General features: G+C 46.6%; 2 protein-coding genes and 1 long non-coding RNA gene across 7 annotated transcripts; 1 reads left to right on the top strand and 2 right to left on the bottom strand.

The window, feature by feature from the left end:
- Positions 1-127,924: 127,924 nt before the first annotated feature.
- LOC144827899 (breast cancer anti-estrogen resistance protein 3 homolog) lies at positions 127,925-295,485 on the bottom strand. 5 transcript variants are annotated; one of them, XM_078686064.1, is made up of 10 exons: positions 295,375-295,485; positions 265,957-266,070; positions 188,024-188,457; positions 179,488-179,582; positions 150,091-150,704; positions 143,232-143,347; positions 139,665-139,836; positions 131,712-131,823; positions 131,188-131,379; positions 127,925-130,090 (listed from the first exon to the last, which is right to left on the bottom strand). In XM_078686064.1, the coding sequence occupies exons 2-10, from the start codon at positions 266,062-266,064 to the stop codon at positions 129,918-129,920; spliced, it is 2,016 nt and encodes a 671-aa protein (XP_078542190.1). In that variant the 5' UTR covers positions 266,065-266,070; positions 295,375-295,485; the 3' UTR covers positions 127,925-129,917. The 5 variants fall into 5 exon arrangements, with proteins under 5 accessions (XP_078542190.1, XP_078542204.1, XP_078542197.1 ...); XM_078686078.1 differs by lacking the exon at positions 295,375-295,485 and adding an exon at positions 267,561-267,618; XM_078686071.1 differs by lacking the exon at positions 295,375-295,485 and adding an exon at positions 267,510-267,585.
- A 138,264-nt stretch (positions 295,486-433,749) lies between these two features.
- Positions 433,750-1,083,910, top strand: VAV1 (vav guanine nucleotide exchange factor 1). The gene is made up of 27 exons (XM_078686053.1): positions 433,750-434,906; positions 646,639-646,755; positions 774,629-774,687; positions 804,747-804,812; positions 806,137-806,245; positions 806,638-806,730; positions 809,613-809,681; positions 837,173-837,276; positions 838,316-838,415; positions 841,112-841,207; positions 851,794-851,862; positions 891,630-891,716; positions 892,031-892,116; positions 893,161-893,293; positions 921,011-921,120; positions 924,447-924,548; positions 926,759-926,850; positions 956,539-956,564; positions 957,060-957,102; positions 963,348-963,484; positions 964,440-964,505; positions 973,715-973,746; positions 997,553-997,669; positions 1,014,135-1,014,222; positions 1,015,389-1,015,503; positions 1,047,616-1,047,767; positions 1,082,340-1,083,910. The coding sequence occupies exons 1-27, from the start codon at positions 434,703-434,705 to the stop codon at positions 1,082,391-1,082,393; spliced, it is 2,526 nt and encodes an 841-aa protein (XP_078542179.1). The 5' UTR covers positions 433,750-434,702; the 3' UTR covers positions 1,082,394-1,083,910.
- LOC144773344 (uncharacterized) lies at positions 574,040-579,459 on the bottom strand. Its single transcript, XR_013599959.1, has 3 exons — positions 579,254-579,459; positions 574,859-574,950; positions 574,040-574,425 (listed from the first exon to the last, which is right to left on the bottom strand). It is a non-coding gene; the product is annotated as an uncharacterized LOC144773344 (long non-coding RNA).
- Positions 1,083,911-1,142,941: the final 59,031 nt, after the last annotated feature.

Below are 1,142,941 nucleotides of genomic sequence, written 5' to 3'. Positions count from 1 at the left end.
CTTCCTCCATCACGATACACCCCCACCTATTGATCCTATAGGGCTAAGGGAGGTAGAGTCTGCAATTAGCAAAATTGTCCAAGGCAAGGCACCGGGCCAGGACGGCATTCCTGCCGATCTGTTCTGTGCCAGTCCCAAGCAATGGGCTAAATTCTTCTCCTTTCTGACCAATGCTCTTCTCCTTGGGTCTCCAGTGCCAAACTCATGGAAGGGAGCAGAAGTGATCCCTATATACAAGAAGGGGTCAAGGGGTGACCCTGCCAACTATCGTCCGATCAGCTTGATCGATGCTGGCCAGAAGGTGGTTGGCAGAGTCCTCCTTGAAAGGATCCTCTCTTGGGCAGAGGAGAATAATATCATCTCCCCCTTCCAGGCGGGTTTCAGGGCCTGTACAAGCACTATAGACCAGGCTTTCAGGTTGTTACTACTTCATTGGAAGACAGTCTCGATTAGCAAGGGTGGCCTGTACTTGGCCTTCATCGATCTTAAGACCGCGTTCGATCTTGTTCCCCGAGGGCGACTTTGGGCGGTCCTTCAGGAGATGGGGTTCCCTCTGCCCATCCTACACCTACTGGCCCGTATGCATGATGGTACCTACGCACGCATCCGGTGGGGCACGAAGGAGCAGACAACAGAAAAAATTCCAGTGAACAGAGGTGTTCGCCAAGGATGTGTCCTGGCGCCGACCCTCTTTTCTTTATTTGTTAACGGGGTGGTCTCTTTTCTATCTGATATTGACGCTGATGCCCCTAGCCTGGCTGGTGTGAAGGTCCCTGCCATGCTCTTTGCCGATGATACCTTGTTAGTTTCCAAAACGCCCATGGGGCTCCAAAAACTGCTTGATCGGTTTTGTGTTTTCTGCAACTTAAGGGGCTTGGTAATTAACACTTGTAAAACAAAGCTCCTCTACTTTAACCCCAGTAGAAAATCCAAATGTTCACGCACTCTTAATGAAGAGCCACTAGAGCGGGTCAAAATATTTGATTATCTTGGGATCAGGATATCCGACCAACTCAAGTGGAAACCCCACATTGAAAAAATGGCTTTAAACCATAAACGGGTTGTGGGCACCATTTGTAGGGAGCACAGATCCTCCGTATCAAGACCCATAGCCCCTGCTTTAGAGATCTATTCTGCAAAAGCAATAGGCAGTGCACTGTATGGGGCGGAGCTCTGGGGCTTTAATAACGTAGACCCCCTTGTAATGTCTGAAAATAAATTCTATAAGGAACTATTGTCCATCCCCAGGAGCTCCCCTAGCAAGCCTGTCCAATACGATCTGGGATGCAGATCTATTAAAGATCTCATAATTCTGCGTCCGCTTCTTTACTGGGCTCGCCTGTGGCGTACACCAGAGCTTGAGAGTTACGCCAACGGTCTTAAAGAGGTCATGAGCTTGCAGGGGTCGCATAAAATAGCCTGGCTTTCCAAAATGAAGGAACTCCTGATGGCCATTGGTCTTTGGGTGGCGTGGGAGTCCGGTGTTCCATTGTCTAAACTGGAAGTCAAGCGGGCTTATTGGCGGTGGGTCGACGCCCAGGAATCTAGAGCGGATAACTTGGGCAGACTCACCGATGAGTTTCGCTTGCACAAAACCGTACCCCTGCTCGAACCCTACATGGACTTCATTAGAAAACCCAAAGATAGGGCCCTATATATACAGTTCAGAATGGGAACCCTACCTGTCCGTGAGTGTACCTCCAAATGGAAACCCCCCCTATCAGACGATTGCCACCTGTACGCACTGCAGTACTGAACTGGAAACTATCCCACATGTTTTTTTTGTATGCAGTGCCTATAAGAAGCCTCGATCCAGATGGCTAAAACCGGTCTGTCGCCTACTTGAGACTAGAGGCCATGTCCCAGCACTAAGAATTCTACAATCTAACCCTAATACAGTACTGGCGTGTGGGGTAGCCAAATTTCTGAGCTGGGCTTGGGTGATCAGATTCAAAGCCATGAGATGAACTTTCTTTTAGGCAACCCCTTGTTTATTTTTCAAATCAAAGCTGTAAATGATTTAATACTGTTTTAACTTGTCTTTTTAAGTATTTATTAAGTGTATTTTAATAACATGAATTGTATTTTTATTGTTATGTGCTTTTAAGATATTGTTATATCGGAATAAAGCTTTGTACTACTACTATTCTGAGCCACATAATGGCAGCCTATGGGGCTTGTCTGTCCAGGTTCTCCTCTCTATCATTCCAGAGGGTGTTTGCTGTTAAAGCAAGGGAAATCTGTACAGGCTTTGCTGTTTTGTGGATTTTGTGGTGGAATTTCTAGTTGAAGTACTGGACAGTGTAGCTTTTATAGGCTGCATTATCTGTCTTTAAATTCTCTCTTAAGTGTCTGTGCAGTTCTGCATTTTTCGACACTGTAAGAGATTATTTTTGATTGCTCCAGGGTCCACGCACATGGGCGGGACTATTCACTAGATTATGACTATACACAGAGATCCCCTACTACAGAACCAAACATTCACTGAAACAGCCACTCACCCACACAGACATTTACACACCCAGTGATTCATTCAAACACCCACTGACTCACCCATACAGTCAGTCACACAGCCACGCACTCACCCACACAGCCATTTACACACCCACTCGCCCACACTGCTACTCACCTACCTACTTCTACACCTACATAGCCAATCGCACACCCATATAAACGCTTGCACATCCACAAAACCACTCACACATTCACTCATACACCCAGACAACCACTCAGATACGCACTCAAACACCCATACAACCACTGACACAACGACTCGCCTACAGGCGTAGTCCAAAATCCACTCGCCCATAGTCATGCAGGCATGCACTTATACAGCCCCTCACACACAGATAGTCTCACACCCACTCAGATCACACGTTAGAGATAGTATCACTCAGTAGTACAACTAGTATAGTAATCTAACTTTTGTAGGAGGTTTGTATATATGTTTAGCGCCCATAAACTGTTAAAAACACACTCACTTGATGATGTAATCAGTGATCCCGCAGTCGGGCATTAGTATGGCATCACAGCACTTCTAATAAATGAAGTAATTTATAGTGAATACTTCCAAGTAGAAGTATGGAGAGGAACTCTAGGATCATAAAACACGAAATAGCAGTCCCCGTTGCAGGGTTTTCGGATTTGGGGGACGAGAGGGCTGCTACAGAAAAGTAAGGTAGTTAACCAGCGATCTAATAATAGCTTACAGGGAACGCAATGGAGACTCGTTAGAAAAAAATAACAACCAAAAGACCTAGTCATTAACATATCCTTGTTACTGAAGAGATGGCATTATTTAATCCCACAAGTGTGCAGTGTGTCTGATTTTGAAGTAAAAAAAACAACCAGAGCAGCAGGTACGGGAACAGATTGACAAAGAAACACTGCCACCGTGTGTTCTTCACGAGAAACGACTAGCAGCGCAGGATATATTAAAATATCCCACTCAAATCACATTCGAATTGATCCTTCGCCGTGTGAAAGAACCGGTTAGTTTATGTGCCAAGTTCAGTCGTGCTTTGGCACAAGGGCGTGGAGCAGCTTTTTAGGCCCTGAGAGCGCCACATTCTCGATAAGACTGCTCGATTGACAGAGTGAATAAGGAGACTGCACTTTAAGGAGACTGCTGTGACTGAAAAAAAATTTCCGAGCGCGCTTTAAGCACCGCTTTCAAGGTTCTGCCACAATACAATAAAATGCACATTTTATGGAACGTGTCTGTAAAACGAATTATACTTCCAGTGCTCTTAGCGCCCAGCATTTAAGTTGGATTTCGAAACTAGAATCTGCAAGTAATGTTTGAACACGTTAAGTGCTCCAACTACTAATGATAATCATGTTGGAGGTATTTTCGCCATGTCATACACAGGCTACTGGTTCACTAAGCCTTAGTGAGGTGCTTGGAAGCCTCAAGAGGCCCCTCGAAGCTCCCAGCCTCACTCTCTGGAGACCTGCCTTCTGTTCCTTCCTCTGCAGTTTTTAGACCAGGGCTTCTCCAAGCCTTCAGGACAAATGAGAGCTGCCTGTATCCTGGCGGCATCTGAATGCTACCTGGCCTCGTCTCATGAGGCACAGGGTCAAGACTGATTTGCATATGGCTGGGTCTGACCTGAGGTGGCGAAGTGAGCTAAAGAAGGATGACGGATTCAACCCAGATCTGTGACTGGGGGTGAGTGTCTGAAAAGTTTCAGCACTCCGTCCATCATCTCCTTGTGTTTGCTTTCTCCATTCATAGCCATTCTCCTGGTGAACGGTATTCCCCTCTGGACCTGGGCATGAGAGATACCTGCTCCAGGGTGGCAGCAGATGATCCACGCACACAGCTGCATGCTACTTGAGTGGCCGCGGTTGTGCCAGCTCCAGAGCTGTTTAAGGCTGCGCAGATCGCTTCCCCCCCTAGCAGCTGATTCAGTCTCTCCACCAGTGCGGAGTGTCCGCTGGGGGTCCTCGCAGCGCCCACTGCTGTCCCTTTTTCCTCGCCTCTGCCTTCGGTGATACTGTGTAAGCAAGTGCCACGCTTCCCAGTATGGCCTCCTGTGCTACTGAACGGCGGCTTCCTTTGTGTAACCAGATACCCCTCTGCCAGTGTTTTAAATAAGAGAACGCGCAATGTCATCAGTTCTGCGTGTTGAAATTGCCAAGGCGGCACTTGCTCAGCGATGCTTTCCGTCACGAGTGGAGTTGTGGTCTGTTGTACGCCTTTCCGCCTATACCACTTCTGCCCAGAGTGCTGAAGAAGATCAGGCGTGACCGGGCCCAAGTTATTCTTGTGGCTCCGGACTGGGCTCGAAGAGTATGGTATCCCAAGCTACTCAGTATGAGCATCGGTCCCCCGATCCGTCTGCCTCTTCGGGAGGATCTTCTGTCGCAGCAGCAGGGGTCAGTCCTCGACCCGAACCTGTCCAGCCTCCACCTCCATGCGTGGAGATTGAGCGGCGACAGTTGACTGCTTTGGACCTTCCTCCTGAAGTCTGTAATGTCATTCTGGCAGCCAGGCGTCTCTCCACTAAAAACGTAATACGCCTGCAGATGGAACAAGTTTGTGGCATGGTGCACAGCAAAGGCTGTGGATCCCCTTTCGGCCCCTTTTTTTCTGAGGTTCTTCTTTTTCTTTTGTCTTTGGCACAGCAGGGCTCTGCTCTGGGCACTATCAAAGGTTATCTTTCTGCCATTTCCGCCTTCCTGATCAGCCTGATCTTATTAAGTCCCCGGTTGTTAACCGTTTCCTCAAAGGCATTACACACACGTTCCCTCCCGTGCCTTTCATAATGCCTCAATGGGACTTAAATCTTGTCCTGACTTTTCTGATGTGTGCTTCCTTTGAGCCTCTTCATAACTGTCCTTTACGTCTTCTTACTCTAAAGACGGCTTTCCTGGTAGCTATCACCTCTGCCAGAAGAGTGAGTGAGTTCCAGGCTCTTTCTTCTAAACCTCCTTTCCTTTCTGTTCATCCGGACAAGGTGGTTTTAAGGACCCATCCTTCTTTCTTGCCAAAGGTTGTCACGCCCTTCCACATCAGGCAGACCATCACTTTGACCACCTTCTTTCCGCCTCCGCATCCTTCCAGGGAAGAGGAGAGGCTCCACCGTCTGGACCCAAAAGGTGCGCTTGCTTTCTATTTGCAGCGTACACAACAGTTCTAGGTGGATGATCAGCTCTTTTTTGGTTACATGGCTGCCAAAAAAGGTTGGACTGTGCACAAAATGACCTTTTCCCAGTGGGTCATTCTGTGCATCAAAGCTTATTACTCCTTGGCCAAGAAGGAGCCTCCTGTGGGGCTGTGTGTCCATTCGACCAGGGCAACTGCAGCCACTACTGCCGTGGGACGCGGGGTTCCCTTGCAGGACAATTGTCAGGCAGCTACGTGGGCCTCGCTGCACACGTTTACAAAGCACTACTGCCTTGACAGTCAAGTCCGGAGAGACGGTTTCTTTGTCCGTTCTGTTCTGCATGACTCCCTGGTGTAATTTTGTTTGCAGACCCACTACCGGGGTTGGTATTGCTCGGGTATTTATTCTAAGGTAAGGAATCTATCACTAACGTGTCTCTTTCAGATGCACAAGTTACTACGTGTGTAACAATATATCTGTAAGACACCTGGGCTGAGACGCCCTAAGCCTCGGCCTTTTATAGCCTTAGTAATCAGGTGACCCATTCAGCCAATGGGAGCCCTAACCCTATCCAATCACAACACTAGCCCTAAAATCTAGAACCAATAGGGGATGAGGACCTTCCAGCCAATCTTGGCCCTAGTCCAAGCACCCAATACCTTTCAAAACCCCTGATCTCTACTTCCAATAGAGGCCTTCGCCCTACCAGTAGATCCAACCCAAGTCCAAGAAACCAATGGCAGAGGAAGCCCTAGTCCCTACTTCTAATAGAAAGCCTAACCCTACTCTTATTCCCACACCTAGTCCAGCGACCAATCACACCAGAAGCCCAAATCGCTACTTCCAATTAAAGGCCTAGCCCTAGTCCCACCCTAGTCCCAACAATCAATAACACAGGAAGCCCTAGTCCCTACTTCTAATAGAAATCCTAACCCTAGCTTCAGTCCCAACCATACATTGATTAAATCACAGACCCAGAAACCAATCAGAACACTCAAATACCCAACCAATGAGGACACTAACCATAATCCAATAGAAACATCAGATACAACCACCAATCAGTGTATACATGTACCAACCACTAGCAGACTATATAAGGCCCCAGCGACCTCAGACAAGGTTTGCTGGCCAGGGAGTTGGGAGCTGCTTCTCTTGTTCAGAATCTCCTAGGAGACAGATAGGCTCAATCCACACATTGGACTTTTGCAGGTAAGGGCCTAACTTGTCCTCGGACAATAGTGTTTGTATAAAAACTTTACTCTCTCTCCAGGCCAAAAAACGAAGTGCACAGTCCCTATTAAACGCAGTTTAAACCGCACACAGAAGATCACTGCTGCCTCCAAGCACCCTCTGATGTAGAATATCCCTGTTGCTGGGGGGGGGGCACGGAGGGGGAAGGAGGGACTGGATTCACTGACTTGTTAACACAAAATGGTTGCTGGGGTGCACTGCTTAACATACAAGTCTTGGAAAGGGGAACAAGGAGACCCTACTCACTGGGAGCCTGGTTATGAAGACTAATAAAGAAAACAAAGGCTCCGGTGGGATAATACGTGAAAGCTTATGGTACATTTATGCTCAATGGCAATACAAAGGGTTGCAAGGATGTCAGAAAGAAAGCTGCCTACACAGAAATCAGGTGTGGTATATTATTGCTTTGTTTATATAGAAATAAGAAATGCTTCACGCAGTATATGTTCAAATAAACAGTTGTGACTGTACAAAAGTTAAACATTTAGAAAAAAGTGCTTGGTGTCCCAGTGAAAGTACCATTGAACCTACGCTAATCTAGTGACATTACAGTGGCATATAAAGAAGGTTTCAATTTCTGTAAAAAAACAACTAAGGCGACCATGTAGTTTATATTCAATTAATCCCCAACAATTTAGACAATTGGATACTGTTGCTGTTTTTGTCCTCCTCTTTGAACTGTCGACAGCGTTTCAACCCTTTACATATATAGGGTCTCTTCAGGACTGAGCAGTGTAGGGACACCTAAGGGAAATGATAGTGGGGTTTCGTTAACTTGCGACCCATCTAAACGCAAAGCTTTTCTTGAAGCAGAGAAACTATGCTATCAAATTGCCATGTGTATATAAATACCTGAAGGGGGCCTGTGCTGCTCTGTAAAATGCAGTGGCACCGTGAACAAAAAGTGTAACTAAAGAAACTCACAGGGATCCCAGCCAGGAGCTGTGGAATAATGAAAAAAATCAGCTGGTTGCACTGACTAAATGGGAGAAGGCAATGGTATATAGTCTAAGGAGCACAACTGTTCGAATATGATCACTTACCCAATTTGAGGGTGGTAATGGCAGACTTGTGTTGTGATGGAGCTGGCCCAGGAGCTCTATGTTGTGAAATCCTAATGACGGTCAAGAGTTGTGGGGGACTAAATGGAAGAAAGACTGTATAGGGTTGTCGGTGCAGTCTGGGATCAACGGGATATGCTGGAGTACAAAGAAAAGAAAGCAGTGTGCTCCTTACCAGCAAGCGCGCAATGGGGCTGTAAGTACGGGAGAGCGGGGATTCGTGAAGCGATGTGTGAGGATTTCCACTTTGCCTTCTGAGATGAAACTTTGGAAGATGCGGCATACACTATTGTTGGAAGGATACAAAGCGTGTTTAGAATATTAACGGGAGGAGATTGGGGTCTGTAGCGATATAGTGCCTGGAGGCATTTGTGCTTCTACCTGTAATAGGTGTAGTAGCGGCGGCGGGCTCCCTGTGTACTCTATCTGTGTAACGTCCTCTCCTGACTGTACGATGACAGCTTGTCAAGTATCGCGCTGCATATATAACCGTAATCGCGCTAAAAGCATGGCCGCTCAGACTTTAGTGTGGAAGCAAGAGCTGAGATGAGATAAATGAGTCTGTGGTCTTTGTCGTCAATATAAACAACAGACTACCAATGTGCCTAGTGTCGGGCAATGTGGGCAGTTTAATTAGCATGGTGTAATTGGTACAGATGCCAGGAAAGAGTATTGTATCAGGCTTCTTCTGGTAGAAGAGCGTTTGGATAATGCGGGAATGACAACAATAGCCACCCACAAAAAAACTACCTGTACTCGATTTGGTCACCCTTCGTGGGAAACAATAGTGCCGTACGTGAGGTACAATGTCTTACATTTAAAAATAGTGACTTACAGACAACCAGACAATTGTAGATTACATATTTAACAGTATAGCACAATATATTTTACACCCTGCAAAAATACATACGCGGATATAAAAACTAAGTTTTTAGAATGTGTGCCTCAACAGACCTGGTATTACATACTTAACACTCAAGCACAATATTTCATTTCACACCATGCAGTAACACACATGCGGACATGCAAACATAGTTTCTAGAATCTATGCCTCAACAGACCTTGTATCTTCTGAGGTGTATGCAGTGTATGCATCTGCTGATGTGTTCGATGCAGACTCGCGTGAAGTAGGTGTATTGTGTAGGTTGTACATTAAAGGCATCTATTGTACAGTGAAGACTGTTCCCTTGTCTATGTTTTAGAATTTGTCCTGGGTAGAGGGCTTAGGCATCTGGCACTACCTGTATCACCAAGTGTGATGGGTAATGTGACCGGTGTGTGTTAACTAAGGACATGCATTGGTGTAGGAGCGGTAATGGGTCTGGTGTTTAAATACTTAGTGCAGTGACAAAGCCACGCCACTCTTCTGCGGAATTTAACCCCTGCGTGATTGAGTTAGTACGCTCAATCCAGCGACATTCCAGTTGTTGCAATATTTGGGAAAGGTCGCCTCCTCTAGGTGGAACCAGTACTTTGTCTATCACCTGCCATCTGATGTCGTCTGCAGTGTGATGTTTTTCTGAGTAGTGGTTGACTAGCGGGGCATTGGGAACAGAGTTTCTGATTCTACTGCGGTGCTGTCCAATTCTTGCCTTTATCGATTGTTGGGTTTGGCCTAAGTACGGCAGTCCACAGGGGCAGGTGATGCAGTACACCACATTTTTGGTGTTACAGTTGGCGAAGAATTCCAAGTTCTGTTTGACATTACCATGCTCAAATGTCTTGGTGTTGGAAGTGAATGCACATGCTACGCAGTTGCCACATTTGTAATGGCCCTTTACGTCTGGGAGTCCCCAAGCGGCCTGCAGTGATCTAGTACTTTGTATTGGGCTTTCTAACGATGATCTGATGAGATGATCCTTCCCATTCCTGCCCCTTTTAAAAGCGAACATGGGGACCTCAATGCTCGGGTCCATGTTCTTGATAATGTGCCAGTTTTTGGTGATCAATTTGCGTAATTTGATGGTGCTTATGCCAAACGTGGTGACACAGATCAATCTGTTTATTTTTGGACTTTTTTTGGGCATAAGTAGTGTTTCCCTGGGGCAAAACCATTCTCTTTTGAGGGAATTTTTAACTAGCCTGTTAGGATAGCCCCTGGATAGTAGTTTCCCCCTCAGTATGTTAGCCTCTCATGTAATCTTCTTTCTTGGTGCAATTGCGCTGCAGCCTTAAAAACTGCCCATAGGCTAATCCATCTTTTAATGCTCTAGGATGGTGGCTGTTGTCAGTTAGCAGTGTGTTGCTTTTAGTAGGTTTTCTATGCAGGGATGTGTATATAGTCCCTCTTCCTCATATTAAATGTTTAAATCAAGGAAGGACACACTGGATTTGTGAATAGTGGAGGTAAAGGTGAGATGTAACTGTACTGAGTTCAAGTGTGTGACGAAATTACTGAATACAGAATCACTACCAGACCAGATAAGGAAGATGTCGTCTTTGTACCGCTTCCAGCATGAGATCCTGGGGCAGTACATATTGATGATGTTCAGGACATATTTATGTTCTACATAGTCCATGCATATGTTAGCCAGATTGAGAGCAAAAATTGCTCCCATACTAGTACCAGAGCACTGCTGGTAGTACCTCCCTTCTGTCACAAAGTAGTTGTGTGTGAGAGCAATGTGCAAGAGTGCGAAAATAAATGAGGTGGGTACTTGTATGGGTCGTGGTCTGGTGTCTAAGAGGTCTTTAATAACTTGTATACATTCCCATTGCGGTATGTTAGTGTACAAAGAGGTGATGTTGAGGGTGGCTAGCCATTCCTCCTTGATGTTCTAGGGTCTTCCTTCCAGCAGGTTTAACATGTGCATTGAGTCTCGGACATACGATTCTTGTAATGGAAAAAAGTCCTTGATAAAGAAGTCTATGTACTTTCCGATGGGTTCAAGAACTGAACCACATCCAGAGAGAATTGGACGGCCCACAGAATTGGTGGTACTCTTGTGTATCTTTGGGATGGTGTATAAGACAGGAGTTCTGGGAAGATCTGCGTTAAGGTACTCAAATTCTTACTGACAAAGCCTAAGTTGACCCCTTCAGTGGTGAGACTGAGGATTTCTTCTCTTATTTTGGCTAGAGGGTTTATGTCAGATTTTTTATAGTGTTTTTCTTCTCCTATCTGCTTCCTGATCTCAATGTCATAGTCTTCTCTACTTTGTATAACGATCCCGCCCCCTTTGTTTGCAGGTTTAAGAATTATTGACTGGTCATTTTTCAAATTACCCAATGCTTTACGTTCTTCTAGGCTGATGTTGTATAGAATAAACTGATGTTCATTTTTCATAATGTCTATACCTGTTAGAACTAATTTTCCAAATGTCAGTAGTTCTGATGGCATCATGCCATTGGTAGGATATGTCGAGGGGGGGGGGGACTAAGACCAGTGACAGAGTCCTGTGTATAGTCTTCCTTGCCCATAAAAAAATAGTTTGAGTCGTATTTTGCGAAAGAATTGGTACATCTCTGTCTTGAGATTGAAGAATTTGTTGGTTCTGTGATGACAAATGATAAGCCCTTTCTCAGAAGTGATATCTCGGATGAGGATAACACATGTTGTGACAGGTTAAACATAGGGATACTCCCTGTTCTGCTATTTCCCGGGCTCAATATGGCTGTGGGACCCATTGGTTGAGTTTCTTTTGTTACACTTTTTGTTCACGGTGCCACTGCATTTTACAGAGCAGCACAGGCCCCCTTCAGGTGTTTATATACACATGGCAATTTGACAGTATGGCTTCTCTGCTTCAAGAGAAGCTTTGCATTTAGATGGTTCCCAAATTAACGATACCCCACTATCATTTCCCTTGGGGGCCCCTACACTGCTCAGTCCTGAAGAGACCCTATATCCTTAAAGGGTCGAAACGCCGTTGGCAGTTCAAAGAGGCGGACTAAAACAGCAACAGTTTCCAATTGTCTAGATTATTGTGGGTTAATTGAATATAAACTACATGGTTGCCCTAGTTGTTTTTTTACAAAAATTGAAACCTTCTGTATATGCCACTGTAATGTCACTAGATTAGCGTAGGTTCAATGGTACTTTCACTGGGATATACATTCAAAAAGGAGCTTTAGAGGGAAGAAAAACTCAGGTCGCCCTCCACTCAATAGTCAATCAAAAACAACAAGACCTGGTTTTTAAGGCACCTATTGTCAGGCTACACAATTTCAAAAACTGAGGCAAGAGTTTACAAACTGTAAATTCAATATAGTCCTCTCTTTCCATTTATGAGGTAATTGCCAAACGTTTTCTGTCTTTATTTAAAACAGTTTTTGCAATTGACAGTCACCACTTTTTGTAATATTTCCATCAATTTATCACAATGTTAAAAGAACCCTAAGGTTTCAAAAAGGAAGAAGAAAGGAAAAAGTGTTAAAAGACAAAATGACCCCTCACTGGCGCACCACCAACTGGTTCACTGGTTGGTACTCACCAGTTGTGTCCACTTTTCTCATCATTGGTGGTCATTTTGTCTGAAAAAAAGAAAATTGGTGTCCAAAAGAAAATAACCTTGGTGTAGTGAAGTGAACCGGTCACATCTCACGATGTAACCATGTGCGATTAAAATTGAAAAAAAACACACTATCTTAGTAACCACTTTATTATTCAAAAAGTGTATTTTTTCAAATTAAAACCGGTTGCTTATCATGTATACCGTTTCCAGTGCCAACATGTTTCTTTGCCACTTCAATTTTAGGCCTATTCTTCAGGGCAAGCCACTTCGTCAAGGCACCAGTATAGGACACACCATACACCATTATTGGAGACTGCCAAATGTAAAAACAGGACAAAGACACACTCCATCACTCTCACAACTCCCATTTTGTCAGAAGACCTTCTTATGGATCAAACGTGTAGTATGTATTTATTTATACATATTTACCCTCAAGAAGCCACTGTTCCACGTACCAGCTTGTTCTATTGAGGTCACATAAAGAACTCCATATGTGAGTCCTCAAAGTGGATTGATCATTCAGCTATAATGTCAATCTGTAAAGTAATGCATTTGAAGTACTGATCAACATAATAATAATTTTTAGGGCAAATTCTGTACCATTTCAAAGTCTCTTTTTACTTAGGGACATTTCGTTACACACAATATAAACGCGTGGACCTCATTGATAAACAATGTGCTCTTCGTCTGTGTTTTAAAAAAAATCTTTTAAGAGTCTCTCCATTATGTCAAACCTTTATATGTAACTGCCCTCATCACTTTCCAATTCACGCACCATTCAACAGTGAGCGGCATGCACCGGCATCTAGCCGGTCGTTTCATATCGTCGCTCTCATGCTTTTAAAGATGTGCGGTTTCAACAATCAAAGGGCCTTTTTACCTCAATCTTTCTACAAACACCCGATTATCTACTGAATACAGCGTCGTGTTGCCTCCCCCAGTTCTCCTTACCAACCAGGGCCTCCCGAAGCGCATTTCATCCTACGGTCGTCTCCCATGACTCGCACGCCGCCTAAATCCACTTCCGTGTGTCAGATCACGTGGAGGGGCCGGGCGGTTACGTCGGGAGGCGACCCGGCGGTAGCGCCATCTTAGAACAAGGTTATTTTCTAACCACAACAGTGATTAAACTTGGTAAAAACCTCTAAGAAACGGGAGATTTTTCTGTAAAAGCCTTTAACGTATGTTTCACATCATAAAAATTAATTTAACAAAAAAACAGCAGACCCATTTTAATCAAACCACCAAAAAGGATGAAGATGAAATCGTGTGCATTATAGACTCTTATACTTGCCTAGGAGATTTTTATATGAACGCTGATTGCATATGTATACACATAAAAAAAAACATCGGCACCACCAATGAAGAATGCAATATTGTACATTATAGAGTCTTATATCAGCACACAGACTCAAAACGCTTTTTGGAGAACCACTCCCTGAGATGTACTCTTCTCAAGGATACCTTCGACCAGGACTTGTATACATCTATACACATGTATACAGATGAAATGATCTTTGTCTCAGAACTTCTTTGGAGAAAGTGGGGCAACATACACTTTCAATGTTCTAAGTTTTATATCACATACCATTGTTTACATAATTACAATAATGGCATGGTCCAGGATGTTGTCAGTTCCGGATTCGTGTTGCCATACCATAAACTCTGATCAATTGCTGTAGTGAACTCATCTTGACGACACCCAGGACAAGGATCAGTGCAAAAAGAGTTATCTGACATTATTCCATTCAATGAATTCGTTCAGCCCAAGCTGGTCACATTTCTCTTGGAAAATCCAGCTGGCTTCGTTTGAAGCCAAAATTCCATCCATGTTCTGTTGGTTTCCCACTACCTTCTCTAATACTACCCAGGTGAGAGTGTGTTTTTGCTCATGACAATGTTGCACCAATTTGGTAGTAAGTTTTCCTGTCTTTATCGTGCTTAGATATTCCTGCATTCTGATTTTATTTTTTCTGGTGGTGAGCCCTATGTATTGAAGACCGCATTGACACGTCAGTCTATACACCACATTTGCGGTATTACAGTTACTAAAACATGACAAGAACCATTCTTTACCAGGATTCAGTGTCACACTCAAAGTTTTTTTGGTCAGACCACAGACTGAACATTATCCACAAGGATAATGACCACGTGGAATCGTGGTCTCATTCGACTTGTGTGTGGGAGCTGTCCGAGTATGGACTAGTTTATCCTTCAGGTTGCTCGACCTTTTGAAAGCAAATCTTGACAGTGGCATCTTAAAATCTTTGTTAGATAGAAGTGACCAATGCTTTCGTATTGATTGCCTGATCGGAGTTGCTAAGGGATTGTTGGACAGGCCGCGGGGTCGGGCTGTCCCCCCTCCCCACAACGGGGCCCGGACCCTGGCTCTCCCGGAATCCCCAGCCAGAGCCCCCGGCGACCCTCAAAGTAATCCGCAATCCATCCACAACAAGACTCCAGCTCCGGAACCGGCTGGCCCTGGTCACCATCCACACCATGACCCCGGCCCAGCCGCCATCTTTGGGTACTACAGCACGAGGCCGTGTGGCCTCAACTCGACCCTAACCCTGGGCCGGCCCCGACATCGAGGCACCAACCTCCCCCCAGGAGGTAGAACAACCACTTGGCGGGTCAATGGGAGAAGGAATCGTCAACGGCTCTCCTCCGCCAGGTGTCGATCACCCCCGGCCGCCCTGGGCGCTGGCTCCACCCCCCTGCTGGGTGTCTGGACTCCCTCATCCCGGACCTCCCGGCCCCCAGGCGCGAGGGTCCGGACATCAAAGGGGACCAGACCTATAACTGGGGCAGTGCCAGACCAGGAAGGCAGTTGTATCCTGGAGTCGAGAGGCCCCGAGAGAACTCATCCTTGACAGACTGCTGGCGCTGCCGTAGCTCTGCCTCGTGAAACCATCGTCTTGGCCTGCTGGCGCTGCCGCGGCCCTCTGCCTCGTGAAACCATCGTCTTGGCCTGCTGGCGCTGCCGCGGCCCTCTGCCTCGTGAAACCATCGTCTTGGCCTGCTGGCGCTGCCGCGGCCCTCTGCCTCGTGAAACCGTCGTCTTGGCCTGCTGGCGCTGCCGTGGCCCTCTGCCTCGTGAAACCATCGTCTTGGCCTGCTGGCGCTGCCGCGGCACTCTGCCTCGTGAAACCCTCGTCGTGGCCTGCTGGCGCTGCCGCGGCCCCACCTTGCCGACCCCTCAGCTCGAGGATTGTGAGCTCCCCTCCTACCACCTCCTGTGTCGACCCGGCACCAAGACTGTCCCGCTACCCCCTTGCCCTACAGAGACTAAAACTGAGAGGACCCTCGAGTCCGATATCTCCTGTATCATTGATAACCTTGCCGCACGAACCCTATATAAAGTGTTGAACTCATCCTTGTGTGGTGTCTATCTGTGGGGAGGGAAGTGCCCTGTCTGTACGATCGCCGGAGACGGTCCTCATCGGAGACCTCTCCCTCAGTATTCGGCCGACCCTCTGGGTCCCCGTCTAACATTGGTGGCCAGCGGCGCGATCCGAACCGACGCATAATCGTACAGAGGGTCACTCGCCCCACAACACACGACCACCATGACAACAGAGAGCGGAACAACGGAAAAATTCCAGATGGAAAAATTGGAAGACTACAACCACAGGGAACTGAAGCAATATTGCATAGAACTTGGCCTTCCAACCACAGGTCTGAGCACGAAAGAGGACTTTAAACGAGCCCTAGAGTCTTGGGCAGAGACGGGTACAGCCGTACCCCGAACACGAAACACCGAAACGAGCCCCGCGCCAATAGAAGAAAGAAGAGCGGGTCTCTCCCCAGTAGAGATCCAAGAACGAGAAAAAATCAGACTCCATGAATTGGAACTGGCACGACTTCGCTTGGATGGAGAACTCAAATTGGCGGAACAAAAAATAACGCTAGAACACTTACGGCTCCGAGAGGAGCGAGAAGAGGAGCAAAAACAGAGAGAGCTGGAGGAAAAGAAGCTAGCCTACGAACATGAGCGCAACCTCAAGGAACTGGAAATTCAGAAACAGAATAAAGAGCTCGGGGTCCCCGAACGCCCGACCCTGCCTGCCTCTACCGAGCCCAAGGTTCACATCCCCAAAGATATCATCAGGGAGTACTACAAGAACGATGATATTCAGCAGTGGTTTAAAGCCTATGAGGTAGCCATGACCCCCCACCGGATTCCCCGGAGCGACTGGGGAGCCGGGTTATGGGGGAGGTTTGTCAACGAAGGGCGAGACGCCCTGCTGCAACTCCCGGACCATCTGATGACATCCTACGACCACATGAAGGCCGCCCTCCTCACTCGATACGGACTCACACCCGAGATGTACCGCCAGCGGTTCCGCGACTGCAAACGGATCCCGGGTACGACTTGGGTGGAGTACGTGAACTTCTTTAGCCGAGCCTTCGAGGGGTGGATCAAGGGCAGCAAAGTGACCACCTACGAACAACTTTTCGACCTCATCGTATGGGAACACCTTTCTAACAACTGCTTCGTTGAACTCCGGCAACACCTCTTGGACAGTAAACTAACGGAACCTCGACAACTCGCCGCCGAAGCCGACCGATGGGAAAGCACACGAGTTGGCCGGAACGGGCCCAGCAAATCGCACAGACCTTACCAAGGGCCCCATCGCCCCCGGGGAGGAGGAGGAGGCCAGGGTCGGGGGAGAGACCCCGGCCCCATGACTCCCGCAAGCAACCCCTCAGCCCCGGCCGGCAGGGGGAGCCCGCCCATCCGGCCCGGCTTCCGGGCCAACATTATGTGCCACCGATGCCAACGATCCGGCCACTACGCCAATGATCCCAACTGCCCAAAGAACCAGAACGCTACCCCCCGCCAGGTCGCAGCGGCCGCCCTAGGGGAAGAACCAAGCCCGGAAGACCAAGAAGAGTACGAGACCGACCAGCCTGAGTGGGCACCGGCCGCCATGTCCCTGGTCTGCTTGGGGGAGAGAGATATGATTCCGCGGGCCCCCCTTCCCGCCAACACGCAGAAGTACAGCCAGTGGGTCAACATTAATGGCCGCCGGGCAGAAGCCCTCCGCGACACCGGGGCCAGTGTAACCGCGGTCCGATGCCACCTGGTTACTCCAGACCAAATCTTACGGAACATTCTTTGCCCTGTCCGATCAGCAGACAACTCAGAAAGTCTGTGTCGCATGGCCTGTGTCCCCTTCGAATGGGGAGGAGTATCCGGGATGCTAAAAGTGACTGTCCGCGATGATGCCCCCGTGGATTGCCTCCTAGGAAACGACCTCGAAAGTTCTCCCTGGGCAGCCGTCGAACGGAGAGAACACCTGGGGATGCTGGGCCTTCCCGAATGGGTCTGCGTCACGACCCGGTCCATGACCGCCCGCGCGGTCCCCAGTCCAGAAGAGCCCGAGTGGCCGGAACCTCCTCCCGCGCTCACCCAAGAGGAGGCCGCCCCAGAAGCCAGTCCCTCGACCCAAACAGAAGAAGGATCCAACCAGCTTCAGGACGTCCCTGACCTGGCACAGTGGCGTCAGGAGGGGGGTCCCACCCAGGAACAATTCCGGGATGAGCAGAGAACATGTCCGTCCCTCGAGGGACTCCGGCAGCAAGCCCTTGCCCAGAGCACAGGGGATACCTCGGGGGCCCACTGGGTTTACTGGGACCAGGACCTGCTCTACAGCGAGCAGAGAATTGCAGAACTAGGAGCCAGTCGGGTGCTGGTGGTGCCCCTTCGCTTCAGAGAGTTTCTCCTGAACTTAGCCCACGATGTCCCCCTTGCCGGACACCTGGGGCAAGACAAAACCTACGACCGCCTGGTGACCCACTTTTACTGGCCCCAAATGCGAAAGGACGTCAACAACCACTGCAGGGCCTGCCCCACCTGCCAGGCCAGCGGAAAAAGTGGCCGAAAGATCAAAGCACCCCTACAACCCTTTCCTGTCGTCACCACCCCGTTCGAACGAGTGGGAATAGACATTGTGGGGCCCCTGGACCCCCGAACCGCCCAAGGACACCGGTTCATCCTGGTCCTAGTGGACCACGCCACCCGCTATCCCGAGGCCATCCCTCTTCGAACTGTGACGGCCCCCGTGGTAGGCCGAGCCCTGATGGGGATCTTCTCCCGGGTGGGGTTTCCCCGAGAGGTCGTCAGCGACAGGGGCACGAACTTTATCTCCAAATATATGAAGTCTCTCTGGCAACAATGCGGGGTCACCTACAAATTCACGACCCCCTATCACCCGCAAGGAAATGGACTGGTCGAGAGGTTCAACCGCACCCTCAAAGGGATGATCATGGGCCTAGAAGAACCTCTCCGTCGCCAGTGGGACGTGCTACTCCCGTGCCTTCTGTTTGCCTATCGGGAAGTCCCTCAGAAATCCCTCGGTTTCAGCCCATTTGAACTCCTGTACGGACACCCCGTCCGGGGCCCCCTCAGCCTAGTCAAGGAAGGTTGGGAGCAGCCCCCCCAGAAAACTCCCCCGGACGTCTACAAGTACCTCCTGGCCCTTCGCAACCAGACCCGGCGATTCCGAGAGACCGCAAAAGCCAACCTAGAAGCCAGTCAGGAGGACATGAAGAGATGGTACGATCAGCACACTTCCTCCATTGAGTTCGAGCCGGGACAACAGGTCTGGGTGATGTCCCCGGTTGAACCCTGTGCGCTACAAGACAAATGGTCCGGGCCCTTCAAGGTGATCGAACGCAAGGGGCCCGTCACCTATTCAATCGACATGGAAACCGCCCGGAACCCTCTACGGGTCCTCCACGCCAACAGACTCAAACCCCATTTTGTGCGATCGGAACTCAGCCTCCTGATGGCTACAGATAATGGGACGGAAGAAGACTCCGAGCCCCTTCCGGACCTACTGAGGACCCTCGAGCGAGATGGCTCAGTGGAAGGGGTCCAACTCTCCGAGGCCTTGTCCCCGGAGCAACGCCAAGACTGTCAAGCCCTCCTGAGGCGGTTCGCCTCCCTATTCTCCCTCACACCCGGGGTCACCCCCTGGTGCCTTCACGATGTGGACACCGGGGGCAGCCCTCCTATTCGACACCGGGCGTACCGCGTACCAGACCGGGTGCGCGCCTGCATCCAGACCGAGGTATCCAAGATGCTGGCCCTAGGAGTGATCGAACCTTCTGACAGCCCCTGGGCCAGCCCCGTCGTCCTGGTCCCCAAGGCGGCCGCCCCGGGCGTTGCCCCTGAGCTCCGGTTTTGCGTGGACTATCGGGGGCTGAATGCAGTTACCAGGACCGACGCTCACCCCATCCCCCGGGCAGATGAGCTAATTGACCGGATGGGGGCCGCCCGCTACCTGAGCATCTTCGACCTAACAGCGGGCTACTGGCAGATCGGCCTCACCCCTAGGGCCCAAGAACGATCCGCCTTCTCTACCCCGGACGGTCACTACCACTTTAAAGTGATGCCCTTCGGCATGAAAAACGCTCCGGCAACGTTTCAACGGCTTGTGAACCAGGTGCTGGCGGGCCTCGAAGAATTCAGCGCCGCCTACCTGGACGACATTGCTGTGTACAGCCACCATTGGACCGACCACCTCCGTCACCTGCGGGAAGTTCTACACGCCCTCCAGCAGGCCGGGCTCACCATCAAAGCCAGCAAATGCCAGGTTGGCCAAGGTTCCGTGACATACCTGGGACACCAAGTGGGAAGCGGGCTGGTGGCCCCCCTCCAGCTCAAGATTGCTGCCATCCAGGCCTGGCAACCCCCTACGACCCAAACGGAGGTCCGGGCCTTCCTGGGGCTCACCGGATACTATCGGCGGTTCGTGAAGGACTATGGTAGCATCGTGGGGCCCCTCACAGAGCTCACCTCCAAGAAGAGCCCCAAAACAGTCAACTGGACCCCGGACTGCCAATCAGCCTTCGAGAGATTGAAGACCGCCATGTGCACGGCCCCCGTGCTCCAGGCTCCCGACTACAGCCGGGAATTCATTGTACAGACGGACGCCTCCGATCATGGCGTGGGGGCCGTCCTCTCCCAACTCAACACTGAGGGGGTCGATCAACCAGTGGCCTTCATCAGCCGGCGGCTACTGGCCAGAGAACAGCGATGGAGCACCATCGAGAGGGAGGCCTTCGCCGTAGTCTGGGCCCTCAAAAAGCTCCGACCCTACCTCTTCGGCACCCACTTCCGGGTGCAAACAGACCACCGACCCCTGCAATGGCTGATGCAAATGCGGGGGGAGAACCCGAAGCTGTTGCGCTGGTCCATCTCCCTGCAGGGGATGGACTTCACGGTGGAACATCGTCCAGGCCAGGACCACGCCAACGCAGACGGCCTGTCACGCTTTTTCCGCCTCAGCGAGGAGAGTCCCCAGGAGGATGGCTGACTCTCCCCGCCTTCAGCTGGGGGGGACGCATGTTGGACAGGCCGCGGGGTCGGGCTGTCCCCCCTCCCCACAACGGGGCCCGGACCCTGGCTCTCCCGGAATCCCCAGCCAGAGCCCCCGGCGACCCTCGAAGTAATCCGCAATCCATCCACAACAAGACTCCAGCTCCGGAACCAGCTGGCCCTGGTCACCATCCACACCATGACCCCGGCCCAGCCGCCATCTTTGGGTACTACAGCACGAGGCCGCGTGGCCTCAACTCGACCCTAACCCTGGGCCTGGGCCGGCCCCGACATCGAGGCACCAACCTCCCCCCAGGAGGTAGAACAACCACTTGGCGGGTCAATGGGAGAAGGAATCGTCAACGGCTCTCCTCCGCCAGGTGTCGATCACCCCCGGCCGCCCTGGGCGCTGGCTCCACCCCCCTGCTGGGTGTCTGGACTCCCTCATCCCGGACCTCCCGGCCCCCAGGCGCGAGGGTCCGGACATCAAAGGGGACCAGACCTATAACTGGGGCAGTGCCAGACCAGGAAGGCAGTTGTATCCTGGAGTCGAGAGGCCCCGAGAGAACTCATCCTTGACAGACTGCTGGCGCTGCCGTAGCTCTGCCTCGTGAAACCATCGTCTTGGCCTGCTGGCGCTGCCGCGGCCCTCTGCCTCGTGAAACCATCGTCTTGGCCTGCTGGCGCTGCCGCGGCCCTCTGCCTCGTGAAACCGTCGTCTTGGCCTGCTGGCGCTGCCGCGGCCCTCTGCCTCGTGAAACCATCGTCTTGGCCTGCTGGCGCTGCCGCAGCCCTCTGCCTCGTGAAACCCTCGTCGTGGCCTGCTGGCGCTGCCGCGGCCCCACCTTGCCGACCCCTCAGCTCGAGGATTGTGTGCTCCCCTCCTACCACCTCCTGTGTCGACCCGGCACCAAGACTGTCCCGCTACCCCCTTGCCCTACAGAGACTAAAACTGAGAGGACCCTCGAGTCCGATATCTCCTGTATCATTGATAACCTTGCCGCACGAACCCTATATAAAGTGTTGAACTCATCCTTGTGTGGTGTCTATCTGTGGGGAGGGAAGTGCCCTGTCTGTACGATCGCCGGAGACGGTCCTCATCGGAGACCTCTCCCTCAGTATTCGGCCAACCCTCTGGGTCCCCGTCTAACAGGGATCAAAAGTCATCACCACCGGAACACACTCATCTTTTTTTTCTTCATTTATCTCCAACAATTTACTACGGAGAGTTTTTAAAGCCGTTTTCTTTGCTTGTCTCACTATTCTTTGGAGGTAATTTCTCTGCCTAAGTTTCTCACTCAACTCCTCAGATTGTTCTAGGTACGTGGCAGTGGTGGAGCAATTCCTGCGGTACCGCAGGAACTGTCCCACAAGCAGGTTATCCCTCAATGCTCTCGGATGGTACTATTCATATAACAAAAGCTAATTTCTATCCTGTGGCTTTTTGATGGACACAGGTCACCAATGACTCCTCATTTTCCTCAATGTCCAAATCCAAGTATAGAGCTGTTCGGTTGCTGTATGTCCATGTGAACCGTAAACTGGGATCTTGAGGGTTTAACCAGTTAAGGAACTCCAACAAGGTATCTTCTCCACCAGACCAAATACAGAGCACATCGTCTATATATCACTTCCAGAGGCGTAAATTCCTCTGGAAGGGGTTGGATGGATGATAGACGATGTGCTCTTCAAACTGGCCAACATATATGCATGCCAGGCTGGGCGCCATAGTTGCGCCCATTGATGTACCTGTGGTCTTTAAGTATAACTTCTCTTTGTAGCTGAAATAATTATGAGTCGGAGCCAGCTCAATACATTGCAGTACAAAGGACTGTAGTGCATCATAGAACCACTCTTGCTCCCCCAGGGCACGCGCTGCTGCCACCAGCGTGGCATCCTGGGGTATACAAGTGTAGAGTGATTCTATGTTGATAGTAACCAACAGTTCCTGACTAGAATCAAATTGTATGCCTTCCAAAATGTTCAGAACCTCTGTGGTGTCTTTAATAAAAGACCGCTGTTATAACCGATTCACGGAGGAAAAAGTCAGCAAATTGTGACAGGGGTTCCAAAATTGATTGGATCCCCGACACAATCGGATGACCCGGTGGCGGGCTTTGGGGCTTATGAATCTTAGGAAGAATGTAAAAGGCGGGGGTCCTGGGTTTCTCATTTATCAGGAACTCCGCTTCACTCACTGTGATCCATTCGTTTTCTTTAGCTTTGCCCACCATCTCTTGAATGATCTTTTGTAATTCATTGACTGGATCACGACTGAGGGGCTGATAGTTGTTACGCACCTCCAACAGTCTGGTCACTTCAATGTCATAATCTTTAAAATTCATCACAACCACCGCCTCACCTTTATTGGTGGACTTTATTGTAAGGGAGTGGTTGTTCTGTAAACTTTTGACTGCCTTCCAGTCCTCCCTAGTCATATTACTGAATTTTCACCCGTTGTTGTTACACTCAAATGTGGCAATGTGTTGTAACACTTTGTTTTCAAAGACTACAACACCTGGTCCTAGAGAGGTGGAGGGGGGCAGAACTGCGATGGCTTCTTTAAATTGGTATTGAACACTGCAGGGGAATCTTGAGGTTTATTCGCCAACAACTTCTTCAACTTTATCCTTCGCATTGTTTCATGGAACTCCACTCTACATTTAAAAGAGTTGTGTGCTGGTGTGGGGACAAATCCCAGTCCCTTATTCAAAACCCTCTCCACTCTTGCCGTGAGGATGTAATCTGACAATTATACCACAATATTATTCAAGTTTGATCCCACCTGCGACTGCGGGTTACCCTGGGGGAGAAGGATTGCCATTGTTGGACCTGATTGCCCCTCGCACGGCCTCTGCCCGTTTGTCCACCCCCTCTGTTGTTCCTCTTTCCTTGTCCTAAAAAAGACCGGAGTAATGCACTCAAATCTTCGTTGCTCTTGTCTTGTTGAATAAACATTTCTCTATTCAAATTGGATTGTGGACCCCCTTCCTCCTCTTCACTTGAGGTATTGTCAAAGGTCCAGTTGTTAGGTGTGCGTCTGATTTGTTGTCTCCCACCTCTTTCCCTTGAGCGCCCTCCCACAGTTTGTTGTTCCGGGCCTACTTGGTAATGTGTATCCTCTACATAAGGATTTGTGGGTGTATCTTTCAAGGTTTTGCTTTAATCCTTTGATTTTTTTCACTGGGACACCAAGCACTTTTTTCTAAATGTTTAACTTTTGTACAGTCACAACTGTTTATTTGAACATATACTGTGTGAAGCATTTCTTATTTCTATATAAACAATGCAATAATATACCAAACCTGATTTGTGTGTGGGCAGCTTTCTTTCTGACATCCTTGCAACCCTTTGTATTGCCATTGTGCGTAATTTTACCATAAGCTTTCACGTATTATCCCACAGGAGCCTTTGTTTTCTATATTAACATACAGGTCTTAGCACAGAGACAAGGGGACATTTGGAGGGAAAACTGATAGTCACTGGGAATGAGAGGGAAAAACTACAGCGATTTAGGACTGCAAATCCCACAATTCAACACGTTAAATGGAAGCAATCATGGGTAGGAAAAACCACAAGTTTTAACACAAAACAGGTGATTAAATATGCAATCACAAGCAGGTTAAAACTACAATTTTAAACTGTAACAACCACAGGCAAAGACAGTAATCACAGATAGGGAAAATCGTTTTTTAACTTTCTTAGGAAAGCGACAGCACTAGTCTGCCTCCTTACCACTTCCTGGTAGAAGGGGACTTGAAGCCCCAACCATCATTTTCATTGGGTCGCGTCAGCGTTAATACTAAATGCTGGCTTCCCATTGAAAAGGATGCTTCTTGGTTACCACCCTGTCTCCGTTTTAGACCGCCCATCCGGACTGGGTCATTAGCTTCACGGCTGTCTTGAAGGAATTTCTTATCTCAAGAGGGAGTGTAAGTGTGAACACATATGTTTCACTCAACCGTGTGTTTATTTTTGCATCATGCTTGACTGGGTCGTTAGCTTCAGGGCTGTTGTGAAGGAATTTCTTAACTCAAGGGGGAGTGTAAGTGTGAACACATTTGTTTCACTCAGCCGCATGTTTATTTTTGCATTGTGCTTTCACTTAAAGTGAAAGCGCAATGCAAATATAAACAACCCCAATACCCCCAATAAGATTTGAGCACCTCTCCCTGACTCGCATGTCTCCTCCTTCCTGCTCCTTCAGCTGTAACCCCTTTTACCCCCCTATTTCACCTTCTCCAAGTTTCCTTAACGTGGTGACCCTACCCCGTTAACTTCACACTGTTGTTCTTTGATTCATTTAGTTACCAGCCTCACCTTTGGGCACCCGTTCGACACCTTTCCTCTTACCACAAGTCCCAACCACTTCACGTCGGCGTCTGACCCTCGTCAGCCCTGCTCTTCGTACTCACTGTTGTTTCACTCGGACTGCTCACTCACTGTAAATAAATGTGACCGAGTCAAGCCCACACTTTGCAGCCCTTTACGCTGTGCCTCTGGCCTCACCCCCAAGTCCCCTTGTCACTCTCTCTCTCTCTGCCTCATTCCGCAGTTTACTCATGCTCCCTCCTCACTCCCTCCTATTCTCTGCCTCCACGTTCTATCCCCTCCGACCTCCTTGCTGAGCCTCTGCGCTCACTCTGCAGCCTCTGCTGATGCCCAGCCCACGCTGTCTCTCTCCCTCCTTCCCCCTCGCTCACTCCCTGGTCATGTGCTGTCTTTTTGTTTGCAGTGGAAACAATTTCTCTCGTCCTGTAGCCCAGGCTGAAGGGAAGGAAGCCCTGCATGCTGGCTCTGCAGAGCAGGGCGGCGAGCCCGGGAGGGGAGGACCGAGGTGTCGCCCCCACCTCGAGGAGCACACCTCTGCCCGCTCCACCCCTGGGGCTCTGGGAGCATGCAGGGCAGGAAACTTTTCGCAATCCTGGGGGGGCAGCCAGATCCTCTGACCCTTCCCCCCCCCTTCTTTCACTGCCAGGTAAGTTTCTGTTGTGCTTGCTGCAAGGAGCGGTATTTTACCAACCCTGACCTGCACTCGTGGCACGTGCATGCATTGTGGGTCGTTCTGGGCACCATCCATGGTGGGTGCACCTGGCCATGCATCGTTGTACAGTCCTGCTGGCTACGACTTTCTGATTTTTTTTTTTGAGTGGCGAGGGCGGACTGTTTTACATTATACACTTTGTCAGGGTGCTGTGTGTATGACATTCTGCTCTGGGGCCTGGCTGTGCACGCTCTTGACTGCAACAGACTGTTCTGGTTACTCTCTGTAGCACAGATTCGCTGACCGTCTTAGCTCACGGAGGGTGTCTCGTTTTCAACATGTTGGCGTCTATGATCACACCGTGCAGGTTGTCTGTCTCATATAGTTTTATCATACGGTGCAGAGTGTAAATGTGCAGGTTGCTGTGTGCACACGGCGTGCGGCGTGTCTCGCATGCTGTTGGTACTGGCTGCCTCGCTGACATTGTGCTGGCTGCGTACAGAGCCCGGCGCAGATTGTGTGGATGCAGGCTGTGCACAGTTAATGAAGGGTGTGACTGTGTCTGAATGTGTACCTGCACGAGTTGCACAATGTACTGTCACTAGTGCAAAAAATGCTCAGGAGAAGTGCCTCACACCGGAGAAATGTATGTGATCAAGAGACCACTTTGAGGTGCCCTACTACCTCTGACAGCAACTGAAACGCTAATGCACTGCAACCCTCTCATCTTCGTATGATCTTGGTGTCCATGTTAGAAGCAACAATTGATACCCAGAGTGTATCTTGTTTTTAAGTTTTATCTGCAGTGATAGTGAGATCACACCTATATCTGCAGTGATGGTGATCTCACACCTGTTGGTGATCTCACACCTACCTGAAGTAATGGTGATCTCACACCTATATCTGCAGTAACAGTGATCTCGCACCTATATGTGCAGTAATAGTGATCTCATACCTATATCTGCAGTAACAGTGATCTCGCACCTATATGTGCAGTAATAGTGATCTCATACCTATATCTGCAGTGATAGTGATCTCACAATATCTACAGTAACAGGAATCTAATATCCAGAGTCCTTGTTACAGAATGGGTGAGTATATGTAATATCCACTCAAAGTAGTTATTGCACAATGCTTGGGTATATGTAATGTCCTTACTCCAAAATGGGTGGATATTAACATTTTAAAGCTAATATATTTATGTAGTAAAAAAAAATCACATTAATAAAAGCCAGTACCATGTACAATACCGATCGATAACTCACACTAGTACAAATGCAATGCAATAGATTTCACAGTTACAAAAGAGTTAGCTTTTGTCATTTTGCATTAAAGCATTTGCTTAATGTTTCAAGAAGGGAAAAAAAACCAATGTCATTTACAATGTCAATAGCTCAAAATAATGTCATTGCGAGACCTATTGCATTGTAATTGCTTGTTACTTTGTTGTATATGAGTGCATGCACTGTAAGAATGTCAGAAGGCCTTGTCTGCCCTAGTATTTACATAAATAACAATTTAAATAGCACTGTTTTTTTTTATAGTGCTACTCATCCCAATGCAGTGTTAGAGCGCTTTACATAACTTCTGTAGTAGGGGATCTCTGTGTATAGTCATAATCTTGTGAATAGTCCCGCCCATGTGCGTGGACTCTAGAGCAATCCAAATAGTCTCTTAAGTTGTCTTCTTCTGCAGTCCTGCATAGACACTTAAGAGAAAATCAAAGACAAATAATGCAGCCTAAAATTACAAGGCTACATTGGCCAGCACTTCATCTTGAAGTGAAAAGGATAGCCAAATAATGTTAAATTTAACACACTTTGCAAAGTTTCACACTCGGAGAAACTCCCCTTCACAAAAATCCTTTGTAATGATAGAGGTTGGACAGACAAGCCCCATAGGCTGCCATTATGTGTCTGGAAAAGGGATATGGTGCCTTTAAGGAACTCTCCAGAGACCCTCGGTATCCCAGGATGCACAGCCAAAGGCCTTTTACTTTCAGTTCTGTTTTCCGGCTCCTGCTAGCAGGACCCTGGAGCATTGAGCTCTACCTTTTTGGGTATTACTTACATTTTTGGCACTTTTCCAGTGTTTTGAGTGTTTAACTCGACGTCTGGGGTCTTCCTCTTCCAGTTGCTGTTCTTTTTAGCCAGTTTTGCCACCTCTTTTTGTCGAAAATGCCAGGTTTATTCAACAAGTGCCCTGAGTTTGGTAGGAAGAAGGCAAAATCTGACCCCACAGAGTATGTATACTCTGCCTCCCCTCCACCCATGTCCCTGACTCCTGTGAAATCTGCCACTCTTTCTCCAGGAGGACCCTGCGTGACAGGGAGAAGATTCGTCTCCAAGGCCTGGAGCAGAGGAAACACCAAGAGCCAGGTGGGACTTCTGGACATGAAGGGACTGGGTCATCGTCCTCTGCCCGTGCATTGGCCTCTGGGGGGCTCCCCAGTCAAGAAAAGGCCAGAAAAGGCACCGGACCCGGTCAGAGTCAATGGCTTCGACGTCGGCGTCGAGAGGTATGACCACCATATGCTCCCCGTCGACACAGCGCTCTGGGATGAAGCGGCGTCGCCGTTCGACGTCGAGGGGTAGGACGTTTAGACCTCGAACAAGGTCGAGGACTTCACAGGCGTCACCACACCATCGATGTCGTGATGTGTCCCTAAGGCGAAGGCGCTCGCCATCGAGGTGACAACGCCGTTCACCTTCAACATTGACGCGAAGGTCGACGTCAAGGAGAGACAAGTTGACGTCTAGGAGAAGACATTCGACGTCGAGGAGTTCGTTGACGTCTGGAAGGTCGACATCGAGAAAAGGGAGGTCGAAGAGGTCCACGTCGAGGAGACAGTCAAGGCCCAGGACGGTGTCCAGTGCCTCGGTGGTTAGTCTATCATCTTCATCGGCGACTTCCCGGTCACGGCAGCACCGGCGCTCGTCCACAAAGAGGTCTGCCTCCAGAGCATCCTCCTCGAGGCCTGCTCTTAAGAAGAGGAGAGTACTTATGTCACCCGGAATCTGATTATTCAAGGACCTATTCGCCCTCTAGGCCCAGGACTCCTACGCCTCCTACTCTTCCGTCACTGCCTCCTAGGAAGCCTTCTCCCTCTCCTCCTCCTCCGCCTCTGCCTCCACCACCTCCACCTCCTCCTCCACTGCCTCCCCGGCCTCCACAACCACAACCTGGGGTTCCGGCTCCGACTCCTCCGCTTCCGCCTCCTCCAAGGCCAGCTGTTCCTGCGAGACTCAGGAGGTCTAGGTCAAGGTCCAGAGGGAAGCATCGCTCTCGCAGTGAGTGTCGCTCCTCGACAAGGTCCCGTCATCTCCATCGGAGGGAAAGGTCACGGTCCCGTCACACGGACTCTTACAGTGACCGGAGGTATTTCCCCCACGTTATCGGACTCTCCTCCTATGAGAGTGTCACCTGTGGACGACATTGTGACATTCCAGGATGTGCTGCTGAGGGGGGCAGCAAAGTTAGGGATCACATTAACGGTACCCACTCCTTCTACCTCTGTGATCTTTGAGACTTTGCACAAAAGACATCTCTCTCGCCCTTTGATGCCAGGACAGGAGGAACCGGCCATGGAGCTGTTTCTGACGCCGGCATCGGTGAAGTCGGCGCCATCTCGGCTTCAAAAGAAGTACAGGCCCCCGGATTCTGATTCGGCGTTCTTGAGGTCAGATCCCGTCCCGGATTCTGTAATCGTGACAGCGGCCAACAAGCAGCATTCGACTGCCCCTTTGTCTACGGTCCCTCCGGACAAGAAGAGCCGTCAGATGGACTCTGCTGGACGGAAAGTCTTCGGTACGGCTGCCACCTCGATGAAAGCGGAGAGTGCCTCGGCGCTCTTGGGTCGCTATGACCGCTCCTTGTGGGAGTTCCTGCAACAGTTTATTGAGCTCCTCCCGAGGGATAGGCGAGAAGACTTCCAGGAGATATTGAACGAGGGCATGATGGTCTCAAATCAAGTCATCAGCTTGGCGGCAGACGCCTCTCTCCTGGCTGCTCATGGGTACTGCCATGGCATTAACTTGAGACGTCATTCCTGGTTGCGCCTTACCTCTCTTAAGCCAGAGGTGCAACAGAGGGTCGCAAATTTGCCATTCTCGGGATCGACCCTCTTCGGGACGCATGCGGATGAGGAGATGGCCAGCATGAAGGCGGAAGTAGAGACGCTGAAGGCTGTTTGTTTGGAGAAACTAAAAGAACAACGGAAGTCCTTCCGTCCTTTCCAGAGGCGGTACGATTTCCAGAGGTGAGGGCAAGGTCGTCAAGCTGGCCAGCAACAACAACAACAGCAGCAGCAATACCAGCGGCAGCCCTTCCAGAAGTGTCAGAGGGGCAGAGGCGGCCAGCAGTCCTCCGCGGCGAACAAGGGCCCGGCCGGGTCTAAGCCCTGAGGAGTTACTTCCCCCTCGTCCGTTACCCGCTCCGGTGGGGGGAAGCACACAAAATTACTTGGCAGAGTGGAGAAAAAATACTCAGGTCAAGTGGGTGCTGAATATTGTTTGCAATGGATACAGTCTATGTTTTGTCAGCCCTCCTCCAGCAATTCCACCGGTTCGCTCGCAGTACCAGCTGCGCGAGCTTCAACCGGAGGCAGATATCCTGTTAAAAGGAGGATAAAAGAAGTCCCTCTGTCTCAAAGGGGAAAGGGACTCTACTCAAGGTTCTTTCTGGAACGCAAGAAGGACAAAAACGAGTTCAGGCCCATTCTGGATTTGCGACAAGGAAACAAATTGCTTTGCAGGGAGAAGTTTCCCATGCTGTCTTTGCACAAGATTTATCCTCAGAGGAGACTGGCTTTGCGCAATAGATCTGCAGGATGCGTACTTCCATGTGCCCATTGCACGGAAACAGCGGAAGTTCCTGCGCTTTCTAGTCTGCACCAATCACTATTAGTACACCGTACTACCGTTTGGACTGAAGTCTGAACCCAGGACTTTTTCAAAATGCATGGCAGTGGTGGCAGCGCACCTGGGAAAGAACAAGGTGTTTGTCTACCCGTACATGGACGATTGGTTGATCAAAGATTCCACATTCAAGGAAGCACAATTGCACTTCAACAGGACGGCCGTTCTGTTGAACCAGCTGGGGTTGCACATAAACATGTCCAAGTCTGTTCTGACTCCTGTTCAATGCCTACAGTACTTGGGAGCCTCCATCGATACTCTCTCAGCAAGCGTCTCTCCTTCGGAGGAGCGACGCTTATCGATCCTTCGGAAGGCTCAGGCTCTCATGTCCGTTCCATCTACGACCGTGAGGATGGTGTCATCTCTCCTGGGGTCGATGGCCTCTTGCATCTTCCTCACTCCACATGCATGCCTCCACATGAGGCCGCTTCAGGAATGTCTGGACGATCAGTGGGACCAGAAACGAGGGAGCTGAGACGACAGGATGCGACTGTCTCTACACACTCAACAGTCCCTGAGATGTTGGTGCTCAGCAGAGAATCTCCTCAAGGAGGTTCCATTCCACAAGGACATTCCCATTCAGACTATCATGACAGATGCTTCTCTCCACGGCTGGGGAATGCATTCGGGCCATTTACAGATCCAAGGAACGTGGTCCCCATCGGAATCCACATATCACATCAATTTTCTGGAACTCAGAGCTGTTCACTTAGCAGTGAAGGCCTTTCATCCGTCATTCCAGACCAACTCCTTGCACGTACAGACGGACAATATGACCACAATGTATTACCTCAACAAGCAGGGGGGCTCCAGATCGTGCACACTGTCACAAGAAGCGTAGGCGATCTGGCACTGGCTGCTAGCCAGAGGACTGACGATAACGGTTACCCATCTGCCAGGTGTGCAGAATGCTCAGGCGGAAGCACTCAGCAGGCTGGTCCAGGAAAATCACGAGTGGGTCCTAAACGACGAGGTGCTAGGACAAGTCTTCGACAGATGGGGCACTCCAGAAATAGATCTGTTCGCCACCACCGAAAACAGAAAATGCTGTGACTTCGCCTTCAGGTTCTACCAACCAGGGACTTTGGGGAAAGCGGTATGGATCAGCTGGTCGAACAGCTTTCTGTACGCTTTTCCACCCATTCTCCTAATTCCGTCAGTACTCATCAAGCTGTCTCAGTACAGAGCACGAATGATCCTCATTGCTCCGGAGTGGCCTCGGCAGTGGTGGTTCACGGACCTGCTTCACCGGTCTCTCCAACCCCACCAGCGGCTGCCGTGTTGGCCGGACCTTTCACGAAGTTCGGGGGGCAGATGGTGCACCCCAACCTATCATCGTTGAGTTTGGCGGCATGGCTCCTGAGATAGTGCAATATGGACACCTGAATTTGCCTGACATTTGCATGGAAATGCTCAAGGAGGCTAAGAGGCCTTCCACAAGGACTTAATATGCCTACAAGTGGAAGAGGTTCTGCATCTGGTGCACGTCCAAGAACTATGATCCTACCAACTGCAAGGAAGATGTCATCCTTCCATACCTCTTACATTTGGCTCAATCTGGCCTTAATTTCCATTCTATTATGGTTCACCTCGCAGCATTGACTGCGTATAGGAAATGCCCTTCACAAACCTCCTTCTTCCAGATTCCTGTAATTAAAGATTTTTTGGAGGGAATGAAGAAAGTATTTCCCCGTGTTAGGCGTCCTTCGCCTTCCTGGGAGTTGAATGTGGTGCTGTCTCGCTTGATGAAGGAACCTTTAGAACCTATTCATAGGGCTTCTCTACAGCATCTGTCCTGGAAGGCGGCCTTCCTTGTGGCTATTATATCGGCCCGCAGGGTGAGTGAAATCCAGGCCTTGTGTTGCCAAGAACCTTACACTGTATTTCATGCTTCTAAGGTAGTGATGCGAACTCACCCTAAGTTCCTCCCTAAAGTGATTTCTGATTTTCATGTTAATCAGACGATAACTTTGCCTATGTTTTTTCAACATCCTTCTACTCCAGCGGAGAGGTCTCTTCATTCCCTGGATGTCAGAAGGGTGTTGAAATTCTACTTGGATAAGACTAAAGACATACATAGTTCAGACCAATTGTTTGTCAACTATGGATCGGTCAGGACTGGTCTTGCCACCTCAAAACAGTCCATCTCTAGGTGGATTGTGTCCTGTATCCAGTTATGTTACCAAAAGGCTAACAAGACTTTAGGGGGCAAGCCTAAGGCTCATTCCACCAGGGGCAAAGCGGCTACAACGGCTTTGCTGCGTAATGTTCCCATTGCAGATATCTGTAGGGCTGCCACTTGGAAGTCGGTCCATACCTTTACTAAGCACTCCTGTCTGGACTCTGATGCCAGAGCAGACGCTCAGGTTGGGCAGGCTTTGTTGAGAAATCTGTTTGCACAGTAGTGATGTTCTCTGTTTTCCTCCACCGCTGGTTTAATTTGTTGGGATGGGCTTGCCATTCTATTCACAAGATTATGACTATACACAGAGATCCCCTACTACAAAAGGAGTAGTTTCTTACCTGTAACTCCAGTTCTGTAGTAGAGGTATCTCTGTTATAGTCATAAGCGCCGTCCCTCCTCCCCGGTGGATGAAGAGATAATGTACTGTATGCTACAGGCCTGGCTTTATACACCTTCAAAAAGAACTGAAAGTAAAAGGCCTTTGGCTGTTCATCCTGGGATACCGAGGGTCTCTGGAGAGTTCCTTAAAGGCACGGTATCCCTTTTCCAGACACATAATGGCAGCCTATGGTCTATCCAACCCTTCCTCTCTATCATTACAAAGGATTTTTGTGAAGGGGAGTTTCTCTGAGTGTGAAACTTTACAAAGTGTGTTAAATTTAATATTATTTGGCTATCCTTGTCACTTCAAGATGAAGTGCTGGCCAATGTAGCTTTGTAATTTTAGGCTGCATTATTTGTCTTTGATTTTCTCTTAAGTGTCTATGCAGGACTGCAGAAGAAGACAACTTAAGAGACTATTTGGATTGCTCCGGGGTCCACGCACATGGGCGGGACTATTCACAAGATTATGACTATAACAGAGATACCCCTACTACAGAACTGGAGTTACAGGTAAGAAACTTCTCCATACATATTATTCATTCCAAATAAATCATGTAAGTGTGTAAATCACAGCGCCATGAAACCGCTCGGTGTACGCGCGCTTAAGAAATATTTTAAACTCAAACTCAATCAATGTAAAAAAATGTAAATTGATACTTGTATAGCGCACTACTCACCCGCAAGGGTCTCAAGGCGCTTGTACGAATACAGCGGTGGAACCCATCCTGGCTTTCCCTGTGAGATGTCCACTCCTGGGCACCCCCAAGGTGGAGGCCAGGCATCCTTAGCGTTGTGGAGATTAAGCAAGCTATTGCCCAGAGTTGCAGAGTGGGACTCCATGATTGGAATAGGCACCGAGGCGAGAATTATCAGGTCCGGGGAATTTTTGAGCCCAAGACCCGCCGAGGCAGGGAATTGAACCCTGGTCCCGGGCTAGACCTCTGCATCAGGGTCTGCCGCTCTAACCATTGAGCCACACTTCTCCATGTACAAGATGTGTTACATGAGTCAGGAGTGAATTATCCTTCATAGCTCACTGTGGTCTACTAGAAGGGTTACAATGTATTAACTGCAAGTAACAAAAGGATCTCTGTGTTCAAAGCAGTAATCCACTTGTCTATCTACATAAAATACAAATCTGTGTTCTGCATGTTACATGATCTGTTTTGCTTGAGACAGCATTTTTTTCCAAACATATTTTATTGTATTTTCAGTTGGCAAATGTTATAACATACACATATTAGAGCACCATTGCATAATTAAGTGGTATATTTATGCTCACAAAATTGTATAAGATGCGCAATATCATGAATAATAAACCCAAAAAAGGTAGGAACAAAATAGAGGTACAACAATCCCTAACCCCCCCCCACCTCCACTCCACCCCCAAAGAACAGTGGGTGATTATGTTTTGCGGGAGACAACTTAATCTTCTATAATACTTTGATTCAAATTTGGGACTACACAAAACACAGGACTCTCAAACAAGTTCATTGAACTCCAGATATATCTCACCATTATTATTATTCTCTGAGATTTACTGGACACCTCTGCAGAAGATGCCTTAATGCCATAAAATATTTTAAAATGCAGACTTTGCAACCAATTAAGTAAAACTTCTACTACAAGGCTTTTCCTTGTTGCCAATTTCTTTATGGCAGGGTTTTAAAAAAAAAATGTATTCGTTGTGGCGCAGATTGTGCGTCTGGATTGCGCCACTTTTTGGCACTACCTCGACTCCAAATCTCATTTGTAAATGTAGTCATGATGCAAACTGATAAACATATGTGTAAGATCTTAGTATCTGATGTCACTTGTTGTGATGTCACTTCCAGTGAAGCCACATGGAATGTCACGTGTCCTGACGTCATGTGCTTTGATGGCACATGTCATGAAGTCACTACTGCCTAACTTGGTCAGTCCCCCGCTTCTGTTTTTTAGGACTTGTGCCCTGGTTAGAGGTCTAGTTGTGTAAATGTGTCTTGCCTTGATCTTCCTTGGGTCAGCTATCCCCCTGGGGCTGCACTGCCCCCCCCCCCCCAGTTCGGCATCAGTTTCAATCTCCTCATCTTTGCTTGTACCCTTTCTTTCCATCGCAGCCGAGTGTGCCCACCTGCGATCATGAAGCTGACCTATGGTCTTTCACACGTAAACTCCGAACAGGTGGAACTGTCTCGAGGAGGGCACAAATTAAAGACCTGCAGCTCTGACTGTGTCAGCTTCAGGTGGGGTTTGAGCAGAACTGAGAAGGCATGCTTTCCACCCCCACTTCGAGTCCCTCTCTCACACAGCCTGATGTCCCAGTCAGCAGACCTCCGGCAGGGCATCGAAAGGTGTTGTGATATTCAGGGTCCAAGAACTAGCTCCCAAGTGCTCTTGGCGTTCAACAGCTGCTCGAATTCTCTTCCTCGGCCCTCCAAAAGCGTTCACACCGAGCCCTAGATTTCGGCTCTGAAACCAAAGGCAAAAAAACATAATTTGGGATGTCGTCTTTGCTCTCCTGTTGGTTAATTCTAGCATCTATAATGACTTCCTGTCCCCAGTGCAGCCATGGACTGCTCCTCTGTCGGTGGATTTCTTAGAGACGAGCTCAGTCTGCTGTACCAATAAGTTAATGTAAAGTGGATGCATTTTACATCTCACTCCCGCTCGTTTCATTTCATGCTAAGGTGCAACGACCCAGGACAGTAAAAGAGATCTATTGTGGTCACTTGCTCCAGACACCAAAATGCTTCCTACTACACAGGCCGAGCGCTCAAGTCCCAAAACGGATAAGCTGCCATATTCTGATGCCAACACTAGAGGGCAGCATGTGATCTGCAACAGCCCGTGCTGGAAACAATCTTTTCATCAGGCTGTGTGTAAATGAGACATCGAAACAAACGCACACAACTGTTTCTTCGGCTAGTTAGGTCTCGCCTACGCAGGGTGCATGTGCTGAATAGGAGGGCCTTTAGCCGTCGCTCTGCTCATTTTCAAACAAACACTCATGCTTGTGGCGGCATCGACCTTGCGGGAGCGAGCAGCGGCGCGCATGCTAATTGGCTGTTGCTGGCTCTCGAAGGCCGATAGTGCCGCAAGCCCAAGTGTGCTTGACAAAAGCTGCATTAGTCATTCCCTCCTGCACGGCTCTCTCTCCTGAAACCAGCTGCTGTTACACTTTTAGCATTAGTCATTCCCTCGTGCACTCTCTCGCTTTCTCTCTTTATTTTTTTGTTTTCCCCCTCTCATTCACTGTCTTTTGCTTGCTCTCTCTCTTGATATTTCTTATTTTTTAAATTCCCCCTCATTCACTCTGTCTTTTACTCGCACTCTCTCTCCCTATGTCTCTTTTTTTTTTACCCCCCCTCATTCTCTTTGTCTTTTGCTCGCACTCTGTCTCTCGCTTTCTCTCTCTCTTGTTTTTAATTCCCCCACAGGACAAGGCAACATCGACATAATTTACTAACAATGCTTAAATGTACTTTTGTACATAGCTTACTTTTAGTTTCAGGCACCAGAGTCACAGTGTTAAAAAGTATTCTCCGTTACCTTTCTGTGTGAAGCCCTCGACCACCATGGTCTTGCTCACCCCTCCCCCACTTGCAGGTCACGTAGTGTAGAGGCACTGTCCCAGTCTTCCACCTACACAGTTCAAGCCCCAGTCCCACTGCTAAGTATCGTTACATTTTTCTTTTCAACTGTATCGCTGTATTATTGAAAACTCATTTTTAACAATAGCTCAACTACCTAAAATTGTGTGTGACTCTCATGCCTAGCCGTTAATTGTGTATTGCATGTTCTCTTCTACTGCTCCTGCAAACTTTTATGTGCTGTAACAGGCTGTGATTGTACTTTCTATTTCTACCCTATTGTTATTGCCTTTTTTTTTTTTTGCCTTTACCCTCTTCACTCCAGTTCTCACTCCTCTGCGCTGTATTTTCCCCCTGGCCTCCCGATTAGGACTTTCCATCTACCAGGTCAACTTAAGGGAGGCTGCAGTGCGGCTCAGTTGAGAAGCCCTATACCACCTTCGTCTTCCTCACCACTTTCCCACTTGCAGGTCTCATAGTGTAAAGACGCTGTCCCAGTCCTACAGCTACTCTCTGCCCAGTTTGAGCCGAGGTCCCCCTGCTAAGTATCGTTACATTTTTCTTCTAAACTATTTTAATGAAAAATCATTTTTATCAGTAGCACAACTGCCTGAAATTGCGTGACTGTTGCCTGACCCTTAATTGTGCACTGTATGTTCTCTCCTAGTGCTCCTGTAATTGTAAACGTTTATGTGCTGTAAAAGGCTGTTATTGTACTTTGTTTTTCTCCTCTATTGTTTTTTCCCTCTTTTGTATTTACCTGCTTCACTCCAGTTTTCGCCCCCTGTGCTCCATATTCCCCCCATTCACTCTGTCTTTTGCTCGCACTCTGTCTCTCGCTTTCTCTTTTAATTTTTTTGTATTCCCCCCCTCATTCACTCTGTCTTTTGCTCGCATTCTCTCTCGCTATTTCTCTTTTTTGTATTCCCCCTCATTCACTCTGTCTTTTGCTCGCACTCTCTCTCGCTTTCTCTCTTCTGTTTTTATTCCCTCACAGGAAAAGGCAACATTGACATAATTTACTAACAATGCTTAAATGTACTTTTGCTACTTAGCATAAAATGCATGCGCATGCATTTTGTTAGTTTTAAGCGCTTTTGAAAAATGAATGGAAATTTGAAACAATGCCAAAGCTGTGGTTTAAATAAATCTTCAACTGCAAGACAGCAGTTAAACAACCCTTTAACAAACAAGCATTGGCATAGCCAATAGGTCTCGCTTTTGGGACTTTATAAGCTTTTGGGACTTTAAAACAATGCCACATGGTCATCCTTTGTCACCTACTCTGAAGAAGAAATAGGGAAACTGCTCAGCACCATTAAACCATCCAATCACCTCACGGACCCCCTCCCTGCTAACGCTGTAAAAGACTTTATCCCTCTGCTCCTCCGACTCTGGACTAAAATTATCAACAGCTCACTTCAACAAGGAACCATCCCTGACTCCCTCAAAGTAGGACAAGTCACGCCTTTACTAAAGAAACCAACAGCCGACCCCTCTGACTTAAACAACTACCGTCCCATTACCAATATCCCCACTCTCGCCAAACTGTTGGAAAAATGCGCACAACTCCAACTGACTAAACACATTGACCAGTTTGGCCTCCTCAATCCTCATCAATCAGGCTTCCGAGCGGGGCACAGCACTGAAACGGCTATCACACACATAATTGACGACGCCCTTCAAATGCTAGATCAAAATGATACCTGTCTCCTCATCCTTCTTGATCTCTCTTCAGCTTTTGACACCGTTAAGCATGAGAAATTACTCGAACTACTAAACACAAGAATGGGTCTATCTGGGACAGTCCTCAAATGGTTCACTTCCTTTCTACACAACAGGTCGCAGAAATTCAAGAGTAACAACCTGATGTCCTCGCCTATACCTGTTTCGTTAGGCGCCCCACAAGGTTCCTCCCTATCCCCAACTTTGTTCAACCTAGTCATGGAACCCCTCACCACCTTGTTACAAGAGACCAATATACACTTTCACAGGTACGCTGATGATACCCAACTATATCTCAAATTACAATCCCCCAAAGACATTTTGCTCCTGAACTCAACGATCAGAAGCACCCAATCCTGGCTTGCCGATAATCATCTCAAACTCAATGGTCTGAAAACAGAGTTCCTTCTTATCTCACCTCCCGCCAAGATCTCTACCACACAACTCTGGCTTAAAGACCTAACTGCACTCAATTTCCAACCCACCATCGTAGACTCAGCAAAATCCTTAGGCATTACACTTGACACCAATCTCAACATGCAGCAACATATCAGCAAGGCAACTAAGGGAGCGAACTACCAAATCAATACCCTGAGGAAACTTAAACCCTTCCTCCCTGCCAATGACTTCCGAACTGCAGTACAAGCACTAGTCATCCCTCAAATAGAATATGGCAGCATCGCCCCCTAACTACTACTGCTCCACTAAGAGCTTCTCTAAACGCTGCAGCGAGACTTATCACTGGTTCAAAAAAACACTCACATATCTCTCCTGACTTTAAAAACCTGAACTGGCTGCCTTTCGAAGCCAGAATACATCTGAAAATCGCCTGCATGACGCACACAGCTGTCCACATGAGCTCACCAAGCTATCTCACTCAGAAGCTGACAATCTCTGGAGGCTCTACCAGAGGCACAAACAATCTTCTGCTGAAGCCTCGAAGATTCCGGAAGGAAAAAACTTATAAACGCTCCTTTTCAGGAATGGCACCCAGGATCTGGAACTCACTCCCCCCTGAAACAAGGCTTATCTCCTCCACTACACTGTTTAAGAAAGAAGTATAAGCTATCCTAATGGCTAAATACACCTGAAGTGCTATTCTGAACTTTGTTAAGACTCCGCACTGTTCTGTACTCCTTGTTCGACCCCGTGGTTTATTTGTTTTATATGTATTAATGATATATGTGATCTATGTGATTTATGTGATTTTCTTGGCTGCCACATGCTTGTACTACTAGCATTTTTACTTACCTGTTTGACTATGTTCCCTCATGCTCCCCCTTTTCTATGTGAAGCGCTCTGATATCTGTAAAGATCTTGTTCGCGCTATACAAAACTTTCAAAATAAAAATAAATAAATAAGTATTTAGTTATGCAGCACAATATCCTTGGTGCAACAACATCAACTGTTGCATGGCTAAACACTTATAAGGTCTCAAAGGCGAGTCCTATCAGCTATGCCAATACTTGTTTTTTAGGTCTCGCCTAGGGAGCGCGCATGCGTTTCCCTAAGAGGGCCTTTAGCCATCGGTCTGCTCCTTTTCAGGCACACTCATGCTGGCATCCACCTTGTGGGAGCGAGCAGCGGCGCGCGTTCTAATTGAAAACATATGGCTTTGGTGCCGCCACTGCCCGCTCCCGCAAGGCGGAGGCCAGCACAAGCAAGAGTGTGCTTTAAAACAGCTCCTGCTTTTTGCGTTTCAAACACAGCAAGGTGCTCCGGGTATCAAGTTCTTCCAAGCCATCTTAATAGGGTTTCATTTGAAGTTAAACTGAGGGGGTGTTCGAGTTCTCGGCACGTTCTTTAACTTTTGCAATCTCGCAGTTTGAGCGCAAGACACGGTTGTATATAGGTGCGCTTGGAGCAGATTTAGATGCCAGCAGATGCGTTCTCTACAATTGGGCCTTTTACTCTGACAGCAGTGGCCGCCCTGTGGTCCCAATGTTCTTACTAGCCAGAAAACCACAAGCACTTTAAACCTGAATCTCCCTGTGCCTAACAAAAACAAGAAACACGCTTGGAATGTATTAGGAATTGTTATTATTGGCAGGCAAGCGGCCCCTATTCGCTAGATGAAGCCATCGCTAACTAGGCCGCACTTCCTTTGTTTTCAGAGTGGACGTCCTCTTCCTGTAATTCAGATTCAATGTTATCAGAAGATAAGTATTAAGAAAACGCTGCACAGCTTTTGACATCTGACAATTGGAATCGCACAAGAACAGAGCAAACAGGAAATGGCCAGTGTTGTTTGGAGACTGGGAGGAAATGGTTGGCGGGAGAGATGTGTTGAGGAGGAAAGAGTTAGCGGAGATAGGTAGGAGAGGTGAATTAGGTGCTATAATACTGGATGTGTGCTTAGATGCCTCGGCGGGCACCCCAGTTCTTGGCTGGTTGCTGTTGCCTTACAATGTTTTGTACTGATGCACACAAGCGCAGTAAAAATAATTAAAATAACTTATGTCGAGTTAGGGTTCTCCTTTCATGCCAGAATGTATTTGTTATCCAATGGATAACAGTGCCAATTGCTTCTGGGGAAGGAGGCGCGTCAAAACAAACAAGCATGCGCGCCTCATGCTGATAGTTTAAAAAAAAAAAAAAAAAGCTGTAGCCCGGTAACTGACGAGGTGGGAGGAGGAGAAGGGAGGGGGTACTGAGAGCAGAGAGCAGGGGGTGGAGGAGCATAGAAATAAAAGTGATTTGCTTAGTGAGCCATGACAGAAAGCCAGATGGCGGCTCTGCTCGTGCTCGCGTGCGTAACCGCAAGCTTGAGGCCAGCAAAAGCATGTAGTCTGACTTTTAAAAGCCCACTTACTAAATGTCTCACCAGTGCAGCGCATGTGCTGGCTCAGGCGAGACCTGAAAAACATGAATGTGTCCGTCTGTAACACATCTGATGCTCATGTAAAGCGCTCTGATACCTGCGATTCTAGTTAGCGCTATATAACCCCCACCAAAAAAAACCTGCAAAAAAACAATGCATTGTTTCTACTCTAACATTGCATGGAATGTTTGTTTCATTACACGTTAAGGTTGGTGAATTTGACTGGGAAGAAATACATTTTAATTGCTTTTCAGAACACGCGTTTACATTTTTTTCCCACCTTTGATACCCGTCGTAGAAGCTATAAATATGCCTTTCTTCGCAGGGCCGGCGCTAGGCATGGGCAGTGTGGTCAGCTGCCCAGGGCCTCGCGCTCAAGGGGCCTCGCGCCCCTGTGAAAGGTCACACTTCCACAGCCCACCACAGGGCCCCCTGCCTCACCTGATTACCTTACGAGTGGGGGAAGGTACAACCAGAATGGGGGACGGCACAACAGCTGGGCCAGCAATTATGTTGGCTCAAAATGTCAGGGGCAGGGCAGCGCCTCGGTTAAGTACCGGCCATTATCGGCGCTGTTTGTGCATTTTGTATCTAGGCAACAGAAGGCCCCTTTGGTTCCAGCACAAGCCGGACACAGGTAAAAGGAGGTGGGTGAGGGGAGGAGGGAGCAGCCAGATCAACTGGCTTTTATTAACCTTCTAATCTTGATAGGGCAGTGTCTCTCATCTTCATTGAATACAGCTAAAGTTTGGTAATAACAATGCTTGTGACATACAGTGATCGATGCATTCTTCCTAGCTCGATAAATTAAAAGCAATCATTTAATTTATGCAGAAACACTATCTGACTCATACTGATCTGATACAGGGGGGCAGTATTACATACAAAACATAAAAATATTTACCGTTCTCGTTGCCATCTAAGCTAGGTACAGCTACCACTTTATTTTCTGCCCACTATTGAAGAACACCCCTTCAACTGAGGTTTTTTTTGTTGGTGTGTTTTTGTGTACTCTGATGAGCTCTCAACAGTGTCTTGGGAAGTGCCTTGGGAAGTGCCTTGTTACTGTTTGAAGGCCCATGGGAGGGGGCCCCCCTCCCAAGGCCTTCAAGCACTGGATCTAGCTGCAAGGTCATAGTGTGGGGGCCCCCTTCTCTGGGCCTTGTAGCCTTCGGTGTCTGTTTCAGAAAGCGCAGCAGGAGTGTAAGTTTTAAGCTGGACTCATTCATATATTGGTGATACATTCAGCAAGTCAGTGAAGGTGGCAATGTATGCCTCTATTGAGCCTGTCCTGGACTACAATATGGTTATCATCTTTGTCATGGCAATGGGCACCGTAGCCATTGGTGGCTATTGGGCAGGACGCAGAGACGTGAAAAAGAAAGTGAAGCAAAATCAGTTGCCGTGGAAACAACGTTCATAAGTTACTAGTAGAACGTAACAGCACCTTGCCGTTTAAGTATAGTGGACCTTTTAAAACAGTGCTCTACACTTTAAATTTTGAACTGGGGCTTGCTTTAACATCCTTGGCTACCATGCTCATTCTCCGCCCACAACAGTTTTCAGCTGTGCCAGAGGTTAATGCCTAACTTTTCAGCATTATTATATGTATCTTTTGGTGACAAACATCCCCGTGATTCAAATACGTGTTCAGTAATATCCAAATTGATCTTTAGTGCTTCAACATCAACCATATAGTTTTAGAATGTAAATATTTTATTTTTTACTAGATAGTTCGAACACCTTACGTCCCAGGTCTGATGCCTTGGAGATAAGTATGCATCTGGATGCTCTCCCATGATTGTGTTGTTTTAGAGCTGGAATTTCGTTGACACAGGCCAAATATACAATGAAGTGTCTCAGTTAAATTTAATGATCTTTGAATCCCTGGAACTGACCAGGGTAGTACTGTCTTCTTGACTCCACATGTTTTCATGTAAAAACACACCACTGTGACTGGGTTTGCGTATTATGGGTTATAAAAACAAGCATTGGCATAGCCAATAGGTCTTGCTTTTGGGACCTTCTAAGTATTTAGTTATGCAGCACAATATCTTTGGTGCAACCACATCAAATGTTGCATGGCTAAACACTTATAAGGTCCCAAAGGCGAGACCTATTGGCTATGCCAATGCTTGGTGTGGTTGTGTGTTTGTGTGGTTGTGTGTGTGTGGTTGTTTGTGTGGTTGTGTGTGTGGTTGTGGTTGTTTGTGTGTTTGTGTGGTTGTGTGTGTGGTTGTGCCTGTGGTTGTGTGTGGTTGTATGGTTGTGTGTGTGTGTGGTTGTGTGTGTGTGTGGTTGTGTGTGTGGCTGTGTGTGTGTGTGGTTGTGTGTGTGTGTGGTTGTGTGTGGGTGTGGTTGTGTGTGTGTGGTTGTGTGTGTGTGTGTGGTTGTGTGTGTGTGTGGGTGTGTGTGTGGTGTGTGTGGGTGTGTGTGGTTGTGTGTGTGTGTGTGTGGTTGTGTGTGTGTGGTTGTGTGTGTGTGGTTGTGTGTGTGGTTGTGTGTGTGTGGTTGTGTGTGTGTGTGTGGTTGTGTGTGTGGTTGTGTGTGGTTGTGTGGTTGTGGGTGTGTGTGGTTGTGGGTGTGTGTGGTTGTGGGTGTGTGGGGTGTGTGTGTGATTGTGTGGGGTTGTGTGTGTGGTTGTGTGGGGTTGTGTGTGTGGTTGTGTGGGGTTGTGTGTGTGGCTGTGTGTGTGTGTGGTTGTGTGTGTGGTTGTGTGTGTGGTTGTGTGTGTGTGGTTGTGTGTGTGTGTGTGGTTGTGTGTGTGGTTTTGTGTGTGTGGTTGTGTGTGTGTGTGGTTGTGTGTGTGGTTGTGTGTGTGTGGTTGTGTGTGTGTGGTTGTGTGTGGTTTTGTGTGTAGTTGTGTGTGTGGTTGTGTGTGGTTGTGTGTGTGGTTGTGTGTGTGTGGTTGTGTGTGTGGTTGTGTGTGTGGTTGTGTGTGTGTGTGGTTGTGTGTGGTTGTGTGTGGTTGTGTGGTTGTGTGTGGCTGTGTGGTTGTGTGTGGTTGTGTGTGGTTGTGTGTGTGGTTGTGTGTGGGTGTGTGGTTGTGTGTGTGTGGTTGTGTGTGTGGTTGTGTGTGTGTGGTTGTGTGTGTGTGGTTGTGTGTGTGGTTGTGTGTGTGGTTGTGTGTGTGGTTGTGTGTGTGGTTGTGTGTGTGGTTGTGTGTGGTTGTGTGTGGTTGTGTGTGTGGTTGTGTGTGTGGTTGTGTGTGTGTGTGTGTGGGTGTGTGTGGTTGTGCGTTTATGTGGTTGTGCGTTTATGTGGTTGGGTGTGTGTGGTTGTTTGATTGCAATATTTCCTTTTAGCTGGATATTTGCTCACCTGTTTTCCATCCCCTCTACTTTTTGTCCATGTTACTGATATCCACATTAGTTAGCTTCAGTGATGCCAAATAAGATCAATAGTACTGTGATGTTACTTTCTGTGATGTCACTTCTTGTGATGCAATATTTAATTAGGGGGGCCTCACATCTTCCCTTTCGCCCGGGGCCTCAGAACGCCTAGGACCGGCCCTGTTTCTTCGGCAGGTAGAGGCAGCTCCTGGCAGCTCACTAGCATGGGCAACGACCTCAAGCTCAGAGTGGCCTGTGGCGGCGCTGTTGCGCATTATTGATAGTCGCAGGGATATTGACAGTCTGTGCTCTGGAGGAAAATAGAAGTTTGATATGACATATTGTGTGTCTCAGCAAGACTCATAAATACGTTTGACAAGTTTTTGTATGCATGGGGAAAGTCCTTTATTGAGCCTTCCATAAAGATAAACTTCTATTATGGAATGTATTCGTCAAGTAGCTGCGTGATGGATGGAGCTGCGTTTACCCTGTGGCAGTTCGATGAGTTTTAGATGCACAGCTTACCAGAGAGGATTTGCAGGCAGTAGAGAAATTATTATTCTGTAGTAGGGGATCTCTGTGTATAGTCATAATCTAGTGAATAGTCCCGCCCATGTGCGTGGACCCCGGAGCAATCAAAAATAATCTCTTAAAGTGTCGAAAAATGCAGAACTGCACAGACACTTAAGAGAGAATTTAAAGACAGATAATGCAGCCTAAAAAGGCTACACTGTCCAGTACTTCAACTAGAAATTCCACCACAAAAATCCACAAATCAGCAAAGCCTGTACAGATTTCCCTTGCTTTAACAGCAAAATCCCTCAGGAATGATAGAGAGAAGAACCTCGACAGACAAGCCCCATAGGCTGCCATTATGTGGCTCAGAACAGGATACTGTGCCTTTAAGAGAACTTTCCAGAACTTCACAGTATCCCAGAATGCCCTGCAGGTCCCAGTTACTTTCAGTTCTTTTTTCCGGCTCCTGCTAGCAGGAACCTGGAGCATTGAGCTCTCCCTTTTCAAGGGTTTATTGGTGTTTTTTCACTGTAAAATCGATTTGAGTACTTTCTAAGTACTTTTAGGCTTTTCTTCTTGGTGTTTTGCACTCTTTTGATGTCAAATATGCCTCCTCCGTTGCCAGGAGGTCTACCTCCGAGGGCTCCAACCCCTCCTCCGTTGCCTCCTCTGCCTCCACTTCCAACAGGACCTATGCATTATTTGACAAATGCCCGGAGTGCTCCAGGAAGAAGGCAAAGTCAGACCCTCATGAGGTGTGTATCCTCTGCCTGCCCTCTTCCCATATTCCAGAGGAGTGTGAGATCTGTCAAGGCTTCTCTGGCAGGACCCTGAAGGACAGAATGAAGATCAGACTTCAGGGCCTCGAGGAAAGGAGGCTGAAGGCGCAAGGTGGGTCTGGCGAGGCTTCATCTGCCCGTGCTGTGGCCTCTGGGGGGCTCCCCAGGGGCAGGAAGTCCAGCAAACGTCCACATTCTCCGTCTGGGTCGGTAGCACTGACCACGACGTTGAGAGGGAGGTCCACGGCCAGCTCCCAGTCTCCCCAGGGCTCTGGGTCGAGAAAACGTCGCCCGTCGACGTCGAGGGACTTACACAGGCCGCCGGCGAACCCAGTGACGATTTCTTTGTCGGCGTCTCGACGGGCCCGGCGTCGGCGCTCGCCTTCGAGGCGACACCGCCGATCGCCGTCGACGGACAGGACATTGTCGTCGTCGAGGGGATCCTCGTCATCGAGGCCGCCGTCGAAACGGAAGAGGTCGCCGTCGAGGCAGAAGAGATCTCCGGCGAGGAAGAAGTCGCCATCGAGGTCGCCGTCGAGGCGGACAAGGTCGCCGTCAAGGCGTTCGAGGAGGTCGCCGTCGAGGTCGCCGTTGAGGCACAAGAGATCGCTGTCGAGACATAAAGGATCGTCGTCGAGATGGTCGGGCTCGACGTCAAGGCATGGAGGCCGTTCGACGCCGAAGCATAGAAGACGGTCGACGCCGAAGGGGCGCTCGACGTCGAGGGACCTACGTTCGACGCCTGGTCACCGTTCTTCGGCGTCGAGGGGTCGTGCTGACAGGCCTAGGACTGGGGGGCTCCCCTCAGTCCGGAAAGGATCGCGGGTCACCGGGATCGGTGCACTCGGAGGTGTATACCCCGAAGAAGGCTGATCCACCTCCTGACCCGTTCCTATTTGCCTACTCTATCGGATTCTCCGGAGACTAGGGTGTCCCCGGTCGACGACATTGGCACGTTCCAGGATGTGATCCTGAGGGGGGCTGCGAAGTTGGGTATCACGGTGACGGCTCCTACACCTACGACGTCCGTGATATTCGAGACGCTTCACAAGAAGCACCTGTCTCGCCCTCTTCTGCCGTTGGTCCCAGGACTGGTTGAACCGGCGGAAGTGCTGTTCCTTACCCCGGCGGTGGTGAAGGCTGCTCCCTCAAGACTCCTGAAAAAGTACCGAGCTCCTGACTCGGACCCGGCCTTCCTAGGTGTGGACCCGGTGCCCGACTCGGTGATAGTGACGGCGGCCAGGAAGTTGCATTCTACCTCCCCGTCCTCCACAGTGCCACCGGATAAAGAGAGCCGCTGGATTGATTCGGCTGGTAGGAAAGCCTGTGGGACTTCTTCCACCACTATGAAAGCCTCCAGCGATTCGGCTTTGCTAGGGCGGTACAACCGTGCGCTATGGGACTCCCTGGAACAGTTTGCGGACCTTGTGCCACGCGACAGGAGGGAGGACTTCCTGGAAATTGTCTCGGAAGAGATGCTGGTTTCCAACCAGGCCATCAGTGCCGCTGCGGACATAGCGCTGTTGGCCGCACATGGCTACTGTCACGGGGTCAACCAGCGCCGCCATGCTTGGCTCAGGCTTACGTCACTCAAGCCTGAGGCGCAACAGCGGGTGGCCAATCTGCCGTTTTCCGGTGCAACACTCTTCGGAAAGCATGCCGACGACGAAATGGATGGATGAAGGCCGAGGACGAAACCCTGACGGCTGTGGGTCTGGAGAAACCCAAGGACAAAAAGCCTTATCGCCAGTTCCAACGGCGGTTCGGCTCACAGGGGAAAGGAAGAGGGTCTTCTGGACAACAGCAGCAGCAGCAACATCAGCAGCAGTTCCGGAGACCCTTCCAAAAACGTCAGAGGGGTAGAGGTGGACAGCAGTCCTCTACCGCGAACAAAGGCCCGGCGGGTCTCGCCCCTGAGCGGTTACTTCCCCTTCATCCGTTACCCGCTCCTGTGGGGGGAAGCGTTCAATTTTTTCTGGCAGAGTGGAGAAAAATTACTCAGGACAAGTGGGTGCTGAATATTGTTTGCAATGGATACAGTCTTCGGTTCATCAGCCCTCCTCCCTCGATTCCTCCGGTCAGCTCGCAGTATCAGCTGCGCGAGCTCCAGGCGGAGGCCGATATCCTGTTAAGGAAAAGGGCGATAGAAGATGTACCTCTGTCTCAAAGGGGAAGAGGTCTGTACTCCCGGTTCTTTCTGGTCCGCAAGAAGGACAAGAACGAGTTCAGGCCCATTCTGGACTTGCGACAGGCAAACAAGTGGATTCGCAGAGAAAAGTTTCGCATGCTGTTGTTGCATCAGATTTATCCTCAGTTGCAACGGGGAGACTGGCTATGTGCCATAGACATACAGGATGCATACTTCCATGTGCCCATTGCACACAAACACAGGAAGTTCCTGCGATTTCAAGTCGGCACCAATCACTATCAGTACACGGTACTTCCGTTCGGGCTGAAGTCTGCGCCCAGGACGTTCTCGAAGTGCATGGCAGTGGTAGCGGCACACCTGAGCAAGAACAAGGTGTTTGTCTACCCGTACCTGGACGATTGGTTAATCAAGGCCTCCTCCTTCTCGGAAGCTCAAGCACACTTCAAGAAGACGTGCGTTCTGTTGAACAAGCTGGGGTTGCACATCAACATGTCCAAGTCTGTTCCGACTCCGGTCCAGTGCATTCAGTACTTGGGAGCCTCCATCGATACGCTGTCAGCAAGCGTGTCTCCTTCGGAGGAGCGACGATTATCACTCCTTCGGAAGGCTCAGGCTCTCATGTCCACTCCATCGACGACAGTAAGGACGGTATCTTCTCTACTGGGATCGATGGCCTCTTGTATCTTCCTGACGCCACATGCGCGGCTGCACATGAGATCGCTGCAGGAGTGCTTAGAAGATCAGTGGGACCAGAGGAGAGGTTCTTGGGACGACAAAATACGACTGTCTCTGCATGCTCGTCAGTCTCTGAAGTGGTGGTGTTCAGCGGAGAATCTCCTCAGAGGGGTTCCCTTCCACAAGGACATTCCCACACAGGCTATCGTGACGGATGCTTCTCTCCAGGGATGGGGAGCGCACTCCGGAGACTTACAGATTCAAGGGACGTGGTCCCCGACGGAGTCCACGTACCACATCAATTTCCTGGAACTCAGAGCTGTTCACTTAGCGCTGAAGGCTTTTCACCCGTCCTTCCGGACCAACTCTCTGCTTGTACAGACGGACAATACGACTACGATGTATTACCTCAACAAGCAGGGGGGCTCAAGATCCCGCACTCTGTCGCAGGAGGCGCAGGCGATCTGGCACTGGCTTCTGGCCCGAGGACTGTCGATAACGGCCACTCATCTGCCAGGTGTGCAGAATGTTCAGGCAGACGAGCTGAGCAGACTGATTCAGGAAAACCACGAATGGGTCATAAACGACGAAGTACTAGGAGAAGTCTTCGCAAGGTGGGGAACTCCAGACGTAGATCTGTTCACCACTGCCGAAAACAGCAAATGCCGAGACTTCGCCTCCAGGTAGTACCAGCCAGGGACGCTGGGGAACGCGTAATGGATCAACTGATCGAACAGCTTTCTGTACGCTTTTCCACCCATTCCCCTGATCCCGACGGTTCTCATCAAGCTGTCCCAATCCAGGGCGAGGATGATTCTGATTGCCCTGAAATGGCCCAGACAGTGGTGGTTCACGGACCTGCTTCACCGGTCTCTCCTTCCTCACATGAAGCTGCCGTGCAGGCCGGACCTTCTCACGAAGTTCGGGGGCGAATGGTGCACCCCAACCTCTCGTCTTTGAGTTTGGCGGCATGGCTCCTGAAATAGTGCAATATGGCCATCTGAATCTCCCAGAGGATTGTATGGACATACTGAAGGAGGCTAAGCGACCTTCCACTAGGACTTCTTATGCTTACAAGTGGAAGAGGTTTTGCATCTGGTGCAAGTCTAAGAACCATGACCCGACGACATGCAAGGAGAATGTCATCCTTCCATATCTGCTACATCTGGCGCAGTCTGGCCTTAATGTCCATTCCATTAAGGTTCATCTGGCTGCTTTGACTACCTACAGGAAATGCCCTTCACAGACTTCCTTCTTCCAGATCCCTGTGATCAAAGATTTTCTGGAAGGCTTGAAGAAAGTATTCCCTCCTGTCAGGCTTCCTTCGCCTTCATGGGACTTGAATGTGGTGCTGTCCAGGTTGATGAAGGAGCCTTTTGAACCTATTCATAAGGCTTCGTTGCAGCACCTGTACTGGAAGACGGCGTTCCTCGTGGCCATTACATCGGCCCGCAGGGTGAGTGAAATTCAGGCGTTGTGTTGCCATGAACCTTATACTGTATTTCATGCTGCTAAGGTTGTTATGCGTACTCACCCTAAATTTCTTCCCAAGGTTATTTCTGATTTTCATATCAACCAGACTATAACTTTACCTACGTTCTTTCAGAATCCTTCATCTCCAGCGGAACGGTCCTTGCATTCCCTGGATGTTAGGAGGGTGCTGAAATTTTATCTGGATAAAACCAAAGATATTCGTAGGTCAGACCAATTGTTCATCAATTATGGATCAGTCAGGACAGGTCTTGCTACCTCTAAACAGTCCATCTCGAGGTGGATTGTGTCCTGCATACAATTGTGTTACCAACAAGCTAATAAGACCTTAGGGGGAAAACCTAAGGCTCATTCCACCAGGGGCAAAGCCGCCACGACGGCTTTGCTTCGTAACGTGCCAATTGCGGAAATCTGCAAGGCAGCCACTTGGAAGTCGGTCCATACCTTTGCTAAGCATTACTGCCTGGACTCTGATGCCAGGGCAGACGCTCAGGTTGGGCAGGCTTCGCTGTGAAATCTGTTCGCACAATAGTGGTGTTATTTCTCGTTTCTCCACCGCCGCTTTGGTGTGGGGATGGGTTGCCATTCTATTCACTAGATTATGACTATACACAGAGATCCCCTACTACAGAAGGAGTAGTTTCTGTCCTGTAACTCCAGTTCTGTAGTAGGGGTATCTCTGTTATAGTCATAAGCGCCCGCCCTCCTCCCCGGTGGAGAGAGATATTCATGTACGGAATGCTACAGGTCTGGCGTGTTACGTCTTCAAAAAGAACTGAAAGTAACTGGGACCTGCAGGGCATTCTGGGATACTGTGAAGTTCTGGAAAGTTCTCTTAAAGGCACAGTATCCTGTTCTGAGCCACATAATGGCAGCCTATGGGGCTTGTCTGTCCAGGTTCTTCTCTCTATCATTCCTGAGGGATTTTGCTGTTAAAGCAAGGGAAATCTGTACAGGCTTTGCTGTTTTGTGGATTTTTGTGGTGGAATTTCTAGTTGAAGTACTGGACAGTGTAGCCTTTTTAGGCTGCATTATCTGTCTTTAAATTCTCTCTTAAGTGTCTGTGCAGTTCTGCATTTTTCGACACTTTAAGAGATTATTTTTGATTGCTCCGGGGTCCACGCACATGGGTGGGACTATTCACTAGATTATGACTATAACAGAGATAACCCTACTACAGAACTGGAGTTACAGGACAGAAACTACTCCTTCCTGGCGAAATGCATAATTTCTGGACCTGGGTTTTAATTTTATTTCCTCATCGTCGTTTGTTTCTGTTTCCTCTTCTGGACTCGAGGTCACCAGCCTTACTAGTTTTCCCCTGCACAATAGCTTTTGTGTTCTGGTTTACGTCTGAAACCTGTGCGTTTTTACTGTGTCAGTACGCTTTCAACATATAACATGAACGTCTTTTAGGTTAAAACTATGCCTTGTAAGTGATTTCAATCATCAGTTAATCTTATGTGTACATGATGGACAGACATGAAGAAAATAAACGTGCAGTTTTTCCTTTTTATTTCATCTGAAGGTTCTTTTCACTCCCTAATGTACATTTGTATTGTCCTCCCTGTCGAGGATAATAAAGAGGGCTAGATACTAATTATTTTTTGCTAAGGAGGCTTGTTTTATCTTGTGATATTTTAGGGAAGGGAGTTCCAATTCTGTTTGATCATTACATGTACATGTGTCCTTCGTAGATTTGTTGGCACTACTTTTTAGCAGTTGTTCTTTAATTTTTATGTTACATTTTCAAGGAAGTGAATTATGTTTAAGACATCTAAAGGTTCATAAAACACTCAGATATCACATTAAATTTAAATATCAAACCACTTGTGATTTAATGCCGTATTACAAATACAACTAGGCCAAATATTTATTTTTTGAGAATTTAATTTTGGACAAATGAACACTAAGGGACCGAGAGGACCAGAAACATTCAAGAATACATTTTTAGTTTTCTTCGTGCTGCCAAATGTTATGTTTGTATATATTCAAACGATGCAACGTAAGCACCAGTCAGACCATTAATAACTATAGATGACTTTTCAGCAATGTCACAATAAATAGTGAAAACCTGACACTTTCAAATGTGCTAGTTCTACTCTATTTCAGAGAGTTTTTGCCAATGTACACAAGATCATGAAACACAGAAACAACCCGAGAAACAATCGGAGATTACCCTAAATTGGGGCTTGTCTATTAAAAGTTTTGTGTAGTTCCAAAATAACTGATCTCTTGTATTCTAACCAGGTCTAGCATACTCCTTTATTTCGACATAGCCAACTCATTTTCACTGTTGCATACAGCTTGCAAATACATACCAGCAATTCAGAATTTAGGGCATTGGTGCCATGTGAGGCATTTAAGACAGCTGTTTTCTTAAAGGCCTTTAGCAAAGTTTTAAAAGAGTACCCTCCATTAAAGTAGTTAGATCCACGAAGACCAGTCATAGTCTGCTGTGTCCCTTTTGAAGTAATTTTCCAGTGCTGCTTCCATTTTCTTCACTAGTAAATAACACTGAGATATCTATAGTCCAAGCCCACCGCTAGTCTGATATTTCCAAAGATTCAATTATAATTTATTTTCCATAAATATCATAATCTGAATTCTTGTCCAAGTAATAGTCAAATGATTTTCGTCACAGTACCCCTGTAGAACGTTTAATTGCCTTTGGTGTTCAATTGCGACTAGTCAAGAAAGAAAGAATGTCTTAACTTTTTGAATACTGGAATCCGGGGATCCCCATTGAATCGTTATTGGAATCCGGTAACCCCCATTGAGTCATTACTGGAATCCAAGGACTCCATCTTAAGCAGGTTCAATTATAATTTTTTTATTCACAAACAAATACAAAAAATTCTACAGTTTCATTCCAATTGGAAGGTTCCAGCTTTTCAGTTGAACTGAGGCCACCGATCGCCCATACTATATTCTGTTCGATGCATTAATTAATTAATCTGAGGACACCAACTTAATTTATAGCCTATTATTTGAAATTCCTTTGTGTTTATGGAACATTTTACAATTGTCAATTTTGCTTATTTATTTATGCGCACTTTATTAATTTATTAATATTTCGTAATACATAAACTGCACAAGAGGCCTGCTCTTTGGGATACTGTTGAGAGGTGCGAATTACAACAGGAACAAGTGTTTAAGGACGGAAGCAGATAGAAGTAGCAGCTACAGTCAATAAAGAGCCCAAGCAACTGTATAATATATATATTCTAGCCTGAAGCCACACTCACCAATTGCGCTACATTCCTGCCTCATACTCAGGCAACCACACACCTTCTCACTTCCCTCATACACACTGACACAACTAAACCTATGCCTCAAAATGCTACTCTAAGCTAAGCCAAGCCAGCTCAAATCTCTAAACCTCAAAGAAACATAGCGCAATTGGACTATACACACAATCATTCTCCATGGAGCCGTCTCCTCTCCACTGTCAGTATGCCAGCCACTCTTTACACACACCATTCTTTGCTCCTACTCTTGGGTAATCAATAGACGTCTGTTATTCAGTGCCAATATGCCCCTTTGCGGGTGAAAGTGCGCTTTACAAATACACAATATGTTATGTTACTATGATGAACTGCCCCCCTCTAACAATAAAAACTATAACAAAAAAAGCGTTAGAACAGGCAGGGAAAAATTAACGGCATTGCATAAATAAAAAAACAAAAACACATTTTTGGTGTTAATTCTGGTTTTTACTAGGGTACTTCAGTTGTATATAATGTTTTCTATGTTATATCACAAAAATAGTTATAACACTTTTTTTATTATAACATAACTTTTAAACATGCTGCACAACATTCACAATGCTCTACAACACATATTAAAAACGTTAACAAAACCAATAGCTCTGTCTAAACACTTATAAGGTCCCAAAGGTGAGACCTATTGGCTATGCCAATGCTTGTTCTCACTTCCCAGTTCCCCAGTCATTTCCGCCGTAATTCCAGCTAGCCTTGCTTGGTTTACCCACCCCATCAACAACAGGAGGCGAAAGAATACCATGTCCATGTTATCTATGACGGATCCTTAAAAAAAATGTTTTTTTAACAATGTCTGCAGGGTTAATTGGGCTTTCATGAACATACAGGCATCCCACTGAAAATGCCCTCTTAGAATAATGATGGATAGTACACCCTGGAACACCTAAGTTCATAAAAGAGGTGCAAGTTTGGGAACTTCTATGCATGGACGCCAATGCACCAAAATGCTATGGGGTAGCCAGTTCTTTAAATGGGGGAAAAAAGTGCAGGTACTCATCAGATCGAGCTGGGGGAGTGGCAAAGAGGCGTGCTAGAGGCGGGACTAAGGGTGGGTCTACTGAGAAACATCTAAATGGCTCAAGAATTTGTTTGGGTTGCGAATGATGACAAATTGCTTCAATCAGCAATTTATTGTTGATGCCCTTGCATGCATTACGTTGTACTAGTTGATAGACTGTTGAAAGGAAACTACCAGGTTTCCCTTTTTGTCAGATGCACCTGCATATTAAACAAAACATTAAAAGGTGCAAAGACTTGTTTTACTGAAAATTAATTACAGTAAGTAAGTAATTCTTTATTGTTTAGGTTAATAAAAACCGTTACAAAAAGTGCAATAAAACAATCTCATCAGAAATTTAAAAGAGCTTAAAAGCAGAAATTCATGGTTGATCGAATAATAAAAATAAAAAACAGTAAAACCCCGCGGGAAAAAATGTTCAAGGCACATGGTCCTGTCCCGGGTTTCCACTTAGCCAAGTGCCTGGGATATTTGTTTCCGTTCAGCTAGTTTCAGAAATTTCACTAGCTTCCCGTTTAGTGGCGGGAAACCAGGATCAAAACAAGGGAGGACTGCTTGTCTGCGTGAGCGAACTCCTAGTTCGTTGAAAGCTGTTTTCAACAGAGCTACTCTTTCTTCGTTCAGCCTCGGGCAAGTGCACAATAGGTGTTCCAAATCTTCGATTCCTGTTCCGCAGAGCCGGCATTTGGTCCCATAGTTCTGCCTCAACCATGGTGGTAGGTGAGGAATGGCAGGAAGAATCCCCAGCTGTGTTTGAAAAAGGCCTCTTGTTTTCCAGCCATACCCCAGACCAAAATATGCTTGGAGCCCCGGTGTTCTGTATGTGCACAAGGTCATCCAGGCATGGCGCCTATAAGAGAGCAAAGCTTTGTCCTCCACATGCGATTGTCTCTTTAGACTCTTGTTCGCTATGCGCTTAAATTGCGCATGTGATACAGGAGTCTCCCATAGGTCTTTCAGTCCTGTGATGGACAAGGACTCCTCTAGGTATTTTTTCGGCGGCGTTCGCGATGTAGTAAGCATATCTTGCCAGAGCTGTCGGTTCAGGGTGTTTTCTTGAGAATTCTTTAGTTTGTGCCAGTACTTGATGTTTGAGCCTCTTCGAGCAAGCGTTTGGCACGTCAGCCCGAATTCCAACCGAATCTGGGCCTGCGAGGTATAGGATGGTAGATTAAAAAGAAATCTGTAGGCCTTTGAGATGGTTGTGTCCAGAAGTTTAGCATCAATTCCTCTTAGAGCCTCACTGCCATACGTGATTGATGACTCTATTTTGATTTTAGCTACTCGTAATAGAGGAAGTAGAGTCTCGCCGGTCAGATTGGTCTTTAGCTGTTTCAATGTCACGGCTATTAGCATGCCTTTCCTCTTGATGGCCTCTAATTGATTTTGATAGCGGCCACCTTTATCGACTTGGATCCCAAGATATTTATATTCAGAGCAGTTTGAGATTGCATCCGAACCAAGCATCCAAGTGTGCGACTTTTTGCTTCTAGTTATAGAAAGAACTTTTGTTTTACTAATGTTCACTTCTAGTAGGTTTTCGACGGCATAACCGTGAAGCGTGTTGATAAGGTTTTGTAGGCCAACTTTTGTGTGACTGACCAGGACCACGTCGTCTGCGTAGGAAATGCTGGACAGCCCTTTGCCTCCCAAGCGCGGAGCATGCGAGTTGCAGGCATCTAAGGCGGGTGGCAGGTCAGCTATAAAAAGATTGAAAAGAGTTGGAGCTAATACGCACCCCTGTTTTAGGCCCTTTGTAGTTGGAATGCGCCTAGAGAGGTGCGAGCCGTTCCCAAGCTTTACCTGGACCCATGTATTTGTGTGCAACTCAATCAAGAGGTTTAGTAAAGGTGAGGGAATCCCCCAGGAGGCCAGTTTTCGCCATAGGATTTCTTGGTTGACGTTGTCGAAGGCCGCTTTAAAGTCCACAAAGCAGAGGTGGAGAGCCTGCTTGGTCTCTCTTGCCTTGTCAATGAGCAACGAGATGGCGATCAAGTTGGTTGTTGTCCCCATATCTTTGCAGAACCCCGTTTGGCTGGATGGTATTAAACTTTGGTTTGCAGCCCATTCTCGCAGATGGATCAATAGGAGTCCTGCAAAGTATTTGGCCTCAACGTCAAGGAGTGCTATCAGTCTGTAGTTTTTTGGAAGGAGTCTATCCCCAGCCTTATAGATCGGTGAGATGACCGAGCCCCTCCATGAGGCGAGAAGACACCCAGAGTTGGTGACAGATGTATAAAGGGGGATCAATGTATCGGCCCAGTAATCAGGTTCAAGTTTGAAGAGGGCCGGGGGAATACCATTTGGTCCAGCTGCCCCGTCTTTTCTACCTTTGGAGATTAGTTTCCTGATTTGAGCCGCAGAGGATACTAGAATGACGTCTTCACTTGGTGAGTGAATTTGTGGTTGTCTGCCACCCAGAAGATTGAGAGGCCCCCTTATTTTCCTGTCCTGGTGATTAAAATGTTCATCAAGAAATAATTCCCAAGATGATTTCGATATGTGTGAAGTTATACCGCTGATTTTTGGATTTATCAGTTTGTTTATGATCGACCAGAACTGGGCGCTGTTGTTGCCCAAGGATGCATGATGCAGTTTGGCCTAGAAGTCAGCCCTTTTGATTGCCCATTTCAGTTTTTTGATATCCGCTCGGTACTTGCGGATCCATGCTAGCAGCATTACATCCCCCGGGTTTTCTTTAGCAATCTTAAAGCTTTATTAATCGCTTTTTTGTATGATTTCATTGCCAGTTTCTGGGTGCCCGAGATCTTCCTTGTAGCACCCTGTGCTGGTTGTGGAAGATGCCGTACGGTTGTCGAGTAGTTGTTCGCAAACTCCATCGTAAATTGTTCCCAGCCTGCCACAATATTGCCGGAAGGATAGTTTGAGGTGGTCAATTGAGTTTTTGCCGCTAGAAGTACCTCCGCAGTATTTGCTACTGACGTTTTAATACGTTTAAGGTTGATGGTGTAACTGTCCTGCGGCCCAGTTGCGTTTAGAAGAATATCGTCTGGGAGGGCTCCTAAACTGACCTCTTGAGGGCGATGGTCACTTTCCCCCTTGTCTCCTAGGTTGTAGCCCAAAACGTGATGAAATAGCGTGAGGGAGACTAACGTATAATCAATAAGAGAGGTGGTAGTGCCTGAGATGAATGAGTCCACAGATGGTGAATCCTTTACGAATCTTCCGTTTAAGACCCTCAGGCCCATGTGTTCAAGGTCTTCTAGTAATGCCTTTGCCGCCTTTGATGCCTTGCACTGACTGCTAAATAATTGGTTCGGGATATCCCAATGATAAGACTGGGCCTGAATATCATTGTTTGCTGAAGTCCCCAAGAGGCACTGATTAAAGTCTCCAGACAAATTAGATTTGGGAATGTTCGGGTGGTCATAACATGGTATAGGTGGTCTGTTAGGATTTTCCCCTCCTTTCTCTTGTGTTTAGGGTTGACGTAGGTGTTTGTCAGCTGTACCGCTTTCTTCTTACCCCCAAAGTTGAATAGTACCTCCACTGTGTTTATGGCCAAGGAAGTTGTGCTGAGTGCCCGAGCGTAACCAATCGTTGATATTTTGATATAGGTTGCTAGGCCTCCTGACAGACGACCAAACCTGCTTTTCCTTGTGGCTGGGGAATGATGACAAGTATAACCCTCTAGATGAATAGGCTCTTCCAGCCATGTTTCCTGGAGGAGGATAATGTCAAACGATTTGACATATTGTAGGAAATCAGTATCCGCTGCTTTATTATAGAGCCCGTTGATGTTCCAAGAGCATAGATCCATGTGCGGTGCCTCCATACGCGGATCTCTCTCTGTTCGATGACCTTGTCATTGAGAGTTTCCTTGTGATTGAAAATGACCTTGTGAATTGCATATCCTGATGAGCCGGTGTTCAATTGTGCGATACGTGTTAGTAGGCCTTGAGATATTTTGCGTGGGTATCGCCTGTGGTACTATAGTAGAGCGACCCAGTGCACCCCTCAGCGCGGACCTAGTTGTTGAAATTGTGTCTGGACGCTGCTGGGGCTGCTCAAGTAGGGGCAGCGGGTATCCAGTGTTGTAGTGGACCGCTGTGTCGATTCCCCATGCTTTAAGGAGACCTTGCTCCTTAAAGATTTTGTTGACTATGTCAGGGGAAGTCCATGTGGCTTTTGTCGCCTCGTTCCCATCCAACCTGCCTGACTTTATGAATTCAATAGACACGAGGTCCGCTGAAGACAAGTCCTTAAGTGCTGGTATGGTACTAAATAGCCGCAGTAAGTTTCGTCTATTCAGAATATCAAACGGGCCCTTTGATTGATACTCTGGAGTAAAAAGGATGGTGGAAGAAAGATCCTACATCCTAAAATGCAAATCTGACCAGCATCAGGTGGAAGGAAGCCGTCAGTTGTCATGCTAGTGATCCTGGGAGAAGAAAATTATCTGGGGTCTCAGAACAGAGGAGTCATATTTCACCCTTTCATTCACTTTCAGGTTTTGCTGGGTGGCACAATACCCACCAAAACCTAGTCCAAAATTCTGAGGAGCGAGTGAAGGGATGGAGGCACATAAAACCTTGTACATATGAGCACGGTGTCACTGATGATGGTGGAGGTCAGCAGGCCTACTATCGTCACTGTTTCTGATATGAGAGGTACCCTGTACCCACATGTGTTTGATGCTCAAAGCTTCCCTTAGGTATGTTCCTTCTCCTCAAGACCAGGGCTTGGCTTCCTCCCGTGGGTGCTTTGGGTTCCCTGGTGCTCCCACTCCTACTGTGTGGCTCACATTTTGTCCCTGAATACCAGATACAGCCAGCTGTTGTGTCAACTGGCGATGACCAGTCTGGTGCACCTCATAGTACAGTGGAACCCTACAGATTTCTAAGCTGCTGTAGTGAAAATTGGGAGGGGCAGACCTTTAGCACTTCTCGTTCATATCTCTGTTCTTCTCAGAACCTCACACTTATCGATTTCTCCACAGCATTGTAGCAGGAAAGACATGCCTGCGATTCCCCGGCTAACCATGTTCCTTCCTTCTTTTGATTTATCTGCCTTCTCCCTCCTTCCAGTGCAGGGTTATGTGTCCTGGCCTGTAGTGGTGTGGATGGTTCTCGAGCTCCCTGCCTGGCCTGGGGGGGTCTAGCCCTCTGGTCACATCTGAAATGACAACTACATTCTTGGGACAATATTTACAGTGGTCTGTGTACCACTTTGCCAATTCACTAATATTACATGGATGGAAATCCATTTGCATATTATGCTTTAGTCACAACACAATAGTGGCACTCTGTGGGTTCAAAACTCCCAAGTTGGAGTGTTGTGTGTGCATCCAGAAGAAGGCTGCAAATGAAGGATAAACCACACCTAAAATAGATGGTTTTACTTTATTTAGCTGAAAACTGCAGTTATTTGTCCCAGAAAGTTACTTGAATTTGCATCAATTTGCTATAAAAGGAGGTGAAGGGCTGGCTGTAAGTGTCCCTTCCACAATGCAGACAGTCTTTGACATGCAGAAATAAAACGGAATGTTTTTGTTTGTGATTATTGTAGGATGTCGGTAACATTACATGTTTGGGGAATCTAGTCATTTCTGCATCTGTGGCAGGTAACTGGAAATGGGCCTGTCCCACCATGGTAAGAGCTCCACCTGCAGAAATCCTTCCTTTCAGATGTCAGTTTCAGTCAAAGCCCTGGCCCTCACCCACCTGAATGGAGGCAATACTCTGCCCAGCAGCCTCCTTAACAATATTCGGATTCCAATGAAATCACCTTAACCACAGTAACACTTCCCATCATGGGATTGTAGAAGTTGGCCAAATCCACCCACACTGAAGGTAGAAACTATGCTGGCTCACCATCAAGACTCCAATCATCTGCAAGACCAGCTGCATCATCTACTTAGTCATCAGAAACAGAGCATTTACTTGCCAGGCCAAGAAGAAAACCACTTCAGGTGGACAGTCCCACTTCATCTACCTTAGTGCCAAGAGACCTTATGGTGAACGTGCACTCTATAAATTCCCCTGATAACATAACAGAAGATCAGGAGTCAGGACCCTGGTAGACCAGTGATGGAGAACAGCAAGAATGAAAACATTCTCAATCTCCACATACACGATCTGGAACAAAATATACCAAATTGCTTCAACCGTCATGCTAATCAGAAAGGAAGTGAAGATGCATTTCTAACAGGATCACTATCTCCCTTCTTAAGATAAATGTACTTGTAATATGCCTCATATTGAAACATAACACAGGGAACTTGCACACAGTTCAGCATTTCGATGTGCACAGACCAGATACACAGCTTCTGTAGTAGGGAATCTCTGTGTATAGTCATAATCTAGTGAATAGTCCCGCCCATGTGCGTGGACCCCGGAGCAATCAAAAATAATCTCTTAGGTTGTCAAAAAAATGCAGACCTGCACAGACACTTGAGAGAATTTAAAGACAGATAATGCAGCCTATATAAACAGGTTACACTGTCCAGTACTTCAACTAGAAATTCCACCAGCAAAAACCACAAACAGCACAGCCTGTCCAGCTTTCTCCACAGAGAAAAGCTTTTCTTTACCAGCAAAAGCCTCTGGAATGATAGAGAGGAAGGAGTGGACAGACAAGCCCCATAGGCTGCCATTATGTGGCTCAGAACGGAATACTGTGCCTTTAAGAGAACCTTCCAGAACTTTCTCAGTATCCCAGAATGCACAGTAGGTCTTTTTTACTTTCAGTTCTTTTTTCCGGCTCCTACTAGCAGGACCCTGGAGCATTGAGCTCTCCCTTTTTAGGGTTTATTAGTGATTTTTTCACTTTTTCAAGTGCTTGAGTACTTTCATTTGAAGTACTTTGGTGTTTTTCTTCCTGGTGTGTGTCTCTGAGCACCCTTTTATTTTATCAAAACGCCTGCTTTGTCTGACAAATGCCCAGAGTGTTCAAGAAAGAAGTCTAAGTCTGATCCACATGAGGTGTGCATCATCTGCCTTCCCTCTTCTCATGTCCCTGAGGAGTGTGACATTTTCCAGGGCTTCTCTTCCAGGACCCTGAGAGAGAGAATGAAGATCAGGCTCCAAGGCCTGGAAGAAAGAAGACTGAAGGCACAAGGTGGGTCTGGGCATCAATCTGTCCATGCTGAGGCCTCCGGGGGGCTCCCCAGGGGCAGGAAGACCAGCAAACGTTCCCATGCTCCGCCTGCGTCGATAGTGTCGAGGACGGCGTCGAGAGGGATGACAGCAGTCTGCAGACAGCAGTCTGTTCCCCGTCTCCCCAGGGCTCTGGGTCGAAGCGGCGTCGACGTTCGACGTCGAGGGGACTGACCAGGCCGCCGTCGAGCTCGCCGTCGACGGAGTCCTCGCCGTCATCGGCGTCGTCGAGTCATCGACGTGGAGAGAATTCGGCCCGGCATCTGCGTTCGCCGTCGAGGCGACACCGCCGTTCGCCGTCGGCGAAGAGGATGAGGTCGGCATCGAGGGGATCCTCGACGTCGAGCAGGATGTCGAGGACTCACAGGCGCTCGGCGTCGAGGAGACGCTCGAAGTCGAGGCGGCGTTCGCCGTCGAGGATGAGACGGTCGACGTCGAGGAGGAGACGTTCGACGTCGAGAGGACGATGGTCACCGTCGCGGAGAAGGCGTTCGACGCCCAGGCGAGACTCACCATCGAGATGACGACGCCGGTCGACGTCGAGGAAGCGCAGAAGGAGTTCTGGCGCCAGGGATTCCTCTGGGTCCGCTGGGGTGCGCCGGCAGGAGACACGCCCTCTCCATCGCCACCACCTAAGAAGAAGAGGGAATCACAGGGATCTGTGTACTCCGAGGTATATACACCTCCTAAGCTGAGGTCGACTACACCTCCTCCTCCATTGCCCAGGGACTCCCACTCCGCCTGCGCTTCCACCTCTGCCTCCTCCTCATTCTCAGCCTCTGCATCCTCCTTCTAAACCGCCTGTTGTTCCACCGAGGTCGGTTTCACTGCCACGGTACCCGATGCCGCCTAAGGGGACTCCTCAGCCGAGGCTCCCGGTCAGGCCGAAGTCCCCTGCTCCTGTAAGACCTGTGGAGCGTCCGAAGCCGAGGAGATCACGCTCTCGCTCCGGCCGGAGGGGGAGGTCGCGGAGTCGTCATCGGTCATCGACAAGATCAAGGCGACGCCACAGGAGGCGCAGGTCCAGATCCCACACGGGTTCTTCTAGGACAGGGACTACTCGCCGACTTTGTCGGAATCCCCGGGGATGAGGGTGTTGCCGGTGGACGACGTTGTCTCATTCCAAGAGGTTCTCATGAGGAGTGCGGCTAAGCTGGGCATCACAGTGACGGTGCCTACGCCCACGACGTCCGTGATTTTCGAGACGCTACATAAAAAGCACCTGTCTCGTCCGTTGCTACCTCTAGTGCCAGGATTGGTAGAGCCCGCCAAGGAGTTGTTTCTCACTCCGGCTGTGACAAAGGCGGCTCCCTCCAGGCTCCTTAAGAAGTACCGGGCTCCAGATTCGGACCCGGCTTTTCTCAGGATGGATCTGGCACCGAACTCAGTCATAGTGACGGCGGCTAGGAAACATCATGCCACCACCCCGTCGTCTACGGTACCTCCTGATAAGGAGAGCCGCTGGTTAGACTCGGCGGGAAGGAAGGTCTGTGGGACGGCGTCTACAATAAAGGCTGCAAGTGCTGCGGCTTTGCTAGGGCGCTATGATCTGGCCCTATGGGAGTCCCTCCAGCAATTCGCTGAGCTCCTTCCTAGAGAGAAGGAAGAGGACTTTCAAGAGATCCTGAATGAGGGGATGTTGGTGTCAAACCAACTCATCAGCGTGGCTGCTGATGAGTTTCTTCTGGCGGCGCATGGGTACTGCCATGGTGTCAACCAACGGCGCCACGCCTGGCTTCGCCTTAGATCGCTCAAGCCAGAGGCTCAACAACGGGTGGCCAACCTGCCTTTCTCGGGGGAGACCCTGTTTGGCAAGCATAGGGACGATGATATGGCCCACATGAAAGCGGAAGCGGAGACCCTGATGGCTGTCGGGTTGGAGAAGCCCAAGGAGAAGAAGACCTACCGCCCATTCCAGAGACGGTTCGGGGCACAAGGCAGAGGGCGAGGGCAGGCATCGGGACAGCAGCAACAACAGCAGCAGCAGTTCCGGAGGCCCTTCCAGAAACGCCAGAAGGGCAGAGGTGGGCAGCAGTCCGCAGTGGCGAACAAAGGCCCGGCTGGGTCTAGGCCCTGAGTGGTTACTTCCCCTGCATCTGTTACCCACTCCGGTGGGGGGAAGCGTTCAATTTTTTCTGGCAGAGTGGAGAAAAATTACTCAGGACAAGTGGGTGCTGAATATTGTTTGCAATGGATACAGTCTTCGGTTCACCAGCCTGCCTCCAGCAATTCCACCGGTCAGCTCGCAGTTTCAGCTGCGCGAGCTCCAGGCGGAGGCAGATACCCTGTTAAGGAAAAGGGCGATAGAAGACGTACCTCTGTCTCAAAGGGGAAGAGGTCTGTACTCAAGGTTTTTTCTGGGTCGCAAGAAGGACAAGAACGAGTTCAGGCCCATTTAGGATTTGCGACAAGCAAACAAGTGGATTCGCAGAGAGAAATTTTGCATGCTGTCGTTGCATCAGATTTATCCTCAGCTGCAACAGGGAGACTGGCTGTGTGCTATAGACATACAGGATGCGTACTTCCATGTGCCCATTGCACACAAACACAGGAAGTTCCTGCGATTCCAAGTCGGCGCCAATCATTATCAGTACACAGTACTGCCATTCGGGCTGAAGTCTTCGCCCAACACATTCTCGAAGTGCATGGCAGTGGTAGCGGCACACCTGAGGAAGAACAAGGTGTTTGTCTACCCGTACCTGGACGATTGGTTGATCAAGGCCTCCTCCTTCTCGGAAGCTCAAGCGCACTTCCAGAAGGTGTGCGTTCTCTTGAACAGGCTGGGATTGCACATCGATTCAGAAAAGGGGGTGGTGATGAACAGAGTGTCTGAATTAAGCAGACCACTCTTACCCAGTCCAAAGAATAGGCCTTGATCCATCACCGTTATTTATCTCACTGCCCCATCCCAGCTCAGAACCTGGCTATATGCAAATTAGTCTGTCCCTGGCCCAGTGCATCATGGGAACAGGGCAGACCAAACTACCAAGCCAATTCTTCACCAGAAAGGAGACAAGCTACCGGGGACCGGTTTCTGGCATTTCAGCCTCTTCGGCCCGGCTTGCTTGAATCAACACATCAACATGTCCAAGTCGGTCCCGACTCCGGTCCAGTGCATACAGTACTTGGGAGCCTCTATCAATACGCTGTCAGCAAGCGTGTCTCCTTCGGAGGAGAGACGATTATCACTCCTTCGGAAGGCTCAGGCTCTTATGACCACTCCATCTACAACAGTAAGGACGGTGTCTTCTCTACTGGGGTCGTTGGCCTCTTGTATCTTCCTCACGCCACACGCACGGCTGCACATGAGACCATTGCAGGAGTGCTTGGAGGATCAGTGGGATCAGAGGAAGGGGTCTTGGGACGACAAGATACGACTGTCTCTGCATGCTCTTCAGTCTCTGAAGTGGTGGTGTTCAGCGGAGAATCTCCTCAGAGGGGTTCCCTTCCACAAGGACATTCCCACACAGACTATCGTGATGGATGCGTCTCTCCACGGCTGGGGGGCGCACTCCGGAGACTTACAGATACAAGGCACGTGGTCCCCGACGGAGTCCACGTATCACATCAATTTCCTGGAACTCAGAGCTGTTCACTTGGCACTGAAGGCCTTTCATCCGTCCTTCCAGACCAACTCTCTGCTTGTTCAGATGGACAATACGACCACGATGTATTACCTCAACAAGCAGGGGGGCTCGAGATCACGCACTCTGTCACAGGAGGTGCAGGCGATCTAGCACTGGCTCCTAGCCAGAAGACTGACGATAACGGCTACCCATCTGCCAGGTGTGCAGAATGTTCAGGCGGACGCACTGAGCAGACTGATTCAGGAAAACCACGAATGGGTCATAAACGACGACGTACTAGGAGAAGTCTTCGCAAGGTGGGGGACTCCAGACGTAGATCTGTTCGCCACAGCCGAAAACAGCAAATGCCGAGACTTCGCCTCCAGGTACTACCAGCAGGGGACGCTGGGGAATGCGCTATGGATCAACAGGTCAAACAGATTTCTGTACGCTTTTCCACCCATTCCCCTGATTCCGGCGGTGCTTATCAAGCTGTCCCAGTCCAGGGCGAGGATGATCCTGATTTCCCCGGAATGGCCCAGACAGTGGTGGTTCACGGACCTGCTTCACCGGTCTCTCCTTCCTCACATACGGCTGCCATGCCGGCCGGACCTTCTCGCGAAGTTCGGGGGCAGATGGTGCACCCTAACCTCTCGTCTTTGAGTTTGGCGGAATGGCTCCAGAAGATTGTATGGACATACTGAAGGAGGCTAAGCGACCTTCCACTAGGACTTCCTATACTTACAAGTGGAAGAGATTCTGCATCCGGTGCAAGTCCAAGAACTATGATCCAACGGCGTGTAAGGAAGATGTCATCCTTCCGTATCTTCTACATTTGGCGCAGTCTGGCCTTAATGTCCATTCCATTAAGGTTCATCTCGCTGCGCTGACTGCCTACAAGAAATGCCCTTCACAGACTTCCTTTTTCCAGATCCCTGTGATCAAGGATTTTCTGGAAGGCTTGAAGAAAGTGTTCCCTCCTGTCCGGCTTCCTTCGCCTTCATGGGAATTGAATGCGGTGCTGTCCAGATTGATGAAGGAGCCTTTTGAGCCTATTCATAAGGCTTCATTGCAGCACCTGTCCTGGAAGGCAGCGTTCCTCGTGGCCATTACATCGGCCCGCAGGGTGAGTGAAATTCAGGCGCTGTGTTGCCAAGAACCTTATACTGTATTTCATGCTGCTAAGGTTGTTATGCGTACTCACCCTAAATTTCTTCCAAAGGTTATCTCGGATTTCCATGTTAACCAGACCATAACGTTACCTACGTGTTTTCAGAATCCTTCATCTCCAGCGAAAAGGTCTCTGCATTCCCTGGATGTTAGGAGGGTGTTGAAATTTTATCTGGATAAAACCAAAGATATTCGTAGGTCAGACCAATTGTTTATCAATTATGGATCAGTCAGGACCAGTCTTGCTACCTCGAAACAGTCCATCTCTAGGTGGATTGTGTCCTGTATACAGTTGTGTTACCAGAAGGCTAATAAGACCTTAGGGGGTAAACCTAAGGCTCATTCCACCAGGGGCAAGGCTGCCACGACTGCTTTGCTTCGTAATGTTCCAATTGCAGAAATCTGCAAGGCGGCCACTTGGAAGTCGGTCCATACCTTTGCTAAGCATTACTGTCTGGACACTGATGCCAGGACAGACGCTCAGGTTGGGCAAGCTTCACTGCGAAATCTGTTCGCACAGTAGTGGTGTTATTTCTCTTCTCTCCACCGCCGCTTTGGTGTGGGGATGGGCTTGCCATTCTATTCACTAGATTATGACTATACATAGAGATCCCCTACTACAGAAGGAGTAGTTTCTGTCCTGTAACTCCAGTTCTGTAGTAGGGGTATCTCTGTTATAGTCATAAGCGCCCGCCCTCCTCCCCGGTGGAGAAAGATATTCATGTAAGGAATGCTACAGATCTGGCGTGTTACGTCATCAAAAAGAACTGAAAGTAAAAGGGACCTGCTGTGCATTCTGGGATACTGAGAAAGTTCTGGAAGGTTCTCTTAAAGGCACAGTATCCTGTTCTGAGACACATAATGGCAGCCTATGGGGCTTGTCTGTCCACTCCTTCCTCTCTATCATTCCAGAGGCTTTTGCTGGTAAAGGAAAGCTTTTCTCTGTGGAGAAAGCTGGACAGGCTGTGCTGTTTGTGGTTTTTGTTGGTGGAATTTCTAGTTGAAGTACTGGACAGTGTAGCCTGTTTATATAGGCTGCATTATCTGTCTTTAAATTCTCTCTTAAGTGTCTGTGCAGGTCTGCATTTTTTGACAATTTAAGAGATTATTTTTGATTGTTCCGGGGTCCACGCACATGGGCGGGACTATTCACAAGATTATGACTATAACAGAGATACCCCTACTACAGAACTGGAGTTACAGGACAGAAACTACTATTTCTTTCTGGACTGCGTGGAAGCAGCTGCAGTGAAAGTAAACACAATTTCTGAGTAGCACTTTTTAATTAAAAACACTTCATCAAGCAAAGTACGCCAGGCAGCCAGTCACCTGCTCTTCTCACCGCCCTGCCCCAGCTGCAGCATCCCGCTTCGAGGGGAAGCCTGGAAGGTAGGGCAGTGTGGTGAAGCGCTGCAGCCGCTTAGTGAACACGGACACATTAATTATTTTAGGCACAAGGAGATTGGGGCTGCGCACAGGGCACTTACCTATGGAGTGGCAGAAGATTCCTTGTCACTGGATCCACAATTGGACTGGCGCTGGCAGGAAACCTGCTTCTTGCTCGTCGGTTGAATTTTATGGCTGCTTCCCTTCCTGCTGTGCTGGCAAAGAAGAAAGGGAAAGCCAGAGAAAATTGTGCTTTTTAAAAAGCGTCCCTTTCTTCCCGCCACACAGCTTCCTGGCTGGTGACGTCACACGTTGCTCTGCCGTGGCGCCAGGGCGTCACTGCCCTCTTTGTGATTTCACCATCATGTGAGCATGCACCGCAGTGTAGAAATGCGATGCATGCTTACATGACCTCTGCAAGCACGCACCCTGTGTAAATGTAAAATAATGTTGCTACCTCAGTTACTAGGGAAAGTCACGTTTCAGTTAATTGTATTTAATTTGTTATTACACTAATAGTGAAAAATGTAATAGTATGCACTTTTAGTGTGACTAAAAAAAAAATGCACACAAAACAAAGAGTGGAGCCCCATCCATTGTCCATAAGGCAAGCTGCCACGGTGTTCCTGGCACTGATTTTGCCACCTCTGAGTGCCAGGGGTTACAAGGGGCAAGCCAGGAGTCGCAGCTGCGACCCCCTAAATGACGTCTGTGCTTCTGTGCTTCCTTAGTAACATAGTTTGTCTGGGCCACAGTCCACACCGCATGCTTGCCTTGGAGTCTAACAGATGCAAGGCACAGATGATAGAGAATACATGAAGAGTATAGGGGGCAGGGACGGCTCCTCTGTTTTAGCGAGGAGTGTCTTCCCACTGAAATGCCCCCAGAGACTTAAAATAAAATGGTAATGAAGTTAATTCATCACCATTTCATTTTTCGTCACCCCATCCCGAACAGAGCGTCTGGCCAGGGCGGAGCTGCTGCTGACTGCCAGCAGAGAGAGAGCAGATCACTTTTAGTTTAAAGCGCACATGAAATGAAATTAAATGAAAAAGAGTTTTTGTGAAGTAGTGTGGCTCACTGGTTAGAGGCGGCAGACCCGAGAGCAGAGGACGGCCCGGGACCAGGGTTCGATTCCCGGCGCGGCAGGTTTCTGGACCAGGGTCAGCGGACTCGATAATTCTCTCGCCTCGGTGCCCACTCTGATCAGCGTTCACACTCGGCAACTCTGGGCATTAGCTTGCCTCATCTTCACTAACGGCCCCACCAGACCGCCGGGGATGCCTGGTCTCACCCTGGAGATACCCATTAAGGGACCATCTCTCAGGGAAGCCAGGAAGGGTTTCGCAGCGGTCAAAGCGCCTTGGGACCCTACGGGTAAGTAGTGCGCTATATAAATGCCTATACATTTACATTTACATTTGTAAAGCGCGGTAGCTACCCTGAGGCGTCCTAGCACTGCGAAACAAAGCGTGAAACTGCCTTGCAACAGCCAGCCACACAGGGGCATTTTAAACCTCTCTAACCCAATTTAATATATATGTTTTTTAAATGTCCTGCCCGCCTCAACACCCTCGGGACATTCTAGCCACCACTGATAGGGGGTAGAATTAATCATGTCAATTTCAGCTCTGGGAAGCCAGAGTGGATGGGGAAGAGTCAGTCATAGGTCTTGCGGGTATAATTGAAAGGCTATCTGTTTTGGGTCAGAGATGATAAAATGGTCGATTGATTTCTCTGATGGACCCCCAGTGTAAGTGGCTGGTCCATTAGATGCCATAATAGTACCTCTGGATCGTCAGTGCTGGGGCAGAATTAACAAATCTAGATAAGTGCACCTGAAAGGCTAGTTGGTCTGGGCAAGGTCTAGTGCATGCTAGGACTATCTCAGAGTCCCATATGGAATGCAGTTAAAGGCCTCTGATGGAGCAGTATTTCAAATGTCCAATGAGTCAGGTGTTACCCAGTACCTTCATAAAGGTTATCAGCCGTCAGGATGATGTCACAGGCGGTTTATATGAATTGGAGACAACTGGTGTTACCGGAGATCTGAACCACTTGAATGCCTGTATGCTTTGGGCATACGTTATCCCATATTATGCCAGTGCACTTGGACGGCCACTGAAGCTGGGGCAGAGTGAATCAAATACGAGGCCAGCTGTGTCCCGCCCATAGGGGCTGAGGGGCCATGCCCCTCACCTTTTGCCCCTTAAGAACAGTGTCTGTCAGACTGAGCAAAGGTCAGCCTGACATACACTACATTTTCAGGTCAGGCAGCCAGGGGCTAGACAAGCACTAAATGTGCAGGCTTCTGGCTGCCTGAGCTGAACTTTGCTGGGCTGAGGATGTCACACCTCCTGTGGGTGTGACGTCAGCTCAGCAAAGGTCCTCAAGGCTCTTCCCCTGGTGACGAGGGGGCGTCTTTCATTGCCTGGGATCTAGGCACTTCAGGTTTAAGCCCTCAATCTATGACATCGCGTCACAGAGTGGGGTGGGGTCAGCAGTCTTTTCCATTAATGTTTGGTGCGTGTATGTTTGAATATTTGGTTATGAGTATTGTTAATGGATGTGTGTGTGATTGCATATGTGTGAATGCGTGGGTGAGAGTGAGTAGTCACTGTACAAGGCATATGCTTCTGGAAGGCAAAATGGGACTGGGACACAGATAATTATAAGATAGGCCATTACCGTAGGAACGATTTGGGGTGCAGACTGGCACAAACTCTTATGGTGTTACAAAAAGATGGATTCAGCTCAGTCAAAGCAACTGAAATTTCTTATTGAGACTTCTAGCCACAGATTCCTGACCTTTTGAATATTCGATAGGCATCAGCCTAGATTCTGCACTACCTCTGTGTGCCATAGGTAGCACAGTGCAGCTCCACACTAACACCGTTCCGTTCAAGAAATTACATGTGGAGCCTACATAGGCTTCACTCTCGAATGGTGACGTCAGCTCCTTTCTGTGCCAGCAGATGCGGATCTGGAGCTACCTTTCATCTCTTTGAGACAATTGACTTCAAAAGATTTTCAGTGTGCAAGGGAAATGTAATCACCCAAAATGACAGGTTTTAAACCCTCATCAGGTTTGCCTGGGGGCCGGGCCACAACCCCAAGGTCTACAGTGACTGTCCCTTGATGAACCTGGAGGCCATACGAGACCAAGAGGTGAAACTCTGTTGCCAAGCACCACAAGGTTCCGGAACGAGTCCGGTCCAAGTCAAAGGGTAGGTCCCTGTCCCGTTCCCGGTATAGAAGTCACAGGAGTCGATCATGAGGTAGTTGTTGTCACACTCCAAGGGACTTATTTACAAGCCCCTTGCGCTGCAGTTGCGCCACTTTTAATATGGGAAAAAGTGGCACAATGGCTTGTAAATAAGCCCCCAAGTCTTTGGGTAAGTTGAAGGAAAAAAACATGAAAAATCCATGTGGGACTCGGCCCCTTCCCGCCACTCACATTCTCCTGAATAGGTGCATGAGCGCCACCATACCTCTTTATCTCACTCCTGAAGTCGGTCGGCATCAGAGCCTATCCCAGAACTTTTTCCCGACACATCCTGAGTTTCTCGGGCTATCTTTGACACTGAGGTAGATCAAATGGTTGATCCTTAATGACTACCTATGGTGCCCTTTTGGGCCTAAAGGAGCGGAGAGGCCCTCATGTGGGATACCGCCAGTGGGTTCTCCTTCAGCGTCAATTGGACCCTATGAATCCACCACTGGGCCTCCTCTGGCTCCTGCGCAGACTAAGCCTCTGGCGCCACACCGGTTTCCAGAGCTTTGATGCCGATTCCATTGACCGGTTCTCTCTGACTCAGAGTCAGCGCCACTACAAACCTAACCAAGTCGGCACTCTAGTTTCATTGAAGCACATCCTCCACTGCTTAACTTATCACCTCCTCAAGGGGGAACACATACGTTGCAGTCCTTATTTGTTTATGGATTTGGAAAACCACAACGATGCAGGTGATAGACCATATCACAAAGAAAATTGGTATGATGACCTCCAAGAAGCCAGTGGCCTTAACACTTCCCATGAGTTGGGCTTCCTCTCATGCCCAAGCCCTGTCACTCAGGAGAGTGATCTTTCGCAATGGTCATGCGTAGGACAGCCAAATTTCTCAGCCTCCAGCTTCCCATATTAGAGGTCAAAACCAAAGTATTGACTGCAGTGCTCAAGCCAGGACAAACATCTACGGAGCCTCAACTACCCTTCTATGAGGCACTTACAGATGCTTTGTTTGGGAGCTGGACCAAACTTTGCTTGGGCCTCCAAGTCAATCGCAAAATTGCTAGATGCTACTGCCCTCCCCGAGGTGACCCTGCATGTTTGTCTCCATATCCTTTCCCTGAAAGCTTGGCTATGCAGGCATCCACCAGTCAGATGAACCTGAATACCTTTCCGACAACTACCTGTGATGGGGAGTCCAAATATGTGGAAACCTTTGGAAAGAGGGTATTCTTCCACCAGCTTGGCCCTCAAGTCTGTGAATGCCAGTTGCCTACTGGCCCCTATTTCCACGCTCTTTGGGATTCAGTGGCTCAAGTCCTCCTGGGTGTCCCTGGACATCTCCAACCTGTTCTGACCAAAGCCATACAGGACAGTTGTGACTCAGCCATGAACTCTCCTGTTTTGCGGCAAGGCAGATTCCGCTCTGGAGCAGTTCATAGAGAGCAGGGCCACAGCACACTCCTTGAGATCGTCTGCCCCATCTCACCAGCCGCAGCAGGCGTATTGTTCCTTTTGCGGTTTTAGCGGGTGTACCCCATACTGCCAGTCACTTCAGCCTCTGTAAGGTGTCCAACCATTTTGTGACTGAGGCCGTGACAACCACTGGCGTCGGAGTCAGTGAGCCAGTTAGCCTTCTGCCCCCGCAGCTCCTCCATAACATTAGACAGGTAGGGACTGCAGATTGTCCGGAATGGCTGCACCTTATCCTTTACAGTCACTCTGCTGCATCTTCTGAATACCTAGATCCTCGAACGAAAGACCAACTCCCCATCTGGCCAAAGGAAGTACAAGCCCTTTTGACCAAAGGGGCTATCGAGAGGGTGCTGGCACCAGAAGTGGGTCTTGGTTGGTATTCTTGCTACTCATGCCGAAGAAGGATGGAGGATTTAGTCCAATTCAAGATCTGGGCCCTCCCCTCAGCGCCTTACTCCGGAAGCACACATTCACCCTCACCTAGGTCTTGTCTGCCCTCAACCCTCGAGACTCGCTGGTAGCACTGGACCTACAGGATGTCTAATTACATATTCCTGTCCGACGGGCCCATCGGTACTACCTGCTTGCTGTTCGTGGTGGGACAAGAGCATTTTCAGTTTGTTGTGCTCCCCTTTGGTCTCACCAGCGCCCCCTGTGCAGTGGTAGCAGCACACTTTTGGAGGTCAGGTGTCCCAGTCTCACCTACCTTGACAACTGGCTACCGGAAGCCAGATCGCCCCAGTCAGACATCTACCACCTTCAGACTACAAGGAACCTCCTGTCATATTTGAGGTCCATATCAACGTGCCAAAGTCACGTCTGACTTCACAGATGCGCCCCTTCATTGGAGTCATTCTGGACAAAGTCCCATTTTATGTCTTTCTTGCAGAAGGGAGTGTCCAGGACATTAATGTTATAATCTTGATCCTTCAGCTTCAGTCCTAGATATCAGTGAGGTCGACTGTAAGGCTGCTGGGACTGATCGCCTCCTGCAGGTCAAGTACACCAGATTGCATCTGCAGGCTCTGCAGTAGGACCTGAAGTCTCAGCGAACCCAACATTAAGGGGACCTCTCCAACCATGTCCAGATTTCAGAGGCAACTGCAAAATATCCGCAGTGGTGGTTACAGGACCACAACTCGGTCAGTGGCGACCCCACTTCTGACTTCACCCACCACTGACAGTGGTGACAGATGTGGCAGTCCTGGGTTGGGGTCGCCATCTGTTAGAGGTGGAGATCAGATGCCTCTGGACTCCAGCAGAGGCACAGCTCCATATCAACCTTCGGGAGCTGAGGGCCACCCATATGGCATTGAAGGCCTTCCTTCCATTCATCAAGGGGAGGTTGGTGCAAGTGTTTAGAGATGCCTCCATGTGGTATTGCAACAAACAGGGTTAGTGGTATGGTCAAGGACCTTGGGCCAAGATGCACGGTGCCTCTGGAAATGGCTGAACCATCAAGGATGTTTCTTTGTAGTGAACCATCTGGCAGGATCTTTGAATGTCATGGTGGATGAGCTCAGCCACAAAAGCCTAGCAGAACATGAATAGCAAATTCACCCGGAAGTGGGACAAGGTCACTTTCATGAATGGGGAGTACAATGGCTTGATCTACCTTCCCACTGCCAAGAAAACGCAATTTAAGCAGTTCTGCGTGATGGATTTTTCAAAGAGTGTTTCACTAGGAGATGAGTTCAGCCTAGGGTGGAGCTCGAGACTCCAGTATGCCTTTCTGCTGATACCTCTTCTGCCTGAGTTTTGAAGATCAGCTCAGACCAGGCCCAAATTATCCTAGTGGCCCCATGTTGGGCACGGAGAGTACGGTATCCAGAACTCCTGGGCAAGAGCATCTGTCCTCTGGTCAGGCTGCCCCTCCAGGAGAATCTGCTGTCACAGAAACAGGGCAGAGTTCTGCACCTAGCCCATCATAATCTCCACCTTTATGCTTGGAAATGGAGCGGTGACAGTGAAACACCTTCAACCTTCCTCCAGAGGTGGTTGATGTAATCTTGGCAGCCAGGCAGTCCTCGACAAAAGCTGTATACGCCTGTCGTTGAAACAGGTTTGTAGCATAGTGCATGACATGGCAGATACACCCCGTCCAAACAAAGATCTGACATTTTGTTCCTTGTTTTGTGCCTTGCCCTGTAAGGCTTAATTCTGGACACAGTTAAAGTGTAGGTTTTGGCCTTTTTGAGGTTGCCAGATCAGCCCTCATTATTTAAATCATCCTTTGTGATGCATTCTTTGAAAGGCCTGGCCAGAGGTGAAAAATAAAATGGTAATAAAGTTTATTACAAAGTTTATTTATTACCATTTTCTTTTTCAGCAACAGACCCATCCTGAACTGAGTGACAGGGCAGGGTGGGACCAGTGCTGCTGTGCTGAGAGGCAGCAGCAGGAATCTTTGTGCTTTAAAATGTGCATGTCTGTTTGGCCAGCCGTCTTGCGCTGGCCAGCCAGACATGCGCATTTTAAAGTTCTCAAACCTAGCTGTCTTAGATAGCTGGGTTAGAGAAAGCGCAGGTCTCCAGTGCTCTTAGGAGCGCTGAGTGAGGCCGCTTCCTTCAATCCTGGTGCCGTTGTCATGCATGTGAGAACAGCACCAGGATTGGTTAGGGGTGTTTGCTTCAGGCTCCCGCATTAGAGGGAGCCTGCCAAAAGACCAGGGGCCAGATGTAGGTAGCCCTTTACCGGTCGGTATCAGCCGAAAATCGGTATTTTCGTCCGTTACCGACCGGTATTGAGCAATCGGGATGTAGGTGACTGAAAATTGGCTAAATCGGTAAATTTACCGAATCGGAAAAGTTACTGAATCGGTAAAATACCGTTTGGGAATATATACCGAATCAGTAAATTTACCGAATCGCAACGGTTTGCGATCGGTAAATTTACCGAATCGGTAAATTTACCAAATCGGTACATTTACAGAATCGGTAAAATACCGAATCGGTAATTAAGAATTGGTAAAATTGAAGATTGAGATGTAGGTAAGCTCTGAAATACCGAATTTGCTTCAAATTCGGTATTTAAGAGTCGGTATTTACCATGGATTCATATCAGGTGGTAACCAGGTGCAGCCTATAAAAATGGACCCAAAATGCAATTCTGTTTGCACAATGGCGGCATTTTATGTCATTGCAAGACGGCTACGGCTACAGGAGGAAGGAGAGAGGGAATGGCTGAGACAGGAGCAGGTCTACAGGCAGAGGGTGACTCTGTTCATGCTCACAGAGGCAGAGATACTGCAGAGGTACAGGTTGGCTCCAGACACCATCTTGGAGCTCATCAGGGACCTCCAACCACTATTGCAGCACACTACCCCAAGGGCACATGCTATTCCACCCCATGTGCAGGTGCTGTGCAGCCTCCACCTGCTTGCGTCTGGGAGCTACCAGAGCGTGGTTGCTGCAGTGGGTGGGGTGACCCAGAGCAGCCTCTCAAGGTTTTTTCACAAATTCCTTGACGCCATGTTGCAGAGGATGGGGCATTACATTTCTTTTCCTGCTACCCATGCTGAACTGGTTCAAACCAAATCTGACTTCTACCAGATGGCTGGTTTTCCAAATATAATTGGCAGCATTGATGGCACGCACATCCCCATTTGTCCCCCTGCTGCCACAGAATATATCTTCAGGAATAGGAAGTCCACCCACACCATCAATGTGCAGGTGATTTGCAATGCAAAGTTCGTCATCACTGACCTTGTGGCGAAATTCCCTGGGAGTACCCACGACTCCTATATTTTTCAAAACAACGGCATCTATGCACGGCTGACTGCAGGGGAATTTGGTGAAGGATACCTCCTAGGTAAGACACAGTGTGCGACCCCTTTAACACCTATTGCAGTACGAATTACATGTATGCATGTGAGTAATGCATTCCCATTTTCCTTTTAGGAGACAGTGCATATGCCCTCCGCTCATTTATCCTCACTCCCTACCTCAACCCATCAACACCCAGCAAAGGAGGTATAACCGGGCCCCCAAAAGCACACGGAATGTGGTAGAACGGACCTTTGGCATCTGGAAAAGCATATTTAGATGCCTGCACAAGAGTGGAGGTGCAAGGCAGTATACCCCCATCACCTGCTGCAAGATAATTGCTGCCTGTGCCATGTTGCACAACCTGGCTGTAAGGAAGGGTACTGAGGTGGAATTGTCCGACTACGAGGATCAGGACGACGACACTGCTGTGCCTGAAACGCAACCTGCTGGAGTTTCAACGCCAAGTGATGGCAGATATAGACGTGAGGAGATTACGCGCAACTATTTCTGAGTAAGTAATGAGACACAAACAGGTTGTGTGGGGGACCACCGTATTTTAATGTAGCCACACGCTCAAGCACTTCAGTGCAACAAAATTAACATCAAGAACGTGGGGACTGTATGTCCCGGGTTATTTCACCCATGACCAGCAATGTCACTTGTGTCCGCGCTTCCCTGAGCCACTGGAATGTTGTTCGCTACTTTCAGCATGCCGTGCAGCCTCAGCTGGGCGCCTGCTACTCCTACGTGGCTCCAATACAGCGCTTGCCATGCTGCTGCGGCTACTACTGTCTTCTGCCTCTGCCACATCCAGGGCAGGATTCTGTGCAGTGTTGGAAATCAGCATAGCCTCTTGTGCACTTGTGATTCTGGCCATGCCCCTGGTGACCTCGGCCGTGTTCTGTGTCAGGCTCTCCTGCATATTAATGCCCCTACGGCATAGCTGGGATGTGGCAGTGGCCAGACGATTGATGGCCATATTCTGTACACGGGCCTCCCTGCGCCTTGTGTGTTCCAGGCTGTCCAGTTTTGAGCAGAGCTGGCTAATCCCTGCAGCAATGTCCGCATTTGTTTTTGCAACCTCCTTATTGGAATCAACAATGCCACTCATGCCCTTCTCCATGTCTCCTATTTTCTCATTCAGGATTCGGAATTGGCGATGGCAGGCCTGAATGGATTTTCCCTGCATCCGTTGTATGCGCACCATGCTCCCCTCCAGCCCACGGAACACAGTGCCATCTCCACGTCCACCTGCACTGCTGGGTCTGCGTTGCCTTCTGCGCGAGGTGACTGGGTCATTGGTGGACTGCAGTGCAGCAGGACTCACATGTACATTAACTTGAGCCTCACCCTCTGCTGCCTCCATTGCTGGTAGTGGGGCCACAACACACCTCCTGGCTGGTGGGCTTGCAGGAGTGGACAGGAACAGTGTTGGGGAGGTTTCTGGTGAGAAAACCAGGGAAGGGGAATGTGAGAGCTGTGGGGAGTGCATCATCTCTGGGGTCTGTACTGTCTCATCTTCATGGGAGATGCCAGTCGTGTCACCTTCCTCCTGCGAGGCTTGTACTTGGCTTGGCCCTGCTTCCTCGCTCTCCTCCCTCGCTGGTGCAGTCCCTTCTGTTTCTGTGGGTCTACTTGCTGCTTTTGCACCTAGGTGTAAATAAGCGTATATGAACTGTGTGGTACTGTGTCACAGTGACTACAATAAATTCTTCACACATTTCACTTTCATTTATCTGCATTACTTTCAGTGACTAGCTGATGTCTGCGCAGTTACACATGGTCTTACATTGGCTGGCTACATTTCCCATAATGCATTGCTCCTGTATAGTGCTAGCAGTACTGGACTGGGGTTGGCTTGTCAACAAAGGGTAAAGGGAAGCAGGTTGATATGGGGTGTCATGCTGCGCATGCGTCTTACCTTTTTTTGTTGCAGATCGGGCTGAGCTGTCCACATCTCCGAGTCCCACAACGCTGTCTGCCTCAATGGTTGAGGCCACCAACTCCTCCAGGTCAGTCGGGGAGGTGCTGGGTTCCTGCCTCCTCCGGTTAATCCAGCCTGCTTGTGCATTTCAGACATCTTCTTCTTGGTGAGGCTCCTGATGTCATAGAATCGTTTTTTAAGATCCTCTGTATTCCTGGGTGTGACTCCCACTGCACTTTTTCTGCAATTGCCAGCCAGATTTTCCTTTTTGCAGACTCAGGGACAGTGAGGGAGTGCCTGCCAAATAGTTTGCTGTGCACTCTCACAACCTCCTCGACAAGTACCTGCAACTCCATGCTGCTGAACTTTATCTTTATCTTCTTCTTCCTTTTAGCCTTCTGACTTTCACTGCTGCTTGCCATTTTTGTTTTTGTAAAGTTTCAACAAAACTCTCCCTGCTGCTCTGTGTCTCTGCTCTGCTCTGACTGACTCTCCAGAACCTTCTAATTAGTTGCAGCTGCCTGTGGAGCCACTTCCTGCTAGGGAGGGGGAGGGTGGTAGCACCTGATTGGCTGTTTTCTTAAGTTTCACTTTTGCTTGCTTGCCGATTCGGTATTTACCGATTCGGTATTTACCGATTCAGTAATTACCGAATCGGTATTTCCCATTCATTCCTATGGGCCTTTTGGCCCATAGGAATACCGATTCGGTAAATTCCGAAAGGCAGATACCGATTTTTACCGAATCGGTAAAAAATACCGATTTTTCACCTACATCTCATTTACCGATTTTTGAATACCGAATCGGTAAAATTCGGTATTTAAGAATCGGTAAATGACATTTACCTACATCTGGCCCCAAAGGAGGACGTTACGTCGTGGAGAAAGGTAAGTCTGTTTTTTTCCCATCTTCTGCCCCACCACCCTCTGTACGTGGTAGCTGACACTGCGAGTGAGTGAGCTTTAGGCTTTCTATCTTAACCTGCCGTTCATATCCATCTTCCTAGAAATACTGATTCTGCAGACATGAGCATCCTTCTTGCAGAAGGTCATAAAGCTGTTCCATGTTGGTCAAACCATTAACCTGCCGGCACTCTATGCTCCGCCTCACCCTTCTAACTAGGAGCAGGAGAGACTCCATTGCTTGGAAACCAAAAGAGAACTGAGCTTTTACCTCAATTTTACCAGAGAAGTTTGGGTGGTCAAAGAGCGCTTATTGGGATCACTTGGTTAAAAAGTTATGGCAGTGCAGAAAAGGACCATCTCCTGCTGGATCATGCTCTGCATTAAGATCTGCTACACTCTGACCAAGAAGCAGCCGTCATAAGGGCTGCAAGCTCATTCCACCAGAGACAAAACCGCCACCACCACGTTGGCCCTCTGTGTTCCTGTCCTGGGCATCACCACATATGTTCACAAATAACTACTGTCTAGACAGTCTGGGTCACCAAGAGGGGTATTATGCCCACTCTGTCCTGCAGAACTTTCTGGCTTGAGTCCAATCACAGACCTGCCTCCAACTAGGTACTGCTATTGTATCTGTTCAGAAGGTGAGGAATATGCAGTTAGAAGCCTCCATCAGAAGAACAAGTTACGTTACCTTCAGAACCGCTTCTTCTGGTAGATATCGTATCTAACCGCAGACTCCTCTCTGAACCCTCCAATCCTTTCCTTTCTGTGTAAAGGACTCTATCCCCAATAAGATCCAGAGTCTCGAAATCTGCACACTGGTCACAACCAGTTTTCTACTGGGGCTCGGGCACCCTCAAAAGCAACTGACGTCAGTGTGTGTGGGCGTAAAGCCTACAGAGGCCTTTCACAGACATTTCCAGAGCAGAAGGCTCTCTGTGCGAAGCCGCAAGGCACCACCTACAAGCACAGAGAGGTACTTCTGAAAAAAGTTTCCGGATCCAGTCGGATGCTTTGGGGAATATTCAAAAGAGAGGAATCTGCGATTTAGAGTCTCTATCAGAAAAAGCATTACTGAAGGTAAGTAACTTGATTGTTCGGTTCATGATTCAAAGACATTGATATCACTAAGCACAGACTGTCGCATGTCCCACCCCTCAATTACAGAATGTTCAAGAGCTGAGGTGGGGTCAGTTACATATGATGCCAACATACGTTTGAGCTCTGGAACAGATTTGCCTGCATGCTGAGTTCATGCATATGGATTGCTGGTAGGGCTGATGTAAAGTCCTGCATTTTATGTTGCCCAGATTAACATATCTTCCACAAAAGGCAGTGCAGCACACAACATTGCTGATTGCGTGAGTGAGAGAGCATCTACAAAAATATGGGACTATCCTGCTCTCTCCCTAGTGCTGACGTGCAATTGAGCTGCTGAATGTGAGGTACACACCTTTATGCCATTGTGCAAAGATGTCTGTGTGAGTCTAGCATAGGTGTTGTACTGGAAGGGTGCCTTTCCAGTACAAATTACTATGCCCAGAAAAACATAAAAATGTTCCCCCTTCAGTTGTGGGCTGTATAGTGCAGAACACATGTGAAATAGGAGAAAACTAAGTATTTCTCCTTTTTAATGCTGGCTTTTGAGTGGCATTCTTTTTTGCGCAAAACCCTGTCTGCTGTTGTTAGCAGCTAGAGTTTTGCATAACGCACCGTTGGTGGTTGCTTGAGAATGCCTATGTACCACCCATGGAACCCCGCCTTGATGCAGAGTAAGGCAGAACAGCACATTGCGCTGCTTTGCGTTACTTTCAGGTAACTTTAACTTTCCAGAAAGTAAATCCCCAAAAAGATAATGCCGGTTTACATCCCATTGGTGATGCAAACTCAGTGCAAAATGTTTGTTTATTTGGGCCAATGTGTCAACATAAACCATATGTCCCAAATTCCAATACGATAGATTTGAGTGGCATTTTTCTCCTACACTGCAAAGCTGGTCCTAAAACATTATTCACAGGGAAGTGCCTTTCTAAATCCACTACAAGAATGTGCAAAATAGAGTTTTATAGTACCATTTTAGCAATGACACCTTACTTTATGTAATATGAGACTTTAAGGAACAGGTTATTTTCCTCACTGATGAAAATGCTATGATCAGGAATATTACGAGATGTACCAACATGGTTGAGTGCGCCTACGCGCGGATGGGTTTCCTCAGTGCTGCTTGGTGTGTTGAAGAGAATTTAGCAAAGATATTAACCAGGAATTCAAGAAGAAAACAGATTTAAAATGGTTCTTGATATTACTGAATAATTATAACTTTGAAATTATGTAAGATGAACAAACTATATGCCACTATATACAAATGCTTGTGAAGATCTCAGAGGGGTTCGCGGGAGGGATGTCTATAGGTGCAATTTTCAGCACTATTTCCCTTTGATGAATGGACCAAAAATTGCAGTACTTTTTATGCATTTATAATACTCATAAAATGTTTAATTGAATTTCTGCTTTGCAAAGGAAACCTAACCTGTGAAGAGGGACGGGGTACCAGGCAAGATACCTTGGGATCTCCTCTTTAGGTTTGATCAAAAAGATTTTTCAGGGGTAAAAACATTTTATCCAAAGGTGATTGAGGAATCAGAGGAGACACTATTTCCCTCTTCAAGAATGTGACCCTCTAGGTATGTATGCAGCCAGCCAGCTCTTCATGGATCAACAGTCCCTAAATCAATGGAAAACCAGCATGAAACTGGGCCTTCTGGCGAAATACAAGAAGTGGACGAGTGGTCCTGATTATATATGGCCATTAGTCTCACCTTCCGACCTTTGTGCAACATCAATACAAAAAAAAATGCCAAGGACATTGCTGCCCTAAAAATTATAATGAACAGCGACCAAGAAGTTAACCTAGGTGAGGTCCAAAAAAAACAAGCTTTTTCAATGCAATAGGCCTCGCATTTATGAGAGTTTGAGCTATTGTCATTGTAAATGCCAATGCCTTTTTTTATGTGTTGCTTTTAAAACAGATAAATAAAAGGCATTGTTATTTTTAATGCTAATAGCTTAAACCAGGGTTCTCCAAACCGCTCCTAAACTCTCGCAAATGTGAGACCTATTGCATTGCAAATGCTTACTATAAAAAAAAATTTAAAAGCCTCAGGAGACAGCGTGTCCTGCCTGCAACAGCCGGCAGGACAAATCTATTTGAGAAAATAGTGCTCGGAGGATGTAGTAAAAGCCTACCCGGCAACAACACACTTAACGGGGTATATTGCCATGGAAGGCTACAAAATGAGACATGGCAGTAGTAAGGAGGGACTACTAAGCCTTTTGACCAATGAATAGCCATATTTTACAGAGGACAATGAGACAAGCCAATTAAAAATGTGGGCGGAGAGTGGGCGGAGCATCAAGTCCCTACCTCAATACAGCATGCCTTACAGAGCAGCGCATGATTTTACTAGGCTTGACCTAAAACAAGCATTGACAAAGTCATTAAGTCTGGCCTTCTTTAGATGAAAATGCATTCATTTAAACCTGAATAAACAGCTTCTCCCAAAGTACTTTATGTTTATCCGACTAACCCCTAAAACATCAGAATCATGGTTAAGGTAGCTTACATCTTTGACCAATGGGCTGAAGTTCTTAAAAAAATCTTTCCCAGTATCAAAGAATAAAGAGAGTGAGCAGGTAATAAAATAGAGAAATATGCAAAGTGAAATGAATGAAAGCTGGAGAGTCCTATGTGGCAATTGTTTCAACAGAGGTTCTGCAACAGAATCTTTAAAGAATGGGAAGCCAAAAACAGCATCCATTTAATGGATAATGGTTAAGGGCTAAAAGAAAAATCCCAAATTCTACCCGCAAAACTGTGGCTTTGCCTCTGTATCCAATTAGCTTACAAACTTAGGGGCATATTTACAAGCTGCTTGCGCCACTTTTGTGTCACTTTTCCCATGTTAAAAGTGTCACAAAAGTAGCGAAAGGGGCTTGTAAATAAGCCCCTTAGTGACTGCCATGAAGCTGAAGAAGCAGCAGCATAGGAGAAACACCTCTTGTGGTGTAGTTTTAGGACCCATGCCTTCCTCCTTAAGTATGCACGTGCTGGGAGGAGCATATGTGACAATTCCGGAAAACCACAGCAGCTTTAGGCAATGCTCGATCTGCAAAGAAAGACGCCCTCTTGAAGAATGTACCCATGGAAGTCACTAAAGCAAGGTTTCCTTTATCACATTCATCTATGGTTTCCACCAGGGACATGCATGTCTACTAGTTTAGAATCTGTTTCCAACTATCCAAAAATGATTTTTATTGGCAATTACAGCTTGATTGTGAAGGGAACATATGCCATTATCATGGTTCTGCAGCGGAATGCACTCTAAAAGGTTAGTTCTTTTTACTTCTCATATATGGTATACTGTGGTGCAAAATGCTTGAACCAATTGTACAAAACATTTCATGCAAGGTGCTCCTGTCTTTACAGTGGGAGATGACTCGTTAGATTTGCTCTATTAGTCACTTGGTGACTAGTTTATTTAAATATTATTAACTTATGAATATAAAAAAAAAGGTAAACAGCAGTGTGCTGGAAGTTCAATGTCCCAGTTAGTCTGAACTTCTTCTGTCCTCTTTAAAGAAACCCGTTTCCAAAACTATCATGGGTGGCGAGGTCAATCTTTGTGTTGTTTGCACTGGCGAGTGCATCTCAATATTAACGTAGCATGGTAAAGGAAGCAAGGCTTGTGAACAGGCATGAGTATGTAACATCTGTGAAGGTTCAGGTTTTTTCCCAAAGAGGCACACCAGGAGAGCAGGGGCATTGTGGGAAGCAGAGCAGGGCATTCAAACATGCCTACACCAAAGTATAAAACAGGGCGTTCGGGGAATCTGTCAGAAGCAAAGAAAGTGCAAAACTCAGTGAAGAAAACAGAAATAACGAGCACCTAAATACACTGTACAAACATATTGTGTAATCCGAAAAGTAAAGGTTTAACTGTTCTCTGTGTAAATTAAACAAGTATCAGTTCTGTTTCTATTGTGAAGCCTCTGACGCCTTCGGGTAAAGTCCGCGCTATATAAAAACGCATTAAATAAATAACTGTGTGGACTTGGCGCCGTCTCTGCACATGTCACGGTGTATGCGGCGGCTACTGCCATAGCACAGGGATGCAGGTCTGCTGAAAATCAAAGTGCGCACTGAAAATAAAGAGTGTAAGCAGTGCCCTGAGCTGCGGCGAAAAGACACCCGAGCTTGGGAGACGAGTGTCTGGGCACCCCCAAAGCAACGCCGAATATTGGGAATACTCACTGTTACCTGGCAGCTCACACAAAGCGATACACGAGCGCAGGCGGGCCGCGGGCCTTGTCCTTCTTATACTTCCATGGCCCTGGTCTGCCCCCTGTCCTCGGGCTCGGGTCGTACGCAGCTGACATTAAACCTGGGTCCTTGTCCTGCTCTCTTTCTGTGGCGGGCGGGCACGCGCTCGCTCAGTGCGTAGGAGGGACGCACTGGTCCTTGTTCTCTTACGCACGCGCCGGCAGTCAGACATGTGGAAAAGTAAATTTTGCCATGTTCTGTGTCCCTACGCCTCATCCATCATATGTTATGTATGCATGACCAATATGCATATGTTATTCCCCATTTCTGATTAAAGACGCAATTACAGTTGTGTCCACCTCTGGTATGCTATTTTCCAGTCCTCGTGAATACTACGAATATCAGGCCTATGTAAGTAATGTTGCCACGTTTCTCAGTGTGCACGTTATTCAATTATAAAGTCTCCGTTTCTAGGCCTCAAAAGGGCCCGGACCACAGATTCAGCTCCTGTCTCCTGAAAAGCCTCGCTGAGGAGCGATACAGCCCCCACCTGTATCCTCGACCCTTCACTTACTTCCTGCCTAGCAGTGCCCGGTGCAGCCCGGCTCTGCCTCTGAGTCTGCCAAAAGTATGTTATAAGTTCCTGCTATCAGTTCAGTCCTCCTCTTCTGCATTCCTAAGCTACTGAACTGCATCAATAGTTTCCGTCATTGTCTAGCCTTCTCGGCTCCACGTTAGAGAAATACTGTATTTAATGGTCATTTAATATTCTTCACGTACTACATGTAGAATAATGCATGGTCCAGTCTTAGAATCAGGTTAGCTTTTCCCCTCATGACTTCTAGTTTATATCAACATGTTCCCTAAACATTAGATACCAGATAGGGTTTAGGTACATGTCGCTCCGACCCTCCAGACTCTAGTCTCTGCTCCTAGCACAGAGTTCGTAGCCCCAACTTCTCCTAGTAACACGTCATTGCCAGTTTTCGCGCACCATTAGGTTAGAGGTCCCGGCTCCTTAGGTAGCCCCCTCCTATGTTTCCGCCCATTCATGACATATTCTGTTACGTTTGCATCACATGTCTATGTAAACTCCCAGTTACACCCACTTTTACTGTTATCTCTCGCGACTGTTACACGTCACGCCTTCTATTCCACCCACTGTCACGCCTACTGCAATGTAATGCTATGTGTTTGCGCTATGTATATATATATCAATGTTATGTTATTGAATGTTAGCGCGCTCATCCCAGACCAAGCCCCAGCAGCTGCTGGGCATCTTTTTCCCCTACTGGGTCCCAGTTGTCCTGCTGGGCCCTGTCGTTCTGCTCATCCTATGCAGGTTGTCCTGATCCTGTCCTTATGCTGTAATAAACCTGCAAAACTCCTACTACCTCGAATCTTGACTCTTATTTATTGAGCTATCTGTTATTTATTCATTCATGCACTCAAAAATAGGGTATTATTTATTTATTTACCACATAATGGCGCCCGAATAGGGACTTGCCCTTTCCCCACGCGTCGGTGAAGCCACGCCGACCCCCTGACCCCCTGCAGTCGTGACGGAACTCTTCTGGCCAAGTGCAGATATTTCTGCTTCAAGTATCCCTCAGGCCCACGGAGGAGACGGAGGAGGCGGTCCAGCATCCGAACGAGACGGTGGAGGAACGCGGCGAGTCCCGACCAGAGCCCAAGCCGAGAGTCCAAGGTCCGAGGTATCCGGAGGTCCACCCGTAACTGAAGTCCGAAGTCCGAAGTTCGTCGTCGTAGTCCAGTCCCGTCCGAGGCCTTCCGTTCCGTGCTGCCCGGTGAGTACCATTGCTGGGGTAGTGTCTAGACAGGGTCAGTCTAAATTGACTCTGGTCCGTGGGTTGGTGGTACCCAAGCCCGCAAACGAAGTGTTCACCTAGGTGGATACGGGTCTTGATGTGTTCCTTTATGGGACCGGTATGTTCCGTACTGTTACAGCAGTGCATCCAGTAACTCTAGTCTGTTCCGTTCTCGAGAATTCTGTTCTGTTTCTGTTTTCAGTATTTTTCAGGTAGTATTCTGTTCGAACTGTTATTTATGATGTTGTTTAATGTATTTTCAATGTCGTGGTATGCCTGAATTGTTTTCCCAATTGTTATTGTTTTTCGTGTATTGTATTGTGTTCCGATTTAAGTTTAGAATGCCGCTCTTTTCAAAGTTACGTCAGTTAAAAACTAGAAAGGGTCTGCTGGAAGCAGCAGTTCCTGTTCCGCCAAGGGACAGTCCAGGTCACTTTATGTATCAGAAACATGGCATAAGCGCCATATTGTATTTAGATTTATGGGTAGAGTATACCAAACAGTTAGAAGAAAAGTATAGATGGCCCGTATCGGGTACATGGGATGCCGAATGTATCATGCGAGTAGAAGAAGCATTATGGAAAAAGAAAGCCAGACAGTCACAGAAAGATGCCATCGAGTTATGGCGTAAGGAAGCGCATAGAAGAACGGAAAAGGAAGTCAGAAAGTCAGAGTTAAGTAGAGAATCCCAAGAACGAGCCCAAGAAAGAGAATTAATCGAGATAGGTGAACAAGTCAAAGCCGAACAGTCAGACAGACAGAGGCATGCCCTTATTAAGGGTATGTATCCTCTTCTTGCCGAAGGTGTGCCAAAAGCGACCCCGGAGGCATCCAGTAATTTCCCGCCACCATTAGTTCCGACCAAGCTACGTCACAAACCGACCGCAGCTGATATTTTCATTTCGTCCTATTTGGATGACACAGTCCCAGAATATGCAAATCCAGTTCGCGCTCCACCTGTCCCTGTAAATCAGGCACTTCCCGCTCTTCCAGGCACCGGAGTACCTGTTACGGTACCCCCGGGTCAGCCCGCCATACAAGTTCAGCCCACGTTACAATTACCGACCCTGCAAGCACGAAGAATGTCAGTTGACGATTCTAGTCTAGGGGCCGCAGGAGGAGGTCCTCCTCAAACCCCGCCGCCACACAAGCGTTTATCAGCACTCGAATTACATGCTCAAGCATCACAGCGTACTCCCAAGAGTAATAAGTCTGTCGCAGAAATCAGGCAAGCCCTTAACGAATGTAGTTATGATCCAGTTCCAGGCGAAAATACTATGGTTTTATATTCCTTGCGTGTAAGAAGAGTGACCGAGTATCTAGTCACCTTGCCGAATATGAAAGAAGATCTAGACAGAATATATCGTTTCATCCGTACAGGGGATGATCCAGAAAGTATTGGCGAGATTATGTCCCAAAGGAAAGCCGAGATTCAGCTCATGATATTAAAGTTCCTGATCAATTGTCTAATAAGAGAACAAGATTACCCGACTAAAGATCCCGCCGACATGAGAATCCTAACAAGGTGGAGTGATAATATAGCCGAGGGTAAGCACAAGACCATTAGTGCCATGGAAAGTATGTACAAGAAAATTCGTAAAGAAATAATAAAGTTACACGAACAGCGTAAAGCAGCACAAGTAAGCGAGAAAGAAAGTGCCTCTGATCCTGAAGAGGAAGACGAGAATCCCGTCAGAATAGCGTATGTAGGAAAATCCAGATTTCCAGATCGCCATTTACGTCCAGAACCTAAGTCTATTTTTCATCATCCAGCACGAGAGCCGCGCTCTCTAGAACAAGTATTTCAAGCTACCGATCACATTCTGAAATCACGAGTCGGTTATAGCGAACTAAGTACTATGCACGAACAAGAACTAGCCCGATCAGCAGTCCGATGGATTACTGATTCTACCACTTTTCCAGACGAAATAGTGGCACAAATGTTTCTGAAACTGCCCCCAGCCGAGCAACGACTGGTGGGTATGTATATGATCCAGCACCTCATTACCCTGTATGAGGGTCAACATTCTGATCCAGGTCCGTTACATGATATCCTGAACGAGTTACTCCAGTATAGATGGAGAGGTCTAGGTACCGATTTAATTAGTGTCATTCTAGAACAGCGCCACAAGTATAGAACGTTCCTGAACCCGCATTTTGTTCATGTCTCACCCCCAGAAAGTAAACCGTTTTACATAGACAGACAGAATCCGTTACGAGAAGTCCACCCAGTCCAAGGGGCGGGTGGCGACATGCAACGAGTGTTTGTATACACTCCGATATCAAAGATGGAACTCCTCGAGATGAAGAAATTAATTCCCTGTCATGACAAAGATCCAGCAGGGTTCCATCGAGAATTAAAAGACATGCTCCGTATGGGAGAATACACCTACCCAGATATCATTAAAATGTTAAAGGTTCTGCTACCCGCAGGGGTGTATGAAAAGTTAAAGGAAAAAGAATGGGAGGTGGGAGAGAAAAAGATCGATTGGACAGCTCTAGAAGCTGAAGACAAGGCACGAGTACCAGGTACCGGTCTTGGAGATAAATGTAAAGAATTACCAGAATTATTGATTCAAGTTTTACCCAGATTATTGACAACTAGGAAAGAAGACTGGGATGCAATCTCAGCCTGCAAACAGAAACAAGAAGAAGATATTAGTGATTTTTATTCTAGATTCGAGAAATGTTTCAGTATTAACAGTGGTCTCAAGACAAGTAGTGAGTCATACCCTCATCTTTTCGTTACCAAATTGGTCGAGAATTCAAGTCCACAGATTAAAAACCGAGTTTTGAAAGTCGAAAGCACCTGGCAAGCAAATAGTCCGTCCCAGATGCTCCAGATGCTCCAGTACCACCAGAATAGAATCAGAGAAGAGCAAGAACACGAGAGAAAACGTATGAAAGACACGAAAATGAAAGTGCTAGTTGCACAATCTATTCCCCAAGACAGTCAGAAGAGGGGTCCGAATCAAGCCAGTCATCCTGCAGCTCCCGTTAAAGGGAACTGCAATTATTGTAAACAGCCAGGTCATTTTATAAACGAGTGTGCAGTTCTGAAGCACAACATAGCTACTGGTAAGACTAAAGAAAGACCACGTCCGCCTAGACAAGAACAAGTTTCACAGGCTCCTCAGTCACAGAATGCACCACAGACAGTTACAGTACCGCAGCCTATTGCTGCAACACAGCACGTTACATCGCAGATGTACCAGTATGCACAGTCTGAGTATCCAGAGTACCAGTCATATTCATGAAACAGCCTAGAGAGGGAGGTAGGCTTGCCTCTCATCGAGATACCTGTAGACCAAGAAGGTCCCTATGTTCATAGTCAAGTATTAGGGAAAGACAGAAAATTTCTGATCGATACAGGGGCAAGTAGGACCACAATTAGTCATGCCGAAGTTCCAGGGGCTCCGCTCTCAGGCTCAAGAAATGTTTCCCTTGGATTTTCAGGAAAACCCATAGTTAATGAAATATCTCAGCCAGTTACTCTAGAAGTAGGTCCATTGTCCCGTACTACTGATCTGTTACTTACTAAGTCATGTCCAGAAAATCTATTGGGTATTAAGACATTGAAAGAATTAGGTGCAATTATTTGTTGTTCCCCAGAGGGAATACGTCTGTTCCTACGTGACTTTAAGGGTCACTATGTATTACGAGATTTTGATTCAAGATTGTCTAATGTTCCGCAGCAGTTATGGGCGCAAGGTCCAACTGATGTAGGTTACATGCAAATCACACCCTATCGTGTGACTCTCAAACCAGGTGTAGTGTTACCCCGAATCAGACAGTACAGATTGCCACCTGAGGCTGTAGCAGCCTTATCCAAAATTATTGACGAGCTCATGGCTCAAGGGGTAGTTGTAGAAACTGACTCCAATGTATGCAATTCTCCGATCATTCCAGTCATGAAACGTACTGATCCGAATGCACCCCCAGTATATCGATTAGTGATTGATTTACGAGAGCTTAACAAATGTATTATTCCTCAGTACCCAGTTGTTCCAGACATTTCTTCTCTGTTAACTGCCATTGATTCCGAAGCCATGTTTTTCACTGTTATTGACCTCAAGAATGCATTTTTTAGTGTTCCAATTCATCCAGACAGCCAGTTTCTTTTCGGATTTTGTTTAAACGGAAGGAGCTATATGTTTACACGCGCTCCTCAAGGTTTCACAGAAAGCCCTAGTATTTACAGTCAAGCACTCAAGAGACAACTAGACAACATTCACATGCCAACTGACACTGCCCTGCTCCAGTATGTCGATGATCTACTGATCACAGCCCGTTCTGAACGTGCTTGCGAGCGAGCATCACTTACAGTTTTGTATTTCCTAGCCGAGATGGGGCACAAGGTGTCACCTTCGAAGCTTCAATTCTGTGTCCAGCAAGTGGTATACTTAGGACACTTGCTGTCCAAGAGGGGTAGGCAGTTGACACCCGACCGTATCCAGTTAATAGCGAGTCTTCCCCAGCCCAGAACCCAGAAGGAGGTACGTGCCTTTATCGGCCTTACTTCCTATTGTAGACAATGGATTCCCCAGTATGCATTTCTAGCCAAGCCATTGATACAGTTAACGACACAGGAGGCAGCCGTATCGACTGTCCTCCCTTGGACATCTGAACATACACTTAGTTTCAACGAGTTAAAGAAAGCCCTATGTCAAGCTCCAGTTCTAGCTACACCGAACTACAGTAAGCCTTTTACACTTTTCGTTACAGAACGCGAAGGTACAGCATTATCTGTTCTCACACAAGATCAAGCAGGTCAATACAAGCCCTGTGCTTATTTTTCGAGCACATTAGATCCAGTCGCCCAGGCGTTGCCTGCGTGCCTCAAGTCAGTTGCAGCCACAGCACTAGCTATCAGACAAAGTGATTCCATAGTTTTAGGACATTCCCTGACAGTACAAGTTCCACATTCAGTAGAAGTTCTTTTAAACCGAACACAGACTCAGCACTTGACAATTGCACGTTTAACAGGTTATGAACTGACACTGTTCCAGCCACACATAGAAATTAGACGCTGCAACGTCCTGAATCCTGCTACACTGTTACCATCAGTCAATTCAAAACCAGACCCACATGATTGTGTGGAAGTAGTTAACATTACGACAAAGCCCAGACAAGACCTGACAGACATTCCGTTACTAGATCCTGACCTGACACTTTATGTGGATGGTTCATGTATGAGAACTAGTACAGGAGAACTAGTCGCCGCGTATGCAGTGACTACTGACACTGAAGTTATTGAAACACACCGTATTGATACTCTGTCCGCTCAAGCAGCAGAGCTAGTTGCTCTGACACAAGCCTGTATACATGCCAAGAACCTGAAGGTTAATGTCTACACAGATTCACGTTACGCATTCGGAGTTGTACACGACTTCGGAGTGCTCTGGCAGGAGAGAGGTTTTATGACTTCTCATGGAACCAAGATTCAGCATGGTCTCCTTATTCAAGCCCTGTTAGATGCCATACATTTACCGACATCTATTGCTATCATGAAGTGCAAAGCACATACGAAAGTTACTGACATTATTTCCCAAGGTAATGATCTAGCAGACCGCACAGCCAAGCTTACAGCACAGACTCCAGACATTCCAGTTAATCAAACACATACTCCAGATCTGATTACATGCATGACAGTTAAGGACCCTACACAAGATGTCATAGATATCCAGTTACATGCTACTCCCGATGAAATCAAGAAATGGTCTGTACAAGGAGGGGTCCAGACAGATCAAGGATGGTTAACGAAGGGTAGAGCCACATGGTTTCTCCCCGATTCTATGGTTCAAGTCATTATCAATACCGCACATAGTCCAGCACATTTAGGAGAAAAAGCTATGTTAGACAGTATCCAGAACATTTGGTTCAACAAGCATTTACGAGCTGCAGCCAAGCAGAAAGTCCGTACCTGTATGATATGTTGTCAGTTCAATCCAGGTAAAAGTGTCCCGGTGGAACAAGGTGGTTTCCAGCCCCCTGACCACCCTTTTGAGGTCCTCCAGATGGATTATATTCAGATGGAGCGATGTCGAGGTTTCAAGTATGTCCTTGTAGTAGTATGCGCTTTGTCCAGGTGGACAGAAGCATATCCAGTCCCAGATTACACAGCCGCGACCACTGCCAAACAGTTGGTTCGTGAATTTTTCCCTAGATACGGACTCCCTAGAGTCGTATATTCTGATAACGGTCAGCCATTCTCATCCGAACTCATGAGACACGTTTCCCTGTTGTTAGGGTACCAGTGGAAGTTCCATTGTGTACGCCATCCAGAAGCAGCTGGACTAGTAGAAAGACATAATCAGACTCTGAAAATCCGTATAGCAAAAATCTGTAAAGACAAGGGTGTGGACTGGTTAGTAGCTTTGCCAGTCGCTCTGTTTTACATGCGTATGGTCGCACATTCCAGATCAGGTCTGTCCCCGTATGAGGTCGTTTTCGGCCGCCCCCCTAACATGTGGGGTACTCCTAGACCCCGATGTATTACCGATGTTTCATGTAATATGCTGACAGATTACCTAGCTTCCTTGATGTCTGCCCTCAACTCATGTCGTTCACAGGTTGCCGCCGCATTTCCAGACAATACCGAGGTGGCACCGCACGAGATCGTTCCAGGGTCGTTGGTGATGATCCGCAACTTTGACAGATCAAGTCCGCTGGAACCACGTTGGAAAGAGCCACGTCAAGTCCTCTTGACCACCCGAACTGCCGTCAAGTTAGAAGGCAGGAAGGGGTGGGTCCACCTTTCTCATGTAAAACTTTTTAAAGGACCAAAGCCAGTCGTCAAAGACATTGCCAAGAACATTTCCCAGGATTCGAAGGATTGCCAGAACATTGTTTTAAAGGACTGTCCCGCACCAGACTTTGTTACAACCCCTCCCTTGTTAGAGAAAACTCCGCAACAGGAGTATAAGTTAAAGCTCAGGTCTAATAAGTCAGCCAGTTTGATTGTATAAGTCCTCCCCTAGGTGAAACGGTTAGACTGTTTCTGACATGTATAAAATAGACCCCCATAGTGAGAGAGTCAGTCGCAGTTCACTACAATGCATCGTTTTTCTGAGTTTCATATTATTTCTCAGCCTAATGATTTCCTGCACCAGCTACGCATTTTTTCTGTATTTACCAGTTCCTCATGTAAATATGTCTGCTAATGCTACAGTAGAGCACACGTTTAGTGATCTGCCTCCTCACGAATATGCATACCGCCTTGCCATGCGTAATAACACATTCATCCGTATGTTACATTATTCACACCAGACCAGCAATGCCACTAATTGTTGGGTGTGTGGTCGACTCCCCCCTTTCCAGACATCGAAGGAAGTTCTGCCACTCTTTCCTTATCCATTCTCACACAATGGTTCGTGTGGAGCATGGTCCACGTTAACGTCATCCTCAACAGATATGTCTTTTCTTAACAGTACATGTTTTCCAGACAAGCAAGGTTTTCCCCACAGAACAGGTTTAGATTTAGAAAATGAGGTATATAATTTAGGAAATTATTCGTCGAATTTCATGGTTCTGAATGTTCAGTCTGATACTACTCCAGACTTACCTGCTATTTCAGTACTACCAGTCAAAGGCGAATTATGTATCCGTAGTTATGGTTCTGTACATATAGGTCATAGTGAATGTACTACTGTTGTCAAGTATGGTGACAGTGGGAAATCTATTTTCAAAGCTTCACGTCATTCTTATTTTATTTGCGGTCAAGCCGCATATGTTCGTCTGCCCCTCGATTGGGAGGGAACCTGTTACATTGCCTTCCTACTGCCACCTGTTTTTCTAGCCCCACCTGATTATCATAGGAATTCTTTCTTAGTACACATTAGACATAGAAGGGAGTCCCCAATTGTCGATTATACTGAAACTGCTCTAGAACAGTATACAGATTTCAATAAAGGTTTCTTTTTCTTTATAGGACCTGTCCAGAATAGTAAACTAATCCGTAGGTTAACAAGAACCCTTGAAGCTGTAGTAAATGAGACTGCCTCTGCTCTAGGTAACCTAACCGAAGAACAATCTGCTATGAGATTTGTCGTTTTGCAAAATCGTCTCGTCCTTGACGTCATACTGGCCGATAGGGGCGGGGCCTGTAGAATTCTCGGATCTAGTTGTTGCATTTTCATTCCAAATAACGCGCCGTCTGTTTATTCAGCTATAACCAGACTTCATAAAATTGCCCATCTGTTACATCAAGATCCAGGCACCTGGACATGGTCTGGTTGGTTCTGGAATATAATTTCCGCATGGGGATGGAAAGTCCTGTCCTTCCTAGGTATTGCAGTAGCGATCATATTTAGCTGCTGCCTCTGTATACAATGTGGCCCTGCGATTTGCAGCATGTGTGCTACCTCTTGTATTCCTAGTCCCAAGCCCCGTTCTAAATCCCGTTCCAAGACAATTCGAGACGAGCAAATGGTACTGTATGAAATGATAGACGGTATCATGAATATTGATGTTTCCTGATGGAAACGTAGTGACAAGGAGGGAATGTGGAAAAGTAAATTTTGCCATGTTCTGTGTCCCTACGCCTCATCCATCATATGTTATGTATGCATGACCAATATGCATATGTTATTCCCCATTTCTGATTAAAGACGCAATTACAGTTGTGTCCACCTCTGGTATGCTATTTTCCAGTCCTCGTGAATACTACGAATATCAGGCCTATGTAAGTAATGTTGCCACGTTTCTCAGTGTGCACGTTATTCAATTATAAAGTCTCCGTTTCTAGGCCTCAAAAGGGCCCGGACCACAGATTCAGCTCCTGTCTCCTGAAAAGCCTCGCTGAGGAGCGATACAGCCCCCACCTGTATCCTCGACCCTTCACTTACTTCCTGCCTAGCAGTGCCCGGTGCAGCCCGGCTCTGCCTCTGAGTCTGCCAAAAGTATGTTATAAGTTCCTGCTATCAGTTCAGTCCTCCTCTTCTGCATTCCTAAGCTACTGAACTGCATCAATAGTTTCCGTCATTGTCTAGCCTTCTCGGCTCCACGTTAGAGAAATACTGTATTTAATGGTCATTTAATATTCTTCACGTACTACATGTAGAATAATGCATGGTCCAGTCTTAGAATCAGGTTAGCTTTTCCCCTCATGACTTCTAGTTTATATCAACATGTTCCCTAAACATTAGATACCAGATAGGGTTTAGGTACATGTCGCTCCGACCCTCCAGACTCTAGTCTCTGCTCCTAGCACAGAGTTCGTAGCCCCAACTTCTCCTAGTAACACGTCATTGCCAGTTTTCGCGCACCATTAGGTTAGAGGTCCCGGCTCCTTAGGTAGCCCCCTCCTATGTTTCCGCCCATTCATGACATATTCTGTTACGTTTGCATCACATGTCTATGTAAACTCCCAGTTACACCCACTTTTACTGTTATCTCTCGCGACTGTTACACGTCACGCCTTCTATTCCACCCACTGTCACGCCTACTGCAATGTAATGCTATGTGTTTGCGCTATGTATATATATATCAATGTTATGTTATTGAATGTTAGCGCGCTCATCCCAGACCAAGCCCCAGCAGCTGCTGGGCATCTTTTTCCCCTACTGGGTCCCAGTTGTCCTGCTGGGCCCTGTCGTTCTGCTCATCCTATGCAGGTTGTCCTGATCCTGTCCTTATGCTGTAATAAACCTGCAAAACTCCTACTACCTCGAATCTTGACTCTTATTTATTGAGCTATCTGTTATTTATTCATTCATGCACTCAAAAATAGGGTATTATTTATTTATTTACCACAGACAGACGGACGGACCGAGCGCCATGGAGCCGCCGCTGCTGCTCACCGCCTGCCTCCTGCTGCTCGACGGGGCCCGCGCCGACCTCTCAGGTGAGTGCGAGGAAAGAGGGGGGGAACATCTCACCCTTGGGGGGGGGGAGGTGTCTGTATGTGTGCATGTCTGTGTGTTTATGTGTGCATGTGTGTGTGTGTATGTGCGCTCGTGTGCCCGTGTGTGTGTCTCTGTGTGTGTGCTTGTGCGAAAAGCAGGGGTTGTGGCTGTGTGTGTGTATGCATGAGGCTTCCAAGGAGAGAAAGAAGAGACAGGAGAGGGTGAGCGCGCGACCTGATCCGATTGCGGCCGGCTGCGTGCGCGTAACAGCCTCTTGTCCGCTCTGCCTAGTCCTTGAAAGTCAAAAGCCTGAAACGATTACAAAAGACTCGCTCTGCGACAGCAGGCCTTTGGCCTGCAATCGCAGGGCGAGTCCTAAAAAGGAAAACGTTCAACTGGACATCTCGTCTCCTTTGTCTCTAAACCAGGTCCCCTAATTCACAGAATGTAAGGAGGGATTCCTTTGCCCTCTGGTTTAACATCTATGTAAAACAAGCATTGAAAATGCAATAGGTCTCGCAATAGAAGAGTTTAACTTTTTTCGTTTTGCAAATGGATGAGTGGCGTTGCGTGGATGAGTGGCGTTGCGTGGATGAGTGGCGTTGCATGGATGAGTGGCGTGTGAGAGTGGCGTTGCGTGTGAGAGTGGCGTTGCGTGTGAGAGTGGCGTTGCGTGTGAGAGTGGCGTTGCGTGTGTGAGTGACGTTGCGTGGGTGAGTGGGGTTGGAATGCAATAGGTTTCGCATTAGAAAAGTTGTAGTTATTGGTCTTGTAAATGACAATTTATTTATTTTTTCGTTGTTAAAATTGCTAAATTGATGGTTTTGTCATTTACAATGCCAATAGTTATAACTTTTGCGAATGTGACACCTATAGCATTTGGAATGCAACATGTTTTGTATTTATGTGACTTATATGGCAGCTCTGGTCGTTAAAAATTGCTAAATTGATGGCTTTGTCATTTACAATGCCAATAGTTATAACTTTTGCGAATGTGACACCTATAGCATTTGGAATGCAACATGTTTTGTATTTATGTGACTTATATGGCAGCTCTGGTCGTTATGCTACATCTCTAGATAGTTTTATCTTTCGCAAATGTGACACCTATTGTAACACAATATGTGTTGTGAGTGAGGGTGAGGGGTTGAGGGTGGGTGAGGGTGAGGGGTTGAGGGTGAGTGAGGGTGAGGGGTTGAGGGTGAGTGAGGGTGAGGGTGGGTGAGGGTGGGTGAGGGGTTGAGGGTGAGTGAGGGTGAGGGGTTGAGGGTGAGGGGTTGAGGGTGAGTGAGGGTGAGTGAGGGTGAGTGAGGGTGAGGGTGAGTGTGGGTGAGGGTTTGAGGGTGAGTGAGGGTGAGTGAGGGTGAGTGAGGGTGAGTGTTATTAATTGTACATATGGGAACTATTTGGGGGAAAGTGCAGACGCCAACCTGCAGCAACCCAGCTCGGGTCACAAAGAAATATGCCAGGCTAAGAGAACATATTACAGTAAGCAAGCGGATACTTGCGCCCAATATGGAATGGCAGCTGTCAGTGAACGTGTAGTGTTGTTAGTGCCCATTATTAGTGTGTTATCACTGCGGTAGACACAGCTGTGCGGTTACAGTAGCACGCCACTCCTAGTTAGTGCTGTGATGGTACTGTTCACTGTTTATGTATTAATGGCAGCTGTTAGAGTGTTGGCAGTGTCCACTGTTGACCCCTGAGATAGAACGTAGAGCAGATAGGTAGGAGGCAGCAGGGCCAAGTGAGGTAGGTAAAAGTAGCTGCTGGCAGCATTACTTCCCTGGCTGTCCTGCTCTATGAATCGATCTACACTGGATCCCAGACTTGAAGCGCAAACTGGAGAGCTGCGGGGGGGCAGGCACCTCCTGGATTAGCAGTTGGAGCAGGACATTATATTTGGAAACGGGTGTGGAGCGACAGAAAGTGGGGGGGATGGGAGAGAAAACAGCCAGAGGAAAAAATTTGAAAAAGGCCTATGGAAACGCAGTGAAATGAAAGGGGGAAGCCACCTAGGAAGAGCCTGGGTAAGCGGAGTAGGAAAGCCCGTATTTTGCTTTGCGGTTTATTTTCGTATTATGTTTCGCTCTGGATTGTATATCTGTTGACAGCTTAATGTCCTTTTGGGCGTGTAATCAGTGTAATCAGTTATTTCCTGCAGCGCAGCATTTTGTTCTTTATGTAAGGGAGTGAGTTTTTTTTTCACAAAATGGGTGTAGTGGCACAATTACGAACAATCTTACTCTTAAATAACAAGCCGTGAGGGGCGGTAGGTGTTTGGGGAAGATATACGGGAGAGTAACTTAACTGCAAGCAGCGCCGTGTGCCAGTGAGTCGCTGTAAAGCCTTGAATACATAAACACCAAGACTAACCTTCCAAACACTTTTAGTTTGCTAAAACGGAATTTATTTTCACATAAAAAAGGAATTTTTGTTCTAAATAGGAACATAAAGCAGGTAATAATTTGCTAAAGCTATATTTTGCATATTTACAATACCATCACACATTTACATGGACGCACGGGAACACACACTTAGGGTGCCTGTTGATTTTAGAAACTATAGCAACTTTTGTTTTGCAGGAATGTGGGATATGCACCTGGGGGAGGGGAAAGGAGCCGAGAAAAGCTAACACTGCTCACTGCATTTGTATTAATGCAGCGCATTATTTCCGGATCGTGGCGCTGAAGCAGATTAACGACGGAATTACTAGGATTTGCCCAAATGCATCCATGTGACACTGCCTTCTAGTCTCAGCAACGCACAAGCATTGTGGGACATGTAGTTTCAGGTTTTACATTAATCAGGACCTACAAGTCAGGCCGGTCTAGAATATAAATTACAGTTTGAAACAAAATATAGTTAAGGCGGGCTGAGGCGGTTATATACGACGCGGGTCATCTGTCTGTGACTGGATGAACTACGATGCTTAAATCCGCCCAGCTTTCTCTCGTTATTCAGTTACCCCCAATAGTGAAGTCGGCTCAATAACTACTAAGTGGAGCCCTGCAACGTGCTATTGTTATTTAGTACTTTTAACTGTGCAATGGCACCATCACCATGCTTTAAGAACAGGAGATTGCCTAGCGAGATGTATATGGCCTTATTTGTAATGGTAAAACCTGAAACTACTAGTCCCAGACTGCAAAGCGTCCTCTCCTAAAACATTAGAATCATTTTAAAGGTGGAAAACAAAACTGCATGGTCCAGTATGCACATTAGTTCCCCGGACTCATCACAGCTTTCCCCACCATGCATACAAGAAGCTAGGGCAAGATCTTTAATCCCAAAATCTTATTTATTAAAACAAGCTCAAGTTGAATACATACTTTTCATTGTTAATCATGCATGCAATACAGTTGTCAATTTGTGTAACATTTGTTGGATGTCAAGTACATTCATCGACCCCCAAGAGCGACCCTAGGGTCGGCTACAAGAGTTTATGGCCAGAGCGGCAACTTTAGATGTATATGAAACAGGCAAGATCGATTATACATCCATACATTTAATACACACTTTTAGGCACCTCAACTCCCTCTGTATTTGCGCCACTGAGACCAGACCTTCTCCCACTTCTACTTGACGATTTCTGACTATTTAGGACAGTAAAGATTATGGGTGTGGTGCTGTTAAACAATCAAACAGAAAAAGGACTGGATCAGCTAAATCAATAATTGCTCAAGTTTACCATATTGAGGGCCAATATGTTCTGACTCATCCAAGTGAATGTTGATGAGGAATCATAATACGCCCACAATGCAAAAGTAAATGACAAGCTGCGAACAAAGCATCCGAAAGCAGCCTAAAGGGGAGAAAGGAGGGGTGAGTGTAAGCCGAGGTCACACGGCGGGCAGGGGAGGGGGCGGAGCGGGGAGAGCGAGAGCGGCATGTGGGTGTAAAGAAGCCGGGCCGGGCAGGGGAGGGGGCGGAGCGGGGAGAGCGAGAGCGGCATGTGGGTGTGAAGAAGCCGGGCCGGGCAGGGGAGGGGGCGGAGCGGAGCGGGGAGAGCGAGAGCGGCATGTGGGTGTGAAGAAGCCGGGCCTTTGAAGTGAAGCTAAGCTTCACTTCAAAGGTGTCGGAGGAATGCGGGCGGCTGTGCACGCGCTTTTAAGCTCAATGCACATGCGCATTGAGCTTAAAAGTCACGGGCACTGCAAGGAATCGCCACGATTCCTTGCTTCGTAGTTAAACGTTGTTTGAGCCGCAATAGGCTCGCAAGCTCGATGCGCATGCGCATCGACAGGCGAGACCTAAACACTGCTTAACCTGCTAAAAGAGTCCCAAAACAGACTCCAAAGACACGAGATCTTTACTAAAGTAAGAGAGGAGGAACATCAATATATCTTCTAGGCGCCTTGCTAACTGGCATGCGCCCACGTTTAATTAACATTCATGGAGGACAGGGCTGCGTGAAGCCAGCAGTGCTACATTGCACAAAAGGGGTAATGGTGCAGTGCCAGATTTAGCAAGAGCTGTGTAGCCATGAGGTCATTGGCTGTTCTCGTTCTTACAGAGCTGTTTGAGCACAATGTTAGGCCTGGCACTATGGTGCAAAGATGACCCATTGGTGTCTTGCAGGAGAGTTATGCTTGAGGTACACCTTTCAGTGCCAGTTTCAATATTATGGCAGCTGTCATAATTACATATCTTACACATAGGAATATCGCATGGTATTCACCTTTCACCTTCCTTGCACCTGGTTTCGACTGGCATTAGTGTTAACACAAATCCATGTCACGCTATTTCAGGAAATCTGGCGTGGTGTGGAAATCTATGGGCGCTTGTACTGTTCTTGCTCTGTTATACCCCCTTTGAATCAGAGTGTGAGGAAATGGGGTGTATTATATGGTGTGGTAGTAGGACCTCACTCTGTAATACACTTACCAACCCCTTTAGGACCAGTAAGTTTTGTTTGTCATGACCTCAGCTGCACCATGAGAAGCTGTGGCTCTCAGCAGCAAAGGCTTACAAAAATGAATACGTGTAAAGCATTTAAACAGCACCAAAACAATCGAAGAAGAAACCGACAAGACACCAAAGAAATCTGACACAAATGTATAACAATAGACTTCATTTTTCGACTCCACAATTACAAAGATCCACTGGAGGGTAGGGATACAAAATGTACAAGGTTTAGTAAATCAAAGCATTTCTCTGAACTGTGAACAAGCACTGGCAAATTCAATGAGTTTTGACACTTAGAAACATTTTAACAAAAATGTTGGGCTAATTGAATTTCGGTCATTTTAGGTGATCAACACCAGAGAGAGAGAGAGTCAGGGGGACCAGCAGGCCCTCAGAATCAGTTACCTCCAACGAAGGAGCAGTCTTCAAGTAGTTACGGACACTTTATCCTCAGTTCAATGGATTTCTATGGAGTGGTACTGATGCTGAGGATATAGGATGCAGAAGGATGCTGTGGATAGGACGCAGTTGATGGGGTCTTCCTGTAGGTATTCCTCAGTCCACAAAGGTGATGCGGGAGTCTTGGTCACAGGTTTTGATGTCTCACAAGGTTCTTTCCAGTCTGACCAAAATCCAGTCACCCGGTGTCATGGTCACAGCAACATCCTTGTCTGGGCTGCAGCTTGCCTTCTGGGTGACCAAGCTGCACTCTGATGTTTCTCCTGGGCCCAGCAAACTCGGGCGCAACTTCTGAGTTTCAGGTGCTGGTCCCTGGTGCTGTACAATGGAAGGGAGCGGGGATCTGGGGATCTGGGCTACCACTCGCCGTTAGCAGGGATCTTCAGCTGTTGTGCCCCTCCGCTGCAAACAGGAGGCTAGTTGGCTGACCCTTGACGTCTCTTTGCTTTGGCTGGGCTTTGGAGAAGACTTCTTTAGCAACACACAGCAGGCACAGTCCCTATTCTTTGCTAGCCACCTGGTGCAGTCCATGTCAGAGCAGCTTCTCTTCACTGGGAACTTGGGGCAGCGTGGCAGTCCTTCTTTGGTCCTTCTTCCAGTCCACTCTAGATCTGACATGGCAGAACCCCTCTCTCGGCACACAGAGCTCCCTAGCCTAGCCCAGAGGTGTGGCTACCAAGGGGGCTACATTCCCCTGGAAAACCGGTTTAACAACTGGCTTCCCTGTCCCTGCATTTAGTGCCAGACTGTCTACCCCAACAACAGAGCAGCCCCTCTCTCAAGTATTCCTCATTTGCCTTCAAAGGTGGCTTTGCCTTTGAAGCTCACCTTTTTGGCTAATAACCGTGTGGCTTCCTGCCTGGGGGAGGTAACACCTTCTTCAGTGGCAGGCCTCTATTGTTATCTTTCCTGGAGTTGCTAGCACGTCTCCCCAGGAGGGCAGAAAGTTGTCTGGTGGACAGACCCCAAGTACAACAGTAAATAGGCACTGGAAACCATGGGCAACTAAAGTGGTATCTTCTAAAGTTGCACTTTGTCCACCAGTGACATTAAATATTTGGTAACTATTACATTGGATTTAATGCACTGATTCTTTTTATACCGTCCAGTACCAACTTTAGTAGTTCCATTCTGAAGTTAGCATGGCTGAGGTGTCAGCCTGTAACTCTGTACTTGCCAATGGGATTACTAGCCTTTACAACAACAATTCAGGGGTTTTACTGCTGGAACATGTAAGAGCACATGTTTCATTTTTTATGCAGCACCACCACCCTCCTATCCAGCTGATCACCAGGCAGGTGGGAAAAGAATGGCACCACATTACATTGATCACACAAAATCAGGGTTGTTTTTAGTTTTTAAGTATTAGGCCTGTGGAGAATAAGTGGTTTGCCCAATTGCTGAGCACAATCACAGGATATGTAGTTCTGTAGTAGGGGATCTCTGTGTATAGTCCCGCCCATGTGGGTGGACCCCGGAGCAATCAAAAATAATCTCTTAAGGTGTCGAAAAATGCAGAACTGCACAGACACTTAAGAGAGATTTAAAGACAGATAATGCAGCCTATATCCACAGGCTACACTGTCCAGTACTTTAACTAGAAATTCCACCAAAAATCCACAAACAGCAAAGCCTGTCCATATTTCCCTTGCTTTAACAGCAAAATCCCTCTGGAATGATAAAGAGGAAGACATGGACAGACAAGCCCCATAGGCTGCCATTATGTGGCTCAGAACAGGATACTGTGCCTTTAAGAGAACTTTCCAGAACTTCACAGTATCCCAGAATGCACTGCAGGTCCCTTTTACTTTCAGTTCTTTTTTCCGGCTCCTGCAAGCAGGATCCTGGAGCAGTGAGCTCTCCCTTTTCAAGGGTTTATTGGTGATTTTTTCACTTTTTTCAAGTTATTTGAGTGCTTTTCTGAAGTAATTTGGTGTTTCTTCCTGTTTGTCTTTTGGTGCACTCTTTAATTGTCAAATATGCCTGCATTATTCGACAAATGCCCGGAGTGCTCCAGGAAGAAGGCCAAGTTTGACCCACACGAGGTGTGTATCATCTGCCTTCCTTCATCCCATATCCCAGAGGAGTGTGACATCTGCCAGGGTTTCTCTAGCAGGACCCTGAGGGATAGGATGAAGATCAGGCTTCAGGGCCTCGAAGACAGAAGACTGAAGGCACAAGGTGGGTCTGGAGGGGCTTCATCTGCCCATGCTGAGGCCTCTGGGGGGCTCCCCAGGGGCAGGAGGACCAGCAAGCGTTCCCATTCTCCGTCTGTGTCGATTGCACCGACTACGGCGTCGAGAGGGATGACTGCAGTCTGTTCCCCGTCTCCCCAGGGCTCTGGGTAGAAGCGGCGTCGACGTTCAACGTCGAGGGAACTGAACAGACCGCCGTCGAGATCTCCTGTGACGATTTCGTCGTCGTCATCGTCGGAGTCGTCGTCGAGTTATTGCCGTCGAGAGGCCAGGCGTCGGCGCTGGCCGTCGAGGCGACACCGCCGTTCACCGTCGGCGAAGAGGAGAAGGTCGTCGTCGAGGGGATCCTTGACGTCGAGGAGAAGGGTGCCGTCGAGGCGAATGAGGTCGCCGTCAAAGCGCAGGAGGTCACCGTCGAGGCGAAGGAGATCGCCGTCGAGGCAGAGGAGGTCGCCGTTGAGGCGAAGAAGATCGCCGTCGAGGGATAGGCGCTCGCCGTCGAGGAGAGGAAGCTCGCCGTCGAGGGGCCGACATTCGCCGTCTGGTCGCCGTTCTTCGATGCTGAGAAGGTGCAGAAGGAGTTCTGGTGCCAGGAGTCAGTCTGACAGGCGTCAAGTGCCTTTGGGAGACTCTCCAAAGTCCCAGCCTAGTAAGGAGGGCGGGTCACCAGGCTCGGTGTACTCTGTTGTGTATACCCCTGCTAGGCCGAAGACAGTTACTCCTCCTCCTCCTCCGTTACTGAGAGGACTTCCTCCGCGGGCTCCCACCCCGCCTCCACTTCCGCCACTTCCGCCTCCTCCTCCTCAACCTCAGCCTCAACCTCAACCTCAGCTGCCGGCTGACAAGCCTCCTCCGGTTCCTCCGAGGACAGGTTCATTGCCACGATTTCCGACTCCTCCTAAGGGGACCCCTCGGCTGAGGGCCCCAGCCAAGCCAAAGTCACCCGCCCCGGTCGAACCGGCAGGGCGACCGAAGCCAAGGAGGTCACGATCCCGCTCCGGACATCGGGGGAGGTCGCGCAGTTGTCACAGATCCTCCACGAGGTCAAGACGGCGCCACAGGAGGCGCGGATCGCGGTCCCGCACAGACTCTTCCAGGACCCGGTCCTACTCCCATATTTTGTCGGACTCCCCGGGGACGAGAGTGTCTCCTGTGGACGATATCAGCACGTTCCAGGATGTCCTCCTGAGGGGTGCAGCAAAATTGGGAATCACGGTGACGGCTCCAACACCTACGATGTCCGTGATCTTTGAGACGCTGCATGAGAAGCATTTGTCTCGTCCTTTACTACCGCTCATACCAGGATTGGTAGAGCCTGCAGAGGAGCTGTTCCTTACGCCTGCAGTGACGAAAGCCGCTCCATCCCGGCTTCTGAAGAAGTACAGGGCTCCGGATTACGACCTGGCTTTTCTGCGCATAGACCCGATTCCGGACTCCGTTATAGTGATGGCAGCCAGGTAACAACACTCTACCTCGCCATCTTCTACCGTGCCTCCTGATAAGGAGAGCCGATGGATAGACTCAGCTGGCAGGAAGGCCTGTGGGACGGCATCTACGACCATGAAGGCCTCTAGCGATGCGACTTTGCTGGGACGTTATGATCGTGCCCTGTGGGAATCCCTCCAGCAGTTCACGGAACTCCTGCCACGAGATAAGAGGGAGGATTTCCTGAAGATCCAGAAGGAAGGGATGCTGTTTCGAACCAGGTCGTCAGCGCGGCTGCGGATGTTTCTCTTTTGGCGGCCCATGGGTATTGTCATGGGATCAACCAGTGACGCCATGCTTGGCTCAACTCACGTCACTCAAGCCGGAGGCCCAGCAGCGAGTGGCTAATCTGCCCTTCTCGGGGGAAACCTGCTCGGCAAACATGCGGATGATGAGATGGCCCGCATGAAGGCGGAGGCCGTGACTCTGACGGCTGTGGGCTTGGAGAAGCCCAAAGAAAAGAAGGCCTACCGCCCGTTCCAGAGACGGTTCGGGGCACAGGGCAGAGGGCGAGGACAGGCTTCGGGACAGCAGCAGCAACAACAGCAGCAGTTCCGGAGGCCCTTCCAGAAGGGTAGAGGACGTCAGCAGTCCTCTACAGCGAACAAGGGCGTGGCCGGGTCTCGACCCTGAGCGGTTACTTCCCCTACATCCGTTACCCGCTCCGGTGGGGGGAAGCATTCACTTTTTTTTGGCAGAATGGGGAAAAATTACTCAGGACAAGTGGGTGCTGAATATTGTTTGCAATGGATACAGTCTTCGGTTCACCAGCCCGCCTCCATCAATTCTTCCGGTCAGCTCGCAGTTTCAGCTGCGCGAGCTCCAGGCGTAGGCCGATATCCTGTTAAGGAAAAGGGCGATAGAAGACGTACCTCTGTCTCAAAGAGGAAGAGGTCTGTACTCCCGGTTCTTCCTGGTTCGCAAGAAGGACAAGAACGAGTTCAGGCCCATTCTGGATTTGCGACAAGCAAACAAGTGGATTCGCAGAGAGAAGTTTTGCATGCTGTCGTTGCATCAGATTTATCCTCAGCTGCAACAGGGAGACTGGCTGTGTGCCATAGACCTACAGGATGCGTACTTCCATGTGCCCATTGCACACAAACACAGGAAGTTCCTGCGATTCCAAGTCGGCGCCAATCATTATCAGTACACAGTACTGCCATTCGGATTGAAGCCTGCGCCCAGGACGTTCTCAAAGTGCACCGCACACCTAAGGAAGAACAAGGTGTTTGTCTACCCGTACCTGGACGATTGGTTGATCAAGGCTTCCTCCTTCTCGGAAGCTCAAGCGCACTTCCAGAAGACGTGCGTTCTCTTGAACAAGCTGGGGTTGCACATCAAGATGTCCAAGTCTGTCCCGACTCCGGTCCAGTGCATACAGTACTTGGGGGCCTCCATCAATACGCTGTCAGCAAGCGTGTCTCCTTCGGAGGAGAGACGATTATCACTCCTTCGGAAGGCTTAGGCTCTTATAACCGCTCCATCTACAACAGTGAGGACGGTGTCTTCTCTACTGGGGTCGATGGCCTCTTGTATCTTCCTCACGCCTCACGCACGACTGCACATGAGACCATTGCAGGAGTGCTTGGAGGATCAGTGGGATCAGAGGAAAGGATCTTGGGACGACAAGATACGACTGTCTCTGCATGCTCTTCAGTCTCTGAAGTGGTGGTGTTCAGCGGAGAATCTCCTCAGAGGGGTTCCCTTCCACAAGGACATTCCTACGCAGACTATCGTGACGGATGCGTTGCTCCACGACTGGGGGGTGCGCTCCGGACACTTACAGATTCAAGGGACGTGGTCCCCGACGGAGTCCACGTACCACATCAATTCCCTGGAACTCAGAGCTGTTCACTTGGCACTGAAGGCCTTTCATCCGTCCTTCTGGACCAACTCTCTGCTTGTTCAGACGGACAATACGACCACGATGTATTACCTCAACAAACAGGGGGGGTCGAGATCGCGTACTCTGTCGCAGGAGGCGTAAGCGTTCTGGCACTGGCTTCTGGCCAGAGGACTGACGATAATGACTACCCATCTGCCAGGTGTGCAGAATGTTCAGGCAGACGCACTGAGCAGGCTGATTCAGCAAAACCACGAATGGGTCATAAACGACGAAGTGCTAGGAGAAGTCTTCGCAAGGTGGGGGACTCCAGACGTAGATCTGTTCGCCACCGCCGAAAACAGCAAATGCCGAGACTTCGCCTCCAGGTACTACCAGCCAGGGACGCTGGGGAATGCGCTATGGATCAACTGGTCGAACAGCTTTCTGTACGCTTTTCCACCCATTCCCCTGATTCCGGCGGTGCTCATCAAACTGACCCAGTCCAGGGCGCGGATGATCCTGATTGCCCCGGAATGGCCCAGGCAGTGGTGGTTCACGGACCTGCTTCACTGGTCTCTCTTTCCTCACATGCGGCTGCCGTGCAGGCCGGACCTTCTCACGAAGTTCGGGGGACAGATGTTGCACCCCAACCTCTCGTCTTTGAGTTTGGCGGCATGGCTCCTGAGATAGTGCAATATGGCCATCTGAATCTCCCAGAAGATTGCATGGACATACTGAAGGAGGCTAAGCGACCTTCCACTAGGACTTCTTATGCTCTAAGTGGAAGAGGTTTTGCATCTGGTCCAAGAACTATGACCCGACGACATGTAAGGAAGATGTCATCCTTCCATATCTTCTATATCTGGCGCAGTCTGGCCTTAATGTCCATTCCATTAAGGTTCATCTGGCTGCATTGACTGGTCCAGGGGCAGAGTCAGCACAAGTGCGGCATCCCAAGCCACACACGGTTCTGTTTAAAAGCAGAAACCTTGCTCCCTGCAGAAGCGACAGCTCGACAAATACAGGAACTGAGAGCGAGCTAAAGATTAAGTGTTAGAAAAATACACTTATGAATACTGCACAAGTCGTGTAAGTCTTTTTGTGTATGTTTGTCCTGACGAATGCTCTAGAGACCCGGTTGGGCGTAAAGGAGAAGAAACATGTTGACAGAAGTAAAGTGGTATAATTGGACCCAGTAACTAGATCCTAATATTATACCCACCACCATTTTAACAACAGAGCCTACCCTTTTTATATTAAAGTTGAATCTGGAGAGACTCTGCCTTTTAGTTTTTCAATTTTCACTTTTTTCCACCTCAACCATTTTGGGGGTGCCCCTCATTCTCTGGACACTGCTGCAAAACCAGAGGTTGCCTCTGGATGAGGCTGGCATATAGCACAAATGGACACCCAATGATAATGCCAACAACGCTAATGTGGGGCGGAAAATAGATATACACCGCATTCGTAAAACATAGCGTTTATGAGGGTGTTCCACTTTAACCAATGGTTATGCAGTAACAAGTGTCCATTCAACTATATGATTATTGGAATATTGAAATGGGGAATTGAATGGACGTCAAATCCCTCCTCCCTACAAGTTGATTATAATGCATTGACTGCCTACAGGAAATGCCCTTCACAGACTTCCTTCTTTCAGATCCCTGTGATCAAAGATTTTTTGGAAGGCTAGAAGAAAGTGTTCCCTCCTGTCCGGCTTCCTTCGCCTTCATGGGAATTGAATGTGGTGCTGTCCAGATTGATGAAGGAGCCTTTTGACCCTATCCATAAGGCTTCGTTGCAGCACCTGTCCGGGAAGGCGGCGTTCCTTGTGGCTATTACATCGGCCCGCAGGGTGAGTGAAATTCAGGCGTTGTGTTGCCAAGAACCTTATACTGTATTTCATGCTGCTAAGGTTGTTATGCGTACTCACCCTAAACTTCTTCCTAAAGTTATATCTGACTTTCATGTTAACCAGACCATAACTTTACCTACGTTTTTAGGTTTCGACCTGGCGATCTGCGCAAGCAGTTCGCGCAGGTGAAATCTTTTGTTTACCATATTGGCTATCGGAACGTCCCCCACCTCCCATTGGCTAGCTCCATAAATGGAGGCTAGCCATTGGGAGCCGGATCTGTCCGTCAAGGCCGGACCAGATTCGGGGGCGTTCCCGCGATTTTTTCCCTCTCCGCCTCTGCGATGTCGTCATCGCGGCGGTGGGCGGAGTTTCGTTTTGTTTTTTTCTTCTGTGTTTGTTTGTCATTCTATGGCGACCACAGCCGCTGGAGGAAGCCCAGGTGAGTGTTTGTTAATGAATAATGGCTCAGACATCTCAAGTTGACCTGTTACCTATGCATTTCTGCGGAAAAGAGGACGTTTAATAACATTTCGACAATTGTTGCTCACTGACTAAACAGCCAGATTTTTCGTAACATACATATGCTGGTTACACACGACTGTGTGTGTTATAAATGCAATGTAAGTGAACGGGTATACAAGCAGTGCAACGCCGGCGAAGCAAACGTAGAAAAAACCTTGGTTATGGTCTCGCCTGTCGGGCCAGTGCTGCTGCCGCTGAGTTCCTATCCCAGGAATAGGGGCAGATGGAGAGCCGAGAGTCTCGCAGCAGCACTACCCGCTCCCCTCCCTCTCTGAAACCCACACACGGTTGAATTAACATCCCCTGTGCTCCCTCTCTCTCGACTCCGTTCGTGCACCTCTCTCCCCACCTCTATTTGTGTAAAATGCCTCTATTGAGAAGGGCGAGTGAGACACCCCTCTCTCTCCAGCTGGGATTCAATTGGTAACACATCTTCTGCGGGAGCAAGTCAGCAGCGCTGCAGTCAGCAGAACCAGCATGGCTAGGTGGCATGAGGTGTCTCTTACGGCGCGTGCTCGCTCTGCCACAAGCTGGTGAATGAAGACTCGTCTCTGTCCATGAGAGCCTTCGCAGACCCCAGCCCTTCCAACTGTCCTGGATAACCCAGCCGGAGTGCATGACGCACTGCTTGCTTTCTATGAAGCGCTTGTCTCGTGAGGGGAGTGAGTCCGTTTGGAAGATGCTCACCCGAGCTTGTCTCGGATTTCTTTACTCTGGGCTGCTCTTGTGGGCACTTATGTTTTCGAGCTTCTTCAAAGGTAGGAACTCTCCATCATTCTTTTCATTGTACTGCCAAAGACGTTTTTTTATATTTGGAACTGTTAAAATTCACTTTAATGAGTTTTCCGAATCAACATATTCGAGCATCAAAGCCACGTTAACAGTAAGAAAACACCGTGACATTGATTTTATAGTTTCAGTTTAGAACACGGTCTCCATCATGAACTAGAGTATTTCAACTTTTGTGGCTCGTGTTTTTTTGTAAAAAAAAATAATAATAAGACAGCTTTCGGAAAGGTTGCACTGATACGCCATCTCTCATGGTCAACATGTGTGCACTGACTTGTCCTTTTATTTGGGGTCGTAATTATAGTGTGTTTGTAAGGCAAATTAAATTTGAGAGAAACTGACAATATTTCCACAAGCTGGCAATTTACTGACACTACAATGGTTTCAGACATATGACTGATTAGATTATCACAAAGCAAAAGATTCATGAAGAGCAGCAGTAGCTCAGTATATAATTTATATATTTCCCAACCATAGTCACAGTTTTTATTGTTATAAATGTCCCTTCACACAGACATGTTAACAAGCGCAGTCCAGTAGTGTCTATTAACAGTAAACCCCAATGTCTGAGTATAATTGGTCCGACTCACGAGAATTCGTGTTTGCTTTACCTCAAAAGGGCTCCGTATGGAATTTACCGCCTTCCTAAAACAGTAGGGTCTGGATGTGAAAGTAGAAGATGCAGACAGCATTTCCCAATTGCATAAACATGTATTAAATAAGCATACTTCCCTCTTCAGGCATCCCCCCCCACCCCATACTTTTGTGTCAATTATTAAAACGTTGATTGATCCCCTCAGAGAAACAAAATACAACATGAAACGTGGATAAATCATTCATGTGGCAAATGCATTCTAGAAGAGTATGTCTTGTTACATGCACATTAGCACGCAGCGCACTGTGGCGCGCGAGGTGAGCGCGGAGAGCACCGCGTTTACCTGCAAGCTGCCACAAACTGCTGGGGAATGTTGATCGAGATTAATGCTCTTAAATTTAAGACGTTTCACTCAATCAGCAATCTGTGTTTATCTTGCGCATTCATAACAAGAAATGTTCGCTTAGTTCGTAGGTTGTGTTTCCTAAGGTGCCCATAGCAAAAATAATTAATCTGCCCATCATAAAAAACATCGCCTTCAAAAGCAATTCAAAATAAACTGCAAATAGCAGGGGCTCTTGTCTTTACCTCGTTAAGATGGCATGCCCAGGAATGTGCTCTTCGAAGGGGATAGCAATGACATGCTTTCATGATTCATTCATTAATTTGTAAATAAGAATATTGCTGGTCGAAATGGCATACTTCTTGTGCCTAAATCAATGAATAAAGAACTAAATACAGATTATAATCACCCTTTTCACGTTTCGCCGTGAATATTGGCTTAAGTGGCCTTTTTTTAAAATGATAACAATTTATTGCATTCAAATAAAACATAATGCTTAGATTTCGTGGCAATTCCACAAAATGATACGGCTTATCCTTCTCCTGGCCATCCCGGGCAACCTAAATCTCTAGTAAAGGAGACTGGCTGAAGCAAAATATCATATTACTATTACCCTGCACAAATCCATAAAGTTCTGACAAGTGCTTTAGCATAACTTCCCCATAACCTCTATCATGATGTCTCAGGAACATCCTCAGAGATGGAGTAGCTTCCATGGTTGTTACATCGGTTAAAGGTAGAAGTAGCAAAAAGAGAGCGAGGAAGGACAATGGGGTATGCCTGTTTCCCCTAATTAATAGTCTAGAACAAAGTGGACAAACCCACTAATGAATCCTCATGCCAGGACGACTTAATTCTGTGTACATGTTGTTCTAGAGTATCGGTTAAATGTAGCCATGTGGACACTTTGCTCTTTACAAGAAGTTGAACGATTACGCTATGTGTTGCAGTATGGTTACTTGCGTCGCACATGCTCAATGTATTAGCACCTTCGCTGCGGTGGCTATTCTGCCGCAGCGCTAAAAGGGCGGGGGGCCGCGCGGCGCTCACACGCTGGTGACGGAACCGCTCCGTCACGAGCCTCGGGTGAGCTGTGCTGATGACGGAGCGGTTCCGTCATGGCCCCGCCCGCTCAATAGAACGCCCAGCGCAGGCGCGGAATACGCGCCGCGCAGGCGCGTCGGGCGGGCCATGACGGAACCGCTCCGTCATCAGCACGATTCAGAAAAGGGGGTGGTGATGGACAGAGTTTCTGAATTAAGCAGAATTATTCAGTGTTCTCTGTGGTCAAGCAGGAGGGGCAAGGCAAACCCCCCAAGCATGATCACTTCCTCCAAAGTAGCATAATCTCCTCCCAGAAAGCACAATTCCTCCAAAATTCGACTGGGCTGATATCTCAGCAGACCATGAAGCGCTAACTAAACCAACTCTCAGCATAGCTCAATTCCATAGCTCTCCAAAGCTTAACATCTGCAGATTCCTTCCTTAAGCCTCCCATCTGGGTGGGTCAGAGGGGACTGGGTTACAAGAACCTGCCATTTCATGCCTGCCCTATTCCTCCTCCTCTTGCATTCCTTTGTAGCAGAGCTTATCCAGCAGATAGCCTCTCCCTGGGTGAGCCACTTATCACTTCATCAAAGCAGCCTGGCTAATCCAATTAACTATGCTCAATCAGGGAAGACTGCAGGAAGGCTGACGCTTGGCTTACAGATAAGAATGCCTTATAACTTCTTTTCGTGCAAGTTAGGATACATTCAACAATAGCATATTGTTGGAGTTATCAATATCATTCTCCTAAGTTTTTGAAAGATATGTCTTCAATTCCTAGCAATATGTATGCATTCATAAACAATTGCAATGTTATGCCATGGGGCTAGGCATCTACAAAGGGAAAACTGAAATGTGCAATTTCTCTATCATCAGGGCATATCAAAAACATGTTTTAAGGGCCCTGCCTATAGTTACATGACCCTCCACCCACCCCAGAGACACCTAGGGGAGACTTTGCGGGTCCTGACTATGCAAAAATAGTATAGTTCCCCACTCTACAGTGCGCATCCCCATGGCATATAAAACATCTTTTATAAGGACCCAGCTCATGATTACATCACCTCCACCCTTGGGACACCTAGGGGAGACCCAGGGGGTACAGGACATGCAAATGTATTGTCTCTGTGGGTATGTGTGTGGCATGTGCGAGAGATTAAGCTATTGGCGTTGTAAATGACAATGCCATTTATTTATCTGTTTTCAAAACCAACACATAAATAAAAATGTTGTCATTTACAATGCCAATAGCTCTAACTTTTGCAAGGGCGAAACCGTTGCATTGTAAATGCTTGTTTCAGAATCCTTCCACTCCAGCGGAAAGGTCCCTGCATTCCCTGGATGTCAGGAGGGTGTTGAAATTTTATCTGGATAAAACCAAGGATATTCGTAGGTCAGACCAATTGTTTATCAATTATGGATCAGTCAGGACAGGTCTTGCTACCTCTAAACAGTCCATTTCTAGGTGGATTGTGTCCTGTATACAGTTGTGTTACCAAAAAGCTGGTAAGACCTTAGGGGGTAAACCTAAGGCTCATTCCACCAGGGGCAAAGCTGCTACGACTGCTTTGCTCCGTAATGTTCCAATTGCAGAAATCTGCAAGGCGTCCACTTGGAAGTCGGTCCATACCTTTGCTAAGCATTACTGCCTGGACACTGATGCCAGGGCAGATGCTCAGGTTGGGCAGGCTTCGCTGTGAAATCTGTTCGCACAGTAGTGGTGTTATTTCTCTTTCCTCCACCGCCGCTTTGGTGTGGGGATGGGCTTGCCATTCTATTCACTAGATTATGACTATACACAGAGATCCCCTACTACAGAAGGAGTAGTTTCTGTCCTGTAACTCCAGTTCTGTAGTAGGGGTATCTCTGTTATAGTCATAAGCGCCCGCCCGCCTCCCTGGTGGAGAGAGATATTCATGCAAGGAATGCTACAGGTCTGGCGTGTTACGCCTTCAAAAAGAACTGAAAGTAAAAGGGACCTGCTCTGCATTCTGGGATACTGTGAAGTTCTGGAAAGTTCTCTTAAAGGCACAGTATCCTGTTCTGAGCCACATAATGGCAGCCTATGGGGCTTGTCTGTCCATGTCTTCCTCTCTATCATTCCAGAGGGATTTTGCTGTTAAAGCAAGGGAAATCTGGACAGGCTTTGCTGTTTGTGGATTTTTGGTGGAATTTCTAGTTGAAGTACTGGGCAGTGTAGCCTGTGGATATAGGCTGCATTATCGTCTTTAATTCTCTCTTAAGTGTCTGTGCAGTTCTGCATTTTTCGACACCTTAAGAGATTATTTTTGATTGCTCCGGGGTCCATGCACATGGGCGGGACTATTCACTAGATTATGACTATAACAGAGATACCCCTACTACAGAACTGGAGTTACAGGACAGAAACTACTCCTAACCAGCTAAGCACACTATATCATATAAAACCCCATAAAGAGACCTGCAGAGCTGTTCAAAGCTATCAGCATGTGAAAACAATAAAAATGTGCGTCTGTCCCTTACACTTCATCATTCAACACACTGCTACAAGCTACGTCCCATAACACGATAACCGCAACTCAGCAGTTATCACACACAACATGAAAGTACCTCCCACATAGGATCAGAACAAAAACATTCTTCCAACCACACACCCAACATGGTGTAGGGTGCTACTCGTGTAGGCAAGCACTTCAGCATCGAACATAGGGGTAGTGAGCTCTGTATAAATACTGCAATACAATACAATACAAGCAGACGCCGGAGTTCAAACCTGGTCAGACAAACGCCCCTTCCAAAGTCGGCATCTTTGGCCATGAGGCTATAATACAAAACTGTGGCATTGTTTAACCGTGATGCCTCGACTGGGGCAGCTGCCACTTCCTACAAGTCATGTAGGTTTTGGTACAGTAAAAAAAAAACGACACAGTTTCTCTGCATTTCAATCTGCAATCCCAGTAGCCACTCCAGCGCCCTACCACCCTTCTCTCCACCGCCCCCCCATGCCATCAGATTTGCTCTATTTGGACATGTAGTCTCACTCTAAACAATGTAGCAGGTCTGAAATTGAAATACAATGGGCACCAAGCTTCTGGTTGAAATGTATGGTGAAAAAACAACATTTTCTTGATGGGTAAGGTATATGGCTGCCAAAGAATCACATTTGTTTCTCTAGGGGATTCTTAGATGTTTAGCAGCACAGAGTTATTCGTTCATCATCCTGCAGTGCGAGCAGCCGCTTTAATAAGTGTAACAAAAGACCACAGTTTTTCACAACCTATTGCCTTTGAAGTGCCTCTAAAATGGAAATAGGAAAATGTTGCTTACCCTGTAATCATCTGTTTGTGGCATGTAGTGCTGTAGATTCACATGCTGGGAATCCTCCTGCCATCTAGTGTTGGGTTCAGATGCGTACAACTTATTTTTCTTCGAAGAAGGTCTTTTCAAGTCACAAGACCTAGTGACTCCACCTATTAGTGGTAATGCGCATCAGCTCCATTGTTAGATTGTTTTTTCCCGCACAGAGGGTAAGATTAGAGACGGAGTCAAGAGACACAGTAAAGCCAACCACGTAAAGTAAAGTATTACAGAAAACAAAAGAATAGAATATCTTCAATGACCATAGGCGACCGGGGAGGAGGGTGGGCGCACATGAATCTACGGACCATGAACAGATTCTTACAGGATAAGTAACATATTACGTGTGTGGCATGTGTGGCTGTAAATTCACATGCTGCGCATAGACTGTACAGCAGTCCTCTCAAAAGTGGTGGCTTAGCCTGAGCATGTTACAAAAGACCGTTGGTAACAAACAGTTCTTTCAGTGGAAACCCCCAAGGCTGGAAGCATGTGAGTAGGACCTGGGGGTGGAGTTCTCATTCGTGGACTTGTTGATGGGTCCGGCAGAGCAGGTCTGCCAGATCGTTGTCCACCCCGGGAATGTGTTGGATGAGCAGATGTACTCTATGATGTATCGCCCACCACCAGAGGCTCTGGGTTACTGAAGATAGCTGTATTGAGTATGTGGCCCTTTGTTTTTGTAAGTAAAACCTGGCAGTTGTGTTGTCTGTTTGAACTAAGACTGTCTTGTGTTTTTTATTAACGTTTTTGCACATTATTAATAAAGCATACAGTCAGACCAGCGCTCATGTAGCAGGTGGAAAAAGAAAGAAAAAGTGATTGCCAGTAGCACGGTGCACAGTAACTAATTGCAACAGGAACAAGCATTGGCATAGCCAATAGGTCTTGCCTTTGGGACCTTATAAGTGTTTAGCCATGCAACAGTTGATGTTGTTGCACCAAGGATATTGTGCTGCATAACTAACTACTTATAAGTTTCAAAAAGCGAGACCTATTGGCTATGCCAATGTTTGTTGCTTACAGTTAACGATTTAACTGTTGGTATATTTGTATAAAAAAAGACCTTCACGCTATCTCATTAAAAACAATTGTAATGTAGTTACTTTAGTTCTTAGGTGTGCCTTTAAACCCTGACACTGTGACATTGAAGGGGGAAGGAAGTGCAGTTTGTAAATCCGTTTCATCACAAACGTTTGCACAGTTGCAATTGCATGTTCTTGTCTAGCAAAGTAAAGAGAATTCGACTTTTTACTTTGAGCCTCCATTGCTTTAATCAATTTCATCTAGTTTTTTTTCTGTTCCTAATAGAAGGAAATTTCGTATCTTAATTTAGTTGGTTTGACATCCAGTCCGCAAACTGATAGGCCAAGTACAACAATTCTTGCCAAGAAATTGCAAAATAGATGAATGGAAAATAATTTGAGAGGTAAATCTGGCATAAATTCTGTATTTCCGTAAGGAACAGTATATCATCTTTTATTTTTTTGTAGCAAGTAGGCCTCTTAAAAAAAAAAAAAAATAATTTTAAGTACAGACAACTCAGTACAATACATTTTTTGATTTCAGATTTAATTCGGAAACAAGAATAAGAGGGTTAGACTGGCAGGGCAAAGTAGTGTAGTTAGGTGCAGTGAATTGAGATCGGTTTTATTATGCCAACCTTTATCTTTGAACTATAAAATCCCATTATCATCCCCTGCAATACAGTTACAGACATTTATACCCAGCCAGGTACCTTAAATACAGCACAACAAGGGACACATATACTGTCAAACACTGCACAATCGTAAATGCATCTATACAGCTATGTACCCATTAACAGCCATGTGGGCAACAGCATTACAAAATACACACTAAGACAATAGTGTGCATGTAAACACAGCTGTGTGTTCAAAAGTAAGTGTGTGTACAGAAACATGTCTGGGCGTAGTATTACACAGTATCCACAGAAGCACAGGTGTCTACACAACGCTATCAAATATGTATTTCAAAACTTTACAAACAGTGCAGCCAAATATACTTTAACATATGTGTACACAGCAACATAATTCTGTCCACTACAATGTGTGTATTGAGTGTGGGATGTATGTACAGTAACATTTAGGGAAGCAGCCCTAATATGTACACTGCACCACAAGGTACTGCATGGATAAAAGTGTGGACAGCAAAAGAAGCCTATATGGTAATTCTACTTTTCCTCCAATAATGTATGTTCAGTAGCAACCTATGCACAGTAGTACAAGTCAGTAAAGTGTGGTGAAGGGATACAAAATATTAGCACTGTAATGAGAAACGTGCAGGACATAAGGATTTGGACAGCTCGGACAGTGACATCAAATGGGCTGAGCATGGAATGCTAGATCTACCCCTGGTCATCCCTCACTCCCCCCCCTAATTTAAACCCATAACATGTAAATGTATAGCGAAAAAGCACAAAACGTAACACGATGCACCCAGTTACAAATGCACCAAATGCACCAAAGGCCCCAAGGATTTTAAGCCTTGAACATAGATACGTGTTTTGAGGGTGAGACAACAATGTGTAACGTCTTGATGCAAATGTATGGAATACAAGAATAGCATCTAAAGCTGCTCTTGTCCAAACTGCATGGTAGTGTGCGACACAATAATTTCTATATACTGCCACTCACTAGTTTGGTAACAAGAAGATGACAAGTTGCTTCTTGTTACACTCCTCAGTTCCTGTCATTTCCTCGAACACGACTTGCAAGTGAGTCTCTTGTGTGCAGATTGAAGGGCAGTTTCTGCAAGGAGAGACATGTGTAAACGTGCTTGGGCGCTTTGAAGTTTAAACCGATACCACAATGGAGTCCATTTATGTAACTAGGCTGTCGATGGACGCCCGTGACATGCAAAGGAAGTTGTGACTGTGGCATTCCTCAATAGAACACAGCAGGGACATTGAACAATCTGCTGTTATTATAACTGTTAGAAATGTTAGCCTGCGGACATGACATGACGATTTTTTTCTGTTCCTTCATTGGGAACTGCACTGGACCTTTTCAAGCACTTATTATGAGTGGAGTGGAGTAATGGGTATTTACCAGGCACAATAAATGGTGACATTGTGGGATTTGATGTTTACCAAGTGATCGCGACCGGGAGTTGTGTATGCAGGGTGCAGCGAAAGTGACTGCGCCCGGGAGTTGTGTGTGTGCGCGTGCCCGCACAAAGAGGAAATAAAAACAGGCACGCGAAAAGAAGAAAAAAATGTAATCTCGAGCAAGAAGTTCGGCCGCAACCGGGAGTTGTGTGCGCTTGTGCACAAAATGTAAATACAAGCACGAAAGTAAAAGCTCATTGAGGCACGCTCGGCTTAATGAACCTTGACAGAAACCCACATGGCGGATGAACGCAAGCATTAGGCCACCAAAAGCCTGTGGCAGCACTTTGAAAACCCACACACTAAATTTCTCGCAGAGTAGCGCATGCGCTGGCTCAGCGAGACCTAAAAACGGAGATGTAAGGTATGGTGAGTACATCAAACCATGAGGCAATATCCAAGGAAGGACAGAGCAGTGATGACAAATCACGGCACCAGGTAGCATGTGAATAATTCAGGTACATTGCAGTTCAAACCCAACCTGGGACATACGGCACAACAAAATGAGGACAACATAAGCAAAGGAAGGGTAGGGGGAGTGCTCAAGACCTGCTGCCACATCCAATGTAGCCGGGGGGGGGGGGGCCAAAGACCGCCGAAATCTAGTGACAGCGGGGATCTAAGACAGAGGGGCTAAATCAGTTTGGGTGTCAGTGCTAGTCCGCATCCACGCCAGTGGGGGGGATATACCCTGAGTAATAACCCCTTGTGATGTAGTCGAGTTCCCTTTGTCAGTGTCTACCCCTTGGAGTTTGGAGACCATTGTGTCCCATTGAGGTGAAAGGGGGAACATACGAATGCCAAGCAGGTCCTCTCTATGTAGCGCTGCACCCTCCGCTTTCGCCCAGTTAAGCAGGGATCGGCACCAAGCAAATGGGTGGGGCGACAGGGTAGATTTCCATCGCTTGGTGATCGAGCGTTAAGACTGTCTTGTGTTTAATGAGAGGGTAGAAGGTATGGAGAGTCAGTTGGATAGCGAGCAACTCCAGGTGATGGATGTGTAGGGACTGCTGAATGGGTGTCTACTCTCCCTGAATGGTAAGGTGATTGAGATGCAGGCCCCAGCCGGTAAGCGAGGGGTCAGTGGTGATGGTCTCTTGTGGAACCACGTCAAGAAAGGGCCGTCCCGGCAACAGGTTGTGTGAGTTGCACCACTACAGAGAACGATATGTGCTGCCCCAAACCAACACTAGATCCTCTAGATTACCGCCCTTTTGAGACCACTGTGCTGCTAGCCATTCTTGCAATGGGCGCATGCGCAGTCTAGTGTGAGGAACAATGGCAATGCAGGATGTTATAAATCCAAGCTTGCACATCACTGCTCTAACCTTTATTTGGTAATCTGGCAAAAAAAGAGGTAGCATGTTTTAAGCACGCTTGCTGGACTGGGGGTTAGCCTTCCCCCACCTGTAAGTCTAGGACAGCCCTGAGGAAGGGTTGTACTTGAAAGAGTTGGAAGTGGGAATTGGCCAGATGGATCGTAAAGCCTGGGCTGTGCAAGAGCTGAATGGTGGTCTGGGTGTGTGCTAGGTATTGTTGGTGTGTGGCACTCTTGATCAGCCAGTCCTCCAGGTAAGGAAAGATATAGGTGCCACCCCTCCTGAGGTGTTGCCACCACAGCCAGACATTTGGCAAACACGCTGGGGGCAGTGGTTACCCTGAATGGAAACACTTTGAACTGATAATCTTGTCCACTCACCCCAAGCTGCAAGTATCTTTGATGCACTGGGTGGATAGGTATGTGGAAGTAGGCATCCTGCAGACATAGGGCCGCCATGAAGTCACCCTGCTGCAATAGTGGTATGACATCTTGTAGATTCATCATATGCAAATGCTCTGAAAGAATGTATTTGTTGAGCAGTAAGAGGTCAAGGATGGGCCTGAGGGAGCTGTCTTTTTCGAGAAAAAGGAAGTATAGTGAATACACCCCCTTTCTGTGGTATTGTGGCGGAACCAGCTCTATGGCTCCCTTGAAGAGGAGAGCCTGTATCTCCTCCTAGAGGAGACGCAGCTGATCTACAGGCAGTTTGTGAGGCAGAGAGGATTGTTTTGTGGAGTATGTGTGAGTTCTAGACGGTATCCATTCCACATGATGTCCAGAACCCTTTGGTTGGAGGTGATTTATGCCCAGTGGGCAGAACCCCCTGTCACCTTTCCTCGACCGGTGTTGTGTGTGGGGGGGGAATGAGTCCCTGTTTCGTGGAGCAGCCCTTTTGGGGGCTGAGCCTTTTCCTCTACCCTTGCCATTGTTACCCCTGTAGTAGCCCAGTGAAGGTGACTGCTGAGGGGAAGGTGGAAGATGTTTCTGGGGCTTTGGCTGTACCGCAGTATGGTGATCAGCATAAGGAGCCACAGGAAGCAGGGGTCTGGAGGGCACCAGTAGCTATAGCCATGTCTGTATCCTTCTTAATCTTTGTAAGCATCTCGTTGACCTGAGGGCTAAAGAGAGGCTGGCCATCAAAGGGCTCATTTAGGAGGTGTTGCTTGACCTCCCGGTTAAAGCTAGAAACGTGAAGCCACATGTAACGGCGTAAATGGATGCTGGTGTTAATGCCACGAGCAGCTGTGTCAGCAGCATCCAGTGTGCAGCAGATGCTGGTGTTGGAGATGATTCTGCCCTCCGACACCAACTCCTGCCAAGTCTTGTGGAACTGCTCTGGAAGATGTTGGCCAAGATCCCAGTGGGCACAGTTGTATTGGGAAAGGAAGCTGAAGGCCTCCGCTACTCGCCAATGAGTGGCGGACTGCGCCGCTTCTCTCTTACCCCCCGGCATAGATTATTTTGCTCTCCCTGTCTGTCAGGAGGCGCCACCTGTGCCCTGACTGTTAGCATGCTTCCTAGCTGTGTGGACCACTAGTGAGTCAGGGGGAAGCTGACCCCTTGTGTATGGGGGGTTGGTGGGAGAGGCCCTGAACTATTTGTAAACCTAGATGTGATCCCCCCTACCTTGACTGGCTCTTTAAAGATGTGAGTGGGCGGTCTGAGGACCCCCTTGAGCATCGAGAGATACTGTCGGGAGCTGGGTGGAGAAAAGGGTTTTCAAAATGTAATCGTCCTCCTCATGTTGGACATGCATCTCCACTTTATGAAAGGGCGCTGTCCTGTGTAGGACCTCAAGGTATAGGTGACATCATCTGGGGAGGGGGAGGGTCTTGTTGGGTACAGATCTGGATCTGAGTCCAGTGGAGGCTCTGTATCATAGTCATTCAAGGGATCTGGGACATATGGGCAGTAAGTAGGGGGTCATAGGGACCAAAGGGTAAACTTGGACTGTCCCCACACCCTCGAATGTGAGGAAACCTGTGGCGAGTGTTGTGGAAAGTCAACAGGCAGCAAAGGAGAGGTAGGTGAATGAGGAGAAGGCAGGAGAGAAGGAGGCGAAGTATAAGGTTGAACAGGAGTCAGTGGAGAGGTGTCCCTGTCATGTTTCCTCAGATTTGTAGGCTTATGTTCCACAGGAGGGTTGAGGGCTTCCTCAAAAATCAATTTCCTCTCGGGAGGAACTGAGTCCTTTGGCACATGCTGAGGCTTTTCCAGGATCCAACAAGCGCCTGCCTGGATATGAATCCATTGCTGCTTGATGTTGAGTTGTTCTTGCAGCTGGTGGAGGATTAGTTGGTCGAAATCCTCAGAAGCGGTGGAGGACGCAGCCATCAAGGGTGGTGTAGATGGAGCCAAGAGAGTGGATGTCCAGAATGTGTCGAGCTTGGCTCCAAGTGTTTCGAGCCCGAACGTTTTGAGTCCGGATGCTTCAGATACGACGGTGATCAGGCATGCGTCTTTGGATCCGGCACCAAAGCAACTGTCGACATCGAAGCTCCAACTTCAAGGAGGACTTCGACATTGAATGTGGAACAGGCGTCGAGTCTGCCTCGGAATGACGGTGTTGACCGTGGCCGGAAGGCAGTGGTGCACTGGAAGCCTCAGAAAAAGCACAGGAACTCAAAGCTTATGCCTCTCTTTGGTGAGTAGGAGGGGTAAGGATGTTACTCACACTGCTTTTCAGCGGGTGCTGGGGCGGTAAAGGCTCGTCTGCTTTGACAACCGATTTGGAAATCACGCTTCCGTCAAGAAGTCTGCCTCAACTTCGACCCCTGGGGCATCCTGTCGTTTTATAGCTTCCTCCTCCTCTTGCTCCCCAAAAGGGTTCAGGGTATCTTCTACCTCTCGTCTATGCGTCTTGAAAGCCAAAGCAATGTGTCAATCTCATCTGCTCCATAGAGTCTTTTTGTTGCAGAATACGGGACATGCCAAACAGGAGTTCTCACGTGGTCTGGGGCTTCGCGGAAGTTTGACCTCAGATTTTTGGCTTGACAAGTTGGGCAGAACCGAAATGGAACCCTTTCCTTCATGGGAACAGCCTCGACTGAAGTGATGGTATTTCGAGACGTCTTCAGTAGGAATGGAGCTGAGCTGTACGCAATTGTGGAGACCGACGAGTAAGTGAGATTGTTTCTACCGACCAAGAACAGATCTGATGTTCTGGGGAGAGCACCACAACATGGCGTTGAACCGGAGCTCACAGACACATTTGAATCAAACTGCGGAGAAAAAAACATCTAACAATGGAGCCGATGCCCATGTGCATTACCACTAACAGGTAGAGTCACTAGGCCTTGTGACTCAAAAAGACCTTCTCTGAAGAAAACCAAAATGTACACGTCCTAGCCCAATACTAGATAGAAGGAGTTACACAGCATATGTATCTACAGCCACGTATGCCAGGAGCACATTTTTTTTTTTTTGGTAGTTCGCACAAAAGAAACCTGAAATTTTTAGAGTACCATAGAAACTTGCATGAACATTCCTGTGCACTCACCTCCGGTACAAACAGAGGAGAGTGCAACTAGATCTGTAATGATTGGAGACACACCAAAGGCATTTCCGGCTTCAGACGTAATAACAATCGTACAAAGCGGTTTTTAATAGACATACACATGGCGCCTCGAGATAGCACCACAGTTTGTTGCTACCACCACCTTCATCTGCAGACCTTCTGTGATGGCTCTGCGACTGGTACCCGATCCTTTGCTTATTTAAAATGTTTAATTATTAAAGTTTTATATAGTGCAAACTTGGCCCAAGGATTGATTTACATGAGCACCAGTTACAGTACACAAGTTAAGATTAGGTTTTATTTTTTAAGCACAGGGATTGTTAAATTATTTGCCCAGAATGACAAGATGTTAAGCCAACTTCGGGACACAAACCTGCTTCCCCACTCCCAAAATTGGCAGCTCTGGCCATAATGTCACATCCCCTCCTGCAATACTGCCCCAGTGGCTTGTTTCAGACATACGCAGCAACAATGGTATAAAAACTGATGCCCAAGTAATTAAGGGGTACAAAAGGGGGTGGTGATGGACGGAGCATCTGAACCAATCAAACACTCACACCCAGTCAAAAGATCTGGGTTTGATCCATCACCGTTCTTTAGCCCACTCTGCCACCCCAGTTCAGACATGGCTATATGCAAATCAGTCTGACCCTGTGCCTCATGGGAACAGTCCAGCCCGAACTGCCAAGCCATGCCTTCCCTGGACCGGAAACAAGCTTCCGAGGACCGGTTTCTGGCATTACAGCCGTCTTCAGCCCGGCTTGCTTGAATCCAGTGGCAAAGAGAGCAAGGGACTCACGTCTGAGCATACCCTGCCACACTTATGGCGGCCAAAGCCCTTTTGTACCGCTTTGGCCGCCAAGGGCATAATATCAAACCCAGATCTTTTGACTGGGTGTGAGTGTTTGATTGGTTCAGATGCTCCGTCCATCACCACCCCCTTTTGTACCGCCCAAATAATTAAAGCAAGTGGTGAATGTGATACCGCATTTGGGGCATATTATCAAGCACGTCGTTAAAATTATCGCTGCTTTAGTGGCAGAAAACTGCCGCTGAAACGGCAATAGTGGGCTTGCTAATATGCCCTTGAGAATTCCAATAGAAGCCCATGTTGACACCAGAACAGTTTTCTGCCGCTAAAGCGGCGATAATTTTAACGCCATTTCTTGATAATATGCCCCACGGTTACTACTGATAAATGCTCTACTGAGTGTAACCCCAAATCTTCTGAACACTATCTTCAGAAAACAACTTTTGGCTTGGCAACAAGACAACTTGTCCTGGGCACAGTATGCTTCAAAATGATTACAACAACAATGCGATGACAGCATCAAGTACAAACAACATTAGAGATTTATTCTTGCTTCAAATTTACGGGGTGTATGAAGTTAGGTTTCTCGAGTATTCTACCAAAAATGACAACTGGTGCAACCAAGGACTTGTCTAGTTACTGTTACTAAACCCTGCCTGGATACTCGACAATGTCCCTTCAGAATGAACCCAATCCCAAATACAACTTAAAAAAATAAACAGATTGGCAGTAAGGGAGAAAGAAGTTGCACCACCTTACTATACACGTAGATCCTATTAGATCACTCAAATTTTAGTTGCCCACCTCTTTAGTCCACTGCCACAGGACCATAAACATTAAATCTAAATACAAGCAAAATAGAGAGGCAACGAGGTAGATGTCTTTCAACATGCTGTGGTACGCTAAAGAAATGAAAATGTCCTTCAATTATGTCAAGCAGATGATCTCTTTAATACATCCTGAAAATGTTCTTGACGCAAGATGGTCAAATTCAACATTCACCACGCAGCCAACTTTTTTCCTCCAAATGGGACTTCCTCAGGGCATCGAATATGGTCAAACCAATATAGTCTTTCCTGCTTGTGTTTCAGATCAATATGATAAAGGCTCCTCGTAGGGGTATCCCATCCAATAAATAATAATTATCACACAGGGGAAGTTCAACTAGGGACTGCACACTTTGTACAAATGATTCGCGAATGCTGGCTCCACATTTTGGAGCTATCGATGTTCCTCACGTGAGTCTGTGTACGCTGTGATATGCGACACTTAATAAACGTAGATGCTCATCAAAGTGTCCCCTTTGCGACGCCGAATCTCGCAATCCGACGTCCGCCAGACTCGAATCATAGCTGACCCTGTAGCCAGTTTTAACCACTTATATCATAGCACTGCTCTTCTTTCATCACACCAAGCTCTCCATCCTTATCAAAACATCCCTGAGCTCCTCCCTCGCAGCGAGGGGGTTGTAGCCCGTGTGAGCACTAGGTCTCTCATGTGAGGAGGTACCCCCATGATGAAGCATGACACCTCTGGTGTGTGAGGGAAACTGTCCTTAAAAGGGAAATCCCCTGATATGCACTAAGGCACTTCGATTCACATGATAGACCTCCCTAACAGTATGGACCCGTGGCTTCTTTTGTGACGTTATTCTTTTAAGTCTCAATCTGCCACAGGAATACCCTTCCAAAGCCAGCCCTCCAGGACCTCATGAAAGGCATTTAGAGCATTAAAGAGTATATGTAATGCAGAACCCAACAGCAGTGTCCAGTTCAGGTTCAGATTCCACTGGTCAGCTGGGTACTTGCAGGAAAAGGCCTGTTGCAGCTTGGTGTCTCCCTGAGGCCACAAAGGAAGTCAGCCGTTTGACCCTTGGAGTCAACTTCTTTGTCTTGGGAACAAAAGGGAGCAGGTCCAGTTCTTCAGGGCTCTTCACAGGTCACATACAGCAGGTCTAGTCCTCTTCTGATGTTCTGCAGGCCCAGAAAGTGTTCTGAAGTGGGTGCTTGGAGGTGTCACATGTATCCCTGGCATTAGCTAGCAGGTGGTATTTCTCCTGGCCCCTTCCCAACCAATGGGGTAAAAGCTCCCATGCCCTGACTTACCTTTTTTTTTTAGTAGTTCCAGTTTGCCTTACTGCAAACAGGCCTAAAATACAGTGTGTCAGGGAAAATGCAAGGTGGTGAAAGTCAACTGGGCTCTGACGGTGGGGAATGTGTACGGGGAGTATACTATGGTAATCCTAGTGTCTTCCACAACCAACACTAAAATTCTGTTTGGAGAAGGTATCCTATCCAAAACAAAATCAGAGACCGAAGTCAGGTAGTAAAAAACGGCGGGTCCTTCAGCAACCAGACAGTGTATAACAAGAATTGTCTTGGCATTCTGTTCCCTCCCTTTTAAGTCTGCCTCAAGTGTTTTATGTGAACCCAGAAGACATGGCAGCGTTTCTGAGATCTCTAGGCTGAGGTCTGATGCATGCGAGAGATCCCTTAGATTTAGATTTGTCAAAAAAGATGCCCACAGCACAGCATTCTGAGGAGCATCTTTGTCCATTAAGGCTTATTGTTTACTCCTGGGAGGCATCTCACACCCTTTCACAGCTATTCTAGTATACTCACTGCCTGGGACAAGCTGAAGGGCCAATGCAAATGAGCCTTCAAGAACGTCAGGAAGGGAAAAGGTAACATTCTAAAAGATACTTCTACTTAGTGTTTATTAAATCTGAATTCACCAATGGATTTTTAATAACTATTAAAAAATAATTGTTTAATAATTTTTTCTAGCTGGTTCCATACCCAAGATATAATATTAGTATTTAATATCTCTTCCCCGTGTTTTTGTGTGCACCAGCCAGCCTTCCCACAGAGAAAATAGCTTTTGGGTGCTAGTCAATGTAAGGACGTTAACATCGAATTTCTATATCTCCTACTTTTATATAGTATGCACCCTGCCTTGTCGTCTACAAGGCTTATACAGGGGTGACATTTTAATATTTAAAAGCAAAGTTTTTACCCATAAAAAGGGTTAATTTTGACAGGCTGCAGTGCATGTTTTGCACTGTTACAGTCAAGTTACAGTTATAGGGCTGAAGCTGTGTTTCCACTGCCACTATAGAGTATGACACACTAGGTGCTGCAGTCCACTAGGGACTTGTAGGCAAGAGAAATATACCAATTAGGAGTATGCAAATTTGAAATGTTTAAAGGGAAGCACAGGCCCTTAACCTCTGGTTAACACGGGTAAAGTGCAGAGTTCTAAAGCCGGTAAAAATATAGGGACCAGTAATAGGAAAACAAATCCAGAGTGGCCACACTGAAAAGGCCATTGGAGCACACATACTGTTTAATACTGTAATTTGTAATTGTGGCTGGTTAGGGTCATGTACAATAAACCAGCCTTGACAGTCACAATAACATACAAAAAGTTGAACATACTTAATAAACTACCAGAAAAGTGGACAGTTATGAAGATATCGGTTTTACTGTTGTTCAAATATAAAAAATGATTCAGAAAAGGGGGTTGGTGGGTAAGAGTGGTCTGCTTAATTCAGACACTCTGTTCATCACCACCCCCTTTTCTGAATCAAATATAAAAAAGGCACATTGTAAACCATGGCGTACATTCAATGTAAAGTCTAGAATGCTGTAGGTCACTGTCCAATGTGTGCACATTTAAAATCTGTTACACAGAGATACATATACATGAAACCTGTTCCACTGCATTTATTGCACAAAAATAGTGTTATAAAGAGATGTTGTACTGGGCACTGTGAAATATGGAAAATACTTCCCAGGTCCCTCTGAAAAGTGGGTTTCATCATCATGACAACAGTCCCAAACCACTCTCCAGAACTTTGCAATTGTCAATTGTTGAATCAACATTCTGTGCATGATATGTAAATAACAAGTCACCATTCTAATTCCAGTCACTGCCCACTGTCAGATGGCTCACGTTGCAAAGAACATCTCCAACAATCTCTCCCTTGTACGGATAGATTGTTTTTTAACAAAGTAAAAGGTGTTCATTTCTAAAAGTCTACATTTTAATATATGTAATTAAGCATTTTTATCTTCTTTTTACTGTAGAAAACCAAAAGGTGGAGTCCAGTATTTCACTTACTGTTTTCAACTGCCATTGCCCTGTTTGGAAAACAAACACATTTTTCAATCTAACTCCCCCCAAAAACATGCCTTACAACAAACACATAATGTTTAATGTATAATAAGGTTCCATATTTCCATTTTATATTTCTGCTAAAATTAACAAGCCAAAACATATTGATGGTAATATAGTAACATATTACACAGCTATCTATGAAATTATAAATACATATCTCTCTCTCTATATATATATATATAGCTCTATGTATTTGTGCGCAATGCATGCTTTCAACGTAACATATATAAAGCTGTACAGTGTTGTACATTCATAGTAACATATATAATTTAGTGTACACAGTGCTGTGGATTCAAGTTTGAACATAGAAGACTGTAGGTCTAAGTAGTGCAGTATCTTCAAGATAAAATTAGGAAGCTTCACATCCAGTGTAGACAGCGTCAAATATCCAATCTCATATACAAAGGGCTTGGACTCTGTTGTTTTTCCAAAAATCCAAATCCTTTTGGTGCAATTCCATAGTGTTCCTTACACTCGCTTACTGCCCAATAAGCAGTTAAAAAAAAAAAACTGTGAGAGACAGTCATTCAGTTATTTGATATCGCATAAACCCAGCTCCGCTGCTTTTGTGAAATACCGCAGATCTAGTTCTGGGTGTTTTGATCTCTCCTGGAATCGGTTCTGAGGTGTTTCTGAAATTATTGAGACTCTGCGAAAGTTTCTGACAGATCCGGCAAGAACGAGAACCAGTTCTTTTTTCCCCTCAGATTTCTAAATTCAGTTCTGGAGTGTTCCGAAACTGCCTGGAGCTTGATCTCCAGTGCTGCTGATATGCCTAAAACAGTTCTGAGGTTTTCTGAAATTCTATAGATACTACTCTGCAATGTCTGAGAAATGCTCTTTACTGCAGAACCCTCAGTGTTTCTGAAATCCCATAGGTTCTGAAGTGTTTCTGCAAGATCTCCCATTCCCTATATCCTCCAGTGGTATTGATAGCCTATAGGCTCAGCTCTGCCCTTGTGATAAAACTTGAAGAGTTTCTGACATATATGCCATTTTACCGGAATGACAATTTACCATATGACTGGGGTCGCGAAAGGGACATTACACATTGTTTGACCCACCTGACAATCAGGTAAGAGTCATTGGCCTTCCAGTAGCTCTTCTATGACCTTGCGTTTGCTGCTGAGTGACTACAGAAGGGGGAATGTAAGCGAACAGTTCAAAGACCTGTTTACTTTCTGCTGCTGCGTTCTTCATCGCTGAGATCAGGGGCACCAAAGGGAAAGCCAGGGATAGTAGCTGCTACCTCTGGCAACACCTCAACAAAACAATGTTGATGGTTTTGAAAGCATTCTAAAGACTCAAGAACCTGGCATGTTTAGGAAATCCCCTAGGCACAGCAAAATATTACTGAAATACATCATAGAGTTGGAGACCAGCAGCGTTTCTGAGATTCCCTAGGCTGAGATCTGATGCATGCGAGAGATCCCTTAGATTTAGATAGTTAGCTATGGCCTGAATGTGCCACCCCATGAGACACTGGACGCCCAACGATACGGTTTTCCTGTGAGGAGGGTGGACTAGCGGTCCGGCTTCTTGTCAGGCTCCAACTTCTGAGACAGAACTGTGAGGATCTGGTTGAATTTCTTGAATCTTTCGGCCTGTCCCACCTCGGCTCCTTTGCTGCCCCAGAAGAGTCGGAGAGCAAACTCACTATGGAAAGCTTCCAGGAGCTCTGGGCAGGGCTTGAAATCTGGAGTCGAAGAAAGAAAAGTAAAGAGAAGCAGTCAGTGCAGCAAGAACAGAGATACTACATTTGGTAACCAATGGCTAGAGGGCAGATGAGGGATTCTATGCACACAACAGTTTTATTCTGAGGTACAGGCTAATGTACGGTACTAAATATATATGTATGGAAAGTGGGTTTAGGAATATTAACATGTGGATAGCAGATAATGTGAACCAATGTGTTAAACGAGCGTGGTGTGTAACTTTTCATCAAGCATCTCTACTTCTCATTCCTACCTCTCATTCATCCTCCCTACTTCTCATCCATCATTCCTACTTCTCTTCCATCATCCCTACATCTCATCTCAATTTTTCATCCACAATACCTACTTCTCACCCATCATCCTTACTTCTCATCCATCATCCCTACTTCTTATCCCAACCCCTCATCCATCATTCCTACTTCTCATTTCTCATCCCTCTGTCATTTGAACGCACTTTCAATGTTGTAAAACACAACAACACACTGATTGGTTGGCTACAGCCAATCAGAATTGAGAGAGGGCTGCATTCAATTGGTCTAGCCAAAAAAAACCAGTGCTGCACTATTGTAGTTTCTGACTGCCAAAAAAGGAATTTTTCACTTACAAAATGCCAAGACGCTGCCATCTGTCTGATATATAGACTAGGCAAAATGAACCGTGAGACCCTGGATAGGAGCATGCTAGATTGGTTGCCAGACAAAGGTCAGGTTCTGTTAAATTGCCAATGTATTCTCTGCAAATGCAACTATGGAACAGCTCCAATTTGTTTTACAATATGGGCTTTTCTGGCACTCCTTTTACGACTCTACCCACCCCATCTATGGAATGTAAATGCCTCTACAATTTGAGGGTACAACTTTGGAACTCCATTTTTGGATCAACCCTGATGCAGGGATTCCTTCCTTTAGTCCCTTTTTCTTTTACCTTTCTTCTCCTTCAAGCACCTTCATCACAGACGAGCACTTCGTGACATTGCACAATGTAGAGTGATCTGTTATCATGTCCTTGTTCATTCATTCACTCACCCCTCATCTAGCGTGACCTCCTCTCTCCTTCCGTTCCCTCATCTCCTCCTTACCTACGAGTTTGGCCTCCGCGTTATTCTGGTATACTGCTGCGTTCATGGCCATGCTCCGAGCTGATGCCAGGACCCGAAACAGCAGCTCGCAGCTATCCTCGGAGTGCTCCAACGCCTCTACCCCCTCCATGAGATTCAAAAGGGGTATGATGTGAGGAACGGCTATTCCCCCAATTCCTACGGGAGGGCTCTCTGCAGGATGAAAGAGGCAGATGTTGCTACCAGACAATGATCCAGCACAGGCTGACAATGCAACAGTAAATAACAGGGGTAAATGTCAAAAAACGAGTGTGTGACTGTAATGGGAGGCCAGGCGTGGAAGAGTGTGAGGGTTCAGGTACAGAGGCAGCTTGGGGGACTAGTTGTAGGAGAAGTTTGAGTCCAGAGATAGAGAATTATACACTTTCGGGTGTTATGGGTAAATGGCGCTCATATAGAGTTAAACCAGAGATAGAGAAGTATGAGGTTGCAGTAGGAGGTTAGGTATTATAGGGGTGTGTAGGAATGGAAGTACAGATTCTGACCTTTGGCCTCATTCAGAGCTTTAAGGTATGGTTTTAGCTGCTTCTCGAAGGTGATGGCACTGCCAGTGTGGGTCTGCCGTAGCGCCTGCCAGGTCTGCTGCAGGCGAATGATCTGCAAAGATCCCAAAACAAGAGTTAAACCATGAAGAATCCAACCTACAAGACCAGGTAGAGCATAGCAAGCAAACCAAGATTAACACAGACAGATCAGAGACCACTGCATCTCACCTCACACAGATCACTAGAGTCTATGAGACACACGGACATCAGAACTACAGACACACAGACACCACAGAACACTAGCTCCCATCCCACACAGTACCAAAGATAGACCACTATAGCTCACTGAGACACAGTACCCCAGATAGAACACAGAACAGCAGATCCTACAAGATACTGTAACAGACCACTAGATCCTGCCAGACACGGTAGCTAGGTAGAACACTAGATCCCATGAAGACAGTTTCTTCAGGCAGGCCACAAAACAGTGGACACCACCAGACACAGTACCACATTCAGAAACCTAGACCCACTGGGGTAAAGTTCCAAAGACTGGAACACAAACCATTAGATCCAACCAGACATAGTCCCACAGACAGAACACTAAATGTCACCATGACAGTACCAAAGACAGAACATAGAACAGTAGATCCCACCAGACACCTACCACAGAAATAACACTAGGTACCACCAAGACTGTATCACAGACAAAATAAAGAACACTAGATCCAACCAGACACAGCACCACAGACAGGACACGGACACCAGCTCCCACTAGACATGATTACAGACTGAACACACATCACCATGGTAGACAACAGCAAGCCATAGAACACCAGAAAAAAGCATGATAGCAAAAGCAAAAAAAATAGATTAAAAAGAAACAGAACCTATAACCTTATATACAGTGCGTAAAACAACAGAAACAACCGTTGCAGCACTATGGTTAGCTCATAATATCAGAAGTAGATCCTTTATCACCAGTGACATCACAGTGAACATGCTTAGAAAACAAGATATCCTAAACTGTGTGCGTTCTTTTACGAAAACATTGTGCCACTCCCTCTGATTACTTCAATTACATTAGGATTTGTCACCCTATGATGCCCTGAAATTTACCCATGCCCCTAGCTCCCTGGGAGTTTCCTTGTAACCTGTCCTGCCTGTCAGCCCTGACCACAGATAATCTAGACACACCACCGTAGAGTGCCACAGCATTCCTGCTGCAGTAAAAACAGAACAGAGACCGTAAGGTACACTAGTTAAAGAAGCACAGTTAGCCTAAATAAGACACAAAAGTTACTTACCTTCAGTAATGCTCTATATAATTGTACCTCACCTTCAGAATATCCTCAGGCGCCATACTGGATAAGGAGACTACTTCAGCAATATTCCCTTGCACCATCAGGTGCTGCCCTGTGGCTCCCCAATGAGTCCATACCACTCTGGAGGAGAGAACCCCATATAAGCACCACCTCAGTGTGCTGATGCCAATTTCTTATAGGTTTCTCATTCCATACCCTCACACACTGGGAGTTTAACAAATTGACTGAGATAGTGTCCTGGTCTTTTACATTGGGACCTTTTTAAATGTTAAAGAGGCCACTCTGCAGAACAGGAAGGTGGGAGGACTGTGAGGAATCTGCATTTAGAGTAACCACCGAAAACATTGTTACGGAAGGTAAGTGACTTGTTCTTTTGATGGATACTTAGAACAAATTCCTTACCTTAGAAGAGATCTACAGCAACAATTCACAAAGGTGGAGGGGAAGGGGAGAGGACTCAGACCAAAAGCATCCTGCAAAACTGAGCAGATGCAAGTGATCTTCCTCTGGATCTGAATGCCAAGGCAGTAGTATTTTGAGAACTTTTGCACCAGTGCCCACATCGCAGCCTGGCAAATATCTAAATCATGTGTCCATCTTGCAAAAGAGATTGTAGCATACTTGACCCTGATATAATGGGTCCCCAGGCCTTGAGGGGGCTGCTTCTTTCCTAGTGCACAGCCTTTTTTCATAAAAAGGGACTATCCACATTGACTGGTGCTTTTTGAACCACCTTGCCTTTCTTTGTAACAGAAAACCCCACGAAGAGCTGTTCATCCATATGATGACATGGTCCATGTAAGAGCTCAGCATCCAGTAGTATTTATGAATTCCAGTAGACTCCAATGTTGTAACACCCGTTTATTTGAGTAGTACAAACAAGCAGGATTCAGTGTAAGGGGCCAAGATACCAGCCTCCGAACTTAAATCTATTTGCATAAAAAAAGTACCACATTCTAAATACAAATCAACAATCATCCAATGAGCTGAGGATATCATTTTACATTAGCAGCACAAAGGATGACAAAACGGAAGGAATATATGTGTCTATGCCACACGATGTCTTATGGTGGATGAGATGAGGTCTCTCCTCCAATTTCAAGGGATGAAGCTGGGCAAAAACACTAGCAGAGTGATCAATTGGCCAACGTGGAAAGGTGTTCTGACTGTTGGTAGGATGCTACCTGGATCCTCAGTACAAATTTGTCTGGAAAGAAAGTGGTGTAGGTTGGTTGCACAGAAAGTACTCTCGGGCGGTACACTGAGGCAATGCAATGAGGAAGATGGTTTTAAGTGTCAAAAGCCTTAAGTAACAGCTGTATATTGGCTTGAAGGGCATGTATATGGGAAATATCAAGACCAAGCTCAGATCCCATTGGGACCCAACAAATCGTTTTGGAGGAAAGATGTGAGTCAAACCTTTTCTAAAATATATCACAATCGGCGACTTAAACAAAGACGGTTGGTCAGATAAACACAGGTCGGCTGAAAGGGACAATAAATAACCTTTCACTGTGCCCATCTCAGGACTTTGATGGGCTAACAAAAGAACTAATAAGTATCTTCAGAAAGTTTGGCTTGCAAGTGGTCAGTGTTTGGACACCACACAAGGCAACACATTTGTCCCTGGGCCTACTGTATATCGCTTCATGGAAGACTGCCTGGCTGCTAAGATGACATCCACCACCTTGGTCAGGAAGTTAAACACATTTAGCTGCCACCACACAATATCAATACCTAGATGTATAGGTTGTGGAGACTCAGATGCAAGCTACTGCTCTGTTGCTATGACAGTAGGCCTTCTGAAGCGACAGTCTGCTCGGGGGAAAAATGCTCAGGCACTCTGGGTACCACACTTTCCTGGCCTAGTCCGGGTCGATAAGAATGACTTGGACCGGGTCTGATGTGATCTTGATAAGAACTTGAGAAAGCAGTGGAAAGGCTTACACCTTCGATCCCAGCTGAATGCATCATCTAACAAATACATGGTAGAAAACTCCAGAAAGCAGAATTGTTGACACTGCCCATTCTCGAAAGTGGTGAATAGTACTAGCCAGGTCATACTCCAATCCTCGAAGACACTCTGCAGCTCCTTAAGATGAAGATGCTACTTGTGGCCTCCCAGACAACACCTCCTGGTTGACACCAATCCAAGACCCCGCACTCAGGCCTGCTTGTTGCAGTATCACGTGGCAGTTGGATTGTTCACAAGGATCTGCACAAGCCTCCTTTTAATAGATGGCAGGAAGACTTTTGGGGCCAGACAAATCGAGCAAAACTTCAGAGGTCTGATATTGAGTTGCCCTTCCACCAGAGGGACCTTTTCATTTCTCCAACCCAGCAGTGGCATGCCTGTCAACAAAATGCTCTCTGGGTGGTGGAGGGAGAGTGGCTTGTTGAAGATTAGGTTGGCGTTCATCAGTCACGACTGCAGATCCAGCATCTTACTAGAGATTTGAAAGGAGTTCGGAGAGGCATCTTGATGCTGGGATCACAGGGATTGAGGCTACAATTCATGGCCCAAATGTGCCACCTGGCATTCAGTATAAGGATGGTGCACACAGCCAAGAGAACACAGAACACAAGAGCAAGCCTCACTGAATACCAAAACTGATCCTGAAACATCAGCATCATATCCTAAATGACCCAGACCTGCTTGGGCAGAGGTAAATCCCTGAACTATGTCCAGAACTGAATGAAAGTCTTTGCACGGGTTCAGATGGGACTTTTGTTTGTTAATGGTGAACCCCAACAATGCCAAGAGGTCAGCTGTCATCAGAAGGTGGTCTACGACTGGCTGCGGTTGGGCCTGTATTTAGCAGCTAGTCATCAAGGTACGGGAACACTTGTACTCCCAAGCTCCGAATTTGGGCAGCGACCACCGCCATCACGTTCGTGAATACTGACTGGCTGATGTAAGGCCGAAGCAGAATACAGTGAAATTTAAGTGTTTCCAGCCCACCTTGAACTACAGGTAATGCCTTTGACTGCAGGACAGGTATCAGGAAATACACATTTCGCACATCCAAGTAGGATATCAAGTCTCATGGTTCCAGCGCCTACTGGTTCTGAGCCAGGGTGAGCATTTTGAACCTGTCCCTCCCCAGAAAGGTCTTCAGCATGCTAAGACCTAAAAAAAGGCTTAACGCCTCCATCCTTCTTTGAAATGAGGAAGAAACACTAGTAGTATCCCCCTCACTTCTCAGAGTTCAGTGCCCGTTCATTGGTACCCTTGGATAACAGAAGGTTCACTTCTTGCACACGAATTGAGGAGTGCTCCTCCGAAAGTCGCTGTGTGTGGGAGGAAGGTAAAGTGGGAAGTGATCATAAACAATGGATGCTAGTAGTTATACTCAATTGACCATTACCGGCTTAGTACAATCAATACTGCATCACTCATGCATTTGAGGAGCCTCCCTGCAGTCAAGGCTTCATTTCACAGTGTCTGCAATTTTGTGGCTAAAATATCTACTGAGCAGGTGCCTTGTTTTCTTGGCACACTTATCATGCTTTATTGATTTCTCAAATAAACTCCAAAAGCAGGAGCTTGTTTGAGAAAAATAAAATGTATCAATGACCCTGGTCTGCATGGAGCTTAGCCACATTCAGAAGTGGGGGACCCAGTGATTTCCCTATTTCTAAATGAGGTGGGAATTGCAAGTTTGGCATGGTGGGAGCTCTGCCAATTTATGGCAAAGATACCACCCTGTGAAACTCTATATGTGGCCCAAAGTCTCATATGTAGCAAATGAAAAGGCATCATAACCCTCCTAAGGATCTTTCCTGGGTAGAGTTGGGCCCAAGCTCTGTGCGGAAGTCGTAGGTCCTCCTTAGCAACTGCTACACCTGTGTGTTTGTGTCAGATTCAAGTTTAGCAGCGTACTGCTGTTCCATCCTACCCATTCATTAGCCCACTGCTACTTTACACACACAATAAGCTAAATGCTTTGTCCAGCTCACCTCATTAGTCATAAGTTACAGTGCTGTATACATGGTACACCATTCACCTTCATGCACACAGGTGTCATTACAGAGACCCAGACAACACTGTAAGAGTTGTCTTTAGATCTCTAGACTTTCCTTGGAGTGTTGTACCTCCTCAGGTCTGTCAAAGAATTGCTTTTTCCCCTTACGTCAATATGTAGCTTTGCTGGAGGAAATACTACACATGTGATATTTCAACCCACAGTTTATGTGTGACTTCCTCAAAAGAATGCCTCTCATTTGCTATCTCGTTTGCAAAATATGTATAGAAGGATGTGCGGTTCTCTTTGTATGTTTGCTTCTGTGGTCTCCTAGGAGATGTGAACCGAAGTACCTTATCTCTGGACTGCAACATGCAAATCATAATAATTCACAATAAGGTAGCTGACATTGCGTTGGACTGTGGTGGGCCTATGAATTTTAAGCCTTCTACTTTTTCAGCATCTGTAAAGAGTGTTAGTATTGTGTTTTCTCAGTTCGTTTTGGCTATGGGTTGAGTAAAGCCGCTGGGTATGCATATCAAGTCTTGGTCTCAGTATTTCTGGGCCTTAACACTTGTGGGGACTCCTCATGCAATGTAAAAAAAAAAAGCTGGCAGCACCCAGTATTGCCTTGTCACTAACAGCATCTGCAATCTGTTTATCTTCACGAATGAGGATGGGCATATGACCTCCCTGCCAATGGACTGATGCAAGTTGAAAACTCTATTTATACTACTGCATGGTCCCTCAAGTGCACCATAACACAAATCACCCTTGGTTGCCATTGCCAAACTGCATAGTTCAAGATGGCTGCCACTTATATAGATCTTAAGGCAGTACTGCAACAACTCTTTTGGAACGTTCACAGTCCAGACAATTTGCTGGCATCGGTCACTGCAGAGTAGAGTGGTAGGCCTTGGCATTGCCAACAAAGATGGCAGCACTTCAACTCCTGCTTTAGTCAGATCCACCTGGTTCACATGCCTATCATGCCGTGTCAAATGTCCATGGCAAAGGCTGCAGACCTCGAACACCGCTCTGTGTCGACACTCATCCGTCTCACCAAGCTTGGGTTCCCCTGTACCTTGGCATTTCCACGAACTCACCACACACCACATAGAACCGGCAACTTCCTGCCGTTGCCTGAAGTCTCACGAAATCACCAAGAAAACGGTCACTATTAGAATGGGGGAGTCGCGTGCGTACCCAGCCGCCCTCAGCAGCAGGTTAGGGCAAGACTTTTGAATTGGGATATCTTATTTGTTGATGAGGCTGGGGATCCAGCATACAGCAGCATGCCAGAGCTTTAAGGAGACACACCCTCGCTCCTAATCAGACAGACATCTTCATGCCTTCCACAGGTTTGTATTTCTAATCAGAAAAACAAAATAAAATAAGTATGCACGGAAATAAACTGAATTGGATATTTACTCTGACAGGTTGTATCACCCTATTATTCAGAATGTAAAAAAATATCAGGCTGTGCTTTTGTCTGAAATACATACATTTTCTGCTCTTCCAAATAAGTACATATCTAATCCATAATGAGGAAAGTAAGTTGGGGCCTGATGTAGGACAGAATTATCAACTTGATCTGTTCAATTTCCCCATGCAAAGAGTATGTAGTTCACTGGGTCATGTAATTTTCCGATAAAGAAACTGATGGCTGGGTTGCAATTGCGCTGGGTCACAGTGATAGCTGTCAAGATTCGAACAAATCGGAAAGCTCCAAGGATATGGTTTAGGCCACCAATCTAAACACAACAGGCATGAACCAGTCAATGCCCTATTACACAGAACAACATTTATCCAAGGCTAGGAAGTTTTATGAACTATCAACATATGAAATAAAAGAAAGAAAAAGAAGAAAATAACAGCGATTTGCGATTTGTTCGTTGGTTGCAAAGTAACTTTTCTGTGTTAGCTCAGGATAAATGTTGTTCATGTAATTTTCCGATGCATATGGCAGTTGTAGTTTTGAGATATACATTATGAACACAAACAGCATATGCTTGAATACAACTCAAAAAGAGCACTGACAATCTCCGTTTTACACCATTTACTGCCCGCAATAAGATGTCACTCAAAGGGTCACACATGCTACATCACACACAGGTAGGCTACATACACAGAAATGCCTTATATATGCATGCAAGAAACTTGGTGATATCAGCACTAACCCATGTCATGACCACTCCAAGGAACCTAATGACACCGGGTCTTACGTATATGAACTTCAGGGCCTTTTGTGATATCAGGACTCACCTGTGGAACCACCTAGCCCCCCTCCCCTATGAAAATGCTTCGCCCCCTGCTGAAACCAGGACTCACCTGTCGAACCACCTAGCCCCCCTCACCTGTGAAAGAGCTTCGCCCCCTGCTGAAACCAGGACTCACCTGTGGAACCACCTAGCCCCCCTCACCTGTGGAAGTGCTTCGCCCCCTGCTGAAACCAGGACTCACCTGTGGAACCACCTAGCCCCCCTCACCTGTGGAAGTGCTTCGCCCCCTGCTGAAACCAGGACTCACCTGTGGAACAACCTAGCCACCCTCACCTGTGGAAGTGCTTCACCCCCTGCTGAAACCAGGACTCACCTGTGGAACCACCTAGCCCCCCCCCTCACCTGCGGAATTGCTGGCTCCCTGCTGAAACCAGGACTCACCTGTGGAAACTCCAAGGCCTTCATGACTGCAGAGAAGGCATAGAGGTCTCCCGCAGTTGTTTTCAGCTCAGCGGCCAGCTGTATGATCCTGTGCAGGGTATCGACCCTCTCTGCTAGCGCCCCGGTACAGCCCAGTATGTCCACTGCAATGCCCAGCGCGATTAGGTGATGCCTGGGGAATGGAAGAGAGACCAAGCGTCACCCTCTAGAGCAGAAATGGATTTGCATGCCGGTCTATTATTACAGTGCTCTCGATTCACTGTTAACACTTCATCTGGTGTAGCATGTCCAGGTCCTCCATTTTATGGACAGCAGGTTGGTGGCAGGAAGGCGCAGATTGGGAAGAAGTAATTCCATCTTTACCTTGGGTGCATACGTTTGGCTTCCTACTGAGGGCCATCACTTGGCTCTCATATTAGGTCATCATGTTTAGATGTAAGGTCATAACTGGCGACAGTGTCTTGTCGATGTGGTTCACTCTAGCAACCTAAGAAGTATTTCAGTTTGGGGAGAAAGGAGCAACTTCTGTAAAGACATCATTACAGTTCCTTTTGTTCCAGTTCGATGCACTGTATGGGGGTCTAGAAGGGGAGTTGGTTCAATTAGCTACTTTAATCCTGGCTCCATCCCATGAGGGCTGCATCTTGGAAACCATAATATTTAGGACATATGTTTAGCAAGGAAGAGATCCAACCCCAGGCATTAACGCTGAGGTCATACTTGCCCCTGAGTCAGTAGGGTCAAGGAGCACCCCAAATCCATCTTTGATTGCCATGGAATTGTATTAAAAATTCATTAATCAATTTGCCAGTAAAAACCAACATCTGAAAAACAGTCAGCGTCTATTAATGAAGTAATGCATGTAAGGAAGGATTTCATAGTGTCGAAAAGGAGAGTCAAATTGCACCAATATTGCATTTAGTTGATATACAAAGAAAGACTATTTGGTTTGGCTCAATTGTTGCTGCACATTTTCAAGGTAGGTGTTTGAGCTTTTTGACTGTAAATACAATCGGAAGAAGATGTTACCATTAGGTATGACTCGTGGACATCTAAAAGTATGGCAACAAGGTATTTCGATTGGGTACCATTTGAAGCCAGCACAGAAAACACGTCACTTGCACACATTTTGATGACCATGGGGCCCAACAGTCTACTCCTGGCAAGACTGACAATCTGCATGCCCGCGTAGAATTGTAAAGTGGATTATGTACTGGGGAAAGAAGAATGCAGTGTTCAGTTTTTTGGTCAAAGTGACCGATGGATGGACACAAAGAAATTTTTGAAGCAGGGTTACGCAGCAGAGGATGATGCCAGTGTTGAGTTGAAAGTCGACCAAGTAGCAGTGGCGGTAGATACCATAGAATGCACTGGATACTTGAATGAAAGGAAGGAGGACCCTCATTTAAAATTGTCTGGCAACAGGAGCTCTTTAGATGGGTGGAGGAAAGGCTGAATCAGGCACATAATTTCCTCTGTCAGAGGGATAATATAGCGGAGGAATATCATTAGCAGAATTTGCACCAGATTTTGCAGTTATTCCACACATCAGAGGATTTTGTTTTATGATCCAACTCAAAATCGGATCCTAAATGTTGGTGCGTGTAGTAAAGGGATCCATTTTGAAGAAGTGGAAGAATGCGGCACCAAAGATTAGGGGGCGTAAAATGTGTACCTGAGCCATTAGCTGTAGGAAGGGTTGAACGAGTGACACCAGCGGAGGAGGTAAGATAAAAGATAGTTGTCATAGCAAATGAAGGCCACTTAGAGCACAGAATGACATACAGACAGATTAGAATCACTGGTGGTCTGGTATGAAGCCCACGATTGAGATGCTTGTGAAAAGAATTTATGCAACAATCATTGCGTAACAAGAATATCAGAGCGAAAAAGGTAGAAGGGCCTGGGGAGATGAGGTTGCCATGGATATAGGTGGTTCCAAGGAGGAGCGTTGGGACGGGGAGCATGGTATGCCATTGTTGCTGTACCCAGCAGAAAAGTAGATCTTGCAGGTGATGACATTTCCAGATCTATCTGGTTTTGAGAAAAATATTCATACAGGACGTTTTGCTTAGTACATTCATAAAAAAAAGAACAGGCTCAGGTCTGTTCAAGTAAGATCAAGACATTCTTGGAAGATTTTAGGTTTTGACATAGACGCATTGCCTTGTGAAATCCCAAGCGCAATGGTTTAGTCGAAACAATAAGCAGGATTATAGATACTTCCTTACAACGGATTGAAAGAAAGGGATGCACACTGGACCCCATGCACTACTATTGCTTAGGAATGAGGTGTTAAAAAGTGCTTGGAATGTTTGAGTGTAATGCAGTCTGGATCCATAGGAGGCTACTGTGAACGAGTGCCTTACTGCAACCAGTGTAGGGGTTTGTACATATAAAGATTCCACTGCTACCTTTGTGGACTGTAGTTTTTCTAAATATCCACCCCCACCCTCGCAATGAACGCATACACTGGAACACCCCTAATACTCTGCAGTGCTTTTACTAAGCAGCAATCAAACCAAATGCATTTGCTCCCTACCTACACGTCCTCATTCTTAGCTGATTCTTTTATTTACTCCTTCTTCCCAGTTCTTAAATTGGGAGCTTAGAAATACCCCCTTCATCTGCTACCGGTCCCCAAACTCATACTTAGTAGTACTCTTTATTATACAGTTATTTAAAACTCACAATTTAAAAACTCACAATTTGAAATATTCAAACATTAGAATACATAGATCAGCCTTGTCTCTCTTTTTACATTAATATTATGGGAAACATCACTTACAACGAAACTTTTACAACGCACTACCATTACAACGCGGTCATTACAACGCAAACCATTACAACGCATTGCGCTGGGGGACGCTCTAGGATAGGGAATAGGTTAATTTACTATCCAATAACCTTCCCTAGTGTCCACGGGGACTGGAGTTGGAATAGTAAATTAAACTATTCACTATCCAGCACCCAAAAGCGCTATGCGTTGTAATGGTATGCGATGTAAAAACCGCATTGTAACAGCATGCGTGGTAAAAGCATGCGTTGTAACGTCATACAACCTAATATTATTACTAATTGTAACTAGGAATATGGCCTCTCCCTTCTCCACTGTCATGGGTGGTAAGATCTAATTTTTCAGGGAGGAGATTATGCATCTGCCCCCAGTGACATTGGCATCCTTATGTTTTGTGGCTTCCTCCGGCTCCCGTGTGGATGCCTCTACAGTGAGACACAGGATTTCACATCTAGAGCACCCAAGGGGGAGAAAGACAGGCAGTCCTTTTGCAAGAAGGCTGAAGCAATAGACAGGGGTGGTGCCAGCTGTCTGGAAGCATGGACAGAGGGAAAAGAGACCAGTCTGCTAAGATCTAGCAGCAGAGACAGAAGGACAGAGACAGGCCTTCCCCTTTCCAGCAGGAAGGATGAGGGCAGACAGAAAGTGCCTTATCAGCTGGGAATGGGATAGAAGAGCAGACAGGTATGGCTGCATCTCTGTGGAGGAGAGTGACAGAGAGAGGGACAGGACTTCTCTCTAACAGCAGAGGGAAAGAGATAAGGCTTCACCTCTCTAGCAGGTCTTTTCTCAGCTGGCTTCCATAGGGCAGGGTTATCAGTTCTAGGCCTGAGGCGACGCCCATCCTCTTCTGCTGCTCTCGCGAGACTCCTCGGATTCTGAGAACCTGCAATAATCGCACACATAAGTATCCACGCTCCCAGGGAAGTTTGACTGTGCCCCAACCATGACCTCAGAAACGTGAGAGAGCTGAGATGGACAGAGGGAGGCGAGACGGTCTGAAAGAGCTGTGAAAGACCTGGGAGTCGTGAAATCGGCTTACGAAAGCTGAGACTGGCCTAGACAGGTCCTGGTAGAGTTAGAAGAGCCAAGCCAAACCCACAGAGATGAACCAGGCCTGGGAGAGTCTGCACACACACAGGACAGGGCTAGAAGAGCTGAACCAAGCCAGGGTGAGCCTACACAGGTTTAAGAGAGATTAGATGGCACTAGGGGGCATATTACCAAGGGCAGGTATCGCCGCTTGCTCAGCGAATTGCGCCGAGAAAGCGGCGATACTGCTAGAGCCCTATTAACAAGGGCATTTTAAAGCCTGCCCCAAGCCCACTTTGCATGTCGGCGATAAACATCGCTAATGACATGCAAAGTGGGCATTTCCACGTCCAACCACATGAAAAATATGGTGGTTGGAGGTGGGAACACCCTATTACCAAGGAAGGCGATGGGAGGAAAAGACCTGCGATAAACTCATTTATCGCAGGTCTCCCAACACCTGCTCTGACTAGGCGTTAGGCATTGATAACATGGGGGTGTGGATCATAAAGCTGAATCCACCCCCCCATATTATCAAGGCCCACATTAGCGCGTGAAAACAACGTTTGTTTTCATGCGCTAATGTGCCATATCGCCGACTATCGCCGGATTTCTATTCGCCTGCCTGATGGGCATTGATAATTGCGCGCTAAAAAGGCGATGAAATCTGGCGATAGCCGGAGATACGGGAATGTGCGTTGTGTGTTTTCCAACGCACTCCTCGGTAATATGCCCCTAGGAGACCAAATAGAGGCGTTACAGAGGCAGAGAACAAGACCAAGCCTAAGAGAGGCAGGTCTATGAGACCTAGACAGGATAACCAGGGCGAAGAGAGGTCGAAAACAGAAAAGAAAGATCTGGGACAGGGTTCTCCAACCTTTCATTAATAAGAAATACTTATGTTCAGTAAAAAGAATGGCAAGCTACTAATATAATTACTACTGTAAGAGAGACCACACCAGGCAAGCTTACATTAGTGGCCGACATATGCAACATTATCAGCAGTGGTCACCTCAGTGCATCAGGCAGAGTTGCAAAAAGTAATGTAAAAAAGGATTTGTCAATTTGGAATGCCTCTTCGTGGGTAATACATAACAGCCATAACTGCAATGCCCCTAGTACAAACGTAAAACATTCTCCCAAAGACAAATGAATTATCACTTAAATGTCAACTTTAAATATATCACGGAAATCAACCATTTTTCTCTAAACATCTCATAGATTAATTCACTCAAGCACACACTTCCTATTTTATAGGCTGAGCTGCACACAGGAGAGCTGCTAACAGGAAGCCGGAGAGCTACCAATAACTCACAAGCTACTTGTTGGATAAACCTGGTCTGGGACAATAAGGTCACTGCTCGGAGATGCAGGCTTAGGTGTGCCCCATCAGTCCTAAGGGTCACAGACAAAACCTGACAAGCATGCGTGAGGCAGGACGGAACCGTCGAACTTGAAAGGCCACGCAAAGTCTGAATTGCCACCTTAATGAGTTCCTGTCTTGGTCTAAATTAGAAAAAGTGTGACTGGAACTCATGAGTGAACTATGGTGCAATAGCATGAGAACTCCCCGCTCTAGGTTTTCTGCAGCAAGCATATATTATGTAGCTGCAATAGGCATCTGTAAACACTCTGGGACAAATGTACTAATTTTTCCTACAAAGTGGCACAGCAACCAAAGAAAGGGAGAGAGCATAACAGTGCCATATCTACAAAGTTATGGTGATGTATTCTAGCCCTGAGTTGGTGCACTTTATGCTGCCCTGTGTGACGTACATATCCCTGCACTATGGTAATGTCTAGCACAGGTTTTGTGTGGAAAGGTACCCTTCCACTACAAAACACTATGCTTAGATATTGTTTGTAAAAAATGTACACATTTGTATGTGTGCTATGCATTACAGCACACATGCAAACTTGTAAATGTTTTGAGAAAAGAAAACTCAAAGAGGCGTACATTTTTAATACAAAACTCTGCCCACCTATTTAGTAGGTAGGTCTTTGCATCAAAAACCATGGTTCAATGCATGAAAATTTCCATGTACCCCACTGTCTGCCCCCCTGACCCAAAGTAGCACAAAGCAGCACACAGCGCTACTTTGCATTACTTAAGGGCTACTTTGCAGCTTGAAACAACTTTTGCATTGAAGCACAGGTTGCTACTTGTGTAACGATATGTCTGTAAGAGACATCAGTTAGTGATAGATTCCTTACCTTAGAATAAACCCAGGCGTCAGACTGGATCCGGAAAGTTTTCATCAGCAGTACCCCTGCACTTCGGAAGGTGGCGTTGAGCGGCTCCGCATCCATTGCTGGCGTCGTAGGAGCTAAGATGATGTCACGGAGACTACTTAGGCGCCACCCATGCGCGCAGACGTCAGTTCTGTACACGACTTTCCGCACCAGGAACGCAGAGCCATGCAAGAAACTGACCACTGGTGCCATGAAACTAGGGCCCTGAAAGAGATGACCTTAACCCTAGAAATCAGTTAGCAGATCGGGGAGGATGGGTGGGGCAGTAAGGAAGCTATCACTAACTAATATCTCTTACAGATATATCGTTACACAAGTAGTAACTTGTGCATCTGAAAGGGACACATTAGTGATAGATTCCTTACCTTAGAATAGATACCCCAGCAATACCAACCCGGTGGTGGGTCTGCGAACAAGATTACACCAGAAAGACACGGAGAACAGAACGGCCAAAGAAGCCGTCTCTACGGACTTGACTGTCAAGTCAACATATTGGTAAATGTGTTCAGCGAGGCCCATGTAGCTGCCTCACAAATGTCCTGCAAGGGAACTCCACGTCCTAAGGCAGTAGTGGCTGCTGTTGCCCTTGTAGAATGGGGGCGCCTTCTTAGCCAACGAGTAACATGCTTTGATGCACAGAATGACCCACTGAGAGATGGTAGGCTTGTGCACGGCCCGACCTTGTTTGGCGCCCACGTAGCCAACAGAAAGTTGGTCATCCACCCGGAACTGTTGTGTGCGCTTCAGATAGAACGAGAGCGCACGTTTTGGGTCCAGACGGTGGAGCCTCTCTTCCTCTTTTGAAGGATGCGGAGGCGAAAAGAAGGTGGGCAAAGTGATCACCTGCCCAATGTGAAAGGGCGTGACAACCTTTGGCAAGAAAGAAGGACGAGTCCGTAAAACCACCTTGTCCGGATGAACAGAAAAAAAAGGAGGTTTAGAAGAAAGAGCCTGGAGCTCACTCACTCTTCTGGCAGAGGTGATAGCCACCAGGAAGGCTGTCTTTAGAGTGAGAAGATGTAAGGGACAGTTATGAAGGGGCTCAAAGGGGGCGTACATCAGATAGGTCAAGACAAGATTTAAGTCCAATTGAGGCATTATGAAGGGCAAAGGAGGAAACGTGTGCGTAATGCTTTTGAGGAAACGATTAACAACTGGGGACTTAAAAAAAGAAGGCTGATCTGGAAGCCGTAGAAAGGCAGAGATGGCCTAAAGATGACCTTTGATAGTGCCCAGAGCAGAGCCCTGCTGGGCCAAAGAGAGAAGGAACAGAAGGACCTCAGAAAAAGGTGCAGAAAGGGGATCCACAGCCTTTGCTGTGCACCATGCCACAAACTTGTTCCACCTGCAGGTGTATACTGTCTTAGTGGAGGGACTTCTGGCTGCCAGAATGATATCAAAGACTTCGGGAGGAAGGTCGAAAGCTGTCAACTGTCGCCGCTCAATCCCCTCACATGGAGGTTGAGGCTGGACAGGTTCGGGTGGAGGACAGTCCCCTGCTGCTGCGACAGAAGATCCTCCCGAAGAGGCAGTCGTATCGGGGGATCGATCGCCATGCTGAGTAGCTCCGGATACCAGTATCGTCATGCCCAATCCGGAGCCACAAGGATGACTTGGACCCGGTCGAGCAGAATCTTCTTCAGCACTCTGGGTAGAAGTGGTATAGGCGGAAAGGTGTACAACAGACCACAGCTCCACTCGTGACGAAAAGGGTTGCCTAGCGAGTGCCGCCTTGGCGATTCCAACGCGCAGAACTGATGACATTGTGCATTCTCTTCGGTGGCGAATAGATCTAACCAAGGCTCTCCCCACTGCAGAAAGAGACCTTGCGCCATTTCCGAGTTCAGACGCCATTCGTGATCCATCATGCACCGGTGGCTGAGTTCGTCTGCCCTGGAAATGCCTTGATGTTCCAACCATGTCCAGAGGCGCAGAGTCTCTTGACATAGGGTCCACGACCCCACCCCACCCTGTTTGTTGTAGTACCACATGGCGGTGGTGTTGACCGTGAACACCTGCACTACACTGCTCCGGACAGAGAGAAGGAATACTTTCAGTGCAAGTTAAATCACTCGAAGCTCCAAATGTGGATATGGAGCCGGGACTCCGCCAGAGACCAGAGTCCTCTGATCGCCGCCTCTCTCAAGTGGCCACCCCATCCCAGGAGGGACGGTTGGGGAAGGGAGAGGGATCTGCCATTGACCCAATCGCGATTCGTGCACCACCACTGCAATTGTCATGCATGGAGGACCATGTGGCACCGGAGCCGCCAGGGGGAACTTTGCAGCACCGGGGCCAGAGCTGGCAAGGGAGGGCCCTCAGCTGGGGCCGTGAGCCCGAAGGCGCACCGTCAGGAGCCCGAGGCCTGAAAAGGCGGTCCATGGCAACAAGAAAATCTTGCACCTGGGCATGAGTCGCCGACGGACCCGGATAAGGTGGGTAGGCCGCGGGACTCACAGGTGCCAAAGGAGCCACGGGGGTGGTACCCCCGGCCCCCTCGTCCGGGTCCGGAGACCGACGGGGGGACGTCTGAGAGTGTACATGCTTCTTCGACTTCTTCTTATGATGTCTCTTACCCGATTCCGAGTGTGAAGACTCCGACCCCGAGGAGCGACAGTGATGGCTCCGCGGACGGTCCCTCGATCGACCCCTGGACCTCGAACGGCGCGGATGTGTCTGCTGGGCCTCCAGCAGATTATGGGACCGCTCCCATAAGGCCTTCAGAGCCATGGTCAGATAGGCGGAACATGACCGGGAGTCATGGTCGCACTTCAGACAGTAGAGACAGACGCCATTGGGGTCTGCCCCCGACATCGTACGACGACAGGCCCCGCAGACATCCCTACGTGGCCCCAGGAGAAAAAAGACTCCAAAATAGAAGACAAAAAGTCCCAAAAGTTTAGTCAAAAAGTGACTAGGGTACGTGCTCTAACCGGATCTGCAATTGCTGGCGCGGAAAAAGAAAGAACTGACGTCAATGCGCATGGGTGGTGCCTAAGTAGTCTCCGTGACGTCATCTCGTGCGTACGACGCCAGCGACGGACGCGGAGCCTCAAAAACACCACCTTCCGATACGCAGGGGTACTGCTGATGAAAACTTTCCGGATCCAGTCTGATGCCTGGGGATATTCTAAGGTAAGTAATCTATCACTAACGTGTCTCTTTCAGATAACTATATCGCAATTCAACATTTTGTGCACTTTGCTTCACTTCTGTAAAGCAAACCCGGGGCACAGTGTTAGAAATCCGAACCTTGATCCAAATTCAACATTTTGCATCAGTCTGCGTCACTTTCATGATGCAAACCTGGTGCAAAGATTTAGAAAATCTGGGCCACTGTGAGTGTGCTCCTACATGAAGTCTTGGCACATAAAGGAAAGGGTGTGTGTCTGCTGAGGCAAGGTGCATTGGGGCAAAGGTGAGTGAGTGCTTGTGTTTCAAGAACAGTGAAGGCAGGTTGTGTTTTGGTACAGAAGTAACTGGGTGTGGTTGGGGGCACTTGTAGGGGAGGAGTGAATGATGCACAGACAAAGGAGGATATGCATATGTATGTGTATTTGTAAAGTACAGACAGGAAGTGAGTGTGTTTTCAATCACACATAGTGCAGGAATAGTGTTTGGGATGCTGAAGGGGAGGGATGTGTTTAATAGCAGACTGTGTTGAATGGTTGTGAGGGGCACCGAAAGGGCATGCCTGGGGAAACATACAGGACAAGAAAAACGTATTAAAACACCATCTACACAGGGGCTACACCCACTGCACATTGCAGAGCAAACAATGCAGTGGGGCACAGAAAATGTCATTTTGGGTCACAGTGAGGCAGGACGAGTACCTGTTGGGGCACAGACGGAGCACAGATGAGGCATGATGTGTAGGGGAACAAAAGGAAATATGATGGGCACAAATACAGTACGGAGCGCTAGGCCAATAACCGGACAGGTACCCAAATGGGACAAAGGGACACAGGTTACCATATTCTCCACCGTTCAGCTATATAATTGCAGTTGACGTGCATGTTCTGTGAGATTGTCACCCACCAACCTTGAGCCCTGTAGGGTGTAGTGCTCTGGAAATCTGCCAGTGGGATATACATTTCAGTCACACATCCATTTTGCCCAGAGCGAGCTCACATGGCAGTCAACAAGCATAATGTACATAGTGGCAGCTGTTCAGGATGCTCTATTCTGGCAGTCAACCCTTCTTGTCTGGATGGTAGTCTCCAAAAGAGGCCCCTGCGGCAAAGTCACCTGGCAGGCGACCTACAGCGTCCCAACAGATAACACTTCGCATTGTGCATTCAACCAGCAGTGTCTGCAAGGATGGCTTGCTCATTGTGCACTCACCTGGCAATCCACCTGCAGGATGTGCTGGGCAGTCTTTCGACCGTCGCTCTCCACAAGAATCTTCTTCAAACGCTTCAGCACTCCAGCGTCCAGAGGCTTGTTGTCGGATGGGAGCATCAGAGAGGAAAAGGTCTTTGGTTGGAAACAAGACGTTGTCTCAATCTCTGGTGGTACAAACTCATCCCCCTCAGCATGTGGGGTCTCCTCTTCCACGCAAGGAGACAGGGGAGAAACCACAACAACACTGTCCAGGAAGCCGAAGGTGGTCTCTGTAGCACGTGCCCGTGCCTTCCACTTCTCCTCTGCGAGCACGCGGTCAACGTAGCTTGGAGGGACTGCAGGGGCGCGCGGCACTAGTTCGCAGTAGGTGGCGTCTGGTCCCAGGTCCTCAGGTGGATCCGGCAGGAGAATTGATGGCGCTCGTAAGGGCTTGGGGGGAGGCTTAGCGTGAAGCTGCCCGTCTGACCCCCACTGGGCCGTTCCCTCTGTAGATTCAAGCCTGACACTGCGGCGGGAGGAATTGGCTCTCAGCACGGGGTCGCTGCCAGTTCGGAAGACAGGAGATGGAGGAGGGGGTGTCCGGTGTTCAGGACTGAGGGCGGACTCAGAAGTACCTGCAAGAGAGGGGATATGAGTTATAAAAGAGCATGTGCAGCTACAAAATAACAGGCCTACAGGGAAAATATAAAGTGTTTGCTCATAGGTTGATGGGGGAACGTCACTAGACAGTAGTAGTTTTGTGTCAAGTAGCTGTGTCATGTGTGTCATGGGAAAGGTCAGAAGCAGAGAACAGTGTAGAATATAGTGTAGGGCAGAGGTGGCAAAAGTAAACAATGTAGTAGGAAGGCGACAGAAAATAGCCCATGTTGGAGAAGTGCAGCAGTAGAGATTCATGTATAATACGGATGGCAGTAAAGAATAGTGAAATCAAGGGTGGTCAATGCTAGGTGAATAATAACTGGGTTAAAGGCAGGGGCCAACATCACCAGGAATCCCTCTTGTCATGGGCACTGCATTTCAAATGACCCTATCTGGGCAAGACACCAGTTGAAGGAAGAATACCGATGTTGGCCAGATGTCTTACTCAATGTGAATGTTACTGAGTATCCAACCATCAGACTCAACTAGCTATTTCGAGCAGCAGACCGGTGCAATAATGCAAGAGAACCACAATAACACAATGCTCCAGCACTGTCAGAAGCAATAGGTCTCACCTATGCAAGAGCTATTGACTTTGCCAATATGTTTTAGCCATGTTGTACACCAGCATGGTTGCTGTTCAGTGTGACTAAAAGTTAGTGGCATTGAGGAGAGTGGCATGGAGTGGAGTGTTGTAAAGTGGAGTAGCATGGACTGTTATCAAGTGGTGTGGAATGGCGCAGAGCGGTGTAGAGTGTTGTGGAGTGTCATGGAGGGAGTACAGTGTTGTAGAGTAGAAGAGCGTAGAGTTGAGTGGAGTAGAGGGTCTTAGAGTGGGGTGGCATAGAGTGTTCTAGAGTGGTGTAGAGCAGAGTGGAGTGGCGTAGTGGGTGTTGCGTAGAGTGGAGGAGTGTGTTGTATAGTAGAGTGGCATAGAGCAGAGTAGATTGTTGTCGAGTGGGGTGGCATGGAGTGTAGTAGAGTGAAGAAGTGTCATAGAATTCAGAGGAGAAAAGTGGCATGGAGTTACTTAGAGGGAGTTGCATAGAGCATCGTAGAGTGGAGTAGTGTTGTAGAGAGGCGAAGAGTGGAGTAGAGTATTGTTATAGAGTGGAGTGTCAGAGAGGAGTAGAGTTTAATGGAGTGGAGCGTCAGAGTGGAGTATCGTAGAGTGGAGTAGAGTGGCCTAGAGTGAAGAGGCGTAAAGTACAGTGGTGCAGAGTAGATTAGCGTAGAGTGCAGCGGCATTGAGTACATTGGTTTTGAGTAAAGTGGTGTAGCGTGCATTGGCATAGAATGCAGTGGCGTAGAGTAGAGTGTTGCAGAGTAGATTGCAATGGCGTAGAGTGCAGTGGCATAGCGTACATTATTTCAGATTAGAGTGAAGTGGTGTGCAGTAGAGTGGTTTAGGCCAGAGTGGAATGGTGCAGGGTAGAGTGTAGAGGTGTACAGCAGAGCGGCGTACAGTGCAGCGGAGAGACGTGGAGTGATGCAGAGTGTAGTGGCGTACAGTGTATTGGCATGGAGTGCAGTAGAGTGACGTAGGGTTGAGTGGTGCAAACTAGAGTGCAGTGGGGTAGAGTGCAGTGGCATAGAGTGCAGTGCTGGAGAGTAGAGTGGTGCAGAGTAGAGTGGTGTAGAGCAGAATAGAGTGGCATAGAGTGCAGTGAAGTAGAGCGCAAGGGTGTAGAGCATGGGTACTGACAAACTTTCTCTCTGGGTCAAATTTACAGTGTGGTTTGTGGCCGAGGACCGCACCAGTGGGGGAGGGGTCAATGGGGGAGGGTGGCGGGTCTAGAGCAAAAAAAAAACTGTTACCATGAGGTTGAACACAGGCCATTGCAGCGGACGCCTTCGTCCACTGAGCCACCAGACCCGGCATACAAACATATTTCTCTCTCTCTAGCCCTCCTCTCTCTCTCTCTGTCTGTCTCCCTCCCTCTCTCTGTCCCCCTCTCTCTCTCTCTCTCTCTCTCCCTCTTCCCCCTCTCTCTCTCTCTCTCTCTCTCTCTCTCTCTCTCTGTCTCTCCCTCTTTTTCTCCCTCCCTCTCTCTCTCTCTGTCTCCCTTTTTCTCCCTCTGTCTCACTCACTCTGTCTGTCTCTCTCTCTCAGTCTCCCTCCCTCCGTCTGTCTCCCTCTGTCTGTCTCCCTCTCCCTGTCTCCTTCTTTCTCTGTCTCCCTCCCTCTGTCTACCTGTCACCCTCTGTCGGTCTTCCTCTCTCTCTCTCCCTCTGTCTGCCTCAGTCTCCCTCCCCCTCTCCATCTCCTTCTCTGCCTCTCTGTCTCTGTCTGTCTCAGTGTCTGCCTCTATCTCTCTGTCCCTGTCCCTGCCTCTATCTGTCTGTCTGTCCCTGTATCTGTCTGCCCCTGTCTCCCTCCCTCGGTCTCCCTCTCCGTCTCTGTCTGGCTCTGCCTGCCCCTGTCGCTGCCTCTATCTGTATCTGTCTCCCTCCCTCTCTCTCTCTCTGTCTCCCTCCCTCCCTCTCTCTATCTCTCTCTCCCTCCGTCTCCCTCTGTCCCTCTTCCCTCTGTCTGCCTCCCTCTATCTGTCTCCCTCTGTCTCCCTCCCTCTGTCTCCCACTCCCTTTGTCTCCCTCTCTCTCTGTCTCCCTCTCCCTCCATCGGTCTCCCCCGGACTCCCTCCCTCTGTCTCCCTCTGCCTGCCTCTGTCTCCCTCCCTCTGTCTCCCTCTCTCTCTGTCTCCCTCTCTCTGTTTCCCTCTCTCTCTCTGTCTCCCTCTGTTCCCTCTCTCTCTGTCTCCCTCCCTCTTCCGCCCTCTGTCTGTCTCTCTCTGTCTGTCTCCCTCCCTCTATCTGTCTCCCTCCCTCTGTCTGTCCCCTTCCCTCTGTCGCCCCCCTCCCTGTCTCCCTCCCTCTATCGCTCCCTGTCTCCCTCTCTCTGTCTCCCTCTCTGTCTCCCTCTCTCTTTGTCTCCCTCTGTCTGTCTCCCTCCCTCTGTCTCCCTTCCTGTTTCCCTCCCTCCGTCTCCCTCCCTCTGTCTCCCTCCCTCTGTCTTCCTCCCTCTGTCTGTCATCCTCTGTGTGTCACCCTCTGTCAACTCACCCCAGCTTCCCGGGCACACACACAGCCGCACCGGAGTACTTCACAGGTCTTTAAAAGACAATTTACTTGTTAATGCGGCTTTTTGGTGAATCGCCCGGCCCCCATAGAGCAGAGTGTCTCGGAGTCCGCGCTGCTGCAGCGGTGTTTGCTGACACTCTTTAGTTTATGTTTTTAAAGCACAGGTACAATGTCTGCAAGGTCCGCGGGCCACCAAGAAAGGCTTGCCGGGCCGTTGTCGGCCGGCGGGTGTAGAAGAGTAGGGTCTGCTATCCTATGGTCACCCCAATTTTTGCTTTTTGCTTCACTGGTTTTCGACTTAATGTGGCTGTGGGCCTGCTAATCAGACCCACAGCCTGCTGTTCTCTCTCTAAATTCACAGACATGTACTATAGGTACAACACCAATTTGGTACTGGACACCTTGTCAGCCCCTGTACCATGCACTATAGGTGCTCAGGGCATAGGTGCATCAAAGGCCTACCAGGGGCTGCAGCATATCTTTTGCACCCCTGGCTGGTACTTAAATCGACACAACTGGCTGATCCCTCAGCTGGGGCAAGGTGGTGTAATCACCCCTTGCTTAGATATAGTATACCTATATCTAAACCTATATCTGGACACATATATACCTATAAGTCACTCCTATGGCAGGCCTTAACAATCCTGGAGGCAGAGTGCTTGGTTTTATGTGAGATGGTGCTCTAGCATGAGCTGAGCCTGTCTGCAGAGGTCAGAACCATTTCCGTGCAGCTGTTCCAGTGATACTGCCATACCATATACTCTTAAGTGCATTATAATCCTCGAGGTTATTGCTAACTTTGGTTTGGCTTTATCAAAACATGTCGTGTTTGGTGTCATATACTTTGGAATACTACCCCCTCGCCAGTTCTGGCGACGGGGGTAGCATTCCACCCTTCTAGAGGGAGAAGACATGTTACTTTACTGAAAACGCGGTTAATCCTAACCAGAGCCCCCGCATCACAAAATGGATGCTGCTGCCACAGACACATGTCTGACCTCCTGCTGCTGACCGAAACTTGGCAGAGGACGCCTGGACAAAGGGTTTCCTGTCACAGGGAGGTGTCACACCACCCCAGACAGGAGATAGTGGATTGTAGCAGGGAGGGTTGAAAGAAACTAGACACTGCCTGGGGCGCACAAGGTGTCCCCAATCAAATGCCAGCCAAACCGGTTCTGGGGCACTCCAGCCCCGGTCTTGGCGCGAAGCTAGACAAAGGGAAAGGGGTGTAACCACCCCTTCCTGGGTCACACCCATAGGAGGGACCTAGCAGGTAATCCAGCCCCTTGATTTGGAATAAAGGTAGGAGCTGTGCAGATGCACATCAGATTATCCTGACTGAAACTTATGAAACGAAACTCTGGACCCTTCGACATCCTACTCGACGTAGAAGACTGAAGAATCTCCCATGTGCTCAAGGAGTGACCACCTTGTGCAAACAGGCACCATCCAGCACCTCGACGTTTGCTTTGTTGCAGTTCCCGCCGGAACTCGAGCGACAGAGATCGACAAGACCCAGCGTGCCTGCCTTCCAACAGCCCGATCCACAGTCCCTGCAGAGCTGAGACCCGTGGAGGCGACCTGAAGCGTGGGGCCGGCCATCTTGGAAAAACCACGAAGCGCTGACCGTGCAGCATCCAAGGCTCCCTCAAAGCTGTGCATTGTAGTTTGAGAAACTCCAGCCCCGAGCAGCTTTAGCACCGAAGCTCACCCCTCCACACTCAATGAGTGCTGCGTGGGGCTCTTTTGCATTTTCCTGCTCGACGCGTTGGTCCGGTCGCTTGCCCGTTGGCTAGTGGCCCCAGTACTGACGCACCTTTGAATTTGCTCTGCTATTCTGGTTGCTCCAGACTGGCCCTCGCTCCCCTGAAAAGGAGCACCCGCTCAGACCTTGCTGGTCCAAGTAAGAAGCGATCTTCGAATCCTGAGTGGGTTGCCTTTGCCAAGGCCTGTTGACTCCGATCTTGAAGCCGACACCGCCGACAGCGAGAGCCTTTGTGGGACAGCTCGTGATTCACTCCAGGACATCCTCGGTGCCCCAGAGTCCACGTGGCAGCGGAGATAAGCTTCACGACAAGCACCTGATTGCGCCCGACATCGCCTGGTTCCTTCCTGGTTCCTTCCTGGTCACTGGCTAGTGACCCAGACTCTGTCCCCTCTGCTTTCAGGCACTCTACATCTTCGATCCACCCTTGGATCACACCGGACACTTCTCTTCTGGACGCCTGCAGCATCTTCATCTCCAGGCACCATAGAACTGCGTGACGAAACCCGACACATCTTTGCACCTGTGCACCCACTTCCTGTGGGTGAGGTAACTCTTGAACGCCAGTGCTCCTGTAGTGGTTTACACCTCTAGTGTCTAAGTCTAAAGTTTTGTCATTCTAGTCCAGTCGGAAGACTCTTAAAACTGTAACTCAATAACTTTTACGCACCATTGACTTTGCATTGGTGCATGCGTGTGCTTTCTGCACTGCACCTGGATCCCGCGGGCTACTCCCGTCCTAACTGCTGTAGTCCAGTGCAGTCCCAGCGATTCCCAAGGCCCTAGGCCTTACCACTGATCGATTAGTGATTGTTATACCACTTTATTGATATATGGTTTGAGTGGCCAACGGCTTCATCCATAACTGTGCAACTTTATATGTTATATTGTGCTATTGTTTAAACGCTTGTGCTTCATTGCTCATAAAGAGTAGTGGGGATTATTCTGAGAATAAATACATATATTTTTATAATATATAACTTGTGTGGTGTCCTTTCATTTGATATTACAGGATTGCATATGGTAAAACAGCTGGCTTCACATGTCCTCTTGAGTTAAGCCTTTAGGCTGCTTAGTCCATGCTACCTCTAGGATAGCTTGTCTTTAAGGTTGACTTACAACCACCACCATAAGGGATTGTTTGGACTGATATAAGGTGTCCCCAGAATTGGAGACATCATACATCAAGCCAACTTCTCACATTGGTGAGCAGCGGTACGGATTTGAGCTTGCTGTTGTTTTACCTTTGCAATCTTTTATCAAATTGAAAGATCACATTAAGTACCATAGGTACATATAAACAAAGCTTAGCATATTTAAGTTCTACTGAACTTAGTAGTTGTAGGTAGAAGGGCTTAGCACACCCTGACTACAACTCACTAGCAAGGTACAGTAGGAAAACACTTAGTGTAGGTAAGTGCATCACTTACACCTCACTAGAGTCATGTCTGGCACAGGTGAAGCTCAGAGCTCTCTACCTGTGGTGGTTGATCCTCCACAGGCAACCTCAGACTATGACAAATTCAGCCATAGGGACTTGAGTGCCTTGTGCACTGCAAGGAAGCTGAAAAAGGGTCACAACCCTACAATTCCCATCCTGATAGCCATCCTGGAGAAGGATGATCTTGAGAAAGCTAGAGTAGTTCCCTCAGGGTCAGGAGAAGGAGTGATCCCCCCAGAGACTGAGAACACCTCCACAGAAGTAGAAAGTGAGGAGGCAGACCCTGAATCAGAAGGTGAAGAGTCAGATCAGGATCAGAGGGGAAACCAGGTACCAGTGGTAAGGCTTAGCCAAGCCAACTTGGTCCTACATGGGAATGGATAAGGGAACCACTTCTCCAGACCCAATAGCCGAATTCTCCCAGGCAATAGAAGAGAGAGAACTCCTTCCAGGGATTCTCACATTTCTAGTGCCTCAAGAGAATCTCTGAGGGGAATGACTTCCCCCCAGAGGAAAGAACATAAGGCCAGGATGAGAGCTGTTAGACTCCAAATAGAGAGGGAGGAAGTAGCCCTGGCCCAAGCTAAGCTTGCTTTTGCAAGAGAACAGAAATTGTGTGGGGAGACACCCACTGGTGGCAGCATTATCCCTAAGGATAAAGACAGGTCCTATGATCATAGAAACCTGAGTAGGATTGTGCCCACCTACAGAGATGGGGATGATACCCACACATGGATAACTGCTCTGGAGAGGGCCTGCATGGTACAGCAGGTCCCTCAAGATCAGTGGGCAGCAATCTTGTGGCTCTCCTTTTCTGAGAAAGGGAGAGATAAGCTCCTCACTGTTAGACCTGAGGATGCTAAAAACTACTCTGTCTTGAAGAGTGCTCTTGTTGAAGGGTTTGGCCTAACCACTGAGCAATACAGGTTGTTGTTCAGAGACACCCAAAAAGCACAGACTCAAGACTGGACTGATTTTGTTGATTGTGCCACTAAGGCTCTGGAGGGTTGGTTGCAGGGAAGTAAAGTCTCAGACTATACAGGATTGTACAATCTTATAATGAGAGAGCAGATCCTTAATAACTGTCAGAACCAGCAATTGCATCAACACCTTGTTGACTCAGATCTGACCTCTCCCCAAGAATTGGGTAAGAAGGTAGACAAATTGGTCAGAATAAGGGTTAAGCAGAAAACCCAGAACCAAGGTGGTGATCAGAAGAAAGCAGACCAGAAGGGTGGAGATAAGAAAGAAAAAGACCAGAAGTCTTCTACAGGCCCCCAAAATAGTAATAAGGAGGGTGGTTCCCAGAATGGTAACAAGAAAAAGAAGAATGATGGCCCAAAGAAACCTTGGTGCAATACTTGTAAGTCCACTTCTCATTGGGGAAGTGAATGCACTAAGAGAAACCCAGTTCCTACCACTGCAGCCCCTAAGGCACCTGCACCCCCTAGTACAGTTAGCAGTGGTAGTGCACAAACCAAGGGGATAGTAGGGTTAGCCCTGGGACCTGAGATGGAGTCTGGCTTAGTCAGAACCCCTACTCAGGCGATTCTGATCTGTGAGGGGGACATAGCTACGTCCTCTACTACAAGTCCTAATACTTTGGGCAAGTACAGGCAGACGCCTTTGATTAATGAGAAACTGGCTCAGGCCTACAGGGACACTTGTGCCAGTGTCACTATGGTGACACCTAACTTTGTGGACCCTGAACAGATGATACTAGGTGAGAACTACCTAGTGACCAATGCTAGCAATGCCACTACTACACATAGTGTGGCTGTTGTTAACTTCTCCTGGGGAAGGGTAACTGGCCTCAAGAAAGTTGTTGTTAGTGCAGACCTCCCAGTTGACTGTCTTTTGGGCAATGATCTTGAGGAATCCTTATGGTCAGAAGTGGAGTACAGGACTCATGCAGAAATGCTAGGGATTTCAGCACATGTCCTTGCTGTAACCAGGTCCCAGGCCAAGAAGTGCCTACCTGAACCTGTGGTGGATCTTGAAACTATAGACCAACCACAACCCAAGAGAAAGAGCAAGAGGGTCAAGGCAGTGCCTTCCCACTTGCCCCAGGTTGAGGATCAGACCTCACAGGAGGGTGATTCTGAGATCCAAGAGGAGACTGTCCCAGAAGAGCTTGAACCTGATCAGGTTGAGTTTCTTGGGACAGGGGGACCCTCAATGGCAGATCTGGGGCAGGCTCAATTAACTTGCCCTTCTCTTGAACCCCTCAGACAGCAAGCTGCTGCTGAGGCTGCTGGGAATGCTCAAGGTACCCATAAAGTGTATTGGGATGATGGGCTCCTTTATTCAGAGGCTAGAGACCCCAAGCCTGGTGCTACCAGGAGGTTGGTCATACCTCTGCAATTTAGGGGCTTCCTTCTAACCTTGGCCCATGATATTCCCCTTGCAGGACACTTAGGCCAGACCAAGACTTGGGACAGGCTTGTCCCTCACTTTCACTGGCCTCATATGTCAGAAGATGCCAAGGAGTTTTGTCGCTCCTGTGTCACCTGCCAAGCCAGTGGCAAATCGGGTGGCACCACAAAGGCCCCCCTTATACCTCTACCTGTGGTGGGGGTGCCCTTTGAGAGAGTAGGGATTGACATTGTTGGACCAATGGATCCCCAAACAGCATCTGGGCACAGATTTATCCTGGTGGTAGTGGATCATGCCACCAGGTACCCAGAGGCAATTCCTCTGAGGACCACAACAGCTCCTTTTGTGGCAAGGGCCCTACTTGGAGTTTTCTCCAGAGTGGGCTTTCCAAAGGAGGTACTTTCAGACAGAGGTACCAACTTTATGTCTGGGTACTTAAAGGCAATGTGGAAGTTGTGTGGAGTGAACTACAAGTTCACCACACCCGATCATCCTCAGTGCAATGGGCTTGTGGAGAGATTCAACAAGACCCTAAAGGGAATGATAAAAGGATTACCTGAAAAGCTCAGGCGTAGATGGATATCCTTTTACCCTGCTTACTCTTTGCTTACAGAGAGGTCCCACAGAAGGGGGTTGGCTACAGCCCTTTTGAACTTTTGTTTGGCCACCCTGTGAGGGGTCCATTGTGTCTTGTGAAGGAAGGATGGGAGTTACCTCTCAAAAAGCCTAAACTTGATATTGTGGACTATGTGCTTGGTCTCCGCTCCAGGATGGCTGAGTACATAGAGAAAGCATCCAAAAACCTGGAGGCCAGCCAAGAATTACAGAAAGCTTGGCATGACCAAAAGGCTGTTCTGACTGAGTACCAGCCAGGGCAGAAGGTGTGGGTGTTGGAGCCAGTGGCCCCAGCAGCCCTCCAAGACAAATGGTCTGGACCCCACACCATAATTGAAAAGAAGGGAGAGGTCACCTACTTGGTGGACCTTGGCACCCCTAGGAGCCCCCACAGGGTGCTCCATGTGAACAGATTGAAAGCATTTGTGTACAGGGAAGACATGGGTTTACTCATGGCTACAGATGGGGAACAGGAGGAAGAGAGTGACTCTCTCCCAGACCTGCTTTCCCACAACCCTGATGATGGCTCAGTAGAAGGTGTAGCCTTGGCAGGCAGCCTCACTGACCAACAACAGATGGACTGCAGACAGGTGTTGCAAGCCCATAGACACATGTTTACTCTTACACCCAGTCAAACTAACTGGTGCACCCATGTGGTGGATACTGGTGACAGTCTGCCTGTGAAGAATAAAATCTACAGGCAACCTGACCATGTCAGGGATTGTATAAAGGCTGAGGTGCAGAAAATGTTAGAACTTGGAGTGATTGAGCCATCAGAGAGCCCCTGGGCCAGCCCAGTAGTCCTTGTGCCAAAACCTCATACCAAAGATGGAAAGAGAGAAATGAGATTTTGTGTGGACTATAGAGGTCTCAATGCTGTCACTAGGACAGATGCTAATCCCATTCCAAGGGCAGATGAGCTCATTGATAAATTGGTTTCTGCCAAATATCTGAGCACATTTGACTTGACAGCTGGCTATTGGCAAATCAGGTTAGCTGAGGAGTCTAAAGCCAAAACAGCATTCTCTACCCCCAGTGGACATTATCAGTTTGTGGTGATGCCCTTTGGTTTGAAGAATGCACCTGCCACCTTCCAAAGATTGGTGAATCAAGTCCTTTCTGGGTTGGATGACTTTTGTGCAGCATATCTAGATGATATTGCTGTCTTTAGCTCTACCTGGGAGGATCGCCTGATCCACCTGAAGAAGGTTCTGGAGGCCCTGCAAAAGGCAGGCCTGACTATCAAGGCTACCAAGTGCCAGATAGGGCAGAGCAAGGTTGTGTACTTGGGCCACCTAGTAGGTGGGGGCCAAGTTCAACCATTGGAGAGCAAGATCCAGGCCATACAGGACTGGGCTCCTCCAACTACCCAGACACAAGTCAGAGCCTTCTTGGGCCTGACTGGGTATTACAGGAAATTTGTAAAGAACTATGAGTCCATTGTGACACCATTGAATGAACTGACATGCAAGAAGATGCCCAAAAAGGTTCAGTGGACAGTTAGCTGTCAAAGGGCATTTGATGACCTGAAGAAAGCCATGTGCTCTGCACCAATCCTTAAGAGTCCTGACTACTCCAAACTGTTATTTGTTCAAACAGATGCTTCTGAGTTGGGGGTGGGAGCTGTGCTTTCACAACTTAATGTAGATGGTCAAGACCAGCCCATTGCTTTTATTAGCAGAAGGCTGACCCCCAGAGAGAAACGTTGGTCAGCCATTGAGAGGGAAGCCTTTGCTGTGGTTTGGGCCCTGAAGAAGTTGAGGCCATACTTGTTTGGTACTCACTTCCTAATTCAGACAGACCATAAGCCCCTCTTGTGGCTCAATCAGATGAAGGGTGAAAACCCCAAACTACTCAGGTGGTCCATTTCCCTACAGGGGATTGACTTTACAGTGGAGCACCGCCCAGAGACTGACCATGGTAATGCAGATGGTCTCTCCAGGTACTTCCACTTAGAACATGAAGACTTATCTGGTCAAGGTTAAGTTTAATGTCCCTGCGTTTGGGGGGGGGGGTTGTGTAGGAGAGTAGGGTCTGCTATCCTATGGTCACCCCAATTTTTGCTTTTTGCTTCACTGGTTTTCGACTTAATGTGGCTGTGGGCCTGCTAATCAGACCCACAGCCTGCTGTTCTCTCTCTAAATTCACAGACATGTACTATAGGTACAACACCAATTTGGTACTGGACACCTTGTCAGCCCCTGTACCATGCACTATAGGTGCTCAGGGCATAGGTGCATCCAAGGCCTACCAGGGGCTGCAGCATATCTTTTGCCACCCCTGGCTGGTACTTAAATCGACACAACTGGCTGATCCCTCAGATGGGGCAAGGTGGTGTAATCACCCCTTGCTTAGATATAGTACCTATATCTAAACCTATATCTGGACACATATATACCTATAAGTCACTCCTATGGCAGGCCTTAACAATCCTGGAGGCAGAGTGCTTGGTTTTATGGGAGATGGTGCTCTAGCATGAGCTGAGCCTGTCTGCAGAGGTCGGAACCATTTCCGTGCAGCTGTTCCAGTGATACTGCCATACCATATACTCTTAAGTGCATTATAATCCTCGCGGTTATTGCTAACTTTGGTTTGGCTTTATCAAAACATGTCGTGTTTGGTGTCATACACTTTGTAATACTACCCCCTCGCCAGTTCTGGCGACGAGGGTAGCATTCCACCCTTCTAGAGGGAGAAGACATGTTACTTTACTGAAAACGTGGTTAATCCTAACCAGAGCCCCCGCATCACAAAATGGATGCTGCTGCCACAGACACATGTCTGACCTCCTGCTGCTGACCGAAACTTGGCAGAGGACGCCTGGACAAAGGGTTTCCTGTCACAGGGAGGTGTCACACCACCCCAGACAGGAGATAGTGGATTGTAGCAGGGAGGGTTGAAAGAAACTAGACACTGCCTGGGGCGCACAAGGTGTCCCCAAGCAAATGCCAGCCAAACCGGTTCTGGGGCACTCCAGCCCCAGTCTTGGCGCGAAGCTGGACAAAGGGAAAGGGGTGTAACCACCCCCTTCCTGGATCCCACCCATAGGAGGGACCTAGCAGGTAATCCAGCCCCTTGATTTGGAATAAAGGTAGGAGCTGTGCAGATGCACATCAGATTATCCTGACTGAAACTTATGAAACGAAACTCTGGACCCTTCGACATCCTACTCGATGTAGAAGACTGAAGAATCTCCCTTGTGGTCAAGGAGTGACCACCCTGTGCAAACAGGCACCATCCAGCACCTCGACGTTTGCTTTGTTGCAGTTCCCGCCGGAACTCGAGCGACAGAGATCGACAAGACCCAGCGTGCCTGCCTTCTAACAGCCCGATCCACAGTCCCTGCAGAGCTGAGACCCGTGGAGGCGGAGATAAGCTTCACGACAAGCACCTGATTGCGCCCGACATCGCCTGGTTCCTTCCTGGTTCCTTCCTGGTCACTGGCTAGTGACCCAGACTCTGTCCCCTCTGCTTTCAGGCACTCTACATCTTCGATCCACCCTTGGATCACACCGGACACTTCTCTTCTGGACGCCTGCAGCATTTTCATCTCCAGGCACCATAGAACTGCGAGACAAAACCCGACACATCTTTGCACCTGTGCACCCGCTTCCTGTGGGTGAGGTAACTCTTGAACGCCGGTGCTCCTGTAGTGGTTTACACCTCTAGTGTCTAAGCCTAAAGTTTTGTCCTTCTAGTCCAGTCGGAAGACTCTTAAAACTGTAACTCGATAACTTTTACGCACCATTGACTTTGCATTGGTGCATGCGTGTGCTTTCTGCACTGCACCCGAATCCCGCGGGCTACTCCCGTCCTAACTGCTGTTAGTCCAGTGTAGTCCCAGCGATTACCAAGGCCCTAGGCCTTACCACTGATCGATTCGTGATTGTTATACCACTTTATTGATATATGGTTTGAGTGGCCACCGGCCTCATCCATAACTGTGCAACTTTATATGTTATATTGTGCTATTGTTTAAACGCTTGTGCTTCATTGCTCATAAAGAGTAGTGGGGATTATTCTGAGAATAAATACATATATTTTTATAATATATAACTTGAGTGGTGTCCTTTCATTTGATATTACAGGAGTGCATATGGTAAAACAGCTGGCTTCACATGTCCTCTTGAGTTAAGCCTTTAGGCTGTTTAGTCCATGCTACCTCTAGGATAGCTTGTCTTTAAGGTTGACTTACAACCACCACCATAAGGGATTGTTTGGACTGATATAAGGTGCCCCCAGAATTGGAGACATCATACATCAGGCCAACTTCTCACAGCGGGCCTTACTATGACTACCCGTGGTGTAGAGTGACATAGTGTGAAGTGGCGTAGAGTGCAGTGGAGCAGAATAGAGTGGCATTCAGTTCACCGGTTGAGAGTGAGGTCTTGCTCTGTAGTGTCGTAGGTGCGGTGTCGTAGAGTGGCACAGAGTAGAGTAATGTGGTGCAGAGAGCAGTGGCATTAAGTACAGTGGTGCAGAGTAGAATACAGTGTGGAGTGAAGTGAAGTGACAGACTGCAATGGTGTAGAGTGGTGTAGTGTGCAGTGGCATAGCGTGTAGTAGCTTAAAGTGCAGTGATACAGAGTTGAGTGGAGTTGAGTTCAGTGAGGGAGACTGCAGTCTTGCAGAGTAGAGTGTCGTAGAATGCAGTGGAAAAGAGTAGATTCGCGCAGAGTAGAGTGACACAAAGTAGAATAGAGTGGCTTAGCGTGCAGTGACGTAGAGTGTTGTAGAGTTTAGTGGCGTAAGGTGCAGTGGTGCAGAGTAGCTGGAGTAGAATGCACTGGTTTTGAGTAAAGTGGTGTGTAGTGCACTGGCGTAAAGTACAGTAGTTTAGAGTAGAGTGGCATAGAGGGTAGTGGCGTAGAGTAGTGCAGGGTACAGTAGAGTGGCACAATGTGGACTGCAGTAGCAGAGAGTGCAATGGCAGAATTGCAGAGTAGACTGTCGTGGAGTGCAGTGGCGTAGAGTTGTGCAGAGTAGAGTGGCATAGAGAGCAGTGTCATAGAGTACAGTGGTGCAAAGTAGAATAGAGTGGAGTAGAGTAGAGTGCAGTGATGTAGTGTGCAATGGCATAGAGTACAGTGGTATAAGTGTTGTAGAGTATAGTGGCTTAGAGTGCAGTGGTGCAGAGTAGACTGGCGTAGAGTGCAGTAGCGTAGAGTGCATTGGTTTTGAGTGCATTGGCGCAGAGTGCAGTGATGCAGACAAGTGTACAGTGATGGAGAACAGAGCTGAGTTACACAGAGTAGTGCGCAGTGGTGTACAGTAAGATGCAGTGGAGCCAAGTAGAGTGGAGTGGCACAGAGTGAGGCTGAGTGCAATGGCGCTGAGTGCAGTGGCGTAGAGTGGCATAGAGTGGACTGGCATTGAGTGCACTGGTGTAGAGTGGAGTGGTACAACGTAGAGTGCATTGGCATTAAATGCAGTGTTGCAGAGGAGAGTGGCATAGAGTGGAGTGGCATAGAGTGGAGTGGCGCAGAGTGCAGTGGTGTAGAGTGCAGTGGCAAAGTGTGCAGTGGTGCATAGTAGAGTAGTGTGGGGTAGAGTGCATTAGTATAGAGTAGAGTGGTGTAGAATAGAGAGGCGTAGACATAAGTGACATAGAATGGATTGCAGTGACAGTGTAGAGTTGTGTGGAGTGGCATAGTGTGGAGTGGTGCAGAGTAGAGTGGTGTATGCATGGAGTGGTAGCACACTGCCATTACAGACAACAATTCTTCAATCGAAATTACCATTACATTTGCACAGACATGCAGTTTTCCTGATAAAAGTATACCAGGCACAAATGATAATGTGTGGAAATGTCATCACCTACTGTATTGGTTTACTTTGATAGTATCAAAATATTTGTTTCCACAACACTTCACATTCACCCAAAAATGTGCTTCATGTGTGCTTTTGTAATATTGATATAGTCTGAAATATCTGATCAGTTAATTTACAGACATTTAAATTCTGTATTGAGCTAGAAGAAAATTAACATCGTACAGCCTTCCTGAAGCACTCCCCCTGTAGGCAGCATGATTGTCACATAAATCCTCTCCCTTTGAAGTCAGAGAAAGAAAAATAAACACCAAGCTCCCTGGAAGACAGAGCCTGACGTTTGACCACTGTCTTTGAATGCACAGCAAATGTGACAAAATAAGAACAAGATTTAAAGGCCTGTTTACAGAAATCCAGTACTGGTGGAAGAATACAGTAAATAGGGTTTGGGCAAAGGACGGGATGAACTCAAGCTGAAAAGCCTAAAACAAACAGTGCCAGCAAATAGAAAGCAACCAAATGTTAGTTACAAACCACAGAACCAATGGTAAGCAATGGGCTGAATGCATTCCCAGGGAAGCTTTCCAAATGTCCCCAAGATGTAGTTAGCAAACCGACCTAAAAAGGAATGAATGGTGGCCATGCTCCATGTCTACCAATAAATACTGCCTATGCTGTGACAGCACACCTGCTGTGCACCAGAAAGGGAAGCACTGAAACAAGGAACCCTATGAGTGGCACTTGAGGAGATGACACCTGGAACTCAGAAGCACTATTTGTAAAGTGGATCAGGGAAAACAACTCACAGGAATAATGTACTGGGCCCCTGAAGCGAACTGTTGCCCCGCAAAGACCCCCTCAATCAGGGAACCACGTGCCCTGTCATTCTTTGTTCAGGAAAACAAAGAGTTAGTGGCAGGAGGTGGAAGGAGGTAAAGTATGCACTGACCATGCCTGTTTGAAGCTTATGCTCTAAAAAAGATTAGAACATTGAAATGTTGCGCGCTCCATTGTAGACAATGGAGTGCTCCGGGCTTCTACTGGCTGGTAGAAGCCCGGAGAGCAACATTCCAATGTTTTTTTCAGTTCACAGCTGTTGCTGTGAACAAAGACCTCTCGGAGCCTGAGGGGATTTGAACCCCCTCCGGATCCGAGATGCTTTTATTTTTACAAATTAGAACATTCTGCCCTCTAGGGGCGGAATGTTCTAATACCCATAGAGCTATCCAAGGCAGGCTCTACCGGACATTAAAGGCCTGCTCCCTTGTTAAAGGCCCTCGCCAAATGGTCGGTAGAGCCCGTTACGTTGGGCTGTAAGGTTATATTATTGCACTGTAACCACTTTCCAAATAGTGGCGCAGAGCATATTGCACTCTATCGCCCTTGCTTTCAAAAGCAAAAAATATTTTCGAAGACTTTAAGTCTCACTCATCATGAGTGAGACACATATTTGGTGGTCAAGTTGAGCCCTCAGTCTTACCATCTTACTCCTGGTGATAACAACTAGACTCTGCCATCCAGATGTGACGCACATCTGCATGTAGAGCACTTCAGCAGCACAGAAGGGCACAGGAATCCCTCCCACCAGAAAGGGGCACAACAGCTGAGCGCAGCTAAGTTCTAGTTCACCTCATAGGAATGATCTATTTTCCATATTTAGGCTGGGCTGCTGCCTACATCTCCCCTTCAGTGCATTTGTAGAGCTTGTGTACATTTAAATATGAAACTTGATATACGTTTATTACATATATTTGATCAGTTTTCATAATTTCTTATATATCAAGACCTGCGCTATCATCAATGTCAAAGGTTTAGTGACAAAAGTAAAACTGCCATCACATGCTAAGAATTTTCATATAGTGAGCGCTCTGTATTTTAATTTGCGGTTTATATGAGAGGCAGTATAGGTGTATGAAAACATTTAAAATTAAAAAATGTCTATGAAGGTGTGCATACATGCCACCAGACACGATCTAGGCTTGAGACTCATGATTCTTGAAGCCAAAATGGCTTTATTTTAGCTGTCTTCTGCCTAAAATTGTAGTGGGATAAAGAAAATTCCCCTGATTTTTTGTCAAGCTCTACCACTTTCCTGTTTGAAAATGTTCGCATGTATGGGTGTGACAAGGCCCTGTTCAATTTTGGGAGAACTACTACATCAACAAAAAGAAAGATTGGCTAAGCCAATAGGTGTCACCTTTGCAAGAGCTACTGGTTTTGCCAATGTATTTTAGCCATGTTGTACACCAGCGTGGCTGCTGTTAAGCAAGGTTAAAGGTTAGTGGCATAGAGAAGAGTGTCACAAAGTGTCATAGAGTGGAATGGCAAAGAGTGTAGTAGAGTGTCATAGAGTGGAGTTGCAGAGTGTCGTGTATCGGAGTGGCATAGAGTGGTGTTGCGTAGCTTATCATATAGTGGAGTGACGTAGAGTAGAGTAGACTGGTGCAGAATGCATTGGAGAAGAGTTTTGCAGAGTAAAGTGACGTAGAGTGCAGCAGCATAGAATTCACCGGTCTATAACAATGCAGCATCGTACAATGAAGTGGTGTAGATTACAGTGTTGCATAGTAGAGTGTAGCGGTCCTAGAGTACAGTGGTGCAGAGTGGGGTGGTGCAGAGTAGAGTAGAGTGGGGTAGAGTGCAGTGGCGTAGGGTGGAGTAATGCAGAGTTCTGCGGCACAGAGTGTATTGGTGCAGAGTAGAGTAGAGTGGTGTAGAGTTGAGTGAGGTAGAGCTGCAGTTCTTAACCTTGTGACTTCAGTGGACCCCCACTGAATCATGACTGGAATCTGAGGATTCCTTCTAAGTCATTTCTGGAAGGTAGGGACCCCTGGTCTAAGCATTTTGCATGATTTGAACATCAAAACAATACACAAAAATACAAAAACAAGCATTCACCAAACAAATAATTAAATATTGAAATATTTAGTTTAATTTGCAATCAAATTTAGAAAAAGTATTATAATATTTTCAATCTTGCTACTTTATTTGTGTATCTTCTTTTAATTGTATTGTATTGATTTCAATATTATTTAATTTTGTAACACAGTCGTGGACCTCTTGAATAATGCTTGTAGATTCCCAGGGGTCCTTGGATCACAGTTTAAGAACCACTGGCATAGAGTGATTCAGAGTAAAGTATAGTGGCGTAGATTGCAGAGGCCTAGAGTTTCATGGCATACAATGCAGTAGCGCAGAGTAGAGTGGTGTAGAGTTCAGTGGCATAGAGTGCAGTGTTTCAGAGTAGAGTGTCATAGAGTTCAGTGGTGTAGAGTGTATTGGCATAGAGTGAAGTGGATTAGAGTAGAATGGTGTAGAGTGCAATGGCATTGAATACAGTGGGGCAGAGTAGAGTGGAGTGGTGCTGAGTAGAGTGCAGTGGTGTAGAGTAGAGTGGACTCATGTAGAGTGCATAGGCGTAGATTGTTACAGAATATAGTGGCATAGAGTACAGAGGCAAAGAATTAAGTGGCGTACAATGTAGCTTCGTAGGAAGCATTGGTTTAGATTAGAGGGGTGTATAGTAAAATGCAATGGCGTAAACTGCAGTGGTGCTGAGTAGAGTGGCACAGAGTGCAGTGGAGTAGAATACAGTTGAGTAAGGTGCAATGGTGCAGAGTAGAGTGGCATAGTGTGCAGTGGCGTAGAATGGTACAGAGTAGCATATAGTGGCATAGAATGGAGTGCTGCAGAGTGCAGTGACGTAGAGTGCAGTAAAGAGTGGCATACAGTGCATTGGCATAGAGTGCAGTGGTGCAGAATAGAGTGGCATAGAGAGCAGTAGCGTAGACTATGGTGGTGCAGATTAGAGTGCAGTGGCGTGGAGTGCAGTGGCGCAGAGTGGAGTATAGAGGCATAGAGTAGACTGTTTCAGAGTAGAGTGAAGGGGCGTAGACTTGAGTGGTGCAGGTTAGAGTGAAGTGGCATAGAATGGAGTGGTGCAGGGTAGATTGCAGTGGTGTAGAGTAGAGTTGTGTAGAGTAATGGCGTAAAGTGGTGTACAGTGCATAGCATAGAGTGCAGTGGTGCAAAGTAGATTAGAGTGGCATACAGTGGATTGACAGAGTGCAGGGGCATAGAGTGGAGTGGTACAGAGTTGAGGGCATTGACGTATTGGCATAGAGCGCACTGGTGTAGAGTGCAGAGCAGCGTCTAGTGGTGTTGTGCAGAGTAGAGTGGCATGGCCTAGATGGTGTGATGTAGAGTGCAGTGGTGTGGAGTTCAGTGGCGAAGAGTGCAGTGGCATAGAGTGCATTGGCATAGAGTAGAGTGGTGCAGAGTAGAGAGACGTAGAGTAAAGTGGCGTAAAGTGGAGTGCTGCAGAGTTGAGTACAGTGCAGTGGCACAGAGTCCAGTGTGGTATAAAGTGGAGTTGTGTAGCGTAGAGTAAAGTGGAGTGGAGTATGCATGGTGTGCTAGAACACTGCCATTACAGACAACACATTTTCAATTGAAATAACCATTACATTTGTGCAGATATACAGTTTTACTAATAAAACTATACATCGCACAAACGATAATGTGTGGAAATGGCATCACCTAGTGCATTGATTTGTTTTGATCATATTAACACTTCAGAATTAACAAAAAATATGCTTCAGTTGTGCTAATTTCGATATATTCTGAAATACGTGCAGAGTTCATTTAAATGCTGTGTGCTATAAAAAAACATTCCTCTACTCCCAGTAACCTGCAAGATTGTCACATAAATCCTCTCACTTTGAAGCCAGAGAAAGAAAAGCAAACACCAAGCTCCCTTGGAAGACAGAGCCCAGCATTTGACCTCTGTCTTTGAATGAACAGCAAATGTAACAAAACAAGAAGAAGATTTACAGATCTGTTTACAGAAAGGAGCACTCGTGGAAGAATACAAGGAGATGTAGTGTGAAAAGGTTTTGCTCCTTGGGAGGGACAAACTGAAACTGGATAGCCTAAAACAAATAAAGTCAGCAAATAAAAAGCCAGAAAACGTGAGTTGCGAACCACAAAGCCAGTGGTAAGCAAGGGGTGGCATGCATTCCCCATGGAATCTTTCTGAACGTCTTTAGCAAACCAGACTGTAGGCTTCGACCTAAAAAAAACATGTTAGTGCAGCAGTTAACCTTTTTTTAGATTCACACGCTGTGTCATCCTGCCATCTAGTGGTGAATCGAAAAATATTCGAATAAGCATTGTTTTGATCGTTGGCTGCTGGTAATGTTAATTACGAATGACTCATGACAACCCATAACGCCCCGCTCTGCAAGGGCTGGCCAGGCAAAGACAACTTTTTGGAGCTGAGTAACTGCACCCTTTAGAGGGAGATTATATTGTGCACTCTTTTTTTTAAGAGCATGGCGTGGTGATTAAGGAGCAACTTTGAGGCATCACTTGCTTACCACTATTGGTCCTGGTTTTGATGATCTGGGTGGTGTAACCCTTTTCAGGTGCTGTAGGGCCGGTAGCAGGGGGTGGATGAGCTGCCAAAGAATGTACGAACTGCCCTGCATCCTTTTGAGTGACACCTGAACCATAAGGATGCATTAAACATTGTCAGTGGGCGTGGCGAAGGTGCTCCCTTGTGTTAAGTTACATTAGTGTGATGGTCGACTCTTTTTGGGTTGAAACGCGGGATGGAGAGAGCGCAGGGGGGGGGTTCCTTGGTATTTAATTCAAGCCAATTACATTTTTATCATATATCTCTGAAGGGCCTGCTATCAATTATCTATTATGATAGATTTGTATCAATTGTTCTAAAACTTAAATAAAAAATACAGTATCAACCGTTCATTCAAAATTCAAAAGCAAGCAAATGATAATCTTTTGTTCATACTTCTACTGATAAGAATGAACACTACCGAAGCAAGGGTGTGACTACTGCTTTAGAGCGAGGCGTTCCTCTCCTGGACATCTGTCAGGCAGTGACATTGGCATCACTGCACCAATGGACAAACTGTTATTGCTTGGACAGTCAGGTCCGTTGTGACGGGCACTTCACCTGTTCAGTCCTGCAGGACTTTTTGGTCTGATCGGGTTTGCAGACCCACCTCCTGGGCGGTAGTGCTTGGGTAACTACTCAAAGGTAAGGGATCTGCGGCTAGAAGTCTCTATCTGATGAACAAGTTACTTACCTAACGTCTTATTTGGTAGAGACTCTATAGAGCTGCAGATTCCTTACTGACCCTCCCATCCTCCCCATTCTGCGACCCGGTTCAGGTGTGTAAGGGCCACCCTTTTCAAGGCCTTAGTCTTTTCCACACCAGTGGTCAGTTCTCATCTTAGCTTCGCACCCCTGGCATGGAAATTTGTGAAAGTAACTGACGTCAGCGCACCAAGGAAGTACCTATACAGGTATCGTGCAAATCGCTTCTGGAATAGATGCTGCCGATGCAGAGCTGAACAACTCCACCTACCGGCGTGCAGGGGTCCTGCAAGGCAATCTTCCGAATCCAGTCTGCCGCCTAGGAATATTCAATTGTAAGGAATCTGCAGCTAGAAGTCTCTATTAGATGACTCATTTTACATAATACCCTGAAAGATGTGATTTTCATCCTGAAATGTGTCAGGAACATGGTTGAGAATGTTTGGGAACTTAAAATAAAGTAAATGAAAAACACAGACTACTAATCATTACAAATGAAGAATTATTACCTAATCATGGAAATTACAATTTTGTGTTCAGAATACATTTTGAAATTTAAATGGTGTGTGCCCTTAATACAGATCAGAGACTTATTTGAAGTATGTAGCAGTGTCTCCACTGAGATTTAGCAGGGCGAAAGGAGCACTAATATATTTTTTTAAAGTATCATTAAAAAATAATTTGAAAAAACGTGCATAAACAACATATATAATCAATTGGGAAGAAGGGACTTTTCATCGATCATTCCATCCAGTTCCTTTCAAATACAGCCGGGCATCAGGGAGGGATGCCTATTTCCTCATGTGCTATTCTCTCTGATTAGAATATGCCACTTTATTCCACATGATTTTCCCCCGCGTGGAATTACAACGCGGTCATTACAACGACCGCGTTGTAACAACGCATACCATTACCCCGCAAATCTTAACAACGACTTGCTCGGAGGGTGGGGGGCCTGGATGTTGGAATTGTATAATTTACTATTCCAACTCCAGTATGTGCAACGGTAGGGAAGGTGTTGGATTGTAAATCCAACACCTTCTGCCCACTCCGCAAGTTGTTTTCCAACTTGCGGAGTAATGGTATGCATTATTACAACCCCTGCGGGGAAAAGGATTCGTGGTAAATGATGTTTACCCTCCGATTATGGTGTCTCTTTCAACTTGTGTTCAAAGTGGTGTGTTGGTACAGGGTTTCCAATGAGGAGTATCAAGGACCGCATATCCTTATATGCGGATGACAAGCTTCTCTTTTAGCTCTACTAGTGATGGAGGGGGAGAAACTGATGGAAATCCTCAGGGTCTATGGAAAGGCCTCCAATCTGGAGATGAACTGTGCCAATTGAAGTGACAGTGGCGAGCTGGCAAACCAAGCTATGCTTAGAAACCATTAGCTTTGAATGCCTTTTCATTAACATTGCAGTCGAACCCGAGCAATGTTGGCAACCAATGGAGTGATAAACATGGACATACAGGGTTGGAACAGACTAAGGATTACTATCGTTGGTAAGGTGGTGTTATATAAAATGATCTTGCTCCACAAAATTCTTTTGCCCTTGTTAAGTGTGGTCTAGTGTTTTGGCTATTATTTATTAGAAGCTATAACAACTGGCTGAATCCGCTGGGTCAGAATTTAATGGGCTCAATAAATAACTGTAAATTATGAATTTGCTCCAGTAGCAGCTTCTCCACTAAGGTAAAGAAGCGTTGCCCCACTGCTTCAGCTGCAAGTGGAATACAAAAAATAAAATGATAATAACGTTTGTTATTCTCATTTTATGTTTTTTTATTTATTTAATTTTTACAGTCTTATATAACGCAAACTTGACCCAAATCGGGTATCAGAGCGATTTATATAGCACCAGTTGCATTACATGAGGATGCATTCATTTTTTGTTAGGCACGAGGAGATTAAGTGATTTGCCAGAATCACAGGATGTTCAGCGTCATTACCGAGACTCAAACCCAGTTCCCCAGATTCAAGGGCGACCTCCTTAGCCATTAGGCCAACTCCTTTCCCCAATCGTAAAAGTAATTGTAATCAGCTTACAGCTGAAGTCAGGCAGGTGGGGCTAGGCTTCCCACGCGTCACAGGGGTATGAGTGGTGGCAGCACCTAAAGTGCGCATGGCGCTTTGGCCAGCCATCTCGGGCCGGCCAAAGTGTTAGGCGCACTCTGCATGTTCTCCACCCAGGCTGTATTACAGCCTGGGTGAAGAAAATGCACAGCCCGCCAGCCCCTGTGTGCGCACCGAACTATGGTTCTCAGACCAATCAGAACCCTGCTAAATTTGGGCGTGTTAGCCCTTTTGGAATTCAACGGGAGAAAGCTGTGGGGGTGCGGTGCTAGCTGCCAATCTCCTAATAGCAATATGTGTGGTAATAGAAGTAACCACACATAAAGCAATTAACTGGGCAACTTGTAATGGGGGCATTATGTTCTTCAGCTTTACCGGTATGAAATCCCTCCACGTTTCTTCAACCCAGTGCAGGCATATGCACGCACACTGTTTACTATAGGCAAGTAAACAACCAAGAACTGTGTTTGACAAATTTGATAAATGTATCCAATCACTGTTTGACAGAGGGCTAGCACTGGCACACATACGCCTCTACTAGGCATCACAACTGGCCACTGCCAATAAATGGTTGTTTGGGAACAGACCTGATACTTCAGGGCTTCTTTACGGATCCTCAGTCCCCATGATTTTAACCTCCATGACTAGAGTAGTTCTAGATGACTTGCACCAAGCTGTCCCCTAGATTGGGCAGAATGGCAGACTGACATAACGAACACCATAATAAAAGAGACATGGTTTCCACAGGCAGCCAGACTGCGGTTATTTGAGGCCTGAGATTGCAAAGGGATTTCAAAAGTTGGGGCCAGATGTACGACCATTCCATTTTGCGAGTAACTAATTGGGACGTATTGCAACTCGCAAAATGGAATGTATAACAGTGTCTCATACACTGTTTGCAATTCCCAATGGGGTCGCAAATGACCTGTCTCATTAATATTCATGAGGCAGGTCGCAATTTGCGACCCCATTGTGAATGGCCAGCACTCACAAGGAGTGTGGCCTGCTGGGGTCAACAAATGTCTGTGACTGCTTTATAAATAAAATAGTTTTTTTTGGTGTGAGACAGAATATTGAGTTTAAAATATCAGGTTACACAAATATAGAGTCTGAAATATCGTGGTTCAGAAATATTGACAGCAAGAATATTGTGGTCAAGAATATCGACTTAAAGTGAGTAATATCGATTTTAAAAATATCGAATTGTTAAATATCGATTTTTAAATAAGGGTTATGTATTTTAGTATATGTTTTAAATGTATGAGATGTATGTTTTTTTTGTATAAGAATTGTTTGTATTTTTAATATATGTGTTACATTTTTAGTAGTTATTTTTATTTTATTTTGCTTTTTTAGTTTCCTAGCAGTATGTGGATTTATAGGTGAATAGGGTGGGAACTAATTTAATTATATTAAATTAATTGATCATTTTTTATTTATTAATATTTGTTTAAGTGAGATGTTATAGCGTTAAATGTGTAAAGTAATTTATTATTAATTAATTAATAATTAGTTTTTATTAATAATAATTATTTAATTTGTAATTAATTATGGTAATTGTGTAGTTAATTTTAGGTGTGTGTTCTGGTGTTTACAGGTGTAAAGGGTGGGAAGTCATTTATTTTTAATTGATTAATTGCTTGTTAATTAATTATAATAATTAATTGGTAAATAATTATGGTAATTGAGTAATTAATTTTAGGTGCGTGTTTTGGGTTTTATAGGGGTAAAGGGTGTTATGCAGTTTGTTTTTCATTAATAATTATTTGTTAATTGATATTAATTAAATTAATTCAAAATGTATTATGGCAATTGGGTAATTAATTTTCAGTGTGGTTGTGATGTTTATAGGGGTAATGGATGGGAAGTAATTTGCATTTAATTAATTAATATATAGTTGTTAATGTTAATTATTTGATATTTATTTTGGGTAACTATTTTGTTGTGTGGTGGGAATTAAATCAATTTTAATTACTTTATAATTAGTTGTTTAAAGTAATGGTTTTTAATTTAAAAAATACGTTTTAATTGTGTTTTATTATTTTATAGTTTAATTTAGGTTTGTGTTGTGGACATTATAGTGTTAAAGTATGTATAGTTAATTCATGTTTATTATTTTTTTTTGTAACAATATTTTTTGAATTGATTATTAATTATGTTAATTATGGAACTAAATGTAATTAAAAATGTTGAAGTGTGTTGCTATGGGTGTGGTGTTATAGGGTAGGAAGAAAAAAAACAGTTATATAGTAATTCATGTTTTTGTTAGTAAATATTTTCTAGTTAAAATTTGTTTTAATGTATTTATTATTTAACTTTATATAATGTTTTTAGGTATTTGTTATATGTCATTAATTTTATAATATGTTATATATTTATTTCAATTTCTAAAATATTATTTATTTATTTTTATAATTTTTCATAATTTGTAATATTTCTTTTTTTATGTTGGTGTGTGAATAGTAATTTTTGACTCTCCGCTATCCAACACTTTCCCTACTGTTGCACTCACTTGCGCGGGAATAGTAAATTTTACCCCTCCGCTATCCAACACTTTCCCTACTGTTGCACTGATTGTATTGTGAAATCTAAGTTAAATTATTTAATAGTTTAATGTTTTAATTTAATATAGATTTTTGCTTTTTTATATTTTAAATCATTGATGTAGGTTTTTATTTTTTATATAATTTTAAACTTTTAACAAAGGAAAAATAATAGTTTATTAATTGTTTTAAAGTAAATATATATGTATAAATAATTATGTTTGTATGTTTACCTTTTCTTATTTACCCTTTCTCTGCAGCAGCAATTCCGCCGCGGGGCTAAGGGGGTGGGGCAGCCGCGCGGCGCTCCGACGCTTATGACGGATTCGCTCCGTCATGGCCCTCGGGTGGGCTGTGCTTGTGACGGAGCAGTTCCGTCATGGCCCCGCCCGTTCTTTAGAACGTCAGCGCAGGCGCGAAATCAGCACCACGCAGGCGCGGCGAGCGGGCCATGACGGAACCGCTCCGTCACCAGCACAGCCCACCCGAGGGCCATGACGGAGCGGTTCCGTCATAAGAGTGGGAGGGGTTAAGTGTAGTTGTTATGTTCTATTAAAATGAACCCTGGGCAAAGCGCTACGCTGGCGTAGTTTGTGCCACTTCACACTACGCGAACTGCACGCAGCACAGTGCAAACACACATAGCGTAGTGCAGCAGTCATTTTTTGCTTGCTTGCGGTCCTCAACGTCAAGTTGGCGATCGCGAGCGTGGAAAATAAACCTCCTGGCGAGATTCTCAACGCGGGGAGGTCAGGTTTCTCATTGCGAGTGGTCATGTATGCTCGCGACCGCTCGTGATGAGAAACTACCAGTCCGCATTGAGAAAGCTGCCGCTCGAGTAAAAATGTACTTGAGCGGCAGAAAACTACAGCTCGCACTGTGCAAGATGCCGTTTTCAATGATTGCACAATGCTGGATGCTTCTCCACACTGTGCAATCATTGAAATCTTGCACAGTGCGAACAGGGTACTACGCAGTTCGCGTAATGCTACGCGTAGCTCGCGTAGTGCGAAGTGCGAAGTGCACTTCGCGTAGCTACGCGTAGCGCTACTTCCCGAACTACGCCCAGCCATATGTATATTACATCTATTTTATCTTGTTAAAATGACATTTAATATTTAATATATATTATTTTATATTTATATAAAAGTCAATATTTTACACATCTATATTTTTAGTCAATATTTTTGGGCTTACCTGTTTAATAAGTATAGGAGTCGATATTTTTGTTGTCTATATTTTTTACTCAATATTTTTTACATTGATATCTATGACATCGATTCTGTGAACCTTTTTTTTTTTTTTAAATGCAGCCCCTTTTTCCCTAAAGGAAAAAAGAATGCATTTAAAAAAGAAAAATGAAATGTTTCTGTTTTATTTTTTAAGAGTAGGCAGTGGTCCGTGGGAACACTGCCTGCTCTTAAAAAATATTTTCGCTGCCAGTCCCCTTTGCGAGTACATAGAAGTGTGACTTGATATTAGGATGAGAAGCCCTTGGCAATAGGGTTTGTACACTGCACAGACCTATTTAGCGGTCACAAATGGGATGATTTCCCAATTGCGACCGCTGAAATAGGTTGTATATCTGGCCCTAAGTGAAATCTGGGAAAGGGATTGAGTGAAGTCGTTCATGGCTCTGCATGAAGAATTTAAAGTTAAATTAAGTCCTAGTTTCATAACTATCCCCAATTAGGACCCGTGCTGGAGGTTTATCAAGCAGATGTAAAGGCATTTCTGGAAGTTAACCTGATTTAGGCCAGAAGAGTAATTTACTAACTGGGTAAAGGATGGATTTTGTGGGAGTACCGAACCCTTGCGTCCAATACCACAGACTTTTTCAAGGCTCTACGATTGCGGTGGAGAAGGACCTGGCTTCAGTCGAGCAAGTGGACAAGAGAAAAGGGTCAATGGCCTCTTGAAAGCTGACCATCTCATCCAGACTGCTCTTAATCCAAATTAAATATCTGCACAGAATCTACTATACACTCAAATGGCTTTGAAAGATGGACAGGGCCCCTTTCCAAGTACACTAGCTGCCATCTGGACACAAGTGACTTCTTCCACATGATATAGAGTTGTTCAACATAGTCCAGACCCTGTTGCAAGTATTGAGTAGACCCATTGATCTCTCTTCCACACTGCTACTCCTAAGGATGATGCACAAGAAGGGGGTTCCCAGGGTGAGCGGGCCTTCAGCATGAATTCTACTGGGGCCTGGGGGTTGAGGCACAGAAAAATATTTAAGGGCCGATGCCGATCTGGGTCGGAAATCACTCCGACCGAGCCGGATCCGGGGTGTTTTCCGACCAATCTGGACTTCTGCAGTCCGAATGAGCGAGTACGATGCGGCCGTATGCTGTCGGACTTGTTTTGGTCGGACTCCCATTGAAGTCAATGGGAGCGGGTCGTACAACGCGTACATGGGCTCCCATTGACTGAATGGGTACGCTCCGGACAAGTGCGCCCCCTACAGGGGGTACGCGTTGGTGCCATATCTGCCTGTGTTGGGGAGATCCATGGGTCTCCCCCCGGTGTCTGAACCGTAAGGCTGCGGGTAACAGGGGGTCCGATCTGGACTCCCAAAGTCTAGCTCCGGGAGCTATTGTGAGCCGGAAGCTCCGACTTGATCTGGCTGTCAGAATCAAGCATCATACTGGCTCAGTCGGAATTCGGCTCCATTGCGAGCCACGGTTAGCTTACGACTGAGACGTACAGAGCGGTTCAGACCCGGAAACGATTCGGACGGAGATTTCGCGCTTGTTCGCATCGTACTTAGTCGTCCAGACCCGTGTATGAACCGGACGGGAATTCAGCCTCCGAATCTGACCCGCTAATGCCAAACCCGATTTGGAGCCCTTCCGAACGAGATCGGAATTGGCCCCTAAGTGTTTTTAATGTTTTGTAGTGATGAAGTGTAAGTTATGTACTTTTTGACACGTGTTAGAACATTGTGATGTAGAGACAGTCTCACCTAACAGGTTGCTGTCAGACTGCGCTGTGTATAAAGATGGTCTCCTCCCAACAGTGTCCAAGTTCGCAGGTTGACTTCCACTTTTTTCTTTGGTTCTGTGGAGAGAACAGATAGATGTCAGGTCCCTGGCAGTTTTAGTTTAGCATTTAATATTAGTTGGATTTCTAGGAAAATGTACACCGTGATTGTGAACTAAAGCCGGTTCAGAGTTACAATGGATCTCAGGGGGCAAGTGTGTCAGGTTGGGTTAAGGAGTCAGAACGGTGTGTGTATTGTACTATTGTAAGAGCAGATGTGGACTGGCAGAGCTGTGTGTGAGTCCAGACTCTGGAATGGCAGCAGTTGCAGCAGTTCATAGTTGAGTAGGAATGTCTAGAGCTGTGTATGGGTACTCAAATAGCAGGATATGTTGAACAGGTACAGTGCAGAATGTCGTGTGGGTCCCAGTGTTAGAACAGCACAATGTACCTTACGTACAGAGGTGCACTGGTAGAGCTGTGCCAGAACTGGGACAGCAAGAGGTAGGGGCTGAAGGCCGAGGAGCACTGCAGGGATATGTTCTAAATAGAGGGGTCGAGCCAGCAAATTGTTACGCAGAACTGAACCACAGGCGAGCCAAAGATCGTGCTGGGCCCTAAAAGCAAATCACTGGCCTAACCATGATATAACTCACACCTCATAGAGCATCAAAACATGGCAACATTTCATAAAACTAAGATAAAACAGTTCCTTATTCTTGACAGTTGTGTTTCAGTCTATCATTACATTGAGTAACGTTTGTTTAAAAATTGTAATTTCTAAACAGATTTTTTCAGAGAATAAAAATATTTCTTAGTATACATTACCACATGTGCAAGCAAAACAGTCGTTTCTTTGCAGGTTTCCTATGATCACGCAATTTGTCCTAGCATGAAGGCCAGGATTTCAGCCCAGGTTTTCCTGTTATACTTTGGCCTATTCACAAACCTTTTTGTAGAGTACACAGTATTAGAACTGCTCAGGTACTGCAAAATACTATTCACTAACCTGAGTCCTCCACCTCTGTGCGGGGATTTCCCCACTCGTGAGCATAGTTTTAGTAGTAAACCTTTATGGGACTGGTGGCAAAATGGGGAATACTTATTACAAAATGGGAGGGGGTTAGGTAAAATTAAAGAGGGGTTCAGGCAAGGGGAGGTTCATACAGACACCAAAGAGTAAGCCCATTATTGATTTTATATATATATATATATATATATATATTCACTGAAAAAACCATAGGTTATAGACCATATATAGTTAGGAATTAGCATTTAAAAAACCTTATTTTACTCACACAAAACCATTGAAATTCCATATATAGTTAGTTGCACTAACTATATATCGCGCACCCGCAATCCACTGCTGATCATGTCACATATTACATCATTCATGACATGGTCAGTGACATCACTGATGACATCACTGATGACATCTCAAATGACATCACTGATGACATCACTGATGACAACATCCAGTGACTGTATTTTTCTGTAAAGTTAAAATATGTCTTGAGTGGATGTATAAGTGTCTGGATGAAGGATTTAGTAGGTGCATGACTGACTGTATGAGTGAGTGATTAAATGTGTCTCACTGAATGCATGGGTTAGTGACTAAACTGTCTTAATTTGTGCATCATTATGTCTGTTGTTCTGTAACTGCTGCATGTGTTGATCATTAGCTATACGAGAGGCTATATGTGTTATTAATTGGTTGCCCAAGTATTTCTATGGGAGATTGAGTTTGTGTGGGGGTGGCTGGAAGGTGTGTGACTCTATGCATAGATGTGTGAGCAGTTTATTCACTAGGTGTATGAGTTCAAGAGTGCATGTGGAAACAGCTACATGGGCAGTTGACTGTGTGCATGAGTGTATTGATGAGTGAATGGATATCTCAATGCTACATGTCATAGTAAGTACATATGTAAAACACAGTACATGTGAGAGTTGGCATATATAAATAACTGTGCATGAGAGCCACTGAATGAGTGAGTGGTTGTATCGATCATTGTGAACTTGTATCAGGGATTGTATAAGAGAGTAAATATGTGTTAGTATATGTTTCAATAAGTAAGGTGTGTTTAACTGTATAGTTGAAGAAATGGAGGTGAGATTGTTTCTTTGCATGACTGACTGGGTGTGTGAGTAACTCCATGGATAAGTGGCAGTGTGTGAGTGTCTGTTTACACTGAGTGTATCTAAGGTTATATTAGAGTCTGAAGAGGTTTATCGTATTAGCACAAGAATGATGTCAAATGAGATGTCATCAGTGATGTCATCAGTGATGTCATTTGAGATGTCATCAGTGATGTCATCAGTGATGTCACTGACCATGTCATGAATGATGTAATATGTGACATGATCAGCAGTGGATTGCGGGTGCGCGATATATAGTTAGTGCAACTAACTATATATGGAATTTCAATGGTTTTGTGTGAGTAAAATAAGGTTTTTTAAATGCTAATTCCTAACTATATATGGTCTATAACCTATGGTTTTTTCAGTGAATTTTCAAGGTTTTGTAAATGCTAATTCCTAACTATATATGGTCTATAACCTATGGTTTTTTCAGTGAATTTCAATGGTTTTTTAATAGCAAATATCATAAGCTGTCGAATGTCAAGTACGTGGTAAGTAAAAACATTTTTGTGTTTATGCACACTGATCTGCTTTGAATGCTGCCCCCCACCCCTCATTTCTATTAGGAGTATTCTCTCTTTGCAGATAGTGAAGGGTAGTTAACGCAGCCCTTTGCCCCCTTTGTAATACGTCGTGCCTGCTTCTCTCTCCATTTGATTGATTGTTCTCTTTGGTTCATTCTCTATTTACAAACAAGCACAGAGTCGCAATACTCTGTTTAGTCTTTGCAGATAGCGAAAAATCGTGTAAAAAAACAAAAGGAATCGAGCAAAATCAGTAGGCCACTAATGGGATCTCTTTTTGACCTCGCTAAAATAGAAACATTAGGAACAACCTGTTGAAAATAGCAATGCGTATGTACATAAGCGGCGTTCATTTGTGTTCACAGTACCCCTTGTTGATTTTTTCAATCGAGCATTGAATTGTTCGAAGTTAATTCTCTTAAGGATCTTCTCTACCTGCAAACGAGGAAGAATAGGAATATTCTCTCTCCCTTTGCAGATAGTGAAGGGTAGGTAACGCAAGCCTTTAACACGTCGTACCTATTTCATTCCTCATTGATTGATTGATTGTCCGAACATTGACTGTTTGGGAATTAGTTCTTTTTGGAGGTATTCCCTGTTTGCAAATAAACGTAGGAAAATCTTTGCAAGTAGTGAAAGGGTACGTAATGCGGACCTTTCTCCCCCGTTGTAATCTGTCATGCCTATCTACTCCCCACTGATTGATGCACCTTTTTCACCCGGACCATTTACTAGAGATACGTCATCTGGCCCGACCAGAGAGCACCCCTAGTGAAAAGGACATATGCAATAATAACGAAGTGATCACTGTATCCTGTTAACAGAAACTTTACCATGAAACAACCTGGAAAGAAAAAAATAGGAAAACGAAAATCAGTAGGCCACTGATGAACATGAACTTTTATTAAACAACAAACAAAGAAACGATAACATAACGTAATGATAAAACCTATTAATGTCCTAGAAACAAGAAAACGTTAAAGTATGCCAGTGGTGAGAGACCAGAAAAACAGTCCGAGAAACCAAATCACCCCTCGCTGTCCCAACTCATGCACTCTGAAAGTTCAAAGTTTTGAGGAGTGCTTGTAACATTGTCTGAAGCCTATTTGCAATTGCTTCATCTTCACTATTCTTAAAGTAAGTGGGGGCTGTTGTGATGCGGTGCCACCCTGAACCGCTTGACGGAGGCCCCCGAGGGACGGTGTCATGTCGCGGACTCGGAGGGGGCGCTTGGCTCCGGCCCCCTCCCGGCCCCCTCCCCAAGTCGTGTTGCCCTGGTGTGGCCTGAGATCGCCCCCGACATAGGTGGCCGGCTCCCGGGGTCAAGCGGAACTTTTTTCCTTTTGGTGACTCTTCCATTCTTCACCTTGTCCCACAATCCGTTTCACCTAAAGACACGCTGTAGTGGGGCACCCCTTTTCCGTTTCATTTGCCATTCAGCCCGCTTTTGCTACACTGTGCCTCTTCCGCTATTCAGCTGTTTACCGCCCGCTCTTTCGACTACAGCGTCTCGCTCACCATGTACTTGAGTTGCTCCCGCTCTTGCGGTGCAGCGATAGGCGGCTGCCACAGGACTCTCAAAATGGCGGCCATCTCTTCAGATTTGGGCGTGGTCCACTAAATGGGCCTGCGACACCTTGGAACTCGGACGCTTGTCTGCTAGAGCTTGGGCTCCATTCTCGAAAGCGTCCCCTCATCCTTGAAGATTCTACAAAAGTCTTGGGGGCCCCCCGACTCCCGCAGGCTTCTGGTGGGGAGCGCCTAGCATGATTGCTCGTGGAATGGCCACGACGGAGCTACGAAATGGTGGTGCTCTCATGCTAACGCCAGCTTCAGTCTGAAACATCCAGAAACACTGTAGACTACCAATTCGATCAGTTCCGGTAGCGCTCCAACGTGACCCGGTAGAGAAGAACTTGCCCTCCCCTCTTTGACTGATGGTTCTTGTTGCCTGTCCCTTCTGTTGTCATTTAACAGAACTATTTAGCCTGCTGAAAGGGGTTGTGTGCCGTCCGCTGGTTGGTGGAGACATTTTGACTATATTCTGGACCTGCGTTGTCGCGTAATGCGTCATATGACGCGCCGCGTTAGAAAGTTTAATAAATTATGAAACACAATAAACAATCCTTAAAAAATAAAAAAAAATAAAAAATAATCAACAAAAGCAACAGCTAGGTAATACACATATAATTTTATCTCCGCGAAGCGGAGCGCTGTTACAGATATATATCTTGTTTCTGAACGTTAATTTCTCAAAATGCACTGAAGCACATATATTGAGACCTAGCAAAGGCACATCGGGCTACCAGTCCCTACAATTTTTCCAAGTTTCGTGCAAATCCATTCAGCTGTTCGATCCTACCGAGAGACAAGATGGCGGCCGCTACGGACTGTTTGGAATGTTTACAGACACCGGAGAGCCAATCAGCTTCGCTTCGCAAAGCTCCGTAACGCGAAAAGTACGCGAAGCGGTGCGCTGTTACAGATATATACTTTTTTTTTAACGTTAATTTCTCAAAATCCACTGGAGCACATATATTGAGATCTAGCAAAGGCACATCGGGCTACCAGTCCCTACAATTTTGCCAAGTTTCGTGCAAATCCATTCAGCTGTTCGATTATTATTATTTTTATTTTTTTTTGCCCCGCGGGTCCCTTTTAAAACCTCCACATCAAACCTAGGGGGTGAGCGACAATGTACTATGCCCCCTTATGGTCATTTGCCCCTTCGCTTTGGCCTCCTCTTGTCTCTCGATCCTACCGAGAGACAAGATGGCGGCCGCTACGGACTGTTTGGAATGTTGACAGACGCCGGAGAACCAATCAGCTTCGCTTCACAAAGCTCCGTTGCGCGAAAAGTCCGCGAACCAGAGCGCTGCCCGGTCCGCTGTTACAGATATATATCTTTTTTTAAACGTTAATTTCTCAAAATCCACTGGAGCACATATATTGAGACCTACAAAAGGCACATCGGGCTACCAGTCCCTACAATTTTGCCAAGTTTCGTGCAAATCCATTCAGCCGTTCGGGCTAAAAGTGAGGCCAACCGCCCTATGGAAATTAACATGGGAAAAACGCGTTTTGGGACCCCCCTTTTTTCTCGGCCCCCCCTTGACGAACCCCCCCAAAATTTTCAGGGGCTGCTCAGAAACAAAATGTGCCATTTTCCTGAAAATTTCAGCCAATTCCGTCCACAAACGCCAAAGTTATTAGACATAGAATTTTCAAAAAACCCATAGAGAAAAAATCCTAACTATATATACCTACTGGCGACCGCCAGTAGGTAATATACACACACACACACATACATATGTGTATATAACGCGTTATATATATATATATACACCTCTGTGACCTTGATAGATATATACATATATATGTATATATATTTATTTATAAAGCAGGGAACTCTGGGTAGTTCCCAAGTTTAGGTGGAGACAACAGTAAACTTAAAATCAGATTATACTTTTGTTAAAAATTGAAACAAATGTAATTAAGTTCTACACATAACTTTTAACAACATCTAATATATATTAAATATAAAAATACAAATGTTACCATGGGTGGGATTTTTGTAAAATTATTTTATAGGAATTATGTACATATTAAATACATACTTTTAATTAACTAATAGTTAATACACACTTAATTTAGTTAACATGCTATGCCATTTTATTTAATAGTTATAGATTTATAATAAACTTTTAAAACTATTTAACATTTATATTTAATACAATCCCATTCTCAATAATTTATCTTAAAGAATAATAAACTAATATTTTTTCCTATACTTTTTCATAGGAAAATTCCCGCCATGGTGGTGGGGATCTCCACCAACGTGTGAAAAATTACTCGTCATACCTTTACATTTGTAAAGCTTGTTGTAGGAGGCTCAAATGGAGGTGGAGATTTATAAGTCTACATTTAACAAATGATAAATAGTAACGAAAAACTGCAAAAAAGTGTAGATGTACACATATGTGCAGTATTAGGTTTACACATGAGTAAATCTACACATGTAAATTTACCTTTGTGAATCAGGCCCAGAGTCGCAATCAAGCTACGGGAAATGCCTTTTTCCTGCCACTGGTTGTTGTCTTTCTTAACAGACGTAAATGTAGGGAAAGCAAAGTACTCCATTTACATAATAATATTACTGGCCTTCCCTGACTTACAGCACTGATTCAGAACAATATAAACGCCTTAAGATATGTAATTCAATAGGACAGTCAAGGCAGAGAGCTCTTTTGTGACCTTGTATTGTTTTGTTTTAATCGGACCATGTCCTCAGATTACAGCTGGCAGTGCCAAGTGCAGCAGGCGCCAGTCTGCTAGAACGAAATTGCAGGCGTCAACGTATAAGATGAAATGTCCACGTCCCACCCTGGCAAGGCCGGCACTCAAATGACCAGCATCACCATCCCACGTTCCGGAATGTTTTACTTACATTACAATTCTGTAACTCCCTTGAAGGAGCCTGTTTTTTTGCCCCATTGTTTACACTCAAACACAGAATATAACAGTTTAATTTTCTTGTTTTACATTTAATGAATTGTAAACAGCAAAGTGAGTGGGAGAAGAAAAAGCATGTGCAATGCCAATAGGTCTTGCTTTAAAGGAATATTGTATGCCAATGGGAAGCATTACAAGTAAATAGCAAGTGAATTGATATATATTTGTGTGGAAGCAAAGAACTGTAAAATAGTATTGGTGTTGGTTAAAATATCAGATGACAGTTGCACTATCAAGCCAGACCTACAAATCCATGTAGGCTGATGACTGCCCTCCTTCCATATGTGCTACAGCTAGAGATAAACAACATAGATTATCTAGTTATCTAAGACAGTTTAATAGTATTCCAATGTCATGTGTGGCTCTGAAAGTTCAAGCTTAGGCAACTGGATAAATAAACAAAATGTTCACAGCAGTGTGGAGGGCAAGCACTTTTTTTGTGGAAGTACACACTTTCTGACCAGTCAAACATGTACTCCTGGCTCCCAAGTAGGTGGATGGAGCCAAAGCCAATCTCTAGTGATGCTCACATAATTGTCTGGAGACAGCTGCGCCGTCAAGCCAGACCATAAAAACGTGCAACAGCTCTCCAACGCCTTTATACATGGCATGTTTTTGCTTTTCCTTTATAGCACTACATAGGCAAGGGTAAAAGGCAGGGTCCTGGCTCGGTTATGGATCTTTCTTAAATTAGGCTCCAAAGTCAGACCAAAGCCAGGTTCTAGTTTACCTGGTGGAACTGGGTTTGGGTCGTAGTGCTGGAATAGCAGGTGGCAGCACTGACTGAAGTGATTCTGCAGTGCTGTGTTTGTGGATGTCAGAACTGAAGCAGTAGAGGGTGTAAGACATCAGGATTGAGGACATCAACAGATGTTAGTGAGTCTGTGGTGGGTCTCAGCAATGGAGCAGTAGTATACAGCACTTCTTGAGGTGGATTGGTAAGGTTGTGTCGTGCTCGTGTTAGCAGCCCTGCGGGATTGAAGCACATTGGTGTGGCTGTGTCTGGTTGTTTAAATTTGTATGTCAAAATGTAGAGGACAAAAGTATCAACCAAGTTATTGTTTAGGTAGGTATTTCTAGGTAAGTACAGACTTGCTATTCTAAACTCCACATCTATGCACCTTGACAATATATATCATCAAGGAACATGTACATGGAGTTAACAGAAGTAAATCTACATTTATGTATCTAAACCTATCTGCATTGAATTGTAGTCATCTGTATTTCGCTTACAATATTTTGGTAAGTCCATATTTATGTATTGATATTTCGACAGAAAGCCATTTAGGTATGATGGTTCTTCAGTTTTCTCCTACCTGGTCAAGGGCGGTGTCTCACACTCACCTGAACAGGGTGATATCACCTAGGTCTGCTGTGGACAAGGCACGCACACTTCTTCTCCGGGACGGTTCCAGCAAGCTCCTTGGGGCGCTTATCACCTCGGCAGGTGGCTGGGATGGGGGACCATACTTCTCAATCAGCAGCCTCAGGGGAGTCTGCCGGGCCACAGGATTGGCAATGACTGCCCCGGAGTTCTCCGACACTGGGTTACGGTTCCCAACATAGAAGCGTACAAGGGCCGGGATGTTGTCGAACTGGTCCTGCTCGAACTGGAAGAGGGTGCGGCTGTAGCCTTTGCGTGGTCGCAGCACCACACGGATGATCTTGAAGTGCATGGCCTCGTTCCTGCACTGGCAGGTCAGGACATAGTCACCAGGGCTGGAGCGGGAGTCCCGGATCAGAAAGTCACCATCCTCCTGAACCAATGAATCTGCCACCTAGGAAGAAAACCAATAGGAGTCAATGTACTGCATGAGGAGGAGGGTGCACTGGGTACTTCCTGTGAGAAGAAAAGGGACTATTCTGAAGTGCTTTATTTGTTGAGTACAGAAAACTGCCATGGGGAATGTACTTATTATGAAAGGACTGCACGGTCACTCATGAGTCCTACATATGAGTAGGCAGAAGAACCTTCGGTAGGTCTTCATGTGACCGGGTTCACTGTAGAGTTTTTGAGGTGAGCCGGGATCCTAAGGGGTTTTAGATGTGTAGAGGGGTACTCCGAAGTTCTTAAGGATGAGGAGGGCTCCTATAGGATTTTAGATGTGTTGAGAGCCACTTGGGACTTCTTGAGGTGAGGAAGGCATCTATGAAATTCTAGCTGTGTGGAGGGGCGCCCAGAGGTTCTTGAAATGAGGAAGGCAGCTAAGGGGCTCTAGATTTGGCAAGTGGCCCTAAGGTTCATAGGGGGCAGGGAAACCAGATATGATGCAGATTGCGACGGGGTTCTTTATGTGAAGAGGGCGAGTGCAGGGTTCAATAGTTGGAGAGGACCACTTTAGGGTTCTTGGGGTGAGGCTTTCTGAGGTCTCAGCGCGAGGAGACAGAACAGCGCTTCAAGGCAGCGGGAAGAGTGATCTCTTTGGGGGCTCCTTGTACGAGAAGGGCAGCAGCGTATCTCTCGAGCCTTCTCATTCACTGAATTCCATGGTACAGCAATGGAGCCTTCCCTTGAGACGGGTTGTACCTCATTGGAGCCTTTTTCAAGGAGCAATTTTTAAATTCATTCATTCAATAATTAATTTCTAAAGCATGGGCATGGGGTGAATAGCCCCCATGGTGCTTTCCTAAGGGAAAAAACATTATGCACTGCATATAACTAGAAATAACACAAAACTTACATGCAAGGCAAGATCTGATAATGTAATCAGTGCTTTCCACAGAAGCCTCTAATTCATAATTGAGAGATGAGCATTTAGATTTTAGCTTGTTTGTGAGGGAGAGTTGGTGAATTAGGGAAAGACATGGAGCACTTTTTTGCTATCAGGGGAATGGACAAGAGCAATAAAATCCAGATTCCAATTCCCTACCCTTTCCGTAAGCTTGGAACCATTAACAGAAGAGCAGAAGGGCAGAGGAGGATTCTGGTCACGTGAATTCACCATTTGACCCGGGCTGGATATTCCCTTCTGAAGGATAAGGGGGCCTTGCACCCCTTGTCTCTGTGACTCTGTTAGGTGACCCAAGACAGAGTAATCCAGCTTGATGACGCCCACTCCCCATGTTCAATGGGGCTGGAACAATATTCAGATTGGGAGTGCTGCCATCAATGTTACTTCACTGACGTCATAGGGATTGTGACAAAAATCTAAGCACTACACAAGAAATAAGTGTAGCAAGTGAACCACAATGTTTCAGCAGGAGAGTGGTATGGGTGTAGTATGTAGCCGGGGATGCATTTTGGAGCACTCTGTTCCAAATATGTTCCTTAAGCATGGTCTGGTAGCCCATTCTCATTTAAAGACAGCACATTAAAATGGGCACTGAATTTGCTCAAGCATGCAGTTGTACTGATAAAACTATATAACTCACAAAAGATGATGCATGAAATGTGGGCTTTAGCAAATATTTAGCATGTGTGCATCAATGAGTAAAGTGTCTTGATTTGTTTAGATCCTACTAAAACCTTATTTTTCATCACACTTCACAATTTCAAAAAATGCACCTCAGTTGAACTTTCCTAACTGCTACTATGTCTTGAAATGTGTGTACAGTTCATTTACAGACATTTACATTTTATTGTGAGTTAAAAAAAGATTGACTTCTTACAGTCGATCCTTTCACACTGCATCTACTCCAGCAAGATTGACATATAGTTCAGTTTACAAAAGGGTTTCAATTTGCAGTCAGAGAAAGAAAAGTAAACCACAATCTCCATGTTAAAAAATAAGCAGCAATTTGTCAGAATACCTGACATTTGACCTCTATCCATGAACGCATAGGAAATGAGACAAGATAAAACCCCATTTTTATTGCTGATTCATCTTCAGAAACTCAGCATGATTATTTTGGGGTTCCTGTAGCACCCCAGCACCCCTACTTACAGCCCCCTATGCCCTCGGTGGTCCCAGCCCCCAGGCTGCTGCTTCTCTGCTACCCCACTGCAGAAGTCACCACCAGCCCTCTCCACATCAACATACCCGCTCTGTTTCCAACCATTCTCTGTCATGACTGAGACATTCTGCATTCTTGTACTTGAATATTTTCTGTAGTAGAGGTAGTGTTGTGAGGGTTCGTTTGGAGGGAAGGAATGAAAGAGTGGCTTTATGTTGAATGCTCTCAACCCAGTGCTTAATTTGAGACTGTGATATCCGGTGCTTGGGAAAGGCACTTAATTGCCAACAACAGGTCTTATGACAGCCTGCCACATGGTGGCGCTGTTTGTTTTATTTAGAGATGAGCACAACAACATTTGTTTATCAATTCAATATATATTAAAATGACTATTACCTAATATCCAAATAATTTTTTATAGCTTTGGAGGCTTTGGATAGCATGAATGTTTGTACTGTCACTGGCAGGCAATGAGGCAATAGGTAGTGTAAGCTGCATTGGCCTCCTGATGAGGGCCCTGGCACTTATTCTGTTAAAAAATTAAGCACTGTCTTAACAAGAGCTCCCACAAAGCCCACACTGAGGGAGTTACAGATTAAGGTGGCACAGGCCGAGCTCAGAGACTTACCCTAGTCAGAGGTTGTTGGGAGCCAGATATTAACCAGAACGCTCTAGAACAAATTAAAGAATAAAGCACTGAAACGCTCTGGTAGGAGAATTCATACATTTGGACATTTCATTACAAAAACTACAGAAAATCAAGAAAAATCAGTCTGTAGTCTATGAGGTATGTAAAAATGTAATAAGTCCACTTACGAGCCTATTAAAGGGACTTGGTAACAAAGGCAGGCGACGCCGCAAGCAGAACTTGACCTCTTAAGCAGGATGCTAGATGCTATTGGTGTGATGCATTATCTCTGTGTTCTGTGAGAGTCATCGATTAATAGGAAGTGAACATGGCGGTGCCATTGTTTACATCATGAGTCGCTGGGTCTTAGCTATTATTGTAATCCAACTGCATAATCACATTTCCCTTTCTATTATTGAAAAATAGGTCGTTTGAGCAGTATCGGCTTACTCAAGGAAATGGTAGACTGAATGGAAAGCAGATAAATACTACTAAATAATTGGACATAATAACATTAATTTCCGTAAAGACACACTACTCAGAAAAGAATTATGTGCTCATTTGATTATGGTGGGTAGGACGCCGAACAGCTAAGGCAGCAGAGGTGTAACCTGCTCCAGCCTAACCCCGGTCTGCCACACATGTTTAAATTTTTCCCCCCCAAGTCAGCATCTTTTCAACAAAACTTCTCCTACTCACTACATGCTGCAGCTGCTGGGGGACCCTCTTTAGCCTCCTTGCCCTAAATACCAGGCTTTCCATTTACTAAGGGCTTACAAGTACATTATTCTATGTTTTTTACATGTATATAAGTGATCCGTAATAAGTACATCTTTTATCATATTTATCCACAGTTGCTTCACTATTGAATTACAAAGAATAAAAACAAATTAAAATATATTAATTTAAATTACAACAATTCTCGAAAGCCAGAGTTTATTAAATGCAACTTTAATCTACATATATTACCTTCCGCATGCATATATATATATTCCATGTATGTATCTATACATTTATTACTTTGCTTCTAATTCAGCATATTCAATGCACTACCCTATTTCTCACCCTATACCATTCTCAATATATCCTCTACTTCAACTCTGACTCATCTCAAACCTCATTCTACAACTTTTTCAAATGCACCACCCCATTTCTCACCATACACCTCTATCAATATATCCTCTACCTCCACTGTCTCTTTCATCCCAAACCCCGTACCACTACTATAATCCCCAAAATAACCCTTTCCAGACTCCTTCCTCCTCTACCCCTCCTTGCATTATCTCATACCTCTTTTACTATTCAGATCTCCCAAACAAGCCTTTCTAAACCCTTCCCTCTGACTTTTCCCTCCTCCACCCCCTTAACTCATCCCAAACCCCTCCTACTGCTATGAACTCCCCCCCCCAAAAAAAATCTAAATTATTTCTTCTTCTATCCCTCTACTGTTCTTTTTCAATCCAAATAACAGACTAACATGCCCACTACTCAAAATGAATTTCATATTTCCCTATACTAATTCCCCACTAATCCTTTATGAGTTCTGAAGTAGCGTGCTACTCACCGAAAGTTTTAACACCCCATCAGTGGTAACAAGCACTATATAAATGCAAACCTTTTACCTCTTCTATCCCTCCACTATTCTTCTCAATCCAAATAACAGACTAAAATATCCACCTCTCAATTTACTTTCATATTTCACTATACTAATTCACCACTAATCTTTTATGGCTTCCATAGTAGTGTGCTACTCACTGAAAAAACACTTTGACGCCTCGTCAGGGGTAGTAAGTGCTAATTAAATGCAATTACAATCCAATCCAATACCAAAATGGCGGAAGTCAACAGGGTTGGCCGGTCCGCTATCCCGCGGCGATCTATTATTTTTCTCAGAGAATAAAAAAATAATGTCTCTGACGTGATGGGTGTTTACTCGGTGCACATGGAAGAAATGGTGTTGGGTGGCCCGTTCTGAATATGGCTGCCCGTCCAATCCTCCGTAAGCGGTCGGTGTTGCACCGGTGCGATTTCTCTAACAGCAAAGCTGAGCTGACAGTGGCTCTGCCCTTGGGGAAACGGTCATCCCTGGATCTTTAAATGCAGTAGTGGATGTAAGCAGTTGGTGTAAGCATCATGCGCTAATTTTTGGTGAGAACCCATTACTGCCAACCTGAGGCACAGTGTAGGGGAGTTAAAATTAGGAACAATAAAAAAATACATAATCCCAGCAGCTTTTGGGGCCGAAATATGACCTCAGAAAAGTTTCTAGCGCCTAGAAAGTTAACAGGGATTTGGTATTGCTGAAAGCGGTACTGCAAACCACACTGACCACAGTCAGTGAGTGCTTACAATAGATCCAAGTTTTTGTTCTTGGGGAACTGAGCTTGACCAGTTATTTACATTTTAATCAGGGGGATTTTACAATGTAACTTTTGTACCTTTTTGACGTGTTCTGGTTATTTGTTTTGAGAAGCGCCGCCGTTACCCATACGAGGTCTTTTGATACTAAAAGAGCTGCCCCGGTATGGAAGTACCACATAGAACATTAGATAAGAGGATTTTAAAAAACTGGTTTAAAGCTGTTTTTAAAAGGCAGTGACATCCGAACTCTGGCCTATCGATAGAGGAGCTTCCAGATGATGGTAGCCACATAAGAGAAGGAGCCGCCTCCTAATCTGGCACGAGTGTGGGGGAAGGACGCCAGAAACTGATGTACAGAGCATAAGGGGGATTCAGGACATGAAAGGATAGCTTTCTGTTGATACTTGCCGACCTCTCTTGTATAGAGCTTTGTAATAAAAGCGAATGGTTTGAATAAGCTTCGCTTCTGGATTTGGACAGGCATTTTATTCCACCAGGCATTTCCCCAGTGGCTGGTTTTGAAAGCCTGGGGGCACTCCTGTTGCCTTTCACTTTCCCCAGATTCCAGAGGTTAAATGAAGCAGGCATGGGGAGGGAGAGAGGGAGAAGGGGAGGGAGAGAGGGAGAAGGAGATGGAGAGAGGGAGAAGGAGAGGGAGAGAGGGAGAGTGAGAGAGTGAGAGGGAGAGAGAGAGAGAGAGAGACAGAGAGAGAAAAAATGGACGAATGGAAAGAGAGAGTTTATCCAAGGAGCTGAAGAGAACTGAGGAGGGTTGATTTAAGCATTTTGGTTCCCCAGTTAAGTCAAAGGAGATAGGCTAAGTCGTTATTGCTGTGTGTTAATTACCCCTAAAGTTCTCATTAACTCAGTGGATGTGTGCTAGTGCTGTACCAATTGTAACCAACATCCCGCCACCCAAAAGCGATGGATCATCTCCTCTGTACTATCTTCCTTTTATTTTTCTTGCTGCTGTTTCCCATTTGATGTTGATGTTTATACTACCCCCTTGTTCTTTCCTTCTGCCTACTGTAAAGTGCTCTGATATCCTTCGGGATCGTGTTTGCGCTATATAAAACTTTATAAATAAATAAATAAACTGGACCCCAACTGATAAGCGTTATGGGGTGCCAGGGGACAGCACTAGAAACTGAACAGCAACTTGAGTTCCTTGTTTTCTAGTTATTTGCGGTACAGAAGCTTAGGCGGTACCAGGGGCGTAGCTTCATGGGGGAGGGGGTGTTACACCTCCCTAATACATGTATTTTCTGGTAAATAGTTGGGCATAGTGCTTTCAGTCGGGTATGGTGAGCTGTCTGTCGGATTTCACTAGGAATTTTTACATACACACAGACACAAACGCACACACTCTCTCTCCCTCTCTCTGTATTAAAAGTCTTCAATAAAGTCATTTAAAAAATATATATATTATGTTTTCTCTCACCTAGTACTCTCACCAATACCTTTCCACTGATCCTAAAGCCCCTCTCATGAACCCTGCTTGCTTATAATCTATTTTAACATTCTATCAAGAGTGATTTTTGGGAAATCTGAGCTCATTCCTTACCCCCTCCAATCTTACAGACCAAGTTACACCCTTGGGCACTACTTTTAGAGGGAAAACAGAAAACGTTCAGAGAGATTATTCTCAGGTCTTGAGGAATTCACTGGTGCTGGGAAACTGACAAACAACCTCACTCCTAGTGACAGCCAAAGTTTTCGGAGTCATAATACATTATCGATTGGCTTGCTGCAGCCAAAAACTTTTTGTGGTGAGGAACCTCAGGGCCCTGTGAAAGATATGTCCCAACTTGCTTCATTGATTCAGTTTTTGGGATTAAGTGTTGACTCATATGCAGACGATACGCAACTTATGCGTGTTGCGACTTATCAACAACAAAACCTCCTTTACACAAGAACGATTCAAAGCTTGTCTTACTGCAGTAGTAATATGGATTAAAAGAATTGCCTTCAAATTAACACTGATATATCGAACCTCCCCAGATTATTGGAACTTCACACTCCATCTAGGCCTTCTTGGTGGCTCACTGACTTAGACACTTCGCCAGCTCCACCATCATCTGCATAACTTTGGGAGTAACATTTGTCTCCCATCTTTCCTTCGGTCCTCAGATTCCGGCTCAAGCTGCAATGTGCTTTGCTCCGCTTCAATCTCTGAAAATCCTCCTTCGGATATACGCAAAACAGTTGTTCATGCGTTAATCACAGCGAGACTGGACTATGCGAACGCTCTGTACCTCAGCTTCCCACACTACCTAACGCAATGTCTTCAGGTCGTGCAAAACGCAGCAGCGAAGCTCATTCTTAGGGTTCCCCGCAATCAGTCAGTAACACAGCACCTCAAATCGCTTCACTGGCTCCTGGTACTAAAAAGAATCAATTTCTAATCCTTGACCATGGCACACAGAGCATTCAACGAGGAAGGCCGAAACACCTCATTGGTAGTCTTACCCCTTAACTGCTCAAGTAAATCGCTCAAGTCGTCCAGGGCTCTCCTCTTATAAATCCCTAGAAAAGGAGTAGGCTCATTCGCCCTGCTTGCTGCAAAGTTGTGGAATACGCTCCCTTTCAAGGTACGTGCAACCCCATCCCTTCAGAAAACAACTGAAAACCAGGCTATTTAAGACTGTCTACAGCCTGCTCCTGCACCCCCATCTGACACCCTCTCCATGGCAGCTGTTGAACTCCACAAAAACCCTCATTCATTCCTTTATACTGTTTGAAGGCCAACCTTTCTCGAAGCCATGATCTCAGGATAGAGATCTGGTTGTACGCCCGGTAAGGACTGTGCACTTTATTACTATTCGAAACTTGTGGAGAGCGGAGTATACATTTGAGTATGATTGTCTTAGTTGGGACATGCTGGGCATCTTGAAGGTAGGGGACATATGGAACGGTACTGTGATGGCAACATTTGCAGAGTTACAGGCACAAGACAAGCTGACAGGAAGTCAACACTTACGATTCATGCAGATTAGGCGCATTCTAAAAGAATGCACTAACACATCGACTGAGCTCCCTGAAGAGAGTCCCATGGAATATAGAGTCTTAGGAGCCCCCCTTCATAAGTACCCCATTCCCCCATTATTCAATTCAATATTGCTAAATAGCGCCCAACCGCTAACAGCAGAGAAATGGGAAGCGGACTTGTGTAAACTGGAGGACGACTGTGGCATCGGCTGCAGATACCCTTGAGAGGTAGCAACCCAGACGGGGTGCCCACTGATTCAGCTTAACCTTCTTCATAAAGCTTATAATGCTAGAACCCGAATGCAAGTCATGGGTAGAGCCGATTCAGATCATTGCCAGAGGGGTGTGCGCTAAGAAGTATGCTCTTGCAAGCTATGTGGGAATGCCCCAAACTGGGGCCATTCAGGATAGGGGTACAGAGCAGGATGTCTGAGCCCTTAGAAGAGCCGCTGGAGCTGACCCCACAGCTAGTAATGCTGTGATTGTGGGGAGAGCTCGCCCTAGGTAGGTATTCGCTTTGCTTCTATAATATGGCAGTAATCGTAGCTTGGCGGTACATTATCCACAATGGGGGAGTGCAGAGACCCAAACAGTGGGTCGATGGGAAGTTAACATGACATGGTACATGCAATCTGAAGAGCAAGTATATAAGGCACGGGCTTTCCCCCAAATTTCATCAAAATCTGGGGTCAGGTTAGAAATCTAACAATTGAGATGACTTAGAGGGTTGGACACCGGGCCTTACACTTGATCAATAATTGAGGGCCGTGAAAGGTCGGTACGAGTCAATGAGGACCGAAACAACACTTCAGGTCAACTAGAGAAAATCCCAGGACTCTGGAGGAGAAGACATGTTAGACTGTGGGGATGTACTCATATTATGAGGGTTGCACATGACTGCCATCTAGGGGAAGGGGTTCTTGGTTTACTGTTCAGATATGTAGCAATGCACAATAAAACAGATCTAAAAAAATGATTGTCTTAGTCATTTTTCCAAGGGGCTCCAGAGGGTTGGAGGTGTTTAAACTTAGCATGTGGTCCAAGTACTCTCTACCCTTTTATCAAGTGTGTGGACTTTTAATTCTACATTTCTTGCACTTTGAAGAAATATTTAGAACTAGTCGGCAAATTACCATGTTCCAAAGCACAACATTGACTGTGCCTCGGCATGCCAGGCCAGCGTTCCTTCTAAGTAGATACAGCAATGAGGGGAGCACTGAAAAAGTCAAAGGCACAATTCCACAATTCAATTAATTACTGTAATATCAAAACGAGTTGGGTCCTCTGCTGAATATGGGATTATCTTTATTGATACAAAAAATTGTGAATTCTTTGTATAAAGGAAATGGGTTGGGTACCTATATGGAAATTATGATATCTTTAATAAAGATGAATTTGAAATCTCTATTTTTCTAATGATTGATATGAATGTGCAATGAATAAAATATTGAAATATGTGATAGTTCAGCACATCAGAAGATACGTGTTACATATACCGGCTTCCTTGAATCAATGGCCTGAATGTGGAACGACCATACTTTTGGACTTTGGATATAATTGTTTTGATATTGCAGTCTTGAATTGAATTGAATTGTGCCTTTGATTACTTTTTGAGTATTCCCTTTATTGTTGCATTTATTTGTGGGCTAGAAGGGGGGTTCTTGGGTGGTGGGACCTCAGGAATGGTAGCACCGCAATTGTGAACTTTGAAAAACTACCCACTGTTGCAGTGGACTATAGCTATTACTGACTTCTTTGTTGTTGTGTTCCTTCTAAGTTGGCTTAGAAATATGGCTTTTAGGTACGATTGGTTGTCCTCCACTGAGCTGTTTTCCATGTTCCCCTTCTCTTTCAGTCAACTATCAAACTTTGTCCGCCCGCCATACCCTTGGGAACCTGGACCACCCGCTGAGGGTGCGGGGGTCCCGCACTTCCAATTAGCATGCGCCTGCCACACTGGTGGGCGCATAGAGCATCTGCAACATTGCAGTGGGCGGTGCAGAGTGCGTTTCAGTGCACAATGTGACAGGCACCGTGCGGTGCCTGCCACGTTGTTCATTGAAAGGCAGGGGGGGTACCATGGGTACCCCCCATGTGCACTCCCCATCCCCCGGAGTCCCTGGGGGCCCGTAACGGGCCCCCAAGCAGACTTCATGCCTTGCCGCCATGGAAAGGCATGTTCAAGGCCACATTCTAATATGGCTGGTGGTGTCTTTCAGACACCGCCACCATATTGAACCCTTTTCCGCCCGGTCGACATGTCGACCGGGCGGAAAGGCGGCGGATGGTCTTTCCGTTCGCCGCGGACCCCCCCAGCCATTGTAATATGGCGGGGGTCTTTTCTGCAAGGATGCTGGGCGAATCACCCCCGCCGAGCCAGCAGAGACCACCGCTGGCCCGGCAGGGGCGATCCGCCCGCCATCCTAATGGGGCCCTAAGGGTCTGAAGTAGCAAATTACTGGAGTCTGTGAAGGGTGGCAAATATTACTGCCTCTGCCATGGGCATGAAAGTAAAGTCCTCCCATAGGCCCAGGACTCGCGAGCAGGAGCCTTGGCACTTGAAGAGCTTGGAAATCTAAGCTGGTGGAATCTGTGAATAGGTAGCTCCACCGAAGGAAGTATCCCCCACCCCTAAGATTTAAAAAAAAAATTCTGACAGCATCGACAACGCCAAGTGAACAAGACCAACTTTCCTAAATGACTTCCCTTCATCCTTCGATACTTCCATCCATCTAGCAGCCATCCATCTTTCCACTTTTCCACCAAATCACACATCCATAAACCTATCCATCCCTTCCTTTCAGCTAATCATTCTATAACTACTCCAGCCACCCTTGCATCCACCCAACCTTTAATCCTTCCACCATCCCTCCATCCTTTTACCTGCACATTCACCCATCCTTTCATCCATGGATTCTTTCACACTTCCATCCAATCAAACGTTCACCCTTCCTTTCTTCCCTTCTTGCTTCCTTTAACCCTTAAACCCTTTCCCTGTTTTTTTCTTTCCTCCTCCCCTTTTTTCTTTCTATTTTCTATAAACCAACCTTTAATTCTTTTCTCACCTCTTTTTTTTTTGGTAGAGTTTTATATAGCGCGAACTAGACTCTTTACTCTTGTTCATTCCTTTCTCTCTCCTGCTTGCATTTTAGCTTTGGCTTGACAGTGCAGTCGCCGCCAGATCTTATGTGATCAACCTAAAACAGAGCTTCCAGGAGTACTCGAAAGAGGGTATTTAGCTCCACCCAGAAGTTGGTGGGCAAGAGTGCATGCTTTGTTTGGGCAGAAATTGTGTGCGTCCACAAAAATAGTGCTTCACCTCCACGCAGCTGTGAATATTTTGCTTGTTTGTACAGCAGCCCATTAGAAATAATGGGGTAACCCTGTAACCCTCAGAACCTGGGCGGGTAATAAACAAACAATAATGGTTCTGTTGGGAGGAAAAGTATACTTCAACACGGTATTTCAACCTGTAATGAAACTTGTGTGTCCCTGGTGGGGTACAGAGGTAATAGTATCAATCATTAGACACTGATCCCAACTGAATGAGAAAGTACTTATTTACTGAACCACGTTCTCAATGTTTAAATATTTCAAGTATTGATTATACTGTCCATAAAAATACATACAATACACACGGTGCTATACAAAGTGATGTGTGAAAGATTAACACAGATTATACAGTAACAAAATTACATACAAATTACAGATATTTGGGGTTGTCGAATGTCAATACAATAGTCTTTTTAGGCAAAATGTATCCTTTAGTTCCTATCAGACTTTGTGCAATTCGATCTCTAGTATGTTACGTCAACGTTTCGACCCTGTTGGTGATGCGCTGACTACGTGCATCAAAGGCGGGTCTTCATCAGGACTGGGTAAGTGATGGACAGCCTGGGGATAATAATGACAGAATGTCAGGGTTTTCCATGGGATCAGTGGGGGATCTAATTTGGATAATAGGGGAACCTAAACTTGTGCTCACCTTATTTTCTTCAGATGTTATCCGTCCGGTGCCCGTCAGCCGACTGGGCACCCTGGTGGAGGGTGGCTTACTGCGCCTACAAATGATGTACAATAAGCCTTAGTATCTACACAGTAGGGGGTGGTAGGGTGGTGATGTCTCCAATGGATATGAAAACATACCTGTACTTGTGTTGGGTGGGTTCTTCAGTAACAGTGAGTAGCCAATGTACTGTACTTGGGCGCCTTGGCAAATGCCTGAAATAAGGATGGGTTGTATTTCAAGCTCACGGACCATTCTGGGGTCATGATATGTAAAGTGGCATTGGGAGTGTTGTTAAAAGAACGTGAATACACCCGTGACTTCTGGTGATCATATGGAGCTTTCCATAGCTGATAACATCGTATTGCTGGAGAAATTATTAAAATACTTAAAAACATGCCGGATGTACTGGCCGCTATCTTAGACTCGGGGATGCGTGGGCAATTCATGCATATTTCTCAACATGCAGCACAACAATCAAGGACACGGTCAGTGTGTCTTCTCTTGGTTAAGGCATTGTGATGCCGGCGGTGCAATCACTATGTAAGTAAACCATTCACTTGAGAAACGGGCCGCGTGAATACAAAGCCGCAACAGTGCAGAATTGCCACCGAAAGTGAGGTCAATACAACTAGAACAGGAGGCATTGGTGGGCCTGCCAGGGTATATAGTTAACTTACGTGATAGTGAATAGGAGCGGGGGCTAGGCAAAGTGATTTTGTCGAGTATGATTCGTGAAATGAACGTGTATTCATGCAAAGTTGGAGGCTGTGATTCGCATTACAGACAGTAGATTATCTACGTGAAAACATATTTAGGCGCTAAAAGGGAGTGACCATCTATTCGTGCAAAGTCGGGGGCTGTGAACCGCATGTACAATCAGTTGACTATCTAACTAAACGCTTACTCAAGCGCTGGATAGGAGCGACCGTCTCCTGGGATTCTCTTTCACGAATGACGTGAGCAGGGCCCATGCGTGCTCTATATGACGTGACCCGGCTAGAAACGTGCACGTTTGAAACGTGTCTGACGTGTGTAGAGATTGATTGGCTCTCTGGATGGGGATATTAACATATGATGGCGATGATGCCTCATGTGTGGGAACGTCTGCACGTGAAAAGCGTGCCAGACGTGTAGTGTGATTGATTGGCTGGCTGGATGGGAATATTGACATATAACAACATCGTCGCCTCGTTTCTGGGAACATGTCATTCGACCCGATTGCGAGCAGGCCTATTGTGTGCCTACTTCTATTGGAACATAACAGAAACAAGTACTTAATAGTGTTGGTGGTACCAGTATCCATGCATGCGGATGTTTGTACAGCAGCAGTATGGATGCCTAAAGAATACTCACTAAACATGCATACAGTATCAAGCTTACAATGGGATTGAGCTTGACCTTTCGGGCCACATTCATGGCACTGTAATGCTTTTAAAAAGACTTAGATACATGGATGGTATGCAGTGCTTGCTTTATTCTGGCTCTTGGCAGAAGCACAGATGGGTTAAAGCAGAGGTGAGGACCATATTGCTGTTGTCCAGTCCAAGCATCCTCCCTTTCCCTTCCCATCATTAACGTTAGACTTAAGAGTGCAGTGCTGCATTTGAGAGCAGTATGGGATGCTCAGGGCTACACTAATCTACATGCATTTTTACATGCTTTAACATGGCACTCCTAGAAATAATTCTGTTTTTTTACTCTTTAACTCCAACAATGCCTTAAATTGATTTGAAAGACTAGAACTACACAATTTGCCTGGCCTCATGTTCAGAAAAGTGGATAATGTGAGATGAACTGATGTTTATGAAATGTAAAATGACAAATTTCTTTGAAATTGTTTTAAAAATATGGATGGTGAAAAACAGTTTCTGCTGTTGACATAGGAGATGCATTTGATATTAGACCCTATAAAAGATGGTCTCCCTGAAAGCACTTTTTCAAAGGTTCACTTTACTGCCTGGAGCGCATTCATGGAGTAGGAATTATGGGAGAAAACGCATAGGGACTGACATCATCATCGTAAACATCTCCAGTGGAACTAGCAGATAGATACACTGCAGAAAATATGGGTACACTTCTGTTTCTAGAAGCCAGACATAGAATAAAATGTGAGCTGTTATTAAGCAGCGAGCTAAAACATGCACTTACTTTACTGTGGATAGAATGACCAGTAGCATAAAGCAGATGTTATTTGGAGTGCTATGGTGCTGAACAGGTGTGAAGATGTTATCTGTCAGGCTGCCGGGTAAATATTTGAGAATGGTATTTAATTGGCTTTTGTATCTGCAGTGGCAGTCTATGTAATGAGTCACCGGCGAGCTAGCAGTCTCTGAGTGAACAAGCATTTGCAATGCAATAGGTCTCGCAGCATTAAAGTTTGAGTTATTGGCATTGTATATGACAATGTGTTGCATTACATTTCTTAGCAAAGTCTGTATTGGTGTATAAAGATGATTTGCAAGATGATAACTGTTGCAAAATATTAAGCAATGTTGGCAATAATATTATATTATAATAATATTGTAAGTTACTGTTGTACTTATGAGCATTTTGGTAGCGCATAGTGATGTTGTGGTGCTCCTGAGTGATGCTGTGGTGGTGCCGAGTGATGCTGTGGTGATAGAAGAGATAGTGAGAGCGAAAGATAGATAGAGGGAGGGCGAGAGAGATAGTGGGAGGCCGAGACAGAGATAGAGGGAGGCCGAGAGAGAGAGATAGAGGGAGGGCGAGAGAGAGATAGAGGGAGGGCGAGAGAGAGATAGAGGGAGGGCGAGAGAGAGATAAAGGGAGGGTGAGAGAGAGATAGAAGTGTGCGAGGGATGGAGTGTGGCTGATGGATGGAGTGTGGGGCAAGGGATGGCATGTGGGGTGAGGGATGGCATGTGGGGCGAGGGATGGAGTGTGAGGCGAGGGATGGAGTGTGGGGCGAGGGATGGAGTGTGGGGCGAGACTGGTATCAGAGGCGAATGTACTTTGATACACGTTAAGCAAAATCCAGCAGTGACTCTACATTGGCAGGCACAAAACACACTTTACACAGGGGGGAGCTTAAAACGTTCAAAATACTGCATTTAGTAACCACATCCCAGCAAATGAGATATATAGAGCGTAATGTTCATGTTAGACCTGGCATCATTGGCATGAGTCTCTCCTCCGTTTTTTCTGTTTGCCTCCTCTGTTTACGATGTTTTTGCTGGTATATGCTTTGGGCACTGTGCCACTGCTGATCAGTGCCACAGTGCAAGTGCTCCCTATGTGAAATTGCTGTAGTGATTGACTTCCATGTTTGGCTTATTTGGTTTACTATCAGTCCCTAGTAGAGTGCACCAGGAGTGCCAGGGCTTGTAAATACAAATGCTGCTAGTGGGCCTGCAGCACATGTTGTGCCACCCACAAGAGCGGCCTAGTAAAAGTATGTCTGAAGGTCTGCCATTGCCAGACCACGTGCAGTCTGACTGTCACGAGGACTGCGCAAGTACACCTACTTGCCAGTCCCTAAACCTTCCCTTAACTTCATGTTAGTCACCCCTATGGTAGGCCCACGGGCAGGGTGCATTGTAAGCATAAGGTAGGACAAGCCTGACAAGGTTGGCATGTCCTAATAGTGAATTACATCCATAGTCGTTTTTCACTATTGTGAGGTAGCCTGCTCTCCATCAGTTAGAATGGGCTGCCAGGATTATTAATGCGATAATCCTAGCGGGCTCGGGGAGCATGGTGCAATGTCGAGTTTGGTATCCCTGAACTCAGGGTTTAATAACGCATCCGTTTGTGTGGATGGTTTTTGGACTCTGTGTTTGAAAATAGCACTTTTAGAAAGTAGCTATTTTCTTGTCTAACTGTCTACCGGTCTCTGCTGGTTCTGGTGTGCGTGTGACAGGAGCTGGGTGGCTCCAGAGAGTCTGAATGAGTCAGTGTGGGATGAGTGGGGCATTTGCATTGAGAGTAGGGGAGAGTAGCTCTTGATAGCCTGCCCTGCCTGATACAATGTTGGCTCCGCCCCCCTGCCAGGCGACTGATGACTCTGTGCTTGCCTGGGACTTTCCTGGCCCGCCTCCTGCCGGGCAGCTGATGGCCCTGCCCCTGCCAGTGACAATGCTGGCTCCGCTCCTGCTGAGCGGCTGAGGACTCTGCCCTGCCCAGTGAATAGGCCAGGTGCTCTGGCCTGGCAACACCCACAACAAACCCAGGATGGGGGAAATTCCCCTGCATGGACAAAGGGATCAAAGCCAAAAAGGGGTATAAGAGAAGGACCCCTGAACCAAGAAATGAGATCACTTCTGACAAGGAAACCTGAACCAAGGACAAGAAGCCTGCTGATCTAAGGACTGCCTACCCCTTCTGCCAGAGTGCTGTTTGTTGGGGGAATCCTGCATTGCTTCTTTATTTTTGCCAAGGAACCAGGAGAGAGGAACTGTGTGTGTACTCTCACTCTTTGCTGAGAAAATCTCCAAGGGCTGGAAGAGTGCCAGTCTCCTGTTGAAGTCACAGGGCTAAAGGACTTCATCTGCTTAAAGTGCTATATGCTGGAATTTGGGAATCCAGCACCTCTGAAAGAATCCAGCAATCTCGACGCCGACGGACGCCGCCGAATCCAGCTCGACATCGTGAGTAACGGCTCCAGTGTCCCGCTTCCTCGGCGCCGGCCGCCGGGCCCGATCGACGCCAGCAGCAACGCCAGTGAGTAGTGAGTTCGGCTCCAGCTCCAAGTGACCTCGTGTCTGCACCGCCGCTGATCGCATCGACTTCGAGCCCTCTCGACGCCGTGAGCGCTGCTCACTCTTGCAACATCGACATCGACGACGTCGTATCCCGCTTCATCCCGTGAGCGCTGCTCCCGCCTGACTTCGGTCGACGCCGCTGCAGATCGCCCCGACTCCGAGGCCCGATCGACGCCGAAGACGCGACGCCGGACATCTCGACGCCGCTGATCATCGAGTGCTTCACTTTTTCCAAGGTACTGTGTTGTGGGGGTCTGTGCGACTCCGGGCTCAACGTAGCGCTCCTCGCGGTCGACGCCGAACCTTTGGATTAACTTTGCCTCGACATCGTGTGACTCCCGTGTGGGGTACATTGTTGCCAAGAACTTTGATTTAGAGAAGAAGAGTTGTTTTTGATACTAAAGACTTTGTGCTAAGAAGAAACCGTGCTTGAACTATTATTTTTTCCTTCCAAGAGTATTTATTAAGATTGTGGTATATTTTTGTCGTTATTTGGTCTTGTGCTAAGCCTTATATAAAAATACTTATTTTTATAATACTACTGTGTCGTGTCCATTTGTAGTGTATTCACTTTATTACTGTATGTGGTCATAAATGCTTAACGCACTGCCTCTGAGATAAGCCTGTCTGCTTTGCCAAGCTACCAAGGGGGTGAGCAGGGGTTATCTAAGTGTGTGATCTCCTTGCCCTGACTAGAAAAGGTGTGTCCCTATTTGTCAGAAGTGTATACCTCTGCCAACTAGAGACAGCCGCTTCTAACATTGGTGGGTCAGCGGTGGGATTTTGAACTTTGCATTTATGACCCATGTGCAGTGATTAGTGTGCGCTACATAGTGAAAGCAGACCATAGCGCAGCCACAATCTGTTTTGGTTGGATAATCTAGTTTTGTTCTCCGCTTTTCCTGAAGCTTGATTTTTTTGAACACTGCCAGTTTTAACCATGAGTGATACCGGAGTCACTCCCCTTGTTGTTGTTGAGGAGGAATTTGATAGAGCCAAGATAGGGACATACGAAAAGAAGCAGCTGCAATACTTTTGCAAGCAGTTTAAAGTTCCTACCAAAGGCATCTCCAGGAAACCAGAATTTCTCAAAGCATTGCAGGCCTGGTTAGAGGCCAGAGACCCCTCTGCCCCGGTGGTGGTACCGACAGAGGAAGGGGAGGAGGAAGTGCCCGTGACTGGGCCTGTATCCCCTCCTGGCAGCAGTGTTTCCTCCAAAGGTCTTTCCCCTGAAGAAAGAGAAGAAAGGGCGAAGGAGCGAGCCTACAACGTGGAAATGGCAAAACTTAAGATAAATGGGCAGTTGGAGATAGAGAATGCAAGAGGCAGGAGAGAAGCTGATTTGGAGATCAAAAGATTAGAGTTTGAAAGAGAGAAGTTAGCTTTTGAGCGTGATACCAAGTTGAGGGAGTTGGAGCTCCAAGCTAAAAAGTTAGAATTGAATCCCTCTGGTGGCAGCGTCCCATCTGTGCCTGCAGAAAGTAGGTTTTATTTTCCCAAAGATGTGATCAAAGATTTTCAGAAGAATGAGGATATTGGTCAGTGGTTTAAAGCATATGAGTTAGCATTGTTGGCCCACCGGGTCCCTGAGAAGGATTGGGGAGCGGGGTTGTGGGGTCGCTTTGTGAATGAGGGAAGAGATACCCTGTTAGACATGCCTGTTGAAGATAGGATGTCTTATGCTCATATGAAGGATGCTTTAATGTTAAGGTATGGCCTAACCCCAGAAAAGTACAGACAGGCCTTTAGAGAATGTAAGAAGTTGCCTGGTACCACGTGGGTGGAGTATGTGTCATATTTTTGCAGAGCCATGGATGGTTGGGTAAAGGGCAGCAAAGTGGAAAGTTATGATGCTCTTTATGATTTGTTTGCTTGGGAGCACTTGTCTAATAACTGTTTTCCAGAGCTGCGCCAGCACCTTATTGATAGCAAGATATCTAACCCTAGAAAACTTGCTGAAGAGGCGGACCGCTGGGTCAGTACCAGGGTCCACAAGGGTCCAGTGGGAGACTCAGCCAAAGGTGGGCAGGGTCCCCAGCAGAAGAGTGGGGGGGACAGGGGTAAACAGAAGGAGTCCCAGAAAGGGCCCCAAAGTAATCCCCAAGGGAACCAAGGGAAAGGTTCCCAGCCTCCCCCTGTGAAGAAATCAGAGGCCCCGCCAGGTAAACCTGGTCATAGGGGCCCACTGACCTGCTTCGTTTGTAAGCAGGTAGGACACCGTTTTTATGACCCTCAGTGTCCCTTGAAGAAGTCTGGTGCACTACCCAGTGCACCACCCCGTCAGTTGGCTAGTGTAGCTCTGGGAGGGGAGGAGATGGTTGCCCATGGTGGGGAGGGTCCCGCGGAGATGTCCCTGGTCTCTCTAGGAGACATGGAATTGGTCCCTCCACCCCCTCTGCCTAGTAACACTAAAAAATATAGGCAGTGGGTGACCATTAATGGCCATAGAGTGGAAGCTCTCAGAGACACCGGAGCGAGTGTGACAGCTGTCAAGTGTCACTTGGTGTCCAGAGAGCAGGTTGTTCCCCACGCATTCTACCCTGTGATAGCTGCTGACAACTCCCAGAGAGAGTGTGAGGTAGCTCAAGTTTCCTTTGAATGGGGGGGAGTTTCAGGTACTCTTCAAGTTGCTGTAAGGCCCGCCATGCCTGTTGATTGTCTCCTGGGCAACGATTTGGAAGACTCCCCTTGGGCTAAGGTGGAGAGGGAGACACATTTGAAAATGTTGGGTGTGCCAGAGTGGGTGTGTGCAACCACTCGATCCATGACAGCAAGTAAGGGTGTTGATGGGGTTCTGGAGCCTGAAAGTATGGCCCAGGACCCAGCGGTGAAGAGAAGAGGCAGGGGGCGCGGGAAACCGTCCCCCGTAGTTCCCGTGGTCCAGGAGGAGGCAGACCTCGAGGGGGATGCCCTGGAACCCACAGGTGAACAAGTTGCCGAACTGGGAGACCTGCCCGAGCTGACCCATTGGCAGCAGGATGGTGGTCCCTCCAGGGAGGAATTCTGTGCAGAACAGAAAGTGTGCCCTTCTCTTGTGGGTATGAGGCAGCAGGCCTCAGCCCAAACCTCAGGTGATCAGTCAGGGTCACATTTTGTGTACTGGGAGAACGACCTCCTGTATAGCGAGCCTAAGGCTGCTGAGCCTGGGTCAGCCCGTGTGCTGGTGGTACCCCAGCGCTTCAGAGCCTTCCTACTGGGTTTGGCTCATGACGTTCCGTTAGCTGGACATCTGGGGCAGGACAAGACCTATGACAGGCTTGTCACCCATTTCTATTGGCCTCAGATGCGAAGGGATGTAGACATCCAGTGCAAGACCTGTCAGACTTGCCAGGCAAGTGGGAAGAGCGGGCGGAAGCAGAAGGCTCCCCTCCAACCTTTTCCCGTGGTCAGTACCCCCTTTGACCGGGTGGGGATTGACATTGTTGGGCCACTGGACCCCAAGACAGCCCTGGGCAACAGGTTCATCCTGGTCTTGGTGGACCATGCCACACGGTACCCGGAAGCCATCCCTCTCAGAACAGTGACTGCCCCCGTGGTGGGACGGGCGCTGATGGGTGTTTTCTCCCGAATGGGGTTCCCCAGAGAGGTGGTGTCAGACCGGGGCACCAACTTCATTTCCCACTATATGAAGTCGCTGTGGAAGGAGTGTGGGGTAACTTATAAGTTCACCACTCCTTACCACCCTCAAGGTAATGGGTTGGTTGAAAGATTCAACCGTACCCTTAAAGGCATGATCATGGGTCTTGAAGAACCAATGAGGCGTAAATGGGACGTCCTCTTGCCATGCCTGTTGTTTGCTTACCGTGAGGTGCCACAGAAGTCTCTAGGGTTCAGCCCCTTTGAGCTTTTGTATGGTCACCCGGTAAGAGGACCTTTAAGTCTGGTCAAAGAAGGCTGGGAGCAATCTCCCAGGAAACCTCCCCAGGATGTATACAGTTACATGCTGGCCTTTAGGAACCAGACTAGGCGCTTCAGGGATCTTGCTCAGGCAAATCTGGAGGCCAGCCAGGAGGAGATGAAGCGGTGGTACGACCAGAGGGCCACTCTGGTAGAGCTTCAGCCTGGACAGAAAGTTTGGGTCATGTCCCCTGTGGAACCTTGTGCGCTCAAGGACAGGTGGACTGGACCATTCGAGGTTGTGGAGAAGAAGAGCGATGTCACCTACCTGGTGGATTTAAAGTCTCCCAGGAACCCCTTGCGGGTCCTGCATGTCAACCGTTTGAAGCCCCACTTAGAAAGGTCCGAAGTGGGCGTGCTCCTAGCTACAGATGCTGGAATGGAGGAGGAGAGTGAGCCTCTTCCTGACCTCCTGTATGCAAAAGAGCAAGATGGGTCAGTGGATGGTGTTGTCCTCTCTGACACACTGACCCCTGAACAACAGCAGGATTGTCGCCATTTGTTGGGGCAATTCCCTGATCTGTTTTCCTTGATTCCTGGTGTTACTCAGTGGTGTGTCCATGATGTAGACACCGGGGACAGCACTCCTGTCAAGCACAAGGCTTACAGAGTGACTGACAAGGTCAGAGCATACATCAAGGAGGAGGTCTCCAAGATGTTTGCCCTAGGGGTGGTTGAGTCCTCTAGCAGTCCTTGGGCCAGCCCCGTGGTCTTGGTTCCAAAGGCTGCAGCGCCTGGTGCTTCACCGGAACTTCGGTTCTGTGTGGATTACCGAGGACTCAATTCAGTCACCAAGACTGACGCGCACCCCATCCCCAGAGCTGATGAGCTCATCGATCGGTTAGGGGCTGCCCAGTACCTTAGTACGTTTGATCTAACGTCTGGGTACTGGCAGATCGCCTTGACCGATGGGGCAAAAGAGAGGTCAGCATTCTCCACACCAGATGGGCACTACCAGTTCCGGGTTATGCCCTTTGGGATGAAGAATGCCCCTGCCACCTTCCAGAGGTTGGTCAACCAGGTCTTGGCTGGGCTGGAGGATTTCAGTGCTGCCTACCTGGACGACATCGCAGTGTTCAGCGCCAACTGGGAAGAACACTTGTGCCACCTCCAGGAAGTGTTGTTGGCCCTGCGCAGAGCAGGCCTCACAATCAAGGCCAGTAAGTGCCAGATTGGGCAGGGTTCAGTGGTGTACTTGGGGCACCAAGTAGGGAGCGGCAAGGTGGCCCCCCTGCAACCCAAGATTGATACCATCCTGGCATGGGCACCGCCCAAAACCCAGACTCAGGTGAGAGCCTTCCTGGGTCTCACGGGTTACTACAGGAGGTTTGTCAAGGATTATGGTAACATTGTGCACCCCTTGACTTCGCTGACTTCCAGGAAGCAGGCCCGACTTGTGAACTGGACTGACGCCTGTCAGACGGCCTTTGACACCCTGAAAACTGCAATGTGCACAGCACCCATACTCCAGGCACCCGACTTTTCGAAAGAATTTGTTGTCCAGACGGACGCTTCAGAGCATGGCGTGGGGGCTGTTCTAGCTCAGGTGAATGAAGAGGGCCGAGACTTACCTGTAGCCTTCATCAGCAGGAGGTTACTTCCCAGGGAACAGAGGTGGAGTGCGATAGAAAGAGAAGCATTTGCTGTGGTCTGGGCACTGAAAAAGCTGAGACCCTACCTGTTTGGGACTCACTTCCGGGTGCAGACAGACCACAGGCCCCTCAGATGGTTGATGCAGATGAGGGGTGAGAATCCAAAGCTGTTGAGGTGGTCCATTTCCCTACAGGGGATGGACTTCACGGTGGAACACCGCCCTGGCACAGATCACGCCAATGCTGATGGTCTGTCCAGATTTTTCCGCCTTAGTGATGAGGACTCCCTAGGGTAAGGGTAGTTCTCCCCACATTTCAGCTGGAGGGGACACGTGTTAGACCTGGCATCATTGGCATGAGTCTCTCCTCCGTTTTTTCTGTTTGCCTCCTCTGTTTACGATGTTTTTGCTGGTATATGCTTTGGGCACTGTGCCACTGCTGATCAGTGCCACAGTGCAAGTGCTCCCTATGTGAAATTGCTGTAGTGATTGACTTCCATGTTTGGCTTATTTGGTTTACTATCAGTCCCTAGTAGAGTGCACCAGGAGTGCCAGGGCTTGTAAATACAAATGCTGCTAGTGGGCCTGCAGCACATGTTGTGCCACCCACAAGAGCGGCCTAGTAAAAGTATGTCTGAAGGTCTGCCATTGCCAGACCACGTGCAGTCTGACTGTCACGAGGACTGCGCAAGTACACCTACTTGCCAGTCCCTAAACCTTCCCTTAACTTCATGTTAGTCACCCCTATGGTAGGCCCACGGGCAGGGTGCATTGTAAGCATAAGGTAGGACAAGCCTGACAAGGTTGGCATGTCCTAATAGTGAATTACATCCATAGTCGTTTTTCACTATTGTGAGGTAGCCTGCTCTCCATCAGTTAGAATGGGCTGCCAGGATTATTAATGCGATAATCCTAGCGGGCTCGGGGAGCATGGTGCAATGTCGAGTTTGGTATCCCTGAACTCAGGGTTTAATAACGCATCCGTTTGTGTGGATGGTTTTTGGACTCTGTGTTTGAAAATAGCACTTTTAGAAAGTAGCTATTTTCTTGTCTAACTGTCTACCGGTCTCTGCTGGTTCTGGTGTGCGTGTGACAGGAGCTGGGTGGCTCCAGAGAGTCTGAATGAGTCAGTGTGGGATGAGTGGGGCATTTGCATTGAGAGTAGGGGAGAGTAGCTCTTGATAGCCTGCCCTGCCTGATACAATGTTGGCTCCGCCCCCCTGCCAGGCGACTGATGACTCTGTGCTTGCCTGGGACTTTCCTGGCCCGCCTCCTGCCGGGCAGCTGATGGCCCTGCCCCTGCCAGTGACAATGCTGGCTCCGCTCCTGCTGAGCGGCTGAGGACTCTGCCCTGCCCAGTGAATAGGCCAGGTGCTCTGGCCTGGCAACACCCACAACAAACCCAGGATGGGGGAAATTCCCCTGCATGGACAAAGGGATCAAAGCCAAAAAGGGGTATAAGAGAAGGACCCCTGAACCAAGAAATGAGATCACTTCTGACAAGGAAACCTGAACCAAGGACAAGAAGCCTGCTGATCTAAGGACTGCCTACCCCTTCTGCCAGAGTGCTGTTTGTTGGGGGAATCCTGCATTGCTTCTTTATTTTTGCCAAGGAACCAGGAGAGAGGAACTGTGTGTGTACTCTCACTCTTTGCTGAGAAAATCTCCAAGGGCTGGAAGAGTGCCAGTCTCCTGTTGAAGTCACAGGGCTAAAGGACTTCATCTGCTTAAAGTGCTATATGCTGGAATTTGGGAATCCAGCACCTCTGAAAGAATCCAGCAATCTCGACGCCGACGGACGCCGCCGAATCCAGCTCGACATCGTGAGTAACGGCTCCAGTGTCCCGCTTCCTCGGCGCCGGCCGCCGGGCCCGATCGACGCCAGCAGCAACGCCAGTGAGTAGTGAGTTCGGCTCCAGCTCCAAGTGACCTCGTGTCTGCACCGCCGCTGATCGCATCGACTTCGAGCCCTCTCGACGCCGTGAGCGCTGCTCACTCTTGCAACATCGACATCGACGACGTCGTATCCCGCTTCATCCCGTGAGCGCTGCTCCCGCCTGACTTCGGTCGACGCCGCTGCAGATCGCCCCGACTCCGAGGCCCGATCGACGCCGAAGACGCGACGCCGGACATCTCGACGCCGCTGATCATCGAGTGCTTCACTTTTTCCAAGGTACTGTGTTGTGGGGGTCTGTGCGACTCCGGGCTCGACGTAGCGCTCCTCGCGGTCGACGCCGAACCTTTGGATTAACTTTGCCTCGACATCGTGTGACTCCCGTGTGGGGTACATTGTTGCCAAGAACTTTGATTTAGAGAAGAAGAGTTGTTTTTGATACTAAAGACTTTGTGCTAAGAAGAAACCGTGCTTGAACTATTATTTTTTCCTTCCAAGAGTATTTATTAAGATTGTGGTATATTTTTGTCGTTATTTGGTCTTGTGCTAAGCCTTATATAAAAATACTTATTTTTATAATACTACTGTGTCGTGTCCATTTGTAGTGTATTCACTTTATTACTGTATGTGGTCATAAATGCTTAACGCACTGCCTCTGAGATAAGCCTGTCTGCTTTGCCAAGCTACCAAGGGGGTGAGCAGGGGTTATCTAAGTGTGTGATCTCCTTGCCCTGACTAGAAAAGGTGTGTCCCTATTTGTCAGAAGTGTATACCTCTGCCAACTAGAGACAGCCGCTTCTAACAGTTCAGTTATACGATAGATGACCTGGCGTATGAACTGTAGACAGCTTCTAATTGTAGAGTTCACACTCTAGTACGCCCGATATGCACTGTATACCACACTTACACTAACAATAGTCCCAAAAAACAGTGGAAAATTTGAGTAGGGGAGCTTTAAAAAGACTCAGCGTGCACTGTGTGGAAGAAAGGAACGCGCCGCCCGTCACACGTCATTGACACTGTACCACATCAAATGTACGAGCTAATGCTTCTTTTGTTTCGATAATTACATTTTGTGTAGAAAAGCGTGAGCGTGCGTTGAAGACGCGATATTTTCGCCCACCTCCTTTTCTCTTACAGGCTCTTATTTTTATAACAATCAAGGCTCTGACAGTGTGAGAAAGGTGTGTGCCCCCATGGGCACGCAGGAGCCAGACCAGAAAGCGACGTCTTGTCCCTCCGAGGGCAATTGATTGATGCAGGAGGAAGGCCCCTGTAGGAGAGTAGGGTCTGCAATCCTATGATCACCCAGATTTCTGCTTTTTGCTTCACTGGTTTACGACTTTCCCTGGCTGTGGGCCTGCTAATCAGACCCACAGCCTAGCTGTTCTCTCTATTCCAAATTGTACCCAGGTACTGAATTGGCACTGGGCCCTCTCCAAGTCCCTGTACCCAGGGCAGAGGTGCACCCAGAAGTCTCCTAGGGGCTGCAGCATGTATTATGCCACCCCTGGGCTGACTAACTAAACAGACACAACTGGCTGCTTGACAGCTGGGGGCAAGGAGGTGTAATCACCCCTGCTCTAGATATAGTATACCTATATCTAAACTGAAAATGGGCACACAGATCTCCTATCAGTCACTCCTATGGCAGGCCTTAACAATCCTTGAGGCAGAGTGCTTGGAATCGTGTGAGATGGTGCTCTGGGATGAGCTGAGCCTGTCTGCGGCTTTCGGGATCTATCCCTTAGCCGTTTCCATGATAGCGTCAGACCATATACTTTTAAGTGCCTTATAATCCTCGCGGTTATGGTAACTTTGGTCTGACATTATCTAAACATGTCGTGTAAGGTGTCATACGCTTTGGAATACTACCCCCTCGCCAGTTCTGGCGACGGGGGTAGCATTCCACCCCTCTAGAGGGAGAAGACATGTTGGTAGCCTGTAACCCCGGTTAAAGTTGAACATAACCTCAGCTCCACAAAATGGATGCTGCCACCGAGACACAAGTCTGACCTCCTGCTGCTGGGAGTCCTTCCAGGGAGGAGTGCTTGGACAAAGGGTTTCCTGCCAGGGGCGGTGCTAGCACCATCCCAGACAGGGTTTTGTGTATCCCAGGTAGGCAGGGCTATAGAGGAAGGTGACTGCAAGTGGCACCCCGGTGCTCACTGTGCATATGCCGGCTCAAACCAGTTCCTGGGGCACACCAGCCCCTGAGCTGGGGAGAGACCGGACAAAGGAGAGGGGTGTAACCACCCCCTCCTAGTCCCATCCATAGGGCAGGACTTAGTCGCGTGCCAGCCCCTTTTCTCAGGATAAAGGTAGGAGCAGGCCCCCTTCCAAATCAGATCATCTTTGAATCCTGAAAATACATTCTACGAAAGGAACTCAAGACTTCTTCCTAAGATTTCTCCCTTGTGGCTAAGGAGTAGTCACCCTGCACCCGCAGGCACCATCCAAGCATCGCGGTTTGCTGTAAGTCTCTCCTCCGGATCAAGACTGCCCAGCTCGACGAGAACCGGCTTCCCTGGCACCTCTGACCTCTACCTGCATCATCAGCCCAGCTGAGATTCGTGGGTGTGACGAGACCTCGAGGGACCGGCCATCTTCAAGACTGCACGACGCTTGCCCAGCACGACCACCGAGGAATCCTTGAGTGAGTGCTTTGGGGTTTGAGAAGCCCCAACCCTGAGCAGCTCCAGCACCGAAGTTCAGCCCTCCAGCATCCACGAGATCTGCGTGGGGCCCTTCTGCTCTTTGCTGCTCACCGCGTTGTCCAGGACACTTGCCCGTTGGCTAGTGGCCCTTCTGACGACGAACCACGACGACAACACCGCTGGTCTGGTTGCTCCAGACTGGCCCTTGCTCCCCTCCAACAGAGGAGCACCCCGGACCCTCCTGGTCCACTCCAGACGCCATTTTGAGTCCACCGCGTGGGCTTGCATTTGCCAAGAGTTGTTGCCCCAATCCTGGGTCCAGCGACGTCGACAGCAGACACCACCGTGGGACAGCTCGCACCTCCATCCTGGTCGCCGACAACGCCTCCTGGTCCGAGAGACTGCAGAGCCCAGCGTCGCCCACTCACCTGGTCGAGGTGACTTCGCCCGGTGCCATCCTGGTGCCCACCTAATCACTGGCTAGTGATTCAGGACTTGGTCCCCTCTGCTTACAGGTCTCCATCTTCATCGATCCAGGCTTGGATCACATCGAACATCTTCACTGGTCGCCTGCCAGCAACTTCTTCTTTCAGGCTCCATAGACTGCAACGAGGATTCCCGACGTCTTTTCAGACCTATGCAGCCGCAGCCCCTGGGCTAGGTAACCTAAGCATTTCGGTGCTCCAGCATAGCTTAACTATCTAAGTGTCCAGATCCTTTTTCGTTTCAGCTCTACCTAGTCGGATTCGTCCGATAACACTAACTTTGCCTTTACTAGCCTCCATAGACTTTGTTCCGCATCCCGCGTGAGAGTGCACACTCTGCACCCGATCTCCCTAGGCCTCCTGCTTGTAATCTAAAGGTTCAGTAGTCTAGTCCTAGCGATCCCAAAGCCTCTGAGAATAGTTACTTACCTGCTAGTAATTCGCATTCCACTTTTGTAGTATATGGTTTTTCGTGCCCCTCGGGCATTTGTGTAAATTGTGCGACTTTCAGTATTTCTTTAAGAGTTTTGTATTGTGCTTAGCTCCCTGACTCATAAAGAGTTCAGGGTAGTCTTGTTATAAATAAATATACTTTATTTTCATAACAACTTGTGTGGTGTCCTTTCACTTGGTGTTCAAGGGGTAAATGTGATGGTAAAACAGCTGGCTTAACACGCCCTCTAGAGTTTAGCCTAAAGACTGCTCTTGTCCATGCTACTAGGATAGCTGGTCTATCAGGTTGACTTACAACCAATCATCAATAAGGGTCGTTTGGACTGATACATAGTGTTCACTAGAATAGTGAGCACTGCATATCAAGCCAACTTCTCACATTGGAGAGCAGCGGTTGGGATTTGAGCTTGCTGTTGTTTTACCACACGTATCCTAAGAATATCATTTGAAAGATCACATAGGTACATAGGTACATATAACTTAACTTAGAATACTCCGAGTTCTACTGAACCAGCTGTTGTAGTGTGTTAGGGCTTAGCACACCCTAAACTACAACTCTAGCAAGGGATCAGTAGGTAAACCCATAGTGTAGGTAGGTGCATCACTTACACCACACTAGAAGCATGTCTACCCATGGAGAATCTACTGAGACTCCCCTGGTGGCTATTGACCCTCCACAGGTCATCTCAAGATATGCAGCTCTCAGTTTCCAGGAGATGAGACAAGTGTGTACCTCCAGGAAACTGAAACAGGGGTCTAACCCCACCATTCCCTTTCTGATAGGTCTCTTAGAGACATATGATGCTAAGAAAGCTTCTCATACAGATGGGAATATGCCAGCCTTAGAGGGTGCCCTTGGTGATCCAGACCTCCTTGACACTGACAAAGCAGTTGAGGAGGAGGAAGAAGAGGAACTCTCTGGGGATGAGGCAGACAACAGGTCTGAGTTAGTCAGCAGACTTACTAGGGCCAACTTAGACCTACTTAGGGAAGGATCTGGGGGACCCCCAGTACTGACCCTAATAAGGCCTAACCTTGGAGTTAGAAGAGATAGATCTCATTCTAGGGACTCCAATAGATCTCTGCACTCTAATGCCTCTTCTCAGAGGAGAAGGATTTCTCCCCAGAGGAGATTGACTTCCCCTCAGAGAAGAGAACATGAATCTAGGATGAAACAGGCTAATCTAAGGATTGAAAGGGAAGAACTTGCCCTGGCCAAAGAGAAGCTTGCCTTTGCTAGAGAGCTGATACAGAACTGATTAACACACTTGAAGGCAAAGCCTGAAAGGATAATTCGAGGCTAGGAGCTGATTAATAGCTTTTATTATTTGGTTCCAACGAACAGCTCTATTTTAGAAAAGCATATTCAAAACGATGGACAATATTACATACTATGTACAAAAATAAAAGGTATGGGACTCTTACATCTTATCAGGCATGTCACAAGCATACAACATTCAACCATTCAGGGGCAATTATTAACATGTGCAATATATTACAGTGATTTGCAATAGAAAAGCAAGCATAACAAGGCTGAAAAAAGGTGAGCCACGGTCTGCAAAATATTTTAGACACTATTACTTAGAAAGTTATCTACAACAAGTACATTCCGTACGCAAATTAAATTATTCTTGGTTTTTTCTGGTTTAAAGAAAAACACAGTAATGTACAAGGAATGGTGAAAAGCAACTGGGTGATTCGAATAAGCTTGTCACCCATGCAGACTCAAGGTGGCTGTGGGCCTACGCGTTTCGAATCCTCTCGATCTATTAGGATTCTCTTCAGGGCCTTTAGTTATATCTATAACAAAATAAAAGAAAAAAGGTTGAAAGAGTTAATATATACATATACAGTGGATCAACGTCAGAATCCTCACTCAGATCACCCCCTCTCTCATCAGCCACCTGCAAGGGTGGTGGAAATAATGTGCTATGGCGAAAGCATCAATATAGAAGCTGACTGGGATACTCTGCGGAGTTCGTTCTAAGTAGATGGAACGAGAGAACATGTTATGATCTAGATGGTAAGCGGGATTGCTACTGTTTTAACGGAGTTTAATCTACATGGCTGGAGAGTGAAAACATGTAAGGCGGGATTGCTATGCTGGAGGCGGAGTCACCCGGGAAAACGGAGGAGGTGCCTATAGATGGATAAACACGCATATAATCAAGATAAGCATTTTCTTAGCACAGGGCCACAATTTCGACAGACCACCGTTAGTTATTTCTCCAACATGTTAGTAGCGTAAGGCGTCTCTAGTTAACTCCAGCATGTGTTATGTTACTCCCTTTAGGACTTCGTGCTTTTTTACTCCGACGATCGTCACACTCCTACACTAAGGCTCAGTAATAATAGGTAAGGACGGTGGTCTGTCGAAATTGTGGCCCTGTGCTAAGAAAATGCTTATCTTGATTATATGCGTGTTTATCCATCTATAGGCACCTCCTCCGTTTTCCCGGGTGACTCCGCCTCCAGCATAGCAATCCCGCCTATCACCTAGGCAGGTAAGATCTTTACATGTTTTCACTCTCCAGCCATGTAGATTAAACTCCGTTAAAACAGTAGCAATCCCGCTTACCATCTAGATCATAACATGTTCTCTCGTTCCATCTACTTAGAACGAACTCCGCAGAGTATCCCAGTCAGCTTCTATATTGATGCTTTCGCCATAGCACAGTATTTCCACCACCCTTGCAGGTGGCTGATGAGAGAGGGGGTGATCTGAGTGAGGATTCTGACGTTGATCCACTGTATATGTATATATTAACTCTTTCAACCTTTTTTCTTTTATTTTGTTATAGATATAACTAAAGGCCCTGAAGAGAATCCTAATAGATCGAGAGGATTCGAAACGCGTAGGCCCACAGCCACCTTGAGTCTGCATGGGTGACAAGCTTATTCGAATCACCCAGTTGCTTTTCACCATTCCTTGTACATTACTGTGTTTTTCTTTAAACCAGAAAAAACCAAGAATAATTTAATTTGCGTACGGAATGTACTTGTTGTAGATAACTTTCTAAGTAATAGTGTCTAAAATATTTTGCAGACCGTGGCTCACCTTTTTTCAGCCTTGTTATGCTTGCTTTTCTATTGCAAATCACTGTAATATATTGCACATGTTAATAATTGCCCCTGAATGGTTGAATGTTGTATGCTTGTGACATGCCTGATAAGATGTAAGAGTCCCATACCTTTTATTTTTGTACATAGTATGTAATATTGTCCATCGTTTTGAATATGCTTTTCTAAAATAGAGCTGTTCGTTGGAACCAAATAATAAAAGCTATTAATCAGCTCCTAGCCTCGAATTATCCTTTCAGGCTTTGCCTTCAAGTGTGTTAATCAGTTCTGTATCAGTACTGGCATTTTCACTTTGTTCTTTTGGATATTGGCTCAGCCATACTGATTAGAGCCACCCCCTTGTAGTTTTTTGGTTTGCTAGAGAGCAGCAGATGAGTGGGTTAGTACCCACTGGTGGCAGCAATCTCCCTAGAGATAAAGAAAGGAGTTTAGATACTAAACACCTGAGTAAGATAGTGCCCCCCTTTAAACAAGGGGATGACATCCACAAATGGATGGCTGCTTTGGAGAGGGCCTGCACTGTCCAGTGCATCCCCCAGAGTCAGTGGGCAGCTATACTGTGGCTCTCCTTTGAAGGCAAAGGTAGAGATACGCTCCTCACTACTAGAGTTGAGGATGCTAACAATTACCAAGTCCTGAAGAATACACTGGTTGATGGGTTTGGCTTAACCACTGAGCAGTACAGGTTGCTGTTCAGGGTCACCCAGAAAATTCAGTCTCAGGATTGGGCTGACTTTGTTGATTGTGCCACTAAGGCTTTGGAAGGCTGGTTGCTGGGTAGCAAGGTTACTGATTACACAGGGTGTATAATCTGATCATGAGAGAACAGATTGTAAATAACTGTCAGAACCAGTTGTTGCATCAGCACCTTGTTGATTCAGATCTGACCTCTCCCCAAGAATTGGGAAAGAAGGCAGACAGATGGGTCAGAACAAGGGTCAAGCAGAACCAGACTCAGAACCAGGGTGGTCAGAAGAAAGCAGACCAAAAGGGTAGTAACAAGAGTGAACAAAATGACCAGAAGTCTTCAACAGGTCCCCAACAAACCAAAGAGGGTGGGGGTCAGGCTTCACAGCAGAAAAAGAAGACTCAAGAAGGCCAGTCAAAAAGGTGGTGCCAATACTGTAAAAGTAAGTCTCACTGGTTTAGTGAGTGCACCAAGAGAGGAGGGCAAACTCCTACCACTACAGCCCCTAAGGCAACTGCACCCCCTAGTACAGTCAGTAGTGGTAGTGCACCTCCCAAGGGAATAGTTGGGTTAACCTTGGGAACTGAGGGGTCTGACAACTTAGTTGGCACACTCACTCAGGCTGTCCTTGTCTGTACAGGGGATGTGGATATATCCCCTGATGCCAGTCCCAATACTTTCGGCAAATACAGGCAGACACCTTTAATTAATGGAAAAATGGCTCAGGCCTACAGGGACACTTGTGCCAGTGTCACAATGGTGACTCCTAACTTTGTGTTCCCTGGACAGATCATGCCAGGTGCAGATTACCTGGTGACCAATGCCAGCAATGTCACTACCAATCACAGTATGGCAATTGTTGATTTCTCCTGGGGAGGGGTAAGTGGGCCAAAGAAGGTTGTGGTTAGTTCAGACCTCCCAGTAGAATGTCTGTTGGGCAATGATTTGGAAACATCCCTAGGGTCAGAAGTGGAGCAGAGGACTCACATGGAAATGTTAGGCTTGCCAGCACATGTCCTTGCTGTGACTAGGTCACAGGCCAAAAGATGCCCCACTGAACAGGTGCTGGATCCTGGAACAATGGACCAGACACCTCCCAAGAAGAGGAGCAGTAGGGTTAAGGCATTGCCTTCCCCCTTGCCCCAGGTTGTGGATCAAGTCTCTGAGGAGGCTGATCTCAAAGAACTGAGGGAAACTGAGCCTAAAGAGCTTGAACCTGATCAGGTTGAGTTTCTGGGCTCAGGGGGACCCTCCAGGGAAGACCTGGGGAAGGCACAGTTAGACTGCCCCTCCCTTGAACCCCTCAGACAGCAGGCTGCTGCTGAGGCTGCAGGGAATGCCACAGGTACCCACAAGGTATACTGGGATGATGGACTCCTGTACTCTGAGTCAAGAGACCCCAAGCCTGGTGCAACCAGGAGGCTGGTCATCCCCTTGTCTCAAAGAGGTTTCCTTCTTACATTGGCCCATGAAATTCCCCTTGCAGGTCACTTAGGCCAGAACAAGACGTGGGACAGGCTTGTCACACACTTTCACTGGCCCCACATGAATGAAGATACCAAGGAGTTTTGTCGCTCCTGTGTCACTTGCCAAGCCAGTGGTAAGTCAGGTGGCCCAACAAAGGCCCCCCTCATACCACTACCTGTGGTGGGGGTTCCCTTTGAGAGAGTGGGGATTGACATTGTTGGTCCAATGGAACCCCAGACAGCATCAGGGCACAGGTTTATACTGGTGGTAGTGGATCATGCCACCAGGTATCCTGAAGCTATACCCCTTAGGACCACTACAGCACCTGTTGTGGCAAGAGCCCTAATTGGAGTGTTCTCCAGAGTGGGGTTCCCTAAGGAGGTCGTCTCTGACAGAGGTGCAAACTTCATGTCAGGATATCTGACTGCAATGTGGAAGGAATGTGGTGTCAACTACAAGTTCACCACACCCTATTACCCACAGTGCAATGGGCTTGTTGAGAGATTCAACAGGACCCTCAAAGGGATGATTCATGGACTACCTGAACCCCTCAGAAGGAGATGGGATGTCCTGATACCCTGCCTCTTGTTTGCTTACAGAGAGGTCCCACAGAAGGGGGTTGGCTACAGCCCTTTTGAACTTCTGTTTGGGCATCCTGTAAGAGGACCCCTTTGTTTGGTAAAGGAAGGATGGGAGAGACCTCTCAAAAAGCCTGGAACAAACATTGTGGACTATGTACTTGGTCTCCGCTCCAGGATGGCTGAGTACATGGAAAAGGCATCTAAAAACCTTGAGGCAAGCCAAGAACTCCAAAAAGCTTGGCATGACCAGAAGGCTGTCCTGACTATGTACAAGCCTGGACAGAAGGTGTGGGTGCTGGAGCCAGTGGCCCCAGCAGCACTCAAAGACAAATGGTCTGGGCCCCACACAATCATTGAGCAAAAGGGAGAGGTCACCTACCTGGTGGACCTTGGAACTCCCAGGAGCCCCCTCAGGGTGCTCCATGTAAACAGGCTCAAGGCATATGTCGACAGGAAGGACATGGGCTTGCTCATGGCCACAGATGAGGGACAGGAGGAAGAGAGTGACCCTCTCCCAGACCTGCTCACTCAGAATCCTGATGATGGATCAGTAGATGGTGTTGTCTTTTGTGGCAGCCTCTCTGAACATCAGCAACAGGATTGTAGACAGGTTCTGCAATCCTTTAGACATATGTTCTCTCTGACACCCAGTCAAACTAATTGGTGTATCCATGAGGTTGACACTGGAGACAGTCTGCCTGTCAAGAGTAAAATCTACAGACAGCTTGATCATGTCAGAGACTGCATCAAGACAGAAGTGCAGAAAATGTTGGAGCTGGGAGTCATTGAGCCCTCAAATAGCCCTTGGGCTAGCCCAGTAGTTCTAGTGCCAAAGCCTCACACCCAGGGTGGTAAGAAAGAGATGAGGTTTTGCGTAGACTACAGAGGCCTCAATGCAGTCACTAAGACTGATGCCCACCCAATACCAAGAGCAGATGAACTTATAGATAGATTGGCTTCTGCCAACTACTTAAGTACATTTGACCTGACAGCTGGGTATTGGCAAATCAGGTTAGCTGAGGAGGCCAAACCCAAGACAGCATTTTCTACCCCTGGTGGGCATTATCAGTTTGTGGTAATGCCCTTTGGTTTGAAAAATGCACCTGCCACCTTCCAAAGGCTGGTGAATCAAGTTCTCACTGGGTTGGATGACTTCTGTGCAGCATATCTTGATGATATAGCTGTCTTTAGCTCCACCTGGGAGGATCACCTGGTCCACCTGAGGAAAGTGTTAGAGGCACTGCAAAAGGCAGGTCTCACTATCAAGGCCACCAAGTGCCAGATAGGGCAGACACAGGTTGTATACCTGGGCCACCTTGTAGGTGGAGGCCAGGTTCAGCCATTGGAGAGCAAGATACAGGCCATCCAGGACTGGGCTCCTCCAACCACCCAGACTCAGGTTCGAGCTTTCTTGGGCCTGACTGGTTACTATAGAAAATTTGTCAAGAATTATGGGTCCATTGTGACTCCACTTAATGACCTGACAAGTAAAAAGATGCCAAAGAAAGTTCAGTGGACAGCAAGCTGTCAGAAAGCATTTGATGACCTAAAGCAGGCCATGTGCACAGCACCTATCCTAAAGAGTCCAGACTACTCCAAAACCTTCATTGTCCAAACAGATGCTTCTGAGTTGGGTGTGGGAGCTGTTCTTTCTCAGCTGAATTTTGATGGTAACGACCAGCCCATTGCTTTTATTAGCAGAAGGCTGACCCCCAGAGAGAAAAATTGGTCAGCTATTGAGAGGGAGGCCTTTGCTGTGGTTTGGGCCCTGAAGAAGTTGAGGTCATACTTGTTTGCCACTCACTTCAAGATTCAGACCGACCATAAGCCCCTCTTATGGCTAAATCAGATGAAGGGTGAAAACCCCAAACTACTTAGGTGGTCCATTTCCCTACAGGGGATGGATTTTACAGTGGAGCATAGACCTGGTACTGATCATGGCAATGCTGATGGGCTCTCCAGGTATTTCCACTTAGAGCAAGAAGACTCACCTGGTCAAGGTTAGCTTATTGTCCCAAAGTTTGGGGGGGGTCATGTAGGAGAGTAGGGTCTGCAATCCTATGATCACTCAGATTTTTGCTTTTTGCTTCACTGGTTTACGACTTTCCCTGGCTGTGGGCCTGCTAATCAGACCCACAGCCTAGCAGTTCTCTCTATTCCAAATTGTACCCAGGTACTGAATTGGCACTGGGCCCTCTCCAAGTCCCTGTACCCAGGGCAGAGGTGCACCCAGAAGTCTCCTAGGGGCTGCAGCATGTATTATGCCACCCCTGGGCTGACTAACTAAACAGACACAACTGGCTGCTTGACAGCTGGGGGCAAGGAGGTGTAATCACCCCTGCTCTAGATATAGTATACCTATATCTAAACTGAAAATGGGCACACAGATCTCCTATCAGTCACTCCTATGGCAGGCCTTAACAATCCTGGAGGCAGAGTGCTTGGAATCGTGTGAGATGGTGCTCTGGGATGAGCTGAGCCTGTCTGCGGCTTTCGGGATCTATCCCTTAGCCGTTTCCATGATAGCGTCAGACCATATACTCTTAAGTGCCTTATAATCCTCGCGGTTATGGTAACTTTGGTCTGACATTATCTAAATGTGTCGTGTAAGGTGTCATACGCTTTGGAATACTACCCCCTCGCCAGTTCTGGCGACGGGGGTAGCATTCCACCCCTCTAGAGGGAGAAGACATGTTGGTAGCCTGTAACCCCGGTTAAAGTTGAACATAGCCTCAGCTCCACAAAATGGATGCTGCCACCGAGACACAAGTCTGACCTTCTGCTGCTGGGAGTCCTTCCAGCGAGGAGTGCTTGGACAAAGGGTTTCCTGCCAGGGGCGGTGCTAGCACCATCCCAGACAGGGTTTTGTGTATCCCAGGTAGGCAGGGCTATAGAGGAAGGTGACTGCAAGTGGCACCCCGGTGCTCACTGTGCATATGCCGGCTCAAACCAGTTCCCGGGGCACACCAGCCCCTGAGCTGGGGAGAGACCGGACAAAGGAGAGGGGTGTAACCACCCCCCTCCTAGTCCCACCCATAGGGCAGGACTTAGTCGCGTGCCAGCCCCTTTTCTCAGGATAAAGGTAGGAGCAGGCCCCCTTCCAAATCAGATCATCTTTGAATCCTGAAACTACTTTCTACGAAAGGAACTCAAGACTTCTTCCTAAGATTTCTCCCTTGTGGCTAAGGAGTAGTCACCCTGCACCCGCAGGCACCATCCAAGCATCGCGGTTTGCTGTAAGTCTCTCCTCCGGATCAAGACTGCCCAGCTCGACGAGAACCGGCTTCCCTGGCACCTCTGACCTCTACCTGCATCATCAGCCCAGCTGAGATTCGTGGGTGTGACGAGACCTCGAGGGACCGGCCATCTTCAAGACTGCACGACCCTTGCCCAGCACGACCACCGAGGAATCCTTGAGTGAGTGCTTTGGGGTTTGAGAAGCCCCAACCCTGAGCAGCTCCAGCACCGAAGTTCAGCCCTCCAGCATCCACGAGATCTGCGTGGGGCCCTTCTGCTCTTTGCTGCTCACCGCGTTGTCCAGGACACTTGCCCGTTGGCTAGTGGCCCTTCTGACGACGAACCACGACGACAACACCGCTGGTCTGGTTGCTCCAGACTGGCCCTTGCTCCCCTCCAACAGAGGAGCACCCCGGACCCTCCTGGTCCACTCCAGACGCCATTTTGAGTCCACCGCGTGGGCTTGCATTTGCCAAGAGTTGTTGCCCCAATCCTGGGTCCAGCGACGTCGACAGCAGACACCACCGTGGGACAGCTCGCACCTCCATCCTGGTCGCCGACAACGCCTCCTGGTCCGAGAGACTGCAGAGCCCAGCGTCGCCCACTCACCTGGTCGAGGTGACTTCGCTCGGTGCCATCCTGGTGCCCACCTAATCACTGGCTAGTGATTCAGGACTTGGTCCCCTCTGCTTACAGGTCTCCATCTTCATCGATCCAGGCTTGGATCACATCGAACATCTTCACTGGTCGCCTGCCAGCAACTTCTTCTTTCAGGCTCCATAGACTGCAACGAGGATTCCCGACGTCTTTTCAGACCTATGCAGCCGCAGCCCCTGGGCTAGATAACCTAAGCATTTCGGTGCTCCAGCATAGCTTAACTATCTAAGTGTCCAGATCCTTTTTCGTTTCAGCTCTACCTAGTCGGATTCGTCCGATAACACTAACTTTGCCTTTACTAGCCTCCATAGACTTTGTTCCGCATCCCGCGTGAGAGTGCACACTCTGCACCCGATCTCCCTAGGCCTCCTGCTTGTAATCTAAAGGTTCAGTAGTCTAGTCCTAGCGATCCCAAAGCCTCTGAGATTAGTTACTTACCTGCTAGTAATTAGCATTCCACTTTTGTAGTATATGGTTTTTCGTGCCCCTCGGGCATTTGTGTAAATTGTGCGACTTTCAGTATTTCTTTAAGAGTTTTGTATTGTGCTTAGCTCCCTGACTCATAAAGAGTTCAGGGTAGTCTTGTTATAAATAAATATACTTTATTTTCATAACAACTTGTGTGGTGTCCTTTCACTTGGTGTTCAAGGGGTAAATGTGATGGTAAAACAGCTGGCTTAACACGCCCTCTAGAGTTTAGCCTAAAGACTGCTCTTGTCCATGCTACTAGGATAGCTGGTCTATCAGGTTGACTTACAACCAATCATCAATAAGGGTCGTTTGGACTGATACATAGTGTTCACTAGAATAGTGAGCACTGCATATCAGGCCAACTTCTCACAGCCCCCACCCCTGTGACAGTACACTGATGGGCAAACGGTGCAGGAACCCGAGTTGCATATAACTAAAAAAAAAATCCAAAATGTTTGGTTCTAAATACAGCAACTAAAAAGCTAGCCACAGAGTATGTAATGAAAGTACTGCCTAAAGACTGTAAATACAGCAGGGCAGGCCTGACTTGTGTAAGATCAGCTTCCTTTAAAACGGGTACTAAATACTTATTTCTTGGCTCCCTGAAAATGCTGCAAAACATTATAAAGTGCAACGTGTCCTGCGTTGAGAAATCATCACATTTACATGGGGCTCCTAATTCTGGCGTGCTCCAATGCTGGAAGCAGCCCAGCACGTAAGGAATTTGGTTAAATCTGAATTTAATAAGGAGATGTCTATGTAACGGATTGGTAACGAAGGCAAGGTAAGGCTCAATGGATGGGGAGGATAGCAGCATGTAGTGTGATCTAACTGATGTTTTTGTCAGCTCTAATTCCCCCCGAGCCAGCCTTGCATTCTCCATAAAGTGTTTTTTGACCCATTTAATATCCTCAACCCTGATAGAAGATGGCAAGTTAAATAAACCTGGGCGTCCAAGTTTTCCGAATGCCAGGTGTACATATTCTAACCAGCGGATTTTCTTCCTTTGGTCAAGAGACATGACATCCTTCAAAATAACGTGATTAAGAGATAATTCCTCATTAAGCCATAACTTTAACCAGCACGTTAAAGGAGCCAATCTCAGTTTGTCTAGAATATAATCTAGGCCCAGCTCTGCATGCATTGAGAAAGTGGGGGTGGATTGGGGAACGGAAAGTAGTTGACGAAGGAATTTATTTTCTGCCCTTTGTAAAAGATCATTGGACAAATACCCCCATAGAGGTGTGCCATATGTAGCTATAGCAATACATTTCGCGTTGTATATTTATAAAATAGCCTCCATGGGTCTTCCTCCCAGCCTGTTCGCAAACCCCACTAGGGCTGAAGCGGCTCTAGTCATGGCCAGCTTTTTTAGCTTAATCTGTGGGCCCCAGGTGCCCTTCTGATCAAAAGTTACGCCCAGGTAAGGGAACGATGTTACTTGGGACACAACCTCTCCTTTACAGTACAGGGGCATAGCTTTATGCTTCCTACGGGCCACCACCATGGTATGAGACTTCTTGGTGTTGATCTTGAGATTTAACTGATCCATAAAATTACCAAATGAGTCTAACAAGCGTTGGAGACCCACCCCGGTGCGGGCTATCAGGACAGCATCGTCCGCGTATAGGAGAGCAGGTATTTTCCTCTCTCCTACACACGGAACATCCCCCTCCACAGCCAGCAGGTGTTTCTCAAGCCCGTTTATGTAGATCGTAAAGAGAAGAGGGGCCAGGATGCAACCCTGCCGTACCCCTCTCTCCGATCTAAAACAAGTGGTGCACCTACCCTCTTTTGTCACTCTCACTTTGGCAAACAAGTCCTGATGTAGGGAGGCTATAAAATTCACCAATCTCCAGCATAACTGGCCACAGTTTTGCCCTATTGACCATATCAAAAGCCGAGGAGAGGTCCATGAATGCGAGAAACAAAGACCCCTCCTTGGCAACCGTATACTTGGAGATCAGTAGTTGCAAGTTGAGGCATTGGTCCACAGTTCCTCTCTTATCCCTAAAACCATACTGTAAGTTAGACAGTCCCTCCCCCTTCTTGATGTTTTCTCTCAGTTGGAACAATAGGACTCTGCCAAGGATCTTAATCGCAGAGTCCAAGAGGGAAATGGGCCTGTAGCAACCCGGGTCATCGCGCTGGCCCTTTTTGAAGATTGGCACGATAACTACGGTTGCCCAACTTTTGGGAAAAATATTCTTATTTGCCGCTGTAAAGACATGACTAAGGACACCTGCCCACAGTTTTGGAGCAGACAGGTAAAAATCACCAGGCACCCCATCCGGGCCTGGGGCTTTCCTTTTAGAGGTCTCAAGGATAGCCCTTTCCACCTCTCCTGCAGTGAAGACCAATGGAGCACACACCAAGGGTTCCCACGGTTCAGTTTGGTTGGTCATCTCCCCAGAGGCATAGATTGTGCCAAAGTGGGATAACCACTTATCATCAGGTATCACACAATCCATGGAACAGTTGTCTGACTCTGAGAGAAATGGTTGATTCACGGTGGCCCAGAACAATGAGCTATCCCGGACAACTACTGAGGAAGTTAAATTGTCCCAGGCTGTTTCTTTGAGCGCTTTTTTTCTCCCAATGATGGTTGCTTTATACACCCTTCTTGCTTCTGAGATTTTATCCCCGTCTCTCGGGCTGCATTTCAGTGCCTTCATAAGTGACCTATGGGCTTGTGAGCACTTGTCGGCAGAAGCAACACAGGACGCAGGTGGGATAGAAGCAAAACAGAGCATAAGTAACCTGGAGGGCGCGGGTGGGGAGAGCAGTAACACGGGGTGCCTGGGTTTGGGCAGATGCAACATGAGGGGCACGAGTGGGAGAACAGAAAATGTAAAAGAGAGGGGACTATGAAGCTGGCAGGGAGAAGCACATGGGTGAGACAAATGATTATTTGTAGCCGGAAGGGAAGTTTGTGCATGTTCGCCATTTAGGAGTATATAATACACCCTGCATAATCGCATATGCAGCGTTTTGAAGACCTCGCCTGAAATCCGATGTATGTGCGCCCTCTCCTTGAATCCTAATGCCACTGTGAACACTGCATGCTCGCAAGCCTGTGTGCCTCTGGCAGTGAGGAGGAGGAGGAGGGGGGTTGCTGCCGGGCTCACACACGCCGCAGGCTCAGATTCCCCCTGCATTCCAAAAGGCGCGCGTCGCGATCCGGACCTTTCTGCCATGCTGTCGGCAGAAGTTCACGCGCGCAACGTTATCCTATGGGACAACGCTGCGCGCGCGGCCAGGTCTTGTCTCCACATTCCAGCTCGTTGTCGGCTGAGACGACAGCTATAGTTCTCTGGCGAGAACGCGCTTCGCGCGTTACTAGCCGAGACCTAAAAAGCAGAGGCTGCTGCAGAATTGGGGGACATCTGCAGTGTTGTGCATCGTTCTAAGCTTCCCAGTAGGAGGTGCAATTGCAGGACAGACCCATAATGCACAGTGTGCATCAATCGTAAAAGTAACTTACACTTTTGAGTAAGTTTACAATTTTTAATAAGTTTACTATTTTTCAGTATTCACAAACTGCTCTTTTGTAGTGACTTACACTCTTGTAGTAAGTCCAGCACTACACATGGGCAACCACTAGCACTGCAACACCCTTCCCAAAAAAGAATGGAGTTAGGAACTTAATGCAAAAGTATAAGTTACAAAAGTGTAAGTTACTACAAAAGTGGTAAATTACTACAAAAGTGTAGTTTGCAGTACTACTAAAGTACTAACTGTGTGCAAGTCCAAACACAGGAGAGTCAAGGGTTTTTTACGGAACAGGACTAAAAAGCATAGCCAGAACCACAAAGGGTTTTAAACACTGTGGAATCATTAACTGCTGAAGACTTACAGTACATCAGCTGTGCCATTTCTGTATGCAAAGTGTGTGCGCCACAGGTGCACTGGCGAGGTTGCGTATGGATCTTTGTGCTGGTATAAGAGTGGGAAACATCCTCAAAGGTGTGAGTATGCATGAGCCTAAGTACTGTAGTAGCAGCACTGACAAACACTTTTTTGTTTTTCATCATCCTATATCTACGTGTTTTTACACTTATTGTCTAAACTGTTGTGTCCAATGAATTGGGCAGGGTGAGGAGGGCTTAGCAGGCTCTCTAGTGCTCAAGTACAGGATTTCCTTCTGTCTGTTACATGTGCACCACATCCAGCAGACAACCTTTTTATTGATTTAGTGTTTAAGTAGCAAACCTTAACCCATACTAGGGTTTCAGCGAGTTTTACATAAAATGTAGATACATTTTACTGGGAACTAGTGAGGCATATACAGCAACGGCATCAAGTCGGAAATTATGTTCAGCATCAACATATGCATGACGATGTACATCATTAAAAGTTGACAAGCCTCTAGCTAAAGCACATTATCAGCTAAATCAAAGCATTTTTATACGAATCAAAGTAACACAGATAACCCGGCAATGACAATGTCCTTTTTGTTTCGTTTACATTTCAGGCACACTTAAAAAGTGGTCTGTTCCCGTCGTTAATCAGATGCACCCCAATAAAATTAAAGCCATTCCCCGATCTCATGAATGATACTGTATGAAAAGAAGACAAACTGTGGCAGATTCTTGAGCAAATCCCGTGCTGGTGGGTCTCTTTAATATGGTAATATTTAAAAGTGCACTGGATTTGACACATCCTATTGCAAAGTTACTGTGGAACTGATGCCTGCCTTGTAATTAACTAAATCTCCGTTCCGAAATGGCCACAACTCTAGTCTGTTATTGTTGTATATGCTCCCAGAATATTGTGCTTTTCTCTCTACCCTGTGCTTCTGACTTGCTTGAAACTATTTGCTGTTTCTCTGAATACGGGTGAAGCAGCCCAAGAGAGCGACCACACCATGCTGCCACCATCATCCGTTGCCCCCACCCTTCCCCATGTGCAGCTAATGATGGACGGAGCAAATGAAGCTCAGATGGGCATAGGGAGTGACCACGTGAGGAGTAGGAAAGAGGAAGGAACAGGAGAGGAGGGAGCTACGGTCGGATGTGGCGTAACAGCCAGAGCGGGCAACCTTGAAGTCTGGGAACCAGGTTTGAGTCTTGGCATCGACCTTGCCTGAAAATTGAACGTGTTCATCTTTAATGCAACTGGTGGTCTAGTAAAGTGCTCTAATACCTTCGGGTCGAGTTTGCGCTATATAACACTGCAAAATAAAAATAATTAAAGCAGTGTTGTAGGAGGGGTGAGGGATAGTGGCTGTGTGGGACGGCATGGGGAGATTAAGTAGCGGCAAAGCTGAAACACCGAAGACGGGAGCCAAAAACAAAAAAAGCAGTGTTGTGGGAGGGTTGGGTGGGGGTCACCACAGGGAGATGAAGTAGCGTAGAAACTTAACAAAAACTGAAGGGCAAACAGCAGGGCAAAGGAAGTGGCACCTGTGAGCATTTCATAAAGCCCATGCAATAAATAAACCGAACACTTAACAGGAGCAGAGGCAGGCCAACAAAAAAATGCTCTCCAAGTTACCTAAATAACCTGAAGAGTAACAGGGGCAGTCCTCATTGGAGGATACAAAAGTCCACATGGAGGGACTACTAAGCTTATTCACCAATCAATAGCTGCCATTTACAAAGGACAGTAAGAGGAGCCAATTGAAAAGATGGGCAGTGCTTAAAGCCCAAATTCTACGAACAGCATGTCTCGAAGAGACAGCGCATGCTCTGCCTAGGTGAGACCTAAAAGTTTAATTACATTTATGTAGTTCCACAGAAAATTAAAAACAAAGCATCGATCTCTGATTTAAAACATGATAAAGAGATTCCCTCCTAGTGACTAAACTGTGCAACCAGGAAACTAAAACTGGGATGAATATTGGCTTCCATGCTTGACCAAACTGTGTGATCCAAGGCAATTACCTTATTTGACTGCACCTCATATCCCTTTCCCGTCGCATTTAGGAGCTCTTAAAATACATCAGCTCAGGATGTGCACTGTACATAAACCTCCTTTGGCAATGATTTGACTCCATCTATATTACAAACATAGGCCACATCTAGGGTGCGCATGACTGTTGATTTGTCTCTTGCTTCACTAAAGACATTGTGTTACAGTGGTAGAGAAGGTGCATCTGTGGTAAACGGTAGGTGTTCATTACATTGGATGCTGCTTGCTAGTATGTTGTAGCTCGAGTATTGGTTTCTGGTCAATTTTCTTGGAAGTCGCTGCAATAAATGTTTATCCCTGACAAAGGAGCCGTTTCAAATCAGCATCATTATTTCGGGGGGACTTGTATAGCTACTGCACACTTTCAACCATGTACACCAAGGAAACCGTGCATAGGGGTTAACAGGAAGTCTGCTCTTTATGCGCAGCTGCTGGTTGAGAGAGCCCAGCCCCCTTTCTGGAGATGGCCATGTTAAAGGTGATGGTGAACGGAACAGCTGCAGTGGCCACCCCATAGCGTCCCAAACTTGGGTCATGTACCATCTTTCACCTCGGCTCTCTCCTCCTGTCCTAGTTCAGGAGCAGTCCATAGGGCAAGGGGCTTCACCACTGCCCCCCAACCTCTGCACGCCAGCAGCACAGGGGCCGTCACAAATGAGACCATAAACAAGCAGGAGACCCCGGGCCTTGTGGAAGAAGCACACTGGGTACGAAGCGTGGATGCCTCAGCACAGGCAAGCCAGGCACCATCTGCCTGCGTAGCTGCAGTGCACAGCCTGCCTGTTGAAACGCAGAACGCCTTGCAGTTAGACTATGTGGGCCATAATCTGTGATATTCAAAAAGCACTTTCTCTGCCACAGAAGCCCCCCCCCCAACCTTCAGTACTCTCAACAAAAGCAAGAATGTAAGGAATATTTTCTCACTCTCCATTTTTTTCTGAGGCTCCCTAAAATTCTATAAGCTATTTTAAAAAGTAACAAGCATTGGAAATGCAATAGGTCTCGCAATAGAATAGTTAGACATTTTTCTTTTTGCAAATGGAAGAGTGGTGTTGCATGGATGAGTGGCGTTGCGTGGATGAGTGGCGTTGCGTGGATGAGTGGCGTGTGTGAGTGGCGTTGCGTGTGTGAGTGGCGTTGCGTGTGTGAGTGGCGTTGCGTATGTAAGTGGCGTTGCGTGTGTGAGTGGCGTTGCGTGTGTGAGTGGCGTTGCGTATGTGAGTGGCGTTGCGTGTGTGAGTGGCGTAGCGTGTGTGAGTGGCGTTGCATGGGTGAGTGGCGTTGCGTGTGTGAGTGGCGTTGCGTGTGTGAGTGGCGTTGCGTGTGTGAGTGACGTTGCGTGTGTGAGTGGGGTTGGAATGCAATAAGTATCGCATTAGAAAAGTTGTAGTTATTGTTCTTGTAAATGACATCATTTATTTATTTTTGCGATGTTAAAATTGCTATATTGATGGCTTTGTCATTTAGTGAGAGTGAGGGTGAGTGAGGTGTTGAGGGTGAGGGGTTGAGGGTGAGTGAGGGGGAGGCTGAGGGGATGAGGGTGAGTGAGGGTGAGGAGTTGAGGGAGGGTGAGGGTGAGTGAGGGTGAGTGAGGGGTTGAGGGTGGGTGAGGGTGAGTGAGGGTGAGTGAGGGTGAGGGTGAGTGAGGGTGAGGGTGAGGGGTTGAGGGTGAGTGAGGGTGAGGGTGATTGAGGGTGAGGAGTTGAGGGTGAGTGAGGGTGAGGGTGAGTGAGGATGAGGGTGATTGAGGGCGAGTGAGGGTGAGGGTGAGGGGTTGAGGGTGAGTGAGGGTGACTGAGGGTGAGTGAGAGTGAGGGTGAGTGAGGTGTTGAGGGTGAGGGGTTGAGGGTGAGTGAGGGGGAGGCTGAGGGGATGAGGGTGAGTGAGGGTGAGGGGTTGAGGGAGGGTGAGGGTGAGTGAGGGTGAGGGTGAGTGGGGGTGAGGGGTTGAGGGTGAGTGAGGCTGAGGGTGAGTGAGGGTGAGTGAGGGTGAGTGAGGGTGAGTGAGGGTGAGTGAGGGTGAGGGTGATTGAGGGTGAGTGAGGGTGGGTGAGGGTGAGTGAGGGTGAGTGAGGGTGAGGGTGAGTGAGGGTGAGGGTGATTGAGGGTGAGTCAGGGTGAGGGTGAGTGAGGGTGAGGGTGAGTGAGGGTGAGTGAGGGCGAGGGTGAGTGAGGGTGAGTGAGGGTGAGTGAGGGTGAGGGGTTGAGGGTAAGTGAGGGTGAGTGAGAGTGAGGGTGAGTGAGGGGTTGAGGGTGAACGGTTGAGGGTGAGTGAGGGTGAGGGTGAGGTGTTGAGGGTGAGTGAGTGTGAGGGCTTGAGGGTGAGTGAGGGTGAGGGTGAGGGGTTGAGGGTGAGTGAGTGTGAGGGTGAGTGAGGGTGAGGCTGAGGGGTTGAGGGTGAGTGAGGGTGAGTGAGAGTGAGGGTGAGTGAGGGGTTGAGGGTGAACGGTTGAGGGTGAGTGAGGGTGAGGGTGAGGTGTTGAGGTTGAGTGAGGGTGAGGGGTTGAGAGTGAGTGAGGGTGAGGCGTTGAAGGTGGGTGAGGGTGAGTGTGGGTGAGGGTGAGTGAGGGTGAGTGAGGGTGAGTGAGGGTGAGGGTGAGTGAGGGTGAGGGTGAGGGTGAGTGAGGGTGAGGGGTTGAGGGTGAGTGAGGGTGAGTGGTTGAGGGTGAGTGAGGGTGAGGCGTTGAGGGTGAGTGAGGGTGAGGTGTTGAGGCTGAGTGAGGGTGAGGGTGATTGAGGGTAAGGGGTTGAGGGTGAGTGAGGATGAGGGTGAGGGTGAGGGGTTGAGGGTGAGTGAGGGTGAGGTGTTGAGGGTGAGTGAGGGTGTGGGTGAGGGTGAGTGTGGGTGAGGGTGAGTGAGGGTGAGGGTGAGTGAGGGTGAGTGAGTGTGAGTGAGGGTGAGTGAGTGTGAGTGAGGGTGGGGGTGAGTGAGGGTGAGTGAGTGTGAGTGAGGGTGAGTGAGGGTGAGGGGTTGAGGGTGGTTGAGGGGTTGAGGGTGAGTGAGGGTGAGGGGTTGAGGGTGAGAGGGTGAGGGTGAGTGAGGGTGAGGGTGAGGGGTTGAGTGTGAGTGAGGGTGAGGGTGATTGAGGGTGAGGGATTGAGGGTGAGTGAGGGTGAGGGTGAGTGAGGGTGAGGGTGATTGAGGGTGAGTGAGGGTGAGGGTGAGGGGTTGAGGGTGAGTGAGGGTGACTGAGGGTGAGTGAGGGTGAGTGATGTGTTGAGGGTGAGGGGTTGAGGGTGAGTGGGGGGGAGGCTGAGGGGTTGAGGGTGAGTGAGGGTGAGGGGTTGAGGGAGGGTGAGGGTGAGTGAGGGTGAGGGCGAGTGAGGGTGAGGGGTTGAGGGTGGGTGAGGGTGAGGGTGAGTGAGGTTGAGTGAGGGTGAATGAGGGTGAGTGAGGGTGAGGGTGAGTGAGGGTGAGTGAGGGTGAGTGAGGGTGAGGGTGATTGAGGGTGAGTGAGGGTGAGGGTGGGTGAGGGTGAGTGAGGGTGAGTGAGGGTGAGGGTGAGTGAGGGTGATTGAGGTTGAGTGAGGGTGAGTGAGGGTGATGTGTTGAGGGTGATTGAGTGTGATTGAGGGTGAGGGTGGGTGAGGGTGACTGAGGGTGAGTGAGGGTGAGTGATGTGTTGAGGGTGAGGGGTTGAGGGTGAGTGAGGGGGAGGCTGAGGGGTTGAGGGTGAGTGAGGGTGAGGGGTTGAGGGAGGGTGAGGGTGAGTGAGGGTGAGGGGTTGAGGGTGAGTGAGGGTGAGGGTGAGTGAGGTTGAGTGAGGGTGAATGAGGGTGAGTGAGGGTGAGGGTGAGTGAGGGTGAGTGAGGGTGAGTGAGGGTGAGGGTGATTGAGGGTGAGTGAGGGTGAGGGTGGGTGAGGGTGAGTGAGGGTGAGTGAGGGTGAGGGTGAGTGAGGGTGATTGAGGTTGAGTGAGGGTGAGTGAGGGTGATGTGTTGAGGGTGATTGAGTGTGATTGAGGGTGAGGGGTTGAGGGTGAGGGGTTGATGTTGAAATTTTTTTTTTTTATTTAAATGTCGGACGCAAAGCGCCACCTTAACGCTACCTACATTTTACAGGTTAGCGTTCTAGTTTTTTTTTATTTTTCCTACCGTAACGTCTTTTTTTTGATTGACATATTTTTTAGCCAATCGGAGCGCTACGTTTTTGACGTCGCGTTCCGATTTGCATACGTAATCGGTGGAATTCTCCAGAACATGGAGAATAGCGGGATGCGGAAGGCGTGTTCCTGTTCGTGTGCTGTGGGTGCGTCGTATGATAGGTAAGAGATTTCCTCTAAGTGTTTTTTTAATCTAATTTAAAGTAGTATTGATAGTATGCATAAATTAGTTAATAATTATGAGTGTATTTAATAAAATAGTGACATATTTTGTTAGCGATTGTAATTATTTTAGTTATTTATTTAATTTATATGTAAGTAAGTGTTTTTATTTACTACCTATAGTATATTTAAGTTAACGAATGAATAGGAGAGTATTTTTAATAATGTTGACATTTTTTTTTTTTGTTTGTAATATTTCGAAATGAATATTATGTAATGTAATTAAAGTCTTGTTTTTATTCTTCGATATGTAATGTATTTATTTTCTTAAAGTGTTATGTAATGTATTATTACCAGTTGTTTGTTATTTGACGTACAAGAGCTGTTCTTTGAGTTTCTAAGTACTCTTTTCGCCATGAATATTGTACACTTCAAAAGTATTAATTGTATTACGCGTTGTTTTGTGAAGCTAAGAGACATATGTAATGTTTATTGATGATGTTAGCGCTGAATCCAAGTTGCGTAATATGTTTTTTATATTTGATGTAATTCCGTGTGATGAACTGCTATTGTTATATGCGTACGGCTTTTGTGTAACTCGTGACAATTGTGTTTAATCCGTCCCATTTCCCGGATGAATAGTGCTTGTTTATTACGCCAGTTAAAAATAGGCTGTTTCACTTTTGTGTTTGTACATCCTCGTCCTCGCTTCCTGCCAGATATTTCTTCGTTCTTTTGTTGGTGTTATTTTGTCCGAATAATTTTTGTTTGGTGACCTGAAGCCTGATAAACATCATTGAATGCTGTAGCTCACATTTGGGAAGTAGATTTTGTGTGTAACGTATCTGATGCACGACTCCGTTGCCCCCCTTTGTTTTTAATTGCGTGCAAAAATTTGTTTTTGTCTCAGAAAATGGCATAAAACTTATCTATCTGTTAAATGCACAATCATTTCTTTGAATAGGGTGGAATAGGAGGCTATTATTTGAGTCTTTACTTATATTGTGTTTTGTTTAGTTTTATTTGATTGTTTATTTGGCTGGTGCATTAGGATGGCGTATTTTTCCTTTCGTTTTTATTTTCTAGGATGTCTTTCTGTTGCGTATCTTGAGGGTGTATTTGTAGGGTGAATTAGGCTGTTAGTTTATTAGGGTGAATTAGGACTCAGGATTTCTATCTTGGAGTTAGAGTGTGGATTAGGATAGTTTATTTCTATTCTTCCTTTTGTTGTTGTATGTGTGTGTGTGTGTGTGTGTGTGTGTGTGTGAGGGTGAGTGAGGGTGTGTGAAGCTGAGGGTGTGTGACGGTGTGTGAGGGAAGCTTGCACTGCTGCTGTTGGTGCTGTACCTGTTCCATGTGTAAGGGAAGCTTGCACTGCTGCCGCCTGTGCTGTAACTGATCTATGTGTGAGGGAAGCTTGCACTGCTGCTGCCTGTGCTGTACCTGCTCCGTGTGTGAGGGAAGCTTGCACTGCTGCTGTCGGTGCTGTACCTGTTCCATGTGTAAGGGAAGCTTGCACTGCAGTTGCCTGTGCTGTACCTGCTCCGTGTTTGATGGAAGCTTGCATTGCTGTTGCCTGTGCTGTACCTGCTCCGTGTGTGATGGAAGCTTGCACTGTTGCTGCCTGTGCTGTACCTGCTGTGTGTGTGAGGGAAGCTTGCACTGTTGCTGCCTGTGCTATACCTGCTCTGTGTGTGAGGGAAGCTTGCACTGTTGCTGCCTGTGCTGTACCTGCTCCGTGTTTGAGGGAAGCTTGCATTGCTGTTGCCTGTGCTGTACCTGCTCCGTGTGTGATGGAAGCTTGCACTGTTGCTGCCTGTGCTGTACCTGCTCTGTGTGTGAGGGAAGCTTGCACTGTTGCTGCCTGTGCTGTACCTGCTCCGTGTTTGAGGGAAGCTTGCATTGCTGTTGCCTGTGCTGTACCTGCTCCGTGTGTGATGGAAGCTTGCACTGTTGGTGCCTGTGCTGTACCTGCTCTGTGTGTGAGGGAAGCTTGGACTGTTGCTGCCTGTGCCTCACCAAGATTTGTGTAAGTAAATGGAGATGGAGGGAGAGAGTTGGAAGAGAGAGTGAAAGAGGCAGAAACGTGGAGAGTAAAAGAAAGAGCGAAGGAATCTGTAAGCTGAGAGATGTGGCATAACAGAAGGCTTGGTGGTGCGGGCACAGCTGCTTGGGGTATCTGCGAGATTTGTGTAAGTAAATGGAGAGGGGGAGAGAGTTGGAAGAGAGAGTGAAAGAGGCAGAAACGTTGAGAGGAAAAGAAAGAGCGAAGGGATCTGTAAGCTGTGAGATGTGGCATAACAGAACGCTCGCTAGTGCGGGCACTGCTGCTTGGGGTATCTGCGAGATTTGTTTAAGTAAATGGAGAGGGGGGAGAGAGTTGGAGGAGAGAGTGAAAGAGGCAGAAACGTTGAGAGGAAAAGAAAAGAAAGAGAGAAGGGATCTGTAAGCTGAGAGATGTGGCATAACAGAACGCTCGCTAGTGCGGGCACTGCTGCTCGGGGTATCGGCGAGATTTGTGTAAGTAATTGGAGAGGGAGGGAGAGAGTTGGAAGAGAGAGTGAAAGAGGCAGAAACGTGGAGAGTAAAAGAAAGAGCGAAGGAATCTGTAAGCTGAGAGATGTGGCATAACAGAAGGCTTGGTAGTGCGGGCACTGCTGCTTGGGGTATCTGCGAGATTTGTGTAAGTAAATGGAGAGGGGGAGAGAGTTGGAAGAGAGAGTGAAAGAGGCAGAAACGTTGAGAGGCAAAGAAAGAGCGAAGGGATCTGTAAGCTGTGAGATGTGGCATAACAGAACGCTCGCTAGTGCGGGCACTGCTGCTTGGGGTATCTGCGAGATTTGTTTAAGTAAATGGAGAGGGGGGAGAGAGTTGGAGGAGAGAGTGAAAGAGGCAGAAACGTTGAGAGGAAAAGAAAAGAAAGAGAGAAGGGATCTGTAAGCTGAGAGATGTGGCATAACAGAACGCTCGCTAGTGCGGGCACTGCTGCTCGGGGTATCGGCGAGATTTGTGTAAGTAATTGGAGAGGGAGGGAGAGAGTTGGAAGAGAGAGTGAAAGAGGCATAAAAGTGGAGAGGAATAGAAAGAGAGAAGGGATCTGTAACCTGAGAGATGTGGCATAACAGAACGCTCGCTAGTGCGGGCACTGCTGCTCGGGGTATCGGCTAGATTTGTGTAAGTAATTGGAGAGGGAGGGAGAGAGTTGGAAGAGAGAGTGAAAGAGGCAGAAACGTTGAGAGGAAAAAAAAGAGCGAAGGGATCTGTAAGCTGAGAGATGTGGCATAACAGAACGATTTGCAGAAACGTGGAGAGGAAAAGAAAGAGCGAAGGGATCTGTAAGCTGAGAGATGTGGCATAACAGAACGCTTGGTAGTGCGGGCACTGCTGCTTGGGGTATCTGCGAGATTTGTTTAAGTAAATGGAGAGGTGTGCTGTACCTGCTCCGTGAGAGGAAAAAAAAGAGCGAAGGGATCTGTAAGCTGAGAGATGTGGCATAACAGAACGATTTGCAGAAACGTGGAGAGGAAAAGAAAGAGCGAAGGGATCTGTAAGCTGAGAGATGTGGCATAACAGAACGCTTGGTAGTGCGGGCACTGCTGCTTGGGGTATCTGCGAGATTTGTTTAAGTAAATGGAGAGGGGGGAGAGAGTTGGAGGAGAGAGTGAAAGAGGCAGAAACGTTGAGAGGAAAAGAAAAGAAAGAGCGAAGGTATCTGTAAGCTGAGAGATGTGGCATAACAGAACGCTCGGTATTGCGGGCACTGCTGCTCGGGGTATCGGCGCGATTTGTGTAAGTGGGTGACTGAAGCAGAGTGGGTGAATATATATGTCTAATGCTTGTGGATGTCTGATGCTTGCATGTCTGCTGGGGTGCAGGGTCAGTACAAGTCAAGCTCTAAGTTGGTGTGTGTCAGAACTGGTTGCCTCGGGGCCAACGAAGTCTGTAGCGAGGCGTGGGGGGCAGCCTTTGATGTGCGAGAGAGCTGCCGTGAAAGAAGTAAACAGCAGGCATGTAATTAGGGGGTAGGAGAAGTCGCGCTGGGGTGAATGGAGGGAAGGCAGAGAAGGGGAGGGGGGATGAATGCGAAACGGCGGGCAGGGGAGGGGGTGAGCGGCATGAGGGTGTGAAAGCAGCAGGGGCCTGGAGTGCGGCTAAGATAACTGAAGAAACGCGACACGGCAGGCAGGGGAGGGGGCGGAGCGGGGGTGTGGGAGGAGTGCGGCTGAGGGAAAATACATGCAAGCAGGCGGCTGGGGGCATGTGCACGCGCTTTTAAGCTCAATGCACATGCGCATTAAGCTTGTATTTCACGGGCACTGCAAGGAATCGCCACGATTCCTTGCAACTTGGTTAAAGACTGTTTAAGCCCCAATAGTCTCGCAAGCTCGATGCGCATGCGCATCGACAGGCGAGACCTAAAAAGGCGTTCCTGCGTTCTCCTTTGCCTGTACTTCTCTGTGAAGAGGCAGACACAGGAGACCATCGCTTAGCACTACGCTATCCCTAGCCCGCCCCTGGACACCTCTAGACAACACCTCTCTGGAACTGTCAGCGTCCAGCACTGCAATCTACCTATCCATACCTTCGGACTACAAAACCCTGTGAAGGCCACTGAGACAGTCGCAGCCAACCACACTGTAGTACCGCTATGCAAAACTTCTACAGTGCTCCCGCCCCACCAAGCCCTAACTATACCCTTGCCAAGACCACTGGGGATTTTATTAAACATAGCTATGTGTTATAGTTAGTTCCTTAAGGGGCAGGAGGAGCCATTTTTTTACTATGCACAACTGCATACTAAACATAACTCCTCATTAAGACAAACTCACTAAAAAGTATATTGATATACAAGGGAAGTGCGCAGAACTAGTGCAAGGATTGTTAGCTCTCTGGGCAAAATAGCATTTTGACATTGGAGTACTCCTTGCATTTTTTTGCCCGAGCATTGGAAAACCAGTAGGGATGGCTTTCATGTGATAAACAACATGTATGCATGTAATCATATCTGTAATGCATGTAAACAGCATCTGTGAATACCTGTGTTCACAAGCCATAGCACATTCACCTTATCAATTCTTTTCACTCTTTCTCTGTCTCCTCTCCTGATTTCGCTGCACTAGCCCGGCCCACACCCCTCTGTGTCATGGTATATCCCCGTGCACTGTTATTCATCATGGCTTCGGACCCACCTCTCTGCCGGCTGTTGTCGGAGTCGGACAAAGACGAGTCAATTATAAACGTAATTAAGGGGCGAGTCCCTGCAGTTTGAAGAATGCTTCCATGTCAGGGCCAGATGTAGCCGTCTGGTGCTATGTGCCAACTCTGGACACAGACCAGCGAACAGTGAGAAAGGCAAAGCGAGGTCTGGCCTGGGAGTTGCGTCAGACCGCATTTGTCAACAACGTAACCCGCGGCGTGCCAAGAATGAGACACTTCCTTATACACCGCGCCAGATATGAAGAAACCTGAAACCGCTGCTCTGAGCAATGCACCCGCAGTATCACCGACGTCACGAGGAGCAGATTCTGATGGGAGAGTCCAATAGCACACAGCAAAAGGCAGCAAACTACCTGTCGCCTTAAAACACCATCATTGACTCAAAACACTGTCGCAGTAACACCTCAGAACGCACAACTTCTGCAGCAATTGTAGAGTCGTGCCGAAAACATGCTGTCTGAGTATTTCACTGCAGAGCCCAAAGGACAGAATGCCAAAAGTTGCACCCAACGTAGCCAGTCTGTCATGGTGGGCCTTAGTACAATGAAGGAAATGCCACCTGTCAGAGTTATAAAATAGTGGTACAAAAGGGAGTGGTGATGGACGGAGCATCTGAACCAATCAAACACTCACACCCAGTCAACAGATCTGGGTTTAATCCATCACCGTTCTTTAGCTCACTCTGCCACCCCAGTTCAGACATGGCCATATGCAAATTATAAAATAAGCATAATGAAGGTTCAGTGGGCCCCGGTGCACTACACCTGCTGCACCTTTGTAAGCGTCGCCCCTGTCCAACAAGTATGGGAGGATGAACCAGAATATTGTCAGTCACCATGGAGACCACAACTGCTAAAGGCAGACATTTGCTTGCCACCCAGCCTACGTCACTTCCCTGTGTGGAACCTATCGCGCACAGACCCTGGCGGCGCGGCTGTGCTGTGGCGGGCTCGCCCAAGCCTTGGTCTTCTGTTTGTTTTTTGCGGACGCCAAAAAAAGTGATGAACTACAGAACGCCTTCCAAAATTCGGCGAAATTCCACAAGCCTCTGTGAAATGCCCTAAAAATTCTTAGGCCATGTGAAGTTTCTTCAGAGGGGGATTGCGCGGGTTTCACATTTCACCTGAAGGTTTCGCCCATCACTGCTCCCAAGAGGCTGCTTTGACAACTGTCCGGATGAGCTGCCCTGGGGCACCACTTGGTCCAGCAGAGGGCGCTCTCTGGTGTCACTGACACTGGGCATCTGGGAGCCCGTGGGTTTCTATGGGGGCAATATTTTACATTGACAGTGACTTTACTTATAATGCGGCGCCTACAACAGATAGTTGCCGCCTCTGAGTAGAAACGATGCCTCAAAGAATCATGTGACTCATCTCACCAGCATTTCTATGAATACACTCGGTCTTTATGCCCAATGATATTGAAACTAGGGCTGCGCAAAATAGTAACGCTCTTCTATTGCCCTCTTCCGGAAGGTTTATTGAACACTTTGGCTCTCTGCGAAGCTTGTAAAGTTTTTCACTTTGCAGCGCCCGCGTGAAAATGGTGAATTTTGCAGTAGTTTATGTTTTACTTAGCTTTATGTAAAGCCACCAAAATGGTTCTGCTTAAGATATATGTTTGCAGAGAACAATGTTCTTCCACAAAGTAGTGCTAGTGTGCAAATAAAAGTGCAACAGAAGGTAAACTTGTGGACACAAAAAGCCTGCAAATATTTACAACAGTCAGAGCCTGGGGTGTACCGCAGACACCTCTACCGGTGGAGTCCGAGAGGCAAACTCCCACTAACGAGTGCCGTGGTGGTGGACAACTGGACAAGACCGGTCCGAGCTATAGGATGGTGGCAAAAAAGCACAATAGCGACCACGCTGTTGTTGAAGGCGCATCCCAGAAGGAGCTCAGTGAAAGTGGGTAGGAATGCACTGCTTGCATGTAACAGCGCCATTACCCCATAGCGTCTTGATAAGTGTCGTTCAGTTTTTCACACAAAGTTTATATTATTTTTCAGCTAATGCCGTCTTTCGAAATCGTATCTCTAGACACCAGTGTTTCAGGAGTTCCCTCATCACTAGAGAATATTTACGGTTGCTGGACATGCTGTCAAGTTTCTCAGGTATAATCCCACTCATAGCGTGTAGGTGTTCCTAAGCTCGTCAGCTTGGGGCTGGCTCATGAGAGCCTTTTATCAGTGAGAGTGGGTAGGAATGTTCTATTACTTACCGGTAATCTTCATTACTCTGGGTCCCGTTGTCCTCGTCCCATTCATAACTATGTGGAGATATCCATCTCCCGACAGAAAAAACAATCAAAAGAATGCTGGGACACTAACCCCGCCCCTCCCACTGGGAGTACATAAGGGGTACTTCCCCAGCAGTCTCCCTGAATAACCAAGCAGAAAACAGGAAGGCCGGCCGTCCGGGAGGGAGGGCGGGGCGTATGAATGGGACGAGGACAACGGGACCCGGAGTAATGAAGATTACCGGTAAGTAATAGAGCATTACCCCAGGTCCCTTATGTCCTCGTCCCATTCATAACTATGTGGAGAATACCAAAGCTGAAAAGTCGGCCTTCCCAAACCAAACAGAAGCCAACTCAGGAAACACCCCAAGGCAGCAACCGCAGGAAGTAAAAGGCAGAACCGGTGAAACCCAAGCAGGGCCCCCGACAAGGAGGAGCCCCAACAAACCAGGATGCACCCAACCAAAACAACGGAAGAGCATCCAGAGGACCAGAACCACCATCACAGAGGGCAACCAGGCCAAGCAGGAACACCCCACCGCCAACCAGAGCAGGGGAGAGGAAGGACACCCAAGCCAACCAAGGCCAGAAGAAACAACAGCGAGGAGACCACCCAAAGAAGAAAAAGGTCAAGAACCACCAGGCCAGGAAGCCAGAACTGGGCAACAGAAGCCAAACCCAGGCACAGAGAGCCCAAGCCAGCCAAAACCGGGCCCCGGGAAGAAAAAGAAACACCCAGGGGACAAGAGGGCCAGAGGAACGCAAAGACCCAACCAACAACAACAATGTCGGCCCCGGGAAGAGGGGGCCGAGAAGCCCACCAAGGGAAGGACCAAACCATAAGAGAAGGGAAGCACAAGACACAACCCCAGAGAGACCAGAGGAAAAAATCCCCGGAAACCCCCAAAGAGCAGCAGGCTGAACAAAAAAGGGCCAGCAACAGCAGCCAGACCACCAGCATCCAACCCGGGAGGCGAGACAGAGCCCACGGACAGAAAAAGAGGTGAACCCAAGGCCTCAAGGGACCCAGCACCCCCAAGAAACCCGAGCGACAAAAAAACAACAAGGGCAACCAATCAGGACGAAGAGACCCGGAACACCAAGGAGGAAAAGGGAACAGGAGGAACCACAGGAACCCCAGAACACAGCCCCAGCCAAACCGGAGGAAACCGGAGCAGGAAGCAACAGCCCGAAGAAGGCACACCACGAACAACAGAGAAGGAGAGCAACCAGAGGAACAAATGACCCAGTGAACCCAAGACCAAGCAAGGGAACCCAAAGGGGGCCAACACCAACCACAGCCAAGCCCAAAAAAAAGACCGGGCAGGCAGAGAAGACCCCAAACAGCCGAAGCAGAGGTCCAGGGCAAAAACACAGAGGGCAGCGAGACCGAGGGCCAACAACCCCCAGAGGACCCAAAGGAACGGGACAGGGCCAAACAGCACAGCACGGAACCCCAACCCAACAGGGGAAGGGGGAACACAGAAGCAAACCGAAGCCAGCGAGGAAGCCCAGCACGACCCAAGGCAGGGCACGCGCAGGGGACAAACCCCTTAGGGCAAAAAACGGCAACCCAGGACACAACCCGGAAGCCAAAGCCAAGGCCAAGCAACCCGCAGGACCCGAAGGCAAAACCCCAAACCGTGGGAATGCTCAAAGAAAGGAAGGCCCCAGCAGAGCGCAGGCCAGAGAGCAAACAGCCCCGGTGGTGCCCAAACGAAACCCACGAGGAGGTAAGTAGGGAAACAGGAGCGAGAGCCAGATGCAGAACCAAGACGCCACAACGGCAGGAACACACCACACCCACAAGGGACCGGAACCCAAAAGCAGAGGGACCAGCCACCCCACAGGCAGGTAAGTCACCCGCCAAGAAGTGCCATGCCACCCAAAAAACCAAAACAGCCCAATCAAGCAGGCCAGGACAGCAGAAAAGCGCAACCAGGCAATCCCAAGCAGAGCGACCGGCAGACCAGCCAAGAACAGGAGCCAACAGGGAGCAGAAGCAACCGCAAGCCCGCAGACCAGGAAGACCGAAACACGGCCCCCGGAACAGGAGTACAGGGAAAGCGGAGGCACAACTCTGGCAAAAGGACCACCAGAAAGGGAAGGGACAACACCCGCCCTCACCACAGTAAGCCAAGCCAGAGAAAAAAACACCGCAGGCCAAAGAGACCCAGCGGAGGCCAACCGCACCAGGGGAATCCATCCAGGCAGAAAACAAGGCCCACCCAGCATCAACACAGACCCCAGACGAGAGCCGAAGAAGCAGGGAGGAAAGGCCACAGGCAGAAGCCCAGCCAAAAGCCAAGAAGCCAACACAGGACATTCCAGGGGAAGCCAAAACCCACCAAGGCACCAGGGCAGACGAGCCTCCCAGAACACCACGCAGCAGCGAGGAATAGAGAGGAGTGACCAGCGCAACCCAAGCACACCGGCAAGGGAGACAGACCCCGAAAAGAGGCCAGGCCAGCAACACAGCGCCAGAGGAGCCTGGGGAAGGAACAAGGCCAACCGGAAGCCCAAGCGGGAGACCCCACCGAGGAGAGAAGCCAACCGCAGGGAGGAAAGGCCACAGGCAACAAACCCACGGAAGCCAGTACCGCAACAGCAGGCCCAGGGCAAGGTCAAGGAGCACCCGCACCAAGTCCGAACGACAGGGCCAGAGGACAAACAGGGCGAAAGGCAGCACAAACAAGCGCGACCAGAAGCACCACGCAGATGCGCAGGCAAGGCAACACGGAAAAGGACCAGGAGAGGCAGAACAGCAGCATGAAGACCGAAACAACAACCTGGCACTGCCGCCCCAGGCCCCACAATCCAGCAAAGCCACAGGCAGAAACCCACCGAGGTTCGGGAGCCTAGAGCAGCAACCCCGAGACACAGGCAAGGCCAAGGCCAGGCGCGAGAAACCCAGAGAGGGACCGCAGCAAAAAAGGAGGAAAGGGAGCCACAAAGACCCCCGCCCCAGAAACGGGGAAATATAGAGCACCCACCGGAGCAAGAAGGCCACAGCCTCTGAAACCCGGAGGGTAGGAGGGGCCACCACCAAGAACAAGGCCCCCACCCGACAGAAAACCCCAGGCAGCCAAGAAGGCAACGCCAGAGCCGAGAAGAAAGCACAGCCCTGAAGTACAAGGAGAAGTACGCAGTGCAAATCCACCAAGCACCAGTACCCCAGTCAAAAAAGGCACAATGAAGGCAGAAACCAGGACCAGAGTCGCAAAGCACGACCAGGGAACCAAGAGAGTCCGCATTAAAAGTGCAATCCTCCAGGCTAGCACATACGGCACCCAAGAAGCACCGAAGTGCGCAACGGAGCAAAAGTGGGAGCTACCATTGCCAGGGAGCACACGAAGACACAGCACACCACACTGCAAGGCAGAAACACGAGAGATGCCAATAGCAAAGGTGGGGTGAACAACAAGGGACTCCAGGCTCCAAAAACTGACAGCAACAAGAAGCAGAACCCCAACGGAGCATCCAGAACACAGCGACAACCAAGCCGCACAGGAGGCCACGTCGCAAGTGCAGCACCAGCAGAGAACAGGAAAAAGGGGGCCATGTCCCGGCACCCCAGACCAATGTCACGCACATACCAAATAGAGGCACAAAACGCAGGGAGCATCAGCGGGAGACCGAACCAGCAAACAGGAAGCCGAGCAGGGAACGAACCAGCAACCCAAGCCAGAATACTGCCAAAATCAAAGGCACCAAAGGAAAACAGCAATGGAGCCTGCGAACCACCAGCGCTGAGACCACCCACACGCACGCACCGAAGAGCGCCGACTGCCAGCACCACTGTGAAGCCCAAAGTGTACGACAGACACCGGACTGCATGCAAGATCCGTGGGCCCCCCGTCACGCAGGAAGCCACAGCAGAAGCCAGCTCTCAGTAGCACAAGTCAAGTATCGGAAGAAAGGAACAAGCACTACAACAGGAGGAGACCCCCCGACACATGGGAAAACACAGGGACAAGCCGTGTGAAGCCTGCACGAGGTGAGAGAGCCCAAAACCACAGGACGAATGAGCCCCCCCCCCCCCCTGACATGAACCGGGCACCCCAGCAGCAAAGACGGCCACACCATCCCATAAACCACATCCAGACAGAGCAGCCCGAGAGGTGGACACATCCGCGTGAAGCAATACAAGCCCGTGAACCAGCGTGTGTTGGCCGCACTCCGTCCCAGTGGAGCGAGGCACAGGGACCCCAGACACCCGACAGGGGCATCGCTTTCATGCTGGTATGGCAGTAGGCTTTGGAGGCAGAGGAACACACATCCGAGCTGCAAGGGGACAAAACAAGGCAGGCAGCAGGACAAAGACAGGCAGGGAGAACACAAAACCTCCGCTATGCGGGACTCACCCAGAGCGGGGGCCGGAACACCCCCAGGAACGAGGCCCCCACTCCAATCATCCGGCTTCGGAAATCCCAGACAGAGAAAGCGCAGCGCGTCTTCCACTCGGCCAGGCCACAGGAAGACGCGCTCAGCGACCCGGAAGGAACCCTCGGGAGGCGGCGCACCAGCCGCAAAGGGCCGGAAACAGGATTTCCAGCCAGGAACAGTCCAGACACCCAGCAAGCCCGGCAGGCCAGGTGGCAGACCAAGGAACCCCCCCCCCCCCGCCCGCGAAGCCAGGCAGCCAGGCGGGGGGGAGATGAGAAGAAGTGCATGCCACCCCAGCCCAGCAGGAGCAAGAGCAGCACCAGCATCCAGACCAAACTGTCGATAGACAGAAAAAAAGAACAGGGAGACTGCTGGGTAAGTACCCCTTATGTACTCCCGGTGGGAGGGGCGGGGTTAGTGTCCCAGCATTCTTTTGATTGTTTTTTCTGTTGGGAGATGGTTATCTCCACATAGTTATGAATGGGACGAGGACATAAGGGACCTGGGGGTAATGCACTGCTTGCATGTAACAGTGCAGCCCACCTCGTCCAATTCTTGGAATTGTCATCTTGAGTAGGAGACACAGCATTATTATTTTGTTAGACCAATGGCAAACAGAATATTCTGTACCGCTTCTAGTTTTCCCCCTAGAAGCTCCAGATATAAGGCCACCACATCATCTTTGCGGCTTACAATACTAATCAGTCTATCTGCTTAGGTTAGGTGGGATGTCACTGAGAGGTGCGTAGATGAAAAACAGGTTCTTGTTGACCATGATGTCGGTTTAGAAAGTAAGCAAACATCAGGCCTTGGCAGGACTCTTCTATCACAACAACTTGTTTGTGAAAGAATTAAATATCTTTACTAGCAAAATAATTTGTTTGCTGGATCTTTCACCTGCGTTTTACTTAAAAGACACTTCACGAAATCGGCTGAAGTGAAGATGGCCAACTTCGGAAGAAAATGTGACTCTTCTTCTTACTCACATATGTCTCTGAGTTCTATTTACACCAAGAGAAATATTTACCTTCCTTGTTTATGAACTCAACGTCGAAGGCAGAAAAGATGCTGTACATTACATGTAGATTTAAGTACCACTTCCATACATTTGTAAGTGTGGAGTGTTTGGGGATTAGATGTTCTCATGCCTGTGTGATTGAACACGTGTGGTGTCTCTGTCAGGTGACCATGGGATGCTGAGCACAGAGTGATTGAGCAGTGTCTTGATTGGTTGGAAACACCAGGAGAGGCTCGTTGGTTAAGTACTTGTGTGGGTGTGGCTGCGTATGACTTAGAGAGGCAGCATGTATAGAGGGCCTACAGACATTCAGTATGAAAGAATGAGGGACAATGTCTGGGGAGGGCGTTTGGGCCTACGCCTATGCTCCAAGAGGGCTCTAGTAAGGCTTGGAAGTACTGATACCTCTGCGGTACCTCATCTGGGAATGGATTCCTTGAGGAAGGTGGCAAGGTATTTGGGACCTAAGAGCTAGTAGACCAACCCTAGTAGCAGGGGTGTTGAATTCCTATTGCCCAACACCAAGGACATATTGTTTGAGGTCAAGGGCAACAAGACGGCTGGAATGCCAGAAACCGGTCTTTGGAAGTTTGATTCCGGTCCAGGGAAGACATGGCTTGGCAGTTCGGGCTGGACTGTTCCCATTAGGCACAGGGTCAGACTGATTTGCATATAGCCATGTCTGAACTGGGGTGGCAGAGTGAGCTAAAGAACGGTGATGGATTAAATCCAGATCTTTTGACTGAGTGTGAGTGTTTGATTGATTCAGATGCTCCGTCCATCACCACCCCCTTTTGTACCGTTCATGTCTTTGGTGCCAGTTCACAGTACCAATCAGTGAAAGGATTGTCTGTCACTAAAGCAAGATTTGTACAAGATTAAATGGTTTAAACCTGTATGTAGGATTCATTAAAAGAAAGCCTTTATTATTAGAACCAACACTGTAAGGGAGTGTAGCCAGGGCAGCGCCATTACCGAGTGTGGGCTCAGTGCATAAACATCTATACACTTGCAGTATTTAGCAATATGAGGCTACTTACAATGCTCATGGAATTCTCCCAGATTGTATGATGAAACCTAAAGGAAGATAGGTGACCTTCTGCTTCAAAATAACACATATACATAAAACTTTTGAAACCTGAAAAAAATCGCTTTACTAAACTTTCTCTAAGGCATGTTTTAGTCAATGTTTTTGATGCATGCCAATATTTAGAAAGAAATTGAGGGATAATCAGTGTACCCCCCCGTAATGGGGAACATGAATAGGCCAGGGGACAATTCTTAAAGAAAGACAAAAAAGTGGATATGTACGTGAATGGGTGCAGATTAAAGACTTTCAGGAATTCACAAAATGTTAACAGGTATGGAAACCGGGAAACAACCATTACGACGCGGTCATAACACCGCAACCATTACAACGTGGATTTTAGAACGCAAGTCGTTACCACGACTTGCACTGGAGGGCGCTCTAGACTAAGGAATAGTGTGATTTACTTTTCCAACACCTTCCCTACTGTACGTAGGCTGGAGTTGGAATAGTAAATCATACTATTCCTAAATCCAGCACCCTACAGCGCAAGTCGTGGTAATGACTTGCGCTGCAAAAGCTGCGTTGTGATGGTACTGCGGTGTTATGTACCGCGTTGTACCATCATACATCCGGAAACCGGGAAACAACCATTACGACGCGGTCATAACACCGCAACCATTACAACGTGGATTTTAGAACGCAAGTCGTTACCACGACTTGCACTGGAGGGCGCTCTAGACTAAGGAATAGTGTGATTTACTTTTCCAACACCTTCCCTACTGTACGTAGGCTGGAGTTGGAATAGTAAATCATACTATTCCTAAATCCAGCACCCTACAGCGCAAGTCGTGGTAATGACTTGCGCTGCAAAAGCTGCGTTGTGATGGTACTGCGGTGTTATGTACCGCGTTGTACCATCATACATCCCTGGAAATCATACTTTCCATTTTTTTCAATAAAACAGAACATCAACAGTTCAGCATACAGCGTATTCTTCACATTGTTTTGGACTGGAGTAACAGTGCTGAGGCGAGTAAAGAACAATAGGGTTTCCACAATCACATTATAATTATGTCTCATTATTAAATGGAACCTAGATTAGGCCATACATGCATATGATATACACTTATAACATGTATTCTCCTTGAATTCCACTCTCTTGATGCTCTTCCTTGTCGTCTAGCTTACCTCACCTTCTGAGGCACTTAGATCAGACCCCCCTCCGACATGAATTCCATTTTTTAATGAGAAAATATACACGGTCACAGGTTTCCTTCCTGGCAGGTACACTCAACTTTCATCCTTCTGAGGTTGATAAAATGCTTAATACTGAGTAGGGTAACAATACATATCTGCCGAGTGCCCAGAAACACTATGGTGAAGATGGAATTCAAAAATATATGTTATACTTGCTCATGCTAAAATCCGCTGAGCTATTGCAAATTCACTTTTTTACACCCCTTTTTTTCACTTATCCTGCAAAAACGTTCTATTCGTGTCCTTGTCAGCAGTAAACTTCCAACATGTTCCAGTGTGGGAAGAGACTGGAGAGGAATCGTTCTATACCTGTCACCGTGCAAGTTGGTTGGTGCTCACAGAGTCACAGGGGCATCCTCACATTGGAACTACCGCTTTTCGCTTTTCACCTACTTCAGTCCCTTCATATTGATTTGCAGAAATATGGGACCACCAGACACCTGCCCAACCATGATAGAATATGGCATTAATTTGAGACACTCTTATCAGAGCCTTGATATAATGAGAACAATGCCCTAATCTGTCACCTCACTGCATACCACCAAAGGGGATGGGTGGATTTTTTTACAGGACAAGTAAAATTATGGAGCACTTTATCCCTTGGGCAAGCAGATATTTAAGAAAGATCCACACCACTGCCTACGTTGTTTCAAGCCACCAAAAGGAAAATTGCCTGGGGCTCTTCCTGGTCTAGCACTTTGCCTCACCCAAAAGTTTCTACTTTTTTAGTCCTTCTTCTATTTTTGTTTTTCCTTAAGACCCTCCCTTCCTGGGAGTGACCTTTAGAGTTAATTCTTAGTGTGAAAGGTTCCTGTTTCTTTGACGGAACCTAGTGGTATTCTATTATCCAGGTGTCAGACGTGTGTCCGCCATCTATCACTAGCGATACTGTTTCCGGGTTCAGAGTGGAGAGACTACTGGCGACCCTTAACTCCTTCCATGCTGCAGCGATTTTCCCCCTGTGCTGCAAAATCGCGAGTGGATGGGTTTATGACGGCCCCCAGCCGTCATAAGCACACGAGCACTGTAGTGCATGACGGATGGGGGCCGTCATCAGCATGCAAGGGGTTAAGGAAGCAGCCGCTGCTGGGCTAGAGGGGGTTATGTACTCACTGGATGATGACCTGAGGATTTTTGTGGGCTAACTTTGCGTCCTTACCATGGAGCAATTGCTCTACAAAGCTGTACAATCATGCCACAGGCCAGAGGTAAATCTAGGGTCACAGAAAAAGATTTTTACTCTAGAATTCCCTCTAGATTGAGATCAAGATCCAAATCTTCTAGCCGCTCTTTGAAAAGGAGCAGGCCTTCCCCATCAGCTTCGCGGCTAAGCAGAGTTACAGAGGTAACTGAGGCTGCTGTCACCAGTGCATTATTGAAAGACATTCTTCTCTCAGGTCTCTGGGAAGTGGGAATGACTAGAAAGGCATGACCCTTCTTCACAGTTTATGTCCAAGGAAAGGGTATAATTATTGTTGGAGCATGTTAGAGGTATTGTTGGGTTACCGCTGAACACTATGTTGATCCCTTTATTAAACAAAATGAACCAACCACTTCACAGATACCTTTTCGCCGCTCCTAGAAATGTCTAATACACATGGAACCGGTTCCACAGGAAGATAAAGGCGATAGATTCTTCTCCATTGTATTCCTGGTATTCCGGACCCGGTGGATTGGGCAGGTCAAGGGGCACACGCACAGTGCGCTAACCTTCTTCACACACAGGAGCAATGCCTTGTGCATGAATCCACCGGTACCTTTGAAGCCTGGGGACCATCTGAATTGGGTAGTTCCAGGTTGTAATAAGGTACTTGTGTCTAATATACACTTCTTGTGTGTGCGACCCTGTACGCCGCTTGCATTAGATGTAGATAACGCTTATCAAGGTCCTGAAGAATCACTAGTTTAGTGAACAGGAAAGCCAGAAACATGTTGACCAACACACTCTAACAAGGACACCACCATACGAGCCATTATCCTCGGGCGAGTGCCTTGTACACTGTTTTTAGTTAGGGTAGGAGACCTCCAGAATAAAGTTTGTCCTTCTAGGTACTCCCAATCCTATTTTAAATCCCTCCATCACATCTACACAGTTCTGGCCCCACACCCGCACTTCACCAAACAGCAGTTGGATAGAAGGTCTAAGACAAAGTGCCCCTATTTTAGGGAGCCCGTTGGGTATTGCACCGCCGACCCAACGAGGAGCAGCCCACATGATGAAGCCTGACACCTGAAAGGGTGTGTGAGGGCATTACGATCCAACATATGGATCCCCATCTATATCCTTCCTTGAAATAGCGGACCTAGTCACTCGTGACTCCTTTAGCATTTTTTCTAGAGGATCAGCACAATCCCTTTTTTAAAGACATTCCTGGAATTGACCCAATTCAGGAAGGACCTGGCTCTTAAACGAAACCTCCATACCCAGATGGATCAGCAGCCCCCCATCCCCCAGCGCCTTGAGACCCTCTTGGGTGAGTCGCCGCACTTTACAAATCCCTGATTGACTGATCTGATGTTAGAGGCAGATGGGCAATTGTCCAACTTCTAGTGGCCAATCGGAAATTTGTAATATGTGCAGTCTAAGGGCCGAATGTTGATGACCCCGAGATGATGTACGAGCAATACTTGAAACTGCTGGATTGTTCTGGGGAAATGGTGGTAATGGGAGACTTTAACTGCATGATGAAGTATGCAATAGATACAATTATCATTCGGCTTCCTCACGAATGGTAAAGATGAGGGCTTCCATTGTCGAACCTGTCCAGCTACATGGGCTTATAGATGCCTGGAGGGCAATGTATCCTACAATGCCCGGGTATACGTATTATTCATACCACATAAGCACTACTCCTGGATCGACATGATATTTGTTAAATGGGTGAACCTCAGGATATTGAAATGGAGATATGCCCTAAAGTGTCAGCGGACCATAACCCTATTACTTTAGGTATGAACCTGTCATGGGCAGGTGCTCGACGGCATCAGTTTTCGTTGCCAAGACACCTCTTTAGTAACTTAGAATGTCGTAAGGTGGTGGAAAGTTCTCTCGCAGGATTTCCGGAGGATAACTCGGGACAGCATCACCTTTGGTAGTATAGACAACACTTAATGCTTATATCAGGAGTGTGACAGCACAGTTTATTTATGTACAAAATAGGGACACTCTAAATGGTGTCAATCAACTGGCCCTGGAGATTTTACAATTAGAAGTGTCCCACACTGCAGAAATCAGGACAGGGCATGCTGGTGAGCGAGCTTTGCATATGCAGCTTATTAACAAGTGGTCTACATTAAGTCATGACTTGAGGGAGAAAACTGCAGCCACCTATGCCAAAAAAAAGGCCTTTCAGTATGAATACAGGGATCAGGTTGGCAGTGTGTTGAACCATCAGATTTCTGACAGGATGGCCAGAAGCCTGATCCAGAGTATTAAAGGTAATTATGGTATAGTCTAAACCCTTCCCCAAGCCATTGTTGAGAAGCTTTCTACATTTTATCAAGCACTATATAGCCAACCTCCAATATCTTGCATAGTAGAAGCAGCAACCTATGTAGAAAGCAGTAGGCTACCAATAGCAGCAGAATCACAGGCAGTATTGCCTAGTAGGGATATAACTTTTGGGAAACTAGAGGCTGCTATCACTGCCCTGCCCTCTGGTGAAACAGCAGGCGATGATCTAATCCATTTTGAATTTTACAAACATTTAAGGACATTATAATCCCACAAATCTTATGGGTAACACAGTGTATAGATGAAGATGGTATACCTCCAGATACTTGGAATATGACCAACATAGCAATATTTAGAAAAAAGGGCAAACCATCAGAGGAGATGGGTTCGTAGAGAACCATCTGTCTTATCAATGCAGATGCGAATTCTTGGCTATGCGGCTTGCCCTGATCCTACCAGAATTAGTATCCAAGCAACACAGCTTTATTCCAGGCAGGGACTCCACAAGCCATATAAACACTGGCATTGCTGTTTTCAATGTAGCAGACAAAAGGGGGCCAAAATTGGCTATGATTTTATTGGCCGTTGAGAAGGCTTTTGATCGGGTTACCTGGGAATTTTTATGGAGTACAATGGAGGCCTTTGGGCTAGGTAAGCAATTTTGTAAATTGGTACATGCTTTGTACGAGTGTCTTCTGCTAAATTGATATATGTAGGCATACCTTCATCACCCTTTAAGATAGAGCGAGGCACATGGGAGGGCTGCCTGGTCTCTCCTCTGCTCTTTGCACTGTATTTAGAGCCTTATTTGTTGGCATTACAGACGAATGTTGGGATCAGCCGTGGTATCTGGTGAATGTGAATTAAAGATGAGCGCATATGCGGACAATGTGGCAATATACTCTGATGAACCAGGAAAGGTATGATGTGCATAGAGGAGGCGGCCTTGGAAATTCGGGTCAGTCTCTGGCTATAAATTGAATATAGTACAAACACAGTTACTGCTGAACTATGAGTCAGCTAGATCAATACCGGGGTAGAAAATACAGCTACTTATTTGGGAATTAAATTATGTGCCAAGATAGACAAGATTTTTAAATTGAACTATGAGCCCCTGTTATAATCTGTGATTCAAAAATTCCGATTTAGGAATAAGCTTCCAATAAGCATTATAGGAAAGCTTCCAATAAGCAATATAGGTTGCTGTAATATAATAAAAATGAATGACATCCCTAAATGTTGTTATCTTTTCTGATCTATACCACTAAGGGTGCCCAACATGTTTTTTAAGAAGAGAAGTTAGAGGGGGCTTTAAGCAGTTTTAGTTAATGGTATAGGCGGGCAAAGCATTTTATAAGCTTATTAAAACTACTGTACCGACAGGGGGGTTTGCAGTTCCCGGATTTTAAGCTATATTTATGGGTAGATTTTGCCAGTCGTTTGCGTATTCTGCTTGTTCCAGAGGATCCGGATTTACCTGTATTCTGTTATTATTCAGCACTGGATACTGAGAGCAGGTTTTTTTCCCTATCAAATAGCAGACCCTAATTATTACAAACAGGTAAGGTTTCAGTTTGTCAAGGATACTGTAACTATCTGGCGAGAGATCTGTGCCAAGTACTCCATAAAGTTAATACATGGGGTCACACCGCTCTGGGATAACCTGGCTTTTCCTGCAGTGTTTTATGATTGGGCCTGTGAAGACTGGCATACATTAGGCGTACCAACAGAGGGGCAGTTATTCGATCTGGATGGCCTACGTAATTTTATTGGGCAACCAAATGAGTCCGGCCTTCCTCATCGTCATTTTTTCAAATATTTAGAGCTGAAGGATTATTTTTGTACCGATGGCAAAGCAATAACTCAATCAGAGACTCCATCCATTTTATCTAATAAGCCTCAGGGCTAAATGGAAATCAGTGATTAGCACATTATACCAAGGACTTTGCAAGGATAGGAAGGATGATAGTCTGCGCTTGGCATCTAAATGGAGCAGCGTGCTTTCCCAGGAGGTGTTACCATCAGAAATATACAGGGCGTTAGAGACAGTTGAGGGTGCTGTGCACTCAGTGAAGTTAAAAACCTGCAGCAATTTAAGACTGTTTGCACGTTATACTATACACCAGATAAACTTATGAGGTGGAGTGCAAACTTACATCCCGACAAAACTAGCTGCCCCAAGTGCAGATGTCAAGCAGCAGATATCCTACACATGTTACATGCATATCCTGTTTTGAAGGCATTCTGGGAAGAGGTGTGCCGGATAGCATCAGCAGGTTTAGGATATGAGCTTCAATTAACCCCTATGGAAATAATGTTAGGATACAGATTGGAGTTTGATATTAGGCTGAGAAGACTGTTGTCTATACTTATAGTATCTGCCATGCTCTGTATAGCTAGATCTTGGGTCTTGGCCATTCCCCCGCGGGCTACTGAATGGTGGGCATCAATTCGGCAAATACACAAATCAGTGCTGGCTCTGGACAGAGTAAGGGGTGTTCGGTCACTCAGGGTGTTTGACAGAATATGGGAGCAATTTAATTGGGAGCTGTAGACTGATGCCTATTAATGTTTGCAATGTTGGGGGGGGGGGGGTTCTCTGCGGCAATGGAATGTATCTATGCTTTTTAGGGATGTTGTATTTCTTATTTGTAGCAGCCTTCTTTTATTTATTCTATGGCCGACTGATTGAATTTCTGGAGCTGCAAGCCTCTTGGTCTGTTTCCCCCTTTAGGCTTTCTTGTTTCTCTTTTACTCCCACCTTCGCACTTATGATTTCATACTTTCTTTTTAGGTCTCGCCTGTCGATGCGCATGCGCATCGAGCAAGCGAGACTATAGGGGCTCATCCAGACTTTATCTAACTTGCAAGGAATCGTGGCGATTCCTTGCAGTGCCCGTGACTTTTAAGCTCAATGCGCATGTGCATTGAGCTTAAAAGCGCGTGCACATGCCCCCAGCCGCCTGCCTTGCCTACTCTCTCTCACAGCCTCCCCCAGCTCCGCCCCCTCACTACTTGATTGCACGGCCGCTAGGCCGTGCCTCCCCTACTCTCCTCCCCCCTCCTCCTCTCCTCCCCTGCCTGCCTGCCGCTAGGCCGTGCCTCCCCTACTCTCCTCCCCCCTCCTCCTCCTACTGCCGTGTCGCACCTCTCCCCTCTCCGCCCCCTCCCCTGCCAGCCGTGTTACGGTGAAAGGCTTGTTTTTTTACTTAGCAAAGAGAAAGAATTCATGCACTGGGATTTTTGGGGGCGCACTTGTACAACTACCTGAAAAGCGAGCAGTGAAAACACGTTAACTCCGCGTGCTTTTGGAGCAGTATGAAAACTTAACTCGAAATACATTCTAAATGCCAGCAGTAGCCTTGCAACCCTAACCCCTCCCGCAAACATAGAGCTAGCAAGGAATCTACAATGGCAGAGTAAAAAGGGCCCAACCCGACCCGACTCAGCCGCTAGAAATAATAAAGAGCGAACATGAGATACATTGTGGAGCTGTAATACTGCAAGGACGTGAATGACCGCACGTAAACCCGGCGGCCATTTTGAATCTACAGCTACGTCAATTTCCTAGGGAAGCCGCCCGCAAGCCCCTCCCCTGCCCCAGTCACAAGCCCTGCACGCCTACTCCTCGTGTATCGGTTGCTGTTGTCGGCGATCTTCATGAGCCTTTCAGCCAATCGCACAGCAGTTCACGCCTGCTTCTCGTGAGCCAGCAGGGCCTTTTTGGCTTCCCATTGGCTGCGATACTCACACCGTCTCCCAGTGCACGGACCTAGTCGTCTCTCATTGGTTGTCTTCACTCTCACTGCTGTAGCATTTACGAATCACGCATGCCCCTCGTGCACAGTTTACCAGCTCCCCGACTTCACCATGTATTGTAAACAGCAAAACTTGGCACAGACTGTACATCCTTTGACTCCAAAAAATATTAATACGCAACCCAGCCTGTTAAAACTGGTTTGTTGAAATAAATGTGTTGATGATACTTAAGAGGCAACTCTGTTTTCGACCCATTTCTTAAGGTATTTTCCAGGACATACATAAACTACTCACCCAAATAAAATGTCAAGCTGTGTTTACATGGGAAGCTTTTTATTTTGCTCTAGGCTAACTTCAAAGTGTCAGCGTTTATAGGAAAGAGGAATGCAGTATAATTGCTCCAAAGAGCCTGCTTGTGCCTTTAAAAAAAAAAAAAAACACCTCACTCACCCTCAACCCCTCACCCTCACTCACCCTCACTCACCCTCACCCACCCTCAACCCCTCACCCTCAACCCCTCACCCTCACCCTCACCCTCACTCACTCACCCTCACTCACCCTCACTCACTCACCCTCACTCACCCTCACTCACCCTCACTCACCCTCACTCACCCACTCTCACCCTCACTCACACTCACCCTCACTCACACTCACCCTCACTCACCCTCACTCACCCTCACTCACCCTCACTCACCCTCACTCACCCTCACTCACCCTCAACCCCTCACCCTCACACAGTGCAATAGGTCTCGGAGCATTTGAGTTAGAGCTTTTAGAAATGTTTATGGCTTTTTTTTTTTTAATTCTTTAGCATTGGCTACAGGAAACAAAAATGCTTAAGATTTACAAAAAAACCCATAAACAATTCTAAAAGCACTAACTCTAATGCTGCGAGACCTATTGCATTTCCAATGCTTGTTTCTTTTTGCCTGAGATGTAAATAATGAATGTAAAACGTATGAAGCACAAAGTTAAATGTACCCTTTGGTTTCCCAATGGTGTGTTTGATCTGATTAATACTAATAAATTGAAAAAAAAGATGGTGACTGATCATGCACATTTGGTGCTGGGCCAGTCTGTTCCTAATGTTGGTGTAAATTGATGGTGTTACATGCTTTTTTACTTTCTAAGATTTAGTAAAAGGACCACCTGGAATTGAATATGATTTCTGGTGTATGGTGTCTTCTTTTTTCGACTTCTTCAACCACTGACTTGACTATATCACTGATAAGGAATGTGATGAGGAAGAGAGGAGGCGTAATCCCCACTACCCTGTCTGTGGAGGAGGTAATCTCTGTTACTCTTTCTCCGTTTTACCCCATTCCTTGACTTCCCACCCACCGACTCTATTAAGGAAGAAGGAGGCGGGTATGCCTGACACTTACAAGAAGTGTTTAAACAAAGCATTACTTATAACCACCACCCCCAGGAAGGAAGGAAGCAAAACGTGAAAATTAGAAGACAGATTAAAAAAAGACCTTGTCTGAGGGGAGGCAAAGGGTCTCATTGATAAGGAATGATACGAAGAAGAATGGGGAAAGAGTCATGGAGATTACCTTAAGTAATCAACGTGCTACATATTTAGACAAAACTATTACTTCATATGGAGCTGAGTTCTGGTCTTTTAAGCCAAATAAAACGTAGAATTTAGTTTTCGAATAGTTTACACATCTTAACCAAGTTCCTTCTTGGTACTCCCAAATTGGTCAGTTCCAGAAAACATGGCAAGTGAAAAAGGTGATTTGCCTGTACTCACACAATTACGTTAAAAGGAGACGCAAGCATGCCAGCTCATATTTCTCACACAGTTAACAGCTCAGCCACTGAACATTCACTTCTCTACGCTTGTACACAAAAGGGCAATGCATTGTACTTCTTTTTCAAGAGCTAAGTTGGGTTCAACAAAGCCGACAATCAGCGTGCATGTGCCACAAGCAAAATCAGTCAGGCATTTATAAGAAATCTTTCTAGATACAAGTCTGCAAGCCTGCTGAGACACACCTTTCAAATGGTTCAAGGCTACAAAAGAGAAAGTGCATGTTACCATATAAAGTAAACCAATAAACGACCATCTCTTCTGCTTTCCGTGACACAGAGTTATGTGTGGGGCAGGGCTGGCTATTTATACATTTACACGGATGGCTTCGTCTTGCTTAGCAAAACTGTTTCCGGAGAAGCCCGGCACCTACTGGGGGCCATTAATTAAGCCATCAAAACAGAGATGGTACAGAAGGCTTTCACTCAGAGACACGCTCTCGGTGCGTCACGCTGTCAAGTACGTACATGTTTTACATTCACGCTGCGATCTGAATGTGAAAGTGTTGAAGGAAAAGCACATATCTCTGCTCCAGGCATGCCCATTCCTGAAATACTTGGATAACTTTTTTTGCTAGCAGTGCCAGCCTGGGAGGCGGCAATGCCTGCGATGCTGCCAAGGCGCAAAAGAAAAGTGCTTAAGTATTCTCACCGGACAAGGGCCCACATGCATCATTGTTGGTATTTGCGATTCCTAAATTGCGAAAATTAAAGAATCGCAATTTAGAAATCGCAAATACCTATGCATTAAAAATTCGCAAATATTTTTGCGATTTCTTATTTTTCCCTACTTGCGATTCCCAATTTTGCGAATCGCAAATAAGGAATCCCTTTACATTGATTCCTATGGGCCTAGAGGACCATAGGAATAAATGGGAAGGCATTATCATTTTGCGATTCGCAATTAAGGAATCGCAAAATGAGAATGCAATTTCTAGGGTGTAGGGGGGGTCCAAAGGACCCCCCACTGCACCCCAGAAATGTAACTTACAGTGCATTTTCCATACATACATGCCCAAGGGCATGTGTGAGTGTAAAATGAAAGTGTCAAAAATGCACTTTTGTGCATTTTTGAAACTTTTCTTAAATTAGCATGAAGTTTGACTTCATGCTAATTTAACACTTCTAATTTGCGAAATCACATACATTTTTTGATAATGCATTGCATTTAAGAAATCGCAAAATTGCAATTTCTTAAATGCAATCGCAATTTAAGAAATCGCAGATAATTTGCGAATTCTTAAATTGCGAAAAAACAAAAAAAGGTTAATGCATCCCAAAACAAAGAATTGCATGCGCAAACGGCCGAATTTTGCGATTCGCATTGTTTGCGAATGCAATTCTGTTTGATGCATGTGGGCCAAGGTCCCGTCCGCCCCGAAGCTAGACCGCTGACCTTAGGCCAACCTGAGACTAAGCTGAGGCGCCGATCTCTGATGTGCTATTTACATTTCAGTCGATTTTAGTGATCAGTTTTTACACCGTTACACTGGATAAAAAAAACATAAAAACAAATAACTAATCCTATATATGCACAGATTACAAGTGTTCCAACTAAAGCAGCCCTGAAAAAACAATATTCAACTACAGGACAGCGTTGGCAAAGTGAATAGAGCGAATAGATCTAGCCTTAAGAAGCAGGTGATGGGTCACGTAGTTCTTTTTTCATTTATTTGCAAACAAATGAAATAGAAATTAAAAGCTTAAAAAATAAGGCGATTTAAAATGCCACTGTTGAAAGGTAGCAGTTATTTTTGTTTGCACAGAAAAAAAAGTAAATAGGGCGGATGTGAACATGTAATCAGACAAAAAGCCATCAATCACTATGAAGACAGCCAATGGCTTAAGTGGCCCATTGCCCTCTGCCTGATGCTGTGGTAGATGAGAACAAAATCCGAAAGACACTTGGAATGGCCAATGAATGAGGAGGACTCATTGACAGTCTCTCTGCCTATGAATGAACATATGTATATCCTTTCGGCAAAAGACTGGCAAAACAACTAAAGCTGCCTTTATGCAGACCTAAAAAGGAAAAATGCAAGCACATCATAGCTACAAGCATGGTTTGAACTCAATTATCCACATGCCCCTGCTGGGACATGTGAAACACACATGAGACATAAATCAGCATCAGTTCTTCACAGAACTCGAAAATAGAACGACGCTGGTTGTTGTGCTGTCAGTTGTGTGTAGTGTATAGAGAGAACTGATAGAACTTCACCAATAGATTCCTATGCAGCATCAATGTGATACACGTGCAACACGTCAAATTGTATTCACCTTTCGTGGTGGCAGCCGTGGCTTGGTGTGCTTTCACCTAGTGTGTGGTGGGCTCATCTAACCAACTGAGGCTCTATCCTGGAGAGGACCAGAGTTGACTCTGTCAGGCGTATTTACCTGTCGTGGCGTGGGCACCTGGTAGCGTCAAGCGTGGCTCTGTTTTGGGTGTCTGGAATCTGCCCATGATATCAGGTGTGATTGTGGTTCTGACAGGGAGTATTTACCTGTCATAATTAAGCCCTTGTTATCAAGGGTGCCACTGTGATTGGATTTATATGTCAGGAATACGACTGTGGTATCAGGCATGGCTGTGTCAGGGTGTATTTAACTGTTGTGGGATTGGCCTGTGGTACCCGGTGTGGCTGTGTCAGGGTGTGTTTACCTGTTTTAGGATTAGCCTGTGGTACCAGGCATGGCTGTGACAAGGTGTATTTACCTGCCATGGGATTGGCCCTGGTACCAGGCGCGGCTGTGTCAAGGTGTATTTACCTGTCATGGTATTCACTGGTGGTACCAGGCATGGCTGTGTCAGGGTGTGTTTCCCTGCCGTGGGATTTGCCCGTGGTACCAGGCATGGCAGTGTCAGGGTGTATTTACCTGCTGTGGGATTGGCCCGTGGTACCAGGCGTGGGAGTGTCAGGGTGTATTTACCTATCGTGGGATTGGCCCGTGGTACCACGCCTGGCTGTGTCAAGGTGTATTTACTGTCGTGGGATTTGCCCGTGGTACCCGGCGTGGCAGTGTCAGGGTGTGTTTGCCTGCAGTGGGATTGGCCCGTGGTTCCAGGAGTGGCCGTGTCAGGGTGTGCTTGCCTGCAGTGGGAATGGCTCGTGATACCAGTCGTGGCTGTGTCAAGGTGTATTTACCTGTCCCGGGACTGGCCCTTGGTACCAGGCGTGGCTGTGCCAGGGTGTGTTTGTCTGCAGTGGGATTGGCCCGTGGTACCAGGAATGGCTGTGTCAGGGTGTGTTTCCCTGCAGTGGGACTGACCCATGGTACCAGGCGTGGCTGTGCCAGGGTGTGTTTGCCTGCAGTGGACTTGGCCCGTGGAACAAGGCGTGGCTGTGTCAAGGTGTGTTTGCCTGCTTTGGGATTGGCCCATGGTACCAGGCGTTGCTGTGTCAAGGTGTGTTTGCCTGCAGTGGGATTGGCCGGTGGTACCAGGCGTGGCTGTGTCAAGGTGTATTTACCTGCCGTGGGATTGGCCCGTGGTACCAGGCATGGCTGTGTCAAGGTGTGTTTGCCTGCAGTGGGATTGGCCCGTGGTACCAGGCGCGGCTGTGTCAAGGTGTATTTACTGTCGTGGGATTTGCCCGTGGTACCCGGCGTGGCAGTGTCAGGGTGTGTTTGCCTGCAGTGGGATTGGCCCGTGGTACCAGGCGTAGCTGTGCCAGGGTGTGTTTACCTGCAGTGGGATTGGCCCGTGGTACCAGGCATGGCTGTGTCAAGGTGTATTTACTGTCATGGGATTGGCCCGTGGTACCCGGTGTGGCAGTGTCAGGGTGTGTTTGCCTGCAGTGGGATTGGCTCGTGGTACCAGGAATGGCTGTGTCGGGGTGTGTTTGCCTGCAGTGGGATTGGCTCGTGGTACCAGGCGTGGCTGTGTCAAGGTGTATTTACCTGTCCCGGGACTGGCCCGTGGCACCAGGCGTGGCTGTGTCAAGGTGTATTTACCTGTCGTGGGATTTGCCAGTAGTACCTGGCGTGGCAGTGTCAGGGTGTGTTTGCCTGCAGTGGGATTGGCCCGTGGTACCACGCGTGGCTGTGCCGGGAGACAGCCATTACAGCGAGGGCTTTACACCGCGCTACCATTACGACGCAGCCATCACAACGCAAGTCATTACGACTTGCGCTGGATGGCGCTATATACTAAGGAATAGTATGATTTACTATTCCAACACCTTCCCTTCTGTTACGTAGGCTGGAGTTGGAATAGTAAATCATACTATTCCTAAATCCAGCGCATCCAGCACAAGTCGTTGTAACGACTTGCTTTGTGATGGCTGCGTCGTAATGGTAGCGCGGTGTAAAGCCCGCGTTGTAATGACATACATCCGGCTGTGCCAGGGTGTGTTTACCTGCAGTGGGATTGGCCCGTTATACCAGGCGTGGCTGTGTCAAGGTGTATTTACTGTCATGGAATTGGCCCGTGGTACCCGGCGTGGCCATGTCAGGTTGTGTTTGCCTGCAGTGGGATTGGCTCGTGGTACCAGGAATGGCTGTGTCGGGGTGTGTTTGCCTGCAGTGGGATTGGCTCGTGGTACCAGGCGTGGCTGTGTCAAGGTGTATTTACTTGTCCCGGGACTGGCCCGTGGCACCAGGCGTGGCTGTGTCGGGGTGTGTTTTCCTGCAATGGGATTGGCTCGTGGCACCAGGCGTGGCTGTGTCAAGGTGTGTTTGCCTGCAGTGGGATTGGCCCGTGGTACCAGGCGTGGCTGTGTCAAGGTGTGTTTGCCTGCAGTGGGATTGGCCCGTGGTACCAGGCGTGGCTGTGTCAAGGTGTGTTTGCCTGCAGTGGGATTGGCCCGTGGTACCAGGCGTGGCTGTGTCAGGGTGTGTTTGTCTGTCGTGGGATTGGCTCATGGCACCAGGCGTGGCTGTGTCACGGTGTTTTTACCTGTCGTGGGATTGGCCCGTGGTACCAGGCGCGGCTGTGTCAAGGTGTGTTTGCCTGCAGTGGGATTGGCCCGTGGTACCAGGCGTGGCTGTGTCAGGGTGTTTTTACCTGCCGTGGGATTGGCCCGTGGTACCAGGCGTGGCTGTGTCAAGGTGTGTTTGCCTGCAGTGGGATTGGCCCGTGGTACCAGGCGTGGCTTGTCAGGGTGTTTTTACCTGTCGTGGGATTGGCCCGTGGTACCAGGCGTGGCTGTGTAAAGGTGTTTTTACCTGTCGTGGGATTGGCCCGTGGTACCAGGCGTGGCTCTGCAGGTCATCTGTGCTCAGCTTGAGCTCTTCCTCCAGCTCCTTCTTCAGGCTGTTTTTCTTGGACTCCATCTCTTACTGTAAAAAATACAAGATGTGTTATATTTAAACAGCTTCAAGCAGCGCCTCGAGGTTATCACGGGAGGCACTTAGTGCCCTTACCACACGCTCCACGGCCACTAGCCATTACAAACCTTCCGCTGCACGCCCTGTGCTCCTACACAACCCTCCAGAAGCAGCACCCCACACAGACCTTTCAACACAAAACCAGAACTCTGACACCAACCATCTTTACAACCACCAGACTGTACAGACCCTCCGCAGGATAATCAATGCCCCTGCACGCCCTCCACAGCCACCCAGTCCCAGACCCTCCACTGCACAACCAATATTCCTGCACCACCACCCTTCACATCAGTACTCACAGACCTTCTTCCACTGCACAACCACCACTCCTGCCCCTTCACTGTCCGCAACCACCAGCCAAGTACAAGACCTTCCATAGCAGAACCAGCACTCCTGCAGCAGCCACAAGCACGCACAGACCTTCCATAGCAGAACCAGCACTCCTGCACCAGCCACAAGCACGTACAGACCTTCCATAGCAGAACCAGCACTCCTGCGCCAGCCACAAGCATGCACAGACCTTCCATAGCAGAACCAGCACTCCTGCAGCAGCCACAAGCACGCACAGACCTTCCATAGCAGAACCAGCACTCCTGCAGCAGCCACAAGCACGCACAGACCTTCCCCGGGACAAGCACTGAGTGGAACCAGTGACATAAGAAGACCCAGAAGGTCACCTTCAGGACACGTGGGCAGGGCATAGTCACATCTTGCGGGTCACCCTTGAGACAACGGAAATACAACTCTCCACCTGTCCACCTTCGCTTACAGAGCTTCTACTGCTGCCCCACCACCAGTACTCCCAGTACCATCCATCAGCACTCAAGAGGTCTGTGGCCCAATCGCGCTCCTGCACTTCACGCTCCGCCGCCGTCAGCACTCACAGTCACGACCCATCCACTAAGCGGCCAGTCCCGTTACACCATCTCCACACCCAAATCTCCAGGTCCACCGCTTGCACCATCTTCCACAGCCCTCTCCTCTACCACCCCTCACGGCCAGCACCCCTGCGCGACACCATAGTGGGCTCTCCCGGGGTGGGGCTCACCTGAGTTGAAGTTTAAAAACACGACGGAACCGCCCGCCCCAAAATATGCTCTTTTACTTCACGAGAAGCGGGCAGGTAAGAAAAGGTGGCCCTGAAATCCAGATACATATCCACATGCGCCTCATTACCTCCCTCCCTGCCTGACCCTGATTCCTCCTTAACTCTCCCATTAATCACTCTCTCCCTCCCTTCCTCTATCCGTCCTTACCTGCCCCTTTCTTCCACTGCCTTCACCCAGCCTCCCTTCCTCAAACCATTCCCCTCTTCTCTCGCTGGCCCCTTCCCCCCTTGTACCCACCTGCTTGCGTGCCTCTCCCCTGCCCACCCCTTCTTTCCTCCTTACCTGCTTCCTTTCCTCCTCTTCATCTCTCCCTCCCTCGAGTCCTCCCCTCACCTCTTTCCTGAGTCACCGCCTCTCTGCTCCTCGCGCCTCCCTCCCGGGCTCCACTCCCTGAAGTCTTGAATTCCTGAGCTCTGCCTCCGAGGCAGGGGAAGGCGGGGGGAGGTGTGTGCATTGCTCAGCAGTTTCCCACAGGGGGCGCCTGGAGCCTGTGCTGGGCGTGGGGGCGCTGACCACTTGATTCGGGCGGTGAGAGTTGAACCCTGACAGTACTGGACTCACTGGTAGCTAAAAGCAGGACTGGAAATATTTCTCATGCCTTTTTTTTATGTAAAATTACGGCGAACTAGCCCTAAAAGGAAGTTTTAACCCCACAAGAATTCTTTTTTTGCCAAAAAGTTCCCAAAAAATTCGTTTGACTTTAACAGCACTATGGCGAAGGTATGTCGAATAAAAAGAATACGTCTCAGGGGTAGTTCTGAAAAGAGCCTCTTACAATGTTTCAATACGCCAGAGCCTGGCACGGTATACACACAGGACGTTATATAGCCTCAGCAGCATTTTTGCATGTTTTAAGAAAAGTGTGTGACCCCTCCCATAGGGCACTTTTCAGGGCTGGCTGGGGCCCCTTCTCCCTCCATATGTACTGCATGGTCAGTCCAGCCTTGATCCGGGGAGGGGGCGAGGGGGTAGGGTGTTGTGTGACACTGACTTCTGGGGCAACAGGAATAGGACCACATACTGAGCCCTGGCTTGGGCGAAAATGGAGGAGACTCACTCCTCCGAGGCCATAGGCGCTGGAAGTAGGAGGGCAGGGGATGGTGGTGTGCTGCAACACCTCCAAAATAAACGTGCTCAGGTTCAAAAGGTGACTGGGCAATAAAAATGCCTTTTTATCTTGACTCATTTCCTGTGCATTCAAGGATCAAGGTCATATTCTTCTTTAGGTTAACAAGTTTAAGCTTTTGGGTAAGGGGCAGGGCAGGTCCCAAAGTCCTAGTAGTGTAATGACTTTACTACTTACTATTCAACTTCCGGTCTGATGTAATTAGTTCTTATGAGTGTGCTCAGATAGCATGGATGTGGTGTAATCATTTTGTAGATGTCAACTAAACGCTTGGTGCTGTGCGATCTAGAAGTGCTGAGTGCTGTTGTATGTGGTTCTTGTTATCAGAGGGGTTGCTACAGAGGATGTTTGGGCTAGGGTTCAGACTGACTACTTGGACTAGGGTTCCCTATTGAACTTGGGGATTAGGGTTTGATTGGCTGTTAGGGCTAGGGCTGCGATTGGTTAATATGGCCAGATCTCCTACTGACTCTAGGGTTTAGGGTTAGGGTTCTGATTGGTTAGCAATAGGGTTCCATTGGCCAATAGGGGAATTTTAAGCATAGGGCTCAGGGAGTCCCTGCCCGGGTGTCAATGCTAAGGGCTGAGAGGACCAGGGCAGTTGCCTATTTGGGTCGAACCTATGGCCAGAGATGCTACACCATTTTCACTTATGAGCTACTCCCTTAGCCCCTCCACATCGGCAACATCCAAACTCAATATCAGCAAAGGCACTCTACTTGTGCACCACAAACAAACCTCAATCAGATTTCAATGTGTATTAAATCACTACAACACAAAACCACATTATAAATAACATTAATGCATCCAGACACACACTCCGTGTTCAAACAAAACACCAGCTCTATCCTCTACTTTTATCGTGACAAACCCTATACTCAGCCTTCCATCACACCACCCACCAACACCTGCCTCCTCTATTTACAAATTATACACAACCATACAATCCTTACACGCCGCTCCGCCACACACATGACCTATTCCCTTGATAAAATGTACCACAAACACTTTTAACCATTCCCTCTTACAGACTACATACTCTTCTCCAAAACACATCACCACCCCTGTACTATTCAAATACCACTCACCTGCAGTACTGAACATACAAATCATTCACAGAAAACCACTACATCAATATCTCCTCTCTCTACTTCAGAAAAACAAAACACACACATTTCAATATATTATATTCCTTAGACATATATTCCCTTATTATGTAATCATGTATCTATATATTTATTAAATTAGTCCTATTGTATAAGGAAAAATATAATTGCTCTCGCTAAAGCTTTATGCTGTCCTACTATCACCCTACACCTCTATCAATTTATCCTCTATTTTCACTCTCTCTCATCCCAAACCCTTTCTACTACTACAATCTCCAAAATAACCCTTCCCAGACTCTCCCTCCTCCACACCCCCTGGCTCACCCCAAACATCGGTTTACTACTATAATTTCACAAACAACCCTACTACATTCTCCCTCATGGTATCTCTCCTTTCACTCATCCCAAACCTCATTTTTCTATTGATCCTCTTTTACCCTAATCCCTTTCTACAGGTTCTTCCCTCCTCCATATCTCATTTACTCACCCCAGAAATCAACTTATTTCCGAATCAACCCTTCTGGTTTCTTCCCTCTTCTATCCTTCCATTACTCTACTCAATCCAACTAACAGATTCACATGTCCTCCGCTCAAATTAACTCGTACCTCCCTATATTACTACTATACTTATATTTCCCTATACCAATTGTTGGACAGGCCGCATGGTCGGGCTGTCCCCCCTCCCCGCAACGGGACCCGGACCCTGGCTCTCCCTGAATCCCCAACCAGGGTCCCCGGCGACCACCCGAAGTACCCTGCAATCCCTCCACCACAAGACCACCAGCCCCGGACCCAGCTGGCCCGGGTCACCATCCACACCCCGGCCTCGGCCCAGCCGCCATTTTGGGTACTACAGCACGAGGCCGCGTGGCCTCAACTCGACCCTAACCCTGGGCCCGGCCGGCCCCGACATCGAGGCACCAACCTCCGCCCAGGAGGCAGAGTGACCACTTGGCGAGTCAATGGGAGAAGGAATCGTCAACGGCTCTCCTCCGCCAGGTGTCGATCACCCCAGGCCGCCCTGGGCGCTGGCTCCACCCCCCTGCTGGGTGTCTGGACTCCCTCATCCCGGACCTCCCGGCCCCCCAGGCGCGAGGGTCCGGACATCAAAGGGGTCCAGACCTATAACTGGGGCAGGGCCGGACCAGGAGGGGAGTTGTATCCTGGAGTCGAGAGACCCGAGAAGAACTCATCCGTGACTGGCCTGCTGGCGCTGCCGCGGCCCTCTGCCTCGTGAAACCATCGTCTTGGCCTGCTGGCGCTGCCGCGGCCCTCTGCCTCGTGAAACCATCGTCTTGGCCTGCTGGCGCTGCCGCGGCCCTCTGCCTCGTGAAACCATCGACTTGGCCTGCTGGCGCTGCCGCGGCCCTCTGCCTCGTGACTCCATCGCCTTGGCCTGCTGGCGCTGCCGCGGCCCGGCTCACAGACTCTCCAGCTCGAGGATTGTGAGCTCGCCTCTTGCCACCCCCTGTACCGACCCGGTACCAAGACTGTCCCGCTACCCCCTTTTCCTTACAGAGACTAGAAGTGAGAGGACCCTCCGGTCCGAGATATCCTGTATCGCTACTATCCTTGCCTTACGTACCTTATATAAAGCATTGAACTCGACCTGGTGTGGTGCCTATTTGTGGGGAGGGAGGTGACTTGTCTGTACGATCGCCGGAGACGGTCCTCATCGGGGACCTCTCCCTCAGTATTCGGCCGACCCTCAGAGTCCCCGTCTAACATTGGTGGCCAGCGACGGGATCCGAACCTACGCATAATCGTACAGAAAGTCACTCGCCCCACGACACACAACCACCATGACAACAGAGAGCGGAACAAAGGAAACATTCCAGATGGAAAAATTGGAAGACTACAACCACCGGGAACTGAAGCAATATTGCATAGAACTTGGCCTTCCAACCACAGGTCTTAGCACAAAGGAAGACTTCAAACGAGCCCTAGAAGCTTGGGCAGAAACGGGTACGGCCGTACCCCGAACACGAACAACCGAGACGAGCCCCGCACCAACTGAAGAAAGAAGAGCGGGTCTCTCCCTGGAAGAGATCCGAGAAAGAGAAAAAAGCAGACTCCACGAATTAGAACTGGCCCGACTTCGCTTGGATGGAGAACTCAAGCTGGCGGAACAAAAAATAACTCTGGAACACTTACGGCTCCGAGAGGAGCGAGAAGAGAAGCAAAAACAGAGAGAGCTAGAGGAAAAGAAACTAGCGTACGAACATGAGCGCAACCTCAAGGAACTGGAAATCCAGAAACAGAATAAAGAACTCGGGTTCCCCGAACGACCGACCCTGCCTGCCTCTACCGAGCCCAAGGTTCACATCCCCAAAGATGTCATCCGGGATTACCACAAGAACGATGATATACAGCAGTGGTTTAAAGCCTATGAGGTGGCCATGACCTCCCACCGGATTCCACGGAGCGACTGGGGAGCCGGGTTATGGGGGAGGTTTGTCAACGAAGGGCGGGACGCCCTGCTGCAACTCCCGGACCATCTGATGACATCCTACGACCACATGAAGGCCGCCCTCCTCACTCGATACGGGCTCACACCCGAGATGTACCGCCAGCGGTTCCGCGACTGCAAGCGGATTCCGGGTACAACCTGGGTGGAGTACGTGAACTTCTTTAGTCGAGCCTTCGAAGGGTGGATCAAGGGCAACAAAGTGACCACCTACGAACAACTTTTTGACCTTATCGTATGGGAGCACCTGTCTAACAACTGTTTCGTGGAACTCCGGCAACACCTCTTGGACAGTAAACTAACCGAACCTCGACAACTCGCCGCCGAAGCCGACCGGTGGGAAAGCACCCGAGTTGGCCGGAACGGACCCAGCGAATCATCCAGACCATACCCCGGGCCCCATCGCCCCCGGGGAGGAGGAGGAGGAGGCCAGGGTCGGGGGAGAGACCCCGGCCCCTTGTCACCCACAAGCAGCCCCTCGACCCCGGTCGGCCGAGGGAGCCCAGCCATCCGGGCCGGTTTCCGGGCCAACGTTATGTGCCACAGATGCCAGCGACCCGGCCACTACGCCAGTGATCCCAACTGCCCAAAGAATCCGAACACTACCCCCCGCCAGGTCGCAGCGGCCGCCCTAGGGGAAGAACTAATCCCGGAAGACCAAGAAGAGTACGAGACCGACCCCTCTGAGTGGGCACCAGCCGCCATGGCGCTGGTCTGCTTGGGGGAGAGAGAGATGGTTCCGCGGGCCCCCCTTCCCGCCAACACGCAGAAGTACAGTCAGTGGGTCAACATTAATGGCCGCCGGGCGGAAGCCCTCCGCGACACCGGGGCCAGTGTAACGGCGGTCCGACGCCACCTTGTCACCCCAGACCAAATCCTGCCGGACATTCTTTGCCCTGTCCGATCAGCAGACAATTCCGAAAGTCTATGCCACATGGCCTGCGTCCCCTTCGAGTGGGGAGGAGTAACAGGGATGTTAAGGGTCACCGTCCGCGATGATGCCCCCGTGGATTGCCTCCTAGGAAACGACCTCGAAAGCTCTCCCTGGGCAGCTGTCGAACGAAGGGAACACCTGGGGATGCTCGGCCTCCCCGAATGGGTCTGCGTCACGACCCGGTCCATGACCGCCCGCGCGGTCCCCAGTCTAGAAGAGCCCGAGTGGCCGGAACCTCCTCCCGCGCTCATCCCAGAGGAGGCCGCCCCAGAAGCCAGTCCCTCGACCCAAACAGAAGAAGGATCCGACCAGCTTCGGGACGTCCCTGACCTGGCACAATGGCATCAGGAGGGAGGCCCCACTCAGGAACAATTCCGGGCCGAACAGAAAACATGTCCCTCTCTCGAAGGACTCCGGCAGCAAGCCCTGGCCCAAAGCACAGGGGATTCCTCGGGGGCCCACTGGATCTACTGGGACCAAGACCTGCTCTACAGCGAGCAGAAAATTGCAGAACTAGGAGCCAGTCGGGTACTGGTGGTGCCCCTTCGCTTCCGAGACTTTCTCCTGAACTTAGCCCACGATGTCCCCCTTGCCGGACACCTGGGACAGGATAAAACCTACGACCGCCTGGTGACCCATTTTTTCTGGCCCCAAATGCGAAAGGATGTCACCAACCACTGCAGGGCCTGCCCCACCTGCCAGGCCAGCGGAAAAAGTGGCAGAAAAATCAAAGCACCTTTACAACCCTTTCCTGTCGTCACCACCCCGTTCGAACGAGTGGGAATAGACATTGTGGGGCCCCTCGACCCCCGAACAGCCCAAGGACACCGGTTCATCCTGGTCCTAGTAGACCACGCCACCCGCTATCCCGAGGCCATCCCTCTTCGGACTGTGACGGCCCCCGTGGTGGGCCGAGCCCTGATGGGGATCTTCTCCCGGGTGGGGTTCCCCCGGGAGGTCGTCAGCGACAGGGGCACGAACTTTATCTCCAGATATATGAAGTCTCTCTGGCAACAATGCGGGGTCACCTACAAATTCACGACCCCCTATCACCCGCAAGGAAACGGACTGGTCGAGAGGTTCAACCGCACCCTCAAGGGAATGATTATGGGCCTAGAGGAACCCCTTCGACGCCAGTGGGACGTGCTACTTCCATGCCTCCTGTTTGCCTATCGGGAGGTCCCGCAGAAATCCCTCGGCTTCAGCCCGTTTGAACTCCTGTACGGGCACCCCGTCCGGGGCCCCCTCAGCCTAGTCAAGGAAGGTTGGGAGCAGCCTCCCCAGAAAACTCCCCCAGACGTCTACAAGTATCTCCTGGCTCTCCGCAACCAGACCCGGCGGTTCCGAGAAACCGCCAAAGCCAATCTCGAGGCCAGTCAGGAGGACATGAAGAGATGGTACGATCAGCACGCATCCTCCATTGAGTTCGAACCGGGACAACGGGTCTGGGTGATGTCCCCGGTTGAACCCTGTGCACTCCAAGACAAATGGTCCGGACCCTTCAAGGTGATCGAACGCAAGGGGCCCGTCACCTATTTAATCGACATGGAGACTGCCCGGAACCCTCTACGAGTCCTCCATGCCAACAGGCTCAAACCCCATTTTGTGCGATCCGAACTCAGCCTCCTGATGGCTACCGATAACGGGACGGAAGAAGACTCCGAACCCCTTCCGGACTTACTGAGGACCCTCGAGCGGGATGGCTCAGTGGAAGGGGTCCAGCTCTCCGAGGCCCTGTCCCCGGAACAACGCCAGGACTGCCAAGCCCTCCTGAGACGGTTCGCCTCCCTGTTCTCCCTCACACCCGGAGTCACCCCCTGGTGCCTTCACGACGTGGACACCGGGGACAGCCCTCCTATTCGACACCGGGCGTACCGCGTACCAGACCGGGTGCGCGCCTGCATCCAGACCGAGGTGTCCAAAATGCTGGCCCTAGGAGTGATCGAACCCTCAGACAGCCCCTGGGCAAGCCCGGTCGTCCTGGTTCCCAAGGCGGCCGCCCCGGGCGTTGCCCCCGAGCTCCGGTTCTGCGTGGACTATCGGGGGCTGAATGCAGTTACCAGGACCGACGCTCACCTCATCCCCCGGGCAGATGAGCTAATTGACCGGATGGGGGCCGCCCGCTACCTGAGCATCTTCGACCTAACAGCGGGCTACTGGCAGATCGCCCTCACCCCTAGGGCCCAAGAACGTTCCGCCTTCTCTACCCCGGACGGGCACTACCACTTTAAAGTAATGCCCTTCGGCATGAAAAACGCTCCGGCAACGTTCCAACGGCTGGTGAACCAGGTACTGGCGGGCCTGGAAGACTTCAGCGCCGCCTACCTGGACGACATTGCTGTGTACAGCCATCAGTGGACCGACCACCTCCGCCACCTGCGGGAGGTTCTACACGCCCTTCAGCAAGCCGGGCTCACCATCAAGGCCAGCAAGTGCCAGGTTGGCCAAGGGTCCGTGACCTACCTAGGACACCAAGTGGGAAGCGGGCTGGTGGCCCCTCTCCAGCTCAAGATTGCTGCCATCCAGGCCTGGCAACCCCCCACGACCCAAACGGAGGTCCGGGCCTTCCTGGGGCTCACCGGATACTACCGGCGGTTCGTGAAGGACTATGGCAGCATCGTGGGGCCCCTCACAGAGCTCACCTCCAAGAAGAGCCCCAAAACAGTCAACTGGACCCCGGACTGCCAATCGGCCTTCGAGAAATTAAAGACCGCCATGTGCACGGCCCCCGTGCTCCAGGCTCCCGACTACAGCCGGGAATTCATTGTGCAGACGGACGCCTCCGATCATGGTGTGGGGGCCGTCCTCTCCCAACTCAACCCCGAAGGGGTCGACCAACCAGTGGCCTTCATCAGCAGACGCCTACTGCCCCGAGAACAGCGCTGGAGCACCATTGAGAGGGAGGCCTTCGCCGTAGTCTGGGCACTCAAGAAGCTCCGGCCCTACCTCTTCGGCACCCACTTCCGGGTGCAAACGGACCACCGACCCCTGCAATGGCTGATGCAAATGCGGGGGGAGAACCCGAAGCTGTTGCGCTGGTCCATCTCCCTGCAGGGGATGGACTTCACGGTGGAACATCGTCCAGGCCAGGACCACGCCAACGCCGACGGCCTGTCACGCTTTTTCCGCCTCAGCGAGGAGAGTCCCCAGGAAGATGGCTGACTCTCCCCGCCTTCAGCTGGGGGGGACGCATGTTGGACAGGCCGCATGGTCGGGCTGTCCCCCCTCCCCACAACGGGACCCGGACCCTGGCTCTCCCTGAATCCCCAACCAGGGTCCCCGGCGACCGCCCGAAGTACCCTGCAATCCCTCCACCACAAGACCACCAGCCCCGGACCCAGCTGGCCCGGGTCACCATCCACACCCCGGCCTCGGCCCAGCCGCCATTTTGGGTACTACAGCACGAGGCCGCGTGGCCTCAACTCGACCCTAACCCTGGGCCCGGCCGGCCCCGACATCGAGGCACCAACCTCCGCCCAGGAGGCAGAGTGACCACTTGGCGAGTCAATGGGAGAAGGAATCGTCAACGGCTCTCCTCCGCCAGGTGTCGATCACCCCAGGCCGCCCTGGGCGCTGGCTCCACCCCCCTGCTGGGTGTCTGGACTCCCTCATCCCGGACCTCCCGGCCCCCCAGGCGCGAGGGTCCGGACATCAAAGGGGTCCAGACCTATAACTGGGGCAGGGCCGGACCAGGAGGGGAGTTGTATCCTGGAGTCGAGAGACCCGAGAAGAACTCATCCGTGACTGGCCTGCTGGCGCTGCCGCGGCCCTCTGCCTCGTGAAACCATCGTCTTGGCCTGCTGGCGCTGCCGCGGCCCTCTGCCTCGTGAAACCATCGTCTTGGCCTGCTGGCGCTGCCGCGGCCCTCTGCCTCGTGAAACCATCGTCTTGGCCTGCTGGCGCTGCCGCGGCCCTCTGCCTCGTGAAACCATCGTCTTGGCCTGCTGGCGCTGCCGCGGCCCTCTGCCTCGTGAAACCATCGACTTGGCCTGCTGGCGCTGCCGCGGCCCTCTGCCTCGTGACTCCATCGCCTTGGCCTGCTGGCGCTGCCGCGGCCCGGCTCACAGACTCTCCAGCTCGAGGATTGTGAGCTCGCCTCTTGCCACCCCCTGTACCGACCCGGTACCAAGACTGTCCCGCTACCCCCTTTTCCTTACAGAGACTAGAAGTGAGAGGACCCTCCGGTCCGAGATATCCTGTATCGCTACTATCCTTGCCTTACGTACCTTATATAAAGCATTGAACTCGACCTGGTGTGGTGCCTATTTGTGGGGAGGGAGGTGACTTGTCTGTACGATCGCCGGAGACGGTCCTCATCGGGGACCTCTCCCTCAGTATTCGGCCGACCCTCAGAGTCCCCGTCTAACACCAATCTACCACTAATCTTTTTGGGTTCCAGAGCAGCAAAACATAGCATAACAAAACAAAGCATAGCATAACATAACAAAGCATAGCAAAAGAAAACGTAGCATAGTATAACAAAACATAGCATAGCATAACAAAACACAACAAAACATAGCAGAACAAAACATAGCATAACATAACAAAACATAGCATAACATAACATAAAACAAAGCATAGCATAACAAAACATAGCATAACAAAACATAGCATAACAAAACATAGCAAAACACAACAAAACATAGCATAGCATAACAAAACACAACAAAAAATAGCATACATAACAAAACATAGCATTGCAAAGCATAGCAAAACATAGCATAGCATAACAAAACACAACAAAACATAGCATAACAAAACACAACATAGCATAGCATAACAAAACAAAGCTTAGCATAACAAAACATAGCATAGCATAACAAAACAAAGCATAGGATAGCAAAACTAAACATAGCATAGCATAACAAAACAAAGCATGGGATAGCAAAACAAAACATAGCATAGCATAACAAAACATAGCATAACATAACAAAACATAGCATAACAAAACACAACAACACATAGCATAACAAAACATAGCAAAACACAACAAAACATAGCATAGCTTAACAAAACACATCAAATCATAGCATAGCAAAACAAAACATACAATAGCATAGCAAAACATAGATCAAAGTGCTATGTTGGAAAGTAGAATCACTGAGGATGAAGTGAGGGAAGCCATTCGGTCTGCTAGGGAGGGGAAGGGGAAGGGGAAGGCATCAGGGCCGGATGGTCTCCCGGCTGAACTATATAAAGTTTTGGAACAGGAGTTTGTCCCCTTTCTAGAAATTTTGTTTAATGAGATCTTACTGAATGGTATGCGACCTCCAGTCTCATGGGATAACGCTTCCATAACTGTAATTTTAAAACCAGGGAAGTCGTCATCTGCTTGTGCCTCATATCGACCTATTTCGATATTGAATGGGGACTATAAGATATTCTCTTCAATCTTGGCTAAGAGATTGGCACTGGTCGCTCCCTCCATCTTACATAGTGATCAGAAAGGGTTTGTCAAGAGAAGGCAGCTCTATGAGTTAACTTTTGATCTAGTTGGAGCAATAGATCTTGCAGTATTACATTCTCTCCCACTGGCGGTGCTCACGTTGGATGCCGCTAAGGCCTTCGACAGGGTTAATTGGCTATACCTGTCAGAGGCCTTGGCCAAGTTTGGCGTGGGCGAGAAGTTTCGACAGGCCATTCGCCTTCTCTACCAGAATCCTAGTGCCTCTGTCTTGGTTAATGGTGCATTATCGGATTCCTTTACCATCACCAGGGGAACGCGGCAGGGTTGCCCGCTCTCTCCTCTCCTGTTTGACTTGTATGCTGAACCTTTCGCCCAGACTTTGAGGGATAACTTTGACATCAAGATGTTCGCACACAGGGGGTGGGAGAGAAAGGTGGCCCTCTATGCCGATGATATTCTCATTTACACCTCTGACCCATCGTCGGCCCTTCCTGAAATATTTAAGTTGGCTTCAGAATTCGGGGAGGTGTCTGGGTATGAAATTAATACACTAAAGACCGAAATGCTGATTTGGAATATCGATCAGAGCTCTTTATGCTGTAGCATTCGGCCGGGTAAAGGACTGAGGTATTTGGGACTGGATATTGTAACCGATTTAGATCAGATCGCTTCTATAAACTTCTCAAAAGTGCCAAAGGAATGCCGTAAGCTGCTTCAATCATGGGCTCATTTGCCACTTTCTTTATTGGGTAGAGTTAACCTTGTAAAAATGTCCATTTTGCCCAAAATTTCATTTTTGTTTAATACTATCCCGCTATATTTTGATACTTCTTTTATTAAAAAACTTCAATCTGATATTAGTATCTTTATTTGGAACAAACGTCTCCCAAGAATTTCCTGGAAGAAACTCAGGAGATGCAGGGAAAAGGGAGGTCTTGCTGCCCCCGATCTTCAGGCTTACGCCTGGGCTTTTCAGCTATCTCACGCCAGGGTGTTATTAAAAAAACCAGCAGGTTATGGAGTAGGGTCTCTTTATCTAATGTTGCTGAAGGCAGAAGGTGTGGCTCAGTCCGGATTTCTTTTTAAATTTGGGGATCCCAAGTTCTTTAAAAAAGTAAAACTAAAGATTTTGCGAGGTATGGCTAGAACTTGGGCCCAGATAGCTAAGGCAATCAAAATAGGCTATTATGGCAGTAGAACACCTCTTTGGGACCTCCCAGCTGGCCCTGCCTGGCAAGATGACGCCCTTGCAATACCAATAAGAGAGGCAGGCTTGGAGGTTTGGGGTGAATTATTCCATGAAGGCAATCTGCTCCCCTGGGACAGTTTAAGCAATAGAATTGGCTCGAATTTCTCCAGGCTTAAATACTTGCAAATTTCCAGCTGGTCTCGTGCATATTCTGCTCAGAATCAGCGGAGAAATAAACCCCCTTTGGGAGCATATAGTTATCTTGTAACACTATTAGTTGATAAACCTTCAATCAAAAAGGAGATCTCAGTCTGGTACAACTTAATTCTGGAAGAAATAGATGGTGAATTTATACTGCCGGATACACTTTGGTCCCCGTTTCTGCTCAACGATAACTTGCAAGACCTCTGGAACACGTCATGTAGAATGATGTGGGACATTGTGAAACCTGCATGGCTTCGTAGGAACCATCTATTTACTATTCATCGAGCTTACTATTCACCACTTAGGTTGTCAAAATTTTCATCTGGAAGTACAGTGGCTTATGCGAGATGTGGGCAATTGTCCGCTTCGGACACTCATATGTTTTTCGACTGCCCTCATCTGTCTCTTTTTTGGAATGATATAAGCAACTGTCTTTCTGCATCGGTTGGCTCCAATATTGCCCTGAGTCTTGTATCAGTAATTTTTGGTCTTGTGGAAGGAGTTCCCCCTTCTGAGAGGAAGCTCATTTTTTACTCTATTTTGCTTGCTAGGAGGGAGATATGCAAGAATTGGAAAGACCCTTCTCCCCCTACTATCACTGACTGGTATAATGCCACCTTGCAGGTCTCTAAATTGGACTTGGCCAGAGCATGTAACCCAGAGAAAACATCCTTCTGGCGTTTGTTGAGATGGGATCATTGAGCATCGGGTTTTTTTTTTCTTTTTCCCCCAGGTCCAATGATTAAGCCACTAAGCCCAGAAATATGGCAAAGCTGTATATAAATGCTTACACCAACATTCTGGCTGTACTACGGTTACCTCTGTATGGCTCTTATCCCGGTGATCGTTGTGGTTGAGGCTTACTTGCTGAGGGACTAGGTTCAGGTTCCACTATTGTCCCCCTCCAGTTGATATAACTGTGGCAGCACAAAGCTTTTTAAACCCAACAGATTGCTTGTTTAGAATTTGGGTGGCAAATGAGGACAAAAAAGAAAAAAAAAAGCATAGCAAAACATAGCATACCAAACACAACAAAACATAGCATGGCATAACAAAACATAGCATAGCAAAACAAAGCATAGCATAATAAAACACAAAAAAACATAGCATAGCATAAAAAAACATAGCAAAGCAAAACATAGCAAAGCAAAGCATAGCAAAACATAGCATAGCATAACAAAACATAGCATAGCATAACAAAACACAGCAGAGCATAACAATTCAAAGCATAGGATAGCAAAACATAGCATAGCATAACAAAACAAAACATAGCATGGCATAACAAAACATAGCATAGCAAAACAAAGCATAGCATAATAAAACACAAAAAAACATAGCATAGCATAAAAAAACATAGCAAAGCAAAACATAGCAAAGCAAAGCATAGCATAGCAAAACATAGCATAGCATAACAAAACATAGCATAGCATAACAAAACACAGCACAGCATAACAATTCAAAGCATAGGATAGCAAAACATAGCATAGCATAACAAAACAAAACATAGGATAGCAAAAAAAAAAACATAGCATAGCATACAGCATCACTCCGCACCACCACAGCATCACTCAGGGGCACCACAACATCACTATGCGCTACCACAGCATCACTGAACGCCACAGCATCACTCGTTCGCCATCACAACATCACTCAGCGCCAGCACAGCATCAATCTGTACAACCATTCAACAACACCTGGTTCAAATATGTTCTCTCAATGTTTCAAGCTTTATTACAAATGTAACAAAAAGATGTTAATATTTCACTTCTATTCCTGGATTTTCGTCACAATAAAATACACTGAACATACTCTTCACAAAAGTTATTTACAAAACTTTAACCTATTGTCATTATAAATTACAATAACTTTTATTTAAGTATTATTGAAAAAAATTAAAAGCCATTGTTATGTGTAATATCAATACATGTAAGTCACGTAAATACAACACATATTGCATTACAAATGCTATAGGTGTCCCATTTGCGAAACTTATAACTATTGGCATTGTAAATGACAAAGCTATCAATTTCGCTATTTTCAAAAACAAAACATAAATTAAAAAATTGTCATTTACAAGACCAATAGCTCAAACTTTCCTAATGCGAGACCTATTGCATTGCAAATGCTTGTTTTCCATTGATTTACATCAAATGTTAAAATGTTTCTCAGATTACAAGTATCCAAATTAGCTTCATTATTATAGGCTTTTTTTTTAATTTTTAGAACTCAAAATTGAATTTCATATTTAAGTGCATAGATGTAATATTTTCCAGATGTGTATGTCCATTAGAGATAAGAGTTCACTTTTGTATGTGTTTTGATAACTTGGTATGTTATATAACTTAAAGCATTTTAAACTCAGAAAAGGGCAAGATGAGGAGCTACGCTACCAAACAAGATGGCCGCATAAGCTCCCGGCTCCGCCGACCTCCGCCAGCAGCTCGGATATCCTGTATTCTATCCTGTCTTCACGCCGGACTCCCGTGCATATGAGGTGTTCCTGACTCTCACGGTGCAATCCCGGAATTTCCAGCTTCTCGGGTGCCGAAGATATGTCGTGTTCTATTCTTGGCCTACTTCAGGGTTGAAGCCGGGGCCTCGATTTCTAGCCCATCCAGGTTAGAGTTGATCAACATCGGCTGTGGAACCAGGGTTGCGTCCGGTCTCCCGAACTCAGACCATATTTGCTTTTACGATTTGCTACTCAGTGACCTGTTTACACTAAGGACACGGTACAGTGACGCAAGTTCATATCGGTAGCTGCGGTCGGGGGTACGACGCCCGGAGAATCTGCTGGGGGGCCCGGGGTGGACGGGCTGGCCCCCGCAGGCGGCGAAGGTGTTGATATTGCCAGTTTTGAGAGCGCCCACTGTTGTCAGAGGTTCTGTGTGTGCCTGGTGTCTCGGAGTAGTCGATCTCCGGGGTTCGAGTCCTGCTTCGTCGCTTCGCGAGAGGGGACGGAAGGCACGCCATCGCTGAGGTCCGTAATGGCCGCCATTGGGTCGCTCCAGCTGCATATCGCCGTCACGTACAATTAGCTGTCTGTATCGTTAGACAACATCTGTCTGAGACCGGACGACAACGCATCGACATGTTATCAGCAAACTGTGGTTCCCGTGGAGTACTTTGCTTGCCATTTTGAGGACCCCGTGCGGAAGCCTGATTTAGATCGCTTTGATGACTCAGGCTCAACAGATGGCGCGCTTGTGATCGCCGTCAGCTTTCCCTGCTCGAACCCTACTCGGCCGAACATCGCCGCTAACGGTTTTGATCGCCACAAACAGTTCCTCAGTGACTATCGGAGAGGTTTGCCATTCTTCCTCACTTTTCCTTGCCGGCTTTGTGGATGTCGTGAATTTGTATCCTGTCTTCGATCCGATTTCATTGACTTGAACTTTAATGGACGCTTCGATTTCCTCATGGTGATTGTGGCCTGGGCGACAAGGGCTCTCGTAAGGAACCGTACTGGCCAGGGTTGAATTTGACTCTAAGGGCTTGCTAAATTACCGTGATATATGCTGGGATTGTACCTTATAGCGTGACGGGAGTCAGGTGGTTTTGTTAATGTCCTCCCCCAGTTGGGTTTAATACTTTGCTTCATACAGTGTTTGATTCGTCTTGGGGAGGTCGCTAATGGCGGGGGTAAGGGAGACCGGGAGTGTGTTTTTTCGATCTCCTCCTCCACTTTTCTTCCTTCTTTTAGGGCAAGTTTCGGGGCGACAGGCACGCTGTTAGTGGGGTAGGCTGTAGCCATTACAGGGGTGCAGGGTGGGGGATACGGGGGCGTTTGTTATTTTAATTTGTTTTGTTCTATGGTCCCTTTCTTTTCCTTTCTTTCTTCCTTAGGGTGGTTGGCTGTCTATCCTTCGTTTACTTCCTACTCTACTGGGCGTCTATGCTAGCTTTTACTTTTCTGTCTCCTAAGGGTGGGTTTTCTGGATGGTACTCGCACTAGATCGCTTACAAATAGATTATCCTTTAATTCTTCTATGCCTCTGCTAAGGCGTTGCGTAAATACGGCTATGTTATATGTCACCTTTTATTGACTCCAGTGCGAGATACATCCCCCATCTCTTATTGCTCTTTATTTTATGGTGCGACGCCTATTATAGTGAAGCCACTCTTGCTTCTTCAAAAAAGAAAATACTGAACCTCTGTTTTATCCTGTTGATTGATGGCGCATTCTATTATACGCTGTAACTTACATTGTAGCCGGTACCCAGGGTTGTCGGCTGATAAGTAGTGTTGAACTTGGTTTGATGAGTTTGCGGCCGGCCCCTGTGGTTGTAGGCCTGTGCTTGTATTACTTTTGAATGCTTCAATAAAGGTTTTCCAAAAAAAAGAAAAGGGCAAGATCCACTGCAGTACGTTGTTTGTGAAAGCATTTGCTGTGCTCACACATCCCTCTTATACTCACTATTTATCCCACCCACTATAATCATTACAGCAATCTCCATACAGCTGACTTTACTACTGACGACTGATGTCCACATAAAGGTGTTTTATTATGTGCATCTGTGTGGCATACCCCCACCATTTATAAGCTTTCAAAACACCAAAATACTTTCGTAAACCTGGCTCCTTTGATGGTTCTGGAATTCTTGCTGACCGGACACAAAGGCGTCATTATATTATAATTCTAAGTGCCTATTAGTACATTCATTCTATAACATTGTATTTGGTTGGGTGTTGTAATGTGTACGGTCGAATAAATTGGATAGTGACCTGCAAAATTAGAAAACAGATTAAATAGTTCCTAGCTGGACCCTCTTATGGATCAGGGAAGAGCATTATGTCTATGATATGTGTGCCAAAGGACATGGCTTTTTAGGTCTTGCTTTCAGACAGCTTTTACCTGTCAGTTGTTGAAGATCTATTATGTACTTTGTGTACAATGCCAAGAGTGGGCATTGGGTCAGCCAATTGCTTACCATTGGTTGGCATTCTTGTCAATCTCATTTGCTTGCTTCTTATTCATTGGCTTTCCCGCCTCTTCTTCTGACTGTCCCGCCCCTGGAGCCTGGCCTTTTTACCATCCGTTTGCCTGTATGACTCTATCTCTTGCCATGGCTGCATAGCAGGGAACTCATTTTTCTTGTAACACTCCATGGCAGAGCATGGGATTACCTGTACTCTCCCTTGTGCGCTGCTTCCCCCTCTCATGGCGCTCCCCTCACTCTCCTTGTTACCCCAATCCAAACTCATCATTGATAAGTTGATTGTGGGAGGATATTGATGTGCAGTTTAGAGAGAAAATGCTCACCCCCCTTAGGACTTGGAGGCATGCTGTGCGCTCTTAACTCAAAACTCCTTGCTGCACTCAACATGATCCTCACTGTCCACACCACATTCACCACACCATGCACTGCTTCAAAAACAATAACACTACACTCACCTGCTCATCACATCCCTCAATGAACTGAGCTCACTCGCCACAGCCTGAACCACAGTCATGAGTGAACTTACAACACTCACCTCACTCACACACCCCACACTGAGCAGTCTGTGCCTCTCATTGTTCTCATTCCACACCACACTCTCCATACGTCTGTATGTGCTCTTACGCCTGGGCGCACTCCACACTCCCTGTACTGCACCCTTGTGCTCACCACCACCCTCACTGCACTCAATATACCCTCACCGCGCTCGCCAAGCCCCCTCTTTGAAGATCAGACTCACTCATAGTATCAATCAATCAATAAAAGCTTTCTTCTGACGCATAATAAAATCAATAAAAAGCACATACAATATTACATCAAAATACAATGCATACAAACAGATCAAACATAGTTAAAAAGTTAAAACACAAAAAAATATTTTAAGACAGCATCGCCCTACGAGCTTGCAAAGCAGATTTAAAAAAAGCCCCAACAGACAAAACAATTTCAGCATTAGGTAGAGTCATTAAAAGTCTGAGGGCAGGCCTACATTGACCAATACTTTGAAAATACTTTTTTGAAACTGGGATTAAAAACAATCTTGTATACCTTACATAAAATGTTCAGAAGAAGGTAAAATCGAGCACTGATTGGCTTGAATAATTATCACAGGGACATGGATAGAGCCTCCAAATTATGAACAAAACTGTGGGGCAATCACAACAGGTATTTCATTGTGTCTGATTTAAAACGGAATAGCAAAGATCGTTCCCATCTACTCTGTGCATACCAAATATAATCAGGCGGACAATCAAGTTCATATAGTCCTATATAAGCAGGCACATTTGGCTTCACTGCCATATCGCTTAAACGTTGTGATTCTTCATGGTCATAAAGTACATATGCTACTATCTTTTTATCTATGCCAATATAAGATGATGGCTCAGTGAAAGCAGACTCTTTACAGTATTCAGCTTTCACATAGGCCAGCCAGAAAATAAGTTAACCCTTCTCCAGAGAAAGGCCATCCAAAATAATGTCTTGTGTTAACCCGGCCTCAGCATTACTCCAAATTGCAAGCCACAGCAGAACAGGGCGAGCCCTGATACGATCAGCTAAATAAGGAAGACTAAGCTCTATGAGACGAATATAGTGTGAGGCAGAAATGGGAACAGACAAAAGTGTTCTGCAGAATCTATTTCACATCACAGCCAACGGCGGTGCGTCCATTGGGGCGTTCGGGCGTTGCCCTCCCAATGCGCACTGCCGCCATCCGGGACCGCTAGTGTGCCTAAAATAAAACATTATTAAGACATTATTCAGACTAGTTTCTGGCCGGCCGGTCACCGGGCCGGACCAGAAACCATCAGGTAAAGGGGGGGGGGGGGCTGTGCAGACGCGCTAGTGCGCGTGTCCGCTTCGGACAGGTCATTTTTCTGCCCGGCGGGAACATGCGCACTAGCCCCCCCCCTTTGGAAACCGGGGGTTGCCTCATGCCACAGCCCCCAGCCTCCTAATGGGGCGGGGAGTTTGGCTGCTCTCTAACCAATCCTGACCTGCTTGATGACGTCTGGTCACTCTCACCCCGCACCCGCAGCCACTTCCACACACTGTGCTGCCCGCTTCAGTTGATTCATCCTTGCTGCCTAGGGGCCCCCAAAAGATTTAATCCGAATGCGCCAGGTGGCATCGCTCTGTGCGCTAAGGCCGAGGGGGAGCCATTTGAATGACAGGCTGAGGAGAGATAAGAACAGCCTGCGAATATGTTTTTATTTACTGCTTTTTTCAGGGAATAATAACAGCACGCGTACTCTGGTGATTGATGCACTTTAATGGAGAGAGCTGTGATCAGTCTAGTGATAATTTTGACTCCTGCTAAAGCAGCTTAGAGTGTTAATGTTCCTGATGCGAAGCACAAAGTGTAGCATGCCTATCACAGATTTTTTTTGTAGATAGCTCAGTGGGTTGCTGCTTTTGCCACAGAGATCATTCTGTTTCTTGAACTTCATAGGTTACCATCCTTCGAACATAGCTCTGTGAATCATGACTGGCATCAAAGTGCTGCATGTAAACTGAAAGGCATTGTTTCAGAACATCTTTGGGTTTTTTTCTCGATCTTTCGTTATTCTATGTTTGCAAAAAATGATTCCTTTGGGTTGTAATACATTTTTATTTAAATAGACAATCCCAAACACTAATGTTTGATATCTTGAGTTTGTGGATAAGATTCCTGGACAGGCCAGTGGGCATTTTGTTGTATTAATAATGTGGCCACGGCAGGGAGGGGGGCGCGCGCGTTGGGGTTAAATGATTATGCTCCAGTTCCTAGGGATGCCCCGCCTGCTGTGATCACCATGGCAACAGAGATGAAACACCCTCTTGTTACTGCGAGTAGGACGCGCTTGCGAGCTACAGTGCGGAAATCATTTTCCGCCCCACCAGGTTCAAATGTCACCAGCCACCACTGCATCACACTGTATAGCCCTGCAATTAAAAAAAAACCAAACCTCTGCGCCATACATGGTGATGGGTACGCATTGTGCCTTGTAAATTTGAAGGAAAGGCTTAAGGGAGACACCCCCCGAAGGTTGGGGGAGGCTGCACGAAACACTGTTAGCCATTCTAAAGTTCATGCAGCGATGTACAGTATTAGTTGACCGAGACCCTCTAGACGAAAAATATCACACTGAGGTAAAGGAAAATACTGGTGTGGCTCAAATGCTGAGGGCCATTCGACATATTTGGCATAGGAATACCCTTATGTCCGCAAGGCATAATGATTTTTTTAATTAGGCCATGAAGTCCACAAAAGCATCAATGATGCAGGGCTCTGGGAGTGCTACCCTTGAGCACTGCGTCATCTGCATATAATAATGTCAGTAGTGGCTTCCCCTTAATTCTTGGTACATCTTGTGTTGATTGCACTAAAAAAAGGGATGGAGCTCATTTATATAAAGGATAAATAAAAGGGGAGCCAATACACACCCTTGTCTTACTCGCCGGGGTATACCTACATATCCAGATACTTCACCTTGCATACTGATATGGACCCTTCCCTCATATCATTATGTAAATATGCCAAAAAATGGACTAAAACAATATCCAAGCCTCGACCTATAAACAATGACCACCGTTTGGTTCAATTTATTGAGAGTCTCTCTCCCCAGGGCACTGTATTACTCCATGTGTGTCTCACTCTTTGAATCACTACCTCACTACCTGGGAGGGAGGCTCACTCCATGGACTGCACTCAGGGGTAGATTTACAAGAAACTGAAACATCTCTGCGTTATAGCAGAGATGCAGCAGTTTACTTGCGTCACTCAAAGAAAACCTTGCGCCACCATGGATGCGTTGCATTTATAATACAGCGCACCACGGCGCAAGGATTGACAGATGTGTCACGCATCTGTTTGCGCAAAGTTCATGCATTGCTGAAGTCATGTCGCAGGCATGACGCAACACTCGCAATGCTGTGCTGCATCATTCCTTACCCCTGCTTCAAGCAGGCGTAAAGCTTTGACGCCGAGGCGTCGTAGAAGTGGTGCAGTGAAATCTACTGCGTCACTTTTACGAGGCTTTCTTGCGTTGGAACGCCCACCTTACATACATTATACCTGACGCAGGTATAATGTGAGGCAGGGCTTTACAACGTGACGCATCTCTCTAGATGCGTCACGTTGCAAATGTGTTGTAACTTGGCGCATTGTTTTTTATAGCTGCTGCATCACAAAAGTGAAGCAACGGAGGCGCAAAAGTGTTGCATGGGGCTTGTAAATCTGCCCCTCAGTGTCAGCCCGTCTCCTCAGGACTCAATCTCGCTCTTTCAGTGTAGGTGTCGCTCCTTTGAGCTCCACCTCCCTCTTGGCTAGTCCCAACGGCCCAGCTGAGTTGAGTCCCACCCCCACACCCACACCTTCCCACCGCCATCTTCTAAAATACGCATTTACAATGCAATGGTCTTGGCATTATTAAAGGTAGAGCTATTGGCATTGCTCCTTACTTTTTTTTTTTTAAATCATAAATAAATGGCATTGTCATTTACATTGCCAATAGCTTAATCGTTTGCATATGGGAGACCTATTGCATTAGCACCCCACACACAGAGTAAGTAGTAGAGTGAGTAGTTGATAGTGAGTAGGAGAGAGTTATTAGTAAAGAGAGTATTAGAGAGCGAGTAGTAAAAAGTGAAAGAGTGAGTATTATATAGTGAGAGAGTGAGGCAGGATATAAGTCCCTTGTAGGTTTATATTAAACACAATCGTTTTCTCAAGCACAGTGCAAGTGCTGTACAGGTGAAACCTAAAATGAGTACCAGGCATTAGCAAACGATCACCTGAATGGAAATGTACAGATTTGTTTAATCCTGCACTTTGGCCCTGACAAATTTGGTGGAAACCGGATACTGTAAAATATTCAAAATATATATGTTCACAAACCGACGCACTTACTGCCCTCAACACTCTGCCCTCTGCCCTCAACACTCTGCCCTCTGCCCTCAACACTCTGCCCTCAACACTCTGCCCCCAACACTCTGCCCCCAACACTCTTCCCCCAACACTCTGCCCTCAACACTCTGCCCACTGCCCTCAACACTCTGCCCTCTGCCCTCAACACTCTGCCCTCTGCCCTCAATACTCTGCCCTAAACACTCTGCCCTATGCCCTCAACACTCTGCCCTCTGCCCTCAACACTCTGCACTCTGCCCTCTGCCCTCAACACTCTGCCCTCAACACTCTGCCCTCTGCCCTCAACACTCTGCACTCTGCCCTCAACACTCTGCCCTCTGCCCTCAACACTCTGCCCTCAATACTCTGCACTCAACACTCTGCCCTCTGCCCTCAACACTCTGGCCTCAACACTCTGTCATCAGAGCTGTGTGAATAATAACAGCTGTGTGCCCGTGCCTGAGGTGCATCATCAGAGCTGTGTGAATAATAACTGCGTCAGCCCCGTGCCTGAGGTGCATCATCAGAGCTGTGTGAATAATAACTGCAGGCAGCCCTGTGCCTGAGGTGCATCATCAGAGCTATGTGAATAATAACTGCAGGCAGCCCGTGCCTGAGGTGCATCATCAGAGCTGTGTGAATAATAACTGCGTCAGCCCCATGCCTGAGGTGCATCATCAGAGCTGTGTGAATAATAACTGCGTCAGCCTGTGCCTGAGGTGCATCATCAGAGCTGTGTGAATAATAACAGCGTCAGCCCCTTGCCTGAGGTGCATCATCAGAGCTGTGTGAATAATAACTGCAGGCAGCCCGTGCCTGAGGTGCATCATCAGAGCTGTGTGAATAATAACTGCAGGAAGCCCTGTGCCTGAGGTGCATCATCAGAGCTGTGTGAATAATAACAGCTGTGAGCCCGTGCCTGAGGTGCATCATCAGAGCTGTGTGACTAATAACTGCAGGCAGCCCTGTGCCTGAGGTGCATCATCAGAGCTGTGTGAATAATAACAGATGTGAGCCCTATGCCTGAGGTGCATCATCAGAGCTGTGTGAATAATAACTGCGTTAGCCCGTGCCTGAGGTGCATCATCAGAGCTGTGTGAATAATAACAGGGTCAGCCCTGTGCCTGAGGTGCATCATCAGAGCTGTGTGAATAATAACAGCTGTGAGCCGTGCCTGAGGTGCATCATCAGAGCTGTGTGAATAATAAAAGCTGTGAGACCGTGCCTGAGGTGCATCATCAGAGGCAGAGGCCATGCATCGGGCGGGGTAAAGAAGGAAAGGGGAGCCTGCAAGAGGATAAGCGACGCACAACGGGGGGTGGCATGACACAACCATCTTTCTCTGAGGCAATGCAGAAATGCCTCGAAGAAACGTGCCGCCATTTTGCGACTGGGGGGCGTGTTTTTTAGGTTTTAGTGACGGATGACGTCACAGATAGAAAGAACCTAAAAAACATGCCTCCGAATCGCAAAAAGACGGGGCTTAAAGGGAGTGACGCCCCTCTCCTCCAATGGCTGGCCAGCATTTACTAGGCCAGCCAATGGAGAAGAGGGGTGGGTTCCAGGCCCCCACTAAGTAACATAAAATCTTCGGCTCCGCCCACTGCTACGCAGTGCGATGGTCCTCGACCTAAAAAGTTATGGTTTGGTAATAACCATCGAATGTCCACATGTGGTCTCTTGAAGGCTGCGATTATTTTTGCTTAGATCAAGAGGGAGAGAGAGGACTAGATAAACTAGACCGAATCCCCTGGATTATATGCATATATCAATAAGGACTAGCTAGATTAAGAAGGATAAAGAAGACTCAGATGGGTACGTCATGTAGCAACAAGGAATGAGGAGAAACGTTGTTTTCCTCATAAAGCCCTCACCCACCGACCTAGTCGGTGGCATGCTTCATCATCGGGCCCACCACAGTGGCACCGAATGTGCCCCGGGTGTGCTTCAACGCCAGGAGACTGCGGAGCTGGTATGTTGCTGAGTGTGCGGTGAAGAAGGGTGTGAGAAGTGAAGTTGATTAAAAGCTATGCAGGCGGTCCCAGCACCCGAGGGTTGCTTATTTTTAATGAACTGGGCCTCTGCTAGCGGATAAAAGGCAAGAAGACGTGTTGGAGTGCTTGTTATGACCTCCAGCGTCTAGTGCGGTCTACATGTTTCAGCCAGTGCCTTGTTAATTTTAAGCTGGCTTTCCTCAGGACCTTTTTGTATGTGAAAGTGCAAAAGTAAACTTAATATTTAAGTGGTTATGTGGTCTTTTGGCTATGTGTGGCGCACGCTAAGGCGCTATAGCTGTTTGAGGGGATTCCCTCAAGCTTGACTACATACAACACATAGGACAAAGACAAGACGTACAAGGTAGAGTCATTTCAGTATGGTATAATGTACCACAAGATGCCGGCTTATAAGGTGGTGGTCGGCCTATAATCGGCTATGGATCCAACTGAACACCTACAAAACACCATCAACCACATGGTCAAGGATGCCAAAGATAATGAAAAGATCTCCAAACAAGAGGCGGACTACCTATGCCCCAGAGATACTAAGACCCCGTATTTCTATATTGTCCCTAAAATACACAAAGGCATCACCCCACCACCCGGTAGACCAATCGTATCTGGAATAAAGTCATTACTAGAACCCCTTTCACGCTTTTGTGACTTCTTTCTCAACCCGTTGGTCCAAAAAGCGCCTTCCTACATCAAGGACACCAAACACCTCCTAAGTGTGATCCAAGACATCGACTTCAACCCCAACTCTGAATTACTAGTAGGATTAGACATTGAGAGCCTTTACACCAGCCTGCCACAGGATGCCACACTCAAGGTACTACATGATGTCCTCATGGCAAGCCCCTGGGAGTACAACACCCCTCGCAGTTTCATCATGGACTGCGCAACCTTGGCCCTCAAAGAGAATTACTTCGAATATGAAGGAACATACTACCTCCAGACCAACGGAACGTCTATGGGCAGTGTTTTTGCCCCAAGCGTGGCAGGATTATATGTGGCACACTTTGAGCACACCTACATACGACAACCTACCAACCCTTTCTCAACCAACATAAAAATGTGGCGGCGCTACATTGATGACGTCCTTCTGATATGGGAAGGCAACCAAGAACAACTGGACACCTTCATACTCTGGATCAACAATCAGGACCCCTTCCTACGCTTCACTAGCACCAGCAGTTCTACAGAACTAGCCTTCCTTGACTTGAACATCAAACCACAGAATGGAGGCCTGATCACAACTACTTTTTATAAACCCACAGCAAGGAACTCCTTACTAAGGTTTGACAGCTTCCATCCCAGACACCTAAGGGAAAATTTGCCCTATGGGCAATTCTTACGCATTAGACGCAATTGCAGCAACATCCAGGATTACAAATCACAAGCCAATGATTTAACAGACAAACTTAAGGAACGTGGCTACCCGTCAAGGATCATCAACAAAACTTGCAAAAGAGCGAGAAACCAGAACAGAGAGGCTCTACTGGAAACCTTTGAGAAACCGCAGACAGAACCCACCCTAACCTGTGTGACAACCTACAACACGGCTTCCAACCAGGTAGCCAACATCATACAACGAAACTGGAAGATCATCAACTCCGGCACCAGGAAATGGGAAAAACCCCACTTTGCCTACAAAAGGGCAACCAACCTCAAAGACCAACTAGTAAAAACCAGACCCCTACCAAAGAAAAATGTCAGTGACAACACCTTACTCAACATGTGGGGCCTTCCCAAAGTCACTGGTCACCAACCATGCAACAACTGTAGTGTGTGCCACCTGACGTCACCTTCCAAAACCTTGAACCTAGAACCGGGCAAGACCTGGACACAACGACAGTTCACAAACTGCAACTCCACCAACTTGGTGTACCTGATAACCTGCCGCTGTGGCCTAAGATACATTGGCATGACCACCCGCAAAGTACGAACAAGAATGACGGAACACAGGAGCACGATAAGATGCGGCAAAAACATAAGCAAGCTCACTGACCACTTCTTAACCCACAACCACACGCCAAATGACTTCTCCTGGACTGTCATTGAAAAATTTGACAACACCACAAATGAAAAACTTCTCCTACAAAAAGAACAACGATGGATCTATCGCTTATCCACACATACCCAGGGTTTAAACGATGCTATACCATGGAACTCCCTAACTGTGTAATAACCACATGCTGTGCGAAACGACGATACCTGTGCCAGGTTACCCCTGTATGAGCGCCCCCTTGCTCCCCTCTCCTCTGACTAATACTGGCAATTGCATGAGTTTCATGCACCATGATGTACTATAGAGTAGTCACCTCGGTTAGCCAACCACTCGACCAGGCCATCACTACCCCTGTTCCAGGCCTTGGCAGTTCATTAAGATCAATACCCATCCCATCACATAATTGCGCGATTTGCCCACACCACAGTCAAGATTCTGACTCCAATGGGCACCAACGCGCATGCGCGACTTCACCGCGCATGCTCACAGACTCAGTACCAGCGCTAACTATTCGCGCATGCGCAATACCGCGCACCACCTCCACTACACATGCGCGATCAGGCCGACAATGACACGGCTATTAGCGCGCATCCCTCCCTTTGTTTTTACCACTCACAGGTGAAATCGATCTACAAGGGAGTATAAAAACGAAACCGGACGCCCCACTCACCTCATACCGGGCGCCGCGGAAGGACGAATAGGTCCAAGGAGGAACCAGACCGAAAAACTCGTGAGTAAATCTGATCCACTACAGCTACAACAGGGTAAGCCACCTTTTTCCCAACAGGTTGGAGATTTGTTGAACTACCTTTTATTCCACTAGGGTCTCTTTCTCTGCCAGGCGACCCATGAAGCTTTTTACAAGACAAAACAGAGTGAGGATCCAATATTACACTTACCTGTACCTCACCTTGTAAATACGCTTTTTTAGCCCACCACCAAAACACTATCGGTTTTGTTACAATTCTCACCAGCTTCATGCACGTGCCATGAGCTCACCATAGCCGATTATAGGCCGACCACCACCTTATAAGCCGGCATCTTGTGGTACATTATACCATACTGAAATTACTCTACCTTGTACGTCTTGTCTTTGTCCTATGTGTTGTATGTAGTCAAGCTTGAGGGAATCCCCTCAAACAGCTATAGCGCCTTAGCGTGCGCCACACATAGCCAAAAGACCACATAACCACTTAAATATTAAGTTTACTTTTGCACTTTCACATACAAAAAGGTCCTGAGGAAAGCCAGCTTAAAATTAACAAGGCACTGGCTGAAACATGTAGACCGCACTAGACGCTGGAGGTCATAACAAGCACTCCAACACGTCTTCTTGCCTTTTATCCGCTAGCAGAGGCCCAGTTCATTAAAAATAAGCAACCCTCGGGTGCTGGGACCGCCTGCATAGCTTTTAATCAACTTCACTTCTCACACCCTTCTTCACCGCACACTCAGCAACATACCAGCTCCGCAGTCTCCTGGCGTTGAAGCACACCCGGGGCACATTCGGTGCCACTGTGGTGGGCCCGATGATGAAGCATGCCACCGACTAGGTCGGTGGGTGAGGGCTTTATGAGGAAAACAACGTTTCTCCTCATTCCTTGTTGCTACATGACGTACCCATCTGAGTCTTCTTTATCCTTCTTAATCTAGCTAGTCCTTATTGATATATGCGATTATTTTTTACCAGTTTTCAGAGGTTCCTCCTCACAACTATCAACCATGGCACTCCCATCTATCCATCATGCTCGCTTGATACCCCTGGTCTTCCCGTCTTATGCAACATGTTTTCACAGAGGGCCGTGAGCTCTCGTTCTCATCGACCCCCCCCCCCCCCTCTCATACCCTGACCCCAACCCTTGCGAGCACTCGTCCGGTACTCACCCCCTCTTCTCGCCGAGTGGCCTGCACGGGGTCCTGTCCGCGGCCACGGGTGGCACGGCCCCTGGGCGCTGCCCGGAAGCCCCTCCCCGCGCTCACCTGTGCCCCGGCGGAGCTTCCCCATGCATGTTAACCATTAACGGCATTCCCGGTGTCCTGGCCGGGGGTGCGGCTGCCAGGGCACCAGAGCACTGCAGCTGCCAGGCAGAGAGTGGGCGCGCCCTTCAGCAGCGGTAAAGGGTTCGAGGCAGTGCTAGGGGATCACAATAGTACCTAAATGCAGGGAGCAGAGGCAAAAGCAGGGGGCGGCCCGCAAAGGCTGGGAATAAAGCCACGAGTTCTTTTCTTTTGCAGTTTTATGTAGCGCATTGGCACGTATTACATGAGCACCACTTACATTACGCAGGGTCAGACTCATTTCTTTTTTTAGCAAAGAAAGGTTAAGTGATTTGCCCAGGATCACAGGATGGTGAGCCGGCGCCGGGACTTGAGCTTGTTCCTCATTTGCCAAGTTGGCAGGTCTGGCTATAACGCAACATCTTTGAAGGCAGCGGAACATACAGCATATAGATAGTGTCTAAGGAAGGTATTAGGGGCGATGGGAGAGAGGCAAACAGCATTCAGAGGCGGAGAATTGGGAGAGGGCAGGGACGTCGTCATGGTTAGGGAATAATAGTAAACAATTTGTGGCTAAGGATTTAAAATGGCTGGTGTTTTTTAGAGTGGGTATGTTTAGCTGTTTTTAGACAGAGTCTAAAAACATTGGATAGCGCCCAGAGGCTGTGTATTAACAAGCGCATAGCAGCGCTCAGATGAAGCTGCATGAGGCGTCTCTAGCTGCGGATCCCTCTCGCAGCTTCAAGAGGTCGACCTGAACTGGGCTCCAGGAGGGTTTGCACCGGGCGGACACCGACATGTCTAAACAGTCCCCACCTCCGGGAATGCACTCCAGGGAGCGTTATGGGTTGAAGGGGTGGGGCCGTTTCATGGTATGCCCTGCCTTAGACTGAGCATCTTATTTGAAATAATTACTATCCCACGAGCTTCTCACACTTCTGCAGCATAGGCCAGATGTTGTGCTCATAGGCAGGCGAACACAAACTAGGCCCGGTATGTGACAGACTCTGCCCCAGCCCTACCAGAACTGGAGTCAGTGGCCTGTCGAGTCGCTTAAGAGACAATCGGGCCATTCCAGGCTTGCTGCTTTCCCTCACTGGCTATTGAGGACGGTGGCCCAGAGGTCCCAAACACTTTCTGTTGGCTGCTGGGCCCATGTCAGAGTCGAGGTCACTGTGTGAATGCTAACTTTTTCAATTAAAGGGAACAAGGAGGAATACTTTTTTCTCAACAGCCATGCAAAGAATGCCCATGTGTATGCCACAAAAAGAACAAGTCTTTAAAGGTCTGAGGATCCTGTCTCTTTAGAGGACGAAAGTCCTCACCCACCCATGGGTGGCATCACATGCTTCATCATAGGGTCATCCTCACACTGGCACAGTGCCAGCGTACCACAGTAGGCTACAACGCCTGTGGAAGGGAGCTCTTGAGGTGCAGGTGATGGGTGTTCAATGCTAACACTGCTGTGAGACAGCGAGTTCTTCATTAGGAAGGATGTGAGCCTACAACAAACTTGTCAGGGTAAAACACAGTTTCAACAATTTAAACCTCGGCTCAAACCCTGGTAGCTATGGCACAGAACAGACAGGCTATAACGAAAGAAAGTAACAGAAACAAAACAGTTCAAAAGTCAAAACACAACACAATAACAATGCCACAGTAATTTTAGAGAAACTGATCACAATTTAATGAGTAAAATGATATAAAAACAACAAAAATCCAATAAGGTGATCTGGAGATATATATTTTTTAAGATCTAAGGCAAAAACTGGCAAGAAAAAATATAGTGACAACTGGGACTTAAGCGCAATTTCAGGCCAACTGCAATGGAGCGTGGTTTGGATACATCAAGCAAGATTGCAGACTGTATACGTGGAAGCCCTCTCAAAGCCAGATAGCAGCTGGATGAGCTCCCACTGAAGCCATTGTTTTGGTGTGAACAGCTCACATGGAGAAAGTCAATTCCACAGCCAACAAAGTCCTCTGGTTGTGCAGGAACATTTTACCCATCCTTCACAAATCCATAGTAACACTGCCATGGAACAGCATTCATAGATCCACTGTGACACTGCTAAGTTCCCAGAATTCACAGACTAACTCTGACTCTTCCATTGCCCAGGATCCACACATCCGTCAAGACACTGCTAAGACACAATATCTACACAATCTTTGTGGCACTCTCAAAGGCCTACTATTCAGACATCCAACCAGACACTGCCATGTGCCCAGCATTCACCCAACCATTGTGACAAGGCTGCATGCTCAACATTCAGACATTCTCTGTGACATTGCCACATGCCCATCATTCACACCTCCATCGAGACACTACCATGAGCCCAGCATCCACACATTAACTGTGACACAACCCCGTGCCCAGCTCTCAGATATTCACTGTGACACCGGCACGGGGCCAGCATTCACACACATTCACTGTGACACTATTGTAGGACCAACATTCACAAATTAAATTCACCACGACACCAGAGTGGGCCAAGCCTTCACACAACATTTCAATGGTCCCAGGATTCACACAGCCATTGTGCATGGGCACATGTCCGGTATTCAGACCTTCACTGTGGCACTGATGGGCCAGTATGCATACATTCATGGTGATATTGGCACAGGCCCAGAGTTTATACATTCACCTTGACACTGCCACAACCCAGCATTCACACATTTGGTGTGACACCAGCATGGTCCAGCATGCACACATTGATTGATACTGTCATGGTCCCCCCAGCATTCACACACCAATCGTGGCACTGTCAAAGGGCCAGCATTCACAAATTCACTTCAACACATTCACAAGTCCATCCTTCACACATTCATTGACGCTGTCACAGGTCCCACAGCCACACATAAAGTGTGACACTGTCCCAGGGCCAGCATTCACACCTGTATCTGGTTCTACCAAAGGCCCACATTCACAAATTAAGTGTGCCACATTCACTAGCCCGGCATTCACGCATTGACTGTGACACTGCCCCGGCCCAGCCGCCCACACATTAAATGTGACACTGCTGAATACTTTATATCAAACTTTCCCCATGACCCTGGCACAGGTGTGAGAAAGAGCCTCTTTTTGCGTGGTCACAACCATTTTTTTCTTACTGGTATTACTGTATTTTTTTTTAACTCTGCACACTGGGGCACTCCTATCCAGGCCTGGTGTATGGGCTCTGACACATAAAACATGGTAAGATTAACTAATCCCCAACTGACATATGTAACTTCCGTGTAATGACATGGTGCAGGATATACACCAATAGCATGGGGAAATTTAAATGCCACCTTTGCACTGCGGCACATTGTGCCATTCACTGAGCTGAGAAAGGAAATGTGGCTTTAGTCCTACGTCTGTAGCCTGACTCCTGCAGTTGTTAAACCTTAAGGCGAACCTGTCAATAACCCCTTTTGACAGCAAAGAACCATATTTTTTAATATTAAATAAGTCATTCCTATGCAGGCATTGTAGCCAGATGCCTAGTATTTAAAAGAGGTACCTGCAATAATTTACTATTGGTATGTATTATTATGTACTATTGGGTTCAGGTACTTTATTAACTTGAAGGGGTACAGTGAGAAGCCTCTCTAGTCATAGTTAGGAGTAAAATGAGCCCTAGGCGAGTAGCCTTTTGTTCCATGGACACTCTGTAGCTAGTTTGGCACCATCCCAGTGGGAGGGGTAGCTGGTCCTATAACGAGTTTGGTGTAGCTGAGGGGTAACTGTTCATTTCCCTTAACTCATTCTTGCCTGGCACACAAGCTCTCTTCAGGAGCAGAGAGATTCTGCCATTTTGGATTTGCCTCACAATAGTGCACTGTGGGATACTTTACAGTAAGACCAACAGGATGCGCTGTGAAGGTTTGGCCTTGGGGACTTTTCCCCCATTGTTTAGGGAGTGTCAAAGAGTCACCTCCACCCACTGCCGGGTAAATCATACTAAAGTGGCACCTCAAGCACTGCTCATCAGAACACTCTTTGGGCCTACAGAAGATCAAAAGAGGACTGGGCCTGCTGTTTGAGACCTGTGTGGAGACCTGAAGGACTGGACCTAATTCCACTTGTGCCCAGGACAGGTAGTGAACTCCAAAGCTAGACCCTTAGAAGTGCTACAATTAATGTGTGAATGCTGGGGCTGTGACAGTGTCAGTGAATGCTGAGCCAGGCCAGTGTCACACGGAATGTGTAAATGTTGGGCTGTGGCAGTGTCGCAGTGAATGTATGAATTCTGGGCACGTGCAGTGTCACAGTTAAAGTCTGAATGCCGGACATGTGCCAGTGCACAATGGCTGTGTGAATCCTATGCCCATGTCAGTGTCTCAAAGGATGCGTGAAGGCTGGGCCCAATGAAGTGTCATGGTAAGTCTGCTCATGCGGGAAACATCCATTACAAAGCAGTTATTACAACGCACTACCTTTACAACACAGTCATTACAACGCAACTGCCTTTACATCACCTGCCATTACAACACATGCCATTACAACGCGTCACTACAACGCATGCCATTACAACACATTCCATTACACCGCATACTATTACAACACATTATAAGGTAAGTAATGGAGATTTTTTTGTTTTAGGGTGGGTATGGGTTTTGGGTTACATGGGAATAGTAATTTCTCCCCCTACACTATCCAACACCTTCCCTACTGTTGCACACCATGGAGTGGGAATAGTAATTTTAACCCCTACCTATCCAACACTTACCCTACTGTTGCACTCACTGGAGTGGGAATGGTAATTTTTACCCCTACACTATCCAACACTTACCCTACTGTTACCCTAAAAGTATTGTTTTTATTTTATTTATTTAAGAAGTTTTATATAGCGCTAGCCAGACCGGAAGTATCGGAGCGCTTTACAACAAGTATAGAGCAGTGCAAAAGACAGCAAATATAGTACAATCAGCGAGACGTTCAGGATATGAGTCAGAGTAGAGATGGCCATCCGCATCGAGAAGAGAGTAAAGGCGCTTTGAACACTCCTAGCGGTTCCTATCTGTTTGATAGGGAGCGGTCGAGGAAAAGGATTTTGAGTTGGCTTTTGAATTTCAGGAAGTAAGGAATAGTTCTGATGTGGGGGGATAGAGTTCCATATTTTGGGAGCATTTCCGGCAAAGGACCTGGCCAATGTTTTTTGTTTTCGTGCTTTGAGCGGGATAAGAAGTAGGGTGTTAGAGCTTCTGAGAGTCCTGTTCTGACCTGATTTTCTGAGTTTGGCTGCCAGATATTCGGGTTTGCCTGTGTGAAGGGCTTTATGGGTGAGGCAGGCTGTTCTAAAGTTCGCCCGCATTTCTATAGGTAGCCACTTAAGTTCTTTATGCTTTAAAATTCTTTTATGCGTTGTAATGGTATGCATTGTACTGTGGTATGATTTGTAATGGAATGTGTTGTAATGGTAGTTTTAAAAAATGTGTTGTAATGGCATGCGTTGTAAAATCATGCGATGTAATGGTAGTTGTGATGTAAAAACAGCGTTGTAAAAGCATGCATTTTAATTGTTTGCATTGTAACATCATATATTCGCTCATGCTAGTCCTATAACAGTGTTAGAATGAATGTGTAAATTCTGGGCCCATGCCAGTGTCACAGTGAACATCTAAAAGCTGGGCATGTAGCTGGTCACAGAAAAAAAGGCCCTAGTGATGGGCATTTGGCAGTGTCAAATTGAATTTGTAAATTCTCAGACTGAGGTAGTGTCTCTACAGAGGTGCGAAGGTCGAGCCCATGGCAGTGCCACAGTGACTGTATGAATACAGAGCCCATGACAGTATCACAGAGAACGACTAAATGCTGGGCATGTGGCAGTGTCTCACCGGGTGTGAGAGGCCTAGGAATGTGACAGTCTCACAGTGAATGTGTAATTGCCGGGCCATAGCAGTGTCATTGAGAATATGTGTATTTGGGACCATGGCAATGTCACAGAATGTGTGACTGCTGGGCCCTTGGCACTGTCACAGTGAAGGCATGAAGGCTGGGCCTAGGACAGTGTCAAAGCTAAAGTACAATTCCTGAACCTATAACCGGGTCCATGGCAGTGTCACAGAGAACATGTGAACTTGGGACCAAGCATGTGTGTTTGCTGGGCCCATGGCAGTGTCACAATAAATGTGGCAAGGCTGGGTCTGTGACAGTGTCACTGTGAGTGTGTAAATGCTGGGTCATGATAGTGTCACAGCGAAGGTGTTAAGATGTGACTACGATAAGGGTCAATAATCCCAGCACATCATGGGAGTAGCTGTGGGCCACACAACTGGAGTAATGCAGGAGGTCACTAGAGTATGGCGCCCTGTGCCGGGTACTCGAGGATATCACCAGGAACCCATTCAGGCACAGGTTAAGTATGAAGGACTATCATTGCAGACAGTGAACAAGGCAGGGAGCACATGGATGTGGTGTTAGTTGAGAAATGATTCAATGACTTGGTTATTAATGCAAGGCACTGTATGGTCAGATTAGGAATAAGTATATATTGTTGAAGGCTGTGAATGGTGTGAGGCACACTTCTGAAGTTGCGCAGGGTAAGAATGGGTTAGGGCGCTCATGGCTGCAATAGCGGCGCATTTGAATGGGATCTTCCTGGGGCGCTTTAGATGTTGGCATTAGGGTCAGGGTCTGTTACTCTAGAAGCGAGGTTGCCCATGGCAGGCATACAACCTCAGGCCTTATGTAGAGGCTGAAGTAAAGAGCTTAAAATTGATTATGGACTCCACACTCACTTGAAAAAGAAGTCAACTTGGTAACAAAAAGCACCTTCAATATCTTGAGAACACTATAATGGATTGTCCCCATTACATCAATTATATCCAAGCATCAGATGCCTTATACTGAAACATCTATACTATGCCAACGCAGTCTACTGTGGGTTTAAAATATGGCCACTCAACAAACTTCAACAAATCCAGAATGCAACTTTCAGACAAGCACTTAACAGAAGCAACCACATCTCCCCTGCTCTGAACATGGTTACCTCTTACAGGAAGAATAAACTACTAAGGGCTCGGTGTTGCTCACAGAGCAGTCCAGAGCAAAGGACCAATCTTACTAGGATGTAAATTCAAACTTAACACCCAAAGGAGGAACCTAACCTCAAGAATGGCCTTCCTCCTGATCCTCTCTCCGATCGAAGCAAACAGTGTAGTTGTTGGGATGAACTTGGTGGTATAGGTATCAGGTAGTAGGCGCCAAAAGGTAATTACACAAATTATTCTCAAAAGTAAGTTTTATCAGTAACGGTGCTCTAAGGTTAGAGAGAACCACCTGCCTCTCTAGATTCTGTGGCAAAAGCAACAAGACATAATAGATTATGAACCTAAGCACACGTATATTTCAAATGGTAATTTCCAATTATAGTAATACAAAAAGACCCCAAAAAAATCATTCCATATGTTCCTCTTTTTATTCTCTCTCTTTCTTTTTTAACATGTCTCGTGTTTTCAATGAGTGAACAGTTTCCAAGCCAACACGTGTTTCGTCGCCTCAGTATGCTTGTACATGCGACTTGTTCACGGCTGAACAGATTCACTTCAAAATTATTTTAAGTGTGGCGATAATTCCAAGCCACACTACTCCTGTGGCGTAAGGGGAAAATTCTTGTCAAGATCATTATGCTGCTCTTTGTATCCAATCTTAATAGTGTCCGATTTTAATATAGCTCCCAAAATTCTGTGTGTATAACTTCCAAGAAGGAAGCCGCCAATCCGAGACCTCCCCTGCCTCGCGCCGGACTCCAAATGCGTACAAACAGTATAGATGGATGAACCTTCTTGTTAAAAACCTACCAATTCTGGAAAATCCTACCCAGGGATGACCAGCAACCACCTGAAACTCCGAAAAAACGATAAAAAAACATGACAAGTACAAGAAGACCATACACAATCAATTTGACCTACAAGGCTGTAGGGTGGACTGCGAAATGTCCCAAGAGACCAAACCCGTGCCTGGCTGAATGTACCAGAAATTATCAAAGGACATGTCTCGGTCCTACATCTGTGTATGTACCAATAATATGATCTGTGGAACACACAAATACCACTACAACAACTCACATATAATGAAATCAACATATATATGATAAATAACTCCTTGTGATTCTGCTTCTATAGCATATGCTAAGCTACAACGCCTATGCTTATGCACTGTTTGTAACTGTACTCTCCACTCCAGCCTATTTCCAACTTCACACAAGGCACCTAACTTTATTCTACACATGACAACTACAACCAACACAGCTCCAATAATGCACCTGACGAGCACAGAGACAATCAAGTAGAATTGCTGTTGTCCTGCTAGGGCTGCATGGCACTACATAAAGAATACTTAAGAAGTAGCCAGACGGGATAATCTGTCACAATGGTGACGGATATCCCGTCCGCCGAAATATAAATTGAATTACATCTGATGGGATTTTTATTTCGGCGGGCAGGATATCCCACACCGTTGTGATGGAGTAACCTGTCCGCCAAGATCTAAATCATGCCCTACGTTGGAATGACTGACCGCATAGGGGTGTGCCTGGCCACATTCAGGCCACTGAGCTGGCATGGCAGGCCCGAGAGGGATGAGCCTATTCCACATACATAGTACTGAGTTGGTCAAGTCCTGGCAGGTTGCACCAAACCAACATCCCTGGCACTAAGTTGGCAAAGCAAAACAAACAGGAAAGTGCAGAGTGAGCATGACAATCCCTTTGAGTATGTACTAAACCCACATCCCAGTCATGGAGTTGGCATGCCATAGTCTGTGGGAGCTGAGTGTACTTTTAACCTCTTTGCTGGGAGCAGAGTCGCAGAATGTTGAAACATTCAGAACTTGATTGTGAAATGAAGCAGAGCATGCTGAGGCACAGAGGAGACCCAGGACACAAACAGAAAACAACACATGCAGGTAACAACTTCCTTTGAGACAACGCCATATTGTCTAATTAAAATATAGCAGCATTGCCAAACACAGTTGTACTGTCGGACTGAAAGTTTAGTTCCTCCTGTTGAGAAGTGCCGATACCATCCTTTAACAAGCATTGAAAATGCAATAGGTCTCACCTTTGATTAAGTTAAAGCCATTTGCTTTGCTAATGATATTGTATAGCAAAGCAAATGGCTTTAACTTAATGAAAGGTGAGACCTATTGCATTGAGTTCTGGTCAGTTGAAAAGACAATTGTATTTTATCTTTTACTGGTTATTAAACACATGTTGGACTTTAAGCTTCCCGGGGTGTGTGTGTGTGTTTTTTTAACAGATAGTTGACAAAGTTGTAACATCGGTCCATATAGGTATAAAAAGGAAGTCTGGAGGGACATAATGAAGAAAGTGAGAGAGGGGTATATCTGTAGTAAAGATGGGTAGGGTCGCCAGATTTGTCCATGTGACCAGAACACTAAATTTCTCAACGCACAATTTATCTAAGTAATCGATTCATTATGGGCATTGAAGATAGAGTTCTCTACAAGTGAACAATGTGGAATAGAAAACAATCACAGATAAAAGAAAGACAACTGTAAACATGAAGTGTTACTGATAAAGCAATAGGGTAATGTTAAGGATGGGCCTTAGCTTAAAGGTACAGAAAGGACCTTTCGAGAGGAGTCCACATAGTGGGCTTCCAAAGGCACAAGAAAGACCTTTTTGTGGAAGGGCTTGAACAAGCAATTGTAACAGGACCAAAAAATTGCATTTTCTGTGGTTGTAAATCGGTTTATGGTTGGAGGTACGGGTTAAAAAGGGGGGGGGGTGGTAATGAGTCCAGGAAGTTTGTCTACTGAATGCAAGCAAAACTGACAACTAGCTTACAAATAACCGTTTTCCCAAAAGGCCTTTACGTGTAGTAAGATGGCGAGCTGTGCTGCACAGTGGCATTAAAACGATAGGGCCCCTGAGGCTCTCAAATGTCTGAGGCATATATATATATTCAAAGTCCAGGTGTGAATGGGGGCTCCTGAACAACGCCCATGGCGGTGCCCGTTGAGAAGAGACACTAATTCAATAAGAATTAGATTTCTCCGACCCGTAACCCGATCATACAAATATTTATGATGTCTAAAGCAAGTCAAGGTAGATTTCTGGATAACTGAAAGTGCCCTCTCAGTCTACAAAAATTCCTCAAAATATGTGTTTTAAACAGCAAAGCTCTAATCCAGATGATACGGCTGCCAAATGGTACCACCCAAGTGTGACATGCCACTCGTGGCTTTTTGGCCAATAAAGACTGACTCCGAGCGGGAAAGACCTCGAAACTAAACTCAGTTGGGCTCATCAGGCAGAACTGGCTGCAGGTGCCACTCTTAATGCAACATAGGACGATTTGGAAGCCAAGGGTTGTTCTTCGAAATAGAGGACAAAAGATGCAATGGGAAAACATAAACAGGACATAAGTTTGGTGGGGGCACTAAAAGGAGAGTACTAGCTTTAGGGGTGAGAGAATCCCCTCCCAACACCTCTCCCGCAGCAGCCAGGGCATGCTCCCACCCTGCAGTAGGTTCCTGAGGAGGCAGTGACGTCCAGCGGCTTCTCCCTCTTGTCCATGATCTCCCAAATATCGAATAACACTGCTCAGTGCGCCGCCATCGCTTCTTTTGCGACATGAGCCGTAAACAGCTCGGAAAATAAACGAAGGACTAGAAAGAAAAGCATGCCGCCATGGGCGCGCGTGTGAAAGCTATTGGCACAAGCAAAACAAGATGGTGTCCGACTGTCCATTGTCCATACATATGCGTGCATGTTTTGCTTTGTGTCAATGGTGAGAGCAGACATGTTTGTCCATCCCTACACGTGCATGTTCAGCTTTGGCTAAATCGATCGCAAAAGGCCCTCGCATGGCGAGAGCAGTGCATGCGCGCTGCTAACGCCAGGCGAGACATAAAAATATAGCAGCACTGTGGAGAACTGCCTGCACACTCTCTGAAAACAATAGGGGCGTTTTTCAAGAAGTGCAAGTAAGGTCAGGCTGGGATTGGCCATAGCGGGCAACAGGCATTTCCCCGGTGGGCCGGAGGGGTGGGGGCCGGTTTTGTCACTGGGTGCCGGTTTTGCAGCAGTGCTGCAATATCGGCCCTCTGTAACAAAAGCGGGAGCAGTGCTTCTTACTAGCACTCCTCCCCCCTCTCTCCCAAGGCCGTTCAAGCAGCAATCCTCCAGGGCTGGTTGCTGTTCCCAGTCCAGCACTGAGTACGGTCCATTAAAGTTATAGCAGCCCTGTAGAGAGGTGCCAGTACTGTTCACTGAAGGTACCTCAGCCCCCCTGAGAAGTGCTGCAACAGTTCAGTTAGAAGTACAGCAGCCACACGAAGAAGTGGTGGAGCTCTCTGTGAAAAGCATAGGAGCCCTGCTGAAAAGTACTGGCACTTTCTATCAGTGCTTGACATCAAAACCTAAATGTGCAGATACTAATTCTCTAAGAGTGCCTATTTGTTGCTGGGAAGTGCAGGTATTCTCTCTCCCTGAAAATTATTTGAGCCCTTCTAAGAAGTGTTGCTGCGGTCCATTAAATGTATAGTAGCCTCTATGAGAAGTGTTGGTCCCTTCCACGAGAAACATAGAAACTCTGCTGAGAAGTACAGGAACTCTTGATGAAAACACAGTAGCCATGCTGAAAAGTGTTGGCACTATACATTATAACTACAGCAACCTTGCTGACAATTGCTGGCTCTGTTGAGTTAAAAGCCTAGAAACCTACTGAGAACTATAGGTAGGATTGCTTGACAGTTCTAGGAGTCCTGCAGAGAAAGGCAGGTCCTGTACTATTACATGCTGAACTGTACTGCTGTGAAATGCTAGTTCTGTCCTATTAACTGTACAGTCGCCTTCCTGAGATGTGCTTGTACTCTTCCATTAAGAGTGTAGTAGCCCTTCTGATCCCTACCAGCACTGGTGAATTAAAAGAATAACGGCCATGACGAGAAGTGCTCTGTGCTGCTGAGAACTTCCAGTGCTGTCCATTACTAGTATAGAAGCCCTGCTGAGATGTGCTCGAGTGGCAGTGCCCAAGCGAGTAGCGTGCAGAGTATCCAGCACACAAAGGAGTCACACAACCAGTAGCAGCTGCTATGGGGCTGAACTGGTTGGGCGGGGAGGGGGGGAGATATAAAAAAAAGAAAATTCCTCTTACCTGACAGTCGCTGCATCTCCGTCCAACGCTGTGAACAGGAAGCACACAGGTTCCTAGACTCCCCTAGCCAATCACGACACTGCTGTCACCAGCATGACAGCAGCGTCGTGATTGGTCTGAGCGCCGTGGTCCGGTGCTCGGAGAGGGACTAGGGGGCTTGTGCATGTTCTCCACCTATGCTGTGCAATACAGCCGGGTGGGGAACATGCTAAGTGCGCATGACTGTTAGGCCAGCCCAGGATGTACCAAACTGTCCCGGGAACTTAGAAAGTGCCCACTAATCCTCCCCCTGCTCTGTGGCATCCCAGCCCTGCCCGCACCTAAACAGAGCCAGATTGGACAAATATAATGATAATAACATGGTGGCATTATCATTTTATTTTTCCTGTAGGGCGACGCTCCTCCGCCTTAGCAGAGAAGCAGCTGCAGCACACAACTATTCTAGTATTGGTCTCAGCCGCAGCCTGGTAGCCTACCCCAGTGGCTCTTCTTAAAGGGGCCGCATCTATTTATTTGTTTATTGAACATAACTGCTCTCCCTTAGTCACTGCCCCAGCTGCTTTGAATCATTTGATAGTCTATTTATACAACTGGTCAATGAAACCTGTTACATACAATTAGAAATGTAATTATGTTATATTTTAGTCGTCGGTATAGTGCAGAGTCTGTCTTTAGTGAGGCCTAAAATCTTTGATGGCTACTCAGAATGACTTTCCATTCATTTCATTTTCATTTAAGAATCTTTATTCGGTGATTAAAAAACACCATAAAAGCACAAACATGTATACACTAATAAAAGGTTATTAAACATTGATCAAGATCCTTGTACATAGTCAGCATAGGTAAAAAAAATGTCAATATACAAATCCATAAGCATACAATAGATGATCCAGATTCTTTCATACCTAACCCCCGGTCATCCTTAATCGGACCGCAACCTTAATAAAATTCATGATACAACACAGGGTAAGGGGATCGGAGGCTTTTTGCAAAAAGACCAGCGCATCCCTAGCATGTTCCTGATGGGCATTTTTTAAAATATTTACAAGAAAACTGCGCCTGGGCATAGAAAAGTAGGGACAGAGCAAAACAAAGTGAAGGGAGTCCTGCGGAGACCTGTTGTCGCAGCCGCAGGGTCCCTTCTGCTCAATTGATGTAGAGAAACCTGCTGGGGAAGCCAACATAAAGGGAAGTAGATTCAGTCTAAAACGGCACATAAGAAATCTATCCTGTGCATTGTGCATGAGATACAGATAAGGCTCCATACCCTCCACACTCTTCACCAGATTATGCGCCCTCACAGTCTTTTTGAGTGTTTCTGCCTCAGCTCTGTAATGGATTTTCCGCTCTAGGAAAATTTCCCCTACTTGTTTCTTATGCTGGGCTAAAATTGTTGTGGGGTTCGTGAAGAGGTTACCAAAACCTAGATCTTCGAGGGTATTTTTCACGTATTTGAGCCAAGGGATACGCATACAATTGGTCCTATCCAAGCAGTCCAATAAAATTTCTCTGCTTAGATGCGCCTCTGGGTTAGCCCATATTTTTAACCAAACCACAATTGGCCTAAATTTTAACAGGTCATCCAGGTATGGCCTCCCTAGCTCCCTGTGGGCTATAAATCCAGCGGTGCTGGGTGGTACCCTCAGGATAGATTTCAAATATTTGTTTTCTTCCTGTTGAATTCTAGTGGTGTTCACAAAGCCCCATACTTCTGCCCCGTAGATTACTTTGGAGCATGATACGGAGCAATACAAATTCACCACCTGTTCCGGGCTCCATCTACCTAACCTCCTGCCGTATCCTGCTATTGCCCCGTTTGAGGCAATCATTTTGCAACAACGTTCCGTCACCAAGGAGTTAAACTGTAAAGCACCATCAAAAGTCACTCCGAGATAAGTGAACGTTTTGACCTCCTCTAAAATATCGGTACCTATTGTATAAATAAATCTAGAGGAAGGTTTTTTGCCGGCCAGGAGTACATAAGATTTACCCAGGTTAACAGATAGATCCAGGGTGCTCATAAAATTAACAAACCCATCAATCAGGATTTGTAGACTGCGTGGGGTGCGCGCGAGCAGAACCGCGTCGTCCGCGTAAAGCAAGACAGGGATGTGCCTCTGCCCCACCCTGGGGGAGTCTGCCTTTAAACCCAAAAGAAACTGCTCCAAATTGTTAATGTAGAGGGAAAACAAAAAAGGGGCAAGGATGCAACCTTGTCTGACTCCACTCTTACATGGAAAGGGGTCAGACAAACCTCCCTCCCTGTTAAACCGAACCCTGGCCGTAGTATCGCTATGTAATTCCCTTAGTATGGAGATTAAACCACTATCAATCCCCATACTTGACATCATGTCCCATAGCTTTCCTCTGTTGACGTGGTCAAATGCTGCTGCCAGATCCATGAAACCCATGTAAATAGGTTCATCACTTGCCAAAGTGTATTTGGCAGTCAGCATATAAAGGTTCAGGCATTGGTCGCTGGTAGACCTCCCTGTCCTAAACCCGTATTGAGTGTCCGAGAAGGTGTTATTCTCATCGGTCCACTCGGACAGTCTATTGAGGATTGCCCTACCCAAAAGTTTGGCCGATACGTCAATCAGGGAGATCGGCCGATAGCACTTAGGGTCGTCCCTGTTGCCCTTTTTAAAAATTGGCACAATAATTGCTTTTGACCAAGATGGTGGCAGGTCACAAGAGATGGCAGTATTTATGACCCTGGTCATCAGAGGGGCCCATAAATCTATGTTACTGAGAAATAGGTCAGGGGGGATCCCATCCGGACCCGGAGCTTTATTTTTAGTCAGACCCTCCATCCCTACAGTGATCTCTTTAAGAGTAAATACTACCGGAGAAACCTGATTTAAGGCTACCGGTTGCTCTACAGAGGGACCGGACTCATAATTATATAAACCTCTGAAATGTGCGGTCCACTGTTCCGGAAGGATGTTAGCCCCTATGTCCGGAGAATCTTTTTCTTGAAAAGTCGGTCTGTTAATAATTCTCCAGAAGCCCTCCAGATCCTTTCTTTCCCCTGCCTCTCTTAGGTCTGCCCAAGCTTCTGCCTGCAGGGCAAGTTTCCTCCTTTTAGTTTCTTTATTATATTTCTCTCTACATGCCCTAATTTTTTGGGGGTCCCTCGGTTTTAGCTTTAGGCAGCATTTCAACTCCCTTAGTGCCTTAGAGCAATCTTTGTCAAACCACCGCGGATTGACCGGGTTACGAGGGGGCGCACTGGACTTAAGTAGGCCATCAATCAGGTTAGCAATCTGCTCGAATGCTTCCAGTAACCTTGGTCCCTGGACTTCCAAGTCTAGACAATCGTTAATGGCCGGTAGGCCCTTTTCACCCAGGGTTTTGAAAAACTTTGCCCCATCTATTTTGGACCATTTCAATCGCCTACCTTGGTCTGTAACCCTCTCCTCAATTATACCACGGGGTCTAGTTCCAACACCCACCCTGTATAAGAGCACCAAAACGAGAGGGTTGTGGTCGCTAAAACTGCTCCATTCTATCCCTGCCCCAACTATTTTGTTTATCAGGGATCTTGAGGCCAGAATATAATCTATAATGGATGAGCAGCCCCTGCCCTTAAAAGTCGGAGGAAGTGTGCCATCCAACTGTGGGTCAATCATGGTAATAGTGTGTTCTAAGTCATACTTCAGCCGAAGTAGACCCAGAGCCGACCCAGTGGGTGTGTGAGAGAAATGCGGGCCCTTTTCCAATGGGCATTGTGACCAATCTGAGTTTGCCGTAACCAATGCCGGACAGAGATGGCAGTTAAAATCTCCCATTAATAGCAGCCCATAAGACTGCCCCTTATTTTGGGATATTATTTCTTGTTCCAGCCTCTGGTCTAATTCAGCTAGTAGCTGGGTTTGGGTGTTTGCTAACACAGTGTTATAGATGTTAAAAATAGAAAGTCTTAGCCCCTTTCCACGGAACCGAGCTACCTGGATCCCATGCGAGTTCCAGTCTGGAGAAGACCAGGTACCTGGGAGGTCTATCTATGGGACTTTCCATTCACTTTCAAATTTTTCACCTCAGACCGAAGTCACTGTATGTTTAGAGTATTATGTTGTGCAACATAACATTTCTTTGTTTGCTGGGATGTTTTACAGAGCAGTGCCATCTTGTAGCTAGAACCTTCTGGTAAAAATTGTAGGCATGCACAAATGCGAAATAAAATAGTTCTTTAGACACACACAGGGACCAGTGGAACCACTGCTCATCAAGAGGTAGGCTGTGAGGTCGAATTTCTCTCTCTCTGTGCCCTGGGTGCCCTCCTGGTGACCCCGAAAGACAATGAATTTACAGAAAATTGGATATGTGAGTTGACTTCATGGAACCAGGGTGCATGGCAGTGCTTAATTTGATTAAAAAACAAGCATTGACAATACCAAAATGTTTAGCTCAGCATTCACCAACAAGTAGTTCTCTAGTTACCTGTAGGCAGTTCTGCGTGCAGCCCAGCCTGCTAAATTTGTAACTTTTGATTGACTAAATTAAAATAGGTATACCAAAACTGTAAAATGTGTCTTCAATATGAAAATGTATGTATTTCCAGAAGTTGATGTTTGAAGAAAAATGGGCGTTTCCAAAATACAAATATATATATTTTTTAAATTTTTATTGAAAGAAATAACGCAAATACGTACAATGACTATTAGCAGTTACAGTATGTACACCTCTTAGCCAATTACAGAGCAGTCTCATCTTATGTGACACAATCTTATGCCATCTCCTCCAATACATAGTCGTTTAGTCAGTTCGAGGACAACAGCCCACAACTAGGGGTAGGCAGAAATCTCCGCACTGCGGCCAGCCACACCCGCTCCCCGGCCCGGTACCTGCTTCTGGAAGCAGCCAGGCAGGGGAGAGCCTCCCCAGGCCCCGGTGGACCACCGTCCCCAGCGCCCGGAACCTCGGCTGGCTTGCAGGACCGGGGGCTCCCGTACCCCGCGGCCCGCCAGACGGAGCTCGAGCCCCGGGCACGGTCCCAGCTTCCGAACCCCAGCCAGGCTGGAGTGAGCCTCCCCGGGCCCGGTTGACCCCCTTCCCCAGCGCCCGGATCCTTGGCTGGCTTGCAGGACGGGGGCCTCCTGCACACCGGGCCGCCAGATGGAGCACGAACCCCAGCCCCGGTCCCAGCTTCCGAGCCCTAGCCAGGCCGGGGAGAGCCTCCCCGGGCTCCGGTGAACCCCCTTCCCCAGCGCCTGGACCCTTGGCTGGCTTGCAGGACAGGGGGCTCCCGAACCCTGGGACCCTGGGACGGCGCTCGAGCCCCGGGCCCGGTACCAGCTTCCGAACCCTAGCCAGGCTGGGGAGAGCCACCCAGGGCCCCGGTGGACCCCCTTCCCCAGCACCTGGACCCTCGACTGGCTTGCAGGACAGGTGGCTCCCACACCTTGGGACGGAGCACGAGGCCCGGGCACAGTCCCAGCTTCTGAACCCTAGCCAGGCCGGGGAGAGCCTCCCCGGACCCCGGTGAACCCCGTCCCCAGCGCCCGGACCCTCGGCTGGCTTGCAGGATGGGGGGCTCCTGCACCCCGGGACACTTGGACGGGGCACAAGGCCTGGGCCCAGGCCCAGCTTCCAAACCCTAGCCAGGCCAGGGAGAGCCTCCCCGGAACCCGGTGGACCCCCGTGCCCAGCGCCCGGCCTCTCAGCTGGCTTGCAGGACGAGAGGCTCCTGCACCCTGGGACACTGGGATGGAGCACAAGGCCCGGGCCCAGCTTCCAAACCCTAGCCAGGCCGGGGAGAGCCTCTCCGGGACCCGGTGGACCCCCGTCCCCAGCGCCCGGACCCTCAGTTGGCTTGCAGGACAGGGGGCTTTCGCACCCTGGGACACTGGGACAGAGCACAAGCCCCGGGCCCAGCCCAGCTTCCGAACCCTAGCCAGGTCGGAGAGAGCCTTCCCGGGCCCCGGTGTACGCTGTCCCCAGTGCCCGAACCCTCGGCTGGCTTGCAGGACGGGGGGCTCCCGCACCCTGGGACACTGGGACGGAGCACAAGCCCCGGGCCCGGGCCCAGCTTACGAACCCTAGCCAGGCCGGCGAGAGCTTCCCTGGGACCCAGTAGACCCCTGTCCCCAGTGCCGGGAACCTCGGCTGGAACCAAGAAGGGTTAAGCCCAGGCAACGTCCTCTCCCTTGACGGGTTGCCGGGGAACCCATTTTTCTCGCCTATTAGCAACCAGATGGCCCGGGACGACCCAGTGCCCAGATGGCCCGGGACGACCCAGTGCCCAGATGGCCTGGGAGGGTGCCGTACCCAGTCGCCCTTGCAGTCCGGCGAGGGGTCGCCAGGCGCACCGAGGCATCCGCTCGGGAGGCTCCTTTCCCGGGGCTGCTGCTCGTCTCCCTGCCCGACTGGGGCACCCTGCCATGCAGTAGGACCGAGGACGGAGCCTGGGGTGGGGAGGTCGCCCTCCCCGGGGCCCCTGGACCCTGCCCATTAGGGGGAGGCTCCCTGGGCCCACCGGACCCCATCCAGTGCAGTCTGCCACGCAGCAGGCCCAGGGACGGACTCAGGGCTGGGGTGGCATCCTGGCCCATCCAGCTGCCGGCTGAGGACCGCTAGGCCGAGAGGAGTCCCAGAGTACCTTGTCCCTAGTAATCCGGCGTAAGGCTACCCCTCTTTCTGGAAACCCGTGCACACAGAGATACTCAGGGGACCCTAGGCCGGACTCGCCCGACCTCCTGGAGCCCTGGCTGGGATCAGGGAGGTAAATGAGCCCTCATTGGGACTTCCATGACAGCCCGGCCATCTGGTCGCCCCCATGGAAAGCATTGCGTGTGACCAGATGACTGAGGGGAACAGTGCGACCAGATGGCAGGGACAGAACGGACTCCCATCTGCCCACCCGGAGCCTTTGAGGTAGGTCTCCCGCCTGCCCATACAGGGCTCGGGGGCTTCACTTCCCCGGGGCTCAGGGACCCCAGCAGGGCTTCAGGCACGGGGAGGACCACCGGAGCTCTCGGGCCCGGACGCCATGGGGAGGACTGCCCGACACCCATCGAGCCCGCCCTGGGTATTTTGCCATGCCGTGGGCCGGAGGCAGGAGCCCCAGACACCTAGGGAGGAGTTGTCCCGGCATACCCTGCCCCTAGTAATACGGAGGAAAGCTACTCCTCTTTCTGGGAACCCGTGCGCACCGCGAGACTCAGGGGACCCCAGGCGCGAACGTGCCCAACCTCCTGGAGCCCTGGCTGGGATCGTGGAGGCAAATGAGCTCTCATCGGGACTTCCAGGGCAGCCCGGCCATCTGGTCGCCCCATTGGAAAGCATTGCGTGCGACCAGATGGCCGAGGAGAAAGGTGCAATCAGATGGCCGGGACCAAAAAGACTCCCATTGGCCTGACCCGAGCCGAGCCTTCGCGGTAGGGCTCCCGCCTGCTCTAGCAGGGCTCGGGGGCTCGGGGACCCCGGCCTGGCCTCAGGCACGGGGGGGGACCACCGGAGCTCTTGGGCCCGGACGCCCGGGGAAGGACTGCCCGGGACCCATGGAGTTCGTCCCGGGCCCTTTGCCACGCTGTGGGCTGGAAGAGGGAGCCCCCGGACAGAGGGGAGGTGTTGTCTGGACATAGCCTATGTGGTCCCCGGCAAAGAACCAACAGCCCGGGAGCAGTGTCCCGGCATACCCTGCCCCTACTAATCCAGAGGAAAGCTACCCCTCTTTCTGGGAACCCATGCGCACCAAGAGACTCAGGGGAACCTAGGCCCAGACACACCCAACCTCCTGGAGCCCTGTCTGGGATCGGGGAGGCAAATGAGCCCGCATCGGGACTTCCAGGGCAGCCCGGCCATCTGGTCACCCCATTGGAAAGCATTGCATTTATTTATTTATTTATTTTATTCGATTTATATAGCGCGTTATACCCTGGGGTCTCTAAGCGCTTGTCCGGGTAGCACCGCTAAATTCCTAAGTGAGCACCAACAGACAGATTTCTAGTTTGATACAGCCGGCCTTATAACCCCGCCCAAGCTTCCTGACATAGGACAGTTTTCAGCTTCTTGCGGAAGGCCATCAAATTGGACTCCCTCCGCAGATCGGTCGGCAGGTTGTTCCATACTGCAGGGAGAGTATTTGAGATCGCACGACCGCCCACCGTAACTAATCTGGCGCGTGGTTGGGTGAGACGAGAGGCATCAGCAGATCTTAATGCCCTGCCCGGTATGTATGGGGTTAGACGGGTCTTGATGTATCCTGGGGCCTTACCATAAAGTGACTTGTGAGCAATGCATAGCCCTTTAAAGAGCACTCTGTCTCACCGGCAGCCAGTGTAACTGGCGCAGGAGTGGGGACGCGTGCGAGTTCCTAGGTTTCTTAAAGATGAGCCGAGCGGCGTCGTTCATCACCACTTGGAGTTTGTTGAGAAGTTTTTGGGGCAATCCTATATAGAGCGAATTGCCGTAATCCAACCTTGCGAGTATCATTGCGGAAACCGCCTGTCTCAAGGTTGAAAATGACAAGAGTGGTGCGATTTTCCTGAGTTGACGTAGTAGTCCCACACAAGTTCCGACCACCATACTAACTTGCTTCCGCATGGATAGCTTATCATCCACATGGATGCCTAGACTCTTAACCGTCACTGCAGGTACTGGGGGTGGACCGAGTTCTAAGGGCCAAAACCCATCATGCCAAGGGCTGCCCGCCAAAGTGATAGGTAGAACCTCAGTCTTGTCAGGATTGATTTTTAGAGAATTTAGTGACATCCAGTTAGTTATATGCTTAAGGATGTTTTGCAACCTTGTGGACACCCCAGAGACCTCATCCATTTGGATGAGGATTTGGGTGTCATCAGCATAGTTGTGTACCTGACAATCCATTTGATTGAGGAGGGCAATCAGTGGTTGTAAGTATATGTTGAATAGCAGCGGTGACAAGGCTGACCCCTGCGGCACTCCACACGATGTTACCGTTGCTGTGGAGACTAATTCACCCAGCTGCACTCTTTGTGTCCTTCCTGCATGCGACTAGATGGCCGAGGGGAAAGGTGCGACCCGATGGCTGGGACTGAAAGGACTTCCATCTGCCCCCCCCCAAGCCGAGCCATAGCGGTAGGGCTCCCGCCAGCCCTTGCAGGTCTCCGGGGCTCTGCACCAGGAACCCTGGTCCCAAGCAGATGGACACTTGGCAGGCTGCCGGAAAGGCGCTCCCACACCCCAGGCTCTGACCAAAACCCAGGCCCAGGCCGGTCCCTGCTTCTCAACCCAGCCAGGCCGGGGAGATCGGGGAGCCTGCCCGGGCACGAGGGACCCCTGTCCCGGGCACAGAGACCCTCAGGACATGTGCTCGTTTTCCACACATTTTATCCATAATTCCGCGAAAGTGGCGTAACGAAATTTCCACCCAGCCCTACCCACAACCCGCTCCCGTCATAACATGAAGCTGCACTAACAATATCATACGTAACAGTTCACCATACATAAAAGGACCACAATTGTTTTGCCGAATATCGTCCATTTTTTGACTTATTTAAACAGGACCTGCTCCCTCGTTTCCTTACCAACCAAGTACAGCTGGTACAATCCCTAGAAACTCCTAAGGCGGCTCTGAGGTGGCAACAATTCATTACACAATTCGCATTGTGTGTTAGAATATACCATATCTTTAGACCACTTTGTTGCAGTAGGTGTAGGACCCCGTGCCCACAGCATAGCAATTCTTCATTTGGCGAGAAACAATCCCATTTCTATAAGTTTTCGTATGTCAGGAACCACACGATTTCTACCATTTGGAACAAGCCTTTGTCTTGTTTCTCAAAAAGAAGACCCAGAGTGGTTATCAAACCACAAAAGGTCAATCTTTGGTATGATTTATAATGACAGCTGACCGTTGCAAGATGGCCGCCGCATTGGCATGAATGCGACGCCATTTTGGATTACATTCACAGTCTAGTCTATATGGATGACGCGCGCAGGTTCCACTACGCCCTTCAATTTGAATCTGTTTGAAGCAACACGTTTCGAACCGTCTCTCCGCCTATGCCTAGTGCGTGAGAGAGCGTTTCACTAATTTTCCAGTCAGCAGTAGCTGTTCCGTTTTCGAGAGGCTGGGCTAGTTTCACTCAGCTCTCCGAAATTCTGTTGGTCATTGTGAGAGTCGAAGTCAGAGGAAGTCGTCTTCGGAGTTCCAGAGTGCTTCGTGCGCTGAGAAGTACAGCGTGGGAGCACCCCCCCCAAGATTGAACTGTAAAACTAAGTGGCTGGGAACTGTCTTAGTGTCGCCACTTTCCAAGTAAGACTTTTCCATTGGTTGCCGCGCTGAACTATATACTCTTCAACGTCCTCCTTGAGCCCTGTCCTTCCTTGCGCTTTTTCTTAAACCTTCCTTCCCTCTTCTTCCTTCCTCGTTCCCCTTTGCGCGTCAACTAAAGGACCTAGTACGAACTTCATTTTCAAGTCAATCCTGACTATAGGAAAAGAGTCAGAGTGCCTCCGCATTTGTAAAGATATCTCACTACATTATCCTCTTCTGAACTAGAAGGTAAAGGTCACAATAGATATCTGACAGTTAGAAGGAAAGGCATTCAATAATTAGTTCTAAGATTGTTTCCTCGTTGCAGAAATTCACATGCTCTACTAGTTCCGTTGAGTTCCACTACTACACCACAGAAGAGAGGCAATACTCCAATTAAGCACTGGTATAGTAGATGAATATCTGAGTATAGATAAGACAGAGTGTTTGGGTTAGAGTTTTGGTGTTTAAGTTTCTTCCTTCTGTGCATTAGGCATCCCTTCAGGGAATAGAAGACCAGTAACAGCCTCCGAAGACTACTTGGAGACAGCAGTTGGAGTGTCTCTTCGTTCTCTTCCAATTCCCCTTTCCCCTCTGTTGGTGTCGTTGCTCTGTCAGAGGCGCTACGTCACCAGCGGTTGGGCATTGGGAACTAGTGGCCATTTTGTTCCTGCGAAGAGTCTGGGTTCCTGACAGATTGAAGTGCCCATGAAATTACTTTGCCCGAACAAAATGGTAGAAGGGTTTAATTTAAAGGCATTGGGCGAGATGTTAGGGGGAATCCAGCGTGAGATAGGGGCAGTTAGAGAAGAAAACAACAATTTAAAACAAGAGTTAGTAGCGTCCCAACAGGAAACCATGCTTCTCTCTCAGAAGGTTGATGGATTAGTTATGGGGAATCCGGTAGCCTCTTCTTCCACAGCAGATAAGTCAGCCCCAGTTCAAGATCCCCGAACAGTGGCACAAGTAATACATTCCGTTTCACCATTAATTCCTTTGGCAGCACCAGAGAGATTCCTCGGAGACCCACAAAAGGCCCAATTATTTTTGACTCCGTGTTCCTTACACTTCATGTGCCGTTCAACCCTATTCCCTGATGCCCAGTCTAAGGTAGCGTTTGTTTTGTCCAATTTAGGAGGTGATGCAGCGAATTGGGCAATGCCTTTGGTGACCAGAGATGACCCCTTTTTACATGATTTTGATTTGTTTAAAGCTGAATTTCTGCGCATATTCGACAGGCGTCGGATATCCCAGGCCACTGATAATGAGTTGCTCGAACTCCATCAAGGAAGTAAAGATTTGATTACTTATTTGACACAATTTAATAAACTACTCGTGGAAATTAACTGGCCAGAAGAAAAAAGAGCAGCGCTCTTCTATAGAGGTCTACGGGATGAAATTAAAGACACCCTAGCTCAGATTCCCAATCGGCCCACGGATCTGTCTGCGTTAGTGGATCTCGTTTTGGAAATCGAATTCCGTAACTCCAAAAGAAAAGGTGAGAAGAAGAAAGAATTCAAATGGAATATCCCTCGTTTTGACAGAGCCCGAACTGAAGGAGGGAAGCCGGTAGGGTCGAATGCAGAAGTGGAGCCAATGAAAATTGGAGCAGTTCGGGGTCCCTTGAGTAAAGAGGAAAAGGAACAACGAAGATTAAAGAAACTGTGTTTATATTGTGGAGCATCAGGACACTTCGTAAAAGAATGTCAAAAGAGACCCAAGTCCCCGACGAAGGGAAACGCTTTGAACCATCAGTAGAGGGGGTCGCTCTGATGGCGAAAGAAGAGAAGGCGATCCCAGACACTCATGGAATAATGAACACCTTGCAAACGTTTTCCCCTCATGTGATACTCCATATGACACTCAAGTTTCAAGAACAAGAAATTCAAGGAGTAGCTGTAATGTTGGATTCTGGAGCCACCGGAAATTTCTGTGACATAAAATATGCCCAACGAATTGGAATACAAGCAATCCGAAAAGAGTGAGCCAGTCCGTGCAGTAGACGGAACCAATTTGTCTTTGGGCCCCATCACTTGTCACACGGAGCCTTTAGAATTAATCCAATCAGATAATCATCGTGAGATACTACAGTTTAATTTGATTGATGTGCCTCAATTTCAGCTCATTCTAGGATTGCCATGGCTGACTATCCACAATCCCACCATTGATTGGGAAAACCGAACTGTGCAAATGCAATCCATCTTCTGCTAAGAACATTGTTACCACCTACATGAATTAGAGTTGAAACCTACTCAAGCAAGTTTATTATCTTTTGGAGGGCAGTCAATCGGAGTGATCAATTCAATTGAGATTCCCCAGGAATATCTGGAGTTTGAAGAAGTTTTTAGTGAAAAAGAAGCCAAACAGTTACCTCCGCATCGTCCCTACGATTGTGCAATTGACCTTGAGCCAGGTTCTGTACTTCCGTGTAGCAGGATCTATGCATTAACCGAAGCTGAAAATCAACATCTTAAAGAATACTTGGACCAATACCTTGCCAAAGGTTTATTAGCCCTTCGTAGTCTCCATTGTTTTTTATTTCAAAGAACGAGGGAACCTTGAGGATGTGTATCAACTACCGAGCCCTAAACCGAGTCACGGTCAAGAATCCTTATCCTCTTCCGCTGATTTCAGTTTTGCTGGATCAAATTAAAGAAGCCAAGATTTTCACTAAACTAGACTTGTGTGGGGCTTACCATTTGGTCCGAATGAAGGCAGGACATGAGTGGAAGACTGCGTTTCGGACACAATTTGGATTGTTTGAGTATCGAGTATGTGAGAATGAGCATTTGATTTCTTTGCTAGACTTTTTGTCAGTCTATAGACAAGATTGCATTTCCGTCCCAGAGATGGTAATTCTGGGTGATTTTAATATTCACCCCTGTGAGGGGGATTGTCACAATGACAGATATGGAGGATTACCGACCGAGGGCATCCCCCATTTTGAACACACGAAGGAGGGTGAGGGCCTTGAAACTTTCCTTGCGAACGTAAACTTATTCGAACCAGACCAGGGTAAAACTGAGCCTAGAGCACCAACCTTTATCGGGAGAGACGCCAACACCGTTATAGACTACATCTTTGTATCAACCGGGGCTCTGGCTAAGGCATACGAGTATAGGGTGGTAACTGCTAGCTTCAGTGATCACCATCCTGTCCTCTTAAAGCTGGACCTAGATTGCTTCCGGACTGGGAGTACAACTGGTGTGGCGGGCCCAAGAGACCTGACGACTAAGGATCAGGGAAGGCGACTAAAATGGGAGAAGATTGTTCCTGAGCAATTCTTTCAAACATTAGCCCAAGAGACTGAGGATAATACGGCTGTTTGTTTAGATTCAACTGCCTCGGGCTCTGATGTAGTGGCCGCCTATGTGGAGATATGTGCGAGTATCACCAAGAATTTGGAGTTAAGTTCGGGCTCGCAAGGCAGAAAGAAAATCCATAAATGGTTCAATAAAGAATGCTCGCTAAAGCACTCTACCCTGTTGAAGGCATTAAAACACAAACCTAGAGACAGGTCTCTAGTGGCAAACTTAAGGAAAGAATATAAATTTGCAGTTGTTAAACGCAAGAACCAAATTAAGGAGGAAGCCTGGGACAGCTTATCAGACATTGATGTACTGAGAGACAGCAAAAAGTTTTGGGCCATTGTGAATCAGCCTTTTTTCTCCGAGGATGGGAAGACTGACATGGAATGCGTGATTGAAGATGCTAGATGGCTTTGCCACTTCAAAAAGATTTACGACTCCACGGTACCAACTTCACCGGTCAGCGCCCACGGTCCACCCAATTTGGTTATGGAATTTAATACAACGGAGGTTGAAAGGGCGATCAAAAATACTAGTAAACACAAGGCCCCTGGACCTGACGGGGTCCCTGCAGATCTCTACATCCAGTATCCGCAATTCTGGTCAAAAATATTAACTAATGTCTTTAATGCGATACCTGCAGCTGGCTTCCCATCTTCCTGGTCCACCTCTATCATTGTTCCCATATTTAAAAAGGGGAACAGGGGGGATCCTGCCTGCTACAGGCCAATCTCCCTGTTGGACTCTGCTGTCAAGATTCTGGGCAGAGTCATTCTGCAAAGACTCGGGGATTGGCTTGAGGAGAGCGGGATCCTCTCTGATTTGCAGTATGGTTTTAGAGCACATAGGGGGACCATGGATCAATGTTTAAACCTTCACCTTATTATCAGCAAATACACCGTGGTGAAGGGGTGGCATCTTTATTTGGGTTTCATGGATTTATCTTCTGCTTTCGACCTGGTTAACCGTTCTAAATTGTGGTTTATTTTACGAGATTTGGGTTTGGACTCCACCTTGGTTAATTTCTTGCACGATCTTCACCAAAATTTGTTTGCCTCTGTCAGGGTAACAAGGGAGGGAAGATGCACTGAGAAGTTTAGATCAGGGAGAGGGGTCAGACAAGGCTGCATACTTGCCCCTCTCCTTTTTACTTTGTACATCAATTCCCAGGGGAAATCCCTGAATTCAGCAACCTTGGACATGCCGCGTATGGGGGGGTCACCTATCCCGGTCCTCCTATACGCGGATGATGCCGTCCTTATAGCTCGAACAGGTGTGGGCCTGCAAAGACTATTGGATCACTTTGGTGGTTTTATGGAAGCGCTGGACCTAAAGATTAATACAGCTAAATCTCATGTTATGGTTACGGGCTCACGGAAGAAAAACACGAAGCTCAGGTCCTTTAGCTGTAATAACTCCCCAATCTCGAGGGTACCTTTTTTTTGTTATTTAGGCGTCACTTTTGACGAAAAAGGAACTTGGGGTGCCCAACTGAAACTAAAAGAGAACGGAGTCAGTAGATCCACTGCAGCACTCATGCATTTCTCCAAAAGGCTTGGATCAAGACCCATGGAGGCGATGACTCGCATCTATAGATCCAAATGCTTGGCAATCGCATCTTACGGGGCAGATATATGGGGTTATGTTTCAGCCCCAGGTATACAAGCTGTAGAAAATAAATTTATACGTACCTTGCTGTCACTCCCGAATTCATCTCCTACATATTCAATCCATAACGAAATAGGCTTGGGATATGTTACTGATCTCTTAAAAATGTCTCCACTGTTATGCTGGATTAAAACTTGGACAAATGAGGAGATCACTTTGAACCATTGCATTCTAAAAGACTGTATGGCCTTGGATAAAGCAGCGAGCATACCCTGGCTGGCGTATGTTAGAGCGGCATGCGCAAGGCTAGGGCGCCCGGACATGTATTCTTTACCACAGAGCCTCAAGAAAGAGGATGCAAGGTGGGTCAAGCAGCATTTTCGTAATATGTTGGAGACAGAGAGGGAAGCGGCTGAGCTTCGCAAGCCAATGGTAAGGACATTATACCAACTCTCGTCGTCCATGGATATGGAACCTTATCTGAAATATGTAACCAAACCATACCACCGTTTTTTACTAATAAGGTTCAGGTTTAACCAGATACATCTTGTGCTTGGCTCATATACAAAATGGGGTACTCCAGAAAATACCCCACCCTGTTCCTGTGATTCCTTTTCCACGCAGGATACTCTCCATCTAGTTATGCTTTGCAATCACTACAGGGCGGCCCGTAAAAAATTCCTCCTTCCAATTCTGAAAGATCTGAACTTTGTCCAGGTACGGCCGGCCCTCCTATACCTACAGATGTTGAACTCGGTGCAGGTCACTTATAGTGTGGCTTGTTTCTTGGTAGCACCTGGCAGACAAAACAAAACTAAACTCCCTCCGATAAACAATCTCCAAACCTGATACTTTTTTGTAAATTTTGTACGCAGTGAAATTCCAAAACATACTGGAAAGTGTATTCTCCTTATCTAAATTTTTGTGAACTTGCTTTTATCTAATAACTTTCTCTCTTTTAATGTATTTTTTCAATGGATTCTTTCTTAGGATTTGCAATCATCTTTGAAACTTTAATTGTAAATTTAATTGTTTTTTAATTGTATTTTATTGCTTACGAACTCTGCACTGCTTTTATGGTTTTAATTAACCGAATAAAGTTATTTGACTGACTGAGTATCGAGTAATGCCCTTTGGGCTTTGTAACGCCCCCGCAGTCTTTCAACACTTCTTCAATGATGTGATGGGAGACCTCCTGGACAAGATTGCAGTAATCTATTTAGATTATATTCTAATCTATTCCAAAGACCCTCGAGATCATCCTGAACATGTGCGGCAGGTGTTGGAGCGCTTACGCACCCATCAGCTCTATGTGAAACTAGAGAAATACGTTTTCAGCTCTCCTCGAGTAGAATTTTTGGGGTTCGTTCTGTCTGCAAATGGAGTTACCATGGACGAACGTAAAGTGCAAGCAGTTTCTGAGTGGCCGTCACCAAAAGATGTGAAAGAGATTCAGAGTTTTTTAGGCTTTGCCAACTTCTATCGACGATTTATTCAAGGTTTCTCTCAGCTGATTGTGCCCATCACACGTTTGTTAAAGAAAGGTGTAAAATTCCAATGGACTTCTGAAGCAGAACAAGCCTTCTCCAGTTTGAAAGAAAGATTTACTTCTGCACCAATCCTTACATGCAGATCCAAATGAACCTTTCTTTGTTGAAGCAGATGCTTCTGATCAAGCCATTGGAGGTGTCCTTTCGCAACGACATCGTGACACTGAACAGCTACACCATGTAGCGTACCGATCTCGGAAACTGAATTCTGCTGAGATCAATTATACCATCACTGAGAAAGAACTTTTGGCAGTAAAAGATGCCTTCAAAAATTGGAGACACTACCTATTGGGAGCCAAACATACGGTCACAGTAATTACTGATCACAAGAACCTCCTTTTTTTGAAGACAGCCAGGACCTTGACACCTAGGCAGTTACGATGGTCTTTATACTTTGCGGATTTCGATTTTGTCATCACTTTTCGTCCTGGAAGTAAAAATGGAAAGGCAGATGCATTGTCGCGGCTACATACAGGGGAGGCTGAACATTCAGTAGAACCACAACCCATCATCCCTGAATCTAAGTTTGTGTGCGCTCTTTGGGTAGAAAAGTTTCAAGAAGTAATACAAAAGAACCTTTCTCCGGAGGCAATGCGACAGTGGGCCTCACAAGATGTGGATAGAAACATTTACAACCAATTACCTTATCATAAAGACTCTTTATTCTTGCCCACCAAGGAGTTACTAGACAAAGCCCTTCAAGAATGCCATGATCAGCCTCTAGCAGGACATAAGGGAATCAATAAAACTTTGGATCTAGTTCAGAGCTATTTTTGGTGGCCTGGGTTGTCCTCGCATGTTAAGCAATATGTTCAATCTTGTGACTTGTGTGCTCGAGGTAAAGCTTGCAGGCAAGCTCCACAAGGCATGTTGCAGCCTTTGCCCACTCCTTCTCATCCATGGCAAACTATTTCTATGGATTTGATTGTAGACCTACCTCTGAGTCAAGGTTTTAACACTATCCTTGTAGTGGTAGATACCTTCTCCAAGATGTCTCATTTCATTCCACTAATGGGGGTACCTTCAGCAAGAGAGTTAGCTAAGGTTTTCAGTGAGAATATTGTCAAGATTCATGGGGTTCCCAAAGTGGTAATTTCTGATCGAGGTGCTCAATTTGTGTCCCATTTTTGGAAGGCCTTTCTGCAAGGGTTGGGAGTGGAACCCAGATACTCTACCAGTTATCACCCAGAGAGGGACGGTCAGACGGAGAGAATAAATCAAGAACTAGAACAATATGTTCGTCGGTACTTGTTGGATCGGGGGGGTAACTGGTCAGAGAAGCTATGGATGGCAGAATTCGCATGTAACAATGCCAAGAGTGTATCTACTGGTTATTCACCCTTCTATCTAAATTATGGTCATCATCCGAACCCTTTTCACACACAACTTGATTTAAAAGTCCCAGCAGTGAAAGAACTGGTGAGAGATTTAACATTTCTTCATCGGTCGGCAGAATCAAATTTGATTAAAGCTAAGGAGAAATACAAGATATGTGCACACAGGCATAGGAAATCAGCACCAAAGTATGTAGTGGGAGATCAGGTTTGGTTATCTACTAAAAACCTTCGTTTGAAAGGGAATAGGAAGTTTCAGTCTCGCTTTGTAGGTCCCTACTTCATTATGCAAGTTTTAGGGCCTGTTACTGTAAAATTGAAATTACCTCCCAAATTGGGCATTCATCCAGTCTTTCATGTCTCCCTTTTAAAAAAGGCAGCTCCCACTGTGCGAATTTCTAAACCCCCAGAACCATTAGAGTTTGAGGGACACCCTGAATATGAAGTAAAAGAGATTTTGGACTCTAAGCTTTCTAAGGGGAAACTTTTCTATTTGATTGATTGGACAGGTTATGGCCCAGAAGATAGGTCATGGGAACCTTCTGCAGATGTTCATGCCCCTAAGCTAATCAGACGCTTTCATTCACAACATCCACACAAACCTGGACCGATAAATCGGTCATTGCGGAGGGGTACTGTCAGGAACCACACGATTGCTACCATTTGGAACAAGCCTTTGTCTTGTTTCTCAAAAAGAAGACCCAGAGTGGTTATCAAACCACAAAGGGTCAATCTTTGGTATAATTTATAATGACAGCTGACCGTTGCAAGATGGCCGCCGCATTGGCATGAATGCGACGCAATTTTGTATTACATTCACAGTCTACTCTATATGGATGACGCGCGCAGGTTCCACTGCGCACTTCAATTTGAATCTGTTTGAAGCAACACGTTTCGAACCGTGTCTCCGCCTATGCCTAGTGCGTGAGAGAGCGTTTCACTAATTTTCGAGTCAGCAGTAGCTGTTCCGTTTTTTTGAGAGGCTGGGCTAGTTTCACTCAGCTCTCCGAAATTCTGTTGGTCATTGTGAGAGTCGAAGTCAGAGGAAGTCGTCTTCAGAGTGCTTCGTGCGCAGAGAAGTACACCGTGGGAGCACCCCCCCAAGATTGAACTGTAAAACTAAGTGGCTGGGAACTGTCTTAGTGTCGCCACTTTCCAAGTAAGACTTTTCCATTGGTTGCCGCGCTGAACTATATACTCTTCAACGTCCTCCTTGAGCCCTGTCCTTCCTTGCGCTTTTCCTTAAACCTTCCTTCCCTCTTCTTCCTTCCTCGTTCCCCTTTGCGCGTCAACTAAAGGACCTAGTACGAACTTAATTTTCAAGTCAATCCTGACTATAGGTAAAGAGTCAGAGTGCCTCCGCATTTGTAAAGATATCTCACTACATTATCCTCTTCTGAACTAGAAGGTAAAGGTCACAATAGATATCTGACAGTTAGAAGGAAAGGCATTCAATATTTAGTTCTAAGATTGTTTTCTCATTGCAGAAATTCACATGCTCTACTAGTTCCGTTGAGTTCCACTACTACACCACAGAAGAGAGGCAATACTCCAATTAAGCACTTGTATAGAAGATGAATATCTGAGTATAGATAAGACAGAGTGTTTGGGTTAGAGTTTTGGTGTTTAAGTTTCTTCCTTCTGTGCATTAGGTATCCCTTCAGGGAATAGAAGACCAGTAACAGCCTCCGTAGACTACTTGGAGACAGCAGTTGGAGTGTCTCTTCTTTCTCTTCCAATTCCCCTTTCCCCTCTGTTGGTGTCGTTGCTCTGTCAGAGGCGCCAGCAGTTGGGCATTGGGAACTAGCGGCCATTTTGTTCCTGCGAAGATTCTGGGTTCCTGACATCGTACCTCTTTTGGTAGCTTCCCAGTATACCCTAGCAGCACCAGCAGTGGGTCTATTGGAAGCTTCAACCCAGTAATTTCTTTCAATATTTGGAAGATCTGCTCCCAGAACCTCGCTATGCCCGGGCATGTCCAGGCCATATGCAGAAACCCAGCTTAGGCGTACCAGCATCTCTCACAATCTGCCCAGTCCCGTAGGCCGTACAGAAATAGTTTTGCTGGTGTATAGTAGACTCTCTCAAGGAATTTAAAATGGATCAGGCGATATCTGCCATTCAGTGCCACTTGTTGTGTAATCTCACAGCAATATCACCAAGTAGTGTTCCCAAGTGCTACCCCCAGATCTAGAGATTTCTTCTATAATCCTGCATTGTATCGTAAATGATAGAAACGATCCTTCAGGAGGTCCCACAGCAGTGAGAGAGCGCCCCTAACTCAGGCAGCTCCAGCAATTCATCTCCCAACTGCTCATGCAACACGTGTCTCATTCTATGAAAGTGTAATCGAGCAAGATGTGAAGCATTACTGCCTTCAATATCCAGCTCATCCCAATCCCGGCCTTGCCATCTGAAAACAGGTGGCCTATCTTGTTGACACCAAGAATCTGAAAAGCGTTGAACGACCCCCCTCTCATGGCTTAACAGCAGCCAGTTACACCATGCAATTGGGGTTAAGAGGCAATAGAGAATCGTGCCCGTCTGTCTTTTAAGCGGATTTTGCCACACATGTACCACCGAATTGAGTCCAGAACCCCAGTCCGTCTCAGAGGGGCCCGAAACAGGACCATTGACAGAATATTTAGGCGCAGCAGCCACTTTTTCCATTACTATATGAGGAAGGCGCCTTTCCTCATGAAGCCAGTGGAAAGCATAAGATCCCAGTTTCTATAGTATAATTCCAAATCTGGGGCCCCCAGTACTCCCATAGAGTATGGTAAAGTGAGAACGTCCCACCAAACAAGCAGCTGCTTCCTTGCCCAGCCCAGTCTAGTTATTAGAAAGTGTAGTGTCTTAAAAATGTGTGCAGGCAGCACTATCGGAATGTTTACGAATAAAAACAAGAATCTAGGTAACACCCTGTAGGAAGTGGCCCGATTAGGGTCACCCGGGTCACTAATGACCACCTCTCAGCCTTCCATACAAAATGAAGAGTCGGTCAGACAGCAGAGAATACAAACCAATAACTGTTTATTTAAAGTAAACTCAGAGCGAAGCCCAGTCTGCCCAGACGCTAGGAGTGCTGCAGAGGGACTGACATCAGCAAACATAAATATACATTATGTACATTTCAGAACCAATGAAGGCACACCCACAATGGAATTTCCCAAGCAGATGTAGCAAAACAATGAAGAACAAAGAGTAAGTTTCGATTCTCAGGCCGGGCACACATTATCTACTATTCAAGGTTGTTCTGCCCGGCCCTGCCACTAGACAAGTGGGAGGCCTCTATCTAGAGGGAAAGGTATGCTCTAATAAGAACAGTGCATTCATTAGTGATGCAAAACTCAACCTTGGAGAAACACAACTCAGCAGAGGCCTTTTCTCAGAAATAGCAAAGGATTGGTTTAGATCATGATTCAAAATGGCGCATAAATAGAAAATGGTGCCGCGAATGCTAACTTACATATGATAATACATAAACAAAATCATTTCTATTCAAACAGACCCTCCTTTCAGTATGAACTAAAACATTTTCTAGCAAGAACAAGAAAAACACAAGAACAGGGCTTTTATGAACATTCCATATTCTCAACATTTGGAAGGGAGACTGAAAGGAGGGCAGAAGTCTTAAAAAAGACCTCATCTATCTGCATTATGTCATCTAACGCATTTTGTCATCCAACTCTTTCTGTATCATAACTGCAGTATTGGTATCATCAATCGTTATTTTCCTCTTAGGAGTGAGAAGAGTGGTGCAATAAGAACAACAGATGGGAAGGCATTGAATAAGGGCACAAGACACCAATCTCACTATTGAGTAAATCACCTATTCAAGAATCTAGCCCGTGCCGCCAAAAAGAGACCAACTCCAGTTTCCACGTTCCATTATCCAGAATGTCCAAAATATGTTGGGTAATATTCTTTTCCATATTTGTTATCCCGATAACATGCTCATCTCCCACTTCCACGCATAAACCACCACTCGTAGCTAAAATGAAATCGACTGCATATCTGGTTTGTTCAGAATATATTCGCATACTCTCCAACTGAGTAGTGATGTCGCGTAAAGCAGCTGCAGTAGTATTAGATACAATTTGGAGCTTGCACCCAAAATATCTTCTGGCTTTCTCACCTCGAGCCATAGAAGTACCACCCAAAGTGAAAGTAGAGGAAAGGATGTATCCAAATGTGATTCCATTACTATAATTATTAACCTCTATATCAGTCACTCCTTCACAGAATGCTTTGGTCAGAGTTCTTTTAATCCATCTTACTTTAGGCTTCGCACTTTTACAAGGTACACCCAAATGCAGTGCTTTCCCAAGAGCCACTTTGTTCGTACCATTATGGACATTAGAATAAGTCTCAATAGACAAAAAAAACATGGGGGAGCATATATTGGTCTATCATAATTAGGGTTCCCGGTTTTATGATATTTATTTTTTGCCAATTCCGTCTGTATTCATCCATATTTATTTTTTTAGCATTTTTTCTGTATTTATCCACATTTATTGTTGCTACAAGCAAAAGACAAAGCTACAGTTAGTATTTTTCCACATGTATTTAAATTGACAATGCACACATCCGCTCACTTAAACTAGCGATTTGTTGTGGCTTTAGCAGTGCTTTAAATGGTCCGGTACTGAGTAATTTGAAAAGGAGAGTACCTATGCTTCTCCGTTCTGTTATAAGACACATTAGGATAGGAAGACATATCAGGAGCAAACATGTGCCAGCGCTTCTGTATTTCCATCTAAAGCCCTGGGGTGGAGGTTGGTTGAGATGCGTGGAATCCCAGGTGCATGCCGTGAGCTCGAGCTGCTGGGATCTGCAGGCTGTGGAATTACACGTCATTATGTCATGAACATGCGAGTGGTAACACAGAAAGGGGGGGTGAGCAACCAAGGGCCCCAGGTGGGAGTGGGCGATAGTGATGGACACTCGAGGCAGAGACAACACATCTGTCTGGAGGGTTGGGGGGGCTAAAGGCATCAGTGGGCAGAGCTAGGCAAATGTATGGGGCCTGGGACAGGAGGAGTCAGGGGCGTTGGGGGAGGCTACAGCATGATGTTGGCGCACCTAGTAGGAGAAGGGGCAGGTGGGAGCTCGGACAGCACCGATGTGGGAGTGTGAATTTTGGAGACTAGTTACCGTAATAGGGTAGTACTGGAGAGGAAGTACCGATCTACCGGGCCCCGATGAGTGGATGGTGGTGTGCCCTGGTTCTTTTGGAGTCTCAGATATTTACTTTTTACATAGGGGAAATACACGTACCTTTTGAGTTGACATGGAGGAGGGCTGGCGCAGAGGTCACTTGAGAGGCAGAGCCTTCGGAGATTGTGAATTCTCCGAAGGGCTGGGGCAGCAACAAATGCTCCTACCTGTACACAGATCCCAAATGTGTTTCATAATATGTGGAGAACTGAAGCTGTTTTTGTTCAATAACGTTGTATTCACTGGAAATATGGTTCTCCTAAATGGAATGGGATGCCTTTATTTTCCAATCAATGTGTACACGTTAGGCAATTCTTCAGGTTTAAAAAACAGGAGCATTAGCCAAGATTGTATGCGAAGGCCCTATGTGTACATATGTACCGTATGATACGGGTACTTCTTACAGGCGTGCCAAAGGTATGAACATGACTTTGCGGCAGTTAACATGGGGAGTTATTTACCGTAACAATGTTTCTCATTTATTTTATTCCTCATTTTAGCATTCTCCTCTGCTTCTCTGCCACCAGCCTTGTGCTATCAGTTGGCAAAGACTGGAATTAACCATGCAGTGTGTATGTAAAGATTCTGGAGTGTGCATTGAAATATGGGAGTGTACATTTAAATATTGTGAAGAATCGCTGTATTTTTTTCTATGCATTCCAAAGCCCAACTATTGTTCTCCTCATATAGAGAACAGAACAAGACAGTACTGGCTTCTGAGCAGCTGAAGCCCTTTGAGCCCAATGGGCTTTGCGCACATGGTATTAACCATTGTGCAACATACAGGTCCCACGTTCAATCTCTGTGCGGTCTCGGTTTTTAACCCTTCCAAAGCTCAGCACATTATCCCATTTGCAGTGCTATGAATCAGTAAGAATCTGGCAGCAAGCACTGCACAAAAAACTGTAGTTTGCGGGTTTTAACTTCCTTTTATTGTTCCAATGTCCAGGTCGAAGGAGTTAGCTGAAAATCGGGTTGGTTCCCGAGTAACGCTATAGGGCATATTGTAGTGTAGTTCCTATATTCCCAATAGGCTCTGCGCATTGGAATAATATATCCTATAGATTTGACGTAGGACTGAGGTCTACTAGGTCTCTATCGAATATACTAGACTTAATTGTGAGTGCCAGCTAGCTCAGAGGTCACTAGAAACTTTCTCGAATAAACAAGAAGGGATTAGTTTCGGACAACCGCATAAACATGACAACTTTGTTTCCCAAGAATAAGAAATGTATCTCTAGAGTTGCAGAAACAATAGATAGTTATTTCACTCAGTCAATCGTGCATGCTTAGTTTCACCAGAGGTGCAGAGAAATAGAGAGACAGGCGTTTTCAATAAAAGGTATTTATTGAACAGTCTTCTTTCTCATGCTGAGGAAATGAACTGCTACAATCTTAATACTGGTTGTAAAGTACAATTTGTACAGTACGAAAAGTATTATAAAATAATACTGTAAAAGCATGATATGGTTTCTAAGCCATAAATTACATAGAATACATAAAATACATACATTAATAAGTATAGACTAAAAGTACTCAACTGGTGCTTCTAAAATACACCTACCCCGGTGTACCTAACCTAGGTCTAGTACGAGGGAAGAAGTAAGTGAGGTGTAGCTTAGTTTAAGTATTCTTTGCCAAGAACCTATCCAAGAATTCTCTACGGGTCTAATCAGCTCTATACTTTGTATTTAGATTGAAGGAGGTCTTGTATCTCTCTCTCAGGACTCGATTTCCCAACAACCCTCAAGGGTAGCCTGGAAACACTGGAGCTGGATTTCCCTGCAGGAGAAAAGACAGCGTCTCTCAGTGCGTCTGCTGGAGGGTCGGCTTCCTTCGGCACTTGCTGCAGCAGGGCGTCGGGCAAGTAGATAGTTAAAGTGCTCCAAACCATTGTGTATTTAAATGAGCAAGTGTGAGCATATTTATACCTTGAAGGTGTCTTCTTTGACGTAAGGTTGGACATAATAACGTCATCAAAGACTCAGTTCTTTGAAAACTCCATGAGTTCTTGGATAAATCAATATTCAAGCAAGGGGAAGTCCCTGACTGCTGAAGGCGGGTTTTTCCAGGAAATCGTTGTGGATTTTCGGAACTAGTGGAAGTAGCCATGCCGTATTTGAACTGCATAGGCTAAGTCTAAATATGGTTATGATTTCTATGCCTATATAAGGATAGGGTGATTTATACCTATATATGGATATGAATCGGGAAAATTACACTAGGGTCCTAAATTCATATACAACAATATGGGTGGAATCCATGCGCTATGTAATTATTTATTATTTGCACCATTGTTGCCCTTAATCAGATCTTCAGCAGAGGTGTGTAGCAGAGGTGTGTGTGAGTATGTGTGCGTCTGTGTGTGTCGCCACCAGTTTGTGCTTGTCTTGTAAAGCTTGTGATTTCTGTTGCCTTTCACACTCTAAACCCAAGAATAGAAAGCTGAGTAAAAACCCGGTCAGGGTGACGCGTTACTTTTTTTTATTAAATAAAATGATTTTATCCGGAACCTTCTGTTGATAGGGAGTTCGTATGAAGAAGGTCACAAATCTTTGTTATAAAATGTTCAGCCCAGAGGCGCAACTAGAGTCAAATTTCAAGGGGTGGGAAGGGGGGGGGCTGAATCTTTAAGCAATAGTCAGAGTGGAACTGCAGGGGCACTTAGAAGGGGTGAAACAACAGCAAGGCCTCATTAACATGCAAATGGTCTTTTAAAGACCTGTGAAGTGCTCGGGTGCGGCTGTGTGTGTGCCCGGAATCTGTCTCATCCTGTGCTGCCACACACGACGAGGAGGGGGCGGGGGGGCGAGATAGCTCTGGTTTCGAGCGACTCAATTCTCTAGCATTTACCCGTTTTTACATATAAATACAGACAAAGGAAAAATTATTTTCCGTCTGTATTTATATGTAAAAATCCGTTTAAACAGAAAACCGGGAGCCCTAATCATAATCCACTGCAGAATATCGGGAATTCCACCCATAGGGTCTTCTGAAGTCTCCAAAGGGAACATGGTCTTATGCAACACAATTCCTGAATAATTTATGTACAATGACGTATCAGTCCTGTTGATAATTGGACAACAAGCAGGATAATAACCAGCTTCTCAGGGAACTGTCAATTCCTTGTAATACCAACCCACCAAAGTTATATTCTGTTTCTCCATATAAAAATTATCACAGTACGTACTATCATCGCAACTGGGATAACCCTCCTCCAATGGTTTTCTATAATAAAAGCATGACCCAGAGTAACCAAACCCAAACACTCATTTCACTTCTACAAAATCAGGTGGTCGAGTATATGTATAATTCACAAGTGATAAAGGGTATGTGGTCTATAGACTAGTGACAGATTGAGTGGGGTAACAAGCCGTTCCTTCTCCAAAGAACCTCTTATGTGCCTCTAAGCATACATTGCTCGGGCTGCTCTTCTGTTTCTTGTTGTTGAGATAACCTTACCCTTACTACGTAGGGGGACACTGATAATTTTCCAAAACCCATGATACACCACATAATATGATTAACAGCAAAATCACAAGGGCAACACGTGTTAACTTTTGTTCACGGGTCCACACCATATTGTGTTGGGCAACAAGAAGCACTGGCTGCTCTTCTTCAGCAACCATTCTACCAAAGGGATGCATAATGAATGATGCTGGTGCTCAATACTTTGGCATTCTTGAGCACCAGTAGTGGAGCTTGCTCTTTCTTAAGCTGTTAACCCACGTCGATCACAATAGTATACCTCCAAGGTACACTTCAATCTATCCGGTCCAATGTTCAAACATTGCACAAAGCTCCCATCAACCTAAACTAATTCAGTTGGTGAAATAACAAAGTACACTCTAACTTACACAGTCCATCCCTAACTAATCTTTCTTCTCTTTTGGTGCACCGTCTCTCAGACGAGGGCGCAGTTTGTACCTGGTGTCCTCGGGCACAGATTGATCAACAAATAAGGGCTCCTGGATAGCTCATATTTCCAGAGGAACCGCTGATTTGAACACGTGATCATTTTCCTTATCTGTTTGCATCCATGTTATTTTATGTTATGTCATGGACATTTGTAGAGCACATGGGTACCCGAAAGCGTCCCAGCGCTAGCCGAGAGGAAGGCAGGTCACGACAGCTTAATAGGTGTGGTTTTGAAAAAAAACAAGTTTTCAGAAGTCTACGGAAGGGGAGGAGATTTGGTTGCAAGTGTAGGTGGAGGGGAAGAGTGTTTCAGAGCTTGGCAGAAGTGAAGCAGAAAGATCAACCACCACTTCTCATCCTGTTGATTTTAGGGACCGCAGCTAGGTAGAGACTGGATGATTGAAGGCGTCTATTTGGGTGGTAAGGGGAAATGATGGCTTGGAGAATGGGAGGGCCTTTCTTCCAGAAATATTTGTGAGCAATACATAGGGACTTGAATTGTATTCTGTCTGCAACCGGGAGCCAGAGCAGGGTTTTCAGAGCAGGTCTTGCGGAGTGGCTGTTGTGAGCCATAAAGAGCATCCGTGCTATGCAATTATGGATGACTTGCAGTTTGTTTGTGGTAGCCCTAGGAGCTCCTAGATACAAAGCATTTCCATAGTCAAGGTGAGAAAGAATTAAGGCCTGGACCAGGATTCTTCTTACTGAAAAAGGAAGGAGCGTAAGAAGTTTACAGAGCATCCAGGATGCCAAAGCAGGATGCAGCCAGTTTGGTTGACTGATGATCAAAAGTAAGTGACTGATCTAGCCATGTCAGTTTGACATCGCTAAATGGGACAAACCGAGGCACCGTCTCGCACTCGGAGTCTCCGATGCCGTCTTTTACCCACTGGTCATAGGGCAGGGGCAGAGGGACCCTGCGACAATGGGTCGCATAGATCCAGTTCTTACGGCCAGCAACTTTCACTGTGGTATGCATTACCAAAAGGACTTGCTCCGGTCCCTTCCACTGCAGCTCCAACCTTTTCTTCCACTGAAAATTCCTGATCAATACAAAATCTCCGGGCTGAATGTCATGGCTGAGTCCCTCTGGCGTAGGAGGCAGGGAATCCCGGACCTGTTGGTGAATAGAACGTAAACTTTCTGTTAACTGGATAAGATAGTCAAGTAACATAGGGTACTCAATATCAGAAAACCGCTGGGGGCGCGGGACGCCCCAGAAATTTGCTGGGCATCCCAAGACGACCTCATACGGTAATATTCCTGTTCTAGAATGTGCTGTTATTCTTGTTGATAAAAGAGCTAAAGGTAAAGCATCTGGCCACTTTAACCCTGTCGTCTCCTGAATTTTTGCCAGTTTGAGCTTTAGAGTACCATTGTACTTCTCAACCAAACCTGCTGACTTTGGATGATTGGCAGCATGACATTTTTGCTTTATTTGCAGACCTTCACAAATTACTTTTGCATTAAAATGACTTCTGTTGTCACTCCAAATCACTTGGGGCAAGCCGAAACGAGGAGAGAACTCCTTCAGGACTACCTTTGCAGTTGTAATGCCGTATTGTCTTTAGTGGGGTAAGCCTCAACCCATTTACTGAACCAAAACACACTTCAAAATATTGTATCTCTCCAACTCAATATAGTCCATTTAAAGGACCTCAAAAGGAAAAGTGGGTGGTGCAAAGTTACCAGGGGGCGTAGGGGTACCTCTCCCAGGATTATGCATCATGTATACCATAAAGTACTTTACTAAGTGGGCAGCTATCTTAGAGATGTTACCATTCTGCCATACAGGACCTAACAGTTTACAAATGCCATTAGCACTAATATGAGCTGGACCGTGGGCCATAGTAACACAGGAATAACATATGCATCTGGAAACATCCATCTCTGATTTATCAATCCAATATCCCTCCTCATTGAATTGTGCTGTACTTTCCTGCCACGCCGCTAATTCTTCTACTGTGGTGTTGTTTTATATCTCTTTTACATTCTTTAGAGTGTCCTCGAACATGACAACCTCAGGCACCCATCTAGCTGGGCCTGCTACAAACATTCTTTTCATTTTTGTTCAGGCTGTTTCCTTAGCTGTCTGACCCGCAAAAGCATTTTCTCTACCTATATCATCAGTAACTTTCAGGTGGACGTTACACTTCACTACTGGCAATGTCTTAGGGAGTGTCAAAGCAGACAAAAACAACAATAAAGGGTGTCCATGTTGGATTTTTGTGCCATGGAAAGTAAGGAACCCTCTCTCAGCCCAGAGTCGCCCAAAGTTATGCGTGACCCCGAAAGCATACTGGCTTCAGTATAAGTATTGACAACCAGTTCTTCATTCAATTCACAAGCTCGAATGAGGGCAGCAAGCTCAGCAGCTTGAGCTGACTGATAAGGGACCCATGATGTCTCTACTACTGTACGCAAAGTGGTAATAGCAGAAGCAGCAGTTGTAGTGCCGTCTGGTAATTTGAAACAAGATCCATCTACATATAGTTACCCTTGTGGGTCAGATAAGGGAATGTCAGTCAAGTCTACCCGTCCTTTCTTCTCTTCTTCCGTCCGGAATATGCAGTCATGTTTATCAACTTTATCACTCTCGGAATGGAGGGGTAGTAACATTGCTGGATTCAGAGTAGCACATCTTTTGATCGCGATATGTTTAGCAAACAATGTCAATTCATAGCCAGTAAGACGTGCACTGGTGAGGTGCTGTGTCTTTGTCTTATTCTAAAGCGTGTCCACAGCATGGTGTACCATGACTGTGAGATCAGTATCCAGTACAAGTCCAGACGATTGTCTGATCAAAGTAGCCACAGCTGCGACCGCTCTTAGACAACTCAGGAGGGCTCTCATGACTGGATCATGGACAACAGAGAAATAAGCACATGGCAGTTGCTTATCTCCAAATTTTTGTGTTAAAACTAAAAGTGCGCAACCAGCCATCTCATGGCGATACAACACAACACAAACGGTTTGCCATAATTAGGTGTGCCAAGTCCTGGAGCCGAACAAAGCAGTTTTCTATTGCTCAAAAGACTGCTGCCATTCAGGTGTCTAGGCAAGGATCATGCACTTCTTTCATTATCAATGCAAGAAGAGGTTTGATTAGTAGGGAGTAATTAGGTATCCACTGGTGACAGTAGGAAGTGATACCTACAAAAGCGCGCACATCTTTTTGAGATTGTGGAATGGGCATTTTAACAATGGTACTGATGCGCTCAGGGGTCAACCTCCTACCCTCCTTCAACAGTAGGTGACCTAAATAGGTGACCTCCTGTCAAAAATACTGGAATTTAGAAAGAGAAACTTTATGCCATGCTGAGTTAAATGTAATTACCCGACAGAACCACTGTTTTCTTTAGCGCATTTACCCAGGTTCTGATGGTTCCTGGGTTACCCCATTATCTCTAATGGCTAAGAGTTAAATGTAACAGCAGTTGAACCGTACTGTCTCTACAACCTTGTTCTGTGTCAGAAGTGATAAGTAAGTCGTCAACATACTGCACCAATGAAGTGATAAGGAATCCAACTGACCTTTCAATGTCTGGCAATAAATACTCAGACTCTTTGTATAGCCCTGAGGAGCTCAACAGAACCTAAAGCTCCTACCAGCTAGAATGGACCCAAACAGATATCTACTATCTGGATGGATAGAAATACTAAAGAATGCATTTTTCAAATTAATAACAGAAAAGAATTTAGCAGTAGAAGGAATCATTGTCAGAAGCATAGTGATATCAGGAACCACTGGAAACTGGAGAACCACTATTTTATTGACTTCGCGCAAATCAATCACAAAACTGTAAACATCCTCATGATCATCAGTGGAACCTGAGGGTGTCCTTTTAGGAATCCGAAGAATGGGACTATTACAAATATTGGCGGACTTCTCTTCAACTACTCCTTTGCATATCAAATCCTGAATGATTTGTAGAAGGGCCCATTCTCCCGCCAGGGGTATTTTATACTGAGGAATGAGGGGCAAAATAGCAATATCTTTAACCTGAATTGAAACCTGTGGTATATGCAGCAGAACGAAAATAACAAGGAGGGGAGAGAGAGAATATATAGATGGATTCGTTCTCCCTAGTCAGTAGTAAATAAACAAGAGGAATCTACTAAGTAAGGGTTTCCCTACTCAGGTGGGGACAACCCTGTGTTGTAAAATACCCCTCACATACCAAAAGGACCCTTGGTGTCATGCTTCATCATTGGGGTCTTCGCACCCCTCTACGGGATGCGGCGTGCTTCGACCAGCGACTATGCGGGAGCACTTGTTTTGACTATGTGTGGTGTGTTTGAAGGTATCTATGTGCGTGAGTGGTGAGGTTATACGACAAGTGATGTTTAAAAAGGGCCTGGCTCATGGGGTGAAGAACAATTTTAATCTGCCCCCGGGCTGGCGCTATTAAAATCGTGCAGAAAAATAGAGGTGTATTGTGCAAGGATATGTGCACTACCTCCCATGTGTGTGTGTCGACATGTTTCGGAGACTGGGCTCCTTCTTCAGGACAGGGTACACAAATCCCCACCTTACTCACGTATCTCTAGTTAAAACATGTAGTTATTTACAAAAGGGAAATCTAGTGCAGGTTGTGATGTGTACCTACTAGATGGTTCAATAGTCGCAGAATGTCGACCTGAAAAGGAAGAGGACAAAAAATATTTTCTGGTGGTCCGCTCCTTTAAATAATCACTAGGCGCAGTGACCTGTGGAAAAAAGCAATCATTGTGCAGGCTCCGATCACTAGACATTGAGATGTCATTCTACTTGTGAACTCGTGCCTGTCGTGAAAAAGGGACAAATACAAGACATACAATACACATAACATAAAGCACACACTCTAAGAATGATTTCTATTCGTTTCTTGTGCGAATAATATTCAGGATTTAGATATGGTTAGAGGCAATGGGAAGAAAAAGAAAGTAAAAAGGCATACTGAAATGGGTCAAATCCGATGCCTCATTAGCCTCAGGAACGTTGGGGTACACATGCAGATTCGCTACCTGTAAGAAGATGTACAATCGATGCTTACACTGGTACTCACATCCTTGTGTCGATGTTCACCTTTGCTTGCAAGAACACTCACGAAAGTCTAGGAGACACTGCTGCCTGACTGCCCCATCCGCGGCTCCGCAGAGAGTGCCGTAGCTGCCGTGGGCTTGTCATTTTTATACTGTCGTTAATTGGTAAATATATTCGTTAATTGGCCGGATATACCCAAACATGGGTTTCCCGGTCTGTCTATATTTAACGGCAGTCAGGTGTGTCACCGCGGACTGCTTTCTTTAGCACATGCGCCGTTGAAAGTTATTGTTTAATGCGCACGGCTGTTCCCGGGACATGATTGTCAGTTTATGCGCGTGCGCATTAACTGGATCCTGGTGTCATTACTTACTGTGCATGGTTACTGTCGGTACACTTAGTCCGATCCGTGTTCACATTCGAAGGATTTCATTCATGTTGGCTATATGGTTCAGAAATGATGTTGATACACTCGTTTTTCGAAAAACGCAAGTATGCTCATAACTCAAAATTATAGGGTGATTATACTCGTAGGCTGCCTTATAGTTATTATATAAAATGTTTAATGGATTTAGACGGTGGCCATACCTAAAAGGACGCTTGTTGCGAAAGCCATCCGTACGTGGTGCCTAACAGAGCATGTCCCCTACACGATTAGGATGAACCCTTCCAGTGGTGTGGTTCAGGCCTGAACAATGAGATCCCATAGGGACAACTGACATAAACTCAAGAGATCGCAACCTCCCTCTCTCATGACCATCTGTAACAGGCATGATGATTTACACTGTGTACCACACCATTGGAATGGTTCATCCTAATCGTGTAGGGGACATGCTCTGTTAGGCACCACGTACGGATGGCTTTCGCAACAAGCGTCCTTTTAGGTATGGCCACCGTCTAAATACATTAAACATTCTATATAATAACTATAAGGCAGCCTACGAGTATAATCACCCTATAATTTTGAGTTATGAGCATACTTGCGTTTTTCGAAAAACGAGTGTATCAACATCATTTCTAAACCATATAGCCAACATGAATGAAATCCTTCGAATGTGAGCACGGATCGGACTAAGTGTCCCGACAGTAACCATGCGCAGTAAGTAATGACACCAGGATCCAGTTAATGCGCACGCGCATAAACTGACAATCATGTCCCGGGAACAGCCGTGCGCATTAAACAATAACTTTCAATGGCCCATGTGCTAAAGAAAGCGGTCCGCGGTGACACACCTGACTGCCGTTAAATATAGACAGACCGGGAAACCCATGTTTGGGTATATCCGGCCAATTAACGAATATATTTACCAATTAACGGCAGTATAAAAACGACAAGCCCACGGCAGCTACGGCACTCTCAGCGGAGCCGCGGATGGGGCAGTCAGGCAGCAGTGTCTCCTAGACTTTCGTGAGTATTCTTGCAAGCAAAGGTGAACATCGACACGAGGATGTGAGTACCAGTGTAAGCATCAATTGTACATCTTCTTACAGGTAGCGAATCTGCACGTGTACCCCAAGGTTCCTGAGGATCATGAGGCATCGGATTTGACCCATTTCAGTATGCCTTTTTACTTTCTTTTTCTTCCCATTGCCTCTCACCATATCTAAATCCTGAATATTATTCGCACAAGAAACAAATAGAAATCATTCTTAGAGTGTGTGCTTTATGTTAAGTGTATTGTATGTCTTGTATTTGTCCCTTTTTCACGACAGGCACGAGTTCACAAGTAGAATGACATCTCAATGTCTAGTGATCGGAGCCTGCACAATGATTGCTTTTTTCCAAAGGTCGCTGCGCCTAGTGATTATTTAAAGGAGCGGACCACCAGAAAATATTTTTTGTCCTCTTCCTTTTCAGGTCGACATTCTGCGACTATTGAACCATCTAGTAGGTACACATCACGACCTGCACTAGATTTCACTTTTGTAAATAACTACATGTTTTAACTAGAGATACTTGAGTAAGGTGGGGATTTGTGTACCCTGTCCTGAAGAAGGAGCCCAGTCTCCGAAACATGTCGACACACACACATGGGAGGTAGTGCACATAGCCTTGCACAATACACCTCCATTTTTCTGCACGATTTTAATAGCGCCAGCCCGGGGGCAGATTAAAATTGTTCTTCACCCCACGAGCCAGGCCCTTTTTAAACATCAGTCATCGTATAACCTCACCACTCACGCACATAGATACCTTCAAACACACCACACATAGTCAAAACAAGTGCTCCCGCGTAGTCGCTGGTCGAAGCACGCCGCATCCCGTAGAGGGATGCGAAGACCCCAATGATGAAGCATGACACCAAGGGTCCTTTTGGTGTGTGAGGAGTATTTTACAGCACAGGGTTGTCCCCACCTGAGTAGGGAAACCCTTACTTAGTGGATTCCTCTTGTATATGCAGCAGACCCACATCTGTATCACCCGTCGGCCATAGAGTGTATGGTATGGCAGCAAATTCAGTGGGAAGAGGGAGTGACAGGCACTATTTAGTACCTAAACTTGGACCAATCGTCATGTAAACACTGACTGGGGAACAATAAATAGTAGCATACAATTTTTCAACAAATCCAAACCCATCAAATTTTCACTACAATTGGACGTCAACAAAAATGGGGAATCCACAGTGAATGGAACAACAGTCAATGCACATGGGCGTGAAATAGGGCTTACAACCAGTACACCTGAACAACCTACCAAAATATTATTATGGCCAGACCTATCCGCCCAAGGGTCCAAAGATTGAGAAGCATAACTCCTCGTTGCACCTGTATCCACCAAAAATTCCTTAGTCGAGCTATGCAAATCTGTGGTGACATAAGGACCACGCTGATCTACAGGTATCTGAATTGGTCCCTCACTCTGTCCCTGCCTGTCCGAGCTGCAAGACATTCCTGTTGCCTCATCCATGTCATAATCATCATGGTAATACTGTCCATCACCCGGGTCATCAAAGTAATTGTTATCAGAACGACCCTGTGAGACCGCAGCACTCTGAGCTCTGTCAGTCACACAACCCCGTCCACGAGGACCTCTCCCTCTAGGGACCGCAACCTCCTGCAAAAGAACTGGACACTCACTACGCCAATGGCCCTCCTCCTTACAATATGCACACTGATTCGGCCCCACAGGTGTCGTGGTCGGCTGCTGGCTAGTGCCTGGAAGCTGTCTGGCGGGACCACCACGTCCTCCACAATTTCCCCAAAACGCTTGCTGCAACAGCACCTTTGTCTTTAAATACTTATGCTTTTTATCTGTCTTTCCTTTCTCTTCCTGATCAAGGTGTTCATAATATTGAGCCTTATTCAAAATAACAGCGGGGGAAGAGGTGGTCCAGGTACTCTCAGACTCTCAGACACCTGCAAACAAGTTACAATTTCAGGAAGTAAGTTAGAAACAAACCTGTCGACAATCGAACACCTCCCTCAATAGACATGTTCTGCCCACTACAATCCAAAAATGTATCTTAACTGAGTAAAAAAATCAGACACGCTTTCATCTTTCTTCTGTCGACAAGCCTTCAACTTATCCCAGCTTACCTTCTTTGGCGGAATAAGGGAGTGCATATATGTAATAATGAGACATGGCAAAGCAAGTATCTCAGCTTGGGGCTTATCACCTGGCTTTCTTTCCTGATCCCATCCTTTAATCACATCCCATGTACCACCCAGCTCTGCAACACAGACTTGAGTATGAACCTGTCTCCAAATATCAACCGGAACAAGGAGACCAAAGAACAGTTCAATGTCAGTGAGGAGCATTATAGTAGAAGATGCAGCTTCAGTCAATTCTTTATAATAAGCAGTAGGAATTTTTCTTGGATCAGGTAAATGAGCTTTAAGGGATAAAACCTCACTCTTCTTCCATGGAGTATACACCCATTGTTCCTGAAAACAAGCCTCTACACCCGGTCTGGTAACATTACCAAGCCGATCCGTTACCTCTGGTATTTCTGGGTGATATATAGGAGGAACCTCCCGCATTAGAAATTGAGATACCGACTTGGGACTATTCTCATACAACCTTCCCCTGTAAGCAATTAAAGTCGTAAGTTTGCCAAAAATCTGACCTGGCTCCAAATCACTAACATACACACGATCTCTAATATCAAATAAAATTTGAGGCGCATCCGTCCCAAAGTGTTGCCGCCAAAGACCAATCAATGTAGCGGAGATATGCTAAAGAGCATGCTGCTGTATAAAAGGCCCAAACATCCTCCACACTATAAATAACATTACAAGCCCACTGCGCAGCTTGATTAGCTATTACTTGTTTTTCTTCATCTCCCACCTCAGATCGCACTAATGGGCCCATGCGCTCCCTAAATTTCATCCGGTCTCTATCCTCAAATCCACGAACTTGCGTTTCACTACTTAAAGATGTCAGGGGATGAAAAACCATGGAAGGAGAAGTGACAGAAGTAACAGGTACAATTGTTGCTGGCGCCTGTACTGGAGGGGAGAGAGCAGAGGTTGATACAGGAGTCGAAACAGCAGGTGTGCTAATAATCACAGTTGCCAAAGATGGCGAAGACAAAGAAGAAGTAGGGGGTGCCATAGCCAAAGTCGTTGAAGCAACAACTGTAGATACAGGAACAGTTGGAACAGATGTAACAGGCTCTGGTGACTGTGAGGGAACAGCGGGATATATCCTCTATGGGGGTCGAGTATCTAGCAATTCTTCCACAAAAGTATCATTTTCTTCTTGGGCCAAATAAGACCTGTCAATTTGCAACCAAAACCTCCTATCTGCATTTTCAACTCCTGTCTCCTGTTTTCCTTTATCATATGCTACAGCTTTCTGAGTCAATGTCTGCATTCTCCCCTTTCATTCATCCTTTTCCATCTTCAATCTTCTCTGTTTAACTGCTTTCTGCCATGTTCTGAGAGGATAAAACACTGACTGCCTACTTCGTCTTTTAAAAAACTGTTCCTGTAGAAATCTAATCTTTTGCTCATCAAAAGTGCCGTCAATGGCCACTGTAACTCGGCATTGTCCCTCGTATATTTGTGCCATAATGTACTAAACATAATAGGGCTAAGACCATGCTTCACATACATATCAAAATTAGGAGTGCCTTCTGGAGGTGCCGGCTATGCTTCTCCCAATTGAGCATCGGCAGAACAACAACGACAACAGGAAAGCAAAATCTTACTACTTCCCAGGTATTTTCAAAATGAATCAAATTCATTATTTTTGTTCCTGGCAATGCAATTGCAAGTGGTTTTATCCAAAACAGTCCTCAGACTACACCAAACTCAAACCACAATGGTACCATATCCACAAAGAACAAAAACAAACTCACCTGATATGAGTAGCACAAACAAACCAATTATCCACTGCCGACTCTTCAGACCAAACGGTCAGATCCAAGGGTTTAGCCGTTCAGGATTCAGGTCGGGATGACCCCTGGGCGAGGCACCGTCCGGTGGGACAGAAGGGGCAGCTGCGAGTACCAGGAACCCTTCTTGCAGGGATCCCTGATCCGTCAGTCCGACCCGACGATAGCCTTGACCTCCCCCCGTCCCCGGAAGGGGATGGATCAATCACCCGAAAGAGTACCTGTTCAGGCGCCAACTGAAGGAAGTGGCCCGATCAGGGTCACCCGGGTCACCAATGACCCCTCTCAGCCTTCCATACAAAATGAAGAGTCGGTCAGACAGTAGAGAATACAAACCAATAACTGTTCATTCAAAGTACACTCAGAGCGGAGCCTGGTCTGCCCAGACGCTAGGAGTGCTGCAGAGGGACTTACATCAGCAAGCATAAAGATACGCATTGTACATTTCAGAACCAATGAAGGCATGCCCACAATGGAAGTTTCCAAGCAGAATAAGTGTTCCAGTTTCCAATGGCGATTACTGTCCATAGTCACTGCTGGCAAGCCAGCGTAGTCCCTGTCCACTGGGCAACTACTCTCTTCTCTTATGTATCCCAGTCCAAGCATAATACACAACATACCTGTTTGCAGCATATGTAAGCAGCCCAGCTCGCCGGCCCAATCTATCTACTCCTCCAAGTTGCCTCCTGACGCCTCCGGCTGCTCCTGTGCCCTTCCCTTGTTTGCTACAGTTTTTTTGTAGTGTTTGAGGGCCTTCTGTAGTGACCTAGGGTCTATAAAGATTCTTGATGTTCCATTCATCGTGACCCTAAGTCTGGCCGGGTACAGCATAGCGTAGTCGAACCCAAGGTCTCGCAGCCGTCTCTTCAAGGGTGCAAACTGTCTCCTCGCTTCCTAGACTTTCAACATGAAATTGGGGAATAGTGAGAGGGATGACCCCCTCAAATTGCAATTCCCACAGGTCCCTCGCACGTTTCAGTGCAGCATCTCTGTCTCTATAATTCAATAACTTATCAATTACAATTCCGGGAGGGGCGCCAGGAGGAGGTCTTGGTCCCAGGGAGCGGTGAGCTGGCTCGACAATAAACATATCGGAAAAAGTGTCCCGGCCCAGCAGAGTCACCAGCAACTTCTCCACAAAGAACTCCATATTGCCTATCATCGTAGTTTCAGGCAGCCCCATGATTCGAATATTACTGCGACTTAACCTGCCCTCCAAATCCTCTGCTTTATCTTGCAAGGCTGTGAGTAGCTTCCCCATCTGTTTTTGCGCATTGTCTGTCTCCATTTGAGCGTCTTCAACCTCAGATACTCTCCTTTCTGTCATGTCAAGGTGCTCCGCGTGTTTATCAATGCGCTCCGACATCAGGTCCATCCTGTAGGCCAGAGAGTCGATTTTTCCATCTATGGTGGATAGGCTCTTCTGCATTGCAGACAGTATCTGGAGGAGCTCTCCCTCAGGCTCCTCAGTGGTATTTCGCTGGTCCGCAGGTGCTTGACTTGCATTGTCATCTCTATGTTGTGACTTTCGTTGTTCGAACTGCAGCTTAGGCTGCGACTTATTAATTTGAACCATATTTTCTGCAGATCTGACCAGTTTAGCTTTATCCACCAGTTCCCTCAGGACACAATGAGGGGGCCCGTCGCAACGCAGGGCCGCACACCGCGCTCAGTATTACCAATCCCGTTAGTAGTTGTGCTCTGTAGGCCGTGTCCCGGGGGCACTTGATTATTCCGGGCCATCATCTCCTCCTCCGCACCTGGCTGTGAAGTTGTGCACACACCTCCCAGGCACACTTTCAAATAAAGACGAGTGGCCACACCTCACCCTGCTTAATGAGTGGGGCAGCAAACCCCATAGTAACCAATACCATGAAGCTCTCTCTCATTGGCTACTACTTTAGGAGGTCCAGTGTTCTACAGCACCAGTTCCGGCCACTTCCCCTCCTCTCCAGTGGTGCAATGGCAGTTATAAGCAAATCCTCAGGCTTTCCCTGCGGCAAATCGCCCAGCAAAGCAGCGGGTGGAGTACAGATCCCGCGATCCGTCAGGCCACCGGTCCCGATCCTCGTACGGTCTACCTGTGCACTCCGCAATATCTTTCCCATCAGGAGGCGCCGCAGTTCACCGCTTCAACGCGGCCTTTCCACCGTGAACCCCGCTGCTGCTCAATGCCTCGCACTGGGCCTCGGTGTGCATAAGCTTTCCCTCAGTGTTGGTAGGCTCTCCGTAGCAGGAGGCCTCGCTGCGTTTCCACCGCAAATCACAAATCTTCCCTGCATGTCAACGCACCCGAACCTCGTTGTGTGTCCCGATACAGGTCGCGGCCTTACGCTCACTCTCAGCTCACTCGGTTCACCCAGGCACAGCTGGCCGACCTGTCGCGTACACCGCCATTCCGTGGTGCAACTTAGTTAGGTCCGGTGTGCCCCAACCTCATCTCAGGCCGTGCATAATCTCCACAACAGCAGGCCTCACCGCACTGACAGAGCAGGCAGCAATTACTCTCATTGCGCTGCCACTCTCAAATCTGCCGGAGCGCCTCAAAACAGGTCGCGGGGGAAAGCGCACTTCTAGCACATACAGCAACAGCGATTTGAAGGTATTTGGAGTACTGAAATGTCAGGAATAATGCAGGATAATCTAGATGGCTCGCGGAGCTCGATCAAACAGCGGCCATCTTCGAGCCAGGCAAGCTCCGCCCCTTTCCAAAATATATTTAAAGCTGATATTTGAGTGATAAATGATATGGTGTTTGCGAAAATATTATTAATGGTATTATCTTAGTGCCAGGGACATTGCAGCTATAATTATCGTGTATTACTCGTATAGATGGATTCCGCATTGACAAAGTCTTTTTACTTTCGTGCAGGCAACTCTGCAAGATGCACTGATGTGTTCATTGCTGGTAATCATCAAAAGAGGGGGGTGACACAGTTCACACCAGTTTCTTCCACTTTTCATCCAATAATTTGTTCACATTTGGTCTGTTTGCGTACAAGCCCGGTAACGTGGTCCGCCCAACCACGTGCTTGTGAAACACTTGAAGAAATGGGGCGAAGTGACGCCCCAATAACGGAGAGGGAGTCGGAGAGAGGCTGCTCTGGGAAAATGTTTGATTATGAATTCAGCAGGCTGACATTGATTGTGGGGTGAGTCGTAGTTTAAGGCATGCAGTTTTAACATTTGGTGCATTGGTTAACATGCTTAGGCAGATTAAAGCCACAGTCTAACAGGAATATTTTGAATTTGTAGAGAACCCCTGACGAAGGGCCAGGAACGGCCCGAAATGCATTGGGTGATACAGATTAACCTTTGAGGATTACTTATGCACATTCCGTGCTCCAAAATAAGGCCTGGATGGGCATTTTGACAGCATTTAGGACACAGTGAATAAGTATCTCTCATGTGATTGGAGAACAAGCAATGAATCTTGAAAAGATGTGGATTTAATTGGAATAAAATCTTGAGAAACTGGATTATTTGTGGCATCTTTGTTATGCATGAAGCAACGCTGTGCGTCCGATATTGGGGCGTCACTTCGCCCCATTTCTTCAAGCATTGCTGGTAATCAGGCATAGGGTGCAGTGGTGGCTCCTCCGCTAAGGGGGAGGAGCGTCCCCCAATTGCTTTTCAGCAGTGTGAAAAAGGTAAATTAAAAGGATAATACCAGAATGTAATTTTATTTTTCCCTGCTGAAGCAGTTTTGCAGGCGGGGTGGGGCTGGGCTGCTCTGCTCACAGAGCAGGGGGAGGAGTGTTGAGGGCCCACTGTCAGTCCGCATGACGTCTTGTGCCAGCCAAATAGTCATGCACACTTTGCATGTTTCCCACTGGCTATTTATGCACAGCGTGGGTGGAGGACATGCACAGGCTCCCACTGCTCAGACAAATCACGACGCTGCTGACATCAGCATTGCGATTGGCTTAGGGAAGCCTGTGTGTTTCCTGCTTCCGTTCCGGCCGGAGAAGACGCAGAGAAACGGAGGAGAGACATGGTGAAAAGGTAAGGGTATTTTTTTTCTTTCTTACCCAATCCCCGCCAACCACCCTGATCTGTGCCAGCTGCCACAGAGAGGGTGGCCACTAATGCAGTCTTGTCTGGTGTGGTCGCTATTAGAACATTAATAACCTTACTGGCTCAGGAATATTTTATTTAATTGAACACAGGATCACACCAGCATACGCTGAATACCTGATTTGACTGCAACCTTGTACCGCAACTTCTGATCCCTTTACATGAGGGAGGTAGTATTTTGAATCTGCCATGTATCTTTATTTAATAAGAGTGGAACAGGAGAAGGACAGAGACCTTAGGGCTTTAGAAAGCCCCAGGCCTGCGTGCCACAGGTGGTGAAACACGTGTTGGCTGCGTCTTCATTACCTTGCACTTTGGTCTACCTTGGATCAATAAATTGGACTTTGTCTTGCAAAGATCTGTACTTTGTCTACATTCATTATCCATTAGGAAAGGATATTCTTATTTAATATCTGTACCAGCTCTGTCGACCAAAGTCACATTCAGAATCTTTCTTAATGGGTTGGGGGCTTCAAATTTCTGGCCTTCTGGCCAAAATAAAAAAATGCCCCATTGGATGAGGACGGACACCTCCGGGACGTTAAACCCGTTTCTATACCTCACTAGGACTAAACCTTCTGGTTGTACCTACTCAAGCCTATATTCTCTAAGTTAGACATAATTGAGACTCGACCTCCTCTAGCAATTCCATGACCATATCCGACTCAGTGTTCACTGCTGTGAATACTCTGTCGATGTTTTGACTCACATATTGTCACACATCAAGCAACTTAGGTTACCACCTGTCTTTCTGTAGTGCAGAAACCCTGTTTAAAGTAATATTAAGGTTTGAAACATCGAGAGATTGTTACCTTGGTCACCCATTGATTGTCAGACATTGTACCCCTGTGCACATATGGGATTATGATTAATTTTGTCCATGTGATCATTGTCAATTGCATCCTGTTACCAACTATGCGTGTTGGTTTATCTTTGTTGTCCATAACACCTGCGTACATTACTGTGGGAACAAATCTTATATTTATTGATATGAGGGATTTTGCATTGGCACGCATTGAGGCTCCCGAGGATAAGATTTCATCTTCATGAGCCCGAAAAGTACATTGTGTACTTTGACATTTATACTCACCCGAGTTTATAGGAATACTGGGTGTGTCCCCTGGTTTACTTACTGTTGGGCACCCTGGCCCTGTCAAATGGGAAAGCGTAAAACAGCCAGGGTTTGGATTGGGTTTTTTGATCCTGAGGGCAGCAACGGAGCCAAAAAACAGTGGCTCCCATACTGGCCCTTTCAAGCTGGTCCAACAGTCCAACACTGAGTCTGGGTTGTGATAATGACAACTCCCTATATTTTGGAACAACGAGACTCTCTGATTCTCAGACTGCAGAGTATTTAGAATGCAGTGGCGTGTCGGATCCTCGTCCGCCCAGCACGCTGTTCTATCATATCAGACAATATTTTTGCTAATGATATTCTGACATACAACCCGAGCTATGAGTGAGAGGCATCAGAGCTTCATGCTTTCAGATACACCCCTCTACCATACACCTTCACCAACGATACTCTATAAACCATACTTAAAGGCTTGTCAATCGAACTTTGCATGCTCTCCAGTCAGTCACATGTGATAAATAACAGTACCATACTATGAGAACTCCCCCCCCCCTATGGTACTCAATTAGACTTTCACTTTCATTAGGCCCTCATTGACAGAGCATTATTAACTTCCCTTTAGAGACCCCAAAAACCTTATAAACCCTATGGGTTTTTTTTGTTTTGAGTTTTATATAGCGCAAACTAGACCCGGAGGTATCAGAGAGGCACTTGGGAGATTAAGGTGCATATTATCAAGAACGGGTTAAAAATTATCGCCGGTTTAGTGACAGAAAACTGCTGCTAAAATGGCGATAATGGGCTTGATAATATGCCCTTGAGAATCCCAACAGAAGTCCATGTTCTGGTGTGAACATGGGCTTCTATTGGAATTCTCTAGGGCATATTATCAAGCCCATTATCGCCCTTAACCGGCGATAATTTTAACACCGTTCTTGATAATACGCCCCTAAGTGATTTGCTCAAAATCACAGGATGTGGAGCGTCCCTGCCGAGACTCAAACCTGGTTCCCCAGCTTCGGGGTCGACGCCACATCCTCCATCCTTACGATTATCTTCAGAAACACCCTCCAAATCAAAGCCTCTCCCACCACCCTCTTTCGCACCTTTGAATGCCTTTCCCTAGAATTCCAAGTTCATCATGGCACACCCTTCAGGTTCCATACCATCTACCACCCGCCTGGTAATTGCTCTTCCTTCATGGAGGAATTCATCGACTTCATTAGTGACCAATATTCACAGAGCGACAAGCAGATATTCCTAGGTGATTTCAATCTCCACTGGGGCTCTGTGGAAGACTCGGCTGCCAACAAGCTTGCAACCTTTCTCTCCGCTAACGATCTTGCACAACACTGCTCGGAAATTACACATGCCAAGGGCTCAATTCTGGACCTTGTGATTTCCAAATCTGACCAGATTGCCACTGCTTCACCCATCCGTGTTGACTGGTCTGACCATTTCCTCATTCCCTTCTGTTTTCACCTCTCTCACATTTTAACTCTCGGCCAACCCAAAAGAGCCGCTACGTGGTTGCGCAACACAAAAAACATTGATCTTGAGACTCTATGTTATTCTGCTATGCAGTCTCTGCCTAGTCTAGACCCCAATACGGATGTCAACGATCTCACTCCCCTTTGCCTCTCAATCCTCGCAGTCGAAATCGACAAGGTTGCTCCACTCCAAAGCAAAAGGAAAAGACCCACCCCATCAGCTCCTTGGTTCAACAAAGCTCTCTATGACGAAAGGAAAAACCTTAGAATCTTGGAGAAGCACTGGAGACAATCTCCATCCACCCCCAACCTCCCTCTTTTACGTTCAGCAAGATCCATATATCACAAACACATCTTCCAGGAAAAAACATCACATTTCAGATCCCTCCTCGATTCAGCTAAAAACAGTCCCCAAAAACTTTTCGACCTCATCAAAAACCCAAATTGTTCTCCCCAAACCATCAAGCCTGAGGATGCATCAAAGAAAGCAACTGAGTTTGCTATATTCTTCGATCAAAAGGTAAAATATCTGGTGGAACCGGTCACCCACCCCACCCCTATCGAGGAGCGAAAATCCTTAGTCACTTAGCAGAACTGCCACCATCTCAGAGGTTGATCTCCTCAAATGCATCCGCGAAACCAAACCCTCCAACCATGCCTCTGACCCCATTCCCAGTGGCATCGCCATTGATTTCTATACTAACACTCTCTCCTACTGGACCAGGCTAGTCAATCTCTTCCTCAGTCAAGGATCCCTCCCAATTGTCCTCAAACAAGACAGGTTACCACCCTTCTAAAAAAAACCTCTGCAGATGCAAATGTTTATGTTTGTGCCATTTTTAGAGCGCGCAAATACCCGTGGGTGTCTCGGCGCTAGGTTACCGAACCATTGCTGAGGTGATAAGTTAAGCTGGGAAGAGCCAAGTTTTCAGTTTCTTCCTGAAACTGAGGAGGGTTGGGGCAGTTTTAATGTGGAGGGGCAGTGTGTTCCAGAGTTTGGACGCAGAAGTAATGAAACACCTGTCACCCCAAGTAACCTTTTTTGTCCGAGGGACTCTCAGCATATGTGCCGACGAGGAGCGAAGTGTTCTCGGATGATCAAGCAGGCAGAAAGATGTTCTAAAGAACTGTGGTCCAGTGTCTTTGAGTGCCCTGTAAGTAATACACAGGGCCTTAAACATTATTCGGTTCTTAACCGGGAGCCAATGTAATTGGCGTAAGTGCGAGGAGATGGATTTAGATTTGGGAATGTTTAAAAGGACTCTGGCCGCGGCATTCTGAATTAGTTGAAGTTGATTTAAAACTCTTTTCTGGGCGTTCAGTAACAGAGTGTTGCAGTAATCGGTTTTTGAGAAAACCAAAGTACTAACCAATGTTTTGCCGGCCGATGGTGGGAGATAAGGGAGCAGTTTTTTAATTCTTCTTAGGGCATAAAAAGATGAAGAGACCACTGAATTGACGTGGTGCTGAAATGTCAATTTGTCGTCAAATATGACACCAAGGTTACGAACCTTGGTGACAGGTTGAGGTGGGTCTCCTAGCTCTACTGGCCACCAGTGAGAGGACCAAATAGGGTCCAACCTCCCGAATGTCATCACCTCTGTTTTGTCAGAGTTCAGCTTGAGACAATTAGATGACATCCAGGAGCTTATGGCCTTCATTCCCATTTGAAAGTTTGCAGCCACTTCTGTCCCATTGTTGTGTACCGAAAGCACAAGTTGGGTATCGTCAGCATAGGTTGTCAGGGCGATACCATAAGATTTTATTACTCTCGCTAAGTCCGAAACATAAATGTTAAAGAGTGTCGGACTCAGCGAGGAGCCCTGAGGGACACCACAAGGGAGAGTGAAGGTTTGGGAGGTAAAGTTGGTCATTTTAATAGTTAGATGACGGTCAGCTAGGAAAGATGCCAAAAGATATTTTGCTTTGTTCTTGACTCCTATAGCTGAGACACGGTCGATCAGAGTGACATGATCGACCGTGTCAAAAGCTGCAGAAAGATCCAATAATATCAATACCGCAGAACCGCCCTTGTCTAAAGTTGTTCTGATTTCATCTGCTGCTTTAAGTAACGCGGTTTCTGTTCCGTGGCCACGTCTAAAACCAAATTGTGTCTCATCTAGTAGGTTATTTTCTTCTATGAAATTAGATAATTGCAGGTTCATCACCTTTTCGAAGATCTTGGCTGGAAAGGGAAGACAAGCAATAGGACGGTAACTGGCAGGAAGAAGTGGGTCGAGAGTGGGTTTTTTTAGGAGCGGCTTGATAATATCCTCTTTCCATACTGAGGGATAGACACCGGTTGTAAACATGGAATTACAGATAGATGTTAAGATAGGAGAGATAGTTTCAGGAATGCAATTGAAAATGGCAGGGGGGCAAGGATCTAGAGGTGATCCTGATTTTGTACTCAGAACAAGTCGATAAACTTGTTCTTCCGTAACAGCTTCAAAGAACGAGAGGGGAGGTATATCGTTATTGCCAGAGGGATTAATTAAAGTATCAGGGGGCGCAAGGGAAAAGGCTGAAAAAATATTAGTAACTTTTTCCTTGAAGAACGTTGCGAGAGAGTCGCAAAGGGATTGGGTGACCTCAATAACTTCCGCCCCATCACCAATCTCCCTTTTCTTTCAAAGATCAGAGAAAAATGTGTTGCAAAACAACTCTCCCAACACATTATGGACAATAATCTCCTCGACATGTTCCAGTCGGGCTTTATTCAAAACTGCAGCACTGAAACAACCCTGCTGCAAGTGATCGATGATGCGCTGCATATTCTCGATTCGGGAGAATCGTGCCTTCTGATTCTTCTTGACCTCTCTGCAGCTTTTGACACTGTTAATCACAACACCCTCCTTAACATTCTTCAACAGAGAATGGGCGTGGAAGGCACAGTACTCAAATGGTTTGCCTTGTTCCTCTCAGACAGATCCCAAATGATCAAGATTGCAAACAGTCTCTCGTCCCCACTGGTGGTTGGTCAAGGCATCCCACAAGGTTCTATCCTTGCTCCCACTCTGTTCAATCTCTATATTGAACCATTAGGGAACCTTCTAAGAAAATCTGGAATCCTCTACCATCTCTATGCGGATGACACCCAAATCTACCTCAAGGTGTCTTCTCCTCATGATCTCTCACTACTCAGCTCTACTCTCAACATTATTCACAACTGGATGCTAGCTCACCAACTCATTCTCTATCCCTCCAAAACGGAATTCCTCCTCATATCTAGCTCTCTCTCTCCGCCTCCTGTTCAAGCCTGGATGGATCAATCAAATCTACTCAACAGTAAGCCCATCATTGTGGACTGCGCTAAATCCTTAGGTGTCATACTTGACAAAAGACTCAACCTAATCTCACACATCAACTCCATGGCCAAGAGCGCATGTTATCAACTGCGACTTTTATGGGGGATTCGTCGGTTCTTCCCGGAGAATGACCTAAAAACCCTGGTCCAATCCCTAGTTCTCTCTAGACTTGACTATTGTAATTCTCTTCTGACTGGCCTTCCCAAATCTCACCTCTCCCCCCTCAAATCCGTCCTCCACTCAGCAGCTCGCTTCATTTCAGGCTCCAAACGAAGTGACCACATTACTCCTATCCTGTCCTCTCTCCGATGGCTTCCCATCGAGGCTAGAGCTATCTACAAAACAGCGTGCATCACCCACAAAGCTTTGCACACTTCCTCCCCTCGCTATCTGGCGAATAAACTCAAACTGTCTGGAGGCTCAAGACCTTCTCGGAATGCGGAAAAGTTCCATCTGGAACCCCCCTCCTTCAAAAGAGAAAAAATGTTGGCACAATCGTTCTCAGGTAATGCGGTGAGAATCTGGAACTCTCTTCCTCCTTCGCTCCGTGCCATCACCTCCATCCAGATCTTCACAGCGGACCTCAAATCTCTTTTATTCCAAAGACACTTTCAGAACTAATTTCCTCATCAGAACCCGCCAGGAGGTTCTTTAGCAGGCCTGTCAAGTGTCACGCATCAGGCGTGACACTATCGCATTTCAGTGCGGTGTTCTGCATCCCCGCACTGAAATGCATTGTCACGCATTTTAATACCACTCTGCTGCTGCAGGTTCCAGCACTGAAATGGCTGACAGCGCGCCCGGCGCGCCTGTGACACTTGCGCCTGCTCTGCCAGTGCTCCCCGCAGACTTCTTGCCTTTTTGCCGGCCCGGGCGCTCGCCAAACAAGCTATCTTAACTCTGGCTGTAGGAAATTCCCACCCGATGATGTCACCTCCCCCCACACTAATTTTGTGTGCGCACAAAATCGATACACCCGGGCGGGGCCTGCTGCCCTCAGCACCGGTCGCGTTGCGACATTCTAGTGGCTGTGGTGCTGCGGGGGGAATGTCATGTGACCTCACCTCCCGACTGGTCCTAGAAGTGAGGTCCGTCCGGATTCAGAAAGCGGGAATTATAGGAGGAGTGTTGCGCGCTGGCATGAAATCATTGCTCATCTAGATTTCAGCCGGGCCTGGCTCGGAGAGGTGAGTGCTGGCATACTTTGTTTTGCGTTTATTTTCATCGGGGAAAAGCCCTACAGACAGCCCACATCATACGGCAATTCACTCTGGGTGTTTTACTTCTATTTTAAAACTGTAAGGACAACATTAAGAAATGTCTCTAAAGTAGCACAGAAAAAAAAAACTTTGAATGAATCAAGCCCCAAACTGGGCCGCCTCGCACACTTTCCTCATGAATCACGTGCTCTTCAGTGTACACCAAGAACAGCATCCGGATCGTAATCTGAACGGGGCACTGGCGGCGGCCCCAGGCAGATCTGGTGGTTCCTTGTTTTCTGTTTTAAATGCTAGCAAGGCACCCCCTGTCACGTCACTACTATGCAGTGCAGAAGATTATTTCCAGGCAGAAACGGTTGGTTTGGCTCTTTTTACCAATACAGCCATAATATTATATTTAGCATAGGATGAAAGTAATAATTCTAAAGAAAAATTAGAGCAGACTGGGCTTCAGGATCCGATTCCACACAGTGGGCAGCATGTGCAGTTTTTATTAGGAGTATGGTCGCAGTTCTCTGCCTCGCCCAGACTCAAAAGAAAAAGTTGTTGTCCTTGACTAAGATCAGTGCTGTGGATTTCACCCTGATTGTTCAACATTTTGGTTCTTTATCAGGCCAGTCACCCAAATGGGTCTTTGGGAAAAATGAAGCTCTTTTTGCAACATATGCTTCACAAAAAGGTGTGTAAAAAGATATGGTGGGAAGGCACACATATCTGTAACTCATTAAGTGCAGGCTGTTAAAAAAATCAAACAAAAAATTGAAGTGTTTTTTATTGTTTATATAGTAAGATTTTGGGACCAAATCTAATTCTCAGTGAAACATGTACCAAGTGCTTTACCTAGTCAGGAAATATTTAGTTCTTTTGCACGCTTTAGTTCACTGACTTCTTAAGAGTATCTCGTTGCTCAAATGGGTGTATTTTCTGATATTGATACGTTTCCCTAGTATTTACTGCTTGATTTTGCTCGCAAGAAGGTGTCACTCATAGTCGTTGAAATGTCTCTCATAATTACACTGACATTATGAAAATGTCACACATAGCAATCTGAAACCTTGGCAGCTATGCTTTAGTCATTGTAAATTTGTCACATATATTTTTATTTTTGTTTGTACATCCTGTGCTTGCTGCGTTTGAAATTGTGTTCCTTTTGCCTGCGTTGTTTTGATTCTATGACCTGCTATTGGTCGCCAGGAGTTCTTTAGGCTTTGTAAAATTTGTCATATTTATTCTTACTTTTGCTTGTATAGTCTGTTCATACTGTGAGATTGTGTGCCTTTTGCCTGCGTTACTAGTACTACGACTCGATGGCATGCTATTTTAGTTTGTTCTATTCCTGCAACAGTTCTCCCATGTAACGTAACTGGTTCTATTGTACAGTGCTCTGGCACCTTCGGGTAAAGTCCGCGCTTTATAAAAATACATTAAATAAAAATAAAATAAAAAATACCGCGCCCCCTTCAAAAGACTCCCTCTCCCCGTTACTCACTACGGACTAGTCACTAGAGTACCCTCTGTTCTCCAACACCGTCCAGCCTGCACACTACCTACCACACCCAGCCTCGCTCCCCTGCGGCTGGAGGAGGGGCAGCACCCCGCCCCCCTCCTTGGGGAAATCCCGGAAGCAGCGGGGAGTGAGCCAAGGTACACGTCGCAAGCCACCACCAGCAGCGAGGCGGACAGAGAAAACAGCCAAAGCGTTACAGATCACAGCAAACCGCCTGATGACGCAACGTGTAAAACAATCACATTATGTAAGTTCCTCGGATAAAACTAGCCTCAATTAGTCCTCCAATGAAGGTGTCGGTGTTGCAGTTTCTGACTTCCTTTTATCAGTCATGCCCCCTCTTCTTTGCAAGTCGTCACCTATACCCCCTTCACTCAGTCCACTCACGCCCCCTTGGTCTATTGTCCTTACCAAAACTCTGCGGGGGCCAGTGGGCGCGGCTGCTGTTCTGAGGATTGTTTCCTTTTCCTCTGGGCCCTGACTCCTACCCGCAGCATGTGCGGGGCAGCAGCGACACCTTGTGGTCAAGCAGAGTGAACATGGCTCTCTGTAGTCCATGATAGTCCTTATTTGGTAAACTGGTGATTTAACGGCAGAATGTCTGAAAGTTCACGCGGGGAAAATATTTTAATTGATTGGAATTTTTCGTCTCTTATTCTGATCCAAGAAGAGTAATTCTAATTTCAAGCACCTGAAAAAAGAAGGAACCAAGGTGAAAAGAGTGCCCACTTTTCAAATTACCAAATATGGTTCATCTAATTTCAAAAACAAACCATTAACTCGTTCAGTACATATAATGGAAATCTATAATGTCGTAATACCCTACAACTGCAACACAGAAAACCACCGAGAAGTGAACAAAAACCCAGTGATGTGGGGAAAGGAGGATCGCAGATATTGCACAGAGGTACTTTGTAGAAAGTTGAGCTCTAAGTTAACATAATGTGTCCTACTACATCAACACTGATGATCTGAGAGCTATCGTCTCATTGTGCAGAAAGGCACTGTTATAAAAGGTTTCAACAGGTTTCGACTCAGTGCCCAATCTGCTGAGTCGTTATCAGGACTTGCTTAAAACATCGAATGTTCTGGTCGTATTTATTCTAATACTTTGTAGTTTTTCACATTCTCGTTCAAAGTAAGTAAAAACAGTCATTCAGAGGCATCGAAAGAAGTTATGAGAGAAGTCGGAGAACTACTCTCAAAGGGGGTTGTATTTTCAGTCAACTGGCATTTAGAATCCTCATACATTCTGCAAAATGATGTTCGTGTGAAGACAGTGTAAGGGAAACCCACCTTAGTGCTTGTGCTCAAAGAACAAGTTGTGGTCATATATAAAGAAAGTGGTCAAAAGGCTGAACACTCAAAGCAATCTAACTCATAGAGGGATGTACAACGCACTACTTCACCCTAGGGTATAATAGCAATGCATTTATTCAGTTAGTTGCACCAAAAAGTGTCACCATTTCAGTCCCTCATTAAAACCTGTGCGCAGGACCGTCTTCAGGGCAAACAATGTGGACGACAATCATTATCACAGATGTATACATCATATAATGATACACAATCGGACTGTTTAAAAATCTGAGTCTTAAATATATACTATTGAGGTATAAAATAAATGTACAATATAAAGGTAAAAACGACTTAAAAGTGGTTGACAGCATCACAATTGGATAGGCTGCATAGTAATAAAAGGACAATACTTGCAAGTGGTAGTTTATCTGAGGGAAATAGATGGAGTAGTTCCAATGTAATCGCTATGCTCTGCTGTCTCTGCCAGGCCTTCCCAGCTCGGCTCAGCTAAGCTTATGCGGTTACAGAGTTCTGAAGAGTCACTGTGCTGCTGGGATAGCAGTGTGCGAGTGAGGGCTAATCAGAGAGGATGCTACTCAGGCTGGAGCAATCCACTAAGTAACCTATATCCTACTATAAACCCACAACCTGTAGATTTAGGTGAACTGGCTACCTGACTCCTGCTTACAAAGAGAGTATCTTCAATTGTAACAGCACGTCTACAGGCAAATAGAGGAAATACAATTGGCCCAAAAACAGGCATGATTTAATGAAAGAACAATGCCTCAGAGTGTTTACAATCGTAAGTAAATATTAGTTGAAGGCGACCGCAGAAAGAAGCAGAGCATGACATAGGTCAAAGACTGAAAAAATGTAACAACATAAAGGCCCTCATTACAAGTTTGTCGGAATAGGGTGGGGTATATTCCGCATGTGGTAAATATATAATTATGTTAACACTTAATGAGGGCCTAGGGTTGTTCAGAGAAAATACAGTGAATACTCACTGCTAAAGCATGAAAGCAGTTCTTAGACCCTTGAAGAGAGCAAGGTCCAGGCCTTCTGCAACCGGGATTGAGAGAGAAGCATGAATGGCTATTTCCTGCCTTTTGCGCAAGACCGGTGCAGTTGAGCTTGGCCTCTGACTGGTCACGCTGGACTCTTTTATTCCTCTCCATCGCTTACACCATTACTTCCATCTTCAGGGACTACAGGGAAGACTTGAAAGATCTCAAGTGTCCCATGTTCAAGCGTGATTAGCTTATCCAGGCCAGATGTTTGCTTTGCATTCTGGAACTTGTAGTCCTCATGGTATAATGGGGTAAACTGAATTTCAAGTCCCAGGATGCTAAGTAAAAACCTGGATGTATAAGCTGTAGACCTGGGAAACCTAAGAGCTCTGAGGCTCGTGTATAAGCATTCAACAACTTTAAACATAGCTGCCAAATGTCACACCTTCAGCCAGGCTCCTAAATCAAGTGTACATTTGAACTGCACTTTAAATGTTAGGATTTTTGGGCCCCTGCTTGCAGTGTTAAAAGTGAAGCTACAAGGAATGGCCTTGAAGGTGTAGTAGAGCGCATAAGCCTGAGGTTTTGCAGAGAGTGCAAGGATTTACGCACCAACACATGAAAGTACTCACTTGCTTATGCGACTAAAAGTGATTGGTATGACCATCCACGTAACCTTACTGAGGTGTAACACAAGGGCTGTGACAAGTGCTGAACCTGTCAGTACCCGACAGCTTTGGGGTGGTCAGTCCAAAGTATGCTCGTCTTGGCTTGGGTTGATCTGTGCGTCCTCTTGTTCTGAAGCATTTGCTGGTGGTGAGGAGTATGCGCAGCAGAGTTGAAGGTTCATACCTGGATTTGCCAATGTGACTTGGCTTCAAGCATGACTATTGCCAAGGTATTAAGAAGTGAACAGAAACTTAGACCTGAAAGCATCCCTGTTAGGGCCCTGCTAAATGACGCCAGGAAATGTAAGACAGCCTGGTTGGGTGTTATGCTTGCTAAGAGAAGCTCTTCGTGACAGCCTGTTGCAGCGTTCCAAGATGTGTGTCAGGACAGATGGTTTATCATTTTGAATTTGGGAGGGGTAGGAGTACCACCATAAATTGCACGTTCTTCCACCCCCACCAAACTCTCAGTTCCCCTGCCTCATTTAGAGGTGGGGGAACTGGTGGGATTCCCATGGCGGAGCCTCAACTAGCTGCACCACTGAAAACCCTGTGCTGGTAACCCACCTACCACAGAACGTCGGGTGGCCTGCCCTATTTAGAGTGGGCCTTCCGGGACTCCTTTTAAGCTGTACATGAGCGCCATGACAGGCATGGAGGCATGGAGGTCATTCACAGGAAAATAAAACAGTGCCCCCCTCCACCCCCCAAATACTGGGCAAAATCTCACTGCACATCCAGGCCTTTGATCTTTGTTTTCTCAGAAAGAAACCCACACCTAAGGTGACTAGATTTCTAAAACCAAAACACACCAGCCACAGACATAGAAATAGGACTAAATGTTGTCGTGAACCATGGCTACTGAAGGAATTTACTAACACATCCCAAAAAGCTATAAATAAAGACTGTATAAAAGAAAAACAAAAAAAGTCTGCATTTCAGAGGACTTGATCTTTATTATTATTTCAAAAATATTTAAATTAGCCAAAGAAAGTTTGCATAGATTTCAAGCTGTCTCATGTCACACATGAGCAGCTCATTAAGTCTGTGTTTCTCTGTATTTATAATGGTAGAACAAGACAACAAGTAATAGCCTGCTTCTCCGTTGGAGTGTAGGGGCACCGCCTCAATTAATTGCCCCGGAGAGGAAAAACTTAAATGGTAATTCATCATTACCATTTTATTTTTTGATCCTGACATCCTCCAGTCCTGAACGAGTGTCAGGACAGGGGCGGAGCCACTGCTGAATTATAGCAGCTAGGAGGAGGGTGAATTGCCTCTGCACTTTTCAAAGTGCGCATGTCTTTTTGGCCAGCCGACTTGTGACGGCCAGCCACACGTGCGCACTTTTGAAACCTCTTACCCAGCTGTCCTAAGACAGCTGGGTTAGAGTAAGTGCAGGCTGCAGTGCCCTTGGAAGCAGCGAGAGTGACTGCACCCTCCAATCAGGGCGCTACTCTCATGCTGGTTAGAGCAGCACTCTGATTGGTCAAGGGAGCTTCCTAGTGGCCAGGCTGCAGCGCGACAAGGTCCTGTTTTCAGGTAACTGTTTTATTATATTTTATTTTATTTTTGGGCGCGCCTGTTTATTTTTATATTTTTTTTCACTTTGTTTGAGCATGTGCCCCCCTTCCTGTTGATGCCAGCTGCGACTGAACATTAGTGAAGCCAATAGGTTTCGCCTATCCTCCTTTTGGCTTTACAAAGGTTTGTTGCTGATGTAGACCAGCACTGGCTGAGAATAAACAGCTAGTAACTTGTGTTGAAGAGCTTCGTAAAAAAAAGATACAAATGTCCAAGTTATCATGATGATTTATGCTTGTTTATGCATCACCATGCCTATTCGCTAAAACTTCATGACAACCGGTAAACATTTAAACTTTTTTTAATTTACTGCTCCAAGGAGGCAGTTACCACCATGGAGTAGCAAATAAAAACAAGCATTTAAAATGCAAATGGCCTCGCATTTGTGAACGTTTGAGTGTGTAGCATTGTATATGTTTTTGTTTTTTGTTTAGTTGTTTGTAGTGAATGTTGTTTGTAGAGGAATTATATTGTATGAATTGGAATTGTTAGTAGTGCAATTGTGTGTTTGTGAATTGTGTGTTGTGTAGTATTTTTGTATATTGTAAATATGTGGGGTGGGGAATACATAGGGGTAGAAGTGTATGAGAGATAGAAAGTAAGATTGGATCGGAATAGGTAGTTTGTATATGAAGTGTTGAATGAAATTAAGAGGAAGTAGTATAGATTGTGTGCGATAAAGAGAGATGGAAGTGGAGAGAACGTTATAGTGTGTGGTGTGTTTGGTGGATGGCAGTATGTGGACTACTTGCTGAAAGAACAGTAGTTTGACCGCTCCATATTAAGCAAAGTAAAATGTTGCATTTGGAATAAGGGTATTACGTACATGTTTCACAACCCCCCAAAAAACCAGGAACAGTAGAAGAAGAAAAGTAGAGGCTGCAACAAAAAAAACGTGACACAAACAGTGGTACCATGAACTAAATGTGAAGATGCTACAAATAATGTTTAGTATGAGGTGAAGGGCTAGAATTAGCTTGTGAAAGTTGTTTAAAATAAAAGGAAACAAGCATTTGCAATGCAATAGTTCTCGCATTATAAAAGTTTGAGCTGTTGGCATTGCTAATAATAATGCAACACCAATAGCGCAAAGATTCAGTAATGCGAGACCTATTGCATTGCAATTGTTTTAAATTTTTTTTTATATAGCACGAACTTGAGTGAAAGGTGTGTATTTATGTTGCATTGAGTACAGTGTAATTATGTGGTGTGTTATTATGTGCACAGAGTGGTATTGTGTGGAGTGTATTTATCTTGCATTAAGTAGAGAGTAATTATGTGACGTGCAATTATGCAGCACTGAATGGTATGTGGAGTGTACTTATGTTGTATTGAATACAGTGTAATTATGTGAGGTGTAATTATGTGATACTGAGTAGTATTATGTTGAGTGTAGTTATGTACTCTACTAAATGCAACATAAATACATGCCTCATACCACTAATCAATGCAACATAAAAACTCTCCACATCATAACACTCAATACCACATAATTACACAACAAATATTTACCACCCATATTTACACTCTACTCAATACAACATAACTACACTCAACATAATACCACTCAGTACCACATATGTTTGTTGCAAGGGTTGTGGTCAGTTTCAGATATTGTACTGCAGTTAGTTTCAGGTACTGTGATCAGTTTCAGGTATTGTGGCTGATGTGAAGAACTGTGGTCTGTTTTATGTTGTGTAATTAGTTTGAGGCATTCAGGTGCTGGTGTTGCATTATTATTAGCAGTGGAAACTGAGACAGAGACGAAAATAACGAAAAGGCAGAAATAGGCACTAGAACGATGCTGGTAGAGTGGGCAGCGAGAGGCGGCAAAGTATTAAAGGATAATAAGGAAAACAACAGGGGGTAGGGGTACAATTACTTTTGAGTAAAGAAAATGAGAGAATAAGCAAACCATCTGGCTGCAGAAGAGCTAAGAGAAACAAGAGGCGAGCGAGAAAGCACGAGAAACCAGCGGGTGGAAGATCCCCTTTAAAGAGCATAAGAAATAAGAAAGTAAATGACACATTGGGATGAGTAAGAGAAACAGCAGGTATAAGATCACCTTCAAGTAAGGAAAATGAAAGAATAATGCAAACACCTGGGTAGGGAGGAGAAACGGCAGTGTGAGTAAGAGAAGCAGCAGAGGGTGAGATTCACAGTTTCGGGAGGGGGCATTAATGGGAGAACCTGGGTAGACACTGGAGACAGGCAGCGGGGAGGCTAAATAAACAGGTCAACAGGGAGCGATATAATTGAAAGAAGGGTAGAAAGCGATACAGAACGATGTAGCAAGAGGGACGCCCAGAAGAAGGGAGGCAAAGGAAAGGTATGGAGTCAGAAAAAGAATGGGAGAGTTGCAAGGAGCAAAGAGAAGAAAGGCAATCGAGCGTAGAGGCAGACAGAAAGAGAGAGACAGGAGAGAGACAGAATGAGGAATGAATGCCAGGAGGGACAAGGGTGACTGTCAAGCCATGTGGGTGAAGGGTGAGTGCCAGAGAGGTGAGGAGTGAGTGCCAGGGAGATGAGACGTAAGAGTCAGGAGGGTCAAGGGTGAGTGCCAAGGAGGAGAAGGGTGAGTGCCGAGAAGGGGAAGCATGAGTGCCAGGGGTGAGGGGTAGCTGCCAGGCCAGGGGGGTGAAGGGCTAGTGCCACGGGGGTGAAGGTTGAGTGCCAGGTCAGGGGTATGAAGGGTGAGTGCCAGGGAGATGAAGGTTGAGTGCCATGGAGGTGAGATGTAAGTGTCAGGAGGGTCAACGGTGAATGCAAGGGAGGGGAAGGGTGAGTGCAAGGGGTGAAGGGTAGCTGCCAGGCCAGTGGGGTGAAGGGCTAGTACCATGGAGGTGAAGGGTGAGTGCCAAGTGGGTGAGTAGTGAATGCCAGGAGGGACATGGGTGAGTGTCAGGGAGGTGAAGGATATGTGCCCGGGAGGTGAAGTATGAGTACCAGGAGGGTCGAGGGTGAGTGTCAGGGAGGTGACAGTTGAGTGTCACGGAGAGTCAATGCTGAGTAAAAGAGAGGGAGAAGGGTGAGTGCCAGGTGCGAGGAGTGACTGCCAGGCCTGAGGGGTGAAGGGTGAGTGCCAGGGAGGTGAGGGGTGAGTGACAGACTGCAAACAGTAGTGACCTGGGGGCTAGAAGGAGGTGCAGAGATCATCACCCGGTGTGTGCCAAGCTGGGAAGCACCAGTGCCAGGTCAGACTTGGGTGGATGCAAGAACCTCTGAAAGGTGGATGCCAAGTCACTCGTAACCTTAGTACGGGAGTGGGGTGCGCAGGAGAGAGTAACATCTTCAAACAAGAAACTATTCAAAATCCTGAAAACTCCACTTTATGGTCTTCTAACCTTATGCTGAAAATAATTAGCAAATGAATGGGCTTACGTCGCGGACTTGCAGCTTGTTACAGCAACTTATTGAGATAAAGTTTGCATTGCAAATAAGCCAAAGGTAACACAATTTGAATTAGTAACGGTAAGATTCGCAATGAACTAGCAACAAGTTGAAAAAGCACCCCAGAATTGAACCGAGGATACAGAATAATAAAAATGGGGGCAATATTGGTCTCCTTTTCACAGCCAAAAAAACAGGGTGTTGTGGAGGACTCAGATTCTGGTGGAATCAGAATTTGTAAAAGAGTCAATTTTTCATAAAAACTTTGTTTTTTAAACAAATCTTTTGAACACACTAGCGTATAGTGCCATGCGAGTGCCACTGCCCTTCTTCTAAGACACAACCTCTGTGAAACCAACCGATTAGAATAACTGTTTGCTGTTTAAAACTAAATGGGGCACGAATGCAGTTTAGTATTCTGGTTATTGCTTGAAGGAAGGATAAGAAACCTGGTTACCTTTGTCTGTACCACTGATATCTATGTGGATTGGAGAAAATGCATGGAGTGGTACGGTTGGCAGGAGACGTGCAGGCTGCTTAAATATTGTAGAGATTGGATTGTCAAGCACTAGGAAACAAGAGTGAATGCTGAATAAAACTAGAAACGCGAACACTTTCCCGGCGAACGCGGCCGTGAAAATGAAACTGATTGTGTGAGAGTGAAACTGATCACAATCGTGCTACCTGGCTGAGAGGAGACTGATAGGCAGTGAGTGGCCGGGGGTGGGGGGTGTGTGTGTGGTTGTGTGTGTGGTTGTGTGTGTGGTTGGTTGTGTGTGGTTATGGTTGTGTGTGGTTGTGTGTGTGGCTGTGTGTGTGGTTGTGTGTGTGTGTGGTTGTGTGTGTGGTTGTGTCTGCATGTGCGTTGTGTGTGTATGTGGTTGTGTGTGTGTTGTTGTGTTTGTGATTGTGCGTGTGGTTGTGTGGTTGTCTGGTTGGGTGTGGTTGTCTGGTTGGGTGTGGTTGTGTGTAAGGTTGTGTGTGTGTGGTTGTGGTTGTGTGGTTGTGTTGTGTGTGTGTGCGGTTGAGTGTGTGTGTGATTGTGTGGTTGTGTGTGTGTGTGGTTATGCTTGTGTTGTTGTGTTTGTGCGTGTGCTTGTGTGTGTGGTTGTGGTTGTGTGTGTGTGGTTGCCTGGTTGGGTGTTGTTGTGTGTGTGCGTGGTTGTGTGTGTGTGGTTGTGTGCATGTGTGGTTGTGTGTGGTTGTGTGTGTGTTGTGTTTGTGGCTGTGTGTAAGGTTGTGTGTGTGTGGTTGTGGTTGTGTGTGTATGGTTGTGTGTGTGGTTGTGTGTGTGTGCTTGTGGTTGTGTACGTGGTTGTGCTTGTGTGTGTGGTTGTGTGTGGTTGTGTGTGTGTGTGGTTGTGTGTGTTGTTGTGTTTGTGGTTGTGTGGTTGTGTGTGTGTGGTTGTGGTTGTGTGTGTGTGGTTGTCTGGTTGGGTGTAGTTATGTGTGTGTGTGTGTGGTTGTCTGTGTGTTGTGTTTGTGGTTGTATGTAAGGTTGTATGTGTGTGGTTGTTGTGGTTGTGTGTGTGATTGTGTGTGTGTGTGTGTGTTTGTGTATGTGTGCTTGTGGTTGTGTGTGGTTGTGTGTGTTGGTGTGTTTGTGGTTGTGTGGTTATGTGGTTGTGTCTGCGGTTGTGTGGTTGTGTTTGGTTGTGTGGTTGTGTGTGTGTGGTTGTGGTTGTGTGTGGTTGTGTGTGTATGTGTGGTTGTGTGTGTGTGGTTGTGTGTGTGTGGTTGTGTGTGTGTGTGGTTTTGTGTGTGTGGTTGTGTGTGGTTGTGTGTGTGTGTGATTGTATTTATGATTGTGCGTGTGGTTGTCGGTGTGTGGTTGTGGTTGTGTGTGGTTGTGTGTGTGTGTATGTGTGGTTGTGTGTGTGTGTGGTGTGTGGTGTGTTTGTGGTTGTGTGTGTGTTTGTGTGTTTGTGTGTTTGTGTGTGTGGTTATGTGTGTGTGTGGTTATGTGTGTCTGTGGATGTATGTATGGTTGTGTGTGTTTGTGTGTGTGGTTGTGTGTGTGTGTGTGATTGTGGGTGTGGTTGTGAGTGTGGTTGTGTGTGCAGTTGTGTGTGTGGTTGTGTGTGTGGTTTTGTGTTTATGGTTGTGTGTTTGGGTTGTGTGTGTGGTTGTGTGTGTGGTTGTGGTTGTGTGTGTGTGTGGTTGTGGTTGTGTGTGTATGGTTGTGGGTGTGTGTGATTGTGCATGGCTGTGTGTGTGTTGTTGTGTTTGTGTGTGGTTGTGTGTGTGGTTGTGTGTATGTGCTTGTGAAGTGAAGTGAAGTAGATACTTATATAGCACGACAACTAACACCCTAAGGGTATCCTGTTTTGGCAGGGAGCCGTGGTTCATCCTCAGGGGTGAGCCTAAATTCTGTCGATAAGGGGTGGGACACTCTAGTTGCTTGTGGTTGTGTGTGTGCTTGTGGTTGTGTGTGTGTGGTTGTGTGTGGTTGTGTATGTGTGTGTGTGGTTGTGTGTGTGGTTGTGTGTGTGTTGTGTTTGTGGTTGTGTGTGTAGTTGTGTGTGTGTGGTTGTGTGTGGTTGTGTGTGTGTGGTTGTGTGGGTGGTTGTGTAGTTGGGTGTGGTTGTATGTGTGTGGTTGTGGGTGTGGTTGTGTGTTTGTGGTTGTGTGTGTGGTTGGGTGGTTGTGTGTGGTTGTGTGTGGTTGTATGTGTGGTTGTGTGTGTGGTTGTGTGTGTGGGATAACCCCGAACGCTTGTAAGCGCGATGGTGGGAGGAGGGGCGGAGGCAGGGAGTAAGCAAGAGGAAAGACAGATGGCGCTGATGGCTGGTGGTTTGCACGTGCACGCTTGCGTGAACGCAAGCTTGTCGCCAGCCAGCAGCACTTTGAAAACTCACCAACTAAAGCCTCTCCGAACAGCGCATGTGTGCTGACTCAGCGAGACCTAAAAGGAATTTTTACTACAGAAAATGCAGGCTATACTATATGTTAGAAAACAAACAGTGGCAAGATTATACAGTTGACTTCCCATAGGTAATACTCCATGGAGAAATATTAAAAGAAAAAGTTTGTGTTTTAAAAGTACTGGTTCATTTCAACTTATTCAACCATAAGGCTAAGCAATCTGAGAAACAGACATAGTGTTTGATTCCTCTCCCTTATGTTAACAGGGCTGTCTCCTTCATGGTATTTAACAGGGCTTCCTCCTTGCTGGAGCACCCATGAAACAGCTTGCAACGGGTGTGAACACTTTGCAATATATGGTGCTTAAAAGAAACTAAAGGCGGCCTTTGAGGAAGCGGTCAGCTGCACCCTCCGGCTACAACCCTTTGTGCCATTTGCATTTTGTACATTTTTGTGTTTAATCAAGTGAAATGTGTGCCTATGAAACACACCGTTTGCACTGGAGCCAGAAAACTACCGTAAATAACATTAAGCTGGATTTAATGGGATCAACGCACAACATTAGTTAATTGCACCATCCTAAGCCACCCCTTTTCATTATTAGCAAATGAGCAAACCGAACATCTAGACTAAATATGTACGCATCCCATACTGTAGCTTCAAAACCTGTAATCACACTACACAGCAGCTTCTCACAAATAATCACGTTACCAAAAACAGCGTAGAAATAAAAAGCCTTTCCTTTTAAAACGTAAAAAACATCGCAGAGCTTTCTGTTACCCATGAAGGTATTGAGGTGGTGTTGTCCCGATCCGCCTAGGGACACGTCTGCTCTCAGCTTTCGACCCAAAACACCCCATCTTACCAAATACACTTTCATGTGAGCAATTATTGTGCAATGTATATCGTACCCCCAACATTCTCCAGAATTCAGCCTGTATTCAAAGCCTGTGTTCGCATCTTAACCGCTTGAGCAATGGTGCAAAAAGACTGCAGATTATCGCTGTGGCACTCCGGATCCATTTCCCACTAACTGTGGGTGTCTGAAGCCAAGAATATCAACAGTGTGTGAAGCTACAACCAGAACACGTACCATAACTTACTTCCCCTTGAAATCAGAAGCGGAACGTACCGGGTACCAGGGAAGGTAAAGTGCCACGCTCAACTTGTGACCATGCGCACCTGTGCAATGCCCTGGCCTAACGTGTAGAAGCGGGCACATTAACAATGGAAACAATGTCCATTATCAGAGAATGTTGAAATGTTGAGCTCTGAGACTTATGCATTATGAGCCTTTACCCAAAGAAAAGAAGTCCATCATAAGAAAATGTCGAAATATTAAGCTCCGAAGGCACAAACAGCATGGGCTCGGAGACATTACCCAGAGAAAACAAATCCATTATCAGACATTGTTGAAATGATGAGCTGTGACACTCAGTGAGCAGTAACGAAACAAGTTCAACCCGGGCTGAGGAAAGAGTCGTTCCATTTCAAATCAAGCCTGTACTCAAGCAAGTTCCTGAGCAGGGGAAACGAACATTCTTTACAAAATGCTGCAGCCTGCACGTAAATAAAATAGTTCTCAAACACAAAGATAACAAGCATTGAAAATGCAATAGGTCGCGCCTTTGATTAAGTTAAAGCCATTTGCTTTGCTAATGGTATTGTATAGCAAGGCAAATTGCTTTAACTTCATAAAAGGCTAGACCTATTGCGTTTTCAATGCTTGTTATTAAGTGTAAGGCGAAAAGGTTATTCAACCTTTACAATGTAGGCTTTATTCTGCAAAACCAGCACAGTCCCTTTTATAAGGAAAATAACTGAAGTACAAGCAGGCTTTCCACAGGCCTAGGACCAGCAGTGAAAAGGCACGTCCGCCCAAACCGTGTCTTCTTAGCCAGGGGCAACTGGTTGAAGGCCTTTGTGATGACATAGCACCCTCGGTGAAAGGTTATGACGTTTTAAATGTAAGACTTGTCCAGAGGCCATGGGAAGGTGCAGGGCACCTGGAGGTGCCTCACAGCGTTGGACATCTGAAAGAGGTGAGGCAGACTTCGACTGATTAATGTCTTAACTAACCCATTCCATGCAGGAAGGGACACTCAACAAAATGGATGGAGACTCTGCTTGGCATAAAGACCCTGATGGAGGACAGTCTATCTAGCAGGTTAAAAGACAGAGGGGCAGATAAAGGCCATAAACCAAACAAAAACAAGCATTTACGAAAGACACACATTTGAACGAATTGCAAGCGAGGGGCGGAATTATAGCCCACATACCGAAGACGGCATGTCTCCACGAGACAGCGCATGAGTTGCCTAGGGAGTAGGGAAGACCTAAAAACACAAGAAAAGGGATTATCGAAAGGAGCGTCTCAGTAGCATATTTCAGTTTCTGCCCTCCAAAATGTTAACTTTTTTTTTAATGTGAGGGGGCGCAACAGAAGTGCAGGTGGATTTGTGGAGTAGGAGGCAGCACACAGAGGAAAGAACAAACAAAAACCGCACTGTCATAGAGTCCTAAAGAAAAAAGAAAAAAATGGCAGTGAATATGAGCAGTGGAAGTATAGTAGTGATCTAATCAAAAGGATGGGAAGGAAACTATGCTCCAGGAGAGGGGCGAACACAAGAGGAAGGAAAGCCATCGAATATAAAGTTTAAACAAGCATTTGCAATGCAATAGGTCTCGCAGCATTAAAGTTTGAGTTACTGGCATTGTAAATGACAATGCTTTGCATTAATTTTTTTCTTTAATTAGCAATTGGTATATAAACATTGTTTGTGAATGGTTAGCTGTTGCTTATGCTAAGCAAAGTTGGCAGTAATATAGAGTGCTAGTCTTGCTTGTTATAAGCATGCTGATTTAAAGTGCTCTTATACCTGCGGGTGTACACTGGTCTTCCCTAAAAGCGGACTGCCAGGACACTTACTGCCAGCGGGCGCCGGCGCCTGACCCCCTCAGACATACACTTCCGGTCGCTGGGGAAGCACTACATATGGAAATGCCTCGCCATCCACAGCCCCCATGTTTGCAGCAACACCTGTTCATGGGACTCACCACATGCCTTCTTTGGTCCTTGTCTGCAAATCTACTAAAACCCAGACACGGGTTCTTGGGTTCTGACCCTCTGGGCCGGTCACACCACCTCGCACCGCGCACACTTCCTGTGGGTGTGCCCAGGCTGCCCGATCCCGCCGCTGCCCGCAGCTGAGCTCCTGACCTCTGGTGTGGTCTCAGCCTCCGGAGCGCTGCGCCGCCTCTCCTGCTGACTGCTGTCTCTCCCCTGGTGCCCGCTCCGTGACCTGTCTCCTTGTTTTCTGCTTTGTGTCCCCCTGTTCATCGCTGTATCCTCTGTTGCCCCTCTGTGCCTTCTTGACCTGTAACTGTTGGCCGCTGTTCTCCCTTGCTGTGACCCCGCCGCGTTTCCCGCCACCTCCCCGCTGCCCCCCTGCAGCCCCGCCCCCTTACACCTGAGAGCCTTCCCATTCGCCAGCCCCGCTCCCGCCTCCCAGCGGCTCCTCCCTCGCTCTGCCCCCCCCACTCTCCTCATATGGCAGAGTGGCAAACGCGCAGCGTTGACGCGCAGCGGGCGCGCCCCAAGCGCGCCGAAGGTGCGCCAAAGGTAAGCCCGTCTGCGCCCGTCCGCGCCTGGACCGCGCCCAGTGCCATGACCCCTGGCCCCCACCGACGGAAGCCGACCCGACGAATCTACGACGCCACTGAACTCATCGCACTCAACACCGGCAGGACCCCGGGTTGCTACCGAGCCACACCGAGACGCACCCACGGACCCTTCAGCTGCCACTCCTACAAGTTCACCTGCATCCGGACCCAAGCCACACCAGCACCCACCAAGCCGAACACCAACAGCACCCACCTGAAGTGCATCCTGCTCAACACCCGCTCCGTCCACAGACACACCGTAGAACTCTGAAACCTGCTCGACACCACAGCCCCAGACGTCGCCTTCCTCTCAGAAACCTGGATGAACGCCTCCTCAGCGCCCGACATCACCATCGCCATCCCAGACGGCTACAAGATCATCCGGAGGGACCGCGTCAACCAGACAGGAGGAGGCATCGCCATCATCCACAGGAACAGCATCCGCATCACGACCAACGCCGACGACACCCTCGCACCCGCCGAACACCTGCACTTCCAGATCCACATCAACCCCAAGACAACCCTCAGAGGCACCCTCATCTACAGACCCCCGGGACCACGCACACAATTCAGCGAAGACATCGCCGACTTCATCAACCCGCACGCCCTCCTCTCCGCTGACTACATCCTCCTCGGGGACCTCAACTTCCACCTGGAGAACAACAACGACCGCAACACCACCACCCTGCTGGACAACCTCGCCAACCTCGGACTCAAGCAACTGGTGACCACCCCCATCCACTACGCCGGACACACACTCGACCCGATCTTCTCTTACAGCAAGGACATCGCCTTCAGCCATGCCACAGGACTCCACTGGACGGACCACAGCTGCGTCCACTTCAGCTTCAAAAGGACCACGCTCCACCATCACCAGCAACAGGTTCCCCGCAGAAGCTGGAACAAGATCACAGCCGACCAGCTCGCGTCTTCCCTGAGCAAGAAGCCTCCCACCAGCACAACGAACCCCAGCCAAGCGGCCACCAACCTCACGAAATGGATCAGCGACTGCGCAGACGACCTCGCCCCTCTGAAGACCCCACCGAGCAGACCCGGCAGCAAGAAAGCCCCATGGTTTAACGACGAACTCAAGAGCTCCAAGAAGAACTGCAGAGCACTCGAGAAAACCTGGCTCAGAGACTCAACACCGGACAACATGACTGCCCTCAAGCTCGCCACCCGAAAACACCACCAACTGATCCACGCCACCAAGAAAACCGCATTCAAGGAACGACTGGACAACAACGCACACAACAGCAAGGAACTCTTCAACATCGTGAAAGAGCTCTCCAACCCCAACGCCGGAAACAACGACATCACCCCTTCGCAAGACCTCTGCAACTCCCTCGCCTCCTACTTCCACAACAAGATCGCGGACATCCACAACAGCTTCAGCACTCAACCGACGCACGCCACGACCAAACCACCGCCCCCCACCACCACCCTCCGCGCCTGGACTCCGATCAGCACCGAAGACACCATCCGCACGATGAACTCCATCCACTCCGGATCTCCGACAGATCCCTGCCCTCACCACGTCTTTAACAAGGCCGACACTGTCATCGCACCCCACCTGCGGGACATCATCAACACCTCCTTCGACACCGCCACCTTCCCGGAGAGCTGGAAGCACGCCGAACTCAGCGCTCTACTCAAGAAACCATCAGCCGACCCCACCGACCTCAAGAACTACCGCCCCATCTCGCTGCTCCCGTTTCCGGCTAAAGTCATCGAGAAGACTGTCAACAAGCAACTGGCCGCCTTCCTCGAGACGAACGGCTCCCTTGACCTCTCGCAGTCTGGCTTCCGGGCCAACCACAGCACCGAGACCGCCCTGATCGCAGCTACCGATGACATCCGAGCCCTGCTCGACAACGGAGAAACGGCGGCCCTCATCCTCCTGGACCTCTCCGCGACCTTCGACACCGTCTGCCACCGTACCCTAGTACAGCGCCTCAGCAACGTCGGAATCCAGGAGAAGGCACTGGAGTGGATCATCTCCTTCCTCGCCGGAAGGACACAGAGAGTCCGCCTCCCCCCGTTCAGATCAGAGGCCACCGAAGTCATCTGCGGCGTTCCTCAAGGCTCCTCGCTCAGCCCAACACTCTTCAACGTCTACATGAGCCCCCTCGCAGCCATCGCACGCCAGCACAACCTCAACATCATCTCCTACGCAGACGACACCCAGCTGATCCTCTCCCTCACCAACGACCCCACCACCGCCAGAGCCAACCTGCACGAAGGGATGACAGACGTGGCCAAATGGATGTCGAACAGCCGCCTGAAACTGAACTCAGACAAGACGGAAGTCCTCATCCTAGGATCCTCACCCTCCGCCTGGGACGACTCCTGGTGGCCCCCCGCCCTGGGCAGCGCACCCAAACCAACAGACCACGCACGCAACCTGGGCTTCATCCTGGACTCCTCCCTCTCCATGACCAGACAAGTCAACGCCGTCTCCTCGTCGTGCTTCAACATCCTGCGCATGCTACGCAAGATCTTCCGATGGATCCCCTCCGAGACCAGGAAGACGGTCACCCAGGCCCTCGTCACCAGCCGTCTGGACTACGGCAACTCCCTCTACGCCGGAACCACCGCCAAACTCCAGAAGAGACTCCAGCGGATCCAGAACACCTCAGCACGACTCATCCTGGACATCCCCCGCCGCAGCCACATCTCCGGACACCTGAGAGACCTGCACTGGCTCCCGGTCAACAAGAGAATCACCTTCCAACTCCTCACCCATGCACACAAAGCCCTACACAACCAAGGCCCAGGATACCTCATCAGCCGCCTCAACTTCTACGCTCCCAAACGCCAGCTTCGATCGACCAGCCACGCCCTCGCCGCCGTCCCCCGCATCCGAAGAGCCACCACAGGAGGAAGGTCCTTTTCCTACCTGGCCGCCAAGACTTGGAACTCCCTTCCGACCCGCCTCCGCCTGACCCAAGACCACCTCGCCTTCAGGAAGCAGCTCAAGACCTGGCTGTTCGAGCAGTAGCGGACCCCCCCCCCCCCCAGCGCCTTGAGACCCTCCGGGTGAGTAGCGCGCTATACAAATGCTTTGATTGATTGATTGATTGATTGGGATAAAAGCATGGAAAACGCCTCCCTGTCATCTCCGCCTCATTCATTCAGAACTCTGCTTCAGAAAATCCTTGAAAACCCGGATTTTTGGAGCCGCTGACTCACTCTGCCTTTCACTGATCTAATTCATCCTCATTTGTTGTAGCAGCATCATATCATGTATGTGTCTGCATAGCGCCAGGATACCCCTACGTGGTGCTTTTTGATCTTCATAAATAATATATACAATAACGCTCAGCTAAACACACTATGGTATAAAAGAAGATTACAATAATAACAGAAGTCACCATCTCCCACCTCAGAGTTCTCATTTATCCAAACCGGAAGGCTCGAAGGCGGATTCTGCTCAGCTTGGACCCGAAGCTCTCTTTCACACAGGCTCACACCCTCGAGCACGCGCTCAACTAGCTGAGCTGTCATGACGCCTTGTACTTTTATGTTCAATATTGCACAATTATGAGGGAGGAACATGGCGACAGCAGGCTAGCTGCCGCGATACCCCGCTCTGGGCTTTCGCGGAGCGTTTTTGGTTTTTACTTCTTGACGAGGGCTATACTCATGCGTTAGTGCGTTCAACTTGATTCAAGTGCGCTGCTATACTTTTATAGCCTCCGTTTTGTGAAATTATCTATTTTCGAGCCGAATGTACTCACCGAGACGTTGGAGGCGTTAGCTCGCTCTCCTTTCACTCTCCATGCTTGTGCTTGCTGGGGATGTGTTTTGCTCAGACTCGGCGTTCACTCTTCCGCTGCCGGCTCGGTCCGCTCTGCAGGAGCCTTGGAAGTGGCATCGAGCCGCCCTGGAGCACCGCCGCCGGAGGCAAGCTCGCTCATGATTCAGAGATATTCTCCCTGTGTTTGCCGGCAAGGAAGGACGACAACCGCTGGCGGTGGTGGCAGGAAGTGAGACCATCTTCGAGAGCTCCTTGGTGCCGGCTCCCGCTCTGTTGGAGGTGACAGGAGGCCTCGTGGAACTTGATCTGGCTGTAAACGAGGTGAAGGGGAGCCAAGGGGCGGAGGAGGCGGTGGCTGTTCAACTTCGGGAGTAGTTGCATGTGAACAAGTTTGCGGGTCAGTCTGTGTGTCCCGATGTCAGACCTGCTGGACTTAAAGAAGATCTAAGTTCTGCGCTAGGGGCCACAAAGCGGGACATTAGCTCTGTAAAAAATCCATACTCTCTTAGAAGCAGAACTACGGCTCAACCTGTGTTAGTTACAAATTCGACCTCAGTAGAACGTAGAAAAGGTCGTAGAGGGAGGAGAATAGCTAAAGCTAAAGCAGGGAGTGTACATTATAACCGAGGGGGAACAAATTCAGACAAATCTAACCTGTTTTCTGCCTCAGTGCTGGAGTCCACGCAGGTCACTGAGCAGGAGGACCGGGACAATACTGGTTTAGGTGCTAAACAAGTTATTCCAATTAGTGCAATTTCCGCTAAGTCTAGTGGTATTACTGGTGGTACTAAAAATACGCCTGCTAAGTCCTCTTCTTACCTCTCCGCAGAAGCTAAGCCTAAACGATCCAATAGATCCAAGGCAGTAAAATCAGTCTTGGATTCGGGTTCAAAGATAACACCGTCTCTGCGCTCCTATTTCAAGGCAATACCTCAGGTTCTGAGCCTTCCACAGAGTAGACATATTTCTACTAGAGCATCCTCAGAGACAATCTTTAGCCCAATAATAGTTGGTAATATGGCCTCTATCTCTCTAAACATGGAAAACACACAGCCAGGCACTTCGCTAGAAAATCCAGCTGACATTAATGTCATTAATGGCAGTGATAATGTGAACACTTCTCTAAATCTTGTCAAGATTCCAGCCGTTCCACCTAGTAGCACAGGACTGGTAGACTCTGGTCTCACTGAAAGGTGTATTAATCATGTAGCAAACACAAGTCAGGCGTTAGCTTCAGATAATCAACCTCAAATACTTGAGGTTCTATCAATTCCAAACCAGAACCTTCAGAGCACTACTCTGCAATTAACTCAGATCCCTCCTCCTCTTAGCTCTGAAGAACAGTTACCACCAGAAGTCACGGTTTCTACCTCACCCTTAGATCTCTCTTCAGTTTTAACGATGTTCTCCAACTTGACAGCTGATGTTAAACGAGGATTTGAGGAATCATCTAAAATTCAGAGAGAGATTAGGTCTTACTGTGAATCATTGGACACCAAAATTGACGGGCTCTTTTCAAGGACGGGCGCCTTGGAAGAGACAACAGCAGTAATGTCCATAGAACTAGACAATGCTAAGGAGGAAATAGTGAAGCTTAAAAGAGAGGATACTGTATTGGCTGAAAGAATAGAGGTCCTAGAAAACAATGCGAGGCGATGTAATATTCGCATCCTGAATGTACCAGAAGCAAATGAAGGTTCCAACATTAAGGCATATATAATCCAACTCATAATAAAATCTTTAAATTTAAAACATACAGAGGAGGAGCTTAATCTAGACATTCAACGGATCCACAGGGACCCCTTCAGGCATAATCCGCAGCGTGCAAAGCCCCGCAAGATTCTAGTAAATTTCCACATGTTTCAACTGAAGGATCACATTCTAAATCTGGCCCTAAAACAAAAATCTTTGACTGGTGAAGGTTTTTCCTTTCAAGTGCGTTCTGATCTGTCAAGGGCGACCCTTGACAGACAGTGGGAACTGGATCGGAGGATGGAGGCATTCAGAAATCTGGGAGCATCTGTCCAGTTGAGTTTTCCTGCAGCACTGAAGATCATGCTGAATAACAAAATGTTTAACGTCCGCACAGTCCAAGCAGCAGATGAATTATTGTTAAGTTTTGGCACCTCTAAAAACTGACGCTAGTTCTGTTTCAGGCCGAGAAGTTTGAAGGTTTTCCTCACTTAGCTGTTTATAGAGTTTATCTATGAATGAATATGCAAAAATCTTAGCTCAGTATGAACTTTTCTAATAGAAGACAAATATAATAGTTTAACTCTGAAAAGTAGACGGTGAAAAAACGGTGAAAAAAAAAAGGAAGAATAAAAACCAAGGAATCACTTCAATTTCACGTAATGTTCTATTAAAAAAAAAAGGAAAAAGGGAAAAAAATATATATATATAAATATTGCAATTGCAAATCACAAAGAGCACGAGTCTACGTATTCTACCCCTATAAAACCCTATAGAGATACCAGTTAATGCTATTTAATCAAATTGGAATGTGGCCATTAATGGCTCGACGGAAATTAGACATATTTAGTCCTCCAATATTCTAAAAGGTTAACGCCTTGCTTGAGCCTGGATAGAGTATCAGGGGTATCACATACCGGAACTGTTCCGGTTGGTTAATCAGGGGTTCCTCAGGGGAGGGGGGGTGGTGTTCATGCGGGAAGGGGTTAGGGTAATAAATGACGAAATGCTTCTCATCTCTAAAATGGCGGTCGATAACTTTATAAATGGACAATGGACGAATCTTGCTCATTTTAGTGGTACCAAGGGGTATGTGTTAGCTGGACTCCCAATCATTAGATACGCCATCAGATATGTCAGCTATGAGTACCATTAAGATTCTCTCTGGAATGTTAATGGCCTGCGCACCTAACCTAGAGCCAACACAATTGTACAATACATCCGTGACTTTGATGCACAGGTCATTATTCTCCAGGAGACACACCTGGTTGAAGCTGAAGTAATGGATTTGGTAAAAAAGAACAGATGGATAGATTTATCAGTCACTACATCTCAAACAGTTAATACAAGAGGGGTTGCTATTGTATTTAAAAAAACCATCACAACAAGACTTTTGAAGCAGAAGGTCGATCCTTATGGTAGGTGGGCAATCGTGGCTGTCATGATGGGGGAACAAGCTTTACGTTGATTGGTTATTATGGGCCTAACCGTGATGATCCATCTGCCCTGGCCACGTTGTTCTCCGAGCTTTTACATTTTCCAGAACCCATGATATTAGCGGGAGACTTTAACATCGTGCTTGATCCATTGCTAGATAAATCTCCTTCTAGTCGACAACTTGCTCACTCTAAACCTAGATATCTTTTAATTAAAAACATGTATCAATACAGATTTATTGATATTTGGAGGGTAAGGTCGGGTCAGAAATCCGGCTTTTCCTTCAGAAACTATAAGTACCGTCACAGATCTAGGATCGATCTTATATTGGTAAAAAATGTTTGGATAAGTCAATTAGGAATATAACCTATTTACCATCTCACCTGTCCGATCATTCGGCGGTACTCTTAGACCTCGAATTACAGTCTCAAACCTCGACAAGGTCGTGGTCAATCGACAGATCTTTTCTTACATCCCCCGAAGATTTGGAGTATGTTAAGGTGGAGACGCAAGAATTCTTTAAAATTAACTTTGGTTCGGCGTGCTCTAGTTCAGTATGGGACGCTTTTAAATGCTCTTTGAGAGGGGTTATTAAGAACAAAACTTTGTTTCGTAAGAAACAGTATACCCAAGCGGTTGCACTGATAGAGGCCAGCATATCAACAGCCCAATCAGAATTAGAAAATCTAAACAATTGCTCAGATCATGTCATACATGCTAAGCAGGAGGAGCTGATGAAGCTTAAAGGGCATCTGGCTTCTGTATTAAATCAGCGTATTTTGCAAAGGTGGGAAGCCAGTAAATTAGCCAATTTTGAATTTGGTGAAGGGGCAGGCAAACTACTAGCCTGGAAGTCAAGAACAGATCAGACGCGAAATAATATCGAGTCTATAATTACTGGCTCCGGTACAGTATCTTCGGACCCAGAAATAAGGTCAGCTTTCAAAGATTTCTTCCAGGCTCTATATCGAGAGGACAATAACATGACCTCTATTGATGTAGGAAATTGGCTCAATAAAATTTCACTACCAATACTCTCTACAGAGCAAGTGAATTTGTTAGATCACCCTATTACGGTTGAAGAGGTATCATCTGCTATATTAAACAGTAAATCTGGAAAGGCGGCGGGCCGGATGGCCTACCGGCAGAGGTATACAAACATATTGTAGCCGACATCACTCCCTTTCTCACCATACTATTTAATCAAATTCTGATAGATGGCGATTTACCCCCCTCATCATGGAACAAAGCTTCCATCACGCTTATTTTGAAACCAGACAAAGCATCCACCGCCTGCGGCTCGTATCGTCCAATTTCAGTTCTAAACGCGGATTATAAGATCTTCGCGTCAGTACTAGCCAAGCGATTGGGGCAGGTAGCCCCCTCAGTCCTACATTCCAACCAAAAGGGCTTTGTTAAAGGTCACCATCTTTACGAGCTAATATATGACCTTATAGGCGCGATTGATATGGCAACTAATTCATCACTACCCTTGGCTATTCTTACTCTGGACGCAGCCAAGGCCTTCGACAGGGTCAATTGGAAATACCTGTCGGGGGCCTTGGAAAAATTCGGCGTAGGCCGGGCCTTCCGCAGAGCGGTGGAATTACTGTACCATAATCCTTCGGCCTCGGTCTTGGTTAATGGCGGACTGTCGGAACCTTTTACCATCACAAGAGGCACCCGGCAGGGCTGCCCGCTTTCGCCCCTACTCTTCGATATCTATATAGAGCCATTAGCTCAATTAATCCGTGAAGATATTAACATTGCTCCATTTAGATATAGAGATTGGGAAAAAAAGTATCTTTGTATGCTGACGATCTTATGATCTTAACCTCAGATATCAGCACAGCGTTTCCGACAGTCATTAATTTAGCACAACAATTTGGAAACATCTCTGGCTATGAAGTTAACGCCCCAAAGACGGAGATTATGGCATGGAACAGCACAATAGCGCTACTCCCAGTACAATCTTGTGACAGCATGAGATATTTAGGCATTAAAATCCTAAAGGATATTAATCAGATTGCCCATACAAATTTTACTCTGGTGGCTAAAGAAAGTAGAAAACTAATGAATTCTTGGAGACATCTTCCATTAACGCTCCTAGGTCGATCCAACTTAGTTAAGATGTCTATTTTACCTAGGTTGACCTTTATTTTCAACAGTTGACCACTTTACTTTGATAAAAAAATGATAGCAAAGATGCAGAGTGACATCACCTCATTTATATGGAGGAATAAGATTGCAAGAATTTCTTGGAATAAATTAAGGCGTCGTAGGGAGAAGGGGGGTTTGGCCGGCCCTGACATTCAGATCTATGCTTGGGCCTTTCAGCTGACACATGCCCTGTTGAAAATTAGCACGTTTTTGGTGAACATTATCTGCGCCATCTTGCCTCTTCCCCTGATGCCACACTTTTGTCGTGCGCGCCCGCCATTTTTTTAAGATGCCCCGATCAGAGCGAACCCTTTTGCATGCCGCTGGCCCCTGACATAGCCCTTCGCCTTCACTAAGCCTGCACGCTGCAAACCCCCCCTGCTTGCACCTGCCTTGAGTCATAAACCCCTCTTCGGCGCTGCTCTGCCCCAGGCCCTCATCCTGTTCCCAGCGCGACACCTCCCTGCTTCCCTTTCATGATCTCCGGCCCTTAGACGCAAACCCCTTTTTCCCCGTGTGCCCGTTTTGTCTTCCCCGTTCCCAGGCCGACACCCAGCTCTGCCGATACCACTCCTTGCCCCTCCCCGTACAATAGAAAGCTTCCCCCATCAAAGGATCCCCGGGTTGATCAAAGCCCCCACCCCATGAGATCCGATCAAACCCCCCACATTCCGTGAATCGGCGGAATATCCGGCTGCGTGATACTCATCACCTGTTGTGACTAGGGTGGGGACTTCAACTGTAAATGTGTGTGGGAACGGGCCCAAAGGGGATTTCCGGGAATGTCTTTTCCATACATCAAAGCTTTAACATGAATGTGTAATTTACAATAAAGTCATAAACCAGGGTATAAGAGGCCAGGCCTCAGAAATGTATCTAGAGCACCTCAGAACGATACCTTCTGTCCGTTTCGTTGTGTTCTCCTCCGGAGAGAATAAAAACCTTGTTTCCTGCTTTCCAGTCTCCAGCGCCTGCCTCTTCATTGATTAAATAACTAGAGGGTCACAGAGGCAATACCGCCGGGGCAAATATCGATTGTCCTCGACCCGCCACAGGTTTTAACAATTGGCGCCCAACGTGGGGCCCATCAGCGACTCGTGGATCCAGTGGGAGAGGTCCCGACGACAGAGTGAACGACTGCAACGATCGGGAGAGCTCTTGCCCAATAGACCCTCGTCTGGCAGCCGATCATCCGAACTTCACTAGTTCCGAACAGACCTCTCTCGAGTGATCTACGGTCCTGACTGGGGACCATCAGGAGTGCCGTGAGAAATACGAGAAAAAGAGGACGATCGGGCGCTGGATTCGGAAGACAAGAAACTGTCCACATGGTCCGGGTAAGGTCGTGTAATCACGACAAGTTGCGAAATAATTGCTTGATTGCTTGATTGTTATTGCTCTTTATTTATTTGGAGATTCACTGTCTACAAACGGAGAAACAACGGGCTCTCTCTTTGCAAGCAGTGGAGGATAGGTAGGGCAGCAGCCGTGCTTATTTTTTCTCCCCCACTCAATAATTACTTGAAACTGAACTGTTGTTCGCAAAACTATTGTTTCCTGGAGATTCCCTGTCTGCAAACAGGGAAGAGACCACCCTTTTTGCAGATAGTGAAAAGGGTAGGTAACGCAGATCTTTGCGGACCTACTCATTCTCCCCATTGTTATTTATTGGTCTTTTTTGTTATTTTTGATCCATGAGGTATTCACTGCCTGCAAACAACGTTGAATAGAAATATTCTGTCCGGTCTTTGCACCTAGTGATAAGATAGGCAGTGCTGACTTTTTAGTCCCTCGTTACGAGCCGTCATGTCTGTCTTCTCCCCACTGATTAATAGCCTGTTTAGCCCGGACCGTGTATTAGAGGTGGACCATATAGCTCCACTAGAAGGCACCCCTAATAAGGACATGTTCATAAACTATGGATTAGTCACCATAGCCTATAATAAATTGTGGCACAGGTATACCGAAGATAGTCAAGACAAACAGTGGCCACTGGCAGGATCCTTTGACCTTGATAAAATAGGAACGTTAGAAATAGCCCTTCGAAATAATAAGACAACGCCAATTATGCTCGACAGTCTCGGTATGTGGCGCAGAGAGGCTATGCAACGACAGAGAAAAGACGAGGACAAACCAAATAGAGAAATATACCGACAGGACAACCCCAGGACATCGCTACCCACAACTTATCCCCCGACACTATGCAAAAGACGACCAGACTTAGGGCCAGCCCAATGCGCTTTTTGTAGGTATGTCGGACACTGGAAAGCCCAATGCCCGACTCTACTGAGCGTGAGTAAAGGCAAAGGGCCGACAGGAACGACAGACCGGCAGTACAAGAAAAAGCGCGAGACAAAGAAGAACCCGACTTACATAGACAGACCAGACAGAACCACCACGTTTGATTATGCCCGATGGCACAGATTTCGCCAGGACAACTTCAGCGGCATGCTCAAGTTCTCCTAGGTCGGGCAGCGTCAAGACGGGAACCCAGCCTTGTTTCAAATTCACTGACGGAAAGAGATAATTATGACCAATAACTGTTTTATATTCGTCTTGGGTCTTTGTATGTCGTACTTGTACTGTCCCCCCGTCTGAGTTTGTGTGTATGTAATGTACAAATCTGCGTCATCCCTCTACACGTGTTTCCGTGTTACTCAACCTCTGTTAGCAGAAACTTAGCATAAAAACAACCTGAAAAGAAAGAAATGGTAAAACAAAATCCGTAGACCATTAATGAACTTGAACTTTTAATTTAACACAACAAACAAGGAATAATAACGGTAAACTGTAGAAAATGAAAGTCAAACAGAACATCCCCCCCCATTCTGGAACCTTCCAAAGTAGGGCAGGGTTACGGCTACGCCCAACCAACGGCAACCCATATAAGGCGGGCCCGGCCGCCAACTCTTGGTCAGGAAATCTTAACGTATGGGGGAGCCGGAGGAGAGGCAGGAGCCAGCAGCCGGGGCAGTTGTAGGTAGTCCCGCCACATGTCTCTTCAGCCAGCCGCAACGGGCCTGGATAGACTTAAGTAGTCCCGCCACATGTCCAGAGGAGAACAAGGCACCTTTTTTTTTCCTTTTCTCTTCCGTAACAGCCGCAGCAGCTCTGGACGGCGGGATGTCCTGCACGTACCTCCACAACAATTTGTCCAAGTTGGGCTGGGAGGGAGAGGCGACGCGGACGAGCCTCTCCCACCTCCACCGATAGGAGGTTTCCCAGCCCCCGGCCCGACGCCGAACACCCCCAGTCAGGCGATGGTGCCAATACTTCCACAGCACCGAACACACCATGGTGGCACCCCAGTACTTGCGCAGCACCGAACGTACAATGGTGGCCATATTCTCGGAACACCGAACCTGCAATGACTGCACTGATACTCGTGCCGCGCCGAATGCGCACCACAGGTGGCCATACTCCCACAGCACCGAGCACAGGACTTGGGGAACACCGGATGTGGAGAGACCTTCCTGCGGGGCGATGAAAAGGAGCGGCATGGAGTGCACCGGGAGAAGGAGACGATGCGAACGAGTCTCCCTCGCCCCCCCAGGTGGGGGCATCACAGCTGCACCCCAGCTGAACGTCCCGCTTTCACAAAACAGAGCCCTCTTCCTTTCACTCCGAAGGATCTCTCCCACTCTTGCAAACTCGACAAGAGTGGCCCCTGTAGGGCCTCAAAATGGCGTCTGGGTCCGCTGGAAGGCGGGCCCCGGCCACTAGAGTAACTTTGACCAGCAATATAACTCGAACATTTGCCCCCTGGAGCACGAGCCCCCATCTCCGACAGCGTCTCCGCAGCCTTGAAGATCCTACAAAGGTCCCCGGCGGAACCTTCGGCCTTTGCAGGTTTCCGGTAAGGGACGGCTGCCTTGAGCGCCAACGAAACAAACATGACATTGCCACTCCTTCTGTTAGCATGAATTCTAGAACTGCCGAAAAGGACTCTGGTCCAAACTGCCAGTAATGGGAAACATTTCCCCCTGATGCTGCTTCCGGACTGAACCGGCCCCGCCCAAAATGGCGCTGGTATCAATCGGAACTTACGAACACCTCGTGGTGTTCCTTCGCACTAATATAAACTTGATGTTCTGAGATTTTATATGATCCTTTGTACACTTGGCTAGAAAAGACAAGGAGAACTCACTCGACGAACAGTATGAAAGGATCCCCGTTACAAATGTTGATTACAAATGTACAATGTATTATATTTTTATAACTGATGTAAACCTCAATTACGACGCTCACGTACGGTATGCATATAGGAAATCTGATTACCACTATTATGATTATGCTTCTAAATTATGAAAATAAATGCCCCCGAACCCCCAGCCAATTAATAGACGTTTTAGTCTCTTACCAATGAATGAGTAAAACTTTCCGATGTTTTTATTGCTGCAAACGACACCCCACTGTACGCACTTTAGCCATCGCCACGACCGGCCAAATACGACCGCACCCTCATAATCCTCATGCTGAAATGATTTTGCAAAATAAAGTTTTTGAAACTATGGACGGGTATTGCATGCCTTATTTTAAAAATGTGGGATCGGTGGGAAAGTTCTTTTCTGTGCACCCTACTCTGCTCTCTCTTTAAGGTTAAAAGAAGATGGTTGCCCAGCCCTGGAGGACGGATCGGATCGACAACACGACACTCCGCCTTCAAAGTACGCGACTGACTCATGACCTCTCGCGTAGAGGAAGACTTCGACTTCCAAGGATGGGTAAAACGAACGGTGTAAATGAGGGAATGTAAAAGGAGGGTGAAATGAAATAATGTAAATGTGATAAAGTACAACGTTCCAAAGTATCAGGGAACGGAGCTGACCCAAGAACCAAAGAACCTTAGAACGCCACAGCGTTGAAAGAGGTTTAAGGATCCCGATAGTGAGATACATCCTTCGACTAGATACCTCGCACTAAGCACCTCTGGTTTCCTTTTTACGTTTCCCCGCACACGACCTATATGGACACACTACCCCCCCCCCCCCTCGACTCCAGAAACCATATCCCCGGGGACCCTGCCCCGAGGAGGAAAGACGAGTAAGAGGTAAGTAAAGGTCTTATGAATCCATGTGTTTGAATATGCGCGAATGCTGTCTCCCCCACCCCTTTTTCCTCCCTCTGCAGGTTACATCAGAGATTACAGCCAAGGTGTGGCGAAGATCCGAAGCCTTGCCATGTCTAATACACGAAGCGGACTAGCGCCGCAAGGTGGTGTCTAAGCACGCCTGCAAACTACTCACGTATCGAACAAACCCGGGAAATTAGCACAACCTGATAAAAAGTGATCACCCTTAAACCAGACCGGACGAATGAACCCATGTCACGTATGATGCGAAACTATGAGGGAATGTGTGTGTGTGTGACTGAGGCGTCGGCCCAACTGGTCGAAGGACCGAGAATGCGAGAAGTGCGACAAAATGGTACCTCCTTTCTTCTTTCCTTTTTCTCAAGGCACGTCCCCTCTACCCTGTCTAATGCTCAAACTGCATGATTACAAGATTCTAACGCAGACCCGTGAATGCCCTTTACTGTGTAATGCACTAAATAGCCTTTCTTGAATACACTGCCACCCTCTCTGTCGCACGTATACTATTTAGCCTGCCGTTGCACTCTCACTCTCTCTCTCTCTCTCTCTCTCTCTCTCTCTCTCTCTCTCTCTCTCTCTCTCTCTCTCTCTCTCTCCCTCTATTGTTGCACTCCCACTCTTCCGAGTGATTAGCCCCGAAATTGGCAGAATGCCACCCCTAGCACACCACCTAATTGGCTTCAAATACCGTCAGTATTTGCACAAAAACGTGTCTTTAATACAATCACCCTGAGGCCGCGTCATTACCTCTCCTTTTCCGCTAGAAGTCAATAAACCGAGGTTGGGCCGTAAGGGAAAGGACAGGTAAGACGACAGAGGTTCCCTAATCTGGCCCGAAATAAGGGAACTACATGTCGACGGCTCCTATGGTATAAAACAAGGACCTCAGAATACGCGACCCTCCCCTCCCCGAATTGTCGCAATACCCAAACCAGAAAAATGATCACCCCTGTTACCCCCCCTGTATCAGCCGCCCAAAAACTGGAATTATGAAACTACCCCTCATTTCCGGTTGTGAGAGATGGGTCGATTTATGCCCTTACCACAAGTTTCCTATGTCCCTGGTTGTTCCCCATAAAACCCCTGTCCTTCCTAATTAAGTAATCGGGCTGTAAAAGGTTACGTAGGATCCAGAGTGATGTTTTACAAGGTTAACAGACTAGTCCAAGGTAAAGAAATCATCGAAATGAACCCCGTAGTAGTTAAAAGGCAGGATGCATCGATAGAAAGGAAATGTTTAGCCATGTTCGTCTCTCAGCAAAATACCTGTGTAGTACCATGTTAACGTCTCACGAAGGTGGGTCACCATCAGATGAACTGTCGTGACTGTGATAAATAATTTTAAAGGAAAGTCATAGTAAATCCAACAGGCCCGTCACCGGTCATTCATATGCCAGTTGTGAACACTAAATAACGGGCATTTTTCATTCTTTGCCTGGAGCTGGGAGAGAAATAGACTTTTTTGATTATCTTCATCTGCAAATTCTCTAAAGACTGTCTTTTCAAACTTGTTTAAGGGTACTGCTGTTGGAGGAGAGAAGGACCGGATGTGGGAGCACGAGGCCTGACTGCAGACTAAGGAACGCCTGCGACATTAGCCAAGGCGAGACCACGACAGAAAAGAGCTGCAGGACGAGGCACTGTTTTCGACAACATGAGAAGAAAGGGTCGACCTGATGCCCCTGCTCGATGTCCAGTGTCTGTCGACAAGTCCCCGCTCTCTGAATTCGGTCACACGCTCGCCTATTTGAAGTCTCTCGTTCCCCTAGTCTGTTCCTAATTTGGCCTTGCTCCATCCCCCTTTTCCTCTGACCTACCCTATGGACTGTTTTGTACGCTCTTCTTCCATCTGAACTTTCTGACAATCACCTCAAAGGACACAGGGCGAAAAGGACCTTTCCGACCAGAAACGCGAGGAAAGGGTCGTGCCCTGCAACGCGGAACTTAGAACAGAGCTGGACTTGTAGCTCCAACGCCGGTGCTCAACAGCGCCAACGAAAGGCAACAAAGAATGATGAGAACTCGTTAAACTTCGAACATTTGACATCCCCAATCGCCGTTTCTGCTAGACCTCATTTCTCTCCCAGCCGCCATTGTATTGATCATGCTCCAATCTGAACCTGATATATATGTAATAACCTGCCAGTATGAAATATGCTTGCTGCTCTCGCTACAGAATCGTTTTTGTATTGCATTCCTATGACTTTCCTGCTAAACAAATTGATCAAAGTTCATCAAATAGGCCCACCACCTAAAAACTAGAAATGTTAAGATGTATTGTTTACAACTCTTTTCCTCTAGGGTTCCTACCGATTTCTTTCTCATGCCCACCACAATAGAACCGAGTAGAAAATGAACCAGCAAGATGTCTTGAATATGTTAAAGGGAGGACTGTTGAAAATTAGCACGTTTTTGGTGAACATTATCTGCGCCATCTTGCCTCTTCCCCTGATGCCACACTTTTGTCGTGCGCGCCCGCCATTTTTTTAAGATGCCCCGATCAGAGCGAACCCTTTTGCATGCCGCTGGCCCCTGACATAGCCCTTCGCCTTCACTAAGCCTGCACGCTGCAAACCCCCCCTGCTTGCACCTGCCTTGAGTCATAAACCCCTCTTCGGCGCTGCTCTGCCCCAGGCCCTCATCCTGTTCCCAGCGCGACACCTCCCTGCTTCCCTTTCATGATCTCCGGCCCTTAGACGCAAACCCCTTTTTCCCCGTGTGCCCGTTTTGTCTTCCCCGTTCCCAGGCCGACACCCAGCTCTGCCGATACCACTCCTTGCCCCTCCCCGTACAATAGAAAGCTTCCCCCATCAAAGGATCCCCGGGTTGATCAAAGCCCCCACCCCATGAGATCCGATCAAACCCCCCACATTCCGTGAATCGGCGGAATATCCGGCTGCGTGATACTCATCACCTGTTGTGACTAGGGTGGGGACTTCAACTGTAAATGTGTGTGGGAACGGGCCCAAAGGGGATTTCCGGGAATGTCTTTTCCATACATCAAAGCTTTAACATGAATGTGTAATTTACAATAAAGTCATAAACCAGGGTATAAGAGGCCAGGCCTCAGAAATGTATCTAGAGCACCTCAGAACGATACCTTCTGTCCGTTTCGTTGTGTTCTCCTCCGGAGAGAATAAAAACCTTGTTTCCTGCTTTCCAGTCTCCAGCGCCTGCCTCTTCATTGATTAAATAACTAGAGGGTCACAGAGGCAATACCGCCGGGCAAATATCGATTGTCCTCGACCCGCCACAGGTTTTAACAGCCCGAATACTACTCAAAACTCCACCAAATCAGGGTATTGGCTGTATGTTCTCAACACTATTAAAATGTGAAGGTTTAAACCAGATGGGATTTCCAATCAAGTTCGGAGACCCAAAATTTTTTAAGAAAATTAAGTTGAAGGTATTGCAAGGCCTAGCGAGAACCTGGTATAACCTTAGAACTACTACCAAAATAGGCTACCATTCTAACGGTTCTCCTATATGGGATCTTCCTGCTTCTCCGGGCTGGACTAAAGATGCATTGACAAGCCCACTAAAAGATGCTGGAATTTTAACTTGGGGAGATTTGTTTTTCGAGGGGGAAATGCTTACCTGGGAACATCTAGTGAGTAAGGTAGGCCCCAATCTCTCTAGACTTAAATTCCTTCAAATCTCAAGTTGGGCGCAAGCACAAAAATCTGCTCCCACACATCGTTCACAACGACCTTTGGGAGGCAGCAGTCAACTAGAATCTTGCTTACTTGACAACACTCCAAAAACTAAAGAGGTTTCTCACTTTTACAATTTAATCTTAGAAGAGATAGACAAAATATTCCACCTTCCGGATCAGTTGTGGGGTTCACTATTGCCTGCAGTAAATGTGAATGAATTATAGTTAACATCTTGTAACGTTCTCTGGGATATTGTTAAACCCGCCTGGCTGCGAAGAAACCACTTCTTTACCCTTCATAGGGCTTACTATTCCCCCCAGAGGTTGTCCAAATTCACATCAGGTACACCAGTGGTTTGCCCCCGTTGTGGTCAGGTCGCAGCCTCAGATGCTCATATGTTTTATGACTGCCCACATTTAACATCTTTCTGGCAATCAATAAGCAATAAATTAACATCTTCTATAGGCACCACTGTGAATATAGATCTATGCCTTGTAATTTTTGGAGTAATGGACAAAAATCGTAGTGCAAATAACAACCTCTTGTTTTACTCAATGTTGGTGGCCCGACGGGAGATCTGTAGGCGTTGGAAAGAGGCCTCTCCCCCGACATTGCAAGACTGGAGTTCTTCCATGCTTCATACATCGAAATTGGATCTTTCCAGGGGTGGTAAACCTGAAAAAAGAGCTTTCTGGTTGAAACTCGATTGGTCTCATTAACTAGAGCTGGGTGGGTTTTTTTTTTTCCCCCCCAGTTCCAATGATTATGTAGCCATGGAGGACAGGAAAGACACACCAAAGGAGTACAGGAAAGACACACCAAAGCACGACAGCCACAGTTGCGAAGTCTCAGTGCGAGTCACAAAGGCACCCAGCCCTCAAAATGGAACATTAACACACACCTTCTATCCACTGCAATGTACAGTATCGAAGCACATAACAGCGCGTCATACCGGACTACCAGCAAACACACACAGAGGACGTGGCAAGCCCCCTAGCCGGACAAATGTCCTGCACTGTGCAGCGAACAACAATGACTATTTTGGAGGCCAAGGGCTGCACGCTTTGGAAATCTTGGGATTTTAACGAGGATAGGAACGAGGACACGGACAGCGGGCGGGAGGGGGGTGGGAACAAAGACACGGACAGTGGGCGGGAACTCGAACACGGACAGCGGGCATGTCCATGAGGAGGCAAAGCCAGCCTGTTTATCAGCGCCACGAGCCCCTCTGCAGACTCCCCTACCTAAAACTGTCCCAGCTACCCCCAGTGACTCAGCAGCATGACAAGCTGCACCCGTGGCCATGGGAGAACCGGCTGGCTGTCAAAGTAAAATAAAACCAAGACGAGGGAGTAAACAGCTCACTCTGGGTGCGGAGTCTCATTAAAGCTACACGGGCGACATTCAGCGAGTTAAACAAAACTCCCACGGCAGGAACCGGCTGCTCACCCAAGAGGCAGTGAAAGCATGCACGGGCGGAGTGCCAAAACCAAACACTAAGTAAAGCAACCCAAGACGTGGTGCACACTTTACACCCTGCAATGAGACCCAGTAGTAAGATCACACGCCGCGGCACATGGAATGCGGTGACTGAGTCCGGCTCCGGGAGAGCAGAGCACACACTGTAACCAATGGCATACATATATTAAAAATAACTCTTACTGCCCCCGGAATCCCGCCGCGGCCGCACCGGAAGTCAGGCAAGGTTGCCTGTGACGGGGGCGGGCCGCGTTCGACCGGAAGAAGAAGCAGGCGGAGGAAATGCGTCTCGCGGCCCGGGGCTCCTGTGAGCGGTGGAGAGCCCCGGGGCCGCCAGTAGGATGTTGCGCAAGTGTTGAAGAGCTGCAGCGTGAACGCTGCGGAGGGGGCACGAGGCACATGCCCGTTGCCTGCCCCTGCCGCGTGCTGAGAGCGGAGTCCCCCGAGATTGGGCCGGTAAGTTCCAAAGGGCGGGGGGTCTCGGTGCACGTGTGTGTGTGTGTGTGTGTGTGTGTGTGCGCGTGTGTGTGTATGCGACGGCGGGGGTGGGTTCTCTGTCTGTCTGGGTGCGTGCGTGCATGGGCGCTCGTGTGTGTGTGTGAATTGAGCGCTCGTACTTGTGCGCGTGACAGTTTCGAATCGCCTCCAAGGCGATCGCGCGGCCAGGATTGTCTCCTGGAAAGCAGACACAGCGACAAAAGGTTCTCGGCGAGAACGCGCTTCCGCGCGCTTAGCCGAGACCTAAAAATGATATAGAGTGGAAAGTCTACCATACATGAGAAATGGGCTGAACCAAAGCCCAATCTGAGTATTTGGTATTGTAGACAACATGTCTTTAAACAACAGGCAAGACCGAAAAAGATTACTGAATATGCTTCAACTTGTGTTTCTATGACGGGGACCAGAAGGTAGTGGAGAGAGATGCCTGCGGACTCTTAATAGTATTCACACATCATTAAATTCTGCTGTGCTGAGTGAACGACGCGAGACAGCACAAAAGGTGATTTTCTAAAGAACTGAACTTATAGCTATTGTGGTGAGAGATCCAGTGGAAATGTGAGTATGCACAAATCTGTAATTAATGAGTTTGCTCACCTGGTCCTCGCTCAAAAATGATACATGTATTTCTTTTAGCAAAAAGTGTCAAGATGTCGCTACACTTTTCGAAAAACTAGGAGTCAATGGGTTAGGTGTGACATCTGATCACCCTAACCCCACCCTGTTCTGTAGTGGTGGAGCCTTAGAATGTCAATATTGACAAATTCTCCTGCAACAACAGGGGAATAATTTTTTGTCAAAATGCTCTTGAATTCATGTTTATTCTCCAATCCAAGTGATGTATTGTTTCAACCCTCATTACTTTTATTGATGTATTAATTCAACCCTTATTATTATTTTTTTGCTTTTATACAATTGTTTATCATGCTGCTATATCTTATTAATAAACATTTCTTTGAACTTAAAAAATGCTCTTGAATGCAATTGCCATCTTCCAAACACTGTTGAACCAAATTCCCCAACCTGATTTGTAGGCCCCAGTTGTTTAAGAGAGAATTAAGGATGAGGATTAAAACCACTTCTAAAGGGACTAGTATGTTCCAGGCTGACCCACAATCCTCCACTCTGTCAATTGGAAGGAACCTCTAAGAATGCCATGGCGGTCCTCACCAATAAAATGCTCAACAAGAGAAGAACCGACAGGAGCAGAACGGGAGTGAAGTTATCTGAACCTGGGGTGCCCCTTGACACCATGCAAGAGATTGCCATCTGGATGTCACTCCCCACATACAGACAAACAATGCCTAATTTTAAAAAGGTAAGTGCCAGGGCTCTCATCAGGAGGCCACTGCAGCTTGCACCATGCATTTTGCCTGCCATGCTGCCAATGATGGTAACAACACCACTACTAACCATTACACTCCTACTAGTGTGACAATTCGAACTATTTCAGGCTTCCAAAGTTATAAGAATGGCTTGATAATATTAATTTTTAACGTATACTGAATTAATAATTACCTTTTGTTAAGGTTATCTCCAAATTAGCCAGACAGCACCCCCTTGTGGCAGACTGTCACAAGTGCCGGTGTTGACAATTAAGTGCCAGTGCTGAGCACTAGAACCCACCGGCTCAAATGAAGCATTGCAGACAATCACTCCCAAAGGGAAACATAGTGAATAAAAGAAACACTGTAATACAACCAAGCTTCCACCTCCACTGCTCTCGATATATATGACCAGATCAGTAACAACTGCAGCAAAGTGCCTCCGGAGAGTGCGTAACTCCTCTTGGCGTCTAATATCAAGAGGGAGTCATTGTGGGGAAATAATGTTTTCACTTAAGTATATGTCCAGCTGCAAATGAGGCATGCATTATGTAACATTAATGCCCACAGGTAAAATTAAAAATGGGATATCATTTTAATAGTTTTTAATGTTGAAAGGAGGGTGGACAATTCTGTTCTGTCAAAAATGTATCTGAAGCGTCTCGTCTGTTTTCAAACATGTGAACCACATGTGCTCTGAAAACCACATGACTTCGGAGAGAAGAGACCTGAACTTGTATAGGTGATTTTTTTATTGCACTTGAAGAGCTCTATACATTACAAGTATTATTGTACCATCCATTCCCCTAATAGAAAGTGCCTCAAATATGTATAAGTATTTCCATTTTTAGGGTCAAGCCTGTGAGAGCATGCGCTATAGCAGATGCGTCTCGCTTGCAAGACACTGACCAAAAAAGGGTTTGGGGCTTGCCCGTTGCTTACCATTTGTTGGCTTGCATAGCACTCTTCTTTGCAGTCACGTAACTCGTCAAGGCACTCCTAACATTTATGTTCCTCTCTGTAGAGCAGGGACCAAGCACTGATTGATTTAACTTAATCAGTGATCGTCCATTTCTCCCGACGTGATTGAGGTACTGTTTTGTTCTGTTTAACTTTTAGTGCCCAACAAAAAGAAGGTGTGTGACTGGCTAAAATGCTCTCAGCAGGACAAACACAATTGCAAAGATTACTTATTTCTATAGTTACATTTCATATATTTTGCCAAGCCTTCTTTTCTCAGATTGCACTCATGTTTTCTTTTCTTTTTGCTCATGGGTGCTATTCTCAAAAGATGAGAATCATTTTAGTGGTGCAAAGCAACAATGTTTCTTTCTTATGTGTAATTTCTGAAATGATCCTTTAACATATAATTGCGCAGTACACCCAATCCACTCCACTCCAATATGCCCCCCTTCAATCCACGGCAATCCACCCCACCTCACCCCACATCAATCCGCCCCACTCAATCCAATCCACCCAGACCAATCAAATACACCCCAAACCAATCAGTCCAAACCACTCACCCCACTCCAGTCGGCCCACTCCAGTTCGTCCCACTCCAAGACTAAATATTGTGCCCCACTCCAATTTTCTGCACTCCAATCTGCACCACTCCAATCCAAAACAATCTGCCCCATCCAGTCCAAAACAATCTTCCCACTCCAATCCAGAACAATCTGCCCCACTCCAATCTAGAATAATCTGCCCCACTTCAGTCTACCCCACTATAGTCTGCCCTACTCCAATCCGAAACAATCTGCCCCACTTCAATCTGCCCCACCCCAATCCAAAGCAATATGCCCTACTCCAATCCAAAACAATCTGCCCCACTCAGTCCCAATACTCTGCCCCACTCCAATCCAAAACAATGTGCCCCACTCCAATCCAAAACAATCTCCCCCATGCCAATCTGCTCTACTCCAATCCAAAACAATCTGCCCCACTATAATCCACCCCATTCCAATCTGCCCTGCTTCAATCCAACTCTATCTGTCCACTCTAATTCACCCCAATCCAATCCCCAAAATCTGCCCCACTCCAAACCATCCCATTTCCAATCCAAAACAATCTGCCACACACAAATGTGCCCTACTTCAGTGTGCACCACTACAATCCACCCCACTCCAATCCAATCCTAAACAGTCTGCTCCACTCAAGTCTGACCCACTCCAATCCAAAACAATCTGTCCCACTCAATCGATAAAAAGCTGCCTCACTCCAAATCAGAACAATCTGCCCTAAACCAATCTGCCCCATGCCAATCTGCCCAATTCCAATCCAAAACAATCTGCCCCACTCTAATCCACTCCACTCAAATCTGCCCCACTCCAATCCCAAAAAATCTGCCACACTCCAATCCACCCCACTTCAATCCTCCCCACTCCAATCCATCCAGTCCAATCCACCTTACCCCAATCCACTCACTCTATCCTAATTCACCTCACTCCAATCCACCACAATCCACCAAACTTCAATTCAATCCACCACACACCAATACACCCCAATCCAATTTACCCCACTCCACTCCACCTCATCCCAATCCAATCCACTCCACTCCCTCCCCAAACCAGCCCGCTCCAATCTAATCCAATCTACTTCACTCCAATCCAAAACAATCTAGACCACTCCAATCTTCCCCACTCCAGTCCAAAACAATCTGACCCACTCCAATCTGCCCTATTTCAACCCAAAAGAATCTACCCCACTCAATACAAAACAATGAGCCCCACTCATATCAGCCCCACTACAGCCCAAAAGAATCTGCCATCCTCCAATCTGCCCCACTCCAATTCAAAACATTCTGCCACACTCCAGTCTGCCCCAATCCAAAACAATGCGCCCCACTCCAATCCACCTCACTCCAATTTAAATCCACTTCACCCACATCCAATCCACATCACCCCAATCCGATCCACCCCTCTCTATTCCAATCCACCCCACCCCAATCCAATCCACCTCATTCCACTCAAGCCCAATATAACACTTCTCCAGTCCACCCCACCTCACCTCAATCCACCCCACCTTAATCCAATCCACCCCAATCCAATCCCCCTCAATCCAATCCACCTGACTCAATCCAATCCGATCCACCCCACTGCAAGCCAAACTACTCTACTCCAATCCACCGACCCCACGCCAATCCAATTCACCAGACTCAATTCTACTTCGCTCCATTCCACCTCACACCAATCTACCCTCCTACTCCAGTCCAACCCAACCCAATCCAAACTACCTCACTCACTCCATTTTAGTCCACTCCACTCCAACCTAATCCACCCCATCTAGTCCACCCTACTACAATAAACCCCACTCCACTGCAGTCCAATATGCCTCACTTTACCCCAACCCACCTCACCCCAATCCAATCAACCCCAGTCTAGTCCACCCCACTCAATCCAATCCATCCAGCCCACCACACTCCAATCCACCCCACCCCATTCCAATCCAATCCAATCCACCCCAGTCCAGTCCACCCCACTCCAATCCTCCCAACTCCAATTAACCTTCTCCAGTTCAGTCCAATCCACCCCACCCCCTCCACTCTAATTCACCCCACCGCACACCACACTACTCTAATCCAAATCACCCACCCCAACCCAATCCACTCCACTTCAAACCAATCTAATCCACCCCAATCCACCTCACCCCATTTCAATCCACCCCATCCAGGCCATCCACTCCAATCCACCCCACTTCAATCAATCCAACCCACTCTACCCCAATTAAATCCACCCTAATCTACTCCAACCCAATCCACCCCACTACCCCTCTCTCTGCCACTTCACCCCTAAGCTCTACTCCACTCTACTCAACTCTATTACACTACTCCCCCTACTCACCTCTAGGACACTCTACTCCAACAAATCCAGTCTACAACTCTATTCCCCTATACTCCACTCAAGGACACTCCACACCACTTTTTGCCATGCTGAACAGCAGCCACATTGGTGTACAACATGGCAAAAACACATTGCAAAGGCCAATAGCTCTTGTTAAGATGAGACCTACTGGGTTTGCCAATATTTGTTAATTGAAGGTGCATGTCATAGATGATGAAATAGAACAGGCCATTTACTGGATGTATTTTATTCCTTTTTCTTTTCAGTAAGGACAATATAGCTTAGAAAAAAATTGGGCTGCACTAGTGAATTTTCTATGGTAGAAGATTCCCCACTTCCTGGAGTGGGGGACACATCTTAAAAAATGAAAGTGGTTTGGCAATGGATGTTTTGAATTGGAGTAAAATAAAACCATGTGTGGAACCTTTGGCTGCGGTTGTCCGACAGGATATCGATATCAAAATGTCAAGTGGACAGAATATTGTGTAAAAAAACTAAAGGATCACTATATCAAGAGAGTAAGTGCATATAGGTAAGTATAGATTGACTATTCTTAGCTCCACAACTACATACTGTGAAGATACATATATCATCAAGGTACATATATGTGGAGTCATGTATATTAAAATGTTGCTTATCTTCCCAAAGAAACCTTTGTTCACTATGGGGCACATGCATCAAGATAAGGAATTGCGATTCGTTAATAGCGATTTTTAAGGAATCGCTATTTAGGAATCGCAATTCCTTATGCGTGTAGGAATCCCCCAAAAAATAGTGATTCCTACACATTCCTTAATAGCCAATCGCAAATTGCGATTCGCCATTAGGGAATGTATTCCCATTCATTCCTATGGGCCTTCAGCATTCGCAATTTAAGATTACCAAGTAGGTAATTGCAAATTGCGAATGCAATTTCAAGGGTGCTAGAGGGCCTAAGGCCCGCCGATGCACCCCCAAAACAGGTAAGTGTGCACCACATGCCACTCTGAAAAGTGCAATGCTGTGCATTTTTGTAAGGATTTGCAAGCTACCATTAACTTGAAGTTGATGGTAATTTGCAAATCCTTAATGCAAAGTTATATTTTTCAAATGTTTCTTGCATTGCATTTAGGGAATCGCAAATTGTGATTTCCTAAATGCATTTGCAAAATAGGTAATCGCAGAAATTGTGATTACCTGTTTTGCAAATGCATTTTGGTTTGATGCACCGGAAATGCCTTTTTACCGTTCGCAAACGGGCCGATATTGTGAATCGGCCTTTTTTTCCTACCAGCAAAAAGATTGTTGCGGATGCCCCTATATTTTTGTCCCCGATATTCTTGATATAATATTTTGTTCACTCTATATGTTTTCTTCAATATTTTGTTCAAACACCTTGACTGCTACTTTCCTCTGCGTCAAAGTCCAAACAGCAGGTGCATTGGCATTCAGTATGTGCAGCAATAGTGCTCAGCTCCTGGAATCCAGAGATAACAGTAGGGATTTGTCACAAGGTTTGCTCTGTATCTCTGAGTCCCCAGCTTTCAGAGAATTTACCTAAATAACCAAGCTGTCCCGCCAGGGTCTTTTTTCCTGGCTGGTCACAGTGAGTCACTGCTGTCAAGAACCAAGAAAGATCTATTCAGCGGCGGTCAGTGCAGGTAACCGCGATGGGGCAGGGATGTCGACAGACTATGGAATAGGATTTATTTATTTTTCCCTATTCTGTCGTTTGTCGACTCCCCCGTGCTGCCCCACCCCGACCCGCTTACCTGCACCGACCGCTGCTGGATCTATTATTTAATTCACACAGTGTAAAAATGAATATAGGAGGCTTCTCTGGTGGTAGCTTAGCTACCCTGTCAGGCTAGTTCTCTGGGGCCTATGAGACTCAAGGGCCATAGAGCAATGTTTGTGACAAGTCTAGCTGTTGTACTTGGACCCAAATGAGCCAGGAACTACTGTAAATTTACTTAATTGTCAAGTACCATCTCTCAGCTTTAACTTCCTGGAGGTAGTAAGGTGGAACAGCTAAGGCTTGTTCTTGGCTAGTTGTGTTGTTTAAGAATGCTTAATACAGTTAGCGCATGCACTTTTTAGGTTTCGCCTGGCAATCCGCTGCGCAGCAGCGTTCGCGCAGGCGAAATCTTTTGAGAATAGTATGTGGCTTTGTCCCGCCTCTGTCTTCCATTGGCTAGCTCCATAAATGGAGGCTAGCCATTGGAAGAGAGAGGCGTCCGTCATTGTGCGAGGCGATTCGTGGGCGTCCCGTCGAATTTTTCTCATCCCGCCCCTTTGTGACGTCATTCCGGCGGTGGGCGGATGTTATTTATTTATTTTTTTCTCGGCATGTTTGTTTAATTTCCAACGTGTGCTTTGCAGGGGTGGGCTGCGCGATTTCACTTTCCTTGAGTTGCTAGCAGGTAAGCGGCATATTTAATACTTTTTTTATCCCGTTCCCGCCCCCCCTCCCGCTGTCCGTGAGCCCATTCCCGCCCCCCCTCCCGCTGTCCGTTTGCCCGTCAACCCGCCCACCCTCCCGCTGTCCGTGTGGCCGTTAACCCGCCCCCTTCCCGCTGTCCGTGAGCCCGTCCCTCTTCCCGCTGTCCGTGAGCCCGTCCCCCCTCCCGCTGTCCGTGTGCACGTGCTTCTTGTTTGGCTAATGTTCTGGTAGTGGAAGGCATTGCTCAAATCTGCCGGCGACGCTGCTCTGCTGTTCTTTGTTCGCAGACCTCACTGGCGGGGTTTTGTACTATTAACAATCGTTTTTTATTCTTCAGGGCACCGAAATCCTAGTAGACCTGTATAGTAGCATAAGTGGTTATTGCGTTGTGATATTATCTTTGTTTTTGTAAGCGGCGCTGGCGCTTCATTACCCACAGCAAAAAAACGGGATGAACAGGGATGTTTTGTTAGTGTCGCCGACGCTATTTTGTCTGGGGAAAAGTGTAACTGATGGCATCGGTATTCTAAATATCTTAAGCTGGCAATATGAATAAAACACATCTATTTTAATACTTTTTTTTATCCCGTTCCCGCCCCCCCTCCCGCTGTCCGTGAGCCCGTTCCCGCCCCCCTCCCGCTGTCCATGTGCCCGTTAACCCGCCCCCCTCCCGCTGTCCGTGTGCCCGTTAACCCGCCCCCCTCCCGCTGTTTGTGAGCCCGTCCCCCCTCCCGCTGTCCGTGTGCACGTGCTTCTTGTTTGGCTAATGTTCTGGTAGTGGAAGGCAATGCTCAAATCTGCCGGCGACGCTGCTCTGCTGTTCTTTGTTCGCAGACCTCTCTGGCGGGGTTTTGTACTATTAACAATCGTTTTTTTGTTCTTCAGGGCACCGAAATCCTAGTAGACCTGTATAGTAGCATAAGTGGTTATTGCGTTGTGATATTATCTTTGTTTTTGTAAGTGGCGCTGGCGCTTCATTACCCACAGCAAAAAAACGGGATGAACAGGGATGTTTTGTTAGCGTCGCCGACGCTATTTTTTCTGGGGAAAAGTGTAACTGATGGCATCGGTATTCTAAATATCTTAAGCTGGCAATATGAATAAAACGCATCTGCCGCCAAGGCAAACAATATCGACAAGTCTGAAGGATTTTTTTTGCACGAATGGTAGCATTACGCATGTTTTGCATGCTTTGGTTCACAGAGTACAGTACGATGTATGCACGGTTGCCATGATGCAAGCATTTCTCACATACAGCATTGCACTTTTGCCTGTTAACCCGCCCCCCCTCCCGCTGTCCGTGAGCCCATCCCCCCTCCCGCTGTCCGTGAGCCCGTCCCCCTCCCGCTGTCCGTGAGCCCGTTCCCGCCCCCCCTCCCGCTGTCCGTGTGCCCGTTAACCCGCCCCCTCCCGCTGTCCGTGTGCCCGTTAACCCGCCCCCTCCCGCTGTCTGTGAGCCCGTCCCCCCTCCTGCTGTCCGTGTGCACGTGCTTCTTGTTTGGCTAATGTTCTGGTAGTGGAAGCCATTGCTCAAATCTGCCGGCGACGCTGCTCTGTTGTTCTTTGTTCGCAGACCTCACTGGCGGGGTTTTGTACTATTAACAATCGTTTTTTGTTCTTCATGGCACCGAAATCCTAGTAGACCTGTCTAGTAGCATAAGTGGTTATTGCGTTGTGATATTATCTTTGTTTTTGTAAGTGGCGCTGGCGCTTCATTACCCACAGCAAAAAAACGGGATGAACAGGGATGTTTTGTTAGCGTCGCCGACGCTATTTTTTCTGGGGAGAAGTGTAACTGATGGCATCGGTATTCTAAATATCTTAAGCTGGCAATATGAATAAAACGCATCTATTTTAATACTTTTTTTATCCCGTTCCCGCCCCCCCTCCCGCTGTCCGTCCCCCCTTCCGCTGTCCATGAGCCCGTTCCCGCCCCCCCTCCCGCTGTCCGTGTGCCCGTTAACCCGCCGCCTCCCGCTGTCCGTGTGCCCCTTAACCCGCCCCCCTACCGCTGTCCGTGAGCCCGTCCCCCCTCCCGCTGTCCGTGTGCACGTGCTTCTTGTTTGGCTAATGTTCTGGTAGTGGAAGGCAATGCTCAAATCTGCCGGCGACGCTGCTCTGCTGTTCTTTGTTCGCAGACCTCTCTGGCGGGGTTTTGTACTATTAACAATCGTTTTTTTTGTTCTTCAGGGCACCGAAATCCTAGTAGACCTGTATAGTAGCATAAGTGGTTATTGCGTTGTGATATTATCTTTGTTTTTGTAAGTAGCGCTGGCGCTTCATTACCCACAGCAAAAAAACGGGATGAACAGGGATGTTTTGTTAGCGTCGCCGACGCTATTTTTTCTGGGGAAAAGTGTAACTGATGGCATCGGTATTCTAAATATCTTAAGCTGGCAATATGAATAAAACGCATCTGCTGCCAAGGCAAACAATATCGACAAGTCTGAAGGTTTTTTTTTTTTTGTACGAATGGTAGCATTACGCATGTTTTGCATGCTTTGGTTCACGGAGTACAGTACGATGTATGCACGGTTGCCGTGATGCAAGCATTTCTCACACACAGCATTGCGCTTTTGCTCACAAGTCTAGAGGACTATCATGTTTATTTTACATGTTTAACGTGCCCTGCATTACTTGGAGTATATAAAACAAGAGCTTTTCAAAATCACTAACAGGTACTTCGTGCCGTACATACTACCACAGAAACGGACACACAACAGAGTTGTGGGGAGGGAGAGGATATATTTACCAAGTGCAGTATTTTTTTTATCAGCTAGGAGCTGGAACAAACCAGTGGCCATTTAGCTGAGTCATCTTGGCCCTAGGCATCTTTTTTTTATTCCATTCTTCTGCCCTGTTAGCTACTCTGGCGTTCTCCAGTTACTGGTGAATATTTAGCAAGGCCACCCCCACCTATTTGAACTTGCTGTCCTCATTCACCCAGCTTGAATGGGCCATTACCCTCCTTGCACACTCAAACCCCTCTCCGGTCCTTCCACTTTCCCCAGCCAACTTGAACCAACTCTCTCCATCGTGGTCTGGCAACCACCCTCCTCACCTGAACCCACTCCCGCGCATGGTGGTCGGTGTGGATCGTCTCTTTTCCTTTTTAGGTTTCGCCTGTCGTCCGCTGCGCAGCAGTGGCATTTGTGAGAGATTACAGCTATTGGCATTGTAAATGACAATGCCATTTATTTATCTGTTTTCAAAACCAACACAAAAATAAAAATGTTGTCATTTACAATGCCAATAGCTCAAACTTTTGCAAAGGCGAAACCGTTGCATTGTAAATGCTTGTTATAATAAAGATGTTGCTCGGGAAGTGCTATTCTTTTTTCTAAAGGATTAACACCTTATTCACAGTTAACAAAATATACTCAGTAGCTTCAGGGCATCTTCAGGCATAATCATTCTCCTTAAGCAAGCATCAATGTCACTTTGTAACCAATTGTGTGTTTTCTATGAGCGTATGCACTCTTGAAAAGATACATTTATAAAAGTGGGAGCATCAAGAAGTGCTACATCCAGGTACAACGCTTATCTCATACTCCCCGCCTCAATTTTACATAGTTCAGTAGTTGGTCTTCAAACTCAGTTCTTGGGTATCAAGAGAGGCTGTGTTGCCCAGTTACGGTCTGTGCTGGCAGACCCCTCTCTTCTCTCTTCCAGTGTGGTTTGCCAGTAGGCAGCTGTTGCATTCTTTAAGAGCTGTAGATGGGCACACGGCAGCAGATGGATCCTAAGGGACCGTCACATCCGGCAGTCGCCATGGTTATTGGGGCACAAAGGAGATGGTGACATCTCATTCCAACTTGCACAAAGCACGCGCATAAGGAAAACCAGATTCAGCAGTCACGTCCTCTCCTAAATCTGACCTAAATCATGGAACGGTTTGTTGCTACACAAAAGAGCCTCCTCCTCACTTCTTGAATTCCGCAAGAAGCTGAAGACCTGGCTTTTCATGTCTAGGCCCTAGCTGTGACTAGACTAACAACTGCTCAGTGCTCTCCCGGCTCATAGTGCCCTCTACAAATCTGCATAACATAACAGTCTCCAACTTTTCATGGCAACAGATTGGACACACCACAGTTTAGGAATTAAGAAGGTGACCAGGTTACTGACAGTCATGCATACTGGAGGAGTTAGCTGCATATTATACACAGTTATATGCCTCCAAGCTGACTACACCTGCTGCATATATTTAACAGCACCTAGCTGAGGTGGCCTCGGATTGGTTGGAGGATTTTCACAGGCACAAAGGGTAACTTACGCTTGAATAAGTTTACACTTTTATGTAAGTTTACTACTTTTCAGTAATCACAAACTGCACTTTTGTAGTAACTTAAACTTTTGCAGTAAGTCCAGCACTACACATGGCCAACCACTGGTACTACAACACCCTCCCATTGAAAATAATAGAGGAAGGAACATATTACAAAAGTGTAAGTTACTACAAAAGTCTCAAAAGTGTATGTTACTACAAAAGTGCAGTTTGTGAATAGCTTTTGGTAGTAAGTTATGTAGTACTACTGTACTACTACAAAACGTGCTACAAAGTGCAGTTTGTGAATCAGACCCATGCTATCTTAATGGTTGAGATCAAAAGTGCTGTCTCTAGAACAGGCCCCAAACATGGAGAGCCTGCCAGCAGAGTTCTTAAGGCACACGGGGATCTATTAACTCCGCATTTGCTTAACATGTAGAAGGTGACCAGGGTGGGTAAAGGCAATACAGGTTGCCAGTCCTATCAACCCTTCTTTGTAAAATGTTGACAACAAAATACTGGCAAGGGTGCTAGCTGGGAGTTTGACGGCTTTGATAAGAGATTATACTGACAGATTAATCGGGGTTTGTCCAAGATTGAGTCACAACGAAGAACCTACATATGCAATTTATGGTATTTCATCATTTTAAGGTAGAGGTGGAAGCGGCCTTAGTCTTCTTAGAAGATGAGAAGCACTTTGATTCTGCTGAGTACCTTTTTCTGATGACTACTCTCTGGAAACTGACTTTGCTGCTGTACAATGACCCTACGGCCAAGGTACCAATGAATGGGCTAGTGTCAGGTAGGTGGTCCTGGGCCTCCCTTAGCAAACAGCTTTTGCCCCTCAATTTTGTTTAAATTCTAAATACAATTTCTCTTGGATCCACCAGTTATTCTGTGAAATGTAAAATTTCCTGGCAGTGCGTATAGCTCAGAACTTCCTAACATTCTACTAACTTCCAACCAACAAAACAGAATATTTTGATGTGGTATCAATGGTATTATTAATTATGTAACACTAGCAAAAACAGACCATTTTGTATGGAATTGTTAAAAACCAACATTTCTAGGAAAACAGTGTGAGGAAATAGACTGCCTGATTTTGTTATCTGCCAAGCTTCTACTCCCTAGTTCCCAGTTAAAGGAATAAATGTATCCCAAACTACATATCCCTTTTAAACATATTAATGTTAGAAATGAAGATCCATATATCATTTTATGCCTAGGAAGAAGGTTACGACTCAGATTTTGGTATTTCTGATGTACACATAGGTGTCAGGATAAACCAACATTTTCATCTGGCTTTTAAATAGGGAAACTTGGCAATGAATTCTTATGAACTGCCCCAGCTTGGAACAGAGCAGCGGACCCATTGTAGATCAGGAATGTGATGCTTTCAGCATCTAATCTGCGATACGTGTAACGACTTGTCGGTGTGTATACAGTAACACTACATGTCTTTGTGGTTATCTGTGTTCAATTAAGGATCAGCTTCCTATAAGGAAGCAGAGGATTGTTGATCTGTGAGGAGACTTTTAGCAGCCTGTGTCTCAATTGTTGGTGAAGGGTCCTACTGAGGCGATGTCCTCAAGACTGAGGCAGAGGTTTGAGGCACCGCCACTGTTTCAGTTGAGACTAGTGTCTGATGCTCCATTTCATCCTAATGAGAACCACCTTTGAGAGAGATACGTGTGAGGTTGACAGCAGATGCGCTCCTCGTAGATCAATTAAATGGCGGGTGACCGCCTCCCTCCAGGTCATGAGGGACACTGTTTTCAGTTCTGGACTTTTGCTTGACCCATTCTGAGGGTTGAAATCTAGCTTTGCTTTCAGAAACACCTTCATTTAATTTCATATTACAAATGTAATTATTGATAAGATTATCCAGACATAAGTGCATGGGGCCTTTGCATGTTTACTCAGTGCCTGCTAAACATGGCCCACCTGCTTCACCAATGTAAACTTTGACTTTAATGCAGAGCTAACGCAAATGTGTAAAATTAAATGCTTGCTGTCTGTTTCACCTTGGTCTTCTCTTACTCATCATCATCAAATTAACTTTATTTGGCACACAGCCATAAAAGTTTCAACCAAAAAGACAGTCCAAGTTTAAAATACACAATACAAGTTTAAAATACATTCTTTGGTTCTTTTAACAAATATTATAAAAGAGATCAAAGTTCATATGCAAGCTAAATACATGATTGCACATAGATGAAGTAATGACCGTCGAGTTTAGTTCCCATTTAACATGATTCATTTCCTCATTCCCCTTTAATTACTGTACTTCCTATTGTTTCCAAATGCCCATTGCTGATTTGATCAAATGTAATACTGCAGTGCAAATAACAGGATTAGCCAATGATTGCAAATGCCTGAAGACCTCTAAATGTCTACATGGGCAAATGTTCTTTAGCAAGGGCACCAGAAATCTGCTCTTGGATCTTTGTAAAGTGCACAAAAAAGAATAAAGTGCAAAGTGTTCTGGGTAGTACTATTGTCGCATGGGCAAACAGTAAGGTTGTCTGTCCACCCGGATTGTTTAGGGAACCCTACCAGAAAGCGCAACGTGCTAAGACGGAATCTTGTTAAAAGAAAACACAACTGGGTGTTCGTAGTAAATGAAAGGTAATACTGCTGTTTATGCATGAAAGGGCAACTGGGCCAGGTGCCTCCAATTGTAAATGGCGCATTTTTGCCCAGACACCATACTCCTCTTTAATTTTGCCCTTCGCATTAGTGGGGATGCTGGACGGGGTATCAAAGTACTCACCAAGCCCGATCTGGAATAACCTATCCCTCACAAACCGAAGCCAAGGGATCCGCAAAGACATGTCCAAGTTAATACAGTCTTCGATGATCTCCCTTGAAAACTGTAACTCTTCTGAGGCCCAGATTTTGGCCCACAGAAGCAAGGGGGCAGCGCCAATGTGATCTTCTATATATTCTATCCCCACTTCTCGATGAGAAAATGAGTTGGCAGCACTGCTAGGAATCTGCAATACGTGTAATGACTTGTCGGTGCGTATACTGTAACACTACATTTCTTTGTGGTTATCTGTGGTGAAATAAGGATCAGCTTCCTATAAGGAAGCGGAGGATTCTTGTTCTGTGAGGAGACTTTTAGCAGCCTGTGCCTCAATCAATTGTTGGTGAAGGGTCTTGGTGAGGTGATGTCCTCAAGACTGAGGCAAAGTTTGAGGCACTGCTACTGTTTCAGTTGAGCCTAGTGTCTGATGCTCCATTTCATCCTAATGAGAACCTCCTTTGAGAGAGATACGTGTGAGGTTGACAGCAGATGCGCTCCTAGTAGATCAATTAAATGGCGGGTGTCCGCCTCCCTCCAGGTCATGAGGGACACTGTTTTCAGTTCTGGACTTTTGCTTGACCCATTCTGAGGGTTGAAGTCTTGCTTTCCTTTTAGAAACACCTCCATTTAATTTCATATTACAAATGCAGTTATTGTTAAGATTATCCAGACATAAGTGCATGGGGCCTTTGCATGTTTACTCAGTGCCTGTTAAACATGGCCCACCTGCTTCACCAATTTAAACTATGACTTTAATGCAGAGCTAACGCAACTGTGTAAAATTGAAAGCTTGCAGTCTGTTTCACCTTGGTCTTCTCCTCTTACTCATTCTAGGCCTCAGTGTGGTTTGTTTCTGGGGCATTGAGCATTAAATGCAGTTTCGTTTTAAATATTCAATACTTCTAGCAAGGGTGTTGCTGGTCGGGAGGTTAGCAGTCCACCAGTAAGATCTGCAGCACGCCTTCTTTTACTTTTAACCGCCACAGTGCTTACATCTGTTGAACTGCACTTGGACTTGGTTGCACATCACGAGGACAGGCTTGACTTTGGTGTGGTCTGTGGCTTTTGTGGCGGCGGCACCGGGCGCCTATGAAGGATTGGCCAACTGGTGTAGCTTGGCTGAGTCAATTGACACTTGCCTTTTCTTCTTCCTCAGTTCTGGTAATGGTCGCAAAAGTGCAATTCTTGTACTTTCCATAGATATGACGGGTACAGGTTTTCGGTAGGCAGGACCCAACTCTTCTTCTCTCTTTAGTTGCCCCGGAACCTAGTTTATTGCCCAAAGTAACCATCCAACAGCAATGAAAAAGGAAACATCAGCAGCCTGCACTCAAGAAATGCTTGGTCAGGTTTGCTGTAAATCCTGTCACACATCAAGGCGTGATGAGGAGTTTCAGCCATTTGAAGGTGTGACACACATTTTCATGCCTGAAAATACTTCACAGGGTCTATGGTCTAGCAACACATGGCATGGTAAATAATGTAATGCGTTTTGCAATGTCATAGATTCATTTACCCGGGATGCTCCATCGCTTATGTCCCTCATGGCCAAGGTTACTGTGGGCATTAATGGCCACCATGGCCACCAACAATGCTCATGTAACATAAAGCAGAGTAGCTGCAACTCAAATAAGAGCTAAACCATTTATCCCCTAATGCTTGACTCTTAGCCAATCAGATTGGACTGGTTTGTTTTGGTATAGTGATGTATTGAGTGAAACACCTACCCCCATAAAAATTGTTTTTTAACTTTAGGGTTGTGGGCTGTTGATGGGAAGATGACTTAAGACACCAAGTCAGCCAGTATGATACCAGTGGCGGGTGGCAATACAAAAATATGGGGGGGCGCCATGCGCCCAACTCACCACAATGATGCTCCCACTCGGTTCGGCACTCCTGGTGATGGTGGTGTGACGTCCACAAGCAGGAAAAGGAAGGTCTTCACTTCCTGTCCAGTGGAATGCGCCTCGTGACCAATCCTGGAGCTGCTTTCTGCATGAGAGCAGCTCCAGGATTGGTGGGAGCAGGATAACCCAGTGCTCATTTTGAAAATGGGGGCTTGTCCCAGAAATCCTGCGGCTATTTCACAGCCTGGTGATTGCTGGGGGTACAGTGCTCATGTATGGCTGGTCATAGGTAGCCAGCGACCAATCCGACATGCACACTGATAGGGGAAGCAGTAATCTTGCAATAGCAGGATTCAGCCCGCCCCCCTGCCTCATGCTTATACTGTACACAGCGCAAGATGGTTGCAAAGTAAAATGGCATTAATGCCCTTTTATTTATTAGTGTTTGCCTGCTGCGCTCGCAGCAGTTGTGGCAATACTCCTCCGCCATTTAGGAGGAGCCACCACTGTATGATACATTTAGAAACATAATTGGAGCTGTGCTGTCAGCACCTTGTTAGTTAGACAAAGAGTTTGGAATTCTATCCTTTGTTTGACAACCAATGAAGCGATTCTAAAGTCAGCGTGCTAAAATACCTGTCTGCTGCAGGATGCCTCTGGGGATACCTAGTTTTTTGCACTGAGCTGAGCACTCAGGGCAGCACTTACTGACATTCAAAATTGTTACATTTCAACCAATTTATAACTTTCCTCAAACTATTCCAAGACTGGAGTTGAAATACTAAAAAGGCTTTTTTTCATATTTGGGGGAAAGTTGCTCTTTCCCCTAAATATTCTAGGACTGGAGTTAGAATAGTAACTTTGACCTTCCAGTGATTGCCTTTGTGAGGACAAGGTAATCAATGTGCCAGTGAGTGCATGTGTCTGCCAGTGTGTGCCTTTATATACCACATTGCTTATTTCCTACTGGACAAGAGTCAAACCAGATGTAGCAGCGATTCAATCATTGTATTAGAGAAATCGCTAACTGGATGACTTTGAATTGTCTCCAGTTAAATAGCGACAAATTCGAGATCTTACTGTTTGGAAAAGCACAGGATTTGTGGTCATCTGATTGGTGGCCCTCTGATCTTGGGCCTGCTCCCCTTCTTAAGTAGGTAGTGAAGAACTTGGGAGTAGAAATCGACCAAGAGTTATCTATGAGAGAGCAGGTGGCATGTGCTTTGCCACAATGAAATTGCTTTAAAAAAAAATTTCCTTGGCTGCCTTCCACCTCTAGGAAAATGTTAGTCCACACGCGGATTATAAATTGCCTGGATTATGGCAATGCATTCTTAGCGGCCGCTAATACTTTGTTGGTGGCCAAACTGCAGGTGGTGCCAAATATCACTGCCAGATTAATATGCAATAGGCCAGCCCTTGCCTAACCCTCAAGGCCTTGTATCAGGCCCAGCCTCTGTACTTACAACAAAAAATGAAGATTTATAGGCCCACCAGACAGCTAAGATCTTCTAATAAAGCTTTGTTACAGATCCCAGCATACGTGCTGTTAAATTTGGGGGTGGGGCTTTTCCCTATCTAGCGTTGTTTCATTGGAACACTATCACTCTGCATACGCGTTCCTGGTCCAATTTCAACCATTTTTTCAAAATGCTGAAAACACAGTTGTTTGGGAGTTTCGCTTGTCTGGTCAATTACAGTGCAGTGTCGACATATCCCTACATTGATGAATCGCGCCCAATATCAAGTACATAGAACATAGAACTTCTGTGGGTATGCTGAGACTATGTGTATGTTTCATTGTAGTGCAGTGTCTGGGTGTAATGTAGTATCACTATGAAATAATGCTTCTGGGTTTTTGGGGGCTGTGAAAGATGCTAAATGTCTCTGCAGGCGAGCTGGCCACTTCTCTATGCTTCAGTGGCCTGCTGGGTGCCTGTGTGTATGTGAATGCCTCCAAGTGCTATAGAACAATTGTAAGTGCCTATGTGTGCCACAGTGTCAATCTGTATGTTTGCTAGCTACCTGTGTAGCTAGGGGCCTGTGGGGTCCCCTGCTTGCATCTGGGTGCCTCTGCGTATCCTAAAGTTGCATTGGCTAAGGCGTTATGTGTATTCTAAGTGCCTCTGTTTGCCTCTGCGTACCACATAGCTGCATTGCCTTTGTGGGCTGCTTTCTGCATCTGGACACTACCTCGCCTTTGTGGGCTGCTTTCTGCATCTGGAAACTACCTCGCTGTGCTGGCAGCAGTGGCGGCTGGTGATCCCTGAAAGTGGTGGGCGTAATACGTGCCACTGGTTCCCCTCATAACTGTCAAAAATTGCCTTGGGTGCCTTAACACACTAAAGCACCCATACACCAACACTGCTTCTTGCACACAAACGCACATGCACACACACTTTTATAATCACTGACTCTCAATCACAACCATTGGTATACAGGGGCTCTGATCTGAACTCCTAAGGTACAGTTGTTTAATGCGCAGCGAGAGCAGCTGTACCAGGGCCTCTATGCCATGGTACCACTGCACTAGCTGCACCATTGATAGAGGCACCTCTGACTCACTCCCACTCCCTTTCAATCACACACTCATTGTAACTCTCACTACTTTACTCACTACCTCTCTTTTCCTTACTCGCGCTCCCTCATTGATTCTCACTCTCATTCTCATTGACACTCTCAAACACTATGCTTAATCTCATTCTCTCTCAATCAAACACACTTTTACTCGCACACGCACCTAGAAAGAAGACTGAATTATTTGTTTTTAACCTTCTTTTTCTGGCTGCTCAGAGGCACAATGGCGCAGCAGATGAGAAATTTAATCTGGTGCTGGAAACTGGAACAGGCAAACCATGATTCTTAACCAGGAGTCAGACCAAGCAGCAGGGCCAGGTCTCAGAGGCATGAACACTGCTAAATAAATATTACAAGTGTAATAGAATAATTTACAGTGGCTCCGTGGTCTCATAGGTGGGTCCAGGCTATGCTCTGGAGCCCCTGAAGAGGAATCACACCTGTTGTTTCCAAGGGTGCACTACTACTGCCATCTACCCTATTTCTAGGTTCGATTTTGGGGGAGCTTGCACTGCTTTTGTCCATATTGTGCCTGTGTTAGGTATTGGTAGAAACATTTTCACTAAAGAGAATAAAAATTAAAAGTTCTCTGGCACACCCATCCATACACACATTGCATCAGAAAGATCTGTATCTACACCAAGCGCCCTTTACTTTCAAATTAACATCCACAAACCACTTCTAAACCTAACAGAAAACAATCCTCTTCTAATCTATACCATGAAACACTACTCACAACAGACACAACCAAATAGTGCAATATGCAATGCTGTGCGAAAGGTCGTTCAGATTAAACAAGCAGTACCGTGCCATACCAACAGCAGAAAGCGCTACACAAATTCCCATAAAACAAAACAGCCAAAAGGACTAACATCGCCACGAATAAAGTGAAAATGAATGACTGAAAAGCCGAAGTGGGTGTGGGTGCGACTGCTTGTGCAAATTGGTGCGACTCTAGGGACTTCCACGTTCAACTGATCCAGTCGTAGCTGCACCGCTTAGCAATGATGCTCAGCTAGTTGAAACAATGATGCTAGAGATCGCGGGTCACCCGACCAATAATTTCGCCACTTCTGGCTTCGGGCCCATATACTTTACTTTATCATATACATTGATCAGATGACCACACAATCTACTACCAATAATTGTGAGTTCCCTTTCGATTATTTCCAGTGTACCCAATTTACCATCCACTGTATGGGTACCTATGACCACGATGGGTCAGGGAGCTAGCTGTAAAAGGAAAGGCAGCAAGATACAAACCCCAACTTTTGTACTTTATTTCATGAAATGACCACGGACAACTGAGAAGTTTTAAAAGTTTATCTTAGATTTCAGATTCTTCAATCATACAGTTTATAGAAATGAGGCAATCTATAATCAGAATAACGAAAAGCACATAACCATATAGGAAGAGTATACAGGTAACCATCTAACCCAATAATGGGGGAATTCAAAAATAACGGAAATGAAATTCGAGGGAGAGTACTTAATGCTAGGGATTTTATGCACGTATAAGGAACTTTATCATGGGGTCATATTTCGAGAGAAAAGACACCAGGGAAACCTATACATCTATGGAAGGGTAAAAAGTGCAACACGCTATAATTCTAACGTTATTACTTCAATTCAGTATTTAGGAGAAAAATATGATCACACATTAAATTTATAAACAGTATGGTGAGATTTATACTAAAAGGACAGGGGAACATAGGAACATACTATGAAATGCAAACTGAAAATGACTTTAATGAGATGCAATGTTTGCGGAGAAAAGCATGGAAAATTTAACATATGCAAAAGGTGTGTCTTTATTGAAGCAAAGACAGAAAATAGGAAGTGCAGTTTCAGAGATTTCAGCGAGATATTTACCTAGACTGGTGTGAAAACCAACCCTGGCCACGGGTCAGTTAAGGACAGGAAATACCCCAAGGAATAGCAGTCATCAATGGGACAGCAGGTGCAGAATGGACCCCTCAGGACAGGACAGGAAACCCAGATTAGGATCAGGACAGGACCACCAGGACACGACCAGCACCCGCAGTTCGGAAGCAATGCCTGCGCTCCACCCTCTCTGCAGCTATCGATCAGAACCCCGATTGGGTCAGCGAACTCCCAGCAAAGTGCTCCGCCAGCACTTTAAGGTTTAGTAAAACCTTAGTCTATGGTCAAATTCGGACAGAGTGCTCCGCAGCGCTCTGTATCTTCAAGTCACCTATTGAGTGTGTTGGGTCAGTGACAGGTCAGCTATTCAGACAAGTCGGACAATTTCCCTAGGTGAACCCAGGGTAGATATACTGTTTTTGGGCAGTGTACCACCCCCAAATGTTGCAAAGTGTCAGAATCCCCAAATTTCGATTGGTCCTAAGGTAGGATTTGGTTAACACACCAATCAGAACAGACTATTCTAAGGCCTATTTTGCATGTTAAGGTGCCGCCTAGCAAGATTGGGGTTCCCACGAGAAGTCGCAGGGAATACAATGGAAAGAATACAATGTATACAAATAGGGTACAAGTTAGGCTTTCTCGCTGGGTGAAGGTTCATCTTCCCATGCAGGCTCTGCCAGCAACCTTCTTTGGCTTGGTTTCAATGCCACCGCACCATCGATTGATTCTGCGCAGAAGTACCCTCCAAGATGGACTCCCCAGCCCCATCACCCCTCAGTGCCGAGGATACATGAAAAGTAAGCGAAAACAAATTAGTACATAGAAATAAATGAATGTATTACATGTCATGATTTCGTACTCTAGTTTCATCATTTGTAAAAATATGCTATGCAATTACGGGTAAGTGCTACACATAACGACACGATAAGCAATAGCACGAGCTTCAAATCATTATCACATTAAGCTGCCATTTTATGGCGATTACGCATGCGCACCCTTTCCCTCCAAAATTATCTCTACGCAAAGTCACGTGAGTGTGACTGATGCATGCGCAGAAGAGGAAAGTCAAGCAGCGGCCATTTTAAGGACAAGGATTAATCGTATTAGTAAAACACATAGGCAAGCGTCTCTATGATACCCACGCACATTCAAAATACATAAAATTAGTAAAACAAACAATTGAAGTTACGAGATTATAATAGATTTTCGAGGTTCTTGACTCGAGCAAGTCGCGATGCGAAATCTTGCTCTATCAATCCCCTCTTTGATGATATTTACTATCATCACAAAAAATGGAACCAGATGCCAACTTTCTTTCACACCTTGTACATCTCTATCTCTTCCAACAGTCGGTTCAGCTTTTCTTTCTCAGTTTTTGTAGGGTGAGAATTTTTCACCTTTTTATAAATCTGATTATTAATTTCTTCTAATTCAAGTTCATCCGCACTCCGTTTCGCTCCTCTCGCATTCACTTGGTATTTCTTTGTGTGTTTGCGACATTTGCAACAGACGAATATGAGAAATACGATAAGACCTATCACTCCAATTGGCATCAGTACCTTAAGTAGTAAGCTTTTACCTAAACTAGCAAACCAATGTCCTACATTGGAGAGACCATCAACCAGTCTTTTCCAAGCACTATCAACCTCGAGTGGTTTGAGTTCTTTTTCCAAATTAGTAATGTTTTTCACATATCTTTTGAGCTGTACGCTTTTGTCCGGAATGTAAGTGCAACAATGTTGCGCCTTCAGCATCCGACAGACTCCGCCCTCTTTTGCTATTAAGGTGTCAAGAGCAAGTCTGTTCTGCAAAACCATTGATCTGATCGCAACCATTTCGGTATTGACCAGCAGAAATCCATGAGCTGTGTCAGTAGACAACACATCCACTATTGTGGACAATTTGCAAATTCTGTGAGTGTTCAGAACCACTCCCACTCCAGGTATCAGTGCACTAAAAATACTACCCATTATTTCACCTACGCTTTCTCTTTTGTTACGCACTAAGCCATTAGTGTTTTCACTGCTTCCAGAAATTTCATTCACATGGTATACTCTCGGGAAAACAATGCCAAAGTAGCAGCTTCCATACCAGTGATCCGGTAATTTGAAATAAGCCTTGTCTCCACATATATAATAAATTCCAGGAAACACAGGCTCTGACCCATTTTTAAATCCCCAACCTCCAATTACCTTGTAATTGTGCTCACATTGACTGGAACCAATGAAAATGTTATTATAATAATCAGTCTTCTCACGGTGAAGACAGAGTTTCCCTTTCTTTTCGAAATCCAGCAACAGAGCAGGCCCTGCCCCGCCATTTGAGGTGCTTTCCATGTTCTCAGCCCATTTAGGTGTTTTCTGCCTTTTGTCATTAGCCTTTCTTTGGAAACTCTCCCTTCTTTTCTCTGCCATGTTTAAAAATACTTTTTCTTGTTCATGTAATGAACAGGTCAAATTGTCTCTGTGTGCTTCATTTAAGTCTATAGTACCTATAGTCAGAAAATATTCTCCCATATAACATGTAACGTCACTTCTAGTATGTACAGGATTCAGACTCCCACGTATAGGAAGTTCAGAAAAGATCACGTCATTGTTAGAGTAATAGTACTGTAACGGTCCTCTTTTGTAAAATAAGCTTGCTAAAATACTACAGGAGATTCCATAGGTCAGAGGTAGGTGATGATATGTCACGCCTTCAGCCACAGAAGTAGGTAGCTTCATGCAGACATAGCAATCTTCTATTTCCATAGTTTCTACATAATGCACTAACAGGTTTGCGAAAACATTTAAATGAGTCTGGTTTCTAACTCCGTGGTAATGTAGTCCTTCCTCATCTGATGCTTCTAAGTCTCGTTTTGTTTGTCGGAGTGCTTCCTCACGTCTTTCTACACTTCGTGTTGTCAGTTCTGCAGCGTCAGTAGTCTGGGTAGGGTCAATATTAGTATTTTTGCTTACCATAAAAGGAATGAAAACTGTTAATCCTATCCAAATTAATATAACTATAACTATACTACATATACACACCTTGCAGCATGTTTTGCAACAACTGCGGCTAGGTCTACCACTCACGTTTGTATCAGACATTTTGGCTCAGAAGAAATTTTCAACCCCTCTTTGTGGCTTTGCCCAGGTATTTTTATACTGAGCAATTTCACGGCGGTTCGTCCTCTTCCTCTGCAGAGTAATCAGTAATTTGTTCTCCGTCGCTTTCGTCAGTAATATCAAGATCCTCAAAGTTTTCCAAGATTAAGTAGGTCCACTCCGGATCCTGATATTTTTCGTTTTGTCTTTTTATTCGCTCACTCCTTCTCTTGGAGCTATCTTCAGGTATTTCTGCAATTCGGGGACTTCTTCTTATATCTGCAAGTTTCTCTTGGACTGTTTTTATTCTTAATTTTAGTCTCTTAATATACCTTGGCTCAATGTGCTTCTTTTTCTTGAGTCTTTTAGCTGGCACTGTGATTTGGCTTTTTTCTAATGTCCTTTTATTTTCACTTGTTTGTGGCACTTCAATTTCTGCCTTTTCCCTTTCTGTCTGACTAGTCCCAGGTCTTGTATCTATTTCTTCTGCCTGGTTACTAAGCTGGCCTTGTTCAGGTATATTTTGCGTTTGGCTTTCAAATGTCTCTGTTTCTATGTCCTGAACATGTTCTTCTAGTTCTGCCTGATCCTGCTCGAGCACTTCGATCCCTTTATTTTCTTCTGCTCGAACTATTACACTATGTCTAGTCTGTCCCTTTTCTATTTCAGGAGTCAGTGGAGGAGTATCGATCACTTGTTCTGTCCCTGTCTGACCTTCTTCTTCGTCCTCAGATTTGATGTGAATCTCAATGATCTGAGGGTCTTCGCCTGTGCCTTGCTCGACCTCTCTATTCCACTCTCTGTCTTCTCTTATTCGCTCTCTTGTTCTGAGTGGGTCTCCAGGAAGGTCGATTATGGGTATCCAATCCTCTGGCCAGATCCTCGGAAGCTCGTCATCAGCTACTTCCGGGCCAACATCCGTGGGATTCTCAGCAGTACTGGTGCTTGGCCATACGTCATCAGTTACTTCTGGACCAACGCCTACAGGACCCTCAATGGGACTGGTGCTCGGCCGTCTGATATCAGCTACTTCAGGACCAACGTCTGTAGACCCCTCAGCTGAACAACCTTCGGCTCCAGGTTCCTCGTCGGGTATCACCTTCTGGGTATGGCTGGCATGGATCCACTTGGGAACGCCTGCGCACTTCACAGCGGTCGTTGTTACCAGGATTACTTGGCGCTTTTTCCCCCACCTTGGCTCAAGGCAACTTGAACGAGTATGCTTCTTTATCTTAACCCAGTCACCAGGAACCAATTTGTGAACTGGTGTTGTCGGGTTGGCGACGGCGTCTGCCCCAATCTGGCGAGAGATAGAACGCACTTGGTCACCCAGTTGCTTGCAGTATTCAAGTACCAAATCATCAGAAATGCTTAACAGTTTGTATCCTGGTACCCACGCTTGTCTCATCACTCTTCCCATCAAGATCTCATGGGGGCTCAGGCCTGTTCTCCGATCTGGAATGCTTCTGAGTCCCATCAGAACAAGAGGCAAGGCAGTTATCCAGTTCATGCCAGTAGAATCACATATTTTTGCCAATCTATTCTTTATGGTGCCATTTATTTGTTCTACCACTCCAGAAGCCTCTGGATGATATGCACAGTGCAGCTTTTCGGTGATCCCGAATGCTTTGCAAAGCTGGGCCAAAATTTCATTCTGAAAATGTCCGCCTCTATCTGAGTCAATAAAGACTGGAACCGGGAGGAGCTTCGCGCGCACCCAAGATGGTCGCGTGAGCACGGGGCTCCCGGACCCTCGCCACCTCCATCGACTATCCTGTAATTTATCCTGGTTCGGACGACGGGTGTTTATTGGCACAGTTCTACTGCTCATTTATTTGTTTCAGCAAACTTTTTTGGACTTCGGGGTCCAGAGCTACAGACTGTCGCAGTTTTCTGGCCTGCTCCATGGTGACGCCCCGCGCTATCTTGTCTCGCTTGCCGTCCAGTAAGTGAACAACAACGGACTGCCAGACTTGCGTGGGCTGGCGATAGCTTTCGGTTTCGATTCCTGTCCGGAGCTCAACCTGACTTTGTAGGCTCCGTGGACGGCCGGACGCTTCTACACCCTTGGTCTCTCCGCTCCTACTGCCGATCTGTAGCGGCTTCCGGATCTGAGACTGGCACCACCTTCGCCCTTCTGGTCCTACATTTGCCTCCGCAGTCACCATTTTTACCCGTCAACAGGCGACCCGTACGGGTCCAGGATCCAAGATGACCACCAAGCCTGAGGGTGGGAAGCGCGGGCCTAAACCGGGCGTTCGAGGGAGTGCTCTGCAAACAAACATTATGGACCGGTACACTCTAGCTAAGGGATCGCCGGGAGCAGCAGCTAAACCCTCGACGACAATGCCGGAGGACTCATCGATTGAAGACGAGCCCTCGCTGCGAGATCTCATGGGTGCCATCACCGGTATGAAGGCCTCATTGGGGCAACAATATGAGGCCTTGACTCTCAAACTGGATATGGTGGCGATTGATGTCAATCTGATCAGGGCGGACTTGGCGAAGACAAACGAAAAGGTCAAATCCCTGGATCTTAAGACCTCTAGCCTGGTCACCGACGTCTCTGAATTACAGGCTGAAGTCGGGAACCTGAGGAAAGCCAATGATTATTACTCTGGGCGCCTAGAGGACTATGAAAGCCGTGCCAGGCGCAATAACATCCGCCTGATTGGGGTCCCGGAATCATCGACTGCTGCCTCGACGGACCTATTGGTGGAAGACCTGGTGCTGAATCACTTGGCGCCCAAGGGTCTCAGCAAGTTCTTCGCTGTAGAGCGTGCACATAGGATCCCCGGCGGCACACCTAAATCGCGTGCTAACCCTCGACCCATCATTGCGAGGATCTTTCATTTCCGGGACAGAGACGCTATCCTGCAGGCTTCGCGGCAGTCTGGTCCCATTGCCTTTGAGAACTCTACTGTCCGCTTCTATCCGGACTTTACACAACAGGTCCAGAAACAGAGGCTGGGGTTCCAAGGGGTCAAGAAGAGACTCCGGGAAAGGTCTATGAAGTATGCCATGCTCTTTCCAGCCCGTCTGCGGGTGGTACATAGGGATCGTACTTTTTTCTTCGACCATCCTGGGGTCGTGAGTGACTGGCTTGACACGCTGCCTACGGATCATGAACCTTTTGAGGACTCTGGCAAGTCGGATCGGGCGGAAGGTGGCCCGACAGAGCAGGAGTAACTGTTGACTTTCACCCCGTACCCTTCCCGTTGGCTTTGAACTGTGCTATGCTGTGTTCTTAATGTTTGCAAGTAATGGTCTTTTTGGGGGTGGGTGGGGGGTGAACGGGTCCTTTCTCCTCCTGGGTTTCTTTTCGTAGACTAGTTGGGTGGTTGGGCGACAGGCACACTGCAAGTTTATGGGGCTCTTTGGTCTTCAGCAGGGGTGCGGGGTGGGGGGTATAGTTGTTTTGACATTGTTGGGGGAACTGGGTTGTTTGTTTGAATTTTATTGTTACTTGCAAGGCGAAGGAAGGGCGCACTCCTGTTTTTTGCAGTCGCTTTGGGTGTAGGGCGGGGGAGGGGCTGAACACGGGGATGGGGGGTAGGGGACTTCGGCTGTTGTGTTGGAACGTGAACGGGTTGGGGGATGGGATTAAGAGGAGGGTGGTGTTGCAATTGCTGAAACGTTTGACTCCAGATGTCGTTTTACTGCAGGATACTCATTTGCTCGGCAACAAGTGCTACGCTTTGAATAGGCGTGGTTATCGCCTTGTGGCGCACTCGGGTTTCACTTCGGGCTCTAGGGGGGTGGGCATTCTGGTTCGGACCTCCCTCCCCTTGGCCATTGATGATGTCATTCTGGATGATAAGGGACGATACGCCGCCATTGTGGGGCGCTGGGAGGGGAAGGTTCTTATTCTGATTTCTGTGTACGTGCCCCCGGGCCTCCAGGCCACCACATTTGCTGATCTGAGTGGACTTATCCTGGGTCTCCCCGAGGGTTTGCTTTTGGTTGGGGGTGACTTTAATGCGGTGGTCTCGGGGATGCGTGATCGTCACCCTCCCAGGGAACTGCCGAAGGCCCAGACTTGGTTGAGTGACTTCCTGGAGACGCTGGGGCTCACTGATTGCTGGCGGTTGCTTCACCCGGGACAGTTGCAATATACCTATCATTCTGGTGCTCATGGTAGTCTCTCGAGGTTGGACCACGTATTACTGCCCTCGGCCCATGCATCCCTCATACGGGAAGTTAAACATCTGGCACGGGGCATCTCGGACCATTCTCCTCTTTGGCTGGTGGTAGATGCACGGCAGGGTTCTGCGGGCCGAGTGGCTCCGATCAACCCCTGGTATTTGAAGGACCCCAGGGTCAGGGATGAGCTGGTTAAAGCACACGATTGTTATTTTGAGGAAAATGTGGGCTCTGTTTCCTCCCCTAGTTTACTTTGGGAAGCTTACAAGACGGTCATTCGTGGCCAGGCCCTCTCATTGATTGGTAGCGTGAAGTTGGCCAACCGTGCTGAGATGGTTCGACTTGAGGGGGAGGTCACGGCCCTGGAGGAGCGCTTGGAATCTGGGGTTACCGCTGAGGGGTTACATCTACTGGAGTTGAAGCAACATGAATACAGAGCTCTGGTCACTGAAGCTGCTAAGGAAATGGGGAGGGAACAGCAGGGACGCTTGTATGACGTGGGTGATAAGGCTGGGAAATTGCTTGCTTGGTTGGATAAGAGGGAGAAGGCAAGTCGTGTCGTCCCTGTGATTGTTGCGGAGAATGGAGAGTGTTGTACAGACCCTGTTGATATTGTTGCATGTTTTGCCGATTATTTCCGCGAGGTGTACTCCCAGGTGTCTGATCGTTCAGAGCAGGACTCCTGCCTGCTATTGCGTGATATTGCACTTCCCCGATTGTCTGACATTGATAGAGATGCTCTGGATGCCCCGCCTACTGTGGACGAGATTGCCGCTGCTGTCCGTTCGGTCCGATCCGGCAAGGCCTCGGGCCCTAATGGGCTCCCCATTGAGCTATATAAACTGCGCCCGGATTCGCTAGCTCCTCATCTGCGCTCTATGTTTCTTGAGTCTTTGGAGGTGGGTTTTCTCCCGCCAGACCAGAGACTGGCCACTATTGTTGTCATCCACAAGGATGGTAAACCTCGGGATCGCTGTGCCTCTTTTCGACCCATTTCGTTGATTAACGCGAAACCTAAAATCTTGGCCAGGCTGCTGGCGACACGTTTGGCGACCGTTATTGGGGAACTGGTTCACCCTGATCAATCAGGCTTTATACCGCATCGTAACACGGCGCTTAACCTCCGAAGGTTGCATGGCGTCCTGGCACGGGCCGAGACGCTGCGTGAGCCCGCCATCTTGGCGTCCTTAGACGCTACGATGGCGTTTGATACAATAGAATGGCCGTATTTGTGGGCGGTTCTTGCTAAGTTTGGTTTCGGTTCGGAGTTCGTTCGGTGGGTCAAATTGCTTTACGCCGGTCCCATGGCTCAGGTGGTGGTCAATGGTCGGGTCTCTGCGCCCTTTGCACTGAGCAGAGGGACGCGACAGGGCTGTCCCTTGTCCCCCTTGTTGTTTGCTCTCGCCTTGGAACCGCTGGCGGCCTGGTTGAGGTGGGAACCGTCCCTGAAGGGCATTAGGTGGAACTCGGAGTTTGAGGACCGTGTATCTCTCTACGCTGATGATATTCTGCTTTATCTTACATCACCCCGTAAATCCCTCATTGTGCTGTTTGATGTCTTAACGTCCTTCCGCAAAAACTCGGGTCTTGTCATCAACTGGTCGAAGTCCTGTGTCTACGTCCTGTCGGGTGCCGCCCCCCTTCTGCCGAGTGGTTGTCCTATCGCGATTGTGAAAGATGGCTTTAAATACCTAGGCATTTTTATCACGCTGAGCCCTGCACTGAGGTTTGACCGTAATTTACTGCCCCCTCTTCAGCGCCTTCGGGCAGATGTGGTCGCCTGGGGGAAACTTCCTCTCTCTCCCCTGGGTAGAGCGGCATTGTTTAAGATGATGTCACTGCCCCGCTTCCTCTACGCATTGCAAAACACACTTGACGTTGTCCCGGCTACATACTTCCGTGAGGTTGATAGTTTACAGAGGCAACTGGTGTGGGGGGGTAGGCCCCGGATCGCCATTGCTAAATTGTCGCTCCCGTGGTACGACGGTGGAATTGCTTTGCCTGATATCCGTCGCTATTATTGGGCGTCTCAACTGGGGGCAATAAATCATTGCATGTATGGCCCTTTGCCGAATCCGGCCTTCGAGATGGACAAATGGTTGTTACCGGGGGGCGACTTCAATAGAGCCCTCTACTCGAAACTCACCCCTCGCAACGTGATGGGCCCCACTAGGACGGCCGTCCAGGTGTGGCGACATGCTTCCATGGCGCTTGGGTGGACTGATAAATTGACTCGTGCCACCCCCCTCTACGCGTCTGATAGACTTGGCTCACTTTGGCAGTTCCGGGGGTTTGATAGGTGGGACTTGATTGGTATCAGCAGGATTGATGATGTTTGGACTAAGGGGAGAATGAAGACGTTTGAGGAATTGAAAACCGAGTACGCTTTGAGCGATCGCGAATTTTTTCGCTATGCGCAGGTCCGCCACGCGGTGCTCTCGGTCTTCCCTTCGGGTGCGGAGATACCGGAGTCGTCCCCGCTTGAAGACAGGGTACTGGATGGACATGTTCCTGATAGTACGATTTCGCTTATTTATAAAAAATGAATCAACTCCAGGTCTGATCTCCTGGTTCGCCTTAGAGAGGTCTGGACTGGTGATGGGCTGGAGCTGGACGATGAGGACTGGCAGGCGGCGATCTCCTTCCCTAAAGAGGTGGCCATCCAGGCGCGCCTTAGATTTGTGCAACTTAAAATCCTACATAGAGTGTATGTCACTGGTCCCCGTTTGGTACACATGGGCTTCTCTGTGGATGGTTTGTGTCGGCGTGGATGCGGTCTCCTGGGCACCTTTTTACATATCATCTGGGAGTGCCTTGAGATAGTGCGATTCTGGTCCCGTGTGCACGAGGTGATGAGTGAGGTTACCGGGGTGCGATCGATGCCGGAAGCTAGGAGATGCCTGCTGAACGTATGGGAACCGAATGATTACTCCGTGTCGCAGCTTCGGTGGGTGACCTTGGGCAATATGATTGCCAAACGTGACATTGCGCAACTGTGGGGCGCTCAGGGCCCGCCCGGGATTCGGAAATGGAAACAAAACATGGACTGGTGCATGTTCAGAGAAAAAACGGTATATATTTCTCGAGGTACCCCCCGAAAATGGGGGAAGATATGGACTCAATGGAACACTTACCGTGGTGATATATGTGCCCCTCCTCTTCCTGACCCAGATGTTGCACCCAGGTCCCCGTAACCCGAGGGTTCCTTCACATACTACTGTATACTGGTTGCATTTTGTTTCTTCTGCCCCCCCCCCCTGTGAGACTCTTTCTCGATGGAACAAACGCTCATGGTATTGCCCTTCCCGCTCTAACACCATGTACTGCAACGTTGTGTATACTGATGTCTCTTTTTCTTCTTCCTTGCAAGTTGTTTGTGTTTGTGTTATAAAATCAATAAAAAGTTTTCAAAAAAAATAAATAAAGACTGGAACCCCGAATCTAGGTATCAACTCTTTTAGTAGGAGCTTAGCTACTGTTATGCCGTCATTCTGTGTGGCAGGGTAAGCTTCCACCCACTTTGAAAATAGGCAGACAATGACAAGGACATACCTTTTTCCCTCACAACGAGGCATGGTAATGAAATCAATTTGTATCCTCACAAAAGGACCCCCTGATCTCCCAATTTTCATCAGTTCAACTACTGTTCTCTTGCCAGCGTTGAACTGCTGACAAGTCAAGCACCTCTGGCAAAGGGACTCTGCTACCTTCCTGAACTTCTTGTTGTACCAAGTCTGTTGAAACACCAGAACCATGGCATCCCTCCCAATGTGTGATCCCTCATGTATCAATCGAGCCATTGGGGCAAGCAGGTGTCTATGTAACACAGGCATACCATTTGGGCCCACAATGACACCATCCTCACGTCTCGGTTTACAACCTTGTTCTTTCCACTTCTCTTTCTCTTCCCAGGGCGTCACATGCTGCCATTCTCTCACTTCATCCCATGTAGGCACTTCTTCAAACATTCTAAGTTGGCAGCTGTTTCCAACCCCACCCCGCCTGGGATTTATTCTCATCTGCTCCATAGCACATTGTTTTGCCACCCGATCAGCAAAGTCATTTCCCAAAGATACAGGGTCAAGGCCCTTCTTATGAGCAACACATTTGACCACTGCCAATTCTTTTGGTAATTGGATTGCCTCTAAAAGGTCTTGGACAACTTTTCCATTCCGAATGGGGGTACCTGAGGAAGTCAGGAATTCTCTTTGTAGCCATAATTGGCCAAAGTCATGCACAACCCCGTAACAGTACTGACTATCAGTATACACTGTTACTCTTTTGTCTTTTCCCAATTTGCAAGCTCTTATCAAGGCGATCAATTCGGCTACTTGTGCAGACTTTACTCCAAATAGATAGGATGCTTCTTCAATTTTGTTTAACGTGACCACAGCATAGGCAGCACTTAGGCCTCCTAGTTCATGCCTCAGGCATGAACCATCCACAAACCATTCCTCATCATGTACAGGTAAAGGAGTTTCCTTAATGTCTGGGCGAGGTTTAGTACTGAACTCTGTCAGGTCAATGCAGTCAGGCTCATGATCTCCCTTATCTTCCATTACTATTGAATCAGGGAGTAGAGTGGCAGGGTTTAAAATGTTACATCGGGTAATGACTATATTTGCAGCACCCATGAGAATCCTCTCATATTTAGTCAGCCGACTAGGGGTGAGATACTGAGTTTTTGTACGAGTCAATAGGATCACAACTGCATGTGGAACATACACAGTTACAGGATGTCCCATAATAATAGACTCACTTTGTTCTAAACTGGTGCAAGTTGCAGCTACTGCTTTTAGACATCCAGGTAGTCCAGCAGCCACTGGATCCAAAGTGGTAGAAAAATATGCCACAGGCCTTCTGGTCAAACCATGCTCCTGAGTCAGGACTGACAATGCACAATTGTCACGAGTGTCACAGAATAGGCCAAACTCCTTAGAATAGTCAGGCATCCCTAGAGCGGGGGCTGTACACAGGCAATTTCGCAACTGTGTGAAAGCTGTTAAGCTCTCGTCATTCCATTCAACTGGGTCCTTTGTTCCTTTCTTTGTCATTTGTATCAAAGGCTTTGCAAGGACTGCGAATCCCACAATCCATTGCCTGCAGTAACCTACATCTCCGAGGAACATTCTGATTTCTTTCTGAGTACGGGGTAACTGCATATTTTGAATTATTCTGACTCTCTCTGAGGTGACTTTTCTGATACCTTTTTTCTATCTGGTGTCCCAGATATTTCACTGATTTCGAACAGAACTGTAATTTATCAGGGGCCACTTTATGTCCCTTTTCACTCAGGTGATTCAGTAGGGCAATGGTGTCAACTACGCAATCCTTATGGCTTTTAGACGCCACCAATAGGTCGTCAATGTACTGTACCAAAACAGATTTTCCAGGTAAGACTAAAGTTTCAAGGCATTTTTTCAAGATCTGATTAAAGATAGAGGGGCTTTCTGTGTACCCCTGGGGGACCCTGTTCCAGACATACACGTTACTGTTGAAAGCAAATGAGAAAAGAAATTTGCTGTCTGGATGCAATGGGATCGAAAAGAAAGCATGACATAGGTCTATCACAGTAAACCATTCAGCATCCCAGGGGATCTGATACAGAATCACTGCTGGGTTCGGGACAATAGGGCAGCAAGAGACCACTATCTTGTTTACCTTTCTCGGGTCCTGCACTACTCTGTACTTGCCATTAGGCTTTTTGATGCCCATAATGGGTGAGTTGCATGGGCTACTCATTACTTCCTGTATGATGTTTGCTTCTAGCAATTTCTGTATTTCAATGGCAACACCTGCTCTCACTTCTGCACTCATTCTTTAAGGCTTGGTATTGGGGTACACTGCATTTTCTCTCATGGCTATTTGTATGGGGTCTACGTTTTTCATTAATCCCACATCCTTTCCTGTAAAGTCCCATACTTCTGGCTTCACTGTCTGCTGGAGTTCTTCAGGTAAGTCCTGTATAGTCAGTCGTTTTATTTCTGAGTCAGGTCTAATTAACATTAGCTTATAGATACCATCTTCATCTGGGGTTTGAATTTCGACGCCCTTTGGTGTGCAAAAGATGGTACAATTCATTTTGCACAGTAAATCACGTCCCAGTAAGTTTACCGGACTGGTATCACAGACAACAAATCTGTGCATTTGTTTAAAATTTCCAATTGAGATCTCCATGGGCTCGGTAACAGGTGTACTAATCAATTGATTAGATACTCCTACTACTTGGATAGCTTCTCCCGAGAGGGGTAGGTTTGGAACGTCCACTGTTCTCACAGTAGAACGGGTAGCACCAGTGTCCAACAGAAAGGTGACATCATTTCCATCAACCTTTCCTTCAATGTATGGCCCTGACTGGTCTACCGGCAAGGAGGCGCCAAGTACGCACTCCTCGTCCTCCCCTCTCAGGCCCCGTCAGTACTGGTCGTCACAGAAAGTGTCATTCAGTAGATACTGCGAAGTTGCTGTATTTCTATTCTCATTGCCTCCCCAGATTTCTACATCATCACCCTGCGGTGATTTCCCTTTAAAAATAGGCTTTGGCGCTCGGGGCACTTGAATCGTTTTTACCTGCTGCTGGGTCTTTCCTCGTTTTTCATTCTGCGTCTGTGGAATTAAATCAGGTAGTTGGGCATTATCACCTTGTAAATACGGACACTCGTCTCGCCAATGTCCAATTTCTCCGCACTGATGGCAGGGAAATTTCTTTTTCGCGTCCTCTCTGCTCATTTTAGCTCGGGGTTTTCCTCCACCCCCACCCCCAGGGCCTTAGTTCTGAGCAGTTTTATTTAACTTACTCAATTGCTTTTCCTGCTGTTCTGCGAGCTTTAATTGAGCCCACATCACCTTCTCCTTCAGGGCCTTTTTCTTTTCAGCCATTTCGTCCTCACAGTACTTTGCGTACCGTAGGACCTCATCCATTTTCTTGGACTGCCAACAGATTTTATTATCTTTTATCCACTGACAAATTTCGGGTCTTAAACCGTTTACAAACCTGTAAATAAAGTGGGTCATGTCCTTCATCTCGATGTTATCTATACCACTGTATGTCTTAAATACCTGCAACAGCCTTTCATAAAAGGAGTGCACAGTCTCGTCCCTTTCCTGCGTGGTTCTATCTATCTTGGTCCAATCAGTTTCCTTTGCGGGCACTTTTAGCTTCAGATGCTGAATTACTTGTTCATATTTCTTCATCACTTCCTTCGATGGTTCCCCTGTTTTTTCATCTCTCGGGTATTCCTCACTAGGCCAGGCTATGGCTATCTTACACTCAGTCCACAGATCTACAGGGACCACTATATCGAAGAACCCATCCAGGTCCATCCATAGGCATTTCTGCACTTTTACGAATCTTTCTACCTGTCGGTACCAATCAACTGGCTTTTCTCGTAATTTTGGGAAGTCATTGGTAAAGGACACAATATCCTGCCGGGACCATGGAACGTGTACATATTTTCCACCTGGCACCTCGCGCATAGGACATAACTGTTCTGGTTTGTCTGCTTCCTTTAGGACAAATTCAGAAGTTACTTGCTTAGATCTGGCCTCATCCTTTTTCTTGGCCCATCTGGCTTTCCATCTTTCTACGTCTCCCCATTTCTGTAACACTGTCATTAATTCTTTGACCTGTGCCTTTTTTCCTGATATATTCAGGTTTTCCAAATCTTTGTCTGAAAATTCTGCTCGGTATGGTTTCTGTAAGGGTTTCGATTTTGAAATATCTATTCCCATACTAGCAGCAGTATCTGTCAATTTTTCATGAAGTACTCGGGCATTGCGGGTAAGGCTTTTGCAAATAAACAACAGCTCTTCTTCTAAGTAGGTATTTAATCTGTCTAATCCTACATTTCCTGCCATTAATTCTTCTATTTCTACTCTCAGTTTGTAGAGGTCTAAAGGTTTTGTTTGCGAAGTTTGTTTCTCTAATTCTTGACTCCATCTTTCAATTTCCTCAGGTGTAACCAAAGTGACGCTTCTAGTACCCGATGTCGATTCCATTTGAATCTCCCTCGCATTGAAAGGATTATGTCTTTTCTGCATCCTTTTCCCTGTATTTCTAATGGGCAGATCCATGAGTGAGACCTTAGATTCACACTCACTCGTCTGTTCATCTACAATTAAGGGTTCTGGTCTGGGCTGTGCTATGACGGGAGTAATGACTGGAGGTTTTGGACTTTCATGCCGATCCCCGTACAATGGGACCACGGGTCCGATTGTTACTGGGATTGTCAATGCTTCAGGACTGGTATTTAACTGGGACATTTTCTGAATTATCTCAGCTCTCTGTTTTGCTAGCACCTCCCGCTCCTTTTCTTCCAGTAATCTCTCTATGGATTTGTCATGTAACACCTGCGGGGTCAGTGTGGGAGCATAACTCGGGGCAGTGGGATGAGTCTCACCAGGTCCTTCACCATAATTAGGTCTTGGGAACAAACTTCCTGTACCTAGGGATCTTCGTTCTTCCTCATACTGTGGCTGTAATAACGGCATTCCTGAACTGGAGGGTCTCACCTCGCCTCCATAGGGAGGTCGAGAACAAAAATCTCCTTCACGGGAATATCCTGTCTCTCCACTAGCTGACATTCTGGGGTATATGTTTCTGTTATCCACTGGTCCTAAACTCTCAGTATAGGGAGGTATGTGGTAACCCCCTCCTACACTTGCGGACCTAGCTTCTTCCTGGGGAGGAAGTCTTCGGGAAATATCTCCTGCACTGGAAGGTCGATGTCCTTCATTATAAGGAGGCGGACTTCTCATACACATGTCATCTAATAATTCATCATCCGACTCTCCGATGGGTACCCAATGTTTAGATTTTTCCAACCGTTTCTTTCCCCCAGAAGAATCATCTGCTGATATCATGGGAAACAGTCCTTCTACAATCATATTCTGCCTCCACTGTTTCATCTTTTTGGCTCACGCTTCCTGCTTCAACTTTGGATAAAATTTAGTTAACCCTTTATCCATCCGTGGCTTATCCCTTTCGAACGCCTCGATTTCCCATTCCTCTAGTGCTTCATACTGCGTTAATCTAGGTCTGGGATGTAAATCATTCATTCGGGTTCTCAAATTGAATAGAATTCTGCTGTTAAATGTTCCATCTAACGGAAAAGCCAATACTCCGTCATCTTTCGTGTATTCTGCCCAATTTTCCAACCATACACATGTGTTATACCCTTTATCGAACATCATGAAAGATGCGGGAGTATTTGGTGGCGGTATGACAACACCTTCTCTAGTTTTAATCGGTTTGTCTTTTTTGAAAAAATTCTTTACTTTATTTACAAGAGACAATTTTCTCTTATTTCCATACATAATGTCGTATCTATTAGTCTTCCACTGATCTTTTCCAAACCCTAGGTATCTTGGATCGGGTCTAGTCTCTGGAGTATACGTGTGCCACATACGATTTCTGCAAGCGGCTTTGTTTACAAGTCACTCCCAATCCAAATGCGTCTTTTATTTTCGTGCGGCCAATAAAATGCACGAGTTCAAATATCTTCGACCAATGGGTGCGCGGCCCTTTCGCGAGACAATTCTCACGCCTCGGCGCTCACCCCTCCTTTACAATTCCAGCCCCGCTACCCGCCCGCTGCGTCTACCAATCCCAGCGCGGCACAGAGTGACGTCAGAGAAGCCTTGCGACTGACTCCCTCCTTTACAAGGTAACGGAAACTTTCTTACTTTCTAAAGTGCTTAGTGCTTGGTTATTTCACAACGAATACACATTCGCCACTGTGCTCAAGTGTCTAGACAGAAAGAAATTTTCACTGCAAGTAAACTACTTCCATTTACTTTTTACTCACTACGGATAGGTCTTCTCTGCCTACCCCTCACACTAGCATCGGGGCACCTGCTACTTCCCTAGACTCATCCACCTTTCCGGGATATATCCAAGTCTAACGTTTCACCAGCGAGCCCTTTTGCTTTCACTCAAGCTCCGATGAACCTGCTACTCTTCCGGTGTGACCCATACTAGGTTATGCCACAGTAGGAATTTTGCCAATGAACCTCGTTACTAACATTTATTCAATCATACATTCAGAAAAACCCTAGTTAGTGCTTCCAGTTCTGCCTAACCTGCACCAACTTTCCTTAGAGCCAGTGACCTCAAAGCAAGTGGATTCTATTCACCACTCGCTATTCAATTCCCCGGGGATTCCTAACAACATAAAAGACGTTTTACGTACGAATGGATTAATACATATAACAGTATAATAACAAAAATAACAATTTTAAAACATTTCATAATTTTTCAAAGTAAACAATTTTCAAGCGAGTGATCAGATCTCCTGAAGTGCCTACTCTTGTAGCAGCCTTAATACTAGCAGCTTCCGACTTAGCTAGACTAACAACTAATCTTACCTAACCTTTAACTATTCCCTAACCATCCTCGATGCTACCAGAAAATTACTGCTAGAGATCGCGGGTCACCCGACCAATAATTTCGCCACTTCTGGCTTCGGGCCCATATACTTTACTTTATCATATACATTGATCAGATGACCACACAATCTACTACCAATAATTGTGAGTTCCCTTTCGATTATTTCCAGTGTACCCAACTTACCATCCACTGTATGGGTACCTATGACCACGATGGGTCAGGGAGCTAGCTGTAAAAGGAAAGGCAGCAAGATACAAACCCCAACTTTTGTACTTTATTTCATGAAATGACCACGGACAACTGAGAAGTTTTAAAAGTTTATCTTAGATTTCAGATTCTTCAATCATACAGTTTATAGAAATGAGGCAATCTATAATCAGAATAACGAAAAGCACATAACCATATAGGAAGAGTATACAGGTAACCATCTAACCCAATAATGGGGGAATTCAAAAATAACGGAAATGAAATTCGAGGGAGAGTACTTAATGCTAGGGATTTTATGCACGTATAAGGAACTTTATCATGGGGTCATATTTCGAGAGAAAAGACACTAGGGAAACCTATACATCTATGGAAGGGTAAAAAGTGCAACACGCTATAATTCTAACGTTATTACTTCAATTCAGTATTTAGGAGAAAAATATGATCACACATTAAATTTATAAACAGTATGGTGAGATTTATACTAAAAGGACAGGGGAACATAGGAACATACTATGAAATGCAAACTGAAAATGACTTTAATGAGATGCAATGTTTGCGGAGAAAAGCATGGAAAATTTAACATATGCAAAAGGTGTGTCTTTATTGAAGCAAAGACAGAAAATAGGAAGTGCAGTTTCAGAGATTTCAGCAAGATATTTACCTAGACTGGTGTGAAAACCAACCCTGGCCACGGGTCAGTTAAGGACAGGAAATACCCCAAGGAATAGCAGTCATCAATGGGACAGCAGGTGCAGAATGGACCCCTCAGGACAGGACAGGAAACCCAGATTAGGATCAGGACAGGACCACCAGGACACGACCAGCACCCGCAGTTCGGAAGCAACGTCTGCGCTCCACCCTCTCTGCAGCTATCGATCAGAACCCCGATTGGGTCAGCGAACTCCCAGCAAAGTGCTCCGCCAGCACTTTAAGGTTTAGTAAAACCTTAGTCTATGGTCAAATTCGGACAGAGTGCTCCGCAGCGCTCTGTATCTTCAAGTCACCTATTGAGTGCGTTGGGTCAGTGACAGGTCAGCTATTCAGACAAGTCGGAAAATTTCCCTAGGTGAACCCAGGGTAGATATACTGTTTTTGGGCAGTGTACCACCCCCAAATGTTGCAAAGTGTCAGAATCCCCAAATTTCGATTGGTCCTAAGGTAGGATTTGGTTAACACACCAATCAGAACAGACTATTCTAAGGCCAATTTTGCATGTTAAGGTGCCGCCTAGCAAGATTGGGGTTCCCACGAGAAGTCGCAGGGAATACAATGGAAAGAATACAATGTATACAAATAGGGTACAAGTTAGGCTTTCTCGCTGGATGAAGGTTCATCTTCCCATGCAGGCTCTGCCAGCAACCTTCTTTGGCTTGGTTTCAATGCCACCGCACCATCGATTGATTCTGCGCAGAAGTACCCTCCAAGATGGACTCCCCAGCCCCATCACCCCTCAGTGCCGAGGATACATGAAAAGTAAGCGAAAACAAATTAGTACATAGAAATAAATGAATGTATTACATGTCATGATTTCGTACTCTAGTTTCATCATTTGTAAAAATATGCTATGCAATTACGGGTAAGTGCTACACATAACGACACGATAAGCAATAGCACGAACTTCAAATCATTATCACATTAAGCTGCCATTTTATGGCGATTACGCATGCGCCCCCTTTCCCTCCAAAATTATCTCTACGCAAAGTCACGTGAGTGTGACTGACGCATGCGCAGAAGAGGAAAGTCAAGCAGCGGCCATTTTAAGGACAAGGATTAATCGTATTAGTAAAACACATAGGCAAGCGTCTCTATGATACCCACGCACATTCAAAATACATAAAATTAGTAAAACAAACAATTGAAGTTACGAGATTATAATAGATTTTCGAGGTTCTTGACTCGAGCAAGTCGCGATGCGAAATCTTGCTCTATCAATGACACTTGGCAGCCAATGAAACCAACGCGGAAAATACTAATATTAGTTGCCAAAGATCACAAGTGTCACCCTATTAAATGATGTAATTTGAGAAAAGTGGAAAGAATTCTCTTTGCCGAACAGTGTCCCCAGCTGACAGTGCGGTTACAGGCCGCAGTGTAAGTTATTTGCCTTAATGTTATCATCACTGCAAGAACCTAGGGAGGAAACAATTGAATACAAAAATGTTACTTAAAACCCCGAGCCCAAATGAACTTTGGTGAAAAAGCTTCACGAGAAAAATATGTGAAAATCCATTGATAACGCTCCAGTCCCCAACCAGCTGAATTAAGCCACACGCCCGTGCAACACGTCTTCACCATCATCTTTAGGGCTTATAGGATCACCCCTCACCGCTCCATGTGAAAATGTTCTCCAGCGCAAAGCTTTAATACACGTGGACTTCAAGTGATTTTCCCGGAAAAGAAAGCATTTGAATCTCTTTTGCTCAAAAATGGCCTTTCAGGTCCAAAAGAGGAATGGCCTCAAACGCCACGCACGGGAATCGAGTGTATTTGCTATATGCCAGACTGCCAGCTGTTTTTGCCACAGGGTGCTCTGCTCATGTGTACCCCAGAGTGCCTGGGCTGTCTGTATGAGTATGTTAGGTGTCTATGTGGGCCGCTGTTTGCATCAGTCTTCCTGTGAGCAGCAGTGTGCCTCTGTGGGTGTACTGTGCATCTGTGTGTGCTACAGTCACACTGTATGTCTATGTGCATACAAGCGAACAGACCCGACTCACGGGGGACATTCCCGATTTTTGAATACAAATTGGCTTTACTTTACCGCCTGAAATAGCCTCTGCTTTTTTATGGTATTTTTTTTTTTTTTTTTACAACTCCCACCCTCTAAAATGTTGGCATGTATATGCTCCGCGTGAGTGTAAACGCCACGCCCTGCTTCAGTAACCTCTCTATTTCGACGCGCGAGAGCGCCGCGAGGCCTGCTCTCGTGCCAGAGCCGGGGCCGCGGGCGGCGGGTCACTTCCTCCTGCGCCGCTCCCCGCTGCAGCCGCTGTGGTTTCTGTGACAGTTATAGAAGGGGAACTCGCTCATTTCTTGCTCGCAGCAACAGGCGCGCGAGAGGAGGAAGTGAGAGGAGGCGCGGAGGGAGAGGGCGCCCTGCGAGGGGAGGGGACGGGGAGGCGCCGCGAGGCCGAGGGGACCCTGAGGTGGGGGGCGCTGGAAGCCAGGGTACAGGCCCGACACAACAGAACACAGGGGAGAGCTAAGGGAGGAGTAGAGACACGGGGGGAGACGAAACATTGGGACAGGTGAGAAAAGAAGAAACAATCCACTGCAATAAGGAGGGTCTGAGAGGGAAGGATGCAAGGGGACGGGGAGTGACTGAAGAGGAAGTGAAAGAGGATGACGCGAGGCGAAGAGATCAGAGCTGTTAGATACAGCAGGCAGGAGGTGACTGAGGGCGAGAGAAGAGGCAGCAACTGTGCCCGGACATTCCTCTTTTAACGAGAGGGCTGTCAGTGCCTGACCTGAACATCCTGAGGACATTTACTGCCCTGGAACTAATGCGTCCCCTGGAGGACCTTCAGTGACCTGCCCCACCTCCTTTAGGCGTGTTAGCCACCTGGACCCCTGCGTCGCCAAGAGAAGTTTCAGCGACAAGAACTCCTGCACCTCATGAAGGAGTGTCATTGGCTTGGACCTTGAGGATTTTTGGAGCACTTGGACCCCTAGAGCATTTTAATTACTTGTGTATTCCAGTGACTCTGGGGTAATTCAGTGACTGGGGTCTATCAACGCACTGTAATTACTTGTGTATTCCAGTGACTCTGGGGCAATTCAGTGACTTGGGTCTATCAACGCCCCCTAGAGGTGTGATAGTAACCTGAGCAAACAATTTCCTTGGACATGGAACTGTGGCGGCAATGTGCTCGCTGGCTCATCCAGTGCCGGGTGCTGCCGCCCAATCACCGGGTGATGTGGGACACGGCTCAGGTCTGCGACCTGGCACAAGCCCTGCGTGATGGGGTCCTCCTGTGCCAACTACTCAACAACCTGCAGCCCCATGCCGTCAACCTGAAGGAGATCAACCTGCGGCCGCAGATGTCCCAGGTGAGTGCTGCATGCGCCTTCAGCCTCATGCACTGGAGGCCCGCTGCTCCGTCGCCATCCATTGTTCACTGTTGACTCTGTCTAGGGCTCGGTGCTCCATCGCTCAATGATTCCTCCAGTTTATATATTGCTGTCTGGTGTCATTTAGTTTCTTCTGGGCACTGGGGATTTTCATATACATGCAGCAGAAAAGGAGGAAGTTAGAGTCCAGTCAGATGAGGCCGTGACCTCAGTCCCATTCTTGGGGTGTGGGCTGCTTCACAAGTCCCATTTTAAGATTCTGGATAATGTGTATGCTGCTTGACAGAGTGATTATTTTTTGGTTTGTTAAAACAAGGCAGTGCCCTCAAGCTGTAATATTTGTTACGGCTTGTGTTAGTTTTTCCCATGTCAGCCCCAAGTGGGGCACTCTCTTAACCTCACTCCTTCCCTCCTCCAGCCATATGGGTGCTCTCGTTCTCGCCTTGGTCTGTCCTTAAGTAGCTCAGCGAATGGAGAGACAAACAAGTACACCCATACCATTCCTATTGGTTGCTATCCATCATTTCTGCGTGGACTTATTGGAGGACATAACATGGCTTGTTGTGTAATGGTTACTTCTCTGCTGCTTGAAGCTAGACACCTCATGGGCAATTGCTGTGTTTGGTTTTGCATGGTCAAGACATGATAACACTAGGACTATTGATGCCTGAGTGCTAAGTCCAGAACCCTTAGGTCTAAGTAATGGAACTTAAGTAATTAGAGCCTGATTATGAGTCTGTCGGTGTCTTCTGACGTGTGCAAAAGTGTCTGTTTGCGCATGGGTTGGAATTATGATTTGGAATGTATTGACTTATACAAGAATTATCGGCTGTGTTAAATATCTCAACCTTCGTTAAATTTCAGGAGGTCAAAAATGCCGAAATTTAACAGGGGAAAAGTATAATGTATTTACTGTATTATGCAGATGTTGGTGCTTAAAACATAAAAATCTGCATGGGATTTCCCAGTAACTCATAATAGGTAAAATGTATTGCACTCGATTAGTTACATACCCCATGGTATCTTTATCAGGTTTGATAAATAGCATCTATTCTCATAATCAGGCCCTCATTGTTCTCATTGTAAAGAATATGTAAGTGGCCATGTTCCAAGTGGCAACTTGGACTCATATGTGTGATCTGTTCTCACTCCAATTGATTATGTTCAAAACTGCATTTATTTTCATACAACTTTCTGTATGCTTACTTCAAATTAAATTCAATACCATATTAATTTAGCATTGCCACATTAAACATTAATTGGGGTGAGGACGGATCACATATGTTGTATTAACCCATAACGCTGTGCACGTATGAGTCCAAGTTGCCACTTGGAACTTGGCCACTTACATATTCAATACCACATGTCAGGCAGAAATCAGTCATACGTGGCACGCAAATCAGTTTGATCATAAAACATTTCTGAAACAAATATATACTAAAACGGAGTGCACAATCTACTACCATTGTCTAATTGTAAAGAAGGCATCTCTGGTAACTTCAGTAACATAAGTTTGGAGTGAGAGGTTGGGGACCATGATTGCATCAAGGTTCTTCACCACATGTTATGTGTTTGTTGTCATTCCCAGTTCCAGAGGCCATGCAAATATAGGTTGTAATTCTATTGGGTTCCACAGGAGAGAATTTCCATTTTTTTGTTGAGTCGATTTTAAAATGCTTCTTTAGCATACACTAGTCTGTTGCAGAGAGGAGTATACTGAGGCAGGTAGGCTTAAGATCAGAAGGTCTTTCCAGTTCAGAGATGATGTGGGCATCATCGCCTTAGTTGTAGCTTGGAGGAGCTGATAGGTTCAGGAAGTGGAGATGGGTATACATAAACAGAAGTGGGGTGATGTTGTTGATCCTTGTGGACACCTATCTCAGAGGTGAATAGGGGCGAGCAGAACAATGTAAATATGACTGTTTGTTTGGGCTCTACCAGTGACAAAGTATTTTATCCAGTTGAGGAAGTGCCCAGATTTCTGGTTTTGATTACTCTTTGTATCAACAGTTGCTAGGCTACAGTGTTTAATTCTGACGACAAGCCAATTAGGAGTTGTGCCTTGACTTTGTTTAAAGCTACAGTGTTCTTGAGGTCATCCCATACAGAGATTAATGCCGATTTCATACTCCTTTTTCATGTTTAAATCCTGTTTGCCCGAATGAGTTTATTTTGTTCATTGAAGCTGGAGATCGGAGATAAGGCTGCCTTTTCAATGAGTTTTCTTAGAAATGGTCAGTTAGGTATTGGTTTATAATTTGCTGGCTCTGACTGATCATATCCCTGCTTGTTTAGTTTGGGTTTAATGTAAGATGTTTTCAGATTGCTTGTGAACTCTCCAGTTGATAGAATAAAGTTAAGGATCGCTCTGGCCAGTATGGCTACCGGACTTTCTTGAACAAAGCTTTTATATATGCCCAATGGCCTGTGTGAGATCCTGCTATGTTTAAAGCTTGGATTAGTTGATTTGGTTCTTTTATCATTATTAAGACCATGCAACACTTTGTAGATTGTGCTGTGGGTGTAGTACTATTTAGCAGGTTTTCTAGTTGGAAGCTGCACTACCTGCTTTTAAGATAAAACGCTGAAGTATACAAAACAAGTGATGGGCAGAATGACAGAATTAATCTCTGTCACTGGTAATTCTGGTAATTACATTGTGCTGCATCCCAATCAAATGTTATTTTGTACAACATGTTACCTCAGTTTGGTGCCAGCCATATGCAAATCAGTCTTAATTCTGCTCCCAGGCCAGGTCCTCCCTGAACCTGAAAACAAGCAACCTAAGTTCTAGTTTCACCCTTATTAGGGCTTCTCAGTCTGGTATTGGTTTCAGTGGCACAGTGTGCATGAGGTTCCACACTGGGCATACCCATCCCACCTCAGGCATCACACTGAAGTATACAAAAAAGTGATGCTTAAATTAATCTCAGCCACTGAAAAATACTTGGGCTTTATCCCGGTCCCTCGTTATTTTGCATTCCATGCCACCTCAGTAGACCTAGCGGTATGCAAATAAGCTTTGATGCTGCACCAACGGGAGCAGTCCGGCCTGATTTGCCAGGCCGTCCCTATCCGAAACACAAGCAACCCGAGACTAGTTTCGCCCTTATTAGGGCTTATCAGTTGGGTATAGCTGTGTTCCTGTGACGGGTATGCCCAGATATGGTACTCGTGCACACTGTGCCACTGGAACCATGCTCTACCTGATTGAGTAGCCCAAGCCTGTTATATAGCATACGATTGACCACAGTATTTCTGACCAGTACTCAAGATGTAAAGGTAATAGTGTTGGAAACTGTGTTCACATGAGTTGGGTATGTCAGGGGCTTGAAGAATATTGGAGGTTAATTTTTCAACACAGACTACGTTGCTTGAAGCAGGATGTCTGCCCGGAGCCTGGAGAGGAGTTTTGCATGACTATGGTTCTGGAGTCAAAGATGAAGTTCCTCCAGTAACTCCTCATGTAATCCCACTGGTCGATAGTGGTTAATATGGGGTAAATTGACAGTGGTTAGTAAGTTGCTGTAGAGATGGCTGTGATTAGTCATTTGGTTGATATGACAGCAGAGCTAATAATATTGATCCCTCTTGTCCAGGTAGCTGATAGAATTAGAAGGTTTTTATTGGCTACGATGTGGTGACCAGTGTTCATCTTGCTGTTTTAGAATTTGCTCTGGAAGTCGATATACTTGTGATTTGTTTTGCAATAAAAGATGTTGTTTGTTCCAAAAAATTGTCGGGTAATTGTTCGGTTATTGCCTTTCTACACAATTTTGTTGCTGTTGTTATAGCCAGTGTGACAGTACAGCGTGTGCGTAAGAAGTAATAGTCAGTCCTACAAGTCATTCAAGGGATCGAGTAGCAGTTTGATTGGAATGGATGTGGAGGTTTGTGACTCAGCAGTCTGTCAATGGAGATAACTAGGGAGAGGCTATGGAAGGGTTAAAGTATGGAGGTGATTGACAGTATAGAGAGTTGTACGGAAAATGGTGGAAGGGAAGGTGTGAAAGGTAGGATAGGATTGGGAAAAAGGGTGACGTTAGGAGATCGAGAGAGCATGTCATTGAGCCTGGTCTCCGACATACCAGCAGGGAGCTTGATTCAAAACACATGGTTTGATGTCACTAGAGAGAGGTTTTTCAGACTTGTTGAAGCATATTAATGTGATAAGTCGAGAAGGTGATAGTTTAGAAATGAGGAGAGATTGCAGCTACCGATGACATCCGAGCCCTGCTCGACAACGGAGAAACAGCGGCCCTCATCCTCCTGGACCTCTCCGCAGCCTTCGACACTGTCTGCCACCGTACCCTAGTACAGCGCCTCAGCAACGTCGGAATCCAGGAGAAGGCACTGGAGTGGATCACCTCCTTCCTCGCCGGAAGAACACAGAGAGTCCGCCTCCCCCCGTTCAGATCAGAGGCCACCGAAGTCATCTGCGGCGTTCCTCAAGGCTCCTCGCTCAGCCCAACACTCTTCAACGTCTACATGAGCCCCCTCGCAGCCATCGCACGCCAGCACAACCTCAACATCATCTCCTACGCCGACAACACCCAGCTGATCCTCTCCCTCACCAACGACCCCGCCACAGCCAGAGCCAACCTGCACGAAGGGATGACAGACGTAGCCAAATGGATGTCGAACAGCCGCCTGAAACTGAACTCGGACAAGACGGAAGTCCTCATCCTGGGATCATCACCCTCCGCCTGGGACGACTCCTGGTGGCCCCCCGCCCTGGGCAGCGCACCCAAACCCACAGACCACGCACGCAACCTGGGCTTCATCCTGGACTCCTCCCTGTCCATGACCAGACAGGTCAACGCCGTCTCCTCGTCGTGCTTCAACATCCTGCGCATGCTACGTAAGATCTTCCGATGGATCCCCACCGAGACCAGAAAGACGGTCACCCAGGCCCTCGTCACCAGCCGTCTGGACTACGGCAACTCCCTCTACGCCGGAACCACCGCCAAACTCCAGAAGAAACTCCAGCGGATCCAGAACACCTCAGCACGACTCAACCTGGACATCCCCCGCCGCAGCCACATCTCCGGACAGCTGAGAGACCTGCACTGGCTCCCGGTCAACAAAAGAATCACCTTCCGGCTCCTCACCCACGCACACAAAGCCCTACACAACCAAGGCCCAGGATACCTCAACAGCTGCCTCAACTTCTACGCTCCCAAACGCCAGCTTCGATCGACCAGCCACGCCCTCGCCGCCGTCCCCCGCATCCGAAGAGCCACCACAGGAGGAAGGTCCTTCTCCTACCTAGCCGCCAAGACTTGGAACTCCCTTCCGACCCACCTCCGCCTGACCCAGGACCACCTCGCCTTCAGGAAGCAGCTCAAGACCTGGCTGTTCGAGCAGTAGCGTACCCTCTCCCCCCCAGCGCCTTGAGACCCTCCGGGTGAGTAGTGCGCTATATAAATGCTTTGATTGATTGATTGATTGATTGATTGTGGAGCGATGAGGATGAGCAGAACAGCATGCCAGTGTGTCAGTGCGTAATGGTGCGATAGGAAGTGATGCGTCAAAGAAGGTATTAGTAAGTCAGGTTGTTTTTGGTTTGTGTTCAAGGATGGAGTATTATTGTCACAAGGTGTTTTGTTTTGAGGGGAGCATAGTTTACAGTAGATGCATTGGACCATAGGTTATGGGCTATGGTGGGGAAAAGAGCAGGAGGGCGTATTGTGTAAGAGAGGCAATGGATAGAAGAGGGTGCTAGCAGAGAAGGGCAAGGAGGATGGATAAGAAATGAGGAAGAAAAGGGAAGGCAGGGCCAGTGTGATGGGAGGATGGGGTAATCTGGTTTAGCAGGTTTAGAAGGATCAGGGTTACTGGAAGGAGGACTTGGAAGTAGGGTGGTGGTAGAATGAAGAAGTTGTAGAGGGGTGCCCATCTGGACAAAGTTGGTGAAAGTTTAGCATTCCTGTGGGCAGGATGCACAATGCCTTTTTGCTTTGTTAGATACCCTTGTTACCAAGTCCTAATTACCAGGTTGATTAAATCTCTGTGTTTCACATTGCTCCAGTACTTTTGCCACGTAAATACTTGGAATTCTGTAATCTTTTGTAGGTTTTCAGTTTGTAATATGTACCGATTGGTTTGGAGGACCAGAAGCTCAGGTACTAGACTCAGAAAAACTTGAACCCTTTGTTGCGAGTCTTTTGCTTATTATTCCTTATAGCAAACAAATGATGGACGGAATGCCGACAATGCAAACATTCTCCCCAAGTCAAAAGAACTGGGTTAAATCCATCGTTCTTTTGCCCACTACCTCACCCCAGTTTAGACCCAGTCATATGTAAATCAGTCTTGACCCTGTGTCTCATGGGAACAGTCCTCCCCGGACCGGAAACAAGCATCCTGGGACCGGTTTCAGTGTATGTCACCCTTCTTCAGCCAGGCTAGCTTGAATTCAGTGGCACAGTGAGCAAGGGAATGCCGAACAAAAAACAATGGATTGCGGGCCCAGATCTCTGTACTGGGGTGAATGTATGACATTGTTCTGTATTCTGTCCATCAATTGTTCGTTTTGTATTATTCCTATCAGCGTGGGGTTTAGCATTGACGCTTGCGGTCTAGCTTCGGCGTTTTTGCTACACATCTGTTTTAGTTCTGTAGCAGGACCACTTGGATGCTTAGTAGCTTCTAGTCCATTTCTAGTCCATTGTGTGATCTGAGTTTCAATAGGTCCACGTGTAGTTTAGAGTCCAAAGCAGCAGATGTGCAACAATTTAGTTTTTTGGGAGAGGGTGGTTATTTCTGCACAATTCCATCTTCAAAATGAAATGTGCATTGGCTTGGTGCAGCTCGAGTATGCCCAATGTGACCACAGTGGGGGATCTGTTGGGGCAACTCACGAAGGAGAATGCTGAAGCCCAAAGGCATAAAACACCACGGCAGGGACCCAGTCATTAATGAATCCTTTGGGACCCCACTTGTTATTTTTATTGTTTATTTTTTTGCACACACTTACCGCAATACTCATACTACCTCTCAACACCCCCCCCCCCCCCACCCCATTTTAGTCTCATCAGCATAAAGAAAAGACCTCCAGCAATGAGCCCCTCTGCGGGGCCCGTTGGACATTACAGCGCTAGCCCAACAAGGCGCTGCCCTATGATGAAGCATGACACCTCCTGGGGTGTGTAAGGGCCCTTGCTCCTAAAGGAGAGATTCCCTGCTTCTCTTCTGTTGATCCCTGGACCACCCCCTTTTTAGGCACTGCATACTTTTGTTTCTATTAGTCTGACCAAGGGGCACGTATGCTGGACCTGTCGCAAGCCTCAGTTCCCTCTTTCTTGCATAGGTCAGAACTCAACTGTCATAACTTATAATAGTTGAGTTCTGGTGTCTTTTCTTTATAATCAGCACTGGGTGCGTCACAAGTAGCCTAATATACAAAAATTAGTGACTGGCAGTTATATAGGAATTAAAGACTCCAATTTATTATCAGTATATTATACATATACGTTTTGTAAAATCAAAAGGACTTGGCTAAATGAAAAGGCAAGAAGAGAGGAGATAGGTTAGAGAGAGGTGAAAGGAGGGACGGAGGTGCATCAGGTTGGAATGGTGCTGCAACAGCACCTATGAACTGCCGACCTGTTATGCAAAGCTCTGTAGATGGAAAGGGGAGTAAGTTGTTCCTTGAAGTTTCTGTGTCTGACCACGCATTGTTCCGAATCATGTGCATTCGCATAAGTGCCAAATGACGTCATGTCACCTGTGACACCAACTTTTAAACTGAGTGATTTTTCGCTTGTTGGAAATTTTCCAACCGTACAAACGATGTTCAGAGCCTAATTTCAAGAATCAGGATCCGATATGGTGCGGGAAAGGACCAGCGGCGCAGTAACCTGACACCTGCCCACTTGGAAGCAAAGGCTATGTTAGCCGTGTATTTGCAGCTGCAGTGTGCGCGTGACCGCTCCGTCACAGGCATACGTTATGACGTCACAATTGCATAAAGCGCCCGCGAGGCGGAGGTTCGTCAGTTGGAAGGTGGCTGGGGAGGGAGCAGGAGGCCACACCTGGAGGGGATTCTCCGGCGACATTTCTTAAAACCCTACCCCAGACTCCTATATTCATTGGCCAAAGCTGGTCACGGCTGACTTTATTACTTTAGAAGAACTGAACAGAAGGTGAACCCCGACACTGCAGAAACGGGGGGGTCGCTTATTTGTGCAAGACAGCCGACAGGTAGGACACTGAGTGGAAGATGGAGGTGTAAGACAAAGGGTAGCTGGGACTGTTCCAGTGCCAGGTTGTGCTCTTTAATCGCAGCTTAAACATTAAGACCAAGATGATTTTCACAAAACATGACCAGCACTTACTTCAGCATTACTCTGTATGAGTACCCTGGCAGAACAGAATGGAAGTCGGAAAGGTTTTGTTGTGGTGATGTCTGTGAATTTAAACTGGGAGTGAATTCTCGGATCTCTGAGTTTCACTGCAGGAAGGAGGTTATATTTTCCAAAAGAGATGTAGTGGATACGAATATCTATATGAGTTCTGCTTCCTGTGTTTTACAGTTCAACTCTCAGTAAATCCGAAAATGGAGAAAGGGTTAACGTTTTCGACACAACACGAGTGTAACCAACAAAAATGCGTTATGATTGAATTCCAAATGTGTCATATAAAAAGTCTTAAGAGCTAAGTCCTTAGTTACAAATATTACTTTTTTGGCGGGGTTAGTGGTGGCGTTTGGGGGTGCAAATCTCCAGGGATGTCTGCGGCCTGGGGAGCCAGCCATGGGACTGTGGGGGCATTTGCATCCCCCCATTGTTTCGGCAGGAAGAGGGCATGTGAAGGCCGGGTTCTGCTGGTGCCTAGAGGCCTTGCCCCTCCACACCCAGGACCCGTGTTTCCGGGTATGGGTTTGCGTATGTGGTAATTATGCATCTGCAAACTCGGGCTACTCACTATTTATGGCCTGGAGCGGTATCCTCCCAAGGGTACCGCTTTGGGACTGACAGTTGAGGACCTAAATGGTAATTAGTAACATGGAACTTTGTGTACCCAAAATATTTCATTAGAAAAAAATAGGGTAAAAGCCTTCACCGGCTTTAAATCATAATAAAGATGAATGTTCTACTTTTTAAGCTGGTTTATACAGTTATATTAATAAAGCAGTGCGTTATGGTGCATTTAGAAACTTGATAGGTTGTCTATTCATTTGTCAGTCAGTCAAATAGCTTTATTTCGATAACAAGTATCATAAAAGCATCATCATTCATACAGTTTAACAATAAAAATACAAGTTATCATAAAAGCGGCCTAAGATCGCCCTGTCCAGTGAGAAACTATCTGCCATCGGGGCCCTGCTGGATGCAGCCCAGAGCAATTTGGGCCCATTGCTGAGTGCACCCAAGGAGGCCACGCAGGTTTTCTGTGTCCTAATTAAGGCACTTAGCAAACTTTTTGTCGTGCCCAGCAGTGCCCCGGGTACGTCCAAGAGTAATGAAACCTGGACAAAACAGGGTTGGTACACGACCAAATGCAGGTCTCAGAAAAAGGCCTTGATAGGGGCTGTTAAATCCAAGTCCCCAATAGCAGTTAGAACAGCAAGGAAGGTCTATTCTCTCACTATAAGGGCAGCAAAAAGGGAGTGGGAGGAGAAGTTTTGGGAAGATCTTTTGATTGCAAGCAAGGGAAATGACGCAAGGGGCTTCTGGAGTCTGATTAGGAATAAGAATATGCCGGATGCTTCGCTGGTTACATCCCTGCAACATCCCTGCCTAGCTCTGGTACACTCACTTCGAGGCCCTGTATTCTTACCCTGAAGGGGTTACTAGCGAGTCCTTTTTCTTAGAGGACGATTCAACAGATAGTGATATGGATGATTTCACTGAGAGGGAGGTGGAGGCTGTAATCAAGTCCCTGGTCCCATTAAAGGCTGCGGGGCCGGATGGGGTACCCGGTGACTTGCTTCGTGCCAATCCCAAGGAATGGGGACAATTGGTCGCTGCGCTATTAAATGCAATCATGAAGGGCGCACTAGTACCTGATTCCTGGAAGGGGGCGGAGGTTGTCCCGATATTCAAAAAGGGGTGTCGGGACAACCCCGCTAACTACAGGCCCATCAGCCTAATTGACTCTTCCCAAAAGGTGGTAGGGAAGGTGATTTTGGGGAGGGTCCTTCAGTGGGCTGATGAGCACAAAATACTGTCGGACTTCCAGGCGGGTTTCCACTCGGGTACGGGGACGATAGAAGAAGCATTCAGGCTGATGCTCTTGTACTGGAAGGTGGTGGTGCTGGGCAAGGGCAGTCTTTATCTGGCCTTTATTGACCTGAAGACTGCCTTTGACCTAGTACCGAGGGAGGAGCTATGGAGGGTTTTGCAGGGGCTGGGATTGCCCGCCTATATCCTGTCACTTCTGATTAAACTCCATTCAGATAACTATGCACAGGTGCGGTGGGGCAAGAACGGGGAGAAAACCAACAGAATCCCAGTGCTTGGGGGTGTCCGCCAGGGATGTGTGCTGGCTCCCACACTATTCTCATTGTATGTGAATGGTGTGGTTGAGCACCTGCTTAAGGAACCTGCAGATGCCCCGTCCCTGGCGGGCACCAGGATCCCCACCCTGCTCTTTGCTGACGATACCCTGCTCATGTCAAAAACACCTCATGGTCTCCAAAAGCTCCTCACCCGCTTCCAGGAGTTCTGCTCCCTTAGGGGCCTGATTATTAACGTAGATAAGACCAAATTCCTGACTATGAATCCCCCCAAAAAGTTAGGGCCCCCTCCGGTTTTAAATCCCCTGGAGAGGGTCCGAGAGTTTGATTATCTAGGGATTCGCCTCAGTAACTCCATGAGCTGGACACCACATATCCAAAAGATGTTGCTCAACCATAAAAGGGTGACTGGTGCCCTACTCAGGGAACATCGTTCATCCCCCAAACATTGTATCTCCCCAGCTATTGATATTTATAAAGCACGAGGGGTTGCTGCGGCTTTGTATGGGGCGGAGTTGTGGGGCTCCACAAACCTGGAGGCATTAGCCAAGGCAGAAAGTAAATTCTTGAAAGAACTCTTGGCACTCCCATCGAGCACACCGACCGTCCCAGTGCTTCTCGATTTGGGCTGCAAATCAATCGCGGACCAGGCGCGATTACGGCCTCTGCTCCTGTGGGCCCGCCTGTGGAGGGTCCCGGAGCTAGCCTCCTATGCAGAAGGCCTGTCCGAGGTAATTGCTATGGAGGGATGGCAACGAATTAAATGGCTAAGGGACATCAAGAGTTTATTGGTGGAGCTGGGTTTGGAAGGTTTCTGGGTTACTCGCTCTGCTTGTCCGAAAGCCACCTTGAAGAAGTTATATTGGGATTGGATAGCCACCAAACTCATTCGCAACCCACGCCACTGCAATTCGACCGCAGCATTCCTGAGAATCAAAGACGTGGTTGCTTACGAGCCTTATCTCGACCTTATCATCATTCCCCTGGATAGGGCTCTCTACTTCAAACTCAGAGTGGGCACCTTGCCTTTGGCCAACTTGGTGTCCAGGTGGAGATCTTCATCTTCCCAGTCCTCTCCTTTTTGTGCCATGTGCTCGACACGGGTGGAGACGGTGGCTCATTTTTTCTTCGAATGTCCTGACTATTGTGCCCCAAGGAGGCTTTGGCTAACACCATTGTGCAGGCTCTTAGGCACACAACAGCATCTGGTGGCCCTTCGCATTTTACTGACTGACACATCCCCCCCCATTGTCTGCGGTGTTTCAAAGTTTTTAAAATGGGCTTGGGTGATCCGAGCTAAAAGGCTTTCTATTTCAATTTAATTCTCTTTTTAACTATTTATTGTATTTTACCTGACTATTTTAGTAATCATAAATGTATGTTACCATAAGCCTTGAAAATGTATTTTTGTATGTATCGCTTTTAAGATATTTACGTATCGAAATAAAGCTTTTACAACCAACCAACCATAAAAGCGTTATTAATAACAAGGTTTATAAAATGCATCAGGGCATAATATATTACCAGTTATTCGTTTCATTATTGATCTTAAAAGATAACGAGATAATCCCAAATTAAGGATGGGATATAAAGTCATACTTCCAATAAATACTAACATTCAATCGGTATGTATATAAAAAAAATGATTAGATAAAGTGACAGTGCTTTTCGTTGAAGACAATTAAAAAATATAATAAAAAGTTCTCAGTGTGATATCAGACCTCCCTGCATAAGAATCTGGATCTGACAAGCCAAGCACAACTGAGATACTTTGCCACACCACAAGCAACAAGCATTTACAATGCAACGGTCTCGCCTTTGCAAAAGTTAGAGCTATTGGAATTGTAAATGACAATTTTTTTATTTATGTGTTGGTTTTGAAAACAGATAAATAAATGGCATTGTCATTTACAATGCCAATAGCTCAATCTCTCGCAAATGCGAGACCTATTGCATTTGAACCAACACACACACACAGAGCCACACACACACAGAGCCACACACACACAGAGCCACACACACACAGAGCCACACACACACAGCCACACACACAGAGCCACACACACAGAGCCACACACACACACAGAGCCACACACAGAGCCACACACACACACAGCCACACACACACACACACACAGCCACACACACACACACACACACATACACAGAGCCACACACAGACACGCACACAGAGCCACACACACACAGCCACACACACACAGAGCCACAACACGCTGTTTTTAGGACCTAATTCAGGGCGCACAATACATTGTGGTATAGATAAGACTAATAAATTAGCCTATATATGTTTACAATAGTTTTGAATCTAGTTACGACGTTTGCTCACTGCCCAGTGATTCTGAGCAAATTATTTAATATCCCCGTGCCATAGGCAATATGGCAGTAGGCAATCTCCTTAACGCAGCATGATGTGGCGAAATGAGCAGAGCTGCTGAGCAAGAAGCTGTTAGACATTTTAGCTTACAATATGTGAAAAAAATACGGTAAACCGTTTTGTTGATTTTTTTTTAACATGAAAGTTGGCAAGATATTTTTGTAATAAAAACTCACTTTTGGATATTTTGCAAACCTAACTATTTATTTCATTTTTGATCTGTATTCTGGGAGGTGTTCTGAGCAAGGCCCCACTGTTTAGAGGCCCAGGGGCTGTTAAGTTATATAATAACAGACTTCTACATTAACGGACACTACTTTATATCTCTAATTCTTTAACTAGATGTTTCACTTACTCGAAAATATAATTTTGCTATAAGGTCTGCAGAGTTTAGCAAACTGCAAAATAAAAACAAGGATTCCAAAAAATCGGCTTATCCAATTGCAGAGTCGAAACAAAAATAAAAACAACTGGTATGGAACAAACCTTTTAGAAGTGGCACTGTTTAACAGAGCAGATCAGGAAATTGAGCAAAATCTAAGGTTGTTTACCTTTCTGAAGCATGCTATACACATGGAATAAAAATTGTGTATAGTGTGATCAATTAGTAGACCTTAAAAGAAGGTAGGCCAAGCCGTCCTTTAAAAGAAAAAAAGTATGTTTATCAGGGAGTTGTCCGGAAGTGAAAAACGTACAAGGGTTCAGTGCCATTTTGAAGACCTATGTAGAGTTTAGTCCCACCAACAGAAATGTAATTGTCAAATACTAACCCTCCTCTGCCTGTGAACCTCGACGTTTGGCAGCCGGGATATCCTCTTATAACTGAAGGTAAAGAATGAAGTGTATGATGCATAACTTGTCTGAAGCATGCTGAGCACAAGATCCATCCCTGGCAAGGCTGCCCAGTTAACACCCAAAGGTCCAGAATTGAAGCACCACTGAGATGGGTGAGATGTAAGCACCTTCCATTTATATAGTGCCACCAAACTGTGATCCCAGTGTGGAGTAAAAAGGAGTCATTATTAGTACTGACTTCTGAAGGCCTGCGCGTCTGGTCACACGATGAGCCAGAGAGAGTATAAGACTTGCAGGCAAATTATGTTTTATCTGGTAATTACTCTTTTTTGTCAAACTACTATGGTGACCACTTGTGCAGAAAAGTATCCAGGAGAAACGCAGACAAATTACATTTCATCCATCCACGCTGATCAACGGCTGTATTCTACCCGATGCCTTTCCTCCAATGTGCGTTTTTCTATGATACGATCCACCAGTGCGGAAAATTAAAAGGAATAAAATAACATTCCTGTTCTCTTCTGGTTGGATAATGGTGGCCGCCCGTCATACTACTGACGTGTTTCGGTTTCACTTTAGTGAACTGGGAGCATCACTCCCAAGTGGCCAAAAACCATCAACTGCTATTGTCTCCGGACACACATAAGCAAATGTTAAGAAAGATGATTTGCGTATATCAGCCAAATGTTGTGGGGGTGAGGTGGGGGGTATGTGCGAGCGTCCTCGTACATGTATGTACACGTTGAGTACGTACTAGTGTATGGATATGTGTTTACAAGTGACTCACTTCCCTTTTCAGCTATTTTATTTCGCTCTGTGTACTTTGTTTCAAAAGGTATGGGAGGGTGTGTTCTCCACTGTCCCAAGACAACACGCGTGCACTGCCTGCTCCCATTTAGATTGTTCCCTGTAGTTAAGTGTCAAGCTGCCACAACGCAGGCATTAATTGAAAACATAATATTACTTTAATAAATGGGCATCATGGGATACAGGAACAAAGCTACATACTAACTCTCCCATCTCGATACCCTAATGTCACACGCTTTGTGGACTGGCAGTACCTTAAAACCATTTACTTTTCAAGTATTTGTATTCGCTGCCCATGTCAAAATCATTTTGAATCAATGGTTTTTGAAAGCGTCCATAAGAGAATCTCAATTTAACCCATAACACATGCCTCTAGCGAAGCCTGGCCGGCACGCTTAACTCGAGTAGGTACTGGCATAGAAGCGATGCCAATGTCAGAGGCGAGCCCACGCCACATGTGGCGCACGCTGTGACAACAGGGGTCTGTCTGTTTTGGACCAGTTGGGTGCACGCGCCCCTGCTCCCAGACCCTCTGCTGCCAGCCTGCCACGGGTTCACAGAAACGACTGACAGCTACAAAAATAGAACGTTTGATCACTCACAGCTGGAAGTGGTTTGAAAGACAGGCTTTGAAATGACTGCACTGGTACACGTACAACTCGCCTTCACACACTACACTAGTCGATACCGCAGCATGGACCTGCATGGTGTCCAACATCAAGCGCTTTTTCGGATACACGCAACACACCATGCAATGCGTCAGCCGCAGTGCAGACTTTGGCAGTAACTCACCGAAGTTCTGTCCGCCTCGGCGTCCAGGGCGGCCGCCTCCTTGTCCTCGCGGCGGTGCTTACCCACTAGAGTCCTGCCATCCAGCGCGTGCGGACCCCTTGAAGAGAGAGAGAGAGAGGCCCGAGTGTCAGGAAGACCGGAATGTGCCGTGCAGCAGGCAGCGTGCACACTCAGACTGGAAATAACCTCCCATCAGGCCAGCCTACCTCAGGCGGCCTCGTCACAGGAAGCACCCGGGCCTCCCCTCTCCGCTCGCGGTGAGCGCGCCTGCTGCTGCCGGCTGATAAAACATCTGCTGCTCTCAAACTCCCCCATCACACATCATCGTGTCCGAGATTTATTTGGGAAGCAATCCTCTGCGTGCACTGGTAGATTAATGCTGCTCTCTGCAGCTAGGCCGAAGTTACACACGTAAACATCCAGCATTTCAAAGGGCAATTCATACAATGCAAACTCTTTGTTACCAAGTCTTGTGATCTCATCTTAGTTATCAGCACACCAGAGTGTAAACGCAGCAACAAATTACCGCGCGTCCAGCAGCAGGAGTCTGTAAGCCCCATCCTTTTCAGACTGGGGGGGGGCGTGTTTCTTTTGATTGACTGAAGACGTCACAGAGAGAGAAAACCGAAAAAACACGCCCCAATCCAAAAAAGACGGGGCTTAAATTGAAAGACAAACCTCTTCTCCAATGGCTCGCCGCCGTTTAGGAAGCCAGCCAATGGAGAAGAGGGGCAGGTTTAAGCCCCACTACTAAAAAACATAAAATCTCGCCAGCGAGATTGCGCATGCGCAGCCTACGCTAGCCGAGACATTAAAAGGGTGCTTGGGTCTGATCTTAGAATTCGTAAAGCAGCACAATGGTCAGTAGTGCCCAGCTGTCTGCAGATGGGTTTTAGCCATCTGGATCTAGCTGGGTTATATGCTGGGCATGCAAACATTAGATGTGCCACACTCTCTTTTGGTGCCTCACAACAGGGGCAACCCGCAATGTCTGATAAGGGGGGCTCCACTTAGAAGTTAATTCGCGAACCAGAAGGGAGCCAACCCTAAACTGTATGTAAAGCGCCCTATCTCTTGGTCTCTGGATAAAGTCTAAGTATAGTTCCAGGAATATGTGCTGCTTACATTGATAACAATCTTCTGTCAGCCTTCCTGCTTTGGGGTTACTGAATTCCTATCAACCCAGGCCCAATATAATCTTTTAAGGTCAGCCTTACTGGGTGGGTTTTGGCCTTCCCAGAATTCCTTAAGGCCTAGGGCAAATAATAATTTCTTAACATTGTTTATCCAGCTGACCCTGTGGTTACTGTCCAGGCTAGTTACCTCTGTGAATGCAGCAGCATATTTAGCAAGGTCAGCGGGCCGCAGAAGACCTCCCCAAAAAAGCAAAGTTCGTAATCTGGAAATATCTTTAAAAGACCGTCTACCCATATCGCTCATCAAGGGTTTGAGTGGTACATTTCGAGGAAGCATCACTAATTCTCATAAAAACTTGTTTTCGGATCTGCAGATCTCTTCTCGAAACCCCATAGTTCGGCACCATATAGGGCCGAGCTGACTACCTTTGCAGCATAAATAAGTGAGCGCCTGCTCACAGGTCTGCTCTGAGAAGAGCGATGTTCTCTGCCTATTGCTCCGGCCACACGTTTATGGTTCAGAAGCATCTTGTTGATGTGGGCTCTCCAATGCATTCGTTCGGTCAGTCGAATATTGAGGTAATTGAACGTGCTGACTCTCTCCAGGCATGTTCCTCCCCATAGTGAAGTTATGCCTAAAAGGTTTGTAGGGGTCAAACATCATCAGTTTAGTCTTGGTAGTGTTAATAATCTGCCCCCTAGAGTTCCAGAAGAGCTGAAACCTATCCAGGAGTTTTTGTAACCCACACAGGGTCATGGAAATCAACAGTGTATTGTCTGCAAACAGGAGAGTAAGTACCCTGTCTCCTGCCAGGGTTGGGGCATCAGCTGGAATTTCCTGTAGGAAGCTAACCACCCAATTCACATATAAAGAGAACAGGGTGGGTGCCATAACACAGCCCTGGCGTACTCCCCTGTTCACAGGAATCCTGTCCGATTTTTGCTCTTGGGACCCCCATCTCACTTGTGCATAATTACCCTCGTGCAAACTGATCAGCAGGTTAAGTATTACCAGAAGGATGCCCATCTCACCCAGGGCTTGCCACAACCGATCCTGAGGGACCAGGTTGAATGCAGTCTTCAGGTCAATGAAAGCGAGGTAAAGACTGCCTCTATTACAACGACTACCTTCCAATAAAGGAGAAGTATTCTAAATGCCTAGTCAACCGTCCCGGTATTGGCCCTGAATCCCGCCTGATAATGGGAGAGGACATTCTCAACCTCAGCCCATAGTTAAATTCTCTGCAGAAGCACCCTGCCACCTACCTTTTGGATAGCATCAATCAAGCTGATAGGTCGGTAGTTGGCAGGGTCCTCCCTAGCTCCCTTTTTGTAGATTGGCACCACCTCAGCACCTTTCCACGATTCGGGTATGGGACATCCATTAGAGATAGAATTAAATCAAAGCATAATATATCTTGCCCAGTTACTGGGGTCCCCGAGGAATAATTCTTTTGAGAGACCATCTGGTCCTGGAGCTTTTGCTGTCACTATTCTTTTGATGGACGCTTCTACTTCATTAAGCGTGCAAAGGTTGTAAGTATTTGGGGTGAGGCTGTTATTTAACTGGTCATACGGCCCTTCTTGGCAGGTTTCGTCTGCTCCAGAATAGAGTTTCCTGAAATGATCAAACCAATCCTGACTTGAAATGTGATTAGGAATTAAATCAGAGTTTTATCTGTCTCCCCTCCTTACAAGGTTCCAGAATAAATTGGCACCCCTTGCTCTGCTAGCATCCTTCAGATCCTGCCAGTGGGATTCTTCCTACTTCAGCTTGGCACAAAGCAGAGCTGCTTTGTACTCCTTCCTAGCAATTTAGACATGTGGACAGTTTTTACTTTTAATAGCAAGGGCTAGAGCTTTCCTTTTTTGTCTACAGTCATTAGAAAACCATTTCTGCCCACTGTTTGTTCGCACATTATGGGAGTTGCGGCAAATTGCTATTTGGAAAAAGGACCCAATCTGCTCTACAGTTCTTATATAAATTTCTAAGACCTTCTCTGAGGCATCAGATACACTAGATGCCTCCTGTAAATCAAGAATATTCACCCTCAATACTTGCTTGATGCTGGTCATTTTTAATTTGTTAGCAACAACTTTAGGCCATTTAAAATATCTTTTACATTTAGATGGAACCAGTTCCTTAGTCGACATAGCAATACTTGCACCAGAGACAGGACAAGAGGAAGCCCAGGGGACCTTCATGATCAGACAAAGTGGATTGTGGTTGCTGTCAATTGTGGGTACTATTTCCATGTCGATCATGCTTCTCCAGAGTCTTACATCTATTAGCCTGTAGCTGAAGCGAGAAGGGCAACTAACTCTATTAAATGTGCATGCCCCTACAGCATCAGACCTTGTTCTGCCATTGGCAGCCCTCAGCCCAAATTCCAAAGTAAGTGCAGCCATCTGGATTGAAACCCAAGACCATCTTTTGATAGGAGATACAGTTAGAGGTGGGACGCCCCACCTTGCATCATCTTCCTCTAGCCCCAACATGTCCTCCGGGCTAAGAGGCTCAAACGTACAGTTAAAGTCTCCTGCAACAACAAGATGTGAGCCGGACAGGCAACTAGAAAGTTCCTGCTCCAGGGATGAAACAATAGATGAGGACACTCCCCCTCTTGTCTCCCTAACATATATATTAAACAGCTCAAGAATTGCACCACCTCTGTTTCCACTAATAGTGAGCCCATTATGTCTGGGCTCTCACAACAGCGTTCCACGATTCTGAAACCCAGAGCAATACTGACCCAAATAATAAGGCCCCCCGAAGGGCGCCCTCTCTCCATGGTTACAGCTGGTGCAAAAAAACAAGTATTACCTGACTTGTAGAGAGGGGCTAAACTCCAGGATTCCTGGAAAAGACAAATGTCTTGACCTTCTATTAGTTTATTCCAATCGGGCCATAAAATTTGTTGACTACATTCCAGGAAATGATCTTAAGGTCATAGTGAGGGGCAGAGATGAAGACTGGCTCACATAAAAGGGTTTATTGGGTCTGGGACAATAAAGCAGGGGAGGGACTAGAAATATCCATATATGTAGCTGCCCTCTGACCCCTCAGCTTGTTGGCATGATAGCTTGTATGATCATTGGAACTCAGGCTAATAAATAATTGGTCAGGAAGATTTGGTTGCTGTGTGCACGGAGGGGAATTTGAGTTACTAGTAAAAGAGAAACGTTGTAATTCGTGATGTTAAATGGGATCAGTTCCCAGTCAATCAATGGCTTCCAGTGAGGTCCCCCCTTCTGTGTGCAAATCTAATATGCTATCTCATGTGCCCTAGCAACAGCAATTGTTTGGATGCATCTAAACTGGACAGTCGAAGAACTCGGAGGGCAGGTCCGGTATTCTAATGCCAAGACATTTTCAGCCAGATCTGGCGTAGCCAGGGTAAGTTTGATGCAGTCTAGAGGTTGAGTATAGACGTGCATCACCATGCCCTGACTATATCTTCCCGTATTAGTGATCGACAAACCTTGACATGGGGAATCCAATGTACAGACTTCTTTTTTAGGAAGTCTTAATTTTCGTGGCCGCCAAGCAAAACAAACTTGGGGACGTTGACCATGAAGACTGTTCGCGTTCGTACAGGGGAGAAGATAAATGGATTACTTGGTTGGCAAGATTCTTTGGGGCACAGGCGTGAAATTACTGATATGTTATTGGGTCTAATGTGTTTTGCACTAACTTGAAGGGGAGGTTGTTTTGGCTGAATATTAAGTGCAGTAGCTTAAGAGAGACCCACCTGTCTGTGATGGGGGGCCTTATAGGCCTGGCAGGCAGGTGCTGAGGGAGGGGAGAGGGGACCTTTGTGTGTAGTAACTCCCCCTTTATGTGAGTGCCCGTTACGAGTAGGTGTTAGGCGACAAACTAACTGCTAATTTATGCAATGATGTCCGGGGCCATTAGTTTAACAGTGGCCACTAACTCTTCAATCATCAGCTTCAGTGCGCCTATTTCCATCCTAAGTGAATTAACAACCTGCATAGGGTCTAGAGGTAAAGAGACACAAGTTTCAGCTATCTCTGTGGAATTCCCTGCAAGATTTGGTTTCGACAATGAGGTGCTACTTCCCCAAAGCAATCAGGCGCATCAGCCAATGCTGTAAAACGATTGGAGCAGATGCCAGTAGGCTCGAGATGACCTGCGCCATCGTGGGCTGCTGCCTTGCCTTAGAATGCGTAACCTTGCTACTGCTTATGGCGTGTTTATTGGGGGGGGTTCTGGAACATTGAAGGTATTGTGGCGGAGTGGAGAGGGCTGCTGCTCTTCTCAAGCACGGGGTTGGCAACACCAACAGACGCAGGCAACTGAGCTTCTAATAACCCTTTGCATTCTGTTATTAGAGACTCAATTCTATCAATCACACAATTGTTGACAGCGTTCTTAAGGGCTTTCCATGCCTTTTTCCCCTTGCCTGCCCCGCCCGGAACGCCATTTGCCCCCCATTCCTTCCATGGCTTTCCTTTTGCCCATTGGTACACCGTCGATGTTTGCTTAAACACAGTCTCCTCTAAGCGGACTAAAACAAAAGCCAAGGGCAATGGCACAAACACAAGCTTGTCCCCAAAATAGCAAGTATTAAGCATCTTTAGTTTATGAGGGTTTCTCACGGTGAAAAGAGGGTTATCACAACTCAACACAGTACCTTGTTCAGCAATAAGAAGCTTCTCTTTTGGGTCGAATGACAAACCTAAGCGGGGTGGCCCTGCCTTGCCTCTTCCTGGCGATGACTGGCGCAGACAGGCCCGCCCTTGGCCCGGGCTTCGTCCGGGTGCTGCCCGCGCATGCCCGCGCACGTCCCGCGCTGCGGGAGTCCCAGAGTCCCTTTATGCGCCTCCCGGCACGTCCTCACGTGTTTGGTGGCCTGCGCGCCGCAGTGGCTGCTGGGGATGGTAGTTTCTGGTCTCCTCTCCCTAGACCAGGGAGACCAGCAGAGCACCCCAGATGATTCCAATGGCGGTGGCGGCAAGTCGGCAAATGCATGCAAGGTAATTTCGGGCTCCCGTGCTGCGGGAGTCCCAGAGTCCCATTATGCGCTTCCTCGCGTGTTTGGCGGCGTGCGCGCCGGGGTGGCCGCTGGGGATGGTTGTTCCTGGTCTCGTCTTCCTAGACCTAGGAGACCAGCAGAGCACCCCAGATGACTCCAATGGCTGTGGCGGCAAGACAGCTAGTGCAGGCAAGGTAATTTCATTTCTATTTTTCACTGTTAAAATTATTTATATGTAGTTCCTTGTCTAACCTACAAGTAAATACACCAAGAACAATATGGCGGCACTGAAGGATATCCAATTAGTCTCTTTTATTGATCATCAATGGTGCTGATTAGTCTTCCTGGGCGACCAGGGAGACTGTAACACAACAACACAGGCTGTTTATCCTTATTTGTGCGGAAGAATTAGACTCACCTTTCCTGTTTAACCTTTAGCACCACCTCCCTTTGAGCATAGTGCCTAGACTCCACCCACAGAAGTAGGGAGGGCAGGATGTAAAGGTAACATAACACTTGGGGGGATATTCTCAAGAATGTGTGATAATCACCGTAAAATTAGCTTGACGCAACTCTTCACATCGCAGTCTATCACGGGAAAATAATGCCGTGTTAATGTATTCTCAACATGATAAAGTCAACGCGCTGCCGCAAAAATGCGAAACACGAACTAAAAAAAAAGTTGTAACGAGGTCAATCGCTATACAAAAATCAGCGAAAACCAGCGACAGGCCTGCAATTCACACACGTCAGGTGGGAAAAATCACCACTAAAGCAGAACAAAAACAAAGGGAAACAAAAACAAACTGCGTAGCACCATGGATGCCCCCGGACTGAGTGCAGAGGCCAACGCGAACCCCACAAACCACCAGCAAGGAACCTCTGGGTCGGGGAAGGGCAAGAGGAAGACTGGGTGCAGTCCGTAGGAAAACCAGATCAGCGTCACGGAGGTGACCGAATACTACGATCAACTGAATGCCAATTTGACAAACGTGAATGCAGTCGGAGTGTCGAGGAGGTCAATGGAGGGGGCCAAGAGGCGCTGGAATGATGTGAAAAGTCAAACCAAGCACAAACCCGCTGCCAACAGGAAGGCAGCAACGGCGACAGGAGGCGGAGGAGCTGGAGGAAATGGAGGCCACAGTCATCAGTGTGGAGACGGTGCGAGGAATTGGGAGTACGGACACAGCTCAATAGGACCTGACACAACATCAACAGGGTGAGTAACGACCAGGGACTGGGGGGACGGGGGAGATGCGCACAATGGCACACATGCACTACGATGTGTAGCACACTGCACACCCACAATGACCCAGGATTATGTCCCTGATCCCCGGTGGCACACTGCAGCACATACACATAGCAATCGCAGCACATCCAACGAGAATGTGGTACAAAGTGCAACACCGACACTGCAGAACAGAGGACACAACTGGGTCCGCGCAGAAACAGGCCAATCACATCTTACATAGCAGGAAACTGTGAGATTGAAATGCACGTGTACAACCTCACATCCGTCATGTAGTCCAAATGGGCACTGTCCCGCATCACATAGTCAGCACCTCCCAAACAGCTACAATGTACATTGTCCTACAGTCTGCATTTAAACTAGAACAATGCACCAGCATACATGTCAACATGCATCCCCCCTTCACATTGCAGAGGGACAAACATTACCTCCAGCAGAGCAGACCACACAACTCATCAGTGATGCTGGAGAGGACCACCACACCTTCGACACCGACGCCCTACAACAGCTCATGGACATCTTAGGCAACCCACCCCCAGGAGCAGGGCAGCCAAGCTACATAGAGAGACCCCAACCCCTGCACAGACCATACAGCAGGAAGCACCCGCCACCTCTGCTGGCTCCCAACACTTCACTGAGGCACACATCGCATTCCAATGCCAGGTGTTAGAATGCCAAAAAGAGGTGGGCGAACAGGTGCGGGTGGGGTCAGAGCTCATGGAAGCCGAAGTAGATCACATATGTGGGTGTCTAAGTCCCATCAGGGACCACCTACACCCCACAATGGAGATCCACACTCCGACAGAGACACATGCATTTGCACATTTCCTGTAATGAACCAAGCCCAGCGCCCCGGAATTATAATTCACACACTAACGCTGGACCTCTGTACGATGGCCCAGTCCACTCCTCTTACGTATTGAGTGGGTGACGAGAAAGCTACATGGCCAAGGTTTTACCCGCTATCAGCGGTGACATGGTTGCGTCCACTACACACCACACTCCATACACCAGCGGTGTATGTCGACATGGATATGTGTGTAGTCTGCATACTGCAGTCTGGCCATCACATCCACGCCACACTTGGCATTGTGTACAGTATCATTCATGGGTCACTTGCCTCCTTCACACATACCTGGTCTCCACCTCTCCCCACAATCTGCCATCGTGTGGCTGAGGTGCCATGCCGTTGATGGCTTATGTACATGGCTGGCCCAGTTTCCCACAGTAAGTTGTGCTGTCGTGTCTGGTGGGTGGGCATGTTGTTTGGCATTTTGTATGTGAGTTTGTAACGTGTGCATTCTCAGTGTTGTGAGTTGCATGATTGCGGAGTTGAGGTGTGTGGTGTGTTCATTTGGTACTTACTAACGAGCAGTGCATTTCCGTAGGTGCCATCCTGGCAGCGCTGGTTGATGATTGACTGTTGGTAGATGTAGTAACCATGCACACTGCCTGGGTAGTTGGCGAGGACGTTGCTGGAGATTCCCCAGTGGTCCACTATTGCCTGCCCATTGATGGAATGCCTGTGCTTTCTGTTGCGGTTATTGTGTGCAGGGTTGCCAGGGGGCACAAGTAGGACATGTGTGCAGTCAATTGTCCCCTAACATGTGTGAAGCCAGCTAAGGAATAGACGCCTTGCTTGGTCTCCAGCTGTTCCTGCGCTGTGTGGGGAAGTACAAGTAGTGGGGTACCAAGCTAGACCGCTGTGAGGAACTTGGATTGGGCTAGCTGCGAGACTCCTCCGACTCTGGCGGTTGTTGGTTGGAAGGTACCAGAGGCCAACAGATGCAGCAGCTTTGTCTGAGGTGGGATGTTGGTTGTCTGCCGTCAGCCTGTGGGCATGATGTTCAGGATGCGGAGGATGGTTGTCCTTTTGAGCCTGTAGTAGGCAATAACATTCTCTGGTGTTGGGTCTGTGAGGTTGGTGCATTTTCTGAAGGTTGCTGTCTTTGTCTGTGCTGCCTAAGTGGTGGTCCGGGGGGGTGGCGGGACCTGGGGGTGGTGGCGGTGGGTGTTGTGGCCCTATTAGGGCTCCGAGCTGCATGATCAGTGGCTCCATGGCATCTGTTGATCTTCAGGTGTGGCTCTGGGCTGGGCTCCCTTTTCTGGTGCAGGCTGTCGTCCGACTTTACACCAGATCAGATCAGGTGTTAATTTCCTGCTGCTAACGCGCCATACCACCTGTTTTAGGTTCCTATCGCCGATCTGGCTGGTCATAGAGAATGTTGTGGAGTGTTGTTGTCACAGCTTTTTGCACTGGAATGCCTACTCTGCATCTCATTAGCGATAGTTGCTAGGGTCATCTGTGGCGATGTTTTTTGCGGCTGCTATCGCAGGTAAACTGGTGTTATGGGCTGTTAGCACCAGCTTGTGAATGGGCCGATACATTTATCGCCACTTTGGCTGCGATTAAGTGCTGATAATTCGGCGATAAATCCTTGAGAATATGCCTCGAGGATTTGTAAGCCCCCTCCTACTAATAATGAGAAACCTGTTACTACAGGGTCCAGTTTGCATAGGTACCAGAGTTAGCTGAAAGTCACCCTTAGGACAAAGCTGACCGCTATACTTCTTTTGTGCTCATGGGCTAGGCTCTCGGTCAGTTAGATATAACTCACGGGTGATGGACCCTTCTCGAGGAGTGGACAGTGTGTGACCGGTTAGTTACATATATAAACGTCGAAACATTGCATCCTGAGGATGCTTGCTCAGCAGTATGTGAGGCACATATCTTTCTCCAAAGCCCTGCAAAAAGTAAACAGGTCAGACCTGTTTGTTAAAGAGAACCTGCTAAATGCCGTTGCTGGGGGGCTCCTGTTCCACACCCGCAAACCTACCCTGTGAAGAACCCTTTGCTCTCTGTGGGCTCCGATGTCACAGCCAGCAACCCCTTGGTGTGAAAACCCTGCCCCGTATGGGCTCTCATCCACGACCTGCAAGTATAATGCAAAGAGCCATTCCCTGCCGCTGCTCAGCCTGGAGACCCTCTGTGCACAAAACCCTTTCTTTTCTATGGGTCCAGCCTTTTCTGTACAGAACGTTTTCCTCTCTGTATGCTCACTTTTCAAAGCCTCTAGCCATCCTCTGCAGAAACCCTTCCCTCTCTCGGATCACATTTCACATCCAGTAACCCCTCTGTGTACAGAACCCTTTCCTCTCAGTGCACTCAGATTTCACACATGTGTCGCTTCTCTGTGCAGAACCCTTTCCTTTCTGTGGGATCATATTTCACAGCCTGTATAGCCAGTGGCAGTACTATTCAGAAAGTCCAGAATTGACCTAGTAATTTGAAGTGGTGTCTCCCATTGAAGGCGGGCAAGACCTGGTCTGCACATGGTTGGTTCCTGCCTGTATGACACAGAAGAGATAGAACACTGGAATGGAATGCACCCCGTATAATCACCAATGGTTCGGAATTGTTCATGCCTTTCAGTTCTTCAATTTTATACAATTTTATCTGTGCCTCGTACCCTGCAGCCTTGCAACCTTATTGTGTAAGGAGGTGCTTATTGAGTGTAGTTGGGTGTTCTACGAAGTGTAGTGCATAAGACCTAAGAAAAATAGTGGCGACGGGAGTAATTAGCAGGTGCTGTGACGGCTGTGCACAGCAGAAAGTGACGTCACAAGAAGTGATGTCAAGCCCATATACTATTTCTCACTTAAAATGGAATGGGCTGATATTATGAAAACAACAAAGTAACGTAATAACTCATATTTGAAAAGGATATTGTACTTTTTATAAATCATATGCACATTTCCCACATGTAAATGTGCAATTGTGCACAAAACTGCTGTAAGTGACACACTATTTATAAAGAGACCTGTGGAGCTTGGTACTACATTTTAGAGAATAAACAAAATGTGACGGGGGTATTTTTTAACAGTCAAACCTGCTATTAATGCTTTTTGAAGAATTGAAATTCATGTTTGTTTTGTTTCCCACTGGTGTTCGATTATCAAGCTACAAAGCACAACAGCAGTTCACATTTGCAGCTCCTAGGAGGGTTAATGTTGTGAAGTCTGCTGTTCCTCCGCAGAAAAAAAGAATCAAAGCTAAGTGCCTTCTGAGCCTGTCTCAGAAACCAGGATTACAAAAGCCTTGTCTTTATAATGCGAGTGCTGCTGAGCTGTTAGCTTAGCTAATTTTGTCTGTAAAATATTGTTTAAGAAAAGTAAAAGAAAACAGCATTTCAATATATTGGTGGGAATGCAAACATATCCTTTGATTCATCAAAACTGTAAATTGAATTCAATGTTTTCAATCTTTATAAATTTCAAATACATTCCACTCACTCAGGAAAACGAACAGAATTAAATAATAATAAGGAAGTGTCATAACATAAAGGGAAATGATTGCCAAAGCCTAATATACTTTACAAAGAATCAGCCACCTGTCCTCTGCCGTGGTCCAGGGAGCAGATGTATGGGCCCAGGGGAAAAGTGGATTGCTAATCACATCTTCCGCATCAGACACCAGCTGAGTAAGTGTAGTTGACCAACCTTTGTGTGGCAAAGCGTGTCCCTTTATGCAATTTGTGGAATGATGGAGATAAAACAAAAACAACCCTTAAAGCCTGCTCTTCAGCCATAGCCCAACAAAAATATCCATGCTGCTAGGCTTTTACATGGGCGGGTATTTGAGAGTGGGAAATCATCACCTGAGGGAGAACTAGAAAACTTACACTCTCATGGTGTGCTGAGTGGAAAAAAAAGCGGTCCTATTGGTCGCCTGGGCCTGCACCTCTGCTATTCGACCTAGTTTGAGAAGCATCTCCGTCACAAGTTTGTGCATGCGAACCGGTGTTCTCGGGAAGCTGGAGCCCTGCCTGGGCTCATGTTCCACATGGTGTAACCACAATATATAAATATCTGCCCTGTTCTTACTCCACAGCGGTCTGGCATGTTTGGGTATTTTTCTGGTTCTATTTTTTCCCAGGCAGTCACATTCCAGGAAGTAGAACGATGTATGGCGTTTTCTTCAAGGAAGTTGTTTCAGCAAGAACAGGGTTATTAACTGCTGACCATGCCCGGGGAAGTCCCTAGGAGCAGCCGGGAGGCGTGAGTATTTTCCCACTGTCACAGGGCACCCCGCTGCACTCTGGAATCAGATTCTTCCCGGGGTAGGCGCTAACCCATCATTCAAGACACGACACCCTACTGCACCCCTGTGTGCACTGGGGCAGCGAGGGTTGGGTTCTGAGAGGGTTCCCTGCTCACACTGGACCACCTGCACTGGGGCACCCTTCGAGTAGGGTTGGGTTGGCACTGGAGCACCCTTCGAGTAGCTTGTGGGAGGACCCCATCTCACACAGTGCGCCTTGCGCTGGGTCACCTAAAGAATTTGTGAGTGAAGGTCATCTGAGGCTCTCCGCTCTTCCTGACTCTTTGTGTAGAGACATCTGTGGGAGAAAGAGTGTTTCAGGGGCGAAATCTTGCTCCTCATCCAGGAATCCCACTAGTAAGACTTCCTTGAAATAGTGGTTCGGGGCCCTAGTCACAAAGGACTTCCTGGGTTAAGAGGGGACCTGGGAGGTCCCTGCTCACCCACGACACCATGCAATGTTAGACCCAGGCGACAAATAGTATTGGGGTTCTGGGGTGTAAGACCTGATCACTCTGAACCTACTTCATGGGACACTAGCAGGAAAGTAGGGTTCCAGTTGGACACCGTGCCATCCAGAATACCATGTGCTTAGGTACTGGTGGGATAATGTTCAGGCTCCTTTGAGGGAAGGGACTTCGTGGACTAGTCTGGGTGTTATCTGCTTGCTGTTGCAGGGAAACACCTTGTTTTTGTAGCAATTCATCAAAGGTTTCAAAGTAACTGTTAAAGAGTGTAGAAGCCAGTACAGAGCTCTGTAGTGCAACAAGGAGTGAAGGGTGAGAGTGGATGTTGATTTGTCAATTCCCACCTTGTGGAAGACGTTTGGTAAGATCAGAACCAGCTGAAGGTAATGTTGCCGAAACCAGGTTACCATATTCAATGAAAAAGAAACACATTAAAAAAGTTTAAATGAAAAACAATTGTGTGAGTGCTGGTGGCAGGGTTTAGGGAGTCCTGTCTGGTGTTAGACTATGTCCTTCAGCACCCAAGCGGTTTCTAAGTGTTTACTGATGGGTTTATACGTGCTTACAAAAGCTGACTCATCTTGCTTGAAAGCCAGCTAGCTATTGTAATCCTAACTGTAGGAGAGTAGGGTCTGCTATCCTATGGTCACCCCAATTTTTGCTTTTTGCTTCACTGGTTTTCGACTTAATGTGGCTGTGGGCCTGCTAATCAGACCCACAGCCTGCTGTTCTCTCTCTAAATTCATATTCATGTACTATAGGTACATCACGAATTTGGCACTGGACACCTTGTCAGCCCTTGTACCATGCACTATAGGTGCTCAGGGCATAGGTGCATCCAAGGCCTACCAGGGGCTGCAGCATATCTTTTGCCACCCCTGGCTGGTACTTAAATCGACACAACTGGCTGTTTACACAGCTGGGGCAAGGTGGTGTACTCACCCCTTGCTTAGATATAGTATACCTATGTCTAAACCTATATCTGGACACATATACACCTATACGTCACTCCTATGGCAGGCCTTTACAATCCTGGAGGCAGAGTGCTTGGTTTTATGTGAGATGGTGCTCTAGCATGAGCTGAGCCTGTCTGCAGTGTTGGGAACCATTTCCTTACTGCTGTTCCAGTGATACTGCCATACCATATACTCCTAAGTGCATTATAATCCTCGCGGTTAATGCGAACTTTGGTTTGGCTTTATCAAAACATGTCGTGTTTGGTGTCATACACTTTGGAATACTACCCCCTCGCCAGTTCTGGCGACGGGGGTAGCATTCCACCCTTCTAGAGGGAGAAGACATGTTACTTTACTTAAAATGCGGTTAATCCTAACCAGAGCCTCAGCATCACAAAATGGATGCTGCTGCCCCGACACAAGTCTGACCTCCTGCTGCTGACCGAAACTTGGGCATGGGAGGCCTGGACAAAGGGTTTCCTGTCACAGGGAGGTGTTACACCACCCCAGACAGGGGATAGTGGATTGGAGCAGGGAGGGCTGAAAGAAACTAGACACTGCTTGGGGCACACAAGGTGTCCCATGCAAAATCCAGTCAAACCGGTTCTGGGGCACTCCAGCCCCAGGTGTGGCGCGAAACTGGACAAAGGGAAAGGGGTGTAACCACCCCCTTCCTGGGTCCCACCCATAGGAGGGACCTAGCAGGTAATCCAGCCCCTTGAGTTGGAATAAAGGTAGGAGCTGTGCAGATGCACATCAGATTATCCTGACTGAAACTTATGAAACGAAACTCTGGACCCTTCAACATCCCCCTCGACGTGGAAGACTGAAGATTCTCCCTTGTGGTCAAGGAGTGACCACCCTGTGCAAACAGGCACCATCCAGCTCGTCACTGTTTGCTTTGTTGCAGTTCCCGCTGGAACTCGAGCGACAGAGATCGACAAGACCCAGCGTACCTGCCTTCCAACAGCCCGATCCACAGTCCCTGCAAAGCTGAGACCCGTGGAGGCGACCTGAAGCGTGGGGCTGGCCATCTTGGAAAAACAACGAAGTGCTGACCGTGCAGCATCCGAGGCTCCCTCGAAGCAGTGCATTGGAGTGTGAGAAGCTCCAGCCCCGAGCAGCTTTTGCACCGAAGCTCACCCCTCCACACTCATCGAGTGCTGCGTGGGGCCCTTTTGCATTTTCCTACTCGACGCGTTGGTCCTGTTGCTTGCCCGTTGGCTAGTGGCCCCAGTACCGACGAACCTTTGAATTTGCTCTGCTAGTCTGGTTGCTCCAGACTGGCCCTCGCTCCCCTGAAAAGGAGCACCCACTCTGACCTTGCTGGTCCGAGTAAAAAGCGATCTTCGAATCCTGCGTGGGTTGCATTTGCCAAGGCCTGTTGACTCCGATCCGGAAGCCGACACCGCCGACAGCGAGAGCCTTCGTGGGACAGCTCGTGATTCACTCCAGGACATCCTCGGTGCCCCAGAGTCCACGTGGCAGCGGAGACCAGCTTCACGACAACCACCTGATTGCGCCCGACATTGCCTGGTTCCTTCCTGGTCACTGGCTAGTGACCCAGACTCTGTCCCCTCTGCTTTCAGGTACTCTACATCTTCGATCCACCCTTGGATCCAACCGGACTCTTCTCTACTGGCCGCCTGCAGCCTCTTCATCTCCAGGCACCAGAGATCTACACGACGAGACCCGACACATCTTTGCACCTGTGCACCCGCTTCCTGTGGGTGAGCTAACTCTTGAACGCTGGTGCTCCTGTAGTGGTTTACACCTCTAGTGTCAAAGTCTAAAGTTTTGTCCTTCTAGTCCAGTCGGAAGACTCTTAAAACTGTAACTCAATAACTTTTACGCACCATTGACTTTGTATTGGTGCATGCGTGTGCCTTAAGCGCTGCACCCGATTCCCGCGGGCTACTCCCGTCCTAACTGCTGTTAGTCCAATGTAGTCCCAGCGATTCTCAAGGCCCTAGGCCTTACCACTGATCGATTAGTGATACTTATACCACTTTTATGATATATGGTTTGAATGGCCACCGGCCTCATCCATAATTGTGCAACTTTCATATGTTATACTGTGCTTTTGTTTAAACGCTTGTGCTTCTATACTCATAAAGAGTACAGGGGATTATTCTGAGAATAAATACATATATTTCTATAATATATAACTTGTGTGGTGTCCTTTTATTTGATATTACAGGATTGCATATGGTAAAACAGCTGGCTTCACATGTCCTCTTGAGTTAAGCCTTTAGGCTGCTTAGTCCATGCTACCTCTAGGATAGCTTGTCTTTAAGGTTGACTTACAACCACCACCATAAGGGATTGTTTGGACTGATATAAGGTGACCCCAGAATTGGAGACATCGTACATCAGGCCAACTTCTCACATTGGTGAGCAGCGGTGCGGATTTGAGCTTGCTGTTGTTTTACCATTACAATCTTTTATCAAATTGAAAGATTACATTAAGTACTATAGGTACATATAAACAAAGCTTAGCATATTTAAGTTCTACTGAACTTAGTAGTTGTAGGTAGAAGAGCTTAGCACATCCTGACTACAACTCACTAGCAAGGTACAGTAGGAAAACACTTAGTGTAGGTAAGTGCATCACTTACACCTCACTAGAGTCATGTCTGGCACAGGCGAAGCTCCCAGCTCTCTACCTGTGTTGGTTGACCTTCCACAGGCAACCTCCAGCTATGACAAATTCAGCCACAGAGACTTGAGTGCCTTGTGAACTGCAAGGAAGCTGAAAAAGGGTCACAACCCTACCATTCCCATCCTGATAGGCATCCTGGAGAAGGATGATCTTGAGAAAGCTAGAATAGTTTCCTCAGGGTCAGGAGAAGGAGTGAATCCACCACATAATGAGAACACCACCCCAGAAGAGGAGGAGGAGGAGGACCCAGAGTCAGGTGATGATGTAGAAAATCATCAAGGGGATAACCAGAAACCAATTGGGATGCTTAGCCAAGCCAACTTGGTCCTACATGGGAATGGAGAAGGGAATCGCTTCTCCAGACCCAATAGCAGAATTCTCCCAGGCAATAGAAGAGAGAGAACTCCTTCCAGGGATTCTCACATTTCTAGTGCCTCAAGAGAATCTCAGAGGGGAATGACTTCCCCCCCCAGAGGAAAGAGCATAAGGCCAGGATGAGAGCTGTTAGACTCCAAATAGAGAGGGAGGAAGTAGCCCTGGCCCAAGCTAAGCTTGCCTTTGCAAGAGAACAAAGATTATGTGGGGAGACACCCACTGGTGGCAGCATTATCCCTAAGGATAAAGACAGGTCCTATGAACATAGAAACCTGAGTAAGATTATGCCCCCCTACAGAGATGGGGATGATATCCACAAATGGATAACTGCTCTGGAGAGGGCCTGCATGGTACAGCAGGTCCCTCAAGATCAGTGGGCAGCAATCTTGTGGCTCTCCTTTTCTGAGAAAGGGAGAGATAAGCTCCTCACTGTTAGACCTGAGGATGCTAAAAACTACTCTGTCTTGAAGAGTGCTCTTATTGAAGGGTTTGGCCTAACCACTGAGCAATACAGGTTGTTGTTCAGAGACACCCAAAAAGCACAGACTCAGGACTGGACTGATTTTGTTGATTGTGCCACTAAGGCTCTGGAGGGTTGGTTGCAGGGAAGTAAAGTCTCAGACTATACAGGATTGTACAATCTTATAATGAGAGAACAGATCCTTAATAACTGTCAGAACCAGCAATTGCATCAACACCTTATTGACTCAGATCTGACATCTCCCCAAGAATTGGGTAAGAAGGCAGACAAATGGGTCAGAACAAGGGTTAAGCAGAAACCCCAGAACCAAGGAGGTGATCAAAAGAAGGCAGACCAGAAGGGAGGAGATAAGGAAGAAAAAGACCAGAAGTCTTCTACAGGCCCCCAAAATAATTCTAATAAGGAGGGTGGTTCCCAAAATGGAAACAAGAAAAAGAAGGTTGATGGCCCAAAGAAACCTTGGTGCAATACTTGTAAGTCCACTTCCCACTGGGGAAGTGAATGCACTAAGAGAAATCCAGTTCCTACCACTGCAGCCCCTAAGGCACCTGCACCCCCTAGTACAGTTAGCAGTGGTAGTGCACAACCCAAGGGGATAGTAGGGTTAACCCTGGGAACTGAGATGGAGTCTGGCTTAGTCAGAATCCCTACTCGGGCAATTCTGATCTGTGATGGGGACATAGCTATGTCCTCTACTATAAGTCCTAATACTTTGGGCAAGTACAGGCAGACTCCTTTAATCAATGAGAAACTGGCTCAGGCCTACAGGGACACTTGTGCCAGTGTCACTATGGTGACACCTAACTTTGTGGACCCTGAACAGATGATACTAGGTGAGAACTACCTAGTGACCAATGCTAGCAATGCCACTACTACACATAGTGTGGCTGTTGTTAAATTCTCCTGGGGAGGGGTAACTGGCCTCAAGAAAGTTGTTGTTAGTGCAGACCTCCCAGTTGACTGTCTTTTGGGCAATGATCTTGAGGAATCCTTATGGTCAGAAGTGGAGTACAGGACTCATGCAGAAATGCTAGGGATTTCAGCACATGTCCTTGCTGTAACCAGGTCCCAGGCCAAGAAGTGCCTACCTGAACCTGTGGTGGATCTTGAAACAATAGACCAACCACAACCCAAGAGAAAGAACAAGAGGGTTAAGGCAGTGCCTTCCCACTTGCCCCAGGTTGAGGATCAGACCTCACAGGAGGGCGATTCTGAGATCCAAGAGGAGACTGTCCCAGAAGAGCTTGAACCTGGTCAGGTTGAGTTTCTTGGGGCAGGGGGACCCTCAAGGGCAGATCTGGGGCAGGCCCAATTAACTTGCCCTTCTCTTGAACCCCTCAGACAGCAAGCTGCTGCTGGGAATGCTCAAAGTACCCATAGAGTGTATTGGGATGATGGGCTCCTTTATTCAGAGGCTAGAGACCCCAAGCCTGGTGCAACCAGGAGGTTGGTTATACCTCTGCAATTTAGGGGCTTCCTTCTAACCTTGGCCCATGATATTCCCCTTGCAGGACACTTGGGCCAGAACAAGACTTGGGACAGGCTTGTCCCTCACTTTCACTGGCCTCACATGTCAGAAGATACCAAAGAGTTTTGTCGCTCCTGTGACACCTCCCAAGCCACTGGCAAATCAGGTGGCACCACAAAGGCCCTCCTTATACCTCTACCTGAGGTGGGGGTGGCCTTTGAGAGAGTTGGGATTGACATTGTTGGACCAATGGATCCCCAAACAGCATCTGGGCACAGATTTATCCTGGTGGTAGTGGGTCATGCCACCAGGTACCCAGAGGCAATTCCCCTGAGGACCACAACAGCTCCTGTTGTGGCAAGGGCCTTACTTGGAGTTTTCTCCAGAGTGGGCTTTCCAAAGGAGGTACTTTCAGACAGAGGTACCAACTTCATGTCTGGATACTTAAAAGCAATTTGGAAAGAGTGTGGAGTGAACTATAAGTTCACCACACCCTATCATCCTCAGTGCAATGGGCTTGTGGAGAGATTCAACAAGACCCTAAAGGGAATGATAAAAGGATTACCTGAAAAGCTCAGGCGTAGATGGGATATCCTTTTACCCTGCTTACTCTTTGCTTACAGAGAGGTCCCACAGAAGGGGGTTGGCTACAGCCCTTTTGAACTTTTGTTTGGCCACCCTGTGAGGGGTCCATTGTGTGTTGTGAAGGAAGGATGTTACCTCTCAAAAAGCCTAAACTTGATGTTGTGGACTATGTACTTGACCTCCGCTCCAGGATGGCTGAATACACGGAGAAAGCAACCAAATACCTGGAGGCCAGCCAAGAATTACAGAAAGCTTGACATGACCAAAAGGCTGTCCTGACTGAGTACCAGCCTGGACAGAAGGTGTGGGTGTTGGAGCCAGTGGCCCCAGCAGCCCTTCAAGACAAATGGTCTGGACCCCACACCATACTTGAGAAAAAGGGAGAGCTCACCTACTTGGTAGACCTTGGCACCCCTAAGAGCCCCCACAGGGTGCTCCATGTAAACAGATTGAAACCATATGTGGACAGGGCAGATATGGGGTTACTCATGGTTACAGATGGGGAACAGGAGGAAGAGAGTGACCCTCTCCCAGACTTGTTATCCCAAAACCCTGATGATGGTTCAGTGGATGGTGTAGCCTTGGCAGGCAGCCTCTCTGAACAGCAACAGATGGACTGCAGACAGGTGTTGCAGGCCCATAGACATGTTTTCTCTTACACCCAGTCAAACTAACTGGTGCACCCATGTGGTGGACACTGGTGACAGTGCCTGTGAAGAACAAGATCTACAGGCAACCTGACCATGTCAGGGATTGTATAAAGGCTGAGGTGCAGAAAATGTTAGAACTTGGAGTGATTGAGCCATCAGAGAGCCCCTGGGCCAGCCCAGTAGTCCTTGTGCCAAAATCTCATACCAAAGATGGAAAGAGAGAAATGAGATTTTGTGTGGACTATAGAGGTCTCAATGCTGTCACTAGGACAGATGCTCATCCCATTCCAAGGGCAGATGAGCTCATTGATAAATTGGCTTCTGCCAAATATGTGAGCACATTTGATTTGACAGGGTTGTATGATCTTACAACGAACTCCGTTGTAACGCATGCCTTTACCACGCATGCGTTACAACGGAATACTATTTTCACGCTTTTCCTTCTCCACGTTTTTTCCGTGGTGACGTCATAAATAAAAAAAAAAACGGCCGTTTCCTTCCCCTGCGCCGCCGATTTCCTGCACATCTCCTCTAAAGGTTAGTGGTTTATTTTTGGGGGGGCAAGCCCCCCCAACCCCCCCTTTTTAATTTTTACCCTTTACCACACATGCCTTTACTACGTACATCGTAGTAAAAGTATGCGTGGTAAAAGCTGTCGTTGTAACCACGCATGCGTTGTAATGCATGCGTGGTTATGGTTCTCGTTGAAACGGCCTCGTTGTAATGGCCGTTTCCCATTTGACAGCTGGCTATTGGCAAATCAGGTTAGCTGAGGAGTCTAAGGCCAAAACAGCATTCTCTACCCCCAGTGGACATTATCAGTTCAGTTCATGAAGCTTTATTCGGTTCATGGTAAAAATGACCATAAAAGCACAGCAAACAGGCAACAGAGTTAAAAAAAAGTACAAACATAATTAAAAACTCATACTTTTTCTAAAAGCCATAGATTTACATATAAACTGGCAGTATAAAAACATATATCGGGGTGGTCCAAATTATACAACAAACACATAGCATCCTCCACATTTAAGACTCCATACTTAGGAAATAATGGTTTTAAAAAGGAGATCCTAACGTTCTGAAATAGGGGGCAAATGAGCATAAAGTGCATTGTGCTTTGCTTGGAATGTCCGTCACAGGGACACGGACCCACAGGGGGCTTTCTAGGATGTGGGAAGGCCACTAGTACATGAGCAATGCCAACTCTTAATCTGGTCAATACAAACATATGCGTTGGCCTGGGTACTACGTTCAGATAACGCTGGAATCCCTCGACAGCAATATATTTACTGTACATTTTAGCAGTAGCGAGGGAGTTGGTTATTACTGAACGTTTAAGAGCTTTATGTGACATAAAAGTTTTTTAAGATCCTGTTTCGCAAGACCTCTAGGGGGGCAGTTTTCTAACAGCAAATTGATATCAAAGATACTTTTATAACAATCTACAACATATTTAAGCCACGGTATCTGCATACAGTTGTCTAATCCAAGGCAGTCCCTAATTATAAGTTGATTGAACTCGGTCTCTTCCTTAAGCCAAAATGCTCGGTAAAGCAATAGAGGCCTAAGTGAGGCGAGCTCAGTCAGGTGAAAAACCCCTGCCTCTCTATGGATCAACTCTGTTGGAGCAGATTTAGGGAGGCACAGTAATTTCTTAAGAAAGTTTTTTTCTTCTATCTGTAGACAATCAGTATTGCAGTAGCCCCAAAGCCCCGCCCCGTAAAGGGCAATGGATACACTGTGTGCCTTGTAGATTTCCAGCATATCCTTGATTTGCCTATCCCCCAGCTTAGACGCAAATTTAAAAATGCCATAAGAGCTTTTGCTCATTTTGTTTCGAACATTTGTTAATTCGTGCCCCCACCTACCATCACTAGTAAAAGTAACCCCCAGGTAGCAAAAACTATTCACATTCTGCACTTTAACCCCTTCTATAAAAAAGGGGTGATTTCTGCCCACTTTAGTCCCACAAGTCATAGTATGAGTTTTATTCTTGTTGATCAACAGTCTCCTGCTCCCAATAAATTCAGTGAACTTGTCCATCAGACGCTGCAGACCAATGGGTGTCCGGGACAGGAGCACCGCGTCGTCTACATATAGCAGAACTGGGACACTATCCCCTGCAACCTGTGGCGCATCAGCCTTGATGGTTTTCAAGACGGCTTCAACCCCATTAACAAAAAGGGTAAATAAAAGGGGCGCAAGGACACAACCCTGCCTGATTCCCCGTTTAACATTAAAATTACTAGTACATTCCCCACTGGCACCATACCGAAAGCATGTTTTCAGCTTACTGTATAGTCTGGCGAGAAAAAAGATAATTTCTTTCGGGGCACCCATGTCAAGCAAAACTGTCCAAAGAAGTGAATGATTAACTAAATCAAAAGCACTGCTAAGGTCAGCAAAGCAAAGATAGATGTTACCGGGTTTGGCTCTGGTGTACTTGCCTATCAACAACTCCAAATTCAGGCACTGATCTAGGGTCCCTCTACCCTTCCTGATTCCATATTGTGAGTTTGCAAGTATTCCATTCTCATCAGCCCACTCCTCTAATCTGAAAAGCAGGACTCTGCTCATAATTTTTACAGACGAGTCGAGCAGGCTGATGGGCCGGTAGTTACTTGCCAGAGCTTTATCCCCCTTTTTATAGATTGGGACTATAATGGAGTCGCCCCATGTTGGTGGGATCATGGTGGTTACGGCAGCGTTAAGTACCAATGTAAGTATTGGTCCCCAAAGCTGCGGTTGAGCCCTGGAAACATCTATCTGGACTCCATCTGGCCCCTGGGCCTTACCCCCCTTACTATTTTTAATACCATTTTCCACCTTTCCCAACGTAATATCTAAAGGCACTACAGGCCAAGTCCTATTTTCATTGGGCGTCATGGTATTATCTTGAAAAATCGCGGAAAAATGGTTCACCCAGTCCTCGCTGCCTACATTAGATGAAAGATGCGGGATTTTGTCATCTTGGAGGAAAGGGGAGTTATTGGTGGACCAAAACAGGCGACTAGCGGCAGTTTCTGCTGCCTGGGTAAGATGCTCCCAGGCTTCCTGCTGTAATTCCCTCTTTCTTTTGGATAGCGCCTGTTTATAATCAAATCTTAAGAGTTTGACTCTATCCTTGTCCCTTGGGGTATTGGCCAAAGCTTGTTTGAGTTGTGAGAGCAGGGACGTACAGGCATGGTCAAACCATCCAATCCCTTTCCCTCCTCTGCCTACTTTTTCCCCCGTAAAGATGTTATTAATGACAGTATTGATATTAAGAAAACGAGTCATAACCTGAGCAGACGGGCATCCTAGAGATAAGATAATGTCAATGTCCATCATGCATTTATTTATGATTAAAGGTTCCACTGTGACCGAATTTTCACCTTTCCATCTCAGCCTAACCCCATTAGGCCTATGTGGCTCTATATTTACCAATACTCTAGTGGGTGGTTCAATTCTAATCATCCATGTAGTTATTTGCAAGCTAACACAGTTATGGTCGCTCAGGGAGGATGTATCCTTTACTTTAATTATGCAATGGGGTACCAAGTTGGATGAGACCATAATATGATCGATGATGGAGCTCACATTCCTTCCGGTAAAGGTAGGAATTGAGCACTCACTTCCCTCCTGTACAGTACTCAATAGCTCTAGATCATATGAGACCATAGTGCTATTGATTGCCTCTCCATAGGCATTATGTGGAAAGTGGGCCATATTCTCCCCATTGTTAGTTAGGATCCCACAGACCCTAGAGGAGGATAAACTACATACTTGTAAATTAAAATCCCCCACCCAAACAAAAATAAAAGTGCATGTTGCTTCGCTTACCAGCTTCATTAGGGCACAGGATAACTCATCTATCACTTGGTGCCGAGAATTAGTAAAAATATTGTTGTAAAAATTAATTAAAAGCACGTTAGTGCTATCCGGTAAACGTACCCACAAGATTTGTGAGTGTGGTTCGACTAACAAGTGTTTAATGATAGTCAACTTTACATCTACTGAGATAAGGATAAGGAGACCTCCCTTTGCCCTACCATGGCTAGATTCAGAGGTATCTAAACTGTAGCATGTATACCCTTCGAGGCTAGGTTTATTAACACACCACGTCTCTTGCAGGCATAAAATATCGTAGGATCTTACGATATCCTCCCATTCTACTTTAAATGCCTTAGATGCCCATCCGGCAATGTTCCACCTTGCCATAGAAATCCCCACAGAATGACAATCATTGGCGATATCAACAGTGTTATTGGAACAATTACCTCTATTTCTTAGGTCTAACCCTGGTGCACCTATACAATTGCCTGTGGCAATCCCTGTAGCATCCACTGTATCCTCAACAATCTCATTTGCACAGTGAACTACTGTCCCACTTTCAGGAATGCCCATAATGGCAGAACATAGGTCCTCTCTCACCTCACTTACATTGTTCTTGGTGGTACTCAGAATAACGTCCCTCCCAGTCCCAGGCCCCATCTGATGTCAATCATTTTGGTCCAAGAAACTCAAGGACTGGTACCTATTCTGGACCGGGACTTGATAGACCATCCCATTGACAGGCGAAAAAATGTTATCGCAGTTAGGTGCAAGATTGGTAGTATGTGTTACAAATCTATTACCACTGGGGACAGGATTCAACAAGGGCGTGGGCAAGATAGAACTACCACCAGTAAAACCAGGGTTGAAAGTGGGTAGCAAAGGTCTGTTACCATTAGATATAACGTTAGAGTTGCAAACCCCATCTCTACAATTAACGGAAGGCAACCTATTAAGATGATTGTAAAAGTAGCCCAAAGGTCTTGGGGTTACATCAGTCTCGGACTGTGTTAAGGCAGCTGCTCTGAGTAAGACCGTCGCAACATGTTGGGGGTGTTTAAAATTAATAATCACACAGTCACCCCCGCAGGTCTTCCTGGTGTTACCGATCCAGTCAACCCTTCTGATAGATATAATTTGGTCAGAGTAGTTGACTGGATATCCACAGTGGCGATTTAACCATGAGACCGTTTTATTTTTTAAAGAATCTCCGGACTCCTGTGGGTGTGGGGCCTGGATTAAAGGCGGGACATTAGTTAAAACCACAACATAGGGTACACACTCTGGTGGGAGGTCTACTGGGCGGTTATTTATACCCACATACACCCCAACTGGCGATTGCATGGTCCTGACTCTATTTGAAGCTGGTAATGTACTTGCACTGGAATTTACACCTGCAAGCCCTATGGCCGCTGGTGTAACCACCGGTACCTGCACAGATCGACCCGCATTACGTGCTGGTAGTGGTTTCGGGCAAGTCAAAACAGGTGTCGCCTGTGGTGGTTGTCTTCCTACATTTGGGCCAGAGGGGGCAGTATTGATATGGCGAGGCCTTCCCTTATCTAGCTTAGGTGCAGGTTGGGAACATGTATCAACTCTAATTGGTAGTACGGAATTATCCAATTTGGCTACATGCTGATCCACTATAGCCCCTAATCTGAATACTTCAGCCGACAGTGCATCAATTTTAACTAATAAAGGCTCCACAACCAACTTCAGTTTGTCATCGATACAACTTACTAACAGGTCGAATTGGTTAATAATAATGGTAACACAATTGTCCTTGGTAGAGGTCCCTTGATCACCAATATTCTCCTTGGGAGCGGTGTCCTTTTTTTTCCTGGCCGAGTGACTTCCCCGTTTAAGAGCAGGTTTCCTACATGCTCTCATAAAACGTGTAGCCCTAGTGGATTGTTGCGGGGTGCCATCAAGAGTCTCAGATAGGTCAGGTAGGTCTTCCGCTGCAGTAGGATCATCTGGAGCCTCTGCAGCAATGGATTCAACATTAATACTGATGTTATCAATCTCAGCTGCCACATTCGTGTTGTTACTGCCCTCATTAGTGGGATCCACTGGTAGGTCCGATGGAAGGTCAGGTAAGGTACCTTTCCCTAGCGATTTTCTTCTATCGCAGTTAATTCTGCTGACAACTTTCAGCAGATAGTTGTCCGTTAGGGTAGTTTGGATTGACATGGTTGGTAACGGGTCAAAGCAGCAAGCAGTTACAAAACAGCACACAAGGGGTCAGAAGTGCAAGAACCACACAAAACTTGCTAGATGCTTGATAAACAGCTATCAGCCCTAAGAGTATGGACTGGTACTCACAGTTACAGCCAAGGGGGATGGCCCGTCCCGTCCCTGGTCGCCCCCGGACGGCCACAGACGGCCCCGCCCTTGTCCCGGGCAGCTCCCGCGCGGGGCGAGTGGAGGGCGCGAGCTATGAAGCGCCTCCGGGCGCGCTGAAGACACCACCCTCGTGCGCCGGTCCCGGGGCTTCTGGGTATTGTAGTTCCCCGATGGAAACTACCGCCGTTCCCCTCACGGCTTCCCTGGCAGCGCGGCCGTTCCCCTCACGGCGCTGATGTTGGACTGTGAGCGCCCTGTTCCCCTGCCACGGGCTGTGCAGGTAGGCTTGGTCTGGCTTGTTCTCCCCCAGGAGCTCGCCGAGGGCGCGAGCTATGAAACGCCTCTGGGCGCGCTGATGACACCACCCTCGTGCGCCGGTCCCGGGGCTTCGTGGGTATTGTAGTTCCCCGATGGAAACTACCGCCGTTCCCCTCACAGCTTCCCTGGCAGCGCGGCCGTTCCCCTCACGGCGCTGATGTTGGACTGTGAGCGCCCTGTGCCCCTGCCACGGGCTGTGCAGGTAGGCTTGGTCTGGCTTGTTCTCCTATGAAGCGCCTCCGGGCGCGCTGATGACACCACCCTCGTGCGCCGGTCCCGGGGCTTCTGGGTATTGTAGTTCCCCAATGGAAACTATCGCCGTTCCCCTCACGGCTTCCCTGGCAGCGCGGCCGTTCCCCTCACGGCGCTGATGTTGGACTGTGAGCGCCCTGTGCCCCTGCCACGGGCTGTGCAGGTAGGCTTGGTCTGGCTTGTTCTCCCCCAGGAGCTCGCCGAGGGCGCGAGCTATGAAGCGCCTCCAGGCGCGCTGATGACACCACCCTTGTGCGCCGGTCCCGGGGCTTCTGGGTATTGTAGTTCCCCAATGGAAACTACCGCCGTTCCCCTCACGGCTTCCCTGGCAGCGCGGCCGTTCCTCTCACGGCACTGATGTTGGACTGTGAGCGCCCTGTGCCCCTGCCACGGGCTGTGCAGGTAGGCTTGGTCTGGCTTGTTCTCCCCCAGGAGCTCGCCGAGGGCGCGAGCTATGAAGCGCCTCTGGGCGCGCTGATGACACCACCCTCTTGCGCCGGTTCCGGGGCTTCTGGGTATTGTAGTTCCCCGATGGAAACTACCGCCGTTCCCCTCACGGCTTCCCTGGCAGCGTGGCCGTTCCCCTCACGGCGCTGATGTTGGACTGTGAGCGCCCTGTGCCCCTGCCACGGGCTGTGCAGGAAGGCTTGGTCTGGCTTGTTCTCCCCCAGGAGCTCACCGAGGGCGCGAGCTATGAAGCGCCTCCGGGCGCGCTGATGACACCACCCTCGTGCGCCGGTCCCGGGGCTTCTGGGTATTGTAGTTCACCGATGGAAACTACCGCCGTTCCCCTCACGGCTTCCCTGGCAGCGCGGCCGCTCCCCTCACGGCGCTGATGTTGGACTGTGAGCGCCCTGTGCCCCTGCCACAGGCTGTGCAGGTAGGCTTGGTCTGGCTTGTTATCAGTTTGTGGTGATGCCCTTTGGTTTGAAGAATGCACCTGCCACCTTCCAAAGGTTGGTGAATCAAGTCCTTTCTGGGTTGGATGACTTTTGTGCAGCATATCTAGATGATATTGCTGTCTTTAGCTCTACCTGGGAGGATCACCTGATCTACCTGAAGAAGGTTCTGGAGGCCCTGCAAAGGGCAGGCCTGACTATCAAGGCTACCAAGTGCCAGATAGGGAAGAGCAAGGTTGTGTACTTGGGCCACCTAGTAGGTGGAGGCCAAGTTCAACCATTGGAGAGCAAGATCCAGGCCATACAGGACTGTGCTCCTCCAACTACCCAAACACAAGTCAGAGCCTTCTTGGGCCTGACTGGGTATTACAGGAAATTTGTAAAGAACTATGGGTCCCTTGTGACCCCATTGAATGATCTGACATCCAAGAAGATGCCCAAAAAGGTTCAGTGGACAGTTAGCTGTCAAAGGGCATTTGATGACCTGAAGAGCTCTGCACCAATCCTTAAGAGTCCTGACTACTCCAAACAGTTCATTGTTCAGACAGATGCTTCTGAGTTGGGGGTGGGAGCTGTGCTTTCACAACTTAATGTAGATGGTCAAGACCAGCCCATTGCTTTCATTAGCAGAGGGCTGACCCCCAGTGAGAAACGTTGGTCAGCCATTGAGAGGGAGGCCTTTGCTGTGGTTTGGGCCCTGAAGAAGTTGAGGCCATACTTGTTTGGTACTCACTTCCTAATTCAGACAGACCATAAGCCCCTCTTGTGGCTCAATCAGATGAAGGGTGAAAACCCCAAACTACTCAGGTGATCCATTTCCCTACAGGGGATGGACTTTGCAGTGGAGCACAGACCAGGGACTGACCATGGTAATGCAGATGGTCTCTCCAGGTACTTCCACTTAGAACATGAAGACTTATCTGGTCAAGGTTAAGTTTAATCTCCCTGCGTTTGGGGGGGGGGGGGTTGTGTAGGAGAGTAGGGTCTGCTATCCTATGGTCACCCCAATTTTTGCTTTTTGCTTCACTGGTTTTCGATTTAATGTGGCTGTGGGCCTGCTAATCTGGCCCACAGCCTGCTGTTCTCTCTCTAAATTCACATTCATGTACTATAGGTTCATCACCAATTTGGTACTGGACACCTTGTCAGCCCCTGTACCATGCACTATAGGTGCTCAGGGCATAGGTGCATCCAAGGCCTACCAGGGGCTGCAGCATATCTTTTGCCACCCCTGGCTGGTACTTAAATCGACACAACTGGCTGTTCACACAGCTGGGGCAAGGTGGTGTACTCACCCCTTGCTTAGATATAGTATACCTATGTCTAAACCTATATCTAGACACATATACACCTATAAGTCACTCCTATGGTAGGCCTTTACAATCCTGGAGGCAGAGTGCTTGGTTTTATGTGAGATGGTGCTCTAGCATGAGCTGAGCCTGTCTGCAGTGTTCGGAACCATTTCCTTACTGTTGTTCCAGTGATACTGCCATACCATATACTCTTAAGTGTATTATAATCCTCGCGGTTAATGCTAACTTTAGTTTGGCTTTATCAAAACATGTCCTGTTTGGTGTCATACACTTTGGAATACTTCGCCCTCGCCAGTTCTGGCGACGGGGGTAGCATTCCACCCTTCTAGAGGGAGAAGACATGTTACTTTACTTAAAACGCGGTTAATCCTAACCAGAGCCTCAGCATCACAAAATGGATGCTGCTGCCCCGACACAAGTCTGACCTCCTGCTGCTGACCGAAACTTGGCATGGGAGGCCTGGACAAAGGGTTTCCTGTCACAGGGAGGTGTTACACCACCCCAGACAGGAGATAGTGGATTGGAGCAGGGAGGGCTGAAAGAAACTAGACACTGCCTGGGGCACACAAGGTGTCCCATGCAAAATCCAGTCAAACCGGTTCTGGGGCACTCCAGCCCCAGCTGTGGCGCGAAACTGGACAAAGGGAAAGGGTTGTAACCACCCCCTTCCTGGGTCCCACCCATAGGAGGGACCTAGCAGGTAATCCAGCCCCTTGATTTGGGATAAAGGTAGGAACTGTGCAGATACACATGAGATTATCCTGACTGAAACTTATGAAACGAAACTCTGGACCCTTCGACATCCCACTCGACGTGGAAGACTGAAGAATCTCCCTTGTGGTAAAGGAGTGACCACCCTGTGCAAACAGGCACCATCCAGCTCGTCACCGTTTGCTTTGTTGCAGTTCCCGCCGGAACTCGAGCGACAGAGATTGACAAGACCCAGCGTACCTGCCTTCCAACAGCCCGATCCACAGTCCCTGCAAAGCTGAGACCCGTGGAGGCGACCTGAAGCGTGGGGCTGGCCATCTTGGAAAAATGACGAAGTGCTGACCGTGCAGCATCCGAGGCTCCCTCGAAGCTGTGCATTGGAGTTTGAGAAGCTCCAGCCCCGAGCAGCTTTTGCACCGAAGCTCACCCCTCCACACTCATCGAGTGCTGCGTGGGGCCCTTTTGCATTTTCCTGCTCGACGCATTGGTCCGGTCGCTTGCCCGTTGGCTAGTGGCCCCAGTACCGATAAACCGTTGAATTTGCTCTGCTAGTCTGGTTGCTCCAGACTGGCCCTCGCTCCCCTGAAAAGGAGCACCCGCTCTGATCTTGCTGGTCCGAGTAAGAAGCGATCTTCGAATCCTGCGTGGGTTGCATTTGCCAAGGCCTGTTGACTCCGATCCGGAAGCCAACACCTCCGACAGCGAGAGCCTTCGTGGGACAGGTCGTGATTCACTCCAGGACATCCTCGGTGCCCCAGAGTCCACGTTGCAGCGTAGACAAGCTTCACGACAACCACTGATTGCACCCGACATTGCCTGGTTCCTTCCTGGTCACTGGCTAGTGACCCAGACTCTGTCCCCTCTGCTTTCAGGTACTCTACATCTTCGATCCACCCTTGGATCCAACCGGACTCTTCTCTACTGGCCGCCTGCAGCATCTTCATCTCCATGCACCCTAGATCTACACGACGAGACCCAACACGCTTTTGCACCTGTGCACCCGCTTCCTGTGGGTGAGGTAACTCTTGAACGCCGGTGCTCCTGTAGTGGTTTACACCTCTAGTGTCTAAGTCTAAAGTTTTGTCCTTCTAGTCCAGTCGGAAGACTCTTAAAACTGTAGCTCGATAACTTTTACGCACCATTGACTTTGCATTGGTGCATGCGTGTGCTTTAAGCGCTGCACCCGATTCCCGCGGGCTACTCCCGTCCTAACTGCTGTTAGTCCAGTGTAGTCCCAGCGATTCCCAAGGCCCTAGGCCTTACCACTGATCGATTAGTGATACTTATACCACTTTCTAGGGCTCGCTGCGAAAAGCGCGCGAAAGTGCTCTCTCGCAGAGAGCACTATAGTTGTCGGGTCAGCCGACAAACAAGGGGGGACAAGAGCAGGCCTAGCGCACATTGCGACGCATGGCAGAGTCGTATTACGACGCGCGCCTCTGGATTAGGCCGCGCGCGTCGGAATCCGACTCTGCCATGCGCCTTGGAAACCGAAACCTAAGAGCCACGCGACGTGAGCTGTCTACGGTAGAAGCTCACGTGCGCCGTTCTTAGGTTTCGTTTTGACTAGTGCTTCGGAACGCGGGGAATAAATTGACGTGGCAGCGGAGTGGTGTATTTTTTTTGTTGCTTGTTTTTTTCACATTAAATAATGTTTTTTAATAGGCTGCTTATCTGCATGTAGTCAAACTTCGCCCATTTGGCTCTGTCTGGCTTTTTCTGCTCTAGTGAGCGACGAATGAAGTGCACTCGAAAGCGTGCACTGCAGGCTGCGAGTTAGGACGTTTATACAACGTGCTCCCCGACGCACTGGGAATAGCACCACAAAGTGGAATGTTACTGCTGCACCATCATTGTATGGAACTACCTTTCTATCCGAATACAACTATTTTTTTTTATCCATTCTCCATCTCCCTACTAATTCGGCTAGGAAGTGTTTTAGGGTGATTCAGTTAACAGAACGGTGACATACAGTGCAGTTAATTCATTCATCTGAATGTGCTGTGAATGCTGATTTCAACCGCTCACACACCTCTGGGTCCATAACTTTAAGCTTCCTTTTTTGCTGGATTTGAGAGGTAATTTCTCTATATCTGCCACGTTCGTCAGGCATGTTGGAGTGCGATCCACACCTTTGTTCTGGACTTCTTCCTCCAGGTCGCTAAGTTCAGGTATGCCCATCTGCCACCAAAACGTTAGTTATCATCACTGCCCATGAAGCGCTTCGGCAGCAAGAGGGCAAAACACGTAAGGACCAGGCTAGCAGTACAGAGCGGCGCCAGTTTAAACCCCATAGCATTATAGATAAGAAAAGTTACTTTTGATTAAAATGTTTTACCAAATAGACTCACCAAGCACTTCCTCAGTTGTTATCTTAATGTAATGAAGTGATACGTAGGATATCTGAACAACCTATCTTAGCTGCTTAAGACCCTGCTTGCAGGACTTTGATATCAAGGTCAAATATGTCAATGTGGGAAGGATTGACTTAGCCTTTTATCCTCCTGAGTTTATAATGCAATTGTCATATGCACTCAATTAAAAGTAGAGAATTAGACCGAACCTGTCAATTCATGGTTTGGAAAGGACATTACATGCATAAGTATCCAATCGGTCTCTCATTTGTTAAAGTTAGAGCTGTTGGCGTTTAAAAATGACAATGTTTTTTTACTTTTGCTTTATTATACCAATGGCAATAGAGCTCTGGAAATATCATTACGCAACTGCAAATAAAAAAACAAAAGTAAAAAACATTGTCATTTTCAACGACAACAGCTCTAACTTTAACAAATGTGAGACCTATTGCATTGCAAATGCTTGTTTGGTATATGGTTTGAGTGGCCACCGGCCTCATCCATAATTGTGCAACTTTCATATGTTATACTGTGCTTTTGTTTAAACGCTTGTGCTTCTATACTCCTAAAGAGTATAGGGAATTATTCTGAGAATAAATGCATATATTTTTATAATATATAACTTGTGTGGTGTCCTTTCATTTGATATTACAGGATTGCATATGGTAAAACAGCTGGCTTCACATGTCCTCTTGAGTTAAGCCTTTAGGCTGCTTATTCCATGCTACCTCTAGGATAGCTTGTCTTTAAGGTTGACTTACAACCACCACCATAAGGGATTGTTTGGACTGATATAAGGTGCCCCCAGAGTTGGAGACATCGTACATCAGGCCAACTTCTCACACTAACCAACCTCGCCTCGCTCTGTAAACCACACCAAAATCTCCACAGCACCCCCACCATCAACAGCCCTTCACCAATGGCCCCCCACGACTCCCCGCCGCAGGGGGATCCTAACCCCCCTCTATAATCAAAATAGGAACTAAGACTGTACCAGCAAAACTAGAACAGCTATGTCTTCGAGTGAAGCAGCAGATCTTGCCTCCTCATACGACACCCCGTCTACCGCCACCCCTCTATCCAAAACACAGGTACTCACCGGATTCAGAAGGGACCACTCCCCTCCTAAACCCCCAAGACCCCCAGCCTCCCTTACCAACATCCTCAGGCCCCCCTTAAGAAGAATCCCAATAAACAGGCACACACACCACCAACTGCATGCTCATAAACTGCCTGCAGATTAGCCACTAAACATGCACCAGAGCTAGCAGAATCCATCCTCACCAATGACATTAGACATAGCCTTCATCACCGAGACGTGGCTAAACGAATGCTCAACACCAATCATGGACATCTTCGTGCCACCAGGCTTTGTAATCAACAAAGATCGAAAAGACCAAAAAGGCGGAGGTATAGCAATCATTCATAACAATATATCTGTGACAGAAATTGACACCTTTAACTATAACACCTGTGAATGCCTTTCCACCAACATCAACACAAACGACAACAAGACATTTCAATACCATCTCTTATACCATCCCCCAGGAAACATCACCGCATTCACCGAACATCTGTCCGACCTGATTGCTCATTGCTCACTCCGAGACGCCAACAACCTAATTCTGGGAGACCTGAAGCTACACTGGAACAAAAAAAGACAAATCTGTAATCCAGTTCTCCATGGCCGACTTTGAAGAAAGAGTATGCTCACTCCTGCCTACCTCTACTGATGATCTCTCCACAACGGAACTTACCACTCACTACACCTCTACTATGACTTCCATCCTAGATCAATTAGCCCCCCCTGAAACAAAAAAACCCCAGGAACATTCCATCCAAATCCTGGTTCAACTCAAACATCAACGCTGAAAGGAGACAACTAAGAGCTGCAGAACGACTATGGAGGAACAACCCCTCTACAAGCCTCTACGAGCAGCCCATATCAACCCGAAGGCAATACAAAAAACACATTAACAACGAAAAAAACACCTTCTTCTGCACCACCCTGGACAACGCGAAAAACAGACCCAAAGAACTATTCAACTTCTCAGACAACAAACATCCAAGCCCTTCTCTACCCCAGGTCAGGCCTCCAAAGACCTGTGCGACAACTTCACCAACTTCTTCAAAGACAAAATCACCAAGATTGAGCTCTCACTAGACATCATTCCCCAAATCCTCATGCACAAACCCACCCCCAGAAACCAAATCCAACACACGCAAGCACCCCATGAAAGCCTGGAAATCCTTCAACCCCATACCTGAAACCAAGATTCTCAAACTGATCACCACCTCCAAACCTGCATCTCGCGCACTAGATCCTATACCCACCCAAATTGACAAAAAAGCTGAAACTCTCCATAACTCCATTCTGGTGCAAGATCATAAACAGCTCCTTGAGAACCAGCGTCATACCTGACTGCCTCAAAGTCGGCCAAGTCATACCACTCCGGAAAAAAACAGGCCTTGACACCAACGATCTAAACAACTTCAGACCCATTTCCAATCTCCCCCTCTTTTCCAAAATCCTTGAAAAGTGTGTTCTTCTACTACTGACTCAGCACATGGACATCATCAACCTTCTGGATCCCCACCAATCGGGATTCAGAAAAGGCTGTAGCACTGAGACCGCGATCGTTAACTTCGTGGATGACATTCACAAGTCTCTAGATACTGACAAAGGCTGCCTACTCATCCTCCTGGACTTATCAGCAGCCTTTGACACGGTGTATCACAATCTACTCATCAAGGCTCTTCAAGACTGAGTAGGTGCAGACGAGGTGGTCATACAATGGTTCTCCTCCTTCTTACACAACCGCTCCCAAAGGATAAAAATCAAATCCTTCACGTCTGACTCACACCCCATCAACAGAGGTGTCCCCCCCCCCGGATCAGTGCTCTCCCTTCTACTGTTCAACGTTTATATGGAACCCCTCACCTCCCTACTCAAAAAGAGCCAACATCACATTTCACATCTATGCAGACGACACCCAGACCTACCTGGAAACCTCCTCCTTTGAAGATATTCAGAGACTAAATAACACTCTCAAAGAAGTCCAACATTGGCTATCCATAAACCACCTCAAACTCAACCAAGACAAAACCGAAGTCCTCCTCATCTCCAACAAAGAAGAAAACCCCCAAATCATGGAATGGCTAAAAGCAATCGATGCTCTCAACGGTAACCTCACTCTGGCCAACTCCATAACATCACCCTAGACCCCAAATCTGACATGGTTAAAAAAAACACATCAAGAACTCCGCGAAGAGTGCCTTCCTCAACCTGAAGCTTCTTAACAAAATAAAACCCTTCATCCTGCCCAAAGACCTCAAACAAGACACCCAATCCCTAGTGATATCTAGACTCGACTATGGAAATGCTATTTTCACTGGTACAGCGAAATACCACCGAACCCTCCTCAAAACAACTCTAAATGCAGCAGCCAGAATGGTGACCGGAGTCAGGAAATTCGAGGACATTGCACTTGCACTCAAAGAACTAAAATGGCTCTCAGTAGAGATGCGTGCCAGCTTCAGAACTGCCTGCCTCACGCACAAAGCCCTCCACACAGGGAAACCTGAATACCTGGCCTCCAAACTCAAAAAGGCCGGCCAGACAAGGAACCTCGGAAGCTCCAACTCCCTACTGCTCATCCCTATGAAAACACGCAAAAAAAACTGCTGCATGATCCTTCGCTGGAAACGCATCCAAAATCTTGAACTCAATCTCAGCAGACATTAGGACTATCCCGTCCTTTGTAAAATTTAAAAAACTACTAAAAGACCTCTTCCTCAACCGTGCCTTCCCGAACAGTTAACCATCTCTGAAGGGCACATGCCTGCATTCCGTAGCACCATGACACTTTGTCACCAAATTCTACCTCCTCCAAGCGCCCCAACACCCCTCCCCACCCCCACCTCCCTGAGAATGGTTCTGCCCAAGACAACGTGCACTCTGCGAGATTCTCAGGACTTCCTTGCCTCAATGTTGCACCACACGCTGAGTCTTCCGAACCAACTTGTATACCTATGCCTTATTTTGGGATTCCTGCATTATTACTGTTGTCAAGCGTGCGGATACCCTCGGGTCTGGTCAGCGCTATATTAAACTCCTTAATGAATAAATACATAAATGAACATGGCCATGGCCTACAAGATATTGCAGTCCCCACAGGTTCTGAACTTTATATCGGTATTGAGGCATTTTAGTCCAGCAAAATCTGTCTTAATTGTTTAGGTCATATTCTCATCATCAAGATGCCAGGATCTGCTTTTCACTTGATGGGTACTACCCAGAGGTTTAAGACCCTTGTCAACGTAAGTTGGCATTAAAAGCATAGACATGGAATTCTGCCTGGTGGTCTGATTAGAGGCCACTGCTCTTAAAAGGTTTGCTAGTGCTCACTGCCATGTTGATAACTTCTTAAAAAGGTGAGATCTTTGGGCGTGCAGCATGCTTATAGCCTCACACATTCTTGTTTGCTCTGTAGACCATCAAGAGGGTACAGTGTCTGGCCCTCTGAGGAACCTTCACTGGAGTCTCATTGCTTGAGAAGCCCGTAGGCACAAATGAAGTATTGTAAGTATGTGGTTTGGTGGTGTATTGTTGCTCAGGATTAAAGGATTTGTGCAGAGATATTGGAGAGTGTACAGTGAGGATAAAAACATTAGTAGTTTTTCTGCTCATTTAATGGAACCCTCTGGGGGTCAACAGTCATATTTTTAATTGACAGTCCCTGAATTAGGTTTCCAGTTTTTGTATTGCATGTACTTTGTCTTGTAGGATAAAGTTGGTTTTAGTGAGGTTCTGAATGTACTCTACCAAGCTACTCATCACTGCCAGAGTTTTGCTGTAAAGCTGTGCCCCTCCCCGTGGACAAAAAAAAACATGGCCCCCCTCAGAAATGTTTCCAATTATTCAATTAAGTTAGCAATGTTTAAATATTACTAGACGTATTTAAACATTGCAGTGAAGCTCTGTTACTGTTTAAAAAATGCAATCTAGGGTCGGGATTTTGAAGAATATTTGGAGTCCCTTCTCTTTTGGCACATACTGCCAGCCAGGATATAAATGACAAAAGATGTTAGTGATGGCCTACTAAAGAGCTACTTACTTACTGGTACTCACATTTTCCGCTAAAAACGAAGCATTGTTAGCAGCGTAATGCTTCTTTTGGCCAGAGTCAACCCCCCCCCATCACTCAATGCCCCTCAGTTTGAAGACCCCTGCTCTAAAGGCTTTCTAAAAGTTGGTGACCACTAAAACAAGCTTCCATCGGATGTAGGATGGGAATTTCATATGTTAAGTAATCCTGGGACCCCAGCTGAAGAGCTGTGATGGTGCAAAGGAAACAACCAAGAACTGGCCTGTTGCAGGAAGTAGACGGACCTCGGGCTTCCAGATGCTGCTAAGAAGTGTGTGGGCCCTTATGAGCAAGAGTCAGTTGGTTCCTATGGAGTGAAAACGAGTCTGTTTCATGCCTTTGCACTTCAGCCAATCGCAGACGGTGCTTGGAAGCCTGTGGCAGTACTGAGGAGGCAATCCAGTACTGAAACTAAATCCAGGACAGGAGGCGGATCAAGATACTTAGGACTACTGAAGATTTTGTCCAAAAGGGGACCCATCTCCAACTATAATTTTTACATATGGCTTAGAAACTGACAGCATGTGAATCGGAATTAATCCTCCACTTGTGTCAGTTGCACCTTGTTCTCAGGCCATGTTAGGAAAGTGACCAGCTTTACCTGTAAGCACCCCCCAGCGATTGTCTTGTGTTGACTTCTGTGACCTAATGTATTTAGTTGACAAAACACAGATTTTTCAATATTTTGTACTGGACTTGTTTTGTCTGACCCGCTTTCTTTCATTTATTTTTGTGTGTGCTGCCGATGGTGTTAATGACCTCCTGCCTTATTTATTCACTGCAGGGCGGTTTGCCCTTTCTTGCTAAAGTCTAGCAGTGTTTAGACTTGGGTTGCCTGGCAGATTTTGGTTAGCTCCTGCCGGATATGTTGTTTAGGTCTCGCGCCTGCGATGCATATGGCGAAGCCATATGCATCGCGCCAGGCGCGATACTATAGTTGTGGAGTCTGCTTCCCAGGAGACAGAGACTGTCGCGCGCACGCTCAGGAAAGCGATCGGAGCCGGCCGCGCGCGCGCGTTCCCAATCTCCTGTCTCTCTGGGAAGCACACAAGCAAGCCCAGCAAGCCCAGCAAGCCCCGCCAAGGCATCACGAGCACGTCCCAGCCCGGGGTGCCAGCCAGAGCCAGCCCGCGCGAGGACACCCCCTTTTCTTTTCCCAGCTGCCGTCATGGGAGTGGAGATCGAGACCATTTCACCCGGGGACGGTAAGCCGCCAGGCGGGAGGGGGTTACGCGTGCGCATGGGTGCCGAGCAGGGAGGATCCCCGGGGCTGGCTGTTTTTTTTACTTGCCTTATCTAAGTTTACCTTTGGGACAAAGTCCAAGTCCTAGGCGAATGAGATTTTCTCTCCACGTGTTTTTTTTTTTACTTGCCTTATCTAAGTTTACCTTTGGGACAAAGTCCAAGTCCTAGGCGAATGAGATTTTCTCTCCACGTGTTTTTTTTTTTTACTTCACGGAGACTTGTTACTCAGAGAGCCCTGCCTGTTAATATTATCAGACCGAGGCTTTGCCAATTCACACACGGGCCTGCCTGATTCCTGGGCCTCAGTCGGCTTCCTCATAGATTAGAGCGGGCCAATCAGTGGCCGTCCGCCCGTGTGGTGGAGCTAATGGTGGCAGCGCGCGTTACATTCCTCACTCATATAATATTTTCGTTGCCCCTCTGTGCGAGGCTTCCTTCAAAACATGTTTCCTGGTGCACTTGCTCATTTGTGCTTGCGGTTGTGTACGTCGCGCTTATTTCCCAGGGGCCTGGATGTTTTACCGCGGGAGTATTGCGTTTGTAAGCAGCATTTCTAGCCTGATTAGGCACGGCATGAGATTTAAAGGGCAGGTTTTATAACCAGGCCGTCTCGACTTTTCTGAAAGGACTGCATTTTGTCAGTGTGCCTGGAAAATACAGACGCCCTGGTTTGCTGCAATAATACACGGCAGCCGAATGAGACCGCGTTTGATGCGCAGTGGTTTGCAGTGATTACTGTATGTCGGGTCATTAGAGGAGTACGAGTTGGCATCCAGCAGTAATACTGTGCGGGTCTTGATCGCAGTTTGTCTTCAGAAAGCCAAGCTTTGCCTCCTTCGCCGTCACGTGCCAGTCTGAGGCGAGCATGTCTCGTGAGGCTGACACCCGTAGTCCAAGAAATACTCTGAAACTAGTATTTCCCCATGTTTGCCCACCTGACTTTACCCCCAGGCTTTGGGTGTCAAAGGCGGCATCCCACAGCCAACCTTCTGTATCTTTAATCTCGTGACGTGCTATCGCGCCCCTTCAGGAGAGAGTCGTCTGACGACTGTTATTTCTGTAAGATTGTACCTGGCCTAACGAAAGGAAACACGTTTTTCAGGTTGAAGCCTAACAGAAAGCACAACTATATAGTTGCAAATACCTATTTCGGGACATGCTGAAAGCTTAGGTAGAAAACATTCCTCATTGGTTACCATTGGCTTTGGGGTTTGTCACTCACATGTGCTTGCTTTATATTTGCGGTGTTAGTATTTGCTACCTTTGTTTTAGTCCATTAGCATGTCTTTGTCCCTCCTATGAAGCTTACCCTGTTCACCACCTCTCTGATAGGCTCTTTCTATTCTTAAACTGTTTACTTTGCTGTAAAGCTTTGCATGAGTGTGCATATTTTTTGGGCTGTTTTCCTGAAGTACTTCTCTGCCTTCCTCCCCCCTCCCGGTTATATCATTAGATGTGAAGTCCACATTGTTTTCTCAGAGTCCTCACCCCATCCCTATGCAGCGCTCCACTTTGATCTCCCCACGTGGATCTCTCTCACACCCTTCTCTTCCCCCTCCCAGTGCTCCACATTGTCCTCTTTCTTACCTGTGTCGTGCTCTCCCTCTAGCCGGCACTCAACATTGCGATTTCTCACCTATGCACTTGTCCCCTGCCCACCCCCCATGTCGCTTCGCCCACTCCCTGACCCAACCTGCTTCCCCATTATTTTTTTTTCTTTCTTTTGAGCACATTTGTGCTAAAAGTAAAAACAAATCACTTTTCGTGCTGCTTTTACCAATCTAACATATCCACCACTCAAAATACTTTCAAATTTCACTATACTAATTCACCACTAACCCACTATTCCTTTATGGGTTCCGTAGTAGCACTGGCCAAAAAAAGCGCTTCAACACCCCAACAGGGGCAGCAAGCGCTATATAAATGCGAACCTTTTTACCCTCTTCTATCCCTCCACTATCCATTTCAATCCAAATAGCTAACTAGCATAGCCAGCACTCAAATTACTTTTATATTTCACTGTACTAATTCATCACTAATCCTTTATGGGTTTTGGAGTAGCATGCTACTCGCCAAAAAAGTGATTAAACGCCTCTCCCTCATGCGTGGTAGTAAGCTCTATATAAAGCAATTACCACACAATAAAATATTGGTAAATAAAAAAAGTACTTTCTTCATTTTGTAAGCATGCATATAGGCATGCTCCTACAAAATGACGCAGTTGGCTTCATAATGGTGTATATATGTACAGCGGTAATACTCAAAGTAGGGGCCACCTGTGCCCCTCTTGACCTTTTACATACGGCCTCCTGCTGGTGAACAGCAGTGCGAGCTGCTGTTCAGTTGCAGAGCACTATTATCCAGAAAAAAATGTTCAACCTGCAAAGAAATGCTTGTCCGTTTATTTAACATTTTTTAAGTCCTCCTCACACAATCTCTGACCCACCCAGACCCCTACCACCACACCTCTTGCATCAGTGCGGCCCTCTGTCACACCACAGACCGTACTTTGATGCCCCCGTGCGAATGTTTGTGAGTACCCCTGCTGTACAGCATGACTAAATATCACTATATGAGAAAGTTGATACCTTTTTGGCTTTACCAAAGCTGTTTTTTAGATACATCCTTTGCACCGCAAGTCCGTTTGCTTGTACTCAGTCAGACTGATTTCAGTACTGAACAGTAAGTAACAATAATTTTAGGCTGCCGAAAATCACATTAGTGGGCTGTTTCTATCTACCTTTAAAATACCTGCTTTGCGTATGGCACGTTATGATCCCATGAGCTGAGCGAAAAACTGTTGTTGGTGGAGTTCAGCTGTTCCAATACTCTAGCATTCTTTTTGTCACACTTCGTTACCCATTCCTCTGATCCATCTCTTTGTCACACTTCTTTACCCATTCCTCAGATCCATCTCTTTGTCACACTTCTTTACCCATTCCTCAGATCCATCTCTTTGTCACACTTCTTTACCCATTCCTCAGATCCATCTTTGTCACACTTCTTTACACAGTCCTCAGATCCATCTCTGTCGCACTTCTTTACTCATTCCTCAGATCCATCTTTGTCACACTTCTTTACTCATTCCTCAGATCCATCTTTGTCACACTTCTTTACCCATTCCTCTGATCCATCTTTGTCACACTTCTTTACCCATTCCTCAGATCCATCTCTTTGTCACACTTCTTTACCCATTCCTCAGATCCATCTTTGTCACACTTCTTTACACATTCCTCAGATCCATCTTTGTCACACTTCTTTACCCATTCCTCTGATCCATCTCTTTGTCACACTTCTTTACCCTTTCCTCAGATCCATCTCTTTGTCACACTTCTTTACACATTCCTCAGATCCATCTTTGTCACACTTCTTTACCCATTCCTCTGATCCCTCTCTCACACTTATTTACCCTTTCCTCAGATCCATCTCTTTGTCACACTTCTTTACACATTCCTCAGATCCATCTCTGTGGCACTTCTTTACTCATTCCTCAGATCCATCTTTGTCACACTTCTTTACTCATTCCTCAGATCCATCTCTTTGTCACACTTCTTTACTCATTCCTCAGATCCATCTCTTTGTCACACTTCTTTACCCTTTCCTCAGATCCATCTTTGTCACACTTCTTTACCCATTCCTCAGATCCATCTCTTTGTCACACTTCTTTACCCATTCCTCAGATCCATCTTTGTCACACTTCTTTACACATTCCTCAGATCCATCTCTTTGTCACACTTCTTTACCCTTTCCTCAGATCCATCTCTTTGTCACACTTCTTTACACATTCCTCAGATCCATCTGTCACACTTCTTTATCCATTCCTTAGATCATTTCTTTGTCACACTTCTTTACCCATTCCTCTGATCCCTCTCTTTGTCACACTTCTTTACCCATTCCTCTGATCCATCTCTCTCGGGTGCCAGTATATCCTGACATACTAACCTACTACAGTGCTCGACCAAACGCCAAGAGTCCTCAAGGGCCGCAGAAGAACATTGTAACCACCCAGCTCGAGAGTCCAGCCATATGATCAGCGTTTTTTTCCCCTTTAATTGGCTTTTTCTTTTTCCTTTTTATTGAAGAACATTGGAATACAGCAGTAAATGGAAGAAACTATAAAATTGAGACTATTTAATCCGTTATCCACCATAACAACAGGGAGAGAACATAGACCGTTTTCAGAGTTGGCCATAAAATACATATAGACCTAGCAAAGCATGTTCATTAACATCTGTATAGTGTGGGAGGGCAGCATTCAAAGGGCCGAGGATGTTGCAAGCTGCAAAGAAAAGGGTGCGAAGAGTTGGAAGCAAACTTTCAAGGCAGAATTCTGGGGAAGAGCACAAAAATGTAAACATGTTTCCCATCCAAACAATCTCGTCTCCTAAGGTCGACTGCACGCCATGCGCATGCGTCTGTTCGGAAATGTCTTTTTCTTTAGACTGCTCTATTTTTACCGCTGCTGTAACTTTTCACGTTTCACTTTTTTGTAAGCAAGTCAACTTTGTTGAACTTATTCCATCAGAGAGAGCCTGTCTGTATCTCTGTGCTTTCCCGCCATTCATCAACTCTTTTTTAAAATGGGCGCATCAGACCTTCTTCCTAATACTGCATAGTGACTGGGTTATGTATATAGCGTAGGCCTGAGCTGGATTGACTTTAGGCGCTTCGCGTTTGGAAGTAGTGACTGAACAAGTGCTCAGGAAAGTTTAGTTTTTACCTTTTTAGGTCTCGCCTGTCAATGCGCATGCGCATTGAGCTTGCGAGACTATGGGGGCTTAAACAGACTTTAACCAACTTGCAAGTCGATGGCGATTCCTTGCAGTGCCCGTGAAATTCAAGCTCAATGCGCAAGCGCATTGACATTAAAAGCGCGTGCACATGCCACCAGCCGCCTGCCTTGCATTACACATCAAAGGCAGCCCAGCCTCCATCAAAGGCAGCCCAGCCACCCTCCCGCAGCCCCTGCTGCTTCACACCCTCATCGCAGCCTGAAATCGCCGTCTGTTCCCTCAGCCGCACTACTCCCACAGCCACACTCCTCCCACACCCCCGCTCCGCCCCCTCCCCTGCCTGCCGTGTCGCATTTCTCCTCCCCCTCCCCTTCTCTGTCTTCCCTCCGTCTTTTTACATAGTTATTCAATCATGCATCAAAGCTGATTTTTACAAAAAAATAACTGAACACGCATGTGCTCTTGGAGTGTCTGTTCTCTTTCAAATCCCATCTTTTAAGTAAAATTATGCTCCCTGTGACATTTCTCCTCCCCCCTCCCCACAGCAATGCCCTCCGTCTTGGCTCGCTAAACTACTCGCTGCCTCCTCCCGCTCTCCTTAATCCGCTCTCCCTCCTCCTACACCCCCGCTCCGCCCCCTCCCCGCCGTGTCGCATTTCTCCTCCCCCCTCCCTTTCTCTGTCTTCCCTCCGTCTTTTTACATAGTTATTCAATCATGCATCAAAGCTGATTTTTACAAAAAAAAAACAGAACACGCATGTGCTCTTGGAGTGTCTGTTCTCTTTCAAATCCCATCTTTTAAGTAAAATTATGCTCCCTGTGATGTTTTAATGTAATGCAGGTGAATATTTTTATGTCATTAATTTGCTGAACTCATTCAGAATTGGCGTGACCACGATGTCCTCGATCCGATACAATTACTTACGTGTCTCCTTCCATTGTGACCGGGGTGGCTCTAATAAAATCACCCGTCTGTCTGACCACAGTACCTAGATCAGTGCTGGCCTGCCTTCCCTCCGTCTTGTTTTTTGTTTTTTTTAAACCCGCTCCGCCCCCTCCCCTGCCCTAGGTATGGAAAACCAGTGACAGTCCCCCGGTCATAAGTAGGGAAGTGAGGGGCGCAGCAGGGAGAGCAGCTCGTCCACCCCTCTCGGTCTCAAGGGGTCTGTTAAAAACTTTGTAATGAGCCCTTAATGGTACGAATTTTAGCAATAATTAAAAGCTGCGGGGGGACACCAAGATTCGAGCCAGAGTCTTGCAGGTTGCACACAGACCTTAGAAGCAATGCCCATACATGAAAGCACGTGTGAAGTAGCGTAAATCTAGCTGTAAAGCAAAACAACTCCCTACACAAGCCGCATCAAGTGGATCTGCAATGTCCTCAAATGTCCTGCATTAATGCCGTAATTGCTCCCATTTACAATGATATTAAAAATTCTGACCCGCTCTGAAGTCGCGAATGATCTATCCCATCTGCTTTTTATTCTCTTTAACTGATGAATATATGAAATTATTTGATATTAATTTGACTGATTATATTGTTTTACAGACCTTTTGCTCTAACATCGATGATTTGTAAGAGAAGCGCTCGCTGCTCTTATTTGTGCATGACTTGCGCGCCACGACTTTAAATCTTAACAGGACCGACCCAGCCTCTCATCTTTCCGAGGTCTACTAATCGGTAATAAGTAACAGGTGCGATTTTCAGCTCTTGGGAACAGCAAAACTGCGGGCACCCCCCCCACACCCCCCTTCCACACACCCCAACCCCCTTCCCCACCGCGCACACACAAGCAGACACACTCTCTCTATACACGCCCCGGCACACAACACACACAATTCCTTGCTCCTTCGTATACCTCAGCTATGTGCCTTTCTTGCACCCCACAGACCCATTCACTACTGTTTTGCATGCCTGTGTTCTATTTGGATGCAATCTAAGGCGCTTCAACTTCCCCTGAGGGAAGTAAGCGCTAAACAGATGCAATTACAATCACAATAGAATCAGCAAGAACCCTTTGTCCCGCCCTCTCTACAGCCAAGGTGGCAACACAGCAAGCAGTCCAAGGGCAACTGCTTGCGTGATCACAACAGAGATGTGGCCTAACGACCAGAGCTGCCATCTAAGTCACGTAAATACAAAACATGTTGCATTCCAAATGCTATAGGTGTTGCATTCACGAAAGTTATAACTATTGCCATTGTAAATGACAAAGCTATCAATTTAGCTATTTTAAAAACCAGCAAATAAATAAAATATTTGTCATTTACAAGACCAATTGCTCCAACTTTTCTAATGCGAGACCTATTGCATTTCCAATGCTTGTTTTGTTTATATGTGGAGCACGGTCCGTTTATGTACGTCAGCCAAAACAACTGCTGCTGTGCCACTGAGGTGCTGTTTTCAAGGACATGTCTATGCCTTTTTCAGTTAGGTCAGATAGTTTGCTCTTTTTTGCAAGGGGAGGCAATTTTCACTACTTGGGTGGCTCCCCCTGATGTTTTTATTAGCAGAGGTGTAGTTTCTACATCGAATACAGGTTATGCTTTAAGGCCCTTTTTCGGTTGAGTTGTGTTTGAGTTTCTGCCATGAGATTTTTGTGCGTTATGTTTATGCGTTATTTGTAATCTGTGCTTGCCCATGCATCCATCTCTGACCTGCCCTACTGTTTAGCTACAGTATTAGTGACTATATATATTAGAGATCGCAGGACAAATGTTAATTCTATGCTAATGTTTTCGCCCTATCTGAGTTGGCGTCACTTTCCACTGTGGCAGTACATGTTATCTGGTATTGTGTTTTCTGTTTATCGTTTGGTGCTGAGGTGCTAAGCCAATAACTTTTCAGTATCTTTCTGCTGGCAGTGGCTGGTTTTCACAAGCTGAGATGCCTGTCCAGTGTCATTTCTAGTTATGGGGACACTGTCACAAGGCAACTTCTGTTATTCAAGTTCTATTCCTTTGCGAGATGGGCCCTGGCACCTAGAAGGACTGGCCCAGGAGAAAGAGGAAACTAGTGAAATCCATGGATACTGTCAAATAGATGGCCCAGGGGGGAGGGGGCCCTATGTGGGAGCTAAATTTTAATTTACAAATTGACAGAGGCAGCTTCCCCAGAGAGATGCATTGAGGAAGGGAGTGATATTTGGGGTATTGCTCTTTTTTATTATAACTTATGGTCAAATGGAGACCCAGGCCCAGCACTCAAAGATCTTCTTCAATCATGTGAGAATATAAACTTGCAACAATTGGTGACGGAACAAACGCATCAGGGAGAACATACACTAGACTTAATATTTTCGGCAAAAAAAATGTTGCAGCAATGGAAAGTATCTTACCCCTATGTTGGACTGACCACTATCTCATTAAGTTTTTGGTATTAAACCACAGAATGACCAAATTTACTGCCACTAGGAGGAGGAATAGGAATTCTTTACAAGGATTCCCATATATGTCGTACTGAGTTTCTTTCCACTCCCTCTGACCCTTTTCAGGCCTTGTACTTTTCCATTAACTCTACTCTTTCTGTCTCTTTTTCTGGCTTTCTGTTTTACAGACAGCCGGGCCCTAGATCTTCTTTCAGTCAGGATCTGAGTAGGTTGTTAGAGCCATTTATTAAGACACCCAATGTCACTCTCCTGGGTGATTTTAATTTCCATTTGGAAAATTCGGGATCTAAAGACACTCAGATTCTCCTAGATACCCTGGATTCTTGTGGTCTTACTCAATTGGTGGTCGGTCCTACTCATTTGGCTGGGCATACACTCGATGGAGTCTTCTCTAATGACTTCAGGTTGAAGGTGGGCCCTCCGGTTCCATTAGCTTGGTCCAGCCATGCGGCCGTCCCGCTAGAACTGTCTTTTCAGGATACTCTTCCTTCTTTTGCAGATGCTAAGAAGTGGGAACTCAGAAGGAACCTTAAAGCCATTAATAATGTGGTTCTCTCTCCTTTTTTGAATGATTTGATGCCTGCGGAACTACAGGATGCTAATTCTGCTGCCCTTGAACTAGCAAGTACTATCTCAGGGGCTTTGGACATTGTGGCCCCCCTCAAATTACATTACTCTGCGAGAAAGAGTCAGTCGGCCCCATGGTTCTCGGACAGACTTAGGTTGTTGAGACAAGGATGCCGGAAACAGGAGAGGCTCTGGAGGGCTCGGCTGGATCCCTCAGAGAGAGAACAACATAAACTCTGTCTAAGGGATTACAACCTAGCCATTGTGGAGGAGAAGGGGGCCTATTTCTCTAAGATCACTGCCTCTCTTAACTCCCCCAGAGATCTTTTTAAAATCATAGACTCTTTATCCTCTCCCCCGGTCATTGATCCTATAGCGGATTCGCAGGAGTTGTGTGATAACATCTCAGCCTTTTTCCACTCAAAGATTGCCGATATTTACAGCGCTTTTGAATCCCTGAATCTCGGTCTGCCCTCCCCTATTGATTGTGCTTCTGCCAGAGATCGGAGTTTGTCCGATGGACACCCCCGAGTTTTCTGTCCTTTCCCCCTCTTACGCCTGAACTGATGATACAGCTCTTGGAAAACACCAAATCGGCTCTCCTTTAGATCCCTGCCCGCTGAAAGTTCTGAAGGCCTGTCGGATGTGCTTATCCATCCCCTCATGAATGTTATGAATCGGGCAATCTCGGAGGTAGTGTTTCCCTCTTTATGGAAAATGGTGGTTGTCAAACCCCTTCTTAAAAAGTCTACTTTAGATCCAGGGGTTCTGAAAAATTTCCGCCCCATCTCACTTCTGCCTGCCCCAGCAAAGATGCTGGAATCTCATATAAATCGGCACCTTAGCTCCTTTCTAGGAGATTCGGCGCTTCTGGACCCCTCCCAGCATGGCTTTAGGAGATCTCATAGTACTGACACTGCCCTTACGGCAGTTGTTAATAATATCGCTGCCAGGTTGATAAAGGCTACACCACCCTCCTGGTCCTGCTGGACCTGACGGCGGCGTTTGACACTTTGTCTCCCATCTATTTTGGTCACCCGCCTCAGGGATATAGGGGTCGGAGATCTTGCACTGAGCCTCCTGGCTTCCTTTCTAAATGAAAGGGAGCAGATAGTGAAGCTGGGCCAGTTTCTTTCTGCCCCTAAACCTGTGCACTGTGGGGTCCCCCAGGGCTCTTCATTGAGCCCTACTTTATTTAATATCTATGTGGCCCCACTTGCCAGGGTAGTTAGATCTTTTGGGTTGGAAGTACTGTCATACGCCGATGACACTCAAATAATGTTCTCCCTTACGCAGCCCCTGAAGGATTCTGCTCTGAACTTCAGGAATTGTATGGAGGCCGTGTCTCAGTGGATGGTACAGAACTTCCTGAAACTAAATGGAGAGAAAACGGAGGTGCTGATTTTCGGAGGCAATCAGGATATCTGGTCCAAAGACTGGTGGCCTGCCTCCCTCGGGGATTTCCCTCTTCCCCGTCAGGTTGCTAAAAACGTAGGAGTCTTTGTGGACACTGCTCTCTCCTTTGACCGTCAGGTCAGCAGGACTCTGTCCACCTGCTGTGGTATCATCAGGGTCCTCAGAAAGATTGCCCATTATCTCTCCCCTGATGCCCGCAAGCTGGCCACTGTGGCATTAGTCTCCTCAAGACTGGACTACTGCAATGCCTTGTGTGTGGGCATAAATAAGAGCCTCATCCATCGTCTCCAGATGGTCCAGAACGCGGCGACAAAGATGGTTTTAAACCTTCCTAGACTCGCCTCGGCCACGGCAGCCCGGAGAAGTCTACATTGGCTTCCCATTCAGTCCAGGATTTCTTTTAAAATTCTCTGTCTTGCCTATGGGGCCCTTCATGGCACGGGTGTTGTGGGTCTTAAGTCACTTATTCATCTCTACTATCTCTGTTGACCCCTTCGCTCATCTAATAAAAATCTTCTTGAGGTTCCCAAATTTGTTAGAGCCAAATGGGGAGGCAGAGCATTTTCCTCGGTTGTACCCAGGCTATGGAATTCTCTTCCTCCTGAACTCCTGGGGCTACAGTCGATTGCGCTGTTTCGTAAAGCACTGAAAACCTGGCTTTTCTCTGAAGCGTACCTGTAGAGTACCTCATCGGTTACTACATATTTCTGGACCTGCTTAGGCGCCTTGATGCCCTTGGGCTAAGTCGCGCGTTATAAGACTCCCATCATTCATTCATTCATCCATCACTATGGAAAAACAGCCACCAGGGCAGGGAATGGAATAAACGTTTGTAATAGCACAAAAAAAATCTGTGTTCACATATAAATGTCCTTTTGATATAAATACATTGGTGGATGAAAACTATCTGGAATTCTGTGAACAGATAAGAACTACTCTTGATCGTACTATCCCAATGAAACTGATAGAGATCGCAGGTCACCCGGCCAATAATTTGTTTCACCATACACGTACCAGGCCCATATTTTTCCAATTCATCACCTACATTAATCGGGAGACCTAACAACTCTACTACCAGTAACCCTGGTTCCTTCCTATTTATTTCTCGTGTACCTGACTTACCAATCCACCGATACAGGTACCTAAGATCCACAATGGATCAGGGGGCTAGCTGTAAAAGAAAGGCAGGCAACATACAAACCCAACTTATTTCTATTTCGCATTAAATGATCACAGACAACTGGGAAGTTTTAAAAGTTTATCTAGAAATCAGATTCGGAAATAATCAAGTTTACAATTAAAAGGCAATCAATAATCAAGATAACAAAAAGAACATAACCATAGAGGAACAGTGTCAGGGCAACCATTTATGAGTCTATAAGAAAGTTATAACAATGCGATCTACTAAATGGATTTTAGAAACTTGAATCACGAACTAGACTTTACGGTTGGGAAAAACACTGCAAGGTATGGACTGGAAATCCTATACATCTATAGGAGGGGGAAAATTGGAACACGCTATAGTTCTAGCATCTTTACGTAAAATCAGATTTCAGGAGAGTTTTATATATCACAGTTATGATTCATAAACAGAATGGAGAGAATGTGTTCTAAAAGATAGGGGAACATAGGAACATGCTAAGAAAAATATACTGTATGACTTTATAATAGGTTGCGGAAAGCATGGAAAATTAACATATGCAAAGAAATGTCTTTATTAAAGCAAAGACAGGAAAAATAGAAGGTGCAGTGAAGAGTTTTCGCACTATATTTACCTAGAAAGGTGTGCAGACCAACCCTGGCCACGGATCAGTCAAGGACAGGAAATACCCCAAGGAAGGACAGTCATCTATGGGACAGCAGGTGCAGATGGGACACCCCAGGACAGGACAGGAAAACCAGATTAGGATCAGGACAGGACCACCAAGGCACGACCAGCACCCGCAGTTCGGAAGCAACGCCTGCGCTCCACCCTCTCTGCAGCTATCAGTCAGAACCCCGATTGGGTTAGCGAACTCCCCAGCAAAGTGCTCCGCCAGCACTTAAGGTTTAGTAAAACCTTTAAAGTCTAAGGTCAAATTCGGACAGAGTGCTCCGCAGCGCTCTGTATTCAATCACCTATTGAGTGCGTTGGGTCAGTGACAGGTCAGCTATTCAGACAAGTCGGACAATTTCTCTAGCTGAACCTAGGCTAGATATACTGTTTTCGGGTCAGTGTACCACCCCCCAATGTTGCAAAGTGTCAGAATCCCCAATTTCGATTGGTCCCCACATAGGATAGGTTAACACACCAATCAGAACAGACTTCTACAAGCTTGGTTTTGCATTTTAAGGAACCGCCTAGTGAATTTGGGGTTCCCATGAGAGAATACACAGAATACAATAGGAAAAATTTCATTGTAACAATTTCAGTACATTCGAATCCCTCTCGCTGGGTCAGAGGTGGCTTTCGCAGGAGCATCTTGACTTGTGGCTGCCAACTGGCTGGGTTCCACTGCTCAAGGCTACCTTCTCCCAGGCTGCGCGACATGCGCAGAAGGGACCTTCAAGATGGTTCTCGTCTCATCCAGACCCCCCCCAATTATCGCGATACATGAAAAGTAAGCCAAAACTAATTAAAACATAGAAATAAATGATTTCACAATATACCATGAGTAGCTACTTTATACTTCTTACTATAAAAATATACTATGCCATTATGAATTAGTGCAACAGACAATAACACGAGAGCATCTGCGCAAGCTTCACCACGTGAGTATTCAGACAGCCATATTAGAGGCAACTACGCATGCGCACATTTTCCCACCAGAACTACAGCTACGTCACGTCACGTGAGTGTGACTAACGCATGCGCAGTAGTAAATTCCCAAGCGACGGCCATTTTAAGACAAGGATTATTCGTATTAGTAAAACACATAGGCAAGCATCACTAAGATACATGTATATCAAAAGTAAAGGAAATTAGTAAGACATACAATTTGGATTACAGAGTTATAAATGAATCGAGGTTCTTGATTTCAGCAAGTCGCGTAATGTGCGAAATCTTGCTTCATCAATCCCCTCTTTGATGATATTTTCTATCATCACAAACTTATGGAACCAGATGCCAACTTTTCTCACACTTTGTGCATTTCGATTTCTTCCAACATCCTATTCAATTTCTCTTTCACATCTTTATTAGGGTGAGAATTTTTCACCCTTTTGTAAATTTGATTATTCAAGTCTTCTAATTCAAGTTCATCCACACTCCGTTTCACACCTCTCTTATTCACAGCGTATTTCTTTGTGTGTTTGCGACATTTGCAACAGACAAATATGAGAAAGATTATGAAACCTACCACTCCAATTGGCATCAGTACCTTGAACAATAAACTTTTACCTAAATTAGCAAACCAATGACCTACATTGGAGAGACCATCGACAAGTCTCTTCCAGGCACTGTCAACCTCGAGTGGTTTGAGTTCCTTTTCCAAATTAGTAATGTTTTTCACATATCTTTTTATCTGTACACTTTTATCCGGTATGTAAGTGCAACAATGTTGCGCCTTCAGCATCCGGCAGACTCCGCCCTCCTTTGCTAATAAGGTGTCAAGCGCAAGTCTGTTCTGCAAAACCATGGATCTGATCGCAACCATTTCGGTATTGACCAGCAGGAATCCATGAGCTGTGTCAGAAGACAGCACATCCACTATTGTGGATAATTTGCAAATTCTGTGTGTGTTCAGAACCACTCCCACTCCAGGTATCAGTGCACTAAAAATACTACCCATTATTTCATCTACGCTTTCTCTTTTACTACGCACTAAGCCATTAGTGTTTTCATTGCTTCCAGCAATTTCCTTCACATGGTATATTTTCGGGAAGACAATGCCAAAGTAGCAGCTTCCATACCAGTGATCCGGCAATTTGAAATAAGCCTTGTTTCCACATATATAATAAATTCCGGGAAACACAGGTTCTGACCCATTTTTGAAACCCCAACCTCCAATTACCTTGTAATTGTGCTCATATTGACTGGAACCAATGAAAATGTTATTATAATAACTAGTCCTCTCGCGATGAAGACAGAGTTTCCCTTTCCTTTCGAAATCCAGCATCAAAGCAGGACCACTCCCACCATTTGAGGTGCTTTCCATGTTTTCAGCCCATTTAGGAGTTTTCTGTTTCTTATCATTTGCCTTTCTTTGGAAACTCTCCCTTCTTTTCTCTGCCATGTTTAAAAACATTTTTTCTTGTTCATGCAATGAACAGGTCAAGTTATCTCTGTGTGCTTCATTCAAATCTATAGTACCTATAGTCAGAAAGTATTCTCCCATATAACGTGTAACGTCACTTCTTGTATGTACAGGATTCAAATTTCGACGTATGGGAAGTTCAGAAAATATCACGTCTGAGTTAGAATAATAGTACTGTAACGGTCCTCTTTTGTAAAATAAACTAGCTAAAATGCTACAGGAAATTCCATAGGTCAAAGGTAGGTGATGGTAAGTCACGCCTTCAGCTACAGAAGTAGGTAGCTTCATGCAGACATAGCAGTCTTCTATTTCCATAGTTTCTACATAGTGCACTAAAAGATTAGCGAAAACATTTAACTGTCTGGTTTTTAACTCCATGATAATGTAGTCCTTCCTCATCTGATGCTTCTAAGTCTCGTTTTGTTTGTCTGAGTGCTTTTTCACGTCTTTCTACACTTCGTGTTGTCAGTTCTTCAGTGGTCACAGTCTGAGTAGGGTCAATATTAGTATTTTTGCTCACCATATAAGGAATGAAAACTGTTAGTCCTATCCAAATTATCAATACTATAGCTATGCTACATATACATACTCTGCAGCATGTTTTGCAACAACTGCGTCTAGGCTTTCCATTCACATTTGAATCAGACATTTTCGTTCAGAAGAAGATTTCTCAACCCCTCTTTGTAACTCTGCACAGGTAGCTTACCCTGCACAACTTCAGGTTGGTTCGTCTTCCTCAGCAGAATAATCAGCTGTCTGTTCTTCGTCACTTTCGTCAGTAATATCAAGATCTTCGAATTCTTCTAACACTAAATATGTCCATTCAGGATCTTGGTATTTTTCGTTCAGTCTTTTTATTCGTTCACTCCTCCTTTGTGAATTTTCTCCAACTTGCTCTGTAATACGAGGACTTTTCCTTCTTTCTGCAAGTTTCTCCTCTACTGTTTTTATTCTCAGTCTCAGTCTCTTAATATATCTTGGTTCGATATGTTTCTTTTTCTTGAGTCTTTTAGTTGGCACTGTGATTTGGCTTTCTTCTAATGTTCTTTTTATTTTCGTTTGTGTGTGGCACTTCTGATTCTTCCCTTCCTGTCTGACTAGTTCCAGGTCTTGTCTCTATTTCTTCTGCCTGGGTATAAGCTGGCCTTGTTCAGGTGTATTCTGGGTTTTACTTTCGAGTGTCTCTGTTTCTGTGTCCTGAACACGTTCTTCTATGTCTATCTGATCCTGTTCAAGCACTTCGATGCCTTTATTTTCTTCTGCTTGAACTTTTTCACTATTTCTTGTCTGTTCCTTTTCAATTTCAGGAGTTTGTGGAGGTGTATCGATCACTTGCTCTGTCCCTGTCTGACCTTCCTCTTCTTCCTCAGATTTGACGTGAATCTCAATAATCTGAGGCTCTTCGCCTGTGCCTATCTCTTCCTCTCTATTCCACTCTCTATCTTCGTAGGTTCGCTCTCTTGTTCTGATTGGGTCTTCGGTTAGGTCGATTAGGGGTATCCAATCCTCTTGACTGGTGCTCGGTTGTTCGTCATCAGCTACTTCAGGACCAACGTCTGCAGACCCCTCAGCTGGACAACCTTCAGCGCCTTTTTTCTCGTCTGGAATCACCTTCTGTGTATGGCTGGCATGGATCCACTTTGGAATGCCGGCACACTTCACCGCTGTCGTGGTCACCAGTATTATTTGGCGTTTTTCTCCCCACCTCGGTGCAAGGCAACTCGAACGAGTATGTTTCTTGATTCTAACCCAGTCGCCAGGAACCAATTTGTGGACTGGGGTTGTTGGATTGGCGACGGCGTCTTCCCCAATCTGGCGAGAGATAGAACGCACTTGCTCACCTAGTTGCTTGCAGTACTCAAGTACCAAATCATCAGAAATGTTTAACAATTTGTATCCTGGTACCCATGCTTGTCTCATCACTCTTCCCATCAGGATTTCATGAGGACTCAGGCCTGTCTTTCGGTCTGGAATACTTCTGAGTCCCATCAGAACAAGAGGCAATGCATTTATCCAGTTCATGCCAGTAGAATCACACATTTTTGCTAATCTCGATTTTATAGTGCCATTTATTTGCTCTACTACTCCAGAAGCCTCTGGACGATATGCACAGTGCAGTTTTTGGGTGATCTGGAATGCTTTACAGAGCTGATCGATTATCTCATTCTGAAAATGTTTGCCTCTATCTGATTCAATTGTGACTGGAACCCCAAACCTAGGTATCAATTCTTGTAGTAACAATTTGGCTACTGTTATGGCGTCACTCTGTTTAGTAGGGTAGGCTTCCACCCATTTTGAAAACAGGCAGTCAACGACAAGGACATATCTTTTTCCCTCACAACGAGGCATGGTGATGAAGTCAATCTGTATTCTCACAAAGGGACCCCCTGATTTCCCAATTTTCCCCAATTCAACTACTGTTCTTTTGCCAGCGTTGAACTGCTGACATGTCAAGCACCTCTGGCAGAGTGACTCTGCTACTTTCCTGAACTTCGGTTGTACCATGTTTGTTGGAAAACCAGAACCATGGCATCCCTACCAGTGTGTGAATTTCCATGTACCAGTCGGGCCATAGAAGCAAGCAGATGTCTAGGCAACACAGGCATACCATTTGGGCCCACAATGACACCATCCCCACTTCTCGGTCGACAACCAAGTTTCTTCCATTTTTCTTTCTCTTTATCTGGCACCGCATGCTGCCAATCTCTCACCTCCTCCCAGGTAGGCACCTCTTCAAACACCATAAGTTGGCAGCTGTTTCCAGGTCCCCCCAGTTTAACATTTACAGACATGCGATTTCTGGCACAATGTTTGGCCACTTCATCAGCAAAATTATTTCCCAAAGATACATGGTCAAGGCCCGATTTATGAGCAGCACATTTGACCACTGCCAATTCTTTTGGTAATTGGATTGCTTCCAGTAAATCTTGTACAACTTTCCCATTTCGAATAGGAGTACCTGATGAAGTCAGAAACTCCCTTTGTAGCCACAATTGGCCAAAGTCATGCACGACCCCATAACAGTACTGACTGTCAGTATATACTGTTATTTTTTTGTTTTTCCCAATTTTACAAGCTCTTATCAATGCAATCAATTCGGCTACTTGTGCAGACTTCACCCCATATAAACAGGAAGCTTCTTTAATGGCGTTTATAGAGACTACAGCATAAGCAGCACTTAGGCCTACAAGTTCGTGTCTCATACATGAGCCATCCACGAACAACTCCTCATCTTCTACAGGCAAAGGTACTTCTCTAATGTCTGGGCGTGGTTTAGTACTGAATTCTGTCAAATCTATGCAGTCATGTTCATCCTCTCCCTTTGCTTCCATAATCATTGAGTCAGGGAGTAGGGTAGCTGGATTCAGGATATTACACCGAGTAATAACCACATTTGCAGCACCCACGAGAATCCTCTCGTATTTAGTCAGCCGACTAGGGGTGAGATACTGGGTCTTAGTTCGGGTTAGTAAAATTACAACTGCATGAGGAACATACACAGTGACAATGTCCCATTACAATGGATTCACTCTGCTCTAAACGTGTGCAATTTGCAGCTACTGCTTTCAGACATCCGGGTAATCCAGCAGCTACTGGATCCAAAGTGGCAGAAAAATAGGCCACTGGACGTCTAGTCAGACCATGTTCCTATGTTAAGACTGACAATGCACAATTGTCACGTGTGTCACAGAACAGTGCAAACTCCTTAGAATAGTCAGGCATCCCTAAAGCAGGGGCTGTACACAGGCAGTCTCGTAATTTAGTGAATGCTGTTAAGCCTTCATCATCCCATTTAACTGGGTCTTTGTCCTTTCTTTGTCATTTTTATCAAAGGCTTTGCCAGGACTGCGAATCCCACAATCCATTGCCTGCAGTAACCTACAACCCCAAGGAACATTCTGATCTCTTTCTGAGTACGGGGTAACTGCATCTTTTGAATTATTCTGACTCTCTCTGAAGTGACTTTTCTGATGCCTTTTTCTATCTGGTGCCCCAGATATTTCACTGACTTTGAACAGAACTGCAATTTTTCAGGGGCCACTTTATGTCCCTTTTCACCTAGGTGATTCAGCAAGGCAATGGTGTCAATCACACAATCTCTGACTTTTAGACGCCACCAAGAGGTCGTCTATATATTGCACCAAAACAGACTTTCCAGGTAAGACTAAGGATTCAAGGCACTTTTTCAGGATCTGATTAAAGATAGAGGGGCTTTCTGTGTACCCCTGGGGGACCCGATTCCAAACATACACGTGACTGTCGAAAGCAAATGAGAAAAGAAATTTGCTATCTGGATGCAATGGGATCGAAAAGAATGCATGACATAGGTCTATCACGGTAAACCACTCAGCATCCCAGGGAATCTGATATAGGATCACTGCAGGGTTTGGAACAATAGGACAGCAAGGGACCACTATTTTGTTTACCTTTCTCAGGTCCTGCACTACCCTGTACTTGCCACTAGGTTTCTTAATTCCAATTATTGGTGAGTTACATGGACTACTCATCACTTCTTGTATGATGTTTGCTTCTAGCAACTTTTGTATTTCAATGGCAACTCCTGCTCTCACTTCGGCACTCATTTTATATGGCTTGGTATTGGGGTAAACTGCATTTTCTTTCATGGCTATTTGTATTGGGTCTACATTGGCTATTAATCCTACATCTTTTCCAGTAAAGTCCCATACTTCTGATTTCACTGTCTTTTGGAGTTCTTCGGGTAAGTCTTGTATAGTCATTCGCTTAATCTCTGAGTCAGGTCTGATTAACATTAATTTATATATGCCATCCTCATCTGGGGTTTGGATTTCGACGCCTTTTGGTGTGCAAAAGATGGTGCAGTTCATTTTGCACAACAAATCACGTCCCAGTAAGTTTACTGGACTGGTATCACACACTACAAATCTATGCATTTCTTTAAAATTCCCTATTGTGATCTCCATGGGCTCGGTAACTGGGGTACTAATCAATTGATTAGATACACCCACTACTTGGATTGCTTCTCCCGAGAGGGGTAGGTTTGGAACGTCCGCTGTTCTCACAGTAGAACGGGTAGCACCAGTGTCCAATAGAAAGGTGACATCATTTCCATCAACCTTTCCTTCAATGTATGGCCCTGACTGGTCTACCGGCAAGGAGGCGCCAAGAACACACTCCTTGTCCTCCCCTCTCAGGCCTCGTCAGTATTGGTTGTCACAGAAAAAGGTATCATTCAACAAGAACTGCGAAGTTGCTGCATTTCTATTTTCATCGCCTCCCCAGATCTCTATGTCATCACCCTGTGGTGATTTTCCCTTATAATTCGGTTTTGGCGCTCGGGGCAATTGACTTGCCTTTACCTGATGCTGCGTCTTTCTTGGTTTTTCATTCTGCGTCTGTGGAGTTAAATCAGGGGTTTGGGTATTATCATGCTGTAAATATGGACACTCGTCTCTCCAGTGCCCGATTTCTCCGCACTGGTGGCAGGGAAATTTCTTTTTAGCTTCTTCTCTGCTCATTTTTACCTTGGGCTTCCCTCCACCCCCAGAACCTTGATTTTGGGTATTCTTATTCATCTTATTCAACTGCTTTTCCTGTTGTTCTGCTAACTTCACTTGTGCCCACATGACCTTCTCCTTGAGTGCCTTTTTCTTATCTGCCATCTCGTCCTCACAGTACTTTGCATACCGTAGGACCTCATCCATTTTCTTAGACTGCCAACAAATCTTATTATCTTTGATCCACTGGCAAATTTCGGGTCTTAACCCGTTTACAAACCTGTAAATGAAGTGGGTCATGTCCTTCATCTCGATGTTATCTATTCCACTGTAAGTTTTGAACACCTGTAACAGTCTTTCATAAAAGGAGTGCACAGACTCATCCCTTTCCTGCGTAGTTCTATCTATTTTAGTCCAATCAGTTTCCTTCGCAGGCACCGTCATTTTCAGATGTAACATGACCTGGTCATATTTTCTCAATACCTCATCAGAGGGAGCACCTGTTACAGGGTCCCTATCATACTCTTTGTTGGGCCAATCAATGGCAACCTTGCATTCGGTCCATAAATCCACAGGAACCACAATGTCGAAAAACCCATCTAGGTCTTTCCACAACCACTTTTGCACCTTCACAAACCTTTCCACTTGCCTGTACCAGTCCACAGGCTTTTCTCGTAGTTTTGGAAAATCATTTGTAAAGGACACAATATCTTGTTGGGACCATGGAACGTGCACATACTTTCCACCTGGCACTTCACGCATAGGGTATAACTGCTCAGGTTTATCAGCTTCTTTTAAAATGAACTCGGAAGACGTCTGTTTAGATCTGGCCTCATCTTTCTTCTTTGCCCACCTGGCTTTCCACTTTTCTACGTCTCCCCATTTTTGCAACACAGTCAATAATTCTTTAACCTGCGCCTTTTTCCCTGACACGTTCATATTTTCCAGATCTTTATCTGAAAAATCAGCTCTATAGGGTTTCTGCAGTGGCTTTGATTTTGAAATATCGATTCCCATACTAGCTGCAGTGTCTGTTAATTTTTCATGAAGCACTCTGGTGTTTCGGGTAAAACTTTTGCCAATAAACAGCAACTCTTCTTCAGAATAGGTATTTAATCTGTCTAAACCTTCATTCCCTGCCATTAGCTCTTCCATTTCTATTCTAAGCTTGAAAATATCTAAAGGTTTCGACTGAGGAGTTTGTTTTTCTAATTCTCGACTCCACCTTTCAATTTCTTCAGGAGTTACCAGGGTGACACTTGGTACCCGAAGTCGATTCCATTTGAATCTCCCTCGTGTTAAAAGGATTGTGTCTTTTCTGTAACCTTTTCCCTGCACCCTTAATGGGCAGATCCATTAGCGAGACCTCGGACTCGCATTCACTGGTCTGGTCATCCACAATTAAGGGCTCCTGTCTTGGCTGTGCTACAACTGGAGTAATAACTGGAGTCTTCGGACTTCCCTGTCTATCCCCATACAGCGGAACCACTGGTCCAATAGTTACCGGGATTGTCAAGGCTTCAGGACTTGTGTTTAACTGGGAAATCTTCTGAATTATCTCGGCTCTCTGCTTAGCTAATGCCTCTCGTTCCCTGTCCTCCAGTATCCTGTCTAATGAATTGTCATGTAATACCTGCGGGGTCAAAGTTGGGGCAAAGAACTCGGGGCAGTGGGATGTGTCTCACTTGGTCCTTCACCGTAATTAGGTTTTGGGAACAGGCTTCCTGTACCTAGGGACCTTGGTTCTTCCTCAGACGGGGGTCTTGAGAACGGAAGTCCTGATGTGGAAGGCCTTGCCTCACCCTCGTAGGGAAGTCTAGAGCAGAAGTCTCTTTCTCTCGAATATCTTGACTCCCCACAAAATGGTGCTCTTTGACAGCTATCTCTAGCACCGAGAGGTCCCAAACCCTCATTATATGGAGGTATTTGACGACTCTCTCCTACACTTACTGATCTGGCCTCTTCCTGGGGAGGAGGTCTCCGTGAATTATCCCCTTCACTAGAGGGTCGGTGTCCTTCATTATAAGGAGGCGGACTTCTCAAAAACATGTCATCTAATAATTCATCATCCGATTCCCCCATGGGCGCCCAATGTTTATATTTTTCTGTTCCCTTCTCTCCTGCAGGAGGACCACCCATTGGCATATTTGGAAACAACCCTTCTACAATCATATTCTGTCTCCACTGTTTCATCTTTTTGTCTCCGGTCTCCTGCTTCAACTTTGGATAAAATGTTGTCAACCCTTTATCCATTCGGGGCTTGTCTCTCTCGAAAGCTTCGATCTCCCATTCCTCTAAAGATTCGTACTGCGTTAATCTAGGTCTGGGATGTAAGTCATTCATTCGGGTTCTTAAATTAAATAGAATTCTGCCATTGAATGTACCCTCTAACGGAAAAGCCAAAATTCCGTCATCCTTGGTGTATTCCGCCTAGTTTTCCAACCATACACACGAGTGGTACCCTTTATCAAACATCATGAAAGATGCGGGAGTATTAGGTGGCGGAATGACAACACCTTCTCTGGTTTTAATCGGCTTGTCTTTTTTGAAATAATTCTTCACCTTATTCACAAGGGATATTTTTCTCTTATTTCCGTACATAATGTCGGTTTTATGCCCTTTCCACTGATCGTTCTCAAACCCTAAATATCGTGGATCAGGTCTAGTATGCGGTCTATACGAGTGCCACATACGATTTCTGCTAGTGACTCTGTTTACAAATTCACTTCCAATCCAAGTGCGTCTTTTATTTTTGTGCGACCAATGACATGCACGAATTAAAATAATCTCGACCAATGGGTGCGCGGCCTTTCGCGAGACAGGTTCTCACGCTTCGGCTCTCACCCCTCCTTTACAATTCCAGCTCCGCTACACACCCGCTGCGTCTACCAATCCCAGCGCGGCACAGAGTGACGTCAGAGCAGCTCCGCAACTGACTCCCTCCCTCACAAGGTAACGGAAACTTAATTTCTCTCTAAAAGTGCAAGTGCTTTGTTATTTTACAAACGAATACACATTCGCCACTGTACTCAAGTGTCTAGACAGAAAAGATTTGTTTCACTGCAAGTAAACTACTTCCATTTACTTTTCACTCACTACGGATAGATCTCTTCCGCCTACCCTTCACGCAAGCATTAGGGAACCTACTACTCCTTTTGACTTATCCACTTCTTTCCGGGATATATACTAAGTCTAAAGTTTCCCCAGCGAACCCCTTTGCTATCACCCAAGCTCCGATACCCCTGCTACTCCTTCCGGTGTGATCCTCACTAGGTTTTCTCACAATAGAAGTTTTGCCAGTGATCTCGTCGCTATCATTTATTCAAACATACATTCAGAAAAAACCCTAGTTAGTGCTTCCAGTTCTGCCTAACCTGCACCAACTTTCCTGGAGCCAGTGACCTCAACGCGAAGTGGATTCTCTTCACCACTCGCGATTCAATTCCCCGGGGATTTACAACAAACATATAAACACTTTACTAACGAGTGGGTTAATACATATATCAGTATAATAATAAGAAAAACAATTTAAAACATTTCATAATTTTCAAAGCAAAACATTTCACGTGAGTGATCAGTTCACGAAAAAGTCTATCCTTTTAGCAGCAATAATGTTCTCGACTAGCAGCAATAATTTCTAACATTATCCAACTTATCTAGCTTAACTAGTCCTACCTAACTTTAACTAGTCTCTAACCATTCCTCTGCTACCAGAAAATTACTGATAGAGATCGCAGGTCACCCGGCCAATAATTTTTTTCACCATACACGTACCAGGCCCATATTTTTCCAATTCATCACCTACATTAATCGGGTGACCTAACAACTCTACTACCAGTAACCCTGGTTCCTTCCTATTTATTTCTCGTGTACCTGACTTACCAATCCACCGTTACAGGTACCTAAGATCCACAATGGATCAGGGAGCTAGCTGTAAAAGAAAGGCAGGCAACATACAAACCCAACTTATTTCTATTTCGCATTAAATGATCACAGACAACTGGGAAGTTTTAAAAGTTTATCTAGAAATCAGATTCGGAAATAATCAAGTTTACAATTAAAAGGCAATCAATAATCAAGATAACAAAAAGAACATAACCATAGAGGAACAGTGTCAGGGCAAACATTTATGAGTCTATAAGAAAGTTATAACAATGCGATCTACTAAATGGATTTTAGAAACTTGAATCACGAACTAGACTTTACGGTTGGGAAAAACACTGCAAGGTATGGACTGGAAATCCTATACATCTATAGGAGGGAAAAAATTGGAACACGCTATAGTTCTAGCATCTTTACGTAAAATCAGATTTCAGGAGAGTTTTATATATCACAGTTATGATTCATAAACAGAATGGAGAGAATGTGTTCTAAAAAATAGGGGAACATAGGAACATGCTAAGAAAAATATACTGTATGACTTTATAATAGGTTGCGGAAAGCATGGAAAATTAACATATGCAAAGAAATGTCTTTATTAAAGCAAAGACAGGAAAAATAGAAGGTGCAGTGAAGAGTTTTCGCACTATATTTACCTAGAAAGGTGTGCAGACCAACCCTGGCCACGGATCAGTCAAGGACAGGAAATACCCCAAGGAAGGACAGTCATCTATGGGACAGCAGGTGCAGATGGGACACCCCAGGACAGGACAGGAAAACCAGATCAGGACAGGACCACCAAGGCACGACCAGCACCCGCAGTTCGGAAGCAACGCCTGCGCTCCACCCTCTCTGCAGCTATCAGTCAGAACCCCGATTGGGTTAGCGAACTCCCCAGCAAAGTGCTCCGCCAGCACTTAAGGTTTAGTAAAACCTTTAAAGTCTAAGGTCAAATTCGGACAGAGTGCTCCGCAGCGCTCTGTATTCAGTCACCTATTGAGTGCTTTGGGTCAGTGACAGGTCAGCTATTCAGACAAGTCGGACAATTTCTCTAGCTGAACCTAGGCTAGATATACTGTTTTCGGGTCAGTGTACCACCCCCCAATGTTGCAAAGTGTCAGAATCCCCAATTTCGATTGGTCCCCACATAGGATAGGTTAACACACCAATCAGAACAGACTTCTACAAGCTTGGTTTTGCATTTTAAGGAACCGCCTAGTGAATTTGGGGTTCCCATGAGAGAATACACAGAATACAATAGAAAAAATTTCATTGTAACAATTTCAGTACATTCGAATCCCTCTCGCTGGGTCAGAGGTGGCTTTCGCAGGAGCATCTTGACTTGTGGCTGCCAACTGGCTGGGTTCCACTGCTCAAGGCTACCTTCTCCCAGGCTGCGCGACATGCGCAGAAGGGACCTTCAAGATGGTTCTCGTCTCATCCAGACCCCCCCAATTATCGCGGTACATGAAAAGTAAGTGAAAACAAATTAAAACATAGAAATAAATGATTTCACAATCTACCATGAGTAGCTACTTTATACTTCTTACTATAAAAATATACTATGCCATTATGAATTAGTGCAACAGACAATAACACGAGAGCATCTGCGCAAGCTTCACCATGTGAGTATTCAGACAGCCATATTAGAGGCAACTACGCATGCGCACATTTTCCCACCAGAACTACAGCTACGTAACGTCACGTGAGTGTGACTAACGCATGCGCAGTAGTAAATTCCCAAGCGACGGCCATTTTAAGACAAGGATTATTCATATTAGTAAAACACATAGGCAAGCATCACTAAGATACATGTATATCAAAAGTAAAGGAAATTAGTAAGACATACAATTTGGATTACAGAGTTATAAATGAATCGAGGTTCTTGATTTCAGCAAGTAGCGTAATGTGCGAAATCTTGCTTCATCAAAACAATTAAAAATACACATAAGCCGTCAGACCATGGTATAATGAGGAGTTAAAAAATCTAAAAAAGGGCTGTAAACAGGCAGAAAGTGGAGAAAGCTATACGCGGATGAGGATAAAATAGCCCTGAAAGCGGCATTGAGCAACTATAACATCGAGATTTCCAAATTAGAGAGTACTACGCTAACACCATTTTAAGGGCGTCGAATAGTGCTAGAAATATATTTAAAATAATAAATGACCTCTCCAAACCCGACTGCCTAAAAAATAAAATCACAGCTACACAGGACCTATGTGATAGCCTAGCTAATTTCTTTGAGGAGAAAATTAATAAAATCATTGATGGTCTGGAAATGGGCAACGCAGACCGATCGGAAGGCCAGTTCTGATTGGCTGAGATGCCATCACGGGCTCAGAAGGAGGAGAAGGTGGGCAAGGATAAGTTAGATACTCTAGAATACTTTGAGACTCTAACCGAGTACTGCTTCAATACATTAGCCTGGAGTGTCTCCTCAGGATCCCCAATGGATCCTCCACCACACAGGGTGTGCACGGATTTAAAGGAGGATCTTTTTCTGCAACTCCGAAAGATCTGCTGCCAATCTCTGAGTAGTGGGGTTGTACCAGCATGTTGGAAACAGGCAGTGGTGACACTACTTTTGAAGAAAGCTAAGCTAGACCCCTGTGCCCTAAAAACTACAGATATATCTCTCTTCTACCCTATCCTGTGAAAATTATAGAACGACTGGTTAGTAAAAAACGCTAACAATTTCTAGACACTAACCATAGGCTAGAAGATGCGCAATTCGGTTTTCGACCAGGTCATTCAACAGAGACCACCTTATTGACAGTCATGGATGAACTTAGAATGCGAGCAGACACAGGACAATCAGTTATATTGATCCAATTGGATATGTCTGCCTCATTCGATACGGTCAACCACAGAACCCTTTTGAAAATGCTCACGGAAATTGGAGTAGATGGCATGGCAATGAAGTGGTTTCAGTTATACTTGTCAGATAGACAACATTCAGTGGCCTTATCTCCTTCTCAATCTAAGTTTGGAAACGTTCAGCATGGCGTCCCTCCAAAGATCAGCAATTAGTCCCATATTGCTCAACATCTATATGAGCCGACTGATTTCAATCATTAAACCATATAAAGTCAATCTGGTGAACAATGCGGACGACACACACTTATCCTGTCACTGGAGGGGAGTCAATCAGTATCACTCGACAGTTTCCTCGATTGCATGCAAAAGACTGCAAGATGGCTCAAAGATAACTCCCTGCAGTTCAACGGCGATAAAACAGAGATTCTGTTCTGTTTGGCAAAGAAAGTTCCTCTCTCTCCCGACCAATTTTTGGCCTATCCCTACAGATAAGCCACTGATACCCTCTGAGGCAGTGCGCAATCTGGGGATAGTATTTGATAACAAACCGAGTCTAGAAACCCAAGTGAATAAAACGGTTGGGAACTGTTTTTCCCTTATCAGAGCACTAGGAAAAATATTTCCAATGCTACCTATTTCAGCCAGAGCACGAATAATGAGTAGTGTCATCTTGAGTAGATTTGATTATTGTAATGCTAGCTTTGTATGGTTACAGTATTCACTAAACCCATCCAACTTCCTATGCAAGCCTATCTTGGTATGATCTAAAATTACAACATCATCTGCATACGGAAGACATGCAACATGTTTGCCATTTATTTTGGGATGATGCCCCAAGCCACCGCCAGGATTGATGGCACCTCGGCTATAAATAAGTAGAGGAATAGGGGGGGCAGAACAAACCTCTGTCTCCGTCCATAATTGATCGATATTTTCTCTGTGAAGGTCCATGATAACCTGAGCCCAGTTGTGCTTATGTAGCTCCTGGATCAGAACCAAAAGGCCCTTTGGTATGTCGCATTTTATCAGAGGTTCTTATAGACAATAACGGTCCATCAGATCAAAAGCTGCACTTAAGTCTTCGAAGCAGTAGAACAGACTGCCACTCTGCTCCACTGACTTCCACACTATGAACCAGAGGGAAAAACAGTGATCAGTAGTGGAGTGACTTTCCTTCAAACCCCCTATTTTGGAGGCACAATATGATTTGCTTAAGCCCCTTCCGTAAGTTTTCCCTAAATAATTTCAGTGAATACTTTTTCTCCCACATCCAAAAGGTTAATTAATCTAAAGTTCTTGGGGGCTTTTATAATATCTCCGTTTGTGCACGGGTCTGATGATTGTGCCTCTTCAATTATAGGGAATCTGACCGGTGTCTAATATGTCAGAGAACATCCCAAAAAGAATTCTGCCCACCAATCATGCCTGGTCTATTTTTATAAAGTCTGGGAGGTTATCGGGTCCGGCTGATCTAGTCAGGGTTATGTTCACTATAGTAATTATAATCTTGCTTACCGTGAACTGGGACTGAATGTCCTCATCCACACCTAATGTCCTCATCCACACCTAATGTCCTCATCCACACGTGTGGAGAACTTTCAGGTAACCCCACACTGATTCCACATGGACTTCTTGTATGCTGACATGAAGTTTGTCCCCTGGTCAGACACTGTCTCCTTGGGAATACCTACTTTAATAAATATTCCAATCACTGCCCTGGCCACCACAGGTGCAGTTAACGATACTCACAGGTACAGCCTCAGGTACCAGGTGACATGGTCTTCCAACACCAGGGTAAACCTTTCCTTAAGGCTATCTTAAGGTTAAGTGGGGCCAACAATGTCCATCCCTAACCTCTCAAATGGATTCCCTTATACAGGAAATTTTGAATGGGATGTCTGCTCTTCTTTCCTGACTTGTCACTGGCTTGACCAATCCCACAGGACCGGCAAAGTGCATATATCTTGGTCCTCATCTGGGGTCAATAGAAGTGGGTGATCAGGTGGACAAAACCTTTGGCCTGCCCCAGATGTACTGACAAAGGGATGCATGAACCATTTCCAGTCAGATGGCCCAATAGCATTGGGGGACCACCAACATTCTGACCCAGGCTCAAGTACCTTAGGCTCACTTCAAAAAGGCCATTCTCCCAGTAAATGAGATGATCATTTGAAGTGTCTCCATCCTTTTGAGCCTTAGCATGTCACAGAAGACCCTCAAGAATAGGACATTTTCTATGTGCCTTGCAGAACTCTGCCTTGGACTGTCCTCCTGCAGCTTGCCACCCTTCCAGCTCAGGCAGGTCCCAGGACAGATATCTCCTCCTTTGTAGGTACCGGGTGCTCCCCCCCAGGGTTGAACGCCTCCTAGAAGATGTTTTAATGGATGGTTTCCCACACCACCTGCTCCCTCTCCTCATGGTGGGATCCTGGCAAAAGTTTCAGGCTTCAGGGCCTTTTGGCTTCCCTGATGGGCTGCCTTATGCAGTGTGGCAAAGAGCACCCACTCAGGCAGTTCAAACATTTCGTCATGGGCCCATAGCTCTGCCTCTTAACTGATAATAAGCTCCAGGTCGTTCCCAAGCAAACAGACCACAGGCATTACTGGACTTACAGCTACCTTCAGAAAACCAGATACCTATCCAATTCCAGGGAAACCATCGCCACGGGATGGTCGCTGACCTGTTTGTAAGCAGTGGAGTACATTTGGGATAATCTGCTCTGTAGGCACCCAGTGAGATCTGACAGTCATACTAGCTCATGTGCCTTGCATAGCCTTTACCGTCTTCCCATTGATGGAGGACCACTGCCTGTACTTTTCTAGTTTAAATTGTTTTTATTAATTTTAAGAAACAATGACATAACTTCAGATAGGCATTACCGTCTTAAACCTGTAGCCACCAACTTCCTCCCAAGTTCTAACCCCCCACCTGCTATTCCTCACCCCTCCCCTTCCTTTTGACGCATGAGTCCTGGTGAGTCACATCCCTTCATCTCAGCTTCTGATTATGTCTATATCTTTTTTTTTATTTTTTTTTTTTAAACCTTTATTGTATGCCGAAGAGTTACAGCTACGGGCCCACAACCAATCTGGCCGGCCTCGAAAGCAAATCATGGCGCATAGAACAACGATAAGAAACTCAGCAGTCCCCAAAGACAAAAACAGCAACATTTTATATCACACGTAAAAGGGAATCGACCACTGAGTGCAGGAGAAAAGAAGGTTCATTTTCTAAATAATAAGATAAGAAGGATCAGAGACCAGGCGGTTCATCAAAAAAAAACACAGAATAGGCAGTGTACACAACAGGATGTTGTCAAAGCAAAGGAGTCACAATCGGGATAACGACACAAAATTACATCGGTCAGGATAAAAGTACAGACAGTCAAAGGTCGTACCCAGCATTACCCACCACATACATGTAGAACAACCTCAAGAATAAGAACGTGGACACCTTAAAGAAAAACAGCAAATGGCGTAACACCCAGTCTCCATACTGACCCAAGATAAGGAGGAAAAAGGAGGAAGAGCCAGAAAAAGGAAAAAGAAGAAAAAGGCCCATAGAAACCGAAACGGACAAAACAAACCCCCCCCCCCCATCCCCCCACCCTGCACGCATGTGGAGGCTACGGCCTACCCCCCCCGACAGTGTGCCTGTCGCCCAAAAAACAAGAACCCGAAATATAGAGAGAGAAAAGAAAAGGGAAGAAAGGAAAAAAAGGGATATTTATAACCAACTGGAGGGGCCAATCACGCATGCAGGCTCCCGGTCTCCCCGGCCATGTATATATCGTCTACCTCAAATGCCACAGTAAGCAACAGTAATCGAGCAATAGGATAAGAAAAGGGGAGAATCACATGCACCGTGCCAAGAAGAATAGAGCAGGAGGAAGCCGGCGGAGGAGGAAAAGGGATAGACATACGGGCTCCCGGCCGCCCACCCTTCGAGTCAAGTCCCATAAAATAGTACAGAATAAAAAAGCAAATCAGCCATTACATCGCCCGTCCCATATAGTCACCAGTCGATCATGCCCCGGAGCTCAAGACCACATTCTCAGCCTTGTCCCTTACGGTCCATTGTAACAAAGGAATACAACCGGCCGGCCGCCATTTTAGGTGAAGTGGGTGATCGAAGTAGCCACAGTGGCGCAGTGCGCTGCTCAGAAAAGCCCAACAGGGACAGAAATGAAGAAGTCACAGTGAAGCGTGGGGGTTCGACGTGGAGCAATAGCCCCCCAGAGTCCACAGTCCAGGTCGATTGCAACGGTCTCAGGAGAGAGGGGAGAGTCGCCCCCACAACACAAAATGGAGTGGCCAGGCGCTTTGTCCCAAGCTGATCCTCAAGCCACGATGCATGTCCACCATCACTCAACTCGGTTCCAACAACAATGAGCAGCTCCGTGGCTGGCTCAAGTTCACAATCACCAGAGAGTCTCACATCCACCAGGGTAGCCAGTTCTCCGAGTTCGGGCGCCGGGTGTGGCGCAGTGGCCCGCAGTCGAGAGTCATCACGTATGGCGAGGCACACAATGGCATCCAGCCGGCTCCCCAAGACCCGGGCACCACAGGCCAGGGCAGTGCGCACATCACCCAGGGCAGCCAGCACTTCAGGAATCCCTGGCGGCGCCCCACAAGCATAGTCACCGGCAGTCTTCCGCATTTGAGGCTCCCCGTACCCCCACCGGTCATCACAATGCCTCTCGCCGGAACAAGGTCGGGCCGGGAACACGGGGATAGCGGTCTCCATAATGTCGGGATCGGTGATGTGGACGCGGCCCCAGCGGTCGCACGGGCCCGCAAGCACAAGCTAGAGCCCCCGTTACCGGGTATAGAGTCCACGATGTTCCAGACGTCGCCCACCGTCTCCCAAGGAAGATCAGGAAAATGCCCGGGCGGGCGAAAAGCGGAGAAAACGATACATTAGACTCTCCAGGGCCACAATGTATCACAGGCAGACACCGCCGCCGGGTGGGATGGAAGACCACAACAATGGAGTATCAGTTCGGCAGACTTCCTGCGGCCGGTCGGCTCCTCCCCATCTTGAGTGGCCGGGGGAATTGCATCAGGGGCAGGTCGTCACCAACACTTGAAGCCCCGGTCTCGTGGGTAGGAGGGCCTCAGATCAGACGGAGACGGTACGTCGCCATTACTGCCGGCAAAGATCACGAAGACACGCCAACGAAGGCAGCATAATGCCTCCCGCATGAAATCACGCTTCGAAGCCAGGATAGTGGACAGGAGAGACGTGTAAGGCAAGAAGGTCGGCGGAGCCGAGAGCCTAAGCGGCCATCATGGTTGCAGGCTAGGCTCCTCCCCGTCTATATCTTTGTTAACATATATTTATTGTGACTTAGGAGTTCCAGGGCAATTAATTTGATTTGAAAGTAAAGACCTCTATTGTGAGCATTTAGATATTGGAACAATGGGTGCCACATTTTATTGAATCTGGGCGCCTCCCCTTTAAGGTCTTAAGCCACCTTCTATTGTGCTGGTAAGTGCCAAAGGTGCTAGATCCATATTTCCCCTGTTGGTGCCATTGGGTTGCCCCATAAGTCCAATATGGCTTGTTTGACTGCGAGGAGCAGGTGGAAAATGCAAGTTCCTTTAACACCTTGGCTGAGGCTCGAATTCCGCCACGGTGCTAGACATTCCATTCTCGGGCTTGGCTCGGACGGCTCCCGGCCGTCATGCGCACACGCCCACCGTGACTCATGACGGCCGTGGGCCGTCATGAGCACGGAAGGGGTTAATAGAATGTAATGGATATGCGTCCACTGCTGAGATGCCCAAGACTGTGTTTGCCGTATCATTAACCACTATTTACCACTCCGTTTGTGGGGTGATGCATAATATAGCTCCCCCAGACTTTTTGAGTTTTGGACACCATGGTATATGTAGTATTGTGCCTTCCTCTCCACAATGCCTCCAGTTGTGTGTTGATCGTGTTTTACCTATTGTGTGCAGGCATGCTGTATATAGTGCAATCTGTAGACTATTAAGTCATCCCAGAGATGTGTATTTTGAGATCCTTCCCCTTTTGTGCTTTGATGAAAAGTTAATTTGTAGGTGCTTCGCATTGAGTAAGTGTGAAGAGCTGGGTTTCTGTTGCAGTAACCCCCCCACTTTTTGACAGACGATTGATACACTTTGACTTGATGTGCCCTGGGTCCCTGCCAATTAGGTTCCCAGGGCCTATGTTCTTTCCCCAAAACGAACCCAAGCCCATTTGGCATTTCTGGAAACAGGTCAGCCCCTGGTAAATGGTACAACAGGTACCCAGGGCACTGTGACCAGGGAAGGCTTCTAAGGGCCGCAGCCCTTATTGTGCGACCCTTACAGACCCTGTAACTTTACACACACACACACACACTGCCTTTGCAGGCTGCGTGACTTGGCGCAGATCAAAGTGAAGAGTCGACATGGCACACCATGTCGACAACCCACTGCCCTGGCATAGATCAGTCACCCCTCTAGCTGGGTGCACTATACCAGTGGTGAGGGTGCAGGTGCATGAGCCCTGTACCCCTACAGTGTCTAGGTCCATTCTTAGACATTGTAAGTGCAGTGCTGCCATTAAGAGTATATGGTGCTGGGAGTTTGTCATTACAAACTCCACAGCACCATAAGTGCTACACTGAAAGCTGAGAAGTTTAATATCAAACTTCTCAGCGCATTAAACCCACACTGATGCCAGTATGGGATTTAATGAAAAATGCATGCAGAGGGCATCTTAGAGATGCCCCCTGAACAACGACCTAATACTAGTGTCCAGGCTGAGTGGCTGCTTTCAGCGGCCACCACCAGACATGTTTCTGGACCCCTGGGTCGAGATCCTGCTGCTCTCGGGGGCCTGAAACAATGCACATCCTGGGACGAGATGCCAAGCCTTCACCCCAGGATCGGCAGGGTCCACGAAGGGGAAGCTTCAAAGGCTTGCTGCCTTTGTGAGCTTCCCCAGGCCACTTGCTGCTTTCAGCAACTGGTCCCCACTGGTTCTGACCCCCACTTTGGGCGGGGGAACCGGCGGGAAAAACAAGTGAGGAAGAGAGGTGTGCCCACCTTTGCCAACTCCACCCCTCAGGTGGAGGAGGCAAGGCCAAAGGCCAAAAGATCTTTATTCGGAGTAAAAGAAACATCCATAAAAGTACAAACAGAAAAAAAAAAAAAAAACACAATACATTTTTAAAAACATTCATCAATAGTTGCAATTGGAGAATTATCCGAGAACAAACAAGCAAAATCAAAATCCATTTACAATGTCCCAGCTATACAGCATATGTCCCTTCGTAATAGTAAATCATTTAGTTTTTTTTTTGTAAAAGAAGAAAATATCTTACAATATTATTTAAAAACGCTATGTAAAAACAGTATTAAAATTATTAAAACCAATATTAAACCATTATAAAAAAGGTATCAAAATGGAAAGTGCAGTGTGCAATGGTTAAACATCAATATTAAGGGTGATTCTCGATCTAACAGCAGCTTTCAGAAAACAACTCATCCTAAAAATGACTTCATCTGATCCCAATACCAAAAAGGACCGGAGTGCCAATTTAAAATTAGTTAATCCGTTTTTCTTACAGTAGGGCATAAGAAAATGTACAGTGAATTTTTTATAAAAACCACAAAAGAACAAGAAATGCATAAGACTTTGCTTCAGGTCAGGGTTACAGGGGCAATTTAAGGTTTCGAGATGTTTGTTATATCCCATCGGGAAGTTCAATAGATTGACTATACTCCCGTCTCGGAAGCGAAACAGTAAACCCCTTACCCATCTACCAAGATGCAAACACAAATATCTATACGGTGGGCCAGGTTTTTTGACATGTGGTTCAGAATAGGCCAAATATTTTACAACCGTGCATTTAGTCAGGTTCTTTCTGTCACGCTCTTCTCTATATAAGTCATGCAGTGCCCTTGAAATGATGGTTTTATGGGAGCGGTTTATTAGGTTTGGTGATGTGAACAGAGAAGCCAAACCCACACTTACAAGGCACTCTTTTACTGCTTTCAGCCATGGTATATGGTGTCCCCTATCACACTTTAAACAATCCAAAATAATTTCACGGGTTAATGTAGCAGCCGTGTTATTCCAGATCTTTATCCAGAATAGAGCTGGTCTGGACTTCACAAAATCTTCAATGTAAGGGATATTTAATTCATTATGGCATACATAGGTTGAAGAACAGATAACCCCCCCCAATACCTTACGACAAAATCTATTCTCTTCTATTTGAATAGGGGAGCAGTTGGTATAGCCCCAAACCTCAGCGCCGTAAGTGCCGGTTGGCATACATTGGGTTTGGTATATCTTGGCCAGGGAAGTTATTACATCAGCTTGGTTGGGCTGTCTCAAAGAAGTTACACAATTAATAGATTTGCCCAACTTGTTCCTGGCATAAGAAACATGTGCATGCCACGTACCACTGTTTGAAAATAGCAGCCCTAAATAGGGAAAAGTGCTGGTGCTTTTTAAAACATTTGACCCTGAAATGATCTGGGGAATTTTGTGATTTTTTGGACCACAGCTCATGATTAGTGATTTTTTAAAATTAGTTGTTAGGCCTAAATCGGCCATAAAAAGGACAAAACCTGAAATTAAAATACGGAGTGCCTTGGGAGTGCGGCCCATCAGGACCGCATCATCCGCATAAAGAAGTGTGGGTATAGGGACTCCATTAATGTAAGGCACATCACTAGTTAAGGTGCTCAGAGTGCTGCTTAGCTTATTGATATACAAAATAAACAGGAGAGGGGCCAGCACACACCCTTGTCTGACCCCCCTACCAATGCTAATATCATCAGAAACTTCACCCATTTGATTCACACGTACACAAGCTTTAAGATCACGATGTAAAAAGGCTAAAAAATGTACCAGATGGACATCTAAACCATATTCAAGAAGGGTAAACCAAAGCCGGGAACGATTAACAAAATCAAAAGCCGAGCTCAAATCCATAAAACCAAAATATAAAGGGGATTTCTTTGCGATATTGTATTTTGCCATGATCAGGTTCAAATTCAGACATTGCTCCACCGTTCCGATGCTGCTACGGAACCCAAACTGGCTCGGGTGGAGGATGTTGTTCTCATCGGTCCATGTTCTTATCCTTTTAAATAAGATCTGCCCCAATACCTTTAAAGTATTGTCTATTAAAGAAATTGGGCGGTAACACCCAGGGTCCAGCCTGTCGCCCTTTTTAAAAATAGGAACAATAATACTACGTGACCATGTTTCCGGAATCTCCCCTTCAGTTAAATTGTTAAAAACATTGCACAGCAATGGAGCCCAAAAATCTGGCTCGCATTTTAACTGGTCTATAGAGAGCCCATCAGATCCAGGCGCTTTATTCCCGGCACTTTCTAAAATGGCATCAAATACCTCAGATATGGAAATAGACATTGGGTGTGGGGGGGGTAACAGTAAAGGAGGATTGTCTGGTGTTGCATAGATTTTACCAAAATGTGCAACCCAGATGGGACCAGTAATATTACAATTAATTTCGGTCAGGGTCGAACCGATAGATCTTATTTCCTTTACCTCCTTCCAGAACCCAGTGGTATCTTTTAGGTCAGCAGATCGTGCCAGGGAATCCCAGTGGGTTTTCAGTAAATCGTTTGATCTAGTGCGTAAAGCACGCTTGTACTCTGCTCTGAGCAACCTTACCCGTGGTATATCCCTCGGTTCAGCTTTTAAGGCAGCTCTAAGCATCCTATTTGCTTTTGAGCATGGGGCATCAAACCATCTAGGTAATTCCACAGCCTTACTAGAGGCTGGTCTGGAAATTTCGCCTCTAATTGTGGTGCAGAGTTCAGAGAACGCTTTAACCACATTAGTCCCATGGTCCTCTGTGCTTAGACAATCATTGATCAAACTTGGATGTTTTTTACATACTCCTGCCAGGATTCCCTTGTTGTCCACTCCCTTCCAGATTACCCTTAACTTATCTGTAGAAACTTCCAATCCCATTGCGCCTATTTCACGTCTTGGGCATTTGCCATTCGGCAATAATAAATGGATGACAATTGGATAGTGGTCACTGTGAATTTCACACACTACCTCTGCCCTTATTAATGAATTTGCAATGGCATGTGAAACGAAAACATAATCAATTGTTGTTCCACCCCCATGTCCAATAAAAGTAGGGAATGGGGATGCATAGTCTTCCATACCTACATGTTCCATGCAGTTGACAAGGTCGCTAGTAGCAAGGAGATCTAACAGTTCTTTTCCTCTTTTACATGGGGGGTTCCTTAGATGTACATGTGCATTAAAATCCCCCCCTAAACAAATGCCATCAAATTTCCCATATACCTGTCCATCCATGATTTCATTAATAAAATCAAATAAGAGAATAAAATTTCGGTTAGGTTGGGACAAAAAATCATTATTATAGAAATTGATTAAACACAGTTTTATCCGCTCGGTATACGAGAGTGCCATAAAACTAGGACAATTTGTCTGTAGCGCGTCAATTTTAGTTCCAGCACATATTTTTATCCAAATGGACAATCCACCACTAGGACGACCAACCAAAGGGACCGGGACAGTCCTGTTATGACAACTATACCCCTCAAACAATAGCTCCTCCACACACCAAGTTTCTTGAAACATCAGTATATCATAACAATTGACACAATCCCTCCATGAAGGAATTCCCAACTTGGACTTCAGGCCCGCAATATTCCAACTGAGGATACTTAAGTTATTATCTTTATTGTTCCTCGGACTGGGACCCTGGAAAGTACTTGAGGCGGATTTAGATGTAACATGACCCTGTTGAACACATAATGGACTAGATGGAGAAATCGCCTGTGTTAACGGTTCCGCCTCTCGAGATGGTTCCTTTAACTGGGCTGCCTCAGGGCACACGGGGAATAGTTTGGTCTTCTTAGTGGGCAGTCAGTCCAATGTATCCAGGTCCTGGAAAATTCCAAACCTATTCTGCAATGGGAAAACTGGAGGGAGTTGCATCATCTTGTGTGGAGGACGATAGAAATATTTTAATGGTAGTGGTGTCACCACAGTGGATGGGCCGTGACGACCATGATTATAGTTCAACAGAAATTTTGCAGTGCCCGGGTTTCTAAAATTGATTACAATACAGTCCCCATTAATATTTTTGTAAAGGGGACCGATCCAGGTTACACGCCGTGTGGTTATGATTTCTTTTGAGATATCATACCCCACTCCCTTGTGCTTCGTTAACCAGTCTATACACTTATTATGGAGTTGAACCCATGATTCTCCTTGATCTTCCTTAAGCGGTGGTATACCAGCCAGAACTAGGACATAAGGACAGGCCTCAGGTGGAAGATGTAGGGCCGGGCCTTGATGTTTATTAGGTCTATTGTCCTCATGCGTGATCTTTTTAACGTGCTGGCTGGAGTTAACAGGACCCTTCTGTGCTAGTGAGGTCTGCTTCACTGTAATACCCTTTTTTATAGAATTAGTAAATACTCCGCTTGTATCGTTAGTGGAGACAGAAGGTTTGGATGAAGTAACATTCCCATGTATAGGGTTACATGATAATAAGGGAATGTTGGTTTGACAATCAGGCAGATTACTGCCAGTTGTACCCTTATTATTAGTAGCCTTAGGTGTAACAGACTGTGTGGGATTAGAAATAGCTTGTTGTTCCACTGTCCTGATATTACCGTGGTCACCAGTGGTGGTGGCACGAGTAGTGGATTCAAGGTCTTTTAACAGACGTTCTACTCTCATTTTGTCCAAGTTTGCTATGCCTTTTCTCTTTGCATCCTCGTTTTTAATTAAATTCTCCAATTTATCAAGTCTTTTAAAAATATTATTAAATTGTTTGATCATTTGACCTTCCAAATTTTTAAAAATTGTCTCTGCAATAGTCTCAATAAGGTTCCCCTCTGATTTAGCATAATGACTAGGTTTGTCAGTTCCATGGGGAGGCTCGGTCTGGGTGGAGATAGATATATGATTTGACCCCTCGTTATTAATAACGACCATATCGCCCAGATACGGTTGATCCTGTATAGGTGCTGTGTGTTGGACCAACTTCTGTCTCTTCCCCTTATTCCACATGCTTTGTGGAGTTGGTTGGTTGACAGTCCTTAGTGACTGCTTCCGTTTATTATAGGTTATTTTAGCAGGGCCCCTCTTTCTCTTAGCTGCAACTTTACCAGGTACCTTGTTAGCAGCCTCAATAGATGTTGTTTCTGGGGCATGGCCAAGAGTCACTTCTGGTGCTATATACGTGACGGTGTCCTCATCGTCTAAGACAATTGGTATTTCAACAATAGGATGTGAGGATTTTACGACGATTATTTCTGGATTTATATGGGTGTGGGTATTGCCATTGAGACTGCTCACGGCATGTGGTTGATTTGTGCTCAATGGACCCATAGAAAATCTCCTTTCAGTCTCAACAATCTCGTTGAATGCAGTGTCTATCAATGCCTCAAACGACGTTAACAATGTTACAGGGGACTCAGCATCTTGAGTTAGAATGTCAACATTTATGCATGTAGCAGTACAATCCGCCATTATTGGAGACCTATTTAAGGACTAACCTTTTCCAGAAGTGTTAGTGGGGTGGCCCGCCCGACCACTGTAGACCTCTGAGGGCCTCAGAGGGCCCGCCCTTTGCCCGGGCTTAGCCCCGGGCGTCCCGCTCGCGTCCCGCGACGCGGGGTTTGCCGGTCTTTAAGCCCACGTTGGCGCTCTCTGGGCGCGAGGCGCGTCACTCTGCACGCGCCGCCGCGTTGCCTGCCGGGATTTGTGGTCTCCCGGAGCGGCGGCGCGGAGTCCGGTGCCTTGGGACTCTTGGCGGTGGCGGCGGTGGCTATTGGAGCTTCCAGGTGCTCCCTGCTGCTAATTCCGACTGACTCTCGGCGGTGGCGGCAAAGGTAAGTAAGTCCCCCCGCTCTGCCGGGTTTGCCGGTCTTTAAGCCCACGTTGGCGCTCTCTGGGCGCGAGGCGCGTCACTCTGCACGCGCCGCCGCGTTGCCTGCCGGGATTTGTGGTCTCCCGGAGCGGCGGCGCGGAGTCCGGTGCCTTGGGACTCTTGGCGGTGGCGGCGGTGGCTATTGGAGCTTCCAGGTGCTCCCTGCTGCTAATTCCGACTGACTCTCGGCGGTGGCGGCAAAGGTAAGTAAGTCCCCCCGCTCTGCCGGGTTTGCCGGTCTTTAAGCCCACGTTGGCGCTCTCTGGGCGCGAGGCGCGTCACTCTGCACGCGCCGCCGCGTTGCCTGCCGGGATTTGTGGTCTCCCGGAGCGGCGGCGCGGAGTCCGGTGCCTTGGGACTCTTGGCGGTGGCGGCGGTGGCTATTGGAGCTTCCAGGTGCTCCCTGCTGCTAATTCCGACTGACTCTCGGCGGTGGCGGCAAAGGTAAGTAAGTCCCCCCGCTCTGCCGGGTTTGCCGGTCTTTAAGCCCACGTTGGCGCTCTCTGGGCGCGAGGCGCGTCACTCTGCACGCGCCGCCGCGTTGCCTGCCGGGATTTGTGGTCTCCCGGAGCGGCGGCGCGGAGTCCGGTGCCTTGGGACTCTTGGCGGTGGCGGCGGTGGCTATTGGAGCTTCCAGGTGCTCCCTGCTGCTAATTCCGACTGACTCTCGGCGGTGGCGGCAAAGGTAAGTAAGTAAGTAAGGAGGCAAGGTGAAGCACAACTCTTAGTCCCTGCCATCTTGCAGATGAGGGACCCAGCCAACCAGGGTGAGACTTATGCCCCCCTCCCACTGTAGGGTGGAATAGGGGGTGTACCAAACCCATTGGTCCCAACCTTTTGCCTACCTTTAACGCTCCTAAATATAGTTTTTAGGGGCACCCCTGAACCATGCTTCCTCAGACAAGAAACCAGAAGAAGAAAAGAAGAAGAGGATCCGAAGAGCTCGGCCAAAGCGAACAAGAGGAGGACGCCCACTGACTTGGCCCAGCCCTACCTTCCTGTCCCCACCTCGAACCTGCTACAGCGAAATCCCGGTGTGTCCTGCAGCAAGCAACCTCGAAAAACTTGGAGTACCTGCCTGCCTGCCTGCCTTCCATCCCAAAGACTCTGTCTCCTGTGAACACCGGATTTGTTCAACAACAGACTCCAGCTCCGCAAGGATCCGCAACTTTGCACCACTCTGCACCTGACACCCACAGCCTGAGTTTAAGTGGCCCAACACCAAGAGGAGGTCTACTGGTGATGCTGACCCAAGATCCGGCAACCACTGACCTTCCTCAAGCCTCCAGCTGACGCCTCCAGCCTCAAACCGGAAGGTCCCCCCAACCGCGACCAGGAGCTGGTAAGAAGATCCGACCCTAAAAGGCACCCCTGCGCCCGACGCCCCACGGCCTTGGGTGGCCCAACCGACACTACCTAACCACCCCCCAACTTAACTCTCCAAGTGGTGGTTGCACCCAGAAGACCTTCGTTCCCAACACTGCAGTGTGTTTGCAAACTGGAAACTCCCCATTGAAAGCTACAGGGCACCAGACGCCATAACAGCACTCTGCACCCGGCCACCCCAGTGCCACTGATGCCGCATCTTTTGTGCTGGCCTAAACCCCCATTGGCCCTGAGCTTAAGTCCAGAAGTTTTGCTCCGACAACCCAGTGGCCTGCTCATCAGCAGCCACCAACCGGAGGCCCCCAACCCTCTATTGGAAAACATTGGGCCTCAGCACTCTGCACCCGGAGCCCTAGAGCCACTGAGAGTGTAACAAGACTTCATCCTTGACCCTGGGGTACCCCTGAGTCTAACCTCAGAATACCAACTCCCACAATAGAGTACTTACCTGTTAACTGATAACACTATTTTCCTTCATAGGATAACATTGACTGTCATTCTATAAAAAAGTTTCTATAAAGTGTGGCGATGGAAAATCTATGAAAACCTTTTACAGCTGTACTGAATAACAACGCTTTTACTTACCTGTTTACAGGAAATGTCCCAGTGTGGTATTCAGATATACTACACTGTGGAAGAAAAGTAGACTGAACGTAATTTTACTAAAAAGCCCATTCTAAGTATGTGTACTGTATTTCCAAAGCATTGTATTTCTCAGTAACAGTAGTGTAAATCAAAGAAAAGTGCATATACAATTGCAATCCAAACCGTGTTACAGCTTCATTACTACTGTAAAGTATTTATTGCTTACCTGTGCCAGACTTGCTTGGTTCTAGAAAATAAAATAACTAAAAGAATATTTTGTATACAAAAACAATTGGTACGGAGTTCAGTCTTTGAGTGTGTGAATTCATTTGCTGACTGAGTGTGTACAACAAATGCTTAACACTGTTATCTGATAAAGCCTTACTGCTCGACCACACTACCACAAATAGAGAGTGAGGTGCTATCTACTTTAACTCTGCCTACCTTTTGGGTTCCTCTGGACTCTATGCACTCTATACCTCACTTTAGTATAATCTATACAGAGCCAGCTCCCTACAGTAAGGCTTAGATGCAAGATATGTTTTGTGGATGTTGGGGGTTGGAGAAATTTCTCGAAGATAGAAAGTGATCTTGTTGCTCCTTGTCTAACAGGGGGATGCAGAATAAAGTGCTTTTCTTGGAGATAAGACATTCTTTCTCTTTCTGGGATGCCATAAGTAGCGTTAATGTTTTCAAATGTATGATGTTTTCCTTTGTGACAGAAGCCACTCAGCCTGAAGCAGCCCTGGATCTTCCAGCTCTTGAAAGGACCTCTGCCGACCCAGGCGTGAAGTCAGTGTTACCGATGATTAGGGGTTTGGGGCAAAGAGAATGTCGTAAGCTTTTGTCTTCTTGCTAGGCTATTCCACGTCTCAAGTGCTACCCGGCTCAAATGAGAGACAGGTTCCAGCAGCACTTTTTCTGGAGCCCAGAGCACCTCTCCCAGTGGGCGAGCTGTTGGGTAATGTCCATGCACGCTTGTACATGTGGGGTCTTTTGCTCCCTCCTTCACCCTCCTACAAATGTTTTGCTTATCTCCTGAAGCTGAGTGAGTTCCTCTCTGCATCGAGAAATAGGTAAGGATTGGAACATATAGAGGATTTTGGGTAGTGTTGACATTTTGAGTAAGGTGATTCTCCCCAATCAAGTCAGAGCGTGAATTTGCCAGGAAATCAGGTGGGCTTTAACCTCCTTCATTAGGATTTTTACATTGCTTTTGGTGCACCCATGTTGACTAGGGAACAATTAGATGCCCAGATAGCGGTCTCACTTTCTAGTGCTTTAACCAGGGTCTACAACCCCAACACAATGAACCCTTTAATTCATGTAGGGTAATGTGCAAACCTGCAAGCACTCTGTACTCTAGCAATGGTATCTGCTCTTAGAGTGACTGTTGAGTTGAGGTAACAGGAAGCAATGTCGTCTACAAAGGCTGTCAGCTGAAATGTATCTTTGTGAAAGTCGATACCAAGGATGTGGAGGGTGTTCTCGTATTCTTCCCAGTAGAGGTTCTAGCTATAGGGCAAAGAGCATCACGGAAAGTGGACACCCCTGCCTCATATCTATTTGTATCACCATGGGTGGAGATACTCTACCATTAACCCTTATTGTGGCCACGGGTGTGGTCTATAGTGTGAATACCGATCCTCGTAATCTAGGACCAATTTCTGCTCTGCCTAGCATTGCCATTAACATACCCCAGCCTACCTGTCAAACGCCTTTTCTGTGTCTCACAAAAGCAGTACTGACTCTGTGTTGCATCTGCACAAGATCTATTAAATGTAGCGCCCTATTGGTGTTGTCACTGGTCGACCTTGAGGGGATAAATCCTGTCATTCTGCTTGGATTAGCAGCTGCAGCCCCACCTCCTAGGCGATTTGCTAGTACATGTGCCAAGATTTTGGCATTGATATTCAGTAGGGTGATCGATTGAAAGAAGTGGATTCACATCAGGATATATGAGGGGGCGCTCCTTTCACACCCTGCGATTGTGTAATTCTATGCTTTCTGTCCAATTTGATTGGTTCCGATCCGTGTCGATCAAGAATGCTATCAAAGATGTCTTGGATGTATCTTGGAAGTTTACCACAATTGGTGTCTGTAGAATACCTCAGATGTAAATGTTGTTTCTCCTTGAACAGTTCTCTTAAGTGCTCACATTTTTCTTGAAGTTGAGCATGTTTTCTTCAAGGGCAATCTTCCTTTGTTGCGAGTGTTCACAGTTGTTTATCTGATTTTGAAGGCTTTTCTTTACATCATTCACACGGCATCCTAGATCAGATACGTCAAGACTCATTTCCTGTAGATCTCCTCGGACGTCTGTTTTAATAGCCTGCATGTCATTCTTGACTTCTTTAAAGACTTGCAAAAGGAAATGCCAAGTCACACCCCGCTGCTCATCTTCTAATATGCTCCTGTCATTTGCTAAGGTGTTATCTGGGGAATCTCTTGCCATTGTTAGCGACTTGTTACTTGGACTGGGACTTCTTTTTTGCTCCCCTTGCTGCTGGTCATGACTGGGGTTGGTCCCATGCATGTTGAATCTTCGCGTGGCTGAGGTGGGAAGTGCCCAGTGTGAGGCATTTCGTGTTATGGCCCCGCCAGCTGCTATCAGAGGGAGGAAAGCAAAGGGCACCCTGTTGCCTCCTCTGGATCCCCAAATCCCGCCTCCTTTTCCCCTGAGGGTCCATGCCCCTATTATTATCTATGTGCTTGGCCTTCTCACACATTGTCTGAGACCCCGCCTTGGGGATCCTCCCTTCAGTACAGAGCTGGCTCTTGGCTGTTTTGTGCTATTTTTTAGGATACTCATGCTGCTAGAGTTCTGAGCCCAGAGGGCTCCTGAAGGGATAACAGGTAATTGGGATGCTGCAGTTCTGATATGGCTTATCTGAATGCCCAAGGGGCCAGTGTGATGACCCCACTAGCTCTTATTGTTTATGCTTCCTATCATCACTTGCGGCTCCTGCCAGAGGGTCCCCATGCAGTTTGGTTGTGCATGGGGGAATGGGCCACCCCGTTTCACCCTGTAGCTCGAGGGTGTCTAACTGGCTTTTGCTTTCTGTATACTCTAATGTCCCTTTGACCATGGTTTGAGGGCTCTCGAACATCTTTTTCCTGGGGGCTGGTGTCTTCTATCCCACATGCCAGAGTACCGGTGCTGTTGAGCCCCAGTACGAAACTCCACTGATGATGGCATTCAAAGAGATTAATTCACTGGGACCGCTGTGTTACAAGGGCTCTCTCCAGACCACGGATCCCCTACTGCTCTCCTTTGGAAGGGCTCCCAGCATGGCAAGTGCTTAAACTCTGGTGCTTATCCCTGTGGCCCACCCCCCCCTTTTCAAGACAATGGGAGCAAGACCGCCCAGCTGGAACCTGTGCGCTGCTCCAGACATTGGGAGGTTAGTGTCTGGAGGGCAGTGTACAGCTGTCCGTCTGTCAATCTGCTCCCCATGGTGGTAATAAATGCTTCTGTGCTGCCTAATACTGCTTCTCTAAATTATAGTGGCCCAAATGTATTTCCGCGCCCCTGATGCTATGTGCCTCCTTACTACGTAGGCCTCTGTGCATGTGAGTTGCCTCACCGGGCTCTCGTGATTTACAGCTGGTGCTACAGTTGTAGTGTACCCAGGATATGGGCCTTGTGAGGGTTGTGGCAAAGAACCATCCGCCTCCTGAATTGTTCCTGCCGCTGCTTGGTCATTCAGTGACCTGGATGCTCACATCCCAGCTGTGGCCACTTTGAATGTGGTGTTCTTTTGGAGCCCTTAAGAGAACTCCTCTGTATTATCCTTTCCTCCCTCCATACTGGAGGATATGTGAGCAGGGGAAACACTATGTCAGGTGACCGCATTTCTGATAGCTTGAAGTGTGGCTTAATCAACACCAGACCCTTAGTTAAATATTTTCAAGAGGTTTATACTTTGTTGGAGCTCCTTGATTTGGAGGTGCTGTTACTGACTGAAACCTGGACACGAGTCGACTCAGTAGTCGAACTAGGACTAGCCTGTCCGACGGGGTATAAAGTCTTTTGTAAACCAAGACCAGATGGGGAGAGGTGGGGGGGGGGGGTCGGGGTAATATTTAAAGAGAAATGGAACTTCAGTCCCCTACATATCGATGATGTAGAAGGCATAGAACTATTAGGCTTCTCGTTGAATAAGGCGAGGGGACAAGTGCTGTCAGGAATAGTGTGTTATAGGCCTCCCGGAAGACAAATTCCCCAGTGTCAGGCTTTTATTGACACCTTTTTTAATATGCCACTGTCCCATTCTAGGATGATTATAGTGGATGATTTTAACCTATGGGATAATGGGAATCTTGGGCCCAGCCTTTAGGGATTTAGTGCAAGCATTTGAGAACCTCAATATGCATCAATTGGTACTTCAACCGATTCACCAAGGAGTCCACATCCTAGATGTAATATTTGCCAACCATACAGAAGTAAAGGTGGTCAAAGTATCACCTCATGCTGGACTGATAACTTTCTAATTCATTTTCTGATCTCTCTGCCCAGTACATCTAATAAATTGACCCTGCCTGGAAACTTCCGTCAAGGAAGGGAATAGGCCAAGCTACTGCAAAACGAACATGTTTCGCTACTCTCAGAACAGAATATATTTGTATCTAGTACATCGGTGGAAGAAAACTATCAGACTTTCTGTGATCAACTTAACCATACTCTGGATCAGATTATTCCAGTTATAAGGTTAAATGTTAAATGTTAATGTTAAATGTTGTATACTTGTAAAGTGCACAGCTGCCCCAGCAAAGGGGCGTCCCGGCGCTGTATACCACTGGGGAACCCATCCTGGCTTTCCCTGTGAGATGATCCCTCATGGGCATCTCCAAGGTGAAGACAAGCATCCCCGGCGCTGATGGGGCCTTTAGTAGAGAATAAGCAAGCTATTGCCCAGAGTTGCTGAGTGGGACCCATGGTTAGAGTAGGCACCGAGGCGAGAATTATCGAGTCCGCTGACCATGGCCCAAGACCCTGCCGCATCGGAAATCGAACCCTGGTCCCGGGCCGACCTCTGCCTCCGGGTCTGCCACCTCTAACCAGTGAGCCACACCACTCCACCAAGAACAGAAAGAAACAGTCAGCCTCCTGGTACAGTGAGGACCTGCAACTGTTGTTAAAAAAACTGCAAACAGGCTGAAAGAAAATGGAGGAAGCTCTATGCTGACTTAGACAAAAAAGCTCTGAAAATACAACTTGTCTCATATAAAAAAGCAATTGTTAGATCAAAAGCTGAGTACTATGCTAAAACCATCTTGCAGGCTCCTAATAGAGCGAGAACTATCTTTAACATAGTGAAGGACTTATGTAATCCGGCTTGTGTGAACAATAAGATTAGGACAACACAAAAGATTTGTGATAGTCTTGCTGTCTATTTTGATGAGAAGATCAACAAAATTATTGAGGGGGCTTAATTCAAACAACAAAACTAGCATGGATGCTGAAAAAGATCTATTAATAACCGCGGTAGAGCAACAGGAAGAGGCACTAAACCGTGACCAACAAGCAGTGTTGGAGTGTTTCCAAACTCCCACTGAGGAAATGTTTAATAAACTAGCCCGGAGTGTGTCCTCTAGCTCGCCACTGGATCCTCTTCCGCAGAAGATATGGAAATATTTCAATGTAGAACTATTTCCCCGGTTGTGGCATTATGCTGCCAGAAGGCTGGAAGCAGGCAATGGTGACTCTGTTGCTCAAGAAACCTACACTTGATCCTCTTTGTCCATCCAATTTTAGGCCTATCTCTCTGCTGCCCTATCATGTAAAAATTCTGGAACGAGCAGTCAGTAAATCCCTCTCCCACTTTCTAGAAGAAAATCATCTGCTAGATGAGACTCAATTTGGGTTTCGTCCTGTGCACTGCACTGAACAGAAACTGCTCTAGTGACAGTCCTTGATAACCTGAGAATGCGGGCCGATAAGGGCAATTCGACTGTATTGCAACCTTAGAGCAGTTGAACGCTCCTGGCGATCCAATCCCTCCTCGAACCAACTAAAACTCCTGAGAGATGTCAGGAGCCTCTACAATAAACCAGGCAAGAGAGCTAAGTCTGACTATTTCAGACTACAACTAGACCAAGCAGCAAACCGCCCCAGGAAACTCTTAGAATTGGTCAAACAGCAATCGGTTAATGGTCCAAACCTCTCAGAACCGAGCGGCAACCCATCCTCCTGTGAGGAATTTGCAGTTTTCTTTACAGAGAAATCACAACTCATCTCCACTGACCTAGCCTCCAAGAAGGCTCTATTGCCCTTTTCTATTGCCGCCTCACCCCATGACTTCTCTGAAAAATGTAACTCGACCCTCATGATAGTCAAAAACAATGCGTCTTGGGGCACCTTTTTCCCATTTAGTGAAAGAGACATCGAAAAAATTCTCCAGATTATTAACCCGTCCACCACTTCAGTGACCCGCTACCTCCGGCCATCTTCAAGGAAATGAAGAGCGCTCTCATCCCCACCTGGACCAGGATTGTAAATGCTTCCTTATTACAAGGCTCGATCCACGACTGCCTAAAAGCAGCCCAGGTCTCTCCCATTCTAAAATACCCAATGCTGACAAAACTGATCTCAATAATTTCCGCCCTATCCAACATCCCCACCCTAGCGAAACTCCTTGAAAAATGAGTGCAATCCCAACTCTGTGCTCACATAGAGACTTACCAACTTCTTGGCCAGCATAAATCCGGTTTTCAGAAAGGACACAGCACTGAATTGGCCCTCACACTCGTATGGATGACATTTTGAAAATGCTAGACAAAAATGAATCCTGCCTACTGATCCTCCTTGACCTTTTCTCAGCTTTCTACACAGTTAATCATGACATCCTCCTATCCATCCTGCAAAACAGAATGGGTTTCTCGGATCAGGTGCTTCAATGGTTTTCATCCATTCTTTGTCACCTAATACAATGAGTCAAGACAAATGATTCTCTCTCTCAGCCCTCTCCAGTACACATCGGGGTCCCCCAAGGATCCGCCCTTTCACCTATCCTCTTCAACCTTTTCTTGGACCTCTAGCTAACGCACTAAACTGTACGAACATTCTCTTCCACATGTATGCCGACGACACACAACTCTATTTGAAAATTTCATCCCCGGAAAGCATCATCTCACTTAACTCGATACCCACGTTTACTCAAAATTGGTTAACTGAGAACCATCTCCTTACTCAACGCCTCCAAAACAGAATTCATGCTCCTCTCCCCCCGAACCACATCCCCAAGCTAGATCTCTGGTTGACTCACCTCACTGCTTTCAACTGCACTCTGATCATCATTGACTCAGTCAAATCCCTCGAAGTCACCGTAGACAAGCACCTGAATATGAAGACTCAAATCAGCAATGTATGTAAGGGAGCAAACCACTTGATGAGAACCCTCAGAAATATCAAACCTTTCCTGCCTCTAAGTGATTTCAAGCAGGTGGTCCAAGCGCTTGTCTTGCCAAGGTTAGACTATGACAGTGCTACTCTCCGTGGCCTTCCCAAATACGCCTTGCATTGAACACTGCTGCTAGATTGGTTACAGGTGCCAAAAGATATGAGCACATATCCTCAGTCCTTTAATATCTCAAATGACTACCCTTTGAAGCTCGAATTCAGCTAAAGATTGCAGTCCTGGCGTGCAAAGCCCTTCACCTCAATACTCCTACGTACCTGGCGCAAAAACTTGAACTATCTTGTGGAGAGAGGGCATCAAGAAGTGCCTCAACATTCCTCTTGAAACCTCTCGTCCTTAACAAAAAGAGAACTTGTCTCCGAGCCTTCTCCGGTGCTGTCCCAAGATTATGGAACTCTCTGCCACCGGAAGTACGCAGTCTCTCCTCAACTACAACGTTCAAATTGGAAGCCAAAAGATTCCTAAAGAGCAAATTCTTACCGTAAGGGGAGGAGGTACATCTAATTCGTCTGACTTTGTTCTTATTACCATGGTACCTCCATCTATAATGGATCTTCTCTTCTGCTTCCTTTTTTTTTAATTCCACATACATACACCTGTTTACTGTATTTTTTGTTGTTGTTTTTTTTGTTTCCCAATTGATGTTTATACCACCCTCTTGTCCTTTCTTCCTCCTATTGTAAAGTGCTCTGATATCCTTCGGGATCTTGTTCGCGCTATATAAAACTTTATAAATAAGTATTGGTACTATTAGAGATGTCTGCTGCATTTGATAAGGTGAACCACAGTATTTTACTGAAAAGATTCGAGAATATCGGAGTGAAGGGTCTGGCAATGAAATGGCTGCGGTCCTATCTGATGGGCAGGCAACAGGCAGTGACAATTCCACCTTTCACATCTCCAAAGACCTCTGTTCGCCACAGGGTGCTGCAGGGATCAGCAATAAGTCTGGGCCTATTTATCATCCCCATTATTAAGTATTTTGACATTGAATTAGTCAACTATGCAAATGATAAGCAACTGATGTTCTCACTAGAAGGAGACCAGGTAGTCTCTCTGGATAAATTCCAGGAGTGCATGCAAAGCACCACAAACTGGTTAAAAAACAACTCTCTACAATTTAATGGGGACAAAACGGAAATTGTATATTGTTCTACGAATAAAATTGCTAGCCCCTTCCCTAATGAATTCCGACTCACCCCACAGACAAACCATTATCCCCAGCTACAACCGTACGTAATTTGGGGGTTATGCTGGATGATAATCTTCAGCTGGACTCACAAGTTAATAAAACAGTTGGCACTTGTTTCTCCCTGATTAGAGCCCTACGAAAGATCCTTCCACTGCCGCCTGTTACCACCTGGTCACAAGTGGTGAGGAGCGTAATTCTGAGTAGACCGGATTATTGCAACTCATTGTACCTGAGTGCACCAAATTCAGTGTTACTGAAGATGCAACTGATTCAGACAATAGCAGCTAAACTAGCTCTAAACAGGCAGCGTAGATCCTCAACACCCCTGGCTCTGAGGGACCTACATTGGCTACCAATTTGTCAGAGAATACAATTTAAATCCCTCTGTATTGTGTTTAGAGCAGTACATGGAATGGGTCCGAAACTCTTGCCGAAAAAATATACTCAGTATGTTCATCACCTGCTAATTTGGTGAATATTACGAGATTTAAAAAAACTCTGACTGGTGGCAGAGCCTTTGGCGCTGCAGCCTCACGGTTATGGAATGATCTTCCCTCAAATATTAGACAAACCCAAACCTTGTTTGAATTCAGGAAGAGGCTAAAGACTTGGTTATTCCAGAGGGAGGAGTAAGACGAGTCTCACAATCTGTTCTCTGGGGTAGATCGCCTATACATACATTGACAATATGGTAACTCGCAGCACTAGGATACCCTTGGGGTGACAGTCTGCACTATAAAAGTTCAACTACAATACAACAATTCTGCTGGTGGCAACCTGAATCACCTTTTAAAGGTCCCCTTTGCAAGGGTACCTTCTTAATCACTTGTTGGACAGATATCTGCTTCCTTCTCAAGCTCGATGGGCCCAGAGTGCTGACATAACTGTGCAAAGCAATTACTCAAGATTTGCTCCTTCATGAACAAATTGTACAGCCCATCATAATCCTCAGCCTTTCTGACATTCATCCAATGTACTAGTGCCTTGCGTCTACAAAGTGCACCGAAGACTGGTGTGACTGTTTTTGGCCATCCCTGAATTTCAGGCTATATGTCTATAGGGTTAAATCAAATGTGTAGATGAGGGCTTCTTTCATGGAGGGCATACCTAACCTGGAAAGCTGCATCTAAGGCCAATAGTGTATTCCTTCCTACATTGGGCATGAGCTTTTATAGGCTAACTCCCAGTCCTCCTCTGCAACTGTATGGCTATGCAGACCCACTTAATATGCTGCAAACTACTTATTAATGTGATCACCTACCTCGTAACTAGGCACCAGGTCTTTTGAGATGTGGACCATTTGTTTATCTCTCCTAGGCACTTCTGTGTCACTGCCACCATCATCGCTGGACTCTACGCCTCCGAGACCCATAATCCATCTTGCACTGGCTCCTCTCATGGGCCAGCAGTATCTTCTTCTCTTCCAAGACCAATGTCACCTTTTTCTCCCCTACAGCCAAATTCAGCGGTTTCTCTCCACCAGAAAAGGCTAGCTTTTCTGCTTAAGGGCAAGAGTAGCCAGTTGCACCTTCCAGACCCTCACTACCTGTCTGTCCTCTAGCTCTGATGTGTACAAAATTGTGAAGGGCACACTGCTCTCTGCACTAGACAATACAAGTGATGCTGCTGTCCATGCACTGAGGCTTCCCCAATGTTTTCCTCGTAGCCTTCTTTACCCTCATTCTCCTCTGAGATTAACTGTCATTGACAGACGTCCTCCCAGGCTCTGAGGGCAATGTGATAATCCTTCTTCCTGGACTGCTTGTTCAACTTCAGTCCCGTTTGCTTGCATAAGTTCCTCAGCTCTGCCATGATAATCCATTTAGCCAGATCCACCTCTTTGTTCCCAAAAACTTCAGGTGCAACAATTGACGGCAAGAAGGAATTTGGGAAAATAAAATCACCCAATTAAAACCAAAAGCCAATTAAAAATCCAAAAACTCAATATAAAGAGGGATTTTTAATTTCAACTGAAATCACTCTGTGGTACTGCAAAATGCAAGTCCTGTATCCCAGCGCTGAACACCAATGTAGGAAGTTGGATTATTATTTGTTGTGAGCGAGTGTCCATCTCAAAGAATAACCACAAGCAGGTACAAAACTCACACCAAACTCAGAGACAGATGTCTGGTAGGACAAAAGCAGGGGCTTTCAGCAACCAGGAAGGTGATCCACTAGAATTGTCCTAGCATCCTGTTCTCTTCCTTTCAAGTGTGCCCTAAATGTTACGTGTGGCTCAACAGACCTGTCAAGCAGGTTTTGACAGCGTGGGGTCGCAGTATACCCACAGCCCTTACTCTGAATATTCTGTGGAGCTCCGAGGAGGCAACTCTGTCCATTTAGGCTAGTCTATTTTTTCTTCCTCTGAGGCATTTCACACCTCTTTCACACCTATTCAAAGCTACTTACTGACTGGGGTACTACTGGAGACCTAATGCAAATTAGCCTCTAGAATTCAGGCAGGTAAAAGGTAATTTTGAAGAAGTTATTTTTCCTTAATGTGTATTAAAGTCTGACTTTTCCATTCAATTAGTTTTCACTGTAAGGATGTATTAACTTTAAATTCTACACGTCCTACTTTTAAATCCTGTGCAGTGCACCTGCCTTGTGAGCTGCAAAGGTTACATAGGGGTGACTTATTAAAGTGAAGATCTGATAGAAACATCTAGGTGCAGATTCCTCAACTTTGAATTCTCTCCAGGCGCAAGAGTGTATCCGGAAATTTTTCAGCAGCAGTACCTCTGTGCGTCGGCAGTGGGTGTCACATGACTCTGTAGCAACATCGTCCACGCATGCAACGTCACCGGAATCAATATAAGATGCCCTCCGATGCACTGGGGTCAGTTTCTTCATTTCTGCACGTCAACGTTGATCCAGAGAATTCTTTTGCCAACATCGACGTTTTTCATTGAAAGAAACAGTGTGCCTTTTTGTCATGCCCTCTGGTTTTAAGGCTTGTGGGTCCTGTAGTCGGCAGATAGCGGCCATGGACCCCTATTTGATTTGTATGTGGTTCCTGGGAGAGCACCATGATTCTATGGAGTGTGACTCCTGTCACCTACTTTGGCAGAAGGCGTTCAAGGAGAGGCGGATGAAGCTTCTTGCGACGCGGATGACTGTCCTCCAAGATGTCCCATTGGCCTCCTTCTCATTCGCACTCCAGGGACCGCCTGCGGCCTGCTCCAGGGGCCATTCTCATGAACTTCGTTCTCCATCCACCTCCCATGGTTAGTCATGACGCAAGCGGTCAGAGCCGTGTTGTTCCCCCTCTTCGCCTGTGGAGTCAGGAAAAGAGTCTACCCTGTGCCTCCCCACATAACCTGGGGTCGCCACAACTCTGTCCCAGTTCAGGGAATATTATTTTTTCCTTCATAAGGTTTTTGGGTCTGCACCTCCCTATAGAGTGCCCTTTGGCCCCAAAAGGTACAGGAGGCTGAGACTAGGACGACACCCAGGGGTTCAGCGTCAGTCCGGCCGTCGGATGCCATATATCTGTCTATTCCGGTGAACAGCCCTTTGAGGTTACCACCATCGGCGCCTGGCTTTGGACACCTGAAATCGATGTTGACGTTGATAGTACACAGCCCACCCAGGCTACCACTTTCAGCACCTGCATCCTATCGGCCAGTGTAAATGGCTGCTCCGCTCAGCATTTTCGCCTCCACAAGTTCAGGTCTAAGGTCCATTAATACTTCAAGTGTCCTTGCCCTTTTCACCCATGCATTGTGGGATTCTTTGGCAAGCCTACTACTATCCCTTCCAGAGGAGGGCCAAGCTGCTCTTACTCCCTTGCTCTGTGATGGGCGACAGGTGGCAAAACATATGATTCATTGTGGTATGGATACCACTTATTCTGTTGCTGGAGCGCTGTACTCTTCTGTGATTCTCTGTCGGCGTGCTTGGTTGCCCACTTCTGGTTCTCAGAGAGACTTCAACAAACATTGTTAGACATGCCGTTTGATGGCACTCATCTATTTGGCGCACAGGCGGATTCAGCTCTGCAGCTTTTTTGCAACAGCTAAGGTGGTACAGAATCATAGTTTTTTCTTCCATCTGCCTTTCTCTTTTTCTCACTGTTCAGTTGCAGAAGGGGGAAATTGGTCTTTATTTCATATACATTATGACCATTTTATGGCAGTATCTATGGTGTTTATTCCACTTATAATGACACCCGAGTGCGGTGTTCCTGCTTCCTGCTGGTATTCTTATTATTTTAACACTGTCAATGACAGTTTTTTTCTTTTGGGAACTCTGCGTGGGTGTAACGCCTATTGTATAGTTTTAGGTCTTGCTGAGCCAGCGCGCATGCACGGTCAGCGAGACATTTAGTAACTGGCTTTTTGAAGGGCTTTCTCTGGCCACCAGCGAGTAGTAATGCTGTGTTGTGCTTATAGTGAATATCTTTGCGCCTTTTACAAGTGGTGTCAATGATTAATGGCTTTGCATTTGTTTTAATTAAATTGCTCCGCCCCTCCCCCACCACAGAGCGCGTCTTGAAAAAGAGATTGTACTTCAACTTTAAAACAAAAAAACACCAAGAATGCAGAAAGTGAGCACAAAGCTTTGTAGAAAGATTTAATAAGTTACAAAAACAACTACACCCGAATATAGATACAGTAAATGTCCTTCCACAGTTTATTATTGTATACACTAACCTGTCTGTGCTGTGCGAGTTTTAATTCTTTGGTTAAACGATTTAACACGGGAAATATAGTACACAAGTTCTACCTCTGTTGCTGTGTTTGGTTTTATTATTTTCGGGATGCGGTGCCCCAGGCCGGTATGGATCATCATGTGGCTCACTGAAGACTGGGTATCAGACTTCAGTAAATATGCTTTTCAGCTGCTCACACTGCTTGATACATCAGACTGCTGAGGGCTAATTAGCTTTTTATGTATATTCTTTGCTGGCGTTCTGTGCCTGCCACAGAAGAGGGTGGAGTAAATAGGAACCTGTTGAAGTGCTTTGTGCTGTGTTGTGCTTATAGTGAATATTTTTGTGCAATTTACAAGTGGTGTCAATGATTAATGGCTTTGCATTTGTTTTAATTCAATTCAAGCTACGTCCTGTTAAGCCTCCTTACAATGTGTCTCTGTCTTCCATTTCTTGCTGGGGTCCCCGAACCTATGGTTTTCGCAGTTTAATTATGGGTGAAGGCAACCACATTGCATGAAGCGAGCACACCATTACTGAAGCTATCTGCCTTGCTCTTTAAAAGATGTTACCTACTTTTGGGTTAAAGGTAAAACATGTGTAACGTGGCTCCGCTCCCCCACTCCCTCCCCCTCACCCACTATGGTGAAGTTTCATACATTAGCAGAAGAAGTATACGAGAAAAAAAAAAAGCTCAACCCATTTCATGTGCCCATTTCTTCAAATACACGGTACAAATGCAAGCGGTATTCGCTAATTCTGTAGGCGAACACAACATTTTTAACCCTGTTGACTTAATTTAGATTCATAGTTTTCTGGGGCCTGTAGTTTCCCATCATTTTACTATTGGCTTGGTTTGGCTTTACTCTTTCTTGGCTTGAGGTCCGGGTCTATTTCTTCAGCAGAATTTTGTTTGATCCAGCACATTTTACATTCTGGACTGTATTCTACATTATTATAATGTTCAAAATTATCCAATTTACAACGTGCAGTGTTGCCGATGCTCCGCATTGTGTTCTCGGCTAGCATTAGTAGCACGCCTCTATTAAGAGAGATGTTAATCCAAAGTCCATATTTATATCCGGTGAGGCTCTGGGCTTTAAGCACTTCTGCCTCCTTGTCCACACCCCTTTATGCAACAGCTAAACACAAACCCTCCGACATTTGACAGTCCCGTTTCCACTTTGCATGAGTAGGCATGTGCTTTTTGTGCGAGTGAAAGAATAACTATTGGGCGCAGTCTACCTTATAAAAAGTCTCTTGGTGCTCCCGCAAGAGCATAGAAAAATAGGTTTTTATGTCTGACTAGAACCTGGTGAACAAAAGTAAAACGCTACATTTTAGAGGAAGGGTATTTAATAAAACAGGACACACCACAGCTTCACTCAGCACCACCACAGCTTCACTCAGCACCACCACAGCTTCACTCAGCACCACCACAGCTTCACTCAGCACTACCACAGCATTCCTCAGCACCACCACAGCATCACTCGGGAACACCGCAGCATCACTCAGTACCACCAGCATCCATCAGCAGCTCCACATCATCAATCAGCAGCTCCACAGCATCAGTCAGCACCACCACAGCATCACTCGGGGCCACCACAGCATCACTCGGGGCCACCACAGCATCACTCGGGGCCACCACAGCATCACTCGGGGCCACCACAGCATCACTCGGGGCCACCACAGCATCACTCGGGGCCACCACAGCATCACTCGGGGCCACCACAGCATCACTCGGGGCCACCACAGCATCACTCGGGGCCACCACAGCATCACTCAGGGCCACCACAGCATCACTCAGGGCCACCACAGCATCACTCAGGGCCACCACAGCATCACTCAGGGCCACCACAGCATCACTCAGGGCCAGCACAGGATCACTGAATGCCACCACAGCATCAGTCAGCACCACCACAGCGTCACTCAGCACCACCACAGCGTCACTCAGCACCACCACAGCATCACTCAGGGCCAACAATGCATCAGTCAACAACACCACAGGATCACTTAGCACCACCATAGCATCACTCGTGGACACACCAATATCACTCAGCGCCACCACAGCGTCACTCAGCACCACCACAGCGTCACTCAGCACCAGCACAGCGTCACTCGGGGCCAGCACAGCATCGCTCAGCACCACTACAGGATCGCTCAGCACCACTACAGCATCGCTCAGCACCACTACAGCATCACTCAGCACCACTACAGCATCGCTCAGCACCACCACAGAATCACTCAGGGCCACCACAGCATCACTCACCTTCACCACAACATTCCTCAGCACCACCACAGCATCACTTAGGAACACAACAGCATCACTCAGGAACACCACAGCATCACTCAGTACCACCAGCATCCATCAGCAGCTCCACATCATCAATCAGCATCACCACCGCAACAGTCAGCACCACCACAGCATCACTCAGGGCCACCACAGCATCACTCAGAGCCAGCACAGGATCACTCAACGCCACCACAGCATTAGTCAGCACCACCACAGCGTCACTCAGCACGACCACAGGGTCACTCAGCACGACCACAGCATCACTCAGGACCCCCCACAGCATCACTCAGGACCCCCCACAGCATCACTCAGGACCCCCCACAGCATCACTCAGGACCCCCCACAGCATCACTCAGGACCCCCACAGCATCACTCAGGACCCCCACAGCATCACTCAGGACCCCCACAGCATCACTCAGGACCCCCACAGCATCACTCAGGACCCCCACAGCATCACTCAGGACCCCCACAGCGTCACTCAGAACCACCACAGCATCAGTCCCCACCACCACAGCATCACTCAGGACCCCCACTGCGTCACTCAGGACCCCCACTGCGTCACTCAGGACCCCCACTGCGTCACTCAGGACCCCCACTGCGTCACTCAGGACCCCCACTGCGTCACTCAGGACCCCCACAGCATCACTCAGGACCCCCACAGCGTCACTCAGGACCCCCACAGCGTCACTCAGCACCACCACAGCGTCACTCAGCATCACCACAGCGTCACTCAGCACCACCACAGCGTCACTCAGCACCACCACAGCATCTCTCAAGACCGCCACAGCATCACACAACACTGCCACAGCATCACTCAGCACCACCACAGCATCACTCAGCACCACCACAGCATCACTCAGCACCACCACAGCATCACTCAGCACCACCACAGCATCACTCAGGAACACCACAGCATCACTCAGTACCACCACAGCATCACTATGCGCTACCACAGCATCACTCTGCAGCGCAACAGCGTCAAACTGCATCACCACAGCATCAGTCCCCACCACCACAGCATCAGTCCCCACCACCACAGCATCAGTCAGGTCCACCACAGCATCAGTCAGGTCCACCACAGCATCAGTCAGGTCCACCACAGCATCACTCAGGGCCAGCACAGCATCACTCAGGGGCCAGCACAGCATCACTCAGGGGCCAGCACAGCATCACTCAACGCCACCGCTGCATAACTCAGGGCCAGCACAGCATCACTCAACGACACTACCGCATCACTCAGTGCTTCTTACACTTTTTAATTACAACTTCTCAACATGCTGCACATCAGCCACACTTCTCTACAGCACAGCTTAGAAACATTGGCAAAGTCAATAGCTCTACCTAAACACTTATATGGCCCCCCCAATGCATAGCCAATAGGTCTTGCCTTTGGGACATTATACATGTTTAGTTATCCAGCACAATATCCTTCATTAAACAACATCAAGTGTTGCATGGCTAATCACTTATACGGTCCCAAAAGCGAGACCTATTGGCTATGCCAATGCTTGTTTTCCTTCTGTTTCTCTGATGATCGGCTCCAAGCTCGAGCTCTTTTTCTTATGGCAAGGGACTTTACCTATGTTACCTGCTTTTTCTGCGCATTTTTCTGTGTGCTTCTGAGCATCCTTCTACTTACCACCTTTAACGGAGTTTTTATATAGCTTGCTGCATGAGTTTCCACTAACGATGAATCTCTTCTCCCTCCTGATTCTATGCAAGAAGTATCTTTTAGGCGCCTTCAGTTTCCTACGGGACAGTGGAACAAGGGACTCTCCTCTGCAGTCCATGTTTCTGCCCTCGCTCACAGTTTAGCTACGACGTTCTTTCTAAATAGAGTTTGTTATTTATTTAGCGATTTTCTCGGTAATCTTCAGTACGCTGCCCTTTCATAGCTTTCTATGGTGCATAAGTTTACATTCACTTTTGTGACTTTTCACAAAGGAATCCCCACCACAAATAAATAAATAAAGAAATAAAAAGAAATACATTTTTAAAAGACTGGTGAGATGGAGAAAAGGATTCTTCTTCTTCTGCCCTACTAATCTTACTGGATTCTTTATATGGTCTTATCTGCTTGGACTTTGTTATTCTGTTGGATTGGCTGTTTTCTGCGGATCATTATCAATGGAAACCTCTTTTCCTTTTGTTCTGTGAGGTGTCCTAATATTCTAGTCTTGAGGGATTGAACATTATGCATATATATATATATATATATATATATATATATATATATATATATATATATATATATATATATATATATCAATCCCTGAAGGCTAGAATATTAGGACACCTAACAGAACAAAAGGAAAAGAGGTTTCTGTATATGTTGATAAGGATAACAGGTTACAAACGACCCTACACAGAAAAGCCACTGCAGGCAATACAACCCTGCATGCGTCCAGTCTCCACCCCATGCACACAATCGACAATATACCTTTGGGGGAAATTCTCAGAATCAAAAGAATTTGTAGCACTCAATCTGATGTTCTTAAATGTGTTAAAGATCTACGGATACGACTAAAAGCTCGAGGATATTCTGACATTGTGTTTAATCGTGCACTGGCTAGAGCAGATAAACGTTCCCGGTCCTCCCTATTCCCAAAAGTTTTTGAAAACACATTTGAGCCTGTAACCCCTGAAGTAGAAATCTCTAATAATTGTCTGAGATTTATCACTGCATTCAGCAACCAAGAAAAAAAGATCAAACAAATAATCAATCGTAATTGGCCCACAATCTTGACTGATACAGTATTAGGAAGTATGTTGCCCACTAAACCTTTGGTAACATTCAGGCGAGCACAGAGTATGGGCACTATACTTGACAAAAGCAGCCCAGAATTGAAACAAAAGGCTATCTGGTTACAACCAGCTTCGGGGTTTCGCAAATGCTCTACGTGTAGAGCGTGCCAGTTTGGCTGCAACAAAACACATTACAGCACCCCTTTTAAAACAGAGGAAACGCCTATTGTTGGAAATCACACATGCAAGACTGATTATGCTGTATATGTTCTGACGTGCACCTGTGGCCTCAATTATATTGGCAGTACTAAGCAGCAGGTGCAAGTCAGAATATTGCAGCATATCAGAGCTATTCTGCATTGTGATCAATCTTATCCGGTGGCCCGTCATTTCCAGAGTACACATAACAAAGATGTCAATTGCCTATCGTATTATGTGGTAGCCTCAGTACCCCCCCTTAGAAGGGGTGGTAATCGAGAACTAAAATGAAGGCAACTAGAATCTCGATTCATTCTGGAATATGATAGTAAATGGCCTAACGGACTCAATAACACTGAAGATTTGCGCAATTTCCTATAAAAAGTGTATCCCTTGTTTCTATATTGTTTATCCTCAGGTAATCAGGTTCCCTGTTACCTAGAGTTGATCATTGGCCTTACTGATTCATGTAATCCGACTTTTTGTTGTTCTATCCTATTTCCATCTAATTTTGTCAACTCGCCGTGGATAGTCCAGTTCCTTGTTACCCACGGCGTACTCTAGTCAATAAGTTATGTTATGTTATGTTATGTTATGTTAGTGCTATTTGTATTGCGCACAGCTGCTCCAGCGAAGGAGCGTCCCGGCGCATAACTCCTCACCTCTAGATAGTTATTTATATTTATTACCATTTAGGATTTTTTATCACTTGGGTGTTTTTATCACTTTTTTACATGATAATGCTTTTTTACCTGTATTAAATATTTTATACGGATGCTTTTTATAAATGACAAAATTATGAGGACTCCCAATTGTCAATTTAAACATTTATGAATTTTTCAGACAGGTCACTTTATCATACACTTTATAGAATCCAAATATATTGTAAATCCCTACAGCACGTATGTTTGCACTTTTTGCACAGTTAGACACGGATCTAGTCCAGCACTGCATTTCGCACTTTATTCTGAACCAGCCCTAACGATATTGTGATATTTTTCTATGGAGTTTAAACGTTCTTTTGGCTCTGTTTTTGAATTTATCCTGTTATATTGCACTTTCTGAATGTGTGTGTATATATATATATATATATATATATATATATATATATATATATGAATTTTGTGTATATATATATGAAATTGCATTTTAAATAGTGTACTTAAATTACTTCTATTTTATGAAATGATAAATGCCATTTTGTCTAGTATTAACTGACAAAAGTTTAATTATGCCAGAACGTTTTTTTGCGTATTTGCACAGCAAATAACCTTTACTTCATAGTAGATGTTTTCTATGTCTATGGTCATTTGACCAGGGGAAGGGCGGTGTTCAATGTGGTCACTCGAGCATTATAAAAAACAAAAAGCTGCACTAGTTCTTTGCATGTGAACAAGGGCTCGTGAAGCCCGAAACGCGTATTGCCCTCCTGTTTTTACCAGCTGCAATAAAGTGAAGAGCCTGTGAATTACGTGGTCCGTCTCCTACTTTGCCTCGCCGGTCCTGGGTGGATCAGGAAGTGGCGTTTGTGGAGTTCTTTGCATATATATCTCTATATCTCTATATCTATATATCCAAACGCCAAAGGGTGCCTGTAAAGGAGGGTCCCACAGCAGATAAGTGAAGCTCAAATCTTTATTGGAGGTTGCCGTATTAAGGATAAAGCCGCTGACACACTCATTGCCTTTAAAGTCCGACGCGTTTCATGCTACTGCATTTCATCAGGAAATGAGGCTTGTAACTGCGGGATGACAAAAAGCGTTTTTTTGAGCACCTGTGTTTAGTTCAAGTCCCCGCCTTTGTGCGCGTGGCCACACCTGTGGCCTCCTGGTACTTGTAGTGCCCTTCTCTTACCCCAGTGGGTCGTTTGTCATCTGCAGCAATAATAAACATTTAATCCAAGTGGATTTTGCGGCATGCAGCTTGCTCCTAGAACCGGCACCTTAGCACCCCCAACTCGGCTCCTGCTCCGTATGCAGTCATGCTGTTTAACATAACCGCCGGTCTGTCAGACAGCAGGGCACCTTCCGCGGCTCAGGCAGGCCGCTAAAATCCAAACGCCAAAGGGTGCCTGTAAAGGAGGGGCCCACAGCCGGTAAGTGAAGCTCAAATCTTTATTGGAGGTTGCCGTATTCAGGATAAAGCCGCTTATATATATTCAGTGATGTCATCAGTGATGTCACTGACCATGTCATGAATGATGTAATATGTGATATCATCAGCAGTGCATTGCGGGCGCGCGAGTTATAGTTGGCACAACAAACTATAACGGAGGAATTTCTATGGTTTTGTACGAGCGAAATGTCTAGCAAACTATAACACTCATGAAACCAAAGGTTTTTTCAGTGAATTTCAAAGGTTTTTTAAATGCTAATTCCTAACTATAACATTTCTGAAACTTATGGTTTTTTCAATGAATTTCAAAGGTTTTTTAAATGCTAATTTCTAACTATAACTTCTCTGAAACCTGTGTTTTTTTCAGTGAATTTCAAAGGTTTTTTTAAATGCTAATTTTTAGGTGCAATAGTAGTTTACCTATTTTTTGTACTAAATTTCTCCAGTTTTTTTTACTGTTCATTTATAAATATTTTATTTATTAAACATTACATATTTGTCTGAAAACTGCAAAAACAAATTAAAAAGAAGTTTAAAACTGAAATATTTTTAATTATTTCTTTTTTTGTATTTTAATATATTTATATAATTTTCTTTAAAAAAATGTTTTACATTTTTGGGGGGAGTCACGCACCCAAAGCGTACCTACCGCGGCGGGTCTGCGTATTCTAGCTGCCATTTTGAAAAAGTCGTGAAGGATCCGCGTATGATGAGCGACGAGTGCGTGTTTTTTTACCAGTTATGTCATATACGTACAATGTTACGTGGTGTGCGCGACCGGTATGCGACCGGTCAGCGACTCCTGCTCCCGCGCATTCGCGACATGTGCGCGGTGGCGGGCCCCACGTGACGTTATATACCTGCTTGGGTGCGCGACTCCCGTGAAATTTTTTATGTTCTAAAATGATATGTACGTGTCTTTAATGTACATATTAGGGCAAAAGAGTATCTACGGTATTCATAAAAATATAATATTTCTACTTTTAATGAACGTATATTATTTTTAAATATATTTTTGTGAAGTTGTGTCGGGTGCGCGCTTCGTGAGCGCACGGTGCGCGGATCCCATGTGACCTCAAAAGAAAAGATTTGATTTGAAATTTTTCACCTTTCCTGCCAGAGAAAAAAAGGTCAATGCAAGAAAAGTCACATGCTTGCTGTGTGACGGGGTCCTTTTGCGAGGCAGTGACAAGAAATACTACTGTGGAACAGCGAGTATGTATAAAGATCTGCGGACCATTCACCCGAAGAATCTGGCATGAAAAGAAAAGAGGCGTGCAGCAAAAAATCCAACACCAGGCATTGCTAGCACGTCCACTTCAGCACCACCAGTAGACATTCGCCCAGAATTTGCTTTTATGCAGCAGCACTGCACAAAGTGTAAAACCATCATCTGTTATGGTGAACAGTCAATGGACGCTATTTGTGCAGCTCAACGTAACCACAAATGCAAATTTGTTTTATTTTTTGGTTTTTGGAATTATATTGAATTCCAAAAGCTAACTGTTTACTTAGTTCTTTTTTGTACACTTTTTAAAAAACACCCAAAAAGTACAAAATTGTTAAAACAAAAACAGAAGGAAAAAAAGCTCAGAACTACCTTATCTGGTTTAAATAAAGAACTATAATTGCATGGTAATGTCTCAAAGTTTGGTTGAATGTATGTGTAGAGCATGATTGACTGAAAGAATGCATTAGTAATGTATGGTGAATTTCTAGGGGCAGATCTATTAGGAAGTGCTGCAGCGTGACACTGCAAGCCCTTTAGCTGCACCGCGGCACTTCTGAAGCACAGGGATGTGACATATTTACATGAATATGTTGCAATTCTGTACTCCCTCTGCACTAGCACACAAACTGCACCCATGCAATGACACAGGCACCCTTGCACCATGGTGCAAGGATATCTGTGTCGTGGGGAGATTGTTTTTGTGCAGGAAGGGACTACTTCCTGCCCAAAAACAATCACTAAAGGCATTTTCCTCCTTCAATGTGTGCTGTGGAATGCAGCATGCATTGAAAAAGGGAAAAACGAGGAGAAATGAAAACATTTCTCATTGTTGTGCCTCGCTACACCACCTCTAGGGTGGCGCACCATTCACACGTATCTACAGATTTACACTTTCTCGTAAGGCTTGAGATGTGTTATTCCATGGGTGTTGTGTGGGAACAGACACATGAACACCCCTTCAACGCAAAGTGCTGCATTTGAATGGGTCCTATTTTCAAGGAGAGGAAAAGCCACGCAGGGTGGCTTTTCCTCTCCTTGTAAATATGGAGGAGTCCCCAGCGCCATCACTACCTTATAAAAAGTGACGTACTGGTGGCGCAGGGGGCTTGTAAATCTGCCCCATAAGTGCTTGGGTATTGGCATAGTGATACAATTGGAACATAGTGCTGGATGGCTGATTGACGAACTGCATGAGACTGACAGGAGGTATCCTAGGCTGCATGAGAACTACTTCAGTATTTAGTGCAGTGTATCAGTAGTATGTATCTGCTTAGAGGTTTTTAGGGATTGTGCACAGAATATTGTACGTGTACTTGTGTTGGTGCCTAGGTCATTCTATAAGAACATCACTAGTAACTAGAATGATGACAGTGCTGCAAACAGAGTGCTCAGTTAATTTATAAGTGCTTAGGTATTGTCTCAATGCCTGAGTCATTCTGCAAGTGCATAGACAGTGACTGGGTTCCTAGAGTGCTAGTAGTTGACAGCAGGATAAGTTTATAAGCGCTTATGTTTCAGCAGAGTGATTAGATAAGGACATGCTTCTGTCAGGATGATTGTAGGAGTGGACACACTCGCAGTGTGATTCCAGACAAGCATGACTATTACCTGGACTTTTGCAGGACTGACTCAGTAGTCTGCAAGGAGTTAAGGGACTGCGTATATTGTTCACATTTGACTGTACTACTGTTTGTCTCAATGCCTGAGTCATTCTGCAAGTGCATAGACAGTGACTATGTTCCTAGAGTGCTAGTAGTTGACAGCAGGATACGTTTATACATGCTTATGTTTCAGCAGAGTGATTAGATAAGGATATGTTTCTGTCAGGATGATTGTAGGAGTGAACACAGACTAACGGTCTGATTCCAGACAAGCATGACTATTACCTGGACTTTTGCAGGACTGACTCAGTAGTCTGCAAGGGGTTAAGGGGCTGCATACATTGTGCACATTTCCCTGTACCACTGCTTGTCTCAATGCCTTAGTCATTCTGCATAGACAGTGACTGGGTTTCTAGAGTGCTAGTAGTTGACAACATGATAAGTTTATAAGCATTTATGTTTCAACAGAGAGATTAGATAAGGACATGCTTCTGTCAGGATGATTGTAAGAGTGGACAGAGCTGCTTTACAGCTATGGAATAGGTCATCAGAGCTGCTTTAGAGCCAGAGAACCAGGTCAGCGGAGCCGCTTTAGAGCCATAAAACCAGGTCAGCAGAGCTGCTTTAGAGCCAGAGAACCAGGTCAGCAGGGCTGCTCTAGAGCCAGAGAAACCAGGTCAGCAGAGCTGCTTTAGAGGGAGAGAACCACGTCAACAGAGGTGCTTTAGAGCCAGAGAACCAGGTCAGCAGACCTGCTGTAGAGCCAGGTCAGCTGAGCTGCTTTAGAGCCAGGTCAGCAGAACAGCTTTAGAGCCATAGAACTGGGTCAGCAGAGCTGCTTTAGAGCCAGAGAACCAGGTCAGCAGAGCTGCTCTAGAGCCTAAGAACTAGGTTAGCAGAGCTGCTTTAGAGCCAGAGAACCAGGTCAGCAGAGCTGCTGTAGAGCCAGAGAAACCAGGTCAGCAGAGTGCTTTAGATGGATAGAACCAGGTCTGCAGAGCTGCTTTAGAGCCAGAGAACCAGGTCAGCAGAGCTGCTTTAGAGCCAGAGAACCAGGTCAGCAGAGCTGCTTTAGAGCCAGAGAACCAGGTCAGCAGAGCTGCTTTAGAGCCAGAGAACCAGGTCAGCAGAGCTGCTGTAGAGCCAGAGAAACTAGGTCAGCAGAGCTGCTTTAGAACCAGAGAACCAGGTCAGCACAGCTGCTTTAGAACCAGAGAACCAGGTCAGCAGAGCTGCTCTAGCTGACACTTATTGACTGACACTTATTGACTGACACTGATTGACTGACACTGACTGACTGACACTGACTGACTGACACTGACTGACTGACTGACACCTCTCTACTTCTCCAGTATTCGGGTGTCTTTCATAGATTCACATGCTTGAATATTCCCCGTCGTCGCAGTGGGAGTCCCACGGTAAATAAAATAACAATAATATATATATATATATATATATATATATATATATATATATATATATATATGTAATAACATAAAACCTGAAATATGTACCAGAAAAAAGGCATAACCTGCCTACACATATTCCTACAGGAATGCATGAGAAAGGAAAAAACCATATGCAGTCTATCCCTGTCATTATGTTGGTCCAAATTGCAGCCAATGAGGCGAGAGCAACCCTCTAGAACCTTCTCCTCAGAGCTCAGCACCTAAGATTTTCTACCGCACGCCGTGTGTAAGGGAGTCTCCCTGAGCTCTGCTCAGTTTTCTATTCTCTTCAGGTTTTTCCTGGTTCTTCAACATGTCTACAAGTAAGAAGTCTCTTTTCAGAGCTTGTTCTTCCTGTGGAAAGCTAAGACTTTTTTCAGAGGACCCACACAGTAAGTGTATTTACTGTCTTTACCCGGACCATGAGGTGGGGAGCTGTAAGTTCTGTAGGACATTCTCCACAAAGACTTTAAAAGACAGGGAAGGCCGTTTATTCCTCTGGCTCCATAGACTTAAGGATAAAGATAATGTACTTTCTGATGCTGAAAGTCTTATTTCTGGCCATTCCCAAGCTGCCTCCAAACGTGCTAGTGTGCAGGAGTTGCCTTCTCCATTTAAAAAAAAGAAGATGATGTCTCTTTCCTTGGCCCCTACGATGTCTTCACCACTTCCTACCACTTCTGGGCCCACGAAACTTGGCTCTCAGGCTCCTGCTACATCTTCCTCAGGTTTTTCTGTGAAGAAAACTGTTTTTCCGTCGACGACGGTGTCGTCTACAGTTCCGTCGACGAGATTGGCTGTCTCTGGTTCAAAATCGACGACGACGGTCACGACGACGCTTGCTTCTGGATCGTCTACAGCCCTTTCGTCGACGTAATCGTCGTCGATGAAGGTAATTCTCAGTTCTAAGACTGTGTCGTCGATTATTCCAATTTCATCGTCGTCGACGAAGAAACCTCCGCCGTCGACAGTTCGTTCATCGTCGACGAAGGGTGTTAAGATGTTGGTTTCGTCGACGCCTTCGACGACGAGTGTTCCGTCGACGACGAAGAAGATGAAGACTAAGGTCCCGTCGACGTCTACGTCGATGAAGGTTCCGTCGTCGGCACCATTGCCGTCGACGACGTCACCATCGACAACGGCCTCGTCGACGAGGTCACTGTCGACGGCAGTTTCGTCAAAGGAAACTGAAAAGACCGCAGCATCGTCTATGCTGCCGACAGCACCGTCGGCGGAAGGATTGCCATCGACGAGGGAATATCAAAATGTAGAAAAGACAGTACCATCTACATTTGCCTCTCTACCTTTATTGCCACTATCTTCCAGCAGTTTGGCCAATGTTGACACTCTTCAAAAAGGGGGTATGGTTCAACCTCCCTCTCCTTTGTTTGCTACAGACTCAGATCAGGAGTCTGAAGAGGATGTCCATGAAGCTTTCTCTGAGGCTCGTAGTCCATCAGATTTAATTATAAAATGTCAGGAGTTCAGTAATGATGAGGAGGAGCAGTATGGCCAACAGGATGAGGTTCAGGCTCAAATTCCGACTGCGATGTTACCTTTGTCGCTGATCTCGAACCTTCAAAGTATGTTGGACGACTATAATCGACGCTTCCCACCATCACCACAAGTGCCTACAGTTCCTTCAGTCTTAACCCCTATTACGGAGCCACCAGCTGCTCCTTCAGTACCTTCACCACCTGCTGCCATTCAGCGACACACATCAATTCAAGTGCACGCAACTGTGTATCCTGATGATGACAAAGAGAACCCTCCGGAACGAGAAGATGGGGAGGTTACAGATGTAGATGGTGATGATATTATGGCGGAGTGGGATGACTATCGGGCACAAACACCATCCCCATCTCAAGTGACGCCAGGGGATTCTCCTCCGGTGGATATTGCAAGCTTCCATCAGTTGATGGACAGAGAGCGGCTCAGCGTTTTAAGTTACCACGAGCTCAAAGGGAGGAAGAGTGTTTCCTTTATGATTTCAAGAGCCAACCATTCAAACAGATTCATACTGTTCCAATTATAGATTTCATCTGGGCTGAAGGGGTGAAACTCATGAAGACGCCAAATTCTTTGCCTCCCCAATTACCACGATTGGAAAAGAAATATAAGGCGCCGGTCGGATCTCCAGCACGCCTCATTGGCCAGCCGAAGCCAGATTCAGTTGTTACACAGGCAGCTCAGAGGGGATCCCGGAATCCTGCATCTACTACTACAGCTCCTCCGGACCGTGAGGGCCGTCGCCTTGATGCTATAGGGCGCAAGTTTTCGTCGATGTCTTCCACTACGGTGAGAGTGGCTAACGCTATGGCCATCTTGGGTCGATATGACCGTCAAGTTTGGGCAGATATGTCTGCCTATGTGGCGTTACTTCCGGATGCTTCCAAGGCGGAAGCATTGCAGCTTCTTCAGGAAGGTAAAAGAACGTCTGAAGAATTAATTGATTGTGCAGTAGATGTAGCCTGCACTGCATTCCGACAGCTCGCTGGAGCGGCTGTCTTACGTAGGCAAGGTTGGTTGCGCTCCACCTCCTTCCATCAGGAAGTTCAAACTAAAATTCTCGATATGCCATATGATGGCGAATCACTCTTTGGAGCACACATTGACGAGGCGTTACAATCTATAAAGAAGGACACAGACACTGCACGTGCCTTGGGGACTCTTCAATTTAAGAAACAGCCCTTTCGGGGTGCTAGAGGACGAGGCACCAATTCCAATTTTCGAGGAGGAAGCAATCAATATCGCTCCTATAACCAAAGCAACCAGCGTTTCTCCAGTAACCGACAGCAGTCGTCTCGTCAACAGCCGGCCAAGACCTATAGAGGGAAGACCTCTTACAGAGGATCTTCTAATAAACGACAATGACTTGCCTTTAACTCAGCAGGTTGAAGGTCGAATCTCTCTGTTTGGTTCTCAATGGTCCTCCATCATCACGACCGTTGGGTGCTAGACATTGTAGAAAAAGGCCATGCATTGGAATTCGTCAAAATCCCTCCTCCAACTCCACCTTCCAGACCGCCACCTCCGCACCTCAAGGAACTGTTCCAACAAGTTCACCTTCTGATTCAGAAGGGTGCAGTAGAGGTAGTGCCAAGGTCTCAAAGAGGGAAGGGGTTTTATTCCCGATTTTTCCTAATCGTCAAGAAGAATGGAGACCAATATTGAACTTGAGAGCGCTAAACCAATATCTCAAGAGTCAATCCTCCCGTATGCTAACGCTTACAGAGATCTTGCGTTTGCTCTTAGTCGGAGATTTCATGGTTACTATCGACCTCCGAGACGCCTACTTCCATGTTCCAATACTCCTACGTCATCGGAAGTTCCTGCGATTTCAGGTGGGGCAACAACATTTCCAGTTCAGAGTATTGCCATTTGGCCTTCGGTCCGCCCCTCGAGTCTTTACCAAGATGTTGGCTCCTGTAATGGCCTATCTACGCCTCCAAGGTGTCCAGATATTCCCATATCTTGACGATTGCCTCCTGAAAACGCAGTCTCGCGCACAACTGCTTCGGCATACCTCCCTTTGTCAGAGAGTGTTTCGTTCCTTGGGTCTGTCTCTCAACCTAGAAAAGTCCCAATTACGCCCTACTCCTTGCAAGGATTTTCTAGGGGCCACATTGGATACCATGCTGGCAAAAGCATTTGTGGTACTGGAACGTCTCCAAAGGATTCTTCGTCTCGTATCTCTTCTACTATCAAAGAGGTACGTTTCAGTTCGACTGCTGAAGTCATTACTGGGGATGGCAACGCACTCATCCCACATTGCAGACTGCGGACACGTACCATTCAAGAAGAATTAGACGGACAGTGGCGTCAGGTCACCGGATCCTTCAACGATCTAATTTGTGTCACAACTCGCATGCAAACAGCGCTCAAATGGTGGACACAGCTAGTAAATCTTGCAGCAGGGATGTCCTTCCTATCTGTCACTCCAGATCTCACGCTCACGACGGATGCCTCTTTGGAGGGATGGGGGGCACACCTCCAGGACCTATCCATAAAAGGAAAATGGACTCTGCCTCAGAAGGCCTGGCACATCAACAAGTTGGAGCTCATGGCTATATTTCTAGCGCTCAAGTCTTTTCAACCCGTGCTGCAAGGAGAGTCTGTCCTTATACAAACAGACAACACAACCTGCATGCATTACATAAACAAGCAGGGCGGAACAAGATCTCCGGTACTGTCTCGACTGGCACAGTCAAATTGGGACTGGTCACTCAAGCACCAAATCACAATCACCGCAGTTCATCTCCCAGGGATATCCAACCTCCTGGCGGATTCCCTCAGCAGGTCCCGATCATCCATCCACGAGTGGGAGCTACATCAACCAACACTCTAAATGATCTTTCGTCGTTGGGGTCGCCCGACGCTGGATCTCTTTGCCACACCAGAGAACCGGAAATGCCCAGCTTACGCAAGTTGGCATCCCCACAAAGGGTCACAGGGCAATGCCCTTTTGATGAACTGGTCCAATCTGTTTGCTTACACCTTTCCTCCGATCCCCCTAGTGCCTCGGGTGCGCTGGAAGATACGGAGAGAACCCTGCCACATCCTTCTCCTTGCTCCCAGGTGGCCACGTCAGGCATGGTTCTCGGAGTTGCTTCTTCTGTCCCAGTGCGAGCCCATCCTTCTACATCCTCGGATGGATCTTCATTCCATGGACAGGGGTCTAATTTACCATCCGGACCCCTCTTCTCTGAGCTTATCAGCCTGGAACCTGAACACTGCGAATTTGCACATCTAGCCATTCCTCAAGAATGTCGAGACATCCTTGCTCAGGCCAGAGCTCCTTCAACTATAAAGACTTACAAGTTGAAATGGAAACGATTCTGCCATTGGTGTGCTGCTGCCGGTGTTCATCCCATACGTGCAACGCCTGCACAGCTCCTCCCTTTCTTCTTTCAGTTGGCTCAGTCAGGATTGTCTCATGCCACTTTAAGAGTTTTTCTGGCGGCAATTTCACGCTTCCGCCACGATGGCTCCACCTCCCTCTGTTCCTCTAGGATAATACGCCAATTTTTCAAAGGACTATTTCATAAATTTCCACCAATTCGGCGCCCTCCTCCTGCTTGGCGCCTTAACATTGTTTTAGCACAATTAATGAAAACGCCATTTGAACCAATACATAGAGCTGAACTCAAGTATCTCACCTGGAAGGTTGCTCTTCTCCTTGCATTAACGTCCTCTCGTCGAGTAAGTGACATTCATGCATTTACGATCAGTCCACCATTTCTTCAGTTTCAATCAGATTGTGTGGTGCTTCGCACTAACCCTACTTTTCTACCTAAAGTACCTTCAGATTTCCACATCAATGAACCTGTTATTCTGAAGACTTTCTTTGCTAACCCACAGTCTCCTGCCGAACAACGCTTGCACTCCTTAGACATTAAACGGTGCTTGAAGTTCTACATCAGCAGAACGGCTCAGTTCCGCAAATCTGACCAACGCTTCCTTCGTGGCTTATGGACGTTTTCACAAGGGGCGTCCAGTTACCAAACCTACTATAGCCCGTTGGGTGTCTTCGGCTATTGCTTTCTGCCATCAAAATGCAGGTAAACCTCTGCAATCTTTGATGAGGGCCCATTCTACCAGATCAATGGCGTCCTCTACTGCCTTATTTGCCGGTGTCCCGCTGCATCAGATTTGCAGAGCAGCCACGTGGTCCAGCAGGCACACGTTCACGAAACACTACTGTCTGGGTGCCATGAATGAAGCGGATACCGCAGTAGGACAAGCTGTGCTTCGTAATCTTTTTCAATAAGGTGAGCCTCTGTTCTACCCTCCTCCTTTTGGTTTCCAAGTAATTATTGACTGTTTGCTAAATATATGTACTCTATACATATGATCTTCAGTCTCTTTTTATGCTTTGTAACTATGGAAACTTTTCTTTGGTGCTGACTGCTATCTATTCTATATTCAAGCATGTGAATCTATGAAAGACACCCTAATACTGCAGAAGAACAATGGTTACTTACCTGTAAACAGGTGGTTCTCCAGTATTGGTGTCTTTCATAGATTCACATGCGACCCTCCCTCCTCCCCTCAGAGGCTCTCTTCTCCTCTTAGACTCTTGGGTCACTCTTGTGCTACGAAAATCTGAGGTGCTGAGCTCTGAGGAGAAGGTTCTAGACGGTTGCTGTCGCCTGATTGGCTGCAGTTTGGACCAACATAATGACAGGGATAGACTGCATATGGTTTTTTCCTTGTGTTGGCAGGTAATGCCTTTTTTCTGGTACATATTTCAGGTTTTATGTTATTACATACATATACATATATATATATATATTTATATATATATATATATATATATATATATATTTGCTATTTTATTTACCGTGGGACTCCCACGACGGGGAATATTCAAGCATGTGAATCTATGAAAGACACCAATACTGGAGAACCACCTGTTTACAGGTAAGTAACAATTGTCTACTACTCATTCTCTACTACTCACTCTACTACTCACTCTCTACTACTCACTCTCTACTACTCACTCTCTACTACTACTCGCTCTACTACTTGCTCTACTACTCGCTCTATACTACGCTCTACTACTCGCTCTACTACTCGCTCTACTACTCGCTCTACTACTCGCTCTCTACTACACGCTCTACTACACACTCTCTAGTTCTTGCTCTCTATTACTCTCCACTACTCACTCTACTACTCTCTACTACTACTCATTCTCTACTACTCATTGTACTACTCTCTTCTACTCACTATCTACTACTCGCTCTACTACTCACTCTCTACTATTCATTCTCTACAACTTGCTCTTTACTACTCTCCACTACTCACTCTCCACTACTCACTCTCCACTACTCACTCTCCACTACTCGCTCTCTACTACTCTACTACTCACTCTACTACTCACGCTCTACTACTCACGCTCTACTACTCACGCTCTACTACTCATGCTCTACTACTCATGCTCTACTACTCACTCTCTGCTACTCACTCTACTACTCTCTACTACTCTACTACTCACTCTCTACTACTCACTCTACTTTCTCTTCTACTCTCTACTACTCACTCTCTACCACTCACTCTCTACCACTCACTCTCTACCACTCACTCTCTACCACTCTCTCTACTACTCTCTCTACTACTCTCTCTACTACTCTCTACTACTTGCTCTCTACTACTTGCTCTCTTCTACTTGCTCTCTACTACTCACTCTCTACTACTCTCTCTACTACTCCACTACTCTCTACTCCACTACTCTCTACTACTCACTCTCTACTACTCTATTACGCTCTCTACTACTCACTCTACACTACTCTCTACTACTCACTCTACTACTCTCTACTACTCGCTCTACTACTCACTCTCTATTACTCCACTACTCACTCTCTACTACTCTACTAGTCTACTACTCTCTGTACTATTCACTCTATTATCTCTACTACACACTCTCTACTACTTGCTCTCTACTACTTGCTCTCTACTACTCTCTACTATTACTCACTCTCTACTACTCCACTACTCTCTACTACTCTCTCTCTACTACTCTCTCTCTACTACTCACTCTCTACTACTCACTCTCTACTACTCACTCTCTACTACTCACTCTCTACTACTCACTCTCTACTACTCACTCTCTACTACTCTTTCTACTACGCTCTCTACTACTCACTCTCTACTACTCATTCTACAACTCACTCTCTACTACTCTCTCTACTACTCTCTCTACTACTCTCTCTACAACTCTCTCTACTACTCACTCTCTACTACTCACTCTCTACTACTCTACTAGTCTACTACTCTCTCTACTACTCGCTCTCTACTACTCATTCTACAACTCTCTCTCTACTACTCACTACACTACTCTCTACTATCTCTACTACTCACTCTCTACTCTCTCTACTACTCTACTACTCTCTCTACTACTCTCTCTACTACTCACTCTACTACTCACTCTACTACTCACTCTACTACTCACTCTACTACTCACTCTACTACTCACTCTACTACTCACTCTCTACTACTCACTCTCTACTACTCACTCTCTACTACTCACTCTCTACTACTCACTCTCTACTATTCACTCTCTACTATTCACTCTCTACTATTCACTCTCTACTACTCACTCTTTACTACTCACTCTCTACTACTCACTCTACTGCTCACTCTCTACTACTCTCTACTACTCACTCTACTACGCACTCTCTACTACTCTACTACTCACTCTCTACTAATCGCTCTACTACTCACTCTACTACTCGCTCTATACTACTCTCTACTACTCTCTCTACTACTCTCTCTACTACTCTCTCTACTACTCTCTCTACTACTCTCTCTACTACTCACTCTACTATTCACTCTCTACTACACACTCTCTAGTTTTTGCTCTCTACTACTCACTATCTACTACTCGCTCTACTACTCACTCTCTACTATTCATTCTCTACTACTTGCTCTTTACTACTCTCTACTAACTCTCCACTACTCACTCTCTACTACTCACTCTCTACTACTCTACTACTCACTCTACTACTCTACTACTCACTGTCTACTACTCATGCTCTACTACTCACTCTCTGCTACTCACTCTACTACTCTGTACTACTCTCTAGCACTCACTCTCTACTACTCCACTACTCACTCTCTACTACTCACTCTCTACTACTTTCTCTACTACTCTCTACTACTCACTCTCTACCACTCACTCTCTACTACTCTCTCTACCACACACTCTCTACTACTTGCTCTCTACTACTCGCTGTCTACTACTCTCTCTACTACTCTCTCTACTACTCCACTACTCTCTACTACTCACTCTCTACTGCTCTAGTATGCTCTCTACTACTCTCTCTACTACTCACTCTACACTACTCTCTACTACTCGCTGTCTACTACTCTCTACTACTCACTCTCTACTCACTACTACTCCACTAACTCTCTACTACTCTACTAGTCTCTACTACTCTCTGTACTACTCACTTTACTATCTCTACTACACACTCTCTACTACTTGCTCTCTACTACTTGCTCTCTACTACTCACTCTACTACTCACTCTACTACTCCACTACTCTCCACTACTCTCCACTACTCTCTACTACTCACTCTGACTCACTCTGACTCACTCTCTACTACTCATTCTCTGCTACTCTCTACTACTCATTTTCTACTACACACTCTCTACTACTTGCTCTCTACTACTTGCTCTCTACTACTCGCTCTCTACTACTGTGGAGTAGTGTGGCTCACTGGTTAGAGGCGGCAGACCCGGGAGCAGAAGTCGGCCCGGGACCAGGGTTCAATTCCCGACGCGGCAGGGTCGTGGACTTGGGTCAGCGGATTTGATAATTCTCGCTTTGGTGCTTACTCTAACCATGGGTCCCACTCGGCAACTCTGGGCATTAGCTTGCCTCATCTCCACAACGGCCCCATCAATTCTGGGGATGCCTGGCTCCACCTTGGGGACTCCCAGCAGGGACCATCCCACAGGGAAAGCCAGGACGGGTTCCCCAGAGTTATACAGCGCCAGGAAACCTATGGACGGGTAGCAGTGCGCTTTACAAGCTCAAATACATTTACATACATTTACATTTACTCACTCTCTACTACTCCACTACTCTCTACTACTGCTCACCAGGGAAGTCTGCTGCTGGTATTCAAAGTGCATGTTTCAGTCTGCATGTTAGAATTTTTTAATGAAATAGAAGAGGATTTGAGAAGTCAAAATGTGCCCTAATTTTTCTTTGTGCAACACTAATCATAATTTCTATGGCAAAATGAAGCCCCTCATTGTGTTCCTTTGCAAATTAAATGTTTTAAGTGTTACCACTTTATTCCAGTCAAGATGGCTTCACGTGTTCCATACGTTTGTAATAAGTAAGACTGTTAGCGCTCTAGTTGTTCTTTAGAACAATCTGGGACATTCTGTCATTGGGGTATACTTGGGCTAAATCTGGGTGATATTTCCTCATTTACTACAGTCTCCTCAGTAGGAAATACTTTCAGTGTTTTACTTTGGTTCCATCAAGAAGGCATTCAGATGTGTCATACATTTGCCATACATTCTGAATGTTAGCACTCTAGTTCCTCATTAGATCACTGTAGTAAAACTACTGCTCACCAGGGAAGTCTGCTGCTGGTATTGAAAGTAAATGTTTCAGTCTGCATGTCCGAATTTTTTTTAATGAAATAGAAGAGGATTTGAGAAGTCACTCAAAATGTGCCCTAATTTTTCTTTCTGCAGCACTAATCATACTTTCTATGGCAAAATGAACCCCTTCATTTTGTTCCTTTTTAACTTAAATGTTTTAAGAGTTACCACTTTATTCCAATAAAGATGGCTTCAGGTGTGCTATACTTTTATCATAAGTAAGGCTGTTAGCACTCTATTTGTTCTTAAGAACACTTTGGGAAGCTGCAGTGGAACACAAAGGAATCAACTGACAGTCTCTGCCCTTGTTGGATGTACATGTTTTACTGAGAATGTCAGACTTCATTCTCACATGACTGAGAAAGATCATGTGAATTTACAGACAATACACTCTCAGTTTAGCTTATAGATCACCTTTCAAACGTCTGTGGGAAAAGCATGAGAAAATAGTTTTCTCTCAAACCTGATTCATGATATCCCAGCAGAAGGCTTTTTCACATGGTAAAATCACCTTAGAACACACCACAATTCCTAAAATGAGTAAAGTCTTAAAACCTTTTATTAACTGCAATGCTTTTTAATGAGGTGCTATCATGTATATTGGTCCCAAGATGGCTGCCAACACTTCTTGGATGAAGTGCTGACAGCCAATCAGATCTCACGATGAGATGTGTCGTTAGGCTCAGCCCAGATATATATGTATTTTTTTCCTTTAATATCTAAAAAACTACTGAACAGATTTACACCATTTAACCAGAAGGCACGAGTGTGAACCAAGGACTACCTCTTTGCCAAATTTGGTGCAATTCCGTTCAGCAGTTCGGGCTGTAGCTGCGATTAAAGGTTCCTATGGAAAATTGCATGGGGAAAACACATTTTGGGACCCACCTTTTTTCTCAGCCCCCGCTTGAGGAATCACCCCAAGACTTTCAGGATAGGAGCGGACTGGAGCTGGCCATATGTTTTGAAACTTTCGCGAAGATTCGTCAACCGGCGCCAAAGTTATTCCAAATAGAATGTTGCAGATTTCCTAGGGAAAATAGGTCCTAACTATTCGCCAGTAGGTAATATATATATATGTGTGTGTGTGTGTGTGTGTGTGTGTGTGTGTATCTATATATATATATATATATATATATATATATATATATATATATATTTATTTATTTTTTTTCAACGCTTGGCTCCTCGTCACGGAGGCCAATTCCAATCAAGCGCACATCAAAGCCATTTACGATATCCAATTTTGCCACATTTATTACGAGTTGCAAAAAGTTAACAAACGCGATTCGGCGTTGCTGCCTTCGTCAGTGTTAACCTTATATGACTGATGTTACTAAGGGTATGCTTAAGATACTGATTAAGCATGCATGGAGTGATTGAATCAAACTACAGGAGGAAATCAAAGAAATTGAAAAACAAATAAGTGGAGAAAAAGACTCTAAGAAAAGTGAAGAATTGCGACAACTGATGAAGAAACGATTAATTGACTATGAGGCAACAATTAAAGTAAGAAAACAGACCAAATTCTTACGGGATGAACGTGACTATGCTAATGGTCAAATTTTAACGTTCCCCAAAAAATACGATGCTCCCCGAAGGGAGTTGAAATCTGGGAAACCTAAACCCACAATTCAATTGAGCACCTCAGAATCTGAAGTGGAGGTTTCGGAAGACGAACAAGCCCATAGTTCTAAAGAAGGCGGAGAAGTAAATACATCCACAACTTCTTTTCAAGAGTACGAACTAATGCGAGGCCTGAGACAAAGACCAGCCCCACGCACACATCCTCCAGAGGCAAGGAAAGGAAGACAAGGAGGGGCAAGAAAGGCAGGAACGGAAAATACAACTCCGATGGTAACTCGGAGCAAACGAGGGGCACGATGGAATTAAGCACAAACAAATCCAAACAAACTGTGATCAATTTGTCAAACAGAGAACTGACTGATACTGAATTAAAAGTATTGGAACTAGGTCTTACTTTTTGCCCCACACCATCATTTGAATATACGCAAGTACGCATAGACTTGTACAAATTTATCCGTAAAATCAAACTTATGAAAATTCATGTTACATCCTAAAGTTGAAATCCCCAAACTCACGGATGATAGAGAGATCTCGGACGAGCTAACTGGAGCTGAATTACAAGCCATCCTGACACTGCATGACTTGGCTGAGGAATCAGAGCATCAAGGAAATCATGAGGCGAATCCAACACAAATATTGGAACAGACAGGCATCATACAAAAAGGCTGCAAAAGTCTATTGAAAATGAAATCTAAATTCATCCCAAGAACTCCTTATGATGCCATTGACACCTTTCAAGAGGTTGTAATTGAGGATTTGAGAAACTTACAAAAAAAGAAATTCAATCATAACAAGAAAACTTTAACCAAAGAACAATGGGAAGTGGTTAAAGAATTGAAAAACGATGACAGGATCATCATCAAACCCTCAGACAAGGGTGAAAATGTTGTGATCATCAACAAATTACAATATGAAGATGAAGCTCTGTCCCAATTGAAAAAGACAGAACATTATAATCCTATCAACAAACAATTTTATCTGAAGAGCATATCAGATTTCACTAATCTAATTACAAAATGGAGAGATGAAGGAATATTGGAACAGGAGGATTGGCTTTTTCTTAAATGTGACCACCCTGAACTAGCCACCTTCTACCATCTCCCAAAAGTGCACAAAAGCAAGATATGGCCGCCAGGAAGGCCTATTGTGTCATCAAAAAACAGTTTGTTGGAGAACACATCTACATATATTGATCATTTTATTTCCCCTTTTGTCAAGGATCTAAGTTCCTACTTAAGAGACACCAAAGACTTCCTACGCATCATTGAAGGAACCTCCTGGGATGAAGAGATGCTGTTAATAACTCTGGACATTTCCAGTCTTTATACATCCATAAGACATGAAGACGGTTTGAAAGCCATGGCTTTCTTTCTGGAAAAAAGAGCACTCAAATATCGAAAACACAATCAGATGTTAATTGACTTGACCAGGTTTTGTTTGTGTAACAATATCTTTACATTTGCAGGACAATTGTATTTGCAACACCAAGGTACCGCGATGGGCATGTGCTTCGCCCCCAGTTACGCGAATTTATTCGTGGGCTGGTGGGAGAAGCACGTGGCCTGGGCGGGCACCAATGAAAAATGGATGGACAAGATCGCCTTGTGGACTCGCTATATCGATGATTTGTTCGTCATATGGCGAGGTACTCAAGGGGAAGCAGAGGAATACATACAGTCTTTGAATGTCAATGAGTACAATTTGGAATTTACGAGCAATATCAGCAACAAAGACGTTTTCTATCTAGATCTGAGAGTATATGTACAAGATAGCAAACTGGAAACTGCACTTTTTCTAAAACCGACAGCAGGAAATACTATCCTGCATGCAGGTAGCTGTCATCCTAAAAGTGTAGTCAATAACATTCCATTGGGCGAATTCCTAAGAATGAAACTGAATTGTTCTACCAAACCAGAATGTGACATAGCAATAGCACAATCGCGTAATAGATTCCAACAGAGAGGCTATCGCAAAGGCATACTAGATCAGGCTCAAATAAAATGTGATTCTGTTGAGAGAAGCCTCTTATTGGTAGACAAACTCAAAATCCCAGATCAGAAAGTACGAATGATTACCAACTTTACCGAGAAATCTTCTGAAGTATTTCAAATTCTTAAAAAAAATTAGAAAGTCTAGAAATCTGATAATGTGGTTGGGAAAGTCCTACCCCCTAATCCATTGGTGACATATAGAAAGGGCAATTCCTTGAGAGACCACCTAGTGAACAGCCATTTTGAATCTATAAAGAGACAAAAGATACCTATTGTAGGATTGTACCCTTGTATGAAATGTAAGGCATGTAGAACTAGCCACAAAGTTAAGGAATATCTCATACCGGGTAATAAATCAAAAAACCCCATCTCCAAATTGCTTAATTGCAACTCTGACTATACAGTTTACTGTCTAGTGTGCCCTTGTGGAAAACAATATGTGGGGAGCACTATCCATCCCACCAAAAAAAGATTCTGGAACATCTCAGCGCCATCACCAACAGGGATGTCAATTATCCCATTGCCCGCCACTTCGAAAAAGAACATGAGAGCAACTGCAATTTGCTCTCCTTCTTAATTCTAGATCAGATTGTAAAATCGGAAAGGGGCGGAGATTGGGTACGAAAATTGCGGACACTTGAATCCAAGTACATCGTCAAGTTGCAAACTAAGTCACCGAGAGGGCTTAATAATGAAGAGGAGATGTGGGTGCACATATAATAGGCCTTGTCACACATACTGTTCACATTATTCCAACTTTTGTCTCAGGTATGAATAACTAAATGATATATTCCACTGAAACATGAGCTAGGAATATAGCAATTGATGCTGCACAGGAGGTTATTTGCCCATTTAGGGCAGTATCAAATTCGATTAACTGAACTCTCCAACTGAATGTTTATCCCAGGCTTTATAAACTAGCCCTTATTTTAATATGCTGATTCACAGCCAGAATAGAGCGGCTCTTTTGTTGATAAAAATATGATTGCAATATTTAATGTGTACTTGAAATAGAATAACGAATTAAGAAGTTCAAATGAATTGAATTCAAATGAGAATTGTTATAATTTAATATATTCTGAAAAGATTTAGGTTGATTTATTCGTTGTTATATAACGCTTGTATATATACACAACAGTTGGACTTTTACCATTACAAAATGGCCGCCGATAAATGTGTTGTTTTTTAAGTTCCCTTTTCACTGTTTATATTCAGCACGTCCACTTTCTATGCACATGATCGTTGTATAGCACTATTTTATTTAAGCACGTAACTTTATTGTAAGGTTAACAGTGACGAAGGCGGCAACGCCGAAACGCGTTTGTTAACTTTTTACAGCTCTTAATAAATGTGGCAAAATTGGATATCGTAAATGGCTTTGATGTGCGCTTGATTGGAATTGGCCTCCGTGACGAGGAGCCGAGCGTTGGGAAAATAAGTACGCACACCACCGTGCGTTAAGCAGCACCCGCGGTAAACAGTGGAGCAACGGCTGGTGGATTCGAGTTTGGGAGATATATATATAAGTTTTCCTTTCTTTTTCCACAGAAAATCCCTTTCTGTTTTCCGTTGCACTTCTTTTTTGAAGACACTGCATTGTCTTTACCAATTTGCCTGGGTATATTAAGGGCTGTAAGGGTGCTGACCTTATACTGCCTGTAGTTTGGATGTCTCATGCTTCCTGTATGACATTGTTTCCTATAAGGAAACATTGTGGCTCTTATTTGGCTTACGTCTTTTCAGAAGTCTAGTTTCTCAAGCCTTGGTTCCATTTTTTGCACTTGCATTTGGTGAATGGTTGTACAGGGCATGGCATGCTTTGCATATATCAGGGCTGCATTCGATCCCTACCATCTCCACTCATTGAATATTTTAGTCTTTCGTCCATTCCTCAGTAAGACTATGCTCTGTCTGATATACCTTATCATCAAGTAAACAGAATGGATATCTCTTCCTGAGATTTCCAATATTGGCTTTTTCTTTACCTTGACCTTTTTGCCAAGTAATAGACTGGTGCTATGTTGCTGATTATTCAACTTCATACCTCTTGTTCTTTAGAACCATCTGCATGGTGGTGGATTCTGTCTATTATCGTTCTGTTTACATATACATATTTTATATGTATGTATAGCAGTTCTTAATACATATGTATATATTTTTATATATATATTTGTATCTTTTCATACAAATATATATGGATAATTGGCACTCTTATAGGCAGTTGCAATTTCAAGAAGAATTTCCGTATATCTTACATAAATGCATTTTTCCTTTTGTTCCAGTGCTACCTTAATTTGGGCATTATCTATGCACTAACTCTTCTTTTCCACTTTTATGGGGTCTATATTTAGCTTGATCCTGCTGGTCTTTTCTCTACCTTTGCGTGTTCTTCCCAGGACAAGCGTTCCATTTTATAGGTATTTGTTCTTGGGCTGTCTTCCCCAATTTTTCGATGCATGTCTTTATTCATGCCAGTGTGAAGATATTCTCGGATTCCTTTCTCTGTATTCTCTGGATAGGTTTCCCTTGAATATGGCTTTGCTAGCGAACTGAGTTTAGTTCAGTGCCATTTGTTATTGCTGCTGGTCTTCGAGTCCTAGCTGTTGATAGGTTATCACACTTGGGGTTATATAATGCTTATCATAATTTTCAATGTGGCACTCTTGTCGCAGTATTTTTTCATTGCCATCATCATGTTTTCTGTGGCTTCCAATGCAGTTCTCAATTACGTTGACTGTGGTTTTTGCCATTGCTCTTTCTCATGTATCTTCCTGTATACCTCCGGTCTTCTATCTTAATTTGGGCCAGCATGTTATTTTTCAGAACCTTTGGTAGGATCAGTTCGCAGACCTACCTCCGAGAGGGTATGGCTAAGGGTATCTAACTCAAAGTTAAGGAATCTGTGGCTAGATGTCTCTATGAGAAGGAGAAGTTACTTACCTTTGGTAACGCGTTATCTGGTAGAGGCATGATCTAGCCGCAGATTCCTTAAACTCCTAGCCATCCACCCTGCTCCGTGCAATTCTATAGTATCCCGATTAAACATCTTCAAGGGCCCTGGTTTAACTCACCAGTGGTCAGTTCGCTCATTCTGTATGCTCTGTGATTTGGTTTTGCCTTACTAAACATATATTTTTCTGAGCATTGCCATGTTATTTAAACCTTCGTAATTATTACCTACAAAAATATTTCTATCTTTTTTGGCACACAGTTTCCACAGCCGGTTTCTATAGTGGCTCCGCATTTTGGGACTGAAAGTACTTGCAGAAGAAACTGAAGTCAGAACGTCGGAGGGAGTCTCATATGGACTCCGGTGATGTCGCATGTGTGGACGATGTCTCTACGGAGTCGCGTGACACCTACTGCCAAAGCGCAGATGTAATGCTGCTGAAAAATTGCCAGATCTAGTCTGGCACCCGTAGAGACTTAAAAGTTAAAGGAATCTGCAGCTAGATCATGTCTCTTTCAGATAAGGTGTTACCAAAGGTAAGTTGATTGTCCTTTTTGTCCTGCCAAAAAGTTGACAGGCCATAGTGTAATTTTGCACTGCAATAGCCAGGCTACACAAGGCAGGCCTGAAGTCATATTTGCCCTGCCACTGAAGTGGATGGCATAATGTCTCCTGCAGTCCACAAATGACATTTAACTTCCAGGCCTTGGGTGCACTTTCTACACCACATAATAGGGACCTTTGGACAAGGTAAATATGCCCATTAGGCGTAAGCCAAATCAACCATATTTAAAGGAGGAGCACGGGCACGTTACCGCTGGTTAGCAGGGGTAAAGTGCACTGAGTTCTAAAGCCAGCAAAGCAGGTAGGGCAAACATCTAGGGGGACATCCAGCAAAGATGGTCATTTCCTTCAGATCCAGTTTTAAAATAAAAATCAAGGAGAGGTAATCTCAAGCGATTAAACTTGCATGCTTTACTTTCTAACTTGGTGCAACCTGGGGCTTATGGTAAAATAACTTCCTTGGCTGCTTTTAGATCTATGTCTAGCCCTAGATACCACTTATTAATCAACAGTTAAAGTTAGATGACCAAATGGAGGCATGGCCGAGTAAGAAAGACTTATTATATGCACACTGTGCTTTCCCCGAATGAATTCAAAGACAAGTAACAGTTAATGAGAACAACCAAAAATATTAATGTAAAACTGTAAAAAAATAAAGCTCAACACATCAAATTAGATTTAAATATACATTGCCCACCCAGATTATATTTACATTTCTCAAGCCATACCATTAGAAAAATAAAATGGTTTTACAAGGAGCTGTACACGTATGTAAAGGCGCCATACTCATGTGAGGAGAAGATGCAGAGAAACATCAAACATACATGGAATAAACCAGCGTTATTGGCAAGGTTTAGCTGTTGCATTAAATTTATGTAAAGCATTTGTCGGATCAAAAGTTAAGACGACGTAGGCGCCTTGCAATAAACGTGCTCATTTTTATATTACAATGGGCCCGTAGAGGAGTCTTTACCAAAAAATGGCCTCTTGTAGTGAAACAGAATAAGCTGTAAAAATAACTGGGGCAATTTAGCGGAATACAATGCGGCTTAAAAAATGTACAGTGAATAGAGAGGCAAGAATGTCCATGGTAAGCTTACCTAGAGCAGGCTGTGTCGGGTAAAGATCTACAAAGGAGATATGGTATCATGCTGGAAACAAACAAATATATAATAAAAATGTATATAAAGGCTGCCAAAAGGTATGGCCGTTTGCCAATAATGGTATTGTGGTAAGCATTACCTTGAAGATGCTAGAGACCATCCACTCTGCACTCTGAGGACGTGGGACAAAGCACTGTGTTCAGAAGGAACACTATTCTGACTAAAGACCCAACAAGGCCAACAAATGGCATGGGGTACCGCTTACCAGAAGGGGTAGCCTAAATTGATTGTAATTGAGATTGCTATCCACTGATGAGGGGCTTACCCAACCCCAGGGTATCTCCTTGTACAAGTATGACGGTTCCCTGAGGTTATGGTTAGGCAACACCACAGAGAACAATGAATCTGGAGTAGTCCGAATCTGATTGGCTACTTATATCATGTGAGCCAGTCACATCACCAAGAGATCAAGAACAGGGACTTTTGGTTGACACTGAATTTAATGGCCAAGGAAGTGTGTCTTTATGAAAGTAATGGGACCCCCTCTAAAGTGCTAATTCACAGGTGAGGGAGAAGAGGGGAAAAAATAACCTGTAACAACTACTCAGAACATGCACTCCCTCATGACCTCTCTATTTATTTAAGGGTTTTAGCCTCTTACATTAAATCATGGGCATAACAAACCACAACATTAACTATTACTCATTACCATTCTCTTTTTATTTTTCATTTGAATTACTTTTTCCTTTGTTAAATTTTTTTGTACATTGTAATTATTAAAAAATACAAAAAGACATTGCCTATGTACACCATTTATGCAACATGAAAATTGATTTACAAATTCACATAATAAACACAATAGGACCAGGTAGAGAACAGCTAGCAACAGACCATACATACATACTTCACACACATTCACACCACAAATTATCTGTGCAAATTGTCGCGTTTAGTTGGTTCTAGTCTAAGGGCCCAAAACCAGGGTCACTACAAAATGTAGGGTATTATAAAGACATGGTCGACGCGTTTCGGTGGTAGTAGAAGCCACCTTCCTCAGGACCCGCCAGATTATCACACAGTGTTCTCTACACCCTGGTACTTCCTGGAAAGATATATACAAAAGAACCGAATTAAGTATCTATGCCCATGAGAAATACATTATTCGGACATTGGTTTGATCAGATTAATTTACGAAAGAAAACCACAAAAATAATAATAAGAATATACACAGACAGGCCACCAGTGCCACCATATGACCAGGATGAGTGAACACAATAGTTTTTAATCACATATCCTTCAGTTCTTTTTCTCTCTTGATTGCACCCACTCACTTGGGGCAATGATGTAATCTCTTATTGCCATCACTGACTCTGGACAACGATATAAATTATTATGCCTTATACAATGACTTCTAGATTTCTGTTTTGGCACGTGCATAACTGGCACATGTGTTTACTGTTAGTCTGGAGCAAATCTAAACATCCCCAACTTCTGCCTTCCCTATTAGTTAAAGTCAAACCCTAGTTGGTACTTACTCAAGTAGAACCAAAGATGTAGCTTATCCTATTTTTCCATGGACGACCTCCTTTAGTGCGATGGTTATGTGTCCCACAAGGTTCTCCTTTGGCTGAATAAAGAAAGATGAACAGATATTGATATCACCCCTACATTACAGGAGGTATCTATCAGTAAAGAACTCAAAGCCTAATTTAGCTCAATTATTCCTAGAGTGGGTACATTACACAATCTCTCATGTTTCCATTTTGGTCACCATAGATTTCATTTCTACTGAGAAAAGAGATAAAAAGACATTGTCTCTGACTCAGCCAAGATTTGCATTTATAGCCCACTTTCGTTGTCTTGATTCCATAGGGGTCGGTCTATTCTTTTTATATTGCCTTTTCTCCCTCCTGATAGCTCCTGAGGCGTGAGCCGGGAGTAGGACAAACGCTGCTGCTTCATATTGCGTATTTGCACTAGTTACTATTTTGGATACCTGAGACAGAATTTTTTTTGCCATTTTAAAATAATTTGGGAAATGTGTTTTTAAGGGCATGTAATTTACCGCTTGATAATTCATTGGAGCGGGAAGTCAGGGGCTGTGTCTTACCTCAATCCGAGGCACGGGAAGGGGGGAAAGTTGAACCAGCGCTCACCCGGACGGCCGCCATCTTGAGTGGGCCACGGTGAGCGCTCTAGGCTTTCTCCTACCTAGCACTTCAAAAGCAGGGCTGGCGCCGGCGGTGCCGCGAAGACGCGCCAAATGCTAGCCCGTCTGCGCCAATCCCGCGCCTAGCGCCATGACCCCTGGTCGGCAGACAGCAACCAGTCCTCCAAGCATTGTCTACGGCCGCGACTTACAACTGAGTCTGGATGTTGGAGGGAGGAAAGTGAGTTGCAGTAGCCTGAGGCCTGATGAGGCCGTACAGGTAGGCACTCATGTTTGCCCAGCTTGTCTCAGGAGTCTCCCAGCTATCCTTTTAAGGCCAGTTGGGGCAGCCGCCGGTACTAACAAGGCTAAAGGGGAGGGTACACTGAGCAACATAAGCTGCCTCATGATCAACGCCAGATCATTGGTGAAACAGTCTCGAGTGAGCCGAGATGATCAAGGATAAGAAAATAAAAATTGCGTTTGTCACGGAGACATGGACGGATGCAGCCTCAGGACCTGATATAGTAAAGGCCACCCCTCCAGACTATCTCAGTTTTATCTTGGATAGGCCTCGGAAAAAAGGAGGGGGCCTGGCGGTCATCTATCACACCTCCATTAAAGGGTCTTTCCAACCTGTGCTCTCTGAGACGTGTGAAGCCCTGGAGTTTAAGCTCATCTTGTCCAACCATCAATCCTTTAGGGGTTGCCTTCTGTATAGGCCCCCCGGGACTAAGGCCCTGTTCTTAGACACCGCAGGAAGCTTCTTAGAGGAAGCCTTGTGCACAAAATCCTTAAGTCTTAGGAGATTTTAATTTCCATATAGAGAGCAGTTTAGATTCGGACACAATGGCTTTATCCCAGGTGATGCATGGGGTGGGATTAACACAAGTGTTACAGGGCCCACGCATATGGCGGGCCACACCTTGGACGGAATTTTCTCAAACAATCCGGATTTGAACTTTGCAAAGATTGATCCCGTCGCCTGGTCAGATCATGCCGCACTGTTTAATATCGCAACTGCATCACCTTATAGGGCGAGACAGGATAGGAAAACAGCTAGGACTTGTAGAGCTTGGAACAAGATTGAAGGAAGCGCTCTTGAGAACCTGCTGGTGTCTTCCATTGTCACTCTCCCAGCAGACATGAACGAAGCGGCGGCCATCTACTCTAACTGGGTTGACCATGCCTGCACCACACTAGCCCCACCAAAAAATTGTTGCCCTACCCGCACCGTTCCGTCAGCCCCCTGGTTCTCCGACGAGCTTAGAGAGTTTAAGCTCGTATGCAAAAAACTCGAACGGACCTGGCGAAAAAATTATAATGAGATAGACAAACGAAAACTTAAATCTAGCCAGGCGGTCTACAAAGACATGATCGGTAAGGCTAAACGAACATACTTCACCAACCGTATTAGTGGGGCTAAGAACTCGCCCAAGGAACTCTTCCATACGATCTCGAGCCTAGCTATCCCTAAGCCAGTGATTATTCCACCCAGCGAGGAACTCTGCGAGAATCTAGCCAAGTTCTTTTTAAGCAAGGTCGAGCACATCTTCACCTCACTTGAGCCTCATTTTAGGCAGAACATGCTAGAAGTTACACCCAGGAACCCCATAGTTAATCTACAGGAGGCCAGATTTCTAGCATTTGGCCCAGTGAGCTCGGATGAAATTAAGAAACAGCTGCCTGCCATAAAATCAGGTTCACCTTATGACCCCTGTACGGCGACCGTGGCGAAGCTGGCGGCAGCCCCGATAGCTTCCGCCTTAGCTAAGCTTTTTAATCATATGTTTGAAGCGGGGGACTTTCCAGCCTGCTGGAAACGGCCCTCAATTGTCCCTCTGCTAAAAAACCCACACTGGATATAGGCGATCCCAACAATTATCGGCCTATTGCTAGACTACCGCTGCCAGCTAAATTCATAGACAAAGTCATGAACTCTCAGCTCTGCGCATTCCTGGGAGCCACACATGGACTGGACATGGCGCAACATGGGTTTAGGGAAGGACATAGCACCGAGTCCGCCCTAATCAAATCGACGGAGGAGATCAGGAAGGTGATGGATGCAGGGGGCCGAGCGGCCCTGGTCCTCCTCGATCTGTCCGCGGCTTTCGATGCGGTCCACCACAGTATTCTGGTGGACCATTTGAAGGACTGCGGGATCCAGGGGAAGGCCCTCAGCGTCTTGAAAGCTTTCCTTACTAACAGGGTTCAGGTGGTGGCCTTGGGAGAGTTCGAGTCTAGACCATTCGAACTACCGGGGGGGTTCCCTAGGGATCTTCTTTAAGCCCCACCCTTTTCAATATATATGTCTCCTCTCTCGCCCCGGTTATCCGTGCATACGGGTTTGAATTAACATCCTACGCAGATGATACACAGATTGTGGTATCACTGCTTCCAGGGAGAGAGGATGACGTGGCCTCCAAATTCCAGGAATGTATGGCAGCAGTCGGCACCTGGATGGCCAGAAACTGCCTAAAATTGAACTCGTCCAAAACTGAGGTTCTTCTCTTTGGCTCTGATGTCAATTTCTGGAGCCCAAAGTGGTGGCCTGATGAGATGGGGACTCTCCCCACTCCTGTTACGAAGGTAAAGAACCTGGGAGTCTTGATCGATAATAAGCTCTCCTTCAAACCCCAAGTAAATGCACTGACCTCTTCCATCCACTGGTCTCTGAAAATCATCCGGAAGATTCTCCCTTTCTTACCGGAGGAGTGCAAGAAAACTGTGGTGACGGCCCTCGTGCTATCCCGCCGCGACTACTGTAATAGATTATTCTTGCAGGCACAACAGGGGCTGCTTAACAAACTGCAGGTACTTCAGAACGCTGCAGCCCGCTTTATTACAGGCCTACCAAAGTTTGCCTCCGTCTCCCGGGAACTATCGAAGCTACACTGGCTTCCAGTGCGGAAACGGATAACTTTTAAATCCTTGTGTATTGTCTTTAAGGCGGTCCACGGATTTGGCCCGTCGTTCCTACAACAGCATTTCCAGTGGTACAGGCCGGGGAGGCATCTCAGGTCGGCCAGTCTGGGGCTGATTAGGACCCCACGCATTAGGAAAGTATGCTGGGGTGGCAGAAGTTTTGTCCTAGGGGCAGCCACCGCCTGGAATTCTTTACCAACGGTACTGAGACAGATCACGGACTTGCTGGCCTTCCGGAAAAGTTTGGAAACGTGGCTGTTCACTAATTAGTCAGGAGGTTTAGGCCAGGGGAGCTATCACTATAGCGCCAGGACACCGTTTGGTAACAGTGCGCTCTACAAATGTTATAAATAAATAAATAAAATTCACAAATACAGTCTCTCCTAAATATTGGGAAAACACAATGTCACTAAATTGCTCGAATAAAATCAAGTTTTTTAAGAATATATTGCTGTCTTCTCTATACATTTAAGTATACAGAAAAAATTTCAGGCGGACCCAGGTTCATGTCCCCTTTCAGTGTGTTCCCTTTTTAAAAAATACTAATGTACCTTTCAGAGGCAGGCTATTGCCTTAAACCGACCCGCACTGAAAATGAAAAAATAGCACAGCGGCTATTTCAAAACGCATCACCCGCACAGCACGAGGAACAGCATATTTCTTATGTTCAATAACGAAGTAATGATCAGACTCTAACCAGATGGAACCTCTCTACACTCCTTATCCCGTCTTCCTTTGTGATGACTCTAGCTCTCTAATATGGATTGCCCCAGTATCATTACATGTCTGCTGTACCCGTGCTGACATCCACTAAGTCAACTACGCGCTAAATATCCCTCTTGTATTAAGCGCTTACCTCCAAAAGTTTGAATCGTCGTCCAACAAAGTGCTGCACACGTCTCCTATGGATGAATGAAAGCGGTCAAAGGTTCGCTTTTTATAGCGATCGGTTAGCCATTACCCTGCAATCTGACCACCGTGATTGCTAACACCTGGGTATAGTCGGAGATAAACGAATGACTGTTTCTTCTTTCTCAGTCGCGGCCATATTTTGTTTAGTATATCTAGACTCTATGGTCCGTCACACCATTGGTCCTAAACACTAAAGAGGGACCTTTTACTCATCGACTATTCCACGCCATATTGGGAGAATGAGTGGAACGTAGCATTTATGACATGTTCGTTCTATATTCCTTGTTAGCCGGTTGTTATATCCAACAATTCTACATATCTTAGAAGGTGAGACTGCCTTAGTTATCCTATTTAGGGAACATATTATCACACAAGACATCTGAAAAAAGTTTACACTACAGCATCCTTAAAACCACCTTGGATACCGTTTTTTTTCAATATTGCTGCTGTCTGTGTACCATATTTGGGAATGGTAGCATACAATTCTGAATATATTTAGTACAAAAAAGTATAAGCTCCTATTCAAAGAACAGTACACATCAGATAAAAGCATTTGTAGTGCATAATTTCAAGTTCACATATCCATTGGAAGGTCCTGCATAAATACCAATGTGTCCATATAATCCGACAAGCAAATCAATACACATCAAGCTGCGTATAACCTAAAAATTCCACTATTACCCAAAGTGGTCAGAATAAAATAGCAGTAGCAGTAGCTAGAAATCCAACCCACAGAGCCCTGTGTATCAGATATATAGCCACATACTTGGCATCACAACTACAGAAAAAAGCAATCATCGCCTCCTAACTGCAAAGTTACAAATCAGTCGTCTATTGAAGTGAGGGCAACTACCAGGGTTTTGTAATGTTCCACTGGATTTTCTCATTTAACCCGTTTCTTACACTATCCATGGAGAAAATCCAGAAACATTCTCTTCTCTTGCGAACTATTTCCATGGGCGTTCCTACATGTCCCTTCACCTTTTCCACTATACACCACTTAATATCTTTTTCAGAGTGTTGCTTGGTGAGACAGTGTTGAACAAGGGGGGGGGGGCTTCAATCCTGCCATTGTGTAGCGCCGATTTATGCTCGCTGAATCTTACCCTAAATTCACGAGACGTTTTGCCTATGTAAACCAAGTTACACGGGCAGGTCAGACTATAGACAATATTCTGGCTACGACCGTTCGTCAAGTCCTTTCGTTTATAACTCTTTCCCTGATAGGCGAAACAATCTGTGACTAGAGCAGAATCACAGGCATGGCAGCATCCACATCTATGGTTTCCCATCACCATAGAAAGGCCTGTGATGGTGGATTGGCGCATCTCCTTGGTAACATTTGATATAGAATGTACAAGAATATCTCGTAAATTACGGTTTCTCCGGAAGGCCACCAAGGGTTGCTCCAATCTGGTACTCTCCTCATGTGTATTCAGAATTTTCCAATTCTTCTGAATAATGTTTTTTATTTTAAAATTGAGGGGAGAATGGTTAACTATGGGAGTGGCTGGCAGTGCTGGCTGTCAGCAGGAAAAAGGAGGGGAGATAGTGCGTTATAGACTCTTTGATGTTGTTCCTTAAGGCAGGAGGAGGTCATAAGATGCTTTCTTTTATTGGCCAGGATGCTACTTTGTACTGTAGATCCAGAGGCCTGAGGTTGCATTGGAGGACTGGGCGTTCCTTGGACTGTGGTGGGGCGAACGCCACTACCCCCTCTTCAGCTAGGAAATCCGGTATCCATCTTCTTGTTTGCTGTGCCTGCTGAAGTACAAAACCAACCGGCATTCTGGTCTGATGAACCTAGTCATCAGTGAGTTCAGTGAATATTATTATTATTATTATATGGTCAGAGCGTTCAGATTTCCTTATGTTCGCCATAGAGGGCACATAGTGAACAACTTACCCATATCACTCGTGTTGTTCCAAAGGCCATCCAGACTCTAATATGCTTCCCTCTGGCACAGGTTTGGTGGTGCACCGCGTTTCACTCTGATTCTGGCAGGCTGCAGCAACCTCACTTACCACCTCCCTCTGCCAAGAGTGCTTTCCATCCTGCTCATTGCTTCACCTGCGCCACTCTAGCCCAGGCTCTGTCTCCCACCAGAGCCATAGTCCAGGGTGTCTTACCATCATCAGCTCTCACTGTGAAGGGTTGAATATCCGATTCCTGCTGTTGCAGGGGCCTCCTGTCCTGTAGCCTCCGCCTACTGTCCATTTCTCTACCTCCTTTACTAAGCTCCAGTGTTCCACCATTGCCGGCCGATTGGATTAGAGATTTTTTTGGGGTGAGTCTTTGAGATTGAGATATATATATATATATATCTCAAACAGCCCAAAGGAGAGCACTCTTTCCACAGCTGGTGCTGGTGCAGAGAACGGGCTAGTCCTCTTAATATTTCTCGGTTGAAACGCGTAGGTGGTGGTCAGCGGTGGCTATCTGTACAGAATAAATCTATGAAATCATATATCCTGTCGGAGTGCGGTGTTTTCCCTGTTCGAGGAACCTTGGTGAGAAATATATATCTATATCCACCCAGTCCGCGTTAGATCAATAAGAAACGAAGTCCAAGCCACTTTCCTTGGTTCAGCGTGTGTTTTATTCACAGCAGCTCACTCAATGCGTTTCGGAGATCTATTCTCCTTGTTCACGAGTGGGAGTGTTGGGTTCAATAAAGTTTTATATACATGAAATGTGACAATTCACCACAGTGTAAAAATAAATAACAGACTCCCTGAATGTGTGCTTAGAGCAGGAGCTAGAAGCAGACTCTAGTTCTGTACTCCAGGAGTGAAGAAGATACTTTTAAAGCAACTTTTAAAGCAACCATGTAACATAATAATGTTAGCGCTGCACAATTCATTGTTTTATGTCACCAACATAAATAAAGCATTGGAAAAAACAATAATCAGTACATTTCATTAAGATACTGTTTTTACATTCCAAATGCAAATTCCTTGCTATGCGATATATACCGCCCAAGTGGGCTTTTAGGACAATTAAAAAAAAATATATAAAGTAAATGTAACAGAGGCAGTCGGTGTAAAATTGTCATAGATTAAGTATAAAATCTGTCGCTGTAATCTAGTCTACCGCTATCACAGCCCAAGTGGGCTAAAATCTTCTCTTTGACAGTGCAGATAGAGCGCAGCGACTATAAGACAACAAATCGGTCATTACTCGTGATTAAGGTGCAAAAAAAGTCCACATTCATTTCTCCAACACCCCGTGAGTTTCATTCCGTGCTGTGCCTCAAACTCTCCTACATTGGCTCATCAGGGACCTGTAATAAAGTGAAAGTAAAATAAGGTGAGTGCATATTATCTTTCATCCGTGGATTCTCCCATACACTACATACACGTTAAAAACCTTTCAGGAGCGAAAGTAGTAGCTGATTCAATTCTCTAATTGAAGCAAAATTGGTTAAGAGTACATATCTATCAGGTTACCCTAAATGTATGGCTAGCGCCTCATCACAATTATGGCCATTTGGTTGCAGTGTATGATATTTAATGATGAGTCTAGATTCAAGTAAATGTAAATATAAATGTAGTGTTGCTTGTATGGCGCACGTATCACCCCAGACATGGCATCAAGGTGCTGTAAGCATACCGCTGAGGAACCCTTCCTGGCCTCTCTCTGTGAATTGCCCACTCCTGGGCACCCCCAGGGTGAAAGCCAGGCATCCTAGCACTGTTGGGGCCGTTGTGGAGATTAAGCAAGCTATTGCCCAGAGTTGCAGCGTGGGACCCATGATTAAATTAGGCACGAGACAAGAATTATCAGGTCCGAGGAAATTGAGCCCAAGACCCGCCGAGGCGGGAATTGAACCCTGGTCCCGGGCCAGATCTCTGCATCTGGGTCTGCCGCTCTAACCATTGAGCCACAAGTCTCCTTAGCTCTTGAAGTCTATCACCTCCTCTTTCTCTTACTGGGACTTGATCGAGAATGCAGAAGCTAATGAGGCTGTTATTGCTTTTGTGGTGAGTGGCAAAATGTCTTCCTACGGGATATTGTCTGTCCAGATTTTTTATGGCTTAGGTGTTCTAGCACTCTCTTTTTGGCAGGATGGATCGTACTCCCTATGTAAAATTTGTTGCAGGGACATTTAAGTGCATATATTGCATACTCTGTGAGGCATGAGAAATGTTTCAAGATTCTAAATGGTTTACAGTATGACTTCTTTGGTAGTAGAGCTGTATTTACAGGCTTTACACCTACCACACACATAGAATCCTTGAATAGGGTTAATCTTTCTCGGTGTGGAGATAAGCGTACTGCAGATCATATCTTTCAATGACTTAGGTCTACGGTAAGTTATTTGGGGATATTCCTGAATGCCTTTGGCCACATCTTTGTCAGTTTTCAATACATCCCAAAATGTGTTAATGGCTCCCCTGACCTCTTCAGACTGAAGATTATAGTCAGTTGTGAATCTAGCTGTTTCTGCATTTGTAGCTACATCTTTATCATGTCTTTCCATGATCAGCTCACATATCTCTCTTTTGTCAACTGTTTCCAAAGCTGCTTCAATGCATTTCTTGCTATAGCCTCTTTGGTTAAATCTCTCACACATAATTTTTGTTTCACATTCAAAATACTCATTCTTAGTGCAATTTCTCTTAGCACGCAATAACTCTCCAACTTGGATGGAATTGATAAGGCTACTGGAGTGACAACTTTGTGCATGGAGGAGGCTGTTTCCAGCCGTGTCTTTTCTATACAACGTTGTGATAAGCTTATTGTTCCCTACCTTTACTCTCAGGTCTAGAAAGTCAATGGTTTCCCTTCCGATGTGACTTGTGAAAAAGGAAAATTACAAATCATGAGAGGAAGTACTGGCAGCTGGTTAACAAATTAAAAGATAATCACCAAATTATAGTAAGAAACTCTGACAAGGGAGGTAATTTGGTGTTATGGCCTCTACAAGATTATCTGGAGGAGGCATACAGTCAGCTGAATAACTTTGAATGCTACAGAAAAGTTGCAATGACTAGGTACAAGGAAACTCAGGAGACTTTGTTTGCACAGTTATTGGCTTGGAAAAGTGTTGGCCTGCTCAACTGGGAAGAATTCAAATATCTCAAGAAGGAACACCCAATTGTCCCGGTAATATACGTTATACCCAAGGTTCATAAAAATATGGACAAACCACCGGGACGTCCCATTATCGCAGCCTGCGATGGCTTGTTAGAAAACCTGTCAAGGTACATAGACTTCTTCTTGCAAGATTTTGTCAGAGGTTTGAAATCGTATGTACAGGATACGAGTGACTTTCTGAGAAAAATTCATAATATCAAGTGGAAGTCTACTTACTTACTGTTGGCACTTGATGTATCCAGCTTGTATACATGCATTAAGAACAAAGACGGTATGAGAGCAATTGAGTATTTTCGGTTGAATAGGCCTGTAATTTATTCACAACACTCCACTATGCTGCTCAAAATGTTATTATTCTGTTTGGAGAACAATTTTTTAGGTTTCGCTGGGGAACGGAGCGTAAGCTCCGCCTCCAGAGAAATCTAGTTTCTAGTAAGGGTGCCTTGAATACGCCCCTCTATTTCATTGGCTAGCTCCATAAATGGAGGCTAGCCATTGGAACAGAGAGGCGTCCGTCATGGCCGGACCAGATTCGGGGGCGTTCCCGAGAATCTTTGGCTTTTGGCTACGTCATGCTACGTCAGCCAAAAGCCGGGAACGCCCCCGAATCTGGTCCGGCCGGGCCGTGCTTGCTGCTGTCCTGCCTTCCTCAAGTTATGTCAATAGTATTCTAATTCCCTGTAAAAAATCAATCCTGTTTGAAATAAATCTGTATGTAACACGTAATGACTGACCCGACTGAGTAATGACTTTCAGGCGATACCGCGGTGTGTGCTCAGTTCGTCTCGTATTGTTGGATTGTGGCAACTAAAGACAAATATATCATTACCTCTAATGACGCTGTTTCAAAAAGAGAAAAGAATATACGTCTAACTGCTCAAGATTAAATCAAATTTATAGCGCGGTTCTTACCTAAGTTCTTGTTTAACGCTAGTTCAAGATAGTGTTCAAAACCTCCGAAGTTTACTCTCAATCTTCTAGCTGTAAGGTGACGCGGAGAGTTACCATACGATATTAAAAGAGTGCCGGTAATAGAAAAGGAGGAAGGACAATGTGAACGACGGTCCTGTGTTTGTCGGTGTTATATTGTTCCCGTATTCCAAAAAATGTTGTTAATTAAAAGAAAATGATATAAAAGTTTCGTTCACTCTAAATCTATATTCGAGCAGAAAAGAAAACGCAATAAATGCTACACGGTGCTAGGAAGTTAAACAAGTCTGTTAAGACATAACATCATCTACGCGATGTATTATGGGAAATGTAGTTTCCCATAGAAGCCGTACTTTCCTGAGATAAATAATGTCATGCTGCCTGTAGGAACGATCACCTAGAACGTAGACAACCGTGTGATGTGTTGTAGAGTACCTATACTTGCTAGTATAAGCCATTGCCATAAATGTGCTCAACAGTCTTCTGTTCAAAGTTGCGACACCTAAGTGAGTTAAATGTCATCTGATATTATCTGAAGTTGTAGATATAATGATCACTCTCGAGGCGTGAATATGTTGATGAATGTATCACAATGTTACGATAAACATACAGTGTTGGAATATCCGTTAACAATGTATCCAATATTAACATCAGACATTGTATATCACTTCCAATAACATAGTCATCCTGTATAGAGCAATTCATTGTATGTCAGTACTACACTGCAATCATCCTATACATGTCGTCATATATCTAAAATACACAAAACCATCCTATCTGGCAGATATATTCCATCTTGATGCAATGTTCTCATATCGTGCCTATATAAACAAATGTTGAACATATATAGATACATTTATAGGTGCAAACTACATGTGAAGTTTTTTTTTTAAAATGCACTTATGGACAACTGATGTCATCAGTGTGCGAAGTCATTTTTATATTAACTTTCATTAGCAATGTCATATCAGTTCAGCTGTACAGAAGCCCCTCGGAAGAGACCAGAACACTTCTCCATCTGTAACAGCCTGAGACACGGCTCTCTAATAGCATCACCGTGGGGAGAGGGGTGCACGAATGCTTCTAAATTCATATTTATAAATGAATACTGCTAATAAATAGCGCTCAACTCAGTGCTGTCATCACATTTATAAAAGTGAAACACTCCCGACTTACAAAGATGCACGCTTTTGAAATGTTAAAGTCTTTATCCTATGCTAACATTACTTTTCTGCACGATTTACGTACCAAATATTTTCAGGGCCCGCGTCAAGCTCAGGCTCTTCGAGTCAAGCCAGACCATCGGCTCGGCTCTCCCTCCTAATTTGTTGGCTCACCCACCTCTACAAAATACAGAAGTACAAAAACTTGCTGACCCAGCAGTTCGAGGGTACCAGGGAACACCATCGGAGGAGAGGGGGGGGGGTTGCTGCCTCAGGAGCTCACACTGTTAGTTGTGGTTTTAAGGCCCGATGTAACTCTCCGTTCTCTTATCGTTCCCCTTGCAAAAGTAGATGGCCGTTCGTATTATAGAACCGATTATTGCATTTAGAACGATTAGAATGGGAAGATAAAAAAAGTGTGAGGAAGATGTAAAATGGGATGCTCTTCACTTTATTGAAAGGGGTGGGGGATATCATGCGAAATGTCCAGATTATTAAACTGCTTGTAAAACGTAACATTGTTTAGCCAATCGCGTGGGGGAAACTGCTGTTAAATGCATTGCTTTAGGTACTGCTTTTCAAACTCTTGGTGGAAATGCCAAGCTCGCACAGCTGACAAGGAAGTCTTTACATTTTTCATGTTTGTCCCTTGAGATGTGCAACATTGAAATGTCACCACTGGGAGCAGACACCTGGGAGGGGGTTTGGGGAGTGGGTGTCGGTTGGGAGGGAGCTTGTGGGAGATGAGGAGTTTCACTATAGGGGGCATTAAGTTGTTAAATACGGTCAGTTTTATTCATGTTCAGGGCCATGACAGTAGGTGTATTATCCTCCACGCCGCCCACTATCCAGACACCCACACACCTTTAGCAAAAATGTATTTGTATATACGTTTTTTATTGAAGCATAGCTGCCGTATTCATTAATTAAGGGGCATGTTACGTGCAGATGCCAGTAGATGGCGTCAGGATGCCATGTTTTTCTCTTTCTCTGGAGTGCATTTTCTTTTTAGGTTTCGCTGGGGAACGGAGCGTAAGCTCCGCCTCCAGAGAAATCTGTAGTTTCTAGTAAGGGTGCCTTGAATACGCCCCTCTATTTCATTGGCTAGCTCCATAAATGGAGGCTAGCCATTGGAACAGAGAGGCGTCCGTCATGGCCGGACCAGATTCGGGGGCGTTCCCGAGAATCTTTGGCTTTTGGCTACGTCATGCTACGTCAGCCAAAAGCCGGGAACGCCCCCGAATCTGGTCCGGCCGGGCCGTGCTTGCTGCTGTCCTGCCTTCCTCCGTGTCCCTCCTCCCGCCGTCCCCCCTCCCCTCGCTGTCCTGTGCACGTTTCCCGTCTCCCTCCCGCCGTCCGTGTCCTCTCCCGCCGTTCGTGTCCTCTCCCGCCCCCCCCCCTGTCCTCGTAGGTGCTTGTTGTCTTGTAGTTTCACTTTAAGTAACTAAGGCCTAAAAAATTCCAGGAGGCGACCTCTAAGCTCAGTTCATTGTAAATTTGCCCTGTCACGCATCAGGCGGTGACATCCGCCAACCTTTAAATGCACTTTTGGCAGAGGCAGAGCACACACATGCCACAAGCCTGGGCTGTATCGTGTTGTGAGTTGCAAGGCACCCTTTTGCCTGGAAAGGCTTCTACCCACCAGAACTGGGGTCCCGATTGGATGATTCGTTTTGCCCGAGCACAGGAGGAGGCGTGGCCGAACCTCGCTGACCGCTCGCCTGTACTGCAGCAGGACCTGCAGCACGAGCCCTCTTCAGCTGTGAACCCTGCCACCATGAGCGCGCGCCCGGCTTTCATAGCGGCAGAAGTCGTCGAGGAGTTTTTAAGATTTCCTGAACTCATCCAGCAGCTGGAGAGAGCCCTTGCCAACTTCTCCCGTGGCGCTGAAGGGGGAGTTGTCCAGCCGCTGCGGACCATCGTTCCAGTTGCAAAGTACAGCGGGTAAGAGTGCCTTACTACTAGTGCAGAGATTCTGGGCGCTGCACCAGCCGAGAGACGGGGAGATGCGTGAACTGCCTCGTTATTTCTGCCTTAAACAGTCATGATGCTTCTGCAGTACATATGCAAGGTCAGTTAACAATGTCCTTTCACTGACCCGAACATTCCGGGACTTTGGAGTCCGTTCTTGGTAAATTAAAAAGATAAGAGATGCGTCAATGGGCAGAATGCAAATTGTCGTCCTGTAAAGCAGAGGTGGCCAAAGGCATTAGTCACATTCATAAGAGCGTGCGAGCCTCCTGGCGTCCATTTCGTAGGGTTGAGATCGGAACTCTTCACCCACATCATTAATTAAGTTATTCACACAGACATATGTTCCCCATCCTCAGAACAAATGATCTTAAAATATGTGAATATTTCTATTTATTTAATTCTTTTTTTGCAAAGATCTCACTCGTTTAGAAAGTAACTTTCACTTTGAATTCAACAGAGCCTATATATAGGCTTTTTTTATGGGCAGACGGACCCTCTCTCCTATAAACTATAGGGCGGAATGTGCGCGACCATCTGCTTTATTGTATTTTCTCAGACAACTTTGCCGACTCTGGTAAGTGCAACGAAATTGCGTGGTAATTTGTAGTCCCTGTCGGGGATGCAGAAATATTATAAAAAGGTGGTAGTTTAACCTGGAAAGCGTGACACTTGACAGGGCTGCACAAGGCAATCCGAGTAAATCCAGGGTCTTGCTTCATCCCAAGAGTGAATAGAACCACGGCCCGGCCAGTGAAGGAATTAGCAGCTACGCATACAACAGTTAATATAAAAGAACCTATGCTCAGCTCTCACAGTTAATTCGTTGGCTCGCCCACCTCCATTGTTATTTAATTATCATTGGATTTTGAGTGACATCCTGGAACGTTCTCTCTCTCCAAACAATCCTCCTTCCTCTAACTCCTATCGCCGCTTTAAAAGAGCAGAACTGCCGTTGCCCTTTTAAGAAAGAGTGTTGTCGCTGTGAGGAAGTTCGGAGAGCAGAGCATTGTGTGTTTTGGGTGTGGAGTTTAGAAGAGAGATGAGGAAGAAGTAAGTGAGAGTAAAGAGAAGAGCCCCTTTCGAAATATTAAGTGAAACATTCTTTGACGACCGGGAGTCCTTAAACAGTGGAGAAGATACGGGCTCGGATCTGTCCAATAAGACTTGTACCTGCAGAGAGAGAATGTGTGAAGTGAAGTACTAGGAAGTACATTTCCAATTATTATACTGAACGTTGCAGGCCAAGCTGGGGGCTGAGTAAGACTTACGAGTTACTGGTTGAATTCTGCTCTGCCCAGCTGTGACTATCCCTGCTCCGAGACCGCCGTTCGTAGGGTATCATCAGACAAAGGGCTTCCCTGACATCCTGTTTGTGCATTATTTTGAACCGTAACCACAGACCACAAAGTGAATTGATAGAGCTTAAAAATGAGGTGAGTACATCAACCGTTCGTGTGCAGTGCACTGGTGCCCTGTGTAAATTCACTTCCTCATTTACTTACATCTTTTTTTCACGGACTTTAATCATCCGCTTCAGATGCAGCCTGCCCTGTGTACTGAGTGGATGCTTCATACCTAGTTCCCCTATGTCAGTCACGGGAGCCCTGGAGAATGCACCCAGGCTACGTGGAGCAGAAATGACGGGGTGTTTTAACTCACAGGCGGCCTCTCTCTCCACATAAGCACACTCCAGGCAGTCCCCTCTCCTCGGTATTTGATAAAATTGAGTGCAGAGTGTGAGTGCAGAGTGCAAAGTGAGTGTGCAGAGTGCAAAGTGAGTGTGCAGAGTGCAAAGTGAGTGTGCAGAGTGCAAAGTGAGTGTGCAGAGTGCAAAGTGAGTGTGCAGAGTGCAAAGTGAGTGTGCAGAGTGCAAAGTGAGTGTGCAGAGTGCAAAGTGAGTGTGCAGAGTGCATAGTGAGTGTGCAGAGTAGTGAGTGAGCAGAGTAGTGAGTGAGCAGAGTAGTGAGTGAGCAGAGTAGTGAGTGAGCAGAGTAGTGAGTGAGCAGAGTAGTGAGTGCAGAGTGCATAGGGAGTGCAGAGTGCAGAGTGGAGAGGGAGTGCATAGGGAGTGGAGAGTGCAGAGGGAGTGGAGAGTGCAGAGGGAGTGGAGAGTGCAGAGGGAGTGGAGAGTGCAGAGGGAGTGGAGAGTGGAGAGTGCAGAGGGAGTGGAGAGTGGAGAGTGCAGAGGGAGTGGAGAGTGCAGAGGGAGTGGAGAGTGCTAGAGAGTGCAGAGTGACTGCAGAGATTAAGCTAATGGCAATGTAAATGACAATGCCATTTATTTATCTGTTTTCAAAACCAACACATAAATACAAATTTTGTCATTTACAATGCCAATAACTCTAACTTTTCCAAAGGCGAAACCATTGCATTGTAAATGCTTGTTCTTATTTGACGGTAAGATGTTCCAGCAGACTCAGGGAGTTACCATGGGAGCCAGCTTCTCCCCCAGTTATGCCTGTTTATTTATGGGCTGGTGGGAGGAGCCGGTCCTCAGGCAACAACATGAGCAGGTTACAACAGGAGTGTTGTAACCTGGCTACGCTTCATTGATGATTTGTTTATAGTGTGGGATGGAGACTATGAAAGTGCTACTGATTTTATTGACACATTGAATAACAATCAAGTTAATCTACATTTTACAGCAGATATAAGTAATGAAGTGGTTACATTCCTAGACGTAAAAGTCCAGGTTTACAACAGTGAATTGGTGACTACCCTCGATCAAAAGCCTTAAGCGGGCAATACACTCCTGCATGCCTCCAGCGCTCATCTGTCACACCTAATCAAGAGCATCCTGTATGGGGAGATGCTCCGCATTCGACGGATATGCAGTAGAGAGGAGGATTGCAATGATAAACAAAGAGAGTGCAGAAGCAGGTTTCTGGATAGAGGATACGACTCAGATGTTATTGAGTCAGCGATTATTAAATCTAACTCGCGGGCCAGACAGGATCTGTTGAAGTACAGGGACAAACAGAGCAGCTCGGATCCACAGAAAGAACCCATAAGACTAATCCTTGGCTTTTCACGGCAAGAGAAACCGATCAGGGAGATAGTCAGAAAGAACAGGCCTATAGTTAAGGGTGACTCAGTAATAGGGGTGTCACTGCCCAACAAACCGTCAGTGACTTTCCGCAAAACAAACAGCATGGGTACATCATTGGTCAGGAGCAACATTGGGACAAAAGGAAAGGGCTCTTGGCTTATGGCAAGGAAGGGGTTCTTTAAGTGTTCTGTTTGTAAGGCCTACCAGTATGGTACGAACACCACAAGCTACACTACAGCATTTGGTCCCATACAAGGCCGAATTGGTCAACACCTCACATGCAAATCTGATTTTGCAGTTTATGTGCTTACTTGTAGCTGCAATTTAAAATATATTGGCAGCACAAGATTACAGGCACATAAAAATTCTTCAACACATCCGCGCTATTAGCAACAATGATGAAAATTACCCAGTTGCCAGGCATTTTAAACTGTGCCATAATAGCTGTCCGGAACATCTGAAATACTACGTGATTGAGGTTATACCACCACAAAAAAGAGGAGGTGACAGGGAGTCTAAATTAAGGAGATTAGAGACCACTTATATCCTGCAATTTGACTCTAAACACCCGAATGGGTTGAATACCACGGAAGACTTATATACTTTTTTATAAGACTGTAGATTACTCAGCCATGTGGGGATGTGAGCAATGTTTATTGATTCCGTATGATGTACTACATATGAATTATAGAATCATTTATGTTGCAATACAGAAGTTCATTTAATCCACCTGATGTGATGTTTTAACTTATGTAAAGGAACTTTTAGGATAATGTTATTTATATATTTATAGTATTAAGGATTGATTTTAGAAATCATTAATGAGAAAGTATCATTTTATACTTCTGGTTATTTAGAGTGATGATTTTTATTGTAGGATCAACCTGTAACATGAATGTATTTATTGCTAATCCTGAGCGACTTTGCACGTTAGAATTTCACAGCGAATTTTGCATAATAATGATAGTCACCTTGCTGATCGCTAAAAAAGTTTAGTGTTTTTAAATTTAGATTCATTTATTGTATTAGAAACAAACTGCACTGTTTTTTTTTATTTATACACTTGGATTAATTTTAGGGTTTGGACATAGTTGTGAACACGAGTATATTTTGCATTTATGCTGATATTTCAATGTGATATATTAAATTTCACAATAAGATTCCTCATATAATATTTGGACGAATGTAGAAGCTTTGAGGTCACAATCTATACATTACGTTTTAATATTTGACCTACATTAAGCATTTGTACTTGGAGGATGTCTTCTATGTCTATGTAATGGTTGCACTGCACTAGCACTTTAAATAGCGAGAGAAAATGCCATTGAGATGTCATGTGATCAAGGGATGGATCTCCCGAAACGCGTTATGGCGGCACTGGCGAAATAAAGATTCTGCACTTTAAAATCGGGTCCACGCTCGTCTGTTTTTATACAGAAGAAGTGAAGGCGGGTATTGGAGTGATATATATATATCAATCAATTTTCAAAAATGTGTAGGCTATCCGCTTTATTATATGGAGAAATAAAGGAGGTGTTTACACTGTATGCAGATTCCCTAGTTCCTTTACGGCCTTATAATTACCTGTAATTCAGTGCTGCTGGTATCCAGGACGATACGAAACACATTGAAAAATTGAACATATGTGTGAATATATATGGTATAGATAGTCAAGGTATATAAATGTGGAGTTAAAAATAGTAAATGTATACTTTCTCAATATTCTGGTCCTCAATATTTTGGCCACACAATTTTGTTTCCTCAATATTTTAACATATATATTTGAGGACATGACATTCTGGTAAGATACAAGCATTTTTAGCAGGTCTATCAATGCTCTGTGAAGTGCTCCTGATGGGAGATATGGCAGCTTAGAGCATGTCTGGTGTCTTGGTGACAAAGACCTGACCAATGATGTGAGGTAATTAAGTTGCTCATAATAATGTTGCAGAACGTGAGGTGATACCCATGATGGTGATGTCTGTAACATTGTTATGAACAGAGATAGAAAGCAAATAGAAGTGAAAGGGGTTTGGGTTCAGCCCTATTATTCCCCACCACAGTCCCTGGTGACGGAAACCCTTGAAGATGTTGCTGTGAAATAAAGGCTAAACATCGGTCCACTAGGCTATATATTAAGGGAATAGTTTATGCAATGTCAAATACAAAATGCAATGTGAAGCCATCGTTAAACTATTTTAGCATATCTATTTTGTAATATACATCTCTACAGGTTATGAAAGGGATATGGGGAGCCGTTGACAGACAAATGAAAATCTCCTTCTCAATGTAGCTGTAAATGCAAAGCATTGACCATACTGTTCCCTCATTTCATATCTATTTATTGATTTGTTTACAGGGCTTCTGTGGTAACCAAATACAGACATCTAACACGTAAAGTAATTTCAGAGAGGGCTGGATACATGTGTGCCTCTTTCACAGGTTTACTATGATTGATATCCCTCTCAGTGAGGGATGGGGTGAATGAGCGGTCTTGCTCAGGGATGCTCATGGGGAGAAGTGATATCACTCTTATTGGGTTGCTGGTGATATTTATCTGTCAAGGAATGGTAGAGGTATTGATACTTCTCTGAGGGGGTATGGCAGTGATTGCTATCTCAGGGGATTAGAGGATGTTTGAGTTCTCTTTCACAACAATTCATTTGTGAATGAGAGGAGGTTTGATTACTCTTTTAGAAAGGTTAGATGATGAATGATAGCTCTTTTAGGACAATTGTGTGAATTATAATTATCTTATAGGGATGTGTGGTGAGGATTGATATTTCTTCCCTGATGATTTTATAGTGATAGTATCTCAGAGAGGGGGCTAGTAATGGTTAATATCTCTCAGAGACGTTATAGACAGTATATCTCCCAATAAGATGCGAAATTGTTTATCTTTTGTCTCATGGTGATTTGGTAGGAATTGATATCTCTATATTGTCAGTTTGGGTAACAGACACCTTATGGCAGTTTAGTTGTTAATGACTTCTCAAGGAAGTCAGGTGGAGCTTTTTATCTCTTTTAAGGTGTTTTGCTGCTGAGTGCTACCATGGAGGGGTCCCATGGTGGTTGATACCTAAAGAAGGTCTTTTGATTACTGTTAGAAATGGCATGTCTGGTTGGCAAGTGCCAAAGCCAGGCAGAAACCACCACTCTAGTCAGGGCAAGGGAGTTACACGCTGAAGATAACTCCTGCTCACCCCCTTGGTAGCTTGGCACGAGCAGTCAGGCTTATCCAGAGGCAATGTGTAAAGTGTTTGCACAACACACTCACACAGCAGCAACACAGTAGGTACACCACAAAAGAAACTCCACACAAGGTCATATAAAAAAATAGCCTTTGCATTACTAATAAACACATTAGATCACAATCACAAATATACACTGTGCCAACTGGCACTAGGTAGTACTTTACAGGGATTATATACACAGGACCGGACAGGGCCAATCGAGCCACTGTCAGAACCATTATAATATACAAGTAGGGAAAATAAAAACAACCCGTACCTACTGGCATTTGTACCCTCAGCATATGCATGTTATACATCCATTATAGCATGACATAGGGTAGCACATTATGCAAACACCATAATCCCCTCAGGCCCACTTTAGGTCTAAACATAACAATAGGGTATGCATAGACATCATCAGCATAGTGTACCCACATCCCCACTTTCAGAGGGCACCACATAACATAATCAATGTACAAATCTTGCAGGGCACCTTAGCATAAACACATTGTGCAGAGCATTTTAGGCATACACCTTAATCATTACCTCAGGCCCCACCTTAGGCCTAACCATGACTGCACCCTAGGCAACCATCTCCCTCCGAGCCCACTGGCCCCAATCGACAGGCGCACCGCCTCGGCCTTCACCACTTTGACTGCGTGGTGGTTTTGAGGATGTTCCTTCCCTCAAGGCTCAGGGCCTCCGTAGAGGTTACCCTGCTATCAGGTTCCAAGAACAAGAATACCCCTGGAGATGGAGAGACCTCCCTCAGCCTCGTTTCTACCAGTCAGTGTCCTCAAGCGGGGCCCTCTCCTGGGCTCGCCCCGCAATGTCACCTGAATGCCACAATTGCCGGAAACAAAAAGGCCGGTCAAGGGCCTTTGTTGCGGCATCTCTCCCTCTGCAGGAATAACCCTGTTGCTGCCTCCGCACCCGAATGAGGTGTGGCTTATGGCCCCCAAAGCGGCCGCCTGCTACCCTGCGGCGCGCTGCCTCCGTATCAAACAAGCATTAGAAATGCAATCGGGCTCGGATTTATTTGAGTTTGAGCTAATGGCATTGTAAATGCCAATGTATTGTTGCTATGTGTTATGGAGTGTGTTCATGTGGTGTGTACTGCCAGTAATCTCCTTGTGAGTGTGCGAATATTGCACCACTTGCCTGTGATGTCCTTCTTGTGAGTGTAAGAAGCTTGCACTGCTGCTGCCTGTGATGTCGTTCTTGTGAGTGGGAGAAGATTGCACCTCAGCTGCCTGTGGTCTCCTTGTGAGTCTATGCACTGTCATCGCTAGCCTGTAGATATGCACTGTCATTGCTAGCCTGTAGATATGCATTGGCGTCACTAGCCTGTGGGTATGCACCGTCATCGCTAGCCTGTAGATATGCACTGTCATCGCTAGCCTGTAGATATGCGCTGTCATTGCTATCCTGTAGATATGCGCTGTCGTTGCTAGCCTGTAGATATGCATTATCATAGCTAGCCTGTAGATATGCACTGTCATCGCTAGCCTGTAGATATGCACTGTCATTGCTAGCCTGTAGATATGCATTGGCTTCACTAGCTTGTTGATATGCACCGTCATCGCTAGCCTGTAGATATGCACTGTCATTGCTAACCTGTAAATATGCATTTGCTTCACTAGCCTGTAGTTATGCACTGTCATCGCTAGCCTGTAGATATGCGCTGTCATCGCTAGCCTGTAGATATGCGCTGTCATCGCTAGCCTGTAGATATGCTCTGTCATCGCTATCCTGTAGATATGCACTGTCATCGCTAGCCTAGCTAGATATGCATTGGCTTCACTAGCCTGTAGGTATGCACCGTCATCGCTAGCCTGTAGATATGCACTGTCATCGCTAGCCTGTAGATATGCGCTGTCATTGCTATCCTGTAGATATGCGCTGTCGTCGCTAGCCTGTAGATATGCATTATCATCGCTAGCCTGTAGATATGCACTGTCATCGCTAGCCTGTAGATATGCTCGGTCATCGCTAGCATGTAGATATGCACTGTCATCGCTAGCCTGTAGATATGCATTGGCTTCACTAGCCTGTAGATATGCACCGTCATCGCTAGTCAGTAGATATGCCATGTCATCGCTAACCAGTAGATATGCATTGGCTTCACTAGCCTGCAGTTATGCACTGTCATCGCTAGCCTGTAGATATGCGCTGTCATCGCTAGCCTGTAGATATGCTCTGTCATCGCTAGCCTGTAGATATGCTCTGTCATCGCTAGCCTGTAGATATGCATTGGCTTCACTAGCATGTAGATATGCACTGTCATCGCTAGCCTGTAGATATGCTCTGTCATCGCTAGCCTGTAGATATGCACTGTTATCGCTAGCCTGTAGATATGCATTGGCTTCGCTAGCCTGTAGATATGCATTGGCTTCGCTAGCCTGTAGATATGCATTGGCTTCGCTAGCCTGTAGATATGCACTGTCATCGCTAGCCTGTAGATATGCTCTGTCATCGCTAGCCTGTAGATATGCATTGGCTTCACTAGCCTGTAGTTATGCACTGTCATCGCTAGCCTGTAGATATGCTCTGTCATCGCTAGCCTGTAGATATGCACTGTCATCGCTAGCCTGTAGATATGCTCTGTCATCGCTAGCCTGTAGATATGCACTGTCATCGCTAGCCTGTAGATATGCACTGTCATCGCTAGCCTGTAGATATGCACTGTCATCGCTAGCCTGTAGATATGCTCTGTCATTGCTAGCCTGTACATATGCATTGTCATCGCTAGCCTGTAGATATGCACTGTCATCGCTAGCCTGTAGATATGCACTGTCATCGCTAGCCTGTAGCTATGCACTGTCATCGCTAGCCTGTAGCTATGCACTGTCATCGCTAGCCTGTAGCTATGCACTGTCATCGCTAGCCTGTAGATATGCTCTGTCATCGCTAGCCTGTAGATATGCACTGACTTCGCTAGCCTGTAGATATGCACTGTCATCGCTAGCCTGTAGATATGCTCTGTCATTGCTAGCCTGTAGATCTGCACTGTCATCGCTAGCCTGTAGATATGCATTGGCTTCACTAGCCTGTAGATATGCACTGTCATCGCTAGCCTGTAGATATGCACTGTCATCGCTAGCCTGTAGAAATGCACTGTCATCGCTAGCCTGTAGATATGCATTGGCTTCGCTAGCCTGTAGATATGCACTGTCATCGCTAGCCTGTAGATATGCTCTGTCATCGCTAGCCTGTAGATATGCATTGGCTTCACTCTGCACTACGCACTACACCTCTGCACTACGCACTACACCTCTGCACTATGCACTACGCCTCTGCACTACGCCTCTGCACTACGCCTCTGCACTACGCACTATGCCTCTGCACAACGCCTCTGCACTACGCCTCTGCACTACGCCTCTGCACTACGCCTCTGCACTACGCACTCTGCACTACGCACTCTGCACTATGCACTCTGCACTACGCCTCTGCACTACGCCTCTGCACTACGCACTACGCCTCTGCACTCTGCACTACGCACTACGCCTCTGCACTCTGCACTACGCACTACGCCTCTGCACTACGCACTACGCCTCTGCACTACGCACTACGCCTCTGCACTACGCACTACGCCTCTGCACTACGCACTACGCCTCTGCACTATGCACTACGCCTCTGCACTCTGCACTACGCCTCTGCACTACGCCTCTGCACTACGCCTCTGCACTACGCACTACGCCTCTGCACTACGCACTACGCCTCTGCACTACGCACTACGCCTCTGCACTACGCACTCTGCACTACGCCTCTGCACTACGCCTCTGCACTACGCCTCTGCACTATGCCTCTGCACTCTGCACTACGCCTCTGCACTACGCACTACGCCTCTGCACTACGCACTACGCCTCTGCACTCTGCACTACGCCTCTGCACTACGCACTACGCCTCTGCACTACGCACTACGCCTCTGCACTACGCACTACGCCTCTGCACTACGCACTACGCCTCTGCACTACGCATTACGCCTCTGCACTACGCCTCCGCACTACGCACTACGCCTCTGCACTACGCACTACGCCTCTGCACTACGCCTCTGCACTCTGCACTACACCTCTGCACTCTGCACTACGCCTCTGCACTACGCACTACGCCTCTGCACTCTGCACTACGCCTCTGCACTCTGCACTACGCACTACGCCTCTGCACTACACCTCTGCACTCTGCACTACGCACTACGCCTCTGCACTACGCACTACACACTACGCCTCTGCACTACGCACTACGCCTCTGCACTACGCACTAAGCCTCTGCACTACGCACTACGCCTCTGCACTACGCCTCTGCACTCTGCACTACGCCTCTGCACTCTGCACTACGCCTCTGCACTACACCTCTGCACTCTGCACTACGCCTCTGCACTACGCCTCTGCACTACGCACTACACACTACGCCTCTGCACTACGCCTCTGCACTACGCACTACGCCTCTGCACTACGCACTACACCTCTGCACTACGCACTACGCCTCTGCACAACGCCTCTGCACTACGCACTCTGCACTACGCCTCTGCACTACGCCTCTGCACTACGCCTCTGCACTACGCCTCTGCACTACGCCTCTGCACTACGCCTCTGCACTACGTCTCTGCACTCTGCACTACGCCTCTGCACTACGCACTACGCCTCTGCACTCTGCACTACGCCTCTGCACTACGCACTACGCCTCTGCACTACGCACTACGCCTCTGCACTATGCACTACGCCTCTGCACTACACACTACGCCTCTGCACTACGCACTACGCCTCTGCACTACGCACTACCCCTCTGCACTACCCCTCTGCACTCTGCACTACGCCTCTGCACTACGCACTACGCCTCTGCACTACGCACTACGCCTCTGCACTACGCACTACGCCTCTGCACTACGCACTACGCCTCTGCACTCTGCCTCTGCACTACGCACTACGCCTCTGCACTACGCACTACGCCTCTGCACTATGCACTACGCCTCTGCACTACGCACTACACCTCTGCACTACGCACTACGCCTCTGCACTACGCCTCTGCACTACGCCTCTGCACTACGCACTACCCCTCTGCACTACGCACTACGCCTCTGCACTCTGCACTACGCCTCTGCACTACGCACTACGCCTCTGCACTACGCCTCTGCACTCTGCACTACGCCTCTGCACTACGCCTCTGCACTACGCCTCTGCACTACGCACTACGCCTCTGCACTACGCACTACGCCTCTGCACTACGCACTACGCCTCTGCACTACGCACTACGCCTCTGCACTACGCACTACGCCTCTGCACTACGCCTCTGCACTACGCACTACGCCTCTGCACTACGCACTACGCCTCTGCACTCTGCACTATGCCTCTGCACAACGCACTACGCCTCTGCACTACGCACTACGCCTCTGCACTACGCACTACGCCTCTGCACTACGCACTAAGCCTCTGCACTACGCACTACGCACTCTGCACTACGCCTCTGCACTACGCACTACGCCTCTGCACTACGCACTACGCCTCTGCACTACGCACTACGCCTCTGCACTACGCACTACCCCTCTCCACTACGCCTCTGCACTACGCACTACGCCTCTGCACTACGCCTCTGCACTACGCACTCCGCCTCTGCACTACGCACTACGCCTCTGCACTACGCCTCTGCACTACGCCTCTGCACTACGCACTACCCCTCTCCACTACGCCTCTGCACTACGCACTACGCCTCTGCACTACGCCTCTGCACTACGCACTCCGCCTCTGCACTACGCACTACGCCTCTGCACTACGCACTACGCCTCTGCACTACGCCTCTGCACTACGCACTACGCCTCTGCACTACGCACTCTGCACTACGCACTACGCCTATGCACTACGCACTACGCCTCTGCACTACGCACTACACCTCTGCACTACGCACTACGCCTCTGCACTACGCCTCTGCACTACGCACTACGCCTCTGCACTACGCACTACGCCTCTGCACTACGCACTACGCCTCTGCACTACGCCTCTGCACTACGCACTACGCCTCTGCACTACGCACTCTGCACTACGCACTACGCCTATGCACTACGCCTCTGCTCTACGCACTACGCCTCTGCACTACGCACTACACCTCTGCACTACGCCTCTGCACTACGCCTCTGCACTACGCACTACGCCTCTGCACTACGCCTCTGCACTACGCACCAGATCTGATGCATGTGATTCTCTACAAAAAACACAGCAGTGCACACGCTCCCACCACCATCTGCCTTCAATTACCGGCACCTCGGACAGCTGGTAATTGAGGATTTATGTATTCTTCTGCCGAACACTTTATGCAGCGCTCGCACCATCTGGATTGCATTACACGGCCACTCTGAGAGCTCCTAATTAAGATTAATCACTCTGCTGTGCTCGTTCTCGCACAGAATATGCCACATCGGGCACGAGTAAATTACTTTCAGCCTATCAGGTCAACACTACTAAATACACAGCACAGCGAAGACGAATCACTAGGCACATTCCATAAAAACTAAGGAATGTGCCAGCCTGGACCCCTTTCTGCATTGAACACATTAGGGCTCGCAAGCTCCGCCTCCACGAAGTGGAGGCTTAGGCCCGAGCCCTAAAAAGTGAGGGAGGGTGATTTCCCTCTGACGGCTCTTCCCCGGGGAACTAACCTCCCGGCTAGTCGACTCTTCTACTGGGCCACCTGATCCTCTTTCAATCCACAAGTCAGCTGCAGATCATGCCGTCCGCCCTGACTCCTAGACTGGTGGCGGCCCGCGACCATGCAATGCCGCTTCGATGGGGGAGACAAAGAAAGCAGGACGCGGAGCGAAGTCTCTCTCGGCTCCAGTGTCTCCGGCTCCTTTGCTGAGTGCGGCCCTGCCCACAACCAGGCTTCGTCTCTGCCTGGCTTCGGGGTAGGCGGCCTCTCCTCCTATGTCAGGCTCAGAAAACAGATGCCTGTGCCCACTCAGGAGGCCCGCTGTCCACGACGGTAAGCCAGTCCCCACCACGGACTCTGTAAATGGTTGAGAGGAGCGCTGCGCTCTCTCTCAGCTCTTTGTTCTTCCTAGAAATCCAAGGGCCTCTCTGTTACTGCGTGTTAGGCCCTGTCCACAACCAGGCAACCTTTGCCGTTCTCCTCGGCACTGCCTTGCTGGGGCACTGAAGATAGAGCACACACGAGGCGCTAGCCAGCAGGAGCCCCTCCTTCTTAGGCTCAGGAAAAAGCGCTCCCCACGTGCTTGTGACCAAATCACCACCTGGAAGCCTGGGCAATATTCTAAGAGGCTCCGACCAGCAGACATCAGCAGGCAGTAATTAGCACTCCCCTCCAAGGAGTGCACAGGCAGGCCAGCCCACTGGGGCTCCAAGACAGACAGCAGACCCCTCAATTGCCAAGCAGGGCAGCAGGTCAATCCCCAGCGGTGGTTCCTCCTGGCAGACCGCAGCCTGCCAGCCCCAAGTAGCACCAAGCAGCACACCGACATGGGGTCACAGCCCCAATATTTATACTGTGTTTGTCTTTGTTCTGGAACAACAACAAACCTCCCCCTATAAATAATTAATTTATAGGGGGTACATTCTAAAATAGAAATAACATCATTGTCCCACAGAATGACTTTTTTCTTACTTTATTTTATCAAAACTTTTTTTTGGGGGGGGGAGTTATATGTATAAATTCTTTTATAAAAAATCTTGTTACTTCCTATACAGGAAGTCAATGGAGCAGCCCCACCATGACATATTACATGATCATCACAAACACAGTAACACCACAATTTACAAATACACACCAGACATACCATACACAGCTCAATAAAGAATAAAACAGTACATTCAACAAACCATCATTACACAAATAGCACAATAAGTATTTCAAAATTCATAATCGAACAACAAACAAACAGCGCCGACGCGCGTTTCGGAGTGGAAATTGGACCAACAATTCCTTCGTCAGGGCGCAGAAGGTACAAAAGGTGGTCAGGTTCCATCCAAAGATCTCCAATATATTTACAAAGTGGTGTTGGGGGCTCTTTTATCACAATACATATATGTTTATGAACATAATTCATATGCTACGGACAAGCAGGAAAAAAGACCCTGTACTCGGTCATAAATCAGGGTAACTTCAAGAAGGTCATAAGGGTAACTTCAAGAAGGTCATAAGTACATTGGAATATCGAAAGAGACCGCACAGCTCAATAAGAAACAAGCGGAATACTAACAACATGAAAGTCTCCAGCCGTTAAGCCATGAGGATACTGTAAGTCACTCACAGGTGACTTTTTGCTGGTTTTCTGCTGCAGTCTGCTCTCCGTTCCACGAGATGCTGGCAACACAACCCTGAGGTAATCCTGGAGGGTTAAGGGTCTCAGGGCAACGCCACTTTGCCAACCTGCCTTGCCACACTCTGGGGAGGACTTCAACCTCCAGAGTGCAATACTTACATCCGCAGCTGCCGCGAGTGAGGGGGAGGCGTGGCCTTCGCGCATGAAGCGCTGCCTCTCCCACCGCGGGGTGGGTGACTTTTTGCTGGTTTTCTTCTGCCCTCTGCTCTCCGTTCCACAAGATGCTGCCAACACAACCCTGAGGTAACCCTGGAGGGTTATGGGTCCCAGGGCAGCAACACTTTGCCAACCTGCCTTGACACACTCTGGGGAGGACTTCAACCCCCAGAGTGCAATACTTACATCCGCAGCTTCCGCGAATGAGGGGGAGGCATGGTCATCGCGCATAAAGCGCTGCCTCTCCCACTGCGGCGCGGGACGACACCCGGATGCAGCCCAGGCCTAGGGCGGTCTGAGCCCGTCAGAGACAGGAGAAGGCTGGGCTGGGCCACGGTATTGACATTTTGCTACATTTGTTTTAAATTATTTCTTTATTCTTTTTGTTTTCCGTTGGCTCTATTAGCCACCTGCTAGGCACTACCGTCCCGCCTACCCTGGGACAAATGCATACATGCCAACATTTAAGGACAAGGAAGTGGGAGATTTAAAAGAAAAAATCGGGAGAATGAAAATTCCCCATTGACTTCTGTTGTAGAAAATGCAATTTCAGGCGGGAGACTGCTAAAATAAAGCCATTTTTGGCTTTTAAAATCGGTAGTCTCCCGCCTGAATCGGGTCTGTTGGCATGTATGCAAATGGGGCAACCCGACTATCAGCGACTTGGTAACTGACGCACGATTCATTGTTAACAACTATTGACAGGGCCGGCGCTAGGCATGGGCAGTATGGGCAGCCGCCCAGGGCCTCGCGCTCAGCTCAAAAACATGGGGCCCCGCTGGGGCCTCGCTTCCACGTGAAAGGCTTCATTAAAGTCAGGCCCCCCTCCCCTCCGATCACTGCAATTTTACATTTTGCTAATGAGGTGCCTAAACCTGAGCAGTTATAAAGGCGTGGTGTCAGTCCTGGGATTACGGGCATGGAGGGATGGAAAGAATGGCCAGGGGTCTTGGAACAGCAGGGAGGACTATTGTGTGTGAGCAGGTCAAGGGCCAGACTGTGCTCTGTTGAAAAGGTGCCATTTGCGTTTCCAAGCAACAAATGGCCCTTTTGTTTTCAGGATTGGCTGAACTGTAATAGGTGCGGAGAGGCGGCGCAGTAGAAGAGGGAGAAGCCGTGGCTGGGCAAAGTTTATAGTAAAAGCACCACACCTCTTTTAAGCCCGGGGGAGGTGGCCCCCACTTCCCTGGGCTTCCATGCACTGGATCAGGGCCCAAGTGTGGGGCCCCTTTCTCTCGGCCTCACATCCCTTATCCAGCGCAAAGAGGCCCAGGGTAGGAGAGGCCCCTTGTGCCCTGCAGCAATGGATCAGACCTCTAAGCCCAAGTTTGGGGGCCCCTGCCTGGGACATACAGTCATTATTCAGAACTGTGACACCCAGGGTAGGCCCCCCCCCCACCCCATCTCCTGAACTTTGTAGCACTAAAGTATGGCTCTGAAGCCCATGGGACAAACGCTTTCTTCTGGGCTTTGTGCGCATTGAGCAGCCTAATAGAACTGAAGAACTAGGTTAGAGTCCCAGCGTCTGCTGAACATCCTGTGATTCTGGGCATATCACTATTTCCACACGCCCCTAAAAAATAAAAATATCCTTTTGTAACGTAACTGGCGATCATGTAAAGCTCTCTAATGCCTTAGAGCTGAGTTCACATAATATAAAACTGCAAATATCCTCACGTTCTGGAACTGAGTCATGCCTGACTTTACTGCCACAGTCCATGTAACACAGCAGAGTTTTACATTTGTGGGTGCATTTGCTGTGTGGGCAGTCCAGAGAATTTTCAGATGCGCTGGAAATAGGGGTGAGTGGGGTGCTACAGCACCCCCTAAATAACCCTGCTGTTTTCCAAAGGTAAATAAGCAATAAAGATGCTTTTGAATTATTGCTTTTATATTGTCACATTTGTTGTGTGTGTTAACATCTGGGTCTGTGGTGTACCCTGCCCTTTAGGAGATAAGTGGATGGGAGCGTGCGGAGCGAAAGTGTGAAGATAAAATATAGCAAGTGAGGGGAAATGGGAAGACTTCAAACGTGAGACAGTTTGTGTTAGGACGAGAAAGGTGATCAAGAGACAAGATGCTGGAGGGAGGCTGAGAGAGGAAAGCAAAGGGGATACTTGAGAGAAGTAAATAGCAGCAACACACTCTGACTATGGGGAAACAGTGTGCTTAGACCAGGAGGAGGTAAGGAAAAGTGTAAAGAAATAAGATACATGCCGTATAGGAGACAAAGAAGGCTATAGGTGCTGGAAGTAGGAGTGCGGGGGGGGGAGGGGGCAGCTGCAGGACCCCTAACTTTAAAATGCTGGAGTTTGGAAGGTGAATGAGCAATAAAGATGCCTGTAAATTTCAAAGACAGACATCAAATATCAGGGGATGTGTTCTGACAAATTGCTGCCTATTCTTTTAACATAGAGATTGTTTTCTTTTCTTTGAGTGCAAAGTGAGAGGACTTTACAAATTGATCTATGTGACAATCTTGCTGATGTAAAAGGAAAGGCTATAGGATGTAATTTTTTTCTAATACACATATAATGGTGTCGGGCGAGAACAGGCTGGCTTGGAGGTTGGTTGTATGTCACTAAGGGGCCACCTGCTAAATTTCCCTGGTCCATGCAAGATGTGCTACTACAGCCCAAGTTTTTATTTTGATTTCTGGTGCTTGTAGTTTTGTTCATGCCACTATAAAGCAAGACAACAAGCCCCAGAAATCAAAGAAAAAACCTGGACTGGAACAGCACATCATGCAGTGGCACCATTTCAGTTGCCAGGTCTGAAGTATATAGACCTCCGGGCCAGAACAGAGGGGTGGCATGTGCCAAAAATAACTGGGCTGCCACATATCACTACCGGGCAGAGCTTTTTAAATTACCTTTAATATCAGGTTAGCAAACGCAGTTGTCGTCATTAGAGGGGATTGTAACACCCGCTTCTAAGTATTGATCGCAGGGCAGTTTCCTGACATGAAGTCATCGATTTTTAATATCTGACTGTGGAATATATGCTCATGCGCTAGGCTGTGAAGAAAAATCTCTAAATAATGAAAATGATTGTAATCTTTTGACGCCAAGCTGTTCCTTGAGCCTTCCAACTAAACAGTGGAATGTAATGCTGGGCTTTGTTGAATGAGTAGTGTGGGGTTCCGTGGGGCTTTGCATTGAGGCCTACACCTTTCAACATTTATTTAAGTCCATTGGCAGACATCGTCAAGGAATTTTAGGAGTTGATGGTCTCCTTTGCCGACAACACCCAACTGGCAGTCTCCCTTTACCTGGGAAAGGGTTTGCAACAACTAGTCCCTTTTTTAGAGAAAGTTGCATAATGGATGGCTAACTGCTCACTTGAATTGAAGGGAAACAAAGCCAAGCTGATGATTTTAAGAAACAAGCCAACACCGCAAACAACCCTCAGATGGCCAGAGTGTCTGGGGGCACTACCAATCTCTCCCCCTCCCCATTACAATCTTAGGTATGTGGTTGGATAGCTCCCTATCTATGGAGGCCTAAGTAAAAACGTTTACAGTATCTTGCTTTGGCTTTATCAGAACCCTACGGAAAATCCTAGACCTCCTACCTACACAATCTAGGAGAATAGTGGCCCAAGTGCTGATTCTTTTCCTGCTTGGACTATGGAAATTCCCTGTATATGGGCTCACCCAAATATATCACCAAGAGACTCGGGTTAGCCCAAAGTGTGGCAGCAAGGACTATCCTCAAGCTTCCCAAACATACCTCAGCAAAAATTGCACTGGCTTCAAGTGAAGGAAAGGGTAGAATTTAAGACACTTTCCTTGGTGCATAGGGGAATCAACTACAATGGACCCTCCTGGTACCTTACAATCCTAGCAGTACCTTAACATCCTCCAATGCTTGATTGCTACAGGTCCAAAGATCAGATTGGGGTGTGTGTATCCTTCTCGCATTTGACCCCTAAGCTCTGGAATGCTATGCCCACTGATCTCAGAAACTAAATGAACAAGACCAGATTAAGAAAATGCTTAAAACATGGCTTTGCCCCACTTGCTCTAGACATGTACCGCCTCAGAATCACGCTAGTATACACGGCGATCGACTCACGCACCACTGGGAAGCCTTCAGGCGGCTAACTACTTTATAAATTTGCATAGAATAAATCTACATAGCATAACTTGAGGAGCACTGTTACAGGGTGGTAGTGAGGGAATTCATAGCGAAGGAGCTCATTGGCGAGGCGACCAACTAACATTGTCGCACCGACGGCCACCAGCACTAATGCCGGCACTGAATGTCCCAAATTAGAGGGGCCTCACATCTTCCCTTTCGCCCAGGGCCCCAAAAGTCCTAGGACCGGCCCTGACTATTGAAGGGGGTGGGATGAATAAGTGAAAATCTTTAACAGGGCAGGGGTGGTGGGGACTTTGGATGCCTTCCTTTTGAGGCAGAATCAGCCCTGATGCATGAAATCGCTCTTACCGAGCATAGATTAACACTTGAACCGTTACCCGGGATATCCCAAGCACAAAATCAAGTCCCAGAGTTATCCAACCCCACTGCAGTAGGAATATCCAACTCTCCCATACTCGATGGGACCCCCTTGTCAACACCGCCCCTAGAGAGAGAAGTACTGTATCATCAGACTCACAGGGCTTATCACACCCAAAAATAGGTACTAAATTGAATGTCCAGACGAGGGGCAAAAAATGAAGATCAAGCAGTGCAAAGGTTCAGGCCAGGGCGCGACCACAACATAGAACATCGCTCCCCCGGCATAGAACATCGTTTCCCCGGCATAAAACCTCAGTGGTGGACACGGAAAATGGAACTGTGGCCCTATCACAAGAGACCCCTAAGTCCACAGTCGATACTCCTGTAAATGGGGGGATAACTATCACTAACCAAGCGGAATTCTGAGAAAAATTAGAGGGGGCCATATTAGCCCTAATTAGACCTGTACTAACTAAGCTTTCCACCATTGAAGAAAGGCTACTGGGGCTGGAAGGGGCAGTCCAACTTTCCCTCATGCCCTAGCAAATCCCCGCCCAGAATAGGGGTGGGGCGGGAGTGACAAGCACCAGAGGAGAGCCTTTGGATAATAACTCTCAGGGTGTATCTGGTTTGCATTCTTCGGCTTATACGCATATGCCACACACCCTGTCCATATCTAATCCAATAGTTAATCTTCATGGGGGCATTGAGACCCCGGCCCCTAGCACTTGCCCCCCCCCCCGTCAGTCCCACCAAGCACCCTTAGTCAATGGCAGTTGCGATAATAGAGGGGGAAGTGTATCTTGCTCGTGCCCCTACAGAGGCCAAACAGGTAATCTTGGCCAGGGAGTCAGCCGGGTTGAATGGTGGAAGACAGAATGGCAGTAACATATCAGAGCCGAGGTTCATACATCTCCCCCCAGAGGCCACTCCCTATACTATTGTTTTAACCAACGTACCCACACTTCCAAATGGAGAACTTGAACACTGATCCTCCTTGAAAAATAAGGCGCTTCACGCATTGTCTAATAAGTCAGGTTACACTAATGATCTGTTCACTGAATTTAAGCTGGTCCATCGGATTCCCTGGATGGGTTACTCCCTGAAAACAGTAGCAGGAGACTGCGTAGTGATCACATTTAGGTCCCCGCGTTTGGTTAGAAGTATTTTGGAAGTGGCCGGCTACCATCTGGTTAGTAAAAGGGGTGTAAGTGTGGTGCCTTTAGGCTTTTTCTATCAACCCACTTCGATCCTACAACAGGCCCATGTATTTGGCAACATCTGTAATTCTGCACAACGTAGTTATGCTATTCCAACTTTTAATTTTTACGACCCTCTTTACAGTTTGGATGGGGTTGATTGAATGGTGCCGCCCTTTGATACCTTAAGTAGCAGGGGAGCGCAGAGTTACCAGCACCTTGTACCCTACCCTGCTAATAGGTTTGTTCCCGAGTGAGGTTCCAATTGGGGCTTTAATCCCGGAAAGTACAGAGGAACATGTAAGCAGGAAGAGTAACCACAGGGTTTCAGCATTCTCTTTGGAGCAACACAAGCCCATGCTAGGACCATCTATGTCACCCAATTCGGACCCCCACAAGGTTGTGAGATCGACCCCTACCACACCTCAATGATTAACTGATCCCAATACAACTTCTGTGGCATCCTGGAATATTTTGGGCTTAAGAACTAAGCTACAAAATCCCGTTTGGGAAGCCTTTATTGAGAACATGGACATTTTAGGCCTGCAGGAGACATGGGCAATAGAACCTATCCATATAAATGGATATAAGACCTACCACACCCAGGCAGTTAAGGGTTTGGGAGGGAGAACCAAAGGTGGTATTTCTACTTACATTTCAAACAGGCTGCCCTTAAGTAACACCTTGTTCAATGAGGGGGGCACTTTTTACCAGCTAGTAGAACTAACCTTCAACCCAAAGTATCGCATTCTTTTGATTAATATATATAATAATGCCACCCAAAACGAGCTAAATTTAGTGGTTAAGAGTATTATGGAGACTGTTACTAAAATATGTAACGGGAACGTCAAAGATACGTCGATTCTGTTGTTGGGTGATTTTAACTGTAGTTTATGTAGTCATATGGATGTAAGATTGTGCGGCCTGCTTAATGAAGCAGACAATAGTAGTCACTTTAATCATTCAAAGATGGGAGATCTATTCAACAAGCTCATTTTTAAATTGGATCTTGGATAAGCCAATGAATTAATAACTAAACCATCTTGCATGCCCCCCCTTCAATGGGAGAGGATACGCTACCACCATTGACTTCATTTGGACCTCACACTCTCACTCGCATTTGGCTTCATCCTTTGAGGTGGGTGATAAAGCCCTAAGTGATCATTTCCCCCTCCTTTTAAAACTTAAACTACCTCCCTTCAGCTTTAATAAGACAGAGAAACCTATTCGAATGATGGGCGATGAAGTATTAAGCAAAACCAATGGCTATTCATTAAAGTCGGATAAAGGGGATGCAGATTTGTTAATTGAAAAAGTTATGGGTAAATGTAGGCCCATGCTGGACACCTGCCTGAGCGAGACCGCCCCTGACGAGGTCATTGTGAACTCCTTTATAGATATTACGAGGGAGGTTAAATTTTGGCTGACGGTACAATTTAGTGATAAGGTGAAATCCTCTGGCTGGTTTAATGCTAAATGTACTAGGGCATGCCAACCTGAAAAAGGCATTGCGTACACAACCCAGATCACCGTCCAAAATAAGACAAGCAAGAATAGACTATAAAGGGGTAATAAAAAAAGGTAGCTTATACTTGGCCTTTGTCGACCTCACCGTAGCATTCAACTCAGTCAAACATCACTGTGGGAGGTCCTTGAAAGGATAGGGGTCGACCCAAAGATTATTATGTTTTTAAGGCGGCTGTACAGTGGAGCTTCCGCAAGTGTCCGGTTTGATCAGAAGGGAGAATGCACTCAAGCCTTCCCAGTCAGGAGAGGGGTCAGACAAGGTTGTGTCTTGGCCCCTTTTCCTTTTAATCTTTATATTAACTGCCTTGAAGACGCACTCCTTCTCCAGGGTAAAGATTATCCCCAGGTAGAGGGCCGCCCTATCCCCGCATTATTGTATGCGGATGATGCCATATTGATGGCACGTACCCAAAACTTCCTCCAATGTGCCCTGGATACTTTTAGTATGTTTATGAGGGAGCTAGGTCTCAAAACCAACATATCCAAGACCTATGTCATGAGATGTAGGCAATGGACCCAGAGGACCCGTGAAATGTATATTGATGGAGAGGTTATCATCTATAAAAAAAAAATCCTATTTAGGCGTACTTTTTAACCAGCACGATTCATGGGTGGCAGCTGTAGCTGCCAAAAAATTAGCATTTTCTAGATCCACAATGGCATTGTTATCGTTTGCTAAAAAATTAGGTAGGAAACAACCCCCGAAATTGTTACACATATATAAAGCAAAATGTGTGACTATGGCAATTTATGGGGCTGGGGTGTGCGGCTTATCAGATTCCACTCCATTACAAAGTCGAAAATATTTTCTTAAGGCACATTCTCTCCGTACCACCTAGTACCTCTTCTTTCATTTCTCATGATGAGTTAGCGCAATAATACAGTGCGGATCTTGTAAAAATTGAGCCTATACTACTGTGGTGTAGGACCAGACAAGGCTATTTTAAAAGATATTCTGAAATTAGAGGGGGCACTTACAATCCCCTGGCTCAAATTTGTTCACGATTTTATGAACGACCTGGGCCACCCAGAATATTTCCTAAACCCTACATCTATTTTTTTTTTGGGTAAATATATTTTTATTGCAGGAAGTGATTTTAAGTACAACGCTGGCATCTGCTTCATTATGCAATCTAGTGTGGGTGGGAACCATATAATCATTATACACGGCCATTCAGCCCACAACCCGGAGGTCGGGCGGCGTACGCCATTTTCTGGTATCGTATACCACTCTATGCACATAGTATATTGCAGACAATATAGTTAGTCCCATCTGCTTTTATCCAAGTACCCCAAACCTATCCCCCTCCCTCCCTCCGCTTACTCTACCCTCCAGAGGAAGACAGTGTTGTTCATCACTATTCATTGTCCCGGTGCCTTATAAAAACAAAATCACCCCGCCTCCTCTATCTCCCACCCACCACCCCACTCTTCATCGGTAGATCAACTTTTGTATGTTCCTCATCTGTTAAATAGGCCGTGAGACTGCCTTGGTGGCGTCGTGCTATGCTATTACGTCGCGTCTGTGGGATCCAGGCCTTCCCCTTCCGTGCTGTCCGTGTCAGTATGAATGCTATGGTCGCGCAGGGCCTGCACTATCGTTTCCCAAGCCTGAGCCGTCTCCAGCGCCCGTTCATCCTGTCCTCGCTTTGCCTGCTGGAATCGCAGCGTGCTTTCACTCCCTGCCCATTTAAGCAGCTCATTGCGCCAATTAGTGTCCGACGGACCAGCTCGCGCCTTCCAGTGTCTGGTAATTTCCCGTTTAGCTAACAGTAATCCCAAATCGATGAATTTACTGGTAATTTTAGTTTTAGGTGTATGCGGAAACCAGTGTAAGATCCCCACAGCTGCGTCTATCTGTAATGATCTACCAGTCGCGGCGGTCAGTGTGTCTCCTACGATCGCCCAATAGGAGGTCAGCACAGAGCAGGACCACAACATGTGCATGAGGTCCGCCCCGGGTGCCCCACACCTAGGGCAGGCTGCCGTCTCCAGACCAAAGTATTGCTGCAGCTTCACCGGAGTCAGATAGGCTCTATGCAACACATAGAAGTGGACCAACTGGAAGCGTGCGTTCCTCGTCCCCTTCCAGGCTCTCTGCAGCAGCTGGGACCACGTGGTCTCCGGAATTTCTCTACCTATGTCCGTCTCCCATTTGGCTTTGAGGACCGCCAAGGGGGTCAATCTCCCCTCCACCAATCTGGAGTAGAGGCAGGACACCGCCTTCACAGTCCCCGCAGACATCATGACATATTGGCATGCCGTTGACATCTGCGGCTCCTCGTGGCCAGTCTTCCAGTGAGCCTGAATCGCTCTCGTGATTGCGGCGTGGATCAGGAAATCGCCCCTAGGGATGTCATAGCGGTCCAAAAGGGCCTGGAAGGGCAGCAGCCCCCCATCCTCGTAAAGGTCGCCTACCGTCTGTATCCCCATGTCTTCCCAAACACTGAGACGGGACCAGTCTCCGCCGTGGGGAAGTGCGGTGAGCATTCCCAGCGGGATCTCCGGGGCATAAGGTCGCGATCCGCCTAGTTTGCGATGTACTCGGTTCCAGCAGGAACGTATGGTGCGGTCTTCCTGAGTGAGGTGTTTCAACTCTAGTGTCTGTTGCAGCGCAATGTACGATAAAACATGTCTTGGTGTGCCACTGCCCCGCAGTTCCTCCGGGCCGCGGAACTCACAAGCGACTTCTTGGGTGTAAAACTGCAACTGGGCTGCTAAATAGTATGTCTCAAAGTCCGGGGCCGCCCAACCTCCTTCCGCTCTAGGTCTCAGCAAGGTCTGGAGCGCCACCCTACGTCGGCCTGTGCCCCATAGGAATGACACGATTATGGAGTCAAGGTTCTTAAAAATAGACCTGGGGATCCATACCGGGAGCGTTCGAAAGAAGTACAGCAATCGGGGTAGTGCCACCATCTTTAATAGTGCTACACGCCCCGCCACCGATAGGGGTAGGGTAGACCAAAAGGACATGCTACCCTTGAGTGCTTGAATGCCCCTGGAGATATTACCCTCTAGTATGTCAGCCGGGCGGTGATAAACATGTACCCCCAGGTACTTAAAACAGGTCGGTTCCCATCTAATTTCTCTATGCATGTCCGGTTGGAGGCCACCATGGCGTACCGGAAACAGGCAGGTCTTAGCCCAATTCACCTGAAGTCCCGACAACTCCCCAAAAGACGTGAGCACCGAGTCCGCTCCCGTCAGGGCTGCATCAGCGTCCTTGAGGAAGAGCAGCAGGTCATCAGCATACAGGGAAATATACTGGGGGCCTAACGGAGATTGTAGTCCCCTATAGTGGGCACCTGTGCGGATTGAGATACCCAGCGGTTCCACCGCTAGGGCAAATAACAATGGGGACAACGAGCAACCTTGTCTCGTGCCCCTCTGTACTGGGTATTGCTGAGACACCAGCGGGCCCGATTTCACTCTGGCCACCGCCGAGGCGTACAACACTCTGGTCCATTGCAGGTATCCCTCTCCCAGCTCAAATCTCTCGAGGACCCTGTGGAGGTAGACCCATTCCAGGCTGTCGAAGGCCTTTTCCAGGTCTATCGAAAGAATCATAGGATCGGGAGCATCCTCGTGCCCCGCCTCCAGTAGTCTGAATAATTTTCGAATGTTCATTGTCGTGTTACGTTTGGGGATGAAGCCCGCCTGGTCGGCGTGCACCAGGGAGCCCATATGTTCTAGTAACCGCTCAGCTAATATGCTGCTCAGGATCTTGTAGTCGACCGTGAGCATTGAGAGTGGCCTATAAGAGGCCGGGTCCGTTCCCTCGCGTCCCGGCTTAAGGAGAGGTATCACCAGTGCTTCCCGCATCGAGATCGGCAATCGTCCCAAAGATTTCGCTTCCTTGTAAACCTGCAGGAGCTTGGGGGCCAATATATCTGAGTATGCGGAATAAAATTCCACAGGTAGGCCATCCAGGCCCGACGTTTTGTTACGCGCCATTCTTTTGATCGCGCCTTTGATCTCACCTAGTTCCACATCGCGACCCAGGGCCTTCGCCTGTTCCGAATCCAGCGCGGGGATAGGCAGGACCCTCAGGAAGGCATCCGTCGGGGAGGCGTCCGGCTGCAGTCGACTACGATACAACTGCTTGTAGTAGTACCAGAAGCAGTGGAGGATTTCAGGCGGAGTATAAACCTCCCTGTTCTCGCCAGTCCTCATCGCCACGATGGGTGAGGAGCGTCTGGTAGGGTTAGCAAGCCAAGCCAACAACGCACTAGATTTGTCACTTTCCGCTAATGATCTAGATAGGTAAGTCTTATAGTCGTAGCTACGTAGCCGCTCAACCTCCACCGCCACCGCCTCCTTAGCCGCCAGGACCCGCTGTTGAAGCTCTGGGCGACCCGGTCGGGAGAGTTCCAGGTCACGGAGGACCTGATCAGCTCTAGTCAGGTCTTCCAGGAGCACGCGGCGCACTCCAACCTTTTGTGTTATACAATAGCCCCTCACCACTACCTTAAAGGCGTCCCATTCCGTGGCCCGCTCCGTCGTCGTACCCTCGTTTATCGTAAAGTAACTTGTTATCCTATTCTCCAGGTCCCCGCGAAACACCTGATCCTCCAGCAGCTCTGGCCGCAGTTTCCAGGTAGGTACACAAGGGGCCCCCTGGAGCCATTTAAGGCCCAGCAATAGCGGATTGTGGTCAGAGATCGTTCTCGCTAAATATTCGGATCGTACCGCCGTAGTGGCCACCTCCGCAGATCCCAGGAAGCTGTCCAACCTCACATGTAACTCGTGCATACCTGAAAAGTGTGAGTAATCCCGAGTAAGCGGGTTATGCGCTCGCCAGATATCCGTTAGACCCCACCTAGTCTGCCAGGACAGTCTACCCTTCGCCGTTCTATGCGCCGGGGAGTCCGGGAGGGGAGGATGAGATCTGTCCAAGTCAACGTCGAGCACCGAGTTAAAGTCCCCACCCAACAGGACGGGTCCCGACAGGTAACGAGCCAAAGAACCCGATAGTGAATTGAGAAAGGCGAGCTGGTCCGTGTTGGGCGTATAAATGCAGCAGATGCTCAAATCTCTGCCCCCAAGCTTCCCTGTTAACGCGACATATCTCCCCTCTGGATCTATAGTGTGGCTATCCACCTGCAGGGGTACTCCCGCCTTTATCCAGATCAGCGCGCCCCTCGCATAAGCTGAGTATGTGGTGCAGTATACCTGTCCCCGCCATCTACGCTGCAGCGCAAGCCCCTCAGATTTATTGAGATGCGTTTCTTGTAGCAAAGCGATCTGCACCCCTCTACGCTTCAAATAAGCATGGACCTTATGGCGTCTGGACATGGTGCGCAGGCCCCGCACATTCCAGGTGACGCATTTCAAATTCGAGAGGTCAGCCATTATCCCACAACGCTTTCACCAGTCTCTCCAAGCACAACACGGCCATGGGAAATTGCCCAACAACCTCCACATCGATGACGAGTCCCCCCCTTAACAACTGTAACTCAACTTGTAACCATGAACCCCCGTCCAACCCCCCCAGAACAGGTTCTAAATAGTACCATCTAGTCCCCATCCAAACTGCAGGTTCCAAAACCTCCCTTCCCGCTATCCTACCGGTAGCCACCGTAGGCGTGCCTTAAGGGCAATGTGGGGGACCGAGCGTCGACGCGGGATCCCTCTGCAGGCCACGGCGCGGCCGAACCCAACAATAATAGAATATGTAGAAGGAAGTCCCAGCAACCCCCCCTCGCAACCAGTGAACGAAACATTTACCCTCCTGTGTCCCTCGACTCCTACGCAACCCCCTCTCTCCCCTCATTTCCCCGACCAGAACCTCCTCACCCCATATTATCATTGTTCATCTAGCAGTCCTTCAGCTGTCTCGGGGGTAACCGCCGGAAGTCGCACGCTGTCCGTCTCGGAGCCTTCTGTGTCCGATTGGCCACCACTCTCCCCCGGTTCTGAATGAGCTGCCCGATGTTCCATTGAAGGGCCAGATAAGTTAGAAACCATCTCCAACGCACCACGTCGTTCTGCTGCAGTCTCCACCGTGGACGGTCTAGTAGTTCTGCCTCTTCGGTGTCTGAATCTTTTAGGCCTTCTCTGTAACGCATCCTCCAACGTGGCTTGAGAGGAAGTTCCGAAGCCATCTTTGCCCACTCTGTACAGTTCCAGCCAACCACACACCTCGTCTGGGGTGTCGAAGAACTTGGTGGAGCCATCCACGATGATATGAAGTCGCGCCGGAAACAACAGGGAGTACTGGATGCCTTCCGCTCGTAGTTCCCGCTTGATGGCCAGAAATGATGATCGACGCCTTTGCGTGTCATAGGTATAGTCCGGAAAGATGTTTACTCGGCTGTTGTCCACCTGATAAGGACCTTTCTGTCTGGCAGCTTGGAGTATAAGGTCTCTGTCTCGGAAATGGAGCAGCCGCGCCACCACCGGGCGGGGAGGCCCGCCCTGAAGGGGGGGCCTGGCCGGCACTCTGTGCGCCCTCTCCAATGTGTAGAAGGGGGACAGCCCCTCCTGCACCACCGTTGTCCGTAGCCAATGTTCTAGGTACGCCACCATGTCCCCTCCTTCAATTTTTTCGGGAAGGCCAACTACGCGAATGTTATTTCTTCTGTTTCTCCCTTCCGCATCCTCCGCACGCTTCTCCAGTGCTGCTATGCGGGTCAAGGCGTCCTTCATTGTGGCATCCAGGACTTTTTGTGCCGGTTCCAAGTGTTTCATCGATCCCTCAACTTCTTTCACTCGGTCAGATAGCTTGCCATGATCTGCACGTAGCAGACCCAATCCGGTCGCCACCTGCGCAATATCTTCCCGTAGGGCTGATCTGGTTTCTGTGATTGCTAATAGGATTTTGTCCAGTTGTGCCTGAATATGGGGGCTCCCTGAATTTTCTGCGTGCGATTGTTCCTCGTTGTCCGGCGGTTCTGCGTCCGACGCCGTCTGGGCGCCCCCCTTCGGGCCTCTCGGTTTTCCCATGGCGGTAGGTGCCTGTTGGTCAAGTGTATCCTAAGCGGGCCGATCAAGGCCGTGCCGTGGTCGCTCGTCTCGTTGCTGCCTCCAGTGGACACCCTTCAGTTCAGTAGGCCGGTAGGTGGTGTTCCGGGCGGCCGCCCACCGTTGGACCGGATCAGGCCCCTGGGATGTCAATAGGGGCCTTACACTGTCACCCTCCGTTGCGGAAGCTCGCGCCCCCTGTCGCAGGTGAGGTCGATGCAGGCCGCAGGAGTAACGCGCCCTCCGCAGTGCTCCGGGGTCGTTTCACTGGACCTCAGCCACTCCTGAGGTCCCCGTCGGTCCGCAGTATTCCAGTCCTCATGCCGGGCCCGGCGGAGGCTTCTTTATGCGGGCAGAGGTCAGTGTCTGTTCCCCAGGGTGTGTCCCCCGGCGCCTCCTCTGGGCCAGCAGGTCGCCGTAGTGTTCCTCGCGCTTCTCCCTTCCCCCTGGTGCGGAGGGTGAGCTCACCAGAGGGCTCTCCTCAGTAACCACTTTTCCCCCGTCGGCCGCCTCTCAGTGCCCTATCACGGGGCTCAATTGTAGCAGAGTCGCCATGGTTGGGGGGCCCAGGGGCGTCCCACAACGTCCCCAGCCGGTTCCTCAGCGCCACTCAGGGATCCCCGAGGCAAGCGCCCCGGTCACCGCCGTCGGCTCCCGCCTCGGCGCACACCAGGCAGCGATCGGGTCACGCCGCCCCTCCCCGCGCCTCTACCGTATAGCCGGTCACCGCTTCAGGGTCCCGGCATGGGATCCTCCAGAAATCGGGCACAGGCAGACGTCTCAGCAGGGGGAAGAGACACTCGGTTCTGCAGGGCTGCCGCACAGATCGGGGTCTCGGCCGTCCTCAGTGCGGTGTCGGCGCCATCTTGGGCTCCTCCTCGCTGCCTCCGTTCTTCGGCGTCGCCCTCCGCCTCTGGGTCTCCTCGGGCCACCGCGAGTGTAGGTGGTCAAGCGGGTCAACAAGAGTGTCCAGGGGGGGTAATAGAAATACGGGAAACCCTTCTGTTTCAGGATTAATGGGAGTCCGGCCGCGGAGCCGAGACGCTAGGCGACCTCCGCCATCGGCGTCCAAGCCACGCCCTCCTAAACCCTACATCTATGACGGAGATTCCAAGAAAGACCTTAAAGAAAGATGGCCTCCAATTACTGGAAGCAAATAGAATGGTGGGGGAAATCTCTGAAAAAATTAAAGTGAGACATCACCTGCTAATACGAACCACTCTGGGGATGGAGCCATACTTATCATTTGCACCTGGTACTTTTGATAGATTTTTTTAACCAGGTTTAGACTGGGAATCATACATAGACTCCTGTCCTTTTCAAAACTAAATGACTGGTCACGTGATTTAATACTGTGCCCTTGCGACAAAATCTCTGACCAGTCTACCATGCATTTAGTGTTGTTTTGCAAATTTTACTTGAAACAGAGGAAAGTTTGGATCATTCCAATTTTAAAAAGCTTAGGGCTAGGACAATGCCGCCAAGCTATGTTTGCACTCCAGCTTTTAGAAAATGAACACATAGCTTGGAGAATAGCACAATTTTTAAAAGTGGTGTTTTATATCAGGAAAATAATTATTCTGGAATGTTAATGGCTGCAATTGGTTTCTTCTTTTTTAACAGTAAATGAATTGTGTTTTATAAACTTTTGTAAAGAATTTGTAATGAAATGTGTATATAATTGTTCTGTGCTTTTATGTCTGTTTTAAATAGCAGCCAAATAAAGCTTTCCTTGAACCTTGAAGTCACTCACGAATAGTGAATTAAAAATGGACTGCAGTGTAGTTAAAGTCGGAAAGGAAAAACAAGGGAGCCCTACTCACTAAGGAACAAGGGTGATTAAGTATTTTAAGAAACTATGGTTCCTGTGGAATATATACTTAGTATTGATTAAGACAGACAAGGCGAAAATCAGGGTTTTTAGTAGATGTCAAAGAGAAAGGAATACGCATACACTGACTCAGTTTTATCTAGAGTTGTATTCCAAAGTAAATTACCAATTTTTACAAAACATGTAAGAAAAATATTTACATGTGTGTATAGTGTCCCAAGTGAAACATGAACCTAAATAACATTGGTGACGTTTTTGTGACAATATTTACAAGGTTTCAAGGTGTTTTAGTTTTTGAAAGCGACCAATGTTACATGTTTTTCAATTACATAGTATCTATATAATAATAGAATACCGTTTAAATGGTTCGCTTTTCCTCTTTCTGTCGACGGCGTTTCGACCCTATTCTGGGTGTAGGGTCTCTTCAGGACCTACAATGTTGGGGACATCTGATTGTAGAATTGCTAAGGTGCAATATAGTGATTTACAACCCGTGTCGAAGCGAAATAAAGATACTCACTAGGAGACCCAGCTGGGTTCCCTAGTAAGGGTGTAGATTTTATCAATCCTAATTTATATTATTCAGTAGCTCAGTGAATCCGTCGGTCATTGTACCTGGAAAGACCGACGGAAGCGGTTGGAACCCCTTACCTTACTCCGGTTAAAAGAAATGAACGGATTGTGGTTCACATTGCCAAGGAGCGCCCGCATACTGGACCATTATCAGCAGCTGCTGAAATCGACCTCTGCTACAGAACACTGAGCGACTGAATAATATAAATTAGGATTGCTAAAATTTACACCCTTACTAGGGAACCCGGCTGGGTCTCCTAGTGAGTATCTTTATTTCGCCTCTACACAGGTTATAAATCACTATATTGCACCTTAGCAATTCTACAAAGAGCCCTTGCCAGCTGGAATATTGTTGTCAAACCGGCTGACAAGGGTGGGAGTATCATCATACAGGATAGGACAAAGTATGACTTGAAAGCATTCAGACAACTACAGAATCCATTACACTATATAAGATTACCTAATGATCCTACTGATAAAATCAGGAAAGAAATTGCTAACCTCACCGCTCAAGGACGCGATGGCCTTTGAATGGGCCAAAAGGAATTTAAATATTTAAACAAAAAAGATGTTTCCATTCCAGCGTTTTATACGCTACCGAAAATACATAAGGATAGTACTCATCCTCCAGGCAGGCCCATAATTGCAGGTTGCCAACCGATCTTACAGCCTTTGGCAGAGTGCACTGACTTTTTTATAAAACCGTTTCTTCCCTCAACACGATCATACACACGGGACAGTTCTGATGTTATAACACAATTGGAAGGCTGCCATATGATATGCAGACAGATATTCTAGTGACTATGGATATAGAAAGCTTGTATACGAGCATTCCTCAGGGAGAAGCTCTTCAAGTTATTAGTGATGTCTTAGACATGAGAACTCGTCCACATGTAGTCCCTACTGATTTTATCGTAGAGTGTGCTAAGGTTACTCTTGAACAAAACTATTTTGTTTTTAATGGAGAGTTCTATGGCCAAGTGAAAGGCGTGGCAATTGGTGCAATTTTTGCACCAGATATAGCCAATTTGTTTGTTGCAGCGTTTGAAGAGAGAGTAATTTACAGCAACCCATTTTTTCCACATATTAAAAAATATCTGAGATACATCGATGATGTATGTTTGATATGGTGTGGCTCATTGAGCACATTACAAGAATTGCACGCTTGGCTCAATTAACAGGATTCTAATCTCCAATTTACAATTGAATATGACAAACATTCGATCAGTGTCCTTGATCTAAAAATTTGGAATGATGGTGGTCAACTTGCAGTGAGTTTTTATACAAAACCCACAGCGAGAAATACACTTCTTAAATATACGAGTCACCTCCTACGTAATTTGCGTGATAATCTTCCCTTCGGACAGTTTTTGAGGTTAAAGCGCAATAGTACCAGAAGGGAAGATTATTTTAGAGAAGCAAACATTTTGCAAACTAAACTTATCATGAGAAACTACTCTTATCGATTGGTAAAGCGCTCAATGAAACGGGCCTGGTACTATGATCGCCAGGCCTTATTACAAGTAAAAGATCGTAAGGATAGGGAAAATAATTCTGTTACTTGTGTGACAACTTTTGGATCAGAATCTAATACAGTTCATACAATTGTGTTAAAAAATTGGCATCTTATACAAAAAGTTGACCCACACTTACAACAACCTCGCTTTGCATTTAAAAGGGCACAAAATTTAAGAGACCACTTGGTGAGAGCATATAATGAACCTACCCCCATTACGTTACAGAATATGTGGGGTTTAACACCAGTTGTGGGTCATTACCCGTGTGGTCATTGTGCAGCAGGTGCTACTACGTCAGTGGTAAAATTATGTATTCTGAATGAGAAAGAATGGATTCTGCGACATCACTCAAATTGGCTGTCTAAAAATGTGATTTATTGTATACAATGTCCATGCTCTTTATTATATATTGGAAAAACCACACAAGAAGTGAAAAAAGAATTATGCAGCATCAATCGCGAATAAGATGCAAAATTACATCAGCACCATTGGTTGAGCACTATTTAAATAAATCACATACTCCCACTGATATGAAATGGTTTGTTCTTGAGAGTGTTAAGAGCTCAAAAAAGACACTGTAATGTTGATCGTCTGCTCACATTCAAGGAGAACAGGTTGATTTGGTCAGCCAAGACGGTTGAAAAAGGATTGAACTCTCTTGTAGAATGGCATGTTTTGGCAACATTGTAGTCACCTCCATTCTTTTATGAGATTATTATGATATTTGCGAGTAGGTTATGCTGAGGTTTTCATGTTCATTAACCACTCTATGGATTAGTGCTCAACAATATGAGGATTGTATTATTGCCTATATATATATATATATATATATATATATAGGCTCGTGATAGCGGTGAGTGGAATGAGCGTAACCGTAGGTGAGAAGGTTACAAACGGCGGCAATCAACAGTAGCTGTAACTATTCTGTGCTACCAAGATATAAGTCCAAGTGTAAGCATGTCGGCGGAAACTGTTTGCAAACGCGAGGATGCAGCTGATGAGCTATTTGGAAATGTGCCAACCAATTGAAATGTAGCGAGTACTATCTCTGAAAAAAGCAGCACCAATGAAATATGAAGGGCTTAATCAAGGAGTTAGAGAGGAACACAAAACTTGAAATCAGCAAGTGGTGGGAACATCGCTCCTTAAGTAAATCTGCAGAGGTGGGAAGGGTACCACGTGGACTACGCATTCTCTTGGCCCAAGCTTCGATAAACCAAACCCAGCGATGCTAAAGGAGTGGGGGGAGAGTAATTTAACTGCCTCAATGCACATTGTGCATATTCTAATAAAGTATGCTGCATATTCTAATAAAGTATGCTGCAATTGACCGCACAGCCATTTTGGTAGAAATAGATAAAATCAATGCTGAGATGGCAAGCAAGGAGGATGTGGGTTCCGCTGACACCAAAAAATTGTTGGATGCAATGAATGTTCGTTTAGATAAACATGAAGAAAAAATTAAAGTGAGGAAGGCGCATAAATTCGCGAGAGATCAAGCGGATTATACGTAGGGACAAATATTCACGTTTGCTCGTAAATATAGTGTCATTAAAAGACAAGAATTCAGCAAAAAAGTGTCAAAAAGCTTGCCACACCAAACAAAGACTGTGAACACAAGACCAATTGAAGACGAAGACAGTGCAAGCGTTGACACGGTTTCCTTAACTGGCGATTCGAGTTATGATACCGATGGCATGAGTCAATCAGCTCCGACCACATTTAATTTAGAACAAGAGATGGATTTTTTAGTGGAGGAGAGGCTGCAGACCTTAAGGCAGAGACAAAAGAAACAAGTAGAAAAAGAAAAAACAAGTGGAGACGAGAAAGGAAACGCAGGTGCAGACAAAAATCAGAAAAAAAGCACTGAGAGGAGGAAGTAAATATAAGTGATAAAAGTATCATCAACTTATCATCAGTTGTGTTAACCAAGGCTGAAGAACAATTATTATCTCTTCGTTTAAGCTATTGTCCAGATCAAAATTTCAATTATGCGAACACTCGTATTGATGTGTTTTGTTTTATTAGAAAATTGAAACTACAGAAATTCTTCGCTTTGAAGACAGCGAAGGACAATCTAGATGGCAATAGAGACAATGACACTGCAGGGACTGAACAACTTTTGAAATCTGCTGATGTTTCAAATCTCTTAACTTTGCACGATTTAAATGCTGCCACTTTCTCACAACCATCAGGCCCGGATGTGGATCTGGCCACTCAAATGCGCCTCCAGAAAATCAATTTGACACAAAAAGGAGCAGGATTGAGTCCATATAAAGCTAAGTCTACCTTCTTTCCTTTGATGGCTAAGGACGCAGTTGATACATTTCATGACTGTGTTATTAATTATATTAAACATCTATATCAACATACTACAAGCAAAAACAGCAAGAAAATTCATTTTAAGAAATTGGAATATGCAAACCTGATCAAGAAACTAAGCAGCAACAATGAAATTGTAATCAAAAACTCTAATAAAGGAGGAAATCTGGTTATTTGGCCCAAAAAAGACTATATCAAAGAGGCCAACAGACAATTGGGTGAAAAAGAGTGTTATGAGAAAACAACACACAAAGAGTATTCAAGAGCAAGAGAAGGTTTATTTAAACAATTGTCACTTTGGCGCAGGGAAGGTTTGATTTCCAATGAGGAGTTCAAGTTTATTTATTTTTTTTAATTTATTTATTTTTGATATTTGGTAAAGCGCGAACAATTGCCCGCAGGCGTCTCGGCGCTATTACTATTGCAGACTTCTCCATTGCTGGGCTTCAAACCTTAGTGGTTAAACAACCAGGTTTTCAGTTGTTTTCTAAATGACATGAGATTTGGGCTAGTCCTGATAGATTCGGGGAGTGTGTTCCCCAGTTTTGGAGCAACAACCAAAAAAACGACGATCTCCCCAAGTAACCAATTTAGTGCGAGGCACCACCAAGTCGTTAAGATTGGACGAGCGGAGAGGTCGAGAGGGATTGTATGGGATAAGCTGGTCTCTCAAAAATTGAGGTGCTTGTTGATGCAGTGATTTGTAGACTATGCGTAGGGTCTTGAATTTAATTCTATTCCTAATGGGGAGCCAGTGATAACTTCTGATGGTGTTGGCTATGGGTTTATATCTGGGAATTCCCGAAAGCAGTCTGGCAGCCGCATTCTGTACTGTCTGCATTTTCTTAATGACCCTGATCTGGGCATTGGCAAACAAGCCGTTGCAATAATCTAATGCAGATAAGACTAAAGAGCTTACCAAGGTCTTGCCTGCACTCTTTGGAAGAAAAGGAAGGATTTTTTTTACCAGCCGTAATTTATAAAAAGCTGTGGTGGCCGTCTGATTGGCGTGAGCCACAAAATTAAGGTCGTTATCAAAGATAACACCCAGGTTCCTCACCTTGGAAGTTGGTGTCGGCAGGGTTCCGAAAGATGTTGGCCACCAAACTGGGGACCAGCTAGGAGAAAGATGTCCGAAAGTTACCACCTCTGTTTTTTCGGAATTAAGTTTTAAACAGTTTGCCGACATCCATTGTCCGATTGCCAGCATACCTGTTTTAAAACCCTCTGCCACTGTTTCTCCATCATTTTTGATGGCTAGAACCAGCTGTGTATCGTCTGCGTATGAGGTAAGGTTCATTCCATGGGCTTTGATGGTTTTAGCTAGGTCCGACACTTCGATATTAAATAGTGTCAGTCTTAGGGATGAACCTTGAGGTACCCCACACGGCAAGGACAGATTAGCCGATTCGAATGGTCCTAGCGTCACCGCCTGCGATCTTTCGTTCAAAAACGAAGCCAGTAGATTCTTAGCTGAGCCCTGCACACCCATTTTCTCGACACGGTCGACCAAAATCTGATGGTCGACCGTGTCGAAAGCTGCCGAGAGATCCAAGAGCACCAGCAGTGCTGAACCTCCTTGGTCTCGGACGACTCTAATGTCGTCCGCAGCCTTAATCAGAGCAGTCTCTGTTCCGTGTAACTTGCGAAACCCAAATTGGGTCTCAAGTAGGTGATGTTCCTCGATAAAAGCTGCTAGTTGGGTGTTCATAGCCTTTTCCACCACCTTAGCCAGAAAAGGAAGGTTGGCGATAGGTCTGTAATTTTTCAGCTCTGTTTTATCTAAGCCTGGTTTTTTCAGAAGGGGTTCAGGATTTTTTTTTTTAAACAGACTAGGATAGATTCCAGTGCTGAACATAAGGTTACAGATTTGTGTAATAGCTGGAATCAAAGAATCCATGATTGGGACAAGGGTTTTCAAGGGACATGGACCCAGTGCTGAACCCGATTTAATAGAGCTTATGATATCTCTAGCTTGGGTCTCTGAAATATCCACAAACTGTGAGAATGTGTTACTAAGGGGGGCAGTATGTATATCATTGGTGCTGTGAGTAGCAGTGGAGGCGAAAGCTGAGTAAATATCATTCACTTTTGTGAAGAAAAATAATGCTAATGAACAATGAATTTCCGGTCCTCCCTGTGCTTTACTTAATACCAAAAATTCCCAAGAAAACCATGCCAGTCCCCGGTAGGCCAATTATATCTGCTATCAAGAGTGCCGGGGAGCAAGTGAGTCAGTATATTGATTATTTTTTGCAGGACTTGGTTAAGGAATTACCAAGTTATGTAAAAAACACGAGTGACTTCTTGACTAAAATTAAGGATTTATGCTGGAGTGACGATATGTTATTAATGATGCTTGACGTAGAGTCATTATATACTAGTATCAATCATTCACAGGGAATGTTGGCTATTGAATACTTTTTGTCAAAAATACCATGTGAACTATACGAACACAACAAAGCTCTTATGAAACTCGTTGAATGGTGCCTAAATAACAACTTCTTCCTATTTGGAAAGGAGTTGTATAAACAATTGAGAGGTGTGGCAATGGGTTCTTATTTCTCCCCCAGCTACGCGTGTTTACACGTTGGCTGGTGGGAGGAACAAGTCCTAAAAAAGCAGCACAAAACATGGTATAAAGAAAAAATTATATGTTATCTCCGCTATATTGATGATATATTTATTCCATGGCAGGGAGATGAGTCAGAAGCCTATGTTTTTGTGGATGAGATTAATCAAAATGATCTCAATCTAAAATGTACTTCCTATATCGATAAGACCAGTGCGGAATATTTAGATGTAAAAGTCTATATTAAAAATGAGAGAATTGAGACTACCTTACATAGAAAATGTGGCGCCGCGGCCAGGGCGACTGACGCTGGAATCTGGGGACCACGGTTCGATCCCCGGCTCCGGCGGCAGGTTAGCCCAGCACCATGTGACTCTGGGCAATAGCTCGCTTAATTTTCCCGACGGCCCCCAGCGCCTAGAGACCCTTACGGGTGATTGTGCGCTTTACAAATGTGGACTTTACTTTACTTTACTTTTACAGCGGGTAATGCCACCCTCCATGCTACGAGTTTGCATCCTAAACACCTAATTGCCAGCCTCCCATATGGAGAGATTTTAAGATTGAAGCGCATATGTAGTACTGAAATTGAGTTCAAACAGTGCCTTAATGATATGTCACGATTAAGAGCTCGGGGCTACTCTGATGATTTATTGCAAAGAGCAATTAAAAAGGCAGAATTAAGATCTAGAGAAAGCCTTTTTGAGATCAGAGAACCTGTAAATTTAGTGTCTAAATCAGGAGATATCACAATAGAGAAGGTTGTCAATACGAACTGTCCAAGACTAATAACAGCGTTCAGCAAGGAGGAGAAAAAATTTCGGGCCATGTTAAGAAAAATTGGCCGATCCTTCAAACTGATAATGTCCTGGGTCCGAGATTATCTCGTAGCCCCATTATAACGTTCAGAAGAGCAAACCGTATGGGAAGCAAACTAGATAAAAACAGTCCTGAAACAATCTCTAACAGCATGTGGAATAAGCCGCCCAATGGATTCCGAAAATGTTCCAGCTGTAGAGCTTGTAAATACAACTCATTTTCGAACCCCATTCAGTACTCAAGATGTGGCAATTTCCTGGAGCTATGATTGCAGAACGGAGTATGCTGTGTATGTCCTGACGTACACCTGTGGATTGAACTATGTTGGGAGCACCAAGCTACAGGTGCACGTCAGGATTTTGCAGCATCTCCGTGCAATTCTGCATACTGACCCAGCCTACCCTGTGGCACGCCATTTTAAGAGATGTCATAACAATGATGTGGCATGCCTTAAATACTTTGTTGTAGGGGCTATTCCTAAACCCCGCAGGGGGGGGGCGATCGTGAGCGGCAATTGCGTCAACTAGAAACTAAGATGATACTTGAGTTTGACAGCAAATAGCCGAATGGGTTAAATAATACGGAGGAATTGCACAACTTTCTGTGAATAGAATAGGTCCCGTATCTGCAGATATATAGGTTGATTTTAATTTCTGACTATTGGATTGACAGTATAATTTACTGAATTGCTGGCATTGGTGAAGCATTTGTATATCTCCGCATGAAATATAGGTTCCCTAATTTCATGAGTAAGAAATAATGAAGAAATGGAGTATACATTTGAGAAATTAAAATGAATTGTGTTTGACATCAATTTTCATTTAGTTCTGAAAGTAGAGAATATGTAAATCAAATCAGAGTTTTTTGTATGATGTATTTTATCTTCGTTTTGTATTGATTTTACCAAATTATAAAGTTTTAAAACACTATATATTTTTAACAATGTTTTATCCTATTTATAAGGATTCATTGTTGTTGAATATATGATGAGTAGATGTTATTTATCATGCGGTTGCACATTACAATAGCTATTTGCACAGTAAATTTTGCATAGTTTTTTTGCACAGCAACGCACTACCTTTTTTTGAGAGAATTTGCACGTTAGGGATATAGACACTATATTTTCGATGACATGAAATTAATATATGTTATTGGATCTCTTTGATTAATACATTTAGAGGGTAGCTATGGAGCTTTGTATTTATACAGAGTATGCTAACAATATTTTACGGATGAAGCCTTGGGCTAAACGATAAAGATGTAGACCTCATAATTTTTATAAATGTATTTATACAGTAATTTAAGAGAATGTCAATAACGTTGCTGCTTTTTAATGATGGATTGATATAGCTGTATTTATACAGGAATGTTACAAACTGTAAAGAGCGGCTATGCGAAAAAATTATTTCATGTGTATCGAGCATTGCAAGTAGATACCTAAACAAACCGAGTATTTCCTCACTGTTGATTATTACGTGACTGAGTCACATGGTGCTGGGGGGAGTGCACATATCAGCATTTAAAAAAGAGAAATGTTTGCTGTGGCCGTTATGTGATCGAGGGCTTTTCACGCCCGAAACGCGTCATCTTGTTGAACTTGGCAATAAGAAAATAAACGGAACATCTTGCCTAATCCGTGTGGTCTGTTCTCCTTCTCCGCCGGCGTTCCCTCGCTGGAGGTGGTTTGGAGAGTTGTTTGGATATATATATTAGCAAAGTTTTCATCTATGGTGAAATATAGCAATATATGGTACAAAATGATGTAGATATCTATTGTTGCTTATCTCTGATTCATAAACGTTATTTAATGAAATATTGAATCATGAAACACCTTTTAGATGATAAATTGTCATATAATGTACATACATTATAACATGTTACAAAATGGCGCCCACGTTAGAAGTGGAACGCTAGTCCTTCCTTAATTTTGACAATGTGAATGCAAATATAACATGGTGTTTCACATTAGTGCCGGTAACATCGAAAAAGGCACTTCCGCCGAAACGCGTCTGTTGCTGTAAAATAAAAAGAACTTGCATTTCAAGCTGCCCGAAGTGCGGTTTTCTTTGTGCACGTCAAGTGCAATACTTGGATTTGAGCATAATATTAAAAGCGGAGTCTGCAACCGCTTCACCTGCACCCGCCCGCGAGTGCCTCCCGTCTTTCATTGCAGAAATCGGCGCTGGTTTGTTAAGGAGGCACCGCCGGAAACTGTGAATTTGCTGCGCTACCACACTATGTTGTGTGCGGAACTTCGTGCCGAGAGAAGGAGAAGAATCCTCAGCGTTTGAATAATCTGCATGAAAACGCCACTTTCGGTGAGTCACGCACACCAGCGCATTGCGTATACTCTGATTGCATGAGTATCTAAACAGTATTGCCGGCGGAGTTATCGGGGCAGCTTTACAAATTGCAAGCACAGTGGATTTGAAGGCTGTCAAAGCCACTTACAGCCAGAAACCTTACCATGGCACAAGCCATGTTCTATGAACAAGAGCGTCGAGAAGCAGCTAAGGGCATGTTCAAAAGGCAAGACACGAGACAAGCCCATATTGCTGCCAGCAGCCAGGAACAACCTAAGAGCAAAGTAACTGAAATCATGACAAAATTAGAGCGTCTCTATGAGCGAGAAACACGCAAATGGTGGGAGGCCACCAGCTTACAAAATTACATTGATGAGCAACGTGTCCCCAGAGGGCTGAGGGTATATACTGTGCCTTCTTATGAGAATCCGGACCCACAGCTACTAACTGATTGGGCAGAACACACTGCGCAATACTGCAGAGGAACACTTGGCATACTGGTGAAGTATGCGTGGAGTGATAGAGATAAAGCCCTTCAGGAAATTAAAGAACTAGAAGGAGATTTGTCTAAGGAAGATCTAGACAAGAAACTCTTGGATGGCATGATGGGCCAAATGAAATCACGATTAACTATATATGAACAAAAGATCAAGTCACGAAAACAAGAAAAATTTGCACGTGACGAAAATGATTACTTACAGGGAAGAGTTCTCACCTTCGCCCGCAAGTTTGATGGACCCAGAAAGGAAGTAAATCAACGATCCAAACAAATCACTACCAGAGTAGAAACCTCTCAATCGGAAGTCACTGAGAATGAGTCGGGAGATGAAGGGTCAGGCACAAGAGCTGAAGGGAGCAAAACACCTACTCCTTTTCACGACGAATTCAAGATTATCCGACAGTCGTGGCTCCGGGGGGGCAAAAACAAACCCCCGGAAGGAGGCGCAGAAAAAACAGTAGAGGCGGGGGAAGCAGGCAGAGGAAGGGGCTGAACCCGAAGCTGGGCGAATCGCAAGAAGAACATGAACAGGCAATAATGGCGTCGAACTTGACAGTAGTCAACCTCACGGAAAGGACCCTTACTGAAGTGGAACATAAGATACTCACAATGGGATTAACATTCTGTCCCAGCAATCGATTGGAGTACACACAAGCACGCATAGACCTATTTAGCTTTGTGCGGAAGCTTAAGCTCCACAAATATTTCAAAATTAGATCACATTTGAAAGAACGTAAGGGGAATACCATGCGGATGACTGCAAGTGACGCCCTCACTGGGAGAGACCTGCCTGCAATGGAGTGCCTGGAAGAATTGAGATCTGAAACTGGTGGTGAACTAGTGCACGAAATTCCAGACTTTCCAACTAGAGCGGCAAATGTAGGTGTGGAACAGGACAGAGAAGAGAGTCCATTCAAACCTAAGTCTCTGTTTAACCCACAAATGCCACTCGATGCTATTGACATTTTTTCTGATGCGATGACCAATGACCTCCTCAAGTTCAGAAGGAGACCCAAACACCATCTATGCTCGGGCAATCTAACGAAAACGGAGAAACAAGCATTACAGCAACTAGTACAAGACCATAAGATTGTCATAAAACCCTCAGATAAGGGGGGTAACGTAGTACTACAAACAAGGGAGGCATATTGTGAGGAAGCACTTCGCCAATTGAATACAGACTGTTATTTGAAAGTCACAGCCAAGGAGTATCAGACCAGCATCTTGGAGTATGACAATTTGATTGCCAAGTGGTATAGTAAAAACATGTTAGGTCCGGAAGTACATTTGTTTTTACGAAGTTCGAATCCGGTAACACCAACCTTCTATCACATACCCAAACTGCATAAGGACGATAAACATCCGCCTGGCAGACCCATTGTTTCTTCCATGAATGGATTAACCGAGCATCTGTCTATGTTCATCGATCACTTTTTATCTACATGGGTACTTCAACTTGACTCTTATATTAGGGATACCCAAGACTTTCTAAACCAAATAGAGAACATCGAATGGGACCCTAGTTATCAACTGATGGTTTTAGACATTGCCAGTCTGTCTACATGCATAAGGCATGAGGATGGTATAACAGCGGTAATGTCTTTTTTAGAAAGACGACAATTGAGATACTCAGCACACACTACCATGCTCATTGAGTATATCGAGTTTTGCTTAACTCATAACATTTTTCTATTTGGAGACCAATACTATAGGCAACTCACTGGGACGGCGATGGGCACCTGCTTTGCCCCCAGCTACGCGAACTTGTTCGTTGGCTGGTGGGAGGAGCGGGTGCCCAGAACCTACCACAGTCAAATCAACTCAGGACAGGTCATAAAGTGGTATCGGTATATCGATGATTTATTCATCATCTGGCAGGGAAATACAGAGTCAGCCAATCGATATATCGATCTCCTCAACAACAACCAAGTCAATCTTAGATTCTCGGGTACAGTTAGTCCAGTGGCAGTGGACTACCTGGACCTGAGGATCTATGTTGAGGAGAAGACCTTACAAACCACTCTTTTCCGTAAAGTAACGGCAGGCAACTCGATACTCTTTGCCAGCAGCAGCCATCCACCAAAACTCATCCAAAGCATTCCCTACGGGGAATTGCTTAGGCTGAGAAGAAACTGTTCAACAGACCATGAATTTGAAAAAGCTGCAGCTGCAAGCATTGCAAGATTTAGAGTCAGGGGATATGATTCAGCTACCCTTGACACTACATTACATAAAGGGAGAGGTGTACACAGAAAGCAATTGCTCACTGGCAGCAAGAGGGCCTCAGATGAGGTGGGTAAGTTCCGGATGGTAACTCCCTACTCAGCTGAGGCGAGTTATCTCAAGAAAATGCTACGAAAAAACTGGCCCATCCTCCTAGCAGATACTATGATTGGTATGGACGTTCCACCTCAACCGCTGGTCACTTTTAAAAGAGCGAGATCTCTACGTGATATCTTGGTCAAAAGTCATCTTGACAAATTGCCTGGAAAAACAAGTGGGCTAAAACAGATGATGGGCTTCTTCCCATGCAGTAAATGCAAGGCCTGCGCAAACAGTAGGAGGGTGTTGACTTACAAAATACCAGATGCAGGAATTAACACCAAAAACATAATGAAGTTTATCACCTGCACAACACCCTTCGTGTTATATTGTTTGTTGTGCCCGTGCGGTCTCCGATACATTGGGAGTACCGTTAACCCAGTAAAAATGCGGGTGTTAGAACATATGCGGGCCATCGATAAAAACGATCAGGCATACCCTGTTGTGCGCCATTTTGCAGATAAACACAGTAGAGACCGCAACCAGCTACAATATTTTGGTTTGGACCCTGTAGCTCAGAGTCCAAGGGGTGGAGACAGACTGAAGAAGTTGCGCAGGTTAGAATCACGTTACATCAACGACCTGCACACCAAACACCCGTATGGTTTAAATTGTGGGGTGGAACTGACAGTCCACATAGGCTGAAAACTGAGGTAAAATCACAGTATAGGGGGCTTTGGACACTGGATATCTCATTTTGAACTTTTATAATTGGTTTTACACCATGTTTCATGATGGAATTATGAAACAAACAAAAAAACGGGGTGTCCAAAGATAGATTTTGACCAGAGTATCCTAGACGAATGAATTATTGTTCTTAGGTTCATTTCCTAAGGGTCCTAAGGGTCCTGACTTGTATATAGTAGTAATGAATTGAGAAATTTATGAATGTACCAATATTGAATATTTGATATTTTGATGTTTTGCCTTGTTTTTGACATGCACCTAGATGAATTTTTGTATAATTATAAAGCAATATGTTCACGCATTCCAAATGTTTGATTAGTTACAACCTATCCTGATCCATGGTGTGATTGGGATTGTATATGGAAGGATATTAGCCGATCCACTGCTCTATTAGCAAAGTTTTCATCTATGGTGAAATATAGCAATATATGGTACAAAATGATGTAGATATCTATTGTTGCTTATCTCTGATTCATAAACGTTATTTAATGAAATAATGAATCATGAAACACCTTTTAGATGATAAATTGTCATATAATGTACATACATTATAACATGTTACAAAATGGCGCCCACGTTAGAAGTGGAACGCTAGTCCTTCCTTAATTTTGACAATGTGAATGCAAATATAACATGGTGTTTCACATTAGTGCCGTTAACATCGAAAAAGGCACTTCCGTCGAAACGCGTCTGTTGCTGTAAAATAAAAAGAACTTGCATTTCAAGCTGCCCGAAGTGCGGTTTTCTTTGTGCACGTCAAGTGCAATAATATTAATATATATATATATATATATATATATATATCAGCTCCAAATTCCTCACAATCCCCAGCCGGGTAAAGGAAAACAGCACTCGCGGGCACAGCAGTATCTCAGCAAGGGGTTTATTTAGAACAAACGCGTTTCAGGAGATAAACTCCCTTCGTCAGTATTCACATCGGAGAGCTACGGGCGGCACCATTATCTATGTTTGTAAAAATAATCAAAACAAACAAAGGACTAAGTCCCAAGCACAATATTGCACGCCATCTTGAAGTGTGCAATATTAACACAAGCCCAAAAGAAATTACTAACTGATCAGTTAATCCCAAATGGCTGCCGTGTATCGGCATAATTGCATTCTCAAAAGTCAACCACATATAATGTAATCGGAAAAATTATATATCCGAACCTCGTGGCCTCGAGAAACAAACGCTGTAAACACAACGTTGTCATCCGACAATAATCACATATTCACTGTGTACAAATCGGGTAAATCTTGCCGTGGATCGGCTATTGCAGCCCCGTAAGACTGCTCAACAAAAGGCATAAACCAAAACAGAAGCAATTTAAAATGGCAAGTGTAAAACAGTTCAATATGCGCACCTTCAATCAGAAATCCATCTTTCCCTCAGTCATAGTATATACATCAAAACATCATATTATACAGTTTAACAGTCATAACACTGATATCCATATTTTAACCCAAGTGTGAGGCTAATTCTTCCCCCATGTTCAGACCTCTAGGCGCCTTGGTCTCGAGATCAATAATATATCGAGACTCTAGTCTCCTAAGTGCCAGCAATCTATTTCCTCCTCTTGGATTCTCCTCAACCTGATCCAAACAAAAATATCTCAGGAGGCTCCTGTCACTGTTATGTTTGATGGCAAAATGCCGGGCCACAGGATATGTAAAGTCTTTATTCGCGATGGCCCGCATATGTTCGAGTATCCTTAACTTAACAGGATTAATAGTGCTTCCGATGTACCTTAACATGCAGGGACACACTAGACAGTAGCCCCGTAAGACTGCACACGGGAGTTGCATGAGCTGGCGAACTACAGATGTGGTAAGCCTGCCTTCGAATTTGCAAATCCTGGATTGCCTTTGAACTTTGTTTTGGCGGTTAAGCGAGGAGCCAGCAGTAAGCAAGCATTGTTTTTTTTTGTTGGTTCCTGGGACCAGGTACCAATTATAACTGATAGAACATGTTTAACATGTCGGAGCGCAGGGATGCGGCGGGCAGCATCTTCAAAAATAAAAACCCGGATATATCAAAACCACCACCCACAATCAATGTGGCAGCCTCTAACACTCTAATATCTCAATTTCATAAACTTGAAAAACTTTATGAACGTGAACTCCGCAAGTGGTGGGAGGGAACATCACTACAGGGATATATCGAGGTACAGAGGGTACCTCGAGGTTTAAGGATCTTTACTGTCCCTGCGTATGAGAACCCGGATCCCCTCCTGCTTGAAACCTGGGCTACTCATATAGCCAATTCCTGTAAAGGAATGTTGGAGATTCTAATCCAATTTGCGAGGAGCGCTCGAGATAAAGTCATAAAAGAGATTGAAGATCTTGAGGATTTGATCTCTCATAACACTGATAAAGAGGAGCAAGAACAACTCAGGGCTAAAATGAAGCTAAGATTGCAGAAATATGAAACAAAAATCAAACTGAGAAAACAAGAAAAATTTGACCGGGACGAACGGGACTATGCCATGGGAAGGGTCTTGACGTTTTCTAAGCGATATGATCAACCACGAAAGGAAGTCGCAAGAAAAAGCCTAATGCCTAAAACCGCAGCGGAAACAGTAGTGGAAACGTCGGATTCCGACCTTACTGCCAGTGAACTGTCTGGAGATGAAACAACAGGTACAACAACCACGCCCGCATTACCAACTAACAAAACTCCTTTTCAACAGGAGTTCAAGGTCATCCAAGAAAGTTGGCTAAGAGATGGGAAGAACAAACCCCCAGAAGAGGGAGACAAACCAGACGCGGCGGCTGGAAGGGGAAGAGGCAGAGGCAGTGGTCAAACCAGGGCAACTACGAGGATCACCAGGAGCCAGAGGAGAGGCAGATGGTGAGGGCTTCTGACCAACTAACCATTGTGAATTTATCCCAAAGAAAATTAACATCAGTGGAAGAGTCCGTTTTAAAGTTAGGACTCACATTCTGTCCGAACAGGAATATGGAATATACCCAGACTCGGATTGATTTATATAAATTTATTCGGAAGGTCAAATTGCATAAGTTTCATAAAACCAAACCTACTGCAAAAGAAGTCAAACAACTAAGACAAAACAAAAAAGACACGGATCTTTTAACCGTAAACGATCTGACAGCATGTGAAGTTCTGAACAATTTGAGGCAAGAAGGAGATATGGAAACCAATCCAGTGGATAACACTCTTACACAAAGATTGACAAATATTAACATCGATCAAGAAGCCCCTAAAAGTGACTTTAAATTGGCTTCCAAATTTGGTCCTCAAATCGCTGTGGATTCTATTGATATTTTTTCTGATGCGGTCACCAGGGATCTGATGGCCTTGAGAACAACACAGAGTCATCAAAAGAAACAATTCAATACCACCAGGGAACAACAATTGGCCATTGAAAACATCATGGAGGATAAAACGATTGTTTGTAAACCCTCCGATAAGGGAGGGAACATCGTTATTATGTCCAGGCCCAAATATGTTGCAGAAGCCATGCGTCAATTACAGGATATATCTTGCTATGCTCCTATCAAGAAGCAAGATTATTTAGCAAGCATTAATAGTCTACATGCCTTGCTCAAAAAATGGCATGACAAGTCCATGTTAGATCTGGATGAATATCTTTTTCTAAAGACTAATAACCCGATTTTACCTTGTTTTTACCACCTACCCAAGGTACATAAGGACATGGATGATCCCCCAGGGAGACCCATTATCTCCTCCATGGGAGGATTGACCGAGAATCTCTCAAAGTTTTTAGACCACCACTTGTTTAGTTTTGTATTGTCTTTGAGGTCATATATCAGAGACACTTCGGACTTTATTGAGAAGGTGGAACTTTTGGTTTGGCAACCATCATATGTACTGATCACAATGGATATCACAAGTTTGTATACTTGTATAGACCATGAACAAGGTCTTCATGCAGTGGAATATTTCCTAAACAAAAGAGAACTTAAATATGCAATGCATAATAAGATGTTATTGGAATTAATTGCATTTTGCTTGCATAATAATATTTTTCTCTTTCAGGATACCATCTATCGTCAATTCTCTGGTACTGCCATGGGCTCCTGCTTCGCCCCCAGCTATGCGAATTTATTCGTAGGCTGGTGGGAGGAGCAGGTAGCCTGGGCACCCAGACATGCCACATGGAACAACAAAGTGGTGGCATGGAGCAGGTACATCGACGACCTGTTCCTAGTGTGGAACGGATCCATTGATGAAGCTAACCAATACATACAAATCCTCAATGACAACGAGTACCACTTGAGATTCACTGGGGAAGTAAACAGTGAAATGGTCAATTATTTGGACCTCCAAGTGAGTGTCAGAGATGGACAAATCTGTACACAACTCTACCGCAAACCAACTGCTGGTAATAGCGTATTACACGCTTCGAGCAGTCATCCCCGTAAACTCATTAACAACATTCCTTACGGGGAATTTTTGCGGCTTAAGCGCAACTGCAGTCAAACTGGGGATTTTGAAAAAGCGGCAAAAGAAAGCGTAGAGAGATTCTTGATGAGAGGATACAACTCTAATCTCCTCCAAGACACTTTAAATAAAGTCAGGAAGTTACCCCGTAAAAGCCTTTTTGTTAAGAAGTCAGGCCCGGTGACAGAGGGAAGATTTCGCATGATTACATCCTATTCTGCGGACTCTTTTAAACTTAGATCTATCATGTCTAAGCATTGGCACATCTTAAAATCTGACCAAATTGTAGGGCCCGACATTCCTAATGTACCTTTAATAACGTTCAGGAAGACTATATCCTTACGTGATCAAATAGTCCACAGCTATTTACCACCATTGGCTAAACAACTTGGTACTTTGAAGGACGCTAAGGGCTTTTTCCCATGTGGAAAATGCAAAGCCTGTTCAGCCAGCAAAAGAACATTAACATATGAGGTGGCAGGCTGCAGAGGTGGCAAGAAAATTAACAGATTTATGTCATGCCACACTGACCATGCGGTCTACTGTCTAGTGTGTCCCTGCATGTTAAGGTACATCGGAAGCACTATTAATCCTGTTAAGTTAAGGATACTCGAACATATGCGGGCCATCGCGAATAAAGACTTTACATATCCTGTGGCCCGGCATTTTGCCATCAAACATAACAGTGACAGGAGCCTCCTGAGATATTTTTGTTTGGATCAGGTTGAGGAGAATCCAAGAGGAGGAAATAGATTGCTGGCACTTAGGAGACTAGAGTCTCGATATATTATTGATCTCGAGACCAAGGCGCCTAGAGGTCTGAACATGGGGGAAGAATTGGCCTCACACTTGGGTTAAAATATGGATATCAGTGTTATGACTGTTAAACTGTATAATATGATGTTTTGATGTATATACTATGACTGAGGGAAAGATGGGTTTCTGATTCAAGGTGCACATATTGAACTGTTTTACACTTGCCATTTTAAATTGCTTCTGTTTTGGTTTATGCCTTTTGTTGAGCAGTCTTACGGGGCTGCAATAGCCGATCCACGGCAAGATTTACCCGATTTGTACACAGTGAATATGTGATTATTGTCGGATGACAACGTTGTGTTTACAGCGTTTGTTTCTCGAGGCCACGAGGTTCGGATTTATAATTTTTCCGATTGTACATTATATGTGGTTGACTTTTGAGAATGCAATTATGCCGATACACGGCAGCCATTTGGGATTAACTGATCAGTTAGTAATTTCTTTTGGGCTTGTGTTAATATTGCACACTTCAAGATGGCGTGCAATATTGTGCTTGGGACTTAGTCCTTTGTTTGTTTTGATTATTTTTACAAACATAGATAATGGTGCCGCCCGTAGCTCTCCGATGTGAATACTGACGAAGGGAGTTTATCTCCTGAAACGCGTTTGTTCTAAATAAACCCCTTGCTGAGATACTGCTGTGCCCGCGAGTGCTGTTTTCCTTTACCCGGCTGGGGATTGTGAGGAATTTGGAGCTGGTATGTTTAACGCGGACACCATCGCGGCAAAGCACCCGCTTTAAAGAGTGACTCGTGTTTCTTTGGTGTAAACTTGGAGCTGAAATATATATATATATTGCCCCTAGGTGGGATGCACTTACAGGTAGGAAATGATGCCAAAGCAAGGGCACGAACCGTGAACAAAGTCCTTTTCGGCTTTCCTGCCAGACGTGTTTCGGTCCAACGCCCTCTTCAGTGGCAGACCATGCGACATGATGGCATGCGGCAAACACCAGTAAATCCAAACAATAATTGTGCTCAGGTGTACCACCTGAAGCAATGCTTTCTGGGACTGGTGGTTTAATAAAACCCAAGTGGGTCGCCGCCGCCACTCACATTCAAAAAAAGTTTTTCAAAGGATTGCCAATGTTCCCGCAAGCACCCCGATATCGTGTTGGAAAGTTTTCGGGCCACGCACCAATTTCGACTACGGCTGCTGATTAAATGGGCGCAAAATAAGAGGATTTTTTCGCTACCAAGGACTAATTGAATTATGGCTCCTTGATACAGCGCGATAAAACACAAAAGCTCCGCCCTTTGCCATCTCGATATAAAAATAAGCGTGTGGCCGTGTGGTGGACCATAAGTTATTGATTGGCCAATACGGTTTCTCACAGATTAATTGCTCAAGTAATTTTCAAGTCCTGAAGATGACCGTACAGTAAAACAACGGTCGAAACGCCGTCGACGCTTCTGGTGGCCTAACTTATTGGAGGACACATTATATATATATATATATATATATCAACGAATCGGGGGACGAGCAACAAAACACAAGGGCGCCAGCCAAGACACGGCAGAAACCACGATCAACGGGGCCAAATGACAGCGAGAAGACCCCTTTTCACCAGGAATACGATGTTATCAAGGGTACTTGGCTAAGAGGCGGCAAGACAAAACCACCGGACATGGCAGAACAATCACAGAAAACAAGGCGGACAAGGAGAGGAGGCGGCGGCAAACGACGGCGGCAAGGGGAGAGGCAGAGTCAAGCCCAACAACTGGAGCAACCGGACACGAGGCAACAAAAAGTAATCCAGACAGCAGAAACCACCAGTCAAAATCTAACGGTGGTCAACCTAACTGAAAGAACGTTAACTGATACTGAAATTAATCTACTCAGCCTCGGAATGACTTTCTGCCCCAGTACTCCACTCGAGTATACCCAAACGAGAATAGACCTCTTCAGATTCACACGCAAGCTGAAGTTGCACAAATACTTCAAACTACGGCCCCACTTAAAAGAAAAGGGAGGGACAGGAACCAGAGTAACAGCAACGGATGTCCTTGTGGGAAGAGAAATTGAAGCTCTTGAAACCCTTGAGGAGCTGCGTGCAGAAGACCGTACACAGGATCCATCTGGATCCCTGAATAGAGGACAAAGAGCTCTCGCTTTGGGTATTGACCAAGACCGCGAAGAGAGTGGATACAAACCCCCATCAACATTCATTCCACAGATGCCCTGGGATGCGATCGACGCCTTCTCAGAAGCCATGACACAAGAACTCATGCAGTACAGAAAAGCAAACCATCCTATAAAGTACAAAATTACAGAGCAACAAAAAATAGCCCTACAAGATCTCATGAAGGATGAAAAAATCATCATTAAACCTTCGGACAAGGGGGGTAATGTTGTACTTCTCACCAGAGAATACTATAGACATGAAGCACTACGCCAACTTTCTGACACCAAATTCTACGTCAAATGCACGAATGATGTATACTTGGAAAGTATCCGGAGTTATGACAAACTGATAGGGAAATGGCATAACTGCAACATGCTGAGTAAGGATGAATTTCTCTTCCTCCGGACAACCCAACCCCTCACACCAACCTTCTACCATCTGCCAAAGCTACATAAGGACAGTCTACTTCCTCCGGGCCGTCCGATCGTCTCATCGATTGGCAGTCTCACCGAAAATATGTCCCGGTTCATAGATAAGTTCCTATTTCCCTTGGTATTAACACTGCCCTCATATGTACGGGACACCAAGGATTTCCTGAACCAAATAAGGAATGTGAATTGGGATAATGACTGCCTACTGATTGTACTTGACATCACAAGCTTATACACTGTCATTGACCATCAACAGGGCCTTGAGGCTATCCAGCACTTTCTGAACTTAAGACAATTGAGGTTCACTACCCACAACATCATGATTCTTGAGTTCATTGAATTCTGTTTGAACAATAATATATTCCTATTCGAGGATCAATTGTTTAGACAGGTGTCTGGGACAGCGATGGGTACCTGCTTCGCTCCCAGCTATGCGAATCTCTTCGTCGGCTGGTGGGAGGAGCAGGTGCCCAGGAGCTGTATGGTGGATGGAGTGGAAGGAAAGACGGAGGGCTGGTTCAGGTACATTGACCACCTGTTTATTGTTTGGCGGGGCTCATTAGCAACAGCACAAGCCTTTATCAACAAGTTGAATGAGAATGCCTATAATTTACACTTTTCGGGGACGGTAAGCCCGGCATCAGCTGAATACCTAGACCTGAAAGTATTTTCACAAGACCAGCAGATCCACACAACTCTACACAGAAAAACAACCGCTGGCAATTCCACTCTTTTTGCTAGCAGCAGCCACCCTCCTCAACTAATCAAGAGCATTCCGTACGGAGAGCTACTTCGGCTCCGTAGGAACTGTTCAAGATTAGAAGACTTTGATGAGGCAGCCAATGAGTGTGTGAAGAGATTTAAGGCCAGGGGGTATGGAGAGTCTCTTCTGAAAAACACCTTGAGGAAAGTAAGGGCTATCCCTAGAGATTCCCTAATCACTACTAAACCTGCCATTGAGAAAGCGGATGATGGTAAAGGAAAGTTTAGGCTTATAACCCCTTTTTCGGCTGGAGCTAATGATCTCAGATCAATGCTGCGTAAAAATTGGCATATTCTCAAAACTGATAGTACTATCAAAGACGACCTACCTATTCACCCACTTATAACTTTTAACAGAACCAGATCTTTAAGAGACTATCTGGTGACCAGCCATTTAGAGAAACCACTCCCCAAAAGTAACACCTTAAAATCTATGAGTGGTTTTTTCCCTTGTGGAAAATGTAAAGCGTGTGCTGGGAGTAAAAGAGTTCTCTCAGTGGAAAATCAAGATACGGGCAAGAAACTGCATATAAAACAGTTCATCACTTGCAGCACTCCCCTAGCAGTCTACTGTTTGGTTTGCCCCTGCGGCCTCCGCTACATAGGGAGCACTATCAATATGCTAAAGCTGCGGATCTTAGAACACCTAAGAGCTATTGATAAGGCCGACCAAGCATATCCGGTCGCCCGGCATTTCGCAGAAAAACACAACAGGGACCGCAACCAGCTCCAATACTTTGGCCTTGACACCATTAAAAACAACGCTAGAGGGGGTGACCGCCTGCGACGTCTACGCAGGCTTGAGTCGCGCTATATCATAGATCTTTCCACTAAGTGGCCAAAAGGGATGAATAGTGGGGAAGAAATGGTCTTTCATTTAGGCAAATAGCAACACTGCTGTCCCTACATCTAAATGTATTCTGTTTTCGCTGAAGTTGTGTGGATCACTGTATATATCACTGTATATATCATTGTGTGTGTGTATATATATTAGATGTCTCTGTACAGTCATAGGGGAGGTTAATGAAGATGAATCGATAAATTGCCTCTCCATGACACATATATTCAACTAATGCAGAGAATTAGTTCTACTCTATACACTTACACTGTTCGAAACAAGTGGTACTTTTATAGGTTCAAAGGGCTCTTTGATTACTATGTTACATGTTAAATTAACATTAACTAGACTATAACTTACCACTGGCATATCTTCACGGTTTTCTTGGTACCTCACACTCTTTGCACTATGTATGATATGTTCACGTTTAATTTCTAAGTGTATATAATTCTGTACAATAGGTTGTATATAGAGTCACCTCTCTCTGTTTTAGAGGACCATTGCCGATCCACGGCTATATCAAATAGTGTACAACAAGCCACTTGAAATGTACAAGACACCTCCCATCTGTGCATATTCACCTATCCATAGGTGTGAGTATGTTGATAATACTTATTATGAGTATCTCAATAATATGTGTATATTTTACCATTACAAGATGGCGCTTGATGGGAGAGTTGTAGTCCTCTGTCGATGTTGACTGAGAGGTGTAACCCTTGTACTGTGTCATCATTATTAATTGTACAGGTTATACGTGTGTAAACACACACACTGACGAAGGCCAAGTGCTGAAACGCGTCTGTGGCGAGCTTGTAGTTGAATAAACTACTGTGTGATCAAAGGTGCCCCCCGAGTGCTGTCATCTCTTTCTTAGATCTCAGGATTGTGACGAGCGCAATATATATATATATATATTTATTTATTTTTTTGTTTGACTTTTTGTTGTTGCTGACGTTTTATTTTCGTCAGTATGAGGATTTGCATACATTTTTCTCTTGTATTTGCTTTAGTGACGGAATTTAATATACTTCCAATATGGCCGACACGCCATTACATTATAGTTGAAAGGGTAACATTTACAGACTAGCTGACACGCGACTTGACGCTACATGCGTTTTAGGTTATAGGTCAGCTTGCGGGGAACGTCCGCACTCGGACTGTTTGTCGAGCCACGAGCGGATTGATTCCTGGTGAATAGAGTAAGTACTGGCGTCTTGTTGATTTAAATTGGTCGTTGCTATTCTGACATGTTTCAGATTCATTTTTTTGAGCTGTTTTTTGAGCTGTTTTTCTGAGCGGTTGTTTTGATCTCTTATTTTGCAGGATAGAATCCTATGACAACTTTGCCTTAGTGAGTACATAACTTTATTGTTTTACATGCCGATGAATAGCAGTTTAACATTTTTTAAGGGTGTTAACTTTACATTATTGTGTATTTTCGCTCATATATTTTTAGATGGTGTTAATCTGATTTGATCATGAGGTAAGATAAACTCTAGTCTTGGAGCAGTATAGATCCGTATATTTTTCGAGTAGGTTGGAGCTGAGTTTTCTTTCATTGAGTCAGAAATGTTCTTTTTATTTTGATATTAGTTGCACTTTATTGACACTTATCAATAGCTGGCTGTTTTGCTTTACACTAATACATTTGGTGTTTACAGCTTTTAGTTCATGATTGCACAACACTGGGTGCATGTTTTATAGTGGCTCACATTTATGGTGGATTAAAGTCACTGTTGGATTTGGATATGAGCAGACGATACTTTTTGAACTCAGGGTTGTTTTCCAAGGTTGTGTTTAAGTTTTTCTTCATTTTATTAGATTCATGGTGCAATATACCGTCCTGAAGATGGTCTAGTGGACCTTTTGTGGCCGGTCAGAGACCGAAACTTCGCGGCAATACATCCTCTTTTTTATATATTGGGTGGTTTCTCGAACAAAATAATTAATGCAAATGTTTAATTATTCCCAATGTATGGCTCAAGTGATGTACAATCCATACTAAGTGTTTAACAAAAGGGTGTTGTAACACTACTATTAGTTTCACAACTGATGTAGTAGCGTAATTGTTGCCGTACATGAAAAAGTATGAATGTATTTTCTTGGTTTTAAGAGTTTTTTGTACGACTATTGTGATTACATTCAAAGTGATATATATATTTTTTGAAAATTACCCTGTTTTGTGAATAATGTGTTCACGTATGTGACAAAGATGATTATTGAATTGATTATGTGAATAAATCCTCAAGGAGCATTGTTTAATTGTTATTGATGATACCCAGGCCCTTGGGGAATATTGGGTTGCCCTGTTCTTGCTGTAACTTATAATAGTGGCATTTCTAAAATAGTGATAATAAATCTGAGCACAGCATTACGCAGCATTTATTATTACTATTCCAAACATACCAAACTTGACCATACTGCTCCTTTCATATCAGGAATTACCACTGAAACACTTATCCGGGAATCCCCAATGCATTCCTATGAGAGCGCAGCCTCACAGCAGTGAGAAACCAAAATGTCACACACTTAAGGTACATGTCTTACCTTTTACCTGCACTGCACCTTGCCTATAGGGCTAGTTTGGGCCTAGTAAAAGGGGGGTCACAGACGTGGTAACCAGTTTGCATGCCACGTCACAGCGGCAGTAAACCTGGGACAGGTTTGAAAGGCTACTTTGGTGAGTGGCGCAAGCTGTTCTGCAAGCCCTCCAGTGGAATTTAATTTAGTGGCCCCGGGTATATGAGATGCCACATTACTGGGGACTGACTGGTAAAATAAATATGCTAAACCGGTGTAGACTAATCTTACCATGTTTACCACAGAGAGCACAAGCACTTTACACTGGACAGCAGTGCTAAAGTGCCCAGAGTCCTAAAACCACCAACACCAAGTCTGACAAAAGACTAGGAGGAAGGCAAAAAGTTCAGGGATGACCCTGCAAAAAGGGCCAAGTCCAACAATAACTGAGATCTCTCAGAATATGTGGGTGATTATTTTATCTCAGAGTGGATTTGGAAGGATTGCTGCCTATCAGGGGACTTGTGGTGATTAGGATCTCCAGCACAGAAGTTTGACTGTGACCAGGATCTCCCTCAGGAAGGCGTGGGCCTTATTTTATATCTCTGTATGGAATATTTGGAGTGAAAGAAAGCTGTCAAAGGGATTGGCGGTGACTGATGGAATTCTTTAATGGGAGTAATATCTCTCAATATCTCACTGAGGTTTTGTCGTGATCGATATTGCACTCCGGGAGGTTTGACTGTAGTTGCGACTTCTAAAGTGGTCTGGTGGTTGTTTACTTATCAGGGTTGTATATCTGAAACATGCATGCTTTTTACCACACATGCCTTTACAATGCAGGAAATGCAACGAACAAGTTGTTACCACGTGTTCATTTACCACAAAGTTGTTACAACGACTTGACTTTGGGAAGCGCTGGACTTTGAAATCGTATAATTTACTATTCCAACTCCAGTCTGTGCAACAGGTGTAGGTCTAAAAATCCAACAGCAGTCCAACAACGTGTTCTCTAAAGCAATTCGATGTAACGACTTTTGTGGTAAAGAAACGCGTGTTAAAGGCGTGTTCGTTATGTGCCCACGTTGTAAAGGCACTGTGTGGTTCCGGCTGCATGGTAAAGGCTGTTTTCCATTTAGCAGAGCTATTTTCTAGTTCTTGATGTCTTTCAGGGTGCTTCTGTGTTGATGGAATCTCCATTAGGCAGTGAAATATATATAATTATTTAAACACGTACTCTGATGGAGTAGGAGCAGTAGAAGTAATAGTATCAGACTACCAACCCTGTTTGGATCAGGCAATCTGATCACGTTTTTTCTCTATGTCACCGCCAGGTAAAACCTAGTGGTTGCAAACAGGAAAAAATAATGACCCCCACACTCTGGGAGAAAACTCCCAGGGTGTGGGAGACATATTTTTTGTTTTTCTGAAGCAAACTCCTACTTTTGGAGTTTGTTACTAAAAAACAAAAAAGTTTGGTGCACAGCTGTCAGAAATATGGCAGACGCACACCAAACTTTTTGGGCCTTCAAAGCCTCCGTCCTATGAAGGCACAGAGATCACCACAGAATCAGCTGTAATCTCTAGAAATGGGGGACGGTAATCTGGCCCGGGTGACGCCCGACAGCCAAATCTTAAAGCAGTATTCCTTCAGTGACGTGTGTAGTCATTTCCACTTTACTTATGATTTCAAGTGAACTGTCAATTTCGTGAGGATTTGGAGTCAATTGTTACTCTTTCAGGGGGATGTGGGAAGATTTCAGTGAGTTCCTGAGATTCCAGAGACTCCCTGGTGTTCTGGAAGACTTGATGGACTCTTTGGGCTGAGGCCATAATTGTCTACGATATAACCACCTTCTTCTCTTCTCTTTAATCCCAGTTCCTGTGTTTAAAGAATATTCGTACTTTCCTTTCCACCTGCTGCGACAAGTTTAGTCTGAGGAAGAATGAACTCTTCGAAGCCTTCGACCTTTTTGATGTTCGCGACTTCGGAAAGGTAGGTCCAGTCATTTTAATTTCACCTACAACATCCACCTTGCAAAATATTTTTTTCTTATTCAATATGGGTATGTGTCCTGAAATTAAAAGTTGTGGATAATGTTTTACTAATCATGCACAAAGTCTTTTTCGGAATACAGGAATTTGTGGTTTCAGCCTGTCATTACTGCAGTAATGAGTTGTTTCGCTTGAAATGCTCGCTACCTAAAATTGGAACTTCCTCTTTTTTTCTTATGCATATTTTCGGTATACAGTGTCAGCAGTGGCTTGCACTGGCTCTGGGATGGCCTGGGTGATATTTTATTAATTCAGAAGTTACAATATTTTTCATTGAATGGTATATGCTTATGTCGTTTTATGGTTTGATGTGTATGATATTTTGCTAATCTTCCGTTTGAAGTTTTTTTGTGAGGCAGGCAAAATAAGAGGTTCCTCGATAGATGGTTTTTACTTGGGATGTTCTCTGCCGCCTTAAATGTGAGTTTACTCAGAGTTCCACGTTTAGTTTCAAAGAAACCAGACAATCAATTGTGATCAGGGTCGGGCTGGGTCAAAAAAGTGGCCTGGGTACTAAAGAAAAAGGCCCCCCCCCGTTATGAAGCATTCAGCATAAAAGTTGCAATACCAGGTAAATCAACTGTAAAAACCACCTGGCCGTAAAGCTGGCTTACACCTGCTAAAAAACCGTCCAACCAACATTGATCTATCAGACCAGCCCATTGGGCACTTCCTGACTTTCCTTTTGGCCAGTCCGACCCTGATTGTGTTAAACTTCTGATAAGTATAGGAGCGCACCCCCTATCTCGAACGCCTTTTTCACACCCTCTACAACTGGATTCCACTGGCTCTCCCCTGATCTACTAAATATGGCTGTCACCTTTCTCACTGAAAAAAACACAGTACCCATTTTTTCATGTTTTTAGATTATTTAAATGGCCTGGAGTTAGTAATGTATCGAGATTTTGTGACAAATCCTCTGTGTTCTGTTTTTAGCATGGAACTTCTACATCCGTTTAATAACTATTTAGGGATATTACAGTCAGCTCAAATACTTTTAAAGTAATAACTTTCTATATTTACTGTCCTAAGTGTAAGGGTGCGGGTCACTGTCAGAGGGCACACATATGTACTGGGCTAATTCTGTGTAGACTCATACAGGCAATGCATGCGCATAAGAAAGACGAGCAGACACTCGTGACTGGTGGTACGAGCCGGAAGCCCCGAGCGACCCGGCTCCTTTATTTATGCTCTCTGGCCACACCTGGACATAGAGTGATACATAGTTAGGAGGTGCTTCCGGATGTTTAACCTTCAAGGAATGAGCAGCTAGACCGATACATCCCATCCCAACTTGGTTCTTCAAACGGCTAAAGGAAAATGTGCGTCAACATACAAAGTCGGCTAGTCTCTTGTTAGATTGGGGATTTCGCCTGAGATTGTAGGGGTGCCGGCGGCCCTCTTGCTCTTGCCGTGGACTCGTTGGTCGTTGACCACTGGCCGTTGTCTCAAAGCTGAGGGCTTCCGACGGTGAAGGCTCCGTTGGACTTTGAGTTGGAACCTCATCAGAGTTGCTTCCAGCCTCATCAGGTTGCACCTCGGTGATTCTTGATGCATTTGTCCTACGGAATGTTCTGACTGGGGGTGGAACTTCCTTGAACCATGAAATGTTCCTTGTTATTGTCTCGCTCTACAGTGACTGCCGTTCCTTTTGTCGACTTGACTGTCCACAGCCTGGGCTCATAGGGAGTTCGGAACTTCCCTTTGCCCCACTGATTCCTTAACAACACATAACACCCAGGATGCATCACTCGGACTCTCGCTCTCCGTCGATGACTTGCTTTGTCGTTGGTTTTTTGTCTTTGTGTCTGTGTAGCCGCAGGTTCGTAAGGTTCTTGCTGCCAGTTGTCGGCCATGGGCAACATGTCTCATCGAGGCCCGGTTAGCATGACCGACCATGGAGACCGCTTCGTTGTGCAGTGAGGTGTGCTGCGGTATTCTCTTAGAAATTGTTGCAGAGCAACTTCTTGATCGGTGCCCTCGGCCGTTGCTATGCGCAATATCTTGTTTGCGGTGCACATGAATCGCTCGACCTCACCATTGGCTTGTTGCCACTGAGGGGTAATTCGGTGATGCTTGATTCCCACGTGGGCTAGGAAGTCTTTGAACTCACTGCCTTGGAACGGGGGCCCATTGTCGGTTTTGATGACATATGGTAATCCGAATAGGGCAAACGACTTTTCCAGGACTGGTTGCAAGTTGGCAAAAGCGGTGGACGGCAGAACTTTGACTATTGGATACTTGGTATAACTATCGATGAGAACGGCTATGACTCTCCCATCAGGGAAGCTTCTGAAATCAAGGCTTACCCATGACCACGGCGACGGAGCTGGGTCATTGGTGATCACGGGTGCTGCGGCCTCGGCGTTGCTTCTAATCTGACAAGCTCGGCAGTTACGTACGATGGTGTCCACACTGTCCTCTGGATCGGGGAACCACACTTTTTCCCTTATCCTTGATTTCATCCTCCCAATGCCTTGATGTCCCTCATGGGCGATTGTTGTTGCTCGTTCTTGCAAACTTTGTGGTATGACAATGCATCTGCCCCTCAGTATGATTCCGTTCTCCGCAGAGCTGAGTTCGTTACGAACCATCCAAAATTTTCCTAGGCGGGTCCTGTCGGGCTCACTCCACCCTTGGATGTTTTTGAGAAGTCCTTCCCAAGATCCATTCTTCAGAGCATCAGCTACTTGTTGAAGGACCGCATCATGGCCCATGTGTTCTTTCACCTCCTCTATTGAGAGAGCTCGCGGACACGACCACTGGGTGACCATGTTGACGAATTCTTCTGTTTTTGTTTCTTGATCACCCTCTCCCTCGACTGTCAGTGTTGGGTGTCGAGACAAGAAGTCCGCAGGGTTCTTTGCGCCTGGCCGATTTTGTAGCTCCATTTGGTAATGTTGTAATTGAATGGCCCACCTTTCGATACTGGGAGGTGGTGTGGCGCCGTCCCTTTGAACAGCGGGACTAGAGGTTGATGATCTGTTATTACCCGAAAAGGGTGCCCGCTCACATATAAATGAAAGTGGTTGCAGGCCCACTTGATGGCCAGTGCTTCTCGCTCTATTTGTAAGTATCGGGCCTCCGTCGCTGTGAGTGCTTTACTTGCAAAAGCTAATGGAACCTAAGTCCCGGGTTCAGTCTCTTGTGTGAGCAAAGTTCCAAGGCCCACTGGGCTGGCATCCACTAGCAGTTCTGTGGTGCGCGTGGTGTCAAAGTATGCTATGGTCGTGCTGTCTAGCAGAGCAGATTTCACTAGCTTGAAAGCATTGTCCTCCCCTGCGGTCCACTTCCAGGAAGTTTCTTTCTTTGTGAGATTTCGCATCGATTCAGCAATAGTTTCTAAGTTCGGGATGAAACGTACGCAGCATGTTGCCATCCCCAGAAAACTTCTTACCTCTGAAGCGATGGTTGGGGCAGGGGCGAGTTGAATTGCTTGGGACTTCCTGGGTCTACTTTGACACCCTCTGAGCTGAAAACGTACCTGAAGAAGTCAATCGTTTTGCGTAAGAATTGACATTTCTCCTTGTGAAGGGTCACGTTATGTTCTGCCAGCCAATGGAGCTTGGCTCGGATTAGTCGGTGGTGTTCTTCAAGGGTTTTCGAGTGAATGAGAATATCGTCACTTACGTTGAGGACGCCTTGGAGGCCTAATAGAATTTCTCTCACTGCGTTCTGAAATATTTCAGCTGCCGATGATATTCCAAAGTTCAATCTTTTGTACCGACGAAGTCCAAGGTGGGTTGAAAACGTGGTAATATACCTGCTTTCCTCTGCCAGTGTTAGCTGGTGATATCCAGCATTAAGATCTAACTTTGAAAACCATTGTGATCCATTGAGATCGGCGAGGATGCCGTCCACCGTTGGCGTTAAGTGTCTGTCTCTCACGTTTTATTGCTCGATTTGGCATCCTCATGTCAATGCAGATACAAATCTTCCCTGGCTGCTTGGGCATTTCTGCAATCACCATGGGAGACACCCACGGCGTAGGCCCTGTTACTTTCTCGATCACTCCTTGTTGTTCCAGCTTCAGGAGTTCTTGCTCTACTAGCGGCCGGAGATGGAATGGGATTCGTCGATGTCTTAATGCCACAGGTTGTACTGCTTTATCGATGTGCAGCTTTACTGGCGATCTTTTGATATTTCCTAGTCCTTTGAATAACTGTGGGAACATATCTAGAATGTCATTGGTTTGAAGAAGTTTCACTGCGTTTGCGAATGCGATCAAGTGAAGGTCTTCTGTGGTGTGGCTTCTAACTAGTATGTCTGCTTCTCTGTCAACAACGTGAAATGTTGTTGTTACTTCTTGGATCTTGGACTTTACTTGAACTGTCATTTTCCCTTTTAGGGGAAGCGGCTTCTGGCTTTCATATGTAAGTATCTGGATTCTGGATGGGGGTAAGTATTGGCTTCGGATTTAACTTTGCAGTGTTGTGACCCCATCACGTTGACAGTTGCCTCTGTATCAATCAGGCCCGTTACTGGAGACCCATCAATTTCAATGTTGCATTTGGGTTGTGGCCGTCGTCTCTTTTTGAGGTCACTTGCAAATGACACAAAGTAGCATTCTTCATCGTCTTCTGTGGAAGAATCATCCAGGCGCTAGGTATGACGAGAGTAGGGTGTTGACCGTGACGTTGTGGGCTCTTCGAGCGCTAGTTGCCTGACCGCTCCTGTCAGTGTTTTCCTCCCTGGGTTGCCTCTACCTCGTGAACCTCCCCGACACACGCTCGCGAAGTGGTTTGGGATGCCACATTTTGAACATGTCTTTCCTTTCGCCGGACAACTCTCTGGTGGGTGCTCTTCTCTCCCACAGTAGCCACACTGTGGCCGTCATGTCCTGGTGTGGCCGTCATGTCCTGGTGGGCCACCTTCCTCACCCACCACGAGACGATTTGCGAATGGCGTCGGCTCGCTCCGTCTTGACACTCACTGGTTGTTCAGTTTGTTGGTTGAGCGCGGTTTCCATTGCAGTTGCTCGGATGTCCGATAATTCGTGTGAGCGCGCGAGGATTAAGATCTCTTCCAGAGTTATGCGGGGATGGCGAAGTATGAGTCTCCGCAGCGTCTTGTTGCGGCAACCTTGGCTGAGTTGTGCTGTCACCTCTTTTGTCTGGTCATCCTCAGTGCAGGTGCTTGCTAGTTCTCTGAGGCGTGCATGAAATGTGTCCATTGACTCTCCTTCTCTCTACCTGGCTTGTCTGAGTTTGAACCGCTCATAGTGAGGCTTGAGTTGGGGGTCAAAATGTGCATCTAAAGCTCTGACGGCAGCGTCATAGTCAGTGGCTGCGCCAGTGTTTGGAAGATGCGCAAACAGCTTATATATTTCGTCACCCGCGAAGTGTAAAAGCAGCGATCCTTTGACGGCGCCGTCTGTCTCTCTTAGCCACAAAATAATTGTTGAGGCAGCTAACCCACACCTTCCATCTTGGTGACGCGGTAGTAGGGTTGATTAGTTCACTAAATGGTGGAAGTGCGGTAATTTGGTTGTGTGCTGGATATTGTGGCGCAGGCGGGGCTACTTGCTGTTGAGCCGCTTGCGCCGCAGGGTTTGACATGTTGATTGTTTATTTGCTTGCGCTGCTGGCGTAGCGCCACATGTCTGTACCTTTTTTGCCGCTTTGTTGTTAGGTTGTGTTGATTTTGCCAGTGCTTTGTGGTCTTGCCTCTGTTCTAGGGAAAAAACCGCCCTTGCTGGTGTGTAATTCCTCTTTCTATATTTTCTTATTGCTCTGAATAGGTCACTTTGGCACTGTTCATTTGGTTCCTTTATTTACAAACTGGCGTTGCCTTTGCCAATGCTTGTTGATTCTCGCCTGCCATGGGGGGGAAGAAAGAGAAGGTGCTGATTTTCCTTTTGTGCACCGCGCCGCTCACGCGGATCTCTGCTTCGTTACTGGAGCCCTTAAACTCTTGTTCCTCAGCGTTGCGTCCTGGCGTGTCTGTCCCTCACGCTGGTCGGGCCGTCGGCAACGATCGTGTGGGCTTCTGCACATGCGCGCGGTTGCTGGCAGAGAGTGCGGGGGCTTCCAGCCGCGCCGTGACTCTGCAGGTCAAACGCGCGTGGTGTTCTTTAGTGCTGTGGCAGCCAGGAGCGCGGGCCGTGTCAGGCGTTGCTCACCTCTGGGCTTTTCATCGACGAAGGCGCCCTGCCGCTCACGATTCTCCCCACTGCTGGGCTCACACTCATCAGTGCCTTTCTCACGTCCAGGTAGGGGCCGATCCTCCAGTGCGCTTTTCAGGAACCTGCGATCCTACCCTCGTCGCCAGTGTAAGGGTGCGGGTCACTGTCAGGGGGCACACATATGTACTGGGCTAATTCTGTGTAGACTCATACAGGCAATGCATGCGCTTAAGAAAGACGAACAGACCCTCGCGACTGGTGGTATGAGCTAGAAGCCCCGAGCGACCCCGGCTCCTTTATTTATGCTCTCTGGCCACGCCTGGCCAGAGAGTGATACATAGTTAGGAGGTGCTTCCGGATGTTTAACCGTCAAGGAATGAGCAGCTAGACCGCTACACTAAGTATACATTTCAAATGGTGTAAACATACCCGATTTTGCCGATTTTCTTAATTTTTTACAATCCTTGACATCAAAACATTGGCTGTGCTGGTAAAATGCCGACCATGTGACAACCCTAGTAGTAAACCGGTACCACGATTTGATTGAGCTTGTGAATATCAATTGAGACCTCTGTGCCCTTGGGCTCCCTTATGGCATTGTTATTCAAATTACGTAGCAGCAGCCGCAAGTGTCAAGGAAAGATGCTCTAAATGTAATGGATGGAATGCTGAATTTAATCTCAGCTACTGGTAATTTCCCTGGACTGCCTTCAAGTGCCTACTTTTTTGCTCACTGAACTGTCCATTTTTGGGGTCGTGCTCTAAGGGGCACGATCCAGTCAGAACTGCCAGGGTATGTTGTGTCTGTGATGAAACTTAAGCAACAACGCCATCTTTTGGCCTTGTTAGTTGAAGGCCTCATCAGTGAGGAGTAACTTGAATCCTGTGGCAGGTTGACCTCAAGGATTCTAGCCTGGGCACACTTATACTGCTTAGGGAAACTTAATAGGAAAAAAAATGTTTGGAATGGACAATGTGGAGTGATCGTGACTGTAACAATACAAGCAGGATTTAAAAAAACAATGTTTTTGGAATGCGGCCAAAGTATGTACCAGTGATTCTGGACAATCTTAAGCATTTCCATACATCTTTTTTGCTGTCTAGGTGAGTCTCCCTAACTCAGAAAGACACGCCCAGATGTAGGTCAAAAGCACGCACACAAACACACATTGTATTGTAATTGCATTTATATAGCGCTCAATACCCCTGATGAGGCGTTGAAGCGCTTTTTCGGCGAGTAGCACGCTACTCCGGGACCCATAGAGGATTAGTGTTGAATTAGTATAGTGAAACATGGAAGTACATTTTAAGTGGTGGATAGGTTAGTCAGTTATTTGGATTTGGAATTATAGCAGAAAGATAGAGGAGGACCAAGGATTGTATTTATATAGCGCTTGTTGACGCACGCTATTCAGGAAGCCTTCAAAGGATTAGTGGTGAATTAATATGGTGAAATATGAAGTAATTTCAGTGGTGGATATTAGTCAGTTACTTGGAGTGAGAAGGATAGCGGAGGGATAAAAGGGGAAGAAAGATTTGCATTCATATAGCACTTGTTAACCCTGATGGGTGTTGAAGCGCTTTTCTGGCGAGTAGTACACCACTCCGGAACCCATAAAGGATTACTGTTGAAAATTAGTATAGTAAAAAATATGAAGTAATTTGAGTAGTGGATATGTTATTCAGTTATTTGGGTAGTATATTAGTATAGTTTAATATGGAATTTGAGAAGTGAACATGTTAGTCTGTTAATTTTGATTGAAAAGGATAGTGGAGTAATAAAAGAGTGCAATTTTTTTTTGTAATTTTATTTTTTAGGTCTTAGCAGTAGGAGGAGGCTTTTGGATGAGTAAAATGGCTTTTTGGAGGGGAGGTCTCCGAGGGAAGAGTTTAGTGAGGTTTGTTTTAGGGGATCGGTATAGTAAAAGAGGTGTCAGATGATGCAAGGAGGGGTAGAGTAGGAGAGAGTCTTGAAAGGGTTATTTTGGCAATCATAGTAGTGGTATGGGGTTTGGGATAAATGAGAGAGTGGATGTAGAGGATATATTGATAGAGGTATGGGATGAGAGATAGGGTAGTGCATTGCAAGGAGTAGTAGAAGAAGTTTGAGATGAGTCAGAAGGTTGGGCTAGAAGATATATTGAGCGAAGTATAGGCTGAGAAATAGGGTAGTGCATTGGAAATGCTAAATTAGAAGAGAGTGATAAATATATAGATCCATAATTACATTGAAAGCATATAGATACATACAGGAGGTAAGTATATGTAGATTAAAGATATTGATAGAGGCACCGGATGAGAAATAGGGTAGTGCATTGGATGTGCTTTTTCAGGAGAAAAGTAACAGACACACAGATCCAAGTACATGGAAGGTACATAGATGCACAATGGAAGTATATACATGTAGACCAAAGATGATTTTTATTTATTTATTATTATTTTTTTCTCTCAACAACATAATTATTTTACATGTTTATACAAACTAATACACAAAGATAGGTACATATCTATAGTGAAAACAAATGCTTGTATACAGAGGGATATGCTGTAAATTTCTGTTATGCTTATGTTTGGAAGAGCCAAATCTTGAGTAGTTTTCTGAAGATAAGGTGGTTGTCGGTGGACCTTATGTTGGGGGATAAAGAGTTGCATAGTTTGGCTGCTTGAACAGAGTAGGATGTGCCACCTATGGTTTTTTTTTTCTTGTATGGTGGGATTTTGAGGCGAGATGCTCCTTTAGAGCGGAGGTTCCTTTGTTGAATGTGTTTGGTGATTTTATTCCTGATGAAGAGTGGTCCCATTCCATGTATTGCTTTGTAGGTGTTACAAAGCAGCTTGAACGTGGCTCTTCTGGCAACCGGTAACCAATGCAGGGCTTTTAAGGCAGGGGAGATGTGGTCTCGCGGTTTGATATGCAAGAGTAGTCTGACAGCCGAGTTCTGAATCCGTTGTAGTCTTTTCATGGTCTTTAAAGGTGATCCGTGGTAGAGGCGGTTGGCGTAATCAAGTTTGGACAGAACAAGGGAGATGGTAGCTTGAACCTTGTGTGAAAATCTCAAATGAGGGAAAATTAGTTGCAGCGTTTTTATAGTAGCAAAGCTTGATCTTGCTAGTTTATCCACTTGGGCATTCATCGACCGCTTGGAGTCCATGGTCATTCCGAGGTTTCTTACTTCCTTCGATATTTTAGGCAGTGATCCCAGTTCATCAGGCCATGCAGCAAGCGGGTTGTAATGTTTCCAATCGCCACTCATGAGTATTTTAGTTTTTTATTGTCTTTTATTTCTATGTTTCTCCAAGGCGATTATTTTCCTTTTGTTCTGTTGTGCGGTTTTAAGTGGTATCAGGATGTCAAAAGCTTCCTGTAGCCACTCATGTAGATTTTGAACAGAATTAATGGTTTCCAAATTTGTACTGGATGTTAGTTGTGTTTCCAAGTGTTCCAAATTGAGTTTGTTCCACGGCCGATAGGTGGATGGATGTCAGGTAGTTTAAGGTGAGTCGCTTAGCGTTGTTTTATGTTGGAAGTCAAGCAAGTGGTGGTCTGACCATGTGACTGGAGTTATAGTTTGAAAGGTAACTAGTTCAGTATTAGCAAAAATGACATCTAGGATATGTCCAGCGGTGTGTCTCGGATTGTGGACAATCTGATGCAGGCTCAATACGTTTAGCCCTTTGATTATTGTTTTTGGATGGGTCATATTGGGTTTATCAAACCAAATGTTAAGGTCACCCAGAACGCATAGGTTGGATTGTATTGTTATCAGGTTTGAAACTGTCTAGAAGTGCGTCTGGGAATGTTGCCTTGCTAGGTGGAGGTCTGTAAAGGAGCAGGAAGTTACAGGAGGAAGACGGTGTAGGATTGCATCTTGTTAGAAGAGCCTCACAATTCTTTATGGAGATGTTGTCAATTTTAGTGATATGTATTGTTTGCCTGAATACAACAGCTAGACCACCTCCTTTTTTGGCTATACGATTTTGGGTGATTATTTGATAGCCTAGAGGAATGGCTTCATGCAGGACTGGAGCCACATCTTCTCCCAACCATGATTCTGTTATGAATAGTATGTCTGGTTTTGCATCGGTGAGAAGGTCGTAGATGTGATGCTTGTTTTTAGAGAGGGATCGAGCATCTATTAGTAGACCTTTTAGTGAGTGGCCTTTGGTGATAGTGGGACTTTATTTGGTAGAAGAGTGATCAGTATTGTGTGGGTTTGTAGCAGGTGTGTTTTTAGTGCTGGTATTAGCTGTATTAGGATAGCAGTCGTGTAGCGGTTCTGTATCGTATTCCTCATCCAGCATGCTAAGAAGGCATTTTGATGTGTCTGCGTGTGTATGTGTTGGAGATGGTGTTTGATAGTGAGTTGGAGTGCTGTGTTGCTTTTGTGGTATCACATTGTTGTGAAGTAGACATGGGGAAGCAAAGTTGTGAGATGTGGCATGTTGCTTACATTTTTGTCGTGTGTTTAAGGCGGAAGGTGTATGAGTCAGGGGAGGTGGTGCAGCATGTGGGTCATGTAGTAATGTTCTAAATTGTCCAATGGATGAGAGGCGGTTGGAAGAGAGGTGCTGTATCTGTGTTAGGTGTGGTGGAAGAGTGAAAGCTTGGCATTGGAGTTTGTTCCTTTGTGTGGTTTGAAAGGTGGGTATATGTTTTGTATTTTGTGATGGTAAGTATTATGAGGTGTTGCTCTTTGAATATCTTGTTGTGATGGTGTGTGTGATATGTTTTGCTTTTGAGGCGTAGTGAAAAAGGGTGCCGATGTATATGTTTCATGCAATGGATTTGGTTGTGTAGTATTGTTTGTGAGAGGAGGTTGTGACGTAGAGGGGGTGGTGATGTGTTTATGAGTAGATTGTATGTTGTGTGTAGGAGGGAATGAAGTAGAGGTGAGAGTGTTTATCTTAGACTGGTTTGTTGCAAGAGTTACAAAGTGTGGTGGTGTGCAGTGTGTGTTTTGTGCGTTAGTGTTATTATGGTAGAAGGGAGAGGAGGGTGTTTGTTGGACAACTGATGGAAGGATAATTATATGTTTGTTAGTGATAAAAGGTGGTCTGTTAGGTGTAATTTCAGCAGGGAGAGTGTGTCTGAATGGGATGTACTTATGTATGGTGTTGATTGGTGTTGTGTTAGTGATGAGTGTATTGGTTAGTAGTATAGGATAGAGTTGTGTACTGTTTGTAGGTGATGGTGGATATGTGTGGTAGTTGGGATAGTAGGGTGTGTAGATGTGGTTTGGTTGGGTTTGTAGTGCATGCTGGTATATTAATCTGTGCATAGTGTTGTGCGTGGTGTACATTTGGTGTGAGCGTGTTGCTCTGTTTGTGGATGTGGGTGGTGTGGGCTGGGTATTGCTAAATGAGAAAAAGGGCAGCATTTCTGGCCCTAGTCCCGACCAGTCTCGAACAGGCTCAAACAGGCAACTGTCCTTGTCCTCTCTGCCCTTAACAGGCTCAAACAGGCAACTGCCTTGTCCTCTCTGCCCTTAACAGGCTCAAACAGGCAACTGCCCTTGTCCTCTCTGCCCTTAACAGGCTCAAACAGGCAACTATCCTTGTCCTCTCTGCCCTTCACTAGCTGGTTTCACTGGCTTGTGAACACAAAATGGTGGCTGGGAGTGCACTGTGTTAACATACAGGTCTTAGCACAGAGCAAAGGAGAAATTTGGAGTGGAAACAGAATTGTCACCAAGGAATGAGTGGGACAAACTACAGAGGTTGGACGGCAAATCCCACAATTCAACATGTTAAATGGAAGCAATCATGGGCAGGGAAAACCACAAGTTTAAAACACAAAACAGGTGATAAAATATGCAATTACAGGCAGGCTAAAACTACAATTTTAAACTGTAACTGTTATGCTCATGGTGCTCAGGTCTTTACTAAGAAGGTGAATGTGGACTGAATGCATGGTCTTGGAGATCCCCTTGGGTTGCAGTGCTGTACGGCTATATGGCACTATGTTGTGGTCATTAATATAAACGTACACAAATACTGTATCGTCTGTCATTACATAGTCAAGTTGAGTGTATAATTAATATTCTTAACTCCACATCTTATTACTTAGATAAACCCCGAGAAGCAGTGGTTACGTCGATATGGTAGATACAATATTTTTGACACAGGCAGGAATGCATGCCATATAGAGTGCTGTTATATTATGCTTTACTACAGCCCAGTGTTGGATGGGGTAATTGACAGGTACCCAGAGTTTGCTCTGATGGTGTGCATGGGCAGGGCTTGGCTACCAAAGTAGTGCCTGGTGTGAGTGAGTTGTTAGCCTGGATGATGGATGGATGTTGCTGAAGTCTCCCTGAGAAGAATGTTGTGTGAATTGGGAAGAGTTTGAGTTTGGAGCTTGGATCGAAGTGGTGTCTATAGTATTGTGGACGGTTTGTATCCCAAGAAATGCAAACCGGGGGAAGACCCTACCTGGAAACGGAAACCGGGAACAGTCATCTGAGAGTTGGGTAAAACTGGGGGAGGAACTCCAAGAGTTTGGGGAATTGAGCAATCACTTCTCTGAGTCTGAATGTTTGATCTGCACTGAATGCCCGCCGAAAGGTAAGAGGGACCTAGTTTAATATAATGATGTGTACTGGAACCTCTTCAAAGACCCCCCCCCATTATCACTACAAATGAATCCACGTGCGCCCCAAAGCAAGTTACATATAGGGATACAACAATAATTGGTCCAGTATTAGTTTCTGGTAAGCAGTCTCACACCTGTAGATTGCAATTCTGAGTTTGGAGCATCAAATGAGGAACATCATAGGGCAATTGCCAGACCCTTTCTTGCATGTTCATTCTCGATTCTGGACAGTATCTACTCACAGATTGAAATCTTTGTGCAGAAACATAGAGGAGAACCGAGGTGCGAGTCCACTTGGGTCTACTCAGAAGCAGCAGGACAGTATCTCACTTTGAGACATCACTCTGGCGACTCAGAATCAAGCCCATGGTTGAGAGAGAGCATGCAGGGTTCATAACATAAACAAATATTTTAACAAAAAGCAAAACATTGTCTCAGGAAAGAGGAACAAAAAACACAATTTAAGTAAAAGTGATCATGTTCAAGAAGCAAGCATTATTTTATATCCAATGCTCCTAAGAGGATTATGAGTAGGGGACCCGGTTTTATGGTATTTATGTTTTTTACCATGTCAGTCTGTATTTATCCATATTTATATTTTGGGAAACCTTATTGGTATTTATCCAAATTTATTTTGTCTTTTGAGATTAAATGAAGCCATGAAATGGTATATTTCCAGTTATTTAACTGCTAAACGTGCGCTCATACTTTGATGCTTGTGGGGTTTTAGCAAATTAAGCAGCCAAATATATCAAAATAATACACTCACAGGTAAATATCAGCTTTATACTGCAAATATCTGTTAACATATGCTTGAATTTAAGGAAATGTCAACCTGTTTTTTAATTCCCCATGCTGTGTGTCTGCTCGGCTGCTTGGAATTGAGGAAAGACAGCATGGAGAGTCAATCACAAGAAGCACAATTTTCAGTATTTTTCTGCTTTTAAAAATAAATACAGACAGGAAACATATTGTTTTCTGTCTGTATTTATCTGTAAAAATCAGTAAAAATGGAAAACTGGAATCCTTAATTATAAACAATGATTTTTCAGGGTGGCCTTTGAAATCAGCCCTTTACTATCATGTGAAGTTCTGGGTCTTATGGCATGGCTCTCGATCAGGAAGAGTGAAACACAGATATTTTTGAAAATAACCATAATTGCACACGTACATTACACTATTGTGACTTCCAAGTTTTTATCTACCATCAAACGACTGCTCCTAAGTGACTGCATGGCAACCTGTTTAAGGTTTTTTACCACAATATGAAGATTTTAGTATCTATATGCAATTATGCAATACAATTTCGAGTGCAGCACAACGACGAACCCTGCAATGTTAAGGTAAATTAATCTAGGTAGGTAAACATTTACTACTCTTAACTCCACATCTACATACCTTGAAGAAGTATATAACATATTATTCTGCACTTTATTGTTTTAGGTCGCTATTTTGTCACTCTATATTTTGACATATAGTGCTACTTAAAACTCCTAAATAAATAAATCATGGGTCTCCAAACTTTTTGTACAGTGAGAGCTAATTCTGATCATCTAATCAATGAACACCTCTCTGAACTGCTACCTAATAGATACGTTAGGTTAGGGTTCATAAAGGCCAAGCAGAATTGATGTTGCCCTTACAGTACCCACGTCTTGCTCCAAAGAGTACACACCATTAATGGCACAAGACCTGTATCGGTGAAGATTTACCTGCGTGATCCCCATGGACCTTTATGTATCTTTATTTATTTATTCATTTGCAGAGTTTTATGAGCAGAAATATGACCCCACAAGGTGCCAGAGCGCTGTACATATCGCAGTCAGGTCTTTGCAAGGAGCAAAACCACATATAAATGCAGATACATTATATCAAAAATGGCTTGGAGAATCCATGACCCCGAGAAGTCCACAAGAAAAAGAGCAGGCTGAATGACTAAGTCGACTAGTGAAAGAATCTATTCATCAGAAGCTTTTTTACTTCTTTTTTAAAGAAGTTAGAGGAAGGGTTTCTCCTAGTTTCTGGTGGAAGTGTGTTCCATTTTCTAGGGTCTAGACTAGAGAAGGAGCGTTTGTAAGTTGTTTTTTTTTACTTCTGTGGTTTCAACAGTAGGAAGTTGGAGCTTCTTGCTGAGCGGTAATGACCGGATACTTAAACGTTTTTAGCCAGGTAGACCGGTGTGTTGTGGTGAAGGGTCTTGTGTGTCATGTAAGCTATCTTCAGCTGGATTCAGGCTTCAAACGGGAGCTGTTTTAGATGGATGAAGTCAGGTGTAATGTGGTTGAATCTTCTGGATCCTGTGATGAGCCTAACAGCAGAGTTAAAAGTGGCCCTTAGCAGAGCTAACTTTGCTTTGGGTAGACCAGTAAGGGTAGTGCTCCCATAATCCAAACTAGAGACAACCAGTGGCTGGACGGCTAACTGAAAGTCATCTGGGGCAAGTAAGGTTTGATTTTCCTTAATATGTTTAGATGGTAGTTGGCTTCTCCTGTGGTGGCATGGATATGTTCTTGCATATTCAGGTGTCTGTCCAACATTATGCCTAATGATCTAGTGGAATCGATCATGTGTGGAGGGCAGTTGAGTGCAGTGAGTTGATTGAGCCATTCTTCAATAGGAGCAGAGTGATTGAGGAGTGATCAGGAGGAATTCAGTTTTGAGTGTGTTAAGCATGATGTGATTGTGGGTCAACCATTGTTGGGTTTCCTGTAAGGTGCAGTTCAGCAGTTTGTTATCATGGGGGGAGGAAACTTTCAAATAAAATTGTTTGTCATCCGAGTATATGTGATAGTGAATATTAGAGAGATTCAGAAGATTGGTTAGAGGTTCCATGAACAAGTTGAACAGGGTGTGTGAGAGGGTGGATCTGTGAGGAACTCCGATCGTGAGGAGTGTGATGTCAGATAGGGTTTGATTGACCTTAATTCTTTGTAATCTATTCTGAAGGAAAGAAGCACACCATTTAAGACGATACCCGATAACCCCATGCTCTTTCCAAGAAGGACAATCATACCATCCTTTGTGACCGTATCAAAAGCAAAGGAGAGATCAAGTAGTATAAGCTGGCAGGGTTCATTCTTGTCCAGCTTTCTCAGTGCATCATAAACAATGTGTCTAAGGACCGTTTCAGTGCTATGCCCTGTCCTGAAACCTAATTGATGATGATCAAGGAGTTGTAATTGATCAATGTGGTTGCAAAGTTGCAGATGTATGTATTGCTCTAAAAACTTTGCTAGAGTCTGGATGTTAGTGATAGGGCGGTAGTTGATGAGGTCAGACAAATCCGGATTTGATTTTTTAGTACAGGGTGACCTGACCAATCTTTAAGCAGTCAGGAAACATGTCCTGAGAGAGAGAGGCATTGACAATATTGGACCAAAGAGGGAGTATGGAGGGGCTAAGCTGTTTGGTGAGCTTGACAGGCAGGGGATCATTGAAGTGGTTGGAGGGTTTTATTGTTGTTAGCATTTTATTAATAAAGCTGCTTCATCCAGGATTTTTAAAGTGTTCCAAGTAGCACTGTTTTTAGTTGTATAGCCAGAAGGAGGGGTTCTGACCGGGGGGCGAACAGGTTGGAGACTGAGCTAGGCCTGAGTAAACCGAGCTGGGAGGTGCAATGCAGATCAGACTGAATCCTCTTTGTCTTTTCAATGAAATAGCAGATAACTCATCGACACTTGACAAGAGACCGGTGCCTACCAAGTGTTGGTTGGAATTACTTGTTGTTTGAGAATTTCAAATAGTTTTTTTTGTGTCTATTTTCTTGCATTGTTTGATTGCTTCCTGAAGTATTCTGCTTTGGAGTTTCGGATGTGTTTGTTGTAGAAGCTTCTTGTCGACCTCAGGTGCTTGAGGTGTGCAGTAGTGGAAGAGCTTCTACAATATCTCTCTGCAAGTCTTACTATGCGTCTTTCCCCTTTGAGGCTGCTATTGAACCATGGTTTGGAGTGTTGGATCTGAATAATTTTTAGCTACTTCATAGCAAACGTATCAAGTATGTTTGACATGTATTGTGTGTAATAAGCAGTGAGATCATTCACATCCATCATGGTTGTAGGATGTTGTTGCTGGTAGAGGTTAAAGCAGATAGATTGATATTTCTTAAGTCTCTGGACCACCATTTAGGTTTAAGCAGCTGGCCCTTTCTAGTTCACCTTCTGCAGGATAAGGAAGGAGATTAGGTGGTGATCTGACCAGGCCCAGGGGGTAATGGGTTCAAGTTGAATGGTATTGATATTCAAGATGATTAGTTCGAGGGTGGAACCTTTATTATGAGTAGGGCCATTACAAGATTGGGTATGGTTGAGATCTGTGAGGAAGGCCTGGAAGGAGTTCATTAAAGGGTCATTAGAATCATACCAGTGTATGGTAAATCCCCAGGGAAGATATGGTTGGTGTGCTGATCTGATTTGAAAGGATGGTCTCGATTATTTGCTCAATGAAACATAGATTATTTCTCGGGAGGTGATGCATGGTATGGAGTTTGGATATCATCTTGTCATTGCTCCAAATTTCTACGCCTAGGTATTCACAGGAGCTCACTAGTATAGTTTGTGACTGTTTCAGGGTGAACATAGAGCAATAAATGCAAGCTAAGCCACCCCCAGCTCTTCCCTTCCCATTCTGTCCAGTCTGATGCCATATTTGGGTGGGACAAGAATGTCTAAGATCGGTGATGATGTCTCATCCAGCCACATTTCCAATAATATCAGGCGGTTAAGGCCATGAGTGAGGATGAGATCCGCAATGTTTGCAGCATTTTTAACCGCTGGTCTGCAAATGAGAAACATGGATCTGAGGTGAGATTTGGTTTCTGATACTTCAAGGTGTGTTATGGGGACTTGCAATAGGTTCTGTTTGTTCAAGGTTCTGAAGTTGCAACTAGGTTCTCTAAGAGGGTTGAAGGTAATAGGTTGGATAGTGATTCGCACGGATGACGAATTAGATATAAGATAGCAGAAGAGAGTGAATGTCTTCATCAGATAGGTGGCCAGTAATTCTCTGAGTTCTGCAGATGTGATTCAGATGGAGTTGAGTTTTCCAGTTGTAGTTCGGAGAGTTTACAATGTACGATGTCCCATGCCCGCAGTAGTTCAGCCATCTGAGTTGGGGTGAGATAAGATTCTTGTTGTGTGATGGTCTATTAGCCCAAGGGGTCAGGTTGAGTTTCATGAACTTCTCGAGTTTCGAGGTGGTATGAATATGAATTTGTAGATTGGTTTTAATTAGCTGAAGGTCTTGACTAATATCAGCAGGTATGTTCTCCAGTAAAGGGAGATGGTCAGTGCATGTGGGAGTGACATGTAGCCTGGGGACAGAGGACGAGTGAACCCTCTCAGTGGCAGAGGTAGTGTTGCGCAGACCACCCCAACCAAGGGAGGTGAGGAGTTTGATAGGGGACATGATAGGAGGATGAGAATTAAGAAAGAGTCTACTCAGGGTGGCAAGAGGAGAAGGGGTTGAAAGAGCACCAGCACCGGGAACCATATGTTGCCGGGAGGTCACTAAAGCCAAGTTGGAGTCCGGCAAGATTGAATGGGTGGCCACTTGAGACACTGAAGAAGAAGTAGAGGGTGTACCATTGAACAAGGGAGGAAACAAAGTATGTGAAAATATCTATGGGCTAAGGCTATCGTCCATTCTCACATTAAGGGTGTTAGATCTTCTATGAGCAGAGAGTTGGGGCATGCCAGTTAGGTGGGATGAAAGGGAAGAGCAAGATTCTACTCTTGGAATGGGTGATCTGGAGCCGTTGGGGATGGTTTAAATAATGGAATAGAGAGAGTGTTCCTGGGAGATATAGGTGAATGGTAGAGGTAGGAGTTTAGACATGTATATGAGTCCACTCTCTGAGTTGTTTCATTGGGGATTGTTTCTTTTCCATACAATACAAAGGGTGAAACTGCTTTCGTTTTAAAAGAGCTAGCACCCATAAGACTCCCATTATCTGACTAATGTTCTAAGGTCCATTGGTTGATGTCCAGAATCTGCCCTTGGCCTAATACCTCAAGATTAACAATAATAATCTCTGGAGGCGAAAACGGTTCAAGGCTTGTTGCGAGCCAACCCTTGAGTTTTTGGTGCCCTAGGTCAGTCTGCCCAAGTACAACACTTCACAGCTCCTCTTTCCAAGCATTCATAAACACATGAAACTAAATCAGAATGTTCTTTCTTTAACATATTAATTGCTCCACAAACTAGTATAATTAGCAATAATATAATATGCAAGCTGAATGCAGACATTAAGATGTCTCCAGAAATTCTACCAGACATATACATCTGAAGCCACAGAAGGTTCTTTTAAGAAACTTTTAAAGAAATAAAGGAGAAATAGAAAGGAATGGGAGAAGGAAGGGGAAAGGGAGGCTCGGAGTAATTGAGAAAGTCAGAGAGGGTATGAGTTTAAGCACAAACAAGAGGAAAGGGAGCCAGTAAAAAGAAAAAAGGGTAGAGTAGGAAGAAAGTGGAAGAGGGAAAGAAAGAGAAGAAAGAGATAAAGCATGAAAGAAAGGGTGAACAAGAGAAAGTATGAAAGAAAGTGAAAGAGGAAGCAAGAAAGAAAGGGAGAGAAACAGACAGAGGGAGAGTGAGAAAGCAAAAAGGGAGCAAGAGGGAGAAGGAAACAAGGGAGAAAGAGAGAAACAAAGCAAGAGAAAAAAATGGGGAGAGAAAGAAAGAGAGTAAGAGAAAGAAAAGACAAAAGAAAGATAAAAAGGAGAAAGAAAGAATGAGGGAGAGAGCAAGAACAAATAAGAAAAGGAGGAGGACATAAGAACAAGGGAGAAAGGGAGGGAGAATGAAAGTGTGGAAACGTGTAATACTTTACTTAGCATAAGCTACAGCCATTTTGGCTGTGGTGTCCATTTAGTTTCCTTCGTAATTCTTCTGTCCTCTGCTGCTCGTCTTTTCACTCTGCTTGTGTTATCTATTATAGTTAACCTCCTGACACGGCTAAGCAATGTACGTGCTGGGGGTTTGTAGCTGCCAGTGCACCTGGTCTCAGATGTTAACTGTTGACCATTTACTGCTGCCATAAGCATTCCTGCTCCTCCCCCTCCCACTTTGCTGACCACGTAGTAATTCATCTGCCCTTGTTTGCTGATAGCTATTTCTAAACTTGTTCTTTCCATTTCTGTTCACATGCTTACATTGCAACAAAATGGTGTAAAAAGGACAATGGTTTGTGAATTCAGTGTACTATCTCCTGCAGCACTTGAGAGTGTTGTGTGGACGTGGTCCCACTCATGAGTGATTAATAAACTTGTTTTTTTATTTCACTCCAGTGCTGATCTCTTAATGTTAGTCTTTGGAACCTGTGGACGAGAGGATGACCCTTTACCAGTGTACCCCTAAAAAGTACATTTCCACAAAAGATCAACGGTGAGAGGGAGGGAGAACGAAAAACAAGGGAGAAAGGGTGGGAGAAAGATATGGAGAAATTAAGAACGAGGGAGAAAGGGAGGGGAAAAAAAGGAAATAAGGAAGGGACAACGAGAGGGAGAAATGAAGGAAAGGGGAGAATGAAAGAGGGAAAGCAAAAGGAAAAATTAAAGAAAAATGGAGAAAGAAAGATAAAGAGAAAAAGGAAAGAAAGAAAAATAGGGAGAAAGACCGGATCAAAGAAACACAGGGAGGAAGGAAGAAAGAAAAAGAATCGGAGAAAAGAAAGAAAGACAGGAGGAAAGACGAAGAAAGAAAGAATGAGAGAAAAGAAAGATGGGAAGAAAAAAAGGAAGACAGGGAAAATAGACACGGATATAGGAAGAAATAAATAAAGACAGTGCGAAAGAGAAGGAGAAAGGAAGGAAGAAAGAAAGATCAGGAGAAAGCAAGAAAGACAGATGCAAGAGACAGGGAGAAAGGAAGAAAGAAAGGAAGCAAGCAAAACGAACATAAAGAGAGAAAAAAAAGGTAGAAGTAAGTAAAGGAGATGAAGGAAAATTAGAAAGCAAGATAGAAGAACCAAAATAAAGTGAACTGAAAGAGGCGAGAAATTAAGGCATGGCAGAAAGAAATGGAAAGAAAGAATAAAGAACAACATTTTAGTTCACCTATTGAAACGTACTATGTGAATTGAAAACTTCTTGATGACGATGTTTTTCGAGGTGACGTTTTTAAGTGTGTTCTAAAACTGATGCATTTATGTTTTTCAGGTTTCTTACTATGCACAGCATGTTTTTGTGAAAGGGAGGGCTGTTTGCTGCTCTTGCGCTGTCAGCTTACAGTAGTGAGTGACTATTTTAAAGAGAAGCCCTGGAAGTTAGAGAATTCAAAAAGTCTAGATTGGATTCCAACTCACAGACTGCAAGCTACTTAGCCACAGCCTGCGAGCTATTGGTAGCATGTAATCAACCTGTAGGAGATGCCAGAAATAAATTAATAAACATTTAAATTGGCTTTTATTCACCTAAACCAAGCCATGTTAGCTTGGGGAGCACTGCCATCTTGAGAGGGAGGAATCATTTTAAGGAGTTTGTTTTCCTATATAATATGCTAGTTCCTCACAAATAAAACAAGCATGTGCATTGCAATCGGTCTCGTCTTTGGTACCTTATATGTATTTAGCTATGCAGCACATTAGCCTGGGTGCTGAAACACATACTGTTCTTTAACATGGAGGGAAAGTAAGCCCCAAACTGCGTGACACGCCAGGTATGGGAGCACATGGAGAGATATTGCCTTTCATCTGGAAATGGTATAGTCCTAAGCTCTGTTTTTAAAATAAAAGCAGGGCCTTTGGTGGTGATATCACTGAAAATACAAGATTTGAAAAAAATATTGTCTACTGGTGCTCGTGGAAGACAATTTCTATGGACTGGAATTTAGAGAATGCTGAAGTGATTCTGGTATTTTACGGACCTCTGCTGGTCGTTTTCTATCAAGACAGTTAAATAAAGGCAGTTGAACAGAAAAGAAAGTCCCTAAGCGGAAGCAGACAAGTCCTAGGACCTATCTCCAGAGCCCACAAAGTACATATACATATAAGTATATACTGAAGTATGTATACTAAAGTGTATACAAGAGGTCTCAAAGGCTCGACCTAAAAAAATAAAGGTGAACGGAGAGTAGGAAAAGCAAAGCAAGAATGCTAAAAGAAGTGGGTTTTATGTGATGTGATGTGAGGCTCAGTTGTCTGCATATGTATTCTATATGAGACAAAAGAGAAAGCAAAGCAGAAAGAGTTGTTCTAGAATGTTAAGCGAGATAGGCCCTTTTTTAGAGTTTGACGGACACAATACTCCATCACAAACATGGTGGATGTCCAGTCCACTGTATTGCAAGTACATTAAAGCCCATGTCCCTCGTAATACGATGGATGAGATATATACCACTGAATGACACAGTATTCTGTCCACCAAACTATAAATAATGCCATATTCTCTCTATGCGAACTAAAGTACACCAACACTAGAGATGGATACTCGGGCCAGCATGAGCTGCTTCCAGATGACAGCTAGAGCTCCTTTGCCCTTCCAGAAGATGGAAAGACCCTGGATCTTAGAGGCAACATGGCATCAGGGGTCCTGAACAGAGAACAATAAATGGACTCAAAATGCTAAGACACTTTGAGGACCTTGAACTCTGTCAATGGGTCAGGCACATTGTCTCTTCCTTACCTTTTGTCTTGCACTGTTGCTATTTCTAGTCATGCATGCTTGTCAGGATCGAACTTCCAGACGTTCAAGACAGTGCCATTCACACTGGGATACAGATACTCAAGGGGGTCTGGTAAGTGAGATCAGGACACCACATGCCACCCTATGGTTGGTGCTTTTGCTTGGACTCCTAGTCTTCTAATACCAGAGGCATCCCAAACTCAAGAATCACCCAACAGTTGGGTAAATTTAGGTAGCAGTCTTATAGGAAAGGCAGTGCTGTCAATCACTAGGCAGGAAAAGCTTTCTTGAGAGGGAATATGCAAGTGCCTATGTGCACAGTGACAAAAGGGAGAAGTGAGAGATAGCTGTGATGTGGTTGTTCCTATTGAATGAGAGATTTGGTTATGGTTTCAGAGAACGGAATGGTTCAGAGTCATCAGTCATCCATATCATCCTATTGTGGGAGGTTAACTTTTGTTTGTGGTTGGCACAACCGTATGTCATCTGTTGGGGGAAGACCAATTCTTTACTGCTTTCTTGAATTCCAGATGCCTTTGATGTTTCTTATCTTTGCCTGGAGGGCTTTAGTAATTTTGCTGCCTGTAGTGAAAAACAGTTCACCAATATGTAACTTCTTGTAGGTTAGGATGGTCAGCTCCTATAGATCACTCTGTGGGCTAAGCAGAGTGCCTTGGAAGAGAAGTGTTTGGCAAATGGGTAGCCAGTAAGGGCCTTGGAGGACTAGTGTTATGTGGTCACATAGGTGTATGTGTAGTAGTTATCATACTGGTGCAATTTGATTTATTTGAAGTAGGAGTAGGAAATGTGGGCTCTTGAGGAAGAGTCTGCTTGTGTAATCTACCCAAGACAGGAAAAGAGCCATTGATGACTAGCTTCTTTGGAAGGCCCAGATGTAGAAGCAATGATAAGAGTTTGGGTGATGTAGAGAGCACGTCTTGCAACTTGGTTCAATTGGTGGATAAGTGATGGGTTGGAGTTCATGATCACTGTTAGATTTTGTCCCCGGAGGAAGGTAGAGGTCCTGGGTCCAGGTTGCTGTAAGTTGGCACATACTACATTGTGCACAGGTGAGTTGAATACATAATGTAAGAAATTGGGTTATTAGGTGATGAGGTAAGTAACCACTGCAAGTAATAATCGCCATCCTTGCTAGGATGAATCACTAAATATACCTGAGCCCAACCCCCTAGTATCTTATGTGTTTCTGTAAATACCAATAAAAGTATTTAAAAAAAAAAGTATTTCTGCAGTACCAAAGCAGTAATAAATTTGAAATGAAAAACAAAAAAATCCTAAATGGAATAAGAAAACTAGAGCAACATTTAATAAACAATATGACAGCAAAGTGACAAAATTCCAATCGGGGGAATCAGAGATATGTTTTTGAAAAGTTTTCAGTAGAAATAGTGCCAAGAAGCACAATGTGTCAATGATAGTCAATGGTCGTGGTAGATCATGACCTAGGCACACTTTGACCCTAACCGTGATGGATACACTAACCAGGTTCGTCCTATTCAAAGATTTTTCTTCTAAATGTAGTCCTTTAAATTCCAATGCACCACAGGAGTACACTTCTGTAGCCTCCAGAACTTCAGGGATGGCACTTAGACACTCACAGGGTGAAGGTAGAGGCCAACAGCAGAGACCAGTATAGGTCCAAATGCTCCTTTTCGGCTGGGCAGTTTCAGAAAAAGACGTCTTGTAGCTTGTGTCCCTGTAGCTTCAGCAGCGGGTTAGCCTTATGACCCTTGGAGTCCCCATCTTTGTTTTGGGTGTAAGAGAGATGGCAGGCCCAGTTTTCCAGGGCTCTTCTCAGGTTTCAGACAGCAGGTATAGTCCTCTTCTGATTTTGCACAGGGCAGCTGTATTTTGAAGTGGGTGTCTGGAAATACCACATTTATGCATGGCACAATCTAATGTGTGGGATTGACCTCTGGGGACACCCTAACGAATGGGATAAAGATTCCAGGGGTTAACCCTCCCCACTTTGGTTATTTTCAAGGTGGCCAACGTATTTGGCCACACTAAACGTGGGCTCTGAGGGCTCAAGGTGATTGTGGAAAGTGTACTATGTTAATCTTAGTGTTATCCTGCAACTAACACCAACATTTAGTTTTAGGAAGTCCCTGAACCCTAACAAACTTAGAGTCAAAAGTCTGGTAGAACAAAGCTGAGTTTGCAGCAACTAGACAGTGAGTGGATACACACACATTGTTTTTGCATTCTGTTTTCCTTCTTTGAAATGCACCCCAAATGCTACATATAAATCCAGCAGACCTGTCAAACAGGCTTTGACACTTGAATGTCAAAACGAGGCCTGCTATGATTAGGGCCTACCTGGCAGGGGCCGCAAAAGAAGGGCCCTGCCCAAGTGTCAGCTAACATTTGCCTGTGACAGGGCAGGCCTCTTTGAAATGTGCCCCAAGTTTTATATAAGAAAAAAAACAGCAGACCTGTCAAGCAGGTCTTGACACTCCAGCAATATCTGATATCTGACACTGTGACGTCAACAAGAGATCCACTATAATGGAGGCCGGCCTGACTGGGAGATAAAATAATGGTGTAGGCCTGGTAGTAAGCTACATCTGCATGTAAGACGGTAGGCCTCTTTGAAGTTAATTTAGTTCTTGGGCACAGTCGACAGGCCATCCAGTAGGCCATCCACAAGAACAACAGACCCCCACACCTAAGGCCTATTGTCCCTGTTCTAGGAACAAGTTCACACATCATTCACACCTATTGAAATGCTAATTACTTGCTTGCCGAAGTGGGGGAGAAAATGCAGATTTAGCTTCCAGGGACGTCAGGCAGGACTAAGGTGACTGTCCAAAAATGCATCACAAACCTGACTTCGCCAGTGAATTGGGCTGGCAATAAATATTTCAAAAGTCCAAAAATAAAATGTGTAGCTGGATCCTAGGTGGAAATAACATTTATTTACCTTAATACTGTATCCCAGTGCTTTCCAATAGAACAGCCAACCCAGTTACAATGAAAATAGCTTTGAGGTGCGAGTCACTATAAGGACATATTTAACATCAAACCTTTACGTGAACTGCATTTAAATACCATGCACCTTGCCTTATGGGCAATACGGCCTACTTAGGGGTGAACTGTTTGTATTTAAAAGAACCAAGAGGGGTAACTGGGCCACGTATTCAACTAAGCGAAGTTAAGTTTGCACTGGAGAAAATAGCCCTGAATAAAGCACCAGGGCTGGACCGAATACCTGGAGATCTTTTCCACAGTGAAGTCTCAGTCTGGTGTCCCTATCTCACCTTGTTTTTTAATGCCTTATTGGAGGGCATCCCCATACCCCCTACGTGGGCGGGGGCTGAAATTATACCCATTTTTAAAAAAGGGTCCCCACTCATGCCATCGAATTACCGGCCCATAAGCCTTTTGGATGTAACCCAAAAAAAATTCGCTCGTGTTCTCCTTGAGCGCCTACATGGATGGATGGAGGAACTCAGCATTCTAACACCACTCCAAGCTGGGTTTAGAGCCCGGACATCCACGGTCGATCAGATTTTCAGATTACAAATGATTCACTGGAAGACTTTGAGTATAGAGAGTGGCACTCTATACTTAATATTTGTAGATCTGAAATCTGTGTTCGACCTGGTCCCCAGAGAGAAGCTGTGGTCGATCCTTTTGGAGATGGGGGTCCCGGTTTATCTTTGCCAATTGTTTGCTCGCCTGCATGAGGGCAATTATGCTCAAATCAGGTATGGCAAATATGGCAATCTAACATCCCCAATCCCAGTCAAGCGAGGAGTCCGCCAGGGATGTGTCCTGGCCCCAACACTCTTTGCCCTATTCGTTAATGGGCTCATTGACCATCTCAATAAAGGCCCTAACATTGATGCCCCTAAACTGGCAGGGCGTAGTGTGCCAGCCCTGATGTTTGCAGACGACACGTTGTTGCTGGCTAAGTCTCCAATGGGTATCCAGAGGACGCTCGACAACTTCGTTGTCTTCTGCAAACATTGAGGCCTGGAGATAAATCTTCAGAATACCAAATACATGGTCTTTAATGGTGGCAAAAGCACACGCAGCAACCCGACACTGGGGGGCCAACCGCTCGAAAGAGTGGTGGTGTTTGATTACCTTGGCATCACCTTGACGGAGAGTATGGACTGGGGAGCTCAGATTAATAAATGTAACTTGAAGCTCACCCAGGTGTCGGGAGGCATCCACAAATTCTTCAAGGGGGCATCTCACAAGCAGGTCCATGCACCCATGGAAGCCTACAGGGTACAGGCAAGAAGTGCTGCGTTATATGGTGCAGAAATTTGGGGCCACTGTGCACTCTCATCCCTAGAACGCACTGAGAATATGTTCATTAGGCAGCTTCTTAGCCTCCCCAAAAGTACACCAATGATCCCGTTGAGAATGGACCTAGGGATCAGATCCATTGCCGAGGATGCCGCACTTAGACCATTAACCTTCTGGAGACGCTTGTGGAGCACTCCCGAGCTAGCCCTGTATAGCGAGGAATTAACTGAGATATTGGGGCTGAAGGGGGTGGGCAAGATACCCTGGTTGAGACACCTTAAGGCGCTATGTGTGGAACTGGGACGCGTGGACCAGTGGGATGGGCCCCAAACCGTGTCCCAATCATTAAGTAGGAACACACTGGTGATTGCCTATAGGGAATACTGGCTGACCAAGATGATGCGTAGCTCTTCATCAGGACGGCTGACAAGTGAATTCCTTGCAATTAAAAATATTTATCAGGCAGAGTCCATCTTGGATAGTATCCAACCAGTGCTGGCAAGAAAATTGTTTCTTCAGTTCAGGCATGGGTGCCTCCCCCTACAATCGTATGTTAAAAAATGGGGGGGGACAGGTTACGATTGAATGCCCTGCCTGTGGTTTAGTGGATGAAACTGAGGTGCACGTTTTTTTCCAATGTGATTCCTATAGGTCACCAAGAAGACGCTGGCTTGTACAAATCTGTAAGAACTTGGGCACAAGACACTTTAGAGAGGCTTATAGAATTTTGAAAACTGAGCTGCACCTCCCAATAGTTTACTCTGTTTCCCGTTTTTTATTCTCAATGTGGTGTATGAGGAGGAAGTTTCTGGAGCCTTCCCCTTAGTGGCCGAATGTAGTATACGGTCTGCTCAGGCCTGTTAACACTTTTCTGACCTATGGTATATAACTTTTAACTGTGTCTATATTAAAAAAAGTCTCTGCTCCGGTTTTATAAATTATTTTATTACCCTTAGTGGCTTTTAGTATGGTTTTAATCTTTTTCCATGTGTAAAAGCACTGACCATATGCACCTGCACTTTATTCTAATTGTTTATTCTATGGCGACTGGATGTAAAACTGTATCAATTTTTGTTGATTCCTGTGCTAATGATATATGTTTTATTCATTTTGTGACGCTTTTATGGTCAATGTACCGAAATAAAGCTTTTCAAACGAAAAACGTATTTAAAAGGAGGGTTTTAAAACTGCACAGCCAAGCTGGCCTGGAGATATTATTTACAGTGCCAGTGCAGTGGATGGCACAATGAATGATGCAGTCCACTGATAGCTTTTAATTTTTCCACAGATAGCTTTTAAGTTTTAGGCACCATATACTAGGGACTTATGAGTAAGTAATTGTGCCAGTCAGGAGTGTACCAGTTTTACCTTGTTAAAAGGAGGAGCACAATCATCTTATCTCTGTTTACCAGAGGTAAAGTGCACAGAATTCTACAGCTAGCAAAAAAAGGCAAACAAAATCTGGGGTGACCCTGTAGAAAGGGCAAATTTGCAACGCAGCCCCCACCCAAGCCAAAAGCTAGGATAGACTTATTAATAATGGGATGGGCTTCACTGCTCAGGCATAAGAAAGGAGATAACTTTCCTCTTCTCTAATGGAAATTGTCTGTTGTATGTTCCTCTGAACCCCCTCTGTCACCATCCTCCTCATCTGCAGACTCTGTCTGTGAGACTCCTAACCGTAGCTTGCTCACAGATGCATCCCAGTATTCAGATAGTACCACCATGGCCAACAAGGTGATGTGGCCCATTGTGCCCCCTCGGTCATACTTCTGCACCCACCTCAGGGAAAACTCTGCCCACAAGGACAGCAACCAAGAGATGCCACTGACAGGTGGAGGTTCCAGTCTGCAGTCTGAGGCAAGCCTTTCCTGCAGCTGGAGGGCTGAAAAGGAGTACCTTCTTGCTCCTGAGATCTCTCTGGGCACTTAGGTTTTCAGAGTGAGGGTTACACCCTCAGGTGGTATATACCCTCCTTCCTCTCTCATTCCTGCCATCCTAGTAGTGGTATCCTGAGACTGGCTTCTCAGCCGAGAGCCTGTACCCTGAGACTGAACAGGCACCTAGCAGTCCAGGACTTCGACAGTGGAACCACAGCCCCCTCAAGGATTGCACTCTCTGTGTTATGGAGGGCCCTGCCTTGGCCACGTCCCCTGTCCTCTGTGTCTATGACAGCAGAGGCAGCACCTCCAGGTCAGAGATGCCCTCACCAGAGTCAGTCTTGGTGTGCTTTTCTCTCACATCAGATAGCCCTTCACCTACTGGTCTTCCCACTGTGGTGTGCCTCTGCATTCTACCCCTTACTTTGAATCTGGGCAGCCGTTGGGAGCAGTACCCCCTGGAAACCTTTGTTGTTGGGGCTCCCTAGGCGACCTCCCCACCCAGCCCTTTTCTCACCAGTGGAAGCTCATTGCCAAGGATGCAGTCAATGGGCATCTAGGAACTGACAATGATACTCTCCTCTGGGGCTCTGCCCCCTGTATTCTGAGCCACTGCACTCCCCCATTCCAGGGATATGAGGTCCATAGGGTGGAAAAAGTCCTGGCAATGGGACTGAGGTACCCTCCATACCAGTCTTGGCAGATACTGCTCTGGGGAAATCAGATTTTCTACCACCATGGTATGACTGGCACAGAGCAGTAACAGGGCTCAGAGCAGTGACAGGGACTCCATTCACTCTGATCTATTGAACATTACAACTCTTACCCTGAGGGACCGTCATCTTACTTTCTGAGTACATCTCCCGTCTAAGGGACACTAGGGCATGCTCTGCCTTTTACTCCTGGGGAAGACCTTCCCCCAAAGGCCACACTGGGCACTCCTGGGTTGTGCCCACCTGTCGAGAGTTCCTGGAGCAGGCAGAACCCCCCCCCCCCCCGCTTGTGCCCTGACTGGTAACAGTCACAACACTTGGGTGGGAAAAAGTGTGCCCGGGCTTCCGCCACTCAGAATTACCCCCCCCCAACCTTGGGCCCTTTAGAACCTGGACCTCCTAAGTCTGCCGAGGGGGACCTGACCATGCTTCTTGTGGGCACACCCAGGTTCCTTTTTGGGCACTGGATCTGATCCAGAGGTCTGTTTCCTTCCCAAGGTGTTGGTGCAACTGTGCAAAACAATGGCTGAACATGTACTCCTTCAGTATTAAATTGTAAAGACCATCATAATTGTTTACTTTGCTGCCCTTCGCCCAGCCATCCAGTTCCTTGAAATCAACCCATGACTGGTGGGACTGCTTCTGGCTATCCCTGAACTTCAGGAGGTACATTTCTGGGGCTAACCTAAACTTCAAAAAAGGCTTCCTTCATAGGTGCATATCTCATCCTTTCAACTTTCACAAGGACCATTAAGGTATCTGTGCCGGTAATGGGCATATGCTTCCATAAGCTAGTCCCTCGATCCTTCTTTGGGACTCCGTGCAGGCACATGCCCGTCTTATATGCTTCAAACCACTTCTCTGTCACCGCCCCTTCACAAGGCTAGGCACCAGGTCTTTAGGGATGTGGACCCTTTTACCTCTCCTTTGCATTTCAGTGTTGCTGCCGCCATCTTCTCTGGACTCAGAAGTCCTTTTGGCTCTCAGGTCAAGTTCCCACTGGCCTCTGTCAGGGACCAGCAGGGCCTTCTCCTTCAAGGCCAAGGCTAGTCGTTTCTCCTCCTGTGCCATCTCTTCTGCTTCCTTCTTCTCTTCTGCAGCCAGCTTCTTTTCCTCCAGGACAAGGGTTGCCAGTTGCAACTTCAGAGCCCCCTCTGCTTGTCTGTTTTCTTATCTCTTACAGGTTCAGGCTGTGGGAGATCACACTGCTCCCTACTCTAGGTAAGGCAAGTGACCTAAGTCTGAAGAACCCCTTCGTCTGGCATTGGTGTCACTGCAGGGCATCCCCATTTTCCTCTGGCTCTGGGATCACTGCAGGGTCATTGTCTTCTTCCTCCTCTAACTCATCCTCATCATCTACTCCATCAATCCTCTTGCTCCTTTGCTGCAGACTGCAGCATGCAGACTTCCTCCAAGGCTCTGTGTACTATCTGGTACTCCAGCTTCTTGGGCCCTTTTACTATCTTTAGCCCTCTATCCTTACACAGCTTTTTCAGCTCTGTCGTGCTGAGGCTCTGTCGTGCTGCCTAGATCCACTTTCATTCTTTTAAAAATAACAGGTGCAAAGTAGGAAGTTAGGAATGAAATTTAGGAAAGAGAAAAAAACTCAATTACAAATAAGAGGAGAATTAAAAAATCTGTTTTGATGTCAGATTATAAAATGGGATAATCAAACGTTATTGTTTTTTAGAAGAAACAAATCAATATGCACATTACAATTACAGTATGAATTACTTTTTCTTAACCGACCTGTGCTACAATTCTTTATATGGATTGTCTCAAATCATAAGTCCACCATTTCCCCCAAACATTCTTATCGTTCTGGTGGTAGCCCTTTGCCATGTATAGACTCCCCTTGCTTATTACACCACTCCATTCCCAAACTAGAATGAGCGTAGGAAGGAAGGCTTGCAGAGTTCCAGTGCTTGGCCAATGTCTTGTTTCGCAATCACAGTTCCGATCCCAACCAGGGTGTGCTCTCCCTGGTAGCCCCCAGATGTTCACAAATACCCAACAATGTAATCTGAAGCAAAGATTCAATTTGTTTACCAAGGTCTCTAGAGGGAGTGGTAAATATCCCCCCAGTATGTTATGACCGGAAAGCCCACATGTCATATGGAAGAGGTCCCCCTCATCTTGAGTGCAGTGAAAGCACATTGATTCAGGAAGCTTTTATGGCCCGCCGCAGCAGCCTAGGCTTAAGGTGATTAGCATTGAGATATTTAAGATAGACGAGTTAGAGTTCTGCAGGAATAACAAGAACTTGTGGGGCCATATAGGTTCTCCAGTCACTTTCCTCGAGCAGACCCAGCCATTCTCCCTATTGTGCCTTTAAGCCTGAGAGGATGCTAGGGGCATGACGTATAAATCTGGGATAACACCTTATTTCCAAGGGGGCCCATAAGGATCTGAGCTTTAGGTGGGCTGTATTCAAGTGTATCAGGGAGAAAGTCCTGATGAAGGGCAAGTGCATGACGCAATTGTAAATATTGGTATAGCTGGGATTTGTGTAGGTCAAATTCAGTTAGGAAATCCTGGAAGGACTTCATTTGTTCTCCATCCCAGAAGTCCCCCACCTTTGATATTCCGATAAGATCTCATTTACCAAACCTTCAAGTCATGGCATCTCATCTCAAAAGATCTCATTTACCAAACCTTCAAGTCATCTAGCCCTGCTAGATGGGTGTTTCAAGCCTTACCCTATGGTCCCACCAAATCCATCTTTAAAAAAAAAGTTTTTTATTCAATCCATAACCGATAACAATTGATATCAATTACATCTCTACATAAGCCCTCAAAGAGCCATACCATATATACACACAATAATAGGACAATAAGTAGACATTCAGACAAGCCAATACATGATGAGAATATCCCTTATATAGCTTTCTCATTTCATATGCTCCATCATTGGTCCCCATATCTGAATACACAATTTTTGTTTTTTCATTGATTTAAAAAAATATAAACTAGATTCCAAATTAAAAATATTATAGAATTTGGCCCGCAAATTTCAAAAGAAGGCTTCCTGTTGCAGCCAAAATGATGCTACACATAGCCTAGCTACCACTAGTGCTATAAATATCAAGTATCTAAATGGATAGCACACTTTCCCCGATCTGAGGGATTCCCCAACTCCTGTAAGCATTATATCCATCGTTATCTGCACATTAACCTCCGTAATCTCCGTTAGAAGCCCTCAATATGTCTCTTCCATTGATTTAAATGCATACATCCAAAGAAGATATGGGTGATATCCGCCCTCTCCATCGCACACCGAAAACATCTCCCATCATTTGAGCCTCCCCATTTCATCACTCTGATCGGCCGTGTCGAGGCCATCGGTATCAAACACAAGGCCAGGGATCTTATAGCATCTTTCCTGGCCGACCGCAAACAGGCAGTCAAGCTGGGCCCATTTACCTCCCCGACATTTGCCCTTCCTTGCGGTGTCCCACAGGGCTCCTCGCTGAGTCCGACCCTTTTTAACATTTACGTGTCGGACTTAGCGAGGGTAATAAAGGCTTATAATATCAATTAGACCACCTATGCTGATGATACCCAGCTGGTATTATTTATTCACAAAAACGGTTCCACTATAGCGGCCAACTTCAAAGACGGCATGCGAGCCATCAGCAGCTGGATGGCCTCCAACTGTCTTAAATTGAATTCTTCCAAGACCGAAGTAATGTTGTTCGGTAAGGTCCAGCCTGCCTGGTCTCCCTTAGGGTGGCCGGAGGAAATGGGCACGCCACCTGAACCGGTCAGCAAAGTGAGAAACTTGGGAGTTATATTCGATGACAAACTCCATTTTCATCACCACGTGAACTCTGTAGTTTCATCGTCATTCAACATCTTGCGAAAAATTAAAAAGCTTTTGCCATACCTCCCCACCACTACTGGCAAAACTCTTATTTCAACTCTGGTGTTTTCACGTACTGATTATTGCAATGCCCTTTTCCTCAACGCGCAAGAAAAAGTTATTTCCAAACTGCAAATGATTCAGAACGCCTCGGCCAGAGTTCTACTCGGCATTCCAAAATGTACCTCTGTCTCAAGACAACTGGCCCAATTGCATTGGCTCCCGGTCAGGAGCCGTACTAAGTTTAAGTCCTTATGTATTGTGTACAAGGCAATAAACAACATGGGACCCAAATTTCTTAGAATCTCCCTCAAGCCTCTACCAACCCCTAGAACGCTTCGTTCCAACACCGCTCACCTGATTCAAATTCCCAGAACAAGGAAAGTCAACTGGGGAGACAGACGTTTTAGCATTGCAGCAGCAAGATTATGGAACTCTCTTCCTCTCAACATAAAATCTAGCCCCACACTGCTCATTTTCAGAAAGCAACTTAAGACATGGTTGTTTTCTCAATGAATTAATTAGCACCTTCAGACATAGAACTCTGCATTTGTTCTCTAAGATACTGGTAATAGATCTAGCTCCCAGCGCCGAGACACCCACGGGTAATTGCTGCGCTTTAAAAATCATATAAATAAATAAATAAATAAATCATCTTCAACGGTGTGTAATACAAATTAAATAGTGTCTTAAAATGTTGGGCTTTCAAGTTAGCTGACAGCATGATTTTCCCCGCAACGTCTATTGATTCCTGCATATACAAGCCATCCTGATGTACCGGAAAGCACCAGTCCTATCCTGCGTCTCCATGTGATCTTGCTGTAAATCCATCAATATTTGATACAGTGCACCTATTTTAACTCCCCGCTTGACTGCCTCAACAAGAGGGCAGATTTTCATCTCCCTCTGCTCTTGCTGCTTCAAAACATAATCTTGAATTTGTAAATACTTGAAAAATCATCTGCAAACGTTTTAAATGAGACAAATACTTCCTCCTCAAAAAATTCACCTAGTTGCCTAATCCCATTTGCTCTCCATTTCTCCAATCTGAAATCTCAAAATATAGGCGGCAGCATTGTAGTAGTGTTTGTAGGAGTATAATAACAAATTCCTTTATCCCTATTCTCTTTCTAAACAGCTTCCAAACTTTGTATGCCGCAATTATCACCTTGAATCACGTTCTTTTATAATAACTTAACTCCAAAAATGTAAATAAGCAATTTCTCGCCTCTGACCCCAACAGCAACTGATCGATTGATGGTGTTTCTGCCAATGTTTCCACTTCCTCACCTGTTAACATAATCCTCATATTTTGAACACGACAAACATAATAATAAAAAGCAAAGTTGGAAACAGCCCACCGCCCACGATCCCGTGGTAGCATCATATACTTAAAAGACCCCCTAGCTTTTCTTTGTCCCCACAAAAACCTATCACCAATAGCTTGTATGCTGCTTAACTCTAATGGTACTGCCCTGAAATAATTCATAAGCTTGGGTAGAATACACATCGTGAGGACATTCCATCTTCCCACTAGCGAAAGATGAAGGCACACCAATCGCTCCAACAGCTGCTGAAGCCCGGCAACTGCACTTCTCCAATTAACCTCTATTAACTGCTGCAGATCTATCCTGATTTTTATGCCCAGATATGTAGCCTCCACCACAACCCGAGGATCCTCAGGACTCCCCTCCCCCTCCCTATGTACAGACAATCTGAGTTTTTGCAAGATTTCATTTATATCCGGACACTTCCCCCAAATCCTTGGCCAAGACTTTCTATCTCCTCGACTGCTTGCAGTGGATCCGATGTTGCCCGCGATAACATCTGCGTAAGCTAATACTCAAACTGGGTATTGTCCACAGGTCATAGCGCTAATCCTATTACTGCTTTTAAGCATACACAAGAACGTATTAATATATAATGCAAATAGCAACGGGGAGCAAGGGCATCGCTGCCTTGTTCCCCTTGTTATGAACACTGACTCAGATTCTTTACCCATTACACATATCCTGGCTTTGGGTGATGTATACATGGTTTGAATAGCTCAAATATATCACGGACCAAACCCCATCTTAGGTAAAACCGCCCCCTGAAAAGGCCAGGAGACACGGTCAAACGCCTTCTCAGCATCAAGGAATATCAATCCCAACCTAGCTTGGTGTACGTTAACATAGTCTATCAAGGCAACTACTCTATTTACATGGTTGACCGTGCTCCTGGCAGGTATAAACCCATGCTGATGTATAGAAACCAAGGGCGTAATCACCCTCGCCATTCTAGTTGCCAAAATGTTGGCATATATTTTGCCATCCGCATTTAACAAAGAAATGTGCCTATAAAACCCTGGTAGTTCTGGTGGCTTGTCTTTCTTTTTAAATACCACTATGTTAGTCTCTTCCCATGATGGTGGTAAATTCCCAGCCTGTGCCTCTTGTATTACAGCCAACATGTCCTCCTTGAGCCACTGAAACAGTATTTGATATACCTCCAGTGGTAAGTTATCTAGCCCTCTGCTTTTCCCTCTGCTTTTCCTCGAGCCAACAAGACCACTGCCTCCTCTAACTCTTCCATGGTTATCAAGGTATCGAGCGCTTTCTGCTCCTCTTGTCTTAATTGTAATAGGTCTACTTTCTGCAGAAAAGTCATGATAGCTTGTTCACTCCTTCCATCATGAGAATATAATTATTTATAAAATGCATGAAAAAGTCCCAATATACCCTCAATAGTTTCTACCATATTCCCAGCTGAGTCCGCCAAGGCATTTATTTTCTGTAAAAAGTGTGTAACCTGTAATCTCTGCGCCAAACACCGCCCTGTGGCTTCACCAAATTTGTATCTTCCCTCTTTATATGTCTTATATTGATAAGCAATATCCTTACTCTAGACCCCATTGATTTTAGCCTTGCAGCAGGCTATCTTAGTATGTGTTCCCTTATCTTCAACCCCCTCCTTATTTCCTCAATAGGTTCCTATTCTGCCCTTCTAAGATCATCCAAAAGTCTTCGCATCGTATCGTGATATTGCTTCCTCTTACCCCATCCATAACTAATTGTCTCACCTCACAATCCAGCCTTCATAGCATCCCATATCATTGCGTTCGAAGCTGATCCTCTGTTAACTTCTAAAAATTGTAGACACCAAGCTTTCATATGTTCTACAAAAAGACTATCCTACAAGAGATTCCTATTAAAAGTAAAGGCCCTATCCACCCTCTTTTGGACAACTAGATTGACATCTAATAGCAATGGGCCATGATCCGCCGTATTCCTAGGCCATGTCTGCATTTTTGCTCCCAGCATATATTGTCTTAACATAAAGACATAATCAAGCCTTCCTATTTATGGTCTGGGTGCGAATAGTAAGTATATCCCGGATCTGCATTATTTAAGTTTGACCACACATCAACCAATCCATGATCTGAAATAAGTTGCTGTAGCGCTTTAAAAACCTTAGATTTCCGACCTGCATACATATCTTCATATGTCTCCCTGCACCATTACTTCAAAGCCAGAGAAAAAAAAACTTATTACCTAGCCAAAGGTCCACTCAGATAGACATCAAAGAATCCTTAGCTTGCACCTCTGAGATAAAGAAGCGTGTTTGGCCCGTACACATTACTTTAAGTATGGCAGGGATTAACAAAAAAGCTTGTGCCCCCTTTCCCTGAATGGGGGTGATTAATTGGCGCAACTGTCACTTCTCAACCATATGATGACAATAATTGGGTCTTACAAAAAATTGTGTGCCCTTACCCGCCCTCTTTGTATCAGGCCGTGCAAGATCATAAATGGCCTGGCGCGCCAAACAATTATTCAGACAAATCAAAATAGCCCGTGGTCTTAGTTCAGATTGTCCCGCTTTCAGAGCCCATTGATTGAATGGGAACCTGTCTGCCCTGTGCACTTCATTAGCCCAGTTCCATCCCATTAGTTCAGGAGCAGCCTCTGCAAATAACTCCACCACAAACGTATGAACATCCTGGCCCTCAATCCCCTCAGGTACCCCTAGTATTCTTAGATTATTCCTCTGAAGCCTATTCTCCAAGTCCACAAGCTTCATTTGTATGTCATCTTTGTTCTGATAGATACATCTGCCGTGTGGATTCCTCACCTTGTGAATATCCCCCTTGCGTCCGCAACATTCGGAATTTTTCTTCGTAGCACGCCGGCGTGGACGACGTCATAGGAGCACGGCATCGCGCGCGACTCCGTCTGACGTCACCGACTCCTTATTAGACCCACGTCGGCGTGATGACGTCAGTTCCCTTTTTTCCGCGTCGTCGACGCTAACGGTTTCTGGGATCTTCTGCGATACTTAGTATCTTCTTCTGTTTATTGTTACTATTTCATCTGTTGAGTCTTCCTTCTTCGTCGAGAAGGTCGTCGAGGAAGACAGGATTCAAACAGTGTGGATCATGCGCTCGCATGATGTCGATCACCGATCCGCATGGTGATTGTTTATGGTGTCTTGGATCAGACCATGACGTTAAGAACTGTCGATCCTGCTTCAAAATGAACCCTAAGGCTTTACGTGAACGTGAAGCTAAACTTCTTCTAGCGAAGGTAAAAGGAAGAGAAGCTGATAGATCTTCGAGGTCGACGTCCAGACGCTCGAAGTCGAGACAGAAGTCGCGATCGAAGTCGAGGTTGGCTTCGAGGTTGAGGTCCAGAGCGAGGTCGAGGTCCAGGGAAAGGTCAAGATCCGGATCCAAATCGGCCTCGGGTCATGCTTCTGGCTCTTCAAAAAAGAAGCACAAGAGGAGAAAACATAGCTCGAGACATCACTCTGGTAAAGACTCTTCGGATTCAAAGAAAAAGTCTTGAAGACATCATAAGGACTTTGTATCTCCTTCTCCTTTGCAATCTCTTCGAGGTTCCCCGACGCCGGAACAAGAACCTGATCCAGAATCGCACCATTCTTCGGATCATGAGGTAGAAGAAGAAGTTCCTCAGACTCCGACTCCGGTAGAAGTCCCTGTAAACCAGGATGAACCGATGTCGGAGCAACCTCCTTTGGAACAACCAACTGGTTCGTATCCTCCCTTTCCTGGTCCGGGACAAGACCCCTCGCATTTTCTTAATGCGATGTTTGGAGTCTATACCAGAGCAATGTACCCCACTGGTGCACCGGTTGGTCCCGTGGGTCCATTGTCTTTCAACTTGGGCATTCCTCAATCTTACGCCCCGGCTCCCTTTATGCCGTTTATGCCGACGCCTTTTACACCTTGGCTCGGTACGGCTCCGCCGAGATCGTCGACTCCGCATACGGCTTCGCCGACTCCGGATCGACCTCGTGAGTCTAATCGAGGTACCACGCCGATTTGTGAATATCATCCTCCTGCTGCCCCGGCTCCTCGCTCGACGCCGGATCCGACTCCGTCGGAGTCGTTACCGGATCCATCGACTTCGATTCATATAGAATGGTCGAGGCGCAGAGCTCAGCGCCTCTTGGAAGAAAAGGAGTTTGAAGATCCTGAAGTGGAGGAAGGTGAACTTCTGGATCAAGGAGACTGTTTTGACGACCTTCATAGTGCCAGTGGCCTAGAACTTTCTCCGGAATGGGGTTTGCCATCAGTTTCTGATGCACCGTCAAAGGACGTGACACCTTACCACACTGTGATTAGAAAGGCTGCAGATCTACTTAATCTGACATTACCTACTCTTGAATACAAACCTAATATTCTTACAGAGGTTTTACATTCACTGAGGCTTTAACTGAGCCAATAATGGAAGTTTGGAAGAAACCTTTGACTGCTCCTGCGGTTTCCAGATCTGTAGCGAGACGTTACAGAGTGGCACCTGGTGACCCCGAGTTCCTCTCTTCACATCCTTCTCCTGAGAGCTTGGTGGTACAGGCCGCTTGTTCCAACAGATCAGCAGGTTCATTTCCTCAGGTACCAGCAGACAAGGACTCAAAGAAATTGGACCAATCTGCTAAAAAGATTTTCTCATCAAGTAGCATGGCTCTAAAATCTACTAATGCTACTTGTCTATTAGGGAGATATGTACATGCTTTGATGGACTCTGTGAAGCAACTGTCATCTAAGCTTCCTGAGGATGATAGGAAAAACTTTAATGAAGTGGTCTCCGACACTCAAGCTGCAGCCCGCTTAGTCATTCAGAGTGGCATGGACACGGCAGACTCTGTTGCCAGAATTATGGGTTCTACTGTTGCCACCAGAAGGGCTGCGTGGCTAAAATCTTCTGAATTTTCAGCAGACGTTCAATCCACTTTAATGGACTTACCTTTTGATGGGACAGGCCTCTTTGGGAAGAAGGCGGATGTGGCTTTGGAGAGATTCAAAGATAGCCGGGCTACAGCAAGATCTTTGGGTCTTCAAGCTAGAGGTTCTACCACTAGGAAGTTTAGAGGATTTGGTAGATCCACTTTTCGTTCCTATAAGCAAGGCCAGCAACAACAACAACAGAACCCTTTGTATAAATCTTACAGAGGCAAACAAAGGGGACGTGCTCGTGGACGCCAAGCCTCCTCCTCCTCAACTTCCTCCTCTAATTCCCACCCCCCACCTACAACAGCAAAGCAGCCCTAGATCCACCATTCTGGATCATGCGGGTCCAGTAGGGGGTCGGCTTACTCATTTTCTACGGGATTGGGAATCGGTTACATCAGATCTTTGGGTTCTCAATCTCGTAGAAAATGGGTATGCACTTCCCTTCCAGGAGTTCCCTCCCAATTACCCTCCTTGCAAAGGTTATTGTTCAAAGGACCACCTGCTTCTCCTGCAGGAAGAAGTCCTGGCACTGTTCAGAAAGGGTGCGATAGAGGTGGTTCCGGAGCAGGAGAGGGGTTAGGGGTGCTACTCCCGGTATTTCCTGATACCCAAGAAGGATGGCAGGCTTCGGCCAATCCTGGACCTCAGGATTTTGAACCTCTATCTCAAACAGGAGAAGTTCAAAATGCTCACACTTGCACAGGTTCTTCAAGCGCTGATGGAAGAAGACTGGATGGTGTCGATCGACTTGCAGGATGCGTATTTTCACATCCCAATTCTGAAGTCGCACAGAAAGTATCTCAGTTTTACGGTGGGATCGCAACACTACCAGTTTGCGGTCCTTCCTTTTGGGCTTACTACTGCGCCTCGAGTTTTCACCAAGGTGATGGCAGTGGTGGCTGCGCATCTCAGACGATCGGGGATTCCTGTGTTTCCCTATCTAGACGACTGGCTGATCAAAGCGGAGTCGCCGGAGAATGTGCTTCATCATCTGCAAGAGACAACTCAGTTGTTGCACAGGTTGGGTTTTTCGATAAATGTACCCAAGTCTCACCTGGTGCCCTCCCAGCGCAACCTGTTCATAGGTGCGGTACTGGACACTACTGTATGTCGTGCATTCCCTCTACCTCAAAGGATTCGCGACATACAGGAAATGAGTCCTTTATTTTACAATGGAGCGGTCGTTCCAGTCCTGAAGGTTCTTCGCCTGCTCGGTCTGATGGCTTCTTGTATTCTGTTGGTCAACCGTGCACGCTGGCACATGAGGGCACTCCAGTGGTGCCTCCGCAGGCAGTGGTATCAGCACAACGGAGATCTCAGGGAGTCAGTGAGGATCTCCAGAGAAGCTGCAGCGGATCTGTCTTGGTGGAATGTGGAAGGCAATCTGTCGCAAGGAAAGCCTTTTCAACTTCCTCCATCGGTGGCCACGGTAATAACGAATGCATCCACTCTCGGGTGGGGTGCTCATCTGGGGGACCTGGAGGTCAAGGGTCTTTGGTCTCCAGAGGAAAGGTTGCTTCACATCAACCTTCTAGAATTGCGGGCGATACGTTTGGCGCTCAAGGCCTTCCTCCCTTCCCTTCGCGGTCAGTCGGTTCAGGTCCTGATGGACAACACGACCGCGATGTGGTACATCAACAAGCAGGGAGGTGTGGGGTCGCAGTGTCTCTGCAGAGAGGCTCTGCGTCTCTGGTCCTGGGTTCAGGATCATCAGATTTGTCAATTGGCAAATCATTTGGCCAGAGTTTTGAACGTTCGTGCAGACAGTCTCAGTCGGCAGTTCTCTGCCGACCACGAGTGGAGGCTTCACCCGGAGGTGGTTCACCACATCTTTCAGATGTGGGGGACTCCTCAGGTGGACCTGTTTGCCACTCACGAGAATGCTCACTGCCTGTCATTCTGCAGTCTCCAGTATCCGATGCAAGGAGCCTTGGGGGACGCGTTTCAATTGAGTTGGAACTCGCAACTCCTTTACGCGTTTCCTCCCATACCCTTGATTCCTCGGGTTCTGAGGAAGATTCGCCAGGACCGGGCCCAAGTCATATTGATCGCCCCGGATTGGCCAAGAAGGGTGTGGTACACAGACCTTCTCCACCTCTCCTCTCACCCGCCGCTCCGTCTCCCTCACAGGGCAGACCTCCTCTCTCAGATGGAGGGGCAGGTTCTACACCCCCACCTCCAGTCATTACACCTTCATGCCTGGAGATTGAACGGGGCAACTTGAATTCTTTTTCTCTCCCTCACGATGTGGTGGATGTCATTCTTTCTGCTAGGCGTGACTCCACTAAGTCCATTTATTCGTATAGATGGTCTAAATTTGTCTCTTGGTGTAGGGAGAGGGGCGTTGACCCTTTGAAGGCTCATTTGTCTGACATTTTGCAGTTTGCTCTTTCTCTGGCGCAGCAGGGATTTGCTGTTGCCACGGTCAAGGGGTATCTTTCAGCCTTATCGGCATTTCTCTGTTTGCTGGATCAGCCCTCCTTTTTTAAGTCTCTAGTGGTTTTAAGATTTTTGAAGGGTCTCACTAATAAGTTCCCTCCTTCTCCGTTTGTTGTTCCTCATTGGGATTTGAATCTTGTGTTAACCTATTTGATGGGTTCTCCTTTCGAACCCTTGCACAAGTGTCCCATGAGGCTTCTTTCTATTAAAACGGTCTTCTTGGTTGCAATTACCTCAGCAAGGAGGGTAAGTGAGCTTCAGGCTCTTAGTTCCAATCCCCCATTCTTGTCCATTCATGCTGAAAGAATGGTTCTCAGGACCAGGGCTGCTTTTCTGCCTAAGGTGGTAACTCCCTTCGATCTAGGACAATCCATTACCCTTCCTACTTTTTATCCTCACCCTTCCAAGGAGGAGGAGAGACTTCATCGCTTGGACCCTAAGAGAGCAGTCAGTTTCTATCTCGATAGGACTAAAGACTATCGTGTTGATGATCAACTCTTCGTGGGTTTTGTTGGCTGTAAGAGGGGCAGAGCGGTGCACAAGCGCACACTTTCCAGGTGGATAATCCTGTGCATCAAGATTTGCTACTCCCTGGCTGGTAAGGACCCTCCTGAGGGTATTAGAGCACATTCAACTACGGCAAAGTCTGCAACATCTGCTTTGTCTAGAGGTGTTCCTGTTGAGGACATTTGCAGAGCCGCGACTTGGGCCTCCCTCCACACTTTCGCAAAGCACTACTGCTTGGATACTGAGATGAGGAGGGACGGCCACTTCGCGCGCTCTGTCCTCCAAGATTTCCTGGTATAGCAGAGTGGACACCCTCCTCCGGGAGTGGGGACTGCTGTGGGACTCTATTCACAAGGTGAGTAATCCACACGGCAGATGTATCTATCAGAAGAACAAGTTACTTACCTTCGGTAACGCTTTTTCTGGTAGATACAGTATCTGCCTGTGGATTCCTCACATGCCCACCCGCCTCCCCGTTGTCCACTCTGCTATACCTGAGTTTATGTATTTTTATGTATATTTATATTTGTATATATATTGGGTTTTTCATACCTTTGCTACGCACTGTGTGTGCAGTTTTGATTTGTATGTACTATGTACACTGTATATATGTATATTTACTATCGTTGGTCCGTCCGGGTGCCTCGAAGGCACGGAAAAAAGGGCGGAACTGACGTCATCACGCCGACGTGGGTCTAATAAGGAGTCGGTGACGTCAGACGGAGTCGCGCGCGATGCCGTGCTCCTATGACGTCGTGTTACGAAGAAAAATTCTGAATGTTGCTGACGCAAGGGGGATATTCACAAGGTGAGGAATCCACAGGCAGATACTGTATCTACCAGAAAAAGCGTTACCCAAGGTAAGTAACTTGTTCTGTAGGCTTATAGCTTCCATTTCATCCTCCAGTGTGGACATTCGTGCCTCAGCATCATTCATTCTCAGTAAATTTGCTGCACATTTTAGCAATCCTTCTAACTGTATTTTGAAGTTTGCGACAAGTCGTGTTCTTTGTTGCTTCTGACCGATCCTCCTTCTCCTTAATTGGTACTTGCTTACGCACTGTGGATACCTCCAAATTTTCATCTTTCAGATTTGTACTATTCAGATCACTACCAATACTCATTACTGATCCCTCCAAAGAGCCTGATTTAAGACCTAATTCACAGTCTTCCTCTGACAAATCCGAAGGGTCTGACAGGGAAAAACACTTCTCCCCTGAATGGCTCTCTCTCCTTGTAGCTTCAGCAGTTTGTCCAGTTTAAGTTCTAACACCCCGCTGTCCTCTTGAAGCCACATTGTGTTCAATCACTGTCCGTAGCTCTTCCGGAGCTACACCAGTACCCATCACACTCTGTTCAGGCTCAGTTTGTCTCTAAATCCATCTTAATGCTGGGTGCCATGCAAGCAGCACTCCCTGGTGACCTCCGGAAGGTGCATGGGGGAGGGAGTGCCATGTAGGAATCCTAAGAATGAATATTGTGACATTAACGCCACCATCACACGAAAGGCCGGGTAATTTCACCCCCTATTTAACCAGTCGTTGAGCATCAGAATCTGCACCACCCAATAGTAAAGGTGCGGGTCTGCCATGCCCATTCTGCGTCAAATGCCGACTGCACTCATTTGCCAAAGCCATACAGGGGTTGGTTGATTTAACAATAAGAAGGAATTAACCCTGGCGAAAACTTCCCAGTACCAATCCTTGAGGATAATGAATAGTTCTGTAGCACCTATAGGAGCTGCGGTAGGACCATCATCATGAACAGGGCTACCCCACCGATGATATGAAGTGGACGTTTGGCAGACATATCCAGATTGTTATGAGTTTTAAGCATTAATTGACCCAGGTTAAGGCTCCAGGTGAAATTGGGTTCCGGAATTCCCAGATATTGGAGGGAAAGTCCGTGATTCAGCAGACATGTTTGCCAATTCACGTCTCCACTATCACCTCTAAGCACAACCAAGTTGAATTTGGACTAGTTAAACTAGAGTTCAAAAATAAGAGAGAGGGACCCAATACAACCACAGGGGTAGGGTACCAAAAGACCAATGTCAGAAAAAAGCTCCCCTTGGAAACTGTAATAACAACTTAATCATACAATCTCACTAAATGGCCTACCATACATATATGACTCATTCACACCAACTCATACTGTGAACCAGAAAAACAAATCAGTGCAAAATTATAAAAAGTTGCTTACAATTCATTAAAAATATCATACCAACAGCAACTATGCAATAAAAATTACATTGTACATTGGTAAAAACAATTTTAATACATATGTAAAAAAGTGGGACAACAAAACAGCAAGAAACAATAATTTCAAATCAGGGGACACCACGGTAAATGGGCTAATGCATAGACAATGTATATGCACAAAGCTTTAGACAAGGCAATTCTTGTTAGATAATGAAAAAAGCTTTTATTTGCATATATCCTATATCCGTAGTGATTCCCAGAAGTTAAAGCATCGACGCATTTCGGTGGTTCCAAAGGGGATAGCTGCCCACCTTCATTAGGAAATAACAATATCTTCCCACTTCCTATAACAGTTTCTCGCGCATGCATCGGATATTCTTTGAATAAGATAGTTTCATATGGAAAAGATAACCTGCCGCCACTACCGGCTGTGAAAGTCTTTAGGGCTATCTCAGCTTATTGGGAGTGTGACACGGGGCGGTATTCCTCAATACCACCCTGTGTCAGACTCCCAATAACGGATCTTCTTTACCAAACATTTTGTAAAAAGATCCCTGCTTTCCATATCAGGAACGACACTTAATATATCTTTATCGGCGTGAAAATACATCAGTTGAGGCTCCGCTGCTCATCTCGTCGGCTTGTTCCTTTACGGTTGGTTACATTTTGCCATAGTCGGCGACACGACAAAGGTGTTGCTACACTTTTTTAATCTGGAAGAAGATATGTCCCGACCGCTGAGATAGCCCTAAAGACTTTCAAAGCCGGTAGTGGCGGCAGGTTATCTTTTCCATATGAAACTATCTTATTTCAAAGAATATCCGATGCATGCTTGAGAAACTGGTATAGGAAGTGGGAAGATATTGTTATTTCCTAATGAAGGTGGGCAGCTATCCCCTTTGGCGCCACCGAAACGCGTCGATGCTTTAACCTTTGGGAATCACTACGGATATAGGATATATGCAAATAATAGCTTTTTTCATTATCTAACAAGAATTGTCTTGTCTAAAGCTTTGTGCATAAAATTGTCTATGCATTAGCCCATTTACCGTGGTGTCCCCTGATTTGAAATTGTTTCTTGCTGTTTTGTTGTCCCACTTTTTTACACATGTATTAAAATTGTTTTTACCAATGTACAATGACATTTTTATTGCATAGTTGCTATTGATATGATATTTTTTAATAAAGTGTGAGCAACTTTTTATAATTTTGCACTGATTTGTTTTTCTGGTTCACAGTATGAATTGGTGTGAATGAGTCATATATGTATGGTAGGCCATTTAGTGAGATTGTGTGATTAAGTTGTTATTAGAGTTTCCAAGGGGAGCTTTTTTCTGACGCTAGTTAAACTAGAGGCCAGGGGCCTCCCTGTGGATCTTGAGAGTTCATGTTAAGTGAGGTCCTTTGATGAACAGTCAAGAGGGATATAATCCACATGGAGGGCGATCCGGTCTTCCATATCTAATTCCCTTGTCAAATCCCCAGACCTGAGCTTTGCACCAAACCCACAACATTAGGGGCTTTATGACTTGAGCGAATAAGAGAAGTGACTGGTGACAGCCCTGCCTAGTACCGCTGCGTATTGGAAACAGAGGGGGTTAGAACATCATTCACCCGGACTTGGGCCAGTGGTCATGCATATAATACCCAGACGTATGGCATGAACCTGGGCCATACTTCATCTTTAGCAATACCTCTTCAAGATCTTAAGCAATACCTCTTCAAGAAAGGTACAATCTAGGGAGTCAAATACATTTTCAAAATCTATAAGTATCAGCACTCTGGGGACTCTACTGGTGGCATAGTGGTGCAAGGGCCATGTGGACTCCGCCTATGCAGTGTTGTGTGCTGTGGTGATGGATGAAGCTGCACTGGTCTGGGTTAACTAAGTGTGTTAGCACATGGAGATCCCTCTGCTTACGAAGCTTGGCGTATAGTCTGATCTCCGCATTTATGAGTGTGATTGGGTGGTATGGGGCACACAGATTTGCAGGTCCAGCCAGCTTATTCTTTACCACAATAGTCGTGTGGTCCAGCTTGGGTGAAAAGCAGCACTTATCAATAATTTGACAATACAATACATTACGTGCGGCAATAACAATGACCAAAATCTACAGGAATATTCAATTGGGTACCTGTATGGTGCCGGTGTCTTACCGGGTTCATGTCTTTCATATCATCCTCTATTTTTGCCTGTGTGAGGGTTTGTTCAAGTTGCTTTACAATAAAGAAAAAAGCAAATGTGTTTGGCATAAGGAGTACATGGTTGAATTTAGTAGTAATTTGTATGTGGCCAGGCTTTCAAGCTATACATAGCCCTTCATGAAGTACTACAGGTCTAGTGGGATCTTGCATCACATTTCAATGCCTTGCAAGAGCAATACATAAAGGATACAATGGTACTGGTTTACTATAAATAAGAGAGCTGGTAGGTCAGTCATGCAGTAATCGCCATCCTTGGCTGTCCCTCCACCTCCTTGATCTTGGTGGATGGCAACCATTTCATTGGATCTTTTTCCAAGTTCCGATTCTCACTAGCAAGATCTCCCTCCAGCTCCAAGGAAGCCAGAGTTTCTCAGGCAAAACCAGCTGCTTATAGGGCATACTGCGCCCACTAGGTCTGCCAGATTTCACACCGGTCTGCATCTGCATTCGCTGGCCAGATGATCCCCACTTTGAAACATGATTACATTTCTAAGGTTGTTGCTCTCTGTCACCCAGTTTCACATTTCCTCAGGTTTTTCAAAGAAGATGGGCTTGGAGTCTTGAATAATCATTAGCCTTTCAGGGGCTAGGAGCATATACTGGAGTAGCATGGCCTTGAGTTTCTTTGTAGGATATCCATTGCTGTTGGACTAGATGCATTTACAGCTAGATTCATGAAGCCAAATTGCGATCGCAATTGCTGCGAATTCGCAATTGCCATCGCAATTTGACGAAAAGGAATTCATGATACAGAAAAGTACAAAAAAGCGAATTCGCAAAAAAAAATAGCGACTTCGCAAATAAATTCGCAGAATCCTGGAGGATGGGCATTAGCGAACCTGAAATTGCGAGAAACCATGGAATCTGCGAATTAAATTGCGAAGTCGCAAAACATTCGCAATCGACATTCATGAACAATCGCTAATTGCGAAATACCTGGAAATCGCGATTTGCGACGCGCAAAATAAGAAGAACACAAATCAGGTGGTAACCAGTAAGGAATTTTTTTTTTTCCTTCAAAAACGGTTAACAAACTACCAACAGGTGCAGGGCTGACCAAACATATTTAAGGACATGCAGCTGGAGCCTGAGGATTCTCACAATGCCTGGACTCTACATGTTGGTGAGGCGGCGAAGGCTACAGCGAGCTGCACAGAACAGACGGAGGATCCAGGAGCGGATATTCCGCCAGCGGGTCTCCCTCCTGGGCCAAACCAGGGAGCAAATTTATGCAAAGTACCGCTTGAGTGGGGCTATGATCATCAAGCTCATCCAGGACCTGGACCCCCTGATGCAGCACCCAACAAGGAGGACCAATGCCGTGCCCACACAAGTGCAGGTATTGTGCAGCCTGCACCTACTGGCCTCCGGAAGCTTCCAGGGGATAGTTGCTGTTGCAGGGGGGGATATCCCAGCCCACCATGCCCCGCTGCCTTAGGAGTTTCCTGGATGCAATGCTGACCCGGCTACACCACTACATATCATTCCCCACCAGCCAATAGGACTTGAATGACACCAAGCTGCAATTCTACAACATTGAACATTTCCCGCATGTAATTGGATGCATTGACTGTACCCACATCCACATCTGCCCACCAGCACAAACGGAATACTTGTACCGCAACCGCAAGTCCTACCACTCCCTCAATATCCAGATGGTGTGCAACGCCAAAAATTACATCACGGACATAGTGGCACAATATCCGGGCAGCACACATGACTCCTTCATCTTCCGGCACAGCTGCATTCACACACGACTGGCCAGTGGAGACTTTGGCGAAGGACACCTACTGGGTAAGTACACATGCCCCCATATAGTACACTGTGATCATGTATCAGCGCAGAACAGGCACTCACCCTGTGCTTATCACCCTCAGGTGACAGCGCCTACGGTCTACGGGAGTACCTCCTCACCCCATACTTCAACCCTGCCACACCACAGCAACGGCGTTACAATGCAGCACACATAAGAACTAGAAATTGCATTGAGAGGACATTTGGCCTATTGAAGAGCCGTGTCCGCATACTGCACAAGACTGGTGGGGCCATCAAAAACACACCTGAGGTCTGCTGCTGCCTCGTGGCCGTGTGTGCAATACTCCACAACATTGCTACCAAGCGCAGGATACCAGTGGAGATATCTGGCAGTGAGTCGGAAGGGGACAACCGCCCGCCTCCACATGTGCGTCATGCATGCGGGGAAAATCCTGCTGAAGGACACAGGCGCCGCAACCACATCACTATTAACTGTTTCTAGTGCACCCATTCCCCTCACAAAACACTGCACTCATGCATGACTAATGTAATAATGACATAAGTGTGAATCAGGTCAGACCATTAATCTTTATTGTTCATGCACAATAAATTGGCCTTTACTTATACTGGTGTCTCATGAAGAGAGTATTACTCCATACCTCCCCATGCTGGGGTAGTGGGCTTGCAGGGGTGTACTGCATGGCCTCCCTGAGTGAGTCTGAGTTTTCAGTGTCGGTTACGACGAGACGCCCCAAGTTGTCTATCTGTGTCCTGAGGGACGGTGTTGGCCCTAGTTGGTGCTGTTGCCCTGCTTCTGCGGCGTCGTACAGGCATCGGTGGCAAGGATGCGCTGCTGTTAGTTGACGCTACCTCGCTCACGTCGTCAGTCCCCTCTACTTCTCCATGGGCAGTGGACTGGCTGCCGAGCACTGCTGCTGTAAGCAGATCCAGTGACCTGGCCACATCCTGGCAACACTGCACCATCTGGCCCTGCATGGCAAGTGACCTGCGTGCCAGCTGTGATGTAGCATTCCCAACTACATGGTTTGACCGGGTGTAGGCCGATAGGTGGGCCAGTAGTTGGCGGTGGCGGTGGCGGCGGCGGGTCATGTCCTGCTGGGCTACCAGCAGCTGGCTGTTCTCCCTGACAGCAGCGGTCATCTGGGCAATATTTTCGCTTGTCTTCTGCAGCTGGGTGTGAATTGCTGCCAGGTGACGCGCCTGTGTACGGTGCACCGCCAGCAGGCAGCGTTAAATGTGCTGTCCAGGATCAGGTAGTAGGAGCGCCCTGGCCGTGCCTGCTGAGCCTTGACGCTGCTGGCGCCTCAGTGCGCTGGTGTGTGATCTGGCTCCAGCTGTGCGCCTCGTCTGCCTCCTAGGCACTGGTGGTGGGGCCTGTACCACTGCTGTGGCTGTTTGTTGGGGTGTGGGCTGCACACCTGTGGCTGCAGGGGTGGCCCTGTCCGCACGGGGTGGTGGTGGTGGAATAACTGCTGGTGGCTGTGATGGGCCGGGTCGTTGGTTGGACTGGCCCTCACCCTCAGTGTCGTCCTGTGTCTCGGCAATGTGCAGGGCCTCGCTATCCGTGCTGGGCTGCTCAACTGCACCTGTAATGTGAAAGGGTGCATGATTAATGTTATGTATCTTGCACAAGCTATGTTGATACATGCTTGCAGGCTTGCTTTCCCTGACTGGCTTTTTGATTTACTTTGGATTTACAGCTCTGGCTGTGTTCAGCTGACTGGGGGTATATGATTCCACTACGTCTACCACAATGCATTGGGGCATTTCAGGTGGGCATGGGTTGCATTGTTGGGGATGCCATATTGCTAGCTCAGGAGTCATGGACATTGTTGGGGGACAGGGTCGCAGTCGCATGGCACTTACCTTCAGATTGTTGGTTGGGTCGAGACGAGTCCAGCTGCATGACCCCCACGCAGGCTGCTGGTGCAATAGTGTCCTCAATCAGGTCCTCCAATGGGGTGTTCGGTGTGGCTACAGGTTCCCCTCCAACGGTGGCCAGTCGCTCCCCAAGCCTCTCGGCAATACGCTCCTTAGACCGACCTCTCAGGTCGTACCAGCGCTTTTTAATCTCATCAATTGACCGATGGGTCAGCCCAACCGAATTGACTTTAGCACGGATGCGCTGCCAAATCCTGCGCTTATCTGCCTCTGGCACCCTCCGGGCGTCTTTGCCAAAGAGCCGGGCATAGTCCTTGGTGACCCCCTCAATCAGATGCTCCAGTTCAGCTTCTGAAAACTTTAGTTTTCGCTTCCTCTCCTGCCCACTGCTCCCTGCTGCATCCTGGGACATCTTGGTGAATTTTTTCCTGCTGGGGTGCAGCACAGTCTAAGGTTTGCAGCTCTTCAGTATCCTGCTCCCAATCTCTGGCTCTGTGTTCTGTTTGTGGGTGGGGTAAGCCTACTTCCTGGTTGTGATGTCATCAGTGGGCTCGAAATGCGACTTCCCGTTTTTGCGATCTCGCAGTTAGCGAGTTCGCAATATGCGATATCGCTAATTGCGAGGTCGCAATTTCTACATGGAAAAATGCCGAATCTGCGATTAATTAGCGATTGTGGCAAGATCGCAATCGGCAATTGCGATCGATTGCGATTCGCATATTTGTATAGCTTTTCTACATGAATGCCATTCTGCGATTTTCATATTGCAAAACGCAATTTTTCGCAATTTGCTAATCGCAGATTGGCACCTTCATGAATCTGTCTGATAGTCTGGAAAAACCATTATGCTTTTTGATTGAAAGGAGAGCTGTCCCAGGTTCCGTGTTCCTCTAATGATCCTGTCCCTATAGTTTAGTAGTTTGCCATTCATAGGGCATGTAGAGGTGCCTAGTGGGGGTTTCTGAGTGACCAAACTTTGGGCTCTTTGAATGGTAAAGCATATTGAAAGCTGGTTCGAGGCCATCCATGATGCTATTCACTTCTCAAAATTCTCTAGCGCCCTCTGTTAAGCCAATTGCTTCTCCAGGCTCTGTTCTCCCATCTTACACCCAGTTTGCAAGGGTTGTGGATGACGGTGACAGGCGGGAAACTGTGTATTTGAGTTTCTGCACTGTGCCTTCAAATTCTGAGATATGACTGTCATCCTTCAACACCCTTCGCCACGTTGCTGAGATCCTTCTTTAAGAGGGCAACATCAACCCCCACCTCTCCAGTACTGTCATGTCAATAAGAGGCCCGCTGTGATGGAGGTTGTTCTGGCAGTTGGGACAAAAGAAAGGTGCAGGCAACTTCAGCATGTGACAGTATATGCCTCTTTGAAGTTAATAACGTCCTTGAGCCCAGCCCACAGGCCGTCCTGTCAAGGGCATAACAACACGTTCACACACCCAAGGCCTTTTGTCCCTGTACTTGGAGCAAGTTCACACCAAATGTATGCGTATTGAAATGCTCATTTCTGGTTTGCCGAAGTGAGAGCGCAAAATGTAGATTTAGCATCCAGGGACTTCAGGCAGGGTAAAGGTGACTTTCTAAAAGTCTGCTTTCCAAAATATTATCAGACATTTGCTTTCATCATTGAATTGGTAGGGTTGAACTATGGAACAGTCAACCCTATCACATTGAAAATACCCTTGAGGTGCTAGTCACTCTAATGGCATGGTTAACATTAAACTTTTGGATGTCCTACTTTTAAATAACATGCATCCTGCCTTATGGGCAATTAGTCCTCCTTATGGGTAAGTTATACATTTTTAAAAGGAAGGTTTAGACCTGTCAAAAAGGAGATGTTTTGACTGGTCATATTTGCAGTTTAAAACTGCATATCCATGCTACAATGGCAAGGCTGAACAGTGTCACTGGCATAGTCAAATTACAGGCCCTGGGTACTCTAGGTACCATATACTAGGGAATTAAGAGTAAATTAAATGTGCCAACAGGGAGTGAACCAATTTTACTATGTTGAAAGAAAGAGCATACATACTTTACCAATGGTTAGCATGGGTAAAGTGCACAGAGGTCTGTAGCCAGCAAAAATAGGGTTCACCAAAAAGGCAAAAAAATTGGTGTGTCCCTGCAGAATGGGAAAATTTGCAACACTTACGATATTTGAAAGTTTTTTTCTTTTCTGTAGTACTACAAGTGTTAGTATTGCATGATAACAGTTTGACGTTTCGAAGCAGTTACGTTTAGAAAAAGAAGCAAAGTACTTTGCTCTCCCACCTTAATAAATCGATAAATTGCATTTCAGATGGTTCCTCCGCATCTATTAGTTGCTGGCTTCGATGCAGTGTCTAGACCTGATGCATTTAGGTCTTACAGGATCTCCAGCTTCAGTATGATCTGTTCTTGTAGCTGTTTAGGTGGAAAGACTTGTTTAAAGTCTATAGAGGCTGGAGTTCGGTATTGAAGAGAACTGACAAAATGAGTGAGTGCTGCAGTACATGTCTATGACATCTCCAGTTGTGCTAAACAAAGCAATCCTCAGATCTAAAATCTTGATAAAGAAACAGAGAAACTCTCACTGCTAAGCACCAGACAGAGATACTCTTATACTGAGATAATACCTCACATCCAAGGCAGCAAAGCCATATACAGGAAAAGGAAGATGTTGCGCTCCCATCTGTTAACAAAGTGGGTGTTATCACATTTTTTGCCTTGGCTGCCACATTCTGCTTAGATAATGAGGAACTCTACAATTCACTGGAAACCTGCGGTTTATTTGCTCATACATCTGAACTCTATGCAAAGGAGACTGAGGGTGTTGCCAGCCCGCCGGCACTGGCCTGGGCATAGCAGATCTCTCCCAGCCTACCATTGTCACTTCCTTGCTGATCCGGCACTCCAAACTTCCTTCTGCTTTTCTTAGCTCATTGATTCTAGTCGATGGCGACATCCCTTCCCTTTTTGGTAGAAGTCTTTCAGCTCCAGGGTGCGGACGCCAAGGTTCTGAAGTGTGGACCTCTGGCTCGAATGTATCCTTCCTGTGGGTGACACAAAAGTCACAATGGGGTTGGATTCATGTCAGATTCTTAGGCTATCCAATTATAAAAATGTTACAAGGATGTAGCCCCGGAACAACATTGGACGTACATGGCATACACGATTACTGTGCTGGCTACAGAGATCTGTTTGAATAAAAGTTAGATAGTTCTATATCAGGCTGCTCTGCGATTTCTGGGACACTTCCATTTTAGGGATACTGGATTTTGAAGGAAATACATCAGTCTATCTGTGACACCATATTTTGCCCAATCAGATGCCTCTGTCTGGGTTGGATTTGTACAGTACCCTCAACCTGCAATAAGAAAAAGTGATGTAAGATGACCAGAGCACTATAGTTTAATCCAGAAAGAGCAGCACACTCATTATAAAGTGAAACCAAATACTTCAAAGATTAGTGTGATGCACTACGTAAGATATACCAAAGAGAATAAAGAAACTAAGGTAAGTCTGGGAGACCCCATTTTATCGAGGGAGCATTCCAAGTGAAATGCATTAACCACCTGAAAACCCTATTTGATATGACTGTGAGCTTGAGTGTTTGGTTTTCTAGGGACGACCTTCCAAGAGTGATGAATTGTAGGTCATTGAATAGGGTCAGACTGACATTTCTTCAAACTATTGGGGCTAGTGAGCGAGCTATGAGTTTGAGATTTTTGTATAGCGCACACTATTCATGAAATCCCCTAACATTTGGTCATTGCTGGGCCAAGGCAAGGTTGCTTTTACTAAAAGTGCTAATCCCATGGTTGTAAGTGCTTTCTAAACTGAGAGATTTTGGTATGCACAGAATGACAGTGATCAGTCTTTACACAATTATGTACCGGTGACTGAGGCTGAAGGAGGATCTTCTTTTGGACAGTGAGGCATGTCCCAAAGATCACAAGGCTAATATGTTGAAGTAGTGAGGTACAGCTGAGGGTGCAAAGGAGATGGTAGAGCCCTTTTACACCTTGTTTTACAGTGGAGCACTTTGCCAGGGCCGGTTTTGGTTCCCAGTCCGGCCCTGACTAACAGCGGACCTGTGACCTAAATATGCTAAAAACCAAGGTGCCATCCTACTTGTCCATTTTATTAGGTAGGAATGACACTTAGTATTATAACCAACTGTGTCAATACTGTACTGTCAAACGTTTTAGGCCTGATGGCTCGTGTGAGTCTGTGGCATTCTTCAGGACGGAAACACAGGATCCTAACATGGCAAACATGCATTTGGTTTGCCACTGCCAAACAAAGAGTGATCTGTGTCACTTCCCTTATATCTGGCCCATATGTGCAACACTGATGGGTCTCCCGGGGCCCCATGGAGAGAGGGCCCAGGAACCCCTTGTAGTCACACTTTCATCAAAGTGCGTCCCTCACGAAAAATCTGACGTCATCTGCTCCTTCCTCCCGCAGCGCAATACATAACATAAAATATTTTTTGCATGAAAATCTCGGGTAGCTCAATTTGTGTAAAACCATAAGGGTTTTATGGTTTGACAGGTTCAATTTGTTGTTGTCAGTGTTTAAAAAGCAGACAAACAAGATTGAGTGAAAAGTCTAGCAGAGTGGTATGTGTATGCTACCAGGCATGCATAGGTCTTAAAGGTAAATCAGGAGCTTGACTACTAGTGGTGCAGGTGATGCAGTGCACCAGGGCCCAGAGGTGGAAGGGGCCAACTACAACAGCCCCTTGAGCCCTGACAGGACACCTACAAGCATAGTCACTGGAAGTAAGCGTATGGGACTGTTGCAGAACCCTCAAAATAGCCATGCTGGAGTTCCGAAGGTGAAAGAGCAGTAAAAATTACTTTCTATTTAGTTTTATCTTCTGACATTTGCTGTGCACTCAAAGATGGAGGTCTGACAAATTGCTGCTTATTCTATAACCATGGAGGCTGGTGTTTAGTTTTCTTTCTCCTACTGCAAAACCTGAGCATTTTGTAAAATGAACTTTATGACAGACTTGCTGATGTGAAAGGAAAGGCTGTAGGACGCCATTTTCTTATAACACAATAATTTAAATACATTTAAATAAATTAACTGTACAAATATTTCTAAATAAATAACTTGGAAAGTTTGATGGAAACAAAGATTTTAATAGGATAAAAACAAAGCAGGGCGCGCTCTTTTGTGAGCCGCAGATAACAGATATTCCTTTGCTGAGAGCCAATTTTCACATATTATCATTTGTGAACTACATAGTTTTATCAGTAAAACTGAATGTCTGTGCACATTTAGTGGTCATATCAATGGAAAATGTACTGTCTCTAAATCAAAGGGTGCTACTACACCATGCCGTTGTAATATATTTGTGACAGTGTGTTCCTAAATGCAACCCCTGCCACATACTACCCCTTATAATTCGCCAGCTGAATGGGCATGGCTCCTTTGCGACATTTATTCTTTCTTTAATGTTTGGTTTTTTCAGAATCCCTATGAGTTCAATGATGTAACATTGGTGGTATCATGCGAAGTCTGAAATTTGTTCTAGCAGCTCTGCCTACTAGGACCACAGGAGCTCTTACAGCACTGGGAGCTTGCTGTTAGCTCTTTCTTATTTCCTCTGCTGCAGGAGTCAGACTCCAAGCAGCAGAATCCACTGAATCAACTGCAGGGGCACATCAAAGGCATCATTGTGCATGTGCTGAGTGGCAGAGAAGTGCGCATGATCACTTTTGTAAATGCAAAGTGCGCCATTCGGCCTTGGCTGCCAGAGCCAGCAGAGGTCAAAGGAGAAGTTATGCCTATGTTGCTGTGTTGCTACTGAAGACAAGAGTCAAACTAATCACTGCAGTCAGAGTGTTCAAACTGGAAAAATGTATTATTTGAGTTTTGTCTTTCATTTTATGCAATATATGTAAATGTACTTGCCGAAGAAGGTTTGGCTTTGAATTCTGACAAGTGTGAATTCTATAAGACAAAGCTAAAATTATTTGACCATATTTTTTCTAATGGGGCATGACAGCAGATCCTGCTAAAGTACAAGTGCTGTCAAATGCTGATCCCCCGCAACATGATTCCATGGTGCATTCATTTCTTGGCATGTCCAGTTACTGTTCCAGATACATAAAAAAAAGTTGCCACTGTAAGTTCCCAGTTGAGAGACTTGACTAATTTTTTTTTACATTTAATTTGTCACATGAATGTGAGAAAAGGTTTAAGAAAATTAAACAAGCCATTGAGAATGCTACTGAAATGGCATATTTCAGTCCGGAGCTTCATACAGAGGTTGGGGTTGGTGCTAGCCAAGTCGATTTAGGTGCTATACTTGTACAGCACAGTAGACACTTGAATGCACGAAGGCATATTTTGGCATGTACAAGTAGAAGTTTGTCCCAAACAGAACGTGCATACTCACAATCTGAAAAAGAAAGCTTAGATGTGGTATTGGCTTGTGAACATTTCCATGTATTCCTGTATGGAAAACCATTTACGATGGTAACTGATCATCAAGCTTTACTGACTATACTTGGAAATGCCTCCTTGCATTGACCGATGAGGACTATGGTTACAAGCATATGATTATACCACTGTGCATCGTTCAGGAAATGGTCAGAACCCTGCTGACTACTTTTCCAGAGTACCTATAAAAGGTCTCGATACTCCATCCCAGACGGCTGAGGCTGATATCAACTTCCTTGTAAAATCAAACATACCAGCTGCCATTTGCTTCACTGTAATTATTACTGCCACGAGCCATGATAGTGACATGTTAAAGTTAGATGATATAATTACACATCAGTCATGGAACCAACACTCTTGACCACTCACCAGTGATGGTGAATATCAAAAGTACAAAACTGTCATGGATGAACGGTCCATAACTCAGAAAGGAGTTATATTAAGAGGGTTGAGAATCCTGATTCCGGAGAGTCTGAGACAGAAAATAATTGAGGTAGCCATTGAAGGACATCGTAGAATTGTTTCCACAAAACGAGCTTCCCGGGACCAAGACTGGCTTCCTTACCTTGATGACAGGGTTGAAGAGGAATTAAAGGCCTGTAATTTATGCAGCTGCCTTTCTAAAAAAATTATTCACCACACCATGAACATGTCAGAACTCCCGAAGAATGCATGAGAGAGAATAGCCATTGACTTTTTCGGTCCTCTTGACAATGGACATAATCTATTGGTGATCATGGATGAATACTCATGATTTCCACTAATTAAAGATTTTTCATCTACAACTCAAGAACGAATCATTGAAAGACTCAATGGCATCTTTGTCACTTTGGGTGTTCCAGCCATAGTAAAGTCTGACAATGGCCCGCCTTTCAATAGTCGAGAGATCAGAGATTTCCTGGAGCATTTGGAGATAAAGCATCAAAAGAGCATACCTTTGTGGCCACAAGCCAACTGACTTATTGAATGTTTTATGAGTACACTAAAGAAAGCAGTGCAACGTGCCTCTCTTGAGAAACTCAATTTGAAAACTGTATTGAATGCTACCTTGACAGCTTATCTTTCAATACCCCTCTCGACCACAGGTGAAAGTCCTTCTACTTTGATGTTCTGGAGAGCAATGAACCCCAAGTTACCTCCATTGACCAATCAGAGAAAGAAAGATGAGATGACAACTCATGAGAAGGACTTGGTGAACAAATAAAAGATGAAAGCGTATGCTGACAAAGACGATGAGGTTCCGTGAATCATGAACCCGTTTCATAAAGGTCATTGTTTCGTTACGAATTTGGCATTAGCGAACCGTAACCAGTTAGTACGGCAAGCATGAGTGTTTTCGTCGCATTACATCGATATATTCACCACGTATTTAGGGATTCGTTCTGAACCCTTGGGTTCCATTTTGTATACGGCAGCCATTTTGTGGTTGCCCTCACATAGGCCGATGACTTCGGCCGAACGAGTCTTTAGCACATGTACACTTTAGCTGACTTCTGAATGACCCGAGCGAACGACCCTCTTGCCTGAAGCCAAACTTGCTAGACCAGTTCCTTTCCCAGTAGCTGATCGAGATTGAGAATCAAGGCACAGGAGATCATAAACCCTTTATTGCACACAACTATGTCTTATCTTACTCACACCTGTCTCTGCTCCTTACTCCTCTGGCTGTTAACGATGGGGAGGTGCCCGATTTTATGGTGGGTTTCGATCGACCTGTCTGATGAAGAATGTTGGGTTCGACCAATGATCAATCGTGGGCTGGGCAACTGAAAAGTGGGTTTTACCGTCATGCGATACCTCTGATTTGGATACATGTGATTGGACAGTTTGTAAATGTAAGGTATTCGTCTGGAATGTGATTTTTGGCATAAAAAGGATGGCTTGCTTGGTAAAAATTGAGCAGTCTCCTACGAATATACAGCCATTGTACTTCGTGGACCTCTGTTTCTGGTTGCAGCCAATAAATTCGATCTTTGACGTCACCAAGAAGATTCCGTGTCTCTGTGTTTTGAAGACAGGTGAACTCGGAGACTTTGGGCGTGTCCCCTGACGCCGCTGGGTCTTAAATAACCCGGTTCTTCATTTGGCGCCCAACGTGGGGCGACTTCAGCGGTACCGGTCCAAGCCTGAAGATTGTGAGAAGCTTCGTGTGGAAATTCTGGAGGAAGGCCTGCCACTTCATCGACCCCTGTATGTCGTCGTGGTCCGAAAGTCTTTGCTGCGAGGTTTCCCGCTTTCCGACGGCTACAAAGGACTGCTGTCCTGACTGTCGCCCTGTCTTGGAGCCTTTGATGACTTATAGAGCGAGACGATAGACGGATCTTCTGGCGACTTCATCGATACTTCAGTTAAGTATGAGTGGAGCGTCTCCCAGTCCTTAGTTTTGTTTTTGGGTATCCCTTGGGATCTTTGATTTGGAACTCGTGATCTTTGATTTGGGACTTGCAAGCTCCAAAGCCGAGGGACTTGTGTATTCACGAGACTATCGTATTCGATACTCCCTTGAAGTTTGAAGCTAGACTAGAGTGCGAAGATGCCTGGTCTTAGCAGACTTGGAAGAATATTTTGTTGTGGTCGTAATAGGGATTCCCGATTGGAGGATTCGTGTCCGGTTCCTCCGATTGGAACTCCAACCTATGAGCTCTATGTGAAACATGGCGTGGGCCCCATCACGTATAATGAAGTGTGGGTTAGGTACACAAGAAAGGACGGTGTCCTTAAATGGCCCCAATAAGGTAGTTTTGACACGGAAGTTCTAGATAATCTAGAAGTTAGACTTTTTAAGAAGAAAGCCCGGCCGGCGATGTTTGACTCTTTCCGCCTATGGCGAAAGGAAGCCAAACAGAAAGAAATTAAATTAGCGAAGAAAAATAAAAGAGAAAAGGGTATCTCGATAATGCAAGCTGCAATACAGTTTAAAGATAATGAAGAAGAACAAACGAGTGAGCAGTTGCACAGGCAACGTAAAATGGCGATAGATAAATGCTATCCAGTTTTGCCGCCTCTTCAGCAAGATGCGATGAAGGATCTTGTGAAAGATCCTTTGATGTCGCATTTGTTGAATTCGCCACCCCCTTATGCTCAAAATGCTACAGCACCTCCGCAATCTTTAGTTGCGCAACCTCCGGGTGTTTTGCCACTTGCTGTTGCACAACCGCCAGCTCCTCTTCAGTTGGCTCCTACTCCTCTGGCGCAACCTTCTCAAGGGCTGCCGACTTTGCTACCCGCTCCGCCTTTACTTCCTGCGACTTTTTCGCCTGTCCTCACTGCCTCCTCTGCTACTGCTCCTACATTAACCTTTTCTCAGTCCGCTTTATCTCCTGTCCTGTCAACTTCGCCTTCTGTGCGACAGAGAATGACTGATACTGTTACTAGTCTTTTGTCTCCTTTCTTTGGGTCATTTAGTACGACCCCCGTTTCAGAGCGTAAGCAGTTGCGTAGTCAACTACCTGATTCCCAAGAGAGGGAAGTATTGGATGATTTAGCAAATAAATGGGTCTCTCGTCCTTTAAGATATGATGTAGAGTCTGTTATGGATGTTTTCCGTCAGTGGGAAGCGCCAAAGCAGAGATATGTCTTTGATAAAATGTGCACGTTCCTTCGTGAGGAGTGGGAAGATGGTGATCTGGAACAAACTCCGCCTGAGTTGTCCAATGTGCAATCAGAGTTTGCGAAAGGCACGATTGTGGGTCACGAAGTTGAGAGAGCAGTAGCGACGCTGCTTTCGTTCAGGAATGAGTCTCCTTCCCGGTCATTGTTTGAGCCTGACCCTTCTGTTAGGAGAAAGGTGAGACAGTACCCAATGAGAGAGGTTCCTCCGGTATGGAAGGAAGCAGTTTAGGCTGATGTATGTCTTGGTATTGTAGCCGAACCGGCTCATTTTCAACGTGTTTGGGTGCATGTTCCGTGGAAACGAGCTGAAGTCTTGGCCCTTAAGCAGACTTTGCCTGACCCCCGTAAAAATCCTGCAGGGTATTATAAGAAATTATCACAGACTGCAGACTCGTGCGTTATGAATCTAGCGGATATAGACATGTTATTTGGTAATGTGGTCCCACAGCCTTTATGGGGTTTGATTCATCATACTGATCATGCGCCGGAGTTAGGTGATACATGGGTTAATATTAGTGCTGCGGATGGCTGACAAGTAGGTGGTGCTAAACCTGAACCTTTAGTTGCTGACCTTCCTGGTAGGATCATTACTTACATGAAAACTTAAATGCCTGCTATGCGAGTAAATTGGGACAAATTGTCTGCGTGTAAGCAGAAGAAAGATGAAACCGTATCTGATTTCTTCACTAGGTTTGAAGAAACGTTTATTGACCATAGTGGCCAAGATATGAGTACCGAGGGTGGTCAACGATTGTTTGTTGATAAGTTCGTGCATAATTTACTTCCCGAATTATGTACCAAGTTAAAGGATTCGGAGAGTTATTGGGCTGTTTCCTCGTCAGCACAGATATTGGCTACTGCACAGTACTACGAGAATAGGGATAAGGATGAGAAGGATAGAGCAGATAAGAAGACTAAAGATTTGAAGACGAAGATTCTTTTACAGCAAGCGTACCCGCCTCGTAATAACCAACGTGATTATCAACAACCTCAGCAGTTTCAGAGAAACTCGCAAAGGCTTGAGCCTTCTCAGCCGCATTTTCCTGTAGGCCCTAATCAATGTGCATATTGCAAAGAAGAGGGTCATTTTAAAAATAATTGCCCTGTTTTGTTACAACGTATGAATGGTGTTTCTGGCACAAGAGGTCGGGGTGTTCCACAAGCTTCTAGAGGTAGGGGACGTGGAGGGTTCCCGCAGAATGCGCGTTCCTTTCCTCCACAAAATTCAATGAATTGTTTTGATCAGCAGAATAATGCGTCTGGTAGGACGACTCAGTACTATGCGGACGACTACTATGTCGAAGGTGAGAATATGGATGGTAATGATTGCTAGGACAGCCATGGACAAAGAGAGGGAGTTGTTTCAGTTCCAGTAGATCAGAGTGGACCTTATGTTGAAGTGATTACATCAGGTGTGTCAGAACCTTTTCTGTTGGATACTGGTGCTACGAAGAGTTCTATTATGCACTCTAGACTCCCTGGCGCACCTTTGTCTGGCTTAACAAATGTTTCAGTAGGTTTTTCTGGCGCCCCAGTTAGAAACCCGATTTCTGATCCTTTGTCTCTTTCTGTCTTTCTGTTGGACCTCGTGAATTCGAAGCACCACTTATTCTGACAACAGGTTGTGGCGAAAACTTGTTGGGATTGGATCTGTTGAAAAGATTGTATGTGACATTGTATTGTTCTCCTTCGGGAGTACAACTTACATTGGGTAAGAAAGTGGTCTCTCCGATGTATTTGTCGAGGGATCAACTTGCGACAGAATTGTCTTCTCTTCCTGATACTATTTGGGCTACTGGTCCTAATGATGTGGGTCTTTTGGAGATACCGCCATATGTTGTGACACTGAAAGCGAACGTTAAAATGCCACGCATTCCTCAATATAGGATCTCTAGTGATGGTGAAAGAGCATTGCTAGCGATTATCCATGATCTAATTGAGAAAGATGTAATTGAAGAAACGAGAGGTAATGTTTGCAACAGCCCTGTTTTGCCTGTCTTGAAACGCACTGACTCTTCTCAGCCACCTGTTTACAGGTTTGTGATCGATCTTCACGAGGTGAATAAGATTGTAGTTCCACAATTTCCTGTTGTTCCAGATATCACTGCCTTATTGACCATGATTCCAGCTTCGGCCACGTGGTTTTCGGTGATTGATTTGAAGAATGCTTTCTTCAGCATCCCGATTGCCGAGGAGAGTAGGGATATCTTTGGCTTCTCTTTAGGAGGCCGAAGTTTCCGGTTTAAGAGAGCTCCTCAAGGCTATTGCGAAAGCCCTTCCATCTATAGTCAGGCTTTAAAAACACAGCTTGATACGATTGCTCTACCTGATGGCGCTGCTCTTCTCCAGTACGTTGACGATTTGTTAGTCGCTGCCGATACTGAGGAGATTTGTAAGGAAGCTACCTTGTCATTGTTGCGTTATTTGTCTGACTTCCACCACAAGGTGTCTCTTTCGAAGTTACAGTATTGTCGACAAGAAGTGACCTACTTAGGTCATCTCTTATCGAAGGAGGGAAGAAGATTGACCCCAGAACGAATTTAATCAATTGCGAAAATGAGTGTGCCGATTACACAGAGAGATGTGCGTGCCTTCTTGGGTATCACGTCATATTGCAGACAATGGATACCGAATTTTTCTTTGCTGGCTAAACCTCTGGTGGCATTGACTTGTAAAGATACACCGAATCCCCTCCCGTGGTCTGACGACTGTCAGAAAAGTTTTTCTGAATTGCGCGATGCATTGTGTTCGACTCCTGTGTTGGGTACTCCCGACTACAGTAAGCCTTTTACGCTTTATGCCCACGAGAGAGAGGGATGCGCGTTGTCAGTGTTGACGCAATCTTTTGGGGACAAGCAACGTCCATGCGCGTATTTTTCGGCGACCTTGGATCCGGTAGCTAGAGCGTTGCCGAGTTGCTTGAGAGCCACAGCGGCAGCAGCTGTTTCGATTCGACAGTCTGCTGGCTTGGTGATGAATAATATGTTTATTGTAATGGTGCCACATGCAGTGGATACTCTGTTAAACAGGACTAAGACACAGCACTTAACTAGTGCTCGATTGTCAGGTTATAAGTTGACACTCTTAGCGAGTCATGTGCACATAAAGAGATGCAATACGTTGAATCCAGCTACGTTGCTACCGATTTCAGTAGAGACAGATGTTTCTGAACAGCATGATTGTTTTCTCAGGACAGAAGAGGAAACGAAAGGGAGAATAGATCTTACGGACACTCCTCTTGTGAAGTGTGATGGTGCCTTGTGGGTGGATGGTTCATGCTTCAAGCTTCCAAATGGTGACACGACTGCGGCATATGCTGTTCCGACTTTGCATACGATTGTCGAAGCTGCACGTATCCCACATAATGCAGCTCAAGCAGCCGAGTTGATTGCACTTACGAGAGCGTGTGTGTTATCGAAAGGAAAGAGAGTGACCATATATACCGACAGCCAGTATGCGTTTGGTGTGGCTCATAGCTTTGGACGCTTGTGGAAGGAACGTGGATTCCTCACGTCTCATGGAACGAAGATTCAGAATGGTCAGTTGGTGAATGAGCTTCTTGTGTCACTTACCTTGCCGTTGCAAGTTGCGATTGTGAAATGCAGTGCACACAAGAAGGTTACCGATGACGTTGGTCGCGGTAATGCGTTTGCCGATGAAGTTGCAAAAGAAAAGGCGAGGGATGTGATGAGTCGAATGTATGTTTCAGGCCCTGCAAGATGGATTGGTGATGTTGGAATGTGTGAGGATACGATAGAAAGTGTGAAGTCTATCCAAGCTGAAGCTACAGAGAAAGAGTTGAGCGTAGGAAGAGAGAGTACGGGTAAATTGGATGCAAATGGTTGCTGGGTTGAGTTGTCAGAGCATCAGCGATGGTTGTTACCCGATGCGTACGTGCTTGCAGTGGTTACGATGGCGCATGGAATGGCTCATATCAGTGTGAAAGGGATTTGTAAGTTGTTGGCTCCAGTATGACAGAATGCTGGAATTCCTAAGTGTGCAGAGAATGTGGTCAAGAATTGCATGGTCTGCCTGATGTACAATCCTGGTATGGGAACCTCAACTCCAGCTGGTCATTTTGCGCATTCGACGTACCCGTTTGAGGTTTTACAATTAGATTTCATTCACATGGAGAGATGCAACAACCTGAAATACGTGCTCGTGGTTGTTTGTGCCTTTTCGAGATGGGTAGAAGCATATCCCCTAAAAGATAACACTGCCTTCTCCACAGCTAAAGCCCTTGTTAAGGAGTTCTTCCCTAGGTTTGGTTTGCCGAGAATGGTCTGGAGTGACAATGGGAGTGAATTTGTGGGTCAAGTGATGAAGAGAGTGTGCGAAGGGTTAGGTATCCGACAGAAGTTCCACTCTGCAAATCTCCCACAATCAGCTGGACTAGTAAAGTGCTATAATGCCACTCTTAAGTTAAAACTTGCCAAGATACAGGCGAGCTCTGGTCTTAAGTGGCCTGACGCGTTGCCATTAGCACTTTTGTCAACTAGGATGACTGTACATTCTCGAGTGGGACTTAGTACCTATGAAATAATTTTTGGTCGCCCAGCAAACATATGGGGAGTGCCGAGGCCGACGAAATTCAGCGAGATTGAACACCCTGTATTGCTTGACTAGCTGTATGATTTGACAGCTAAATTGCGTGTCTTACACCAACAGGTTCATGATACACTGCCTCAGGCTTCTGACGATCCAGGACATGTCATCGATCCTGGCTCTTGGGTGCTAATCAAGAACTTTAAGCGGACAAAGAACGATCAGCCTCGCTGGATTGGTCCCTACTTGGTACTCTTATCAACGCGATCTGCAGTGCGAGTGCAAGGGAAAAAGAACTGGATCCACGGCGTACATTGTAAGAGGGTTCCTTTGCCTCTGCCGTACGACCGGTGGGTCCAGGAGGGCATTCCTGATTCGGAAACTGACACTGTGCCACGTTTTCTACATTTTAGCGATGCACGTTTAATTGGGACAAGTTCTGAGCGAGAAAGCGACGATCTTCTGCAAGAAGTTGTGCCACTGTCAATTCGACTGGACACTACTGAGCCTGAACTCTTATTTCGCGACCAGACATTACCTGATAAAGGCCGTTATAATTTGCGACCAAGAGTCATGGGACAAATAAAATGACAACATTTTCCTTTTTGCTATTTTTGAAATTCAGCTCTCCCATCTGAGAAACTGTTTTGACCGATTTTTGTTTTTCGAACCGCCATCCGGGTTCAGCTGTAGGGTCGCGGTGTAAAGTCTTGGGAGTGCAAGCCGAAGACACAAGGTCGACGGTTCTGGTTGGTCCTAGGGCGTTCCCTGGACTGACAGGCGCAATCCTTAGCACGGAACACCCAACAGCCGCGAACAGCACGGTTAGAGGATGGAGTTTTTCAAGATGGAGAGACCTGTTCAGGAAATAAGTTTTAAAAGCAAAATGTGTCGAATAATGAGTAGGAAATGTTTTTTAATATTATGTCTTTTTATGTTACTTAGCTTAATGATGTTTTTAATGAGATATATTGTATTCTCTTTTCAAGTGACGTTTGCACCCACTTCCCAACCCATACCTTCTTCTACTGTTTCTTCGCATTCTTTTCATCCTCTGCCTGAATATGAATCCATTAGAAGATTGGAATTCATTAATAACTCCTTTGTTCAGCTTCTGCACCAACACCAACTAGTAGTGAATACGACTAACTGTTGGGTGTGTGGCCATATGCCTCATACTACTGAAAAAGGTATTCCTGATCTGGTCCTGCCATTCAGCTATAATGGTTCTGTGTGGGCATACAGAACGATGTTCATCTATGCTCGTGAAATTTACCCCCTACGTTCTGTGAAGGATAATCCAAAGAATAGTGCTCTAGTTAAGGGAATAGTTGATATGATTAGAGGAGTTGGCTCCTATGAGACAATCCCGAGCGATGAGACACTAGCGTATATTGGATGGAACGTTACTGGATATGGAGCTAGTCTGAGTGAGAACCAGCGAGCGAAAAGATCCTCTCCGATTTGGATTGTACCCCATCAGGGTCATTACTGTCTGCAAGGAAATGGCAAGAATCCGAGAGCTCAGTTAGGGAAGAGTGTTTGCACGGAGACGTATGTTTTTGCGTCCCAGACTTCCCCACCGTTTCTAGCAGCTAAGGGTACCTATTTTGTCTGTTACGATAAAGCGTACACATGGTTGCCCCCTGATTTCTCTGGCACATGTTTTGTCTCCTTCCTGTTGCCTCCCACCTATACAGCTGCGGCAGATTACCACAAGACGAGAATTGTTAGAGGTGTCTTCAGTAAGGAAGATACTACAGGACAAGAATTAGGAGATTTCTTGACCGGTTTTCTGCCGTTTTGGGGACCAATGGTTAACAGCAGGAACATACGGCAATTGACGAGAGTAGTTGAGTCCACCGTAGTTGAAACTGCCGGTGCCCTTAGTAACTTGACTGCGGAGCTCCAGTCGGATCGTCTTATGACTCTCCAGAACAGAGTTGCGTTAGACGTCATACTTGCAGATCGAGGTGGGGTATGTAAAGTGATCCAATCGAGCTGCTGTGTTTTCATTCCAGACAATGCTCCGACAGTATACCAGGCCATTTCCAAGTTACATAAGATCTCCGACTCTATACACGTGGATAAGGGAGATTGGTCATTGATGGGATGGTTCTGGGAACTGTTATCCACCTGGGGATGGGAGATTCTGATGGTCATTGTGATAGCTTTAGCGATTCTTTTCCTGTTCTGTCTTTGTGTACAGTGCGCTCCTGCTGTATGTGGCCTTTGTGCTACTACTTGTGCAAGGAGCCCTGTCCCAAGAGAGGTACTAAGTAATAGGATTATGCTTCAGCAGCATCTTGATGAACTGATGAATATAGACCTGGACTCAGATTGACGTGAGTGTAGGTAATTGCCTATGTAAGGGCAAAAGGAGGGTCTGAAAGGGCTAGTGATGAAACAGCTAGGATAATTCTGTCTTCAGAACGCCACTCTTATCTATAGTAATGTACAGAAAGGCGCAAATGAATGACCAGTTCAGATCTCGCGCTGGGCCTTCTTTGCAGTGATCCATATATTTAGGCAGAGATTTATGCATCGCCGTTTGGTGATGTTTCTAAAATATTATTGTAAAGCCACTGTAGGTTCTACATTAGTCCTTCTGTGGGTGCTGCCCCAGAAAATAATAACAAGACTATAATGTTTTGGGTCTATATTTTGTTTCTGCTGCAGCCTGTTTTATTTCTCACTAGTAAATTATGGAATAAACTTATGCCCGAAACTGCAACACTACTGGGAACGCATACATCATACACTCGGACAAATTATCAATCTCCCCCGGACTCCCACCCCAGTAGAGACCCTGTTGGGTTATACAGTGAACTTCCCCAAGAAGATCAGACAGTTTGCATCTCTAGGTCTGCTGCTGGCGAAGCGGGAGGTGGCCATCCATTGGGGTCGCAAGTCTGCTCCAACTGTCCAGAATTGGCTACATAGTCTGGCCTATTGCAATGTAAGCAGTGAAATATATGCAAGCGTGATGCCTAGTACGTCCCGTCCCAAGGACATATGGGGCCCCTACTGGTCATACATTGAGGCCATACGTCAGGACTCCTACTCCCAGCTGGAGCAGGGCATTGTCCTGGAGGGAGTGGGGTAATCATGTCAATGCATGTTCTATTACCTCTATTGTAATATTGAAGAGGAGATTACTCCGGATATATGTCAATTACTCCCATACAAGACACATTTGCTATGGTTTATGGATGGGTGGGGGGTATTAGAGAGGAACCCTTTCACAAAAAATGTACTGTGAATGCAACAGCTTTTAATTACCTGGTGAATAACTTGAAGATTGCAAACTGTACTAATCATAGGTACTGTTATGACGCGACAATGTATGAGGATGCACTGATGAACGAACACACATGTACAATGTTTTTGTATTGAAGAAAACGGAAAATAAAGTAAAAAAATAAATAAATTATGGAATAAACCTAATAGATTGAATTCAGTACATGTGAACTTGTTACCTAAGCGGGTCTACTGTTTTATGACTGTTCACCGAGCAGTGTTCTTTAATGTCACAAAGTCTCTTGCTTTTGTTCGTGAGAAAATAGTGGAGGTTATCATGGGTATGACTCTGCAGTGTGGTCACTTGTGTTGTGGAACCTGGTTGTATTATGATTCCAGTGAATCTGGTTATGGTGGGCTTGTTGACCCTCATTGTATCTTGTATTTAGGGTGCCTGGCTAGGGCTCGGTCATGGTTCTCTGATCACGCTGGTGTTTCTGGTTGGCCTGGATATTGTAGGTCTTGTTCTGGTGGCCATGGCTCTCGTACGGTTCTACTGAATCTGTCTTTTGCCGCTTAATGGTTCTGTGGATGTTTCAGGGTGGCTTGGCCCTGCTGTGTCTCGTATTCTGCATATATGACTAGTCGTACCAAGATTCTATTGTGCCTTATCTTCGCTGTCACTGTTCTGTGGTGAGGTAAATATTATCAGCCAGGGTTCTGTCACACTTAATTAATTGCATGCCTGCGTCATGTTTTTATTGTAGGACATTTCGAGGGTAGCCAGTCTTTTTGTGCCTTTGAATTTTGACCTTTCTAAAACACTCAATAGATTCGGAACCTGCCATTCCGTTACATTGGTGTCAGAAAAGGCTTTTGCACTTTGATACTGTGGTTTCACTTCCTGTCGTTCTTCATAGTAGCTACTGTGCTCTTTGAGTTGTGTTTAAACTCTCTCATCAACATGTTTCAGCATACGTGGGGCAAGAATAAGGGAAACTTTTGGTTGGGCTACATCAGCATGGTGTAGTTCAGGCGGTCAGATTTTAAATCGTACGTTATGGTTGCCCCCTTCCTCTTCACCTTCCCCCACCCTAGGAAGATGCTGAACATGGCTAGTTAAATGGCTGAGGTCGGTGGACATTTCCTGTTCAGCAAGTAACACTTCCTATTGCGAGTGTCTCGCCTCACTTCCTGTTCGGAGACACACTTACAGTAACTAGCTGCCGTGATGAAATTCAAGTCGATAGATGTGTGGAAAGCACACCGAGACGGAGTTTCTTCCATCTCCGGTATTCTTAGAGGAAAAAAAAATAGCTTACGAATAATGATTCCTCTTTAACCCCGTTAGGTGCTAATGACGGCTCCCGGCCGTCATGAGTTACGGTGGGCATGTGCTGATGACGGCCGGGAGCCGTCATGACCACGCCCGCGATCGGAATGTCCCGCACAGGCGTGGATTTACGGCCGCAGCCAGGGAGTTAAGCCTGGGTAGTCAGCCCAGCCAACAGAGTGTATTTAATGGACCTCACAAGGATGACAGGCTGAATGCATTCTGCTGAATTTCAAAACTGCGATATTCAGGGTAGGCAAGTAGGCAATCATCACTGCCGTTCAGTTGCCCTAATCCCAGGGTACTCACAAACATTTTCCCAGGGACCACAAAGTTTGTTCTTTGGTGTGACCGAGGGCCGCACTGATGCCAGCGGGGGGTGTAAAGTTGGTGTAGGGGAAGCAAAGCATGTATATTTAATGGCTAAACTCAATCGCGCAATGTGAAACCATAAAACCTGGGATTAACCCCGGCTTCTCCACTTGACCAAGTTGTGTGACCCTAAGCAATTGTTTTATTTCAATTTCCCTCCTTTTTCTTCATTATCACATACAAGAGGAACTCGAAATACATAACTTCAGGATGCGTGCTGTTTGCTTGTTGTCGTGGGCGGGGGAGCATGAAAGTTTTTTAATTCATGTTTAAAAAACATCACTTTAGGAAAAATATTTCTGAATGCACTTCTATAATTTGATTTACTAAGGTGACATAGTTCTACAGGTCAATGAAATGCACTTTTGAATTTTGAAAAGACTATCGTATTTGTGCACATTTGCTGTCTTTAAGAATAAAGGTGTTCTTAAAGTTAAGGGCCTAGCTAGTTCCTTTCCCTGCAATTATCCTTTAAATAAGTGCTTGCTGTATATATATTTTTTTTAATTCATGCTAGTGCCGAGTTGAGTTAACAGCAGCCCAGTGCTGCTGCTGCCTAGGGGGCCACATGTAAAGGTCAGGGTTGGATTGGGATAAAAAAAATCGGCATGGGCACACAAAAAAAAAGTGCCCCACATTTGAGTATTGCCGTTTCGCAAAACACTGCTTCTGCAAAGTTTTATGAAAAGAAAGGGAGTGTGGGGGCATGTTTTTATTAACTTCACTTGATGCACAGATTAGTTCACACTGCTGAGCCACACATGAATGCAAGTGAGACCTCAGGCTCCTTGCCCCGCTCAATCAACATACATTAATGGGCCGACCCGACGAGAGAAAGGGAGTGATACCTCCGCCCATCTGCCTCTATAAAGGCCACTCAGACACCCACTGGGCCGCTGGCGGCATCCTAATAGCACAGACAGCCCCCAGTCTGCCCAAAAAAGCAGCCCGCAGCTAGAACTCGGTTATCGGCCCATTGGCCCTTTCCAGAGTGCCCGCGTTACCAACCCGACCCTGGTTTAGGTCAGGAAGGCTGCAGTTAAGAGTATCACTCATCCATTGAGCAATTTCAAAAGCTGTGAGTAAAATATAGTTCATGCCTCTGGCTGTCAGAGGTTAGGAACAGAAGATCTGAAGGTTGGCATTTCACTCCGTGTCATCACAACACCATATTTCCAATTTTGGCCTTTTATGTTCAGGGGGTGATCAGATGTGTCATTTCAGTTTATTCAACAGGAACAAACCCTGACTACAAAAGCCAACATGGTGTTAAACGAAAGCTTAGGACTGAAAAGATGACGTCATGGCAACAGTTCTCTGACAGGTTGCCCTCTTCCGGTCTATGGCCACTTCCGGGTCTAACTGCTCTTGACTCAGTTTACTGTCTGCAGCAATGGTTCTTAACCTGTGGTCCAGGGATCCCTGGGCGTCCTCAACACCTGCTCAGGTAGTCCACGACTGCTTAGAGAATGAAGTAATAATAACAGATTGATAAAGTGTAAATAAATAAACAAACTTTTAAGTTGAACATTTTAAAACATTCTGTTAATCTGAAGGAATTTTAAATTGGGGCTAAAAATGAAGTTGGTATTCTCAGATTGATTCATTGTAGAAGCAACCTTTCCATTAAAAGTAAAACATTTTATATTTGTTTGTGAATTAAATCAAATATTTCATAATCTCTGTACTGGTTTGAGGAATGTTTGATTTTGTATTTTTTGTGTTTTGTTTTGCGGTTTAAATTATCTAAATTTTTTACGTCGGTGTGTCCCAACTTCCAGTATTGGCTCGGTGGGGGTCCCCGGATTCCAGTGATGATTAAGTAGGTCTTCAAAGAAGTCAAAAGGTTAAGAACCACTCGTCCACAGTGCTTCTTTTGTTGGCTCTGACCCATGGTTCCCTTGAATCTGCCCTAGCTGTGTTTAATATTGTTTTGTCTCCACTCCTGCTCGAACCTGTGTGTGTTAATAAGTAAAATGCAAAACAAACAAGATGATGGACGGAATGTTGCACAATGGCAAAACATTCACCCCCAGTCACAGATCTGGGTTTAATCCATCGTTATTTTAGTCACCAAGCCACCCCAGTTCAGACATGGCCATATGCAAATCAGTCTTGGCCCTGTGCCTCATGGGAACAGTCCAGCCCGAACTGCCGAGCCATGTCTTTCCTGGACCGGAATCAAGCATCCTAGGACCGGTTTCTGGCTATCAGCCGTCTTCAAACAGGATAGCTTGACTCCAGTGGCGTAGTGAGCAAGGGACCCACGTCTGGGCATACCTTTCCCACATAGGGTGAACAGCAAAACAAACAAGATGATGGACGGAATGTTGCACAATGGCAAAACATTCACTCCCAGTCACAGATCTGGGTTTAATCCATCGTTATTTTGCGCACCAAGCCACCCCAGTTTAGAGATGGCCATATGCAAATCAGTCTTGGCCCTGTGCCTCATGGGAACAGTCCAGCCCGAACTGCCAAGCCATGTCTTTCCTGGACCAGACTCAAGCATCCTAGGACCGGTTTCTGGCTATCAGCCGTCTTCAGCCAGGATAGCTTGACTCCAGTGGCGTGGTGAGCAAGGGACCCACATCTGGGCATACCCTTCCCACATAGGATGAACAGCAAAACAAACAAGATGATGGACGGAATGTTGCACAATGGCAAAACATTCACCCCCAGTCACAGATATGGGTTTAATCCATCGTTATTTTGCTCACCAAGCCACCCCAGTTCAGACATGGCCATATGCAAATCAGTCTTGGCCCTGTGCCTCATGGGAACAGTCCCACCCGAACTGCCAAGCCATGTCTTTCCTGGACCAGAATCAAGCATCCTAGGACCGGTTTCTGGCTATCAGCCGTCTTCAGCCAGGATAGCTTGACTCCAGTGGCGTAGTGAGCAAGGGACCCACATCTGGGCACACCCTTCCCACATAGGGTGAACAGCAAAACAAACAAGATGAGGGACGGAATGTTGCACAATGGCAAAACATTCACCCCCAGTCACAGATCTGGGTTTAATTCATCGTTATTTTGCTCACCAAGCGACCCCAGTTCAGACATGGCCATATGCAAATCAGTCTTGGCCCTGTGCCTCATGGGAACAGTCCAGCCCGAACTGCCAAGCCATGTCTTTCCTGGACCGGAATCAAGCATCCTAGGACCGGTTTCTGGCTATCAGCCGTCTTCAGCCACTGTACCCACATCTGAACATACCCATCCCAGTTAGGGCGACTCACTGAAGTAAGCAAAAAGTGATGGATGGCATGCTTGAACTAATCTCAGCCACTGTTAATTACTCTGGCCACATCCCAGTTCATCGCTATTTTGCACACCATTCCATTTCAGTTTAGACTGAGCCATATGAAAACCAGTCTAGACCCTGCTCCAATGGGAACAGTCCAGCCTGACCTGCCATGCCAGGTCCTCCCTGAGGAGGCATGGTGGGAAAAAAATGACGGAGAGGAGCGTGGTTTTGAGCAATTGCCAGCCTGAGATTAATTTAAGCATAACCTCCATCATGCTCTTGTTGTTGAAGTTGCCTCCCTAAGTGCGACGGCTATGCCCAGATGTGGGTCCTGTGCTCACTGTGCTGCTGGAACCAAACTACACCCCACTGAAAATCCCCAATCAGGGCAAAACTGGTTTCAGGAAGAACCTGGCCTGGCAGTTTGGGTGACTGTTTATATTGGAGCAGGGTCAAGACTGATTTGCATGTGGCTGGGGCCAAACTGAGGTGGCATGTGGGCGAAAAACGATGACGTGAAGTGCTATTGCCAGTGGCTGAGATCAATTCAAGTATTCCATCCATCACCTTGTTGTCATTGCAGAAAGGGCCTAAAACCAGTAAAGTTCAGGCTGGACCTCAGGTTTGCCCAATGTAGATCAGGAGTAGCATCATTGGCCATCAATCAGACATCTGCCCAAACTACACCCTTCATTCTTAGAGCCCTTCCACCTGAGGTTGACCCCAGCACCAACAGACCCCCTGTACCAAGAGTGCCCAGTGTTTGTCCAGGAGGGCTACATGCATACTATATCTTCAGGATTGTCACTGGCTATGTAAAGTCATTTAATTGCATGTACATTTATAGCATGTAGCTATCTGGAACATCTTGCCTTCTTGGATCAACATTAAAAACCCCTGGTCTTCACAAACTGTTGAGAGGTATTTTGTTGGAACGGACAAACTAAAATTATTGTGGTACCGTTAGCAAAATGCCAGTGCTCAGCAATACAAGTTGTTATCCTAAGTCAAGAGGTTCCTGATGCCCAAGGTGTCCAGTCATTATCCCTCTCACAAAGACTGTGCAGCACAAGCTGAGGCTCACTATAAAAACACAAGGAAAAAAATGAGTTTGCAAGTCGCAAATGTTTGTGTTTATTATTGTCAACATTGCTATTCCTGCGACGTTCAATGAAAAGGGTGGAGGTAAAGAGGTGTTCCACATACCTTGCGATTTTCAAGTATATGCATTCGTGATTTGTCACCTTTCCTGCAGTTCCAAAACATACAAAAACAAGCATTTGCAATGCAATAGGTCTCGCAATTACGCAAGTTTGAGCTATTGCCATTGTATATGACAATGCTTTTTTTTTTTTTTTTTTCAAACATAAATAAAAGGCATGTTATTTACAACGGCAATAGCTTAAACTCGCGTAAATGCGAGACCTATTGCATTGCAAATGCTTGTTAAGAATGTTATTAATAAACACTAATATACCAAACAAAACATCATATCAAAGCAAACAAGCTCGTGAGACTGCACGGAATAAGTAAGGAGTCAAGTCATATAGGGAGGGAGACAGTCGAAGAAGACACCCATCAAGTGTGAAAAGCAAATAGTATGTGAGGTCATGTCACATAAGGGCCTGGGGGGGGGGGGGGTAGTTCCCAACTCAGGATGGTACAGGCGACGAAGACAGGGTAGATACGGAGGAAGAAAACGTGTGCGCTGAGGGATATATGATTAGGTAATCAAGTAGCTATGAGATCCAGTAGTCCTCATGTGCTGCATGAGAGGCACTCACCCCTGTGCATGCCAACATGTACCATTCCGGATATCACATGGATAAGTGCAGGCTTGGGGTGTGCATCGTTATTGGCTTTCACATTAAGCAGAAAGGTCTGCCAACACAGAAATCCCCTCCCTCTGGAGCCTCTAGTCTAGAGCCTCTAGAGGGTGTGAGCCTCTGCTTGAGTCCATGTCAATACGTCACGGAGCCAGAGCTTGAGATCCGGCGGGACAGGCGCCTTCCAGGACATGGCCACCTGGTGTCTGAACAAAACAAAGGCAATAAATCTGTGGGCCCCAAAATAAATCAAACTGCCCCCTTAGCAAGCCCAAGCTCACTACCATCTGCAAGGAAAGCAGGAGAGCTGCAGTGGCGCTGACCTAAATGGCACTTCTCTGCAGCAACTTGTGCTGAGCCAGCAGTGCAGATAACAGTGTCTGCAGGCCAGCAGGGCAGTCGTCGATCATGAGGCAGTCTCCCTAACGTGCAGGCATCCCCAGAGGCAGGGCCCACGCACAAGAGCAGCTGCCCCGCCTGGCCACCCAATTCTATGGCTGCCCCCACTGGGGGTTATTGGCAAAGATGGCTGAACCCACAATCTAGGTGGGAGTCATGCGAGGCCGCAGCTCCACCAACAAGGCCCAGCGCGGGTGAAGTGTCAGCCTGCTCCGTGTGCAGGTACACCCAGAAGAAGAGTTGTGCAGGGCCCACACACAAGAGGAAGCCCCACAGGGCTACCCAATCTGGGTCTGGACCCTGCCAAGTCCTCGCAGGTTCCTGGATTGGGGGGAGCGAGCCCCGCAGGTTCCTGGGTGGGGGGAGCGACCCTTTGCACGGTGTGACGCCCTGGCAGCAAGGCCCAGGAGCAGGCAGGCTGCACCGCCGCATGACTCTCCCAACGTTCACTGGCCCTTAGCTCTCACCAGCTGGGATATCGCAGCTTCTTGTGACCGGGGCCTCAAAGCAGTGTCCCCCCTCACAGCCCCCCCACCCCCCTGGGGCTGTGCAATGATGGCAGGGTCCGCACTCCATCTGGGAGCTGGGCGAGGTTGCAGCTGGGGCTGCCGACAGAGCCCAGCAGCGTGTGGATTGCCGGGCACCGCTCCACACAGCAGTTATCAGGGAGGCTTCACAGGAAGCGCTTCAGGCAATCGGATTCTCTTCGCTCTCTAGATAAGCAGATCACTCCTCATTTCCCCAGTTCCCTTCTTGCCGTCTCACCGGTACCCTCCAGCGCCGGCCAGCAGGCCTAGAGCGCGAGCTCGATGCAGACCATCACCGGCAAGGCTCCCCAGCTCTTGCCATCCCGCTCTCCCCTTAGCCCTAGGTCCGAAGAAATTGTGCCACAGGGTATGTCAGGCACTCGGCAGCCAGGTATTGACCACTTTGGGGGCTACTATCGTGTGAAACAGGATGGTGATCTGGCCTGGCATGGAGTTTCACAGCAAGCGTCCAATACGACTGCCATCTTGGCCACCTCCTGCTCCTCAAGTTTACGATTTTGCACAGCCTTTACTCCTCAGATTGCTTAAATTGCAAAATATGTGAAAAACTGCTAATATGGATGTGAGACCACTTTCAACGTTTAAAGAAAAGTGGGGAAGAAAAAGATTACTGTTATTATTTGCTATAAAAGCACCTAATAGTTTTTATACACCTATGTTCATGCAGTGCATTACCTTTTCTTCAGCTTTGGGGTAAAGTGGAGAAGGAATGTTTTAAAAGTGCTTTATAAAGGAACACTTCAACAACTTACACAAAGAATGTCATACACTTTATGCCTTGAAATCTATGCTCTGTAACCAGCAAGAAACGCTAAATCAGTGTATTGATAGACAGTAGCTAGCGTTTCTTTCTTTTGCTGTCTTCAAAAACAGTACACGAAAATAAGAGAAGATGAGCTAAAGATTGACTAGACAGATGAGAAGAGCTAGAAAGAATGAACAGACAGGAACAAGTTAGGTATTGAAAAACTCACCGCCGCAGCCCGGCTTGAACAGGAAGCCAGGCAACCTGTGTTGGGACGGGGGCGAGGCCGCAAAAATACAGGAAGCAGACGGGAGCCTACCCCGCGCTCCTGTGCCTGCCGGAAGATTTGCGTGTCAGCTAGCGGGGCTCCCGTGCTCGTGGAGAGTCCCGCCTGTTGCCGAGAATGACCCGCTGGCTGCCGAGGGAGAGAGGGACACGCGAAAAGAACCCGGTGAGTGGGGTGTGAGGGGGGATGTGTGCACGCGTGTGTGTGCGAGTGTGTGTGTGTGTGTGTGTCTGTGTGTGCGCGTGTGTGCATGTGTGTGTATGCGTGTGTATGCGTGCGTGTGTAAAAAGAGACCGATGACTGGTGGGGGGAGAGGGGGTGTGTGCGCGAGTGTCTGTCTGTGTGTGTGCGTGCGCGCGTCTCTGTGTGCTCTACGAGCTAAGGGAGACAGGAGATGGTGAACGCATGCGCGACCTGATCCGATTACGGCAGGGTGCGCGTGCCCATCTCTTGTCTCCCATAGCTCGTTGTAAGCAGAACCGCCGACAATAGGGCTTGCAGCGACGTCGCTTCGCGATCGTCGCAGGTGCGAGACCTAATGACTGGTGTGTGGGGAGTGGGTGGGTGTACTTTCCCCAATCTCATTTTTGCAATGTGCCACTTATTTTGGTATTTCAAACCCTATCCCTTTAAGACTCTCAGCTGAGGCCATAAAACGAGGACATTTTGATTGCAGGAATGGAGTCCTGCTGTTCATTGCAAGCTCTGCATTTTGCAAGCATTTAGATAATGCAATATGCCTCATTACTATACATGAGATAGGCTTTTGGCGTCTTTGCTGTGGTAACTTGGTAAATCCAACGCAGTGCAAAGATATGTCGGGGTCACACTGAAGACACGGATCAAATATAGAGCTGTGATGTGACACGGCCAATAATATATCTAGCTTTTGACTTGAATTGTACCCATTATAAAGGGCTTCGCCTCACCCCTCAACGGTGGCTTGTAGGAGACTTTACCAGGGAACCTTTCAATATATTTTTGGTATATTCAAAATTAGCATTAGTCACTTAATACTCACAATATATTGTTTTGGTTGATAGCATATTCTTATTTATTCAATGCTTATAGTTAATCTTTATATTTATAATTTTAAAAATGATCAATCTTTTATCATCTGTACTTCTACGGACACATTAACTGTTAACATTAATTAACAATGAATCTATACATTTCTGTATATTACGCCTTCATCAGGATAATTTATCATTTATTTTTCAGTGGAATATGCAATAACAGACTGTAGCGCTGTTGCTGTGCATGACATTATCAACGAAATGAATCTACAATTTTTAGGTTTCTTTACCTTTCAAATGTCATACTGTTTGGCTCAATTTGAAGTTCTACAAATTAAATATTATACCAGTTTGTTAATCATTCAAATAGCTATATTCACGAGTTCAGTAGTGTTCTAGCTCTTCAAGTTTACTCACTGTGTTAAGTTCAGATTTAACTCATGATGTCTCTTTGCTATTTTGGCATTGAATTGTGACATTTTTACTACAGAGCTTCCTCTTTCACCTCTTGACACAGTGATCTCACTTAAACCCTAAAGCAGAAATTATGTTTTCATTGGGTTTTGCCTCAGAATATAAAAACAAAAAGGGGAGGCAACGGTACTTAGCATATCAAATCAATAATCCTGATGTTATGTGCCTCTTTTCCTCCATTTTTGTCGCCAGCCTTTAGCTGGCAATTATGACAGATTTTTTTTTTTGATTTCACAGAGATTTTTATTGAGAGAGGTTGGCATGATATGCACAGTACATACAAGAGCAGATAGAAATTCGCGGTATAGTTACAAATGAAATCGAACAAGTGAAGAATTACATAAGAGGGGGGGGAGAAAGAAACAAGAAAGTAAATCATCCTATCAGTACAACACTAGAGGATTATTGCAGCAAGTAATTATACAGAAGTATTATTATATATTGTATCAGAAATACGGTACAGTAGGGTGTGTTACGTCCTTCCTTCAACACTTGAGAAGTGGGTTGGGTAGGCAGAGTTCAGGCACTTCACGGGGGCTTAAAGAGATCGAAATGAGAGTCAAGTGAGGACCATATTTTTCTGCGCTGTGGGCGCCAGGGGCTGGATGCAAGGGTGATGTTATGACAGATTTTTTAAAAAAAAATAGAGTGATACATTTTTACAGCAACACTGAAGTGTAGGAAGTTGACTCTGTATATACTATACCAAAGTGAGGTATAGTGTGCACAGAGTCCAGTGGAACCCCAAAGGTAGGTAGAGGTAAGAGTAGATAGCTCCTTAATCTCTATTTGTGATAGTGTGGTCGAGCAGTAAGGCTTTATCAGAGGACAGTGTTATGCATGTGTTGTACACAGTCAGCAGATTAATTCACACACTCAAAGATTGAACTTGAGACCAAATGTTTTTGTATAAAAATATTCTTTTAGTTATTTTATTTTTCTAGAACCAAGCAAGCCTGGCACAGGTAAGCAATAAATACTTTACAATAGTAATGCAGTTGTAACACAGTTTGGATTGCAATTGTATATGCACTTTGTTTTGATTACTGTACTGTTCATGAAAATGCAATGCTTCGGAAATGCAGTACACATACTTTGTATAGGCTTTTTAGTAAAATGACCAGTAGATTACTTTGGAGATTACTTTTCTTACACAGTGCAGAGATATTTACTGGACAAAGGTGAGTAAAAGCGTTTTTGTTATTTAGTACAGTTATAAAAGGATTTCTTAGGTTTTTCAACCCCACACTTCAGCCATTGTTATCCTGTGGAGGACAATAGTGTTGTTGGTTAACAGGTAAGTACTTTGTTGTGAGAGGTGGTATTCTGGGTTTAGACTCAGAGGTCCCCCAGAGTCAAAGATGCACTCTTGTTACATCCACAGCTGCACTAGGACGGCCGGGTGCAGAGTGCTAAGGCCCAGTGTTATCCAATGGGAGATAGAGGGCTTCTGGTTGGTGGCTGCTTACCAGCAGGCCACTGGGTTGTGGGAGCAAAGCTCCTGGACTTAGGCTCAGGGTAAATGGGGGTTCAAGCCAGCACAAAAGGTGCACCCTCAGCGGCACTGGGGCAGCTAGGTGCAGAGTGCTGTTTTGGCGTCTGGCACCCTGTAGCTTTCCATTTGGAATCTCAGGTTTGCAAACACACTGCAGGCTTGGGAACAAAGGTCTTCTGGGTGCGACCACCACTTGGAGAGAAGTTGGGATGCTGGGTGTTTGTTAGGCACAGTCGGTTGGGCCACCCAAGGCCGTGGGGCGTTGGATGCTGGGGTGCCTTTTAGGATCGGATCTTCTTACCAGCTCCTGGTCGCGGTTGGGGGGACCTTCCAGTTCAAGGCTGCAGGCATTGGCTGGAGGCTTGAGGCAGGTCAGGGATCTCCGGATCACGGGTCAGGATTGCCAGGGAGACCTCCTCTTGGTGTTGGGGCACGCGAACTCGGGCTGTGGGCATCGGGTGCAGACAAATCCGGTGTTCACAGGAGACGGAGTCTTTTCTTTTGAAGGCAGGGCAGGTCCTCGGGGTTCTTGAGGCTGCTGGCTGCAGGACACACTGAGGTTTTGCTTCTGCAGGTTCGAGGTGGGGCAGGCCGGTCGGGCTGGGGCCAAGTCAGTAGGCATCCTCCTCTTGTTAGCTACGGCACGGCTGTTCGGTCCTTCTTCTTCTTCTTCTTTTCTTCTTCTGGTTTCTTGTCTGAGGAAGCAAGGTTCAGGGGTGCCCCTAAATACTAGATTTAGGGGTGTTACAGGTAGGTAAAAGGTTGGGACTTATGGGTCCCTTCCCTGGGGTGAGTACACCCTCTATTATGCAACCCTCCAGTGGGAGAGGGGCATATACCTCACCCTGGTTAGCTGGGTCGCCCCATCTGCAAGATGTCGGGAACTGAGAGTTGTGCTTCACCTCGCCTCCCCCACCCGAGGGGTGGAGTTTGCAGAGGTGGGCACACCTCTCTTCCTCACTTGTTTTTCCTGCCGGTTCTCCCGCCCAAAGTGAGGGTCTTAACCAGTGGGGATCAGTTGTTGAAAGTAGCAAGTGACCTGGGGAAGCTCACAAAGGCGGCAAGCCTTTGAAGCTTCCCCTTCGTGGACCCTGCCCATCCTGGGGAAGGAGGCTTGGCACCTCGTCCCAGGATGTGCATTATTTTATGCAGTAGAGAGCAGCAGGCTCTCGACTCAAGGGTCCAGAAACCTGTCTGATGGTGGCAGCTAAAAGCAGCCACTCAGCCTGGACACTAGTGGTAGGTTGTTTTTCTGGGGGCATCTCCAAGATGCCCTCTCTGTTCATTTTTCATTTAATCCCACACAGGCATCAGTGTGGGTTTAAAGTGCTGAGAAGTTGGATGCTAAACTTCTCAGTTTTCAGTTTAGCCATTATGGTGCTGTGGAGTTGGTAATGACAAATTCCCAGTACCATATACTCTTAATGGCAGCACTGCCCTTACAATGTCTAAGAATGGACTTAGACACTGTAGGGGTATGGGGCACGTGCACCCACCTAGAGGTGTGTCTGGTCTATGCCAGGGCAGTGGGGTGTAGGCATGGTACACAGGGATGTGTGCCATGTTGACTCTTCACTTCGTCCTGCACCAAGACATGCACCCTGCAAAGGCAGTGTGTGTGTGTGTGGGTGTAAAGGTACAGGGCCTCTAAGGGTGGCACAATGAGTGCTGCAGCTCTTAGAGGTCTTCCCTGATCACAGTGCCCTGGGTACCTGTGGTACCATTTACCAGGGGCTGACCTGTGGCCAGAGATGCTGAATGGATTTGGGTTTCAATGCAGTTTTAGGGAAAGAACATAGGCCCAGTGTACCTGTTTAGCAGGAGCCCAGGGCACACTCAGTCAAAGCACATCAGCAGTTCATCAAAAAGTGGGGGAAACCATGCAGAAAGAGTGCACTTTCTCACATGAAGTGGTAAAATTTGAATCATCATTGGTTGTAACAGAAACTTTTGAATCCACACAGATAGTATAATGTGAGGATATCGGAGCTCTGCACACTTATACCATATCCACAGGGTCCGTATAACCCCAAAGTGTTATTGCCAGACCGTTACCTATTGAGTTCTCTTCTGCTAACAAATGTAGCTTTGAATATTTGTAACAACATGCATCCCTTCAGCCCTTTCAGTCCTGTGCAAACCAACTTAAATATTAGATCTTCTCACATGTCTATGGACTAAACCAAGCAACATTTTGGTTTCTCATTTCTGGAGGGGAGCCAAGCTGTTTTTATCCTACTGTAATTATTGGTTGCAGAACTGGGCACATCACTTCAGATGCAGCCCTCCTGAAGTGGACACAGAACTCCAGATGAGGCCAGTTGGTCAATACTCTAACTGAGGCCTCTATAATGTTGTGCGAGCCACAGAATGACGCCTCTAGAATGTTGTACAATTGCTTTAATGCTGATAAATAGCGAAGATCTCTCAGGTAGAAAGGCAGGCCTGGGCTACAGTGTTTGAGGACAAAAGAATGGAGACTAGCATTTAATGAAAAACATGTATTCAAACCTACCTGTAGTGTGAGGAAGTGTGAGAAGAGTGCGGATGCCATGCAAACAGGGGTTTTGCATCTCTTTTCATAAATAAAGGCATCCACTGAGTTTTATATACAACAACAAAAAAAACTGGATTCACATGCAAATTGTAGGAGAGAGAGAACAGTTTCTTACACTGCTGTGCCCTGGGCCAAATATCCAAACACAACACAGGATCACAACACAATGACACATGTAAAACAAGCCACAGATCCCTGTCGAGCCTAGCCTCAGATCAACTCAATGATGGAGGTGCAACCAAACAGGCAATTTAAACAATTGAATGATATAAAGTAGTGGTGCATAATAACACCTTAATGAGACATATGCAACTGAACAGGCGAAAGAAGGCCTGAACAACACAAGTACAATACATTATGGTTCCAAAAAACCTGCAGAAGATGTGTATACCTAACATGGCATCAAAAGTCCTGAAAGACGAAATACAACTCAAGTTGTTATTAAGACAACTAAAAAAAACACATGCACCTCAAAGTGTTATAAAATAACTGAAAGACACATTTAATCCAATATGGCTGAATTACACAAGTATAATCTTACAGGACACCAAAACAACTGAATTCTACTAATAAATCCAAAGAGGAACTGTTGGGGATTTTAGGGAAATGTATTTTTATAACTTCATTTTTAGTCAACTTATATTTTTCAGTACAAACAAGTCAATGAAAATGGTCAGCAAGGTTATCTTATAGACGTCTCAATTAAACTATCCGAAGTATGCGAGATTAGAGAAACATGTTGAGTTCCAGGATATCTTCACTCTGTTGTTCACACAATGCAAACACAACACAACACTAAAACATGGTTAATGGGCAACAAACAACACATGGAAGAAAATAAGGACATCAAAACACATGTACTAGCTATCATGACATAAAAGTGCTAAAACAACTCATGTATAGCTCAAGAGTACATCAGCCACACTGTTCTAGGACATGAAAACACTTAATACACACACATGCCGACGCATACAGCATCCAAACACCTTAATGACACACAGGAAACCCAAAAGGGCATAAAAACACATGAATGCAACAATACATGCCATCGAAACCTTAGCAATATGGTTACCACCATGAAACACCTCACCGACAGTTCTAGAATTCAAAACATTGCTGCAATAGTTAAAACCCAACAACATGCATACACAACACCTTAACAACAAACCTGTAACTTGAGCATACATCAAAACTTTTCGAAGGCAAAGCACATCGTGACAGGGCTTAAAAACACCTTAACAACAGGTATACAACACAACAGGACATCAGAACTTGCGAAGAACGCACGTACAACCCAACGTGACAAAATATTTCACCAACAGTTGTACAAACCAAAATTGTAAAACTGTCCCAGCTTCGCATCAGAGCACCTCAGTGACAAGCATAAATCTCAACATGACGGCACCATCTTGCATGGCATTAAAATACTATGCACCTTGTTATTATTATTAGAATTGTTGCAGACAAATGTAAAAAGTAATCTGAGTTCAGAAATTCTTCAGTGACACACATACAACCCACCATCTCATCAACAAGCTTCAACCACGCAGTTAGAAGCGAGCATGATTTCAAAATACTTCACTACGCAGCACAGTATTCAAAACTTTAACAACATTTGAACAGCATCATCAAAACACCTCTGTCAGACTGGTGCAGGTCAACCTTGTATTAAAACACATCAGCAATCTTTTACAACCAGCATGACCTCAAAATACTTTTTTAATGCTCTTACAACCCAACATGGCACTTAAACACTATATTAACACCCAGGGTGCATCAAAATATCTGTGATACAGGATCAAACTTACCCTGAAAACACCTCAGCAATACGTATAAAGCCCAGGTTGGCATAAACACAAGAACAGTGGGGCTATAACCAACATTGCATTAAAAGTGTCAGTGAGTGGTATAACTTGATGGAGCACCCCAACACATCCTAAAAGAGGTTTTACTCGATGTGACCTCGAAACAACTCAACAGAACGTGTGAAATCTAAAATGATCTCTAAACCATCAGTGGAATGAGTATACCTGAACATCGCAATACAATACCTGAAAAAACAGATGTATTATCTAACATGATAACACAGTGACAGTGGCAACCTTAAAATCACCAGAGCCTGCCGAAAACTGCCACAAAACCCCGCAGGTATAGCCTAGCGCTTGCTGCCACAGAACCCTAACACAAACCAGTATGCTGATACAGCATAATAACCCACTACAGCACCGTAACTGTGATTCGGAACAGGAAGAAAACAAACTTCAGCATCATAACACACTACAATACTAAGAGCATCAAATTTGTACAGACATACCTAAGTCAGAGCATCATAGTCCCAAAATACAACACAAAATAGAAGCGAACATCAGTATAAGAAATAGAACTGTATTTTGTCGAGCAATACAGCACTGCAGGTGTACTGGAAGCTCAGAGTGATATGCGACACCCACTCCCCATCATAGCATACTGTTGCAACACATCCCAATTTCAGACTCGCAAAAGATTCTTACACAGACAGTATCATATCCCATCAGTCGCACCATCACGGTTGTCCAACCTACAGCTAGAAAATTGCTGTATTAAACCCCCCTGCATTATTTACTAGATCCCTGTCCCATCTTTTCCGTAATATGTGCAACTGAAGGGGTTTAGATTGTAATAAGTGGTAACTACATCCCAAGAACATGTACCCCTAACTAGTGTACTTACCAGAGCCAGTTGTTTTCTCTGAAGACAACTTTATAATGTGCCATTGGGGGTTCCCTCTTCTCAACAGATTTAATAACATATCATTGTATAGCATTGAAATATTCACTAAACTAAAAAATTAGCGAGTAGTTTCAATCTTCTGATATTCTCATGGATCCATGATGAAGTTCCTGTTATCCTTGTTAACCCTTCTCTGACACTCGCAGATCCACCATTCTAGAGACGCCAGTAACCACAGTATGCATAACTCCCTAGGGTGGGTTTAAGGGAGATTACAAGTGAAACCTTAAGGTTTTCATGACAAATGCAAACTCAGGGAATTGGGGGAAAGATGTGTCCTAACTGGCAGAGCTGCCGACTTAGGAACTGGGGAACAAGGTTCGAGGCCCTGCCTCATCTCAAGATCCTGTTGTCTTTGGGCAAATCACGAACTGTGTGTGAGGCTCCCTCTTCCATAAGAATGGTCTTCCCACATATCTCAACAATATTTATGTGACCACCCTAATTGACTTGCAAATCCAAAGGGTGACTGGCTTCATATGTGATTTACTCCGCAACATCTTCACTACATCTGGGAGATTATTTTATTTTTTAAGTCAGCATTTGTAGATCAACTTGGGTCCAGATCCATGTGGGGCCCTATTCGGATTAGTACCACTGAGTTTAAATAAATTCTGTAAGGCAGCAACTGTTTGCATTTTTTCGCCTTGCTGCCTGCTAGTCATTAATATTGCAAAACTGGAAAACTAGGGCTGTACCTCATTTGCTTATTGGTTCGGTAAGCTACAACGGGTACAAATATTTGAAAGTCTATATGCAGACAGAATTGGCTCTTCACTAAACATTTTTGAGATCTGGAAATACTTGCCCAATACTACTCACTAGCTGTAGTATGATGCTGCCTTTGACCCAGTGTTCCTTGATTTTTGTATTAGTATGAATCAGTATGTAATTAATTGATTGGGGAAGGATTTCCTTCTTTTGTCCTGCTTCAGATGTGTATTTTTTTTATAGTCTTTTCGATGAATTTCAACTAGTTTTTCTTCTTTTTTGTATAGTCGAATAATCAAATGTATTTATATGTAATGACTACTACTTAGTAAAAAAAATTTGAAACCTCTTTTATTAGTCCTGTCTGCCTCTTTTAATGATGGGATTAGTGCACTCTCTCCATAAATACACAGCGAATTCAAAGTCTTCCCCTTCACACATCTCCTACAGCATGCCACATTCTCAACACACAACAATACTCCTATGAAAAAACTCTGATATATATCCAAAAGAGCACCAATATAAATGTGCACCCAACAATGCATTCTACTAAAACATTCGTTAGAAACAAATATATATTTTGACTAGGCAGTTTGCACGCCTAGAGCCAAAGAAGATGGAAAAGTGATTAAATCCATAAATGTAAACATTTTAGAAGAGACAAGTAGGAGATTTTTTTTAAATAATTCGGAGAATGTATTTCCCACTTTGACTTTTATTGAAAAAGAGACAATTTCTGGTGTAGACAGTTTACATCCTCATCCTCATCCTCTCCCTCACGGAACACCACACCACCAGGCATAGCTTCCAGGAAGGAATGAAGGATGTCACAACTTGGATGAACAACAGCTGCCTGAAGCTCATTTCGGAGAAAACTGAAGTCCTCATCCTCAGATCCACCCCTTCCGCATGGGACGACACCTGGTGGCCCCCCACCGTAGGCCACCCCCACACCCGCGGACCACGACTGCAACGTCGGCGTCATACTCGACTCCTCGCTCACCATGAACAGACAGATCAACGGCGTATCCGCCAAATGCTTTAACACCCTTCGCATACTCAGCAAAGACCTTCAAATGGATCTCCCCCGAATCCAGGAAGACTATCACCCACCCACTCATCAGCAGGCTGGACTACGCTGCAGCCAGACTCGTCCTCAGCACGACAAGACCACATCACCCAGCACCTACGAGACCTCCACTGGCTCCCTGTCGAAAAAAGAGTGACCTTCAAGCTGCTCATACACACCTACAAAGCCCTCCACAACAGCAGACCCCAATACCTCAATGTAAGAATCTCCTTCTACGCCCCCAAGAGAAACCTCTGCTCCACTGACCCAGAGAGCGGGAGGTAGATCCTTCTCCATCATGGCCAAGACCTGGAACAAACACCCCTGAGCATCAGACAAAGCCCCACGCTGCAAGCATTCAGGAAAAGCCTCAAGACCTGGTTTTTCAGATGACTGGAGCTGCCCGTACCCCCTCTCCCCCCAGCGCCCTGAGACCCTCACGAGTGAGTAGTGCACTGTACAAATCCCTGATTGATTGAATCATTGAATGAAAATAAAGCTCTTTTTTATTGAAAAAATTGGGTGTCTCCTGCCTGAATTGGGTCTATAGGTATAGGTAAATCTGGCTGTCAAGCCTCACCCATAAAGCACTAATAATGACTTACAGGCACAATTCATTGAGGCAGGATCATCCAGCCAGTGACACTACCCAGTGCACACGTCACAGGTAGACTCAAGCTCCAGCCTCCTCTTCTAGAAACTTTGAAACGGTTTTGAAAAGTCACCCCCCAGAAAGCACCACGATGCCATACCAATGGCAGACTGCATATTATAAAAATAAGGTTGTCACATGACTGGATTTTTATCACCTACGCTTGTATTTTTAGGTCTATGCTGGTAAGTATATTGGGAAAAGCAGTGAAATCCTATATTGTTCTCTTTTAAAACATAAACCCAACATCAATTATATAAAACCTGTAAAAAGTATTAGAAAGTTGTCTAAATTGTTTCAGAATTGTCTTTGGAGAAAGCTGAGGGGTAATATTCATATTACAAACCAATCCTGGCAATTTTACACAAATTCCTTTTCACCTACCAGCGCTTAGCTGTTCTAGAACAGCATAACATAAACAAATCTGGCCGAAAGTTTTTATGAGAAAAATGGCAGCATACTCTATATAGTACAACTGCGAACGGTTGCAGTATTTTGGAGGAGTTTAAAATTAAATACACATCTTACAGTTGCTCCAACTTTTTTAAATGGCAGTCAGAGTTCTCTATCGTCCGTTGAGCTCATAAAGGTTTTCTGTACGTTATTACAGATAAACTGAAACACTGTTGTGCCCTGCGGCCCTTCTGTTCCCCGTCTTTCAATACCAGGGCGCCTCGTGACAGGTCCAAAAACTCCTAAACGCAGGTGATGCAAAGCTTTGCAGTACCGGCAGCACGCATGCGTGCGTACGTGAAAGCTGCCGTGCCCTCTTCCCAGCAGTTGTGCTCATCAAACTCGTTTGTTTCTTCTTCCCATCAGTGACGTGGAATGGCACGTGCATTCTTTGCACACAGTTATCCTGTACCGTGGAGCCCCACCTTTCCATAGACAACACGGTGCTGCAGCGCTCCGGGCGCAGTTGATGTCGATGTGTCGGAGGCTATAGCAGCTGATTCCCATTCCTGCTGTGCGTCTTGCTTGGGGAACTGGCTTGTGTCTGTCAGTACTCTATGCAGGTGCTTTGTGTGCATGTGTTTGCAGCTCTTCTCAGAGCCTAGTCGCTTAACTTTAATTGTAGCAATTGCTTGGGCTACAATCAACGGTTGGAGCTGGAGTGAAATCAGAGGGGGTGGAAACTGCAGTAAATAAAATGCGCCTGCCCGAGGCCACGCAGTGGCCATAGAGAGGGCGGGCCACTAGTCTCGGAGGGCTGTCCCGCCCCCAGCAGGATGTTCAGCTTCTCCTCCTCACTGGTTGGAGGAGGCGGCTGGCGGTGATTCTCTTCCGGGGCGGCGGGGAGGGGCCTCCATGGGTACTTAAGTTCCAGTACCCCGTTGGAGTGCCTCTTTGCCGCTCCGGACGCCGTCGCGAGCTCGTCGGGACACACTTTTCGTCGTAGTGTCCTCGTCGGGGTGACACACTTTTAGGCTCTCTGGGAGCTCGTCCAGAGGCCTGGTCTGGCGTCGGGTGCGGTGTTTATGCCGTGGATGTTCGTTTTATTGCGGTGAGTCTGGTGATGGGGTCGTGTACTATTGGTCTGTGTCTCACTTTATCGGCGCGCTCTTGGCAAACTCGGACCCGCGGATTCTGGTTAGATACCAGGGTCGGGTGGTGTTATGCTCGGAGTGCTCTGCAATTTCATTTGTGGGACTTACGGGTTATGAACGTGCAGATGTGAAGGGTTATTTCGGTCAGTCCGGGGGGGCCTACTGAGCGCGGCAAAAATCTTTTGACATCTGCATCAGGTCCTGTGTTTTCTTTGTGGCGGTTAGCTTAGGTAGCACTTAGGTATCGGATGCTATTATGCGCTGGTACGCATCGATGTTTTCATAGCGGCGAGTCTGCCGGGCTCCAGTGCCTGGGCGCGGGTATCAGGGGGCATGTGTGCTCACGTATGTGGGCCCGAGTTTGTTGTGTGGGCGCGGGTGTGGTATCCCACGGAGAGGCCCCTGAAGGCGAGTATTAGCTTGCCGCCGTACTGGAGCGACAGATGTCGTTCGTTCTGTGTGTAGGGGCCGTCGTTGCCCTGCCCCCACGGGAGGTACATCCGCCATGTTTGGGGGGATTGGGGGGGGTCACCTGAGCGGGCCCGCGCCTTTTGCTTTGAGTGTGCGTTGTGCCTTTTCATCTGTGAGGCCAGGCTTGGCGCGAGGGGTTTTTTCCAGCCACCATGAGCGCAGACTTTCTGGGTTGTGTGCGCTTTGACCCCCCCACCCGCCTCCCCCTTGAGGACGGCAGTCCCGGGAGGTTGCTGGCTTGCTAATCTAGTCTCACCACGCGTTCAGCGGGGACGCTGTCCTTTCTCTTGGACAGTGTCTGCCCTACGGAGGGGGGGCTGTGTATTGCTTTTAGCGTCGCATTTGCACTTCGGTACTAGTTCGGATAGCGCTGGAACTTTTCATCGGCTTTGTTTTGATGTTTGGCAATAGCGATCTGGATGTTGTGGCACTTTTCATCGGCCCTGCCACGATGTTACGCAACAACGGCCTGTATGCTGTGTCATTTTCCTTTGGCCCGGCTACGAGGTTATGCAACAGCAGTCCGCATGCTTGTCGTTTTTGGGGATGTTATTAGCACTGCAGTGAAGGGATGCTGCACTTGCATGGGATCGGCTCTTCTCATCCGAGCAGTTGTCTTTTATATGACCACACCAACACCTCTGTAGGGCTGATGCACGTTGTATGGGACAGTATAGGCACTTCTTTAGAACAGTGGTAGCACTTCACAGCAGTGATACGGTTCTAGCAGCTAGCTTACACCACTTGGGGCAAACGCAGCAATTGTTTCCTTGACTGTAGGGTTACTCTATCTTCCTAAGTTATCTTGTTTTCATTTTGAAACCGGGAGTCCACGTTTCAAGCTGGTTACCTAACTGGTGCAGAGGTGGCCCGTCACAATATTTGGACGAGCATTTTGAGGAAGTCTGCGGCAAGTTGGCTCCTTCAGCCATGCTTAGAGATTCATGTTTATAAGTTTTGTTGACTGACTTTCCTCTATGTACCTCTAGACGACTAGTTTATCTATCAGGGGGCTAATCAGTCTGCATGTCCCGTCCCTGGGACATGCAAGATTGGTGGATTTGATCCAGCTGCGCTATTAACGATATTAGCAAGCGGGGGTCAGTTAGCAGTTGCGGTCTACCTGATGATTGAAAGGGACCGCTGCATTCTTTGGGTCCCCAGGCAGGCTGACCACTGTACATAGGAGGGGCATGCACCTGGAGTTAGGGTGGCCCGGCGCCACGTGGCGGTGGCCATCTTGGGCCAGTCCTTGTGCAAGGCCACCGGCCCCGCTGCAGGATGGGCTGTGGTAGTGGTGTACGGGCTGGTTGGCTCAGTGAGTTTTTCGATGGCGGAAGAGGAACACGGTGATATTTCACCTGGTGTTAGTATTCACGCATTACTTGCCCTTCCCTCTTTCCGAGCCCCGAATTCGGTCGTGGTGCCGGGCAGTCTTATGCAGCGAGCGGAGCATTGTAGGTACATGTAGACCTTTAGTTACCAGGGATGTTAGATGCTGTTTGCTCGTGCATGGGGGTTACCCGGGGTGCAGTAGGGCATTCAGACCACAGGGTGGCACTGCTCCTCTGCCTCGGTCTTTCCACAACAGAGTTTTATTATTAGCGTTAGGGGTTCCCGGTTTGCAGACACTGGGTCATTGTTCTCGGGGAAATCAAGGAACATCTCGTTGGCCAGCTATGCTCGGTGCTGGCCAGACTGGATTTGCGTGTTCAGTGGGAACGGGCCTCGTTTTGGCGCGTAGCGATGGCTGCTGACATGGCTAAGTTACGGTTGGCGGGGCTTGTGTGTGAACCTGGCTTCTATCCCCCTGTTTCGTGTACACAACAGGCCTTGCCTTTGGAGGCTGGTGTGGGGGCCTCTCGGACACGCACGTGAGGGCACTTCGTCTCGGGCTCTCTGCCCTCCTTGGCCCCACCGCTATGTGCCTCTTAGTGTCTGTGTTTGCTCAGGGTCACCGTGCTTTGTCGGCAGGTCAATAGGGTTGGTGGCCTGGACTGCGTCCTCCACGGGCAGCCAGTCTTGCCCGCCCCCGTAGCTTGTAGCAGGGCCATGGGGATACAAAAGGACTGTGCTGCCTTTATATGTTCGAACTACCTTGCTGTAACTAGTGCAGGCGTTCCCGTCTTTGGTTGGTGTTTCTGTGGAGTGTTGGATTATGCCCTCGAGGGAGGCAGTTCTCGACGAGCGTTAAGTTGTGGTCAACAAGTAGGAATTAGATATTACGCCCTTTGAGCAGAAGGAAGATGTAGAGTAACGTGTCCAGGTCAGAACTGCTTTGGGTTCACGAACTTGTCATGTGTAACTTCAGATGTGACTGGTTGCTCGGCCGATAAATATCGGAGGTGACTTTCACGATATCGATGCAATTTTTAAAGCGGGTTTCTTTGGCAATGTATAATGTGATCACCCCACTGTCTGCCACGTGTGTGACTTTTTTTACGCATTGAAATATCGCGCAAAACTCGTTTGTAACTAGGGATCCATATCACGCGGGGCCGCCCTGCATTGCGGGCAAGGTCATAGAGCCGTTCGTTCTATTGAGAGAGCACTAACCCGATCGTGATCGAGGCACCGGTATGTTTCGCGGCCCCGCCGGGCACCCGGCTTGCAGACTGGCCGGGTCACGAGGAACGCTTCACCCGTTAGTTACCTTTCCGGTACCTAGCCAGCACCCTCGGCTGCTGGCTCCGCCCTCTTCGCCCAAGGGGACATGCGCTTGATCTCCAGGTCCCCGGGTTTGCGGGCCTCCGGGTGTCCCTTCTTGGAGGGAAGTGTCCAGCGTCAGTCGTGTTAGAATTATACAGCTCCACCAGGGTCGTGAGGTCTTGGCCCGGTGTTTTCCGTGGTCAGGTTGGCTAGCGAGTTCAGGGTCCGCGGCCCAGCGGGGCAAGGATTTGATGTAAGTAGTATCTATGAAGAGGGCCCCACCCGGGGCCAAACCTATTTCGGGGCCCCCCTCTCATATTTCACATCGGCTTCCTGGGGGAAGCCTCGAGCGCCAGTGGCCAGGGGCTGGCCAACCCCAGCTGGGACAGCCGGAATTGCGGGGCATGTAAGCCTAGATAATTAACTTTGCACAATAAGCTGGTGAGCATCAGAGCACAGGCTGGCTTGTGCCGGTAGACGCCCTTGTTAGCCTTTGGAAGGCCCCCGGCAGGCCACATACTCTGTGTGATCTGCATCATCACCCGATGTATATCCTGCAAACTGGATATGGGCGAGAAGTACGGAGTTAATCTACCGCACAGATTAGTTCATCCCAGTGAGGCACTGGGCAACTGAGATAGGCGCCAATCCCTCGTGCAGAGGGTATTTACAACTGTACTCACGCGGTCGCCCTCCTGCTTTTAAGTCAATAAGGCGGGCGTTATTTGAGTAGGACAGATGTGTCTTCGGGTCTCCGCAGAACATGACATGTGGGATCCAGCACCCTTTTCCACGCGGCGCTAGGAATCTGTAGCTGCCGGCAAGCTTTGTTGGGAACTTTACGTTCACACCCAGTATAAACGATAGCATTGTAACAACCTGACACCTGGTTGTTAAAGTTATCAATTTTTGACTGTCCTTAGATGCCACTCGTCTACCCTGTGCTCTTATCTCCCTTCCTTCCCCCGCTTAAACCCAATTTTGGCCGCCGAGCATGCCTTACATTTGAAGTCTTGCACGTGGTGCACAAGGGCATGATGTTTCTGGAATGTGGGCTGTAACACACATTGTATTGTGGAGGCGCTGTAAGTGCCATTCTTTAACACCACATGAGGTCGGTTCATGGCTGGCACTTACGTTGAGGTGTTGCTGGTCTAGGGAAGGCTGGGATATCACTACTGGCATCGTGGGCTTAATATAATTGCCAGCACATCTGTGTTCCGACAACACTAGTCAGGCCTTGCCAGTTCAGATCCCTTAAATCAATCCCTTATGTCGGCGCACACTTAGAGATATTGAAGCGGTCACGCGAATGTTTTGGCTATCATAAGCAGGGCCATTACTTGGTCTAGTGTGAACGTTGTTACACGTAGGCCAGCAGGGACTGAGTTCATGAGCGGCGCAAACGGAAGCTCTAACAGTCTTCTTGGATAGTCAAGAATGCATTATGATTCGTTGTGTTGTAGCCAACGTTTCGTGCGCTTGTTTTGAAGTATAGGCTCGAGCAAGTCTGCTATTCTCTAGCCTTTAGGTTCTGTTTGGAATAAGCATATAGGCCAGCAGGGACTGAGTACTTGAGTGGCGCAAAAGGAAGCTCGAACAGTTTTGGATAGTCAAGAAGGTATTCGGATTATTTGATGTTGCTGCCAGCGTTTTCGTGTACAGGTTTTGGGTCAAAAAACTGCTGTCTTGCGCGGGGCGGTCAGTTTATGCCACGGTAGGTTCAAGCCGCTACATGGTAGTATGTCGAGGTCTAGTAGGTGCTTGTTTTAATCCTTCCTCCTGCTTCTTTCGAGTGCATGTCAGGTTGGGTATCTTCCTTTATCTGGAAGTGTGGGTGCGAGGTGGTTTGTTGTGCGACTGCGTACGTGTGGTACGGAAGCTCCAATTTTGTCCGCACTATCCTGGGTCAAGGGGTGCTTTTAGCCTTGGTACCTTGGGTCGTCGCTCAGGACATCCTACTGTTCGTCAAGGCAAGGTTGGCCTGTAGGGAAGTCAGTTCAGGGTGTGCTAAGTAGGATTACTTGCATGTTCTAATCCCACCCCTAACGTATGGGAATATCCCCGGGTGCGTTATATCTCCTGGGGGCCTCAACCATGAGGTTTGGCTAGTCCTGTTAATTTTCATCCTGGACTCGTACTGTGTTTAATTGCCTGGAGTAGGAGAGGTCACAGGACAATTGTCAAGGCAAGGTTGGCCTGTAGGGAGGTCAGTTTAGGGTGTGCTAAGTAGGATTTCTTGCATGTTCTAATCCCACCCCTAACGTATGGGAATATCCCCGGGCGCGTTATATCCCCTGGGGCCTCGACCTTGAGGTTTGGCTAGTCCTGTTAATTTTATCCTGGGACTCGTACTGTGTTTAATTGCCTTGAGTAGGAGAGGTCACAGGACAATTGTCATTTCTCCCCCCCCCATTCTACTCCTGGCATCTTTTTGTCATCCAAGGCTCTGGTATAAGTAGGCAGCCCTCACACTGCGCCACCAGTCCGGGAGCTCCTGCTGCCCCTCAGCAGATGGTAGGGTCAGCAACCTGCAGTGTTACTCCCACCTCATGCCGAAGTGGAGCATCTGGTGCTACCATTGCCTGAGTTTGGACTGTTAATAACGCCAAATAAGTGGCCTCCCCTAGAAGCCTTGGTCATATTCCTGTGGAGGGGTCGTAAGTCTTCCTGGAGACAAGTCATCCTTGAGGTGGCACTGGTATTGCAGCCTTTTGCTAACTTAGCGTCAGGGATTACGGCTGTTTCTTTGGCAATCCTGTATACGCACGTATATTGCATGAAGTTCTCCGCGCAAGCTTCTTACCAATATGCTTGCTCTCTCTCTTAGACTTCGGTATCTTCTCGAGTTGAGTTGCACAAGCGTTACAGAGCAGTTACAGTTGAAGGTAGCACTGCGCCTTTGCTGGAGTCGTACATCATTGGGAGTGTTCGCTGATGCTTGTGTGAAGTGGTGTTGTGAGACTCAGTGACATGCGCGGTTTCCCCTGTTTCTTTCAAAGTTGTGGGGGATACCAGCAAGGGAGGCTCCCCATCTCCTGGTTCTTGCCAGGGGTATGACCTCACGTACCTGGGAGAGGCTTCGCTATTGCTGTAGAGGGATTTTCCTGGGTGCATATGCCGATTAGCGTCAGAGGGGCATTCGTGTCTCAGGCGGGTCTTCATACAGGTCGGGTGCTTATGGGGACAATTGGCTTCTATCCGGCTACCCCTTGGTGGCGGTCGTAGGTCTTCCTACAGGCTAGCCAACTTATTGGCCCAGGCTCTAAGCTGCTTCCAGACTACATGAGTGCGGTGATGCATGCAGTCAGTCTGGTTCTATCCCATATAATTTAGTCTAGTAGTGACCCCCCCCCGTATCCCCCTGTGCTCTTTGAGGATAGCAGCACAAGCGTGTCAAGTGGGCACTCCTTCTAGCTGACGGTGTAGAGGTCGGCTCACACAGTATTGGTAACTTCTCCGGGGATGGTTACCCTATTGGGGAAGGTTTGGACCCGGGGGGATCTACAGATTGGTGGCAGAGGGGCCTTTTCATTCCTTCCGGCATGTTCGGTTCATGTCAGGAGCTTTGGTCTCCTCAAGGTGGATAGGGTCCCCCGCATTTGTCGTTGGGTCTTGTTCATTGGACTGACGAGAAGCTCTGCGGAGGTAAGGTTAGGTCGGGGATCCTTTGCGGCTGATGGTGTCATCACGCTTATGGGCTTGCCCTGTTCCTCCTCTATCTGAAGGAAGCCATTATGTGCGTAGGTTGCAGGAAGAAAGTAGTAGCAGTGATGGGGGGCCCGTGCGGCAGCGGGAACCACCGCACGGGCTGTGGCGGAGTTACTGGGCGATCCGGAAGAAGAGAGGTACAAACACTGTACTGCAGCGGGCACATAGGGGTGCCAGAGCATTACCTCAGAGCCTAACCTGTAACCTCATGGGAGGTGCAGGAATTTGTGTCGGCGCCCCAGTAGTCCTTCGGGCGGTTGTGGGCCTGTGCAACCGGGGGTTTGCCTAGTCACGCCCCACAAGGGGCGCGTCAGTATTTATATTCTAATTGTACAGCAGTTGGGTGGTTCGCCACTGTGCTGTTCGGCTCAACAGGCGGGCAGGTGGCGAGAATTACGGCCCGGGATCGCCCGTAATGTTTACCCACCTTCATTACATATGTTGTATGTAATAAACCTGCAGCAAATTTTTTCCCAAACTAATACGTTGTCTGTGTATTATTTTGCACGTTTGGGGAATGTGGGGGCGGAGGATTTCCTGTGGCCCTGATGTGACTAGTAAGGGAACTGATGCTGAGTGCAAAAAGGAGGGGTCAATGAGCACAGCGGCGGGGTCAAAAGCATGACTAAAAACAAAATATTCTGCGTCTATTTTTTGGGCCTTTCACCTTTAGGTAACTACATATAAAATAATGCATACCTTAAATGATAAATACATTTAAGTTGAGGTAACATTAGGAAACGTTTACGAAACTTCTTTTGGTTAATGCGATCACTGCAGATGTCTGTTGGTGAAACCAGATAGTTACAAAGTTGAATCCTGGATGAAGCTTTGGGGAATAGTGACTTGTATATTTTTAGTGCTAGGAGGTCCCGCCTGTGACAGAAAGCACTGCAAACATATGTAATTAGTTTAAACTTGCAATTACCTCTCAAAAACAGTACATGCTTGTCAGGAAAGTTAAAGTGAACTTTATCAATTAAAGCCAATGTTGAATTCCAAGCAGCCTTTACATTTGCAGATCAACCAACTGCACAAATTTACTTTTCTTTCAGGCAGCAGATACCCTCTCAAAAAAGTTGTTTCTTGTTCAGCTGTCTGTCCCTCCCTCGTCTTCACAGCATAGGAGACTCTCTTCCCTCCACTTCAGTTTAGGCTTCTCAGCTACTGGCCCGGAATGGTTTTCTTTTAAGTAAAAGTAGGAAAACAGTTTGTTTTTTTAAGTTTAAAAAGTATGGGCGTGTCATGCCCCACAGATCCTACCCACTTCGACCTCTGCATGTACAAATGTGCAGCATGGGTTACCCTGTGACGTTCCCAGTGTAAGACACGCATTAAGCAAAGCCAGTAAATCTCACCTTTTTGGCCTATTGGCCTTGCGAATGCGTTTTGTCATTGCTATGCAACATCAACAAAAATATCTGGGCGGCCTCAGCAAAGAAAAGGGGCATGATGATTAGAATGTGTGCATTTGTACGTATGCGTCATGCCATATCATTCCATATGTGTGCTTATTCATGATGACGTGCACACCAATGAAATGACGTGGGCACCATTTTATTTTTAATTCATTGTACCAAAAAGGCAGATGGCACTTGGAGCAGTAAATAAAAAAATGTACTGCAGCTAAATAGCAAACGGAAGGATGGATCAACACAGATTGCGCAGAGTGGGTATTTGAGGAGGGGAGTATCCAATAACGAAAGGAGCAGGAAAACATATGCGCTCTTATGAAGTGCTAAATGCAAAAAAGAAAAAGTTGTTACCTGAATGTGAGCTGTTGGAAAGATACAAGACATCCATTCAAAAGAATGGTAAATAAGATATTTTCCAACAGAGGGATAAACACAAGAAAATAAATGAAAGCTATCAGTTCTGGAATTGGAAAACATTTAGTCTAGAAACCTATAAATTGGAGTCAAGGTGAGGCAGAGGAAGCAGGGTGGAGTCACGAGGGGCGGAGCTTGAAAAGCAGAGTCTGACTGTCAACTTATTCATTTATTTAACAAAACCTGCTACAAAGAAATTGGCAACAAGGACATATGTGAGAGTAAATCTGTTCCAGATTACTTAATTGGTAACAAAGAGGCCGCATTTAAAAGTACCTTACAGAGTTAAGAAACCTGCTGAAGAGATTATTATGTGCCCAGCAATTTTGAGTGGTTCTAACAGCTGTAAGATAACTCTAGTGATTAACACATATCGCTGATACCCCATAGCCCTCTCTGCCCCCCGGCATGCATGCAAGTGACACATGAGCTACCCAAACAAAAAATACCAGGACACCAGATTTTTATTGGAGAACATTTGCTGCAGGTTTATTTTGCACATGTAGGCAAGACAAAATTGGGTTAGCTTACGGGCAGTCCAGTACAGCCAGGGGATGAGCATCCAATACTGACCGCCCACCTGATTGGAAAAATACTGCTTGGACTACATAGCAACGGTTGCAATAACTCTTGGGGGTCCTCACCCTGTGACCCCCCATAACACTGAACTCACGCCAGGTGGCATAGCAGTACCAGGCAAGCCTCCTGTTGCTCAGGTTTACAACTGCCCGCGGGATTAACGGGGAGCTGCCGCTTTGTCCCCGGGGTCCCAGCTGTAAGGCCTCGTGGGTAGTTGGCCAGGAGCACACCCTCTGTGAACCCTCTTTGCTTGCATTCTTCATCAGAAACCCTTAGATTTCCCCATAACTCTGCCTGCAACACAAAACAAATTAACCATTGCCAATGTAAGAAAACAGTCAATCTACAGCAAACCTAGGGAGAGGGAGGGTGGGTTGCCGTCGAAAGACCACCAAATGACAATGAGGGTCCGCGGCGGGCAGGTATTTATACCCTGCTTGTGGCCCCTCCCCCTAAAGTGTGCCTCCCCTGGCAGAGCCCACCTTGGCCCCGAAGGTGGGCTAGTAGCCTGCTAGCTGCAACCCCCCAAAATCGGATGATCTTGGGGGCAGGGGTTTGGCTTGTGGGGCATGGTGATGCGGTGCCAGGATTTTGCCTGCCAAGGTGGCTGTGTGCCGTGGACAGCCCCATACAAACCCTAACAAAAGAGCTGGACACCAGATTTGTGTTGGAGGAAACTTGCAGCAGGTTTATTTTGCACATGTAGGCAAGACAAAATTGGGTTAGCTTACGGGTGATCCAGGACGGCCAGTGGATGAGCTAACTATACTAACTGCCACCTGATTGGCCAAATAGCACCTGCACTACATACCAAAGGGTGCTATAACTCTTGGGGCTCATCATCCTGCGACCTCCTGAACTCACACCAAGGGCTGGTGCGGTACCCGGCAAGCCCCCAGTTGCTCAGGTTTACAACTGCCTGTAGGACTAACGAGATGCTGTTGCTTTATTCCCTGGGGTCCTGCCGCAAGGCCTCTTGGGTAGTTGGCCAGGAGCACACCCTGTGTGATCCCTCTTGGTTGCATTCTGCACCAGAAACCCATGGATCACCCCTAGCTTGCCAACCCACAGTGGCTGCTACCATCGCCCCTCTGCCCCTCCCAATGTTGCCATGCCAGCCTTTTACCTGCATCCTGCTCTCTCCAGGGCTTTCTGCAAGTCCAGCAGGAATATATCAGTGCCCACATCCGACAGATGGACTCTGCTCTCGGCAAAGAAACCTTTGGTTTGAACATTGAGCAGCCTGTGCCTTAAGAAACCCAATCCCCAGCTGTTGGTCCATCTGCAGGACACCTTAACAGCCGCCCCCTAGATCTGGCGCCCCTCCAGAACCTACACAGGATGATCTGAGACCACACAATTTTGCCGAGCCCAATGCATTTGCTGATGTCTACCATTGCCTCCTTTGTGGCCTGTACTAAGGGGAGCATGGCTATTGTGGTATAAATGAAATGGCTTATGAGTATCTCAGGGCCTCTGGGGTCCTTAGCTAGCCCCTGCGCAGTATAGTCATGAGGTTTGCCCAGTGCATGCCTGGAAAACCAATCCATGTCATGGCAGTGTGGGGAAAGCCTTGGTTCCAGTTCCTTGACTTGACCCGTTATGCCACCCTTAAGATGAAGGCCCAGACTCTTACCCGGCAAAGAATAAAGCAAAAAGAGGGGTTGCTGTGACAATCTTGCTTTAATAAGCGAAAACGAAACACCATCATATTGTGTTTATACACTGCAAACCACATTGCATCTGTAACTTCACCATGACCCCGGCAGCTTCCCTTACCTGCCCCATTAACACTTGTGCACAAAACAAGACACTGCAAATCTATTTACAAAATCATATACCGCAGAGAGCCCTCTGCTCTGCTTGTTGCCACTTCCAACAAGTTATTGTTTGTGGCCAACACAATTCAGCTATCTTTATTCGCTTACCTCCGCTTGTAAGGGAGTACCACACCAGAAAGAAATAGGACCCCTTGGGGAGGATAATTGCTTTTTGTGACTTTGGGAAAGTTGAGTATTGTCCCAGATCATGCCATTGAATTGCATCGCTCGGGCTGGGGTGGGATGCTCAGCCCTTCCCAACCCTGGCCATTTGCTAACATGTCCCCAGGGATTGGAGCTGTGTCATGTCCTTTCATGGATGCTTAGTGAGCTTGAACTGATCCTTCTACATGAAGAGCAAGGTGTCTCCTGCAGCCAGTAACATGGGCGATTATGCATATGCCACAAGTTCTGCTTGGTACATGCTGCAGTATATATTTAATGGAAAACTCTTTGTGACATTATTATTTGGGGAGAAAGTTAGTGAGGAATACCTGCTCTGTACGCAATGAATCTAAGCCTTCCCTGAAATATGCCCAAGGAAACGAAAGGCCCCTTAAAGGAAAGCTGTTCCATGATGATAGTCTGCACTGGAAACTTGATCCTGCAGTTGTTAGTGTGGGAACATATCCTGTAGGCTCCAAGTGAGGCTCCCCCTCCATCATTGTGGCCTTGTAAGCAAAGTGCTCTGATACCGCACCATATCTTACTAATTGCGACAGCAGAATAGACAAACCAGCTTTTTAGAATGAGCCACTGAAACCTGCATATTTAGCATTTCCATATTCCCGCACTGGCTCGCAGAGCCCTCACGTTTAAGGGTGTGGTGCATCCCACCATCAATAAAGTGGGTGTTCACAGAAACATGCATTGTAAAATCTGGGGCCCAGGCTGTTTTAGACTCCCCTGCCACAAATTGTCACCAGACAAAGGGGCACATGCATCGAAGTAGGCTTTTGCGAGTCCTTAATTTCGATTATTAAGGAATCACAATTAGGGACTCTCAAAAGCCTATGCATGTAGAAATCGCTATTAAAATAGCGGTTTCTAAACATTCCTTAATTGCGACTCGCAAATGGCAATAGGTACTTGCACATTCCGCATGCAATTTCAAGGGTGCAAAGGTGTCCAAATGGGATTGAGATTTCTTCAATTGCGAGGGCCTGACACTTTCATGCATCGCAATAGGCCTTTTTGTGGGCCAAACGGGCAATTTTTGCGAATCACACAGTTTGCGCTCGCCAAAATCGTTTATGCATGTTCCTGAAAGTTATTCCCTCGCAGTACTCTATTTGTGGCCCTTCGAACTGGTTATGTATGTCATTGCCACTTTCTGCCAGTCCGCGGTCATTTTCATTTGAAAATGCAAGATAACAGCTGTTTCCTTACATTTTCTTTCCTTTCTCCGACTGCAAAATAAAAAGGGCTTGTAAGTACCAATCCCAGTGTTAAAATACCCTAATAAAATGAACCAGGAATTTGTCAGAAGCCATAAGCTCACATTTGACCTCTGTCTTTGAAGCACTGCGAGCGTGACAAGTCAAATACAGAGTTTAAGGGCATCTTTGTTAAACTTAGGCTTTACAACCCATACTTTAACTGATCCCTCTATCTAAAGGTTGTGTGGTGCATCCCACCGCCCAAAACATGTGGATGTGCACAGAAACATAACATCGTAAGATCTGAGGCCCTAAGCTGTTTTAGTAGTCCTCCTCCAAATTCTACCCAGACAAAGTTATTCCCTGCAGTGCTCTATTTATGTCCCTTGGAACTGGTTGCAAATGGCCCTGCCACTTTCTGGTGGTCAGCAGTCATCTCCGCTTCTCTGAACCTAAACCTCCCTAGGATGTCCATTCATGATTATTAACCTATTATTAACCTAACTAATATGGCTTTAATTGTTATTGATTATTAGATTAAAGAAAATTACTGTTCTGATTTTTCGAAACATCTCTCGCATCTACATTTTCTTCCACGTGGTCTCACTTTTGTGAAGGCCATATTATTCTAAGTCACAGGTCGCAAACTGGTAAAGTGTGGTCTACTGGTAGCTTGCAAATTGCCATGAAGTGGCTTTCCAAATTTAATCCGTGCCCTGTTCATATTCAGAGGGGTCATGCATATTAAAGAAGGCAGCACCGTTCATATCGGGGACCCTTAGCGTAGAAGCCAGCCGAACCAATAGAAGGCCTTCATGCTAAAACAAAAACACTACATGGCCAGTACTTGACCAAATGCATCCACAATTAGATTAAACATGTGAAGGCTTTAAACATTTGAAGGCTTTGCTCTGTCTGTCAAACCAAGAGCTGGAGTCGGAGCAGTGTCGCCTTAGTGTGGCCAGAATGGAAGAGGTGTTAGAAACAAAATGGTAATTTTCACAAACTGATATGCCGATAAAGACAAAATAGTTGCATTTCAAAATATATTTGAAACTAATAGCTAATAGTAACCCACGCTGAACTAGCTAGACGTTTTGCTGTGGTAATGTCCCTAGTGCCGAAGGGCATGAGGGCAATATTGTATATTGATAACATTTATTAGTGGCTCAAGATGATGTACCTTTAGCTAAAGTAGCTCTTATTACAGAAAAAGTTGGAGACCCCTGCTCTGAATGGGAACAGACTGGTGAATCTGCACCTTCCGTTCACCTGGGAAGATTGTGAACCCATGTGCCTATTGTTGATGGCACTGCTCACCTGGGCCATAGAATGAGTTACATGTCATTTGAACACCTACTACATTAAGTTTCTTTCAAATAAGCCCAACTTCTTTGTTTTTTTGTTGTTGTTTTGTTTTTGAGTATACTTGGTACAGTAACTGTATCGACCAGTTCTAGGGCACTAACTGTTGGACTTTGCATGGTGTAGATCTGGGTTGCCTTAGCCCCACTTCCCCTTTGAGGGCTGTTGCTTCGTACCCCATCTTACAAGTGGATCTAGCATTGTGACTCAATAAAGCATGTGATTGGTTGATACAATGAGGTTATCTGAACTGCTATGACTGTGCCAACGAAGGAATAGGCCACGCTGCATAAAAAGCATTGCACGTGCACACAGTTCCATATTGTGACCCACCTCTGCTAGCTGGGATAACTAATATTTTCCCTCTCAGTGGTAATTGTAGTAAATTGCGATTCTCCTATTAACATGACCAGAGAATCTGGTTTTTATTAAAGACACAGAGGCTAACATTATGCATTAATCTTTTAATGCAGTCACAAGCAGCCACACTTACATCATAAATAGAAAGATCTAGAATGCAGTGACAACATATGTTCAATAAAAGGCACGAGCAACAACAGAGCTGCCTCTTTTAAATGAAACAAAGCAAAAAGAGAGTTCGTAAGGTCGAGGTGCAACTTGTTTAGAGAGCGAAGAAGAAACGGAATTCCGAAAAAGGAAATGAAGAGAAGATTAGTCCAGGAGAAGAGGACGATCCATTAAGTTGTTATCTGGAAAAAAGAATGAAAAATTAAAAGGTTGGAAAACCGTTTGCCTCAAAGACAAAATGCATATTGTAAACAGTAAAGGAACAAGTTCAACGGCATATGAATGCAAATAATCAATAACATATAGATAAATACTCCGTCCAAGGGAGGGACAGGTGGGATAATGTTAGCCTCCGTGTCTTTAATGAAATCCAGATTCTCAGGTCATGTTAATAGGAGAATCGCAATCTCATTACATTACAGGAGGTTACATTATGTATTTGGTAGCCTTGAAGAACAACATCGGACATGTGTTCAATAGGTTTACAAAAATAATGAGCAAAAGTGGAGGCATTGGACCAATCAGCAGCTTTAAGGATATCATCTAACATACCACAGGACCAGAAGGACTTGCTAGCCATAGCACCTCTGAGAGAGTGGGCTTGAAATTTAAAAAGGTCAATGCCAGTGAAGTTCATAGCTAACTTGACCCATCTAGCGATAGAGCAGGAAGAGACTGGGTTAAAAGGTTTAACAAATGAAATGAGAAGTTGATTAGCATCCTGAGGGAGAAGGTCTCATTCTGGAATCGTATTCTTTCATACAATCAACAACATAATGTTTTTTGCAGTAATCAAAACAAGGGTAAAAGATAGAATCTGACATGGTTTTAGTTCTCCTAAGGATTTCAAACTTAACACCATACATGTCATAACATCTATTAGAAATATCAAGAGATTTAACATCAGATACCCTACAACAAGAAATCAAACATAATAGAGTAGCAAGTTTAATGGAAAGACATTTCCTATTAAGAAGAGAATTATCAGGTCACTAAGAAAAAAAGGCTAGGATAAGGATTGATATTTGGATCTAGGAGGTCTTCGTAGTCTAATACTTTTCAGTACTCTACAAATAATACAATTCTTACCTACCGCTTACCGTTGACAGGAGAATGTCCAGCAGAGATAGCTGATCTGTAACAATTAATGGATCTATAGGAGAGGCCATTGTCGAATAATTCAACGAGGAAATTAACTATGTTGATGATAGGAGCCTCCACAGAATCCAAGTTCCTCTCCATGCACCAACGAAACCATTTTCTCCAAATGGAATTGTACTTGTAATGTGTCCCTGGTGCCCAGGACACTCCAAGGAGAGTGAGAGCTGATGACGAAAGTCCAGATAACTCGTTAGATTGCCTGACACTTTCCAAGCAAGAAGGTTCAAATTCCTTGAAAGTATTAGGTGGTGATCTTCTCCGTTTGCGTTTGAAACCAGACCTTTCATTGCTGGAATGAGGAAGGGGATGTCGCACAACAGTTCCAAGGTTGTCGGGAACCACGCTTGGGAAGGCCAAAAGGGAGTTATCAGGACCAGGGACCACTGGTCTTGTCTGACTTTCTGAAGAACCCTCTTAATCATGACAAAGGGAGGAAAGGCGTAAGGCTGAAGGTGAGACCAGGGCTGGAGAAAGGCGTTCACCGCAAGAGGGCCTGGGTCCGGCATCCAGCTGAAGTATTTCAGCAGTTGGAAGGTCAACCTGTTCGCAAAAAGGTCCACATCGAAAGGACCCCAGAAATGAAACAGGGAGTTGAAAACATTCACATTAAGTTTCCAATCGCTGAAGTCTAAAAGGAATCTTGAATTCCAATCTGCGGAAAGATTCGACTTTCCCGGGAGATATTCCGCCTTCAGCATGATTTTGTGTTATAAACAAAACATCCAGAGTTTCTTGGCTAAATCGGATAGGTCAACTGAACTGGTCCTGCCAAGGCGGTTGATATAGGAGACTGCGGAGATGTTGTCCATTTTCAGGACATCAGATCTGCCCTGAAGTGAGTGTTTGAAGCTCATTAGGGCGTATAGGCCAGCAGTCGGTTCCAAAAAGTTTATATGGTAGGAGGACTCCGCCTGAGACCAAACACCACCCGTGTTTTGGTCGAGGAGGCGGGCGCCCCAACCATGAAGGCTGGCGTCTGACTCCGATCGGGTGTCGAGCCGAAGATGGCTCTTCCATTCCATGCGTCCAAATTGTCCAGCCACCAAGAGAGTTCTGATTTGGCCTGTTGATCTAGGGTTACAAAGTCTTCGTACCAAAGACCAGATCTGAGGGCTTTGGCTTTCACTCTCTGGAGGGCCCGGTAATTCATTGGTCCCGGAAAGATGGCTTGAATAGAGGAAGAGAGTAAGCCCAGAAGTCTGGCTAATTCCTGAAGAGTAAGAGATTGTTGCTTGAGAAAAAACCTGATCTCTTTCCGAATCTTGGTGATCTTCTTGTTGGGAAGAAGAAGGTGGCATTTTGAGGTACCTACGGTGAACCCGAGGAATTCTCGATGTTGAGGGGGTGAGGATGGATTTCTCCTGATTTAATGAAACCGAAACTCTCTATGAGATTCATGGTGGTCCTGAGATCTTCCAAAAGTTGAGAGTGAAGTTGGGACATAAGGATATCGTCTAGATAGATAATTAGACAAATCCCTCTTTCTCTCAGGAGAGAAACAATAGTTCTCATGATCTTGGTGAAGCACCAAGGGGGCGGATGACAACCCGAATGGGAGGGCCTGAAATTCAAAGAGGTAATTGTCCCAGATGAATTGAAGGAAGGGCTGGTGTTATTCTGCCATAGGGATGGTAAAATAGGCGTCTTTCAGATCTAGCTTGACCAACCAGTCTCCTTGAAGAAGGAGGTCTCTGAGGAGGTGAATGCCCTCAATTTTGAAGTGTCTGTACACTGGGTACTTGTTTACTTCTCGTAGGTTTATAACTGGTCTACAGCCTTTTTTCTTCTTTTGGACCAAGAAAAGAGTGCTGACGAATTTCTTTAGAGACCACGGCACTTCGATAATAACGCCTTTTTGAAGCATAGAGGAGATTTCCTCCTTCACAATCTCCTGATGTTCCACTGAAAGAATCAAAGGTTTGGGTGTGTGTGTTTGACAGGGGAGGTTTACAAAATCTATTTTGAAACCCGGAACTGTCTCGAGAACCCAGGGGTCTTAAGTTAAAGATTTCCAAACATGGTAAAAATGTTTGAGTCTTCCCCCGACCTTGGGAGGGGAAGAAGAGCGAGAAAGACTTACCTGGAGGGTTGTTGTTGGGAGTACCACGGGAGGAGAAACCTCTGTTGCAGGAACCTCTGCCTCTTTGTGGGTAGAACTGACATTTGGAAGGGTAGAAACCTCTGCCTAAAGTTCCTCTGCCTCTCCAGGATGTGAAGGGCCGGAAGTAGCCAAGGCCGGAAGAATGGCCCCTTCCTCCAGCCTGTCCAAAAACATTGCTACTGAAGACGCGCCTCATATTGCTCTGGGCCTTATCTAAGGCAATAAAGGTGAAAACATACTTCCCTATAGAATTTATCATGTCCTCGCAGAAGAGGAGGGCTCTGGGGTTTTGTGAAGGTTGCTTTTCGGCCAAGTTGCCCAGTTTTGGATTTATTTTATTGAGGATGGTCTTTCTTCTTTTAATGTTGAGGCTAGAGTTAGCATTGCCAAGTAAGACAATTGCCCTTTGGCTCCAACCTCTAATCAGGTTGGTGTCAAGAGGAGAGTTGGAGATATAGGATTCTCCAGTATAAGGGGTGTCTTTCATAGATTCACATGCTTGAATATTCCCCGTCGTCGAAGTGGGAGTCCCACGGTAAATAAAATAGCAATAATGCTAAATATATATAAATATATATAATTATAATACAAGAAAAAAGAAGCAAATACACTGAAATCCTCTAAAAACGATTCCTACATAGGAATGCAAGGCAAAGAGAAAAACCATTTGCAACACATTAGTGTCATTATGTTAGTCCAAACTGCAGCCAATCAGGTGCCAGCACCCTCTAGAACCTTCTCCTCAGAAGCTCAAGCCCTCAGATTTTCTACCGCACGTCGTGTGAAGGGAGTCTCCCTGAGCTCTGCTCAGTTTTCTTCTCTTTACCTCTACTTCCAGAAATTTCTTCAACATGTCAAGTAAGAAGTCTTTATTTAGACCCTGCTCTTCTTGTGGGAAGCTGCGCCTTTTTGAAAAGGACCCCCACCAGAAGTGTATTTATTGTTTATATGCGGATCATGAGGCTGCCAACTGCAAGTTCTGTAGAACTTTTTCTACTAAAACTCTGAAGGACAGGGAAGGCCGACTTCTCCTTTGGCTGCAGCGTCTTAAGGACAAGGACTCTGTGGTGTCCGACGCAGAAAGTTTACATTCTGGTTTCTCTTCAGCAGCCTCTAAGCGTGATAGTGTTCAGGAGGTTCCTTCTCCTTTCCTCAAGAAACCTAAAATGGCTTTGTCTGTGGCTCCTGTGAGGACTTCTGCCACTCCTACCACCTCTACGCCCACCAGACCTGGCTCTCAGGCGTCTTTGGCTGCCTCTCGAGGTGTTTTCACACCTCTCAAAGTCCCGCCGTCGACGGGAGCGTCGACGAGCGCTCTGACGACGAGAGCAGCTTTGCCTGCATCTTCGACGACTACGCTGACTACCACATCAGCATTCTCATCGTCGACGACAATTTCGTCGACAGCCTCGACGTCGACGAGGGTTTCGTTGTCGTCTAAACCTGTCCCGTCGACGATTCCCATCTCGTCGAGGAAGAAGAGAGAGTCCTCGTCGACGAAAGACCCGAAGACATCGTCGTTGACTAAAGCCTTGTCGACGAAGCCACCGTCGACCAAGATCTCGTCGACAAAAAAGATCTCGTCGACGAAGACAGGCCCGTCGACGAAGACTCCGTCTACGGAGTCGGTACCAGCATCGACGATCACCCTGTCAACTACGTCCCCGTCGACGCCTTCATCTACAGTGGATCGCTCGTCGACGGTGATACCGTCGACGACGACCACTCCGTCGACGAAGGATTCTTCAAGATTACTGTTGACAAAATCAGCCTCGTCGACGCTAACGGCTCCGTCGACGGCGGCACCGATTTCATTTGCATCATTGCCGTTAGTGCCATTGAAGACCGCAAAACCTACACACCCTCACACTACGGTACCCTGCCACCAGATCTCTGATCCAGAGCCTCAACCGCCTTCTCCGATGTTCGCTACTACTTCGGAGCATGACACTGATTCGGAGCATGGAGAGGTCACATTTGGGGCAGCACATAGTCCCTCTGATTTGATAATTAAATGCCAAGACACAGATTCTGATGATGGCAATGGCCCAGACTTTCAACAAGAGGAACAGTTCACTCAAGCTCCTGTGGCTACCATTCCTTTGACCTTGATATCTAATCTCCAACATATGCTGGACGATTATAATTGTCGTTTTCCTGCAACACCGCAGACTACACCTGCGCTATCTCCCGCTCCTGTGGCACTACCTCCACCTGCACTTCCGTCTATCGTACCACCTGCGCCTTCTCAGGTTCATAGGTCTATAAGCATCCATACCACTATATATCCGCAGGATGCGGATGAGGAGGAGGCGGATGCAGAACGTGAGGACGGTGAAGTCCCTGACAACACGGATGATGAGGCAGGCGACCAGGATATGGCCGAATGGGATGATTCTCGGGCGCAGACGCCCTCTCCTCAACCTGGTACCTCGAGTGAGTCTCCACCAGTAGATATCGCCAGCTTCCATCTTTTAATGGATAAAGCGGCTCAACGTTTCAAACTCCCACGATCACAACGCGAGGAGGATTGTTTTCTTTATGATTTTAAGGACAAACCTTTTAAGCAGGTACACACAATCCCTATAATTGAATTTGTTTGGAAAGAGGGCATTAAACTGATGAATGCTCCAAACTCCTTACCTGCTCAGATTCCGCGCCTTGAGAAGAAGTACAAGGCCCCTTCAGGTTCTCCAGCTTGCCTGCTTTCTCACCCCAAGCCGGACTCTGTCGTGACTCAGGCAGCACAACGTAGAGCACGGAATCCGGCGTCCCAAATCACAGCCCCTCCGGATAGAGAGGGTCGACGCTTGGATGCAATTGGCCGCAAGTTCTCAACCATGGCCTCCACATCTGTCCGAGCAGCCAATGCCTTAGCCATTTTGGGTCGTTATGACCGGCAGATGTGGTCAGACATTGCAGATTACATGGCGCTCATCCCTGATGCTTCCAAGGCTGACGCACAGCAGATTCTCCGCAATGGACAAAGAGCAGCGGAAGAAATCATCGACTGTGCAGTCGATATAGCTAACACAGGTTTCCGCCTCCTGGCAAGTGCGGCTGCACTACGACGTCAAGGCTGGCTGAAGTCCACCTCCTTCCAGCAGGAAGTCCAAGCCAGAATACTGGATATGCCATACGATGGAGAATCATTATTCGGAGCTCATATCGATGATGCCCTTGAATGCATCAAGAAGGACACCGATACGGCGAAGTCCTTGGGCACGCTGCAATTTTGTAAGCAGTCCTTTCGAGGTGCGCGCGGACGCGGCACTTCTTCCAACTTTCGAGGTGGGCAGCAATACCGTTCATACAATCAGAGCGGCCAACGTTACACGCCCAATCAGCAGTCTCGACAACAACCCTCCAAGACATACAGAGGAAAGTCGTCCTATCGTGGCGCAAATCAGAAACGCCAATGACTTTTGCCACTCTCAAAGTGTTGGAGGACGAATCTCTCTGTTTTATTCCCAGTGGTCCTCGATCACCTCGGACCGCTGGATTTTGGACATTGTCAAACGGGGTCATACCCTTGAGTTCACAGAGATTCCTCCTTGCACCCCACCTCGTGGCCCACCTCCTCCACATCTGGAGGAGCTTTACCATCAGGTCCGTCTTCTTGTGTTAAAAGGGGCAGTCGAAGTGGTCCCGAAACATCTAAGAGGGAAGGGTTTTTACTCTCGATTTTTCCTCATACTCAAGAAGAACGGAGATTGGCGACCCATTCTGGATTTGAGGGCTCTCAACCAGTTCCTAAAGTCTCAATCATTCCGTATGCTGATGCTACTGGAAGTCCTGCGTCTTGTATCCAGCGAGGATTTTATGACCACCATAGATCTTCAAGACGCGTACTTTCACGTTCCAATAATCGAACAACATCGCCAGTACCTGCGTTTCAAAGTGGGAACAATGCATTTTCAGTTCAAAGTTCTACCCTTCGGACTGCGTTCAGCTCCTCGTGTGTTCACGAAGGTACTGGCCCCAGTGGTGGCTCACCTGCGTCTACAAGGAGTTCAGATCTTTCCTTATTTAGACGATTGCCTTCTCAAGTCTCAGATGCCACCATCAGCTGGGTCGGGACACGCACTTTTGCCAGCAGGTGTTTCAGTCTCTGGGGTTGACCATCAACGTCGAAAAGTCACAGTTTGCACCCCAGCAAACCAGGTCCTTCCTGGGAGCGATCCTAGACACGCAGCTCTCAAAAGCATTTGTCTCTCACGAGCGGCGTCTGAAGATACTTCGTCTGGTCTCACTCATTCGACGAAAACAGTTTGTTTCTGTTCGGACGTTAAAGTCATTCTTGGGAATGCCTTCGTCTTGTATCGCACTGATCCCAAATTGCAGGTTGCGCACCCGTCCTATTCAGGAAGAACTGGATTTACAGTGGCGTCAGGTCTCCGGGTCTTTCAACGACCTAGTTGCCGTCACAGCCCGCATGAAAATGAGCCTGTTTTGGTGGGCGCAGCCCGCAAATCTGGAAATGGGTGTGTCCTTCCTCGATCATGTTCCAGACCTGACGCTGACCACGGACGCCTCCCTGGAGGGGTGGGGCGCTCCTCTCCAGGGCCTCTCCATCAAGGGCAAGTGGTCGCCGACGCAGCGCACGTGGCATATCAACAGGCTAGAATTGATGGCGATCTTTCTAGCGCTCAAATCCTTCCTACCAGTTGTTCACGGGGAGTCAGTGCTAATCCAAACGGACAACACCACCAGTATGCACTACGTGAACAAACAAGGCGGAACCATGTCTCCACTTCTGTCCCGCTTGGCCCAGTCAATCTGGGATTGGGCTCTCCGCCATCGCATCACCTTGACGGCTGTACACCTTCCGGGTGTGTCAAACATCCTGGCGGACTCTTTGAGCAGGTCCACTTCCTCAACACACGAATGGGAACTGCACCAACCGACTCTGGATCTTGTGTTCCGCCAATGGGGTCACCCAGATCTGGATCTCTTTGCAACACCGGAGAATCGGAAATGCCTGTCTTATGCAAGTTGGCATCTCCACCCAGGGTCCTGCGGGAATGCCCTTTTGATCAACTGGTGCGATCTATTCGCTTACGCTTTTCCACCGCTCCCATTAATACAGCGGGTACTGTGGAAGATGCGGAGGCAGCCCTGCCACATTCTGTTGATCGCACCTCGTTGGCCCAGACAGGCATGGTTTACGGAACTGCTTCTGATGTCCCAGTGCGAGCCCATTCCTCTACGTCCTCGTCCGAACCTACTAACTATGAACAAGGGCCTAGTGTGTCATCCAGATCCCTCAACGCTTCAATTGTGGGCATGGAACCTGAGCACCTTGAGTTCGCGGACTTGAACATATCCCAGGAGTCCAGAGACATTCTAGCTCAAGCCAGAGCTCCGTCTACCATTAAGACTTACAAACTTAAATGGAAGCGGTTCTGTCATTGGTGCGTTTCAGCCAATATCCATCCCATCCATTCCACTCCTGAGCAGCTCCTTCCATTCTTTTTAAGCCTCGCTCAGTCAGGACTCTCTCGTTCTACGCTGAGAGTTTTCTTAGCTGCAATATCTCGTTTCCGACATGATGGCTCTTCATCCCTCTGTTCGTCGCGAGTTATACGTCAATTTTTCAAAGGGCTCTTCCGCAAGTTTCCACCTGTGCGTCGCCCTCCGCCAGCTTGGCACCTCAATGTGGTATTAGCTCAACTTATGAAGTCACCATTTGAGCCTATCCATAAGGCCGATATAAAATTAATCACCTGGAAAGTTGCACTTCTTCTGGCTTTGACCTCATCTCGCCGCGTGAGCGACCTTCACGCTTTCACTGTCAAGCCGCCTTATCTACAGTTCAAACCTAACGGAGTGGCACTGCGTAAGAACCGAAAATTGGAAGTCGATTGGAGGGAGGGAGGAAAGGATCGGCAAGCCGATCAGGTAACAAGGAAATAGTGTAAATAAGCAATAATTACGGATAAAAGGCAAAATCAATGACAAAAAATCAATATAGATACAAAAAGAGCATTCAGCACAATATATATATATATAGAGAGCAAGTAAGAGTAACTTATCTGCTTGCGAGCCGCATTTAAAAGAAGCAGCTCTGTTGTTGCTCGTGCCTTTTATTGAACATATGTTGTCACTGCATTCTAGATCTTTCTATTTATAATGTAAGTGCGGCTGCTTGTGATTGCATTAAAAGATTAATGCATAATGTAGCCTCCTGTCTTGTAATGAAATCAGTGATGTTGTCAAAAGCGGGGCCTTTGCTGGACTGTGTGACAATATTCACATGCAAGGCCCTTTAACCACCTCTGGCCCCAAATGGGGGTTGTTGCAGACTAATTGCCACCCAGCTATGACCCTGGTTTATTAATAAAGAAATTAGACCTAGATTAATTTGTTTCTTCTAGGAATTAATTGTGCTTCACTGGAGTAAAAGGCCTGCCTTGTAGCCTAATAGCATATTATTCAACATGAAAACTGCCCAGGCTTGCTTCGCCGTTATCATCGCCATCACCTATTCTATGCCTTTTTAAAAAATCACCTGTGAACCTGCTCAAGCAAGTGGCCATCATATCCTCTGCATTGAGGGCAAGCAACACTCACTGCTACACATGCCTTAGTACCTGAGCATCCTACTGGCCGCATCTTGCCACTAAGGGTGGAAGACATATTTTATACCATACAGAGGCTACAGTTAGTTTAAAGCATGTGTAAATGTCTTGCTTAAGTACACACAAAAGACCGTTATATGTTGGTGACTGTCCCCACTATGATACGTGGCGACCCAACTTCTAATAGGATTGCTCTAAGCAATGGATGTCCTTATGTAATTTGCAATATGCTCCTCATTTCTTAAAGGAATTTCGCATGTGCAGCTTAATACAGTGATTCTTTGCTCACACTCTTGCTGCAAACAATGTGAGTCGTTTGATGACATTGATGTTTGAAATCTAATAGTTACAGTTTCATATTTTAACACAGCCCCCTGCCGTAAATTAACAGTGTTTGGGCATGCCAGGATTCAAACTCTTGACCTGCAGAACCGCCCCACATTCCAGCAAGGAGCGTTCAACGCACTGAGCCATTGCGGGTTCCTGTAACAGGTAACTTGACAAAATAATTGTCCCGGCCGTACAGGCATCAAAACGGCGACCTCAGAAGCACAAGCCCGCACACCAACCCAATGGAGCTGCCTGGTCAGGCTCTAACAACCCCTCTGACCCCCAGTGCATGGCTATACAAGAAAAAAACATTCACCTCAAACTGCTCCACATGATAGCGCCGAAGCCAGGCATGAGCCAAAATGCTGAGAGGGAAGGAGAATTCAGGCCAAAAGAGCTCTGCCAGGAGGCGAGATAAACCGCCCCACAGGACCCAAACTCACCGCTGTCCACCACCGACGCTGCCTCCTAGCTCGAGAGAATGATGCAGAACCAAGGGGCAATCTGTGGACAGCGTGTCCAACGGGATGATACAAAATGCCTGCCAAAAACGCCTCCAAATGCTTGCTGTCGCAAGACCGCTAAAAGAGGATGAGGGGCCTCCACGGTCAGGTATTTATCTCCATCTCGTGGCCCCTCCCCTAAGGTATGCCTGCCCCGGAAGAACCTACTTTGACTACGGAGGCGAGCTAGTGGTAGCCTGCTGGCTGCAGCCCATCAAAACCGGATGGTTCTGGGGACGGGAGCGGCTCCTTGGGCATGGTGATGGGGCACCAGGCCTCTGCCTGCCAAGGTGGCTGTGCTGCATGCGCCACTGGCAGCCCCAGTTCTGAGAGAGTTCTGTGTTTTGTCCAGTCACAGTTTTGACTCATTAAGTAGCATAGAGTGTTAATGTGCCTGCTGCAAAGCACATTGTGTAACATGAAGATCACAGGCTTGTTTTTTATTCAGAAAGATAAGTGGGAGACTGATTTTGACTCAGTTCATTTTGTTTATTCCATTTCATGAGTTGCAAGTCTTCTAGTATAGCACAGTGCTTTATTTACCAGCATTAAGGAGCTGCATGCAAACTGTAAGTCATGGGTTTAGATCCTTATTGTTTTTTCTCAATCTATTGTTATTCTAAGATTGATAAGAAGGGGTTCTTTTGGAATTAATAGTCTTCTCATTACAGACAACCCCAAACACTACGTTAGGTTTCATGTCCTGACTTTGTGTTTCTTCTGGCCCCAAACTTGTAACATATAATGTCTACAAGTATGGATGATATGTGATTCCTACCCTACACCTTACAAGTTATAACCCTCATTCCCGTATGTAACACTTTCAAGTGTATGATTTATTGTACCTCTGTGTGATTCAAAGTGCTCCATCACTCTACACTGCTGTGGGAGCACAATAAAATAGTTAAATTAAAAAGAACTGTAGGTGCCATTTGCATAAAAATTAGCAATCTTACAGTGCAAGCACTTATCTTTCATAGGGAATTGAACAATGTTAAAAACCTGCCTCCAAATCATAGTTTCTCTTAAGTACATGTGGGCACCTTTGTTTTCTTCCTTTACTTTTGTGTCTAGGTGTTAGGCTTCAGGTAGCTCCCATTCAGTATTATTATATTCAAACAAAAGGAGGGCTAATAACCCTTCAACCTGTTGGGTGCGTCAGACTTCCCCCGGCCGTCTGGCGTCACATTGGGCGTGTGTGGAGGACGACCAGGGGCCGTCCGAAACACACCCACTCATTAATTCCTCAGCACCACGGTGGAATTTGTGCCGCGGGTCAAAGGTTAAATCAGGCCTTTGTTTTGGGCCCCGCTGGAAGTGCTCCTTTCACGTTGCTGCTCTGAACATGATGCATCAACGGGTAAACGTGCCTACAAGGGATTCTTTTCTCTACTTATTCTAATGTTTTTAAGCAATTATCAATAATAAGCTCTAATAGCTTACACCAAATTATTTCAAAAGCTGAATTTACTTATTTCAACATGAACAGATCTACCAAACAATCTTTCAAATGGGTGTATGCTTTTTGAAAACACAAATTTATGTTGAAAACCTCGTGAAAGGTACACAAAATTGTCACATATATGAACATACATCAACACACAGTGACTGAGATACAAAAATTATTTGTTACTGTAGTCATCTCATTATCACTGATGTGGACACTTATTCCAAACAATGTGTACAAAAGGAAATTGTGACTGATTGTACAGAAAACAAATCCTTTAGCAAAATGATTCACAAAGTTAATAGGTGTAATTGTTGACGTTTCGGTCTAGGTAGAGAAGGCATCTGTTGGACCATCTTCAGGACGGTACATTGGTGACCTAGAATGGTTGATGTAGTCTAGTCCGTTAAAATCGTGTGTTCGAGGTCGAATTCACAGCTAATGAATAGCTGGCGATGATACAAAAAAGTCTCAGGAATGTGAAGCACGCGGGTGTTTTCACTCCTCCAGCGGTCCAAACGGAAAAACTGTTTCAAGTGTCTTTTTGGCCTATCACTTCGTTTAATATTCAAAGATGGATCGCTATACAAAGCAGTGCCCGGCTTTGAATATTAAACAAAGTGATTGGCCATGCCAACACTGGAAACAGTTTGCCAGCCCCACCTGTAGGAGATGCATGGCACCGCAGAGGAGAAAAGCTTTCCCTTCACTACCATCACTAACTTAGATCACCATTAGCTTTTGGGTGTTATTGTACATTATGGACTTCATGGATACCCGAGTGATTAAGACAGGCTAGGCTGTTCAACATCGGCTGTGACCACCCTTGAGGCTACCACTGCCCCATTCGTTGCAGAAACTCCTAGAGGAGGTGAAGCAGCGCCTCCATCTTTTGGAAATGAAGCTTAACCTATACTCCAACCACTAGCAGAGTTTCTACTCTCCTGCTTCCCAGTAGGTAAACTCACTAGTATAAGGGATTTATACACTCCAAACCATTACTGCCTCCTCCTGAAGTTTAAGTGATGGAGTGTAATCTCACAGCAGATCTGTAATAGCAGTTGGGATATTTTTTACTCAGTAGGGGCCAAGACCCTCACAAGGTCATTCTCTTAAAAAATAAAGAACCATTGCTAAGCCCAAAGTCGGTCTTTAAATGCACAGACGTTCACCTGTTTCTTCAAATCTTTCGGGGGGGGGGGGAGAGGGGGGGCTGTTCTAAGTGGTGTTCCAAATCTAGTTAGTTGACGGCCTTAGTCAGTTCAAGCTGCTGAGAGGTGCTGATCTATGTGGTACCTTTAAAGTCGGTTCATGTCGGCACCTTCTTCCTTTTCTTTGGTGGCTCCACAGGGTCAGACACAACAGTGCAGCTTCCTTCTGGACACAGACTACACAAGTACTTTAGCTCAGTAGCAAGAAGGAAACCAAATTGCAAGTCAATCTTTACAACGTGGAAGCACAGCCACACATATCAGGGTTTCCTTTACTGCATATGTTCAGATTTTACAGACTCAGTGAGCATGCTCCACCGACCAGTACTGCATCTGTTCTTCTCCCATTAAGAGGAAAAAGCAGCACATGGGCCAAACATTTTCCCAAAGCTTCTTTCACACGTAAACGTTTAATGTGGCACCTGTAAAAGTTTAATGTGGCCTCAAGGCTGCACACCAGGCAGCAGACAAACGTGGGAGGCCGCATTTCAACTATGATCAGTGGTCTGGCTTCTATTTGTATTCAATGAATCACCCCTGGGAACTCAGTAATGCTCCAAAATGCACAATCTTCTAAAATATGATAAACCGGTGAAATACAAGCAGTATCTTTTACTGACCACCGCTTCATTAAATCCTTTTTATCCTGGGTTGATAGCTATTCCTATACTCCCCTCAGCAGCCTTCCACCAGTACCTCCTTCCTCTCTAAAGCCCCTGTCACACCTTCATAAGAAGGTGCCTGGTTTACATTCCAAGTGTAAATATTTATCTATCGTTAAGCCTGATCCATCTCTGCTTGTTGCAAGAGCAACCTAAGACCAATACCCTTCTTATTTATTGGATAAAATAGCCAGGGCCACTAGAATTATGCAAATGTGTAACTACAGTGGTTTTTGCACAATTGTAAATGTACAAAATTTTGTCATACAATCCACCATCTTCTATATAATTTGAGGTTGCAATAAAAATGTTATTTTTAGCTCAAACAGTTCAAAAGTCACTAAACTAAAAGCACCTCTCCTGGTGACCCTTTCCAAAGGTTAACTGGTCCCCTTTCCATCCTTGGTTGTTGTATCTATGTGTTAAACTGAAATTAAGGAGGTGAACCTTCTTTCCAGGCTGTAATAATCTCAATCGGAAACTCATCAGTTCCCTCCAGAACTACTGCACCTGGGGGTAAATTTGCTGAAGGATATTCTAATCTCGTGGACTTTAAAGGTGACCATGAAACATAACAGTGACTCAACCCATTAGTAGTAATTTACCTTCAGTTTCATAGGTATGTTAATAACATTTACAGTGGAAAAAGAACCATCAAAACAGCTGTAATTTCGTTTGTTAGCTGGATAAACTGGGTTTCATAATATCAAGCCACACTGTAACTTTTGAATCATAGGTTGACCTCTCACTATACTACTGTAACACCATTGAAAGGCTTCTGTTGCAGTTGTTTAGCAGTTCAATATATTTACCTCTTCTCTAAATAATTGTAATTTGGCCTTCAGATAGTTCTTTACTTGTCCGCCCTAGTGCTTCTAGTAGCCTATATACCACTCTAGATTGAACAAAGGAGATACATTCTCAGATGGTTTCTGTTATTTGTTCTAATTAATGTATTGGTAAATACACTGCCTATTACATTATATTAGGCATCTGGTTCTTCTTTTGTCAGATTCTCAAGTTTGGCCCACATCCATCCTGACCGTGTATTCAAATCTCATATTTTGAGGATAGCCCGACAATTCCTCCGTTTTTGTTGATCAAAACTGGACTTGTCCAAACCTTTCAACTGTCCCTGTACTTCTCATTACCTTTGCTCCTTTCAAAGCACTTTGAAACAACTAAAATGTCACATGTAGCGGTTGACAAAATTGTTGAATAAATACCTAGTTGAACCAGTATTTAAACCCCAAGTTTGAACCACAGTCTAACAGCACCACCAACTCCCTGAGTGGTTGTCTGGAGGAGGTGGTCAAATGGATGTCACTGAACGGGGACAAACGGAGCTTATGCTCTTGGGCAACACCCCCAACCTTGCTATGGACCCAATGTGACCCACCTGCCTTGGTCCTGCCCGACACCAAAGGACACAATTAAAAGTTTGGGCATTTGGTTGGATAACGCCCTCAACTTCCACCACCAAGCAGCCAAACTTGCAGCGACCTGCTATGGTCTGCTGGGTCTGCTGAGTCTGCTGCGGAAAATCCTCCCTCTACTCCCATTCCAGGCGAGACGGATCATGGTCCAGGGCCTTATTCTATCACGCCTGGATTTCGGGGGAAGATCAACATAAAAAATGGTCCTAGACCTATATTTTATATTCAAACAAATCAATTATTTAAATGATACGGTTTCATAGGAATTAATCCTAAGCAAGAAAAGAAAACCCAATGCGTTTTTGTCTATACATACAAATACAATATACCCATCAAATGTTCTCAAAAATGTTCATTATGAACATAATCATTTATTTAGATATTTACAATTTCATAAAAAAATTTGTACAAAAGTGAAAGAAAGAAATACTGCCAGGCGCAGTAGTAAAGTGCAGAGAAAAGTGCTTGTGTAAAGGAAAGATTTATAAAAGAATTAGACAATTCGAATATCAAGAATAAGGTACAATTCCTTACAACAGAAACCTGACCCACAAGACTAAATCAAAATAATTTGTTATTTCAAAACAGCAAAGTGGGGTGGGGGGGAACAAGGGGTTAACTGATTCAGGTTTCACAAAGAAGGGGAAGGAGGGTTGTCGACGTTTCGACCCTGGCGCATTGGTGGGTGGGTTAACACCTCAGCTGCGGGTCTTCATCAGGACAGGGATGGGCAAGGGAACCTAAAGTGTGGAAGGCAGCACTTCACATAGGTGAGCCACCAATTAATGTTGTGCTCCACCAGCGAAATATATATACAAAATATATGTTAGATGCCCCCAAGTCTATCAATGGTGAGGTGTATCCTTTTCCAGAACTCAATTCCAGACACGTATAAGTGTAATTCTACAGAGACACCCAAAGGCAGTTAAGGGCAGGAAAGGCGGATCTCCCCATCAATTCTGTCTGCATTAGTCGAAGAATTGGCACAGAGCTGTTGTAGCACCCAATATGAGGCAGTTAATGCGAGGAATGCTGGAGGAGTCTCTCAATCGGCTCGGTATGTATTTATTCTTAAAGAGTTCCTATTTGTATGTATCCCACCAGTTCCTAACACTGTAAGCGGGACCGCATTCCGCATTTTGGGGGGGCCCATTCAGTCGACTCTGCGCAAGCTTCAGGTCATCCAAAACGGCACAGGGCGTACTCTCCTTCAAATTCTCTGTCGGCTTCCTATCAGTCCTGGAAAACCTCCACTGGCTGCCAGTTCGGGAGAGAATTGAATTTAAGGCCCTATGCATTGCCCACAGGGCCTTCTGGAAGACTGGTCTGGTCATTAACCAATCACTGATTAGCCCCTACCACCCTAACAGACAACCCAGATCAGCTTCCTCTCTCCTCGCCATAGTACCCAGGATGAAAAGGACCAGATGTGGTGGCCGCTCCTTTGCCTTCAACAAAGCTCTGGAACTCCCTCCCATTCCATCTGTGCTCCGAGTCTAATTTGCTCCCATTCCACAAGCTCTTGAAAACTCTTCTTTTCAATAAATCTGGATAGCTCTTAGCTGTATCCTTGCTCGTGCGGTCCGCAGCGCTAGGACGCCTAAGGGTAGCAATTGCGCTTAACAAATGGTCTTTTCATTTCATTTCATTCACATAACCTTATTGAAACCCCCACCCTTTTTCCGGCTTTCTTCTTGAAGCCAACTGTTTAAAAGTTTGAATAACATCTGAACCACAAGTGACCCCCTGTAACTTATAAACATCTGAAGCAGTGGAGAAGGCCTCACGCACATGGTTCAACTCAAATGTGGTCAACATGAAAAGATTAGGATACAATTTGAAAGAGAGTGGACAAAAACGCAAGCAACAACTGACAGAACTTGTTAAACCCAGATTTTACGTTTTTATATAACAGTACAGAAAGTAAAGAAAACTCATTAAAATATTCAGAGAAGAATGTGAAACTGAGAAATCAAAGAAGCTTCGGTCATCTCAAACTTCGAAAGGCTGGTGATCTTTTCATTTTTTTGTAAAAACAAGGCCCACATGATTTGTATGTGTATATTCAAGAAAAGTCAGTGACACCGGACTGTTTGTGTCACTGACTTTTCTTGAATTAAATTCAATTAGGGAAACGAATATGGTACATATGTTAGGAGGTTCCACTAGTCTGAACTAGTGGAACCTCCTAACATATGTACCATATTCGTTTCCTTAATTACACTGCACTTCAAATAAATATATGAAACTCGAAAAGCTAAAAACTTTGAATATCTGTGTTGAAGCTTGTACAGCCAACATAAAATCTGCCTCCTTATGCTGGACCCAAAATTAACAAGAATCCTAAATGGCACGTTTCCAACACATAATATGCACAGCTTTACTAAAGAAACCTGCACCAAATGCTCTGGAAACAGAAAAGTACAGACCTAAGCGAGACCTATCCTTGTCCATCCTTAAAGCCATGAGAGCCACAAAGCATGCACAACCCAAACCCTGTGATTCCATGGCCCCTAAAGCCTGTAGTATCTTTACTTTTTCCTATTGCACTTTCTTCTAAGAGTTTTAAAAATTATTTGCATTCAGTTTCCTAGCCACACTGGAGATTTTATAAATTACACTTCAGCGATATAAATATGTGGTTATTTATATCAGTCACACAAGAACCCTACTCATGATGGACTTGAAGAAGCAGTGATAACGTAGTACATTGTTGATGGACTAAAATCTCCTAGGACCTTCTTGAAGCACCTGACAATGAACACTGTAACGGCTGGATCACTGCCTTCCATGCTGGTAACCAGGATGACCGACAGAAATAGGTCTGTCTTTTCAAAGCACTGTTGTGAAAGAGCGGCACATTCTTAAGTTAGAGGTATCAGTATGGTACTTTCTCATTTTTTGTCACGGTCATTGTGGAGCAAAGTGATCTCAAGTACAATGTATTATGGGGACTCTCCTGGACCTACCTCTGCTTCTGTCTTGGCCCGGGATTGCTGCTGGGGGCCGGCTCGTGAACTCTGGTCCTGCGTGGAGCGAGGGGAGGGCTCTGTGCCCGCGGCTCTTGTTCCCCGCGCCGGCTGCCTGTGGGGTTGCCTTGGGACTCAGTTTCCCAGGCTCCCCCACGTGGCGCACACCATCTACGTCACAACAAGCACCCGGAGCCGCTTAAATCCAACCGGTGCCTCCTGCAGCGCGGGACGGCGCGGGTGTGCCCGGGCCAAAGGCGGGCCCGTCCGCGCCCGTCGAAGCCCGGAGGATGCTGGGCTGGGCCACCCCCCTTTCAACTTTAAATTCGTACCTTCTCATAGCCAGTCAGTGACTGATATCTGTTGAAGTACTTTTTCTCCTCTTTTTTTTGGGCAATTGGGGCTGATCAAAATAGTCCAATATGAGCAAGTCTAATCAAAAGGGGGTTGTTGGTACACTTGACGCATTCCTTTTGAGAGTCGAATCTGTACTTATTAAAGAGATTGAGCTCACCCAAAGAAGGTTATCAATTGATCCCCGTAGAGTATCAGCTGGGGCTTCTGTTACTAGCCTGCAAGCGGGGTGGGTTTGGTAATGGAATCATCTTTAGGTCCATCTTCCGGCCCCTCCTCACCGTTGTTAACTGTTCCTTGTTCCCCGCCTTTAGCGAGTGATCAAAATTCTACCATCTCTTCTCCAGATATGATTTTAACTCGCCAACAGCGTCAATCCCAGGCCAAAAAAATGTGAGGGTCAAGCCTCTGTTGTATCAAAAAAGAGGAAGGCGGGTGGGCTCCCCACTACTGTGCATCAGATTACTAAAGTGGATAAAACCAAAGGGCCACCCTGCGGGGAAAAAGGGAGCGTACTAGAGGCTGGTATTTCTAAGATTTTAATCCCGACACCCAACAATCCCACAACTCGCTCCAACCAGTTGCCCTGTGATGTGGAGGCAAGGCTTATTGCTAAGTTTGAAGAACTATTGGAGGCAACGTTTGATCCACTGGCTTTAAAACTGTCAGATATTAGTCCAAGACTAACCAAGATTGAGCACCACTTATTGGGTAGTACCCCAAGTTTCTCCACAGTTTCCAGCAAAGCTTTAGTTCCAGCCCCAACTGTTTCAACTGTCCCTGTTGTTCTACCAACTTTTGATAATGTGTTGGCAAGCACAAATGTAGTTGAACCCCCTCAGCATCCCGTGGATAATGTAATGGTTCATGACACTTTAATATCTGGTAGAGGTGCAACACTAGGGCGCGCCACTCATAATAGGGCTCGCCAGGGTGGTTCGAATAGCCATTAATGCAACAAAACCTTAAATTTACCGCCAGAGGCAACACCCTATTCTATTGTTCTCACTAACGTCCCCCACCTCCGATCCTGCACTGAGGAAAATTGGGTGTCGCTGAGGAATAAGGCCCTCCACTTTATAGATTCTAAAACAAGGTTGGGGGGCCAGCTATTCAGGGGTTTCAAAATGGCACGTACAGTTGCCTGGATAGGCAATTCTAATAAAACAAGTAGCGGTGACTGTGTGGTGGTTAACTTTGGGTCTCCCTACCTAGTCAAGACAATATTAGATAGGGCTGGCTCATGGTATATGAGTAAGGGAAGTATAAACATCCTACCCTTGGGGTACTTTTACCGAGACAATCGGCTGATACAAACGCCGATGGCCATCAGCAACTGGGTACCACCAGCACAGGGGCCATATGAGTACACTGTCCCAACATTTAACAGATTTGATTAATTTAACAATCTTGAGGACATTGATTGACTGGGTCTAGTGCCCCAGCCAACGAATGTCTCCCCATGTCGAGATCAGGAATCTAATGGGAATGGTGTGCATGACCCCAGTGGTAGGGAGGCCTATGTACCCCATTGTAGTAGCTTGGGTAGTCAGGTTGCATTGAGGCCCTGCATCACTGATATGGCTAGTACCTGTACTTTCAGTGATAATGTCACACCCATATCTATGTCAACTACTGATGTAGGTTCCCCTCAATGTACACCTAAGGAGTCTCCCGGAGTTCTCAGAATAGCATCCTGGAACATTGCGGGGCTTACAAGTAAGCTTATTTCTACGGAGTGGACCTCATTTATTGAGGAGCAGGACATCATATTTTTCCAAGAATCCTGGGCAGTTGATAAGGTGTTCTATGAGGGATACACACATTTTTCCAAACCAACAGTCCAGGGAGAAAGGGGCAGACCAAAGGGTGGGTTGATAATCTGGACCAGACAGTCCCTTTCATACAATCTTGAGGAGATTGCAATCGATTCACTGGATATTCTTATTCTTAAGCTATCCTACGGCACCACTCAGGATATTGTACTTATTAATGTTTATTCTAGGGGTCTGCAAGGAGGGAAGCCAACTGACACAGTAGACGTACTAGATGTATTTTTAACTCAACACAAAGGGATTAGCAATATTATTATCGCAGGGGATTTTAATTGCACTTTCGAAACCCTTGACTGTGAGGATTTGTATTTTAGTTTGGAGGAGGATGACCAATGGTTAATTCCTTCATTGGACATCACTCCTATTAAAAAGTGGACTAGAGCAGCTCTCCAGTTAAAAGCTATGTGTCTAGAACATAGGTTAAGAGCTGCCAATGGCCACACAAAGTCAGATAAGCAGGGGGCTGCAACATTCAGCAATGGGCATCATCATAGTCGTATAGATTACTTCATGGTTAATATGGAACTTTGGCCAGAATTGCTCGATATGATGGTTGTTGCCCGGCCTGAGAGTGATCATAACCCACTCATAGTTTCTATGCGGGACATTGTCTTCAACAAATCAAAAGTACAGCATAATAGAAAAGACTTCGTAGAGGGCCAGCTGACCAATGACACCAGACGCCTCAAATGGTGTAAGGTAGCACTTGACCCGGTGAAGTTGCAAGCTATGAGCCATCTGGTAGCAAATTCCACTGCTACCCTTCAGGCTGAGGCAGAAACAGGGTTGGCTAGGGACGGGGCTGCACAAACACATGAGCATCTTTTTAACCAACTAAAAGGTTTTTTTATTACACATAACTCAAAAGGCCCTGCACCATCTGGGTGTAAAGCAGCACCATGGTATAACTCCAAATGTCGTTCTGCTTACAAACTATTGGCAGTCGCAATTAGGAGTAAGAACCAGGATTCCATAAGAGAAAAGTGGCAGGGTTACAAGTTATCAAAACGTAAGTTAAAATGGGAATGGGACGAGGCACATTGGGCGGAACTCCTCCATGCCGGTTCTGGAAGGGATATGTCACGTTTTTGGCATTTGGTGAAATGGGGGAGTGGGGATCCTGGTAAAGCTCCCTCTAACCACGTGGAGCCGGATCTGTGGGTCTCCCACTACAAAGGCCAATCGGCAATCAATCTGGGCACACAGGATATTTTTGTAGTACCATCATCTTCTCCTCCACTTAGTAGCTCTAGTAAGGAAGTAGAAGCAGCACTCCTCAAAGTTCCAAAAGGGAGGGCGCCGGGTCTTGACTGCATTCCTGCAGATCTTTTTGTCCAAGACCTGGCATCCTGGGCCAAATATATTCAACTTTTAATGAATGCTATCGACCAAGGGAGAGCAGTTACTAGTTTCTGGGCTGGCGCTGTTATTCTTCCCATCTTTATAAAGGGGGATCGGTCACTCCCAGGAAATTATAGACCGATCAGCCTGATCGATTGCATCCAGAAAGTTGTGGCTAGAGTGATACTAGGGAGAATTCAGGCATGGTTGGATGACTGTCATATTTTATCAGATTTACAAGCTGGCTTCTGACAATGTATCAGCACATTGGACCAGGTGCTAAGGTTTATTGTTATCTACTGGCGCACTGTTACTCTGGGGAGAGGTGCTATTTATGCAGCATTTGTGGATCTGAGGTCTGCATTTGATCTAGTCCCCCGCTCCAAATTGTGGCATAGCCTGTTAAAGCTGGGCATGCCTCTGGATATCTTGTCTTTTGTAATCAAACTGCATACAGACAACTATGCCCAGGTCAGGTGGGATTCGGCTGGTCATACTACCGACAAATTTCCGGTCGAGAAGGGGGTTAGGCAGGGGTGCGTCCTTGCACCCACTCTATTTTCCATCTATATTAATGGGGTTTTGAAATATTATGAAGATTGGCCAACTGATGCCCCGAGCCTAGGTGGAAAAAAGATCCCACTCCTAATGTTTGCCGACGACACCCTTATCATTTCAAAAACAAGACAGGGTCTTCAATGCGCCCTGACAAGATTTGAAGAGTTCTGTGAGGATCATGACCTCGTTGTCAATGTTGACAAAACAAAGTTTATGGTCCTCCAGAACTCTGTGAAACAAATCGGCGAAGTTAGGATGCGGGAAGGTGCGTTGGAACTAAGAGAGACTTTTTCATATCTTGGGGTAACACTTGATAAAAAGATGAGTTAGTAGCCTCAATTTGATTGTCTTATGGTTAGACACGCCCAAATCTCGGGTGCGTTGCTTAGGGAATTTAGTCGTTCCCACACCAAACCCGTGGCTCAGTACTCCAGATATATAATTCCAAAGTCAGTGCCGCAATTCTGTATGGTTCAGAGTTGTGGGCGCATATGAATCTGGATGCATTGGTGGTAATACAAAATACATTTTTAAGATCAGTATCAGGTTTGCCGCAATCAACCCCCCTAATTCCTCTCTATATGGATTTGGGGTGTCATTCCATAAGAGATGTCGCCCGACTTGGAACAGTCTTATACTTGCGAAGACTCTGGGTGACCCCCGAGCTAACCAACTATGCGTTGGCGGTCCGGGAAATTCGGGATCTGGATGTGAATAACAAAATAGAGTGGTTTAGGGGTGTTAAATATATTCTCATTGAGTTGGGACTGGTTTGGTTATGGTCCTCTCCAGATGGAAGTGTCTTTCCCACAAAAAAAGAGCTAAAGACAGTATACTGGGATTGGATTTACACCAGACAGTATGCATCTTCCAACAGTCTCACATTGTCTAGCACCTTCCTATACACCAAATCTGAACCTTATTATGAACAGTATTGGGACTTAATCACCTCAACTCGCGACCACAAACTATTTCATCAATTTAGAGTTGGTACCCTACCGACCAAGGCCTTTACTTCCAAGTGGTCTGGTTCTCACGTCAGTAATAGTAAATGTCCATTCTGCCAAGATAGGGAAGAATCTGTGGGCCATATCTTATTTGCATGTAGAATAAACAATGGAGTGGTGCACTCCCCAGGTGAAGTAGTGTCTAATAAGGAAGCTTAATCAGTGTCTTCGTGGGTATCAACTTTATTTAAATACATCCAAAGGGGCAAGCAAACATCAGCCTTATTTGCATGTCCAGCTTATCACAACCCGAGGAGATACTGGCTTAAACTTTGCTGTGGATGGCCCCTATGTGATTGCTATAGCCAAGTTTCTGGGCCAAGTGTGGGTGATTCGCTGGTCTGAAGGGAGGTGTCTGTAATTTTTATCTACATTGTTCCCCCCCTTTCTTTTTTTATCTTTTATGTGTTACATGTTGACATGCTTCTTAATGTTCTTGATGCTTTATAATGATGAACTGTTTCTGGTCCACCATAAAGTCGGGTTTTAATCCAGTTTTATAATATTTATAGTTTTAATGTGTATTATAGGATTGTTCCACAATCACATGTATTGGAATAGTGCAATGTAATGTTTGTTGATGATTTTTTAGACCCTGTGTTCTATACTGTGCTGACTTTTGTGATTTTCTTTTTAAATCGAAATTATGTATAAATGATGATGACAATGTATTATCATAAAGGCAGCAGTCAATTGTTGTCTTTTAAATGTGACTTCTTGCTTTCCTGGTTCTTGTTACTCTACTTGACTTGTTCACAGGTTGTATTTTTTCTCTCCCGCAGGTTATCGATACCATATCAATTTTATCTTGGACGTCCGCGGCACAGGATAAAGGCTTTATGTGAGTACATTCTGGGGTACGGTTGTGAATGCACTATGCTGTTCACTTGTGAATACACTCTGGTGTTTGTGTGTTACTTTACTCTAGGAGATTCCTGTGATTTTATTCTGGGATACCTAATATATACAGTTCTTTCTATAGCAGTAACACTGGCAACAGAAGGGCTATTTAATCGCCTTACAGTGGCTGTTGATGGACACAAATACAGTAATGACAAGAGGAACGCAATGAAACAAAGTAATCGTAGCAGGGGATTCACATAAACTAATATTTAAAATAGAACGCAAGTAAAAGAAATTGAAATAAACATATGTACTATCGGTCAGTCAGTTAATCAACTTTATTCGGTTAATTTAGAAACCATAAAAGTCACTATAAAACATAGCTAAAAAAGTAATTATGATGTTACAACCATAACAATACATCTTTACATAAAACATCCTTCAAAGTTAGACACAATGACATAACAAGCAATAAATCGCACAAATCATGTTGAATTAAGCAACATAGACCAGCTGTTATTCTGACCAGTTCTTTAACACCTTCAGCGCGGCGCGAATTTTCGCGCTGTGCTGAAGGTTCTAAAAAACGGGTGTGGTCATGACAGAACGGTTCGGTCATCAGCACAGCTCAACCGACGCTGATGACGGAACCGTTCCGTCATAAGCATCGAAGGGGTTAAAACATTATAAAAACCTGTTGATAAAATCCTAAATATACCCAAAATTTTGCATAAGTTCATATTATGCCTAAATCATTTTCTTCGAATCACTAAAGACATTCAGTTTACCATATAATAATGTTTCAGTTATGGCCCTTCTATTCTTCCTTGCATGCCAAATAAAGTTATCCACAGATAGGCAAAATTTGAAGGGATTGGGGGGTGAAGCCGCTGTAAATAAATAAGGGGCAAGTTGACATTGCTTATTATTATTATTATTATTTTTTTAGCAGCGGATTAATATAATGCTTTCTTGATATTGAATAGAAACCACAAAAAAGAATAAATGTAAAGTACATTGTCTATTTAGCCAGTCACATGGGCAGACAGGTAGCTTTTCACATGTCATATTTTTCAAGGAAGGCAATTAATAAGTAAATGGTATTAAGATGAAATCTTGTAAGGATGAGTCTATGATGTAATTTAGTAACCATACTAAAAAACGGTTGCATACTTTCTTTAGTGAGCAAGAGTAAGTGTGAGTGGACTGTGGGTTTTTACAACTCTCTAATATCCCTTCAATTTCTTCTATTTGTAAAAAACATTTAACGATCTCTCTTGCTCACCTTCGTCTAGATTCAGACTCATCAAAATACTCAGGTAGTCATAGGCTATTGAACATGTTCCTTATATACATTAACCATGGCATCTAATCTACACCATCCAGTTTAAGACAAACATTCACTATTTTTGTATTTAGTGTTGCGGCTGGTTTTTACCATATCGAATACCACAGTAATGATGAAGACTGATTAATGCAGTCCTCTATAAATGCACTACCTAATTTAGAATGGCATAGAAATGATGCGCAGCTAATTGATACATCTAGCAGTTTTTTAAGAAAGGAATTTTCCTCCTCCTGTATAATATCCACATTTGTATGACCCCAAGAACCTGCACCATAGCAGGCATCTGACGCACACTTAATATTATGAATATCTATAATTTCTTTTATTGCTGTCGTAAAAGGATGTCGAGAATGCATGGCAACATCATAAAAGCATCAATAATAGGTTAAGAAAATTATTTAAACCCTGGTCTAGGATTAATAACACATTTATTAAGGGGAATCAGGTAGACTTTTGGCCTTTAGGGCCTAATTTGGAGTTTGGCGGGAGGCCTGACGTCAATCAGGGTGGTGGAGGACATTACATCTTCCACCCCCCTGAACTACCACCTGCCATATTTAGAGAGCACCGCTGTTATTGTGCTGATCTCTGTACCTTCAGAGGAACTGCCATCATGGTAGTTCCTCTGAAGTCACTAAAAGTCTGGTTTTACTCCGATAGGTTTTGAGGAGCAGCCACCAAACTTTTTGTTTGTCAAAACAAGCTCCCAAAATAGGAGTTTAAAAGAAAAAAACTAATGAGCGACTCCCTTTTCCAGTGAGTGTTTGTTAGGTGTTGTAGGGGTCCTTATTTGACTTATTCTGGTTGTCACCACCAAATGTTCACTGGTGGTGACATACAGAAAAAAGAACATCAGGCAGTCCACCCTAAATAGGCCAAGATGTTTGCTTTCCTTACTCCAATGACCAGCACTCCACCAGGCAGTTGGAGGAAGCTTTCCATTGACAAAGCTATAAGGGTCATCGCAATTAGAAATCTGATGGGCCGCCTTACTAAATAGGGCAGTCAGACCAAGAGTTTGTCTGACAGGGTATTCCGTCACGTTTGTTTTGGAATATCTTGTTTGCCAAACTCTAAATGATGCCTTAGTCTTTAAATCTAGGCAATAATGTTTCGATTTGTTTCAGTTAGTGAAAAAATTCTCTAAAACCCATTTTGAAAATCTGTATGAAGTAAATCGATTGTCACCTATTTGTAAATCAGAGTCCTAGTACTGATGATGCAATTTTTTATAATAGAAATAGTCCTGTACAGTTGATCTGATTGTTATCATAATTTAATCTGCTAAAGCTTCCCAGGCTCAAGGCCCGGCTAGTGCCCAGTTGCAGCTGTACGAACAAACACCAAGTCCTGGGCCAAAGTTTTGTGCCTTTTATTTAATGCATGTCTGTTTAGTGGCATCATTCCTGGCATGTGGAGAGGGAGTATTCTATATAAAATATATAGTACCTCATGTATCAAAAATCCATTATGCATTCCTTAAATAGCGAATTTCAGGTAATCGCTATTTAAGGAATGCAAAACTGAATGTAAGAAAATAGCTATTACCTAGTAGTGATTCCTAAAGATTCGCAATCGCAATTAGGTAATCTCTATTTGGTAATAGTACCCCCTTCACTCCTATGGATGCAAATGATTCTGCATTACCTAATATGCGATTACCTAATTGGTAATGTCACATTAGGTAATGCAATACCAAGGGTGCCCAGAGGCCTAAGGCCCCCCTAAAGCACCCTCAAAAGAAAGTGCACTTGTGAAGCGCACACATGCCCTATGGGCAAGTGTGCGCTACATGGCACTTTGAAAAATGCATTTTTGTGCATTTTTCAAAATTTTCACATGGTTACCATCGACTTGGTGTCTATTGTAATAGCATTTCCTAAATGTACAGTTTGGGTGTGCTAAGGGAATCGCAAAATGCAATTCCCAATTTGTTTTTGCAATTTTAGGTAATCGCTATTTTTACGATTATCTAAAATTGTGACTAGAAAGCCTTTCATACATCTTGAAAGGCTACTTTACCTTCGGAAACAGACGAAATTACCGATTCGCATAATTTTCTAATGCAAAATTGTTTGATACATGTAGCCCATACTTGTGTATATATATATATATATATATTTATATATATAAAACACCTTTTGGGAATATTCCCCCCCCCAACTATAGGCCCACAAGCTAATAGATGCTGCTAGAAAGCTGTTTGTGAAATACATCATATATCTCTTGAATGAATTGTCAACGCATGTATCCCTACTTACTTTAAAGTAGCAAGGCTTCAGAGCAAACTGTTTCACTATCTATATTATTAACTATTTTAGGCTGCTATGTGAGAAACATCCCACCTATAGAAATTACAGAACTCTGGTGGTTCTATTTTTGCTTAACCAATAAGAAGGGCAGAATGGAGATTGTAGAATGAATTCTATTGAAACCAATTTGATGTCTGGTTTGAAATGTATTATGGAGGCCTCTTTGTTTTAAGCAATAGGTGAAATATTACACAGCGTGTAGTGGGTGAGGAGGCATCCTGAAGCATGTTATCTATGTGATCCTAGGGAATGAATTGAGTTAGTTTCTTTGTTTTATTCCTAGTCTAGTAAAACTTATCTAAACCTGAAATTAGATCAACTTGTAATTCTGTAATTTAAGCATACAACTTTTTTAGATGTATAGTACTATTACTTCCTTTTAATATTTTGTTATTTTTAGTTGTATGTGTTGAATGTATTGTTTGTTTTGCCAAGTCAGCAGCATATCAAACAAATAGATTCAAACTGAAACAGCTATTGAAAGCTACCACTTTAAGCAGCAATTTCCAGCCACTTTTCATAAAGTTGATCTACCTGTCCTTCTAATAAATGAATTTAAGAAGTGCCATACAGAAAGTTAGATAAGGGTTCAACTGGCCGCAGCCATTGAATTTTTTTCCCACCATAAAGGTAAATTAATTGACCTTTGCTCTTTTCTCTGTATCTTGCCAACCTCCCAGCAGAATTAAACAGGATAAGATATTTCCCACCACAGCTGGGCAAACAAGATTACTATTTAATGTATGCTGTGACATTATGTTATTAGATTTTACACTCGTAGGCCTTCAGATGAAATTGATGTCTTGAAAGCAGTTTATAAATTACATCGGAAAAATTATGACATTTAGAACATCACTTTTTGAAGAAGAAGAAATATACCTGGAGCATAGCTAAGGCTAATATTGGCCTAGTCCAGCAGTATACCGCACTGCAATTGGTTGCTTGAGTGTTGATGCATCAACAATAGTTACTGCAATACTCGCCTATAGAATTGAGTGTTTGCCTCTACACGGAAGTGCTTCGATTGAGATTGTCAAAACCATTCTATCCGATTGTTATTTAACGGTGATCAAATCTATATCAATATAGGCAATTCAGCTACAGTTAGAAGTGGTATGCATTTTTTAAAGGGGTTTACCCATGATTATGGAATGCCATTAAGATGGCTGAGTTCTAGTCCATATAAGCACTTATTTTCACAGAAATTAATTCTATAAATAATATAGATTTTTTAAATCTGGTAACTTCAACGAGTCAGATTCAGATGTCACTCTTCTAAGCAGCTTTTAAAATTTGGTTTAAGAGATTGATGACATTGAAACGCTTTGAGTCTGATTATTGAATTTTTTTTAAAGTAGAACACCTTTTCCCAATTTTATATCCTTTCTACTTTGGATCCTAATGTTAGGCATTTTTATATACATTTTAAATCCATTGGAGTTCAAGTTCGGAATTATCCTTGGTCCATTTTAGGCCTATCTAAGTAGACACTAGCCCTTTTTTGCTATTTTCAATTACAATGTGAAATTCCTAGTATGTTTTTAGGTCGAGTCTGAGCCAGCGCGCATGAGCTGCTCTGCGAGACTTGTAGTGGTGGAGTAGCGAATAGAAGCCCCGCCCACTCTCCGCCCATATTTGCCATTGGCATGTGTCATTGTCTGTCCTAAATACTGGCTTCTGATTCGTCAATACGCTTGTTAGTTCTGCCTTAGTACCGCCTCCTCTTCATTTGTCACCTCCCATGGCGACTGGCCCCTTTACTTCGAGTGTTACATGGCACGTGTTATTTAGACTGTTAGCACTATTTTCTTTAATGAGGTTCTCCTACTGCAGGCACAAAGTGCTTTGGTGCCTTCCTTATTCCATCCCGTTGTAATGCCTTCTTCCACCCTAGCTCTCCCTCCTGTTGTCCGTGCTTTCTCCCTTTCCTCCCGCCCTCCTGATGTCCGTGCCTTCTCCCCCCCCGCCCTCCCTCTTGTTGTCTGTGATGACTACCGTTTGCAATGCATTAGGTCTTGCGTAAATGCAAGATCTTTTGCATTGCAAATGCTTGTTAAGATTGTCATACATTTGTGACCAGCATGAACAGACAAACTCACAAACTCCTCCTGGTCGAACCATAAATCCCTTTACAAAGATGACTGTTACACCTTAACACTGCAGCAAGAAAGCAACGCCGCGATCTTCACCAAGATGGCGCTACCACCGACATAATGATGTAAGACCGATGATATAGGCTTGCATAGGAAAGGAACCTCCTGTAACATTTGCAAGAATAGCAATCTTTCACTGTTCTCTGGCAGTCCGTGAATGATGCTACATTTTATTCCCATTTACTGTTTACTATCATCTTGTGTTTTTCATAGAGCATTTTCTTGATGTGCATTTTAGGTTCCCACACAAAGATGGCACATTTGTTAGGACTTGTAAATTTTCAAAACTTCACCAAGATGCCTTCGGTCCTTTCCTCTTTTGGTCTCCTTTATGATGCTACTTTATATGGTTCCGGGAAATAAAGGTTCCTCCCCACATTGCTGTCACTGTGCCTGTATTCTGGATCCGTGAGCTGGGCTCCCCTTCCTCGCCCTGGTGCTGCGGGGGCCCGGCCACCCCTGCCCGGGCCAGCTCCCATGCTGTTGATGCTCGGCAGCCTGTTGGCGGATATCGATAAGCAGCTGTTGGTCATCAGGATTAGAGTCCCAGATGGGGCACTGTGGACTGGACAATGCATTTTGCCACCCAGCTGCTCTTTAGAGATGCCATTAGAATTAATGGGGTGACCCTGTGTCCCTCAGAACCTGGGTAAATTATGTAGCAAAGAAAAGTGGTTCTGTCGGGTATGATAACTAATTTGTACAAGGTAATAAATACTCTGGAAACACTTGTAAGTAACACACCAAAATTACAAAAATAAATAGTAAACACGGAACTTAATCAGCAGTGAGTACTTTACATTAGTTTAGAATGGCTGTCAAGTGACCAGAAACATAAACAAAGATTCTACAATGTTCAAGTGTGTCTTGAGTGACTTTAGGTGATTAGTGACTGTACATGAAGTGATCACGAAGACATGTGAATACAAACAAATGCAAAGGGGCTTTTTTTGATAGACAGGTCCAATTTTACAAGCATATCATGCTACAGGTCCAATTATACAAGCATATCACGCTAACAGGGGATTTGATTCCCAGTTTGGTTTAGCGGACTGTATGGACTGGTGGAGACCGTAACGTCGACGTATCGACCCTGAGGGATGGTGCCGGATATTATGAGCATCCTAAGCGGGTCTTTATCAGGACAGGAGGTGAACATAGAAGGGGGGGAACAGCCAGTAGAAGAGGATGCTTGTGATATGGTATCCTCTTTTGGCAATAAGGAGAGGAAGTGTCAGCCGACACCCAAGACGCACACTGATAGGTCGACGTCTAAATGTTTCTAAACTTCATGAGCCGGTTGAAGTTTGGAGGTGGCTGCCAAGGCGATCCTTGATTTGTGTGTGTCCAAACTGCCGATGTGTGTGAAGCAGTATCCTGGAGAGATCTGGATACTGCTTCACACACATCGGCAGTTTGGATACTACAGCGCACCCGTGTGTAGAGACACGGATGACTCTGATCACAATTTGTGTGTAAATCCCTGCTTTTGCCCCCGCACAGCCTCTTTCTCTACCGCCACACTTTGCGGATGTTTTCAGCCGTGCAGCGACCCCAAGACGTTCGACTCCATCAACATTTACAGCGCTCCCGTTGTATGCCTATCTGTGGACTTCTGCACTGATGGAATCGCAATGGCCTCCAAGGTCCGTGGACGGCTTTGATTCCGGGTTGCTTCCTGCAATTTTCGGGGCCCCTCCTGCAATCTTCTCATTTTTGGCGTTCTGGGGCTGCAACGAAACCACACCTTCCTCATCTAACAGCAACACAGTACAGGCCTGACCCCACAGCACAGCACAGACCATCGTTCGTTGACCCCTCTCACCTCAATTAGGACCGTCGGCCATTGATCTGAAGAGCTGGCCGCTTGGTGAGTCCGTTGGATGCATCGCTGCTGCTGACTGTTGGAGCCTCAGCTAGGCGCTGCTCATCGAATCCAGCTGTCAGCAACAGAGGGCTGGTTATCCATCTCCGACGTGGACTGCTGGGGGACTGACCCCGAGGACGACTGCCCAGACTATGAGGCATCAGTGAGTCCGATTCCCCCCGAGCCTCCCTGCCGGGAGTTGCTTGTATCGTCTCCCCCAGCACCCCCCCCCCCCCCCCGCTGCAGGCCATTTCGGCGGCACCTTGGGCCCCAGAACCTGTGACCCGCTGAGAGCTGGCAGATTGGCGCAGAGACCTAGGACGAGTTTTCGGCCTCCCCGCCAGGAGTTGCATGTGTTGACCCAATTCCTTGGGAAGCTGTCGCCACTCCGCCTCCTGATGCAGTTCTCCCATCCGGGGAGCGATCACGCGCATCACAGCAGGGAGGCCACGGAGCTGTGAAACGACTGGGACAATCGGGGCTGAGCCTGTCCTGAAATCATACTCTGATTGCTGTAGCCCTTCAGAAGAAAAGCCTCCCATTCCGGGAGTGGCCGTGTGATTTGCATATACCGAACATTTATCGAGTGGGCAGTGTGCCCCATCAGGATAATAGCTAGGGAGACCCCTCGACGTCCTGGCTCCAGGAGTGGGTCAGATATCGGAATTTGTAGCTGTGCAGTACAGCTGTTGGTCAATGGCACTGCAGTTTTATTGCCCCCAGCCATTTTGAACACAGAACTGCTCCTCCATTCTGCCTCAAGCCTATTCCCCCTGAAAATGGCAGCAACTGGTAATGGTAATAGAAACAGGACTGCACCATAAACACAAACAAGGATCTACAGCTGATCCCTGAGCCAGGCTCAACAAGGTGGTGGCCATCTTGGATTGGCTCTGACCTGTTCTAGCAGTCAATGACTGACTCGATGGAATTGATAAAGTACAAGTTTTTTACTTCTTCCATATGACCTAGCCAATTTCTTAATTCTTATTTCCTATAGGATACTATCCTAATGATCACGGACATAAGGAAATCAATGACAATAAAGACACCAACTGGGACTACAGTAAAAAGGCAGTGGATTGCAGTATACATCAAAGAGGATGTCACTACTACAGGACCACCCCGGAGTAGTGCATGTGAGAAGTTAGCCTGACATATGATGTCCACTAGCTCTGGTGGGCACCTTGCACCAGTCTAATTCGACCCTTCTTGATGGTGGCTGTAAAGTCAACCTTATAGATAGCTATCCTAGTGTAGCCTGGACCAGCAGTCAATAGGCTAAGACTTCAGAGAGCATATGAATCTAGTTGTTTTACTATGTATAATCCCTTGAATACCAAATGGAAGGACACCACACAAGGTTTATATCAAATCTATATGTATTTATTCTAAACACAACCCCTCTGCATGTACATTTCGACATATTCTATTATTGTTGTTTATTTTATATAACTATACTGTCTATTGTTGTTTATTTGATCTGATTATGTTGTCCCCCCCATTGGTTGTTCTCTTACTTTGTTCTCCCCCATTTCTTTGTAATTTTGCTCTGGCTTAATGTTTCTCTTCCATAGTTCCGCCTTTCTATTTTCCTGTTCTGATTAATCTTATGGTTCAATCTGCGTGCTTCTCTCTCCCCATTCTCTCCTAATCATGCCTCCCCTCTCTCTTTCCCCTTCTTCCTCAGTATCACCTATCTCGAAACTTGGCCCCAATTCCTGGTCTATCCTCTACCCTTCCCACCTCTCCAAGCCATTCCCACCTCTCCAAGCATGGTAAGAAAAATTTCAAACACAAGCTCCTCAGTCTCCACCCCGAAACCTTATTTGCTGATTACCATAACACACTTAACTCCTCCTTAATCATCAACTACATCTTCTTCTCCAAACGCCCTTCCAAATGGAAAAACCTATTTCTTCAGCACCTCCCCATCACTAACTCTCGCAATATTCCTTACGGTCTAAAACTCTCCACCACCCCCTCCTCTTCCTTTCCTGGAGAAATTGATATTTCCATCTTCAAATCTGGTAATATTCTCATCCAAGCGTCTGAAAATCACCTCTACATCTTCGAACTCCACTTTAGTGCCTTATCCCAATCCCTCGATCAGTCCCTGAACCCCCCCTCCAACCCCCTCATATCCTAGTTCCATCATCCCCCCCCTTGTCTCCTACCCCCCTAACTCTTCTCTCTACCTACAACCTCTCCCAACTTTGACGTCTACACCCAACCTACACCGACTACTCGAACTCGCAATACCCTGACTAGCATTGATACCCTACACCCCCCAGCCCCACGTTCCCTCCTCTCTGATTCACCCACTCTTCCACCCAGCCCTGTTGCCTGCACTCAACCGCAGCTGTCCTCCCTAGCTGACTGCTTTATTACCAGCACTGACTTCCTTCACCCGTTCCCCCTTATCTCTCCTTACTGTCTCCCCACCTCTTCCACTATCCATGATGTTCTCTCTCAATCACTACTAATCACCCCTACTCTTAACTGTATAACCGGTAACGACCCCCTTATCTCCCAATCACCTTGTTTTTCTGCCTCTCTCCCATCCACCTCCACCAACGATTCTCACACCCCCTACCCCCCCACTGTCCCTTCCCCACCCTCTTCATCCTTGACTTTCACCCATACGTCCTCGCTCCCTCACCCCTCTATCCCTCCACACCACCCTCTTCCATCCTTGACTCCCAACCCTACGTCCCCGCTCCCTCACCCCTCTATCCCCCAGCACTTCCATCTTCCATCCACGCCCCCCACCCCTACGCCCTTGATCCCCCACCCCTCTTTCCCCCAACACCACCCTCTTCCATCATTGCCTCCCACACTTATGTCCCCGCTCCCTCACCCCTCTATCCCCCAGCACCTCCATCTTCCATCCACGCCCCCCCACCCCTACGCCCTCGATCCCTCACCCCCCTTTCTCCCAACACCACCCCCTATCCACCTATCCCCACACCCTATCTTCTTCCTCCCCTGCCCCCCATCCTCCTCACACCTCCCTGCCCATCGCCTCCCTCAATTAGGGTCTACTCCACTCACTTCTCTTAAGCCTTCTAACTTGTTTGATACTCCTGTTACCTGAACGCCTACTCCTGCCTCCCCTATAATCCCGCAGTCTTTAAGCTCCTCCGAACACTCCGCTCCTTGTGATCTCCCCCTGAACAAACCCCCTCCATCCTTTCTCTTCTTACAACTCTCCCTCGTCTCCTCCAGCCTCTCTCACGGACCCCCCTATACCCCCTCTTCTCAATAATACACCTTCGTCCATTCACCTCTCCCCTTCTGACTCCCGTAACACCCCCCCCCCCCATGGATGCACTTTATCCTCTCCCCCCTTGTCAAATTGCCCCCCCATACTCCCCCAGCAACCCTCATATCTCCTCCGCTGACTATTCTCTCTCACACTCCCTTGATCTCTCCTGCAATCCTAAATACTCCTACAACTACATCCTGTACTATCCCTCCTCCTCATTTAACAAACTATCTTCTTAAACCCAATGCCCCAACCACTCCTATCTCCTTGGTCCCCCCCTCCCCAGTACGAAACCTCCCACCCATCATAACTCCCTTCTCCTTCCCCCCCAGGTTACCCCCCCTTCCTCTCCCTAATCCCCCTCTCCTTGATAACTCCTACTCTTCACTTCTCCCAAAAACTTTTGATCCACTCCACTCCTCACTTCTTACACTATCACTCCTTAATGTTGAACTTCTCCTTTCGTCCCTTGTTCTAGAACTCTCCTCCCTCAGATCTGATGTCTCTCTCCTTACTAAAGCTCACTCTTCTGATCACGCCCGCACATCTGTCCTTTCACTAAACAGCATATCATCACACATCAGCTCCCCTCTCACTTCCCCCAGCAACAGCTCCCCTAGTACTGATAACATCGAGTACTCTTCACATGGCCCACCCCTCCCTACAAACTCCCTGACCCCACCCAAACCTGTTGAACCTTCCAATGCACCCCAAACTCACACGGCAACTATGATATCCACTCCTCAACATGCTGCATACCCAATATCCTTGGAGGTTAATTTATCCCCGAACTCCCCCATCTCCCCCCCTCCCTCTTCGTCCTCTAGTCCCCCTTACCCGCAGTCTATTATCCCAGTTCCCTTAGGTACGAGCCGACTCCCCCTTTAGCCAACATCACCTAGACCCCTTCAACAACTAACATCTATCCTCCCTGATCCCTCCACTCAATACCCTGAAGGACTGAGCTATTTAAGGCCCAGCGGTGCCAGGGAACAACACCTATAACCTTCGTGGGATACCTGTTTCGGCGCACAAGTGACAGAGACACGGGAGACTTCCTTCGGCGTCAAAGATCAGAGTTTATTACTGCAGGGAGGCAAAAGTCACTAGAAGTACAACAGCGTGTAGGTTCTACGAGTCTGCTTCAAATTGCATATGTGAGTCGCTCTCTTTTATACAAGATTTTGTCATTGCACAACATGTGAACAAAAAGTTACAACTCAGTTCCCACAATAAACTTCAAAAGGGGTCGCTTTCATGTTTTCAGAACTCCGGAACATAATCACAGTAACATTACCAGTTCCCAACTGTAAAAGCACATCTTCCCATCGTTAGGCACATTCCACTTGAGTTGTAAATGAGCAAGAGTAAAGAGACAAGAACAGCTGCTAGGAAGTCAGGCACACCTAAAGAAAAGAGTGTGGGGGTAATATTGAAAACATGATCATAGGATCAAAGAGCTTGATCCCAGCGCATGCACGGCTGAAACAATAGGCCGGTACGGCATGATTACCCTCAAGCTGAGCCATTTGCCTCTGCAGTGTCATTCCTCCGGTCATAAAGGAGCATGAAAGGAATATGCGTCTTCCGTATGTCTTGGGAACTAAAAGGCCATGATGCGGACACTTGCCTGTTCACTGACTACGTGAGGGCAAGAAACAAAAATGGATGCCGTATCTAAAATGGAACCCACGGGTTCAGATGTAGAAACACGTAAATAAGGCGAACCAAGCCAGGTAGTGTAGTGAAAACGCGTACACTTACCGAACTCGCCATTTACGGTTCATAGATACCAAATTCGTCCATATTCGGCAATGCCCAAAACACCGTAACGATTTTCACGGAACCTCAGACGCTCCTTTTGCCCTCATGTAGGCAAGCACTAGTCGAAATCAGAATCGACCTCGATATTCATCAGATCATTCAGGTGTTGCTGGAACATTATTCTATCCATCAATGCCTCTCTGGAAACAGTCGGCCTTCTTATACACGTTGTAGCACAAAGGCCACATAAGGCAGGACCACACTGTACGCAAAGACAACACGTGAACAGGAACGTCACAACAACCCCTATAATCATCAGAATCTTCCAACCCCAGGTCGACATTAGGCCCCAAAACCATCCTAGAAGCGTCCAATCTCCCTCGTCCACGTGTATGGACTCCGAGATTTTGTGCAACTTGGAGATGGCTTGATAAACCGTTGGAGCGTTATCAGGTATGAATATGCAGCAGCTCGAATGGATGACCTTACACACACCTCCTCTATCTGCTAGAACAATGTCGAGAACCATACGGTTCTGTAACGTCATAAGCCTATCCGCTTGAAGCTCTGCTGTCAAATTACCAAGGGCACTTGCGGTTATGTTAGCAGTTGACTCTACTACACGGGTAAACTGTCTCAGATTTCTGCTATTAACCATAGGGCCCCAAAACGGTAGGAAACCCTTAAAGAAGTCTCCTGCTTCTTGACCGGCAGTATCTTCTTTGCTAATAACACCTCTCTCAACTCTGGCTCTGTGATAATCTGAGGCAACAGTGAAGGTCGGAGGCAAGAGATTTGCAATATAGCAGATACCCGAGAAATCATGAGGTAACCACGTATATGCTCGATCATAACATACAAAATAGGTACCCTTGGCAGTTAAGAAGACAGGGGAAGAGAGCATCGGTAGAACGTAAGTATCCACACAAGCGCTCTTCCCAAGCTGGGCTCTTGGATTTCGGCCACGACCTTGCAGACAAAAGTGGCCTAGGTGAGGTACAATCCAGATTGGAGATGAGCTTTTAAGCTGCCTATCACTCACTGATATACTATACTCAGCCTCACTAAGGTACTTATAGGCCTGCACTTCCTCCTCTGGGATAAGTGAGGTATCGAAAATGTCTCTATCTAGATCAGCAATCGCTGTCGCCAGAGACTTATGGTATGGACCAGGACCAAAGCTTGCTGAGCGTGGCTCTCGGTGGGGGTAGGAATCTAGTGCACTATGGAACATGATTTGGAATGCCCGAGCTGACCCTTGGGGACTGTACGGAAGCACAAAATACGGGATACCCCTGTCCATGGTGTGTGGCATTAGTCCACACACCCAACAATTTGTAGTATTTACCACCATCTGATGCTGGTGCAGAAGTTGTACAAAAGAATTGTTTCGAAATTCCGCACGTCTGACTTGCTCATGTTGGGGCAGTATGTGAAAAGAATGTGGAGAAACAGTAGAGACGAAATTTAGATCATGAGAAGGAGAGGTAGGCAAGGCAGAAGGCAGTAATGATTGAAAACCATAATATACTCCACTCACCAGCAGCATAGAAACAGTTAGGAACAACATGAAAACCTGTAGCAAGAAACATTTTGTACGCAACACCTTATCTAATGCAGATCTTTGCGCCGGCATTTTCTCTCTTTTCGACAGCTTAGAAAATTCCATCCTCTAACGACCGTCCGCGACGTTCTTGACGCACTTCGTTCTGTGTAGCGATCATCAATTCCCAGGAGTTCCCAGAAATTGACAAAAGAAACCGACCTAGTGTCGATAACTGCTAACCAGAAGAAAGTACCCGCACGGCCCTACGGCCAACCCGGATGATAGGTTCTAGATAAATTGAACATTCAATTTATTATAAGGTTCTTGGCTGCACGGAAAAAAAGGAAAAAGGTACACCATATAAAATGTCCACAATGTTCAGAGTTACTGTGGGATCCAAAAATAAAAAATTATTTTATTAGTCTTTTGTGCGTGGGCGAAAAAAGTATCGGCTGCTCCCAGGGCGTGTCTGATCTTCAAACAGTGAATTGGATGGCAAATGAGTGTTCGATTGTTCAGACAATTGTTCAGCACTTGAAGTTTTCAAGGTAGAGGGAAAGGAAATTGTTTGAGGGGAATCAACAAGGGTGTCAGATATGGGCTGAGCTTCGCTGAACGGGACAAAGCGTTGTGGAGCGTCGGTCTCGGACGAGGAAAAACCCTTTATTATCCAAGTATCCGCCGGCAAAGGAAGCGGGACTTTCTTGGTGTGGGTGGCATGCACCCAATGCTTCCGTCCCTCCAGCCGAACCGCCGTCCTTGTTGCCAGTAGCACCTGGAAGGGTCCCACAAACCTCGGCTCAAGGTTTCGTTTTCGTCCGAAGTTACGGGTGAGGACCCAGTCCCCTGGTTGCAGCCGATGACCAGGACCCTCTGTTTGTGACGGCAGAGCCTCAAAGACCTGTTGATGAATCAAACTCAATTTAGCAGTCAGATCATGGAGATAATCAATCAACATGGGATATTCAATTCTATCAAATTCTTTAGGCCTCGGGACTCCCCAAATATTAGCAGGACGGCCGAACACAATCTCATATGGGCTAAGCCCTACTCGAGAGTGCACAGTTGCCCTGGTTGATAAGAGAGCTAGAGGCAAAGCATCTGGCCATGAATAACCAGTTGTTGCCTGAATTTTTGCAAGTTTCAGTTTCAGGGTGCCATTGTATCCTTCCACCAAACCCGCTGACTGAGGATGATTAGCACTATGAAATTTCTGTACTATACCTAAGCCACGACACACACTCTTCATCACACTTCCCACAAACTCACTTCCGTTGTCCGACCATACAATCCGAGGCATGACGTATCTGGGGAAATACTCTTTGAGCAGAATTTTTGCTGTGGATAGGGCAGTATTATCCTTAAGGGGGTAAGCCTCAATCCATCTGGAGAAGGCACATACTACAACCAAAACATATTTCAAATTGTTGCATCTCTCCATATGGATGAAGTCCAACTGGATAACTTCGAAAGGGCATGTAGGAGGGGCAAAATGACCAGGTGGAGTGGGAGTGCCCTTACCGGGATTATACATCAAACACACCATACAATTCTTAACCACTCTCTCTGCACATTTAGTGATACCATCATTCTTCCATACAGGAGACAACAACTTGCATATGCCTTTTGCGCTTATGTGTGCTGTACCATGAGCCATTGTAACAACAGCGAGCACATATGCATCCGGTAACATCCATCTCTGCTTTTCTGACAAATCAACCCAACATCCATTTTCATCCAACTTCCCCGTGCTCTCTTTCCATTTAGTCTTTTCCGTCTCAGTGGCCTCATTCTGTATTCCCTTCACACTCTCAACTGTGTCTTCACACATACTAGTCTCCGTTTGGCCATCTCACTGAACTCGTAACATACATTCGATTTGTCAGATCTTTAGCTGTCTCCTTAGCAATCTCGTCTGCAAATGCATTACCACGACCAACATCATCCGTCACTTTCCGATGCGCACTACATTTGATTATTGCCACCTGCTTAGGCAATGTAAGTGCATCTAGAAGGTCGTTCACAAGCTGACCATGCTGAATCTTCGTGCCATGCGACGTTAAGAATCCTCTTTCTCTCCACAATCGCCCAAAACTGTGCGCCACACCAAAAGCATACTGGCTGTCGGTAAACGCATTCACCCGTTTTCCTCTGGACAACACACACGCTCTTGTCAAGGCGTTAAGCTCAGCAGCCTGAGCCGAATTCTGACTCAATCTTGCAGTTTCTACAACCGTACTCAATGTCACTACAGCATACGCAGTCGTCACATCACCATTCGGCAACTTAAAACAGGAACCATCCACATACAAAGTACCATCGGGATCTACCAATGGAGTATCTTTCAGGTCAATACGACCCTTTGTTTCCTCCTAAGTTCTCAGATAACAGTCATGTGGTGCTTCACCACTTGACTCCATGTTGATCGGCAACAATGTTGCTGGGTTCAACACATTACATCGTTTGATGCGTATGTGACTAGCCAGTAACGTCAACTCATAACCAGACAACCTTGCGCTCGTCAAATGTTGAGTTTTCGTTCGGTTCAAGAGAGTGTCAACTGCATGCGGAACCATCACCGTAAGCATATTATCCATGACCAGACCTGCGGACTGTCGAATGGACGCCGCGGCTGCCGCTGTTGCTCTTAAGCAACTCGGCAAAGCTCTAGCTACTGGGTCTAAGGTCGAAGAAAAATATGCGCATGGGCGCTGTTTGTCACCAAATTGTTGCGCCAGAACACTCAACGCACAACCATCCCTCTCGTGAACGTACAGTGTAAACGGCTTACTGTAATCAGGAGTACCTAACACAGGAGCCGAACACAACGCATCACGTAATTCAGAGAAACTTTTCTGACACTCTTCAGTCCATGGCAAAGGAGTCGGAACATCCTTGCACGTGAGGGCTAACAATGGTTTCGCCAATAGTGAAAAATTTGGGATCCATTGTCTGCAGTATGACGTAATACCTAGAAAGGCACGTACGTCTCTCTGAGTTTTAGGCACAGTCATTCGAGAAATCGCTGCAATTCTCTCTGGGGTCAACCTTCTCCCTTCTTTTGATAATAAGTGACCTAGGTAGGTTACTTCTTGGCAACAATATTGCAGCTTGGAAGGTGACACCTTGTGATGTAAGTCATGTAGGTAGCGCAATAGTGATACTGTAGCCGTTTTGCAAATAGCCTCCGTATCAGCTGCCACTAATAGGTCGTCAACGTATTGAATCAAAGCCGCACCCATCGGTAACACAAATGCATCCAGTTGGCTTTTAAGTGCCTGGCTATAGATCGACGGACTTTCACAATAGCCTTGTGGTGCGCGTTTTAGTCTGAAACTGCGACCACCTAATGAAAATCCGAATAGGTCTCTGCTTTCCTCAGCGATCGGGATACTAAAGAAAGCATTCTTTAGGTCGATCACCGTGAACCAGGAGGCAGAAGCTGGAATCAGGGTCAGCAAAACCGTGATATCAGGGACCACGGGAAATTGTGGAATCACGATTTTATTCACCTCTCTCAAATCGATTATGAAACGGTACACAGGAGGTTTAGATGGCTCAGTACGTTTTAAAATTGGTAGTACAGGACTATTACACACATTTCCTCGAGTTTCTTCAACGACATCCTTTTTGATCAGATCGTGTACAATCGCTAATAGCGCTCGTTCTCCCTCAATGGAGATACGATACTGTGGTACACGTGGCAGTCGCACATTTGGTTTCAGCTTGATCATATAAGGTGGGATGTCCAAGAGACCCACGTCATTGGGACCTGTGGCCCATAGAGACGCAGGAAGGGAGCTCAATTCTGGTGGGAGTTTATCGATCGACAAGTACATAGGAGAGATTACTCTCCGACCTAATGTAAGCTCCACTCCTTCAGGGGAGCAATACAAAGTCGCATATAACCGTTTTAACAAATCCAAGCCCAAAAGATTCTCACCACAACCAGTAGATAGAATCAATGGAGCCTCCAGCTCACGAGGGCCAATCGTAAGTGGCAAAGGGCTGGAAACAGGATTGCTAACAGGCGCGCCAGAGAATCCAACGGAAACATTTGTTAAGCCAGACAAAGGTGCGCCAGGGAGTTTCGAATGCATGATGGAACTTTTCGTCGCACCAGTGTCTAACAGAAAAGGCTCAACTACGCCAGAAGTAGCTACTGCGACGTAAGGCCCACTCTGATCAACCGGAACTGATACTACTCCCTCTCTTTGTCGGTGGCTGTCCTAGTAATGATCGTTTGCAACAGTCTCATGTTCAACGTAGTAATCGTCCACATGATATTGTGTAGATCTAACTGACCCCGCATTTCGCTGGTCAAAACAATTATTCGTATCTGGTGAATACTGGGGGTGATCATTCTGGTTGTGAATAGTACCGCGGCCTCTACCTTGAGATGCCTGCTGAGGACCACCACGGCTTCCTCGTGGCGATACACCATTAAGACGGTCACGCAAAACGGGACAGTCGTATTTTATGTGACCCTCCCTTCTACAATACGCACACTGATTATACCCAAGTGTAGATCTATAGTCAGAGGAGTCAGAACGTGGCTGTGTTCTGGAGGACTGTGATTGTGGTCTATATTGTTGTTGCGACTCATTTTGATTCGAACGTGGAGGATACGCTTGTTGCAACAAAACCTTCGTTTTGAGCTCTTTCGTTTTCTTATCTACGCGATCACTTTCTTCTTTCTCCCTATTCTCATAATATTGAGCCGTTGCTAATATCTGTGCGGTGGTTGAGACAGCCCATGCACTTTCTGAATTTTTCAATTTGTTGCATAGTTCAGGCAACAAATTTAATACGAATTTATCGACAAATAAACGTTGGCCTCCCTCAGTGCCCATATCCTGACCGCTATGATCGACAAATGCCTCTTCGAACCTAGTGAAGAAATCGGAGACACTCACGTCTTTCTTTTGCTTACAAGCTGATAATTTATCCCAGTTTACTCTCATCGCCGGCATAAGCGTTTTCATGAGCGTAATTATTCTCTGGGGCAGATCCGAAATTACCTGCTCAGGCTTAGCCCCACCAACTTGTCGGCCATCAGCCGCTATTATTGTAGCCCAATCACCGCCTAACTCATTCGCATGATTTTCCTGACTAATTTTTGCCCAAACCGGCTGTGGTACAACATTACCGAACAGCATGTCGATGTCGGCAAGGTTCATAATGGTCGCATCTACCAATTGAGACAACTCCTTGTAGTAACCCGCCGGATTCTTGCGTGGATCAGGCAAGGACTGTTTGACTTGTAAGACTTCTGATCGCTTCCATGGGAGGTGTATCCAAACTCTTTGGAAATGTGGAGGGATCGGAGGGGCAGCACCAGGATCACCTGGCATCCATACTGGCGGAACTTCTCTCATAGGATACTGACCAGGAGCCGCTTTCCAATTCTCATAGTCGTCATCAAACGACACTCGAGAAGGCACTGTTGACCTATGGGCTAACAATCGCTCTAAGGCACGTCGTACATCTCCACCTACAATCATACCATTCGAAAATTGACTCTGAAGTTCAATCATATCGGGCGGTACGGTATCTAAATCATCATTATACCATTGCTCCCTCAAAAAGTTACACATTTCTTCGAACACGAATCTCTGTGTAGACTCATTAAACTGAGAAAACGTGTCGAAGACCACTAGTGGAGGGTAATTAACAGGATGTCTTATCCACCTATGTGCCATTGTCACTAACGTCTCTCTCTCCCTTCCACCAGGGATTTGACTTCGTCTCTGAGAAGTTTCAGAAACGCTGGGCGGCAGTATCGATCCAGATAGTGGTGAATAGAGCGTAGCAACAGTATTAGGGATACGGGTACGAGCAGAAGGAGAAGTAGGAAAAAGAACAGGAGCGACAATATTAGAAGTGAACGTAGGAACAGTAGAGACAGACGAGACAGTCGAAGTAGCAGAAACTAGCGGTTGGGGGGGTACAGGCAAAGGTGCAGTAGGAATAGGAACAGGTGGTGGGACAAACGTAGGATTAACAACGGGCTGACCAGCCGCCGCCGTAACAACAGGAGGGACAACAGGAGGAACGACAGGTGGGACTACTGGAGGAACTACAGGGGCTGTGGCACCCTGTGCATAAGGGGGTGGCGATTTCATCAAATACGCTAACAGGGGATCCTCCTTTGAATCCTCTTCTTTCTTATCAAGACTAGCTGGTAAGACCGGATAACATTTGTCTATCCTCATGTGATGTAGTCTAGTGGAAACTTCTATTTCTTTCTCTTCTTTATCTCGCTGACATTGTTGTACAACTTGCATGATCGGAACGAAACCTTCTCTTCGATCCTTTTTAAGCTGTTTGATTTCTTTCTGCTTGGCCTCTTTACGCCATAACCGAAAAGAATCAAACATAGCTGGCCTAGCTTTCTTTTTAAATAATTTAGCTTCAAGATTATCTAAAATCGCAAGTTCAAAACTTCCATGCGGTGGCCAACTAAGGACACCATCTTTTCTCGTGTAACGGACCCAATATTTATTATAAATAATAGGACCCACACCATGTCGACTATAGAGCTCATATATCGGAGTTCCAACTGGAGGTATCGGACACGAGTCTTCCAACCGGGAATCCTTGTTGCAACATTTAAGAAAACCAAGAAATCCACTATGGCTAGGCATCGTGCACACTAACCTAGTATCAAACTTCAAGGGTTACCGAAACACTAATTCTTCGTGAAAAACAAAACCCTCGGTTTTTGGCAATTGCAATTGTCAAATAACAACTAAGGACCAACGACTAAGAACCACAAATGCAATGGAACCATGCATACAACAAAGCTTAAAAAGCTTGACAACAACTAAGGACTGGGAGCGACCCACAAATACTTAACTGAGAACTTCAATGGCGTCACCAGGAAGGCCCGTCTATCGTCTCGCTTGTACGGAAGGTCTACGCCGGGCGTCGAAAACAGGTCGACAGTCAGGGCATCGGTCCGTCGCAGCCGTCAGGAGGCGGGAATCTTCGCGGGAAAAAATCTTCGGACCACTTGTTTCGACAACAGGATCGATGAAGCGGGGTGCACCTTTTCCTCGGAGATTTCACACGAAGTTCCTCACAATCGTCAGGCTTTGGACCGGTACCGCCGATGTCGTCCCGAGTTGGGCGCCAACTGAAGGACTGAGCTATTTAAGGCCCAGCGGTGCCAGGGAACAACACCTATAACCTTCGTGGGATACCTGTTTCGGCGCACAAGTGACAGAGACACGGGAGACTTCCTTCGGCGTCAAAGATCAGAGTTTATTACTGCAGGGAGGCAAAAGTCACTAGAAGTACAACAGCGTGTAGGTTCTACGAGTCTGCTTCAAATTGCATATGTGAGTCGCTCTCTTTTATACAAGATTTTGTCATTGCACAACATGTGAACAAAAGGTTACAACTCAGTTCCCACAATAAACTTCAAAAGGGGTCGCTTTCATTTTTTCAGAACTCCGGAACATAATCACAGTAACATTACCAGTTCCCAACTGTAAAAGCACATCTTCCCATCGTTAGGCACATTCCACTTGAGTTGTAAATGAGCAAGAGTAAAGAGACAAGAACAGCTGCTAGGAAGTCAGGCACACCTAAAGAAAAGAGTGTGGGGGTAATATTGAAAACATGATCATAGGATCAAAGAGCTTGATCCCAGCGCATGCACGGCTGAAACAATAGGCCGGTACGGCATGATTACCCTCAAGCTGAGCCATTTGCCTCTGCAGTGTCATTCCTCCGGTCATAAAGGAGCATGAAAGGAATATGCGTCTTCCGTATGTCTTGGGAACTAAAAGGTCATGATGCGGACACTTGCCTGTTCACTGACTACGTGAGGGCAAGAAACAAAAATGGATGCCGTATCTAAAATGGAACCCACGGGTTCAGATGTAGAAACACGTAAATAAGGCGAACCAAGCCAGGTAGTGTAGTGAAAACGCGTACACTTACCGAACTCGCCATTTACGGTTCATAGATACCAAATTCGTCCATATTCGGCAATGCCCAAAACACCGTAACGATTTTCACGGAACCTCAACCCTGACTCCTCACCCCTCTACTGCATGTTGATTAACTGCCGATCCGCATCTTGCCATGCGACTGATACTGCGGAAGCCATTCTCAATGAAAACATCGACATTGCATTCCTTACTGAAACCTGGCTCAACCCCCACTCGACTCCTATCCTCGACTTGCTCATTCCTCCTGGATATTCCATCATTAGGAAAGACAGAATAAAGCAAATAGGAGGTGGCCTTGCCCTAATCTTTAAAAAGGATCTTAATCTCACGCTAGTTCATCTCTAGGACCCTTCTACCTTTGAATACCTTTGCGCTGATCTTAGTGCTCCTGGCTCCCCCACCATTCGTTTACATACTATCTCCCACCCCCCGGCAATCCCATCCCCTTTACCGAAGAGCTATCTGATCTTATCACTCAATCTCGGCTCACTCACTCCAAGAATCTCTTTCTTGGCGACTATAACCTCCACTGGAATAAAAATGATGACCCGTCTGTCATCCTCCTTAAAGATATCATGGACATTACTGACCTGACACAACTCTGCCAATCCCCGACTCACTCTAAAGGCGCCACCCTTGATGCTATTATGACTAGCAAGGATCGGTCCTCTCTCTCAACGATTCTTCCAGTCGACTGGTCTGATAATCACCTTAACCTCTTCACTTTGAACTGCTTTGTTACTCGCCCCACCCCTATCGGCACTTTACCCTTGAAACATACTCGTAATCTTCACCTTATTCCCCCTGGCGAGTTGGAATCCTCTATCAAAACCCGCTTACTCCTCCCCCCCTCTCACAGCACCAATGACCTAACTGAACATTACAATGATTCTATCCTTCAAGCCCTTGACCAAATTGCCCCAATCAAATTTACACCAAAAAAAAAAAAATACCTCCCAAATCCTGGTTTGATTCCGACCTTAATAATGAAAGACGGGCCCTCAGACAGTTCATGGAGGAATCATCCCTCCCCTGATAACCTGATATTCCTTACAAATGCCAGAGCCAAATACAAGAAACACATCTTCACTGAAAAAGCCTCCTTCTTCCGTTCGCAACTTGACCAGGCTAAAAACCGTCCCAGAGAACTCTTTAAAATTGTTAAAAAACAAACTTCCTCTGGTCCCCCTAAATACCAGCCACTGTTGAAAGATGCGAAGAAATCGCCAGCTTCTTTTCGAATAAAGTCAACTCGATTGAACTATCCTTCTCTTCCCCCCTCTCCCATTCCAATCTACCCTCAGCCAACACCACTTCCCTAACATTCCTACTGCACCTTGCTCCTCTTCCCCTTCGTGTCACAACCCCTCTATACCCCTCCATACTCTTCCCCACCCTGACTCTATCTTTAAGAACACCATTACCAAAAACAATGCCTCCTGGAGTGAATTCTGTCCAGTATCTGAATCTACTGTCCTCAACATCATCTTTAAACTCAAACCCATCTTCACACACCAAAGATCCTCTTCCCGCCCAGTTGGTTCAGGAACTCAAGCACATCATTGCCCCCATTTGGACCAATATCATCAATTCCTCCCTTGCCACTGGTTGTGTCCCAGCATCCCTTCAACTAGGTCAAATCTCCCCATCCTCAAAAACCCCACCGCTGACCCTAATGACTTGAACAATCTACGCCCTATCTCTAATCTTCCCTTCCTCTCCAAAGCCCTTGAAAAATGTGTCCTATCCCAGTTAGACAAACATATTACTTCCTTCAATCTCCTCAACGTTTTCTAATCTGGTTTTAGAAAAGGATGCAGCACTGAAACTGCTATGCTCAGTATTACTGATGATATTCATCGCTCTCTTGACAAAGGCGAATCCTCCCTCCTTATCCTCCTTGACCTCTCTGCTGCATTTGATACTGTCCACCATCCCATCCTTCTTAATACTCTCAAGGAACGCTTTGGGTTTGAAGACATTGTTCTCCAATGGTTCACCTCATATCTCCAAAATAGATCCCAACAAATTAAACTCAGTCACTGCCTCTCCAAACCCCAACCTGTCTCACTGGGTGTCCCACATGGCTCTATCCTTTCCCCAACCCTATTTAATCTATTCATGGAACCACTCACCCTTATTCTCAAACATGCTAATATCAGTTACCACCTCTATGCTGACGACACACAACTATATTACAAGATCATGTCCCACCATGACATTCTTCTCCTCAATGATACCTTGAACAAAGTCCAAGCCTGGTTCCATCTTAATCATTTAAAACTGAATCCCCAAAAAACTGAAATCATCCTTTTCACTCCCAAAAACTGTTCTCTGCCTATTCAACTCTGGATCAATGATATCAAAGCTCTCAACTGCTCCCTCTCCACCTCTAACTCTGTCAAATCCCTGGACATCAGCATTGATCAGAATCTTACTCTCATCCCTCACATTAAAAATGCCACTAAAGGTGCTCTCTTCTCCCTTCTCCACCTTAAAAAAAATCAAACCTTTAATTTCAGCTGATGACTTCAAAATCGTTGTCCAATTTCTTGTACTTTCCAGAATTGACTATGGCAACGCCACCCTTGTAGGCACCCCAGAAGTCCATCTTGCCCCGATTAAATCTGTTCTCAACCTGGCTGCCAGACTTATCTCTGACTGTAAACGATTTGATCACATTTCTCCTGTCCTCAAAAACCTTAACTGGTTCCCAATTGAAGGCAGATCTGCCTTCAAGATGGCATGTATCACTCACAAAGCCCTTCACCAAAACACCCCTTCTTACCTCTCTGACAAACTACAAAAAGCTGGTTGCTCCAGGTCCTTGAGAAGCACTAACGCCCTTGTCCTCATCCCCGAGACTCAAATGTAAAAAGACACAATCACGTGCATTCTCTGGTAATGCCCCTACGATTTGGGACTCTCTCCCCAAAGATCTCCGCTGCAACTCCACCTACCCTCTCTTCAAAAAAAGACTCAAGGTGCTTCTTCTCAACAAATATTGGGGTACCTAACGTCGCTATAATGATTCGTTCCTCTTTTTTTTTATTCTCCTCAACCCACCCCTTCTCTCGTCCTTTCCTACTATCTCTCCCTCTACCCTTCTCTCTCCTATCTTTCAACCTTCCCCATCTCCCTTACTTATCCCTTAGATACTCACTTTCCTCATTTCCCTCGTTTAACTGAAATGCCTTATCCCATGCTAGTTTTATTCACTCTGTAATTTTGTTTCAAGATGTTTTACCTGTCTGAAAAGCGCTCTGATACTCCTGGGTCCAGTAGCGCTATATAAAACTGGTTAAATAAATAAATAAAATAAATTATAGCACGCCTCCGGCAAAACGGTGACACTCCTATGAGACCTTCAATAACACCTCAGCGTATCCGCGGAAGTGATTTATTGCAATTGCTGTGGTGTACAGCATGCTCGCTTGTGGGTCTCAAGGAAAGTCGCTGGCAAACACCCATTGGCGACGAAACACCTTGTGTGTTTCTTTGAATAATAAATACAAGAATACATTTAAGATTTAACTTTGAGGCTTTTTGAACCTTTTAAAACTATCATTTGATTGACACCTTGTTCACGTGTGCCCAGGATTTACTTGACATTATTTTGGTGTAGGGTTATCCTTACACACACTTAGGGGTTTTAGGGAATTATCCCCGTGCCTGGTGGCACTGTATACTTATTAACAATTTACATATACCGTTGATACAGCAGTGCGCCCTTATCTCCTGAGTCACTAAAAACCCTTCAGACATAGTTATTCCTTTAGAGTATGACCATTCAGACAAACCTACTTCACTCCATGTCATCATGGGGACTGTTTCCATGTTTGAGCTTTAGTGAAGTCTAACGCACCTCATCGCAATTATCATAGGTAACTTGACTTGAAATAGTGTATGTGTTGACATGTCATAAGGCAGCCACGCTACCCAAAGACTAGCTCTCCTTACTTGTGACCTCTCACGTACAAGCTAACTTTTTCCTATGACCCCACATACAGGTTCACTTAACTGCACTACGTGAGTCCCTTCAAAATTATCCTGTGTGTCAACACTTAGACATTCCCTGACAAAAAATAAGCATTTGTGGTTTCAATCCAAAACAAAATGCAGAAATTCACTATTTACTCTTAGCTACGGCCTCATAATCTTCTCTGTAGCTATAATGAACGTCTGAAGACTTCACACTCAATGGAACATATGGCTGTTGGGTACTGGTCATGCCTTGTCCCTAGGACATAGCCTTCCTTTCGGATATTCCCTGTGGCTGGTAATCATAGGACATGTTTACAGACCATGCCCAATTGGCAGAATTAGGACAACGCCCTTTTTGCAATGCTGATATGGTTGGAAAAATACATCATCAACACAGGGCAAAGCTCTAGTTAAGAGTTATTGCGATTATTTACTGACATTGCATATCAAATGCAGAAATCCTGAGAAATTCCCACAAAAGGCAACATTATGGGTATGGGTCAAACTTAAAAGCTTATCAGTTGGAGTGAGTTATACAACCTTAAACACCACCCCCAGGTGCGCTCTATTATTCTCTTTTTGCGAACGTATGACAACGCAGAGGGTACTCTGTGACCTATACACGTTTAGCAGCAGGGACATGGCATGGCCACTGACCCGTGCCATGTCCTTAATACCCTGTATGTAGTGAGCACAGGCTTTGTCAAAGGCCACACTCTGTGCATCTGTAAGTTGATGGCACACAAATGGAAGAGAGCTTTACTTCAGTTGTTACATTGTACGTGTTATTTAGACTGTGACCACTATTTTCTTTCTTCAGTTTTTCTTACTGAAGGCACGGTGTGCTTTGGTGCCTACTTTACCCGCCTCCCATTGTCTGCCTTGTTTCTCCCCGCCCGCTGTCTATGCCATCCCCCCCCCCTGCTCCCCCCGGCCGGCCGTCCTGTTGTCCGTGACGCCTTGCATTTGCAATGCAATACCTCTTGCATTTACGCGAGTTTGAGCTATTGGCATCGTAAATGACAATGTCTTTTATTTGTGTTTTGGTTTTTAAAACATAAATAAAACGCATTTTCTTTTACAATTCCAGTAGCTTAAACTTTCGTAAATGCGAGACCTATTGCATTACAAATGCTTGTTTGTCTTGGATAGTCTCAGTTAACTGCTTTGTATTTAAATGCAATTTTCTTAAAATATCACATTAAAACAATGCACCATGCTATTGTCTTTTGTAGCAAGCTGATACCATGAATATGTATTTTTAAATTTTAATGCTGTTTTTATAATGTTTTGTATTCTATGAAAAATACAAATGAAATTGGGTTTGCATGTAAGTACATTCTGGTAGTAAGAACACTAAGGGGCACGCATGCACAAGGCTGATTGAGATGTTCTTGTTTCTGAGGTGGCCAGGAATAGACCTACGTAAAGCTCTACTTTAGATGTGCCTTTGTTTGAGGTGAGCTGGAGTATACATTAAGGATGATGTTCCTAGTATGATGTATCTCTAATGTAGGCGAGCCAGACGTGGGTCAGTTTGTATCAAGGGCTGAATGCCTGGTTGCCTTTCATTCTCCTTTCTGGCTCGCCAGACAAAGGGATAACTTCTTCATGTAACCACAACATCACAATTTACAATAAAACCACATGGAAGATGGCAAGTGTTTTCTTGGGCCTAAAAGGCATGAAAACTCCTAGGCAAGAGGTAGAGCACAGTATTTCACAAGATAAAATGAAGACTGAAAAAACTGCAGTAGACAATTCCTGACTAGTAGCCAAATGCATGCCAGGGAAAATAGAGACAAAAGGCTCTTGAAACCTACAAACAAAATAGCTGTTGAACCTATTCTCCTCAAGCACTGGCTCAAATAGTGGGTAGAACATGCAAGTTTGTGCCACTATCTTTTCTTGGATTCACAGAGGACGGGCAAATGGCATCTTAGATTGAGAAGGATAAGGGGAAGGCCCGCCCACTTAATGTGACTAGTGAAGTAAGAAGATTCTGAAGAGTCATTTCATATAGCACAGGGAATTGAGCCTTTTAATTGAACTATTACTGCAGAACAACTGTACTTCAACTTTCTCACTCTGCTGCTGCTTTTTATTAACCCCAGCCATAACCGTTGTGTGAAAAAGCTGGTCAGGTAGGCTTGCAGCTGTCTGGAGCACAGTAGGCAGAAATGATGCCTGTTTCCACTCTTCTCTACCAAGCCTGAAAGGAGAGAAGAGATTACCCCTGGGAGCACTCTAGACGTCTGATGCGAGTGGTCCTTCAGTCAGGGCTCAGCCCTGGGATCACTCACCCTGAGGGCAAACTCCATAGCGAAAAACACAAGCTTTCAAAGAGGCTCGGCTTAAATCACCCAAAAAGCCGAATGTGACATTGAGATAATCTAGTCTGGGAGTGGTTTGGATTAGATTTAAGTCAAGATGCTTTGGGCATCATTTGGAGGTACTTGGGGGTCACATCTGTGACCTCTAGCTTGCTCCCTTCTACTCCTGGCACTTCCTTAACCTCTGAGGGGGCAAACCTTTTGCCTCCCCTGAGGCCAGGGGTCGCTAAGGTAGTGCCTGGAGTAGCAGGGAGCAAGCTGGAGGTCACAGCTGTGACCCCTGGCTACCCCCAAATGACGTCCATGCAAGCTGCTTAAGACGATCTTGAGTCCAAGATGGCTGATTGAGACTTGGACAAAGCTCCTCATCGGATGTTCTTGTTTCTATGGCGGACGCTATTCTTACATGACCTTGATTCTGAGGTAGAGTAGATTGGTCCTGGATGAAACATTTGGTTACAACTTATTCAAAACATCATAGGGGGCGATATAGAATGTAATCAAGGAAATGCATCCCCAGACCAAAAGCAACATTACACTGAATAACATGTAAACTTAACCTTTTCGCACAAGAGCAATGTGTGAAACACGGCGGCTGTCCAAACCTTCTTGGTGTGTGGTGTTTTTCTAACTTTTTTCTTCTGTGCAGAGGGAACCACATTCTGCATTACTGAATCCAACCTCAGACTCAAAGCTGCAAACCATCCCCTTGGCAAAATGTGACGCATATGTATAATAGGGCCCAGAGACCCTCTCAAAGGCCCTGGCAAAGCTCGGAGGCGTATGTAGCCTGAGTGACTTACATATCGGCTGATGATATCAGCACCCAAGTTCAGAGTCAGGATTACCAAGAATAATGAAAGAAAAATATCACAATCCAAACAAGACTTTGAAATGTATTCAAATGTATGAAGTGCTGGAAAGTGTATGCTTATCGCTCTGGTTTAGCAAATCTCCCTCAGAATAGCTGCGTTCACTATTCAGTGAACTTTAGGACACTTTTCGTAAACCATAAATGTCCTCTAAGAAAAGGGAAAGTGGTCATTTTCTGCTATAAAATCCAAACTGTTGAACACGGCCCCAACGGTAAAGCTTTAGTTGTCACTTTTTGGCTACGTCAATAAATCCATTATCCTATTAGGAAGTAGAGTATGGGAACCTACTCTGAATCACAGTCTTGTGAAGCAGATGGCACCCATATCATCCTGAGATTCAACAAACCTGCAAGGGAATTACAGAAACCCATGAAAGGTTGTTTATCATATCAGCCTTTTGCCAGTGGATGAACCTTAATTTTCTCAACCTTTGTGAAGATATTCTAAAGGGTTATTGCGTTGTATTGGGTACTTTTCTTTCAGGGGATGGCAAGAGTAGACATGGGTATTCTTGTTTTGGAGGCAGAAGATGTTCTTGTATGATGGATTTTCTGATGTGGCTGGAGTGTATCAAGTGATTGTTTTTTAGATGATCTTGTTTCAAGAGTGGTTGGTAGGTTTTGTTAATATTATTGTTTCTCTACAGACCTTTTCCAACGGAGGACAGCATGGTCGATGAGGACATCTACAGTGGGCTGCCAGACCAAATTGAGTAAGTGAGCAGTAAGAACATATTAAAGAATGTCATCGGTTCCACCGTCTATCTATGGCTATGAGGCATCCCTAAATCCTCATTCTCCCACATTGCACCTGCTTTGCACCTAAATACCCCACTATGCAAAGCATACTGCGCATTGCACAAAATTTCCTGTGTGTGTTTGGCAGACTGGTGGCACTAGTTTAAGTGAAAAAAGAACACCCTGGAGTTATAATGTAAGTGGTTATAATATACTAAATTTAGTTTATGTAACATTAAACGCAATGTTTACAGAATATAATTAGCAGAAGTAAGAAAAATATAGTCAAATGTCACAGACACCCCTCCACACCGCAAGTAATAGCTAATGCTTTCATTTGCCATGTGAACGTCATTAGTTGGGCATTGGTACATTGGGCAAGTGCAGGGAGTATAGTAGAAAGACTTTGAGATTTCCATGCTGGGTGGTGTGTAATGGATTTTAGCACCACCTGCCAGGATAACAAGGCTTGCTACTAGGAGTCTGGCAGCATTGTACAGTACGGGGGGGTTCTGAAAGCAGGGAGAATTACAGTTATCCTGAGACCAGAGTGTATTACTGGGAGTCTGAGAGCAGGGTGTGGCATTGGGAGCCCTAAAGAAGGGTGTTACTCTGACCAGTAGACCAGGGTGTCTTACAGGGAGCCAGAGAACAGGGTATGTTAATGTGAGTCTGAGCTCAGGGTGTTTCACAGGGACATTAGGGCATTGACTGCTGCTGTGAGTTTGAGAACAGGGAGTGTTAATGTAGACCTCAGAGCAGAGGTCATCTCTGGTAGCTAGCTTGTAGTGTGTGTGGGTGCTTTCCTGGAAGCCTGAATGCAGTGCCCTTCTGGGAGCATGCATATAGGCATGTCACTAAGAGCCTGAAAGCATGACTCTCTTCTGGAATGCTTTGTGTAGAGGGTGTTACTGGGGTTCGGAGAGCAAACTATTGTGCAAAGATCCTAGGCATAGTGTGCTTTACTGGAAATCTTTGCGCAAGGTGCATGACGCTTACTGGGAGCTTCAGAACAGGACAATTTGCTGGAAGCCTATTGGAAGCAGACCTACTTTGAGAAAGAGTTGGGGTATGAAGACAGCTTCATTCATCTCCCCCGTGACCACCTCCAATAGCACCTTGGTTATGAAAAGCCTCCTCCGTTTGTTCTCTTCCTTCCGGTCCACCTTCAGTAACGCTACAGCAGTAAGGCTTATAAAGGAGTCTTCATTAACTGAAACCCATTTCACCTCCCAACACAACTGGCAGGGAATATAAAGGGTTCTTTTCTCATTCCTTTCCTCCTATCCTCCTTCACAGTGATACAGTGGAGGAAGATGATGAGCTCTATGACTGTGTGGACATGGAGGAGGATGAGGGCGATGACATCTACGAAGACCTGATGAAGAGTGAAATTCCTCCAGTGCAGGTTAGTGTTTATAAGTGGGCACTCGCTACTTGCCACAACATTGGCCTCAGCTGAAGGGGCAGGGAACCTTGGATCAAAGTCAGCAAAGGCAAGCCGAACATGTGACTTCACCCAGCAGAAGTAAGTGGGTGCAGTGAACAACCCCAATCCAAGATAGTGGAGCCATCATGGCGTATGAACTAGGTACGGTGTTGTGGGTGAAAGCAGTAAACACTTTTAAGAGATCCGGAGACAGGCAAAGTGGGGTAAATAGAAGAGAGTGGGTGGGCAGAGTCATTAGAAATATTAAACACCAACTAAACTAAGGTATGGAACTCAATAGATACATTTTTTGCTAAATTTAGTATGGTGATTGTACGGATTAACTTGTCCAAAATGTGATCCTCCTACAGCCTAAAACAGAAGTGGACAAGAGGGCCTGCTGCCTTCAGGAGATACAGCAGACAGAGGAGAAGTACACTGACACACTCGAGTCTATTTGTAAGGTAAGTCTGGGTGTAGCATGGAAAGCTAAGTCTGTTGCCCCGTGCATAACCTGAGATATCTCTCAAGACCTCGCCAGACCCACACTTGTCAGGGAATCGCACAAGCACCACTCACAAACACATGACCTCACTGATAGCTTTAGCCAGCCTCTTGCAGAGAACCCATACAATCTATCCAGAAAAAAGCAGCAAACTTCCATAGACGCAGAACATGGAAATGAGATCATATACAGGCATTCTGGTCATCAGTAGTGGCAAAACTAGAGGAAATCACAGGAGGGTTGCCAGAACGTACTACAAAACTGTTTACTTGAAATAATGCCAAAGAAAAACAAGGAAAATTGGATAAAATATGCAGAACTAGGAACAGTAACAGCAAAAAGAATGCTATCAATGGATTGGTTGCCAACCGAGCTCCGGAATACACTAGGTAGATTACGAATAGGGGGAAATGGGCATTGGCCAAGGAGTTGCCAATGAAAACAGCAAGTTAGGAGACCAGCATTGGCATAGCCAATAGGTCTCGCCTTTGGGACCTTATAAGTGTTTAGCAATGCAACGGTTGATATTGTTGCACCAAGGATATTGTGCTGGATAACTAAACACTTATAAGGTCCCAAAGGCGAGACCTATTGGCTATGCCAATGCTTGTTTTAACTTTTACTTTACAGTTTATAAATGCCACACATGCCGTAAAATATCTCAGTAAAACATTCACATTTAAGATAATTGCTAAATGTTTGTAACTTACAATTGGTAATTGTGCTTTGTATGCACTTACACATGTGGTGGGGGAAATATAATCAAAATAAGACACAGCAATATGGGTTAGATGGTACGTTAGCATTCTCTTTTCTAAAACACACCACCCTTTTGTTTACACAGATTTCACGCTTTTATCACATGAAGTAAATTATTCAAAATGTTCACACCGCATCCGGAGAGCAGAAATAAAACCAATATAGCATTTTCACATGCATCAAGGGAGCGAGAGTTAGAACAAAAGCATTGAAACCAAGCAACCATTTTCAGAATGCATATGGGGGGAATGGGGGTAGCGCGATGTTCACATAATGTTAATTATTCTAGATTTAAACACTGCATCAGGAGATCAGAAATGTAAGCGAAATAGCATTTCCACACTGCCGCAACAGAAAAAAAAAGTGTTTCACAGAAGCTTTGAAACCAAGCACCCATTTAAACTAGCACAGCATGTGCTGGAGTGGAGTTCAAAGCAGCGAAAATGTCAACAAATGCGTGCGCCGGGAAAGGAAGGCAGAGAAGGGGAAGGGGGGGAGGAGAAATGCGAGACGGCGGGCAGGGGAGCGGCGAAAATGACTAATTAGGGGAGGAGAAGTCGAGAAGCCGCAGAGTGCACGCTGGGCGAAGCCCTTTGATGTGCTGTGCGGCGGCCGTTGAAAAAATGCAATTAGGAGGGAGGGAGGCTGATGCGCGTTCGTGTTTGATCACGTGGTTCACGTGAACTTCATGAAAACCGCCAGCAAAAAGCTAATTGGTTTCATGAAGATTTTCGCTACTTGAATTCTCGCTCCGCTCGATGCGCATGCGCGCATCGATAGGTCGGGAGACCTAAAAAAATGAGTAAACGAATAGGAGCTAGTTAGAACAAGAAGAGATGAGAGGTCCTCTGCAATAAAAAATAAACATTGACAAAAGTAAAAGATATAGAAAGAAGAGAAGAATACAAGAAAATAAAGATTTGCAATGTGTTTGCATAAATTGACAATTTGATATATGTATAACGAATACAAATACTGCGCTGTTTATATAGTTGTAACATGTTGAGGTAAACTTACTATATATATGTATATGTATGTGTATATATATTTGAATTGAATTTTAATTTAAAAGTATTTATTGAGTGCTCGTACACCAGGCGGTTTCATGGCGCTGTTGAGGAGAAAGAATGATTCCTGAGTGAAAGGTAGGGATTTAAATTTTAAAAGCCTGCGAGAACAAATAGGTTTTTAGGGTGCTGCGGAACTCCAGGTAAGATGATGTTGATCATATATACACACATATATATATATACACACACGTATAATTTACAAACCTTTAGCCAGTGTCTGAAGCCACAGCATTTTTCTAAGTCTGTGCCCTCTCACCTGTCTCATGCTTTTACAGTCCTGTTCCACCGCTTGGGACTTTCTTGCCCCAGCCTTTCCAATATCACTTAGGGAGAATTCCCCAGCTGCAGAGCCTCTTGCATGTATCAGGTCCCCAAGGCAGTTTACATCCCAGGTCGACTTGCCTCTCTCTCTTAGGCGCCTCTGAAGCCCTCCCTCAGCTATATGTTAACTAGCGTGTCTGATATGCCATAGAGACACGTCAGCAACTTTAGGTCCTCTAGCCTTCCTCAGATATCTGTGGGAACATAGGCCTGCCCTTGGCCCTCACACCTGTCTTAGATGTCTCTTGCCATTTTAGGTCGCTCTGACACCCTTGTCACTTTCCCAGATCGCCTAAGGACAGTACAGCAGCTCTGGGCCTTCCAGCCTGTGTTAGGCCACTGAGTCAGCTTTCTCGCCGTTCGCTATTCCACTTATCTCAGATCTAGTAGGCAGCATCCCCTACCCCTGCTCTCCTAAGCTTTGCAATGCTTCTGTTAGCTTCCCAAATTGTGGTGTATATCTCATCTAGCCACCCACCGTGTTTACTCGTTGTGCACCCAGGCCTGTGTTCATCTCACTGCTCTTGCTACATCACCCCCTTTCCCTTAAGTACTTTCTTGGGAGTCACTAGCCTACACTGCTGGTCTGCAGTCAGGAGACCCTTTGTTACATTGGGTTGATATATGCATCAGATCAGCATCCAGCCGTCGCTGTGGGTTTCCTGACTGACATCTCCTCTCTGTGTTGCAGTATTTTCTGAAGCCGCTCCAGCGATTCTTAAAGATCCAGGACATGGAAAGCATTTTTATCAATGTGGAGGTAGGTGACTGACCGTTCAACTTGTCAGCCCAACTGCAGAGAGTTTTGGGATTAGATTGTAACTGGTGTAGAGTGCTGGCTTGTGTCTCTACGTCCTACATATTGCATGCTGATTATGTGGGGGAATAATTTGATACAATGAAATATTACTCTTGGGCACAAATAGACTCTTTGTGCCCAATTTATGAGAACAAATTGAAGAAAGGCACACAATGTTTAAGTGGGAAACAATCTATTTTCCTAAACAGAATATATTATATATCACATAAGGTTGTTCCGAAGAGTGTGCAATGGCAGCGCATTGCTCATGCAGGTGATATGATGGATTCTATTGATTTGTGAGTCCCCACTTCATGCGTGCTTTGTAGTCTATGGACACATATACAGTCTCAAAGTAGCACACAACCATCCATGGGTACACTATCTTATATTATTTATCAACTTAGTTCTATTACAAGTTGTGTATTTAAATATACATTTGTCAATAGTTTAGTCTATGATGAAGGCTTGCACAGACAAATACACCTAGCTTTATTAGTGCAGACCAAATATGCCCCTTTTTTCAAAGAATGCCCAATTATTTATAATGAGCTGCATATGTAACACTACAACCAAAACCAATCATTTTGTGGTGTTACCTACTTCTACAGCTAGTATTTACAAATGAAGGTGTTTTAAAATCCATGTATACCGTATCTACGTTGAGTGTATCCAAAACAGGAGCTTGTGTGGTTTTACAGTGCATGTGAAAGTCCAGTACTTTTAGTTGTACAATCGGCAGTATTGACTAGTACCGATATGTAAGCCTGTCTGGGTTGGTTAAAGACCTATAGTCCCTACTATAGTGTACATTTAATACAAGCATAGAAAATCTCTGTTTTGTTAAGTGGGGTTTTATAAAGTGCCCAGCTACTCTACTGAGTGTCCCGGCGCTGGGTGAGTGAAGATTAACATGAAAGGGGGGGGGGGGGGGAATACTGGGAAGCATAGTGCTGAATGATTGCTGAAATAACCATGTCTTAAGAGCCTTCCTGATGTGCCTGGAGCTGCTGGCCTCAGGTTTGTAAGTAGGACTAGCTAAACACTTGTATTGCAAAATTCCAAAAGGATGTAGAAGTTCAGTCCTGTTTGGGCATTGTTTGTCAAAAACACAAATTACGCAAGGTGATGTGTATGCACTCCTATCTTTAAACCTAATCAAATACTGTGTCTTCCAAGGTCTTTGCAGGGAGCCGCTTGCTGTTTGCCTGCATCTGATGTTGTTTGACACTGCCATCGATATCATGAGAACAGTGCACTCAGCATGGTGCACCTTTGAAAATGTTTGTCACAGAGACATCTACATAAGTAGGAACCCCCACATAGGGTCCCGGGACCTAGCTCTGGTGTGGGTGACTGATCAAATTGATCAGTTTGACCATTGGAAGAAAAAAAAAATTCTTTCTAGTGTCCCCTCACTCACCGGGGTTGCCCCACGGTGACATGCTTCATCATTGGGGCCATCCCAGTTCTCTACGAAAAGGGGCGTGCTGCGACTCACGACTACGTAGGAGCACTAAAGTGTGAAAGACTATGTGTGATGTAGAAAAGTTTGGTGGAGTGGATGTGAGTGAGTTAAAATACCGTACTTAGTGGGCCTCAAACAAATTTATTATTGCTCCTAGGCAGGTATATTAAAAGTGGGGTTAGTGTCACTGTAGGTCAGCCTTTAGTAGGGTTGATTCAGCGAACTTAAAAGGTCAACATGGTTCATGCTACCCCTAGCATTTCTTCAGGACCATGCAGGGACCAGCCCTGCATATGCCACTCCTAAGGACCCGGATGGGTGCACAAAATGGAAAAAAATATACTTAATAAATAAAGCATGCATTCACATTAGAAATACATACGTCTGTATCAAACTGGTGGTGCTGTAAAAGAAAACATATCATTAGTAGCATTCAAACCCTCCTTATGAGAAGGGACATTCTTTTTCCCCGGGTCAATTAAAAGCCTCAATAATTTTCATTATTTTCATTATTTTCAAAGGCATGCTACCTCATATTTCCTCCGACTCTGAAATTGCAAAATAAACAACTAAGCACGGTATTTTTAACTCACTCACATCCACTCCACCACACTTTTCTACATCACAGATAGTCTTTCACACTTTAGTGCTCCTACGTAGTCGTGAGTCGCAGCGCGCTCCTTTTCGTAGAGAACTGGGATGGCCCCAATGATGAAGCATGTCACCGTGGGGCAACCCCGGTGAGTGAGGGGACACTAGAAAGAATTTTTTCTTTCTTTCTTCCAATGGTCAAACTGATCAATTTGATCAGTCACCCACACCAGAGCTAGGTCCCGGGACCCTATGTGGGGGTTCCTACTTATGTACTAAACTTGTTGGAGGACGACCTAGTCTTTGACACCTCTGTTTCATATCTGTTTCTAGCAGCAGCTTGGCTGCGGGAGTTTTTTATAAATCTCCAATCAAGGGTCTATACCCTCTACCTTTATTATGTGACCACACCATAGACAACCATCGTAAAATTTAACAAAGTAGAAGTTGTGAGACACACAATGGCGGAAATCACAGGTTTATCCTTTTCAGAGGAGGAAGTAGACAGAATTATTGCTTCCATATTACCACACACAGGGACTCCTAATAGAGATAATAGTGATGCAACACAGATCTGGGATGAACTGACTGAACTCAAAAGAACCCAAATTAAGACCCTAATCCATGGGGTAATGATGGCCGAATACCTTAAGATCAGTGCAGCTCCAAGAGGTCTCATTGTCAGAAATGAGCCGTTCAACTTCCAACAGGACAAGCAATTTAAAAAGGATTGGTCACTCATATCGTGGCACTGTACCAGAGACTGGTTGGTACTTATAGTAAAAACGGCAGCCCGTCTCTCGGAAACACTACTAGAAGAAATTCACTCACTGGAGCTACGTCTCAAATCTTATCAGACCCCAAGCGAATTAAAAAAGAGACTAGATGAACTAAATAAGAGCATGACAGAGTTAGAAATCAGTTTAAAGGATACTAAGTACATCAAACTATCCAAGGACCAGAAATCCTTCTCTCACGAAACGGTCTACCCATACATAAAAGACGATTACAGAGTAAGCAACAGAAATCCGGGATATAATACGGATAGTGACGGTTCGGACTCAGGATCCGATAGCTCAGGACCTACTTCCAATTACAATTACTCCACAAATAGGAGACCAAGAAGAGGAAGAGGAAATTCGGGAAGATACCGAGGCAATCAACCTCCCCCATGGCACCAACATCAAGGCGCACAACCATTTGGTCCCTACTATGGTCCCCCTCCACCAGGACCATTTTATTATGGCCCGCCACTGTACCCTCAACAGCCTTTTCCAAGTTGGGGCGGTAATCGAGGGAATCAAACTAACCCAGGCCCTCCTTTTTTAGGCAGGGGCAAAACCCAACAAAGGGCAAAAAACAAAACAGGACAAAATCTACAATGGGCACAACCCCTAGTGACAGAGGGGCGTCACACTCGCAGCAAGGGCCCTCCGGAGCCATCAACGAGCGAGCCTCTGATTTAGTAGTCAATCTATCCAACACTGAACTTACACCAGTACAAATACAAATCCTAAACAAAGGCTTAGGTTTTGTACCTACCCCGAACACAGACAAATTCAAATTATGTTGCGAGCACAAAGAGTTTGTGAGAAAACTAAAACTCCAAGTCTTTTTCAAAGACAAAACAAACAGTGACCAAACTGTATCTGACACTGGACTGAAGAAGAAATAGACTTTTGTACCACCAACTGGCAACTTACCAGTGGAAATTCTGGCATTCGGTAAGGCCATCCTGAAGGAGGTGAAAGAACTAGATCCACGTACAATCAAAGTGTTCCAAAACACGAGCAATCTGGAACTCAAAGCAATACAAGAATTATCTAATAACAACACCTTAACTATAAAACCTGCTGATAAGGGTGGAGCTATTGTACTACAAGATACCTCTGATTACAGAGAGGAATGCCTACGACTCTTAGCTGACACAAGGAACTATGTCATCATCAAAGAAGATCCTACTGAACGATTAAGAATCTCCATTGGACACCTTATCGAGGAATCATTGGCGAATGACTGGGTGAGCAAAAAAGAAACTGAATTCTTAATAAACAACAAACCAGTCACTCCTTACTTCTATACAATCCCCAAGATTCACAAACGCCTGACCAAGCCACCAGGGAGACCTATAGTTTCAGGTATTGGATCTATTCTTGAGCCCCTTTCCAAATATGCTGATGCCTTCTTAAGACCATTAGTACAGAAAACAGATACCTACCTACAAGACACCAAAGCTGTCCTCTGTTTATTGAAAGAACAAACCTTTGACCTCACATCCAGCATTCTTATAAGCCTGGATGTGGAGAGTCTTTATACCAGCCTCCCCCACAGAGAAACCTTGGAAATCTTAGAAGAAGTCCTCTTTGATTCAGAATGGGATTACAAAACACCAAGACATGTGGTACTGGAATGCTGCCGACTGGCACTCACCGAGAATTTTTTTAGATTCGAAGAGACGCTGTACCGTCAACAGCACGGGACTAGTATGGGCAGCACTTTTGCGCCGAGCATAGCAGGTCTATACGTGCATCATCTAGAGAAGACGAAGATCCTGCATGATGATAATCCCTACAGACACCACATCAAGTTATGGAAACGTTACATCGATGATGTGCTGGTAATTTGGAATGGTGATGAGAGTGAGGCACAGGAATTCTTTGAATGGCTAAACCATCAAGATAGTTTCTTGAAATTTACAAACACCATGAGCAGAGCACATCTGATATTTCTTGATCTGAACATACTGGCTGAAGGTGGGTCTCTGATAAGTACAACACACTTTAAACTCACCGCGAGAAACTGTTTGTTAACTTACGATAGTTTCCATCCGAGACATCTGAAGCAAAACCTCCCCTTTGGACAATTCCTAAGGTTGAGGAGAAATTGCACTACCAGACAGGACTATCTGCTACAAGCAGACGACCTAAGCCAAAAACTAAAAGCAAGGCAATATCCCAACAAACTGGTAAGAGATGCAAAAAAGAGGGCAGGTAATAACCACAGAGATGCACTTTTGGAGCCAAAAGTAAAACATCCTACTGAGAATACACGACCCATTTGCATCACAACATTCAATAAAATATCTGATCAGGTAACAAAAATAGTGAAAAAACATTGGCCTATCGTCAATAGCGGTGATCTAAACATACCCATTTCAATGTTCAGTCATCGCCGTGGGAGGAATCTGAGAGACCATTTGGTTCACACCCGTCCAAAAGTGACCGATACAACGAACAGACTACAACACCTTCCCAAGGGCCACTACCCATGTAACAACTGTAGTGTGTGCCACCTGACGACCAGTACTAAAACGGTCCTTTTTAACAACAATGTCACATGGGAGCTGAGACAGATGTCCAATTGCAATACCAGTGGAGTAGTGTACTTAATCACTTGTAGTTGTAATTTGCATTACATTGGAATGACTACTCGAAAAGTCAGCACCAGAATAGTCGAACATAGCAGCAACATCAGGTGGAAAAGAGCGACAACATGAATGACGAACCATTTCATAGAAATGAACCACACACCCAATGATATGAGATGGGTGGTCCTCGAAGTTGTCAAAGCAAAGGAGAACGAAGAAAGGATACTCCATGAACGCGAACAAAGATGGGTGTTCAAACTCCATACGGATTCCCAGGGACTCAACGATGATATCCCTTGGGGTGCCTTTAGGAACTAGGATAGTCACCCAGCTTTCTTGAAGTGAATCCTTAATTCTAAACTATGACCACTCTTGATGGGAAATACATGCTATCTGACATTTACTATCAACATTGCAAAAATAACACCCGTGGCTGAGAATAACTCTATGGCAATCATTTTTTGAAAAATCAATTTTTGAATAATCAATTCTGTACCATCAAACGGTTTTTGATATATTATCTTTTTTTTTGGGAATGATCAACTGCACCCATGTAGGAACAACATCGCCATCCAAAGAGCCTCTTTTCCCTTCCCAATCCAGATAATCACCTTACGAATTTGGCATCACTGTTATTCTCAAACAGAAGCCTGGTTACAACTACAGTGACCCCGCTATATTTTACCATCAAGGCTTGTATCTATTGGCATATCAAGTCCATTGAATGTTTGCTTAGCATGAATAATATTTCGAGCATTGACTCTTTTTCGACCCCGGGTCAATTAAAAGCCTCAATAATTTTCATTATTTTCAAAGGCATGCTACCTCATATTTCCTCCGACTCTGAAATTGCAAAATAAACAACTTCGTTCAAATTCGAAGAATCTCTTTCAATTTCCTTTATTGCACGGGTAAAAAGCATACTTCCAAATGGCCGCCCGTACCAAACGGTCTAGCGGTCCCCAGGGAGGAACCCGGAAGTCCGCCTAGCTTTTAATCTCACACGAAGTACCGGACAAGCAAGATGCGGTCCCGGGGAGGCGAATGTCCGGTTTGACCAAGCGTTTTCACCAGATAGGAAGTAAGTAAAAGCGCTGGCTACAAGGGAGAACGCCGTACTTTCCCGATATTAACATAGACTGGCAGACTTACTTTACGATCGGCTGACAATCGATCGCAGGGTACTTACTTTTCCCTTTTTCTGCATTATCCAACAGCAGTGTTTCCCATAAGTGAAAGCGACCCCCTGTGAGACCATGAAGTGTTAATATACACTTTAATAAGTAAATATCGATATCATTATTCTTGTGTACCTACTATATGTTTTATGTGTCTAACGTCCTGGTCATATCAAGTCCTGTCTTGTTTTTATGTGTGAATTCACGAAACACCGCACTGTTCAGATTGGAGAAACACTTGGCATGGCAGCCTGCACGCACCAATATGGTGCAACCATCTACTATAGCTCCGCATGTGTGCAGCATGAAAGTGTACTATGTGTCCCTTCTCATAAGGAGGGTTTGAATGCTACTAATTGTTAGAAGGGGCAATCTCCGAGGGCCAGGTTGTGCTCACCCAGACACCCCAAGATCCACCTCTCCCACAGAACTTGCCGAGTCTTAATTGTGGGGTCCTCACCGGGGAGGACTTTGGGTCTGGGATCGTACACACTGAGCTCACACCACACTACGAACAGACATCACACCGTTGGATTTTAGGAACAAGTTCTTTATATAAGCAAATAACGAAGGAAGCACTCTTATATACACAGTGGCCAAAGGACCACAAAGTCTCTGAGGATTCGGGAAGAGGGAAGCGGGACAGTCTTTTAGTCTCTGGGTCAGTACGAGGCGTACCCTACGCACAGCTCTCAATCCTCGAGCCGGGGAGTACGGGATGGTGGTCGTACTGGTTGCCTCACCTTCGTCGAGTCGGCTCGGTCGTGATGGTGGTCTCGATGGTCCAGCCGGACCAGAGTACTCCTCGAGCCGCGACGAGGTCAGCAGGGCTCGATCGGGAGAGGTTCGTGAGAGCCGCGATAGCGTCAGCAGGGCTCGGATGGTCTTAGAGGTCGAGCCGCGACAGCGTCAGCAGGGCTCCGGTGGTCTTAGAGGTCGAGCCGCGACAGCGTCAGCAGGGCTCCGGTGGTCTTAGAGATCGAGCAGCGACAGCGTCAGCAGGGCTTCGATGGTTCAATTCCTTAAGGCAAAGAAGGAGCCGCGACAGCGTCAGCAGGGCTCAGAGGTTCCAGATGAGTCTTCCTAGGATCAGCCGCGATCCGATCAGCGGGCTTCAGGTCCAAGATACAACTGCCCGCTAGTTGTCGGGCGGGCCCAGTTATAGTCCTTTGGCTCTTTGATCTCCGGACCCTCGCAGGCAGAGGTCTCCTGCCCGGGGGGGCTGGTCGTTGGCGAGGTCCGGCGGTTGGCTCTTTGATCCCTTTGAAAGATGGGTCCGGGAATTCCCAGACGCCCAGCGGGTCTGGAGCCACCCCTCGGGGAGGCCAGAGGGGTGATTGAACCTGGCCCACAGGGGGGGGCCCCAAGGTGTGACAGAAACCAGCCCCTCAGGGGAGGCCGGAGGTGCCATCGAAACTCCCTGGCTTATCTCACTCGGGAGCCCTTTATCCCCCAGCCGGGACTGGCGCGCCTTTGGAGTCTGGGGTTCGCTGGGGCCGGGGTCACGCTAGGCCCAGGGAGACAGGGATGTCGGGAAGGGAAGATGGCGTCCGGGCCTTGTGGGGCAGGCATGGTTAGGCGCTCGGAGCCGGGCGAGGAGCGGGAAGGGCAGGCCTGGTCAGGGTTCTCGGGGGATCTAGGTGTCACTGGGTAGGACGACCAGGCTCGGTTTGCAGGCTACACTAACGGGGTGGCTGCGCAGGGGACTCGGGGTACAGGCCTACGCTCACAGGGAGTGGAGGGACAGGATGAACCACGCCACGAGGCCGGGTCCAACACGCGTCCCCCCCCCAGCTGAAGGCGGGGAGAACTACCCATCCTCTTGGGGGTTCTCTTCGCTGAGGCGGAAGAATCGGGACAGGCCGTCGGCATTGGCGTGGTCAGAGCCCGGCCGGTGTTCGACAGTGAAGTCCATCCCCTGGAGGGAGATGGACCAGCGCAGCAATTTGGGATTCTCCCCTCTCATCTGCATTAGCCACCGGAGAGGTTGGTGGTCGGTCTGGACCCGGAAGTGAGTACCGAACAGGTAGGGCCTCAGCTTCTTCAGGGCCCAAACTACCGCGAAGGCCTCCCCCTCGATGGTGCTCCACCTTTGTTCTCGAGGGAGTAGCCTTCGGCTAATGAATGCCACTGGTTGGTCTAGGCCGTTCTCGTTCACCTGGGACAGGACAGCTCTGATGCCATGCTCGGACGCGTCCGTCTGGACTACAAACTCTCGTGAGTAGTCGGGGGCCTGTAGAATGGGGGCAGTGCACATGGCGTCTTTTAAAGTTTCGAACGCCTCTTGGCAGGCGGAGGTCCAGCTGACTTTCTTCGGCTGGTTTTTGGAGGTTAACTCCGTGAGGGGGGCTACGATGCTGCCGTAACTCTTGATGAACCGGCGGTAGTACCCCGTGAGCCCTAGAAACGCCCGCACTTCCGTCTGGGTCGTGGGGGCCTCCCAGGCCACGATGGCATCGATCTTGGGCTGGAGGGGGGCTACGAGGCCGCTTCCAACCTGGTGCCCGAGGTAGATTACGGACCCTTGTCCGATCTGGCACTTGCTTGCCTTAATGGTGAGACCGGCCCTTCTCAGGGCCGTCAGCACCGCCCAGAGGTGCTGGAGGTGCTCGGGCCAGTGGGAACTGTACACTGCTATATCGTCCAGATACGCAGCGCTGAACTCCTCCAACCCCGCCAGTACCTGGTTCACCAGCCGCTGGAAGGTGGCGGGGGCGTTCTTCATCCCAAAGGGCATCACCCGGAAATGGTAGTGACCATCTGGAGTGGAAAACGCGAATCTTTCCTTGGCTCCCTCGGTGAGGGCGATCTGCCAGTATCCACTGGTCAGGTCGAACGTGCTAAGGAAGCGAGCAGCCCCGAGGCGATCGATAAGCTCGTCGGCTCGGGGGATGGGATGAGCATCGGTTCTGGTGACTGCGTTGAGCCCACGGTAGTCAATGCAGAACCTCAGCTCGGGAACAGCACCGGGGGCGGCTGCCTTCGGAACCAGGACCACAGGGCTAGCCCATGGGCTGTCAGAGGCTTCGACCACCCCGAGAGCTAGCATCTTCGCGACCTCGGCCTTGATGCAGGCCCAGACTCGGTCAGGGACGCGGTAGGCTCTGTGCCGTACCGGTGGGCTGTCCCCGGTGTCCACGTCGTGGACGCACCAGTTGGTGACGCCGGGGGTGAGGGAGAAGAGGTCCGAGAACTGTCCCAACAACTGGCGACAGTCCTCGCGCTGCTCGGGAGAGAGGGAGGAGGAGAGACTCACCCCCTCTACGGAGCCATCTTTTCCTTTCACGCACAGGAGATCGGGGAGAGGCTCCGTTTCTTCTTCTTCCCCATCGTCCGTGGCGAGGAGCAAGCTCAACTCGGACCGGGCGAAGTGGGGCTTGAGGCGGTTCACGTGAAGGACCCGCAAGGGGTTCCTGGGGGACTCTACATCGATGAGGTAGGTCACCTGACTCTTGCGCTCTACCACCTTGAAGGGCCCTGTCCACTTGTCTTGCAGGGCACAGGGCTCTACGGGGGCCATAACCCAGACCTGCTGTCCGGGCTGAAACTCGACCAGCGTGGCATTTTGGTCATACCACCGTTTCATTTCTTCTTGGCTGGCTTCGAGGTTTGCCTCGGCCAGCTCTCGGAACTTCCTCGTCTGGTTCCGGAGGGCCAAAATGTATCGAAACACATCGGGAGGGGGCTCTGGGACCGCCGTCTCCCACCCTTCCTTGACCAGGGTGAGGGGTCCCCGGACGGGGTGCCCGTAGAGCAGCTCGAAGGGGCTGAACCCCAGGGATTTTTGGGGGACTTCGCGGTACGCGAAGAGGAGACAGGGAAGGAGGACGTCCCACTTACGCCTCAGGGGCTCTTCGAGTCCCATGATCATTCCTTTGAGGGTCCGGTTGAAGCGTTCCACCAGACCGTTACCCTGGGGGTGGTATGGGGTGGTGAACTTGTACGTCACCCCACATTGTTGCCAAAGGGACTTCATGTATTTCGAGATGAAGTTGGTCCCTCGGTCACTGACGACTTCTCGAGGGAATCCCACCCGGGAGAAGATGGCCATGAGGGCCCGCCCCACTATGGGGGCGGTCACCGTTCGGAGGGGAACGGCTTCAGGGTATCGGGTGGCATGGTCTACCAGCACCAGGATAAAGCGGTGCCCCAAGGAGGTCCGGGGGTCGAGGGGGCCCACAATGTCGATTCCCACCCTCTCAAAGGGGGTACTGACCACGGGGAAGGGTTGGAGAGGAGCCTTGCGCTTCCCTCCGCTCTTTCCGCTGGACTGACAAGTGGGGCAGGACTTACAGTGGGCCTCCACATCGGAGCGCATGCCCGGCCAGTAGAAGTGGGTGACCAGGCGCTGGTACGTTTTGTCTTGTCCCAAGTGTCCCGCCAGGGGCACGTCATGGGCCAGGTTCAGGAGGAAACCGCGGAAGCGTAGGGGGACCACCAGCACTCGGCCGGACCCTTGCTCGGCGGACTTTTGCTCGCTGTATAATAGGCCGTTTTCCCAATAGATAAAGTGAGAGCCGGACTGGTCACCGGCGGCCTGGGCGGCGGCCTGCTGCCGCGGCCCCACCAGGGATGGACAGGATGTCTGCTCTAGGCAGAACTCTTCTCGGGACGGTCCCCCTTCCTGGCGCCATTGGGCCAGCTCAGGAAGGTCGTCCAAGCTCGGGGTCGGTTCGACGTCGGGGCCGAGGGGCCCTGCGTCGGGGGGGAAGCTCTCCCCGGGGCATAGCTCAGGGGTCTCACAGGGTTCAGGGACCTCGGGGTCCTCGGGGGTCGTCGGGGCCGCCTCTAAGGTCACCCCTTCGGGGGTGGTCCTTCGGGCGGTCATCGACCGGGTACTCACACAGGCCCATTCGGGTAGGCCCACCATCTCTAAGTGGGTCCTTTTCTCAACCCGCTGCCATGGGGAGCTCTCTAGGTCGTTGCCGAGCAGGCAGTCCACCGGCATGTCGGAGCGGACCGCCACTCGTAACTCTCCAGAGACGCCCCCCCCACTCGAACGGGACTTGAGCTATCCGGCAGGTGCGGACGGAGTTATCGGCTGCAATCACCCTGCAGGAGATGTGGGGAACAATCTGGGCCTCGGTGACGAGGTGCCGTTTGACGGCGGTGATACTGGCCCCAGTGTCTCGGAGCGCCCCTATGGGATGGCCATTGACAGTCACCTGCTGCCGGTACTTCTCTGTGTTGTCGGGTAGGGGAGCTCCGGGGACCATCTCCCTATCACCCAGGGAGACTAACATCATAGCTGCGGGTTCAGCTCCCTCGAACTCTTCCTCCCCCTCCTCTTCTAGGGCTACTGAGGTGATGTGGCGCACTGGGGTCCCTGCAGCGGCAGGCTTCTAGAACAAGGGGCAGCGGGGGTCATTGGCATAGTGCCCGGGTTTCTGGCAATGGTAGCAGGCTTGGCTGACCCGGGGCCCTGGCCTAGCTGGGGGAAACCCTGCGCGCGCTGTGGGAGGCGAGGTACCTGGCTGGTTTCTGGGGGGACTGCGCGGGGACCCTACCTGGGAACCCCTCTGTCTATTCTGACCCCCTCCCCCCCTCGGGCGGGATGGTCCTTGTTCGTTTCGGCCAGTGTCCCCCCCGGGCCCCCGGGGTACTCTGGTGCTCACCCAGCGATCGGCCTCGACGGCCAGCTTCCGGGGGTCGGCCAACTTGCTGTCCAGGAGGTGCTGTCGGAGTTCTACAAAGCAATTCAGGGACAAATGTTCGTAGGCAATGAGGTCGATGAGCCCCTCGAAGGTAGATACTTTGCTGCCCTTGATCCACCCTTCCAGGGCCCGGCTGTAGAAATTGACATATTCTACCCACGTGGTGCCGGGGATCTTCTTGCATTCTCGGAAGCGTTGGCGGTACATTTCTGGAGTGAGCCCGTACCTTGTGAGGAGGGCCTCTTTCATGTGGCTGTAGGAGGTCTGTTCGGCAGACGGTAGGTCGAGTAGGGTGTCTCTCCCCTCACTCAGGAATCGACCCCACAGCCCGGCTCCCCAATCTTTCTGCGGAACTCGGTGTGAGGTCATAGCTACCTCGTAGGCCTTGAACCATTGCTGGATGTCGTCGTTTTTATAATATTCTTTGACAACATCCTTGGGGATGTGGACCTTGGGTTCCACTGGGGGGACAGACTCTCGGGTCGCTGCTGTTTTGTTGCCTTCGTTCCGGGCCTTTAGTTCGATTTCCAATATGCTGCGCTCGTGCTCCAGCTGGAGCTTCTTTCCGTCATGTTCTCGCTGGAGCTTCTTCTCCTCCAGTTCTCCTTGCAGCCGCAGCTGCTCGATGGCTAGCTTCTTCTTGGCCAGCTTGAGTTCTCCTTCCATTTTCAAACGGGCTAGTTCCAGCTCGTGGTTTCGGTTGCGTTCTCGGTCGGTCATCTCTTCTCGAGACAGACCTCTCTCGGTGCTGTAAGTCCGCGTCGGGGACTCTGCTCTTTCTTGCTCTGGGGCGTGGGTTTCGAACAGGGGTGCTCCCCCTCCATCGGCTTCCGTCGGAGCTGGAGGTTGGGCTCCGGTCTCCACCCAGGCTGTTAGAGCTTGTTGGAAGTCCTCTTTGGTGTTTAATCCCGTTGACGGGATATGGAGATCTTTGCAGAATTTCTTGAGCTCACGGTGTGAATAGTCTCCCAGAAGCTCCATCTGGAAGGTGGTCTTGTCGGTCGTGACGCTCATGGCTGCTCTTTGTTCGGGTAGTGTGTTCGTACTATACGATCCCGAGACGTAGGTTCTTATCGCGACGCTGCCACCAATGTTAGAAGGGGCAATCTCCGAGGGCCAGGTTGTGCTCACCCAGACACCCCAAGATCCACCTCTCCCACTGAACTTGCCGAGTCTTAATTGTGGGGTCCTCACCGGGGAGGACTTTGGGTCTGGGATTGTACACACTGAGCTCACACCACACTACGAACAGACACCACACCGTTGGATTTTAGGAACAAGTTCTTTATATAAGCAAATAACGAAGGAAGCACTCTTATATACACAGTGGCCAAAGGACCACAAAGTCTCTGAGGATTCGGGAAGAGGGAAGCGGGACAGTCTTTTAGTCTCTGGGTCAGTACGAGGCGTACCCTACGCACAGCTCTCAATCCTCGAGCCGGGGGGTACGGGATGGTGGTCGTACTGGTTGCCTCACCTTCGTCGAGTCGGCTCGGTCGTGATGGTGGTCTCGATGGTCCAGCCGGACCAGAGTACTCCTCGAGCCGCGACGAGGTCAGCAGGGCTCGATCGGGAGAGGTTCGTGAGAGCCGCGACAGCGTCAGCAGGGCTCGGATGGTCTTAGAGGTCGAGCCGCGACAGCGTCAGCAGGGCTCCGGTGGTCTTAGAGGTCGAGCCGCGACAGCGTCAGCAGGGCTCCGGTGGTCTTAGAGATCGAGCAGCGACAGCGTCAGCAGGGCTTCGATGGTTCAATTCCTTAAGGCAAAGAAGGAGCCGCGACAGCGTCAGCAGGGCTCAGAGGTTCCAGATGAGTCTTCCTAGGATCAGCCGCGATCCGATCAGCGGGCTTCAGGTCCAAGATACAACTGCCCGCTAGTTGTCGGGCGGGCCCAGTTATAGTCCTTTGGCTCTTTGATCTCCGGACCCTCGCAGGCAGAGGTCTCCTGCCCGGGGGGGCTGGTCGTTGGCGAGGTCCGGCGGTTGGCTCTTTGATCCCTTTGAAAGATGGGTCCGGGAATTCCCAGACGCCCAGCGGGTCTGGAGCCAGCCCTCGGGGAGGCCAGAGGGGTGATTGAACCTGGCCCACAGGGGGGGGCCCCAAGGTGTGACAGAAACCAGCCCCTCAGGGGAGGCCGGAGGTGCCATCGAAACTCCCTGGCTTATCTCACTCGGGAGCCCTTTATCCCCCAGCCGGGACTGGCGCGCCTTTGGAGTCTGGGGTTCGCTGGGGCCGGGGTCACGCTAGGCCCAGGGAGACAGGGATGTCGGGAAGGGAAGATGGCGTCCGGGCCTTGTGGGGCAGGCATGGTTAGGCGCTCGGAGCCGGGCGAGGTGCGGGAAGGGCAGGCCTGGTCAGGGTTCTCGGGGGATCTAGGTGTCACTGGGTAGGACGACCAGGCTCGGTTTGCAGGCTACACTAACGGGGTGGCTGCGCAGGGGACTCGGGGTACAGGCCTACGCTCACAGGGAGTGGAGGGACAGGATGAACCACGCCACGAGGCCGGGTCCAACACGCGTCCCCCCCCAGCTGAAGGCGGGGAGAACTACCCATCCTCTTGGGGGTTCTCTTCGCTGAGGCGGAAGAATCGGGACAGGCCGTCGGCATTGGCGTGGTCAGAGCCCGGCCGGTGTTCGACAGTGAAGTCCATCCCCTGGAGGGAGATGGACCAGCGCAGCAATTTGGGATTCTCCCCTCTCATCTGCATTAGCCACCGGAGAGGTCGGTGGTCGGTCTGGACCCGGAAGTGAGTACCGAACAGGTAGGGCCTCAGCTTCTTCAGGGCCCAAACTACCGCGAAGGCCTCCCCCTCGATGGTGCTCCACCTTTGTTCTCGAGGGAGTAGCCTTCGGCTAATGAATGCCACTGGTTGGTCTAGGCCGTTCTCGTTCACCTGGGACAGGACAGCTCTGATGCCATGCTCGGACGCGTCCATCTGGACTACAAACTCTCGTGAGTAGTCGGGGGCCTGTAGAATGGGGGCAGTGCACATGGCGTCTTTTAAAGTTTCGAACGCCTCTTGGCAGGCGGAGGTCCAGCTGACTTTCTTCGGCTGGTTTTTGGAGGTTAACTCCGTGAGGGGGGCTACGATGCTGCCGTAACTCTTGATGAACCGGCGGTAGTACCCCGTGAGCCCTAGAAACGCCCGCACTTCCGTCTGGGTCGTGGGGGCCTCCCAGGCCACGATGGCATCGATCTTGGGCTGGAGGGGGGCTACGAGGCCGCTTCCAACCTGGTGCCCGAGGTAGATTACGGACCCTTGTCCGATCTGGCACTTGCTTGCCTTAATGGTGAGACCGGCCCTTCTCAGGGCCGTCAGCACCGCCCAGAGGTGCTGGAGGTGCTCGGGCCAGTGGGAACTGTACACTGCTATATCGTCCAGATACGCAGCGCTGAACTCCTCCAACCCCGCCAGTACCTGGTTCACCAGCCGCTGGAAGGTGGCGGGGGCGTTCTTCATCCCAAAGGGCATCACCCGGAAATGGTAGTGACCATCTGGAGTGGAAAACGCGAATCTTTCCTTGGCTCCCTCGGTGAGGGCGATCTGCCAGTATCCACTGGTCAGGTCGAACGTGCTAAGGAAGCGAGCAGCCCCGAGGCGATCGATAAGCTCGTCGGCTCGGGGGATGGGATGAGCATCGGTTCTGGTGACTGCGTTGAGCCCACGGTAGTCAATGCAGAACCTCAGCTCGGGAACAGCACCGGGGGCGGCTGCCTTCGGAACCAGGACCACAGGGCTAGCCCATGGGCTGTCAGAGGCTTCGACCACCCCGAGAGCTAGCATCTTCGCGACCTCGGCCTTGATGCAGGCCCAGACTCGGTCAGGGACGCGGTAGGCTCTGTGCCGTACCGGTGGGCTGTCCCCGGTGTCCACGTCGTGGACGCACCAGTTGGTGACGCCGGGGGTGAGGGAGAAGAGGTCCGAGAACTGTCCCAACAACTGGCGACAGTCCTCGCGCTGCTCGGGAGAGAGGGAGGAGGAGAGACTCACCCCCTCTACGGAGCCATCTTTTCCTTTCACGCACAGGAGATCGGGGAGAGGCTCCGTTTCTTCTTCTTCCCCATCGTCCGTGGCGAGGAGCAAGCTCAACTCGGACCGGGCGAAGTGGGGCTTGAGGCGGTTCACGTGAAGGACCCGCAAGGGGTTCCTGGGGGACTCTACATCGATGAGGTAGGTCACCTGACTCTTGCGCTCTACCACCTTGAAGGGCCCTGTCCACTTGTCTTGCAGGGCACAGGGCTCTACGGGGGCCATAACCCAGACCTGCTGTCCGGGCTGAAACTCGACCAGCGTGGCATTTTGGTCATACCACCGTTTCATTTCTTCTTGGCTGGCTTCGAGGTTTGCCTCGGCCAGCTCTCGGAACTTCCTCGTCTGGTTCCGGAGGGCCAAAATGTATCGAAACACATCGGGAGGGGGCTCTGGGGCCGCCGTCTCCCACCCTTCCTTGACCAGGGTGAGGGGTCCCCGGACGGGGTGCCCGTAGAGCAGCTCGAAGGGGCTGAACCCCAGGGATTTTTGGGGGACTTCGCGGTACGCGAAGAGGAGACAGGGAAGGAGGACGTCCCACTTACGCCTCAGGGGCTCTTCGAGTCCCATGATCATTCCTTTGAGGGTCCGGTTGAAGCGTTCCACCAGACCGTTACCCTGGGGGTGGTATGGGGTGGTGAACTTGTACGTCACCCCACATTGTTGCCAAAGGGACTTCATGTATTTCGAGATGAAGTTGGTCCCTCGGTCACTGACGACTTCTCGAGGGAATCCCACCCGGGAGAAGATGGCCATGAGGGCCCGCCCCACTATGGGGGCGGTCACCGTTCGGAGGGGAACGGCTTCAGGGTATCGGGTGGCATGGTCTACCAGCACCAGGATAAAGCGGTGCCCCAAGGAGGTCCGGGGGTCGAGGGGGCCCACAATGTCGATTCCCACCCTCTCAAAGGGGGTACTGACCACGGGGAAGGGTTGGAGAGGAGCCTTGCGCTTCCCTCCGCTCTTTCCGCTGGACTGACAAGTGGGGCAGGACTTACAGTGGGCCTCCACATCGGAGCGCATGCCCGGCCAGTAGAAGTGGGTGACCAGGCGCTGGTACGTTTTGTCTTGTCCCAAGTGTCCCGCCAGGGGCACGTCATGGGCCAGGTTCAGGAGGAAACCGCGGAAGCGTAGGGGGACCACCAGCACTCGGCCGGACCCTTGCTCGGCGGACTTTTGCTCGCTGTATAATAGGCCGTTTTACCAATAGATAAAGTGAGAGCCGGACTGGTCACCGGCGGCCTGCTGCCGCGGCCCCACCAGGGATGGACAGGATGTCTGCTCTAGGCAGAACTCTTCTCGGGACGGTCCCCCTTCCTGGCGCCATTGGGCCAGCTCAGGAAGGTCGTCCAAGCTCGGGGTCGGTTCGACGTCGGGGCCGAGGGGCCCTGCGTCGGGGGGGAAGCTCTCCCCGGGGCATAGCTCAGGGGTCTCACAGGGTTCAGGGACCTCGGGGGTCGTCGGGGCCGCCTCTAAGGTCACCCCTTTGGGGGTGGTCCTTCGGGCGGTCATCGACCGGGTACTCACACAGGCCCACTCGGGTAGGCCCACCATCTCTAAGTGGGTCCTTTTCTCAACCCGCTGACATGGGGAGCTCTCTAGATCGTTGCCGAGCAGACAGTCCACCGGCATGTCGGAGCGGACCGCCACTCGTAACTCTCCAGAGACGCCCCCCCACTCGAACGGGACTTGAGCTATCCGGCAGGTGCGGACGGAGTTATCGGCTGCAATCACCCTGCAGGAGATGTGGGGAACAATCTGGGCCTCGGTGACGAGGTGCCGTTTGACGGCGGTGATACTGGCCCCAGTGTCTCGGAGCGCCCCTATGGGATGGCCATTGACAGTCACCTGCTGCCGGTACTTCTCTGTGTTGTCGGGTAGGGGAGCTCCGGGGACCATCTCCCTATCACCCAGGGAGACTAACATCATAGCTGCGGGTTCAGCTCCCTCGAACTCTTCCTCCCCCTCCTCTTCTAGGGCTACTGAGGTGATGTGGCGCACTGGGGTCCCTGCAGCGGCAGGCTTCTAGAACAAGGGGCAGCGGGGGTCATTGGCATAGTGCCCGGGTTTCTGGCAATGGTAGCAGGCTTGGCTGACCCGGGGCCCTGGCCTAGCTGGGGGAAACCCTGCGCTCGCTGTGGGAGGCGAGGTACCTGGCTGGTTTCTGGGGGGACTGCGCGGGGACCCTACCTGGGAACCCCTCTGTCTATTCTGACCCCCTCCCCCACTCGGGCGGGATGGTCCTTGTTCGTTTCGGCCAGTGTCCCCCCCGGGCCCCCGGGGTACTCTGGTGCTCACCCAGCGATCGGCCTCGACGGCCATCTTCCGGGGGTCGGCCAACTTGCTGTCCAGGAGGTGCTGTCGGAGTTCTACAAAGCAATTCAGGGACAAATGTTCGTAGGCAATGAGGTCGATGAGCCCCTCGAAGGTAGATACTTTGCTGCCCTTGATCCACCCTTCCAGGGCCCGGCTGTAGAAATTGACATATTCTACCCACGTGGTGCCGGGGATCTTCTTGCATTCTCGGAAGCGTTGGCGGTACATTTCTGGAGTGAGCCCGTACCTTGTGAGGAGGGCCTCTTTCATGTGGCTGTAAGGAGGTCTGTTCGGCAGACGGTAGGTCGAGTAGGGTGTCTCTCCCCTCACTCAGGAATCGACCCCACAGCCCGGCTCCCCAATCTTTCTGCGGAACTCGGTGTGAGGTCATAGCTACCTCGTAGGCCTTGAACCATTGCTGGATGTCGTCGTTTTTATAATATTCTTTGACAACATCCTTGGGGATGTGGACCTTGGGTTCCACTGGGGGGACAGACTCTCGGGTCGCTGCTGTTTTGTTGCCTTCGTTCCGGGCCTTTAGTTCGATTTCCAATATGCTGCGCTCGTGCTCCAGCTGGAGCTTCGTTCCGTCATGTTCTCGCTGGAGCTTCTTCTCCTCCAGTTCTCCTTGCAGCCGCAGCTGCTCGATGGCTAGCTTCTTCTCGGCCAGCTTGAGTTCTCCTTCCATTTTCAAACGGGCTAGTTCCAGCTCGTGGTTTCGGTTGCGTTCTCGGTCGGTCATCTCTTCTCGAGACAGACCTCTCTCGGTGCTGTAAGTCCGCGTCGGGGACTCTGCTCTTTCTTGCTCTGGGGCGTGGGTTTCGAACAGGGGTGCTCCCCCTCCATCGGCTTCCGTCGGAGCTGGAGGTTGGGCTCGGGTCTCCACCCAGGCTGTTAGAGCTTGTTGGAAGTCCTCTTTGGTGTTTAATCCCGTTGACGGGATATGGAGATCTTTGCAGAATTTCTTGAGCTCACGGTGTGAATAGTCTCCCAGAAGCTCCATCTGGAAGGTGGTCTTGTCGGTCGTGACGCTCATGGCTGCTCTTTGTTCGGGTAGTGTGTTCGTACTATACGATCCCGAGACGTAGGTTCTTATCGCGACGCTGCCACCAATGTTAGAAGGGGCAATCTCCGAGGGCCAGGTTGTGCTCACCCAGACACCCCAAGATCCACCTCTCCCACAGAACTTGCCGAGTCTTAATTGTGGGGTCCTCACCGGGGAGGACTTTGGGTCTGGGATTGTACACACTGAGCTCACACCACACTACGAACAGACACCACACCGTTGGATTTTAGGAACAAGTTCTTTATATAAGCAAATAACGAAGGAAGCACTCTTACATACACAGTGGCCAAAGGACCACAAAGTCTCTGAGGATTCGGGAAGAGGGAAGCGGGACAGTCTTTTAGTCTCTGGGTCAGTACGAGGCGTACCCTACGCACAGCTCTCAATCCTCGAGCCGGGGGGTACGGGATGGTGGTCGTACTGGTTGCCTCACCTTCGTCGAGTCGGCTCGGTCGTGATGGTGGTCTCGATGGTCCAGCCGGACCAGAGTACTCCTCGAGCCGCGACGAGGTCAGCAGGGCTCGATCGGGAGAGGTTCGTGAGAGCCGCGACAGCGTCAGCAGGGCTCGGATGGTCTTAGAGGTCGAGCGGCGACAGCGTCAGCAGGGCTCCGGTAGTCTTAGAGATCGAGCCGCGACAGCGTCAGCAGGGCTTCGATGGTTCAATTCCTTAAGGCAAAGAAGGAGCCGCGACAGCGTCAGCAGGGCTCAGAGGTTCCAGATGAGTCTTCCTAGGATCAGCCGCGATCCGATCAGCGGGCTTCAGGTCCAAGATACAACTGCCCGCTAGTTGTCGGGCGGGCCCAGTTATAGTCCTTTGGCTCTTTGATCTCCGGACCCTCGCAGGCAGAGGTCTCCTGCCCGGGGGGGCTGGTCGTTGGCGAGGTCCGGCGGTTGGCTCTTTGATCCCTTTGAAAGATGGGTCCGGGAATTCCCAGACGCCCAGCGGGTCTGGAGCCAGCCCTCGGGGAGGCCAGAGGGGTGATTGAACCTGGCTCACAGGGGGGGGGCCCCAAGGTGTGACAGAAACCAGCCCCTCAGGGGAGGCCGGAGGTGCCATCGAAACTCCCTGGCTTATCTCACTCGGGAGCCCTTTACCCCCCAGCCGGGACTGGCGCGCCTTTGGAGTCTGGGGTTCGCTGGGGCCGGGGTCACGCTAGGCCCAGGGAGACAGGGATGTCGGGAAGGAAGATGGCGTCCGGGCCTTGTGGGGCAGGCATGGTTAGGCGCTCGGAGCCGGGCGAGGAGCGGGAAGGGCAGGCCTGGTCAGGGTTCTCGGGGGATCTAGGCGTCACTGGGTAGGACGACCAGGCTCGGTTTGCAGGCTACACTAACGGGGTGGCTGCGCAGGGGACTCGGGGTACAGGCCTACGCTCACAGGGAGTGGAGGGACAGGATGAACCACGCCACGAGGCCGGGTCCTACACTAATGATATGTTTTCTTTTACAGCACCACCAGTTTGATACAGACATATGTATTTCTAATGTGAATGCATGCTTTATTTATTAAGTATATTTTTTTCCATTTTGTGCACCCATCCGGGTCCTTAGGAGTGGCATATGCAGGGCTGGTCCCTGCATGGTCCCGAAGAAATGCTAGGGATAGCATGAAACATGTTGACCTTTTAAGTTCACTGAATCAACCCTACTAAAGGCTGACCTACAGTGACACTAACCCCACTTTTAATATACCTGCCTAGGAGCAATAATAAATTTGTTTGAGGCCCACTAAGCACGGTATTTTTAACTCACTCACATCCACTCCACCACACTTTTCTACATCACACATAGTCTTTCACATTTTAGTGCTCCTACGTAGTCGTGAGTCGCAGCACGCCCCTTTTCGTAGAGAACTGGGATGGCCCCAATGATGAAGCATGTCACCGTGAGGCAACCCCGGTGAGTGAGGGGACACTAGAAAGAATTTTTTTTTTCTTCCAATGGTCAAACTGATCAATTTGATCAGTCACCCACACCAGAGCTAGGTCCCGGGACCCTATGTGGGGGTTCCTACTTATGTACTAAACTTGTTGGAGGACGACCTAGTTTTTGACACCTCCTTCTCCCTCTGTTTCATATCTGACACAGAGACATCTTCATTGAGTAGGTACTAATGTGCAGTCTTCTGGGAGGGTTTGAGAAAGGATTCTGTTTGGACCATGTAGTCTCTGATATTTTGGGCCATGGCTACGAAAACCGTACAAGGAAGAAATCCCAACTAATTGAGTCTTGCTGCTCCAGAAGTAAAAAAGAGACTTTTCACTTTGGAAGTTAAAACTTCTGGGCGTTGGACCATAAAGGCCAAAGAGACATCTATTAGGTTGTATGATGGACCCACAACCCTGTGATCTATCAGCTGTGGCATGTTCCCCTAAACAACACAACTTTTCTGTGCACATTGGTTATATGATGGACCTACAACCCTGTGATATATCAGCTGTGGCATGTTCCCCTAAACAACAAAGCTTTTCCATGCACAAAACTCTCTTGATAAGGACAGTATTGTGTGCAGGTTTTGGCCTCTCACTAAGGCAATATGGGTTGCCTTGACTTGACTGTAGACTCCCCTGAAATAATAGTATTGGAAGGGTCATAACTCACCCAAAGTGACTTTATGAGGAAGTTAACCTGCAGCGCTGTGATCTGTAGGAAGGACTTGAACCATCATTTAGATCTTGCAGCCTGGCTGACAAAAGGCTGTATGGCAATGGCAGTGACTCAATCATAACAGATGCAGGAAGACATCTAATTTAAATCTTTACTCTTCTCCAGGCTATTTCCCCCCAAAATAGCTCCTGCATACAAAGCTTGTGCTATTTCAACAGGAAATGATCAATAAGGGCACTGCCACATGCCATGCCAGCATGGCGGACCTGTCATCACTTATGTTACTCCTGGTATCCATCTCCAGGAATAACACATCAAACGCCCCGCTTTGCACTGAGAGTTTTTGCCAAGTATGTGGGGTCTTTTCAGGACTTTGTCTTCTGGGAACCGCTGTCGTTTTCATGATGGTCTTTGAATTATGGTGTTGGAGGGCCTCTGCTAAATTGAACAGATTCTCCAACTCAGTTTCTGCCAACATCAGGCCTGCGATAAGTGGCTTCCTGATGGCAGAGCCGGTGGCAGCTTTGCCTATGGAACTCCATTTCTCACCACACTCTACATTAAGGCAGTAAACAAGAGATTAGTGGGTGTCCCATCACTAAAGCGGTCTCTTACTCTGAAAGGGAATTATCTGTGGTATTGGTTCACTTTAGAGAGCATTGTTAGGAGATAGAGCATGCTCTGCAGGGTATAATGGTGTGGGACATGACATCCATCAAGGTGGGGCTTAGAACAGATCGGAACATATCCACCTTTCCGTTTAATGTGATTTCATTTCCTGAGGCCTTTCCTGCACTTTTTGTAATTAATTGATTTATTGTAACACAACACAGGGTCGTTACAATACAAACAGTGCAGAAAGCGCATCTGCAGCTTTCTGCAAATATTATGAATTTAATATGGTCCTTAACAGGAATTATTACAGAATCAAAAAAATAGTCCTAGCTGTGAAGCATCTAAGGAGTTCAAGGGCTTGGTTTAGAGCTTAAGAGAATAGGGTACTCCATCACAATTGAGACGGAGTACCGTGTCTGCCAAACTCACAGTCCACCTGCTTCATTTACAGTTGGGCAGGCTGTAAGTATTCTGTCAACCAAACCCCTTTAGCTCGGTCGATGCAATATGTCCTCTGAGAGCTTAACAAAGTAGATGCCATTGAAGAAAGGACATTACACTGTCTACCCAATTTAGGGTGGACTGTATAATGCCTTTTTTTCTGTCCATCACCATCAGAAAAAATCTGGCTGTGGGAGACATGAAAAAAACCCAATGTGACCCCCACTTTGGGAGCTCATTTTTGAAAAACAAAAAACTTTTGAAAAGTTTGACAGCTGGCCATTATGACTGTTTGCACCATCCATTAAACGTTTCCTACGTCTGTCAATATAGAAAAATGTCCTCTAGGCAGGTAGACCTCTCAAAATTTGGTGGGTAGAGTTCCCTCATGATGTCGGAGATAATGTCCTCCACCATCCTAATGGAGTAAATCCGCTCGACTAACTCTAAATCAGACCCCAAGTCAATATTAATTCCCAGAAGGCTATTCGAGAATTCCTGCCATTCTCGTAAATCAGGCAGTTTTGTTTGTTTCCATACCATATTCATCCGGATGTCCTCAGCCAATAGCCACTCTTTTGGTCTCTCATCCTTAAGTCTAAGGCCCTACAGCTGTAACCAGTCAATCATGTTGTGGTGCTTCTCCAGCACTAACACTTGGGTCACAGATTTAGATCTCACTTTTTCCTTCTTCTGGCTAGGGTGTAAGCAAGTATGTAGTGTGTTAATGAAAGTGTCACAGCTCTCTGCAACACTTCCATTAGGGCAAAAACCAAATGTCTCCAACAGTCCAAAAGCCATAGGCAAACCTACACCTTGTGCTGGAAATATATTCCTGCCTGATATCTGCATGAACAGTCTCTTGTCCTGTTCGGATGTATCATTTGCAGCATTGTTGAAGTGACACACGCCCTATGTAACATTTTAAACTGAGTGAGCCGATACTGTGCTATGCTAAACACTGACCTATGGTACATCAATATCTTTTCCCAGTCAATATCAGTAAATGGCGGTTTGTGTCTTGTTCCCACTTCTCGATAATGAGCAGTTGGTTGGTCTCTTGTTCCTGCAGCAGTGCTTTGTAAATATACAATATGGGTCGTCCACCCTGCATGACATTAATAAACATGGTCATGATATTGGCTTCATGGGGACGTCCAGGAAATAGTCGCCATGTCTGCCTCACGTCTCTTGTTACATTAGCAAAAGTCAGGAACTGTCTTGCACCTATTGCAAATAGTTTTCTGGCCTTCTCAAATGTTATAAATGTCTCTCCTTCATACATGTCACCATGGAGCATCCTCCCTCAGCTCAGCCATCGGCCTCCACCTCCTGTTTTAATCTTTAGAATTGTGGGTATCTCTATATTTCGGTAGGCGCCATAAAAGGAGTCCCTTTTATAATTTTTGCAAACATGCGTTTACATAGTGGTGATATCTTCAACAAAAAGAGTTGTGCTGTTCCTCTGTAGTAAGAGTTAGATACAGGGAATATAAACCAACCTGACCAGAGTAGTCCAAGGTTGGGAATCCATTTTATTGGATCATAATGCCCTCACACTCCCTGTTGGGTGTCATGCTTCATCATCGGGCTGCTCCTCGTCTGGTCGGTGGTGTAATACCCGACGGTCTCCCTATAGCAGGGCCACTTTAACGGAGATCTTTTTCCAACAGCTGTTGGGTGAAGTGGGGGTGAGGGGCCTATTGTGTGTAGATGAAAGTGTTTTTGAAGTATTTTGGAGTGAAGGTAAAAAAGGTTTAGGAGTACCTGCGACACCAACTTTAATCAAAGGGTCTCCTACCCTAAGTAAAAACAAAAATTATAAGGCGCTTAGGCTGGGGTTTTGTCTCAGGTTGTGGCGGTCTTATAAGGGGAAGGTAAACCTGTTTCTTGCCAATTGAATAGTCTTCGGGCGATTCGCCAGGACCAAACAAGGGGTATACTATCTACAATTAAAACTAAAATGGTATTGTGGCTGCACACTCGCATCAACCATACGACTAACTCTTCGAATACCTGGTAGTGCTTGAACTACCCAGAACTGGCCCGGTAGGAGTAGGTAGGTTTACAGACTACGTGCTACTAGCACTAAATACATGAGGAACCCCTCATGTTTTTTGCCTACCAGATACTGTGAAGCCTGGTTGGTCCACAGTTCTGGGTAGTTCCAGCACTACCAGGTATTCGACGAGTTAGTCTTATAGTATTGCACCCGTCGGGTATTGCACCGTCGACCTGACGAGGAGCAGCCTGATGATGAAGCATGACACCCAACAGGGTCTGTGAGGGCATTATGATCCAAACAAATGGATTCCCAACTTTGAACTACTCTGGTCAGGTTGGTTTATATTCCCTGTATCTGACTCTTACTACAGAGGAACAGCATAACTGTTTTTGTTGAAGACTCTTCTTGGACCTTTATGCTGGACCTGTCTAAAAGCCCGTTGTCCCCGCTTTGAGTACTGATAGTGGTGATATCAACAATAAAGTATACAGGGTCTCTTGGTTGTTACTCTTCAGAGCTATAAGTAAAGTATGCAGAGTGCATTTGTGGTAACACGCTGCAAGTGATATTCTCGTCTGATTAGGTGCCCTATCTATCCATGTGGCAGAAATTGTAACCAAGCTGTCACATAGTAATATACAATAAGAGTAGGGAAAGCAGTCCTCATATGGCAACTGAGTGTAGTAAGTATAATTCTGGAGTAGCCTCTACCCCCTACGCAAGAGAGGCGAGTATCTTATCAGTTTAAGGGTGCCATCCAATATCGGTTACCTGAATTCTGAAAAGGTCTCTTGGCCGTGCTATAGAGTTTTGCAAAACTGCTGACTATTCTGGTTCACGTACTTCAAAGACTAGAAACCAGAAGAGGCCATCTAGAAACAAACGTTGCTGAACAAGCTCATGAGCAAGATAAATTGGATGTTAGAGTCCCTGAACTTGAACAGAAGTATCTTCTTTAGATGTGTATTTGAACGAAAGCAGACTCAAAGTGCCACACAGGGCTATCTGGTGTACCTCAAGGAGTTCTTATATGTCTCAATGGTCTCATATGAGCCTCAGGGCCTCCTGTGCACCTCACTGGCCTTCTACGTGCCTTAATGGCTCTTGTGTGCTTGAGTGGGGGTGTCCTTGCCTCAGAGGGCTCACATGTGCCTCGATTCTCTTTTGCCAAAAGGTGTTGGGTTCATATAAAGTAGAATGGTGTTTAGGCCACGAATATATGTCTGTCAACAATGTGAGCCCTCTACTATAGATCGATCTTGACTTTAGTCTGCACATACTAAGTATACTTATGTAAAAATGACAATCCTCAAAATCACACTTTTTTGAATTTATTATATCTTATTTTTCTTAGAAAACTCTTGGACACAGAGTACTGTACACACATTTTATCATTATATCACTTAAAAGTCCTAATCAGCACCAGAATTACTTCATTTAGTGCAAGTAATCCTTCGTGCAAAGTAAAAGACTATCCCCATTGTTAGTGCTCATGATATGCGTAATATTCAGCAAAAAATATTTGGTGCAAAAATAAATTTAAATATTTAACATCATATTATACAATCTGTCATAAGAAACAAATCCATGTCTCACCAGTCCTTTCTTTTTTGTTTCTGTGGGGGGGAGGATTTGTAGCTTTTATACTTGTTTAATTATTTTTCCATCCAAACATTATGTAGTATACAGCAATTGTCCAGACCACCGATGTTCTTTTGAAACACGTTTTTTGAAGAAATATCCAATTTTCCTTGGGGAATGTGTCTATACGTTTCATACCTGTATGCGTTATGGGTTCTTCTTAGGACATGGTACTTGTGGTGTTTATATGCGGTCTTCTCTAACGTGGATGCCTGTCTCAATTGATAGTTTTTTGTCTCCAATAAGCCTATTTTTGATTTTGCCACAAGGCATGCATCATCTCCTTAGAAACCTTGTTCATATGATTGTATTTATTCCCTTAAAGCTTTCCGAATCTTCTCCTCTTCAGTACTCTGTTATTAATGCATTGGGCGTTCTCTCTGGTGCCTGGATTCCATTGATCAGGTACCTTTCAACTGGTTGTGTGCCTCGATTAGTATTCTGAATGGTGACAATGTTTCGGTTTTGTTTTCTAGGACCTGCTAATAGTTCATCGACAATTCTGTGAAGAGGTGAAAATATCAATTACTTCCAATGGTGCCCAAGACTTGTACCAAGTGTTCCTTAAGTACAAGGAGAGGTGAGATTCATATGCAGGTGCAGGTGAGGACACCAGTCACTTACAGCTGGCTGGCAACCATTTCCTCACACACTGCCGATGTTTCATCATCCTCGCCCTCATCACACTGTGCCCCATTTCCACGGATTCACACTTTTCCCTATTTCTTCACTTTGTTTATATTTTTTCACACTCTGCCCTGTTTTCACCCACTTTATTCTTGTTTCCTCTCATGGTGCCCCTAATTTCTCACACTCTACCCTGTTGACTAACAAACTTACAAATTGTATCCCTCTCTGCACCATTGTATTGTAAATGCATTTATACATTTCTTACTACCCCTGAAGAGCTATTGAAATGCTTTACGGCAAGTAGCATACTTCAGAACCCAAGGTTATTGGGTAATCTAGTGGCTATTAGTTATTGTTTGTTATTGGGATTAATGTGTGCTCTTATTGAAACCATTCCATGCATTTACTCTGTTTTCCTTGTGACACATTGAATGTATAGGAATCAGGTGTGATAATTAGTAGGGGCTATATGAACCTATGCAAATGGTTTGTGGGATGAATAGACAGACTAAAAGAGATTAGGTATTCTTAGGTTGCAGGAATAGTGTTTTAAAGAAGGAGCAGTGTGATCTATGAGATGTGGGCAATTTGCAGAAATACAGTAAAAGGGATTTGGGCTTGACAGGCATGTTAGTGTATAGGCTCTAAGGAGATGGTCATTCTTAAGAAAGAAGAGGGAACAATCAGAATTTTAAATCAAGGTCAGCTTTTCACACAGGGTTTTAGGAATATAGTTGTAATGTCGGCTGCTTTACCTTCAGTTTGTAATGATGAATTGGGCTTGGTGGGAGCGTGGCAAGTGTAACAATTCCTTCCCACTCAACCCCCACAAAATGTCTTTTTCTTTCGCTCACAATGCAACCCTATAAGCTATTTTCTTTACATTTCAACCAAACTGCCTTCTTCCTTCATTCCTTTCCACTACACTGTTCACTCCTACACTTAAGATCACCTGTGTCTCAGATTCTTTATTCTCTCTCTTGTCTTAGGTTCCTGATGTACGGCCGATACTGTAGTCAGGTGGAATTTTCCACCAAGCACCTGGATAAGACGGCGAATGAGCGGGAGGACGTGCAGATGAAGCTGGAGGTCAGAGGTCATATAGCTTAGCTGATGGAGACACCATTTGCTACAAAATAAATATCTCACTATACCACATCAACTTCTATTGGTTGACTTCAGACTCCGAACCCCATATTTAAATCTTGAGAAATCAAAAAATTGCTAGCCCAGACCCACATGTCTGCTAATTAAATCAGTATTCTAGAGCCCTCCATTCGAGCTGCCTCATGACAGATTTTGTACCATCCTATAGAATTCTCAGAGATCCTCTCGATAAGTTCCTTACAGTACCCGAATAGTGACACGTGAGGTCATGCTGTCTTTTCAAGTAAGATTGCCATGTGACAGTATGAACTTAGACCCTGAGCCTGTTGGAATTATCCAGCTTTCAGAAAAGGACAATTCACCAATGTCAGAGGGAGAAATTAATGCTCTGTTGACTGGTTGGGTTGGCTAGACTAGCCGTGGCAAGACTTCAGATCGAAAGTTTACGTCCTGTTATTTGGGGTGCTTTTGCACATTTGAGACAATAAGATTTCTTTGGGGTCTGAGTAAGAGGCCCCAACCGTTCAGGACATAATGTTCTATGTTTGGTAGTATTTCATCCCCTGAAGCCCTCGCCATTATGGAAGCAGACTAGGTCCACTCAAAATTCTGGCAGTGAATGCATCTTTTAAGAAGCTTTTACACACTTTGTATACGTATTAAATAAATTCCAACCGCTGTGAAGGATAAGGAGAGTAAGGAGTAAAGGTATAAGGAAAGAGTTTTCATACCTCTGGTCTTGTGCTAAGGTTTGTGCATGGCGAGAGGTCTACTTTATGTTTGAATCTTTTTACTCTCTTCTAAGCTTTCTTGTGAAGCAAAAACATGATGGTAATGTCTCTAAAAATCATCTAGTTGTGCCTTTGTCCCACCTAAGGAATTTAAGAGTTTAGGGCCTGCAGGCAGGGCTTTAAGTGGGATGAAAAAACTGGGCGGTCTCTCAAAGGGGACAATGTAATTAAGGGCGTGGCTTATAAACACGTAAGCTAAAAATCTGTGCTTAGTATAGTGTGCTGCCGACTTGTATTTTGCAGTTTGTCATTGCATCCAGATACTTGATACCACAAGTAACATCATACCTAAAACAAGTCATAACTATTTTTAACAGAGTTTTATATAGCGCAAACTTGACCCGAATCGGGTATCAGAGCGCTTTACATAGCACCAGTTTCACTACATGAGGATTTGCCCAGAATCACAGGATGTTCAGCGTCATTGCCGAGACTCGAACCCAGTTCCCCAGATTCGAGGTCGACTGCCCCAGCCTTTAGGCCAAATCCTCTCCTCTCCCTCTCCCCTACTAATGGCTTTTTTCAATGGTTGTTAGTTGCATAAGATAAATAAGAAGCAACTATGGCTTGTATATAATATTGAAAAAGCTTCCACTTAAAGCCCTGGTGACGCCATGCCAATGTTGCTCCTCCTGAGTTTCAAACGGAGCAAGGAAATTCGGAGAGAAAATGACTCTTTAAAGGATTTTCCTTCCCCTACAACGCTCACCTGGCATGACGTCATACCGTAACTTCTCCACTAGTGAGAAGTGAGCAGTGTGAGCACGTGCGGCGCAATTGATGTGCCTGCTGTCACTACAGTCCAGAAAAAACAGACCGCCTGTGCCAGGGCACAAAACAGAGCCCGAAAGAGACCCGTTTTGAGGCCCCTTTTAAAAAACTGCCAGTGCTTAGCTCTGGTGAGACCCACCCCACTTAAAGCCCTGCATGCAGGCACATTGAGGTGGTAAAGAGGAACCGCAGCACACCTACTGACTACAGAGCCTGGAAGAAAACTCCAGCTTGAGGGTTTGGTTGATCCTGGAAATGTATTTATCCAATAAAAGATCTGTCAGTCAAAGAATAATAATTCCCCCAGCAACCGTGATGAAGACAAGCTTCCAGAGGGTAGTACAAGTACACAGTTCTACCCAGTACAGAGTCCTCGGCAACTGGTCAGTAAGATAAAAGCAGGTGCAGGTGTGAGCCCTGGGGAATGTGCGCAGATAACCTTCAGAAAGAATAATCGTTAATACAAAACTTTAGCCGAACAAGTGAAAACTTAAAATCGCTTTACAGGGTTGTCTCTCTTCTTGACTCTGAGAATGTTTTTTTTATCGGTAAACAACGTTCATGACGAAAAAAAATGCATGCATGGAATCACAACTCGGTCGTTACAACGACCGCGTTGTGATTCTGCATACCATTACTCAGCAAGTCGGAATAACGACTTGCAGGGGGGGGGGTTGGATTTAAAATCCAACACCTTCCCTAGTGTCCACACAGACTGGAGTTGGAATAGCAAATTATACTATTCGAACATCCAGCGCCCCCCTCCGCAAGTCGTTGTTCAGACTTGCGGAGTAATGGTATGCAGAACCAAAACGCGGTCGTTGTAACTACCGCGTTGTGATTCAATGCTTGAAAAAAGCCCGCGGGGCAAAGAGATATATTCTACAACATTAGTATGAGCTGGAAGACACAGGAGTTATAGTGTGCAACAGCTAATCGGTCACATAGGATAATCCATTTAATTTTACAGCTGGAAGGGACACGACTGAATAGTGTGTCAAGCCGTCTAGGTTTATAGAACTCCTTGTCTCTTTGTCTATGCTACAGACATGTGTGACTGATGCTTTTACTCTGTTCATTCTACTCAACTGTCGTCTGCATATATCCCTTCTACAGGAATGTTCAAAACGAGCAAACAATGGAAGGTTCAGTCTGCGTGACCTGCTGATGGTGCCAATGCAGCGGGTACTGAAGTACCACCTTTTACTACATGTAAGTATTGGACTGCCTCGACTTATGGTATTCACTGTCTCTCCTTGTGCTCTGTCACTCCTATCTCATCTCTCTCACTTCACTGATACCCACACATCGTTGTAGATGGGTGCTCTGCCCCTTGTCCCCTACCACCCTTGTGCCCTCACAGACTTTCTCAAACACAAGAGTGTTGAATGCTTGTAGAAGTCTCAGCTACTGGCAATTGCTCAGGGCCACATTTGATCATGTTTTGCCCCCTACGTCACTCCAGAGACCAGCCATATTCATATTAGACCTAACCCATCCCTCTGCTGCCACTGACTCCCTCCAGTCCATGTGTCTATCAGTGACACCCTCTCCTCGTGCTCTCTCACTGCCTCCCTGCACTTTCTGGGCCCTTCTATCTCTGCTCTCCGATGATTCCTTGCGGGGGCATGGACATCTTTGTATCCCTCGGCTATCACCAGCACTCTCCCATCCACGTGCTTTCACTGACATTCTCCCATGCCCGCACTCCGTCACTGACTTCTTGCCACTATTGTGCACTCCCTGACACCCCGTCTACGACATCCTTCTTTCGCTGACTTTTCTCGTGGTTGCGCCATCACTGACAATCCCATTCCTATGTTACTCAGTTGTCCCCGTTCCCGTGTCTTCACTAATAAACTCCCACAGCTGATGTCACATATACCCTCTGATCCCTGTGATGTCACTGAAAGCCTCCTATATTTGTGTCATAATTCACTCACCCCTTGCAGCACCACTACTGACATCCTCTCATCCATGTAGTCAGTGACACGTTCTGTCCATCGCACCTACGCCGTCTCATCCCTGCGTTGTCGCTAACGCTTCTCCACTGAGGCATGCTCCCATCTCCATACTCTGACTCCCTGACAACATGATGCCCTAACACCCCTTGCCTGGGCTGCCCCCAACACCCTCAACTCTGTGCTCTTTCAGTGACTCCCTACATCTTGACAGTCAGTCACTGACACCCTCCTGCCTGTGGTCAGTAACTGATACCCTCACATCTCTGTTTTTTCAAGTGCTTCACCCTGTACTCAATCACTGACACTCTCACATCTCTGTTGTCTGCCACTGACACTTTTCCTGGGTTGTCACGGACACCCTCCCTTTTGTTTGCATTCACTGACGCTCTGTGTGCATCACTGATTCCCTCCCACTCTTGTGCTGTACTCGCATTTTCTTTCCATGTGTCTTCACTGAGATCCTTCCATCCATCTGCTTCTACTGACCCACTCCCATCTCCATGCACTTGCTAAGACTTTACCCCCAGATGTTACTGACACACTACCATTTGTTTGCCCTCACTGACCCCCTCCCTGATATGTCCCTTGGGGCCTACCGTACCGCCCCTATGATGTCACAGGAGCCTCCCATTCTTGTGCCATCATTGACAATCTCCTGTCCTTCTGCCACCACTGCTACCCTCCCAGTCCTACACTCACTGACCCTCACATTTCTGTGCCATCACTGACCTCCTTTCATCTTGATGCCTTATCACTGACTTGCCTTTGCTGCATTAACAGCTTCCACACCCTTTGGTCTGTCACATCCACTCACACAGAAGAGGGCCCCGGATATGATGCATAGGCAGGGGGAACAGGGGAAAACTGGGAAAAGCAATCAAAAGGAGATTCATCTGCCTGAATACATGTAATTAGTGCTAATCGTCACTGATGCATATACACGCGTACATGAAACTGACCTTCCACAAACTAAGATGCAAAATTGTCAGGTATAAAATGATCAAATGTATTCAATACATCACAGAAAATGAAAATGTCAGACGGTTAATACATTATAAGCAGGAAGTAACCCAGGCGCAACCAACACAGCAAACACACTATCATTCATACAGACCAGTCCATACCCACACATACACATACGTCCTACAATATAAAGGATCAAAACATTATCAATACAAATATATACATGAAGCAAAAGCCCCCTCTGAACAACACAGTTGGTAACTCTGCGAAATCCACAATAGCTGGATATGGGCAAAGAGATTCCAGGGTTCAAGCACGACCCCTGCTGATGGCAGAAGATTTCTGCGACCAACAGGTTGTAAAAACTGATGTTTCCCCATCCCATATATTAGACAGTAGTGACCCAACTTCAAATACTGAGACTCTGGGGAGAGATTTATTGCGGCTCAGGAACCCTAGCAATATATCGAAACTGCATGTTACATCATGGAACATTGCAGGCTTAAAGCGGAATATGTTGGATCCAACATGGAATGATTATATAGAGGCCAGTGATGTGATACTTCGGCAAGAGACCTGGCTCTTAGATATAACCCATAGAGTCGGTTTCAAAACATTTTGCATGGGGGCGAGTCCCTCAGTAAAGGGAAGACCGTCTGGAGGATTAGTGATCTAGATCCGGGTTTCCTTAGAAATCACTACTTCATCTCTGGATGTATCGTCACAAGATATACTGGGCCTTAAATTGAAGGCAAAGAATGGTGGGGTCGTATATTTGTTTAACATCTACAACAGACCCTGCCCTGCACATCGTGAGTCACCAGTAATAAGTCAGTTGGACCTCACCCTCGGCTCATTGAGGCATAGAGCAAATATTATGGTAGGAGGTGACATTAATTGCAATTTTGAGCCTGTATCGGGTTTTGGTAATCTGTTGGAGGTTTAAGATCAGGCTTATAACATTCCAGAGATGGAAATTAACAAAGAGGTCAAGTGCACAGTAGCTGTGACTCAACTACTAAGGTTGACAATGGCCCATAGCCTTAGAGCCTGTAATGGGCGTCTCCCATCGGACGGACCCAATGCTTACACGTTCAGTAGAGGTAAATCACGCATTAATATAGACTGTTCTTTTTTTTTTTTTTTTTTTTTTTTTGATATACGGAAAACACATTACAATACACATTGCAGAGTTGGTTTTTAAACCCAAAAAGCATTACTAAAGAATAACATTGCACATCCATGTGAATAATCTACTGATAGGCACTTGTGTAGCGGTTTACAGAATAAAAAAACAATATCGGCGAGGGACTAATAGGCAATAATCATAAGAGAAAGAAAACAAAGCAGTCAGTACTCCGTAGCACAGTGAATCTTTAGCCAACCCATTCAGACACCGGCGCCCAGATCCTGGTTGCTAATTGCCTGCTCCTCCCCCCATTACAAGAAAAGACAGAGAATTCTAACCTATAGAGGGCTAATAGTCTTGCTCGCCATTGTGCGAACGTTGGGGCTTCCGCAGATAACCACTGAGATGTAATACACAGACGTGCCTGGGACATAGCAATAAATAAAAAAGCTGATTTATAAAAGGAGTGAGTACCAGCTGAGCTATTACCCACATCGACCCCAAATATCACTAGTGCTGGAGTCAATAAGCAGCTTATCTTAAGTGCAGAGTTGATAAAATGCTCGATGTCGTCAAAAAACCCTACTAGTACTGGACAAGCGTAAAGCATATGTATTATGTCCGCGGTCAATGAATTACAACGAGCACAAGTATTACCCTTCCTAGCACCCCATTTTGCAATTTTCATTGGCGTATAATAAAGATCTAACATGGCCATATAGCTTTGTGACATCAACGAACCTGAGACAATGACCTTACTGGCAAAATCCATTACCGGGGCTAGGTCAATACCTGTCCTGCCTAATTTAGATTCCCACTTAGCACTTTGAGCTGACAAATCATCCGGGAGAGTTGATACTATATATTGATAAAGTGCCCCTATTCTACTTCTTTTCCCAATCATCTCAATAATTGGTATCTTATCAAGTATAGCTGGTGAGGTCTTCAATTGTTTGTACACAAAGCTTTGTATTTGCAGATATTTAAAAAAATCGCGCGGGGTGATTTATATTTATTCCTAATATCACTGTATGCTAAAATTTGCCCCTCCTCTACTAGGTCACCCAGCGTATAAGCACACTGTCTTTGCCAGTCCAGCATGACACAGTCTTGAAAGATACTCGGAACCACTCTGCTGCTTTTGAATGGCGTATAGAAATTCAAATTTGGAATGTCTAATTTCTTCCTAATTTTCCGCCAGATAGAACATGCAGCGATCAGAACTTTAAAGCGTGTCCTTTTGTAATAACTAGGCTCCAAAGCTTCCAACAAAATGCCCTTGGCAGCTTCACCTAACCCTATCTCATATATGGTAGGTTGGTTGGACATCGGTACATTCGCCCTATCTCCACATATCAGCACTCCCATAGCTTGTAACATTGCTGCCCAATAATACATACCAAAGGCTGGGAACCGCCCAGCCCCCCTGATCTCGAGGAAGATACATCCATTTAGCTGCTCGTCGCGGGCGCCTATATCCCCACAAAAACCTACTGCACACCCTCTCTGCCTTAATCAAGCTATTTTGAGAAAATAACAAAGGAATAGTTCTAAACACATATAAAAATTTCGGGAGGACTATCATTTTAAGAACGCTACAGCGACCATATAAGGATAGGTGTAGATTGTCAAGTCTCTCCAATTTAGTGTTGACTGCTTCTATCGTTGGAAGGATATTTAAGTCCGGAATCCTATCAACTGTGGAACTTATCCGCACCCCTAGATACGTAGCTTCAGGAACAACAGGAGCGTCAGATATAAGCATATCGGGAGTCTGAACAACCTGTGTTTTTGAGACATTGAGCTTATACCCCGACACTGCTCCAAACTGTTTAGCTAGTTCCTTCAGTGCAGGGAATGCAGAAGGGACATCGGGTGTTATCACAACTATATCGTCTGCGTAAGCTAACAGATTGTGGGAGATATCACCAGCCCTAATTGGAGCTATAGCCTGATTAGCCATGATTTTAGAGAGAAACGGATCTATATATAGGGCGAACAGCAGGGGTGAACAGGGACACCCCTGCCGTGTGCCCCTAGTAATAGGAAAAAAGCTAGTCTGCTGCCCTGAGATGCGCAATTGGGCCCTTGGAAAAAGATACATAGCAGAGACTGCATGTACAAACTCATCTGGAAACCCCTTCCATCTAAGCACCGCCCACAAAAACCCCCAGGAGACCCTGTCGAACGCCTTCTCAGCGTCCAACAGGATCAACCCGAGGGGAGATTTCGTGACATGGGCCCAGTCTAACGATGCAATGGAACGCCTGACATGATCCGCTGTGTCCCTACCTGAAATAAATCCATGCTGATGTATGGAGACCAACGGAGTAATCACTTGCGCAAGTCGACAAGCCAAGATTTTAGAATAAACTTTCGAATCGCAATTAATTAGAGATATCGGCCTGAATGATGATGGGAGCAGCTCTGGTTTCCCTTTTTTCCTAAACAAAACTATAGTTGCATTTTGCCATGATTCCGGCACTATACCCTTCTGCGCTGCTCTAAGGACCTCAAGAAAAAGCAATTTGATATAATCTAAAAAGATTTTATAGAATTCCAGTGGAACAGCATCTGGGCCGCAGGCCTTGCCATTAGCTAAAGAATTAACAGCCAGCTCCAATTCCTCCATTTGAATAGGTGAGGCCAAAAATTCAGCCTGTTCTTGAGAGATTATAATTGTCTCCATATCATTAAAGAACTCCTCCATAACCCTCTCAATATCCGGCCTAGGAATATCTTCCCTATACAGAGCGGAGTAAAAATCCAAAAACAGTCTATTAACTGCTTCCTGAGTATCATATAATATTCCATATTGATCTTGTATTTTTACTACCTGGTTCTGTATACTGCGCTGGCGAAGTCTCTTGGCTAGAACTCTACCAGAATTCTCCCCAAACTCAAACATCTCTGTACGATATTGCAAGTACTTCAATGCGAGGTCTTTTCCGAATGACTCCAATAATTGGGCTTTCAATATTGCTAATTTTTGTTGACTCGACTGAGTTTCGTAGCCATTCTTGATATTCAAAGTTAGTTCAATCTCTGCCTCCCTTAGCTCCTTGACACGACTGCGCATCTGCTCTTGTTCAGACTTCAATCTATATGAAGTGGAACTTTTGGTCTCCCCCCGTAGTCCAGCTTTCAACGTGTCCCATACCACTTGATCGGATGCCGACCCGATATTTATATTTAAAAACTGTACTATCCACTTTTTAATATGGGCCCGATACTCATCTTCGTAAAGCAGCTTCCTTTCAAACGTCCACTCCCTGGGGGGTTTCCTAGTTCGAGGCCATTCACACTCTGCTATCAATGGATTGTGGTCCGATATAAGTTGTGGAAAACAAAAAATAGAAGAATCAATTACCACCTGCTCTGTGAGAAAAACATAATCTAACCTAACATTTTTATTATGGGGAATAGAGTGATGCGTAAACCCATCTTCCATTTTATTATGTAAGAACCAAAGGTCTACCAAGCCATGCTCCTGAAGGAGAGTCTGAAGCGCTTTAAATACTTTTGGCTTTCTACCCACATATTTTGGATCTCTAGCTAAAAGTTACTTAAAGTGTTAATGTTCATATCACCACACAGTAAAAGTGGAGTAGACCAACCTGCCAATTCCACATCCAATTGTTGTACCACCTCCGGATCGTCTAAATTCGCCCTGTACACATTGCAAATTGTTAGATGTTTACCACCTATACAAGCTTTATGTTCTAGTGTCATTGGGACGCTGGAGTTATTTGGTTGACTTTAAAATAGATCCCAGAACAGAGAGTGACCATCGACCCTTGAGGTTGTCGGTTACACCAGAATTTTTTCTTCTACCCCAATCTGGTTCTGTAGAGATCAGCAGCTTGGATGATGAAATTATTTTAAAGAGAAACAACCGAGCTGTAAAATGGCCACACATTTTCGAGAATAAAAAATCACTGGCCAGTATCTATTCAATTTTTGCAGATATCATTGCACCTTTTTTAGAAAATAAAATAGATCAAATAAAGATGACAGATCTGCATGGTATGCTAGTAAGTGCCTTAGGACCAGTACTAAGCAAAACGTCCAAAGAAAGGAAGATAGGCGAAACAGAGAGCACTGGACCTAGCAACCCGTGGTATAACAGGGTCTGTCGAATAGCGAAGCAAGAGTTAGTTAAGGCTATTCAGAGTGAAGAAATAGATAAGGGAAAAAAGGTGCAATTACAAACAGACTTTAAGAAGTTGCAAAGAGGCTATGGTATGAGGAGATCTGGGCAGACCTAATCTGTGCGGCTAAAGCCAAGGACCAGGCCGGATTTTGGAATTTGATGGCTAAATGTAATAGGTCAGGGAGAACGCAAAGAGACCTATTTCTTGATGAAAATACATGGGTGGATCACTTTTCTGCATTCTATTATGAATCCAACAGTGATTGTTTTGAATTATCAGAGGATATGATTAATAGTGCAAAGGCAGCCAATTTGAATTTTACGCTAAATGAAACGATTTTAATGTTGGAATTCGTTAAATCTGGTAAAGCTCCAGGACCAGATAAAATACCTGGCGATCTTTTAACCCCTTCGACGCTCATGACGAGCTGGGCTCGTCATGAGGTAGCCTCCTCGCACGCTCATGACGAGCCCAGCTCGTCATGAATAATGGGTTTTTGTAAATCCCAGCGCAGCAGCAGAATATCGACCGCACGCATGCGGTTAAAACATGATCTGAATAGTTGGGGTTCTTTTATAATTACCATCTCTGTAATGCGATAGCAAATTTTGAACCAATTCCAAACACGTGGAAGGGGCGGAAATAGACAAAAATTTTAAAAAGGGAAATAGACATGATCTGGCGAATTATCTCCCCATTAGTCTGATTGATATTCCACAGAAATTATTTGCCAGGCATTTACTATTTCGTTTATCGACCTGGATTGAAGATGTTGACTTACTTTCAAAATTCCAAGCTGGGTTTAGAAAGGAGACTAGTACCATCGATCAAGTCTTCAGGTTTTTATGTTTGTGCTGGAAATACATAACTCTAAGGCAAGGTAGCCTATACATTACATTTGTAGATTTGAGGGCTGCGTTCGATTTGGTACCTAGGAGCAGCCTTTGAGGCTGCCTGAGAGATCTAGGGGTACCAATTGAATTGCTTGTACAGATAATTAGGCTACATGAAGGGAATTATGCTAAAGTGCGATGGAGGCCAAGGGGAGAACTTACCAGGGAGATACTAGTGAAACGGGGAGTACGACAAGGTTGTGTGTTGGCGCCCACCTTGTTCACATTGTATGTAAATGATATCCCCACCTTCCTGGAAGGTTGCAAAAATGATTCCCCCAAGCTGGGAGGGGAAGTGATACCTACATTACTCTTTGCAGATGACACCATCTTAATTTCCCAAACCCCCAGTGGTCTTCAAAACCTGCTGAACTAAATCCTTTAACCCTTTCGCTGCGGCGGCAATTCCGCCACAGCGCTAAGGGAGTGGGGCGGCCGCGCGGCGCTCCGACGCTTATGACGGAACCGCTCCATCATGGCCCTCGGGTGGGCTGTGCTTGTGACGGAGCGGTTCCATCATGGCCCCGTCCGTTCTTTAGAACGTCAGCGCAGGCGCGAAATCAGCGCGCGCAGGCGTGGCGAGCGGGTCATGACGGAACCGCTCTGTCACCAGCACAGCCCACCTGAGGGCTATGACGGAGCGGTTCCGTCATAAGCGTGGGAGGGGTTAAAAAGAATTTAGAGCTAAATGGCCAAAGATTAGATTATGTACACAGTTTTAATTATTTAGGTATCACACTAGATTCGAAACTGACTTGGAAGCCACAATTGGAAAAAAATAGACTACTTCTGATCCAAAATTGTACTCCAATTACAAAGCATGGAGGGAGTACCTCTAAGGCTGTTTCTCCGGCCATTGAGGTTTTTAAATTCAAGGCTCATTCAACTGCCTTGTATGGGGCAAAACTTTGGGGACCATACTGTAAACATAACTTTGAAATTGGAGAAAATAAATTCATTTGTAAGTTACTGTCTCTACCTAACAGAACCCAGATGCTTCCTGTAATACTTGACCTCAATCTAAAACGTACAGATAGTCTTGCTGTATTGCGCCCCTTCTTATTTTGGGTAAGAATTTGGTCAACGGTTGGGCTCGTACAATATAAAACGAGCCTGCAAGAGATAATGAGTTTTGGTCTTCTAAAAGCCATTCCGTGGTTTCACCACGTGTCGATCTGGTTTAAAAAAAAAATAGGATTACCACATTATTGGGATGTACCTTCAGATTTGACTATGGCATGCAGCAAGGTTGTTAAGTTATCCTTCTGGAATTATATGAGCTGTACTTTCCAGCATGATTCCAGCTTAGGATCTCTAACTACATAATTTCTCTTGCTTAAAGATATACCCCAGATCGAACCATTGATGGACGAGGTATGCCCTCAAATTGCCAAATCATTGTACCTGAAATTTAGATATGGGGTTTTACAAACAAATGATAAGAAATCAAAATGAGTTAGTAATCGCAATGACCAAGATCATGACAAATGCACTTCTTGTAAACATTTGATTGAAGTCAAGGAAGATGATGCACATATCTTTTTTTTCTGTCCCTTATATGACACTCCAAGAAAAAGATGGATTAAACCACTCTGCATTGCCTTGAAAGTAAGGCACTGCAGAGAGGCAGAACATCTACTTAAGTCTGATACCTCACAACTGGTGGTTTTTTGTGTATCTAGATTTCTTGCCGGTGTGATGGTCATTAGAGCTAAAAAGGGTTTGAAACTGTGATATTTTATTTTTTGTAATATCAGACATAATTTGTTTTTAAATTCTTTAATTGTTATAAATAACCCAGTGATGAATTTTCTAAATATTTAATCTTGTGGGACAATTAGATATTACTTGTCATTGACAATTAGTAATTTTGAGGGTCGTGACTCTAAGATTTTAATATATAAATCCTTTTTAATATGGAGTTTTTAATTGTTTAAACATTTTATTGTATTTATTGTTTTATTAATTTATTGTTTTTAAAAGTGAATTTAGGACGGATCTGGGTAAATTGTGATGTCTTCCACCCAATCCACTGTGACAAAGAATGCTATCGCTAAGATCTGGATGGAAATGTGTTGTTATTTTTATATACTTTATGGCCTAAAAAGACCGAAATAAAGTTAATTGAATAGATGGATATTGGGAAAAAGGGTATCAATTCAGTGTTATTTTATCACTAGAGAGCAATAGCTGGTACAAATCATTTAACAAAAGCAATTTCTTCTTGACTTTGTTGTTTAAAATCAGGGGGAAATAGATGAAAAGGGAAACTCCAGCGCCGTATTCGTGTGTATATGCATCAGTGACGATTAGCACTCTAATTACATTTATTTAGGTAAAGGGATCTCCTTTTGATTGCTTTTCCCGGGGACCTATCACATGTCTGCAACTCAGCAGTCACTAACTTTTAGTGTTCTGTGCTCAGGTTACGGTTGCAAAACCTTGATACATTTCCTACCGAATCGCTATTTGGAAGAGGTGTCTACAACATGCCTCCTCAACATCTCAGTTGGTAAATGTTTCTTAGCCCTTAAAATTGGACTTGTAAAATAGAAAAATTATTTTTGTTGTCACAAACTCCAAATCATAGCATTTGCAGTCGTAAAAAATGCTTTGCACACATGGTCCTTTGTTCTCTTACTAGCATCCTCTCAAATGTGTTCTTTTACTGACATCTTGCCACTTCTGTTGCTAGGAGCTGGTGAAATTCACCACAGATGCCTGCAAGAAAGAAAATCTGAAGCTGGCCCTGGACGCCATGAGAGTAAGTGTTACTTCCAGTAGAGAGGGGTGGAAATGGGTGGAGCTGGAGAGAATGATATATATTGGGAAGTGGATCCCAGCAGGGTTGAGAGTGAGTGTGTGGTGAGGGTGATTAGGGAGGGACAGTTGTGGTGGAGGAGGCAAGAGTAGGGAATATAGGAATGAGAGTCAGGAATGATGAGTGAGTTTGCAGAGGGGCAGTGGATGTTAGCGTGGGGAAGTGATACTAAGGAATTGTATGAGTAGGGAAGCAAGCATTGGTGAGAATTTGAGATTGTGGTGAAGGATAAAGAAGAGGATGGTGAGTAAGATGAAAGTTGAATTGGAGGTTTTAGAGAAGTTGTTGGGTAGGGAAGGTGTCAGATGGTGTAGAAATGAGATTAGGGTTTGTTTTAAAATGCTGCTTTCTTTGGCACTAAACTCTTCTATAACTAAGGGGTCTATTATGATGGTGGGCAGATCGCTCCCGCCGGGCCGGCGGTAGCCACCCGCCATCTATGCCTGATTGATCCCCCGCCATATTAGTATGGTTGGGGGGTCCGCGGCGGACGGAAGACCATCCGCTGCATTTCCGCCGGTCGACTCGTCGACCGGGCGTAAAAGGGGCATAACATGGTGGCGGTGTCTGCAAGACACCGCCATACATATTATGTTGATGGCGGAGATCAGCCTTACCATGGTGGCGTTGCTGCCATGTAAAGGCATGCGGTCTTTCCTTTTGGAGAGGGGTGTGGGGGGTGCACATGGGCGGTGCCTGTCACGTTGTGCATGCAAATACACAACATGCATTTTTTTACATTGCGGCTGGTGCTGCTTACAGCATCACCCGCCGCATTGTCACACTGGCGGGTGCATCCTAATTTGTATGGTGGGACCGCCGGACCCATGGCGGGCGGTCCCTTTTGCCAACAAAGTCCGCCCACCATCATAATAGACCCCTTGGTTCTTTTGTATCTTTTCTTCTTTCCGGGAAACATGGTCATTCTGTAACACTCTATTCTTCTAGAAAGTTTCTTTAATTGGACAAATGATTTCAATGGAAATTAGCCTTTTAATGGTATGTGGTCTTGTGGCATATGGTTGTGTCTGGGGATGTACGAAATCTGCGTAATTTCCCTTTGCGTAATTAGAATTTTTTTTGGAATAATTACACAAAATTATGCAACATATAAAAATGGCAATTTGGCACTATACTTTAGCATAATATGTGTCCCCACATCCATTTAGAAGGTGAAGACACACTGTGTGACAAAAAAAGTGCAAAAAAAGACAAGCACCACATACACCAGCTGCTCATGTTCTGTTGTCTACCAGGAACAGTGTGTAACTAAGCAACATGGCGTAATAGCGTAATTTCAGCATTTCTGCAGAACAAGAGTAACTTGAAATGACTGAAATCACGCTAGTTTGAGCAGGCGTAAGCAAACTTATGAGGGCCCAGTTGTTTCATGGTAATTTACAGAAATAAGTAGCTTAGATTTTGCAGTGGGGATGGGGTGATGCCAATGGTTAGGTGCTGTGCTTCCAGTTACTCAGAAGGATGAGTGATCACGAACTAATAGTGCCCTCTCGCAGCATGTTAAAAACTTCTCTACTTTTGCAAGGGTAGACGATCACCTACAATGGCCAATCCCACAAACTGGTGCAAGAAAGCATCAGCTCACTTTGAAAAACAAGCATTTGCAGTGCAATAGGTCTCGCATTGGCGATAGTTTAAGCTATTGACATTGTAAATGACAAAGCTTTTTTTTCTTTCCGTTTTGATAATTAACACTTAAATAAAAGGCATTGTCATTTGCATTGCCAATAGCTCAAACTCTTGTAAATATGAGACCTATTTCTGTGCATAGAAACGGACGCCATTGTCCCGGGCTGCTTGGAAAGTGAAAGCACGCGTGGCACATGTTGCAGGAAAGCATGTTGTGCCTGCAGTAGGATAAACTAATTTGAAAATTAGCATTAGATTGTGCTGTGCAGCATGAGACACAAGCGTTCACCATGACATGTGCATTGAAACCAGCCCTGTGGAAAACCAGCATTTGTGTGTGCTGTGCAATGCGAGACACATGAGCCCTAAAATTGTTTACTTTACACCTCCGACGTGCCCTTGCACCCCCTCTCTATGCTGCTTTCATTGTCTGTCCATGTCACACTTCACCGTCTCTCTCTCTTTCTTCCCTCCTTCCTCCACGGGGGTCATTGTTTATTCTCCAGTTTACCTTGCGGTGTTGCAGGGAGGCGTTGTGCTCCCTGGACCTCAGTAAGGGCTCTCATCTCTTGCTGAGCGGAGACACCATGTACTCCCTCTTGTAAACTGTGTGATCTTGGTGTGGTAGAGTCTGTGCTCGCAGAGTGCTGCTCGCTGCTTCTGTGACCCCCCGGTGTGCTGGGCAGAGACCCAGTCCTCCCTGTGGCGCTTCTTGGTGACACTCAATCAATCAATCAAAAAAACTTGTATAGCGCACTACTCACCCGGAAGGGTCTCAAGGCGCTTGGGGGAAGGGGTCCGCTACTGCTCGAACAGCCAGGTCTTGAGTTCTCTCCTGAAAGCGAGGTGGTCCTGGGTCAGACGAAGGTGGATTGGGAGGGAGTTCCATGTCTTGGCCGCCAGGTAGGAGAAGGATCTGCCTCCGGCGGTGGCTCTTCGGATGCGTGGTACGGCGGCGAAGGCGAGGCTAGTAGACCGTAGCTGGCGGGTGGGCGTGTAGAAGGTCAGGCGGTCGTTGAGGTACTTGGGGCCCAGGTCGTGGAGGGACTTGTGTGCGTGGGTGAGGAGCCTGAACGTGATCCTCTTGTTGACAGGGAGCCAGTGCAGGTCCCTCAGGTGGCCGGAGATGTGGCTGCGTCGGGGGATGTCCAGGCTGAGTCGGGCGGAGGCGTTCTGGATGCGTTGGAGTCTTTTCTGTAGCTTGGCTGTGTTTCCGGCGTAGAGGGTGTTTCCGTAGTCCAGTCGGCTGGTGACGAGGGCCTGGGTGACCGTCTTCCTGGTTTCGGTCGGGATCCATCTGAAGATCTTGCGAAGCATGCGTAGGGTGTGAAAGCATGATGAGGAGACGGCGTTGACTTGTCTGGTCATCGAGAGGGAGGAGTCTAGGATGAAGCCTAGGTTGCGTGCGTGGTCTGTTGGCTTGGGAGCGGTGCCCAGGGCTGGGGGCCACCAGGAGTCGTCCCAGGCGGAGGGCGATGGTCCCAGGATGAGGACTTCCGTCTTGTCTGAGTTCAGTTTCAGGCGGCTGTTATTCATCCACTTGGTGACGTCTTTCATCCCTTCGTGCAGGCTGGTTCTGGCGGTGTCGGGGTCTCTGGTGAGGGAGAGGATCAGCTGGGTGTCGTCGGCGTAGGAGATGATGTTGAGGTTGTGTTGGCGTGCGATGGCAGCAAGAGGGCTCATGTAGATGTTGAAGAGGGTGGGGCTGAGAGATGATCCTTGCGGAACGCCGCAGATGACTCGGTGGCCTCGGATCGAAACGGGGGGAGGCGGACTCTCTGTGGTCTACCGGCGAGGAACGAGATGATCCACTCCGGTGCCTTCTCTTGGATGCCGATGTTGCTGAGGCGTTGAACTAGGGTGCGGTGGCAGACCGTGTCGAACGCTGCCGAGAGGTCCAGGAGGATGAGTGCCGCTGTTTCCCCGTTGTCAGGGCTCGGATGTCGTCGGTGGCTGCGATGAGGGCGGTCTCTGTGCTGTGGTTGGCTCTGAAACCGGACTGCGAGGGGTCGAGGGATCCGTTCGTCTCGAGGAAGGCGGCAAGCTGTCTGTTGACGGTCTTCTCGATGACTTTGGCGGGAAAAGGAAGGAGCGAGATGGGGCGGAAGTTTTTGAGGTCGGTGGGGTCCGCTGTTGGTTTCTTCAGTAGCGCGCTGAGCTCGGCATGCTTCCAGCTCTCTGGGAAGGTGGCGGTGTTGAGGAAGGTGTTGATGACGTCCCGGAGTTGGGGTGCGATGGTGGAGTGGGCCTTGTTGAAGACGTGGTGGGGGCAGGGGTCGATCGGAGATCCGGAGTGGATGGTGTTCATCGTGCGGGCTGTGTCTTCGGTGGTCACCGTGGTCCAGGTGCGGAGGGTGGCGGTGGGGGGAGTTGGTTCGACGGTTGGGTGCGTGAATGGTGCGCCGAAACTGTTGTGGATGTCGGCAATCTTGCGGTGGAAGAACGAGGCGAGAGAGTCGCAGAGATCTTGTGAGGGAGTGATGTCATTGTTGCCGGTGCTGGGGTTGGAGAACTCCTTGACGATGGTGAAGAGTTCCTTGCTGTCGTGGGCGTTGTTGTCCAGTCGTTCCTTCAGTGATTTCTTCTTGGTGGTGCGGATGAGCTGGTGGTGCTTGCGGGTGGCGTGTTTGAGGGCGGTCATGTTGTCAGTGGTCTGGTCGAGGAGCCAGGCTTTCTCGAGGGTGCGGCAGGTCTTCTTGGAGTCCTTGAGTTTGTCGGTGAACCAGGAGGCCTTCTTGCTTCTAGGTCTGCTGGGAGGGTTCTTCAGTGGTGCGAGGTCGTCGGCGCAGGCAGTCGGCCACTGCGTGAAGTTGCGGGCTGCTTCGTTGGGGTCCGTTGTGCTGGCGGGTGGGTTCTGGCTGAGGGAGGTGGTGAGCTGGTCGGCGGTGATCTTGCTCCAGCTTCTGTGAGGAACCTGTTGCAGGTAGTGGTGGTTTGTGGTTCTTCTGAAGCTGAAGTGGACGCAGCTGTGGTCGGTCCAGTGGAGTCCGGTGGAGTGGCTGAAGGTGATGTGCTTGCTGGATGAGAAGACGGGATCAAGCGTGTGGCCGGCGTAGTGGGTGGGGGTGTTGACCAGTTGCTTGAGTCCAAGGTTGGCGAGGTTGTCCAGCAGGGTGGCGGTGTTGCGGTCCTTGTTGTTCTCCAGGTGGAAGTTGAGGTCCCCTAGGAGGATGTAGTCGGCGGAGGGGAGGGCGTGTGGGCTGATGAAGTCTGTGATGTCTTCGCTGAATTGTGTGCGTGGTCCCGGGGGTCTTTAGATGAGGGTGCCTCTGAGGGTTGTCTTTGGGTCGGTGTGAATCTGGAAGTGGAGGTGCTCGGCGGCGGCGAAGGTGTCGTTGGAGTCAGTCGTGATGCGGATGGTGTTCTTGTGGACGATGGCGATGCCTCCTCCGGTCTGGTTGACGCGGTCCCTCCTGATGATCTTGTACCCGTCCGGGATGGCGATGGCGATGTCGGGGGCTGAGGAGGCGTTCATCCAGGTTTCCGTGAGGAAGGCGATGTCTGGTGATGTTGTGTCGAGGAGGTTCCAGAGTTCCACGGCGTGTCTGTGGACGGAGCGGGTGTTGAGCAGGATGCACTCGAGGTTGCTGCTGGTGCTTGGCTTGGCGGGTGCGGTGCAGGTTCGGAGGCAGGTGAACTTGCAGGTTCTGCAGGTGAAGGGTCCGTGAATGCGTTTCGGGGCGACCCGGCAGCAGGCGGGGTTACGGCCGGCATAGAGTGCGTTGAGGGCGGCGGCGTCGTAGGTCTGTCGGGTCGTCTTGCAGCGGTGGGGACCAGGGGTCCTGGCACTGGGCGCGGTCCAGGCGCGGACGGGCGCAGACGGGCTTGCCTTTGGCGCGCCTTCGGTGCACAATCGGCGCGGTCGCTCCGGGGGCGTCATAAGAGGGGAGGAGGGGTCAGCTGGGAGGCGGGCGGGAATAATCCAATGGGTGTGGGGGGGCGGGGCCGCACGGGAGGCAGCGGCGAGAGAACGGGGCTGAGGAGCCCGGCGGGCGAAGCAACTCACACGGGGGTACCAAATAGATAATGGGGCAGGCAGGCACACGGGCACTCAGGCAGGGGTACAGAAAAAGAGAATGGGGCAGGCAGGCACACGGGGGCACTCAAACCAGGCGCAGGCAGTCCAGGCTGCGCTCGAACAGGGTAGGAGAGCGCCGATCTGGAGGGGGGAGCAGGAGGCAAAAGACTGGCAGGCGGAGCAGCAGCGGTGGTGAAGTGACCTACACTGTGCGCCTGAGTGTGCTGTGTGGAGGATGCGTGTTCTTCAGTGTGCTATCTGGTGGCTGTGTGCTCCCCTGCACCTCAGTGTGCTACGCCGGCTGTCTGTGCTTCCTAGTAAGCTATGCACAGTTTAAGTGTTTCCTGGTGCACTGCCCAGTGCCCACTGCATTCGATTCTTGGTGTTCTGGGGACATGTTCTACTTTCTCCAAAGTTCGCTCCTCTCCTGTGTGCTGCTCGGACCTCTACCCCGCAGTGCGCTGCTCTATGGCTATTTGAGCCCTGCGTGCTCTTCCAGGTGACTATGCTCCGGGGATGCTGTCCGACTCCGGCGCTCCGGTGACTTGCACTAAGGCTGTGCGCTGCCCAATGTGCTACAATATTTCTGCAAGCCCCCACGTGATGCTCGAAGCTCTGGGCTCCCGCAGTGCTGCTCTGAGAGGCTTGTGACACAGCGGTGCCTTGAGGCCCCCAGATATGCTGTTTAGGGGCTATTCAATGAGCTGCCCCAATGCTCACCCTGGCCAGAGTGCCATAATAGGTCTGTGCTCCCTGGTGTGAGGCCTTCACTGGGGCTCTTCCCTGGCTAGAGTAGCTTTGTGCTCTCGGGAGTGCTTCTTTGAGGCTTTCCTTGCTGCTGGGGCATCCAGAGACGATGCACCCCTCTTTGCTCTGCAGATTTTGTGCTCTCCAGGGCACAGCTTAGCGGTTCAGTGGTATGTATGCCCAGAGCCAGAGGCTTAACCAGAGCCAAATTTCGGGGGGGGGGGGGGCGGACTGATTCAGTGGTCGAAGTGGGGAAAAAAAAAGTAGGGGAACTGTTGGTGGAGAATCAGGGGGCGGGAATAACTGAAGATTGAATCAGTGTGCGGAGTCAGGGGTGTGGCTAGAAATAGCAAAACATGCCAATTTTTAGTACGTTTAGCATTTCACTGACCAGTTACAGCTTATAACGTTATTTAATTCAAACAATGGATAAACATGTTTATTTGAGGTTTAATTCAGGATAAAGCAAACACTCATAGGGAATACAGGTTTATGTAAAGCGTGCGAAATATAAGCAGGAACAACATGTTACCTTAATGCTTTTACTCTCATTGTTCAGAAATCCATGATTATTTGTTGTCTCAAACATTGAGGTCATGAATACAGGGCTCCTCCTGGGTTGTATGTTCTTTCAACGAACTCCGTTGTAACGCATGCCTTTACCACGCATGCGTTACTATGGAATACTATTTTCACGCGTATCCTTCTCCACGTATTTTTCCGTGGTGACGTCATACGTAGGAAAAAAGAAACTGCCATTTCCTTCCTCTGCGACGCCGATTGCCTGCACATCTCGTCTAAAGGTTAGTGTTTTTTTTATTTGTACCCTTTACCACACATGCCTTCACTACGTACCTCGTAGTAAACGTATGCGTGGTAAAGGCTGTCATTGTAACCACGCATGCGTTGTAATGCATGCGTGGTTAAGGTTTTCGATGAAACGGCCTCGTCGTAGAGGCCGTTTCCCCTCCTCCTTTACACATGTGTTAAGCAGGGCTCAGAAGACAAAGGGACTCTTCAGGAGAATCTAGACTCGCGGAAACCAACAAAGGCTCCTTCACATTCATGTCAGCCAAGTAGCAGCTCAATCATAATATAGCAAAAAGAATAACTCGTGGACAGAATGCAGAACAATGTCATACATTCACCCCAGTACAGAGATCTGGGCCTAAATCCATCGTTTCTTTGCTCGCCATTCCAGTCTGGCCCCAGCCATATGGAAATCAGTCTTGATCCTACGCCCAATGGGAACAGTCCAGCCCGAACTGCCAGGCCAGGTCCTCCCTGGACTGGAAACAAGCATCCTGGGACCGGTTTCGGGCTTTCAGCCCTCATCAGCCAGGATAGCTTGATTCCAGTGACATGGAGAGCACGGGACCCACGTCTGGGCATACCCGTCCCACTCAAGGTGACAAAAGCAAATAAAACAACTGATGGACAGAATTCAGAACAATGTCATACATTCACCCCAGTACAAATATCTAGGCCTAAATCCATTGTTTTTTACACACCATGCCATTCCAGTTTGGACCCAGCCATATGCAACTCAGTCTTGATCCTGCACCCATTGTGAACAGTCCAGCCCGAACTACCAGGCCATATGTATTCAAGTGTCCTTTCATTCGGGAAGTGAACACAAAGCAGTACCCACTGAACTATGCACATAAAATATTACTCTTTGATATGCATGGTACATGTTCTTTGCAGCAGGCATATTACCCCTCTGCGCTACACGCTACCTTAGATGAGTAAAACAGCCACTAGACAAAACATGCTCCCATCTCTCTCCAGCAGGTACATTGATCACCAAAGTTATCTTTGCACTTGTATTGTTGACCGAAACCTGCTGAATATACGAAGAAGTTTGCAGTGTTTTTAAAACTCCTGCACTTGTACAAAACCGGTCCCCCAAACTAAACTAGCCCCCCACCCTTCCAGTCGCCCTGGGAAATGCCTGCTCCTGTCCAGTCAGTACTCCTGCTCATGCTCGATCAACACTCCTGCTTCGTCAATTCCCCGGCCCCCTCCCTTCTCCTGCCCCGTCACTTCTCCTGCCTGGTCACCTCTCCTGCCCTGTCATGTCACCTGCTCATCAATCAATCAATCATAACACTTGGAAAGCGCATTACTCACCCGGAAGGGTCTCAAGGCGCTTGGGGGAAAGGGTCCGCTACTGCTCGAACAGCCAGGTCTTGAGTTGTCTCCTGAAGGCGAGATGGTCCTGGGTCAGCCGAAGGTGGATAGGGAGGGAGTTCCATGTCTTGGCCGCCAGGTAGGAGAAGGATCTTCCTCCGGCGGTGGCTCTTCGGATGCGTGGTACGGCGGCGAGGGCGAGGCTGGTAGACCGGAGCTGGCAGGCGGGCGTGTAGAAGGTCAGGCGGTCGTTGAGGTACTTGGGGCTCAGGTCGTGGAGAGACTTGTGTGCGTGGGTGAGGAGCCGGAACGTGATCCTCTTGTTGACGGGGAGCCAGTGCAGGTCTCTCAGGTGGCCGGAGATGTGGCTGCGTCGGGGGATGTCCAGGATGAGTCGGGCGGAGGCGTTCTGGATGCGTTGGAGTCTTTTCTGTAGCTTGGCTGTGGTTCCGGCGTAGAGGGTGTTCCCGTAGTCCAGTCGGCTGGTGACGAATGCTTGGGTGACCGTCTTCCAGGTTTCGGTCGGGATCCATCGGAAGATCTTGCGAAGCATGCGCAGGGTGTGAAAGCATGATGAGGAGACGGCGTTGACTTGTCTGGTCATCGAGAGTGAGGAGTCCAGGATGAAGCCCAGGTTGCGTGCGTGGTCTGTTGGCTTGGGTGTGGTGCCCAGGGCGGGGTGCCACCAGGAGTCGTACCAGGCGGAGGGCGATGGTCCCAGGATGAGGACTTCCGTCTTGTCTGAGTTCAGTTTTAGGCGGCTGTTCTTCATTCACTCGGCGACGTCTTTCATCCCTTCGTGTAGGCTGGTTCTGGCAGTGTCGGGGTCTCTGGTGAGGGAGAGGATCAGCTGGGTGTCGTCGGCGTAGGAGATGATGTTGAGGTTGTGTTGGCGTGCGATGGCTGCAAGAGGTCTCATGTAGACGTTGAAGAGGGTGGGGCTGAGTGATGATCCTTGCGGTACGCCGCAGATGACTTCGGTAGCCTCGGATTGAAACGGGGGGATGCGGACTCTCTGTGTTCTTCCGGCGAGGAACGAGATGATCCACTCCAGTGCCTTCTCTTGGATGCCGATGTTGCTGAGGCGTTGAACTAGGGTGAGGTGGCAGACAGTGTCGAACGCTGCAGAGAGGTCCAGGAGGATGAGTGCCGCTGTTTCCCCGTTGTCGAGCAGGGCTCGGATGTCGTCGGTGGCTGCGATGAGGGCGGTCTCGGTGCTGTGGTTGGCTCTGAAACCGGACTGCGAGGGGTCGAGGTATCCGTTCGTCTCGAGGAAGGCGGCAAGCTGTCTGTTGACGATCTTCTCGATGACTTTAGCAGGAAAGTGGAGGAGCGAGATGGGGCGGAAGTTTTTGAGGTCGGTGGGGTCCGCTGTTGGTTTCTTCAGTAGGGCGCTGAGCTCGGCATGCTTCCAGCTCTCCGGGAAGGTGGCGGTGTTGAAGGAGGTGTTGATGATGTTCCGGAGTTGGAGTGCGATGGTGGAGTCGGCCTTGTTGAAGACGTGGTGGGGGCAGGGGTCGGTAGGAGATCCGGAGTGGATGGTGTTCATCGTGCGGGCTGTGTCTTCGGTGGTCACCGTGGTCCAGGTGCGGAGGGTGGTGGTGGGGGGCGTTGGTTCGGCGGTTGGGTGCGTGGATGGTGCGTCGAAGCTGTTGTGGATGTCGGCGATCTTGCGGTGGAAGAACGAGGCGAGGGAGTCGCAGAGATCTTGTGACGGAGTGATGTCGTTGTTGCCGGTGCTGGGGTTGGAGAACTCCTTGACGATGCTGAAGAGTTCCTTGCTGTTGTGGGCGTTGTTGTCCAGTCGTTCCTTCAGTGATTTCTTCTTGGTGGTGCGGATGAGCTGGTGGTGCTTGCGGGTGGCGTGTTTGAGGGCGGTCATGTTGTCAGTGGTCTGGTCGAGGAGCCAGGCTTTCTCGAGGGTGCGGCAGGTCTTCTTGGAGTCCTTGAGTTCGTCGGTGAACCAGGATGCCTTCTTGCTTCTGGGTCTGCTGGGAGGGTTCTTCAGTGGTGCGAGGTCGTTGGCGCAGGCGGTCAGCCACTGCGTGAAGTTGCGGGCTGCTTCGTTGGGGTCCGTTGTGCTGGCGGGTGGGTTCTGGCTGAGGGAGGTGGTGAGCTGGTCATGATGTCACTTGTCCATCACGTCACCTTCCCGTCACCTTCCCGTCACTTCCCCTGCCCGGTCACTTCCCCTGCCCGGTCACTTCCCCTGCCCGGTCACTTCCCCTGCCCGGTCACTTCCCCTGCCCGGTCACTTCCCCTGCCCGGTCACTTCCCCTGCCCGGTCACTTCCCCTGCCCGGTCACTTCCCCTGCCAGTCACTTCTCCTGCCAGTCACTTCTCCTGCCAGTCACTTCTCCTGCCAGTCACTTCTCCTGCCAGTCACTTCTCCTGCCAGTCACTTCTCCTGCACCGTCACTTCTGCCCCATTCACTGCTCCTGCCCCGTTCACTGCTCCTGCCCCGTTCACTGCTCCTGCCCCGTTCACTGCTCCTGCCCCGTTCATTGCTCCTGCCCCGTTCATTGCTCCTGCCCCGTTCATTGCTCCTGCCCCGTTCATTGCTCCTGCCCCGTTCATTGCTCCTGCCCCGTTCATTGCTCCTGCCCCGTTCATTGCTCCTGCCCCGTTCATTGCTCCTGCCCGGTTACCACTCTCGCTCATGCCTAATCACCTGCCTGTCATGTCACCTGCCCATCACTTCTTGTCACCTCTCCTTCCCCATCATCTCTCCTGCCCCATCACCTCTCCTGCCCACTGCCCAGTCACCTCTCCTGCCCAGTCACCTCTCCTGCCCAGTCACCTCTCCTGCCCAGTCACCTCTCCTTTCCTGTTGCCTCTGCTGCCCCGTCACTGCTCCTGGCCTGTCACTTTTCCTGCCTCATCACATTTCCTGACCCGTTACTTTTCCTGCCCCGTCACCGCTTCTGCCAGTTCACTGCTCCTGCCCAGTCAGCACTCTTGCCCGATCACCGCTCCTGTCCCATCACTTCTCCTGTCCCATCACTTCTCCTGTCCCATTACTTCTCCTGCCCCGTTCACTTCTCTTATCCGTTCACTGCCCCTATCCATTCACTGCTCCTGCCCGGTTACCGCTCCTGCTCATGCCTAATCACCGCTCCTGGCCCTTCACTTCTCCTGCCCTGTCACCTCTCCTGCCCCGTCACCTCTCCTGCCCCGTCACCTCTCCTGCCCCGTCACCTCTCCTGCCCCGTCACCTCTCCTGCCCCGTCACCTCTCCTGCCCCGTCACTTCTCCTGCCCCGTCACTTCTCCTGCCCCGTCACTTCTCCTGCCCCGTCACTTCTCCTGCCCCGTCACTTCTCCTGCCCCGTCACTTCTCCTGCCCCGTCACTTCTCCTGCCCCGTCACTTCTCCTGCCCCGTCACTTCTCCTGTCCCGTCACTTCTCCTGTCCCGTCACTTCTCCTGTCCCGTCACTTCTCCTGCCCCGTCACTTCTCCTGCCCCGTTCACTGCTCCTGCCCCGTTCACTGCTCCTGCCCCGTTCATTGCTCCTGCCCCGTTCATTGCTCCTGCCCCGTTCATTGCTCCTGCCCCGTTCATTGCTCCTGCCCCGTTCATTGCTCCTGCCCCGTTCATTGCTCCTGCCCCGTTCATTGCTCCTGCCCGGTTACCACTCTCGCTCATGCCTAATCACCTGCCTGTCATGTCACCTGCCCATCACTTCTTGTCACCTCTCCTTCCCCATCATCTCTCCTGCCCCATCACCTCTCCTGCCCACTGCCCAGTCACCTCTCCTGCCCAGTCACCTCTCCTGCCCAGTCACCTCTCCTGCCCAGTCACCTCTCCTTTCCTGTTGCCTCTGCTGCCCCGTCACTGCTCCTGGCCTGTCACTTTTCCTGCCTCATCACATTTCCTGACCCGTTACTTTTCCTGCCCCGTCACCGCTTCTGCCAGTTCACTGCTCCTGCCCAGTCAGCACTCTTGCCCGATCACCGCTCCTGTCCCATCACTTCTCCTGTCCCATCACTTCTCCTGTCCCATTACTTCTCCTGCCCCGTTCACTTCTCTTATCCGTTCACTGCCCCTATCCATTCACTGCTCCTGCCCGGTTACCGCTCCTGCCCATGCCTAATCACCGCTCCTGGCCCTTCACTTCTCCTGCCCTGTCACCTCTCCTGCCCCGTCACCTCTCCTGCCCCGTCACCTCTCCTGCCCCGTCACCTCTCCTGCCCCATCACCTCTCCTGCCCCGTCACCTCTCCTGCCCCGTCACTTCTCCTGCCCCGTCACTTCTCCTGCCCCGTCACTTCTCCTGCCCCGTCACTTCTCCTGCCCCGTCACTTCTCCTGCCCCGTCACTTCTCCTGCCCCGTCACTTCTCCTGCCCCGTCACTTCTCCTGCCCCGTCACTTCTCCTGTCCCGTCACTTCTCCTGTCCCGTCACTTCTCCTGCCCCGTCACTTCTCCTGCCCCGTCACTTCTCCTGCCCCGTCACTTCTTCTCCTGCCCCGTCACTTCTTCTCCTGCCCCGTCACTTCTTCTCCTGCCCCGTCACTTCTTCTCCTGCCCCGTCACTTCTTCTCCTGCCCCGTCACTTCTTCTCCTGCCCCGTCACTTCTTCTCCTGCCCCGTCACTTCTTCTCCTGCCCCGTCACTTCTCCTGCCCCGTCACTTCTCCTGCCCCGTCACTTCTCCTGCCCCGTCACTTCTGCCCTGTTCACTGCTCCTGCCCTGTTCACGGCTCCTGCCCTGTTCACGGCTCCTGCCCCGTTCACTGCTCCTGCCCGGTTACCGCTCCTGCCCATGCCTAATCACCGCTCCTGCCCCTTCACCTCTCCTGCCCCTTCACCTCTCCTTTCCCGTCACCTCTCCTTTCCCGTCACCTCTCCTGCCTGTTACTTCTCCTGCCCGTCACTTCTCCTGCCCGTCACTTCTCCTGCTCCGGTCACCTCTCCTGCCCTATTACTTCTCCTTTCCTGTTGCCTCTTCTGTCCCGTCACTGCTCTGCACAGTATCTACTGAAAGGTATATCAGGGATGCTTCCCCTTTGCTTTTCTATCATCCCGCCACTCCAGGCTGTTTCTGCAATAATTCTATGTTTTTGTGTAGTACAAGTAGGCTTTCTTCTTATCAAAGTGTCCCAGAACGTCAAGCTTTTGTGATTGTGGAACAGGTGCCAAAAGATGCCAACCACTGGCAAGAGGTCTCTGCCCGGAGTCAAAGAGTGAACAGGAATTACAACCTCCTGCCACTCATTCCTGCTGTCGCAGAAATTATGCTTTCCTGGACAGCCACGGAGGGCAAAAGGGGGTCCTGTAGCTCTACCACCACAATTTTCAGGTTCACAAGTCTTGTAGTAACTAATAGAAGCAAATGCTCGCTTCGCTACTGGATCTTCTTGGGGGAGTTTGAAAGGGGACTTTAAACTCACAAAGGTGCCAAGTAATTGTGGGAAAAACATACCTTGCTAAACAAGAGTGGAAGTATTCACGTATTCTCTCATGGGTACTTATTATATATGGTTACAGTCATGAAATTTATAGAGTGCACTTTCACTGGAAGGTATCATGGCGCTAATACTCCGGGGAGAGCAGACATTATGTGTCAGTGCCAAACACTTTACTGAATAGCCAAGTTTTAAGTGAGCACGGCTGGCGCAATGTCATTCGAAAGGGGCTAATCTGCCTCAATCGGAATGACAATGGGCCTGCCCTCGGTCTGTGGAGCTCAGGGAGGGGCTGCTGCAGCCTCTGGAGTTCAACAGAGAAGTGCGAGCAGCCCCTGGAATCTAATGGGAAAAGAAAGTGATCGTTTTTAAGGAGGACTATTCTTGCCGTCCCGGGATGCTTTTTTGAGAGTAAGAAGTAGGGGACCGGACTGGAATAATTTTTAGAAGTAGGGGCACGCTGTGCCCTTCCGTCCCCGCCCACTTCTACCACTGGCCTAATTCTTCCAGCAATAGGCAAAGTGGAGATGCAGGGGCTCTAAGAAGAGGTCAAAAACAACAAAGCCGTGTTAACAATTAAATGGTCTTTTAAAGACCTGTGAAGTACCCAGGTGCGGCTGTGTGTGTGCCCGGGAAGCTGTCTCAGCCCGGGCTGACACACACAACGGGGGGGCTGAAGCCCTTTGAGACCAATGGGCGTTGCCCCCCTGCCCAGGGTTTTAAGTGGGATGAAAAACCAGTGGGGTGCCTTGGGGAGGGGGGTCTCTTAAACGTGCGAGGGCGATGTAGTTAAGGGCATGGCTTAAACACGTAAACTGAAAATCTGTGCTTAGCATAGTGTGCTGCCCGTCTGCTATTTTGCTGCTTCTGTCATTGCATCCAGGTATATAATACAGCATGTAACATTACACCTACAGCAAGCCAGGACTATTGGCTTCCTCATTGATGTTAGTTGCGTAAGACAAATAAGCAACAACTATGACTTCCTTGTATAGCATATTGCAAAAGCTTCCTTTCTAAAACAATGATACTGTAAAAGAACTATAACGAGTCTCTCTGAAGTTACATCAAAGGCAGGGAAGGGTGGCACTGCTGCAGAACTAATATATTTTTTTATATAGGGTGAGGGCAAAACTGGAGAGCCCTATAGGAGATCCGTGATCGTTTCAGCATCTGCATTTTAGCAGTGGCAGGACCCGGCCCACTTAAAGCCATGCGTATGCTGTCATAGGCGCTGTGCTCGCAGCTATGCTGCACAGACCTCTGCCCATCTAAGAATGGCTCTCCAAACCATGTTCTTTTCTAAGGACCTGTGCTCCCTTCTGCGTTGCGGGCAGGCTCTCTGCTCCCCTCTGTCTCATACAGAGGCTGAATGCTGCCCGATCTCTGCACTCTGCATATGGGTATTTGTAGAGATTTTACTTCCAAGTGTGTAACACAAATGCCCTGATCCCCACCGCGGTGCCCTATCAATAGGTTATATGCTCCCTGCTGTATTGCACAGATGCCAGGAGCTCCGTGGTGCACTGCGAGGGGGCTCGGTGTGTTGCACAAATGCCCTGACCTCACTGGTGCGCTGCGAGGGTGCTCTCTTTTCCAGGTGTGTTGCACAAAACCTTGATCTCACTAGTGTGCTGTGAGGCGAGCAGTCTCCGGAATGCCTTGATCTCACTCGTGCGTGGCGAAAGGGCCCCTGTGTGTTCCTGGTATGTTGCACAAATGCCCTGGTATGTTGCACAAATGCCCGGAGATGCCTGCCCTGATCTCACCAGTGCGCCGCGAGGAGGCTCTGTGCCTCCTGGTGTGTTGCGCGGATGCCTGCCTTGATCTCACCCCTGTGTTGCGATGAGGCTCTGTGCCTCCTGCTGTGTTGCACGGGTGCCTGCCCTGATCTCACCACTGCGTTACTATTAGTGCCCATATCGGCCCGCACACCAGCCCCCCAACAGTAACATAACATAACCTGAAATAAATAGACCAAACAAATTCTAGATGGGGAAAAACGTTCTGCAGGTTTATTAGCATAAACAATGCCAACAAGGTGGGTTATCTTACAGATGATCCAAAGGCAAGCTGCCCCTCGCAGCTTAGCACCTGATGGGCCTTGAAGCATCGCGGCCTTGGCCAGACGGTGCTTCGCGGTTGTGGTGAGAGGACTAGCCCCTCCCAATTCCGGTGAACTCTTTGTCCACCATCTTGCTCACACCCCCCCTACGAAGGGCGGAGCGTTCAAGCGACCCCCGGTTGTCCAGGTTTCCAACCGCCCATAGGATAACGGGGGGCCGTCGCACCCCAGGGTCCACCGCACAGATCTCCCGGGGATATTAGGCCTCAGCACCCTTTGTACTCTTGAATAGGGTACTCCTACGTCCCTTTCACCTCTGGATCATCCTGTAACTCCGCCACAGCCCTGGGTGAGGTGACCGCCACAACCAGGGCCCCCCACCTGAGCTTACCTAGCTACTTACAACCTGCTATTCCAAGAGCTTCCTATAGGTCTAACAGGAACAGGTCCATCCCCACCTGGGAAAGGTGAACCCCATCGTTGTCAAAGCAGCCTGTAGATTTGGCATGTAATTCCCTATGTCTTATAAAGCCAAAACCCTGTTGGTCGGTGAATTTGCGCATGGCACAGTTAACCCTCCTGCGTGCAACCTCCAGTCCTTGCCCTGATCGCGCCCCGTGCCACACTTGGCGTGGCGTGATTTCTGACCAATACAGTTCACACGGACCCAACAAGTTGCTCAAGTTGCACATGGACTCCTTCATGTCCCTCAACAATATTCTTTTGCCTAACGCCGGTAAGTTGTTCCCTCCAAGGTGAATTACTAGCAAGTTTGGAGGAGAGGGGGTCCTATCCAATTCCTGCTGCAGGGTGCCCAACAACCCATTCCAACGCATGCCTTGGACTCCCAACCAACGGATCTCGCTATTGCAAAACCCATGTTTCCATTTCCTGCTTTCGGCCCATTGTGCTACTCTTGCGACACCCGAGTGGCCCATCACCCAGACTTTCTTTCCTGGTAATAAAAGAGATGTGTTTGAATCAATCTAGTTTATTAAATCAACATCACACAACACTGCACTTCACTTAAAACAACTCTGCAAATTAAATGGGTACATGTCATCAATGAATTCTTGCGTTAACACCCTGTGACCCTTCACCCCTGCGTGATTGGCAGAGCTGCCTGCCCCTCCTTATCTGTTTCATGGTCTAATGTACCTTCTGAAACAGTTGGATTGCCACCTCCCAACTTGCTTGATGCCTTCATCCGGCAAACCTTCAGTGAAAGCAGTGGAAAGAATGTGTACAAAATCTTTTACCGGGAGCATTACCGCCTGAAAGCGTGCCGGGGGGGGGGGGGGGAAGTGCAAGGTAATCTTCAATGTTTTTCCAATAAGGGATACATCCTGCAACTTAAGTGCTATCCCTGAAGTATCATTCTTTGATCTAGCCACCAGCTCACAGATTCGAAACGCTCCGAAAAAGGCCATGCTAAACGTGACTGCGAACAGTGCTGCCTCAAACTCTGAGCTGGTAGCTTGTGGCAGCCAGTTGATCATCCCTTGTAAAGTTATGAAATCTATGGGAGATCTGCTATCCGGAGTCTTGGGTTCGCTCCTGGCCCAACCTTTCAAAGCTGCCCTGATCACAAAAGCCTTTGTAGGATCGGCTTGCCCACTAAGCTTGGCGTGGTGGCTAATGGCCGCTAGGTGGCTAGAAACCCAGGAGTGGCTCTTATTGTTGTCCTTAGCCCACAGTATAAAAGACTGCACTCTCACTTTCAGCGTAGCTGCACAGTCCACCCAGGTTCCCATTAAAGCACAAAACTTTACAATGCATGCCATGTATCTATTGGCGGTCTTGGGTGCTAAAGACAGTTCTCCAAGTCCCCTCATCCGCTTTACCACTTCAAGAGGTACCAGAGGTGTGGTGGGAAAGGCGTTGCCTCCTCTCTCGCTCTCGGCCAGGCTTCTCGGAAACGGTGCCACTGAAAACGAGAGAGAGCATCAGCCGCAATGTTTTTTGTACCTTAAATGTGTCGAGCCCTGCATTCCACATTGTTAAAAAGACACACTCGCACCAACTCCCGAAGGAGGCTCAAAACCAGGGGGCAGGTGGCTAAATGGGAATTAATTGCTTGCACCACCGCCAAGTTATCTGACCATAGCAGGACCCTCTTGGCCGCCAGTATTGCTGGCCATAAGTGAAAAGCAACAACGATGGGAAAAAGTTCAAGGACTGTAATATTTGTAGTAACCTTTTTCTTGTGCCAGGAGTTGGGCCATTTCTCTGCACACCAGTCCCTGTCCAAGATGGTGCCAAATCCCTGCCTGCCTGAAGCATCCGTGAAGAGAGCTAGATCCTGGCTGCTGGCCCAGGGAGCCCTCCAGATCACCACCCCATTGAACTTAGCCAAAAACTCAGCCCACATGGTCAGATCCTGCTGCATTCCTCTACTCAATTTCACCATGTGGTGTTTCTTGGTGACATTGGCGGTGGCCCTAGCGAGTCTTCTGGCAAACACCCTCCCAGCTGGGATGATTCTAGCTGCAAAGTTTAGTTTCCCCAGTAACCCTTGGATGCATTCCAGAGGTGCCCTGTCCAAGCCTGCCAGGTAGTTAATCAGATTCGCCAGATCTCTCACTTTGTCGTCCGGAAGCCTGGACTCACCTGCAATGGTGTCAATTTCAATGCCCAGAAAGGTTAACACTTGTGCTGGTCCCACAGTCTTCCCCCGGGGCGAGGGGAACCCCAGATTTCTGGCAAGTTTTTCTAAGTCTGCCAGCGCTTGTGAACATTGCTGTGTCCCGTCTTTCCTGATGAAAAGGAAGTTGTCTAGGTAATGAGTAACCCCTTCCACTCCAAAAGTGTCTGTGAGGGCCCATTGTAAGAAACAACTGAATGCCTCGAAGTAAGCGCAGGACACAGCGCAGCCCATGGGCATGCATTTGTCATAATAATACAGTCCGTCTAGCTTGAAACCCAGTAGGTGAAAGCTGCTCGGGTGAACTGGCAGTAAACGGAAGGCTGCTTCAATGTCAGCCTTCGCCAGCCAGGCCCCTTTGCCCGCCCACCTGACTAGGTCCAAGGCTACGTCCAGCGTGCAATATGACACAGAGCATGAACCCTCCTCCAAACCGTGATTGACAGAAGCTCCCTCTGGGTAAGACAGGTGGTGAATTAATCTGAAAGCCCCCGGTTCCTTCTTGGGGACCACTCCTAGAGGCGAAACAATGAAGTTATCCAAGGAGGGGAGCGTGAAAGGACCATCCACCCGCCCTAATGATCTCTCTTTGTCTACTTTTGCACGAACTACCTCCGGATGATCTCCGGCAGATCTCAAATTATCCGCCTCCCTGCTCTCACAGGGACCAACATATGGTATCCTGAAGCCTTGATGGAAACCAAACAGCAGCAGGCGGCCATCATTCCCCAGTGGGTAGCGTCTGAGTAAAGGGGTGATGTTGTCCAGTATTATAGGAGAACAGCCTAAGGCCTCGTGGCTCGTGGCCGGAGTAAATGGAGCGGGAGGCAAGTAATCCAGACAGGGAGAGAACGCCCCCCCTCCCAAAGGTAAAACTTGATCAGAGAGACATAGAAAGGGGGGGAGACAAGGTCCAGACGCGAGGAGGAGTTAGCTACTCTGCCCCCCTCTGCCAGATGTACTAGCGGTCTGTTCGGGTTTGCAGGAAACTGCAGGGTGGGGTCCCCCGCAGGTGTTACATGCATGTAAGAATTTGCAAGTCTAACCCCAGGAGCAGGTCCCGTTGTTAAACAAGCGGCAAGTTCCTGGGGGGATCTCTTTGAGCCCTCTCTGTGTCCACCCCCTCTGCGACCCCCTCGAAAGCTGTGTTTGTCTTTGTTCCCTGCCTGAAAGGACCATCCCTGAGCTTGCTGCCCTGCATGTGAAGTGCCCGGTGCCCCGCTAGCCATGGGTGCCCTGCCCCCCATGTGTTCCATCCAGAGCTGCACTTCTTTTTGATCCCATCTGATATCAGGGCACTGTGACATCTTCCTCCTGAATTCCCTGTCATAGTTGATTCAACCATTACCTCCCCATTTCATGGCCTCGATATGAATGATTCTGGAATACTGCACCAGCTCTGGGCCCTGCTCTGGGAATTTTTCCATGGTAACTGAAGCTAAGATGTAAAATGCTTCAAACCAGTTTTCAATATTCTTTTCTGGCCAAGGTTGATACTTCACCTTCTTCTCTTCCTCCTTGGCGCCAAACTTCCTGGCGTCCATACCCTCCTGTCCTAGCATGAGCAAAGTAAAGATATCCAGGAAGTCCCGCCTCCAGATGCCTTCTTTAGCAGCTTGCGGGACTTGCCAGGACAGGGAGCAGCGGCCCGACAGGAGCGGGGCAGTGGTGACAGGAAGCACTGTTGTGCTGGGAGGCTGGGCGCCAGACTACTTGCAAGCGGGACCCCATAGTTACTGTTTACAATGGGCGAATCTGAGACGGGGGCCAGGGGAGGGATGACGGGAGGCACTACTGTGCTTCTAGGGATGGGCGCCAGACTAACTGCAAGGGGTACCCGTGTGTTACTGGGTGCAACGGGCAAGCCTGGGCCGGGGGCCAAGTGAGAGGTGACCGGCGCCGGTGCTGCACTTGGTCCCCCCAAGCTGCTGGAAGCCTGACTGCTAGCTGCTGTGATGACCCCATTCAAGCTGTCCTGCTGACCTGTGGACCAAACATTCGACGGTACTGGTACAGAGTTAGGATTAACAGCAACAACAGGCACCACTGCCGGGGTATAAGAAATGGCTCCTCCTTGAAAGTGTCCCATAAAAGAGTTCAATGAGTCCAACATTTTTGCAAAATCGTCCCTAGTGGCGTAATTACCTTGGCCGGCAAGGCTATCCGACGTGGTAGCCGGGGAAGGCGGAAGGGGAGCAGCCATCGCGGCCCCCTGCTCACGTGGTGTCGGTGCGGATCTGTTCCTGGGCGGTGGGATAGGGTCTGGGGGGAAATCCCTGATCGTGGGCTTGCGGATGCGCTTAGGTCTGGATGGGGCCATATCAGCACTGGGCAGGCTGTCCGCCGGGGTTGAGTCACCCACGACTCCTGAATCTTCCGTATCGGGGGCCTGCATGACGCTGCATGCCCACGCTAAGCCTTTAAGCTTAGCCCTTTCAAAAAAGTCTGCCCATTGTGCGTCTTGCGAGGTACCCGGCAGCGAGTCCTCCACTTGTGAAGGATCCGGAAAAAGAGGTGGGGAACCCTGGCTGTCCATGAAGGTTCCTGCTGTCACACTGTACAGCAATCTGGGGATAAAAAACTGGGTCAGCCAAGAAAGCACCTAAAATTGACGTTATCCAGTATTATGGGTGTCTTTCATAGATTCACATGCCTGAATCATTCCCCGTCGTCGAGACGGGAGTCTCCGGTACATAGAAAAGCAATGTCCTATAGACATATATAGAGAAAAATAGGCCTAAGGGCCTCGCCTTAGTAGCCTATCTATGTCCTTTTGTAAAAAGGACCAAACTCCAGAAGGTAGCCAATCAGCTATCACCTCCCTCTAGAACCTTCCTGTCAGGAGCCTCAGTCTCTCAGATTTTCTACCGCACGTTGTGCTAGGGAGTCTCCACCTGAGTTCTCCTCAGGTTTTCTTGTTTAAACTCTTTTCTTCACAGAAATTGGATATTTTCTTCATAGTTCTACCATGGCTGATCAACAGAAGAAGGGTCTCCTCAGAGCTTGCTCTTCTTGTGGTAAGAAGAGGCTCCATGTTGATGATAAGCATGAAACCTGCTTATACTGTCTTTATCCGGACCATACTCCAAAAGAATGTAGAATTTGTAGAACATTCTCTACAAAAACTCTAAAGGACAGAGAAGGACGACTATTACTCTGGTTGAACAGGCTGGAAACCAGAGACAACCTGGAGTCTTCAGAGGACGGTGAGATAGCTTCGGTTTCCTCTAAATTATCCTTGAAGAGGCCAAGGGTTGCTTCCCCTAGCCCTACAGACGTTCCTCCTAAAAAGACTGTCAAAAAGTCTTCAGAGGCAAAATCCACAACTTCTGACAAGGAGGTTCCTGCCTTCAGGAAGCCTGCGCCGCCGTCAACGACGACTTCGTCGACGCTTTCCTCAGCGCAGAAGACTGTGTCTCCAGTCTATGTTTCGACGACGACGGTGTCGACGACGATGGCGTCGTCAGCCTTCTCTTCGACGACGACTACTCCATCGTCGACGGCGGGTAAGCCTGTGTCGTCGATTATCCTCCTTAAAAAGCCATCGACAACGATAAAGATTTCGTCAACGACGTCAACGACATCAGTGTCGAGGACGGAGCCAAAACCGTCGTCGCCTACGCCGTCGACAAAGACACTCTCGTCGACGAGCGTGCCGTCGACGAAGACATCGACGACGACGAATGCACCGTCGACGAATGCACCGTCGACGAAGGTGCTGTCGACGAAGGTACCGTCGACAAAGGCGCCAACGACGGCGATTGATATTTAGTCGACGACGGCACAGTCGACGACGTCATCGTCAACACTATGGAAGCAATCGGAGCTGATTTCTCCGTCGTCAGCTGCCATTCAGCCGTCTACGATCCCACCATCGACGACTGGGCCATTAACACCAGCAGACGGTTTGCATCAAACCCCTCTAGGGAAAAAGGGCACAAAAAAGTCAATAACACCAGACTTAACGTCTCCCAGTAGGGTGCAAAGGTTACCCCCAACTTGCCTACTGCAGGACGAGGACTCAGACGAGGATCCGTACGGACAGGCCACCAGTCCTTCACACCTAATAGTGAAGTGCCAAAGTACTGATGATGAGGAGGATGAAGTAGAATTTACAGAAGAGACTGAGCATTCACAAGTCCAAACACAAGTCACGCCAATGGTATGCCTTCCAGTGTCTATAGTTTCAGACTTGCAGTTCTTGATTCAAGACTACAAGTAGCGATTTCCTGAATCGACCTCTGCTCCATCAACTGGGACAAATCCAGCTACATCTGGACCGACGCCATCTTCACGGCCTAGATCATCACCATTAGTGATCCGTCAGGAAAGAGAGCCAGTGCAGGATGTCCAGTCTTCTGACGAGGAAGTTGAAGAACCGGAGGATGGAGAGGTCCGAGATGACCAGTCTGACCATAGAGATGATGAGGACTACATCGCTCCTTCTCCTGCCACACCTGAGCCCACTACCTCAGACTCACCGCCAATGGACATTGGTGGTTTCCACAACTTAGTGGAGAGAGCGGCCGATGGAATCTCATGAAACAGACTGTTTCCTGTATGATTTTGAAGACCCGGTTAAGAAAACAACCAGATCAATTCCTATCATTGACCACATATGGGAGCAGGGAAAACAGCTGATGCAGACACCAGCCTCAGTCTCAGCAGTGGTACCACGGCTGGACAAAAAGTATAAGGCACCAACAACAGCGCCAGCCTGCCTTACTGGTCATCCCAAGCCAGATTCTGTGGTTACCCAGGCGGCACAGAAAAACTCTAGGAATCAGTCGTCTCCATTGTCAGCTCCACCGGACAAGGAGGGCAGGAAACTAGACAGTATTGGCAAACGCTTTTCCACTACGTCGGCCATGACTGTGAAAGTAGCTAATTCCATTGCGCTACTGGGCCGCTACAACAGGCAATTGTGGGAGGATATTGCTCCGTATCTGGCGGAGCTACCAGACTCGGTGAAAGAGGAGGTTCAATCACTCCTTAAGGAGGGCCAAACATCAGCATCGGAACTTATTGATTGTGCGATGGATGTTGGAATGACCGGCTTCAGACAGCTGGCAGGGGCTGCGGTCTTGCGAAGGCAGGGTTGGCTTAAAGCTACATCTTTTCGCCAAGAGGTCCAAACTAAGGTACTGGACATGCCTTACGATGGCGAACACCTCTTTGGGGAGAAAATCGACGAGGCCTTACAAACGATCAAGAAAGATACGGACACGGCAAGGGCACTTGGCACACTACAGTTTAGGAGCCAGTCCTTTCGAGGGAGCAGGGGTAGAGGTCAATCCTCTTACAGAGGATCTTACCAAAACAAATCCACATACTCCTATAATCAAGACCGATCGCAATACCAACACCGAAAGCAGCAACAAGGTCACCAGACCTCGTATGGAAAGTCCAACTACAGGGGAAAAAAACAAAGGAAACCCACTGGCGGACGCCAATGACCTTTTCCAGCAGCCAGTCCGTCCACAATCTCTTTTTTTCAAACTTGGAGGAAAACTGACACACTTCCGCGACAATTGGAGATCAATTACAACAGATCGGTGGGTGCTCCAATTGATCCAATTCGGACATTCGCTGGAATTCAAATCAATTCCCCCTACAACTCCTCCTCGCAAAGTACAACACAGGAATTTACGATTACTCCTTCAAGAGGTCTCTTTTATGTTGAAGAAAGGAGCAATAGAGCGCGTACCATCAGCTCACAGGGGAAAGGGATTTTAAATGCGGTCACAATCCCGAGTTGTGGTCATAGTCAGTTCAAGTCAGAAAATGCTCCTGGGTTGTTTCAGGGCAGGCATAAACAAACGGCTCTGCATCATCCCTGCCACTATTGAACCTGTCTTCTCGGTGAAGACCCCAAGTGTTGCAACCTCAGACTGGGACCCAGGCTAGGGTGACCAGAATTTTAAAGCCAAAAAATGGGACATTTTACAAAATTAGAAGAAGGACTATATTTTTACGTCAAGCAAGAGCACAGGATGACAGTGCTCCTCGGCAGATAATTACAAAACATGCATTAAGAACATACATAAGATGCAATTTTTAAATCCAGTAGCTTGCCTCTGAATTAAATTGAACAAGAAAAGAAAGCAACGAGTAGCATAGAAAGGATCACGCCGTACTACTCCCGAATAAAGTGGCTTGAAGTTACACAGTCTAAAAATAGAAAGCTCACCGCTGCCCCCCAGATCCCTGGGATGCGGGCCGGCTGCTCGTAACTCATCACAATGCCAACCGCTACTTGCGCGTGGCATAGCGGATCGCATACTACGCCATCGCCGAGCCGCCACATTTGAAGCATAGTGTGAGAGCACAAAGCATGTAAACCGTCACACAAACAAGGTGAGGGGCTACAATGAGAGGCCGATTGCAAGATGGTCGCTGCCAAGCAATTGTGGATGCCACGGCCCGAGGGACCAAAATGGCCGAATGCCCCCCCATCAGCGCGCCAAAATGGCCGGTGGACACAGGGGCTGTGCAGAGTAATATGCGCCTGAAATGCCATGTGTGTCTGCCTATGATATATGCTTGTGAGTCGCAACGCCGTTGCCATACACCCACTGCAGGCGCCCCAACTAGTGTACCTGGTTGCCCCGGCAGAGAAAGGGAGCGGGGCCGAGATGGGGGAGGGCGACCTGCCGCCCAAGAGGAATATGAATGCGGGGGATGGGCCTCGATCGGAGGTGACCGGGACTCGAGCCTGGGACAATTTCTCAGATTCCTGCTCTTAGCCACCTTCCCCCCCCCCCGGGTACCAAGAACGTGCACGGCAGCCGCACATCATTCCGGGAGTTGCGGGCCGCTTCTACCTCGAGGGAGAGTAAACCGGGGGACCGACGACCTTCCCCCCACATCACAGTATGCTCCCTCCACGAGACACCTGGCCCTGCTGCAGTACCATGGCGGGCGCGAGCGGGCACTATGAAGACAGAAATGTGCAAACGCTCCAAAACAATGCCCCCACAATACAATGACCTCCCTCAGCGGCCCGCAACTAAGCGAGCCAACCGACCCTGCTGCAACCCCCCTAGAGGAGGGAGCGGGCACGAGGGGGCGGAAAATGTTCGTACGCCAAATAGCTTAAAAGCTTGTCCCCTGCCTAAGCAGGCCACCAGACCCGGCTGCAACCCCCATGGGGGGGGGAGCGGGCACGAGGTGGGGGTAGCGCACGAAACTCACCGTGGAAAGTCGATGACGCGTGGAAAGCTCTTGGGCACAACAAACATCTGTGGGGGAAGCGGCCAAAGAGACCGCAACACGGGGGGAGGAAGCATATATACTGTAGCCCTCCCCTTTCCTGGCCGGAAGTGACGCGCCCCCCGGAAGGGGCGACCCTGGGCTGGCTCGAGTGCCATCTTGGGCACTAAGGGGCCGCCCTCTTATGGAGGGTCCCCTGCGGGACGAGTCGGTCGGCCCTCAGAGGTTCTGTGCCTCCTGGTGTGTTGCGCGGATGCCTGCCCTGATCTCACCACTGCGTTACTATGAGGCTCTGTGCCTCCTGGTGTGTTGCGCGGATGCCTGCCCTGATCTCACCACTGCGTTGCTATGAGGCTCTGTGCCTCCTGGTTTGTTGCCGGATGCCTGCCCTGATCTCACCAGTGCGCTGCGAGGAGACTCTGTGCTGGTGTGTTACGCAGATGCCTGCCCTGATCTCACCACTGCGTTGCTATGAGGCTCTGTGCCTCAAGTGTGTGTTGCACGAATGCCTGCCCTGATCTCACCAGTGCACTGTGAGGAGACTCTGTGCTGGTGTGTTGTGCGGATGCCTGCCGTGGTCGCACCAGTGCATTGCTATGAGACTCTGTGCCTCCTGGTGTGTTGCACGGATGCCTTCCCTGATCTCACCTGTGCACTGCGAGGAGACTCTGTGCTGGTGTGTTGCGCGAATGACTGCCCTGATCGCACCAGTGCACTGTGAGGAGACTCTGTGCTGGTGTGTTGCGAGGATGCCTGCCATGATCGCACCAGTGCACTGTGAGGAGACTCTGTGCTGGTGTGTTGCGCGGATGCCTGCCATGATCGCACCAGTGCGTTGCTATGAGGCTCTGTGCCTCCTGGTGTGTTGCACTGATGCCTACCCTGATCTCACCAGTGCGCTGTGAGGAGGCTCTGTGTGTTCTTGGTGTGCTGCACAAATGCCCGGAGGCCCCTGCTCTGATCTCACCAGTGCTCTACGAGGGTACTATGTGCTGCCCTGATCTCACCAGTGCGCTGCTATAAGGCTCTGTGCTTTGGGCACTCTGATCCCCATTGCATGTTGAAGCGGCTCTGTGCGCCCTAACATCGAGCAGGCGCTAGGTCACCCCCAGTATTTGGCGCCATAGTCCTCTCTGCCCTGGTGTGCTGGTCACTTCGGTGGCGGCGAACATTGAGATATAATATTCAAAGCGCTGGGGCTTCGTGGGCTGAGGCTGGGATTATCTGCCGGCTCCACGACAGGCCAGCATCATATTACATGGGCTGTTTACTAATGATTCGGGAGCATGCTTTTCTCTCGTGGTAAATAAACCCAATGCACACATATCAACAAACATCGTGTAGGTGACTGGAGGCTATCAGAGCCCTAAAATCTATCTGAACCCCACTTTCAATATCAACAAGCCGTCGCCATTGTGCAAATGTAAAAAATAAGTGCTCACCCACTAATTAAAGGAGACAGTCTCAAGCCGCAAACAAACGATCGAGTCCGGGTGGGCGGGGCCTAAAGGAGAGGGCGTTCAACAAAAAACCTCACTTTTAATCAGAGGCCAGCATTTACCATAGAGGAGGATGACATGCGCCAATCTTAGTTATCAGCTAGGACCTAGCTGATAACTAAGACTCAACTAATAGTCTTTTTTGTTATCCACTTGTCTATTTTTGATATACCCTGGACCACTGGGAATAAAGTAATTATCAGTTAGAGACCCAGAGGTATTTTTAACACACCACTTCATCACACTTACACACAAAAAAACCCAGCTTCAATGTAATCAGGTGTCGCAGCAGAGTAATTATTCGATAGGACATTAATTACAAAAAATGTCATTGTTAGGTCCAGCAGTATAGTTGTAAATATGGTAGTCTGAGCCCCCTTTAAGTAGCCTTATGCTTCATTTGTTACCGGAAATCGTATGGCCTTTTGAGTTCCAAATAAAACTATTAATCTTGTATTGCAATTTCACAGAGTCCTTTGTATCAAACTTTATTGGAATGCAAATAATCAAGCGTTTAACTTTTGATAGGATTGACATCTTGACAAGATGTATTGTCCCATATTTAGTCAATTGAATATTTTCCAACAACGCAATGGTCTTATCTATCTCGTTAACAACTGCACTTAAATGATTTCCCAGGATTTTGGCATTATCATCTTCTGATTTTACTCTATATTTTAACTGCATTGTACTCTGGTCCTTGCTTGACTATGAGGATGGCTGTTCAGTTACAATTGTTCGGTGCCTTTGATTTTGCTTTCGAAATATTGAAACTTAGTCCTTTGTGTTACGGCCTTCTCTCTGGATATGTTGTAACTATCCTCCTTATATGTATCCCAATTTATCCAGTATTGGGGTATCTTTCATAGATTCACATGCCTGAATCATTCCCAATCGCCGAGGCGGGAGTCCCACGGTATATAAAAAAGCATTGCCAAAAGTAAATTACAGTAGTAGGCCCTATGAGAAAGGCCTGAGGCCTAGATTGTAGTAGCCTATCTAACTCATTATGCTAACAAGACCAAAGTCTTTGTTCCAACCAATCAGCTCACAGCACCCTCTAGAACCCTCTCTGCAGAGCCAGTTCTCCTCAGATTTTCACCGCACGTCGTGTGGAAGGGAGTCTCCCTGAGTCTCTTCTCAGTTTCTTCTCTAATTCAGGATGTCTGTCAAAAAGGCTTTATTTAAACCTTGCAGAACATGTCTAAAGAAAAGGGTCCATGTTGATGACCAACATAAGGACTGCATTTATTGCCTTCATCCTAAACATGAGGCAAAATTTGTAAGATCTGCTGCACCTTCCCTTTCAAGACCTTGAGGGATAGGTAGGCCAGAGTCCTCTTATGGCTCAAATCCTCTTCAACAGATGATGATGACAGAGCTTCGACATCTAGTAAGAGAGCTAGATCGCAGGAGAATTATCCAAGTGAGGGGAGAAAGCATGTTAAAATCTCCCACTCCACTTCGGGCTCTTCAAAGAGATCTTCATCTTCTCTCCCTGAAGCCCCAGCTCTCAAGGAATCTACAAAGAAAACTGTGAGTAAGACCTCTTCTGTCTCCTCACCTGTGACTACCATTTCATCTTCTGCTCCTTCGTCTACGGCTATGATTTCCACCGCAGCCATCACCTCTCCTATCCTGTCTACTAGGATCTCCATTGTGGCAACTAGAACCATCGTCAACGATCCGTCGACGACAGTCTCGTCATCGAAGAAGCACTCGTCGACGAAGACACCATCGAAACTCTCGTCGACGAAGTCATCTACGGTACCGTCGACGAGCGTCTCGTCGATGAAGAAGCAAAGTCTGTCGACAATGAGCCCGTCAATGAAGTCGACGTCGAGTCCATCGACGGTGGTCCCTCCGACGTCGAGTCCGTCGACGTCGATTCCGTCGACGATAGCTCCGTCGTCGACGCCTCCCGCAGGAATAATAGCTATTGCTACAGCAAAGCCTCCAACCACTATACAGGCTTTTTCTACGCCACTTTCTACTAAAACATTTCAATTAATATCGTCCCAGCGGCAAGAAGGTGCTTACATCTCGCCACTTACGCTCTCCCATCTCTTAGAGACTTATGCTCATGAGGAGGAAGATGATTTTGAGGATGATGACAATGAGGGAGCTTTTGGGATAGCGCATCATCCTTCAGAATTGAACATTAAGTGCCAGGATGATGAGGAGTATGAAGACTATTCAGAACATTATTATGAGGAGGACATTGTAGTGCCTCATCAGACAGAATACCAAAGGCGATCTCGTCCTTCGGAATCCAGCCATCTGCCACCGGGTCTAATACAAGATTTACAGGCCATGCTGGCAGACTATAAGCAATGTTTTCCACCACAGCAGGTTGTGCCTCCACCCCAACCTGCGGTTCCGGTTCCTCAACCTGAGATTCCACCACCTAGGTCTCCGGTAACGGAACTACCTCAACCTGATGTGCCTACGCGCACCCCGGATATTTCTTCGGATGAAGAAGTAGAGGAGGGCGAGTTACCAGATAATCCTCTGTTGGATCCGTGGGATACTTATGTTATTCCTATGCCATCTCCACCAACTCCACAACCTTCAGACTCACCACCTAAAGATATAGGTGGCTTCCATAATCTTATGCAGCGAGTTGCAACTAGATTTCAACTGCCGGTAACAGTGGAACAGACAGAATGTTTTCTTCATGATTTTAAAGAGGAGACTAGGAAGGTGTCAAGAGCCATTCCTATTATAGATTATATATGGAAAGAAGGAGTCCAAGTGATCAAGAATCCTGCTTCTGTGCCGGCTGTGTTACCAAGGATTGATAAAAAAGTATCACGCTCCTCTCAATAGTCCTTCATGCCTCATTGGACACCCGCGGCCGGACTCGGTCATCTTGCAGGCCGCGCAGCAAAGATCGAAAAACCCTGCCACTCCCATCACGACACCACCAGATAAGGAGGGGCGTCGTTTGGACCTTATCGGTATAAAAAAATCCACCATGGCTGCTGCCTCGATCAAAGCTGCAAATTCTTTGGCGATTATAGGGCGCTATGATCGCCAAATGTGGTCAGAGATGGCTGCTATGATCAATCTAATTCCAGAGGATAAATGGCAAGAGGCACGCAAAATCTTACTGGAGGGGGAACGTGCAGCTGCAGAAACCATCGACTGCGCTTTGGATATTGCAAATACAAACTTTAGACAACTGGCAGGAGCTGCAGTTCTCAGACGACTGGGCTGGCTAAAGGCTACCACCTTAAGGCCCGAGGTCCAACTAAAGATCTTGGACATGGCTTATGACGGAGAGTCTCTATTTGGAAAACACATCGACAAGGCTCTCCAAGCAATCAAGACGGACACTGACACCGCAAGATCCCTAGGTGCTTTGCAATATAAGAGAGGATCTTTTAGAGGTGCAAGAGGACGTGGATACTCCTCTAGAGGAGGTTACTACCAACAAGGCAGACAATATCAGCCTCAGTACCGACAGAACTATCAGTCTTCTTATCGCCAGTCCGGAACAGCTAGTTTCTCTCGCCAAGGCGGACGAAAGTGCACAAACAATCAGGGGCGAGACTCTCACCGAAAACAGTGAGATCAGCCGGGCGCCAACCTTAGTTCCTTCCTGTCAGGATTCGAACCCCCGGTAAGCGCTGACCTGCTCCACCGGAGGTTCGCGAGCAAAAAAACCCACATTTCCCATCAGGCTTGGGAATCACGTCGCGCGTACGACGCAGCCACGCAGGAACAGGAAACAAAGCTCCTGTCAGGGGAAACTTCGCGGCCGATTATTCCTGCCCTGATTCTCTTAGCGGTTGGTATCGAGAAAAGCGGTAAGCGACCCCGTTTGATCTTGTGGCCAAATCCTTGCTGTACCTTGTTTCTTTATGGGTACGTGGTATTATTGTGGCCTTTATCTGGGTTGAGACGCGATTGCCGGACCGGCTTGCGTCTGTGTTTAAAGCATCTTTTGGCATTTAGAAGCTCTCTCGGCTGAGCGAGCTTACTCTTTCCCCGTTGGAAGAGACCGGCATTTCCGCCGTCTTATTGCGGGGAAAGATTACGTTATTGTTTGATTCCTCAGTTTGAAGGAGACTTTGATTACCCGTTTTGTTTGAGAGGAATTTGTGTTCTTTGTGATAATCAAACAAAGGGCAATACTTGGGCTCACATTTACCTATTGGATATAACTTGGAACATTTGGTGTCTAAGTCTTCCCTGCGGTTGCTGGGAACATTAAAGACAACGTTAACATTAAAGTGGCGCAGACAACATTAAGAGGCATTGATCTTGTCTGCTGTTTATGTTTGATTTCTCTCCACAATCCTTTACATTTATCCTATCACAGGAAAAAGAGAGAGATAAGGGTGTAATATTGGTGGGACCTTACTGATCAAGGATCTAACACAGATAGTGTTGAGTAGGTTTGGACCACAGTTCGTAGAGTAAAATAATAGGTACAGAGACAGCAATTTCCAATGTGTTCTTTTGTTTCCTATTACAGTTGGTAGACACCTGGTATCACCTTATTCTCTTCCTGTGTTTTGAGGCAACAGTATTTTCCTTTACAGGTAGGAGAGTGGGAATACTGAATGGGCATGCCATGAGGGAGGGACAAAGACGGTCTGGTTATACATGGATACTTATAGTGTGTCCCTGGTGTCTTTTGTTGTCTTTACAGATCTCCCTCCCTGCTGTCCCCATCCTTTCCTTCCCTCACTTGACTATCCCGGCAGTCTGTGTATTAATAATTCAGACTCTGGGGCCGTCAAGAGGTGGAGCCCATAAAGCATCAGCACAGTCCCGAAGATAACAGGAAGACGGAGCCTGACACTTCCCTCCCTGTGGGCGCGAAGATATCTGCCTTTCAAAAACAGTGGCAGCGGATTACATCCGATCAGTGGGTGCTGGACTTAGTTCAACATGGACACACCCTGGAGTTTGTCACCAGACCACCAATAACTCCGCCCAGGGGTCCCCCTCCCCCTCGTCTTCACTTATTGTTCAAGGAAGTTCATTCAATGCTCCATAAGAACGCTATAGAAAAAGTCCCAGTTCATCAGAGGCGGACATGCTTCTATTCCCGTTTTTTCCTCATAAAAAAGAAATCAGGGGAATGGGGACCGATCTTGGACCTGCGCAATCTCAACAGATATCTCAAAAAGCAGGGTTTCCGCATGGTCACTCTTTCAGACATCTTAAATTGCCTTAACGAGGGAGATTTTATGGCTTCTTTGGACATGGAAGACGCTTACTTTCACATCCCAATTCACCCAAAACATCAAAAGTACCTCCGTTTCACTGTGGCTGGCGCCCATTATCAGTTCAAAGTACTTCCATTTGGCCTCAAGTCGGCTCCCAGGAACTTTACAAAGTGCCTGGCTCCGGTAGCGGCAGCACTACGCTGGTCAGGGATCCAGGTGTTTCCGTACTTGGACGACTGGCTAGTCAAAGGTCCATCAAAGTGCAGAGTGCAGAACGACATAGCAGAGTGTCGCAATCTCTTTGCATCCCTAGGGCTCACTGTGAACGAAAGCAAATCTCAGACTCTTCCGAAAAGAGTCCTGCCTTTCCTAGGAGCTCGTCTGGACACGAAACAATGCAAGGCATTCTTGTCTCAAGAAAGGCAGCTCCGTCTACAAGCATTGGCCATAAAACTGTCAAAAAGAAAGTCACTTTCTGTTCGCCTGTTTGCTTCACTTCTGGGAATGTGTTCGTCGGCCATAAATCTCATTCCACTGGCACGTCTCAAAATGCGGCCCCTACAGGAGGAGCTCCGTCTCCAGTGGCAACAAGTGACGGGTTCCTTCGAGGACATCATCAAAGTCACCCCACGCATGGTAGATGCTCTTCAATGGTGGACACAACTGCACAATCTGAAACAAGGACTTACATTCTTGCAAACTCCTCTGGACTTCGTTCTAACGACAGATGCGTCCATGGAGGGCTGGGGAGGTCATCTCCAGGACTTGCAAGTGCAGGGCAAATGGTCCCAGAAATACAAACAATGTCACATCAACACTCTAGAGTTGAGAGCCATCTTTCTATCCCTACAAGCGTTCCTTCCCAGAATCGCAGGGTCTTCAGTCCTGGTCAGAACGGACAATACCACCAGCATGTTTTATGTAAACAAGCAGGGAGGAACAAGGTCAGCTACGCTCTCAAAGGAGGCTCAGGAGTTATGGGAATAGCTGACACTTAACAACATAACTCTCAAAGCGGAACATGTCAAGGGCCTCCACAATACCCTAGCAGACAAACTCAGCAGATCCTTGTCGGATTGCCACGAGTGGGAGCTGGACAACACTCAATTGACCAAGGTGTTTCAGACTTGGGGCCAGCCAACGTTGGACTTGTTTGCGACTCAACAGAACAAGAAATGCCAGTATTACGCCAGCAGATACCCTCAACAGGGATCAAGAGGGAATGCCCTGTCCATGCGATGGTCAGGGATTTATACCTACGCTTTTCCTCCGATCCCGTTGATTCCACGAGTGTTGCACAAAATGAAACTGGAGAGCTGCCGTCTCCTTTTAATTGCTCCCAGATGGCCTTGTCAGTATTAGTTTCAGGAGCTCATGTTGCTATCGCAGGAGCCTCCAATCAAATTTCTCCTGGCTCCAACACTACTGTCACGCAACGGGGGGTCAAATACTTCACCCAGATGCACAATCTTTGAAATTGCACACATGGCTCCTAACTTCTTAGAATTTCAACACCTCCAGATTCCTCAGGATTGCCGGGACATCTTAAAGAAAGCACGAGCCCAGAGCACATTAAAGACTTATCGTCTCAAATGGAAGCGATTCTGCTCCTGGTGTACTTCAAACACTTGACACCTATTGAAGCTCCAGCAGAAAAATGTCTTCCTTATCTCTTACATCTGGCTCGTTCTGGTATTTCTTTCTCTTCGAAAAGGTCCATCTAGCGGCTCTATCCAGGTTCAGGAGGGTGGCTGACATTCCTTCACTATGCTTTTCATCGCTGGTAAAACAGTTCATGAGTGGTCTTTTCCGGACTTATCCTCTGGTTAAACCTTCACCACCGGAATGGGAACTCAACGCGGTCCTTTCACAACGGATGAAGCACCCGTTTGAGCCAATTCACAAAGCCGACCTCAAGTACCTAACATGGAAGGTCGCCTTGCTTTTAGCCCTCACTTCTGTCGGAAGAGTGGGAGAAATTCAGGCTTTCACTATAAAGGAACCTTTCTTACATTTCTCTCAAGAGTATGTCACTCTTCGAACCAATCCAACTTTCATACCCAAAGTCCCTTCTCAGTTCCATCTAAACGAACCAGTGAAATTGCAAGTTTTCTTCCCAAATCCTACAACCCCGGCGGAAAGAACACTGCATTCTTTGGACCTTAAACGATGTCTGAAGTTTTATCTTCAAAGAACAAAAAGCTTCAGGAAATCAGATCAGTTGTTCGTGGCTTATGGCCAAGCTACACTGGGAAAAGCGGTCACTAAAGCCACAAATTCCAGGTGGATAGCCTCCGCGATCCATTTTTGCCACATCAAATCCAACCGACCATTACAAAGAACTGTCAGGTCGCACTCTACAAGAACTGTGGCAGCGTCTACAGCATTGTTTGCAGGAGTGACGCTGGAGAATATCTGCCGTGCTGCGACATTGAAGAATGTCCACACGTTTACAAGACATTACTGCCTGCAATCAGCAAATCAACAGGATGCGGCAGTTGGTCAAGCGGTTTTACATCACCTGTTTCCCTAAGTTGGCAGGGTATGGTCAGACGTGAATCCCTTGCTCACTTTGCCACTGGAGTCAAGCAAGCCCGGCTGAAGACGGCTGTAATGCCAGAAACCGGTCCTGGGAAGCTTGATTCCGGTCCAGGGAAGACATGGCTTGGCAGTTCGGGCTGGACTGTTCCCATGAGGCACAGGGTCAGACTGATTTGCATATGGCCATGTCTGAACTGGGGTGGCGGAGTGAGCTAAAGAACGGTGATGGATTAAACCCAGATCAGTTGACTGGGGGTGAGTGTTTGTATTGTCAACGCTCTGTCCATCACCACCTTTGGTTTTTCCATAATAACAGATTCAGGTAACCAATGTTGTGTTCATCTTATAATAAGTCTATGCCTTTCAATATTTCTGTAAAGGTTAAAAGATGTACATGTTTTACAGATTACTTGCTTCTTTGGTAGTGATATTACTTTTTCTGTTTAATATTATATACTTCAATATTATTGGTTGTTAATTATATGTTTATGGGAGTGTATCACAATAAGTCTCCCAACCGACTTTTGTCTGGCATACTGCTTGCTATTCTGAATCAGGCATGTGAATCTATGAAAGATAACCCAATACTGGATAAGAAAACAAGTTACCTGTAACTTCAGTTATCCAGTATTGGTATCTTTCATAGATTCACATGCACCCACCCTCCTCCTCGGAGAGTCAGTTCTCTAATTTTTGGGATACTGATCCCCACTTGAGCTAACGAAAATCTGAGGAGAACTGGCTCTGCAGAGTGGGTTCTAGAGGGTGCTGTGAGCTGATTGGTTGGAACAAAGACTTTGGTCTTTTTAGCATAATGAGGTAGATAGGCTACTGCAATCTAGGCCTCAGGCCTTTCTCATAGGGCCTACTACTGTAATTTACTTTTGGCACTGCTTTTTTATATACCGTGGGACTCCCGCCTCGGCGACGGGGAATGATTCAGGCATGTGAATCTATGAAAGATAACAACACTGGATAACTGAAGTTACAGGTAAGTAACTTGTTTTCTTATCTTTTATGTGCTTAATGATGGCCTGATCTAATAAGTTTACAATCAGTGGTCCATCTGTGGTACGACTGGAGGTTTAGGGTTTTTAGGTCTCGCCTGGCTTAAGCAGCGCGCAAGCGTTGCTCTCACCATGCAAGGGCTTTTTGGAATCAATACAGTTCCAGAAGTCGGGTGTCCGCTCCGCCTTCAATTTTCATTGGTGTGCTTCGTTTCTCAACAGTAATTATGTTAAACAGAGTGTAATGATTGCACCGGAGGCATTTTAATCCCTCTTGGTTGCCACCCTGTCAGCTTTTGGCCCTGCCCACCGGGCTTGGCTCTTTTACTTGCGGTGTGACACAGTGCCTTCTAATTGCTGGGTGAGCACTTTATTTTTTTCATTCGCATAATGGCGTGGCAACAGCTTTTTTTAAGAAGGCGGTATCATGGCGTCCTCACAAGCGCAATAATTGTGGCGGCCCCCTGTTTAGCTTTACTTTGAACGCACGTTGTGAAGCGCGCTGTTCTGAGTTGTATGTGAAAATTGCGCTCCGTTTATTTTTTTATTTACATTGAAATATGGTGGCCGGGTGTTTAGCTATACTTTGTACACACTGCTCTATTGATACAGATGTATTCTTAAATCCGCCTTATCTCCCCCGCTGCATTCTTTTTCCCCCAACTAACCAGTTGTTCCCTTGTTTATTTATTTATTTGTGATGGTGGTCTGGCAACAGCCCAGCTTGGGTTAAAACGGCGTCCTGGTCGCGCATGAATCTTTGGGACTTGTATTTTCGTTCTCTGTTAGCCATTGGCTTACTAGAAGGGGCGGGGTTTGTAAACTACAAGTCCCAGGGGGCACGACAGGTTCCCGGCAGGAAGCCTCTGGAGGAGGATGAAACAGGGAGGTTAGGAGTGGAGAGATTCAGATTCCCGAAAAATGGTTGGTTTCTGTTCCAAATGACGTGAACCACAACGGACCCAAGACCCCGTCCCAAGCCTCTGTCCCCCGCTCACTACTTCCGATGCCTTTCCTAGGGCTGTAACCGCAGCTGGATGACAACTGGAGAGCCACAGTGAGTAAAGTCTACAACCGGAGGTGCATCTCTGTTGCCGGGCATGGGGCTGCCAACTCTGCGTCCCAGCCTCGCTCCATATGTGTACCTCTATTTCTGCATCCCGATTCTCGACACTGAACTTATCAACCACCCTTCATGTGGTACTTTAAGCGCTTTGATGAACTGGAGTGAAGCCTGCTTCCTGGATACAGCCGTTCTCCTACCGCTAGGGTCTGTTTAAAGGAACCAGGGCAATGTCATGATGCCTATTTTTCCAGTAATGTACCCCGCCAATTCCTCAATGCTAGTTTTCTTTTTGCAGGAATGGGGAGAGGTTAATTGTGGAAGGGTAGATTTTCTGTAGTGGTTGTGAAGGATCCAAAGTAACGGGTTTCAGGCTTTCCTAGTACTTCTACCTGCTAGCCCCGTCCTCCTATTTAATCAACATATTTGTATGATTAAAGGCACATAACGTCGATTACACGGCTTGGACGTAATATTTCAGTGGTATTACAGTTTTTTCGTACTCTTAGGGAGGAAGTTGCTGCGTAGCCGATGCTTCATAGTTCTTTTAATCATGCATTTCAGGGGTATGAGGGACGTAGGCACTGTACTAGGTATCCGGTAAATGTGTCGGGGTGTTTGCGGTGGGCAGAGGTAGAACTCAAAGTACAAATCTTGGGTATTTCCTGCCTTTGGAAGGCAGACCCTCCTTTGTAGTTAAATGCTTGGAAATAGAGGGTGTAAAATCCAGGGTAGTCACGCTGGTGTTTCTGTCCAAATAATTTCTACTTTTTGTGTGTGTGCTTAGCGCTCATCTGGAGGTTTATCCCAATTTTCTGCCATTTCTTTGGGGCGCCTTTCTCGGTCGTCGACGTTGTCACCAGAAGCTCCTTTCGCTGCCCCTCCCTCCCACAAGCTGGAGGTGGGCCGGGGATGGCTAGGATCTATAATGCCTGCAAGTAGAAGAAAAAATCGGTTGCGTGCAGCTGAAGTAGGAGGGACGCAGAAAATGCATATTGTGAGCCAGATCATTGAAGGAGGCACGCTCCCACTCACCGCAAAGGTCACAAGAGCACCTGCGTATCTGCATGTTTTTACAACCGACTTACTAACAATTTTTTTTAAAAAATAAAATCAGAACAAATTTTGTAAAAAGAAAAATAGATATCTGCCCTATGTTTCTATTGTGTACACAGGCAGTCACTGTGATGATAAAAAAGAAATGACCACAATTGTGACAGCAGTACTGCGGTGCACTTCTGCCAGAAGCAACAGCTAAGAGATTTGTAATTTGATTGTGCACATTTTTTTCCAGCAATGCCACTTTTACATCAAGTCCTACTTGACATTCACCAATTGGGGCAAAGGTGTCCCATTTGTCTGAGTCAGAATATTAAAACGGTGCTGAATGCCAATAGGCTTCCACTGTGTACCTGTTCTGTGAGTAATAACTTATAGGAGTAATCAAAAAAGTGCATCTGAGACACCTTTCTGGGACAAATCTCTCAATGCTCCATTGAAACGGGAGTCAGATACAAATTACTCAAATCCTTCAAGCAATCCTCTGCAGTAAAAATGAAAGCTTTGGCGGGTATGCTCTACCATTTTACACCACATGTTCTATGAAGATGAGGTGTGAAACACTAAGGAAGGCATTGATGTCAACACACTCACCTTGCATCTTCGGGGGACTCTACAATCAGGTGAAGTCTGTCCATCAGGGAGCTCCGGGGCACCTGAAAGGAACAAATGGACTGCATGTCCCGAAACCCACGGGGTAGTTTCATTTATATTTTGTTTAAACAAGTAATGGTTTGGGGTGTTAAGAGTGAGGGACAGCACACAAAATCATTTTTGTTTACATACAAGCAACACATTATTTATTAAGTGACAACGTTCTGAAAGCTGTTAACAAGACCAGTTCGAGCCTCAAAAGCTGCCTTCATTGTTTTGATCACTTTAACATGTCATTTTAACATGTGACTAAAGCAGTCAATATAGGATAAAATAGTTTACTCGGATGAAAAGATTATGTGGGCCTTTTTGCCCTGCCACTCCTGGCAAATGTGTGAATGTGACAGGTTTTATGACATCAATGGAAACACATAGTATAAAGCAGCTTGGAAATGCCATTTTCAAGTCTCATGATAGGAATAAAGAACTGCTCCTTTCTTCTTGCCAGTCCTCTGAAGTGTGAAGAAGGAACATACTCCTTCAGCCAGGCCAAGAGCATATATAAATATTTCATTTTTCAAAATTCTATATGAACAAAATATGTCTGTTTGTGTTCCTCATCCTATTCTGATACTCTCTTGACCTTTCGACACATTTTTTGTGGTCTTTCTTTTATTTCTTTATTGTTTTTGAGTGCCATTGTCATAATAATGCCAACATGTCATTTAGAATGTATAGGCTCAATCCTGAAGACAGTTGCTATTGAGTGGTGGACCTGACTGGGTGTTGGTGGCTTTGCTCTGAGCTCATTGAAGGTTGCTTGAGCTACCCTTACTCTGGTGCGTTGCTCAGTTGGAAGGAACCATTTCAAAATGTTTTTGCCTCCTAGGATTTAGCACAATGCGTGAACGAAGTGAAGCGAGATAACGAAACACTGCGGCAGATCACCAACTTTCAGCTCTCCATAGAAAACCTGGTAGGTGCAGGGCTGGGCCCGAGACTGATTTGGTAATCTTTGCAGTAGTTATGGGTGTTTGTTGTGAAGTTCAACGGCGGACCTTGTCAGAGCTTGAATGAGTTCATATCCCTCAGTTTTGCACAGCTCAGCTGCTGACTCAGTGTGTGACCTTTGATACACTCCTGCACTTTAAGTACCTAAACATTGTCAGCCAGGTCTTCAGGAAACTCTGTTGACCTTGGCCAATCACCTCTATCCCTCGGGTCGCAAGTCTCCCCCAAGCTCTGCCCTGCTCTCAGAGACAAATTGTAATCTGGTTCCTTTTCTTGTAGAATGAATCGTTGGCACACTACGGTAGACCGAAAACCGATGGGGAACTAAAGATCACCAGTGTGGAGAAGCGATCAAAAATGGACCGGTGAGGCCCTGTGGAGGAAGTGGGCCCAGGATAGAATGTAGGACCACTATAGGCTGCACGGGGCTATCGAGGGGGGCACCGATTCTTCAGAGTGAATAACACTAGGAATCAGTACCTAGTCACCACTTGGTCTGAATTGGGGCTTTAATGGCTGCAGAGGGCCAGTGTGGGTGAAACATTATCACTTGAGGGGCTGGGGGAAAACGTCTCTCCTACATTCTCACCCAATTGAGAGGTGGCCTCTGTCATACCCTCTCATTCCCACTCCTCTGCCATTTTGCCTCTTTTACAACATTTCATCTTCAAATCTCTAACATGTGACCTTGCTATTATCTTCTCACTTTTCTAAAATGTCGACCTATCATCTCAGCCATCTGAGAGGCGTATCCTCTTTCCTGTGCCCTGACTATACCCTTTAAATGTGACTGTTCGCCCTATAATTTTTCTGTTGCTGTTTGCCGAGGTTTTCCCTAGCCTGTCGTTCCATGTCCCCTCTCCCAGCCCATTTTTCTCAGGCCTCTGTGATGTGCCGCCCCTCTTCCCCTTTTAACTCCACTCCTCTGAAATGCGCCATGCCACCTACTTTCTCATTTCCACTGATAAGTATAGCCACTCTTCAGTACTGTCGATCTAAGGTGTAGTCTCTCTCCTAGCCTCTCTACTTTGACACTTGGCTCTTTTTTTGCCTTTCCCCTAGGGGGTTTGAGATCTCATTTAACCTCTACCTTCTGGTATTTCACCTCTCACCTTTCCTCTCCCCTCTAAGAAAGTTCCATTCTCCTAACCGTTCCTCTGAGATACAGCCTCTGTTCTAGCCTTTCCCTACTGAGATATGGCCTCTATACCCCTAAAAGGGGTGACCTCTCTCCTAGCCACTACCCTCTAAAAAATAGCCTCTGTCTCACCTTTCCACCTCTGAAATAGGGCCTTTCACCTAGACTCACCGCTTGGCGATATGGCGCCATTCGCAGACAGTAAAATATGTCCTCTCTTATATCCCCCGCCCCTCTGAGATGTGCTCTCTCTGTCTCTTGGTGTCTTCAGGTATGCCTTTCTCCTGGATAAGGCCTTACTGCTCTGCAAGAGGAAAGGAGAGACATTTGAGATGAAGGATTTCATTAATCTGCCCAGTTTCCAAATCCGGGATGATTCTGCTGGAGAAAAAGACAATAAGAAGGTAACTAATTATCTGGAAGGAGGGGAATACCAAATATGCAGAAAGGAGGTTGTTTGTTCTTCTACATCAGAGAAAGGACCAATGCAAAGGAGAAGTTGAGGACCCACCGTGTGAGGGGTGGTGGGGAGTGCAGTTAAATTATGGAAGGAAGTCTGTAAAACCGCCATAGTTTCTAATGAAAAAGCATAGTATTGGATAGTAGTACTGAAATGTGGTGGCGATGGGAGGTATTGTTGATGTCAAGGAAGGAGACAACAATTTGTGTTGCATATATCCTTGTTCAGTATTAATAAAAAGCTGCTGCAGAAAATGTGATTGAAGAAAAGAGTTTTTCCAACTCTGCTGGTAATATCAGGAAGTAAAACAGTTTTTGGCGATTACCTTTACCGCGCCTTGCAGGTTTAGGTTCTTACGAGAGTTATGAAGGTTAGACTGAGGAATAATAGGCAGTTGTGTTTTTACTCTACATCAGAACCGCACGGTTTCCCCATTTTTAACCTTATTTCTCTACCCCCATTCCTCCAAGTTATTCATAGAGGGATTTGAGCAGGGCTTTACCATGGGTCAGTACACAGTTTATGGTCAACTCGGAAACTGAATCAGATTTCAGATTGCCCACTTTTCACAGGAGAAATCTGTAACTTTTATTTACTTCGCAAATCTGCAGATGTGCAAATACACTTCATCACATGACATGTGCAACATTCTTTCTTCCTTAAACCCATCTAACCCCTTCACTGACCCTCTACCACCACTCATTTTCAAAGAGATCAAAACCTATATCCTCCCCCTATGGACTAAGATTGTAAATGCCTCACTATGTCAAGGCACTATCCCTGACTGCCTAAAAGTAGGACAAGTAACCCCCACGTTAAAAAAAGAAAAAAAACATGGCAGATTGCTCTGACCCTGCTAACGCCTGACCCACCTCCAACATCCCTACTCTGGCAAAACTCTTAGAAAAATGTGTCCAGATCCAACTCTGCAATTACATAAACAACTATCAACTCCTCCCGCTTCGTCCTGTGAGCTCCCTGTCACCGAAGCTGGTGTTGCGGCTGGAGAGGCTTTCTATCATGGGCATTCCGCCTAATTGCTGCTGAGGGGGCCGAAGCAAGGAAATCCACACGCCGCACGGGACTCCAGAGACCAGGAGCCCGTGCGTGTCTTCACCTGTGAGGAGTCCCGCCTCCCTGCACACTGGGGCTTTAAAACAACTCGCCGGACCAGCTGGCGCGGGTCCCGCTTCGTCCTGTGAGCTCCTGTCACCGGAGCTGTTGTTGCGGCCGGAGAGGCTTTCTATCGTGGCCATTCCGCCTAATTGCTGCTGAGGGGGCCGAAGCAAGGAAATCCACACGCCGCACGGGACTCCAGAGACCAGGAGCCCGTGTGTGTCTTCACCTGTGAGGAGTCCCGCCTCCCTGCACATCGGTATATACATCAACATCCGTTTTCCGCAGCGTGGGACGCGCGCGGGACGTGCCATATGAAGCCCGGACAAAGGGCGGACAGTCTGTGACAGTCTGTGACAGTCTGTGACAGTCTGTGACAGTCTGTGACAGTCTGTGACAGTCTGTGGCTGAACGTGGTTGGGCCCCATCACCAACACCTGCTTTCACCCACCTCATATTCAGGTACTGTGCCCAAGAGTCTAACAACATGGGGAAGAGGAAAAACATGGAGGGGCTTGCAGAGTGCCCTACCACACGTGTGAAAAGAAGAAAGTCAAAGAAGGCTAGTAAAGCAGTTAGGCATGCAGGAGAGAACTGTGTAATGTCACGTATCGACGAATTGATTGAAGACTGTAATAATATACTTGCATCTAAACCCCCGGCAGAACATAGTTTGATTGTAATTGAGGGGGAGAATGTCACTGACCTTACGCAGAAATGCGATAAGCGGGGTTCAATTGTTGTTCCTGGAATGTTCCTAAATAGAAAAAACAGATGTAGTTCCGATGTAACTCACGGGGTGGTTGAAAGCATTACGACAACAGGTGTAGATGTGGGGGAAGACACAGTTAGCTCAACACCGCTCGATCCGATTGTCCTTTGCTCAAACAGATTCTCTAGCCTTGCTGATATTGACTGTCCAACCAGGGATAACGTGGATTCCCAGAATCAGCTGGACTTATCTGCTTTTCATGGGCCTAGGGAGGGGGCACGTGTATTGGAATTAAACTCGATTACACCTATTCCTGGCGCTAGGGACGATATCACTAACTTATGTAATCTTGTGAATCGTCTATGTAATTTCATTCATTGCATCCAAGATAAGGTTGATAACCTAACAACTCAGGTACTTAATATAATCTCCAACCCAAACACGTGCTCTAGATGTAGGTCAGATAAAGAGCAGCAGACCATTGCACCTCTCGAGAAGCAAAGATTACCAACTAAGCAACCACTGTTGCAGCAACTTAGGGTAGTATGAGGGGAAAGGCGGATGCGCTGTATAGTGCAGCTGTTAGAGGCAGAGAGGTATCAGTGAATCCCCTGACTACGAAAACCCTTAACCATAAGTCACCCGAACGAGTAAACAATATTGGGAAAATAAAATCTGATGCTAGACCAACCAATACCCCCAACACCTATAAGCCCCCCTAACAAAATGACAGGCAGTGGTCCCGCATTATCTCACCCCATCCTTCCTGATCGATCTAAGGTATACATGGTAAATGTCCCAAAATTGAGTTTAGGGAAGGATACAGAAACTAAAGATTCCCTGATAAACAAAGCCATTCACTGGATCAGGCATACTAGAGGATGCCGTTCCGTCATAAGGGAAGACATCGTTAGGGCTATTAGGCTCTCGCATCCAGGATGTGAAACTGACTGCATCGCACTCACACTTAAACATGAAGACCTAGCTTACAATCTTACATTATTAGAGTTCAGATCTTGTTCCCTCCATCATTCACTTATGCAAATGAGATCCTCATTACCGCAACAGTGGTCAAACCCCAGGGAAATTCAAATACCAAGGTTAAGTGTGGTTGGGTCTAGTCTGGACTATAATGATTGACTCTTACCAGACGTGTCTAAATCCAACCCCTGTAGCGACATAGCATCAGATACCTTAATTATGCCCCAGGGCCCCTCGATGAGTATACCCTCTGCAATACTAGATTACGAGGTGGATATAGGGGATAATAGGTCTTTAGATCAAAGCTATGAAGCAGGTACCTTAACGGGTTTTGACGCCTTTGGCTCTATAATGTCATGGAATGTTGCGGGGCTAAGTGCTAAGATGCAAAGTCCAGAGTGGGCCCTGTTTGTTAGCCAGTTTACTATTTGTATATTTCAGGAAACTTGGCTCCTTGCCCCCCAGCACTTCCAGGGGTTTTTAAATTTTAGCGTTCCTGCTGAAAGGAGTGATCATGGAAGACCCTCAGGTGGCCTTACAATCTGGGTCAAGCAGGACTCCGGAATCATTGTAAAGGAGTTCCCGAAGAGTCACAAGGATATCCAGATTCTCTCACTTACTTATAACCAGTCAGAAACGTTGGATATTTATAATGTTTATGCTAGGAGTACAGGGGGGCAGAAGTCTGGTACTCTTGCTGCACTCGATGATCTTATCGATAAATACTCCGCACACTCATGGTTGATTGTTGCAGGAGATTTCAATGTAAATTTTGAACCCTTATCAAGTGACGATTCTTACCTCTTAGAGGAACAAGATAGCCAGTGGGGGGGTTCCTAAGCTCGAGCTGAACCCAGTTAAGAGGTGGACCGATCTGGTTATTCAGATTAACTCCATCTGCTTAAATAAAGGGTTAAGGGCGGCTAATGGCAGAACCCCTAAAGACAAGATGGGTGCTGTCACATTTAAGAGCGGCAATAGAGAAAGTAGAATCAATTAAATTTTAGTCCATCTTGAGCTGTGGAAGTACTTAGATGACATGTTGGTTGTTGATCGCCTTGAGAGCGATCACAACCCTCTATGTATGACTTTCTCATATTGGAAAGTACCAGTCGCAGTAGAGGAACTGAGCAATGTAATTCCCCAACTGTCCTCCTCACAAATGAATCTTGATAATGCAGTGACCGGAGTGCAAGGCAGAGCGGGCTGCTGCTGTTGGACTGTGTCCGTGCCCTCCCCATCTTGAGACCTTCCCAGGCGGCAACAGAGCAGTAGGATGGAGTGACTGTGCCTGGCTAGTCGGCAGGGCACTGTAAAAGAGCGCAGCAGACTTGTAGCCTGGAGAAGGTGCGAGGGCGGCCACCAATGGGAGACCCTGGTAGGGAGTGGACCGAGCGGGGCCACAGAAGAAGATACTTGCTGGAGCAAGTAGTGAGCGGAACGACCTGGAGGCTCTCACCGGTGTGGGGTGGCGCCACGTATCTGGCAGGTGGCACGGCGCACAGCGGAAGAACATGCCCACCACTGATGCATGAGGCGGAGCACCGCAAGACCCTGCCACGAAGGGAACGCGGTGGCCATTGACGACGGGCCTTGTGTGAGCTGCACTTCGGGGCGGGGACCACGGAGGCCCGGTCGACTGCCGGCCTGAACTGAGGGCTGGATCGGGGGCAGTGCTGAGGACTGGTGGAGAGCAGAGTGCGGAGTGCAGCTCTGCTTGGGGTGTGCCTTTGGAAGAGGGTGAAGAACGCCGAGGGACAGGAGTACTACCGCGCTTGATCGGGCTGTGGAGTGAGATCCCGCTAAAAGGTCACTACTGCTAGTGGACCCTCCGCTGGGGACGTGCGGTATTAACGACCCTGTGTGACCATGGATACGCCAAGAGGGAAGCAGGTGGAAGCGCCCACGGAGCAGGATGAGGAGACAATGTCTGGAGAGGCTTCCAAGGGTATGCAAGTACTTTCGGAGGGGATGCTCCAGCAGCAGGTTGACCAAATACTAAAGGCCATTACAGATACCAGGGAAGCACTGTTGTTGGACATCACACATGTGACGCAGGGATTGCGGCTGCTTCGGGGGGACCATGCCAAACTGGCAGATAGGGTGAAACAAACGGAAACGACTTTGGAAACCTTGGGGCCTGCTCAGAAGTCGATGGAGGGGCAGATGACGGACTTTCAGACCCGGCTGCAGACACTGGAGAGGCGGGCAGAGGACACGGAAGGAGGGAACCGGAGAAACCATATTCGCTTGGTGAAGCTGCCTGAAGGAGCTGAAGGGACCAACATGGTGGACTTACTAGAGGAGTGGCTGAAGGCAACTGTTGCACCGGAGGGTCTATCATCTTTCTTTACATTGGAAAGGGCTCACAGGGTGCCGGCCAAGCCCTTGTCTCCTGGGAGACCGCCGAGGCCGGTGTGGCCAGACTGCTCCATTATAAAGACAGGGATCTCCTGCTGAACAGAGCAAGGACAGCGGGCCCCTATACAGTGGGCAACAGCAAGGTGACACTATTCCCGGACTACACGCTTGAGGTTCAGCGCCGAAGGGTGTCGTTTGTGGCAGTTAAGAGAGCGTTGCGGGACAAAGGTATTCAATACTCTCTAATGTACCCGGCACGTCTGAAGATCATGATGGATGGCAAGATGTACTTTCACAACAGCCCAGAGGGGACCTGGGACTGGCTGGAGTTGTACAAAGCGGGTATCGGAGACCCAGGAAGTGGTGTGGGGGCTGGGACGGAGGGACCTCGACCTCGCAGACAGACGCAATCGGAGACGTCAGCTGACAGCCCAGAGGCCGACAGACACAAACGGAGAAGGAGAGGGCAGCGGCGCTGCATGCGGTCACTGCCCTTTCACAGATGGGAGGGGGCACCCCTCCGGCAAGGTCAGAATCGGACGGTGGTTCTCTGGAGGAGGACGATGAGCACTTGGAAGCTGGGAGCTTGAAGTTGCCACATGTGACTGCTGGGACGGCGGATGAGATCGTAGATGGGTGATGTTGACTCTGGCTGGACATTGGGGCACTCTGGCTTGGAGGGAGAGCAGGGAGGGGGGCCAGCAGGGGACGAGGTTGATGCACACTAGTTTTCTGAGGTCTGTAGCACGTGGAGGGGCGGTGGAAATATGCTGTAAAAAACTAGAAGATACAAGGCCCCAGAGGGTTCTGGCATATTATGCTGGGGGTTGAGCGCAGGCTGGAGGTCTATCGAGCATCCCCTTCTCTGAGGCTGAGGGCTCACCTCCTGTGAGTTTGGTTTGGGAGTAGGTCCCTGAGAGTGTCGGGGGGTGGTTAGATTCGTAGTTTGGATGGGTTCTAATGTTGTAGCGCCTGTTCTGGGGGGAAGGAACTGGGGGGGGGGGGGGTTGGGCTAGGTTTGGGGGTAGTTAGAGATACCAGTGTGCTCTTTGATAGAGGGCGGGTGCGGGGGAAGGTCTGTCTGACTCATGGGCACATTGCATGACCTGAAATGTATAACTTGGAATGTGTGAGGGCTTCACTCCATGCAGAAGTGTCACAAGGTGCATGCATTCCTAGTTAGGCTGGGTTGCAGGTGGCACTCCTCGAAGAAACGCATATCAGCCGGTCCGAGGGGGCCGCATTAAGGAAGAGATGGAGGGGGAAGGTATTTTTCACGACTTATTCGGCATATGCAAGGGGCGCCCTGATGTGCATAAGAGCGGGGATCCCGTTTCAGCCCACACAGCAACTGATTGACCCAGAGGGGAGGTTTGTGGCGGTGATGGGGAGGTTCAACAGAGTGGATGTGACATTGTGCAGTGTGTATGCCCCAAATGTTGACAAGCCGTCTTTTTTTGAGAGCTTATCGGGGAGCTTGGCGCCCTATTTGAGCGGGGCAACCATATTGGGGGGGATTTTAACTCCATAGCAGATGTGGGCAAAGACAGGTCCCACCCTCCGCTCTTGCGTGCCCCAGTACATCGGGACTCCAAGGCGAGGAGAACGTGGCAAACTAATTGGGGCCTAATCGACGTTTGGCTGGCCCAGCACATGGAGGAAAGGGATTATTCTTATTATTCTAGCATCCACGACCTGCATGTGCGATTGGATGCCATTTTGTGCACCCCAGATGTCCATGCCAAGGTGGTAGATAGTGAATACTTAGCGAGAACAATTTCGGATCATAATCCACTATTAGTGTGGATACGATGGAGCCGAGAGAGGCCACTAATACCGACCTGACGACTCCGACCGGAGGCGTTGGAAGATCCAGTCTTCGGGGAAGAATTGGAGGTGGGCATTACCCAATATTTTGGGGGAAACGAGGGGGCGTCGGCGGCAGTAGAATGGGATGCATTTAAGGTCGTGGTCAGGGGCATCTGCATTAGCTAGGTGGCGGAGGTAAGGAAAACTTTACTAGCGGACCTGGAAACAGCAGAGAGCAAACTGAGGGCAGCGGAAAGGGACCGGCCAGGGAGACCTGGGGCAGGCAATGCATTGCTAGAGGCTAAGGAAGCAGTTGCGGTGCAGATGGAGAGGTTGCGCTCATTTGATTACAAGAATTATAGAACACGGACGCATGCAGATTGGGACAAATCGGGCGCCCTGTTGGCATGGCTGGCCACTCCGCTACCGAGGGGCGAACCGATCCTAGGTTTGAGGGTGGCCACGGGGGAGTTGCTACATATGCAAATGGGGGATAATGGGCGGTTCCTCGGGTACTATGCAGATCTATACCACTCAACTGGCCGTGAATGCAGAGGAACATAGAGGGATACTTTGAAGGATTCGCAATGCCGCACTTGATCGAGGAACAGGGAGAATCACTGGGCGGTGAGATCACGGTGGGCGAGATTAGATGTGCAAAGAAGCACATGGCCCGCAACAAGACACCTGGGGTGGATGGCCTGCCTATTGAATTTTATTCCAAGTATGTGGACTTGCTGGCCCCGCGACTCAAAGTAGTTAACAAGGAGGCGTACGCGGCGGGGCGGCTGCCTGGGACTACTAGGGAGGCTATTATCATTCCCCTCCTGAAGCCGGGTTAGGGAAGCATCGGATGTGAAGGCCTATCACCCAATCTCGATGATGGCAACCAACTACAAAATCCTGAGTAGGATACTGGCAACACGCTTACTCCCGCACATGACGCAATTGGTGCACCGGGACAGTCGGGTTTCATCCCTAAACACAGCACGGCTGTTAATTTAAGGCGCTTATTGGGAATCTTGAAAGACTGCCAAGAGCTGACACGGAAGGCCTTGATTTTATCGGTGGATATAGAGAAGGCATTTGATAGCCTGGAATGGCCGTATCTTTTTCAGGTAATGGGCAGAATGGGGTTGGGCGAAACGTTTGTGAAGTGGACTTGTATATTATACGACTCGGCGACCGCGTGGGTGTGGACAGGGGGGACGGTGTCAGAGCCTTGTTCAGTGGAACGAGGGACGAGGCAGGGCTGCCTGCTGTCTCCACTCCTGTTTGCGTTGGCAATTGAACCACTGGCGTTACAAGCAAGGTCTGGGAAGCACTATACTGGGATAGGGGTCCGTGGGGAAGTACATTATATATCGCTTTACACGGATGATCTACTGATATTTCTGGCTGAGCCTGATGAGATTGATACGGGGGCGATAGAGCTTTTGCGGACGTTTGGGGAGGTGTCCGGGTTATGCGTGAACTGGGAGAAGACTTGCATTTTCCCGGCTTGCAGGGCAATGACAACTCCTGCGGGACTGAAGGGAATGAGATGGGAGCCTTGTTGCCTACAATACTTAGGTACTAACATCTACCATGAACAGGCGGATCTATTGGAGGGCAATGTGAGCAGGGCAGTGCGAGGGATCAAAGGAAGTATGGCGTTCTGGGGCACACTGCCGCTCTTGGTTGCGGGTAGAGTGGCGCTACCGACGATTGTGGCACTGTCTAGACTTTTATATTACTTTAGAACACTGCTGGGGGGGGATCCAGGCTTGGTATTCAGAGAGCTGCGGCCCTTAGTGGGGGGTTTTCTGTGGGGCACTGGTAGGCGGCGGGTGGCTCTGACCACAATGATGAGGCCTAGGGGTGCAGGAGGATGGGCGGTCCCGGACTTTGAAGGGTATTATTTGACAGCTCAGCTGCAGTGGCTCACGCAGGCAGTAGCTAGGGAATTCAAGGGGCCAGACGGGCCAGAGGATAGGTGGCTACTGAGGCATATTCTTACATTTGTGGTACTTGGGCAACGATTGCAACTCAACTCCTTAACGAGTGAGGAGAAAACACTCAGAGCGAGTTGGAACGGTTACAAGCGTAGGAGTGGGGTTCCACGTCCATATGCGCCAGAGATTCCCCATGGCATGTGCACAGCCTTCCCACACGTGAGGAACTAGTCTGCGCTGGCGGAGAGGGAAGATCTAGGACTGCAGATGATAGGAGACTTATATGAGGAGGGGGGAGTCCTGCCTTTCCAGGTACTGCAGGACAGATATGGCCTGCCTAGAGGGGGCTATTTGCTGCACGCAGCCCTGGTGGCTGCAATTCAGAAGTACTGAGGGACGGGGCTGTCGGAGCCCCAGACGTCCTTGACCTGTCAAAATGTTGTAATGGCAGCGGGGAAGGTGAAAGCAGTGACATGCCTTTACAGGCGAATGGTGGAGGAGGGAATACAGCCACTGACGCAGCTGCGTGCAAAATGGGAAATGGACTTGGGAAAGGATATCCCTGAGACGGCGTGGACTAAAATAATGGAAAGGGCATGGAAGGGTACAAGGAACGCCAGGTTTCAGCTCATTCATTTCTACGTTGTACATAGGGCTTACTTAACTCCTGAGCGAATAGCTAAATATTTTCACGTAGAGACGGCATGTTGCCCCAGGTGCGGCACGCAAGAGCAGATTTCCTGCATATGATGTGGAGCTGCCCGCAGCTCGGAACGTATTGGGAGGAAGTGATGGAGGTCCTGGGCGGAGTGACGGACAGACAGATAGCATCCGACATGGGGGTGTATATAGTGGACTGGTTCCCACACACAAAGCGCATTAAGATTACAAGTAAGCCCATGGAGTTAGGGTTGTTGCTGGCTAAACGAAAATTAACAAGGCAGTAGAAATCCAGGCATGACCCTAGCATAAACGATGGCGGGTGGAGATTGTGAACTGGGCATCCAGTGAGAGTATGGTTAGACTTCAATAGGCCAGGAGAGTAAATAATGACAGAGCGATGGAAGCCGCACAGGCATGGGACGCATTGGTCGAGCTGCTGACGCGCCAGGAGGTGGATTCGGACATGAGCTCACTGGAAGGCTCTCAGGAAACTGTCAGTCCACATTCAACGTAGGTAGGTTCTAATGGCCTATGAATGAGTGGGAGCGGGAGCAGTCCATATGGGATTGGGAGTGTGACTGAAGAAAGATCAGGGACCTACATTCCCTAGCACGGAAATACATTTAGTTCTCCTTGATTATGTTGTTGGAGCACACCGGTGGGGGAGTTTAGGGGGAAGGGGGTAGGTGGGGCTGGAGTTGGTGGGAGGCACTAAGTCAAGAGATCACTGCGCTGTGGAATGACGTCGAATGTTCGTATTCAAGTAGGCCTTGATAAGCAGGGTGAACGAGATGCAATATAAGGTGAGAATGGCCTTAAGATACTGATGTCGTCTAAATTATAGATGCTGAATAATCGTGCTATGCATTTCAAATTGTACCTTCCATCGGAAATGTGCCATGTACAGATGGATTGTGTGTGCTAAAAATTAATTAAAAAAAAAATAAAAAAAAATACAATGGTTCTCTTCATTCCTCCAAAACAGATCCCTAAAAGTCAAAGGGCCAAATGTACGCCATAGCATTTTACGACTCACACATTGCGACGAATTGCGAGTCGCAAAATGCTATGTACAACAGCGTCTGAGGCACTGTTTGCGATTCCCAAACGGTTCGCAAATTGTATGCCTCATGAATATTAATGAGGCTGTTGCAATTTGCAACCCCATTGGGAATGGCCAGCACTCCCAGAAATAGTGGCCTGCTTGGGTCAGCAGACCACCATGTCTGGGACTACTTTTAAATAACGCAGTTACTTTTCAAATGCAGCCCATTTTCTTTAAAGAAAAACGGAATGCATTTAAAAAATAAAAGTGAAACTTTGAAGTTTCATTTTTAAGGACAGGCAGTGGTCACTGGTGACCACTACCTGCCTTTAAAAAGTAATTGTGCATGCATTCTCAAACGGGAAGGGGTCCCCTGGGGCCCCCTTTCTGTTTGCGAGTGCTTTGCCACCCTGCTGAGAAGGGTGGTGAACTGCGAGTGTTTTGCGACCGCAATTGCGGTTCAAAACATTCATACATTGGATTAGGAGTCACTTTTAGGAAGGAACGCCCTTGGAACGCCCCTTCATAATAGCGAGTCGCTAACCCTATTTTGCGAGCGACTCGCCAAATAGGGTTGGTACATGGGCCACATGTTTTTTGCGTTCGCAAACGGGCCTAAAACCAGTTTGCGACCAAAAAGGGCTATGCAGACCCCCTTCATAAAAAAGAAAAAAATAATTGGCCATGCCCCGGATGATGGGCTCCCCGGGCCGGAATTAGACTCGGGAGGGGGGCCACGCGGCCCCCTTCCTCCCATAAAAAAGTGACAAAAAATATATTTGAGGGTCATGCCCTGGGGGCTGGGGTCCCCAGGGACCCAAAAAAGTAAAAGGAAGGGGGGGCCACACAGCCCCCCTTTCAAATTTAAAAAACCCCAAACGCGATCGTCCGTAGGCCCCGCCCCCTCAGAAACACACTCTGCAAACGCGCCCTTTGGCGTGTTTTAAATTGGGGAATTCCAATTTACTCCCCTGTTATCAGGAGAGAACTCAGTGCTGCATCTTTTAGCCCAGCACTGACCCTCAAAAGTATTCTAACCATACTTACAAGTAACTTGTATTTGCTTCCATAGGAATCCATTGTCGAGTTTTCACCAGAAAAGTTTGTCTATTTTCACAAACTACAAATATTCCTTAAAAATCGCCGTTATGACTTAAACGCATTCTTTCAACTGTTTACATGAGATGCACCAGTGCTGGATCCAGGATCCACCACTGAGTAAGAAAAAAGTAACTATAACACTACTTACTTGCTAAGTTAATTTCCTCCCATAGGATAACATTGGTGATTCTATGTGAAAAAGTTTTTAAGTGTCAACTTTTAAAATACAATATTATTCCTTAAAAATCACTACTGTAACCAAAACGCTTTTACTCAACTGTTTACAGGAGATGTCCCAGGACTGAATCTAGGATCCAGTCCTGTGGTTAGAAAAGTAATCCATAAAGTAACGAGTTGCATTTAACTAGAAATTCCCATTCAGCTCAGTGTTGCATTGTGTTTGAAATTGTGTTGCCCATTGCTACAACTGTAACTACTGTACTTAAAACTCTATTGCCTATTTGCAAAGTATTTATACTGAAGTAATTCATACTGAGAAAGTATATTTTGTAATGTAATGTATAATGTAATTATAATGCAATTTAAAAAATAAAATATCTAAAAATAGTTTTAAACATTTTTGTAAATCAGTATCACAAAAATAAATATAAGAATTAATACATTTATAAATTGTCATTTACAAAACCTTTGAAATTCACTGAAAAAAAACATAGGTTTCAGACATGTTATAGTTAGGAATTAGCATTTAAAAAACCTTTGAAATTCACAGAAAAATCCATAGGTTTCAGACATGTTATAGTTAGGAATTAGCATTTAAAAAACCTTAGAAATTCACTGAAAAAAACATAGGTTTTAGGGGTGTTATAGTTAGTTGGACATTTCATTCGTACAAAACCATTGAAATTCCCACGTCATAGTTAGTTGTACTAACTATAACTTGCGTGATGTGATCAGTGATGTCACTGACCATGTCATGAATGATGTAATATGTGACATCATCAGCAGTGGATTGCAGGCGCGCGAGTTATAGTTAGTACAATTAACTATAACGTGGGAATTTCAATGGTTTTGTACGAATGAAATGTCCAACTAACTATAACACCCCTAAAACCTATGTTTTTTTCAGTATACAAGGCACAGAAGGCTTTGCGATGTAGCCACGCCCACTGTGGCAGGTGCCAGTGATTATATGAGCAGACGCGGCCAGAAACTGCTCTTCCAGCCCTTCGTGAACAATGCCTCTGAAGAAAGGACTATTTCCTGAAACGCGTCAGGCTGTACATGTTCAAAGATTGCTCTGAAAGCTGTCAAGGAGCGAGCAGTGAAATGGATGCAAATAAACGTGCTGATCTGAACTTCGTGTGGCTTTGATTCATTGGGGCTTCCTGTTTAGATTTTGATATATATATATATATATATATATATATATATATATATATATATACACATACATACATACATATACAGGTGTATGCCCAGAGGTTAAAGTTTATAAACTTTTAATCCCATACACCTAAATATGTGTGAACCTACATATGTAACTATGCAGCCCAATGAAAGAATTCTAACCAAAAAAGGGACAAACAGCTAGAAGACAATTTAGCAATACTTGTAGTGATAAAACACTAACACTTAAGACTACTTGTAATAGAGACCATACACCCAAATGGCTTCATACAAGAATCTTTTATTTTTCAGAACAAGTAAAAAAACAAGTAATTGCAGGCAGTTTGGTCCATAGGCTGCATAGGAATAACTGTCCTAAGACAGAAAAGACAACTGGAACCTTGCCTTTAAGATTCACAAGAACCTAGGCACTTTGCCTTTAAGAACCTCCGAGAGCCCTCTGCTCCCAGCATGCACCACAGGTGGCAGTTAGGTCAGTTCTTTTTCCCGGCTCCTTCTGAGAGGGTCCTGGAGCTTGAGCTCGACCTCGACAATTCTTTTGACCTTTTAGTCAGAAATTGTTATTTTTCTTGCTGTTTAGCAGTTTTCCTGTGCTGGTAGAGGTTTTATCTTCTTTTTCTGACAGAGATGTTTTTATCTTTTTCTGTCAGAATTCCAGCTCTCTTCAGAGAAAGTCCATCCTGTGGAAAGAAGATTGTTGCTTCGGATCCACACTCTGTGTGTATCGCCTGTCTTCCTTCTACACATAAAGTAGACTCTTGTTACCACTGTAAAATGTTCTCCCCGAGGATTCTCAGGGATAGAGAGAGGAACATCCCATCTGGAAAGTGGCCTTGGGAGTCAAGAGCCCAACTCTCATCAGGTTCCTCGACACTGGACTGCCTCTTCAACATCTAAAAAAAGCCAGGCCCCAGACTGTTCACCGTCAACGTCGTTGCCACCGTCAAAGAAAAGGCCTGCACAGTCTCCGATGTCGAGACGGCGTGTGTCTCCGTCATCTAGTAAGGCCTTGATGTCGAAGCGTCCTACTTTGGGATCAAGGTATGCCCAGGTTGCGGGTCTATCGACGTCGAAATGCACACCGACGTCTAGACACCCATCGACGTAGAGACACTCTCCGTCGCCTCATCGCAGGTCGACGTCGAGGAGTTTGCCGACGTCAAGGAGACATGAAGAACAATCGACGTCAAGAGCAGTACATCGCTCGACGTTGTGATCACCACGCCGTCTAAGGCGGTCGACGTCGAAGTCATCACTACGTCATGACAGGTCACCGTCGAGATCCCCTTTGGAAAGGGTGGGCTCGCCGTCGAGACCAACAAGGTCCTTGACGCCTGGAGGACATCACCACCAGTCGACGTCGAGGAAAAAACATTTGTCGACATCGAGGCTATCGACGTCAAGGGACAAAGAACCTGCAGTAACTTCGGAGGAAGTTGCTGCTGTAGCTCACTCTCCCTCCAGATCTTCATCTCTGGGACTGCATATTGTCCAGATTTCACCGGAGGGCTCTCCGGTGGTCGGTGATGATTCTCGACGAAAGAAGGCTAGGGCCCTCAGCAGCCCTGGGTCGGACTACTCCCGGACCTACTCTCCTTCCCACCGGTCAAGATCTCCGATTCAGACTCCTCAGAGGTCTCCTCGAAGATCGAGGTCTCCTACAGTACTGTTGTCCAGAAGAAGAACCCCTCACAGATCGCGCTCTCCGCGACCTCGTAAAAGGCATTCAAGGGATAGATCTCGTTCTTTCCATTCTTCACCACAAATAAGGCGACTAAGATCTCCTACCTTGTTGACATCTTCTACTAAGACCTCAATGAGAGATTACTCTTCTACATGTACCTCTACTCCTCCATCAAGAGTTTCACCTATTGACGACCTGACCACCTTCCATGATGTATTATGTCGAGGAGGGAATAAGCTAAATATAGCTGTTAGTGCCTACGGTTTCTGCCTCAGTAATCTTCGAAACCCTGCACCACCGTTCTTCAGCTAGACCGCTGCTTCCTCTTGTTCCTGGCATTATTGATCTTGCCACTCAGACCTTTTTAACACCTGCAACTGTGGGTTCTGTGCCCTCACGGATAGCTAAAAAGTATAAGGCCCCAGATCAGGACCCATTATTTCTGCGCTCTGACCCACCTCCACATCGTGGCAGCGGCTAGGAAGACTTCCCTCCGCTCTATTAGGGAGGTACGACAGATCCTTATGGGACTCTCTGGGTCGTTTTGCTGATAAGCTCCGTAAGGAAGATCAGCAGGATTTTAGGGAAATCTTGCAAGAAGGGGGTCTTGTCGGGAATCAAGAAATTAGCGCCTCTGCGGATTATGCTGATCTAGCTGCCCACGGATATGCTCATGGGATCTGCTCGAGGCGTTCCTCATGGCTGAGGTTAACTGGACTTAAACCGGAAGTGCAGCGAAAGATCACAAACCTTCCGTTCAATGGGTCTTCCCTCTTCGGTCCTCATGCGGACGAAGAGATGTCGAAAATTAAGGCAGAATTAGATACAGTAAAAGCTGCGGGTCTAGAGAAAAAGAAGCACTTTCGTAGGTGTTTTTGTTCCAGTGATAAACGCCAATTCCAACAAAGGGATCAATCATCCCAGTGGTCGTTGCAAGGTCACCAGCAACAATAAAGATCTCATTTTCATCAAAGATGACCAGGGAGAGGAAGAAGCAACAATAGACAGCAGACCTCTACCTCAAACTCAAAACAACCAACGAAGCAATGAGGGGACACTTCCTCTAAACATGTTGTCCACTCTGGTAAGAGGAAGTATTGCTGGTTTTCTGGAGGAGTGGAACAATATAACAAACGACAAGTGGGTATTAAATATTGTAAAAAATGGTTATCTTCTACGATTCAAGATCTCACCTCCTTCGATTCCTCCGAAGGGTGTTACCACCTCATGTCATCCCATCCTAGAAGAAGAGGTGAGCAGTCTTCTGCTAAAAAGAGCCATAGAACATGTCCCAATTCATCAGAGGCGCCAGGGGGTATACTCTCGCTATTTCCTGGTCCAGAAGAGAGGTCCTTCTGTGGAGTACAGGCCTATTCTGGATCTTCGACTCTTAAACAAATACATCCGAAAAGAAAAGTTCCGGATGCTTGCTCTACACCAGATCTTCCCTCATTTACATCAAGGAGAATTGATGTGCTCCATAGATTTGCAGGATGCTTATTTCCACATTCCAGTGTCCAGGAAGCATCGAAAGTTTCTCTGCTTTCAGGTGGCTCCACGCCATTATCAGTTTTGGGTTTTGCCATTCGGCCTCAAGTCAGCCCCAAGAATTTTTTCAAAGTGCATGGCAGTGGTGGCGGCTTTTCTTCGCAAAAGAGGAATCTTCATTTACCCATACCTTGACGACTGGCTTCTGAAGAGTTTCACTCCATCTCTGCTTCAGTCGCATCTGTCGTACAGCCTCCAAATTCTGGGCAGACTAGGTCTACGAGTCAATTTCAAGAAATCGATTCTCAACCCCACTCAAACATTCACTACCTAGGATTGTCTCTGGACACCATGGAAGGAAGTGTGTGTCCTTCAGAGGAGAGGGTTGCATCTATCAAGACGAAGTCTCAAGAACTTCTTCAATCTCTCCACCCGTCGGTCAGACAAGTGTCCTCTCTCCTGGGGTTCATGGCCTTGTGCATCTTCATAGTACACAATGACCGGTTGCACCTGCGTCCCCTTCAGCAGGCTCTGGAGGACCAGTGGGCACAGGCTTCAGGAAGTTGGGAGGATCAGATTACTCTTCCCCAGTCTGCCAAGGACTCCATCAGGTGGTGGACAAAGAGGTCACATCTGATGAAAGGCGTTTCCTTTCACCAAGAGACTCCGACACAAACCATTGTCATGGATGCCTCCCTGCAGGGCTGGGGTGCTCATATGGATCACCTTCAGGTGCAAGGACTGTGGACAGACACAGAAAAGGGTTACCATATCAACTTTCTGGAACTAAGGGCTGTTCAGCTGGCTCTCAAATCCTTATTTCCATCTCTGAGGTCCAACTCCTCTTGATTCAGACAGACAACACCACAACAATGTTTTATCTGAACAAACAGGGAGGCACCAGTTCCAGAATTCTGTCCCAGGAGGCACAAGCGATTTGTGGATGGTTACTGGCCAGACATCTAACCATCAAGGCAGTCCACGTTCCAAGTGTTCTAAACGTACAGGCGGACTTTCTAAGCAGAGACTTCATAGACGCGCGTACGACTGGGTGCTCAACAGCGAAGTTGCTCTGGACATCTTTCAATGATGGGGTTTTCCAGATATAGACTTGTTCGCAGACGTGACAAACGCCAAATGCCCCGTCTACGCATCCAGGTTTCGCCAACTGGGTTCAATCGGAAATGCACTGCTGATAAGCAGGACTCAGAGCTTGCTTTACGCCTTTCCCCCACTACCCCTCATTCCGGCAGTGATCACCAAATTCTACAAGACCAACTCCAGGATGATATTGATCGCCCCGGAGTGGCCGCGCCAGTGGTGGTACCCGGACCTTCTTTAACTCTCTGAGGTTACACACCGGAGGTTGCCTTGGCGTCCAGACCTTCTGTTCAGGAGCCAGGGGAGAGTGGATCATCCCTGCCTTACCTCGCTGAGATTAACAGCATGGCTCCTGAACTCTTGCAATATGGGCATTTAGAATTACCAGCTGACTGTATGACCATCCTTAAGGAGGCCAAGAGACCTTCTACTAGAGCTTCCTACGCTTTTAAATGGAAGCGTTTCTACATATGGTGTTTGAATAATGGACATGACCCGCTTAGAGGGCAGGAACAGTTCATTCTGCTGTATCTGTTGTATCTGGCTAAGTCGGGTCTGCAATTCTCATCTATTAAGGTACATTTAGCTGCTATCACAGCGTACAGAAAGTCTCCTACACAGGGTTCCTTTTTTAAGATGCCAGTAGTGAAAGACTTTCTAGAAGGATTAAAAAAGGTGTTTCCACCAGTGCGAGCTCCTTCTCCTCTATGGGAGCTCAATGTGGTCCTTTCCAAGCTAATGGGAGCACCTTTTGAACCAATACACAAATCTTCCTTACAGCATTTGTCTTGGAAAGTGGCATTCTTGGTGGCAATTACGTCCGCTCGTAGAGTAAGCAAATTGCAAGCTTTGTGCTGTAAGGAACCTTACACGGTTTTTCATGCAAATAGGGTAGTTCTTAGAACTCATCCTAGTTTTCTGCTGAAGGTGGTATCAGATTTCCACATCAGAGAGTTGTGAAGTTTTATTTGGACAAAACGAAAGGTGTTAGAAAAACTGATCGGTTATTTGTTAATTATGGGCCCATTAATACTGGCTTAGCAGCTTCTAAGCAGTCCATCTCAAGACGGATAGTCTCCTGTATTTCCTTGGCTTATCAGTTAGCTAATAAATCTCTTCAGGGGAGACCTAAAGCGCATTCAACAAGGGGAAAGGCCTCTACCACGGCCCTACTCAGAAATATTACCATAGCAGAGATTTGCAAAGCAGCTACATTGCGATCTGTTCATACCTTTTATCGCCATTACTGCTTGACACTCAGGCAGATGCTCAAGTGGGTCAAGCATCTCTGAGAAATCTATTTGGTTAATTGTTGGTAGCAACTGTATTGTAATTGTTTTTATTCCTAGTGCTACATTGCTCCTCCGCGAAGTGTGGGTAATGGGCTTGCTATTCTATTTACTGCTTATGACTATTGAAGAGTATCCCCTGGAAGAGAAGGATAAATTACTTGCCTGTAATCCTGGTTCTCTTCCAGGGGTATACTCATCAAAGTCATAAGCCCCCGTCCTCCTCCCCGGACGAGCAATGAGGGTACAATGTTCTCAAGTTGTTTTATACGCCTTTACAAAAAAAGAACTGACCTAACTGCCACCTGTGGTGCATGCTGGGAGCAGAGGGCTCTCTGCGGTTCTTAAAGGTAAAGTGCCTAGGTTCTTGTGAATCTTAAAGGCAAGGTGCCAGTTGTCTTTTCTGTCTTAGGACAGTTATTCCTATGCAGCCTATGGGCCAAACTGTCTGCAATTACTTGGTTTTTTCCTTGTTCTGGAAAATAAAAGATTCTTGTATGAAGCCATTTGGGTGTATGGTCTCTACTACAAGTAGTCTTAAGTGTTTTATTACTACAAGTATTGCAAAATTGTCTTTTAGCTGTTTGTCCCTTTTTTGGTTAGAATTCTTTCATTGGGCTGCATAGTTACATATATGTAGGTTCATACATATTTAGGTGTATGGGATCAAAAGTTTATAAACTTTAATTTCTGGGCATACACCTGTATATGCATGTACATATGTTTTATATATGTATGTATATATGTGTATATATATATAATTTTTTTAACCAAAAGCCCTAAAGCATTAAGAGAGCACACAATGGCATCTCGCCTCGAATCAGCTCTCTTTCCTCTCACCAACAATTTTTCTCCATGCCGACGCGTTTCGAGGCTTACCCGCCTCTTCTTCATGGGCAAATACAAATCACGCATTGATGGCTCACCTCTATTCAAATTTGCCTTTTATTCGTTTGCATCATTACCTTAAGTGGGTGTGGCTTCATTTCATTGCCATTAGCATTGTGGGACACGTAGTTCATCAAGGTGAGTATTGTAGTAAAATGCCTTTGTAGGTTCAATGCTGAGATTGTCTTTTTAAAGTTCATATTAGACTCCTTTAGTAGGACTGGGAAAGGCAAGGCGAGCTGTATGTAAATTCCGAGACGCCATGCTGATCGGTGTAGACTCGTTCTTCACTGCAGCCTTCCTGTTCTCTCGGAATGGTGCTTCTCTCCACGGCCAGGGCAGCAGTGCGAACATTTTTTAACCAAGAGCCCTAAAGCATTAAGAGAGCACACAATAGCATCTCGCCTCGAATCAGCTCTCTTTCCTCTCACCAACAATTTCTCTCCATGCCGACGCGTTTCGAGGCTTACCCGCCTCTTCTTCATGGGCAAATACAAATCACGCATTGATGGCTCACCTCTATTCAAATTTGCCTTTTATTCGTTTGCATCATTACCTTAAGTGGGTGTGGCTTCATTTCATTGCCATTAGCATTGTGGGACACGTAGTTCATCAAGGTGAGTATTGTAGTAAAATGCCTTTGTAGGTTCAATGCTGAGATTGTCTTTTTAAAGTTCATATTAGACTCCTTTAGTAGGACTGGGAAAGGCAAGGCGAGCTGTATGTAAATTCCGAGACGCCATGCTGATCGGTGTAGACTCGTTCTTCACTGCAGCCTTCCTGTTCTCTCGGAATGGTGCTTCTCTCCACGGCCAGGGCAGCAGTGCGAACATTTTTTAACCAAGAGCCCTAAAGCATTAAGAGAGCACACAATAGCATCTCGCCTCGAATCAGCTCTCTTTCCTCTCACCAACAATTTCTCTCCATGCCGACGCGTTTCGAGGCTTACCCGCCTCTTCTTCATGGGCAAATACAAATCATGCATTGATGGCTCACCTCTATTCAAATTTGCCTTTTATTCGTTTGCATCATTACCCTAAGTGGGTGTGGCTTCATTTCATTGCCATTAGCATTGTGGGACACATAGTTCATAAAGGTGAGTATTGTAGTAAAATGCCTTTGTAGGTTCAATACTGAGATTGTCTTTTTAAAGTTCATGTTAGACTCCTTTAGTAGGACTGGGAAAGGCAAGGCGAGCTGTATGTAAATTCCGAGACGCCATGCTGATCGGTGTAGACTCGTTCTTCACTGCAGCCTTCCTGTTCTCTCGTAATGGTGCTTCTCTCCTCTGTCTAGGTCCTTTTTCCTCTGTACCCCTCTTAGTGTGTTAAGGTTACTATTGGAGGGTTGGGGTAGCGGAGTAGTAGACCCTCCCCCCCCTTTCTTTTGTGTGAGATGGTTTAGGATAACAACACGCTTTGGAATAAATTGCTCACATTTTAGAAAATTATTTCTTGATTTTGAAGAGTGGCCATCTTCTAGTTATCTTTTCAAAGCTTGCTAAATGACGTCTTTTTTTTGTTATTGAAAACCCTCCATCTTCTCTGCAGTGACTATTTAACTTGTTTTTAAACTTTGAAAGGTACAGTTGGTACATTTACCATTATATAATAATAAGAGACTGGAATCCACAACCACATTACCATGTAAGAAACATAGCCAAATTTGGAACTTGTGAAGTGGATTTTTTTAATGCAAGTCTTCGCAAAGTTCGATGTTTTCACCCTTAGCAAAGATTTTTCCTTTGCTTTCAGCCATGCAAAATGCTTTTTTACATAGCGAAATAATGTTGTTACTAGCAAACCGTAGCCAAGCCAAACATGACCAATGAGGCATGATACAAACTACCTGCATACTTATGACATGTCTATACTGGAAAATGAATGGAGAATACTTTTTCTGTAAGTTTGCACTCTGATGATTTTTTTATTTTATTTATGAAGGTTTGTATAGTGCAAACATGACCCTAGTGGGTATCAGAGGTCTTTCCTCTATTAATTATTTTATTCCAGAGCCCCACGGACAGGATTAAAAGTTGAAAGGGATGGGTATATTTGTGAGACAGTTAAGGACTCACATCAACCCTCCCGAGACTGCTAAAGTCAACATGTTTCGACCAAGTTTTACTGTGCCCACATTCGAGGGTCACGCCGGTCTTCTTCAGGACTCCTTATCCGGCCCAGTCCAAACCCTGTTACCTTATTTAGGTTAATATCCAGAGTATGTAAGCGCAGTATTCCTGCTGTGTCGAGGTAATTCCCCTTAACACGGGACACATATACGGCAAAGATAAAGGACATACATCGTTATCCTAAACCCACATAAATATTTATTTCCAAGTTGAAGCGGCTTTGTTACATTTATGCTATAAAAATACACCTGCCAACACCAGGCAAATCAGGAAGAAACATTACTTCTTCCTGATTTGTAATTTTAACAGTGGCAGTAGCAATGCATTTGCATTTGGAATTAGAAATAGGAAACAAGGCATAATATAGGACAAGTCACAGCAACGTCACTGGAGGAAGTAAGGGTATTCTAGTTTCATTGAAGCGTTTGAGCCATTGGAAGGCATGTTGTGCATAGAAATGGGGATCCAGAGATAGCTGGTTGCAGACAAAAGAGGGCATCCACAATTTCAAGGTCAGTAGAATGCACTCTCACTTGACACTATTCATTCAAAAGAAGGTAAAAGGGGCACACTTTTGAGTTTAATCCAATGTTCTTTAATTTCCTTTCATCGCATGTACACTCTGGCCAACATGTGTTTAATGATAAATCACTTCTTCAGGACCTCAAATTACTGTTATTCTGTCACTAAAAACAGGAATACATACAAACAACAAGTACTTAAAAAAATTAATTTATGTTGGTTCTTTTCAAGCAGAGTCTTGACACACTACTAACCTAATTACATCTGCCTACATTTGCAAATTTGTTTCCTGAAACTATAGCCTGGGTCAATGTGTGTACTTAAATTATGAGCACATTTCTCAGCACATTGACTTGAACTATGATTTTGCACATGTAATTAAAAATCAAGTTTCACCATAACAAATCATTTGTAATGGTATTCTACAATTTGTTAAACCATAAGTGCTATACAATTCATATCAGTCAGTTACACTCAGTAAACCACGTGTAATATTTTTGATCCAAGGATCATACTTAGTTTATTTTCAGTTCTGTCCCAGTAATCCTGCAGTACCAAGTGAAGCATCTCTACTAGGAGTAAAAATCTACACTAATAACTTCCTCGACGTATCCCTTTTTTCTTATAACATTTCCATCTATTCATCAGTATATATTCAATCTCATACAGTCATCCGATAATATTTGTATGTAGTTTTCCTAAAGCAGATATCCGTCCTGAAACAGTATGCCACAATAACACCTGAAATCTAGGCACCCTACAATTACAGAATATGCATTTCAAATACAATTTGTTATATTCAGGGTCCCCTTTCAGATTCACCTTTCAAACCCACATATCCACAGAATTCATCATACATCCAAGAAGCATGGCTTTCCCACAACCTGTATTCAGCTAAAATCTCACATTTAATTGTCTGAAAATCGTGGGTACCAGTTAAGTTATTCATGGATAAACACCTGCATCTCCGCATCCATATTTAGACCTTTTTCCACAGCTCTCAATTTGTGGATCTGTAATGTTTTTAGTTGTCTCGGTTTTAATGATATATCTCCACCTCTTCTGTGTAGGTGAGCTGTTAATAATCCAGTAAATTTCACTTTGGAAATGCCAGACTACTTATGTTCTGTCCCAGAGTGTATTGCCAAATGGTTGCTCTAGTCTCCTGTTCCTCATAGCTCTCAAGAGCTCCTGCCTCCTTACTGAATAGTTTAAGACGAATACTTTGAAAACCTAAGTGTAAGGTCATAAAGTAAATTTGAAGTAACAGGGTAATCTTGACTTGGGTGTAATTTTGTACTTTTTCTTGATCAAATGCCTGTGAATTTTACAAATATTCAATAAGACTTTATGATGAATAAGTGCAGCTGTTCACTGTAGGCACTGCCGTTTGATATAGATACAAATTGTTGCTGAATATGCTGAGAATGACTTCAAATTGGGGAAACTAACGTGATGTGGAGATTGGTGCTTGGAATGTGATTTTGAATAGGGCACAATGTAAATGGCTGTATTTGAAATGAAATTCTATGATTGTAGGGTACCTACATTTCAGGTGTGTTTGTGGTATACTGTTTCAGGATGGATGTCTGCTCTAAGAAAACTGCATACAAATAGCCTGCGATGAATGAATGGGATTTAATGCATGGTGATGAATATATGGCAATTTCATAAGAAATAAGAACGAAGTTCAATGGCTTACTTGTGAAGGTTTTTACTCCTTGTAAAAAGTATTTTCTTAGTAATGGAGCATTACCAAGACATTAATGGACTAAAACTAAACTAAGCATGCCCCTTGCACCGGAAATCTTATAAGGGTTTTTTCAGTTAAACTCAGTGATATGAACTATATATTAATTATGTGTTAGAAATGGGATTTCTGGTTGACTAGGGCATGTGCCTCAGCCAGTCAGAAACCACCACTCTAGTCAGGACAAGGGAGTTACACGCTGAAGATAACCCCTGCTCACCCCCTTGGTAACTTGGCAGAGCAGCCAGGCTTATTCCATGGCCATGTGTAAAGCGTTTGCGCAACACACACTCACTGCAGCGACACACTAGGACACCACAAAAGAATCTCCACACAAGGTTATACCAAAAATAGCATTTGTGTTACTCATAAAAGACATTAGAACGTTATCACATATATATACACTGTGCCACCTGCCACTTGGTATGACTCTACAGGGGTTATATACACTACAGGGTCAATCGGGCCACTGTAAAAACGAACACAACTCACAGGTAGTGAAAACAACCAGTAACTACTGGCAATAGGGCACTTAGCATAAGCACATTATGCATTAGCATCAGCGCACCAACATACCCACTTTCAAAAGGCACACACTAGGCAAGAACTCAGTACAGTATGGCATAAACACCAACAGCAGTGCACGTAGCACACATCATTAGTGGGCACATATTGTAATCCTCGCCATAAGAACAGTGCACCGCAATGCCCACCGATAATGTGTGCACACTACATCATGAGCACCACACCCAGCGTGATATCTGCACTCTCCTTGATGTACTTGGTATCCTAGGTATAGGCTTTTGGGCCATGTGCCGTCTAACTCTCAACAAGTAGCAACTCTCGTTCCCGGGGGCCTCTGTCGAGGTATCACCCCGTTCAGGGACACAGTGAAAGGGGCAGGGGTGCAACTTCCCCAGCCGCCACAAAATAATGTCCTGATGCTCTGACCATCTGCGCTGGACCGGGACCTCTGTGTAGGCTTCCATCTGGTCCACAAGGTCAGCAACGCTCCTTCAAGGTGGGAGGAGGGGAGACACTGACTGTATCTCCCCTCCACTGAAAATAACCCCTAGATGATGGGAGGTCAGGAGGCTCGGCTTCTCCTCGCTCGGCTCTTCGCGGCAGTGGGCCCCGCCCACAACCAGGCTCAGCCTTTTCCTGGCTTTCGGCAGTCCGCGTCTTGGCTGCGGATCCCGGAGCGATGTCTCCGTCGGGCCGGCAGACTGTCTTCCTTCTGAGGCTGGGCCCCACCTCCCTAGGACACGGCAATTCGGGGTAGTCTCCCACTCTGGGGCTCCCCCTCACTTTGGCCATCATGCCGCCCCACCCACAACCAGGCGTAGCAGCGGCCTGACTTCGGTTTTGCGACACGGCTGCTCAAGCGGCTGCGCTGCCTCTGAGGAGATTTGCACCCCTCGGCCAGAATATCGCTCTTTTTTCTGGTTCAGGAGGTGCGATGCCCAAAGGATAAGTCAAACAAAGCTAGAACTTCCCCACAGCAAGGCGAAGGCACCTCCAATGACTCCATCGCTCTCGTAACGCTAAATCTGCTGAGTCCTGCCGAGCAGGATCCCCCAAGTCCTGAAGGGGATGGGTCAAGCGCCGACCATACGCTGAACCCCAAGTCACAAGGGGCAGAGCTGGGCCCAGGCAGGCCAGCTCACAGGGCCCTCCAGTAGAGGGGGAGTCCATTGTGGCTGTTCCTCCTGGCGCCCAGCAGTCCTTCAGCAACACACCTCCAAGCAGGTCCAAAGTTCAGCCTTTTCATGGGGTCACAGCCCCAAGACTTATACCAGTCAGTGTCTTTGTTCGTCCCTCTGGCACTGGCCTAAGCCCAGTCCAAACCAGTTCTGGGGGGCCCTTAAGGCCATCTTTACAGTGCACAACAACCTCCTTTGTCAGTGTAGGGTCTGGCCCCAGACACACCACAGGGGGCGGAGTCAGCATTGTGGAAGGCAGGCACAGTCCTATTCAGGGTCAAGTGCAACTCCTCCTACTACTCAAACTGCAGATCGGCCTATTCAGCCTAGCGCTGACTCACACAGGCCCTCTAGAGCCACTGCACCTCCCCAGCCCCTGTCATCCAAAGCCAGACATGCAATACACAACAGGCAGGCCCAAAGACACATATCTTACAGAAATGCCTACTTCTAAAAGTGGCATTTCTAAAATAGTGATAATAAATCTGCGAACACCATTACGCAGCATTTATTACCACTATTCCCAACAAACCAACTTGATCGCGCTACTCCTCTCAGGTCAGGAATCACCACTGAAACACATATCCAGGAATCCCCAATGCATTCCTATGAGAGGGCAGCCTCACAGTAGTGAGAAACCGAATAGGTTGTTTGTCACTACCAGGACATGCCACGCAGTTAATGCATAATCCCTATCTTTTGCCTACACCGCACCCTGCCCGTAGGGCTAGCTAGGGCCTACCTTAAAGGGTGACTGATATGTAGTACCTTAAGGGTGACTGATATGTAGTAAAAGGGGAGTCACAGTGGCAGTAAACTGTGCGCACAGGCCCTCCAATGGCAGAGGCCTGAGACCGGTTTGAAAGGCTACTTTGGTGGGTGGCGCAAGCAGCGCTGCAAGCCCACCAGTAGCATTTAATTTACTGGCCTCTGGTATATGAGATACCACTTTACAAGGGACTGATAGGTAAATTAAATACGCCAAACAGGTGTAGACCAATCTTACCACATTTACCATAGAGAGCACATGCACTTTAACACTGAACAGCGGTGATAAGGTGCCCAGCGTTCTAAAGCCACCAACGACTGGCCAGAAAAAATACCGGAGGAAGGCAAAAAGTGCCGGGATGACCCTGCAAAAAGGACCAAGTACAACACAATGTTTTACTGAAAACCGTAGAATGCCATTACAAATGATTTGATATGGTGAAACTTGATATTTAATTGTGTGGAACTATTGTTCAAATCAATGTGCAGATACATTAGCTCATAATTTAAGCGCACAAGTTGACTCAGACGAGAGAAGGTTTTAGTAGATGAACTCGCAAACGTGGGAAGATGTAGTCAGACTGTAGTATATTAATCTGCTTGAATTACTTTCTCAAATTATGTTTTTTTTAAAACCTGTTTTGTACTATTTGTATCTCTGCTTTTTGTGACTAAACAACCATCATTTGAGTCCCTGAAGAAGTCATCTGTTATCACAAATCATGTGTTGGCCAGAAGTATATGTAATAAAATAATATTTTTAAAACATTGGATTTACCTCAAAATTGTGTCCCTCTCCCTTCTTTAAATAATATGGAAAGATGGTGCCTGCTGTGTCACACATTGTTCCACCACCAATGCGAACGGAAGTAGAGTGTGCACACTAAGGCCCAGGAGTAAAACCAGGAAAGAAGGAAGGCTCACTTGTCATAATAGTGACCCCTTGACAGAAGTACAACTAGCTCTCCGGGTCAGTCGCTTCAGCAGAGCACCAATTCTCGGTTACTGTAGCCAGGGGGCAAAGTCACATTTTAGTCAGAAAGGCAGTACCTTAAGCTAGGAGAATAGTCAACAAATGTCAACCAAGAATCAGTGGCCATGTGAGTACTCTTTCTGTTTAGAAAAACACTCCTGTTATCTGGGAAAGCTGGCGATCTATCACAGGGCATGTTGAACGGCTAGATAGAGTCAAAACTAGTTATGCAGGGCATGTTTTCTTGGTTAACATCTCCTATTTCTGTTCCCAGTGGTGTCACATGTTCCTTCTGATCGAGAGTCATGGTAGCCAAGGATATGAACTGTTCTTCAAAACCAGGGAATTAAAGAAGAAATGGATGGAACAGTTTGAGATGGCACTGTAAGTCCCTGCAGGGTTTTTATTTGCATCCTCTTCCAACATGGGGTGGGTTGTGTGGAACTCGTATTTGTGGTAGAGTATATCCCTTCTTGCTGACAGTGAGGGGATGATGCCAAAGGAGCTCCTGAGTGCCTTTAGAACTTTCAGAGATTCACATGCTTAGATCAAGCAGCTGTATTTAAGAACGTAGGGCCCATTTTAGAATGTTATGGACCGGTTACTCCATCACGAATATATCTGGTCTGTCTAATTATAAGTGCATTAGGAAATAATGCACCTGTAATTAGGCCGACGGGATATCTGTTTCACTAGTGACAGAGAAACCCGTCCCCCAAACCCTAAATCAGGCCCTGAGTAGAGTTGAGTTCACATCCTTATATTGAAAAGAGTGCTGCCTGTTCGATAGAGAGCCATCTGAGCTCAGATGTTCTACCGGACTTCAAGAGGAAGGGAATCCCTGATATAAATCTGCTCTATCTAGACCTTGGGACTCGTATCCACTGGTGCCAGCTGCCTTCCTCAGTAACGTGATGTAGATAAGACCATGTTGCTACTCTCACTTGCTCATTGGTCAGCGCCCACATTCATACGCATCCCCTGGGCTGTTACAAGATTGAACAATTTGAGTGGCCTTAATGTGGTGACAGGGTTTCTATAACTTGTGCTTATGCCCCTTTACTTTAATGAGACTTACCAGTGAATGATTACACATTGAGTTTTACAACAAAAGCAGACATCAAACGAGCGGACAGCCTGGGAACCATAACTCAAGCAGGCATCACTAAATAAAGAGGCATTTTGAAATGCAAAGCCTAACCAGAGCCCATCAAGCACAGGCACATTCTGGAGTACAAAGATCACATAGATACTATCAAACTGATGTATATTCTAAAATCCAAAACCCACCAGAACATGAAGCACAGGGGCATTCTGGAATACAAAACCCACAAAGACACCGACAAAGGAAAGCACATTATGAAATGCAAAATTCAACATCATCATCAAAGGGAATTTAGAATTCTAATCCTCAACCAGACATCATTAAACAAAGACACGTTCTGCGATAGTAATCCCAACCAGACCGCAGCAAGCATACACAACAGCTTCAGCACTCAACTGACGCACGCCACGTCCGAACCACCGCCCCCCACCACCACCCTCCGCGCCTGGACCCCGATCAGCACCGAAGACACCGTCCGCACGATGAACTCCATCCACTCCGGATCTCCGACCGACCCCTGCCCCCACCACGTCTTCAACAAGGCCGACGCTGTCATCGCACCCCACCTGCGGGACATCATCAACACCTCCTTTGACACCGCTACCTTCCCGGAGAGCTGGAAGCACGCCAAACTCAGCGCTCTTCTCAAGAAGCCATCAGCCGACCCCACCGACCTCAAGAACTACCGCCCCATCTCGCTCCTCCCGTTCCCGGCAAAAGTCATCGAGAAGACCGTCAACAAGCAGCTGGCCGCCTTCCTCGAGACGAACGGATCCCTCGACCTCTCACAGTCTGGATTCCGGGCCAACCACAGCACCGAGACCACCCTGATCGCAGCCACCGATGACATCCGAGCACTGCTTGACAACGGAGAAACAGCAGCCCTCATCCTCCTAGACCTCTCCGCGGCCTTCGACACTGTCTGCCACCGTACACTAGTACAGCGTCTCAGCAACGTCGGAATCCAGGAGAAGGCACTGGAGTGGATCACCTCCTTCCTCGCCGGAAGGACACAGAGAGTCCGCCTCCCCCCGTTCAGATCTGAAGCCACCAAAGTCATCTGCACCCAAGGCTCCTCGCTCAGCCCAACCCTCTTCAACGTCTACATGAGCCCCCTCGCAGCCATCGCTCGCCAGCACAACCTCAACATCATCTCCTACACCGATGACACCCAGCTGATCCTCTCCCTCACCAACGACCCCGCCTCCGCCAGAGCCAACCTTCACGAAGGGATGAAAGAGGTAGCCGAATGGATGAAGAACAGCCGCCTGAAACTGAACTCGGACAAGACGGAAGTCCTCATCCTGGGATCCTCACCCTCCGCCTGGGATGACTCCTGGTGGCCCCCCGCCCTAGGCAGCGCACCCAAACCAACAGACCACGCACGCAACCTGGGATTCATCCTGGACTCCTCCCTCTCCATGACCAGACAAGTCAACGCCGTCTCCTCGTCGTGCTTCAACATCCTGCGCATGCTATGTAAGATCTTCCGGTGGATCCCCACCGAGACCAGGAAGACGGTCACCCAGGCCCTCGTCACCAGCCGCCTGGACTACGGCAACTCCCTCTACGCCGGGACCACCGCCAAACTACAGAAGAGACTCCAGGGGATCCAGAACGCCTCAGCACGACTCATCCTGGACATCCCCCGTCGCAGCCACATCTCCGGACACCTGAGAGACCTGCACTGGCTCCCGGTCAACAAGAGAATCACCTTCCGTCTCCTCACCCACGCACACAAAGCCCTACACAACCAAGGCCCAGGGTACCTCAACAGTCGCCTCAACTTCTACGCTCCCAAACGCCAGCTCCGATCGACCGGCCACGCCCTCGCCGCCGTCCCCCGCATCCGAAGAGCCACCACAGGGGGACGGTCCTTCTCCTACCTCGCCGCCAAGACATGGAACTCCCTCCCGACCCACCTCCGCCTGACCCAGGACCACCTCGCCTTCAGGAAGCAAATCAAGACCTGGCTTTTCAAGCAGTAGCGGACCCCCCTCCCCTAGCGCCTTGAGACCCTCTGGGTGAGTAGTGCGCTATATAAATGCTCTGATTGATTGATTGATTGATTGATTGATATTGACATTCTGCAATACCAAACAAATTCATACACCATCAAACAAAGGAACATTCTTTAGTAAAAAAAAAAACTCCAAATACCATCAACCACAAGGGCAGTGTGAAATCAAAATTTCACCCAGGCACCATCAAACAGAGGCACTCCTTGGAATCCAAAACACACCTGTATATCATAAACAAAGGCACATTCAGAGTATCCAAAACCCACCCAGGCGCAATCAACCACATGACATTCTGGAATCCAGAATCAGCTGAGACACTTTCAAACACATTGACATTCTGGCTCTCAAAATCCAGCCAGGAACCATAAAGCAAATGAACGATCTGGATTCCCGAACCAACCTCAAACAAAGGCACATTCAGGAATCCGAAAGCCTACTACACTTCATCCAGCATAGGAACATTCTGGAACGAAATATTTACCCAGCCTTTATCAAACAAACAACTATTTTCTGCTATAATACCTGCACAGACAACATCAAGCAACATGTTACATGAACATGAGCTCTCTCTTCTTTTGCTTCAGATCGAATATTTATCCCGATAATGCGACTGCCAATGCACACGACTTCCAGATGTACTCTTTTGAAGAGACTGCTTGCTGCAAGTCCTGTCAGATGCTGCTAAGGTAAGTGTAGAATCGCACGGTCTTAGAGAAGGAGGTTCACTTTTTTTCCGAAGCTCCAACTTTATTAATTCCAGAATAACTTTGTATTGTGTCCTATTGCGGCATTTACATAGCGCTTACTATGCCTATGTGGGGCACAGAAGCACTTACATGGGCTGCAAGCTACTCCATGCAAGGTGTGTGGCTGGAGGAGTTTTGTCTTTGTTTTGCGACTGTATGTGGGAAGTGTTATCATTTCATACGTGATGACTACCTAGGTGCGGTTATTGTTCTGTGGAAGGCAGGACATTACACTGCAGTGGACGATCAGGTGTGCGAAATAAACATGCAGCTTATGGTTTTCAGTATGTGGGTAGCTTTGAACTGCTCTGCAAGTCGCTTTTATGGTATTTCTTATGATGATAGCCTGCTTAGCTGGTTACTGCACTGAGTAGTCCAAATTGAAGTTTTGTTTATAGTTGTGGTCCAGAGCTGGCCTGGTTGGAGAGAGAAAAAGTAGAGAGATCAGCTGGGATGGGCATTGGTACTATCGTCCCATATCTGAGTGTCATTGTGAGATGCAAAGAATCGGTCTTAGTGTACAGATATTTGGGATCTGCAGTCTGATCGCGTAATGTTGTTATATTGGAAATAGCCATGTTTTCAACTGTCTTCTGAAGTGTATATGCTCCTGGATGCTTCGAATACTGCCTGGTAGTGAGTTCCAGAGCTTGGCAGCTTGTACCGAGAAAGCAGTGCCTCCTGCGAAGTTCTTAGGGTAAGGTGGTATAATGATAAGTGGTGCCAGTGTGGAGCGCAGTGTCATATCTTGTTTGTATTGCTTGAATTTAGCTTGTAGTTATGGTGCTGCTTTTTCTTGGGAGGCTCTATGGACAACGAAGAGTGCGCTTGAACATTGTCCTTCTAGCTACAGATAGTCAGCGGAGTGATTGCAAAACTGGAATCATGCATTCCCTTGGGTGAAGTCGGGGAGGAGTCTTGCAGCAGTTGTATTTTGTGTATAACAAATTTGGCCACACCAATGTATATAGGCTATTGGCAAGCTTGGCCAGTTTGTAATTGGAGCCACCTGGCGAAATAGGTGGCTGCTACTTTAATTAAAACCTCAGAAGTTGATTTCTATCCTTCCCTCTGATGCTCCTCTTTAAACAGTGCCCGTAAACAAGGGCTCTTGTAACATCTCCTTTCAGTGCAGAGTTCCCGTAAAGAGTCCCTCTAACGCTGACTAGCGTCTCCCTCATGCACAAAGTACCTGTAAAGTATTCCTCAGACAAGAGTTCCAGTAACACCTAAACCCATCTTGTGCAGAGTGTGTGTGAGATCCCCCTTTCAAGCAGTCGACCTAATACCACTCTATTGTACAGTGTTCTTGTATCACTCCTTTGTGTAGAGTTCCCATAATATTTCCCTCTTGTGCCAGGTTTCTGTAAAGTCTCCCACTTCTGCTGTTTGTCTAATGTGTTTCTTTTGTGCAGAATTCCCTTAACGTCTTACTCTTGTGAATAGTTACTGTAACTTCTTCCCCTTACACTGAGGTCCTGTATTGTCTACCTTTTGTGCATTCACCTATCGCTCATGTGTGGAGGGCCTGTAACATTTCCCTCTTTTTCAGATCTCCTGTAATATCTCTCGTACAGAGTTACTGTAATATCGTATTCTTGTACAGAGTTCCTCGCCTCGCTCCTTGTGCGGAATTGCCTTTTCCACTTTGGTAGAGTTTATGGGATGTCTTTATCTGTGCAGAGCTCTCATATTGTCACTTCCTTGTGCAGACATCCTCTAACGTCTTCATCTTGAGAACATTTTATGTACCGTCTCCCTCTTGCACTGTAAAGTAAAGTCTTGTGCAGAATGACTGTATTTTCTCATTCTTGTAAAGAGCTCATATAAAGTCCCCCTCTTGTGCAGAGTTCTCGCAGTGTCGCCCTCTTGCTCAAAGTAACATATCCCTCTTGTGCATAGTTCCTCTAATGTTTTCCTCTTGTGCAAAACTTCTGCTTTCACTCTCTTTTGCAAGAAAGACTCCTTCAATGTCTTCCTCTAGTGCAGAGTTCATGTAAAGGCTCCCATTAACTCAGAGTGAGGTATCCTTCTTGTGCAGAATGCCTGTGATGTCTTCTTGTTCAGAGCTGCTATATTATTTCTCTCTTGTTCAGATTTACCTTTTTGTGCAGAATACGTGCAATGTCTCACTTGTGTCACCCTCTCAGGGGGGTTTTCTTCCAGGGGTATCGATGCACTCGATGTAAGTCTCCAGCTCACAAGGAATGTCTAGGAAGAGTTCCAGCATGTGGACAGAAAGGTGAGTCCTCATTAAGGGACAGGGCTGATGAGGGGCTCAGAGGGGTGGGAAGATTGGGGGGGAGAGGGTTCAGAGCCTGTTAAATAAGGTGGGTAAGAGTGGCATCTACGGAGGGCAGGAATAACAGCTAAACCCCTAACCACCAGAAGGGTCAGCTCCCCATATTTACTTGTGCACTATAACTGTGGCACGGAGACAGACTGTGTAGGCTTCTTCTGCCTTGTCACATCAAGCACTAGAGTGAACCCGAGCCTGCTGCGACTCTGTTACACCATGCTGTAGGAGAGAGGCTTGAAGTCGCATTAGTCCTTTCTATTTCTTTTATACCATGCTCTGGACTTGTAGACAGTGCATATCTCGTCCTGGTCTGTTGTATCACTCAGGGGAGGCAGACCAGAGTGAACTTCTGCCTCTGTTGTTCCCTGTGGTTTAGGCACTCTGGATAAGCCCTGAATCATTTAGGCCGCAATCTTGCTCCATGACGTCAGAACAGTCTCCATGAACTTCTTGACTCTTAGAACTCTGGAATTGTGCCGTGGGGATTATACCGGAGAAAAACTATTGAGCCATACTGCTTCTGGCTTTTTTGTGGTGTGGGCTTCTGTCTCCTGCTGAGGTTTGTATTTTGGTTTTTTTGGTGTGGCCATCTGTTGGCACAACGAAGTTCCCTGAATAATGCTGTGCATTTGCACCTCTGCCACGAGTAACCCAAGGGAAACAACCTTTACAACGCAACTTTTACATCGCATTACCATTACAACGCAGTCATTACATCGCAACATCATTTACATCGCATGCCATAACAACGCAACCATTACATCACAAGTCACTAAAACGCATATCATTATCCAGTATTATGGGTATCTTTCATAGATTCACATGCCTGAATCATTCCCCGTCGTCGGGGTGGGAGTCCCCGGTAAATAATTATAGTAATGTCACATGGACATATACTTAGTACTAGGCCAGAGGCCTCACATTAGTAGCCTATCTAGGTCCTTATGTAAAAAGGACCAAACTTTGGCCAGTAGCCAATCAGCCCTTATCACCCTCCTGACCTTCCTGGAAGGAGCCCTTGTCCCTCAGATTTTCTACCGCACGTCGTGCTGAAGGGAGTCTCCACTGAGCTCTGCTCAGGTTTTTCCTATATCTTAGGATTTTTTCCTTTTATTCTTCAAGTTTCTGATTAGAAGGGAGTTTTGGTAGTTGATATGTCTACTACTCCTAAAAAAGGGCTTTTTCGACCCTGTGCCTCTTGTAGTAAAATGAGGTTACATATAGAGGACAAGCATGAGGATTGCTTATATTGCCTCTATCCTCAGCATTCTGCCAAGGAATGTAAGATTTGTCGCACTCTCCCGGTCAAGACGTTGAAGGACAGGGAAGGGCGACTGCTCCTATGGCTCCAGAGACTAAAGGACAAAGAGCAGGTAGTCTCCTCAGGTGAGAGCGAGTGTTCCTACAGGAGCTTCCACTCCGCTCCTAAAAGGCCTCGACAGACATCTCCAGATCAGTCTGTTGCGCCTCCTCACAAGAAGCCAAAGTCCATGGAGAGTCATTGTCAGGGGGTCCCCTGCTCGGCACCGGCTGAGCTAACCGACTCTTCGTCTTCCCCACAGACCGGCAGCTACGGGCCCTTTAAGGACAGCCTGGCCTTGCAGTTTCCCGGACCACCTGACTTTGTTGGCCTATCAGGGCCGGCCTCGCGTCTTAAGGAGGCGGATCCGGAAGACGCCAGTGTTGGTGAACCGCGGAGAATCACGTCGTGGGAGTCTGGCGTGCAACGCCAGGAGAAACAAGCCGACCAGGACACAGAGGGACCGTGTTTGCCCGGACCCGAAGAAGACGCGGAGGTGCCCCTGCTGAGTGACACCGGAGACGGGAGCCCAACGGAAGGCGTAGCGGAAGCAAGGAAGCCAGGAGGCCAACGGTTCTGTGTTCCGCCCAGCCACGCGAAGGAGGACGCGTGGCTTCTCCAGGTGCGTGGGCGTTTGCGTGCATTGTTTCAGTTTAAGAGGGGAGGGACCGGGTAGGCAGCGAGGCGCTGTTGGGGCACTAAAGACTCATGTGCACACACTCACGGGTCGCTCTATTTTGATGTCCTTGATTGAGCGGTGGTGGTTACCTGTTCCCTCACTCCCTACCCTGACTTAGCCATAGAAAATAGGACAGTCTACTAAAGCCCGTTGTTCTCTTTTGTTTTCCATACGCTGGAGTCCGGCTACATCCACCCGGGGGACACCACACCTGAAGCCCTAGGATCCTGGACTTTGCCTGATTTTGTACTCCTGCACCCCTATGTTGAACCATTAAATAAACAGTAGAACTGTCGCCCAAGTATTGGCTCCTTCCTTCTTGCACCCTCAAAGGTGACAGTCATCCTAAGGTCAAGCCTCAGAAACCTTCTCTTCAGATGACAGACTTCAAGAAGCCTGCTATAGTGTCGTCTGGCCTGCCTGTGACCTTGTCGACAGTCTCCATTTCGACATCCACGGCGTCTACTTTCTCCATGGCATCGACTACTTCCACTTCGTCGACGATGGGTAGGTCAATACCTTCTGTCATTCCTGTCACAAACCCGTCGACGTCGCTTTTGACGGCGCTCCCGTCGTCGTCTGCTTCATCGTCGACGAAGACGAAGACTTCCTCGTCGACGAAGATTCCATCGTCGACGAGGATACAGCCGTCGACGAAGATACAGCCGTCGACGAAGACTTCCTCGTCGGCGAGGATACCGTCGACACCACCGTCGACGAGACCGTCGACGCCACCGTCGTCGACGGCTACAGTGTCGACGCCGCCGTCGACGAAGACATCGTCGTCGACGAAGACATCGTCGTCGTCGTCGTCGACGAGGGCTTCCATGATGACAATTCAGTCGAGGAAAACGCCTGCTCCACCGTCGACGGACACCGCGTCAGCGGATCTACAGTCGAAGGGCTCCCCCTCATTGAAGTATACATATACACAATTTAAAATGTCATCATGTTTGGTTACACCAGAGATGACTTCACCCAGCAAGGTCCAACAGCTGTTGCCAACGCAGTTTTTAGAAACAGAAGATCCTGAAGAACAGACCATGTTTCCCATAGCATCCAGTCCCTCTCATCTCAACATCAAAGTTCATGAGAGTTCGGACTATGAAGATTTTGAGGAAATTACAGTTCAGGAGACAGTTCAACACCATACTACTGTTCAGCCTATGGTGTGCCTTCCAGCTTCAATTGTTTCTGACCTCCAATTTCTTATTTCAGACTATAAACAAAGATTTCCATCGTCTTCTCCTGCCTCTGGAGTACAGGTACCACAGGAAACAACAACTCCTACACATAGACAGCGGCCACCCCCGCAAGATGTACGTCAGGAGCAAGAGACATTTCCTCCTCAAATCTCTACTGATGAGGATGAATATGAGGAAGAAGTGAGAAATGATGAGGCCCAAGATGAAGAAGGTGAAATACATGATGATGATTCTGATGATAATGCGGACCCAGATCCACTATCCCCAGACCAAGTGCAGGATGATTCAACCCCTGAAGACTTAGGGGGATTCCATAATATCGTAGGAAGAGCGGCTGCAAGGTTCAACATCCAAATAGCATCGGAAACGCAGGACTGTTTTCTTCATGATTTTAAAGAACCCTTCAAGAGATCAGCTCGCTCCATTCCAGTGATCGATTATATATGGGAGCAAGGACTAAAACTAATAAACTCCTTTTTCTTTCATTCCAGTGCCGGCTAGGCTTGAAAAGAAATACAAAGCCCCAGACACTGCACCCGCATGTTTAACTGGACAAACTAAACCTGATTCAGTTATATCTCAGGCGGCTCAGCAGAAGTCCAGCAATCCGTCAGCGGCAATGACAGCGCCTCCTGATAAAGAAGGAAGAAAACTTGATGCCATTGGCAAGAGATTTTCCTCCATGTCCGCCCTATCAATCAGGGCTGCAAATTCTCTGGCATTAATAGGTCGCTACAATCGACAGATATGGGCCGATATAGCCCCATATCTAGGGGCGATCCCAGAAGACCAGAAAGAAGAGGTTAGGAAGATTCTGCTGGAGGGTGAACGCTCTGCCTCAGAGATGATAGAGGTGGCGTTGGATATCGCCTCCACAGGTTTCCGTCAATTGGCGGGAGCAGCAGTTTTAAGGCGCCAGGGCTGGCTTAAAGCCACCGCATTCCGGCCTGAAGTGCAAGCCAAAGTCCTCGACATGCCTTTTGATGGGGAGAGACTTTTCGGTGAACATATTGATGACATGCTACAAGGTATTAAGAAGGATACCGAAACGGCGAAAGCCCTATGCACCCTACAATACAAGCATAATTCCTTTCGAGGATCCAGAGGTCGAGGACAACACAATCGTGGCAACTATCAAGGTTACAAGTCCTCTTATAACTCTTCCCAGCAGTACAAACCTCAATATCAGCAGAGGCAACAACAACAAGGACAATCCTCATACAATAAGTCGTCCTTTCGAGGAAGAGGAGGAAAGAAAGACAATAACAGACGTCAATGACTGCTTTCTCCAGCTGGCCTCCACCTCTTCTCCGCAATTCGTAGTTGGAGGAAAAATTACCAACTTCCTTCACAATTGGAAGCAAATTACATCAGATCGTTGGGTGTTGCAGTTAGTCCGCTTCGGGCACACGTTGGAATTTGTGGAACATCCTCCTCCGAATCCACCATGTCCTGTGCAGCACAAAAATCTAAACATGCTTCAACAGGAACTCTCACTAATGCTACAGAAAGGAGCAGTGGAAAGAGTTCCTCGAGAACAGAAGGGGAGAGGATTTTATTCCCGTTTCTTCCTGATCAGAAAAAAGGAGAAGAGGCAGTGGAGACCAATACTGGATTTGAGAAACCTAAGCAAATACCTCAAGAAGCAGTCTTTCCGTATGGTTACCCTACAGGAAGTATTACACCTACTCAATTCAAAAGACTATATGGTATCCTTGGACCTCCAGGATGCCTATTTTCATATCCTCATTCACAAGAGTCATCGACAATTCTTGAGGTTTGCAGTAGCAGGCAGGCACTACCAGTTCAGAGTATTACCATTCGGCCTGAAGTCAGCTCCACGCATCTTTACGAAGTGTCTGTCTCCAGTAGCAGCATACCTTCGTCAGCATCATCACCAAGTCTTTCCCTACCTGGACGACTGGCTCATCAAAGCTCCTACTCGGACAGGCGTGGCCAAGTCCTCTACAGCCTGCCTTCATCTTTTCGAGAACCTAGGCCTAACGCTCAACCAGGAAAAATCAAATCTACGACCGTCACAGCGTCTCAATTTCCTAGGAGCATCGTTGGATACACAACAGGAGAAAGCCTTCCCTTCCAGGGAACGTCAGCTCAAGCTGAAGACCCTGGCAGTCCAAATACAGACCAAACGGAGAGTCAAGGTTCGACTCTTCAAGTCGTTGCTAGGAATGATGTCTTCCAACATATTTCTCATTCCGCACTGTCGTCTCCACATGCGACCTCTACAGGAAGCTTTGGCAAATCAGTGGATCCAAAGTACAGGATCCTTCGACGACTGGATCAAGATCACTCAGGTCATGAAGAAGGCTCTGAGATGGTGGCTTCTGGGCGACAACTTGAACAAAGGCCTACCTTTTCTACTCCCAGTCTCCCCTTATGTGATAACCACAGACGCGTCACTGGAAGGATGGGGGGCGTTCCTTCAGGAATTGCAAGTACATGGTCAGTGGTCAGTGGCAGAAAAACAACTCCACATCAATTTGCTAGAGCTACGAGCAGTGCGCTTGGCACTTCGAGCATTTCTACCCCGAATCAGGAACTTCCCAGTGCTTGTGAGGACGGACAACACCACCACAATGCACTACCTAAACAAACAGGGAGGTACTCGATCCAGAACGTTGTCTCGAGAATCTCAGCAAATTTGGATCTGGCTGCTCCAGCACAACATTTCTCTGCGGGCAGAGTATGTCCCAGGAGTAGACAACACCCTGGCAGACTCACTAAGCAGACAGCGCTCAATTTGCCACGAGTGGGAGCTCGACCAGAAGACGCTCGACTCAGTGTTCTCCCGTTGGGGAAAGCCTCCACTGGATCTCTTTGCGACAGAAACAAATGCGAAATGCCAACATTACGCAAGCTGGGTTCCCCAGAAAAGGTCCCTCGGGAATGCCTTTTCGATGACATGGTGCAAAGTCTTTGCTTACGGTTTTCCACCGTTTCCCCTGATCCCCAGGGTTCTCCGGAAATTGAAAGCAGAGAGCTGTACCATGATCCTGATAGCCCCAGCGTGGCCGCGCCAACACTGGTATACAGAACTACACCTTCTATCGCTGGAACCTCCTATTCTATTGAGGATATGCCCACATCTCCTCACAATGAACCAGGGTCAAGTCCAACATCCGGATCCAACATCTCTCAAATTATCGGCTTGGCTCCTGAGTTCAGAGAGTTCCAGAATTTAGATCTTCCGCAGGAATGCAGAGTCGTTCTAGCCCGGGCCCGGGCTGACAGTACTAATAAGACATATTCCCTTAAGTGGAAAAGGTTCTGTTTGTGGTGTAGGGCTCAGAAATTACACCCGTTCACTTCTACTCCAGCACAAATTCTGCCCTATCTGCTCCACCTAGCCAATTCAGGGCTGGCACACGCTTCAATAAAGGTCCACCTGGCGGCCATATCCAGGTTCAGACGTTCTTCATGTGGAGCTTCACTATGGACCAACAGACTGGTCAAGCAGTTTCTGAAGGGATTATTCAGAACTTTCCCTCCAGTACGAGTGTCACCACCTACATGGCAACTAAATGTGGTACTAGCTCAGCTAATGAAACACCCTTTTGAGCCAATTCACAAAACAGATCTTAAATATTTGTCATGGAAAACGGCTCTATTACTGGCGCTCACGTCAGCAAGGAGAGTGAGTGAACTGCAGGCTTTTCCTGTGCAAGACCCTTTCATCCAGTTTAAGAACGACAGGGTCATTCTACGGACTAATCCTAAATTTATTCCAAAGGTTCCGTCCTCTTTCCATCTCAATGAACCTATTGTCCTGAGATCTTTCTTCCCGAATCCATCATCCGCGGCTGAAAGATCTCTACACTCATTGGACCTCAAACGATGTCTCAAATTCTATATACACAGGACAGAGCAATTTCGGAAGTCCAACCAATTGTTTGTGGCATTTAGTAGGCCCAGGAAAGGCCTAGCATTGACAAAACAGAGCATTTCCAGATGGATTTCAGCGGCCATCGCATTCTGTCACCAACAGGCGGGCCATCCTCTGCCTTCAAAGGTTCGAGCACACTCCACTAGAGCGGTGGCCACCTCCATGGCGCTCTTTGCTGGGGTACCCATTGTCGACATCTGCAGAGCGGCGACATGGAAGACGCCGCATACGTTCACCAAGCACTACTGCTTGGATTCTGAACTTATGAAGGATGCAGCAGTAGGACAGGCTGTCCTACGTCATCTATTTCATTAGAGGTGAGCCTTCTTCCTATCATCCCACCTTCCAGGTAATTTATCGCACATTTCTTATCAGGTTGTGAGTATCATGTAAACTGTGTAACAACTTATGATAAGTTTATTATGTCTTTCAAGATGTATGTGAGAAATGTGCTCATTATTGCTTGCTATTCTGATTCAGGCATGTGAATCTATGAAAGATACCCATAATACTGGATAAGAAATGCGTTACTTACCTGTAACAGCAGTTATCCAGTATTGGTATCTTTCATAGATTCACATGCAACCCACCCGCCTCCCCTGGAAGGGAGGGCTCACCTAAGTCTTCTCAGTAGGTACTACTTGGCACGGTGCTTACGAAAATCTGAGGGACAAGGGCTCCTTCCAGGAAGGTCAGGAGGGTGATAAGGGCTGATTGGCTACTGGCCAAAGTTTGGTCCTTTTTACATAAGGACCTAGATAGGCTACTAATGTGAGGCCTCTGGCCTAGTACTAAGTATATGTCCATGTGACATTACTATAATTATTTACCGGGGACTCCCACCCCGACGACGGGGAATGATTCAGGCATGTGAATCTATGAAAGATACCAATACTGGATAACTGCTGTTACAGGTAAGTAATGCATTTCTTACACTGCATGTCATTACAAAGCATAACACAACGCATACCATCACAACACATAGTGCCCTTACACTATCCAACACTTACCCTACTGTTGCACCACCTGGAGTTAGAATAGTAAATTTTACCCCTGCACTATCCAACACTTACCCTACTGTTGCACCCGCTGGAGTTAGAATAGTAATTTTTACCCCTATACTTTCCAACACTTACCCTACTGTTGCACCCCCTGGAGTTAGAATAGTAATTTATACCCCTATACTTTCCAACACTTACCGTACTTGTTGCACCCCCTGGAGTTAGAATAGTATTTTTTATCCCTATACTATCCAATACTTACCATAAATGCAATCTAATGGTATGCGTTGTAAAGGCAGTATGTGATGTAATGGAATGCGTTGTAAAGGATGTTGCGATGTGAAAAATGCGTTGTACAGGCATGCGTTGTAAAAGTATGCGTTGTAACGTTACACAACCGTAACCCAAGGTTACGCCTCTGGTGTTCTAAAATATTTTTCTTTTGTCTCACCACACGCTACTAATATCTATCAACAGTGAGGACTTTGTGGTCAGAAGGGCACACTTTCTGAACTCTACTTAATCGAAGTGACAGCTTTCAGCTCAATATGGTATTGTGGACTGACAGTGGTGGCAAGGCTTAAGTTCATACAGCAGGACTGTCCTTTATACCTGTAACCTCTGCAGGGAGAGTTGCCCTCTACCCCATCCAAACAAGAATGTCAGACCCCTAGACCAGTTCCTTCACTGCATGCAGTGGTGTGTGGATGCCACACGTGGGTGTGTACACATAGTGTATGTGCACCAAAATGAGTAAGGAGTATGTGTGTCATGGCTGACTGTGGACACAGCTGATTCCATTCTGAATTTTTTTTGTGCCTATGGTGTACAAATTGAGGGTGAAGGTAGCCTGGCAGGTCAGCAATGTGTATTGCTGGGGTTTTTCAGGGAATTGGGAATTATCTGTGATGTCCCACCCACTCTAGTGTGTGAGAACCGACGAAATTGGTTTCACTTAACGTGGAAAGATACTATTTGCCTGCGTTCTATCCTTTTCCTCCCCCCAAAGTGTTACCCCACCCGGTTGATAGTGTGGAGTGTGGTGCCGTCTCCCTTTCATGTGCCCTTATTTCTGAGCCATAGTTTCTGTCCCAGCCCTCGTTCCTGCTGACATTGAAGACAAAGACTATGGCCCAGATTTACTAAGATTTTGCATCAGGTGCATTTACTAAGCCACGCAAAGCCAATTTGCACGGCTTTATGTGGCTTAGTAAATACAAAGTAAAGCAAGCCAGTGCATAGCACTGCCATGCTTTACTTTGCATTGAGTAGGCGTTACATGATGGAGCATGTACGTTCCTGTGCATCCATCCATTTATTTTGACACAAGCCCTGATTTACAAACACTTGTAAACTTGTATCTTCATTTCTCCTTGTTATTTATTCTTTCAATTTATGCTGCATTCTGCGTCGCGTTGTCCTCGCGGGAAGCAGCCGCAGGCCGCCTCCCTCCCCTCAACGAACCCAATTACAACGCTGCAATGGCAGTGTTGTGATTGGCTGGGAGGCCGACCGCACAGGGGAGGCCGTTGTCTCCATGTAGGCTGGAGAAAAAGGAGAGTGTACATGATTGGTTTGGTCGGCCCTGGGGCCGACCAAACAGTCAGCTCCCACAACATTGGACAAGCCACTCCTCCCCTGCCCTCGAGCAGGACCGCCCACCCGCCCGCCCCCAACCAAACACTTCTCTGCTTTTTTGCAATAGTATTTATTCAATTTTGTGTTTCTGCTTCTCGCACTGCGAGAAAGCAGTGGGGTGACGCTCCTCCGCCCACAGGGAGGAGCCACCCCTGGTTGCAGCAGTGAATAGGTTATTAGCTGCACAATGTTGTTGGTAATAGCTAATGAAATGGAGATAGTGGAGTAAATCTCAAGGTCTAAGCCATAGAATAGAGAAAGCATTCGCCCACTGAAGGTTAGATAAGGTTTCTTTAGCTAAAATGTCTTTGAAGTAGAAGGGCTTTCAGTTCCATTTTGAACATCGCCAGCGAGGTGGTGGTGCATAGATTTGGAGGTAAGATTTTCCATATCCTGGTTGCGTTTCCTGAGAAGGATTGTGCCACGAGTTGTTCCTTTTTAAAGCTCGGGAGTTCTGGCAACAGTGCTTTGAGTTTACGCAATGGTTTAGAGCCTTCAGGTAGCTTAAGTTTGTCCACAAGCTAATGGAGAATGGATGGGTGATGTTGGCAGCATTATAAATGTCCTCTCTTCAGCCAGCAGAGAGTGATCAGCATAGGTAAGATGAGGCCATTCTTTTTGGCTCCATCGATGAAACGTGCTGCCAAATGTAGATTTGATTTCTCGGGCCTTGAGCAACCCAGTCAAGACCGTTACAATAGTTGATTCTGGAGAGCACCAGTATTAGAGCAATAGATTTCAAATCATGTTCTACAATGTAGTGGTGGATTCCCCAGAGAAGACACAATTAATAATGTGTATTTACTCCAGTATTGGAACTTTCATAGATTCACATGCCTGAATCATTCCCCGTCGTCGAGACGGGAGTCTCGGTATATAAAAAAGCAGTGCTTAGTAGTAAAGCAAACTGAAAAGGGGCCTAGGCCCATTTCCCTTTTGCAACCCATAGCCTTTGTTATGTACAAAAGGCCCAAACTTTTCCCTGAACCAATCAGAGCTCCTCACCCTCTAGAACCCTCCTGAGAGAACCTTCTGCCCCTCAGATTTTTCTACCGCACGTTGTGCTAGGGAGTCTCCTTTGAGCTCTGCTCAAACTCTGTGTTTTTAACTTCATTAATGAACTTTGTTCTTAGGAATTCTTCTGGATTATGTTCTACGATGGATTATCTTCAAATACATTCTTTAAAGAATGTCTGGAAAGGAGAAGAAAGGCTCATTTAGAGCCGGTACAACTTGTACCAAGAGGTTGCACTACACTGATGATCCTCACATTGACTACATTTACTGTCTATACCCGCAGGCCACAGACCGCAAGGTATGTCGCATTTTCTCAAGTAAGTTCTGAGAGGTCGTGGAGGGCGCCTTTTAATAGGGTGTCAAACGCTAAGGCCAGAAAGGAGGTTTTCACCAGTGACCGTGATGAGGGGGCGTCCTCAACATCTAGGAGATCTCAAAAGAGATAAAAATCTCCTCAAACTCATTCCTCAGGGGAACGTCCTGAGAAGGTCCTCAAAAAGACCACTCATGGGTCTTCTGGGCGCAGTCCTTCAAAATCTCCTCACTCTGTAGAAAAGGAGAGTAAAGGACATGCTTTTGGGGAAAGATCATGTTAAAAAGACGACTTCTGAGCCGTCAAAATCACTTCCTCTGGTCAAAGAACCCTTCAGGAAGCAGTCTTTTATACCTCTGAGGTAAAGACTAAGGCAGCCTCTCCGTCGACGGCGGCATCGTCTACGACGGCATCGTCTACGACGGTGGTCGTCTACGACGGTGGTCGTCTATGACGGTCGTCTACGACGGTGGTTGTCGACGACGGTGTTGTCTACGATGGTCGTAGACGACGGTGGTCGTTTACGACAGTGGTCGACGACGGCGGTCGTCTACGATGGTCGTCGACGGTGGTCTACGACGGTGGTTGACGACGACGATGGTCGTCTACGATGGTCGGTCATCGACGGTGACAACAGCGACGACGAAGAGGTCACCATCAACGGTGACTATGTCGTCGACGACGGATAGCTCTCTATACCTGGTGTCGACGATGGCATTGACAACAGTGGTGTCTACGGCGATCTCCTCAACTGGCTCGTTGAGGAACATTCCAAAATTAGAAATCATCAGCACCTGCTTCAAGCTAGTAGTCCCTCACAGTTACATGTGAAGTATGAGGAGAAGGACTATGAGGAGAGATATGGGGAGTACCAATATCCTCACCAACAGCACTATGGCCATGAGTACCAGGAAGGAATGGTTGGAATGCCATGCTTCATGATGATAGATCTGCAGTTTATGCTGGCAGACTATGGATAGAGGTTTCCGCCTGCACCAGCTTCTAAGGAAATCCCATCCCTACTACTCCAGTTAGAAACAGGGAGCCACAACAAGAAGTTAGGCTGGCAACTCCTCAAATAATACACCACCAGAATCCGGTCACCACGGATGATGATGACCAGGAAGAGGGAGAAATAACAGATCCCAACAAAAATGGGATGATTACTTGAATCCATCTCCGGCATCTCCCTCACCGGGACTGGTGGATTCTCCACAGATTCCATAATATAATGGAAACAGCGGCGAGAGATTCTAGCTTCCTATGTCGACAATACAAATGGAATACTTATACGATTTCATGTAGCCATCCAAAATCTCATTCCGTGTTTTAGCAAGCGGCGCAGCAGGAATCTAAGAATCCCTCTGCGCCTATATCAACACCACCTAACAGGTAGGGGAGATGCTTGGACAACGCAAGACAGAGATTCTCATCCAGGTCTGTTCTCTTAGTCAAAGCAGATAATGCCCTTGCTATTCTGGGCAGTTAATACAGGCATATGTCGTGCGATAAGGCGCCTAACATGGACCTCTTCCCAGAGGACATTATATATGTGGTGGGCGACGGTGCTAACGAGTCAGGGGTGGTTAAGGTCGACTGCCTTAAGACCAGAAGTCCACAATTAGGATCCTGAATCTCCCCTTCGATGGAGAAGATTTATTGGGAAATAAGTGGATGAGGCATTTCAAGGTATCAAAGGAGGATACTACAAATACCTTGGGTACACTATGATACCGTTAGGTTCCTTTCCAAGGCGCCTGGGAAAGAGGCCAGTCTTCCTACAAAGGGAGTTATCAACAAGGGAAGATAACCCTTTTTATTCCTCATCATCACAGCCATATTGTCAGCAATAGGGTATACAACAAACAAGGAACTATACAAAGTCTGCTCCTAGAGGACGAGGAGGTCGTCGAGGGAAAAACAATGGTAAAAGACAATGACAACCTCCGGGATCTGGCTGCATGTTGCTTTTCCTCTCCACGAGTTCCATGGGTGGGAGAGTTGCTTCCCATCTACATTATTGACAGAAAATAACAGACAGATGGGCACTCTTGAGTTTTCTTCAATTCCCTCCTTCCAACACTGCAGACAAGTCAAGAGACTAAAAACATCTATCTCAGATGCCTTTGGAGATTCGGACAATGCTCCGAAAGGGAGCAATAGGACCGGTACCGAAAGGCCAGGAAAACAAGGGGTTTTACTCCCGGTTTTTTCTTGTCAAGAAAAACAAGCTCCAGTGGCGCCCCATTTTGGATCTCAGATCCTTAAACACCTATCTCAAGAAACAATCTTTCAGGATGGTTTCGCTGCAAGACATCCTTACGTTATTAAACTCAGGAGATCATATGACCACATTGGACCTACAAGACGCGTATTTCCACGTCCTGATCCATCCTGCACACAGGCAGTACCTTCGATTCTTAGTAGCGTGAAGACATTACCAATTCAGGGTCCTGCCATTCGGCTTGACGTCAGCGCCGAGAGTTTTCTCGAAAAGCCTGGATCCAGTGGCGGCTGTGTTCAGGAAGCAAAAACTTCAAATATTTCCTTACCTCGACGACTGGTTAGTCAAAGCACCATCAAGGATACAGGCCAGAGCGTCAACACAGGCCTGCATAGACTTGTTTGCCCATCTAGGATTGACTCTCCACGAGGGAAAGTCAAACCTCCACCCAGCAAAAGTGATCACATTTCTGGGGGCAATATTGGACACGGACTGCAACAAAGCGTTTCCCTCCGAGGACAGACAACTGAGGATTGTGTCCCTCTTCCAAGACTTGGTAAAAAGAAAGTCTCTTTCAGTCCGCAGATACAAATCCTTGCTGGGCACGATGTCATCTTGTAGTCCCCTGGTACCTTGCTGCTGACTAAGGATGAGATCATGGCAAGAGCAGATCGATTTTCAATGGCGTCAAGCGGAGGGATCCTTCGAAGATACAATATGGGTGACACCAGTGATGGTACAGGCAGCAAAGTGGTGGACACAAAATGCAAATGTGTCTCAAGGACTGACGTTTCTGGCAAGAGCGGCTCCGCTAGTGGTAACGACGGATGAGTCGTTAGAAGGATGGGGAGCTTTCCTTCAGGACCTTCAAGTCAGTGGTCGTTGGAAGGCACAGGAGCAGCAATTACACATAAATCTGCTGGAGCTCAAAGTGATCCACTTGGCATTACTGGCTTTTCTGCCAAGGATAAGAGGTTCGCCGGTGTTGGTAAGAACAGACAACACTACGGCGATGCATTATGTGAACAAGCAAGGGGGAACGAGATCTCTCTCCCTGTCTCAGGAAGCCCAGGAGATACGGGAATGGGCTCTTCAGCAAGGAATATCATTGGCAGCAGAACATCTTCCGGGGGATCAAAACGTCAAGGCGGATATCTCAGCAGGCTAAAATCGTCCTGCCACGAATGGGAGCTAGACCAGGGGATCCTGGACAGCGTCTTTCGAAGGGGAACACCGATAGTGGACCTCTTCGCTACAAGGGAAAACAGAAAAAGCCAGTACTTCGCAAGCTGGCTTCCCCAGAAGGGATCTTGGGGGAATGCGTTTTCCATGGCATGGTCCGGCATCTTTGCCTACGGTTTTCCTCCAATTCCTCTTCTCCCCCGCGTACTGGTGAAGATCAAGAAAGAGCCGTGCAGGCTGATCCTAGTAGCCCCGTGGTGGCCCAGACAACACTGGTTCACGGAACTGCTGCTGCTGTCGGAGGACCGTCCAATTCGGTTGCGCCTATTTCCATCGCTTCTGACAATGTCCAAGGGGCAGGTGCTGCATCCGGACCCCAAATCCTTGCTATTAGCAGCCTTTCTCCTGAACACTGTGAGTTTAGCCATCTGAACATCTCACACGAATGTAGGGACATCCTATCCAAGGCCAGAGCGGAGAGTACCAACAAAACCTACAGGATGAATGGAAGAGGTTTTGTCTGTGATGTAAGAGACATGATGTTCACCCTCTTACTGCTGCACCTCATCAAATTATACCTTACATTCTGCTGTTAGCAAAGTCAGGATTAGCACACGCCTCCATCAAGGTGCATTTGGCTGCGTTATCCCGCTACAGGAGGTCATCGTCAGGCCCATCTTTATGGTCATCAAGGATTATCAAACAATTTATGAAGGGGTTATTCAGGGTCTTTCCTCCAGTAAAGCCTCCACCACCATAATGGGATCTGAATGTTGTACTCTCTCAATTGATGAAACCACCGTTTGAACCGATACACAGGGCAGACCTGAAGTTCTTGTCCTGGAAAGTGGCTCTTCTCATTGCATTGACTTCTGCGAGAAGAGTAGGTGCACTACAAGCGCTCACGATTCAGGAGCCTTTCTTACAGTTTCAGGAGGATAGAATGATTCTCAGGACAAACCCGAAGTTCATTCCGAAGGTGCCAACTGATTTTCATTGGAACGAACCATTGGTGTTGAAACGTTTCTTTCCTCATCCATCAATAGCGGCAGAACGAGTATTGCACTCGCTGGACGTTCAGAGATGTATGAAATTTTACTTGAAAGAAACTAAGGCGTTTCGCAAGTCTTCTCAGTTATTCGTAACCCAGGAAAGGTTTCCCACTGTCAAAGAGGGGAATTGCCAGATGGATTTCCAGTGCAATTGTCTACTGTCATTAAGCTGCTGGAAAGCCTTTGAATGCACGAGTCCGTGCCCATTCCACGAGGGCGGTGGCCACATCCACTGCACTGTTTGGAGGAGTGCCAATCCAGGATAATCGCAGAGGAGCAACCTGGGCATCTACGCACACCTTCACCAGGCACTACTGCTTGGAGGCAGCCGCAGAATCGGATGCGGCGGTGGGAGAGGCGGTACTGCGGAATATCATCCAGTAACGATGAGCCTTTCTTGCATCCCTCCATCCATAATTTCTCTTGTTTACAAAGTCACATTTTATATAAGTATGGATATATGTATATAAGATTATGCTTCATTTTCTAATGGTATTGCATGATTATGTAATGTATCAGGAAAATGTGCTTTGTTTTTTCACTGCTCGCTATTCTGATTCAGGCATGTGAATCTATGAAAGTTCCAATACTGGAGTAAGAAAACAAGTTACTTACCTGTAACTTTAGTTCTCCAGTATTGGAAGCTTTCATAGATTCACATGCACCCACCCTCCTCCCCTGAGAGGCTCACCTCGGATTTAGCACAAGGAGTGTGTTATATGCACAAGTGCGCGAAAAATCTGAGGGGCAGAAGGTTCTCTCAGGAGGGTTCTAGAGGGTGAGGAGCTCTGATTGGCTCAGGGAAAAGTTTGGGCCTTTTGTACATAACAAAGGCTATGGGTTGCAAAAGGGAAATGGGCCTAGGCCTCTTTTCAGTTTGCTTTACTACTAAGCACTGCTTTTTTATATACCGGAGACTCCCGTCTCGACGACTGGGAATGATTCAGGCATGTGAATCTATGAAAGCTTCCAATACTGGAGAACTAAAGTTACAGGTAAGTAACTTGTTTTCTTCTGGTCATAGTGCTGATGTGAAAATGCAAGTTGAGCCTTTTGCATGGATGAATCCTTGGGATTTGGCTTTGTCAGCGATGATGGGTTTGCTGTTAAAAATGTTGAGTGTGTCCATTCAATATTGTATTGGAAGTGGTGATTTCAATTTAGAGATGAGGAGGAATTCATATTTGGAAGTGTTCAGTTTTAAATTATGAGAACTCATACAGTCTTGTACGGAGTCTATAGTGATGGCAATGTGTGAGATGTCCTTTGGAGAGGAGACATTAAATACAGCTCAGTGTTGCTTGCATATTGAGGATAAAAGATTCCTACCTTTCTTTGTAGGACTTCAAGTGGAATTCAGGTTCAATTAGGTTGGAGCAAGGACAGATCCCTGAGGGACCCCTTGATCAATACCCATTACTATTGATAGACAATCATCCATTTTTCTCCTCTGTAGCCTGCCCGTGAGGAATGAATTGAACCATTTAAGGACCACATCATCTATGCCCATTTGATTTTTGAGAGTATTAAGGAGCGCACAGCAATTTTACTGTGTCGAAGGCTGCTGATAGGTTGAGAAGAATCAGGAGGCAGCAGGGGCTGAAGTCTAAGACTCTAAGTGCATCATCGACCCCCTGCAGTAGTGCTATTTCGGTGCTGCAGCCCTGATTGGACCCAGATTGGTATTCGTCTAGGAAGTTGTTACCTTTGATACATTTGGTGAGTTGTTTCGCCACACATCATTCGATTATTTTCGCAAAGAAGAGTAGGTTGGAGATAGAGAGAATATAGTTGACGTTATTCATATCTGCAAAGGTTTTTTTGAGGTGTAGGGTGATTTTTCCAGTTTTGAGGAAGTCTGGAAATGTTCCTTGGCTGAGACAGATTTACCAGATTTGTCCAGTAGGAGAGCACATGTGTATAGAGGTATTTGGCAATGTTATCAGGGAAAGTTTATACAAAGTGATAAGGTTTAGTCTTCATGATATGTTCGATTGAATCTTCCACCCTAAGATTGTTAAACAGTTGCCAAGTGTCCTTGGATTTATTCACCATGGGAGGGGTATAACGGTCATCTTGGCATGGAAGCAATTTTACTTTGGTGTCAAAGAACTTTCGAAATTCTTCTGCTTTCATTGGTGGGTCATCAAATTTTATGTATTTGGAGGGACTGTTAGTGATTTTGGCCAGATTGAAAAGTGTGTCATTTGGTTCTTGGCAAGGCAGGGAGCAATCCAAAGTGATTTGATTTATCACAAAAGATATGTCCTTTTTTTATAGTGATCTTGGGTTTAGGACACGTGAGGTTAGTGTGAGTACAACTGTCTCTATGTCTTCTCTAATATACTCAAGGTTTTCTTTCCTCATATACGGCCGTTAAACTACAGGGCTCATGGTTTCGATTTTCTCTTTGCTTTGACGTAGCGCTATGTCATCAAGCAGATCAGATGTCAATGACTCGACCGCCCACAGTCTTGCACGTCAGCAAGACTGTGGGCGGTCGAGTCATTGACATCTGTGACAAGGCTGATGGGAGGTAGCACCTTCTGTGCTATGTTGCAAAGTTTGCTGATGAAACCAATGTTCTTGGTGTCTCAAAACCAAGTAATCGCTCTTTTTGGTTGTCCCATGGTCAAGAATGAGAGAGTTACAAGCAGAAAGGAATAAGGAAATGATCGGGCGAGTCTACCGGTATAGGCTCATTCACTAAGAGCAAGTCCTCTTTGGAGATTCTTAAGTCAAGTATTCGTTTCCAGAAAGAAAGAAGGTGAACTGTTTAACTACAGAGTCTTCTGTGATGCCCCAGTGAAGATTAAAGTTTCCCAGGAAGATCACTTTGTGAAGATTGGCCATTTGCAAGGTATATGTGTTCCTCAATAAAGACTGTATTGTCACCTGGCGGGTGCTAAATTGCATTTAATCTGAAAAGGGAACTGTGATGAACATGTAGGTCCAGAGTTAGTCCATTGTAATGTGGAAAAAGAACCATTTAGTGTCTCCCTACATTGTAAGGAACCTCTGAAAACGGCTGTGATGCCAACCCTGACTCTCCCTACCCTGACTCTCCCTACCCAGTCGTTTCTGATTATGGAGTAATTTGGAGGAAGAAGATCAAGTATGTTGTGGGAATGTCATAAAACACAGGAAGGGGGACTAGGAGCAAAATAAAGGTCTAGTACCTGTGCTCCTAACTACGACTAATATGTATAATCAATGTGGGTACTTGTTCCTAAGTGGAAAAGGTTAGAAAGAGGTGGAGAAGTAACAGGTTGGAATCTATGGTTCTGAGGTGGGGGGGGTCTTCCTTATTTGGAAGTTTTGCCCTCACACACCCATGTGGGTGTCATGCTTAATCATTGGGCCTTTTGCTTCTCATGGAGCCGGCGCTGCAATGCCTCAAGGGCCCCACAAAAAGGGTTCTTTGTCAGAGATCTTTTCTTGTATCAGCTGTGATGGTGTATACAGGTGTGTGGAGTATAATACGTGAGGTGGAATTACCTCAAGGAAATTAAATTAAACTTCATTCAAAGATCCTTCGGTAAGGTTAAAAACTTAAGTCAGGGTAGTGTACACTGAGTTAAGAAGCGTCACTATTCAGTTAGTGTGATGTAGTGAACTGTTGAGGTTTCACTATTCAGGTCGACATGTTTAATGCTCTGTCGGTCCAGTACTGGATACTTACCGTTTCTTCAGCACCAAAAAATGTGTTCCCAAACCCTAATTTAGGATGGCTATCTTGAGCTTTCTTTGACGCAATACCTGGTTATGACGCAATAGATCCTAGGTATCCATATCATGCTCACCCCAGTAGGAATCCATAAATCAACCAAGAAGAAAGGAAAAAGATGTAGAGAAAAGAACTTGAAACATCCAACAATAATCAGAAAAAAAGAAAGTAAGGGCATGACAGGAAGGATTACACCTTTAAGTATCCTGTACCAGCCACGCCCCTGATAGGCAGCATGCTACATGTGAGGACTGGCACAGGTGAGGACCTGATGGCACCTAACCTAATTGCTATGGACAGCTGGGAGTAAGACCCAAAGTCTTTTGACCACATATACACAAATGCCACATGGTATGTCATTTAAGTGGGTAATACCATTGCCAACCAAACTATGGTTGAGACTATACATCTCAAACACAAGAAGCTTTTCCATGGTTTCAGCAGAATTTGCCTAGTTGTCAGTGGGGATGACATAAAGATGTCTTGCCACGGTTTAGGTAGAGTTCAACAACAAACTAGCCATGGATCACATAGTGGTGAGGGAGCAGCAGTATGCTGGGTGTGTGAAAGTCAGCGACCGCAGGGTTAGTTCTAGGGACATAGGCACAGCCCATGTTGTCTAGGCCACTTAAGCCTATCACAGCACAGGCCACACATCAGCCTAGGAAGAAGGCTGTAACTACTCCAGCAGTAGAAGGTCTGTGATAGTGGACGGTAGTATAGAGCAGACCAGGAGAGGCTCTGAGAAGACACCAGCCATTGAGCCTATTGTCCCGCTTCTTATGGAGAGGAGGATGCGGCCTCGGACGTGGGCTGTTTATTGGGGTCTGGGTAGGTACTAGAGTTGGAGGTTGATTAACTGCTGGAGTACTGTCCTGGAAGGCATTCCTTCTGTCACAAGGGGACTGCCCTAATCAAGTGGGTCCATTAAGGAATCCAAGGACCAGACCTCTGCATTAATGGTTGGTACCCATAGCTTGACCTAGTAGGACAGAGTTATGGAGGATGAATCTGTGAACTTTGAGCCATGTGCCAGCAGGAGACTGATGATTCTTTAGATGCAGAGAAAATCCCTGTTGTTCTAGCCCACAATGCTGCTTTAGTAGACCCTTGCGGTACAAAAGGGGGTGGTGATGGACGGAGCATCTGAACCAATCAAACACTCACACCCAGTCAAAAGATCTGGGGTTGATCCATCACCGTTCTTTAGCCCACTCTGCCACCCCAGTAGACCCTTGGACATTGAAAAGGACCATGACACGTTGTACCTTCTGTTTTATTGGCAGGGGAGTTACCATAATAAAGAGTGATTCTGTAGAACCTCCCAACTAGTCAAAGTAGTGGCAAGTCTAGAGGTAGGACTATGGTACATTTGATACCTCTACCAGTGGACGGTGTGGTGTTTGAGAGGGTGGTCATCAACACGGTTGGTCCATTTGAAACCGACTTGACCCCCACCACCACCCTGAGCTCAGAAGGACAAATGAAGTGGCCTCTGCAAAGTGGTCCAAAAGATCTCTGGTGTTTCTTTTAGTTGAGGAAAGTGGGGGCAACAGAACCAAGGAGGGTGGTCCATGTGAGCTAGCTGAAGCCCTACCTCCACAGAGTATAGCATGAATCTCTTGGCAGTAGCAGAGGACGTTGAAGAAAAGAGCGAGACACTTACTTTCTCACCCTCCACTACCTACCTGTTGCTCAACTATGAAGAGGATGGATCTGTTGAAGAGGTGAAGGTTGCTGAGATCTGTCTCCTGAGAAGAAAGAAGGGTGTAAAGAAGTCAGAAGATCTAGAAACGATTTTCAATCTCTTCTCACTGATCCCTGTGTTGACAGCCTCCTGTGTCCATGACATAGATACAAAAACAAGTTTGCTCGTGAACAGCAAAACTTACAATTTGTCAAACCTGGTCCAAGAACTCATCAAACCTGAGGTGGCCAAGATCTGGAACCCTTGTGACAAGGCTGAAGAACATGTGATCCTGCAAGCTGGTGGATAGGCTGATCTGACCAGTGGCAGATTGCTCTGCATTTTGTATCCTGGAAGGCCTCTAGCAGTTTACTGCTATACCTTTTGGGTGAAATAATGTGTTTGTCACTTTACTTTGCCTAGTTAACCACGTGTTGTCAGGGTTGGAAGATGTCTGTGTTGTTGTGTGGCGTTTAGAGCTCCAAGTAAATTTTCCAGATTCATGCCCTTATATAGGTACAATTCACATTGCCCTTATAAAGGCATAGAAATCAATCCCTTATTTAGGCATAGCCCATGCAGGCAAATACAGGCATGGCTACTTCCACCCGTACCAAACGTCAAATTGGCTTAAGCAGTTAGGGAACTTCCCCTTGCTTGAATATTGATTTGTCCAAGAACTCATCTACTTTGCAAAGACCAACTATTCCCTAGGGGTTCTTTCCTGGCGTTATTATGCCCGACTTTACGTCAATCTATGGCATTCCTAAACACCTTCAAGGTATAAATATACCTTCACTTGCTATGGCAAACTACGGTGGTTCGGAGCAGTTCGACTATCTACTTGCCCGACGCAGCTCACTACAGCAAGTGCCAAAGGAAGCCGACCCTGCAGCTGACACACTGATCAAGAGGCTGCCCTTCTCCTGCCGAGAATCCAGCTCCAGTGTTTCCAAGCTCCCCTTGCGGGGTGTTGGGAAATCTAGTCCTGAGACAGATATACCAGACCTCCTTCATTCTAAACCAAGGTATGGAGCTGGTTAGAACCTAGAGAAACCTTTGGTAGATTCTTGGCAAAAACAACTAAACCTATGCTACACAATACTTACTTCTTCCCGCGTACTAGACTTAGGTTAGGTACATTGGGGTAGGCGTATTTAGAAGCACCAGTTGAGTATTTGTTGTCAATGTTATTTATGTATGTATTTTTATATGGCTTAGAAACCATACAATGCTTTTGCAGTATTATTTTATAATACTCTTCTCACTGTAGCATTATACTTTGCAGTCTGCTTACCGCTTGTAGCAGTTCACTTCTCATGCATGAGAAAGAAGACTGTTCAATAAACCTTTTTATTGAAAACGCCTGTCTCTCTATTTCTCTGCAAACTCTGTTGAAACGAAGCATGCACGATTGACCTGTGTGAGATACTTATCTATTGTTTCCGTGATTCTAGAGATGTATTTCTTATTCTTGGAAAACAAAGTTGTCATGTTTATGCAGTTGTCAGAAACTAATCCCTTCTTGTGAATTTGAGAAAGGTTCTAGTGACCTCTGAGCTAGCTGGCACTCACTATTAAGTTTAGTATATTCGATAGAGACCTAGTCGACCTCAGTCCTACGTCTAATCTATAGGATATATTATTCCAATGCGCAGAGCCTATTGGGAATCTAGGAACTACACTACAGTGTAGCCTGTCTTGACGATATTCCTGTTTACAATAACAGAAGAACAACATAGAGCCCTTGGAACAGGTGTTGGCGCAGATTCAGGGGCCCAAACTGACTATCAAGGATATTAAGTACCTCGTTGGGCAACCTTCTTCAGTCTATTTTGTTCGTCAGATGGAGAATGATAGGCCTGTTTGAAGCTAAAGTGCAGCCGGTATGCAAACACACAGAACCAGGTGTGAGCTGTTTTAGGTCCCACCAGCTATTTACAGTAATTTTGTGGCCACATATGGTTGCCACCTGAAGAGCCCAGACCTTCATAAAGGAAGCCCCAGAAAGCAATTTGAGCGGAGGAGTCTCAAAAGGCTTTCACAGACCTGAAGACCACAGTGAGCAATGCATCTGTCTTGAAGGCCCCTGACTACAGGCAGACCTTTATTCCGTAAATGGATGCTCCTGACCAGATAGGTGAACAATTCTCTCCCAGCTCAATGACAAGGAAAGGGGTATCTGGTTACCTTTATTGACCACAGACTTTTTCCTGGAGAACAGAACTGGACTGTCATAAAAAAAGAGTGCATTGCCATAGAGTGGGTCGCTAGGATATTCATGCCTTACTTGTTAGACACCAAGTTTGTGGTCCAGGCATATCGCAAACCTCTTTGGCTGTACCAGTGGTATATATTGTTACATGGATTGGACCTCGCAGTGAAGCGCAATGCCATTTTAGGGGAAAGGAATTCTGAATTACTTTTATGGATGCTTTGTCAGTCTGAGAACCAAATTTCACCAACTGAGCAATGAGTCTTGGTAGCCACCAAGTACTCAGATCTGGGAGCAGTGTCTTTTTGGATGAGAATGATTGCATAATTCTGTGAGTGTGTATCCCTGGCTTGGGTATCTCAAGGAGCCAGTTGCAGGTTTTATTGACTCTTTCTTTTGCTCAGCACAAAGACAACTATCATACATGTATGTAACTATCATGCATGTGTATCTTCCTTATTTGCGCCTGTGTTTTGGGTTTCTTTGAGCCAAAGAATCCTGGTTCCAACCCTACTTCAAATACAAACTGAAATTAATAAACAAAAGGAATAGAACCACCTAAAACAGTCCCAGAACTGCATGTGTAGAATCTGCAAACTATGGAAACAGACTAAGCAAGGGCCTAAGACCCCAGTGTTCTGGAAAATCTCACTGACTGGTACCCAGACATCACCCCTGCAAAGTGTTTGTGAAACATCTATGCTTCAGGGCTGGTGTCAGCTGACTGGATATCACCTTCAGTCCAATGATTCCTGCTAAAAGTGCTGAGGATCCACCCTGGGATGCTGCGCCTACCTGTGCTCCTAAGAGAGAAGCTCTGATAGTGTTTCTGCAGAAGGGTCCTGCCTAAAAGAGAACTATGTCCAGCTGCGTGGAAGAAGAGGAACTGATCGTAGGAAGGACTGGCTAAGTTGAATGCACTATGGAGCCTAGAGGGATCTCAGTGCATAAAAGACCTGTGGCGAACCCCGGCGCCCCTGCTTTAGGAGTGAATGTCCCTTTGTAACTTCACCTGGGCCTCAAAGTCATCTCTGCCCTCATCTCATCTCCTCCTCATCGGGCATGGGAGAGTTTAGTGGTGTTGCTGATGCAAACTGATGGGCCTTATACCCTGTGTGGGGAGCCTTGCTGCTTAGGGGTGAACCCCTAATGCTATGAGCCTCTTGTAGACCACAGACCCCAAATCATGGAAGGCTGGTAAGTCTACAACTGTAACCACCCACCTCACCTGCTTGATGAGCTGCTCCTCTTTTGGTGTGACATCTGGATGGGTTTTCATCTCCCTTGTGTGGAGGAATTTTGTATGAGCATTTGACTGCTGCTCTTGGAACTACAACTGCTCTCAGCCCTATGGTAACTGCCCTTGGAGACAGCAAAGGCCCCTAAAAGAAGGCTGGCTGGATGAGCAAAGCAGCTATGTCTGGAGCTGGCATGCCACCTTCGATATGAGTTCTTCTCACACCCATCAAATTTAATGGTCTCGTGTTGGCTTATGGCAGCTTGGAACTTGTGGTTTGTACATGCTAAAATGCTGTTTAACCTCACAGGCAGTGATGAAGGCAGAACTGTCATAGGTGGACTCAAGGACATACCATAACATATCCTGTAAACATATCTGGGTTCACAAATATTGTGTTAAAGATATTGTGATGTCAAAATTATTGTGGGACAGAAGATCGAATGTAAGAATTTTGTCAATTATTTAAGATACATTTTTAAAAATATATTTGAATATAATGTCATTAATTTAATATAGTTGTGTTAGACCTGGCACCATTGGCGTGGGTCTCCCTTCCATTTTTGCTGTTTCCTCATGTGTTTTTCTGGTGTTAGATGCTTTGGGCACTGTGCCACTGCTGTCCAGTGCCACAGTGCGAGTGCTCCCTACTGTAAATTGATGTATTGATTAGTGGTTCCATGATTGGATATTTGGTTTACTTGTCAGACCCTAGTACAGTGCACTGAGTGTGCCCAGGGCGTGTAAATCCAAATGCTGCTAGTGGGCTTGCAGCACTGGTTGTGCCACCCACAGAAGCGGCCTTGTAAAACGTGTCTAAGGTCTGCCATTGCAGAGCCTGCGTGCAGTCTGGTACTGTCATGCTGACTGGGCAAGTGCACCCACTTACCAGTCCCTAAACCTTCCCTTTTCTTCATATTAGTCACCCCTATAGTAGGCCCAAGGGCAGGGTGCATTGTAAGTATAAGGTAGGACAAGCCCTGATGTGTGTGGCATGTCCTAATAGTGAATTACAGCCATTTTCGTTTTTCACTATTGCAAGGCTACCTGTTCTCCATAAGCTAGAATGGGCTGCTGGATTGTTACATGTTTATAATCCTAGCAGACTCAGAGAACATGGTAGAAATTCGCGTTTAGTTTGCCTGGACTCAGAATAATAAAATATATCGTTTAGTAAAGTTTATTTTAATATCCTGTGTTTACAAATACCACTTTTAGAAAGTAGGTATTTGCTTGCCTAACCATTTGGGCCCGCCTCTGCTAGGTTGTGTATTCCTTGTCTGGGTTTGTGTGTGACAGGACTGGGGAATTCCAGGAGACAGTCTGGGGCGGCCCGATGGTGAATAGGGAGATCTGCAACCAGATGGGAGGGAGGAGTTGCACCTGGGACCTGAATAGGACTGTGCCCGCCCCCCACAGTGCTGGCTCCACCCCCTGTGGTGCATCTGATGTCTCTGCCCTGCACACTGAAAGAAGAGAAGGAAGACTGTCAACAAAGTGCTCCTGGACTGTACTTGCCTTTCACAATGCTGGCTTCACCTCCTGTGAGGCCTCTGATGTGCCTGCCCTCTGCTGTGAAAGGGAAGGAGAAGTCTGGTAAACAGAGTGCTTCAGAACTGGCTTGAACTGGGCACAGGCCCCTCTCCCCCTTAGAGAACAAACTGTTTTGGGGTATAAGTATTGGGACCCTGATCCCATGAAATTAGATCACTCCTGGAACTGACAAGAAGAAACCTCTGCTGAGGAGAAGGAATCTGAAGAAACTGAGGAGAGACTATTCCCAAGCTGAAGTGCTGCTTGGGGGGATTGGCCTGCAGTGGTTGCCTGGCTGCCTAGAGAGGAGAAAGGACTTTGTGGATTTCACCTTTGCTTTTCAACTTGTGCTAAAAAGATCTCCAAGGGCTTGGAAGAGAGCTTGTCCCCTGACCGAAGTCCCAGGACCAGTGGACTTCACCAGCCTTTGTGAATTGCTACTGTTCCAGTGGCTACAGAGGCAGTGAGCTGTGACCGACTCTCACGACCTGCCCGGTGTCCTGTTGGCACCGCACTGAGCAACGTCTGCCTCGAACAACGCAAGCTCTTCGTTCACCGACTCCGTCTCAACGCCGTCAACGAGCCGTAGCCTGCACTGCGACTGGAAAGACACCCCAACGTGCAACGGCTCGCTACACCGAATCGAACTGGTCTGACCGACACGGTCACTGCTGCTGACTTCGAGTCCTGTGACCTCACCGGAGTTGGGCACCGCCTCGCACACTTCGCGACGCACCGCCCGACTCGCACCGCTGCCCGGACTGACCGACACCAGCTCCCAAACTCCGGCTCCAACGCTGCACCGTAAAGCTGGAAGCACCGCAACGAGCAACGTCCGCCCCGAACAACGCAAGCTCTGAGCTCACCGACGCCGTCAACGAGCTGTAGCCTGCACCGTGATGGAAGGGACACCGTGACCTGCAACGCTTTCTTTTTCTACACCGCGACGAACACCGGAACCAGCTCGCACATCCGTGCCGGCCGCCTCAAGGAAAAGGTACTGTGTTTGAGTCTGTCGACATTTGAGTGGGCCCGGACCGCCGCGGTCTGCTGGATTTGTTAGACTGTGTTCTTTCAGCACGCAGTAGCCGGACAAGGCTACCGACTCACGCAGAACTTTGATTTACACCTTTTTAACCAGAACTCTTGAAAGTTAATAGTACTGTGTATTCTTTTTGTCGTTTATTGGTCTTGTGATAATTCTATATAAAGTATACTTACTTTTGATATAAAACCTTGCGTGGTGTCCATTTGTAGTGTTGTCACTGGGTTACTGTATGTGGTCACAAATGCTTAACTTACATCGCCTCTGAACTAGCCTTCCCTGCTCGCGCCACGCCGCCTAGAGGGTGAGCAGGGGTTATTTTAAGAGGGTAATTCCCTAGCCCTGACTAGAGGAGAGGGTCCCTGCTTGGTACAAGTACCTACCTGCGCCAACCAGAGACCCCCAATTCTAACAAGTTGTATAAAATATTTTTGAATTAGTTGGGTAAATATTAGCTCCTTTAGTATCATAGGTTATTAGTATAGTAGTAATATTTATGCTTAATTTGTTTGAGTGTGGTTTGTTTATTTTTTTAATTTAATTAGAAAATATTTATTTAGTAGCAGGTTGTTGGGCTTGTAGGAGATTAGGGTGGGACTTTTTTAAATGTAAATTATTGTCTTTCATTTAAAACAAGTTTTCATCTAATTTAATGTTGTAATTGATAATTCTGTAAATTAATTCAATGATTAATCGGTGTTCAGTTTCTTTATTCTTATTTAGATTAGAATGAGAATAGTAAATAGTACCCCTTCAAAATTCAACACTTTCCCTATTTTGCTTACGTTGAGGTGGGAATAGTAAACCTAACCTTTCAAATTCCAACACTGTTCCTACTCTTGTTCAGATTAGAATGGCAATAGTAAACCCCTACAAAGTCCAACACTTTAGCTAGTGTTGCTTAAATTGGAGTTGGAATGGTACATTCAACCCTTCCAAAGACCAAAATGTTCTCTCCTTTTGTTTACGTTGTAGTAGGAATAGTGACTCTAACTCCCTCAAACCCCAACACTTTCCCTACTCTTGTTTAGATTGTAGTGAGAGTAGTTAATCTGACCCCTCCATAGTCCAACACTTTGCCCACTCTTTCTTATGTTGGTATGGGAATATTAAATCTGACACCTCCACTGGACAAGATTTTCCCACTGTTGTGTAGATTGTAAGGGGAATAGTAAACCGAACCCCTCCAAAACCCAACATTTTCCTACTGTTGCTTATGTTGGAGTGTGAATAGTAAATCTGACTCCTCCATAGTCCAGCACTTTCCCTACTGTAGCTCAGTTTAGAGTGGGATTAGTACATCTAACCAATGTCTAATACTTTCCCTACTTTTGCTTATGTTGGAGAGGAAATAATAAATTGTACCCCTCCAATGTGCAACACTCTCCCTACTGTTGCTCAGAGTGGAGTAGGGATAGTAAATCTGACCACTCCAAAGTCTAACACTTTTCCTACTTTTGCTTATGATGTAATGAGAAAAGTAAATCTGACCCTTTCAAAGTTCAACACTTTCCCTATAGTTGCTCAAGTTCTAGTAAGAGTGGTACATTTTACCTCAAAGTCTAATTTTTTTAAGATGAGTTAATATTTTTTTCACTTTATTATATTTGGTTTTTGTTCATTTTTGTTCATTTATTTTTTAGATTATATACATATTTCTATTTTTTATACATAGTGACAATATAATTCATTTGTATTAGTTGTTTATTATGCTTAAATAATTAATTTGCAATTATTTTAAAGTGTATATTTTTATTTTGTTTGTAAGTTACATATTTTTATATTTCAAGCATATGCTTAATATAATATTACTTTTTAAGTTAATATATGTTTTTAAGCTAATATAGCGTATAATAGTTAACATTTTATATACTTATTCATTTTGATGAAAATGGGGTCTTGTATATTTTTATTGTTGATATTTTTGATGTCACATATAAAGTATAGAAAATTGATATCTGTGTTTGCGATATTTATTGTAGATATTTTGTCCACAATATTTTGTCAGGCAACCATGTGTGCCCGAGACAGCAGGTGTAACACTGTAAACATTGTGAAGCATTACCTGTCTGTTTCCCATAGTTGTTAGTATGTTTCCTAAATAGTAGCACATTTGTTTCTGTAGTTTTGCATCTAGAGTAGAATAAGGTACTTTTTCCTATTCTAGATATAGCTCTAGCGGCACATTGATTTGTTAAGAGTTACTCAGTGAGATACACAGTTCTGACTCTGTAACATCACACCACCTCCCAGAATAAGCCTTTGCACTGCTCACATAGCGACAATTGATAGTCAAATGCTTAAGGTGGGAACTTGGTGCAAATCATTGGTGGGTCAGCCAACATCAGAGGTAAACTGACCACAGTTTGGAGCCATTAGTCCCTGTGACTATCCAATGAAGGTATATATTTTGGAGTTGGGTTTGGGCCTCTGTCTTCTGCTAATATTAGTATATAGTTATATGGGTAGTGGTTTCTGTCTCTTGTTGAAGTTAGGAATTTGTTGTGGAAGAGTTTGTCTCCTGAAGATGTCAGTACTTTGGTTTGTTATTCTTGTATGATATTCTGTCTTCTGCTGCAGTTAGTATTGTTTATTATGATATAGGTCTCGACAGTGATGCAATGGATTGTACTTTGCTCCAGTGTAACAGGCTGCTTCTTTCCATTTCACAGATTCTGGCTCCTCAACGATCAAGAAGGTATGGGCCTCTCCTTCGAGTCCTCTGCAGCGTCTGCTCCACCATTGGCTTACTGAGTGTTCCCCAGGATATGTGGATCTGGGCAGAGAATGAGATGTTGAGATTATGTGAAGGGGAAGTGGATAAGCTTGGAGATAGTGACATTTGGAGTGATGGTGCTGGGGCTTGGAGTTTGTGACCGGGTTAGGTGGAAAGGAACAGGTAGGAACAGAAAGGTATGCGAGGAAGGGGTGTACCTCAAGGGTGGTGTAGATGGACGTTGGTGAGAGGCAGAATGCAGGAGTCATGGAGAAGGGAATGTTGTGTATAGGGTAGAGCGTGGTGTAGAAGTAGACTTACACATGAACCGTAGTTCAAGTGTGTGTTGTTGAGTTGCTCGCCAGGGATAGGTACAGCTTGGGGTCGTAAAGAGGGCATTGTTTTGAGAACTTCTCCTCTCATAATTTTATTGCATACAAATGAGTACCCAAATAACATATCCCTTTGTCTTGACAGAAAAAAACAAGCAGCAGTGGCAACCAGTGTAAGAATCAGTCAGGTGAGGCCAGGAACACACATGTGTGACTATTTTATGTTCACAATGTCTGTGTTAATAATTTAAGCCTAAAACATTTCTGTGCAAAAGTAGAGTAGTAGAGGGCTAAAAAAGTATTAGATGGTAATCGTGTTAATTGTTTAAGCCACTTCCTGGAAGAGAATGATGACAGTGGATGAAACAGGGTGATAACAAATGATTGGCAAGAATACATTACGATGTGTTAATATTTCATCACAAAAACTGTACTAAGGTCAATATGCCTTAGTAAAATGGCATGGATGCTATTAAGCAAATCATAAATGAAAATATCCTTAATCTTCAGTCGTTGTCTAAAATACAGAAAACCTGCATTTATGGGTCCATAAAGTTAGGAAAGTTATCCCAGATTATAAGGAAAGTACCTTGCATAGAAATTGTTATGCTGATAATAGGTCAGCATTCAGTTCTTCTTTAGAAATGCACTTTATAGATTCATCAGATTTCTTTACTCCATCTAGCGTTGTGTTGTCACTGACATCAAGGCCCTATTCTAGTGCTGTCGGGTATACATTCATAGACAAATACTCAGACACTTCTCTTCAATTTGATTCAACCATTGGCTCTGTAGGTGTATCAGGAGATGGGGGGGGTTGCTTTGTCAGACATTAGCAGCGAATATCCGTGAATCCTTTGAGATCTCCTAACAAGAATCATTAATATGAACTTTTCAATGTTTGAATAATGAATTTAGAAACTGTAACTGTCACTGTTTTGCCTCCACTTTGCTACAGTATAAAACAATTGAGTGTTTGCCTTTAGCCACAAGTACACTCTCCTAACCGCTGGGGCAAAGACATTTTACTTATAAACACAGCGAGCAGAGTATTAGTAAATAAATCATGGACTAAACGATCCATTTGATTGTGACAGTCATCGATTTTAAACAGGCAACTAACTGGCCACCAAACTCTGCCCGCTATGCAACTTGTTACATATTCATGTTACTTTCACATTATCCAGTATTAGGGGTATCTTTCATAGATTCACATGCCTGAATCATTCCCCGTCGTCGGGGTGGGAGTCCCCGGTACATAAAAAGAGTAATGTCATAAAGACATATACATAGTATTAGGCCAGAGGCCTCTCATTAGTAACATATCCATGTCCTTTTGTAAAAAGGACCAAACTTTGGCCAAGAGCCAGTCAGATATCACCACCCTCTAGAACCTTCCTGAAAGGAGCCCTAGTCGCTCAGAATTTCGTAAGCACAGTGCTAAGTAGTACCTACTGAGAGAACCAAGGTGAGCCCTTCCAGGGGAGGTGGGTGGGTTGCATGTGAATCTATGAAAGATACCAATACTGGATAACTGCAGTTACAGGTAAGTAACGCATTTCTTATCCAGTATTAGGGGTATCTTTCATAGATTCACATGCCTGAATCAGAGTAGCAAGCAATCACCAGCACATTTCGTATGGTACAACATGTAAAATCACTCGATATTAGAATACCAATTGTGAAATATAACAAGTACCAAAATACCATATAAAAGAGAAATGTGCGAGTAGACAGTAGGAAGGTGGGATGAAAGAGAGAAGGCTCACCTCTAGTGAAATAGATGGTGGAGCACAGCTTGTCCTACTGCTGCATCTTTCATGAGTTCAGAATCCAAGCAGTAGTGCCTGGTGAACGTATGTGGTGTCTTCCATGTCGCCGCTCTGCATATGTCGATAATGGGCACTCCTGCAAAGAGTGCCATTGAAGTGGAGACAGCTCTGGTTGGATGAGCCCGAACTTTAGAATGCAGAGGATGACCTGCCTGTTGATGGCAGAAAGTAATGGCTGCAGAGATCCAACGAGAAATGCTCTGCTTAGTTAATGGAAGACCCTTTCTGGGCCTGCTGAAGGCAACAAAAAGCTGGTTGGATTTCCGAAACTGTTCTGTTCGGTGGATGTAGAACTTAAAACACCTCTCTGCTGCGGAAAGTGGATTTGGGAAGAAAGTCCGCAAGACTATAGGTTCATTCAGGTGAAAATTAGACGGAACCTTCGGGATGAATTTAGGGTTGGTCCGTAGAATAACTCTGTCCTGTTTGAACTGCAGGAAAGGATCCTGAATAGAGAAGGCTTGCAGCTCACTTACACGCCTTGCTGATGTGAGCGCTAGTAAGAGAGCGGTTTTCCAAGACAGGTATTTGATGTCGGCTCTGTGTATTGGCTCAAAGGGATGTTTAATCAGTTGAGCAAGCACAATGTTTAGCTGCCAGGTGGGTGGTAAAGCTCTCATCGGAGGGAATGTCCTGAACAGGCCTTTTAGAAATTGCTTAACCAGTCTATTGGACCAGAGGGAAGTACCAGATGACGAACGCCTGAATCGAGATATGGCCGCCAGGTGGACTTTAATAGAAGCATGGGCCAATCCTGAGTGCGCCAAATGGAGCAGGTAAGGTAGAATTTGTGCAGTTGTTGATGAAAAGGGATGTATCTTGTTTGCTTTACACCATACACAGAACCTTTTCCACTTTAGAGAATACGTCTTATTGGTAATTGTGAATCTATGAAAGATACCAATCCTGGATAACTGCAGTTACAGGTAAGTAACTCATTTCATCTCTCCCTTTTTAGTTTTTTGCTGCAGAAAACGTTATTTGTGTGTTGAGAGCACTTGTGAACAATACAGTGCCACTGCATTTCGTGGATGGTTACACTGTGACATTGACTTTACATTGCTGCTTTAGTGAGGTGTACAGTAAAGGCCTACTTTTTTCACAACGACATCAGATATGTCAGCAGCAGAAGCAGCTTCACCAGCTCTGGCAGGAGCTTTACACCACAGAGGCTTGCAGGCCCCCTAGCTATAACAGCCCCCCCTCCCCTCCCTGAGAAAGGTGCCCCTCTCACCGGGTAAATCTTTACAGAGCTCTTAAGTCCAAGATAGATGCAATGATTTTGCCAGACCTTGTATTTCATCTAATCTATTTAGGTTCTTTTCTTTCATGTGACTTCAGAGACCAGGCTAACTCCACCAAATAGACTTTATGTATCAGCTTCACTCAACAGTTTCCTTCTGAGCCTTGTTCAGAATGACACACATTTCTTTTCACTTTACCAGTACAACTCTGGAGCAGCATCTCAATAAGTGAACTATCCCAGGGATCCTTGTTGTTACCCTGCTAACATGGAGTTACACTCAGCACGCGCCTCTTCAGTTACTACTTGGTTTTTTATTTCAATTGAAGTGCTGTTTTGTTTGATTTTAATATCACATCTGTTTTAGCTGGGTGACATTACTAATTTTGATTACATTGAGTTTTAATTACTGTCACTATTTGATCTTTCACTCCTGTGATTATTGACATTCCTACACATATCATCCTTAGTTTTGTGTTCTCCTAGGCCCTCCTACACCTCGTATGTTTTTTCCTGGTTATGTGCCTGGCATCGTGGTAGCATTCCAAGGTTAGCTGTCTACATACAGTCTGCATATGTTTGCTGATCACTGCTGAAATGCCACCACAGCAAGGGCGAGCGCGGCGAGTGCATTGAAAATGCAAAACAGACAAGCCCATCAGCACCACTCCATGTCTTTACGTGTCCTGCAACCTGCCAAGCTGCCCAAATTTCACCGCCTGTCCGCCTTCTTACAGGCACATTAGGATATAAGAAAAAGTTGAGGTTAGCTCGCCAGGAACAGGAGGAGAGGTGAAGGGAAAGACAGGAGTAGTGAGTTGAGAGGTGAGAACAAGAGAGAGGCAGGAACAAGAGAGGCGAGGAATTGAAGACAAAGCAGATAGACCTTTAGGAAGCACATCTTAGAATTCCAGCAAAGCGATAACTCAGGAAAAGCTGATACCTCTAAACTCAAGGACTCCCCTCCAAGGTTCCAAAGGGTCTAGTACATGTATGTATCAGGCTCAGATAGTTTGGGGTGGTTTGTGAGTTATTAGATGAAAAATACAAAACAGGTTTCCTACAGTCATCTTCTTTGGAGGGAACTTAGTAAGTGGAAGAATGCTTGAGGGTGACCATGAAACTAGGAGTGCATGAATGATGCTCTGATCAAATGATTTGAGCTAAGACTAGCGTGGTATCTTTGAGGGTTCATGAAGGACAAGATGGTGGATGGAGTTCCACATGAAAACTATCTCCATTATGTATTGTGTGATTGTAAAGATAACCAGTCTCTTAATCAGTCAGTAGCGGCTGAGTGATGCAGAGGGGAGTGCTGTTTAACACAACAGAATGGCATTCAGAGAAACTTTCTGTGATGGCTGACAAGTGTAAGCTAACTTGGCAGCTTGGTTCCAAGTCCATGACGGAAAAGAACAACATCAGAATGGCTCCTAAACAGAAGGACCAGGCACAATACTAAGGAAACCTTAATAACTAACCAGAACCACACGGAAAAGGGAGGGACGGAGGTTGCTTCTGCACCTGGGTGGCGACTTGCTTTAAGGGCCACAAGGAAAGGCCCTAGTAGAAGGATTCCTTTAAGGGTCTTGAACCAGCTCCACCCCTCATAGCCAGCTTGCCACATGTGGGTACGGGCATTAGGGGGGAACCAGAGACACTCGCCCTGGCCACTGTAGACATCTGGGAGTAAGTCAAATGCTCTCATGCATGTAGACCTAAGCCCATGTGGTTTGCTAGTAGGGTGGGTAATAATGAGAGGAATGTTCCTGGCCTGAGACATAGGGTACGGGGAACAGCGTTTAGAACGCAACTTTAACAACGCAGTACCTTTACGACGCAACCATTACAACGACTTGCGCTGAGGGGCGCTCTAGGATGGTGAATAGTTTTAATTTACTATCCAACACCTTCCCTACTATCCATGAGGACTGGAGTTGGAATAGTAAATTAAACTATTCACTATCCAGCGCCCCCCAACGCAAGTCGTTGTAATGACTTGCGTTGTAAAAGTTGCGTCGTAAAGGCATGCGTTGTAACGACGTACATCCTACGGTACTAAGGTTGACAGTAAGTATCTCAAACCCAATCTAAGATCTTTTTCCTGGTTTTAGTGCTATTGTCCTAGCAGTCATTGGAGGTGACATAAAAGTACCTGCTTGCCACACCTCTGGTAGAGATCTTCAAAAAGTTGTCCATGGATTACATAGTGGTGATAGAAAAGAAGGATGTTTGATACCTTTTGGTCAACATCCTCTCTGTGCTCAAGTCAGTCCCAGGGATAGATACCTACATGGCCCAGACCACCTCAGCTGTACTTATTAGTGTACAGGCTACATGGCAGCCTCAGGAGGAGGCTGTGACTACTCAAGCGATGAAAATACTAAAGCAGGGTAGTGTAGAGCACCAGGACAGGCTTTGAGAAACGCCACATGTGGGGCCCATGACTCACACCAACAGAGAGGAGGAGGAGGTGGCACAGAGGTGGTCTGTGTATTGGAGTCTGGGTCGCTACAAGTGCTGCATAGTTTGTTTGATACTGGAGTACATCCTGGAGAAGAGTTCCACCAGGCACATATGGGGTGCCCTACTCTAATGGATCTGCAGAAGGAGGCCAAGGACCAGGTCACCGCAGGAGTGGTTCGCAAACATAGCATGGCCTTGAAGATCGGACTTCTGTACATGAGTCACTGAAGCCTGAGTTAGGTGTCAGCAAGGGACAGGTGATCCCACAACAAAATCAACACAGGAGTGCATCAACCCAACAAAGAGAGGAATTCACCAAGACCAACACTCAAAGGGCTTCCACAACCTTCAGAAAAGAAGGGCTTCAACAAACCTCAACACAGAGCAGCCTAGGGGCTTGCAAATTCCAAATACAAGGGCTTGTCAATCCCAATGCACTGGAGCTTAGCAAAGCAAGTACCCTGACTCAGCGAAACCAATATAAGGGCTTAAAAAGTCAACACACAGAGGGCTTTAAATAATACCTAAATGCAAACCCAACAAAGAGACAGCTGGTGAGCTGCGGGTAAGCAGCACACATGGGATCAGTAAATCACAACATAGGGTAGCAACAAATATTTAAAAAGCAAGGGCCTAACAAAACCCAGCACTCAAGGAAATGCCAGACAAACACACAGGGGTACAAATATAGATATCCACAAAAATAGCTCACAGGTTTTGACACACATGGGTGTTGTGTGGTGTCACAGTGAGGTCCAAGGCAGTATCTCACACACTGTTCTTAGCTGTCCTGTGTTCATACAAGAAATGCATGATAGCAGCAATGCATTTCTGAGCGTGAAAGGTCTGGTTAAACATTTTCTACAGTGTTATTCCTTTGTTTTCCCCAAAGGTCTCACTAAAATGGAAGTTTGTGAGGATTATTACGGCTTCCCTCCACCCCCCTTAACTTTCGGACCACCCTTACCACTGCACCAGGGTGAAATAATTGAACTGACCAAAGCTGATGCCGAGCAGCAGTGGTGGGAGGTGAGTGATTTCTACATGAATAGTACAAATGCTGCCAGCAATATGAACTGAATTTGTGTGAGGTAAGGGTCTTAGAACAAACTGTACAGAACTCCACCAGCAATGTCACCCAGAGTTGCGGGAGGTTGGAGGCCTTTATACAAGCGTGATACAGCGCCAGGAACAATGTGAACCATAGTTGAGAGTGGTAAGGAGTTGCTACTCAAATTGTACATATTACCTCCTGCAACACAATCAGAAGTGTAGAGAGGCAAGACATCTGTATATAAGCTTTGCACACCGCCTGATATTGGGAGGTAAGTCAGAACACTAGCTTTAACAACACATGGAGGCCTCGAATGAAGGAAAGTATTGTTGCATGAGCTGTACACATCACCTTTAGCACCCACAGCATCCATGGTGGGAGGCAAGGGACAGTGTGGCCACTGTACATGTCGACAGTAACAATGTATGATATAAGACATCTGGGTCCCACCTGCAGGTGTGAACTGTGAGATGCCCTGGAGAAGAGATCCAGCCACTTGTCGCCAGTGTTATAAATGCTCCCATTGATCTTCTAGTGACCACCTTGTCGGTGTCACATTTGACCCAGCGCCCACTGTTATTCTGACAAAAATGTATTCCTGTTCTCTTGCTCTGCTGTGTCAGTGCTTTAGTGCACAGTACATCTGTATTCCTGCTTTGAGTGCTCCACATTTCCTTGGCAGGATGAGTGCCTGTACCACTACCACGTGTATAAAGCTGCATCCCTGCCACTGTGCCCATCTGATTCCCGTTGTGTAGTTATTGTTGTGCTCCTGCTCCTAACTTCAGCTCTACTTCATGTGTATATCTGATTCCTTTGCTCATTTACACACCTGGCCCAAGGCTGTGGTGTCTACTGTCGAATGATGTATGTTCAGACCAGCTGCACTCCTCCTAAAGTTTATAATGTGTCTGATTGTTCTCTCTCCAGGGTAGGAACACCATGACGTATGAGGTGGGCTGTTTCCCTTGGAGTAAAGTGAAGCCCTATGTGTTTGTAAGTATGGGAATATGCAGTCTTGATATGCAGACAGACTCAGAGGAGTCCATTGGGCGGGTTTGGGTATTACAACACCCACGTCTCCAGTGAATGTTCCCTTCTGACTCTCTCTAAAACCCCTGAGAAGGGGCCCCACTCTTGATGGACTCTTGCCTAGATCTTGACTAGTTTCCGATGCCTATTGAGAATGGGAACGCTTAAAATTCCAGTGGACAAGTATGTCTAATTTGTTCTTCCAAATCTGATTTGATGCCCCCACTGGATTAAAGCTATAGTCAACATTCGAGATTTCTCTTAGGTCTGACCCAGAATTTTAACAGGAGCAGCTGAGAATTCTAAGAAACACTTTTGAAAGTTCTGGAAGGCATTCCTGAAAATGTTAATGAGAGACCTGTGAAATCTAACAAGTGTACCTAAGTATAAGCTCAGGTGCCCCAGGCATTGCTTCATTCCAGCACCTTTGTTCCGGTATACGGAATAGTAAAGAATTCACCTTGCACACAAAGAGGTTTGAAATAAAATCTGTTATTTAATTTAGAATCAATACAGCCTCACAGTCAACTCTTAAGAAAGGTAAGTATTTGAATGTTGCCACATGCAGTAGATGGATATCTTCTCCTATTGTATGGAAACTCAGGAAGATGTTGCTGACTGCCCGAAGCAGCTGTGAAAGTTGAGAGCCTTTTAACTTCTGCATGCCTTGTGGGTCTTTTAACTGAAGGTAGTAACTAAGAACTTATTTTGGAGCTTTGTGAAGAGAGAGCACTGCCCTGAATTGGTGGTGCTCCTGCCCCATAAATCTTGTTGCTCCACTGCTCTATTTAGAGTTACAGAGAAGCATCAAGTTTACACCAGTGGAGCCCACGCTGGCTCCGCTGGTATAAACCACTAACCTGGTGGCCTGCCCAGCAAGTGACCGCAATGTTTCAGTGGCGGTCATCCTGCCTGTTTCTGAATGGACAGTTATCACAAATTGTCCCTGTCTGTGTCTACCATGTTAGGCATGACAGACAACTGCAGGAAAAATGTATGATTGCCCACACTTGCAGGAGAAAATTTCCTGCACGTCAGGACTAATCATTTCTTGTTTAGCCAAAACAACCTGCTCGTGGCTGATGTTCGCCGGTCCATCTGGGGTAAGGAGGCCATAGCTGCTGCACTCTGAAGGAGAACTGTTCAACCTATTTAGAGATCCCTGTCTGCCTGAGTAGGTTCTCTATGCTCTCAAGGCAGCCACTGCTGCGGTTCCCTTCACAACACTTTAGGTTTGCTGAGCAGGTGCCATGTTTAAAAACCCAAAACAGTAGTTTGTCTTCTCCAAAGGAAAAATTGGCCCAGATTTGCGAATGCCCCCTCCCCTCCTCCAGCGTGTGAGAGCTATTCTGTATTTTTTCTGCTTGTGGCTGCCAAACTCTGAATAATGCCATAAACCCGTACTCGTAATTCCAGCCCTTCAGAGCTTCCAGTACATTTCAGTGCGACGTCATAAATATCAATGGCTCTTCCCTCCTACCTCAACCCCCTCATAACCTACCACATATGGTGGGGGTGCTGGGCAATCTTGTTGAAACTGGATTAGTCCATGTTATACCTTCACTTGAGCATTAAAAGCACATAAATGTAGAGAGAATGGTGACACACTGGAATGCATAGACCATGGGACAGATCCAATTTAGTTATATTTTAAGTTATCAACAAGACAGTAACACTTGAAGTGTTATTTCTTCTGCACGTTTAATAAAACTTGGCATCCAGAAAAACATTTTTAGCAAAGCACAGTCCGAATTCTAAAATCTTGAAAATATATTGTGGAGAATATAAATATATTATCAAAAAAAATGACACTCCAATTCCCGAAACATAGATAATGTGCAATCTAAAATATTTGTTTGCTTTCTAAACAAAAGAGAATTTGCAAATACATCCTTGTAAACCATACATGAAGATGAAACAACTTCCAAGATTGAGAAGTACAAAATAGGAAAGGCGCCTACTATAACGAGTAGTTTGTTGGGTCAGTAACCTCAACACTGTTTGGCCAAAGGGTGTTAATTAATTTTAAGAGCTCCCATTTAAAACATTCGATCCTACATTTGAGTCCATAAACTCAATACTAGTTCTTTGTATTTAATAATTCATATTTACAATTATTATTTTCTTAGTTTTACTTTTTTGTTATTGATACTCATTTAGTTTGTTCTGTATATTTGTTTTTGATGACAAAGCAGATTTCTATTTGCAGTATTTTTTATTTTTTTATTTTTACATTTCTTTCTTTGGATTTTGTTTTATTATCTTAGTTAATGTACATTTTTTTGTTGTAGCATTATGCTCAATATACAAAGAGTAAAGAAAATGGATTCCAGAATTTTACTTGAAAGGGCAATGGGAAATACACAACTAAGTAAATCTTAGCAAGCTAGAATTATTTTATAATTACTTACAGATTACTTGATCACAATGTCTTCAGATATTGATGTGAATCTACCCAATGTGAAAATCAGGAATAATGCTCCTTTTCAGAGAGCAAAGATGGACTCTTAACATTTTATCTTCTATAACAACGATCACCTACAAATGATTGTAAACTTGCTGAGAAGATAAGGATGCTCAAATATTTTGTCCTATTCACTGAGGTATATTTTACATGCAGATGATCCCTTGAAAATATATCTGACACTCTGAAAAACCGAACTAGACCTTAATTGGTTTAGTTGTATTACCCTGTGTGTTCTTTGCTAGCGAGTAATCACACTCTTTATATTTAGTTTTGCTGGTTTATATAGCCTTTTGATCAGGTTTTGTTTAACTAATTAGCATGATGCAACATGTTATGAAAACTAAAAATAAATAATAGAAATTGTTCTAGGCATGTCTACCTATCGATTTGTACAACAAATTGCATGAAGTTGACAGAATACAGCTTCCCTGAATACTAATCATAGATCCAGACCAGAAAGCTGCAATAGCTTTCCAGTGAACATGCGGTTTGAGGCAGAGGTTTAAAAGAAATGGAATAAATTGATACTTATAGAGCGCACGTTCATCCAAAACGGGCAGGCAGAGTCAGACCATCCAACAGAGGCATAAAGACAGCCCTCAAACTACTCAACAGTAAAGATACTTTTTGAATGCTTTCCTAAACGATAAATCAAAGCTGATTGATTTAATAGCAAGGGGTAGATTGTGCCAGAGTTGAGGTCCCAAGATAGGACAAAGCTCTGCTTCCTAATCAAGATTTTTGTTATAGTTGGTACCAAGAGTAGTAACTGAAAATTCAAATGAAGAAGTCACATTCATTTATAAAACTGAATGACTAGGGAAGATTTTGCAAGATCATAAAATATCTTGTACAGTAGAAATAGGGCTGTAAAGAGCATCCTCTCCTTGAGGGGTAGCCCAATGTAAAGTAATCCTAGCCTGTGATACATGCTCGAATGTTTGCAGCCTACATACCACTCTCACAGCTAGATTTTCAATTGTTCATCAAAATAGAAACCTAGCGATTTGACTTTCTCCGTGGGTACCGGAAGAACACCCGGGAGCAGTGCCAGATAGATTTAACCCATATGTCAATATGATTGCCTACCAGCAGTAGTTGGATTTTATCAGCATTGAGCTTAAGAAAGTTGACCAACATCCATGCTTGTAAATCTGTAAGACAAGAAGTGAAACTTTGCAGTGACCCTGAAGCATGTTCATATAACCTTATGATGATCAACTATGTATCATCAGCCTATGCAACTACAGTACACGCACAGTATCACCAGGGCTAGTAAGGGCCTCATATAGTTGTTAAAGAGAGTAAGCCTCTGTAATACTGTGATGCAGTCTAGTGGTTGGGGTGGAGCTAAGGGGAGGAACAGGAACAGGAGGGGCTAGGGGAGGATCTCGGGACAGTCAGGTTAAGGACAGGGCGGAGAGCAGTAGAACAAAATAAAGCTATGTATAGAGATAAGACGGTGTCTGTCGTGATTCCGTAGCACGATGCTACAGCTGGCGACGAGGTTGGGATCGGGCACACTGTGTAACCTGTGACGCTGCATGACCCTGTCCCCCGGCGGCGCGAGTGAAAAGCCTGCCTTCACGACTGTCGCGATCGAGAAGAGCGTTGCGGCGAAGAGTAAGCCGCCAGACATACTTGTCCTGAAGCTCCGTGGCTGCGAAGGCTGCGTGGAGCGGTGAATGCCGTGAATGAGCATTCGAGCGGGATCGCGCGCAAAAGGACCAGAGACTCACCCCTGAAGCGTGAGCCCTTAAGGCAGGAGGACGTGACGTCGGGAGCCCACCCCGGTCATCTCGGTGCCATTCGCTGCCGGTACCGCACCAGTGGCAATTTCTGCATCCAGGAGAGGGCCCCGGCACCCGGTGAGTGCCTGAATGGGTGCCGAGTGACTGCAGCAGCAAAGAAAAGCCAAATCTCGTGAGAGACGAGATCTCATAACGGCGGCCATCTTAGAGTTAGGCGGCCAGAGAGACATCCCCATGTGAAGACTCCAAGCGGCCATTTTGTGGTCGGGCAGAGTCCAGACTCAACAAGCGCAAGCAACTACAAAACAAGCAGTGGTAAAGACAAGAAGAGAAATAGTACAACCAGCATTGGCAAATGCAAGAGAACAAGCATTGGTATATGTGAAGCAACAAACACCGGTAAATGTAAAAGAGCAAGCATTGACAAAGGTAAACGAACAAGCACTGATACAAGCAACAAAAGTGGAATGAACAAAAGTGACTGTTAGCAACAAGCACTGGCAAAGGCAAGATTTGCAGCGCACCAAGTACAAGCAAGTACCAGAAACAAGCGAAGATCGCACTGAATATGAACAAGCACGAGTACAAGCAACACGAAGTGAAAGGAACAAAAGTGTCAATAAACACAACAAGCACTGGCAAGTGCAAGAGACACATTGAAAACAAGCACAAGCAAACACGCTTCAAGTATAAATAAGCCCGAGCAAATGCAAGCCTCGATATAAACAAGCACAAGCCCACACAAATCTCGAATGCACCAAGCAAATGCAGATCCCGAACGTGACAAACACGAGCAAAGGCAAGTACCAAAGTAAACTTTCAGCACCTCGCGAAGATAAATGATCAACAGTAAGAGAAGCTAAGAAATCAAATGATACAGAAGCATGAGTAAACGAATATCAAGGAAGCCTTCTCTCATCACTTAAGTGATTGGATAACCTGCGCTCGGCCGAAGAAGGTCAGCAAGTAAGACGGGAAGCAAAGTGAACAGTCCTGTGACAGTACCAGACTAAAACTTTCCTCCCTCATGGCATTGGGAAAAGCAACCCACCGGTCCAATCCCCGCATTGAAGTACCACCCCCAGTGACGCAGACTGACAGTCAGAGTTTGGGTCCCCAATGGAATCGGTGGCTGGAATCATTGGATGATTTTCTTGAAATAACCGGAGAGCGAAGAGATAGCAAACGTCTACTATTACTACTCCGGCTGTTGGGTCACGAAGGCCGACGCCTAATCAGAACGCTTTCAGCAAAGGACACAAAAACATATGGAAACCTCAAGGAGACGTTACGCACTCACTTCAACGCAAGGGAAGACGTGGATCATGAACGCATCATCTTCAATGCAGCACAGCAGGAACCAGGAGAATCCTTGCCAAACTTCATCACCAGGTTGCAAAGTCTGGTACAAATGAGGAAGCAGTTCGACTCCGAGTAATCGAAGGCTGTTCAAGCCCTAATGCAAAGCGCAAGATCCTTCTAGGGCAGTGGTCACTAAAGGAAATCATCAGGAAGGCTGAAGTTGGAGAGCAGGTCAAAGCAAGGGAAATATCAAAAGAATTGCACCCGAGTGCAAGACACAAAGATACCAGGAAAGAGACGTCTCTCATGTCTGTAAATGAAGCCCAAGAAACAAACAAAACCAGAAAGAGCGAGGTTGAAAGCAGGCCAGAGATAAGACAGCAGGAGAGACAAAGTGACATTAAAAATACTATGAGTCAACAATACAAAAGACTGGGATGATCCAGGATTACGACAGCCTCACCGATACAATCTCAAGGAGTCATTTAACGTATGGTGCAAACGATTCTGAGGCAGATGAAGCGTCAAGTGGGTCAGATCGCACCAATGGACCAAATGACAGCCGGTCCAACAAGGGTGCAAGAAAGACAAACCATAGAAGACTGGACCAGTCACGTCAACACTGGAAGTCGGTACACGAACACGCCCGAGCACCTCACTGTGCGACAAATTCTGGAGACGACTCCGAGGAAGCATCAAGCAGCGGGACACATCACGCCCGTAGCACCGATGTCAGTGCACCAAACAAGCGAGAAGCAAACCACATAAGACGGAATGATTCAATCAGACACCGGAAAGGAGAAGACAAATGCATCCACGACACCCGAGACAACGAGGAAACTGAGAGAAGGCCATTACCCTCATACGAGAGAGGCATCGACAATGTATCCTGGGATCAAACACAAAAAATAAATGTGTGGTTATCAAACAACCTCTCCATCGAAATGACACCAAGGACACTTCGAGAAAGGCACCCGGAGAAATATCCCAAAGATAACTTCGACTCTAGGAGCAGCTCGTCACGGCATACCCGTTTCAGAAATCTACCATTCAAGACACACTCAAAGAAACGTTCTCAAAGGAAATCAACAAAAGACTCCTCCGATTCAGAAAGCATGTCTGTCCGATCTCTTGGGTCGACCGAGTCATGGTCCAGACAGCGGCCATGGCATCAACCACCCGAACACACCATAGGACCAAAGGACATTCTTCCCATCCAGAGCAACATATCTCACACCAATGTCTCAGAATACTCAATCACCCCGCAAGACAACATGTCATGTCAGTCGCAGGTATATCAAGATATAAATAATATACCGTCACCCCTGAGGGGGTCAGCGAGGCTGACTCAAGGGCCTACAGAAGGAAAACAGAGATAAGGGGCATTACCCACCGGATGGGAAAAGACTATCCAGTCACTCTGCAAGGAGGGCAAGACGTGTTGACAGAGACAGATCATCACCGGATGAGAGAGAAACATGCACCTGCCCAGATAGTCAAAGGGTTCACCAGCCCAAACGCGAGTGGGAGTGGGTGAGACAACCAGAGGCAGCAAATGAGTCCTCGAACCAAACTAGGATGACTCGTTCAGATAGTGCCTTACCGTCTAGCATGCATGATTTTGAACCGGAGGACAGAGTTGCCCTCGACCGGACAAGACAAAAAGACGTAGCATCACGTGCGGGTGCTCGGAAGAGAACCAGAATGACATCCACTCATGAAGGAGATCGAGCGTCAATTGAACAAGAGCCAAAAGGGAAGACAGACTGCCGCCATCAAGCTGAGCCCTTCACGGTCACCTCACGAGGGGCAAGCATGATCGCCTCAGAAACTGAAGATGAGTGGATAACCCAGAAGCTCATAGGAAACCGCCACGAATCTAGGAACAAGAAGATCACACGAGACATTTCGCAATTTCAAAGACACACTCCTGTAGTCAAGGATGATCTTGTCAAGGCAACAGAAAGCCACACCAAGGAAATAGAGATGCGTCTCCATAGCTTAAACAGGCGGCCTGCAGACCCGTGTGGCTGATTGAGAAACTATAAAGATGTTGGACGCTAAGTTTTTCTTTTGTTAACAAAGGGGGAGGTGTAATACTGTGATGCAGTCTAGTGGTTGGGGTGGAGCTAAGGGGAGGAACGGGAACAGGAGGGGCTAGGGGAGGATCTCTGGACAGTCAGGTTAAGGACAGGGCGGAGAGCAGTAGAGCAAAATAAAGCTATATATAGACATAAGACGGTGTCTGTCGTGATTCCGTAGCACGATGCTACAGCCTCGTGGTATTCCGCAAATCTCCTTAGAAGCCAAGCTAAAAGGTGGAAGCATTACTGTCTTGGACGGATCTTTTAAGAAAGAGGAGAACCAAGCCAGCACTGTACCTCCCAGTCCCAGTTCTGCAAGGCTCCGGACAAGGTTACGATGTTCAACCTTGTCAAACCCTGTGGTCCGGTCTAGCAAAAGAAATGTAGCTGTATCCACCTGGTCCACAATCAGCAAAACTATGACGGAGATTTACCTAATCTCCACGCAACGCAGAGCAGCCTCCCGCGAGGCTGCACTGCGGTGCATGACAGGGAAGGAGCAGGAGAGCGCCTGATATGGCTCTCTCCTCCCCTTTCCCTTGCGCCGGCGCGGATTACAGCCACGCACCGCCATAGCGCTAGGGTGTGTGTGAGTCTAGCATAGGTTTTGTACAGGAAGAATATGCTGCCTGTACAAAAAACTATGCCTAGACACGAGGGAAACCTTTTCCCACTTCGTATGTATGCTGCACACTGCAGCACGCTAGGAAAGTCCGATAAGGATGGAGAAATTAAAGCATTTCTCCTTCCTTTCGTCTAGTTTAACTGTGTTTAGTAAATCGGGTTTAGCGTGAGAAACTTTGGGTGGTTGCATGGGAAAGCCCATGCACCTCCCTTGACACGCCCTCATGGCGCAAAGTAATGCAAAGTAGCGCTATGCGCGATTCTCATTATTTTTATGTTATTTCCAACTCTAAACCAGTTTAGCGCTGGAAAGTAAATTAGGAAAAAAAGATTTTTTTGCCGTTTTGTGTCACCTTTGTAACGCAAACAAGGTGCAAATGCTTAGAAAAGCTCCCCCAGAATCCTTAACAGATTTGAGATCGGACTCCCTATGCCACCCTCACTGTCAGACCGAATCATGAAATACCAGACAGTCCGATAGCATTTGAGAATATATTACCTCCCACGTTGTGCCAGTGGGCCCCATTTAACAGTACTAGAAATGTGTTGGTCTGTGCTTTTTCCCAAGGAGCAATGAGACTGCCAGATTGGCATTAAAGACGCTTTGCTGCTTGTGAAGATATTCAGGACTTCACACTTTCAGAGTATTTTTCTGCACAGATGTATGTGGGACCTCTCACCCCAATGAGTTATGCTATTAGAAGGGCTATCTGAGGTCTCATAGCCCTATCGTCCCTGAGGTAGACAGCATTGATATTTCTTATTTTAAGGGCTTATATATTGCCATATGTAACTAAGCTCATGTTGTGTATTCCGAAGGCCCTTATCATTAGCTTTAACAGAGGGTGTCCGTTTCAGTTTTATTTTAGATGTTTGATTTAAGAAATACGGACATATGTTTTTGTTCATTAAAAAAGTCTGAAAATGTGTTTTTTCTTTTTCCAGGTACCTCCACCAGATTTATCAGTTTACAGTTGGTAAGTACACAGAGCGTGCAAAACTGAACCTTTCCAAAGGTATCATACTTTCAAGAGCAGAGACAAGGGGCAGTATTTCACTGTGATTTTGGTGAATTCAGTATCTACTGCACACTAATTTATTGGATACCCACAGCCTATGCACCAGAATTCTACGATACTCTAAGCCCCTGCACGTTGATATTAGGGCTGTTGACAGCCCTTGGGCTGCATTACCAGGATACTTGCAGCCAGCGGCATAGTGTGGGTTGCCAGTGCCCGGGGCAACATTATAAAAAAAAAAAGAATTGTGCCCCCTAACCTGTGGGCTGTTAGCTCAGGAAGTGATAACGGTCCATGGGTTAAGGGTTGCAATACTTTCTTTTAGAATTTTGCCACACCTAAGAATTTTTCACCCGGGGCAACAGCCCCTGTGGACCCCCCACGCTACACCACTGCTCACAGCCCCTATGCAGAAATACTAATATGTTCAAGTATCTAGTATGTTCAGTATCTGTATTGCTCAGATTTTCACACCCCCACTACCCCATTACAGGAATAATCCCAGCCCCTCTTCAGAAGTCTTGGGATATTTGCAGTCCATAATCAACAATGCTGGGACAGCCCTAACATGGTTGTGTTGTATGAGGGTATACTTGGCCCCTGTAGTGATTAAGTAGAGTAGGTGGCTACTGTCAGTCAAATGAATTTGATGACCACGTACTCTCCATTTTAAGCCAGTGCCCTATCTCTGTCATCCATGTCTCTTTCTGGACGTTCTCTGCCATACCCCATACTGCTTCTGCACTGTTCCCATCCCTTTCAGAGTGTAACCAAAATCCCTCGAACTTTTCACTTTGAGATGCCTGCACAATTCTCCTGTTTATCAGTTTTTGGCAGACCAAATCTCACAAAAAACTGCCGTTTTGAGGAAAGTGTACATCCCTCTCAGCTATGCAGGTTTGGCAATGTCAAAACCGTGATTGCAAATGGTGCCATACAAATTAAATGTGGACTGTATTATATTGTTTAGAAGAACGTGATGACCTGCAATGTTTTGGGGGGTTTGAGTTACACCAAATAAGTATTTCTGAGGTTACAGAAGGTGGAGTGTCTTGCAGGACAAGCATATTAATCTCTTCCCCATGATCCAGTATTTCAACCAAGTATTTTTGGGGTTTCATGCGACACCACCTGACTCCATAGAATGTCAAAACAGTCCATTGGCCTATTTTTGAAAGTTCCTGAAACACCCCAAAGCAAGGTGTTCAGGGGCTGCTATTAGAAAGTCACCACTGAGGTTGCTTCTAATGCACAAAGATCGAGTGATCTGCAAATCTCTCCATCTGCATTAATCCTAGCCCTTCTCTAAAGCATGTGTGGGTACCACTATAGTACAAACCTAGCTAGAGGGCAAGCAAGGGTAGAATGTGAGCCAGAGCCCAAGATTAAAATTAGGATTTGGGATTGTTTACTGGCCGGATAAACAATTATGTCTTTCTATCCTTTAAGTGTATGTGTACGTACTTGTAGACATTACATTTTATTTAAATTGTACCTTGTGAACCTGCCCACAGCTGGCATTGCTATATAGCCGCATTAAGCAACGAAAGCTGACATTCCTTATAAATGTTGTATGCTCTAATCTTGTTTTTGTGCAAACAAATACTTTTATATAATCCAAAAGTTAAAAGCAGGATCTTGCACCCAAAACCTTTTCTGGAATCAATTTCCTAGGTGTGCTAGAAGCACTGTTATTTTTTTTCTTCGTGGGAATGCCATACCAAGCGTGGTGCTCCCAGGCAGAACCAGCATGGTAGCATACCCCACGCAAGAGAGGGCAGGCAGTCGGATGCCAAGTCGGCTTGCTGACTAGTGCTAAAGAAGATGTATCTATTGGTAAAGGAGGCTCTGCTCTACCATCAGAAACCGAGCTCCTACTTCAACACAATTGATCATCAGCCCTTTTTTGTGCTACACTGTGGCCGCCAGGAAAGAGGAGCCTTGTGGTATTGAGCCTTCCTGGTATTGAGCCTCCCCGAGCCTTCCAGCAGCCTGAGCCTTCCAGCAGCGACTTGCCGCACCCGCTTCGCGAGTGTACTCAGCGGGGAAATCGTCACACCAGATCGGGAGGTGGTGACTATACTGAGGACATTGCAGCATTGCCTGGGAGTTTTGTGGGGGAGGCACAAACGCGGCAGGGACTCAATCTCCCAAGAGTCCCTGCACCGACCGATTGACAACACCTGGTCTGGCGTTTGGAGCGAGCCCCGCCCCCTGCCCTGCACAGATTAAATCACCTTGTGCTTCACTTGCCAGCGGGACCCTTTTTTGTGCTACACTGTGGCCGCAAGGAAAGAGGAGCCTTGTGGTATTGAGCCTTCCTGGTATTGAGCCTCCCCGAGCCTTCCAGCAGCCTGAGCCTTCCAGCAGCGACTTGCCGCACCCGCTTCGCGTGTGTACTCAGCGGGGAAATCGTCACACCAGATCGGGAGGTGGTGACTATACTGAGGACATTGCAGCATTGCCTGGCAGTGTTGTGGGGGAGGCACAAACGCGGCAGGGACTCAATCTCCCAAAAGTCCCTGCACCGACCGATGGACAACACCTGGTCCGGCGTTTGGAGCGACCCCCGCCCCCTGCCCTACACGGATTAAATCACCTTGTGCTTCACTTGCCAGCGGGACCCTTTTTTGTGCCATACTGTGGCCGCGAGGAAAGAGGAGCCTTGTGGTATTGAGCCTTCCTGGTATTGAGCCTCCCCGAGCCTTCCAGCAGCCTGAGCCTTCCAGCAGCGACTTGCCGCACCCGCTTCGCGGGTGCTGCTGCGTGTGTGTACTCAGCGGGGAAATAGTCACACCAGATCGGGAGGTGGTGACTATACTGAGGACATTGCAGCATTGCCTGGAAGTGTTGTGGGGGAGGCACACACGCGGCAGGGACTCAATGTCCCAAGAGTCCCTGCACCGACCGATTGACAACACCTGGTCCGGCGTTTGGAGCGAGCCCCGCCCCCTCCACTATGCGATCTACACTTAGGAAGGAGAATACCGCTGCCGGGACGCGAGCGGGACGCTGGGCGAAGCCCGGGCAAAGGGCGGGCCATTTACGGCCGGCTAAGGCCGGGCTGGTCCACAGCTCTAACATCCCCACCTTCTGATAAACTGTGGTAAGACTTGTATTTCTATCTGGTTATTGTATTGTGGGAAGTGACTAAATATGGCTCAAACCCCAGCAAGAGGAGGGAAACGTACTGCTTCTGTATTAAAGGGAAGTCTTAACGGAACGCTGGATGACTTCTGTATAAGAGCTACTGGAGTAGTTGAAAGAGAGATCGCCTTGACAGAAAAACGCCTCTCGCAGGAACTTATTTTTGCGAAACACTCCTCACTAGGTGACTTTAAAAATGCAGTGACACCGGTCCATGACGAACCACGTAGTCTAGTAGTGGTAAACTCTGGCGAGAGCGATATGGACGCTGACTCCCTAACTCTGGATGTTTCTTCATGTAGTAGTCTTTCCTCAGGGGGTTTCCACCCGATAGTAGCTAGGAAAAGCATACAGGCTACTGATTTACAAGTCATTGAACCCCCCTGTCCTAAGCAAGTAGGTAAAAGAAAGAGGGGAGGGGGGCGCCAAATGGGCAGGAAACCAAAAATTGCTAAATTGGCTAATAAAGTACGCAAAATAAGCCCTAGAAAAGTCACTGGCAGACCCAAGAAGCATAACTTACCATCAAAAGGCTTGACTACTCCAGTTACCCTGGGCCCAGAACAAAAATGTGCACTGGTGAAAGAAAAGGAGCTAGAAATGTCTGTCTCCAATATGACACATCTCCTAAGATCCCTTACCCTTCCCTTGATAGAAAGACTCAGAGTGATTAATGGAAAATTGGATGCTTTGTGTGAGGTAACCATTGAAAATACACGCAGGCTGGACACCTTATTTCCCCCGATACCTAGTAATGATCATGTGCCCGAGGGTAGCAATATGGTAACAATTAAACCAAAGCCACCTATTTGCCCAACCAGCAAATCTGTAACAACAAAGCAAAATAATGCTGGCACCTTATCGAAAAGTTTAGATAACGTAATTAAAGATACTGGGGCACAAAAAAGCCCGATAGTAAAATTAGCGGAGGATGGGGGGGCTGATGGTGGAACTGCTCGACAGGAAGATCGGGTTCCTCTGCCAGTAATTAATCTACGGCCCGAGTCTTCACCCTTAGTACTAGTTTTGGGGAATGTACCAGTATTAAACAATCGACTGAGGGAGAACCACGGTCAACTTAAAAATAAGGTGGCCCATTGGATTGCTAATAACACCACAGCGGGTAGCAATACATGGCACTCCATTATAATGGTAGGAAGGGTGTCATGGGTGGGTAAGACAAGAAAGAACAGAAATGGGGATTGTGTGATAGTCAATTTTAACACCCCAGAACCAGTGAAGAGAATCCTTGGTGATGTAAATTCCCAAATAGGGCCCCGGAGGCAGGGCATTGAAATTCTCCCCCTTGAGTACTTCTATAGAGATTTGAATAGAGTAAATTCTAATAGAGGTAAAGCATGGGGATACAATAGGATACCGCATCCACAAGCAAGTCAGGGATGGGAATATCCAAGAAGAAGTTATCAAGGTTACCCACATTGGACATACCGGGGACGCCTGGGTTTTGAGCGAAACCTTGATGGACCGAATCGGTTTGCAGTCCTCTCTGGTCTAAATGACTGCGACTGACTGGGTGAAAAAGAAGATATACAAACTCAGGTATCCACTAATGTAGTGCAGACGGGGAAGCTTCCTATCCAACTTTCCTCCTGTGAGCATGAAACCAAGTGTAATGAAGTAACAGGGGTCTTGCACTCACAGCCTTATACCATCAGACATGAAAAAGACATTGTTACTGCAAACCCTTTAAATAATAAAGTAATTACGGGCCCACCCACTGGAGGGGGTGGCAAGGGCATGGCGTCCATGATGGCTGGGAACAACGAATCTGATGATGACCAAGTTGTTATGGGGCCTGTGTTAACAAGCAATTTACCGCAGATGATTGCGGTTAAGGAGAACTTATGTATAAACCGAAACTCTTCTAGGCAGCGGGGAGGCCAAGTGAGGGTTACTACCTGGAATGTGTGTGGGCTAGAGAGCAAACTACAGAATATAATTTGGGGGGAGTTTGTGCAGAACATTGACATTTTATGCATACAGGAAACTTGGCTTATCAAAGACAAACATCTTGATGGTTTTAAAACTTACCATGTCCCGGCAGTGCGCTCTATGTTTGGTAGGCACAAAGGAGGGTTATGCATATATGTGTCCAATCTGTTAAAAGTTGCCAAGATTACTATTAGAAGTTGCACGCACTACTTCCAAATGGTCTCAGTTACTTTAAAACACCAGGTGGAATTACTAATTGTTAACTTTTACAATAATATAAAGAAGGAGGATTTCAAGGAGGTCCTATTCAAATTGCAAGTGGAATTAGATGGGTATAACTCACTAAAGGGAGGAAACAAAATCCTGATATGGCTAGGGGACTTTAATATGACTATTTGTGACCGAGTAACATGTGGGTTTGAGGATTACGGAAGGGGGGAGAATGTGGATAGGCGTCACTTCACGCACTCTGAAAGAGGAGATATAATAAATAGCATGATGGCCGATTTTGATCTTGGCTTGCTAATCTGCTTTGCTCACCAAAGGTTGAATTTAGTGCTACCTTTTTAGCTAGGGGGCTCCATTCTGTTATAGACTTCGCTATTATACCAAATAGATATTCCTATTGCATCGAAGACTTTGAGATATCCAATATTGGTTTAAGTGACCACCTCCCACTTAGTCTGAATATAAGTACCACTGAGTGTACTAACGCTTCCACTATTGAGTGCCTGACCTGGACACAGAATATTGCCATAGCACGCCAAAACGGATTGGCCCTAAAATGGAGCATAGTAGACCCATTGAAAAAGTCTAAGGAAATCGTAACTACTGCTCTTACGTATATTATGGTATTTCTGGGCGAGAACTCTTCTGATGAACAAATTTTGGAGGCATATAGTAAAATCACCAATATTATTCAAAATAAGTTATCTAGGGTGCAGCGAAATAAGTCAAACCAAGGGGGGGGTTGGTTTGATACACGGTGTAAAAAGGCATACACTGCCCTTAAGGCTGCCCTAGGCAACAAACCAAGGGACCATGAGGTAATAAAAAAGTGCAGGAAGAAGTACACCCTGGCCAGGAACCAACGGAAAAAGGATATAACGGAATTAGCATGGCAGAACTTGCTGAGTGCATCCCAGTGCAGAGACTCCAGGTCCTTTTGGCAGGCAGTCAATGCACCTTTTTTCAGTAAAAAGGAAGCAGCAAGGCTAGAAATAGCAATAGATGATAAAACCTGGGTCGACTTCTTCTCAAAGGTATACAGTAATTCGCAGGAGGTTCCTGCATTTGAGAAAGGTGAAACTGGTCTCTTACAAAGAGGGGGTGACCATCAGAAAATAAAAATGGATATTACTCTGGAAGAGGTATACGTAGCTTTGCAGGCTAGCAAAAATAATAAAGCCCCGGGGCCGGATGGTATCCCCAATGATATCTATAAACTAAACACTGACCTATGGGCACCAATTTGCACACGCGTCCTTCGGGCATGTTGTGCAAAAGGCTTTATTGGTACATGGGCAGAATCGGTTATTATACCGATATGTAAAAAGGGGGATAGGGAGAGTCCGTCTTTTATTATAGACCCATATCATTACTAGACTCCCTCATGAAAATGGTAGGGAGAGGGGTCTTAAATAAAATGCAATTATGGGCGGAGGAACATGGCATTTTAAGTCATGTTCAGTATGGCTTCCGGGAAGGGATGGGCACCGTTGAGCAGGTCCTGAATTTCGTCCTACTCCAAGCTAAATACACCAGGGCTAAAGAAGGCTATTTTTATGCAATCTTCGTTGATTTATCAGCCGCCTTTGATTCTGTAATACATTCTAAATTGTGGCAAATTCTAGAGGAGATGAAAGTCGAGCCTGACATTATCTTATTTTTAAGGCAGCTCTATTCTGGGGCTACGGCCAAAGTAAGATACGGGCTGAGGGGAGAGTGTACTGGATCCTTTAGTATAGAAAAAGGCGTAAGACAGGGTTGCGTGTTGGCCCCCTTTCTTTTTTCCCTCTATACAAACAACCTTGAGGCAGAATTGGGGGCCAGTAAAATCGACTCCCCGAGGTATGGTAATAAGCAAATAGTTTCACTACTGTACGCGTATGACGCGGTATTGATGGCAAGAACGAAGGTGGGAGCTAAGAAGGCCCTAACTAAATATCTTGATTTTATGAAAGTTAGGGGCCTTGGCATCAATGCCAAGAAATCTTATGTGATGCAGTGTGGTAAAGTCCGGGGATTGTGTAAAACTCTTAAAGTTCCCGGCCTAGAAATTGAATATACTAAAACTTTCCCATCCTTGGGGGTCTTAATTGATGGCTCAGGTTCCTGGGGTCCTGAAGTCAAGAATAGGACCCTATCTTTCAAACGCTCTATTGGAGCGCTGAAAAATTTCTCCTCAAAGTGGGCAAACGACCCCCGGAAATTATGTTAAAGATCTATGTAGCCAAATGCCGGAGCATTGCACTCTACGGGGCAGGGATATGGGGATATCAGGACACAACAGAACTACAAATTGAAGAAAATAAAGTTTTTTAGATACCTTTTAGCACTTCCGAAGGGTACCTCAGTCTTTAATTGCCATGAGGAACTAGGGATGGACCATATTGCAGACCTGATTAAACTGCAGCCCATATTGCTCTGGCGAAGAGTGTGGGTCTCAGAAGATCTGGGTTTGAACCAGGACATAATAAAGGACGTCATGGGTTTAGATAAAGCCAAGCGTATCGTATGGCTAGAATATGTTAAGAAAACCCCAAATGACCTCCAACGCCTTGATCTTTTTACAAACCCGATCTCAATCAGGACTGTATCGAAACAAGAACTTAAGAATTTATGTATGGCCCATTTTAACTTACTTAGATGCTCAGGGGAAATTACCAAGAAAACGGTAATTGAACATCAACTGTCATTGAGCACTTTTAAAATACAGCCATATTTAACTTTGTGTAACCTGGGCTTTGACCGGTTCATTCTGACCAGATTTAGGTTTAACCTATTTCACCGGCTGGTCACATTTCCGTTTAAAATTGACTGGTCTAGAACGCTTGTCTGTTGCCCATGTGACAATATGTCGTCGCAATCCACCTTTCACATAGTGCTGTTTTGTAAATTCTACGTGAAAGAACGGAAAAGATGGATTCGACAGTATTTGAGGCAAGGTGCCTGGCGGCAATGCAGACCTGCGTACCTTAGTTTGCAGCAATTGGGTAATACTACATGTGTCATGGTAATGATTGGATTTTTAAAAAATGTCTTAAGGAATCGTTCTTCAATGATTAGCTGATTTATTCTATTGATTTAATCCCATTTTAACAGATGTTATTTATTATGAAATGAAATGTATTGGTGTATATTTATGTATTGTTGTTGCTTTTATGATTTTTATACTGAAAAATCGAATAAAGCTAATCTGATCATCAGCCCTCATTTGCACCCTGGAGCCTTGAATTGGATTTGCTGGCAATGTCCTTTACTAGTTCTCCTTCTACCTTTTCAATTGACACCAGTTTGTTCACATGGGCACCTCCAGGTCCCACGAGATCCCTATCACCTGTGGAGTCCTCCTGGGTTCCCTACTTTTCACGGTTATCTTCAGACTCTACTTAGACTGCTTGGTGCTCTACTCACAGATAACTGCATTAACATTCACAAATATCCCGATGATACACAACTCTACTTGAGGTGCCCTCTGCTTCAGGCATCCAATGCCTTAAACACTTCCTCCCCATCATCCAGTACTGTATGTCCAATGCCTACCTGAAACTGAGCCCAACCAAGACCGAATTGCAGTTATTTGTCAAGGAGAACAAACAACAACCTTGACAACTGTGAACTCAACTTTCACTGTTTGCACATAACTTGGATTCACCCTGGACAACCAACCTCACTCTCAAGGAACACATTGCCAAAACAACAAAGACTGCCTTGTACCAGTTCTCTTTTAAATAGAGTGATGATTTCTTACAGGAAGTAAATTCAAAACTGCTGTTGAAGCCTTTGTGATCTTGCATCTGAGTGGTGGTAACGCCCTACTCCATCGCCTCCCAGACTCCACACTTTCACCCCTTAAGGGCATCCATCATGCTGCAGCATCTCTCATCCAGGGCCTCAAGAAATATTATCACAACACCCCCATCCTGATGGAACTCCATTATCTCCCCTTGAACCATCTTCAAAACCAGGTGCATAATTTAGAAAGCCATTATGACCAGCACCCCTGCTTATCTTATAGACACGCCTGGCATCTCGGGTGACTCCCAGCACACTTGCAGACTAAGAAGTGTAAAAAAGACCAAACAAGCAAACAGGCCTTTTCCATAGATGCACTCAGCATCTGGAACAACATCCCTGTATCCATCAAAGCCACCCTAGTACTGCTGCAATTCAAGGAAGAGTTGAAGAAGCACTTCTTTAGATAACGCTACATCACAATGCATTCACAGTCCACAAACCAGCTACGTCTCATATCATTTGTTGACTTTATGCTTGTCTTTTACCCTATAATGTGCTTAACAGTGTTTTGGTTTGGTTGCTCTATAGAAATACCATTTACATCCATACAAACAGACTTCTAAACCTCCACAATAAAGTGGGAAGTATTTGTCTGAACTTATGGTGGCACGACTATGTTAAGCAAACCTTAAAAACACACTACTGATTCTCAGTAGGTGCAGCATTATAGATTAAAGTTCATTGTACGTACACTGGGCTTACTTTGGACCGAAGAGCAGGATACGTGCAGGAAATGCCCCCTATAGCCATTCAAGATAAGCCTGTGACAGCAAACCTTATCTCTCAAGGAGTGTTCAATGAAACAAATAAATACACAAATCTGTGGGAGTCCAGGGACCCACCCAGGCTTTGAAACCAAAGCCTCCCAGTGGAACCAATCTACCTCCCTTCAAAGAAAGGTCTGAAAAATAAACAGTTCTCCAGTATTGGATGTTTAATAGATTCACATACTTGAATCATCCACTTCGTAGAAGTGGGAGTCTCATGAGACTCCCACTTCAACAACGAGGATGATTCAAGCATGTTAATCTATGAAATATACCAATACTGGAGAACCACAGTTACAGGTCAGTAACTAATTTTCTTCTCCTGTATTGGATCTTTCATAGATTCACATGCTTGAATCATCCCCGTAGTTGAAGCGGGAGTCTCATGAGACTCCCACTTCGACAACAGGGATGATTCAAGCATGTGAATCTATGAAAGATACCAATACTGGGGTACCGCAGTTACAGGTAAGTTACACATTTTCTTCCAGCCTGCTTTTCTCTAAACCCCACACCCCAGGAGGTAATGACTGCCACATTTGAGACCAAGTCACGCTCTTTATTAATTCGACTATAGTACTCCTAGGTTCTGTTTCATCATGCACAGATTGTAATCACATGGTGCTCTCTAGCAACTCAAAGAAGATGTTTTGTGATCTCACAAACCCTAGATAAATAAATATGCTTTCATGTAACTGGCAGCTTGCATGTATGTTTCATAACAAACAATAGTGGGATAGTCACACTCCTGACCTCCCATTACGTGGTTATGTTTCTCTGGCCCGGCCTGTGATGTTGGGCTGGTTTGTTTGTGGTAAATTAGTTCCGGTTATGCATAGTATTTCACTTACATGGGTTTATTCCACAGCCCATGTCCTGATTACTAAAAGCCCTTGCACATTGTATACATTTATACTGCACTGCACTTCTCCCTGTCATTGCATAGTTCATGCACACTTGTATGTGGGTATATTCTACATTTCCTCATATTGCACAGCCTTTGCACATCAGTATGTCGTAATATTCTACAATCCCTGCCCTTGATGTTCCACAATCCTTGAACATTGATAGGATGGCACAAGAAGGCTGTCAAGAGGGAGCTCCACTTCCAGGCTTCTGGGTAAGGGATCAGCTATTGGTGTTTATCCCTGCCCGTACCCTGCCATCCAGCCATCCATTTCACATCAACACTGAAATATCTAGCACACATTTACTGGAAAAAGCTAAAGAGTAACTGGATGTACTTACATGGCCGCAGCGGGTGCCTTGCTCCTTAGGACCGGGATGGACCCGCGGATCTCAGTTTTCTTTCCTCGCTGGCTGCCAGAAGAACTTGCACTCCGTGCGGCTCTGTATCACGACTTGCGTAGTGGGCAGTCTTGATGCCGAGCGCAGATCGGATGTTTCTCAGGGGCGTTGGCGGACTGACGATCTCCAGCTGGCACCCTGGAGCAACCCAATCAGGCCAGGACCTGTGAATCTTCTTTGGGGTCGCTCTACGACACCATCCATGGTGAGCGGCTGGCGACTGCGAGGCTCCGCTTGTGACGATCTCCACTGAGAGGTGGCTTACTTCAGATCCGGTGGGCGGACCTGTACTGGAACTCTCGGGGCTGGTCGAGAGGACCGACCCTCCCTGTGAGGTTTTACCGACCACTACACAGACAAGCTGTTTGTCTCTACCGCATTCCCGCCTGTAGTGGCTCCCCAGCGCATTGCCACAGACATTTGCCTCTACCCTAACCCTAAGAGATCGGCAACTTCAGGCTGAACTTGCGCTTGATAATCTCTTTTTCCCACTACAGTCGGGTTATGGCCAAACCCGGGGTTACTGTCCATGGGCTCTGGTCGCTTTACTGGGCAATGGAGTCTCGAGCCTGATGTCTTTGCCGGGCGCTCACTCATTGCGTCTGCTTTGATTGAACGTTGTCTGACTTTGGAAGGTTTTCCCCCATGTTGTGTGTGGCAGGTCCTCCCAGCGTACCTTACATACCTGATTTATTTGTGGGGGTCTGTTTGGGCCTTCCATCTTGGTTCTTTCCCATCCCCCATTGGATTGGCCTGTCACAATCAAAATGACAGCACCTCCAAGAATCTAGATATGGACAGAGGACTCTGCTTGCCCTCCGTCATAGATACTAAAGAAGAACTAACATGCTCTTTACCTCCCAATTAGTTACTAGGTGGAAGCCATGTTAGAATGGTGCTCAACAATGTTGCTGCTCAATCTTACATACGGCATCTGATTTCCTAGCCTCTCCCTAATCACCTCTCAGTCCCTCAGTTCAGTACACAGCACATCCCTCTCCCCGTTACCCGTCCCATCCAATTTCCGCCCCTACATTTTCATAGGCTAGTCCATTCTAATATACTGTTCATCTCTTCCTACCTATATTAGCTTTCAATACCCTCTCTACAGGAATTTCTGAGTTGTTGCATCACTTTCACCATTAAAGTGCCCGTAATATAATGATTAACTACCTTGTTAGAATGGTATGAATCTTTCCCCCAACCACCCATGACTGGCGTTTGACTTCCTTAACCATGAATCCCCTTTCGTGTAGGTCACTAGAAGCTAAGCAGGTTCCAACTGCCCGCAGTTCCTACACTATCATTCTGATAGATACATCTGCCAGTGGATTCCTCACCTTGTGAATATCCCCCTTGCGTCAGCAACATCCGGAAATTCTTTTGTAGCCTCGCGTGGACGTGGACGACGTCATAGATACACAGCATCGCACGCGACTCCGCTGACGTCACCGACACTACAATAGGCCCACGCCGGCGTGATGACATCAGTTCCCTTTTTTCCGCGTCGTCGCGCTAACGGTTTCGGGAATCTCAGTAACCAACTGGTGACTTTGTTACCTTATTATTCGCTTTCTGCTTCTTTGTATCTTGTTTCTTCACGATGTCGACAAAGAAGACCGGCTTCAAGCCCTGCAGGGAGTGCGGGAAAATGATGTCCATTACTGACCCGCACGAGGACTGCATTTGGTGTTTGAGCTCTGACCATGATGGATGTTCATCTTGTCGGAAGATGAACCCGAAGGCCCTGAGAGAAAGAGAGACCAAACTCCTGGTAGCGAAGCTGAAGGCTGGCAAGGGAAAATCTTCGAGGTCTCTCTCTCGACGGGCGAGGTCGAGATCGAAGTCAAGATCCAGGTCTCGAGAGGAGTCATCTTCGAAGTCCGCTTCAGACCATGCTTCGAAGTAGAGAAGGAGACATAAGAAGAAGAGGCATGAGTCCCGACGTCATTCCGGTAAGGAGTCTGGCTCGAGGTTGAGGTCACCGAAGAAGGTGCATTCCAAGGTGGTCACGCTGGATGTCTCGGATCCTGAAGGTGAGGCCTCGCCTTCGGAGTCGCAGGTACAGTCGCCAACTCCGGCTTCGAATCCGTCTCCGGCGCCGTCCCTGGCCCGAGATGAGGAAGAGGTTCAGGTGGATGTGTATTCTGCGCCTATCGAAGAGCCGAATCCGAACCCTCCACAAGACCAGCCTGAGGGTTTTCAGCCACCCTTCCCAGCCCCAGGCCAGGACCCATCAGCGTTTTTAAACGCTACGTATGGCGTCTTTTCAAGGGCGTGGTACCCCTCTGGCGCACCTCCGGGTCCCATGGGTCCTCTGGCCTTCAATTTAGGAGTCCCTCACTCCTATCCTCCTGCTCCATTCATGCTTTTTATGCCGGCTCCGCCGCCGCCATGGCAATACCCGGCTCTGCCGAGGTCGTCTACGCCGGCCCCGGCGTCGCCCGCTCCAGATCGGCCTCGAGAGCATCCCACTGGGCCTTCGGACTCGATACCGACGTCGATCCCGGCTCCATCAGAGCCGTTGGTGGATCCGGATGTGAAGCTTGTAAAGGAGAGGTCCAGATGGGAAGCACAACGCCTTTTGGAGGAGCAAAGATATTTGGAGTCACGTCCTGATATGGAGGAAGGTGAACTGGAGGATGATTGTTTTGAGTTTCTAGCTGATGCTGATAGTCTGGATTTTTCTCCAGTTACCATCCGGCTCTGATACGCCTTCGAAGGACGTCCAGCCTTATCATGTGGTGATGAGGAAGGCAGCAGAACTTCTGCAATTGACTTTACCAACAGTGGAGTTTAAGTCTAATCTTCTTACTGAAGTTTTGCATTCTCCTAGCTCTGTGGTGGAACCATTGCTTCCGTTTAATGAAGCATTAACGGAACCTATTATGGAGGTGTGGAAAAAACCTCTGTCAGCTCCTGCAGTTTCCAAGAGTGTGGCGAGAAGATACAGGGTTGCACCTGAGGACCCTGCTTTTCTGACGTCTCATCCGTCACCTGAGAGTCTAGTCATACAGGCAGCCTGTTCCAAAAAGAATGTGAGTGCCTTTCCTCAGGTCCCCGGTGACAAAGAGGCAAAGAAGCAAGATCAGGTGGCTAAAAAGACCTTCTCCTCTGCAAGTATGGCGTTGAAGTCAACTAATGCCACTTGCCTTATGGCGAGGTATGTGCATGCCCTTATGGACACTATGCGTACTTTAGCTCCTAAGATTCCTGATGACAGCAGGAGAGATTTTGAGGAGGTTTTATCAGATGCACAGGCTGCGGCACGCCAAGTGATACAGAGTGGTCTGGACACTGCAGACTTGGTGGCAGGTATCATGGGCACTGCGGTTGCCACTAGGAGATCGGCTTGGCTGAAATCTTCAGACTTTTCGGCAGATGTTCAGGCGGCTTCGCTGGATCTGCCGTTTGATGGATCTGGCCTCTTGGGCAAGAAGGCTGATACGGCCTTGGAAAGGTTTAAAGACAGTAGAGCAACTGCTAAATCTTTAGGGCTTCAAATCAGAGGTTCTTCAGCCAGGAGGTTCAGAGGTTTTGGACGCTCTTCCTTTTGCAACTATCGGCAAGGTCAACAGCAGCAGCAGCAGCAGCAGCAGCAGCAGCAGAACCCCTTGTACAGATCTTATAGGGGAAAGCAAAGAGCTAGACCTCGGGGTCGTCAAGCCTCTTCCTCCTCTACCTCCTCTAACCCCCCAGCCTCAGAAAAGCAGCCCTAGATCCGCCATTCAGGATCATGTGGGTCCGGTGGGGGGGTCGGCTTACCTACTTTCTACGGGATTGGGAATCAGTTACATCAGATCTTTGGGTTCTCAATCTCGTAGAAAATGGGTATGCCCTTCCCTTTCGGGAATTTCCTCCCAATTACCCTCCTTGCCAAGGTTTTTGCACGGAGGAACATCTGTTACTCCTGCAGGAGGAGGTGCTGACACTGTTAAAAAAGGGTGCGATAGAGGTGGTCCCAGAGCAGGAAAGGGGTCAGGGATGCTACTCCCGGTATTTTCTGATACCCAAAAAGGATGGCAGGCTTCGTCCAATCCTGGATCTCAGGATCTTGAATCTCTATCTGAAACTAGAGAAATTCAAGATGCTCACCCTTGCACAGGTTCTTCAAGTGCTGCTGGAAGAAGACTGGATGGTGTCGCTCGACTTGCAGGATGCGTATTTCCACATCCCAATCCTGAAGTCGCACAGGAAGTATCTCCGTTTTACGGTGGGATCGCAACACTATCAGTTTGCGGTCCTTCCTTTTGGAATTACTACTGCGCCTCGAGTCTTCACCAAGGTGATGGCAGTGGTGGCAGCACATCTCAGAAGGTCGGGGATTCCACTATTCCCCTATTTGGACGACTGGCTGATCAAGGCAGAGTCGTCAGAGAAGGTGCTCCAGCATCTGCAGGAGACAACTCAGTTGTTGTACCGGTTGGGTTTTTCGATAAATGTACCCAAGTCTCACCTGGTGCCCTCCCAGCGCAACCTGTTCATAGGTGCTGTACTGGACACAACTGTATGTCGTGCATTCCCTCCACCTCAAAGGATTCGTGACATACAGGAAATGATTCCTTTATTCTACAATGGAGCAGTCGTTCCGGTCCTGAAGGTCCTTCGCCTGCTCGGTCTGATGGCTTCCTGCATCCTGTTGGTCAACCATGCACTCTGGCACATGAGGGCCCTCCAGTGGTGCCTCCGCAGGCAGTGGTATCAACACAACGGAGATCTCAGGGAGTCGATCAGGATCTCCAGAGAAACTGCAGCGGATCTGTCTTGGTGGGGTGTGGAAGGCAATCTGTCTCAGGGAAAGCCTTTTCATCTACCTCCTCCGGTGGCCACAGTGATAACGGATGCATCCACTCTAGGGTGGGGTGCTCATCTGGGGCATCTGGAGGTCAAGGGTCTTTGGTCTCCAGAAGAAAGGTTGCTTCACATCACCTTCTAGAATTTCGGGCGATACGTTTGGCGCTCAAGGCCTTCCTCCCTTCCCTTCGCGGTCTGTCGGTGCAAGTCCTGACGGACAACACGACCGCGATGTGGTATATCAACAAGCAGGGAGGAGTAGGGTCGCAGTGTCTCTGCATATAGACTCTGCGCCTCTGGTCCTGGGTTCAGGACCACCAGATTTGTCTGATGGCAAATCATCTGGCCGGAGTTCTGAACGTGCGAGCAGACAGTCTCAGTCGGCAGTTCTCGGCCGACCACGAGTGGAGGCTTCACCCGGAGGTGGTTCGTCACGTCTTTCGGACGTGGGGGACTCCTCAGGTGGACCTGTTCGCCACTCGCGAGAATGCTCACTGCCCGTCATTCTGCAGCCTCCAGTTTCCGATGCGGGGAGCCTTGTGGGACGCGTTTCAGTTGAGTTGGGACTCACAACTCCTTTACGCGTTTCCTCCCATACCCTTGATTCCTCGAGTTCTGAGGAAGATTCGTCAAGACCGGGCCCAAGTTATTTTGATCGCCCCGGATTGGCCGAGAAGGGTGTGGTACACAGACCTTCTCCACCTCTCCTCTCGCCCACCGCTCCGCTCCCGTTCAGGGCAGATCTCTTCTCTCAGATGGAGGGGCAGGTTCTATACCCCCACCTCCAGACATTACACCTTCATGCCTGGAGATTGAACGGGGCAACCTGAACTCTTTTTCTCTCCCACACGATGTGGTGGATGTCATATTATCAGCTAGGCGTGACTCCACTAAGTCCATTTATTCCTACAGATGGGCGAAATTTGTCTCTTGGTGTGGGGAGAAGTCTGTTGACTCTTTGAAAGCCCATTTATCTGATATACTGCAGTTTGCTCTTTCCTTGATGCAGCAAGGTTTTGCTGTTGCTACGGTGAAGGGCTATCTTTCAGCATTGTTGGCATTTCTCTGTTTGCCCGACCAGCCGTCTCCTTTCAAATCTCCTGTAGTTTTGAGATTTCTGAAGGGTCTCACTAATAAGTTCCCTCCTACTCCTTTTATTGTTCCTCAGTGGGATTTAAATCTTGTATTAACCTACTTGGTGGGTTCTCCCTTCGAACCCTTACACAAGTGTCCCATGAGGCTTTTGTCTTTTAAGACAGTCTTCCTGGTTGCGATCACCTCGGCAAGGAGGGTAAGTGAGCTTCAAGCTCTTAGTTCCAAGCCCCCGTTCTTGACCATTCATGCTGATCGAATGGTTCTTAGGACCAGGGCTGCTTTTCTCCCTAAGGTGGTGTCTCCCTTCCACTTAGGTCAATCTATTACCATTCCTACCTTTTATCCTCCCCCTCACCCTTCCAAGGAGGAGGAGAAGCTACACCGTCTGGACCCCAAGAGGGCGGTGAGTTTTTATATTGATAGAACTAAAGACTATCGAATGGATGACCAGCTCTTCGTTGGGTTTGCTGGCTGCAAGAAAGGAAGAGCGGTACATAAAAGAACTCTTTCAAGATGGATCATCCTCTGTATAAAGATCTCCTACTCTTTGGCTGGTAAGGATCCTCCAGAGGGTATTAGAGCCCACTCTACCAGAGCTAAGTCTGCAACATCTGTTCTTTCTAGAGGTGTGCCTGTTGAGGACATTTGTAGAGCGGCTACTTGGGCCTCCCTCCACACTTTCGCAAAGCATTATTGTCCTCCAGGATTTTCTGGTTTAGGAGAGTGGACACCCTCCTCCGGGAGTGGGGACTGCTGTGGGACTCTAGTCACAAGGTGAGGAATCCACTGGCAGATGTATCTATCAGAAGAACAAGTTACTTACCTTCGGTAACGCTTTCTCTGGTAGATACATTATCTGCCTGTGGATTCCTCACTGACCCACCCGCCTCCCCGTTGTCCACTCTTCTATACCAGAGTTGCTATAATGTATTTATTTTATTCTCAAGGAGTTGTTTTATTCAAATGTTTTATTGCATTTTCTTCACACTGTGTTACCTTGATTTTTGTACTGCGTATACTGTGTATATGTCTACTGTCATTGGTCCATCCGTGTGCCTCGAAGGCACGAAAAAAAGGGCGGAACTGATGTCATCACGCCGGCGTGGGCCTATTGTAGTGTCGATGACGTCAGCGGAGTCGCGTGCGATGCCCTGTCTCTATGTCTCTATGACGTCGTCCACGTCGGCGCGAGGCTACAAAAGAATTTCCGGATGTTGCTGACGCAAGGGGGATATTCACAAGGTGAGGAATCCACAGGCAGATACTGTATCTACAAGAAAAAGCGTAAGTAACTTGTTCTTTACTTCCCTAATCTATCCAAAAACACTTCCAAGAATTTCAAACACATGCTTCTCAAATCCCACCCAGAAACCCTCATTTCCGACACCCCTGCTTCTGCACAACTAAAGGATCTACCATAAGTGACCTTATCTTCTACACCAAAGGAAGAGCACAATACAGAAAAAACCCTTGCTCTCTGTTCCAGATCACTGCATCCTCTAAAACTACCTACGGTCTCAGACAAGCGGTAGGTCCCTCAAGTGCATGCCAATCAGAGGCAACCATTTCCCTCTATAATACCTGGCGTATCCTTATCCAAGCATTTAAGCACACCCTAGAACTTCTTGATGATGTTTTTTTCATTGATCAGAGTCTCTGTGATGAAGAAAGAATTCTATTCTCCTTGACCCAATCTCAGCCTACCCCTCCAGACATCCCTCTAACACCACTCGTTGCTGCCTCCCCTCTCCCCACCAATTACTCTGCCCCACCCCTTTCTCATCTCCAACATCCACTCTGTTCAGCTTATCCAATAACTCTCACACACCCCTAACCCTTGAACCGGTTTCAACCTGCACGCACTTTCAGAATAATCTGAGCCTCCTCCGCACATCTAGAACAGCGACCTTTGTAACTCCCAGCCAGATCACCAACACCTTCAGCTAGTCTTGGCTCCTGACTGCTGAATATTCACCCGCTATCACCACTGACACACCTGGGACACTCGCCAATTATCAACCCACGACTCTTGCAAACTTGGAACCCCCTTACCAGACCCATAACATGGCCCCTCTCTCCTCATCACCCCCGTCAACGAGTTCTTGAGCATCACACCCCCACACCTCAATCATAGTTCCATCTCCATTCCCCCCTCCCCTCCCCTGGCTCCCCCCATTCAGGCACTCCTTAACTCTAGTAGTCGGAGATCCCTCTCACCTGGCCCCTTAACTCACATCTCAACCACCTGCACCCACACCAATCTTGATTCCAAACTCTGTAAGATCTCTCTGGAGCTTCATCATCTTAAAGCAGACATACAAAGCCTTATTTACATTACTACCGAGCTAGGGAATTACTGCTGTCCCACTACATTTCTGGCTACGAATAGACATTCACCTTCACCCCCCACTTCCAGTGGGTTATCAGCTATTGAACCGTCGCCCCAGTTTACCTGGAGAACTATTCCCCACCCTAACGCCCATCAGATTTAAAAACTCACTATCAGGCATTGATATCCACTCTCTCCTGCTCTCATACAATCCTATACACAACAAGACCACAGACTACTAGGGCCAAATCCAAATAATTCTGATGAATCCACACAGAGAGCCCAGACCCAATCCAAGATCAGTTAACAACTCCAACCTCAAGCACATTCCCATCACCCAGACTCCCTCCGTTGCCAATACACCCCATTTGAAATGTATGCGACTCAATTGCGGATCGGCATCTAAACACGGCGGATATTGCGGACCTCATCCTTTCTCATAATCTCAAGCTCACAGTCCTGACAGAAACTTGGTTAAATTATTCCTCCAGCCCTACTCCCCACATGCTAGTACTGCCTAGCTACGACATCATTAGATTAGATAGACCAATCAGATTGGTGGTTGTATAGCTTGTACTCACCACAACACTCTCGTGGTGAAGCGAGCACCAATTGTCTCTCTCACACCTTGTGAATATCTAGGCATCAAAATTTCGACTAAAGATAAACCTAGCTGCAAACTACATGCTTTTTATCACCCTCCAGGGGATAACCTCCCATTCATTGAACATATTATGGAAATCATCACAACTAACTCCAGTTTACACTGCCCCCAGATCTTCCTTGGTGACTTCAACCTCCACTGGAACAACACAAATGACCAAGCGGGGATCAGCCTTAAAACCTTCCTTGCTGACCTCAACCTTATCCAAATCTGCGACAGCCTACCCACAACCTTAGAGTGACCTTGGATATAGTCATCTCTTAGGCCAACTATGCTAAACTTGAATGGATTATTCCATGTGACTGGACAGACCACCACCACATTACTTTCCTCATCACAGAATCGCTGCCGTCAAAAAAGGTTAAAATAAAAATTAACAGACATTGGATAAGGAGCACGTGTAACATTAACCTGAATGACCTGTCATCTATCAGCAGTTGCATCCTTTCCCTCCTCAGGACATGTCAGCTGTACAGGTCCTTAATGATCATTATAATAACTCAATTACAACCATCCATGATGCTATCGCCCCCACTCCAACTTAAAAGAATGTCCACCAAAGGCTCCAAACCCTGGTACAATGGTAGCCTAAATACTGAAAGACGCAATCTATGATTGGCTGAACGGGAATGAAGACTCTCCCCCTCTCTAGATCGCCTCGAGATCTCTGTGAAGTATTTACAACAAACGCATACACATCTCCAAAGCAGACTTCTTAGGAAACAGCTAAAGGATGCCAGAAACTGACCAAAAAACTGTTTGAAATCATCAAAGCGCAATCCAACAGGCAACCCAATTCTCTCCTCTGGTCTAATATGCAGCCTAACTGTGAAGAACTTTCTGCCTTCTTCCTGGGTAAGATGAAAAAGATTGAAAATGGCTCTACAGACTGCTTTGGAATTCCTTCCTGCTCCTTCACTCAGCAACCCCCACACGTTAGTTTGGCCTGAGCGTCCTACTCACTCCCCCAAAAACAATGCCTCGTGGTGCTCATTCAAAACCTATGATGAAGCTATCATATTAAAAATATTACCTACCCTCAAACAACTTCAATGATCCGCTACCCTCGAACCTCTTCAAAGAGTTTAAAACATCTCTGCTCCCCCTTTGGACCAAAATAGTAAATGCTTTGGTACGTCAAGGCACCAAACCATGCTGCCTCCAGTCAAGACAGGTTACCCCCATTCTTTAAAAACCCACAGCGGACCACAAGGATCCAAATAACTTCTGTCCTATCTCCAGCATCCTGACTCTTTCTAAGCTCGTTGAGAAATGTGTTCTTATCCAGCTACGCAATCACATTGAAAAATTCCAACTCCTGGACTAATATCAATTTGGATTCCGTCAGGGACACAGCACTGAATCGACCTCATGCATATAGTTGATGACGCCTTACAAATGCTTAATCAAAATTAATCCTTTCTGCTAATCCTCCTCAACCTCTCCTCAGCATTTGATACAGTCAAACATGCCAGCCTCCTTGATTTACTTGAAAGCAGGATGGGGCTCTCCAGTCCTGTCCTATGTTAGTTGGCCTACTTTCTCCACAATAGAGCTCAAAGAATAAAGATTAATTACTCCTTGTCCACCGCCACACCAGTCTCGGAGGTTCCGCAGGGTTCCTTTCTCTCACCCACTCTCTTTAACCTCCTCATTGAACTGTTTACCGAAATCCTGAAAGCTTGAAGCATCAATTTGCACATTTACGTCGAAGACACTCAACTTTACCTGAAAATCGCCTCCTTGGAAGATATTAGATCCCTTTGTGCAGCTCTCCAAAGAACTCAAAATTGGCTGACCTGCAACCATCTCAAACTAAACACTCTTAAAACCGAGTTCCTTTTAATTTCACCCCCAAACAATCTCTAGACATTGATGACTGGTTGAAACATTTAACTGTTCTCAATTCCATTCTGCATGTCATTAATTCTGCAAGAACCTGAACATGCAGGATCACATCAGCTCAGCCACCAAAGGAGCTAACTTTCAACTGAGCCTCCTAAAGAAAATCCCTGTGGATGACTTCAAATCAGTCGCCCTAGTAATTTCTAGGCTAGACTATGGAAATACAACTCTGTGCGGCCTACCCAGAACTAAGCTGGCCCACCTAAGAGCCTCACTTAACTCCGCTGCAAGGCTCATTACAGGATCTAAATGCAATACCCACATCAAACCCGATTTGAAATCTCTAAACTGGCTCCTCTGCTTGATTTGTCGACATGTATAGCGCGCGTATGCCTGAAGGCGTCATGGCGCTCGGTTTGGCAGAACATATGAGGTGGCGGGACTGAAAGATGCCCCTTATAGGTTCCATAAGCTCAGTTGGAAAAGAGCCATGTTTTCAGTAATCTTCTGAAGGACATGAGTGAGGTACTGTTTTTTATCGACATTGGCAGGCGGTTCCAAGTTATAGCTGTTCCCAGTAGGAAGCTTCTGCCTCCCCAGCGAACCTGCTTATAATCGAGGTAAGAATGCATCTAAAAATTGCCTGTTTAACACACAAAGCCATTTCACTCCCTGAAATACATTGCACAAAAATTGGAGTGGTCAGGTGGCTCTAGAAGCGCCACATCGTTACTGCTGTAACCACAGAAATTCAAGCAGTGAAAACCTACAATCGTGCCTTCTCTGGTATTGTGCTGAGAATTAGGAATTCCTTGCCATCGGAAATCAGAATCAACCCGTCATCTAGATCGTAAAAAAAACTGTGAAAATGCTATTGATGAGCAAGTTCTTGCACTAGCTCACTTTATCTTGACTCTCCCACACCGATATGTCACTGGTAATCTGTCTCCTATGCCTACTCTGTTGATCTCCCTAGTGGACTAGAGGGATTTCATCACCCCGCCTGGGTACAGCCTCATCTGGTACAATTGTTGAGATTGAAATTATTTATTATTATGGCCTGCCCTACCTCTCTCCCTCAACGTTTTCTTTGTTTATAACTAAGTCTTCCAATTTTTCAATTTTTACTGATTTTTACAGATAAATACAGACAGAAAACAATGTGTTTTCTGTCTGTATTTATTTTTAAGAGCAGAAAAATGCTGAAAACAATGCTTGTTGTGAGAGACTCTCTGTGCTGTCTTTCATGAATTCCAGGCAACAGCTGAGCAGATAGACAGCATGGAGAGTTAAAAAACAGAATGTGATTTCCTTAAATATAGGCATATGTTAACATATATTTGTAGTATAACTCTAATGTGTACCTGTAAGTGCATTGTTTTGTTACACGTGGCTGCTTAATTTGCTAAATCATAACAGGCATAAATAAGGATAAATAGAGACCGAAATGTTAAAAAAAATAATTACCACAAAACCAGGAGCCTTATTTATAATGTTTGTATGGACTCCTGGTAGCTCTCCATCCCCGCCTACTTCCCACGCCCTCTTGTACTTTTATTGTGATTGTTGTATGGTTTATTATTGTCTGATTTACCAGTTCGCTCACCTGCATATATGAAAAGCGCTCTGATACCCTTTGGGCCATGTTCGCACCATATAAAACTCTAATAAATAAAAAAAATAAAAAATTGATGTGTTGAAGTGTTATACAGGCCCTCGTACTACAGGCTGCCTTTTTCATTACTTAGTTATGTTTCTTAAAATGTACTGGTGACTCTGAGAGATATTTAACAAATTATTTCATATCCCTTGCCCTCGCCCTCTGTCCACTTGCTTTATTAGGTATGCTGGCCCCATGGAGAGGAAAGAAGCAGAATTAGCCCTTAATAATCGCTCAGACGGCACTTACCTGGTCAGACAGCGGGTGAAGGATGCTGGGGAGTTTGCCATAAGCATCAAGTAAGTACTTAAGCAAGTGATAGTCAGTGCATTTTTAAGCTTTGTGAAGGCAAGGACAAAAGATCATCACCACTCAATTTCCAGAATCCATGAAGGAAGTAGCAGATTATTATCACCAAGCAATTGGCACATTTAATTTAGATACAAGAAAACTATTGTCATCATGAAATGTCCAAACGTGGTGCAGGGATAACCAAATGAACACAGTATTTCTGTTTTCCAGCCCTCGGCTTACCTTTAGGCATCAAGGTCATACAAAGGAAGTCATTGCTCAACCTATCTAGTGTCCAGTGGCAATAAAATTGGGCTGTGGGTTGGGGCACTGGTCTACTAGAGTTGGCACGGACGTCCCTCAAACTAGCAGTTAGCAAACAGTTAGTTTCCAGTCGCCTTTTTCACATCACAGCAGATAAGAGTAAAGAAGATGTCTTAGTAGTTCTCTGTTTCCAGCAAACACCTGGGTAGTTGATGGTGGGGATACCGTGTTTTCATGTCTAAATCCTGCGGGGTAAAAGATTGTCTTCAGCATTTCAGAGCAGTCCTTACAGAATGGGCACACTGTACACACACATATGCATGGGTAAAGCAGAATACTAGGAATGAGTTCAAACATTTGGATGAGAAAAGTCAAGTTTTTGGCTAGTAGTTCCATCACTCTTTTTCCCTGGTGAGTTACTTTGACAATCCCTGTTGTGGAGATGCAAACACTCCAATGGGATCATAACTGAGAAAGAGTCAATGAATGATCAAGAGAGCACCACTCAAGGGGTTGCAACTTGAGTTTTCTTTCACCTCAACGATGAGTAACATAGTGAGGTGGCATCATTATACAGCAAAGCCAGGGGATGTGTAGCACAGATCGCTCTTTCTTATGGAGATTAGCTGGTGAATTAAAGAGCCTGGTTCTTATTTCTTGGGTGAATATCTTTCTCTTGTTAAACTGTTCTCTTGGAAGTCTCTTCAGCTTTGGTGAAATAAGAGTGCAGTGCTACAAGGATATTTATGACCCAGATATGCAGAGGGCAAAGGGTGGTAGGAAGGGGTAATAGTAGTTTGAATTTGCATGACCCTGACATCGGCTGTCTTAGGCTCCCTTCCATGGCAAAAGGGTCTTCTTCCCAATTTGGTAAGCAAAGAGGTCTTAGGACATGGACAAGTAACAGTAAGACAGCCTAAAAAGTAAAATCCTTGAACCAATTCTTCTTAATCACTAGTAATAATTAGCAGGTTTCCCTTCCTAGATGTTTGAATGTACGAGCCTTTTCATCACAACATATTCTGCCCATTTCTTTGTGGCCACCAACATAATTCTGTTAAAGATTTAATTCTGCTTAACATAACTCTTTCTTATTCAAGCAGATCACAGCGTTCTGCAAGGCCATGACACGACTCAATGGATGCTTGCCGACTCCTTTTGATGCACCTGCGAGTCCAATGAAACCGAGAGTTTCTTCACCTGGGTTACCACCGGCAGGTTTACCTTCAGCACCAGCTGGACATTCAGAGCCCATAACAGGGCCACATCCAACTCCACCTCCAGGACCACAGTCCATGCTGGTTCCTGGCTCATCGACGCCAACTCCATAGGCTCCAGAAGACAAGGCCCCAGTTGTCCTCTCTGATATTGAGTCGCACCTGTTCAGCCTCGATCAAAGTCGCGCCCAGCCACCATTCTGACTCCACTTCCTCTGCCTCCACAACAATAACCACATACCCTGTTCTGTAGTAGGGGATCTCTGTGTATAGTCATAATCTAGTGAATAGTCCCGCCCATGTGCGAGGACCCCGGCAATCAAAAATAATCTCTTAAGTCGTCAGAAAAATTGCAGAACTGCAAAGACACTTAAGAGAGAATTTAAAGACAAATAATGCAGCCTATGTCCACAGGCTACACTGTCCAGTACTTCAACTAGAAAATTCCACCAAAAATCCACAAACAGCAAAGCCTGTCCAGATTTCCCTTGCTTTAACAGCAAAAACCCTCTGAAATGATAGAGAGGAAGGCATGGACAGACAAGCCCCATAGGCTGCCATTATGTGGCTTAAATAGGATACTGTGCCTTTAAGGAACCTTCCAGAACCTTCTCCCAGTATCCCAGAATGCATAGCAGGTCCCTCTCACTTTTAGTTCTTTTTACCGGCTCCTGCTTACAGGACCCTGGTGCATTGAGCTCTCCCTTTTTCAAGGGTTTATTGGAGTTTTTGTACACTTTTTGGATTTAAAAGTGTTTTCAGTTGCTACTTGGTGTTTCCTTTCACTTCTGTGTGTTTGTTCAGGCTTTTTAGGGATCTAAAATGCCTGCTTTATTCGACAAGTGCCCAGCATGTGGAAGGAAGAAGGCCAAGACTGATCCACACGACATCTGCATTCTTTGCCTCCCTGAAGAGCATGTCCCTGAAGACTGTGACATCTGCCAGACCTTTTCTACAAGGTCCCTGAGGGAAAGGCTGAGGATTAGGCTCCAAGGCCTGGAAGAGAGGCGACTGCAGGCTGCAGGTGGGTCTGGGCAGGCTGGGAAGACTCCCCCTGCTGAGGCCTCTGGGGGGCTCCCCAGAGGCAGGAAGACCAGCAAAAGGTCCCGGTCTCCGTCGACGTCGATTGCATCGACGACGGCGTCAGAGGGATGACGACGGTGTGTTCCCCTTCTCCCCGGGGCTCCAGGTCGAGACAGCGTGGAAGATCGATGTCGAGAGGCCTGGGTAGGCCGCCGTCGAGGTCACCGCCGACGGCGTCTTCGTCGTCGTCGACGTCGGAGTCAAGGCATCGCCGTCGACGAAGGAGGCACCGGCGCTCGCCGTCGAAGCGACACCGCCGGTCGCCGTCACGCAGATCGCCGTCGAGGGGATCCTCGACGTCGAGGACTGTGAGGAAACGGTCGACGAGGAGGAAGAGTCGACGCTCGCCGTCGAGGTCTGACCGTTCGTCGTCGAGGGGGCGACGGTCGTCGTCGAGGAAGAGACACTCGACGTCGAGGAGACGGCGTTCGACGCCGGAGTCGAGGGGTCGCCGTTCCACACCTGAAAAACGACGCTCGACGTCGAGCAGGAAGAGATCTGCGTCCCCGAGGATCTCCGCCTCCCCTAAGCGGCGGAGAGGGATTCTGGCGCGAAAAGTCACGCTGAATCTGGGGAAGGACGTCGGAGGCGTCGCTCACGCTCTGGAGGGTCTGGGTCCCAGGCTCCTCCCCCGAAGAAGTCACCGGGCTCGGTGTACTCGGTGGTATATACACCGCCAAGGCCTGCGACTCCTCCACCTCTACCAAAGGAGGCTCCTCCTGTTAATCCGCCGCTACCTCCACTTCCTCCGCTACCCCCTGCGGGGCAGCCTCCGCCGCCGGTCCCACCTCATGGGCCCGCGCCTTTGCCGGTGAGGCCTCCTGTCAGGCCAGCGAGGTCGGTGTCGCGGCCTCTGCTTCCGACACCTCCTAAGGGGACACCTACTCCGAAGCCCCAGGATAGACCACGGAAGATGCCCCCACGGAAACCGGTGGAGCGCCCACGTACTGGGAGGTCGCGCTCCCGTTCCAGGAGAAGGGAGCGTTCGCGCCGCAGGTCTTCCACACGATCTAGACGGCGCCACAGGAGGCACAGGTCTCGTTCCCAGACCAGGTCGTCAGGGACCAGGGACTATTCCCCGACCTTGTCGGTTTCGCCAGACACGAGGGTTTCACCGATTGATGATCTGGTGTCCTTCCAGGACGTACTGTTACGTGGTGCGGCGAAATTGGGCATTACTTTGACGGTGCCCACTCCCAAGACATCAGTCATCTTCGAGACGCTACACCAAAAGCATTTGTCTCGGCCGTTACTGCCACTGGTGCCGGGTCTGGAACAACCGGCCATGGATCTTTTTCTCACCCATGCGGTGACTAAGGCGGCACCCTCGAGACTGTAGAAGAAGTACCGGGCTCCGGACTCGGACCCGGCCTTTCTAAGGGTGGAGCCCCCTCCAGATTCGGTGATTGTGACGGCGGCGTGCAAACAGCATGCCACCACGCCTTCCTCCACAGTTCCACCAGATAAGGAATCTAGGTGGTTGGATTCGTCTGGGAGAAGAGTTTGTGGGACTTCGGCCACCTCAATGAAGGCTGCTAGTGCCGCTGCCTTGTTGGGTCGGTATGACAGAGCCCTCTGGGAATCCCTTCAACAGTTTGTGGAGCTCCTACCGCGGGACAAGCGGGAAGACTTCCAAGAGGTGCTGAACGAAGGGATGTTGGTGGCGAATCAAGTCATCAGCGCTGCAGCCGACTCTTCTCTGCTGGCGGCACATGGTTTCTGCCACGGAATTAACCAGCGACGACATGCATGGCTCCGCCTTACATCTCTGAAACCGGACGCTCAACAAAGGGTTGCCAATCTTCCATTCTCTGGCGAAACCCTGTTCGGGAAGCACGCTGATGATGAAATGGCCCGCATGAAGGCGGAGGCCGAAACGCTCACAGCGGTGGGTTTGGAGAAGCCCAAGGAGACCAAGAAGTCGTACCGTCCGTTCCAACGTCGGTTCGGTGGTCAAGGCAGAGGGCGTGGCCAGTCTTCTGGACAACAGCAGCAACAACAACAGCAGCAGTTCAGGAGACCGTTCCAGAAGCGCCAGAGAGGCAGAGGCGGCCATCAGTCGACTCCAGCGACTAAAGCCCAGGCCGGGTCTAGGCCCTGAGCGCTTACTTCCCCTGCAACTGTTAGCCGCTCCGGTGGGGGGAAGCATTCAATCTTTTCTGGCAGAGTGGAGAAAAATTACTCGGGACAAGTGGGTGCTGAATATTGTTTGCAATGGATACAGTCTTCGATTCACCAGCCCGCCCCCATCAATTCCTCCTGTCCGCTCGCGGTGTCAGCTGCGCGAGCTCCAGGCGGAAGCCGATATTCTGTTAAGGAAAAGGGCGATAGAAGACGTACCTCTGTCTCAGAGAGGAAGAGGTCTGTACTCACGGTTCTTCCTGGTTCGCAAAAAGGACAAGAACGAGTTCAGGCCCATTCTGGATTTGCGACAAGCAAACAAGTGGATTCGCAGAGAAAAGTTTCGCATGCTGTCGTTGCATCAGAATTATCCTCAGCTGCAACGGGGAGACTGGCTGTGTGCCATAGACCTCCAGGATGCTTACTTCCATGTGCCCATTGCACACAAGCACAGGAAGTTCCTGCGGTTCCAAGTCGGCGCCAATCACTATCAATACACAGTACTGCCATTCGGACTGAAGTCTGCGCCGAGAACATTCTCAAAGTGCATGGCGGTGGTAGCAGCACACCTAAGGAAGAACAAGGTGTTTGTCTACCCGTACCTGGACGACTGGTTGATCAAGGCCTCCTCCTTCACGGAAGCGCAAGCACACTTCCAGAAGACGTGCGTTCTACTGAACAAGCTGGGGTTGCACATCAACATGTCCAAGTCGGTACCGACTCCAGTCCAGTGCATTCAGTACTTGGGAGCCTCCATCGATACGCTGTCAGCAAGCGTGTCTCCTTCGGAGGAGCGACGATTATCACTGCTTCGGAAGGCTCAGGCTCTTAGGACCACTCCATCCACAACAGTGAGGACGGTGTCTTCTCTACTGGGATCGATGGCCTCGTGTATCTTAACGCCCCATGCACGGCTGCACATGAGACCATTGCAAGAGTGCTCGGAGGATCAGTGGGATCAGAGGAGAGGATCTTGGGACGACAAGATACGTCTGTCTCTGCATGCTCTTCAGTCTCTGAGGTGGTGGTGTTCAGCGGAGAATCTCCTCAGAGGGGTTCCCTTCCACAAGGACATTCCCACTCAGACTATCGTGACGGATGCTTCTCTCCAGGGATGGGGAGCGCACTCCGGAGACCTGCAGATTCAAGGAACGTGGTCCCTGACGGAGTCCACGTACCACATCAATTTCCTGGAACTCAGAGCTGTTCACTTGGCACTGAAGGCCTTTCACCCGTCCTTCCAGACCAACTCTCTACTTGTACAGACGGACAATACAACCACAATGTATTACCTCAACAAGCAGGGGGGTTCGAGATCGCTCACCCTGTCGCAGGAGGCGCAGGCGATCTGGCACTGGCTTCTGGCTCGGGGACTGACGATAACGGCTACCCATCAGCCAGGTGTGCAGAATGTTCAGGCAGACGCACTGAGCAGACTGATTCAGGAAAACCACGAATGGGTCATAAACGACGAAGTACTAGGAGAGGTCTTCGCAAGGTGGGGGACTCCAGACGTAGATCTGTTCGCCACCGCCGAAAACAGCAAATGCCGAGACTTCGCCTCCAGGTACTACCAGCTGGGGACGCTGGGGAATGCGTTATGGATCAACTGGTCGAACAGCTTTCTGTACGCTTTTCCACCCATTCCCCTGATTCCGACGGTTCTCATCAAGCTGTCCCAGTCCAGGGCGTGGATGATACTGATTGCCCCGGAATGGCCCAGACAGTGGTGGTTCACGGACCTGCTTCACCGGTCTCTCCTTCCTCACATTCGGCTGCCGTGCAGGCCGGACCTTCTCACGAAGTTCGGGGGGCTGATGTTGCACCCCAACCTCTCGTCTTTGAGTTTGGCAGCATGGCTCCTGAAATAGTGCAATATGGTCATTTGAATCTCCCTGCAGATTGTATGGACATACTGAAGGAGTCTAAGAGGCCTTCCACTAGGACTTCTTATGCGTACAAGTGGAAGAGATTTTGTATCTGGTGCAAGTCTAAGAACTATGATCCGACGACATGTAAGGAAGATTTCATCCTTCCTTATCTTCTACAGTTGGCGCAGTCTGGCCTTAATGTCCATTCTATTAAGGTTCATCTTGCTGCTTTGACTGCCTACAGGAAATGTCCTTCGCAGACTTCCTTCTTCCAGATCCCTGTGATCAAAGATTTTTTGGAAGGCCTGAAGAAAGTGTTTCCTCCTGTTAGGCTTCCTTTGCCTTCATGGGAATTGAACGTGGTGCTGTCCGGATTGATGAAGGAGCCTTTTGAACCTATTCATAAGGCTTCGTTGCAGCACCTGTCCTGGAAGGCGGCGTTCCTCGTGGCCATTACATCGGCCCGCAGGGTGAGTGAAATTCAGGCGTTGTGTTGCCAAGAACCTTATACTGTATTTCATGCTGCTAAGGTTGTTATGCGTACTCACCCTAAGTTTCTTCCCAAGGTTATTTCTGATTTTCATGTCAACCAGACTATGACTTTGCCTACGTTTTTTCAGAATCCTTCGTCTCCAGCGGAACGGTCTTTACATTCCCTGGATGTGCGGAGGGTGTTGAAATTTTATCTGGATAAAACCAAAGATATTCGTAGGTCGGACCAATTGTTTATCAATTATGGCTCAGTCAGGACCGGTCTTGCGACCTCTAAGCAGTCCATCTCGAGGTGGATTGTGTCCTGCATACAATTGTGTTACCAAAAAGCTAATAAGACCTTAGGGGGTAAACCTAAGACTCATTCCACGAGGGGCAAAGCTGCCACGACTGCTTTGCTCCTTAATGTTCCAATTGCAGAAATCTGCAAGGCGACCACTTGGAAGTCGGTTCATACCTTTACTAAGCATTACTGCCTGGACACTGATGCCAGAGCAGACGCTCAGGTTGGCCAGGCTTCGCTGCGAAATCTGTTCGCACAATAGTGGTGTTATTTCTCGTTTCTCCACTGCCGCTTTGGTGTGGGGATGGGCTTGCCATTCTATTCACTAGATTATGACTATACACAGAGATCCCCTACTACAGAAGGAGTAGTTTCTGTCCTGTAACTCCAGTTCTGTAGTAGGGGTATCTCTGTTCTAGTCATAAGCGCCCTCCCGCCTCCCCGGTGGAGGAGATGTTCATGTAAGGAATGCTACAGGTCTGGCGTGTTCCGCCTTCAAAAAGAACTGAAAGTGAGAGGGACCTGCTATGCATTCTGGGATACTGGGAGAAGTTTCTGGAAAGTTCTCTTAAAGGCACAGTATCCTATTTAAGCCACATAATGGCAGCCTATGGGGCTTGTCTGTCCATGCCTTCCTTTCTATCATTTCAGAGGGTTTTTGCTGTTAAAGCAAGGGAAATCTGGACAGGCTTTGCTGTTTGTGGATTTTTGGTGGAATTTTCTAGTTGAAGTACTGGACAGTGTAGCCTGTGGACATAGGCTGCATTATTTGTCTTTAAATTCTCTCTTAAGTATGTTTGCAGTTCTGCAATTTTTCTGACGACTTAAGAGATTATTTTTGATTGCCGGGGTCCTCGCACATGGGCGGGACTATTCACTAGATTATGACTATAACAGAGATACCCCTACTACAGAACTGGAGTTACAGGACAGAAACTACTCCTTCTGATAGATACATCTGCCAGTGGATTCCTCACCTTGTGAATATCCCCCTGCGTCAGCAACGTTCGGAAAACTCTTTTGTAGCACGCCGGCGTGGACGACGTCACAGGAGCACGGCATCGCGCGCGACTCCGGCTGCCGTCACCGACTTCTTATTAGGCCTACGTCGGCGTGATGACATCAGTTCGACGCTAACGGTTTTTGGGGATCTCTAGTGTTGTGGATAGTAACTTTGTTGCTATTTCTCTGTTATTGTGTCTTTCTCGAGCCACTGTCTTTCGCCGAAGATGTCGTCGAAGAAGACAGGTTTTAAGCAGTGCGGATCGTGTGCCAGGATGATGTCCATAACCGATCCGCATGATGATTGCTTGTGGTGTCTGGGCTCGGACCACGATGTCGGAGGCTGTCGTTCCTGTTCTAAAATGAACCCGAAGGCTCTGCGTGAACGAGAGGCTAAACTCCTTCTAGCCAAGGTAAAAGGAAAGGATGCCAAGAGGTCTTCGAGGTCAAGATCCAGACGCTCGAGGTCGAAGCCGAAGTCGAAATTGAGGTCGAAGACGAGGTCGAGGTCCCAGTCGGAGTCGGCGTCGGCGTCGAAGTCGGCTTCGGGGCATGCTTCGGGATCCTCGAAGAAAAAACATAAGAGGAAGAAGCATAGCTCGAGGCATCATTCTGGCAGGGAGTCGGATTCGATGAAGAGGTCTTCATCTCGTAGACATCGTAAGGACTTCATGTCTCCATCACCATCTCGTGAGCCTGAAGGTGAGGCCTCACCTTTTCAGTCCCGAGGACCATCTCCGGATCCGGGACCGGATCCGACTCTGGATCCGTGTCAGTCTTCTGAGCATGAGGAGGTTGACGTTGAAGATCCTCGGACTCCGGTGCATCGCCGAGAAGACCAGGAGGGTCAAGAAGGAACGGTTCCGGAGCAGCCTCCTCTGGGGCAGCCAGTAGGTTCGTACCCTCCGTTTCCTGGTCCTGGACAGGACCCCTCGCATTTTCTAAATGCAATGTATGGCGTGTATGCCAGGACAATTTACCCCACTGGTGCACCAGCTGGTCCCATGGGTCCATTATCTTACAAATTAGGCGTCCGTCAGGCATACGCCCCGGCGCCTTTTCTGCCGTTTTTACCGACGCCATATCCACCAAGGCTTGGTTCGGCGCAGCCGAGGTCATCGACTCCGCGCACAGCTTCGCCGACTCCGGAGCGACCTCGGGATCGGAATCAGGATTCGACGCCTGTTCCAGCTTCCTGTCCTCAGGCTGTTTCAGCTCCTCTTTCGACGCCGGCCCCGGCTCCGTCGGAGTCGTTACCGGATCCAACGACTTCGGTACGTTTGGAGTGGTCGAGACGTAGGGCACAGCGTCTCTTGGAAGAGAAGGAGTCTGAGGATCCAGAAGTGGAGGAAGGGGAACTTCAGGATCAGGAGGATTATTTTGAGGATCTGCATAGTGCAAGGGGTTTGGAATTTTCTCCAGAGTGGGGGTTGCCTGCAGTTTCTGACGCACCCTCTAAGGATGTGGCTCCTTACCACGTTGTGATTAAAAAGGCTGCAGAACTGCTGAACTTGACTTTGCCTTCTGTGGAGTTTAAGTCTAACATCCTCACTGTGGTTCTTCATTCACCTTCTTCTGTTGTTGAGCCGACTCTTCCGTTCACGGAGGCTCTTACTGAACCGATAATGGAAGTCTGGAAAAAGCCTCTGTCTGCTACTGCGGTGTCTAGGACTGTGGCGAGACGTTATAGGGTGGCGCCTGGTGATCCTGAGTTCGTAACCTCCCATCCTTCGCCGGAAAGTCTGGTTGTTCAAACGGCTTGTTCAAAGAGGTCGGCTGGTGTTTTTCCCCAAGTTCCAGGGGATAAGGACTCGAAAAAATTGGATCAGAATGCCAAGAAAGTGTTCTCGTCAAGTAGCATTATTTTGAAATCGACAAATGCTACTTGTCTGCTGGGCAGATATGTGCATGCTTTGATGGACTCGGTTAAGCAGTTGTCATCTAAGCTTCCGGAGGAGGATAGGAAGAATTTCAATGAGGTTGTCTCTGACACGTAGGCTGCAGCTCGCCAGGTGATTGTGTGGCATGGACACCGCGGACTCTGTGGCTAGGATAATGGGTTCATCAGTTGCCACTAGAAGGGCCGCATGGCTAAAATCGTCTGAATTTTCATCTGATGTCCAGGCTGCTGCACAGTCGCCGGAGAAGGTGCTCCATCATTTGCAAGAGACAACTCAGTTGTTGCACAGGTTGGGTTTTTCAATAAATGTACCCAAATCTCACCTGGTGCCCTCCCAGCGCAACCTGTCCATAGGTGCGGTACTGGACACTACTGTCTGGACCTCCTCCTCAAAGGATTCGCGACATACTGGAAATGATACCTTTATTACACAATGGAGAGGTTGTTCCAGTCCTGAAGGTCCTACGTCTGCTCGGTCTGATGGCTTCTTGCATTCTGTTGGTCGACCATGCACGCTGGCACATGAGGGCACTCCAGTGGTGCCTCCGCAGGCAGTGGTATCAGCACAACGGGGATCTCAGGGAGTCAGTGATGATCTCCAGAGAAACTGCAGCGGATCTGTCTTGGTGGGGCGTGGAAGGCAATCTGTCTCAAGGAAAGCCTTTCAATCTGCCTCCATCGGTGGCCACAGTGATAACGGATGTATCCACTCTAGGGTGGGGTGCTCATCTGGGGGACCTGGAGATCAAGGGTCTTTGGTCTCCAGAGGAAAGGTTGCTTCACATCAACCTTCTGGAATTGCGGGCCATACGTTTGGCACTCAAGGCCTTCCTCCCTTCCCTTTGCGGTCGGTCGGTTCAGGTCCTGCCGGACAACACCACCGCGATGTGGTATGTAAACAAGCAGGGAGGAGTGGGGTTGCGGTGTCTCTGCAGAGAGGCTCTGCGTCTCTGGTCCTGGGTTCAGGACCATCAGGTTAGTCTATTGGCAAATCATCTGGCGGGGGTTCTGAACGTACGTGCAGACAGTCTCAGTCGGCAGTTCTCGCCGACCACGAGTGGAGGCTTCACCCGGAGGTGGTTCGTCACGTCTTTCGTACGTGGGGAACTGCTCAGGTGGACCTGTTTGCCACTCGCGAGAATGCTCACTGCCCGTCGTTCTGCAGTCTCCAGTTTCCGATGCAAGGAGCTCTGGGATACGCGTTTCAGTTGAGTTGGGACTTACAACTCCTTTACGCATTTCCTCCCATACCCTTGATTCCTCGGGTTCTGAGGAAGATTCACCAAGACCGGGCCCAAGTTATATTGATCGCCCCGGATTGGCCAAGAAGGGTGTGGTACACAGATCTCCTCGTGCTCGCCGCTCCGTCTCCCTCACAGGGCAGACCTCCTCTCCCAGATGGAGGGGCAGGTTCTACACCCCCACCTCCAGACCTTACACCTTCATGCCTGGAGATTGAACGGGGCAACCTGAGTTGTTTTTCTCTCCCTCACGATGTGGTGGATGTCATCTTAGCAGCCAGGCGTGAGTCCATCTATTCTTATAGGTGGTCTAAATTTGTTGCTTGGTGTGGGGAGAAGTCCATTGACCCTTTAAGGGCTCGTTTGTCCAATATTCTACAATTTGCACTTTCCTTGGCCCAGCAGGGTTTTGCAGTGGCAACTATCAAAGGTTATTTGTCGGCCTTATCGGCTTTTCTTTGATTGCCAGACCAGCCCTCTTTATTTAAATCACCTATTGTTTTACGTTTCATTAAGGGCCTTACCAATAAATTTCCTCCTACACCTTTTATTGTGCCTCAATGGGACTTGAACCTTGTTCTTACATTCTTGATGGGTTCTCCTTTTGAACCTCTACACTCATGTCCCTTGAGACTTTTGTCTTTCAAAACGTCTTCCTGGTCGCGATTACCTCGGCAAGGAGGGTGAGCAAGCTTCAAGCTCTTAGTTCCAAGCCCCCTTTCTTGACCATTCATGCTGATAGAATGGTTCTCAGGACCAGGGCTGCTTTTCTGCCTAAGGTGGTAACTCCTTTTCATCTGGGGCAGTCCGTTACCCTCCCTACCTTTTATCCTCCCCCTCACCCTTCCAAGGAGGAGGAGAGACTTCATCGCTTGGACCCTAAGAGGGCGGTGAGCTTCTACCTGGACAGAACAAAGGAGTTCAGGTTGGATGACCAGCTGTTCGTTGGATTTGCTGGTTGCAGAAAAGGAAGATCCGTGCACAAGCGCACTCTTTCAAGATGGATAATATTATGCATCAAGATCTGCTACTCCCTGGCGGGTAAGGACCCTCCTGAGGGTATAAGAGCTCACTCTACTAGAGCAAAGTCTGCTACTTCTGCTTGGTCTGGGGGTGTACCTGTTGAGGATATTTGCAGGGCCTGACTTGGGCCTCCCTCCACACGTTCGCAAAGCATTACTGCTTGGATGCCGAGGTGAGGAGGGACGGCCACTTTGCGCGCTCTGTCCTCCAGGATTTTCTGGTATAGGAGAGTGGACACCCTCCTCCGGGAGTGGGGACTGCTGTGGGACTCTATTCACAAGGTGAGGAATCCACTGGCAGATGTATCTATCCGAAGAACAAGTTACTTACGTTCGGTAACGCTTTTTCTTGTAGATACAATATCTGCCTGTGGATTCCTCACTGACCCACCCGCCTCCCCGTTGTTCTCTCTGCTATACCTGAGTTTATGTATTTTTATGTATATTTGTATATATATATTGGGTTTTTCATACCTTTGCTACGCACTATGTGTGCAGTTTTGAGTTGCATGTACTATGTACACTGTATGTATGTATATCTACTGTCATTGGTCCGTCCGGGTGCCTCGAAGGCACGGAAAAAAGGGTGGAACTGATGTCATCACGCCGACGTAGGCCTAGTAAGGAGTCGGTGACGTCAGCCGGAGTCGCGCGCGAAGCCGTGCTCCTGTGACGTCGTCCACGCCAGCGTGCTACAAAAGAGTTTTCTGAACATTGCTGACGCAGGGGGATATTTACAAGGTGAGGAATCCACAGGCAGATATTGTATCTACCAAAAAAAGCGTTACCGAAGGTAAGGTACTTGTTCTTCAGCGCAGATTCGGAAACGATGCGGGTAATGAGATTGAGCAACCTTATGATGAGGAAAATTGGTTTGACGACATGCAGAAGGCTAGTGTCCCTGATACCCACCCTGTGTCGTCAGGTTATATGTTCTTACAACGAATTCCGTTGCAACGCATGCCTTTACCACGCATGCGTTACAACGGAATGGTTTATCAACGCATAACTTTTTCCTCTAATTCATGCGTGGTGACGTTGTACGTCCTTAAGAAGAAACGGAAGTTTCTTTCCGTTTCCTCTTAAAAGACGACGATTTCAGGTGAGGTTTTTATTTGGGGGGGAGAACCCCCCCCCATGTTTATTTTGAACCTTTACCGCATATGCCTTTACAACACACCTCGTAGTAAAGGTATGCGTGGTAAAGGCTTTCGTGTTAACCACGCATGTGTTGTAATGCATGCGTGGTTAATGTATTCGTGGAAACGGCCGCGTTGTAATGGCCGTTTCCCGTGTCGTCATATGTCACCAAGCTAGGCTGAGATCCTCCAGTTTTTCAAGCAATGTCCAGTCATCCCACATAGACATACCATTTAACGGAATTCGCCTGTTTGAGGACTAGGCAGACTCTGCTCCGGAGTAGTTCAAGAGAGCATGGCTACGGCTCACTCCCTGAGCTTATCTAATCTACTGCGCCAGTTGCATCAGCCCTACTGTTCCTTCCGTGGCTTTATAGTTTTAGCCGATCCAACCGCAGCATGATGCCTAGCAGTTTCGCAGTCACAGCTATGGTGCCTACCGCCCGCCCGGGCAAGGTCAACAGGCCACCCAGTCCTCTCCCCCACTGCAGTCCCACCTGCCACACCACTTTAGTGTGCCCTTTATGAAGCACAGCCACCCAGTAAGAGGCAGGATTCAAGAATTCTTGCTGGGTTGGCGGGAATTAACATCAACATGTGGGTCCTGCAAATTGTTTGGAAGGGAAATACCCTTCCCTTTCTTTTGCCACCGCACACGTTCCACTGCTCCCCCAACGACAGACAGAGGACGATCTTTCTGTTTTGCGGCAGGAATTGCAAGCCCGTTTGACCAGTCGGGCTATCGACAGGGTGCCCAAGCCAGAAGTAGGACGTGGTTGCTATTCCCACTACTTTCTGGTGCCAAGGAGAATGGAAGCCTTTGGCCTATTTCAGACCGGCGCCCTGCCCTCTCAACGCCTTCCTCCGGAAGGAAAACTTCAACTCACACTAGCATAGGTCTTGCCTGGTCTTGACCTGAGATACTGCATGGTTTTGTTGAACCAGCAAGATCTTATTTCCATATGGCCGCCTTGCAGCCCTATCAGCGCTACCTGTGGTTTGTGGTGGGGCAGGGGGAGTTTCAGTTTCCTGTGCTCCCCTTCAGTCTCTCCAGTGCCCCTTGGCAGACCCTCCAAACCTCATTTATTATTTACTTCATTAAATGCTCATATGGCATTTACAATGTCAGTCTAACATCACATCTTGTAAAAAATCATTGCTATGAGCATACATCCATTTAACAGACTAAAAATACATTCTCATAAGTGATCAGACATTTCCTTATCAAGCATACCAAGCAACAGTGGTTCCAAATTGTTGCAGCGTTACTGCCATTCATGAGAGTTGGAAGACGAGCTAGGATTGTATCCCATTAAGAATACTTTTGGATACAAATGTTGGATGGTCTGCAAGGTATGATTAAATATCAAAATATGATGCTTGTACTATAAGTTTCAATTAACCATAAGAAGATGGCTTCTCAAGAAACATGACATGAAATGGGTATTAACGATCTATCAGTTGTTTAGTACAACTTAGTTCGTGCTTACTAGGTAAATACTGGTTTAAAAACGTGGACGTCTAAGATGATTCTTTCTTCAAACGTTGAGACCTGCAGTATGTGAAATACATATATGTTTTGGTAATGTAGTTTGAATTAAAAAGAAAATCTGAAAAATGATCAAAAGCTCTTTGAATTGTATAGTTTTGAAAAAAGTCTGAGAGATTTTATACAACCTGAAATCCGAGAAGGGTCTAGTGTAGATACACACTGAAATGTATTGAAGAACGCAAATGAATATCCAGAGCTGAAAAGTGAGTTAAAAAAAATTAGTGAAAGGTGGGGCACGAAAGAGTGGTTGCATGAGAAAAGCAGTTTAAAGAAACTCCTAGGGAAACAGAATTCAACAACAAAAAAAGAGGTCTACATGTTACAATTGTAGAACATAGCAGTGAGGTTGATGCGTTACTAGGCTGAGGTTTGACCTATATTTTTCTCAGGAAGAATTCCGTAAGCAATTTGGTAATCTTACATTTCTCTTACTAAAACCATGGCTCATGCTGGGTCAAAAATGGTTTATCTCTCTACAAAAAAAATATAATAATTGTGTAGGGTCATCACATGCAAGGACATAATGATACACCTTTCCAAAAAGGGGTATTAGACTTAGTATGACACATGGACATTTCTGTATTTGTTTTATCCTTCTCGTGGAGAGGATGAGTTACAAAATGTTTAACAGGTGGAATGTTTCCTGCTATTTTTTGTCATAAGAGTGAGTGTTTAAAAGTGTCTAAATTACACATTTTTATCAACAGAGGTGCTGTCCATGCAGTACTTAATGTCAAGCTTAAAGTCAAGTCTGTCCCTACAAGGAGAAAGTCCCATCAGCTAAAGACTTTGCATTTAGGGAATTATTGAAAGGATGTGAGAAAGTGATTGGGTTTCTCACATGGAGGTAGCTCTCAACGTGTAGAGAAAAATCAGTTGGTATATCGACTTAAGGGGTGTAAACGAATAAGTAATTGTTAATCTGCATCCATTTTAAATAATGGGAGAATGTTGTCTGTCAGCAGTGAGGCCAACATTTATATTTAGAAATATTTCACCTTTGCTAATCCTCAGAGCTGGTTGATGGTAGCACTAAATGTTAAACCTGCTTTGACTTCAAAAGCACCAGTTTTTCAGAAGGTAATGGTTTTGTAGGTCGTAGAGCGGCAAGCAAAATATTTTTCTAGGCCAAGAATCAAATATTTTCCAGAAATCAATATGAACGTATTAGCAGATTGAGCAATGTGTTCATATATCTGAGTGAGGAGGTTTTCACAGTTCAAAAACTTTAGGGTGCCAACTTGGAAAGAAGAAAAGGAAAATTAATAGTTGTCTTTTTTCCTCAGGTTCGGTGTTGAACTCAAACACATCAAGGTGACAACGATGAATGGGTTGTACCGAATTACAGAGAAGAAGGCCTTCCGGAGTCTGACCGTAAGAGAAGGACAGGAACTTAAGGATATAGGGTCATGCCACACACCTAGAGGCATTCATAGTCACACATTGCCTTTCCAAATGTGCACTACAGTGGAGTTGGGCTGCCTCCTTCTCAGATACAACTGGAGCCTTAATTTACTCCTCTCAGACCCTGTTTTTTCCTTTCCCAGACCCCTCTTCTTTCATCCCTACCTGCCCACTCTGCCATCATAAAGACTATAACTCTTATATCCACCAAAAACTCTTTCTTTGCCTCTGTCCAAGGCTCCCACTCTCCCTTCACACAGACCCTCCATCTCCCTTTCTCTAAACCGCACACTCTGCTTACTTTCATATTCCTAACTCTGACTGCCTCTTTACCTTCATCCGGCCTTCCCCCAAAACCCTGAAGCAATGGGTAGTGCAAACAGCTGGCCATTATGGGCAGTGTGAGAAGCTGGCACCCATTGAAGGGTGAGGAGTTGGCGGTTGGAGGCATTGTGAGGAGATGGCGCTAGTTGAAACTGAGCAACAATCACTGGTGGGCAGTACGAGGAGCTGATACATTTGGGTAATGTGAATATCTCCCACTAGTGGAGAGGGTGGGGCACTGGCACTTGTGAACAGTGATGAACCAACACTAACGAACAGTAGAGTAGAGTGCTGGAAATTGAAATATTAGAAGTGTAGGTACCCATTTTCCCAGAGTACCTACTGCATAGAACTTCCAATACTCTTACCCTAAAACGATTGTGCCACTGTTCAGAAGTGCAGATATTCTTTCTTTTAAATTAAATAAGTCCAGTGACAATACCTGTCCATTTAGAGCTCTGGGCAATGTGAGCAGCGGGCACCCTGTAAATTCTGTGAAGGGTTGGTACTGATGGGTAGTGTGTGGAGCTACCACAGGTAAACACAGTGAGTAGCTGACTGGTGAGCAGTGTACACATCTGCCTCCGTAGATATTGTCCGCAAAGGCAATGGTTGACAGTGTGAAAAACATGCACTGGGGAGTGTGAGAAGTTGGGGCCAGTGTAGCCCACAGGGAGGGCATTGAGTTCACAGTGTACTTTACACAAGGATACTAGCACTCAGATGTTGGGGGGCTCTGTACTCATTTGTTCACTCATATGCCTCAAGAAGGGCCAACAAAACTGAACTCCTCTACTAATCTTCTCCTGCAGGAAATAGTGGAGTTTTACAAGCATAATTCCTTAAAGGATTGCTTCAAGTCTCTGGATACAACTCTGCAATGTCCGTACAAGGAGCCGGAGAGGAGAACAATGCCCTCACCAGCAGGTACTAATCACCTTTCCCATCATTCATACTTCTACAGTACTCAATGCTTTCAAGGCACCCCAGAATCCTGGGGTGCTCTCCTTGAGGTAGATATGAAGGTTCTCAGATGAGGATGGTGTACACCCTATCCCGCATGTGTTCCTCTAGTCTCTAACCCCCACTACATCAGGACGCGTGGCATAAAAGAAGAAACCAATAGAGCTGTGTATGCTTGTGGAGTTGTATGGAACTACATGTCCTGCCATCTGCTGCGTGCCAGTCACTCACCCGTACAGCCACCCACAAAGCCACACACTCTCCAATACAGCTACTCACACATCCACTTATTTACATACAGTCGCTAACACACACCCTCTCACTAACCCATGCAGGCCCTCAACACAGTTACTCGCTCACCCATACAAGTGCTCACACACCCACACAACTACTCACATCCATACAAGGACTCACACATCTGCTCACTCACCCATACTGCCATTCACACAGACACTCTCCAAAAAAGGCACTCACACACCAACTCACTTAACCAAACACCCACTCACTGTCCCATATACACTTACACTTTGAGGCACTTACATATACAGCTCTTCAGACGCCCACCCACTCATCCATACAGTCACTACACACCCACTTACCCACCCATAGAGCCACTCACTCACCCATAGTCACTGACACACACCCTCACCAATACCGTCACTAACACAGCATCTCCAATTCAATTTGTCTTTATTCGATAATTTTTCAATCATAAAAGACACATATAAGAACATTATATAAAACCAAGTCTGCCACACTTTATAGAATACATTTATTATTTAAAAAATAAATTAGTTATATTAAAAAAAGAAGTAAAATTTACATTCATTGCTAAACATAATTATGTCAGGAGGGAAAAACAAAAAAAGAAGAAACAATATTCCTACATAGCCATCAGAAAAAAAAAACATCGAGCACAATCCTCTTCATTAATGCAAAATGGAGTCTGCATTAAGGGCCCAAGACCAGCTCAAGAATTTTGCCACAGATATGACTACAGGTTCTCATGTGTCTGTCTTTAAGATACGCAATGCTCTTTGGGATGATCTTGCGGCAGATCAGCTTAATCCATTTATTACGGGGACCCTTATACACAGGGCACACAATCAATACATGGAGTATGGACTCATCCTGAGATGTACACACACTGCATTTTGTATCGCCATCTCCCCATTTTGCCGTAAAAGTTTTCAAGGGGAGGGTACCCACTCTAAATTGGTGATACAGTTTCCTGTCACCAGGTCTCGTGATGACATCCCAATAGGCCTCCAACCTACATTCATACTTTTGATCTAAAAAGAGGCCGGTCAGGGATGCACTATCCACCAGGTGACAGGGACTTAAGACAAACCATGTCCCAATAAAGAGATTTAAAATCATTTTTAGATGGGAACTGATTCCCTTCTGGGTCCTCCCACAAGTGTCTAAGTCCCATGTCGACCAACATGCCCATAATTTTGTTCAGCCAAGTAATTTTTAAAGACATATCAGCTTCTCTGATAAGCTTAACTGCTTTTGGCATATGGTACTAACTCTGGGGTTGTCCAAAGTCGTCTCCAATACGCAAGGGGTCTAAAGCCTGCTGCCTCCTCAATAGAAATACAACCCAGGTCTAAGGGGGTTTGAGGGGGGACGATTGGGGAAGGCAAGTCAAAGATCTCAGAAACTTGTTTTGGGCCAGGACTAAGGGGCCTAGGTTATCAAAGCCCCAGAGTTCTGCACCATAACTTAAGAAGGCCCTGATTTTCCCGCTGTATATGGCAAGTGCTGGACCTACCGGTTTAGTATAGGACAGCCGGGACTCTTTTAAAAGGGCCCCTGCTAATGGATTATGTCTGAGGGCTAGTAAATCTATCTGAGGCTTCCAATTCATCCTCTTGCCCATCGTTACGCCCAGGTACGTAAAGGTGTCAGTTTGCTCCAACGGTGCGTTATTCGTTACAACTCTGCCTTTTACTTTTTTGTGTTTGTGCAGCACCATGAACTTAGTCTTACCAACATTAACTATAAGCTCATGGTCATTACAAAATAAAGTGAATCTATCGAGGGCTCGTTGCAGACCTGATTGTGTTTTGGATAAAATTAGGGTGTCATCTGCAAACATTAAAAGTGGAACCCTCACGCTAGCAAGAGTAGGAGCATCAGTTGGATTTTCAGAGTAGTACGAGATGACATCATTTATAAACAGAGAAAAGAGGGTGGGGGCCAAAATACAACCCTGCCAAACCCCCTTGGTCACAGGAAACCGATCTGTTATCTCTCCCTGTTGGCCCCACCGAACCCGAGCATAATTAGACTCATGAAGTTTAATGATGAAATTTAAAATCTCAGTGGGCATTCTTACTTCCTTAAATGAATCCCACAACTTAGAGCGGGGCACCAGATCAAATGCTGACTTTAGATCTATAAATGCAGCGTAGAGAGTCCCCCCTGTTAAAACCACAGTATACCAATAAATCATCATGAATCTAAAAACTTGGTCGATAGTGAAGCCATGATGGCGGAAGCCAGCTTGGAAAGTGGGTAGAATTTCTTGGTCATCTATCCAAGTATTTACCCTACTCAGCACAAGTCTGGCCACAATCTTTTCATTGGTATCTATGAGACTTATAAGCCTGTAGTTACTTGGGCTGGCACAATCCACTTTTTTGTAGATAGGGCTAATCTCTGCCCCGCACCAGGATTCTGGCAAGGGAGCACCTCTTGCTAGGCCATTGGCCATATGATGTATATATTTGAGCCAGTTTTTCGTGTCACATTCAAAAATGTCCGCTGGGATACAGTCCAGACCCGCGGCCCTACCTGCGGTCACGCTATCCAGTGCTGTCTCAATTTTCCCTATGTCAAAGGTTAACACAGTGTCACACATTGCTTGTGGGTAGTGGCTTGGACTACTATTCGTTGAGGCAAACTGGGTCTGATAGTGCATGACCCATGCTTCAGGAGGGACATTATTAGTTGGTGTAGGGGGAAACAAACCGAGAGACTAGCGGATTGACAGAGCTGTGGGGGCCACGATACGGCAGAGAATCACGCTCCCCTATCTTACTGCTGCATCTTTCCATCACTTCTTGCGTTTCCCGCTCCGCGGGAAATGCTCGCTGTTGGGGACTTTGCGGACAGAGAGGAAGACAGAACTCCATTGCCCACAACCCACCCGGACAGGGAAGACACGTTCACGACACGCCCTCCACAGGTGCTCAAAACCGCCATCATCAACGCGCATCGCGGGATGAGCCGGGCGAAGCCCGGGACAAGGGCGGGCCGTCAGAGCCAGGAAGAGACTGGCCACCCCCTTTGTTTTCTTCGGTTTAGTAAGACTTTAAGTAACGTGTTTAATTGCTATTTTAAAATGTATACATATTTGTAATTTGTATTATTTTCATGTTTTAGATATTTTGATATAGGCGCAAGTACTAGGCCAATGGCACATAAAAACCATAAAGGGAATAAGCAGGTAAATAAGGGGGGGGGGGTGGTTTAACCGGCACTCTAGATGCATTAATCACTAGGGCGTCTTCTGTATTGGAGAAGGAGATAGCGTTAACACAACATCGCCTATCCCTTGACCCTGTGTTTCTGAGAAGATCACTAGGGGTGATAGCTTTGGCACTATCTCCCGACCGCCCACCCATCATCAGTGCCCAACATGAAACAACACCCCAACCTCAGAAAGATCTCTCTATTATATTAGATATTAGTGGGGCAGCCCCAAGTATTGACTCTTTTATGGTCAACCCTAGAGCAGTTCCTACCCTTAGTGACATCCCGCCATTAGCAAACAAATCACTGATTAAACAAACTACTTCTGAACGCGCGCTGGATTCCCCCCTAATTTAAAGCGCAAGCGCGGTGGAAATCACCACTGCGGTGGACGTTCTAAGAAGAAAAAAGTTATCTCGCCTAAATGTAGGGATAAGGTAACTGAGGATAGGACTACCAGACCTATGCAGACTGAGAATAGTGGTCTTAAACACCACAGCCCCCTTGCTGATATAGCAGAAACATCACATAACGACAACTGGAGCAAAGAGTGCTCGCTAGAAAATATTGAACATCTGGTTAAATCTTTAATTTTACCCCTAGTGGAACGAACCAGAAGGATAAGTGAACAGTTGGGAAGTCTTGAGAAAATGATCATGGCTAATTCTGTAATGATAAAAAATTTGATGGATATCCAAACTTCGCAAATTAGTATTCTCACATCACAGACAGAGGAAAAGCTCCTAAAGCCTAGCGAGAAGCCAGGCAAAGGAGGTAAACAACCACCTAAGCCACCCAATGGAAAGATAACAGGCGGGGCCCCTCAGGCAGACAGACCTGTGCTAAATGAAGGCCACCCCGAAGGCCAAAACGAAAGACCAATAAAGAGGTCGGAGATTGCAGAATATAGAGTGGAAGCGGATAAGGCCGTGCTAACCACAAATAAGGTAAAAAGTAAGAGAATCGACCTTCCCCCAGACTCACACCCATACGTTATTGTGCTGGCTGGTGTCCCTGAGTGGAAGCATGGAAGGGATGAAACCTACCAAGAATTAAAAAATAGTCATGTTTTGGCTAGGAAGAAACCGACCCCTTTGACCAGATCTACAAGGGGAAATTCTAAATGTAAGGAGAGTAAGCTGGTTGGGCAATCAAGCTAAGATTATCGAAGGAGACTGTATCATAGTAAATTTTAGAGATCCACGAGTGGTACAGTTTATAAGTGGCTACCCGAATCATGATAATCCTGGTGGTATCTTCTCCTTTGATTTAAGCTACTTCTATCCAACGGCCGCCGTCGCTTTCGGCGGTCAGAGGCCTTATAATTCCCATTATGGAAGTCACAACCACCTACCAGGTACCCGACCCAATGTTCCTTTGATTCTAAGCATGAATAGAGGCTTTTTGCCTAACATCCTACATCAGGGCTGTAACTATTTTCCGGCAGGGGATCAATTTAACGTTCCAACTAGTAATTATTTTGAACCCCTGTCCGGGCTTGGGGTGTTGGATTGACCAATGGGGGAGAAGGTAACCCCTATTGGCACTGTAAACCCCTCGCACCCTCTATTTGTGGCTAACAAGGTGAGCTTGGACCCTCCTGACTATTCATGTTCAAACAATGATATCAATGAGCCTGTACATACTGATATGATTGCTAAGATTATCCCGTTGGATTTAAATGTGAGTGAGGTGATAGTGGGTTGTGACATGGGAAAGGTAATGAATTCCCCTGACGTTACTTATAGTAATATAAAGGATAAATGGTCAATTATCTTCTGGAACATCGCCGGACTCAGGGCTAAATTAGATAACCCACTCTGGGTCAAACTGACCAACAATCACAATGTCATATGCTTACAAGAAACATGGGCCAAGGAAGCGTATCATTTAAATGGTTTTAAAACTATATTTTCCCCAGCCATAGGATCAACACACGGTAGAGCCAAAGGGGGGCTCAGTACTTATGTTTCAAATTTTTTAAATGTAAAAGTCTGGAGATTTTTTATAACAATCGTTTTTATCATATGGTAGGACTGCACATGAATAAAACTTTCTGTATTTTGATTGTAAATTATTCCATCGGCAGATATTCCTGCAGTCTTTAAAGCCCTGAGATCTGAACTCAACAGACTAACCTGTAATGAAAGTAAAGAATTCGCTGTTATCTGGGGGGTGATTTCAATTGTGCCCTTTGCAGTAGAGGTGTAAATGGGAACTGTGGTCTAATGGTTGACAGGGAGTCTACACTGGCTCACTTTGAACACACAGTAACGGGGGACATATTAAACGAAATCCTGTTTATGAATGACTTAAGTTTTGCAAACAAGCTGTGCCAGCCAGACGTACCCTTCTCGGCAACTTTCATGGGTAGAGGGCTATCTTCGACAATTGATTATATCTTGATCTCTACCTGTCATGGTGACAGTGTTTCCAATTAAAGCTTGCTGGAAACTCCCTTAAGTGATCATTTTCCCATTAGGGTGGAAATAGTAGACCCATGTCCCGCACCCATTATTGATGATACATCCAGGTTGAACTCGAGAGACATTGATATCTCAAAACAGAATGGATATGCCTTAAAATGGACTACGGTTGTACCCGAGGAATTCTTGTGCAATCTAATTAAGGCCTGTAAACTGTGTTTCAGTGTTTGTTTGGATTTGGATGCTGATGACACTGAAACAATTAATAGTTTCAGGCAAATAACTACATGTATAAAGAATAGCTTATGGGTGGAAGTAAAGAACCAAAAAGGTAAAAATGGTGGTTGGTTTGATTCCGCATGCACTAAGGCATATTCCAAATTAAAACGGGCTTTGAGTAAGTCCGCTAGAGAGCAGAAGCAGATTAGGGAGCTTCGTAAAGCATATAAAACTGCAATAAAAAAAGAGGGACACGCTGAAGATGGAGGCATGGGGGGCATTAATTGAAGCTTCTCAATTGAAAGACATGACAGCCTTTTGGAAGGCAGTCAATGCACCATATTTTAAGGATAACACTATGGCACGGATGGAGATCGCTATCACTGAAGACGACTGGGTGTGCCATTTTGAAACCCTTTATAGTACCCCGATAGTCTCTGTGGACTTACAAAGGGAGTCGATTGAGACGGACTCGCTTAGTGTGCCCAGTAGCAAAGAGGTGTTGAACTTCACCTTAGAAGAAGTAATTAAGGCCATTAATCTAAGTCAGGGGGGTAAGGCACCCGGTCCGGATGGCGTCCCGGTGGATATTTTTAAACATAACATATCTTTTTGGGCGCCATTGCTTACTAAAACTTTTAACGCTGCCAGCTCGGTGGGACTTGTCAGTACTTGGTACGAGTAGATTATAGTACCCATCTTTAAAAAGGGCGACAGGGCTAGTTGTGTGTGCTACCGCCCAATATCCCTGCTCGATTCAACCATTAAAATTATTGGTAGGGTTATCCTAAATAGACTGCACCTATGGGCAGAGCAACACAAGGTTATTAGCGACTTGCAATATGGCTTCAGAAAGGAAGTTGGGACTATAGACCAATGTCTTAACCTTTCCATCCTCCTTGAGAAATACACTAAGGCCAAGGGAGGCAGGCTGTTTTTAACCTTTGTGGATTTGACATCCGCCTTTGACTGTGTAACTCACAGCAAATTGTGGTCAATTTTAGTCCGGCTGGGTGTCGAGGACAACATTATTCAATTTCTTAGAGCGCTATATAATGGTGCCAGGGCCACGATTAGATACGGTAAAGGAGGGGAATGTACCAGAATGTTCAACATAGCAAGGGGAGTGAAGCAAGGCTGTGTCCTTGCCCCCTTTGTATTTAATATCTATAATAATGACTTAGAGAAAACCTTGCTACAGGAGTGCCAAGATATGCCTACGGCATCAAATCGTTACATTCCTGCACTTATTTATGCAGACGATGCCGTCCTGATGGCAAGGACCCCCGTAGCCATGCAAAAAATGATTTCATCACTCACCACCTTTATGACCTAACTTGGACCTGAAGGTTAACAGTGCCAAAACTTTTTGTATGAACTGCGGTAGAGGAGCTAATCAGAAAAGAAGATCTATGTTTATTGGCTCCAAATCATTGGACTACACCTCAACTTTCCCATATTTGGGAATACTGTTTGATAGTACAGGCCAGTGGGGTAGCGCAGTGAAAAGTAGAAATCTATTGTTTGCCAAGTCAATAATGGCCCTAAAATTATTCAGTAAAAAGATGGGGAAGAAACCAGTCAAGGAGCTCTTGTGCATATATAATGCAAGTTGTGTTGCGGTTGCAACGTATGGGGCAGGAATCTGGGGGGATGCTAATGTCTCAACCTTACAGCTAACAGAGAATGGATTCTTGAGGTACCTTTTATCCATCCCAGAGAGTATGTCCACCCATAATTGCCACACTAAACTAGGCCTGACATATTTAGAAGATATCATCAAAGTACAGCCGGTTCTCTTGTGGCACAGGGTATGGACAACGGATGAATGCCATTTGAACTGTTTAATCCTAATGGACGCCCTGAAATTAGATTGTGTTAATCGGGTGAAGTGGTTGAGATCTGTTAAGTCATTTCTTGTTAACATAGATCATCTGGACTACTATGATGACCCCCTAGCAATGATTGAGGTCCCGAGAAAAGTACTTAAAAAATTATGCATTACTTACTTAGAGAACTGCAGGGAGAAAATTGAATTCACCAAAAAATCGGTAACCGCTCATCAGCTGATACTAACATCTCAGGCTATTCAACCTTATCTAACCCTGCAGATGAAAGATAATGTAAGGTTCCTATTGATTCGATTTAGATTTGGGATCTTATTTAGATTATTATGCTTTCCTGTTACTAATGACTGGTCACGATGTATTAGCAAATGTCCCTGCGATGTACTCCAGTATTAGGGGTGTCTTTCATAGATTCACATGCTTGAATATTCCCCGTCGTCGAAGTGGGAGTCCCACGGTAAATAAAATAGCAATAATGCTAAATATATATAAATATATATAAACATAATACAAGAAAAAGAAAGGAAATACAACTGAAATCCTCTAAAAACGATTCCTACATAGGAATGCAAGGCAAAGAGAAAAAAATTATTTGTAACACATTAGTGTCATTATATTAGTCCAAACTGCAGCCAATCAGGCGCTAGCACCCTCTAGAACCTTCTCCTCAGAAGCTCAAGCCCTCAGATTTTCTACCGCACGTCGTGTGAAGGGAGTCTCCCTGAGCTCTGCTCAGTTTTCATCTCTATTCTTCTAGTTCCAGCTATTTCTACATAATGTCAAGTAAGAAGTCTTTATTCAGACCCTGCTCTTCTTGTGGGAAGCTGCGCCTTTTTGAAAAGGATCCCCACCAGAAGTGTATTTATTGTTTATACCCGGATCATGAGGCTGGCAGCTGCAAGTTTTGTAGAACCTTTTCTACTAAAACTCTTAAGGACAGGGAAGGCCGTCTTCTCCTTTGGCTTCAACGTCTTAAGGACAAGGACTCTGTACTGTCCGACGCAGAAAGTTTACATTCTGGCTTCTCTTCAGCAGCCTCAAAACGTGGTAGTGTTCGGGAGGTTCCTTCTCCTTTCCTCAAGAAGCCTAAATTAGCCTTGTCTGTGGCTCCTGTGGTGTCTTCTGCCACTCCTACCACCTCTACGCCCATGAGACCTGGCTCTCAGGCGTCTTTGGCTGATCCTCTTAAAGTTCCGCCGTCGGCGAGCGCTCCGACGACGAGAACAGCATTGCCTGCATCTTCAATGGCGACGCTGACTACCACATCAGCTTTCTCACCATCGACGATGGTTTCGTCGACAGCCTTCACGTCGACGAGAGTTTTGTTACCGTCTAAACCTGTCCCGTCGATGATTCCCATCTCGTCGACGAAGAAGAGAGAATCCTCGTCGACGAAGGACCCGAAGACGATCACAACGCGAGGAGGATTGTTTTCTTTATGACTTTAAAGATAAACCTTATAAGCAGGTGCACACAATTCCTATTATTGATTTCGTTTGGAAAGAGGGCGTTAAACTAATGAATGCTCCAAACTCCTTACCTGCTCAGATTCCGCGCCTTGAGAAGAAGTACAAGGCCCCAACTGGTTCTCCAGCTTGCCTGATTTCTCATCCTAAGCCGGACTCTGTCGTGACTCAGGCCGCACAGCGTAGAGCACGCAATCCTGCCTCCCAATCACAGCCCCTCCGGATAGAGAGGGTCGACGCTTAGATGCTATTGGCCGCAAGTTCTCCACGATGGCTTCAACATCTGTCCGGGCAGCTAATGCCTTAGCCATTTTAGGCCGTTACGACAGGCAGATGTGGTCAGACATGGCAGATTTCATGGCATTGATACCTGATGCTTCCAAGGCTGACGCACAACAGATTCTCCGCGATGGTCAAAGGGCATCGGAAGAAATAATTGACTGTGCAGTCGATATTGCCAACACAGGTTTCCGCCTCCTGGCCAGTGCGGCTGCACTCCGTCGTCAAGACTGGCTGAAGTCCACCTCCTTCTGGCAGTAAGTCCAAGCCAAAATACTGGATATGCCATATGATGGGGAATCGCTATTCGGATCCCATATCGATGATGCCCTTGAGTCCATCAAGAAGGACACCGATACGGCGAAGTCCTTGGGCACGCTGCAATTTCGGAAACAGTCCTTTCGAGGTGCGCGCGGACGCGGCACTTCTTCCAACTTTCGAGGAGGGCAACAATACCGCTCCTACAATCAGAGCGGCCAACGTTACACGCCCAATCAGCAGTCTTGTCAGCAACCCTCCAAATCATACAGAGGAAAGTCGTCCTATTGTGGCGCAAATCAGAAACGCCAATGACTTTTACCATTCTCAAAGTGTTGGAGGACGAATCTCTCTGTTTTATTCCCAGTGGTCCTCGATCACCTCGGACCGCTGGGTTTTGGACATTGTCAAACGGGGTCATACATCTCGAGGAGCTTTACCATCAGGTCTGTCTTCTTGTGTTGAAAGGTGCAGTCGAAGTGGTCCCAAAGGCTCTAAGAGGGAAAGGTTTTTACTCTTGATTCTTCCTCATACTCAAGAAGAACGGAGATTGGCGACCCATTCTGGATTTGAGGGCTCTCAACCAGTTCCTGAAGTCTCAATCATTCCGTATGCTAACGCTACTGGAAGTCCTGCGTCTTCTATCCAGCAACGATTTTATGACCACCATAGATCTTCAAGACGCATACTTTCATATTCCAATAATACAACAACATCGCCAGTACCTGCGTTTCAAAGTGGGACCTATGCATTTTCAGTTCAAAGTTCTACCCTTCGGACTGCGTTCAGCTTCTCGTGTGTTCACGAAGGTACTGGCCCCAGTGGTGGCTCACCTGCGTCTACAAGGAGTTCAGATCTTTCCCTACTTAGACGATTGCCTTCTCAAGTCTCAATGTCACCGGGACACGCACCTTTGCCAGCAAGTGTTCCGGTCTCTGGGGTTGACCATCAACGTCGAGAAGTCACAGTTTGCACCTCTGCAGACCAGATCATTCCTGGGAGCAATCCTAGACACGCAGCTCTCGAAAGCGTTCGTCTCGAATGAGCGACGTTAGAAGATCCTTCGTCTGGTCTCCCTCATTCGCAGAAAACAGTCCGTTTCTGTTCGGACGTTAAAATCATTCTTGGGAATGGCTTCATCTTGTATCGCACTGATCCCAAATTACAGGTTGCGCACCCGTCCTATTCAGGAAGAACTGGACTTACAGTGGCGTCAGGTCTCCGGGTCCTTCAACGACCTAGTTGCCGTCACCTCCCACATCAGAAAGAGCCTGCTTTGGTGGGCGCGGCCCGCAAATCTGGAAATGGGTGTGTCCTTCCTCGATCATGCTCCAGACCTTACGCTGACGACAGACGCCTCCTTGGAGGGGTGGGGCGCTCATCTCCAGGGCCTCTCTATCAAGGGCAAGTGGTTGCCGACGCAGCGCACGTGGCATATCAACAGGCTAGAATTGATGGCGATCTTTCTAGCGCTCAAGTCCTTCCTCCCAGTTGTTCACGGGGAGTCAGTGCTAATCCAAACAGACAATACCACCAGTATGCACTACGTGAACAAGCAGGGAGGGACCAGGTCTCCACTTCTGTCCCGCTTGGCCCAGTCGATATGGGATTGGGCTCTTCGCCTTCACGTCACCTTGGCAGCTGTCCACCTTCCGGGCGTGTCCAACCTCCTAGCGGACTCTTTGAGCAGGTCCACTTCCTCAACACACGAATGGGAATTGCACCAACCGACTCTGGATCTTGTGTTCCGCCAATGGGGTCACCCAGATCTGGATCTCTTTGCAACACCGGAGAATCGGAAATGCCCGTCTTATGCAAGTTGGCATCCCCACCCAGGGTCCTGTGGGAATGCCCTTTTGATCAACTGGTGCGATCTATTCCCTTAAGCTTTTCCGCTGCTCCCATTAATACCGCGGGTACTGTGGAAGATGCGGAGGCAGCCCTGCCACATCCTGTTGATCGCACCTCGTTGGCCCAGACAGGCATGGTTTTCGGAACTGCTCCTAATGTCCCAGTGCGAGCCCATTCCTCTACGTTCTCGTCCAGACCTTCTAAATATGGACAGGGGCTTAGTGTGTCATCCGGATCCCTCAACGCTACAATTGTGGGCATGGAACCTGAGCACCTTGAGTTCGCTGGCTTGAACATATCCCAGGAGTGCAGAGACATCTTGGCTCATGCCAGAGCTCCGTCTACCATCAAGACTTACAAACTTAAATGGAAGCGTTTCTGTCATTGGTGCGCTACAGCCAATGTCCATCCCATCCATTCCACTCCTGAGCAGCTCCTCCCATTCTTTTTGAGCCTCGCTCAGTCAGGACTCTCTCATGCTACACTGAGAGTTTTCTTAGCTGCAATATCTCGTTTCCGACATGATGGCTCTTCATCCCTCTGCTCGTCACGGATTATACGCCAATTCTTCAAAGGGCTCTTCCGCAAGGTCCCACCTCTGCGTCGCCCTCCTCCAGCTTGGCACCTCAATGTGGTACTATCTCAACTTATGAAGTCGCCATTTGAGCCTATCCATAGGGCAGATATTAAATTCATCACCTGGAAGGTTGCATTTCTGCTGGCTTTGACCTCATCTCGTCGCGTGACCTTCACGCTTTTACTGTCAAACCGCCTTATCTACAGTTCAAACCTAACGGAGTGGCACTTCGTACCAACCCCTCTTTCCTACCTAAAGTACCTACGGATTTTCATTTGAATGAGCCTGTGTTCCTCAAGACTTTCTTTCCGGACCCAAAATCTCCGGCGGAGCAGCGCTTACATTCTCTGGACATCAAACGATGTCTTAAATTTTACATTGCCAGAACTGCCCCCTTCCGCAAGTCCGACCAACTGTTCATTGCCTACGGACGACTGCGCAGGGGACATCCAGTTTCCAAGCCGACTATTGCCCGGTGGCTTTCCTCAGCCATTGTCTTCTGCCACCAACAAGCGGGCAAACCATTACAGTCTTCAGTGAGGGCTCATTCTACGAGGGCGATGTCTTCATCCACCGCCTTGTTTGCTGGTGTGCCACTTCATCAGATCTGCCGTGCAGCGACATGGTCCAGCAGGCACACCTTCACCAAACATTACTGTTTGGATGCCATCACTGAAGCGGATACTGCAGTGGGACAGGCAGTGCTTCGCCATCTTTTTCAGTAAGGTGAGCCTCTGTTCCCTCCTCCTTATTGTTTTCTGTGATTGCTATGGTGTGTTATATGACTGTATTGTTATTATTAGTACTGTCTTGATTTCTCCTTCATATGCCTAGCAATCTCAGTTCTAGGAGGTTACTGCTTTCTATTCTATTCAAGCATGTGAATCTATGAAAGACACCCCTAATACTGGAGAAGAACAATTGTTACTTACCTGTAAACAGGTGGTTCTCCAGTATTGGTGTCTTTCATAGATTCACATGCGACCCACCCTCCTCCCCTCAGAGGCTCTCTTCTCCTCATACACTCTTGGTTACTTTGTGCTACGAAAATCTGAGGGCTTGAGCTTCTGAGGAGAAGGTTCTAGAGGGTGCTAGCGCCTGATTGGCTGCAGTTTGGACTAACATAATGACACTAATGTGTTACAAATAAATTTTTTCTCTTTTCCTTGCATTCCTATGTAGGAATCGTTTTTAGAGGATTTCAGTTGTATTTCCTTTCTTTTTCTTGTATTATGTTTATATATATTTATATATATTTAGCATTATTGCTATTTTATTTACCGTGGGACTCCCACTTCGACGACGGGGAATATTCAAGCATGTGAATCTATGAAAGACACCAATACTGGAGAACCACCTGTTTACAGGTAAGTAATAATTGTTCATATGTCTACTCAATGTGACATACATATTTTATTCTTTTGCAAATTTTATTCATCGCCATGGAGAAGATGGATTATCCCTATATTAAGGTGTTTGAACCTACGACAGTGTCGACCTGCCTTTTTATTAATTCAGAAGCTTGACGATATATTTACGGTAGCATCTGTCTCGGCGTTTCTTAACAATGTTTTTTTATCTACGGAAAACTATAGTTATTTACATTTTTAACTGAACTGAGCCTATGATGTTTAACTATTTGCTTTTTGTTTATTTGTATTAAATCTGTAATTAATATGAATGATATATGTTATGATAATATGTACTTTTATGGTTATTTATGTAATATAACCGAATAAAGTCTCTTTCTTTGCCATAACCGCACCCAATTTTTCCCATTACTTGCATTTAGTAAATCCTGCCATCTTTTCTCATCGAAGGTCTTCTTTGCCCTTCGCTGGGTTTCCTTATATGCAACCCTATCTTCCCTAACTTCTTGCGGCAAACCTGACCTAAAAGCTTGGGAGAGGTGACTAAAAGCAGCCCTGCATGCCCCATCATACCATTTTGCAGATTTCTGCATGACCTGCTTAGAGTTCCTTTTATTTTTTGTAAAAAAGGTTTTCAACTTTATGAATAGCTCCTCATGAACCTTTGTAAGGGCAGGAAGAGAAGACTCATGCAAATCAAGCTGTGAGAAAACTAATAGGGTATCTTCAAGGGTTAACTTTATCAGGTCCATTGTACCCTCATCCTCTGAGACCAGTGCCCACTTTAATCTACGGCAATGATTTGACATAGTCACTTCAGCTGTAGAATGACCAGTTGTTTTAAGAGTTAAAATGAAGGGGTCATGATCACTCTCCGGTCTACTCTGGACCTTCATATCCTCTAGCCTTACCCACAGTTCCAAATTGATAAGAAAGTATTCAATTCTGCTACTTCTTATCCCATTGTTAAAAGAATGAGTACCCTCACAGTCTGATTTCGACCTTCCGTTTACAGCCCTCAGGCCTAATTCCAGAGATAAACCTTTCAGCTGGAGGACTGCCTCTGACCATTTGTTAATCGGGGTGAGCTCCAGCAGTGGTATAACCCAGGTCTCATCCTCATCCCTGGATAGGCTTCCATCTTCTATGCCCAGGGGCTCAAAAGTACAGTTAAAATCACCCGCTACTACTAGGTGGTTTGCCCCCTTCAATGGTTTGATGACTAGATCAAGTTTAGAGATAGTAGGAGAGTCTTTCCCTCCCGCTAGCCCTCTTGCATAAACATTGGCAAATATGAGATCTAGCCCATGTTCAAAACGAATTTTGACAGCCAGGATGTCAAGGTCATCTATTAATAGCTCTTCCACCTGGCAACATGCCTGCTGTCTAACCCAGATAAGCAAACCCCCAGATGGTCTCCCTTTATGACTGGGAATAGCCGATTTACCAAAAGCCAAATACCCAGGACGAAAGATCGTGTTCAATGACCAAGTCTCCTGGAACATATTGATGTCTTGATTCTCTATAAAGCACGACCACTCACTAGAGATCATTTTTGTTTCAAGACCAGCAATGTTCCATGATATTATATTTAATAAGGGGGAGCAATGCTAACCCCCCTATCTGAAAAAGACCTAATCACACTGCTCTCTGGGGAAGGTGGTGAAGCTCGCTGGGGACTCCTATCATTCACAGGAGAGGGAACAGGTCGGGCAGCAGTATTCTCTAACATGGGCAAGTTTGTGGTTGGTAGTCAATCACAGGCATCTAAACCAGAAAGAGGAGCAAATCTATTAACTAAATTTAGGTCAACTGGTCTGTGTAGGATTCTGTGGGGTACCCTTGAGTGGTTCAATGCACGTGGAATCGCCCAACCCATCAAGGGAGTGTGACGGGGTCTATAAAAGAACCCTAGGGACAGAAGAGAGGTTTTTCTTGTATGATACTCTAAATTAGTGCTACCTAGGTGGTCCAAAAGAAATCTTACAACAATCTTGTTTTTTAAAATTAGCAACTCTACAGTCCCCTCTCCCGTCCTTTGTAGAATGACCAATCCATGAAATTCGTCTGGCCATAATCATCTGGTTACAGATATCCCAATTCCCTACCCCAGCCTCCTTCAGTTGTGTTGTAAGCCAGTGCATGGTTTTAGCCATCAGCCTATCGGTGGTTTTGATCTGACCGTCCTGTAAAACTGGGACATTCCTCAGAACCACTACCAAAGGGGCTGCGGCCAGGGGAAGGTGTAAGACTCTAGAGCCCTTTAACGCTGGGGTATTGTCTAGTCCCTCGTGCATCCGGGGGTACTCTCGGCCATGTGGCCCTGGTATAGAGCTAACCTGATTTATTGGTGCACGGGTAGTTGACTGTCGTACAATTCCACCTACTAGCTCTATGGATGGTCTACTGTCCTCCACTCTCCGAGCACCCTGGTTAGCTAGACCAGAACCACTAAGCACATTCCTAATTTCACCTACTTCTCTTCCCACATTCGTTATCCCAGCTTCATGATTAATGGGCACAGTACCATTGTTCCCCGACGGCAATAACATCAACCTAAATGCCAGTAGATTTGATAAGTTGGAATTGGTTACTACCGCATTTCTCAGCTCTGAAGATGTAGATAATCGGTTGGCTTGAGTCAGTAAACCCTCTACGGTACTGTGATTTGTCGTGACCTGTTCAAAGTTATTTAGTCTCTCCTCGATCTTAGTCAATCTGTGGATAATAGGAGTTAAGGATGGTACAATTAAATCCCCCAATTTGTTCCACATAGCCTCATTTGCTTCAGCTGAGGAGCCACCCGTAATACCTGAGGTCAGGATTCCAGACATACTAACTGAGGGCCGAATCCCCCGTCGCTACCGTTGATGAAGTAATACTTCCACCATTCGTGTTTGTCCTTTGGGTCTTTGCCGGTTTCTGTCTCTGAGGCCCCCCTCCCTGCTTCCTTTTAAGCGGTGGACCGGGGATTGGAGCTGGAACTTTGTTTTTATATTGGGGTGCTGTCCTTGTAGCAATACGAGGAGGTGGGCTGCTTTGGGTGGGTGCTGCATCCTTCTGGACCGACTCAGCATGATGGGATATATTATCAGTAACCAATGATGCAGAGGTTTCCAATCTCCCATTACAAAACTGACCAGCATCACTTGCCTTATCAGGGGAGTCAGCGTCTATTACCAAAGAATGTTCAGGAGTACGTGCAGGCGCATTTACGCCCAAAGATGATCGTTTAGACAATCGGGGATCAAGAGATAGACGGCGCTCGGTCAGCACTATCTCATGGGCAAGGACCGAGCTGGCTCTAATTAAAAACTGGTCCAATGTCCCCACCACACTTCCTGAGGGTGACCCAAATCTCCCCTTTCCCTCTCGCAGGTTCATCCTCAGGTGACTTTTTCTGTGTACTCTACTAATTAACAACAGTATGCTGACGAGGACTAACCTTACGAGGTGAGCAGTCTCAGAGGGAGGGCCCGGCCCAGCCTCGTCCGGTCTCCAACGGACTCAAACGGGCCCACCCTTGGCCCGGGCTTTGCCCGGAGCGCGCCCACACGCGTCCCGTGAAGCGGGAGCGGCGAGCTGTGAAATAGGGTGTGACAGGCTTAGGTGCAGGCAATCAGCAGCAGGCCCCCTGGGACTTGCAGTCCTTCTCTGACACACAGCAACCTCCTCTAAACACGAAGCGGGTGCGGCGAGCTGTGAAATAGGGTGTGACAGGCTCAGGTGCGGGCAATCAGCAGCAGGCCCCCTGGGACTTGCAGTCCTTCTCTAACACACAGCAACTTCCTCCAAACACGAAGCGGGAGCGGCGAACTGTGAAATAGGGTGTGACAGGCTCATGTGCAGGCAATCAGCAGCAGGCCCCCTGGGACTTGCAGTCCTTTTCTGACACACAACAACCTCCTCCAAACACGAAGCGGCTCCCTCACCCACACAGCTACTCACACACCCACTTATATACCCATACAGTCACTTACACACCCATACATACAAGGATACATACAGTCACACAGCTACTCACTTAATATATGTTAGAAGTAGTATCACTCAGTTGTAGTGCACCTAGTATACTAATTTAAGTTTTGTAGTAGGTTAGTGTATATGTTTAACACCCATAAACTCTTAAAAACACTTGCCCTCACTTGATGATGTCTTCATTGATGTCATTTGAGATGTCATCAGTGATGTCACTGACCATGTCAAAAGTGATGTAATTTGTGAGGTTATAAGCAGTGCATTGCGGGGGGCGTAAGTGATGGTTAGCTCAGGTAACTGTAACTGCTGAATTTCAATGGCTTTGTACTAGTGAAATCTGAGCCTAAATATAATATTCATGTAATCTTTGCTTTTCAGTAAATTTCTACGGTCTTTTTAATTTTGTTTCCTAACCATAACATCCCTGTAGTGTTTTTTTCCCAGTGAGTTTCTATGGCGATTTAATGTTATTTACTAACTATAATGTCCCTGCAACATGGATGTGTGAGGGGGGGTGTGAGTGAGTGAGTGTGAGTGGGTGTGTGAGTATGTAAGTGGGTGTGTGGGTGTATGGTGGGTGTGTGTGTGTGAGTGTGTGTGTGACTGGCTGTGTGGGTCTGTGAGTGGGTGTGGGAGTGGCTGTATGGGTCTATGTGTGGGAGTGGCTGTGTAGCTGTAGCTGTATGAGTAGGTAGGTGAGTGGTTTTGAGGGCCTGTGAATGGGTGTGTGAGTTGTTGTATGGATGTGTGAGTAGGTGTGTAAGTGGGTATGTGAAAGCTCTGTGGATCTCTGAGTTGGCGTGTGAGTCATTTTGAGGGTCTGGGAGTGGATGTGTAACTGGCTGCATGGGTGTGTGAATGGCTGTGTGTGTGTGTGTGTGGGTATATACGTGGTTTGTGTGAGTGGCTGTCTGGGTGTGTGAGGGTGTATAAGTGGTTGTGTGAGTGGCTGTGTGAGTCTGAGTCGGTGTGTGAGTGGTTGTGTGGGTATGTGAGTGGCAGTATGGGTATGTGAGTGGGTGGTTGTATGGTTGTGTAAGAGGGTGTGTGAGTGAGTGTGGGAGGAGGTATGTGGATCTGTGAGTGAGTGTATGCTTTTTTTTAATTGGAGTCTGGATCCTCCCCGAATCCACTCAAATTCTTGAGGATCTGAGTAGGATCCGGGGAGGCGTGGTAAATAAAAAAAGGTTTTTGATCAATTTCCTTCCCATGAGGGGTCCCTCACAGACTCCCCCATTAGTCCCATGGGGTCAAGGTAACTCTGCCCTGACCCCCTCTATAATTGTCCTCCGCAAGGAACCAAGTCCTGAGAACAAAAGGGCAGCAGCAACTTTCCTTTCAGGTTGCTGTAGCCAATCACGGCATTACTGTTGGCACATGGATTCGCGAATCCGAGGAGGATCTGCGTCCCTATATATATACATTTGGATTTACCTTAATATTTCCAGAACTACTGAACGGATATACACCAAATCAGAAAAAGGCACTTCCCTGGACCAATATCAACCTTTCTGCAAAATTTGATGTAATATCTTTCAGCAGTTTGGCCCCTCATGACGGATCACCCCAAAACTTTCCATGCGGAACAAGAATCACCGGGGCACTTTTTGAGGAATTTTTGTGAAGATTCATCAAACAATGCCAAAGATGTAGACAAGTCAAAAAACGCCTTTCCTATGGAAACTAGGTCCTAACTAAAACTACCTGAATGCCAGTAGGTAATATCTATAAAATAATTATATATGTGTGTGTGTTTGTATGTGTGTATGTGTGTATATATATATATATATATATATATATATATATATATATATATATATATATAGATATATAGATAGATAGATAGATAGATAGATAGATAGATAGATAGATAGATATATGTATGCATGTGTATATATATATATATATATATATCGTGGCCCGCTCCGGTCTGCTCCTATCTTGAAAGTTTCAGGGTGATTTGTCAACACCACCGTGTTCAGGAACTACAGTTCGAAACGCGTAGGTTTGCACAGTCCGAATAAACTCTATATATATATATATATATATATATATATATATATATATATATATATATATATTAATGCTCCAACACCCCCTCTCCCAGCCGAGAGAGAGGAAGAAAAGCAGCACTCGCGGGGTGAGTTTCAGAGTTTTCTTTTAATTTCTTTGTAGCGCAGACGCGTTTCGGGCAAAGCCCTTTGTCAATGTATTTGCAAAAACGCTAACAGGAAGACATTATATGCAGTGCGCAATCACTGATGGAAACTGAAAATGGACTACCCGGCTTGAAAACACGGGCGCCATATTGAAATGTGCAATGTAACTTTGTTACCATGATCAAAGGGCAACAGATTATCTTTACTCAGTATCATTCATACAGTTATTAAGCTGTGAATCAGCATACAATCAACATTCAGTTAAAAGTTATAATGACGGAAATATATACATGAGCTAAAACAGGTACATTTTAGGCATGCTAAAATTTACATATGAAATTCATGTTTTATCCTCTTATTTACTGTACAGGATTGCTCATATTATCACAAAAAATGAATATAAATGCCCATTCGATCAAACATTTCATTATTATCTTGCCGTGGATCGGCTTAGGCGGTTCCTATTGCTAGAAACCGCTGAACGGCCAGGGGTGAAAATCCCCCGGTCAACACAGATTCCATCAGATTAGAGTGAGACAGCAGACTGTCGGCTAGTGCAATTTATTTTCCCAGATGGATGGCTAATTCCTCGCCACTATTCAGACCATTTGGAATTTTGGTCTGTAGGTCAATAATGAAACGAGACTCCAAACGTCTTAACTTTAGGAGTCTGTTCCCACCCCTTTCACTCTCTGGAACTTGGTCAACCCCAAAGTATTGTAGATAGTTATAGTTAGTACCTATTATCCATAGGAAAATTGCAGCATTCTATTCCCAATAACTTGGGCGCTGAATGACAAATTGTCGCAAAATTTTCAAACCTCGTGGCCCGCTCCGGTCTGCTCCCATCTTAAAAGTTTCGGGGTGATTCGTCAAGCGGGGCCCGAGGGAAAAAAAAGGGGTCCCAAAATGTGTTTTCCCCATGCAATTTTCCATAGGAAACTGTAGCCGCTGCTACAGCCCGAATTGCTGAACGGAATTGCACCATATTTGGTTGTGAAAGAGCTCTTTTTGTTAAATGGTGTAAATCCGTTCATTATTTGCTGAGAAAATCAAATTTTAAAAAATAGGGATATCTATGGCCGCGCAGGATCCGCGCACCCTCCTGATCACGAGCTTTATGTTAATTGGCTGTCAACATTCCAAACCAGGAAGTGTTGGCAGCCATCTTGTGCCTCGGTAGACCCCTTTGGTCTGCTTTTGTTTTTCTTGTGCCAATCTGTCTCGCATTTGAATTTTTGTATACCATTTGTATAAAACTTGTAGTTTGAATGGAGCTGACTACTTTAAAAAAAAAACTTTGAGTGGGTTACTACACCAAAATTACTTTTGTTACTTCTGTTGAAATTATAGCAGACCGGTTATACTTCCCATGCTGGTATATTAAACTATCAAGTCTATGGGAAGTATATATATTCTTTGTTTGAATGTGAGTGGGATGACTGTGATATGCATGAGTATTGAAGTGGTGAGTGTGATTTTATCTTATTGTGTCCTTTTTTCTATTCTTGTGCTCGCAACTCTATAATTCATAATGGACTAAGTACCATTTTGTGCACTTTCAAATATATATGATAAAAATAAACAGCTATTAAATAGCAATACCCAGTTTTGAATTTCATTTCTTCTTTGGATGCCACTAGGTGTATTAAATGAGTATATCAGTACTGGCATATTCCTTTGTTATGTTGTCGGTAGAACCGAGGCACAAGAAAAGAGAAAAAAATGCCCAAAACACGAAAAGGGGGCAGGGTTGAAACACCCTGACCCCCTAGGCCTGCCACAAGGACCGCCACCCCCCCCCCGGGGCACAGCATGAATATCCATCAGGTGCCGGCCCGGGGGATGGGGTCCCCGGGGCCATAAGTGGCCTGTAGGGGGGCCACGAAGCCCCCCTCCCAAATTCTAAAAAAAAAACCAGAAAGGTCGGCCTCGGGGGATGGGGTCCGCGGGGCCATGAATGCCCTGAGGAGTGGGGCCACGAAGCCCCCCTTCACAAATTTAAATACAATTTTTAAACTGGCCATGCCCCGGGGGATGGGGTTATGGACTTGGGACGGGGGCCACACAGCCCCCTTCCAATTTTGCAGAGATGTGTTCAAAGTCCACGCCCCTTTTTACACCTCTCTGCAACACAGCTCTGTGGCGCTTACTGGAGGTACCTAGTGGGCTAGTTGGACCCCCAACTTAAAACACGCCACGGGGCGCGTTTGCACTGTGGTGAAGGGTTGGGGCAGGCCTGATGTGACATGTGTGCAAACACGCCTTGTGGCGTGTTTTAAGTTGGGGAATTAATTCACCTTCAATCCTGAGGTCCCCTGGGGGCCAGCTAGCCCACCAGGTGCTTCCAGTAAGCGTAGGTTTAACACACGTTATAGTTAGGAATTAGCATTGAAAAAACCTTACAAATTCACTGAAAAAACCATAGGTTTCACACCAGTTATAGTTAGCTGGACATTTCACTCATGCAAAACCATTGAAATTCCCCCGTTATAGTTAGTTGTACTCACTATAACTCGCGTTCCCGCAATCCACTGCTGATGATGTCACATATTACATCACTCATGACATGGTCAGTGACATCACTCATGACATCACTGATGACATCTCAAATGACATCACTCATGACATCACTCATGACATCACTTATGACATCACCTTCTATTTTTTTTATACTGATTTACTACATTTTTGCAGGCAGGTGTTCAGAGGGCACGTCCCCTTTTTACAACACTCTGCAGCGCAACCCCTGGCGCGTTTGCAGAGGAGGAACTAATTCTCCTTGCATACTGGGGGTCCCTGGGGGGCAACTAACCCACCAGGAGCCTCCAGTATGCGCCAGGGGGCTGCTTTGCTTTGCCCCGGAGGGCGGCGGTCCCCGGGGCAGTGTGGGGGGGATTGGGCACCCCCCACACGTCTTTATCACTATGCCCCCGCGATTTGGTCCCCCTTGGGGGTAATTTTTAAATAAACATACCGGGTTTTAAAAAAAAAACATTTTTGGCCTTGTGGGACCCCCTGAGCAGGCCTAGGGGGTCAGGGTGCTTCTACCCTGCCCCCTTTTTTTTCTACACGTTTGTTTTTCTGCTTTTTTGTGCCTCGGTCTACCTAGCACAAGATAAATGCCAACACTTCCTGGTTAAAAGTGTTGACAGCCAATGAACATGCTGCTTTCCTGTGAAAGGCATGCTGATTGGCTGCCATTGTCTGTCAACACTCCAAACCAGGAAGTGTTGGCAGCCATCTTTTTGCCTCGGTAGAACCAAGGCACAAGAAAGCAGTGAAACAAAGGTGCAAAAGACGCAAAGGGGGCAGGGTAGAAGCACCCTGACCCCCTAGGCCTGCTCAGGGGGTCCCACAAGGACCCCCAAGGTCAGACATGTATTTTTTTTTAAACCCGGTATGTTTATTTAAAAATTACCCCCAAGGGGACCAATTTTTTTTTTTTTTTTAATAATCGCAGGGTGGCCTGGGGGGTCCTTGTGGGACCCCCTGTGCTGGCCTAGGGGGTCAGGGTGCTTCTACCCTGGCCCCCTTTTGAGTTCTACAAATTTGTTTTACTGCTTTCCTGTGCCTCAGTCTACCGAGGCACAAGATGGCTGACAACAATTTCTGTTTTAGAGTGATGACAGTGGCAGCCAATCAACAGGCAGCTCGTACTCGGGAAGGTACAGAGTACAGTAAGCTTACAGTGCATGCACGGTGCAATGCCTATAGATATATAATTGATTTCAACTTTAATTTTCTCAGCAACTACTGGAGGGATTTACACCATTTAAAGAAAAGCGTAATCTGCAAACCGGACTCTACCTTTTTGCCAAATTTCATATAATTCCATTCAGTCGTTCGGGCTGTAGCCGTGTCTAATCGTCCTATGGAAAATAACATGGGGAAAACACGTTTTGGGACCCCCCTTTTATCTCAGCCCCCACTTGACGAATCCCCCCCAAACTGTCAGGGAAGGAGCAGAGCGGAGCGGGCCATCTTCTTTGAGAAATTCACAAAGATTCGTTCACCGGCACCAAAGTTATTCCCAATAGAATGTTGTGGATCTCCTATGGAAACTAGGTCCTAACTATAACTACCTACTGGCGACCGCCAGTAGGTTTTATATATATATATATATATATATATATATATTATGCTGCTTTAAGGTGGCAGAGGAGGGAGATGACAACTTGCACCCTACCTACATTTCCGGAGGACCAGTGCCGAAAGCAGCCAGCAGTGGGACACCACTGTGTGTTTGAAAAGCAGATCACTGTATTCTGCATTCACAGCGCGGACATTGGGAAACCCGGGATGGATCGGATAAGCGGAGACGGAGTCTAAACTGACAGAGGAGGGGCTATGAGTTCCTTGCTCCAATGAGGGAGGACTAATCACTTGAAACATCAAGCCCCAGGCAGAACAGTTCCAACAGTGAAGCGGGCACTGATGAAAGCCGTAATGGCTGAAACGCGTCTGCCAAGCGTTTCACCGCGACAACAGGACTGCCTAGACTAAGAAGCCTTTTTGTAAATAAATCCACTTTCTGCCACTGAGCATGTGTCGGCGCCTTTTCTTTTGAATTGGTATTGGACTGGATATATATATATATATATATATATATATATATATATATATATATATATATATATATATATATATATATATATATATATATATATATATATTTATTTATATATATATATGAAAGAAAACAATCCTACTTCCAGGAAGAAGAGACACGAGGCATGAGTGGATCAGGCTTCTTTATTGTTATCCGGGTCTCCCACGACCCTGCAGAAAAAGAGAATTTTTGAATTGGTATTGGACTGGAGATATATATATATATATATATATATATATATATATATATGTATATATATATATATATATATATAGAGAGAGAGAGAGAGAGAGAGATATATAGAGATATATATATACAGAAAAAGAAATGCAGAGTTGTAATATCAGTGAAAATTAATATGGCCCATTAACTTTATTCAGAGCAACAAACAAACACATATGTACACATGTATTGCTCTAGTACAAAAGTAAAATTCATGTTTATTACCAAAGATACTGCACAGGTGACTTGAGAAAAACACTTTATTACCTCATAGATTGCTTATAACTGTTACTTTTTTTAAAATGTATTTATTTATTTTTCCAAAACTTTATTCGTGAATGTATATTCATAGCATAGGCATACATTATTAGGCAGTGAGCGTTGAATACATCACGATTTTTCAGTTTACACCCAGTCCATAAATCAAGGGGGCTAAATCTCTGTAACCAGGTCGTTCACATACAGATACATGCACAATATCAGGGTCCTCTGTTATTGCCAGGACATGCCCCATGCCCACCCCTTCTTTCCCCAACTATCCCTCCCCCACCCATCCTCCCAGGTGTCAATAGTCTCCCAGCTGTTCAGTCTCTGCTCCATGGTGATGACCACTCTCCTTCCAGAATAATCGATATAAGCCTACTTAAACACGTCCGTTCCATCTCAGTGTACGGTATACTCAGCTTTCATCCCTCAGGGTGTAATGTGCTCATTCGCTTTGGGACAGTGGCTGGTCCAAACTATCTAACTCCAGTAGCATAACCTCCCAATCCTGTTCCATGGGAGTTTTCCGCCTCCCGCCTTCCTACTCTTTTCTAAGGGCAACGCATTCTGCTTGGCCCCATCTCACCACCCCTGCCTGCTACGTCTCTACCCTGGGCGCTCTCGGGGACTTCCACCGCATCGTAATCGTCCTAATCGCTAAGAGGAGGGCAAGATCTACAAGTCGCAGTTTGTTTTTTAACAGCTTAGGACGAGAGCGAGCTCCCAGTAAGCAATATAAGGCGCTCTCCTTCACCTGTATCTGTGAAATCTCTCTTATTGTCCGGCATACCTCCCTCCAGTAGCTGCCCAGCTGTGGGCATGTCCAAAGCATATGTAGGAGGCCCGCCTCATCCGCCCTGCATCGCGGGCAATGATGGGGGGCGTCGGAAACATCCGGTGAATTCTCTCCGGGGTGAGATATGCCCTATGGAGTATCATGGCTTGGATGAATTTAAATTTCACATTCCGGGAGACCCTCTTTGGGTGTTCCAGGGCCACACGCCAAGTTACGTCTGTAAATTCCTCCCCTGTATCTTGTGACCAAAGCTCTCGTAATGTGTTAAGGGACAGTGCTGCATGAGTTCTAATCCCTGTATACAGCCAGCGTACCAAGTGGTCCCCTGCCCCCATGTAGTGCATCAGATGTACTAGCTCATGTTGCTGTGGTTGAATGGGTTGCGGGGCCCAAGTCGTCCTAATAAAGTGAGATACAGTAGCGTGCAATAGGTAATGTCTGTCCGAGGTCCCGGTCGCCTGCACAAAAGTGCGATGGTCAAGCAGGGATATTATCTGCATATGGCTGTGCGGACGACGTGTAAGCCAGCGCCTTCTTCCAACAGAGAAGGGCAGTACGTAGCAATGGGTGGCACAAACTTGGTATTTTACTTTTGGGTAGCAATAGGGTATGTAAGTCGCCCCGTTCCAACTGTTCCGTTGTCCATCCGATCTCATGGAGGTTTCTTCCGGCCAGCCAGTAAGACAACCATTGGAGTTGACTTGCCTAATAGTATCCTTGAAAGTCAGGGGCCCCTAGGCCCCCCAGAGAGGTACTAAGTTGTAATTTACGCAGACTGATCCGTCGTCTGCCCGACCCCCATATAAGAGTGGTCAGTAAGGACTTAATTGTCGCGAAAATGCGGTGTGGGAGATATATGGGTAGATTCACGAAGTGATACAGTAAGCGAGGTAGCATTACCATCTTTGCTATTGCAATGCGGCCCATGACTGACAAAGGTAGCGAGATCCAAAAGCCGGTACTGCCACGGAGGCCAGCGATGGCCCTGGAGATATTGCCATTCAACTGGTCCTCCGTTTTCCTGTATATGCGGATTCCCAGGTATTTAAAGCTGGACTGAGCCACTGAAATCATGTAGGTGCCAAACCATATAGAGGGCAGATGGGGTGCGTCCCAGAAGTAGAATCCCACAGACTTTTCTGGGTTTATAGCCAAGCCCGATACCACTTCAAACTGGGGGAATCCTATAACTGTTACATAACCCCGCCCAGTGTGCGGAGGCGGCAGCTAGCGGGAAAGTGGGTTGATCATTTCCCTACCCGTTCCAGTGTTCAAACTGTTTAATATTAAAACTCAATTGCACAAGATAGCTTTTTAAGTTAGCTTTTTAAAAATGTTTTAAACTTGTATTTTGTGACTACATTTTTGCACTTGATAGGCGCTGATATTCTTTGGGTGAAAGAAGCACTTGGGGCGTTTTTGTAACATTTTGACCTCATTGGCTACTCTGCCACATTCAGTATCGATAGTCTTTTCACAGTAGCTACTAGTCACCATTTTTGCTGGCGTTCTAGTCTTTTATACAGCCGCAGTATTTAATGGGAGCCGGTGCACGGAAGCGTGCAGCTGGTGCACCAAAGGCGTCCGGCTGAGGTCAGGGCCAAAACCCTGGTCGTTTTAAAACAGATAGGATAAGCAACTCATCAGCAGATATGGTGAGCCTCAATAAATTGCCTGATGAAGCATGTCGCCATTCCTTGGACCCAGTTAGCGGGTGAGTGTCTTCTCTGTAAATGCATACTAACAGGGCCAAGACAAAGGTGGCACTGAACCATTTATTTCATCTAATGAAGAGAATTAGGTGATGCAAAGTCAGCCAACTCATAGGTGGCACATGTATTTAGTCAACTGCAGATCCCTCCCTAAGGACAAAGTAGAATTATTTACCTTTTTAGAAAGAACCTTTCCAGAAGCGCTCTTTCTAACAGAAACATGGCTCAATGATGACCGCTGACCAGATATGGCAGTAGCTCTTCTGCTAGGCTGTATAATTGCCAGGTGGGATTGGACTGACAAGGTTGGGGGAGGGGTTGCTATTACTGTAAAAAAGAATTTAGACTGTAAGTCTCCCTTCCAGGCAGTGAAACCTAAGTGCTGCATTTGATACGGTCGCCTATCCCACCCTACTCTACCATTTGGATGAAGTAGGAATTACAGGGAGCACCTTAAAATGGCTTGCTTCATTTTTGGAGAAGCAGAGCTTTCAGGTTAGTGAGGGGCTCTTACTCTCTTCAAGCCATCAGGTGAAATCTGGGGTACCACCGGGCTCCTCAATGAGCCCTACACTTTTTAATCCGTATGTTTGCCCCTTTTCCAATATTATCTGCTCATTTGGCTTTACGATGGTATCTTACATGGACGATACTCAGATTATTGTCTCTATTGAATGATATAGGATCCACCTCCTCGAGACCTAACAGTTGTTAGAGAACGTGTCTGAATGGATACCAGTCAGTTGCCTAAAACTAAACGAAAATTAAACATAGGTCATGGTAGTTGGTAACAATCCAATGCTTTGGGACCAACTTAATTGATCTCTTTTTCTAGGGGAACGTCCATCCCCCAAGTTGAAAGTCAAGAGCTTAGGGATTACTCTAGATAAGCATCTTTCCATGTCATCCCAAGTAAAGAAAGTGACTGGCAGCTGCTTCGTACCTTGTGCCTTAAGGAAGACGCTGAAATGGCTCCCTATGGAGGCCTGAAGGAGAGTGATTCAAGGACTGATTCTTTCCTGCCTCGACTATGGCAACCCACTTAACTTGGGCAGCCCAATGTCTGTCATTTAAAAATTCCAAATCCTTCAGAACACTGCAGCACGAATACTGCTGGGTATTCGTAAACTCAGTCAGCGCATGCTGCTCTCAAAACTTTTCACTTGCTGCCTATACGTTGCAGAATACAATTTAAGGCACTATGGGAGAGATTTACTAAGATTTTGCACCGTGTTGCATCAGCGCAAAATCTTTTTTTTTTTTGCCTATTTGGAAATAGGAGTATGGGCGTTCCCATGCCACCACCAAAGGTTTCTCACGCTAAACCCAATGTACTAAATAAAGTAGATTGAGTTTAGCATGAGAAAACTGCGCCCTTTTGGAATAGGCGCACAGAAGGGATGAAATGCTTTCATTTCTCCTTCCTTTTCCGACTTTGCATGCGTGCTACACTGTGCAGCACGCATACAAAGTGGGAAAAACTTTGCATGTGTCTGGGCATCGTATTTTATACAGGAGGGTACCCTTCCTGTACAAAACATATGTTAGACTAATGCACACACCTTAGCGCTGTGACGCTAAGGTGTGTGCGTGGCGCACGGCAGCTTTGATCAGCGCTGGCGCAAGGGAAAGGGGAGGAGAGCTTCTAGTCAAGAGAGTTAGAAGTGGAGATCTCCCTTTCATATATATTGCACCAAAACTCTGGAACTCTTGGCCTAACAGTTTGACAATGGATGGCAACGTAATGAGTTTTAGAAAACAACTGAAAACCTTGCTTTTTTCCCTAAATATCTTTAATCTATCCTCACTCCAGCTTGGACTGACAGCGCTTGGAAGCCCATTCGGTTAGCCATGCGCTATACAAAACAGGTGAGTAGAATAGAGTAACATGTGGAAACTGCTCTGCTAATAGTCACCAAATCTGTGGAGTGTGATTTTATCTTGATTTACAAATGTAACGCCTTTTGTCCTGGTTAAACACATTTGTTAAACCAATTACACATGAAAAAATGCAAGCACAGACACCGTAGATGGGGATGCATAGGCTATAATATGCTGTATATTTGCCATGGTTGAGGGAATGGCATCATGGATGACTCGATTCTTTGTCTGTCATTGGTCTTAGCCCATCTTTTCACTCAACAACAGTAATAAATAGTTATTTGCTCTTCTGCTATATCCTTTGATTGATATATGTATATATATATATATATGTATATATATATATATATATATATATATATATATATATGTATATATATATATAATACACAATACTTCAAATTGTATTGTTTTGCAGTGCAAATATCACATTTCACTAAAGCCCAGTTTGAAGATGTTTTTTTCACCAGCTTCAGAAGGGTCAAAGGCTGAACCAGTCATTCTGGGATTCGTCCTTATAACATAACGTCATAGCCTGGGGCGTAGCCTAGTCAGTGAGATTCGGGGGGTGTGAATCTCAAGTTTCCCAACTTAAAAAGCAGCGCACTCCATGGTGGAGGAGTGAGATGACCAAGGTTCAGGATGGTCTGCTGCCACGAGGAACAGGGTCAGTAATGATTTGAATTCGGTGGGACTCTGCCTACAATGGCACAGTGAGTTTCAAACAATGGGTTTGAATGCGACTCTGAGCGATTGCCAATGGTTAAACTATTTGCAAGCATTCATCCCATCATCTTTTGAGTGTTTGATTCCTAGTAATTTGCCTGGAAACTTGAGGCTGGTCCAGCTTTCCAAGCCTACTACTGCCAATGTTTGTGAATTCCAAAACGTAGTAAATGTGCACACATTCAAGGAATTCTTCTCTGGGTGCAGATTTACTACTGTTTTTTAACAAATTGGCACAATATATATTTAAACTCATGATCCAAAAAATGAAGTTAAAACCTCTTAGTGAAATGAGAACTACGACCGACACAGACATAGCAGAATTGACTCTGGACCTCCAGACCATATTACCAAACTAAGAATGTGAGAGGTGTCACACCCCAAACACTTCCCCTGAAGCAATGACCCCTACCCTTTCCACCTGGGCCTGGTAGACTCCATGGGAACCCCCGATTACGGTCGCCTACAACACAACGGCCTAGAGACACTGCCCTAGGATCACTTATTTTATTTCCCTGTACACACTCTTCTTTGTCTCTGGTACAAGAAGCCTTGATGATAGAGCTGTCAAATCAGTGGATGTGGGCAGGGCTCAATGTTTTATAAAGTGACTGACGACCCGGTGTATTTAGCCCAAGTCACAAATAGAGGAATTCGCATAGGCAAATTAATAGGGTGAGCTGAGCCAGAGCCGAACCATGGGTCTGACTTGGCTCTAAGTTTGCTTGCATGAGCCGAGCCATGAAAATGTTTGCCATGTATATCGTGCAACATGCATAATGTAAAAATATGATATAATCTTCTCAACATTCAAAAAAGTGAGCTTCTTCAACATGAGGAAGCGTTTCACCGTAGTACATGATATTATATCACTGCATAAACAGATATTTGTTAAAACTGACCCTCCAACAACTTTGACATTCCTAAACCAAGGGAAGTCAGTGGTCATGTAAACCCTAAAGGTGCCCTAGATTCTTATTATCGATGGAGCAACATTACAGTCTATTAACTTAAATGTAAGAGGTGTTTGTACAGCGCACATGCTCAACTTAGGCATTTAAACGTGCGCTTATATATGATGATAATGATGGAGGTTCTGTGACCAGCACACGCAAGTGCCTTTTCATGGAGTACCTACAACATATTTTTCTTTTGGTTTAAGAAACTATGGTGATATTGTGGTCTAGCACTTTATAAAGTTACTTGACATGTGAGTCTAGTGGCATCTTCTTGATTTTTTAGTCCTCGGTGTGATAAACACCATCTGAAATCAAAGACTTTTGATCCCTTATTTGGGATATCTTATTAGAGTGCAAAAGATGGTAAAGATGGATGTGGGTCATGTATGGTGGTGTCTCGGAGGTGTGCAAAGGGCTGATTGGAATGGAAGATCGTGGCACAGTATCTCAACGTGTGGCCATATAGTGCTTTGTGCAAAGGCGGAGAGGCTTGAAAAGGGATCTTTTATTTGGACATAGTAGGGGGCATTTTTGTCTGGCCCCATGTCTTCAGGCGTCATCAGCAAATTGAGTACAGCTGCTTATCTTCTTGTCAACAACTAAAAATCCTTCTGACTATCTAAATTGGAAGGCATGCTTTTGCAAACTACACACACCTGTACCTCCCTCAGAGCTCTGCTCCCCTCGAGTGATGTTCATGGAGTCTATCAAAAAATCTAAATGGGTCACAGTTTTTTCAAGCTGCTTGGCGCAGTTTGCTCCTGAGGTGTTACGAGACATTGGAATGTTCCTATCCCGATGGAAATGTTTTGGCCTGAATGTATTGGATGACCTTCAGCATTAGCTGTAAGCATGCTTTTAGGGTGCATGGTACTATAATCCATTTAAAAGCACCCCTTTATGCTTAGGGTGCTGAAAGACAGTGTAGCGCACTGTCACTGTCACTGTATTAACAATGATGCTGAGCCCTTTTACCATTGTTTTGAAACAGAGGGGAGCGTGCGATATTTTGGATCAGCCATGGCCCGTTACGATTTCTGCGCGAAGGACCGGACAGAGCTGACTCTCAAGGAAGGCGACATTGTGAAAATACTTAACAAGAAAGGACCCCAGGGCTGGTGGAAGGGGGAGATCTACGGCAAGGTGAGCAGAGACCAGAGAACTGGATGCGGGGAGCAAAATGGGTACGGGGCACGGTGAGTCGAATCCTTGGGAGGGTGTGGAAAGGAGATTTATCACAAAGTAAGGAAAAGGCCCCTATCAAGGGCAGGCATGATAAGTGGAGGCCTTAGCAGTAGACCTTCTGCAAAGTTCATAGAGGGATCTAGCTTTTGTGGAAATCAAGGTGACTGGAACCGCAGGGGGTGGGGTAAGACAACTTAAACGTAGACCTCCAGAGAAGGCAAGGTACCTAGATGCTCCCAGAGTAAATAGAAGGTGCGCAGAGACTTCAGTGGGAACTGGGACACAAGGTCTCCTGGGGTAGGAGGAAATCGAGAGCAAAGACCTTGTGGGGGAATTAGGTGGATAGAACCCTTTTGGAGATGAAGAGGCAAGGTGAACAGAGATCTACTGAAGGTTTAGGAGATGACAAAATGAGCATAAACCTCCTGGTGGGACAGGATGAACAGAGGCCCCCTTGTGGCACGGAGGAGCCCTCAGAAATTAGCACGATGAGGACATAGTTCCTAGGGGGAGACTTACTGTTGAGACGGGCTGAGCAGAGACCCTTTAGGGATATGCACGGTGAGGGAGAGTGGTAGAATAGGCGAGCAGTGACCTTGCATGGGTCCCCAGACTGTGCTTTATACAGAGGTAGTGTGCACAGTTCTCATGCCTCTTCCGTAATCTCATGAACTGTGTATGTCTCTTATGCCATGGTTATTCTCCAGGTGTGTGCGTCATTCTCCTGACTCTTCCATATTCCCGGGTAGTGTGCATAGGTCTCATGTGTCCTTATCGTGAGATACGTTTCAAGCAGTTTACTTGTCTCCCGTCAGGACACGGAGGTTGTGACACAAGATTCGGTTGGTTGTATTTGTCATGATACCAAGAAAGAGTTCATACCTGGCCCATCATAAGCAACCAATGGAAGTCAAGGGAATGTGTAGCATAGGAGATGGCTGTAGGAAAAGAGATGAAAAGGGATATCTGGGTACCAATAACTGGGTCATAAGGTTTGGTCAGAGTAAGGGATGTACTTGTACTGAAGGGATCAACTGGAAGGTTAGGAAAGGCCTTTTTGCTGGATGCCAGCAGATAGCTCTTAACAACAGTGACAGAGTTTGGTAAGCTTGCAGAGGGTGTTTTTCTTCATGTAATGCTGGACTAAGACAGATAACATGCTAAGAAAGTTAAGATTCCAAAGGATATTGATGCACCAATCAGAGACATTTTCTTAAATGATGAGAACAGAGACCAGCCCAGAAGGTGCTCTATAAGTGGATAAGGAGAAGCACCAGGCAGTGAAATAATTTGGAAATGGGGCAGAAAACCAGAGTAGAAAGACTAACTGACGGCAGGATAGACCAATGCCAAGAGAGTGATGCAGCAGCTAGAAAAGAATTGGAGACCGTCAAAGGTCAGGAAACTGCACCGGAGATGACTCAGAGGACATTAGAGATTGCGAGCAGTTAGGGAGGAAAACACGCACGTAAATCTTACAGAACTACAGAAAGCGTTAACAAGGATTCAGATATCAAGAACAGGCATTACCCTAAAGGCACGTGGACAGCATATGTCCTTTTGGTAAAGGGAAACACCAACTATAGCTTATGGATTCACCTGGAAGACACTGGGGAAACTATTGCCCTCCTTGCGCATGGAAACTAGAAGAAAGACTTAGAGCAAAGTCACAAACAAAGGAAACTCCAATTACAAGAAGACAGAGGTTGCAGCCAAACCAGCAAATACATAGAAACAGAAGCACTGCTGAGACCAAGCAGGAATGCAAGACAACACCCAAAAATGAAAAGAAAGGTAACAGGCTGAAACAGTGTGAGACAAGGGAAAGATGAAGCAGAGAGCTGTACGAGGGAGCCACAGCAACTAAGGTAGGACGTAAAAGCAGAAGCAGTAACCGGAATGAAGAATCTTTAGATTCTCAAACAGAGGTCTATAATGCAAGTAACGCAAGAGCTCCCTTTGTAGGCAGAAAATAGAGGGACTGCTGGAGGAAGGAACCCGTCAATAATAATAGGATTTTTGCCCCAGCTCACACCAATCCACGGTGCGGCTGATTCGAGCAAAGCATAGGTGTAAATTAACTGTAGCATATGGCAGGTGAAAGCTGCTTATGTCATTCCGATGCTCTCTACCTGGAAGAGAGTATGCAGATACCAGGAGCCATTAGTTGACTGAACCAGGCTCGGGATGGATCTGATTTAGAAACTTGGTGTGAAAGCAGGCAAAGAAACACTGGTTTATGCTAAAGCTGCAAATGTAGTGTATACAGATATTTATCAAAGATCTCTTCTGCAAGTCGCACCCTCAGGATTTCAAGAAAGCTTTAGACCAGGATCTAGAATGGGTCTGATTTCAGATATGATCAGAAAAGCAAGGGAATGAGCAGAGGAGAGGAGCGCAGTTGTCGCACGACTGTTCATATTATACATTGGGTCAGAGACGGTTCTCGAGCAGCACCGTCTGCATGACACACACTCTCCTGGTGCAGATCTCTGCTGTGGCCTCCTTACTCAGGCGGTGTATATGTGTCTCCTGTCTTGTCCCTCTCAGGCAGTGTGTATGTGTCTCCTGTCTTTTCCTTATTCCGAGGCAGAGCCCTTGTATCTTCTGTGCCCTCCTTATTCAGGGAGTGTGTATATGTCTCCTGTCTCTTCCTTCCTCTCAGGCAGTGTGTATGTGTCACCTGTCTTGTCCTTCCTCTCAGGCAGTGTGTATGTCTCCTCATCCTTCCTCTCAGGCAGTGTGCATGTGTTTCCTGTCTCCTCCTTCCTCTCAGCCGGTGTGGATGTGCCATCTTGTCTCTTCCTTATTCCCAGGCAGAGTGCTTGTCTCTTCTGTGCCCTCCTTAGTCAGGGAGTGTGTATGTGTCTCCTGTCTTTTGCTTCCTCTCAGGCAGTGTGTAGGTGTCTCCTGTCTCCTCCTTCCTCTCAGGCGGTGTTCCTTCCTCTCAGGTGGTGTGTATGTGTCTCCTCGCTCTCAGGAGGTGTGTATGTGTCTCCTGTCTCCTCCTTCCTCTCAGGGGGTGTGTGTGTCTCCTGTCTCCTCCTTCCTCTCAGGCGGTGTGCATGTGTCTCTTGTCTCCATCTTGCTCTCAGGCAGTGTGTATGTCTCCTCCTTGCTCTCAGGCGGTGTGTGTGTGTCTCCTGTCTCCTCCTTCCTCTCAGGCGGTGTGTATGTGTCTCCTCCTTGCTCTCAGGTGATGTGTATGTCTTCTGTCTCTTCCTTGCTCTCAGGCGGTGTGTATATGTCTCATGTCTTTTCCTTATTCCTCTCAGGCGGTGTGTATGTGTCTCCTCCTTCCTCTCAGGCGGCGTGCATGTGTCTCCTTTCTGACTCCTCCTTGCTCTCAGGCGGTGTGGTGTGTATGTGTCTCCTGTCTCCTCCCTCTCAGGCAGCATGCATGTGTCTCTTTTCTCCACCTTCCTCTCAGGTGACGTGTATGTGTCTCATGTCTCCTCTTTGCTCTCAGGTGGCGTGTATGTGTCTCCTGTCTTATCCAGTATTGGGGTATCTTTCAAAGATTCACATGCCTGAATCATTCCCCGTCGCCGAGGCGGGAGTCCCACGGTAATAATACATACAACAGCAGTGCCTTAGAAAATTATTTGTAGTAGGCTGAAAAGACTATAGGCCCAACTAGGCCCAAAACTTAGCTGCCTATCTACCTCATTATGTAAAAAGAACTGAAACAGGAGTTCCAACCAATCAGCTGTCCGCACCCTCTAGAACCTTCCCAGCTGAGGCAGTTCTCCTCAGATTTTCACCACACGTCGTGTGGAAGGGAGTCTCCCTGAGTGCCTACTCAGTTTTCTACTTTTCTCTTCAGAATGTCTGAGAAGAAAGCTCTTTTCAAAGCCTTCAGGACCTGTGATAAGAAGAGGGTCCATGTAGATGATCAGCACAAGGTCTGCATCTACTGCCTGCATCCCTCTCACATTGTGAAGTATTGTAGGATTTGCCGCACCTTCCCTGCCAAAACTATCAGGGACAGGGAGGCAAGGGTTCTACTTTGGCTCAAATCATCTTCCACAGATGATGAGGACAAAGCTTCAACATCCAGCAAAAGAGCCAGATCTAGAGATAGCTCTTCTCCTGAGAGGAAAAAACAACACAAATCCTCTCACGGAGTGTCTGAACCCTCAAGGAGGTTGTCCTCTCCTCCTATGGAATCTCCAACTTCTCCAGGATCTTCATCAAAAACTGTGAGTAAAGCCCAGACTAAGACTGTCTCTCTGGTGTCTTCTCACACAGTCTCTGTGACTTCTGCCATTTCAAGCTCTTCTGTGACGGGATCTACATCTGCCATTACCTCACCTATTGTTTCAGCTAAGATTTCCTCTAAGAAATCTTCAGGGGCTAAGGACGCAAAATCATCGTCAACGATCATTGCATCGACGTCGACGAAGTCATCGACGATAAAAGCCCCGTCGACGTAAAAATCATTGTCGACGAAGAGCCCATCGACGACGAAGATCTCGTCGACGAAGAGCCCGTCGACGACGATGGCGTCGACGACAGCCACGTCGACGCCAGCCCCGTCGACGACGGCCCCATCGACGACGGCCCCGTCGACGATGGCCTCGTCGACGACAGCCTCGTCGACGACGACCCCGTCGACGACGACCCCGTCGACGACAGCCACGTCGACGCCAGCCCCGTCGACGACGGCCCCGTCGACGACTGCCCCGTCGACGACGGCCTCGTCGACGACAGCCTCGTCGACGACGGCCTCGTCGACGAAGACCCCGTCGATGACGGCCTCGTCAACGAAGACCCCGTCGACGACGGCCTCGTCGACGAAGACCCCGTCGACGACGGCCCCGTCGACGAAGAGTCCATCCACAGTACCACTGTCGACGACGACCCCATCGACGGCACTTCCACCAATAAGCCAGCCGCCTTCAGCGCAGCTTGTTAAGACGCCTAAATCCACAAGGAGTTCAGCTATCGCCAAGACTCCGCCAGCAAGACCCTGGCCTGTTCCACCTCAGGTGTCTCATGTCTCACCTGTGTCCTATACACATTTTCAACCCAAGACCTATCATAGGCAGGACTACTCTAATATTTCCCCACTGCTACCATCGCAGATCTTGGAGTCATATGTAGAGGAAGAAGATTCTGAGGAGGATGACGGAGATAATGAAGGTCCCTTTGGGATTGCACGCCATCCATCCGAATTGCACATAAAATGCCAGGATGAAGAGGACGAAGAGGATATGCAAGAACATTACTATCAAGAGGAGTTGTCTACACCTTTCTATAGACAACCATACAGACCTCCACGTCCGGAGGAGACAAGTCATCTCCCTCCTTCTTTGATACAGGATTTGCAAGCCATGTTGGCAGACTATCGCCAGAGGTTCCCACCGACACCGTCCACGCTAAGTGTACCTCCGGTACCAGCGGATGTACCTGCACCTCCTCCACCGCAGCCTCCAGTGTCACCAAGACACACTGCAGAACCCGCGCCACAAGAGGATCGGGATGCTTCCTCTTCGGATGAAGATGGAAGAGAGGAAGGCGAGCTGCCTCAAGACAACACGCCTACGGATCCATGGGATGATTAGGTAATACCCATGTCTTCACCTCCTTTGCCACAGCCCTCTGATTCTCCGCCGGAGGACATTGGAGGCTTTCATAATATTATGCAAAGGGCTGCTACAAGGTTTGAACTGCCAGTTACCATTGAGCAGTCCGACTGCTTTTTACATGATTTTAAAGAGGGGTATAGGAGGATCACCAGGGCCATACCCATTATAGACTTTATTTGGCAGGAAGGTCTAAAGATTATGAAGACACCCGCTTCTATCCCTGCAGTCCTTCCTCGTATTGAGAAAAAGTACAGAGCACCGCCAGAAACTCCATCCTGTTTGGTGGGTCACCCACGTCCGGACTCTGTGATATCTTAAGCCGCTCAACAGAGGTCCAAGAATCCGTTCACTCCAATCTCAACGCCGCCGGACAAAGAAGGCAGAAGATTGGACCTAATAGGCAAGACGTTTTCCATCAATGCTGCATCCTCTATCAATCAAGTAAACAAACAAAGTGGCCGGACAGCTTGAGTTTAGATACTAATTCAACGCCTAGTTCAATAAATTACCAGGTTGAACAGACATATGTCTGGAATTACTTTTTTATTTTATAAAAAGATTTAGAAAAATATTTTTCTTATAGCGTCAAGGGACACAACAAAACATTTAACGGATTTTACAAACAATACATTCCATAAATTGAAAGCAACAATACAAATCAATGGGGGTTTCCACCAGTGAAATACAAAACAATATACTTTTCATAGACAACTGTACTATGCCTCGAGTTGAATGATCTATGAGGCACCAATCCTGAATATGGAACAAACAAGTGGTCTAACAGAATGGAGTACTGGCCTACTTGTTTATCATCTGCAAAAGATACACAGTGCATTTATCACCAAGTTCTGCAACGAATAGGAATCACAAGGACGCAATTCTACAGTTTGCACATGTATTAGTTACATTCCTATCGAGCCTTAAAACATTGGTATCTTGCAGGGAAGGACGTCGACGCGTTTCGAACCCAAGTGTATTTGACGGGTTCTCCTCAGGACGTGGACTGGGGGGTCGTTGTCACTTATTGGCTGGGGGTTTGGATCACTCCCTCAATGGTGCGCCAAAGACGATCATTAGGAGGGGTGCCGGCACACGTCAGTTATGCACTATGCAGATCAGGAGAGCTTCCTTGTATGGGCATAAGTCCCTTCATGGACGCTTGTTCAAGCGGCGGCCGCCGCCTGGACTTGTGCGTTTTCTGTGGCGTTTCAGAAGCGTTTAATTCCGGCACCCGACTCCGTGTAAACAGACCGCTATGTAACTAATACATGTGCAAACTGTAGAATTGCGTCCTTGTGATTCCTATTCGTTGCAGCACTTGGTGATAAATGCACTGTGTATCTTTTGCAGATGATAAACAAGTAGGCCAGTACTCCATTCTGTTAGACCACTTGTTTGTTCCATATTCAGGATTGGTGCCTCATAGATCATTGAACTCGAGGCATAGTACAGTTGTCTATGAAAAGTATATTGTTTTGTATTTCACTGGTGGAAACCCCCATTGATTTGTATTGTTGCTTTCAATTTATGGAATGTATTGTTTGTAAAATCCGTTAAATGTTTTGTTGTGTCCCTTGACGCTATAAGAAAAATATTTTTCTAAATCTTTTTATAAAATAAAAAAGTAATTCCAGACATATGTCTGTTCAACCTGGTAATTTATTGAACTAGGCGTTGAATTAGTATCTAAACTCAAGCTGTCCGGCCACTTTGTTTGTTTACTTGATTGAGAGTGGTCCAGGCCGCATAGTGACAGGACCCAAGCCTTTCCCAGTCCCTTTTGCATCCTCTATCAAGGCATCAAATTCTCTTGCGATTCTTGCCCGCTATGACCGACAGATGTGGTCGCAGCTGTCTGAATTCCTTGAGTTGATACCGGAGGATCGTCAACAAGAGGCACGTAAGCTACTGCTTGAAGGAGAATGAGCAGCTTCAGAAATAATAGATTGCGCCCTGGACATTACGAATACTAATTTCCGTCAGTTAGCGGGTGCTGTGGTGCTCAGACGCCAAGGCTGGCTCAGAGCAACCTCCTTCAGACCTGAGGTTCAAACAAAAATCCTTGATATGGCTTACGATGGGGACTCGCTCTTCAGTAAACACATAGATGACGCCTTGCTTACCATCAAAACTGATACTGATACCGCAAAATCGCTTGGTACCCACAGTACAAGAGAGGTTCTTTTAGAGGAGCAAAAGGTCGTGGTTTTTCTTCTAGAGGAAATTACCATAACCAACAGAACAGGCAATACCAATCGCAGTACAAGCAACCGTATTACCAGTCATCATATCGTCAGTCTACCTCCAGTAATTTCTCTCGTCAGGGAGGGAGACGAAGAGCAAACAATCAAGGGCAAGATTCAAACAAGCGTCAATGAGTTTTGCCGGACGCCAGTCCAACACCCTTTCCTCCCTGTGGACGCGAAGATCTCTGCATTTTACCATCAATGGCAGAACATCACATCGGACCGGTGGGTCCTCGATTTAGTGGAAAAAGGACACACTCTACAATTCCTAAAGAAACCACCTACGACTCTGCCCAAGGGTCCCCCTCCCCTCGTCTTCACTCACTGTTCAAAGAGGCCTTAAACATGTTTCGCAAGAATGCGATAGAGAAGGTTCCAATCTCGCAGAAAGGAAGAGGATTCTACTCTCGTTTCTTCCTAATAAAGAAAACATCGGGAGAGTGGCGCCCGATTCTGGATCTGCGCAGGCTCAACAAATTCTTGAAGAAACAGAGTTTTTGCATGGTGACATTGGCAGATGTGCTCAATTGTCTCAACAAAGGCGATTTTATGGCTTCTCTGGACTTGGAAGACACCTACTTCCATATCCATATACACCCCAAACATCGCAAATACCTTCGATTCACAGTGGCTGGCGTCCACTTTCAATTCAAGGTGCTTCCATTCGGGCTAAAGTCTGCACCAAGAATATTTACAAAATGCTTGGCCCCAGTTTCTGCAGCGTTGAGGTCCCAAGGGATACAGGTCTTCCCGTACCTCGACGATTGGTTACTCAAAGGACCATCGAAACAGATCACAAGACAAGCGGTCAAAAGCGCCCTTCGTCTATTCTCAAGTCTAGGTCTCACTCTAAATGCAAAGAAGTCACAATTGCAGCCCCTACAGGTGTTAACCTTTCTGGGAGCCTCTCTGGACACTCGAAAGTGCAAAGCATTCTTGTCTCAGGAACGTCAGGACAGACCCCGAAGACTGGCATGGCAGATCTCAGCAAAAAAGTCACTTTCTGTCCGGACAAATGCGTCTCTTTCAGGGATGTGCTCTTCAGCAATCAACCTAGTTCCCTTTGCAAGACTCAGGATGAGGCCACTGCAGGAGGAATTGCAACAACAATGGCAACAACTAGGAGGATCTTTCGACGATCGCATAAAGGTGACACCCAGAATGAGGCAAGCTCTCCAATGGTGGTCGAAAGAAAGCAATCTGTTTCCAGGCCTCACATTTCTTCAAACTATCCCGGAATTCATTCTGACTACGGATGCATCAATGGAGGGATGGAGAGGCCATCTTCAGGACCTCCAGATTCAAGGCCGATGGTCTCATCAGTATCGGCAGAAACACATCAACAGTCTCGAATTAAGAGCCATTTTCCTTTCTTTGCAAGCGTTCCTTCCGAGAATTGCAAACTCATCGGTACTGGTGCGTACAGACAATACCACCAGCATGTTTTACATAAACAAGCAAGGGGGAACGAGATCTCTATCCCTATCGCAGGAAGCTCAAGAGATGTGGTAGTGGATTATACAGCACGGCATAACACTCAGAGCGGAGCATGTGAAGGGGTTCAAAACTCCTTAGCCGACAACCTCAGCAGATCCCTCACAGGTTGCCACGAATGGGAGCTAGAACAGGAACAGCTGAACAGAATCTTCCGAAGTTGTGGCACACCAACTCTGGATCTGTTTGCGCCAAGACAAAAAAGCAAATGCCTATTCTACGCCAGCAGATTTCCACAACGGGGGTCAAGAGGGAATGCCCTGTCCATGAGATGGTCAGGAATCTATGCATTCGCTTTTCCCCCGATACCGTTAATACCAAGGATTCTGCAGAAGATGAAGAGGGAACATTGCACTCTTCTCCTCATTGCTCCTCGCTGGCCGAGGCAGTACTGGTTCCAAGAACTGCTCCTGTTATCTCAACAACCTCCATTTCGTCTCAAACCGACTCTTTCCATGCTGTCAAGGGAAGGAGGTCAGATTCTGCACCCGGATCCTCAATCGCTGCACTTGCACGCATGGCTCCTGACTTCTTAGAGTTTAAAGATCTCCAAATCTCTGAAGACTGTAGAGCAATTCTGTCTCAAGCCCGTGCTCAGAGTACTATCAGAACGTACCATTTCAAATGGAAACGCTTTTGTTGTTGGTGCGAAGCAAATAATATCCATCCTCTTCAAGCTCCACCTGAGGATATTCTACCTTACTTACTTTCTCTAGCCAAGGCGGGCCTGGTATTCTCTTCTAATAAGGTACATCTTGCCGCCATATCCCGATTCAGAAGAAGTTCGAACAAGCCTTCACTATGTTCATCTTCACTGATAAAGCAATTTCTGAAAGGATTGTTTCGAGCCTTTCCTCCAATTCGACTTCCGCCTCCTGAATGGGACCGCAATATTGTCTTGTCCAAATTAATGAGGAGACCATTCTGCCTATCCATAGAGCTGAACTGAAATTCTTAACCTGGAAAGTGGCTATTTTACTAGCTCTCACTTCAGCCGGAGGGTCAGTGAAATTCAGGCTTTTACCATTTCAGAACCTTTCCTCCATTTCTCGAAGGATTATGTCACATTGAGAACAAATCCGAAATTCATTCCAAAAGTACCGTCTCAATTTCACTTAAACCAGCCGGTAAAGTTGAAAACCTTTTTCCCGGATCCTGTCACACCGGCAGAAAAGGCCCTGCACTCTCTTGATGTCTAAAGTTTTATCTTCAACAAACTAAGGACATAAGAAAATCTAATCAGCTATTTGTTGCTTATGGACAGGTCACGCTAGGATAAGCTGTGACGAAAGCAACTATAGCTAGATGGTTATCCTCAGTGATACAATTCTGTCATGATAAGGCTAATAGACCTTTAGTCAGAAAGGTCAGAGCGCATTCCACCAGAATGATGTCGGCGTCAACAGCTTTATTTGCTGGAGTCACGCTGGAGAACATTTGCCGAGCTGCTACATGGAAGAGTGTCCATACTTTTACAAAGCATTAATGTTTGCAGTCGGCATTACAGGATGATACAGCAGTTGGAGAGACGGTGCTGCAGCATCTTCTTTATTAAGGTTAGACTTTTCAAAGGTCTCTCACATTATATTGATGTTATGAAAACATGTATGATTTACTGTAATGTTCTGTTTATTAAATGCTGTCTTTATTATGAACGATAGTATATGAAGGTTTTTCTGCATATGTGTATATTTACATTTTAGTGCTCTATAACCTTCCGGTTGTGTGGGGGATATGTACAATTACGGTTTGTCTCCCACCTTCCGCTAACGACAGATATGGCTTTACTGCTTGCTATTCTGATTCAGGCATGTGAATCTATGAAAGATACCCCAATACTGGATAAGAAAACAAGTTACTTACCTGTAACTACAGTTATCCAGTATTGGTATCTTTCATAGATTCACATGCACCCACCCTCCTCCCCGGCAAGGCAGTTCTTTATAAGGGATACATACTTCTCACATGTGCTGGGAAAATCTGAGGAGAACTGCCTCAGCTGGGAAGGTTCTAGAGGGTGCCGTCAGCTGATTGGTTGGAACTCCTGTTTCAGTTCTTTTTACATAATGAGGTAGATAGGCTGCTAAGTTTTGGGCCTAGTTGGGCCTATAGTCTTTTCAGCCTACTACAAATACATTTCTATGGCACTGCTATTGTACATATTATTACCGTGGGACTCCCGCCTCGGCGACGGGGAATGATTCAGGTATGTGAATCTATGAAAGATACCAATACTGGATTACTGTAGTTACAGGTAAGTAACTTGTTTTCTTCTCCTTCCTCTCAGGTGGCATGTATGTGTCTCCTGTCTCCTCCTTCCTCAGGTGGTGTATATGTGTCTCCTCCTTGCTCTCAGGCGGTGTGTGTGTGTCTCCTGTCTCCTCCTTCCTCTCAGGCGGTGTGGTGTGTATGTGTCTCCTGTCTACTCCTTCCTCTCAGGCGGCGTGCATGTGTCTCCTTTCTCCACCTTCCTCTCAGGTGGCGTGTATGTGTCTCCTGTCTCCTCCTCCCTGTCAGGCGGCGTGTATGTGTCTCCTGTCTCCTCTTTGCTCTCAGGCGGTGTCTATGTGTCTCGTGTCTCTTTCTTCCTCTCAGGAGGTGTGTATGTGTCTCCTGTCAACTCATTCCTCTCTGGCGGCGTGTATGTGTCTCCTGTCTCCTCCTTCCTCTCAGGCAGCATGTATGTGTCTCCTGTCTCCTCCTTCCTCTCAGGCGGTATGCAATCTGTCTCCTGTCTCCACCTGCCTTGCAGGTGGCGGGTATCTGTCTCCTCCTTCCTAACAGGCGGCGTGTATGTGTCTCCTCCTTCCTCAGGCAGGGTGTATGTGTCTCCTCCTTGCTCTCAGGCAGTGTGTCTCCTGTCTCCTCCTTCCTCTCAGGTGCTGTGGTGTCTATGTGTCTCTGTTAGAAATAGGATTTCTGGCTAGCTGAGACTTGCGCCAAAGCGAGGCAGAAACCACCTCTCTAGTCAGGATAAGGGAGTTACACTTCTAAAATGACCCCTGCTCACCCCCTTGGTAGCTTGGCAAGAGGTGCCAAGCTTATCTTCGAGGCAGTGTGTAAAGCATTTGCACATACCCAACAGTTATACAGTGTACGCACTACAAAAGGACACCACACCAGTTTAGAAAAATATCCAATTTTTATATACTTAAGACGAGACCAAATACGATAAAAATCCACAAAACCATACTTCAAAATCTTCACTTATCAAAATATGCTTTTAAAAATAGTTCCTTAATGTCGATAGCTCCGTCCGGGGCTATCACGGCGTTGTGAACAAAAAATCCAAAACAGTTCTGACTGACCCCGGGGTCGCAGGCCAACTACGGTGTCGGGAAGACCCGCAAACAGTACCTTTCAAAGATGCAGGGTGATGGGGCCCTTGAAGTCACTCGCGTTGCAGGTCGACCTCCTTTCTGATGGGATCCGAGCTTTGGCGCCAACAGGCGTCGGGTGCTGCGGTGTGAAGCGCAGCGGTGCGGCGTGTGGTACCCCCCAGGTCGCGGTGCGAGCAGCTACTCTGTGGCGGCGTCAGTGAGACCAGGGTCACGGTACGAGAAGGAGGTGGTGCTCGTCATGGCGCTAGCAGGTCACGGTGCAAGGAGCATCGTAGTCGTTGCTGATGTGCTGTCGTCGGCTGGCGCACTGGAGTCGATGGCGCCGGCATCGGTAGGCCAAGGCTGCGGTGTGGGATGAGGGCGGTGCATCGTTTAACCTTACGAGCAGTGCCCTCAAACCATGGTGCAGGCAGCGGCGTCAATTTCGGTGGGAAGTGGCGGCGTTAGGAAGGCCATGTCCTCGTCGTGTATCGAGGCGGTACAGAGTGCAGGTCCAGAGGTCACGGTGCGAGCAGCGGCTCGGTGATGGCGTCAGCTTGTGTCATCGGTGAAACCAAGGTCGTAGTGCGGCATTGCAGTGGTGCCCTCTGCGGTGCCTTCAGGACACAGGTTTGGTAGACGTCGTCGAGTGGCGTTCTTTGGGTTGCAGCACAAAACACACAGTCCCCAGTGCTGCGGGTCGAAGAACCTGAAGTCTTTGCTGTTCCTGAGACTTTGTTAACTTGGGGCAAGCTCTACCTCAAGCCCTTGGAGAGTCTCGCCGATCTGATAGAGACTACTAGCCCCAGATTCCTTCACATAGAATTACAGGCGTGAGACTGGATCCGTAAACTTTTTTTGACACCGCATCTCTGCGCGCCGAGGGCAGGACGACATCACGCGACTCAGCCAGGCGTCGTCCGCGCACTTGACGTCAGCGAGGTCACATAAGACCCGCCCAGGCGCACCTACGTCAGTTTTGTCCTTTTATGCGTGCAACGCGGATCCGGTCCTTGCTACGGGCCTGGTTCGGGCCCCTTTTTCTCTCCATTTCTTTTGGGGAACAATGTGCGAATGCCTTCGGGCTTCAAAACTTGTACGTTTTGTGGGCACCTTATGTCGGCGGAGGACCCGCACCTCATTTGTATGTGGTGTTTGGGGGAGGATCATGGCGCCGCTGACTGTAAGGCCTGACTGTGAGGCCTGTCAACAGTTGAAGCCGAAGTCGCGGCGGGAGCTCCGCATGAAACTTCTCTCGGCGCATCTCTCCTGGTCGGTGTCCTCCCCTCGTTATCCAGTATTAGGGGTGTCTTTCATAGATTCACATGCCTGAATCATTTCCCGTCGTCGAGACGGGAGCCTCCGGTACATCGAAAAGTAATGTCCTATAGAAATACATAGAGAAAAATAGGCCTAAGGGCCTCACCTTAGTAGCCTATCCTTGTCCTTATGTAAAAAGGACCAAACTCTTAGAGCCAGCCAATCAGCTATCACCTCCCTCTAGAACCTTCCTGACAGGAGCCTCAGTCTCTCAGATTTTCTACCGCACGTTGTGCTAGGGAGTCTCCAACCTGAGTTCTCCTCAGGATCTCTTCAAAACCAACTTGTTCACTTTTAAAAGTGAGTTCTTTCTCCAAAAATCTCGGACAGGATTACTTCAAACCACTTATCATTAGAGTAAGTGATTTATTTCTTCAAGATTATGGCATGTCTGAATCCCAGAAGAAAGCCCTTTTCAGGGCCTGCTCTTCATGTGGGAAGAAAAGGCTACATGTGGAAGACAAGCATGACCTATGCTTATATTGCCTTTATCCTGACCACATACCTAAAGACTGTAAGATATGTAGGTCTTTCCCTAACAAGACCTTGAGGGACAGAGAAGGTCGCCTGCTCATCTGGCTGGACAGGCTTAAAAAGAGGGAAAATGTGGATTCCTCAGAGGGAAGGTTTTCAATGACCTCAGAAGTCTCCCTGAAGAGGCCAAGGGTGGAGTCCCCTGGCCCCTCAGACACTCCTCCTATGAAGGTACAAAAGAAGTCTTCAGAGGCAAGATCGACAAAATCTTCAGTGTCTGAAAAGGGCTCTCAGGCTTTTAAGAAGCCTACGCAGTCGTCCAGTAAGCTTGCGACATCCTCCTCGACGCAAAAAAGAGTTGTGGAGCCAGTTTCCGTCTCCACAGCGACAACGACTGTGTCGACAACGACAGCGTCGTCGGTTTTCTCATCGACGACGACCACTCCTTCATCGTCATCAGCTGGTAAACCTATTCCATCTATAATACTGCTGAAGCCGTCGTCGACGTCCAAGACCTCGTCGACGACGAAGATTGCCCCGTCGACGACGACATCGTCGATGAAGAGTCCACCGTCGACGGGAGGGTTGACGACAAAGACGATGACGAAGGCGTCGACGAGGAATGAATCGTCGACGAGCGCATCGTCGACGAGCGCATCGTCGACGAAGGCATCGTCGACGAAGAAAGTATCGTCTACGGAGGCACCGTCGTCGAAGGTCATGCCGTCGACGAGGGTACCGTCGACGGGGGAATCGTCGTCGGAATTAGTCATTACTGAGCCGTGGAAGAAATCCAAGCTGATAGAAACGTCGTCTTTGACCCTACCACCGTCGACTACACCAGGGACGACGGCAGGGGCTTCTGCAAAAGGTCCTGTGTCTGGCAAACTGATCAAGAAGCAGATTACACCAGAAACAACGTCACCAAGTAAGGTACAAAGTCATTTGCCCACGGAGATTCTCCAGAGTGAAGAATCTGAAGAAGAACTCCTGGATCAGGCTACTTCCATTTCAGACCTTCACGTGAAATGTCAGAGCACGGACGAAAAACAAGATGAGATGAGCGACCAGGAACACTCTTTCCAAGCTCATGTTCGTACAGAGGTCACCCCGATGGTATGCCTTCCAGCTGCAATTGTGAATGACCTTAAATACCTTATCCAGGACTACAAACAGCGTTTCCCGGAAACACCGGCAACTGAGACAGGGGGCCCGACGCCTGCTACAAATACACCAGCGGCAGCCCCAAGACAGACACGGCCAACTACTCAGGTCCGCCATGAGAAAGTGCCACCTCAGGTGATAGAATCATCAGATGAGGAGGCTGAAGAAATGGAAGAGGGGGAAGTCCAAGAGGATCAGACGGATCACGAAGAGGACGAAGAGTATGTGGCATCTTCCCCAGCTTCACCCCAACCGCGCCAGGCAGATTCACCGCCAGTGGACATTGGCGGTTTCCATAGAATAGTGGAAAGAGCAGCGAAGCGATTTCATATGGAGATGGAATCAACTGAGACCGAGTGCTTCTTATATGACTTTAAGGAGCAAACAAAGAAGATAACGAAGTCTATCCCAATAATAGACTTTCTCTGGGACCAGGGAAAGAAACTGATGATGACGCCGGCCTCTGTACCTGCGGTGGTTCCACGCCTGGATAAAAAATACAAGGCTCCAACCACAGCGGCAGCTTGCCTTAATGGGCACACGAAACCGGATTCGGTTGTAACCCAGGCGGCCCAAAAGAATTCTCGCAACCCTTCCTCTCCTCTGTCAGCCCCACCAGACAAGGAAGGAAGGAAGTTGGACACAATCGGTAAACGGTTTACAACAACATCGGCCATGACCATCAAGGTGGCCAACTCCATAGCCCTGTTGGGGCGTTATAACCGCCAGCTTTGGGAAGATATAGTCCCATATATAGCGGAACTGCCAGATACAGTTCAGGAGGAGGTCAAGGCACTGCTTACGGAGGGTCAAACCTCGGCAGCTGAGATCATTGATTGTGCCATAGATGTAGCCATGACGGGCTTTCGGCAACTAGCTGGGGCAGCAGTCCTGCGCCGTCAGGGATGACTTAAGGCAACATCATTCAGACAAGAAGTGCAGACGAAGGTGCTGGACATGCCCTTCGACGGCCAACACCTTTTCGGAGACAAAATTGACGAGGCGCTCCAAACAATCAACAAGCATTTACAATGCAATAGGTCTCGCATTAGGAAAGTTTGAGCTATTGGTATTGTAAATTACAATTTTTTTATTTATTGTATTGTATTGTAATTGCATTTATATATTGTTATGTGTTGGTTTTGAAAATAGCGAAATTAATAGCTTTGTCATTTACAATGCCAATAGTTATAACTTTCGCAAATGTGACACCTATAGCATTTGTAATGCAATGTGTTGTATTTACGTGAGTTAGATGTATTGATATTACAAATATCAATGTTTTTTTAATAATTAATACTTATTGTAATTTATAATGGCAATAGCTTAAACTTTTGTAAATAACTGTTGTGAAGATTATGTTCAGTGTATTTTATTGTGCCGAAAATCCAAGAACAGAAGTGAAATATTAAAAAAAATTTGACATTTGAAATAAAGCTTGAAACATTGAGAGAACATATTTGAACCAGTTGTTGTTGATGCTGTGGTGGCGCTGAGTGATGTTGTGGTGGCGACGAGTGGGGGCTAATGTGTGAGGGTGCAGTGTGTGAGGGTGCAGTGTGTGAGGGTGCTGTGGGAGAGGGGGCAGTGTAATGAGTGTGTGAGGGTGCGAGGTGTGTGAGGGTGCGGGTGTGATTGTGCAGTGTGTGTGCCCTAAAGTAGTGTGAGTGAGCAATGTGTGAGGGGGCAGTGTGTGAGGGGGCAGTGTGTGAGGGGTGTGATTGTGCAGTGTGTGCCCTAAAGTAGTGTGAGTGAGCAATGTGAGTGCGCATGTGTGAGTGCGCGGTGTGTGAGGGGTCAGTGTGTGAAGGGGCAGTGTGTGAGGGCACAGTGTAATGAGAGTGTGTGAGGTTGCGAGGTGTGTGAGAGTGCGGGTGTGTGGGTGCAGTGTGTGTGGCCTAAAGTAGTGAGTGCGCAATGTGTGAGGGGGCAGTGTGTGTGAGGGTGCAGTATGTGTGGGCTACATTACTGTGAGTGAGCAATATGTGAGTGCGCAGTCACCAATACTGTGAAAAGCATATGCACTACCGAGGGTTAAGGAGGAGCGACTGCCGGAATGTGTCTTTGTTAATTAATGGTCGGGGCTTGATTAAAGTGGGTCGCAAGCTTAGTGCACAAGGTGAAAGTACTCACGATGTACAGTAGCGGTAAGAAAAGCAATTTTTTTCTCTATAGAATGTAGTTAGCTGCTGCTTTTGTGGGCCACATGATTAATGCACAAAGTGAAAGGTTTCACGATGTGTGGTACGATAGAAAACTAGGCTAGAGTCATGCATGGGGAGTCCCAAGTCGTTGCGCCAGCTGAGCTCGCCTAAACCTAAATCAAAGAAGTAAGTGCTCGTGTGACAGGCATCTCAGCTACTGGAAACAACAAGAAATGGGTCATGTGCTCACAAAGCCAGTGGAACAAACTATCCCTACTGATGAGGCTAAAATCCAGCCCGGGCTCGCTTGTGTTCTGGTTCTGAGAGGACTTAGCCTAACAGTTAAGGCTGCACTTGCTTTGGTGGAGCGGAAGTAAGGAGTTCTATCATAATATTGTTTTTTTGTCTGATTGCCATGGTGTTCAAAAAACACAGACTGGGATGCAGCCCCTAGTAATTACTAGTGGCTAAAATTAAGTCCAGCAATGCACCAATCCCTTTTTTACATTCCTTTATAATGCAACTAGTATTTAAGGGTAAATTAGTGTATGTTGTGTTAACTTGGTAGAAATAAATTCTTGTTCGAGTTGCAAAAGAAGTAAACACTAGTGCGTCTGAAATTGCTGAACAGTACATCTAATTTCAAAACTGCAGATTTACAGTGGTGCAGTGAAAGAAAAGTACAGATGGGAAATCTGTATTGTACGGCGCAAGGATGTTTTCTTTCATATTACATAAACCATTCAAGCTAGACACATAAAAACACTTTTTCGGGCTAACCAACTTGAGTTATAAAAAATAGATAAAATTAGTGATGAAAAAAAAAAGCATGAAAGGCATATGATTCTAAGCAACTACATGTGTTGATTGAAGCCATTTAAAAAAAAAATCTTCAGCCATTACGTTCTATTGTGCTGGCAAGCAGACGATTCCTGGATTACCCCTCATCAAGTTATTACTTCAACCAGCATGCTCACTTTGTAAACGTGCCAGACAACGACAGCGCTTTCAGGCTCACTCCAAATCCGAAATTAAGTTGTTGGGAAAATTGGTAATCTCTCGTTATCTTGTTTGCGTTGCACTAATCGACTCAGCAGGGCGATCTAGCCATTCTTTTTCACTAATCTGCAAATAACTTTCTTCTGGTAAATTAGTCCCCTGGCTTCCGATCCAAGCTAAACCTGGCATCTTCAGATTCCCGGCAGGGAGGAGGCGTTTTTTTTTTTATATACAAGCAGGTTTGGGCACACATAAAATTCTTACAAAAAAAAAAAAAGAAAAAGAAAAAAAACATCATGGCTGTGCCGGGCCGCCGCGCTGCCCGCGACGACCCGGAAGCGGTTGGGAAGCCGGCCAATGCCAGCGCGGCCCCAACCGGAAGTCCCGCCCCATCGCGCCGAGAGACAGAGAGCTACCCGAGGAGCCACGAAGGCTCCGCATTGAGTCCCGGTCCCGAGATGGGGGACCGGGTGAAGAGCGGCCGGGCGCATGGGGAAGGCGGGGCTCTCATGTGGTGAGAGAGCCCCGCAAAGCGCTACCGCCACCCGGGAGAAGGAGCCGCCGCCGTGCACCGCCAGAACAGGTAAGTTGAGTGAGAGGAGGGGTGAGTGGGGGTGGGGTGTACGCGTGTGTGTGTGTCTGTTTGAGTGTGTTTGTGCGTGCGTCTGTCTGTCTGTGTGCGCGTGTGTATGTTTAAGGGGGGGTGCGTGTGTGTATATGCAGTGTGTGGATGCCTTTGTTTGTGCGCTTGCGTCAGTGACGACGTGCGCGCTCACGAGGTCCAATCTCCGCCAGAAGAAATTCGTAACACTCTGCTGTCCACATTCCCCTTCATTCCCCAGAAAGCGGCAACATAAGTTGTCTCCCTAGACAGCAAAAGCTTTCGCTTTTGCTTTCGTCTAGGCGAGACCTAAAAAAGACACTGATACTGCTAGAGCACTTGGTACTTTGCAGGCAAGGAACCAGTCCTTTCGAGGTAACAAATCCAGGGGCCAGTCCTCCTACAGGGGATCCTATCAAAATAGGTCCTCGTATTCGTATCAGAATAAATCCCAGTACCAACAGAAGCAGCAACAAGGTCGTCAGACTTCTTACGGGAGATCAAACTTCAAGGGCAAAAACCAGAGGAGGGGCACTGGCGGACGCCAGTGACCAATTACTCCAGCCAGTCCAGCAACTATATCCCTCATTAAAGATTGGAGGAAAATTGACCCATTTCCTAGACAATTGGCATCTCATCACCACAGATCGGTGGGTACTCCAGTTAATAAGATTCGGCCATTCCCTGGAATTCACCACCATCCCACCTGCAACGCCTCCCCGCAGGCTTCCGCACAAACATCTACGACTGCTGCTCCAGGAAATATCTGCGATGTTGAAGAAAGGAGCGATCGAGAGAGTTCCATCGTCTCAAAGAGGGAGGGGATTCTATTCCCGCTTCTTTCTTATACGCAAGAAGGAGAACAAGTGGAGGCCCATACTAGACCTCAGGGCACTCAACTCTTTCCTGAAGAGTCAGTCGTTCAGGATGGTGACGATCCAAGAAATACTAGGCATACTGGAAAAAGGAGATTTTATGACATCTTTGGATCTCCAGGATGCCTACTACCACATCCCGATACTCAAGGGGCACAGAAAATTCCTGAGGTTCGAGGTGGCAGGACAGCACTACCAATTCAAAGTCCTACCGTTTGGCCTCAAACCCGCACCGCGGATTTTCACCAAGTGCCTTTCACCTGTGGCAGCTTTTCTGCGTCAAATGGGTCACCAGGTCTTCCCCTACCTCGACGACTGGCTGGTAAAAGCACCTTCAGCTGCAGGCGCGACCGAATCCTCCAACGCCTGCACCAATCTGTTTCAGCAGCTAGGATTGACTCTCAATCACGAGAAATCCTGCATGACCCCAACAAGGAACATCACCTTCCTTGGGGCGACCTTGAACACAGAATGCGCAAGAACATTTCCTTCAAAGGAAAGGAAAAACTAGATAATATCTCTGGCCACGGCTGTGGCATCAAGGAAGTCCCTAAGAGTTCGAACTTACAAATCACTCCTAGGCATGATGTCTTCTTGTATACTCCTCATCCCGCACTGCAGACTCAGGATGCGCCCATTGCAAGAAGCCCTCACAAACCAATGGACACAGAGTACAGGTTCTTTCGAAGACATAGTGAAGATAACACCACAAATGTCCAAGAGCCTGGAATGGTGGAAAAATCACAAGAATCTGTCTATAGGACTGCCATTCCTACTTCCAGCAGCACCTCTGGTGATCACCACGGATGCATCCCTGGAAGGCTGGGGAGCTGTTCTCCAGGACCTCCAAATAAGCGGCAAATGGACAAATCAGGAGAAGCAACTCCATATAAATCTTCTAGAACTGAGGGCTGTGTATCTGGCACTGCAAGCCTTTTTACCACGCATCCAGAACTCCCAGGTGCTCGTCAGAACGGACAACACCACGACGATGCACTATCTCAACAAACAGGAAGGAACGCGCTCGCTCACTCTATCACGCGAATCGCAAAAGATCTGGAACTGGCTTGTACTCCATGGGATCACGCTCAAGGCGGACTATGTCCCGGGCAAGGACAACACCATTGCGGACGCCCTAAGCAGACAGAAATCCCTCTCCCACGAATGGGAGCTCGACGAGAATACGCTGGATCACATATTCTCAGAATGGGGAGTCCCACGAATCGACCTGTTTGCCACCAAGGAGAACGCCAAATGCCCAAACTATGCAAGCTGGCGTCCCCAACCAAGGTCACTCGGAAATGCTCTTTCCATCGGTTGGTTCAGCGTATTTGCGTACGCTTTTCCACCATTTCCGATGATTCCCAGGGTTCTCAGGATGATGAAGGCGGAGCCTTGTACCCTGATCCTAATTGCCCCGTTCTGGCCGAGGCAGCACTGGTTCTCGGTCCTTCATCGCCTCTCCATCAGGACGCCGATTCGTCTGAAGCAGCACCCGAACCAGCTGACAATGTCCAACGGGCAGGTGCAGCACCCGAACCTGCAATCGCTCAGGTTATCGGCCTGGCTCCTGAGCACAGAGAGTTCTGTCATCTAAACATCCCGCAGGAATGCAGGGACGTGCTGGCAAAAGCAAGAGCGGACAGTACCAACAAGACGTACTCTCTAAAATGGAAACGATTCTGCATATGGTGTTTAGAGAAAGGCCTGAGACCACTCCATATCACACCCGAACAGATATTGCCATATCTACTGCACTTGGCACAGTCAGGATTGGATCACGCATCTATAAAGGTGCATTTGGCAGCCATTTCACGATTCACCAGGACTTACAAGGGACCGTCTCTTTGGTCCAATAGACTTATCAAGCAGTTCCTAAAGGGACTATATAGATCCTTCCCAAGACCTAGAAGGGTCCCACCAACATGGCACCTCAATTTAGTCCTCACCCAACTCATGAAGCACCCTTTTGAGCCCATTCATCGAGCACCCATCAAGTACATCTCATGGAAGACGGCTCTGCTGCTCGCTCTAACATCTGCCAGGAGAGTCAGCGAGCTACAGGCTCTATCCATTCAGGAACCCTTCATGCAGTTCAAACAGGACAGGGTGGTGCTGAGGACAAATCCCAAGTTCATACCGAAAGTGCCTTCAGACTTTCACCTTAATGAACCGGTGGTTCTACGTTCCTTCTTTGCAAACCCTACCACCGCAGCAGAAAGAACGCTGCACTCCTTGGACCTCAAAAGGTGTATAAAGTTTTACATAGACAAGACAAAGAGCTTCAGGAAGTCATCACAGCTATTTGTGGCCTACAGTAGGCCAAGGATGGGTATGCCTCTAACGAAACAGAGCATCTCCAGGTGGATCTCCTCAGCGATAGCATTCTGCCATGACAGGGTCGGACGGCCTTTGAGTGCTAATGTTCAAGCGCATTCCACCAGAGCAATGTCCACATCAGCAGCGCTGTTCGCTGGAGTGCCGATTTTGGACATATGTAGAGCGGCGACGTGGAAGTCACCGCACACCTTCTCCAGACACTACTGCCTGGATGCTGAACTTATGAAGGATGCAGCAGTGGGCCAGGCGGTGCTTCGCCATCTATTCCAGTGAGGTGAGCCTTCCAACATCCCACCATCCTGGTATGCACATCTCTTGCTGTTATGATATATTGATGTATGCTAATGTTTCAAAGTCGCAGGATAATAGGTGTATTATCTAAAATGACTATATAGCATGATTACATCAGAATGTGCATAATATATTGCTGACTACTCTGATTCAGGCATGTGAATCTATGAAAGACACCCCTAATACTGGATAAGAAACGTGTTACTTACCTGTAACAGCAGTTATCCAGTATTGGTGTCTTTCATAGATTCACATGCAACCCTCCCGCCTCCCCTGGAAGGACTCACGTTCTCTCTAACTATATTACGCCTACCTAGCTTGGTGCGTACGAAAATCTGAGAGACTGAGGCTCCTGTCAGGAAGGTTCTAGAGGGAGGTGATAGCTGATTGGCTGGCTCTAAGAGTTTGGTCCTTTTTACATAAGGACAAGGATAGGCTACTAAGGTGAGGCCCTTAGGCCTATTTTTCTCTATGTATGTCTATAGGACATTACTTTTCTATGTACCGGAGGCTCCCGTCTCGACGACGGGGAATGATTCAGGCATGTGAATCTATGAAAGACACCAATACTGGATAACTGCTGTTACAGGTAAGTAACGCGTTTCATCCGCTTCGTCAGACTGCTTGAGGTATGGCCATGGTCCTCACCCTTCTCCAATGTCACGTGAGCGTCGCTCCCCGGTGGGTAAGTGTCGCAGTATGTCCCCGAGGGCTGGGTTCCGGCCCACTGGGGGCGTGGACTCTCCGCGGGTGATGCGGCCCCGCGTGTAATCCTATCCACTGTTTCCCGGTGTTGGGAGTCCAAATGGAGACATATGTGGTGGCTTTGCAAGCCTCGCTGGTGTCTCCTCCTCCTTCCCCTCCTTGGGTGTCGGTGGACCCCTCACCTTGCGCAGGCCCCTCCGCCGCGCCGCCGGTGGCTCCGGTGCGGACTGGCTTGGATCCAGGCTTGGAGGATGTGGTGCTGGTGGGGTGCGGCTATTCTGGGGCACCTCCTTCAGGCCACGTCATCTCTGCCTCGCCGCAAACTCCTGCGGTAGTCCCTGTGGTGTCGCGGGAGGTCCCCGGGGCTTGGGTCGCATTCCCGAGCCCCTCTCGGTCCTTTGACAAGGTGGTCCTGTCTAAAGCCGAGGTGAAGCCGCTACTGCGCCGGCAGCAGCTGGCCCGTGCGGAGCCACAGGGGTCGGTGAACCCTCCTCGTCCCACTCCGGGTCGAGGTCAGGTGCGGACCCCTCGTCCCTCCCCACAGGCAGCTGCCTCGACGGAGGGCAGTCGGAGGTTGGATCTTCCCTGGCACCACCACGTGGGTTGCCGAGCGATCTCCGCCTCATTCTGGGCCGCTGCTGGCTGGCGGAGGGCTTCGTGTCACTCCCCAGGCCGTCTCGTTCCCCCGTGCAGGTGGTTACCTCAACGGTGGTCGGGTCGGTGCCATTCTGGAGCTGCCCCAGAGCTGGTTCGACTCCAGCTCCTCTCCGGTCTCCGGTGCGGGCGACTTGGAGGAACCTTGTCCGGTGACGCCCGATGGTGGGGACAACCTGCCTCAGGCTGCGGACTCTACGGCTCCGCGCAGGGGTCGTACCGCGGATTCGTCTTCGGACACTTCTTCTCCGGAGGCAGGCTGTATATTGGTGTTGTCCTCCCCGAAGATTTGTCGCCGTGTGGTGTCTTTTTCACTGGCGTCGAAGGGCTTCTCCCCGCCCTGGTCTGGCCCTTGCCCATCCCGCTTGGCCTTGGGGACAGCTGCCTTAGATTGCAGCCGTCACCCACGGAGGAGCTGCTTTCCACACTGCGGTACCCTAGGAGGCGGGTGCGGCCTTCGCTCATGCGGTGTCCGCGGCTGTGGGCATCCTGTGTATGGGTGACCCGGTGGCTCACTTTCCGGCGGACCATCTATCGGAGGTCCTCCACCAGGGCTCTGGTGGGAGGGAAATCTAACTTCCCTTTGAGGGTTCCCACCTTTCTGCCTTGATGGGGGTTTGGCCTCAGGGGACCCGGTGCCTCCGTATCTTCTGCACTGGAACTTCCCGGGGCCACGTGACCTGCGTGCCTTTCCCTCCACCCCTCTGCCTCCAGTCCTCTTTTGCAGACTGCTTTTCCCTCCCTGCTGCTGTTGACTCCGCCATCCCGAGAGGCCCGCTGACTGGACTCTTGGAGGCGCAACATGTTCGCCTCGACCAGCGCTGCCCTGCGGGCCCTGAACACCTTGTGTGCTGGCTCAGGCCTCCTCCTGTTTGTGGGACTTGGCTGAGTCTCTGCGATCTGCAGCATCCCAGGAGGGTGGCCAGGTGGACTTACGGCATCATGCGTTGGATGGCCGGGAGCTTGCGACGTTTATTCTCCGTTCCGCTCTGGACATCTCAGAGGTGCTGGGCCGGGCCATGGCTTCCTTGGTCGCTCTCCGTCGCCATGCTTGGCTTCGGGATGGAGTATTCCCTGAGAATATTTAGGAGCGATTTATCGACCTTTAGTTTGATAGTAGCCTGTTGTCCATGCCCGACTCCGCCATCCAGAGGCTCTTGGCACGGCTCCGTCCTCCTCCGCCTTACACCACTCCTCCTCCTCTGTCCCCTCCTCAGTGACTCTTGAGTTGGGTTGATTCTGGGCCTTCTTAGGCAGGTTGTTCTGTCTGTGGTGTGTGTTTTCTAGCCATTTGCGTCCTTACTTGGGATGTTGGCGTTGTTGGCTGCTGGACGGCCCTTTTGTTGATTGTGCGTTGCAATTGTTGTGCAAATTTGGCTCTGAGATTTGGCCTTCTGCTTGCTTGGGCTGCTTGTCAAGCCTGTCACGGGGTGTTTCTTTCCCCGTGGCTCTTTTGTTTTTTCCTCTGCTGCAGAGTTTTTCCAAAGAGGGTTCCCATATTTGGGACTTATCGTACCCTAGGTGGGGTAGTGGTAGCTGTCGTATGGCTTGCGCTGGAGGGTTCTGGTCTCCTTCAGGTGCCTGTTCTCCATAGCTTTGTGTAGGTTGCTTTGCGCCTGGAGGTGGGGTGCGCAGCCACTCGTAGTGGTGTGCCCGGGCATCTCCTCCTCTCCCTTCTCCTGCCCTGAGGTCTGGGATGATCCTATGTTCTCCCTTGCCAGGCAACGCCTACTCGCCCTTCATGGGGCCTCGGGTGGTTCTTCTTGCTTCTGGCGGCTTTCACTGCCAAAGCTGTTCTGGCTGGCAGGTTGTCTCCACCTGGAGTGGGTTCGCCTTCTTTCCCTCGCTTCCTTGGGTCTTCTAGGCTTCTTCTACTTCTTCCTCCCTTCATGTCTTGACATTGGGCGGAAGCTGTGTTGGCTTGTGGGGCAGTGGGGTGCTTCGGGTTCTCCGGCCTTACCCTTGGTTCCTCTTCAGCCTTCTTCTCCCTCCTACATCCTTTTGTGGTGGGTAGGGGTCTGCTTGGGGAGGGTTCCTCTTGCCTTGCAGGGACGAGGTTTTTCCTGGTCCACAGATCTGGTTCCCTGTGGGGCCCTCTGTTCTGTATTGGCTGGTGGGTCCTTTTGCAGTCCCTCCTCTCAGGGGGTATTGCTAGGGTATCTATTCTACGTGAAGGAATCTGCGGCTAGTAGTCTCTATCAGATGTACGAGTTACACTGGGACCCCATCTTCCAAAGGAGGAATGAACCGCCCCCAGAGGGAGCCACCCGTCAAGAATAAAGAAGGCACTCACAGGAGATACAGCCCCCTACCGTGAGGCGAGTACCGAAGACCAACCTAAAAGTCCTCGCAGATTAGGGGAGGAAGGGCAGGCCGTGAAGGAATCTGCGTCTGGGATCGTCTCTAAAAGATACATCACTACCGAAGGTAAGTAACTCGTACATTCGGTTGCAGAAAGTCCTGTCCAGGCCTTTCACTGCCCAAGACAGAAGCAGCCTCTGCAGGTCAGCCCAGCAAAGCACGCAGCAAAGCGGTTGTTCCTTTCAGCAGTTTCTCCGGCTCTTCTTCTGTGCAGTCTTCTTGATCTAGATGAGTTCTAAAGTTCAGGGGTCTGGGACCCAGTATTTGTATCTAAAAAACCCTTGATCTTTCAGGCAGAGAGTGTCTGTGTCTGGCCAGAACCAGTTGGACCTTCTCTGTCGTGAATTCATGGTAGGAGGTGGAGACAGCTTTGTCAGAGGCAGACCAGGTCCATTGAGGTGCAAGGAGATTCCCTCCCTCTTTCCCCATCGTAACCCAGGTCTAATTAGCCCTTTCCTGACCTACCTAGACTATCAGGAGCCACCCGACTCCCCAGCCATCTGTCGTCCCAAAAAAGACAGGCAATCCACATTCCAGCAGTGGCACATGGGATGACCGAGCAAAATAATACCCACTTTCTAAAAGTGGCTTTTATGAACTCAGAATGAAAAGGGCACCCTCGCTAAAGTCTGCGTCTTTAGACTCTGAGTTCAGGCATACCAAACTTCATTCACTTATACCTTTTTCGGGCTACGTACGTGGGTGGCACGATCCGTGCTGCGGCCCATGAGCCGCGGTGGACTCACAAGACTCGGCACCCCAGTGCCCATTACTGGGGGCTGACAAGTAAGTCGCACATCCAATCATAACACAATTTACCACAGGAGCACCAGGGCGTTACCACTGGTCAGCAGTGCGAAAAGCGCACAGAAATGTTATACCAGCAAAAACAGAGTCAAAATCGGGAGGGCAGAAAGCAAAAACGTGGGGGAAACATGCCAAAAGATGCCATATCTAACACACGTCCCCTCCAGCTGAAAGTAGGGGGAACTACCCACACTCCTGGGAGTTTTCCTCACTGAGGCGGAAGAACCGGGACAGGCCATCTGCGTTGGCGTGTAATGTCCTGGGACAGTGTTCCACCAGGAAGTCCATTCCCTGTAGGGAGACGGACCACCTCAGCAGTTTTGGTTTCTCCCCTCTCATCTGCATTAACCACCTGAGGGGCCTGTGGTCAGTCTGAACATGGAAGTGAGTCCCAAACAGGTTGGGCCTCAGCTTCTTCAGTGCCCAGACCACTGCGAAAGCTTCCCTTTCTATGGCACTCCACCTTTACTCCCTGAGGAGTAGTCTCCTGCTAAGGAAGACTACCGGCTGGTTTAGATCCTCTTCATTCAGTTGTGAGAGCACCGTTCCCACTCCATGCTCTGAGGCATTGGTCTGCACGACAAATTATTTGGAGAAGTCAGGGGCCTTGAGCACGGGGACTGTGCACATGGCGGCCTTCAGGGTATCAAACGCCCTCTGGCAGGACTCAGTCCAGATCACCTTTTTCGGGTGCTTCTTGGACGTCAGCTCAGTTAAGGGGGCCACAATGGTACCATATCCCTTAAGAAACCTCCGGTAGTGCCCGGTGAGTCCTAAGAAGGCCCTCACCTCAGTCTAGGTCTTGGGGGGCTCCCAAGCCAGAATTGTGTAGATCTTTGGCTGTAGGGGTGCCACCTTGCCGCTCCCTACCTGGTGTCCCAAGTACACCACCGACCCCTGCCCGATTTGGCACTTACTGGCCTTAATCGTGAGGCCTGCCGTCTGCAGCGTCCTCAACACTTCCCGAGGTGTTGCAGGTGTTCGTCCCAACTCGAACTGAACACCGCAATGTCGTCCAGTTATGTAGCCCTGAAATCCTCCAGCCCGGCCAACACCTGGTTGACCAACCTCTGAAACGTGGCAGGGGCATTTTTCAAGCCGAAGGGCAATCCACGGAACTTAATGCAGATCTTTCATTGGCCCTCCGAGACCTCCTCTTTGATGCGGGCCTTGACCCAGTCAGCCAACCGGTAAATCTTATGTTTCACCGGGGGGCTGTCACTGGTATCCACGTCGTGGGTACACCAGTGAGTAACACCGGGTGTCAAGGAGAAAAGGGTGGAAAAGTGCTCCAACAACTGGCGACACTCGCTCTGTTGCTCCGCGGTCAGGGCCGGGGAGAGGGTCACAGCATCCACCAATCCATCCCCCTCTTGGGCGGACAGGAGATCCGGTAGACGCTCACTCTCCACATCCTCCCTGTCGTCTGTTGCCAAGAGCATGCTCACTTTGAACCTCTCGAAGTAGAGTTTGAGGCGGTTCACGTGGAGGACCTGCAACGGTTTCCGAGGAGCCTGCAAATCCACCAGGTAGGTGACCTCACTTTTGCGCTCCACAACCTCAAAGGGGCCCATCCACTTGTCCTGCAAGGCACAAGGATCCACAGGGGCCATAATCCACACATTCTGTCCAGGTTGTAACTCTACCAGAGTGGCATTCTGGTCATGCCACTTCCTCATTTCTTCCTGGCTGGCCTCGAGGTTCGCCTGAGCGAGTTTCCTGAAGCGGGCTGTTTGGTTGCGGAAGGCAAGCGCGTAGCTGAACACATCCTGGGGTGTCTTCTTGGAAGAGGCCTCCCAGCCCTCCTTCACTAAGCTGAGCGGTCCTCACACGGGTTGATCATACAAAAGCTCGAAGGGGCTGAACCTGAGAGACTTCTGGGTTACCTCCCTGTATGCAAAGAGCAGGCATGGTAAGAGGACGTCCCACTTACACCTCATGGGTTCAGTGAGACCCTTGATAATGCCCTTTAAGGTCCTGTTGAACCTTTCCATCAGACCGTTACCTTGGGGGTGGTAAGGAGTGGTGAACTTGTACGTAACACCACACTCCTTCCACAGGGATGTCATATACTTTGATATGAAGTTGGTCCCCTGTCGGAAACCACCTCTCTGGGCACCCCCCACGCGGGAAAAGATCGCATTAATGCCGCGCCCACCACTGGCGCCGTTGTTGTCCTGAGAGGGATTGCCTTCGGGTACCGGGTGGCATGGTCCACCAAGACCAGGATGTACCTGTTGCCCATGGCTTTCTTGGGATCCAGTGGCCCCACGATGTCCATCCCTACCCTTTCAAAGGGTGTCCCCACCACGGGCAACGGTTGGAGAGGCGCTTCGAACTTCCTCCCACTCTTGCCACTCGCCTGGCAAGTTTGGCAAGACTGACAATGCACATCCGACTGCTTTCGCATTTGAGGCCAGAAAAAATAGGTGACAAGCCGGTCAAAGGTCTTGTCCTGCCCCAAATGTCGTGCCAAAGGCACGTTGTGATCCAGACCCAGTAGGAAGGTCCGGAAGCACTGGGGGTACCACCAGCACACGGGCTGATCCAGGTTCCGCGACCTTAGGCTCGCTGTACAGGAGATCATTCTCCCAATAGATCCAATGTGATCCAGACTGATGACCAGTCACCTAGGCTGCGGCCTGCCGCCGCAGACCCTCCAGAGAAGGGCACTCGTTTTGCTCCCGGCAGAACTCCTCCCTGGTGGGACCCCTTCTTGCTGCCAATGGGCCAGCTCAGAGATGTCCCCCAGTTTTGCTACCTGCTCCCCTGTAGGCACCAGGGCGTCCACCTCGTTGTCCGCCTCCTCCCGGACCGTGGGAATCTCAGGGGACGGTTTCCCGCGGCGTCCCTTGCCCTTTCTCTTAGCAGGGACCTGGGCCACTGTTTCAGGCTCCAGGTCCCTGTGATCATCCTCTCGGGTCGCCATCGACCGATTGGACCGGCATGCCCACTCTGGCAACCCCAACATCTCCAAGTGGGACCTGAGCTCAACATCCTTCCATAAGGACTGCTCCAGGTCGAAACCGAGCAGACAATCAACAGGCATGGAAGTACTCACAACCACCCTCAAGGGAAATGAGACCCCCCTTCCTGAAGGGAACCAGCGCCACTAGACACTGGCGCTCTGAATTGTTGACTGCGATAACCTGATGGAATGCCCCTGGGACTACCTGTGTCTCAGGGACCAGGTGACACCGAACTGAGTTCACACTGGCTCCAGTATCCCTGAGAGCCTCTACCCTTTTCCCATTGCTGGTCACCCAGGTGCTGTATTTATTTGTGTTAGGGGGCACCTGGGCTCCTGGGACTATCTCACTGTCCCCTAGTGAGACGAGGGTCATTTCTGCGGGGTCCCCACCCTCCTGTGGGTACTTCTCCTCCTCCCCAAGCGCTACGCTAACCAATACTTTGGACTGCCCACCGGTGGGTGGCTGCGCCCCTTTTGAGCACCTGGGGTCCCCCTTCATGCGCCCCACCTGGTCACATGCGAGACATCTGCGGGGGCCGGTCTCAGACGGCTTTCCGGTTGAGACCACTGGCTTCTTATCTCCAAGGGGATGGAAACCTTTACCCTGGGTGTTATTTTGGGTCCCTTTAGAGAACTCCTGTGTTTTACCCTTGTCCCCCCCAATTTTCTGCTGGGGACCCTGCCCACATTTGGCTGAGTTTCCCCTAACCGCTTTCTTGTGGACCCTGGTACTCACAGAGCGGTCCGCCTCCATAGCAAGCTTCCTGGGGTCAGACAGCTTACTATCAACTAGGTACTGGCGCAGATCTGCAAAACATAGACTGGACAGATGCTCCCATGCAATCAAATTGTAGAGCCCCATAAAATCTGCCACATTACTGCCCTTTACCCAGCAATCCAACGATCGGCAAAACACATCCACACACTCCAACCTTGTGTTGGCATCGGACTTCTTACTGGGCCTAAACTGGTCCCTGTACTTTTGAGGAGTAAGACCATACTTAGTGAGGAGGGCGTCCTTCATGTCTGGATAGGTGAGGTGATACCCTTTACCCAAAGCTATTAAAGTGCCCCTCGCTTCTTCAGGGAAGAGAGGCCACAATCCTGCTCCCCAATTCTCCTCAGGGACCCCTTTCATGTGAATTGCTGCCTCGTACCCATGAAACCACCTTTGTATGTCATCCCCCTTCTTGAATTCCTTGCCCACATTCGTAGGAATGTGCACGATCCTGCCTGCCTGTCTTGACGAGTTGCTGCCACCATCTGAGCCGGGCCTACTCCTTAGCTCCAGCTCCTTAAGACCTCGCTCATGGTCTAACATTATTTTCTGTTCTTCCATGGCTATTCTTTTGTTTTTTCTCTCACTTTTCATCCTGAGTTTTCCCAAATCGAACTTCCTTGCATCCCGCCTGTCCTCCAGCTCTTCTATGGACAGGCCACTGCTGCCTTGCCGGAAGGGTTCCTCCCCTCCCAAAAGCACTTCCCTCCTAGGACTGGACTCCCCCATCTCTCTACTGAGGTCACCAGATTGCCCACTTGCGTCTCTGGCTGCTACCCAGGCCCTCACCGCCTTTTGTAGCTCGTCCTTCCTAGTGAGGCCTCTGACTTGGACTTTGAGGTTTTTGCACATGGACTTCAATTCTCTCACCATGTAGAGCTCCAACCTATCCTCCTCAAAGGCAATGTCCATGGATGCAACGGATGATGCAACTAATTCCGGCATGATGAAGCAAAAAGTTCACCTGGCAAGATCACAAAAATCGTCCAAAAAGAAAACTGGTTAGTATGTAGCACCTAATGGTCCGCGATATGGCAATAGTGCACACCAATCACTGTAAGTCAAGTGCAAACACAAGTCCGATCCCACCGCTGCCACCAATGTTAGAAATGGGATTTCTGGCTAGCTGAGACTTGCGCCAAAGCAAGGCAGAAACCACCGCTCTAGTCAGGATAAGTGAGTTACACATCTAAAATAACCCCTGCTCACCCCCTTCGTAGCTTGGCATGAGCAACCAGGCTTATCTTAGAGGCAGCGTGTAAAGCATTTGCACATAACCAACAGTAATACAGTGTACGCACCACAAAAGGACACCATACCAGTTTAGAAAAATATCTAATTTTTATATACTTAAGACCAGACCAAATATGACAACAATCCACAATACTGTACTTCAAAATATTCACTTATCAAAATATGCTTTTAAAAATAGTTCCTTAATGTCGATAGCTCCGTCCGGGGCTATCATGGCGTCGTGAACAACAAATCCAAAAACAGCTCTGGCTGATCGCGGGGCGCAGGCCATTACGGTGTCGGGAAGACCAGCAAACAGTACCTTTCAGAGATGCAGGGCGATGGGGCCCTTGAAGTCACTCGCGTTGCAGGTCGAGCTCCTTTCTGATGGGATCCGGAGCGCTGACGCCAACAGGCGTCGGGTGCTGCAGTGTGAGGTGCAGCGTGCCGTGCCCCCAGGTCGCGGTGCGAGCAGTGGCTCGGTCGCGGCAGCAGATGGCGTCGTCGGTGAGACCAGGATCGCGGTGCGAGATGGAGGCGGTGCTCGTCACAGTGCTAGCAGTTCACGGTGCAAGCAGCGGCGTAGTCGTTGCTGAAGCGCTGTCGTCGGCTGACGAACTGGAGTAGATGGCGCTGGCGTCAGCATGCCAAGGCTGTGCGTCGTGTAACCTTACGAGCGGTGCCTCAAACCACGGTGCAGGTAGCGGCGTCAATTTTGGCAGGAAGTGGCGGCATCAGGAAGGCCACAGCGTTGTCGTGTAGCGAGGCGGTGCAGAGTGCGGGCCCACAGGTCGGGGTAGGAGCAGCGGCTTGGTGATGGCGTCAGCAGGCGTGGTCTGTGAGACCAGAGTTGCGGTACGGCGTGTCGGCGGTGCCCTCTGCGGTGCCAAAGCTTCGGCGTGAAGCAAGGTGATGCGGAGTGCGGTCCCCACAGGTCGCGGTGTTAGCAGCGGCTCATGATGGCGTCAGCAGGCGTCATCGGTGAGACCAGGGTCGCGTTGCGGCAGTGCCCTCTGCGTTGCCTTCAGGACACGAGTTTGACAGGGTCATCGTTGACGTTGTCGAGTGGCATTCTTCGGGTTGCAGCACAAAACACACAGTGCCCAGTGCTGCGGGTCGAAGAATCTGAATTCTTTGCTGTTCCTGAGACTTAGTGAAGAGGGGGCAAGCTCTACCTCAAGCCCTTGGAGAGTCTTACCAATTCAGTTGCAGAAAGTCCAGTCCAGGCCTTTCACTGCCCAAGACAGAAGCAGCCACTGCAGGTCAGCCCAGCAAAGCATGCAGCAAATCGGTCGTTCCTTTCAGCAGTTTCTCAGGCTTTTCTTCTGTGCAGTCTTCTTGATCCAGATGAGTTCTAAAGTTCAGGGGTCTGGGACCCAGTATTTATATCTAAAAATCCTTTGATCTTTCAGGCAGAGGGTGTCTGTGTCCGGCGTTAACCAGTTGGACCTTCTCTGGTGTGAATTCCTGCAGAGGCACACGGGATGACCGAGCAAAATAATACCCACTTTCTAAAAGTGGCCTTTATGAACTCAGAATGAAAAGGGCACCCTCGCTAAAGACTGCGTCTTTAGACGCTGAGTTCAGGCATACCAAACTTCATTCACTTATACCTTTTTCGGGCTACGTACCCGAGTGGCACAATCAGTGCTGCGGTCCACGAGCATTGGTGGACTCACAAGCCCCGGCACCCGCAGTGCCCGTTACTGGGGGTTGACAAGTAAGTCGCATATACAATCATAGCACAATTTACCACAGGAGCACCAGCGCTTTACCACTGATCAGCAGTGCGAAAAGCGCCAGAAACGTTATACCAGCAAAAACAGAGTCAAAATCTCGGGAGAAACACGCCAAAAGATGCCAAGTCTAACAGTTTCCTGTCTCCTCCTTCCTCTCAGGGGGTGTGTGTGTGTCTTCTCCTTGCTCTCAGGCAGTGTGTATGTGTCTCCTGTCTCTTTCTTCCTCTCAGGTGGCGTGTATGTGTCTCCTGTCTCCTTCTTCCTCTCAGGTGGAGTGTATGTGTCTCCTGTCTCCTCCTTCCTCTCAGGAGGCGTTTGTGTGTCTCCTGTTTCCTACTTCCTCTCAGGCTGTGTGCTGTCTGCTGGCTTTGGGTGTACATGGGTCACCGATCTCTTTCTCATACTCTCCTCTTTGCATTCCAGATTGGCTGGTTTCCTGCGAACTATGTGGAGGAAGACTACTCCGAATACTGCTGAGGGCGGCCTGGAGTGTGAGGTCTGCAGTCACTGGGGCGGAGGGCTGCACACACTGGGCCAGGAGCCAATGGGAATAACGGCGGAGGGTGGCCCAGGCGAATACTGCTCAGGACCCCTTGGAATATCTATGCAGGACCATGGAGGACACTTGCCACCCTGAAGGGGCTCACTGGGATCACTTAAGCTCCTCGTTGGGAAAATGAAGGGACTCACTGGGAAAATGAAGAGACTCACTGAGAATACTGGAGTGGCTCATGGGGAAAGCTGCAAGCTCACTGTGAATAATACTAGGGAGGCTCACTGATCCATACCTGGCAGGCTCACTGGGCGGAATGGATACACTTAGTTGAAACACTGGAGTCGCTTGCTGGCGCTGAGAAAGACTGAAAATCCATTCGAAAGATTGAAGATGCATTCTGGGGACAGTGCTGGGGAGAGTGGGAGCGCTGGGCAGGTCTGCTGAGAGTACTGGTTGACTCCCTGAGAATCCTGGGCCGCTCACTGAGAAGCTCGCGGCGCCCAGCACAGAGCACCGAGGTGACCCACCGCCTCAGACAGCAGCCAGGCCTTCATTCGTGTCTGAGAGTACAGCTGAACTGCAAGCTCTAGGAACAGCCCTACTCCAACCTGTGCCCCCCTCGCCCTGTGCTTGACTGAAGGCTGTGCCTGCCACGGCTGTGTCGAGGGCTACATTCATTCATTCCTTCGGACCTGCTGGTGGTGTCCCATCCTGACACGCCTTTGCACTCTGCTGTGCAACCCACTTGCAAATGATTTCGCAGAGACGGTTTGAAATGGAAACCCTCTTGTTCACTCGATCTCAGAGAATCAGAGACAAACAAAGACTTCTTGCTCACACACTGTACCGAAGCAGGGACTCTACCCATAAATACAATGAAACAAATGTGCCATACCCGCATATGATACAGTGGCAGGCATTCCACTCCCATGATTCACCGATGCTTCTCGCTCACATCCCTGGCAGTGGTCATGGCTGGCAGAAGGGAACGCATGGAGTCGCCGTACAGGCCTGCGCCTTTCACTACTTTTCACTCCTACTGCAAAATGTATTTAAATAATGTTTAAGCAAGTCTGCCTGCATCTAACTGAATCAAACCACTAGGTGGCACCAGATGATTACGGTGCCTCGTTTTCTCTTCCCCTGGCTAATAATGTTTTTGGCGATTTTTTTTGGTACTACTTCGTACTCGATAGAGAAATATGTGAGCCTAAAACACCTGAAATGAGAACAGGAGCGACAGCCACTGATGCCCCGCAAGGCCCAGTTACAGAGCTTGGTCTGCTCAGCCCGAACGCACGGCTATATCTGCTCACTCGGTAGCACACAGCTGTAAACATGCACTGACAGCTCAGCCTTCTATCGCTGGAAACGAGGAACCAGCCGAGAACCTCCCATATTCCCACTGCGAAGCACTCTCAACCTTCACCACTGGGGGCGCAAGGTTACAGTCCACATGTTGATTCAACTTGACCAGAAATAAAATGTGTTGCTAGAATGCCTCTTATAATTCTTCTTAATGCTGAGATGCACTGAGTGAGGGAGGGTACATTTCTTAAATCCAGAGTTTCAAATCAGATGAAGAATTTGCAGGTAAGTGGCTGAGAAAAAAACACGACTTACACCCGCTGTGCCTGTTTCCTCTGATTGTGGGTGAGCAACATTTTTTCCCCCTCTCACAAATTTTTGTAGAAACATTTGTAAAATAGGGGCCTTTGGACAGTATTTAGCTTAGCCACATTCGCACATTTTGTGAGAGTTGGTTTTACTTGTATACCTATTTAACACAAGCAAATAGATTCTGAATAGCCTATACGTAGCAGAAAACAGTAAGACCCTGAGTAACAGCAGTGCGAAAATCCCGATCCCTGTCAAAACAGGAGTATGCACAATAATCTGGATTCCAAGTAGTGGAGTGATTACCGCATCCCTGCTATGTACCCCTGCCACAGTTCACAAAAAAGAAGCAAACCTGGAATTCAGTGTAGTAAACACTGATTTGCATACCATGTTTAATTTTTGGCTAGAAAGAAACATTAGGAGGTATTTACTGGACTCTGTAAGTACCACACCCGAAACTTCACATTCCTAGGACCACAGAAGGGAAGAATTCTAAATGGGGTGGTCTGGTGATTCTGGCATCGAAGGTACTCAGCAGGGTACTCCCTCTACCAAAAAAGAGCCACAAAACAGTTAAGTCTCCAAATAAGGGACTGGAGGAGACTACGAGCGAAGACGAGTCGTAGCCGAATTGATGAGGACAATTTAGAGATAATTCTGAGTTAAAATGAAAAAATCTTTATTCTTTTTTTTGCAAGCAGACACATTGACAAAGCATACTTGTTCATAGTCCATAAATGCTTAAACGCAGTAAATCCACTATTGTACATTATCATATTATAGCCAATTTCCAAATGCACTTCCCTGTCATACACAAGAGAAGTATATTTGTATTTGCACATGTAACTAATTGTCATGCTTGTCCACCGGAGGCTGGGGATGAAGGGGTTAGCTACTGCATCACGTAGGACTTCCATCCCCTGTGTTTATGATGCTGTGTCTGGAGAACGAATGACTCCATCTCCGTGGGTTGCCTGGTGGCCGTTCGGCAACTACAGCTCCCAGAATCCTTTGGGATGCCAGACGGGAAGGAAACTCCGGCACCGTCACAGAGTTGTGGTGCGCTATAAAGCACCTCCCCTTCCTAAGTTCGGGGCTTGACAATAAATGCTTTTCCTTGCCAATATCCCCTGATCGAGTGCTAGGTTTGCCCCTGCTGCCGTGTGGACCTTTTTCCTCGCTGTATTGGGATCCAAGGAGCAGGACGCAGGGTTCGGCGGCTCTGGACTTCCTGGTTCCTTGCTGCATCCGCAGTGAAGCGGTCAGGTATTTGTAGAGCCAGGAGTGAAGCGCAGGAGCGCTCCTCTCGCAACCCAGACTTTCTTCCGCCCAGCTCCATTGGGAGGGAAATGGGGGCAAGCCACACCGACAACCATTTTGTGTGTGTAAAAGGCCGCTTTATTGAAACAGGTGCATATCACGATTTTATTAACACTGGCACTTTGCCTTACAAAAACTAAAACGTCTCTATACATAAATACCCGACCCCTTGCTCCCCTCCACCCCTACGATTCCCACATCATAAACCCCCACCCTGCAACATACAATAAATAACTTTCAATAACATTAATATTACACAATCTTACAATATAGCATTTATAAATCCTAACCTCCCATGACCTAAAATCCTACCTGCCTTCATGCAACTGTAACTAACGAACTTTTAATGTAACTTCCTGCCTGTTTAATCTTTCCCTGCTCCTGTTCACAAACTCCCCAAACTACAAAACTCCAGCCAAACTTGGCCAACTTTCAAACAACCCAGCCAGCACCTGTTCCAAGTGACAAGTCTACAATATAAAATCCCCTCATGAACCTGTTCCAACAAACCCCTACATAAAAACCTGCCCTAACTGCCTCCGCAAAAACTCCCGAGCCCAGGGAGGGAGGGCAGGGGACAAAAAACCTCAATATACAGCGCTCCCAGCCAACAGGTCACCAAACCTAAAATGGTGGCTGGGCGAGCGCACAAACCCCCTAAATAACTTGGGATCTTTCTCCAATTTGGGCTACAATTGGGCTAGTCTCAATGTAGCCCAACAGCCACAAAATGGCCATGCCCGGCTGGCCCCACCCCCCCCCAATCTGCCCTGGGGCAGACCTCACGGTGCTCGGCTGCCCTCCAAACCCCCCTTGGGAGGGAAAGGGGGGCAACCCACACCGACAACCATTTTGTGTGTGTAAAAGGCCGCTTTTTTGAAACAGGTGCATATCACAATTTTATTAACACTGGCACTTTGCCTTACAAAACTAAAATCTCTCTATACATAAAATACCCGACCCCTTGTTCCCCCCCCACCCCTACGATCCCCACATCATAAACCCCCACCCTGCAACATTTAATAAATAACTTTCAATAGCAATAATATTACACAATCTTACAATATAGCATTTATAAATCCTAACCTTCCATGACCTAAAATCCTATCTGCCTTCATGCAACTGTAATTAACAAACTTCTAATGTAACTTCCTGCCTGTTTAACCTTTCCCTGCTCCTGTTCACAAACTCCCCAAACTTAACAAGAAACTACAAAACTCCAGCCAAACTTGGCCAACTTTCAAACAACCCTGCCACCCAGGAAAACGTGGGAGAGTAGGCGGAAACGCCGCCTCCCCGTTTACCTGCCCCCCGCCTCCTAGCCCTGAACCCCTGCCCCCATATTCCCTGCCTAGACCCCTACCCCCCATGGACCCTCCAGAAATAATTTTCTGTTTAGCTTCTACGCACACCCAGCATCCTGGTCAGTACTTCCCTCAACTCCAACAAATACAAGTCCATGCCTAACCTAGATAAATGGACCCCATCCTCCCTAAAGAACTCTGGCATGTCGTACCTGATATCCCTATGCCAAATACTGGCAAAACCTTACTGGAGGCAAAAACGAACCATCTCCACATTTACCTTTCTCCTGGCCTTGTCCACGGCCCCTGGGTTCACAGCACCCCTCCAAACCATATGTGGCACAAACTCCGTCCACACTACTGCGCACCCCGACCACTGCCGCTTGATCATGTCCAAATCATGCTTCATGCACCTCATCAGTGCCAAGCCCGTTTCCTTAACCATATAGTTTTCGCCTAGGTGAACCTAGGGGCACCTACCAGCCACCAACATCCTATTCAACACTTGCAGAAGTTCTTTCCAGAGCATTCCCCCTTTCTCTTTCCAACAAACACTGAACTGTTCTTTATTAAAGCCGAGGTTCTCCCCAAAATAGCTGTTGCGGGCCTGGACCTGAGCCCACTTCACAAAAGAATGACCCACGATCCAGATGGACATTTCGCTGGCGAGGGGATCCATCACCGAACTTGAAACGAGAAACATGAATGAACACAGGGAAAACACATAACGGCGCTACAACTGGCCGGGGGCGCTGCGCACATAACGCTGGTAACAGTCTGACGACCACCTGCCTAATCTCATAATGTCCCACTGCCCCCAACCCAATTGTTCGCTTCAGACGCTGCTCCAATCCTGAAAGAATGAGTCCCAAAACATTTCCATCCAAACCCAGCTAGGTCAAAGCGTTCCTCAATATAGCCAGGATCTGCGATCCCTTCACCACCCGACCAGCCGGGTGCCTAAAAACTAATCCTGACGTGTCTGAGGCCAAAGACCTCCATCTCGTTCCCCACCTACAAGGGCAGGTCAAGCCAGAGTCGGCTGCCTGTAAAGATACCCATCGTCCCCCACCCCTCGGATCCGTTTTCGATTTCCCCAACCACAAACCACCCTGGAGGGAAACCTCGGACCATAACAAACCTCCCCCAATTTGAAGCCCAACAACTCCAAAACCCGAAAAGCCCCCAAAAACATCCACAACATCAATGTGAAAAACAGGCACATCTCCGAGTCATCCCTGCATAACTTTGGCCAAGTCTGCAACACCCGCTCCAGAAGCTCCCAAGACAGGTGATTTCTGACCCGGGCCACTCAACCGCACTCTGGAGCCCACCCTTCCAGCATGCCCGACCCCATTTCCCCCGCAGACGGCGCTTAGCCCCACACAAGCTTCCCCATAAAGGCGATCCCTGCCAATTTGCCCACTATTGTCACCCTCGTGAGCCCCTTTTCGATCAAAGACAGGATAAACTGTATTACATCCTCCTACCGACCCGCCAGTGACACCCGCCGCCTTGCCCCCGAGCCTAAGAACTCCACCCATGCCATCGTGTATGCCACCTTCGTTGATTGCGCCAGCGAACCTAGAACCAGCTGCAACATCCTGTGTTGCCTACATACCACAAATGCTGCGGCATGCTGATCGGGGTATTGTCCGCGTCCACGGAATCTCCCCCACTGTGAACGAGACAAAGCATTGGCTATGTAATTGTCCCCCCCTAGCACATGCACTGCGCGAAAGGCAATATCATGCCGCAAACAACCCAGCACAAACAGTCTTAGTAGTTGCAACAGTTGCGCATCCCTTGCAGACTGCCTGTTCACGATTTCAACCACTGCCATGTTGTCTATTCTGAAAGTCACCCGCCTATGAGCCAGCAATTCCCCCATAGCGAAATCGCTACCACCAACGGGAAAAACTCCTGAAACGCTATGCTTCGTCCCCCTCCCGCCCACTCAGAGGGCCACTGTTTTGTGCACCATTTTCCCTGCCAGTATATTCCAAAACCCTCTCTACCTGCTGTGTCTGAAAAGATCTGCACATCCCAGACCATGTCATCCCGCATCATTGGTACGCCATTGAGGTTCTGTAAAAAGAACTGCCACATCCTCAGGTCCTCCCTCACCCCTGCTGACAGTCACACGTGATGATGCAGCGGTTTCCGTCCCACCAGTGCCCTGCCCAGTCGCCTACAAAAAGTCCACCCTGCTTTCACAACCCTACATGCAAAGTTCAGGTGACCCAATAGCACCTGTATGTCCCTCACTGTGACCTTGTGTCGTGCCAACATAGCTGCCAGCAGTCCCAACATTTTCTGCTTTTTGTCTGCTGGTAGGCGTGTTTCCATCGCCTCCGAATCCAGTTAAATTCCTAGAAAGGACAGTGCCATGCAGGGCCCCACCATCTTTCGGTGCCAGCGGCATGCCCAACTCCCCCATGATCTCTTGGAACCTGTCCAGCGCATCCTGGCAGTCCGCAGAGTCTGGGGTGCCCACAAAGAAAAAGTCATCCATGTAGTGCGTTACTCCTTGGTGACCCGTCCGTTCCATGAACAACCATTGCAGGAACGTACTGAAACATTCTAACAGTGCGCAGGACATAGAGCAGCCCATCGGCAGTGCTTTGTCCACGTACCAGCGTCCGTTAAACTGGATCCCCAGTAGGCCCCAATCGTCTGGGTGGACTGGAAGCAGCCGGAAAGCTGACTTAATGTTGCACTTTGCCATCAACGCCGTTGCCCCCGCGGTCACCACAAGTGACTTGGCTCCGTCAACTGATGAATATGACGCAGTGGTCTGCTGTTCATCAATGAAATAATTTACCGAGCCCCCTTCGGGCCACTACAGATGCTGAATGAGGCAAAACTGTCCCTGCTCCTTTTTAGGCACCACTCCAATGGGTGACACAATCAAATTTGTTAGAGGCCAATCCTCAAAGGGTCCGACCATGCGGCCCTCACTCACTTCCTTGTTCAATTTTTCCTGCACCACCTCGGGGTGCTCCTTTGCCGACTTCAAATTGTCAGCCCAATGTCTTGTCCTCGGTCCGTCATACCCAAGTCAGAACACCTCTAGAAACCCCACCGCAACCGTTCTGCAGCCCTCGCGTCTGGATATCCCTGCAGGGCTGCGACCAACTTGTCCCCTTTAACTGGTGTACGAGCCCTTTGACCCACGCCCCTTGGCCCCTCGCCCACCCGCGAGCTGTTGCTGATTCTATGACCGAAACCCCCGGCCGATCCCAGCTGGTTCCCTTGCTGCTGACCTTGAACCCCCCAGCATTTAACCAAGGCATGTCCACTCTTCCCACAACCTGAGCATTCGTGCTGGAACCTGCAATATTCCCGCGTGCACAATCTTTTGTTATAATCCCAACAGGCCCCTTTCAAACCTGACTGTCCCCTCCCCGCCCCACCCCCCCCACCCCTCCTCGGGTGGGGCGGCCCTGAAAGGGCTGATACACTGACCCAGCTAGCCCCATCATATGCTGCCACAGGTCAGTGTCCAGCTCGCCCCATTTCGCCTCAGGGTCCCACACCATGCGAACCCAAAACTCCTTGTCATATTGGGCCCATGCATATCCCCGGTAATCTGGGCCTTCCGAATCATGTTTATGTAATTTAAAATGGCCACCGACCTCTCGGGGAATTTTTCGCAGTACACGCCGGCATAAATGAGGAACGCCGCCGTCCAGTTCTCTATAGTAGGAGGCATCTATGGCCTTTTCTGTAACTCATATTCCTCCTTTTTTGACCCCTCCTTCACTCTATCTTCTCTGTGAAGGAGCTTCAGTATCTCCACATACTCCCCCTTCCAAATACGCTACTTGGTGGCCAACATTAAGTGATCCCCCAACGGTTATGTGACATCCATATAAGGTAACCGTTTTATCTTTAACTCTTTACTTTCTAATTTGACCTCTGACTCCCCGGACGGCATGTCTCCGGTCCCTGTCTTGTCCACCCTTGATCCCTTAGTCTCAGTGTCCGCTGGGCCATCCCTCTCCTTGGACACCTTACCCGTGCCCTCCAGTACCCCTTTGTCTGTGTCCTCCGTCCCCACACCCATCACATACGTACCCTTTCATAACCTACCCCCCACATCCCCCACTCCTCCCCCTACTCCCACCGATACCATAACACTGGCTGCTCCGGCCGCCCGTTTACCTGGGGCTAGAGATTCCGTTCTGCGTTCTCTTGTTCTTTCCACCGGGGGGGCCAGCCTGTCTTTCCATCGCGATGTCCGTCCCTCTGGATTCGCCGGGCGCTGTGACACCTGCAACATACTATGCACACCATTACTCGGCACCCCTCTCCCTCTTCTCCCAACTCTCCCTCCTCCATGTCATCCTCCTCATAATCCAATCCAACATCCCTAACACCCCCAGCTCTGGCAGCCGGGGGCGCAGACTGCACCCTCCTATCAGCCTAAAAATCCACATTCTTGGCGCTCCTCCTCCTGCTATGTCCCCCCCCGACCGTTGCGGCCCGGTGGGTGTTGGGGCCGGCGAGCCCGCTGTGGGCCTACATATGCCGGCCACAACGGGATCCCTCGCCGGTTCTGGGCATGCCGCCCAAGGCTCAACCCTCCCTTCTCCTTGGCTCCACCGGGCCGCTCCCAGCCCTACCAAGTCTGGCACCCCACGTCGTTCTGTCGCCTGTAAGAAAAAAGGATGGTCTGGTGTGCCGGGCCCCACTCTCTTCTCCCTCCCATCCCAGCTCCTCATCCTAACTGCGCCTACAGTGCTGGCCGCCCACACCCGCCCCCACCGGGCTAAGATCCACCACTTTCCCCTCCTCCCCTGACCCCCCACCCCTTCGCTCCACACCCACCCGGCTACCCCCGCGTACCCACTCGCTCAATCCCGCCTCCTCCGGCTTGCCAAAACCCGGCACCCCGGGTCCCCGGCCCCTCTTCCCTCCCCCGCGGGCCCCCAGACCCCTCCCTCCCCATGCTCTCCCCCAAACCCCCACCACCCTGGGTACCCCTCACTTCTGCCCAGGATGGGAAAATGTCTAATCCGTCCCAGTCCTTCTCACTCCAGGAGCAAGGGTGACATCTCCAGTCCCTCCAGTCTTTCCCCCTTGCCCCCGGACCTTCTCCTCTCCCCCCTAGGGAATCATTGCCTCCCCCACCCTCCCCAACCTGGCTGCCACTCCATTGACCCATGCAACCCTGCTCCTGCAGGCCATGCCCCCCTCGCCCCTCCACGCTCCAGAGGGCCTTGGGATCATTTTCCTCCACTCCCACCTGCTCCGGAGTCTCCTGCTCACGGGCCCCCTGCGCTTTAGCCCGCCCTCTGCCTCCTCTCGCAGCCTGCGGGCCCGCTCGCCTCTCCTGCAAGCGGCCCTGTTCCTTATGGGACCATGGCAGAAAAATGCACGATGCGCCCCCCGCCCGGACTTCACGTAGACGCTTGCGGCCTGCCTGCGCTCGGCTAACCCACTCCCCGCCCAGAGGCCCAGCCACTATCTGTGTAACCTGGGGAGGCGCTTGAAAACCCTGCGCCATCCCCATGCTGCGCCTCCTGCACCCCCGATGGGGCCGCTCCATGTGTATTCGAGCAGCCCCCAGACATAGACGAACTCGGCGGGGAGACGTGGGGCGCGCACCCCCGCCAGAAAAAAACCCCTCCCCCATGAGGGTCAGACACCCCCGATGGGGGCCGCGCCAACATCCCCCGTGCGGCCCCCCCTTGCTCACCTTGACTTTCCCTGTCTTCCGGGGGGTAAGCAGGCCACGACGGCAGCTGCCACCCCTGCCGAAGCGCGCCTCACTGGGCGCGTGGAACCAGAGGCCCCCGGCATCAGCATATCGAGTCGGCCTGCCTCACTCAGCAACCTAACCGCCTCCAAAACTCGGTAGTCCCCTTCCGTCATCCTTACAAGCAAGCAAATAGCGACTAAATGAAGCTCCCTGACGAAATACAAAGACCTACCACCTAACAAACCTAACTGACAAAAAAACCTCAATCAATAGCGCTCCCAGCCACCAGGTCACCAAACCTAAAATGGTGGCTGGGCGAGCGCACTAACCCCCTAAATAACTCTTTCTCCAATATGGGCTACAATTGGGCTAGTCCCAATGTAGTCCAACAGCCACAAAATGGCCGTGCCCGGCTGGCCCCACCCCCTCCCCAGCTACCCCCCAAACCCCCTTGCCCTTATAGCGGGTGAGCGTGGGCGGTTTGCAAAACTCGCTGCGCTGTGACTTTAACAGTGTGTGAGTACCTATGTAGGAAAGTGCCACAGCACTTCATATTGCAGCTTTTATTCTTGCCTTACTCCCCACTCCGATGGTAGTGAGCGGGAGTGCAGGGGCGGAATAGCTGTTTTCGTGACTGTGTAAATTGATCAGCTGCGGTGCACAGATTGTCGCTGTGATTCTAAACAGCGTGTGTATTTATTTTCCTTTCAGATTGTAGTCTCTAGTGGAGAGGTAGCCCAGCCCCGGCTCATTTTCTTGTTTGCTCATTGTGACATTGATCAGGATAGTGGCAGGCTGGTGGAAGTACCCTTACCATGAAGTTAACCCTATAAACCTGTGTGTGACATTGATTCCTTTTGCACGTAATTCTTGCCATCAAAGTCTACCCTCAATAGAAGTGCTACAAGTGACTATATGATGAGTTTCTCTTGCGATGAATGGATCATCGTTTCTTGACCTGCCATTCATATATTGCTGCAGTTAAGCGCCCATCCTGGAAGAACTACCCCTCTGTCTCTTATTGACAGGCTTTTTCTCAACTTTTTCTCGAATTCTAATTTTTTTCCAACTTCGTTTACGAGGATGTCTTCGAGGAAGACAGGGTTCAAGCTATGCGGTGCCTCCCTCTGCCTGATGCTGGTTACTGAACCCCACCTCGTCTGTCTCTGGTGTCTTGAGCGTGACCACAATGCAAAGTCACACTTGGACTGTCGGGCTATGGCGCCGAAGGCCATGCGGAGCAAACTATGAAGCTCCTTGCGGCCCAGCAGTCGACACCGTCCAGCGAGACTCAGCGGATGTCCCAGTCCAGATCAAAGAAGAGGAGGTCGCGTGACCACTCCCAGAGTACAAAGTCCTCTTCGTCCCACTTGAGGTCTTCGGGACACTTGGGGAAGAGGCACAAGAAAGAGAAGAATTCCAAGTGGACTTCATCTTCACCTCTACTGTCGTCCGTTGACGAAAGATGTAAGGAGCGCTAACGCTGTAGGTACGGTTCTGCTTAGCCGGAGCCAGGGTCGACGTCGCGCCTTCCTTCCTTTCCAGAAGCCAGAGTGACCCCCACTCAAATTAAAGAATTTTACAAGGTCATGCACCGTGTATTTGAGTGAGCCAAACTCTCTGGTGAGCCCTTGCACCTCGCGGGGCCCCATCAGATTCAACGCCGTTGGCTCCGGCCATGATGCCGGTGGGGCCTCAGGGATCCGATCCCAGATCCGGGTTCATGCTGGTCGTGCGATCGCGACCTCCTCTGGCGTCAGACCTGAAGTCGGTGCCGCCGGTGCCCACCGAAGGTGCCAGCCCCATCCTTATCCCGACGACACGGAGTCAGAACGACATTGCATGACACCGGTTCCAGCGTCTATTGAACCCAGGAGTTCTATGTTGTCGCCTGAGCACTTTGAGGATGTGTTAGGCTCAGAAGAGAAATGGAAGGGGTCTATGGACCCTTTGGAACACCAGGATAACTCTGCAGAGCAGATGGACTGGTATGGGGAACTTGGGGAAGCCAGTGGACTGTACCCTTCTCCAGATACTGGCATGCTCTCTCCGCCAACTGTAGCTACGGAGGAGGGGGCATCTAATGCAATCTTGGTTGAAAGGGCCATAGAGGTCCTCGGACTAGAGATGCCTTCTGTGCAGGTCAGGACTAATCTCCTGGCTGAGGTGCTTCAACCTGGGGCTTCCACCTCTGAACCCCTTTTGCTCTTTAATGAAGCACTAACTGATGTCCTTCTAGGCACATGGTCCAAGTATAGCAAAGAGGAAAATTGCACGCCGCCATCGCCCTGGTCCGGGTTACCCAAAGTTCCTCATCCAACACCCAGCCCAAAAGTTCGGCGGTGCAGGCCTCCACATCCCAGGGCGCGTTCCTTTTTGCCCCTCCGGATAGGAAATCGAAGAGGCTAGATTCCTTTGGTAATAAGATTTTTTTTTCCCTCCAACCTGGCATTGCAGTCGGTGAATACCGCATGATTATTGGGCTGTTTCGCCTACTCCCTTTGGAAGACGGTTGCGCAAGTGCTGCCACAGGTCCCAAAGGAGGCCCGAGCTGTGCTCTCTCAGGTAGTTAAGGACAAGAGGAATGCAGCAAAATTAACCATACGGTGTTCCCTTGATATGAGTGATTCGCTGGACAGATCGATTTCCATGACACTGGCCTTAAGGCGCCACACCTGGCTTAGGACAACTGGCTTCTCTGGAGATGTCCAGGCAAATTTGATGGGTATGCCTTTTGATGGAACCTGTCTTTTTGGAGAAAAGGCATATTCGACCTTAGTGAGGTTCAAGGACTCGCAATCTACAGCCACATCCTTGGGCCTCTCTTCTACTCCTCGTGGCCAGTCTACCTTTTGCCCCTTTCGTAGCAACAGAAGGGGGTTCCAGCCTCATCAGCCCTATCCCAGCCAACGTCCTGCGCAGGCTTCCAAAGCCGTGCAGGGTCATGTACTCGGTTCCTTCTGACCTAGGAATTGAAGCCAGAAGTCGTCGGCCACTCTGCCCTCGGCAGCCATAGCCTCCAATCCTGACTCTGCAAGACTACACCACTCCAGTTGGAGGGAGAATCCATCATCATCTCTCCCACTGGAGGTCCATAACATCGGACAAGTGGGTCTTGCATATCTTTCAGGAGGGCTATTCTCTGCCTTTCCTTTCTTTTCCGTCTCCCATTCTGCCAAATCAGGAACAGCTGACGGAGAATCATTTGACATTGCCGCAGGAGCAAGTTACTGCTCTCTTGGCCAAGGGAGCGATAGAGAGAGTCCTGGTTTCAGAAGGAGTCAGTTGCTGCTATTCTTGCTACTTTCTGATTCTGAAGAAGAGCAAATGTTTGCAATCCATTTTAGATCTTCAGACCATCAATCTCTTCCTCAAAAAAGAGTAATGTAAGATACTCACTCTAGCTCATGTCTTGTCTGCCCTAAGGTAAGAAGACTGGACAGTGGCTTTGGGCATGCAGGATGCATATTTTCACATGCCCATCCTGCCAGGCCACAGGCTTTACCTGCGGTTCAAGGTAGGCCATGAGCACTTCCAGTTCACCATGCTCCCCTTCAGCTTACTAGTGCCCCTCGGGTGTTAACTAAGGGGATGGCGGTGGTTGCAGCTCATCTGCGCAGGTTAGGGGTGTCAGTCTTCCCCTACCTCGACGACTGGCTGTTAAGGGCGTCCTCGCCCCTGGCTGGTGCCTCCCACCTTCAGACTACGGTGTACCTCCTGCAATCTCTGGGGTTCTCTATAAACGTGCAAAAGTCACACATGACTCCTTCTCAGACGCTCCCTTTCATCAGAGCTGTTCTGGATACAGTGCAGTTTAGGGCCTATCCTCCAGAGCAGCGAGTTAAGGATATTCGGCTTATGATTACAATGTTTCAGTCTCTATCCTGGATTTCGGTGAGACTGACTCTGAGACTATTGGACCTCATGGCCTCCTGCACCCTGTTAGTAAAGCATGCCAGGTGGCGTGTGCAGGCTCTGCAGTGGGACCTGAAGTTCCAGTGGGCACAGCATCAGGGAAATCTTACTGATGTGGTCCAGATCCCCGAAGGAACTGCAAAGGATCTCCAGTGGTGGTTGATGAACCGCATTTGAGTCAATGACAGACCCCTCTCCCTTCCCCAATCAGATCTCACAGTTGTGACAGATGCGTTACTTCTGGGATGGGGGAGCCATCTGGGAGATATGGGGATCAGGGGACACTGGTCTCCGGTGAAGTCAGGGTCCCACATCAATTTATTGGAGCTTCAAGCGATTCGATTGGCATTGAAAGCATTTCTTCCCTCTGTCAAGCGGAAGTTAGTGCAGGTGTCCATGGACAACACCGCCGTGGTATTGCAACAAGCAGGGCGGGTGGGGTTGTGGACCCTTTGTCAAGAGGCCCTGCATCTCTGGACATGCCTGGAACAGCAGGGCATAACCCTGGTGGTTCAACACCTGGCAGGTTCTCTGAACGCCAGGGTGGACACACTCAGCCGTGGATGCCTAGAGGATCACAAATGGCAAGGTCTCTTTCAGCAGTGTGGTGAACCTTGGTTAGATTTGTTCCTCAGAAGAGAACGCGATGTGCAGCAATACTACGCGCAGGAGTTTCTAAGGCGGTTATCGCTCGTTAACGCCTTTATCATGAGTAGAGCTCAGGCCTGCTGTATGCCTTTCCATCCATACACTCCTGCGCAGGGATCTGAAGAAGAGCAGGTACGGCTGGGCCCAAGTCATTCTTGTGACTCCGAACTAAGCGAGGAGAGTCTGGTATCTAGAGCTTCTGAAAATGAGCATCAATCCTCTGATTAGGCTACTTCTTCCGGAGGATTTTCGCTCACAGCAGCAGGGGAGGGTCCTCCATCTGAACCTGTTAACTCTGCACCTCCATGCATGGAGATTGAGCGGCGGCAGTTGATGGCTTTTGACCTTCCTCCCGAAGTATGCAACGTTATTTTGGCAGCTAGGCAGCCCTCCACCAAGACGGTGTATGCCTGCAGTTGGCAGAAATTTGTATTATACTGTACAGAAAGGTCTATTGACCCTCTTGCTGCTTCTCTTTCCACTGTACTTCTATTCATTCTAACCCTTTCCCAGAAGGGCTCTGCACTGGGTACTCTCAAGAGTTATCTTTCTGCTCTATCCTCTTCTTTGCGGCTGCCAGATCAACCCTCTCTCTTTAGGTCTCCAATTCAGCATAGGTTTCTGAAGGGGCTGGCTCACTTGTTTCCGACCAGGCCCTTTGTTATGCCGCAGTGGGACCTTAATTTTGTCCTCACCTATCTTATGTGTGCTCCTTTCGAGCCTTTACACAACTGTTCCCTCCGTCTGCTTACCATCAAGACAGCCTTTTTAGTGGCGATTACATCTGCCCAGAGAGTGAGAGAGTTTCAGGCGCTGCCTTTCACGCCTCCCTACATAATGTTTTTTCCAGACAAAGTGGTGCTGTCCACCAGGCTTTATTTTTGCCAATGGCTGTGACCCCATTCCATCTGGGTCCGTCCATCACGCTGCCCACCTTCTTTGCTCCTCTTCACCCCTCTAATGAAGAAGAGCGTCTCCATCGACTAGACATAAAAAGAGCGTTGTAGGTCTACCTTGACTGCGCAAAAGAGTTCTGGGTGGACAACAAACTCTTTGTGTGGTATGTGGGAGTTAAGAAGGGACAGGCAGTGCAGAAGAGGACCATGTCTTGCTGGGTCGTTCTCTCTATTAATATCTTCTTTGTCTTGGCTAAGAAGCAGCCCACTGAGGGATTAAGGGCCTGTTCCACCAGAGGAAAGGCTGCGACTACGGCCTTGGCTCGGGGTGTCCCAGTCCTGGACATCTGTCAGGCGGCAACGTGGGCATCCTTGCCGAGCACTACTGCCTGAACAGTCAGGTCTGCAGGGACGGTCATTTTGCCCGTTCGGTCCTGTAGGACTTCCTAGTGTAAAGTATTGGTCCGCAACCCTCAGCCAGGATGGTATGGCTTTGGTATCTAACTCAAAGGTAAGGAATCTGCAGCTAATAGTCTCTATCAGATGAACAAGTTACTTACCTTCAGTAATGCATCATATGTTAGAGACTCTATCTAGCTGCATATTCCTTACAGCCCCACCCATGCCTCCCAGCTTTGCGGACTAGTTTTGTAGGGCTAGGGTTACTCCCCCTTTCAGGGCCTTAGTTTTGCACACAGTTACTTTGTGGCACTGCGCTTCTGGCGTGGAAAAAACGAAAAGTACTGATGTCCGCGTGCATGTGTGGGGCTTACAAAGGTACTGCAATGCCATTACTGATGCTACCGACACCGATGATGTAGCGCAGAGCCAAATGGAGCCCCCTAACGAAACACACATGGTGTATTGCTTAGCAAAATTTTCCGGATCCAACCTGACACCTGGGAAATTCAAAAGTAAGTAATCTGCAGCTAGATAGAGTCTCTACCAGATAATGCGTTACCATAGGTAAGTAATTTGCTCATGGAGGCCGAGTTGCCATATTTGATTCTCTTGTCAATATGTGTGTTATTCTTAGTAAGACATAATCTTTCAGAATAGTGTTTTTATGCCAGTGATACAGGATCCCAAAAGAGCGATCATGATTTTCTGTTCAGATTATGGGGCATTCTATTGTTGGCCTGTCAGTACTTTTAGTTAATTACATTACCAGGGATTCAATCCAATTAATGGTTCTGCCAGCCCATCTGCCAAAACTGATAATTTCTTGCATGCAGGGGAGGGGGATTGTCAGGTTTTCTCTGGCTGCTTAACCAGTAAAAGGATGTCATCTGCATATAGCGACAACACAGCCTGCGAGAACTAGATTTTATGCCTCAGGAATGGTGATGTGCTCTCAGGATACATGCTGAGGGCTCAAGGGAAAGTGCTAATAAAATTAGAAACAGTGGACATCCCTGTCGTGTGGCACTTTCTATATTAATGGGATGTGAGGTATGCACATTTATTCTTATTTTTGCTATTGTCTGGGAATACAGGAAATCTATCCACTGCAGCATTCCCATATCTAGTCCCATTCAATTACAGATGATGCACATGTAGCACCATTCAATTTAGTCAAATGCCGTAGTGGCATCTAAGAAAGGGGCTACGTCGGTCGGGGATCTTGGGGTCAAGCTGATGCATAACTGCAAACAGTTCTAAGTTTATCGACCAGGGAGTGGTTGGGGATGAACTCAGATTAGTCTGGCCTCACGAAACCTTGCATCCACAGAAGTAATCTATTTGCAAGAACTTTAGCTAAAGATATGCTGTCAGTGAATATTAATGACAGCTGGCGGTAGGACTCTCACTTTTGTGGGTCTTTTTCAGGCCTTAGTAGGGTAATATCGAGGGCCTCCCTTAGTTTGAGTGGCTATACCCTATTGATGTGGGCCTCATAATAGATCAGTAGTATATAGGGTAGGATGTAGTTGTTGTATTATTTATAGAATTCAATTATAAAGTCATCACTGTTTGGGAGTGGCATTTTTGAATGCTGCTAATGGCCATTTTTATTTCTTCAGGTAAGATTGGTTCACAGAGTGGTCTGCGTTCAGCCTCCTAGAGCCATGCCAAGATCAGGCAAGGCTACTGATGAACATAGTGATATGTAATTTTCAGTGAATGTTGTCATTTTATCTTTGGTTTGGTACGCCATTGTACCAGCCTCGTCTTCTATCTGTATAATTTTATTGGTGACCCATTGTGGTCTTACGAGAGTGGCTAGGGTATGCCCCGGCCAGTCTCCCTCCCTATATTTTCAAGCCTGTACGTATTTACCTATATATATCTCATCTCTCTCTGCCTCGTCCTGTAACTCAGTCCTTTTGTCATGAATAAGTACTAATGTTGTAGGGTTTGGGTATTTGTGTGTGTGTTCTAATGTTTGTATCTCAGTCTCCAGAGTTTTTAATCTGCCACAAATGAATCTCAGTATGCAGTTTCCCTTGCACAACCCCCTTGAGCACCTCCCATAGTGTGGAGTAGGTATCTACAGACCCACTATTGTTGTCAAGGTATGTCTTTATTACCAGGCAAATCTCATTCTAGAAGCCTTTGTCCAGAAGCATGTTCAGTTAGAAGTTCCGAGGTGAGGGTGTTCTAGTGTTTGCAAGATGTAGTCTCAACAGTGTGAGGGAGTGGTCCGAATAGGTCCATGGCAAATGAGTAACAATCTCTGACCAGCATGCCACGTCTCGAGAACATAGCCAGGAGTCTAATCAAGCTTCAGAGTTGTGTACGGTGTAATAGTGCATGTATGATTTTTGCTGTAGTGTAGGTGGCGCCATGTATCTACAAGGCCGTGTTAGCCCTTATTATGTAATATAATTTCTCTAGCTTTATGGTTTCTGTGTGATCTATTGTTTGAGCTATCTATAGTTGGATGTAGCGTGACCTTATGACCTCCCCCTATATGATTGCGCCGAATTGCTGCAGCATACATCTTGTAATCATGCGAGAAGAAAACTCTGGTTCGGCCTGTCGGTATTGATTGGCATTATATGCGTTGTTGCATGAGGGCCCACTCGATCAAGAATCTGCCTTCTGGGTGCCACATCTGTGTGGACCTCTTTGAAGGGAATGCCTTTCATTAATTGTATTGTGACTCCGCTAACGTAGGGGGAAAATGTAGGATAATAGAATCTTAAAGCATTGTTGCTGGCATCCTCATTCTTCTGGTGGGTTTCTTGCAGGAATAGTTTTTCGATCTGGTGTTGATTGGTGTAAAGATATTACCCGTCTAGTCTTGTGGAGGTTGTTTAATCCCCTAATGTTCCATGTGAGTATTTTGACATACAGGGGGGAGTTGGTGTTATGTCCTGCTTTTGTGATGGGGCTGTATGTCTGCAACTTTACCATAGGGTGTCTTTTTAACTCCTCATTTGTGCTACACTGTATCTCTGCTCTGATGCTTAGGTTATTGCTTGCATTTCAAGCCCTCAACCCCCTCTCCCCTCCCACATTGGGCTCTAACTTTCGAGTGGAATACCCCATTCTAACCTTATCAACTGAGCGAACCGCGTGGGGGTCGGCTTTGGCCTCATTTGGAGTAGGCCCTTATTATTGTAACAGTACAGTACAATATTTATGTAGCAAATCAGAATGATAACAATGCCATACAACTGCATGTATATATATATATATATATATATATATATATATATATATATATATATATATATATTATTTTTCACTGAAATACCATAGGTTTCAGGGGTGTTATAGTTACCTGGACGTTTCACTCGTACAAAACCATTGAAATACCTCCGCTATAGTTAGTTCTGCTATCTATAACTCGCGCGCCTGCAATGCACTGCTGATGATGTCACATATTACATCATTCATGACATGGTCAGTGACATCACTGATGACATCATGACATCATGACATCACTGATGACAACACTGATGACATCATCCAGTGAATGTGGTTTGGTTTTATATTTAAATATGTATTATATATATAGTAATCTGCATTGAAGAATGAGTGGATTTATACGTGTCTGGATGGAGGATTTAGTAGCTGTGTGATTGACTGTTTAAGTGACTAATTTAAAGTGTCTCACTAAATACATCGGGTTAGTGACTAAACTGTGAATTTCTGTATCACTGTCTGTTGTTGTGTAAACTGCTGCATCAGTTGGTTACTAGCTACATGAAAGTCTATATGACATATTGATTAGTTAGCTGAGTATTTCTATGGACAGTGCATGTGTGTGAGTGGGTGGGGGTGTGTGACTGTGCAAAGATGGGTGAATAGTTTATTCACTAGGTATATGAGGATAAGAGTGCATGTGGAAACAGTTGTTTGGGTGAGTGAGTATGTTTAGGTTTCCTGCTCTCTCTTCCAAATACCAAAGCAGAGTTTGCTATGGGAGAGCGAGAGCCGCGAGGCTCCCACCCTCCCATAGCAAACACCAGTATCCCGGGGGTAGGCACCCCGGGACACTGCAGGAGCCGGCCCTGGGGGATGGTGGACCCCAGGGCCATCGAGGGCTCCAGGAGGGGGGCCTGCGCGCATCACAGCATTTAAAAAAAGAATAATTTTTTTTAGCCCTGAAAATTCCTTATACGACCCCCTAAGCAGGCCTACGGGGTCAGGGTGTTTCAACACTGCCCCCTCTTTCGGCCTTCATTTTACTGCCATATTGTGCCTCGCTTCTACCGAGGCACAAGATGGCTGCCAGCAGTTCCTGGTTTAGAGTGTTAACAACCAATTACAATGCAGCTCGTGATCGGCAGGGTGCGCGGATCCTAATCTACATGGTGCGCGGATCCTAATCTGCAGGGTGCGCGGATCCTCCGCGGCCATAAATATAAAAAAAAATGTATTTTGATTTTTTCAGCAACTACTGAATGAATTTACACCATTTAACAAAAAGGGATCTTTCTGAACCAAGGCCTACCTTTTTGCCAATTTTGGTGTAATTCCGTTCAGCAGTTCGGGCTGTAGCCGTGTCTACAGTTTCCTATGGAAAATTGCATGAGGAAAACACGTTTTGGGACTCTCCTTTTTTCTCGGCCCCCACTTGCCGAATCACCCGAACCCTTCAAGATAGGAGCGGACCGGAGCGCCTCACGAGTTTTGAAAATTTTGCGTAGATTCGGCAACCGGCGCCAAAGTTATTGGAAATAGAATGTTGCGAATTTACTATGGAAAATAGGTCCTAACTATAACTACTATATATATTTATTTATTTTTTTTTAATTTTTTTTTACCCCAATTACCTCCTCTTTTCAGAAGTAAGCCAGGACACCCGGAATTTGTTTGCAGAATTTATTCAGCAGAGTGAAAAAGTGTGACGCGTTTCGCCGATAAGGCTTGCTCACGCTAGTCTTGATTACATTGACGGCCATTTTTAAAGTGCTCAAAACACACCCCCAAGTGTATACATATCACCACCATGGTAATGCGGGCTGCCATATTGTAAGGATACTTGTACAATACATTTCACTACTTCATTATATGTACATTATGCTGATATCATAGTTAATCACTGTGCCATGAGTTATATCGTTAGTATAACATAATCATATTGAACGAATCAAAATAAAACACAATGTACTAATTGTAGGATATGTTCGTAAATGTCACTACTATTTAAACCAAGCAACATTCAAGCCTGTAAATTGGTTAAATAGACCCATGTTATGCCATATGCAACCAGAGTTGTCACAACACCCGACAGATACTGTATTTCGTAAGTCGCGATCACGTGTTATGCATCTATACATAACCCAGGTTCTCATTGGGTATTCAGCAACAGGCTTGTGTTAAGCCTGATGCGATTGGTTCATGCTGCTTTTGTTATCGCGTGTGATGCAAACTTGCACAGTCCTTGCCCCAGTGGGCTAAAGTTGTACGTTTGTATTGCCAGGTTTCGTAGGTACATAGTTCAATAAGAGAGCCATTATCGGTTGCTGATACTTCCAAAATCATGGAACAAGTTCTCGCCCCAGTGGGCAAATCATGCACATTACACTTAGTATACATATGGTGTCAATGGTAGTATTCAACAGATTCATTGTATCCAGCAGTTCCCCACATTACCTGTGAATAAAATTAAAATATTTAAAATACAGACAGCAAATTTTCTAATTAATGACATAAATTATACATAATTATTCTTCATACAGATGTACTGACAGTTCCTCACTTGTATTAAGCCCCGAAGGGGTTAAACATTGAAAGTCAATTATGTATTTAGACTCTAGCTTTCTCATGGAAAGTTCGTAATTGCCACCTCGTATTCCCAGATCAACACAGTCAATAACCACCATGCGTAGTTTGGTCTCATCTTGCATGTGGTGCTCAAAAAAATGTCTTGCGACCGGATATTGTCTGTTGAGATTCCGTATCGCTCTCAGATGTTCCAACACCCTCTTTTTAGCCTCATGCTTAGTGCTGCCCACAAACCATTTGTTACATGGGCATATCAATAAATAAACACTATATGGGGTGTTGCATGTTAGTCTCTTTTTGATTGTAAATTCTCTAGATGTTCCTGGTATCGTTAAGTTCTTACAGTCTCTGCTAAATTTGCAAGCTTTGCATTTTTTGCAGCATATAAACCCCACATTTGTAGCATGACCTGATTGACTTATCTCTGTTACATAATTTTGACTGAGCTCATCCCGTAAGGATTTACCCTTCTGGAACGTGATCTGGGGATTGTCGCTTAAATACTTCTTGAGATGTTCATCGGTGTTTAAAACATGCCAGTGTTTTTTAAACACCTTTCTCACATCTTGAGATTGCCCCGAGAAAGTAGTAATGAATCTGATTGTTTCAGATTCTGTCTGGGGCAATTTTGGAGCTAATAGTTCGTCCCTGGTTTTGATGTTACTGCGTTCTACTGCTTTGGCAATTACTTTACCATATCCTCTCTCTCTAAACCTCTGACACATCACAACTTCTTCTCTTTTGTACCCATCTTGTGTACTACAGTTGCGCCTAGCGCGCAGTAGTTCTCCATAGGGGATACTGTAAACAAGATTCTTAGGATGGCAACTTGAAGCTCTCAAAAGGCTATTTCCTGATGTGCTCTTTCTGAAGAGTTTAGTGGTCAGGGTGTTATTGACCACTTCCACTTCTACATCCAGGAATTCCATCTTTGTCTCACTAATGTGTTCAGTTAAGACCAGGTTCAAAGTGTTGACATTCAGTTTGTCAATGAACTGTTTTGCAGAGTTCATGTCACCATTCCAAATGAAAAAAAATATCGTCAATGTATCGCAGCCACAGGGACACATTGTTGAATTCAACCATTTCTTGGACAACCTGCTCCTCCCACCAGCCCATGAATAAATTTGCGTAGCTGGGGGCGAAGCAGGTTCCCATGGCTGTGCCCTGTGACTGACGATACATGACATCATTAAAATAAAAAAAATTGTTAGTGAGACAGAAGTCTATCATAGACAAGAGCATTTGGGAATGTAGTAACAGTGAGAACGACCTGGTATTTAAATAATGTTTAACTGCTTTCAAACCATGTTCGTGTTGAATGCTTGTATAAAGACTGCTAACATCCAGGGTGACCAGAGTAAAGTATGTCTCCCAATGAATCCCATTGATGATACTCAGGAATTGGGTGGTATCTTTAACATACGATGGTAATGCCACCACAAACGTTCTCAAATAATGATCGATGTATTTGGAAGTGTGTTCAAGAAGGGAACCAATGGAAGAAACAATGGGGCGACCCGGTGGATTGCATCGACCTTTATGGAGTTTTGGGAGGAGATACAATATTGGGATCTTCGGGTGGGCACAGTATAGATATTGATATTCCTCGGTTTCTATCAACCCCTTTCCTTCCACTCCCGAAGTAGGTCTCTAAAGTTGCTGTTGGATTTTAAAACAGCATCTCTATCACTTCTGCAGTAACATGCTGTATCCTGTAATTGTCTCAAGCCCTCCTGGAGGTACTTCTGCTTGTCAAGGACCACAACATTCCCTCCCTTGTCGGACTGTCGTATCACTATATCCTTATCTGCTCTGAGGGATTCAATAGACAATTGTTGTTGTGTGCGCAAACCGGCATTGGAGGAGAGAAAATATATATATATATATATATATATATATATATATATATATCACACCCAATCCAGAAACCCTCGAACTCCAACATACACCGGAGCGCTTCAAGGCGAGGAAAGAGGAGCTGACCCAAAGAATGCAGTGAGCAAATTACATTTTATTCGTGGAAGCTCGCCCTGCCAGCATAACGTTTCGGCCTTCACAGAGGCCTTGGTCACATGACAATGTGGGAGGGGGGACTATTTAAAGTGCTAGTGCATGGGGAAAAAGGGTTATAATTGGTCAAAAAAGGCGCTTTGCTATAGCCATAAAAAGAGGACATAGTAACTGCATAAATGCAAGCTGCCCCATTCGGTGCTGCATATTAACAAATCCATATAGAATGTTAAAAACATGTAAACAATGCACTCAAATCTACTAAGAAGAGACATTAATTGTCTTAAAAATGTAGATAAAATCATCTGTTGCTAATGACAATACGATCAATAATAGCATAGAATACACATAAATATTTAAAAGCTCGTAATTATATTAAATACAAAAACGTCTTCATGAATGTGCAAAAAATGCTAAGCAACAAAAAGTGCAAGTGCAGCAACAAATATCTGACTATAAATAGCATTAGTATCCACTAGATTTAGTTACTAAATAGCCAGAAAGGAAGCAGCATTACTGCGGATGTTGCTGCTGCCCTATCGACCACCCTCATCTATTGCTGCCATTGACTCCTTGAACCTGTGGAGGACTTAGCAACTCGCCGGACCCGCTTCGTGGGTCCCGCAGCGTCCCGCATCCACCTGGAGCTGTTGTTGGAGAGGAGCGGTACTTGTGGGGACATTGGGGTGCGTGGACTTGCCGGCAGGGCTGCGAGTCCTGAGGCAGGGACTCCAGCTACCAGGAGTCCCTGCGAGCCCTATTGGTCACACCTGGGCTGCTCTCCCTGTTGGCCCCGCCCCCCCCGCCCACGGAGTGAAAAGCGGGTTTGGTCTTCCTGCTCGTGGGACCCTTCTACTGCGGATTTTGCTGCTGCCCTATCGACCACCCTCATCTATTGCTGCCATTGACTCCTTGAACCTGTGGAGGACTTAGCAACTCGCCGGACCCGCTTCGCGGGTCCCGCAGCGTCCCGCATCCACCCGGAGCTGTTGTTGGAGAGGAGCGGTACTTGTGGGGACATTGGGGTGCATGGACTTGCCGGCAGGGCTGCGAGTCTTGAGGCAGGGACTCCAGCTACCAGGAGTCCCTGCGAGCCCTATTGGTCACACCTGGGTTGCTCTCCCTGTTGGCCCCACCCCCCCCGCCCATTATTGTTTCTCACAGCATCAAAGGGAGGTCATTTGACCGCTGCGCGGGAGCGCGCAGGAGCGCGCCCGGGACAAGGGCGGGACCGTCTGTGGCCGTCCGGGGCCGAAGGTGGCCGGGCTGGGCCACCCCACTGACACTTACTGCATTTGTGTTGTACTGTTATCAATTATTTGTTGTATAGTTGTTGGGGGCTGTAAATAATGTCCTCATTATCAAATAGTACCACCGTGGTCTCTCCCCAGGCCGAGGTTGGGCCAGCCTTTTATGGCCCACTAGATAAATTTTTCCATTGCGCTGCTCAAGACATCGACAAGGAAATTTCCTTGGCAGAGAGACGCGTTGAACGTAGGATGTCCATTGAGCTTCTTAAAAATTCTGTGGAAAAAAGGCCACCGCAAGGCTTCCCGGCCTTGGTTACTCCTTTGTCGTCCATAACCCTGCCCATTGTGTCCGAAACACCTTACGCCTTCCCTCCATTTTCGGAGCAGGAGGGTGGTTTGAATTTGGGACCTTAGATTTCCACCATGCCCATAACTTCACCCATTAACCTTATTGACTCACCAACTTGTATAGCTGAGCCTAGTGTGTCAACCAGCGTGGCTCAACCGAAACCATGCTCAAAAAGAAAGAGGAGTACCGCCCCGAGGAAATGTTATTTCCCCAAACCTCCAAACAAAGTCAGGAAACCCACGCACCCATAAGGAAAATATTGGGGTTAGTCAAAGTGGAGAACTACTCGACGAGGGGGAAACTGTTGTTTTAGTGAGTCCAGGCCTCGCTACCAATGACCCCCCGGGTCGAGAATTCATCCCCTATTCATTTATTGCTACCCGAGCTGGAAAAGCTGTTAAGGTCTCTCCTGACTCCTGTGGAGGAACAAGTTAATAAGTTAGTTAATCGATTGGCCCATTTTGAACAGGCTACCTTAGATAACTTTTTCTCCACGAAATCACTAATTAAATCCCAACATAGGAAGAGCGAGGTTAGTAAGCTGCAGGAACCTATTGGACAGGCTAAAAATGTGCCTACTGTTGAAATACGACCTCCAGCAGGCAGAACCACAAGTGGGCTCCAGGGGAAGGGACTAGGACAACAGACTAACTCTGTAGTGCCAGCTTGCCCTGGCAGTAGTACTGGGAAAAGAATTACCAAGCTCGCGGATCCAGTGCCTAAGGCTAAGAATAAAGAATGACCTCAAAGTAACATTTCTGTTCCGAAAGATTCCCAGCTTCCACCAAGTATCTCAAACTCCAACCCTATTGTTGGAGTAGGGGGTAATAATGGTTCCAGAATAAATAATGCTGTACCCACTAGTTCCCAGCAACCACCAAATATTCCTATATTCCGCCCTGTTGCTCCAGCTACTAGACAACTAACGTCTTATTCGACGAAGCCCCCTCAAAAGATACCCCCTATGAATCTTACTCCAGACTCTTATCCCTATGTGGTGGTCCTTACCAACGTACCACCCCTTTCGGTTGGCCAAAGAGAAACCTTCCAGATGCTGAAAAACAAGGTAATGCACTGGTTAAGGGTAAACAGACCACTACCAGGGGAAGTGGATGGGCTGATAATAGGGGCAAGGAGGATAGATTGGATTGGTTGTACTCCCAAAAACTTGGGGGGGACTGTATTGTCATCAATTTTCAAGACCCAAGGGTGGCAGGATGGATAACGAGACAGGGCTGGGGCACAAGTAGTGGTGGAATTGGTATTGTCGATCTTACCTTTTTCTACCCAAGACCAACAAGCACCCCAGCAGGTGTGTTTAGGAATTTAAACTGTCCAATCAATCCCCTCCCGGTAGGGGTTGTTTCCTTTGCTGCACCATTGCAATGGCAAAACCATTGTGATGGTCCAAACTATAATTTGGACGGCATGCAAGGTTTGGGTTGGGGTTGTTGACCAAAGACTGATTATTTGAGTAGTAGGGGAGGTACAACCTGTTGGAATTTATGTGGGAACCTTAATGCTTCTGTTTTGAATATTAATGTGGTGACAAATGAAATAAATGCTGGTGAAAAGATTGTACTTGTGGATGATGCAAGTGAGGAGTTAACGCAAAACCAGGGGAGTGGGGAATTACCCACACCAAGCATTGCTGGTACTCAAGAAGTGGAGCACAATACTATGAGAAATGATCAAAATTGGGGAGGGCATGGTGGCAGCCCAGTCAACCTCCTTACCTCGTCCTTGATAAAAGCAGCATGTAGGGATGGTCCTATCGCAGGGAAGTTTATATCTTGGAATATTGCAGGATTGGGTAGCAAGCTGTTTTCACAAACCTGGATTGATTTTATTAATGGGTTTGAAGTGTGTTTTTTACAGGAGACATGGGCTTGCGATCCCATTTTTCTTCCAGGCTATTTAAATTTCTATATTCCAGCAAATAGAGGTCCCAGGGGTAGGCCAATGGGAGGTCTTACAATTTGGATCAAGCAGAGTTTGGAAATTACAATAAAAGTGTGTGATTTGGGCTGTAGAGACATTTTAATGTTGCGAATGTCTTCAGAAAAGTGGAGTGTGATAGACTTTTATAATGTTTATGCCAGGGGCACCAATACTGGGAGTTCCCCCATTCTAGAGGCCCTGTCTACCTTTCTAGAAACAAAGTCCATTGGAAATAGAGTAGTAGTATCTGGGGATCTAAATAGGACCTTTGAACCCCTAGACAGCACTGATGATCCCCTGGGGCAGGAGGAGAATAATCTTTGGGGAGTCCCTACTTTAAATCTTGCCCCTGTTAAACGCTGGACGAAGGATATACTTCTCTTAAATGCCATGTGTCTGGAATATGGGATGAGAGCCCTTAATGGGAGGACAAAGGGCGATAAGGAGGGTGCGTGCACATTTGACAATGGCCATAATAGAAGCAGGATAGACTACGTTATATGTAGTCTTAATCTTTGGCAGGGGGTTTGTGACATGGAAATCAAGGGTAGGTTAGAAAGCGATCACAACCCCCTCTGTGTGACCCATACCTGGTGGACGGTCCCCCAGTACAACTTGCAGCCAATTGATGGTTTATTCCCTGACATGGCCAACGATATGCGCAGATTGAAATGGCCATGTGTGTTGGCGGATGCGGAATCCATGGACTTCATAAGTTCTGAGGTGGACTGTGCTCTCGCCTCTATGGAGTTAGTAAGTCCCGTAGTCCCAGGGTCTAGGGTAATTACTGACATCCACAACAATCTTTTTTCTCTTCTAAAACCACATTTTATGAGAACACACAAGTCAAATCGTACACTACCTCCCAAACCAGCCAGGTGGTTTAATCAACAGTGCAGGGCTGCCAGATTAGCCCTGGGTAGTGCTATTAGGAGCAGGGATAGGGCTGCGATTAGTGCAGCAAGGAAGAACTATAACGCAAGCATATCCCTGGCTAAGAAAACGTGGGACGAGAAGTACTGGGTTGAATTACAGGAGGCCTCTGGAGCCAAGGATTCCAGGCTCTTCTGGAAGATAGTGAAGTGGGGTAGAGGTGGCATCCCAAGTAAACCAGACAATAATGTTGCTGAGGCTGCTTGGGTGAATTATTTTAGACCCCAATATGCAGAGACAAAGGAGGTGGTGGTGGGCGAAGTGATTCCAGCTGTATTTCCTACTGATAACTTGTTTTCCCCCAAAGAAGTTGAAATTGCAATAAGCTCCGTACAAGGGGGAAGGGCCCCGGGTTTAGACGGGATACCCTCGGATGTTTTTAAAAATGATAAACCAAGGTGGGTTAGGTATGTGCTCCTATTGGGGAATGCTATCGCAAAGGGCATGCTAGTCCCAGAACAATGGAAGGGAGCAATTATCATACCGATCTATAAAAAAGGAGATCGGTCCCTCCCGGCCAATTACAGGCCAATAAGTTTGATTGCCACTATCCAAAAAGTGATAGGGAAGATGGTGGTAAACAAACTTATGGAATGGGTGGATGAGAATAATTCCCTCTCCCCTTACCAGGCAGGTTTTCGGCGGGCTACTAGCACTATTGATCAGGTGTTTCGTTTCACTATGCTACGGTGGGGGGACGGTATTTCTAGGCAGGGGCAGCCTGTATGTCGCCTTTGTCGACTTGCGGGCTGCCTTTGACTTAGTCCCAAGGAGCAAGCTTTGGACAGTCTTAAACAAAATAGGTATCCCAGCAGAATTGCTTACTCTAATCATGAGGTTGCATGAGAGTAATTTCGCTAAAGTCCAGTGGGGCCTGAATAGTCAATCGACCGTCGATTTTCCGGTTGAACGGGGGGTTCGCCAGGGCTGTGCAATGGCACCCTTGCTTTTTTCATTATTTATTAATGGAATTGTAGGTAGGATGCTGGATGCTAGTGTTGACGCACCTTCATAAGCGGGCCTCAGGATCCCGATCCTGATGTTCGCTGACGATACGTTAATTATGTCAAAGACCCCTTCTGGGCTACAACGTGCCTTAAACATTTTTGATGGGTTCTGCCTGGAGCATGGCCTCGAAGTTAATGTTGGCAAGACCAAGCTGATGGCTTTTTCCCCAAGATGTAAACCTCGCCCCAGGATTTACCTGAATAATATCGAGCTTGAGGTGGTTAGGGAGTTTACCTATCTGGGGGTGCAAATAGCAAATAGCCAAGGTTGGTCCCATCATATAGAAAAAGCAGTTTTGAAACACCAGCAAATTTCGGGGGCACTACGGGTGGAGCACAAAAAATCAAAAACAAAACGCATAAAACCTGTGCTTGCCGTATATGATGCAAAGGCAATAGGGTCGGCCCTATATGGGGCTGAGCTGTGGGGCTTCGAAAAGCTTACTTCCCTACAGATAGCAGAGAACAGGTTCTTTAGGGGAATTACGGGACTTCCCCAGAGCACCCCACTAATCCCGCTTAGCCTTGATCTTGGGAGAAGATCTGTTATTGACCGAGCTCGATTGCGTCCCATTTTATACTGGAGACGTCTATGGACCACCCCCGAGATCAAGCACTATGCAGATGGGTTTCTTGCAATAATCAAAGTTGACACCTTCCACAAAATATCATGGCTGAAAAATCTAAGGGTTATGCTAGGTGAACTTGGCCTCTCCAACCTTTGGGACAATCCCGCGGGGGAAGTTTTTCCAAACAAAGATACCCTTAAGACTTTATACTGGGATTGGATAGATGGTAGGCTTTGGAGGGGTACAAAATCTGATACGATGGGGGGTCGTTTTCTGGAAATTAAAATGTGTCCCGCGTTAGAACAGTATTGGGACAGTATAAGTGTCCCTATGGACAGGAAGTTATTTTTCCAGTTGAGATCAGGTTCTCTCCCCTTGAGATATCTAACAGGCAGATGGAGGAGTGTGAATACCCTGTGCTGCCCAGCATGTGGGGCAGCCAATGAAAGCATAGGCCACTTCCTATTTGTTTGTAATGCCTACGCCATCCCAAGGAGGGTGTGGCTAGCTCCAGTTTGTAAGAATCTTGGGACATCTAGTGGTGCTGAGGCATTGAGAATCATTTGTACCTCCACTGACGAGTATATTGTTATGGGAATGGCTAGGTATTTGGGGTGGGCGTGGTCCATTAGGCGGAGGGTTCTCTCTATAAATGCAATTTGATTCCTGTTTTAAATGTGTGTTAACTTTTATACTGATTAAGCTTGCACAACTGTTTTAGAAATATTGTACCTGTATAAATGTGATTCAAATATTTAGTGATGAATTTTAAATGTATGTTGTGCTTTTATGAGTATATACCTCGAATAAAGCTTTCAAGTATTATAAATGTACAAATGGGTAAATTGTTTGACAACACATTATAACCCAAGTGGGCTCCTAATCCTTGTATTGTCCTATATACAGAACCCTTAAAGTGCAAGAAAAAAGTGCAAACTGTGCATATTATATGTGATACTTAAAATAGTCAAATACAGAGTGATGACTAATTGTTTTTTAGAAAGTTTCAATTGGTAAATGACTAGGTATAAGAGAACAGACAATGAGGTTAAAAATGTAGCAGCGTGACCTTATTGTAAACAAGAAACAAAACCAACCACCATACGATTGATTGTAATACTTTATTCGATGGACATGCATCATAAAAGTACAAACGTACAAACATATAAAACAAATAATCCATAGTACTGCAATTACATCTCATGGAACAGGAAAAATACAGAAATTATTTTAAGAAGTTAACTTCCCCTTTCCCGAAATTTACACATTGTTCACCAATCTAGAGCGTAATATCCACGCACCCCCCAAATATTTGGCCACCCCGCAAACAATGTACAAAGAAACAGTGTTGGTTGTAATAATACGTAGGGCTGACATACAATCTTTAACCCCCAACTCCCTGCATACAGGTTTCAGCCATTTAGCTCTAACAACTTTATACGTTGGGCAAGCAAATAGGAAATGGGGAAGGGTTTCCTCAGGACATTGGCACCCTGGACATTTTAATTCAGTACCCCCCTTAGAATTCCATTTTCCCACAAAACCATTAAGGGGCAGGGTGCCATACCTTAATTTCAAATATAGTGTTCTATGGCTGGCTATTTGGATGAAATCTAAGAACGGTTCTAGCTTCATGTGAGGTTTATGAGCAAGAAAGTTCGTTGTTAGCGTTCCCAAGATTGAACTGTTATTAATTTTGGACTCAACCCAGTCCCAGTACAATTTTTTTACACTTTCTTTCGGGGGTGGATCCTGTGACGCCCAAAACTCCCCCAGTCCTACTGACACTACTAGTTTTTTGAGGTTGTTAAGCCATTTTATTTGGTTGGAAACATTGAGAGTTATTAGCTCATCCAGCACTCGAGCGTACCCCCTTAGTTCCTCGGTTCTTCTGAGGCGGACCCAGAATAACAAAGGCCGAAGCCGAACTTTGTCCGCAATTGATTTTTTACCCATATCAAAAAATAGGGGTAACAAGGGTGAAGAAATCGGAAGTGACACTAAATCTCTGATAAACTTATTTTCAGCAGTTACCAGTGGCCTAATGTTTTCTGCCCCCCAAAGTTCCGCGCCATAAACTGCCGAAGATAAAGCCTTCCCTTCGTAGACTATTAGGGCCGGGGCTACCGGACGGCTTATGGAAAGTCGCTGATTTTTTGTTATTACACCGGACACCCTTTTTAGATTCAATACCATTTTAGAAATATGGGAGTCCCAAGTCATACGATTAGACAGTCTCACCCCCAGGTAGTCAAACTCACTCACAACCTCCAGGGGTGAACCACACAGAGTAACATGTACCTTTCTCAACTTACTATTGGGGGTTAAGACCATTAGTTTAGTCTTCAAAGTGTTAATAGTTAACCCACGGTCCTCACAAAATAAAGAGAAACGGTCAAGAAGCGTTTGTAGACCTTTGGGGGTTTTAGACATCAAGAGGGTGTCGTCAGCAAAGAGGAGGGTCGGGGTTTTCTCCCCAGCAAGAATGGGGGCATCTGCCGGAACCTCCCTCAAATGGTCCACCACCCCATTTATAAAGAGGGAGAATAGTGTTGGCGCCATCACACATCCCTGCCGTACCCCCCTGCTGACTGGAACCCTCTCTGTCAGTTGGCCCTGCCTTCCCCAGCGTATTCTTGCATAGGTGTTCTCATGCATTTTAATAACTAATTGGAGTAGAGGGCATGGGAACCCCATAGCTTCAAGAATTTCCCATAACTTAGCCCGAGGAATAACATCGAATGCCGTTTTTAGATCGATGAAAGCCAAGTACAGGCAACCCTTGGTAATTGATACTGACTTCCAGTATACGGCACAAAACCGGAAAACTTGGTCCATAGCACCAACATTCCGCCTGAAACCAGCCTGGAAATGCGTAAGGATGTCATTGTCCATTAACCAGGTCTCTACTCGGTTTATGATGACCCTACCAACTACCTTTTGGATAGTGTCAATCAGACTAATTGGTCTGTAGTTAGCCGGGTCCTCTCTATCTCCTTTTTTAAAGATTGTGATCACCTCCGCACCTTTCCATGATGCAGGGATTGGGTGGCCTAGCTGAATAAGAGCCAGTAAGGTAGCTATATAGTTAGCCCAGAGTGGGGGGTCATGTAATAAAAGATCTCCCGGCAAGCCGTCTGGGCCAGCTGCTTTCCCTGGATGCATCTTTAAAATCGCAGCTTTAACTTCTAACTCGGAAAAAGGTAATCCATTAGTCAACATTTCCGGACCAGATGCAATTTTATTAAACTCCAACAAAGACGGGGTGGGTGCCTGGTCAACAGGATTACAGTATAATTTTAAAAAGTGGGCGTACCATTGCTGATCAGTAATATGATTTACAATTGGACTACCGGCCCTCCTGTCTAGCTGGTTAATCAATTTCCAAAATATAGTGGAATTTTTACCGCTGGCAGCAGTTTTAAGCTTCTGCCAGTGCTCTTCCTCCCAATTTTTTTTTGCCAAGGCAATAGCGCCACGGTATTCTTTCCTTGCTAATCTAACTAACAGTGGGTCCTTTAGTTTTATTGCTGTGCCAATAGCTTTCCTCTTGGCTTTGCATTCTGCAGTAAACCACGGATTCTCTTTAGACAATCCATTGGTCACTGCGGGTTTCCTTTGGGGTGTTTTAACAAAATTTGCTCCTACTTTGTCAGTAAAAGTTTGGTATTGGTCCAAAAGTTTTTGGCCCATAAGGGGAATATTACTTCTTGCCACCTCAACAAGGTTGGAAGTTTCTATTTTGACCAGTTCCCTAATTTTATCAATTTTCCCTTCTTCGAGCTTAACCACCTCCCACCTCAGTTTCCGATTGCAATTGGATGGTTGAACATCCTTTGTGATCATCTCGGGACCACCTTTGCTGTTAATCCCAATACCCCAGTCGATTTCCATACAAAGTGGGTTGTGGTCACTGTCAGAGGACTGTTTGACTTCCATATCTTTTAGACTAGCCCAAGAAGGTATATCCAGGAAGATATAATCAATACGTGATGGGCAGTTAATTCTATTAAAGGTCATTGCTCCTTCACGATCAGAAATTGTCCGACCATTTAATGCCCGTATGTTATGGTCCAGAGCTAATGCATTCAACTGTAATGCTCTTGCTGTCCACTTTTTAATAGGCGCCAACGTTAACAGTGGAATAGCCTGACTCACGTCTTCGGAATTTGAACCCATGACATCCTCCTCATCCAAAGGTTCAAATGTACAATTAAAATCTCCCCCCAGCAGGATTCTAGACTTAGGTGGAAGCTCGGACAGTTTAACATCTAAAAGCTCAATCGTTGGGGAAATAGAACCACCCGGTGTCCCTCTAGCGTATACACAAAACAAATGAACACAACTCCCATTGGGACTTTTCAGAGAAATATGCAGAATATCGCTTGACAGTGTATTATGTAACGTAACAGAATAATTCAAAATCACTTTCACCCAAATAAGCAGGCCGCCAGAGGGGCGCCCTTTACCTATAGAGACCGCTGGCACAAAGTAAGAGGAGTACCCATTTTTATATTGGGGAGTCATGCACCATGTTTCCTGAAACATACAAATGTGAAACTTGTCAACAAAGTCATTCCATTCTGGGATTTCAAGGTTTTTCCTTAGTCCCGCTATATTCCAAGAGAGTATGTGAATGGACCGAGAGACAGTGACTATTACCAGAGTTGAGGACAGGGGGCTGCACTCAGATTCAGTCGTTCCAATGGGCATATCGATCATAGAATCTTCTCTATTTTCTCCACCATTCTGTATTAGGACCTTATCACCTGGATTGTGGGTTGGAAGTCAATCTACTCCCTCTAAGCTACTAAAATGATTGAAACAGGGAAGAGGGGGGGGGGTAATGTTGCTGGCCCAACCAATCTCCCTGAAACTGGCTAGCCCCCTGAGGGTATCTGCCTGTTCTCCTTCGGACGGTACTCCAACCTCTATCTTCCCCTCCATCCCGGAAGTTAGCTTTATAATCACGGAAAGATTCTTCTCTCGATCCCCATCTTGAATTGTTCGAAGCTCTTAACCAACTCCATCTATTGCTACGTTGATTATAAGGCATATAAAAGTGGGAGAGCGATTTAACCTGAATAGGAGAGTTAGTGTCTCATGGGGGTCCGGCACAGATGAACTCTACTGTGCGCGGGTCCTCAAATGTCACAACTATACAATCACCCTGAATGTTTTTGGTCTTCTGGCCCACCCAAGGTGCTCTTTCTAACATAAGCATGTTACTGCGAGTATTTGGCGGTAATGGATAATTTCTATCAAGCCAGTAGCATACTTTATTCTTAAGAGCCCAAAATGGTTCAGATGAAGAGGGAGGGAGCTCAGGAACTCCTGTTAAAACAATTACGTAGGGGTGAGCATCAGGGGGTAGGTTGATGTTCCGTCGTGATTTAATACCTACAGAAGGGGCTGAGGGTGGTTTAGGATCAATTGTATTGGAGGAAATAGTACCTACAGGAAGGGCTGGGGGTGGTTTAGGATCAGTTGTATTGGGGGATTTAGGGGCAGTAGTTGAGACAACCTTCCCTATTAAAGGCAAGCTGTTTGGCTTGGAGGGGAGGCTGTTGGAGCTATTGTTAGCGGTCTTGGCAGGGAGGGTTTTAGCAGGACGCACATGTGGGGCCGGGACATTCCCTACAGCATGTGAGGAGGGCAAGGAAGGTATATCACCAGCTAAAACTTGCCCTCCAGTAGTCTTTACTGGAAATGGTTTTGGTTTACCTTTTAATTCTAGATTTAAGGCTGTCCGGTTATCTTCTATGACCTTTAGTCTAGTTTCCAAAGGGGCCAGAAGGGAAGCCATCAGTGTAGCTATAGAGCTCATAAAAATACCTTTCTCGTCTTCCTCCCCATCAGGTTGCTCCACCTGAGAACAATCCTCGAGAAAGTTTTCCAAACTTTGGGTTGAGGCTGTGTCATCGGGAATTCCCAAAGGAAGGGGGTGAGAAGCACGATGCTCCACAGTTTTGTCATCGCTGATTAGTACGAAGCCCACAGTATCGTTTTCTGCCTCCAACCCACCAGACAAACAATTTGAATCTCTAGGGGTTCCCCCCTCAGCCAATACGGGTATTAAGACAGTATTATCCTGATTCGAAAAATGCGAGGATTTGGGTATAGCACCTTCCCTCAGACCTCTAAGTGCTAGTAGTCCATCAGGTTCATTTATAATATTTGGATGTACTACTAATGAAGTCAAAGGGGCAACTTGGGGGGTTAATAAGGGAGTATGGTCCTCAAATGCAATATGACTGGTGGAGCCCAGTTGGTTTTCAGGGATAGATTGTGAAGGGTCTAGGAGGCGAATGCATTGGGAACTGTTTGGTGAGGGTACATGGGCTAAAGGGCCTAACGATGATCTCCTAGCAACTTCGAGATCCCTGGACACTCTTCGTTCCATGAGGGCAATTCCCTCATCTATTAACGTGTTAGTGCGCACAATAAAATTATCCAGGGTACCCGTCAGTTTGGCGGCGCTAGCAGCAGCCTTACTTCGGGTTTCCCGAGTGCACATCCCTGGACCCAAAAAACAGCCCTATAAGATGTAGGGAGGAACACCCTTATTAGTACCAATGTTATGACAATTACCAAACAATCAAGAATAATAACCAGGAAATATGGCCCAGACCAGACTCTACGGTCCTCGGAGGGCCTCAGAGGGCCCGCCCTTTGCCCGGGCTTAGCCCCGGGCTATGTCCCGCGCGCGTCCCGCGTGCGCGCTCACCACTACGTTTAAAAAGGAGAGTTGGGGGCGGGAAGAGACACCAGGTGCGCTAAGATCTTCAAGCGCTGGGCACCCTGGGTCTCGCAGTCCCGGCCCCGGCAGCGTCCGCTTGTGTCCTGGGTCCTCGTCGAATCAGGAGCAGGGAGCAAACCAGCAGACTAAAAGAGTTTAAAATGCAATGTTTCCACAGGAATTATCCCCACAGGCTGCGAGGCCGCGAGCCTTAAATAGCCGGTCTGAAGAAATGAAGGGCGGAGAGCTGGGGGCGGGAAGAGACACCAGGTGCGCTAAGATCTTCAAGCGCTGGGCACCCTGGGTCTCGCAGTCCCGGCCCCGGCAGTGTCCGCTTGTGTCCTGGGTCCTCGTCGAATCAGGAGCAGGGAGCAAACCAGCAGACTAAAAGAGTTTAAAATGCAATGTTTCCACAGGAATTATCCCCACAGGCTGCGAGCGGCACACCGTACCGTACACCACCATACTCGACGGCCTGTCAACAGGCTGAGTCATGTGTTTTACATATCGTCGAGAATAATGTTTACGGCCCTCTAAAAAAAATCAGAGGCAGGTGTAGAAATCCTCTGTGGCGTTAAGGCCACCCGGGGTTTTACTATCCAATTTCAGGATATATTTTGTCTCAGTGAGTCGCAAAAGTGCTTCTCTATCACCGCCTCTCCTTAAAGGGCCAATGGCATCCACGACATAATATTGTAACAGTTCACTCTTGTTATCATGATGTAACTTAAAATGCCGTGCAACAGGATATGATGCATCACTGGTGTTGATGGCCCTAATGTGCTGGAGTATCCGCTTGTGAACCTGCAACTTGGTACTTCCAACATATCGCAGGCCACAGGGACACTCCAGCACATAGATAGCAAACTCTGTTTTACACGTGAGTTGCTTGTTGATTTTAAAAGGAATATCGGAAAAAGGGATGATAACCTCAGTTTTGTTAATGCCATGCTTGCAGGCTTTGCAAGATGCACATTTGCGGAATCCTCTGCTCGTGCTAAGCCAATTGACCAGGGCCATAATTTCAGGGCTGGATTTAACCAACTCATCGCCCAAAGAACGGGCTTTTCTGAAAGTGATTAAAGGTTTTATTGGCATACACTCACCGATAGATGGATCATTACGGATGAGGTTCCAATGTTTATTCACAATTTTTCTCAATGCACCATGTTGTTTGTGGAACGACCAGATCAATCTGGTCTGTTGCTGAGGCTCCACACAACTATTGTTCTTATGTTTCTTATATATTAGTGCCTCCTGTCTAGATAGTGCATTGGCTTTGCGAATTGCCTTGTTGATGTCTTTCTCCTTGTAACCTCTGGCCAAGAATCTACTATGGCTAGCTCGCTGGGCAGACTCACACTCCTGATCTGTACTACAAATGCGTCTTATTCTCAGCATCTCCCCGTAGGGGATGCTGCGTATGAGATGGGGTGAGTGGTGGCTGGTGGCATGCAACAAAGTGTTGCCGGCCGTAGGTTTCCTGTATAGTTTAGTTTGGATGTGATCATCAACAATTGAGATTTTTACATCAAGGAAATAGGCTGTTGTGCTGCTTATATTAGCAGTGAACTCAAGATTGAACACATTGACATTGATGTTTCTTACAAATGTTTCTGCCTCTTCAAATGACCCGCGCCAGATTAAAAATATATCATCGATATATCGGAACCATTGCAGAATGTTATTGCAGCAAATGTCTTTGAAATCACCATGGAGGACCTGTCTCTCCCAGTAGCCCATATGCAAACAGGCATAACAGGGAGAGAAACAGGCCCCCATGGCGACTCCTCTGACCTGTTGGTAGTACTGCTTATTGAACATAAAAAAATTATTGTTCAAACAATGGCTAATCATGGCAATTAACCTTTTGTTATGCTGTGACATGGCTGTTGGTCTAAAATCAAGAAAATATTGGATTGCTCTTACACCATCCTGGTGGTGGATACTCGTATAGAGCGATGTAACATCCAATGTAATTAACCAGCAGTCAGAGTCCCAAATGATATTGTTAATTTTTCTAAGGAAATCACCAGAGTCTTATATGAAAGAAGGTAAACCACTCACAATGTCTTGTAAAAAAGAATCTATGTAGATGGTCGTATTTTCCAGCAATCCTCCACAAGCCGAAATAATCGGCCTGCCAGGAGGAGTGGTAGCGTTCTTATGGATTTTTGGAATGAGATAAAAAACTGGCATAATTGGATGTTCATTCTTCAAAAATGTCAGTTCTTCCATACTCAATAGTCCAATACTACGCCATCCCAACAGTAAGGAGTAAAATTCAGATTGTGATTTGGTAACAGAAATCTTATCACAACGTCGATAACACAACAAATCATTCAATTGTGAAAGGGCTTCCTGTAAATATAATGTGCGAGGCCATAAGACGACGTTACCACCATTGTCCGCCTGGCGGACAATTATATTTTGATCTCCTTGAATTCTCTTAACCAGGTTAGTGTATTGATTGTTCCATCGAACCTGTTGGCGAGTGGTTTTTTAAGACTTTGACATGTAATTTCGTGATTTCCCTAGCAGTCATTTCATGGAACACATCAATATTGTCATGAATCATCACTGGTGTAAAGGTGGACCGGGGTTTAAACTTTGTCATCCCTGCAGTACTTTGTCCAACCGGTTCCTCTGTGCCTTGGGAATTAGATTGTTCAGATCTTAATGATTCCAGATTGTGCACAGCACGCAAATCATGAATGTTGAGCTCTGCTATATTGCTGGTGGTTGCCGTTATGGTCGGTGATTGAGGGGCTCTGTTATGCAAAAAATGTTTTTGTAACTTTAATTTTCGAACAAATTTAAACAGATCCATTCTCGTGTTAGGGTAATCAAAATTGCAAGTAGGGCTGAAGGAAAGTCCCAATGCCAAGATGTTCAAATCAGACTTGCTAAGTGCAACCTGAGTTAAATTGATGACTGAAAGATGTAGTTGGGAATCATATGCTGTTACTTGCGTTTGTTGTTCCATTTCTTCTGGAACGTTTTTTTCTTTTTGGGAACAGCGTCTGCTTCGGGCTTGCCTGCGTTTACGGCGCTTGAAGTTGTTGGCTGTCCTCCTTGCTGCCAGTGCCTCCGTGGACGCAAAGTGTCGCGTCGATCTTGGCGCAGGCAGTCCACTTCTTGCGCCAATGAAAATCGGGTAAACCCCAACTGAGCATTACTTCTCGCTGCCTCTGTCTCTGACCCGCTGTCACATAGAGAACTCAAGTCAGACCTTGACGAGCTCCCAGATATATATATATATATATATATATATATATATATATATTTCTATGTTTCTTCTCACCCAATGTGTATCGGCTGAAGTCACGGCACAGCAACAGGTAGTTTGTAACAGTTTTTTACTTTATTCACACATCATGTGCAAAGTTTGTAGCGTGCATCAAAAAACGGACAGCCTACGCGTTTCGGCTACTCCTAGCCTTCCACTGGACCATAGAGTCCCTGTGGTCTAGACCTTCTTTAAAGTGTTTAGTGTTAGTACCCTCTTCCCTTTCCATAGTCATCTAGACCATCAACCTTGCACAGTTTTAATGGCTAGTATAGTCCGCCATTTTCACTTATTGTTTCCATTTAACATCACAGTAAAGTACTCTCAATGTGAAAAGAAACTCAAAGCAAAAACAAAGTATATACATAATTCAACATTTTGCATCCTTTGTGTATTCAAGGTTAATTTCCCCAAGTGTACACTCATGAGTCTTATTATTATCACAGTAAAGTACTACTTTCTTTTGCACGCTCCTTTAGATTCAAGAACAGAGCACCTTCCAATATGTTATGTAAAGTAATTTAAATTCAAATATCAGGTGATCAGTCTCAAATTTCATGTAGCACAAATTGGAATACCAAGGAGTCTAATTATAGGTTCCATGGTCCCTGTTACTGGACATATTATTATTCTATGTACACTATCTACAATTGCATACAGCATATTGTCAATTCCTAAATGTGTACATACTTAAGAGTACCAATTTCGAGACAATTTTCGACATAAGATTATATGGTTATTTGTGAAGTACACATTGTTTTATCTCATTTCTGTTTCATGTCCTTATTAACATCCTTCATTCCATTTCATTGCATAATCATCCACCTCAGTGAGTATTTCATAACTTCAAAATTAACTCATGATTGGAAACTCCTTACTCATAGGATGCAACCTTACTCTTGTATTGATTCTGGCTGCTATACTCCTTATTGTTTTCAAGTTCAATGCCTCATCACATCTATTTACAACTATATATATATCTCTGATCACAAATTCGATTTTCTATTTGTCCCATCATTCTATCTCCATCATCTACAAATGTACAAACAGTTCGGCATCCAAATTATGTCCAAAGGGGTCTTCTGTCCCCATTCCCAGTATCATTCTGGATTCAAGTTTTCGAAGTTGTATTGTTCGATCTCCACTCCTTTCTGAGGTTTTACTCAATTTAATCCCTGAGTATCTCAGTAGATCTGGGTTGCTCTGATGATACTTAGCAAAGTGTATGGCCATAGGGTAGCTTGGGTCTTTGTTCTTGATTGCCCGTAGGTGTTGTAAAATTCTTAGTTTCAATTTATTAATAGTGCTCCCTATGTATGATTTCCCACAAGGGCATTGTAGTCTGTACACCACCCACTTTGATTCACAAGTGATGTGATCCTTTATTTTTTCTACTTTGCCGTTTTGCAGTCTGTATTCCTTGATGTTTACGCCATGTTCATAGGCTTTACATTTGGAGCACTTCCAGAATCCTGGAGTCGTTAGCCAAGTAGGTTTGTTCACTTCTTTTAATTCCAAATGGCACTGTGTTAAAATATCCCCATGGGATGAAGTTTTACGATATGCAATGCTTGGATAGGGTGTTAGGTTTTTCTTTAATGTTTCATCTAGGAGCAAGATTTTCCAATGTTTTCGTAATGCTCTTTTGATTTCTCCACTTTGGTTATCGAAATCAATGATCAATCTTATCACTTCATTTTTCTGTTCAGTTTCATCATTAGGGATCTCAACCCTACTGATCCTTGGTACCAGCAGATCTGTTAGTTTCTTTACAGCCATCCTCGATCTTGCAGTGGCGATCACCTCCTCCGGATATCCCCTCTCCTTGAATCGTTGGCTCATTTTTTCAATTTAATCCTCTAGATCTATTTGTTCTGAGCAGTTTCTTTTTGCCCGCAGCATTTGTCCATATGGAATACTCCACTTTAAGTTCACAGGATGTCCACTGTTAGCGTGGAGAATGCTGTTACATGATGTTGGTTTTCTATGAATCCTGGAGCATAGTTTGTTATTTTTTACAAATATCTCCACATCTAAGAAGATGAGATTTGTAGCGCTGATGGTTGAGGTAAAATGAAGATTGTATTCGTTTTCCTCCAAGGAATCAATGAATAGTTGGAGTGAGTCTTTATTCCCATCCCAAATGATGAACAAGTCGTCAATAAAACGACACCAAAGTTTTATTCTAGATCCATTTTCCTTTTCCTTCCCCACTACCTCGCTTTCCCAAGCCCCCATCAGGAGGTTGGCGTATATAGGCGCAAATGATGTCCCCATTGCGGTCCCCTGCTTTTCGAGGTACATCTTCCCCAAAAACAGGAAAACATTGTGCATCAGGCAGTAGTTAAGCATATCCAACAGCATTGCTGAGTGTTCCAAATGGCTTACTGAACGTGCTTCAAGTGCCTTCTTGACAGTTTTTACACCGTCCTCGTGGCGTATCGAGGTCTAGAGAGAGGCAACATCAATGGTTGCCATTAGATAGTTTGTCTTCCATTCGGTCTCAGAGATCTTTTTTAGGAAATCCATTGTGTCTCTCAGAAAAGAAGGTAGTGCAGTTACATAGTTCATTAGAAATATATCTATAAATCTTGATGTTGACTCCAATAATGATCCTATGGAACTCACAATAGGTCTTCCTGGGGGCTGTATGAGGGACTTATGAACTTTTGGTAAAAAGTATATTGTGGCGATTATTGGACTATCCGTTCTTAAATATGAATATTCATTGAAGTCAATTAGGCCTCTCTCTTTCCAACCAAGCAATAAAGAATGCTTTTCAGTGGTCCATTCTTCCATTGGATTCATCTTTAATTGTTCATATATATAAACTTTTCTTGCTTCGCCCATGGAATTCTCGTGGAATAAAGATGAATGCAAACCCAGAGGTTGGGTGCTATTGTTTTTTATTTAATGAACGCCCTGCACCTCCACCATTACGCGTTTCGGCCAGCAAGTGGCCTTGATCACATGACGCGCTATTGAGTGCTTTCACTGATTTAAAGTGACAGTGCAAAATCACATGACTGCATTGTGAGAAAGTTGTCGAAATCAACAAAGTATTTGTACATGGCTCGTTATAGCATCTTAGGCATAGACTTACTGTACATTACATCACTATTGAGACAAAATGTGTGCAAAGACGTGTTTTCAAGTATTCATTAATAAATAAATATTTGAATACATATTTAAAATAGGCATGAATTCAACATGGATGTATTAAAACCAGTTAAATTGACAACCCCAAGGTGACCTATGAGTATAAAAACGTAATGCTTCTACATAAAACACGGTCATTTTAAAAACTTGGTTGGTTCATTCATTCGAGCCTCAATATCGCTGCCAGTTCACTTAGACCATATGCAATCCTTTCTAAATCCTGCCCCAGTGGGCCATGATATCCATTAAGTCACGTAAAGTGCTAGTGCAAAAACTGTAAACATTGATAATCAAAATTAAATCACAGCCGTGATTTATAAAGTGCATATGTGAAATTTACAGTGAATATAAAGTACCTGTTGGATAAATAAAATGATGAAGTAGAACATAACTCTTTAAAGGCATGTAAACAAATCCTCACTGGAATTGAGACCATTCAGCATTTTACTGACCAATTCCTGGATGTACCTGGTTTACAGACTTCTCAACAGTTCTTCCCGGTTGCCACCCCTTCTCAACGGGAGGACAGAGTCCACAACAAAATATTTCACATCCTTTAAGTCATTGCCGTGGAAATTTTAAAAGTGCCTGGCGACTGGGTAAGTGACATAATTGTTGGTAATAGCCCTTATGTGCTGGAGAATTCTTTGGGGACCTGCAGCTTGGTACTTCCCACATACTGCAGGCCACACAAACACTCCAGCTCATACTCCGCAAACTCTGTTCTGCAAGTCAGTACCTTGGTGATAGGCACTGTATCAGGCTTAAAAGGAGTCGCCTATGAGGACGTATTAATGCCGTACTTACAGGCCTTGCACGAGGTACATTTAAAAAAAATCCAGTTCTGGCATTTAGCCAAGTTTTAACACGCCTAATTTCTGGACTACTGCTCACTAATGTGTTGTACATAGAGCGAGCTTTCCTAAAAGTTATATTGGGGGGGATAAGTCAGGTTACTACCCATGATAGGATCATTTTGGATCAATGGCCAATTTTTATTATTGATCTTGCGTAGGGATTTGTGTTGTTTATTATAGGTTAAAATGAGTTGTGTCAGCTGTGGGGCCTGCTCAGTTCTTGATGTCTCTAACTCTGTTTTATTGAGTAAGGCAACCGATATGTCAATATTGCGAGTTCTGTTTATGGCACTATTGACTGTCACTTCTGAGTACCCCCTTGCTCTTAACCTATCCCTGCTTTCACTTTGGGCCTTAGAACAATCCGAATCCGTGCTGCAGATCCTACGTATCCGCAGCATCTCCCTATAGGGGATGCTGTGGATAAGATGCTGGGGATGGTGGCTGGATGTATGCAGCACGGAATTTCCTGCAGTGGGCTTTCTGTGTAATCTGGTTTCCAATTTGTTACATGATACAAGTACTTCCACATCTAAAAAAACAAATACATTCCTTGCTCATTTGTGCCATAAATTCCAGATTGAGATTGTTAATGTTGATCAGTTCAAAAAAATGTCTGGCTCCACTTTCATCGCCTTTCCAAATAAGGAACAGATCGTCGATATATCTATACCAACATACAACATGATTCTGAATTTTAACACCATAGGCCACCATGAGGACATGCTCCTCCCAGTATCCCATATGTAAACAGGCATAACTAGGTGAAAAGCATGCCTCCATGGCAACTCCTCTTGTCTACTGGAACACTTTGCTTTGAAACAGAAAGAAATTATTCTCAAGACGTGTCATGATCATAGTACTTAACATTCTGGTATGCATGTATAAATACATGGGCCTGGCGTTCAAGTAATGTTCAACAGCTTTGACTCCATCAAGATGGTGTATACTGGTGTATAAGGCTGATACATCAAGGAAAATAAGTATATAATCTTCTTCCCAGTTAATCCCTTGGATTTTTCTTAAAAAGTCACCAGTATCCTGAATGTATGAAGGTAATGTTTTCACATGCTCCTGCAGGAAAAGATCGACATAGCGGGAAGTATTTTCCATCAGGCTACCACGAGCTGAAATGATTGGTCTGCCCGGTGATCTGGGCAGGCCTTTGTGTATCTTCGATATAAAGTAAATCACGGGGATCAAAGGGTGTTAAATTTTTAAAAACTTGAATTCATCAATGCTCAATAAACCTGCAGATTTCCATGCTAGTAGTTTGCTATAAAATTCAGTCCTTGAACCTTTTACATCCTGCATGGTGTTCCTTTTGTAACAATCCCTATTGTTTAGATGTTTGAGGGCTTCTTCCATGTAAAACTCCTGTGGCCACAACACCACACTGCCCCCTTTATCTGATTGCCGAATTATAATATTGTCATCTGTTTGCAATTTTTTCATTAGTTGGTAATAGAGTTTGTCCTGTTTGCTGTATTTTCTAGGAACTCTTGCTGTTGCAGTATGTAACATTTTTATTTCATGTTACTTTGTCATTGAATACATTCAAGTTATCTCTCAGCATGATTGGATAAAAGGTTTATTTCACTTTGAACGGGGTCTTTATTGTACCTTCCAGTGTTAAATTCATATTGCTGGCCCCCATCTTGCTTTGGCTGTGTTCCATGCAAAGTTGCTCAAGATCCCTCAGGATTTCCACATCCCTGGCTGTTAGAATGGAAGGACAGCCAGTCTCGGTTTGTTGCATGGCATTTGTATTACGCTTAGCCACGCCTTGAGTAAGGTGGTATTTTCGCAGTTATAATTTGCAAATGAATTAAAACATTTCTGCACTTGTTTCAGCATAATTGAAATCCGATTTTGGGCTGAATGATAAACCCCAGGCCAGTATTTTATTCTCATCCTCATTCAGTCTCGTATTGGTCAAATTGATCACCGTTTGTGAGTCAGTGCCCATCGTTGCTGAGTTTACCTGCGCCTCCATCCCCTGTTGGCTGGTTTCTTGTAGTTTCTTTTGTCGTTTGTGGCTTTGTCTGCATCTTGCCTTTCGCTTGTGGTTCCTGTTTTTTTTTATTTTGCATTTTACGCATGAGGACGCAATGTTTGCCTCCGATCCTGTCTGAGGTAATCCACTTCTTGCGCCAGGGATGGCTTCTGAAACCCCAAACCGCGCTCTGGTCTGGGCTGCTCGCTTTCCGACTCACTCCCCATACAGGAGCTAAGATCCGATGGTGAGGTGTAGGCGGGTGATCTTCCACTTGCGTGTGGTTGGATTGAGGAGGGAATACCCATTCCATTAGCGTATGCCTCTTTCACTAAGTCGTACCTCTTCGCGAATGTAAATACGCGTCCTTCATCGTAATCACATTTATCTCGCTGAAATTTGAAAGCCTTGCAATTCTTTATGATGTCTGCCTCCTTCTGTAACCGAACCATCATGTCATCGCATAGTTTTTGAATATCAGCCGTGACTTCTATTTTACTGATTTCTTCATTGAGTTCGTCAATTTCAGCCTGAAAGGCCTCACAGTCACTGACCGCGTATTTTACAAGTTTCTCCGCCAAATTTCTTGAAGATTGCAGTTTACAATCTGCCCACTCTGCTAGCATTCGTGGGTCAGGTTTTTCGTAACTCGGGTTAACATGATTCTCAAGCCCCTCGGAATCCTTCCCACTTCCAGGTAACGTAACAGTGATTTTTGCTCCCACCATTTTGACTGTTCTGAGCGCATACGTTTTTCCAATCTTTTGAATAATTCCTTAGCGCTCGGATTACCAACTGGCACAGCGCTTGCTTGTATACTGCTTACTACATCCCCACTTGGAAAATAGTCAAATAACTAATTTGCTTCTGCCTCGCCACTCCGTAGCTCGTCGGCGGGCATGGTGCAACACAACTTAGGGAGACAATGTTCTTCAGTGCAATCACCTAGGAAAGCTTCCGATGCTTGTACCTGGCACCCTCCTTCACCAGACTCTCAGCGCGTCCTTACCTACTAGGAGAATCAGGCAGTACCTGCATAGACTTACTGTACAATACATCAGGGGCGCAACTAGTCCCAAATTTCGGGGTGGGGCTAACACTTCAAATGCTGGAGGTGGAGCCAAATTCAGAGTCAGACTAAAAATTGCTGGTGGGTCATCCTGTCATTGTAGTGGTATAATGCATAGGGTGTTTTTTTTGCCGATACATCACAGCTCAATTCAAAGCATGCTGGGCTCTAACATTAATGTATTCATAATAGTATTTAACAAGTTTTGCCGGAAGTTTAGGACTTTCCTCCAAGGAATTCTAGTAGAACAAATATTAAATGTTGTATTTTGGTACACATTTAATGAGTTTACTTACTCTCACATGACATTTATTTTTATAATTACAGTTATGCCAACAATTAGTGACATATGATGCACTGTAAAACAACTGAGGTCAATTGTATTGGCTTCAACCCATTAGCCCTTCAAAATACTTTTAGAAGATATTTGGATTCCTCCATCGTCCCACCTCCTAGAGTGGTTAAAAAAATTGTGGCAAATAGTGCAGTTTAAGCACATTTCTATAGTTATTGTTCTACTGAATGAAATGAATGATTGAAAATAATATGTGAAGTGCACTTTTACCCTAACCAAGCAGCCTGGTGCTGAGCAGTAAATGAAGGAGAGGTGGAGACTGCACTAATATGGAAAAGGCACGTTTTATTTTTTATGGAGGACTGGAGTCTCTGGAGCTCGGGAGCCTGAGAGTTCCAATGCTTTGATGCCAGAAAGGAGCAGCATCGGCATCCAATAGGTACTGGCCTAATGTTAGGAATGCAGGCAGTTGACTACTGCAACTGCAAAGCATAGGATTTTGGAAAGAATATAAAGAGTAATACAATGGTTAAAAAGCAGAGAACCTGTTTTATAGAGAGCGTCAAGATCTAGGAACACTTTGAAGTCACATTGTTTCACGTTCAAAAGCAATAGACAGTATAACAGTGAGAAGAGAATGTGAACAAATGGGGCAGTCCTCCGATGAGGCATGCAGGAGGGTTTTGAATGATTTCAAAGCAGGAAGCCCAATATAGACTTCCATTATCTAGTTGTGAGAAAATAGTTCAATTTATAGCAGTCCTATGATTGCGAGAAGATATGGTTTTGTATATCATGAGGATGCTGTTAATGCAAGTAGAAAATGTGCCTGATCTGTTGAAAGAATGAGAAAAAAGTAATTGAAAATTAATCCAGGATTTTTTGCTGAGTCAACCTCGAGTGGGCTAAGGGTCCAGCTCCACCACCACCAATGTAAAGACCATATCTATTCAGTGAAGGTCCCCTAAAGATGAAGCCCTCTGTGTTGACACTATTGAGTTTTGATTTGACTTGATCCAGGAGGTAACTGCGAAAAAGCAAGATCATAATTTCTCTTGGGCAGACCCCAGATCATTGCCGAAGAAAATGATCCTATGATATCATCTGTGTAGGACATCACAGAGTAACTAAAGAGTTGTATAAATATAGCGAACTTAACCGCTTCCGTGCGGTGCGTTAGCCGCGCCCTGTGCTGGACATTCCAGAACAGGGCGCGGTCGTGACGGAACCGTTGCGTCATCAGCACAGCTCAGCCGTAACTGATGACGGAACGGTTCCGTCTCCAGCATCGAAGGGGTTAATAAGATAAAGAGTAAACAATGTAGGGCTCAGAGAAAACCCCTGTGGTATTCTGCAAGTGAGAGGTCTCAAACATGACTAAAATAGGGGGATGTGGACTGTTTATGCCCTCTCAGACAGAAAAAAGGTAAGACACTCCAGGGCAGTGTCTTCAATGCTATATTGCTCCAAATAATTGGTATTTTAAAAAACATTTTATGAATTTTAAAACAATCATGTTATTACAGTGCATATGAATATCACCTTAAAGCACATACATTGTTATTTTAAAATGTACTCTTTATGTACCATAGCCAATCCTTCCATAAGTGCAGACAATAAGATGTATACCTCAGTAAACAATACGAAAAAACTGTGTTGGGGGTCAGCGTGAACCTGTTGTTAATGGGTGATCACAACTATGCAATACTATAGGATACTGATTTGGATCCCAAGTAAACTGGGTCTCTCACTGGTCATAAGTCTATCAAACTCAACAATGTATCTGCTCTTCCGGTGAGTAGTGTGCGTCCATCTCTTGATTATCTTCTGCCTCTTATACAGTCTATATTTAATTGTTAACCACACACCAGTATAGTGTTTTATGCAGTTGGGAGGGCCGGTCATTGAGGGTGGCCTATAATCCGAAAGCCTTTCAGTTTACAAAATTTTTGCTTCCCGCTATCTAATCCATGTATGTGTATAACTGAGTTTCTCATTGTTGTACATTCTGCCTCCACCCATTTCTTTGTTTTCCTCAAACTGTTTTTTTGTTAAGTGCTATTGTTGCTCTTCATGACATACCTACGCTACATGTTGCTGCCACTATGGTCAAATCTGCACACCTGAATAGTCTTCCTTCTTTTGGCTGTAGGCATCAAGACCATCATGCTCACCCTCCGAGTACAGTCTGTTCTTTCACCCACTACTTTTGCTGTTTGAGTCATGTTTCCAGTAGTCTAATACATTCCGGCACTCCTAAAGACAGATGATCAAATCTATCTTTAGACCCTCATGTCTGAAGGATTAATCTTTAATCTCCATATATTTCTGAGCTTTCTTGGGGTGAGATAGTTTTGATGAAGAAAATGTTATTGTATTAATTTGAAAAGGGCAAGGATGCCACTACTGGTAAGTGTAAAACATCTAAGAGTACTGCCATCGAGTAAAAATCTCTCTTAGAGTTTAAGGGAGTTTAACTGTCCAAAATGAAGCCATTTTGATCATGAGACAGAGAGCAAAGGCACCAATCTATTTGCTAGCACCTTCCCCAGGATTTTATATTGTATATTCATCATTGAGAGTGGTTGCTTCAAAGTCCTATCAAACCTAACACAGCCAAATTGCAGAATCACGAATAGAATCTCGGTCATTTGCGGAAGCATGAGTAAAGTTTGAGCCTGGTTATAGACATCCAAGAGCTGAGGAGCCATCAGTCTTTTGTATGTGGAGTAAAATTTGTTTGGGAGGCCGTCCGACCCTGGGTTCTGGCCATTAGTATCACTTCTATAGCTTGAGTAGTTTCAGCCAGGGGTTCCTCCAGAGCAAGTCTTTGATCTTCTGATGAAATGGGAAGAGCTTGATGTCCTTAAATCTTCAGTAAATGAGCCCTATATCGCACATGGTAACGCATCCAAGGAGATGTAGTAATTAACAAAAATTTAATTGATGTTGGTCTATGCATAGTACACACCCTGGGTTATCTCCTCACAGCATCGCCACTGGACTTTGGAGCACCTCCGAGGTAAGAAAGCTTGCTAACAACCAGGCTGATCTATCACCCTCTCCGAGTTGCTTGGATGTGAATTCCTTAAAAGCAAATGGGGTTCAATCTACTTTTGATCATCTTGTAACTTTTCCTACATGCTAGTAATCTATCATTGCTCTTAATGTCATCCCCAGTATCCCTCAGAGGAGTATGCATGGCAGTCTCTCTCTTGCATACTTCCCTCTCTAGCAGCACTCAAGCCCCAATTACTATGCTGATACACACTACTCGAAATATTAGCTTTAACACTTATAATTCAGTCTGCACTCTCCCTAATGTACCTCCACTTTCCCTACAATAGTCCACATTTGCATCCGTCACAGCCCCCCAAAATGTTCCATCTCACAGCGCTGCCACCTACAGTTTCCATGAGTGAATGCTAACAGGCAATATACCCCAGCCCAGGTTAACCAAGGGCAGCCAGTGGGCCTTATTATTTTGCATTTGTACTGTGCTTCAGCCACGAGTCCCATATTCAGGAAAGTTTCCAGGTCATCTGTGTTACCACTAATCACCAATGTGCTGTCTCCTAAGCCACTGGTGATAATCGAGCCCAGCGATTCATGGAGTGCCTCCACTGCTGCAGCAGCCCTCTCCGCTTGTGTAGAGTAGCGGGTGGTCTGTCAACCTTTTGTGTTTTTCTCCTACGTTGCGGTCGGGATTTCAATCAGTTCTAGGATGACCAATAAATAGGGCTTCCCGAGTTTGTCAGAACTTCAGCCCATTTCCATACTGCAGATGTATCAGTATAGATGCAAATTTCCCATTGTACAAGACGTTCAGGTCCGCTTGGAATGAAACCATGTACTTGAGGTGTAATTTAGGAAGTTGTTTCTTAACTTCCAGAAATGCTCTCCTCTGTTGTTGCACTATTGGAGTGTAATCTACAAAAATCAGTACTTGTCTATCATCAATTGTGTATGGGCCATCCAGGACAGTCTGGAGCTTTTGTGGTGCCCTGACCCAAAGAACCTGGCTATCTATAATGCCTAAACTGTTTGACCCTGGGCAAATGTTTTCCTTCACTGTGGCTCCTTTTTCAGGATCATTATATTTTAAGGCACCTTGAAATAATTGTTCAGGATGCAAACTGAGCAGAACCCTCTCTTGCATATTGTTTAATGTACCATAATGTTGCTCAATCTATACCAATAAAGGCCTTGTACAGGAGGCGCAGTACACCTGCCTAGGCATGCTTGCCTACCACAACCTGTCAACTGAAAGCCAGGCTTTTGTCACAGCATGGGCATGGTCTGTTTCATAGCATGACTATGATTACAGTTAACCCTTCACACTGTAAAAAATGCTGCACATCAGGCCGAAAGTCTCACTTGCATTGCATGGCCTCTTCAAAGGGCAGAACTTGAAGAAAATTGCCATGCCTGCCCACTTTTGGGCAGTGCTGGGGTCATCTCTCCTTGCACACTGCAAGATTATGCCGCTTTGTCTGCAGTACAACACTTAGCTCTGTAGTGGCAAGTGAAACAATGTCGAGCAAACTCTGTTGTAGGAGCAGTTTACATTATTATAGCCCTAGCTGGCCCTTTGGATGGCAGTAGTTATAATATGCAGGTCTTCAGCCCGGCTTGCTTGAATCCAGTGGCAAAGTGAGCAAGGGACTCACGTCTGAGCATACCCTGCCACACTTATGGCGGCCAAAAGCGGTACAAAAGGGGGTGGTGATGAACGGAGCATCTGAACCAATCAAACACTCACACCCAGTCAAAAGATCTGGGTTTATTCCATCACCGTTCTTTAGCCCACTCTGCCACCCCAGTTCAGACATGGCTATATGCAAATCAGTCTGACCCTGTGCCTCATGGGAACAGTCCAGCCAGCCCGGTCCTCGGAAGCTTGTTTCCAGTCCAGGGAAGACGTGGCTTGGCAGTTCGGGCTGGACTGTTCCCATGAGGCACAGGGCCAGACTGATTTGCATATGGGCATGTCTGAACTGGGGTGGCAGAGTCGGCTAAAGAACGGTGATGGATTAAACCCAGATCTGTTGACTGGGTGTGAGTGTTTGATTGGTTCAGATGCTCCGTCCATCACCACCCCCTTTTGTACCGAGTAGTTATAATATGGGCCTGTGTCTGCTCAACTGAGAAGAATTTTGTCAGGTAATAGGTTGTAGGTGTAGTACTTTGCAACCCTTCCAAAAAACATTCAGTGTTAAAGCTCTTTGTTTGTTCGGTGAGGCCCTCTATCTGAATGTTTGTCCTCATACCATTGCCTTCTGCATCTTCGGCCCAGTATTCAAGGAATGAGATTCTGTCTTGCATGTTTTCAAAGTGCTTTCTGAACACTCTGATCTCGTGTCAGTTTTGCTTTGGCTTCTGATAACAAAACTGCCAGTTTCTTCTGATCCAAGTTAATCCTACATCAAGCACTAGAGTGCCAATCTTTGCTACCAGAGCTGCATGAGTATGCTTTATAGTGAGCAATATAGGTACAATATGTCAGCAGTGTCCGCAGTTGCAGTTCACCCTTTACCTCCATGCCTTAATCTTCAAGTCAGCTCTCCCCTGTCTCTTACCTTCTTCCATGCATGTCTACCCTTCCTCTTTCTTGGTACTTTTTCTCACTGATTATTTCCCTCATACACTCACCTTGCCCCCTGCTCCCTCTCTCACTCCTATAGCCTGTTACTTTCGATCAGTGCTCTGCCCCACTTTCATCCATGTTTCCCTCCATTCTGTAATTTCCCATTGGATTGCCACCTGGCCTGTCTGTTAACTAAACAACAGATATTTTTAAGTAAAGGCCGGTAAAAAAAAACTTGGATCTCAACAAAAGCTCATAGTTATTCTTGTTTGAAATACGAGGTCAAGCAGTTAATACAAATATATATCCAGGGCCACTGGAGGTATGCAACTGTATGGCTGTGGTGTTTTTCGCATAGTTGAAAATTTGCTGCATTTAAATGTTTTTAGCTTAAACATTCAAAAGTTACTAAAAACGCAGCAACATGTTGCCACGCAGTGGAAGGACCTTTGCAAATGGTGACTGGTCACCTTTCTGTTGCTTATTTCTGTATTTGGGTTTTAAACTTGTATTAATGAGATGCAACCAATGTTTAGACCGTGTTAAAAAGAGTCAAAATTACAAATTAATATAGTAATGCTATGCAAAAATGTGCAGCATTATGCCACATAATTTACTTAACCTTACTGCATAATTTGGCTCTCCCCCGCTGCAGAATTTCAGTTGCCCTGCATATATTACATCAAAATTATTACCAAGCAACATACACAATTCCTAAATTATTATTAAAGCTAACAGTCTTACTCTTCGCTGGTCAATAATTGTCTCTAAACATTTTTGATGACCTGACTTTATGACTTCGATACTCATTTGTTCAATGCAATAATTGCAGCTTCACATTCACTGCTGTGCTCCAGGTGTGATGCCTTATATTTGTCTATAAAATCTTAGTGTGCATTGCAAACTCCTCAAGACTACTATACTTTATGTAACACTCACTATACTGTGTTTGTTTTAAACCCCACTGTCATTTTAGTTTAGTGACATTATAAAATAAAATGAAATTGCCTGAGCAAAAAAATTTAAGAGTTGAGTGAATTTTCTTTTTAAAAAGAAAAAAAAGACTAAGCAGATTTGTTCATAAATTTCTATTCACTAACCAGCCTCTTCCCCGTTAACCAGTTAAATTGACAACCACAAGGTGACTTATGAGTATAAAAACGTAATGCTTCTACATAAAAGACGGTCATTTTAAAAACTTGGTTGGTTCATTCATTCGATCCTCTATATCGCTGCCAGTTCACTCTGAACATGTCCAATCCTTTCATATAAATATATATATATATCTCAGCCACACAGGTCCCAACAAACGACCCAACGGGAGATACTTTGTGAAAGGGAAGGTACAGTGTGCACCACTACGGAACAGCATATCGCCAAAGAATACAACTACCAGAGTGCCGAGCGAGCACACGCCCACTGGGGCGGGACCTAGAACTCAGTATCTCCTGTACATTAACAGCGCACTAATCCAGTCCCCTCACTTACGCCAAGCCATAGATGAAGGATGGATTTCCGAAACACGTATGGCAAAGAATGGCGGCAGTCACGTGGTGAAGACCTGTTTGTGCCTGCTGCTGCCTCCCAATAAAGAAAGGTGGAAACAATTGTCGTGTGGGTCTCTTCAACTGTGTGAGCAATTTCGTTTGGAATATATATATATATATATATATCAAACATCCATGTTCTTGGCCCGTCTCCTTCCTGGCGAGACCTCCCAGGTACGGACCTCACCACGCTTAAAAACACACAATTCAAAATGGCTCCTTTTCAAAGTGCAGTGCTTTATTCAATCATAATTACATAAAACGTCAATGCTGTTCAGGCATAGTGCCTGCCATGACGCGTTTTGATCGCGTAATCACGTTCTTGATCACATGATTCACCACATGACAGTGAGCAAATAAAATAGTGTGTGTGCACTAATTCCTCTAGGAACTCACAAGTAAAAAAAGTGAAAATAGACTGTTAACATATACTCAAGTAACGTATATATGACCTATGCGTATTTGTAAAAATACAATAAATACATTGGGTAAAACAACGATACTGGAAATGCATATTAAAACCAATTAGTGTGTTAAAATGTGTAAAACTGCCATTGTATGCGCAAATTACGCTTTCACTTTATACACAGCCCCAATCATTATTAATCAAATGCTGTCAAAAACATATAAGGAGCTTAATACTCCTATACTCCTCTTGAAATATTTTATGTATAACACAGGCCTCCCAAAATTCATGGACCGTACCACAGAACCAATATATCATTCATCAACATGTGTCTATATAATACAGTCAAATAAGAAATCCTAGATCAATATTGTATGATCATGTCTTAGCAGCAAATCTTAGATGTTCAACTTCCTAAAATGTGTTCATATTATGCATTTGACAGTTCATTACTCTTTTATTTTTTTACATTTTTTTATTGAGCAGAGCTAACGAGTTGTACCATACTGCAGTTCACAAATGCTTCGAACTAGATCCAAAATTCAAAATTTTGTTAATTAATTAACAAAACATATACAGCAAAATCCATCATCAAATTAACAATCAACAAAATGTTCCCAAATCCGCTAACATTTCTTATTTGCCCCCACCTGTATGGCATAAGTGTCTTCGAAATGCTTTGTGCGTTTCATTTTAATGAGCCACTTCTCGAACAAAGGTACTTCTATTGATCTCCAATTTTGTTTAATTAACAAACGAGCAACCAACATTCAAATAGCAAGAAAATGGCCCTCAGTTTCTGAGAGTATAGCCTCCCTATTAGTTATCCCAAACAGAGCAGCTTCTACTGTAGGTTTGTACGTTTTTTTAATCGCCCTACTAAAATATTCAAATATTTTCTCCCAAAATATTATCAACTTGGGGCAAGAGAAAAAAATATGCCGCCATCCCCCTTCCAATAAAGGACCCCAACAAAAACGGCTATTTTCCACCTCTGGATAAATTTTATTTAGCGCTTCTGGGGTGTAGTATGCCATCCAGTGAGCAAGGAATGCCATTCTTTTATATTTTACAGCTCTCAATATCTTGTTTCCTGTAATTGATATCTTTTGCCATTCTTGATAAAAGAAAGCACATTTAGTTTGAACTGATACTTAGTCCAAAATATTTTAAACCAAAGGGTATTCGTCTTGGGAGCTCATTAAGCGATACCAATTACCCACTCCAGTCAACTTCGAAATATACAGTGCAAAGGCAATTTTTCCAGGGGGAACATTAAATATAAGATTATATTTATTCAAAAAATGAATAATTTGAATAAATTCAAAAAAAGAAAGTTTGTTGTGACCAAGACATCTGGCCTGCACTTCTTCCCAAGTAATCATCCTCCCCTGTATAATAAACTGGTTAACTACACCCAAACCAGATTAGTTCCATGTTTTTATCTGAATGGAGTGAATATGTAATCCTAAATCTCTACACTCAGTTAATTTTAAGGGAAAAAAACCGAAAAATCCTTTCGTTTAAAAACAGTACGAAGTCTATTTGAAAAATCTACTAACGTTTTGGATCTTGTTTTCTTTGGGAGTTTTGATGTTTTTAAGAATGTGGGAACTTAAGTTCCGGCTTCTTGAATCATTTTGTTAATAAAAAAGTTATCGACCTGCTTCAGTTTAGATAATAAACACCCTACATAGTCAAAAAATGATGATTCATAATATGAACGCATATTTGGAAGTGCTAAACCACCTGAGTATCAAATTGCAAAATAGGCAACTTAACTCTAGGTGCCTTTTTATTCCAAATAAATGACCTAAACATTGAGTCGATCCCTTTAAAAAAAACTAACATTCACCTTAATCGGAATATTGGTAAACAGAAATATCAAAAGAGGTAGAATAGACATTGGCCTACAACCCGGAGGCCTGCCGAATGTGGCAGTAGCACATCATTCCTTCGCACACAGCCATTTAGCTGGCAACCCATGGGTCCAGCGGCATGTTTTGAACCAGTCCATAATGATGCAACGTGTAACTCGGACCCACCTGTTCGTGTTATTACAAGAAACTTCAGTTTTTGACTCGTTTGAGGTTACCTAAACATAACATTACAAACAGTAACATTTAGAACCTTAGGGCAATTCCACACACTTTCGCCATTTGTGCGTATCATAACCTTGGTGTACCAGCTTGAGTTACCACATTTCTAGTTGTGCTCAGTGCTCCCACAGTACACACAGACCTATACAGACCGCACAGACACAGACCTATATATAGGTCGCCTTATCAGATCGAGTAAATTACTATGACTCCTTCTCTCTTTCAGTAGTTAATAGGTAATCTGACAAATAACACCAGAAGTCTTTTGGGCGTGATCCACTAGGAAGTTCCTCTTCATATGTAAGCAATTTGTCTTTGCAGTACGTCATGTCCTTGAGCCACGTCGTGACAGTAGGCACATTCTTCCCCTCCCAGCATTTGGATATCTGTCTCTTAGCAATCAGCAAAGCAATCGCACAGAACTTTCCCTTCCCCGCTCTCACATTGGACAGAAGGCCCAATAGGCATACCTTCATGGTGCAGTCTATATCCAGTCCCACCATTTTGCCCAATACGGCCGCCACCCTCTCCCAATACTCGTGTATCTTCGGGCAGTACCATGCTAGGTGAACAAAATCCGCCTCATCGTATCCACACCTCTTACACCTTGCGTTATCCCGCAACCCATATTTATGTAGTCTTTTTGGCGTGTGATATGTTTGGTGCAAATATTTCAGATGCGTGATGCGTAGATTTCCATTTGGGGTGAGCAGTTTAAGTAGTATGCAGGCTATTGACCATTCCTTCTCCACTAGCGCTTCAGGCAGATTAACTGTATATTTGGTGGTATATAATTGTTGAAAGTGTTCAACAAAAATTCAAGCAGTGTCAACTCTGTCAGTTGCTGTTGTATTAGTTTTTGGATCAATTATTTCTACAATACAGGCGGATTCTTGTCAAGCCCTAGTTGACCAAGCTAGCATCTTTCCAACCATTTGGCTTTCTTCATACACCTCCTGCTTAGATGTCTGAGGGCTATTCATTTCTTCTAAAACAAAAAAGGCTCTAAATGCCTTCCTGGCCTGTTCCAACTGGCCCTAAGATGAAGAGCCCACAAAGTTAGAAGTATTATCCAGCGACTGCCGAAGCTGTGCGATTTGTCTTAACCGTACCTTGGTTTTCCTGGCAGATGCAGCTATCATCTGTCCACGGGCCGCAGCATTAAATCCACCCCAAACAGGAAAAAATATCAGCTGTCCCTTCATTAGTTTTAAAATAATCGAGTAGCCAGAGTCTGAACTGTTCAAGCCACAATGAATCTTGAAGGAGAAGGCGGTCCATCTGCCACTTGGACCTGCTCTTCTAAGAAACACCAATTTCTATGTCGGCCTGAACATATGAATGATCAGAAAATGCGTTCATGCCAATGCCTGCAGCCCTAAGGGACAGTGAACGTGAAATCAATAAAAAGTCAATTCGGGATGCAGTCTGATGTTGATGTGAGGAACAAGTATTATCACGAGAAGCCTGGTTGAGCAATCACCATGCATCAATTAACTGAAGATCATCTAACAAAGCATCAAAAGCCTTCTTTGTCTTAGGGTTTAGTTGTTTTTTTCTCCTATTTGAGGTATCCATTTTCAAATCCTGAATATAGTTAAAATCACCCCCTAACACAATTTGCCCAGAAACCCCAATCAGAAGTTTATATAATGTAAGTAATGCAGATGCATCATCAGTTATTGGACCATAATAATTAATGAAATTCAGAACCTGTTTTTAGTTTAACCTGGACCCAAATCCACCTCCCCTGGGGATTCCGTTGTTCTTGAAGAAATTCCCAATCTATTTCCCTTGAAAAATATATTGCTACCCCCCTCATTGGTATTTGTTTTCAGTTGGGTTTCTTGAATACAAAGAATTTGAGGTTTTAAAGTATTTAACCACCTAATTAATCCTCCATATTTACGTCTATTCAATATCCCATTAACATTAACAGTGAAAATCCGACATTTACTGGGTATGCTTATTCTGCTAAGAAAAAAAAAGGAAAAAAATAAACATTTTTATCTTCAATACTGTACTCAGTAGATTCCTGCACATTTAATCACTTTCTTGATAGCACCTGCTCTTTTTTTCTGCTAACTGCTTGGGTTTTCGTATCTTCTGTTGCCAGTAAAGTGTTCTGCGCTGAAAAGTCTTGGCTGTGATTATCTATCCCTGGCACAAGAATAGGAAGTATCTTCTTTTTAATGAAGAGAGGGAAATCTTTGGCAATCTTCTGTCTTGATTTTTCCGAGCTACCACAACTCCTGGTGAAGTAGCCAAATTATTATCCCTTGGATTAGATCCTGAAGCCTTCACCAGATGTATCTCCTTTAGTGATGGATCATCGGTTTCTGAACTTTGAGAGCTAAAGGAGGACTCACCATGATGCATTTTAGTTCCTGCTTTAGTTGCAATCTGATTCAACGTGGCTTTAGCTAAACGTGTTTTAGTTTTTGCTGCAATTGCACCATCCGCTTTCGCCGCAGCAATTTCCAACTGTTTCTTCATTATATGTCTTTAACTAACCGCACCAGCTTTTAAATCACTAAACGCTGACCAGCCCAAGTCTCTTAACAGCTATTTTAATCAGCACTCACCATTAGCACCACCCTCCTGCCGCTCTCCTCCTGCCTCAATCTTTCTCTCCATTAACTGACTTTCAGTGCTTCTTAGCTTCTCCAGCGTCTCTTCCAACGTTTTTCCTGCGCTTTTATATCTCAGTTCCTCGTAAAAGCCACACCATGCTCCACTTCTCTGAAAACAGAGCCTCCACCCAGTAGCTGCAAAATGGGAGGAATGGGAAAAGTCCGTCGGGGGGCCTCCGCACCAACTGGCCAATATACCGTAATTTTGCAGGACCCTAGAAAGCCACCTCCCACAACCAGAGCCTCCGAAGAAGGAACAAGAAGGTCTCAGTGAGTCAGTTTCTCACCGCGAGCATCCACGCTCTAGATACGGATGAGAACGGCTCTCCGAAAATTACAGAAAAGCCGCGGAACAGCTGGGACTGCAGCCGCTCCACGACCAGCTCATATGAATTCAAAGGACCGCAAGCAAAAATTCAGCTGCAGCTCCTGTCTTCAGCGGCTGCGTCTGCTCTCACCATGCAAAAACCATCGAAGACGCCATCACTGGAGTGGGAGGATCATCACCAGTGGCTATGCGCTAGCGGAAGACACCGTAGCCGAAATCATCCACTGGCAGTTCATTACTCATTGGTATATACAATCTATGATCACAATAAAGTGCTGTGCTCTTGTACAAATAACAACATCCTTGGTGCTGATAGTTAGTGCAAAAATACGCAAAATCATTATATAGCAGCTTAGAAATATCAGATACTCACCAGAGATAACTCATAAATAAAGTGCAAGCGCTCTATAATATGAATTGAGATTGAGGTTATACTGATAGTATTCCTCATTATTTACATCAGTAGCTTCAAATGCATACTAGAGGGGTAAAGTTCGTAAAGTGCAAGTGCTGAAATAGTTCATCCTATATACAATGTAAACAATTATAACAACTTGATTAATTTGTGCAACAATGGAACTCCATCGGTGCATAACTGATATTGGAGAATAGTTTCCACGAATTCCAAACTCATAGTTATTTTGAGATTAAAAGCATTTTCAAACTGTAAATGACTAGAAAAAAGCTTCATAACTGAAAACCTCTTGGTGGAACAGATGCGAATGAATACTATTAGAGGAAGTTGTGCAGATCCTCGCTTGTATTTAAGCCGTTCGGCATCTTAGTGTCAAGGGTCCGAATATATTGTGTCTCAAGTTGACGTAGACTTTTCTCACGATTCCCCCCTCTCCTGGGTGAGGGTACTGTCGC

The sequence above is a fragment of the Lissotriton helveticus genome, chromosome 1_1, assembly GCF_964261635.1.
Source record: "Lissotriton helveticus chromosome 1_1, aLisHel1.1, whole genome shotgun sequence".
NCBI lineage: Eukaryota > Metazoa > Chordata > Amphibia > Caudata > Salamandridae > Lissotriton > Lissotriton helveticus.
The sequence above is the reverse complement of the archived record's forward strand: the minus strand, read 5'-3'. Positions and strand labels throughout refer to the sequence as shown.

What these genes read in the sequence shown, in the direction of transcription:
- LOC144827899 (XM_078686064.1), bottom strand. Translation starts at nt 266,064, where the DNA reads ATGGAGTCCAAGAAAAACAGCCTGAAGAAGGAGCTGGAGGAAGAGCTC. An exon ending in AGGCCTTGGAGTTTCCACAG is followed by an intron (nt 131,824 to 139,664) that starts GTGAGTCCTGGT and finishes GGATCTTTGCAG; the next exon opens with ATCATTCGCCTGCAGCAGAC. An exon ending in CGCGGAGGCCAAACTCGTAG is followed by an intron (nt 130,091 to 131,187) that starts GTAAGGAGGAGA and finishes CTTCGACTCCAG; the next exon opens with ATTTCAAGCCCTGCCCAGAG.
- VAV1 (XM_078686053.1), top strand. Translation starts at nt 434,703, where the DNA reads ATGGAACTGTGGCGGCAATGTGCTCGCTGGCTCATCCAGTGCCGGGTG. An exon ending in GCATTTTTATCAATGTGGAG is followed by an intron (nt 809,682 to 837,172) that starts GTAGGTGACTGA and finishes TTTGTTTTCTAG; the next exon opens with GACCTGCTAATAGTTCATCG. An exon ending in AGGCCTTCCGGAGTCTGACC is followed by an intron (nt 1,014,223 to 1,015,388) that starts GTAAGAGAAGGA and finishes CTTCTCCTGCAG; the next exon opens with GAAATAGTGGAGTTTTACAA.